Genomic DNA, 1,153,433 nt, shown 5'->3' on the forward strand with positions numbered 1-1,153,433 from the left:
GGTGTTTATCGATCCTCAAGCTGCTTTCGACTCGGTCTCACGTGAGATATTAATTCAAAAGCTTAAATCTGCCGATTGCCCAGCATACCTGATAGCATTAATTAATGCGCTGCATACAAAGACAAGCATACAGGTTAGACTGACTACGCAAGGAATTTGATCACGCCCTATAAAGACCTATAGAGGCCTGAAGCTAGGGTGTGTGCTTGTCTCATCTATCTTGAACTTTTTTTGGCAGACATCGCACACGCCTTCAAACAGGTAGTAGGTGACCCCCCCCCCAAACTGACATCTAAACCTATCCCAGCCTTGCTGTATGCTGATGATCTTATCCTACTCTCTAAAACCCCTCGTGGTCTGCAAAATCTGTTGGATGCCGTCTCAACATATACCAAGATAATCTATCAACTATTAATTTACAAAAAAACGAAGGTGAGGACCATTCTTCCCACAACGAAAGCCAAAATGAAAAGCCATTATTGGATTGTGCAAAAAACATCCATTGAAAGAGTTGATCTTTACACATATCTGGGTATCACCATATCTACAACTACATTGCAGACTCATTGGTTGAAATTAAATGACAAATTGAATCAAATGATCTCTCAGACACGGGTCATACAAGCAAGGCTGGGAAAGTTTTTGATTTCTCCTGCTCTGATCTACTTCCGTCAGAAGGCAACACCCATATTACTTTATGGGTCTGAAACTCAAACATTAATGCCCAAGCTATTTTGGAGCAGATTGGAGAGTGTTTTTTGGAGGCGTTGCCTGAGCTTGCCAAATTGCATATTGATCTGTTGGGTTAGACACTAATTGGGCTTGACTTCATTGTATATACGCCACCTTTGGCAGATTATCAGCCCATTTTGCAAGTGTATCATGACAACTGACATGTCTATGCTCTTAGGTACTTTATCTAATCACATCTTTTTGAACGTCGACTCAAACATATGAAGTTGGCGGCAAGTTGTTATTGATGCCTTTGCTGATGCAGATGTCTCCCTTCAAACGCTCATTGAGAACCCTGTAAGAGTCAAAACCAAAATGTTCAATTGTGATAGGATAAGAAACAAAGCTTGTTGCTTGCAACTTCAGGACTTCAAAGGTCCCCTCCAATTACACAAAAAGTGCGGTCAAACTTAGCCGTATTTGGTTAGGTCACCATCGGTGGCGCATAGACTAGAATTTCTAATGTTGAGATTCAATTTGTGCCCCACCCGGGAAATCTTGGCGAGGCGCGGGATTATTTCACCTGCAGACAATTATTGTAGACAGTCTGAGGAAGCCACAGTCTGAGACTCTCCATCATTTACTCACTGAATAGGACTCCCTCAGTTAAAAGCGCATTCAATTTCTGAGACCTTCTTTAATTAATTTTATAGAAATGTCTTCTGATTTGTTGTGGCAACTAATACTTGAAGGCAATAACGTTTCATTAAGAATTAATGCAATCAGGTTTCTTAATGAGTTAAAGTTACTTGACAAACAACTGGATGAAAATGTTGATTAATTTCTGCTTTAGTTTATGATTCTTCCCATTTTAATCAATGTATTAATTCATTTTTGAGTTATTTATATTAATACTTATTTTTGTGATTACAAATATCTGACTTCTTTTATATATTTTATTTGATTTGTTCTTAATCCTGAACCTATAATAAATAGAATGAAATTACTTTGTCTTGCTTTTAAAAGTTGATTAAATTCAGCTAAATAAAAAATAAATAAATAAATAAAAATTGAAAAACAAACAGCAGGGGTACCTTTAGCACTAGGGGACCTTAAGAGTTTACTGGTCGTCATAGTTGGGGATCATGCTGGGGACCTATGGGCAAGCGGAGGGTAGCCTAGGATAAGTCTTGCAGATAATGAACATGATGGAGCTGCCTTTAATGAAGTATGGGCAAGGGTAGGGGATGCCCTACGAAGGATGTACCCAGATACCCCATTCTTTAATGCAGTGCACAATGAGTGAGGAGGAGCCTGTTGGGTTTATTCTTAAATTACAGGAAATGTGGAGAGTTGGGACAGGAGGGCAATGGGACCATTCGGTACCATTTTTCTATTTTATCGTAAAGTGGGGGAATACCAAAAGAGGTCCAGAAGACACTAGATAAAATTGTGGGAATTGATGCCAAAGGGTGGGTGGAGATACGAAGTATAATAGTCCACCATTGTAAGAGAATTAAGGAGCAGAACAGGGAGACAGCCCAGAAGCGGCAAACGGGCGTGGCAAAATTAATGGAAAAGAAACTAAGTAAGGTTGTTATCCAAGGACCAGTGATGGCACCGGTTCAGTGGGAAAGGACAGGAGACACTCAACAAATTGTGTATGCCACAATTTGAGGCACTATGGGGTGGAGGACAGGGACAATGGTATGGGGGGCAGTAGACCAACCCAAAGTGGCAGTATGAAGGAGCACTAAGGGGAAGAGGAGGGTTTCTAGGAGCAAGAGCAGGAGGCTTTGGGGGATAGGGCCCCGGGGACGAGGATTGGTAACATCACAGTGGTAGATGCGGGTGATGGGGGCATTTCACAAGGGAATGCAGGAACAGGCCTCGGATGGGATTTCATTATGGGCCATCACCTCCAGGGCAGGGATTCCAAGGGCCTCAAGGAATGGGACAACAGCAATTGGGCAAGGGGGGCAAAATGAGTTCCATTATGGGGCTGACAGGCAAGGACAACATGGGCAACAACTACAGCAGGGGGATAGAACACAGTTTAACAGGATGGCAGGGGGAACAGTCCCTTTTTCTAAGGAGTAACAATGGAGGCGGTGGCCCGTGTTCATTCCCCGGGACAAATACATATTCTGATTAGGACAGCCCACAGAGAGCACTCATGTTTCCAATCCTATTGACAACCCCACACCCTGAAGAGGAGCCCTTGGTGGAGGCGGAAATAGTAAACCAGCAATTTATATTTATGGTAGATTCAGGTGCAACTAAATAATGCATTATGATGGGGAACTTTCCATTATCAGGTAAAACTCTTGACACGCAGGGATTCGCTGGGGCTATTTCTACGGTTCCATACACTGAGGAGCTGGATACAAAAGTGGAAGGGAAGGTAGTACGAGCCCCCTTGTTATATTCAGAGAGTTCCCCTGTTAACTTTTTTGAGTGGGGATCTGCTCAGTAAACTAAATGTAACTATATCATTCACAGATCAAGGGGTAGTGTGTTCCACTCCAGGGATATGTGTAGCTCGAGCAATGGTAATCATCAATGCAATGGCAAGGGAGTCAGTAGTACGTGGGGTACCTGTGATCCGAGACATATTTTTCTATGGTATCAAGGTATTAGTCAAAGCAGTGCTTCAAATTGCGACAAAATGTTGGTGAGTGCCCACAGATTTTATTTTCCAACCCATGGTGGCAGGGACAATATAGTCATTAGATTTGCAAGGACTAGTAGTGTCAGACAAAAGAGTAGTCCTGATTGGAACAGACCAGGACGGGTGCGAGTGGCGCATAGTACTATTTGTAGACCCAACAGTACAACTGAAGGAAATGACTGATGAGGAGTTATTTGAGGACAGTGAGCAAAATGGGGAGATTATTTTGGAAATCTGCATCCCCTGTGATATCATGGTGCAGTATAGGAAGGTACAGTGCCCCCTGATGGCAGTGGGGACCCCGTCTTTATTTTGTGAGGCAGACATGCGATATGTGCCAGCACAATTATGGACTATTAATCCACATGATGCTGTCAAGGGAAGCAGAGGAAGGGATAAAAGGCACTATTTAGGTTCTATCAGAGCAAAGGATCATTGTGCCATCTACGTCCCTGTGTGATATGGCCATATATCCAGTCAAGAAAGCAACAAGGGGTAGTTGGAGGATGACGTGGTGCAGAAGGAGTTTCCGGTAGTTCCAAATCCGGCGGCAATCCTATCTAGCATTTCCAAGACAGCGACATACTTCACAGTGGTGGATCTGGAGAATGCGTTCTTCTCAATCCCACTTCACCCTGGCGTATGATATCTCACTGCATTTACACATGGTCAACTGCTCTTTGAGCAAACGAGATTACCTCAAGTGTAATGTGAAAGTCCAAGTATTTTTTAATAGAGTACTGCATGCAGACTCGGGAAATAATCAGGTGCCTAGCACAATCATCCAGTATGTGGATGATCTGCTAGTATGTAGTGAAAATGAGCAACAGTGCAGGGGGGATTCTGTTACATTATTGCAATTGCTAGCTCACAAAGGGTACAAGGCAGATAAAAAAAAGCTACAACACTTCCAACAGTAGGTACTATACCTGGGACAACTTATTTCTGCAAATGGGAAAAAAATATTACCAGATAGGGAGGCGGCAGTATGAGCCACCCCTAGGCCCAGTAATGTCAAGGTAATGCAGCAATCTTTGGGTTTATGTAATTATGGTAGGGCATGGATCCTAGACTATGCAGCTTACACACAGCTGCTGTTACAGTCTCAGAAGGACAGAAGACAAAAAATGCTAAATTGGAATGACTGAAGAAATGACTAGACAATTTGAGGACTTGAAAGAAGCTATTTGCACGGCCTCTGTTTTAGCAACTTCTGAATATTTTCCCAGTCTGATGGACGGACCATGACAGCAGTATTGACCCAAAACAGCACAATGGCCCACAAGCCATTGGCTTGTTATAGTGGCCCACTCAATTCAGTCATGCAGGGACAGTTCGCGTGTGAAAAAGCACTTGCAGCGGCTGCATTTGCAATACAGAATAGTTCCACGATTGCCATGGAGTGCTCTGTTACCTTGTTTGTGGAACATTCACTAATCGGCATTTTGGAAAGATCTACATCAACCTTGACAACTCGGAGATCCTCTGCATATGAGATTATAGTGTGCAAACCTCATTCATACAGTAAAGTGTAGGACGGTCAATCCCGCCACATTTTTGACAGAGGCATCCATTGATGATGACCTGAAAATGCATAACTGTGCTACATACGAGGGTGAAGAGGAGAGTAAATCTAAAGCTAGAGACAGTACATTGACAGAACGAGATACTATATGTTGATGGGCCATCAACAATTGACCAGGAGACGGGACAGAGGCACACAGGGGCGGCAGTGGTGCGCAGTAAAGGGGGGGGCATGAAGTTCTGATTATGAAAAGATTACCTATGCATTATTCAACTCGGGCAGCAGAACTTGACGCTCTCATTGAGGCATTGAGAGCCTCTCAAGGGCAGTGTGTCACCATCTACTCAGACTCAGCAAATGTCACAACAACTGTGCATGCGGGTCTGTCTCGGTGGAAGAGCAGAGGTTTCGGACGGCAGATGGAAGGCTGTTGGAAGAACTGATTGAAGCCTTATCATGGCCCTCTGCTGTGGCAGTCATCAAATGTGCTGGCCATACTAATGTCATGCATGAAATCTCTAAGGGCAACGCGGCTGCAGACCAGACGTCCAAGTTGGCAGCCTATATCCCAGATACAATGTTAACATAGTGTATAGTGACCACCCATGTAGAAAGTGAGACCACAGTTCCATATACAGTATTGCCTATATCACAGATTATACAGTTGCAAGGGAAAGCGCCTGAGGAGGAAAATGTGCTATGGTTGCAGCGGGGATGCAAACCGTCTCCCACTGATCTATTGTGGAGGCAGGAGAGTTCTGGGAAGGTGGTGATACCCCAAGAATTACTCTGTGGCATTTTAGCAACTCCATTTCCCTTCCCACAGCTCCAAACAACATATTGTGGCAGATATTCAGGAGGTCTGGTTTGTGCCAAACCTCCAGGAGAGCATTTTAAAATAACACATTGTCTAACATGCCAAAGTTTCAGCACAGGGATGACATTACAGACATTAAGTAGTACATTGCCTCGCCCTATAGGGCCATTCCGTGAACTGCATATAGATGATGCAGATATGGGGGAAAGGTGTAATGGATATAGGCACCTTATTGTGGTGGTTTGCCCCTTTTCAAGGTGGGGGAGGCAGGACTATGTGCATACCCAGATGCAAAGTGTGCAGCAGAGTTCCTGGTCAGAGAGGTGTTTCAACGATGGGGCGTGTGCAAAGTATTGAGATCAGATAATGACACACATTTCTTTCATGTGCTATTTCAGCATGTTGCAGCGCTATTGGCCATAAAACATTGAATGTGCTCAATTTACCACCCTTAGGCTAATGGCGCTGTGGAGAGGATCGATGGGCTTTTGAAGAGTAAACTGTCACAGGCAAAGCTTTCCACCCTCGTGGAAGACTGCGATAATTCTACCCCTGTTCAAGGGGAGGTGATCGGATGTCACCAGCTAATTAACGTCCGCTCGCCCTCCTTGATATTGAGAGTGAGTAATTCATGAGGGTACTCGGATGAATTGGAGGTGTGGGTGAAATCTGCTAGCATTCTTCCAAAATACCATACAAAACAGGGTTTAGAAGGGGTTTATGGGTTTGAATGGGGTGGCTCTGACCATCTGAAGTGAAAATACCAGGGTTAAGGGAGACCATCAGCTTTATGGGGCCTGGGTGGACTTCTTCAAAGCCTTTGATCAGGTGAACAGGGACCCGCTATGGAGGAAGTTGAGAGTATGGGGTATCCCCAAACATATTCTGTCCATGTTAGTCAAAATCCATAAGGACACTACAATGAGAGAGACTGGATGAAATGGGCCATCCTTCAGAATCCATCAGGGTAGAAAGGGGAGTGTGTCAGGGTTGCTGGGATGCACCCCTATTTTTGAATCTTTACTTGACGGACATGGGCGACTTCTTGAGTTCTTCGGCTATGGCCAGTCCAGTGATTAACAGTGGTCCTATTCACTGGCTGGCCTATGCCGACGACGCCTAGTGGATAACACTGCAATAGGGCTGCAGTACCTACTGAATAAGTTGAATGACTATGCAATAGAGAACGGCCTCTCGACAAACCCCATTATGTCTAAAATAGCCGTTTCCAGACACCCGCACAAAAGGGTACTTTGCTCTCAGTGGAAATTGGCTAACCAGGTTATTCCAAGAGTGGAGGAAGTGGTTTATCTGGGGTACAAAGTTTACGCTTTACCTTCAATGTGTAAAACGGAGCGTGATTTGAGGAGTAAAATCACGCTGTTGGTGCCTCAGATGAAAAAGATCCTGATGAACTATTGTACATTTTCCATCCTCCCAGTGATCAGGTATTATACAGCAAAAGTCATCCCAGTGCTTCAATATGGCCTAGAAGCCAAACCCTTTCTGTGAAACCTGGATTGGCAAATGATTGTGGGGAATGTGCAGAAGAAAGTCCTTAACCTACCTACGAGCCTCCCCATGCCTAGTCTCAGATTTGAATTGGGTTTGAGATCCTTGAGGGCTCATGTAGACTGGAAACTAATCTCTTTGCTCCGCCTGATCATCACTGCCCAGGTTTTAACACTATATGCAGATATTAAATGTCATCTAGAAAGGAAAAGATAAAAAAAATGCTGTCATCCCTAGAAGAAAGGGTGAGAGGGGCACTTGTTAATGCGGGCACTAATATCGGGATACTGATCCAGATCCCCTTGAAGGTTAAGGCGGCTGTGGAGGAAATAGATTGGACAAGAACAAATAGACAGCATGCCATTTCTCCTGTGAACTCCTTCCAGAAGGTCGATAAAAAATTAGGTGTCATCCCAAGATATCTGATAAAGTTTCCGGACTGGAAATTCACACAACTTTTTGAGAATGCGTCTGAATATTGCTCACACAGGAATGCTTTTATCCAAAAGGGGGCTGGGTACGTTTAGCACTGCACTGTGTAGAGTCTGTAAAATTCCGGCTAATCAATCACTACAACATCTTTTGATGGAGTGCGAAGGTACCTGGGCAGCAAGGTTGTCACGGTTTGCCCCGTTTGGAGTGAATAAAGACAGGTTCTGGCCTGATATGTTTTGGGACAGAGCGATATCGGTTTATGACAGCACCTTGACAATAGCAATGGTCCAGGTTTTTAGAAAGAATCAACATTGTGTTCTAATCCATTGTAATTATTGTTGCTCCCTTACGTTCTTCTCAGTCTCGCAATTTCCATTAACTGTGCCTTCTGTATTCCTGATCTTCCCTTTGCCACTCTCGAGGGTGGATCGGCTATGTGCGAGTTCTTCTGGGTATCCTCTCCATTCATTTTATTTTTCCTTATTATTTAGTGTTTATTGTTTTCAATGTTTTAATTGTTGGAAAACTATCTTTGGCTGATTTAGAATAATTATATCAGAGATTCTTAATCACTGTAAGTTACATAATCAATGACAATTCTTTTTTTTTCGTATGTATTGTTTGAATTGTGGTTTGAACCAAATACAAATAAAAAAAAGTAAACTGTCAAAATTGTGTTCCACGTTGAAGAAAAACTGGGTACACTGTTTGCCCTTGGCCCGCTTCAGTTTATGCACACAGCCTAGTAAGGGACCACCATTTGACACCACATGAAATAGTCACAGGCAGGCGCATGCAGACCCGCAGATCCCCTGTGAGGAAAGCGTCAGATGCACATAAAGCAGCAACAGTACTAGGAGAGGAATTTAGGGAATATTTAACAGCACTAGTACGTGCTATCAAATATATCTCTCGACAGACTGTGCCACCCAGGAGAGAGGGACAGTACACACTGGAAGGGACAGCAACTGCAAACATATCTGCCACAACTGGACCATTATTACCTGGGAACTACGTGAACAATTTGGTGCGCAGACAGAACAATCCCAGATTTCAAGTCCCTCAAGAGGTGGTGTTCTGTAGGCCTCCCGCAGTCTGTGTGAAGGAGTTAAGATATTGGGTGCATCTCTCGGATGTCCGAAGAGTACCTGAGACAAGGCCAAGCTCAATAAGAACCTAGCCAAAGAAGAAACATTTTAAAAGGATCTACGCCAGGGTGGTGTGCAGTGGCACACAAGTGATTTTTCTTTCGATTTAAAATTTTGTTATTGTTCCTTTATTTTTGTATTTTAAAAATAAATTTTGAAGGTCCAGAACCCGGTCGGCCCTGGCGGGAATAGGGTCTTTCTCCCTCTCTATTTTTTCTCTCCCTCCCCCTCTCTCTCTCTCTTAATCTCATCCCGCTCGGCTAATATATGTGCCAGAGCGTAGTTCATGCTGCCTACGAGAGAGGTGAGGCTATCCACCTTAAAGCCCCTCTGCAGTTACCAAGGTTGTGACCTATACATAACATTGACTTTTACTTGCACTACGTGCTTTTACCTTGCGATATTTACATTGTGATACTTGCTGCTAAATTGTTATAAGGATGATGGCGGGACGGGTTGTCCTGTTTCTTTCTCTCACGGAGGTGTGACCTGCCTCATTCTCATCCTGCTTGCCTAATATATGTGCCAGTGTGCTCACCCATGCAGCAGTCGGACGCGCTTAAGGCAAGCCTGATTGTGCCAGAATGTGCTAAAACCGGGCTAGAAGGGCCTATATGTTTTTCCCCGATATGATCTTCTTGCCTTGGCACCCCCACCAGCACTCAATTTCCTGTGGGGTGGTGCGACTCTCCTGCACCTGGTCTACTTATTGATGCCCAACTGCCACCATTGCAATCTCTGGAGACATTTGACCTAAGATTGTTGCTTCTTAACACGCGTTCCCTGCCAGCCCATGTGGCTAAAATGTATTAGTTATTATCTGATCATCATCCTGATTTACTTTTTCTAACAGAAATATGGTTGCAGGAGTGCTCGGCTCCTGCTTCGATTCAAGCCATACCGGATGATTTTTCTACTATCCATGTCGACCGTCGCATTTCGCAAATGGGAGGTGGGGAGGCAGTGATTTTCAAAAACGTTAAAAGGTTTCTAAATTGAATTTCCCCCATGCTCTGGAAATGAAAGCCTTACTGCTTCGCTGTGTTCGATCTCCCTCTTTTATGTGCCACCTTTTGCTCATCTATCGCCCTCCTGGGTCACACACTGGTTTTCTTGAGCCTCTATTGGATATTGTGGCCGACCTACATACCTAATTCTCTTATCTTGTTGTGTTCGGAGATTTCAACTTGAAATTGAACAAACCTCGAATTCCTTCACTTAGCCTTTTCTTCGAAGTATGGCTGATTTAGGTCTTACTCAACTAGTCTTAGAACCTACTCACAAGTTGGGTAACACTCTTGACTTGGTTCTGGCCAACGAAGGTCTACTGACCACTTTTACTGTTCAGCCAGTCCTCTGGTCTGACCAGTATTTGGTGTCTTGTCTGCTTAAGGGAGTTCAAATGCAATAAAAGACAGCACCTTTGAAAAGATGGCAACGATGCTGGCGCTCAGTTGACCTATCTAATCCTATGTCTACGGTCAAAAGTAAAGGTTGTGAGGCTTCTGCAACTGCCTCATTAGGTTCTCCCAAGCGCTGCGTGCAGCAGCAGATATAGAAGCCCCCTTACGGCTTATCCAGCCTAGGAGACTACCTTCAGAACCCTGGTTTCTCAGAGAATCTTAAATCACTATGTCGCGTTATGATGGTGGAGGGCTTTTGATCCAAGCCTTAGATTATATTACAAATCGTGTGCAGCAGCATACTCTGCAGCTATTTTGACAGCAAAAAAGGCCTTTTTCGTCCAGAAAATGGAATCATCGATTTGTCAACCCAAATTGCTTTTTTCAGTGGTGAGAGCTCTTTCATCCGCAGCTAGATTGACCCCCTCAGCTAGCCTCAACTCAAGATTTTTGTGATTTATTGGCAAAATCTTTTATTCCAGAAATTGAGACGATAGGTTCCAAAATTGCGAGGGCTGCAACAACTGTACCTAATACTGTGATTGAAACATATGCTCCTTTGAGCAGACAACCTCAGAGGGCTGGTCCTCTTTTCCGTTGTTTACAGAGTCCGATGTACTCACCGCTATCCAGTGTATTAAGTGTGGGGCCCCTTCAGATGCTATTCCCTTTGCCGTCATGAAGGACATCTCCCCTGAGCTGCTGTGTGAGATTACGGGTGCAGTTAATTTGTGCCAGACAGGCAATATTGCGTCTGAATTTAAGGCTGCCATGGCGATTCCCTTACTTAAGAAACCTTTGCTGGATCCTCTGTAGGATCAAGCTTACATTCCAGGCACACAGTGTGCAGATGAGAAGCACTGATCTAGACCCAGTGTTATGCAATGGCAACACGAAATACTGCCAGTGTCTACAAGTACCATATTTTTCCTTGGGAGGTTACACACGTCAACGACAAACGGCAGGGCACCACAGTGATGTGCCTGGTAGATGGACTGATTGAGTACAGCAGAGAAGCAATAGCCCAAGTGAAGACTATGGATGCGCAAACATGGTCCCAATAAATCACAAGGCAGACATGGATTTCAACTATGGAGAAATCAGTGTGAATACATAGAAACAGACTATGAACTTTGTTTTAGCAATGAAGGAACAGTTCCTGTTGTGCAAACACACAGTGCAACCACACACTTGTGATCCCTGATATGGTGAAAGGTACGGCAGCAGTGATGGATTACTACTGGGTTTGTGGCCGACAAGCCTACTTGCACCTCCCACCTCCTGGAGGGGCAAGTGTTCACTGGCCACCCTGCACTCAGTGCTACTAGTAATCCCGGAAGAACACCTGCAGGGAGAAGAAATGCCTGTCAAGGTGCCAACAGCCACTCCAGCACCTAAAGAAGCAGAAAGAAACTTGCAGATCACACAAGAATTTGGTATGCTGCTAGAAAAAGGACGATTTCAACAGCGGGGAAGAAAGAAGAGATCGAACTACATATCAAAAGACTATTCCACACTGCTCAGAGGAATACCTGATGATTATTGACTTTTTAGCTTAGCAGCGACGTTTTAATCTTTTTTGGATCTTGGGGTGCAAGCAGCTGCTAATGCCAAGTGGGTGCAGATAGTACGATGGGAGCTAGTCCTGCTGGCCAATGACACAGAAAATGAGTTCAACACCATCAAAGAAGAGCTTTGTGTATCAAGACTCATGACGATGCAGATCCGCTACATGTTAGATTCGCTAACAGCCATAGAAGGAGGAGTGTGCAAAAAGTTGGGAGGCAGCTGCTGCACTTTTGTACCCACGGAGGATGCTGAGAATGGGTCACTAACCCACATCATTGAGGCAGTGCACAATCTAGGTGTTCAAATGAAGAAAGAAGGTGGAGTTCAGAACACGGATGGCTATCGCTTGCCTGTGATTGGGTCCTGTCATGGTTGGGGGAAGCAGTAAGAATACTGGTGTCCGTTATCGTATACTTCTTGATCCTCTTCTGCATGTGCCAATTGGGTCTCCAATGTTGTGTCAATGTAGTTCCTTATAGTGCAAAAAGCAACCTTGCCATAGAATAAACAGTGAAACTCAAATTAATATTTCTGGGGTTGTAGATATGTCGAGTGGGGATGAGTTTGTTACTGTATAAGTAACAAAAGGGGGGAATGTTGGGAAGGAGCTAGTGCCTTCCTGCACCCCCAAGCACTTTTGAATTAGGCAAGACTTCTTTTGACTGCTGCTAGGCACTACAAGAGACCAGGGGGGAGGAGGGGCACTGAGAAAGCTTTTTCATGCACATATCACACACTGTCATGGCCACTAGCCATGGGGCCAGTCCTTCCTCATCCCCAGGGTCCCATTGGACCCAGTCCTGACGCCTTTGGCACCAGGCTCATGTTAAAGTGAGCTCTGCACACTCTACACCTAGGGCGTTTGCAACTGGGCTGGGCGTGGCCCATGGAACAGAACTGGAAGGCACGTGCTACAGACACAAAGAAGGGCAAGGTGGAGTTTGTAGGCGGAGCTAATGGGAGGGGCCTGAACAAGCCTATATAAGACCAGCCCATCCACGTGCCCTTCCTTCGCATTATTCTGCTTCCAAGCAGCGTAATGCTCTCCGCTGTACCTACCTGTGCCTCACTGGATTACAGCCTCATCTTCGAGATTTCCTGGGAACACTTCTTACATGCAGTCTACCGCCTCATCTCCGTGAGAGTCTTCTCTCCAGCTACTCCGTCGCTGTGGACGCATCTTACCTCCTGTCAGCCGCTCCATCCCTGGATGCGTTTCCCATCTGCTACAAGCCTCTACATCGCTGAGCATGCATCTTACCTGCTGCCAGCCACTACATCGCTGAGCGCGCATCTTACCTGCTGCCAGCCACTACATCGCTGAGCGCGCATCTTACCTGTTGCCAGCCGCTGCATCGCTGAGCACGCATCTTACCTGTTGCCAGCCGCTACATTGCTGAGTGCGCATCTTACCTGTTGCCAGCCGCTACATCGCTGAGCGCTCTAGCTGCTACATCACTGGGCGCGCCTCTTACCTGCAACTCATTGCGGCCTGTGCCGGACTCTTCTTCTTAGCTTCATTCCATTACGGCCTGAGCCGAGTCTGCTTCCTGACCAACATTCCACCACGGTCGGAGCCGGAGATGCCGTCCTGCAACCGCGAATCTTCATCGAGGACCCGGACACCATTCTTCATCGACGGCCTGCACCTACGAGGGAAAAGAACAAACAGGTTAGAACTCATATGCATTCACACGGCCGCATATATACAAGAGACTAAAGTTCCCTTATAAAGACCTTACCCGTCACTGTTGAAACTCCATCAACCTCTAAGGTCTTCCAGACTCTCCTCAATCCAGACTCTCTTCCCGTACCTATGGAAATGGAATGAGACATTGCAAGAATTACCGCTAGATGGAATACAGTCATTCTGATCGAACTATAATCATACTAAAAACTTACCTCATACGTGGATTGGTCACAGCTGGTCTGGATCAACCGTCCCACGGGCCAGTGAAGTAACTAGGTCCGTTCTACACACCCCTGCTAGGAAAGGCAGGACAGATAGCTCAACATCACAACACTACAGGTGAGCGTCTATGGGAAAGTGCTTGCCCACCGTATTCTGGCATGAAAGGGCTGGGGGAAGTCACAGGGTCCCCACTCCATTCTCATTGCCTCTCCTCTTCACGTAGGGGCAACACCCATCTCCTGAGCCACAGGTCCAACCACTCTCTGAAGGGGAAGGTTATTTTGAGGAACCAGGCCAAGGGAGGGCTCCAACCGTGCCCCAAAGCCCCCGCGGAGACCAGGTGAGCGTAACACACACACACACACACAGACATGGGCAGGCACTAAAAGAAGGCAGTTATTTTAATATAAGGTGCAGATAACTAATAGCTGAATACATTTGTAAATGTCAAATTCTTTGCAGTTCTAAAACTCTTAAAGCAAGGTAGATGCAAGCAGGCTCTCTGCCGGAAAGAATGAAGCACGTGCTAAAAAATGGATCACAGGGCTCATGCAGTATTGTATCACTAAAGTAACTCAGCAGCTGTCTACCAAAAGCCCATGCATGCTAAAAGGGGATTTTAACATGTTCAATGCACAACATACAGAATTATGAAAACCAGGTTTAAAAGAAATTACAGGACCAGATAAAAATAAGAGTAGAATGAGTGGAGTATGAATGAAAATGAGTTTGAGAAATGTTTAGTTTTTCCTGGGGCTAGGTATCGGGATCCCAGGCAGGGCTCATGTGAAATCTACACCTAGAAGGGAGTCTGGGCATGAGGCAACCATATCTTTTTACATGGCGGCATGAATCATGGTTGCTGCTTGCCGCCGCTTCATGTTTCAATAAATGAACAAGCTATCTCAGACTCTGTGGTTGCTGGAGGCTACCATGGAAACGATGGCGTCCCTTGCACATGCGCAGGACGTGTCCGTGAGACGAAGGGCATGATGTGACTTAGTGTTTATTCGCTCCTCCTACTCAAACCTCGCTGCTTCAGAATTACACTAAGAAGAACAAGTTACTTTCTTACCTGGTAACATTCTTTCGATGGGATGGTCCGACGACGTAGTCCATATCTATGACAGCCATATCTATGACAGGTAATCACTACAGCTGTGCTGCTTCGGAAACATTTTCCGCGTCTGCGTCCTGCGTCGATGACGTCGATACGCTGCCCTCGAGGGCCTCTGTCGAGCCGACGTCACTGGATGTTATAAGTAGGACGCACGACGCCCGTAGCCTCAGTTGTAGTTTTTTCCCCCAGAACGTGTGGCACCAATCTTCTGCCAGTATGACCACATAAAGCCTTGTGGAAACGTAAGCTGCAATCACATAAGAAATTCTCTAGCGGGGCGGGGAGGGAGCGATCTGGAATACGTCGGACCAACCCATTGAAAGAACGTTGCCCGATCAGAAAGTAACTTGTTCTTCGAGGGGATTGGATCCTCCGACGTATTCCATATCTATGACAGACTCCCAAAGCAGTACCAACGTATGGAGGAGGGAAAAGAATTTAGAATATAGAAATTTAGAATGCCCAACCAAATTGCAGAATAGAGGACCGCCTTGCCAAAGGCCAGATCCTGCCCATGGATAGAATCTAGGGAGTAGTGTCTTACAAAAGTAAGAAAGGAAGCCCATGTGGCTGCTTCACAGATGTTACGAATAGGAACACCCCTCTTCAGGGCAGTAGAGGCAGCCATACCCCTAGTAGAAGGGGCCCGTAAGCCTACTGGAGGGTCCTTACTAGCAAAGCAGTAACATTCAGAAATTGCCAAGATAATCCATCTAGACAAAGTCTGCTTAGTAACAGCTTGTTCCAAACGCCTTCCAGCATATCCTATAAAGAGCTGATCGTCCACTCTGACTCGGGACATGCGTGAAATGTAGAAACTTAAAGCTCTCCTAGGATCCAACCTATGGAGCCTCTCCTCTTCCTTACCAGGATGCGGAGGGGGATAAAATGCCGGAAGAATGACCTTCTGGCTTAAATGAAATTCCGACACCACTTTCAGAAGAAAGGAAGGACGAACCCCAAGGGCATCCCTGTCCTTATGAAACACCGTGAAGGGTGGCTTAACAAAGTGCCTGCAACTCACTCACTCTGCTAGCGGAAGTAACTGCAACTAAAAATACAGTTTTAAGGGTTAACAGTCGCAAAGGACAAGAATGTAAAGACTCAAATGGAGAACCCATTAGGAATTTTAGAACAAGGTTCAAATCCCAACTGGGCACCTGGAAAGATGAGGGTGGAAACACATTAGTGAGCCCTTTCAGAAACTGAAAAATTAAAGGAATTTTGAAATAAGAACACGCCTCAGACGAGCGCTTAAATATGGACAGCGCCGCCAAGTAACCTTTAATGGTACCCACTTGCAGGCCCTTGTGGGCTAAAGAAAGCAAAAAAGACAGAACCACAGGAATGTCACATGAAAAAGGATCCACATTCTTAACCCTGCACCAGTCGCAGAACTTTCTCCAACGGCAACAGTACAGGGACTTTGTTGCAGGCCGTCTGGCCGAAAGCCATACCTCCATCACGTCTTCAGGGAGGTTCCAATCCTTATACCTCAGCCTTTCAGAAGCCAAGCGTGAAGGTTGAGGGATCTGACCTCTGGATGGAGAACCCGACCCCCCTCCCGTGAGAGCAGATCGTCTCGGTAGGGAAGACTGCATGGAGGGCCGATGGACAAGTCAAGAAGGTCCGGGTACCACGTTCTCCGGGCCCATGCTGGAGCAATGAGAATCATCGGGGAACCGAACCTCCGTAACCTCTGCAGCACTTGCAGGATGACGGGGACTGGAGGAAACATGTACAGTAGTGGGAAGGACCACTCCACCACGAACGTGTCCCCTAAGGCTCCTCTTGGAGGAAATTTACATGAGCAGAACTTTTTGCACTTCCGGTTGACACTGGAAGCAAAGAGATCCACTTGTGGGGTTCCCCAACGGGTGAAGATTTCCAGGAGAATCTCCTGAGCCAGCTCCCACTCGTGAGAGATCACGCTCTGCCTGCTCAGAATGTCCGCCGTCTCGTTTGTCTCCGGTCAGATGAACTGCCGAGATCGAAATTTCCTGCTGGATGGCCCAGAACCAGAGCTGCATCGCCTCCCTGCACAGAGGAAGTGACCCTGCTCCCCCCCCCCTTTTTTGTTGAGGTAGTGCATGGCCACTGTGTTGTCCGTCAGAATCGGGACATTCTTCTCTCGCACAGTCGGCAGAAAAGCCTTCAGGGCAAGCCTGACGGCCCTCAGCTCCAACAGATTGATATTGAGACTGGACTCCGACGGAGACCAACGACCACTGTCTGTCAACTTGTTGGCATGAGCTCCCCATCCCGTGAGGGATGAGTCCGTCACAATCGTCACCTCCGGCCAGGGTAGCCAAAATGGAGCCCCCTTCATCAGATTGCCTTCGACGGCCACCACAGAAGGTCCTGGGCGACCGAGGGTAGCACCTGAACGGGGTCCGACATCCTGCCGGACGACTGACCACTGCATCTTGAGAGCCCACTGCAGAGATCTCATCCACGGACGAGCCTCTGGCACCAAAAGAATGCAGGATGCCATGAGGCCGAGCAACCTCAAGAATTCGAACGCTGGGAGACTATGGGCATGTTGAAACATGTGCACCATCTGCAGATTGTAATGAGCCCTCACCTGGGGAGGGAAACACTTTCCCAGGGATGTGTCGAGCACTGCCTCGATGTACTGGAGCTGCTGGGTTGGTGTCAAGTGGGACTTCTTTAAGTTGAGGGAGAAGCCCAGCCTGTGAAGGGACTGGCAGGTGACTGACAGATGATCCAGGACCAGCTCCGGAGAGCGCGCCCTAATCAACCAATCGTCCAGGTAGGGGTAGACGTGAATCCCCTTTCCTGAGATGCGCTGCCACCAACACCATGAGCTTGGTGAAAACCCTCGGGGTGGAGGTCAATCCAAACGGCAGGACCTGAAACTGAAAGTGCGAGTCCCCAACCGCAAACCTCAGGTACTTGTGCTTGGGATGGACCGGCACATGAAAGTAAGCATCCTTGAGGTCGAGAGACACCAACCAGTCCTGAAGTTGAAGGGCCTGGAGGACTTGAGAGAGAGTAACCATCTTGAACTTGTCCTTCCTGAGGAGTTCGTTCAAACCACGCAAGTCCATGATGGGTCTCAATCCCCCGTCTTTCTTCGGAATCAGAAAATAAGGGGAACACCATACCTTGTTCCTCTCCGCTACAGGCACCAGTTCTATAGCGCCTTTCTCCAGCAGGGATTTGATTTCCTGCGCAAGGAGCGGTTCCGGACTCTTCAAAGACAGATTCCCTGATGGATTGTCATGAGGCCTCTGCCGGAAAGGAAGACAGTAGCCGTGGGCTATGATCTCCAGAACCCACACATCTGAAGTAATGGCACGCCATTCTACAAGATGCTGCGCCAGCCTTCCCCCCCCAACCAGCGAACCATGGGACATGGCCTCATGACTGAGCTGAAGCGGCTGTGGCAGTGCTTGAGGGCAAAGAGGCAACTGCTCAAGCGGCCTTAGCACCTCGAGTACCCTGTTTTCCGCCTCGGTACTCCTGCGTTGGCCTCTTTGATTTGCAGCTCCCCTCGATTTACCAAAGGTCAAGTAAGATCGAAAGGAACCTTCCCTCCATTGCTGTCCCCTAGGACGAAAAGGTGGAGGTTGGCGAACTGCAGCGCCCAACGACTTCTGTGCAGCCTTCAAGGTCTGCAACCTCAAGACTTTCGTCAGCCTTGCTGCCAAAAAGATGGTTACCATCAAAGAGCATGTTGAGAAGCCGGGCTTGTACATCGGGAGCAAACCCCGACTTCCGCAACCACGCAAATCTGCGCATCACGGTGCTCGCGCCATGGACCAGGCGACACAGTCTGCCACGTCCACACCCGACTGAACGGATTCACACATGGCCTCCTTGCCATCCTGTACAAGAGCAAGAAAAGCGTCCCGTTCCTCCCCTTCGGGAATATGTTCTGCCGCTAAGGAAACAATTCCACAGAGTATGAGTGAAACGTGCTAAAACACACACGGGGCTGACTGCTTTCAAAGCCAAAACGCTTGTTGTCCCCATCAGGAGGGATGGTAGGGTACGACGTCTGTTTAGCCGGGGCCGTGGCTGCCTGCACGACCAAACTCTCTGGAGTAGGGTGCACGGACAAGTAGCCGGGGTCGCCACTGGCTGGGCGGTATTTTCTAGGCAACGACTTCCCTACTGCCGGGAGACTCTCCGGAGCAGTCTAAGCCGCCACCGCCACCCTTCTTTGCAAGTCCATATGGAATGGCAGAACCGGGTCAATTGGTGGACCTAGGTCCAGGATATCTGTCAGGTCATCCTGCAGAAAATCCACTGGGGGCAGACCACCCCAAGTACTCTGACACCCTTGACATAAGCTGCCGGTACGAAGACTCGGCGTGCATACCAGGCTCAGTCCTATCAAACGCCACCTCCGGGGAGGTATCCAGACCACTGGCGTCATGCAACGACTGACGCAGGTCTTCAATCTGTCTATGACCAGAATATATTTCGTCAGGTACCTCATCAGGCACCAAATCTTCCTCGGACCCTTCTTCCACCTCTGAAATATAATCCAGAGGTTGGAATGGGGGCACAGAAAAAGGGACAAATACATTTTTGGACTTGGCCAGAGCCTTTTTCGGGGGTTCCACTGTGCCACCGGTACCTCCGACAAAACATCCGCGAATGGCGTTGAGGGCGTCGATGCAATCGGCGTCGATGTCAAACGTGGCGCCACCGGCCTTGACCGTCCTCGAGGGCGGTGCCCCGAGCGTGTCCTTCGACGGACATGGCGCCGATGACATAGATGTCTTCGAAGAACACCTCACAGGCTCCGACGGTCTCAAGGGCATCGAGGACTGGGACCTGGCGTGGGCATGGCTAGAGCGATCCGCCTTGTCCGTTCGAGACCTCTGAGGTTCTCAATCGCGCCGACCACCTGAGCCCGAAGGCGTGCGAGCGGTGGCTCTAGCGCGGTCACTGCCGGCTTCTTTTGAAGATGCAGACAGACCGGAGACCTGTGATTCAAAAATCACCAACATTTTCTTGCGAAATGCCTCCCATTCCGGAGTAGAGTGCTTGTTGGGACAAGCAACCCGCCGACGGGCAGAGTCCTCGGACGAGGACAGGGAAGGTGACCGGTGACGGCGCTTCTGCGAGTGCCTCGAAGAGGCAGAGGAATGGTGGGACCCACTCCGGGACTGAGACCCTCTGGACTTACGCTGATGACGCGGAGAGTCACCCCTCAAATCGTCGGTGGAAAGTCCAATGGACCTCGGCTAACAGTGTTTGGAAACCCTACCTACTGAAAGCTTCTTCCGCTCCCGCAAGGCCTTTGATGTGAGCGATTGGCATTCGTCACAATCGTTCGTAGCGTGGGCCTCCCCGAGGCACCAAAGGCAGCCGTTGTGCGGGTCCGTCAGCGACATCTTGGAACCACAGTCCCGACACTTCTTGAAACCCGACCGCGGGACGGAAGAAGAGGAAGACATGATAAAATCTTCACAAACCAAGTTCGAAGAACCGAGGAGCGCCGAGATCTCCGAAGCGAACACGTTTGCAGAAAAAACTGAACTGAGGCTGCGGCCGTCATGCGTCCTACTTCTAACATCCGGTGACGTCGGCTCGACGGAGGCCCTCGAGGACAGCGTATCGACGTCATCGACGCAGGAACATTTTCTGAAGCAGCACAGCTGTGGTGATTACCGGTCATAGATATGGCTGTCATAGATATGGAATACGTCAGAGGACCCAATCCCCTCGAATCTGTTATTGCTGTTCAAGTTGCCAACCTTTTTTTTCTCTGTCACGACTGTATCTTGCGTAATCCTTGTCTGCTTTGGCGATATCCTGCTTTGCTTTTGAGAAACGTTTCCCGATTATGCTTACGACCCGGACCGTTCCCTGGATTGCTTTGCTCCCGTTTTTGTCACTTCATTGCCCGATACCTGCCGACCCGCCAACTAGACTGCTCTGCTAACGTTGGATTACCTTCTTGCTTGCCTCCTCACGACCCGGATAGCAAATTGGATTTCCTTTCCAGCCTTCTGCTTCACGTTTCATAAACGCAGAAAACATTCGGAAGGAACAAGTTACTTACCTGTAACTTTTGTTCTCCAGCATGGGTCTGGCATGGATTCACATGCTCATGAATATTCCCCGTCGTCAGGCTGGGAATCCTCGGTAAAGAAAAAATCAGTATCAGTTTGGTTTCTGATCTGTCTTTCGTAGTAGTAACCAATCACTGACCTCTGCGTCATACTGACCACAGCCAATGACTGCCCTCTACCTAAGCCCTGCCTCTGGCAGCCATCTTCAGATTTGGTAGCATGTGAAGTGGCAGTATGACCAAGTGAAGAGCCGCAGAGGGGTAGGCGGGAGGGTTCGCATTTGAATCCATGCCAGACCCATGCTGGAGAACAACAGTTACAGGTAAGTAACTTGTTCCTTCTCCTGCATGGGGTCTGGCATGGATTCACATGCTCATGAATATCAGAATAAATAGCAGTACACACATGCACAACCACGGGCGGTGGCAAAAGGCTCAACATTAAGCAATACAAAAAACTCAACATTAAGCATCTCTTACCTCCTCACCAGGCTCACCTTAAGCGAACAAGTTGCGCAGCACTGCTTGGCAGACCCTGGACTCCTCCCTGGAATCCCCATCGACGCAGTAGAATTTCGTGAAGGTGTGCGTCAACCTACACGTAGCAACACTGCAGATGTCCAGCAGGTGCACACCAGATAAGAATGCCATAGTAGCAGCAATCGCTCTGGTCGAATGGGCTCTCGGACGGCCTCGCAGCGGTCGGTTAGCCAACCGGTGGCAGTGCATGATGCAGCCGGAGAGCCATCTGGAAATAGAAGACTTCGAGAGAGCCTTCCCTTGATTCACAGGTCCAAAGTTCACGAATAGCTGTGATGTCCTCCGAAAACTCTTCGTGCGGTCCACGTAGAACTTCAGCGCTCTAGCCACATCCAGCGAGTGCAAAGTCCACTCGGCCGGCGACAAAGGAGACGGGAAGAAGACAGGTAACACCAAGGGCTCGTTAAAATGGAAGTCCGACGGCACCTTGGGCATAAAGGAGGGGTGCGTCCTAAGCACCACCCTCGAGGCATGGAAAGTCAAGTACGGTGCTTTGCAGGACAGGGCCTGGATCTCTCCCACTCGTCGTGCGGAGGTAATGGCCACCAGGAATGCAGTCTTCCACGACACAAACTTCATCGGTGCGGAGTGCATCGGCTCGAATGGGGGGCCCCATGAGCCTGGTCAGCACCACGTTACGTTCCCACGCCGGGGCCGGGGCCTTAACCGGCGAGAACGACCGGAACAGTCCTTTCATAAACTTTTACCAGTCGATGGGACCACAGGGACGTCCGTCCTGTGGTTCTGGTATATCTGGAGATCGCCGCCAGATGAATTTTGATGGAGGCATGGGCTAGCCCAGCCTTTGCCAGCGATAGCAGGTACAGCAGCACTTGAGGGGCCTTAACCCATAGGGGGTTGATCTTCTGTGCTCGGCACCAGATAGAGAACCTCTTCCACTTATGACCGTAGCATTTGAGAGTCGAGGACGCCCTGGCCTTTGCGAGAACCTCTCTGCAATCGGCCGGTATATCATAGCCTCCAAACTCTAGCGCTGCAGGAGCCAAGCCTACAGGTTCAGCGACGCTGGGTCGTGGTGGAAGATGGCGCCTCCTTCTCTGGAGAGAAGGTCCGCCGACAGCTTGATGGGAGGGGACGTTGACAAGTCCAGAAGGTCCGGGAACCAGATCTGCCTCGGCCACGCCGGTGCGACGAGGATCATCCTGCACCGGGACCTCTTGAGCTGGTTGATGAGTCGAAGCAGCAACGGCAACGGAGGGAACGCATACAGGTATAGGCCGTCCCAGGGGAACGAGAACGCATCGCCCATGCTTCTCGGCTGGGGAAACCTGCTGGCGAACCTCTTGCACTTCGAGTTCGTCGCTGTTGCGAATAGGTCGATTTGGGGTTTGCCCCATCGTCGGAAGAGTTGATCCACCTGATCCAGGCGCAGTTCCCACTCGTGACACGCGCGCAGCTCCCTGTTGAGCGAGTCGGCGATGGTGTTTCTTTCTCCTGCCAGGTGGAAGGGAACCAGGAACATCCCCTGGGCGACCGCCCAGTGCCACAGATCCTGTGCCTCCTTGGATAGGGCTGGGGATCTGGTGCCTCCCTGCTTCCGTATGTAAAACATTGTGGTGTTGTCCGTGAAGATCCGCACCACCTTGTCTTTGAGCGACGGGAGGATTGATTTGAGAGCCCAGAACACGGCTCCGAGTTCCAGGACGTTGATGTGCAGCAGCCTCTCCTCCGGGAGCCAGAGGCCTCTTGCGTGGAGATCTCCGGTGTGGGTGCCCCAACCTTCCAGGGAGGCGTCCGTCATCACGGTCTCCTGGTACGCCGGCGCCGTGAGGTGCGCTCGAACGCCCCACCACTGAATCGCCCGCCAGAACACCTCGTTGAGGGGGACCCTGTCTTCGAAGGTGCCCGTCGCCTGCATCCAACGGGCGTCGAGAAATTCTTGAAGAGGGCACATCCGTAGTCTGCAGAGCCGCACCAGGTAAATGCAAGAGGACATCATCCCCAGGAGGGACTTGATGGACCTCACCCTGGCCACGTCCGTGGCTAGCAGGCGCTGCACTTTGCCTAGAATGGTCTACGTCCGTTCTTCCGACTGTGCCACCAGGCGCCTCACTGTATCGAGCTTCGCTCCCAGAAACAGGGCCACCTGCGACGGCACCAGGTGGGACTTTGGGCAATTTATGGCGAATCCCAGGTCTGTGAGTAGCTGGACGGTCCTCGCAGTGTGTTCGACGGCGAGTTTCCTCGTCCTTGAGCGGTGACTTTTGAGGATGGGAACGTGGAAGTATGCATCCTCCAGGTCCAACGACGATAGTAAGTCGCCTTCCTCCAGCTGTCCCAGTACGTGCTGGAGGGTGACCATCCTGAACTTTTGTGACCTGATGTATTTGTTCAAACGACGAAGGTCCAGGATAGGGCGCCAGCCGCCCGTCTTCTTCCTGACGAGGAAGTACCTTGAGTACACGCCAGAGCCCCGGAGTCTCTTCGGGACAAGCTTGATGGCGCCTTTCCTGAGCATTGCCCGTACTTCCAATAGCAGTTGCGGGACGTGACTTTCCTTCCTGGCCACAGGTGGAATGTGAGGGCACTTCTTCAGGAATTCGATAGAGTGTCCACTTGCCAGGGTATCCAGCACCCAACGGTCGATGGAGATGGACTTCCACACGCCGACGAACTTCGTCAGCCGGCCTCCCACCGGGGTGCTTCGGTGGGGGACCGAGACCACGGCCAGTTCAGTCCTGCTTGGAGGTGGTGGCCTTGCCGCCCTGGCCACCTTGCCGATGGCGGCGAGGCGCTCCCTGCTTGCCGCGACCCCTGCAGGCCTCCTGAGGCAAGGAGCGTGCCGCCTGGTGGTAGGACGACGAGCCACCGCTGGATCCCTTGGAGGCACCCTGTCTGCCTCCGGAGCTCCGAAAGGGCCGTCGTTGCTACAGGGCTCATAGGGCGCGGGCCGTCTCCGTGGCTTGGAGGGATTCGTCCACCGCCTTCCCGAACAAGCTGCTGCCGTCGAACGGCATGTCCAACACCCTGGTCTGGACGTCCTGACGGAAGTCGGTCGCCCGGAGCCAACCCCGTCGTCGTAGGCAAACACCGTTGCCCTGCTAGCGGAACCCGGTATCGGCAATATCGGTTGTCACCGTTATGGCGTGGTCCGACGCCACCTCGCCTTCCTGAAGTATTTCCAGGGCCTCGGACCTCTTGTCATCCGGTAGGAAGTCCAATATGGGGGCCAGCTTAAACCAGAGCTCCCTGTCGTAATGGGCCACGATCGCCAGGGCGTTGGCCGCTTTGATCGTCGTTGCCGCCGATTAAATGACCCGCCGCCCCATGGCGTCCAACTTCTTTCCCTCGCCGTCCGGCGGGGAATTCGACGAAGAAGGCAGCAGCGGGGTCAGGAGCCTCGCCGCCGCCGCCGAGACGACCAAGTCTGGCATTGGCTGGGCCCTGAGGTACAGGGGAGTGGTTTCGGGGACCCGGTGCTTCTTCTCGTACCGGTCCCGTTTGGCTGGTGCCGTGGAGGGGTTCTTGAGAACCGACAGGCCCTCCTCCCAGATGTCATCGATTAGAGGCACCGCGATGACAGTCTTCCTCTTGGCCTCCCGGCGCTGATAGAGGAAACCTTCCTTTTTCTGCTCCTCCGGGCAGAGCTGGAACAATTCGGACGCCCTGGCGATCATGGCGTGGAAAGAGCCAATCTCGTCGGGCGGCGAGCCCATCGCACCGTCATCTCCCGACTCGTGGGAGGATGAGGAGGGAACTGTAGGCCTTACGAGGGCGAGTGGAGGAGAGGGTTAGGTCCTCCGTCGTTTGTTCTGAGGACTTCCTGACGGGCCAGGTTGCGGGTCCTTATCTCAGAGCATAAGGACTGGATCGCAGACAAAATGGCCGCCGAGCCATCCTGAGGCCTAGGTTCCGGCTGCGCCGGAAGGGAAGGCCGTTCTTCCTCGCCATCGTCGTCTTCCTCGGTTATCTCCCGAGGATCTTCCTTACAGGATCGAACCTTCTCGAATTGGACTTCGAGGTTCCTCACGGCCTCGGTCAGTTCCTCCTCCGAGGCTGACTCCGAGCTCGAGGAGGCTACCGTGCCCCTCCTCGCTTCTTCCACCATGGTGGCCGTGATGATGGGCTGAAAAGAGGATTCCCTCCTTGGCAGCAGGGAAACTCTAGTCCCGGAGGCAGTCTCCGCTGGCGGGGTCTCTGCCGGCTTGGTCAGAGTCGCCGCGATCGCCTCGATAGAGGCCTTTGCCTGCTGGGTAGGGGCCTTCCCCACCTTAGGTGCGTCCCGGGCCTTCTCCTTAGGGGGAGGGGCGACGCCTCGCTCCCCTTCTTCAGAGATCGGACAGGGCTTCTCCCGAAGCTTACCCGGGGTCTCGGACTTCCTCTTCCCCGAACCGGAGCGCTGGCTCGTGGTTGACTGTGCCGGGGAAGGCGCGCCCTGCCTGGCGACCGAAGAGCCAGACCTTTCGGCGCTCCTGGAGCCAGCGGACTCGCGGCGCTTGGCCTGGTGTTGGGCCCCCATCGCCGGTGCGCCCGCACAGGACTTAGAAGCCCGCTCTGACCCTTTCTTCTTCTTCTCACCCGTTGAGCCCTTCTCCAACCAGCTGGCGAGACGGGATCGACGGTCCCTCATGGTCCGCTCCAACAAGTTCTTGCAGAACTGGCAGTCCTTCTCTACATGAGTCTTGTCCCCATGAAGACAGTAGAGGCATCGCGAATGTTCGTCTTCCTTAAACACATTCTGCAGCCCGCATCCAGGGCAGCTGCTAAACAGCTTGGATCAGGGTGACGAGCTCGCGTCCAGGGCCATCTCGAAGTAGGCCGCAAATCTTCTGGAATCCTCCAAGAAGTTGATTCGACGAAACCTTCACCCTTGAGGGGCGTAGGAAAATCCCGTAATGGGTAGCCGTTAACGGGAATAGAAACGGTGGAGCTTGAGGCTCGATTAACCGAAAACATATGAAAATTCACCTGAAAAAGCACGAAACACGCAGTAAAAGCTCAAGAGCTAAGCACGAGGACTCCCAACACTTGAACGTGCGGTAAAAATCTGAAGATGGCTGCCAGAGGCGGGGCTTGGGTAGAGGGCAGTGATTGGCTGTGGTCAGTATGACGCAGAGATCAGTGATTGGTTACTACTACGAAAGACAGATCAGAAACGAAACTGATACTGATTTTTCTTTACCGAGGATTCCCAGCCTGACGACAGGGAATATTCATGAGCATGTGAATCCATGCCAGACCCCATGCTGGAGAAGTTAGTCACTACGGTGAGTAACTATTAATTACTCTTACGTCCCGTCCCCTTTCCTCCATACTGTATGGGCGATCTCACCACTCTGGGGCTACATTCAGTTGTGGAGACCCTCCTTAAGGAAACAGGTTTCTTAGAGCTGCCTGCCCGAAAGCCGCATCTGACCTAGCAGCGGCGTCCAAACAGTAGTGCTTACAGAAAGCTGAAGGGGTGGCCCAGGTAGCCCTGCTGATGACCTGCCACGGCACATACCTTTGGAATGCGATGGCCGTGGCTGTGGCCTTGGCTGTGACCGCATGGGCATGCAAGTTGGCTGGCACAGACTTGTGCTGCCCTTCATAAGCCTCCTTGATGGCCGCGACCATCCACCTTGCTATGGAGGCTTTAAAAGCCTGATAACCGGGCGTTTGACTTGCGGAAGACCTGGGTCCTGTCCAGGTAGTATGTCAGCACACATCTGACGTCTAGACAGTGCAAGACCCTCTGAGGCTCATCCTTGGGATCGGCGAAGAACATGGGTAAGAATATCCTCATTGAGATGGAAGGAGGTCACCTTGGGTAGGAATGCAGGGTGTGTTTGCAGGATCACCTTGTTCTTGTGAAAAGTGGTGTAGGGCTCTGATGCCACCAGATCCTGAATCTCGCTGACTCTGCAAGCGGAGGTGATGCCCACGAGTAGAGCTGTCTTTATGGTGACCAGCCTGATGTTCGCGGACGCCATTGGCTTGAAAGTTTTGTGCGCCAAGGCGCCCAACACAACAATGAAGTCCCACGCAGGGTGTGGCTTCTTTATAGGCGGGTATAGTTTGTGGAGGCCCGCCAGACGTCGCTTAACCACCGGGTTGGAAGAGAAGAGGCCCGCCTCCGAATTCCTGTAAGCCCCTATGGCTGCCAGATAGGTGCGGCATGTGTCTACCTGTATGCCGGAGGTGCGAGGTGTGCCGAGAAGGAGAGCATGTCGTCCAAAGCGCACCTAAGAGGGTCGATACCCTTAGAGTCGGCCCAATGACAGAATCTAGATCATTTACTCCTATATGGACTCCTGGTAGCCTTGCTTCTAGCGCCCTGGATGATCTCTAGCTTAGCTTGAGACAGGTCCAAGTGCTTCAACGTGACCTGCTCAGGTACCACGCTGCGCGGGCTAGCTTGTGAGGAGCAGGGTGGGAGTACTGTGCCCCCTTGCTGAGCCAGGAGAGGAGCTGGGCCCAGCGGGAGGGGAATAGGTTGTCTGTCCGATGGGCTGAGTAGCTCGCAGAACCACGGTCTCGCCGGCCACCAAGGAGCTATCAAAATGATGCTGAGGCGACGAGACTCCTTGATCTTGCCGATCACCCTGCGGACAAGGGGCGTGGGCGGACAGGTATATGCAGTCATGTCATTCCACTGTATATGGAATGCGTCGCCCAGGGATCCGGAGCCCTGCCCCCATCTGAGGAAGATCTCCTTCAGTACCAGGTAGTTCAATTGCCACTCGTAATTTGCCGCCACCAGTCTGCTGAGCTTGTCTGCCTCCAGGTTGGTCTCCCCCAGGAGGTGGACTGCGGGGAGGTAGATGTTCTCCAGTGCCCACTCCCACATGCTGATGGCTAGACTGCACAGTGGAGGGGGATCTGGTACCCCCCCCCCCTGCTTGTTGACATAGTACATGCTGGTGGAGTTGTCCGTCTGGATAAGAACTGTGTTGCCTCCGATGAGAGGCCTCGAGAGCCAGCCATATGGGCTTCAATTCCAGTCAATTGATATGGGACTCCTGCCGAGTCCAGACACCATGGACGCTGTGGCTGTCCAGAGTGGCTCCCCAGCCCTCTAGGGAAGAGTCCGTAGTAACGGTGACCTGAGGGACCGGCTGTCGGAAGGGCTTGCCCTGCCGCAGGTTAAAGCCTGCAGACCACCACATGAGGTCCGGGTGGAGAAAGGGAGGCATGTGGAGTGGCTCCACTTGGGAGCCCTTCTCCTTATTCCAGGAGGATGCGAACTGCAGCTGTAATCTCCTCATCTTAAGCCTTGTGTTGGGCACGGCCAACAGGACAGCCGCAATTATACCCAACAGATGTTGGTACCAGGCCGAGGTCTCTACCCTGGAGAGGAAGTGAGGTGGCTCTCTTGATGGCCGCTATCTTGTCCTCCGAGGAAAAGACTCATGGATCTCGTGTCCCAGATGAGGCCCAAGAAGGTCAGGGTCTGCGTTGGCTGCAGCTGAGACTTCTTGAGATTGATAGTGAACCCCAGGTCATGGAGTGCATTCATGAGTGCGGAGGAGGTATGTTGAGCCGCTTCTGAAGATGTAGCCTGGACGAGCCAGTCCAGGTATTGTTAGACATGGTGGCCCTGAGGACGGCTGCCACTACTGCATTCATCAACCTGGTAAACACCCTGGGAGCTGAGTTGAGGCCAAAGAGTAGTAGCTTGTATTGGAAATGGCAGCCCATGATCCTGAACTGCAGTAAGGAACGATGCGGCTGCCAAATTGAGACGTGTAGGTACGCATCCTTCACATCCAGGGAGCACATCCAGTCTCCCTTGTCAAGTGTTTCAGCAATAAGTGCTGGAGTAACCATCTTGATTTTTGCAGAGGAAGGGAGAGGTTGAGGGTGGAAAGGTCCAACACAACTCTCAGGCAATCCTGGTGGTTCTTCTGTATGGCGAAAACCCTGGAAAAAAAGCCCAAACCTCGCTGGGAGTTTGGGACTACTTCCACAGCCTGGTTCGACGAGCGGCCAGATCTCCACCAACAGAGTTGCTGTCCCAATCTGTCGGAGAGGAAGGTACCGGTAGGATGTACCCCGTGGAGACTTCGGAGAGGATCCAGGGGTCTGAAAAGTTCTGGCACCAAAATTGCAGGCGAGAGGCAAGCTAGCCCCCCAGGAGAGACACGTGGACCCAAAGGGATGTGCCATGCCTTCTCAAGTTGGCTGGACCTTTGTTCTTGAAAGCCCCGGAACCTGCCACAGGCTCACCCGTTGTCGGAGCGCTGCTGTGAATGGGTGTAGGCCTTAGTCAGAATAGAAAAAGACTTCGCCGTTTGCGAGCTGCTGTTCTTTTTATCTGATTCTTCAACCGTGGTGGAGTGAAAGAGGTCACTACCCTCGAATGGAAGGTCCAATATGCGTTCCTGGACGTCGGGGTTAAACTTAGTAGCTCGGAGCCAGGCAGTCCTCATGTCCATGGTGATGCAGACGGCCCGGCCAGAGGTATCCATGTGGGCCACGGTGGACTCCATGATTTCCTACGCTACCAGCCTGGCTTCTCCTAGGCCTGCCTTGAAGTGCCTGGCTCTGTGCTGAAATTCTGGGAGGAAGTCCGCAATTTCCCACCAGAGCCTTTGGTTAACGGCTGCCAGCATGGCATCCACGTTGGCTTGACGCAGGTGCAAGGAGGCGGAGTACAGCCTTTTCCCTGTATGCCTCCAAGATCTTCTCCTGACCTAGCAGCGCCGAGGACGAGTGGCAGAAGACGACTGATGCTTAGAGTAGAGTGATGCTGCAGCGATCACGGAAGAGTGTCTGAGGATATGCCGAACGCAAGATTGTATCCTCCTCCATCTGCCTACAGTTGGCGGGGAGGCGCTGATTGACGGGTTGGCCCGAGTGCAGCTTGAGCCATGCCTTCTTGGCCAGGGCAACTACGTCTTTCTGCATCAGGATCCCCATTTTGGTAGGGGGTTTTAGGGCGAGGACTTCTGCAAAGACCCCCTCTTCAGGCTGCTCTACCCCGGGCTGAGGAAGGGCCAAATATTCAGTCAAACCGGAAAGGCATTCATGGAAGGCACTGGCTAAAGATGGGTGTGTTGGGGGCATCCTCATCAGTGTCCACCAGAGTGCTTGGAGGGTCCAGAACTGGTGGAGGTGTGCTGGGCGCTGTGGGCTGCAGTGTAGATACCGGAGCCGGTGGCTGCTGAAAAGGCTGTAATGTGGGAGGCAGGGAAGCCAGAGCCTGCTGGGGCAGCGGTGGCTGCGCTGGGGCCTGTGGCACCGAAGCCATAGGAGGAATAACTATGGGTGCCGGTGGGGGGACCTGGTGGAGAATGTCCCTGATGACATCCCGGAGGATGGCCCTCATCTGGGGAGTTCACATCAGCCCTGGGAACCTTTCGAAGAAACTGTCTTCGGAGGCTGTAGAGGTGGCAGGTGATATTGACGGAGTGCCTAAGGGCAGCTGGGGCTGGGGCACACTGCCTAGGTGCAGGGGAAACCTGCCCTGCGCTACTGATGGATAAACTGTAGTACACACACCTGGTTGACAACTGTCGCACCTTGTGACTCTTTCCACCACCCGCTCAGCAACAGGGGGGTATCGGACGAACGGCCATCTTGTCTGGCGTTGTAGCCATTTTGTCGAGCTGCATGCCACGTGCCAAAGTCGTGGTGCCTGGCTCGCTGGAACCAGCCCCGTCCAAGACACTTGGTGTTGGCCTATCCCGCACCTCAGTCTGACCTGAAAGGCGTATTGAACCTAGATACGTAGAGACGCACTCTATGTCAGACAGTTTCTTTGTGGTAATCTTATCACTTAGATAGCTCTTGGGTTTGTATTCAAGGTGCTCCCAATTAGAGTGCTACCTCTACTCAACAAATGTGAAAATAAATGGTACAACGATAACCTCGTTGGACAAACTGGGGCACAGCATAGGGCAAAATAAATTTTGCTGAGAATTCAACTAAATTCTGAAAGTATTTTCATAAAATCAACTATTCAATTGGTACAAGTTAATTCATGTTCAACATCTTTTATATAAAAAGCATTTATTTTTATAACAAACATTATTTCGTAAGAAAGAAATCAAAATTTGCATCATAAACAAAATATTAACACATTTCCTCATATGTTTTTTCACAATACAGATCTCTTTTCACATCTTAGTAGATAAATGTATTTATGTCTTACAGAAAATACCAAATCATTCCAATACTCTAAAAACCTGAAGGGCACAAGTTGCCCAAAACGCGTAGTTTAAAGATATTAAATCACATTGGGAAACCTATCAAGATTGGATCACATGAAAAACAGTTGGAAACATGGCAAAAATATGTGAGAGATCTGTATTTTGAAAAAACATATGAGGAAATGTGTTAATATTTTGTTTATGATGCAAATTATGATTTCTGTTTACGTAACACTCAGTGCAGTAACACAGGGGTGTCAAAGTGACCCCCAAACATACCCTGGGACTGACTACCGTCTCCCAGGGCATGTAAAGTCACAATTGACTTTACTAGTCTTAAATTGTGAACAGAACCAGTACAAACCATCATATTGTGGAAGTATTGGTAAGGGTAATTCGATTGCCCCTGTGTCCGTTTTCCAAGGGGGCACTGTCCCGTCCCCCCTTGTCGAGTTTCTGGCTGGTGGCAGTGGTTACCACGCAAAATATTCCACCAGAATATTTCCTATGGGATTTTCCCATTCATTTTTAAACGCACCACTTTTTTGGTGCAATGTTAAAGATACCGCCGGGTTATTTATTTAATATTTATTCCCTGGTTGGGTCTTTGCCAGGACTCGGTTTTAAAAAGGCGTTTGTGTTCGCCTCTGTAACTCCAACCCAAGTCAAGCCCTTTGTTCCACTTTTGGAAGGCTTCTACACAGAAGCCTCCAAATGTGGTGCCACTCTGTCTGGGTCTACAGGATGTGTGGGGGACGGCGGGGGGTATAGGCACCCTGGACTGAGTTGCCTTGGCAACTTTAGTCGCACTCTTGTGTGATTGGTCCAGTGGTGAGCCGCCCGGCTCACCACTTAGCATGTTTGATTGACAGCTATGCTGATGAATGGGGGTTTTCTGCATAAAAGCAGGGCTTTGGGGACTGGAACTTCAGAAGTCGCCACAGGACCTAAAGAATCCAAAGAGGGGAGAAGCTGAGCCATCTACAACGACGACAGCACCGGTGGAGCCCTGCTGTATGAAACTCACCACTTTCCCGACGACAGAAGATCTTCTTCCAGGAGAGTCTTCTTCCCTTTGAGCTGGTGGGACCAACCAGTTTGCCTTTTTTGCCTTCCTGGATCGTCTCGTAGTCGAATCGCCCGTGCCAAGCACCCCGGTGGCCGGATAGCCACGCTTCACCACTATCGCAAATAAAAGGGTAGTACCTTTTAACCGGGAAACTCCGCGGCTAGTTTCTTCCCTGGCAGTGCAACGATCTCCAGCTTTCCTCCACGACGAGATCTTCTCTTCCCCTGGACGAAGCACCAACTTGCACCCGCTGCCAGGAACTGCCCCAGCTGGAGCTTTCTCACCACACCATTTCAGGTACTGTGTCCTGCCTGGTCTCCCTTGCAACAGACTGTCCAAGGTGTCCCGTAAATCCTTGACCTTCTATCCTGGGGTGACCTCAGACCTGTTAACATTACCTTTCTAACTTGATCCAACCTCTTTTTGACTTTTCTGCAAATACTTTTAGTGCATTTCCACTGTGTGATCTTGGGCACATTCTGCCTTGCTCTCTCCAAGAGTGGGCCTGGCCTATGGACTTTTTGCTCTACAGTAGACCCTGCCTTTCTTGACTTGCTGTAGTTCTTTAAAAGTGTTGGTATTGTGTGTTTTTCCCATTTCTGCCTTTTCTCTCCCTTTTTAAATAATTATTAGAGTGCCATCTATGGTTACACGCTCACCTCTGTTTTGCTAAATAAGTGGTGTATTAACCTAGACTTGTCAAATTAATTGGGGAGGTGTATATATTTCTAGTGACTGTGTTTGAACTTGCTTGACATATTAGTGCCAGTGTATCTTTACAAGTGTGTTTTTAAATAAATATACTTTTATACCAAAGCTCTGGTCACTGTTTGCTTGTACTACTGTATTCTTAGCCCCATTGAGTATACTCTATATACTGCCTAACTCTTCTTGAGAGAAGTCTGACTGCTCAGCCACAGCTACCAGGTAAATCTGGGTGGTGCAGACTGCTACCAATTGGGTTTACTGCTAACACCTGTAGTCTTAAACTTTTTTGCAGTGGTCCCTAAGGGAACCGCACAGGTTTCTGCCTAACATAGCGGAATACTGTGTCTGCGATGTCCACAGCTATGGAAATGAATGATCTGAGACAGCCTCACCTTCCCGCAGAATGTTAAGCGCCTCCTCACCCCATCATACATTTTGGACCCAGCTTGAACCAGAGCTTTGCCATTGAGTTTGCCACCTTGATCGTTGTAGCAGCCGTGGAAATGACACGTCTACCAAAAGCATCCAGTTGCTTGCCTTCCTTGTCTGTGGATACCATACAAGGAGACTAAGAGTTTTTATACAGCCGCTTAGACAGAGTCCGGGCTGGGCATGCAGAGGCATTTAGGTGGGGAATCTGGGGCCGTGTACTTTTTTTCAAAGCAATCTTTGGGAGGCACTGAGAATGGATTCCTCATGACCAGAAGGCAGTGTAAAGAAGGCATGGTAACAAACAGTAAGACAGACAAGTGTGTTCAATGGTGTTTATTGGACTTCAACTGGGCTTGAAGAACACCCATCTAACCCTAAATCTAAAGATGGGAGCAAGCTACAACCATCAAATAATAATGCAGTCCTAGGGGTGTCTTGGCAAAATAAAAGGGCCTATACTAATAAACCAACTGCCATGCCTTACTTCTACGTCCAAATAAAGTGGGAAACAATGTTATGCAAAGAAAAGTGTTTAAGAAATGAGGTCAGGATATTCAAGCCGTTGGCTTCCCTTCACCAAGTTTTCAGCACGGGACAAGACGGCACACTCGATCTTAGCACAGTCTCTGGCTTCTCTAGCACGAGGGTGCAGTTCAAAACTTCAACATCATGGCCATCTGTGCCAAAGAGAGACTGCCATTCAAAGTCTCTTTCAGAGGGCCTGATGCAATATGACAAACACCCAAGTTCCTTTCTTCTTGGGATTTCACAGGTACAACTACTCAGGTGATTTTCACTTCACCTCTGGTCCCCCTCCGTCGGGCTTAGACCCACTTTAACACAAAGCCTTCAATTGATCTCCCTCTGATGGGCTCAGACCAACTTTATCTACTTTGCCACAAACATTTTTACTCTATCAACATCGAAGCTGTTCGGCTGTGTGCAGGATTTAGCTTGACCTATCGCAGGACCACTTCAATTCACAATTCTCTACAACTTTCACTTTTCATCTGGATACCTTACAGAGACCTTTGCTTGAACACACACACAGTGCCGGACCACTCTGTCAAAGGTATCATTTCTTGGTTTTAAAGTTCAATCACTCATCAGCAGTTCAACTTTACTTACGTCTTTAATCACACGTATTTCAAACAATACGTGTTCCAGAGCTCGCTCCAGCGCTCGCCATACAATGTTGCAGCTTGCAACCTTTGCTTTAACAGACTGGTCTTGTATCGGTCTTCCTCCAACTCACGGGCTGTGCTGATTTCCAAAGATTTGCCAAAGAGAATTTGAACATTGTGAAGTTACCGAAAGTGAATTGATACAAAGTTTGTGAACCGAAAGGAAAGAAGAATTTGACCCATGTGAAATTACAAAAAGTGCAATAACAAGATTGAGGAAAAAAAAGGGCAGAGTGCCAACCCGAACCACAATAAGAAATTAATGCAAATTTGAGGAATCCTTAAAAAGATCAGTGAAACAAGTAGGTGTACCAAGCCAAGGATAGGTATATGCTGCTTGGATGTAAAGAGGAACTATAATATATGTAAAGTCCTGCAAATCACTAAGCAGTTGAAAAGCACAAGAGAAGTACTGTCAGGAGAGTATAGCAGGCAGTTTTGATTTCACAAAAAGTCCTGGCAGGAGAGTACACCAGGCAGGTGGAGGTGCATAGAGTCCCGGCACAGAACTAAACTAGGAAAATTGCAAACCTGCAAGGAGTGTCTAGCAGAAACAGCGTTTTGTTAAACAAAGAAGGAACAAAGTTAAGAGAAGGAACTTTTGTCAAAGAAGTACTTACAAAGTTGAACAATTCATCTAGCAGGATTTATTGTGGGCCAATAAAGTCACAAAGAACTGTTAGACCCAGAGGCATTTGGGGGAAGGGAATCATCCACTGGAATTACGGTCCTTTCCATTTTTTGGAGAGCATTTACATTGGAGCTTTTCTATTTGTTATTAAAGAACACATTTTGCAAACATCAGGTTAAAGACATTTCCCTTTGCACAGTCTTGTTTGTAGCCCGAGTATCAGGACAGAACATTTGGACACAAGGATGGATTTTGATTTATGACATTCTGACAAAGATCGATCCTTCGTTTTTGGTTTTAGGTAAGGAAACTCATCTTACAGGGTCAGAGGAATTTTCCAAACCCGTTTAATTTAAATAAAAGTCTTTAACCAAAAACATGACAACTTTGTGTGCGGCTTTCATTTCTGACCCCTCACATAAGTTGTCATAGCGGGATCAGGCTCAGTTGACACAAGCTGGATTCCTCGTAGAGTAAACGCTAGCCCCACAGTTGTTACATCTAGGAAAGAGTGGATTAATGCAGAAGGTAGGATGTAGGGGTGCACAGATCGGTCCTCTGGGTCATTCACAATGTATACATATTCTTTTCTTTTGGCCATTAATCCCTCGTGGATTCAATTGGTGTGTAAGAGTTAATTAAGGTGAAGGCGGGCTGACGTCTCAAGGCCACTTGGGACAAGACAATCGAACAGAACCAGAACCATGTATTACTACATAGTAAGCCCAAATGCACTCCTTGGAGAAACAATGTGCCAATTACAAATTACTAGTATGAATATACACTTTCGCCAAGAGGGCGAGCATGTGACTTTAAAGGTACCTTTATCTTTTGTCAAGTTGAATCAGTGTACTGTTAGATACTTAACATTCAAGGAATTGAATCCCACTTCAATGTAGAACATATACATAAACCTTGAATTTTAATTGTAAAAATAAACCTTGAATTTTAATTATCAAAATAAAACAGTTTCCAATGTGATTCATCTCCACAAATCGATAATTTTTTGTCAATGTAATATGAAAAAAAATATATAAACAAAGAAAATGCCTAAATGTCAGGCAATGTGTAATCAAACTTTGGTATTTACAGACTTTCACATCATCAGTCTATTGAATTAACTAACATACGTCTCCAAAAAGCCCCTTTTGGGTGTTCAACGTAACCAACACGTTTCGGATCATAGATCCATCTTCAGGGTTAAGGCTTCAGTGTTCTTATTCAGAATTGCTTTCTTAATGTAGACCCTATAGGGTAATGAAAATGAACATCTATTAATGATTACCGTAAATTAAAGTCTAAAGGAATAGGTAATTGGTAAGAGCTACTGACCTCTACAAAATTGTAGAAGGGGTCCAGTGATAAACCTAACAATAATGCAAGGAAATAATGAGTGTCAGAACCTTCAAATATATACTCGTACACTCCAGTCAATATGGCACTAGCAGAATTGGATTGATCTACTCACCCAGTCTTCTGGTGGAAATCCTGAAAGACTGGGCATCAGCAGAGTGCGGTCGAGTAAAGCCCTATGGGAGGCAAAATGACTCAATTGTAGTGTGTGTGAAAGCTAGGCATCACTAATATTTCCCCTAAGTGGACTCATTACCTGAAATGATTTCGTTATTTAGTACTCACTGGGAGCAAAACGAATATTAACCATCTAAAAATCGGGTCAACCACCCAAATGTATTAATGTGACAAAATGGACGGTCACGAGTAAAGCTACTGCAGCAGGACTGTAAGCAAGTCCGAATTTAAGTAGAGATGGTCTGTCGCGTAAAAGGACGCCTCTCATTGAAGTGAGTATAACCCCTGATTCGGCTATGGTACCCCCGATCAGTGGGTACTGCTAAAAAGCAGTATATTAAACTTACCGGGTAGCGCAAGCTCTCCGCTCAATCCGACCTCAGCAAGACGCATTGTGGGAATGAGCATAGCGTTATGCGTCGTCCTGTCAACCCCGCGCATGCATGTGGGGCGTCAGGACGGTGGCCATCTTGGTGTGGACACGGCGCAACGCGTCGTTGTCAGGACAACCGCAAACAGGTCCTTGGCAAAAAGATGCACGCCACCTGTGATGTTAATCAGCAGACAGCTAATGCGCATCTACCAGTGAATTAAATAACTGATGCAGCATGTGGATGGGTCAATTGTAATAATGAAACCCAAGGATGGTTGAAAACCTCTGTGCTCTCGCTGCTGATGACAAATGATTGTGGATAGGGTGAGTATAACTGGTCAAGTCAAAGCAATACAGCTGAGGAAAGGCAGCCGGGGACGTGCATGGGGACACTACCGCGGTTCAATCGAATCCGCGCTGTGCCCCCATGACGCGTCTCATTTTCAGGATAAGTAGTCACAGAGGTGAATTAAAATAACACGTACAATCTCAATTGCCTTATTACGTTTTTTGAAGATGAAAGAACAAATTAACTACACTCCTAAAACAATGCTACTTCATAATTCTACTGTGCACCTGGCAGGCTTTAAGATTTGCAGCAAAGGAGGTTCTGGGGCACTCTGACCTCCACACACACATTTCACTCATTCCCGTTCGCACCATCCGGCCCCAAGGTCTCCACCCTCGTTTTGAACTATAATGTATCCCTCCCAGCACTTTGCAATACAAATCACATGATTGTAGCTCACAGACGTGCAATGTTTGATGTCTTTGAACATTCAACACTTTCTTTAGGGGTATGGTTGAAGGTCACCTGGTGCCATGGAATTTAGGGATCTTGGGAGTTAGTTAATATGGGCTATAACTCATAGTAGCCTCGGGGTAGGCCAGGCCAGACTTTGGCCAGTGCGAGAAAACATGCACATCAGACGCCTGTCTGTGATCGCGGCCTTGTGGGGCACATTCCTTTCAGGTAGAAAAACATCTTTGCAACACTGTTAGAACAACAACACGGCTTGAAGTTCCCCTCGTCTCGCAATTAGGGCCCAGTACAGAAAATGCTGCATTCAAAGCCAGGCCTCATCTCCCAACTAGGATTAGTAACATCTAGGCAGAAATGCACTAACATCTACACCAAATGGCAGCCTTGTTCGTGTCCTGGGATATACTGTGAGGGTTGATTATATTGGGATGCGGTCCAACCACCGTCCCCTCTCCCCCCCTGGCCCATCCTAGAGCACTGAATGCAGCTCACCTTACTCTAAAGCGCTAAGGGGGGTGGGACGCCCCCCACCCTTCCCAACATTATGAAGAATGTGGATGGTAATACTTAATATTTTCTTTCCTCAGGAATACCAAATCTCCAGTAGGGACAACATAATAGTCTCCCTAGGGCTTAATGTAGGCATCCCTGCCAGCTCAGTTATGCATCTTATGCCTTTGGGTGAAACTGGACGAAAGGGAAGATTAAAGGTGCTGCCTCTTGTCCCATGGGGAGGAAAGTAGGAAATAAAAATTGCCCCCCTGAACGTGTCATACAATCTGATACAAATTAAGAGGGGTGAGCTTGTAGGACTCTCGGTATACGAAACCCCCTGGGAACATCTGTGCCAAATAAATTCTCGGAAAGAATAGACAGAAAACCCAAAGAAACCACCCAGTGGGAGGTGGGACCAAGATTAGTTTTTGTATGGCTCGAAGCTAAAAGCAGAGAAAGTCTGACTAGTTACGATCATCAGACTGAGTCAAGACTACTAGGGGAAGAGAGAAGAGCTCCCAATAACAATGAACATCCCTCTTACCTTGAAAACAAACATTTAACAATCACGAAACTTGAGGGGGCGCTGTTGCGCTTGATTAAACTGGCTGCCCGAGCACGACGCTCTGTGACGGGTAAGATCCTTTTCTCTGTTCCTGCCTCGATACTGCTGCGTTTTGAGCCGCAAACCGGCGGATCGGTTACTAAGGACCTGCTGATCCTTCTACTCGAATTGCATCTTCCGGAGAAGAGCCAATACAGGGATCTCCGCGATGCAGCAGGACCCCGCCTGAACACACTGTCGACCTGCCACACGCATCCACGGAGGGCGGGCTCCAGTGCGGGCAAGAGCCGCGCCCCCTTCTGGACTGCTCTTCGCGGCTGCGGTCCCGGACCTCTGTGGCCCCCTCCAAGGATACAATCTCCGCCACGGGCTTGCCTGGGATTCCGCCCCTCTCCTGACTCCTGCTGGGCTTCCCCCCTCGACACACCCCAAGGCCGCGGCCCCCAGAGGACCCTGCCCGGCACGGCCGCACGCACCTTCCACCCCGTGCTTCACCAGCTGCTGGGAGCCCTGCGGGCCGGGTGGAGCCTCAGGCGGTCGGCTCCTTTGGTGCGCCGGAGCACCGAGGGCGCTGACCCGCATCGAAGCGGCGGCGCTGCCCCCCCTCCATCGTGACTCAAGGTATGGAAGCCCTCACATTTCTGCCCAACCCCTGTGCTGCCACTCACATGAAGGCGTGCCCACTTGTAGTCTACTAACACTTCTCGGAATACAAAGAGCAGCAATTAAGCCCCACATAACGGTGCAGCGCCAGATTGATCCATGCAACCTGGACGTTGCCACTGCCCCGCACTCTGCGCCCTGTGACTCAGTGGGCCCACTGCCTGGGATTAATTTATGCATCAAATATATGGCTGATTCCATGGCCTGTCGTACTAAGAGCACCCGGTACGTCATACTACCCTGAACACTACGCTGCATATCCTTCCTCTGCGCAGCGGCATCCATACCCCCCCGAACCTCAGCGACCGCCCAGGGGTGCCCCCCGACTGGGCAAAGCCCCCTCTTCAGTTGGCCCACTGCTGCCCTGTGATCAGCAACGGCGACCCCTGCCGATTAAAGTCGAGACACCACAGAGGTACTGCACTGTCCACACGCTGGGGCACGGGGTGCAACACTACATTACCTACAATACCGAGAGCTGTATAGGCGCATCTACCACGCTGGCCCCACCATTGCACTCCCGGTGTAAATAAAAGGCAGAAACTGGGATAAGACCCTAACACAGCAAAGTCACTCTGGGCCGAGCCCGCTGCACTGCGCATTGCTCCGGAGACCCACGCCTGGAGGGGTGCTGCTGCACTCGATAGACTGGTGACTTGCGGGCTGGACTCTGGACCAGAGACCCCTACACTCGGAGAATGACACCGGCACTTGGGCGTAACTAGCCACTCGCACCCATCCCCCGGTGACCACCCTCTGCCGACATGACTAAAGGAGTGGGCGCAGGCAAGAAACAAACCTCCCTAAACATGTTTGCTAAGATTCCAGCTAGGCCGACGGCGGAGTCGCCTGAGGAGACCCCTTCGAGATCGGCCACACCAACCCCCGATGACTCGCAAAAATGTTGGAATACATCCGTAAACTAGATGACATGAATGGCACCATCTCATCCATAAAGACGCATATGGAGAAAACTGATGGCCGGGTGGCAGAAATTGAAACAAGGGTGGGTGCCACTGAAGATGATCTTGGCTCCCTGCGGGCCACGGTCTCCGCACTCTCTGCCCGCATGTTGGCGGTTTAAAAAAAAAAAAAAAAAGAATGACGACTTAGAGTCCCGATTAAGACGCAACAATCTATGTATAGTTGGAGTGCCCGAGGACAATATTAATGAGCCCATGGAAGACTTCGCGGAGCTCATGTTGCCATCAGTCTTGGATTCCCCAAAACTCCCCCCGCAGTTTGTGGTGGAAAGAGCCCACCGTTCCCTGACTGCAAAACCCAGACCTGGCGCACCTCCACGCCCCATTATAGCCAGGATATTAAATTTCCGAGACAGTGATGCTCTTCTGAGAGCGGAGAGACTCAAGGGGGAGTTGCGGATGGGGGCAGCGAGAATCCATCTCTACACTGATCTCTGTGGCGGTGCAGCAAGAACGTAAAACCTTCATGGCGGTAAAGAGAAGACTCTGTGATCATGGGGTTAAATACTCCATGTTATTCCCTGCCAAACTAAGAATAGAACACTCCAATCAAACTTTTTTTCATGATCCCAGAGGAGGCCTCGAAGTTCATAGATTAGCACTTCCATGGCCAATTCTTGACCGCCGACATAGCACCAATGTAGCCCGACAACTTTGAGCAGACTCCCTGCCTGGAAACAGGCTCACAGATGCACTCACGTACACTTGAGGCTATATTACATGGAAGGCATGGGCAACTCAATCTTGTTATTCCACCCGAACAGTTGATCCTCCGGTCACGCAGATTATACAACTGCCGCATAATCAAGACTGCAGTATCAGAAATCCCCTTATATATCTTCCAGTCCGATGCGTCACCGCCAGGCCAGCCAACAGGCCCCCAGGCGCTGATGCCAACGAGTTTGTTGCTGCTATGGTGTTTTTGGGTTCTCATTCCTCTAGTTGGGGGAGGGATGTGGGTGGGGGACTGGGAGTTATGTTAAAAAGCACTTTACCACAGAAGAGGCCACACATACCACTGTATTAAGTCACGTACTTGTGGAGGGCATGAAGTGCCTGCTCCCGTTGGGCTGGCAATGCCTAACGCCACTCCGTACCCAGGAAACCAACCAACACCCCTACACAATTGGCTGATAGTAGTTTAGCATTCATGAGCGGGAATGTACGAGGTCTGGGTAACTATAAAAAATGAGGCAGATACAACTGTATGCGGAGCGTCATGATATTAAAGTCCTATGCCTACAAGAGACCCATGCCCGTTCGGAACAATGCGGGAAGTTTGCTCAACAATGGGGGCCTCAGAGATACTTCAACTATTCCACCCAAAGTCGAGGTGTCCTAACTTTGCTACACAAGAGCCTAAAGTTCTTCTGTACCCATTCATTGATAGACCAGCAAAGGAGGTATGTGCTACTCCGTGGTAAATTACAAAATCAAGAGGTAGCCATCTTAAATATCTATGGTCCAAACATCGATGCCCCCGATTTCTACTTACACCTAGCTTCAGTGTCGGAAAGCTACCCTCTGGTCCCGATCATTTGGGGTGGTGATTTCAATACGATACTTGACGTCAATCTAAACAGATCGGGCTCTAGACCTCGCCAACTATCCAGGGCAGCCTAAGCAATTTTAAAACACACTTCCTCGTTTGGCGATCGTAGACGCCTGGCGACTCATGTACCCTGAATCTCGCACATATTCCTACTATTCCACAGTGCATGATTCACACTCCAGGATAGATAGGTGGCTCGTATCGGATATATTAATCAGGTGCCTGTCTTACCTAAAGATCCTCCCTAGAACTCTATCTGATCATTCATCGGTTATTATCTCACTTAACTGGGGGCAAGACTATGATAAAACGAGACAGTGGAGAATGAGACCACACGCCCTGCTCGACCAAACCTTTGCATCTGAACTTGAATCCTCCATCGAGGAATTTTTTGTGATTAATACTAATTCAGTCGCATCACAGGCTACTCTCTGGGAAATATTTAAAGCATATATCAGAGGTATTGCCATCTCCAAAGGGTGTGGTATCCTGAAGGAAATCTGTGCAGAAATCGCTGGCAGCGAGTCGGCTCTGGCTACCCTTGAGACCCAATATTCCCGTGATCAGGCTCCTGAAATGTTGGCGCGACTGGGGTCAGAGTCTAGACACCTTCCGCACCCTGGCAGAACGGGAAGTCACATTTTTGGACAGCCCACACTCGGTTAGGAAATATGGCGAGGGAGAGCGGCCAGGTCGAATGCTCGCCAGGTTGATTCACTGAGAATTCGGAGCCCCCAACATACCGGCGATAAAGAGATCAGACGGAACACTAGCCACGTCCCTACAAGAAAAACTCAGAATTCCCATCATTCTACACCTCCTTGTATTCTAAAGTTGATGGCCCCCAGGTATCTGAAATTGACTATTTAGAAAACCTCCCTCTCTCGGTTCTTTCTACTGACGTTAGCATGTTCCTGGAGAGGCCGTTCACATCAGAAGAACTTACGGAAACCATTGAATCATTGGCATCGGGTAAAGCCCCTGGCCCAGATGGCCTCCCCATCGACCTATTTAAGCGCTTCAAATTTCTCCTTGTCCCACATCTATTTACCCTATGGGAAGAGGCATGTGATAAGGGCATACTCCCTCCCTCGCTCCGAGAGGCGATAATAGTCCTTCTTAAACCTGGCAAAGACCCCACCCAATGCGGCTCATACCGGCCCCTCTCACTAATCAACGGCGACGTCAAAATATATGCCAAAGTACTGGCTATCCGACTGGCCGCATTCATGCCCCACATCATCCATCCTGATCAGGCAGGATTCGTCCCAGGCAGATCCATTGCCCTGAACCTGAGAAGGCCCTTTAATGTTATCAGTAGGATTGGTCCGAAGGTACAAGCGGTGGCTGCCACTCTAGACATGCTGAAGGCATTCGACTCGGTGTCATGGGAATATCTATGGCGAGTCCTTGAGAAGTGTAAAATGGCCCCAACTTTCGCACCCGAGTTACGTTGCTCTATACTGACCCATCGGCCAGGGTCCACATGGAAGATAGATGCCCCCCCCTTTCCAGATAGTCAGGGGAACACGGCAAGGCTGTCCATTCTCCCTGCTAATATTCGCTATAGCCATGGAGCCCTTCGCCGACATGATGCGCCAGTCACACTCTCATAGGGGCTTGCGTACGGTGGGCCAAGCCGATATTGTTTCCCTATATGCCGACGATGCCCTCCTTTATACTCGCTGCCCAGAGACCAACCTTGCCCCTATCCTGGAAGATGTGGTCCGCTTCGGACACATATCTGGATTAAGAATAAACTTCTAAATCTATCCTCTTCCCACTCACAGACTTCACACTATCCCCCTCCAACCTAGGAGGATTCACGTGGTCCCAATCCAATAATCCCTACCTGGGGATGGTGGTCTCCCGGCATATGGCAAAGCTGTGTGAGGACAACTACAACACGTACCTCACGCACTTGGCCATCAAAACAGAGTTGGACTAGATTCCCTATTTCCTTGACAGTCCGTATAGGTATACTTAAAATGGTGGTGTTTCTCCCTCCCCCGCCCCCACAACTCCTTTACCGATTTACAAATCTTCCCCTATGGCCAGGCGACAAGATCTTCCGTTCACCTAACCAAAACCTTTCTATGGCACTCTGGCGCAGTTCGACTCAAGTTAACGACACTGACCACTGCTAAGGAATTGGGTGGGTTCGGCGCCCCTGACTTTACCAGATATTGGCTAGTGGCCCAAGCACAATTTGCTTCCTACTGGTTTACCACTGACCCCCCCTCCACATGTCCGCCTAGAGAAACGAACGGTCAGTGATCGGGAGATTGGATTCCCTTATTCTGAAACCTGTCCCAGCTAACCCGGTAATGGCTGATCCTGTTTCCAGTACATCCTTGGCCCTCACTAAGATCTGGAAACTGGTACAAACACAACACCCCTTCCATGGGGACCTCCCACTCTGGAACATCTTCCACAATGTCCTGAATATCCAACAATCCATAGCGTCCCACTGGGCTGATGCAGGTTTCGTGGTACTCCGGGATATCTATAAACAGGGCAACTTCCTTGAATGGGCTGACCCCCCTCTCCCCAATTCCCCTTAGAGGTAGGCCTTCTGCATGGCTGCAATACTCTTTCCTCTGGAAAAATCTCAAGGCCAGATACCCCAACTTCCCCACAATTCCACCGGACATAATTGAAGAGTTATGCACCTTTGACTGCTTTAGAGGGAAGGCATCAAGGCTCTATACCCTACTGCAGACTAAGGCCACCCCCTCCTTAAGTAAACTGAGAAGTAGGTGGGAGTACGACCTGGGAGTTGAAATCACTGATGAACGCTGTTCCCAGATGTGAGCTCGCACCCATAATGTATCATATAACTCTCGGTTTAAACTAATACAATTTAAGGTGCTACATAGATACCATCACACTCCGGGTAGAGTACACCATATGTTCAAGATGTGGGGCGGATCAGGCCCCCTACATCCATATGATCTGGGACTGCCCGCAGCTCACGCATTATTGGACCGAAATATGCACCACACTGTCTGCCATACTAGATTACACCATAGATCCCCACTGCGGTGCCTCTTCCACGACTTCCCCCAACTGAGTTGTGACTCCAAAAAACTGGCGGGACTCTGCATACTACTAGCTGTACGCTGCATCTTGATGAATTGGCTCTGCCCCAGGGCACCCACGTATGCACAGTGGCTCAGGACGGTCACATGGGAACACGACACCGAGGAGGCCTGGAGAGCACTGCAACACCCGCACTCAAGGCCAAGAGACATTTGGCGGAAATTTCGTAATTATAGGTCTGCCATGACCTCGAACTCTGACACTGAACCCTCCACCCCTGGCCTTTCTCTGCACAGGAGTCACTACATTAATAATGAGTCCTAAGCCTTATACCCCGGCCATCACATAGTTCCCTGATCCTCTTGATGTACCCGAAGCCAACACTTTATTGCAAAGTATGCATTTTTGTAATGACAAATACTGTTGCTATGTTGTGAGCATCTGTTTTTTTTTTATGTCGTCAAGTTGAATAAAGTTTAAAAAAAAAAAACAATCACGAAACTTCAGTCACTCCGTTGGATTCCACCAAAGAACGTTAGATCACCATCTCCCATAGCAGACAGGCTGGATCCTTCATGGAAAGAATGTGTATTCCGTGTAGGGCATTGCCCTTAGGACAGGGGAGGGGTAACAAATAGCATTCACCTACATGGCGGTCTACAGGGACCAGAGACAACCGATAGTCCTAAAGGCAATGGGCTAAGTTTTGATACCAGAGGAAGAGAGGGTGAAAACAAAAGACATACTATTCACCCCCCCTCCCCCCCATCTCCTCCTTCAGATCAGAAAGAATGTTTCTCTTGTGGGGTGTATGGTCATCCGGCGAGGCATTGCCCCTTGAATAGAATCGATATCCGCACAACATCGCTAAAAGATCCCAGTCAAGCTGAACCATCCTATGGAAGTATCCTCTATACCTGACCCAGTGAGAAGCGAGCAGGGGGTAGAAACCCAGGCGATACATCTCCTGAAGGGGAAGACGAGGAAACCTATATTTTCCTACACACTGGGGCCAAATCTACCTACCTAGGGTCCCTGCTGTCCGAAAAGGAAAAACTATTTAGGCCTAATTGGACATTGGGAGTAAGGGGTGACAATAAGAGCAGAGTTACTGCCCCACAAATGGAAGAAAATTGGGAAAGAAAGAGAAGGCTGTGTCCATGGCCATGTTTAATGAAACATAAGCACAAATGCCCATCTTGGGAAGAAAACATCTTGCGGTGGCCATATTTCCCAAGTTACAAGCCCAATTAGTTATAGGGAGTAATGTTTCCCATTTTGATCAATGGGTATCACAATGTCCAAATGGGAATAAGAACGCAGAAGGTTTGACTCCACCCACCTAAAGCTACCATATAACCCACTAATGACAAAATCCCTGCCATGTCTCCCCAAGGACAAGTACACTTTAGGGAATATGAATAACTCTAGATTTGTTTTCTGCTATTAACACCAGGGGAAAAAAGATTAATATGAGAACACCACCTTTTGGAACAGGACACCAAATTTGAAGGAAAAGCCACTCTCCCAGGGGAAGCCCCAATTTGTATTCTAAAAAGTAGCCCTTATGCAGGAGAACCTGTCTTATTGGCAAGGGTATGATGAATCCAATAGTGTCATCACGGATTCCCCAGGGGTAGCCTCCAACCATGTGGCCAGGGGACGGCAGCCCCTCCCTGATCCTGACCCTGGGCGGCTATATGAAGGAGGATCACATGAGAGGAAATGGCCACCGGGGAGACGTCATGGGTTCATTGGATGATTCGCGGTATCCCCCTTTTTCCGATTAGGAAGACCCCAATAACCTATGGCATTAGTTTTCCTTCATTTAGAACGGACCTTCCATGTGAAATCTATAAGGAAGACCCTCCAAGAATTATGCATCAGAAACCATCAATTGTCTTATATTCCCACAACCATCTAAGTACTGAAACGAGGAGGATGAAGGAATTGATAGAGTAGCAGAATGTGAAGTGTAATGAGCGCGCTAGTTGTTGGATGGAAACACCTGTGCGCGGGATCTTTAAAAATGGTAACCAAACTATGGAAGTGAGCTCAGGAGAAGGTGACATCTCCATTGATGGCGGACAGAAGCTGGAGACACAAGTTGGTGTGTGCGGAAGCTGGAGATGCAAGCCGGTGTGGCAGAGCAGAAGAGCTCGCCATCAGAGGACAGAAATATGGTGCGAGCAAGGCATGCCGTGGAGACACCAGGGACCGCAAGAGGGTTCCTGGGCATCCAGCAGCCAGGAGAAGCAGTTTTGTTCTTACCTGGAGCCGAGGAGAAGCCAGCGTGCAGGAGCAGAGCTGTGAGGGAAGCTGGAGAAATTGAGTGGGAAGCAAGTGGCAAAGAAATGCAGCATAAGCGCAAGGAAGACCAAAACCGCTACACATGGCTTGTGAGTCTGCCTGAGGAGAGGCCAAAGAGAATTTGAACATTGTGAAGTTACAGAAAGTGCAGGAACAAGAAGACTGTTTGAGAAACAATAGTGCAGATTGCCAACCGGAACCCCAATAAGAAATGGATGCAAATTATGGGGAAAGTTTAAAAAGAACAGAGAAACAAGTAGATATACCAAGCCAAGGAAAGGTATATGCTACTTTGATGTAAAGAGGAATATACATACACACGTATGTATACATATATATCAGTGAAAAAACTTTGTTAAAGGGACGTTATGGTTCAAAGTAACCCAAAAAACCCTTGAAATTCGGCAGTTATGGTAAGATAAGCAACCATAACTCGCGCCACTCTGCTAACACTAACACCCAGGACATCAAAGATGACATCACAAATGTCATTGATGACATCACATGTCTGGCTCTCCCTTTTATCCCTTTACTGAAATATCTAGGCCACATAGTTTTCTTCAGTAACAGTCAGGAAGTAAAAATTGAAAAGGTACTATATTTGTAGACTTAGGGTCAAGTGACATATGAAACATATACATAGTGGAAGACAGGCTTGAAAGAGAGCAATCCTTTCTGTGCATGAAGATAATCATTAGGGTTATCAGTACTTTCTCATAGTTTTATTTTTATTACTCTACCTTCCCTGTATATGCTCATATTCGTATACATTGGACTCACTCTCCTTTCCTTTGGGTGCAGTCACATCATGTGACACACATACATATGGTAAGTAGCAGCTTTGAAACAGAGCAATAGTTTCTCTGCATAAAGACAGTTAGGTTATGAACTCTTTCTGCTACTACTTCTGCTTTTTTGTTTACTTCACTGTCCCTGTATATACTCATATTTGTATGTGTTGTCTCTGTTTTGTCTGTAATAATTATGTATTAAGTGGGTTTTATTATCTACTTATTACATGTTTCACAGTACGCAAAACTCTAATAAGAAAGCAGTTATTTCACTATTCAACATGGCAAGATTATGAATATGGAACCTTCATCATGTATGCTGCACACACTGCCTATGTTTCTGAATGAGTAGCTTAGTATACTGGATAGAACTTCATAATAGAATGCTATTTATATCAATGCATTGCTTAATGCACTAATTAGCTCATGATATTTATCCCAATGATCCTTGACAGTTTTTGGTCAGCATTATAAGAATCCCTTGTACAGAGTTTTCATGAAAAGTAAATGCACATGTGATGTCATCAGTGACATTTGTGATGTCATCTTTGATGTCCTGGGTGTTAGTGTTAGCAATGCACGGTGGCGCGAGTTATGGTTGCTTATCTTACCATAAATGCCGAATTTCAGGGGGTTTTCGGTTTTACTTTGAATCATAACGTCCCTTTAACAAAGTTTTCTCACTGAATTTCATAGGTTTTTAGTAGCACAACTTAACCGTAATATCCCTGACTTTAAATACATGCAACATAGAACATACTGAACCCCTAGCTAGTGATTTTGATGTCTGCGGACTACCGCCATGTCCGCGAACATATCGAAAATCTGATCGTGGTGAATGTAAATTTAAATAGTGTGCCCCATTTCCCCTTTGAGGTTGGCTCTGAAAAGAGACTTTTTTTTGCAGCTACTTGACAGACACCTGTTATTTTGTATTTTGTTTTCTTTTCTTACTTTACTCCTAAAATCTTCACATAACCTTCTCCAAAGCAACCCTTACATTCCAAAACAGCATGGCATTTCCCCCCAAAAAATAAGTAAATGCCATCTTCTTTAAAATAAACAGCATTAATGGAATCAATATTCTCATTATTACAGAAGAACATACCAGCTCTAAGCATGAAGGCACACATGCTGTCATGATGCCTACCTCCAAGGAGCCAGGTCCGACCCAGCAACCCCAGAGGCAGGCATCATTTCCCCCAGGGGAGCGCCAGCGGGCCCAAGCTGGGGCCCTTTGGACGCAGTCCTGGCGCCTTAGGCGCCAGGCTCATGTTGGACCCCTGTCCTGGCGCCTTAGGCGCCAGGCTCATAAAGCTAGACATGTGTTCAAGTGTTTTAATGTGCACTTACCTGATGCAGACCATGCTGCCACATCCAGGCCCTCTTGAGGCCTGAATGGAACTACTTTACCTGTGGGATTACTTTCCACCCGGGTGTGGTCGGGGAAGGATACATACCTGATCGGAGGAAGGATACACTTTTGGAACTTCTTCCAAAGCTATTTAAACCACACCCGATCAGCAACTCATGCTTCGCGTTGTTCTGCTCCTCGCAGCTGGACGCTCACCGTGTCAGCTCCTGCATCTGGACTTCAGCCACGCCTGTCAGCATCCTGGGTCACCTGCAAAAGGGAGACAAGAGACCTACCAGCTAATCTGCACCACGGAGACACCACCGACGATCCTGAAAGGGAAGACATCATTTTTAAAAGCATTTCGTTATGATCGCTGCAGCGCTGCATTTCACTCACCTTTCCTGGGTTCCTCCATCTTCAGCAGCGATCATCCGGACACACAGCCACTTCCCAGAGACTAGAGAAAAAGACAAGAATAAGAGGTGAGAGAAGGAAGGGAATAGGAAAAGCTCAGTTTCCTTCTAAGACTTACCTGTTGGGTCATTCCCATTTCATTTCGGGTCTTGCTGCTTCCAAGCAGGACCCCGGCCCCTATGGGGAAAAGACATCAACATCAGCGCTTAATTGCAAGGAGTTTCCAAAGGAATCTTCATTCATCACCTGAAAAAAGGCAATGAACATTATTATTTAAAGCTTGAACTTTCGAACTTGCAACAGAACTTTTACAGTGCCTTACCAGTATAATCAAGCTTACCTGAACTCCCATTCAACCTCAATCCAGTGAAGTAACTGGGTTCAACGCGCCCCTGCGTCAGAAGCAGGATGGAGAGCTCGTCCTTTCAGACCCTAAGGTGAGACTTCACGGGGAATCGTGGAAGGGTATCGTGGAGGGTTGGAAGAGAGTGGGAGGCTTGAGCATAACTCAGTCAGTAGGTAATACTCCCTTTTCACGCACTGGGGAATATTCCTGCGAGCCGGAGAAGCCAGAGTTGAGGGCCCTTCCTGTCCATCTTCAGAGTCCCGAAGCCAGACCTGCGCCTCCGTGGGAATCAGGTGAGCGTTACACATGCCTCGGTTGATTACACACCTAGCATTGTTTTGCTGAGGACAAAAAAAACTGAACTATTGTCCCATATTGCCCTAGGTAGTAATCCAGAAACAATTACTTTGGCATTTGGAAGGATGTTAATTACTGCTTGAACCAAGTGTTCCAAATCTGCCAACAAAGTAGGGGCACTGACATAGCCCATATGGAAAGCACCATAGTGCAAAACTAACACATGGGGACTGTTCATCCTGCCCATATCTTCACAAACTTTTACAATTCCCTGTACATTGCAATCAGGCACAGTGCTCCACACCACCTCCCCTCCTTGAACATCAACATTATTTGCAACATGCCTGCATTGAGCAAACTGTTGTAAACCATGCAAACATCTCCAAGCACCAACACCCTGACTTTCTCCACTTCTGCCATCTTCACTACACAGTCTCTTTCAACACAAATCCACAACCTCAACATCTGATTGGCTGATCCCTACAGTCTTCTTTCCATGCTGGATTTGCTGGAAAACCCCGGATGTAGCACGCCCTGTCCACAGACAGCCGCAGTGTCCGCAGACCGCGTAACTCTTGGACAGCCCTTCTACCATTTCCACTTCACTCTCTGTGCCATTCCCTCATTGCCTACAGCTAAGCCACACGGTTTTCTTCAGTAACAGTCAAACTAAAAATTGTATTTTATTTGTAGACGTATCCTACAAGTAGGTTCTTATAGTAATTCCCTTAGAGTCCAGTCACATCATATGAAACATATACATAGGGGAAGACACAAGCTTTAAAGACAGCATTATTTTCATGCAAATAAATGATGATTTCTCTGTTCAAAGCTGCCATTTACCCTGTGTATATGTATATTGGTATGTGTTCTTGTCTCTGTGTTTTCTCTATAGTAATGCAATTATGTAATACATGGGTTTTATTAGCTACTTATTACATATTTCACAGTACACAAATCTATTAAAACAATTTCATTATTCAACATATTAACATTACGAATATTATACCTTCATCTTGTATGCTGCACACAATGCTATGTTTCTGCATTAGTAGCTTAGTATACTAGATAGAACCCCATAATAGAATGCTATTTATATCAATGCATCGTTCAAAGCACTAATTAGGATATGATATTTATTGCAATGATCCTTGACACTTTTTTTTCGCAACATTATAATAAGAATCCCTTGTACACATTTCATGAAAAGTACATACAAATGTGATGTCATCAATGACATTTGTGATGTCATCTTTGATGTCATGGGTGTTAGTCTTAGCAGTGCACGGTGGTGGCGCGATTTATGGTTGCTTAGCTTACCATAACTGGCGAATTTCAGGGGTTTTTCGGTTTTACTTGGAACCATAACGTCCCGTTAAAGTTTTTTTATTAGCACGCAAACAATATACAAAGATGGAGTGTAAAAAGCAATTTCTCAGAGATGGCTGTACACAGAATGTTGCAAACTAAGAATTTATGGTCGTTTACAGTGAAGGTCAGGTGCTTCCATTTTTTGCTCGCGTGCCGGAGAGGCCCACGACTCGCACTATAAGGTTCTATTGTTTTTTGACCTTGACAGACAGGGATCGTGCCAAAAGACTTCTTTTGAAGGAGTGTTGCAAAAACGTAAGACACGATAAGGATGACATTTCTGAAACGAAACCACCTTTATATATTATATCACTATGAGAAAGATCGTTGGCACAGACAGAGTCGTATTTTGGGACTGCACTACCCTTAGACAATGGAAAATGCCAATATATAACGTAAGTAACCCTTTAGATTATTTTATACCGGAATATAATAATAGCGTGGCGTTAAAGCCCGGTTAAGTTGTACTTGTTCGTTCAATGTGGCATAGTGTTTTCTACCGCGCACTATCACCGCCAAATTGGTCCCCTGTCGCTTAGAGGGCTCTGAAAAAGGCAGAGGACAGAGGGTGGGTTAATGGGAATAAGTTAACATACTCCATTGCACTATCCTCGCTAACAAATAGATTCACGCCCTAATAAATAAAATGAATATTTTTAATGAAGATCGGCTGGTGAGACTAATTTATGTTTTTTAAAACAGGTACTTCCTTCCGTATTGTCAATGCCACGATTTTCGGACCCCATCCGATGGTTTCTTTAACTGCCAGGTGCAGCTCCATGTAAGCAGCTTCATGACCTTCACCATTTTATGGGACAATCGCCAAGGACCAATATGCCCTTACGCAGTACAAGCGGCTAGAAGCAACATACCAACCATTATGGAGGTCTAATGCCTCGTTGTTGGAGCAGCCTTCTGATTATCAGTGCGACCATTTGCTTCTTTTATCATAAACCAACAGCCTGTGTACCACAAAGGAACAGCGCGTGGCTCAAGATGAACTTTTGCTGATCGACAGCAAAGAAATGCAAATCGCTGAATATTCTCTAAACATTTGATGTGAAATAAATGTACTTTACCAAATGTACAATCTTGCTGTTTACTTTTAAACCATAGTTTCATATTCCGAATTGTGGCACGCTGTGTTGTGAGATGACGTGTGTTGTTTTCCGGGTTCTGTGTAAAGTCACATAGGACTGGAGACGACAGCGCGTTTGGCTACGCACCCTGTAACGTCACAGAGAGGGGCGGGGAATATGAATGCTTTGATGTCAGGCTTAAGGGCGGGACAAACGATTTAGTGTCGCAAAAGGAGGCCAGCCAGGTCGATGGCGCAAGTGATAGGATTATCACATAATGTCGGTGCACAGCAGCCTGATTTATCGTTTTAGTGGACAAAAAGTCGGGTAAGGCCCATAGGAAATTGTACTATCAGCGGACATAAGGAGGGTTCTTAGAACACTTTCAACCTGACAACGAACAATACGAACAGCGTTCTCAGAACACCCATTTTGTTTAATTGCAAACATTTCGGGACACCCCGAGTGTTCTTAGAACACATTCAACTTGCCAGAGTACTATACGGACAGCGTCCTCAGGACACCCCCATTTTGTTTATGCACAAACATTTAAGGACACCGCGAGTGTTCTTAGCTCAGTTTTAGCTTGCTTGCGAACAAAACGGACACATACTCCATCCTCAGAACACCCCACCATTTAGTTTATTTACAAAATTTCAGAACAGCTGTGTTGTCCGCAGACAAATCGAACATAACAAAAGCGTCTAGCACATAAAAAAACAGAACACTGAACCCATCTCATACTCCCCCACCCTCCCCAAACACTCTTACACACTCCACTAAATACAATTTTTAATCCAAGTTTCACCGCACTGTCCGCGGTCAACGGCGAATGCAAGATGGTGGGCGCCACAGAAAATCCGACGCCGTCCAATCAGCGAACACGTTGCATGTCCGCGGACATCACACAAGCTGCTCGGCCAATCGGGGCGCTGTCTGCGGAGCGAACCGGGAAGTCCATCCGCGGAGCGAACAGAGATATCACAAATTTTTTTGCCTTACGTTTTGGTCATTTAAATTTGGTGTAAATCCGTCCAGCGGTTTGAGCTGTAGGCATGCGCAAAGTTTTTTTCCATTATGTCTGTGGGAAAAAACACAAGTTTTGGGACCCCCCTATAACTAGCCCCCCCTGGACCAAACCTCTCCAAACTTTGCAATAAAATTCAGAGTGGGCCATATACTTGCAAAGTTTGGTGAGGATTCGTCCAGAGGGAGCAAAGTTATAAGCCACCCAAAAAATGCTATTCCTATGGAAACACCAACTTAACCATAGCTACCGCGATATAGATATATAGTCCTGGCAAAGCATGCACCACGCAGTTGAAAAGCACAAGAGAAGTCCTGGCAGGGGACTTACAAGGCAAATTGCAAACCTACAAGGAGTGTCAAGCAGAAACAGTGTTTTGTTTAACAAAGAAGGAGCTTTTGTCAAAGAAGTACTTCCAAGGTTTAACAGTTGATCTAGCAGGATTTGTTGTAGGCCAAGCAAGACACAAGGAAATGTTCGACAGATATTTGCGATACCAGTAAAGAATCCAGGGACAAGGAATCGCCATCTGAAATTAAGGTCCTTTCCATTTTTGGAGAACACTTACGTTGGAGCCATTCTATTTTTATTTAAGAACACAATTTGCAAACATCAGGTTAAAAGACATTTCCCTTGTAACTTTCCGATTTTGTTTGTAGTCCGATGGTCAGGATGAACAAGTTACTCTCTTACCTGGTAACGTTCTTTCGATGGGATGGTCCGACGATGTATTCCATATCTATGACAGTAATCACCACAGCTGTGCTGCTTCGGAAAATCTTCGGCGTCTGCGTCGATGACGTTGATACGCCGCCCTCGAGGTTCTCCTCCGACGGCCGACGTCACTGGATGTTATAAGTAGGACGCATGACGCCCGTTGCCTCAGTTGTACTTTTTTCCCAGAACGTGTGCCACCAGTCTTCTGCCAGTCTGACACACAAAGCCTTGCGGAAACGTAAGCTGCAATCGCATAAGAAATTCTTTAGCGGGGAAGCTAGTGAGGGAGCGATATGGAATACGACATCGGACCATCCCATCGAAAGAACGTTACCAGGTAAGAGAGTAACTTGTTCTAAGCAGTACCAATGCAAGGAGGTGGGAAAAAGAATTTAGAAAACAGAAATTTAGCATGCCCAATTAAATTGCGGAGTAAAGGACCGCCTTGACAAAGGCCAGATCCTGGCCCCGGATGGAATCGAGGGAATAGTGACGTACAAAAGTATGTACCGAAGCCCAGGTGGCTGCATCACAGATGTTACGAATAGGAACATCCCTCTGCAGGGCAGTAGAGGCAGCCATACCCCTGGTAGAATGGGCCCATAAGCCGACCGGTGGATCCTTACCTGCTAAGTGGTAACACTCAGATAGCCAAAATAATCCAGCGAGACAGTCTGTTTCGTCACAGCCTGTCCCAAACGCTTTCCAGTGTAACCAATAAAGAGCTGATCGTCCACTCTGACCCGGGACATGCGTGAAATATAAAATCTTAACGCTCTCCTAGGATCAAGCCTATGGAGCCTCTCCTCTTCCTTACCAGGATGTGGAGGAGGATAAAATGGCGGAAGAACAACCTTCTGGCCTAAATGAAATTCCGACACCACCTTCGGAAGAAAAGGACGAACTCTAAGGACAACCCGGTCCTTATGAAACACAGTGAAGGGTGGCTTAACTGAAAGTGCCTGTAACTCACTCACTCTGCGAGCGGAAGTGACCGCAACTAAAAATACAGTTCAGAGTTAACAGTCTCAAAGGGCATGAATGCAAAGGCTCAAACGGAGCACCCATCAGAAACTTGAGAACAAGGTTCAAATCCAAACCAGGCACCTGGAAAGGTGACGGAGGGAACACATTAGTGAGCCCTTTCAGAAACTGAGAAATAAAAAGGAATTTAAAAATAGGAACACTCTTCAGACGAGCGCTTAAATATGGACAGCGCCGCCAGGTAACCTTTAATGGTACCCACTTGAAGGCCCCTATGGGCCAAAGAAAGCAAAAGACAGAACCATGGGAATTTCACATGCAAAAGGATCCACATTCTTAACCCTGCACCAGTCGCAGAACTTCCTCCAACGGCAATGGTACAGGGACTTTGTTGCGGGCCTTCTGGCCGAAAGCAACACCTCCATCACATCTTCAGGGAGGTCCCAATCCTTATACCTCAACCTTTCAGAAACCAAGCGTGAAGGTTGAGGGACCTGACCTCTGGATAGAGACCCTGACCCCCACTCCCGTGAGAACAGATCGTCTCGGTAGGGAAGACGACGTGGAGGGCAGATGGACAAGTCGAGAAGGTCCGGGTACCACGTCCTCCGGGCCCACGCTGGAGCAATGAGGATTATCCGGGAACCGAAGCTGCGCAGTACTTGCGGGATGACGGGGACTGGAGGAAACGCGTACAGCAGTGGGAATGACCACTCCACCACGAACGCGTCTCCTAAGGCTCTGTTTGAGAGGTTCTGCTCGCGAGAATTCTATCCACACTTCCGGTTGACACTGGAGGTGAAGAGATCCACTTGAGGGGTCCCCCAAAGGGCGAAGATCTCCAGGAGAATCTCCTGAGCCAACTCCCACTCGTGAGAGATCGCGCTCTGCCTGCTCAGAGCATCCGCTGTCTCGTTTGTCTCCTGCCAGATGATCTGCCGAGATCGAAACTTCCTGCTGGATTGCCCAGAACCAGAGCTGCATCGCCTCCCTGCACAGAGGAAGTGACCCTGCCCCCCCTTTTTGTTGAGGTAGTGCATGGCAACCGTGTTGTCCGTCAGGATCAGGACATTCTTTTCTCGCACAGTCGGCAGAAAAGCCTTCAGGGCTAGCCTGACGGCCCTCAGCTCCAACAGATTGATATGGAGCCTGGACTCTGACGGAGACCAACGACCGCTGACTCAACTCGTTGGCATGAGCTCCCCATCCCGTGAGGGATGCGTCCGTCACGATCGTCACCTCCGGCCAGGGCAGCCAAAATGGAGCCCCCCTCATCAGATTGCCTTCATCGGCCCACCACAGAAGGTCCTGGGCGACCGAAGATGGCACCTGAACAGGGTCCGACATCCTGCCGGAGGACAGACCACTGGAGCTTGAGTGCCCATTGCAAAGATCTCATCCGCAACCTGGCCTCTGGCACCAGAAGAATGCAGGATGCCATGAGGCCGAGCAGTCTCAAGAACTCGAACACTGGGAGAGTCTGGGCAAGTTGAAACTTGTGCACCATCTGCTGAATGTGACGAGCCCTCACCTGGGGAGGAAAACACTGTCCCAGGGACGTGTCGAGCACCGCTCCGATGTACTGGAGCCTCTGAGTAGGTGTCAAATGGGACTTCTTTAAGTTGATGGAGAAGCCCAGCTTGTGGAGGGAGTGGCAGGTGACTGACAGATGATCCAGGACTTGCTCGGGAGAGCACGCCCTGATCAACCAATCGTCCAGGTAGTGGTAGATGTGAATCCCCACTTTCCTGAAGTGCGCTGCCACCACTGCCATGAGCTTGGTGAAGACCCTCGGGCAGAGGTCAAACCGAACGGCAGGACCCGAAACTGAAAGTGTGAGTTGCCAACCGCAAACCTCAGGTACTTTTTGTGCTTCGGATGGATCGGAACATGAAAATAAGCGTCCTTGAGGTCGAGAGACACCAACCAGTCCTGAAGTTGAAAGGCCTGGAGGACTTGAGAAAGAGTAACCATCTTGAACTTGTCCTTCCTAAGGAGTTTGTTCAAACCGTGCAAGTCCATGATGGGTCGCAATCCACCGTCTTTCTTGGAAATCAAAAAATAAGGGGAATACCATCCCTTGTTCCTCTCCGCTACAGGCACCAGTTCTATGGCGCCTTTCTCCAGCAGGGATTGAATTTCCTGCGCAAGGAGCAGATCCGGACTCTTCAAAGAGAGTCCCCGGTGGATTGTCTTGAGGCCTCTGCCGTAAAGGAAGACAGTAGCCGTGGGTTATGATCTCCAGAACCCACACATCTGAAGTAATGGCGTGCCAATCTGCAAGATGTTGCGCCAGCCTTCCCCCAACCGGCGAACCATGCGACATGGCCTCATGACTGAGCTGAAGCGGCTGCGGCGTTGCCTGAGAGCAAAGAGGCAACAGCCCGAGCGGCCTTGGCACCTCGAGTACCTTGTTTTCCACCTCTGGCACTCCTACGGTGGCCCCTTTGACTGGCAGCTCCTCTCGTTTTACCAAAGGATGAGTAATAACGAAAGGAACCTCCCCTCCATTTCTGTCCCCTAGGACGAAAAGGCAGAGGTTGTCGCACTGCAGCGCCCAACGACTTTGCTGCAGCTTTTGAGGTCTGCAAACTCAAGGCTCTCGTCAGCCTTGCTGCCAAAAAGATGTTCCCCTTCAAAAGGCATGTTGAGGAGACGGGCCTGCACATCAGGAGCAAACCCTGACTTCTGCAACCACGCAAACCTGCGTATCACGGTGCTCGCCGCCATGGACCGGCTGACGCAATCTGCCATGTCCAAACCCGACTGAACGGCCTCACACATAGCATCCTTGCCATCCTGAACCATGGCAAGGAAACCATCCGTTCATCCCCTTTGGGAATATGTTCAGCCGCCAAGGAAACAGTTCCACAGAGTGTGCGTGAAATGAGACAAGGCACAGATGGAGTTGGCCGCCTGAAGCGCCATACCCCCTGCAGAAAACACTTTCTTCGCCCAGCCGTCAAAACGCTCGTCATCCCTATCAGGAGGGATGGTAGGGTACGACGCCTGCTTTGCCGGGGCCGTAGCCGCCTGCACCACCAAACTCTCCGAAGAAGGGTGCTTGGACAAGTAGCAGAGGTCACTACTGGCTGGGCGGTATTTTTGCAGCAAAGACTCGCTCACTGCCGGGAGACACTCTGGAGCAGTCCAAGCCGCCGCCGCCACCCTCCTCCGTAGAGCCATATGAAACAGCAGTACCGGGTCAGTTGGTGGACCAATGTCGAGGATATCCGTAAGGTTATCCTGAACAAACTCCCCTGGGGGAGCAGACCATCCTAAGTACTCGGTGACCCGTGACATAAGGCGTCAGTACAAAGAATCGGCATGAGTGCCAGGCTCAGGCCTACAAAACTCCACCTCCGGAGAGGTGTCCAGCCCACTAGCATCATGCAGGGACTGCCTCAGGTCCTCAAACTGGCTATGGCCCGAGAGAATCTCGTCAGGCACCGTGTCAGGCTCCATGCCATCATCAGAGCCCTCATCCACTTCCAAAATGAATTCCAGATGGCGATAAGAAAGCACAGAACTGGAACCAAAGCCATGCTTGACCTTGGCCAGAGCCTTTCTAGGTGGTTCCCCCGAGCCACGGGGTCCCCCCATCGACATAGCCCCAAAAGGCGTCGAGTGAATCGGCGCTGGCGTCGAGTGAATCAGCGTCGATGACAGACGCGGCGCCGACAGCATCGACGGCGTCGACGGAGGCAGAGCCCCGAGCGTTTCCCTCGACATCCTGGGCACCGACGGCGTCAATGACTTCCTCGGCGCCACAGGCGTCGATGTCTTCCTCGAAGACTGCACAGGTACACGCAGTCTCAAGCGCGTCTAGGACCGGGACCTGGACCGGGCATGCCGAGAACGATTCCCCTTGTCCGAGCGGGACCTTTCCCGCGAAGGCCACCCGAGACCAAAGGCATGCGAGCGGCATCTCTTGGCTGATCACGACCGACACCACTCGTAGGCACGGACGGACCAGTGCCCTGCGATTCGAGAATCGCCAACATTTTCTTCCCGATGGAAGCCCATTCCTCCGGTGTCGCATGCTTGGTGGGGTAAGCGACCTGCCGACGGGCGGAGTCCTCGGATGAGGACGGGGAAGGCGACCGATGACGGCGCTTCCGGGAGTGCCTCGAAGAGGCAGAGGAGTGGCGAGACCGACTCCAGGACCGAGACCGACTGGACTTCAACGCGTAGAGTCACCCCTCGAGTTGTCCGTCGAAAGCCCCGCAGACCTCGACTTCCAGGGCTTGGACACCTTACCTACCGATAACTTCTTGTACTCCCGCAAGGCTCTGGACGTGAGCGACTGGCAGTCGACAGTCATCCGTGTCATGGGCCTCCCCGGGGCACCAGAGGCAGGCGTTGTGCGAGTCCGTGACCGACATCTTGGACCCACAGTCCCAGCACTTCTTAAAGCCTGGACGCGGTGTGGAAGCGAAGTAGACATCTTCACGAAGAAATTTCACAAACAGGTTCAAAGAACCGAGAAAGCAACAGAAGAGTCGAGGCGCGTCGAGATTCCCGAAGCGAACACGCTCGCCGAAAAAACGGAACTGAGGCTACGCGCGTCCTACTCATAACATTCAATGACGTTGGCCGTCAGAGGAGGTCCTCGAGGGCGGCGTATCGATGCCTTCGACGCAGGACGCCGAAGATTTTCCAAAGCAGCACAGCTGTGGTGATTACGGTCATAGATATGGAATACGTCTGAGGACCCAATCCCCTCGAAAAAACATTTGGACACATGGACGGTTTTTGACTTTTAACACCCTGACAAAGACAGATCCATAGTTTTAGGTAGGGAAACTCCTCTAAGAGCAGGGTCAGAGAGGCATTTTTCCAACCTAGTTAAGTAAAATTTAAATGAAAGTCTAACCTGTTCACTAAAGACGGTGGCCTCTGAGAACCTGCCATCAGAGAGTTCTGAAAATCCATCCTCATACTAGGGCCCAACAAAAGCAAGGGGAAAAACTTCAATTTGGGGTGCAGCGTTGCGCTGCGTTCCCACCTAGTCTGCACAGAGAAAAGGACTAGCGGTGGGGCCCAGGAGCATGAGCAATGCTGATGATTTGCAGGGTGTGGCCCAAGTGTAATCTGTGGCCAGAAATACTTGTGTACAGATGCGTTATAAATGACTTGCCATATCTTAAGTGTACCCTCGTACCAAGGTTTTATTTTATTTTTAATATTGTTACTCAACATCTTGCTCTGGTCCCATTACTCAAAGACATAATGCCACATGAATAAGAGGGGACGGGATGTAGAAGTAATTTGAATATTTTGAACGGCTGTAAAACAAATAAAAAATTACATTGAGGCACAGTTCAAAGCAATGCTTAGGGCAGTGGGCTACTAGGGAAGAGTGGTAGCAAAATATTTGGCAGGAGGTTGTCATGTTGGGGATTTTAAATTCTCATTTTCGTTAGTTGCATTGTACTGAATCTATGTAAGTTCCCTGGCATGCTTCAGAATGGAGGGAGGACAAAACTGCCAGAAAGCACCAATTTCTTTTCAAAGAAAGACAATGGGGATCAAAGATGGTTTGTATAGAACACTTGCACCGCATAGCAGGTCATAACACGCATAAATAATCTCCATAGGTTTTATTAAAAAACTGTAAAACAGTATCAATAAAATACAAAACATTTATACAATTTTACAATATACAAAGCTTTCAGTCACAAATAAAATCAATATACATTAGAATATTGGCATAAAATTACAAAATGTACATCACAAGTCATCCACAAAACAAACCGCATCATTAATGTGTGGCAAGACAGAAAGGAGCACTGCTGGGTTTTAAATAGTTTCCCAAGATAGGAACTCCACTGGTGAGTTTTTAAGTTCAGCTAAATGAACATTACTCTTATGCCCCCCACCTCGGTCAATCTTTACCGAAAGGCCAGCAGCTTCAAATAATGCCGTGGGAGGTTTACCATTTGCATAGACAGGGCAAGTTGGGTAGATTTATGTCAAGTGCTTTACCCTCCAACGTCTTACTCTGTTAAACACTACACAGCGGACCTCTCTTCATCCACCCAATCCACCTCATAACTTGAAGCATTACAGACATGAAACACATTTATAAAAGGTGTATACAATTTCATTTTCACGAGACACTGCAGCAGCAATTATTACACTACACCAACAAAAGCACAATGGTCCATGGTAAGAGCTGGAGCTTAGAAGAATGCAAATGCTCCAATATAGTAAACCCCAACCATTCTAAACAAACACGGTCTTATAATTCAGCCCACATCTATGCTGCAAACCAAAATAGATCTCACATGCCAGAATTCAAGGGGAGCCCCCTTTGCTGCTCTGGTGCCAATTATTGGATCATTTTCACCATCATTGAGTCCCCCAAACAGCTCTGAATATTTAATATGCATTCCAATTACTGCTATGGTGTGTTAAATTAGACAACACAAGCAAGTGTCCCTTACATTTAAAATACATTTGCTTAAAAACAAGTAAACTGGTTGTGCTTACTGTACATCCCATACTTAACCTACTCATGTGACAGTTTAGTTTCAAACATAAAAAAGGGGCTTTCATTTTAACACTGCATGAAAATGCTGGACAAAACCAACAGCATTTTAATAGAACAGGAGTGGCACAAAAAGACCTATGGAAATGCTGGACTCTGAAGATAGGGAGTCAAGTACAGGCCCAATTTAGTGAGGTAGCAGTGTACTGAATAGAAAAGGTAGATTATCAGTAGAGAGCTCGCCAAACACACTGCTTGCACTTTGCATTGAAGGTTCCCTTGCCTAGTGATTGCCAATCAAAAGAGAAACCCTAGAGTCACACATATACAACGCCCTTTCACAGGGAAGGACAAGAAGAGAAACGGGCATTTGTGACTCACAGGTTCAGAAGAGCATGGAGGAGGCATGGCCGCCAAGCATTAATGAGGTTAAAAGTAAATGTAAGTGCTCTATTTAAGTCAGTTTAGAGGGGCTAACAAACAGAAACCGACTAGCCAAATCCCTCTTGCCGGTCAAATCTTCCTTTCCACAACACTAAATAAATATAAATCTCTTATAGCCACAGCCTCAAACAAGTGCTTCTCTCACCCAAGTATCAAGCGAACCCAGTCAAGATCTACAAACAGAAAAACGTCAATGATCTGCAAGGTTGATCCATGCTCCAATATCAACAAACAGGGACTGGCAATCCCTTCAGTCCAACCACATGTTCAGCAGTACTGTTCTTTCGCACCAAATGTCTATTCACTAAGGCTGTTCTTTGCCACTTTGATTGGTAGAAGGTAGTGTCAATTGTGCAGCATCACCAAAAAATAGGTCTACCTTCAACTGAAGAGAAATGGACACAGGATCACAGTAAGCAATCACCTGTATTTGAAGACCTCGAATACCCAAAGGGTATGAAAACGGAAGGAAAATGATGGTGCTCCTCTTGCTGCTTGTAGATGGCCATTAATGAGCTTTGCCCGAGTACCACCATTGTTTCGGAAGTCTTGCTTTCTCTGCTATGAAGGAGGCCATGTGCAATAAAGGCCTGTAAACATAGTTATTTGGAATAGTCTATTATGAACTGTTCAGCTTTCCAAGAATGGGAATATACTTCGACTGTTTTTACTGGTTGAAGGCTTTTCCAATCTTGCACGCTTCGGAGATGGTGCAGAGACAGCAGAGATATTCTTGCGCACCTGTAGGAATGTGAAAAAAAAATAAAAAACAGTAAGATAAACAACAAAAGCAACAGTAACAAAAGATTTTAGGAAACTGAAGCCACCCAAGGAAAGGATGAAATGCTTTCAGCGAACCTATTTTTATATAGGTCAGTTTTACGAATGCATTTAGAAGACTACTGAGACATGTGGTTTTGTCAGCCGCGACACCAAAAACTCCCAGTTTCATCATCTTGCAGAACCATACCATTCCTCTGACCTACCAACATTGGGAGTATATGCAAATGATCTAACCGTGAGTATTTAAAAGAATCGGTTTCCTACCCGTAAATACAGACATACACAGAGTATTGTTGGCTTTTTTTTATTTTTTAGAAACACTTTAGACTATTTCAGCCTCTTTGGCTTGGGAACAGCAGGCACATTTAAAGGCTATTTCACAAAAAACAAACTCACCCGTTCTTTAACAATGGCAACTTAAATAGAGGCTGGCCTCTTTAAAGGCACATGCAAGGCCACCCACAACCACCTGTCTTCCAAACCAAGAGTTGGTGTATCAGATGCTTTTCCCACCCACTGGGAGAACCAATTGTGGTGGAGTAGGAGCTCTGTGGGAAACTTCATTTTTATAAGGACAATGGCTATCAGGGATCAGAGTACTGGCTCATTCTATGCATGACAGATGGATGTGCCCCATGGCAGCTGTCTTCCACAATCTGTAATAAATGTGAGTAAAGGATGGGTCAAGAAGACCCTTGCAAGTTTAATAGCTACTGTCTGTACACTCTACCCCCATGAGGATTCTGGTCAGCTGTGTCATGGTTTAGCCACAAGATCGACAGGTATGGCAAAGTAAACACTTGGTGTGATTGCAAGAAATGCAGCGGAGAGGGGGATAAAAAGACCAGAGGCATACAGGAAGGGAAAAAACTAGACTTGTTACTGCAAAGGTTGTTGGGTGAGACTCCTTTCCCTTCGGCCACCCTCCCAATACAGCCGGATTGAAGTTGCCTCTCCACTCAATTGTCTTTGAATGTTTCTAGATCCAGCTGCACCACTTGGTATCCAAGGAACTAATTTCTCGGACAAGCAGCGCCACTTAAACCAGATTACTTCCAATGTGTGCCGCAAAGAGCTCATACAGCACCAATGGAGTGAACAGCCCCAACTGGTGTTGTGCATGTGCCATTTAAAGTCTTCATGTCCCAGCAAGGCGGCTGGATATTTCAAAGAAAGAATTTTCAGAAGAGAAGTTACCAATCAGAACCTTAAAGATTTTTTTTCCTAATGCATTATGCTCGTTTGTCAGACGGACAACATGCTAGGATTAACTATGCAAGTGGCGCCCTATATTGGGATTCTGCAGCAAGGTCAAATTTAACTGACAAATAGCTATTTGCAAGTTCAAAATCATGCCATTTTCCAATATTTAGGTTGCAGGTATGTGTGCTAGTTACATTTGAAACTAGCATGTTTTAACAGGGCTGGGTGTTTATTTGAAGTAGTACTCATACTTGTTTTGCTGAAGAGATCAGTACAACATGCAGGGATTGGATACGAGAGACCATTGTTCCACCTAAACACAAAATTCAACCAATGCTGATAGGATTGCATGGCTGCTCAGCCTACTGCCCCCATTCTCAGTGCAGTGCCATTATAGAAATGTCAAAAGCTGAGAGGCAAGATTTCACAAACCCTAAGCAAACTAATCTTAAAGTTTGGGAAGACTCCTGCCCAATACCGGAGGAGATTTAGAGTGTACACAACAAAACAATGTATGCAACCTTGAGGGCATGATCTACTTGGTCATGCTTCAGCATATGTTTGCCTGATGTTCCCCAGAGCTTAAGCAACATTTGGCTGACTCCAAGGGGTTAAATCCTAAGAGGTTGGCCATTGCTGCTGACTTATGGGCCTCACAGAGTTTCCAATAAGGACAAGCCTGCTTCGGGTAAGCAGGAGGAGGGAAAGAAGCAGAAAGAGAAAGGTTACTGATAAAACCATGTCCAAGAGGGCCCACAAATGTTCAATAAGGGGATGTCACAAGAGTCTGGTCAGGGTAGTGGGACTAGTCCTCCCAAGCATGAGTGGGTTCTCCAAGCCTCCCTATGTGTCTTGACCTAGTGCGACATGTAACACTTGTAAAGCAAGTGTCCAAAAGAAGAGGGACCTCGAGTGAAAGGTTAAGACCACGGGTGTCCACTCTGCAAGTCTGGCTTTCCCGCAGTACGAGGAAGAAGAGTTTGCAGGGGTGTCCTTCCCATTATATTAAGTCCCTACAGGTGAATGATCTAAAGTTAGTCTAGATTCCTTGGAACCTAGTAGTGCTGGAGCATCTGCTCCCACCCCAGTCCTAGCCCTTAGTCATGTTTCTTCGGAGGATAGTGTTCAGGTAGCATGTGCAGGTACGTCTGTTAGGAACACTGGGTCCAGTCCTACTGATGTAGCTCCCTCTATGTTAAACCCACAGATTCTTGCCAGAGATACTGTGGGGGAGGCGGAGCGGGTACTCAGTTGGCTTGTAGGCCCCCTCTTCTCAATATTCCAGTAGCACCTGGCATGAGAGCTGTGTCTAGTGAAATGGTCAGGGCATCTGTCGAAATCCGGAGACATTTTCCTAGAAGAGTTCTGCGTGAGCTTAGTCTTCAAGACGTAGGTCCTGATAGACACTCACCAGACCCTTCAAACATTAGGTTTCAGGATCAGGCTGCCTTAGCCAAGCCTAGGCCTAAGGGGAAACCCATGGCCAGGAGTCAGAAGAGGCAAAGGGAAAGAATATCCCCACCCCGTTATACCTACAGGTAGTTGGTAGCGTCCCTAATCCAGATTTGAAAGAAGGACCACCAGAAAATCGTGGATCCTATGGGACTCCGGAACTAACCAGTTTGCTGGTAGAGGAGATCCCTAGGGTAAAGAGAAGTATGGTCCAACAGAAAAAGAAGCCATCATGGATAGGCTTGTGGAGAAGGGCCCACTTCCAATGGGAAGGTTACCCTCAGGTGAACAAAATACTTTCCAGTAACCTACTTTCCTGCTGTAAGCCCACAGAGCCCATCATAAAAGACCATGAGAGGTTCCTTAGGAAGAGTGCCCCTCCCCGCCCCCCCTGCCTACAGTTGGTGTGTGACATTCCCCTGATGGTTCATCTTGATGTCAGGATACCACGAGAATGGTCTAACATACGTTCTTGCTGGCCCAAGATGGACGTCCCCAGGGAAAACTACTGTAGTGGGGGTCTCACCGTCAGTCACCAGGTTGACTGGAGGGAGACAAGTATTCAGTCGTTCCAGGATTCACTTTTAGGAGTGAACTCATTTGTACCAGCAACAAGCCCCAATTGAGTTAGCCCTGTGACTCAGGAGACCTCAGGAAAGAGGCTTCAATTGGTGGTTGCTGATCACACCACCATTTCAGTGGGCAACGTACCAGCCAATCTAAAAGATGCCTGGGTCCTCCCACTCCTTAAGAAACCCACTCTAGATCCTAATACACCTACCAACTACCGCCCTATAACAGTACCTTTTCTCCTCACAGTACTGGACAGAGCAGCTTATCTTTAAATTCAAAGCTATCTGGATCCAATAACCACCTGGATCTACGCCCAGGTCACAGAACAGAATCTGCTCACCTGTATCAAAAAATCCAAATGGCTGAGATTAAAGATAACAGCAATCTAGCCCTCCTCCTCTTATTGGATCTTTCAGCTTCTTTTGATTTAGTGAACCATAAAATGCTCTGCCAAAATGTCTCCTCTGTGGCACACTTCTCCAAAGCTATAACTTGGGTAGAGTCCTTTTTATCCAACCAAACGAGGAGCGTCTTCTCCCCCCTTTGCGGCAGCCCCAGTAACCTGTGGCGTACCCCAAAGTTCCTGCATCTCCCTGACACTAACATTTTTGCTAAGCCTCTCTTTCGACCTCTTTGGCAATATGGACATAACCTACACTACGCAGACGATACCCAAATCATCCTCCCCATCTCGGGCCCCTATGACACAGACTCCAAGTCACTGAGGAAAATGTGTCAAACCATCCAGGTTTGGATGGCACAGCCTCCGCTTAAAAGATCAGAAAACTGAGCTACTCCTCATAGGCTCACAGACTAGACTAAACAAACTTAGCAGATCCATTAAATCCTTCATCATTGACAGGAACACTATCTTAACAAGTAAACACCTTGAGTGTTTACCTGGACTCCGCTCTATCCTAAACCAGACATGTAAATGCCATCAGATCTGCAGCAACATACATTTCCAAACTTCGACGCTTGTAGACCATTCCCGACTTCAGATGCTGCATCAAGATTGCCAGCGTGCTTATCCGATCCAGGATGGACTACTGCAATGCCCTCCTCGCAGGCTCAAATGCTTACAGCATCAAAAAAATTGCAGGTTATTTAAAATAATTCATTAAGAGGGTCGCTTAACATCCCCCATAAAAACCACATCTCTGTTGCCAGACAGGTGGTCCACTGGCTCCAGGTTCACGAACGCATTGTATTCAAAACAACCTCCTTGACTCAAAAATGTCTAATACTGCCCTGAGTTACGTTTCTAGCAAATTCTCCAAAACGTAATCCTGTAGGCCCACTCGACCTACCCACTCTCACTTACTAACCATTCCCAGATTTAAGAGGCAGAAAACAGGGGGTCGTTGCTTCCCTGTGGTGCCAGCCAAACACTGGTACGCCCTTCTGCTATCACGAAGATCAGAAGCCTCCGTCTGGTCCTTCCGTAAGAACCTCAAAGCATGGCAAGTCACAAGAACTGCTAAACTAACGATGACTTCACTGCCCATCTAGTAAATATGACCATACAACCTAGTAACCAGTATTTATGTATTTATCAAGCTGCATGTATGTATTACATTTCATCTGCAAACTAGCACCCAGATGCCTTTGGGTTTGGCACGCTTTACAAATGACTAAATAAATATGTCTTTGTGCCAACCCACAGATAATGGCTGCCAAGTAAGTCATTGACACCTTACTGAGCGTCATCCCCAGAGGTAGCTCCTCAGTAATGGTTAGACCATGGAAGGAGGATGAAGTGACCTATGAAGTGTCAATTAGCTGTCATCAGGAAAATGGTCTGAGAGACTTGTCAAAGCTCTCTCAAGTTTGTTTGGAACCCTTGATGAGCCCCAGAAAATGGAGTGGGACATTCTCTTGTCAAACTTATTTCCTAAATCACTGAACACGCGAGGGGTCTGGGCCTTGCCAAGTTTCACCACTTAGCAAGGTAAACTATTCAGAATGCCATGGTGGACCTAGAAAGGTTACCATAGATTTCCCTATGAATAGTGTGGTGGATTCCGTCTTGAGGGATAGAATTGGAGCCCTGTTTATTGCTACAGAAAGTGGGCCCGAGAAATCCGAGTTTCCCTGTCCTGAGCCTGATTAGCCCTTCTAATGGCTTCAGTGAGGATGACCTAGTGTCTCCTCACCCAACAACACTTCAGCAAGGCGAGGTGGAGATTTTTCTGCGGCAATCTTCCCCTCCCAGGTCATCAGTGAAACACCTTAAAACAGATAGCTGTGAACCAGACTATTATGCGAATTGGCGAACCCACAAAGTTTGGGTGGTGTGGCGATTCAGAACAGCAAACAAGTTCTGACAGATAGTGCAAGATCCAACTTCTGTTTGAACAAGAGGTGTTTGAGCTTTCTAGTGGTCAGAAGTTCAGTTCTGAGCATCTGGAGAAACCTACAGGTGCATCCAGTTTGGGAATCTATATGGACACTAGAGCTCTGCATGCTGTCACCAAGCTAGATGCACGCTCCCCACCAATCGTTGACTTGGTGGTTCAGCTCTGTATTGAAAAAAAACAGTAGCATTTTTGATCTTTGTTTCAGCCTTTTCACAGGCTTACTTCAGTGTATTGACTTCTGAATTGTTGGCTGCAGCCGACTCCTGTCAAGTGAGATAAGACCCGGTTCTGAATGGGAGAAAGGGTCTCAGCAATAATATCTGGATGGTATGGCAGATTCAAACCCCATTTGGAAGGAACTAGGAATAACAAGAGACTGGGTGTCAGGACCTTCATCAGGCCAAGTTGTTCAGGGAGACAACCAAGCATCAAACTGAATAGGAGCCACTGCCCTTCCTTAGGCATAATGGTTTAAGAGGAGGCAAGATGCAACATCTTGTCAGTGAAGTACATTATTTATAGAACTGGGCAACCCCCACTACCAAATCCCAAGTGTGGAATTTCCTGTGCCTCACTGGGAAACACCGCAGTAAAGTAGCAGACTATAGTAATATAGCTGTCCCTTTGACTGCCTTCACTACTTCTATGGGGCCTAAAGAATTCTTATGGAACCTGGAGAAGCCCTTCATTTGCCTGAAAGAATCCCTAGGTCAGACCCCTGGTTTGAAGGCACCTGATTGGAAGAGACCTCTTAGCTCAAGCAGATGCCTACAACACTAGGATAGTAGGAACACTATCACAGCTTGATGACAAAGGTAAGGAACAACCTATATATCACATCAGCTACAAGTTAAGGAGAGGAAAACTTGGGGGGCCTACGGTACAAAGGATACATGTCATGTCACATATCAAGGTAAAGAAATGTTTTTCCATGATATGGTGCCTTGCGAAGCAGAGGTCCTACCTCTATGGGACCCACTTCACTGTATGCTCAACCTAAGCCTTTGAAGTGGTTGGTGGATATTAAGAGAGAATCCAAAGTGGCTCAGGCAGTTCATGAGTCTACAGGCCTTGAACTTCACTATTGGGCCTAGGCCAGATTCAAAATTTAGCAATGCTGATGGGCTGTCCAACTGGGATAACCGACTGGAATAGAATACCCATCCAGGGGTGGATTAGTTCCCCCTGTCCCTAGTCTGGGAGGGGCGAGTGTTCGGGGCGATTTCTCAGCACCTTTCCTTCCATTTGTATGGACTCACAAACCTTTTGCTTTTATTTTTTAATCTGACCTGCTCTTTTGGAAGTGTAATGAATGCCCTGCTTGTGCTCATTTGTCATGGGGAACCGATATGCCCTTCAGGCTATCCGTACTGGGAAACATGGTTTCCCTTCGTCTCATTACTTTGCCACTTTTGGTAACTTGTTCTTTCTTCAGTAACTTTTTATCATTGTACAATGCATCTTACAATGCAGTACACTGTTTTGCACTAGTTTAACACTGAGGAATTTTGGTCACTCTAAGTGTGCTCAAGGGACAAGCTGATGGCAGTGACGTTTTGATATTTCCTTGTGTATTTTGTTTTAGCCTTACTGCGTTTAGCTACTAACTTTGGCTAGTGGCCAATGATGGACATGCCACAAGGTTTTTCGTTTGTCATCTTGTATCTAACCCTTTTTCCTGGCCTGTGAGGCAAGGAAAATCAAATCATTATATGGACTTCCAGTGCCTGGGAAAGCAAGGCTTTTTACAGGCTACTGCAGGGTCATGTGTGTTTGCTGACAGAAAGTGAGTTGGCACTGCCTGGTCCCTTTGTACAGAATGGATTAGTATGCGCCACATAGTACATGAGCGCTCGCACCACATCCAGCGTGTGCAGTGTCTGCTCCGCTGGGGACGTTGGGGTGCCGAAGAACATTGGTAGAACCACTGGCTGATTCATGTGAAAGGAGGACAGCACCTTAGGCATGAACGTCGGGTTAGTGCAAAGGATAGCCTTCTCTTTGTGAAACGTTAAATAAGGCGATTTACAGGAAAACGCCTGCATCTCACCCACTATTCTGGCCACCAAAAAAGCGGCCTTCCAGGAAAGATGCTCGATGGCTGCCTTGTGCATAGGCTCAAAAGGCGGTTTCATGAGCTTTCAGAGTTGCACATCTAGTTCCCACGCAGGAGCTGGGCAATGGAGGTGTGGATAAGACCTGAATCACCCACAGAGGAATTCCTTCACTAGCCGGCGAGACCACAGGAATGGTGTGCCAGCAGAACGGTTTTATCTGGAAATCGCAGCTTCGTGCACTTTTATAGAAGAGTGTGTGAAACCCGAAAGCGCCAAGGATAAAAAATAAGGCAAAATGTCTTCTGGCCGGACAGCATGCGGTCGCAATTGCTTGCTTCTGCACCAGACCTGGAAGCGCTTCCACTTGTTTGTGAATGGGGCTCTCGTTCGGGCTTGGACCTCTTGGCAGTCTTGTGGGAGGGACAACGATCAGAATTCTAAGAACACAGGAGTCAGCCGTCAGATTGAGTGAGGGCAGGTTGTGGTGCAGCACTGCCCCTTGGTTCCTGGACAGGAGACCCTGGTGCGGATTGATCGTGAGAATAGCAGCTGAGGCGAGGGCAAGGAGGTCAGAGAACCAAATCTGTCTCGGCCACACAGTGGCACTAATATCAGTTTGCACCGGTATAACCTGAAGGTGTGTAGGACTGGAGGCACCAGCGGGATCGGAGGGCACCCGTCCCATGGAAATGCAAAGGTTTCCCCCAAGCTCTCCAGATTAGGGAATCTGCTTGCGAAGATCTTGCACCGATTGTTGTAGTAGATGGCAAACAGGTCAATCTCTAGTGTGCTCCAAGTCTGGAACAGGTGAAAATTATCTTCATGCAGCTCCCACTCGTGGCAAGAGATCTCCCTGCTGAGGGAGTCCGCTAGACTATTCTGAATTCCTGGTAGATGAAGCGGAATGAGAAAAAAAATGGTGCTGCAGAGCACAGTGCCAGAGAGCCTGGACTTCCTTGGATAGCTGAGGGGACCTGGTTCCACCTTGTCGGCAGACATAAAACATTGATGTTGTATTGTCGTAGACCCGTATCACTTGGCCCTCCAGCAGGGGGAGGGTTCAGGGCCCAGAATATCACCCGCAACTACAGCAGGTTAATGTGTAGGTTCTTTCCTCTTGGGACCAGAGGCGTCTCGTGTGTTGGTCCTGACAGTGGGAGCCCCAGTCCTCCAGCGATGCGTCAGTCATGATGGGGACCTGATGGTCCGGCAGCCTGAATGTGGCACCCTTAACCAGATGCTCCCCCAATGACCACCAGCCAAGGGTCGCCTGAATGATGCGTTTGCCCGAAGACCCCGACGCCTGCATCCACTGGGTATCTAGGAATTCTTGCACCAGCCGCATTTGCAGCCTGCAATAAGTGATCAAAGGGATGCACAAGGAAATCATCCCCTGCAATCGTTTGTATTTGCGGACTGGGGTCGTCTGAACACGGCTGAGGTAGTATACCTTTTCCAGAAGTGCTGCCACCCTTTCATCTGAGGGTCTGGCTGTGCAGGTTTGGGTGTCGAGTTTCGCGCTGAGGTAGTGCGCCTGTCTTGATGGTATTAGGCGTGACTTTAGGTAGTTTATGTAGAATCCGAGCTGTTGTAGACACTGGATGGAGGATGCCATGCTGACTTTCGCCAGTAGATAGGAGGGGGCTCTCACCAACCAGTCGTCTAGGTATGGGTATACGTGGATGCCCTTTTGCCTTAGATGAGCCACCACTGGAGCGAGGTGTAGAGGAGGTCACAAATAAGGCCTGCACTCCAGCCACCCATGTCGAAATGCCAGAAGCATACTCGCCAAGATATGACACGTATAAGGAGCAAATGAACCAACAGAGAGCCACAGTGGGGCTCTGTCCAGTACCCATCAGAAAGATATGTATACCTATTGAAGCGCCAATAACCAGACAACCTTGGGCTGCAAGGTACCCACTGAGACAACCATACTAGCAGCTGATACGAAACGAAGATTACTTACAAACGGTCCCTGAAGAGACCCAGAGAGCCTTAATGGAGGGCAGATGGTGACAACAAATGAACACAAACGACGAACGAAAAACTGACACACAAGGACGAAAAACAAAGAACGACAATGTAATGGACATAAGAAGAAACTATGTTAGCAAACAGAAACGTAACCATGAAGTAAGATGAAAATATGCGACTAACTGAATGCATGTAAATAGGCTTGGAACGCAAGAAGCTAAGAAAACAGTACTGCTTGCAATGCTTAGTAGAAGAATAGAGCGGCATGCGCCAAGTATATATCTACCTCAATGAAGCACGCTATACAAGTACGACTCCATTTTGTAAAAGCAGAATTAAGCCCAGGCTGCCAGGGACTAACAAGGCCAAGATTCATATTCCAGCCAAAGCCGAAGGAAAGAGCGGAATTGAAACTCAGTAAGAAGCAGCTCAATGCCTGGGAATTCGAGATCAACTCCAGGAACAGAGGAGAGCTGAAGAATCGAAACTTCAGAGCATAGCAGCCAGCCAGTGAAGGTCGTGATAAGGATGCCCCAGGCAGGTGGCGAGGCTAAGCAAAAATCAAATACACGAAAAGAAGGAAAATTAAGCAGATTCATGGTGAACAGACACGTGACCAGCCAAGGGCAAAGAGGTACCAACGTCTGATGTCACCCAGAAACCCAGGCTGCCATAACTTTTCCTGATAAGTACAGTTTTGGGGCCATCCTCAGCCAACTAATTGACACACAGCCCTAAAAGGTACTGATTAATGGAAGGGAGGCAGGGTGAATCTTGGGGCACTCCGCATCTGGGTGTTCCTTCTGCATGCTGCTAATTAAAGTGGAGATTTATGCCTAGGGGTGTAACCCACCCAATCACAATGGACCAAATAATCTAAGGTCTTATAGCTTGAAGAACCAATAAGACGTTGTAGTGACGTCTATCATAAGTGATGTAGTGGGATGGGCGTAGACGCCCAACCGATAAGAGCTATCCAATCCACATGCTCTGTTACAGATTATAGCACCTATACTCAAGTTACCTTTCCGACCAATAGCATTGCAAGACAAAACTTGAGTTTTGCACGTTAAATGATGACGAATTTTGCCCATAAAAGTTGCTGTCTGAATGAAAAATTTGGGAGTTGAAGCGAGACAGGCGATCACATCATTGATGATTACCATGTGTTTCCCCGGTTTTTTGTAGTTGTCATTACATGGACTTCCCTTTGCCAAACTATTGCGTTGTCCTTATTGAAGTGTGTCGGAGTAAAAGAATCATGCACCCTAACCTCCTCAAGGTGCAGCTATCTTGTCTTACAGGTACTAGAGGGCGAGCTCTGACCTATGGGCCCGTCAGAGGACGCTCTGCCCTCCTGTACAGAGGCACTTGGTAAACACCCCTGGAGCTGATGGCAGGCCGAAGGGTAGGGCCATGAATTGATTGTGCACTCATGCCACTACGAAGCTAAGGTAATGCCGGTGTGAGCAGCGAATAGGGGTGTGAAAATAAGTGTCCCCAAGGTCGAGGGACGGCAAGAAATCTCTTGCAGCTGAGACAGGACCTGCTGCAGCATCACCATGCGAAATGTTTGCACCTTTAGGAATTTGAGTACCCTAAGTTCTAATATGGGTCTCCAAACCCCAGATTTGCTGTGCAGTGCCCTTTTTCTTACCAGGAAATAGCAGGAGACTCCTGTCGACAGTTTGTTCTTTGGCACCTTCTCCACTGCCCAGTTTCCCAGTAGTGAACGCACTTCCTGCAGCAGGCAATTCCTTAACTTCTCAAGCTTGTTCGCAGGTGGAATTTCTGGTGATAAGGAACAAGTTACTTACCTGTAACTGTTGTTCTCCAGCATGGGTCTGGCATGGATTCACATGCTCATGAATATTCCCCGTCAGGCTGGGAATCCTCTGTAAAGAAAAAATCAGTATCAGTTTCGTTTCTGATCTGTCTTTCGTAGTAGTAACCAATCACTGATCTCTGCGTCATACTGACCACAGCCAATGACTGCCCTCTACCCAAGCCCCGCCTCTGGCAGCCATCTTTAGATTTGGAAGCACGTGAAGGGGCAGTATGACCAAGTGAAGAGCCGCAGAGGGGAAGGCGGGAGGGTTAGCATGTGAATCCATGCCAGACCCATGCTGGAGAACAACAGTTACAGGTAAGTAACTTGTTCCTTCTCCAGCATGGGTCTGGCATGGATTCACATGCACATGAATAAAAGAATACATAGCAGTACACACATGCACAACCACGGGAGGTGGCAAAGGCTCAACATTAAGCATTACATCCAAAACTCAACATTAAGCAATTCTTACCTCCTCACCAGGCTCACCTTAGGCGAACAGGTTGCGCAGCACTGCTTGGCCGACCCTGGACTCCTCCCTGGAATCCCGATCGACGCAGTAGAATTTCGTGAAGGTGTGCGTCGACCTCCACGTAGCAGCCCTGCAGATGTCCAGCAAGGGCACACCAGATAGGGACGCCGTGGTAGCTGCGATCGCTCTGGTGGAATGGGCTCCCGGACAGCCAGGCAGCGGTCGGTTTGCCAACCGATGACAGTACATGATACAGCCGGAGAGCCATCTGGAAATGGAAGCCTTCGAGAGAGCCTTCCCCTGATCGACAGGTCCAAAGTTCACAAAAAGTTGTGACGTCTTCCGAAAACTCTTCGTGCGGTCCACATAGGACTTCAGCGCTCTAGCCACATCCAGCGAGTGCAAAGTCCTTTCAGCCGGCGACGAAGGCGACGGGAAGAAAACAGGTAACACCAAGGGTTCGTTGAGGTGGAAGTCCGACGGCACCTTGGGCATGAAGGAGGGGTGCATCCTGAGCACTACCCTCGTGTCGTGAAAAGTCAAGTACGGGGGCTTGCAGGAAAGGGCCTGGATCTCTCCCACCCGTCGTGCGGAGGTGATGGCCACAAGAAACGCTGTTTTCCACGACAAGAACTTCAACGGAGCCGAGTGCAGAGGCTCGAACGGAGGTCCCATGAGCTTGGTCAGCACCACGTTGAGCTCCCACGCCGGGGCCTTCACCGGCGGGAACGATCAGAACAGTCCCTTCATGAATTCTTTCACCAGACGATGAGACCACAGACGTCTGTCCCGTGGTTCTGGTGTATCGGGAGATCGCAGCAAGATGAATCTTGATGGAAGCGTGCGCCAGCCCAGCCTTGGCTAGCAGGTACGGCAGTACTTGAGGAGCCGTAATCCGTAGAGGGTTAATCTTCTGTGCGTGGCACCAGACAGAGAACCTCTTCCATTTGTGTCCGTAGCATTAAAGAGTTGAGGACGCCCTGGCCTTTGCAAGAACCTCTCTGCAGTCGGCCGGTATGTTGTAACCTCCAAACTCTAACGCTGCAGGAGCCAGGCCTGCAAGTTCAGCTACTTCGGGTCGTGGTGGAGGATGGCGCCTCCTTCCCTGGAGAGAAGATCCGCGTCCACTGGCAGCTTGATTGGCGGGGACGCTGATAAGTCCAGAAAGTCCGGGAACCATATCTGCCTCGGCCACGCAGGTGCGACAAGGATCATCCTGCACCGTGACCTCTTGAGCTGGTTGATGAGCCGGATCAGCAGCGGCAATGGAGGGAACGCATATAGGAACAGGCCCTCCCATGGGAACGAGAAAGCATCGCCCATGCTCCTTGGCTGGGGAAACCTGCTGGCGAACCTCCGGCACTTTGAGTTTGTCGCGAACAGATCGGTCTGGGGTGTGCCCCACCGTCGGAAGAGGCGGTCCACTAGATCCTGTCGTAGTTCCCACTCGTGGCACGAGCGCAGCTCCCTGCTGAGCGAGTCGGCAATGGTGTTTTTTATCCCTGCCAGATGAAACCACCAGAAACATCCCTTGGGCGACGGCCCAATGCCACAGATCCTGAGCCTCCTTGGACAGGGCTGGGGATCTGGTACCGCCCTGCTTCCTGATGTAGAACATGGTGGTGGTGTTGTCGGTGAAGATCCTCACCACCTTGCCCTTCAGGGACGGAAGAAAGGACCAGAGGTCCCAAAACACTGCACGGAGTTCCAGGACGTTGATATGGAGGGACTTCTCCGTCGGCAGCCAAAGGCCCCTCGCGTGCAGATTTTCTGTGTGCGCTCCCCACCCTTCCAGGGAGGCATCCGTGGTCACTGTCTTCTGGTGGTCCGGGGTCTGGAAGTCCATGCCCGCCGTCAGATGCGCACGGGTGCCCCACCACGGGATCGCTCGTCGGAAGCTCTCGTCGTGTGATCCTGTCCTCGAAGCTGCCTGTCGTCTGGATCCAGCGAGCGTCCAGGAACTCCTGTAACGGGCGCATCCGAAGCCTGCACAGGCGGATGAGATAAATGCAAGAAGACATCATTCCGAGGAGGGACTTGATGGACCTCACCCTTGCCGCGTCCGCAACCAGCATCCGCTGCACCTTGCCCAAGATGGCCCTCGTCCTTTCCTCCGACGGAGAGGCCAGAAGCGGCACTGTGTCGAGCTTCGCTCCCAGAAACAGTGCGTCTTGAGCGGGCACCAGGTGGGACTTGGCGTAGTTTATGGAGAATCCCAGGTCCGTGAGTAGTTGGACGGTCCTCGCCGTGTGCTCCACGGCGAGCTCCTTTGTCTTTGCTCGGATGAGCCAGTTGTCCAGGTAGGGGTAGACGTGGATCCCCACCAGGCGTAGCCGCGCCGCCACCGGTGTGAGGCACTTGGTGAACACCCTGGGTGCTGACCTCAATCCGAAGAGAAGGGCTCTGAACTGGTAGCGACGCCCTTGGACCACGAATCTGAGAATGAAGTAGGCATCCTCCAAATCCAACGACGACAGGAAATCGCCCTCCTCCAGTTGACCCAGGACGTGCTGGAGGATGACCATCCGGAACTTCTGTGCCTTGATGAATTTGTTCAGTCGTCGTAGGTCCAGGATGGGACGCCATCCTCCAGTCTTCTTCACGAGGAAGTATCTTGAGTAAACTCTGGAGCCCCGAAGCCTCTTTGGGACGAGCTTGATGGCTCCTTTCTTGAGCATCGCCTTTACCTCCAAGAGAAGTTGAGGGACGTGATGTTCCTTCCTGGCCACGGGGGGGGGGGGGGGGGGGAGACGCGCGAGCCCTTTAGAAACTCGAGCGCGTGCCCCTGGGCCAGGGCGTCCAGCACCCAACGGTCGGTGGAGATGGACTCCCACACACTGACGAAGCTCGCCAGCCGGCCTCCCACTGGGGTGCTTCGGTGGGGGCCCGACCCCACAGTCGGTTCAGTCCTGCTTCGACGAGGCTTTGCCGCCGTGTCCTCCTTGGCGACGACGGCGGGGTCCGCCCGACTTGCCCCGTCCCCTGTAGGATTCCTGTGACGACGAACGGGCCGCTTGACGATAGGTGGAAAATCCGCCGCCGGAACCTTTGGAGGCACCCTCCTTGCCTCCGCCGCTCCGAAAGGGCGGCCGTCGTTGCTGGAGAACACCAAGAGCCCGGGCCGTCTCCGTGTCTGTCTTGATGGCTTGTAGGGAATCGTCCACTGTTTTCCCAAACATGTTGCTCCCGTCGAACGGCATGTCCAAGACTCTGGTCTGCACGTCCTGACGGAAGTCAGTTGCCTTGAGCCATCCACGCCGTCTACGGCACACGCCGTTGCCCAACTGGCAAAATCCAGTGTCAGCGATGTCCGTCGCTATCGTAATGGCGTGGTCCGACGCCACTTCTCCTTCCTGCAAGATCTCTAGGGCCTCTGCCCTCTTGTCGTCTGGTAGGAAATCCATCAAGGGGGCGATTTTGTACCACAACTCCCTGTCGTAGCGGGCTACGATAGCCAAGGCGTTAGCAGCCTTAATCGTCTTCGCTGCCGATGAGAGGACTGTGTCCCATCGTCCCCAACTTCTTTCCCTCGCCTTCCGGCGGGGAGGTTGACGTAGAGGCCGAGGCCCCCCCCGCTTTCTTCCTGGCCGCCGCGGAGACGACCGAGTCCGGGGTCGGCTGTGCCCGAAGGCACAAGGGGGCCGCGTCCGGGACCCGGTACTTCTCGTACCGATCCCTTCTCGCAGGCGTTGTGGATGGGTTCTTGAGGAGGGCGAGACCCTCATCCCAGATATCGTCCAGTAGAGGTACAGCGAGGACCGTCTTCCTCTTGGTCTCGCGCCGTTGATAAAGGAAACCTTCCTTCTCTTCCGGGCAGATCTGGAAAAGCTTGGATGCCCTGGCAATCATGGCATGAAACGATCCAATCTCGTCGGGCGGGGAAGCCCGGGGAGGAGGTGACGACGGGAGATCCTCGTCGTAAACCTCGTTGTCTGTGTCCATCGCGGCCGTGTCAGTCCCTGTATCATCCCCACGGGTCGTGGACGGGGAGGAGGGCTGAGCAGGGTGCGATGGTTGAAAAGGAGGTGGAGGATGAATCCTTCTCTTAGGACGAGGGCTCCCAGAAGGGCCTGGCTCCGGGTCCCCCGTCGGGAGAGGTTCCTCCGTTGGTGGCAACGGCAATCTCGTCCTTATCTCCGACCATAAGGACTGTATAGCCAACAAAATGGCCACCGAGTTGTCTTGCGGCACTGGTTGAGGGGAGTCAGACGGGCGGTCAGGAGCCCCGTCGGCACCCTCGACGTTCTCGTCGGGGTCCCTCCCGACGGGCTGGTCTTCTTCCACGCCAACGCCGTGGCTTAAGACTTCGATCAGCTCCTCCTCAGAGGTAGAGGCCGAATCCACGACAACCTCCTGCCCCCCCCCCCTTTTCTTCTCCGGAGGTTTCACGGGGGTCCGGTCGATGGGCATGAAAGAGGACTCCCTCTGCGGTGGCAGGGAGACCCTGGGCCCCGAGGTCGCCACCACTGCTGCAGCCTCCACAGGCTGAGCCAGGGCCGCCGCGACTGTCTCGATAGAGGCCTTGGCCGGATGGATTAAGGCTTTCACCACCTTAGGTGCGCTCACCGCCTTCTCCTTGGGGGCGGGGGCGGGGGGAGGGGGGGGGGGGGGGAGGGTCACCGCCTCGCTCTTCCTCCGATGGGGCCTTCGAGCTCGACCGGGGTCTCTCCAGGAGCTTCGCCGGGTGCTCGGCCTTCCTCTTACCCGAGCCAGAGCGTTGGCTCGTGGTTGATGGCGCTGGGGAGGATGCGCCCTGCCTGGCACCCGTAGAGCCCGACCGTTCGGCGCTCCCGGTGCCAGCGGACTCGCGGTGCTTAGCCTTCTGTTGGACCCCTGTCGCCGGGGCGCCCTCCAAGGTCTTAGAAGACCGCTCTGACTTCTTCTCGCCTGACGGGCTCTTCCCTTCCAGCCAGTTGGCGAGACGCAGATGGCAGTCCTTCATGGTCCGCTCCGACATTTTGCCGTAAAACGCACAGTCCTTCACATGAGTCTTGTCCTCATGCAGGCAATAGAGGCAAAGGGGAGTGTTCGTCCTCCTTAAAGACATTCTGAAGCTGGCATCCAGGGCAGACCCTGAACAGCTTTCCGGGCGTCTAGCTTCCCTTCTCCTGGGCCATGATCGAGATGGGCCTGAGAAACTTCTGGAGTCCTCCAAAAGCGTGGCTCGACGAAATCTTCACCCTTGAGGGGCATAGAAGAATCCGACACGGGTCCCCGTTGATCGGATAAAGAAACGGTGGAGCTTGAGGCTCTTTTGACAGAAAGAGAAAATGCGAAAAAAGCACTAAAGCTCGAGAGCAATCCCAACACTTGAACGTGCGGTAAAAATCTGAAGTTGGCTGCCAGAGGCGGGGCTTAGGGAGATGGCAGTCATTGGCTGTGGTCAGTATGACGCAGAGATCAGTGATTGGTTACTACTACGAAAGACAGATCAGAAACGAAACTGATACTGATTTTTCTTTACCGAGGATTCCCAGCCTGACGACGGGGAATATTCATGAGCATGTGAATCCATGCCAGACCCCATGCTGGAGAAGTGCACCAATTCCAGCGTGTGACCCTGCTGGAGAAGCGAGATCACCCATTTGTCAGATGTTTTTCCATCATTTGATAAATCTTGACAGTTATCTTACCACTGCGATGCTGAAGTGGGAGCACAAGGCCCTGTGCTGGTCATGGTTGCTTGCTGGATTGGCCCCTTGATTGGGAAGAGCCACAGCGGCCCTGTGTGCCTCTCTAAGACCGGGACTTTCTTCTGTACTTGTCCCCGGGGACGGAAGGTGACTTGTATGAGGATGACTGATCTGTGGAGCAGTTGTCTTGCAAAATGTTACCATAACGCCCTTTTCCAGTGCGAAAGGACTGGTGCCTTTGCTGCAGCCTTCCCTAAGAAGCGAGCAGTCTCACGGTCTGTTTTGATGGAGGGCAAGGCCTGAACAAACTTTTTTGCAAATAGGTCCACACCGTCCAAACGCATATCCACGACACAGGATTGGACATTGGGTCAGAAATCTGTGGCCTTTAACCAACCTGGTCTGCGAAGAACCACCCCATTACCAAGCTGGTGAAATCTAGTGTCGGCGATGTCCACTGAAACTGTAATGTGATGGTCTGATGCCAATTCGCCCTTGCGGAAAATGTCCATTGCTTTTGGTTTTTTGTCGTCGGCCAGAAACTCTAGGATGGGGCCCAGTGTATACCACAACTCGATCATATCGTGTGAGAATGGCCGTGGCGTTAGAAGCCCCGATAGTCGTGGCAGCGGTAGTAATGATCTTGTTACCAAAGGCATCAAGGCGCTTACCTTCCTTATCTGGAGAAACGGACAGGAAGACAACGGGCTGGCGGACCTCTTCCTGGCAGCAGTGGAGACAACAGAGTATGGCGTAGGCATAGTGCAGAGGCAGGCAGAGGGTTCGGTCCAGGGCCCTGTATTTTTTGTCAAAACTGCCCTTTTTTAGCAGGAGCAGTAGCGGGATGTGCCAGGATAACTAGGCCATCCTCCCAGATGTCCTCCAAAAGCCGGATGGACATGACAGACTTTGCTGATCCCTCCACTGATATAAAACACTGTCCTTGCGTTGCTCCTCAGGGGTAAGGTGTAACATCTTGGCCACTCTGCCCATGAGTGGCTGGAAAGCTCCCATTCATCAGGCGGAGAATCCCTGATTGGGACCCTATCAGGCTCCCGATTGGCTGGGACAAAGTCTTTAAATTCGTCACTATGGGATGTACGCGTCGACGCCACAGCCAGGTCTCCTGGGTCAGGGTCTGTCCCTGTCTCCGACAGTTGCTGGGGCCGTGGCTGGTGTTCAACTCTTCTGGGGGGGGTTGCCGAGCGTTATCCTCCCAGGATGGGCCTGGGAAACCTGAAGGAGGCTGCAGTGGAGGAACCAGAATCTATGCCGGAAGACTATGGTGCAATGAGGGTAGTTAAAATACCCACAGACAAGTTCCTCGGCAGAGGAGTCTGGTGAGCCGGCTGGACCGGAGGCCAGTCATCCCCTACTAGGAAATGGTGCAATGGTGGCAATATTAGCAGATTCATGAGGCTTGCTTTACCCCGTGGTGAACTAGGCTGCTTCCTAGGAGGCAGTGTATTGCGGGGACGTGGGAGGTGACATAACAGGATCCACATCCCATTCCTCCAACTCTTCATGGGAAGAGAGACTAGGTTACACTTGGACGGTCCCTTCTGGAAGATGCCCCACTCCAAGGTCTAGGTATGTGGACCGAGGGAGCGGAGCTAGCGCGGACACTGTGTTGGTAGGTGTCAGAAGTGGTAACCATCGATGGTGCTGTGGTCGTGACCAAGCGCAAAGATACCGGTTTTTGCCATTGACGAGGCTACAATAGTCGTGGCCGTAGCATCGTTGACTCCGAAGAATGTGCACTAGACTTAGAAGTGGATTTGCCTGAACACGTCGCCCCTGCAGTGCGAGGCAAAATGCAATGGCTGCTCTTTTCTTTAGATGACCCATGGGTACTGACCTTGGGCGATGACCTGTCTTTGTGAGACGATCTTGGCTGAAGCATTCCTGTGCTGCTACCTGCTGCTGGGGTGGACTTCATGCGATCTAGACCTCTTACTAGAGGTGGTTCGCTGGGCCGTGCTGCCCTGCCGCAGAGCAGCATGGCTCCATACAGAAGCAGAGTCAGAGGCTCAGCCGGCATGCTCAAGCCACGTGACGAGATGCCGATGACGACCCTGCAACATCTTGGAGAAAGACCAGCAGATCGCGCAGTCTTATATTATGTGATGCGGGTGAAGACAAAGTCAGTGTGATGGACTTCGATGTAGACGTTTCAGCCCACAGCGGGCACACCCCTTGAACAGGCTCTTCCTCATGGACTCAGCCATGAGGTAGGTCCAACTGCGCAGACTATGAAACATCAAGCATTAACGGCGGTGGGAATGGTTCCTGGACTCGGCAGGGTCGCCGGTAGTTGAGTCGAAGGATGTAAATTTGTGGAAATTGTTGTAAAAGTTGCCTTAAAATGAAGATTACTTGGAGAGAATATTTGAGAACTCCCAACACGAACGTGCAGTGAAATAAATGTGAAGATGGCCAACAGGGGAGGAGCTTAGTGAGGTGTTCCTATTGCCTGTGGGTAGTATGACCCCAAAAGGACTAAGAGCAAAGAGGTGACTGAAAGTTTCAGTTTAAACTGCTATGTTACAGTGGATTCCCAGCCTGAAGGGGAATATTAACAGCATGTTAATCTACGAAAGATCCAATGCTGGAGAACGATACTTACCCGAAACCTTATCTTCACTTTTAAAAGTAACCTTTAGAAACTTGGCTTTGCCATTGCTTGTTTGCGCAAGCACACCGAATGTTGGGGACACTTATTCGTTAAAACAACGTGTCCTCTACTACTTGGAACTCTTTGTTGGACCGTAGAACCCCTACACTATTTCCCATCTCACAAACTATATGCAATTTTGATGCACTTTTGGGCACAAGGACCCATACATTTTAGGGACAGGCGTCTAAAGTTAGTGGTGCAATTCTGTGGACCTGTAGTGCTGCATACTTCGGCACCCCTTTTCAGGGGTTTATATGTATTTTGCCCTACTCCAGTGATTGTGTATATATGTATCTTTTATTTGGTGTTGTGTAATATTACATGCTAGTAGTCACATTTTTATAATGTATGGCCATAAATAATTTTAAGAACTGATTGTCCAAGCGTGTTCCCGGTCATTTCACTGTGTGTGCTCATTGAGGACCCCTTTCAAGCTTACCACCTCTTGAGACTTCGCCTACACACCCTCGCCTTGCTACCTTGACCTGGTTTGGCTACAACTCAGTTGTCCCCGTCACTAGACTTACTAGGTTGGACTTCTATACATCTGTCCACCAGGTCAGAGTGTAGACACATCAGTCCTAACACCCATTCTCAGGGAGTTTGTGGAATCTACGGCAAAAGCCACATACATTACAGGAGTGATATCCCTTGTTACAATAGACCAGAAGTAGAAAATTCAGGAAAATGTCTATCGCTGAGGAAGAATAATTGTTGGACATTTAACCAAGCTGAGAGAAGTCCCTGGGAGGAGTTACAAAAACTTATCAGAACTGTTGCCAGGCACTATTCGAAGTCAGCCCTTAAGGCTTAACCAGCTGGACCTGGAGAAGGGAGTCATTCTCCTAGTTGAATTTCTGTTCACTGAACACCTTTGGTCAGTGGTAGGGTCCGAGTAGGATAGATTTTGACAGAGGATGGATTCTTTAGTTTGACCACCACCCAGACGACGAGCACCCGGGTAAGAATTCAGTTCACTAGGGCAACCCTTTCATTGTACGGAAAGAAAAGTCCTTTTTCTTATTGTTGAATAAAAACCTTGAGTTGAAATGCCACCCGTTTGTCAGACTCCTGACTTACCACAGAAGGCAAGTGAATAAAACAACCAGCACCGGATAAGTAACAACCAGTTCGAGAATGAATAGGCTGAAAATAAAAATAAAAAAAAAGTGTTAGAACCCACATACACCACCTTGAAAAAGTACTATCCTTAAAAAATCCTTCCCTAGCTAGAAAAAAAAGGGCCTAGTACCCTTATAGTCAAAAATTCCAGTATGTCTTTTCAGGAGGCTAGGAGTATGTCTTGTTTAGAAAGCTAAAGAAGTTGGCTAAAGCCAACAGGCAGTTTGTAAGTGTTGCAAAGTTCAATGAGAATTGAAGAAAGGTGTTTAACAGACCCTCTCCTAATCCAATCACCTTAGAGGAGACCAGGATAGAATACCCGACCAGAACGCCATTGCTCAAGGTTAGGCAAGGGAGAGGTAGAACCAGGACTTCAAGCATATACAACCTTATGCATACAACGGAGGAGAGGGTGAGGCGGGGGAAGAGGGACCAGGTCTCCCACTGTACTAAGATTAAGTCGGGAATAAGAGTTCCAGAATTCGCAGGGTCTTCTTGATTCGTGCCCTGGCTCAGTTGAAAGAAGTCCAGTGGCCCCGGGTGGCGAAGTCACCACAGGCATCAGGTTCGGCTAGATTGCGGCTCAGTCCTCCAATGGATCTGTCCTAGGGACTGAACAGCTCGATACCCAGGACGGACCCACCACTCAAGCCACAACCTCAGAGGACTCTCAGGATGAGATGCAGACATGAAGCAGTGATGGCCACTTCAAAAAAATGACAGAATGCTACACTCTTGGTGGAAACAAAATGGTCCTACAAGCCTTTACTTTGAGTGGAGAGCTGAAACTTATTCCACAAGCATGGTCACAGGGCTCAACACAGGGATCAAATCGAGATGCGAACAGTGCAGGGAAATAGCCAAAGACGACGGCTGGCTAGCCCAGAGGATGGTTCTGGGACTCTTCCAAGCGCTTACATTAGTCGGAACTTAGAGCAACTGGCTGTTGCCACTTGTCCAGGTGTTGAAGGACCGAGGAAGGTCTTTAGGAGATTGGTAGAGGCAGGGATTTGCCAGGCAAGTGCAGAAAGTGTTGCTAGCAGGTTTCCAGAGATGCAGTCAAGTCTTTAGTGTGCTGCTCACCTTTGTAGGGGCCCTGGCTCCAATGATCTGTCAAATGGCTGCAGGAATCCCACTTTTATCCAGGATCTGGGCTGCAGTTGCACCATTCCATTCCGGAAACTTCTCAAGACCTTCCTCTTTGCCTCTGCCTTTGACCCCCTTCTCCCCGGTTGATCTGTTTCTTCTCATGGCATTGTGCACCTGGCCACCATCTGTTCTTTCGGGCCCAGGTACCTGCTCACCCTGCCACCCTCCTGCACTGCCTCCAGGCCACCATCTGCACTAAGGTTCTGTATCTGTACCCATACAGTCCCCCTCCCAAGTTTCTTCTGCACTTATCAGATACCTTTCTAACTTTCACCTGCCACTTGCTGGCTGCACTACCATAGTTTAATGCCCTTATTTATTATTTATTCTATTTAAAATGTATTTATGTTTACTCTGCTTCGCACTTTCCACTCCCCGCCCCCCCTTTCCTTGCACCTTTCCGCCATTTTCCTTTGCCATGTATTTTCTTAAATGTCACTGGGCCTAGTAAGATCGCAGTTTTTTCTGGGTTTTTTCTCTCCCTTGTTCTCCTCCCTTTTTGCCTGGTCGCGCTCGGAAACACTTGTGTACGAGCACGATATAAATAAAATATTTCATTTCAAATTGGCAGGGGCTGTCCAAACCCAGAAAGCTTCTGGCCACTACATCTGCACAGCAACAGACACTATGTCAAAGATGTGGACTGTGTTTAGACAGATGCAGCTCCCACATTGGGCCCCACACACACCGCCACTTTAGCTGGAGCTTTCCCAGGGGAAGGGCTTAACATATGGAAAATCCATTTGTGGCAGGGCAGGAAAAAGGTCAAACTACAAGATGGCTGAAGGATAGACTAGATTTTTGTAGCACAGCCATTTTTATAATTTATGGACCTCTAAGTGGCATTATGTGGTAAAAGTCCACAAGACCATAAAAAAAGGTTTAAAAGTATCTGCTGCCACCAGCTTATCCTGGACACATCTTCCATGTATCCAAAGTTGCCAAACAAACTTCGAGACACAGTGTCTCTACCACACCTCACAGAAGGTGATGTGCACAGGAAAAACCAAACCGAGCATTTTACTATGGATAACAGTTCTCCTGGACTGAGCAGTGCTCCTAAAACGGAGCTTAGCGAGGTTAGTGGAGAAAAAAGGTTTCACTTTCAAAAGTGAGTAAGGGTACAACAATAGCAAAAGGTTGGGAGTCTCCCACTGATGTATATGGAGGGAAATCAGAACAAATACAAATGTTTCCTAACACTCCAGTTCAAAGGAAAAGGACAAGAGGAGAAAACTGACGACAGTCAGCAGGAGCGTGACCAAATGCAGAGCCATGCGCGTGACCTGTGCTTCTAATTCAAAACGGAAAGGTTTTGCTGTGAAATAAGTGGATGGGGTATTGGAGTGCCCAAGCACACAAAGGGAGGCAGGTGCTCTTTGTGATATTCAGTTGGTTGGAAGTGAAGGCACTGTGGTTCTGAAAAATCATGTGTGGGTACACAGAATGCTCATTTTTAAACTGACAGATCAAAATGCAGCTGTGCAAAGGTGCTCTATCCCCATTCACGGAGGACGTGGGCATAAAAGTACAGAAGTCAAAGACCAGGACACGGTTCAGTCAGTGTTTCACCCTTCATTTTGCAACCTCAAACTCACCAGCTCATCTAAAAAGTCATAGGTTCAGCATGCCTATCATACCTGTGACTTGACAAGAGTCTTGACCTGGTCATCCTTCTTCCCTGGGGAAAGTGCTTGGAAAACAAAGTTTCTGGTATTACGTGGAGCATTGAGATTAAGGTCGGACATGGCTGTGAGCTTCTGGAGAACCTCTTTGGGTTTATTCAGCAGTGACCCATTTTTCATCATCTGCAAAGATACAAAGGTCACATCAATAATACTGCAGTCAACCAGGAAGCACACGAGCAAAACATAAGATTAACAGATGCTTCTATTCACTGGCAGAATTAAACCAAATACACTGTTAGCAAGTTTTTGCACCACCCTCTGTTGAGGATGCTACAAACACTAAACCGGATAGAAGGGGGAGGGAGGCAACACCTGCCAAGGAAGGAAAACCAAACTGGTCTTTGATGTGGGTGGTAAAATGGATTTCCAAAATCCACACGAGGGTGTATTATGGGCGGAAATACTAATGAAAAGGGATGCACAGATTTCAGCCAAACAAAATCAAGGTAAGACAGCAGAGCGGCAAGGCTTAGTCGCAGGAGGGGCGTGATTGGCTTAGGGCTACAATGAGTCCACAAAGAGCAACACCAATAATTCTGGTTAGTCGGGCAAGTATAAAAATATAGAATAGTTTATTTGGCCTTTAAAATACGTACACACTTAGTAAATAAAACCTGGGTCAAATATTGGCACACCAACACTAAGAGAAATATACATTCACCCTTAGGAGATAACGAAAAGCATTTGTTTAAAAAACTAGCGCAACACAGGTAAGTACTCGGATGCATTTCGAATTAGAAGAGACATGGAAAATCATAGAACTGCTTCCCTAGCTCTTATAAAGTCCAAAACTAAGATGGTTTGGGGCCCTTGAGCCCAAAGGTTACCAGTTCCAAAGTATCTACTTCACAAGTAGGTATTATGAGGAAATAGGCAATGCCAGGGGTTATGATTCAGAGAGTCAAAAAGTTAAAGTCCAAGTTAGTACATTCACTAAATCCAGACACTAGGACATGCCTAGAAAGGGATCCTTGACCAGCCGTCCAACCAAATTCAGGAAATTTTAGGGACAGGACTTTACGCACATGCAACCCTACGACTGACATGGGGAACAGAAGAGCTAGTTACTTAACCGTGATAACATTCTTTTGATTGGATGTTCCTCCCACATATTCCTCATCTTTAATAATGTATCTCTCCAGCTTTACTGCTTGGTATTATTTCTCGACAGAGGGCGCTGTATGCAGTGTCGTCGAGTTGATGTACCTCGAGGGCCTCCGTCGACGGCATCATCAGCATAAATATCACACGCAGCGCCCGTCGACTTCAGTTCCGATTTGCCGAACCAACGCTTCGAGTGGATTACAGCACGCTACAGTCAGATTTTCGGGAGAAAAATGTCTTCAACTCCATCGACGCCCAAGTCAGGTTTAAAAAAATACCAGGACTGCGGGTCGACTGTCAATTACTGATCCTCACTGCATCTACCTGTGGTGTCTGGGCTCTGGACCACCGATTGTGGGTCCTGTCAGGCCATGACCAACAAAGCTCTAAGGGATTGTAGAGGTAAACTGGCAGTGGGGAGGTTGGCTTCGAAGTCACCTTCGAAGAGGGAGAAAAAGACCAGTGAGTCGAGCGACTCTTCCTGGTGCAAAAAGTCAAAAAGGTTCTGATCGAGGAGTCGTTTGCGGCACTCTTCATCTTCTAAAAAGGCCAAGAAGAGACGCCATAGGTCTCCTTCAACCTCAAGTGATTCCTCCACGGAGGTAATCAGATTCCCTACAAAATCTGATTTCACTGCAAAGTGGGTCGCATTTCGTAGTGAGATGTTGCGTATTTACGAGAATGCGGCTTCGACCCACTTGAAAGAAAAGCTAAAGAGCCATGACCCAGCCGCTCCGAGTAAGGACGACAAATGGAAGTTGAAGGCTAAATCTTCAAAGCCGAGCTCAAAGCCAGCGTCACATGGAGAAAGTTCTCGATCCAACGGGAAGTCGTCGAGAGTGTTGACGAGTCGAGAACAGAGTCCAACTACAGTTCTGGCGAAAAAGCACAAAGCGTTGAAGGTTTTGACGTCTTTGCCGATTGTCGGAGTCGTCGACATCGGAGTCGACGCACATTGAACCGATGACTGACGTCAACTTCGACATTGTCGAAGCAAGTGGCAGTACAAGACAAGGTTTAAAAGTCTTTACCAAAAAAAATTAGACTATTTTAAGTCTATGTCTGCAATATATGAGGAAGACCAACCCTCTGATGAGGGTTCAACACCTTTTGGTCTACAGTTTGGCTCCCCCAATGGGCCAGAAGAGCTTATTTTTGACAAATCCAGACAAGAGATTTGTATGATAATCTCCAGTCAGCTAGTGGCTTGGATACTTCGCCAGAGTTCGGCAGGCATGACCCCTCTGAGCATGCAGACTCCTCCTACAGAAAACTGATGGGAAAGGTCAGAGTTTATGGGATGGAGTAGGCCTATTCCATCTTTCAAATACGATATGACTGACATCTTGGACTAGGGCCCCAGAAAGACCCTGCTTTACCATTCCACATGGCTCTACAAAAAAAGTATCTGCAAATTGGGAGACTTCACAAGGAAGTACAGACCTTCCAGCAGAGACCCGAAATATCTTACCAAGCATCCCACTCCTGAAAGCTTGGTGGTTCAGGCGACTACTTCAACCAGACAGTCAGCGTATCCTTCCATCCCCCCCTGACAGGGATGGCAAGAGGATAGATGCCTGGGCTGGTAAAGTTTTCACTGCAGGCAGTATGGCTTTTAAGTCCACTAATGTGACTTGCACATTGTCTAGATTTACGTTTACCTTGTGGCACTGTGTTGCAATGGTGGCTGAACAAATCCCGGAAGGCGGAGAAAAAGACTGCGTTCTGCGAACATTAAGGATGGTAAGGAGGGTAAGAGTGAATGTCTCCAGTCAGGTTTGGATACTGCGGGCAGCATCAGAAGATCCATGGCTGCAAGCACAGTATTACGCAGATTTGCGTGGTTGAAGAAGTCTCGGTTTGCACCAGACGTACAGGCAAGACTACTCAACATGCCCTTTGACGGCTCAAGGTTGTTTGGCAGCAAGGCGGATGAGAGTTTGGAGAAGCTGCAGACCTCAAAAGGCGGCAGCTAAATACTTTAGCGCCGCCATTAGATTGCCTGAACAACCCTATTCGGGACCCAGCAGCGGTAACCTTACATTCCGCCACTGCTGCAGCCGCCTCCAAGCCACTCTGAGGCCTTGACCCATATGACCGCGGTGGGAGGCAGACTCTCTCAGTATCTGAACAAATGGCGGAGCATTACTTAAGATGCGTGGGGTACTGGAAACGGTGGCCCAACGTTACTGCCTTTCTTTTTCAAAAAAGATCTCAGGATCATCCATCATCATTCCAGATCCACTCCTTGCGCAGGAAATCTTGAGCCTGCTAGAGAAAGGTGCAATAAAACATGTACCTGTCAAGGAGAGGAGCAAGGGTTGGTGTTCCCCCTCCCCTTATTTTCTGATTCCCAAAAAGGACAGATGATTGAGGCCCATCTTGGACTTAAGAAATCTGAGAAAGTTCCTCAGGAAGGACAAGTTCAAGATGTTCACACGTTCTCAGATCCTTCAGGCTCTCCACCTATCATTGGACCTTCAGGATGCTTATTTTCATGTGCCAATCCATCTCAAGCACAGAAAGTACCCGAGGTTCGCAGCTCTCATCAGTTTCAGGTTCTGCCTTTTGGGCTGACCTCTGCCCCGAGGGTTTTCACCAATTTGATGGCATCAAGTCTTACGAGAGGGGGAATTCACGTCTCCCCCTACTTGGACGATTGGCTGATCAGGGCCCGGGAACACCTCAGCGCAACCTGCCACCCCTTCACAAACTGGGCTTCTCCCTCAATTACACCAAGTTCCACTAGATACCACTCTAAAGACTCCAATTTATTGGAGCAGTCCTGGATACTCTCTCGGGGAAAAGCCTTGCCACCCAAGGTGAGAGCTCAACACATTCTGCAGATGGTTTCTAAATTCCAGAATGTCCAGCATCTTCTGGCCTTCGATTTTCTGAGGTTAATCTGTCTCATGGCATCCTGCATTTTCCTAGTGCCAGAGGCCCGCTTGAGGAGGAGATCCCGTCAATGGACTCTCAGAACTCAGTGGTCCCAGTTCTCAGGCAAGATGTTGGACCACCTGCAAGTTCCAAGCAGAGTTGCTCAGGACCTTCTGTGGCGGGCTTGCAAAGACAACGGTCTCAACGGAGTGTCTTTTTGACAATCATGGGCAGAGATAACGGTAGTGATCGACGCCTCGGTCACAGGGTGCGGAGACCATACCATTGATCTGACAATCAACGGTCGCTGGTCTCCATCCAAGTCCAAACTACAGATCAACCTTTTGGAGCCAAGGTTCGATCAGACTAGTGCTGAAAGACTTCTGCCTTCTGTACGGGGAAAAAGAACAAGTTACTCTCTTACCTGGTAACGTTCTTTCGATGGGATGGTCCAACGACGTATTCCATATCTATGACAGTAATCACCACAGCTGTGCTGCTTCGGAAAATCTCTAAGCGCCTGCGTCAATGACTTCGATACGCTGTCCTCGAGGGCCTCCGTCGAGCCGACGTCACCGGATGTTCCAAGTAGGACGCACAACGCCTGTAGCCTCAGTTATAGTTTTTTCCCAGAACGTGTGGCACCAATCTTCTGCCAGTATGACCACAGAAAGCCTTACGGAAACGTAAGCTGCAATCGCATAAGAAATTCTGTAGCGGGGTAGGCAGGGAGGGAGCGATATGGAATACGTCGCCGGACCATCCCATCGAAAGAACGTTACCAGGTAAGAGTAACTTGTTCTTTGAGGGGATTAGGTCCTCCGACGTATTCCATATCTATGACAGACTCCCAAAGCAGTACCAAAGTAAGGCGGTGGGAAAAGAATTTAGAATATACAAATTTAGAATGCTCAACCAAATTGCAGAGTAAAGGACCACCTTGCCAAAGGCCAGATCCTGCCCATGGATAGAATCTAGGGAGTAGTTGGGGAGAATTCTCTGTTTAGGCTGAATTTCCTAACCTAGTGAGTCCCTCAGCAGCTTTGCTGGATTTTTTGGGTTTCTTTTTTTCTCCTGCCAAGAGTGAGACTCTTTTACCCTCACTCTTGGGCATGATTTGAGTGTGTTTCTTTGAATCTAGATGTGTTTAATGGGCTATGGGGTCTTTTACTCCATAGGGCTTCATGTGTTTTTGTGATGCGTGTTACACAGCACCCTCAGTGCAGTGACACAGGGGTGTCATAGTGACCCCCCAGTATAGACTCCATACCCTGGGACTGACTACTGTCTCCCAGGGCATGTAAAGTCACCATTGACTTTACTAGTCTTAAATTCTGAACAAAACCAGTACAAACCATCATATTGTGGACATACTGGCTGCGGCAATTCAATTGCCCCGGGGTCTGTTAGTCGAGGGGGCACGTCTCCGTCCCCCCTGATCGAGTTTTGGCTGGTGGCAGTGGATACTACTTTTTATATTCAACCGCAAATATTTTCCTATGGGATTTCCCATTGTTTTAGGCTACTACCTTTATTTAATTATTTACGGTAGCCTCGAACATACCGCCGGGTTATTTAATTAATATTAATTCTCCGGTTGGTATTTTTTGCCAAAACTTGATTCTAAAATGGCGTTTGTGTTCTCTTCTGTGACTCCAACCCCAGTCGAGCCCTTTGTTCCACTTTTTGGCGGGCTTCTCCACAGAAGCCCTCCAAAGTGGTGCCACTCTGTCTGGGGTACTTAGGAGGGGTGGAGGGGAATGTAGGCACCCTGGACTGAGTTGCCTAGGCAACTCAAGTCGCACTCCGTCCTGATTGGCCCAAGTGGTGAGCCGGCCGGCTCACCACTTAGCATGTTTGAGTGACAGCTAGGCTGAGTGAATGGGGGTTTTCTGCATAAAAGCAGGGCTTTGGGGACTGGAACTTCAGAAGTCGCCACAGGACCCAAGAATCCGACGAGGGAGAAGCTGAGCCGACCTGCCACGACACCACCACCGGTGGAGCCCTGCAGGACCGTCTCACCACTTTTCCCAACGACAGAGGAGATCTCCCGCCAGAGAGTCTTCTTCCTTTGACTGGTGGGGATAACCAGTTTCACCGTCTTTTCGCCTTCCCGACGTGCCTTGTGACCGCATTGCCTGTGCCAAGCACCCCGGCAACCGGGATACCACGTTTTACCACAACCGCGAAACAAAGGTACCACCTTTAACCGGAAAACTCAGCGGCTGGTTTCTTCCCTGGTAGTGCAACGACCTTCATCTTTCCTCCAAGTCGAGATCTTCTCTTCCCCTGGACGACGACGCGACTTGCACCCACTGCCAGGAACAACTGCCACCGCTGGAGGATCCTTCCCACTTAAGGTACCGTGTCCCGCCTGGCTTCTCTTGCTACCGACTCTACGGGGTAGATTTAGCCCCCGGCTTTCGAACCTGGGTTAGCCTGGGACACCCTGGCTAAACTTTCCTAAGCCTCTCTAAACTCTTTTTGGAACTCTCTGCAAGACTTTCAAAGCCTAGTGTAATTGTGTGATCTTGGGCGCTTTTGTGCTCTGCTCTCTCTAAGAGTGGGCCCAGCCTTTGGCTCACCAGTGACTTTTGCTCTTCTGCCTTGCTATCAGTGTTCCTGAATCTTAGAGTGGTGTACCTTTCCATATTCTGTCTTTTTCCCTCCCTTTCTCACAAACTTATTGGAGTGCCATCTAGTTAAGCGCTCACCTCTGTATGAAAATAAGTGGTGTTTTACTGTGACTTATCTGATAAGGAAAAGGGGTGTATATATTACAATAGTAACTGTGATTAGAATCTTTTACAATAAGAGTGCTGGAGTGTTTCAAAATAAATAATTATATACTTTGATACCAAAGCTCTGGTCAGTGTTTGCTTGTATTGGTGTGCCTAAGTGCCTATTGTGTATACTTTGCATACTGCCTAACTCTTCTTGAGGGAAGTCTGACTGCTCAGCCACAGCTACCAGGTAAATCTGGGTGGTACAGACTGCTACCAAGTGGGTTTACTGCCAACACCTATAGTCTTAAATCTTTTGCAGTGTTCCCTAAGGGAACTGCACAGGTTTCTGCCTAACAGTAGTGACGTACAGAAGTATGGACCGAAGCCCAAGTGGCTGCATCACAGATGCTACGAATAGGAACACCCCTCTGCAGGGCAGTAGAGGCAGCCACAGCCCTAGTCGACTGGACCAGTAAGCCGACTGGAGGGTCCTTACCCGCCAGGCGGTAACATTCAGAGATTGCCAAGATTATCTATCTAGACAAAGTCTGCTTAGTCACAGCTTGTCCCAAACGCCTTCCAGCGTAACCAATAAAAAGCTGATCGTCCACTCTGACCCGGGACATGCGTGAAATGTAGAAACTTAAAGCTCTCCTAGGATCCAACCTATGGAGCCTCTCCTCGTCCTTACCAGGATGTGGAGGGGGATAAAATGCCGGAAGAATAACCTTCTGGCTTAAATGAAATTCCGACACCACCTTCGGAAGAAAGGAAGGACGAACTCGAAGGACAACCCTGTCCTTATGAAACACAGTGAAGGGTGGCTTACCTGAAAGTGCCTGTAACTCACTCACTCTGCGAGCGGATGTGACCGCAACTAAAGAGACAGTCATAAGGGTTAACAGTCTCAAAGGACAAGAATGTAAAGGCTCAAATGGAGCACCCATTAGAAACTTGAGAACAAGGTTCAAATCCCAACCGGGCAAGTGGAAAGGTGACGGAGAGAACACATTAGTGAGCCCTTTCAGAAACTGAGACATTAAAGGAATTTTAAAATAAGAACACTCCTCAGACGAGCACTTTAATATGGACAGCGCCACCAGGTAACCTTTAATGGTACCCACTTGCAAGCCCCTGTGGGCTAAAGAAAGCAAAAAAAGACAGAACTACCGGAATGTCACATGAAAAAGGATCCACATTCTTAACCCTGCACCAGTCGCAGAAATTTCTCCATCGGCCCACTTCACGGACTTTGTTGCCGGCCGTCTGGCCAAAAGCACACCTCCATCACGTCTTCATGGAGGTCCCAATCCTTATACCTCAACCTTTCAGAAGCCAAGTGTGAAGGCTGAAGGATCTGACCTCTGGATGGAGAACCTGACCCCTCCCCCCCCTCCCGTGAGAGCAGATCGTCTCAGTAGGGAAGACGACGTGGAGGGCAGATGGACAAGTCGAGAAGGTCCGGGTACCACGTCCTCCGGGCCCATGCCGGACCAATTAGGATAATCCGGGAACCGAACCTCCGTAACCTTCGCAATACTTGCGGGATGACGGGGACTGGAGGAAACACGTACAGCAGTGGGAAGGACCACTCCACTACGAACGCGTCTCCCGGGGCTCCTCTTGGAGGAAATTCCCGCAAGCAGAACTTTTTGCACTCGCGGTTGACACTGGAGGCTAAGAGATCCACTTGAGGGGTCCCCAAAAGGGCAAAGCTCTGCAGGAGAATCTCCTGAGCCAACTCCCACTCGTGAGAGATCGCGCTCCGCCTGCTCAGAGCGTCTACCGTCTCGTTTTCATCTCCGGCCAGATGAACTGCCGAGATCGAAATTTCCTGCTGGATGGCCCAGAACCAGAGCTGCATTGCCTCCCTGCACAGAGGAAGTGACCCTGCCCCCCCCCTTTTTGTTGAGGTAGTGCATGGCCACTGTGTTGTCCGTCAGGTTCAGGACATTCTTTCCTCGCACAGTCGTCAGAAAAGCCTTCAGGCCTAGCCTGACGGCCCTCAGATTTAACAGATTGATATGGAGTCTGGACTCAGACGGAGACCAACGACTGCGGACTGTCAGCTCGTTGGCATGCGCTCCCCATCCTGTAAGGGACGCGTCGGTCACGATCGTCAACGCCGGCCAGGGCAGCCAAAACAGAGCCCCCTTCATCAGATTGCCTTCGACTGCCCACCACAGCAGGTCCTGTGCGACCGAGGGCGGCACTTGAATGGGGTCTGACATCCTGCCAGAGGACTGACCACTGGAGCCTGAGAGCCCATTGCAAAGATCTCATCCGCAACCTGGCCTCTAGCACCAGAAGAATGCAGGATGCCATGAGGCCGAGCAACCTCAAGAACTCTAACGCTGCGAGACTCTGGGCCTGTTGAAACTTGTGCACCATCTGCTGAATGTGGTGAACCCTCACCTGGGGAGGAAAACCTTGCCCCAGGGACGTGTCGAGCACTGCTCCGATGTACTGGTGCCGCTGAGTTGGCGTCAAGTGGGACTTCTTGAAGTTGAGGGAGAAGCCCAGCTCGTGAAGGGAGTGGCAGGTGACGGACAGATGATCCAGGACTTGCTCGGGAGAGCGCGCCCTGATCAACCAATCGTCCAGGTAGGGGTAGATGTGAATCCCCCCCTTTCCTGAGATACGCTGCCACCACCACCATGAGCTTGGTAAAGACCCTCGGGCGGAGGTCAATCCGAACGGCAGGACCCGAAACAAAGTGCGAGTCACCAACCGCGAACATCAGGTAATTCTTGTGCTTGGTATGGATCGGCACATGAAAATAAGCGTCCTTAAGGTCTAGAGACACCAACCAGTCCTGAAATTGAAGGTCCTGGAGGACTTGAGAAAGAGTAACCATTTGAACTTGTCCTTCCTGAGGAGCTTGTTCAAACCGCGCAAGTCCATGATGGGTCTCAATCCCCAGTCTTTCTTCGAAATCAAAATATAAGGGGAATACCATCCCATGTTCCTCTCCGCTACAGGCATCAATTCTATGGTGCCTTTCTCCAGCAGGGATTGAATTTCCTGCGCAAGGAGCGGAACCGGACTCTTCAAAGAGATTCCCTGGTGGATTTTTGTGAGGCCTCTGCCGGAAAGGAAGACAGTAGCCGTGGGCTATAATCTCCAGAACCCACACATCTGAAGTAATGGCATGCCATTCTACAAGATGCTGCGCCAGCCTTCCCCCAACCGGAGAAGCATGGGCCTCATGACTGAGCTGAAGCATCTGTGGCAGTGCCTGAGGGCAAAGAGGCAACTGCTCGCGCGGACTTGGCACCTCGAGTACCTTGTTTTCCACCTCTGCCACTCCTACGGTTGCCCCTTTGACTTGCAGCTCCTCTCGATTTACTAAGACGAGTAATATCGAAAGGAACCTCCCCTCCATTGCTGTCCCCTAGGACGAAAAGGCGGAGGTTGGCGAACTGCAGCGCCCAACGACATTGCTGCAGCTTTAGAAGTCTGCAACCTCTCAAGACTCATTAACCTTGCTGCCAAAAAGATGGTCATCATCAAAGGGCATGTTGAGGAGCCGGGCTTGCACATCAGGAGCAAAACCCGACTTCCGCAACCACGCAAACCTGCATATTACAGTGCTCGCCGACATGGACCGGCTGACGCAATCAACCATGTCCAGACCAGACTGAACGGAACGGAACGGATTCACACATTGCATCCTTGCCATCCTGCACAACAGCAAGGAAACCATCTTGTTCCTCCCCTTCGGGAATATGATCAGTCGCTAGGGAAATACAGTTCCACAGAGTGTGCGTGAAACAAGACAAGGCACAGACAGAGTTGGCAGCCTGAAGCGCCATACCCCCAGAGGAAAATACCTTCTTTGCCCAGCCGTCAAAACGTTTATCGTCCCTATCAGGAGGGATGGTAGGGTACGACGCCCGCTTTGCTGGGGCTGTCGCTGACTGTACCACCAAACTCTACAGAGTAGGGTGCATGGTCAAGTAGCAGGGGTCGCCACTGGCTGGGCGATATTTCTTCGGCAAGGACTTGCTCACTGTCGGGATACTCTACGGAGCAGTCCAAGCTGCAGTGACCCTTCTCTGCAAAGCCATATGGAATGGCAGCACCGGGTCAGTTGGAGGACCTTGCTCCAGGTTATCAGTCAGGTCCTCCTGCTGAAAGTTCCCAGGGGGGGGGGGGGGGCAGACCACCCCAGGTAGTCCGTGACCCTCGACATGAGGCGCCGATATGAGGAATCGGCATGCGTGCCAGGCTTCGGCCTACCAATCTCCACCACCGGAGAGGTGTCCAGACCACTGGCGTCGTGCAGCGACTGACGCAGGTCCCCAAGTTGACTATGACCAGAAACAATGTCATCAGGAACCCCTGCAGGAACCTGACCTTCCTCAGACCCCTCATCCACCTCAGAAATATAATCCAGAGGTTGGAAGGAGGGTACAGAGAAAGGCACAAAGACATGTTTAGCCTTGGCAAGCGCCTTTCTGGGGGTGCCACGGGGTACCTCTGACAAGGCCGCCTTGAAAGGCGTAGACGGAATCGGCATTGAGCGCGGCGCCGACATGTCTCGAGGGCAGAGCCCCGAGCGTGTCTCGACAGCCTGGGTGCCGATGGCGTCGACTACTTCCTCGGAGGCGGGGCCTCTAGTGTCCGTCGACGACCTCGGCGCCGTCAGCGTCTATGTCTTCTTCGAAGACTTCACAGGTTCACACGATCGAGGGCGTCTAGGACCGGGACCTGGAACAGGCAGGTCTAGAGAGACCATCCTTGTCCGACCGGGACCTCGAAGGTGCCCGGTGGTCGCGACGACTACTTGAGCCCGAAGGCGTACGAGCGGTGTCTCTAGCACGGCCGGCATCATCAGACGGCGCGGACGGGCCAGAGCCCTGCGATCGAAAAATCACCAACATCTCCTTTCGGAAGGAATCCCATTCCTAAGGAGTGGAATGCTTGTTGGGATAAGCAACCCGCCGACGGGCGGAGTCCTCGGAAGCAGACGGGGAAGGCGACCTGTGACGGCGCTTCCTGGAGTGCCTCGAATAGACAGAGTAATGGCAGGACTGACTCCCAGACCGAGAACCCCCAGACTCACGAAGGCGATGCGGAGAGTCGCCCCTCGAATCGTCTGTCGAGAGACCAGTAGAACGCGACTTCCGGGGCTTGGCCACCTTAACGACAGACAGCTTCTTCTTACGCTCCCGCAAGGCCTTCGATGTGAGTGATTGGCAGTCGACAGTCGTCCGTATCATGGTCCTCCCCGAGGCACCAGAAGCATGCGTCGTGCGTATCCATCAGCGACATCTTGGACCCGCAGACCCAACACTTCTTAAACCCGGACCGCGAGGTGGAAGAAGCCGAAGACATCATACAATCTCAATGAGGAAACAGGTTCGAAGAACCGAAAGAACAGGATTAAGTAGAACCGAGGCGCGCCGAGAACTCCGAAGCGAACACGTTCGCGGAAAAAACAGAACTGAAGCTACGGGCGTTGTGCGTCCTACTTATAACATCCGGTGACGTCGGCTCGATGGAGGCCCTCGAGGACAGTATCGACGTAGGACGCAGAAGACAAGATTTTTCGAAGCAGCACAGCTGTGGTGATTCCGGTTATAGATATGGAATACGTCGGAGGACCCCAATCCCCTCGAAATGTCCTTATGATAGACAACACAGTGGCCATGTACTACATCAACAAGAGAGGTGGTGTAGTGTCACTACCACTGTGCAGAGAGGCAATGCAGCTTTGGTCCAGGGCAATACAAGAAGGAATCTCTGTCTGCAGTACACCTAGCGGGCAAGCAGAACACGGCGGTGGATGCTCTGAGCAGGCAGAGCACAGTCTCCCACGAGTGAGAACTAGCTCAGGAAGTCCTTTAAGAGATCTTCACCCTTTGGGGAACCCCTCAGGTGGATCTGTTTGCGACCAGTGTCAACTGGAAGTGCAAACAGTACTGCCCCAGGGAATCCCACCCCCCCCCCCCCCCAAGAGAAGCTCTAGGAGATGTGTTCGTAGTGGATTGGGAATTTCCACTCCTGTATGCCTTTCCTCCAGTACCCCTCATTCCTCATGTGATCAGGAGGTTGAGAAAGTTCAGGAAGTCCATGATCCCGATTGGGCCAGGAGGACGTGGTACCCAGACCTTCTGGACATGTCCATCTGCCCTCCAATAAGTCTTCCACAAAGATAGGATCTTCTCTCGCAAGAGTAAAGTTGGGTTCTCCATCCAGGAGGTCAACGCACTCAACCTTCACGTTTGGTTTCTGAAAGGCTGAGATATAAGGATTGGGACCTCCCAGATGACGTAATGTTAAAGGATATTTGTACCGCGCAATATCACCACCGGAGTGGTCCCCTGGCGCTCTGAAAAAGGGATGGGGGGGGATGAGTTAGTGGGAATAAGCTGGAAAAGTGCAAGAGAGCAGTGATGTGCTGTTGGCAGCCTCTGTTACGCTCACCTGGCTCCCACAGGGGCGTCGATCGGAACTGGACAGCTGCGGTTTCCACCCACGTGATGCGTAGTGCAGAGATGACAGACTGGACTTGCCCACTTAATCTCGTCTGCTTGACCCGAAGAAGTATTCTCCTGAAAGTGGAGAAAGGGAATTAGCCACCCGTGGATTTGAGTGATAACCCCCCCACTGTTCTCCCCTCTAATCACCTCCAATGTCTCCTTTTATATTCTCACCTTAGGTTTTTAAAGGATGAGCTCACCATCCTGCGTAGAATGCTGGGGCGCGTGGATAACCAGTTACTTCACTGGTCCGAAGGAATTGGGGAGTTCCAGAACAGTATTGACTCAGGTTCCTGGCGAGGAGCCGCAAGTATATAGTTCGTAAGAGTTCAAAAAGTCCGACTTTCACTCTTGTCCGATTCCTTGCAGCTTGCCCCTAGAGAAGATTGCCTTGTGGCAGCTGGTAAAGTTCAGGTAAGAGTCTGTATTACCCAACACTGTCGGGCAAATGACACCTGTAGGTAATCTGTTGTTTTCTCCCTTATTACAGGTGCAGAGTGAGAAATTATGGCGTTTTGAGGAATAATGCCTCTGGCGGTAAAATCAGGTAAGTCTATTATGGTGAAAGATTCCCTTGGTTTGTTCTTTCAGCTCACCTGGCTGTCCTTTTGTTCCCCTTAGGTGCCGGAGTTCGGCGAAGAGGAATGGAGGCTGCGCCGGCCCGTGGAGATGAAGAATGCCTCCGGCGGTAAAATCAGGTAAGTCTATGGTGGTGACTAATATTGCCTTATTTATTCTCTCGGCTCACCTTGCTGTTCTTTTATCCCCCTTAGGTGCTGGAGTCTGGCGAAGAAATGATGAAGACAGAGGTGGATCGTGGAGGTGATGCGAAGGCTGGCGAGTATAGCGCGGCTCTGCAGCAGGCGATGCGATGCGCATCAAATAACGTCTTTCTTCCTATTTGAAGGCGTGATGGATCCAGAATCAGGTGAGGAATAAAAGTATTGTTCTTGTTCTAACCTTTTTGCTTCTTTCCCCCTTTTTTCTAGGAGCTCCAGACTCGAAGCGGGCGTGGCAGAAGACTGGATGCTAGGCACAGTGAGCGTTACGCTGCAGGATGCATAATAACGCAAAGCGTGAGCTGCTCTTCGGGCGTGGTTTAAATAGCCTTCAAAGTAGTCCCAGGTAAGAAGTTCCCAAGACCATACCCGAGTAAGAAAATAGTTCCTGAAATAAAGTAGTCCCCCTTCAGATTTCACATTGGCTTGAATGCTGAGCAGCATGGTCTGCATGAGGTAAGTGAAAGCAAATGAGCCTGGCGCCTATGGCGCCAGGACTGAGCCCTTCTATGAGCCTGGCGCCTACGGCACCAGGACTGTACCCAGATAGCCCCTAGCCGGGGCTGCTGGGTTTTTCCCAAGTATCTGGATGCCTGCTCCCGGGACAGATGGACCTGGTCCGGATGCCCGGGGGTAGGAATCATGACAGCCCCAGCCCGGTGGGTTTGTTGGCTGGGCTTGGGATGTTTTACAGTTGGTAGTCGTGTGCTGTTGTGCGAGTCTATGTGTGGTTTGTTTTGTTGTTGCAGTGAAGTTTGTGCGCATTTTTGTGTAGTAGGCTTGTGGTTGTGTTTGGTTGGAGTTTGAGAGGTGTATGGAGAGGGGTGAAATTGTTAGTGGATTGGTTAATTGGCATTGCTGTCCTTTCAATTATGTCTAGGTGTGATGCTTGCCATCATTCACTATTCCATCTGGATGTGGCACTTGCTAGTCTTCAACATCCCATCCAGATGCAACGCAGGCCGGTGACCACGATTCCATCTAAGTGCGGCGCACACTAACACTCACACTTCCATGTAGATGCGATGCAGGCTAAAGCTAAGAATTCCATTCAAGTGTGGCACCGGATACCATTCACAATCCAGTCCAGATGTGACGCAGGGTAGTGATCACAATTCTATCTGCGAGTAGCACTTGGTAACATTCACAGTTTCAATTAAGTGTGGCGCATGCTAACATTCATATTTCTATCTAGATGGAGATTTTGCTTTCGGCCAGAAGACAAGCAACTAAATCTTTGTACTGCTGCCGTTGGAATAAGTTCAGCAACTGGTGCAAGGATAAGAATGTGGATCCATTTCTGTGTGACACTCCCATGGTGCTCTCTTTTCTGTTACACTTGGCCAATCTGGGGCTCCAGATTGGACCATTAAGTGTTACCTAGCAACACTTTCCATTTTCATGCGCTCCTCAGAGGAGGATTCATATTTTAAGACCCCTTTGATTGTCCAATTCTTCAAGGGACTTCCTAATGTATAACCACCAGTCCTATTTCATGTACCTGTTTGGGACCTCAATCTTGTGTTCAAGTTTCTGACATGACTTCCATTTGAGCCTTTACATTCATGCCCTATAAGGCTCTTGACATTAAAGACTGTTTTGCTTAGCGCAAAAACATCAGCCTGCAGGGTAAGCGAGTTGCAGGCTTTCTTGCAAACCTCCTTATGCCACTTTCTATAAAGACAGTCACGCTCAGGGTAAACCCTTTTTTCCCCGAAGGTAGTCTCCGACTTCACTTGTCGCAGAAAATGACACTGCCAACATTCTACCCACATCCTCATCCAGGAAAGAAGAAGAGGCTACACAGACAGGGACCCTAATTTCACCAGGTTGATCAACTATTTATTGGATATACTGGTCCCAAATTGGGCCTTGCGGTCACCAAACAAAAAACTTCCAGATGGATTATCTTGGCAAATGCTACAGATTAGCAGACAAGGAAATGCCGGAAGGCCTAAGGGCTCAGTACTCAAAGGGCATGACAACCACTGCAACTCTTCAAAGGGGCATCCCAATAAATGATTTGTTCAGCTGCCACATGGTCGTCTATCCATACGTTTGTAAAACATTACCGTCGGTATTCTTCCTCCAGTCATGAAGGACATTTTGCAAACGCCGCCCTCCATTCAGTCCATGATTAGATCTAAATTTAATTGGTACTCCCATCTCAAAATTATTACTGCTTTGGGAGTCCATCACAAGATGAGGAATACGTGGGAGGACACAATCCATTTGAAGAACAAGTTATGTAACGTCTTTCGTTTGGATTCCTTACGTGTTATTACACTACGCTTTCTGTGAGCCTACGGTCTTGGGTACCCATGGTAATTTCTCTTCAGAGAGGAAAAGAAAAACAGAACTGAAGCCAACGGGCGCTGCATGTGCTATTTATGATAACGTTGACCGAGGCCTCGAGGGACAAAGAACACGTGCACAGGGGGACTAGGCAATTTCAAAAACGTGGATTACAAGTCTAGAAGGGCCTAATGGGATTCTGTTTACCTTCTGGAAGCACCGGGACACACTGCGAAGGGAAACCACGTGGGTCTACAATATGCGAGGGGAGGGAGCGGGCGGAACCAGGGCCTGGCTTGGGAATGCAAGTGGAAAAGAACACGCAAAGGGACGAGGCAATTTCAGTTTAAAAGAAATATGGATTACAAGTGTAGAAAGGCCTAATGGGACTGCTTACCTTCTGGAAGCACTGGGACACACAACATAGTCAATATGTAAATGCTGAAAAGGACCATTCGGTCAAGGAATTGTTCCTCTAATCATTCGCAGTGTATGCCCAGCAGTAAACCTTTGACATAAAACGCAGTTAACTACATCAAATGCAACGTGTTCCAACAAATTTGGCACAAACCAGTCTTCTGCAATGCTGCAGCAAGACTTTCCCTAGTTACATGCGCAGGGTAGTGCAACTGTTCAAGCGCTACCTTTAACAATGCTACTGGCATCACCGGTTTTCCAGTGCTGTCCTGTCGCCATAATGATAAAGAACACCCCCTTCGCTCCCATAATTCCTGCTCTTCCTGTGGTGCACTGCCTCGAATCTCCATTCATTGCATTCTCTGCAAATTAAATCCTTGGTTCACTACCATAATCGCGACTACTTTCTCGTTAATATCTAGAGTATCAAAACTTAACATATCTGGTGAATATGCAACATTTTCGGCATCTGCAGCTTAGTTCCCGCAAGTGATAAAGTCGGTTCGCTTAGTATGTGCTGCGCATTTAACTATCGCTATGGTGACTGGGAGTTGTAGTGCCTTAAGTCTTCCCAAAAGAAGCGTGCTGCACTGGAGTGCTGTCCGCTTTAGCCACTCCTTTTCCAACGTGCTAGCCCTGCCCTGCGTGGCAGGGTTCACTATTTTACATCTGACAATTTTAATCGCTGGATTTGATATTGTTTCATATGCAGAAGCTCTCGGAGATGTCAATGTACCCTTGGGGTTCTCTAAAATGGCAAACCAAGCATGTTCCACAAAAAGCGTTATCAACCCATTACAATACTTGTAGAATTCTCAATTGCGTACACGGTGGCTGTCAATGGTTGTTTGCAACAAAAGTGTCTTTCATAACTGGATCTAAAATCCCACTGTCACATGCAGGAGGTTTATACCCTAATGTAGTCCTCTACGTAAGCACTGCTTTCATGACTGTCCTATTTGTGTGTGAAAACAAGAAAAAGTCCTGAGCATAACTGGTAATGCCTCTTCAAATCCTTCCTCCATTTACTCAGTCCATTCTATTTATTTCAGGTTCTCCTTACTTTCTTTAGAGTTTGCAAAAGGGGTCTTTTGTGAGCTGGAATGTTAAAGACCCATGCATCAGCTTTAACGTGTGTGGTTTTGCAGTTTTCAAGATCGCCTGAGCTCTTTCAGGCATTACCCTCATTTGAAATCAACTGGCCTATGTACAATACCTTCTTGAAAGTACTCTAACTTCTGTCTACTCTGTATGGAATCGTACCAAAATGTCGCCCTCATTTGTGCACCCCCACAGTCACTGCGACTTAGGGAGTGCACAAAATGAGGACGGCATTTACTGTGCCCGAGCAGAGTGGGGTATTGGGTGCCCCCCACTGTAATTGGGCACTGTATCGGGAGTCAGGGGTGTCCCTCGCTTACCATTTTGGCGAGTGGGCTACATGAAAGAAAAGCACCCTGCAGCCTCAGTTCCAACCCACGTTAGTGGGAGAAGCAGGCACAGCAGGGATAGCAGGGTATAGGCAGTGTGCCGCAGTAAAGGTAAGTGGGGTGGGGAGGCGAAATGCAGGCCGGCAGGTGCAGGCACAGAGATCTATCTGATCACTGCGCGGCGCCGTAATTGGAGTCGACATTTTCATTGGCGCAGTTACAGGCGGCGCAGTGATCAGATTATTTTGTATCCCTTGACTGCTAGCATAGTCATTAACTGAATCGAGTCCTGCCTGCACTCATCTTCTGTCGTGCTACAAATCAAAGTGTCATCTATGTACTGCATCACTGCACTCTTCAAATCAATATTGCCTGGGTTCATCTGTAGGACTCTGTTAAAGATCGATGGGGACTCACAGTACCCTTGAGGCAAACTAGTGTGTTTCTGACAGATTTGGCGGAACGTAAATGAAGTCAAGTCTTGTGAGTCCTTGTGCAACGGGATTCAGAAAAATGCATTTTTCAAATCAATCACCGAATATCACGTTTCTACTGGGATACTGCATAGTATCAACACTGGATTAGGAACTAAAGGAAACTCTGCCTCTACAATCCGGTTAATTGGTCTCATATCTTGTATAAATCTCCATGACCCTCCCTTTGATTTCTTCACAGGGTACATCAAGGTGTTGCACGATGATTCTGACGGCACCAGGATACCTTGTTACATCAGTGCTGAAAAAGTCTTAAAAATACCCCTATCCGCATCTCGAGACATCAGGTACTGTCTTGCTCGATGTAAAATCGCCCCTGGCTTTGGTTTTATCTTAACCTCCCCTAACCCCTTCTATAGAACTACGTCATAAAGGCCTGTAGTCCATAAAGCACGTGGCACATTTTCCAAGTCTTCATCAAAAAATGCTGGACACTGCTGCATTATCGCCATTGGATCTCCCTTTTCTCTATTCTAATCCAATATGTGATGCTCAAAGAATACTACTTTGTCTGATGGGTCATCTCTAAACAGGTCATCGCCAGTGACTTCAGTCAATCTGCACCCTTCCCCCAATGGCAATCACTGTTCGCCATGGCCTTCCCTCGTCATCTGCCATTTGCCCTGTGAATGCCAATATAAACTCTCCCACATTCATATTGTATCCCAGGTGTAGAAAACACTATACCTTCGTCAGTAAAAGAAGTCATGTTAAGTTTTGTTACCAAGTCTCTTCCAAAAATATTAACTGGTGTCTGCTGTGAATACAACAATGGAACAGACATGTCACACTCTCCTATAGAGACTAGCAATTCCTAAGTAAAAGGAACTCTACTCGCAGCTCCAGAGAACCCTTGAGCATTCATGGCAATTACCAACATTGGATATTTTCCCTCTCATATACATGAGCGAGTAGCCTCAGTGTCTACTGGAAACGAAAAGATTTACCTCCTATCGTCACATCAACCCTTGGTTCCTCTTCGGGTCTGGTGTCACTGATAGTACTGAACAAATCAAGTTGCCCTGTGAGCTGTCCTATTGTGGATACATGTACACTTCTGTACCGGTCAAAGGATTCCCTCCCATTACAGGGACACCCCCTATTCTAGGTGTCAATTGTACTGTGTATGCATTCTGCTGCATCTGCATGGGTGCATGCTGTGTCTGTCCTTGCGGTGGATTCAATAGTGCTTGCTGTGCCTAGCTTGTGAGCTATATGCTGGAGGATAAGCAGCCCCTCTCTTGGGAATTGGCCATTGTGCCATTCTGTACACACCCTTGGCTTACCCATACGCGCGCATTGTGTACCGTCATTCCACATGTCCAACATATTGGGGGAGCCCGTGGGACTAGTCCCCTTTGGTTGAACTCTCCATGCACATTCCGATTCTCATTCTGTGCATTCCCTCCATGGTCCATCGGGCGCTGATAATTTGCCTGCAATGTACATACTGCTTGCTGTATTCCCAGTCCTCCTCTGCTCGTCAATACTGCCCCTACTATGGCATATTTTGACAATTTCATCTGAACTTGGCTTCTTCAAGTTTTCTAGCATTGTTTTTGTTCTCATTTGTCTCCTGTAACAGCTGACGGTGATGCACTATAGTCAACTGTATTTCAGCCCATAGTTTTGCTTCCATTCCACCTGCTTCTTGAGTTGCCTCTGTACCTGCTCAGGCAACACCCGACAAAATGTGGTAAAATAATGCCACCGTTTATCCCTACGGCTCACGTGTGTCAAGAGTCCAACGTTCCTGAATGTAAGCAAGAAGATCCTTGTCTTCTTTCATCTTATGTGTCATCATTTCACCCATGTCTGATGTGTCAGGATACTACACCCTGAGAGCCCTCCAAACATCTGCGCTAAAATTATTAAACAGCGCGCCATCGTGCGCGTGTTTTGTGCCGTGACACTTGAATAGCCCGCTCTCTTCCAAATGTCATCGGCTCTTTCCCCAAGAATGGCTGCTAGGAGACCCTTCATGTCCCCTATTTCCAAGGTATTTCCTCCAGTCATTTTTTCGAATTCATAAATCCATTTTCCCACACCCGCCGTTAAACTGAGGAGTTTGCACCTTAAATTATCCTTACCCATCTGCGGCCATGGAATATACTGTGTCTGGCTCCCCTTTTTCCAAAAAAAAGGGAAACTGCGTAAATCCTGACCCGCTATCGACTCCCATCGTCTTGACTATCCATAGTGGGGACAATGGTTTCTGATGGGTCTTCTTCCTGGAAATAACCTGAACCTGCTCACATATGGCAGTGATTCTCCCTTCTCACTGTACGGTCGTCCTTTGGGATGCTCTGGACATGTTATATGATCTGGCGTCCTATCTTTAGGTTGCTATAGGTCAGGCCATCTCACTTCCTTGTCTGCCTGCAGATTACCCTCAGAGGCACATGCACCTCCTCTTCTCCTCCCTCTTCCCCACAGAAGGATTCTCTCTCTGTCTGACATATCTAGTCACCAACTAGTGAGACACTCGTCCCCTTAGATAAGGCTCTATGCTCGAGGCCGAATGGATTACTTTCTTCGCTTCGTGATTGATCTCCCTTCCCTCGGCTTCCCGATTTACCACCTTCCATCAATTCTTGATCGGCTTCATTGATCCCATCTCTGATGCTTCCTACAAAGATTTATCATAAGGTTACTGACGTTGCTCCCTGTAAAAGGAGGAACTCTTCTATACTGCCCCATTGTATTGCTGGACTTGGCTTTATTAACTCTGAATGCGGTCAATGTCGCGCTCCCGTTGTCTCCTCTTTTGTTCTAATTCCGCATCTAACTCTTTGCTTTCTCGCTTCCCATCTAACCCTTTCCTCTTGTCTCATCTCTCTCCTTGCCCATGCTCCTCTTTTCATCTCTATTTTGTCTCTTAATTTTTGTGCTCCTCCCCTTCTCCGTTCTGGTCTCTCCCATTCTTCTATTTCTCTCTGCCCATTATCACACTTTTGTTCTTTTGCCCTTTCTTCCTTATCTGTTGCTGCTCCTGATCTGTTCTCACCGCTGTCTGCTCTATTTTTTTGCAGATCTTTTATCCTCTTTTCTCATTCCGTCTTTTCTAACCTGTTCATCTTGATCTTCCCTTTTCCCGACTTCCGATGCTTTTCCTATCTAGCTTGAGTAATATCTGTCCTCCCATCCATTTTCTCCGCATGAGTTTTACTTAGTCAGCCTTATCCTTCTCTTTCCATCTCTTGATCTCTCGTTCTATGTCCATCGATGCATTTGATCGCTCACTTTGCTCTTCCTTGTTTTGCAAGATCTTAAAGATCTCTCAGGTTCTTCTGGACTATTGTCACTACTATAAGCAGGTGGTTCGTATATCTGATTACTATACCCTGTCACCACTTTCAGTTCCTTTAACGGATACAATCCTAAGTCTTACGTACTATCGCCTTTTACTTCAGGCAAGGGGAGCAGACCTTCCTCGTTACACTGGTTAAATATCCACTACTCAGGTGGCAAATCCTCCCTCTCTTCCGGATACATTTTCCAAAGCTCTAAAATAGCTAACCTCTTCTCCAATTCCTCCCCCACCCGTGTACGCAGCGTGCAAGTATGTGGTCATGTGTTGCAATACCGCTCACTACAATGATCCTCCTTGGGGCCATGGCATGAACATCTCATCTGCCGTGCCTTTCACCCATTCTGCACTGTATTGTTTGAGCTTGGCCATGTGTTTTGGCAATGTCTTACAAAAATGCATCAGAGGAGTAATGTCTCCCATTGTGACTAGTCTGAAATGACTGTCAATACTTAAGTGTTCACAAAAATACTTTTTTGAAAACAAATATAAGCGTGCGCCAACTATCGCTGCTCAAAACCTCTCTCAACATACCTCTGAGTCAGTACTGACAGTTTCCCTAGATAGACAATATAACTCCTTGACTTTATCTTAATTTTACATACGTCGCTCTTCGACACCTTAGTTTAACACAAATACAGACTAGTCGACTCTTCACATTAAGCCTTAGTTATCATTCTTAATTTTTCACCCCTAATAATATTCTGATTAGAGTTTAAATTGTTATCTTATACGGACCTGTCCTGTACGTCGCCTAGTTTACTTCAACAGAAGTGCATAACAATTTCTTCTAAACCTCCTTGGGTTAGGAATCTGTCCCTCATGTTACACAAAATAAATCTCCTGTTACTTTTGCGCTACTTTCTAAATTACCACAATCCCATCCTCAGTTTACCATTCCCCTTAGTCTACTCAACATTCACTCCTTCAGCTCGAGGCCTTCGTTATCGACTCCCTCCTCCAATTGACCACATCCGTCTTCCGCCCGGAAAGCGCCTGTGGCAACCAGGTAGGGATTTTGTCAAAGAGGAACCCTGCCCACCATCTCGATTTTCTTGCAAGATTTCTAGTCGGCCGCTCTCCACAGGAAATCTGCGATCTTCCGGCTAGATTGCGGTGGGTGCCCCATCACACGAAACTCTGGAGTCTACGGGTCGATGGGTCTTATTTTCCAGCCATCCAACTTGCTAGCAAATTATGGTCCTTTTAATCGAGTTAACATCATACGATGGAGGGCATGCAGAATATCTTACATCAAATAATACCGACTCAGCAAGTTGGCAAAATGTCAGTTTTATTCTCAATTGTCCTAAAACAGGGAGTTACAACTGACATCAACGGACGTCGCACAACATAGTCTCAACATGATTCATAAAAAATACTTTTATAACAAAAACTAGTCATATGTGACGTCATACTAAATGGCAAACTAAAAACCTACCTGAGATTGTGGTTGGTTCAAGGGGAATATCGAAGTATACTTTCTATAATGGATTGGATTGTGATTGGGGCTCTACAGTTAGGTGGACAACTTATGCCCAGCCCCAGTGCAAGTCATCTGCAACAGTTATTGAGTACACAGCAGATCATTGGCTCTCAAACGATAAGGCCCTTTGTTATATGGCCCTCTACAATTGGTTGTTACGCTTGTACCTTCTGGAATATTCAATTCACTAGCAGCATGTAAGCTGGTACCCCAGGTGCTGGTGGGTAGACTTGACCGTGCCTCCCCACATCACTCATCTCTTATGCCGTCTGCCATTCAGATTGTCTTGGAGCTTGGCCTTGTAGTAGCTTCTCTTCTCTGGGAATATAAGGGAGTGTGAGCATATGCTTATCTAAGTTCGGGTCTGCATGCCCACTTCCATTTCCATCCTGGATTCACGTGATAGGAGACTGAATCTGCCCATATTATAGCATTTAATTATCTGGAATAAAGAAACTTGGCACTCGTGTTGCTCTTGAAAGAACAATACCTCCAGTGCTTTAGAAAAAATTAAGGTTTATTTCAAGTTAAGAGCATACAGACCCCCAGTACTTCCTTCCTCCAAGCTGGGATGATAACAGTTTAAGAACTATTCTGCATGGGACTCGTATGCATGCCATGCTACATAATAGTCCCTGTACAAAGATTCCAATGGGAATCTTAAGTGCATCACTATAGAACTACACAAATAACTATTTACATAAGGAACATCATAACGGTTCTCTTTGCAACTTAACAAGGGATGCCTCAGCATCTCACATTCACTGTTCAAGGATAACCACTTTTGGCTTGCTTCAGTCTTTGACACCAGGCCAGACAGCATTTCTTGGTCTACCTTCGAGCTTCAGCTTATTTCTTTGCTGCGACACATACACAGCTGTGAATCCTTTCTCCATAGATTTAAGCTCACTAAAATTGTGACATCGAATATCCAGATTCTATATAATGGCGGCACCGCCTGCAGTCTACTTCTACATATAGCCAGCCTTTACGATTCTTCTACTTGTGTTATAGCATCTGTACAGTTCTAAAACTGCTGGCATTTTCTGCAGTGTTTCTTCACACGTGCAATCTTTATTCCACATATGAAAGTCTTCGATTCTTTGCTTCGTCATCAGATTTTATATGACAAATTCTCTTCTTTGACCTCTTCTCAGTGCATCACGCTTGCTTCTTGTGACGCCACCAACCTCTACTTTTCTCATCTTCACACTTCTTCGGGATCTCCTCCAGGAGACCGTCATCTCTATGGGGATACATCATATAGGGTTTTCTCAATGGATACCTTTGTCTCAAAGGCTTTTTGTGGAATAGGCATCGCGCATGTCGCAATTTCCGGTTTTCAACATATAGGCAGAAAAGGGGCGGGACTTCTTGCAGAGGCATTCAGCTGCTCCGCTTCACGGATGAAGAGGGTCTGGGTGAAGAGAGGTCCCTGGAATGCCCCTCAGCCCCACAAACATGACAGCCCGAAGATTTAAGAATATACAAAGCAACTGACTATTCGGACAGCACCCAGGTGTACCAGTGACTTCCACATATGCGGACAGATACCCTCTTAGACAACCATTCAAACCTTATCCAGTGAATATGTTTTTGAACACAGGCGCCTCAGCACTGGTCATGGACCCAAATGCCTCTATGGATGACGTTGACTAATGCTGAGAAACCAGTGTGCTGATGTCATTAGTGACCCCACGACATAGCAAAGTTAGCCACGAAGTAAGCTCGCAGCCATGCACCAACTTACATGAACATACACGTACCCACACGACGAACATGCTTACAAAGTTCTGTAGATAGAGGACAGATGCATATGCATACTGTCAAAAGCTTTTATTATTTTTCTCATTAGCTAAGTGCAGAAACACTGAACGCAAAGCAAACAAAGAGATGCAAAGCAAGCTTGTAGACGCTTATCACAACTAACCCTATGGAACTACAGGAACATATAAGGAGCCTGGAAGGACCAACTACAACTAACCTATGGGAAACATAGCATAATTAGGAGGATTACATGAGACCACAAGCCACAGGACAAGAAACGAAGGAAAGCAGAACAAAGCTGCACAGAACAGGGCTCGCAGCCAAGGTCAGAGACAAACGTCAAATTCCAAAGCTAAGAGCCACAGAGCCATCTGCAGAAACTGAATAAATCCTCATAAATTTCAAACTAGAGAGCTCGATTTAGTGGTCCTCAACCAGGTGATGCAGCAAAGCTAGGTTTGGATCCTTTAACTTGACTTTCACTAAATTACTTTTCTTTAGATTTTTTTGCGTCACTTATCTAATTCAGCTTCTAGTTCCTTCTGACTGTAGAAGTATCTCTGAAGACTTCAATTTTCTGGCAAATCTCCTCAAATTCTCACTGGAGCTAAAGTTGCTGAGACCATCCTTGATCATGACAGGAATGAAGGGCAGTTTTAGAATCTACCTCAAAATAGCTCCCAGAGCCAATCATTGCTGCTCTATAGGCTCACCATTTTGGAGTGAGATCACAGCCGTCTCCTGAAAAGCACTGCTAAGGCAAAAGATAAACTTGCCCCAAGATTATCACCCTTAGCAATTAACTTCACATCTTACACCTTCCTGTACTTCCAAATGCGGAACCTTTTACTGAAGGAAATACTTCATGGGAACCTGACAACAGTTACATTCGGAACACAGCCATTCTCATCACCTTGAGAACGTGCACCAAGAACAGAGCTGGGTCTCAGGCCTGGGGAGATCAGCTCCAGCCTATCGGGGGACATAAATCCAGGGATGGATGTCAGAAGGCAAGGGCCAATGGTAATCCTGCTACCCGGCAACAATGTAATCAATTTCTTGGGGAAGGGGCAGGACAGCCACCTGACATGGGAGGGTCAATCAAGCAATATCTATAGGTGCTGTACATAAGTGATACCACCCCAATCACCCAACAAGACGGACTCTCAGGTTTTTTTGGGGAAGGGCCCATGTTATGACTTCAAAATGAAACAAAATGGCCCGACACTGGCTAGGGAGTGGTGATTCTGGGAATTTTCGAAAGTCCTGTATGATACCGGTCTGTTTGTGGAATAAACAGTTCTAACTTGCCCTTGGCGGAGTCCTCTGTTTACTGGAGAGGGTTGTTGGGCCCTAGGCGCTGAGACAGTGAGCCCCATGGTAAACCCCAGTCCTCTGTCATACTTAAGCCAACATGAGGCTGGTGAAGGATCCAGCAGCCTTTGTTGCAGTGTGGACACTAGTGTAGTGAGGGTGGTGCAGGGGTTGTCGCCAATGGCGGCAACGCAGGCAGCCTTTGAATGCTTTATGTCCGATGTGGTGAGGCCGGGTCCGGTGGTGGTGTTGGTGCCCTTTCAGGACTTAGCCTTCTTGCTAGTGAAAAGTGTTGACGGAAGTCTGTTTGGCTCCTGAATAGGAGAACTGGGGGAGGGGGGCACACCATCTCTGGTTGCAATGGCAGCCCAATTCCTGGTATAGTGTATGAAGGGTGTGGAAGCGCTGCCAGCACAGACACTGCAGTGGCCGTGGTAGTACACACCGTTGATGGTGCAATGGTTATGAAAGACTTGAGTGTCTCGGTCTGTGTCGTTGTCGACAGGATCATGGACAACCTTTACGACAATGATGTTCAGGTACTTGCATTCGACAGCGTCGTCATCGATGTTGACAGTACAGTGTCGTTGTTGGCTTGATCGATCAGCATCAATGAAGCAGAGGATGATTTGGTCTTTGACAGTGTCGTCATCGGTCTAACGGTGGACCACAAAAACAGTAACCGTTCTGGCCAATTGTGCCATCTTTCATAAACATGGATGGTCTGGGTTCCCCTGATCGGCAGGAAGGGTCTGGGTCTTGTGAGACGGTCCATCTCTGGACGCTTTTTTGTGCACTTTCTTCTGCTGCTGCTGTAATGCTCCTCATGTGACTTAGACCTTTTACTAGAGGTGGTTTGCTGGGTCGTCCAACCCTGTTGAAGTGAGACATGACTCCATACTGAAGCAGAGTCAAAGGCCCCACCGGCTTCGTCGAGCCACACGACCAGTCATCGGTGTCGGTCGCCGAGTGTCTCATTCGAGAAAGCCTGACACCAATGTTGCATTGTTCCATTACATATGCGAATGTAAGCAGTATAAACAGTCGTTGAGCAAGTATTAAATAAACCTTTTTCTGGCCGCAGTGAACGCAGGCATTGAAAAAGTACTTTCTCTTGGTCTCAGACATGAGGTAGGACCATATCGCAGACGACTTGATTGTACAGGAATCGCTGGTGAGCGCGTCAGAATGTGCTACCCTTCTAGTTGTTGAGGATGTCAACGATTCAAAGAAAGATGTTTTTTTCTTCATGAAAAGATGAAATGAGGATTCTCAAAGTTATTAGCAGAGCAAGATTTTTGAGCACTCCCAACATGAACGTGCGGTAGAAAATCTGAAGATGGCTGCAGAGGAGGCGCTAAGAAAGATGTTCCTATTGGCTGAGGGCAGTACGACCCAAAAGTGACCATAATAGAGCACAAAAGTGGCAGAGGTTTTCAGTTTAAGTTTAAACGGCTCTATGTTACTGAGGATTCCCAGCCGAATGATGGGGAATATTCACAGCACGTGAATCTATTAAAGATCCTATGCTGGAGAAATATACGAATACAGGTAAAGGAGGGCCAGTGAAGGGGCTGGCATGTTAAGGGATTAAATCTGTGGTGCAATAGTCTTAATGCTGCCATAGTTTTAATGAAATGTCATTTTCTGGCCCACTATCGAAAAGAAACTAAAAGTTCGAGCTAACTCGGAAAACAGTACCTACAGGGCACAGTGCAAAGAAAACCATTCTCCTCCATAGCAGTACCAAATACACGCTTCACAGAATGAAATTGCTGCTAACAGTAAGTGGATCACAGCCAAGTCTTAGCGACACAAGAAAAATATTAATCTTTTGGCACCAGTATACAACCATGTCTACAATACTGCCAGCATGCATCTGGATATGTGTGCAAGGGGTGCCTAAAGGAGGAGTGTACCATTAAGGGCCTTGTTCCCAGCGGGTTCCCATAGGGAGGTGGTTATGCACAGAGGGCAAACCCTTCTGGTCCCTTCAGGATGAGCAATTGGCAATAGCTTACCCAAAGCGAAGACCCTAGGGCCTTATGAAAGCAGACATGGTGTGCAAGACCATCAGGTAGGTAAGGGTGGGGGGGTGGGAGAAGGGGTGGACAGGTGCAGCCCCACGCAACACCTAAAACTCACCCAAACCTCTAAAAGAAGGGAAACGGACCAGCCACACAATCACTTAGAATGGGGGGAGTGGGAGGGAATGGGAGCAGTGAGCAATGCGAACTTAAGCACCCATAGTGCTCTGTGCAAAATTGTCAAGACTCTTCCCACCATGCAAAACAAAAAGACATTCAGGACAAGCGTCAAACTTGGCAAATAGCAGTTTCCAGCAGAAGAGATGGTCAGGAGAGCTATGAGCTGCTGGGAATCCATTTTAGGTACGACCTTTAACAGGGGTAGGACTATAGCAATTATGTGATGGAATAGGGGAATTCTACTTTAAAGCAGATTATGTGAGAAAGGTTGCCCAATTCATAGGAGGATTCTTAGTGCAGCAACTGGAGCAGCATACCACCAATTGCATTTGACTTTCTGTACTAACCTATATGCTGCACACAAATCATACAAATGTAATTTATGGCATATGCCCAGTTGTGCGCCTTAGTTGTACAAACAGGAGGAAAGGAAATCTTGAAAAAGAAATGAACTTTGATGCAAATTACAGTAAAATTAAAGTCTACAAAACAAAGGAGATCTCGGTTTACTAGGCATTTCTCTACACTGATGTAGTTGTTACAAGTTGTCCTTTTTGGTGATTTGCATCAAATAAGTAAATAAAAACATAGCACAGGTACTCACCCGGGGGACAATGCTAGACTTGAAGGCTTCAAAGGGGTGGCTTGGCTGGGCCTTTTCTGGTTCAGGTGAAGTAATAGTAGCTGAGAAAAGCAATAAATGCATCATTTCAGATAGTTATTCCAAACAGGAAAGATTATAAATGTATTATAGTTTTCACTCATTCAATAAGACGGTTGATGCATTGTACAAAATCCTAATCATCATGTGCGTACAGAGAATAGTCTTGGATGGTCCAAATTAGGCACACAGCTGAGTTGTCTAGGGAAGAACAGTTAAGCATATGGATAAATTCAAAGGATTTCCTTAAACCTTACTATATTTACACTAATCCAAAGGTCCACCACCCTAGATTTTAGCAATCCTGTTACAAAAGTTCTGCCAACAAAAAGGCCAAAGCAATCGATTGCAATGCCACAGTTGATGACATACCAGAATAAGCACACCTGTGTAGAATGATCAACTAAGGAACGGATCCAGCACATTTTTGGTGCTTCCTTTGGGATAATGGTTACATTTTTTACAGCAGTACTGCTATACTTAATCATTTGTACAAAGAGTATACCTTATAAATAGCAAAGACACCTCATATATTCACACCTATTGTGTAACTTTCGTTTGGTTCAGCCAATCAGGCACGAGGATTCCAAGCAAGCACATTCCGGAATAACTCACCGTAGTGACTACCTTACTCCTAATCCATAGTCCCCTTTCATCCATACTTTTGGGACGGAACCGGAGCACTTGTTGTAAAAAGCATCACATTGAAAAATGTGTCGTCCTCTTTTTAGGCAGGGTACCACACGCGGCCGTAATCTTGCCCTCCTTAGGTCCGACCCACGCATCGTCCTTCAGTCCTTTTCTATTGCAAGATCTGAGACCATTTAAGCAATAATAGAGGATACTTATTAGAGGGAGCGGGCGTATGGAGGAAAGGGGACTATGGACTAGGAGTAAGGTAGTCACTATGATGAGTAACTGTTCTACTCCTACGTCCTGTCCCCTTTCCTCCATACTTTTGGGAGATTGCCAAGCACTCCTCACAGGAAAACGGGTGGATGGAACTCCTTTACTGAAAGAGGTTTTTAAGAACCGCCTACCCGAACTGAGCATCGGCTCTGGAGCTCAGGTCTAAGCAGTAATGCTTACAAAAAGCTGATGGGGAAGCCTGCGTAGCTGCTCTGGCAATGGTTTCCAAGGGAACATATTTCTGTAAGGCAACGGCAGCTGCCTTGCCCCGCACCAGATGGGCATGAATTCACTTTGGAGTCTGAAGGCCCTGAACAGAATACGCCTCTGAAATACAGGAAGCAATACATCGGGAGATAGTCGCTTTCGAGGCTGGCTTTCCTTTCGGATCTCCGAAGGTTACAAAAAGCTGGGAAGAGATCCTAAGTTAACATGTTCTGTCCAAATAAAACTTAAGAGCTCGTCTGACATCAAATTATGCAATACCCTCACGGCATCTGAGGCTGGGTCTGGAAAGAATACGGGTAAGGAAATAGACTGGTTATGATGATAATCAGATACCACCTTTGGAAGGAAAGAATGATTAGTCCGGAGGACAACCTTATCCTTGTGAAAGGTGAGGAATGGATGTTCTACAGACAAGGCCTGAAGCTTGCATACATGCCTTGCGGAAGTCAACGCAATCAGAAAAGCCATTTTCCACGATAGGAACTTCAAGTCCACCGTAGCCATGGGCTCAAAAGGTGTGTTATAAGGCAGTGAGGACCACATTCAATTCCCACTTCGGATGCGGTTTGCGCACAGGTGGATAAAGATGCAATAGACCTGAAAAGTGTCTTAATGACAGGGTTTGTCAATGAAAAAGAGCAAGAGTCCGTTGACTGGTAAGCAGCGATAGCCGACAATTAAGTCCCACAAGACATGTATGCCTGAAGTTGCCAGATGAGAAACGAATGACAGAACCGTGTCAATGGTAGCTTCTCTGGGGTCCAGCTGCTTAGCGAAACACCAGTGACAGAACCAGAGCCATTTGCTCCCATACTGAGACCTTGTCAAAGATTTTCTAGCCGCCTGGATAATACGCATATTATCTGCAGACAAGTTAAAACTTTCTAAAGATTTGAACTCCGGCACCAGGCCGCCGAGCTGAAGGATTGTGGGGAGGGGTTCCAAAGCTGTTCGCTCTGGTGAAGCAGGTTGGGAATCAGCGGAAGCCTGATCAGCGAGCAGACTGACAGATGCTGAAGCTCCAAAAACCAGAATCAGGCTGGCCACCAAGGGGATATTAACAGGAGAGTGCAATTCGTCGTGTTGCTGAGCTTGCATAGCGCCCAGTGAATCGGAGGAAAAGGCAGGAAGGCATAGACCCTCATGTTGTGCCACGGAATCTCAATAGCATCCCCCAGGGATGAAGCTCCGAACCCATTCCTGGAAGCATAAAGAGGAAGTTTCCTATTTGATGACGTGGAAAAGAGGTCCACTTCTGGAGTGCCCCAATGGCGAAAAAGGTCGGAGAGGATCTCAGTGTTTAGTTCCCACTCGTAGCTGACCACCGCTCATCGGCTGAGAGTCTGCAGTCACATTCAGTTGGCGCGAAATGTGCACCGGCAGCAGCCACACACTGTGCTGAATGGCCCATTCCCAAATCTGAACGGCTAGATCTACAAGGGGAGGTGACCTGGTACCCCCCTGCTTGTTGATGTAAAACATGGATACTGCATATGTCTGCGGATGAGGACCACTTTGTTCACAATCACTGGCTTGAAAGCTTTGAGCGCCAGGAAGATGGCCAGAAGCTTCAGATAATTTATGTGAAATTACCTGTCCTGTGGCGACCATAGGTCGAAAACCTGAAGATGTTCCAACATCGCACCCAACCCTATAAGGGAGGAGTCCATCGTAATGGTCGGTTGAGGGGAGGGCTCCTGAAAAGGAGCACCCACCGACAGATTTCTGGAAGATGACCACCACAGGAGATCTGTCAACATGCAGGGAGGACATTTTGGTGTCCGGGTCCACCGCCTGAAGCCAGGAGCACAGAAGAGCCATCTGCGTGAGTTCCATCTTGAGACGAGCAAGGGGAAGAGCAAGCACGCACAAAGCCATGAGGCCTAGAAGCCACTGGAACCCCCAGGCTGACATGCTCTCTGATTGAATGAAAACCGGACACATGGTCAACAGATCTTCCATTCTGTCCACCGTCAGGTAAACTCTGCAGTCGATCGTGTTCCAACGGAAACCCAGGAATATCGGGTCCTGAGAGAGCGTCATGAAGGATTTCCGCCAGTTCACCGACATCCCAAGGCAGAACAGGAGCTGGAGGAGACTGAAGGTTGCTCGAGGCTTTCAATGGACAAGAACTATGCAGAAGTCAGTCGTCCAAATATGGATGCACATGAATACCCTGTAGCCGAAGAAAAGCCGCAATGACCGACATTATCTTTGTGAAGGCACGCAGCATTGAGCGGAGACCAAAAGGGAGCACTCTGAATTAGAAGTGCTCCTCTCCCAGGGAGAACCAGAGAGATTTCCGATGCAGGCTCCAAATCAGGATATGCATATACGCGTCCTGAAGGTCCACAACACAGTCAGTCGCCCTTCTGAAGAGAGGACTTTATTTGGCAGGGCGTGATCATCTTGAATTTCTCTTGGGGGGAAGAGAAAGGTTGAACTGGGAAAGGTTTATGGTTGGGTTTGGGCACCGTGAACAGACAAGAATAAAACCCCTCCCTCGTTCCACTAGTGGAATGGGTTCCACCGCCTTGAGATCTAGAAGCTTCCGGACCTCGGCTCCGAGGGAGGGTGCCCTCGACTGCTGAAAGGGAGGATTGAAGGGTGGGGTAGGGGCAAGCGGAAGCCCGCCAGAGCTCTGGACAAAACCCATCAGTCTTCGATGATGGTTTGCCACGCCTCCAGATGACATTCGTCCACCCACCGGAGTCTCGTGCGAGCACCCAAAAATATAATTCTGCTGATTTTTCAGTGGAGAGACTACCTGTCCCTGTTGAAGAGGCTGAAGACCAAGAGAAAAATGTACCCCGTTGCTGTCTCCGATGGGAGCTACCTGTCGGGGTATCAGCTCTGCGTGACCTGCAGTGCTGGAACCCTCTGAAGCCTGAGGACCAAGACTGGGATCCTTTGACTGGGGGCTTCACTAGCACAGAGACTTCGCAGTTTGCATACTCGCCTCAAGTCTTTGTAAGCTTGTCATCCGTTGAAGAATGAAACAACTCTTTGCTGTCAAAATGCAGGTCCAGAACTTTATCTTGGGCCTCCTTTGAAAACTTTGTTGCATGAAGCCAAGCATGACGAGAGGTGTCCATCCCCAACATGAGGCATTGAGCTGTGGTGTCGACATGGTGCACAGCAGCCTTCAGCATATCCTGCGCCAATACCCTGGCGTCTGACAAACCACCCTTAAAGTCTCCCAGCCTGTCCCCAGGAATTAACTCCTGGAAGTCTGCCAAATTACTCCACAGTTTCATATTCTCCGCCGTCAAAATGAGCTCTGCGTTAGCCTGACGCAATTGCAGCGCTGAGTTGGCAAAAACGTTCTTGGCAAAGGAGTCGATCAACTTTTCTTCCTTGGCCAGAACTTGAGCTGCTGCAGCAGAGGTTGTCTTGCATTGCAGAGTGGCGGCGACACCACCGTTGAGGAAGGGAGCGGACAGGACGCCAAGGCTACTTCCTCGGAGGTGTGAAGCCTGTAACGGGTGTCAATTATCTTATTCATATGTAGCCCAGTGTGGGGTTTATCCAGACTTTGTGGGCCTCGGACAGAACGTCCTTCTGAAGGAACAGGCAGGTGCGCTCCTGTGGAGACAATGAGCGCCCCCGAAAGCACCCCTTCCTGCGGAGCGGGTGCCTCAGGTACTGGTATGTCAAGGAGTTGGGCTGGTCCTCACTATCCTGGTCTGCGTGAGGGTCGTCCAGAACGTCAGGATCCGCCGGTTGCGATGCCACCGGCGTCAAATTGATGTCTCGATCTGCTGGAGTCTTTTCAACCGGAGACAACGGAGGCAGAGGCGGGAGAAGTGGAGGCTGGCTGGGAGGTAGAGTGGGTACCGCTTGCGGGGCAACGGGTGCCGTGACTCGAACTGCCGGGGCAGGATGCGGCACCAGACAGCAGATCTCCCTAAAAGGCCTTTAAAGCAATCCCTCATGGGATCAGTGTTCATAAGACTTGAAACCTACCAAAAAAAGGTATCCTCTGCTGAAACATTAGCTACTGGAATGGGCAGAGGCTGCTCAAAAGGGGTATACCCCCACGAACGTAGTGAGGAAGGCTGCCAAGAGGGCCTGCCACCAACAGGGTCTACATAGACCAGTGGGGCAGAAGGCGGAAGCGAGACCGTATGCAGTAGTGGTATCCGAGCACTCCTGTCACAGAAAGGGCAGAAAACATTCACACCGTCCCCTGGACAAGGTTGTCCACCAAAAAGAAGGCCCCAGCACCCACCATTGATAGCGTGGGTGTGAGGGAAGAATCCAAAATGGCCCCCGTAGACCACGCGGAAAGGCCCGCAACTTGGTGAGTATCTGAGTAGAACTGCGTCACACGTGTGGATGAGTCAGGTAAATCCACAGACTCGTCAGGGGACTTGATCGAAACTTTAGCCTTGTCAGGACTGGCTGGGTTAGTAACAGGAAGAGTTTATTCATAGAATTGGCTGGGTTAGTAACAGGAAGAGTTTGTTCATAGAATTAACATAGTACTTGCCCAAGTCAAGATGGAGCGAAAGAAACTAAATCTGATTGGTTAAAGGAACAATGATATGTTTGGTTTGCCTGATTGGTGGAGAGGACAATGGGTTTGATTCTTGGGAGGTGAGCAAGATTCTAAACTGCCTTTCATCCAGAGAAATTCAGTGGCTGGTTGTACTTTAGTTAAGCTCCTTAAGTAAGGCCTTTTCAGAGCTCAGAAGATCTACTAAAGAAGTAAGAATTTCGTTTGCTGATCCAGTTTGAACAAGAAGTCATCAGGTGGGATTGTTTCTTTAAAGATTTTAAGATTGTCTCAGTGAACTTTCATTTTCTTTAGAAGAACACTTAAAAGGTTAACAAAATTTCAAAGTCATTTGAGAAAAGAGACATTTACAGTTAAAGTTATTATTAAGGAAGACAAGCTTGAAGATATGAGCATGAGTTTAATGAAATTAACTGCGTGTAATGTTCTTAAAGACTGTTAAATGTGTGCGCGAGCTCGCAAGTTGTTGTTTACGTGTTTTTGAAAGCGCGCGGGTATTCGGAGCGATAGAGCGCGTGTCCAAATAAATTGAGCGAGCGAATTTTAGCGCGTGTACATTTTTAACGTGGAAAACGTTTCATGAAAAAGCGCGTGTTTTGCGATAGAGCGCGTGCCCAAAAGACGTGCGCGAGTGAATTTTAGCGCGTGTCCATTTTAACGTAAATGACGTCTCATGAGAAAGCGCGTGTGGGTTTGCGATAGAGCGCAAGTCCATTTTGGTGAAGCGCGAGTGGTTTTAAACGCGTGGACTGTTTTACGTGGAATAAGTTTCGTTTCTCCGCGCGAGTTCGGTAGCGATAGAGCGCGAGTCCATTTTAACCAGCGCGTGTTATTTTTCTTACTGCGTTTACGTATTTTTTCACGCGCGCGTGTTTGCAGAGAATCGCGTGTGTATTTTAAACGAGAGGACAATTCTTCACGTCTTCTGATTTTCACGTGTTTATCGCACACGCTACTTGAGGAAGAAACTATACGTTCTTGTGTAAATAAAGAAAACAATTCACACGCATAAGAAAGCAGTATTCCAGGAAGTTAAAGAATATTTATTTTTTAATGTAATTTATGCAAATGGACTTCAATACTTCAGAGAAAGACTGCCACTTATGAAAGCATTGAAAATTACATTAAGTTAAAGAAAACTTTGAAGCAAGAAGAAAGTTTAGTCCAGAAATGGTTTGCGCAAAGACCATCACTTTAGAATTCTAGAGAGACTAAGTGGTTTGAACTGTATGCACAACACCAGAGATATTTACAAGATATCCCACACAGATTAATAGCCTCTAAGTCTTTTACTGAGGTTTAAGAGGTAATGAGTTTAGAGTTTATTTAGAATAATTTTAGAAGAGAGGTTTTTATTATCATATAAGTAACCAGGTGTATTTTTTTACCACAGATACCAGAGCCTACCAGACGGTTGCAGGGCTGCAGTGTCTCCATTGTTATTTTCTCCAAATTCCCCTTTCCCTTTCTTGGGGTTTTCAGCTCAGCTTATATTTAAGGGTTGAGAGGTGAACTCCTAGTGAGGGTCTGTGGGGCCAGCATCAGCTCCTGTGGAATTCAGTCAAGCCGGACCCTGACAAGCCTTGACACAAGGATCATTGGCATAGCAAGTACTATGGGGCCTGGGATGTTTACTGGACATCCTGTCGTGACCCTTTGAGTTGGCCTCCAAGAGAGGAACCGAGAAACAGTCAGAGACCTCTCCCTGTGCCCCCCTCAACAGAACCGGTAACACTGCGAGCGCGGGAAAGTTGAGGAATTCACCGCACAGGCAAGACCTTAAAAGGTTTCTCAGTTCTGTCGTTACACACCTTAGCCTTGATAAGAGGAACCTCGGAACAGACTCCAGTCTTTATAGCTCCCCCGAAAGGTGCCTCGAACCTGTGGTTCCGTACAGAAAGCCTCATCGGAGGCCTCAGGGCACACCCTGGTGTCTGTATGGAAAGCTCCAGACAAGGAAACCTCAGAGCGAACTCCAGTACCAAATGCCTCAGCACGACTGGGCTGGCTATTAGCACTTGATTGGTGAACCTTGGATCGTGATGCTGTGTCGGCAGCCACCTCGCAGGAACCCTCAGAAAACCCTGGTACGCCCATTAGGCCTGTGAGGCACCTCAGGAGAAACCCAGGTAGCAGAGCTTTTAGCACCACTCCTGGACCTGGAGGACCCCGGGAAGAAGTCCCCTGGCCGGGGTGCCCTGAAAAGTAAGTAAATTTACTAGGCGTCTCTTCTTTCCGTCGATGAAGAGTTGACAATGCGGTGGAGGAACTCTGGAAGATCTCCTCCCACCTATGAAGACAACGCTGAAGTGCCCAGACCGAAAGGGAATCACAGTAGAAAGACGAGTCTCAACAGTGGTCCAGTCCCAGACACTACAGAGAGAGAAGGGGGATCCGTTCACGCGAAGCGACGTTCGCAAGAGGAGCAAACAACAAATCCCAAATTATCCGGCATAGACGGAGGACTACGGGACCGCAGAACCGGAGCAGGAGAGGACAGCAGGAAAAGAACAATCTTCCGAATGATGTAAGGGCCTCCAGCCCCGGCCACGCGGAGAAAAGGACTGAAGGGCGATGTGCGGAGCTAAGGAGGGCAGGGATCTGGCTGTGTGCGGTACCCTGCGTAGAAAGAGGACATTTTTCAATTTGATGCTTTTTTTTTTATACAAAAAGTGGTCCGGTCCCGTCCCACAGGACTGAATGTCCCAAAAGTATGGAGGAAAGGTGACGGGACGTAGGAATAAATTACTTTGTATTCGCTCTTGCCCAGCTGATTGTCCATGGTGCTGTATCTGCATAGCCATGTTGCACCACACAACCCTTCTACTTTATTTTGCCTACATACGAACCATGCCAAGTCAGCAGGGGCTAAAGGAAATGGCACCTCCAGGCCGTGGGCAATGCAGAGGAGTCGGTGCTCTCAGCCATCCTCAACGACCCTTACTTAACTCAAATCTGTTAAGTAGGGTGTTCTGGGCTCCTAAACCCTGCCGATTTACGTACAACCTTAGTACAAAAATGTTCTACAATGTCACCATTGCTATTGAATCCTGTGGGGCTAACTGCCTAAGGGATAAGTATCCACATGCTTATGGGTGACCATTTTTTTCAGACTATAGACACTTAAAATTAGCATTTCATTCACCAAATTAGTATGGTCAGTTTTCATTTAGAAATGCTAATGTATTGTGCTCCGACTGGGCATGGCCCACATACAATACAAATTAAATTGTTAACAGAATAGTAAACCGATCAAATGCAAAAACAAGAGACACATGAATGTATTGCATTCATTTCAGTCCAGGGAAATCATCCCAGAGTACATCTTGGGACAATGGTCGTCATTCATACCTTTCCTCTGCAGTGTTTTAGCAGTTACTTTCTTTGCCAATTTCATGAATTGACTATCCTCTCCGATGTCTTCTACCTCTTCGTTAACTTTCCCACTTTCTTCCTGCAAGTTTTAAAACAGGTTTACGAAAACGGTAAGCATTTGAATAAACAATGGACAGTTCATGAAGGAATACAATTTGAGCCTACACTTAATTGCAAAAGAGTAAATTAGCACCGAAAACAGGAATGGCCGAATAAATTACTCAATCCATCTAGCTGTATAAGCATCACCTATTGGTCCGAATATAAACAGCAATAAAATCCTGGTTCAATGTTAGGCAGAATCCTGTGCAGTTCCCTTGGGGAACACTGCAAAAAGATTAAGACTACAGGAGTAAGCAGTAAACCCAATTGGTAGCAGTCTGCACCACCCAGATTTACCGGGTAGCTGTGGCTGAGCAGTCAGACTTCTCCCAAGAAGAGTAGGGCAGTATGCAGAGTATACACAACAGGGCCAAAACACAGTAGAGCAAACAAACACTGACCAGAGCTTTGCATAAAAAGTATATAGTTATTTATTTAAAACACACTTTAGGCAATACACTAGCACTCTCAATGAAAAGTTAGTTAAAACACAGTCAGGTAAGTATACACACCTCCCTTGATAACTATCAGACAAGTCAGGGTTAAAGCACAACTATTTGTTAAGACAGAAGTGAGCGCTTAACCTAGATGGCACGCCAATAGTTTAGGTTAAAAAGGGAGAGAAAAGGCAGAGCATAAAATAAAATAAAACAGTTCCCAACACTTTTCAGAGTTCAGAGCAAGGGGAGAAATGGAGGTTATACTGTAGAGCCAAAGTTCATAGGCTAGGCCCACTTTAAATGGTGCAAAATGAAATGTGCCCAGGATCACTCGGTTTAAAGTGCACTGAAAGTCTTTGCAGTGTGTTCAAAAGAGGTTGGGGTGATTCAAAAGATAGTTAGAAGGCATGGAGCCAACCCAGTTTAGATGCCAAGGATTTAAGGGTCACCTTTAGCAATATGTAGAAAGGGAGGCCAGGCAGGACACAGTACCTTAAAGAGAAAGGAAGCTCCAGCGGGGGCAGTTGTTCCTGGCAGTGGTTGAAGTTCGTGGTTCCGACCAGGGGAAAAGATCTCGTCGAGGAGGGGACATGGAGTCGTTGTACTGCACAGGGATGAAACCAGCCGCGGAGTTCCCGATTAAAAAGGTATGGTGCTTTTATTCGCGGTCAAAAGTGGTGAGCTTGGCTATCTGGCCGCCGGGGTGCTTGGCACGGGCGATTCGACCAAGTGACGTCTTTGGAAGCGAAAAAGGGCGAACTGGTTGGTCCTACCAGCTCAAAGGGAGAAGACTCTCCAGCAGAAGATCTTCTCTTGTCGTTGGAAAAGCGACGAGTTTGTTGCAGCAGGGCTTCACCGGTGGTATCGTCGGTTGCAGGTGGCTCAGCTTCTTCCCTCTTCGGATTTTTACGTCCTGTGGCGACTTCTGAAGTTCCAGTCCCAAAGGCCCTGCTTTTAGGTAGAAAACCCCCCCCCATTCATCAGCCTAGCTGTCAATCACACATGCTAAGTGGTGAGCAGGGCGGCTCACCACTGGGCCAAATCAGAGTAGAGTGCGACTTGGGTTGCTAAGGCGACGCAGTCCAGGGTGCCAATTCCCCCCCCCCTCCACCCTTCCTGTGGAACTCAGACAGAGTGGCACCATTTGGAGGGCTTCTATGGAGAAGCCCGCAAAAATAGTGGAACAAAGGGCTCGACCTTGGTCAGAGTTCCAGAGACGGACACAAACGCCATTTTAGAATAGAGTTCTGGCAAAAAGACCCAACCGGTGATTTAATATTAAATAAATAAACCGGCGCCATATTGAATATTGCACCAAAAAGTGGTGCGTTTAAAATCAATGGGAAAATCCCATAGAGAATATTCTGGTGGAATATTTCGCGTGGTAACCACTGCCACCAGCTAGAAACTCGACGGGGGGGGGGGGGGGGCGGCGGGACAGTGCCCCCTCAAAAACAGACCCAGGGGAAATCGAATTACTCCTTACCAGTACTTCCACAATATGATGGTTTGTACTGGTTCTGTTCACAATTTTGGACTAGTAAAGTCAATGGTGACTTTACATGCCCTGGGAGACAGTAGCCAGTCCCAGGGCATGAAGTCTATGTTTGGGGGTCACTGTGACACCCCTGTGGTACTGCACTGAGGGTGCTGTGTACCACACATACAGAAAAACAGATGATACCCTATGGAGTAAAAAGAAACCCATAGCCCATAAGCACATAAGTCAAAGACATACCTCAAATCATGTCTAAGAGTGGGAGTAAAAGAGTCTCACTCTTAGCAGTAGAAAAAAAAAATCCAGCAAAGCTGCTGGGGGACTCACTAGGTTTGGTAAATTAGCCATAAGAGAATTCTCCTTAACATTCAACCTCTACAAATGTGTCAGACCAAAACATTAAATCGAACAAGATTTCATTTGCAGGCCTCTAGTCACATGCTGCTGTGATGAATCCTGTGGAGTCCTCACTGACCACCCCCCCCCCCCCCAGGCTAAAATCTCCCCCATGTGGCCAGCAGTCTCTACCCGACACTGACCCTGGGGTTGGTATGAGGGAGGATCACATGTGACGAGATGGCTGTCGGGTGAAAGGTGGTGACTTTCAGGAGACACGCAGTATTCTTCCATTCCAAATGAAGAAGACACAAATGTATACATTTCTGATGCCTTATTGTCACTTTAAAAAATCCCTCATTGTAAGACCCCAAAACACCACCTTGTAAAACAATCCAAGCGGAATACCATTTATACTTCATGTACACCTAATACTCACTTAACATCTCCTGTCTATGATGGTTTTGTGATTTAAACAATGATCCAAAACAATACACGTTTAAAATATCTAAAATGTATATGGACTCGAACTCTCAAAGCCTGTAGTACTGAGACGAGGGAGAGGAAGGAGTTAATGTGGAATTAACGAAATCCCAATCCAAACGTGCGGACTAGTTGTCACAATGCGCAGAACATTTAAATCTGAATACCTTCCATTGACAAGTGGAGACGAGAGAAGCAGAGCGGGCGAATCAGGAAGCATAACCTAAGGCTTAACAGTTGTGGGAGACCGGGAGAAGCTCAACAGGGACTGCAACAGTAGTAGGGCTGTTGGGGACGCGGTCTCTTGTAGCAGCAGCAATTTAGGTGGCAGGTGAACAATGAGCCGGCGAGAACTGAATGAGGATCTGCAGAGCAGAGGAAGCCTACCTGAAGTGAAAACTTCACTGCATCAGTGTGCAACAATTCGGAGACGCCATCAAACACCAGTGAGTCTGCCCACAGGGGTTGGGGGAGCGAAAGTCATATGGACAGTTAAAAGCTTGATTTGAATACCGACCAAGTAAATTGGAAAGACAGTTAACACAAGTCCTCATATAAGAAGTCAATATGGGGAAATCTGGAGTAAATATCACCAGCAGATGAACATTAATGAAGAAGATGAAAGGCAATAGCTGTACAAGTCTCCATATATAAGATATCAATTTGGGGAATATCGGAACAAGCATTGCCACAAGAAAATGAATTTAAGTAATGAAGTTGAGAGGCATAACCTGAACAAGCCTCCATATAGGAGATGTAGATATGGTGGAAGTTGGAACAATTAGTACCCAAGTCAATGAAGTATAAACAGTGAAGGAGTAACAACTGTGTTATACTGAAAGAACATTGCAGTGAGGGAAGTGCATCAGGCAGTGAGCCTTTGGGAGAAAGATACATGGCACGAGAGTATACTAAGGGATCTACATAACCCAGAAGTTGATTACTGACATGGGAAGAATAATCTATATAAAAATGGGAGAAAGAGAACCTTGTAAGGAGTCCTGGTGGAGTGAGCACATCAGCAGTGAACCTTTGGGAGAAGAAATACCTGGCACGGGATTATACCAGGACACCATCCTCAAGAAAGTGCTGTGTGAAAAACATTTCTACTACTATTGAGGAATCATTATTTGAAAGAACAAATTACTTACCCCTGGTAACGTTCTTTCGACTGGATGTACCTCCTACGTATTCCTCATCTTTGACACTTGTTTCCCAGCTCCAGATGCTTCGGAAATTATTTTTCCGGATGGAGGTGCTGTGCATTGAGTCGATGTCCCTCAAAGGCCTCCGTCGAGGATGATGTCATCAAAGGCATATATAGCACATGCAGCGCCCGTTGGCCTCAGTTCTGTTTTTCCTCCTCTTGCAGCAGAGATACCAGTAAATACGGGAGTGACCACAATGGAACGGAACCTGTAATAGCATGGGACATTCTACTGAGGTGAACGATGGGAGGGTGTTCAGGAATACGTGGGAGGAACATCCAGTCGAAAGAACGTTAAGATGGGTAACTTGTTTTTCAAATGGATTGTGTCCTCCCACGTATTCCTCATATTGGAGGGACTCCCAAAGCAGTATTTGGTTTGGAGGAGGGAGTAGAATTATAATTCATGCATTTTCATGGACAGAGTGAAGGACTGCCTTGCCAAAAGTGCCATCCTGACCACAGGAAGAACCCAGACAATAACACTTAGTAAACGTGTGGATGGAAGACCAGGTTGCTGCTTCACAAATGTTTTTAATTGGTACACCCGTTTGAAGGGCTGTAGATGTAGCCATGCCCCTGGTGGAATGGGTCCTTAAAGCTTCAGGGTCTTTTCCTGCCAGCATGTAACATTCTGATATTGCCACATTTATCCAACTAGATAAGGTCTGTTTGGTAACAGCCTGACCCAGCTTGTGTCCTGTATAACTGATAGAGTTGGTCATCAATTTGTAATTTAGACATTCTTGAAATGTAAAAGCTTAATGCTCTCTGGGGGTCTAACCAATGCAGTCTTTCCTCCTCCTTACCAGGATGGGGTGGGGGATAGAAAGAAGGTAGAACCATTTTTTGACCTAAATGAAAATCAGAAATGATTTTGGGCAAAAAGGAAGGTTGGATGTTTAAAACAACCCTATCCTTGTGGAAGATGGAGGGAGTCAACACACTAGTGAGTTCTTTCAGAAATTGAGTCATGAGTGAAATTTTGAAATCGGAACATTCCTCCGATGAACGCTTAACAATGGATCGCGCAGCCAGGTAAGCCTTTAATGGTACCAATCTGGAGCACCAGATTAGCCAAGGATCGAAGAAAGGATAAAACATCTGGTGCTTTACATAGAAAAGCATCTACATTCTTTTCTTGGCACCATTTGCAGAATTTATTCCAACGGCAACGGTACAAAGACTTTGTTGCTGGCCTTCTGGCCGAAAGCAACAGCTCCATTACGTCATACAGGAGGTCCAATCCTTATATCACAGCCTTTCAGAAACCAAAGTGTGAAGCTTGAGATTCTTGACCTCTGGATGGATGGAGAACCAGCCCCTCCTCTCGCAAGAGAAGGTCCTCTTTGTGGAAGACGCATCGGAAGACAGATGGACATGTCCAGAAGGTCTATATACCACGTCCTCCTGACCCATCTGGGGTAATTAGGATCATGTGTGTCCCGAACAGTCTCAACCTCCTGATTACATGAGGAATGACGGGGACTGGAGGAAACGCGTACAGGAGTCGAAATCCCCAGTCCACTACAAACGCATCTCCTAGAGCTCCTCTTGGGAGAAATTCCCTGGAGAACTATCTTAAGCACTTCCAGTTGACCTCGGTCGCAAACAGATCTACTTGATCCCCAAAGGGTGAAGATATTTTTTTTGTTTGTTTTTTGTTTATGACTCGCAAGTCTTTACAAAATTATTTAAACAGATACAGCAGATATATCAAGTTTTTCACCAATTCATTTTTCAATCATACAAGGAATACATAACTGATCCATTTCGCTTAAAATTGATATTATTGCACTTGCCAATTATTTCTCCACCCATGTTAATTTGGAAGCCCTGTAAGATCTCTTGAAGGACTTCCTGAGCTAGTTCCCACTCATGGAAGACTGCTCTGCCTGCTCAGAGCGTCTGCTGCTGTTCTTCTCTCCGGCTAGGTGAACTGCCCATACAGATTTTCCTTCTTTGGATTACCCAGTACCAGCGCTCCATTGCCCCTCTATAAAGTGGAAGTAACCCTACACCACCTCTCTTGTTGAGGTAGTACATGGTGTTAGGGAGAATTCTCTGTTTAGGCTGAATTTCCCTACCTAGTGAGTCCCCCAGCAGCTTTGCTGGATTTCTGGGGTTTATTTTTTTTCTCCTGCCAAGAGTGAGACGCTTTTAACCCTCACTCTTGGACATGTGAACTGTGTTATCTTGGACAAACCTTGTGTTGAATGGGCTATGGGGTCTTTTACTCCATAGGGCCTCATGTATTTTTGTGATGTGGGTTACACAGCACCCTCTGTGCAGTAACCCAGGGGTGTCCTAGGGACTCCCCAACATAGACTCCATACCCTGGGACTGACTACTGTCTCCCAGGGCATGTAAAGTCACAAAAGGCTTTATTAGTCTTGAATCCTGAACAGAACCAGTACAAACCATCATATTGTGGACGTACTGGCTGGGGCAATTCGATTGCCCCAGGGTCTGTTAGTCGAGGGGGCACGTCTCCGTCCCCCCTGATCGAGTTTTGGCTGGTGGCAGTGGAAACTACTTTTTATATTCGACCGCGAATATTTCCCTATGGGATTTCCCATTGTTTTAGGCTAACACATTTAATTATTTATTTACGGTAGCCTTAAACATACCGCCGGTTTATATATTTATTATTATAACTCCGGTCGGGTTATTTTGCCAAAACTTGATCCTAAAATGGCGTTGGTATTCACCTCTGTAATTCTGACCCAAAGTGGAGCCCTTTGTCCCACTTTTGGCGGGCTTCTCCACAGAAGCCCTCCAAAGTGGTGCCACTCTGTCTGGGGTACTTAGGAGGGGTGGAGGGGAATTTAGGCACCCTGGACTGAGTTACCGTGGTAACTCAAGTCGCACTCCGTCCTGATTGGCCCAAGTGGTGAGCCGCCCGGCTCACCACTTAGCATGTTTGAGTGACAGCTAGGCTGGGTGAATGGGGGTTTGCTGCATAAAAGCAGGGCTTTGGGGACTGGAACTTCAGAAGTCGCCACAGGACCAAGAATCCGACGAGGGAAGAGCTGAGCCAACCTGCTTCGACGACACCAACCGGTGGAGCCCTGCTGAACCGTCTCACCACTTTTCCCAACGACCGAGGAGAACTCTTAACGGAGTGGCTCCTTCCCTTGACTGGTGGGGACAACCAGTTTTCGCCTTCTTTCCGTTCTTTGAGGTATCTCGTGGCCGCCTTGCCTGTGCCAAGCACCCCGGCAACCGGAATACCACACTTTACCCCCATACCGCGAAAGTCGGTACCAACCCTTTAACCGGAGGACTCCGCGGCTGGTTTCTTCCCGGGCAGTGCTACGACCTTTCTCTTCTGCTCTTCAGCGAGATATTCTTCTCCCCTGACCGACGTCGAGCCTTGCTGTCACTGCCTGGAACAACTGCCACCGCTGGAGGATCCTTTCCACTTAAGGTACTGTGTTCCGCCTGGCTTCCCTTGCCACCGACTGTACGGGGTAGATTTAGTCCCCGGCTTTCGAACCTGGGAGTGCCTGGGACACTTTGGCTAAACTTTGAGCCACCCTAAACTCTTTTTGACTCTTTGCAAGACTTTGAATCCCGAACTAACAGTGTGATCTTGGGCACATTTTCGCTCCGGCTGCTCTAAGAGTGGGCCCTGCCTAGTGACTTTTGCTCACCTGTGACTTTGTTCTTCTTTAAGCCTATTGCAAGTGTTCTGGACCTTAGAGTGGTGTGTTTAACCTATTTCTGCTTTTTCTCTCCCTTTCTTGGAAACTACTAGAGTGTCATCTAGCGTTAAGCACTCACCTCTGTTTTAATTAAGTGGTGTTAACCTAGAGTTGTCTAGATAGGAGAAAGGATTGAATCTACTTTCATGATAACTGTGTTGAAGTGTTTTACCAATATTCTTTGCTAGAGTGTTTTTACTTATGTGTGTTTTTAAATAAATAACTATATTCTTTTGAAACCAAGCTCTGGTCAGTGTTTGCTTGTGCTATTGTGTTTTGGTACCTATTGTGTATACTTTGCATACTGCCTAACTCTTCTTGAGAGAAGTCTGACTGCTCAGCCACAGCTACCAGGTAAATCTGGGTGGTACAGACTGCTACCAAAGGGGTTTACTGCTATACCTGTAGTCTTAAATCTTTTGCAGTGTTCCCCAAGGGAACTGCACAGGTTTCTGCCTAACACATGGCCACCGAGTTGTCTGTCATTATCCGGACATAATTGCCCTCGTACAGATGGCAGGAAGGCCTTCAGCGCTCGTCTGATTGCCCTCAGCTCCAAAAGATTGATATGTAGTTTGAACTCCGATGGAGACCAACGACCGCTGACTGTCAGATTATTGGCATGGCCTCCCCACCCAGTCAGCAATGCGTCCGTCACTACTCCCCAGCCCTGGCTGCCAAAAGGGTTCTCCCTTCAGAAGATTGTCCTTGCAGGCCCACCACAGAAGATCCTGTGAGACCCTGGTTGGCATCTGAAGTTGGTCCGTCATCTTTCCTGAGAACTGGGACCATTGCGTTCTTAGAGCCCATTGAAGGGATCTCATTCACATGCGGCCCTCTGGCACCAGAAAAATGCAATGAGGCCGAGCAATCTCAAAGAATCACAGTCCGCTAGACTGGGCATCCCACAATGTGGTCACCATCTGAAGAATGTCTAGAGCCCTCATCTCGGGTGGCGAGCGCTTTCCCAAGGATTTATCCAGCACAGCTCCGATGTACTGGCGCTTTTGGGAAGGTGTCATATGGGACTTCTTGTAATTGAGGGAGAAGCCCAGACTGAAGAGAGGGGCAGGTGACATCCCTTGTTCCTCTGCTACAGGTACTGGTTCTATAGCACCTTTCTCTAGCAGGGTTAACATTTCCTGCACAAGGAGTGGATATGTAATCCTCAAAGAGTGGTTCCCGGGTGGATTGTTCTGAGGTCTCCTTATGAAAGGAAGGCAGTAACCGTGGGAAACTGTTTCTAGAGCCCAAGTAATTGAAGTAATGTCTCGTCATTCTTCAAGATGCTGGGACAGTCTGCCCACCACTGGAGAATTGACACTCAAGAACTCAGAATGGTTTTGAGGCGGCTGATGCAGTGGACGATGGTAAGGAGGCTGCTGCTTGAGCTGGCTTTGCCCCTCAAGCCTGTCCACCAAGAGGACATTTTCTCTGGCCCCTTTGATAGACATTCCTCTCGCCCTTCCAACTGAGCGGTAGTAGCGAAAAGATCTACCTCTTCAATGTTGCCCACTAGGACGAAAAGGCTAAGGTTGCCCAATAGCGTGCCTAAAGATTTGGCTGCCGCTTGTGACGTCTGCAACTTCTCAAGGCTCTCTTCAGCCTTGTTGCAAAAAAGATGACCCGTCAAAAGGCATCTTGAGAAGTCTAGATTTCCATCCGGTGCAAAACCCGACTTTCTCAACCACGTAAATCTGCGCATTACAGTACTTATAGCCATGGTTATGCTGATGCTATCCGCAGAATCCAAACCGGACTGAAGAGACTCACACATGACCTCTTTGCTGTCTCTTATAGCTAAGAAGCCATCTCTTTCGCCCCCTTCGGGAATGTGCTCTGCCGCCACTGAAATACAATCCCATAGAATATATACGAAAACTTTGCGACAGCACAAGTGAAGTTGGCGGATGTTACTGCCATGCTCCCTGCAGAAAATACCTTCCTTGCCCATCCATCTACGAGTTTGTTGTCCCTATCAGGAGGGATGGGAGGTTATGCTGCTTGTTTGGAAGTAGCAGTAGCTGCCTGCACCACCTGACTCTCCGGAGCGGGGTGTTTTGACAGGTAGTCCGGATCACTACTGGAAGGGCAGTATTTTTTTTTGTCAAGTTCTTGTCAACTGCCGGATTTGACTCTGGAGTCTCCCAGTTCCTAGCCAGCCTTTTCTGCAATGCCACATGAAGACAAAATAGGATTGTGGACCCTTGTCCAGAATGTCAGTGAGGTTGTCTTGCTCATAAGTCAATGGGGCCTTCTCCAACCCATGCATTCCACCACTTTCGACACAAGCTGCCTTGTAGGAAGCATTTACACGCTCCCCCAGCCTCTCGTTTTTCAAATTCAAGATCGGGTGAGGAATCTACCTCACTTGCTGTTTGCACGTTGTCACAGGTCCTTCATTCTGGACTCCTCAGAGATGAATCAACACGCCGTTTAGCTACAGAAAGGGATTAGCCATCATCCGACCCAACTCCGAGGAAAATCGGAGCAGGGGTTCCGTAAGATCAAGCTCCACAGCTAAGCGCCTACAACTCCCTGGGCCTGGCTGGAATGCAAAGCCGCGTGGCCGATCTGGGAAACACGTGGTGGCTCAGCAGTACGGAGAAACGAAAGCAGGGGAACACGGAAGCGCCGCAGCTCCACCAGCAAGCACACAATCGACCCGATGAAACGTGCTGAAACACTCCGGGGCATTGGAAAGCCATCTCTCTAGAAGCCAACAAAGTAGCCGACGCTTTGCGGGACAGAGCTGTGAGGCACCCCCAGTACCGGTTGGAGTGGTGAGGCGCCTCGCCTCAGGGACCCGGAGCGCGGTTCCAGTGACAACCGCAACACCCATAGAAGACTGTCCCTCCATCCGGAGCGACCCGGTAAAGAGCGGGATAAGGGAAGTGGTACAGAACACAAAGCCAGCACTGCGAAGGGGGAAGAAATCTACGGCAGCCCTACAGACATCTCCCAGCACAATCCAGGCCGAGAGAGAGGCGCAAAACACAGACAGGCCCACCGGATCTCACAAGCGCCTGCATACCACACCATCAGGCACGGAATCTCTACAGCGACGAGAGTCATCCTCTCTCTCTCCGCCCCCCCCCACCACTCCTCAAGAACTAAGAATAAAACATCACCCCCAACAGGAGGAATGACAGTTGGGGGCCCCAAACCTCCCTGCAAACAAGCGTTAGTAAAGTGTGGCACGGACCCAAGGTGGTCAGCGCCGGAGGGGCCCCCTGCTGCGGAACACGGTAGTCAAGAGTTGGGGTCCCCCCCACACCTTTATTACGAGGAGCAAACAGTGCTCCAGCATGTGAACCTGCCGGCGCTTTTTAACAAAATAGCACGCACCAGCTGCGCCAGATGAGGGGACAAGCTTGAGAAGAGGACACCTTCGTTCATACTACCCAAGGACAGGGCTTGACATCCCGGTGGACCGCAGGGAAAGGTAATCAACTACGAAAGCAAACACCAGCCATCAGCAAAGAAGTGCCCAAAAGCACACAGCAAGTGCAGAAAAAGGGTCTAGATTGAAGCAGGGCGGACCCCCTTAGGCAAACCCATCAAGGAACAGTCCAAATCCCCTCCCTCATTGCAAAGGACAAGGAAATAAAAATCCAGGATCTGGAAAAAAAAAAAGCTCTAGACGTGCTGGCAAAGGTCGATCTGGAAAACAGAAAAAGGAGGGCAAACATCCAAATCCAAGGCCTTAAGGAGACCCTAAAAACGAGACCCCAGCAAGCCTAGAGAGAAGGGTAAAGGCTTTGGTAAGCTCGCTCACTTTTCTTCGCCCCAAACCCTGAACTAGAATTCGACAGTACACTAAGCAGGCGGCACGCAATCAGTATTGGCGAAGAGGCACCACTATAGACAAAGTGGAAATCGCGGGGCACGCAAGGAGGCGGAACGTCATAGATTTCAAAGATTCAAGGGTCAATTTCTATCGAGACCTGTTGGCCACCACACTCGCCCAGAGAAGAGCCGGTCAACCCCTAACCTCCTGTCTGCGAGATCACGAATCAAGGTACAGATGGGACTTACCCTTTGGGCTCACGTTAAACTATGCCAACAAAGAGTATAGGGTGGTCTCAGGGGAGGAAGAGGCTAATGTACTGCAAGGCTTAAGAGAAAAGGTAGGTTCAGCTGAAGCAGAGGAAATGCAGTCATCGGAGCCAGCCCGGAGACCATGACTACCCTGGCCGAAGAGGGGCCGATCAAAAGGCATGAGAAGGAACAAGTTACTTACCTGTAACTGTTGTTCTCCAGCATGGGTCTGGCATGGATTCACATGCTCATGAATATTCCCTGTCGTCAGGCTGGGAATCCTCGGTAAAGGAAAATGTAGTCTATCCTGGAAAAAGTTTTCGTGTGGGGGGGTGTGGGAGGAAAGTAGAATGTGTATGCTTTTTGTAGCGGGTGTTGGGCTGTACAGGAATCTATTAACAAATGTTCTTTTATCAGGTTTCGGAAGGATCCCTTGTCCCAGGGAGGGACTGCTCCCCTCTGGAGGATTTCCAGTCAAGTGCTGGATTCATAACCAATTTGAAATCTCCCCCAGAAATAAATGATCCTGTCCTCCCGCTGTCCTTTAGTGCATTTCTTTTGTTCCAATGGTCCTGTGTACAATAAGTAATCTCCCTCGCGGGTCTCTGTGTGAGATGTGTAGCTCAAGAGAACTGCGGTACAGGATTCCGACTCCCCCTTTTTTTTATGGCCTGAAGGCCATATGACTCCCCCATTAACCTCCGCCCCCCTCAATTGCCTACCCCCAAAGTGAATTCCCCTTTGTTTTTTAATTTGGTTTCCTGAACGAATAAGATGTCTAACTTGGCTTGTTGGAAGTCTTTGACCAGTATAGACCTTTTCTGCGGTGTGTTAAGACACATCATTTTTAAAAGACCCTATACGTATTGTCAGCCGCCATTAGTGTTTTGTGGTGCGTGCGTTGTGTTTAGCCAAGTGTGCTGTCTTGTCCCCTGTACTTGTGGGCTTCCACACTTTTGATGTGACCTTGTTTCTAAGCACTGTGTGCTTGCCTGCCCATAACCTGAATCCAGAGTCGGTGTGCAGAAAAATACATGTTGGTGGTTTTCCTAATAATTCAACCTCTCACTCTTTCTTATTACCTTAACTAGAATCTCGTAAACCCCCACCCCCCACTCGTAAACCTCCCAACTTGAAAAAAGAAAAATAAGAAAAGAACTCCCTTCAACTTTGGAGACGCCCTAGTTAAAGACATAGGGCCACACAAAGCGTGTCTCCCCTAGTACCCATTTAACATAACTAACATTTTAACTGATACAGCCAGAGAGCTTTATGAAACACCGGTGTATGAGCATGATATAAATAAAATATCATAACATATATGACACCGATTACTGCCCAGCCCGGCAGACCATGTGTACTGGGCCCCGGAGAGGGGTATTGCTAAGGCGAAGTGGCAACAAATTGCTTTTGCTCATTGGTTGATCAGAACAGTGGTTTCACCACTCACTAAGAGTTTCATCTACTTCTCCAGGGCCCCTTCAAATTGAGTCTCTCTCTTGTGGTGCATCTGTTCCACTCAGGGGGAGTTTAGTCTTTTATATTTTCTCCAGCATGGGGTCTGGCATGGATTCACATGCTCATGAATATTCCCCGTCAGGCTGGGAATCCTCGGTAAAGAAAAAACCAGTATCAGTTTCGTTTCTGATCTGTCTTTCGTAGTAGTAACCAATCACTGATCTCTGCGTCATACTGACCACAGCCAATGACTGCCCTCTACCTAAGCCCCGCCTCAGGCAGCCATCTTCAGATTTGGAAGCACGTGAAGTGGCAGTATGACCAAGTGAAGAGCCGCAGAGGGGTAGGTGGGAGGGTTCGCATGTGAATCCATGCCAGACCCATGCTGGAGGACAACAGTTACAGGTAAGTAACTTGTTCCTTCTCCAGCATGGGGTCTGGCATGGATTCACATGCTCATGAATAAAGAATACATAGCAGTACACACATGCACAACCACGGGAGGTGGCAAAGGCTCAACATTAAGCATTACATCAAACTCAACATTAAGCATCTTACCTCCTCACCAGGCTCACCTCAGGCGAACAGGTTGCGCAGCACTGCTTGGCCGACCCTGGACTCCTCCCTGGAATCCCGATCGACGCAGTAAAATTTCGTGAAGGTGTGCGTCGACCTCCACGTAGCAGCCCTGCATATGTCCAGCAGGGGCACACCAGAAAGGAACGCCGTGGTAGCTGCGATCGCTCTGGTGGAATGGGCTCTCGGACGGCCAGGCAGCGGTCGGTTTGCCAACCGATGACAGTACATGATACAGCCGGAGAGCCATCTGGAAATGGAAGCCTTCGAGAGAGCCTTCCCCTGATTGATAGGTCCAAAATTCACAAAGAGTTGTGACGTCTTCCAAAAACACTTTGTGCGGTCCACGTAGAACTTCAGCGCTCTAGCCACATCCAGCGAGTGCAAAGTCCTCTCAGCCGGCGACGAAGGCGACGGGAAGAACACAGGCAACACCAAGGGTTCGTTGAGGTGGAAGTCCGACGGCACCTTGGGCATTAAGGAGGGGTGCGTCCTGAGCACTACCCTCGTGTCGTGAAAAGTCAAGTACGGGGCCTTGCAGGAAAGGGCCTGGATCTCTCCCACTCGTCGTGCGGAGGTGATGGCCACAAGAAACGCTGTTTTCCACGACAGAAACTTCAACGGGGCCGAGTGCAGAGGCTCGAACGGAGGTCCCATGAGCTTGGTCAGCACCACGTTGAGCTCCCACGCCGGGAACGATCTGAACAGTCCCTTCAAGAACTCTTTCACCAGACGATGAGACCACAAGGACGTCCGCCCCGTGGTTCTGGTGTATCGGGAGATCGCAGCAAGATGAATCTTGATGGACGCGTGTGCCTGTCCAGCTTTGGCCAGCGTCAGCAGGTACGGCAGTACTTGGGGAGCCGTAATCCGTAGAGGGTTAATCTTCTGTGCGTGGCACCAGACAGAGAACCTCTTCCATTTGTGTCCGTAGCATTTAAGAGTCGAGGACGCCCTGGCCTTTGCAAGAACCTCTCTGCAGTCGGCCGGTATGTTGCATCCTCCAAACTCTAGCGCTGCAGGAGCCAGGCCTGCAAGTTCAGCACCTTCGGGTCGTGGTGGAGGATGGCGCCTCCTTCCCTGGAGAGTAGATCCGCGTCCACCGGCAGCTTGATTGACGGGGACGCTGACAAGTCCAGAAGGTCCGGGAACCACATCTGCCTCGGCCACGCAGGTGCGACGAGAATCATCCTGCACCGTGACCTTTTGAGCTGGTTGACGAGCCGGATTAGCAGTGGCAATGGAGGGAACGCGTAGAGGAACAGGCCCTCCCAGGGGAACGAGAAAGCATCGCCCATGCTCCTCGCCTGGGGAAACCTGCTGGCGAACCTCCGGCACTTGGAGTTCGTCGCCGTCGCGAACAGGTCGATCTGGGGTGTGCCCCACCGTCGGAAGAGGCGATCCACTAGATCCTGCCGTAGTTCCCACTCTTGGCACGAGCGCAGCTCCCTGCTGAGTGAGTCGGCGATGGTGTTTTTTATCCCTGCCAGATGAAACGGCACCAGAAATATCCTTTGGGCGACGGCCCAATGCCACAGGTCCTGCGCCTCCTTGGACAGTGCTGGGGACCTGGTTCCGCCCTGTTTCCTGATGTAAAACATGGTGGTGGTGTTGTCGGTGAAGATCCTCACCATCTTGCCCTTGAGGGACGGAAGGAAGGACCTGAGGGCCCAAAACACTGCACGGAGCTCCAGGACATTGATATGTAGGGATTTCTCTGTCGGGAGCCAAAGGCCTCTAGCGTGCAGATTTTCGGTGTGCGCTCCCCACCCTTCCAGGGAGGCATCCGTGGTCACTGTCTCCTGGTGGGCTGGGGTCTGGAAGTCCATGCCCGCCGTCAGATGCGCGCGGGTGCCCCACCACCGGATCGCTCGTCGGAAACTCTCGTCGAGTGATCCTTTCCTCGAAGCTGCCCGTCGTTTGGATCCAGCGCGCGTCCAGGAACTCCTGCAACGGGCGCATCCGGAGCCTGCACATGGGAATGAGGTAGATGCAGGAAGACATCATTCCGAGGAGGGACTTGATGGACCTCACCTTGGCCGCGTCGGCCACCAACATCCGCTGTACCTTGCCCAGGATGGATCTGGTCCTCTCCTCCGACGGGGAGGCCAGAAGGGACACTGTCGAGCCTCGCACCCAGAAACAGTGCGTCTTGCGCGGGTACCAGGTGGGATTTGGCGTAGTTCACGGAGAATCCCAGGTCCGTGAGAAGTTGGACGGTCCTTGCCGTGTGCTCCACGGCGAGCTCCCTCGTCTTGGCTCGGATGAGCCAGTCGTCCAGGTAGGGGTAGACGTGGACCCCCCTCGCGGCGCAGCTGCGCCGCCACCGGTGCAAGGCACTTGGTGAATACCCTGGGTGCCGACCGTAGTCCGAAGGGGAGGGCTTTGAACTGGTAGTGACGCCCTTGGACCACAAACCTGAGGAATTTTCGGTGCCCCTTTAGGATGGGAATATGGAAGTAGGCATCCTCCAAATCCAACGACGACAGGAAGTCTCCTTCCTCCAGCTGACCCAGGACGTGCTGGAGGGTGACCATCCGGAACTTCTGCGTCTTGATGAACTTGTTCAGACGCCGCAGGTCTAGGATGGGGCGCCATCCTCCCGTCTTCTTCTTCACGAGGAAGTATCTCGAGTAAACTCTGGAGCCCCGAAGCCTCTTTGGGACGAGTTCGATGGCACCTTTCCTGAGCATCGCCTTTACCTCCAGGAGAAGCTGAGGGACGTGAAGCTCTTTCCTGGCCACGGGGGGGGGGGGGGGGACGCATGGGCACCTTCTTTGAAACTCGAGCGCGTGGCCCGGGCTAAGGCGTCCAGCACCCAACGGTTGGTGGAGATGGACTCCCACACGCCGACGAAGCTCGCCAGCCGGCCTCCCACCGGGGTGCTTCGGTGGGGGCCCGACCCCATGGCCGGTTCAATCCTCGACGAGGCTTTGCCGCTTTGACCTCCTTGGCAACGACGGCGGGGTCCGCCAGACTTGTCTCGTCCCCAGTAGGCCTCCTGAGACGACGAGCGGACCGCTTGATGGTAGGTGGAGAAACCGCCGCCGGAACTTTTGGAGGAGTCCTTGCCTCCGCTGCTCCGAAAGGGCGGCCGTCGTTGCAGAACCCCAAGGGCCCGGGCCGTCTCCGTGTCCGCTTTAATGGCCTGAAGGGAATCGTCCACTGTTTTCCCAAACAGGTTGTTCCCATCGAACGGCATGTCCAGGACTCTGGTCTGTACGTCTTGACGGAAGTCCGTAGCCTTGAGCCATCCACGCCGCCTAAGGCACACGACGTTGCCCAGTTGGCGAAATCCTGTGTCGGCGATGTCCGTCGCAATAGTGATGGCGTGGTCCGACGCCACCTCACCTTCCTGTAGGATCTCCAGGGCCTCAGCCCTCTTGTCGTCCGGTAGGAAGTCCAGCAGGGGAGCCAGTTTGAACCATAGCTCCCTGTCATAGCGGGCCATGATAGCCAAATCGTCGTCGCTGCAGACGAGATGACCCTGCGTCCCATAGTGTCCAATTTCTTTCCCTCGCCGTCCGGCGGGGAAGTCGATGTGGAGGCCGCACCCCCCCCCGCTTTCTTCCTGGCCGCCGCGGAGACGACGGAGTCCGGGGTAGGCTGCGCTCGGAGGCACAGGGGGGCCGCGTCCGGGACCCGGTACTTCTTTTCGTACCGGTCTCTTCTAGCTGGCGTCGTGGAAGGGTTCTTGAGGAGGGCGAGGCCCTCATCCCAAATGTCGTCCAGTAGAGGCACCGCGAGGACAGTCTTCCTCTTGGCCTCGCGCCGTTGATAAAGGAATCCTTCCTTTTTCTTCTCTTCAGGGCAGAGTTGGAAGAGCTCGGACGCCCTGGCGATCATGGAGTGGAACGATCCAATCTCGTCGGGCGGAGAAGCCCTGGTGGGAGGTGACGACGGCAGATCCTCGTCCTAGACCTCGTCGTCCGTACCCGTCGCTGCCCTGTCAGTCCCCGTATCATCCCCTTGGGTGGACGGGGAGGAGGGCTGGACGGGGCGCGACGGCTGAAAAGGAGGTGGAGGATGAATCCTCCTTTTCTTGGGAGGAGGAACGCCAGAAGGTCCCGGTTCTGGGTCCCCCGACGGGAGTGGCTCCTCCGCCGGCAACTGTAGTCTCGTCCTTATCTCCGAGCATAAGGACTGTATAGCCAACAAAATGGCCGCCGAGTTGTCTTGGGCGCTGGCAGAGGGGAATCCGACGGGCGATCAGGGGCCCCGTCGGCACCCTCGACGATGTCGTCACCTGCGTCGGGATCCATCCCGACTGGCCGGTCTTCTTCCACGCCGAGGCCGTGGCTTAAGACCTCGATCAGCTCCTCCTCCGAGGTTGAAGCCGAATCCACGACGACACCCTGCCCCCCATTTTTCTTCTCCGCCGGAGATTTCACGGGGGTCCTATCGATGGGCATAAAAGAGGACTCCCTCCGAGGTGGCAGGGAGACTGAGCCCCGAGGTCACCACCACTGGTGTAGCCTCCACAGGCTGAGCCAGGGCCGCCGCGACAGTCTCGATAGAGGCCTTGGCCGGGTGGATTAAGGCCTTCACCACATTAGGTGCGCTCACCGCCTTATCCTTGAGGGGGGGGGGGGGGGGCACTGCCTCGCTCCCCCTCCGATGGGGCCTTCGAGCTCGACCGGGGCCTCTCCAGGAGCTTCGCCGGGTGCTCGGCCTTCCTCTTACCCGACCCAGAGCGTTGGCTCGTGGTTGATGGTGCGCCCTGCCTGGCGCCCGAAGAGCCCGACCGTTCGGCGCTCCCGGTGCCAGCGGACTCGCGGTGCTTGGCCTTGTGTTGGACCCCCGTCGCCGGGGCGTCCTCAAAGGTCTTAGAAGACCGCTCGGATTTCTTCCTCTTCTTCTCGCCGGACGGGCTCTTCCCTTCCAGCCAGTTGGCGAGACGTTGATGGCGGTCCTTCATGGTCCGCTCCGACATGTTGCCGCAAAACGCACAGTCCTTCTCCACGTGCGTCTTGTCCTCATGTAAGCAGTAGAGACAAAAGGAGTGTTCGTCCTCCTTAAAGACGTTCTGCAGCTGGCATCCAGGGCAGACCCTGAACAGCTTTCCGGGCGTCGAGCTTCCCTTCTCCTGGGCCATGTCCGGGCCTGAGAAACTTCTGGAGTCCTCCAAAAGCGTAGCTCGACGAAATCTTCACCCTTGAGGGGCGCAGATGAAACCGACACGGGTCCCCGTTGATCGGATGGAGTCGGTGGAGCTTGAGGCTCTTTTGACCGAAAAAAAAATCGATGTTTTTGAGAAAAAAACATGAAAAAAATAGCACTAACGCTCGAGAGCAATAGCACGAGGATCCCAACATATGAACGTGCGGTAAAAATCTGAAGATGGCTGCCTGAGGCGGGGCTTAGGTAGAGGGCAGTCATTGGCTGTGGTCAGTATGACGCAGAGATCAGTGAATGGTTACTACTACGAAAGACAGATCAGAAACGAAACTGATACTGGTTTTTTCTTTACCGAGGATTCCCAGCCTGACGACGGGGAATATTCATGAGCATGTGAATCCATGCCAGACCCCATGCTGGAGAAAATATAAAAGACTAAACTCCCCCTGAGTGGAACAGATGCACCACAAGAGAGAGACTCAATTTGAAGGGGCCCTGGAGAAGTAGATGAAACTCTTAGTGAGTGGTGAAACCACTGTTCTGATCAACCAATGAGCAAAAGCAATTTGTTGCCACTTCGCCTTAGCAATACCCCTCTCCGGGGCCCAGTACACATGGTCTGCCGGGCTGGGCAGTAATCGGTGTCATATATGTTATGATATTTTATTTATATCATGCTCATACACCGGTGTTTCATAAAGCTCTCTGGCTGTATCAGTTAAAATGTTAGTTATGTTAAATGGGTACTAGGGGAGACACGCGTTGTGTGGCCCTATGTCTTTAACTAGGGCGTCTCCAAAGTTGAAGGGAGTTCTTTTCTTATTTTTCTTTTTTCAAGTTGGGAGGTTTACGAGTGGGGGGTGGGGGTTTACGAGATTCTAGTTAAGGTAATAAGAAAGAGTGAGAGGTTGAATTATTAGGAAAACCACCAACATGTATTTTTCTGCACACCGACTCTGGATTCAGGTTATGGGTAGGCAAGCACACAGTGCTTAGAAACAAGGTCACATCAAAAGTGTGGAAGCCCACAAGTACAGGGGACAAGACAGCACACTTGGCTAAACACAACGCACGCACCACAAAACACTAATGGCGGCTGACAATACGTATAGGGTCTTTAAAAATGATGTGTCTTAACACACCGCAGAAAAGGTCTATACTGGTCAAAGACTTCCAACAAGCCAAGTTAGACATCTTATTCGTTCAGGAAACCAAATTAAAAAACAAAGGGGAATTCACTTTGGGGGTAGGCAATTGAGGGGGGCGGAGGTTAATGGGGGAGTCATATGGCCTTCAGGCCATAAAAAAAAGGGGGAGTCGGAATCCTGTACCGCAGTTCTCTTGAGCTACACATCTCACACAGAGACCCGCGAGGGAGATTACTTATTGTACACAGGACCATTGGAACAAAAGAAATGCACTAAAGGACAGCGGGAGGACAGGATCATTTATTTCTGGGGGAGATTTCAAATTGGTTATGAATCCAGCACTTGACTGGAAATCCTCCAGAGGGGAGCAGTCCCTCCCTGGGACAAGGGATCCTTCCGAAACCTGATAAAAGAACATTTGTTAATAGATTCCTGTACAGCCCAACACCCGCTACAAAAAGCATACACATTCTACTTTCCTCCCACACCCCCCACACGAAAACTTATTCCAGGATAGACTACATTTTCCTGGAGGGGGAACTCAAGCACCACCTGAAAAGTGCAACAATGGAGCTTGTGGGGTGGTCAGACCATGATATGGTAATGGTGGGGTTAGGCCTGGGCCCTAGCAGGAAAATAGACAAATGGTGGATATGCAATGACATGCTTTTTACGGACAGGCTCTTTAGAGACTCAATAGATGTAGAGATAAGGGAGTTCTTCAAAAGAAATGACACAGGGGATCTCCTTCATACCACAATATGGGCAGCAGAAAAAGCCACGAAAAGGGGCCTTCTAATAGCTTCGGTTAAAAAAAAGAATCAGACAGCTAAGAGAAGCTCAGCTGATGAAAGCAATAGGCGAAAAACAATCTGCCCTGGAAAATGACGGAGACAACTGGAATATTAGTAGAAACCAGAGAACTCAGGCAAGAACTTAAAGAAATCTGGCAGGGGAAATCCTTAGCCCACCTCAGATTTGTTAAACAAAAGTTATTATGAGAAGGGTGACCAGGCCCACACACTACTTGCAGCCAAACTAAGAAAGCAAAGAGTGGTCAACAAGATAAAATCCCCGTCAGGAGCCACCATAAACAACCCAACCAATACAACGGCCTGTTTTGCACAATTTTACGAGCAGTTGTAACCCTGAGATTGTAGCCTCCCCCCCACCTTGAGAGCGCAGCGGAATTCATGGCCAACGTCACTTTGCCACCAATGCAGCCCTCTGACCGTGCCAAGTTTAACGCCCCCATTACAGAAGAGATTGACCACGCTATCTCAAACCTAAAAGCAGGCTCAGCACTGGGCCAGGACGACTTTACCCCGACATATTACAAAAGACTAAAAAGGCGCCTTCACGCCGTTCCTGTCCTTCCTGTTCAATGACATCATGACAACGGGTCAGGCCCCGCCTTCCTTCACAGAAGCTAGGATAATTGTAATACCCAAAGACGGCAGACAAACTTGAATGCGGTTCGTACAGGCCAATTTCATTGTTAAACATAGCCGCTAAGATTTACGCTAGCAGTCTGGCCAACAGGCTGAGCAGAGTCCTCTCACTTCTGATCCATAGCGACCAGGCGGGATATGTGAAGGGGAGGCAGGGCCAAGATAATGTCTGCAAAACACTGGACTTAATGTCATCAATTGAGGCAGTCGACGTTGACCCCACTCTGATTTCGGTCGATGCAGGAAAAACTTTAGACCGTGTGGTGTGGCGTTTCATGATCCAAGTCCTCAAAAAAGCTGGCCTCAGAACTGGGTGAATTCAGGGGGCACAAGCACTGTACAACAACACAAGTGTAGTGTGGTCAATGGTGTGGCGTCTCCACAGTTTGTCCTAACGAGAGGGACATGAAAGGGGTGTCCCCTCGCGCCGCTGGTCTTTGTCTTAGTTATGGAGCCCCTAGTCCAAATCATTCGAAACGATGTATCGAAAATGGGCCTCAGAAAGTTTAGCAAAGAATACAAATTGGTCTTGTTTGCTGATGAGGTTCTGGTCTATGTGACCCACCCCGCAGTGTCCACCCCAGCACACCTGGCCAGGATGGAAATTGTGCGCACCCAGGATTCTGCATTAATCGCAACAAGATCATTTCTTTACCACTGAGAGACATGTATACACATCCAGACTCGAACCCAGCAAAATGGGGTCTTAGAGTAGCAAGCAGTATTATACGCCATAACAAAACAACTGAACGACCTGAATCAGGCAAACTACAAACCGCTCTGGTCATTCATTAAGCGCGACACAGAATTGGGCGAAAGTAAAACATTACTGGGCGGCCATGAAAATGAATGTCCTACCGCAGCTTTTTTTCTCGTTTCAGTCTCTTCCCATTGCTCTACCAGATTCCTTTCTTTTGGAGGCCTAGCGCTCCCTACTTGCGTTCCTATGGGATCAGAAAAGACTGCGGATCGTGTATAGCATATTCATTCTCCCAAAGGAGAAAGGAGGATGGCATACCCAGACCTCCAAGAATATTATAAAGCGGCACTGCTCCAAGTGCTCGTGGACCAGATTTGGGAATCCAAGAGTAAACAGTGGGTTCACTTGGAGAACAGGTATTTTGCCCCTGTTACCCTGGTAAAGGGCCTCTGGACCCCCTGAAATCAAAGCTCAAAGCACTAGAGCACCCAGTCCTGGGAGTGGTATAGTCAATATGGAAAAGGGGAAACCCAAGTATGAGTGGAATCACAACCTGGCCGTCATCCCTCAGTTGTATTTGGGCCCCCCCAAATCGGAGACCTTATTTTAGACCCGAGTCACTTTCAACCACAATATGAACAGAGGCAAACTAGAGCAGGTCAAATGTGGAAGGACGGAGTCTTCTTGACCAGAAAGGAGCTAGAAGAGGCTCAGCAGGGCCTTAGAATCAAGCCGCTCCCTTACTTGCAACTGAAGTGAGTCCTCACAGACCCACAATGGAAAGCACATCTACAACGCCCCCCTCACTTCCTTCGAAAACATTAAAACCCACATCCAGAAACTAAAGGGATTATTGTGAGAATGTACAGAGCCTTCATAGAAAGAGGACACCTGTCAATCCCCCGTACCCAAGCACAATGGGAAGACACTGGAATGGGAAAACAATCAGGAAGGGTGGGATGAAATGTACCGGGCAGTCTGAATATCGTTAATAGCCGTCAAATACCAAATGCTCAACTGCAGAATACTCACACAGTGGCATCTAACTTGCCAGCGCCTAGCAAAAATGTATACAGGTATCAGTCCCTATTGCTGGCGGGGATGCACAGGTCAGCCCATATTGGCACCAGTGGTGGGACTGCCCCAGCATACAAACCTACTGGAAAGAGATCCTGGGTTGGATTTACGATATGGAGGGCATCAATAGGGAACTTACCCCACTCTTGGTTCTGTTTGGTGTTGGGTTAGTCGAGGGGCAATACCTGGTTCTTCGCCATGTGCCAAGGAACCTGCTTTTAGCAGCACAGTTTTTGTTGACCATAAAATGGAAAGGGATCACATCACCTCTGCCCGCTAAGAGAGATTGGCCACGCAAAGCTAAAGAGATGGAGAGCCTCACTGCACACATCGACGTGCACTGGCTCCCCTTCCTGGAGTACTGGGAATTAAACACAGTCTCATGAAACTCCTACCAAGTAGACCACCACAAAGCAAAGAATAAACGCCCGCCACCAAAATGGGGCAGCCCCACGTTATACCACAAGACCCCCACAAATGCCCTGATACATTGAGCCAAGCACGAAACTAAAGAGCATAAGAGTCAAACACCTGCCCATGACTAGATGTTTTTTCATTGGCTTTTTTTCTCCCTCACGGTCAACTTGGGGGATCAGCAGCTTCTCACAGAACCTCCGCATGAACCAGAAGTCTCGAGTTGGAATGGTTTGGGGGGGGGGGGGGGGGGGGGGGATTTTTACCCAGATCCCGTGTTTGCCATGTTTTGCAAGAAAGAAGAAGAACAAGTTACTTACCAACTGTAACGTTCTTTCGACTGGATGTTCCTCCCATGTATTCCTCATCTTAGATATCTTGTCTCCCAGCTCTGCTGCTTTGGAAAAAAATGTTTCATCAGAGGGCGCTGTACTCGAAACCGCAAAGTTGTAGTCCCTCGAGCGTCGACGTCATCCGCAGTATAAAGGGCTTAAGCCGCGCCCGTTGACGCAGTTCTGTTTTTACGGTGTTAATGGTCGCATCAGTTGATCAGGCTTTCAAAGTCCTTTGGCTCTTAAGGAAGTTCGAGTGCAACTGGTGTAAATTGTGCGGAGGGGTAGGTTGGGAGAGTCGATGAGGAATATGTGGGAGGAACATCCAGTCGAAAGAACATTACAGTTGGTAAGTAACCTGTTCTTCGAATGGATTGTGTCCTCCCACATATTCCTCATCTTAGATGGGCTCCCAAAGCAGTAAGAGTTTGGAGGAGGGAGTACCAGAAATTTCCATCATGGACTGAATAAAGGACATCTTTTGGAAAGAGGCCTCCTTGATATAATGTAGAGTCCAAGCAGTGTGCATCGACGACCAGGTGGCTGCAGCACAAATATCCTGCACCGGAACACCCCTCTGAAGAGCCGTGGAAGTTGCCATGCCCCTGGTTGAATGAGCCCTTAGCCCATCTGGAGGCTCCTTCCCAGACAATTTGTAGCACTCCGGGGTTGCAGAATAGAATTATCCATCTGGATAGAGTTTGCTTAGACACTCCAAGGCCCCATTTGTGTCCAGTATATCCAACAAACAGTTGGTCACATTGTCGGAAATTTGCAAGTCTAGAAATATAGAAACTGAGAGCCCTTTTTGGGTCCAGTCTGTGCAATCTCTCCTCCTCTTTACTTGCATGTGGAGGAGGGTTAAAAAAAGGAAAGGTAATCTGTGTCAGGTGGAAATCAGAGACCATTTTAGGTAATAAGGATGGTTTGACCTTTAGAATGACCATGTCCCTATTGAAAATGGTGTGGAGGCGGTTTACAAGAGTGCCTGCAACTCACTCACCCAGCGGGCTGACATTATAGCCACTAGCAAAATTGTTTTCAAAGTGAGGAGCCTTAACGGGTAAGAATGTAAAGGCTCAAAAGGAGCACACATTAGAAACTTTAAAAACTACATTTAAATCCCAGATGGGAACCTGAAAAGGTGTTGAGGGTACACATTTGTCAGTTTTTTTTAGAAACTGGGTAACTAAAGGCATTTTAAAAATAGATAGCGCTGAGAAGTATCCTTTAAATGGTGCCAACTTGGAGCCCCAAAGTGTAAAAGGAAAGTTAGTATTGGATCCACATTCTTATCCCTGCACCAGATAATGAACTGGTTCCAAAGACACAGATACAAGGATTTTGTCATCCGGAAGGTCCCAATCTTTATATCTCAGCCTCTCAGAAACCATGCGTGAAGGCAGAGTGTCTTGACCTCTGGATGGAGAGCTAGACCTTCCTCTTGCGAGAGAAGCTCCTCTCTTTGTGGAAGACGTATTGGAGGGCAGATGGACCTGTCCAGAAAGTTTGAGTACCATGTTCTCCTGGCCCAATCCGTGGCAATTAGGATCATGGTTTTCCTGAACTTTCTCAACCTCCCGATTACATGAGGAATCACAGGGACTGGAGGAAACGTGTAAAGGAGTGGAAATACCCAGTCCACCATGAACGCATGCCCTATAGCTCCTCTTGGGGAAATTCCCTTGAACAGCACAGTTCGCACTTCCGGTTGGCATCGGTTGCGAACAGAGCCACTTGAGGGGTTCCCCAAAGGGTGAAGATTTCTTGAAGGACTTCCTGAGTTAGTTCCCACTTGTGAGAGACTGCACTGCCTGCTCAGAGCGTCTGCCGCCATGTTCTCCTCTCCGGCTAGGTGAACTGCCGATAGAGAGATTCCTTCTTGCATTGCCCAGAACAAGAGCTGTATTGCCTCTCTGCACAGTGAAAGTGATCCTACACCTCTTTTGATGAGGTAGTACATGGCCACTGTGTTGTCCTTCATTGCAAGAGGTGCAAAGCCAGATTTCCTCAGCCATGAAAATCTGCCTAGGACCGTGCTAGATGCCATGGACCTGCTTACACTATCAGCAGTGTCCAATCCTGACTAGAGGCATTCCTCCACAGCCTTCTTTCCATCTTTCACCATCGCCAGGAAACCATCCCGTTTCTCACCCTCAGGGATGTGTTCAGCCATTGAGGTCAAAGTCCGACAGGGGGTATGTAAATCTTGCCAAAGTGCAAGTTACATTCATAGATTTAAGAGCCATGCTGCCCGAAGAGAAGAGCATCAACTTTGTCATCCCTGTCAGGTGGTATCGAAGGATAAGCTGACTGCCTAGTGGAGTTGCAGCTTGTACCACCAAGCTTTCTGGCGAGGGATGCTTAGACATGTACTCCGGATTTGATGAGGATGGCCCTTATTTTCCCACAAACGTTCTATTTACTGCAGGCCCAGAAGGGAGTAGTTTCTTACCTGTAACTCCATTTCTCCAGCATTGGTATCTTTCATGGATTCACATGCTTAGAATATTCCCCGTCGCCAGACTGGGAACCCTCGGTACGCATATATAGTCATTTCCCATAGGAAAAACTTCCGACACTTGTGTGTCCTATCCCCGTCTACGTCCTCTACGGGGCCGCCCACGCACGCCCCGTTGGACGCAATGGTATATAAGCCCCGCCCCCGCGGGTCCCTTCAGATTTCGGACCCTCCAAAGAGAACGGGGGGAAAAACCTTCTTACATACATAATTTCACATTGCAGTCCGGGGAGGCCGGTGGGCGCATGTGAATCCATGAAAGATACCAATGCTGGAGAAATGGAGTTACAGGTAAGAAACTACTCCCTTCTCCAGCATTGGATCTTTCATGGATTCACATGCTTAGAATAGATTGTAAAGCAGTAACATCAAGAAGGAGGTGAGAGTGCAATGTAACTTACATTCGTAGAGACACCCCCAAAACACTCCCCTTTACACCGTGTATGTAAGCAACAACTTATTATACTGATACGAAACGGATTTCCACAGTACAATGTTATGCCATATACCCAAGTATGCACTCCCTGCGCATATATATATATATATATATATATATATATAAAGATAGATAAACCTATATCTAGACCGATATACATATGTATGTTCATGTATACGATCGGAAACAACGTAGGCCAATTAAGCGACAGCATTTTCGTAATTATGGCTTACCTCATTGAAAAAGGTGGCGCAGCACTGCCCGCCCCATCTGCACCTCGTCCGCATGCTGCTTTTCCAGGCAGTAATGGCGCGTAAACGTGTGAGGGACAGACCATGCCGCCGCCTGGCAGATGTCCGTCAGCGGAATTCCTGCCCACAGAGCCGTGGAGGAAGCCGTCGATCTCGTGGCATGGGCTCTAGGGCGATCTTGTAGGGGTCTCCCGGCCTTGGTGTGACACAGGGTAATTGCCGAAGAGACCCAGCGAGCCAGACCTTGCTTGGAGATAGCCTTTCCCCTCGCCGAGGGACCATAGGCGATGAACAACTGTCTGGTGGTTCTGATATCTTGCGTTCTTTGCAGGTAAAATTTGAGTGCCCTTTTGACGTCTAGAGTGTGAAGGGCCTTCTCCGCCGTCGACGACAGGGATGCAAAGAAAGTAGGAAGCACCAGAGTCGAGTGCTTATGATAGACTGATGGTACTTTTGGGATGAAAGTAGGGTTAGTTGATAAAATTACTTTGTCCTTAAAGAACCTCATATATGGAGGATCGATGACCAATGCCTGCAATTCCGACATTCTTCTAGCCGATGTGATGGCGACTAGGAACGCTAGTTTCCAGGATAGGAATTGTAGGGATGAAGAGGACATTGGCTCAAATGGAGGCTTCATTAAGGCAGCCAGCACCACATTCAGACTCCACGACGGTGGGAACCGTTTTGCAGGAGGGAAAGTTCTAAAGAGACCCCTCATGAAATGCTTCACTAGTCTATCACTGAATAGTGGTGACGACTGTCTCCTCCTTGTAAACCTTGAAATGGCCGCCAAATGTACTTTGATGGACGATGATGACAGTCCGCTCTCCGCCAGGTGAAGAAGATACGGGAGGATTTGCTCAGGGGTTACTTCCAAAGGGTGAACTTCGTGTTGTGTTTGACACCACGTACAGAATCTTTTCCATTTGCCTATATACGATTTGTTAGTAGAAGGGGCCCTAGCCGCCTGCAGAATCTTCCGGCAATCCGTCGAAACTTTCAGGTTCCCAAACTCTGAGAAGTCAGGAGCCATGCAGTTAAGTTCAGGCTGTCCGGATTGTGGTGCCATACTGTTCCCTTGTCCCTGGACAGGAGGTTCGGCACTTTCCGGAGCGGTATCGGTTGTTCCAGTGACAGATGAAGGAGGTCGGAAAACCATGGTTGTCTCGGCCAGTGCGGAGCCACTACGATGACCCGGCATTTGTACCTGCGGATCCCCTGGATCGTCCTCCGTATGAGGGGGAACGGGGGGGAAGGCGTAGAGGAATTTGTCTGTCCATGGAAACGAGAACGCTTCTCCCAGGGAGCCTATTTGGGGCCATCTGCTCGCGAACTGGACACATTTTCGGTTTTCTTCCGTTGCGAAGAGATCGATCGATGGGGTCCCCCACCTTTCGAAGATTTCTTGCAGCTGACTGGAGTCCAGCTCCCACTCGTGTATTTGCGACATTGACCTGCTCAGGGAATCCGCCTGCACATTCTTCACACCCGGGAGGTGGTACGCCACTAAGGATATGTGGTTTTTTAAAGCCCAGTGCCAGATCTTTTGAGCTTCCTTCGAGAGGGTCCTGGATCTGGTGCCACCCTGCTTTATCAGGTAGAACATGGCTGTCGTATTGTCTGTCAGCACTCTTACTTTTGATCCCTTGATATGTGGGAGGAATGATTTCAGGGCCCATCTCACCGCCCTTAGTTCCAGCACGTTGATATGTAGGCGCGACTCGGTCGACGACCACCTGCCTTGGGTTTGATGATTGTTCATGTGTGCTCCCCAGCCCGACAGAGAGGCATCCGTAATGATGGTGTTCTGAAATTCCGGCTCTTGCAGAGGGACCCCTCTGTCCAGGTTGTGAACGACTTTCCACCATTGGAGGGATTTGATAACTCCTTCGTCGTCGACGGTTATCTTGTCTGACCAGCGGCCCGTGGCCTGCTTCCATTTGTCCGACAGGAACTCTTGTAGAGGCCTCATGAATAACCGGCAGTTTGCTACTAGGTGGATGCACGACGCCATGGAGCCTAGGAGCGCCGCATATTTTCTCACTGACATCCTGCTCTGTAGACGAAGTTGGCTTGTCAGTCGTTTGATCTTCGACATCCTTTCCAGGGACGGCTTCACTATCCCCGCGTGGGTGTCGAATTGAGCACCCAAGAACTTCAAGCTCCTTGAGGGCTGTAGAGAAGACTTTTCGTAGTTCACTGCAAATCCCAGACGCTGCAGCAGTCGCAAGGTGGTCAGTAAGCTGTCGTTGGTCGACGCTGGGGAGGATCCCCTCACGAGCCAGTCGTCGAGGTACGGGTATACATGATGCCCTTTCTTTCGCAGCCAGGCTGCCAGACATTTCGTAAACGTTCTTGGGGAGGACTTCAGGCCGAATGGGAGCACTGTAAATTGGTAGTGTGTTTCCCCAACTAGGAACCTCAGAAACCTCCTGTGTTTTGTGTACACCGGGATGTGAAAGTACGCGTCTTGCAGATCTAGTGACGCCAAGAAATCGTCCTTTTGGACGGATCTGATCACCTCCTGTAGTGTAAGCATTTTGAACTTTTGACTCAGCAGGGTTTTGTTGAGGTCCCTCAGGTCGAGGATGGGGCGCCACTTTCCGTTCGGCTTCTTTACTACGAAACAGCGTGAGTAAACCCCTTGGCCTTTCTGCGATGCAGGGACTAATTCGATGGCGCCTTTTTTTAACATGAGCGCTACTTCCTGTCGCAAGATGCCTAGATGTGGTTGGGACAGGTGTATCGGTGGACGTCTTGGAGGTTTGCATTTGAACCGTAGGGAATGCCCCCGTCTCACCGTGTCCAGGACCCACCGATCTGTTGTGATTGACTCCCATTCCTCGACGCAGCTGGACACTCTTCCTCCCAGAACGTCATTGTTGGTCTTTTTGTTTGCTCGTCGACGACGAGTAAGTGGGTCGTCTCTTGGAGGACTGGAAATTTCTGCGCCGGGTTGAGGACTGCGAGGCACGCCTATATCCTTGGGACGGATACGACGACCTACCAAAAGCTCTAATCTAGTTGTTGAGAATCTTGAGTTTCCAGTTGCTCCTCTAAAGGGACGAAAGGAACGAAAGGGCTTACCACTCTGAAGAGAGCCCAGCGAGCGTGCCGTCTCAGAGTCCTCCTTCATGCCTTTCAAGGCCTCATCCACCTTTTCGCCGAACAGAAGGTCACCTTCGAAGGGCATGTCCACCACTTTATATTGCACTTCGGGTCTGAAGTTGGTGCACTTAAGCCAGGCCTGGCGTCTTAGGACAACTCCGTTGTTAATTTGCTTAAACCCCGAATCTGCCAGGTCCACTGCTATATTAATAGCATGGTTCGATGCTTCTTCGCCTTCGCGAACCAGGGACATAGCCGTTTTTCTATGTTCTTCAGGGAGGTGGTCCATAATAGGTGCCAGTCTGTGCCACATCTCCCTGTCGTACCTGGCCATAATTGCCAGGGAGTTAGCTGCTTTTACAGTTGAAGCCCCCACTGACAGGACCTTCTTACCGAACGCGTCTTGGCGTCTAGCCTCAGAATCCGGAGGGGTAGAGCATTTATGTTGAGCCTTTGCTTTTCTCGTCGCCGCCGCCGATACCACCGAGTCAGGTGTGGGTTGCGCCGAGAGGCATTTCGGTGTCGAATCTGGGACTTTACATTTTTTCTCTATGCGGCCCTTGACAGCAGGTTCTGAAAATGGGTGCCGCATAGTTTGAACGCCTTCTTTCCAAACGTGGTCCAGGATCGGTATTGAAAAAATTGAACGCCTACCCTTGCTCATGTGGTCAAAGAGAAAGCAGTCCTTTTCTTCCTGTTGGGCCAGGCCGAACTCCTTGCAGGCCTTTTCCATCATGGAATGGAAGGCGCCAATATCATCCGGTGGCGAAGGGTGAATGGGACTTTTTGGCGGATCCACTTCCACATCCGAAACCCAGGATGGGTCCCCTGACGGTGAGAGGGAGATATCTGATGCTGACCCCCGGTCAGAGAGGGAGTCCGAGAGCTCACCCTCCTCCTGGACTGCTGGAGTAGTTGGAACTACGACCGATCTAGTCGGGCGGTGTGAAGGGCCGGGCTCGTCGACGAGGGGAGTCGTCGGTACGGGTGGAAGCCTTTCGTCCAGCGATTTTAAAAGCGAGTGTAGGGAGGAAAGCACCTCCATGGAGAGGGTAGCCTGGGCGCTTGGAGGTTGGGAAAAAACCTGAGAGCAGGTTGCACCAGAAGGAAACCTGGCTCGTAGACCAAGGTCTTCCGGGCTCACTATTCTGAAGCCATCGTCTTCTTTCGAGGCGATTAACACTGCCTGTTCTTGTAGCAGTGTGTCGGGCAACCCCATATCGAATACTTCTGGTCTCCAGGCCAGAACTTCCGTCGACGAGGGTATCGTCGTCGATGTTGACCCCGTGTTTATGACGGGAGACTGCGTCAGTGAGGGTACCGACTGGATCGTCGTCGTCGACGGTGGGCCTGCAGGTGGCTTCGGCGGTCCCGCCTTCGCGGCGCTCTCCCTGCGTTTATCCGCATCTCTACTCGTGGCTGATCTGTGTTGATCGCCCGAGGAGGATTTAGGCCTGTCTTTTTCTTTCTTCGACGAAGTCGATGAGGATTTTCTTGCCGAGTCTTTGGATGATTCCTTAGAAGTGTGACTTCGCGGCACGTCCTTCTCCGTAGGTCGTGGTTTCTTGGCCGGAGGTTCCGACGAATGCGAGCGTCGGGGGGCCCCTGATGTTTTTGCCGAGGCGACGCTGCGCACCGAGCCTACCTCTGACTGAGGGTATGCTCCCGCGCCATCGTTCAGCCACGAAACCAGTCGCCGATTTCGATCCTTCAAGGTTTTCTGGGAAAAACCCTTACATATATCGCATTGGTCCTCCGAGTGGTGAGGATGGAGGCAGTAGATACAGTCTAGATGGCCGTCCCCCTCATAAACCTTCAGTCCGCACGTGGCACACGGGCGAAAAAGAGGTTTTCCCGACATTCTGACAGGACCAGACAAAGAAACTCGCAGGAGTTCGAACAGTTCGATAAGTAGCAGTAGACTACACGAGGAGATCCCACTATCTTTGGAGACGGTTGAAATCTGAAGGGACCCGCGGGGGCGGGGCTTATATACCATTGCATCCAACGGGGCGTGCGTGGGCAGCCCCGTAGAGGACGTAGACGGGGATAGGACACACAAGTGTCGGAAGTTTTTCCTATGGGAAATGACTATATATGCGTACCGAGGGTTCCCAGTCTGGCGACGGGGAATATTCTAAGCATGTGAATCCATGAAAGATCCAATGCTGGAGAATATGGGGTATCCCAAGTTGCCATCACCCTTTTTTGCAGAGCCTTATGGAAGGGAAGAACAAGGTCCCTTTGAGGTTCCTCATTAAGGAGGTCTGTCATATCGTCCTGGTCGAATCTTGGGGAAGCTGTTTTCCATCCCACAAAGTCAATGACTCTTCCCCTTAGGTTTCTATACCCAGGGTCTGCATGATCTGCAGGGTCTGGCCCCTCAAACTCTACTTCAGGAGAAGTATCTAGGTCACTGGCTGTCTGAAGGCAATCAAAGAGCAGCCATCTTAGAATTTGGGTCTATCAATTACTCAGGAACCTCCTTGGTTCGAAATCTAACCCCATCTGAAGTAACATCCTCTTCAGATGACTGCTCCTCATAAATAGAGGACATACATCTGAAAAATTCTTACCTGGGTTGAGGAAGGAAGATTTTCTCTGGTAAAGGGGGGGGTGCATTGACCTAGGCTTCGACAAAGGCATCGATTTTGGCATCGGGATTAAAGAATGCTTCGAAAGAGACATTGCTGGTATGGACGCAGGCTCCAACGTTTGAGGAAGGCTTCGACGTCGAAGGAGACCTCGACACTGTCGCAGAAGATATCGATGCCATCTTTGATGGCGGCCTCGACACCGAAGGCTGCGCAAGTCGATGTGGACGCCATTTTGTCATCCGTTACCCCCCGATTTATACATGGGTGGTTATTCATGAGGTGTCGGAGAACTTTCCCCTGATGACACCCTCGTCTTTGTCAGATCGTGCGTGCTTAGTTTTTTTTTTATCTCCCTGTCACCTTGGGAGTGGGTAGGGGCATGCTCTTCACGCAGCTTTTTCGAAGGGGTCTGGGCCGCTTTCTCGAAACTTTTAAGCATTGAAGCCCTAAAGGCTTCCCATTTTTCAGGGGAATCGTGCTTGGGAGGATAGGAAATAACCCTTCTCTCAAACGAGGAGGAAGATCTATGACGTTGCTGAGGAGGATATCCTCGAGCGACTCTTAGATCCTCCTCAATCTGTCTTTTCGAAGACTTGCAAGATTCCACCCCCACCGCCTTATTGGACATAGCCTGACAGGAACCACATTTGTCGGCCTGATGGTCAGGGCTCAAACACCAAAGGCAATTACGATGTGGATCGGTAATCGACATTTTTTCTACCGCCACTTTAGATTTTTTTTTAAACCCGTCTTTGGTTTGGTTGGAGTTGATGACGAGGACATTTTGTCAAAGAAAAACTGATGCGCTGTTTTGTGACAAGAAGCAGCGCTCGGAAAAACGGAACTGAGCAAACTGGCGCGGTTTCAAGCACAGCGCCCTCGGATGAAAAAAATTCAGAAGCAGCAGAGCTCGGAGACAATATATCCAAGATGAGGAATACGTGGGAGGACACAATCCATTTGAAATGTCATGTACTTGCTGTGCAACCGTTGATCATAAACATATTTTAAAAAAAACATTGAAGAGATTTGAAGAAATCCTTTTTGGGAAGTGGAGCATATATCTTGTCCGGCTTTATAATAGTAGGCTTCGATGTCGAAGTCGCCGATGCTTTCTTCATTAGCGTGTGTGGCTCGGCTAGCGTCTAAGGCACCACCGGCATCAAAGGTGCCGATGGCGTCAACAACCTTGACTTTTCCTTGTGTCACATATGATCCTTCGATGGAACATCGGATCGAGGCCTCGAAGGCTCACGATGCGGATCAGGCCTTTTTACTGGGCTTGAGGACGCGCAGTATTTCGGACCAGACCTTTCCTTTCCGGCTTCTTTCGAAGGCTCAGAAAGAGCATGGCTTTTTTGTTTCTCAAAAATCTTTAGCATCTCAGCCCTGAAGGCTTCCCACTCAGCCCGAGTGGACTTCTTAGTAGGGCAAGCAACTTTATCGGGGGAAACTTTCGACGATTAAGTCGACCTACAGTGCTTTCTCTTAGATTTCTTCGAGGACGAAGAAGAGTGGTGTGAGCCACTCCTCGACCTGGATCACTTGGCCGCCTTCCTCCAAGTAGAGTCGCCTTTCGACTCGTCAGTCGAAGGTTTCGCGGATCAGGTAGGAGATTTGTTAGGGATTTTTCCAACCTTCAGTTTCCCCTTCTGTGCCATCAAGGCTTTTCCTGTCATGGTCTGGCATTTCGAACAGTCTGAGGCGTCGTGGTCCGCTCCGAGGCTCCACAAACAGATAGTGCGGGTCAGTGAGTGACATTTTTGACCCGCAATCCCAACACTTCTTGAAACCGGACTTCGGAGTCAAAGATGAAGACATTATCGATGATTTGAAGAGAATGTAACTAATATGTGACAAGATGAGACGCGCCGAATTTCGTTCAAAGCCATTGATGTTGCAGAAAAACAGTACAGAGGCCAACAGGCAAAATCATCCTCGACGGAGGCCTTTGAGGGTCATCGACTCGACGCCATTGACGCACAGCGCCCTCTGCTGAATGTTTTTCCTGAAGCTGTACAACAAGTGTCAAAAGATGAGGAATACGTGGGAGGACACAATCCTTTCAAAAGACTCTTATGCCATCTTTAAGAAAGTATGTGACTAGTCTTCGAAATGCACTTTTTGCCATTCTGAAGAAAGTGTTGCTTGAAAGACATTTCTGCTACGCTTAGGAATCATTGTTTTTAAACCTTTAATGGCTCATTTCTAGTGTGAGGGTCCGATACCTTTTGGACACAAGGACAGTTTAAATAATTTTGTTCACAAGACAAACCAATATTTAGTTTTATAGTTTCCTAGGCAGGGAACCTCTTTAGGATAGGGACAGGAAGGCTTTTATCCAACCCCCTTTAACATAATAAATAGGTCGGATGTTGAAAGCATTACCACTTTGTGTCCGCCTCTCAATTTTTTTACCCCTCACACTGCCCAAACACTTTTGAGGAGATCTTGACAGTACTTTAGAGAGACTGGTTACCAGTGAAAGACAGCCAAGTTAAAGATTACTAAAGTCAAATTACGTCAAATTATCTTTATGGTGATTCAGCTTTCAGTGCTAGTCTGATTGATCTCAGCTCTAGTAGGTTGATGTGTAGTTTGGACTCCGATGGAGAATAACGACTGCTGATGGCCAAATCGTTGGCATGGGCTCCCCACCCAGTGAGTGAGGCGTCCGTCATTACTGTCATCTCCGGCCATGGTTGCCAAAACGATTCTCCTTTCAAGATGTTCTCCAGACACGCCCACCACGGATGGTCCCGTGCAACTCTGTTTGGGATTTGTAGGAGATCTGACAGCTTTCCTGAGATTTGTGACCATTGGGTCCTTAGAGCCCACTGGAGAGGCCTCATTCTCAGGCGAGCCTCTGGCACTAGAAAAATGCAGGACGCCATGAGGCAGGGCAACCTCAAAAAGTCAAAGCCCGGCAGATAGTGGGCATTTTGAAATCTGGTCACCCTCTGTAGAATTATCTTGAGCCCTCACCTCTGGTGGCAAAGCTTTTCCCATGGTTGTGTTCAGGGCTGCTCCAATAAATTGGAGTTTGTGATGGTATCATGTGGGACTTCTTGAGAGAAGCCCAGTTTGTGGAGGAAGTAGCAAACATAATCCAGATAATCTCGAGCTTGTTCCGGGGACACTGCTCTGATCAACCAGTCGTCGAGGTAGAGGTATATATGAATCCCTCCCTTCCTGAGACTTGCTGCCACAACCGCCATTAGCTTGGTGAAAACCCTCGGGCAGAGGTTAGCCCAAATGGCAGAACCAAAAATTGATTGCGAGAGCTGCCAATGTCAAACCTCAGGTACTTTGTGCTTGAGGTGAATTGACACATGAAAGTAAGCATCCTGAAGGTGCAGAGATACCAACCAATCCTGAAGTTGGAGGGCCTAAAGGATCCGAGAAAGGGTTACCATCTTGAACTCGTCTTTCCTGAGAGTCCAAGATGGCTTATTCCTCCATCCTGTTTCGGAATTAGGAAATATGGGGAGTACCAACCCTTGTTCCTCTCCGCTACAGGTACCGGTTCTATAGCACCTCTCTCTAGCAGGTTCAAAATCTCCTGCATAAGGAGCGGGTCTGGAAACAAAGAGTTGTTCCCCGGTGGATGACTGATGAGTGTGTAGAAAAGGCAGGCAGTATCCTTGGGCAATTGTTTCCAATGCCCAAGCATCTGAAGTAATAGCATTCCCTTCTGTCAGATGTAGCGTTAACCTGCCTCCTACTGGTGTCTTGGGGTAAGACTTTAGCGGTGGTTTGGAGTGGCTGACGCAGATGCTGAAGGCAAGGCAGCACCTGCGGATGCAGCTTGGTACCTTTGCCCCATCCACCACGGGTGAATCGGGTTTGGCCCCTTTGAGCTGGCTATCCTCAGCTTTTTCCAAAACGGCGTAAAAGCAAAAGGACCTACCTCTCCAGGCTCCAGGGCATACCTGTGGGGCGGTTTGGAAATTGTCGAATTGCAGCTCCAAGGGATTTGGCCACCGCTTTGGAAGTTTGCAACTTCTCCAAACTCCTCAGCTTTTTACCAAATAGATAAGTGCTGTCAAAGGACACATTCAGATGTCTGGATTGCTCATCAGGAGCAAAGCCATGTTTCTGCAACCACGCAAATCCACGGATTGTGGTACTAGCCGGCATTGCTCTGCTGAGGTTGTCACCAGAGTCGATACCAGTTTGGAGGGTCTCGCACATCGCATCCTCCCGTCCTTGATAATGCTCAAGAAACTGTCTCTCTCCTCTCCCTCTGGGAGGTGGTCAGCCGGCATCGAAGCACACGCCCAAAAAGTGTGGCTGACTCCTGCCAGCATGCACATGGCGTTAGAAGACTTAAGAGCCATGCCGCATGCTGAGAAGACCCGCTTGGCCATGGCGTAAAATTTCTTGTCGTCATGATCCTGTGGTATTGTGGGGTATGCAGATTGTCTGCCTGATGAAGTTGCAGCTTGGACTACTAGACTCTCTGGGGTCGGGTGTTTAGATAAATAAGGACGTCTGTAGCCAATGTCCTATGTTTTGTAGAGATTTTTTTTACGTACATTACTTCTGGAGTCTCCCAATTTGAGGCTACTTTTTTCTGCAATGCCGTAAGGAAGGGCAGTATAGGGTCTTCTTGAGGTCCCTTATCTAAAATGTGCGTTATGTCATCTTGGTCAAAAGTAGGCGTGGGTCTCGTCGACCCCATGTACTCCATTACCCTGTTCATAAGTAACCTATAACTTCCTTCTGCATCGTCACCAGGCTCCGGTTTACTAAAGTCTACCGCTGGAGAGGAATAAATACCACTGGCCTCCTGTAAGGACTCTTGCAGATCCTTTAGCCCGACTTCTTCTGGTATCATTTCTTCTGGCAGAGGAGGTCTTGTAGAATGTAAACCAAAAGGCCTTTCTGCATCCGAGTCTTTCCCTTCTTCATATATGGAAGATGAAGCCTTGAAATAATCACAGCGTGGAAGAGGTTTGAAGCCCATCTCAAGTGATGATCGAGCTATATTATTCATCACATGCCGAGAAAGACTCAAAATCGTTGCGGTAGATGTCATAGAGCTCTATGTAATCGTGAAATGCGTAGATGTGCTCGAGATTGGCCATGTCGAGGGATTTGGGATTTTCTTCGATGTAGCAGATGGGGTTGACACCGTTCTCGAAGGAGACTCCGATGCCTCAGGTGCAGAAGGCGTTGAAGAGGCACGAGCCGCCAGTAATTTCTCCTTCGATGAAGTCGTCGATGACGCAGTTGTGGACTTCAGAGGTAAGGTCGACGCCTTATGCATCGAAGATGCTTTTTCTCTACTTAAGGGTTCATGACGCTCTCGAGGAGTATGTTTTGCAGAGGTCGACTACTCACTGCTTTTATGTTTATCGCGTTTTTTACCCTGGGTATCTCCGAGGGGGGAAAGGCTGCGTTCTCGAAGACCCTTTTTAAACAAAATTCTTCCCACTGAGCCGTGGAGCTGTACTTAGTGTGGCAAGCAACCTTTTCTGGGGAACTGGAGGACGGAGATGAGGGCAATCTATGGCGCCTCTCCTTATTGTGTCTCGAAGCAGATGAGTGGTGTGATCCACTCCGAGACCTCAAACTTGAATGCTTTCTTTTTCGACGAGGAGACGGTTTCGACTCGTCAGGGGTCAATTTTGAAGGGGTAACAGAATTTGCGGTATTACCTTTCTTTCTCCAGCTTCCCCTTAAGCTCCCTCAAGGCTTTCGCCGTCCTAGAAAGACATTCTTCACACTCTGAACATGGGTGCTCTGGGCCCAGGCATCACAGAGATCCTGTGTGGATCAGTCAAAGACTACTTTTTTCCACAATCCCAGCATTTTTTAAAGCCGAATTGGGGCTTCGATGGAGCTGATGAAGATGCCATCGTGGATTGAAGATTCTAAGTTTTTTTCTTCACGAAACATCGAAGTTTATGATTCACTGAAGAACCAAGCGTTACGTCTCGGAGGCTTACGAAGTGCGGAAAAACGGAACTGATGACCGGACGCTGCGTGCGACTCTATACCTACGACGTCGATACAGAGGCCTCTGAGGGACATCGAAGCGTAGCACCCTCTACTGAAAACAATTTGGGGGCCAGCAAGCTAGAAATTAATCTATTAAAGATAAGGAATACGTGGGAGGACACAATCCATTCGAAATACAGGTTCCGTGGTTACAGTGGGACAGGTTAGATACAGGTCATTAGTTGCAGGTTACAGATTGGTGGAGGCTGGTCATCAGGCATGGCTAAGTGAACTTTACGGAATACTGTGTATGATGTTTCGTTTGAGTGCTGTAGGGCGAGCGTTCCAGCCTTTAGGTTCGAAGTGTGGTAAGCTAGCGCCCCCTGCTTTGGCTCTTTTGAAGGATGGCACGTAGATCTGGTTGGTGAGGTGTGACCTCATGGGCGTGTAAGAAGTCACAGGGGTGATCCTAGTAGATATGCATGAGGGGCATTGTGTGAGAGGCATGTATGTGTGATTGCAAGGGTTTTAACCGGCAGCCAATGTGCCTCTCTCCTAGCCTGGGAGATGTGTTCCATTTGGGGATGCTCAGAGCTACCCGGAGGGCGTTGTTTTGTGTAACTCTAAAGTTTTTGGAGGAGATGCCTAGGAAGAGAGCATTACAGTAGTCGAGTTTGGTGCCTACTGTGGCCCTGGCAATGTTACGGCAGTGCTTGGTTGATGGGAATGGTTTGACAGCATTGATAATGTTACTGGTGAGTGCAGCCAAGGAGGCAATGGCACTGACTTGGCGTATCATGGACAGAGGAGTCGACGAATACACCTAGCGTTTTGACTGATGGTGATACTGCGATAGGTGTGTTGTCAATGTTGAAAGTAGAGTATTGAGAGGAAAGTTTACAGAAGTTCTCTTTAGCGCCTACCAAGAGGATCTCAGTTGTATCTCCATTGAGACAGACCGGTTTGCTGCCATCCATGTCTGGATGGCTGCGTACATGTTAGTTAGGGCTTCCGAGTCTTGTTCATAGGAGGCTGTGAGTGGGAGAAGGACTTGCGTATTGTTGGCATAGTTAGTATAAGCTATGCCGCAATGATCCATGTCATTGAAGAGGGGGTGGGTGAAAATGTTATACAGGGTGGGTGCTGTGCATGAGCCCTGTGGGACTCAACAGTGTGTGGTGGTGGGAGCAGCACAGGCAGACTGATAAAACCCTCATAAGTCTCCCTTTGAGGAAGGACTCGATCCAGGCTATGGCTTGTGGGGAGAAGTGGGCAGCATTTTCAAGTTGTTTGCAGAGGATGTCATGGTTGACGAGATCAAAGGAAGCCGATTAGTCAAGTAGGAGAAGTGCTGGTTTGCCTTTGTCCATAATGTCTCCAAGTTGTATTTTGAGATTCTGTAGGGCAGATTGTCCCATGGCCCGGGCGCAATCCAAATTGTCTTTTGCCTAGGGTGCTATTTTCTTCTAGGAATTGCTCGATTTGGGTAAAGGCAACTCTGTACAGAATTTTAAACAGGAACGAGACGGTGGCGATTGGTCTGTAGTTGTTGGCTATCTCATGGTCAAACAAAGGTTTTTTCAATAGTGGGCGGACCCAACCTCTTTAGACTATCAGGGACTGAGTTGGATTTGAACGAGGCATTGATGAAAGTTGAGAAAATGGGCATGGGTGTCTGCACAATCTTTGAATTTTTGTTGTCCCTACTTACAGTGTAGGATTCTGTCCTGATATGTTTAGAGAGGTTATTGTGGGGGGGGGCATGGACCTTTTTCAATTTTGTTAATCAGGGCTTTTTGAACACAAGTACACCAAGCTTCGTCTTTGACGACTTCTTGTAAGTTGGTGACTGGATTGGACAGTTCTTTCAAGATGGAAAAGAGTTCTCTGGATTCAGAGGTGGCATTGGTGATTCTATCATTATAGGAAGATGATTTTGCTTTAACTATAGCTTGCTTGTATTGCTTAGCTAAGGTTTTATAAGCGATGAACGTGGCGTCCTGTGGGGATCCTTGCCATTTTTTCAGGGCTTTGCGTTTTAAGGTGCATACATCTTTCAGTTCTGATGAGAACCATGAGCTGGAGTGTTTTATCTTCTTCGCTTTTTTGTTCGGGGCTATGGCGTCCACGGCTGTTTTGAGCGTTGTGTTGTAGATGTTAGCCAAGACTGAGGGGTCTGATGAAGGATGAATGAGTACTGGAATGTCTATGAATGGGAGAATCCTTTCTTTAGTGAGGTTGCGTGCACATCTAGCTAAGGCTGGTGGGACAGAGCTAGGGCTATTGGGTGCGTTGGTGGTGGTGGGGATGAAGAAATGTATGAGGTGGTGGTCGGTCCAAGGGGTGGTGGTGTTGGAGCTGATGTCGACAACGCAATTATGGTCTACCCCCCAGTCTAGGGTGCGGCGCTTGCAGTGGGTCGAGTATTTTTTGGGTGGAAGCAGAGTTCCTGCAGTGCTTTGGCTAGGGATTTAGCAGGTTTGTATTTCTTCTCATTGAGGCCAAGATTAAAATCCCCCAAGAGAATAGATTTGGAGGTCGTTTTCACATTTTTGCCAAGGAGATGGATAAGGTTGTCGTGGAAATCCGCTATAGGTCCTGGGGGCGGTATGCTATGTGAATGACAATGGTGGTGTTGGGAGGGATGGCGATCTTGACTGAGGGAGTCTACGTTCTCACCGAGGGATGAAGTTATTGATCTTGCTGCTAAGCTCTTTAACTATGAGGGCTACTCCCACAACTCTGGTAGAGGGTCTGTCTTGCCGAAAGATGGTGTAGCCTGGTGGGAGGGCTAGCGAGAGGGCCGGGTCTGAGGCTTCGTGGAGCCAGGTCTCCGTAATAGCTAAGGCATCAAGGTCAAGATTGGTGATGTCTTGGTTTCTCAGTGGCGTGTGCCATGAGAGATCTAACATTAATCAGAACACATTGTAGTGGTGCCATGTTAAATTAAAGACTGTTTGACTGTGTGGTGGTGTTTGCTTTGGTAGCCTCAGGTGGGGCAGGAGTAGAGTCTTTGATAATGTCAGGTGAGTGAGATTTACAGGTCTTGGCGTGGACAGAGTTGGGGCGGTGGCTGTGGAGGCATGAGCATAACATGAGCGCTAGCCTAGGAATACGTTTTTTTGCGCCAACAGATCTAGGGCGATTGATTGTGTGGCGGTGTGGGTCTGGAGCAGTGGTCATGTTGGTTGAGCATGTTGCCTGAGGGGTTGTGACTGGGTACATATGCGCTGCAGGGAGCGGCAGTTGGGTACAAGGGTTTGGAGAAGGCAGGTAGGAAGGCGGTGGGCGGGATGTCTGTGTGATGGGAGTACAAGGGCTGTCATGATGTGTTCAGTGGAGGTGGGGTAGATGTTCTGGCAGGTTTCACATGCAAAACAAGCTTATGGCTAACAGGTCAAGTTTCAATGCAAATAATGCAGGCAGTGTTGGCAAACAGGTGAAATTTAATGCAGGCAATCAGGCGAAAATTAATACAGGTGATGCAGGGAATGGGGGCAATCAGACGAAATTCAATATTTTGCTGCTGTTAGCAGTGGTATTCTTATGCAGTATGAACGCAGCATCTACCCAATAGGCCTATGTAAGGGCAAGTGTGGTCAGTGGCAACAAACGGAGGCAGATATTGTCTGCTTGTCATAGGGGTGCTTTACAGCCGATGGGGTTGTAACCCGACCATGGGCTGGTGGGTTCGCACTGGGGAAGGCGGGGGGCTGCTGTGATCAGTGCGATGGGCTGAGGCACTGTGCACGGGTGTGGGGGGTAGACGCACTGTGGGGTAGGTCAGCGCAGTGGCAGGTGTGGGGAGAGGGAGCAGTGCGGAGCTGTGGGGCACCTCGCTACTATGGCAGGGAAGAGGGCGGGCAGCCCTATCAGGTAAAAGGAGCCATCAGCAAGGTCACATACCAATAAAATTGTTGTTTTCTTACCGCGTGCAGTGTATCACTGAATTTTGCAGTGTTCAAGTGTACGTTCTGGCGTGATGGAAGATAGGTAGAGTTTCGGGCAGCCCTGCATTCCTCCAAGCTCGGGACAGGTGGCCTTAGGCAGTTGTGCCGGCTTCCGCCTGCCGGCGGCTACAATTGGATGCTGTAGCTGCGTTGAGCACAGTTGCTCTACACTGGGGTTTACATGAATGGCACCGTCTTGGTCCAGGGCCCTCAAGCCAACCCTCTGATAGATGCTTCCTGCGCCTCATCAATTTCATGTCTTCTCCTGCTGTCCCTTCTCTCCCTTCCTCAGCTTCCTTGCCTCCTCATGCTGTCTCATCCTTGGCTACCTTGCCCTCTACTCCATCTTCTGCCCCCTCTCGGGCTCCTTCTACACATCTGCAGGTTGTACCTCTGATTTGTAACCCTCCCCGGAAGTCTTTCAAAGACGGCAACCTTATCCATATTGCCACTCTTAACTCTCGCTCAGCTGTCAAACACTCCTCTGACATCTGCCGCCTCCTGGAGGAACCAGACCTCCATGTCCTTGGTCTCACGAGACATGGTTCATGGCCAGCTCTATCAAAAGCTTTGACACTCTCCTCCCCGATTGCTACAAGATCCTCTCTGAGCCCCGATCACAGGCTTACTCATCTTTTGAATGCTTGTTCGCAATGAGCCTTGCCTGTTTTTAACTGAAAGAATACACCACTACCTTTAGTCATATTGCGATCAAATGCAGTAGGGGACTTGATGGTTCCAACTATCACAACTGCTCAGACTGAGTGCTGAGATACAGAAGGACTTCAGAAAGGAAGAAAAGCTCTTCTTAGAGAACACATCCATCTCCAATGCCCGTGATCAGCTCCAAAAAACTAAAAATCTTTGAATATTTTAAGACAGCTACCATTACCAAAAAGACTAAGAAGTTACATTCAGAGGCAGACCTGTCAGTTGAATGAATCTGTTAACTAAAAATGTTATGGCTGAATTTAAGCCGAATTGATGAGTGTTGGCTCTAGTTGTGGTCACCACTCAGTTTTTTGTAACTTCTTGTTAACTTTTGTTTCTCACAAATTTTGAATCATGACAATTTTTGACAATTGCTTTTACGTTTCTTTGTGTAAACCTTTTTTTGAGTACTCCTTTCTTGCATATTTCTCATTTTTTAACACTTATTTTATATAAAATATTTCCCAATTTTTTAATGCACTTTGTGTTCAAAATATTTTCTACAAAATAAACATGCTTTTTCAATCAGGAGATACCACGATTGCTTCTGGAGTCTACAGTAACTCAACATTTAGTGATACCTTGCTGGTACACTTTGAAATTATGTAAGTACCTTTCTAATTGCTTTTTCAGCAGTATGGATCCTCCATGTTTTTGTCAAACACTCCTCTGACATCTACTGCCTCCTGGAGGAACTTGACCTCCATGTCATTGGTCTCACGAGACATGGTTCACGGCCAGCTCTATGAAAAGCTTTGACACTCTCCTCCCCAAATGCTACAAGATCCTCTCTGCGCCCTGATCCAGCTGTTCGGGAGGGGGAGTAGCCGTGATCTTCCCGGATTGGATCCCTGCCTCTGCCATTCCTACACAGATCTCTCTCTCTCTCTCCACTGCCACCTACCTTCTCGGTTTCTGACCCCATGAAGCGTGTGTCAGTTGAGGCTTTCGCCGCCACCTTCTGCCACCCTCCTCCCACCTTCGTTGACTCACCGTGACAGAGCCCTCTCCATGCTCCACTCTGCTGTGTCCGATACTCTCAATGTTCTTGCCCCTGTCACGAGGATCCGCTTGAAGCCCAAAGCCAAGTGCAACTCTTGGTATGACTCTGACCTAGTCACCCTTAAATGCAAGTGCATGGTGGCTGAGATGAAATGGCGGACTTCCGGTACATCCTCTGACAAATTGGGCTGCTGCCTGCTCCAAAGGAAATACCGGCTTTCTGTCCACACCAAGAAGAGAGCCCACATCCAAGCCCCCGTCTCTGCGGCATCTAACAACTCGGCCAAACTCTTTAAAATGTGCAAGGAGCTGGCCAATCCTGCTGCAGTATCTACCTCTCCTGTCCCCACCCAGGCCCTCTGCACGGCCTTGGCTTCTCATTTCATCTCAAAAACTCAGGACATCCTGTCCTTTCTCTCCCGCTCCCCCTCTTCCCTCCACTCCCTGCTCTTCCTCTGGCCCTTCTTCGGCCACCTCTCTTCTCTTCCTTTCCCCTGTTCTCCCCAAACGAGGTTTATGGACAAGTCTGATCTATGAAAGTCTCGTCAAAACCGATTCACCCCTGTTCCTCCAAAGTGATCAAGGACCACATTGACACCATGGTTCCTGCTCTGGCCGACTTCTAAAACCACTCCTTCGCCACTGGAGTCTTCCCCCCGCCCTCCTGAAGCACCACTTGGGCACACTTCTTTAGAAACTCTGCCAACCCTTCTTGCCCAGCTAACTATCACCCAATCTCCATCACTTCTTTCCTGCGAAAACTCCTGAAAAAGCTGGCCATCTCCCAGCTTAATCTTCACACTGAATCTTGCTGGCCTCGGGCCACTCGGGGAGCCGTCATGACCGGGTCAGCCCCTTTCGTCTTCGAGAGGGCAGCCGCTACCAGCTCGATCGACGAGGATGACTTCACCTGGACCACCTGGGGCAGGTCGGTTAGGGAGAATTCTCCAAAATGGCTAATTTCCCTTACCTACCGAGTCCCTCAGCAGCTTTGCTGTATTTCTGTTTTTTTTTAACCTGGTAAGAGTGAGCTCCTTTTCTCCCACTCTTAAATGTGTTTTTTTGCTGTGTGTGTAACATTTTCTTGTGTTCATAGACTGTGGAGCCTCACCTACTCCATAGGCATCTTTTTACTTTGTGTTACACAGCACCTTCAGTGCAGTGACACAGGGTTGTCTTTTTCAGACTTCCCCACTCCGACTCCATTTTCTGCGACGGACAACTGTCTCCCATAACATGAAAAGTTGCTATTGACTTTAGTCTTTTTAAACTCACAGACCCAGTACAAACTATCTTACAGCTCTGGAAAGGGTTATTTATCCATTTTTGTCTGTTTCTCATGGAACATTATTTCGTTCCCTTTTTATTAAGGTTTGTCTGGTGGCAGTGGTAAGTACCCTATTTTTCCTACCGCAGTTATTTTAAATAGCCTTGGTATTGTTTTAGGCTATCTTGGTAGCCTCGAACTTAAACCCGCTGGACCATATTTAATTTTATACGGTTCTGGCTGGGTTTATTCGCCATTTCTTTTTGTAAAAGTCTCTTGCGTTTTACTCTGCGTGACAAACCAGGTTTGGTTCCTTTGTTCGCCGTCCTTTTGCGGGCTTCTGCACAGAAGCCCTCCTTAGGCGCCTGAATGTCTGAGGGGGACAGGACGTGAGGGAGGGGTTTAGGACTCCCTGCACAGTGTCTCCTTGGAGACCCATGTCGCACTCTGATATGATTGGCTGTGGTGACTGTCCTGGCGGGACAGCCACCCTGCTGTGTGATTGACAGCTAGGCTGTGTGAATGGGGGAAAACTGCATAAAAAGCAGGTCTCTGGGACTGAGAAGGCAGAGTCGCCACTGGATCGAGAGAACCGAAGAGAAGCTAACAGAAGAGGGCCTCTACCACGACTGAACCTACCGGTGAAGTCCTGCTGCAAGTCCGAATCTTCAAACTTCAACGACAGGGAAACCAAGGCATATTTCACAATCCGCTTCTCTGTGGTCTGGATGGAGACAGTAGAGGCACTGGGAGTGTTTGACCTCCACAAACACGTTCTTCAATCCACAGCTGGAGCAGAGCTTGAAGAGGGAACCTCCCTCCAACATGGTCTGTCGTGCGTTGTAGGCCCAATGACCTTCTGGAACGATTCTTACCCTTGATGGGGCGTTGAAAGACGCCGACAAAGGGATCCCTGCTTGCCGGGCAAAGGAGCAAAAGAGCACACAGCCTCGGTTTGACAAAATAAGGAACTTTTTAACAAAAAAGGGCGAACATAGAAAAGCTTTCGGAGCAACCAGGACTCCCAACACGTGCGGTAAAAATCTGAAGATGGCTGCCAGAGCAGGGGCTTAGGGAGGGGCAGTTATCGGCTGGGGGCAGTATGACCTAGAGCTCAGTGATTGGTTTATAGGAGAAAGACAGCTTGTAAGTAAAAGTGAAACTGTTCTATTACCGAGGATTCCCGGCCTGACAACGCAGAATATTCATGAGCATGTGAATCCATGCCAGACCCCATGCTGGAGAATAACCATATTCCGCACAGGCACAGCCCACTCACCTGCATGCTTCCCAAAAAAAACACTACTCGATTACACAAACTCAAAACAGCATCACCTCCTCCAACAGAATACAGCTGGAACCACGCAAAAGTTGGACCAGCCATGCACATAATCTGACCATTCTGACTCGCTCGCTCACTCCCTATCCACCTTCATGCTGGGAAACAATGTACACATGCATTGTAGAAATCCTTTTTTCACCTCCTACATCTCGGACTACACTTTTCCGAAGGGCGTTCAGCCCCCACAGTGCTTCGAGGCCATACCAATGGCAGTAGGGCACAATACAGGTGCCATATAACAACCAATATTATGTACCAAGTGTGCTAATTCAAGGAAGTAGTTGAGCCACAGAAGCCTTACACTTTTCCATTAGTTAATCACCATCTTCTAGATAGGTGGAGTGTGACATCTACAACTTGTATACACAAGAACATCAACAAATTGTTTTAAGACCTTGGAGTATTGCTGTAATCAACAAAATGGTTGTTACCTGAAGAACCTAACTCGCTAAGTCACCTGGCCATTATTAAGAGTTTGGAGAAGTGCTCAATCTACAAAACTAGTGGAGCAGTAAAACCAGACAAGTCGAATCTATGGAATACCTGCTGCCGTAGCCATTGTTGCCTCTCAAACCGCTCTTTTCTATATTTTGCCTCAGTCTCATCCACGTCTTCATGGTGCCACTCATGGTCTTCATTTTCGGAATCTCCACGGAACATGTCCATCTGGGAAGCATCATCTGTACAAATATCTAGTTTAGTATAGTATAGTTTTAAAATGTCCCTTAACAAGTTATACACATACATTGCTTTACAAAATCGGTGCAAGGCACTAAACTATAAGCGTGAACATACTTTGGGCATTTTATCACAAATAGTTAAATGACGACACGTTTAATTGGAAGTCTTTTCTCCTGAGATGGAAAAGGTACAATGAAAATCACTACTACCTTGGAACACCTTGCACATGATTAACCTCTACAAGCTTCAGGTAGTCCATGCATGTTGACCCGGGGTACACATGCATGCAAAGTACTTAAAAGCGTAAACCTAGCTTGAAAGCAATGAAATGCTGTGGATGACTGCAATTACTCCCAACAAACTAGCACTATTTGGCAGCTTTGCCCAGTACCTAGATTTTTCCACCGAAACTTTCTCTGGCGACCAGGCCCATCACTATGAAGATCCCCGTCAGCAAGGTATTGTTCCTGGTACAGTCGCAATTGCCGTTTGTCATCATCCATGAGGACCTTTCTACAATAGAGTCCATGCAAGGGAAAGAGTTTAAACGCAGCATACAAAAGTAAACTACGACAATTATAAAAGTAAAAAAAAAAAAACACAATTTTATTGATTAGTGATTTGCATAGTGCCAAATGTGGCCGTAGCAGCTTCTTGCGCCTTAAAGGCGAGGGAATGGTGACAAAGTGATCTTTTGCAGATCCTGAATGCATTCAGAAAGTGCAAGTGAAGGTAGGTGGAAAGGTGCAAGAATAATCAAATGCATAGCCAGGAAATCCAGGTAGGCACAGAATGTGGTACCTTTCTCCTAAACAGCAGGTGTAGGAGAAAGGCAGCAGGTAGGGCAGCTAGCATGAAAGAGAGAAGGACGGTAAGTGCAAGGAACCCCAAAGGGGGTTTTAGTTGGAGTGCGAGGCTGCCAAAAGGGAAGCCACGAATAAGCACAAGAGACGAAGATTAAGAGATATAGCTAAGAATCAGCCAAAAGATTTTTTTAAGGGAGGAAATGCGCCACAATGTGTCTATGGGCCATTCTGCTAAAATTGCAGCCATAATACCAAAATTATGGCCTTAGCTTTGATGTTCTGTGCAAAACTGAAAAGTTTTTCTCGGAATACAGAGTCCCAGACTCCATCACACCCAGTACCATATTCTAAAACGAAACCGTTCATTTTAAATTGGGGTCTTCTACACATTTTGTAGAATCATTTTGGGGACATCAGTAAAGCATTTACGTACGTGTTGGGATGCCAGCCCCACGCTCCCAAGACAGAGTCCAGGTGAAAGCAGCACATAACTCACCTGTGTATTTTATTGATTTGGTCATGCAGCTCCTCGTCGGAAGGTAAATCTTCATCCAGGACATCTTCCTCATACTCATCATCTTCCCCCTCAAACTCATCCCCACTTCCTTCATCACTCCCAGATAGTTCTGCCTCATCTTCAAGGAAATCCTGCATTTTTCTGAACAAGAATGAATATAAGATATAACTTAAACCATTTATTACAAACAAATGCATCGCAACAATTAGCACAAACAGGAAATATTTTTTTGTTTTTGGCGAATATCAGTTTGTGTGCTCTACCCATGGTTTATTCTGTTTGTATTTCTTTCTGTTTATGGATTTGTTTAGTAACCGACTTATTCATATTAAGATTGGAAGTCAGTGGCTCCATAGAGACCGATAATCACCCATCAGTCTATTGTTAAAGATAGAGGAAGTTTGTTTCATATGTCAGCCTGTGCGCTTTTAGATTGGCTGTCCGACGCCAGCTCAAAGTCGACCAGAGCCAAACGCAAATAGGCAAAATATAAATATGAGACTTTGGGATTGTTAAAATCAGAACTACAACAGACTACATGCAGCCAAAGGCGACCAAATCAAATGGTTTACAAGCAAAAACAGGAAACCAAACCATGGGGTTGAAACGAGATCGCGTCGGGCAGGGCAACGACACTTCAAGGTGAAGAATTCACAAATACACTACATCAGTGGTGCTTATCTATCAACAAACTGATGGTGGGCTTTTCGAACGGGCTGTGCAAACAATCTCATAAATGAAACTTCAATACGTGATGCACAGTGAAATCACATGGGCCGTTTGAAAGTCCTTTTGAATTACGCAATTAGAAGAGAGACTGAATGCACATCCAGCAGCCGACCAAACACGAAGAGGACATGACCTGAACACAGTACAAGATATGAACACTAACCGACCCAAAAGGTAAGAAACGTGTAGAATAGAGTTCACCTCTCACACTTGAAATGCAAACACGTAGCAAGCACTGTATTTATCTTTTCCATTTAATTCGAGGAACGAGGACAAACTGCTTCAGAAACGCCAAAATAAACGATTAAATAAGGTTAAACGCACCGACAGTTTGTATAGACTTAACGTAGCTAACATACATAAGGAGCTTGCAAATGGAATGCTATTCACAAATGCAAAAGCTTAAATCTAATGCGCACAGCGCACCCTTACCAGCCACTATGTAAATTAAAGAAAGAGAATGGGACGGGGCAGGAGGGCAACGATAGAGAACCCTCAGGCACCTAAATGCACCCATTATAAACCTAATATCAATGTGACCACGCACCCGCCCTCATAAGCACCCAAAATGAAACACGGCACCCATTACCAATTTACAATGCACAAGACCACGAGGAGCACAGTTAAATACAAAAAATACTATGGCCCAGCGATATAAATCGATAAAAACCGCAATAAAGCGATCGCGCTGAGGGGAAGGAACATTTATTGAACCACAGACCATCGTGCTTCACAAATGAAGAGCGCACAATTTGTATCGCGGCCCAACACTCAAGTCGCAACAACCTGCCAAATGAATCCTCTCACAAAAATCATGCACTATAGACCTCACTCATAAAATATATGGATGACATGCATGACAAATGAGGCACAGTGGACCACCGAGAACCTGGAAACACGATAATAAAATTGATTAAACAAACAAGTAGTAGACAAACTCTTGCTTTAAACCACAGGGCATGACTTAAGCAGCTACTGACTAAGACCGGCCTTACCAAAAAAAGGATTCTACGCATCTGCAACAATCCAATTCCAAACCAGGACCCCCGACCAGCGCACCACTACTTGTGACCTAAGGCAACCTATCGGCTTACACCACAAATAATTAAGCAACCAGTTAGAGACACACACTTACTGCATGGTGCTTCCTTCCTGCGCACCAGCAGACTAGACTAACCACACCTCTCCTATCCTTAATGCCTCAGAACCACATAAGTTTGTCACTCGAAAACAAGAAGGAACAAGTTACTTACCTGTAACTGTTGTTCTCCAGCATGGGTCTGGCATGGATTCACATGCTCATGAATATTCCCCGTTGTCAGGCTGGGAATCCTCGGTAAAGAAAAAATCAGTATCAGTTTCGTTTCTGATCTGTCTTTCGTAGTAGTAGCCAATCACTGATCTCTGCGTCATACTGACCACAGCCAATGACTGCCATCTCCCTAAGCCCCGCCTCTGGCAGCCATCTTCAGATTTGGTAGCACGTGAAGTGGCAGTATGACCAAGTGAAGAGCCGCAGAGGGGTAGGCGGGAGGGTTCGCATGTGAATCCATGCCAGACCCATGCTGGAGAACAGTTACAGGCAAGTAACTTGTTCCTTCTCCAGCATGGGGTCTGGCATGGATTCACATGCTCATGAATATAAGAATACATAGCAGTACACACATGCACAACCATGGGAGGTGGGAACAGGCTCAACATTAAGCAATACAACGACTCAACATTAAGCGTCTCTTAACCTCCTCACCTTAAGCGAACAGGTTGCGCAGCACTGCTTGGCCGACCCTGGACTCCTCCCTGGAATCCCGATCGACGCAGTAGAATCTCGTGAAGGTGTGCGTCGATCTCCACGTAGCAGCCCTGCAGATGTCCAGCAGGGGCACATCAGACAGGAACGCCGTAGTAGCAGCGATCGCTCTGGTCGAATGGGCTCTCAGACGGCCTGGCAGCGGTAGGTTAGCCAACCGGTGGCAGTGCATGATGCAGCCGGAGAGCCATCTGAAAATAGAAGACTTCGAGAGAGCCTTCCCTTGATTCACAGGTCCAAAGTTCACAAACAGCTGTGATGTCCTCCGAAAATTCTTCGTGCGGTCTACGTAGAACTTCAGCGCTCTAGCCACATCCAACGAGTGCAAAGTCCTCTCGGCCGGCGACGAAGGAGACGGGAAGAAAACAGGTAACACCAGGGGCTCGTTAAGGTGGAAGTCCGACGGCACCTTGGGCATAAAGGAGGGGTGCGTTCTAAGCACCACCCTCGAGGCATGGAAAGTCAAGTACAGTGCTTTGCAGGATAGGGCCTGGATCTCTCCCACTCGTCGTGCGGAGGTAATGGCCACCAGGAATGCAGTCTTCCACGACACAAACTTCATCGGTGCGGAGTGCATCGGCTCGAATGGGGGCCCCATGAGCCTAGTCAGCACCACGTTAAGTTCCCATGCCAGGGACTTCACCGGTGGGAACGACCGGAACAGTCCTTTCATAAACTCTTTCACCAGTCGATGGGACCACAGGGACGTCCGTCCTGTGGTTCTGGTATATCTGGAGATCGCCGCCAGATGAATCTTAATGGAGGCATGGGCTAGCCCAGCCTTTGCCAGCGATAGCAGGTACGGCAGCACCTGAGGGGCCGTAATCCGTAGGGGGTTGATCTTCTGTGCTCGGCACCAGATAGAGAACCTCTTCCACTTGTGACCTTAGCATTTGAGAGTCGAGGACGCCCTGGCCTTTGCAAGAACCTCTCTGCAGTCGGCCGGTATATCGTACCCTCCAAACTCTAGCGCTGCAGGAGCCAAGCCTGCAGGTTCAGCGACGCCGGGTCGTGGCGGAAGATGGCGCCTCCTCTGGAGAGGAGATCCACGTCCGCCGACAGCTTGATGGATGGGGACGTTGACAAGTCCAGAAGGTCCAGGAACCAGAGCTGCCTCGGCCACGCCGGTGCGACTAGGATCATCCTGCACCGGGACGTCTTGAGCTGGTTGATGAGTCGAAGCAGCAACGGCAACGGAGGGAACGCATACAGGTATAGGCCGTCCCAGGGGAACGAGAACGCATCGCCCATGCTTCTCGGCTGGGGAAACCTGCTGGCGAACCTCTGGCACTTCGAGTTCGTCGCTGTTGCGAACAGGTCGATTTGGGGTTTGCCCCATCGTCGGAAGAGTTGATCAACCTGATCCTGGTGCAGCTCCCTGCTGAGCGAGTCAGCGATGGTGTTTCTTTCTCCTGCCAGGAGAAAGGGAACCAGGAACATCCCCTGGGCGACCGCCCAGTGCCACAGATCCTGTGCCTCTTTGGATAGGGCTGGGGATCTGGTACCTCCCTGCTTCCGTATGTAAAACATTGTCGTGGTGTTGTCCGGGAAGATCCGCTCCACCTTGCCCTTGAGCGACGGGAGGAACGATTTGAGAGCCCAGAACACGGCTCGGAGTTCCAGGATGTTGATGTGCAGGAGCTTCTCCTCCGGGAGCCAGAGGCCTCTTGCGTGGAGATCTCCGGTGTGGGCGCCGCGTCCGTCGTCACTGTATCCTGGTATGCCGGCGTCTGAAAGTCCTTGCCCGCCGTGAGGTGCGCTCGAACGCCCCACCACTGAATCGCCCGCCAGAACACCTCGTTGAGGGGGATCCTGTCTTCGAAGGTGCCCGTCGCCTGCATCCAACGGGAGTCGAGAAATTCTTGAAGAGGGCGCATCCGTAGTCTGCAAAGGCGCACCAGGTAGATGCAAGAGGACATCATCCCCAGGAGGGACTTGATGGACCACACCCTGGCCACGTCCGTGGCTAGCAGGCGCTGCACTTTGCCCAGAATGGTCTTCGTCCATTCTTCCGACGGTGCCGCCAGGCGCCTCACTGCATCGAGCTTCGCTCCCAGAAACAGGGCCACCTTCGACGGCACCAGGTGGGACTTTGGGTAATTTATGGTGAATCCCAGGTCTGTGAGTAGCTGGACGGTCCTCGCAGTGTGTTCGACGGCGAGTTCCCTCGTCCTTGAGCGGATGAGCCAGTCGTCCAGGTAGGGGTAGACGTAAATCCCCTGCAGGCGCAGCCACAGGTGCCAGGCACTTGGTAAAGACCCTGGGGGCCGACTTCAATCCGAACGGCAGTGCTCTGAATTGGTAGTGGCGTCCCTGGACAACGAACCTGAAGAACTTCCGGTGACTGAGGATGGGAGCGTGGAAGTATGCATCCTCCAAGTCCAGCGACGATAGGAAGTCGCCTTCCTCCAGCTGTCCCAGCACGTGCTGGAGGGTGACCATCCTGAACTTTTGTGACCTGATGTATTTGTTCAAACGACAAAGGTCCAGGATGGGGCGCCAGCCACCCGTCTTCTTCCTGACGAGGAAGTACCTTGAGTACACCCCGGAGCCTCTTCGGGACGGGCTCGATGGCGCCTTTCCTGAGCATCGCCCGTACTTCTAACAGCAGTTGCGGGACGTGATTTTCCTTCCTGGCCACAGGTGGAACGTGAGGGCACTTCTTCAGGAATTCGATAGAGTGTCCTCTTGCCAGGGTCTCCAGCACCCAACGATCGTCAAAAGATGGACTTCCACACTCCGACGAACTTCGTCAGCCGGCCTCCCACCGGGGTGCTTCGGTGGGAGCCCGAGGCCACGGCCGGTTCAGTCCTGCTTGGAGGTGGTGGCCTTGCCGCCCTGGCCACCTTGCCGACGGCGGCGAGGCGCTCCCTGCTTGCCGCGACCCCTGTAGGCCTCCCGAGACGAGGCGCGTGCCGCCTGGCGGTAGGACGACGAGCCACCGCTGGATCCTCTGGAGGCCCCCTGTCTGCCTCCGGAGCTCCGAAAGGGCCGTCGTTGCTGAAGGGCTCCTAGGGTGCGGGCCGTCTCCGTGTCCGTCTTTATGGCTTGGAGGGATTCGTTCAATGCCTTCCCGAACAAGTTGCTGCCGTCGAACGGCATGTCCAACACCCTGGTCTGGACGTCCTGACGGAAGTCGGTCGCCTGGAGCCAACCCCGTCGTCGTAGGCAAACTCTGTTGCCCAGCTGGCGGAACCCGGTATCGGCAATATGGGTTGCCACCGTTATGGCGTGGTCCGACGCCACCTCGCCTTCTTAAAGTATTTCCAGGGCCTCGGACCTCTTGTCGTCCGGTAGGTAGTCCAATATGGGGGCCAGCTTAAACCAGAGCTCCCTGTCGTAAAGGGCCTCGATCGCCAGGGCGTTGGCCGCTTTGATCGTCGTCGCCGCCGACGAAATGACCCGTTGCCCCATGGCATCCAACTTCTTTCCCTCCCCGTCCGGACGGGAATTCGACGTTGAGGCTCCTGACCCCGCCGCTTTCTTCGCCGCTGCCGAGACGACCAAATCTGACGTTGGCTGGGACCTGAGGCACAGGGGAGTAGTCTTGGGGACCCGGTACTACTTCTCGTACCGGTCCCGTTTGGCTGGTGCCGTGGAGGGGTTCTTGAGTACCGACAGGCCCTCCTCCCAGATGTCATCGATTAGAGGCACCGCGATGACAGTCTTTCTCTTGGCCTCCCGGCGCTGATAGAGGAAACCTTCCTTTTTCTGCTCCTCCGGGAAGAGCTGGAACAATTCAGACGCCCTGGCGATCATGGCGTGGAAAGAGCCAATCTCGTCGGGCGGAGATGCCCGTGCGACGGGAGACCAGTTCCGTCGTCGTCGCCCTCAGAACCAGTCGTCGAGCCCACCGCACCGTCATCTCCCGACTCGTGGGAGGATGAGGAGGGAACTGCAGGCCTTACGGGGGCGAGCGGAGGAGAGGGTTGGGTCCTCTGTCGTTTGTTCTGGGGGACTTCCCGACGGGCCAGGTTGCGGGTCCTCTGGCCTGGGCCGTGGTAATCTCGTCCTTATCTCAGAGCATATGGACTGGATCGCAGACAAAATGGCCGCCGAGCTATCCTGAGGCCTAGGTTCCGGCTGCGCCGGAAGGGAAGGCTGCTCTTCCTCGCCATCGTCGTCGTCGTCTTCCTCGGTTATCTCCCCAAGGATCTTCCTTGCGGGACCGAACCTTCTCGAATTGTACTTCGAGATTCCTCGTGACCTCGGTCAGTTCCTCCTCCGAGGCTGACTCCGAGCTCGAGGAGGCTACTGTGCCCCCCCCCCCCCCCTTGTTCCATCATGGTGGCAATGACGATGGGCTGAAAAGAGGATTCCCTCCTTGGCGGCAGGGAAACTCTAGTCCCGGAGGCAGTCTCTGCCGGCTTGGCCAGAGTCGCCGCGATCGCCTCGATAGAGGCCTTTGGCTGCTGGGTAGGGGCCTTCACCACCTTAGGTGCGTCCTGGGCCTTCTCCTTAGGGGGAGGGGCAACGCCTCGCTCCCCCTCTCCCGAGATCGGAAGGGGCTTCTCCCGAAGCTTACCCGGGGTCTCGGACTTCCTCTTCCCCGAACCGGAGCGGAGCACTGGCTCGTGGTCGACGGTGCCGGGGAAGGTGCGCCTTGCCTGGCGACCGAAGAGCCTGACCTTTCGCCGCTCCCGGAGCCAGCGGATTCGCAGCGCTTGGCCTGGTGTTGGGCCCCCGTCGCCGGGGCGCCCGCACAGGACTTAGAAGCCCGCTCGGACCCTTTCTTCTTCTTCTCACCCGTTGAGCCCTTCTCCAACCAGCTGGCGAGACGAAATCGACGGTCCCTCATGGTCCGCTCCAACAAGTTCTTGCAGAACTGGCAGTCCTTCTCTACATGAGTCTTGTCCCCATGAAGACAGTAGAGGCATCGCGAATGTTCGTCTTCCTTAAACACATTCTGCAGCCCGCATCTAGGGCAGCTGCGAAACAGCTTGGGTCCGGGTGACGAACTTGCGTCCTGGGCCATCTCGAAGTAGGCCGCAAATCTTCTGGAATCCTCCAAGAGGTTGATTCAACGAAATCTTCACCCTTGAGGGGCGTAGGAAAATCCCGCAACGGGTACCCGTTAACTGGAGTAGAAACGGTGGAGCTTGAGGCTCGATTAACCGAAAAAAAATGTGAAAATTCACCCGAAAAAGCGCAAAACACACAGTAAAAGCTCGAGAGCTAAGCACGAGGACTCCCAACACTTGAACGTGCGGTAAAAATATGAAGATGGCTGCCAGAGGCGGGGCTTAGGGAGATGGCAGTCATTGGCTGTGGTCAGTATGACGCAGAGATCAGTGATTGGCTACTACTACGAAAGACAGATCAGAAACGAAACTGATACTGATTTTTTTTCTTTACCGAGGATTCCCAGCCCGACTACGGGGAATATTCATGAGCATGTGAATCCATGCCGGACCCCATGCTGGAGAACTATGAAATGTATGCTTTAAAAATTGAATTGTGATTCAAATTGAACACAGAACAAAAGTGAATAGTGCCTTGATAAAGCCCAAGGAAGGGCAAAACAGTAGCATTTGCAAAGGTATGTTGGCACAAAGGTGGTGTTCTTTAAAAAAAAAAAAAAAAAAAAAAACGTTTTAAAAAAAATCTGTCACTGCCATAAATGCACTTTGAAGAATGACACATTACTCACCAAAAAAAGTCACCACAAGTTTAATAATCGAAGAGAATACACCCAGTGAAATAACCTGTGGATATATGAATGACCGACAAATCTAGTAAACACTAAGTGAAGCAACTTGTGTTAAAATAATGAATGTGAAGCAAATCTGAATAAAGTTCAACATTTTATGAAAAACACTAAGAAGTGTGTACCCCGCAATCATTTTAGCATTTGAGAATGTGTGAAGACAGCCAATCTAAAAGCACACAGGCTCACATAGGAAATTCTTGTTACATCTGCCCTGCACAGAGTTTCACTTGCAGATGTACCCTTATTGAGTGGCCATGTTCAGACAGAAAACATGGTGAGCCACTAAAAATGATTCTGCTCCAAAGTCCATGAAGCCTCCCGCCAATCAGCTCCTACAGCAGGCCAGGTAGGAAACCTGTTCAAAGGATGCTGCATTAAGGTAGCAATACAGTGGAGGATCAAGAATCCGGATACATAAAGATACCCACGCTCCCATCCATAAAATAAACCCCCAGCACCCTAACCACCATTTACTGTTTCTCTGCTTAGTGGTCAGGGAGCTGCTCATATCTAAATACATTTGCATGGGCTCCTTTTACCATTCTCTGTCCTTTGTGACATTTAACATTTTGTTATTTACTTTGTTACTTTTCATTAGAGGCTTTGAATCTTTCAGAATTCTTTTAAGGCAAAGTTATTACATTGGTGGCTCGCAAAACTGCATTGCAATCTTTAGCTAAAACATCATGAAATACTCCTCCCTAAGGGCACTCAAGGCAGGCATACACCTCTTTCCTTCAGCATAGCCGCACAGGACAACAATCGCATGCCTAGGTGTTTGTAAAGCTTCCCGTTGACCTCAGGTCCCTGCAATACCTCTATGGAACACCCACTTCCAAAAAATATTTTACTATTGCAGGTATCCTAACCCGACTCTTTGAAGGAAAGTTAAGCCATTTTGCTTTACATCCCTCGTTTATCTTGTCTATTCAGAGAGCATTGATCAGTACTTAAGGCTACCATGTGGAGGGGGACACCACCCCACCACCATTAAGAAATTCCTTGTGTATAAGCTGCACACATCACCTTGAAGTGAAGTGTAGCAGAGGTACTTTGTATTCCTTTTTGTAACTCTTCGGTTACTTTCACAATGTGTCCAAGACTAAGTGACAGCAGAACTTTTTCTACTGTGGTTTGCATTTTCTAAAACTAAAATACATTACTATACACAAGGAAAAGAACCTGTCTCACATTTAACTGAGACTAAGAGTGGAGAAGGCGAGAGAGGATTGTAAGCAGGGGAAGCCCCCTGACATCACGCCTTGGAGAGATGGTGCGAAGGCGAGCCACAGAACCCACGACTTTCAGAGTAGTCCTGAATGCCAAAAGCAAATGCTGGCCATCTGGCATTTACAAGGAGGGAGAAAAAGCACAGCAGGGAATCATAACACCGGTGGTAGCATGACAACGACAACTTTGTGGTGGGTCGTGCGCCCGTCAACTAAGCCGAAACCATCCAGGTGGGGAGTGGACAAGACTCCCGGGTGCCCGGGTCCTAAACTGGTCGCACGGAGAGAGAACACGGAGGACGGGATGTGAGCAATATCGAGAAGCAAGAGATACAGAGCGGAGGAAGACAAACCAAGCGTTTCACACAATGTTCGTTACAGCACTCGCCACACATAGCTGCTTGCAACCTTGGCTTCAACACAGACCAGTCTTGTATCGGTCTACGCAACTCACTGACTGTTGATTTCATTTATGCGGCTTCCTTGTTGGAGCCAAGGACAGTACCACAGCAGCTCACAATTCTCACCACCTTGATTATTGAAGCAGGAGGGTACCTCTGATACACAATGCAGAGTTCCCAAGTATCCAAACTGGTACAGGGAAGGGGATACTGCGTCCCACTCCCCCAAGACCCCTCACCCAGGTGATCCTCCCGCACTAGTCCACACCCAGGAATTGGATCCTAAAACAAAGGTCGTGTCCTGGCCACCTGGATGACAGATCCCCGGGGACTCGTGGAGTGGGTGAGACGCCTTCTAGTTTCTCACACTACTTTTCAACAAGTGATACTTACTGGTCTGAAGAGAAATCCTCTGGAACTCTGACTTTCTTGCAATTGAACATATAGCTGGCCCCTAGACAACTAGAAAACTCATCCTATAGACTAGGGAAGTACTTTAAAAGGTGAGGGTTATGTCTTGAAAACCATTACAAGTTTAAAATTACTTGCAAAAGAAGTTAGTGTGATAACTATCTCTGTAATAGAAGTTACAAAGAGTCATTAAGGTTACACTTCGCTTTGAGTTGCATACTGCCCCCCTATAAAGTATATACGTTATTTTACTTTAAATGGTGTTTCCCCCCCACTTCTGAAAAGTAATAAGCGTTGGTACTGTTTTATCATCTTTAAAGTGAATGAGTGTAAAAGCTCCCCAAACATGAGTTACCTACCTTGAATAACAGATTGGGGTTTGCTTTCCCGGATCTGCTTCAGGGCATTTCTAAAACAGTCTTGGAGTCAATACTGGTCTTTGAGTTGCTTGTAGCCGCATTAAAAGGTATACGAGTTTTTACCTGTGAATTGCTGACTGCCAATCTGAAAAGTATAATCGGTTCCAAATTGACCTTGTAATATATTGTGTCTTTACTGAAGTGTAAAATTGGGTTATGCTTTCCCTGGACAGCTTTAGAGCAGTTCTAAAATAGTCATAATGTTCTTACTTACCTTAAAAACTATTACACACTCCTGAAAAGTATATTGGGTATAACTAGCTAGTAGGTAGCGCATAGTTATACTTAACAGGAAATACATGGCGTCTTTCTTAAGCTGTAATTGAGTTTTACTTACCCTGAATTGCTTAGTGCATTCTAAATATAGTTGAGTGTTCATACTCCTCATTGAGTAGCTTACAGTCCCTCCAGAAAAGCATGAGTTACTTTACTAGCGCTGAGCCGTGTAATACTGGTGGTGTAACTGTATCCATTCGGGAAAGAAGAAAGTTACAGACATTGCAAGATAGACTTGTAACAGGGTTGGTTTATTAAGTTATTCTGTTAACACTATATGATCTGACCAATAGAGTCTACTACCCTTGAATTACTTTAACTAACCAGCCCCCCCCCTGCCCAATTGCAGATTGCTATCCTGAATGTATAAACCCAGGTTTCACTCACCTCGACTTGCTTAACGCTTCTCTAAATAAGGTTATACCTTGGTTTGTATACCATAGGTATTGTGTTGGTTTTTATATATGTGTTTATAACTTATGAGAACAGTACATATACATACTTCTACAAGATACAAGATTTAACTTGGCCTACTTGTATTTAAAAGCAACCATTATTTTTACAATACTGAGTGTATCTGTTTCTTGGGGCCATATGGTCCCAATGTATGCTACAATATTTTTGTACTGACCTACAACCCTCTGTCCCTCCTAAATTAAGCCAGACTGCTCTGTCCATCCTACCCACCCACATTCTCAAGTGGTACAGCATTAGTCTAAGAGTGGAGTACCTACTTCAGATATACTGCATCAGATACAGTTTTATGGAGCCCTTAGCAGGACTTTAGAAATACTGTGCCCAACACTGCTGTATGCATGGCTGTTGGCTACTGGAGCTATTTTGTTAAAATTAATAAAAATATATACGGGTACGTTGTGAAACGCATCATAGTTGTGATGCAGCCATTCCTTGTCTACACTTTGTGATATGAAGATTTTAATTAATAACTGTTTACTTTGTGACCTGGACTCTGTCCGATTCATGTGCATGAAAGCCTTGCTGGAGTGCAATTCAATTCCTGGTGATGTTCACTGGTTGGAGAAATATATGGGATACATTACTTACCGTAATCATATTTCTGATGCTTGTATCCGCTTATAGGCCGGCATCTAGTGGTAGCCGCAGAGTATTACACTTTGTTTTTGAAACTCAAAAAGGGACATCGACATGGCATGCCAGTAATACTATACCTAATGACCTCTACTGTACCCATGGACCTTCACGCATCAAGGACCCTCAGATTGTTTCGTTTTTGACATGAGGTAGCATGAAGTGTAGCATGAGTACAGATGTAATAAAGCAGATAATACAAGATACAGCCATAAAATATCTATGCACTGTCTACTCCACAGGAGAGGAAGGGTGGGCGCATGTTAATCTTAGAAGATACAAGCATCAGATTACGGTGAGTAATGTATTCCTTCTGAGGCTTGTGGATCTGCTTGGATCACATGCTATGCATAAATTAGCGAGCAGCGTCTGAAGAAGGTGGTGGGTTGTGAGAAGATACAGCTGCAAAGAGATGTTTTAGCACAGCTTGCCCATCTGTGAATTTGGTTTAGAATGTGTGTCAATGCAGTAATGTGGAGTAAAAGTATGTATAGAACTCCATGTAGTTGCTTTGCAAACGGCGTCCAGCAGGCCGTTTGCAATAAAGGCTGTTAGGTAAGATTTTCATAGTAATGATCAATCTTCCCAACCTGTGTCAACCCCAGAACTTTTTGCTTTACTGGAGGATTATTTGTCCTTACACCTCAGTGAGTGGGAACCTTTTTCCACACTCAAGTCTTTTACTCTTTTTTTGGGTGTCAATTTTTAGACTCTCCATAGTGTTTTTTTAATGTATTCTCTGACAACTTTTGGCACATACTGCCTGTTGTTGCTGGGTTACCCTTTGGGCTCCCATTTAACTTTCTCTGGCTAATCTTGAGAGAACTAAAGTTCCCAAGGGTAGAAAGGATCTTTGAATCCCTTTTAAATTGTATTTGGTGGAACCAGGACACCCCTCCTTATTTGGCATGCTGGGAAGATGCCACGTATCCACTTTCACACTAAAACTAAATTCTGCTACAGGGACAAGCTCACCTTTAATGGCTGGTGGCAGTGATCCCTTCTACTAATTCGGTGCACCTTTACGGCTGGTTGGGTTCACAGCTGCAGTAAAGGCACCCAAGGTCGCACATTCTACCAAAATGGCCACTGTCTTGTTTTTTTCCCCATTTTAGTTTTTCTTGTCCTTCCGTCCCCTGACATTCAGAGCGGGAAATTCCTTTGTGTGATTTTTATCTTCGGCGGGAGACCCCTGGATTCCCCGCCCAAGGTCCAGTCTGTGAAGGCAGGAAGTGAGGGAGGAGTCCAAAACTCCACAGCCCTTTGTTTTCCTCCTTGCCTGAATGGGGACAAATCCCAATTGGGGGGGGGGGGGGGGGTGGAAGGGGGTTGGCTGTCCTGATTGGACAACCAGACTGCCCCTTGTTGTAAAATGTGTAGGGGAGGATTGGTCCAAAAGACCCCCCTTGCCTACATCCCCTCCCCAGGTGAGGGCCATGACTCATCGGGCGTCCCCTCCTTACCACCAGGGTCCAGGTGGTGGATGGCTCACCTGCTGAAGACATTGCCCAAACGTATTGAATTTAGCTAGGCCTCAGAAACCATTTTGTCTAATAAAGATGGTGTGAGCTCAGCGCACTGTAGCGCGGCCCCCACCTTTTGAGAGTTTCAATTATCCCTGTGGCCGCAGCTCCCTGGCAGATCCGCTGTGAGCCCGTTCCAACGAACAAGACGGACATGAGCTAGTGTAAGATACCAACACTAACATTTCACCTTCTGCAGTGTATCACTGCTCCCAGCATGACCCGGCCAGCGAAGCCTGGGTGAAAAAGAACTGTAAAATGGCCCTCGGATAAAAGCAAAAGTTCTCAAATACTAATGCCAAAACTACTTGCAATGCGCGCATTTTCGCCACAAACCTCTTTGATTAGAAAATCTGTAAAACGTACAGATATGGCAGAATACATGTTCACATGGCATTAGCAATGAAGCACCCACACCACTGCAGTTGTGTGCAAATAATAAAAGCGTCCCGGGGGGTTATTTGTTATGCGTATCATTGAAATGTTTACACCCCACGGTCCCGCGCCATAACCTAACTAATGCTGCTAGAGTGCAAAGAAAGACAAATGCAACCATACTGAGGGCTCATGTGAAGGACACGCGAGAATGCACCCTCCATGTGTGTAAGTCCAAGCCCCTTATGTGCCACTACCGTCACGTGCAGTGGCAAGTCGTTTTCTATGTGCTCCACCAACCTCACTACTACCTCACTTACTGCAAATGTATATGCATATAACACAATGTTGTAGTTGTTAAAACATAGTGTACAAATAATGTGCTTGGACTGGCTATATTCGAGAGGCATTAGCAATGTTAAGATGTGAGCTTTGAAATGACTTAATTAGTATTGTATGTTATTTGAATGTTTATGATGCTTTCACCTCAAATCGGCAACACACGAGGAAGATGCCTTTGTGAGTATATGCAAGGCCATTCCCCCTCCCTCCCAGTGAAGCCTGCCAGACGAGAGAGCAGAGGCCCGCGCCGTGCTGCTCCACCTCCCCCAACTAGGCTGGAGCCGCTTCAAAGATTTGTAGTCCCCTCTGCAGCACCCAAGGCCACGGCCCGCCACCTGCATTATTTACAGCCCAGTAGTAAAAACTCCGCCTGAATACACAAATCCAAAAGGCGCCCTCTCTTAAACCCCACAACCCACCGGATCACCTTAGGTTTATGGCCCCTGTAAAATTAGGACACCCAATACTATGGCAACATACAGCAGCACATTCATAATGACATCTAACAAGACAGAAAGACATGTACCGCCTGTCCCATGCCCTGAGACCTAGCCCCACGACCTATGGTACTCGGTCAACAGGACACTGGTAACCATGTACTGATGAATCGCCATCAAACCCCTCTCAAGGTGCATTCCTCCTGTGTTGCATTAACCTGTAGAATAACCTATTGAAAGATTTACTAAAGAAGATAATATTGCAATAACTGAATGACTGCGGTGTGCATGGCCTAGGTTAAAGAAGTCAGGAAAAGACATTCATCTCTGACACTGGCCACAGTGGCACAACGACACCGCCCGTATGAACCCAGCAGACCTGCCAGGCCTAGCCCAACCCACGGGGCTGACCAGTGACGTCCTCCAGCCAAGGCCAACCACATCGCAGCAGCACCTATAGCTAGTCGTCGCCACCCAGTCCCATTGAACTTTTGCCCCCTATAGTATGTAGGTTCTGATGACGTTTTTTGTAAATATATGCGCCTGTCTTTGCTATTGTCAGACAGAGCGCTCTTGGAGTTTGCAGAGTTCTTTGCATGCCCTATTCCGATTGATAAACTCCCATTTACGCTCACCCGCACTTTGTCTTGGCCTTATTCCCATCCTGGGAGAGTCCTTCATTGCCTCTCATTGCGGGGAGGATCGTGCTGGTTGGGGACACTTGCTTTCAAATGCAAGGAGATAATGCAGAAGTTTTGCTGTAGTTCCTGTTAAATACTCCGAACCTGGAAGTTGAAGACAAGTCGGCCACCGGAACCACAACTGAAGAGGATGATAAAGGAAAAGTGGCTGAGACGATTTCCAGCAACCAGAGAGCCTGTTGTGTAACCTGAGCCTGCTGTAGCCCTTTCCTTCCAATCTACCTGCAGATTTCGAAAACGGCGACCCGGCCCAGAGCCTGGTGAGACCCACTAGACTCGAGAAGGTCTGCATTTTGAGCCATCCCACGCCGTGCTGCGATCTTGCAGGGCTGCAATACCCAAATACCCTGGGACCTCGAGGCATTATGCATGGTCTTCCAAATTCCGAATCTGGTTGAAACTTTGGGCATCCTGCTGGATCTCCCGAAGCACGAGTCTAGTCCAAAAAGTTCCCTCTGGTGGACCTTTGTAACGAGGAGAATCCGACCAGCGATATTCTGTCTTCTGTGCTCCTGAAAAGGCACCAAATCCACAGAGCCACATCCAGCGAGTGAAACCTTGCCTAGAGGCTTTCCCATTGAACCATGCTGCAAAATCCCTTCCAACGTACTGTTTTTAGTCACCACGACAAGGAATCCCTTGACCAGGTTTTTGGCTGCAGATCCTGACTTAGTCCTTCTGTGCTGAGGTACTGTGCTGGCTTGGGTATTTACTTACCTTAAGTCTCTTGTGATTCCTGTGTAGTTTTGGGGTATTTTCTGTGATTGGGAAGCCTCTCGTCCAGTTCATCCAGGCTCACTGCTGGAATCCTCCTAGGGTGCCTTCTGTGAAATCCCTGGACCCTCAACTAATTCTAAAGTAAAATACTCACCTGTTTGAACAGTCTTCCTTAGGAACACTGACATTTGCCATTTAAGAACCTATTCTGCCACTGGCTGTTGGACACTAGACCCTATTGACCACTTCTGCCACTGAGAAATTATAAGTTACTCACCGTAGTGACTAACGTAGTCGTTAGTCCCCTCTACTCCATACTGCAGGGGCATCCCTTCCAAGGGATGGGAGACAAACTTTTTCAACAGAAAAAACCTTCCCCTTTAAATTAAGAGGCACGCGGGGGTGCGGCCCAGGGAGCATGTGCTGCCCTGACACCACCCTCCGGCGCCACACCTCAGTCCCCATTGAAGCGTCGACAATAGATTTAACATTGCCTAATACACTACGGTGAGTAACTTATAATTACTCTTACGTCCCGTGCCATACTGCATGGACAATTACAACTGAATTACAACTGAATGTAGCCCTAGGGTGGAGAGGAGACCATCCTCAAGCAAATCAGTTCCTGAGAACCACCAGACCGAAAGCTGCATCAGATCTAGAGCCGGCAGCCAAACAGTAATGCTTGCAGAAAGCCGAGGGAGTGGCTTAAGTGGCCGCCCTACTTATGACTTGCCAAGGGACTTCAGCCAGAACCTCCTCTGCTGGCTGCTCGACTTCGGTCTGGGGCTGGGGTAGGCCCAGATACTCCGCCAGCCCTGCAAGAACTTTGTGGAAGGCCCTGGCTGAGGATGGCGTATCCGGATAATCCTCCTCCGTATCCGGAGGATCCTGAGGAGGATTAGATGTAGCCGGAGGCTGGGGGTACAGTGACCACTTCCGGAGACTGAGGAGGCGGCGGAGGCGCCAGAGGCATTGGCTGGGGAGCCGGAGGCAGCGCTGAGGTCTGGGGCGCCTGCGCTTGTGGTGCCGCTAGCATTGCAGGGAGGACTTCCCTGATGGCGTCCTTGAGGATACCCCCATCCGAGGTGACTTCACGAGGCAGAGGAACCTCTCAAATAACCCCTCTTCACCAGCCAAAGAGGTGGCAGGGGGTGCTGACGGGATAGCTGGGAGCTTCTGGAGCCGCTGCGTACCCTGTCCATATGGACGCAAAGGAAACCTGCCCTGCACAAATGAGGGGTAGACTGTAGGCCACGTACCTGGTTGAGGCCAGTCCCACCTTGACATTCGTTCTTCGCCGAATTCCTGGAATAGCGTTGGACGGGTGCCTCTGTCTGGCGCGGCAGCCATCTTGTTGAGCTGCCTGCGACGTGTTGCTCAGCCTGCTGGGCCCAGCCTCCTCCAAGACACTTGCGTGTGGATCATGAAGCCTACCCTGCTCCTCGGGCCTAGTCCCGGCAGGTGCGACACCCTCGACCCAGGGGTCGGTAGAACTGTCTTTAAGCGCCCCCTCGGATGTATTGCCGGTACCAGGGTGTAGAACCTCGGCCATATTGCCGGTACAAGGGCGGGGCCCCTCGGATGACAATCCGGTACAAGAACCTTCCAGTCCCTCAACACTACCACCGGGAGGATCCAAGGATCCCTCGGCCCGAAGGCCGGTAGCTGCAGCAGCCTCGGTGCATGTGCAGGAGAGTCCCTGGGAAGGAGTCTCCCTTGCAGGGTGCGATGGAGAATATAGGCCGTAACTTGGGCTTGGTTCGATGTTTCACTAAGTTCTTGAAGTCCACTGGAGGCGACTTCTGGAAGAGCTCCCTCCACCTGGCTAGTCTGTTCCTTAGCATTTGAGGACAGCGAACCACACACTTTACAAGCTTGCCAACCATGGTCTGGGCCAAGGCAATGTAGGCAGAGGGTGTGGGGGTCTGAAGTTGGAAAGAGCCCATTGCAGGATGGACACCTGCTGAACCCTGTGGAAGTCGACATGCGCCAGGGAGGGGCGCGACGCCTGAAAACCGAGTACCTGAATGATAAAAAGACAAAGAAGAAGTATCCATGCGTGGTATTACACGGCCAAAGCCAAACCAAGGCGCGCTGGTGAATTCGGCCCGTTCCAGTCGGCACGGACAAGGGGACTGAGGTGTGGCGGCGGAGTCGGGGCAGCGCATGCTCCCCTGGGCCACAGCCCCGGGCGCCTCTAAATTTAAAGGGCAAGGTGGTTTTTTTCTGGTGAAAAAGGTTCTGTCTGGCGTCCCTTGGATGGGACGCCCCTGCAGTATGGAGGAAAGGGCATGGTACATAAGAGTACACTCATGCTCCAAGAATAAGGGAAAGACTTTTGGGATTGGGCCTTTTGCCTTGAAAAGAAAATGTGTTTAAAAGTTTACTTACTTCTAAAAGAGTTGGTTGGTATCCAACTCCGAGAGAGAACAGTTACAAAAGTTATCTTTTCTAAGTAATTGTTAATGTCCAATGTTGCCATGTAATCCCCCTGCGTCAGCAAAGGGATTACCTCTTGCAGCGTTAACATTCAAAACTTTAGGGGTTTAGCAAATTTGTTTGCTGGGCGCAAGCCTAGCACATGGTGCATGGTGAGATCCTTTTTGGGTACAAAGAAGAACACTGAATAAATACCCTTGTTTACCTGTAGAAGTGGGACGACTTCGACAGCGCCATCTTCCTGCAGGATCTCGACCTCTTGCAGCAGGATCCCCAGGTGTTCTGGCTTTAGACGTCTGGATCTTGGAGGTCTGAATCGAGGTAGCCGGCTGAACTCTATGCAATAACCGTGGGGGACGGACTTGAGCACCCACTGGTCTGTGGTAATCCCCTCCCATGCGTGTAGGAATATTATTTGTCATCCGACCGGGGAAGCATTGGAGGGGACCCGGATCTGAGAGTCATTTATGACTGTAGGCCGGGGAGCCTCTGGGGGTGGAATTACGACCCCTTCCATTCCCACAGCGTTCTCTGGGTGGATACGGAGTAGGAGGCAGATCCCTGTCCTGAGGACCAATTGTTCCTGGAACCATATTGATTGTGAGGGGAACGAGAATAGGACTGCCCACGAAAGCAGCAGCGAGAAGGCGTTTCCCCCCTCCTCCCCCCCTTCTGTTGAAAGGGTCTTTGAGTGATTTGATTCAAAGTCTTCAAAATCTTGTGTTCCTTTTTGGCCGTTTCCGGCGCCTCATCAACAGCCTTGCCAAAAAAGAGTCTTCCAACCGTTCGTTGATTAGCGATGCCTGTGTCTCTGGTTTGAACCCAGTGACTTTAACTAGACATGACGTTTCAAAAGGTTACCCTGGGCTAAAGTTCTTCCTGCTGTCTCAACAGCATCCAAAATGTTCTTGAAGATGTTATGGTTTACCTGCTTACCCTCTGATTCTATTGTAAGCAGGCGAGAACGCACTGTAGGCGCTGCTGCAGCAGGTTCCATTGGACATCAGAATAGCTGGCCAACAGCATGGTCTTAGCATTGCAGGTGGAATATGCTGCTGCAGCAGTGATTCTCTTTCCCAGACCACATTTTTTACATTCTTTGTCTGGCAGTGCCTTGCCTTTGGATAAGGGAACCCCCCTGCCCTCTTCCTTGTCGTGGTGACCACAAGAGAATCCGGGGTGGCGTGACCCCTTATATAGAGGGGTTAGTAGGGGAGGGGCCAAAAAGTATATCCACCCGTGGGTTAACAGCCCTAGTTTGAAAAGGTGTTAAGGAAGGGGCAATGTGCCTTTTAATGGAATTAAGTAAAGGGATAGCCTGGCTGGCAGGAGGCTTCTTTAAAATGTCCTCCACAAAATCTGGATCTGGCACTGCCTCTTGCGTGGCTATCGAAGTGTTCGGTCGCTTTTTTCAGAATGGCGTTAAAACACCATCTGGTCATCTACAGGTGATGCCAGACACAGGTGGGGAGAAGGGGTCCATACATATGGTATCAGGGTCCGGGGTATGGGTAGGGGACAGCCAAGGTGGGTTGTCCACCGACTGACCATCCTCCCATCCCTGGGGCTGATCAGTGGGATCCTCAAAAGGGATCATCCTCCTGTAAATAAGGGTCAAGAGGAACTTCTTCTTGATCTGTAAGGTCAAAGACCTCATGAAGTGGGTTAGAGGTTCTTTGGAATTTTGCTTTTGGTGTATAAGGATCCTCTTCATGAGGCCTTTTTAGAGTGAACCTCTCAAATGTTTTCCAGCCTGTCCATACACCCATTAAATTTCTCCCTGGTCCATGAGGTGGAGACAGAGGGGTATATGTAGAGGGCAGGTGGGGAGGGGGGTGGCTTCGCGGTTTGTTGTTCCTCCTGGGGATCTTCTTCCCTAGTACGTCAGGATTTTTCAATGAGAGTCTTAGATAAGGAGTGGGGACTCTCAGAATAATCCTTCCGCCCCTCCGGGCATTTAGATGTGTCCTTCAACGTGTCTTTAAACTTGTCCTTTTGTTGACTCGCCGCCGAAACGATCTTAGTGAGACTCTCGCTGATGTTCGCGTTACCGGGAAGCGTTTAGGCTGTTTAGACTGTTGTGCCATAGATTTCGATGAAACCGGGGCTGTACATGTTGGAGCGCTCTTAGGAGGCACCTCAACGGCTTTGTGGCTTGTGGTACTGGCGCCTTTACTTACAGAATATGCCCAGACGCATAACACTGACGCGGTTATGGGGAGAGATGCAGATCACGCAAATTGGTGGGTGCCATCAAGGTTCTCAGCGTACCCGTTGGTCCCTTGGTCCGCTTCAACTGATCCGTCGTGACAGTACCGGGGGTTGTGTGCCAACTACCATGACTTGCTTGTATTGCTTTGAGCCCTCCTGGGCTTCATTTCTGTAAATTTTGTTGTTGGTTAATTTCACGCTTCTAGCGCCGTTTGTGTCCCTCTCCCCTCCCTACCTCCCCCGTTTCCTGATCCCTGTTGCCTTTTCGCCCGCCTCCCTGCCTGCCCACCTCCCCTGATTGGCAGCAAAGCCAGCTGACAGTTGTCAACCAGCAGCGACTAACCAAGGTATGGTTGGCCCTGGTTAGTTATTAGAGCCTGCACTCTACCCTGACAACCCTGCCCCATAGCAAACTCACAGACATACATTGTGAAAGTATTTAGAATTGAATTGTGAAACCTGGGTTCCCCCCCCCCCTTTACAGGACTCTCAGACTTGTGTGTTTTTCCAGCATCTCAATATCACTAATAGTGCCATTCTGTGGTTGACTTCTTAGCTAAGCACTCATCTACAAACTGTCTACCTTTGTCTGAGGGCCTGCCGTCTTGTCCAACTGTCAACTGTTAAGAGAGAATTCTCATAAATGTGCCAATTCCCTTCACCTTAGAGAACCCCAGCAACTTTGCTGGATTTTGAGGACTTGATTTTTTTTTACCTTGAAAGAGTGTGAGCCTTTTTTCCCCACTCATGTATTTTGATGTGCATTTTACTCGTGTTCTTTGATTATGGAGTTTTAAACAACTCCATAGGCATCATCTTTTCATGTGTGTCACACAGCACCCTTAGTGCAATGACACAGGGAAGCTTTTTTAGGCTGTCCCAAATACCTTCTCTGGGATAAACTACTGTTTCCCAGAGAATGTAAAGTTAAATTGAGTTTAATACTCTTTAAATTCCTAGACCCAGCACGCGCTCTTTTACAATAAAGTGCTGGAGGGGTTACGTAGTATCCCCTATGTCTAGCAACTCATGTTGCAGTCAAATGCTACCCTTTCCTATCGAAATGGCTGGTGGCAGTGGTTTTACAACAAACTACCATGATTTTTCCTGACCGGGAACACCGGTAGCTAAAAATCGCAGGGGCCATGTTTTTCAAGATGGAGTCTGAGCCCCCTTTGTTTAAACAGGTCCCGGTCTTCTTTTTTTGCCATTTCTTTTTCGAAAGGTCCTTATAGAGTTTGTTTATGCACGCCAAAATAGGTTTGGTCCCTTTGTTTCTACGCCTTTGGCGGGCTTCACGACTGAAGACCGCCTCTGGCACCCGAGTGTCTAGGGTGGGCAGGAAGTGAGGGAGGTGCCCGAAACTCCGTGTTTAATCTCCTAAGAGACCCAAATGCACTCTGCCGTGATTGGCTGGCTGACTGTCCGGCAAGGACAGCCACCCTACTGGGTGAGTGGCAGCTAGGCTGGAATGAATGGGATTAAACTGTTTAAAAGGTGAATTCGTAGACTGAAAGGCAGTGTCGACCACTGGCATGAAAGAAACGAAGACTAGCTGGAAGAGGACGGCTCCTGCAACTACTGGACCGTTGGTTTGCCTGGGGGAGCCCTGCTGCAGGTCCAAATCGCCAAGTTCACCTCAACAGAGAAGCCCTTCAAAGACTACTTCTTCCTTTGAGTTGGTAGGACCAATCAACTCGTAAGCCACCTGGACACCATTCTCGGAGCTGGCAGTATTTTCCTCAGAGTGCTGCAGGAAACCGAATAACCAGAAAGGAGGACACCAGCTTCTGTGCTTTAAGACAGCTACCGGAATCAATGATTTGCCAGTTTGCAGCTTTGTGACAAGTCCCCGTGCAGTGCCGAGTCCCCCGACGTCCTCCATCTTGTCCCCACGACTGAGGCTCAGGAACAGCGAGATCTGCAGGAACTGCCACAAACAGAAGACTTCATCTTCATATTTTTCTTAAACATAAGGTACTGTGAAAACCCGACAGAGAACTTACCTCTCACTGCGAAAGTGCATACAACTTTGGCAACTTGCAGGCCTAGTAAGCTTGTGACCAGACATATGAGCCTTTCTTCCGTGAACTACTTCCGAGAACCGTGACCAAGACTTTTCCGTTTAAATACCAGAACCGTTTTTACCTATACAAGACACTATCCCATGGACTTTGGCCTACCTATTACATTGAATCAACTCCTCTGGTGACCTCAAACTATTTGCACTGTTTAAGAGTACCACTGATCTTCGTTTTATTAATTTATGCCTTTTTGCTCCTACTTCAACTGCTCTGAATGCCATTTTGCTCCTCCTAAGTAGTGTAAATGTTTCAGAACCGGTTAGTGTGAAGTATAGTAGTATATTATTGTGTGATATTGATTGCCTCCTTTTAGTGAATGTTTCCTAACTGTGTAAATAAATTAAACTCAGGGTTTCTTGGTAAAACACTTCTTAAGTGTCTATCTGAATACTTGTGATTGTAGACCTCTGTGTAACATCCTTACAAGCTCACATTCCCTCTCGAGATCAGCCTGGCTTCTCAGCTCGCTACCAACTGTGTGGTACAGACTTATACCAAAGGTTGGTTTTGCCTACACCTGTAGTCGTAGTTGTGTGTACTGGTCCCAAAGGGTACTGCATACAAACTTTGCCCAACATCAACTTTCCCGTCTCTTTCTCGTCTGCTTACGCCACTCCCTGTGTCCTTCCCTAGTGTTCTCCCCTACCATTCCCTGCCTCTTCTCCCCTTTCCCTACTCTATGGTGCTCTCTATCTCTCCTAGCTTTTCTAACTGCTTCTCTATTAACTATCTTGCTCTCCTCACTAAATCTGGTAGCAAGAAGTTTAAAAAGGATATCCTGGTCTCCAACCCAGGCCTCCCCATTGCTGACACCTATACCAGTGCCGCCTCTACGCAAACCTTTACCGACATCCTCTTTGTCGTTCCCTCGCCAGACCTGTGGACTTCAGATGGTCTCTGTGCCTTCTCCTTTCTCTTCTCCCATCAATGGTGGCACCCGGTGGGAGGCCCTCCTGGCCTCCATCCACTCCTCCAATGTCATCATTAATGTTTACTTCAATGGTACCGTCTTGGTCCAAGGCCACCAATCTTCTCTTTGATAGACGCTTTCCGCGCCTCATCAATTTCCTTCCCTCTATGGCTTCCTCGCCTTCCCCTGCTGTCCCCCCTGAGGATATGTTCCCTGCAAGCCCACTATTGCAGATCATGTGCTATTCTGGTTGGAACTTGCAATAGATCTGACATTTCCCCCGAAAATTGGGACCATCGAGTTCTGTGGGCCCATTGAAGGGTTCTCATCCTCAATCTGGCTTCTGGCACCAGAAAAATGCAGAATGCCATGAGACCGAGCAACCTGAGAAAATCGAAAGCCAGTAGATAGTGGGCATTCTGGAATTTTATTACCATCTGCAGAATGTGGTGAACTCTCTTCGGGAGCCGAGGCTTTGCCCAAGCAAGTATCCAGGACTGCTCCGATAAATTGGAGTTTGTGATGATATATGATATGGTATTTGTAACGCGCCTATACACGAGTGTTTCAAGGCGCGACGAGGCAGGGAGGGGGGGGAAACAAGGGGAAGACAGACAAACGATCCTACTAGGCCAGGTGTCATTCAGATCGCGCAAGTGCAGAGGTAAGGGGAAAAGAAGTGCAGGGGGAGGAGGTGGGGGGGAAAGTGCAATACAGGGTAAGTAGCGTAATAAAATAATAAATAAAAGGGCCAGCTGGTGGCAAGTGCGAGGTAAGTGCAGAGCAAGTGCTGGGAAGGGGGCTGTAGGGATGCAGTGACAGTCCCGCAGTGCAGGGGGAGCCAGGGAGGCAGTGCAAGTGGAGAGTGGCTGGGCCCTGGGCCGAGGTCACAGAGTGGCCCAGATGCAGGTTAAGTGCAGACTTCGAAGGGGAGTTAAGCAGGTTTAGCAGGGGAGAGGGAGAGAGAAGGCAGAAGCGAAGAGGAAGGTTTTGAGGTGCTTCCGGAACCGGAGATGGTTCTCCTCAAGTTTCAGGGAGGCAGGAAGGCTGTTCCAGAGGGAGGCCCCTGCTGCGGAGAGAGATCTGCCCCCAGCTCGTTGCTTCGAGAAGCGGCTGACCATGAGAGAGTTGGAGACGGATGAGCGAAGGGCTCGTGAAGGCAGATATTTAGGAAGAGAGAGGGAACAAGTTACTTACCTGTAACTGTTGTTCTCCAGCATGGGTCTGGCATGGATTCACATGCTCATGAATATTCCCCGTCGTCAGGCTGGGAATCCTCGGTAAAGAAAAAAAAACCAGTATCAGTTTCGTTTCTGATCTGTCTTTCGTAGTAGTAACCAATCACTGGTCTCTGCGTCATACTGACCACAGCCAATGACTGCCCTCTACCTAAGCACCGCCTCTGGCAGCCATCTTCAGATTTGGAAGCACGTGAAGTGGCAGTATGACCAAGTGAAGAGCCGCAGAGGGGTAGGCGGGAGGGTTCGCATGTGAATCCATGCCAGACCCATGCTGGAGAACAACAGTTACAGGTAAGTAACTTGTTCCTTCTCCAGCATGGGGTCTGGCATGGATTCACATGCTCATGAATAAAGAATACATAGCAGTACACACATGCACAACCACGGGAGGTGGCAAAGGCTCAACATTAAGCATTACATCAAACTCAACATTAAGCATCTTACCTCCTCACCAGGCTCACCTCAGGCGAACAGGTTGCGCAGCACTGCTTGGCCGACCCTGGACTCCTCCCTGGAATCCCGATCGACGCAGTAGAATCTCGTGAAGGTGTGCGTCGACCTCCACGTAGCAGCCCTGCATATGTCCAGCAGGGGCACACCAGATAGGAACGCCGTGGTAGCTGCGATCGCTCTGGTGGAATGGGCTCTCGGACGGCCAGGCAGCGGTCGGTTTGCCAACCGGTGACAGTACATAATACAGCCGGAGAGCCATCTGGAGATGGAAGCCTTCGAGAGAGCCTTCCCTTGATTAACAGGTCCAAAGTTTACAAAAAGTTGTGACGTCTTCCGAAAGCACTTCGTGCGGTCCACGTAGAACTTCAGCGCTCTAGCCACATCCAGCGAGTGCAAAGTCCTCTCAGCCGGCGACGAAGGCGACGGGAAGAACACAGGTAACACCAAGGGTTCGTTGAGATGGAAGTCCAACGGTACCTTGGGCATGAAGGAGGGGTGCGTCCTGAGCACTACCCTCGTGGCGTGGAAAGTCAAATACGGAGCTTTGCAGGAAAGGGCCTGGATCTCTCCCACCCGTCGTGCGGAGGTGATGGCCACGAGAAACGCTGTTTTCCACGACAGAAACTTCAACGGGGCCGAGTGTAGAGGCTCGAATGGAGGTCCCATGAGCTTGGTCAGCACCACGTTGAGCTCCCACGCCGGGGCCGGAGCCTTCACCGGCGGGAACGACCTGAATAGTCCCTTCATGAACTCCTTCACCAGACGATGAGACCACAAGGACGTCCGCCCCGTGGTTCTGGTGTATCGGGAGATCGCAGCAAGATGAATCTTGATGGACGCGTGTGCCAATCCAGCCTTGGCCAGCGTCAGCAGGTACGGCAGTACTTGGGGAGCCGTAATCCGTAGAGGGTTGATCTTCTGTGCGCGGCACCAGACAGAGAACCTCTTCCACTTGTGTCCGTAGCACTTTAGAGTCGAGGACGCCCTGGCCTTTGCAAGAACCTCTCTGCAGTCGGCCGGTATGTCGTATCCTCCGAACTCTAGCGCTGCAGGAGCCAGGCCTGCAAGTTCAGCGACTTGGGGTCGTGGTGGAGGATGGCGCCTCCTTCCCTGGAGAGTAGATCCGCGTCCGCCGGCAGCTTGATTGGCGGGGACGCTGACAAGTCCAGAAGGTCCGGGAACCAAATCTGTCTCGGCCACGCAGGTGCGACGAGGATCATCCTGCACCGTGACCTCTTGAGCTGATTGATGAGCCGGATTAGCAGGGGCAGGGGAGGGAACGCGTAGAGGAACAGGCCCTCCCAGGGGAACGAAAAAGCATCGCCCATGCTCCTCGCCTGGGGAAACCTGCTGGCGAACCTCCGGCACTTGGTGTTCGTCGCCGTCGCGAACAGGTCGATCTGGGGTGCGCCCCACCGTCGGAAGAGGCGATCCACTAGATCCTGCCGTAGTTCCCACTCGTGGCACGAGCGCAGCTCCCTGCTGAGTGAGTCGGCGATGGTGTTTTTTATCCCTGCCAGATGAAACGGCACCAGAAATATCCCTTGGGCGATGGCCCAATGCCACAGGTCCTGCGCCTCCTTGGACAGCGCCGGGGACCTGGTTCCGCCCTGTTTCCTGATGTAGAACATGGTGGTGGTGTTGTCCGTGAAGATCCTCACCACCTTGCCCTTGAGGGACGGAAGGAATGACCTGAGGGCCCAAAACACTGCACGGAGCTCCAGGACGTTGATGTGCAGGGACTTCTCCGTCGGGAGCCAAAGTCCTCTTGCATGCAGATTTTCGGTGTGCGCTCCCCACCCTTCCAGGGAGGCATCCGTGGTCACTGTCTCCTGGTGGGCTGGGGTCTGGAAGTCCATGCCCGCCGTCAGATGCGCGCGGGTGCCCCACCACCGTATCGCTCGTCGGAAGCTCTCGTCGAGCTTGATCCTCTCCTCGAAGCTGCCCGTCGTCTGGATCCAGCGCGCGTCCAGGAATTCCTGCAACGGGCGCATCCGGAGCCTGCACATGGGCACGAGGTAGATGCAGGAAGACATCATTCCGAGGAGGGACTTGACGGACCTCACTTTGGCCGCGTCGGCCACCAACATCCGTTGCACCTTGCCCAAGATGGTCCTGGTCCTCTCCTCCGACGGGGAGGCCAGAAGGGACACTGTGTTGAGCCTTGCCCCCAAAAACAGTGCGTCTTGAGCCGGTACCAGGTGGGATTTGGCGTAGTTCACGGCGAATCCCAGGTCCGTGAGAAGTTGGACGGTCCTTGCCGTGTGGGCCACGGCGAGCTCCCTCGTCTTGGCGCGGATGAGCCAGTCGTCCAGGTAGGGGTAGACGTGGATCCCTTCGCGGCGCAGCTGCGCCGCCACCGGTGCGAGGCACTTGGTGAATACCCTGGGTGCCGACCGTAGTCCAAAGGGGAGGGCTTTGAACTGGTAGTGGCGCCCTTGGACCACGAACCTGAGGAATTTTCTGTGCCCTTTCAGGATGGGGACGTGGAAGTAGGCATCCTCCAAGTCCAACGACGATAGGAAGTCTCCTTCCTCCAGCTGGCCTAGGACGTGCTGGAGGGTGACCATCCGGAACTTCTGCGCCTTGATGAACTTGTTCAGGCGTCGCAGGTCCAGGATGGGGCGCCATCCCCCTGTCTTCTTCTTCACGAGGAAGTATCTTGAGTAGACTCCGGAGCCCCGGAGCCTCTTTGGGACGAGTTCGATGGCGCCCTTTCTGAGCATCGCCCTTACCTCCAGAAGGAGTTGAGGAACGTGAAGTTCTTTCCTGGTCACGGGGGGGTACACGCGAGCATCTTTTCTGAAACTCGAGTGCGTGTCCCCGGGCCAGAGCGTCCAGCACCCAACGGTCGGTGGAGATGGACTCCCACGCGCTGACGAAGTTCGCCAGCCGGCCTCCCACCGGGGTGCTTCGGTGGGGGCCCGACTCCGCGGCCGGTTCAATCCTGCTTGGACGCGGCCTTGCTGCCTTGGCCTCCTTGGCGACGACGGCGGGGTCCACCAGACTTGCCTCGTCCTCTGTAGGCCTCTTGCGACGACGAGCGGGCCGCTTGACGGTAGGAAGTGAAACCGCCGCTGGAACCTTTGGAGGCGCCCTTGCCTCCGCCGCTCCGAAAGGGCATCCGTCGTTGCTGCAGGGTTCCGAGGGCCCGGGCCGTCTCGGTGTCCGCCTTAATGGCCTGAAGGGAGTCGTCCACAGCCTTCCCAAACAGGTTGTTCCCGTCGAAGGGCATGTCCAGGACTCTGGTCTGGACGTCTTGGCGGAAATCCGTCGCCTTGAGCCATCCGCGACGCCGAAGGCAAACACCGTTGCCCAACTGGCGGAACCCAGTGTCGGCGATGTCCGTCGCCACGGTGATGGCGTGGTCGGAGGCCACCTCACCTTCCTGCAGGATCTCCAGGGCCTCCGCCCTCTTGTCGTCCGGCAGAAAATCCAGCAGGGGAGCCATCTTGAACCAGAGCTCCCTGTCGTAGCGAGCCACGATCGCCAAGGCGTTGGCCGCTTTAATCGTCGTCGCTGCCGACGAGATGACTCTGCGTCCCATCGCATCCAATTTCTTTCCTTCGCCGTCCGGCGGGGAAGTCGATGTGGAGGCCGCACCCCCCCCCGCTTTCTTCCTGGCCGCCGCGGAGACGACGGAATCCGGGGTAGGCTGTGCCCGGAGGCACAGGGGGGCCGTGTCCGGGACCCGGTACTTTTTCTCGTACCGGTCTCTTCTAGCTGGCGTCGTGGAGGGGTTCTTGAGGAGCGTAAGGCCCTCATCCCAGATGTCGTCCAACAGAGGCACAGAGAGGACCGTCTTCCTCTTGGCCTCGCGCCGCTGATAAAGGAAGCCTTCCTTCTTCTCCTCAGGGCAGAGTTGGAAAATCTCGGACGCCCTGGAGATCATGGCATGGAACGATCCGATCTCGTCGGGCGGGGAAGCCCTGGTGGGAGGCGACGACGGAATATCCACGTCGTATGCCTCGTCGTCCGTACCCGTCGCCGTGTCCGTCCCCGTATCACCCCCTCGGGTTGACGGGGAGGAGGGCTGGACGGGGTGTGACGGCTGAAAAGGAGGTGGAGGATGGATCCTTCTTTTCTTGGTAGGAGGAACACCAGAAGGTCCCGGTTCTGGATCCCCCGACGGTAGAGGTTCCTCCGTCGGTAATGGTAGCCTCGTCCTTATCTCGGAGCATAAGGACTGTATGGCCAACAAAATGGCCGCCGAGTTGTCTTGCGGCGCTGGCAGAGGAGAATCCGACGGGCGAGCAGGGGCCCCGTCGGTATCCTCGACGATGTCGTCGTCGTCACTTGCGTCGGGGTCCACTCCGACGGGCTGGTCTTCATCCACGCCTAGGCCGTGGCTTAAGACTTCGATCAGCTCCTCCTCTGAGGCTGAGGTCGAATCTACGACGACGCTCTGCCCCCCCTTCTTCTTCCCCACGGGGAGTTTCACGGGGGTTCTGTCAATGGGCACAAAAGAAGACTCCCTCCGAGGAGGCAGGGAGATTCTGGGCCCCGAGGTCGCCACCACTGGTGTAGCCTCCACAGGCTGAGCCAGGGCCGCCGCGACTTTCTCGATAGAGGGCTTGGCCGGATGGATCAAGGCCTTCACCACCTTAGGTGCGCTCACCGCCTTATCCTTGAGGGAGGGGGCACTGCCACGCTCCTCCTCTGCCTTGGAGCTCGACCGGGGCCTCTCCAGGAGCTTCGCCGGGTGCTCGGCCTTCCTCTTACCCGACCCAGAGCGTTGGCTCGTGGTTGATGGTGCCGGGGAGGGTGCGCCCTGCCTGACGCCCGAAGAGCCCGACCGTTCGGCGCTCCCGGTGCCAGCGGACTCGCGGTTCTTAGCCTTATGTTGGGCCCCCGTCGCCGGGGCGCCCTCAAAGGTCTTAGAAGACCGCTCCGATTTCTTCTTCTTCTCGCCAGACGGGCTCTTACCCTGCAGCCAGTTGGCGAGACGTTGATGGCGGTCCTTCATGGTCCGTTCCGACATGTTGCCGCAAAACGCACAGTCCTTTTCCACGTGCGTCTTGTCCTCATGAAGGCAGTAAAGGCAGAAAGAATGTTCGTCTTCCTTAAAGATGTTCTGCAGCTGGCATCCAGGGCAGACCCTGAACAGCTTTCCGGGCGTCGAGCTTCCCTTCTCCTGGGCCATCTCCGAGACCGGGCCTGAGAAGCTTCTGGAGTCCTCCGAAGCGTAGCTCGACGAAATCTTCACCCTTGAGGGGCGTAGAAGAATCCGACACGGGTCCCCGTTAATCGGATGTAGGATCGGTGGAGCTTGAGGCTCTTTTGACCGAAAAAATTGAAGTTTTTGAGAAAAAAGCGCGAAAATAAGCACTAACGCTCGAGAGCAATAGCACGAGGATCCCAACACATGAACGTGCGGTAAAAATCTGAAGATGGCTGCCAGAGGCGGTGCTTAGGTAGAGGGCAGTCATTGGCTGTGGTCAGTATGACGCAGAGACCAGCGATTGGTTACTACTACGAAAGACAGATCAGAAACGAAACTGATACTGGTTTTTTTTTCTTTACCGAGGATTCCCAGCCTGACGACGGGGAATATTCATGAGCATGTGAATCCATGCCAGACCCCATGCTGGAGAATTGAAGGTATTGTGGCCCCAGGCCCCAGAAGGCCTTGTGGACAATGCAGAGGGTTTTGAACTTAATCCTCGCAGCCACTGGGAGCCAATGAAGAGATTTCAGTCCTGGAGAGATACGGTCCCTGGGCTTGAGGCCAAGGACAAGTCTCGCAGTTCTGTTCTGGATAAGTTGCAGAGGGCGGAGAGTGGAGGCAGGCAGATTAAGATAGAGGCTATTACAGTAGTCCAGCCTTGAGAGAACCAGGGCTCGGGAGACAGTGAGCTTCTGGGGGAAGGAGAGGAAGGGAAGAATACCTCCGAGGAGGTGCAGCTGGTAATGTGACTTCTTAGAGACGTCGGAAATATGAGGAGAGAAGGAGAGTGTGGAGTCGAAGATGACCCCGAGGTCTCATGGTTTCATGTTTGACTTTTTTTAAATTCAGAGAAAACCCTGTGAAGGAAGTGACAAGTCTTGGACAGATGTTCCTTGGCTTGTTCTGGAGAACGTGCCCTGATCATCCAACCGTCCAGATAGGGGTAAACGTGAATGCCCCCTCTCCTGGGACTCGCTGCCAACACTGCCATCAACTTTGTAAAAACTCTCAGGCGGAGGTTAACCCGAATGGCAGAACTCAAAACTGATAGTGAGAATTGCCAACCTCAGGTACTTCTTGTGCTTGCGATGGATTGGCACATGAAAAGTAAGGATCCCAAAGGTCCAATGATACCAACCTATCCTGGAGTTGGAGAACCTGAAGGATCTGAGAAAGTGTAACCATTTTGAACTTGTCCTTCCTGAGGAACTTGTTCAAGTTTCTCATGTCCAAGATGGGTCTCAGTCCTCCGTCCTTTTTGGGTAGGAGGAAATATGGGGAATACCAACCCTTGTTCCTCTCTGCTACAGGTACATGTTCTATTGCACCTTTCTGTAACAGGGTTAAAACTTCCTGCAACAGGAGCGGATCTGGATGTTTGACAGTTGTATGCCGGTGGGTGATTGAGGTTTCTTTTGAAAGGGAAGGCAGTAACCTTGGGATACTGTTTCACGTGCACAAACATCTGAAGTAATGCCTCGCCATTCTTTCAGAGGCTGTGAGATCCTGCCGCCCACTGGGGTCTTGTGGGTCAAAACCTCAGAGTGGTTATGCAGCAGCTGCAGGGACAGATGCCGCTGCTGGGGCAGGTCTAGCACCTTTTCTTCGCCCCAAGGACATTTTCTTTGACCTCTCTGACTGGCCTGTCCCCTTCCTTTTCCAAATGAGGAATAAAATCGAAAGGGACGACCCCTCCAGGAAGAGGAGCCTATGTAGGGGCGTTGTTGAGGTGGTCATATAGCGGCACAGTGATTTTGCCACTGCTTTGGAGGTCTGCAGCTTCTCCAAACTTTCATCCGCCTTGCTGCCAAACAACCTCGAGCCGTCAAATGGCATATTAAGAAGCTTGGATTGCACATCCGGTGCAACACCTGACTTTCTTAGCCACGCAAATCTATGTAGCACTGTGCTAGACGCTATGTACCTACTGATACTGTCAGCTGTGTCCAAACCTGATTGAAGGCATTCCCCCGAAGCCTCCTTTCCATCCCTTACTATAGATGGGAACCCATCACATTCCTCACCTTCCGGGATGTGTTCAGCTGCCGCTGACATGCAGTCCCACAGGGTATATGTAAATCTTGCAAGGGTGCAAGTTACATTTGTGGATTTTAAAGCCATGCTCCCTGACGTAAAAATCTTTCTGGACCATGCATCAACCTTTTCATCATCCCTATCAGGTGGAATTGTAGGGTATGCAGCATTTCTAGTAAAGGTAGCTGCTTGAACTACCAGACTTTCTGGACATGGGTGCTTAAGTATTCTGGGTCTGAAGTACAGGGTCTATTTTAAAAAATATATATATTTTATTGGTTAATCAAATTGTCAACCTTTAACAAATGTTACATGTAATAATCCTTTCCATCTCCAAGGCAGAGAACAGTACAGTACAGGAGAAAGTCTCTCAGTGACCTTCAAGTTCCTCCTTCCTCCACTTTATAGGTCCGGTCATCATCCGTCATCTTTTCTTATTTCTGTGTATATCCGTTCTAGCATCAGTACATCTAGAGTCTGGCCGATTTTATCGACGGTCATTAAGCGTTCCCACCTCTCCTCTTCTGTACTGTGCTCCGTTCGTGTGGGTACCATCTTCAAATATTTTCTTCTTAAATTTTGTAGTTTCGGACAGAACGCCAAGTGCCTTGTTGATTCCATCCGTCCCCATTTTTACAAAAGCGTCAGAGTCTCTTGTTCACTTATCTTTTTCCTTAGAAATTTCACTTCCTTTAATGGTAATAGGTTCAGTCGACATCGAATCAACAGATCTCTGTAGTGGGGGGATGGAAATGTTATAATATATGAATGGAGATGATTCAGAGCTTTCCTTTCCCATAAAACGTTGACAGTATCCATTCTCTGCAGTTCGTGTTTCTGTTTCTAGCCAGTCTCTTTCTTTTAAGCATCTCTTCGCCTTTTCATGATTTGTTTTAAGCATTTATAAGTTGATATTATGCTGGAGTTGGTCAAGACATTTTTGCTTCAATGCTCCGAGGAGTTTGTCCTCGTTGGTGTTCGGGTGAGCTACCAGTATTTCAAATGGGATTGATGGTTTTTCCAGGATACATTTCCGGAATAGGGAGATTTTTTTTCCAGAGTACTATTGAGGCCATGGATTGCAACCTCAATTCGTGCCCGAATGTTGCCATTTTCATGCAGTTCGGTAGTCTTAAAATTTTCTCCAGAAATACCCCTCGAATTTTCCCCATGCTTCCCATGGTAAATTTAAGAGGGTCTCAGCTCCGTGTCTAAGGATAGGTGTAATTTTCTGTTTCCAGAATGTTATAATCAGTATCGAAGTATACGCCATATCTCCGGTGCAGTGCTCTCCCCCGATTTGTTACTTTAACAAGTCCTTCCTTAAGGAAATTCAGTTGAGCTTGTTCCTTGCTGTTCTCGTTTAACTTGACTCCCAGATAGATCGTGGTATCCACAATTTCTAGGGACTGATTTTCAATTGACCAGGTTAAAGGGATTTTCTTCCTTCTACCTATTGTTTTTTGCATTATGAGAATCATGGATTTTTCGATGTTGATTTTCATTTTATTTTCGTCCAGGTAGTTTTTAAATTCCTTGATTCTCCTCTGAAGCCCTATTGCCGTCTGATCGATAAAGACGATATTGTTCGCATACAAGACCCATGGAAGTTCTGCTCCTTCTAATTTCGGTGGAAAGCTCCTATACTTTCCTGTGAGGTTTGCATGTCCGCCATATACAGGACAAATAAAAAGGGCGCTAAGGCACAGCCCTGTTTAATGCCCTTTGTCGTTGAAATCTTTTCTGTGGTGTCCCTTTCGAGACAATTATCTGAATTGTTGTATTCGTGTACAACTCTTGGATTGCTTCTAATAGGTCTCCCGGGCAAATCCATTTTTTTTTTCCACTGCCGCACTCTGCATCGAACGCTTGCTCGAGGTCTATAAAGCCTAGGTAAACATTCCCCTTTGATTCCAAAGCCCGGGCTTTCTGTAGATTTAATAGGAACAGATTAAGGGAGGTACCCACCCCCTTCATGGAGGCCGTCTGGCGTTTATCCAAAATGCCAGTACTCAATGCCCACTTCTTTAGATCTCTTAACAGGAAAGATGAAAAGATTTTGCCAATAGAGTCCAGCAGAGACATTGGTCTGTAGTTCCTGGGGTTAGTACGGTCCCCCTTTTTGAAAATTGGAACCATCAGTGCTTCTTTCCAAGATGCAGCTATTGCTCTCTCTCGCAAGATCTGTTGAAAAAGGATCAGTATGAAATCTGCCCACTCCTTATTTTCTTTTAACATCTTATTTGTCCGGGCCAGCTGCTTGAGGAGCTCAATTGAGTAAGTCTTAATGATATATCCACTTTGTTTATATCAATGGCCCAGGGTTTCGAGTTAGGCCTCTTGCTAGGTGATGTTCTAATCATCTCCTCCTTAAAGAGTGCAGTGTAGTGATTCACCCAGTTTTCTTTAGATACTTGGTTGTTGGTTAATGCAGGTTGTAGGTCATCTCCTTTGTTTATTATATCCCAAAGGGAACGAGCATTGGCAGTTGTAATCGCAGCCAGCATCTTGTCTGTCACACTGCGCGCTCCAGATTTTGGTCGCTTTAAACCAGTTCCTATAGCTCTGCTTTGTCAGCCTCAGCAATTCTGTTTCATCCGATGGGTTACTTCGGTTTATTCTACGTATTTCAGCTCGATATTCCTGTTAGGGAGAATTCTCTGTTAAGGCTAATTTCCCAAACCTAGTGAGTCCCCCAGCAGCTTTGCTGGATTTTTGGGGTTTATTTTTTTCTCCTGCTAAGAGTGAGACTCTCTTTCTCCCACTCTTAGACACGATTTGAGATATCCTTTGACTTTGTAATGTGTTTTATGGGCTATGGGTCTTTTACTCCATAGGGCTACATGTGTTGTGTGTGTGCGCGTTACACAGCACCCTCAGTGCAGTAACACAGGGGTGTCATAGTGACCCCCAAACAAACTCCATACCCTGGGACTGACTACTGTCTCCCAGGGCATGTAAAGTCACCATTGGCTTTATTAGTCCAAATTTGTGAACAGACCCAGTACAAACCATCATATTGTGGAAGTACTGGAAGGGATTAATTAGATTACCCCTGGGTCTGTTTTCAAGGGGGCACTGTGCAGTCCCCCCCTTGTCGAGTTTCTGGCTGGTGGCAGTGGTTACCACGCAAAATATTCATTAAGAATATTTACTATGGGATTTTCCCATTCATTTTAAACGCACCACTTTTTGGTGCAATGTTAAAGATACCGTCAGGTTATTTATTTAATATTTATTCCCCGTTTGGGTCTTTTTGCTAGGACTCGTGGCGTTTGTGTTCGCCTCTAACTCCAAACCCAAGTCAAGCCCTTTGTTCCACTTTTGGCGGGCTTCTGCACAGAAGCCTCCAAAAGTGGTGCCACTCTGTCTGGTCTACAGGATGTGTGGGAGGGGGGGTTAGGCACCCTGGTCTGAGTTGCCTTGGCAACTCAAGTCGCACTCTTGTGTGATTGGTCCAGTGGTGAGCCGCCTGGCTCACCACTTCGCATGTTTGATTGACAGCTAAGACTGGTGAATGGGGGTTTTCTGCATAAAAGCATGGCTTTGGGGACTGGAACTTCAGAAGTCGCCACAAGACCTAAAGAATCCGAAGAGGGAGAAGCTGAGCCGACCTGCAACGACGACACCGGTGGAGCTCTGCTGAACCGTCTCACCACTTCCCAACGACAGAGAAGATCTTCATCCAGGAGAGTCTTCTTCTGAGCTGGTGGGGTTAACCAGTTCGCCTTCTTTTTTCGCCTCCTGGATCGTCCCGTGGTCGAATCGCTCGTGCCAAGCACCCTGGTGGCCGGATAGCCACACTTCACCACTACCGCGAATAAAAGAAACATACCTTTTAATCGAGAAACTCTGCGGCTGGTTTCTTCCCTGGCAGTGCAATGACCTCCAGCTTTCCTCCACGTCGAGATCTTCTCTTCCCCTGGACAAAGCACTGACTTGCACCCGCTGCCAGGAACAACTGCCCCCGCTGGAGCTTCCTCACCATTTCAGGTACTGTGTTCCGCCTGGTCTCCCTTGCAACAGACTGTTCGTGTCCTATAAATCCTTGCCTCTCTATCCTGGGGTGACCTGGGACTTGCTAACTAACTTTTTCTGAACTGAGCCAACTCTTTTCGAACTATCTGCAAAGACTTTTTAAAAGTACAATTCAACTGTGTGATCTTGGACACATTCTTGCTCTACAGTAGACTCTGCCTTTCTTGCCTTGCTGGTGTTTCTTTTAAAAGTGTTGGTATTCGTGTGTTTCCTAATCCTGCCTTTTCCCTCCCTTTTTAATTAACTTATTGGAGTGCCATCTTAGGTTAAACGCTAACCTCTGTCTGCAAATAAGTGGTGTTTTAACTAAGACTTGTTCAATAAGTAATCAGGGGGGTGTATATATTTCTAGTGACTGTGTTTGGAACTTGCTTGCCATATTAGTGTTAGTGTATTTTACAAGTGTGTTTTTAAATAAATAATTATATACTTTTATACCCAAGCTCTGGTCAGTGTTTGCTTGTGCTGCTGTATTTTTGTACCTAATGTGTATACACTATATACTGTCTAACTCTTCTTGAGAGAAGTCTGACTGCTCAGCCACAGCTACCAGGTAAATCTGGGTGGTGCAGACTGCTACCAATTGGGTTTACTGCTAACACCTGTAGTCCTAAGCCTTATGCAGTGGTCCCTAAGGGAACTGCACAGGTTTCTGCCTAACAATTCCCTTTTCTTTTTTGCCAACTCGCTATTGTATGCATGTTTCATTGTTAAGCTTGTAGACTTATTTATGTCTCTCTTCACCTCAAAATCTTTCAGGCACCATCTATATTCCACTGTGTTGCCATTTTGATTCTTCCTTATGTTGCTATCCAGGTTTGCCACCAGCTGAGGAATATTGGTGGTTTTAAGGCGTATTCTATTCCTGCCCCATGTCAGTTCAGTTTGTTGCTTCATGGGGTTTGTCGATTCCTTAGAGGGCCATAAAGTTCTACTTCTAGGAGTGCGTGGTCACTCGTAGTTGGTTTCTTTACATGCATTGATTTTATCCATTTAATTGTATTTTCAGCCACGTAACAATAGTCTAGGCAGGCATTCTTTTTGCCACAGAACCACGTATCTGCACCTGGGATGTCTCCTGTAATCTGCCCATTTAGCATTGTCATGTCTCGTATATTCATTACCCGAATCCATCTCAATTCTGATGTTTCTAGATATTCTTTATGTCTCAACCTTTCCAAGGAGTCCAAGAGCTTTAGATTCAGGTCTCCACATATTAGAATCAGTTGACTTGGCTCTTCATACATTGATGTGTCAATCATTTCCATGATCTTTGTGGAGTACTGTTCTATTTCAGTCTGTGGGACCAATATGTATTTATTAGGAGCAATCTTATTTCCCTTTTTCCCTCTGTTTTTAACCAATTTGACCATTTGAGTGTATGGATTTGGATTTAGATGTTCGATAATCTCTAGGTCTAAGTCCTTTTTAATTAATGTCAAGAGGCCCACTCTTGGCCATCCCAATGGACCTTTTAATGCTGGATTCATGCATATTTGATATCCTTCACATACGGGTCTAGATCTTATCCAGGAATCCTGTATGCATATGATTTCATACTTTTCCAAAAATTCACATTCACCAGAGTACAAATGGCCAAACCCTCTGGTGTTCCATGGGGCTAGTAGGGGTTCTCGCTTGGGCTGCGATTCCTATTGTTTCTTTTTTTCCAATGTGGGTTTTGAAACCCTGGCACTCCTCTCCCCTTGAGTTTATTTAGTGGGTTCTGCTTTGCTTTGTAGCTGCTGGTTTCTTGAGTTGTCCACAGTGTATTTCATTTTTATCAGAGAATTCTCCATTCTTTTCTGACTAGTCCTCTTCCGGTCAGTTTCGGGGAGTCTCTCGGTTCACTTTACCTTCCTTTGAGTAATATTCTCTAGTTTGTCGTTTGAGAATTTTTTTTTTTTCCATCCTTAGTTAAGTTTTTCTCGATCTGCCTTTTATTTTGGTTATGCAAATTTTAACCATATTGCAAATTCTCTTAGTTTTTCCCCTTTAATCTCCTTATTGTCCACCACGCTCAACTTCAAGCCTAGTTCCCTTAAAGTATTTTTTGTTCGCCACACCATATCTCTTACTCTCTCAGATCTGAGATAAAGCAATCAAATCTATCCTTTTGTCATCTAGAAATTCAATGACTACAATATCTTTCGGCCGTAGTTTCTCTTTCACTAACAGCCTGTTTATCAGGGCCGTATTTTTCCTGTTTAGCAGGATTTTTTGTGATCTTTGGTGAGACTTTCTAGTTTTAATTTAAAGGATTTGGATATCTTCTCCTTTAAAGCCTCTCTCCCCGTTCTTCTGTTGTCCTGTTTTATTTGCAATTTCCTATTGCTTCCCCTGGTCAAGTCTATGATTTCTGTTTTTCGGGGCTCCTGGTTCTTTGTATAACTTCGATTTTAAGATTCCTCCTGCTTAGATGAATGAAGTTTTCGGTGTGAGGTCCTTTGATCGTCTAGATCCCTCAGCCAACTTGTCATCCTTGTGTCCTTACTGTAAGCTCTCCCTGCTTACCTTCGTCCCTTTCCTCCTCGTCTCCTTTTTATTAACAGTAGACTTATCTTTTATATTTCTTTCTTTTAATTCCTCTAGATTTGAATATTTGTCAATCACTTGCAAATCCAACATGCTGATATTCGCCCATGAGTCATGGGCGAAGATCGTTATCTTTGATAACTTCGATAAGATCACTCAGGCATTCAGAGGCGTCCAGATTGACTATTGATCTTGAATCCATCTCATACTCTCTTTCAGTGGCTTGTTCGTGTCGAAAATCTTGATGCTGGAGATTACTGAATGTCATTTTGCGCCTTGGTTTCTTAGAGAGAGGTCTTGTATCTTCCCGTGATGGAGTTCTTATATTTCTTAAGAACACTCGGGATCCATTTGCTTTTCTTATTGGCAATGTGGCGTGGGGATGCAGGTAAAGTGTTCTCTTTCTCTTTTATCATCGCCTGGGGAAGTATATTTGCCTGTTGGAATATAGAGTATGTTGATACTGGGTTCTTATCACCTAAAGTATTGCCGGCGACTGTTTTCTTTTGCTTTGTGCGCGGTTGCTCCTTTCCCAAGATCATTGGCCCCAACTTTCGTTTCCTTGTTTCTTTTAGTTCAGGTCCCGGATCTAGTTTTGTATCATTAGTTGGTAGGTGGTGGTTCTGCATATCTTTAGTGATTTCATTTACTGTTGCCTTCAGCTCGCAGGACTCACATATCCATTTATGATCTTCTAAGATAGCTTCCATTAGCAGATGTTTGTCATTCGAGTCTTGGCGAGCCAGATCACAAAGTCGATTCTGCCACGAGGCGTCGGACCCCTTCTCGAGCCTTACGTCCAATCTTTCTGTGAAAGCCACCAGTTCCATGATTTGCTCCTTCATTTCCAAATTCATTGCATAGGTCGAAGTTACATTGTCATTTAGCGTTTCATAAAGTTTCAAATAGGGGGCCAACGTTTAATTCAGCGCTGCCATTATTACATTTTGGATGTGCGCAAGATCCTCCATCCTCCCTTTGTTGCAATGTTCGCTAAGTTTCCTCAAGTTCACGTCGACCAACAGAGGCTGAGTGGCATGTTCCAATCTTGTAGTTGTCCCATCCAGTGAGCTATTAATCATGAGCCCTTTAGTTTGGTTAATTGTTTCCTTCTGAAATAGGCCCCTCGGGGTGGCCGGACTGAGCTGCTCCTTCGTGTCCAGCGCAGCGATCTTCTCCATAATTAAAGAGAAACTTCGCCTTTTTTCTCTCACGATTTTTCCTGTTAGGTTTGAGATATCTTGGATTATTTTGTTGGCCAAGGTTGAGTTTTTCCGATATGGTGATTCCGGGCTATTGTCATGGTTTGTAGCTACAGAGCTTCTGCTAACCTGGTTTCGGATATATTCCTCATCCACAGCCAAGGGCTCCATTCTCCCCCTTTTTTCCTTCTCCGTACCTAGTTTCTGGGGGCTCTTAGAGCAAGCTTTTGCCAACTCTGTAGATGGTGGAGTTATGGGTTGCTGTATTGAGTCCTGCCATAGATCTTCCTTCCAGTCTGGTTCATTTAAGGGGCTTGGAATTATCTCCCCGTCTTCTTCATAGAAGATCGTGTTAAATAAAGAACGCTTATTCAAGTGCTCATCTAATTGAGGCTGTATTTCTCCATTGTGTTCATTTTTCTGCGTGGTCTGGTCACCTTTGGTCTGTACTGACTCTGCCTCAGGGTCGACTGTCTCTTCTCGCAGGTCCACCTCTTGTTCATCATTGTTTTTTCCCCCTTCTGGATTTCGATCAGATTTTTTTAAATCTTATTTTTTGTAGGGTGGTATCTTTTCCCTTAATAGGGATCCCATTGATTCCAGGTGCAGAGGTGTGTCTTTCAGCCTCTGGCTTTTCAGTTGTAGGTATTGTCATTTCTTTTATTGTATCAGACTCAGACAGCTGAGCTAGTATATTTAAGGTCGGCTGTTGTGTTTGTTCTGGCATCTCCCCTAGACGTTCAGTAATATCTCTTTTTAATGGACTTTTGTCCATGTTTGTTATCCTTTCCTGAGAGAGAGCAGGCACAGTATCGATCGTTCCAGACTTATGGCTACTTTTGTCATCCAGTTTGTCTTCCTCCATGTTATTAGAGGGCTGAATCAACACTGAGGATTCTTTCTGCTGAGATTCAGTATGCTGCGTGTTCTCAGCGGGTACAATCTTTAGCAAAACTTCACTTTCCGGCACACGCATGGGGTCCTCATCCCTGCCTCCCCCAATGCCTATTTCTAAAGTGTCAAGTTCCTCACCACCGGAGATCAAACTCGTAAATGGGAGTCGGGTTTGTGTGAGGCTTCGGGGGGGATGAGGAGGGCTTTATGTGTCTGTCGCGTTGGTGGTGGCTTCAGGCACTGCACAGCTGGGCAGGAGGTTAGGCGCCGTCTTACCTGTTGGCGCGTTTTTCTTCGGGAGTCCTCCTCCGGGTCAGTTGATACGCTGGTCGCGCACATACTTGCTCATGTAGTGCAGCTCCTCTCCACCATGTCTTATTACAATTGCCACCTTGCGTCCCCACCGGCAGCACCGATAGCACCACTTGCACACCACTTCCCTATATTTTGACACCTATTTCTTATTGACTGCTGAATAGTTTCAGGATTTTCCCATGCAGCATTAACCCTCCTTTGTAAGGCTACATGAAAGGGAAGTATGGGGTCTTGCGGGCGTCCTCCTGAAAAGAGGACAGTCATGTCATCATCCTGATAAGACAGGTGAATTTCTACCCCATCCCATGAATTCAATTACCCTGTTCAGCAATTTCCTATAACCTGCATCAGAATGTTCTGCTGGGTCAGGTTTTTCAAATTCATATTCTGAAGAAGTATCCAGACTACTTGCTGACTGCACTCATATGGGTCTTGTATCTTAGATTGAGAGTCCACTAACTCCTCAGGGACTTGTCTTGGACCAAATTTAACACCAGCAGGTGAAGCCTCTTCTTCTACCGATGACACTCCTTCATATATAGATGACATGGTCCTAAAGAAATCATGTCTGCTTTCTGGATGAAACACTTTTTCAGGTGGTATAGGTTTTAACATTGGTGTCGATTTTGCCATTGGATGGACGTAGGCAAAAGCGTTGATGTTGTAGCCACTACCTTTGAAATTGTCGAGGTATCTTTCGATGCCTTCGAAGGAATCGTTAATCCCATCGAAGTTGTCGAGACCATCGACACTGACGAAGGAGCCTTCGATACTGTCAACTGTGCACTCGACGTAACCTTTTTAGGTTGGGTCGTCGACGTTTTGTGCTCGACCGCCTTCGATAGAGGCTTAGAGGATGTTTTAGATGAAGACTGATGAAGTATGAGAGTCTGACGCCATTTTCTTGAGATCTACCTCCAATATATGCACCAGTAGGTTTTTTTCTAGGTGGTGTCTGGGAAGACTCCCTGGATGACACCTGACAATTTATTGCTGGATTTTCTCGTCCTAGATCTTCGCCTGTCACTTTTTGTGAGCATGGTCATCAGACTGAGGGGGTCTGGGAGGCGTCATCAAAAATGTTCAACATAGATGCTCTGAAAGCTTCCCACTTTCTAGGGGAGTCATCTGTCCACAGACATGTTATGACTTCAGACGACGTCGAGGAAGAGGGAGACCGGTGTCGTCTTTTCTTCGCTTTTTAGACGAAGAAGGGGACATCCTGGATCTACTCCTCGACCTAGATTTTTTATGACGTTATCCTGAAGACTCAGCCGAGTCTTTTCTCCCCCTCAAAGAAAACTTCGAGGATTCCTCCCGCACCGCCAGTTTACCTCTGTGTTCTTTTAAGGCCTGCTGGGTCATCTATACGGTGGTCGGAACCGAGCCACCAGAGGCAATTCCAATGGGGATGTCAGGTCCCTGGGAAAATAGAACACTGGTTTCTGGTTTAATTCCTAATATGTTTTCATGTTTTATTTCTCATTTGGCTGCGCAATACTTTAATTATTCATTTTGAGCTTCATTATTTATTAACTATTTGTTATTAGTGAAGTTCCTTGTAGGAGTTGGTTAGGCCTTAACCTTGGTTCTGAGAATGCGGGTGACAGCCCAAGTCAAAATGCAGGGAAGGAGCAGGAATCGTGATTGGGTGAAGGCAGAACAAAGGATTGACTTCGACATATTCCTCCCACATTTCTTAAATCCAGTCTTCGGTGTGGAAGGATTAGATGAAGATGACATTATCGTACGAAATGAAGCGCGGTTTATATCGAAACGAAGCTAACGGAAAAACGGAACTGAGGCCAACGGGCACGCTCGAGGCATTTATACAACGGAGGACGTCGGCACTCGACTGGATCACCCTCTGGTGGAGAGCGAAAAGATTTCCGAAGCAGCAAAGCTGAAGGTAAGAATATAAAAAGTGGCGTCGAACTAGGGCATGCCAGTAATACTATCCCTAATGTGACATCCACTGTACCAATGATCCCTCACGCGTGTATGACCCTCAAATTGTATTTTTTTGACATGGAGTAGCAGGAGTACAGAGTATCCAAGCAGATAAGATAGATAAGACTATATTACAGTTTTTCGAAACTCGAAAATGGGTGTCGACACAGGGCATGCCAGTAATACTATCCCTAGTGTGACGTCCACTGTACCCATGATCCCTCACGCGTGTAGGACCCTCAGATTGTATTTGTTCTGACATGAGGTAGCATGAGGAGTAGCGCGAGTACAGATTATCCAAGCAGATAGAAAGATAAGACTACAAGCATCCATGCGCCTTCTCTCAGAGGGGAGGAAGGGTGAGCGCATGTGAATCTAAGCAGATACAAACATCAGAAATACGATTACGGTGAGTAATGTATCCAGTGTGAGGCTAGTGGAAACTGCTTAGATCACATGCTGTGCATAGATTAGCGAGCAGTGTTAGAAGGAGGTGGGATGTGAGAAGGGTCACGAGCAAATAAATGTCTTCGAACCGCTTGTCCCACTTGATTATCTGTCTTGGAATGAGTGTCAATGCAGTAGTGCTGAGTAAAGGTGTGAATAGAGCTCCAAGTAGCTGCCTTGCAAATGGTGTCAAAGGGTACATTTGCAATGAAAGCCAGAGTGGCCCCAGTGCCTCTAGTGGAGTGGGCTCTTAGCGTAAAAGGCAGAGTTCTTTCAGAAAGGGAGTAACATAGCTGGATACAATTGACTATCCACTTCGAGATGGCACCTTTAGAGACTGTCAGGTCCAGTCTTGAATCTTCCTGCAGGAGTGATGCTGGTCCACCAGACCCCCCCTAAGTCTGCCTGCCCAACAATCCTTCAACAGATAAATGTAACACTCACCTGGTTCCCATGGAGGCGCGGCGTCGAAGGCGCAGAACTCTGAAGATGGACAGGAAGGGCCCCTCTATTCTGGCTTCCCTTGCTCGTTGGATACCCTCCTTAGGGTTTGGAAGGATGAGCTCTCCATCCTGCTTCTGATGCAGGGGCGCGTTGAAACCCAGTTACTTCATTGGATTGAGGATTGATGGGAGTTCAGGTAAGCTTGACTGTTCAGGTAAGGCGCTGTAAAAGTTCTGTTCAAAAGTTCAAGCTTAATAATAATGTTCGTTGTCTAATTGCAGCAAGCGCTAATGCTCATGTCTTTTTCCCCTTAGGGGCCGGGGTTCGGAGTGCCGGAGATATGGCGCCGACCCGAAGTGAAACAGTTCTGGATGAGCGCTCAGGTAATGTCTTTGCATTCGCTCATTCAATGTCTTTGTCTTTTTTCCCCATAGGGGCCGGGGTCCGGAGATGCCAGGAAGCGGCAGGACCCGGAATGCAGTGGGAATAATCCAACAGGTAAGACTTAAAAGGAAACTGAGCTTTCCTTATTCCTTTTCTCCCTCTCACCTTTGTTCTTGTCTTCTTTCCTCTAGGCGCCGGGGCGTAGCTGAATCCGGAAGATCGCTGCTGAAGATTGAAGCGCCTTGCAAAGGTGAGTAAAATGCAGCGCTGCAGCGATCGAAACAAAATGCCTTTAAAATGATGTCTTCCTTTTCAGGGCCGTTGGAGAAATGACTCCGGGATGCAGATTTAGCAGGTAAGGGCTTTTCTTCTCCTATTCTCTTCCTTTCTCCCCTTGCAGGTGTTCCAGGGTGCTGGCAGGCGTGGCTGAAGTCAGGATGCAGGAGCTGACACGGTGAGCGTCCAGCTGCTAGGTGCAGAACAACGCGAAGCACGTGTGGCTGTTCGGGTGGGGTTTAAATAGCCTTGGAAGAAGTTCCTGGTATGTATCCTTCCACCAATCAGGTATGTATCCTTCCCTGACCACACCCGGGTGGTGAAGTAGTCCCATTCAGGCCTCAAGAGGGCCTGGATGAAGCAGCAAGGTCTGCATCAGGTAAGTGTGCACCCAAGCACTTAAACACATATCCTCTTCTATGAGCCTGGCGCCTAAGGCGCCAGGACTGGGGTCCGCTATGAGCCTGGCGCCTAAGGCGCCAGGACTGAGTCCAAAGGGCCCCGACTTGGGCCCGCTGAGACTTCCCTGGGGAAAATGATGTCTGCCTCTGGGGTTGCTGGGCCCGGCCTGGCTCCTTGGAGGTAGGCATCATGACAATAAAACTACCAAGCTGGCAAACCCAAGGGGAAAGGGGAATGGAGGAGAAAATAACAAAAGACAGATCTTCACTGGCTGGCACTGATGTTCTCTGGAGCTGGATTATACGCCTCAGTGTCTGAAATCTAGGAGACAAATTATTTATATATATATATACATATACATATACATAAATTAATAATTCCACTCTTGCTAATTTTACTAAATTACTACCACTCTCCTAATTGTACCTGTAGTCTATGCTCTGATGCTGATGGGCTTATTTAGTTTGTATTGAATTACTTTAATCATGGTTTTCTTTCTTCTTTTACTGTGGTAATATAATCTTTAGGAAATGTCTTGTTTTTTTTATTTTTGCAGACTAAATATGAATTCTTGAAAATCTAACTCAGTTTAGTCTCTAGGGTCTTTCAAGAATGTCACCTTCTTATTCACAAAAATATATATTACATATAAATTTGCTTCTTACAAATTATCTTCCTGGTATTAATCGTTTTAGAAGAAAGTATGTTGCTTTAAATCGAGTTTGCACAACTCGCGCTATCATCCGATGCTTTTATATGTTAAATTCCCCAAAAAGATCAACTCAGATGCAACGAGTTCCGCGCAATACGTTTTCTTCCTGTAAATACGTCAGACGTAACGACGCTTCACGTACGCCATTGTCCTGCAAACGATTGCTTCCTGAAAAGACGTTCCGACGCTGGACGTACGTAATTGTCCTGCAAACGATCGCTTCCTGAAAAGACGTCAACACTTGCACACGCGCACAACGTTCTTAGGGTTCCTTTTTCTAACTACCTAGACGCGCGTAGCGTATGACTCGAAACGAAAAGAAACGCTCGCCCTTGCAACTGCAAGCTAGCGTATTTATTTTTAAAACAATCACGCAAGTCTTTATCGAAGGTTAACGCGCGCCTTGTATTATTACACGCGCAATAATTAACTCGGATTCAAAAATTACACGCAACAAGAGAAGTTCCCAAATTAACACAGAACCTTTTTTCTTCATCCAAAAAATTTTAACATTAGATTTCACTCAATTTTTTCTTAGGTTAAATTCGAACTGATATCCTTGACTTTTAAACTTTGAAGATTTAAATAAACTTAGCTTGCTTCATCTGTACTTATCTTCACAGCTTTCTGGATAACTTCACTTCAAACCCATGGAAATATGGAAGATTTTAAAATCTTCTTGGATTACTAGAATTAAGTCTACTTTAAAATAATTCACTAGAGCTAACGAAACTGCAACCTGCCTCTAAGGCAACCAAAATGAAAGGCAGTTTAGAACTCCGATGAACATTGCAAACTACCTTATCTATTCCCTCCAATCACTGCTGCAGAAAGGACACTCCATCTTGCTTTGGGGAAACAAATGATTCCTGTAAGTGTCATTAAGGAATAGTTCAGTTAAAATTCTGAACTCTCACCAAACATAATCCAAATATCACTCTGTAAATATTAATCTACAAATACTGTGTTTATTAGTAAACAGGAGTTCTGGAAAGTAATTACAATATAAATTCTAAATTTAGTGTTCACTAAAAGTGTATGCTAAGGAAGCCTTAGAAACCCGCCTTGGAATCCTAACACTTTTCCTTTTAAAATGATGTACCCTTGAAACTCTTGACATGTACCATGGAATCCTGACAGAGACGCAATCTCCCTCTCTGCCTGTAGCTACGGAGACAGTTGGTCTGTTTTTCTTAGCGGCCTGGTCTGGTCTACATAGTAGAGGACCGCTCTTCGCACATCTAGAGTGTGTAGTTTCATCTCTGCAGAGCTTTTGGGTTCTTGGAAGAAGGCCGGAAGCTCAAAGGACTGGTTAATGTGGAATTTACAAAATAACTTAGGTGAGAACCTAGGGTGTGTTCGTAGAACCAGTTTATCCTGATGAACAGTAAAGAAAGGATCCTGCACTGACAAAGCCTGAATTTCACTGACCCTTCTTATGGATGTAATGGCTTCTAAGAAGGCAGTTTTATAGGTCACATGTTTGAGACTGGCTTTATGCAAGGGTTCAAAGGGAGGCCCCATGTGCTTAGCAAGCACCACATTAAGGTCCCATCCTGGTGGTGGGTTTGAAATTGGAGGGTGGAGTCTCTTTACCCCTTCCATGAAGGCTTTAACCACTGGTACTTTCCACCACGAAACCTTGTTGTGGGAGGTGGTGTAGGCTGACAGCACTGCCAGGTGTACCTTGAGTGAGTTAAATGCCAACCCTGCATCCAGCAGGTGGAGCATGTATGTGACAATATTGGAAGGAGTGCAATCAACCGGGTTGATTTGCTTATTCTGGCACCAGATAACAAATCTTTTCCATTTATCAAAGTAACAGTGCCTCGTGTTAGGTTTCCTAGATTCTTTTAGGATGTCCATACATCTCTGTGGTAAGTTGAGATGTCCAAACTATGACTTCAGGAGCCATGCTGCCAAGTTCATTGAACTGGGTTGAGGATGCACTGCTGGACCTTGGTGCTGGGACAGTAGGTTGTACTAGCACGGGAGTCTGATGGGTTCGCACACCGTTAGTCTGCTTACGTGTGGGAACCACTGTTGCCTCGCCCACATGGGAGCAACTAGGATGAGCGTCATCGATTCCCTGTGCATCTTGTTGACCACCTTCCTCATGAGAGGGGTGGGTGGAAAAGCATAGGCAAATTCATCCACAGGGCGTTCCCCTTGGAGTCTGGCTGAGGGAACCTGGATGCGAATCCTGGGCATTGCCTGTTTTCGCTTGTGGCGAATAGGTCTGTAGTGGGGAAATCCCACTGTGAGAAGATGTCTTCTACGACTTCTCTGAGTAGACCCCATTCGTGTTCTTGTGGGAGGGGATCTCTGCTCAAAGCGTCCGCTAACGAACTGAGATCCCCTGGAACATGTTGAGATGACAGGTAAATGTTCCGTCTGAGTGCCCATATCCAAATTTTCTGGGCAAGCTTGGACAGATTTGGCGAACAAGTCCCTCCCTGTTTGTTTAGGTAAACATCGCTGTTGTGCTGTCTGTCAGGATCTGCACTGACAGGTTCAACAGGTAGGGCTCGAACGCTTGAAGTGCTCTGAATACTGCCAGAAGCTCTAGCAGATTGATATGATTCTTGGCCACTGTGTGAGACCAGAGACCAGAGACCCTGAGCTGTGTGGAGAAGGAGGTGTGCTCCACACCCTGACAGGGATGCGCCTGTTGTGACTACAGCCTGTACCTCTGGATTGTAAAAGGGTTTCTCCTTTGACAAGTTCTCTCTTGTCCACCAGTGAAGATTTTTTACAAGTGTTGGCAAAACTACCACTAGATCGTCCCACTGACCACTTGCTTGAGACCGCTGTTTCGCTCACCATTCTTGCATGGGTCACATGCGCAGGGTCACATGCGCAGGGTCACATGTGCAGGCGCGTGTGGGGGACCAGGTAATTACATGACGCCATCATGCCTAGCAAACGCATCGCTTTGCGCACCCTTATCTGGCGACCGGGCTGATAGAGGAATTTGCAGTAGTACATTCCGAATTCTTTCCTCTGATGGAAAGGCCAACCCCTCTTGAGTGTTTAAGACAGCTCCTAGGAACTGTTTGGAGGTGCTTGGCACCAGACTTTCTCGTTTATGGAGAAACCCAATTCGAAGAGTAGGTCGATCGTTCTTTGAATGTTTGATCTGCAAATTACTGGGGTATTCCCCGTGATGAGCCAGTCTAGCTAAGGGTACACTGGGATTGCCTCCCTACGCAGGTGTGCCGCCGCCACCGCCAGTACCTTGGTGAATACCCTTGGAGCCGAGGCTATACCGAAGGGCAGCACCTTGAACTGGTAGTGCTGACTGTCCATCTTGAAGCGCAAGAATCTTCTGTGCGCTGGGAACATGGAAATATGAAAATAGGCATCTTTCATGTCCAATGTTGCCATGTAATCCCCTTTTTTAGGAGGGCGATTACCTCTTGGAGAATAGTCATGCGAAACTTTTGTGGCTTGACATACTTGTTTGCAGGGCGCAAGTCTAATACTGGGCGCATTGTCAAATCTTTTTTTGGCACAAGGAAGTAAGTTGAATAAATACCCTTGTTTACCTGGTTGCCCGGGACGAGTTCCATCGTGTCCTGTTAGGCAGAAACCTGTGCAGTTCCCTTAGGGACCACTGCAAAATGTTTAAGACTACAGGTGTTGGCAGTAAGCCAATTGGTAGCAGTCTGTACCACCCAGATTTACCTGGTAGCTGTGGCTAGCTGTCGGCCTATGCACAGCATGTGATCTAAGCAGATTCCACAAGCCTCAGATGGGATACATTACTCACCGTAATCGTATTTCTGATGCTTGTATCTGCTTAGATTCACATGCGCCCGCCCTTCCTCCCATCTGAGAGAAGGCGCATGGATGCTTGTAGTCCTATCGATCTGTTTGGATTATCTGTACTCGGGCTACTCCTCATGCTACCTCATGTCAGAAAAAATACAATCTGAGGGTTCTACACGCGTGAGGGATCATGGGTACAGTGGATGTCACACTAGGAACAGTATTACTGTCACGCTTTGTGTCGACGCCCATTTTCGAAAAACAAACTAATACTCTGCAGCTTCCACTAGATGTCGGCCTATTCCACAAGCCTCAGAAATTAATTATATATATATATATATATACACACACACACAGAAAATGTTGGTGTATCGTTTTATGCATGTGTGAGACTAATTAGACTGATCACAGCCTGCTCCCCGCTTAGAATGAACACATACAGATCTGTCACATTACCGGTGGGAGTCTTTCGGACTGACTTGGATGCCCTGTGCACTTTCAACCATCTTTCTGAACCCCCTCCGACTAAAAAAAAAAATCACTACCAGCCCAAATTTAAAAACATCTCACCCAAAATTATTTCAATGTAAATATGTGCTGTCTTTATGCACATTTTCCTGATGTACCGTTTACTTTTATCATATAGTGCCTTTTTAGCAATTAATCTAGAATAAAAGGTAGCATGAAAGATAAACACGTACAGTTTTCTCTTCTTTCCCTGCCTTTTCAGAAGCAGCTCCTCTTCATCTTCACTCTGGAGCACCCGACCATCACCCTCAGTATTGCTGCCATTGTCAGATTCTGAGCACTCCTCCTGGCAAACAAACAAAAATCAATTTAGATCACTTCAAATTTGCTGAACAAAGACATCTGTTTGCAGTAGGAACACAATTTACTCTGAAAACAGTACATTTCTCAAGAAATGAAAAAGTGAAGAATTACACAAGTATATATTTTGATCATCGTGTACCTTGTTACAGATCCACTTCAGAGCAATCACAAAATCATTGCAAAAGAGAAGATTCACTGGTATTAAGTTTCGTAGCTAAGACCCCACAGTAGAAAAAAAAAATCCCTTGCCATGCAGCTCCAAACTCTTAGTATAAATCTGTACTACCCAAATGTTTGGTAGAATGGAAGGCCAGCCATGCTCATCTTATGAGGAGGATGCGAGCTGTGGATAGGTACAATGAACTCAATCCATAGGCCCAAAGAATACTCACACTTGTAGTTATAATTTATATACACAAGGCAAAGTTACATTCAGGGATGTAAGTACTAGTCAAACTAATTAACACAATAGAAAACATGAGCAACACTTTCAGATGAGTAAAACAATAGCAATGGAATGCACCAGTCAGGAACATCGAGTGACTTTTAATAAGTGAATTGAACTATGTAAGGAAAACTGTTATTCAGCACCAGTGATAGCAATTTACTACTTTGTGTGGTACTTTTCAATGATTCCAATACTTTAGCAGTCCATTCCCTAACGAGTTAAGAGTTCTTCAGTCAAATGAGGAAGTGGGCAAAGGGATGTGCAGAAGCAGAAAAGAAAGTTCCAGAGGCTTTGGTAGAATAAAAAAAGTTATCAGGGACCTTGGAAAGGTCTCCCTATAGGCGGACAAGCATCAGGCCTGGGCAACTGGTATGGGTGAACACCAAAACACCGCATACAGCACTCCAGTAACACGGGAGCGACAATTTCGCTTGAGGTAAGTACTACTCTGAGCCCCACAGTACCTGTGGAGTACTGAAGATGATGCAGCTAGATTCTCTCCTATGTAGCAGCAGTGGACCCGGTCTCCTGTTCCTTGGTCGTGGCGACAAAAGGCGGGACGTTGGAAGGAATGTCACAGCAGCAGTCGAGACAAAGGACCCTTAGAAAGGAATTATTCATACTTGCATGTTGGTCTGTGGTTTTGGCGCCTTTTCAACAATGTACGATCATCGTATAGTCAATCCACATCGATTCTCCGGTTCTGCACTCGTGAGGGGTCTTTGAGGAGGATCTTGTATCTGGATGTCCAACTAGAGCTCACCAAAGTTCTGGGATGATTCAACCGGTGGACAATTGCACAAACCTCAGTGGAGCGCGTCCACAGCCACTAGCCATAACTATAGGGTTGTTACTGTAACTAAAAAGTTACAGTAGTAGAGAGAAGGGGGATGCCAGTATCCCCACAGCACTCCACATAAGGTGGGGTGTGCTGAATGCTCAAAGGAAAAGGCTAGGAAGGGTACAGTATCCCAATAAAAGATTATTAAAAGGAGAGCACAAAGGGCTCCCAGCAACACTGCACATATGGTGCTGTGTGCTGCAAAAGTGAAACACAGATGCCTTTAAAAAGGTATGAAGGAAAGCAAGACTTCATACAATAAGGCAAAACATAACAGATTAGAGCAGATGAGAAGGAAGAGAAAAATGCTCCCCTCATTCAAGATAATGAGAAAAGGTACAGACAGAAGTCCAGCAAAAAGTGCTGGGGGACTCACCAAGAGAGGGGATTAAGCATACAATGGATACCTAACAAGCATTTAAAATATCTTCCATCTGAAAATTAACTTTCATGGAGTAACTAAAATGGCTTACCAAAATGCCCAACTTAAAAAAAAAAAAAAAAAAGTGTGGCCCTCCTCCACCCAACATTCACACTGGGAGAACATGGTAAATCTGGTGAAAAGGTAGGACCACCAATTGCAGATTTCCTTGTGCGACGGGAGTGTCATGGGTAGCAGTAAAAGGGTGAGTAATACAATCGCAATTTAAATGGATATCTTTTTTCCACGCTGTAGTACTCACTTCTTCACTATCAAGCCCTTTGCCATCTGGCAAAAGCTTGAAATCCTCAAATTCATCCTCCTCTCCATCTTCCTCATCCCTTAAAAGAAATGTTAAAAAAAAAATACCAGTCAACCATTTTGCAAGGCAGATTTTTATAATAAACCCTTCAAAGTTAACATTGCAATACAAGCTATTCCTGAATAACCAAAAGGAGAAGCAGGTTACATTTCTGGCTAGCAAGCCAGTATTGGTCAAGCAAGTTATGATTTGGCAAACATTTTTAACAGCTAGTCTAAGTAAACTGCTTTGTGGGATTCCACTGAATTTACAGGACTACTGTACGAGAAGTAACATTCCATTTAAAGCTTGCATTGGTGAGGCAGTTGAAACTTCAAGCCTACTCGCATCACTGCATCCCAGGATGACAGAAGATCTTGGGCAGTGCATCCATACAATTGCACAACATTGCATACATTTTTTTAATCAGAGATGTCAATACTTCTCATCACAACAAAATCCTTCCCAGTGGAGTACTAGGAACAGGGAACGGTAGAACTCTCCAGATGAACAAACACCATCAAAGAAAGCATACAGAAGCTTTTCCAATTCTGGGGACAGTTCATGGTTACCTGTCTGTGGGAAAGGAGCCTGAACAAAGTGCTACTGCCTCAGCCAAAGGATCATCTGGCTCAATCGCATTCAGCAGCTTGGAGGATGAAGAAGCTTGGGTTGAAGAGTCTACAGTAAGAGTGGAATAAAAGGTTAGTCTAGCAAAAGGCTATGGTGCAACACTGCCAACATATGCCAGTCATAGTATTGTGGGGAATACAAACAGAAGAACCAAATGTACATATTCAAGACCCTATGTAAAAGTGAAGACACCGGATAGGGGTGGAATGTAAATCTGCTCCCTGTACTACTTTGGAGGTTTAAAAAGAAAAGCATGATCAAAAAGGCCTTTTCAGTAATCTGTGCTGCATAATTTGCATACAGTTGTGGTGGGTGGTGTTAGGACAGTGTTTCTAAAGTCCAATCAAGGGGCTTTATAAAACTATCCTAGGCAACACAAACTCCAACTCTTAGTATAAGGCTGTACCACCTGATATTCCGGTAGCAAGAACAGTGCAGCCAGCCTTAGCTTAGGAGGGAGAAAGGGCTGTAGAGAGGTACAAACAACTTGTTGCATACATATGGTCCAAAGAAACACTAATACACTCATGTTTGGGGAAAATAATGGTTTATTTTATATATACACAGGCAAAGAGAATTTTTTATAAAGGCAATTACTATTATCATTCATAAACCCAATTATAAAAACTAACACTATACTTCTGGTATGCCAACCAAAGCAAAAACCTTTTTTTTTTTTAGAATAGAAGTATTGAGGTCAAGAGGAGTAAAACCTAGTGATACACATTTAGAATGGCAGTAAGCTATTCATGGGGAGTAAAACCACTTTTTAGAATGACAGAATGTAAATCATGGTAAGCAGACCCTATTGGTAATAAGCTATGTTAGTTATTCTGTTTCAGTAACACTATAGGTATACCAACACTATTATAAGTAAGTACCTAGCCATTTGTTAAAGTTATTCTGTATCAGGAATAATACAATTAGACTACCAACCCAACAGGTGTTTGGATGGAAATGAGCCTATCCCACCGCCCTAGACGCTTTCAGGTAAGGCGAACACAATATGAGGTGATATAACGTACGAGGGGGGAGCAATCCGCACTATGGGGCAATGTGTAGAAGCACTGTAGCGGCCAGAGGTAGATGTGCAGCACTAGAAAGCCACAGCCCATGACTATTTTGTATTAGTCCCGGAAGGGATATGCTGCAGGCTCTCTCTGTTCAAGCTCTTGGTTCACAAGGCCTAATTTCTGCACAGCATACTGGCTTCGCAAGAGCCCGGTTCCCACGGAAGTCCACTACCCCTTGTTCCTCCAGGGTTGCAAATATTCAGTATCTTCCAAAGGAATGCACCCTGCAAGAGCGTGAGACAACACTAGGCCCGCGCTGCATCGATCCAGCTCCACTAAACTGCCATTAGGCCTCTTACCCCCACCTAGCCAGGCCGGAGCCAGCCCCACACCACTGACTCGACCCCCAGAACTTTGCATTCCACGAAGAGCAAGCGACCCCTAGGTTTGCAACAAAAATCAAATGCCCACCAAGGATCTAAGCATGTGCGGCTGTATTTCTTTACAGCGTGAAAACACATCCATTGTAACACGAGGTACTTGGAGGATTAAATTAAAGATCAAAACCCTGGGTGGAGACCTTGAGTGCAGGAACTGTGGTATCAATGAAGCCCTTAATGTGTCGGTCAGCAGGACTGTATTTTATCCTCCCTTCCCCCTGGCACCATTTCCTGTGCCGCCCAGGTGCCTGCCACAAAGTGTTAATATTCAGTCTTAGCATGTTTCGTTTAGATCAAAACAATGTATTAATGTGTAACCCGACCTTCACCGCGAGGAGGAGCCCAGCTGACACGTGGATCCAGACCGAGGGGAACAAACTAACCAATCACTGCCTGGCATCCCCTATGGTGCAGGCTCATGTAAAGGGTGCCTCCAATCAGTGGCACCCATTTGTACTGTATATTGTGACGCATGTAGGGTTTTTAAGCCCGTTTGTAACTGAACAGATCAGAGCGCTCTCGAGCAGCAGTAGAGTCCTTTGCTGATATTGGTCTTCTTTACAATGAAACCTTGTTATCCTTGCAACGCTATGTCCTGGCCTATTTCCCTAACGGGTTGTCTTTATTCTGGAGTGTGCGTAAAAAGGGACTTGGCTTCATTTGGTGACCCTTGCAACTTGATTCCATTGCTCCTGTACTTGCAGAGGTTTCCAGGCGGCCTCTTTGGAAGGGCCGTGGCCACCTACATTGACGCGTCCCAAAACATGCATGCTGAGTGACTCTTGCGGGTTCCGTCTTTGCAGTATTCCCGGCTGCTCGTTGAAGCAGGGTGTTAGGCCAGATTGTATGTAAGTACCCTGTGGGAGACTACACCGGTCTTGTCTCCTTGGCATTAGGTAACCGAGCAGCCAGGCCCATCTCAAGAGAGGTAAATATAAGCTGTAGAGTCGAAATCCACACATACAAGTATCCAAATAACACTTACACTCAAGGCTTTCTAATAAAATAATTATGCATTTATTTAACGGCCAGTTACAAATTAGCATTCTTTAAAAAGGGCAATGTGCAACAATTTAAATATACTTCATAACATTTTCTCAGAATCAAGCTAAGCAAGTAGATACTCCTTAGAGATGCTTCATTCACATTTCCTCCACCCCGAGGTGACTTCAATTACTAGAACAGTATTGGCATTTATATATCATTATCACACTTGGTAAAATTCTGAGGTTGTGAAAAGGGAAGGTTAATGGAAGGAAAAAAGGGTAATGGGTTTTCAGAGCATCTGAGCACTTTCACAAATCCCCCAATGAAGTCTAGATAAAAACTTTGCCCAGCAATAACAGTTTCAAACAAGTTACCACCTAACAGGGACAATTAGAATCAACGTCAATGGGTCAGAAGAGTCTGCAGGGAGCCAAGACAGCCAAAGTCAATTTGAACAAGGTCTATGGAGCTGAGGCACTTCTTAGATAGCACAAAAGTCTTACACAAAGTTAGAGAGTTTGTAGAAAATCCCTGTTGGGCCACAAGCTGTTATACTTGTGAAAAGTTATTTTTAGGATAACTATAGAAAGGCAGCTACTGTAAATCTCAAGTGAGATAATGCAAGCTACAAAGAGGCAAGTACCCCTTAGTCTGAACAGTACCATAGTTTGAAGAAGAGGACTTCCTACCTGGTTGCAGACTTCCAGATCCTGTGTTCCTGGGCCTCAGTCGTGGGGACAATATGGAGGACGTCTGGAGGACACCTGCACAGCAGTTCGGAGGTCGGTTTCAGCTACGGGCTCTTTTCAGTTCAGTGCCACTTCGCGGTTTCAGCTACTGGCAAATAGCAACACTGCGGATCTTGAACACTTGGACTTTTTTCGCTCCTGGAGTTCTGCTTCAGGAGGGTCCTCAGGCTCTTCCTGGGGCTCTGGTCCGGCTTAAAGTCGATGACCTCGATTATGGATTTCTCGACCCCTGTTACTCGGTTCCAGCAGCAGCAAAGTAGTACAGACAGTTGGGGAAGGTCTTCCAGCAAAGTTTGTCTTGGGGTTGGTTGGACCCACTACTAACACAAGGGAAGAAGCCGTCCTCTACAAGGCTTCTCAAGGCGATTCGGAAAAGCAGTTTCAGCACTGCAGCAGGGCTTCACTGGGCACTACAAGGGTCCAGGAGTATGCAGCAAGCTCCTTTTCACGATTCCTTTGTTGGATGTTGCGTCCAGTGGTCGACTCAGTCTTCAGTCTGAGAAACCTCGCCTTTTATGCAGTTTTATCCCATTCATGCACAGTCTAGCTGTCACTCACACAGCAGGGTGGCTGTTCTGCGAGGAACTGTCCAAAGGCCACGTCAGACTTACAGACAGCATCCAAACAGTAATGCTTACAAAATGCCAAAGCGGTGGCCCAGGTGGCCGCCCCCTGCTTATGACTTGCCATGGGACCTGCCGCTGGAAGCCAATGGCCGTGGCCAGGACAGCGTGAGCATGCATGTTAGCTGGCAGCAGCATCTGCTGCCCCTAGTAGGCCTCTTTCATGGCCGCCACCATCCATCGAGCAATCAAAGCCTCGGATGCTGGATAGCCCGGCCTGGATCCGACAAAGGTGACAAAAAGTGAGCCCGACTTGCGGAAGCCCTTGGTCCTGTCCAGATAGCATTTCAGAGCGTGCCTGACATCCAGACAGTGCAAGACTCTGAGCCTCGTCCTTGGGGTCGGAAAATGTGGGCAAAACTATTTCCTTTTTCAGATGGAACGCGGAGGGTATTTTAGCCAGGAATGCAGGGTGAGTCAGAAGGACCACCTCATCCGTGTGGAAAATGGTATAGGGCTCTGAGGCCCCAAAGCCTGGATTTCGCTGACTCTGCAGGCAGAGGCAAGTCCCACTAGCAAAGCTGTCTTAATGGTGACCAGCCTGATGTCTGCGGACGCCATTGGCTCAAAAAATGTGTGCGCCAAGGTGCCCAAAACCACATTGAGGTCCCACACTGGGTGCGGCTTCTTGAGGGGCAGGTAGAGCCTGGACAAGCCCGCCAAATGTTTGACTATAGGGTTGGAAGAGGAGAAGACCATCTCCTCTGATTTTTGGTGTCCGATTCCTGGGGAAATAACCAGTTTAACCTCTTAGTGAATTAATATTGTTTAATTGTTTACAGTATCAGTTAAGTTTCTTGGAGGTGTTTGGGCCTTCACTTTAGTTTTCAGTAGGCTGATGGGTTCCCAAGCCAAGATGGAGGAAAGGATCAGGAGTCGTGATTGGTGGATTGAAAAACAAAGCACTGGGGCAAACATTCTAAACTGCCTTTCATTTAAGTATCTATGTTTGCTGGTCGTGTTTTTTGTTGCTCCTGAGTTTTAGGCCCTAGATTCTCAAGGAGAATCATCTGTACTTGAAGAAACAAGAGTATATTCAAGCTTTGTTCTAGGAAGGAAGATTCCCTTTGAAGGAAAGAAGATCTACAAGTTTTCTGAGAACAGCAATTGCAAGCTAAGTACCTTTTGTGTGTGTCAAGATCTGTAAACTGCTCAGCCTCAATAATAGACTATTTTAGCCTTGGTAAACTGCTGAAGTGGATTTCAGATTCCCAAGGAGTTAAACTTGACTTTATTGTGTGTGTGCGTTTGTGAAGAATCGCTTGGACGCTCTAACGTTTGTTTACCTTGCCAGACGCCCCCTTGCAGCCGCTCCTGTCGCATGCAAGTCTGCAACTGAGTCGCGTATTGTCTGAGCTCTTCGGGAGGAGGGGTTTCCAGGCTGCATATTGCCCATTGCTTCGAGCATTCAGAGGCGAGGATAGAGATTCCTCTCGCCAGCTTTTTTTCTCCGGCAAGGCAAGCCTTTTTATTTCCCATTTTACTCTGCGCTGGTATTCTGATCCCACATTTACCAGTTTCCAGTTGCGCAGACAGAGCAAAAAAAAAAAAAAAAACAGACTTTATTTATGAACACGTACTGGAAGCGCGGTGACAGATGGAAGCAGTTGTCAGTGGCAGCTGCAAGATTGATTAGTAATTAAACTGTCATTTTGTTAGCGCAAAGTGCGCAGTTACAGCATGAGCAGCGGAAGGTTTCCTTTTCAATGTACATTTTCTAATATTGAAACCGCACTCTGAAGTGCACACTCTGAAGTGAGGACATAATTTCAAGTGCTCATTTCTCACGGAGCGTTTTAAAGGTGCAGAACTCTATGTAATTGTGACATATTTGAGAACCTTAGCATTTCTGCCACTAACCAACTTGGACACCTTTTCCAGTGCCAGCTGAATCCTTAGTGTGAATTTCAAAGGTTCTAATTCTTTAGTGGCAAAGGGGTTTTCAATGAGATTGCCTCAGTCCTCTTAGAACACCATTCCCTTGTGCACTCCTAAATTGGAGAACTCTCTCTCTTCTGGACAAAATCCAATTGTCGCTTCTACTGCTAACCAGAACATTTTTCCAAGCTGGAAACAAAGGGATGCATGCATGTTATCCTGAGTGTAAGGGCAGAGTTGTAGTTTGTTGTTGCACACATTCTACTCAAGTTTAGCTGGGAAACTAAGGTGTCATGAGAGAGACGAGGTAATTCCAGAACACAATCATCTAAGCAGCTGCAGAGGAGTTTTCAGGTAAAGTTTCATTGAGTAGTTTTGTATGAGATTACGTTGAGTAAGAAAGAAGAATTTGAGTAAAATAGATTTTGAATGCATCTCTCACCCAGGCAGATACCGGAAGGAGATCGAAGATCCTGTGTCTGAGTTTGTTATTTTGTCCACTTCCCCTTTCCCCCTGTGGTGTCACAGGCTCAACTGGATTTTGGGTTAGTGGAGTGTGCTACGCCTTAGAGGGTCTGTGTGTCTCAGCAGCTCCTGCATGGACTAGAAGTTTAGTCATGACATTCGGTAGGCCCCTAGGGCTGCCAGATAGGTGCGACAGCTGTCCACATGCACGCCTGAGTGCGCAAGGTGAGCCGAGAAGGAGAGCACATGGTCCAGAGTGCATGTAAGGGGGGTCAATCTCCTTTGAGTCCGCCCAGTGACAATCTACTCCATTTACTCTTGTATTGGCTGCTGGTAGCCTTGCTCCTGGCACCCTGAATGATCTCCAGGTTGGCCTGCAATAGGCTCAGGAACCACACCGAGGGCCATCTTCTGAGGCGTGGGGCAGAGGACCCTGGCCTCGGCGGAAGGTGAATGGGTGGTCTGTCCGAGAGGCTGAGCAGCTCAGAGAACCAGTCTTGCCGGCGACCAGAGCGCTATCAAAATGATGCTGAGGGGACTAGCTTTCTTTATCCTGCGGATTACCCCGGGGCATCAGGGGTATGGGAGGAAAGGCATAAGCCGTCATGCACTCCCATTGAATCTGCAATGCATCGCACAAGGAGCCGGGGCCCTGCCCTTGCCAAGACTGGCACTTCCTATTCATCCAGGAGGCAAATAGATCCACCTGAGGGTGGCCCCCGTGTGTTGAAGACCACCTGCAGCACCTGGTCGTTCAATTGCCATTCGTAATTGTTTGCTCCCAGTCTGCTTAGTCTGTCCGCTTCCAAGTTGATCTCCTGCGGGAGGTGGACGGCCGTGAGGTAGATGTTGTTCTCCAGGGCCCATTCCCACATGCTGACGGCTAGGCTGCAGAGTGGAGGGGACATGGTACCCCCCGGCTTATTGACATAGTATTTGCTGGTGGAGTTGACGGTCTGGATAAGGACATTCCTGCCTCCAAAGAGCAGAAGGAAGGTTGAGGGCTAGCCAGATGGCCCTGAACTCCAACCAATTGAAATGTGACTCCTTTTTCTGCTGGGTCCAGGCTCCGTGGACGCTGTGGCTGTCCAGAGTGGCACCCCAGCCTTCCAGGGAGAAGTCCGTAGTGATGGTGACCTGCGGGGGTGGCTGCCTAAAGGGCCTACCCGTCCACAGGTTGCAGTCTGTGGACCACCATGTGAGCTCTGAATGGAGGGAAGGAAGTATGCTGACCAGCTCCCGTTGGGAGCCGCTCTCCTGATTCCAAGAGGCTGCGAAGTGCAGCTGTAACCTCATCTTGAGTCGTGTGTGTGTGTATGTGTATCAGGAAAAACTCTCGACACAGGGATTCTCTGGGGCAGTTTTAACGGTTCCATACACAAAAGATTTAGACTTCAAGGTAGGGGGAAAGGTTGTACGAGCACTCCTCCACTCAGAGCTCCCCCGTTAACTTGCTGGGTAGGGACCAGCTTAGCAAATTGAACATGACAATAGCATTCGCAGACAGGGGGTATTGTCTGCGCCACTCCTGGTATGTGCTCCCTCCGAGCGATGCAGGTAATGCATGCTGTGGTAAGTGAGATGGTAGTGAGGGGCATCCCTGTCAACTCAGACATGTTTATGGTATCAGAGTACTTGCCCGAGCTGTCCCACACATTGCCAGGAAAGAATGGGGAGTACCTGCAGATTTCATTTTCCAAACCGTAGTGCTTCCCGAAGTGGTTGCTGGCACAATCTTGATCCCCACAGGTACCAATGTCGCACTGTGCTATTTATTGACCCCAATGTACCGCTACGAGAAGTGACAGACTAGGGCCTTTTTGAAGATGGCAGTAATGATGGAGAAATAATACTTGAGATTTGTATATATCCCTACACATTTGTGGACAACAAACCTGCACGATGTGGGCATGTTGAAGGAGGTAAAACCTGTAAAGATAACACTCAAACCAGGAGCAATACGCCCATGGGTCAAACGATACCTGTGTCCAGAGAAGCAGAAGAAGGGATTCAGGAAACACTGCAGGCTCTGCAACAGCAAGGGATATTGCCCTCCACATCATCATGTAATACGGCTAAATACACAATTAAAAAAGCAATGGGGGAAGTTGGAGGATGATTCAGGATTAAAGACCCCTTGTCATGATGCCTACCTCTAAGGAGCCAGGCCGGGCCCAGCAACCCCAGAGGCAGACATCATTTTCCCCAGGGAAGTCTCAGCGGGCCCAAGTCGGGGCCCTTTGGACTCAGTCCTGGCGCCTTAGGCGCCAGGCTCATAGCGGACCCCAGTCCTGGCGCCTTAGGCGCCAGGCTCAGAAGAGGATATGTGTTTTAAGTGCTTGGGTGCACACTTACCTGATGCAGACCTTGCTGCTTCATCCAGGCCCTCTTGAGGCCTGAATGGGACTACTTAACCTGTAGGACTACTTCACCACCCGGGTGTGGTCGGGGAAGGATACATACCTGATTGGTGGAAGGATACATACCAGGAACTTCTTCCAAGGCTATTTAAACCCCACCCGAACAGCCACACATGCTTCGCGTTGTTCTGCACCTAGCAGCTGGACGCTCACCGTGTCAGCTCCTGCATCCTGACTTCAGCCACGCCTGCCAGCACCCTGGAACACCTGCAAGGGGAGAAAGGGAGAATAGGTGAAGAAAAGCCCTTACCTGCTAAATCTGCATCCCGGAGTCATTTCTCCAACGGCCCTGAAAAGGAAGACATAATTTTAAAGGCATTTCGTTTCGATCGCTGCAGCGCTGCATTTTACTCACCTTTGCAAGGCGCTTCCATCTTCAGCAGCGATCTTCTGGATTCAGCTGCGCCCCGGCGCCTAGAGGAAAAAAGACAAGAACAAAGGTGAGAGGGAGAAAAGGAATAAGGAAAGCTCAGTTTCCTTTTAAGTCTTACCTGTTGGATTATTCCCACTGCATTTCGGGTCCTGCCGCTTCCTGGCATCTCCGGACCCCGGCCCCTATAGGGAAAAAAGACAAAGACATTGAATGAGCGAATGCAAAGACATTACCTGAGCGCTCATCCAGAACGGTTTCACTTCGGGTCGGCGCCATATCTCCGGCACTCCAAACCCCGGCCCCTAAGGGGAAAAAGACATAAGCATTAGCGCTTGATGCAATTAGACAACGAACATTATTATTAAGCTTGAACTTTTGAACAGAACTTTTACAGCGCCTTACCTGAACAGTCAAGCTTACCTGAACTCCCATCAATCCTCAATCCAGTGAAGTAACTGGGTTTCAACGCGCCCCTGCATCAGAAGCAGGATGGAGAGCTCATCCTTCCAAACCCTAAGGTGAGGCTTCACGGGGAATCGTGGAGGAGGTATCGTGGAGGGTTGGAAGGGAGTGGGAGGCTTGAGCATTGTTCCACAGTTGGTAATACTCCCTTTTCACGCACAGGAGGGTATCCAACGAGCCAGGGAAGCCAGAATAGAGGGGCCCTTCCTGTCCATCTTCAAAGTTCTGCGCCTTCGACGCTGCGCCTCCGTGGGAACCAGGTGAGCGTTACACCCCTTAACAATATTGTCAAGAAGGAGTTACCACTTGTTTAAAACCCGGCATCCATTTTGTGCAGCATTCCCAAAGAAGCCACCCATTTCACGGTAGTAGACTTGAAGAATGCGTTTCTCAGTGCCACTCCATCCAGACTCTCAGTACCTTACGGCATTCACCCTGGGAGGAAAGCTCTATGAACACTGGCGCTTGCCCCAGGGGTACTGTGAAAGCCCCAGTATTTTTAACAGGATACTGCACGAAGATCTAGGAAACATTCAGGTGCCCAGAACAATCATTCAATACGTAGATGACATGCTGGTCTGCAGTGACGGCGAACAGAGCTGTCGGAGGGATTCCATTGCACTGCTGCAGTTGTTAACAAAGAAAGGGTACAAAGTGGAACAAGAAAAAGCTCAAATACTGTTTACTTGAGTGCTCTATTTAGGGCACCTCCTCTCCAAGGATGGCAAGAGGATAATTCCAGTCAGAGCAGCCACAGTACGCGCCTCTCCCAAGCCACTCACAGTTAAAGATATGCAAAAGTTCTTAGGCTTATGCAATAACTGTAGAGCATGGATCTTCGATAATGCAGCATACGCCAGACCCCTCCTACAGGGCCTCAAAGAAGCCCAGAAAGAGGTGAAAGCAAACACCAATTTACAGGGGAGCCCCTTAAATATCTTTGGGGTACCCCCTCATCACCCTCAAATCAAAGTAAATACACCCCTCTAGGGAATTAAAAGCCATGAGTCTATCTTGCAGGTGATAACAAGACTAATCTTTACAGATCATGAGGATTGGGGAAATGACAGAGGACTTTGCCATTTCAGGCCAGCATTCTGTCCTTTGCTGGCTACCAGGTCCTGAAGACTGATGCTGGACCTGGGGCTTAAATACTCTTGACTTGGTCACTGTATACCAGCAGAGCTCCTCCAAATTTGTCTTTCTTGCCATACAAGGAATGCTGCAGAGTCTCCAGTGTGCATGGCCAGGATCCGTCTGGGACAAGATACATAACATTATGCTGCATATGCAGGAATACTTTGTCGCTCTTGTTTAGTATAATTTACTATGTTATAAACATTCATACATAAACATCTCTCTGCTACTAACTCAACAATTACTCAACATCCTTGTATTTGATGTGGTCCAGTAATTCCTAAAATAAAACCTTGTTCATCTAGTACTCTGTAGTCGTGCATTGAATCTTTAGTCTCCATTGGCTTGTGATTGACAGGAACAGCTGCTCAGCCACTTCGTGCTCTCTACAAACCTTAGCCTCAGTGGCGCAACACTGCATGAGCTCTGTGATCCATTCTTAGCGCAAGCTACATTCCTTTTTTGGCAGAGAGCCTGCTCTTTACCGTGCTCTGATCAAACTAAATACAATGTAACATTTTTACAAATTAATTCAACTAATAGTTAGGATTGAAATATAACATGCAAATAACCATCTTTATTTAGTGACTGGCCACGCCTCTGATTATTTTTGCGTGAAAAAAGCTTTCCCAGTGCTATAGTGCTTAGAAGTCTTGCCTAATTGTAAAGCGCTTGAGGGGTGCAGGAAGGCGCTACCCAAAGGTGCTAGCTTCTCCCCAACAGAGGGCAACACAATTCAGTGAACAGCACAAATGAGGACCAGTTTCAATGACCTAAAAGAGGCGATTTCAACAGCTCCTGTCCTCGCCAACCCTTAGTAAACAGAGGAATGTTACTTTTTCCTCACACAGACGGTACACTGACGACAGCTGTACTCACACAAAGGAATTCAATGGGCCATAAACCTCTAGCGTACTACAGCGGCACACTATTCTGTCATGCAGGGACAGTTCGCTTGCGAACTGTCTGGGTCCCTCATTATGCACGTCTAAGACGTTATATCTGGATGCCAAAGAGGGGTGGATGGTTTAAGGTTTGGGCTGATAACTGAGGGCGAGTTCTGTTTCCTGGTGGTGATGGCATGGGTTTCTGTGACACTGGTTATTCCTTAATGTTCCTTTCAGGAAGACGTTGTTTTCCTAGGGCAAGATGGAGGTTCAGTTCAGCAGCATTGATTGGCCAAGGCTGGGAGTAAGGTCGTTTGGAATCCTTTTCAGAATTCTAAACTGCCTTTCATTCTAGTATTCATCAGAGCAGATCACAACTTTTGCAGCTCCAGCAACCAAAGATATAAAACCTTCTACAAAACTAGCAGTTTACATTTTAAGGAACAAACCAGAGAATAAGTTCCAGAGTATAAATATTGTGAGTCAGCTAGTACAGGAGAGTCATCTGTGGCATCTCCCAATAGGAAGAGACGCCAAGTCTGCTGCAACAGATTAAGGAAGCTAAGTGAACTTCAATTATCAGATATAAAAGGTTTTACAGAAGGATGTATTCAGTAAATGTTTATTGAACTTTATGTCAAGGAAATGATTTAGAAAAGTGAATTCATGAGTAATAAAGAAAGTTAATTGAATGTATAAAGTTAAGACGATAACAAGCAAGGAGTTTGAATTGCTAGTTGCAGAGTATTTGACACGCGTTAATAGAACTAACTGAGGCGAGCGGTCAAGCGTTGTTTCCTCAGACTAATCCACTACTCTAAGGCGGTTAACAGTAACTGTTTAAAATATATTTTTGTCTCGCGTTTCCATTATGTTGTTGAATGCGCTAGGAAGTAGCCGTCAGGCATTCAAGGAAAGGACCTAAAAGCGTAGGCGTGTTTGCATGCATCTCATTTTTTTGCTCGGAACACAGCCTAGTGAAAAGCCAGTTCATCTTCAGAGGAGATTGTGTGGACATTTGGTGGCAGCTACGTAATTGAAATACAGACTGCGCAGCTGAAGCAAGAGGGTTTCGTTCCTTACAACGTAAGCTTACATATGTTTAGATTGCACAGAACCGCGCAACGTCTTAAAGTAGTAGATACTTGTAAAACACCAACATTAGGATTTCGCTAAGGCAAGAGACAGTCTCATTCAGAATACATGTAAATATGAGTTCCTAGTTTGGATAAAGACAAGAAACTGAAACAGTTAGATACCAAGCAGCAATATCATTAAAAAAAGACTTATTGTGAAAATGCACTACTTCAGTCTTCTACATCTCAAGAGCCTATCAGCTAAGGAAGCATAGGCACCAGGTATGGAAGGGGAGTTGGGAAAGAAAACAAAACAGTAGTGAAGTTGTAGACAAGTTAGTAATTATGTTTGTGATTATCTTTTAGGTCATCTTCAGAGCAGTCATTATCGAGTAGCGTTCAGGGGGCCAGGGCTATAGAAGAAATCTGTGTTTGTTATTTTTTTCCACTTCCCCTTGGCATTGCCAGCTTGATAGTTGTAACTCAAAGATTTTTGGGCCGGCAGGCTTTAAGGGGTCTGGTGGGTCATCACTCCTGCAGGATTTCTCAAGCTGGACCAGACAGAATGAAAATCCCACGTAACTAATCCTGACTGAGTGAAGATGGATCCAGAGTCAGAGTTGCGTTTGAGTGCATTAGGAAAGATGTTGATGGAGATGAGGTAGGATATCAAGGTGGCTAGAAAAGAAACCTCGTCTCTAGGTGCAAAGATGGAGGAATTAAGTAGCTTGGTACACAAGTCGAGTCTGCAGGCCCCTCAAAGTTGAGCAAGGAAATTGAAAGGGAACCTCCCATCTTGTATCCTGAGGGAGGTATAGACTGGCAGATGAGCAAGTCTGGGGAAAAGAATCTAGAATACTACTCCGGGAATATCTTTAGTTAACACACCTTTAGCACCTCACGGAAGATTTGGTGGAGATGTAAGGAAAAACAAGTCATTTTTAATGCAATGCGAGTTGCACTATGTGTTGAGAGTCTTTTTCCACTGCAACTTCTAAAGGTGGCATTTCTGATTTTCGATTTAACGGGGGAAGCAGCAGCATGGTCGGTTCCTTTGGTGGAAAAGGGGGCTGCCAAGTTACACTGTTGGACAGAGTTAAAGAATGAGTTTGGCATGATGTTTGACAGGAGAACGTCATCTCAGTGTGTAGGTCTTAGTTACTTAGCTGTAACTGTATTTCTCCAGTATTGGTATCTTTCATAGATTCACATGCTTGAATATTCCCCGTCAGACCGGGAATCCTCGGTGATAAATTTAATAATAATTTTTTATTTTTTTTCTTTTTTAATATACACACATTGCTACCTAGCAGTGCATGTACATAGCCCATTATGGCCTATGAGCCATTTCATTGTGTAGTCCCTCCACCTCACTTTGGTCCTTTATGGCCCCAGCCAATGAGGTGGCAGGGCTTAAGCTCCGCCCCCGGCAGCCATCTTCAGATTTTGAACCGTAGAGATTACAGTATGATGGATGCCGAGCATAGGAGCAGCCTCTCAGGGGAGGCGGGCGGGCGCATGTGAATCTATGAAAGATACCAATGCTGGAGAAATACAGTTACAGGTAAGTAACTAAGACTTCTCAAGCATTGGATCTTTCATAGATTCAGATGCTTGAATAGAATACCAAGCAGTCAAAACATGCCACCATTATATATACATAAATACAGAAACATATTTCTGATCAAACCTTTACCATGCAGCAACACAACGGTTACATACTTCGGGAAAGGTGGGAAAGGAGGCTGGTCCTACCTTATACAAAGAGATGGCGGAGCACTGCCTGTCCAACTGCAGTTTCTTTGTTGGTATCTTCAGTCAGGCAGTAGTGTTTCGCGAAGGTATGCAGAGTGCTCCACGTGGCGGCTCTGCATATGTCCTTCAAGGCCACCCCTGCGTGGAATGCTGTTGACGCCGCCCTTCCTCTGGTGGAGTGCGCAGACGGTGGTCTAGTTAACGGGTCGCCTTTCAATTGATGGCAGTGGGTGATGCAGGACGATACCCAGCGTGCCAGACTTTGTTTAGATATATGCTGACCCTTGGTACGGCCAGAGAAAGAAATGAATAGCCGGTTTGAGGAGCGGATCTCCTTGGTTCTTTGCAAGTAAAACTTCAACACTCTAGCAACGTCTAGAGAATGTAATGTTCTTTCCGCTTCAGAAGCGTGATTCTGGAAGAAGGTTGGTAAAACAATGCGCTCAGTGAACGACATCTCCGAAAGTACCTTGGGGAGGAATTTCGGGTGAGGCCTTAAGATGACGCGGTCCTTCTGGAACAAAGTAAACGGGGGTTCAGAGGACAAAGCTTGTAACTCACTGATCCTTCTGGCTGATGTGATGGCTATCAGGAAAGATGTCTTCCAGGACAAGAATTTCATTTCGCATCTGTGTATGGGTTCGAAGGGAGGTTGCATGAGGGCTGTTAAGACGGTGTTGAGGCTCCAGTCCGGAACTGGTGTAGGCGGATAAGTACGCATCAGTCCTTTCAGGAAGATTTTAACCGCTGGTAAGGAAAGTAAGGCTTGCGTCTCCGCGGTTACTGTGTAAGCCGCTATGGCTGACAGATGGACCTTGATGGAGGACAGTGAGAGCCCTGACTTAGCCAGGTGCAACAAGTAGGGCAGAATCTGATTAACCGAGGCCGTGAGGGGATCGATTGCAGAGGTCTCGCACCATTTGGAAAACCTGGTCCATTTCCTGGTGTAGGTGACTTGCGTGGACGGGGCTCTAGCGGCCCGGATGATATCCCAGCATTCTGATGGTAACTTTAGGTGCATCAGTTTGCGCTGCTCAGGAACCATGCTTTGAGAGACAGGCTCCTCGGGTCGTGGTGGAGGACCTTGCGGTTCTGTTGTGTCAGTAGATATTGGTGTCTTGAGACGAATCGGGGGTTGACAGGATAGATGCCTCAGCGTCGGGTACCAGACTTGCCGTGCCCAATCCGGTGCAATTAGAATCAAAGAACAATCCTGTTCTTTTACCCTGCGAAGTACCCTCGACATGAGGGGAATGGGTGGGAAGGCATAGAGGAACTTCCCCGACCAATTCACTGAGAACGCGTCTCCCAGTGATTGGTGCTCCGGGTATCTTGAAGCAAATCTCTTGCATTTTTTGTTGTTCCTGGTGGCAAAAAGGTCGATCTGCGGATGGCCCCATAAGGCAAAAATCCGTTGGGTTTCTTTTTCGTCCAGCTCCCACTCGTGGGACGCTGTGTATTCTCTGCTTAGTCTGTCCGCTAGGACATTGTCCACTCCTGGAAGATGCTCTGCTCTGATCTGCACCCCGTAGTGCAAGGCCCATGCCCATAGCTGTTGGGCTTCTTGCAACAGGATCTGTGACCTCGTGCCTCCCTGCTTGTTTGTATAGTGCATGGAGGTCGTGTTGTCTGTCTGGACTGTAAGAACTTGACCAGCTATCACCGGTAGGAAAGCTTTCAGCGCCAACCTTACGGCCCTGAGCTCTAACACGTTGATGTGGAGCTGGGACTCGTGTCGACCAAGAGCCCTTGGTTTGGAGGTCCGCAAGATGAGCGCCCCAGCCGGATAAGGAAGCGTCCGTCCTCAGCAGAAGGGTCGATGTCAGTGCTTGAAACGGCATCCCCTGCAGAAGATTCCTCGGAACATTCCACCATCGAAGGGCCTTGTGCAACGTCGATGGAACCTGGACAATGTCTTCCCAGCCTCCGAAAGCTTGTTTCCATTGGTGGTCCAGAGCTTCCTGAACCGGTCTCATGCGAAGCCTGCAGTTCGGAATGAGGAATATGCATGATGACGTCATGCCCAATAGGGATTTGTAAGAGCGTACGGATGTTGTCTCTTTCTGTAGGAAGTTGGAAGTTGAGCGTAGAATCGCTGCTATTCTTTCTGTGGATGGCCTCACTCTGGGAATGCTGGTATCTAGTTCGGCTCCCAGGAAGAGAGCTACCTTGCTGGGAACGGGGCAGGACTTCGTCTGGTTTATGGAGAAACCTAACTCTTTTAGGAGGTTGACAGTCCTCGACACTGCCGAGCGAGCCTTTGCAGCGGAACTTGTGCCTTTATCAGCCAATCGTCCAGGTATGGAAAAACGTCCGTTCCTGCCCTCCTGAGACTTGCCGCTACCGGCGCCAAGCATTTTGTGAAAACTCTCGGAGCCGATTTTAGCCCAAACGGGAGCACTTGAAACTGAAAGTGAAGCTCTCCCACCGTGAACCTGAGGAACTGCCTGTGCGCTGGATGGATCGGTATATGGAAGTATGCGTCCTCCAAGTCTAAAGTGGCTAAGAAGTCGTGCTTGTTTAACCAAGGTAGCACCCCTTGTAAAGCTACCATCTTGAATGTTATGCGCTTGATAAATTTGTCGAGTGCCCTCAGGTCCAAGATGGGTCTCCGTTGACCGTTTTTCTTTCCGACGAGGAAGAATCGGGAGTAGAAACCTTTTCCCCTCTGAGAATAAGGTACTGGTTCTACTGCTGCCTTCTGGAGCAGTTTTTGCACTTCGAACATGACCTGTCTTAGCATATGCACTCTGCGAGATGTTGGAGGCAGGAGGTTGGTCCAGAAATTCTAAGGTGTGACCCTTTCGGATCACCTGCAACACTAATTTGTCCGATGTAATTGACGGCCAGCGCTGGAATAACTGGCTCACCCTTCCCCCCACCGGGGTGTGGTGAAGAGGGGAAAAAGATTGGTCGTCAGTTTTGCTTGCCTTGTGACTTCCCTTGGGCGGAGCCACGTCTGTCTCTATGGGCGTATCTGTTGTATGACTGATATTTATTGTCTTGGTACGTGCCGCCTTGTGCTTTTTGACCATACGAGGAACGACCGTATCCTCTGAACTTGGAAGATGAGCCTCTAAAGGGACGAAAAGACAGATGGTCCTTACTTTTGTCCTTTAAGGAACTGATGGCTCTGGCTGTGTCCGTGTCTGTCTTGATTCCCTTCAAATGGTCGTCTATCTTCTTTCCAACGAGATCTTGTCCATCAAACGGCATGTCTAATATCTGCGCCTGGACTTCAGGTCTAAAGTTAGTAGCCTTCATCCAGGCCTGCCTTCTGAGCACTGTGCCGTGCGCCATCTGCCTGAAGCCTGATTTGGCCACATCAACCGCTGCGTCGATCATGTGATCCGATGTTGCTTCACCATCCGCGATTATCGATTTTGCCTCCTCCTGGAGCTCTGGTGGTAATTGCTTCGCCAATTTAGACATGCAGAGCCAAAGCTCGCGATCGAACCTTGCGGTCATGGCCAGCGCATTGCCCGCTCTGATTGTAAGCGATGCAGAAGATGACTTTCCTGCCCATGGCTTCCAGTTTACGTCCGTCCTTATCCGGTGGTGCCGACAACGGTGAGGAGGGGTTGGCGAGTTTCTTTCTGGCCGCCACTGTAATAACCGAGTCTGGTTTCGTATGACCTCTCAAACAAAGCGGTGCCGAATCCGGAGCTTTATATTTCTTTTCTGGCCTGGACACCAGCGCCGGAGTCGATAAGGGCGTGGATAGGATCTTGGATCCGGAATCCCAGATGGTATCGAGGAGAGGAATTGTGGTCACTGTCCTCCTTCGTTTGTCCCTGTGCTCAGAGCACTGATTTCCTTTCCTCAGAAGAAACCTGAATTTTAAACAATTCTGCGGCTTTACCTATAATGGTGTGGAAAGAGACGAGATCATCCGGCGGTGAGGCCTTGCCCGGCGAGTCTCTCCTCCTGGGCTTCTCGACTACGTAGTCATCCCACTCACTGGGTGCGTCTGGCTCCTGTGTTATTTCTCCTTCTTCTGGTTCCGAGAATTCTCTAAAAGAATCCTCCTGCCAGTCTGATACCGAGATGGTGGACGGTACCATAGTAGGGTCCACATCCGGAGATCGCGGTCTGTGCGATGACTGTGGCGACGGGACTCTTGTAGGTGAAGCACTGTGGGTGCTGCTCCTCGGTCTTCGAGCAGGTTCCGGTGATCTCATCCGTTTTTGCGGTCTACTCCTGTGAGGAGAACAACCAGATGTGCCTGGAATCGGAGATGACGCTCTAGGAATAATTCCTGATTCTATGGGATCAATCGGGATTTGCTTCTCCCTTTGCCGTCTGTAAAATTCTTCTACAATCCTCTGCACGGATAACATGAGTATCGGGTCATGAGGATATTCGGATTCTCCCGTGGACGGTTGCCAAGGAGGGCTGTATTGTTTCGGTAAGGGACCGGTGGACTCTTCCACCACTTCCGCAGAGAATTCTTCCTGAAGAATTACATCCGGAAGTTCTGCCATGTGCCCCAAAGGTGAAAATTGCTGTACCAGTGGTTCAGTCTCAGTATTCTTCTCAATGCCATTGCTTTCAATGACAGGTGTTTCAAATGTGGAAGGCAGCAATTCCTCCGTAACTGCCGAAATTTGTGGTGCCGCTGAAGGTGTTATGGACGATGCTATCTTTGTCGACAAGCATCCCGTATGAGATTTCGTCGACGACTGAGATTTTCCCGTCGACGAGGGCTTCGCCGCCGACTGAGATTTTCCCGTCGACAAAGGATATTTCCCCGTCGACGAGAGCTTTGTTGACGAATGTGGAATGTGTTCCGTGGACGACTGCGTCATGGATGAATGCTTCGTGGACGAGTGGTGTTTCTTGCTCGTCGACTATTGCTTCGCGGTCGACATGTCCGATGACGATGATCTTATTGTCGACGATGTCTTAAGCGTGGTCGTCGTCGATTCTGGTTTCGTCGACGGTATGGCGATGACGGGCCTTTACCTTTCCCTTCATTCGTGGGCGGTTTCCCCGCCGACGACTGCCGCCCCCCGTTTTTTGCAAACTCCTCCTTACCTCTGGAGGCAGATTTTGCTGACTTTTTCTGGCTTGATAGGTCAACTGGAGGCAGAAAGGGTATCAATTCCAGCTTCCTCTTTTTGGACTTGGGAGAGGAACTCCTTTCCACTGAAGAGGCCCTTCTCTTTGAAGTTTGTCTCTCAGATGGAGTGCTGGGTTGGACAGGAGCTGTTCTGACAGACTCTTCGTCCGAAGATTGATCCCTGGATTCCAGGTATGAAAGTAGTCTTCTATGCCTGTCATGAAGGGTCTTGGTGGAAAAGGTTCTACAAATCTCGCATTTTTTAATGTCATGTGGGTACAGACAATAAATGCAATGCTCATGGGGGTCCTTGTTGTAAACCAATTTCTTCTTGCACCTCGTGCAGTCCCTGAACAGGGAAGGCTTCCTGACAGCCTGAGGTGCCTCCATTTCTGAAGAGAAGTTCAGTCGACGATTTTGAGAGGAAAACAACAAGTTTTGTCTCCAAGGTTAATTGGAAACAAAGCCCCTAAGAAGGGGAACAAAATGGAATATATTTACCAAATATATTCCACACAAAAGTAGAAAGAATTTGAAAAAGCTCAGAGAGCTTGAGGATTCCCTGTGTCTGTTAGACTGCGGTGAAAAAATCTGAAGATGGCTGCCGGGGGCGGAGCTTAAGCCCTGCCACCTCATTGGCTGGGGCCATAAAGGACCAAAGTGAGGTGGAGGGACTACACAATGAAATGGCTCATAGGCCATAATTGGCTATGTACATGCACTGCTAGGTAGCAATGTGTGTATATTAAAAAAAAAAAAAAAAAAAAAAAAAAAATATATTATTATTACATTTATCACCGAGGATTCCCGGTCTGACGACGGGGAATATTCAAGCATCTGAATCTATGAAAGATCCAATGCTGGATAAATGGAGAGTTACTGGAATTATGTCAGGGAAATAGAGTTTTAGTGGCTTCTTTCACTCCGTTCAGGGCCTTGGTATTGGAGAGTGGGTAGCCTGAGGGTGGAAAGAAAAAAAAAAAAGCTTCACTTTTTTATGTGAGGAACTAAAAGAGGCATTGGCAACAATAGTAGAGAGACTTACCTCCAGTGAAGATTTAATCTCCTTATTCAAACAACTAATGTTAGATTTACATAAAGGAGGAGACATTTTTCTGAAGGCAGGATTTGCAGTAGGAGTGAGTGCCCTAATGCAGATGAGATCAGGTAGTGAGAGAGGTAAAGGCGTCCTGTGCGTGATAGTCTAGTGAGGCTGCCTCTGTCCAAGGAGGAGAAAGACAGGAGGCACAATGAGAATTTGTGTTTATACTGCAGGGACAGTACTCATTTCGTAGGTAGATGTCCATGCACTCCAAAGCGATTCCCGCTGTTCGCTGGAAGAGGTCAACTGGTGGCTATTAGCATTCAGACTGCAGTGCCGCATATCCCTCTTAATGTATCCTTGATCTGGGAAGGTAAGCTTAGATGTGGAGGTCCATGGGTGATTGACTCAGGAGCCACTGGGAATTTTATGCATCTTACTTTGGCTAGTAGAATAGGGTGCCCATGGTTAAAAGGGAATTCCTAAACAAGTGAGAGCAGTAGATGGCACACAACTTACATCAGGATTAATTACACAACTGACTAGTCACTTGGTAATGAAGATTGGCGAAGGGCATAGTGAAGACTGAGCTAATAGATGCACCACAGTTATAGATTATTCTTGGAATGCCATGGCTTACTTTACACAATCCCATGATAGATTGGGGAAAAAGACTAGTGGAATTTAAGTCAGAGTTTTGGAGAGAGCAATGCACAGTGGAGGTGAAGGAGTGGGAACAGGAAGAGGTTTCTGAGGTTCAAGGGTGGTGTTTGGCAGCGGGTATATTGAATGAACATATTGTAGGAGCAGTTGCAGGAGTCTTGCTAGAAAGTTATTAGGAATTCCAGGATGTGTTCAGCAAACAAGAAGCCAGTGAATTACCCCTGCATCACCCATATGATTGCAAAATTGACCTGGAAGATGGAGCACCGATTCCTTGTGGTAGAATATATGGTCCAATAGAGAAGGAAAATTAACATTTGAAAGATTACTTGGAGGAGAATCTCACAAAAGGCTTCATTCGACATTCAGTCTTGCCAGCGTCTTCATCCTTATTTTGGTGCCTAAAAAGGATAAGACTAAGGACGTGCATCGATTATCGAGCCTTAAATAGGATTATGATCAAGAATCGCTTTCCGTTTCCATTGAGATCTGTAATGCTGGATAGGATCCAGGGAGCCAAAATATTTGCAAAGTTGGGCTTACCATCTGGTGAGAATTCGAGAAGGCGACGAGTGAAAGACTGTTTAGAACTCGCTAAGGATTATTTGAATATTAAGTCATGCCTTTTGGCTTTTGTAATGCTCCGGCAGCGTTTCAATTTATCAAGCAGGTGCTTTGTGGATTTTTAGATGTCTTAGTGGTCTACATCGATGATATATTGATTTTGTCTAAGGAGCAAGATCAGCAAAAAGAGCATGTCAAGAAGGTAATAAGTTGTGAAAAAAATCGTGTTTGCTAAGCTCGAAAAAAGCCAGTTTCACACGGATCGTGTAGAGATCTTGGGGTCTGTTCTATCTCCTGAGGTACTTGAAATGGACTCGGCCAAGATAAAGGCAGTGAAGGATTGGCCTCAACCCACTATTGTAAAGGATAACTAGCTTTATTGGTTTTGCACATTTATATCACAGATTTATTCGAGATTTCCGATTACTAGACTGGTGAAGGGAGTGAAGTTTGAATGGAATGAAGCGGCAAAAGGGACACTATTCTATCATGTAGTAACAGTTCGCTTCACCGTTTAAGGTTCCACAACTGTCTTGGGATGCTCAGTAACACTATACGTTGAGCACACTCTTCGCGATACTAGTTCATTCCAAATCCACACTCACTACACAAAGAGCATCAGCATATGAAATATTGTCCAGCCCCCATATGCATGTAGTGCAGCACAGTAAATCCAGCCACGTTCCTCACCGAGCCATGCACAGCTGAGAACATACAACAGCTTGACTGCGCATCGTGTGATGCTATCCCCAAAGCTAAAGACAGCCCCTTGGAAAGAAAAGTACTTTTCATTAATGGGTCAGCATCCATTGACCAGGACATAAGGGAGAAACATGTTGGGGCAACAGTGGTGCGTCTAGAAGAGGGAGAATATGAAACATTGGTGATGAAAAGATTACCCAGGCATTATTTCGCACAAGCAGCAGACCTCGTCGCACTCAGCTACCCTGCGGGCCCCAAAAGGGTGCTATCTATTCAGACACTGCCTATATGTCACCACTATGGTGCATGCAGGTCTGTCGCGCTGGAGAAGGAGGGGGTCCAGAAGAGCAGATGGCTCACCAGTACAACAAGCAACCTTACTTAACCCATTGATCTCTGCCCTCGCAGAGCCATCTGTAGTGGCGGTCGTCCAATGCGTAGTGCACACCCACAACACAGATGCAATCTCAGCGGGGAATGTAGCTGCTGATGCAGCAGCCAAGGAGGTGGCGTACCAACATCAGCAGAATATATTGTGGCCACATACAATACAAAGCAACGCACAGATGCATACACAACCCTCCCTATAGCACAAGTTATCGAGCTACAGCATAGGGCACCCACAGAGGAACAGGATCTATTGTCTCGGGAGGATAGCTCTGTGTTCACAAGGAAATACATAAGCTGTGAAAAATAAATTCAAAGAAATCTACTAATTCTAATTGACTTGGTATCCAACTAATGGATATCCTAACCTGAAAATGCCCAGGGTAGCCAAGAAAAACATACAGCAAAGTAAGGTCACACCAAACACAACTTGTCGAAAACAATACATTACAATTTTTTATTACACAAAGGTAAATACATTTAACAAATACACAAAATCCTATGATTTATAAAAAAAATACATGATGGATGTATTTTCAACAAATACATAGAGGCAACAGAATTCAACTTCTTTTGTGAATATCCTGGTTTACCATTAAGATGCAACATATACATGAAATGCTATGCTTTAAGCAAATACATGAATATGCCTGAAACAAGTACATGAAGACAACAAAATTCAACTTCTTTGGTGAATGTCCTGATTCGCCATAAAGATGGAAACCAAAAAGTTGAAATTTTTTTTGGGTAAAAAAGTCAGAGTGAACTAATCAATTCAATTGATTTTGCAGAAATATATAAATGCGGTAATATAGGTCTGCCGATTATGCAGAAATACATAAATGCGGTAGTACAGGTCTGCCTACGTAAACATTTCACATTATTCTGGTGCGAAAGTAAGGGTCTCAACCAAAGGTGATGTAGTAGGAAACAAAAATGAGTTTCAGCAAGAAGAGACCACTGTTACGTTTCGGCGGGCCACCTGTGGGGCCTCTTTAAAGAAACCGCCTACATCGGGGCAGAGTAAATGATGATAATCCCCAAAATGAATGTGGGTGGAATTCGTCAAAGGCAGAAATTCTGAAAATATATTGTTTGACAAGTTGTGTTTGGTGTGACCTTACTTTGCTGTATGTTTTTCTTGGCTACCCTGGGCATTTTCAGGTTAGGATATCCATTTGTTGGATACCAAGTCAATTAGAATTAGTAGCTTTCTTTGAATTTATTTTTCACAGCTTATGTATTTCCTTGTGAACACATATTTGAGACCCCCTCATTGGCTGTATCACATTTGGGGCAATCCCCTTTTCATGTTCTCGGGAGGATAGCTCAGCAGCAACGTGCTCGCCTTGGAAGCAAGACGACAGGGCAACACAGGTTCGATCCCCGGGTCCGCACTTAGAAACCTATGGGTATTAAGCGCATTAAATAACCCATCATATATCATGGCTTAAACGTGGGTGCCTCCAATCACCCACAGACCTCTTATGGAGGCAGCAGGCCACAGGAAGAGTAGTGATGCCCGTAAGATTACAAGACAGGGCGTTTGAACAGTTCAATTTTACATCTCACAGCTCTAAGCAACACATTGAGGCAGACCTTCAGGAAGATTGGTTTATCCCAAACTTACAGGAACAGCTGGCAAAGATGATCCAATGTACGTGTCAAGTGGTTAGCACAGGAATGACAGTGAGAACCCGCCCTGTGGGTCCCTTCCTTGAGCTACACATTGACTATGCAGACATGAGAGAAAAGTGCAATGGTGCACAATATCCAATTGTGGAGGTGTGTCCATTTTTGCCAGTGGATTGAGGCTGGCCCATGGGCCCACCCAGACACCAAGTGTACTGCAAAATGTCTTTTTAGAGAGGTTTTCCCCCTTTGGGGAGTGTTTGATGTCCTACGACCAGACAATGGGACATTTCTTTAATGAACTCTTCACTTCAAAGAGGCGACTACTTTGTTTGGGATTAAGCATCGTATGTGCTCCATTTACCACCCACAAGAAACTGGGTGGTGGAGAGAAACATCCTCCTTAAAAGCAGACTTTCCAAACTATGCAACACCCTGAGAAAAGAATTGGGTGTATTGCCTTCCCCCAGCATTATTCCATTTGCGCACACAGCCCAGTAAGGACCACCGCCTGTCCTGCAACAAAATAGTGACTGGTCGACGCATGCAAACGCCCCAGTCCCCCAATAAGAAGAGCAGCTACGTTTCTGGGTGAATAGTTCAAACAGTGCCAAAGCATCAACAATACTACCTCAAAATAGTAGCACTATGCTGACCATATTTGTGCATGTGTAAATAAGTACAGTACATGCATTGCTGCTAGAGTGTCAGGGTTGGGCCTGTATTGGTTCATAGGATTGGAGGCTGTTTCTTTAGGAATAGCTACTGTAGGTTTCCCAAGTTAAGATGGAGGAAAGCTGGGCTTATTTGATTGGCTGGGAGGACAATGGCCGAGGTACTTGGCTGGTGTGCAGGATTCTACAACTGCCTTTCATTCCCTAGAATCTCAGAGACTGGTTGTATGTTATAGTTTTCCTTAATTTAAGGCCTTATCCAGAGAAGACATCTGAAGTAAGAAGTCAGCAGTAGCTGTGGAAATCGCTTCTTAGAAGACTGCAGGTGGCAGCGTTTCATTTTGAATTCCAAAATCAGAGGAAGTTATAGGAGCCAAAATAACTGTACATTTGTAGTTTTAAAGTGAGGGAGAACTGAATCTATCCCTAGAAAGGAGCAGACAGAGGAATGCTTCAGCAAGTGACTGTTTCACACTACTGTAAATAGAAGTTTTTCATGTAAATAACTTGAAGTAAGAAAGATGCAAAGCGTGCTAATTAAAAGACGTTTCACTCTATTTCAGGAAAGCAGACTATGTGGCTGTATGGCGTGAGACTGTTTAGTAGGTAATAATTTAATTCAGTTTAGACTTGACTTTCACTGCAACAAGTACATAACGCTTTCGCTAGGGAGCAGTCCCTCTGGCGTAGCGACAAGGCACAGTGTTTATTATCAAGAGTTGAGCAGCGCGAGCCCATTTCAATTAAAAAGCGGGTGTTTTTTAATGACGTGGTGATATCATATAAGGTTGGGCACGAGTTTGCGATATTAATGAGTGTGTGTTAAAACGCGTTGGCGATTAAGCCCGTCGTGTGCACGAGGCGGTCATCGTTTTTTCAGTGCGAGAGAGGCGCGCGCGAAGACCGTATCAGACTGCACGGAGAGCGGGTTCCTTCATGAGCACGGCTCCGTTCATGTTTTCGTTGCGCGGTCTATTTCAATAATGCGCGTGATCTACTGCCTGCATCTCAGGTCCCAACGCCGAAATCCCGCAGGAGCAGACGATAGCCCACCCAATCCTCCAAACCAGTCCTCCCAGCAGTCAGGTGTACAACTGCTCGATTGACCAGATTGGGGGGAAGTGGAGAAAATAAAAAGGTCAGGTTCCCTACGGTCTCTTTAGGCTTTGGAACACTGGAAAACCTGCAAATAACACCTTGATTAGCATTCATAAATGACACCTGCACTGAATCTACATGTGCCCTCCTCAAGATTAACTCACCAATCACCAGACTACCTCAGCTTTGAGCCTTGAGGCATTCTAGGTGATCAAAAATTCTTGTCTGATCTTCCTGCTACTAGTGATCAGCTCCAATTTGCTGTGCTGAAGAGTTCATTTAGACATTTACTTCTTCTCATCCCAGAGAGAATACTTCCTTGTAGTTCACTTATTTACACTTCTTTTGATGAATCTCTCTCTGCTCTCTAATCAGAGTTCTACGCAGTATCTAGTTTTCATTAACTATGTACATTTCTCATCCAAGGTCAGGGCCGGCCTTAAGGGCAGCAGCGCCTTGGGCGAATTGGCGCCCCCCCCCACCCTCGCTCTCGTTAACACCCCATTGTCGCGGGTTCATTTAATGACAATGAGGTGCCTGACACGCCTTCTGCCACCACACCAGCTCGGGGGAGCCCTTGAAAGACTCCGCCGACCTGGCGTGGTTGGGGGATATTGCGCCCTGGGTGGCGTGGCGCCCCGGGCTGTCGCTCCGCTTGCATCCCTCCCCTCCACCCCCCCCCCACCCTTAGGCCGGCTCTGCCCAGGGTATTGGCTTTTTAAACTGAATACTGTCTTTTTAACTTTATTTTTGCCTAGTGTTAAAAAATGAACTCGAGGCAATGTAGTAGTTAAAGACTTGTTTATTCAAGTCTATTTCAAGCGACAGCAGGCACAACCGGGAAAGGCAGGACCCAACTGAAGATTTCAGAACTCCCTAGAGAACTCCATAAATAATAACACTCTAAGAATACACATGCCTTAAAATGGAACACAATTGAATACATGAACAGAACATTGCGATTGGTCTGGATCCACACTCAGAACTATATTACACTGTTAATCATTGTTCAATACATGCCTACATAAATAACACAGATAAGTAGACTCAACACCTAGGTTTCCCATTTGAATCCTTAAAACACTAGTTGCCTCCACTTGCTGCCCAAACTGCTTCTTCTAGTGCTTCAGTCACACCTCCTGAGTGAGAATTAGCCCGAATTCCTTTGCTTACATGAAGCTGATTACGCTGCTCAAACACGCTCACACCGTCAAGAATCGGACTACTCGCGCGTGTACCTTAGAACTGGCACGCTGCCAAGATGACCTCCACTTAAGACCAAGGTGCTTCATCTTCCCTGCACATTCAGTGCTTCACCTACCTCGCGCATTCAACTTTCACAGCGCAGCTGACACCTCAGCCGATTTCCTCTCACACGCTTATCGAGTAATACGCTACGCCACTTCTCTGAAGAGACCCGCCCCGCGCTGTCTCAACGTGTACCGACGCACTGACACCTCTGCAAGGTGCTTTTCTTTCTTGGAAGCAGGAAATACACAATGCACAATGGGAACGAAACTCTTCCCTTCTTGGCTGCTTGTGCGCTGTTTCTACATACGCCTTAAAAGCTGAAGTTCGCGCGCATCTAATCCATAGATTTCAAACTTATTTACAAATACCAAATTACGTGCTGAATTTCTTTTTCAATGACTTGGTAAGGACTTAAAACTTTGGCAACAAGTTCATCCAGTACATACAGCTAGCAAACAGTCACTTTAATTTAAAAACATTTCCATAACAATATTTCTTTCACTTGTCACTTATATGTGGTTGATCTGACACATCCTGTAGCTAGCCAACTGAAAGATGTGCTTTCCTTTCTCTGGTTACTGTGGTTTCTCTGGAGTCCTGAAGCGTTGGAACCATGTCCCTGCTGTTCCTGAATGAAAGGCAGTTTAGAACCTCTACAGAGGTTTAAAACTGCATCACAATAGCCTGAAGTAGACGGTAGCCAATTGTTACTGAGCAGGAAGTCCAGCATCTTGGATTGGGATGAAATCAGCTGTCTAGCATGAAGTCAAGGAAGTACTATATTGCACTTGACCCAACCACCACCTGAACAACAGAAATCAGCCCAGTACCCTGAACCTCACACTGCAGCGGGATTACCAACAGTGTGAAAATAACTACTAATTCTTTTAGCGTACGTTTGTTTGCCTTGCTGATGCAACGATGGTGGCAAGGAACTTCCTGAAGGGGCTCAGCAATGGTTTTGGAACTATTAAGAGAATAAAAGTAGAAAGAGGACAGCAGCTCTTGAAGGAGACTCACGTTTTAAATGCTTTTGATGTCTTCATTCCTCTTGGGAGTAAAAGAAACATTACATGTGCATTTACACAGGAGAGGTGAACTAGCCAATCTACAGATTGCCTCTGCAGATTGCCTGAATAAATAAAGCTGAAGACTGGTGCCTTTTCAACTGGTGTAGGAAGTAAAAGGCCCATGGGTTCATGTTCTTCTTAAATTAAAGTTAAAGGAGTCTACTCCATAATCTCAGTCAGGTTGTGGAGCAAAATTACAGAAATGAATCTGTTCATGTTAAGATTGAGTGTTAAATCAGACTATAGAACTCATTATTTCTAGAACGGACTAAACTGAAAACTCCTGATGAGTCATTAGAAAACCAATTTATGTGAATAATCCAGCCTCTAGGCTATAAGCAGAGGCTCAGCAGGTAATAGTTTTACATTGTAGTAACATTCCCCAAAAGTTATTAGTCACACAGTATATTTATAACCAGGTACATTTGTTTTTTACTACAGATTCCGAGGACGACAAGAGGTTGAGAGTGCAATTTCTCGTTTATCGTTTTATCCACTACCCCTTTCCCTTTCTTAGGGTTTTCATCTCAGCTGTATTCAATAGAGTTGAGCAGGGAACTCCTTGTGAGGGTCTGTGGGCTCAGCATCAGCTCCTGCGGATTTCGGCATGCCAGTCCTGACCGAGCACGAGCTACAGAAACAAACTCCATCTCTCTCCCTCTCTTGCTAGTCTTCTCCCATCCACATCTGCCACCCTCCCTGTTTTTACCAATTTCCGCAGGTGCAGCGATGATGGAGCAGGCACCACTAAGATTCTCCAAATGTAAATATCAGTAGAAGTGGAATTAGTGTTACTATGGCCTACAACTAGGACTGTGGCCTCCACTTTACAGCCATTCTGTTCACAATATGTAGGTTTGTTTTAGGTATTTATTGGGTACATCATTTATCTGGGCTGGCCACCTAAAAGAAGGGGGGAGGGGTTTAAATGTACCGGGAATGGGAATACACCCTTCAACATTACAAGACTAGATTTGAATGAAACAAAAATGCTCTCAAATGTTACTGCATCTCTCTTAAATGTAACTGCAATGCCACCCAGTGTCCCCAGTTCTATTTCGATGTACCCTACACCAGCTAATCTTGACCATAACCCCTTCCCAGATTTGAATGAAAACATAAATGTGAGAATGTCAGCAGTAACAGCTGTGGTTTTCATATCAACAAATGATACAGGTTATAATAACAGCCTTGTGAATAGTAGCAGCTCTCAAAGCACAATATGCAGTACTGTGATGTTCCAACTATTGAAGCCAGGGGTAAAACAAAGCCTATGCAAGGTTAACAGTGCTAAAGAAACAATAGCAGTAAGCAAAAGGCTCACATTGCGTAGTGACAGGAGAAGGCAAGCGCGCCTACTAAGGCACAAGCTACTTACCTGTAACTGTTGTTCTCCAGCATGGGTCTGGCATGGATTCACATGCTCATGAATATTCCCTGTCGTCAGGCTGAGAATCCTCAGTAAAGAAAAAAATATGTTTGTTTAGTTTCTGAACTGTCTTTCTACTAATGGCCAATCACTGGTCTCTGGGTCATACTGCCCCCAACCAATGACTGCCCTCTACCTAAGCACCTCCTCTGGCATCTTCAGATTTGGTAGCACATAAAGTGGCAGTAGGACCAAGAGAAGAGCCACAGAGGGGTTGGAGGGAGGGTTTGTATGTGAATCCAGACCCATGCTGGAGAACAACAGTTACAGTTAAATAACTTGTTCCTTCTCCAGCATGGGGTCTGGCATGGATTCACATGCGCATGAATACAAGAATACATAGCAGTAACCACATGTACAACCACGGGAGGTGGCAAGGCTCAACATTAAGCATTTCAACAACTCAACATTAAGCATCTCTTACCTCCTCACCAGACTCACCTTTAAGCGAACAGGTTGCGCAGCACTGCCTGGCTGACTCTGGACTCCTCCCTGGAATCCCGGTCGACGCAGTAGAATCCCGTGAAGGTGTGTCGACCTCCACGTACCATCCCTGCAGATGTCCAGCAGTGGCACACCAGACAGGAACGCCGTGGCAGCAGCCATCGCTCTGGTTGAATGGGCTCCGACGGCCAGGCAATGGTTGGTTTGCCAACCGGTGACAGTGCATGATACAGCCGGAGAGCCATCTGGAAATGGAAGCCTTCGAGAGGGCCTTCCCTTAGTTCACAGGACCAAAATTCACAAACAGCTGTGATGTCTTCCGAAGACTCTTCGTGCGGGCCACGTAGAACTTCAGCACTCTAGCCACGTCCAGCGAGTGCAAAGTCCTCTCAGCAGGCGACGAAGGAGACAGGAAGAATACAGGCAACACCAAGGGCTCGTTGAGATGGAAGTCCGACAGCACCTTGGGCATGAAGGAGGGGTGCGTCCTCAGCACTACCCTCGTCTCGTGGAATGTCAGGTATGGAGGTTTACAGGAGAGGGCCTGATCTCTCCCACTCGTCGTGCGGAGGTGATGGCCACAAGAAACGCGGTCTTCCACGATAGGAACTTCAGCAGTGCCAAGTGTTAGGGCTCGAATGGGGGGACTCATGAGCCTGGTCAGCACCACGTTGAGCTCCCACACCGGGGCCTTCCCAGTGGGAACGAGCTGAACAGTCCTTTCATGAACTCCTTCACCAGGCGGTGAGACCATGGCGACGACCGCCCCAGAGTTCTGGTGTAGCGGGAGATAGCCGCCAGGTGGATCTTGATGGAGGCATGCGTCAGCTCCGCCTTGGCCAGCAACAGCAAGTACGGCAGCACTTCAGGGGCCGCAATCCGTAGAAGTTTGATCTTCTGTGCATGGCACCAGACAGAGAACCTCTTCCACTCTTATGTCCATAGCATTTAAGAGTCGAGGATGCCCTGGCCTTTGCAAGTACCTCCTTGCAGTCTGCCGGGATATCGTAGCTTCTGAACTCTAGTGCTGCAGGAGCCAGGCCTGCAGGTTCAGCGATCCCGGTTCGTGATGTAGGATGGCGCCTCCTTCCCTGGAGAAAAGATCTGCGTCCGTCAGCAGTTTGACTTGGGGGGGGAACGCTGACAAGTCTAGAAAGTCCAGGAACCAGATCTGCCTCGGCCATGCTGGTGCGACGAGGATCATCCTGCACCGGGACCATCTGAGTTGATTGACGAGTCACAGAAGCAACGGCAAGAACGCGTATAGGAACAGGCAGTCCCAGGGGAAGGCAAATGCATCACCCATGCTCCCCGGCTGGGGAAACCTGCCGGCGAACCTCCGGCACTTGGTGTTCATCGCCGTCGCGAACTGGTCGATCTGGGGACTGCCACATCGTCGAAATAGGAGATCCACTTGATCCTGCCAAAGCTCCCACTCGTGGCAAGAGCGCAGCTCCCTGATGAGTGAGTCGGCGACAGTGTTTTTCACTCCTGCCAGATGAAAAGGTACCAGGAACATCCCTTGGGCGACAGCCCAGTGCCACAGATCCTGTGCTTCCTTGGATAGGGCTGGGGATCTGGTGCCCCCTGCTTCCGGATGTATAACATCGTGGTGGTGTTGTCGGTGAAGATCCGTACCACTTTGCCCTTGAGGGACGGGAGGAAAGACCTTAGGGCCCAGAACACGGCTCGGAGCTCCAGGACGTTGATGTGCAGGGCCTCTCCTACCAGAGCCAAAGGCCTCTTGCGTGGAGATCTCCGGTGTGTGCTCCCCATCCAGGGAAGCGTCCATCGTCACCGTCTCCTGATGCGCTGGGGTCTGGAACTCCATGCCCGTCGCGAGGTGCGCGTGGGCACCCCACCACCGGATTGCTTGACGGAACCTCTCGTTGAGGGAGATCTGGTCTTCGAAGCTGCCCGCCGCTTGCATCCAACGGCCGTCAAGGAACTCCTGCAGTGGCCACATCCGCAACCTGCATAGACGCACAAGGTAGATGCACGATGACATGCCGAGTAGGGACTTTATGGACCTCACCCTGGCCACTTCCATGGTCAACAGCCATTGTACCTTGCCCAGGATGGCCTCATCCTTTCCTCCAACAGAGAAGCCACAACATCGCCACTGTGTCGAGTCTGGCTCCCAGGAACAGGGGGTCTTGCGAAGGTACTAACTGGGATTTCGCGAAGTTGATCGAGAATCCCAGATTCGTGAGCAGTTGGACAGTCTTCGCTGTGTGATCGACGGCGAGTTCTCATGACCTTGCTCGGATGAGTCAATCGTCCAGGTAGGGGGTATACGTGGACTTCCCTGCAGGCACAGCTGCAGTGCCAGGCACTTGAAGACCCTCGGCGCCGACTTCAACTAAACTGGTATTGTCGCCCTTGGACCACAAATCGTAGGAACTTTCGATGTCATGTGTGTATGGGGATGTGGAAGTAGGCATCCTCCAAGTCCAGCAACGATAGGAAGTCGCCCTCCTCCAGCTGTCCCATCACGTGCTGAAGGGTGACCATCCGAAACTTCAGAGATTTTATGCACTTGTTGAGGCGGCGAAGGTCTACGATGGGCCGCCAGTCTTCTTTCGGACGAGAAAGTACCCCCGAGTATACTCCAGAGTCCCGGAGCCTCTTCGGGCCGAGTTCCATAGCGCCTTATTTCAGCATTGCTCGTACCTCTAGAAGCAGCTGTGGCACATGTTTTTCCTTCCTGGCCATGGGTGGTAGACGGAGACACTTTCTTTGGAAATCCAGAGTGTGCCCGTGGGCCAGGGCATCAGGCACCCAACGGTCGGTGGAGATGGACTCCCACACGCTGACAAAATTTTCCAGCTGACCTCCCACCGGGGTGCTCGGGGGGGGGGAGGGCCCCGACATCACGGGCGGTTCAGTCTTGCTTCGCCGAGGCCTTAACACCTTAGCCTCCTTGGTGACTACTGTGTCCTCTGGCCTTGCTGCAGCCTCTCTAGGCCTCCTGCGACGAGGAGCGGGCCGCCTGGCGGTACGACGCAAAACTGCTGCCAAATCCTTTGGAGGCACCTTGAGACTTGCCTCCGGAGGTCCAAAAGGACAGCCGTTGATGGAGAGAACCCAAGGCCCAGGCCCTCTCGGTGTCCGCCTTGATGGCCTTCAGTGACTCGTCCACTGCCTTGTCGAACAGGGTGTTCCCGTCGAAGGGCATGTCCAGTACCCTTGTCTCCAGGTCCTGACTGAAATCAGCGAAGGCAAAGGTTGATGCCCATCAGCAATGTCTTTGGCCACCGTGATGGCGTGGTCCAAAGCCACCTCGCCTTGCGGCAAGATTTAAAGGGCTTCCGCCCTCTTGTCTTCTGGGAGGAAGTCCAGGAGGGGAGCGGTCTTGAACCACAGCTCCCTGTCGTAGCGTGCCACGATCGCGAGGGCGTTGGCCACTTTGATTGTCGTTGCTGCCGACGAGATGACCCGTCCCATGGCGTCCAGCTTCTTCCCCTCGCCGTCCGGTGGGGAAGTGGAAGTTGATGCCGTTGCCCCCACCGATTTCTTTTTGGCCGCCGCGGAGACCACCGCATCCGGGACGGCTGTGCTCTGAGGCACATAGGGACGGAGTCTGGGACCTGGTACTACTTCTCGTACCGGTCCCTCTTCGCAGGAGACGTGGACGGGTTCAGCATCGACAGTCCTTCGTCTCAGATGTCGTCCAGTAATGGGACTGAGAGGACGGTCTTCCTCTTGGCCTCCCGTCGTTGGTAGAGGAAACCCTTCTGCTCTTTGGGGCATAGCTGGAACAGCTCTGATGCCCTGGCGATCCTGGCGTGAAATAAGCCAATTTCATCGGGGAGATCCAGGCAGGGGTTGCTGGGAGATCCGTCCCGTCGCCACCACCCTCGTCGTCCGTCCCCGTCAGTGTTCCCGTTCCAGTCTCATCCGTCGGTGGAGGGGATGGAGGTGTAGGATGGATGGGAGGGGGGAGGATGGATTCCCCTCCGCTTGTTCGGTGGGCTCCCCGACGGTCCAGGCGGCACTGGATCGTCCGTTGGGGGTAAGGGCAACCTTGTCCTCATCTCCGTACACAGGGTCTGCAAAGGCATCAGGATTGCTCCTGAATTGTCCTGTGGCATAGGCATCGTTTGCGACAGGAGCGACAGCTGGGGCGCGGGGTCCTCAGTTTCCTCCGCAGCCCGCTGCTCCTAGTCGGCCCCACCGTTGCTCTGCCTGGTCGGGATCCCTCCCGTAGGACCCGACTTCCTCAAACTTTTTGTCCAGGATCTTTTTGACGCCAGCCAGCTCATCCTCGGAGGTGGTAACTGTGTCCGTCATGGCTAACGTGCCCCCCCCCCTCTTTCTCGTCCCAGGGTTTCACAGGGGTCTTCTCGATAGGCGGGAAAGATGATTGCCTCTGGGGTGGCAGGGAAACTCTAGGCCCGGAAGTCGTCTCCACTGGGGTAGCCTCCACAGGCTTCGCCAGGGCCACCACGACTCCTTCAATCGAGGCATTCGCCGGGTGAATCAGGGCCTTCACGACTTTGGGCGCGTCTGAGGCCTTCACCTTAGGGGGGGGTTGCCACCTCGCCCCCCCCCCTGGCTTTCTCCGTCGGGATTGACCGGGACTTCTCCCGAAGCTTAGCCAGGTATTCAGACTTCCTTTTCCCCAAGCCAGGGCGTTGGCTTGTGGTTGATGGCATTGGTGACATTGCGCCCTGCCCGGCAGCCGAAAAGCACAAACCAACGGCGCTCCCGGTGCCCGCGGATACGCAGTGCTTTGCCTTTTGTTGGGCCCCCGTCATCGGAGCGCCTTCAAAGGTCTTAGAAGACCTCTCAGACTTCTTCTCACCTATTGCTGGGTTCGTCCCCTCCCCAGCCAGTTGGTGAGCCGAACACGACGGTCCTTCATTGTCCAGACAGACATGTTCTTACATAACGTACAGTCCTCCTCCACATGTGACTTGTCGGTGTGAAGGCAGTAGAGGCACCAGGAGTGCTCATCTTCCTTGAAGACTGTTAGGCAGAAACCTGTGCAGTTCCCTTAGGGACCACTGTAAAAGGCTTAGGACTACAGGAGTTGCCAGTAAACCCAATTGGTAGCAGTCTGTACCACCCAGATTTACATGGTAGCTGTGGCTGAGCAGTCAGACTTCTCTCAAGAAGAAGAAGACAGTATATAGAGTATACAAATTAGGTACAGAAATACAGTAGCACAAGCAAACACTGACCAGAGCTTTGGTATAAAAGTATATAATTATTTAAAAACACTTGTAAAATACACTCACACTAATATGGCAAGCAAGTTCCAAACACAGTCACAAGAAATATATACACCCCCCTGATTACTTATTGAACAAGTCGTAGTTAAAAGACCACTTATTTGCAGACAGAGGTGAGCGCTTAACCCAAGATGGCACTCCAATAAGTTAATAAAAAGGGAGGGAAGAGGCAGAATTAGGAAACACACGAATATCAACACTTTTAAAAGAAACCCCAGCAAGGCAAGAAAGGCAGAATCTACTGTAGAGCAAGAATGTGTCCAAGATCAAACAGTTGAATTGTACTTTAAAAGTCTTTGCAGATAGTTCGAAAAGAGTTCTATCAGTTCAGAAAAAGTTAGCAGGTCCCAGGTCACCCCAGGATAGAGCGTCAAGGATTTACGGGACACCTTGAACAGTCTGTTGCAAGGGAGACCAGGCAGGACACAGTACCTGAAATGGTGAGAAAGCTCCAGCGGGGGCAGTTGTTCCTGGCAGCGGATGCAAGTCGGTGCTTCGTTCAGGGCAAGAGAAGATCTCGATGTGTAGGAAAGCTGGAGGTTGTTGCACTGCCAGGGAAGAAACCAGCCGCAGAGTTTCCAGATTAAAAGGTACAACCCTTTTATTCGCGGTAGTGTTGAAGCGTGGCTATCCGGCCGTCGGGGTGCTTGGCACAGGCGATTCGACCACGGGACGATACCGGAGTCGAAAAAAAGAAGGCGAACTGTTTGACCCTACCAGTTCAGGGGAAGAAGACTCTCCTGGAGGAAGATCTTCCCTGTCGTTGGGAAGTGGTGAGACGGTTAAGCAGGGCTCCACTGGTGGCGTCGTCGTTGCAGGTCGGCTCAGCTTCTGCCTCTTCGGATTCTTTAGGTCCTGTGGCGACTTATGAAGTTCTAGTCCCCAAAGCCATGCTTTTACATTCACCAGTCATAGGTGTCAAACATGCAAAGTGGTGAGCCGGGCGGCTAATCACACAAGAGTGTGACTTGAGTTGCCAAGGCAACTCAGTCCAGGGTGCCTAAACCCCCCCCTCCCACACATCCTGTATACCCAGACAGAGTGGCACCACTTTTGGAGGTTTCTGTGCAGAAGCCCGCCAAAAGTGGAACAAAGGGTTCGACTTGGGTTTGGAGTTAGAGGTGAACACAAACGCCATTTTAAAACAGAGTCCTGGCAAAAAGACCCAACCAGGGAATAAATATTAAATAAATAACCCGGCGGTATCTTTAACATTGCACCAAAAAGTGGTGCGTTTAAAATGAATGGGAAAATCCCATAGTAAATATTCTTAAAGAATATTTTGCATGGTAACCACTGCCACCAGCCAGAAACTCGACAAGGGGGGACTGCACAGTGCCCCCGTGAAAACAGACCCAGGGGTCATCTAATTAACCCCTTCCAGTACTTCCACAATATGCTGGTTTGTACTGGTTCTGTTCACAAATTTGGACTAATAAAGCCAATGGTGACTTTACATGCCCTGGGAGACAGTAGTCAGTCTATGTTTGGGGGTCACTATGACACCCCTGTGTTACTGCACTGAGGGTGCTGTGTAACATCCCAAAAACACATGAAGCCCTATGGAGTAAGAGACCCCCCATAACCCATAAAACACATTACAAAGTCAAAGGACATTCTCAAATCATGCCGAAGAGTGGAAGAAAAAGAGTCTCACTCTGAGCAGGAGAAAAAAAAATAAACCCCAAAAATCCAGCAAAGCTGCTGGGGGACTCACTAGGTTTGGGAAATTAGCCTTAACAGAGAATTCTCCCAAACAAATACATTCTGTAGTCCACATCCTGGGCAGTTCCTGAGCAGTTTGGATCCAGTAGGTGTCGAATCTCCTTTGTCCTGGGACATGTTCGAATCTGGGTAGGCCTCAAAGGTCTTCCAGAATCCTCCAAGAAATGTAATTCGACGGAAATCTGCCCTTTAGGGGCATAGAAAATTCTGAAACGGTCCCTGTTGATCGGAAGAAGAATCAGTGGAGCTTGAGGCTCGAATTGACCGAAAATATAAGAGTAAACTCTGCGAAAAAACGCAACACGCAGTAAAAGCTCGAGAGCTAAAGCACGAGGACTCCCAACACTTGAACGTGCGGTAAAAATCTGAAGATGTCTGCCAGAGGAGGGACTTAGGTAGAGGCCAGTCATTGGCTGGGGGCACTATGACCCAGAGACCAGCGATTGGTTATTAGTAGAAAGACCGTTCAGAAACGCAACTGATTTTTTCTTCACTGAGGATTCCCAGCCTGATGACGGGGAATATTCTTGAGCATGTGAATCCAAGCCAGACCCTATGCTGGAGAAATTTGATGCATACCATGGCTTAAGATTAGATGTGGTGCGAGACATTCGCCACCCCGAACACTCGGTACACCGATACAAGCACGTTGGGAAGGCGAACCACTAATAGGAGTTGGAACTGTCGTCTTGTGCTGGGAAAGCTTGAGAGTGTGCTGTGCTTAGGAGGCCCACCTTGTCCCGTGCTCAAAACGTGGGGAAGGGAGATAGCCGGCTACCGCATCCTGATTTACCATTTGTGAACACTTATTTCTTTCTAGTGAACCTTATCCCACAGTGTTTTTGCATTTAGTTATAACGTCTGACAATAGTATTTTTTAGTCTATGCCCATTTACTTTGACAAGATGCTACTAGGACTGCCTTATTTTAAATTTGATGGTCGCAGCTTGCGCCCATCTTAGTTTTAGGTTTAGATTAGGCGTTTTTCCAACATTCATATCCAGTTTAATAAACACCCCTTAACTGTGATCACTTGTGTCAGTCTATTGTTGATGCCATGTTTTCCTTACAAAAGGAAACTGAAAGTACTAGCCTATGAAACTTGTAATAAAGATCCGCCAACATTCTGCACATGCATAAACATGTGTATGCACCACCTCGTCTGAGCTCGAAAATACAGAGTGTAAGACATTTGTGCTCATACCTTGAGAGACAAATTTCCCTGAACACAAGTTGAGCAGTTCGTCCATGTCCTTCTTGTCTTTGTTGTAGGGGTTTAGAGTACTCTCCACCTGGGTGCACTTAAACTGGCCGCTGCACAGGTCTAACAATTCTCCCATGTTGGCATCCATGGCGTTCTCATCCATACTATCAACTATGAGACGCTGTTTTGAGGAATGAAACTTGTTCCGGTTATGTCCGACATTCAAGAACCTTGAGGGGTGAAAAAGGTTTTTGTTAATTGAATGAAAATAATCTGTAGCATACATGGTTCAACTATTCACATGGCATGGATGTGTACTAATTGAACACCACCTCACATGCAGGTTGCCTTGGGAGCTCTACCATAGGCTTTCTATTCAACTGGCTAATTCTCCTGCAACCGGATTACATTAATGGAAGGAAATACAGAACTTTATAATTACGGCGGTATCCCAGGGTTGCTATTGCACCTCTTTGCGCTTTCTAGCATGGTTGACGGTGTGCATCGAGAAGACTACTTGATGTAGTCACATGCACACATAGGTAAGTGGAAAAGCAAGCATGGCTCTAATATTAAGCGGCCCTGTCCAGCTTCTTACATTGAGACTCAAGTGGACAGGAACACCTATGGTCAAAAGCCAGGGAGACAGTGTAACAGACTACACAAAGTGCCTGCTCCAATGCAGCTGAAACAAAGTTGAAACAGGGGTGCAGCATAACAGGAATGAAGTCCAAACATCAAAGTGACTGTTCAAACTTTCAATTGGCAGTGGTTGAGATCAATCTGGACTGGCTCGGAATAAAAAGCACACTAACCTTTTGGTAGGATGTATATAAAAACAGATTTTTTTTAAATCAGCCATTGTTCGAATATTGGATTGGAAAATACGTAATGTTTCATGTTCAAAGGTGGAAACTAGAGAGGCAATTGGGTAAAGATACATGACTAACTAAACATGCTACCTCAAGTGACGGACACATACCCATCTGCATCCAGTAATTGACTTTGCGTATCATCTTCCAAGGAGAACTGAAACTGGGATCCCTCCACACCCAGGTAAGTGTGCTTGGGCTCAGGAGAAGCGTTGTAGAGATCCATGGAATCCTCTACAGGAAGGGACGGCTCGGATGTCTTGCCAGAGCTCTGCCAAGCACAAAGGGAGAAAATAAGGCATTATCAGGAAACTTCCGGTGCCACACATGGTCAAGAGTACTGTGTGTTACTGAGCAGCGATATTCATGTCACACATGGTCTACTAATAAAGAGACCAAATAGAGCTGGCTGTTACCAAAGGACAGAGTTCAAGAGGCGCTCCATGGCCAACCAAGGTGCCCATATTTACAAAGTGTTTAAGATTTACAAAACAAGAAAACATGTGGCCAAATCTATAGGTCCATCAAACAGTACCAGTAAAAGTGAGCTTCCAATTGCATGAATTGTTGTGAAGCAAGGCGGTCCTGGAGCAGGTGCACGCAACTGTCAGTCAACAAGACAAAAAACAGACTATTGCAGCGAAATCCAGGAAGACTCCCATAAAGGTAGCACACTGCTTGGTCTAAGATACCCAAACACTGAATTGCACAAACCTAGAGATAGCTCAGCCATTAGTGCACTAATAGTTCTCATTAAATCGACAACCGGTTTTGGCACACAGCCATGCTCTCAACCAGTCTAAAACACAAAGTATCTTGAATGTACACTCTCTACAAAAATGTAAGTCTGCTATTCCCTGCTTCCTGTAGTTCCCATTTCAAAATGAAAAAGGCTATTTTGGGAGGCTTCATAGCTATAGCACATGTCAACGATTGACAGTGCAAATTCGTAATTTGTCAAATATTTGATCTGGGGGGTGCATTTGGTCATTTACATTGAAACCTAGGTTGAAAGTCATATCCCTGAGACCTTGTGAGAGTTCCCAGACAGCTTGCCCTCATGGGCCACCAGATTCCTTCCGCCGCCATCCACCCTCCCCACGGTATGCTCATCTCGGACCTCGGTGGCAATGTTATTAATATCCTTCTAAAGCTCCCAGAGCAGGGTGCCACACAGACACTACTCAGTGCTCCATGCCACACACCTGGTGTAACTCACCATCTGGTGGCAGCTCTACGGCTGCACACTTCTCAAAGCAGCCCCACAAATCCTGCCATCAGAGCAAGATAGAGTATTTCACTACACTGTCGCAGATACCTCCCCCATGCAAGTGATCACAAACTCTAGATCTATGGAGGGACAGATCAACTCCCTTGGTATTGATGCGAGCCTCCTTACTCAAGACCTGCACAAGATGTCAGCTAGCATGAATGAAGTGGAAACAAGAGTCTCTGATGTAGAAGATACGCTTTATTCTCAAAAGACAGCTGTCGGAGATGATACAATACGGCACACCAAACTACAGAGGAAAGAGTGGAGGATGCAGAGGGAAGGATTCACTGCAGTAATGTCCAGGTGGTTGGCCTCCCCGAAAGCGCAGAGGGGCCATCCACTGAGTGGGTGTAGCGCTCTTCGAGACTCATATGGTGTTATGAATATGAAGAAGTGATCCCCAGTGGTTTGGGGGGGGGGGGGGTCATATGATTGGTGTGGGTGCAGTGGTGTTGCGAATGCACCTAGCCCCTTCGCTAGCGCAGATACCCTGATTATTTAGGTCAGTTGCTTGGTTCAGTTAGAGTGGCAGATGCACCAAATTCCATGGTTGTATGGGGTTGGGGGGAGTTGGGATATTTAGCAGGATTGTTCTGCAACCAGGGATCTGTTTTAATACTTGCACTGGCCTACGTAGTGCACCATTTATGCAATACAGACTCCTCACTTATTCCACTTGGTCTCCCCATGGGTACCGCTGAGGAAACGCGTCTCGTGTGTCTTTCATGGAACATAAATGGTCCCTGTGATACAAGAAAGGCACAAAGCTACAATTCCTTAACAGGCATAAACCTTCAGTTGCATTCCTCCAGGAGATGCATTTGGCTGGAAATAATTGCATATTCTTCTGTACATCTAATTATGAGAGGGTGTTACATGCAGGATTTGTGGGAGGCTTTTGGGGGGTAGGGAGATTTGATCATATCTAGAAAACATGTCGTTTGAGCTTCAACATTTTATGGGGGATGTTAGAGGTAGATATCTGTCGATCACTGGGTTGTTTCGGGGGAAATCTGTGCCAAACTGGACTTCTTGCTGGAAATCCAAGAGCGGTTAGTCAGGCATACAGCAGATCAGTGGTTGGTGGGAAGCAACTTTAATGCCACTATGGACCATTCCTTTAATAGATGCGCTCACTCAGTGACCGGGAATAGGCCGTATCTAAGCTACATGATTTTCTGCAAGCTACTGACCTAGTTGATGTAAGGTGTATGCTATACCTCCATAAACCGAAGTTTTAGTTCCATTGGGGGGAACCACTTGTCCCCAATTCGTATTGATTTTTTAAATTCTTTTTTTAATAAGAGTTTCCACCATGCAATATCTCCCTTGTGGCATTTCAGATCTATCCCTGATGCTCCTGTACCTTCACAGCTGCGAGCGGCTACCTGCCCCATGTGGCGCTGGAACTCATAACCTGGGGTTTCCAGATTACATGACGATATTAACCGACTTAATATTTTTAGATAAATGCACATTCTGTCTTGAACCCCATGACGCTGTGGGAAGGATATAAAGCAGTGCTCTGAGGGGAGGTTATCCCTACATTGGCAAGAGAAAGGGAGAGGGAGAGGCTACAGAAGCTACTTCAGCTAGACCTGACCCAACTGGAAAGTACGTTCATTTCGGATAGATCACCAAAGTACACAAAGACCACTGATGCAAACTAGAGACACTTACTGCACCGCGCTTCAGAGAACACCCAGCAGGCCCATTTGACTTCAATGGCACGAGTATACGAAACAAGTGACAAGACAGATAAAATGCTCACCTGGCTGTAAAGTCATGGAAGGTCTCCTAGCTAAATACATGCATTGGGGTTGGGATAAGGCTGTAGGCGGAAGCCACGAGATGCAGAGCCTTTGCAGATTATATTATACAGGTTTCTGGAGCCAAACCGCTCCGGGGATGCCCATGGACCTCCAGAGACTAGATCCAGTTACCCAAGGTCTCGCCCTCAGCAGAGTCTAGATGCGGAATCGTCGGAGGAGGAGGTGTTGAATGTCATAGCCTTATCCCAATCAAGCAAGTCCCCAGGGCACAATGGATTCTGGTTGGAATTATCGAAGAATTTAAGCAGTAAACTACCCAGTACAATGGTCTTTATAACAGTATTGCCAAAGGGCAATTCAGCAGCCGATTGTTCCTCTTGTAGGCCTATATCACCCAGTAAAGCAGGTGTGAAAATTCTGGCGGACATTTTAGTGGTGTGCTTGTGACAAAACCTACATTGTTTCACCGGCTGCATATCGCACTAGATCGAGGAGAAGTCCTCACAGGTCCCCTTGCCACATCAAAGGACTTCTCAAAATCAACTGCCATTGCTGCAATTTATTTTGACAAGCTCTATTGGGAGCGTCTGTGGACAGTAAGGGATGCCATGGACTTCGGGGGCGGTGGGCAGTATTCCTTCAGTGGCTCAAACTGCTTTATGAAAAACCCCAGGCAGTACGCAAATCAATAGGGTGACCTTGCAAGCTTTTCTCCTAGAACAGGAGAGGCGCCAGGGTTGCCCCCTCTCGCCAGTAATCTTTGTACTTGCCATAGACACCTTGAAAGACTGGCTAAGGGAGGAACCCTTGTGGAAGGGATTTCGTTGCCCGTTGCCCTTTACGCATATCTCCTTTTGTATCTGGGGAACCCCAGCAGATCCGGTCCTCGGGTTGTAGAGATCCCGCAAACAAATGAGAAGCACAGTGGATGTTAAAGTGAATTGGAGTATATCAACCTTTGTCCAGTTAAGGGTGGACCAGGAGCGCTCCCACAAAGCTGTTATTTCAGATGTTATCAGATTCCATTATATATGTGGGTATATGGATTTGCCACAATCAAGAGAACTTCCTCAGTTGTATTCTAACGCCAGTCACACAGATTTCTGGCGATGTGGCATTTTGGTCGGGGCTTACTTTCTCTCAACTGGGGTGGGCTGCATAATTTAAAATGATGACCCTGCCAAAGTAGCTATACGTTTGGAAAATACCCCAGTCTTTATCCCTAAAGAAGCCTTTTGAAAACCGAACAGACTTTGCAAAGATTACTATCGCAGGAATCACAACCCAGAATTGCAAGTTGTTAGGGGAGTTTTCCCAAAAGTCCACTAGAGGTAAGCATTCATAAAATTATCCCAATGGTATACAGGTCCCCAACTCTTAGTATCAGTCGGTACTACTCATGGAACCTTGATAGAGTGGCAGAGCAGTCGGCTCATTATAAGATGAAGATTGAGCTGTAGGCAAGTACACTGAACCCAGTTAGTAAAGCAGATCAAAGAAACACTTCCACCAATTTATATAAAATATAGATTACATTTACACAAGAGATGTTTTAAAATACTTAGATTATCAAACTAATACACATAGTATTAGTTATACTTTTCAAAGGCCACTGCTTAGTTTGAAGTTGCTCTCGGTTACAATTGTCACAGCGTTTGACACTGACAGTTGTACCGTACTATTGATTATACCGCTCACTCGCGCACAACCAAAGATATATGGTAATTGTATTTAGTTAGCAAAACCACATGAGATAATGTATTAGGGGGAATGAAACCAGTTGGTCAGTCAAACAGTAGCAGAGCTGAAGGTTACAGAGACTGTTTCAGAGCAAACTAACACCTTTTAAGTCCAATTCCTAACTAGCAGCAAAAAAGTCTATTCGGAGAGGGTTAAAAATCTTACGAAGTAGGGAACAACTAAGACTATAAGGAACTTTTGCTAAGGCTGCTTGAAGAGTAAAGTCGTCAGAGACCCTGTTAAAGGACTCGCAAAAGGGACACAAGCTGGCAGCTTGGTTCAGAGGTAAGAGTGGACAACCTGGACACCTCTTTGTACACTGTTAGGGAGAATTCTCATTTCTGTGCTAATTTCCATCAACCTTAGAGACCCCCCCACATCTTATGCTGGACTTTAACCCTGGAGTGAGAGACTTTTTTTCACTCTGTGTTTTGTCCTGATTTGGATTATATGTTTCCTTTGTTTTTGGAGTCTGACAAACTCCATAGGCATCTACTTTTTGTATGATAACGCACAGCACTGTCAGTGCAGCGTCACAGATAGATCCTTTAGATTTCTCATAAGGTTTAAATACCTTTTCTTGTGAGAACTACTGTTACCAAGTGAAATTGACTTTACTTAGCTTTTCTCTGTGTAGGTCCAGCACACACCATCTTGTGTGGAGTGCTGGGGGGGGCGGGGGGGTTACCTAGTAGCCCCTTATCCTACATTGTTATGTAACATTTTTGTTACCCTCACTATTTTAAATGGCTGGTGGCAGTGGTTTTATTTTTCTACCATTGTGCTTTTCTACCACAGGCTGAATCCTCAGCTGCAGTATAGCACCCATGGGTGACCATTTTGTCAAAATGGTCCCGGTCTTTTTTTTCACCATTTTCTGTTTGTGCAGCGTTTCTTGGGGTTTACTCTGCGCGCCAAGCCAAACCTTTGGCAGGCTTCAGTCCTGAAATCCGCCTCTAGCTCCAGTGTCTGGAAAGGCAGCATGTGAGGGAGGTTCCCGAAACCCTGTCCTTTGTCTCTAGGAGTGCATGAATGCAACCAGTCCAGATTGGCTGGCTGGCCGCTCTTTCAAGAAAGCTACCCTGCAGTTTTGAGTGACAACCTAGGCTGTGCATGAATGGGAGAAACCTGCTTAAAAGGCAGGTGTTATGGGACTAGAGTCGGAGCCAACCAGACACACTGGAGCCTAGGTGTGTACACCCAAGGGTTCCCACCAAAGGCAAACAACAAACACACAGACCTCCCCCTCCCAGAATGGTAGATGGGCTAACAAAGAACAACCATGCTCTAAATGGTGAAGAAAGACTGGAGCCACAAAGTTAGTACTTCGGTGAACCTATTGTGCACAACCGGGACTGAATACAATCTACGGTAAGCAAATAATAGTTGTTAGAACACATCCACTGCCACCAGCCATAACTAGATGGCCGTCTATGTGACTATAAAGTTACAGGAGCAGAGAGAAGGGGTATACTAGGTACTCCCTTAGCACTCCACATAAGGTGGTGTGTGCTAATCTCTCATAGTATAAAGTTTTAGGAGGGATACAAAGTATCCCTCTAGCCTTAAGAAATGTAGTCACGAGGATAAAGAAGTCTCAGAGAACCGAAAGGGTTCCCAGCAACACAGCCCATAAGAAGCAGTGTGTGCTGCAAAAGTAAAACACAGATGCCTTAAAAGAGATATGGAGGAAAGTAGACTTCATAGGAAAGGTAAAAAACACAGAACAGATTTCAAAAAGTCAGAGCAAATGAGACAATGAGTGGAAAAAGCTGCACTCCTTCAGGATAGAAAGAAAAAGGTCCAAAAGTCCAGCAAAAAGGGCTGGGGGTCTCACTAGGAGGGGATGAAGCCTAAAAATGCAAAATTTCCCCAACACGCGGCAGTATGCATTTCGATCTGAGAAGGTGGGATAGGGTTCCCCAACGTTAAAAATTATTATTGGGCCCCTCAATTATCTGTGAAAATTGAGTGGTTACATGTTGACACCTCCCTTTCCCCAAATTGCTATTGAGTGGCTATGGTCCACGGACAGTGACCCCGCTCCATGTGCTATATGGTGGTCGCCGATTCCGCGCTTTGTTGCTGGCGACACAACCAATCGTCTGCACACATAGGCTGGTCACCAAATTGCTGGGTGGGAAGGAAGGATTAAGTTGCTTACCTGTAACTTCTGTTCTCCAGCATTGGTATCTTTCATAGATTGAAAAAAAGACTGGTTCACAAAAGTAGGGAACTCCTGTCCCCTGCAAACTTTCACAGGCTAAGATAGGCAAACATTTCATATCTTTCTCACAAGTAATTTTCTGATAGGAGTTTCAGTACAATAACATGAATGATCAGATGATCAAATGACTTACCCCAAGTAATGTTCTTTCCACTGGATGTTCCTCCCACCTACTCCTCATCTTTGACCTACCCAGATGTCCTGCTTGCAGCTCTGAAACTCCTCTTGGCACAGGGCACTGTGCATTGTCGTCAACCTTGTGTCCTCCGAAGGCCTCCATCTGCCTCGAGTAGGACAGACGCTGGTATAAAAAGGTACGCACCGGGCCAATTGCCTCAGTTCATGTTTTGTCTCTCAACAGCACAGCAGTCTTGAAGATGAGAAATACTTGAGCGTTAACAGAGAGGAAGGTGTAAATCACAGAAGCTCCTTATTGACAGAGGGGATGGCTGGGGGGCGGGCGATGAGGAATACGTTGGAGGACCATCGAGTCGAAAGAATAGTACCAGGGGTAAGTAATTTGGTTCTTTGAATGGATAGTGTTCTCCCACGTTCTCCTCATCTTAGATATCTTCCATAGCAGTGTCTTGCAGGAGGTGGGAAAGAAGAGTTCAATTTTGATTTACACGGTGTAAAACAGCCTTTCGAAATCTGAATACCCAGCCCAAAAGGGAATCTAAACAGTAGTGCTTAGCAAATGTATGCACAGAAGACCAGATGGCAGCATTACAGATGTCCTGCAGCAATACCCCTCTCTGGAGGGCTGAGGAAGTTGAAACACCTCTAGTTGTGGGCCCTTAAACCTTTGGGACCCTCTTTCCCAGCCAAGTTGTAACATTCAGATATACACTGTACAATCCACTCAGCGTTTGTTAAGCAAGCAAGTGTCCCATTCTGTGGCCAATGTAACCAACAAAAAGTTGGTTGTCCAGTCTCGTCTTAGAAATCCTGGGAAAAGCCATTGGCAACATTTTATATGGTGACATTATGTATGTGAACAGGTTGTTAGGATGTCCCCTGCTCAAATTTTTATTAAAAAATAAATAAAAAATAAAAAAAACGGGATGCAGGGTTGGCCCCTGCATGTTCAATGCATCTCCGCAAAAAAACAGCGACATGTCAGGGGACATTTTTACATGGAACCGTTAATATAGAAGCTCAAGTCTCATCTAGGGTCCAGTCTGTAACACCTCCTCAGATGGATGGGGAGGAGGGTAGAAAGCCAGTAAAACAATTTGAGTCCAATTAATTTGACACTTTTTGGAATAAAAGAAGGGCGAACCCTCAAAACTACCTTGTCTTTATGGAAGACCGAATGGTAGTTTTGAAGAGAAGGCCTGAAGCTTGCTCACTCTGCGAGCAGAGGGCATGGCTGTAAAGAATGCAGAATTCAAAGACATCATCCTAAATTGACAAGAATGTAATGGTTCAAACGGAGAACAAATCAGGAAGCTTAAGACCAGGTTGAAATCCCACACTGGAACAATAAATGGAACAGGTGGGAAGATGTTGGTCAAACCTTTTAAATACTGGATGACAGCAGGAACCTTCCAAGTAGGAACCTTGTTCTGGAGAGTGCTTGAAAATGGACAGCTCAGGCAGATTGCCCTTGGACCTAGCAACCTGTAGCCCCTGATGGGTTAAATGTTGGAGAAAAGAGAAAACCGATGGTGAGTCACAGGAAAATTGGTCAATCCGTTACCTCTACACCAGTTGCAAAATGCGTTCCTGGGGCAGCGGTATAGAGAATTAGTTGCTGGCCTTCTGGCCGAAAGCAACACCTCCATGACATCTTCCGGAAGGTCCAAATCTGTGTACTTCCACCTCTCAGAAAACATGCATGGAGGTTGAGGGTTCCTCATCTCTGGATGTGGAAGAGGAATTGGAGAGCAGATGTACATATCCAGAAGTTCCAGGTACCACGTCCTCCTGGCCCAGTGCGGGGCAATCAGGATCATGGATTTCTGAAACTAGATCTAGAACCCGTTACCCCACCACCCCCCCCCACCTCTCACGAGAGAGAGAGCGAGCAGATACTCATGGCATGGAGGGCAGATGGACATTTCTAGAAGGTCCGGGTACCACGCTCTCCTGGCCCAATCTGGAGATATGAGGATCAACCAAACCTCTGTAAACTCTGCAACACTAGAGTAATGAAGAGGACCAGAGGAAACGCATACAACAATGTAAATTACCAATCCACCACGAACGTGTCTCCTAAGGCTCCTCTTGAAGGAAATTCCCTGGAGCAGAATTTCTCGCACTTCCGGTTGACACTGGTGCGAAGAGGTCCACTTGCGGTTTACTCCAAGGTCGAAGATCTCCTGAAGCACTTCCTGAGCCAACTCCCACTCGTGAGAGATCGTGCTTTGCCTGCTCAGAGCGTCCACCGCTGCATTTTCGTCTACGGTCAGATGAACTGTCTAGATTGAAATTTCCTGCTGGATGGCCCAGAACCAGAGCTGCATTGTCTCTCTGCACAACAGAAGTGACCCTACCCACCCTTTTTTCTTGAGGTAACGCATGGCCACTATGTTGTCTGTCATAAGGACACTCTTCCCCTGTACAGAAGGCTGAAAAGCCTTCAGGGCCAGCCTGATGGCCCCCAGCTCTAACAGATTGATGTGTAATTTGGACTCGGACACAGACCAACGACCGCTGGCTGTCAAATCGTTGCATTGAGCGCCCCATCCTGTGAGGGAAACATCCGTCACTACAGTCACCTCCGGCCACGGTTGCCAAAACTGTTCCCACCCTCATCAGGTTCCCTTCGTTGGCCCACCACAGAAGATCGGAATGGGATCCGACATCCTGCCGGAGAACTGACCACTGCATCTTAAGGACCCACTGCAGGGATCTCATCCGCAGCCTGGCCTCTGGCACGAGAAAAATGGATGCCATGAGGCCAAGCAACCTTAAGAATTTGAAAGCCGGTAGACGCTGGGCATGTTGAAGCTTGTCCACCATTTGCACATTGTCATGAGCCCTTACCTTGGGAGGCGAGCACTTCCCCAAGGTTGTGTCCAACACAGCTCTGATGTACTGTTGGGAAGGTGTCAAATGTGACTTCTTGAAATTGGGAAGCCCAGCTTGTGTAGGGAGCGGCAGGTGAGGCTGAGATGATCCAAGGCTTGATCGGGAGAACGAGCTTGGATCAGCTAGTCGTCCAGATAGAGGTAGACGTGAACACGCCCCCCCTTCTCCTGAGATACACTGCCACCACCACGAGCTTGGTGAAGACCCTCGGGGCAGAGGTCAATCCGAATGGCAAGATCCGAAACTTAAAGTGTGAGTTGCCAGCCGCAAACCTCAGGTATTTTCTGTGCTTTGGATGGATCAGCACATGAAAACAAACATGTAGGTCCAGAGAAACAAACCAATCCTGAAGTCAAAGGGGCTGAAGGACCCGAGAAAGAGTGACCACCTTGTCCTTCCTGAAGTACTTGTTCAAGCAACGCAAGTCCAAGATGGGTCTCAGTCCTCAGTCTTTCTTGGGAATCAAAACATATGGCTAACACCATCCCTTGTTCCTCTCCGCCACAGGCACTAGTTCTATAGAGCCTTTCTCTAGCACAGTCAAGATTTCCTACACAAGGAGCAGATCCGGAATCTTCAAAGAGAATCTCCCCGGTTGATTGTCGTGAGGCCGACTTAGGAAGGGTAGGCAGTAGCCGTGGGCTTTTGTTTCCAGAACCCACACATCTGAAGTAATGGCATGCCGCTCTTCGAGATGCTGAGACAGTCTGCCCCCAACCGGCGAACAATGGGACCTGGCCTCACAGCTGTTTGAGAGGCTGCGGCAGCGCCTGAAGGCAAAGAGGCAGCTGCCTGAGCGGCTTTGGCACCTTTTTCTTTGTCCACCCCGAGGAATTTTACGGTGTCCCCTTTGACTGGCCGCTCCCCCCGCTCTACCAAAAAAGAGGAGTAGTGACGAAAGGAACCCCCCCCCCCCCTCCACTGCGGTCCTATAGGATGAAAAGGTGGAGGTTGACGCACAGCTGCGCCCAAAGATTTAGCAGCAACTTTGGAGGTCTGAAACCTCAAGGCTCTTGTCAGCCTTGCTGCCAAACAAATGAGAACTGACAAAGGGCATGTTGAGAATTCTGGCCTGCACATCCGGAGCAAAATACGACTTCAGAAACCACGCAAACCTGCCTATCACAGTGCTCGCAGCCATGGACCGGCTAACACAGTCAGCCGTGTCCACCCCAGACTGAAGGGATTCACACATGGCATCCTTGCCATCCTGGACAATAGCAAGAAACCCATCCCTTTCTTCCCCTTTGGGAATATGCTCAGCCGCCAGAGACAATTCCACAGAGTGTGCGAACATTTTTCCAAGGCACAGGCAGAGTTGCCCGATTTCAGTGCCATACTCCCAGCCAAAAATACCTTGCGTGCCCATCTACCGAAGCGCTAGTCGTGCACATCTGGAAGGATGGTAAGGTACGCTGCCTGCCTCGAGGTGGCTGTGGCCGCCTGAACCACCAACCTCTCCGGAGTGGGGTGAGTGGATAGGTAGCCGGGGTTGCTACTGGATGGGTGGCATTTCTCAGTCAACGACTTGTTGACCGCCGGAAGAGTCTACGTGGTCTGCCAAGTAGCAGCCACCCTCTTCTGTAACGCCACGTGAAAAGGCAACACTGGGTCAGTGGACAGACCCTGATCGAAAATGTCAGTCAGGTCATCCTGATCGAATGCATCTGGAGGGCCAGACCACCCTAGGTACTCTTAACTCTCAACATCAACCTCCTATAGGAGGATTCAGTATGAGCCCCAGGCTCTGGCCTCCCAAACTCCATCTCAGGAGATGTGTCAAGGCCACTGGCATCATGTAAAGACTGACGCAGATCCTCCAACTGACTGTCCTCAGAAAAGACCATGTCAGGAGCTTCAGGTGTTTCACCAGGAGTATCAAAAGGCTCCAACTCCACATCAGACCTCTCCTCATCCTCATAAATGTCCTGTAGAGAATGAAAGAATTCCTTCCTAGGTACAGGAGCAGACCTGGAGTCCAGATCAAGCCTCACAATCTTAGACAGAGCCTTTCTCGGAGGATCCGCAGTCACAGGGGCCTCCAACGGCAAATTCCGGCCATTTGGGGGTCGAGTGCACCAAAGGCTCCGAGGGCCTGACCTAAGTCAAAGCCCCAACAGCAGTACTCGATGGACATGTCGCCGACGGTGTCGACGCCGTCCGACACCTTCCCAGACTTCGACTGTTTCACTGGGGACGAAGACTGCGACATGGATCTGGCACATCTCTGGCGATCGACAAGAGCCTTGTCCAAACGGGACCTCGACGGTTCCCGATGTTTATCGCGCCGACTGCCCGGGCCCGAGGGCACGCGAACGTTGGACCGAAACTGTTCCCTGCAGGCTTCAACTGAAAGCGCAGACGGACCAGTGCCCTGAGATTGGAAAAAATCTCCAGCATTTTCTACCTCAATGCCTCACATTCCTCCAGAGTAGAGGATTTAGTGGGACAAGCCACTTTCCTCGCGGAGCCATCATCCAACGCGGACAGGGACGGCGAACGGCGATGCCGCTTCTGGCTGTGCCTCGACAAGGACGAGTGGCGGGAACCACTTCGGGACAGAGATCCCCTGGACTCCCTCCGACGGGGAGAGTCACCCCACGAGTCGTCAGTGGAAAGACCAGTAGTCTTTTGGGATTTACAGGGTTTGGATAACCGACCTACCTGCAATTTACACTTATGCTCCCGCAAGCCATTGGCAGTCAACGACTGGCACTTCGAGCAGTCGTCCGTATCGTGGCTCTCGCCCCAACCCCACAAGCAGATACAGTGCGGGTCCGTGATGGACATTTTGGACTTACAGTTCAGGCACTTTTTAAAGCCAGACCGCGGGATCGGCGGAGTAGAAGAATAAGACCTTATCGAATTAGATAACATGAGACGCGTGGAGTTCTCGAAGCAAACGTTTGCGTAAAAAACTGAACTGAGGCTACGGGCACCGTGTATGCTACTTATAACATCTGATGACGTCACCATCGACCAGAGGCCTTCGAGGGACATCGACCAGACAACCTTTCAGAAGCAAAGCAGCTGTGGACATTACACATCAAAGATGTGGAATAAGTTGGAGGACACAAGCCATTCGAAGGGAATTTACTTTAACTTTATTGGATTTGTATAGCGCAGGCAATGGACCAGAGGGCTAAAGGCGCATAACACCACAACGCACGCAACAGGGTAGAACCATCAAGCAGGAGAGAGAAAGGCATGTGGCATTTTCAGTTTCCTTTTGAAAATCTCTATGGATTCAATGCCTCTTAGCTCTAGTGGTAAATCATTCTAGGCCCTTGGTGCGATAGCTAAGAAGGCTCCATTAGAGGCCTTCTTAGCCCTCCATTTAGGGATCATCAGCTGATCCAGATTGCTAGATCTTAAAAGTTCTTCCATTAGTTTTGTTCGAGAGCAGAGCTTGAAGATAGCCAGGCATCTTCCCCTGCCTAAACTTCTGCGTGATAGCAATGAGTCGAAAAAAAATTCTTGATTCAACTGGGAGCCAGTGCAGAGCCCCTTCTAGCAAACGAGATATGATCTCTCCGAGAGAGAACCATGGCAGCCCTTTCAGCACCATTTTGTGATAGCTGTAGCCTTTTGCAGAGAGATTTGTAACTGCCCACTAATAGGCTAGAGCAGTATTCTATCCTCGAGCCCACAATAGCTCTCAGCGTTGGTTTAAGCAATAAGAGGTCTAAGGTGAGCTAGTAGTTTCGTTAAGCACATGAAGACACTATACTGGCCACCTGAGGTTCCATTTTAAGATATTGATCAAAAATTACCCCCAGTGTTGGACTTTCTTTAGGGGTGTATTTTGAAAACCACTGTTAGAGAAACAGTCATAAGTAGAGCCAAGTGTCTTAATCATGTGGGGAGAACCAACCACGAGCAGCTCCGTTTTCTCTTTATTTAAGGCCAGTTTGTAGTCTACCATCCATGTCTAAATCAGTCCATAGATTTTATTAATCATAACTTCATCCGAAGCACGATTACCAGATTAAGGGGATCACATGCTGGGTATCGTCAGCATAGTTTGTAAAACTAACCCCTTCATGGGCCAACATAGCAAAGAAAGGGACTTAACAGGTTATAGAGGCAGAGCGAGGTACACAAGCACTGTGGGACCCCAAAGTTAAATATCAATAGGCTTTGCCTCCGCTTCTTGATAGAAGACTGCTATTCTGATTGTCAAGAACAGAAGTCAACTGGACTGCTCTGGGCCAAAAATGTGAGACTTCCTGCCACTTGGCCAAGATGATGTGGTCCACCAGGTCGAAGGATGCAGACAGAACCAGCAGCATCAGTAAGGAGGTTTGTTTTGTATCCATACGGTTCAAGAGCCTCGACTTTAATTCCAATAAGGCTGTCTCCGTTCCAAAACCTGCCGAAACCCTGCTTGATGATCATGTAGGACTGGATATTTCTTCAAATGCTCCGCTATCAGTTTATAGGCGCAACTTGATCCTAGACCTTACGGAGGAAAAGGTTTTATTCATAATAGGTCTAACGTTGTTCGGCGAGTCCATAGAGAGGCCAGATTTTGTAAGTATGGGTGTAACCCAGGCATTTTTTAGATCCTTGGGAACCCCCTGAGTAAAGGAAGCATGAACAAACTAGCAGATGGCCCCCAACTGTGTCAGAGGACAGGTTTTAATGATCATGGTAGCAAAAGTCGTTTTTGCATTTGGACGCTTTTAGCGGTTTAATGTCAGTTCATCTACTGTGATGGTAGTAATAGAGGAATAGAGTGGCATCTCTCAAACGTCCACCTTGAGCCTTCGCCCTTTATATTTGCTAGGACCAATTGTTTTTACAATTTCAGCCCTGATATTCATAAGCTTGTCTTGCATAGCTTGCTGGTGCTACGCACCAAGCATTGTCCTTATTCAACAGCCAGGGTCAGTATGATTTGTGGAACCCGGATCCTTAATTTTAAATAGCTCCCTTGTGTCTGATTGGGCATTCTTAATTCGGTTACTAAATTCGTTTTTTTGCCTCAACTAGAGCTTTTCTGTAATTCTTGGCAGCTACCTTGTATGCTATCAAGGAGATCTGCGATTGCTGAGCTTCCCATGCATACAAAAAGTTTCAGCGTTAGCGTTTTTAGAATTTTTTGTTCAGCTGAACACCATGGGACAGACCAGGAAATAGACCAGATTTAATGTTGGTAGTACAAGATCAGAAGAATACTAAAAAATAATTTTTTTAAAAGGGGTGAAAACAAAACAGACATGCAGATGCCTCTCATAAAGGAGTAGGCATAACAGTATGTGCGAGGGCCTCAAATGGACAAAAATAATTTGTTTAAAGCTTTTCCCCTGCTTACAGCCGGAGCCAGAAATGAATTTACGAAACAAACAGCAGGGGTAGCTGATAGCACTAGGAGACCTTAGAGTTTACTGGTCACCATAGTTGGAGAGGGGACCAGGCTGGGGGACATATGAACAAGGGTTGGGTACCCTGGGATAAGTTTTGCAGATAATGAACATGATGGAGCAGCCTTTAATAAAGTAAGGGCAAAGGTATGGGATGCCCTACGAAGGATGTACCCAGATGCCCCTGACTTACATTCTTTAATGGAGTGCACAATGGGTGATGAGGACCTAGTTAGGTTTATTCTTAAGTTACAGGAAATGTGGAGAGTTGAGACAGGAGGGCAATGGGACCACTTAGTACCATTTTTCTATTTTATCGTAAAGAAGGGAATTACCAAAAGAGGTCCATAAGGCACTAGATATAATTGTGGGAGCTGAAGCCAAAGGGTGGGCGGGGATACAAAGTATAATAGTCCACCATTTTAAGAGAATCAAGGAGCGGGACAGGGAGAGCCAGAAGCTGCAAACGGACGAGGCAAAACTAGTGGAAAAGAAACTAAATAAGGTTGTCATCCAAGCACCGGTGACAAGTACCGACTCGGTGGGGAAAAGGACAGGAGACAACAAATTGTGAATGCCACAATTGCAGCACTATGAGCTAAGGAGGACAGGGACAATGGTGTGGGGGCAGGGCAGTACCCCAACCCACAGTGGAAGTATGTAGGAGCACCAAGGGGAAGAGGAGGATTTCGAGGAGTAAGAGCAGGAGGCTTTGGGGGGATAGGACCCTGGGGAGGAGGATTGGGAACATCACAGTGCCGGCATTGCAGAAGATGGGGGCATTTTGCAGGGGAATGCAGGAACAGGCCTGGGATTTAATTCTGGGCCATCACCTCCAGGGCAGGGATACCAAGGGCCTCAAGGAATGGGACAACAGCAATTTGGGCGAGAGGGGTCAAAATCAGTTCCCTTATGGGGACGACAAACAAGGGCAACAACCACAGCAGGGTGAGGGAACAGTTTAAAAGAATGGCAGGGGTGGGGGCGCTGTTGCGCAGCAGAGCAATATGGCAGCTGCCTGAGATGCTCCAGTAACGGCTGAATTTAATATCCTTTTAATATCCTGGTTTCTCCACCCCTGAGACCCCGACAGATGCTGGTGGGATTCAGCACAACAACTGGTACCCCGGATGATCCTGCGAGCCCAACTGCTGCAGCGTGAGGCACAATAACCAAGAGGGCCTGGCGGTCGGATTGAAAAGTGGGGGAGGGGTGACTTGGTGCGGGAGGTGACCGGCGTGCCAGTGGCGGCGGTCCCACCAACCCAACTGCGGAGATCCAAGCCACTCGAGAAAAAAGGTGTCGGACCAAACAGACTTGTGGCTGGGTTCATTTGCGGCGCCTGCAACTCTGCTGGGGCGGGTGAGGGCGCTGAGCCCGGTGCCTCCCTGTACTCTGCGGGGCCATTGCTCGTCACAGGGGGTGAGAAGTCCTCGGCCGGCGGGCCTGTGTAGCCAGTGCGCTGAGCTGTGGCTGGAGCCGGTCTTCCCCCTCCCGTTGCTACAGCTCAACTAGGCGCGGCAGGGCCCTTGAGCTGTGGACACTGGCGAGTTCGGGTCTCCGGCTGGCCCTGGCGCCGGGGTGGCGCTTCTTCCTGGAGACCTTCCTGGCGTGGGGAGGTGCGGCGGGCCCTGGGCCGCATGCAGTCTGGCCCGGCCTGGGGCTGGTGGAGTGAGGGGGAGCCTGGTGGGGCGGCGTGCCCGGCTTGCCTGGAGTGGTGCAGACTCCAATGTTTGGAAACAGCATACATAAACTGCTTGGTCCTTTTTGCCCACAATTTGAAATGTTCATGTCTGCAATCTTGTGACATCAGGGATGCACCCATGGAAAGATGTGCATCTGAAAACTGCGGTTATACTGGCACCCCAACACTAATGTGTGCATCATCACTGGCACATGCTATGCGCCCCACTTGCAAGCCTTTAGTATAAACTGTAGGGTATGCCCGTGGGAACTGACTGTCTCCGTCCACTAGGTGCGTATCCAGTCTAGGGGTGACCTAGCTTTCATCGGAGGCTAAGAATTTGTGCAACTCTGAAGCTGACACCAAGGGATTGAGTACCGACCAATGTGCCTTCGATCCTCGCTGTGAAAATGTAGGGGGAGAATCTGCGCTGCACTGGTTATGCAAGCAGTGTCTATTATCTGTTGTAAGGTTGCAGTGGTGCCCTGGAGTATGCACTTCAGTCCTCAGGCTTTCTTGCCGATCTTGAGTGCGAGTGCTTCCTGTTAATCTGCTTGCCTGAAACCAGACCTACATCGATGCTCAACTGCAGCTCCTGCCCTAAACTTGTTTGAGGAGGTGAGACCCTGCTGCCTATTTCATTATACTGCCAATTTTGGGATATCTAGGGGGGCTGCTGTGGGTGAGGCTCGCTCTGGACTTGTTGGGGGACTGCGCATCAGCTGGCATCATTTGGGCTGGAGTACCCGGCTCGGTCCCCCCGCTATCAGCCCTATAGGAAATCAGAAGAGAGGCAAGGATGGAGCAGTTTGCCCGTTTGGAGCAGGGCCAGTCCCAGGCTGCGCCCTCACAGGCACCGGTTGCTGAACAGGTGGACATTGTGGCTATAAACCAGACGCTGCTAGCGCTGAAGGGAAGTACAGACACGCTTGGGGTGGCGCATGGAAGCAGAGCATTGGAGCTACAGAAGACAACGTCACCTTGTTGCAGCGTGAGGTCTCCGCCCTCCAGCAACTAGTCAAGAAAATAGCTGTGAATAATGAGGATCTGGAGGGTCGCTCAAGGACGAAGAATGTAAGGATCACAGGTGTGCCGGAGTCGACCAACAGACAACATGGACATGTTCGTTGAGCAGCTGTTGGTAGATGTACTGGATAGCCCACCTCTCTCTAGCATGTACATGGTGGAGCAGGCGCACCGCTCACTGGCCCACAGACCACCACCGGGCCGGAACGCCCTATCATTGCAAGGATTTTTTGTTATCGGGCAGGGATGCCATACTGCGAGTGACCAGGGAGAAGATGGAATTAAAATGGGAGGGCCACACTATACGACCGTTTCCTGACTTCAGCCGGGTGTCCAAGACCAAAGGAAGACCTTCCAAACAGCTAAGAACATTCTCCGGAGTAAGGGAGCAAAGTACTCCATGATGTACCCGACCAAGCTTCGGGTGCAGCATAAAGGGTTAGCGGTTTTCTTTACGGCTCCAGATGCGGCAGAGCAATTAGTCAGGAATCTACCAGGACGTTCTCCCTGGCATCCCTGGCGCGGATATCCTTTGAAGAGGAGTGTTGGAATCTTGGGGCAATGTTACTACATTTTGATGCATGGGGTGAGAGTAGTTTACCGAGTCAGCCGTGGCCATATGGAGCACTAGAGCTGCCCTCAGAGGCCCCGGTTGGCTCAGGTTCTGTGGAATTGTATAGTTGAGGTTTAAGTTTTTCTACTATGGTTGGATTGGGGTAGAGTTGTTGGGGGACGGCAGGGAGCCGGTAGGTTATGGTTGCTGGCATGCGTGGGGGCAGGGGGGGGGGGGTTAGGGGTGGGAGGTGAGATGTTCACAGCTATTTGGGAATTGCATTGATAGGGTTAATGTATCATCTTGCGCAAGCTCTGGCACAAGTGCTAAATTTAGCGGGTCCTGGTCCCTTAATACCGTGCATAATGTAGATAGTGGAATGGCGCGTGTCTTAGCATTCTGTACTCTATGGTCACACTGGGGGATGAGTGATGGGCAGGGTAGGCAGCTTACAATAATGATGTGGAATGTGAGGATTCACGAACAAAAAGAAATCTCGCCTCATAGCTAACTTCAGTAGGAATCAGAAGGTCAACGTGCTCCGTCTGCAAGAAACACACTTGGCTAACGATGCACAAGTTCCCAAGCTAACGGTCTGGGGCATACAGGGGTATAGCTCATCCTTTTCTTCACATGCTAGAGGGGTGGCGATCTGCATACACGGATCCCTTCAGTTTCGACTACATGAACAAATTAAAGATGAAGAGGGCCGTTATATACTTCTGGTGGGAGAAATAAGCGGTACGAAAATCAATATCTATATCTATATATCTATATATATATATCCCCCAATGCAGACAGCCTGGACTTTTTTCATCATTGTGCTATGCACATTCATTTCATCTTTGTGCTATGCACATTCATAAATTCCCAGCCTATGAAATACTCTGGACGGGCGACTTCAACTTAGCCCTTACACTAGACTTGGATAGATCGGCCACACTACAGCAGGCACTTCCACAGGCAGCTAGGGCATGGTCCTCTATTGCTGCGTACCATAACCTCTGTGATCTATGGCGGGAAGAGCACCCAACTGCTAGAGAGGAACAAGTTACTTTCTTACCTGGTAACGTTCTTTCGATGGGATGGTCCGACGACGTATTCCATATCTATGACATGTAATCACCGCAGCACAGCTGTGGTGATTACATGTCATAGATATGGAATACGTCGGAGGACCCAATCCCCTCGAATACACCTTTTTCTCTGGGGTTCACTGGATCATGGCTTCCACCGCCATCGCTAGGAGCGCTGTGGGAGCTAGGATACTTCTGGGTACCCTCTCCGATCACTCACCTGTTCTGGTCCATATTAATATTGCGGACTCCCCTCTCCGCCCCGGTGGCGTTTCAGGGCTGCATCTCTGGAGGACGTGGCCTTTCATGCTGGCATAGAACAAGTCATCCAAACATACTTCCAAGCCAACACTGGCTCAGGACCTAGCCAAAGTACAATATGGGAGGCATTTAAGGTTTACGTCAGGGGGTGCAGCATATTAAGAGGGGGGGGGAATTCTAAAAGTCACTGCGGGGGTCCATGAGGATACTGGAGGGCACCATTCGTGACTTAGAATCTAAACAGAGTGCCTCCGATGACCTAGCGATACGGGACGAACTGAGGGCACGTAGGGAGGAATACCAACAACTAGCAGCGAGTGAAGAAAAATACTTGGGAGACCCTATAATGGCAATGAGGCATGGGGAGGGAGATCGCCCAAGCAGAACTCTGGCCTGGGCCATTAGAAGGGAGAGACAAATTGCTCCTATAGACGAGATTATGGGTGCAGATGGTGAGGTTGTCAAAGTTTTGCATGGGATAAATAAGGAGTTCTATAATTATTATGCGCAGTTATATGCTACGCGTTATGCAGGTGGGCGGGATAAGCTGGTAGAATAACTTGATGAGGTAGCGCTGGGTTGGCTAGACAGTAAACAGGGTGGAGCGCTAAATACCCCCATTACGGATGCGGAGGTCCGAGAAGCTATAAAATCGCTTCCTAATGGCAAGGCGCCTGGGTCAGATGGCATCACAGACTAATTTTATAAGGCTTACATTGACATCGTAACTACCCATCTGCTGGAAATGTATGAAGACTCCTTTTCTAGGGGTACACTCCCTGAGTCGACCAGATCGGCCTTAGTGACAGTGTTTCCCAAGCCAGGGAAAGATCCCAGACAGCTAGCGTCGTACAGACCACTGTCCTTAACGCCGACAATAAAATATTAGCCAAAATATTAACTAATCGTATATTACCACACATGCCAGCCCTGGTTCTTCCCGACCAGGCAGGCTTTATACCAGGTCGGTCCACCCAGTATAATTTAAGGCGATTATTTACCCTGATGCATAACGTCAACCCTGTGGTCCCCATAGCACTGGTAGCGCTCGACGTCGAAAAGGAGTTTGACTCGGTTGAGTGGCCCTTTCTTTTCGAGGTGCTGAGGCGCTCAGGGTTTGGTCTTACCTATATTAGTTAAGTCAGGCTGCTTATTACTGCTCCACGTGCTGCTATATATACAAGTGGGGTGACCTCTGAGTTTCTCTACCCTACTCGTGGTACGAGACAGGGGTGCCCATTCTCCCCAATTTTATTTGCCTTGGCCATGAAGCCCCTGGCTTGTCATGTTCAGGAGCTGCACTCCCATTGTGGTATGTGTATGAGTGTGCACCGAGCAGTAATATCGCTTTATGCGGACGACATCCTTTTGTTTGTCAAACATCCCAAGCAGAACGTAGCTCCCTTAACGCAGGAAGTGCTCAGGTTTGGGGAACCGTCTGGTCTTAACATCAATTGGAACAAATCCAAAGTCCTCCCTCTGACAGCAGGGGTACTGCAGAACGATGTAGGCAATGACTTTCGACGGTGCCCGGGAGGGTTGATGCATCTAGGCATCATGGTTACCACGGAAGTCAAGTCGCTGTACAGCGATAACTATATTAAAGTGCTTGAGGTGCTAGAGCAGAAAGGAATCGTGGATCCTCCTCCCCATCTCGCAGGCAGCACGACTGGCTCTGGGTAAGATGGTCATTCTACCCTAACTGCTGTATATTTTCAATAATGTTCCCATATGGCCCCCTGGCCCTTACTGGACCCGTGTCAGGACAATGATGTCCAGATTAGTGTGGGCCGGTAAACAATCTTGCATCGCATACGACACTTTGACCTAGCCTATGAGCAGGGCAGACTGGAGGTTCCCAACATGCATTGGTATTTCCTAGCACGCAGTTGCAGTATATATAGCAGGTTGGGACTCCCCGAGCTCTGCTCAACCGCACGACATGGCGGCGAAAGCAGTTTCCTATCCAAACAGCTTCCTGGGAATGTTATGGGGGAATAGAGCTGTGGTTCCGAGGGGGGAGGTTCAGCCAGTAAACGTGACTTATAAAGCCTGGGAGCGAGTGAGTCGACTGTCGGGTGCTACGCGCTGCTTTCATCCAGACTGGTCAATCTATAATGTTACAGGCATACCACTTACACACGAAAAAGTGTTTGCAGAGCACTTTCGCAAACTAGGGGTGCAAGACTGGGGGACATGATACAAGATGGCCGGTTTATACAATGGGAGGAGCTGCGAGAGAGAGGCGAACATAATGCAGTGACCCTGTTCTTGTATTATAGAATTAAAGGGGTATTAAAAGCTATGTGGCCCGAATTTTCGAGGGCCCCAGTTCCCAATCTGGTACAACTCATTGTTAAACCCAGACTTCCAGTAAGGAACAAGTTACTTACCTGTAACTGTTGTTCTCCAGCATGGGTCTGGCATGGATTCACATGCTCATGAATATTCCCCGTCGTCAGGCTGGGAATCCTCGGTAAAGAAAAAACCAGTATCAGTTTCGTTTCTGATCTGTCTTTCGTAGCAATAACCAATCACTGGTCTCTGCGTCATACTGACCACAGCCAATGACTGCCCTCTACCTAAGCACCGCCTCTGGCAGCCATCTTCAGATTTGGAAGCACGTGAAGTGGCAGTATGACCAAGTGAAGAGCCGCAGAGGGGTAGGCGGGAGGGTTCGCATGTGAATCCATGCCAGACCCATGCTGGAGAACAACAGTTACAGGTAAGTAACTTGTTCCTTCTCCAGCATGGGGTCTGGCATGGATTCACATGCTCATGAATAAAGAATACATAGCAGTACACACATGCACAACCACGGGAGGTGGCAAAGGCTCAACATTAAGCATTACATCAAACTCAACATTAAGCATCTTACCTCCTCACCAGGCTCACCTCAGGCAAACAGGTTGCGCAGCACTGCTTGGCCGACCCTGGACTCCTCCCTGGAATCCCGATCGACGCAGTAGAATTTCGTGAAGGTGTGCGTCGACCTCCACGTAGCAGCCCTGCATATGTCCAGCAGGGGCACACCAGATAGGAACGCCGTGGTAGCTGCGATCGCTCTGGTGGAATGGGCTCTCGGACGGCCAGGCAACGATCGGTTGGCCAACCGGTGACAGTGCATGATACAGCCGGAGAGCCATCTGGAAATGGAAGCCTTCGAGAGAGCCTTCCCCTGATTGACAGGTCCAAAGTTGACAAAGAGTTGTGACGTCTTCCGAAAACACTTCGTGCGGTCCACGTAGAACTTCAGCGCTCTAGCCACATCCAGCGAGTGCAAAGTCCTCTCAGCCGGCGACGAAGGCGACGGGAAGAACACAGGTAACACCAAGGGTTCGTTGAGATGGAAGTCCGACGGTACCTTGGTCATGAAGGAGGGGTGCGTCCTGAGCACCACCCTCGTGTCGTGGAAAGTCAAGTACGGGGCCTTGCAGGAAAGAGCCTGGATCTCTCCCACCCGTCGTGCGGAGGTGATGGCCACAAGAAACGCTGTTTTCCACGACAGAAACTTCAACGGGGCCGAGTGTAGAGGCTCGAACGGAGGTCCCATGAGCTTGGTCAGCACCACGTTGAGCTCCCACGCCGGGGCCGGAGCCTTCACCGGCGGGAACGATCTGAATAGTCCCTTCATGAACTCCTTCACCAGACGATGAGACCACAAGGACGTCCGCCCCGTGGTTCTGGTGTATCGGGAGATCGCAGCAAGATGAATCTTGATGGACGCGTGCGCCAGCCCAGCCTTGGCCAGCGTCAGCAGGTACGGCAGTAGTTGGGGAGCCGTAATCCGTAGAGGGTTAATCTTCTGTGCGCGGCACCAGACAGAGAACCTCTTCCATTTGTGTCCGTAGCATTGAAGAGTCGAGGACGCCCTGGCCTTTGCAAGAACCTCTCTGCAGTCGGCCGGTAGGTCGTACCCTCCAAACTCTAGTGCTGCAGGAGCCAGGCCTGCAAGTTCAGCGACTTGGGGTCGTGGTGGAGGATGGCGCCTCCTTCCCTGGAGAGTAGATCCGCGTCCGCCGGCAGCTTGATTGGCGGGGACGCTGACAAGTCCAGAAGGTCCGGGAACCATATCTGCCTCGGCCACGCAGGTGCGACGAGGATCATCCTGCACCGTGACCTCTTGAGCTGGTTGACGAGCCGGATTAGCAGTGGCAATGGAGGGAACGCGTAGAGGAACAGGCCCTCCCAGGGGAACGAGAAAGCATCGCCCATGCTCCTCGCCTGGGGAAACCTGCTGGCGAACCTCCGGCACTTGGTGTTCGTCGCCGTCGCGAACAGGTCGATCTGGGGTGTGCCCCACCGTCGGAAGAGGCGATCCGCCAGATCCTGCCGTAGTTCCCACTCGTGGCACGAGCGCAGCTCCCTGCTGAGTGAGTCGGCGATGGTGTTTTTTATCCCTGCCAGATGAAACGGCACCAGAAATATCCCTTGGGCGACGGCCCAATGCCACAGGTCCTGCGCCTCCTTGGACAGCGCTGGGGACCTGGTTCCGCCCTGTTTCCTGATGTAAAACATGGTGGTGGTGTTGTCGGTGAAGATCCTCACCACCTTGCCCTTGAGGGACGGAAGGAAAGACCTGAGGGCCCAAAACACTGCACGGAGCTCCAGGACGTTGATATGCAGGGACTTCTCCGTCGGGAGCCAGAGTCCCCTTGCGTGCAGATTTTCTGTGTGCGCTCCCCACCCCTCCAGGGAGGCATCCGTGGTCACTGTCTCCTGGTGGGCTGGGGTCTGGAAGTCCATGCCCGCCGTCAGATGCGCGCGGGTGCCCCACCACCGTATAGCTCGTCAGAAGTCCTCGTCGAGCTTGATCCTTTCCTCGAAGCTGCCCGTCGTCTGGATCCAGCGCGCATCCAGGAATTCTTGCAACGGGCGCATCCGGAGCCTGCACATGGGAATGAGGTAGATGCAGGAAGACATCATCCCGAGGAGGGACTTGATGGACCTCACTTTGGCCGCGTCGGCCACCAACATCCGTTGCACCTTGCCCAAGATGGTCCTGGTCCTCTCCTCCGACGGGGAGGCCAGAAGGGACACTGTCGAGCCTCGCTCCCAGAAACAGTGCGTCTTGCGCGGGCACCAGGTGGGATTTGGCGTAGTTCACGGAGAATCCCAGGTCCGTGAGGAGTTGGACGGTCCTTGCCGTGTGGACTACGGCAAGCTCCCTCGTCTTGGCGCGGATGAGCCAGTCGTCCAGGTAGGGGTAGACGTGGATCCCCTCGCGGCGCAGCTGCGCCGCCACCGGTGCGAGGCACTTGGTGAATACCCTGGGTGCCGACCGTAGTCCGAAGGGGAGGGCTTTGAACTGGTAATGACGCCCTTGGACCACAAACCTGAGGAATTTTCGGTGCCCCTTTAGGATGGGAATATGGAAGTAGGCATCCTCCAAATCCAACGACGATAGGAAGTCTCCTTCCTCCAGCTGACCCAGGACGTGCTGGAGGGTGACCATCCGGAACTTCTGCGCCTTGATGAACTTGTTCAGACGTCGCAGGTCCAGGATGGGGCGCCATCCTCCCGTCTTCTTCACGAGGAAGTATCTCGAGTAAACTCCGGAGCCCCGAAGCCTCTTTGGGACGAGTTCGATGGCGCCCTTCCTGAGCATAGCCTTTACCTCCAGGAGAAGTTGAGGGACGTGAAGTTCTTTCCTGGCCACGGGGGGGACGCGCGGGCACCTTCTCTGAAACTCGAGCGCGTGGCCCCGGGCCAAGGCGTCCAGCACCCAACGGTCGGTGGAGATGGACTCCCACACGCTGACGAAGCTCGCCAGCCGGCCTCCCACCGGGGTGCTTCGGTGGGGGCCCGACCCCACGGACGGTTCAATCCTGCTTGGACGAGGCCTTGCCGCCTTGACCTCCTTGGCGACGACGGCGGGGTCCGCTAGACTTGCCTCGTCCTCTGTAGGCCTCTTGCGACGACGAGCGGGCCGCTTGACGGTAGGAAGCGAAACCGCCGCCGGAACCTTTGGAGGCGCCCTTGCCTCCGCTGCTCCGAAAGGGTGTCCGTCGTTGCTGCAGAACTCCAAGGGCCCGGGCCGTCTCAGTATCTGCCTTAATGGCCTGAAGGGAATCGTCCACTGTCTTCCCAAACAGGTTGTTCCCGTCGAAGGGCATGTCCAGGACCTTGGTCTGGACGTCCTGCCAGAAGTCTGTAGCTTTAAGCCATCCACGACGTCGAAGGCAAACGCCGTTGCCCAACTGGCGGAATCCAGTGTCGGCGATGTCAGTCGCCACAGTGATGGCGTGGTCCGAGGCCACCTCACCTTCCTGCAGGATCTCCAGGGCCTCCGCCCTCTTGTCGTCCGGCAGGAAATCCAGCAGGGGAGCTATCTTGTACCAGAGCTCCCTGTTGTAGCGAGCCACGATAGCCAAGGCATTGGCCGCTTTAATCGTCATCGCCGCCGACGAGATGACTCTGCGTCCCATTGCATCCAACTTCTTTCCCTCGCCGTCCGGCGGGGAAGTCGATGTGGAGGACGCACCCCCCCCCCCTGCTTTCTTCCTGGCCGCCGCGGAGACGACGGAGTCCGGGGTAGGCTGCGCCCGGAGGCACAGGGGGGCCGTGTCCGGGACCCGGTACTTTTTCTCGTACCGATCTCTTCTAGCTGGCGTCGTGGAGGGGTTCTTGAGGAGGGTAAGGCCCTCATCCCAAATGTCGTCCAACAGAGGCACTGCGAGGACCGTCTTCCTCTTGGCCTCGCGCCGCTGATAAAGGAAGCCTTCCTTTTTCTTCTCCTCAGGGCAGAGTTGGAAAAGTTCGGAAGCTCTGGAGATCATGGAATGGAAAGATCCGATCTCGTCGGGCGGAGAAGCCCTGGCGGGAGGCGACGACGGAATATCCTCGTCGTATGCCTCGTCGTCCGTACCCGTCGCTGCCGTGTCAGTCCCCGTATCATCCCCTCGGGTGGACGGGGAGGAGGGCTGGACGGGGCGCGACGGTTGAAAAGGAGGTAGTGGATGGATCCTTCTTTTCTTAGTGGGGGGGAACACCAGAAGGCCCCGGTTCTGGATCCCCCGACGGGAGAGGTTCCTCCGTCGGCAACGGTAGCCTCGTCCTTATCTCGGAGCATAAGGACTGAATGGCCAACAAAATGGCCGCTGAGTTGTCTCGCGGCGCTGGCAGAGGGGAATCCGACGGGCGAGCAGGGGCCCCGTCGGTATCCTCGACGATGTCGTCGTCGTCACCCGCGTCGGGGTCCATTCCGACGGGCTGGCCTGCATCCACGCCTAGGCCGTGGCTTAAGACCTCGATCAGCTCTTCCTCTGAGGTAGAGGCCGAATCTACGACGACGCCCTGCCCCCCCTTCTTCCCCACGGGGGGTTTCGCGGGGGTCTTATCGATGGGCACAAAAGAAGACTCCCTCCGAGGAGGCAGGGAGATCCTGAGCCCCGAGGTCGCCACCACTGGTGTAGCCTCCACAGGCTGAACCAGGGCCGCCGCGACCGTTTCGATAGAGGGCTTGGCCGGATGGATCAAGGCCTTCACCACCTTAGGTGCGCTCACCGCCTTATCCTTGAGGGAGGGGGCACTGCCACGCTCCTCCTCTGCCTTAGAGCTCGACCGGGGCCTCTCCAGGAGCTTCGCCGGGTGCTCGGCCTTCCTCTTACCCGACCCAGAGCGTTGGCTCGTGGTTGATGGCGCCGGGGAGGGTGCGCCCTGCCCGACGCCCGTAGAGCCCGACCGTTCGGCGCTCCCGGTGCCAGCGGACTCGCGGTGCTTGGCCTTATGTTGGGCCCCCGTCGCCGGGGCGCCCTCAAAGGTCTTAGAAGACCGCTCGGACTTCTTCTTCTTCTCGCCGGAAGGGCTCTTACCCTCCAGCCAGTTGGCGAGACGTTGATGGCGGTCCTTCATGGTCCGTTCCGACATGTTGCCGCAAAACGCACAGTCCTTCTCCACGTGCGTCTTGTCCTCATGAAGGCAGTAAAGGCAGAAAGAGTGTTCGTCCACCTTAAAGACGTTCTGCAGCTGGCATCCAGGGCAGACCCTGAACAGCTTTCCGGGCGTCGAGCTTCCCTTCTCCTGGGCCATCTCCGAGACCGGGCCTGAGAAGCTTCTGGAGTCCTCCGAAGCATAGCTCGACGAAATCTTCACCCTTGAGGGGCGCAGACGAATCCGACACGGGTCCCCGTTAATCGGATGTAGGATCGGTGGAGCTTGAGGCTCTTTTGACCGAAAAAAATCGAGGTTTTTTGTGAAAAAACGTGAAAAAATAGCACTAACGCTCGAGAGCAATAGCACGAGGATCCCAACACATGAACGTGCGGTAAAAATCTGAAGATGGCTGCCAGAGGCGGTGCTTAGGTAGAGGGCAGTCATTGGCTGTGGTCAGTATGACGCAGGGACCAGTGATTGGTTATTGCTACGAAAGACAGATCAGAAACGAAACTGATACTGGTTTTTTCTTTACCGAGGATTCCCAGCCTGACGACGGGGAATATTCATGAGCATGTGAATCCATGCCAGACCCCATGCTGGAGAAATTAGTTTCCTCCATTTACAAGGGGATCCGGAGAGCAATGGTTGCGGGGCAAACTGCCTACAAGAGTGGCTGGGTAGCCTCCCTGGGCTACGACTTGAGCGATGCACAATGGAAACTCATATGTAGTCAGACCCGGAAAAAATCCCTGAATGCCAGATTTAGATTGACCCACTTTAAATTTTTGCACCGGGTTTACTATTCCCCATTGAAGTGGAGTAGAATTTATACCAACAGCTCCCTGGGGTGTAGGAGATGCATTGGGGAACATGCCGATTTTTTTCATATAGCTTGGAGCTGCCCACGCAGACTGTTCTGGAGTAAGATTGAGGAGGCAGTGAGTGCAATGCCACCTACGACACGGGTAAATATGCTTGGTATGGTTGTTGGCCTTGATTGGAGGGGGGTGGGGGGTTCCGCACGGAACAAATTGCTGGGTATGGCTGCGGGGGCGGCCAGGCACCTGGTGGCCAGAAAATGGGGTAAGAAACCCCTCCCCCCCCAACTTTCACTTCCTGGCTTGAGTACATGAAAATGTGTGAACTGAGGGAAACCAGGTATGCTACAACCATGCCGACTACAAGCTGCCCTTTTGACTACTGGCCTCCATTCCGACTATCTGGCAGAAATAGATGCTGGATCTATCCACTTGGGAACGAGGCCGGATGGACAATCGTGAACTATTGGAGATGTGGCTTGCAGCCCTTGGACTCATGAACAATGGGTTATTGGCCAACTGGCTATATTGACATCCTCTGTATCTATTATGTACACTTGGGATCAGAAAATATGATATCGCAAGACGAGACTGTTGGGAGGGTGGGGGTAGGAAGGGCGGGGGAGAAGGGATGGGGGCTGTAAATTGTGTGTTGATTGTATATGAAAATCAAAGTAAAAAGAATAATAATAATGGCAGGGGTAACAGGCACCCTATTCCAAGGAGTTGCGATGGCAGCGGGTGGGGGGGCACGGCCCTTTTTCATTCCGCAAGACAAACAAGTTATTTCAGCCTGGTAACGTTCTTTCGACTGGATGTTTCTCCCACGTTTTCCTCATCTTTGATATATGTATATCAGCTTTGCTGCTTCAGGATTTTTTTTTCACACCAGAGGGCGCTGTGCTTGATGTCTTGGCGTCTATGTCCCTCGAGGGTTGCCGTCGAGGGGCGATATCAGCAGTACAAATAGCTCGAGCCGCGCCCATTGGCTTCAGTTCTGTTTTTCGTTTCCATCAATCGAGGGATTGACCATGCATACCCCAAGACCGCAAGCTCGGAGTATAAAACACGTACATTGGAAGGCGGGGTAGGCTAGGAGGGGTAATGAGGAATACATGGGAGGAACATCCAGGCGAAAGAATGTTACCTGGAGTAAGTAACTTGTTCTTCGAATGGTTTGTGTACTCCCACGCATGCCTCATCTTTGATAAGACTCACGAAGCAGTGACAATTCATTTAATCATGGAACGTATAAAGAACAGCCTTTGCAAAAAGACCTCCTTGAGACGAGGTAGTCTAAACAATAATGCTTTACAAATGTATGCATGGACGACAAAGTGGCTTCTGCACAGATATTTACTGTGACACCTCTTTGCAGAGCCGCAGATGTTGCCATGCCCCTAGTGGAATGAGACCTTAGTCCATCTGGCGGTTCTTTACCTGACGGTCTAGAACATTCTCCAACTGCTAAAATTATCCATCTGGATATAGTCTGTTTGGTTACTGCCAAGCCCAATTTGTGGCTGGTATACCCAATAAAGAGTTGATCATCTTGTCGAAAATTTGCAAGTCTTGAAATATAAAAGCTTGGAGCCCTTTTTGGGTCTAGCCTGTGAAATCTTTCCTCCTCCTTACCTGCATGGGGGTGGGGGGGGGGGGGGGTGGATAAAAAGTTGGCAGTGTTCTCTTCTGCGAATAAATTGAAGTCAGAGACTACCTTAGGCAGGAATGATGGTTTGACTTTGAGGATGACTTTATCCTTATGGAAAACGGTGTAAGGAGGCTTACAAGAAAGAGCCTGTAACTCACTCACCCTGTGGGCTAATGTTGGAGCCACTAGTAGGACTGTTTTAATGTAGGGAGCCTTAGAGGACATGAATGTAATAGCTCAAATGGCATGCATGTGAGATTTTAATACCAAATTCAAATCCCAAACAGGCACATGAAATGGGACTCGAGGGTACACGTTAACAAGACCCTTTAGAAATTGCACAATCAATGGTATCTTGAAATAAGAGACCTCTTCCGAGGAGCGCTTAAAAATGGAAAGCGCAGCCAGGTATCCTTTTATCGTTCCAATCTGGAGCCCCAGCTTGGCTATATGCAACAGGAAAAAAAAGCACCATAGGTATGCCACATAGGAACGGATCCACATTCTTATCCTTGCACCAAATACTGAACTTATTCCAACGACATTGGTACAAGGATTTGGTTCCTGGCCTTCTGGCCAAAAACAAAATCTCCATCATGTCTTCTGGGAGGTCCCAATCCTTATCTCAGCCTCTCAGAAACCATGCGTGAAGGTGGAGTGTCTTGAACTCTGGATGGAGAACCCGACCTTCCTCTTGCGAGAGAAAATCCTCTTTGTGGAAGACGTATTGGAGGGCAGATGGACATGTCCAGAAGGTCCGGGTACCATGTCGTCCTGGCCCAATCCGGAGCAATTATTTATTTGTATTTTTTTAAGCGCTCACACAGCCCGGGGCATCGAGGCGCTGTTACAGGAATAAGTCTTAGTTGCGCATTTATAATGTGCTTTCTAAGCGCGGACCCAGGGATCGAACCTAGGTTGCTTTGTGTTGTCTTGTTTCCAAGGCAAGCACGTCGCCACTGAGCTATCCTGCCGGATTATGGATTTTCCAAGCTTTCTCAACCTCCTGATTACATGAGGAATGACGGGGACTGGAGGAAAAGCGTACAGGAGTGGCAATTCACAGTCCACTACGAACGCGTCCCCTAGGGCTCCTCTTGGGAGGAAATGCCCTTGAGCAATACTGCTTGCACATCCAATTGAGCTTGGTCGTGAACAGATCCACTTGAGGGGGTCCCCAAAGGGTGAAGATCTCTAGAAGGACTTCTTAAATAGTTCCTACTCATGGGAGACTGTTCTCAGCCTGCTCAGAGCGTCCGCCGCTGTGTTCTGCTCTCTGACTAGGTGAACTGCTGACAGAGATTCTTTCTTAAAATGCTCAGAACCAGAGCTGCATTGCCTCTATGCACAGTGGTATTAACACTACACCTCCTCTCTTGTTGAGATAGTATGGCCACTGTGTTGGCCGTCATCAGCCGATTCTTTTCCCGTACAGAGGGCAGAAAGGCCTTCAGAGCTAGTCCGATTGCCCTCAGCTCCAAAAGACTGATGTGTAGTTTGGCCTCCGATGGAGACCAAAAACTGCTGATTGTCAGTTCGTTCGTGTGGGCTCCCCACCCAGAGTGAGGTGTCAGTCACTACCGTTATCTCCGGCCATGGTTGCCAAAAATATTCTCACTTGAGAATATTGTCCCTGCAAGTCCACAATAGAAGGCCCTGAGCAACTCTGCTCGGTACTTGCAGTAGATCTGACATATTTCCTGAAAGTTGGGAGCACCGAGTCCTGAGGGCCAATTGAAGGGATCTCATTCTCAATCGGGCTTCTGGGACCGGAAAAATGCAGATTGCCATGAAGCCGTGCAACCTCCGAAAATCGAAGGCCAGCAGATGGTGGGCATTTTGGAACTTTGTTACCATCTACAGAATGTGTTTAGCCCTCACCTCAGGAGGCAAGGCTTTCCCAGACGAAGTATCCAGGACTACACCGATAAATTGGGAGTCTTTGGAATGGTATCATATGGGACTTCTTGCAATTGAGGGAGAAGCCCAGTCTGTGCAGGGAGTGGCAGGTGATTCTGAGATGTTCCTGGGCCTGTTCGGGTGAACAAGCCCTGATCAACCAATTGGGCAGATGGGGGTAGACATGAAGCCCCCCTCTCCTGAGACTTGCTGTCCCCTACCGCCATCAACTTTGGGAAAACCCTCGGGTGGAGGTCATTTCAAAGGGCAGAATTCGAAACTGATAATGAGAACCACCAATCGCAAACCTCAGGTACTCGGAGCTTGGATGGATTGGTACATAAAAGTAAGCATCCTGAAGGTCCAATGATCCCAACCAGTCTTGGAGTTGGAAAGCCTCAAGGATCAGAGAAAGGGTTACCCTCTTGAACTTTTCCTTCCTGAGGAATTTGTTCAAATTGCTTAAGTCCAAGATAGGTCTCAATCCTCTGTCCTTCTTGGGAAAGAGACAGTAGGGGGGGGAATACCAACCCTTGTTGTTCTCCGCTACAGGTACATGTTGCATTGCACCTTTCTGTAGCAGGGTTAAAATTTCCTACATAATGAGCGGATCCGGAATTTGTATCTGTAAAAGAGTTGCAGTCCAGTGGATGATCTTGAGGTCTTTTTAGAAAAGGAAGGCAGTAACCTTGGGCTACTGTTTCCAGTGCCCAAGCATCTGCAGTAATGCCCAGCCATTCGTTCAGATGCTGAGAGATTCTGCCCAACACCGGTGTCTTGTGGGTCAAGGCCTCAGAGTGGCTTAGAGGCGGCTGCAGCAGCGACTGAGGGTAAAGATGCCACTGCTGGGGCTGATTTAGCACCCCTTCCTCGTCCACCACAAGAGAAGCTTCTTTGCTCCCTTTGTCCGGCCTGTCATCTTCCTCTACCAATTGAGGAATATAAATGAAAAGGACGACCACTCCAGGAAGATGAGCCTGAATAGGGTTGTTGTTGAGGTGGACGTATGGAGGCGCCAAGTGATTTAGCCGCCGCCTTGGAAGTCTGCAGTTTCTCCAGACTCTCATCCGCCTTGCTGCTGAACAACATAAAGCCGTCAAAGGGCATATTGAGTAGTCTGGCCTGCACATCCGGTGCAAAGCCAGACTTTCTCAACCAAGCAAACCTGCGAAGTACGGTGCAAGAAGCCATGGACCTGCTGATACTGTCAGCAGTGTCCAGTCCTGACGGGAGACACTCCCCATTGCCTCCTTTCCATCCTTCACTTTAGCCAGGAAGCCGTCTCTTTTCTTGACTTCTGGAATGTGCTGAGCCGCCATACTTACAGTCCCACAGGATGTAAATAAATCTTAAAAGGGTGCAAGTAACGTTAGTAGACTTCAATGCCATACTGACAGATGTGAAGATCTTACAAGCCCAGGCATCAACCCTCTTGTCTCTATCCGGGGGAATAGAGGGGTAAGCGAATTGTCTGGTCGATGTGGCTGCCTGAACCACCAAGCTTTCAGGTGGGTGCTTGGTCAAACAGTCCAGATAAATACTAGAAGGTCTACATTTTTTGGCAAAGTTCCTGTTTACAGCAGGTCCTGATTCTGGAGTTTCCCCAATTTGCCATGACCTTAATCTGAAGGGCTGCATGAAAAAGGTAATACTGGGTCCTTCTGAGGGCCTTGATTGCGAATATTTATCATATCGTCTTATTCATAGGCAGGAGAATTCCTGCTCCAGCCCATGTACTCAATGACCCTATTCATGATGTTTCAGTGTGCAGAATCCGCATGTTTAGCCGGATCAGGTGTGCCGAATTCCAGCTCTGGTGAAGTGTCTGTACCACTAGCCGACTGGAAGCAATCTTAAAGATCAGTTATCCTGGATTCCTGATTAATAACCTCCTCTCGAACATTTTGCGTACCATAATGCAAACCAAAAGGGGGAGAAGAGGCTTGCTCATTCTCATAAACTGAGGCCATATACTTTCTTCGGCATAGGTTTATAAAACTTGTCTGGACTGGGCAGAGGCCTCGAAAAGGCGCCGACACTGCCTTCGACAATGGCTTTGATGTCTCGGAAGACTCTTCCACACTGCTCAGAGGAATACCTGATGAGTATCAACTGTTTAGCTCAGCTGAGACTTTCATCTTTTTGGTGCCTGGAGTACAAGCAGCTGCTTATGCCAAGTGGGTGCAGATAGTCCGATGGGAGCTAGTCCAGCTGGCCAATGACAGAATGGGTTCAACGCCATCAAAGTAGAGCTCTGTGAATTGAGGCTCATGACGATGCAGAACCTCTGCATGCTGGATTTGCTAACAGCCACAGAAGGAGTGTGTAAAAAGTTGGGAAGCAGCTGCTGCACTTTTGTACCCCCGTAGGATGCTGAGCATGGGTCACTATCCTGTTAGGGAGAATTCTCTGGTTGGGCTGAATTTCCTAACCTAGTGAGTCCACCAGCAGCGTTGCTGGATTTCTGGAGTTTGTTTTTTTTCTCCTGCCAAGAGTGAGACTCTTTCCCCCACTCTTGGACATGATTTATGGTGTTCCTTTGACTGTTCAATGTGTTTTATGGGCTATGGGGTCCTTTACTCCATATGGTCTCATGTGTTTTTACTATGTGTGTTACACATCACCCTCCGTGCAGTGACACAGGGGTGTCATAGTGACACCCCACCATAGACTCCATCCCCTCGGACTGAATACGGTCTCCCAGGGCATGTAAAGTCACCACTGGCTTTACTAGTCCCAAATTATGAACAGAAACCAGTACAAACCATCATATTGTGGACGTACTGGTCAGGGCAATTCGATTGCCCAGGGGTCTGTTAGTCGAGGGGGCACGTCTCCGTCCCCCCTGATCGAGTTTTGGCTGGTGGCAGTGGATACTACTTTTTATATTCGACCGCAAATATATCCCTATGGGATTTTCCCACTGTTCGAGTCCACCAACTTTAATTATTTAATTCTCATAGGCTCCAACATACCGCCGGTTTATTTATTAATTCGCCGGTTGGTACTTTTTGCCAGGACTCGATTCTAAAATGGCGTTTGTGTTCTCTTCTGTGACTCCAACCCAAGTCGAGCCCTTTGTTCCGCTTTTGGCGGGCTTCTCCACAGAAGCCTCCAAAAGTGGTGCCACTCTGGGTACCACAGGGGGTGTGGGAGGGGGTTTAGGCACCCTGGACTGAGTTACCTTGGTAACTTAAGTCGCACTCTTGTGTGATTGGCCCAAGTGGTGAGCCGGCCAGCTCACCACTTAGCATGTTTGATTGACAGCTAGGCTGAGTGAATGGGGGTGTGCTGCATAAAAGCAGGGCTTTGGGGACTGGAACTTCAGAAGTCGCCACAGGACCGGAGAATCCGACGAGGGAGAAGCTGAGCCGACCTGCTACGACGACACCACCGGTGGAGCCCTGCGGAACCGACTCACCACTTCCCGACAGAGAAGAACTCCCTGCTGGAGAGTCTTCTTCCCCTGACTGGTGGGCACAACCAGTTTACCTTCTTTCCTCGCATCCCAGGACGTCTTGTGGTCGAATTGCCTGTGCCAAGCAGCCCGGCAACCGGATAGCCACTTACCACTGGACCACGAACCAAAGGACTGCTCCTTTGAACTCCACGGATGGTTTCTTCCCTGGCAGTGCAACGGACTCCTGTCTTCCTCCTCGACGAGATCCTCTCTTCCCCCGGACGAAGCACCAACTTGCATCCGCTGGCAGGAACTGCCCCGGCTGGAGTATTCTCACCACTTTAAGGTACCGTGTCCGCCAGGCCTCCCTTTCTAAAGATTGCTACAAGGTAATAATAATCGCTTAACCTTCTGTACTGGGCTGGCCGCCTTGACCATCTAACTGGTGCCCTTTCTTTTGGTCCAACTGTTTCTGAACCTTTGAGACTTTTGTGCACTTTTTAACCGTGTGACCTTGGACACCTTTCGTTCTGATCCTCTTAAAGTGGATCCGGCTTTCTGAACTCTAACTTCACGGTTTGACTCTGCCTTCCTCTCTTGCTGTGTTCTTGTGAAAGTGTTGGGATCTGTTTCAATTTATATCCTGCTTTTCTCTCCCTTTAAAAAACGAATTATTAGAGTGCCATCTGTGTTAAGTGCTCACCGCTGTCTGAAAATAAGTGGAGCTTTACTTAAGACTTGTCTAATATTCTTTTAAGGGAGTGTATATCTTTTAGTGACAGTGTTTTTGAACTGCTTAATATTAGTGCCTGTGTGTTTTATTAGATGTGGTTTTAAATAAATTATCTCTCTTTTACACCAAGCTCTGGTCAGTGTTTGCTTGTTCTACTATGTTCTTTTGACCTATTGTGAATACTCTGTATACTGCCTAACTCTTCTTGAGGGAAGTCTGACTGCTCAGCCACAGCTACCAAGTGAATCTGTGTGGTACAGACTGCTACCAAGTAGGTTTACTGCCAAACACCTGTAGTCTTAAATCTTTTGCAGTGGTCCCAGAGGGAACTGCACAGGTTTCTGCCTAACACTATCCCACGTCATCGAGGCAGTATACAATCGAGGTGTTCAAATGAAGAAAGAATGAGGAGTTAAGAACACGGATTGGCTATCGTTTGCCTCTGACTGGGTCCCATCATGGCTGGGGGCAGCAGTACAAATACTGTTATCTTAATTTTCTTGGTCCTCTTCTGCACGTGCTAACTGGGTCTCCGATATTGTGTCACTATAGCTCTTAATGGTGCAAAGATAGGATCAATTGGGGGAAACTAAAACACCTCGACATACAATAAACAGCAAAACTCAAACTAATATTTCTGGGGTTGTAGATATGTTGGGAGGGGACGAGTTTGTTACTGTATAACTAACGAAAGGGGGGGAATGTTGGGAAGGAACCAGGGTCCTTCCGCACCCCCCCCCCCCCCAAGTGATTTGAAATTAGGCAAGACCTCTTATGCGCTACAAGGGAACAGTCAGAAGGGGGGCACTGGGAAAGCTCTCATGTAAATATAATCACACACTGACAGGGGCAGGCACTGAAAAAAGGTAGTTATTGTTTAAATAAGGTGCAATTAACTATTAGCTAAATACATTTGTAAATGTCTAATGTTATGAATTTCGAAAATCTTAGCACAATAGATGCAAGCTCTCTCCAGGAAAGAATGCCGCCTGTGCTAAAAATAGGACTACAGGCTTCTGCAGTGTTCGTCCTAGCACTAGCAGCATAAAGTGACTCACCAGCTGTCTGTCAAGAGACCCTGCAGGCTAAAATGGGATTTACATGCTCATTCACAAAATGCAGAATTATGAAAATAAGGTTTAAAAGGAGATTATAGGACCAGATAAAAACATGAGTAGAATGAGTGAAATATGGAGAGAATGACTGGAAAATGTTTTTGCACGTAACATTCATAGGTAGTAAAATGAAGGAAAGCATGAGATGAACAAGTTACTTACCAACTGTAACGTTCTTTCGACTGGATGCTACTCCCACATATTCCTCATCTTATGATAAATCGTTATCTCCATCTTCGCTGGTTCGGAAAAAAAAAATTCTCCTCAGAGGACGCTGTGCTCGAGGTCATGGCGTCGATAGTCCCTCGACGGACTCCGTACTCGGTCGACGTCACCAATGGTATAAATAGTTCGAGCTGTGCCCGTTGCTTCAGTTCTGTTTTTTCGATGAACATATAGGAGGAACACCCAGGCGTGCCCCATGACCGATACCTTCTTCGTGACAGGAAAGTGTAAGAAAATGTAAACTGTACTGCGGGGTAGGATGGCCGGGTCGATGAGGAATACGTGGGAGGAACATTCATTCGAAAGAATGTTACAGTTGGTAAGTAACTTGTTCTTCGAATGGATTGTGTCCTCCCACGTATTCCTCATTTTATGATAGACTCCCATAGCAGTGGCAATCTTGGAGGTGGGAGTACTAATTACAGTTTTCATGGACAGAATGTAGAACTGCCCTGGCAAATAACCCCTCATTGGAGGAGGCGGTATCCAAGCAGTAATGCTTGATGAAAGTATGCATTGTTTTCCAAGTTGCAGCTGAACAAATATCTGCTGCCGGGACTCCCCTCTTTAGAGCCGCAGAAGTAGCCATTCCCCTTGTAGAATGGGCTCGAAGCCCATCTGGTGGGTCTTTTCCCGCCAATCTGTAGCATTAGATTATGGCCAAAATGATCCAGTGGGATATGGTCTGTTTTGTTACTGTTAAGGCCAGTTTATGACCAGTATAACCCACAAACAGTTGGTCATCTTGTCGTAATTTAGACCTCCTTGAGATGTAAAAACTAAGAGCCCTCTTGGGATCTAGTCTATGCAGTCTCTCCTCTTCCTTGCCCAAATGAGGAGGATAAAATGTTGGTAATATTTTTTGTGACAAGTGGAAGTCTGAAACTACCTTTGGTAAAAAGGAAGGTTTAACTTCCTTATAAAAAACAGTATATGGTGGTTTGCATGAGAGAGCCTGAAGTTCACTAACCCTGCGGGCTGATGATAGGGCCACAAGAAGGACAGTTTTTAATGTTAGAAGCCTCAAGGGACAGGAGTGCAGAGGCTCAAAAAGTATGCAAGTCAAAAATGTTAGTACTAAATTTAAATCCCAAGTTGGGACATGAAAAGGTACTGGAGGGTATATGTTAGTAAGCCCTTTTAAGAATTGAATGATTAATGGTATTTTGAAATATGAAACCTCTCCGAGGTGCGCTTGAAAATGGACAGCGCAGCAAGGTATCCTTTTATTGTTCCTATCTGGAGCCCCAGATTGGCTAGATGTTATAGAAAAGAGCACTACTGGAGTGCCACATTGAAAAGGGTCCACATTCTCATCTCTGCACCAGTTACTAAACCTGTTCCAGCGACATCGGTACAAAGATTTTGTTGCTGGCCTTCTGGCCGAAAGCAAGACTTCCATTACGTCATCCAGAAGATTCCAATACTTGTATCTCAACCTCTCAGAAACCACGCGTGAAGTTTGAGTGTCTTGACCTCTGGATGGAGAACCCGACCTTCCTCTTGCGAGAGAAGATCTTCTCTTTGTGGAAGATGTATTGGAGGGCAGATGGACATGTCTAGAAGGTCCGGGTACCACGTCCTCCTGGCCCAATCCGGAGCAATTAGAATCATGGTTTTCCTGAACTTTCTCAACCTCCCGATTACTTGAGGAATCACGGGGACTGGGGGAAACTCGTACAGCAGTGGAAACTTCCACTCCACTACGAATGCGTCTCCCAGAGCTCCTCTGAGTAAATTCCCTTGAGCAGTACTGCTCGCACTTCCGATTGATTACGGTGGCAAACAGATCCACTTGCGGGGTTCCCCAAAGGGCGAAGATCTCTTAAAGGACTTCCTGAGCTAGCTCCCACTCGTGAGACTGCTCTGCGTGCTCTGAGCATCTGCCACCGTGTTCGGCTCTCCGGCTAGGTGAACTGTCGATAGAGCGATTCCTTCTCGTATTGCCCAGAACCAGAGCTGCATTGTCTCTCTGCACAGTGGTAGTGATCCTACAACTCCTCTGTTGTTGAGGTAATACATGGCTACTGTGTTGTCCGTCATCAGGACATTCTATCCCTGTACAGAGGGCAGAAAGGCCTTCAGCGCTAGTCTGATTGCCCTCAGCTCCAAAAGGTTAATGTGTAGTTTGGACTCTGATGGAGACCAACGACCGCTGATTGTCAGATCGTTGGTGTATGCTCCCCACACCATAGGCGTCCGTCACTACTGTTCTCTCCGGCCATGATTGCCAAAAAGATTCTCCCTTGAGAATGTTGTCTTTGCAAGCCCACCATAGAAGATCCTGAGCAACTGCACTCGGGACTTGCAGAAGATCCGACATTCCCTGAGAACTGGGACCAATGAGTTCTGAGTGCCCATTGAAGGGATCTCATTCTCAACCTGGCCTCTGGTACTAGGAAAATGCAGGATGCCATGAGGCCGAGCAACCTGAGAAAATCGAAGGCCGGTAGACGTTGGGCATTCAGCAACTTTGTTACCATCTGCAGAATGTGGATAGCTCTCACCTCGGGGGGCGAGGCTTTTCCCCGAGAAGTATCCAAGACTGCCCTGATAAACTGGAGCTTTTGGGATGGTATCATATGGGACTTCTTGAAATTGAGGGAGAAGCCCAATTTGTGGAGGAAGTGGCAGGTGATCGAAAGATGTTCCTGAGCTTGCTTCGGAGAACTTGCTCTGATCAACCAATCGTCCAGGTAGGGGTAGATGTGAATACCCCCTCTTCTGAGACTCGCTGCCACAACCGCCAACAGTTTGGTGAAAAGCCTCGGGCGGAGGTCAACCCGAATGGCAGAACTCGAAACTGATAATGAGAGTTGCCAATTGCGAACCTCAGGTACTTTCTGTGCTTTGGATGGATTGGCACATGAAAGTAAGCATCCTGAAGGTCTAATGATACCAACCAGTCTTGAAGTTGGAGAGCTTGGAAGGATCTGAGAAAGGGTCACCATCTTGAACTTGTCCTTCCTGAGGAACTTGTTCAAGTTTCTTAAGTCCAAGATGGGTCTCAATCCTCTGTCCTTTTTTGGGATGAGAAAATATGGGGAGTACCAACCCCTGTTCCTCTCTGCTGCAGTTACCTGTTCTATGGCACCTTTCTGTAGCAGAGTTAAAATTTCCTGCAACAGGAGCAGGTCTGGAATTCTTACGGAGTTGGCTCCCGGTGGATGATTCAGAGGCATTTTTTGGAAGCGGAGACAGTAACCTTGAGCTACTGTTTCCAGTGCCCAAGCATCTGAGGTAATGCCCCGCGATTCCTTCAGATGCCGAGAGATCCTGCCTCCCACTGGTGTTTTGTGTAACAAGGTCTCAGAGGGATTTGGGGGCAGCTGCAGGAGTGGCTGAGGGTAAAGATGCCGCTCCTGAGGCTGATTTTGCACCTCTTCCTTGTGCACCACGAGGGAAATTTCTTTTGCCTCTTTGAGTAGCCTGTCCTCTTCCTCTACCAAATGAGGAGTAGTAACGAAAAGAACAACCCCTCCAGGAAGATTAGCCGGAATAGGGTTTTTGAGGCTGGCGCATGGAGGCACTAAGCGATTAAGCTGCCGCTTTCGAGGTCTGAAATTTTTCTAGGCTTTCATCAGCCTTACTGCCAAACAGCCTTGAGCCATCAAAGGGCATGCTGAGGATCAAACCCCAACATCCTCAACCACATAAATCTGCGTAGCACAATACTTGCAGCCATGGATCTGCTGATACTATCAGCAGTATCCAGTCCAGACTGGAGACATTCCCCCATTGCCTCCTTCCCGTCTGACTATATTCAGGAAGCCTTCCCTTTCCTCGCCTTCCGGAATATGAGCCGCCGCCGCCAAAATACAGTCCCACAGGGTATGGGTAAACCTGGCCAGGGTACAGGTGACATTTGTCGATTTAAGGGCCATGCTGCCTGAAGTGAAAACCTTACGGGTCCAAGCATCAACCTTTTTATCCTCTCTATCCGGAGGGATAGTGGGACAAGCAGTTTGTTTTGATGTGGATGCTGCCTGAATAACTAGACTCTCTGGAGTCGGATGCCTGTTTAAATATTCAGGATCCGTACCAGCTGGTCTGAATTTCTTGTGGAAATTACTATTTCCAGCAGCAATGCTCTCAGGATGTTCCCAGTTTTTCTACACTGTCCTCTGAAGAGCCCTGTGGAAAGGGAGAACTGGATCTTTTTGAGGATCACTGACAATTATATCCGTCATGTCGTCCTGTTCGAAAACGGGTGAAGTTTTACCCCCAACCCATATACTCAATCACTATGGTCATAAGACTCATATACCCAGAGTCTGCATTTTCTGTAGGATCAGGTCTGGCAAACTAATTCTGGGGAGGTGTCGATTCCACTGGCAGAATGTAGAGTGTCACTCAGGTCTCTCATTTTAGACTCTTGATCAAGGAGTTCCTCAGGAACTTGTTTTGTGCCATATGAAACTCCGAAAGGAGTGACTTCATCTTCCTCCGAGCCAGATTCCTCATAAATTGAGGACATGGACTTAAAGTCTGACCTGGGCAATGGAGTAAATCTCCTTTCATCCTCTACAATATGTGTCGAAGGAATGGAAAAATCCTTCGAGGTTGTCGAAGGAATCTTCGATGACTTTGATACAGGTGTCGAGGATGCTTTTGGCTTCGATGCCTTCGACGACTTATGTTTTTTATGTGGCACCAGAGAGGTGCTTGATTCTCGGAGAGTCCTCGACTCGAGTTTTTCGAGTATCCTCGACACTACTGGCTTTTACCATAGTAGTTTTATACTTCCCTTTGTCGTCCAATGGAGCGACTTTAGGGGTATGGCTCTTCCGAGGTTCATTCGAGGGGGTCGGAGCCGCATTCTCGAATACCTATACTTTTTTAAACAAAATACCTCCCATTTTCTGGGGGAATCTGATTTTGTCGGACATCGAATTTCTTCGGGCGACTCAGAAGATGATGGAGATCTATGTCTCCACTTCATTTTTTTGGACGAGGAAGAAGAGTCTCGATCTACTCCTAGATCGAGATCTCTTGGAAGGCCTATGGCGATCCGATTCCTTCGAATCAGTCGCTTTATGTTTTTTGGACGTAGCCTTCTTAGAGACTTCCCTCCCCACCGACAGTTTACCTCTCCTCTCACGAAGGGCCTTCTCGGTCATGGATTGGCAGGAACCACAGTCGTCGGTTCGGTGACCTGAACCGAGACACCAGAGACTAACTCTGTGGGGATCCATGATCAACATTTTCGATCCACAATCTACGCACTTCTTGAACCCAGTCTTGGGTGTCCAAGGAGTCGAAGAAGACAACGTTTTCTTCACAGAAAATCTCAAGTGCGGCGTTCGATAGCGAAGCGATCGGAAAAACGGAACGGAAGCAACGGGCAAGTCTCAAACTATTTATACCATCGGTGACGTCGACAGTACGCAGTCCGGCGAGGGTCTATCGACGCCACGACCTCGAGCACATCGCCCTCTGACGAGAACATTTTTTTTCCAGAGCAGCGAAGCAGGAGATAACCATCATAAGATGAGGAATACGTAGGAGGACAATCCATTCGAAAGTGTATTTTTGCATAGCCTAGCACAATTTAGAGCATCATCAATTTAGACCAATATCGCGGACACTGAAGAAAGTAAGGTTTACAGGTTTCTCGCAGAGTGCATTGAGTGAGGTTCTGGTATAGTTACTACAGGAATTAAAGGCGGTCAGGAGCAAAATGTAGCAAGTTTGGGAAACCAGATGAAAGAAATGCAGACTCAGGCAACTCTGCTACCAATAGACACGTTTGATGATTTAGACCGCCCCGGATTTAATTCGGGAGGACGGGCAGGAGGAAATAAAGACACTTAGACAATACAGAGGCAGATAATGTCGTTACCCAATACCCGTAGGTGTTCCTGAACGTTGTGGGGGAACCCAAGCTGGACATTTGTTGAAAAACTGTCCCAAGGTAAAACGTAGAATTCCCCCGTCAGTTGCGAATTCCCAGGTGGCGGCAAATACACTTCAATCAGCAGTCACTCATCTTACCTTGAACGTACCCTTATACTTGGCAGGAAAAATTAAGGGACACGGTCCAGTGATGTTCGATTCTGGGGCCAAAGGAAATTCTATGGATTGGGGTTTGGTCAAGTCTTTGGGAATTCCAGTGGTACTAAAGTCTGGTCCTGAACAAGTTAGGGCAGTTGATGACTCGCAACTCTCTTCGGGACCAATCGCCCATGAAACGGTTCCCCTTTGGATGGAGATAGAGGGAGGACATGAGGAAGAATTAGTGTGGGAGTTAATTGATGCACCACAATGGTTACTGATTTTAGGAATGCCATGGCTCACACTACACATGCCCTTAGTAGATTGGAAAAAGCGAGGAATACATTTTGAATCAAATGTGTACTTTAAACTGTCTTGCTGGGAAGCTCAGACACGAGAAGCCTCCTTTAGTAGGCAGCAAAGGAAATGAAGTATTGTGGATAGCAGAGGGGGTTTCGGGAATATCTCCATAGGAGCAGTTACGGGAAAGTTGCTACAAGGAAATTTAGCGTTTTTGATGCGATGGAAGCAGGTGAGCACCCACCACATAGGCTACACAACTCGTTGATCTTGAAGTCTGAGCTCCAATTCCTTGTAGCAGGATATATGTGCTTACCGAAAAACTAAATTGAAAATTTAAAAAGTGACTTGGAGGAGAATCTAGCTAAGCTGTTCATTCGAGCAGCTCAGTCTTCTGCACCCTCGCCTCTGTTTTTCGTCCCAAAGAAAGATAAAAACCCTTAGAACTTGCATACAGCGCACTCAACCGTATCACCATCCAAAAAATTGCTATCCTCGTCCCCCAATTTCAGTAAAGCTCGATCAAATTCAGGATTCAAAGCTTTTTACCAAGTTGGATCTGCATGGGGCATACCCATTTCATTAGAATAAGGGAAGGACGCAAATGGAAGACTGCATTCAAAACTAAATTTGGACTGTTTGAATACTTGCTGATGCTGTTTGGATTGGGCAATGCACCAGCAGCCTTCCAGTTCTTCATAAATGAAGTCTTGGGCGCGATTGTGGAGTTCAGTCTTGAGTGTTATCGTGAATTTGAGGATGTCTTCGGCGAGCAGGAGGCTAGTGAGTTACCACCACATCGCCCATATGACGGCAGAATAGACTTGGAAGATGGGTCGCCAATTCCCTGTGGCATCATGTACGCCTTAACAGAAAAGGAGAACAAGCATCTGAGGGAGTAACTGCAGAAAAATGTGGGCAAGGGTTTTATTTGCCATTCACAGTCAACAGCCACTTAACACTTATTTTGTGTGCCCAAGAAGGACAAAACCTTATGAAGGTGCATCAATTATGGAGCCCTAAATAAGATTACTTAAGAATCGATATCCACTTCCACTGATGTGGGATGCTGGGTCGTATACAGTGAGTAACGGTTGTTACCAAATTGGATCTCAGAGGGGCGTATCATCTTGTGAGAATTAGAGAGGGAGATGAGTGGAAGACTGCGTTTGGAACTCTTTGGCCTTTTTGAGTATCTATTGCTGCCGTTCGGCCTTTGTAACGCTCCAGCAGCATTTCAGCTTTTTTTGAGCAACGAAGTGCTTCGGGATTACCTAGATATCTTTGTGGTTGGTTACATCGATGAGGTCTTGAAACTATAAGAGAATAACATTTTTGCAAAGCTGGAAAAGAGCCAGTTCCATACATCAAGGAGGAGTTTCTGGGCTTTGCGATTTCTACAGCTGGCTTGAAAATGGATACCAGTAAAATCAAGGCGGTTCTGGGGTGGCCAACATCAAGGACATCCAAAGTGTTATCGGATTCTCACATTTTTATTGCACGTTTATATGTGATTTTTCTCAGGTGGTGACGCCCATTACTCGATTACTGAAAAAGGGAATGAAGTTTGTGTGGGGAGGCGAAGCGGAAGAAGCTTTGTTTTCTGAAGGAGAGATTCCCCACAGGACCAGTTTTGTTGCATCCAGATGTGGAACAACATTCTTTGTAGAAGCGGATGCTTCCGATGTAGCCTTAGGAGCTGTGTTGTCCCACAGACACAAGGGAACAGGTTAACTTCATCCGGTAACTTCCTATTCAAAGATGTTTTCAGCCGCTGAAAGGAACTACACAATATCTGACAGAACATTTGGCGATCAAGGTGGCGTTCGCGGAGTGGAGACACTACTGTAAGGAACCAGAGGGTATTCTCCCAAGTAGACCGTGAGAATCCCTTATTCAGGTGGCCAGGAAAGGGCTGGCACTCTCAGATCCCAACACTGGGGGAGGACGAGCGAGGGAGGATCACCTGGGTAGGGGAGTCTGGGGTTATGCTTAGAGAATCCCCCAGGCGAGACGCAGTATCATACCAAGGAAGGTGAGGAGGATGTAGTCCTTGACGCTTTTGTAGGCTGGTCCAATACTACCTACCTTCCACCCAACAAATCTCCCTTACCAGAATCCAACATATACCTATTAGGAACTCAAACCCCGTAAACTGCATCTTCCAGAATCCCGGTCTTCCTGTTCCCTACCCAAGTACTCCGTCATTCTAAACGTCCTTCTGATTATTTCCCGAAATCTCAGTCTACTTGGACAAAACCCGACCAAACTCACCTTTCCGAGCTCACCAAAACCCCTAGGACGAGGGATAGAATTTCTTATAACACCTTTTCCCCCTCCTGCTTAGCAGGACACGTAGAAACTCAATCCCCCCCGCCCCCCGTTGCCAAACACAACATTTTCTTACACCGTGAAAGACAATGGACTAACACCACAGCCGCTTACCACTCATGTCCTGACACAAGGGTCAGGCAGAGTCAGGCAATTGACAATAACTACACACACCTGACGGCCCCTTCTTTCCCCACTAGGATAAAAGGCGGAGCACCGGAGGACAGATTGAGCAAGGCAAACCACTAGAGGAGGCAGCTATTCCAGGACGGAAGTTCAAAAGGAAGAGAAAGATGGCGAGAGCTGAATGGGCGACAAGGAGGGAAGTGCACTTGCCCTTTTCGAACCCGACCTGCGAAGCCTCCACATGGCCCTCCCACAATGATAACCAAGGCAGGGAGAGACGCTTTCTACCGTGGTACCGTCCTTTAACCAGAAACTAGAAATGACAAGCGGTACAGCACAGCCGGTGAGTCGGAGAGAGAGCAAATGGTAAACCGAACTGTTGAGCGAAGGTGGAAAACGGCACCCTAATATGAATGAACCTGTGAACAAAGAACTGGTGTGTTACTGAACTTTTAATAGCATAAGGAAAGACCAGCTGCAGAGTGGTCCTGCGCCACGTGCATGCTCAATATAAAGGCTCTGGTTGGTCCCCCTTTTTGTTGAAACTACAGATACCAGGAGGCTCTAGGAGAGCCCAAAGTAAAGAGGTCAAAGTGGCCATACAAGGGTCGAGTAAAACCTCTTGTACAGTCGAAAGTCTTTGACCCATTGCCAAGAGGAAAGCTGAGAACTAAGGCAAGTGTTACCGCGACAGAGGGATGCTGAGAGAGCGCTAGGTTAAGGGAACCCCCGCCATCTGATGAGATTATAGAATCATGAACTGTGCTAGAATGGCTATTTGAACCCGACAAAGGGATGCCAGTAGCAAGCCAAGGGAAGTGAATCCCACATTGTGTTGAAACCAAGATGAACTATTGAGTGAGGCAAATGTGAACCCGGCTGAGGGATAAGCGGAGTGAAGCATGATAACCCTGTGAACACTGTCGACCAGAGTGAACCCGACTGAGGGATGTCCACAGTGAAAGGTTATTTAAAAAGACATTGAGACTAGTGAAACTATAGATGAAAATATTTTAAGTGAAGGGCTGTAGTGAACCCGATGGAGGTAAGCCAACATTCAAGAAGGAGCGGAGCCCGGTTGAGGAGGATCCAGGGGGTGAAGAGTCATCACCCAACGTAAAAGACATTTTGTTTGGTTATTGACAACACATCAGGCACTCGGAGATACGAGACTGTACGAAATGCTTGGCCACCCAAGGTCATGATATCGCTGAAAAGAACTGGTACGTTGTGCTGGAGAAGCCCAGTTGAGTATGGTGCTCAGAAGTCCCGCCTTGTCCCGTGCCAGCAAATCTGGGGAAAGTGAGACCCCCGCTATACCATCCTGACTTATTTTGTAACTCAGAGGTAAGGATTTCCAATTTATTTTTTGTATAGGCCCTTTTTATTTCACAAGACGGCACTAGGACTGCCTTATTATTTGATGGTCGTAGCTTGCTCCCATCTTGGATTTAGGTTTAGATTAGGCATTTTGCTCACCCATTCATACAGTTTAATAAACACCCTTTAACTTTGATCACTTGTGTCTGTCTTTACTGTTGCCACCATGAGTCCCTACACTACTTCTAGGAGCCAGACATCGAGTAACAGTTTTAACGGACCATAGCAATTTTACATTTTTGCGTTTCGCCAAGCCCTTAAAACCACGACAATTGCGTTGGTCTTTATTTTTTGCAGAGTAGGATTTTGTAATCACTTTTAAGCCAGGGCATCAGAATGGCAAGGATGACTTATTGTCGAGGTGTTATCCCAGAAGTATTAAGGAGGATCCTTTCACTCCAGTTCAGTTGTTGCAAGAGAAACTTGGTGATGGGTGAGGTGCAAAAAGTTGAGAAATTTGATGAGCGAATTTGTCAATTGATGTCTTAGAAGCAGATGTGTGAGTGGATGAAAGAAGATACGGTTCGGCAGATTAAAGGGGGATTACCTTATGTAGATGCAAGGTTGTTTGTGCCTTCAAAAGAAATGCAAAAGAAGGTGCCATGGTTTTGCCCGATTTCCCATTAGCCAGGCATCCTGGAGTTAGGAAAACTTTGGAATTGTGCAGGGGGGATTTTTGGTGGTAAGGTATGCATAAGGACACTTTGAATTAAATTGACAATGGGTGAGACATGTCCCAGAGTAAAGCATGAACATCAAAAACGTGTGGGGTTATTAGTCCAATTACCTATTCTGCCTCGCCCTTGGCATGTAGTGTCCTTATATTACATTGCAGATCTTCCCCCGGACAAGGGTTGTACTACCATCTTGGTTGTGGTTCATGTTCTATCTAAAGCCAGTCATGTTGTTCTTATCAAGGGGGGCAGCTACAGCTGCTTCTTTAACGCAAGTCTTTTTTACAAAATATTATGAGACTTCATGAGTTACCTTCTCGGGTGATCTCTGACAGAGGATCTCAATTTGTGTCCAAGTTCTGGCAGGCGTTCTGCAAAGAGTTAAAGATTGATGTTAATTTGACCACTATTTTTCATCCTGAAGCGAATGGTCAGACAAGAGGGTGAATGAAGAGCTTGAAAAATATTCATGCTGCTACTTAAAAGTCTGGCATGGGTTCGGTGGATCTGGTATAGCTGGCAGAATTTTGTTATAACACCACATCGAGGTCTCTCTTAGTGAACCAGGGCTTCAATCCAAGATGCTTAGAGAAGTGAGTCTGGAGGGCGTTGAGGCTCCTGATGTTGAGAGCAGGCTGAAGGCTATGGGCGAGTATCTCAAGAGAGTTAAAGAGGCTTTACAACAGAATAAGTTAATCTACAAGAAGTTTGCTAATCGCAAGCGTAGATCTGCTCCCGATTATCAAGTAGGTGAGTTGGTATGGCTTTCCAGTAAGGTCTTGGCTCTTAAAAGGAAAAATACAAGTTCAGTCCATGTTACATTGGTCCATTTGAGATTGAACAGGTCCAGTGTCCAGTTACAATGAAATTTAAGTTATCTTCTGGTCTCAAGGTGCATCCCATTTTTCAGATAAACTTTTAAAGCCTTGCAGTGAGCCTACCAGATTACAGGAGATGCCAGGACCAGTAAGTGTTGAAGGTTCTGGGGATGTGTATGAAGTGCAGGCAATTCAGGATTCTACTGTGGTACGTGGAAGGTTGCAATTTCTGGTGGCTTGGAAGTGGTACGGTCCAGAGGAAACTTTCTCTATAATACTTATTATAGCAAAGCTTAATATTGCTATCAAGTGCCCTCCACACTCCCACCCCCGTGCCCCACAATTCCTTCCATGCTTTCCAAGTGGCAGCAGAATATGGCTGATTGTATGCACATGGCGGACTGGGTATATATAAATGGCAGGGTTGCCCTCATAAGCATGCTAACATATGGAGTAGATGGGGGTTAGGGGATGGAACGATTGATTAATTCAATAGACTGCTTCAATCACTGAGCGTCTGCAGACCAATGGGATTGGATTACTGTTTATTGTACTGATCGCTTGTTCCCCAATTTTAAAGGATGCGTTTCATTATTTCTTGGTCTGAAAACTTTTTGAAATTGGATTTTTACTGAAATCCAATAAGCCAAAGTATGAGTCACAAATAATGCACTTATGGCTGCCGTGCTGGTTTCAGGATTTCCACAGATTTTGGTGCTGGTCCACCTCCTGCCAACTCTTCCTCAGAGCACACCCATTATGGCCCCTCAAATTCAGAATCACTCTTGTTCCATGATATTTTCCAGTGAGCTAGGAGAGGCACACATAGCTTCAGGGTCAGTAGGATATGCCTTGGAAGTTTTGGCGACTGAGAAACCAAACCCATTGTATGGTTCTGACAAGCTCTTAGTCATCTTAGCCATTCTGGATGGTGTAGCCAAACTATTTCTGGTACCTTCCTGTGAGCTGCTGGGACGACTGGACAGTCAACCAAGTGGCAAGGTTAGTCGCCCTCAGTATTAGTCAACTGCCATCGTAGAGGTGTCCAATGCCGACAGGGGTGGCAATACTCATGGATGCCTTGGTCAGTTTCTTGACTGACGGCAAGGATGTCCTGACCCGGTTTTCTATGTAACCGAGGAACTCCCAAGAGAACGACTCCTTCCCTTTGGCTGGTGGGTCCAACCAGCCCTGAGAAACTACAATCTGAGCCATCTCCCGAGGTGCAGTGCCTCTCCAGAGCTGCAAACCGCGAATACCAGGAGCCCACCGACCCAACTGCAGTGCATCGTCTTGCCAAGGTCGAATCCATCCAAGTCTTAGCTGAGCTCCAGGTGAACCTCCAGAGACACAGACTCATCCAAGTCCCGTTCCAGCACTCTGGTGGGGGGCGAATCATGTCCTTTGTTGGTGCTGCAGAAAAGGCACCAAAAGCGCAGACTGACCAGTGAAGCTGAAGAAATTTGTGGCAGAGGTCCCCTCTCGAGACTGCTGCCGAGACACATGAAATTTATAGTGCCCCTATACACAAGTGTTTCAACATCACGTTCATTGTCCTGCCTTTTGTCACCAGACCAAGGAATCCAGAGACTGGATCGATCACTGCTTTAGAGAGGGGAATCCAGCCACAAACATTTCCTCTAACCTAAAGTAAAGTGGGGTGAAAAGGTTTTCCTTACCGAAAACCAAGAAGTCGCTTGAGCGTTTGAGTGCACGAAGGGGTGTCCACGCTTACCTCTGACCCAAGCCGTCAGCTTGTGTCCAATTTGTGTGTCCTTTAACAGGGTATTTGACGTTGTGTTATTCTTCAAGCATCTTTGAACTCAGACTAGAAGTATCCTAAGGAACCTTCGCCGTTTCCCTGCTTCAAGCATCTACGGTTGGTCTGCTTGCCTGATCCTAGCCATTCTGCTGATGTAAAAGCTGAGAGCTCGCCTTGGGTCCAGCCTATGTAGCCTTTCTTCCTCTTTCCCCGGAGGAGGGTAGAACGAAGGTAAGGTAATTTTCTGAGTAATATGAAATTCAGAGACTACCTTTGGGAGGAAATTTGGCTTCACCTGTAGGACAACTTTGTCCTTGTGGAAAATTGTATGTGGGGGTTTACAGGAGAGGGCTTGTAGCTCACTCACCCTCCTAGCAGATGTTAGTGCTACCAATAGAACAGTTTTAAGCGTGAGAAATCTCAGTGAACAAGAGTGAAGTGGTTAGAATGGAGTGCCCATTAGGAAGTTTAAGACTAAATTTAAGTCCCATAAGGGAACCTGGAATGATTTTGGAGGATAAACATTAGTTAATCCCTTGAGAAATGGTATCACTAGAGGTAGTTTGAAATACGATGGTTCCTCTGCAGTGCGCTTGAAGATTGAAAGCGCTGCGAGATAGCCTTTTACAGTGCCAACTTGAAGGCCTGAGTTTGCCAAGTAGAGTAGAAACCACATGAAAAAGGGTCGATATTCCCTTCTCTACACCAGCTACAAAATTTGTTCCAACGGCAGCGATATAAGGACTTTGTTGCTGGCCTTCTGGCCGAAAGCAACACCTCCATGACGTCATCAGGGAGATCCCAATCCTTGCACCTCAACCTTTCAGAAGCCAAGCGTGAAGGTTGAGGGTTCTGATGTCTGGATGGAGAACCTGACCTCCCTTCTGCGAGAGAAGATTCTCTTTGAGTGGAAGACAGATTGGAGGTCAGATGGACTTATCTAGAAGGTCCGGGTACCACGTTCTCCTGGCCCAGTCCGGGGCAATTAGGATCATGGTTTTCTGGAATCTTCTCAACCTCCTGATCATTTGAGGAATAACAGGGACTGGTGGAAACGCGTAAAGGAGTGGAAACTCCCAGTCCACTACGAATGAGTCTCCTAGAGCTCTTCTCGGGGGAAATTCCCTTGAACAGAACAGATTGCACTTCTTGTTGGTGCTTGTGGCGAACAGATCCACCTGAGGGGTTCCCCAAAGGGCAAAGATCTCTTGAAGGACTTCCTGAGCTAGCTCCCACTCGTGGGAGACTGAGCTCTGCCTGCTCAGAGCGTCCGCTGTCAAGTTCTTCTCTCAGGCTAGGTGGACTGCCGATAGAGAGATTCCTTCTCGAATTGCCCCAAACCAGAGCTGCATTGCCTCTCTGCACAGTGGCAGTGACCCTACGCCTCTTGTTGAGGTAGTGCATGGCCACCGTGTTGTCCGTCATTAGCAGGACATTTCTCCCCTGTACTGATGGCAGGAAAGCTTTCAGCGCTAGTCTGATCGCTCTCAGCTCCAATAAGTTGATGTGTAGTCTGGACTCCGATGGAGACAAACGACCACTGATGGTCAAGTCGTTGGCATGGGCTCCCCACCCCGTGAGTGAGGCGTCTGACTACTGTTATCTCCGGCCATGGTTGCCAAAACAGTTCTCCTTTCAAGATGTTCTCTGGATAGGCCCACCATTGAAGGTCGCGGGCTACTTTGTCCGGAATCCGGAGGAGATCTGTCATTCTCCCCGAGAATTGCGACCACCGAGTTCTCAGTGCCCACTGAAGAGATCTCATTCTCAGGCGAGCCTCTGGCACAAGGAAGATGCAGGATGCCATAAGGCCTAGCAACCTCAAAAATTCGAAGGCTGGGAGACGTTGGGCATTTTGAAACTTGTTGACCATCTGCAGAATATCTTGAGCCCTCACCTCTGGTGGCGAGTCTTTTCCCAGGGAAGTGTCCAGGACCGCTCCAATGAACTGGAGTCTCTGTGATGGTATCATCTGTGACTTCTTTAAATTGAGGGAGAAGCCCAGTTTGTGAAGGAAGTGGCAGACATAATCTAGCTGTGTCTGAGCTTGTTCCGAAGATACAGCCCTGATCAGCCAATCGTCTAGGTAGGGGTAGATGTGGATCCCTTCCCTCAGACTTGCAGCCCCTACCGACATTAGCTTGGTGAAGACCCTCGGGGCGGAGGTCAGCCCAAATGGCAGAACTCGAAATTGATAATGAGAGTCGCCAATTGCGAACCTCAGGTATTTCCTGTGTTTGGGATGATTGGCACATGGAAATGGGCATCCTGAAGGTCCAGAGATACCAGCCAGTCCTGGAGCTGGAGGGCCTGAAGGATCTGAGAGTTACCATCTTGAACTTGTCCTTCCTGAGGAACTTGTTCAATTCTCGTAAGTCCAGGATGGGTCTCAGTCCTCCGTCCTCCTTTGGTATGAGAAAGTAGGCGGAGTACCAGCCCTTGTTCCTGTCCGCTACAGGTACCGGTTTTATGGCACCTTTCTCTAGCAGGTCTATAATTTCCTGCAAGAGAAGCGGATCTGGAACTTTTAGAGAGCTGTTCACCGGTGGATGACTGAGGGATGTGTAGAAAGGGTAGGCAGTAACCCTGGCCAACTGTATCCAATGCCCAAGCATCTGACGTTATAGCCTGCCATTCCGTCAGTGAGTTAACCTGCCCCCTACAGGTGTCTTGTGTGGAAAGACCTCAGAGTGGTTTGGGGCGGCTGATGCCGAGGGTAAAGAGGCACCTGCTGCTGCTGCGGCGGCCTTAGTACCTTTGACCCGTCCACCTCGGGTGGATCTCCTTTGGCCTCTCTGAGCCGGCTGTCCTCTGCCTTTCCCAAATGTGGAATAATAGCGAAAGGACTTTCCTCTCCCAGATGTTCCTGAGGGGCGAAAAGGAGTTTGGCGGATAGCAGCTCCTAAAGATTTTGCTGCTGCTTTAGATGTCTGCAACTTTTCCAGACACTTATCAGCCTTTTTTCCGAATAATGAAGAGCCGTCAAAGGGCATATTAAAAAGTCTGGCCTGTACATCTGGAGCAAAGCCAGACTTTCGCAACCACGCATGCCTGCGGATTGTTGGACTTGCCGCCATGGCCCTGCTGATACGGTCAGCGGAATCAATGCCAGTTTGAAGTGACTCGCACATGGCATCCTTGCCATCTTGAATAATGTTAAGGAAGGCTTCCTTTTCCTCTCCTTCGGGTATGCAGTCAGCCGCTGATGAAGCACACTCCCATAGTGTGTGACTGAACCTGGCGAGCGTACAGGTGGCGTTGATGGACTTCAACGCCATACTACAAGCAGAGAAGACTTTCTTTGCCATAGAATCGTAACTCTTGTCATCTCTATCCTGTGGGACAGTAGGGTAAGCGGTCCTGCTGCTTGATGAAGTTGCCGCTTGGAACACCAGACTCTCTGGAGTCGGGTGTTTCGATAAGTATTCCGGGTCAGCAGCAGCTACCCATATACTTGGCTGATAATCTTTTGTTGACAGCAGGTATAACTTCAGGAGTTTCCCTGTTTGATGCAATTTTTCTTTGTAAGGCTGTATGGAAGGGGACCCCAGGATCCTCCTGTGGACCTTTGTCTAATATGTCTGTCAGGTCATCCGGTTGAAAAACAGGCGAAGGCGCAGACCAACCCATGAATTCAATAATTCTTGCCATCAGGGTTCTATAGGGTGTTTCGGCATGTTCCCCTGGGTATGGCTTAACAAAATCCACTTCTGGGGAAGTGTCCAGCCCACTGGCCTCATGTAATGACTCCTGTAGGTCTTCCAACCTTCTTTCCTCAGAGGTGAAATCCTCTGAAACAGGTAGTGTGGTCCTCTGCAACTCGAAGGTTTCCTGGTCAGAATCTTCCCCTTCTTCATAAATTGAAGATAATCCAGGGTACTCGGACCTCTGAAATGGTATAAAACCCATTTCTAAGGCAGAAGGAGCCAAATTCGGCATTATTGGGCGCGAAAACATAGATGTTGTCAACGCCGATGTGACAGGCTTCGAGAAAACCGGAAGAGGCCTCGAAGAACGAGAGGATCGGGATCCTACTCGAGGACATCGACGACGGTCTCGTCGTGCCGGAGGCTCTTGGAATCACCTTTGGCTGTGGAGTAGCCGTGGTCTTCTCTCTAATCGGCGTCGACGATGGCGTCGATCGACCGATGCGGCGAAGAACCCTTCTACAATGGCGAAGGAATCTTCGACGACGGCGAAGACTCTGCTTTCTTACCCGATGGCCCGTGGCGCTCTCGGGTGGAATGTTTCGTCGGGTGCTGCGACTCGCGGCGTTTTGATTTTTTGGGTTTTTCACTCGGGGTATCACCCTCAGCTGTCTTCGAGGGGGACGAGGCCGCTTTCTCAAAGACGCTTAACATTTTCTTCCTGAATTCCTCCTACTCAGCCTGAGAGCTGTGTTTTGTGGGGCAGGAGACCCTTTCTGGGGAAACAGACGACGAGGAAGGGGATCTTCGACGTCTCTTCGAGTGTCTTGATCTCGACGAATGGTGGGAACTACTTCGAGATCTAGAATGGGAATGTTTGACGTTGAGGAGACTCATGCCTCGGCCGAAGAAACTTTCGAGGAGGTTTTGACTGACTTACCTTTCTCGAGCTTCCCTTTGCGCTCCTTCAAGGCTTTCGGCGTCATGGACATGCAGTCCTCACACTCCGAACAATGGTGCTCGGCTCCCAAGCACCACAAGCAGATCCTGTGTGGATCCGTTAGACATTTTTTTACCGCAGTCTCGATATTTTTTTAAGCCGGATCGCAGCGTTGTCGGTTCCGATGAAGATGCCATCGAGAACGAGTTGGTATATTTCGAGTCGATGTAGATTAGATTATCTGACTGAACTGAACAATGATGTTCCGAGGCCCCACGAAGCGCGGAAAACCAGAACTGAGCCACGGACGCCGTGCATAGCTATTTATGGGCATGGTGACGTTGGCGCCGATACGGTGGCCGTAGAGGGACATCGACTCGGCGGACATCGACGCGCAGCGCCCTCTACAGAAAAAATTTCCGAGGCCAGCAAGCTGGAAACGTATTATCAAAGATAAGGAATACGTCGGAGGACACAATCACTTCGAAACAAGGACTACTTACACTCACAACAGACCAGTGCAAATGCATTCGACTCAAACAGTAGCAATGCAGTTGAGTGGCAGCAGAGTAAGTTAGGATTTCACCAAATTATAATACAATCAGGAGCACAAGACAAAGCTAGAATAACTCTAAAGAGGCAGTACTAGCCACTAGGGTATATGGGGTCAGGTTTTAGGTCTCTTTCTACCGGATACAATAGCTTAACACAGCACCTTACAGAGACACTGGTTTCTCCATATGTTCGCCCATCATTCATTCATCCCACTTCTCGCAAACTCACATAGTTGGCAGCCTACTCGTGCCTTTTGAATTTCAAATACTATTTTAACGTATTTAAACAAATCGTACCTAATGGTTATCAAACATATCTGTTGTGCAATTCACAATGGTTAAATATATATACCAAAAACAGAAGACTGTGTGTAAAAGTGGTATAATTCACTACAGAACCAATTTCTTTAGCAACAAATACTTCAATTGTGGATTTAGTAATACAGTGCCACATTATCACCAAAACATAAATTTAGAGCTACAGTATGCAAACTATGTAAAAACACTTTACTGGTCTGAATCATTTTATCTTAGTTGATATTTCAAAAACGGATAATTTTTGCTAAAAAAAAAAAAAAAAAAAAAAAAGAAATTGTACTTGACCAGGCTCTTTATGAGAAAAAAACTCTAGGTGTTTTCAAGCAAGTCCAGGGGCAGAGGAATGCTTGAAATATATTTGAATGCTTGTCTTTGGGGTTCAACCAAACCGAGTCAGGCTTCTAGGCATTTTCCGACATAGGAGTCAGTGTTTGAGACAGGTCAAGTCTGCGTCGACATATGTTGAGACGATTGGGTCAAGTCGCATTGAGATGAGACGGACGAGTCGCTAGCTTCCACTGGACTGAGTCGGACCCCAAGCAGCAAGAAACTCTGGCTTCCTGCTGCAGCTCGAAAAGTGCTTAGAGTGTTGGGTCGACTCAAAGACAGATCCACACTGGAAAACAAGGTTGCAGGGTCCATAGCTGGTGCTTGACATCTGGGTGTTGGGGATTGCAAGAGGGGTGGCTTGGTGTTAAGCTCAACTGGTATCCACGGGGACGCCACCCAGCCCTGGTTGGAGGATTTGCACTCTCGAACCCTCTCCCGGTCCCTTGGCAAGGCCTCTGGTTAAAGATGGGTCTGTAATATAGGAGAGCTGGATTCAATACCAGATTGTCTTTGTTTTCCCACCTCCCTTGGCCTCAACTCCATCCTCCCCCTTGGGCCCTCCCCTCACCTTAATATTGTAAAAGGTCGATTCTCCGTCCTGCTCCTCGAGGCAGGGGCGCGTAGATGTGGGGGGCGAGCAGCGACCAAGTTACTTCACTGGTGCAAGCCCCCTTGTGGGAATCCAGGCCTGCTGCGACTCTGTAGGTTTGCTGATTTACAGTCTTTATATGCAGTTCTTATGTTCCTCTTAGTTCGAATAGTAATGTCTTGCTTCTTTCCTTTTAGGTATGGAAAGGTATTTTGGTGTTGTCATGCAGTTTGAAGAGAAGCATGGGCCGGTAGGCGAAAGCGTGGTGTGCGCGATGCTGTCCAGTGAGTAATGCGCAATGTGAGCCTTTTATATTGCTAACCTGTGTCTTTTCTCTACTTGCAGGTTGAGGAATGCAGGTTGCGATGTTCCTCGCCGAGCGCCGTAATGTTCCAGCAAAGATACTGAGCAGGAGATGACTACCCAGGTAAGAATTGTGTGGCTTTCTTCATTCAGGAGGAAACTTGAGTAAACGCTTACTAATGCTGTCTTTCTTTCCCCTCTTTCCAAGTTATGGTATTCCAGGATGCATGCGGTGCCAGATGATGGAGTTCGTACCTTCGGGTGAGTGGACATGAAGTCGGCGATGGATTGAAGACAGGATACTGTTCCAGGTAAGTTTCGTAGTGTTCTTTCTCTCTCTGCAGGTCCTTGGTTTCAGGTAAGCTGGCATCAAAGAACTGGACACAGTGAGCGTTACGCTAGCCCACAGCAGAATAACACAAAGCATGTTCTGTTTGGGTGCAGTTGAAATAGTCTCAGGTAAAGTAGTGCAGGTAAAATAGTCCCAGGCCTGCCACACCCAAAAGATTAGACCGCATAGCTCAGTTCCTTGTAACTGAGCTATGCGTGCCTCCATGTTGGCTGAACACCCCCCAAACCCCCCCCCCCCCCCAAGTTAAATAGTCCCAAGTAAATAGTCCCATTCTAATGTTGGTCTTCATGATGGTTATGAGCCTGGCACCAAAGGCGCCAGGACTGACTCCAAGAGAGTCTTGGATAATGTTAAGGCCTTTGACCTGGCCATAACTGGAAGGCTGACTTGCCAGTGCGGGCCAGGGGCAAGGGTCATGACAGTTGCGGACCAGGTCCAGACACTCGTTTCTCCTCTGCACTTCCCAACCAGGAAGTTATGTGGAAAGTACTTGCAACGTTTGGTGACTTCCAGTGAGAAGGTAGGAGAGCTCCTGGGTAGCTGTGGTCTCGGCTACAGTAGGTCTTGTGCTGTCCAGGCAGGGATCACAAATATTTCCTTGGCAGAGGACTTTGTAGCAGACTGTACGCCTTCGCAAGTTCAAGATAACTCCTCCTTTAAGTGTCCAAATATGAATCCAGGGGTGGGTCTCTGCTCCCTCCACCCCTTTATATAGTCAAAAGATCACAGCGGATTGGTTCCCTTTTAGCTGTCAGTAAGAGATATAATCATGACTGCCATTTCAGAATCTTCTTGCCCATTGACGTGATACCAAGACTGCTTTTATCTGCGGAAATTGAGGAGGCAGGAAGTTTGGGAGCCTCAAGTACCACCAAGATGGTGGGAACATCATAAATAGAAGGTTCTTTCATGGGCTTCACTAATCCATCCCCTTCATCTCTCAGCCTACATCAAAAGGCCTCTTAATTTACACCGATGTGCAACTCCCCTTGGTCTGGCAGCCTTCCCTTCGAAGCACTGTACATCTCCCTGCCCCCAAGGGCAGTTCCGGTCGTCCTGGGAGCTGAAGATCAAGGCTTTGCTTAGACCAATCCCGAAGGGTTTGTTTTGGCCGAATCCTTGCCTTCGTGCAGTGAACACGGCAGCACTTGAACAGGAAGGTCAATAGTAATCAAGTTGAAAATAAAATTACTGTTGTACGTTTTAAGTAATATAAACGCTGTGCCCTATACATCACCATGTCATAATCATGCATGGCTTGCATTTCAATTTGACATCTGCCACCACATCCTGGGGCCCACATTATTAGTTCCTTTATACTCAGGATTGCGCACAGTTGACAGATCCTTTGATTCCAATAGTTGCTGGCTGGAATGCACATGTCCCCGAGACTTATGTTCCCAAACAACAAGGCAGCTGCGGAGTGACGTCAGACAAGCTCAGTAAAGTCACTATGCTTTTCTAGCAAGGTGTATTATGTAAGGAAAGGGAGGCCTGATTAGAAGACCTCACTTTAAGACAAATACCTGTTAGTACAAATCAAAAAGCTCTGGCTCTTCTGCTCACACAGATGGCAGTCACAGGGACATGTTCCCATTACATTTTGTGAACTCCACAGGTCCACAATCTAACTCGCACACTTATTAGTATCCCTAGATATTGTTCTCCAAAGTGTTTTTGCATGTACTGAACGAATGCCTTGGGAGTCGAGACCGGGGATGTCTTTGGGGGTGGAGTCAAATTTCAGGATCCAGTTCCATCCACCGTGTGGAAGGGAAATTGGGCAACAGACGGACTAACTCTTTGCAGCTCGCTCCCCTCAATCAAATCACCACACAAAGTACATAATGTGGGGTAAATCTTTTACTTAGTCTCCCTCGTGAGTGATGTGCTCTCTATACCAGTCTCTATTCACCCTAAGCGGGACGACTAACTACTCAGTAACACTACCAGGTAGAGTTGGCCTGTTTTTGTGGTGAAAGCCTGCAGTCCACCATCTAAAACTCCACACCAGCAGTGACCTAGAAAAATCCTCCTAACACGCATATTAAATACACACAAAGAAAAATGATTTGAGTGGTAGGACTTAAAAATATGTGTTAGTAGTCACTTTTCTCTCACTTCCCAGCAAAATAAAAATGCTGCATGTAAGTGCAGCAAAATGAACCACTAAAGATGCCTCCTTTTGTCAGACTCTACAAACCTCTGGGTGTGGTGGAGGAATAGGAATACTATACCGTGTAATAAATGTCACTGTCTCACCTTCATCAACACCACTGCCCACATTTTCTTCCTTTGAATATTCGTTTACCACTTTATAAACCTTACCCTATCTCATTCTTATTTATCGCCCCCTGGTCCCATTAACTCCTTTTGCGATGACATTGACAATCTTCTTTCCACTATTCCTCCCCATTGACCACTTCTCTTGTACTCCTACGTGACTAATCTTCATCTCACTACTACCCACATTTCACGTCCTCATCTGTGCATACCACCAAACTTATAAACGCCATCAAGCCATACCTCTCAAAATCTAACTGCCTTTCAATAGCCAGAGCAACCATTGGAGCCAAAGTGGACTATTGCAATGCCCTCCTAGCGGGCACATCGGCAAAAAAACCTTAACAGACTACAAGTCACACAGAACAATGCTCTCCGGGCCGCTCGTAGCATCCCAAGAAGAGAGCATATCTCCCAGGCCAGACACCCAGCCCAATGGCTCCCGGTCAAAGAGCGGATCACACTCAAAATCCTCACCCTCACACACAAATGGCTCTCTCTTTCCGCCCCGTCCTACCTATCAGAGACCATCTCCAAACGCTCCTCCTCACGTCCCACCAGGACGCAATACACCAACTTACACGCATCAAAAAGCCAAAGCCGGTGGCCTAAGCTTCCCCTACATTGCTGCCAAGTCCTGGAATGCTCTACCTGCAGACATTAGAGCAGAGAACTCGCTCCCGATTTTTCGTAGGAAACTTAAGACGACCTTCCTTGCACAATAATGTGACACTCGCCAACCTATGTAAATATACTGCACTGTAAATTTGTACAAATGTTATACCTGCTCCTGTAAATTATGTATTACTCGTGTATATGCAACCAAGATATGTCTGCAACAAGCGCCACGATGCCCCCGGGCTGACGTGCGCTCTACAAATCCGAATGAAATAAACTGCCATTTCTTGCTATTCTGGACTCTTATTTCCTCTCTCCTGTTGTCACTCCCCCTTCGTATATTCCTGGGTCTTGATTTGATTTTCGCTTCTTCCTCTCCATTTCTGATGCATCATCTCTTCCTGTTTATCTCTCTGATCACCATGTTCTTCTTGCCTCTACCCATCCCATATCTCCTACATCACTGGTCTCTTCCTTCCCTCACTTTCGACGCGATGTGCGCAACTTTAACACCCCACTATTTGTCTCCACCAGTACCGCTGTTCTACCATCTTATTCTACCTTCTCGGCTGTCAGCTAATGACGCAACCTCTGCCCTTTCTTCACTTTCTGCATCTCTTGATATTCTTTACCCGGGATCTCCCTTTCATCCATCCCATAAACCTTCTCAACCATGGCTTTCCACCCACCTCCAGTCAATGCAGCGTTCTTTATGCTGACTGTAAAGGCGATGGCTCTACTCCAAACATGAGAAGGACTTTAAATCCTAATCATATCACATTTTATGATCGTCTTCTAGACGCTAAATCGGATTTCTCAGATATTCTCCATACCCAGTCAGCTCATCCATGTCCCCTCTTTCAAACTCTTTCTCATCGTCTCTCTCGTCCAACTTTGGACCATTCACTTAACGCTTCCTCGTCTGCCTCCGATATTGCCTCCTTTTTCTCATCCAAGGTGGCCTCTCTCCGCCTTGCTATTGAGTCCTCTGTCTCCTACACCAACTCATCCCCTCCACCTACTCTTCCTCTGGTTACCGCCATCTCTCATTTCTCTACTGTCACAAACGAAGACATCTCTCTTATGATGCCTTGTGCTCATCCTACTGATCCCATTCAATTGGTACTTATCTCTAAGGTTTATCCCTCTGTTAAATCTTACCTCTCTTCAATCTTATCTCGTCTCGGGAGGATAGCTCAGGGGCAACGTGCCCGCCTGGGAAGCAAGTCGGCACGGAGCCACACAGGTGCGATCCCCGGGTCCGCGCTTAGAAACCTCTGGGTATTAAGCGCGTTATAAATAACCCATCAAATGGTCCTATCACCCTTCTTTAATATTTGTCTTACTTCAACCTTCCCCTCCTCCTTCAAATATACTTCCTTTATCCTTATTTTACAGAAACCCTCTGCTGCTCCTTCTCTTGTTTCTAACTTTCGTCCCATTTCTCCTCTTCTCCATCTATCCAAGCTACTGTCATGACCCTTGCACCTGGCCCTCAAAATCTCATCCAAGACTCTCTTGGAGTCAGTCCTGGCGCTCATAACCATCATGAAGACCAACATTAGAATGGGACTATTTACTTGGGACTATTTAACTTGGGGGTGTTCAGCCAACATGGAGGCACACACATAGCTCAGTTACAAAGAACTGAGGTATGCGGTCTAGTCTTTTGGGTGTGGCAGGCCTGGGACTATTTCACCTGGACTACTTTACCTGAGACTATTTAAACTACACCCAAACAGCAGAACATGCTGTGTGTTATTCTGCTGTGGGCAGCGTAACGCTCACCGTGTCCAGTTCTTTGATGCCAGTTTACCTGAAACCAAGAACCTGCAGAGAGAAAGGACACTACGAAACTTACCTGGAACAGTATCCTGTCTTCAATCCATCGCCGATTTCAGTTCCATTCACCTGAAGGTACGAACTCCATCAACAGGCACCACATGCATCCTGGAAAGAGGAGAAAGAAAGACAGCATTAGTAAGTGTTTACTCACGTTTCCTGCCGAATAAAGAAAGCCACACAATTCTTACCTGGGTAGTCATCTCCTGGTCAGTATCATTACGGCGCTCGGCGAGGAACATCACAACCTGTAAGGAGAGAAAAGACAGGTTAGCAATATAAAAAGGCGAAAAAGCGCCACGCATCGCACATTACTCACCGGACAGCATCGCGCACACCGCGCTTTCGCCTACCGGCCCATGCTCATCTTCAAGCTGCATGACAACACCAAAATACCTTTCCATACCTAAAAGGAAAGAAGCAAGACATTATTCAAGTTAAGAGGAACATAGGAACTGCATATAAAGACTGAAGCAGCAAACCTCCGAGTAACAGCAGGCCTGGATTCCCACAGGAATGCTTGCACCAGTGAAGTTACTTGGTCGCTGCTCACCCCCACATCTACGCTCCCCTCCCACAAGGAGCAGGACAGAGAATCCACCTTTTACAATATTAAGGTGAGGAGAAGGCCAAAGGGGGAGGAAGCAGTTGAGGCCAAGGGAGGTGGGAAAACAAAGACAATCTGGTATTGAATCCAGCTCTCCTATATTGCAGACCCATCTTTAACCAGAGGCATTACCAAGGGACCGGGAGAGGGTTCGAGAGTGCAAATCATCCAACCAGGGCTGGGTGGCGTCTCTGTGGATACCAGGTGACCATAACAGCTACTTGATATGATATATGGCATTTGTAACACGCCTATACACAAGTGTTTCAAGGCGCAATGAGGTGGAGGGGGGGGGCGAATACAAAGGGGAGACAGACAACGATCCTACTAGGCCAGGTGTCATTCAGACCGCGCAAGGGGAAGGGGAGAGGGGGAAAGTGCTGTACATGGTTAGTAGAATACAAGATAAATAATAGGGCCAGCTGGTGGCAAGTGCAAGGTAAGTGCCGGGAGAAGGGGCTGTGGGATACAGAGATAGTCCCGTAGTGCAGGTAGGCAGTGCAGGGAAGCGAGGCTTGGCCAAGGACCGAGATCGGTGAGTGGCCCAGTAGCAGATTCGGTGCAGGTTCACTGATTTTAGCAGGGGAGAGAGGGAGAGAAAGCGGAGGCAAAGAGGAAGGTTTTGAGGTGCTTCCGGAACCGGAGATGGTTCTCCTCAAGTTTCAGGGAGGCAGGAAGGCTGTTCCAGAGGGAGGCCCCTGCTGCGGAGAGAGATCTAACCCAAGCTCGTTGCTTGGAGAAGCGGCTGACCCTGAGGTAGTTGGAGGTGGATGAGCGAAGAGCTCGAGAAGGAAGATATTTAGGCAGAGAGAGTTGAAGGTATTTTGGCCCAAGGCCCCAGAAGGCCCTATGGACAATGCAGAGGGTTTTGAACTTAATCCTCGCAGCCACTGGGAGCCAGTGTAGATTTCAGTCCTGGAGAGATACAGTCCTTGGGCTTGAGGCCAAGGACAAGTCTCGCAGTCCTGTTCTGGATGAGTTGCAAAGGGCGGAGAGTAGAGGCAGGAAGATTTAGATAGAGGCTGTTACAGTAGTCCAGCTTCGAGAGAACCAGGGCTCTGGAGACGGTGAGCTTCTGGGGGAAGGAGAGGAAGGGAAGGATTCCCTCTGAGGAGGTGTAGCTGGTAGTGTGACTTCTTAGAGACGTCAGATATGTGAGGAGAGAAAGTGTGCAGTCGAAGATGACCAAGGTTTTTTGCCTTGCAGGTAGGCGCAGGAAGAAGACCAAGGGAGGCCGGCAAGAGAGCTGCAGGGAAGGAGGGAGTGGGTGTGCCAATAAGTAGAATCTCAGTCTTACTGGCATTAAGGCAGAGGACGTTGGCGGCACACCATTCCTGGATAGCAGAGAGACAGTCCGAGATGAGGGAAGAGGAGGCCGAGGGTAGCCTGAAAATGAGCTGGGTATCATCCGCGTAGCACTGAAAGTTGGGACAGAGCGGCGATGCGGTGAGCAAGAAGTGCCAGATACCGGTTGAACAGCCAGGGGGAGAGGTTAGAACCCTGGGGGACACCACAGGTAGAGAAAAAGATGTCAAAGAGGAAGGAACCCAGTTGGACCTGGGAGGGTCGATTGGAGAGGAAGGAGGTCAGCCACGCCAGAGCCTGACCAGTGATACCCAGGTTATCACGGAGGCGGTTGAGCAGGATGGTGTGGTTGACAGTGTCAAAGGCAGAAGAGAGGTCGAGCAAAATGAGAACACAGGGGGTGTTCAAGTCAAGGTTAGAGAGCAGGTCCTCACGGATGTTCAGGAGAGCAGTTTCCGTGCTTCTGGCAGCTCTGAAGCCAGACTGATGGTCATGAAGACTACCAACAGATTCAGCATGGAGACTTGAACGTCTTGTCTATCTACAAGTCTCCTCATCGTCTCTAATAACCCCATTCTCTGCCGTTTTCAATCTGGTTTCCGACCTATGCACTCAATGGCCACGGCTCTTCTTTCAGTTCTAAACTTATTACTTACAAAGCGCTACTCCAAACATTCTTCTATCTTCATTCTATTAGACCTTTCTGCCGCCTTTGACACTGTTGATCATTCACTCTTGCTAGCTTCCTGGTCTTCCTTTGGTTTTTCCGGTTCTGTTCTTTCCTGGTTTAAATCTTACTTGTCCCAACGGACACTTGTTTCTTGGGGTGGGTCAACTTCTGACTCACATCCTATGGATCATGTCCCACAAGGATCGGACTTGGGGCCTTTTCTTTATTCCCCTTTACACTTCGGCTCTTGCTAAAGTTATTTCCTCCTATGGCCTCTCTCACCACTTCCGTGCTGACAACACCCAGCTCTTTCTTTCCTTCTCCTCATCTGACATCCATACTCGGCTGTCATGCCTAATGGCCATCAAATCATGGATGTCCTATCGCTACCTCACACTCAACACTACAAAAACGGAAGTCCTCTTTTTCCCCTTCTACTACCATTTCCTCTGCTATTTCTCCTACATGCATCTCATTTCCTCTTTCCCAACTTTCCATTGTATCCACTGCTCGCAATCTGGGACTTTACTTTGACGCCGCCTTATGATTCAAACATCTCATTTCTCTCTTCTCGTGCTTGCCGTCATCTATTTAATATTTCAAAAGTCCGCTCTTTGCTAACTTTTGGCACAACAGCTACTTATATCCTCCCTAATTTTTTCACATCTTTTACTGTTGCACTACTCTTTTTGGACTCCCTAACTCTCGACTTTCTCCTCTAAAATCAGTTTTCAATGCTGCCATTCGAGTACTCTTGTTTGACTTTACGTGAATCAATATCCTCTGCTCTTCTCATCTTGGCTGGCTTCCTTTCCATGAACAGCTTAAATTCAACTTTCTTTACCTGGTATTTAAAACACTATGGTCTTATTCCGGATTACCTTTCCTCACTGGTCTCATTCTACACTCCCTCTCGATTCCTTTGCTGTAGTTATCAGTTTGGTCTTGTAGGTCCAGCCCTCCCTTTGCCAATCACACTTTCGCACACTTGCTCACCTTGCCCCCCTGCACTGGAATGCTCTACCACTTTCTCTATACTCCATCACTACCTATTCCGCAAATCGCTGAAACTTCATTTGATTCAGTAGGGCTGATCCCAGGCTCCCAATGTCAAGCTTCATTTGTTTACTATTGTACCGTTTTATACTTTTGCTATGTTAAGCGCTTTGGATTAAGGTGGTATAAAAATACCAAATATATACAAACACAAGAAAAAGTACTATGTCCCAAACACACTTTCTCAGTGTGTGATCTCAGAGGTACAAAAGGGGGCAATTTAAGAAGACTTAGCAATATGGGCTACTGCAGGCAGCACATTATAAGGAACAAGTTACTTACCTGTAACTGTTGTTCTCCAGCATGGGTCTGGCATCGATTCACATGCTCATGAATATTCCCCGTCAGGCTGGGAATCCTCGGTAAAGAAAAAACCAGTATCAGTTTTCGTAGTAGTAACCAATCACTGATCTCTGCGTCATACTGACCACAGCCAATGACTGCCCTCTACCTAAGCCCCGCCTCAGGCAGCCATCTTCAGATTTGGAAGCACGTGAAGTGGCAGTATGACCAAGTGAAGAGCCGCAGAGGGGTAGGTGGGAGGGTTCGCATGTGAATCCATGCCAGACCCATGCTGGAGAACAAGTTACAGGTAAGTAACTTGTTCCTTCTCCAGCATGGGGTCTGGCATGGATTCACATGCTCATGAATAAAGAATACATAGCAGTACACACATGCACAACCACGGGAGGTGGCAAAGGCTCAACATTAAGCATTACATCAAACTTAACATTAAGCATCTCACCAGGCTCACCTCAGGCGAACAGGTTGCGCAGCACTGCTTGGCCGACCCTGGACTCCTCCCTGGAATCCCGATCGACGCAGTAAAATTTCATGAAGGTGTGCGTCGACCTCCACGTAGCAGCCCTGCATATGTCCAGCAGGGGCACACCAGAAAAAAGGAACGCCGTGGTAGCTGCGATCGCTCTGGTGGAATGGGCTCTCGGACGGCCAGGCAGCGGTCGGTTTGCCAACCAATGACAGTACATGATACAGCCGGAGAGCCATCTGGAAATGGAAGCCTTCGAGAGAGCCTTCCCCTGATTGATAGGTCCAAAATTCACAAAGAGTTGTGACGTCTTCCGAAAACACTTCGTGCGGTCCACGTAGAACTTCAGCGCTCTAGCCACATCCAGCGAGTGCAAAGTCCTCTCAGCCGGCGATGAAGGCGACGGGAAGAACACAGGCAACACCAAGGGTTCGTTGAGGTGGAAGTCCGACGGCACCTTGGGCATGAAGGAGGGGTGCGTCCTGAGCAGTACCCTCGTGTCGTGAAAAGGCAAGTACGGGGCCTTGCAGGAAAGGGCCTGGATCTCTCCCACTCGTCGTGCAGAGGTGATGGCCACAAGAAACGCTGTTTTCCACGACAGAAACTTCAACGGGGCCGAGTGCAGAGGCTCGAACGGAGGTCCCATGAGCTTGGTCAGCACCACGTTGAGCTCCCACGCCGGGGCCTTCACCGGCGGGAACGATCTGAACAGTCCCTTCATGAACTCTTTCACCAGACGATGAGACCACAAGGACGTCCGCCCCGTGGTTCTGGTGTATCGGGAGATCGCAGCAAGATGAATCTTGATGGACGCGTGTGCCAGTCCAGCTTTGGCCAGCGTCAGCAGGTACGGCAGTACTTGGGGAGCCGTAATCCGTAGAGGGTTAATCTTCTGTGCGTGGCACCAGACAGAGAACCTCTTCCATTTGTGTCCGTAGCATTTAAGAGTCGAGGACGCCCTGGCCTTTGCAAGAACCTCTCTGCAGTCGGCCGGTATGTCGTATCCTCCAAACTCTAGCGCTGCAGGAGCCAGGCCTGCAAGTTCAGCGACTTCGGGTCGTGGTGGAGGATGGCACCTCCTTCCCTGGAGAGTAGATCTGCGTCCACCGGCAGCTTGATTGACGGGGACGCTGACAAGTCCAGAAGGTCCAGGAACCATATCTGCCTCGGCCACGCAGGTGCGACGAGAATCATCCTGCACCGTGACCTCTTGAGCTGGTTGACGAGCCGGATTAGCAGTGGCAATGGAGGGAACGCGTAGAGGAACAGGCCCTCCCAGGGGAACGAGAAAGCATCGCCCATGCTCCTCGCCTGGGGAAACCTGCTGGCGAACCTCCGGCACTTGGAGTTCGTCACCGTCGCAAACAGGTCGATCTGGGGTGTGCCCCACCGTCGGAAGAGGCGATCAACTAGATCCTGCCGTAGTTCCCACTCGTGGCACGAGCGCAGCTCCCTGCTGAGTGAGTCGGCGATGGTGTTTTTTATCCCTGCCAGATGAAACGGCACCAGAAATATCCTTTGGGCGACGGCCCAATGCCACAGGTCCTGCGCCTCCTTGGACAGTGCTTGGGACCTGGTTCCGCCCTGTTTCCTGATGTAAAACATGGTGGTGGTGTTGTCGTTGAAGATCCTCACCACCTTGCCCTTGAGGGACGGAAGGAAGGACCTGAGGGCCCAAAACACTGCACGGAGCTCCAGGACGTTGATATGTAGGGATTTCTCCGTCTGGAGCCAAAGGCCTCTTGCGTGCAGATTTTCGGTGTGCGCTTCCCACCCTTCCAGGGAGGCATCCGTGGTCACTGTCTCCTGGTGGGCTGGGGTCTGGAAGTCCATGCCTGCCGTCAGATGCGTGCGGGTGCCCCACGACCGGATCGCTCGTCGGAAACTCTCGTCGAGTGGGATCCTTTCCTCGAAGCTGCCTGTAGTTTGGATCCAGCGCGCGTCCAGGAACTCCTGCAACGGGCGCATCCGGAGCCTGCACATGGGAATGAGGTAGATGCAGGAAGACATCATTCCGAGGAGGGACTTGATGGAACTCACCTTGGCCGCGTCGGCCACCAACATCTGCTGTACCTTGCCCAGGATGGATCTGGTCCTCTCCTCCGACGGGGAGGCCAGAAGGGACACTGTCGAGCCTCGCACCCAGAAACAGTGCGTCTTGCGTGGGTACCAGGTGGGATTTGGCGTAGTTCACAGAGAATCCCAGGTCCGTGAGAAGTTGGACGGTCCTTGCCATGTGCTCCACGGCGAGCTCCCTCGTCTTGGCTCGGATGAGCCAGTCGTCCAGGTAGGGGTAGACGTGGACCCCCTCGCGGCGCAGCTGCGCCGCCACCGGTGCAAGGCACTTGGTGAATACCCTGGGTGCCGACCGTAGTCCGAAGGGGAGGGCTTTGAACTGGTAGTGACGCCCTTGGAGCACAAACCTGAGGAATTTTCGGTGCCCCTTTAGGATGGGAATATGGAAGTAGGCATCCTCCAAATCCAACGACGACAGGAAGTCTCCTTCCTCCAGCTGACCCAGGACATGCTGGAGGGTGACCATCCGGAACTTCTGCGCCTTGATGAACTTGTTCAGACGCCGCAGGTCTAGGATGGGGCGCCATCCTCCAGTCTGCTTCACGAGGAAGTATCTCGAGTAAACTCCGGAGCCCCGAAGCCTCTTTGGGACGAGTTCGATGGCGCCTTTCCTGAGCATCGCCTTTACCTCCAGGAGAAGCTGAGGGACGTGAAGCTCTTTCCTGGCCACGGGGGGGACGCACGGGCACCTTCTTTGAAACTCGAGCGCGTGGCCCCGGGCTAAGGCGTCCAGCACCCAACGGTCGGTGGAGATGGACTCCACACGCCGACGAAGCTCGCCAGCCGGCCTCCCACCGGGGTGCTTTGGTGGGGGCCCGACCCCACGGCCGGTTCAATCCTGCTTCGACGAGGCTTTGCCGGCTTGACCTCCTTGGCGACGACGGCGGGGTCCGCCAGACTTGCCTCGTCCCCTGTAGGCATCCTGAGACGAGCGGGCCGCTTGCCGGTAGGTGGAGAAACCGCCGCCGGAACTTTTGGAGGCGCCCTTGCCTCCGCTGCTCCGAAAGGCCGGGCAGTCGTTGTTGCAGAACCCCAAGGGCCCGGGCCGTCTCCGCTTTAATGGCCTGAAGGGAATCGTCCACTGTTTTCCCAAACAGGTTGTTCCCATCGAACGGCATGTCCAGGACTCTGGTCTGTACGTCTTGACGGAAGTCCGTAGCCTTGAGCCATCCACGCCACCTAAGGCACACGCCGTTGCCCAGTTGGCGAAATCCCGTGTCGGCGATGTCCGTCGCAATAGTGATGGCGTGGTCCGACGCCACCTCACCTTCCTGTAGGATCTCCAGGGCCTCAGCCCTCTTGTCCGGTAGGAAGTCCAGCAGGGGAGCCAGTTTGAACCATAGCTCCCTGTCATAGCGGGCCACGATAGCCAAGGCGTTGGCCGCCTTAATCGTTGTCGCTGCAGACGAGATGACCCTGCGTCGCATAGTGTCCAATTTCTTTCCCTCGCCGTCCGGCGGGGAAGTCGATGTGGAGGCCGCACCCCCCCGCTTTCTTCCTGGCCGCCGCGGAGACGACGGAGTCCGGGGTAGGCTGCGCTCGGAGGCACAGGGGGGCCGCGTCCGGGACCCGGTCTCTTCTAGCTGGCGTCGTCGAAGGGTTCTTGAGGAGGGCGAGGCCCTCATCCCAAATGTCGTCCAGTAGAGGCACCGCGAGGACAGTCTTCCTCTTGGCCTCGCGCCGTTGATAAAGGAATCCTTCCTTTTTCTTCTCTTCAGGGCAGAGTTGGAAGAGCTCGGACGCCCTGGCGATCATGGAGTGGAACGACCCAATCTCGTCGGGCGGAGAAGCCCTGGTGGGAGGTGACGGCAGATCCTCGTCATAGACCTCGTCGTCCGTACCCGTCGCTGCCTTGTCAGTCCCCGTATCATCCCCTCGGGTGGACGGTGAAGAGGGCTGGACGGGGCGCGACGGCTGAAAAGGAGGTGGAGGATGAATCCTCCTTTTCTTGGGAGGAGGAACGCCAGAAGGTCCCGGTTCTGGGTCCCCCGACGGCAGTGGCTCCTCCGCCGGCAACGGTAGTCTCGTCCTTATCTCCGAGCACAAGGACTGTATAGCCAACAAAATGGCCGCCGAGTTGTCTTGCGGCGCTGGCAGAGGGGAATCCGACGGGCGATCAGGGGCCCCGTCGGCACCCTCGACGATGTCGTCACCTGCGTCGGGATCCATCCCGACGGGCCGGTCTTCTTCCACGCCGAGGCCGTGGCTTAAGACCTCGATCAGCTCTTCCTCCGAGGTTGAAGCCAAATCCACGATGACACCCTGCCCCCCCTTTTTCTTCTCCGCCGGAGATTTCACGGGGGTCCTATCGATGGGCATAAAAGGACTCCCTCCGAGGTGGCAGGGAGACTCTGAGCCCCGAGGTCGCCACCACTGGTGTAGCCTCCACAGGCTGAGCCAGGGCCGCCGCGACAGTCTCGATAGAGGCCTTGGCCGGGTGGATTAAGGCCTTCACCACCTTAGGTGCGCTCACCGCCTTATCCTTGGGGGGGGGGGGGACACTGCCTCGCTCCCCCTCCGATGGGGCCTTCGAGCTCGACCGGGGCCTCTCCAGGAGCTTCGCCGGGTGCTCGGCCTTCCTCTTACCCGACCCAGAGCGTTGGCTCGTGGTTGATGGTGCCGGGGAGGGTGCGCCCTGCCTGGCGCCCGTAGAGCCCGACCGTTCGGCGCTCCCGGTGCCAGCGGACTCGCGGTGCTTGGCCTTGTGTTGGACCCCCGTCGCTGGGGCGTCCTCAAAGGTCTTAGAAGACCGCTCGGATTTCTTCCTCTTCTTCTCGCCGGACGGGCTCTTCCCTTCCAGCCAGTTGGCGAGACGTTGATGGCGGTCCTTCATGGTCCGCTCCGACATGTTGCCGCAAAACGCACAGTCCTTCTCCACGTGCGTCTTGTCCTCATGTAAGCAGTAGAGACAAAATGAGTGTTCGTCCTCCTTAAAGACGTTCTGCAGCTGGCATCCAGGGCAGACCCTGAACAGCTTTCCAGGCGTCGAGCTTCCCTTCTCCTGGGCCATGTCCGGGCCTGAGAAACTTCTGGAGTCCTCCAAAAGCGTAGCTCGACGAAATCTTCACCCTTGAGGGGCGCAGACGAATCCGACACGGGTCCCCGTTGATCGGATGGAGAGTCGGTGGAGCTCGAGGCTCTTTTGACAGAAAAAAAAAAAAAAAAAAAAAATCGAAGTTTTTGAGAAAAAAACATGAAAAAATAGCACTAACGCTCGAGAGCAATAGCACGAGGATCCCAACACATGAACGTGCGGTAAAAATCTGAAGATGGCTGCCTGAGGCGGGGCTTAGGTAGAAGGCAGTCATTGGCTGTGGTCAGTATGACGCAGAGATCAGTGATTGGTTACTACTACGAAAGACAGATCAGAAACGAAACTGATACTGGTTTTTTCTTTACCGAGGATTCCCAGCCTGACGACGGGGAATATTCATGAGCATGTGAATCCATGCCAGACCCCATGCTGGAGAAATGCAGTTGTAGCTTTCAAGGAGACATTAGAAAAGTTTAAGTCAACAAAAATAAGTCTGGATACCAAAAAGCCATCAAAATGTTTAGGAGACTACAAAAGTAAGCCAAACGAGAGACAAAAAGTTATTCAGTCTGTTAAATAATAACCAGAAATTTGGGCTAATTTAGAACAAGCTCATTTTGGAACTATTGGCACTACCATCTATGGGAAGCAAAATTGATTCAAGGATCCTCTGCTGCATGACACTGGTCCGCACCTTAATCGCAGTGAAATCTACAACCAAGAGCCAGGAAATGACAACACCCTCAGTCCCCCCACCCCCTCTTCACGAGCCCCAAAATCTCTCAACCAACTCACTACTAAAATCTTGCATCCTTACACCTGCCACACGCCTTCAGACGACCTCCAGGTCTAGTGTACTTAGATACAGACCCTATCCATTTTCGATCAACAACAATGTGGTAAATGTTTGCACCCCACAATCCGGGGGCTGCCCATATGGCTAACCTGCTTGGTCAGTGCCAAACACAAACAAGAGAATCTTACATCGGCACACAGGTAATGGGTAATTCCGACCTGCATCCATCAACACCAAAGATTTCTGCCTCTGCCTTCCTGCTATCAGACAAACACACCCTGCCCTCCTTTCTTACAGACACATGCAAAGTGAGGCCAAAATTATTGGCAGAAGGACGCTGTATAAGACCACTTTACAATACATTACTTTCCGTAACTCATAACACTCAAATTCCCTCCCACTCCTTGTGCTCAATAATTTTATCTCAATGTTAATTACTACTAGCAAAACATGAACCTTTGATATACACTAACATGACAAAAGAATGGAGAAATGTGCTGACCTTTGAAGCAGAGCTGATGAAGCTAGCTTTGAAGAGTCCTGGAGAAGGTGAGCGAAAGCCACCTGTGGCAGAGGACACACTACCTCCTCGTGCAGATTGACGGTTGTAGGGTTGGTAAGAAGGGATCATAGAGCTGATGAGCTCAAAGCTGCCATTGTGACTGCTGTCCTTGTTCAACGGTGGCAAGAGGAAAGAATCATCATCCTCTTTCAAGAAGAAAACAAAGTTAGAAGAAAACAATGTCAGAAAAAAAAAAAGCAATGAGAACAAACGTTTTAGACTGAATTGATTTACTTGCTGGCAGCATCAGTACTGGCTCAGAACTCAAACAGTATGGGCATACTAAAGCATTTTAGTTGCCCAGATGTATTGTACCCATTGTGCTGCCAATGGCTCCTTTACTGTAGCTTTCTGCCAATCATACTCAAATTTGCAAGTGGCTTGGTTTTATCTTCTGTATCCTTAAATGGATTTTTTCCCACCTTTGCCGAAAACTTAACGTTCAAATCAGATTTGAGTGGATGGTTCCTGGCCATGAATCCTCACCCCTCCCAAAGCAGCATTCCAGCGTTTCAAGGCTTAGCAAGGTTTCTGCTTATGCCAGTCACCCCTTCATAGCGTGGTGGGTCACCACTTGCAACCTGCCAGAGACCAGGTCATACACTTCCAAAATATTTTGGCGTGAACGAGGGCAGAGTGGTCTCCTTAAGAGCATACAAATGTTGCCTAAGTTAAAAAAAAAAGTTGCTAGATTGTTCCTCCAGTCACTTGTGTACAACAATGCCAGTCCATTAATGAGACCATCTAACATGACATTAAATAAGGAAACAGTCATTCCGGGTTTACAGGGGCAATGTCCCAACGAGTCAACAGCCACTACACTGCAATGCCTTGTATTCATTGCTACAGATCCAAAAGTGAATATCGGATCAGGATAATGCCGAAGAATAGCAATGGTATCAGAGTTGTAAGCAATTTGAATAAATAGTAGGATTTTAAAAAGTAACATGGTATTCTATCAGCATGGGACAAACCTTGGACATTTCAATGAATGGTACATTAATCTTGAGGAATAAGGCCACAAAGGCCATATCTTTGGCTATAAACTAAGGAGCCTGGAACCACATTAAAGAAAATCTTAATTAAAGGCGCACCATGCTTAGACACCTTTTAACAGGTAGTTGCAACATTGCGCCACAAAGCTTTGCCAGTCACGATAGGGTCTCTGCTCTTAATTTCTAGCATATCGCAGATTGATGGGCATCGGCAACTAATAGAAGATCATCCCTACAGAATAATTGAACCTATTTTTGTCAAACTTAAACTAAAAGACTGGGGCACTTTATGACAAACATTTTGGGCTTGCATTGAGTACATGTATTACCTAGTTTGCCTTCTCGTCTAACTTGAAGGTCTTCTGTTGTGGAATCTCTGCAAAACACATGAAAAAGTACAAATTAGGGTTGTAGCCATTGAAGGAAAAGGGACTTGTCTAACAATAGTTTTCCTTTTTTCTGCCACCCACCAGTAAAATCCATATTTGTGCATTTCCATCTTCTCAAAGGGTTCAAACAAACATTTGCGTACATGCCAGACCATGGAAACCACATCACCAAGCAGGCTGCTCTGAAATAATTCTTCATCTTGCCTGCACATTTGTGAATGGTTTTCCGCAGACCATAACACCCATGAAACTTTGGTATGATGGTGTGTGTGTGTGGGGGGTATGGGGTATATTCCATAAATAAACGCTATAGGTCAGGGTACAAAATGTGCACTCGCCAACAGCTAGTGATATGACTCTTGGAGAGTAAGAAATGGTGTGCCATGTGTATGTACAGAATTGGGTTGGCGAGCGACTTCCTTATGGTTAGCTAGTAGCTTGCAACTTTAATGTCTGTCCCCTGCAATAAATAGCTTACTGGTAAGGTTAATCTCTGCAACACAAGATGGTAAAAACAAAACTCGGCTGTCTAGAAATACAAAACTATAGAAGTCACTTCATTTCAGGAATAAGATCGCTGGCACTACCAACACGAGAGTTTACCCTCATTGATGGCATAAGGCCATCCATAACCAGCTTTCCCCAATTCACTACAAAACTTGTGAGCATTTGAAGGGTTTTCTAACACCCAAAAGGACTACTCCAGTTGCCCAAGGATGTAGACATTCAGAGCAGCGACAAAGGCTAGAGAAAAGCAGCAATTGGCCAACTGAACACAAAACTGCAACATGACATAAGTTGTGCAATGATTTAGTTCATGCTCGAAGAAAAGCATTTTCATGAGCTTATCTGGGTTCGATTTAAGCAAACACTATAAAAAACGCCATAGGCGGTTCTATCAATGGATCTGCCCCAGAGATTAAGAGCGCAAAGCTTTTCCTTTAAAGGGTGCCAAAGCTCACATTTGGAAGGCAAAAAAAGCATTTAAAGTCATGCAAAGAGATCGTACGCAGACAACTCCTGGTCAACACTAAAATAAATCTTTTCGTCACAGGTGACTTTACCCCATTTTGGAAGAGTTGTCCTTGAATAGCATCAACGTGCCCTCCGAGTCAGTGGGTCTGGGAGCAGGGCCACAGTCAGCATAGCGTGAAGCCATCCGTCCATCAACAGATAGAGAATCAGTTCCTTTGTCCTCATCTTCGACCGTCTCTTCATCAGAAGAACCCTCACCAAGAAGTAGTTCCAAGGTCTGATGAAACAAGACAACAGATTAGCAAGCTGAAGTCAATGCAATGGAATCCATTAATACAGTACTGCTGCACATAATTAGATTGATTTAGTAGGCCACAGAAGTTCCCTCAGATTGAAGGTACAGTTGGCGCACAAAGTAGCACCTTTTAATGAAGTAGCCGCTATGCAAGTTTCCCTGACATTTTCAATAAAACATATGGTTACCTAGTGTATGCATGTACATTTATTAATGTGCACAAAGGATTTACAATGTATCAAGTATAAAATGGTAATCTGAAGATGCATATTTTACAAAGAGTAGCGCAAAAAGTATGCTATGCTTCCCAACCACTAAATGTAACCTTCATGAAGTAATACAAATCATTTTTTTTTTTAAAAGCAGCCATATATAGTAAAGTAAAATAACCACATCAAATATAATCCAAGTTCAATGCTTAGAAATGCACCACTAAATAGGAAGGGCAGCCTAGCTTTGGATCTGCAGTGCATCAATGAACTGGTTTGACAACACCTGCATATCAATACATACGTTGAGAAGGAATAAGTTACTTCCATGAACTCGTCTTCTCCAGCATTGGTATCTTTCAGGGACTTGCATGCTCCTGAATATAACGAGTAATCAGGCTGGGAATCCTCTAACATTGAAGCCATTTACATTTAAACTTTTAAACTGCGTGTCACTTTAGTGATCCATTGGCGTTATTTTAGGTCATACTGACCACAGCCAATTAGAAAGCTTCACCCCTGGTGGCCATCTTCAGATTTGGTAGCAGACGTAATGTGGCAGTATGAGCCAAGGAGGGAGGGTTGCATGTGAATCCATGAACGATACAAATGTTGGAGAACAGGAGTTAAAGGAAATTAACATGTTCCTTCTCCAGCATTGGATCTTTCCTGGATTCACATGTTAAGATTATACTGCAGGGGAGCACTGTTGAGCAGCCAAAAGAGATGGCTGCCTAGCCAGAGTGCTCTGCACAACAGCTCAGATATTTTGTAAAGAGGCAGCAATATCCGTTGTTATTCCGAACTGTGATCATACGGCAAGGCAGATAAGACTATGGGGTATGTTCGTTTTGCAGCAAGAATCCCTGGCAGCCCGGGAGGCGGCGATATGACCAGCTGCAAGGAGCGACCGCCATACGCATTTAACGGAGGACATAAGCAGCCTGGCCTGGTTTCCACCCAATGCTGAGCGTACGGCCGGAGCAGCCCCCGTAGCGGTCCAATAGCCATTGTTTGGTGTAAGCATTTTGACTCCTGGGCCCTGCCGAGTCACATACTCTCTCCTGTTCCTGGCCCTCAATCTGAGTGAACGAGGCGGGCATGCCCATGCATCCTGCGAATCTCGGCACGGTGGACCTGTAGTGAGGGAAGCACTGTTACCTGCCACTGGGACCCCGGGGACATCCCATTAAACACCTGTTTCAGCAGAATTACTGGAGATCATGTACCCCTCAACCTAAAGTCTGGCCCGGGCCCCATCTATACTGGGTGTTGGACCCCCCGGAACAAGATCCCTGGAACTCAACATGACTAAAGGATCAGGCGGGGTGGAAAACCTGCTGAAAGACCTTTTGGGGCACACAGAGCTTTCCCCCTTCTTTGCTGTGGGGCGGGCCCAGTGCGCTCTGGCCCCCAGGCCCAAATCAGGATACTTCCCTAGATCCATCATCTCGAAAGTACTGAGTTATTGGGACAGAGATCATCTGCTTAGTCTGGCTCGAGAGAAGAAAGAACTGAGACTAGGTTCTGTTTTTCCACAAACAGCGGTTGCTTTGTGTGAAATTCGACACGCATCATATTGTGACGTTTGTTACTTCGAACTATTGTTTTAAAAACTCGACAATTATGTCTGTCTACACCGTCGACACCAAAGACCGGTTTGAAAAAATTCCGAGATTGCGGTTAAAAAATGTCCCTAACCGACCCCATCAAATCTGCCTGTGGTGCCTCAGGGAGGACCACGATACTAGAGTTTGCTCCAAGTGCCAGTCCATTATGGGAAAAGTCTTGAGGGAACGGAAGGGGAACTTAAGGTAGGATAAACACCCAAATCCCCCAAGCCTCAACCTGCTACGCCTTCGACCGATGAGTCGAGAGGTGACCATCGGAGGAAGAAGGCCAAGCGGTGCAGGTCTAAGGAGTGGTTCTCGCCACTCGTAGCCATCTTCGAAGAAGTCGAAGAGGAGGCACAGCAGGTCGCCTTAGTCGACATCGTCTGACAGTTCCCCCAAAAGGGTCACGTGCCCTTCGAAAAAGTAAACTACGGCAGACTAGAAAGCTTTCAGAGTGGAAATGCTACAAATATTTGAGAAACAAAGCCGTGCTCTGTCAAGCCTTCCAAGGAGCAAGAAAGCAGAGCTCTCAACCTAAAACTTGTGAGCCCTCGAGCCCGGGTAAAAGGCATGATCTGCATCGAGAGCCCTCAAGCCTTTGATCTGAAAAATCGAAGGCTCATTCAAGGCATGGGGGTGGGGGGGGGAAAGAGGTCTTCGACACCTTCAACGCCGTTGGTGCCAATGACGTCCATCAGGCCCTCGACCCATACTAAACCGTTGATGCCACTGCCGACAAGACGCTGAAACAGTCTATGCCAGCTGTGCCAATTTTGCCAGCTAAACCTTCAGAGCCAAGTGATCTTCCAAAAAAAGGCACGGTCTAAGAAAACGTTGATGATGTCGACAAAGTCAAAGTCTCTGGGTTCAAAACCAGATAAAAAAGTCCTCCTTCGGAGAGGAGTATATATTTTAAGTCTCTAACTTCTATTTTTGAAGAGTAAGAGCATTCAGATGTCCATTTTGGGCTTCAATACGGTACACCTAACGTACCAGAATGCCTCATTTCAGAGGACAGCAGAATGCAGGATCTATATGATCATTTGCACAATGCAAGTTGAATTGACAGATCTCCAGAGCTGGAGTTCGGAAAACCAGGAGCAGGGGAACATACCGACTCCTCTTACAGGAAGCTCATGTCTAAAGTGGTCGAGTACTTGGGTTGGAGTAGGCCTCCAGCACCCTATGACCAAGACGAGATCATTGACATGCTGGACAAGGGTCCACCTACTGATCCAGTTTTGCCTTTCCATGTGGCACTTCAAAAAAGGATGGCCAAGAATTGGGAGACTCCGGAAACTAATTCAGCAGTTGACCAGAATCTCAGCAAAAAATACCGTCCCTCCATAGCGACCCCGGCTACCTGTCAAAGCACCCCACTCCAGAGTCTGGTGGTCCAGGCAGCTACAGCTACTTCAAAACAAGCAGCGCACCCTACCATCCCTCCTGATGGAGACAACAAGCGCATAGATAGATGGGCGAGAAAGGCATTTTCCGCAGGGAGCATGGCATTAAAATCTGCAAACTCCACTTGTTCCATTGCAAATGTTTCGTACACTCTATGGGAGTGCATTTCTATGTGGGCAGAGCATATTCCCAAAGGGGATGAAAAGGACCGCTTTTTAGCTATTGTTAAGGATGGCAAAGAAGCCATCTGTGAGTCCCTTCAATCTGGATTGGATTCTGCAGATAGCCTCAGCAGGTCCATGGCTACCAGCACTGTGATGTGCAGATTTGCAGGTTTTACACCGGATGTGCAAGCCAGACTTCTCAACATGCCTTTTTGGCAGCAAGGCTGATGAGGGTCTTGAGAAGTTGCAGACCTCGAAGGCGGACAAATCTTTAGGCCCCGCTGTTAGGCAACCTCAGCCTTTGTAACGCTCACCTGGTTCCCACGGAGGCACAAGTCGAAGGCGCAGCACTCTGTAGATGGATACGAAGGGCCCCTCTATTCTGTCTTCCCTGGCTCGTTGGATACCCTCCTGTGCGTGAAAAGGGAGTATTACCAACTGTGGAACAATGCTCAAGCCTCCCACTCCCTTCCAACCCTCCACGATACCTCCTCCACGATTCCCCGTGAAGCCTCACCTTAGGGTTTGGAAGGATTAGCTCTCCATCCTGCTTCTGATGCAGGGGCGCGTTGAAACCCAGTTACCTCACTGGATTGAGGATTGATGGGAGTTCAGGTAAGCTTGACTGTTCAGGTAAGGAGCTGTAAAATTTATGTTCAAAAGTTCAAGCTTAATAATAATGTTTGTTGTCTAATTGCAGCAAGCGCTAATGCTTATGTCTTTTTCCCCCTTAGGGGCCGGGGTTCGGAGTGCCGGAGATATGGCGCCGACCCGAAGTGAAACAGTTCTGGATGAGCGCTCAGGTAATGTCTTTGCATTTGCTCATTCAATGTCTTTGTCTTTTTTCCCCCATAGGGGCCGGGGTCCGGAGATGCCAGGAAGCGGCAGGACCCAAAATGCAGTGGGAATAATCCAACAGGTAAGACTTAAAAGGAAACTGAGCTTTCCTTATTCCTTTTCTCCCTCTCACCTTTGTTCTTGTCTTTTTTCCTCTAGGCGCCGGGGCGTAGCTGAATCCGGAAGATCGCTGCTGAAGATGGAAGCGCCTTGCAAAGGTGAGTAAAATGCAGCACTGCAGCGATCGAAACAAAATGCCTTTAAAATGATGTCTTCCTTTTCAGGGCCGTTGGAGAAATGACTCCGGGATGCAGATTTAGCAGGTAAGGGCTTTTCTTCTCCTATTCTCTTCCTTGCAGGTGTTCCAGGGTGCTGGCAGGCGTGGCTGAAGTCAGGATGCAGGAGCTGACACGGTGAGCGTCCAGCTGCTAGGTGCAGAACAACGCGAAGCATGTGTGGCTGTTCGGGTGGGGTTTAAATAGCCTTGGAAGAAGTTCCTGGTATGTATCCTTCCCCGACCACACCCGGGTGGTGAAGTAGTCCTACAGGTTAAGTAGTCCCATTCAGGCCTCAAGAGGGCCTGGATGAAGCAGCAAGGTCTGCATCAGGTAAGTGTGCACCCAAGCACTTAAAACACATATCCTCTTCTGAGCCTGGCGCCTAAGGCGCCAGGACTGGGGTCCGCTATGAGCCTGGCGCCTAAGGCGCCAGGACTGAATCCAAAGGGCCCTGACTTGGGCCCGCTGAGACTTCCCTGGGGAAAATGATGTCTGCCTCTGGGGTTGCTGGGCCCGGCCTGGCTCCTTAGAGGTAGGCATCATGACAGCCTTTTCGTCCTAGTGGACAACCTTGGAGGGGTAGATCTTTTTGCTATTACTCCTCATTTGGAAGGGCAAGAGGAATGGCCAGCAAAATAGGCTAAAGAAAAAGTCCTCGTGGTGGACGAGGCAGAGGTGCCAAACCAGCTCAAGCAGCAACCTCTTTGCCATCGGCCTCCACAACAGACGCTACAAACCACTCTGAGGTCTTGAATCACAGCTCACCAGTGTGGGGCAGACCGCCTCTAAATCTAGAAGAATTGAGAGACATTACTTTGGATGCTTGGGCTCTGGAAACAATAGCCCACGGTTACTGCCTTCCCTTTATAAAGAAGCCTTAGAACAATCCACTGGGGAAACACTGAGGATTGCGGATCAGCTCCTTGTGCAGGAAATTTTAACCCTGCTAGAGAAAGGCACTATAGAACCAGTGCCTGTAGCGGAGAGGAACCAGGGTTGGTATTCCCCATATTTTTTGATCCCCAAAAAGGACTGAGAACCGAGACCCATCGTGAACTAGTTTCCTCAGGAAGGACAATTCAAGATGGTTACTCTTTCTCAGATCCTTCAGGCCCTCCAGCTCAAGGATTGGTTGGTGTCATTGGACCTTCAGGATGCTTATTTTCATGTGCCAATCCATCTCGAGCACTGAAAAAACCTTAGGTTCACAGTTGACAGCTTGCACTATCAATTTCGAGTACTGCCATTGGGGCTGACCTCCACCCCAAGGGTTTTCACCAAACTGATAGTGGTGGTTGCAGCGAGTCTCAAGAGGGGAAATTCACGTCTATCTCTACTTGGACAATTGTATGATCAGGGCGCGTTCTCCCGAACAAGACTTCAACGTTACCTGCTACTCTCTTCACAGACTGGGCTTCTCCCTCAATTACAAGTCGTCCCATATGACACCTTCACAAAAGCTCCAATACATTGAAGCTGTGATAGATACATCCTTGGTGAAGAGCTTGCCACCTGAGGTGCGGGCTCAAGACATTCTTAAGATGGTAACAACATTTCAGAGTGCCCAGCGTCTTCCGGCCTTTGATTTTTTGAGGTTGCTCGGCATCATGGCATCCTGCATTTTTCTGGTGCCAGAGGCCCGCCTGAGAATGAGATCCCTTCAATGGGGTCTCAGAACACAATGGTCCCAATTCTCAGGAAAAATGTCGGACGGACTTCAGATGCCAACCAGAGTCTCACAGGATCTTCTGTGGTGGGCCTGGGAGGAAAATATTCTGAAGGGAGTCTTTTTGGCAACCTAGGCCGGAGATTACAGTAGTGACGGACACCTCACTCGCGGGGTGGGGAGCCCACGCCAACGATCTGACAATCAGCGGTCGTTGGTCACCATCGGAGTCCATACTACACATCAATATTTTGGAGCTGAGAGCAATCAGACTAGCACTGATGGCTTTTCTGCCCTCTGTACGGGGAAATAATGTCCTGATAATGACGGACAACACGGTGGCCATGTATTACCTCAACAAGAGAGGTGTAGGGTCACTACCACTGTGCAGAACAAATCAAGAAGGAATCTCCCTATCGGCAGTTCACTTAGCAGGGGAGGAGAACACATCGGCAGACGCTCTGAGCAGGCAGATCAGGCTCCTGCGAGTGGGAATGAGCTGAGGAAGTCCTTCAAGAGATATTCACCCTTTGGGGGAACCTCTCAGGTGGATCTGTTCGCGACCGGTGTCAACCGGAAGTGCGAGCGGTACTGCTCAAGGGAATTTCCCCCAAGAGGAGCTCTAGGAGGCGCATTTGTGGTGGACTGGGAGTTTCCACTCCTGTACGCGTTTCCTACAGTCCCCGTCATTCCTCATGTGATCAGGAGGTTGAGAAGATTCAGGAAACACATGATCCCAATTGCTGCGGATTGAGCCAGGAGAACATGGTACCCGGACCTTCTGTACATGTCCATCTGTCCTCCGATGAGTCTTCCACAAACAGAGGACCTTCTCTCGTGAGAGGGGAGGGGGATTGTGGAGGGGGAGGGGGGGTTGGGTTGGGTTCTCCATCCAGGTCATGACTTCATGCTTTGTTTCTGAAAGACTAAGATACAAGGATTGGACCTCCCGGATGACGTAATGGAGGTGTTTCTTTCGGTCATAAGGCCAGCAACAAAGTGTCTGTACCGTTGCAGTTGGAATAGGTTTTACAACTGGTGCAAAGAAAAGAATGTTGATCCTTTTCAGTGTAAAACTCAGGATGTTTCATCCTTTTTGCTTTCCTTAGCCAATAAGGGCCTTCAGGTTGGCACCATTAAGGGCTACTTGGCAGCACCATCAATCTTTAAGCGCTCGTCAGAAGAAAGTTCTTATTTCAAGATCCCACTGGTGACTCAATGTCTAAAAGGGCTCACTAATGTGTTCCCCCGCCATATCATTTACTGGTTCCGGTTGGTACTTCAACCTGGATTTGAAATTCCTGATGTGTGCTCCATTTGAACCTTTGCGCACATGTCCGTTAAGGTTGTTAACTTTTAAGACAATACTATTGTTAGCTCTGACATCAGCCCGTAGATTGATCTCGTTGAAGGCACTTTCATCCAAGCCACCCTTTACCATATTCCAAAAGGACAGGGTGGTTTTAAAGGTAAAACCCTCCTTCTTGCCAAAGGTAGTTTCCGATTTTCATTTAAGGCAGAAAATTGTTCTGCCTTCCTTCTATAATCCACCTCATCCTGGTAAGGAAGAGGAAAGGCTTCATAGGCTGGATCCTAGGAGAGTGTTACGTTTTTACAACTCCAGAATGTCAAAGTTGAGAGAGGACAACCAACTTTTTATAGAATACTCCGGACACGAGCTATGCCAGGTTGTTTCCAAACAGACCTTGACTAGATAGATCATTCTTACCATATCTGAATGCTACAGACTTTCAGGCAAAGACCCTCCTGAAGGTTTGCAAGCTCATTCCACCAGGGGCATGGCTACATCTACAGCCCTTCAAGGGGGTGTTTCCTATTAGGAATATCTGATTCTGCAACGTGGTCATCAATACACACGTTTACAAAGCATTATTCTCAGGATATTTCACATGCACAAGATGTTGCTTTTGGTAAGGCAGTACTTCACTCTGCTCATGAAAATCCTTAATATATAAATTCTACACCCTCCTACCATAAATACTGCTTTGGGAGTCTCAAATATGAGGAATACGTTGGAGGACACAATCCATTCGAAGAACAACTTACTTACCCCTGGTAACCTTCTTTCAACTGGATGTACCTCCAACGTTTTCCTCATCGCCCTCCCAACCTACCCCTCTGTAGAATTTCCCATGCTATTACAGCTTCCGTTCCACCAAGGAGGAGTACTATCACGCCCATATTTATGGGCATCTGGACTACACAAGGAGAGGGGAAAAACAAAACTGAGGCCAACAGATGCTGCGCGCACTACATATACCTTCTGATGCCGTCACCCTTGACGGAAGCCTTCGAGGGACTTGCCGCCATCAACGCACAGCGCCCTCTGCCAAAATTATCTTCCGAAGCAGCTGAAGCTGGACATTACATGTCAAAGATGTGGAATAAGTTGGGAGGAATATCCAGTCGAAAGAACGTTACCAGGGGCAAGTAACTTGTTCTTTTTCACAGTTCCGAGTGAAGTGGTGAAGTTTATTGAAGCACAGATCCCCATAAACAATCCTATTGTTAATCCTGCTGAAGAGAATATACCCGACTAACAGTTCCTATAGCCAGTTTCATGATAAATGATCCTAGGTTTAACAGAAGTTGATAGTATATATTATGCATCAGCCGCCTCGTTACTCTTTATATAACTGATCCACATCCCAAGTACAATGTTAACCCCTTAAGTGCCAAGGACGCGGTATCTCGTCCTTGGGATTGCCTCCCTGTTGCCAAGGACGAGATACCTCGTCCTTTTAGTCACAAAAATAATCCAACCCCCGGGTTATGTGAGGGGCAAGAGTCCCTCTTCACTGCCCGGGGGTTGGATTACCTTCAGTTTCACGTCGGCGTGCGTAAGGCACGCCGACATGGAACAAAGTATTTTCACTGCGGCAGCCATTTTCGGCTGCTGCAGTGAAAACACAATTTGAGTGTCTCCCTTGATCTGCCTCGATCTCTGGCTGATCGAGGCAGGTGTTGTTGGAAAGTGGAAAATATCCCCTTTCCAATGACACCTTTTGTAAAACCATTGCTGGTCACGGATCGGGCGCAGAGCGCTCGATCCGTGGCCAGCAATGCCACTGGACCACCAGGGATGTGTTTTGAACGCAGGGGGTTGGGGGCTGTTTACTAGGCAAGCAGCCTCATCCGCCCCAACCCCCGAGCCCCCAAAGCATGGGGCCACAAGTATGGAGAACCCTGGGGGAGATGGGGGATCATCTGCCCCCAAGGGTGGAGATATTGGGGGGAATTTTATTTTACGAAGGGTGTTGTCGTTGGAAAGGGAAGATTCTCACCTTTCCAACACCACTGTTTGTATAAGCATTGCTGGCCGCGGGACGGGCGCAGAGCGCTCAATCTGTGGCCAGCAATGCCACTGGACCACCAGGGATGTGTTTTGAAAGCGTGGGGAGGGGGTTTGCTTACAAGCTAAGCGGCCACCTTTGCCCCCCCACCCAGGCCCCAGGCCACAGGTATGGAGACTCCTGGGAGCAGGTTGGGGGGGGGGGGGGGGGGGGGAGAAATCATCTGCCCCAAGGGGTGGGGAAATTTGAAAACAAACAAAAAAAAGATATATATATATATATATACACACACACACACGAAATGGGGAGGGGGTTGGGGACCACTAGCCACCACAGATTTTTTTTAATGGAAAGGTGGTGTCCCTCCCCCACCCAAAATGGACAGGGGCCATGTTATGCAGCCCTCCCTGGGGGCAGTTATCTGCTCCTAGGAAGGGGCATCTGACCCCAGGGAGGGCTGCATGAGATGGGCCCCCTTGCATTTGGTGTGGGGGCGAAAGGGCCACCCCCCCTTTACTTTACAAAATTCCCCAGCGATTTAGGGTGCCCATCAGCCCCCCCCTAAAGTGCAGCCTGCCATTTTCAATTGTTTTCTTTGTTTACCAAACTTGCCTTGGGGCAGATGGGCACATTGGTGTGCCAATCTGCCCCCAGGGTTCCCAAACCTTACAGGCCCACATTTTTTGGTGGCCCTCTCCCCCCTCCCCCCCCCCCCAACCACAAATGGAGGGGGGTGTACCTCACGCAGCCGCTCGTAGGAGCCCCAGTGAGGCCTGCATGAGGTGCCCCCCATCCATTTGGGGTGTTGGGGGAAGAGGACCACCAGAAAACGTGGTACCAGTGGGTGGGGCAGTAAGGTTTGGGCATCCTGGAGGCAGATTGGCACACCAGGGTGCACACTGTGCGAAAAGACTTGGTGTTACCCATGTTTTTGGGTTCTTCCTTTGCGCCCAGATAGGTGTACCGTTTCCATCGGGACACCTGAGGGAATGCAGGACAGTAGGCCATGTGTTGTTGGCTGCGTGTTTCAGTGGGTGAGCCGAGTGAAATATGCGGTAATTGTGTTTCTTTCGCCACATTTCGGACTTTGCCAAGGGTTCTGGGTAATACATTCTGGGCCAATTTGCGCAAGTCAGACCTCTGCTGATTTCCACGGGTGTCCTCTTTTCGGGAATGCACGGGGTTCCCCGTTTTCCTTGGTGGCTTGGACACCATAGGCCCATATCTGTATGGGGTGCGCTTCAGCAGAATTCCACAAATTCTGCTGTCGAAAAGACTTGGGGTTAGCCATTTTCGGCTTTCACCTTGGCGCCCAGGTAGCTGTACCCACACATGTGAGGTACTGTTTTCGTCGGGACACCTGTGGGAGCGTGGGAAGGTATGACATGTTTTGTTCGTGTGGCTTTCATAACATTGACCCATTTACTTATGCCCTTTGTCACACAACCCTTTTTATTTCCCAAATGTGACCTACATTTAGTCGCTGCTTTAGGCACCATACACTTGTGACCTGCACAAGTCACCTACCCTTGAAAAGGTCTGCCTGTGCTCTTTCAAAAAATGTATGCTTGCCCTTCCTCACCACATTGGTTTTCCCGATTTACACATGCCAAGTACGTTCTGTTCAGGCCGTAAGCATAAAACTCCTGTGTACCATGGCTCAGTGTTTGGCTTGTGGTGTTGCTTATTTTGTGAAACACTACTAAAAATGTGTGATTTCCTAACTGCAAAACTCTGGGGAATGTAGCAGAGCATTGTTTTTCTCAAAATTGATAGAAGCCATTGCCGTACAAGGCCAACCATGTCCACAGCATGCATTTTTTTTCCGGTCATTTTCCAGCTTTTTCCCAAAACTATTGACTTTTCCCCCTACCTAGTTGTTGCCTGACCTGCGCAAATCTTCCATTCCGTCCATGCATGTCCAATTGTCAAAAATTGCCAAAATCGAATCTCACAAAACTGTTGATAACCACATCAAAATAATTTTATTTTTGTTTCCACTTAACCTGTTCTTGAAATGCAGTTAATTGGGGAATTCAGCACAGCAAACCATTTGTTCCTAGCTCGCACAAGGAAAGAACCACAGGCTTCTTTGTACATCATTTATTGGCATTTTTTGAAAAAAGCCAAAATGTTCACACTTTTTGCTTATTTTCTCTCACCCCCCTACAGCAACCTAGGATTCCTGGGTGGCGTTACATGTGGGGGAAAAAGGGGCCAAATTTGGCCCAGATATCTCATGTAACAAAAAAAAGTTACAAGGCATTGAATGGCGACATACCGAAATCACCAACAAAGGCCTTGGCACTGGGGAAGAGGAGGCATTTAAAGGGTTAAATGCTGTGCGGCAACAGCGAGCCCCATTGTAGTTGCTTTGCGTGAATTGAGGGAACTACGCCCCCTTGGGCCAGGTTGGAATGAGAGGGCAGTTGAGGTCGAGAGGGGAGGTAGATACACTGCAGGGTTGAGGGTGGCATTGGGGAAAAGGGGGGTTGGGTGGGGCTGGGCCTTTTTTATTTATTTAGCATTTTTAAAGCGCTCATACAGCCCGCGGGCATGGTGGCGCTGTTACAGGATTGTTTTTTTTAGTTACATAATTGTTTTTGTTAATCTTAGTTGCGTATTTATAACGCACTTAAGCACCCAGAGGTTTCTAAGCGCGGACCCAGGGTTCGAACCTGTGTTGCTTCGTGTCGTCTTACTTCCAAGGCGCACACGTTGCCGTTAAGCTATCCTCCGGGGACTTGTTGCTAAGATGTGGCCCGCAAAGTTGTTAAGCACCTGTTGCGCAGTTCAGGGGAATTGGTGGGAGAAAACTGTTAAAGATTGGCAATTGAGTACTCAAGAAGTCTTGGTTCTATGTTACATAGCAAACGGTTATGGCACAACAGCTGAAAATACGATGTTTGAATATAAGTAGCCTGAGGAATTTTACTAAAACATGCAAGGTGATCTCCTATGTACAAAAGACAGAGCAAATGTTCAACTCCAGCAGGAAACCGCATGCTAAAGAAGGTATATGCCATAACTCGCAGTCTATAGGAGTCATGATAACCATAGACCCTAAAATGTGTGGGAAAAAAGTACACATCGACCATGAGGGGAGGTAACGTGGTGGTTCACTGTATCCTGGAAGGAACTGAATTGGTACTTGCACACACATTGTCACAACATGGAGTCCCCTGAATTCTTTGACCTTATCTGTGGGATCATATGTGGGTACTGCGGAATACCTCTTATGGTGGGGAGACATGAATTTGATCCTAGATCGTTCACTTGACAAAACAACTGCAGCACCTAGACCACAACCCAGAGCCACCCATCGACTACAGTGACTTATACAATCACTTGATTTGTGCGACGCATGGCGCATAGCACACCCACAGACGAGGGAATACACCTTTTACTCCTCAGTGCACGATAGGTCCTCCCGGATTGATGCATTCCTAATATCCGGTATACCAATGGGGAAAGTACTTGACGTGGACATTAGACCTTGCACATTGTCGGACCACTCCCCGGTGATATCACAAGATATGGGTAGCAGGCACACAGGTTGCACTTGGAGGTTTAAGTCAGCCGCTTTGGAAGACAATGTTCAGAGCGGATATTGAGGTCGACAGACCTTTTTTTGCCTGCAACGCGGCTGGCTCCGCCTCCCAGGGTATCTGATGGCAGGTCTATATTAGGGGTATGTGATATAAATGGAGGGTGGGGCTCTACAAAGCATGAGGAGGGACCTAGAGAAATCTGAAACTGCACTTAAAAGGATCAAAACTGAATATTCCCAGTCCACTGATGCCCAGGTGGTATTGCAAATACATACAGAACTGGAAATATTTGAAGCACATGCTTCAAGGGAGGTTTGTTACTTCTCCCGCCCACGGGTGGCCAGGAGCTACGGAGAAGGAGACAGACCAGGGAGAACATTGGCGAGACTGGTTCAGACAGATAGAGGGCAGACCCAGGTGAACTGCATTCTGGATGAGCAGGGTAACACTAAGTGGACAGAGACTGAGGTGGTTGGGATATTCTGTGACTTATCGAACCTTACACCGCAGAACAGCCATGTGGGGAGCAGGCCATAGATTCACTGTTAGAGAACTTCCTGTTATCATGCCTAAACGCCCAGGCCAGGGAAAAACTAGAGACCTGTGGTGGTCATTGCCAACTTACCCAAGTTGGTAAACTCCAGGCCCACATGGCCTCACTTCAGAGTTCTACAAGGAATATGTCACAGTAGTGGCCCCCAATCTCCTTTGGTTATGGGAGGAGTCTCTTCGGGATTCGCTGCTGCCGGAGTCACTTCAGGAAGCTATTCTCAAGGTACTCCATAAAACAGACAAGCCTAGCAACAAATGTGACTCGTATAGGCCTCTATCCCTCATGAACTGACACCAAAATCTATGCCAAGGTCCTGGCCAACCACCTCCTTCCTCTGATGCCACAGCTGGTCCATCCCGATCAAGGTTCATCCCCGGGAGATCCACAGCGCCAAATGTTAGACGGCTCTTCGATATAGCCAGGATAGATCCTGAGGCTAAGGCTGTGGCAGTACTATTGATGCCCAAAAAGCCTTTGATGTGGTATTGTGGGAAAACCCTGTAGTGACACTAGAAAAGATGGGGTGGGTCCGACCAGGATACGGTATGACATGCATTACTTACCATAATAGCATTTCTGATTGTTTCTGCTTAGAACAACATGCTGTGCATATAGTCCGACATCTAGTGGTAATCGCAGAGTATTGCATCTTTCTTTCGCAGATCTAAAGGGGACGTCGACATGGGTGTGACCAACTATCTCTAACGTGACGTGTAGTGTACCAAAAATTCCTCACGTGTTGCGGTCCCTCCGATTGTGTTTTTTCTGCGGTGAGGGAGCCTTATAGTCAGCGTGTGCGAGTACTGACGAGAGAAGGTGTAAGATGTCTATGTTCCTTCTACTCCATGAGGGGAGGACGGGTGGGTACATGTGAACCTAAGCAGATACAATCATCAGAAATGCTATCACGGTAAGTAATGCATGTCTTCTGATGCTTGTTAATCTGCTTAGAATCAAATGCTGTGCATAGACTAGTGAGCCGTACACAGATGGTGGTGGGATGTGTGAAGGAACAGTAGCAAAGATGTCTTAGCACCGCTTGTCCCACCTGAGAATCAGACCTAGAGTGTGTATCTAGGCATTAGTGTTGTGTAAAGGTGTGTACAGTACTCCAGGTTGCTGCTTTACAAATGGACTCAAGAGAAACATTTGCAATGAATGCTATGGAAGCCCCTGTACCCAGAGTAGCGTGTGCTCTAGGCCTGAATGACAGATCTCTCTTGGCAAGAGTAGCACAGTGTGATGCAGTTTACGATCCACTTTGAAATAGCAGATTTAGAGACAGGGACCACCTCTCTACTAGCTGCCACTGAAACGATAAACAGATGTGTTCTCCTTAGTGGTCTCGTCTTTTCCAGATAATAGATCACAGCTCTCCTAACATCAAGTGTGTGGAGGCTTCTCTCTGCCACGTGAGGGGTTCTGGAAAAAGGTGGGTAGCTCCATTGATTGGTTCACATGGAACTTAGAAATAAATGCAAGTGCAAATCGCGGGTGAGAGCGCAGGACCACCTTATCCTTGTGAATCGTGACAAATGGGTCTTGAAGTGAAAGGGCTTGCAGTTCACTAACTCAACTTATTGATGCGATTGCCACCAAGAAGGTGGTCTTCGAGGCGAGCTCTTTAAGGCTAGCCTTATGCACACGTTCAAAGGAAGGCCCCATTAGTCTAGTAAGTACCTCGTTCAGGTCCAATCTAGGAGCTGGGTTGGAAATAGGGGGATGAAGTCTCTTTACCCCATCCATAAATGCCTTGATTACTGAAACTTTCCACCACGAAACCTTCTGGGACGTGTTGTATGCTGAAAGTGCAGCTAAATGGACTTGCAAAGAATTGAAAACCAGGCCTAAGTTAGGTACAGGACAATATCTGTTGGTTTGCATTCGCTTGCCATTGCACCAGATGACAAAGCGTTTCCATTTGCTGGAGTAGCAACGTCTGGTGTTAGGTTTCCGTGCTTCCCTAAGTAAGACCATACATCTTTGAGGGAGTTAGAGGTGCCCGAACTCTATGACCTCAGGAGCCAAGCTGATAGGTTGAGAGTCTGAGGGCAAGGATGTAGCGTTCCCCCCCCCCCCTGTCTTGCGACAGCATGTTGTACGGTCATGGCAGCTTCCTGGAATGGGAGACTGACCTTGTCATGAGATGTGAGAACTAAGGTTGGCAGGCACATCGTGACTGGTTCGCGGTGCACCTTATTACTCCATGACAATGACGACTCAATCGGGTCTCGCGTGGAAAACAAACTTATAGATGAAATCTCTCCCGCTCTCCGCCGCTGCCAAACTTTCTGATTAAAATGACGCTACTGCCCAGGATGTTATACATATTTGTTAACATCCCAATATGGCCAGGGAAACCCTACTTCGCCAAGATGCAGGACTCCTCACACAATTCTTGTGGCATTTCGGAGCAGTTCGAAAGAAATAGGTGGAGATGACTTTCCCATATGAGAAGGGAGGGTTCTCAGCCCCACACCTGGAACTATATTGGATAGCTGCCCAAGCACAATTCACAACATTGTGGTATGCTATGGAGCAGTCCCCACCCCATGTCAAGTTAAAAACACTAGCAGCAGGATGCACTGACCTCAAGACATTACTACTAGACCGACATATAGACTGGCCATACGACCCTGTCGCCTCCATCTTGAAAGCGTGGCGGTCAATATTTTTCTCTGATCGACCCTTGGGTCCTTCCTATCCGCCATCTCCCTCTCTATCTGCGCTGTTCCCCAGGGGTCTAACCTCTCACCCTGGCCTTTCAATCAATATCTGGCAACTCTCGCTACTGCATTTTCATTTTCTGCTCAAATTTCCAGTGCTATGCTGACGACAAACTCATTTTCAGGCTTCCCTCGGCCACCTCCTCTCCTTCCCTCATCTCCGACTACCTAATGGCCATTCAAAATTGGTGTGCCGCAAATGTTTTGTTTAAACGCCAACAAGACCGAGATCCTCCTCATTGGTACACCCCTTCCATCCTTTCCCCTCACTCTCTGGCTGGCATCCCTTGGCCCTCCTCCTGCCCCTACCAGCGAAGCCAAGAGCCTTGGGGTCATCTTTGACTCCACACTTTCCTTCTCCGCACACATCTCTGAGGTCTCCAAAAAGTCCAACTTCTTACTGCACCTCCTTAAAGGCACTCTTCCTTTGCTCTCCTTCCCTCAGAAGCTCCTGGTCTCCCAAGCTCTGATTCTCTCTAGGTTGGACCACTGGAACAGCCTCTTTCTAAATATACCTGCCTCCACTCTCCGCCCTTTACAACTAATCCAGAACAGGACTGCGAGACTTGTCCTTGGCCTCAAGCCCTGGGATCGGATCTCTCCAGCTCCGAAATCCCTTCATTGGCTCCCTGTGGTTGCAAAGATTAAATTTAAAACCCTTTGCATTGTCCACAAGGCCTTCTGGGGTCTGGTGCCTCAGTACCTTCAACTCCCTCTTCCCAAATATCTTCCTTCCCAAGCTCTTCGCTCATCCGCCGACAACTCCCTCAGGGTCAGTCGCTTCTCCAAGCAACGAGTTGGTGGTAGATCTTTCTTCAGCTGGGGCCTCCTTCTGGAAAAACCTCCCTCTCCCTGAAACTCAGGAGAATCATCTCTGGTTCCGGAAGCACCTCAAAACCTCTCTTTGCTTCTGCTTTTTCTCCCTCTGTCCCCTGCTGAAACTGAAACTGCACTGTTACCTGGCCAGGTTTCGGGCTCAGGTCCCCTCCCCCGCCAGTTGCACACCTGCACTGCCCTCCTGGCAACCCCAGCACTAGGGGACTGTTTTCTGTATCCTACAGTCACACTACCAGCACTTGATACCGGATGTCTGCACTTACTCCTGCACTTGCCACCAGCTGGCCGTACTTTTTACTTTATTTATTCCATTATCCCATGTTCTGCACTGTCCCCTGCCCCTTCCCATGCACTTGCGATCGTTGTCCGTCTTCCCTCTGTTCCCCCTCCCTTGCCTCTTCGCGCCTTGAAACGCTTATATATAGTGTGTTATAAATGCCATATCATGATGGCCAAAAGAATGGATGCTAGAACTGACCTGGGCTCAGGAAATCTAGAAATACGTGAGCACTCTGCCCCCCACATTTAGACCCTGCGATATTTGGGCTGAATATCACTCTAACTTGGCTAAAGATGCAAATTAGTACGTGAATGGACTGTAATGTATAATGGATACTATAAGGGGGATGCTAGTTAACACAAAGGTTGTGGCCAATCCACTGCAGGATGCTGCTATGACTATGTATGAACTATGTATGATTTCATAAACTCTGATGTACCCTCTAAATTTACAATAAAAAAAGATTTAAAAAAATGATTTTACAGCAGTACATATACCCAACCAAATAAATGGGTGGAGGCAGTAGAAGTAAACTACTCGCCACTGGAAAACCCTCATGTAAACAGGTTGCGAATCACAGCCAGGACGACATGGCACTCATTTCTGGAATCCCAAACGATGGAGTAAAATCTCATGAAGGTGTGGATCAGCCTCCTAATGACTATCCCGCAGAGCTCGCCAGGTGAACACCGGAAAGGAAAGCCATAGTAGACTCCACGAATCATTGTTGATTGTGCTGTAGGTCTTCCTGGAAGAGGCCTGTTGGCCAAACTATGGCAGTGGGAAATAAACAGCCCGGCATCTTGCAATGGAAGACTTTTAAAGGGTGTTGCCCTTGTTGACAGGACCAAAGCAACAAACTGTTGCAATGATTTTCAGAGCCACCTAGAATTTGAGGGCTCGGGAGACATCGAGGGAGTGCAAGGATCGCTCCGCTGGTGATGGAGCACAAGATCACTGCCAAAATTAACTGTTCAACCATGTGGAATGCCAAACGGGACCCTTGGCGTAAAAGACCGATTTGACCGCAAAATCACTGTAAACTGGTGGACGTTCAGGTATGACCGTTTGCAGTTCGACCAGGAGAGACATTTCAAAGAGGCTGTGCGTGTAGGGGCTTGAAAGGCAGGCCCATATGTTTCGAGAGGACAACACGGAGCTCCCACGTTGGAGATGGAGCTCGAATCAGGGGGGAAAACACAAAACAGTCGGAAGAAGAATTCCTTCACCAATCTATGCGACCACAGGGAAGGCTGGCCTGAAGTATGCGTGTAGCGTGAAATGGCTGCTAATGCTAAATTCATCTCGATAGACCAGTGTGCCAAACCCAGCTTTTGCAAAAGACAGAAAGGTATGGCAAAACCTGTGCAGCCGGAACGTGCAATCGATTCAGGTGTTGTGTTGCACACAACACCATGGTAAATCATTTCCACTTGCTTCTGTAGCAGGACAACAATGATATTGTTTTTGCTCCAGTCATCAATCTTAACGGTCGCAGGACGGCTCCTTTTATTCCAAATTCAGGCTTGCGGCTGCCCGAGGCCAATGGTAAGGATCTACACAATTCAAACTGAACAGTGCTGACCAAAGCTGGACAATTCATGGTCCCCCAATCTGCCCACCAACAGATCGCCCCTGACTGGAATGTGGATTAATACAAAATAGTCCAAATTAACCCATATGCATCCAAGATGCATACACGTCAACCATTTGTACATGGACATAAGCTGGACACTGCAAAAGGGCATGCATTATGTGGAAAAGTCAGGAAAGCGGCCAAGAAACAAAAGGCCAAAAGGACATGGCGAAAACTGCATGGCACTGCCATTTTTAGCATATGGTACTTAAAATGTCATTATGTGGTAAAAATAAATGTGCACCAAGTACAAAGAGAAAAACAGCAGACCTAAATGGTTCACATCAGAAGGAACTAACCTTCCTACAGATCAGTCACAAATAAAAAACCTGTTTTTTGACAAATTTGGGTAATATGTATACCTTCTGAATGTGTGTACCTACTATACCCGCTTTCCTGCAATCCAGTAATAAATGTTGCGATACCCCAGGGTCAGGGTGTTCCAAAAATGTACAAATAAAATTGGTGTCGCGCAAGGGTCAATAATGCAAAAATAATGTACTTTCCACCAAAAGTCAACATAGGGTTCACACAGTAGCAAATAGCAGTGTGTTCTACTGATTTTGATGGAAAGCAAGTGCAAAATAAAATCCTTCCCAAAAATAACGATGTAGAGACCGCCCAACGCAGAACTGCTTGCTTTGTTTTGTCAAGAACTTTTGAGGGTTTCCACCAACGGAAGTCCAGGAACTGCTACTTGGAGCACTTTCGCACAAACAGAAAACGTTCTCGCAAAGACAAGGCCTAATCACACTTTTGGTCTCCCTTGGTCTTTAACTTGCAAACCTAGATATAAAAAGCCTTTGCATACCAGTTACTGGCTTTTTCTTTCTTTCGATGAGGAACTCAATAGACACTGAAGAACTCCTACATAAAACTTACCTGATACACTGTGGCATCTTCTATTTTAGAAGGAACAAGTTACTTACCTGTAACTGTTCTCCAGCATGGGTCTGGCATGGATTCACATGCTGATGAATATTACCCGTCAGGCCGGGAATCCTCGGTATAGAAAAAAAATCAGTAAGAGTTTCGTTTCTGATCTGTCTTTCTTAGTAGTAACCAATCACTGGTCTCTGGGTCATACTGCCCCCAGCCAATGACGGCCCTCTCCCTAAGCCCCGCCTCTGGCAGCCATCCTCAGATTTGGTAGCACGTAAAGTGGCAGTATGACCAAGTGAAGAGCCGGAGAGGGGTAGGCGGGAGGGTTCGCATGTGAATACATGCCAGACTCATGCTGGAGAACAGTTACAGGTAAGTCACTTGTTCCTTCTTCAGCGTGGGGTCTGGCATGGATTCACATGCTCATGAATATAAGAATACATAGCAGTATACACATGCACAACCACGGGAGGTGGCAACAGGCTCAACATTAAGCAATACCAAAACTCAACATTAAGCATCTCTTACCTCCTCACCAGGCTCACCTTAAGCGAACAGGTTGCGCAGCACTGCTTGGCCGACCCTGGACTCCTCCCTGGAGTCCCGATCGACGCAGTAGAATCTCGTGAAGGTGTGTGTCGACCTCCACGTCGCAGCCCTGCAGATGTCGAGCAGGGGCACACCAGAAAGGAACGCAGTGGTAGCAGCGATCGCTCTGGTCGAGTGGGCTCTCGGACGGCCAGGCAGCAGTCTGTTTGCCAACCGGTGACAGTGCATGATGCAGCCGGAGAGCCGTCTGGAAATGGAAGCCTTCGAGAGAGCCTTCCCTTGATTCACAGGTCCAAAGTTTACAAACAGCTGTGATGTCTTCCGAAAACTCTTTGTGCGGTCCACAGAGAACTTCAGCGCTCTAGCTACGTCCAGCGAGTGCAGAATCCTCTCAGCCGGCGACGAAGGCGACGGGAAGAAAACTGGCAACACCAAGGGTTCGTTGAGGTGGAAGTCCGACGGCACCTTGGGCATGAAGGAGGGGTGCGTCCTCAGCACCACCCTCGTGTCATGAAAAGTCAAGTTTGAAGGCTTGCAAGATAGGGCCTGGATCTCTCCCACTCGTCGTGCGGAGGTGATGGCCACGAGAAAAGCTGTCTACCACGACAGAAACTTCAACGGTGCAGAATGCATAGGCTCAAATGGGGTCCCCATGAGCCTGGTCAAAACCACGTTGAGCTACCATCCCGGGGCAGGGGCCTTCACCGGTGGGAATGATCGGAACAATCCTTCCATAAATTCCTTCACCAGCCGATGAGACCACAAGGACGCCCGTCCCGTAGTCCTGGTGTATAATGAGATGGCGGCCAGATGTATCTTTATGGAAGCGTGAGCTAGTCCAGCCTTGGCCAATGAGAGTAGGTACAGCAATACTTTAGGGGCCGTAATCCGCAGAAGGTTAATCTTCTGTGCACGGCACCAGACAGAGAACCTCTTCCATTTATGTCCGTAGCACTTGAGAGTTGAGGACGCCCTGGCCTTTGCAAGAACTTCTCTGCAGTCAGCTGGGATGTCGTACCCTCCAAACTCTAGTGCTGCAGGAGCCAGGCCTGCAAATTCAGCGACTCTGGGTTGTGATGAAGAATGGCGCCGCCTCCTCTGGAGAGAAGATCCGCGTCCGTCGGCAGCTTGACTGGTGTGGACGCTGACAAGTCCAGAAGATCCGGGAACCAGATCTGTCTGAGCCACGCCGGTGCGACGAGGATCATCCTGCACCGGGACCTCTTGAGCTGGTTGATGAGCCGGAGCAGCAACGGCAACGGAGGGAACGCATAAAGAAATAGGCTGTCCCAGGGGAACGAGAAAGCATCGCCTATGCTCCTCGGCTGGGGGAACCTGCTGGCGAACCTCCGGCACTTGGAGTTCGTCGCCGTCGCGAAGAGATCGATCTGGGGTTCGCCCCATCGTCGGAAGAGTCGATCCACTTGATCCTGGCGTAGTTCCCACTTGTGACACGAGTGCAGCTCTCTGCTGAGAGTGCCGCCTATGGTGTTTTTTATTCCTGCCAGATGAAAGGGCACCAGAAACATCCCTTGGGCGATGGCCCAATGCCACAGATCCTGGGCTTCCTTGGATAGGGAAGGGGATCTGGTTACGCCCTGCTTCCAGATGTAGAAAATCGTGGTGGTGTTGTCGGTGAAGATCCTCACCACCTTGCCCTTGAGGGACGGAAGAAAAGACCCGAGGGCCCAGAACACTGCGCGGAGCTCCAAGATGTTGATGTGGAGAGACTTCTCCTCCGGGAGCCAAAGGCCTCTCGCGTGAAGATCTCCGGAGTGCGCTCCCCAACCTTCCAGGGAGGCATCCGTCGTCACCGTCACCTGGTGAGCTGGGGTCTGAAAGTCCATGCCCGCCGACAGATGAGAGCGGGTACCCCACCACCGGATCGCCTAACTGAACATCTCGTTGAGTGGAATCCTGTCCTCGAAGCTGCCCGTCGACTGGTCCCAGCGGGCGTCGAGGAACTCTTGTAAGGGGCGCCTCCGAAGCCTGCAAAGGCGCACCAGATAAATGCAGGAGGACATCATCCCGAGGAGGGACTTTATAGATCTTACCCTGGCCATGTCCGTGGCCAGCAGACGCTGCACCTTGCCCTGGATGGTCCTGGTCCTTTCCTCCGACGGCGAGGCCAGCCGCGCCACTGTGTCGAGCTTGGCTCCCAGAAACAGGGCGACTTGCGATGGGACCAGGTGGGATTTTGGAAAGTTGATGGAGAACCCCAGATCCGTGAGCAACTGGACGGTCTTCGCAGTGTGCTCCACGGCGAGCTCCCTTGTCCTTGCCCGCATGAGCTAGTCGTCCAGGTAGGGGTAGACGTGAATCCCCTGCAGGCGCAGCCGCACCGCCACCAGTGCGAGGCACTTGTGAACACCCTGGGTGCCGACTTCAATCCAAACGGGAGGGCCTTGAACTGGTAGTGCCGCCCTTGGACCATGAACCCGAGGAACTTTCGGTGTCTTTTTAGAATGGGGATGTGGAAGTACGCATCCTCCAAGTCCGACGACAGGAAATCGCCCTCCTCCAGCTATCCCAGCATGTGCTGGAGGGTGACCATCCGGAACGTCTGTGCCTTGATGTATCTGTTCAGTCGTCGCAAGTCCAGGATGGGACGCCATCCTCCTGTCTTCTTTACGAGGAAGTACCTTGAGTAAACTCCGGAGCCCCGAAGCCTCTTTGGGACGAGCTCGATGGCACCTTTCTTGAGCATCGCCCTTACTTCCAACAGTATTTGAGGGACGTGATTTTACTTCCTGGCCACGGGTGGAACGCAAGGGCACTTCTTCTGGAACTCGAGAGCGTGCCCTTGGGCCAGGGTGTCCAGCACCCAACGGTCGGTGGAGATGGACTCCCACACGCTGACAAACCTCGTCAGCCGGCCTCCCACCGGGGTGCTTCGGCGGGGGCCCGACCCCACGGTCGGGTCAATCTTGTTTGGAGGCCGCCTTGCCTCCTTGACCTCCCGGTCGACGACGGGCACCACACCTCCTGACTTGCCGAGTCCCCTGTAGGCCTTCTGAGACTAAGATCTTGCCGCTTGGCGGTACGTCGAGGAGCCACTGCCGGATCCCTTGGAGGCACCTTGTCTGCCTCCGGAGCTCCGAAAGGACGCCGGTCATCGGTGGAGCACTCCCAGTGCCCGGGCAGTCTCTGTGTCTGTCTTGATAGCCTGAAGGGACTCATCAACCGCCTTCCCAAACAGGTTGTTCCCATCGAAGGGCATGTCCAAAACCTTGGTTTGTACGTACTGGCGGAAATCCGTCGCCTTGAGCCATCCTCGTCGTCTCAGGCAAACGCTGTTGCCCAACTGACGGAAACTGGTGTCGGCGATGTCTGTTGCCACCGTGATGGCGTGGTCTGAAGTAATCTCACCTTCCTGTAAGATTTCTAGGGCCTCAGCCCTTTTGGCATCCGGAAGGAAGTCCAATAGAGGGGCGATTTTCAACCACAACTCCCTGTCGTAGTGGGCTACGATAGCCAGGGTGTTTGCCGCCTTAATAGTTGTCGCTGCGGATGAGATGACCCGTCGTCCCATCGTGTCCAGCTTCCTGCCCTCGCGTCAGGCGGGGAAGTTGATGTCGAGGCCGATGCCCCCCCCAGCTTTCTTCTTTGCCGCCGCCGAGAAAACCGAATCTGGGGTAGGTTGCGCCCAAAGGCACAAGGGGGCAGCGTTGGGGACCCAGTACTACTTCTCGTACCGGTCCCTCTTTGCAGGCGCGGTGTCAGGGTTCTTGAGGAGGGCGAGCCCCTCATCCCAGATGTCATCAAGAAGTGGTACGGCGAGGACCATCTTCCTTTTAGCCTTGCGTTGTTGGTAAAGGAACCCTTCCTTCTCTTCGGGGCAGAGCTGGAAGAGCTTGGATGCCCTGGACGCCCGAGCAGGGGTTGACGGGGGACATGTCCCGTCGTCGCCTCCGTCATCTGTACCTGTCGTAGCCGTGTCCGTGCCTGTATCATCCCCTTGGGTAGTAGACTGGGGGGAAGGCAGAGCAGGCCGCAGAGGTGGGAGAGGTGGCGGAGGATGCGTCCTCTTATGCGGTGGGCTTTCCGAAGGTCCCGGCTCCGGTTCCCCCGTCGGGTCTGGCTCAGGTACCTCCGTCGGGGGGAGGGCCAACCTTGTCCTTCTCTCCGAGCATAAGGACTGAATCGCTGACAAAATGCCCGCCAAAGTGTCCTGCAGCACCGGAAACGACGGGTGCGAGTGCTCTTGAGGAACCTCGTCAGCGGCACCGTCGCTCTCGTCGTCGGGATCCCTCCCCATGTGCTGGGCCTCCTCCACGACTTCGATGAGCTCTTCTTCAGAGGTCGTGTCCGTATCCACGATGGCCACCTGCCCCTGCCTCTCCCCCTCCTTTTCCAACAGGGACTTCGTGGGTGTCTTCTCGATGGGCCTGAAAGACGACGCCCTCCACGGTGGCAGGGAGACTCTGGATCCTGAGGTCGCCTCCACAGGCTGAGCCAGGGCCGCTGCGACATCCTCGATCGAGGTCTTAGCAGAGTGAATTAAGGCCATCGTCACCATCTGTACGCCTGGGGCCTTCACCTGGGGGGGAGGGGGGAGGGGGGTCTGAGCTTTGCTCCCCCTCTGCCGGAATCTTCAAGATCGACCGACCGGGGCCTCTCCAGAAGCTTCGCCGGGTTCTCGGACTTCCTCTTACCCGAGCCTGGCAGCCAAGGAGCCCGACCGTTCAGCGCTCCCGGTGCCCGCAGACTGGCAGTGCTTGGCCTTTTGTTGGGCCCCCATCGCCGGGGCGCCCTCACAGGACAGAAGACCGCTCAGACTTTTTCTTCTTCTAGCCTGACAGGCTTTTCCCTTCCAGCCAGTTGGCGAGACAGAGGTGGCGATCCTTCATGGTCCGCTCCGACATGTTCCCACAAAACGCACAGTCCTTCTCCGCGTGCGTCTTATCCTCATGGAGACAGCAGAGGCATACCGAATGCTCGTCCTCCTTGAAAACATTCTGAAGCTGGCATCCAGGGCAGGTCCTGAACAGCTTCCAGGGCGTCGAGCTTCCTTTCTCCTGGGCCATGTAGGCCTCGGAACTTTTGGAATCCTCCAAAAGCGCAACTCGACGAAATCTTCACCCTTGAGGGGCGTAGAAAACTCCGAAACGGGTCTCCGTTGATCGGATGTAGAAACGGTGGAGCTTGAGGCTCAATTTAACCGAAAAATGAGAAAAATCTCCTGAAAAAGCACGAAAACGCAGCAAAAGCTTGAGAGCTACAGCACGAGGACTCCCAACACTTGAACGTGCAGTAAAAATCTGAGGATGGCTGCCAGGGGCGGGGCTTAGGGAGAGGGCAGTCATTGGCTGGGGCAGTATGACCCAGAGACCAGTGATTGGTTACTACTAAGAAAGACAGATCAGAAACGAAACGGATACTGATTTTTTCTATACCGAGGATTCCCGGCCTGACGACGGGGAATATTCATGAGCATGTGAATCCATGCCAAACTCCATGCTGGAGAAAGTTACTTACACATGCGAGCACATTATTTCACTTTGCTTTTTCTTACATAAAGAACGTATTTTAACAAAACAGTGTGTGGACATTCTTACTTGGTAAGAGAAGAAAAGGGAATACCGTACCTATGAAACCTTCTCATAGTTAGGCCTGGGCTGCTGTGCATTGAAAGGAATACCACATGAAGAGCCTGGTAAACCCGAGGGGCACACTTGCAATCAGAAAGATACACCCAAAGACCCATACCAAGAGGGTTATGGTTATGACAAATCTGTAGCAGTGAATATCAGGCCACATGGACTGCCTTTATTGTGGATTGGTTAATTCGCTGGTTGCTTCAAGTCCTAGGTATTGAGCAGTAACAGTAGAGCGCAATTTTCTTGGTGGCTCACGACCCGGGTAATTTGGTCTCCTTGGAAGAGGCAAATTGTGTTAATGGATGCCATTGTAAGGAGGTTGGATTTCATAGAGAAAGGCTTGTTTGGTTAGGGGTTGTCCATAGATCAGGTGAAAGGGAGGCTGATGTGAAGTTGCAAGTACAGTGTTCTACGAATGAAGTGTTGAACGCTCTTAGGTGGGGGATACATGTCCATGGGGTCTTGTGGATAATAGCGGGCCCTCTGATGCCGTAGCGTGTGTTAGATGAGGACATCCAGGATATATGTGGGGAGTGAGCCTTACATCTGTGATAAATGTGATTAAGTGACTTATTTGACGGCATTGGTGGATGCTGGTGTTGCAAAAGGGGCCTTCACCGGAGAATGGTCATTACTTTGGCCCCTTTGACAATGTCGAAGAGCGTCAGCGATGTACGCTCTTTGCAGGTGCTGATACTGCTCTGAAATCCATTTCGGAAATCAGGTATTGGTGAGCCAGAGTTAGCCTGAGATATCCCCAAGCCAGTTAGCCAGCCAGAAGCCTAAAGAACAAGAGGGAGTTGGTTATGTCAATATGGTGGACATGGTTCTCAAAGCTGCAGTCCATATCCATCCAGGTCCAGATAACTAAAACTCCCATGTGCCCCATGCGAAACAGCAACATCCAATTCCCATTGCACAAGAGGCGCTGGAAAGCGTGGCCAAAGCCCTATAAAATCTCAAGAAGTCATTTAGTGGGTGGCAGCGGTTGGAGAAAAAGCTCTTTCGGTGCTGGATGGAGTGTAAGAAAAGGCTGGGGAAGGAACAGGAGATGGGAGCAGAGCCCTTGGAGCCTGAGCAGGGTAGACAGCAGGAGGAGAGCCCAAGAAGGCTGGGGTAAGGAGACTGGAGGTTCCCGGGAGGACCTAGAAGGCAGGGTAAAGGCAGACCCTAAGGTGGGGAGTTAAGAGACTGAGTGGACTAGGAGAACCCTGGAGAAATGTGAAAGTCCAGAAAGTGGCAGAGGGCAGAAGTGAAGAACAGTTGTAATTATGATGAAAGTGCCCAAAATAGTTAAAGTGCCAAACGGTGTGAAGAAGTTGGGCGCGTAAGGAATGAATTAGGGAATCTTAATTGTAATTCAAGTACCCAAAGGGGTGAAGAAGGTGGGAGAGTTGGAAGAGGAGGACTACTTCAGTGTTGAGGGGCCCAAATGGGTGAAGGAGAGGAGAACAGCTATTGAAAAACTATTGATAAGGGAGGGATAAGGAAAGGAGGTAGAGTAAAGGGAAGCAGAGGGGCGGAGGAAATAAGCAAAGGATTGAAGAAATCTTGGCAAGGAGGAAAAGAAGTTGACAGAAATAAGTAAAGGGAGAATGTTGGGTATCCTCCAGGGGTGGGAGGTGGTAGTCGGAGAAACGGAGGAGGTGAGGCAGACTGTCAAAGGCCCAGGAGAGGGGACACATGGAAGCAGAAAATAAAAAGAAAAAAGGCACGTCACTGGTTTAAATCCCAGCCCATACTTTGAGGCTGGTCTACAGCATGAAGTGCAATATAAAAGCTCAACAGTATTTATTTTTTAAATTTGCGAGGGTGAAAATTGAAGGAAGACGCTGAAGCTAAGAAAAGGATTTGAGCATATGGCTGGAGGAACAGAAAACAGGAAAGACGTGTGCAACCTTGCCTGGACCCAGTCACAGCGTCGGGGTAGCCTATCATTCTCTGGCTCAAATCCATCCTAGAAGGCCACCACTTACAACCGACCCCACTAATGGAATCTACCCACAAGCTCTAAGTACAATGCTAAGAGTCAAGGAGAAGAGATACTGAGAACTGTCTGAAACAGGGTGTTGGAACCTTATGTAGCGCTCAATTGAACATATCCAAAAAATTAAAAATAGGGTCCAGAAACAAAGTATAACCCGAGACAGCACACACAAATTATGTGGATTTGATGGGGGACATACAGCCCCTGGACTTATAAAGGTACTAGCAGAACATTTGTTTAAACATTTTCATTTCTTTGAATACGTTTTTCCCAGAGGACTGGCTCGCTGAGAAGAGCTATTGGTTTAGTTTGCCCATACTCAGTGCTCCAGATAAGATTTTGAAGCAGGAGTATTTCACTCCCTATTTTTTAAAGTTAGGTACAAATTTAAGTCCTATTCCTAACTAAAGTTATTTCTTTAACGAGTAAACATTTTAAAACAAATGTTTTGGAAATACATATCTTTGTATCGAGTTATCCATGCCTATTAAAAAATGCATTTTTACCGCTTCAGATCAGACAGTAAATCGCAATTTCATCCAGTGTGCACTGCATGCACCACTATTCCGAACATATACATGGAGCTGTGTGGGTGAATACAGGGGGACGAGCGCCATAGTTCATTTTCTTATTTTTTTCTGGGAGTATTTTTACTCCCCATTTTTCTTTTTTTGTGAGTATTTGTCTATTTTTTTTAGGAAGTAAAAGTGCCCGATACACCTTATCTGTAGGGCTGGCCACACCTGTGCACATTTGTTAATAAAACCCCTTTAACTAGATTCCCTTGTCTGGCCTATTGGTCGATCATTGCCCGCTATGTGACAAAGTGTGTCTTGGCCGCGAGTGGTGACAATCAAAAATACCTGGTTTACTGCAGAATGAGCCTTGATGAGTTTGAGGTTGCGTTCGTATTTTGGAGGTGGAGTTTTGGTGGCAATGACAGGGATGTGGATGAGGTTCTCTGGGTTTGGAAGTCCCGTTTAGCGCCATGATGCCCCTTGGTAAAAAGCTGCACTTGACAAATATTAACATAAGGAGGTATCTTCGGGCCCCTTTGAAGTCAATGGTGGAACGATGCAAATAAAATGCTTTAACTGCCACCAGCCCGTTCAAAATAGTTGACAGAAAAAGCCACTTTACCGCCAGCAGTTCCCATGCGGGTGGAAGTGTTGCTACTCCTTAGATCTAAATTGGGGGGGGAACAGGGTGACCTGCAATGGAAGCCTTAAGGACTCACCAGAACCTCAGAAGGCAGGCAAGAAGTACACTCGCCAACAGGTGAGCTAGGGTCCAGATTAGTTAGATATGCAGAGGGTCCCATAAAAGTTGTAAAGATAGTTGCAAAAAATAAATTCTTTCCCATCAGAAGAAGTGACAAACAAAAGGAAATGTGTTTGGAGTCTTGTCCAGTACTGCTGCTACAAATTTCAGCTGCATGTAGGTGTAAAGACTGGAGAGGGGTATCTGTACTTCTGCCCTCTATATGGCAGACCAGAGGCACATTACCCCAGCCAATGTTATCTATTGTGGTAGCAATGGACGAGCAACCAAGGCTTAAGCTCTCAGGAGGTGATGCGGGCTGGTTCTTAAGTACAGTGTAGTCCCCAAGCACCTACAAAGGAATGTCCACATACTAGGTTATGTGCTAACATCTCTTTATATACAAATAATGTTCAATAACAGACTTTGTAATATGGCAAATATATACAATGTCTATGTGGGACCACACTTCGCTATTGATTCCTTTAAAATGCATCAACTGCTGACAGTTATTTTGGCATACAAATCATGGAGCAATGTGTAACAGCGTAGAACATGAGAAGGAAGGCAAGTTGGGTTAAACAATGGCAGAATGCTTCTTTAGCTACTAAGGCACAATTCTGATTGAGGATTCCCCCCCCACCCCCCCGCACCCTCCAACTGGGCAACCTGTAATAGAAGAGTCATCAAGCCCAGTCCATAAATGATTAATCAGTCTTGTTTTCTCGTCAAAAAGGTCACCCCAATCTAACGGATAGAAGAGTTTCTTCTTCTACAGCAGGAGCCACAGGGTGTTGAGATTCCTCGAAGAAAGGTGAACACTTGCGTCGAGATTGCAGCTCTGATCTTCCAAGTCCTGTGAAGATGAGGTGTGCGGTCCACCTCGGTGCAAAGAGTTTGGTGCTGCAAAGAAGACTCAATTATGGATGTAGGCCCAGCAGCGGGCGTCAGATGCTTTGGCGGTCCTCTGGCCTGTCGGTGCTGCAGCCACAGCACAAAACTCAGGATAGCTTCAGCATCGGGACTACCATGGGCTGGACTTCGGATCTTCACTTCGTCATTGTCCTCGGGACATCTTTGTCAGCTTCTGGCGACGGGAAACCCACCGGCGGACTTTCCTCGTTAGCTGACAACCGTGACTTTCTCTGGCAGGACAAAGCAGTCAATGGTGATGGCAAGGGAGCCCTTCTTTCAAATGTTAGGGAAAGGTGGAGTGTTGCGGCTCCAGTCAAGCAGCACAACGTCAAGCTGTCCCCGCTTCTGGGCGACACGACTGGCTTCCAGCGGTACAGAAATCCTCTGAACCTCAGTCGACGGCAATGGACGTCGATGGCCTCGATGTCCTGGTGCTACACTGCCAAGATTCTCAGTGGACCCTTCTCCAGTCGATAGCCTTTCGGGACTGGCTTCCAGGGTACATAGAAGATCAGATTTTGCACAATGTTCCTTTGTAGCTCGGGGAGAGGTCTCCTAGCTAGATCCTCTCTCTGATCAGTCACTGACAGCTTTTAGATTTTGAAGGAAAGCAGCAGCAATTCTTCTTCCAGCTGGGCTTCAATGATAAGCTGTTTCAAGTTTCAGCTTCTGAACAAATTGGGAACTGAGAGGTCCCCAGACATTCACATCTGTCCCTCATTCACTCTGGCTGAGCAAGGCTCAGTCAGCCAATCGCACAGAAAGGAGTTCATGCAGGAAGGCAGCCAATCAGGCTCACAGGCTATTCACTTCCACCCATAACAAAGAATGTGGATTGGGCCAAGCATGTAGCTTTTCAGCACACCACACTGCATTCATGACCGTTTCAGGCAGGGCCGTCTCATTCATTGTGTCACACACAGAAACCAGACACCCAGAACATAGAATAGACGCATTTACCAAAAGGTCTCTCTGGATGTTTAAAAAGAGTGTCACCCTTCACTGGCCTGTAATTACCCTGGGTATTCCTCTGTGGGACTACACAGACAGGCCTTTCCCAAATGTACATCATGCAATTCTTGGTTTTCCTTGGGCCACTACTGCATCACATCAGCAATCGGGCCCAGTTCACTATGCTCAATTTGGCCTTTCACCTTTAAGCTCAAGCATTTAACTGCCCTTCTCAATAGGGATGTGGCAAGAAGCAAAATCTGCATCAGGTCCCAGACCAATTGGTCAGAACACCTCAACAGAGTTTGTGCTACACCAACAAGTCTCGTTGGGACCTCTGCCTCCTTTTTTGCAAAAGGAGTCATGCCCTGCAGCAATGGGACATCCAGTCTCACGAACAATCTACTAGCAAAAAGTAACCGTACACCGCACAGGTTCAGTAGACAAGCCCTTAATCTCACAGTCTTTGATATTGGATTCATTTGTCCAATACATTTTTTAGACACATCTCGAAAGAAAAAAGCATAGCAATTACACAAAATTAAAAAGGTATCCTCTGCAGTGCGATGCAAATATCTCAGAAACGGTTCATCCTAGGGCCTTGAAAGGTAGGACCTGTGAGTTTTCTTCATCGCATCGAGACGCTTAACATGAGCTTTATCTGATCCTTCTACGACCACATTGATGTGTAGCTAGTAATGTCTAGAGGGTTCTAACTGATTGCTATGCCATATTTAGTGCAGACTAGTGGACAGGTGTGGAATTGTACAAGGAAAAAACAAACAGATTTTCTGCTATATATAAAGAGAAATAGGTCTGCCAAGTGCAGTGCCCACTGTCATATGCGCAACATTATGCAGGCATTCTCTACTTGGGAGCTTACAGGCCTAAAGGACAACTCTGATGCCAGGACTTCACTATGTGGCATCGTAAGATGTCTGCAACTCTACAGAGGGTGCACTGTAACCGGTCAGCCATGATTGCCTCTAGCTCGTTGGCTGGGGTATTGTGAGACGTAGCACTGCTGAAGTATGCAGTGAGAGCTATCAGGATTCACAATGCAAAACAGGTACAGTGGAAGGCGTGGTAAGCTGCAGTCGCATCTTGTGGAACATTACCAACGTCTTGTGTGTGAAAAATTCTGCATCCTCCGATTTCACCCGCTCAGTTTGGGCGGCTTGTGCCAGCTGCCTCTGTATAATGGCAAATACCATTGACCTGGAAGGAGGATTCTTGAGTCGAGACTCCAGGTCTCTTATCTGAATATTTGAGCTTGGAAAAACCTTGCAGCACTGCCGGGGTGAGGCGCCTCTGGTGCTTCTTCCCCACCCATAAACTAGCAGAGAGATTTGGGCCATGAGTAATGCCCGCTCCAGCTCAAATGAGCAGTCTCCTTCACATAGGACATCTGACTTTTGTACTACCTAGAGCAGGGGTCTGCACCTATTGCTCCCCAGATTGTATTACAACACCCATGATGCTGCACCATTGATGCTGACTAATGCTGATGGGAGCTATAGTTCAAAAGATCACGAGTGCCCAAGGTTACACACCCCTACTCTATAGCTTTTGACCTCTATACTTAAGCAGCTGTGAGCGTCTAAAGGATATTGTTCCAGAACACTTGCTGTGGGCCCCTTCAGTCCCTCTTCCTGTAGCATTAGAAAAGGAGCTCTTGGGCTTTAGCCAAGTAGTGCCACTTCTACTAAGGGCAACATCAATACAAGTTTCTAAGGTGCCAACCAAGCAGCTAAACATTACAGAAGACAATCTTTGTATATGATGCAATTTCCTTTAAATTCATTGTAACTAGGAAATACCTTCCATATGCTTCTGATGCCTTCACACATGCAAGTAAAAGAAGAGGTAACAGGAAATCACGAAAATACTCCAACATAAAAGTTACTAAATACCTTCTTTAAGCCATTCATATTGTAAATTGGTTCATTTGTACTGTACACAAGTGGGCAGGTCAATTTCTTTTGTGTGTGTGCGCATCAAGCGTATAAAACACAAACTACAGACTAAGCTAGTATGCCCTTCCTGCACAATCGGATAAAATCAAGAGGTAGGGCTAAGAGTTAGAGAAATTAGGTATCAAACACTACAGTAAAACTGCATCACTAATCAGTCTCCAGATACCCTGCATTTTGTTTACATGTCAACCATTTGTAAGGGAACATCACAATAAACAGATCAACTTAGCAGAAGGCCTGTCAGTTTTACTGAATAGAAAGGCATTCACTCAAGAAAAGCTTGAGGAGCAGGACTCTGCAGCAGTGGTAAATTCACACTTTATTTTGGGCAAGCAATATAGTTAGTATTAAAAAAGTCAATAGTTGTGAAACAATTTAAAGACATTCCATATCCAGACAAACACGCCCAAGTACACAGAACAAGTCCATCCTAACACTATCCTTCTAGAGCAGTGATGTGCAATCTGCGGCTCTCCAGATGCTCTGAACTACAACTCCAATCCCTCACCATTGACTAAGCTGCTTATGGCAGATGGCAGTTTTAGACCAAAACATCTGGAGAGCGAAAAGTTGGTGACCTCTGTTGTAGAGGCAGTAGGTGGCCAACAGATTCAGATTTCTCAAAAAGACAATCTACTCAATGCAGTCACAACAGTATTTTTGACCCTATCCCAATCCATTTTCATACATGGCTTTCTGTACCTCCTTGTTGCCTTCTTCCTCCTCTGATTCAGTCATTTCCTCTTCTTCCTCCTCTTCCTCAAAGCCATCCTCATTATCTAGTTTGAAAAGTGCCTGACGCTTCTGCCGTTCCTCATTCCGCCTCAGCTTCATGACCTCCTGCAGTTTTGCTTTCAAGACAACTAGCTTTTCACCTAAATATACAAATAACCACTTAAAAATATAAAACTTGCATTCAAGGGGAAAAAAACACAAGGAGGGGAAATGCTTGGCAGACTATTCACACATGACACAGTAACCCCTATGGTGAACTTTAATCATTTAACATTCATATGTTCCTCAACACAAACAGTGCAAATATCCTTTGACAAGACAGCAGTGTGTATGGTCAAATCAAACCTGCTTTTGCTTATCTAGTTTGAAATAAGATGGCCTGTTATCACAAACAAAAAACGTCTACTTCATGGACTGCGCGTGCTTTGAAACCTCTGAGATTTAAACATTCTCACAGGCCACAGGCCGATACCGGTGCCTTCTGCATGCCAGTTGCAGAACTGTGGGATACTAAGCTTCATAGCCAGAACAAACCTAAAATATACAATTTAGCTCATTGTCCCAACAGTGAGCAGTTGTTTAAATCCCTATAAATGGTCCAAAATAATAAATGTTAAACAAGTCTTGGCATGCTTGCAGATGTGCGGCTTGGTCATGGCGGTCATGTGACCACCCAGAACTGGGTGGACTACTAAAGGAACATAATACTAAGAATAAGATGCGTCACAGCTTTACACTTATGACCGAATACCTAATTTTGGGAGATTTCAGGTACACTCAACAGGGCCCCTCAACCGCTCCCCCCCCCCCCATTTTATTTTCGCTCACTGACTAACTTTTGATGACCAGAGGGACTACTTCTGAAGTTCCCATGCCACTGAAACCCTTTTTGCTTTAGTTAATGATACATGGTCCTGGGTCGCCCATAAGGTTCCCCAGTCTCACGGGTGCCTCTCAGGCACCCCATTCTTGCCCTGATCATATTATAATGGTTTTAGCGAATAGTATGGTGACAGCAGTCATTTAAATGTGGCTTCACGAAGGGTGTAGATGAGGGGCCAAATGTGACCCTCGCGCCCCCTGCACTTTGGCCCATGACTGTAATTATCGATGCATCGCAAATGTGAAAAGTGATATTGCCTTAGACAACCGTTCAGACCATACCCAATTGATGATCAGGACAACATGAACTGACATTGATCGGTCAGGTCAACTGACTGGGAAATCAGAAACTATTGCCGTCATCACTGACATGACGACGTAGCCGCGCTTATACATGAAGTACATATTCATCCATTCATGAAGCTACACAAACCTGCACTAGTTTATTGCATATTGGAATGAAGAACATGCTTATGACCCACTTAGGCAGAGGACGAACACACATACATCTCTATATACATACCTTTCGCCAAAGCTGAAACCACAAGATGCAAATTCATCCATGTAGATTGCACATGCTTGACTGCCAGTAACATGTAGAAGCCATAAGGAATACTACAGAAGTTGCTGAAGGCTCTTCAGCAACCGGCTAATAAAGTCTACCAATAGGGACAGAGTCCAATAAAATCTATTTTTCACATTGTTCAGAATCATACTAGTAGCCAAGGTAGGTCTCGGGGGGGCCCTGGGGTTAGGCCAGGACCTAGAGGCAACAAGAATGTCATGGTCACTAAGACAGAGATTACTTGAAATCTGGTAATAAGATTGAACAAAACACTGTCCACAAAAATATAATCGATCAGAGCACCCAGGGAGCCTCTATGCCATGTACTTACGGGAAAATCTCCTAAAATGCAACCGTTGTGCATTTGCCGCCCCTTAATGAGAAAATGCAGGTGCTTTGCAAAGGGAGTCAAAGACTAAGAGATGCTCAATAAGCATAATATTAAAGTCACCCACCAGAATGATATGGGCACAGCTACGGTCTAAAGTAGCTAAGTCTTCTAAAGTCGCTAAATCTTCCAGATCACTATTGAAGACTTCATCAAGCACAGCTGCAGGGTTTTGTTAAGTATTTATAAGGGCAATAGTCTGAGTTTGACTTAATTTTAACCATTTGTAAGAAACTACTAGGTGACGCCCAAGGTTCCAAAGTTAAATTGGCGGTAATTTTAACCACAACCAGTAGGCCTGCCATCGGACGACCCCTAACAGGAACAATAGGTTGATCCCAAACCAGGGCAACAGAGAGCCATACTTACTGGAGAGCTCTGATATCGTAGGCTCTGAAAAGATTGTTTTTGGAGTTTGTAAGATGCTTAAAGCCCCTAGTATTCCATGAGACTAAATAACAAGGGTATATACAAAAAAAAAAAAAAGAAACTAAATAAAATAAAAACTAAATCTGAAAGCTAATGCTGGTTTGGGACAGTATTGCAATTGTTCCCAGGGGCAACCTTAGTGATTGCTCTGCCAACCTGAGAAGTGCTGGGATGCTGGTTTGAAAAGTTGTTATCCTGGAAGCTATGATGTTTACTCAAGACATATTGGTGATCAAAAGAAGACTGGTTTATTAGCAGAAAACCTAAGTGGTAAAGATCGAATCTGGCCTGCCACAGGACGTTTCTGACAAGAGCCGACTTCATCCACAACCTCACAACCGACAGGTCCATGGTCGTGGAGGAATTCTATTTGGTCAATGTCAGACGTCGTAAAATCTTCCAGGGCTGGCATTTCCGCCAAAATATTCATAATGGATGGTCTGTTGAGATCAAAAACAGGAAACAGATGGGGCCGACATTGAAGAATTAAATGGGTACGTTTTGAATTTGGAAGCAAAGGTTGCTTCATTTCCAGGCCGATACTAGAGGGAAGGGGAGACACCTGAGAGGGGAGCCTACTCTCGGGGTAATTGGATTTTGATTATTTGGAGGCAAAAATAATCAGCATAATGATTTGTCCATTTCCTCCCTCGAAAACTCCAGAGTAGGCGGCTTGTGAATATTAGGCACGGCACATCATTTTCCAAAGGGCCACGCAACCAGACCACAAGCCAATCTAGGCAAAACTTTGTCAGATGTATTGTTCTCATGTCGTTTTAGCAAAAGACTGGGGTCAAAGGCATGCTCCTGCTCGTTCAACCGAGCGAGATCATCCAGTGGTTCATAAATTAAAGAATGAGTGGGGCTGGGATAGCTGTCTCGACCCAGATTGCTAGGAGCAAGACTTCCAATATTTATTTGCGATGGCCACTCGCTCTAAAGCAGTGGCTGATTTTGGCAAAACCAGTTTTTGAATGAATTTTTGGGCAGCCATTGGCTTGTTTATGGCAGATAGTAATATTTTTAGGCTTCTTTGTAAGTTGATTACAACCGTCTTAACTTTAGACTCAAGGATATTGTAATTTTGGGCTGGAATCACATCCACAACGTCTTGGCAAGCATCCTCTTGAGTCAAAGTCAAATCAGTTCGAGTGAGCTCAGATGGACTTACATTCTTAGTTTTTCTCTTTTTCTTTCCTTTTAAACAAGGGACACCAAGTTCACATGAAACTAGCATGTCATTAGGGGAGATTAGATATGGAGAAGGTAACCAGGGCATTTGTCTGCAAGTTCGAATTTAAGGACCTCGAAGCTCTAGCAGGAGTAAGTTGTTCTCTGCTTTCGTTCTGCATAAAGACAGATTGCTGAGATGCAGAGCAGTCAATGAGTAAAATATCCTCAGAAGATACAGGAGGGGCAGGTTACAGATACCCCGTAGAGACAGCACCCTTAATGTTGGAGCAACCAATACAATGGCGACACTGGGTTCCATTTTTTACATTAGCCTGGACAAGTTGGGTTATCAGCCCATGCTGCAAGGTTATTTAGTTGTCTAGGGTTTCATAAAGCCTGGTAAGGGCAAAAAGGGAAGTATTCATTGATTGTAAAGAAATATCTAACCCTACTGATATACTCGCAGCACTTACCTTCGGTAAATCAAATGGCGATGCAAGTTTGCAACAGAGTAGGTTGCAAAAAAGAGATAAATGAGGCCGTCACACTACGCGCAGAAGGGGAGAACATTACAGGGACTGGGAAAGTTCCCGTGCCAGAGGAGGAACATCGGGAAGAGGTATAACCAAGGGAGCAAGTACTGGAATGATTTCATCCGACCTCACACGCCCGATCTTATCAAGATTTTAATCAATAACAGCAACGAGCGGTAAGTCCGAGGTATTACCACTCGCAACCGTAGTGGGAGAATGTAACCCATCCCCAAATGATTTTTTATGCAAAACCCCAACCGCCCCCAGTGCCGGTAATGGGGGTGGAGGTTGCCTTGTTAAAGTCAACTGCCCCCGCTTGAGCTAGAGATTCAAGGAGGGTGGGGCAATCGAACTAGAGGCCACCAGCATTGTACTCCTTAAATCGGGAGTGCCGTCTGAACTAGAAGGGGGGGGGGGGCTATAATTGGTAAAGTTCCCACAGAGGGAACTCGGGCGGCTGGAGCACAAAAGTGCCGGATATCCACCAAAGGGGAACAAGTGCGCGCATTTGGGGTGGCCTTTTTATGCGATAAATGAATAAATCAGGAAGAGGACTGGGAAGTTACCAGGGCTGCGGCGGTGCAGGTCGCAATTGCTTTAGGGTCTGGCATGCCAGTAATTAGTAATATCGACATCAACTGGAGAACAAACGAGAAGAGAAAAAAAAGGCACAGACCCAAAGCAAGAGCAGAACCTCATGCCAGGGTTTAAAAAGAAAAAAGTCAAATCAAATACATTTTAGAAAACAGAAATTTACAAAATTAAACAAAGTAATAAACGTGATTAATATAGGCACATCAGAGAAAGACAATCGTAAAAATCCTCCCAAAGACAAAAATAGGACAAAAAAAACGTGTATACAATCCAAGTGATCAAGGGCGTACAAGCCCAAACATGCCCAAGACAGCCTTTTCTAAACAGGGGTTACTCAAACAGCGCGCGCAATGGCGCGTGCGTGTTAGTTGATATTGGAATGTGGGGTAAGAGGGTGGGACTTCCTCACTTTGAACATTTTCCACTAAATAACACTGTTGAGTTCCTTGGAAGGCAGTTCGAGGGAGACAGCCAAAGACAGCCCTTTCTGAACAGGGCTTACTCAAACAGATGTCCCAAGACTGATGGATTCATTCCCTCCATTATTGAAAACCTATCGATATGAAGATCACACTACATTACGCAAGTCACCATCCAGGACAACTAAAAAATAATATCACACCAAGTTAGTACATGAGAATGCAAAGGATCATTTCAGGTGATCAGACCTGCTGTGACGCGACAGAAAATGTGTCCAACAAATTCAAAGCCAGAGGCTATCTTGATGACATTCTAGCACAAGCTAAAAGGAGGAATGAAACTCAGACTAGAAAAATCCTTCTTTCACCCAAATCGACAGAATGAATCACCCTTTGTACACCTGATGAAATTCTCTAAACAAAGTGGACATATCAACCGTATCAAGAAAAATTGGAAAAATTATGAGATTAGACCCAACGTAGGAGACTATTCCCTAAGCCACCTACTCTCTAGGTAGAAAGCTCAGACAATTTGTAAAGGCAGAAAAATCTCAGACCAAACAAACATTTTTGGGTAAAGCCAAATACCACACATTCCGGTGTCTGCAGTGCAGCCATTGCAACACCACCCAAAAGAATAACCACATGAGACAATACTGCACAAAAAGAATTGAACTTAACCATTTTGCCAACTGTGATTCTAAATTTCTGATGTATTGATTGATATGCCCATGTGGTAAATACTATGTAGGTCAGACTACCTGTAAAATAAAGGAAAGAATTACAGAACATGAAACTAATCAGATCAGAAATCCCCAGTGGCAAGACATTTTTATGAAAACAAACATTCGATAGCACAGTTGAGGTATGTCGTACTTGAGATTGTGAGAACCCCCCCCCCTCTCCCCCCAAGAGGAGGGTAACATGGATATACTCTTAGCCAAAAGAAATGTTTTGTATTCGTAAATTGGACTTCTTGGCTCCTTTGGTACTCAATGAAGAATTCACATGAACGCCATTTATTTGAGCACCCCTTCCTTATGTAAACGCACGCATCTGATTATCTTCAATGTCCATTAGAACCGTTTTACTAATCTTATTTGATATTTGAATTGTATGCCCCAAGATAGACGTCTGATCCAGTCAGAACTCCACTACCTACATATATTCCATTCAGCACTCCAGATACGGTGCATATCTGGTTTTTTCCACACTTAATTCTTGTGAATACGGCACCTTTCTTTTTCCTATTCATATCCATTACGAGGCTATTCTTGGCAGCACCCCCATAAATCAAGGAGTTCACTGCTGACATCCAAATTGGTTGGGTCATGATCTATTTAACACTTTACTGTGTTGGTTATTTCATCTAGCGAATACCTTTAGAGTCTGTAAAGTGTAACACTTGGAAATAAATTAGTTTTTAACTTTGTTCAAATGCTTTGAATTTCATTGTTACAATGTTATTCAAGACTTTTGCATCACTAATGTGTATTGCAAATTGCTTTGACACTTCAGGAAGTTTCATTATCTTATTGAGCCCGATTTGGAAGATTGGTGTAGTACAGTGTAAAAATGTGTTCTAGCAAGGGCTGCATTTTTGTGTTCATCGCCGCTGTTTTAATTAGTTTCAATAGAGGCCGCTCTGCCGATGTATAATTATTTCAGGTTTTCTAGTGATTTGCATAGCCATTTCATACTAGGTTTTCTCTTAATCTCACAAGCACATCAATGGCATTTAATGGCTTGAGGCTTATGTGTTTTAGTTTGAGAGCCTCTGAGCAAGCAGCTGTTTGGAATTTCTACTTCTAAAGGATTTTGATGTGAAGTTAGTAGATATGTTTGGTATTGTTTTAAAATATTACAAGTATTTTTGTATGTGTGCGTCTGTGTGTGAGTGCATGCATAAAAGGACACATTCATTTGTTAGTCACAGCAGAGCAAGCAAGGCACGACTGGATGCATGGTCTGGGTGTTACTTTTACTACCCCACTATCCCCTGCACAGAGCATTCATACGGATAGGAATGGTGAAAATCTCCCAGCAATTCTTTGGACTTTTATATCATTTTAATGGGACATTAGCAATCATTCCCCCATCTTGACTAGCTGTTAGACCAGGTCAACACTTCCCAACATTGCTGTATATATTTTTAGTAGGGTTGACTGTACTAGTACTTCTTAACAGCCCTGCTATATATTTAAGCACAGAACCCTAGCTGCTCAGCAGAACTGCCATGTGGGACAATGAACTATTCACAGCCGGGCTAAAGTGCATTCAGTGGTATCATAACCAGATTTCCTAGCAGGACTGCTATGTTTTGTAACAGTACCTGCATTTTTCAACAGTGGCATTGTATTGACGCAGTACCAACATGAGTTTGCAGTTTCAGTATGTAGCTAAAGCACTGAAGAGAAACTGTCTGAGCTCTCCCCTCCATTCTCCTGGGGTGGAAGTATGCACACTGGTGTACAGTGTGAGAGAAATTGCATTGCTGTGGTAGACATCAAGCCATCCTGCTCTCAGTATTGCGCTTTTCCATACTTCTGATTCTCCCATGTCGGACTATTGTGTGACACTGCCAAATCTCTAGTACCTCTATAAATCTCCTCCTTCATGCGTAGGATAGTTCATTGAAAGAGGCATGGATCGTGGGATGAGGCAGTTATGCCGGGTAAGCCAAGCATGGGACTGCCGATGCCCCAAACCTACAAGCATTTCAGAGTCAAAAGCTGATCTGGAAATGTATATATCAGTGGGTTGATAAACCTGCCACACAGATCAAGGTTTCAACTACAAGTTCCAAACCGTCAATAGCTTTGTGAGTTCATGCATCTGCGTGCAGTGTTATGAGTTTAAGATGGAGATAAAAGGTTTGAATTGTAGCAGAACTTACCTAGCTTTCTGGAGGATAAATGTTTAATGGTTTAGAACTTCTACGTCTCATCAGTGCTGCAAGCATAACTTTTAAAAGCAAGTGTGCATACATTTGAACGGAACTACCCTCTAATTTTCAAACTGATTTATATTTATAAATTAATATTGCTATGACAAATTACAAATAAAAAGGAGAGGAAGAGCGATTACAAACCTAAGAGACACAGGACAACAAAGGGCTGAAGTTGGGGCACATGTAACAATGTAATTGAAAGGAATACAATGTGAGAGAAATCTGAGGAATTAACAGTAGTAGAGGCACTGAAGTTAGAACAATTGAGACAGCAAGACAGAGGAGAGAAACCCCAATACAAGTATTCCGAGACAGGATATGCAGAGCAAGAGAGCACAACAAGCAGGGAAACACTCAATAGCGAGAGGTAGAGTAACAAAGGGGGAGACAGGGAAACAAAGTAGCAACAGGAAGTGTAGAGCAGAAACATAGGTAAAGAGACAGCAGCTGTCAGAGGGGAAAGGCATAGTAGTGATGCTGGTAGAGAAAGGGACTTGATTTATGAATACCCAACTAGTTGGAATATGGTTCTGTAGCTATAGTAAATTCCTAAGAGGTCCTGTGTCCTAATGTCAAAAATATGCAGCTGGATAGCACACACCTACAAGTTATTGAGGGAGAGAGCATTTTCCACAAGTGTAATAAATGATTTGAAGCCAGAAAACATGAAATAAGACTATATTGTTTCTATTATTTTCCAAAAGTTCAAATTTATGCACACATTGGATGGATATCCAACACAACTCTTGCAAAAATGAAAACTCCTTATTACTGTCTTGGATTTACTTTTCAAATCTCAAAATGGGGAGTAAAATACCTTCACCTCAAAATCCTATATGGAGCATTGATTGCAATGGATATGATGTATGTTATCTGCTCGTAATAGAATACCACTTGGTTTTTAAGTAAATCTATCCACAGACTGTATACCCTTTCTAGATAGGACCATGGACATTATACACATTTATCAGTCCACCTTAACATCACACTCACAAATGGTATATGTTGCATTGGAATTTTAAGTTGTAAATTAGAAGTTGCTTGACTTTACTGAATTTAATAATCTACAGAAATGTAATAGACATATGTACGTGAAGCAATTTCATCTGTTTTGAGTTTTACTAGCAATCGTTTCGACACCTACATGCAGTGGATCAGTTAGTTGACATATGACATCACTGCGCCCACTAGAACGCACTGCAGTCATATTCCAAGGTCGCCATTTTGTAGCGATAGCTTCCACGCTCTTGCGCTAGAACTGACTTTTGTCTGCGAATCTCCACATTTATAACTGGTAAGCTAAAACACTAATGTTCCATGATTAATTCACATGGATATACCAACGGTCTATCTTAAATTAAGTCTCCATGCGCCTTTTTATTTTCTCTACAGATTGGGTGTTTGTAACCACGCGCTATACTTGAGCATCACGCTACTGCAAACCTTGTGTCAGCACTCACATTCTCAGCAAGGCTGTGGTATGACTGTGCCTTTACTATGGAGATATTTATTAACATTTTTGGGTACATTGTACTGACATTAGTCATACCCATCTCTTTTTTATATATCAGATATTGAGCACTCAAGTTTTGGTGCAGCACGCACCCGACATTCCTTCTCTAAGCTCTATTACACACATCCTTAGCAAGTCTAAGGTAAGATGGCACTTTTACCATCCAGATACTTCACAGCCTTTGACTCCAATAGTTTCAACAACTGTGCGTTTTTCTCTCAATTTTTCCGATTCTATTGAATAGACAGCAACAACTCAAACATTAGATTCTACCAACTTCGTTATAAGCAGCATCTGCACAGCAGATTCGTGCAGACAGAATCTGCATCTGAGGTACGCTCCTCTAATCTTTCGCTGCATTCAAATGTTTTGTTCTTTATTAGTAGTATCAGCACAATATCTTTATTTCATAGAATCACTAAACAAGAAGCCCGGTCATAATCAAGAAACAGATTGAGTGGATCCCTGGAGCTCCAATACATGGATGTATTTTCACAGAGACATCACATAAGGTGATATTCATATTGAGCGTTTAGATTATCTATTATTAACTTACATATAATTGATCATTAGAATCACTAACTAAGGGAACCTATACTGACAAGTGTTTAATTAATCTTTTACTGGATACTGAAGCATGAAGACTGTACCTATGTTTGAAAACCTCTGCTCCTGATGAAGGGATTGCAATTACCGAAATGAGTCAAGCTTTTCTTTGTTCTTTTAACAAATACAATTGTATTTTAAAAATGTATTTGGTGTTTAAACCTATTTTGCACAAATGTATGAATAAATGTATACAATAGACTGCATCTACTGAATGAATCAGCCAATATTTCCACTATAGAAACTTTTTTTATATGAATATGTTGTTACTTTGCATTTATATAGCACATTAGGTATCATTGGTATGATCTCAAAGCGCTGCTAGGTTGAACGCCCTCGGGAACCGTAGTTCAAGTCAGTAGAGAGAGAGTCATAAGGTGCGTGGGTGCACTGTATATGTGTGCAGCTGGTGGGGCATTTGCATGAACGAATATAATTCCATAACAGGTTACATTTTGACTGGCTATACTACCAGCTTATATAGTGTGCAGGGGACGGGAGTGTCCATCAACTAAGGACACTTAACTTTTTCCGAGATCCTGCTTTCCGCCACCACTATGGGGAATATTGCATAGCAGGTTCACCTCCCTAGTCTCACAAAGAAATGCTCCACCGGGAGAAGTGACCGAATCACACGATTGGTCACACTATATACATATAAACACATATGCATCCACAGTTGGGGTGCCTACTAGAGATCCCACAGGCCTCACTTTTAAAACAGTAAGGAATAGTTCAGCAATGAAACATGTAACCAGGTAAGAAAGTGAAAAGGAAATGGTTAAAAAGCAACGTAAAAGCAAAGGAAACAAGTTACCCCTGCTGTATAAAATAAGGCTCCTATTACTTGTAAATTCCTTCCCTGCTAAAATAGGCCTTCTGCCACTAAGTCACAAATTCCAAGAAAGTACCTGCTGCAGGGAGCAGGAAGACTGTAGACGTGAACAAGTGTTGGCAAATCCAAAAGGTAAATAGAATGCTCAAGTAGGGAAGAAACAAAGGCAAGTTAAAAAAAAATATGGGGTGGTGTCACACTTTACCGTGGGAATAAGAGCACACTTGGACCAAATTAACTCTTAACACAACCTTTAATTAAAATTCTGTTACTTAAATAAAAGGATATGGTAGGAAGACGTTTTTCATAAGTGTGTAGATCTTCCTCATCATACGAAATGAAGGAATCAGGAGAGTTAATTCCGGTGTGGGTTTTCCTCATTCGTCAATTCCTTACTGACTCACAACCTTCTTTTGCTTCAAAGGTCCAATGCAGTGTTTCTATCCCGTTTGCTAATCAGATAGATGTTCTTTCATCAGAGGGCTTCTGTTAAGGGATCTCCGTCTAATGAACTCGCCTTAAATGATCATAGTTGGTGATTAACGACCATCAACTAGTTGCGAGCCTTTTAGCTTTGTAGTTTGAACATTGCAGAGTATTTCAACTTGCTTGTAGCTCCGTCTTTATCACTCTTGGGATGTTTCAACAAGGTCCAAACACCCACCCCATCATTGGCAGACTCTCCTTCACGGCGTCTGCCGATTACTGCCCCGTATCCACTTAACAGGATGAATGGAAGTGTCAGCGTACTTTCTCTTCCCATACGCCGATAGGCCTCGCCTCCTCCGGCTTCCTACGATTCACTCTGCGGCTCCGACTGTCTATTTCACAGCTGACATCAGAGTCTTCTTCAGCTTTTCTTCTGCGAGTGCCTTGCCTTCAAACACTCAGCTGGCAGCAACTACGGGTCGATCAATCAGCTTCCTTATCTACTTAATTAACAACTGTTTACTGGGCACAACGTTCTCTATCCTTTATGTTACGGTGGAGCTCCGTTAATAAGCCCACTAGTAACAAACATTTTCTTCTTCTCCCTCAGCCGTTTCCTAGCAACAAAAAAAACCAAGACCCATTAAAGAAACCGATCTCAGCCAGGCAAAAGGTAGGTTCAGGACTTTGCGTCCATATAACTATGGTGGAAGGGGGTACAACTAGGTATGAGGCTTTCCGCCTTAACTAGAAACAACCTAGATTTGCTGGGCCTACTTACTTCAATGGTTGATTTTGATGCAGGGGGTCCAGGGGTGCCAGTACAGTTGTAGTTTGAGTTTGGAATTAGGTACGGCTAGGCTGCAGTGCCACACTCTGGGAAGACTGTTCCACATAACTTGCAACTGGGCTATCCGGGCACCTCAGGATTAAGAGCACTGCAGTCCTACAGGCTGACCAGACTGAGGGGGGCAGCAGCAAACACCCTGGTCAGAGGGCAGCAATCTAAGACCATGGTGCAAAACGGACACCTGCTCCAGAAAGGCCCTTTGTGATGGAGCTGCAGGACTGGTCTTGGCATAAACTGGCAACCTACTACGTTCAAAGCCGAAACCCTGATGAACTGATGCACCAGAGATGCACTGGATGAAGCTCTGCAGCCAATAGGATAGTTCGGGGGACAATTCGGAAAGTCTTCAGAGGGCAGAATCTTCACCCAGGGAATGGTTGCTCCCACCATCCCAAGAGTTGAAGCAACAATGAAGGTCTTCAGGGGAATCAATCCAGAGACATGGCTTAAACAGGACTTGGCTGGAGGCAATGCTGGATGTCTTCAGCAGGCTACAACTCTTCGTGGGTGTCTTGGCTCCAAATGATCTGCAGAACTCCTCAAATTCAAGCCAGGGCCCTTCAGCCCATCAGAAGTCGGGATCTGCACCAAACTGGCATGGGATCTCAAATCAGGGACAGCCTCTTGCCCCACATCTGTAACAGATATACTGCTGGCCAAAGAGTAGATTGGAACTACAGTCCCAGCCAAAGGCTTTGCCCGGAAAAGGGCTGGCCGTACATGGCATTTTCTGACTTGAGAAGGCAGGAAGATGGTCAAAGGACAGGGCAAAAAAATGAGTAGCATCCCCATTTTGAGCATGTCATACTGGCATGTGATGGCATGCAAATGTGCATGTGGGAAAAAACCTCTGATGCTACCGGGCTGTTTATGACATCGCAAAAGTAACAGAAATGTTACTAAAAGGGAAAGGGATAGAAAGTATCCGTGCAGCACCTCACTTTAAGGTAATGTGTGCTGCTTAAAACCAAGGAGCCTTCCAAAAGGAGAGAGTTCCCCTGCAGTGGTAGACTTGCTAACTGATCAGTGCCCCCAAAAGTTTAGCTGTGCAAGGAGAAAAAGGCTTTTGTCATAGATGGTCCTCATTTGCAGAGACTTCAGGAAGGTTTCTAAGGTTTTAATCCTTTTTGGTTCTCCAGTTTACAATAAAGATTTTTCAGATACGTCAGTGAAACGATAGAAAGGTTTTTCACGGTAGCACAGAGGCTGTAAAAGTAATTTGGGGTGTGACAATAGGGCGGCCCTTCAGTATCTAGTCTCCTTTGGCATGTCCTCCCTAACCCAGGCTTCCGTATACCCGCTTAGTGCTACAAAACTGTAACCTAATATTAAACAGTTGCCTTCAACTAATTAAGGTTCCCAAATACAGCAGCTATCTAAACTCCCTCAACAACTTTCTAACTTGGCCCTACACTACGGATGGTTAGTTCTACAGGTGAGGTATGATTGAGACCTTTTATCTTCAAGCCAGACAAGATCTTCTCAGTACTCTCCTCATCCCCCTGAACGCCTCAGTCCAACTCAACCATTCTCTCTCCTTCCCACATCTTCCTCCGTCTCTCCAAGGTTTCTAGTTTTCTACAAGCTACCTCAACCATAAGATGTTCTTGTCCCCCGATCTTTCTCCCCTCTCTGCACCATCACCACTCATCCTTCTCGCTCCACCAGAACCTCTCCCAGCACTCTTCCTGCTCCCCCAGCACTCTTCCTGATCCTCTCCAGACTAGTACTTTGCCCTCTCTGTACTACTCTCCTCACTAACTGCCCTTACGACATTTCTACCCTCTTCTTCCCCAAACTGCGGCATATGATGCCCTGCTCACATTTCCACAACACGCTCACTATTCTCACCCCCTCCCCACTTTGCTCCTGAAACCTTCTCACACCCCACTCCTACACCCCTCTCTACTAGCCACACTCTCCCTCTCACACCAACTAAACCACTCACTACCCTACACCCAACTCCCACACACCCCATCTCCACACTACTGGTACCGGTTTCTCAAGTCTCATCTGTACTAAGCTCCGACAGGGATTGGGCCTCATCTGCCCCACTATATGCCCATTTCACATATCTGTGGCCGGGCTGGTGCTGGTTTTAGCCTTAGTGAGGCATTGGTTTTGTTACTGGAGAAATGTACCCATTGCCTGAATTAGATAGGGCAAGCATCTTCCGTCTGTCCCCTAACCCTAGATAAGCGGCACACAAGCGCATACTAGGGCTTCACAACTCAGGAGGGCAAAGTTAACACGGCTGGAGGGAAATATAGACTGTACACATTGACAACAGTAAAATTAGTGAAGTTTTAGATATGTGTGTTCCATGTGTGATAAATGAGGATCCCACTCTTCTCCCCCCTCAACCGCCCCCCTCCCCCCACCCCCCGACACTGTCATGACCCTGACCCACTTCACTTACTGCCAATCATCAGGACAGGAATCAAATCCTATCGAAAATATTGAAAGAGTTCCATTGAGATCGGTGGAAGAAAAGCTGCAAAAATAAAATATTTACTCCCCAACAGGCGTGGCTCATTCCAAAGCATTCCTATGCCAGAGGGTCAAGTGCATAATCCCAGAAGATGCATCTCAGTAAGTCCCAGCCATTGACAGACCCCAGTCAGACACAGCAACGCATGAGGAGAAAATCGCAAGGCAGTGTTAGGGAGAATTCTCTGTTTAGGCTGAATTTCCCTACCTAGTGAGTCCCCCAGCAGCTCTGCTGGATTTCTGGGGTTTATTTTTTTTCTCCTGCCAAGAGTGAGACTCTTTTACCCTCACTCTTGGACATGTTGAACTGTGTTATCTTGGACAAACCTTGTGTTGAATGGGCTATGGGGTCTTTTACTCCATAGGGCCTCATGTATTTTTGTGATGTGGGTTACACAGCACCCTCTGTGCAGTAACCCAGGGGTGTCCTAGGGACTCCCCAACATAGACTCCATACCCTGGGACTGACTACTGTCTCCCAGGGCATGTAAATTCACCAAAGACTTTGCTAGTCTTGAATCCTGAACAGAACCAGTACAAACCATCATATTGTGGACGTACTGGCTGGGGCAATTCAATTGCCCCAGGGTCTGTTAGTCGAGGGGGCACGTCTCCGTCCCCCCTGATCGAGTTTTGGCTGGTGGCAGTGGAAACTACTTTTTATATTCGACCGCGAATATTTCCCTATGGGATTTCCCATTGTTTTAGGCTAACACATTTAATTATTTATTTACGGTAGCCTTAAACATACCGCCGGTTTATATATTTATTATTATAACTCCGGTCGGGTTATTTTGCCAAAACTTGATTCTAAAATGGCGTTGGTGTTCGCCTCTGTAACTCTGACCCAAAGTGGAGCCCTTTGTTCCACTTTTGGCGGGCTTCTCCACAGAAGCCCTCCAAAGTGGTGCCACTCTGTCTGGGGTACTTAGGAGGGGTGGAGGGGGATTTAGGCACCCTGGACTGAGTTACCTTGGTAACTCAAGTCGCACTCCGTCCTGATTGGCCCAAGTGGTGAGCCGCCCGGCTCACCACTTAGCATGTTTGAGTGACAGCTAGGCTGGGTGAATGGGGGTTTGCTGCATAAAAGCAGGGCTTTGGGGACTGGAACTTCAGAAGTCGCCACAGGACCAAGAATCCGACGAGGGAAGAGCTGAGCCGACCTGCTTCGACGACACCAACCGGTGGAGCCCTGCTGAACCGTCTCACCACTTTTCCCAACGACCGAGGAGAACTCTTAACGGAGTGGCTCCTTCCCTTGACTGGTGGGGACAACCAGTTTTCACCTTCTTTCCGCTCCTTCGGGGTATCTCGTGGCCGCCTTGCCTGTGCCAAGCACCCCGGCAACCGGAATACCACACTTTTACCCCCAAACCGCGAAAGTCGGTACAACCCTTTAACCGGAGGACTCCGCGGCTGGTTTCTTCCCGGGCAGTGCTACGACCTTCCTCTTCTGCTCTTCAGTGAGATTTTCTTCTCCCCTGACCGACGTCGAGCCTTGCTGTCACTGCCTGGAACAACTGCCACCGCTGGAGGATCCTTTCAGCTTAAGGTACCGTGTTCCGCCTGGCTTCCCTTGCCACCGACTGTACGGGGTAGATTTAGTCCCGGCTTTCGAACCTGGGAGTGCCTGGGACACTTTGGCTAAACTTTCTAAGCCACTCTAAACTCTTTCTAACTCTTTGCAAGACTTTGAATCCTAATAACAGTGTGATCGTGGGCACATTTTCGCTCCGGCTACTCTAAGAGTGGGCCCTGCCTAGTGACTTTTGCTCACCTGTGACTTTGTACTTCTTTGAGCCTATTGCAAGTGATCTGAACCTTAGAGTGGTGTGTTTAACCCTTTTTCTGCTTTTTCTATCCCTTCCTTGAATCTACTAGAGTGTCATCTAACGTTAAGCACTCACCTCTGTTTGAATTATGTGGTGTTAACTTAGAGTTGTCTAGATAGGAATAGGGGTTGAAACTACTTTCCTAATAACTGTGTTTGAAGTGTTTTGCTATATTTTGCTAGAGTGTTTTTAACTTATGTGTGGTTTAAAATAAATAACTATATACTTTTGAAACCAAGCTCTGGTCAGTGTTTGCTTGTGCTATTGTGTTTGAGTACCTATTGTGTATACTTTACATACTGCCTAACTCTTCTTGAGGGAAGTCTGACTGCTCAGCCACAGCTACCAGGTAAATCTGGGTGGTGCAGACTGCTACCAAGTGGGTTTACTGCTATACCTGTAGTCTTAAATCTTTTGCAGTGTTCCCCAAGGGAACTGCACAGGTTTCTGCCTAACAGGCAGTTCCAGGACCGCAGGCGATATTGTACTAATCTGCAAACAGGAGCGAGGGAACAAGCTACGCCTCCCATTTCAGATGGCACCCTGGACAATTAAAGGCAAAAAGTTACACAGCCACACAAGGAAGCTGCAATGTTAACATAAAGCCCCGGTTAGTTCTGAAAAGTTCATATGGGGTAGACTGACTGACCGTGATACAAAAGGAACAGAGAATGGACCAGAACACAAGATGGAAGGCAAAGCCAGTCTACACGAAAGGACCATGAAGAGGCTTCAACACTGGTCCAAGACAAGCCATCTAAGGAAGCAACTGGCCAAGACTTAAATGTGCAAATACCTCCATGCAGCACAGAGAAATCCAAATAGATTAGACCAAAGACCGTCAAAATGGCAAGACTACTTGAGTGTTAAGTAAACTTTACATATAATATATTTTAGTATGGTATAATTGGGATGTTATGAAGCAAATCCCCTGTGTAGCAGACATCCTACATCACAGCACACCGGATGTTTGTTTGTTAAAGAAGCAAATCCTGTTGGGTGAAGTCAGTTACACTGCACAGGCCAGGTGTCTATTTTCTATATCTCGCTGCCCCCCCCCCCCCCCTATCTACTCCAATGGCTGGGCACTCCGATATCAAATTGGATCCTTGCAATGCTATCACCTTCCTTATGTTTATTCTTTTTCATGCTGCCTCCATATTGTTTCTCAGATTCTGCATCACTACCTTTTCATATTTTGTTTCTGTTCAATCACCCTTCAGTTCTTGCCCTCTGCCAATATTCTCGCTGGCTCCATCCCAAGACCATTCATCTTAATCCAACAATTCTATTGCCCATTACACCCCTAGACCTCTGGCACCCCACACCCTACTATCTAGTTTCCAGGCTTGGACACATGAAGGGGCAGAGTGCCTATGTGCTTCTCTAATTGAATGAGGGGACAACTCAGGCCCCCTGAGGATTAATAAATACAGCTTTGGACTCACAAGCGGAGTCATTTGTTTATGAAGCGTCTCTCCTTCCCAAAGTGTGCATGGCGAAGACAGGCACTCATTCTCCAGTGAAAGAAGCACACCATTTTGACTGACCTGCTGTTTTAATATTTCAAGATGTGAGATGTGTGTCACTCGCAGAGCCATCAACGGGCCCCCCTTTTGAGATTGGGTGACATGTGCCAGTGTTTAAAGACCAATGAAAGACTACTTCATGCTCTGCTCCTGAATCCAAGAGTAACAAATCTGCCTACACCATACCTGGCTTTCCATGAGTACTTTCTTCTAGAGTTTCTGCAGCAATGGTCACTGGCACCAAGTCCAGTTTCAGCTCCTCGTTCCCAGAGGCACTTATTTCTTTACGGACAACATTCAGATTCATCTTGCGCTCCATTTTAGGCTTGGTTTTAGTTAGCGAGTGCTTCATGAAACGTTGCTTTAACGCTTCAAGTTCTGTTGAAAAAAACATTAGAAAATCAGAGTTTAAAGCAAACAACAAGTGAATGGTAATCTGAAAAGCAGTTATATGACTGGTGTACCACTCTAGAGTACACTATTGTTTGCTCTGAAGCAGCTTCACAGCAAATCGAGACGTAGATAGAGCGGTTTAAGACTATACCAGATTTACTATTAAGGAATGCGCTGCAATGGGTTTTGAAAATCCTGTTTTAGAATTGTAATCACCACACACTGCATTAAGGTCATAATTAGTGCAGTGAAAGAAAGCCAATATGTTTACCAGCCCTGAAGTAGAATGCCAGCTGTCAGACAACACATACAGGACAGACATTTGATTTGAACGTTATGTGATTGTTAACTTTACCACTCCTACCTGGATTAGCTTCGCTATTGCCACACCATTGAGAGATCTTACCTCTTTACCTACATAAACTGACGATCATTCAATGTAGTGCGGTGCAATGCCACACCAAGGATGCACCTCAAAAAGGCACTTAAGAATTGTTAAAAATTGCAGAAATTATTAACTCCTTAAAGAGGGGTGAGACATGCATCTTCTCCTGTGTTCCCGACTCAGAGAAAAACAAGTTACTTACCCCAGGTAGCGTTCTTTCGACTGGATGTTCCTCCCACGTATTCCTCATCTTTGATATTTCCAATATCCACCTTCGCTGCTCATTTTTTCAGCAGGGGGCACTGTGCATCGTTGCCTGTCAACTCGATGACCCTCGGAGGCCTCCGTCTCAATGTCGACGTCACAGAAGCTATATGTAGCACACGCGGCGCCCGTTGGCTTCAGTTCTGTTTTTACGAGTGAAGGATTTATCTTGTACCCGACGGTTAGTCCTCCTGAGAGAGCGCGGACTGTAATCGCAAGGGAAATTCTATTGCGGGGTAGGATATGAGGGGCGATAAGGAATACGTGGGAGGAACATGCAGTCGAAAGAACGTTACCAGGGGTAAGTAATTTGTTCTTTGAATGGATTGTTCCCTCCCACGTATTCCTCCTCTGATACACTCCCAAAGCAGTTTATAGTATTTGGAGGAGTTTTCATGGATGTGTGAGGAACGGAATGCAACACTGCTTTGGCAAATTAGGTTTCCTGACCTGAGAAAGTCTCTAAACTATAATCTTTAGTGAAGGTGTGTACAGACGACCAAGTGGCAGCCGCACATATTTCCTGAATTGGTACTCCCCTCTGTAAAGCAGAGGAAGTTGCAATGCCTCTGGGTTGAATGAGCCCTTAGGCCTTCTGGAGGATCTTTTCAAGTCGGTTTGTAGCATTCTGATATAGCCAATATAATCCATCTGGAGTGTGTTTGGTTGGTAATAGCCATACCAAATTTGTGACCTGAATAGCCCACAAATAATTGGTCATCCTAGATATGTAAAAGCTCAGTGCACGTTTAGGGTCAAGCCTGTGCAGTCTCTCCTCTTCCTTCTTAGGGTGTGGAGAAGGATAAAAAGATGGTAAAGTTATCTTTTGTGCGAGATAAAACTCAGACAATTTTGGGTAGGAAAGTGCGTTTTACTTTCAACATCACTTTGTCTTTGTAAAAGACAGTGTAAAGATGCTTGCAGAATAAAACCTGTAGCTCACTCACCCTTTGGGCAGATGTAATAGCTACTAAAAAGATGATTTTTAGGGTTAGTAGCCTTAAAGGACAGGAGTGTAATGGCTAGAAAGGAGCCCCCATCATAAACTTACACTAATTTGAGATCCCAAACTGGGACTTGAAAAGGAACTGAAAGGAAAACATTTGTCAGACTCTTTAAAAATGGTATTAAGTATTTTAAAAAAATAAACTTCCGAAATGAGCTTAAAAACAAAGCGCCGCCATGTATCCCTTGATGGTACCAATTTGGAGCCCCAGATTGGCAAGATATAATAAAATAAAAAAACACCATGTGTATATTACATGTAAATGGGTCAACATTCTTATCTCTACACCAGCTGCAGAACGTTCTCCAACGGCAGCGGTAAAAAGGATTTATTGCTGGCCTTCTGGCCGAAAGCAAAATCTCCATTACGTTGTCCGGGAGGACGCAATCCTTGCATCTCAGCCTCTCAGAAACCATGCGTGAAGGCCGAGCGTCCGGCTATCCGGATGGAGAACCCGACCCTCCTCTTGCAAGTGAAGGTCCTCTCTTTGTGGAAGGCGTATTGGAGGGCAGATGGACATGTCCAGAAGGTCCAGGTACCACGTTCTCCTGGCACAATCCGGAGCCACTAAGATCATGGATTTCCTGAACTTTTTCAAGCTCCCGATTACACGAGGTATGACGGGGACTGGATGAAATGTATACAGGAATGGAAATTCCCAGTCCACCACAAACGAGTCTCCTAGAGCTCCTCTTGGGGGAAATTGGAGCAGTACAGCTCGCACTTTTGGTTGGCACCGGTTGCGAACAGATCCACTTGAGGGGTTCCCAAAAGGGCAAAGATCTCTTGAAGGACTTCCTGAGCTACTTCCCACTCGTGGGAGACTGTGCTCTGCCTGCTCAGTGTCCGCCATCGTGTTCTTTCTGGCTAGGTGTACTGCCGACAGATTCCTTCTTGTATTTCCCAGAACCAGAGCTGTATTGCCTCTCTGCACAGTGGTAGTGACCCTACACCACCTCTTGTTGAGGTAGTACATGGCCACTGTGTATGTACAGAAGGCAGAAAGGCCTTCAGCGCTAATCTGATTGCCCTCAGCTCTAAAAGGTTGATATGTAGTTTGGACTCCGATGGAGACCAACGACCGCTGATTGCAAGATCATTGATGTGGGCTCCCCACCCTAGGCGTCCGTCAGTACTGTTGTCTCCGGCCATGATTGCCAAAATGGTTCTCCTTTCAAGATGTTCTCCTAACAGGCCCACCATTGAAGGTCCTGTAAGACTCTGCTCAGGTTTTGTATCAGGCCTGATTTTGAATATTTATTACGCGCACCAGGCAGAATAAACTGTATTCGGGGGCAGATGTTAACTATGGTTTGTACCTTGATTAACATGTAGCGACTGATATAGATCACCCAGGTTCACTTAAATAGAAAGTTTTTTAGTGCTTTTCTAAAGCTTTTCAATGATGGACAAGAACGGATAGTCAATGGTAGTTGGTTCCATACCTTTGGGCCAAATACCGAGAACCTCCCATCTCCCTTTGAGAGCCGTTTAGTCCGGGGTATGGATCCTGGCACTCAAATATTTTGGTGCATGATCCTAGAATCACTTATGCATAAGGTAGGCTATCTTATATTTCACCCGGTCCTCCACCATCAACCAGTGGAGAGCTCTACACGAAGCTGACACATGGTCTCTTTTTCTTAAGTGGCCAATTAACCTAACTTCCACATTCTGGGCCCTTTGCATCTGACATATTTCCTGAGAATTTGGACCACTGAGTCCTGAGAGCCCATTGGAGAGATCTCATTCTCGGGCAAGTCTCTGGCACCAGAAGAATGCAGGATACCATGAGGCCGAGCAACCACAGAAAATCACAGGCCGGTAGATGCTGGGCATTCTGGAATTTAGTCACCATCTGCAGAATGTCTTGAGCCCTCGCCACTGGTGGCAAGGCTTTTCCCAGGTATGCATCCAGGACTGCCCCAATGACTTGGAGTCTTCCTGATGGTATCATGTGGGACTTCTTGAAGATGAGGGAAAAGCCCAGTCTGAAGGGAGTGGCGGGTGTAGCCACGATGTTCCAAGGCCTGTTCTGGGAAACTGGCCCTGATCAGCCAATCGTCTAGGCAGGGATAAACGTTAAATCCCCATTCTTGAGACTTGCTGCCACAACCACCATCAGTTTGGTGAACACCCTCGGGGCAGAGGTCAGCCCAAATGGCAGAACTCGAAACGGACCATGAGAAACGCCAACAGCGAACCTCCGGTACTGTGTGCTTGTGATGGATCGGCACATGAAATTAAGCATCCTGAAGGTCCAATGATGATATCCAATCCTGACGCTGGAAGGCCAGAAGGATCTGAGAAAGGGTTACCATCTTGAACTTTTCCTTCCTGAGGAACTTGTTCAAGTCTCTTTATCCTCTGTCCTTTTTGGGGATTAGAAAATACGGGGAGTACCAGCCCTTGTTCCTCTCCGCTACAGGTGCTGGTTCTAGAGCACCTTTCTCTTCCAGGGCTAGTTTCTCCTGCCCAAGGAGCGGATCTGATACTTTCGAAGAGTTGTTCCGATGGATGACTGAGGTTTTTGCAGAAAAGGTAGGCAATAACCTTGGCCAACTGTTTCCAATGCCCATGATGCATCTGCAGTAATAGCCTGCCATTCTGTCAGATACTGTGACAGTCTGCCCCCCCACTGCAGTTTTGTGAATCAAGTCCTCAAAAAGGTTTTGGGGCAGCTGATGAAGTGGCTGAAGGTAAGGCAGCTGCTGCGGTTGCAGTCTTAGTACTTCTTCCCCGTCCACCGCAGGGGAATCCTTTGTCCTCATTGAGCTGGATGTCCTCTGCCCCTCCAAAATGTGGATTAGTGACGAAAGGACCTACCCCTCCAGGGTGTGCTTGTCGGGATTTGGCTGCTGCCTCAGAAGTTTGATGCTTCTCCAAAATCTCAACAGCCTTGCTTCCTAATAAATGAGTGCTGTCAAAGGGCATGTTGAGAAATCTGGATTGTATATCTGGGGCAAACCCTGACTTTCTCAACCAGGCAAACCTGCGCATCACTGTACTTGCCGCCCTAGCTCTGCTGATACGGTCAGCAGAGTCGAGACCAGTCTGGAGGGATTCGCACATCGCATCTTTCCCATCCTTGACAATATTTAAAAACCCATCTCGCTCTTCCCCTGTGGGGATATGGGTAACCGCCATGGAAATGCACTGCCAAAGGGTGTGAATAAACCTCGCTAACGTGCACGTAGTATTAGCCCATTTCAAGGCCATACTCCCAGCCGAAAAAAACATTTTGGGCCAGGGCGTGGCAACGCTTGTCATCCTTATCTGGAGGGATTGTAGGATAGGCATTCTGCCTACTGGTGGAGGTGGCAGCTTGAACACCAGACGATCTCATGTTGGATGTTTGAACAAGTATAAAGGATCAGAGCTTGAAACTCTGTATTTTGAAGTTAACTTCTTGTTGGCAGCCGGAATAACCTCAAGTGCCTCCCAGTTCATAGCTACACACCTTTGTAAGGCATGATGGAAAGGCACAATTGGGTCCTCTTGTGACACCCGTCCAAAAAGTCAGTTGAATAGTCTTGCTCAAAGACTGGAATTGGTCTCGTCCAACCCATATACTCCATAACTCTTGACATCAATTGCCTGTGTGTCACTTCTGCATGGTCACTGGGTTCCAACTCTACCTCTGGTGAGGTGTCTAACCCACTAGCATCATGCAGGGATTCTTGTAAGTTTTTTAGTTCTTGAATCCTCCGAGATTAATGCCTCAGGCACTGATGGTGTTCCATACTGTAACCCAAAAGGTCTGGCTTCATCAGAAGATTCCTCTGCATCCTCAGAAGAGAGGGACTTGAAATAGTCAGACCTGGGCAAAGGAGCATATATTTTCGCCATTGGAGTAGATGTCATTAGTGGTCAAAGGAACCGAAATCGTCGTGACTGTCGACGGCTTCGACACATGATGCGTCGAAGCGTAGATGGCTTCTCAAATTATCAGTGCTGATGACACACCTTTCGACCCCGACTGTCAAGTTTTTCGGCGTCCACGACCCAGTCATCGAGGGGACTTTTCCTCGACTCGAGGGCTCCTTCGACCGCTCTCGAGGGGTCTTGCCCACCAGGTCCAAAGATACACGGCTCTTGTGCTAAAGAGGTCTTTCGACCGGAGCATGGCTTTTGGGTGTAGTCGAGGGGGACAAGGCCACGTTCTCAAACACCTTTAACATTTGTCATCTTAACTCTTCCCACTGGGCCAGTGAGGCAGATTTAGTGGGGCAACATTCCAGTGAGGAACTGGAAGACGAGCAAGATGACGATCTATGGTGCCGTTTCTTTCCATGTCTAGACGAGTGGTGTGAACCACTACGTGATAGCTTTTTGCGACGAGGAGAAACTGGACTTGTCCGAAGTTTCGTTTTTCAACAAAGTCGAAGGGGATTCTTTGGGTCCTACCTGCTGCAAGCTTCCCTCCAAGCTCTGAGGGCTTTCGATTTCATAGACAGGCAGTCCTCTCACTCAGGTGACAGATGAGTCGACCCCAGACACCATAAGACAGATCCTATGGGGGTCCATAACATCTTCGCACCACAGTCACAGCATTTCTTAAAACCTGACTTGAGAGTGGAAGACACCGAAGACTAAGCCATTCTTCACAAATTCACACGAAGAATAATGATTTTACTCAAAGAAACTACCAAAGATTTTCCTCTCAAGGAACGAAGCGTACTGTATCCAAAGAGTAAGCCCAGAAAAACTGAACTGAATCCAACGGGTGCCGTGCGTGCTACATATACCTTCAGTGACGTCGACAGACGGAGGCCTCCGAGTGACATCAAGTCGATAGGCATCGACGCACAGCGCTCCCTGCTGAAAACGAAATTTCCGAAGCAGCAAAGCAGGATAGTGGAAATATCAAAGATAAGGAATACGTGGGCGGACACAATCCATTCGAAAGAGGCATTTACCTGAAATGTTTTGAATCATGTCAAAGGGCAAAACATCACAAATCTGGGCTTAAATTTCCATTGACTAAGCATTTAGCGGAGATCAAGCACAAGAGAACTTTGGGACTGTGAAGGCATCATGAGTCAGACACAAACAACGGGTTCAAGTTTTCTTAAAATGTATTTTAACGGTCAGGATGGATTAAGGCCGAACTTGCCCCATGTTAAGGTGGGATTTCCCTATGTGAAGGCATCATGAAGCAAGACACAGACTTCAAGTTCAAATAAAAGAAATCTTTTAACTTAAACGTCAGGATGGTTGCTAACTTGCCCCATACTAAAGGGGTGGGGGAGGTGGGTGTTCCCTTCCTGAACAAAACAAAGGAATGTCTGAGTCAAAGAGTTCAACTTTAAAATCCATCTGTGTCCAAAACCTATTCTTGCCCTCACAATTAACGCTAACCAATGTGAAGGGATGTTACTAACAAAATAAACAGTGTTCAACTCAAAGTCTGATCTTCATTCCACTCTCAGCTTTCTTTCAGTGTCCCTTCCCCAAATGCAATAAAGTCCCACAAAAAGTATCAAGATTACCTTCTTCACATTCAAGGCCACACAGTTCCAAATAATCCTTGGGGTCCCTTCATCAAGTCCCAAGCAACCCAGTTCACAAAGTAAAGGGGTCTTGAGGTTTCGCCCTCATGACAACATGTACTGTAACTATCATTGCCGATCTGATTTGCAGTCATTCCTGGTAGGCCATATGTAACTGTGCCATTCTACTCAAACTGCCCCATTGAATTGATCTGTGCCTCTGTTGTGCGCTATATCCAACGGTGTCATTCTAGCTGGATTGCCCCCATTGATGCATGCCATATCTAATTTGCAGTATTGCAACTGGCCTGATCTAGACCCAAATGCTTTTCTGTGCTTCATACCCAAGTGCATCGCGGCCTCCTGCACTCCCAACTAGCAAATTTGTGGCTATTAAGTGCGCATGCCACCAATTACTCTGAACTACCGATATTGTATTTTAGGTCATACACTATGAATAGGGTGCTGTATGTACTAGTTGCACCACAGGTTCCAAGTGCCCGATTTACCTACTGCCCAGTTACTCCTCGCTTAACATTAGCCTGAGCGCCTTAGTTCCTCATCGAATACCAAGGCAGCACCTCACTATGTATGTGCCCTACATAATGCACCATATACTACTGATACGCTGCACCTTACTAACGCAAGCCCGGACCCTGCCAAGCTATAGCAGGGACATACTAACGTTGCACACTAAGGTACCGATTCATATGACCAAAATGTCCTGTGAAACACCTACCATGAGTCTTAGCTGCCCGCCGCCAGCGTGTATTCCTCCTACCTTCCTGACCCCGACTCAGCACTAGTACCACTCCCGCCTCTACTGTGTTCCCACCTCACCCTTACCTGAACTCGCCAGCCTTATGGTTGGAACACTTTGCTACCAAACCTACAACCAACCAACCCTGCGCCTTGCATCTTAAGACCTTCAGATTAGGGTCCAGATTCCCATTTTCAGTCCCACAAGTAAATAACCACACCCCTATTGCCAAAAAACCTTGTTCAAACATACAGACATCCTTAAGACAACAACGCCCAAGAACACCATACCAATGGTTCCTTTTACCACCAACTACTCGAACCCCCGACAAAGCCACCCCTATTAAGGGTGCATTAATCAACGCAAGGTAAATCTCTGCACATGCTCTGGCACTGTAGACTACAACACAGTTCAGGACCTAGATTCTTAGCCATTACTGAGACCTGGCTACACGCAGCTCCCTCCCCTCTCCCTCCCCAGACTCACCAATCCAAAGGCTGCAGCGTCTTTATCTCTAGAAGCTCTTTAGGCCTTAGACCTATTGCAAATCAGCATATCCCATCAGCTGAATTACTGTCCATCAGGATTCCTACATCAGCCACTCAAACCATTACCATACACCACCTCTACAGGCCACCTGGACCAATTTTCCCCTTTGCAGAAGACATTACCTCCCTCCTATCAGCCAATACTAAGCCTAACTCACAAATAATTTTATTAGGTGACCTTCATCTTGGCTTCCAAGATGCCAAGGACCACAAAGCGCTAGACATTGCTAGCACTATAACAGATTTGGGTTTCACCCATCGCATCCATGAACCCATCCACATTAAGGGAAGAACCCTCGATTGGCTGGTTGATCTTAACTGCAGCAATATAGTGTCTAATTCACCATGTGCTTGGTCAGATCATCACATAACTCATCAAATCTGACATCCTCTGTCCCAACCTAAACATTGCACCATCTATTAGCACGAGAAGCAAAAAGGACATAACGAGTGAGAAACTGCTCCCCCTAATACTACCTATACTAAATAATGCCACTGATTTGTGTACTGACCCCACGGCACTAGTCGATGTCTATAATCAAACTATACTTAAAGCCATTAATTCCATAGCCCCAATGAAATTACGAAAACCCAAACCACGTGCACACCTCTACTCTTGGTTCACGCCACAGCTTAGAATACTACGCAAGGAGAAAAGAACTGCAGGAGCCCGATGGAAAAGCCTACCTTCTGCCGTAAATAAGGACAGCCTTACACTAGCATCCTTGAATTACAAAGAGGCAATCTTCCAAGCCAAAAGACACTTCTAACAATTGGATCTCACAAGCTAATCCTTAAAGAACTTGAATCACCATCAGCTCCCCCACGATATACCTGTGTCAAAGATAGCATATGGGGTGCCAATATTCAAAGTGCACTCCAAGATAAAATCACGCTACAAACCAAAATTAATACCAAAAAAAGCTGTATATCCAGGAACTCACGACGTAGTATTCCTACCAGAGGCGCTGACCCCTACAAGCATACGTACAAACCTTTTAACTTCTCGCCACCAAAAAGGTAGAAAACATCCTCAAACTTAAACCCTCCAACTGTCAGGGTGACGCATGCCCAGGCCCCATCATTGAGGAGGCTTCTAATGATATCGCACCATTCATCAACGCCCCAATAAATGCATTTTTTAACACAGGCATAGAACCAAACAACCTCAAAGATGCTTGGGTCCGCACCCTACAGAAAAACCTTCATTAGACCCCAACACCGCCACTAATTACAGGCCCATCACCATCGTCCCTTTTTTTACTTAAAATCCTGGACAGAGCAGCTTATCTGCAGATCCAGGACTATCTAGAATCCAACAATCTGCCTTCCGATCCAGGCACGGAACTGAAACTGCCTTAATTGATTTAAAAACCCAAAATCAAAGACCTCAAAGGTAACGGCAAGATGCCCACCCCCCCCCACCCCCCCGCTTGGCTTATCAGCGGCATTTGATCTGGTCGAAAATCAAATACTTTGCCAAAACCTTAAATCCACAGCCAACTTCTCTGACAAAGCCACCTCCTGGATCAGATCTTCCCTGGAGAATAGATCTACGAGGGTCTTCTCCCCCTGGCCTCTGCTGAACCATCACCAGTGTTATGCATGGTTCCCCAAGGATCTTGTGTTTCACCTACACTCTATGTGTTCACAGAACTCCTCTTCGATATTCTTGACTATTTGGGTGTTACCTAAACTAATTATGCAGATGACACCCAAATACTCCTCCCTATCACTGGAGATCATAAAGCAGGCTCCAAAGCTCTAAACGACGTCCATCTGGTCATCCGGGCTTGGATGGCACAACACAGGCTCCGTCTTAATGACAATAAGTCAGAGCTACTCCTCCTAGGATCTCAGATTAAATAAATTAGAACCGGCCTTTAACTTTCACCATTGATAGCAACACCATAAAGGTATCTAGCGACACAAACCCTTGGCATATATCTAGATTCCACTCTATCTTTAACGAGGCAAACTAATGCAATAATCTCTTCTACGGCATACATGTGTAAATTTATCACCGCCTGTCAACCATTCCGGACTACCGCAAACTGCACTACCTTGGCTAGAAGCCTTATGTCAAAACTTGACTATTGCAATGCACTTGATCTAGGGACTAGCCAAGGTAACTTAAATACATCACAAGTAAAACAGAAACAATGCCATTAGGGCCTAAATAGCCCTAGAACTCATCACATCTCTAATACGAGACGTAGCCTACACTGGCTATCGGTCACCCAAAGAAGCTCCCTCAAATCATTGTCACTTCCGCACAAATGCCTGGCCAATCAGGTACCGAAATACTTGTCCAATAGATTAATGTGCAACACCTCTGATCGACCTCAGAGCAGCCCAAAGACACTGCCTACTATTACATAGGTTCAAGCTTCAGATAGCAGGGGGCTGTAGCTCCCCGGTGCTCGCAGCCAGGCTTTGTAACACCCGACCTAGCCCACTCAGATCAGAACCCTCATTCCACTCATTCAAAAATCAAGCCAAAATCTTGCTTGTAGCACAAGACCACTAGAGCCAACATTTGACAATTTGACCCCTGCTTTGCTGGGTGATATGCTATCCTGCGGAATACCATTGTAAATATCTACTGTATGTAAATATCTTTACGTAACTGTAACCTTAAGAAATGCGCCCAGATGGCTTTGGGCCAGGCACGCTATACAAATAAACAAATACACATGTACAGTTCCCCAAGTCTCGGGGTGCCCTTTGCCAAGACTTCAAATGGCCAGATTTATTTTAGTCTTTCAATAAGTGCAACAAAACTCTAAGTCAACGGGATTCTCCTACTGGTTGGCTTCACCAGTTTATTCACAATATTTCTCCTTGGTTTGTTTCACAACTCATTCAGGGCTCACTGGTCTGGGCGCAGTTGCCAGACCACACGGTTCAACCATCACAGGTCGCGCAACCAGGATCAGCTCCTCACCCTGTGTACCAAGTCACGTTCACTTAACTCTACTTAGTTGGTCTATTGGCATTATGTGCAAGTTAACACTTCTTTGGCTTCACCTTGTCAACCTCGTGAATCTGCCGCCATTCGTCACACACCTATCGCCAGTCTGTGGCCTTGCCGCATTGCATTCATTCATAAAATGTCACCTTGGTGGGATTTTATTCCTGTCCTACCTTCTGTGCCACCCTTTTTACGTAGTTTATTTTCACATGGGCACGTTAATTGTCTATCAAGGTTCACTTTGTTCATAACGTTTTTGGTGTATTCCGTATTCAATGCATCTAATCTCATGGTTTCAGTTTGGTATTCAATTTACTTTTATTATGTTTAATTTCATATTTTCATTCAGTTTGGTGTTAAAAATGCATTCTTTAGGCTTAATTTGAAGGTTCCATTCAGTTCGGTAATGAAGATGCATCCGTTATGCTCAATTGTAAGTTTTCATGCAGTTTCGGTATTTAGAATGCATTTGTAATTTCAGGTTTCTGCTTGGTTCGGCATTCAATAGGCATATAGTGTACTTGTTTCAAAGACTAACCAATTCCGGTCTGTTTGGAGCGCCCAAGTATTCAGTTTCACTCTCACTGGCTATGGCACCTCCCTTCGACAGCCGTCGCAGCTCCTCTGTTCACAAGGGCAGCGGACCTTCTGATGCGAGCCCTACTCGCCTGCTGGGCAGTTTTCCATGCACGCTGGCCCTCGGGAGAGGCTTCTCTCCGGACACGGACAGCGTCCTCTCCTTGCTTCTCCCGCTCTCGCAACACGATGGAGGCTCCCACACCTGTGCCACAACACGACCTACATGTCTTGGGCAACACAAGTTATTTGGGGGTCTCTGCCGGCAACCTGGCTCCTGCGCTGGTCTCTCTACCGCGGCCTCCATACATGAGGGTTCCTCTGCTGGTCTCCCCCACGCAGCCACCCTATTGCGAGCATTTCTCCTTTCCCAACACTCATTTTATACACCTGCAACCAGTTAATAGGTAGCAGGTGTGTGTATTTGTACTTCGATTAGCTAGACTATAATTAAAGGGATATGTCTGACTCTGTAGGCATCATCTTCGTCCCAGTAAGAGTGGTAAAAGGAAGGTATAGTGTTTACTACTCAGTCTCCTCTTCTTCGTACCAGTACATTGAACTGTCAAATGTGGGGAAATGATGGGAGCAGTTTTGTAGTAGCCCATAAAGGTCGGGGGGGCAGGAGGGGGTTAGGTAGGTCATTGTTAGGGAAAGGGGGACACCATGTCTCGCCTGAGGGTACCACACTCCCAAACTCAGTGGACCCTATCAGGTGATCCTCCCTCGCTTCTCCACCGCCAGGGTCGGGATCCAAGAGCGATGGCCTTTCCCTGGCTACCTGCGATCAGGATCCAGGGGTTTACGAACGAGAATACCCTCAGGTTTCTCACACCTACCTAAAGAAAACCAAGGATAGTCTGTCAGGAAGTCCAAATCAAAAGTTAGTCTGTGTCCAAAATCTACACATGCCCTCCCAATTAAATGAATACGACGTGTAAGGATGTCAGCCTCAAAATGAACAGTTCTGAGCTTCTTCCAGCTCTTGGCTTGTAATCGGCTTCACTTCAGGGTTCCCTACTTCAGGAGTTCAAATCTTGCAGTTTTTCAAAATTAACAATTCCCTGGAACACTTTCTAACTCTTGTCATCGGTACTCTTTACTGGTTCACCGAAATAGCTCTGTCTCTTGAGTTCAAAACCACTTGATCATCTATAGCAAAACACAACCTTCCTTATATTTACTTTCATTGGCTTTTCCAAAAGGGCCAATCCGTCTAGGCTCAGTTGTCGGACCACACTGTCCACCCATCATAGGTCCATAACTGATACCCTTACTCCTCATTAACAATTGCCTCCTGCTTCCCCTGGACAGTGAAGATCTACTCTTGCAAAACTTTGCTGTGGTTAGTTTTGCCCCCCATTCACTTGGTTACATATTCTGTACTATTTTGGCTCTTGCCCATACAGGTTTCTTCTTAATCTGCAGTTCCTTTAACACTTCGCTTGTGTCAAAACTTGTTTCTCTTTTCATCACCTTCTTGGGATTCTATTTGCTTTGCCAACATTTTCAACCAGTTCACTCAGTGGTATATGTCACTTGTACCACCCTGCTTTCATTCCATTCAGTCATGCACATTGCTTGCTTTAGCTCTGTGCAGCATTCAGAAATGCTTCATATAAAAAAAAAAATTGAAAATCATCTGTTTCAGGCATGATACCACTTTCAGTTCATTCAAGATTTAAAGGCACTTATTTCAGCATTCAAAAGTGCATACAACAAGGATACAAGATGGCCGCCGACAGTAGATGACCGTGTTCACAGCCGCTCCGAGCTGCCATTATGAATAGTTGGCGTTTCCACCGCCCTGAACTCTCAAGGGAAGCCAGCAAACTGCAGAATAGCTCGGAAGGAGCGGCCCTACTTACGGGCTAGTCGAGACCTGCATGGAAGGAGGAGTGAGCCATGGACCGGGTGTACAACGAAACACCACGCGGCACAGAGGAGGGACCTGTGGAGAGTTCGGTGGGGGCAGAGCAGATCAGCCGGCTCCAACCCGACCCAAGACACCACAGCGGGGCCTCCCACGACAAGAGGCTGCAGTATACTGGGAGGGGGGAAACCATGGAGTGGAACCAAGTTTGACCCTGGCAAGGAGCAGTGAAGAGGTCCCAGACATCCCCCTTCATCCCCCCTGCGTGAGAAAAGGATCCAACACCCCGAACGTGAGAACAGAGGTCCTGCGCGCCCCTCACTGTGAGCCGCTGTGCAGCCCACACCCTGCGGAGAACCAGAGAATAAAAAGCCCCAACCAACTGGGGAGGCAAGGATCTAGCTGTCGCCGCTCCAGCCCCCTGGCAACGGAGGGAGAGTCGCGGTGGGGGGCAGCGCCAATCGGGACCCCGCTGAAAAGACCCCGACAGCTCTGCTGGAGGTGAGAGTGGGAGCCCTTAATGGTAAAAAGAATAAAAGAAGTATAGCCAGCTGGGGGCCTGGCTACCAGTGTTCTGCCCCTGTCCTCCAGCAAGTAGAGTGAGTAAGTGTGGACAGAGGAGATCCCAGACACAGAAAAAGCAACCAGCAGGGGAGCGAATGAGCCGGGCTGCATCTCAGCAGCAGCTGGGGAGCCACTCCAAGCGGTGGAGGGGAGGCCTTAACACTGTAGTCAGAAAGGAGAACCATATCAAACATTCGGACAAGGAATTGCTCTCCCAAAGGGTGGAGGGTGGTCTCCTAAGGCCCGGGTCCCCAAACAACTCAGAGGAACATACAGAGCGTACCAAACAAGGGTCCACACAACATCTCGGTTCCAAGGAGGAGCCCCTAGGCCGCAAAAGGGAACACTGAATGTCAAAGCCCAGAGCAAAAGCAACACACAGACCTCCCACAGTGGGGTTGGGGTTGGGGGGGTGAGGCAGGCTGGCACCCTCCCCACAATGTGGGGGCCAAGGGAAGCAGGGGTGACGAGTAAGGACATGCAGGGCGGGGTAGGGGGAACCATTCAGGATGGGGGAACCTTTATTAAGACAAGACCTGCACAACGACATGATTAACTTGCAAATCATCCTGACCAAAGCTTTTCACAAACAATTTTCACTGACGAGGGCAGACCTTAACACAGCTTTGTCCGAAATGAAAAGAGGTGGACCAACTGCGGGAGAAAACCGACCTCTTGGAGAGGGGCTTACAGGAAATGGAATCGGACACAAAGGAGTACAGCGAGGCCATTGAAAACCTGGAGCTAAAGATGGAGGAAAATAGGTCCAGGAGGATAAACATTCGGATCTAGGACTTGCCGGAGACTGTATCAGACCAAGAAATGAAAAGCCAGGTTCAACAAATAACTGCAGAGAATCTGGGAGAAACAAGTTCAGAGGAGGTGGGCCTGGACCATGTTCACAGAACGGGCAAGACCCTGGGGTGCCCTCCACGCAGACCCAGGGACTTCTAGCAGCGTACACAAGATACCGTCAGAAAGAAGCAGTGCTTCGAGCAGCTAGAATGAATGAACCACTATCCATTCACTGCTCCACCATCCACCTATATCAAGACCTGGCAGGGAGCACACTACTTAAGCAGAGAAGAATGGGTCCGGTGGTGCGTGAACAGGCCGCTCTGGGCATCAGATACAAATAGACTTTTCCATTTGGACTGTTTAATTGGGAGGGCACCCAGAAGCACCCAACGACCTCCAACAAGGGAGCAGTGTACTGCAAGTGGAACAAGATTCACGGGTGGAGCAAGAGACAACCGAACGACACAGAAGCCCAGGCAATGGTCAGCAGGGGGTGCCGACGCAGTTGGAAGGCCCCATTATGTGGGCCCCAACCCAAAGCTACAAAGGAGTTGGCCGGAGGGGATAGCGCCAGGGAGGGCTTAGGAACCAAGGAGGCAAACAGAAGCAGGTTCTCATAAGGGTGGTGGGAACTAAGCGCATGTTTCAAAGCACTGGGGGGCCAGGAGGGCAACTCACTTGGATGCTGGTGAGGCAATCAAGTCCAAGGTGAACTGGGGAGAGAAGGTAGAGTTGCGGGGAACGTGAATCCGGGGTCATTGTTAGGGAAAGGGGGATGTGGGGGGGTGGGGTAATGGCATGGAGGGGGTGTGGGTTAGTGGCACAAAGGCATGTATAGCCCAGTGGTGACTCAGGAAGGGGGAAGGGTCGGTAGGCAGGGGAAAAGGGAAGGCTCAAGATAATGGCATCCGGTTCCAACAGGTGGAACGAGGGTGCCATGGGATAAACCCAGTCACTGGACACCTTCAAATGGGCAACCCATAATGTGAGGGGGCTGGACTCCCCACTCAGAAAGGAAGACACTGGAGCAATTTACTAGGCGTAGGGGCACCAACATTTTAGCTATTCAAGAGTCTCACCACCTAAGAGGGACAGGGTAGGCTCTGCCTGAGGAGCTTCTCCAGTATCTACCAGGCCTCTGCCCACCCCTCCCCCAACAAAACGAAAGGGGTAGCACTAGCCCTCAGACGGGGTGGACATAAGGGTAGCCGAGTCAAAAGAAGACAGAGGGGGTAGATACATTATGCTAGTAGGGGAGTTGGAATGGACGAGATACACAATAGTCTCAGTATATGCCCCTAATGTGGCCCAGGAAACCTCCTTACGGGAACTATTAGTGACACTGGAGGGGTTTGCAAAGGGGCAAGTTGCAAAGATGGGAGACTTCAACCTGGCCTGGTCGGTGGATATGGACAGGAGCAGAGGGGAAGCTCGCAACAAGAGAGAGGGGGGGGGGGGTTCAGGGAGAATCTCAGTAAGATTAATTTGCCCAGAGTGGAAAATGAAGCAAGGGAAGGGTTGGAAGATATCAGAAGAGGAGGTTAGGGAGGTTATTAAGACACTACCTAGTTTGCACCACCAGTCCACAAACTTCTATCAGAAATCCTGACAGAGGAAGGCTTCACAGGCAGCGTGTCCAGCCTACACAGAATCACCCAATCCAACACTCCATCCAAGAACGAAATGAGAGTCAAGTGGGGAAAAAGATTTGAACATACAAATAAATGCACAACAGTGGGCGAACTATTGCAAACACACAAACATATCCCTATGTGCAAATTTTAGACTTATCCAATTCAAGATGTTGAATCAACTACACATTACACCCAAGCAAATCTCCAAGTTTGACCCAACCAAACCGCAGGCATACCCTAAATGTAACATTTAGGTTATGCCTTCGGTTTGGCTGGGTCAAACTTAAGAGTCAGATTAGCTGCATCTCTGCCTTTGAGTCATTGATTGCATCTTGCACATGTACCTACCCAGCAAACTATATCTGGACTGCCACTTCCTGGCCGATCCCACCTTTGCCCAGCGCAGAACCCCTCTACGTACCTTCCAGTGCACACCCACCTCAGCGCAAAGACGGTTAGGTCACCTGGATCACGATATGCGACCACTTCCACCTGTTAGCCACCTCATTCTTGCTACCCTCGTAGGGTTCTTCATTGCCACATTGCTTTGTCCCCCCACTTCTAGCACCACTAAGACTGACCCTCGTCACTCCACCCCACACTCTCCCACAATGCCCACTAGTAACCCATACCTCAATGACCCTGCCCTATGGCTCCAACACTTCGCCACCAAACCTACACCCAATCAACCGTGCACGCTCCAAGTCAGGAATCTTAGACTTGGATCCAGATTGCCTCGTGCCCTTTGCGCCTCTGGCACTCAGCACACACATAATATCAATACTACACAGAAGTCACCACCATCCCTCAGCACCATTTCCGCCAAAGAACTCAAGGGTGCCCTCATCAATGCTAGATCCATCACAGCCCACGCGTTGGACATCTCCGACCTCATTACCACTCAAAACCTTGATTTCATAGCCATTACTGAAACTTGGTTACACGCAGCCTCTGGCCCACTCCTTGCCATCCCCAACGGCTACTATCATTAGAGCGGACCGTCAATCAACTTCCAAAGGAGGTGGAGTCGCATTCATACACAGAAATAACATTACACTCAGAATCATCCCCAACACTGAGCTCAGTTCCGCAGAATCCCTCTCGGTGAAACTCACCCTATCCCCAACTAACACTGCTACTCTCCACCTTATCTTATAGACCTGCTGGACCATTAGGCTCCTTCATAGATGACATCACGGCCATCTTGACCGTCAATACCAAACCCAACTCAGGTATTGCTTCTAGGTGACCTTAACCTGGGCCTTCTCGACACCAAGGATCACCTGGCCTCTGAGGTCGCTACCACATTAGTTAACTTAGGCTTCCAACAACGCATTGACGAACCTACCCATATTAAGTGCAGGACGCTCGACTGGATCACTGACCTTAATTGCAACACATCCATAACTTCCAACTACGCTTGTGCCTGGTCCGACCACCACATCATCATCATCATCATCTTCCACTTACCAGCGACCAACCCTCTCACTACTCCCACGATAGCTCCAGCCATTCCCACAAGAAATAAAAAAGACATCACCAAGGATAAACTCCTCCCACTCATCCTTCCCATCTTGAATAAATGCGTGTCCCGACATAACGACCCCACAGTCTTAGTAGATATCTTCAATCAAACACTGCTTAAAGCCATTGACAAAATAGCACCACTCAAACTACGGAAAGCCAAACAAGCCCACTTGAACTCTTGGTTCACCCCGCAGTTAAGAACTTTACGCAAAGAAAAACGTAAGGCTGAATCACTCTGGAAGAGCCACCCTTGTGACTAACAAAGATCGCCTCATCACCACCACCCACAATTCTAAAGAAGCGATTCTACAAGCCAAAAAAAGAATCCCCATCCCCTGCGCCCGACACCTGCATTAAAGACAGTAAATGGTGTAACCTCCAAAACGCTCTCCTCAACAAAATCACCACCTTGCAATTGAAAATGAATGCCAAACAAACTACCTTACTCACCAACCCCCCCACTAAATCCTCCAATACTCTGACGGCCTCTTTTACTCACACCCCCTTTAGCTTCACCCCACTCACCATCCTTGAGGTCGAAAACATTCGCAATTTAAAACCCTCTAACTGCCAAGGTGACTTGCCCAGCATCTAACATTAAGGCAGCAGCACATGACCTCGCTCCTTTCATATCCACCTTCATTAACTCTTCATTCCTAACTGGTACGGTACCCAACAACTTAAAGGACGCGTGGGTTATCCTCCTCCTAAAAAAACGGACTCTAGACCCTGAAACACCAACTAACTACAGACCGATTACCACCGTACCGTTCCTACTCAAAATACGTGACAGAGCAGCATACCTGCAGATCAAGAACTACTTAGAGACCAATAACCTCCTCGGCTCAAGCCAATCCGGCTTCAGACCTATGCACGGGACTGAAACAGCTTTACTTGATCTCAAAACCCAAATTGAGGACCTTAAAGACAACGGTAAACTGGCCCTTCTACTTCTGGACCTATCAGCGGCTTTTGATTTGGTCAATCACCAAATACTTTGTCGCCACTTGAAGTCAGCGGCCACTTCTCTGACAACACTTCCAACTGGATTAGGTCATTCCTTGACAACAGGCACATGAGTTTTCTCCCCCACTGCATCGGCCGATCCCACACCAGTCCCGTGTGGAGTCCCGCAAGGATCCTGTGTCTCCCCACCCCTCTACAAGGTCTTCACCAAACCTCTATTTGATGTGCTTGACTATCTGGGCGTCACCTACACGAATTACGCTGATGACACCCAGATACTCATACCCATCACTGGTGACGACATTACTGACTCTAAAGCCCTTAATGACATCTACCTTGTCATACAAGCCTGGATGGCCCAGCACGAACTATGCCTCAACGATGACAAGACTGAGCTTCTCATCTCAGGCACGCAACAGAGACTTAACAAACCGAGTCCCCTGTTCGGCTTCTTTAACATTGACGGTAATCTGATTAAAGTATCTAAAGACACCAAAAACTCTGGGTATATACTCCGACGCCTCCTTGACACTCACACCAGACAAACCAATGCAGTTGCCGCTACGTCTGCATACACCTGCAAATTGATCTCGGCCTGCCGCCCATTCCTTACTGGCCAGAATTGCATTACCTTGACCAGTACCCTGGTTATGTCGAAATTGGACTACTGCAATGCACTGTACCAAGCCACTAACCAGGGTTATCTCAACAAACTTCAGACGACCCAAAACAATGCCATTAGAGCAGCCCTTAACATCCCCCGATCAGCCCACATCTCAGAAACCAGGAAGAACCTCAACTGGCTCTGTTGCCCAAAGGATCTCCCTGAAAGTACTGGCCCTCACATACAAATGTGTTAACCACCAGGCCCCCTCATACCTAGCCTCGCGATTCTCTCAATATACTCCAGTACGTGCACTCAGATCTGCACAAACCCAAGGTCTTGTGATCCCTAGATTCAAGCTTCATTCGGCTGGGGGCGCTAGCTTCCCTGTCCTGGCAGCCAAGCTTTGGAACACTGTACCATTCATGATTAGAACGCTACCCTCCTTTAACCAATTCAAACAAAGCCAAGCTCTGGTTAACTACATCCCACTAACAACCGCTCTTCTGTCTGGACGGGCCTTCTGGGACCTAGCTCTGTTCTGCTCTGATTATTACCTTGATTTGTAACGTCATCTGTATACTCTGTGTACCTGTTGTGACTTCTATGATGATATGTTTACTACAGTAATGTAATGTTCCACTACCTGTAATGTAATGCTCCACTACCTGTAATGTAATGCTCCACTAAGATATGCGCCCGGTTGCCCTTGGGCCTGGTCTGCGCTATACAAATAAAACAAATACAAACACAACCGAAGCAACGGCCATCCATATGTACTGGGAATGCCCGCCAATTAAGCGATTCTGAACAGAAGTGGCAGACACCATGGAGGACATTTTAAACATTAATATTCCTCCCACACCCCAGAAATACCTCCTGGGAGATATCGGCAAGGCTTCAGTTAAAGCATGCAGACTATTTGCTGTGGGGGGAGCAGTGACTAAACAAAGTATCCTTAGAAAATGGAAATCAAAGGAACCCCCCCACTCACAAAAGTTGGTTACTTGATCTAATCCACACACAAGAAAGTGAAGAGGCATATGTACGAGAGGTTCTATCTACGTCTAGACCTAAAGACACATGGGCCCCCTTCAGGGCATATTTCCGTGCGGCAGAAGTAGAGGAAGGAGCTGATAATACATCAAATCTAACTGTATAACGTTGTATGATGTGCCCTATTTTTCCTACCCCCTCCACCCTCTTCCGCCCCCTTCCTAATATTTTATTCCCTGCATTATGTAAAATATGTCAAAAGATGACTCTTGCTATAACCATGAAATGTAATACCCCTTTCTGAACAAATGTTTCCCGTAATGTGTCAGTGCCAGTACTAAATCAAGTTTTTTTTTTTTTTTTTTTTAAAGACACTACCTAGTAATACATCCCCGGGCCAGAAGGATTTAACACAATATTCTACAAGACCTTTGCTAGGACCCTGATCTCTCACCTCATCACTCATTTCAACCATGTGAGAGACAGGCCGCGTCTCAAAGTCAATGGAAGAAGCTAAAATGACACTGATCCCCAAACCTAATAAGGACCTGTGAGGGAAGCATGGTATCACAAGTAGACACTGACAAGAGCTACACGTTTCAAAACCTTTATTGATGGATTAAAGGGGGTTGGAAAACTCCTATTTTGCCCTACAACTAAGATGGGAGTATTCTCAACCATCAAACAAAAAGTCCTAGTCAGTCCTTTGTCAAAATAAAATGGCCTATACGAATAAAACCTAATGCCTGCCCTCTTTCTAATATAATAAATATGTAAAGGGAATGTATAATGCAAAAAGGAAAATCAGTGTTCAAAAGAAATGCCAGTATGGCCGAGTAAACTCTTCCCCACGTTTTGTAGCATGGGGCAAGGCAGCACACTTGGACCTTGCGACACTCTGGCTTCGGACACAAGAATGCAGCTTGTTTCGTGGACCAGGGTCCACTTGGTCTTCCACAAAAAGTCACTTGTCTGTCGGTCTCAGGCCTGCAATGTTTCTTCTTTAATCACAAGTTCACAGGCTTCTCTCAAGTCTGGCCCAAGCCTGCCAGTTCACCTAGGCCCCCCCTAAGTCATGCTCAAGCCTTTCAAATCACACTTTGTGGGGTTCCCCTTCCCAAGCTACAATCACACCATCATATGCTCCCCTCCGTTGGGCTCAAGCCTCCTTTCACTTTCCTTCCGCTGTCTAAGACTTTTGAAACTGCAAAACTTTTGCTTACATCGGCATTACCTTCGACCTTCTATCTTCCAACGTCACTTTCTCTCCTACACCAAGGCCTCTTGGTAAATGTAGTTTCGAGCACAGTACTTATTTTAAAGTTCAAAGACATCCCTCATATCCAGGTTTCCCTCTGCCAGATCAAACCTAACAGTTGAAATCTTGTATCTCAGTTTCTTTCTCTTCCCGCCGTTTCTACGGCAGACATTTCAGACTTTCTATTGGGCAATCTTCTTTCACCAGACCACTCTCTTACTTTGTATCTTTAATTTACAGTTCTTTACAATGCTTTGCCTTCTCTCGCGTCTTATCGGCACACGCATGACCTTCATTCGTCGGATACTGTTGCCATAAAGTTTCACTTACCATAGACCAGACTTTCATTGCTTTCATCAACTCACCGTCTGTGTTCATTCTTTTTTGTCTTTCGCTGCTTTGATCCTAAAGTCAAGGCAGATCCCACAACTGCCGCTGCACCTCCCCCAACTCTGCTGTTCACCCAGGAGGGTGGCTGGTATCCTTAAAACAGTTTGTCTCTTCTCTCTGGCTGAGCTACCTTGCGCAACCTTCCAGGCCCTTCAGCGGCAACGATCTCTCGCCAGGGTGTCCAAGGTTCATCCTTACCTAGGTTCCCTCCTGCGGCCTGTCGCCGTGCTGTGCCTGGTTCACTGTCGCCCTGCTTCTTATCCTCCGAGCAAGGCGATGCACGAAGTCTCAGTGGTCAACATTTCAACCATATTGGGAGAGCTAATGGGTACCAGGTGTATGATTTTAAGATCAAATGCCTGATATTAGTGTGACATGTCCCATGTATTGCATGGGTGGTACACCTTTTAGCCTCAGACCCCCCCCCTTTCATATGCTCAGTGTTTGTGTATGAAAGGGCAAGGGGATCTGGGAAGTTGGAACATCCTATAAAAAAGGATGTGGCAGGGGTATTTGGAAAGGGCAGGCTACCGTGTATCGCTACCAGGTTTTCCTCCCCTACTCCATGGGGACCCCCTCACCCAGGTGATACTCCCGCACTTGTCCACCCCTAGGGTCTGGATCCAAAGACGATGGCTGTGCCTTGGCCACCTGAGTAAGGGATCCCTGGGGTCTAGGCAGTGAAACGACCTCTGGTTTTTCACAGACCACAAACTGCAGCGCCTATGGGTCTATTGCACTGATCAATGCAGATGCTAAAATCTATACCAAAGTTCTTTCAAACCGATTGGAGGGACTTCTGCCTGACTTGATACAATCCGACCAGGTAGGGTTTAACAACGGTCGCCAGACATTTGACATTAGGCGCATAGCCCACCTGGTGGAAAAAGTATACAAAACCTCTATCCTAGCCGCACTACTTTCATTGATGCAGCAAAGACCATCTACCGCGTCGAGTAGCCGTTCTTATTCAAGGTGATGGATAAAATGGGCCTAGGGACAAATTATATTCAAATGGTTACAGCCAACTACAAATCCCCCACAGCACGCTTTCTTATTAACTCCTCCCTCTCAGAGGCATTCCCGCTGAATATAGGGGCACAAAGCAGAGATGCCCTCTCTCCCCACTGTTATATGCAATCTATTAGACGCCTCTACTCCTAACCCTGTGGGAATCGAATGAGATGCAAGGCATCCCATTTGGGGGAAGGGCCCACACGGTTGCTGCGTTCGCAAACGCATGTTGCGCACATTAAATCCGAGGCACTCTTTAGAGGGGGCGTGAAAGCAGAGGAGTACGGATCAGTCTCAAGCCTGAAAATCAAGTTGGCCAAATCAGAACTGCTTAATCTTAATGTGGGGGTGGGCAGGTGGGGGGAGACGAAGTGGAACCCTAAAAGGCGTCATTGCCCTTTAATTGGAGTCTGAAAGGAATTAGATACCTGGGGTTGTACATAACTCCAACACTGCCAAGCTGTTATGGGAGCAACTACCCCCAGATGATGGCGGCTGTTACAACCGACCTCCGTAAATAGAGTGCATTAAAGGTTTCCTGGCTTAAAGGATAGCAGCAGTCAAAATGGTGGCCCTGCCTCGGCTTCTCATCTGTTCCAGGCCCTCCCGACCCTGGTTCCACAGAGATTTTTCAAAGAATTACGTACGGTCGTGAGCCACTCTGTGGGTCGGGTAAGAAGCCCAGGAACAGCCACAATTAATAGCACCAACGAGATGAGGAAGTGGGCTCCCCAACTTGCACTGGTGCTACGGGGCGGCACAGATTTGAATAATTAGGGAGTGGTTCCGAGGGGATGAGGAGAAAGCTATGGGTTGGCATGGACCGAGCAGTAGGGAGACAGGACTTGAAGGATGTATTATGGCTTTCACGCAAGCTAGGCCGAAGCATATGTATCTAAGCATAACGAAATTCATAGCAGGACACATGGGACAAACTGTCTAGGAAATATGATACCACCTCCTTCCCATCCCCCCCCTTCACTCCTATTTTTAATAATCTGGAATTTACTCTGGGAGTGAAGCGCGGAGAAGTTAGCAACCAGCGCGCTAAGGGGTGCCATAGGATTAGGGGCATGTTACACGGGGCAGAAATGTGTTCATTTGTAGATAGTAAACAAGCCTTTGGTGTGGACGAGAAGGAAAGGTTGACCTATTGTGAAATAGGACATTGGCTCCTGAGCCCAGAGCGGCAGCCACCCCCCAATTAACGTTGTTCGAAACATTTCTCACAACGCAAAGGCAGGTCCATTGGTCTCATTTCGGGTTTGTACAGGTCTCTGGGTGAGTCATCAGCCCAAAGGTTGTTGCCTTACATGCGATAGTGGGAGGGGACTCTTGGAGGTGCAATACCCAAGGAGAGGTGGGAGAAGCTGTGGAGGTGTATCCCCAAAAAAGCTAAATCACTGCCACTGGAGGAAACTTAGTACTAGATACTATTCCATTGGCATTACACTCCGCGTAAGCGCCAAAGGTTCTTCTGGGGGGGTAATGAAATGTTGGGAGGGATGTGGTAACCTGGTCCCAATCCTGGTGGCGATGCCCCAAAAAAGAGGCCTTTGGAGGGATGTGCAAGCGACGCGGGCGCAGGTTTTTGCAAGAGGAGGCAAGAGCACCACCAGAGGAGATTCTAATGGGCTAAACCCCCAGTCAAAAGGTTGTGGTCGAAGTCCTGTAAGAAAGCATGCATACTCCTGACACACACTGCTATGCTGCTCATAGCTGAACGGTGGAAAGGTAGAGAGTCCTACCTGCCAGAATGGCATAGGAAGATATGCCAATTTGTAGCCCTGAAATGGGCATCATATGTCATGAACAATGAGATACCAAGGTTTGCTACATAGAGGGGGAGAGGGGGGGGGGGGGGGGTTGCGGAGTGCCGGGGTTGGTTCGTGGGGGTGGGGGACTCCTTGAAATTCCTTAAAGACTTCAAGATAAAGTACAGTGGTGCCCACAAGGTTTGAAACTTCTGGAGTTGGGGTGAAGGGGGTAAAACCAGACAATGGACATATACACCTGAACTGTTAACAGACCTCAAGAAATACTTGCTTCGGGATCCCTGAGCACCCCGGTATGAGGGTTCCCTGTTTACATTTACCGGCTTCATACGGCAGATCCAATCGGCTTGGTTTCATTCTTCGCTCTGCATTCAGCTTCCACTGACTCATCTTCCCTCGTGGAGGTCGGTGAGCACCGATCGCTCTCTTGGAGGTCCATGGCGACCAAAGTTCTTCAGCACCCCACAGCTCCTTTTTGCTTGCGCCCGAAGCGGACAGTGTGCCAGCCTTACAGAGTTTCTCTGGCTCGACACGGCTTCCAGCACCAGTGTCTCCCGCTCCTGTCTCATCGGTTCACCTCTTTCGAGCTCCAGCCTGTTAGGGAGAATTCTCTGTTTAGGCTGAATTTCCTAACCTAGTGAGTCCCCCAGCAGCTTTGCTGGATTTTTGGGGTTTATTTTTTTTTCTCCTGCCAAGAGTGAGACTCTTTTACCCTCACTCTTGGGCATGATTTGAGTGCGTTTCTTTGAATCTAGATGTGTTTAATGGGCTATGGGGTCTTTTACTCCATAGGGCTTCATGTGTTTTTGTGATGTGTGTTACACAGCACCCTCAGTGCCGTGACACCGGGGTCTCATAGTGACCCCCCAGTATAGACTCCATACCCTGGGACGGACTACTGTCTCCCAGGGCATGTAAAGTCACCATTGACTTTACTAGTCTTAAATTCTGAACAGAACCAGTACAAACCATCATATTGTGGACGTACTGGCGGGGCAATTCGATTGCCCCAGGGTCTGTTAGTCGAGGGGGCACGTCTCCGTCCCCTCTGATCGAGTTTTGGCTGGTGGCAGTGGATACTACTTTTTATATTCAACCGTGAATATTTTCCTATGGGATTTCCCATTGTTTTAGGCTACTACCTTTATTCAATTATTTATGGTAGCCTCGAACATACCGCCGGTTTGATTAATATTAATTCTCCGGTTGGTGTTTTTTTGCCAAAACTTGATTCTAAAATAGCGTTTGTGTTCTCTTCTGTGACTCCAACCCAAGTCGAGCCCTTTGTTCCACTTTTTGGCGGGCTTCTCCATAGAAGCCCTCCAAGGTGGTGCCACTCTGTCTGGGGTACTTAAGAGGGGTGGAGGGAAATTTAGGCACCCGGGACTGAGTTGCCTAGGCAACTCAAGTCGCACTCCATCCTGATTGGCCCAAGTGGTGAGCCGGCCGGCTCAACACTTAGCATGTTTGAGTGACAGCTAGGCTGAGTGAATGGGGGTTTGCTGCCTAAAAGCAGGGCTTTGGGGACTGGAACTTTAGAAGTCGCCACAGGACCTAAGAATCCGACGAGGGAGAAGCTGAGCCGACCTACCACGACACCACCACCGGTGGAGCCCTGCTGGACTGCCTCACCACTTTTCCCAACGACAGAGGAGATCTCCCGCCGGAGAGTCTTCTTCCTTTGACTGGTGGGGATAACCAGTTTCACCGTCTTTTAGCTTTCCCAACGTATCTCGTGGCCGCCTTGCCCGTGCCAAGCACCCCGGCAACCGGGATACCACGTTTTACCACGACCGCGAAACAAAGGTACCACCTTTAACCGGAAGACTCTGCGGCTGGTGTGTTCCCTGGTAGTGCAACGACCTTCATCTTTCCTCCAAGTCGAGATCTTCTCTTCCCCTGGAAGACGCGACTTGCACCCACTACCAGGAACAACTGCCACCGCTGGAGGATCCTTCCCACTTAAGGTACCGTGTCCCGCCAGGCTTCCCTTGATACCGACTGTACGGGGTAGATTTATCCCCCGGCTTTCGAACCTGGGTTAGTCTGGGACACCCTTGCTAAACTTTCTTAAAGCCTCTCTAGACCCTTTTTGAACCCTCTACAAGACTTTAAGCATAGTGTAACTGTGTGATCTTGGGCGCATTTGTGCTCTGCTCTCTCTAAGAGTGGGCCCAGCCTTTGGACTTTGGCTCACCAGTGCCTTTTTGCTCTCTGCCTTGCTAACAGTGTTCCTGAATTTTAGAGTGGTGTACCTTTCCATATTCTGTCTTTTTCCCTCCCTTTCTCACAAACTTATTGGAGTGCAATCTAGTTAAGCGCTCACCTCTGTATAAAAATAAGTGGTGTTTTACTGTGACTTGTCTGATAAGGAAAAAGGGGTGTATATATTACAATAGTAACTGTGTTTAGAATATTTTACAATAAGAGTGCTGGAGTGTTTCAAACTGTGTTTTTAAATAATTATATACTTTGATACCAAAGCTCTGGTCAGTGTTGGCTTGTATTATTGTATCTGATTGCCTATTGTGTATACTTTGCATACTGCCCAACTCTCTTGGGTGGTGCAGACTGCTACCAAGTGGGTTTACTACCAACACCTGTAGTCTTAAATCTTTTGCAGTGGTCCCTAAGGGAACTGCACAGGTTTCTGCCTACCCGCCTACACCACACTCCAGCCTGATGTTTGTTACTCTTGTGGGCAACCCACATTTTTAGATCCATTGGGCTTGCTAAGTGTCCACAGGTGGAGGTCATTTAGTCCAATTGCCTGACCACAGTCGACGGGACAGGACTGGCTGTTCCATCTGAACTCCTCCATAGCACTCTTCTTCGTCTCAGTACCAGAGTGGTGCTTGGAGTGGTTTACATTAGATCAATGAGAATGTGTCCTCCTAGAGGGTCTCTCCCTTGTCCCAGTGTAAAAAATGATATGATATTCACTGTAGTGACTAAGACTGGAGTACCTAGACCATTCCCCTTTTCTCCATACTGCATGGGTGTCCCTCGCTAGGGACGGAAAGAACTATTTTCGCCTTTAAAATTTAGTTGGGGTGCGGCCCTGGGAGCATGCGCTTCCCCAGCGCCACACCTCAGTCCCATCTGACGCATTAAACTGCCCAACTATGTTCCTTTTTTTAAGGGGCGGGGAGGATGGTGGGACACATGAAGGAAAGGGGACTATGGACTAGATTAGTCACTACAGTGAGTAACTTCCAATTACTCCAACATCCCGTCCCCTTTACTGCATACTGCATGGGAGATTACCACCAATTGTAGCCCTAGGGAGGTGAGACGTTGATGCCCTTAAGAGATAAGGATCTGCGGGACTGCTTGCCTGGAGGATGCGTCCGAGTGTGCACTGCCATCTAGACAATAATGCTTGCAGACTGCTGATGGGTTGCCCTTGCCGATGGTTTGCCATGGCACATGCCTTTGGTTGACGGCCGTTGACTTGGCCCTGACTGCATGAGCTTGCAGGTTTTCTGGCACCTCTTTATGTTGTCCCTTGTAGGTCTCCTGAACAGCCACGACCATCCACCTAGCTATCGAGACCTTTGACGCCAGACAACCTGGCTTTGACACGCCGAAGGTGATGAATAACGCATCCGACTCGCAGAAGCTTTTTGTCTTGTCCAGGTAGAACTTTAATGGTCTCCTGACGTTCAGACAGTGAAGCACCCTTTCTGACTCCCCCCTTCCCCTCCCTTGGGGTTAGGAAAACATTTTGATAGGACTATTTCCTTGTTGGTGAAATTAAGCTGCCATCTTTGGGAGGGAAGGATGTGAGCGGAGCACCACCTTGTCACAATGGAACACAGTATAGGGATCGGAGGCTGCAATGGCCTGAATCTCACTGATCCTACGTGCGGAGGTAAATAAAGCCTACCAGCAGCGCAGTCTTGATAGTGACTCGAGTGGTTTATGCGCCATGGCACGCAGCACCACGTTGAGGTCCCAGACCGGGTGTGGTCGATTGATAGGAGGCGGGTGGGAGAGGGGAAGGACTTTGCGATGTGAGATGCCTCTTGACCACTGGGTTCGCGGTAGAGCATGAGCAGATGTTTGAATTTTTGTAGGCACCAATGGCCTCCAAGTATGATGTGCGTTGCCCTGAACCCTTGACTGCCAGATGTGCCAAAAAACGACGGCTCCCGATCCAGTGTGCACGTCAATGGGTCTACCACTCTTTCTTTGCCCAGAAGCAAAACCTGGTACATTTGCTCCTGTATTGGTTCCTGGTGGAGGTGCTTCGTGCTTTCTCTATCTTCAGGTTGTCATGAGATCGGTGAAGGTGTTGTAGGGTTATGTGCCCAGGAACCAGGCTGCTAGGGCTAATTTTCCCAGAGACCGGTGCACTACAGCCGCAACCTGCACCTGCTGCAAGAGGAGGAAAAGTTATTTACCTGTAACTGTTCTACAGCATGGGTTCACATGCTCATGAATATTCCCTGTCAGGCTGGGAATCCTCGGTAAAGAAAAAAATCAGTTTCGTTTCTGAACTGTTTCTCCTAATAACCTATCAATGGTCTCTGGATCATACTGCCCCAGCCAATGACTGCCCTCTACCTTAGCCCCTCCTCTGGCAGCCATCTTCAGATTTGGTAGCACATTAAGTGGCAGTAGGACCAAGAGAAGAGCCGCAGAGGGGCAGGAGGGAGGGTTCGCATGTGAATCCATGCTAGACCCATGCTGGAGAAGAACAAGTTACTTACCAACTGTAACGTTCTTTCGATTGGATGTTCCTTCTACGTATTCCTCATCTTAGATATATCCTTACCTTCAGCTTGCTGCTTCGGAAAAAAAAAATGTTCTCTCCACCAGAGGGCGCTCCTCTCGAGGCCGCGGCATCGATGTCCCTCGGCGGCATCCATCGAGCATCGACGTCATCCACTGTATAAGAGCCTCGAGCGCGCCCGTTGGCTTCAGTTATGTTTTTTCGTATATAATAGCCCATGGATTTTAATTAATGGCGTGCCTCTTGCCACAAGCCTTAGAAGAATTTAGAGTGTAATTCACGTAAACTGTACTGTGGGGTTGGTTGGGAGGGTCGATGAGGAATACGTGGGAGAAACATCCAACCGAAAGAACGTTACAGTTGGTAAGCAACTTGTTCTTCAAACGGATTGTGTCCTCCCACGTAGTCCTCATCTTAGATAGACTCCCAAAGCAGTTTTGTCTCGGAGGTGGGAGTACAGAATTTTTTCTAATCATGTACAGAATGGAGTACAGATTTAGCAAACAGACTTCCTTGAGAAGAAGTCGAGTCCAAAGCATAAGGTTTTATAAAGGTATGCATGGATGACCATGTGGCTGCTGCAAAAATATCTTGTACAGGAACACCCTTTTAATGCTGTTGAAGTTGCAATGCCCCTGGTTGAATGAGCTCTCAGTCCATCAGGTGGTTCTTTCCCAGCCAATCTATAACATTCTGTTATAGCCAAAATTATCCATCTAGATGAGGTTTGTTTAGTTACTACAAGTCCCAATTTGTGTCCAGTGTACCCCACAAAAAGTTGATCACAATGACATACTTTTGCCAATCTTGAAATATAGAAACTAAGCTCTTCTGGGATCTAGTCTATGTAGCCGCTCCTCTTTGCTTGCATGAGGAAGAGGGTAAAAAGTAGGTAAAGTTATTTTCTGTGACAGATGAAAATCCGTAACAATGTTTGGCAAAAAAGAAGGTTTAACTCTAAGAACTACTTTGTCTTTATAAAAGATAGTGTGAGGAGGACCACTAGAAAGCACCTGCAACTCACTTAACCTGCGGGCTGATGTCAATGCTACAAGTAGTATAGTTTTCAAAGTAAGGAACCTTAGCGGACAAGAGTGTAAAGGATCAAATGGAATACATGTGAGAAATTTTAGAACCAAGTTCAAATCCCACACTGGAACCTGGAAAGGTATAGGTGGAAATACATTATTTAAACCTTATAAGAATTGAATTAGTAAAGGTATCTTTAAGTAAGATTCTTCTGAAGAGCGCTTAAAAATGGATAGCACTGCTAAGTATCCCTTTATCGTACCAACCTGGAGCCCCAGATTAGCTAAATGTAACAGAAAAGATAAAATTGTGGGGATATTACACTGAAATGGATCCACATTCTTTTCTCTGCACCAGTTACTGAACTTGTTTTAACGACACCAATACAGATATTTGGTTGCTGGCCTTCTGGCCGAAAGCAAAATCTCCATCACGTCATCCGGAAGATCCCAATCCTTCAACCTCTCAGAAGCCATGCATGAAGGTTGCGTGTGGTGAACTCCGGATGGGGAGAGAGAAGATCCTCTCTTCTTGGGAGACGTATTGGAGGGCAGATGGACATATCCAGAAAGTCCGGGTACCACGTTCTCCTGGCCCAATCGGGGCAATAAGGATCATGGTTTTCCTGAACTTTCTCAACCTCCCGATTACTTGAGGGAATACAGGGACTGCATACAGGAGTGGAAACTCCGAGTCCACCACAAACACGTCTCCTAGAGCTCCTCTCGGGGGTAATTCCCTTGAGCAGCACTGCTCGCACTTCCGGTTGGTACTGGTCGCGAACAGATCCATTTACGGGGTTCGCCAAAGGGCGAAGATCTCTTGAATGACTTCCTGAGCTATCTCCCATTCGTGGGAGACTGTGCTCGGCCTGCTCAGAGCGTCCGCTGCTGTGTTTTGCTCTCCGGCTAGATGAATTGCAGAAAGGGATCCTTTTTGTATTGCCCAGAACCAGAGTTGCATCGCCCCTCTGCACAGCGGCAGTGACCCCACTCATATCTTGTTGGGGTTAGTACATGGCCACTGTGTTGTCCGTCATTATCAGAACATTCTTTCCCCCTACAGAGGGCAGGAAGGCTTTCAGCGCTAGTCGGATTGCCATCAACTCCAAAAGGTTGATGTGTAGTTTGGACTCCGATGGAGACCAACGACCGCTGATTGTTAGATCGTTGGTATGGTTTCCCCACCCTGTGAGTGAGGCGTCCGTCACTACTGTTATCTCCGGCCATGGTTGCCAAAAAGATTCTCCTCTGAGGATATGTCGTCTGCAAGCCCATCATTGTAGATCCTGTGGTACTTGGGATGGAACCTGTAACAGATCTGACATTTCCCCTGAGAATTGGGACCATTGAGTTCTGAGAGTCCATTGAAGGGATCTCATTCTCAATCTGGCTTCTGGCACCAGAAAAATGCAGAATGCCATCAGACCGAGCAACCTGAGAAAATCAAAGGCCGGAAGACACTGGGCATTCTGGAATTTTGTTACCATCTGCAGAATGTGGCGAGCTCTCTTCGGGAGGCGAGGCTTGGCCCGAGCAAGTATCCAGGATTGCTCCGATAAACTGGAGTTTCTGTGATGGTATCATGTTGGACTTTTTTAAATTCAGAGAAAACCCTAGTTTGTGAAGGAAGTGACAAGTCTTGGACAGATGATCCTGGGCTTCCTCTGGGGAACGTGCTCTTTCACCCCATCGTCCACATAGGGGTAGACATGAATCCCCCCCCCCCTCTCCCGAGACTCGCTACCACCACCGCCATCAACTTGGTGAAAACTCTTGGGGCGGAGGTTAACCCGAATGGCAGAACTCGAAACCGATCGTGAGAATTGCCAATCACAAACCTTCGGTACTTTGTGCTTGAGATGGATTGGCACATTAAAGTAAGCATCCTGAAGGTCCAATGATACCAGCCAATCCTGGAGTTGGAGAGCCTGAAGGATCTGAGAAAGTGTGACCATCTTGAACTTGTCCTTCCTTAGGAACTTGTTCAAGTTTCTCAAGTCCAAAATGGAATGAGGAAATATGGGTAATACCAACCCTTGTTCCTCTCCGCTACAGGTACATGTTCTATTGCACCTTTCTGTAGCAGGGTTAAGACTTCCTGCAACAGGAGCGGATCCGGATGTTTGACAGAGTTGTATCCCAGGGGGGTGAATGAGGTTTCTTTAGAAAAGGAAGGCAGTAACATTGGGATACTGTTTCCAGAGCCAAAGCATCTGAAGTAATGCTCTGCCATTCATCTAGATGTTGCGAGATTCTGCCTCCCACCGGGGTCTTGTGGGTCAAAACCTCAGAGCAGCGGCTGAAGGGACAGATGCCGCTGCTGGGGCAGATCTAGCACCTTTTCCTCGCCCCCAAGATCATTTTCTTTGACCTCTCTGACTGGCCTGCCATCTTCCAATTGAGGAATAACAACGAAAAGGACGACCCCTTCAGGAAGATGAGCCTGTGTAGGGGCGTTGCTGAGGTTGTCTTATAGATTTTGCCGCCGCTTTGGAGGTCTGCAGCTTCTCCAAACTTTCATCCGCCTTGCTCCCAAACAACCTCGAGCTGTCAAAGGGCACATTAAGAAGCCTGGATTGCACATCCGGAGCAAAACCAGTCTTTCTTAGCCACGCAAATCTACGCAGCACCGTGCTAGTTGCCATAGACCTACTGATACGGTCAGCTGTGTCCAAACCTGATTGAAGGCATTCTCCCGAAGCCTCCTTTCCATCCCTTATAATGGCTAGAAAGCCCTCACACTCTTCACCTTCTGGGATGTGTTCAGCTGCCGCTGACATACAGTCCGACAGGGTATATGTGAACCTTGCCAAGGTACAGGTTACATTAGTAGACTTCAAAGCCATACTCCGATGTAAAAATCTTCCTAGACCACGCATTCACCTTTTCATCGTCCCTATCTGGAGGGATTGTAGGATATGCAACATTTCTTGTGGAAGTGGCTGCTTGTACTACCAGACTGAGTTGGGTGTTTGTTCAGGTATTCTGGATCACAATTGCAGGGTCTATATTTTGACAAATTTTTGTATTTACTGCCGGTATGGCTTCAGGGTATTCCCATGCAGAATTAACCCTTCTCTGCAAGGCAATGTGAAAAGGGAGAATGGGGTCTTGTTGAGGTGTTCCTGATAGTATATCAGTCATGTCATCATCCTGACAGACTGGTGTACTTCTACCCCACCCCATAAATTCCGTAGCTCTATTCATGAGTTTTCTGTAACCCGCATCAGCCTGCTCTGATGGGTCTGGCTTGTCAAATTCGTACGCTAGAGAAGTGTCCAGACCACTTGCTGTTTGAAGGCATTCTTGTAAATCTTGAATTTTTGATTGAGGATTAATTAATTCCTCTGGAACAGATCTTGTGCCAAATTTAACACCAGCAGAGGTGACTTCTTCCTCTTCTGATGATTCTCCCTCATAGATGGATGGCATGGTCCTGAAAAAATGATGTCTACTCTCAGGTTGAAAAACCTTTTCTGGTAATGTGGGTTTTTCCCCTTATTAAAGGCTTGGGCGTCGACGTAAACGTCGATGGCGCTGATGCCGTAACCACAGCCTTCGATGTCATCGAGGGAACCTTCGATGTAATCGTCAAGGTAGTTGTGGAAACTGTCGAAGGAGCTTTTCGAAGTTATTGATCATGAACTCGACATAACTTTCTTTGAAGGAGTTGTCGACTCGAGAGCCTTCGAAGTCTTCGATGGCGTATGATGTTTCGACGCCATTTTGTTTCCCTCTACCTTCTATTTATGCACCGAAAAGTCTTTTTCACGAGGTGATTGTGAAGAGTCCCTCAATGACACCCTCGACGATTTTTTATCAGCTTTTCTTCTTTCGGACCTTCCTCTGTCACGTTTTTCGTGAGCAGGGGCATGGTCTTCTTTAGCCTTTTTTGAGGGGGTCTGGGCCGCGTTCTCAAAACTTTAGCATGGAAACTCAAAAGGCTTCCCCATTTACTCGGGGAGTCATGCTTTGATGGACATGCCATCTGTTGTATTGTGCCTGTCTGAGGTGAGGTAGTTCGAGATGTCATGTGGAATGTTTGTGTGTGGATGATGGAATATTCTGAGTGAGTGTTCTGTGTAGAGGCGGTTACAGCTGGCTGGCCCTGGGTGATCGGAGCCAGTGTTGTCACAGCTTATGTCTTCATGTGGATATGTAACTAAGAACTTGGAAATAAACTTACATGAAGTGAACTTAAAGAGCCTGGAACCTGCTTTTTAACACTATCACCTCCTCCGAAGACGTCGAGGAGGATGAGGGAGATCGATGCCGTCTTTTCTTGGTCTTCTTGGATGAAGACGACTTTCTCGATCTACTCCTCGACCTATGTTTTTTACGATCTTTTTTCAAAGACTCGGCCGAGTCTTTCCCTTTCGAAGTAGACTTCGATGAAACCCCCCCCCCATCGCCAGTTTACCTCTACGTTCTTTTAAGGCCTTAGGGGTCATCGACTGGCACGAACCAGTCTTCAATTCGGTGGTCTGAACCAAGGCACCAAAGACAATTCTTGTGTGGATCGGTCAAAGACATTTTCTTTCCACATTTCAGACATTTTTTAAATCCTGTCTTCGGTGTGGAAGGGTTCGAAGAAGACAACATAGCTTTCTTTTTTCACAAAAGATTGAAACGCCGTTTGAAAACGATCAGAAGCGAAGCTAACGGAAAAACGGAACTGAAGCCAACGGGCACGCTCAAGGCCATTATACAGTGGATGACGTCGATGCTCGACAGATGCCGCCGTGGGACATCGACGCCGCGGCCTCGAGAGGAGCGCCCTCTGGCGGAGAGAAGAAAAAAAATTCCAAAGCTGAAAGTAAGGATATATCTAAGATGAGGAATACGTGGGAGGACACAATCCATTCGAACAACAGTTACAAGTAAGTAACTTGTTCCTTCTCCAGCATGGGGTGTGGCATGAATTCACATGCTCATGAATACAAAAATACATAGCAGTACACACATGCAATCACGGGAGGTGGCAAGGCTCAACATTAAGCATTTCATCAACTCAACATTAAGCATCTCTTACCTCCTCACCAGGCCCACCTTCAGGCTAACAGGTTGCGCAGCACTGCTTGGCCGACTCTGGACTCCTCCCTGAAATCCCGGTCGACGCAGTAGAATCTTGTGAAGGTGTGCGTCGACCACCACGTAGCAGCCCTGCAGATGTCCAGCAGGGGCACACCAGACAGTAACACCGTGGTAGCAGCGATCGCTCTGGCCGAATGGGCTCTCGGACGGCCGGGCAGGGGTGTGTTTGCCAACCGGTGACAGTGCATAATGCAGCCAGAGAGACATCTGTAAATGGAAGCCTTCGAGAGGGCCTTCCCTTGATTCACAGGTCCAAAGTTCACAAACAGCTGTGATGTATTCCGCAGGCTCTTCGTGCGGTCAACGTAGAACTTCAGCGCTCTAGCCACATCCAGCGAGTGCAAAGTCCTCTCGGCCGGCGACTAAGGCGACGGGAAGAAAACCGTTAGCACAAAGGGCTCGTTGAGATGGAATTCCGACGGCACCCTGGGCATGAAGGAGGGGTGCGTCCTCAGCACCACCCTCCTCGAGGAATGTCGGGTATGGAGGTTTACAGGAAAGGGCCTGGATCTCTCCCACTCGTCTTGCTGAGGTGATGGCCACAAGAAATGCTGTCTTCCACGACAGGAACTTCAACAGTACCGAATGCATCAGCTCGAATGGCAGCCCCATGAGCCTGGTCAGCACCACGTTGAGTTCACACGCCAGGGTCTTCACCGGCGGGAACGATCGGAACAGTCGCTTCATGAACTCCTTCACCAGGCGATGGGACCACAGAGATGATTGCCCCAGAATTCTGGTGTAGCGGGAGATAGCCACCAGATGGATCTGGATGGAGGCATGAGCCAGTCCCGCCTGGGCCAGCGATACCTAGTATGGCAGCACTTGAGGGGCCGTAATCTGCATAGTGTTAATCTTCTATGCGCAGCACCAGACAGAAAACCTCTTCCATTTGTGTCCATAGCACAGAAGGTCCAGGAACCAAATCTGCCTCAGCCAAGCCGGTGCAACGAGGATCATCCTGCACCGTCTGAGTTGACTGATGAGTCGCAGTAGCAACGGCAAGAACGCAAACAGGAACAGGCCGTTCCAGGGGAATGAGAAGGCATCGCCCATGCTCCCCGGCTGGGGAACCCTGCTGGCGGACCTCCCGCACTTGGTGTTCGTCACCGTCGCGAATAGGTCGATCTGGGGATTGCCCCATCGTCAGAATAGGCGATCTACTTGATCCTGCCGTAGCTCCCACTCGTGGCACGGGCGCAGCTTCCTGATGAGTGAGTCGGCGATGGTGTTCTTTATTCCTGCCAGATGGAAGGGTACCAGAAACATCCCTTGGGCGACGGCCCAGTGCCACAGATCCTACAATTGCTTGGATGGGGCTGGGGATCTGGTGCCCCCCCCCCTGCTTCCGGATGTAGAACTTTGTGGTGGTGTTGTCGGTGAAGACCCTCACCACCTTGCTCTTGAGGGACGAAAGGAACGACCCGAGGGCCCAGAACACGGCTCGGAGCTCAAGGAAATGTATGTGTAGTGAGCACTCCTCTGGGAGCCAAAGGCCTCTTGCGTGGAGATCTCGGGTGTGCGCTCCCCATCCCTCCAGGGAGGCATCCGTCGTCACCGTTTCCTGATGTACCGGGGTCTGGAAGTCCATACCCGCCGCAAGGTGCGCGCGGGTGCCCCACCACCGGATCGCTTGGCGGAAAGTCGCATTGAGTGAGATCCTGTCTTTGAAACTGCCCACCGCTTGCATCCAACAGGCGTCGAGGAACTCTTGCAGTGGTCGCATCCGCAGCCTGCGCACGAGGTAGATGCACGAGGACATAATGCCAAGTAGGGACTTGATGGACCTCACCCTGGCCGCCTCCATGGTCAACAGCCGTTGTACCTTGCCCAGGATGGCCTTCGTCCTTTCCTCCAACGGTGCAGCCAATCGCGCCACTGTGTGGAGTCTGGCTCCCAGGAACAGGGCGACTTGCGACGGGTCCAAGTGGGATTTCGCAAAGTTGATCGAGAATCCCAGATCCATGATCAGTTGGACGGTCTTCGCTGTGTGACCGACTGAGTTCCCTTGACTTTGCTCGGATGAGGCAATCGTCCAGGTAGGGGTAGATGTGGATCCCCTGCAGGGGCAGCCGCGCCGCCACTGGTGCCAGACACTTGGTGAACACCCTGGCATTGGCATTGGCTTCAAACCGAGGGGAAAGGCCTTGAACTGATCGTGCCGCCCCTGGACCACAAATGGTAGGAATTTGCAGTGTCCCTTTCAAAGTCCAGCGACGATAGGAAATTGCCTTCCTCCAGCTGTCCCAGCACGTGCTGGAGGGGGACCATCCAGAATTTGAAACTTGATGTACTTGTTTAGACACCAAAGGTCCAGGATGGGTTGCCAACTGCCGGTCGTCTTCCAGACGAGGAAGTACCACAAGTAAACTCCGGAGCCCCGGAGCCTTTTTGGGACGAGTTCTACGGCTCCTTTTCTTAGCATCGCTCGTACCTCCAGAAGTAGTTGTGGGACGTGGTTTTCCTTCCTGGCCACAGGTGGTATGCAGGGACACCTTTTCTGAAATTCCAGGATGTGCCTGGGGCCAGGGCATCCAGCACCCAACGGTTGGTGGAGATGGACTCCCACACCCTGACGAATTTCACCAGCCGGCCTCACACCGTGGTGCTTGGGTGGGGGCCCGACACCACGGCTGGTTCAGTCCTTATTCGTTGCGTCCTTGCCACCTTGGCCTCGCTGGTGATGATGCAATCCTCCCGTCTTGCCAAGTCCTCTGTAGGCTTCCTGCGACGAGGAGCAGGCCCCTTGGCGGTACAACGAGGAACCGCCGCAAATCCTTTGGAGGCACCTTGCTTGCCTCCGGAGTTCCGAAAGGACGGCCGTCGGCATTGAAGAACACCCAAGACCCGAGCCGTCTCGGTTTCCGTTAACCTGCAGTGACTCGGCCACCGTCTTGCCGAACAGGTTGTTTCCGTTGAAGGGCATGTCCAGAACCCTGGTCTGCACGTCCTGGCGGAAGTCAGTGGCCTTAAGCCAACTGCGCTGGCAAAGTCAAACGCTGTTGCTCATCTAACAAAAGCCAGTGTCGGCAATATCTGTGGCCACCGTAACAAGGCCACCGCCTTCCTGTAGGATCTCTAGGGCCTCAGCCCTCTAGTCTGGGAGGAAGTCCAGAAGGGGAACGATCTTGAACCACAGCTCCCTCTCATATCCTGCCACGATCGCAAGTGCGTTGCCCGCTTTAAGTCGTCGCCGCTGACGAGAGGACCAGTCGTCCGATGGCGTCCAGCTTCTTTCCCTCGCCGTCCAGCGGGGATGTCGAAGTTGAAGCCGTCGCCCCCGACGCTTTCTTCTTGGCCGCCGAGCGGGTGGTGATGGGAGGTCCATTCCGTCACCACTGCCGTCGTCCGTCCCCGTCGTCGCCGTCTCAGTCTCCTCCCTCAGAGGGGAAGGAGGCTATGGCTGAGAAGGCTGGAAAGGAGGAGGGAGATGGATTTGCATTTGCTTGCTCGGTGGGCTTCCCGACTGGATTGTCCGCTGGGGTAAGGGCAACCTTGTCCTTATCTCCGTGCACAAGGCCCGAATAGCCATCAAGATCGCTCCCGAGTTGTCTTGTGGCATAGGCACCGGATCCTTCGCCTCCTCCATGGCCTGCGGCTCCTCGTCAGCACCACCGTCGCTTTCTTTGTCCGCCTCGTCGGGATCCCTCCCTTAGGACTGGACCTCATCAAACTTCTTGTCTAGGACCTTTACGACGCCAGTCAGCTCACCTTCAGAGGTGGTATCTGTGTCCGTAATGGCTACCGTGCCCCCCCACTTTCTCCGCCCGGGGTTTCCCAGGGGTCTCATCGATAGGCTGAAAAGAGAATTCCCTCCGTGGTGGCAGGGAAACTCTAGGCCCGGAGGTCGTCTCCACTGGGATAGCCTCTGCAGGCTTCGCCAGGGCTGCCACGACTCCCTCTATCGAGGCCTTAACCGAGTGAATCAGGGCATTCGTGACTTTGGGCGTGCCTCAGGCCTTCTCCTTGGGGGGAGGGTCGCTGCCTCGCTCCCCCTCGGCTGACGCCGTTGTATCGACCAGGACTTCTCCAGAACCTTACCCGGGTTCTCAGACTTAATTTCCCCACCCTCACCCCCCGAGCCAGAGCGTTGGCTCATGGTTGATGGCGTTGGTGACATCGCGTCCTGCCTGGCAGCCAAAGAGCCCGACCCATCAGCGCTCCCTCAGCCCAGGCTCGGACCAATTGTAGTTCATTTTACACTTACGGAAGACATTTGAATGAGCATGGGATTTAGCTTGACCCGTTGCATGACCATTTAGATACAAAGTTCCTTTCTTACAATGCAGTTGCCATTCAATTGGATACCTAACAGAGACCTTCGAATGAGCAGCAATGTGGCGCCGGACCCCTCTGTTCACGGTATCTGGTTTGCCTTTTTCCAAATATATTCACTCCTTTAGTTTCCACTTGTTCGCGCCTCATCACATGCTCTTCAAACACTGTCCTTTGGGGATTTCTTCATACAATGTTGGCGCTTGCAACTTTGGTTCAAACACAAGCCAATTTCCTATCAGTTTCTCTAACGCACCGGCTATGCTGCTTCTACTTGCACGGCTTACTTGCAGGAGCCAAGGACAGTACCACGTTGGCAATCCCTCCTTCCGGCCTGGGTTATAGAAACTGGAGCGCCCCGGATACTTTTGATTCACATCGTAGGGTTGTTCAGTTTCAGGTCCCGGTCTTAGGGTTCTCACTTTCCTAGGCTCGTAATAATGCTTTCTAGAACTCGAGGATACTTCCCTCCTTAAAACCCGCAACGGTCTCGCCGCCTTTCTCCTCTTGTTAAATCGCCACCTTGGAACTACGGCCTCCTCTTGTGCTTTTCATTGCTCAGAGTGTGCTTTTGTGCTCCGCCTTTAATCCGTGTGGGGGGATGTGTGAAGGGAGTCCGGAGTGTGTAATGATTGGTAATTGCGTGCCCTTGTCTAACCAGAGTGTTGGGACATGTCAGGTATGCAGCTCTGGTGTTCATCCGTTGTCGCTCGCTTTGAACTATTCATGAGAAAGTGTTTGGGTCGTGAAAGGGGGAGGAGGGATTGAGCTTCCAGATATCCTATCTGGTAGGGAGGGGATCAGGTGTTACAGGAAATGGGATACCGCGTCTCACCCTTCGGTGTCCCACTTCCACTACCCGAACACCCCTCGTCCAGGTGATCCTCCGGCACTGGGCCACCACCAGGAACTGGATCCACTAGCGATGGTTGTGTCCTGGCCATCAGGATGACAGATTACCAGGGACTAGCAGGAGAGGCACCTTCAGGTTTCTCACATCACTCTGTTTTATCTCAAAAGAATTTTCTTCAGCAAACAGTCTAGAATTTCATTCAGATAGATATCACTGGTAACTTCCCCTCTCATCTGAGTATTATCCTTGCCTCTGGCTGATTTTACTGACATATTGTTCTTGCCTTCACCATTTTACCAAGTTCTTTAAACTTCATCTTGGGTATAGTAGATATATAAATATATTTTAGTTTTTTGTGGATATATTGAAGAACAGGAACGGACCGACAGTCTAGGGTGGAGCGGCACTCAGGCAAAGTTATAAAGTAATAAAACAGATTCCCAGGCGATCTTGCTGTGCTGATTTATTTAAGCATTATAGGTGGACATGAGGGCAGCAGCACATACAGACAGGAACAACGTTTTGTCGGGTTAAGTGTGAAAGAAACGGGACTAGTGTCTTGTAGCAGACGTTTGGTCCTTCTTTGCTGTTGATAGCTAGAATTACTGTCAGGATTCCATGGTATTTAGCTAGACTTTCTTATAGTGGTACACATCTTAAGGATCCATTTCGGTTTTCACGCACACAACTAAAACAATTTCCTTGGAAAAGCAGGCAGGGTAATCTGTAGGATGATCTACTTGGTGTATGTTAAAAGGTATTTGTACCACGCACCATCACCAATGGAATTGGTCCCCAGGCGCTCTGGCGGAACTGTAAATAAGGTGGGGGTGGGTTAGTAAGGTGAAGAGGGAGTAGGATAGTGAGAGGTGTGGTGTTCTGTTGGCAGCTTCAACTCGGTATACACCAGATGAGCTTTGGTGCGGGTATCGGGCCTGTGATAGGCCGCGTGTGCTGTTGGTACGTCTTGTGTTGTTGCAGTGTTGTGAAGTGCGTGCGGCTTGTTGTGCGAGAGATGGTTGTGTGAGTTTGAGTGAGATAAGTAAGCAGAGTTTGAGCTTATATTGGTTAGTGGGTTACCTGACCTTTGGCATGCTAGCATTTGCAGTTCTGTCCCAGTGTGGCACCAGTTCACCCCCACAGCTCTATCTGGATGCGGCGCGGGCCAATGTCTAGAATTCTATCTGGGCGTGGGCAAGCCAACATTCACAGTCCCGTCCAGATGCGGCGCAAGCTAGCGTCTAGAAATCTGTCCAGGTGTGGGCATGCTGTCATTCGCAGCCCTATCTGGATGCTACGCAGGCTGGTGTTCACAATTCCAAGTACGTTAGTGATGGGTATTCAAAGCATAAATTAGTTTTCAAAAATTGATTAGCAGAGATTGCTAAGTAAAATGTTCTTGATTAGCTAACCCATGATCCCTCACGCGTCTAGGACTCGATTGTTTTTTTCCGCCATACTGGTCGGAAGCATCCCGTGGAGTTCCTGGCCTTAGCCACAATTTTGCAAAAATACAGCTGCACGACGGACTTGGGCCTCGGAAGACCTCTGGCCTCGGCCCTGCAAGTAGGGAGAGTGGGGGGTGGCACATACTCTACACTCTTTTATATATAGGTACATCTATATATTCCTACAATCATTAGCCCGCTGCCACAAGGTGCGTATGGAGGGTACCCCTTTCCAATTTTGCCCCAAGTGCAACCGCAAGTACCCTTGGGTCGACAGGCACGCCACGTGCAGAGCGTGTAGTAGGTTTAAACTAAAAACACTAAAGGACCGTTCGATCAAGCGTTGGGCACACCACGCCAGGCGTCAAGAGGCCATGGCAGCGAAGGCGCCTTCAGCAATGGCAGCGACGCTGTGCTTTCGGACGGCGAGGGCAACGTGGTGTCGAGAGACAGCCAAGCTTAAGTCCCCAACCTCGGAAGGTCGTCCGGCAGGGCGGCTATGGGGAAAACACCCGGCGACACAAGCGCTACCCACACCACTTCCAAACATAAGTCCCACCGAGATTCGACACGCACGTTGAGTTCTCGGAAAGAGGCACACAGAGACCGGTCCACCGAATCGGTGTCCTCTGGGCGTTCTCGATCTAGATCACTGCATGACTCCAGGCAGCCATCCACTGTTGCCAAGAGTGCCTCGCTCCCTAAGGTAACAGAGGTTCGATCATCAGAAGACGAAGCAGACCTCTATCCCCAGGCCACACTCCAGGAGTCAGCGTCAGCAGACCGCTTAACGGCTGTTTCCGAGTCCCAACCTCCACACTCTAGAGATAGGGACACTACCCCCGAACCTCGACGCCAGACGTCGAAAGGCTCCGAAGGGGCGAATAAACAGGGAAAACACTCTTCCACCCACGGGGAGGGGGGAAACAACAAAAGAAGCTTTCTCTACCTTCTTCCACACCTCAGAAGCAGTCAGACAGGAGTCCCAGTCTTCTGTCATTTTAAAGACCCCTGCACAAACACATAGGTCCAGTCAGGACAAAACAGGGAAACTCTCCCAGGAAAAAGTAATTCCCAGCTCAAAGAAATGGTCTAGTGACGACAGAGTTATGTCTAGGATGTCGTCTTTGGCAGACTTCTATGCCAAGAATCCTGAACACTTCCTCTCATATACCCCTGACGGGGCTTCACCCTCAGGTTCTAGGGACCCAAGTAAGAAGTCCCGGGTTGAAGCACCAACACGGTCTTCGGACCCTTTCTGTATACAGCCCTACTCAATATAATGAGGATCCACCCTTTAATGAGGATCCCGATTTGGGCATGTTGGGAGACCAATCTGGGACGGGCTACTAAAGGGATGATGAGGACCAAGAGGAGGAAGAGGACGACACAGAAACCTACAGGGTAGATTCCCCAGTAGACAAAGATCCCCCGGTTACCGACTCCCCGGTCGACAACCAACCTCTCCTGAATGAAGTTCTGTCCAGAGCTGCAGAACACTTCCACATTGACATCCAGGGAGCACAGGAAGAGTGGGACTTTGCCGAAGAATTAGTGGGAGAAAGGAGACCTGTTGCCCAGGCCATCCCTATCCTTAAATCAATACAAAGAAGGATAGACCCGTCCCTTGTAAATCCCAACCTCACCAGGGCGGTAAACCCCAGGATAGGCAGCCCAATCAGACCCGCTGTACATAAGGGGGCAACTGAAACCAGACTCCCTGGCAGTTACGAACACACGAAAGAGGGCGGGAACACCCCTTTCATCGTCCGAAGCTCCTCCTGACAAGGAGAGCAAGACGATCTATGGCTTGGGTAGGAAAGTAGCCTCCACTTCCGCCTACCAGGCAAGGATCACTAACTCTACCACCCTACGGGCAAGTTACAACTGCCACCAGTGGGAAGAAGTTGCAGCACTCAGACTCCGCCCCAGAACCCTTAAAATGCCAATTGGCACGGGTTACATCGGAGGGAAGAACCATGTGTGGTTGCATCTTAAAAGCAACCTTTGATTCCGCGGATAACGCCGGCAGATTGATGGCAGAAAGCACTGATATCAAAAGACATGCTTGGTTACGCCAATCTTGGTTCAAACCCGAAACACAAGCATCATTAATAGACAAACCGGTGGAGACAGATCTACTGTTTGGAAAGGCGGTATAGGACTCCGAGAAATGCCAAGGATGAGTACGAGACTCAAATCCCTAGGCCAATTCACCAACAAACCCCCAAATCTATGAGGGAATGGCAATTTTCGTCGCCCACGCGGACAAAATTCCCAGAGAGGAACAAACTATTCCCAGGGGCAGGGTACACCATGGAACAACAACAACCAGCAGTCTACCCAGAGTTTTGGCAGGGGTAATAAGAGGACGTGGTAAGGGTAGAGGCAGCCCCAGTAGAGGCGGCGGCACACCTCCACCAAAACAGCGACGTTCCGTTCAGGGTCCCTTCTCACGCATTACCAACTTCACCCAAGCTTGGGAAGGGATCACATCAGACAGATGGGTGCTGTCCACAGTTTCCGCAGGATACTGCATAGAACCGTTAGAGCGTCCCCGAAAGCACCCGCCACGTCAAAGAGTACACTCATTAGACCACCAGGAGATCCTCCTCGAAGAGATCGCCAATCTTCTAGCAAAGGAGGTGGTAGAACGCGTCCCGGGACACCAGGTAAACAAGGGTATTTATTCAACTTACTTCCTTGTGCCAAAAAAAGATTTGACAGTGCGCCCAGTATTGGACTTAAGGCCTGCAAACAAGTATGTCAAGCCCCAAACATTTCGCATGACTACTCTCCAAGAGGTAATCCCCCCCCCCCCTTCTAAAAAAAGGGGGATTACATGGCAACATTGGACATGAAAGATGCTTATTTTCATATTTCCATGTTCCCAGTGCAAAAAAGATACTTGCGCTGCAAGGTGGACAGTCAGCACTACCAGTTCAAGGTACTGCCCTTCGAGATAGCCTCAGCGCCAAGGGTATTCACCAAGGTACTGGCGGTGGCACACCTACGCAGGCAGGCAATCCCAGTGTACCCTTATCTGGACGACTGGCTCATCACGGGGAAGACCCCAGTAATTTACAGAACAAACATTCAAAGAACGATCGATCGACCTCTTCGAATTAGGTTTCTCCATAAACAAGAAAAAGTCAGGTTTGGTGCCAAGCACCTCCAAACAGTTCCTAGGAGCTGTCTTAAACACAACAGGGGTTGGCCTTTCCATCAGAGGAAAGAATTTGGAATATACTGCTGCAAATTCCGCAATATCAAACCAGTCGCCAGATAACGGTACGTAAAGCATTGCGTTTGGCTGGGCATGATGGTGTCATGTATTTACCTGGTCCCCCACGCGCGCCTGCGCATGCGTCCCATGCAAGAATGGTTGGCGAAACCGTGGTCTCAGGCAAGTGGTCAGTGGGACGATCTAGTGGTCGTTTCGCCAACACCTGTACAAAGTCTTCACTGGTGGACAAGAGAAAATCTGACCAAGGGGAAACCCTTTTACGATCCCGAAATACAGGCGGTAGTCACAAAGGACGCATGCCTGTAAGGGTGGGGAGCTCACCATCTCCACCACACAGCTCAGGGTCTCTGGTCTCACTCAGTGGCCAAGAATCATATCAACCTGCTAGAGCTTCTGGCAGTATTCAGAGCGCTTCAAGCGTTCGAGCCCTACCTGTTCAGCCTGTCAGTGCAGATCCGGATGGACAGCACTACAGCCACGTTTTACCTGAACAAGCAAGGAGGGACTTGTTCGCCAAATTTGTCCAAGCTTGCCCAGAAAATTTGGATATGGGCACTCAGACAGAACATCTTCCTGTCATCTCAACATGTTCCAGGGGATCTCAATTCTCTGGCGGACACTTTGAGCAGAGATCCCCTCCCAGAGGAACACGAATGGTGTCTACACAGAGAAATCATAAAAGATATCTTCTCTCAGTGGGGTTTCCCCACTATAGACCTATACGCCACAAGCGAAAACAGAGTGCCCAGGATTCGCATCCAGGTTCCCCCAACCAGACTCCCAGGGGAACGCCCTGTGGATGAACTGGTCAGGGATGTTTGCGTATGCTTTTCCACCAACACCTCTCATCAGGAAGGTGGTCAACAAGATGAACAGAGAATCAATGACGCTCGTCCTGGTTCCTCCCATGTGGGCGAGACAACCGTGGTTCCCACACTTACGCAGACTAGCGGTGTGCAAACCCATCAAACTCCCGGGCTGGTACAACCTACTGTCCCAGCACCAGGGTCAGAAAGTGCATCCTCAACCCAACTCAATGAACCTGGCAGCATGGCTCCTGCAGTCACAGTTTGGACATCTGAAATTGCTGCAGAGATGTATGGACATCCTAAGAGTCTAGGAAGCCAAACACGAGGCACTGCTACTTTGACAAATGGAGAAGATGTGTTATCTGGTGCCAGAATAAGCAAATCAACCCTGTTGATTGCACTCCTTCCACAACTGTCACATACATGCTCCACCTGCTGGACGCAGGGTTGGTTTTTAACTCACTAAATGTACACTTGGCAGCTCTGTCAGCATACACCACCTCCCTTACCAAGGTTTCGTGGTGGAAAGTACCAGTGGTTAAAGCCTTCATGGAAGGAGTAAAGAGACTTCACTCTCCAATTTCAAACCCACCACCAGGATGGGACCTTAACGTGGTGCTAGCTAAACTCATGGGTCCCTCAATCGAGCCCATGCATAAAAGCAGTCTCAAAGACCTGACTTATAAGACAGCCTTCTTAGTAGCAATTACATCGATAAGAAGGGTCAGTGAAATTCAGGCTCTGTCAGTGCAGGATCCTTTCTTTACAGTTCATAAAGATAAACTGGTTTTACGCAAACATCCTAGGTTCTCACCTAAGTTTATTTCTAAATTCCACTTTAACCAGTCCATCGAGCTTCCGGCTTTCTTCCAAGACCCACAAAGCTCGGCTGAGGTGAAACTACACACTCTAGATGTGCGTAGGGCGGTCCTATACTATGTAAACAAAACCAGACTGCTAAGGAAAATAGACCAACTGTTTGTCTCCGTAGCTACAGGCAAAGAGGGAGATCGTGTCTCTAAGGGTGCCATCTCTAAGTGGATTGTTAACTGTATGCAGCTGTGTTACTCCCTTTCTGAAAAAACGATGCCTTTCATGCCAAGAGCCCACTCTACAAGAGGCATTGGGGCCACCCTGGCTTTCATTGCAAATGTACCCCTTGACACCATTTGCAAAGCAGCTACTTGGAGCTCTATTCACACCTTTACTCAGCACTACTGCATTGACACCCATTCCAAGACAGATACTCAAGTGGGACAAGCGGTTCTAAGACATTTATTTGCTCATGACCCTTCTCACATCCCACCTCCTAACACCGCTTGATAATCTATGCACAACATGTGATCTAAGCAGATTCCACAAGCCACAGAAGGGATACATTACTCACCGTAATCGTATTTGATGCTTTTATCTGCTTAGATTCACATGCAACCCACCCTTCCTCCCCCCTCTGAGAGAAGGCGCATGGTTGCTTGTAGTCTCATCTATCTGCTTGGATTATCTGTATTCGCGTTACTCCTCATGCTACCTCATGTCAGGAAAAAATACAATCCGAGGGTCCTAGACGCGTGAGGGATCATGGGTACAGTGGACGTCACACTAGGGATAGTATTACTGGCACACCCGGTATCGATGCCCATTTTCGAAAAACAAACCAATACTTGCAGCTTCCACTAGATGTCAGCCTATGCACAGCATGTGAATCTAAGCAGATACAAGCATCAGAAATACAATTACGGTGAGTAATGAGAGATATATATATATATATATATATATATATATATATATATATATATATATATATATATATATATATATATATATATATATATATACACACACACACACACACATATATATATACACACATTATTTGTTTTTTTCTTTTCTTTTTTTTATGCATGGCCCCTCAGTTGCTGTCTATGAAGTTCTGAAGTTTAATAAAATCAAAAACAAAAATGTTAAAGGAAAGTCATAGCCTGAAACTAAGTGCTTAGTATGGTGTTGCATCAGGCAGAATAATTATCAACTTCAACTTTAAGCCTAAACCAAGTAGACTCAAGTGTAGCATTCCAGCCCTGTAAGGTAACTAGGCATTGCGCAATTCGTGGTTCAGTTGAAAACTAATTACTTATGTCGGTGATTGGAAATGCCCATTTCCAGGACCTGGAGGTGTGCAGGTAGGGTGGGGGGTCCAAGACGTTGCACTCCAGTGGAGACTTGGCCTGTGGCACTGCCTCGAAGAATAGGGTGATGTCTCAGCAGAGACGCGGTGGGCTGCTACTTGCAGATTCAGCGTGCGTTCCCAGCCCTGGATTGGCCAGCTTCTCTCCAGTAGGTGCCAATATATAATACAATCAGAGTAGAGTAAAGCGTGCTCTGGATGCCAACTACAGCATATGGGACTGCAGTAGATCTGTAGCTGTACAGACTGGATGGAACTATGGATCACTACTTTACATCTTTCACTTTGCATAAACATCAGCTTTGTATATTCATTATGTAAGAGGAAAGGAAGTAACAGACTAAGCACGGTGGGTGGTGTAGCAGGCAGACAACTGGGCACAATAGGTGGAATATAGTAGTCTGCGGCCACCTCGATTTAAGGCTAGCTGGTATAAAGCAACACAGTGATGCGCTACAACGTCAAACAGTTTGGGATGCGCTCATGGATTGAGCACCAGTTGCACAGATATATGCAACTAGCAGGTCACAGAACCAGGTTTGCCATTAAATGCATTTGGCGGTGTGATATTTAGGTACACAAACCTAAACTTCGTTATGCTGGTTTTTTACAGTAGCAATATTGCAATTATGCAATTTACATTTTTAGGAGTTAAATTACACGACTGTCTTTTAAAAAAGAAAGTTAAAAAATCTGGCCTTTGCCAAATAGGATATAGTTAGATTACTTCTAGTTTGAAATTATTTGGATAAAGAATCTTGCCTAGCACTCCCACAATCTTTCGACAGTTAGTGGAGGAGAGGATTACTGCTGCACCATCTCTCCATTAGCCACTTTGAACTTGCAGTGAACTGAGGAAAAAAGGGTGGAGACCGCCCTGAGTACAAGGGAGGAATGGAAGGTGAGCATTCATTGAGCAAGGTAATTTAAATAGCTAACTGTGCTACATAGGTGTCAATTTAATTAGCAAACCTACGTAATTGCATAGCAAATTGCTATGCGACACTGCTTATTTTATGCCTTGGGATTATGAAATGTTTCTATGTTTCCTTAACGTGTACTTCAGGAAGTCTTTGTTTCCCCTAGGCAAGATGGAGGCTCAGTTTCACAGCAGTGATTGGAAGAGTGTAGTTGTGAGGTAGTTTGGAATTCCTCTGAGAGTTCTAAACTGCCTTTCATTTTAGTCTCTCAAGAGACAGGTCGCAGTTTCCAGTGCTCACCAAATGTTTAAAGGCCTCAAGAGAGATTCAATATTCTGAGGATTATATGAAAGAAACTACAGTGATCAGCAGTGAAGCCAGTGTCTTTCCCTAAGGTTGCAGAGCAAACAGATGACGCAAGTTAAGTTATTCATTTAAAGTTATTTGAGTTAGTGGAGTTCAATCTTGTTCTCATTAGCAATTTACGAGCTAGCCCGGATGGAAACTTTTTGATGTAGGGCTGCAGTTAGTTAAGTTTCCTGATGTTAGATGGCAGATGCTGTATCAGTTTGTTGTTTAATGCTGCTTGTTTGGTTTGTATCCAGTCAAGCTCTTTTAATTGTCTCTGGATTTTTGTCGGGTGTGTGAACAGTGTGTCTTCATCACATTCGGTAGAGGCTAGCAAGTCTAGATTTGCTTTAGACCAAGACTTAAGCATCTTGTTTTGTGCGCTGTTACTTTATCTAAGTATCAAGTTGAATATCAACAGGTCTTTGGAAATTCTACACTTGCGATATAGCAACAAGGTGTTGATTTTCACGGTTCCTTTGAGAGACAGCAAATTAAGTTCTTTCCTTATTACCATGACAGAAGTGGAGTTTGGACGTCCCAGTATAGATCTCCAAAACAAGGCTTCCAGTTTCACAGGTAAATTAGGCAATGCGTCTGCTCTGTAGGTTAATGTTGGAATCATTTTTTTTTGTGTAAAAGTCCAGGACGGGGATTAAAGAAAAACAACCTTTCTGTTGTTGGCCTTGCCTTGAGCGGTCAACTTTTTAGTTGTTCGTGTCAAATGCTCTTGCATCGCCGTTTCATTCCTGGAGCCATCAAGAATCACTCCCTTGTATCTGAACTTTTTCAACTGGGTGGTTATCCAGGTTGAGGGAGATTTTTTCTTGGAGGAGCGGAGATGATCATGAATTTTGTCTTTTTTTCATTAATCTCCAGTTTATTTTTTATCGTGTACTCCAAAAGATTAGTTATTTAGCGTTGCAGGCCTATGGAGGTGTGATCAAATAAAATCAAGTCGCCCACGTACAGCAATCTGTTTACGTGAACGTTGCCCATGTTTGGAGGGAAGCAACTGTTTGACTTGCTTCTTGCAAATCTCCAAGAAAAGCGTTGAACCGCTGGGGCCAAAGGGCACCCCTGCTTCACTCCTCTGGCTGTCGGTATCTCTGGAGAGAGGAGCCCTTGCTGGTTTAGCCTCACTCTCATACTGTTTACTGTGTACAGCGCTTTGATTGGCTTCAGAAGTGGGGGGGGGCACCTCCAGGTCTAGAGTTTCACCCACAAAAGCGGGCGCTCTACTCTATCAAAGGCCTGGGTTAAGGCAAAGAGGATAATAAGTCTTGGCCTTCCTTCTAGAGCTCTGCTCTTTAAGGCACTGATCATCAGGATGTTGGCAGATGTTCCAAAGTCTTTTTTGAAGCCAGTTTGCAGGTAATCTTTGCTGGGAGCCGTTTTGACCCATTCATTAAATTCTCTGAGCAGTAATGACCCAAACACCTACCCAAGACAGTCGAGTAAGGCAATTGGCCTGTAATTTTTTGGGTCGTCCTTGTTTCCCTTCTTGTAGATGGGAACAACAGTGGCAGTTTTCCAAGACGGCGGGATAGATTTTAGGGTTACGCATCTCTGGAAGATTTTACTCAGGAACAACGGCCCCTCGGACGGGAAAGCCTTCAGGTCTACGTTAGTGATGCCGTCCAGACCAGGCACTCGGGAGTTTTTTTAATTTCTTGATTTGAGCCGTGAGGTCTTCAATGTCGTCCAGGCTTACCCAACGAGTCGGCTCCTGCTCAGGCGTCTATCGGTCCGGGCTGGCCGTCTCCTGGAATAAGGTCTGAAAGAAATTGACCCATGTGGATTCTCTGATGTTTGAGATGAAGGCAGGCTCTGCATTCGAGGTTGCCGATTTTAAAAGTGACCAAAAGTCTGCTGTTGGTGGAGGTTATCGCTTTTAATATGTTCTCTGCGTCCTGTTACAAGGTCAAGCGATAGCTTTTAAGCCAAGCATTGTACTGACGACAGCCTTCCATTGCGTCCAAGATTGCAGTTGGGCTCCCCGTTTATTTTACTTGCCGTTTTCTCATCTCCTTTAGTTTGGTCACCAGAATTTCGTCATACACATGGTTTTTGCTATGCTGGGTGCCCTTTTTGTGGACTTGGAATTTGTAGGTCGACAATAGAGGCAAATAGTCGGTCTGATCAATTGGTTCAGCGTGTATTTGTACTTGATACTTCGACCTAAGGTCTCGTATTGCTGCCGCTGACAACTTCAGTCCGGTGCGTTGATGGTTCTCCCTCAACTGAGGGCTTGAGTAGGCCCTTGTGTACGGTTTCATTGGCCAAGATGTTGAGAAGATTGTGATCACTGGCAGATGTGCCTATTACTTAAAACAATGTTATCAAAGGGAGCAATGGCGTGGACACAAAGATATAGTCTATTGTGGCTCTTGTTGTGTCTCTCTCCCATGTCGGCAAGCGCTCAGGAAACACCGTCTAGGTTATGTAGTTTGTGAGATTTCATTAGCTTTAACCACTCCACTCCGCTTCTCACCACTGGGCTTTTCGTGTCCTGTTGGTTTTGAGGATTATTTTGAGTCTGGCATGTTGCGTTGACGTCGAGGTAAGGGACTAAGTACGCCGCAAGTGCTTCATCGATTGCCAATTCCAGCAGTTCCAGGTAAGCGAAGTCACTGATCACCGCTGGGTTCCAGTAGGTATTTATGATGATGAATGATGAGGGCTTTCCTTTTTCTTTATGCCCGTACGGAAGAGACCACACAAGGCTTTGGTCACCAGGATAGATGGGTTGCTGATGAGCTTAGCTTCTAATGTGAAGCCACTGCCTTGTCGGCATGCTGTCAGAATGAATTCCTGAGGAGGGTCTCCCCATTAACCCCTTTTTTGCTGGTGATAAGGAAATTTCATATCCCTCTAATGTCGGGGTGTGTATGAGCCAGGTCTCCTGGAAGCATAAGATATAGTCTGATAGCACTACATCTCCTTGTATCATCAAGTGCAAATGGCCCCTGGTGTTCCATGAGCCTAGCCGAACGTGGGACCCGGGTGTTTTGGTCTCTGTACTGGACTGAAGGCTGGGCTCATGGGGCGTGTGTTGATATTTTTTGTTTCTCTCATGAGGGCTTTTGGTAGACAGGACCAAATGCTCAGCCGTCTTGGACCTTGAGTCGGAGCTCGACTTATCTTCAAGTACCACCTTCACGATGGTTTGTGTTATCATGGAATCAATGCTGCCATGATTTTGTTGCATGAGTTCGCCACTGGCCAACCTCGCAAAAGCCGGGTTCCTCGAATCGCTGTCTATGTTTTTCTGAGGGTCCAGTCGAGACTTCTGCTTCTTCTCCGAATCCAGGTTCCGTTGGCTTGCTGCTGGGTGATCTTTCAGTGCTAAGTTTCGGGTTTCTTGAAATGTACTGCCATCCTGTTGTTAGGGCTGTACTCCTCACTTACCAGAGCAGGCCCTTGGACTTCCCGTTCTTGTCTCTTATTCCTTGGCCTGTGCCCTGTTGATCGAGGATTCAGTAATGTCAAACCAGTTTCAGCAAGGCCTTTTTTCTTCTTTCAAGAGAACATGGACTGCTTTTGAGGCGATTTAAAGATGCAAAATAGACTTAGGTCGGCTCTGACTCTGATCTACAATTAGTAGGTCCTCAGTTTTTCTGCGCCTCAAATTTGGAACAAAGCCCAATAATTTCAATACCGATCTTCGGTTTAAAATGACGTTGTCGTCATTTCCAGGGATCTGTTCCAGTTTTAGTATCCATTTCTCCTCGTCTTGGTTCTTAGTCATCGTGTGGTATTGATCAGTTCTTGTGACATTATGAACTTTCGGGTTTTGAAGACTGAACTTGGTGTCTAGTTCCCGATTTATTATGCGAGCGACATCTCACATTAACCGGGATGCAACTTTTTTTCGTAGAATTGATTCTGTATTTTTGTTTGGCGGCCAGTGAATTGTCATCTTCTCTGCTGTTAATTTTTGGTACCCGGGTTTCTTCCTTTTGGTGGATCTCAGTTGAAGTCCGCTCATCCCACTTTGCCTTCTTTGACAATTTCTTACGTTCTTCTAATGTCAGAAAACCATGGACCATTGGCTCGTCCCCCGCATTATCGCTGGTACAGTTCGCCCGAGCTGGGCTCTGAACAAGGGATGCAAGTGGGTTTAAAGGGCTCTCGGCCAATCTTATCCTCGCTCATGTGTTGACTGAAGTTAATCATTGTCTCATCTTCCAGGAAGTCTTCTACAGACTTTGGCGAAGCGACTGCCCATGAAATTTAAGTCCTGTCGCTGGTGGTCTTGGCCGGTAGCTCTTGGTTTGTGTCCTTCTCCTCACCTGGCACCCATTTTAGATCTTGTCTGTTGGGTGTGAATACTGGTCCCTTCTTTAAGGGTATTTTTTTTGAAGACTGGATCAAGGGGTTTTTCATTTTCAGGTGAGTGGTTGGCCATTGTTTTTGTTTTTAGTTTTTCTCCTAGCGGTGTGGCTCCCAGCTTCTGCTTATTGCCTTTATCAATCGTCCCACCCCTGGGCCGTCTGCGTCAATAGTTGGTGAATCTGAGGCAGAAGGGCTCGTTGATTTTGGGGCATGAGGTCCCACTCGGGGCGCCACTCCTTCCCCCCCCCCCTCTTTCGAGTTGTCCATGGTCAGATCGATAGCGACTTCTGTTTGCGTACTAATGGCCTTTCTGTTCCCCACGAAGTTTGTCGAAGCAGTCATAGGCGCTGTAGAGGGCGCAATGTCACTCCCATATGTTATATTGAGGCTGGTTTTCTCTCTCGCCATAATGTATGCCTCTAGGAAGATCAATTTGCTGTTCATCCTTGCCTGTATTGTGGTCTTTGATGTTTTCACCAATGGCTTCATATAGCTTCATAAAAAGGAGCTAAAGCTATTGTGACCCATGACATTATGGAAAAGATGTCAGCTTTCTTTGAAGGTGTTACTGTAGATGGTAGGTTTGAGGGAGTCGAGGATCTGACTCTGTGGCGTCTCCATCTGTAAGGGATGCCTTGGCGGCCCTTGGATGATCTGGGATCGCAGTCAATCCAGTGAATTTCTCTGATTTGCTGTTGCAAATAAAGCTTTTACAGGAGCAATGTTCGGAATCTCATTTATGGCAGGGTCCGCCCTTCCTCTCACCGATTGTCCCGAGTCGTTCTCCCCAATAAGTGTCTGGGAAGGTGGACTCCTGTGTTTTGGACGGAGGTTTTTGTCCTGAGAGGCTGTTTCTTCACTGCGTGGTCTTGAGGCGGTGGTACTGGCCTCCGCTTGTCTGGAGTGGCACGCCCCTTCGTCTTTTCTGTGTTGGATACTGTTTTCTGAGACCATTGCGTTTTCCTTGGAAACCACCAAGGTCGGCATAGGTACAGGAGGCCCCCCTTTCGTCATTGCGCCCTCTGGCCTCTCCTTAGGTTGCTCTTTTACCCCAGACTTCTCTTTCTAGTCTTTAACGGGAGATATGTCCTGTGGATTATGAGTCAGCGTGTGTGGGTCTTCAATTCTTCGGCATTTTGCATGCGGCCAACATTCCTGTAAGGCCAAGAGAATTTCTGCGTCTGAAAGTTCTTCTGTGTCTGCTAGAGGATTTTAAACTCAGTTGAAAATAGTTTAGGCTGCGTCCGTCTTCTAGACTTGATCTGCTTTTTCAAGGCCTTTGTGAAAGTCTTCTCTCTCCGTCTAAATTGGAAGCTTTTTTTGACGGTTTTCCCAGATTGTTTTTATTTTTGCCCATGGTTTTGCAAGCACCACGCTTTCTCCTAGATTTGGGGTCCGCTTTTGTGGTACTCTGGTTTCTTTCAGATTTTCAGCGTTTTGATTGGGGACGGTACTGAGCCTTGTCCCAACTCGGGTTAATCGAGGCTCCCTTGACTTAGAATTGCGTCGCTGGGCTGGTAGGGTGAGTGGACCAGGGCTTTTACCGTGAACGCTCAGGATAACCTCGCCTCCTTGTTGGCGATGGGCGGGAGCCGCTCTTCTATATGACTTGGCGAGGGACACTCCCGCTTCCCCTTGTGAAGCCAACACCGAAACTCCCCCCCGCGAGCCCCGACTCGCGGGAACATCAGTACAGCCACCCTGTTTCGCGGCGGCAATGCCCGCCTCCTCAACCTTGGAGCCGGCACACTTCAGCTGATCCCCGTCCATAAAGTCCTATGCACATGTAATCAGCGAGGCAGGTATGATGGTAATGAAAGGTGGAAGGTGGTTAGTTGGAAGTGGATCCTCGAGATGGAAGACAGGAACAGCCGAGATTAGAAGTCATAAGTGCCTCAGATGTTGAATGTGAACACAGCCTAGAATGCCACCTGAAATGAGCGGAAGAAGTCCACGCAATTGAATGCTCAAGGGAGTCTTGGTATAGGAAGCGAGGTATGGCATGCTCAAGGGAGCCTCGGTACCTAAAGCAAGGTATGGAATCCGTGAGGTAAACCAATTGGCAACGTGCGGGCAAAAGACGTAACATTTGTATTGAGTAAGGCAGTCCGTAATGCAGGCCAGAGTCGTAGGAGAGCGGTAAATAAAGGCTGTGGGAGGAGGCAAGGAAGTCTGTAATACAAAGCCGAGTCGCCAGCAGAACCCACAGAACAGCCGGTTGGTGTGGATCTCAAGGGCAGAGCTTCAGGAGGTAAACACAATCAGAAGCACCCGATTACTGCCCGCCAACAGTTTAAATAGCATCTGTTAGGATGCAGTCCTGATGTGAGACGTAGTGCTCCGTGTCACGTGACCCTGAAGAACCGTGGAGCTCATGGTTGCTGCGCGGCATGCCGGGGACCCACGTCACCATGGCAACCTCCCTGCAAGTCTCCAACGCATGAAGAACGGTCTAGCAGCTGTTCTATAGCTAGATTGCAGATGTGTACACCATGAGTTGGCAGGGAGTCTAGTATTGGTGAGGGGAGACAAACCAGCAGGAGAACCAACAGGCATGACAAGACCTTGGCATTGAGCCACACTACAACCTACTGAGACGATCCGCGATATTGCGCTTGGAGAAACCCAAGGCAGATTTCACAATCCGCTTCCCTGTGGTCCAGATGGACAGTAGAGGCAATAGAAGTGTTAGTCAAGATTGTATGTTGTAACCCTGTGGAAGACTACACCAGCCTTGTCCTCTTAGCAATAGGTAACCCAACCTTTGGTATAGGCCAGTAATACACAAGTTGGTAGAATGACTGAGCAGCCAGGCTTACTGTAAGGCTGCAACATAGAGTTTCACAGTGACATGTATTCAAATAACACTCATACTCAAGGTTTCTTATTAATTTAACAGGCCGTTTCAAAATAAGCCTTCTTCAGAAGAGAGCAATATGCAACACGTAAGAAAATATTTCAAAAACACACTCCCTCAGTTCAATAAAGTAAGTCAATATCCTTTTGGGATGGCACACAGATTTTCCTACACCCTTACGTGACTTCAATAGTTAAGACACTGGACATATATCACTTGTGTCCTTTGCATGTTTAGGGACAAGTTTTCTCTATTATTGCTCCTAGCCTGTACACTTTAAAACTATAAAAGTTGTGCAATGTTTCCCCCCCCCCACCCCCAAGTTGTAAGCTACTAGTCAGGAATAGTCAGTCGCCACCTTCTTTTGAAGCTTGATATAACCAAAGTTGTTTATCCAATCCATTAAATGGACAGAGGTGCAGTGCAGTGATGTGATATAGTACATTACAGTCCCTAACAAATCAAAAGGTACCAGCTCAAAATCCAGTGTTTGCGTTTTTTATACCAAAGGGCCCACATAACCTATAACAATGTCAGGCAAGTACCATTTATTTTTTGAATTTGGTCACTTGAGGATTTTAGTTTTGTGAAAGTTTCTCCATGGAAATGAAACTGAACAAAATCCATTGACAAGCCGTGGTTACATTTTAAAGCCAGTTCAGTACTTGCTTTCTTCAGCATGGGGTCTGCATGGATTCACATGCTCATGAATATTCCCCGTCGGGCTGGAAATCCTCAGTAAAAGAAAAGTTTCACTTTCACTTATCAATGAGCGCTGGGTCATACTGCCGCCAGCCCATGACTGCCCTCTTAAGCCCCTCCTCTGGCATCCATCTTCACATTTTTACTGCACGTTCAGGTGTTGGGAGTCATTGCGTTTTTCTCCGAGCTGAATCGAAGAGAGCCCGTAGCTGCCGAAGTCCTTACCAGTACTGCCGCAGGAGCCCTCCAGACGTCCTCCCTCTTGTCCCCGCGACTGAGGCTCGGGAGCCAGGGTCTGCATGGCTGTAGCAAGACAACATCCAGCTGGACCACTTTTCTTCTAACCAGAGGTACTGTTTGGGCTTGGGTTACTTCCCTTCTTGCCTTAAGTCGTGCGGTTTCACTCGAGATTGGCACTTGCTTAACTTTGATTTGATTTCAACCGCCTTTTGCACACGCTTAACAGCTTGTATTCACATAGTGATTTTCTGAACTATCTGACTTTTGTTGAAGACTTTTCGTCCGTGGTCCAATTGACTTTGGCTGTCCTGGCTCCCTAAAGGCACCTTTCTGAATCCATTGACTTAGACACATTTTAACCTATGAAGGACAAGCAATGTCAAACGTTTTCTGCTGGGAAAGACATACCTAGATTTCATTGGAGGATTCAAATTGTCCTCGCATTCAAACCTTTCTATTTTTCCCTAGCCCTTCCTTTCTGAAACTCAGTCTAAAAAGTATATTGGTGCGATAAATACAGTACTATCCTTGTTATTGAAGTCCGTAGGAGAAATGTATTACCATAGCCAAAGAGTATTCACCAACTTTATTGATTTTGAAAAGTAATTCAAAGTTTGCTTGACTGTTACAAACAATTGCCTTTTTAAAGAAGCTTAATTAAAACTTGATGTGTAAATATATACATATTTATAACAAACCTTGAGAGTGCAAGTGTTACTTGGCTACTTGTAGTTACGGATTTCATTTGTACAACTCTTCAACTCACATTTACCCCTCTTAAGATAGGTCTGGCTGCTCAGTCACACTATCAACTTGTGTAGTACAGACCTGTACTAAAAGGTGGGTTACCTAATACCAACCATATACGTTGTGTGTATTCTCACAGTGTGACTGCACCAATGCTTACCTAACAGTTATACAGCCTTTCCCAGAGGGGCCTGCAAAAATCTCATCAAAAGCTTGCCAGGAAGCTTCCAGGTTAGCCGTTCAAGATTTCGTTTGTTGGCCTCAAGGTGACAGCTATGTGGCAAAGAACCGCGGTTAAGGCACTACCCCCGCACTCCCCAAAAGAAAACAGTCAAATACTCAAGAAGCACAATGACAGCACATGGATCCAAAGTGCAGTCCAAAGTTAATTGAGCAGCACAAATGCAATACATTTTAAACAAAAAGGCTATTTTGCCTGCCTATTCATCCAAGGTAACCTTTTCTTAATACTGGAAAGGGCAATTATGCCTAACCCTGCCATTGCTCATAGCCAATACACTGCTAGTTGATCATTACAGCAAATGAATCAATGCTCAGTGTTTCAAGTGCTTTTTCTGCACAAAGAAAATGCATCCATAACGTTTTGCTAAAAATTCCTCTAAATAGGGTATTTGACAATACAATTACAGAACTGTTGAGCAAACAACGTGCAAGTCTTCCATTCCCAAACTTTTCCCCACCTCCGACCATGAGATTTGTTAAAAAGGATTGCATAGAACCACTGTAAAAGTTATGGTAGCTTACTCAGCGAGTACATACTTTAAAATATTATATACTGTGGTCCATGGTTTCAAGGAATGTTTGGTGGAGAATTCTGTAAGGCTGTACACTTTGGTTTGGAATACTTTCCAGGCCTCAATCAAGATTAAGAAAGAACATGCTAATAGTTTTGTCAATGAAGAACTGAACTAAATTGAAATCTTCCACATTTAAACAAATAAAATCCACAAGTATGCATTGGGATAAAACACTAGCTTTGGATCAGTACCTTTATTTGGTTGCGGCTCCTCGAGGTCAATAAAAGCACCATCATCTGGGCAAAAGCGAGGTTTAAGGGACAAATCCACTCCAAGTTCACGGAGCTTGTGCAACTTGGACTTGCGAGCATTTTCACGAAGTGCAGATGCAACCAACACAGTATTCTGCAAATGCCCATCAACCTCTGTCTTAGAATCCAGGTTGTCGGCACTATGTTCCGCTTTTTGCAAAGGGACTTGAAACTCTGGTTCAACAGTAGATTCAAATTCCAAGTCCTTGCTATACTCCAAGTTAATGGCGTCTGAACTCTGCTGCTCTTTCAAAGTTTCTACGAGTAAAAGGCTTCCAGGGACAACAGAAGCTTCCTGCACAGTAGTAGCCTTGCTTTCCTTATTGTCGCCCACTACACAGTTCTCCAAAATATTCTGCGTTATAGAAGGTTCTTGTCCAGATACAGAAGTACTCGCAGAAACTACTGTAGGACAAACTACTTCCATATCAGGATCTTTGAGGGCTTGTGGCTCAGTTGTTTCGGACGACTGGCCACCAGAGTCATTACTTACTGGATTAGTCCTTTCCTCACCAATGATTGCATGGTACTTGCTTGATCTGCAGGAGAAAATGCAACAGATTATATTAAAATTAACAGAATTATAGGGGTAGCGCAATCACGAAACATAAAATCCACTCAGTAAACAGTATATTATACAGATTGAGATTAAATAACTGCAAACCTATATCAGACACCGATTTCTATACTTTGACCAGGACACCTTCACACTTGAATCACACCCAAAATAAGTGAAGTGGTTGGAAAAACATTGCTGCTCTCCAGGAACTGCGGACAGATTAACAAAGTTACTCACCGTAGTGACCATCTTACTCCTAGTCCATAGTCCTGTCCTCCATACTTGTGGGAGATTCCCCAAGCACACACCACAGGTAGCACGGTAGATGGAAATAACCCCCTTTAATGGAATACGTTTTTCAGAACAGTCTGGCCGAATTGTGCGTCGGCCCTGGAGCTTAGGTCTTAGCAGTAATGCTTACAAAAAGCTGATGGGGAAGCCCACGTAGCCGCCGTGGCGATTGTTTCCCCAAGGGACATACTTTTGGAAACCGACAGCAGCCGCTTTGCCACGTACAAGAGGAGCATGGATGCCCTTCGGAGGTTGAAGACCTTGAGTTTTATAAGCTTCCAAAATGCATGAGGCAATCCATCGGTCGACAGTTGCCTTTGAAGCTGGTTTCCCTTTCGGGTCTCCAAATGTAAGGAGCTCCTGAGTTCACTCGTTCTATCGATGTAAAACTTCAGGGCTAGCCTGACGTCCAAGTTCTGTAAAACTCTCAGGTCATCAGATGCCAGGTTAGGAAAAAAAAGACAGGTAAGGAAATAAAATTGATTCAAATGAAAATCGGTAACCACCTTAGGCAGGAAAGAAGGATGAGTGCGAAGCACTACCTTACCCTTGTGGAAAGTGAGGAACGGATGTTCCACAGAAAGGGTTTGGAGCTCACTAACTCTCCTTGCTGACGTTACTGCGACCAGAAAGGCAATCTTCCAAGAAAGGTATTTAAGATCGGTAGTGGCCATGGGTTCAAAAGGCAGTGAGGATCACATTCAAATCCCATTTGGGATGAGGGGCGTGTACCGGCGGTAAGAGATAAAACTTGCAATTTAATGACTGATTAGTCAATGAAAAAATAAATACAGCAGCCCGTGGTCCAATAGGACGCAACAGCAGAAAGGTAAGTACTGCATGACAGAACGTGAATGCCAGAAGCTGCCAGATGAGACACAGGAGAGAATGGTGTCAACCGAAGCTTGGATAATGTGCATATTGTCTTCGGACTGATTTAACTGTGCTAAAGCTCTGAACTCGGGCACCAGGCCGCCAAGCTGAACGATTGTGGGGAGGGGTGCCACATCCGATTGTTCTGCTGAAGAAGGTTGGGAATCTGCAGCAATCTGATCGGGGGATGCTGTAGTTCCCAATACCAGAACCTGGTTGGCCACCACAGAGCCAGGAACAGGAGAGTGCAGTTGGATGTGCTCCTGAGCTTGAAGAGCGACCAGTGAATCAGAGGGAGTGGAGGAAAAGCATTAAAAAAAAGGGAGTTCTCGAAACTGGAAGTGTTCTGCTTCCACTGAGAACCGTAGATATTTCCGATGCGGGCTCCAAATCAGAATGTGCATTTACGCATCCTGGAGGTCCACCACACTGAGCCAAATAACCGTCCTAAGAGAGTACTTTATTTGGCAGGACAATATCATCTGGAGTTTCTCTTGGGGAAGAGATAGATTGAACTGGGGAAGATAGAGGCTAGTGTGCAGGCCAGCTTGGTTGGGTTTGGGCACTGGACAGACGGGGAGTAGTAGCCCTCCCACTGCTCCCTCAGGGGAACAGGTTCCACTGCTCTGAGGTCTAAAAGTTTCTGTACATTTGTACTGAGGGAAGGCAACCCAGTCTGCTGGAAGGGAGGGATGAAGGGTGGGGAGAGGGGCAAGCGGAAGCCCGGCCGATGGACAAACGAGATAGATCATTTGGAAGACTTGTCGGCAAGAATACTACCTGTCCCTGGAGAGGAGGGCTGCTGGCTGAGAGAAAAACCGGCCACTTCGCCGTTGTTGTTAATGGCGGGGCTCGCCAACCGGAGCTTCAGATCGGCGCTCACAGCGATCCCGAATCCCCATGAACCCAGAAGGACAGAGTTTGGGACCCTGACCTCTGTGTATAAGGGGCCTTAGCTGGAGCTTTCGCCAGGACCGATTAAAAAATAAAAAAGGAGGCGATTTGGGTACTGGTCTTAATCTTTGCGAGTTCCTCATCTGTGGAGGAATGGAACAACTCCTTGCCATCAAAAGGAAGGTCTAGTACTTTGTCCTGCACTTCCTTTGAGAACTTCGTCGCATGGAGCCACGCCTGGCGGGCGATGTTGACACCGACCATAACGCCTTGAGCAGAGGTATCCACATGGTGTGCTGCAGCCGACACCAAATCCTGTGCCAACACTCTAGTGTCCGACAAACAGAAGTCGTCTAGCCTATCCGCAGGAATACATTCTTGGAAATCGGCTAGCTCCTTCCACAGCTTAAGATTTGCTGCTGCCAGTATGAGCTTGGTGTTAGCCTGACGGAGTTGGAGCGCCAAATTGGAAAATACTTTCTTGCCAAGGGCGTCAAGAGGTTAATCCTCTTTAGAAAGGATTTAGGCCACTGCAGTGGAGGTATACAGAGGTCGGCTTGGACTTGAGGGTAGCTGCTGCCACCACCGTTGACGAGGGGAGTGGACATGCCAATAAAGCTATATCTTCCGAGGCGTGAGGCTTATATCGAGAGCACACCCTCCTGTAGAGTGGGGGCCTCGGGCACTGGAATATCAAGTGAAGCTATCATATCCAGTACACAGTCATGAAAAGCTCCAATAGAGCAGGGCTGTTCATCGCGGTCCTGGTCCGCTTGGCCCTCGTCCAGTGAAGCCTAAAGTGTTCGGCCAATACCTCAACGTCTTTTCTATCGGGGAAAGCTGAGGCAGATGAGGAAGTGCTTGTAGAGGTCCGGCAGGAAGAGTTGGTGGAGATGGCACCACCGGGACCTGCGTAGGAATAGCCGAGGACGAAGGAGTTACAGAAGAAACCGGATAGATGTCTATAAAAAGGCCCTTAAAGTATGGGATTGGAGTGCATTAGCGTCTGAAATTTCCCAGAAAAACGCATCCTCACACAAAGGTCTAGGTGCTGGAGTTGGTAGAGGCGGCATACCCCCCATGAACGCAATGAGGATGGTTGCCAGGAAGTTCCACCACCGTCTGGGTCCACATAGATAAGAAGTACAGAACGAGGGGGAAGCGAGACAGGCAGCGGTGCCCGAGCATGTCAATCAACAGTTTGAGCAGAACGGGTTCTCGTTGTCCACATGGCATGGAATAAACTTCTCAGCCCTAATAGGAATGCTCCCCAAACCAGCCGTCGTGAATGTTGGTGTAAGGAAGGTATCCAAAATGGCCACCGTGGACCACCGTCGACACCAGAGAATAACAGAGGCAACTGTCTCCTCAGGGGACTAAAGTAACACCTTAGCCTTGAAACAAGGATCCTCGGCCGAGCCGGTACTGGCAGATATAGAATGTTTACTGGACATCTTAGGTACTGTCCCAGAATTAGCCTCCAGTGGAGGAACCTCGGCAGAGCCGGCACTCTAAGGCCTGTGGTGCGTGACCACCCTCTCCCCCCCCCCCGCAACAGAACCGGTACCACCACGTGGGGCGGTTGAGGAATGTAACTCACCGACAGGACCCTCAAAGAGGATTCCTTGACTGTCAGTACTGGAATTAGCCCCAAGAAGAGAAACCTCGGGATGTAACCCGGGACGTATAGCTCCCTCAAAAGGGGCCTCGATACGTGACTGTGTGGAAAGCTCCAGAAATGGAGACCTCAGGGCGAACCCCGATATCCAGAGCCACAGAAGAACTGGACTGAACTTTAGCCCCCAAACGAGGAACCTCGGAACAATGATCGGCTTTGGCAGGCCCACTGCGGGAACCCGGAACTTCTGGTGTGCCCGTTAGGCCACCTTGTGAGGCACCTCAGGGATGCCCCTGTTAACAGAGCTACTCGAGCCGCTCCCGGTCATAAGACCTCTGGAAGGGGTCCTCTGGCCGGGGTGCCCTAAAAAGTAAAGAACCCTCCTGGGAGTTTCTTCTTCTCATCAATGAAGAGCAGCAAATGTGGTGGAGGAACGCATTGAAACACCTCCTTCCACCGAAGACTATGCCGCTTGAGTGCCCAGACGGAGAGGGAGTCGCAGTAAAAACAGGAGTCCCAGCGATGTTGCGGACGTAGACACTCCAGGCAAAAAGAATGGGGATTCGTCCTCGCGAAACAACGCAGGAATGACAGGACACAAATCCCAGACGCTCCGGCATAGACTGAGGACTAGATGGCTGTGGAACCGGAGCAGGAGGAAGGACAAAGGGAATAAGAAAAAAATCCCAGTGATGCTAGTGCGTCCAGCCTCAAACGCGCAGATAAAAGGACTGAAGCGGGATGCAAACAAAAGGAGAAAAACAACCTTTTTGATGCTTTTTTTTTACAAATGTGCTGCGGTCCCGTCACGAAGGACGGAATGTCCCACAAGTATGGAGGAAAGGGGACGGGACGTAGGAGTAAATCAGCTCAGTTAAATACAACTAAACCTTTTCTTCCTAAATGGTTTATGCTAGAAATGCCACCCTTAAGGTTGCCATCAAGCACCAAAGCATATTTGGCATTGTTCCTAGGAGCAGTATGCTAAAAAAAAAAAAAAAACACTAGTGTTCTCATCTTCCACTTTAAAAAAAAGAAAAAAAACGTTTCAAGCAGCCAAATAACTATTCCATTGGACCCATATTGAACAGCAAAGCAATATGCATCAAGGGCTGTTCTCTAATAAATGCTCCTTTCTACAGTGGTCTGTTTTCTAAACTATCTGAAAGTCACGATTCATTCTAACATCGCTACTAGCCTCTCCATTCTACTGCCTTTGGATCTCTACCTTCATCAGTTCTCTCCCCTACCTTCCCAGCCTTTACTAACTTTCCCTCTCTCAATCTCCCACACATACCACTCGGCATTAAAATAAAAGTAGGTCATCTCTTCCACTGACCAGTAAAATCTATTCAAACCTGCTCCATCTATGCAGCCCTCTTTGCCAGTGATTAACGACTCCTTCCCTCAAGGCATTGATCCCTCCTCCTCCAAATCTGCTACATCTCCCTTCTAAAGATGTTCTCTCTTGATCCTACAGTCCATCTTTCTTCCCCCACCAAGCTCCTTGAGAGCACAGCAATCACCCAAATAAAACCTAACAAATTCCACGTCATTCTCCACACGGGTCCCGCAACAGACTCTGCCCATGTTCTTGCCTCAGATATTAGAATTGAAGCAGATGCCAGCAACTGTGCGACACCCAGTTTTGCGGGAGCATTCAGTAACATGCATCAGATCCGCCTCTGAACGGCTATGTTCGCAGGGCTTTGGTGGATCTGCACTCAAAAGGCTCCATTCTTCCACATCATATCACGTACAGTGTTTATATTCCTCCTTTCTCCACCAGGGCTTTTCTCATTCACCCACTGTTAAAATGGATTTCCCAAATCAGCCCAGCTGGGAGGATTTTGAGAGGCCATCCTAATATGGTGAACAGGGAAGACACAGATTAGCCAAAATACAATCAAGGTGAGGTAGCAGAGCAGTCAAGTATTAGTGCCAGGAAGGTTGAGAGTGTTGTAGGGCTAGGGGTCCACCCAGAGCAACATTAATCATTTAAGTTATACACCAAGCATATAGAAATCACAGAAATGACATTGTATTGTCACACAACCTTATAAAACCTATATACCCACATTCACCCTTAGAAGAAATAGAATTGCATATGAATCAATTGCAAAACAGGGCAGTAGACCAAATCATAGAAATATAGGTGCAATTCTTTACAGCACAAACAAAAAGCTTCCCGAATTCTTATGTATTCTAACTCCAAGATTGTTTTGGGCCTTATGTCCAAAAGTCACCAGTTCTAAAGCATATACTTCAGTTATAGGAATAGCAGTGCCAGTGGTTAGGATTAATGCAAGAGTTCCAAAGTTAGATAACAGATCCAAGTAAAGTTCAGGTGAGTACTCAATCCCACACACAAGATTGGCCTAGGCAAGAATCTTAACCCAGGTTCCTCCACGAAATGTCAGGTCACAGTGAGTTAGGATCAGGACGTACACGCTAGTTACTCTATGGGAGACAGGGAGAGAAAGCAACAGCAAATTAGACGAGCCCCCCCCCCCCCCACTCAAACCCTGGCTCATTTCTCATGACATCACCTTTGGAGGATCCAGACTTCGTTCCAGGTTCGTACTTTGTTCTATGTTACTACTGAGCAGATCTAGACAGTAGAGCTACTTTGTTTCACAGGATTTCGTTTGTCCATCGCAGTGCACAGGAATCAGTTCCATGCAGCTTCCAGTTGAAGAGCCAAGCAAAGAGACACAGGACACCTCAGGGACACAGACAAGATCCAATGAAGGTCGCCGAGGTCATTCGATAGTACAGTACAAACACAGAAGCAGCCGCAGTACAGCTTCCCTTGGAGTGAGACAGCTGAAATGCGGGAGCAGGCACTGGGGCGCAAGATGAAGATATGCCAAGTTCCAAGGTTCTACTCAGAATGACAGCCAGAGAAAGGTAGCCCAGAACATATCACGTCAGTCCTTCGATTGGTCCAGGGACAGAAGGCTCAGCAGAAACAGATTGAGAATGGCTGTTGCCACCGGTCTGGGGGTCAAAGCAACAACAAAGGCCTTCTTGAGATCAAGAAGGATGAACAGAGCTTCACCTGGACAATACTGGTTGTATAAGTCTTGATTCCAACGATGATCAGTTGCACAGCCTTCCTTGTATCCAAGACCCGGGCTGGGAACAAGCCCACCAATAGTAAGGATCTGCACTGGTCAAACGGCCAGTGGCTATCCAGTGGTCATCACATCTGCCAACCAACAGACTCCCTAGCACCAAAGATGTGGATTGGGACTAGACAGCCCCAGGCCCCCTGCTCTGGCCTAAACACACACACAACACCCATTAGCCTGCGAAAGTCGCAGCTTTCCATGGAAAGGGATTCCATTTAAGGTATTTCCAGAACCGAAAAAAGGCAGGAAGAAGGCCAAAGAACAGTCATTTTAGGGTGCCAACAATCTTTAATAGCCAAAAACACCAAAAACACAAGATGCCACCAGCATGTCTTAGGCACATTGTCAAAGAAACCAAAAAGCTATTAGGTAAAAAGTTTTAAGAATACAGAGTAACCCAACGGCACTCCACTATAAGGCAATTTGTGCAAATATAAGAATAAAAGAATTCCAAAAGAATGAGACAGTCTTAGGGACTATTCAGTTTCCCCATAAGAATTAACAAAACCGGCAAGAGAAGTAAAGCAGAAGCCTTTACTGACTGGCAAAAGTCATGGCAGGGTTAAAAAATAAGCAAAAAGACTGCGGGTCCCATAATCTATGGAGGGAAGGGTGCAAAAAGAAAATCTTTAAGTCACCTGTGTGGGAGTGAGAGAGGGTGGGGGCTGAGTACCGGGCCATGCTGCACGTTTTTACAACCATCCTGAAAGAACTGTATGCATGCTACTTGACAAGGGCCAACGTCGATGGCTCAAGCGGGTGAATGACTTCCATCCACTTTCCTCACAGGGTGGTCCAGATGCACCTTGTGTTGGGGGACAAAAAGGGGTGGACACCTTTATTCTGCTGCATTAATCATTAAGCAAGTTTTTGAAACTTATCCCTGCAACCACAAAAGCAAAGAGTTAAATGCCTGTGTAAAATGTCAAACTCATTTTGCTAGGTAAGGCAGGGACCATTTTAAACGTGAGCCTCTTTTAAACTGAATGTGATTCACAATAGTCTCCGCCAATCACAAAACGCATAGGACATATTTTACACACATTTATTCTGTGGGCCTGAGGGGAAGAATTGGGTTTGGCAAATTTCTGTTCAATGTTGGCGAGTCGACCTCTGCATTTCAGCAACGTTACCGGAAAATCTCACTTTGATTTTTTTTGTGTGTGTGAATTGTTCATTTTCCAAAGAGAAAAAAGGGCATTTGTCCCGTGCTCAACAATTGGGAAAGATCAAGTTGATGACATCTGTATGTATGTGTTAACTTGTGTGATGTCCCTTCCTATTGCATATGTTAGAAAACATGCGTCACCATGTTTTTGAGTATAAAAACAAAATATATGTAAAAGATGTGAGCGCGCTGCCACTAGTTTCCTTTAATGAAAATGCACATTACATTGCGGGTCATGCTTGTTCAATGAGTCCGTTTTTTCAATTCAAGAAAGAAATATGCCCTCTAGTTTATGGGAAGAGTGAATTCTCTTAGGTCGAATAGATCAACCAATTTACTCAACCTGCAGGTCTACAAGGATTTTAAAGACTTGAGGCCTGGTATGCCAAGGACAACCACCCCGACAAAGAGCTGAATGCCATATCTTCATGCAAGCCATAGCCTGAATGAGCATCAATCATTTAATGTGCAACTCTGAAAGGACAGATTAGTCTGTGGCGGCTATCCCACTCTTTGGCACCCTGTTCGGGCCTGCCTGTTTAGGTAGCTGCCCCTCAACCTGTGCCTCCGGTCAAAAAGCTCAGCATTAAATTTGACCAATAATATCTTACTCAGATTAACCAAACCTCTTCAGACCCAGCGACAGAGAAACTAAAGTCAGAGAGAGCAGAGGCAGAGAACAGAGGCAACGTAGATGTGGGAAGGAGAGAGATCTGGAGGGAAGCAAATCAAATTCGAATGGAGTTGGAGAGTAGAGACTCTAGGAGGAAGAGAGAAATAAAACAAGGAGACAGTGTGGAAATAAGACAGGGAACAGGCATAATGAGAGGAGAAAGGAAAAAGGTCAAGCTATGGTCATCCGGAGGAGAAAGGCACCAGGGCAATCAAACCATCCTGCTACGTCACGAGCCGCCTAAACCCCAGACCTCAAGTGATCCACCCTCCCAACCCCCCTGACCGATCCCTCATCTCTCACATTTCTACCTCTGCCCGCCTACTCTTCCAAACCCACATCGACGAAACCCTTTCACCCGATACTCAAAGTCCACAGGCATTAAGCCCCTGCCCACCCCACCCCACCTTAACCAGTCTAAACCACCCTGAATAAGCCTACCACACCCACCACCCCCTCTGGCACCCATGTCCGCCGAGCTTCCCCTGCAATGAGCATCACGAAAACCACCTCCCCTCACAAAGTCACATGCATCTTTTAATGCCCGCTCCATAGCAAAAAATAGACAGCATATTTGACCTCCTATCCTCTGACAATCCTGACCTCATTTGTATCACCGAAACATGGTTCTCCAACAGTTTTGCCCCAGTAGCGCACAAAGCATTCCCCTCTTGCTACTCGCTCATCACCCATAATAGACCCTCCAGAGGTGGCGGAGTGGCCATCCTCTTCAAATCCCATTTCTCCGTCACACTCGGTGAATCCCAGACATCCAATGCCTCCTGTGAAACCCTTCTGGGAAAACTCTCGCTACCATAGACTTTCTCCCACAGCTTCCTACTCATCCACAGCCCCCCTGGCTACGACCGACATTTCACCAACAATCTCTGACTCTATAGCCATCATTCAGGTAAATCACACTTCTCTTACACTCCTGGGAGAATTCAATATCTGGTTTGATATGCCCAACAACCCCATGACTCGTCGTTGGCAGTCTTGATGCGCTCAACCTCTCCCAACATACCACCGGTGCAACCCACTCAGGCGGTCACACCCTTGATGCAATTTTCAGCTCCCATGACCTGGTTTATATATCCTGTCACAAACCACTTATCTGGACCGACCACTTTGCCATCCCTTTTTTTTTATTTATTTTTTTTAAAATCAACACTCCTGCCCCTCGCCCTACAGCTCCCTCAGACCCTACCCCTGAACTCAAATGCTGGAACAAAGTCCTCCCCGACATAACCAAAGCCCTGCTTCTCCGTCCCCCCCGCTGCGCTGCCCCGTGATAAGACCCTTAACCACTGATGCCTTCGACTCCTGGCTTAATGACTTGCCAATTCCTCGCGCGCCTCACGCATAGGACCGTCCCCCAAATGGTTCACACCACACCTGAGGAATGTCAACAAACAAAACTTCCACGCAAATGGCGAGCATCTAAAACTGATCTCAGCAGCTGTTCGCCCAGCACCACCGTAATTACAAATCCGAAAGGCCAAAAATGCCTATTACAATAAATTAACTCAACTGTGGCAACGGCAGCAAAGAACGCCACATGATAATTTCGGAATTTGTGAAACCCACATGCACCTCTGCCCAATCCACCCCCACCCAATCCACCCCCACACAATCACTCTGCGACGCCCTCTCCCTAAATTTCTTTAACAGCACCAAACTGTCCTTGCTCTTCCACTTCCCTTCACCGACTCCTCCTGATCCCATTGACCGATGCCCTCTCTCCCCATTTTCAACTCTTTCAAACCCATCTCCATTGACAAGTTCCTTGACCTACTATCAGCCAGCAAACCCTCCGGGTCGCCCCTCGACCTCTGTCCTGCAAGAAATATTCTCCTCTTCCTGCGCAGAAGAACATGAGAGCCATACTAAACGACTCCCTCAGTTCTGGCATCTTCCCTGAAGGCTTCAAAATAGCACATGTCACACCCATTGACCCCTTTAATTACAAGCCAATCTCCAACACCAGATTTCTTGCGAAACTCATTGACCCGACTGCATACTCCCAGCTCAACTCAACGTGTAGAATCCAACAATCTCCTCGACCCCGGACACTCAAGTTTCAGACCACGACATGGAACAGAAACCACTATGATCTGGGATGATCTCAAGGTCACTGCAGAGGACTGCGCAGCACCGATTCTCCTCGATCTCTCTACAACCTTTGACAAAGTTAACTATTCAATCCTCCTCGACAGCCTCCACTCCCCAGGAATTTGTGGCACTGCTCTCAAATGGATTGCCTCCTTCCACTGCAATAGGAAACAAACGACTTTCCTCTCCCCTTTTGTCTCAACTGCTTGCTCAGTAATCACTGGAGTACCCCAAGGCGCATGTCTATCTGCTCTCCTTTTCAACCTCCATCTGCCCACTCTACCAGGAATCATCCGCAGGCACAACCTCTCCTGTTACCACTACGCCGACAACAAATTATCCTATGAATCCCCAAGACCAGCACCAACCCTCATCCCAACATTGAAGCCTGTCTCCATATTGACTAAAAGATGACAAAACCACCTTCTTTTGAACCCTGATAAAAACCAAAATCATGGTGCGCGGCAATACTGCCCTTCTCCCACATCCACTCCCATGGCCCTCCTCCCTCGGCCCACCTTACTGCCCCTCCGATATAGTCAAAATCCTAGGCTGCACTATGGACGCAGGCCTAACCCTCTACAGTCAGATCAACAACATGTCAAAATGCTGTCACGACCACCTCAAACTTCTCCTACCCCAACAGACTTGATGCAGTTATGTCTATTGTGATGTCGAGACTGGACTATGCCAACTCCCTATACCTGGAAGCACCAGTATACCAACCCAAAACGCTGCAGCAAAACTGCTCCTCGCCCTGGGACACCGCACACTCACCCGCTCTCCGTACCTCGACTGGCTCCCAGTTGGACGAAGGTCCACCTTCAAGACCCTATGCATCACTCACCGATCAGTGTACAAGACCGGCCCAACGTACCTACAAGAGAAGATAAAATCCTACCTCGCATCTCGCACGCTAAGATCAAGCACTGCCCTCTTTCTAGGGATTCTAACCTCCAACTCTGTCAGAATCGGGGGATCTGCCTTCTCAACCATGGCCCCAACTCTGTGGAACTCCCTCCCCCCACATATTCGACACACCCAAGACTATATGACCTTCCGTAAAGCTCTAAAAACGCGGCTCCTTCTCTACCACCAGCTATGACCATCTGTGGCGACTAAGACCTGCAACCCGATGACAATTGCTCAATGAGATCCCAAGCAATGACGCCACTAAATACGCTTATTAAGTCACTATTAAAGAGCCACGTGCTTGAAATCAAGAACAGAAAACTCCTTAGATTATAACTCCATCCAAACACTCACCTCCCATATCACTATGCTTAATGATATCATAGGTCATTTATAGCGCGCTTAATACCAAGAGGTTTCTAAGGGCAGACCCCGGGATCGAACCTGTGTTGCTGTGTCGTCTTGCTTCCAAAGCGAGCACGTTTCCCCCGAGCTAGCCTCCGAATAACATCCTCTCTACTCTACACCAACACACCATTCAAGTGCAGCTACACCCCTCAATCAATTTCGGCCTAGCTGCTCACATACGAACATTACTCCATGAACACATCAACATTCTAATAAAACGCAGCTACATTCCACAAAAACCAGCCTAGCTGCACATATATGCGTCCTACACAGGACTAACGCAGCCAGAAGCCAGTCTTGGTGTCCATCCTCCAGACTGCACACATTCAACTGATATCAAATACCACCACACCCAACGCTAGGCTGCAACTACCATTAGGCAATTGCATCGGCTGCCCACATAATTAGTGCACCCAAGCACCCTATGACACCTTACTCTCTCAACTGACCTGGACTACGGTTCTGAGGGCGTTCAACCTACCAGCGCTTTGAGGTCATACCAACGATATACAGAGCGCTATATAAATGCCAAATAACATAACTACGGTAACATACTGAGTGAGCTAGAGCTAAGGCGCTGACCATTAGGCCCTCCCTAGGATAGAGACAGACAGTAGGGGGTAAAACCATGGCCATCGTGAATAAGCACTGCAATAAAAGTGGGGAGACTGGGCTTGATAGGTGGGAACCCCAAGGTGTACAGAGATCCCACCTATACTGCGAGCCTCAAAAGCCTGTTTTATAACATTCTTTTTGTAATAGAAACAGACTCATTTGATTTGTCTTGTGACAATGTCTTAAGCACCAATTCCAACAATGACTCCTTGCACACACAGATCAAAGTTTGAGTCAAATCTATCCTTTAAGTTGATTTAATAGGCTCAAGGTCAAGATTCGCACAAGACATGTAGCTTTATCAATGGAGCAGGCAAGTCCCCACCTTCCCCTACCAAGCAGTGACGTTTGGGGGTAAAGGGGAGGCAAGAACTTCTGCAAAGCAGGGGAATTCAAAAGAAGCAGAGGGACATAAGGAATGAAGCAACTGAATCAAGAGGGATCGTTTTAGTGAACAGTGGAAAATTACTTTGTTGGGTAGGAGACTTACTTAAGAAGCTGCATGGCACTTCCCTGGCAGACAGGCCGGACTCGGCGCTTGAAAAAGTCATGAATGGTCTTGGGTTCAGGCAGATGATATGGCAGAGCCAGTGAGGATTCTGTGAATGAAAAGACAGGTCAGGTGGCTGTCAGCAGGTTGTTCAATGGATTAATAAAATACACAGATGTGGTAAATTGGCACACATCTCGTACGACACCCCGATTTAAATAGAATTCTGGAGCAGGGTCAAAAGCCTAGACTCACCCTTTGTCGGGCCTGCTTATGTGTGCACATTCCAGTACTGTATACTGGGAATTTACTTCAGAGTGGTGATGTTAGAAATATTATACAGGAATTGGGTGAAAACGTGCACAAACACATTATTCAATAGACTCAATCATAAACTGGATTAGCATTATTATACAGGAAACCAGAGGTGAAAAATGTAACTTCTATGTGTAACTGAAGGGCTCTATCATCAGCTGTTGACACACTGGTACAAAGGAGATTTATATACTGTTTCATCACAAATGAGATGCATGTGAAAACCTTTCAAAGGATTTTGGGTCACTATTATAGAAGGGAGTAGTTTCTTACCTGTAACTCCATTTCTCCAGCATTGGTATCTTTCATGGATTCACATGCTTAGAATATTCCCCGTCGCCAGACTGGGAACCCTCGGTACGCATATATAGTCATTTCCCATAGGAAAAACTTCCGACACTTGTGTGTCCTATCCCCGTCTACGTCCTCTACGGGGCCGCCCACGCACGCCCCGTTGGACGCAATAGTATATAAGCCCCGCCCCCGCGGGTCCCTTCAGATTTCGGCCCCTCCAAAGAGAACGGGGGGAAAAACCTTCTTACATACATAATTTCACATTGCAGTCCGGGGAGGCCGGTGGGCGCATGTGAATCCATGAAAGATACCAATGCTGGAGAAATGGAGTTACAGGTAAGAAACTACTCCCTTCTCCAGCATTGGATCTTTCATGGATTCACATGCTTAGAATAGATTGTAAAGCAGTAACATCAAGAAGGAGGTGAGAGTGCAATGTAACTTACATTCGTAGAGACACCCCCAAAACACTCCCCTTTACACAGTGTATGTAAGCAACAACTTATTATACTGATACGAAACGGATTTCCACAGTACAATGTTATGCCATATACCCAAGTATGCACTCCCTGCGCATATATATATATATATAAGATAGATAAACCTATATCTAGACCGATATACATATGTATGTTCATGTATACGATCGGAAACAACGTAGGCCAATTAAGCGACAGCATTTTCGTAATTTTGGCTTACCTCATTGAAAAAGGTGGCGCAGCACTGCCCGCCCCATCTGCACCTCGTCCGCATGCTGCTTTTCCAGGCAGTAATGGCGCGTAAACGTGTGAGGGACAGACCATGCCGCTGCCTGGCAGATGTCTGTCAGCGGAATTCCTGCCCACAGAGCCGTGGAGGAAGCCGTCGATCTCGTGGAATGGGCTCTAGGGCGATCTTGTAGGGGTCTCCCGGCCTTGGTGTGACACAGGGTAATTGCCGAAGAGACCCAGCGAGCCAGACCTTGCTTGGAGATAGCCTTTCCCCTCGCCGAGGGACCATAGGCGATGAACAACTGTCTGGTGGTTCTGATATCTTGCGTTCTTTGCAGGTAAAATTTGAGTGCCCTTTTGACGTCTAGAGTGTGAAGGGCCTTCTCCGCCGTCGACGACAGGGATGCAAAGAAAGTAGGAAGCACCAGAGTCGAGTGCTTATGATAGACTGATGGTACTTTTGGGATGAAAGTAGGGATGAAAGTAGGGTTAGTTGATAAAATTACTTTGTCCTTAAAGAACCTCATATATGGAGGATCGATGACCAATGCCTGCAATTCCGACATTCTTCTAGCCGATGTGATGGCGACTAGGAACGCTAGTTTCCAGGATAGGAATTGTAGGGATGAAGAGGACATTGGCTCAAATGGAGGCTTCATTAAGGCAGCCAGCACCACATTCAGACTCCACGACGGTGGGAACCGTTTTGCAGGAGGGAAAGTTCTAAAGAGACCCCTCATGAAATGCTTCACTAGTCTATCACTGAATAGTGGTGACGACTGTCTCCTCCTTGTAAACCTTGAAATGGCCGCCAGATGTACTTTGATGGACGATGATGACAGTCCGCTCTCCGCCAGGTGAAGAAGATACGGGAGGATTTGCTCAGGGGTTACTTCCAAAGGGTGAACTTCGTGTTGTGTTTGACACCACGTACAGAATCTTTTCCATTTGCCCATATACGATTTGTTAGTAGAAGGGGCCCTAGCCGCCTGCAGAATCTTCCGGCAATCCGTCGAAACTTTCAGGTTCCCAAACTCTGAGAAGTCAGGAGCCAAGCAGTTAAGTTCAGGCTGTCCGGATTGTGGTGCCATACTGTTCCCTTGTCCCTGGACAGGAGGTTCGGCACTTTCCGGAGCGGTATCTGTTGTTCCAGTGACAGATGAAGGAGGTCGGAAAACCATGGTTGTCTCGGCCAGTGCGTAGCCACTAGGATGACCCGGCATTTGTACCTGCGGATCCCCTGGATCGTCCTCCGTATGAGGGGGAACGGGGGGAAGGCGTAGAGGAATTTGTCTGTCCATGGAAACGAGAACGCTTCTCCCAGGGAGCCTATTTGGGGCCATCTGCTCGCGAACTGGACACATTTTCGGTTTTCTTCCGTTGCGAAGAGATCGATCGATGGGGTCCCCCACCTTTCGAAGATTTCTTGCAGCTGACTGGAGTCCAGCTCCCACTCGTGTATTTGCGACATTGACCTGCTCAGGGAATCCGCCTGCACATGCTTCACTCCCGGGAGGTGGTACGCCACTAAGGATATGTGGTTTTTTAAAGCCCAGTGCCAGATCTTTTGAGCTTCCTTCGAGAGGGTCCTGGATCTGGTGCCACCCTGCTTTATCAGGTAGAACATGGCTGTCGTATTGTCTGTCAGCACTCTTACTTTTGATCCATTGATATGTGGGAGGAATGATTTCAGGGCCCATCTCACCGCCCTTAGTTCCAGCACGTTGATATGTAGGCGCGACTCGGTCGACGACCACCTGCCTTGGGTTTGATGATTGTTCATGTGTGCTCCCCAGCCCGACAGAGAGGCATCCGTAATGATGGTGTTCTGAAATTCCGGCTCTTGCAGAGGGACCCCTCTGTCCAGGTTGTGAACGACTTTCCACCATTGGAGGGATTTGATAACTCCTTCGTCGTCGACGGTTATCTTGTCTGACCAGCGGCCCGTGGCCTGCTTCCATTTGTCCGACAGGAACTCTTGTAGAGGCCTCATGAATAACCGGCAGTTTGCTACTAGGTGGATGCACGACGCCATGGAGCCTAGGAGCGCCGCATATTTTCTCACTGACATCCTGCTCTGTAGACGAAGTTGGCTTGTCAGTCGTTTGATCTTCGACATCCTTTCCAGGGACGGTTTCACTATCCCCGCGTGGGTGTCGAATTGAGCACCCAAGAACTTCAAGCTCCTTGAGGGCTGTAGAGAAGACTTTTCGTAGTTCACTGCAAATCCCAGACGCTGCAGCAGTCGCAAGGTGGTCAGTAAGCTGTCGTTGGTCGACGCTGGGGAGGATCCCCTCACGAGCCAGTCGTCAAGGTACGGGTATACATGATGCCCTTTCTTTCGCAGCCAGGCTGCCACGGGTGCCAGACATTTCGTAAACGTTCTTGGGGAGGACTTCAGGCCGAATGGGAGCACTGTAAATTGGTAGTGTGTTTCCCCAACTAGGAACCTCAGAAACTTCCTGTGTTTTGTGTACACCGGGATGTGAAAGTACGCGTCTTGCAGATCTAGTGACGCCAAGAAATCGTCCTTTTGGACGGATCTGATCACCTCCTGTAGTGTAAGCATTTTGAACTTTTGACTCAGCAGGGTTTTGTTGAGGTCCCTCAGGTCGAGGATGGGGCGCCACTTTCCGTTCGGCTTCTTTACTACGAAACAGCGTGAGTAAACCCCTTGGCCTTTCTGCGATGCAGGGACTAATTCGATGGCGCCTTTTTTTAACATGAGCGCTACTTCCTGTCGCAAGATGCCTAGATGTGGTTGGGACAGGTGTATCAGTGGACGTCTTGGAGGTTTGCATTTGAACCGTAGGGAATGCCCCCGTCTCACCGTGTCCAGGACCCACCGATCTGTTGTGATTGACTCCCATTCCTCGACGCAGCTGGACACTCTTCCTCCCAGAACGTCATTGTTGGTCTTTTTGTTTGCTCGTCGACGACGAGTAAGTGGGTCGTCTCTTGGAGGACTGGAAATTTCTGCGCCGGGTTGAGGACTGCGAGGCGCGCCTATATCCTTGGGACGGATACGACGACCTACCAAAAGCTCTATCCCTAGTTGTTGAGAATCTTGAGTTTCCAGTTGCACCTCTAAAGGGACGAAAGGAACGAAAGGGCTTACCACTCTGAAGAGAGCCCAGCGAGCGTGCCGTCTCAGAGTCCTCCTTCATGCCTTTCAAGGCCTCATCCACCTTTTCGCCGAACAGAAGGTCACCTTCGAAGGGCATGTCCACCACTTTATATTGCACTTCGGGTCTGAAGTTGGTGCACTTAAGCCAGGCCTGGCGTCTTAGGACAACTCCGTTGTTAATTTGTTTAAACCCCGAATCTGCCAGGTCCACTGCTATATTAATAGCATGGTTCGATGCTTCTTCGCCTTCGCGAACCAGGGACATAGCCGTTTTTCTATGCTCTTCAGGGAGGTGGTCCATAATAGGTGCCAGTCTGTGCCACATCTCCCTGTCGTACCTGGCCATAATTGCCAGGGAGTTAGCTGCTTTTACAGTTGAAGCCCCCACTGACAGGACCTTCTTACCGAACGCGTCTTGGCGTCTAGCCTCGGAATCCGGAGGGGTAGAGCATTTATGTTGAGCCTTTGCTTTTCTCGTCGCCGCCGCCGATACCACCGAGTCAGGTGTGGGTTGCGCCGAGAGGCATTTCGGTGTCGAATCTGGGACTTTAAATTTTTTCTCTATGCGGCCCTTGACAGCAGGTTCTGAAAATGGGTGCCGCATAGTTTGAACGCCTTCTTTCCAAACGTGGTCCAGGATCGGTATTGAAAAAATTGAACGCCTACCCTTGCTCATGTGGTCAAAGAGAAAGCAGTCCTTTTCTTCCTGTTGGGCCAGGCTGAACTCCTTGCAGGCCTTTTCCATCATGGAATGGAAGGCGCCAATATCATCCGGTGGCGATGGGTGAATGGGACTTTTTGGCGGATCCACTTCCACATCCGAAACCCAGGATGGGTCCCTTGACGGTGAGAGGGAGATATCTGATGCTGACCCCCGGTCAGAGAGGGAGTCCGAGAGCTCACCCTCCTCCTGGACTGCTGGAGTAGTTGGAACTACGACCGATCTAGTCGGGCGGTGTGAAGGGCCGGGCTCGTCGACGAGGGGAGTCGTCGGTACGGGTGGAAGCCTTTCGTCCAGCGATTTTAAAAGCGAGTGTAGGGAGGAAAGTACCTCCATGGAGAGGGTAGCCTGGGCGCTTGGAGGTTGGGTAAAAACCTGAGAGCAGGTTGCACCAGAAGGAAACCTGGCTCGTAGACCAAGGTCTTCCGGGCTCACTATTCTGAAGCCATCGTCTTCTTTCGAGGCGATTGACACTGCCTGTTCTTGTAGCAGTGTGTCGGGCAACCCCATATCGAATACTTCTGGATCGTCGTCGACGGTGGGCCTGCAGGTGGCTTCGGCGGTCCCGCCTTCGCGGCGCTCTCCCTGCGTTTATCCGCATCTCTACTCGTGGCTGATCTGTGTTGATCGCCCGAGGAGGATTTAGGCCTGTCTTTTTCTTTCTTCGACGAAGTCGATGAGGATTTTCTTGCCGAGTCTTTGGATGATTCCTTAGAAGAGTGACTTCGCGGCACGTCCTTCTCCGTAGGTCGTGGTTTCTTGGCCGGAGGTTCCGACGAATGCGAGCGTCGGGGGGCCCCTGATGTTTTTGCCGAGGCGACGCTGCGCACCGAGCCTACCTCTGACTGAGGGTATGCTCCCGTGCCATCGTTCAGCCACGAAACCAGTCGCCGATTTCGATCCTTCAGGGTTTTCTGGGAAAAACCCTTACATATATCGCATTGGTCCGCCGAGTGGTGAGGATGGAGGCAGTAGATACAGTCTAGATGGCCGTCCCCCTCATAAACCTTCAGTCCGCACGTGGCACACGGGCGAAAAAGAGGTTTTCCCGACATTCTGACAGGACCAGACAAAGAAACTCGCAGGAGGTCGAACAGTTCGATAAGTAGCAGTAGACTACACGAGGAGATCCCACTATCTTTGGAGACGGTTGAAATCTGAAGGGACCCGCGGGGGCGGGGCTTATATACCATTGCGTCCAACGGGGCGTGCGTGGGCGGCCCCGTAGAGGACGTAGACTGGGATAGGACACACAAGTGTCGGAAGTTTTTCCTATGGGAAATGACTATATATGCGTACCGAGGGTTCCCAGTCTGGCGACGGGGAATATTCTAAGCATGTGAATCCATGAAAGATCCAATGCTGGAGAAAGGTAGGATTGCAGGCAGGGGTTTGGGGGGCGCTGCCGAGCAGGAGAAATGGCAGCCTGAAAATCCTGTGTGCAAAGAACAAGCAAGGGGAGGAAGGCGACAGATGGGGGTCACTACCAGGCACTGGCTCGAAACATCTTTGATTGAGGGTGCCCCGGTGTAGTTCCAAGCGGCGGCAGAGGAAACGCTCAAGACACAGGATTCCACCCATAAAGTGCTTCCGACAGATGCAGAGAGTCTAGTAAACTGAGCCTGGTGCGGTGTTGGCCGAGAGGGGGAGGAGCCAAAAGTTCCCCAACTGTCTGCACAAACCACTTCATGTCATGGCAGTATCCTAGCAGACTGGCGGCCCTTCAGAACAGTGCGTAAGAAGTGAGACACCCCTGGTGCGCCCAGTGTAGCAGTGCAGAGAGCTGTGAGGAGGCTAGTAAAGTGGTAACTTTTCAAACAAACATATTGCCGGCAGCTGCACTGGGCTGCGGGGTGTGGAGAGTTGCACGCCCATCCGGTCAGCAGGGGGAAGCAGACGAGACCCAGCGGTCGGACTTTCGCTGGACGGAGCCACAGCCCAACCCCATCTGTATCGTCAACGCAGCATTGAACAGCTGTGGCTGACTAGCAAAGGCCGGATAGAAGGTCTAAACACTACAGGCCACGGTGTGCCTGCAGGTCCAGACTGGCCTCGCAAAGCCTGGTGGAAGGTGGGCAAGTGAAGTGCTGAGGGACAGGCTAAGGCACATAAGGCACGTCCTTAAAGTTAAAAGGAGGTGGGGGCGCGAGCAGGCTCAAGACTGGCAGACAAACCTGTACTACACTGCGAACATAATTAGCTGAGAAAGGTGGCCTGTTGAATTTGGGGCAATACCCCACTTGGAGTGAGCAGGACGACGCCGGCTTGCTACCACCATGTGTGAGGAGTGCAGACCGGGGACCACCATGCAGTGGAATCATGTGGAGTGCGCTGGGGCTTTGGCAGACCTATAATCCAAATCAGTTAATCAGTGTTCACCTCATTGGAGAGCGGGCCATGGGAAATGCCTCAGGCCCCACTTCTTGAAGTGTGAGAGGCAAGAGGTAAATGGTCAACATCAGGCTAGCATAAAAAAGCCTACCCTTACAATATAAGATAGTTTTGTCGAGTCGGAAAGTTGAACACCCAGAGTGTCAACGGGTGACTTTGCATGGAAGGGACACAGTAGTGAGACAAATCATAAGGGACCCAACTACCAAAGATATCCTGGGACAAGCCGATACGTGTGGGTGACTGGTGCCACGTTGGTCACAGCACTTGGTTGAGAATACGAGATCAGGACGGGAGAGACAACACCGCCAGGAGACAACATGACAAGAGGTTTAGTGAAGAAGCAGGCCCCATGGATTGCTTTACCAACAACCCTGCGAGGACCCCAAGGGCTGAAGATCCAGGGCCGAGAAAAGATCCAGGAGTGATGCCTGTCAACAACCGTGAAGATCAGCTCATGGTGGCTATGCAAACTGGCTTTATGTCGGTCAATGTTAAAAATTGGATGAAAGTGGCAACCATGGGCTCACTGAAATCCAAGCATGAAAAAGACAGCAGCCGTACCACTGAGGCAAAAACCAGGATTGGCGGGGTTGAAGACAGGGTGGGCCAACATGAGCAAGCTATATCGACTCTGCAGTCTGAACTGGCGAAGATCTGGGGTAAGTGCGACAATCTTGAATCGAGCTCACGTCGCAATAACGTGCACATAGTAGGAGTGCCGGATGCAGCAAGCAAGGGGCCCATGCAGCCGTTCGTAGAGGTTGCCGACCCCGTTAGAGCGGCGGATTTCTCCCCACATTTTTTGGTGGAACGAGTGCATCGCATCCCACCCGAGAACCAGGACGCCGGCGAAGAGTCAAGAACGTCAGCTCGAGAGGTGCTGGAGTGCAAAACAGTGACCTGCTTCCACGTCTCCAGAAGGCATTCCCACAAGCTGCTCTCCGTCCCCATCCAAAATGGCCTCTGATAAGGAGGAACGTCTAAGCTGCTTGAAGGGCATGGAAGCCAGAATAACCATTGCGTTCCAGAGTCAATTGGAGCCGATGAATGATAATTTGAAATCCTCGCTACAAGATGTCAGGAAAGAAATAAATGACCTGGGGGATAGAGTGGACGTGGGGGAAAAGTGACTCATGCATGGCAGAGGAATCAAAGTAACATAACATCTTGCTGGACCAGGTAGCAATGGCCACGAACAATCTAGAACTCCAAGCTGAAGATCTAGAAAATAGTTCCCGAAGGTCTAATATAAAGGGTCAAAGGCCTCCTGGAGACAATCCTAGATAGATACCTGCAGGATACCATGCAACACTGCTTTAGCAGTATTCGGAACAACCCTCCCCCACTCCCCCAAGAGAGGTTTGAGTTTGACAGGATCCATCGAGTGGGGCCCAAGAGGAACGAACCGGGGCCTAGACCCAGAGAGGTTCTAATCGCAATGACATCCTACGGCTTAAAAGAATACATCCTTAGAGCCACGTGCACCCACAAAGAACTCACGACCAATGGTGGCCACATACAATTATACCAAGACCTGGCAATAGTCACTCTCCATAAGAGGAGGCTCAAGCAACCAGTCACAAAAGCTTTACAAGCAAAACAAATAATGTACAGATGGACCTACCCACTCGGCCTCACCTTCTCTTGGGAGGGGAAACAAAGGAGAATCAGTACATGCGAGGAGGGCCTTTCGCTGCTACGAATAGAAGATGAGCGGGGCTGCCAAGTGGAAGATAGCCCCCAACTCGGAGTCCCCAGCAGCCAGAACAACCCCTGAGAATTGTCGACAGAAAAGAACAAGAGCGTGAACAAAGAAAAGAAATTGACCGGTCCATTCAAATACCACGAGAGAGTCTGAGGAACAAACAAAACAAAGTGGACACTGGAACGGAAGGCCAAGAAGCGATGAGTCTAAGCTGATCGGTCGCAAGGAGATACACAAGACTCCTGCACGGAGGCAGGAAAACAGTTCATTTTAGGAATCCTGCTTGGGATGTGTACCAATCCCGACATATACAAAAGGGGGGCGAAGGTGGCCAATGGTCCGAAGGGGACAAGGGGGGAGCGATCCAAAGTTCCCTGGCCACAGAAACCCCACAGGGAGGGTGGGGAATTCCTAAGTTTGGAAACGAGGGAAGAGGACAAAACATACTGAACAAGTCAAGAGGCCCAGAGTGCGAACAGGAGGAGAGAAGAAGTCACCGGAAGCCAAGGTGGGGAAGGATCCTAAAGGCATCAAAGGGTGGCAAGAGCAAAATGGGAAACCCACGTTCCTGTGGCAGAAACGACAATAACATCACTAAATGTACAGGGGCTAAATTCTCCCAAGAAGCGCCGAGCAATCCTCGGCAGACTCGAAAAGATGCAAGCAGCAATACGGGTCTTGCTGGAGACTTATCTGCTACAAGTTGATGAGAAAAGGCTGCAGAGTAGGTCCTTCCCCCAGCAATACTGGGGTAGCCATTTTACTCAAGAAAACACTGGGATTCCAGAAGCAACACATGATCCGTAATGCAGAAGGGAGATAACTGGGTATTAAAATGGCCAATCAAAGGGAGAACATACACAATCCTGGCAGTATATGCACCCAATGATAGACAAGACAAACATTACCAAGCTCCTGCAGAACATAGGGAGCTGGTGCAAAGGTCAGAAGATCATAAGGGGGGGGACTTTACTGTGTAATGGACCCCAACCTAGATAAAACATTACAGCCCACAGTGGCAGACCTCCGGAATAGACAAGGCCTGGGGACATTTTTTAGGGACTTGGGAGTGATCTAAACGTGGTGTTTGGTCAAAGAAAATACACACATTATTCTGCCGTACATAGAGGATCCTCTAGGATAGACATGGTCATAGTCTGCAACCCTTATCCCCCAGGTGACAAAGGTAGAGATTGGGGTACAATACTTATCTGATCACACCCCCGGTAATAGCGGGTATCGAAATAGAGAAGGAGGGAGGTAAACAGCGTCCTCCTTGGAGACTAAAACTGATTCTGCAGGATGTAGCGCTTAGGGCCCATATGGAGGGAACAATAAATAACTACTTCCAAGAAACGACAATGGGGAGGTTGACTGGAAAACAGTCTGCGACACGAGTAAGGCAGTAATGAGAGGTGAATTTATAGTGCAAACAGCAGAATGTTATAGGGAGAGGGCCCGAATAACTCAAACTGGAACAGGCACTGAACGAGGCTGACAATCATAACTACCAACAAACCCAAAAATCATAGCGCAAGCTAAAGAAAAGCCAAGCCCAGTTAGAAAATCACATGGCGGACCGAGTTGCACAGTCGCTACTACCCACCAAACAGTGGTATTTTGTACACGGGGGGAAAGCTAACAGATTTCTCGCAGCCAAACTGAATAAACAGAGATCCCGTAACTACATTGTACGTCTTAAGAATAGACAAGGGGACACAAGTAGAACTGATGAAGAAAAATTAGAAACAATGGTCCAGTTCAATGAAGAGCTATTATGCAAAGAAAACTTATATGGGGCAGATCACAAATATCTGCTGGCAAACCCGCTATCCGAAAATCTCAGAACAAGACAAGAAAGAGCTTGGGGGTATAATCGTGGCCCAAGAAATCAACAATGCTACCTCAGCACTACCAGGGAATATAACCCCGGGACCAGGTGGCCTGGGGAATGGCTACTATAAAACATTCCATGCACAACTTGTAGGGCCCCTAACCAGTCCTTTCAATGACAGAGACGGAGTCAGTCTCCTTTAGACATGGCAAGATCACTGACAATCCTGACCCTAAAACCAGGGAAAGACCCCTCAATGTTCGAGCTACCGCCCGATCGCGATCCTAAATACCGACGCAAAACTATATGCCAAAATAATTGCAAATAGACTGGCGAGGGTCCTCCCGGGCATTGCCCACAAGGATCAAGCGAGGTTCATTAAAGGGAGACATACGCAAGATAACGTCAGAAGGGCCATAGATATAATTGAATAGGGGACAAGATTGAAACTGAAATTTTCAATAGCTGCCCTAGATGCTAGGCAGGCCATCAACAGCTTAGACTGGGAGTACCTAAAATTGGTCCTGGAGGGGTTCGGGTGCGGGCAATGTTTACTAAAAGGATACTGGCAAATTTCCAATTTCCATCCACATATTTTCTAGTAAATGCCCAAAAATCGAAACTGGTGTTCCTTCGGAGGGGTACTCGTCAGGGATGTCCCCCATCCCCATTAATCTTTTCTATGGCGATGGAGCCCTTGGCACTGCCGTTCAGAGACGGCCCAGAAATAAAGGGGGTACTAGCGGGGAACCAAACTAAAAAAATAAAATAAATAAATAAAAAGCATTATACGCGGACAATGTGATGCTTTATTTGGGAGACACTAGGAACACCCTACGAAAGGCCATAGCAAAACTAAAGAAATTCGCTATTACATCAGGATTTGCAGTAAACTATGCTAAATCTAAATCAATAAATATTACAGAGGAGCCAGAGGTGATAGAAGATATGAGGGCAAGGTTCCCCCTAACCTGGGAAAAAGACTCTAGAATATCTAGGGATTCGTCTAGCAAGGGAATCAGGGAATCTATTTAAAGCAAATATTCCACTGCTCTGAAAACAAATGAGGATTTACAAAGATGGGACAATCAAGAACTATCGTGGTTCGCACGAATAGCAGCATTTAAAATGACTTTCCTCCCCCCCGCCTTCTTTATGTAGTGAGCTCGATACCCACTGAGATCCCATCCCGCCTAATTGAAGAACTCCAGAATGCAATGTTCAAATTCATATGGGGAAAACGCAACCTAAAATTCACAGTCGCATCCTGACACGCGTTCCTCTTCTGGGAGGCCTAGGGGTCCCCGACATTGGGAGGTACATCATGTCGGCACAGCTGGCCCCAATGCTCAATTGGTCGAGACAACACAAATGGTTGGTGTGGAATCGAACAGGCAATCTCCCCAATTCCTCCGATAGCGCTCCAGGCACTAAATCCTAGATCCCGTGAATCAGGGGTGAAAATGCTAGAGGCTACTAGAGTATTCCTGAAGTGCTGGGAAAGAGCTATGCAAAGGAAGAAGATCAGTCATGGCCTGGGACCATTCTCCCCAGTAGCACACAATGCAGACTTTACCCCGGGCCTACAACAGAAATTCTGGGAGGGCTGGAAGGGAGCGGACACCCTGACTTTGAGGGATGTGTTTCTGGATGGTGACCAGATACCCTTCACGGTGTTTAAAAAGAAATTTGGCATTCGTGAAAAAGAAAGGTTCAAATACACACAAATAAGACATCGATCTCCCACCCAGCGGTGAAAAAAGCAGGAACGAGGTTCCCCACTGGCCTACAGTGAAGAGGATATCTAGAATATACAGACTGCTTGACGGAGCACAACCAGCAGACAACCTTCCATATAAACAATCCTGGGAAAGAGATATTGGGGAACCAATTACAGAGGTGGAGTAGAATCAGATACGGGCTAGAGCTCACAAAACCTCTAGATGTACAGCAATTAAGGAAACAGTGTATAAACTTTGCTACTGATGGTACATGCCCCCATGTAACCACACAAAATTAACCCAGAATACCCCCCGGAATGCTGGAGGCAATGTGGAGAGAGGGGAGAATTGTACCACATGTGGTGGTTGTGTCCCAAGGCAATGACCTACTGGAAAGAAATATTGGGCCATATTAAGGAGATCACCGGCAGGGAACTCCCGCTATCGCCCAAGATAATCCCACTAGGAACGGTGGCAGACGGGTCTTATGCAACATCAGGCCACATCTGATCCCTAATAACGCACCTAATGTCGGCCGCAAGAATGACGCTGGCACAGCACCGGAAGAAAGGAGGGGCCAACGTCGCCATGGTGGTGGGTTAAGGTTTGGGGGGTCATGGCAATGGAGAAAGTTACAGCCATAAAAGCATGAAAATACCTGGAAGTTTTTGTCCACCTGGTCCCCCTTCCAGAACTTCGTTGGGGAAAGAGAAGTCCATTTCTTTAAACCTCAAAAGCTTAAAAACGTTAATGTCTCTTGACTGCCAGGAGCACAAAAGGAGGACTCCTGCATGGGTTAGTATTAGCGAAAAGGACAAAGTCTCTGGAGCCCAGAGAAAAGGGATCAGGGTGGGGCACGGTGGTAGAAGGGTAAGAACAATGGTTAAGAATTGGGGGTTTCAGTTGAGCAGCAGTGCCAAACTACAGTGATGGAGACCTTGTCCTGAGGCTGTCCAGAGAGAAAGGCACGCTCTGATAGGAGGCTGGCAACATGCATATTTACCCTTCAAAGCTGGTGTTGAGATACAACGTAGATCATATGACCCGGTGAAAAGACTGAACCCATATGCCCGCAAGTTCCCAGCTACCCTACAGATACAGCACAGCAGAGGCCGTGCACACTTCTTCGAAAAGCCAACAGATGCTACGGCATACGTGGAGGTGTCCATTTCTCCATCCCCCCCGCCCCCTGGTCACTGGAGCAGAGAAATGACCGAGCGCCGGCTTGAGGGGGAGAGGCGAGCCAGATGACCCGGGGGAATTAACTGGTCACTTGGTTGGTGGTGATAACAGATGGTACACAGAACTAATGTTTGGAACATGCCGGGCTGGGGCAACTAGGCTGTCAGGCATGTTTTTGCCGTTTGCAGTGCACCAGGGCTGCATCATCAGGTTGGTGGGGGGCGATGGTGAGGGAGGGTAAGGTGGGAATTATCCAGGCAAAAGCTTGTGTGGAGGGGGGCATGGTCCTGAACAGGGAGGTTGTGTTTAACACCTGGTTTGGGGAAGGGAGTTCAGGGGGCAAGTTATGGTAAAGGAAATGGTTGATGGAAGCGTTGCTGGCGGAGCGGAAAGTTAAGGATCCGCAGGTAATGTTGGGCTTGTAGGTGTGCATGGGAAGATCCATTGGAGACTACAGGTGATGTTATAGAATATATGACCTGGAATGTCCAAGGCCCTAATCCCATCAAAGCAAGGAAGATTCTTGCATATTTGGATCATCATCAGCGCAAAGTGGTAATGGCTCGAGGATATGCATATTCTAGGGTCATTGGATAGAGAGTTTGCACCCAGATGGGGAAGTCAACGATATTACACAGAGTACTCAACAAAGGCTAGGTTGGTGCTCACTCTGATACATCGTGCACTGTGCTTTCAGGAGGGAAAGTAGCATAGATCGGCAGGGTCGCTATGTGATCGTATGGGGAACACTTTCGGGCATGTGGGTGGTATTGGTGAACACCTATGGTTCCAATATGGATGACCACAGTTTTTATGGAGACCTAGCCGAGATAGTTACAAAAGGGGCGGATACCCCGAGAATATGAGGAAGAGACTTCAACCTAGTGCTGAACAGTGTGTGGGATCGGTCTAGAACCACTCCACAAGAGCTGCCCAGGGCTGCTTGCATAGCTACTGAGTAATTAAGAAGAGAAAGTACTAGTTGTTGAAAGCCTGAGTTCATTTCTGAAAACAGGTGGCAAAGGGAAGATTACTTGTTTGTGAATTCGGGAGTTGTGAGGAGCGCGTTCCGCAGCTGCCGAGGGAGGCGACTTAACTAAGGCCTTGCGCACGTTTGAAAATACGTTATATTTCACATGTCCAATGTATTTTTTCGTGAATCTTGTTTTTAATGGCTCTCGACTCCTTGGTTCCTGGTCTGGACTGCTATAACCTTCAATACTTAGCTATGTTTCCCTGGAGCGTTCTACAGATGTGACCTCTCTGGTGCTTGGCTAGAATGAAAGGCAGTTTAGAACCCCTCCAAAGATTCCAAACTACCTCACAATGCTCACTGGCCAATCACTGCTGTTCAGCAGAAACACCATCTTGGATGGGGACAAAATCAGATGTCGGACAATGTAATTAAGGAACTACACTGACTAAAACCCACAGAACAGGCTAAAACACTCCCATCCCCCTAGAACACTGACCCTTGTGCCATAAACCTAGCCTCCTCATAGCTGAGATATGCAATGCAAACCTTAGTGTACCCCCTATGTAAGGCCCTGTCCCAGGGCCCGGCTCCTGACAGGTCGATTTTGCAGTCAATTGAACGATGTGGTGGCAACTCACAGGCCTCCTGCTCACAGAAAACATCTTCCAAATACTGTTAACTTTCAGGCAGAACTCCCACTATTGCCCTCACCCCATGTTCCACTACAGCTCTCCCTGCCAACGTCCCACCCAAGCTCTCCTTCCAAAACTGACCAACCACCTCACACCTCAGTACACAACTCAAGGCAAAAATCAGACTTAAACTCTGTTCCCCCTAAAACAATCTATTAGAGGATTATGGAGGGTTAACCAGGGCATTCCAAGAATTATCTGTAACTGGGGCGCGTCTATCAATTCAAACATAATGTCCTCTCAATGCCCCTCAGCTATTTTTAGACCAAGCAAATGTGTAGTTTGAGTAAACCCCACCTCCACACATCTCAAACCACCCTTCCAATACAAGGCTACGTTCAGGGTAATGTGCGGCCACTGGAACAGAATGGTTAAAGCATTAACGTTTGTCAATGATGGTGAGGAGGGATATACTGCAACAGTGGTAACGAAACACAGGCTTAAAGATATCTGGGGACCCTTCCTGGACCATCTTGCATGTATAAACGATGGGGCGAGGAAAGACGGAGGAGAGTGACACTAATTAACTATGATGTTTAAGTGATGAGTTATCTAGAAAAGTTAAACAAAGATAACCATGCCAGATCTTAGGTGTTATATCAAGATTGTGCTGGGTCGAACTGCTGTGCTCTGTAACTTGTCTGCCAACCTCCCACTCAATCACATAAACAATGGTGTACTCCAAACAAAATTGGGTCCAACCCTTGCCATCACTGCAACAATTTAATTACCACCAAACATTTTTTAATGCTTAAAAATTATACTTTGGGGATTAGCCGGAAAACCTGAGTTATACCTCGAATCATTCGCTGGGTCTCACTATGCATCTGCTTGATTGCTTCTTTACTTAGACGAGCTGCTTTCCGTTCCTGCAGGGAAAGTGTAGGGTTTAAAGCAAATTGCTTCCAATGTGCTCCAATGCAATTTAAAACACTGTTAATGCACAAATATGATAAGAATTAACAGTTTGCCATAAAACCCTCATTAAACAATTACACTATCAATCTATCAACTGCTTTACAGCATCACACATTCCTTTAAATCCCCCTAGACCTGAAGGAAGAGTTTAGTTTACATACAGACTCTAATACAGTCGCCCCATGGTGACAGTTGACAACGTTTAACAGCGCTTTCTGTAAAATGGTGCATGCCGGCAACACACAGTGAAACTTATTTGCCATTTACTGCAACAAAGTTAGTTTGCAGTAATTGTGAAATAATTTGAACATCCACCATCCCTGCCAGTTGAGTAACATACAAATGGAACTCGCCCATAAAATAATCTCCTTGCCAATGCAAGTGTATTTGTAGATTTTGAAAGCCCCGTCATAGCTTTGTTGATTTATACTACTCTGGGACACAAGGAAAGATGGACTCCGGTTCATGCAACAGAACTTTTACCGATTATATGGAACGGACAGTGAGACTAATGGCCACGTTCAAATGTAAAACACTGAAACATTAAAACACGGATGTTCAGGAGAGCAGTTTCCTTGCTTCTGGCAGCTCTGAAGCCAGACTGATGGTCATGAAGACAACCAACAGATTCAGTATGGAGATTCAGCTGGGAGATGGCCAGTTTCTCCATTTCTCCATTTTGTCTGAGCCAAATCATTTGGAAGGACTACAGCAGACGTGCAGCCAAGCACGGAACCACAAAGAGTGAGTCCAAATGTAGAATCATGTCTGACTGAAAGCGAGTGCCACCCTCTACCTCACCATAAGTTAAGAAAAACACTATTGTCATCAACACTGCCACAAACATGCTTAATATGGCTTCTAGTGAAGGTCATGAGGAAATAACCAGTGCTTTTGAACCTGGTCCCCACCCCTTTGGACTTGGAGTGCACCTCCTCCTCTCCGTCACCTTCTGTTGATATCCCGGAATTGGAGCTGGACCGCTTGAGCGATGCGAGATTCAACAGCGGATCCCTCCGAGTTAGGATGTGCAGAAGCCGCAGCATACTGTCAAAAATCACAAATGAGTCCTCGCCAGAGATGTCGCAAATGACCAGGAGAAATGAAATGCAGCAGTGTCACAAAACGACGCAAACACAAACACCAAAATCGAATGCACCGTGTGATCAGGTCATGACTGCGACTAAACCAAGACCGAGATTAGACTCTCAATCCTGGAAAAGTGCTGCACAAATACGCTGCATGCCGTCTGACTTGCAAATTCAGGACCTTGCTGCAGAACAAGAAGAACAACATGCTCAGTGCAGTTTGAACTCACTTGCTACACATTCTGAGCATCCGTTACTCAAACAAAAGCCTATAACTGGGGACAATTTCAAAATCCATATTGTCCCCGCCAGCTGTTTCCAATAAAGTCCACGAAGCTCAGATACGGCCAAGCCCTTCAAAAGAGTCGAGAACAAGGTGGTCAGAAAATAAAATAACTCCTACTCAACTGATTCAAGTGCAGACTCAAATATGGAAGAAAGAACCTGCAACAGACCAGTCTACCTGCAAGGCAACTAACATTTGAAGCAGTGTCATCAGAAAATAACACAAAGCAATTGATAGTGTCTGGCAATCTTGATAATCTGCAAATACAAAATACCATAATGGCAACACTTACCATTGTGCTAAAACCCCTTTCTGAAATTATATGAATCCATCTATGAAAGCTTCAAAGATCAGACGACTTTGCTTGCAATGACACATCCAAAAATGATATATAGAAGCTTTTGCAAATACACTGCAACAAAGGTTGGACAGGGATGCCGAATCGGAAAGCCTACTTCAAAAACTCCTGGCTGACCATGTGAGAGAAATTGGAGCAAATAAGATACAGCTTGAAGTGGCTAAAGACATTTTAAAATGGGGCAAAGAATCCGAGAACTGTTCACGATATAGAAACTATACAAACAAATCAAGAACTTTTACATCAGAAACCTAAACCCAACATCAACATTCAGGAAGAAGAAATCCAACTAATAGCGCCGGTGCTGGTCCATGAAATAAAAAATTAATCGCACAATTTCGTCCCAACAAACTTAGAAATACCTAAAGTCAACCAGTATGAAGTACATCTACAAACGGAATCTATGATGGACCCAACATCCATCGCAAAAGATGAAAATGCATCAGTCAGTTGATGTAGCAATGTTATCGCAATTACCAGCGAACACAACAAATACTAACATCGATGCAAATGCTAAAAAAAAAAAAAAAAATGTCTACTAATTACCAAGAGGAGAGAGAAGCCAATTATGAGATTTTTTTTACTCTAGGTAAAAAAGGAAACAGATGGGTCGAAAACAGCACCTGTATGCAAAAAATAAATACACACTGCGACTAATCAAGGGAGCAAACCGAGTGGATCAATCAAAAGGATTTATCCCCAGCTTGAAAATGCCTCCTACTAGAACCCACTCAGACCCATTGCCCGGTAAACAACTGGAGAAAACCAAAAGGGCAGAAACAAATGACTCCCCAGTGGTAGAACAGCAAAAATTAACAATTGGAAACACTGATCCAGCAGAAGTGCACAATGACCCTATGAAAGAGATGGATGAAATAACTAAGTTACTCACCGTAGTGACTACTTTAACTCCTAGTCCATAGTCCCCCTTCCTCCATACTTGGGAGCACTTCTGTTAAAAAGCATCAAAAATCTAGTTTGTCTCTTTATATTTACGCGAGGCCACTGCGTGTGGCCGTACCCCCGCCCTCCTGAGCTCGGAGCATCGCCCTTCAGTCCTTTTGTATCGCCAGGTCCGAGACCAATTAAGCAACAATACAGGATACTTTTTAGATGGGACAGCGGGCAGGCGTATGGAGGAAAGGGGACTATGGACTAGGAGTAAGGTAGTCACTACGGTGAGTAACTTTGTTATACAGCTACATCCCGTCTCCTTTCCTCCATACTTGTCGGAGACTCCCAAGCACAACCATAGGTAGTACAGGTGGATGGAAAATCCTTTACTGGAATAAGTTTTTGAGAACAGGCTGGCCAAATTGGGCATCAGCCCTGGAGCTCAGGTCTAAGCAGTAATGTTTGCAGAAAGCCGATGGAGAGGTCCACGTGGCCGCCTTGGTGATGGACTCCCAGGGGACATACTTTTGGAAGGCAAAAGCAGCCGCTTTGCCCCAGACAAGATGTGCATGGATGCCCTTTGGGGGTTGATGGCCTTAGATCTTATAGGCCTCTGAAATACAGGAGGCAATCCAGCGGGAGATCAATGCTTTGGAAGCAGGTTTCCCCTTCAGATGTCCGAACGTAACAAAGAGCTGTGAGGAGCTTCTGAGTTCACTCGTTCTATAGAGATAAAACTTCAGGGCTCGCCCAAAGTCCAGGTTATGCAAAACTCTGGGCATCCGATGCCGGATTAGGAAAAAAGGACAGGCAAGGAGATTGATTGGTTCAAATAAAAATCAGTAACTACCTTAGGCTGGAAGGAAGGATGAGCGCGAAGCACAACCTTATCCCTGTGGAAAGTGAGGAACGGATGTTCCATGGAGAGAGCTTGGAGTTTGCTTACTGCCTTGCTGAGGTTATTGTGATCAGAAAAGTAAGCTTCCAAGAGAGGTACTTGAGATAGATAGTGGCCATGGGTTCAAACTGTATGACATAACGCAGTGGGAACCACAATTACATCCCATTTGGGATGAGGAGTCGGCACCGGCGTGAAGAGATGAATAGGGCCCGCAAAAGGCCTTTTGATGACTGGATTAGTCAAAGAAAAACGAACAGCTGTCTGTGGACAGTTAGGCCACAATGGCAGATAAGTAGGTCCTGCATGACAGAACATGGATGCCAGAAGCTGCCAGGTGAGAGACAAAGGATAGAACGGTGCCGACCGAAGCCGTTTAGCTAAACACCAGTGGCAAAAACAGCCATTTGCTCCTGTACTGGGCCTTCGTAGAAGGGTTCCTAGCCGCTTGGATAAGGAGCATATTGTCGGACAGATTGAACTGCGCTAAACATCTGAACTCAGGCACCAGGCCACCAAGCTGAACGATTGTGGGTAGGGGTGCCACAGATGGCGATTGCTCTGGTGAATAAGGTCGGAATCTGCGGCAATCTGATCGGGGGGGGAGGGGGTAGGAGGGGAGAACCGACAGATGCTGTAGTTCTGAAAACCAGAATCTGGCTGGCCACCAAGGAGCCATGAACAGGAGAGTGCAGTTCGATGCGGTCCTGAACTTAAAGAGTAACCGCTGAATCAGTAGCAACGGAGGGAAGGCGTAAGCCTTCGTGTTGTCCCACGGAATGTCAAGGGCGTCCCCCCAGGGGGGAAGCTTTGAGCCCATCCCTGGACGCATAAAGAGGACAGAAATGCCAGGCAAACCTCCTTTGATCAAGAGTACCAATAGCAACTCCATACATGTGTTTCAGCCTTGTTGTGACACATCAGTGAGGTTGAGCTGTGCGATGGCTGCAGACTCTCAAAGTGGGGAAAAAAACCACAGAACATGTTATCATGCCATGTTCTTTCTGGAGAGGAGCGCCTGCTACCTTTTTTGAAAAGAAGTTGCAAAAAGGTCCACCTCTGGAGTGGCCCATTGATGGAAAATGTTGGAGGACATCGCTGTTCATTTCCCACTCGTAATTGGCTGCCGACTGAGTGAATCTGCAGTCACATTGATGTGACCCGGGATGTGTACGGCCTGGAGCCAAACATAGTGCTGGATGGCCCAGTCCCAAATTTATATGTCCAGATCCATAAGGAAAGGCGAATTTGTGCCGCCCTGCTAGTCTATGTAAAACATCGCCCATGGATTGGGAGAACATCAGCTGTCCAACATGTAATCAAGGAAGCATAGTATTGTACTTGACTCAAACACAACACAGCACATAAAATCCCCCAAAATCCCTGGAACCTGACAGTACCCCCTCTCCTCAAGGGTCTGGTTTCATAGGATAAAGTAAATAAAATCTCTTTACCAACTGCGGCGAATGAACATCTTGCTTGGCTATCCAGGATCTCTCTTCAGGACCATACCCTTTCCAGTCTATTAAATACTGCAATTTTACTCGAACCACCCTAGAATCTAAGAGGTCCTGAACCTCATACTCCTCTCCTGAACCCTCTACACTTACTGGACCTGGTGCCTTACCCAACCTAGTTCCCTTTATAGAAGGTTTTAGAAGGTTTACATGGAAAGTGGGCTGCACCTTTAAACAAGAGGCTAACTTTACTTTAATTGTCACATGGGATAATACTTTCTAAACAGACTAAATTTACTCTCGTCTTTATGAGTGATATTTTTGCTGGAAAGCCAAACCAAAATCACCTTCTTGATTTCTTGGGGAAGCCCTATGTCTTTGATCTGCAAACTTCTTATATCTTGTTTTACTCACTTGCAGAGCCTCAACCCCCCTTTTAACATTTCCAACCATTGCTCTCACTTCAACATCTTGTACCTCTACCTCCTCAAAGTTGATTTCTCTAAGAAATCTAGGATGAAACCCTTGATTAAAGTAAAAAGGAGACATTGTTGTTCAATCTTTTGATGTTTTGTTATAACAGAACTTTGCTAGCCAAATCAAATCTACCCAACGCTCATCTTATTTTAGATACCGCAGATATTTCTCAAACTCCCGGTTCACTCTGTCTGACCACTGGCTTCTGTATGGAAACTCGTAGTTCTATTTACCTCTATTTTTAGTTCTTTACAAAACGCCCGCCAGAATTTGGACACGAATTGGGACCCCCGATCTGAAATTACCTGTGTAGGGAGACCATGTAATCTTACTAAATGTTGCATGAATGCTTGTGCTAAATTAGTTGCTGTTGCAGAACCCTTTATGGGCATGAAATGACTGGCTTTAGAAAGAACATCAACCACCACCAAAATAGTAGTGTAACTATGATCGGCAGTTAAATCTACAATGTAATCCAAAGAGATAAGAGTGCCATGGACGTGGAGGGATGGGCAAAGGAGTCAATAACCCTGCAGGTCTCCGATTTTCGGACTTCGCTCTCGCACACATCTTTACATAATTCAACACATCCCACCAAAACTCTCTGCGTACATGTTTTACGGTTTTTCTGAACCCTGGATGTCCTGATAACAAAGAATCATGACCCTGACGAAGAGCCTCCTCTCCCAATTCTACTGTTGTCAAAAATAACTTTGTACCCATCAGTGGCAGACCATCTTTAATCACTCTTGCCGGATCTGCACTTGCCCATTCACATATCTGCTCAGTATTAATTTCTTTCTGCACCTGTGCACTCATACTCAATTCCTTTTGTATCTCTGCCACCACAATATTTGATTCCTTTAAGAACGGCACCGGAGTCATCAGATCTTCTTTAAGACTTCCTGGATTACACCAGGACAAAGCATCAGCCTTTCCGTTCTGTCGGCCTGGATTGAAAGTAATCAAAGTCAAACTCAGCAAAAAAGACGGACCATCTTAACTGACGCAGTGTCAACGTCTTGGCAGAACGTAAAAAGGTCAAATTTCTATGATCTGCAAGTACAGTTACTTTGTGTCGAGCACCAAGTAAGTAATGCCCCCATTCTCCAAACACTGCCTTGATTGCCAGAAGCGCCCTTTCTGAGAAGGTGTAGTTTCTTTCAGCATTTGAAAACTTCTTGGAGAAAGAGGCTACCGGGTGTAACTGACCTGAAGTTGGATGTCTCTGCGAAAGCACCGCCCCAAAAGCATAATCCGAAGCATCTGCTTCTACAAAAAATGGTTCTACATTAGGATGTAAAATTATTGGTCCAGTGGCAAACTTGCTCTTCAAGAACAGAAAAGCTTCCTTATCCCAACAAAAATGTTACACCTTTCTTCCATAAACGTGCGATTGGAGCCACCACAGATGAGAAATCTTGAATGAACCTGCGATAGAAGTTAGCAAACCCGATGAAACTTTGCACGTCTTTCACAGGAGGGCGTTGGCCAATCCAAAACTGCTTTAATCTTACTGACATCCATCTCCAGTCCGGCTGGAGAAAATCACAAACCCCAAAAATTCCACCCTTGTGTGAAATTGACTTTTCTCCAGCTTGGCGAATAGATGGTTCACACGTCACTTCAACAGCACTTTTCAGACATGCTCCTGATGCCAATGCTCCTCTCGGGAAAATATCAAAATATCACTGATGTAAACTATTACGAAAACATCTAGATATTCCAGCAAAACCTCATTGATTAAATATTGAAACGTCGCTGGGGCAGTGCAAAGCCCAAATGGCATTACTTGGTATTTTAATAATCCGAATCGAGTTCGGAACGCTATCTTCCATTCGTCACCTATCTTAGCCCCTTGAATGGTATCCAACATTACTAAAATCAACGTGTGGATAGCGATTCTTGATTGTGATCTCATTGATGGCTCGGTAGTCGATGCAAGTCCTTAAACTTTTGTCCTTCTTGGGCACGAAAAATAATGGTGAGGCCGCTGGCTATTGAAAGTGGGGAATGAAACCCTAGTTTTCGTGCAAATATTCCTTCAGATGTTCGTTTTCTCTCAGTCAACGCATATATTCTGCCACAAGGAATTGGTGCCCCATCTTCTCAATCGATCTTACAATCATAAGGGCGATGCAGTGGTAACTCATTTGCCTCTTGTTCACTAAAAACATCCTCAAACTCCTGATAGCACTCAGGCAATGCCCCTACCACCGCACCAATCACACGTTCTTCTGCCAAGCCATACGCTAAAAACTCTCCCAGACTCTCACCCTTTCTTGCATCACTCTCCTCCCATGCTCTTACACAATGTTCCTGACCAAACTGACCTAAATTCCACCGTTTCTTTGCCCAGTCTATCAAAAGGTTATGCAACATCAACCAAGGCATGCCCAGAATTATCTGTAGTTGAGGTGTGTCAATCAGCTCAAACATAATCTGCATAATCTGTTCCCAATGTCCTTCAGAAATTTTGAATCCTAGGAATTCTATGGTTTGTGTAGTGAGACCCGAGGTAAGCCGAGTTCCATCTACAGCCCTGCCCTAGAATTTCCTCATCTACTAGTGACAGCCCTAACTGAAAAGCCACGGTCTTATCAATAAAATCACCTGTCGCCCCAGAATCAAGCACACAAGGAACCCCACATTTCAATCAACCCTTCCAAAATAAGGATACGTTTATTGCAATGTGCGGTACCGAAGCTTGGATTGCGTTTGTCACCATTGGACCTCTTCAAGCTGGCATTTGAAATCTCTGGGGGTTTCTGGGGCAATTCCCAACAAAATGGCCACTATCCCCACAGTAAAGACAAAGATTCTCCCTTCTTTTCTCTTCCTTGGTCAAGGGAGGTCTAAACTGTCTCTCACTGGATCCTTCGTTTCTCTTTGTGCTATATCCCCTCTAGATCTCTCACTGCAAACCCAAAGCCTTCCCTCTGGGATTGTCCGCCTACGCTCCCGATGTCGCTCATTTAATCTTGCGTCTAATTTCAAAACCAAAGTAATTAACTCCTCACTCGATACTGGTCTCCCCTGAACCACTGACAAAGTGTCCTTTAACTCCTCTCGTAAACCCCTATAGAAAAGAGAAGACCTTATCTGCTCAGGCCAAGCAATCTCCAATACTAATGATCGGAATTGAGTAATATAGACTGATAAGTCAGTTTCCTTTGTTCAATCCCAACAACTCAGTATCTACACTGAGTCAAAGTTAGTCTGTCAAACACTTTGCTGAATTTAATCTTAAATCCTTGCCAACTCTCCAACTCCCTTTCCCCCGCACCAACCATGGGGACGGACCATGCTCCTGCCTCGCCTGACAGGTAAGAGATAAAAAATGCCACCTTAGCTTTTTCACTAGAGAAAGAATCTGGTCTACACAAACTGCAATTCGCATTGCATCAAAAAAGATTTCAACTTCTGTTGATCACCTGAGAACCGCTTGGTGGAGCCAAAGCAGTTAACACCGAAATTGCTGGCAAACCCCCTCTTAACCTCTCCTCGCCACTAGTTCCCTCCACCCTTCCAAGTTCTATTTCAGATGAAAGCACTGGCAGTTCCCCATCTGGCCTCCAACCTAAGCCACTCAGTCTTTCTTCCTCCACACCTTCCTTATGCACCAAAAGACTTAATTCCTTGAACCTAACACTTAACTCTGTTCTCTCTTTCCTTGACTCATTCATTTCCTCTCTCATCCCAGCTAACATCTTTGTTAAGGAGCCCAATGACACCTCCGCTTCGGCCTCCATCTCTGCTCAGGCAGGTTTTTAACGTGGGCCTTTCATTCCATCAGGTCCCAACGCTGAAATTCCTGCAGGAGCAGACGATAGCCCATCCAATCCTCAAAACCAGTCTACCCAACAGTCAAATGTACAACTGCTCGATTGACCGGATCGGGAGAAAAGGGGAAGTGAAGAAAATTACAAACGGTCACGATTCCGCCAGTCTCCTTAACTCATGGAACACTGGAGAACCTGCAACTAACATCTCAAATTAACATTAAAAAAAATTACATCTGCACTGAATTTTATATTTTCCCACTCAAGACCCTCTAGTTACCCGACTACCTCTGCTTCTAGCTTGGAGGCCTATTGGATGCTTGAGAATTATTATCCTGCTGACGCTAATAATCAGTCCCAACACTGCTGAATTGTATGCTTCTTCTAATTTTCTCAATTCCTTATTGAAAATTACATTGAACAGTTGCTCAAAACAATCAGCAACTAAATAACTATTTTCTTTAATTTATTTCACTAGTTGCTTCTATGCTTCCTTCGCTATCTCCAGCAGCCTTTGAACTTTCCTTCTAACATGCTGGTTAGGCTTTTAGATCCTTGCTTTTACTTTGCTACTTTCCTACAGAATTAATTACTACTTCTCTCTTCATCCACGGAATCTTTACTTTCTTGCACTTGTACGCAAGTTTAACAAAACTTGCTTGCGCTTGCGTGTACCTGGAAACTGACTCGCTGAAAGAGGGGAAGTCTCCGGAACGGCTCTTCACACGCCGCGCACTTGACATGTAACGCAGAGCTGGTACCTCAGCTGCTTTCCGTTTTCTGTTGCCTCATTTAATTTTTATAGCTACGCCACACAACTACAGGATTTCGCCCGACGTAGCTACCTCTACTGGACCGGCACATATGGCACGCTGCTAGGTGCTTGCCTCGAAACGCAAGGGAGGCTCCGACACACAATGAGAAACAAAACACTTCCCTTCTAAAGATTTGCGTGCTACTTCCGAAATTCAAACAAATGCTGCAGCAACAGATGCACGCGCGCTTCCAAAAACGGTTGATTTACACCTCATTAACAATTAACTAAGTGAACAAACAGTTCATCCTCTATAGCAGAAAACAAAGTTTTAAACTTCCTTAAATAGATTAAGATTCTAAAAAGAACATGCAGTTAGCAATTAGTTTCTTTTAAAGTTCAAAAAATATTTCCAAGCACTACTTTCTTTTTCTTCACAGTCACTCATCGACGAAATTTGTCCCCTCAGTCTCGTGCGACCAACAAAAAATGTCATTTGGATGATTTGCCAGCAGGGAGACTACCTGTCCCAGGAGAGGAGGCCGATGGGCGAGAGAAAAACCAGCCACCTTGCTGCTGCTGCTTACGGCAGGGCCCGCCAGCCAGAGCATCAGATCGGCACGGACAGCGATCCTGAAAACTCCTGAATCCAGAGAAGGACAGAGTTTGGTACCCTGACCTCGGTGTACAAGTAGCCTTAGCTGGAGTTTTCACCAGGACCGATAAAGACTTGGCTGTTTGAGCCCTTGCTTTGGTCTTTGGTAGCTCCTCATCTGTGAAGGAATGGAACAATCTTACCATCAAAAGGAAGATCAAGCACCTTATCCTGCACTTCCTTTGAGAACTTCGTAGCATGTCGACCCCGGCCATGAGGCCTCGGGCGGCTGTGTCTACGTGGTTTGCCGCAGCCTCCAGTAGATCCTGTGCCAGCACTCTGGCGTCCGACAAACCGGCTTTGAAATCATCAAGCCTATCCGCAGGAAAACATTACTGGATGTCTGCTAGTTCCCTCCATAGCTTGACACTGGCCACCACCAGGATAAGCTCGCTGTTGGCCTGACGAAGCTGAGAGCCGAATTGGGATAGACTTTCTTCCCAATGGCGTCAAGGAGCTTGTCCTCCTTGGAGAGGATTTGGGCCGCTGCAGTGGAGGATGTAGAGGCCGTTCTGGACTGTAGAGTGGCTGCTCCCTCCACAGTCGCTGAAGGGAGCGGACAAGCCAAAAAAGAAATGAACTCCGATGCATGAAGCTTGTAGCAAGCGTCAATCCTCTAGTTGAAAGGCTGCCCGGAATTAGGTTTTTCCCAGACCTTACGGGCCTCAGCCAAAACGTCCTTCTGGAGAAACAGACCTGTTCGCTCCTGAGGAGACAGACTGAAGGCTCCAGAAAGCACCCCCTCTTGTGGAGCTGGGGCCTCGGGTACTGGAATGTCAAGCAGTGCCTAGGGATGTAACGGTATACCGTTCAAGATACCGTGAACCACTTAATTGAACAATAATAACCGTCACATTGTTTATACCGTTAATACCGTAAAGTGCGCTTTTCAATCTGATTTGGAAAGGCTGCAGTAAGCAAGTGCTGCGCAGTCTTGGTCTTGCACGGTTGGATGTGCCGTCTGCCAAGTAGTTTCAGTTGGAGCAGTTTTTAATGCCATTCCATAAACCACACGTGCCTGACACAAAATCAATATGTTAGCAATAGGAAGAATAGATACAGTGCCAAGAAGGAAAAGGGTTTACTTTGGGTTGGCGGCTTTGGGGTTTATATATGTTTATAATGGATAATGTTCGCTAAACATATGGCAATGGGGGATTTCCCTGGTTCTATCATTGAATTTACATAGAGTAAGTCACACTGCGAAATTCACTCATCTCTGTGGGTATTGCCTGCTGCCATAACAAAGGGTAACATGTCCGTGAGTACTGAACACCTTTTGGCCCGCAAGTAAACGAGAGAGAGAGAAAGAGCGAGAAAGAGAAAGAGAGAGAACAAGCGTATACTACCATCAGCCTCCATTGATCGGTGGCATGCAGGTTATCAAGATGGCAACATGTTCATCTTCACCAGTAGCCAGTGGGGGGGAGCATAAAGCCTAAATGACCACTTAAGAAAATCTATTCAGTTTGCTTTGCCAGTCGCAGCAGGTCTTTCTCCACCCCCCCCCCTCCCCCTCCTCCTCCTCCTCCTCCTCCTCCTCCTCATGTGTTTGGTGGAAGCAAGGGGTGGCATTTCAGTGGAAAGTATGTTGAAAAGCCCAATTCTGGCCCTGGGTGCCTGGTTTTCTTTGTGATGATAAATCTGTCAATTTATGACCTTTTAGAAAATATTTGTTAAGATTAGTTAACTCCACCTGCTATACCGCAATAACCATGATATACCGTCATTTGGCAAAAAGGTTATCGTACCGTCATAAAACTAATACCGTGACACCCCTAGCAGTGCCATCATGTCCAGCACCCGGTCGTGATAGGCTCTCATGGAGCAGGGTGGCTCATCGCTGTCCTGGTCCGCCCATCGTCATCCAGTGAAGCAGGAGCAGAGGACCGATCTGCCACACCTACTGCCTCAGGTCCTAAAGTTTTGTTAGGCTGCGGTCCTAGTGTTTTCACTACCAGGGAAAGAGGAGGCAGTGGAGAGGCACCACCAGTACCTATGTAGGATCTGCCGGAGCAGAAGGCGGAACAGGAGGCCTAGGATACATTTTCCCTAAACAGAGCCTTCATGGTATCAGAATGCATCAGCGTCTGAAATTTCCCCCCAAAAAAACGCATCCTCTGACGAAGGTCTAGGCGCTGAGGTGGGCAGAAGGGGCTATTAGGGTCAGCAATGGAGGGCTGTATGTCAGTAATATCCGTATCCACCACCCCTTCCTCCACACCTGTCTCGTGTTTGGGTACCTTCTTCCTAGGTGTCTTCTTTCTTGTGAAGAGATAAGGTCTCCCACGGTAGGAAGCCACGCTGATACCCTGTTGAGGGAAGCAGAGGAATCCTGCCCCCCCCCCCCCACAGGGACCAGTTGGAGAGGAAAAAAGCACAGGCTAAAAAAAACAAAAAGAAAAAAAAAAAAACTCTTTAACTTGACGCTGCAGCTGATAAGTTTCATGGAATCTCCAGGATGGCAAATAGGAAGATGGTCCGATTCACCGTGCAAGGCAGTTCTTGAATATGAGGGGTTCCGGGTATCCGTTCCGGAATGGATAAGCAGGATGCAGTTCTTGGCAACATGAGATTCCGGAGGAGTAATGGTAAGAGAGTGAACGCCAGACTCAGAAGTGTGACAAAGACTCCGGAAGAGCAACAGAGCCAAGGAAACACAAAGCAGGGAAAGGAAGGGAGCAGCTGCATAGAAAAGAGGGACGAGAAACGGGTAAGAAAAGGAACAGGAACAGAGAAAGACGGGAAGAAAGGCAAGAAAGGGACTAGGAAGGCCGAGGCCGAGCAGGAAGCAAACACTGGAAACGAAACAAAGAGTATCAGAGAAGCGAAGGGGGCAAAGGCGGAAATCTAGCAGCGCGGAAAGGGAGATACAGAAGAGAAAACGGGGGGACGCCAACAAAGCACACAAAGGATTAACAGAAGGCGAGCGAGGCACAGTAGCGGAGCGTACTGCAAAGTTGCAACGCGCCAAGCTCTGAAAGGGGGTGGGGCTAAATACGCAGCGAGGAAGGACCACAACAAAAAGACTAGAACGTTAGCCAGGAAGTGGAAAGCAGAATGAACAGCCTAATGGCGACGCCAGCGCCATGCGTTCCACAGCCGCCAGTGGCGTCTACGAGACGGCGGCATGACAGGGGCATACCCCCCATGAACACAATGAGAATGGTTGCCAGGATGGACCGCCACCAATTGGGTCCACATAGAACAGGGGTGCAGATGCAGGAGGGAGCGAGTCTGTATGAGGCAGCGGTATCCGAGCACGCCAATCCATAGGAGGGTGGAACAGGTTCTTATTATCCACATAGCGTGGAAATGGCTGCTCTGCCCCAAAGGTAGCCCCCCCCAGCACCAACCGTAGTTAACGTTGGTGTAAAAGGTAGTCAAAATGGCCACTGTTATCCGCAGAGGTTGGGCTGCCATTTTGTCAACACCTGAGCCAAACTGCGTCACAGGAGTAAGTGAGGCAATAGTCTCCTCAGGGGAGTCAAGGGCCGTACGTGCCATTTTAGCCTTGAAGCAAGGAACCTTGGCAGAGCCGGTACTGGCAGATCTACGGCGTTTACTGGAATGGACTGTCCCAGAATTACCCTCAAGTGGAGGAACCTCGGCAGAGCAGGTACTGGAAGGTCTGTGGTGCGTGGCCGCCTTCTTTGACCCCGCGACAGAACTGGTATCACCGTGGCCATGAGCGTGGTAAGGCTCAGAGATTTACCTCACTGCCAGGACCCTCAAAGAGGGTCCCTCAATTCTGCCGGTATTAAATTTAGCCCCAAGAAAAGGAACCTCGGGTTGAACCCCAGTATGTTTTAGCTCCCTCGAGAGTAGCCTCAAGCAGAGACTCGGTACGGAAGTTCCAGGTGCGGAAACCTCAGGGCAAACCGTGGCACCCAGAGCCACAGAAGAACTGGGCCCAATTTTAGCCCCCAAACATGGAACCTCAGAAGATCCGGTTTTGGCAGGCCCGCTGAGGTGATCCTCGGAGGAAGCTCTGGTGTGCCTTTCAGGCCCCTTGCGGGACACCTCTGGGATATCCCTGGTAGAAGAGCTACTTGAGCCCCTCACGGTCCTGGAAGACCCCCAGGAAGGAGTCCCCTGGCCAGGGTGCTCTAAAAAGCAACTCACTCACCAATCGCTTCCTTTTTTCATCGATTAAGAGCTGCAAATTCAGTGGAGGAACGTGTTGAAATACCTCCTCCCACCTGACAAGACGACGCTGAACTGCACGGACGGAAAGTGAGTAGCAATAGAAACACGAGTCCTAATTGCGTTCCGTGCCTAGACACTCCAGGCAAAGAGTGGGGATCCACCCCTGCGAAACGAAGTTAGCAGGATGAGCGGACACAAATCCCAAGCGCTGCGGCATAGACAGAGGACAAAATGACTGTGGAACCGGAGCAGGAAGGAAGGACAAAGGGAATACATTTTTTTTTTTTTTTTTAAAAAACATTCCCAGTGATGCTAGAGCGTCCGACCCCGAACGCCCACGTGCGGTGGCCCAGTGTAAAAATAAAAAGGACACAAATTGAAAGTTTGATGCTTTTTAACAAAAGTCCTCTAGTCCCGCCCCGAAGGGCGGAATGTCCCACAAGTATGGAGGAAAGGGGACAGGATGTAGGAGTATATCATTTTATGAAGAAGGGCAGAAAATGGAGACAGGACGAGACTGTTAATATCAGCCTCTTGAGTGAGGTGCTGTCAGTTGGGTCATATCAGCCAGAGATCGGGCTACAAGACATCTGAAAAAAGACGTGCGATTCAAACATTTTTCTGACCTTATAAGAATGCCGACAATGCGCAAGTTTGTGGAAAATAAAACTCACTCATCAAGCAATCAAGCAGAATGGAACACAAATACAGTTGACATTCACACAAATACACTCTTGCCTGATACAACAGCGACCAACCAAGTGCACTTCAAACCAATGGCATGCAAATACGCCTGCAGAAGAGTTTATACCATCTTGAGTCATAATACTAAAGAACAAGACAGATATGCCAAAGAAAACAGAACACAGTAAACACAACAAAAAAAATAGTGCATCTAATTGGAACATCTTCTGCCATTAAACCATGGCTTGGCACTAAATCGTACCAACATTTTCAAACACTTCGATCTTATTACACGGCTACGTAGCCTAGAATCACGCGACATTGCAGCCGTAGAATATCCAATTGCCGGCCATTTTGATTGTGCTTGCGTATCGATTAAAAAATAATAAGAACTCTACTTTTGGAAGAAGCCGCAACCATGTGGCCTTTAGGCTTTGACATTAAAGAGGATAATCCTGCCTCCTGGAACTTGACAGAAGCAAATAACCAAATAAGATCAACAAGTGGGGAAAGAATCCAAACTTGTGCAACAGTCACAAAGTTTCTCCATTTTACATAAAATCAAACAAACCTACACTGAGGGGGCCGACAAGGCTGGAAAATGCAAATGAAAAAGCGCCCATACCTATAAAGATAACGCTTCACAACTCTATTAGCAAGCGAGAAATATGCATACCCGCCACTGAGATCACGCAAGGTACGGCTGACGAAAATTGGGATTGGCTCTCCAAATGTCTAAATTCCAACAAATCCCAATAGCATCAACAATTGGTGCAGAGAGACACATTGAAAATAGGAAGCTGGAATACCTGTGGACACAAACATCTTTTCAACAATGAATGTGCAAATCTAAAGTCGCTAGCTATTCTTTGCCTGCAGGAAACCTGGCTGAGTTTGCCTCCGCTTGTAGATGGGTACACGCTTTTAATTAAGCCTGCCAAAAGAAATAAACAGGGTAAACCATCTTCAGGGCTAATTTTCATGATTAAAAATTAGCTTTGGTTTAAATCTCTACACAGCAAACCCCAAATCATTCAATGCAAATGGTAAATTTAGATTTAGAATCCATAGAAACTGCCTATACATCTAAATTCATAATGTTGAATCTATACTGGGATTCAATAAATTGGGACAACAAATCCTTCACAGAAGAAGCAACAACGTTATTAGATACTGAGCAACTAGACCATCCAACTGCCTGGGTGATTGTGTGGCGATTTGAACACAAACTGCTTGAATCAAAATACAGAGGCCAGGCCAAACCAAATGCGAACAAAGAACACACTAGACATCCCTCAAGAATGCTCAAATGGATGAAGGAGATGAAAGATCGAGACCTATATCCGCTGAATGGGCAAACCATAAGGGATATCCCAGCATCTCCGACATGGAGAAGAGATCTACAACTTCTTGTCTGACAATTTTCATCGTTGGACAAAGTCATTACAGATAATCAGAACTGCAGCAAGCAACCACGATTTGATTGAATTGAACCTACACTGGCGGTTGCATACAGGCAAAGTCAACCTGGAATGCTGCCATTTAAATAGATCCATGTAGAAGCAGACTACGCCTAAAACCTAAACAAGTCCAAGAGGTGGACTCAATAGATAACCACCAACCATAAAACGCACAAGTGGGACTACACGCGGTTTCTAAATGCATTAAAAATCACTTCCAACTTGAAACCCCACTTTAAATTTCTGAATAGATAGTCAAGAAAAAGAGGGAATTAAACAAAGACCTGAGAAAGTGAAGAGTACCTCACGACTGTGCAATTAATAACCAAATCAGATTGCGCAAACAAAAATATAGAAAACTGTCTAAAGGAGCATATAGTATCGGCCAAAACGACGCTGAACAGATGCTAAAAATCATTGCATCAAACAACTCCAAATCACTTTGGTCGGTGCTAAATAATCTTGAAAGCCCACAAACTGCACTACTAAGCTGTGCAGTCAAAGAAACAAATTGGATAGGATTCTTTAGCGACCTCTTTGGTCAAGAATCCATTGTTTTGATAGATGCGATCCACTCGACGCAGATAAATGGGCACATATGGCCGACAGACAATAAATCAAGCATTTAAAATGTCTCAGCAATTCATGCACCCCAGGTCCAGATGGTCTGATTAATTTCATCCTCAAACAAGCAAAAGAAGAAGAGTAAGCAGACTTCAGCATGGCTTTATTCAATGATATATGCAAAAAGAAAACAATACCAAATTCTTGAAATAAAGCCATTATCATACCTATTTTTAAAAAAGGGTTAAGATCAGACCCGAAGAATTACCGCTCATTGCCCTCCTAGATGCGCTTGGCAAATTATTTGCAACAATCATCTTAGCACGCCTCAAGGAGTGGGGTTTTGTCATCAAGCCATTACGATAAAAGACAAACTGGATTTGTGAAGGGGGGTGGGGGGGTTCGGTCGCAGCTTAAATCTTTTCATTCTAAATCTGTAACGCTTACCTCTGGGGCCCTACAGGAGTGCCTGGTCCGGACTGTCGGCAGTTCTGGTCCGGTCTGTTGTTGGCCTTCTGCTCTTGCTTTAGTCCAAAACACTTTCTCTCCTCTGCTCACTGCAGGTTCAAACACCCAGTGGTCAGGGAGGCGGGAGTGGCCTGGATAATAATGTTCAGATTGCCTTGTGTGGCCAAGTCTCTGGTTCTTCCAGACGTATCTTGAGGTATTGTCTCAGTTACTCCACTGGTGGTTTAGTGGCAGTTAAACTGTTATCCCAGTTCCTTCACTGGGTAAGTGTGGCCCAGACCTGCTGTGGCGTGCTAGCCCGCGTTGATTGCCTGATGGGTTGGCAAGGCAACTTTATTGCAGTTTGCACATAGTGCACGTATTATCAGTCTATCCTCGTTTTTCACTGGGTTCAGCGAGGCTGTGCTGTTTATTGGCGTCTAACCCTTGTCCTTTTCTCCACAGGTGTCGGAGGGGCTGCGGCGGAGTTATGCAGTTCGAGACTGGCACCTGCTTCTTGGACGCTTTTGGTAAGTAACGTGTAGGAGGAGGTAGGGGTTTGGGCTAAGCTGGTAATGCACTGTAAGTCCACTGCTTACCCCCTCTCTGTCCTTTGTATCTTTCAGAAGCCGCAGAGTACCCGGAAGAAGACACGCAGCGAACAAAGCTGGTCCTTGATGTCAGGGAGCCGCGGAGGACCCTGAAGAAGGCAGGCGGCAGACAGAGCTGTTCCTTGATGTTAGGAGCCGCGGACCCGGAGAGCCGAGATGATTTCCAGGAAACAGCTGATCCGGAAGCCATGACCCGTAGTGCAGTCTTGATCCGTAGAGAAGCGCTGGGAGTCAGGATTCCAGGAGCGCGGTGAGGCGCAGGAGCCTTTGGATCTTGACACGTCGGGATGAGCTGGATCAGAGCAGGCGAGAGTTACGCTGAATCCTCAGCCGGAGAAAACGCTAAGCATTGGGTGTGGTCCAGGGCGGCGTTTATATAGCCCTGGGCCCACCCAGCACCACTAGACCATCAGGGATGTTTATACAATGGCCCTTTAGGGGCCATGTTGGATCCAAGTTGACTGATCCAGCCCGGGGACCATCTTGAATGGGGCAGTATGTCTGAGATACAGGCAGGAGCTTGTTCCAGCGCCAGACAGCCAGTCTTTCTGACCAGACTCTTCCAATGTTACCCACAGGGGTCTTGGGACCTCTTGGGGTCATGACAAAATCTCTTGAAGCTACGAGCAACAACCAACTCAAAAAAAGTAATCACATCAATTGACTTTGCTCAGGCTTTTGAGTGTCGACCGAGGACTACTGTGGAAACAAAATGAGCGGTTGGAACTGCCCAATTCACATCTTGGAACCAATCATAGCCCTTTATTCGAACACCTCGATCCAAATCAGATTAAATAACGAAGGGCTACTTAGCAAAAGTATAGCTACCTACAAAACTGCTAAAACAAGTTTGTCTGCTAGGTGCTGAATTATTTGAATTATATATTTCCGTTTTGGAAGATTCATTAAAAGCAGTTAAAACATTTCCGCCAAAAATAAACGGTCAATGCATATATAAATTGGAAGCTGTATGCAGAGGACCTTGTGATTCTCTACCAGACACCCATTGATATTCAAACATCACTGAATTCCCTGCACAAAACAGAGAAAACTCATTAAACATAACAAATATCAAATCAGAAACTCTAGTTTTAGAAAGATCTGGAAGAAACAAAGAAAAAACTGATGACTTGGAAGGTTGGGAATACACCCATTGAACTGATATTTTGCATGCAATACCTTGGAATAAACATAAATCTAAGAATAGGCGATAAGCAGCGTACTGAAGAGCTAAGATCCTGCATGAGAAATTTAACAGCATAGGGAAGTGTAATTCACAATAAATAGCGAACGTTTTCCCTGATACCAACAATTACATTTTACAAGCAGGTCATTCCTACCCTGACTTGCCATACAACAGGTCATTAAGCCGTGATCGTTCTCGGAGAGGGCCATCCGTACCCCTTTTCCTATGTTTAAGGAACTTAGGGCTGGTCACCCTAAGTTACCTAGGGTTATCCAGACATTGACCCCTTGCTCACTGTGCTCAGAGAGGCACAGCTCCACCTCACTGATGATCCCAGACTAGGCCGAAACAGGAGCATGAGGTTGCTGTTGGTATATTGTTCAAAGGAGGATTGCCTAGCATTTTGGGGCTGGACTGCTCAACTGGGCGGGACACTGATATGCAAATGGCTACTCCTCCTTTGTGAAAGGTACAATGAGATAAAATGTGGCTGTGAACCTTCGGGTGGGCACCTTCCCATAGAATATACCATTAAGCTGTGTACGTTCTCGCAGAGGGGCACCTTTACCTCTCTTTCAGAATATCTGTTTGTTAAAATTGGATGAAACAAAACCAACATAAAGCAGGTAAATACTTGCAATTGTTTTCACAGAGGCCTAACACTTCATAAATCCATCCAGATCTAGTTACGAGTGTCAAGAGTCAGATTGGAGGGCATAACAGGGAAGCGGAAGCTGTAGAAAGTCCAAAAGTTCTGCAAGAAGTCTTCTGTAATAAGTAATCATTGTTGGAAAAAGGGTCAGGCACTTCGGAGGAGTCTCACTGTAGGCTCACAGGCATTAGGCCTGGGCAAACTTCTATGGGCAAACTCCCAAACACCTGAACTCCAGCAACACAGAATCAGCAATGCAACTCTGGGTAAGTTCTACCAAGAGTCTCACAGTACCTTAGAAGTGAAGTTGTAGCATGATGCATCCGCGAGGCAGCAGCATCAGACTGGGTCGCCAGATTCTTGATCAGGCAGACAAAAGGAGGGACACTGGAATGGATCTTGCAGCAGCAGTCAAATGAAGAGGCTTCAGACAAAGGATTCTTTCAGGTTCTGCGATTTTGGCGCCTTTTGAGAAGCACCAGTGAAGAACAATTACTGCCTTGTCGATTTGGCTCACTTTCATCGGCCCTGCACTCTGGTTAGGGGACTTCAAGAAGTGGAATCTTGCTTCTGGAGGTCCGGAAACAGTTGGAGGATTCGATCTTCAGAAGTCTATGCACTACACAGTGGCTACAGGTCACACAGTATTTGCGGTTTGCAGCCCGTGAAGGTTAAAGCTCGTTGTGGGTTGGCTCAAAATGCAGGTCATCTTCAGACTGATTGGACCCACCAGTAAAGGGTGAAAGTCGTCCTTTTCAGGGCTCTCCTGACACTTGGATGAAGGAGGTGGGGTGTCAGACAGCAGCAGTTAATCAGAGGGCATCTCTGGTCAACTGGAAGTGGCTGTGCATCCTTTCCTCTTCCTCCCTCCTCATCAATACTTCTGCTCCAGGGTCAAGTTTATCTTCAACATCAGGATCCATGCCTCTTATGCAGAAACCTAGCTAATCAGCACCCATGCACCATTCAGACTCTGGGTGGTGGCTAAGAACAGCCACCCCCCCCCCCCCCCGCCCCAGTTGGAATTGGTTCCAGGCAGGTCCTCACAGACAAACTGGAGCCTTGGTGGGCTACACAAACTATTCTTGTCGAAGACAAAAGTCAAACTAGGACCTCCCCCAACCAGCATGGCAGAAGGACCAAGAAGGGACAAGCAATGCAGAAATGGAGAGAAAAAGAATACAGTTACCATTTTGCGACAATGGTGACCCTCTTATGCATTACCGCCGCTGTGAGTACAGCCAGGAAGCAAAAATTGCACAAAGGTAGGTAGGATAAGACCACTGCCACCAACTACTCCGTTTAGCTTGTCACCAACTAAAAAGCTACAGGAGCAGTGAGAAAGGGGGATATTGTGTAACCCCTCAGAACTCCACATGAAGGTGGGGTGTGCTAATCTCACAATAAAAAAAAGATAGGAAGGATAAGAATATCCCCCTGTAACAATATATTAAGGGAGTACCCTTAACATGGGGAGTTTTGTGCGCCCCCCGGCCCCAATTAAAGCACCACACAATATATCATGCGTCTGATTCAGTCTAGCCCAGTCTATGACTCACTAGATCCCTCCCACGTGCCACCAATAAGCCAAGAATCATACCCGTGTACAGAAAAGATATATAAATAGGTTCAATTCATATTTGCACCAAATGATTGATTGCACACACTTTATGGTCTCCTGTACATGGAACACAGGCCAAATAAACAGTTCAACCCTCTGTCCCACAAAAAACCCTGAATGTCAACATTAAAAATAATACCCTGGAACATAAGATCATGAGATATATCCTCCTCCCTCCCTCCCCCCCACCCAGTTAGGAATTTCATTTTTAGACAAGGACACCCCTTCCCTTTAGGGAATTCTGCGGTTGACAAGGAAAATAGGTGTACACGATTACATTAACAGATTATATTTTATATTCACACTGGGAGTCAGTTGCATTCATTTGGAATGTTAAGAAAATGACCGTGTTATTTAGCTATAGGGGAATTAATTGAATTATTTATCAAAATATACTACGAGTCTAACATTCATCCCGCCCATTAACAAAGGGGAAGGTATTAAATCAAACAAATCCCCACACTTGGTTCTGTTGGACAAACTAAATTGGATTTCTGGGTTCAGCACTAAGGAAAGACATCAACGTTGCAGGACCCTCTCTTGGGGAAGCACAGGAATCTGACCAGGCACTTCAGCCAGAGAGCCACCAGCATTCATCCCTCTATTTTCCTCTCCTAGCAAAGTTCCCAGACTCTTTAGTCTTTCCCAATTGCAGTCTTCCAGGCAACGTGGTCTGCAACATTTTATTTTCCATAGTTTCACCAAGATGATTTTTAGGAAGTTCTCCCCCCTTTTTGGGCTTGTGCATCCACTTTTTACCCTCAAAGCCACACATTTTTAATAACATTGCGTCCTCCCGCCACTTTTTCCGTTTTCTCATCAGGATATTTTCCATTTTGACAAGGGAAATTTTAACTCCATGTGTTTGTTAAATGCACCCACTTCCATGCTTGCAGTGTGTGTTTGCAAAGGCCATGCTTTATATGTAGAATAAGCCTTTTATTTTTCTTGGCTTCATCAATCACATGCAATGTCCAATCAGTAAGTGGATTTCTCTTTATTTGAAACCGCATTATGATATGTGGCAGATGCAAAGGAAATATTGCCTTTTCAGTTTGGCACTGTGCCACAGGAAGCTCTACTTTTATTTTTGCCAAATCAGAAGCGGTAAGAATTTATATGTTGATGCTCATGAATAACTTGGTTGAAATAAATATTTATTTTAAAAAAATCAGTTTTACAGTTCATTATTTGGTGATTAAATACTTCCATTGGGAAGGACTTCTATTCAAAAATAATTTACAACATAGGGAGTAAAATACTCCCCGCTTCAAAATCTTATCAGGCGCACTGAATACAATTAATCAAGTCACAAATACATACATAGTACAAAACAAGAATTAAATCCTGTGATTTACACAATCTATAAAGTGGGGCTCTCACACAAAGGAATTAATTCCCATTATCCCAAACAGGCATCTGCATATACCAATCAGAACTGGTTTCAGGCCGACTACAGCCCCGAGATGCAGGCATCCAGTGGCCAAACATCACTTCTAGTATACACACAAAGTGACAAGAAAGTCATAGGACCTCTCAGGTCTTCGAGACAACCTGCATTTTGTGAAATTGAGAAAGGCTGTGAAAAGGATCCAGCCAGGTAAAATGGTTTCTATCCATTGAAACCATGTACAAATAGCCCTTAGCCACAGGATTAACAGAGAGGGGAGTGTTCCGTCTCGGGGACACTGGAGTACCACTGTCTCCAGAGGCATAAGATAAGGGGTCTTGAAGCTAGGCAATTAAAAATAGAGCTGCACTCAAGCAGGCTTTGGTTTAAGACTGGCTGGGAAGAAAAGACATTTTAAAAAACGCAGAAAAGCCAACCAAAATGTACAGGGGGCTAGCTCATTAGGTAAAAAGTGGCCTTTCATCCAACAGTAGTTATTCTGAAACACGTCTGTTGGTTTTTCAGGATCTAAACTAGGGAGGGGTTCCGAGAAACCAACGTAACGGTGCACCCTGTGCCACACTAAAGATTGACTAAGTTCTCAATGTCAAAGTGGCTGAGCAGTTAAACTTAGAATCCGGAGAATGTAGGCTGCGTGTAAAGTACAGTTAAGAGCAAAGTCTATTACCCAGTGATCCACAAAGCGAAGTATAAAAATCTACAACCAGTGGCAATAATAGAAAGGTACCGATAATGCATGCATTTACAAATATTCCAAGGAAGAAAAGGATGTGTGGGGGAAGACATCTAACAAGCATTGGCAATACCAGCAGTTTGGGCTTTAGACTAGGCATGGGAAATGCACTTGCCAGGCACTGCTGTAGTGGTATAAACTGCCCATTGATGGTAGCGGGTGAAAAATGTGTTGAGTACCTGGATATCTAATAGTAGTGCCTGGCAAATGCTCAACACTTCTCTAAAAAATAAAATTTAAAAAAAATGCCAAAACAGTTTACTTTGCCAATGATTGTTTTTAACAGGACTTCAGTGAGGGACATGCATAGTAATTATAAAATCAATTGGCGGAAGGGAGCCCTGGTTTAGAAATGTATTATACCAGTAGAATATTTACAACTGCAATAAGGTCATGAACTCTCTGAAGACCGCTTCGAATAAACACTGGCAAGCACTTTGAGTACACACTTTGATTGTAAGGTTCGATTAAAGCGAGCGGAAAGAGTTCCCATGCGGAGGTGTTTTGGGCGGGGGGGGGGTGGATTGCCCATAGGGTTTAGCATGGCCGTGGACACTCAATAGGTGAACAAAGCCCCAAACAACACCTTCATGCATTTTGTCCCTCATATACCATTTCTCCTATCTGTACTCTATGCAATAGTTTTGGCTTATAGGTGTCTCTAGCACCGAATAGCTCAAGCTAAAATGAAATCGTCAGGTCATCGCCACTTTTGAGAAAAGGTACTTAAAATGTGTGCATATTGTGAGCACAACGTGCCACACATGTATCCCTGGGGGGATTGTGGTGGGAGCAAGATGGGGTGAGCCACAAGATAGTGGTGAGAGCAGGGTGGGGAGAGCCCAGGTACTGGGTTAGGAGTGGGATGATGGGAGTCAGACACTGATAGGAGAAGGTGGGGGGAGCCCAGGACTATACTAGGAGCAGGGAGCGGAGATGGCGCACAATAGTTCATAGAGACTTGGACTTACTGGCCATTTGGCATTTTGGGGGGGGGGGGGGGGGGCCAGGCTTGTCCACATTTTGATCAGGGGAGTCTGGGGCGAACAAACTAAAAAAGTTAAAAGACCCCTGCTTTAGGGCCTTCAAATTAAGAGTAAGTGAACAGGAGGTGTACACTTACTGTCCTTGGTTTCTTCTCGTTGGCTTCATCATCTTCCTCAAAGCCCCGATTGTAAACAGCAGGCTCAGAATCAAGGCTTCTACCCTAAAATGGATAATCAGAAATACAGATGAGGCCTCTGTTCCCTTGCGCTCATTTTGATTAGCGCAAAGCCTAAAGAAACAAAACATGCAGAATATTTAACGAAGAAAAAAAAGGCCTGCAGAACACAATTCAAGTTTTTAATATGGTTTCAAAAAGGAGTAGAGGTGCCGCACATGAGCCTTGCTCAGATGCACTGGCAACATTTTAAAATGTGAAAGAATCACAAAATTCCAAAATGCACGTAAACAATTGTTTTTATTTCTCAGTCTGCTCAAATGAAGAAAGGACGGTCTGGTTTTGGATATCGGACGACCCAAGATAAAGTGTTTGATGAAACAGACTTACAAATATTTTTTCAGTCACATTAAGCCACAACAGTCTAATTTTCACACAGGAGGAGAATCCACCAGAGTGCACTGCTACCTATTTAGGGCAGGTCCTTTGTACCGTTTAGGAAGATTTTAAGGGCCCGATTTACAAAAATGTTTTTACATGGAAATGTCCCATTGAAAACATGTTTGTAAATAAGGGCCTAAGTGTTATCTAGTGAGTGCTTAGTAAAAATAACCAGTCGCGGTTTTCTGAAGATTTTTTCTAGCAGGAGTTTCAAACTGCACTACAAGGATTTTCTTTATTTTTCCTGCAACCATGAATTCGCACAAGACTACATACTTTTACCAGGAGAATTATTTCTGAATAAAGGTTCATGTATACATTTCCTGTGCTTCATCATCTCAAATAAGCTTATATAAAAAATTCATTGCATTATTCTTCTGTCAAAAACAGTTTGCAATAGTTCTCCCATGGCAGCTGTTCCATTAACAATCTAAATGGCAACAAAGGGCTAGGCTATAGCTCAGCATAGTCCCATTCCAGTACTCATACATGCCCAGTCCCATATTCCAAAGAACATTCTCTTCAGTGCTACAGAAAGTATTTAAACATGGCTGGAAATGTAGGACATTTTCCATATTCAGATTTCACATCGTCATAGCAGGGCAACCAGTGTATTCTCGCCCTTATGTAGCATTAGTGTGCAGTGCAGGTCAACACAAATAAGGAGTGTTAGAGTGTCACAAGCCACATTTCCCACAGAACTTCTTTAGTCCCACACAAAACAACTAGCAGACTTCAAGGAGAATAGGGCTACGACCAGATTAAATAGCAACCACGGTTTCTCTTCTGGGTTGCAACACTCACCTTTTTCTTTATTTTGCTTTTCACTGAAGCGCGAATAGCCTCCAATGATTCTTCATCGCTAGGCCGATCACTATCCTCTCCCAAATCTTGATCATACAGGTCACTGTCTGTCAGAAGGCAGCCACTATCCTCCATAGGCGGCACCTCTTCCATCTCCTGCCCCAAAAAATAAACGAAGTATACATCAAAACAAAGCATAACAGGTAGCTTTGCATGGCAAGTTATACATTGTATGTGTACACAAGATACAAGAATGGTTAATGCAGGCCTCAAATTTGAAGCCACTGGCTAGAGATAATGGACACTTGGCGAGTAAGAAATGTGTTGTGTGTGTATGGATAATTGAGGGGGCAACTGACTTTTACCTGGCTATTAGCTTGCAATGTGAAATGTTTACCCCGGGTATAATGCAACTGAGAAACCCAAACCCCAAGGACAAGAAAGTAGTGAATGGACAAGACTCGCCACATTAAAACATCTCTTTCCATTTTTGGCCCAGTTAGCAGGTTTCAATCTTGTTGCACTACTATTCTCCATTGCAGGTGTGTGTTCGAACAAGGGACAAGATTTTAACTCTGCATGCATGGAGAAGATATGAGACCAATGTAATCACAAATTCCACTATGGCGTAGTGCTCAAAATGTACAGACTACTACTGCCAGGGTTAATAAAGTTTGGTATGTTGCAGCTTTACAACCTCTTCAATTTCCTATGACTTATTTTGTTTTGCGTCAATGATCACTCCATATGGCTACCAATGAAGGGGGCACAGTCCCCCCCTTTAAGTCAATGCTATAGCGCTGCTACCTTCTTTACATAGCTGAAGGGGGAGCAGGTGGGTGGCAACGCACACTGGATAAAAAGGCTGTAAACCTCTGAAGTTTGGACTTGCCAGAGACGGCTGTCCATTGTGGAACAGCTGCCCAGAATTTAAATGTTGCAACTCCCCTGATAAGTGTACTGTGGTCCATTATGAGAGGATCAAGAGAAATTCCTTTAGTTGAATACTGAAACAAGATTCCAAAGCATGAGAGGCCGCAGAAGCATTATAGAAGACTGCTGCTGTGACAATTTCACATGCCATCTACCACAAGGCATCTCTCTAGGCTTTCATTGACAGTGGAGACCTTCAGGGCAGGGGGCCTTCCTACCTTCCATTTGTGGACTTAAGCAGTTCAGAGCCAGCATATCGAAAGTCGACCTCCAGGAGCTCTGAAGAGTCATAGGCCAGTACCCAGCATTCATCATCCAAAGAGTGATAAGTCATGCTTGCTTGTCTTTGTGCAGTCTGGTGCACTCTACATGTGGGGCCTATACATCAGTGCCCTGCTACACTATGCTAAGAAGAAGCAAGCATGTATGCATATTTGGAGTTTATTAGCTTTAACTCAAGAGCCTTGCATGCTTAGTGGGTCAAGCTCCGGTGTTGAGATAAGCAATGAGGGGGAATAGGAAGAAAAAAAAAGGGTTTTCTCTGTAACAGTTGGTTAATATCCTTCCGATAGTGGGGCTTGCAACTGAAGGGCCAAAAGCCCCCCGGATTGAGCCTGGGCAGTGAGGGCGGATGTACCCATAGAGAACAAAGGTTTGCTGGATATCGGCAGCACTCTACAACATGCCATTGGCAGGAAGTTGCCAATCCCATCTACTTAGTTGCCAAGCTCAACGGCTTAGGCCACAAGCACCGGCAGTACAGGTTCATTTTGTGGAGCTAAGAACACACCGCAGAGGCTAGCAGAGCCTGTCACCGTTCGTTTTCTCAATGTACTCCCAGGCACGTTTATTATTTTACAGCAGAAGAATTACTTAACCCTGGTAATGTTCTTTCGACTGGATGTTCCTCCCACGTATTCCTCATCTTTGATATACTCCGATATCCTGCTTGCAGCTCGAAAACCCTTCAGCAAAGGGCGCCGTGCGTCGTCGGCCTGGTGTTCGAGGGCTTCCATCCTCCTAGACCGCACCCGACCATTGCCTAAGTTTGTGTTTTTCCTCTCACCAGCACAGCAGTTTCGAAGATGAAATACTTGCGCATTAACAGAGCGGAGAGGAAGGTGTAACTCACGGAAACTCCTTGGAGGGGTGGGCAGGGTGAGGGGGGGGGGGATTAGTGGGTGGTTGGGAGGGGCAATGAGGAATATGTGGGAGTAACAACCAATGGAAAGAGCATTACCAGGGTTAAGTAATTTGTTCTTCTCATCTTTGATATTCTCCCATAGCAGTGTCTTGTAGGAGGTGGGAGAAGAAGAGCTCAATTTAGATTCACGCTGTGTATAACAGCCTTTCCAAATCTGGATTCCGGACTGAAAAGGAATCTAAACAGTAGTGCTTAGCAAATGTATGCACACAAGACCAGGTGGCAGCATTGCAGATGTCATGTAGCAGTACCACTCTCTGGAGGGCTGAGGAAGTGGAAACACCTCTAGTTGAGTGGGCCCTTAAACCTTCGGGAACCTCTTTCACATCAAAGTTGTAACATTCAGATATATATAGCATTATCCACTGAGACAGAGTTTGTTCAGTAACCTCTTGTCCCATTATGTGGCCTGTGTAACCAACACAAAGTTGGTTGTCCAGTTCTTAGAAACCCTGTTAGTATAGAAGCTCAAGGCTCTTCTAGGGTCATGTCTGTGTAACCTCTCTTCCTCCTATGATGGATGGGGAGGAGGGTAGAAAGCCGGTAAAACAATCTGTTGCGTCAAATGAAATTCAGACACTATTTTTGGTAAAAAAGGTGGTTCTGAAGAGAAGGGCAGAAGCTCGCTCACTCTGCGAGCAGAGGTGACGGCAGTTAAGAATACCGTTTTCAAAGACATTGTAAGTGGACAAGAATGTAATGGTTGGAATGGAGAAGCCATCAGGAAGCTTAAAACCAGGTTGAGATCCCAGGCCGGAACTGTCACAAGTCTCTCCCCTTCTCACCGGTTTTGCCTGTTTGCTTGCAACCTTCTTTTGTGACTTCTTTCACACGGTCCGGGATTTGTATAAGCCCGTGTGCGGGTCTTCGGATTCCAGCGTGCTTCATTCAGAATGTCCAGGAAGGAACAATGTCCGCGTGCAGAGGCACGGAAGCCGTGACTGAAGCGCGGGCGGAATCCAGGAAAGTTCGGTAAAGATTGAAGGGTGAAAGGAAAGTAGGAGAAATCAAGGAACCGGGATATAGAATTCAGGAGATTAGCTCCAAGCGAACTCCGGCAGTACACATCCAGCTACAGCAAGCAGTAGCGGTGAGACGCGCATAGCCGCGGGGGTGCGTCTGTTTAGTAGTGAGCCAAGCGTGTAATGTAAAGGCTGGCAAGCTGCGATTCGTATTCGACAGCCATGTTGGGAGGGTTACTGCATTCAGTGCTCTATGGGTATGGGACCATGAGGTCCAAAAGGTACGCAGGCGACGGTTCATGACAGGAACAATGAATGGAACCGGCGGGAAGATATGGAGTCAAACCCCACCTCAAAACTGGTTTGAAGTAGAAACCTTGTTCTGAGAGAGCTTGAAAATGGATAGCACAGACAGATCGCACTTGGCCGTAGAAGCCTGTAGCCTCCTATGTGTTAGATGTAGGAGAAAAGTAAAAACTGATGGGGAGTCACAAGAATATGGGTAAATTCCTTTATCTCTACACCAGCTGCAAAATGTGTTCCAGTGGCAGCAGTATAGAGATTTAGTTTGTGGCCTTCTGGCCGACAGCAACGCCTCCCTGATATCTTCCGGAAGGTCCCAATCTTCGTACCGCAACCTCTCAGAAACCATATGTGGAGGTGGAGGGACTTGATCTCTGAATAAAGAATGCTACCTCCCTCTTGGGAGTGGAGATCCTCCCTTTGTGGAAGATGAATAGGAGGACAGATGGACATCTCCACACGTTCCGGGTACCACATCCTCCTGGCCAGTAGTGGCAATCAGGATAATAGATTTCCGAAAACTTCCTCAGCCTCCTGAGAACACGAGGAATGACTGGGATCTATGGAAACAAGCACAGAAGAGGAAATTACCAGTCCACTACGAATGCGTCCTCTAGAGCTCCCTTCTGAGGAAATTCCCTTGAGCAGAACAGGTTGCACTTCCTGGTGACACTGTACACAAACAGAACCACTTGAGGGGTTCCCCAAAGGGCGAAGCCCTCTTGAAGGACTTCCTGAGCCAACTCCCACTCGTGGGAGACCGTGCTCTGTCTGCTCTGAGCGGCCGCCGCTGTGTTCTCTCCGGCCTGATGAACTGCCATAGATTCCTTCTCTTGCAGTGCCCAAAACAAGAGCCTTATTGCCTCCCTGTACTGGAGCAGTGACCCTACACCCACTCTCTTGTTGAGGTAGTACATGGCCACTGTGTTGTCCATCATTATCAGGACAATCTTTCCCCGTACCGAGGGCAGGAAGGCAATCAGCGCTAGCCTGATTGCCCTAGGCTCCAAAAGGTAGTTTGGACTCTGGCAGAGACCAGTGTCCGCTGATCATCAGACAGATGGTGTGACCCCCCCCCCCGTCCACCTGAGAGGTAGGGGTCTGTTACCACTCATCTCCAGCCATGGTTGCCAATACGGTTACCCCTCAAAACACATTCTCGACTGCTACTTCACAAGGCATCCGTACCAGATACCGTCATCCTGCCAGAGAATTGTGACCACTAAGTCCTGAGGGCCCATTGAAGGCACCTCATTTACAGGCAGGCTTCTGGCACCAGAAAGATGCAGGATGCCATGAGACTGAGCAACCTCAGAAAATCTAAGGTCAGCAGATTTGGGGACCTCTAAAATTTGCATAACTGCGATATGCGGATAGCCCTTACCGTGGGTGGCAAAGCTTTCCCTGAAGAAGGATCCAGGACAGTTGCAATGAATTGCACCTTTTGGGAAGGTGTCATGTGGGACATCTTGAAGTTGAGTGAGAAGTTCAGCCTGTGGAGGGAGTGACAGGTGCTGTCCACATGTTCCAGAGCCTGTTAGGGTGAACAGGCTCTTATCAGCCAATAGTCCAGGTAGGGGTAGATGTGAATCCCCTGCCTCGATTCGCTGCCACCACTGCCATAAGCTTGGTGAAGACCCTCAAGGCGGAGATCAGCCTGAAAGGCAGAACTCAAAACAGATAGTGAGAACTGCCAACTGCGAATCACAGTCATTTCCTGTGCTAGAGATGAATTGGCACATGAAAGAACAAGTTACTCTTACCTGGTAACGTTCTTTTGATGGGATGGTCCGACAACGCATTCCATATATATGACAGTAATCACCACAGCTGTGCTGCTTTGGAAAATCTTCGGCGTCTGCGTCCTGCGCCGATGACTTCGATACGCCGCCCTCGAAGACCTCTTCAGACGGCCAACGTCACTTGATGTTATAAGTAGAGCGCACAACGCCCGTAGCCTCAGTTGTAGTTTTTCCCCAGAACGTGTGCCACCAGTCTTCTGCCAGTCTGACACACAAAGCCTTGCGGAAACATAAGCTGCAATCGCATAAGAAGTTCTGTAGCGGGGAAGGTAGGGAGGGAGCGATATGTAATACGTCGTCGGACCATTCCATCAAAAGAACATTACCAGGTAAGAGTAACTTGTTCGAGGGGATTGGGTCCTCCGACGTATTCCACATCTATGACAGACTCCCAAAGCAGTACCAATGCAAGGAGGTGGGAAAAGAATTTAGAAAACAGAAATTTAGCATGCCCAATCAAATTGCGGAGTAAAGGACCGCCTTGCCAAAGGCCAGATCCTGCCCCCGGATGGAATCGAGGGAATGGTGACGTACGAAAGTATGTACCGAAGCCCAGGTGGCTGCATCACAGAGGTTTCGAATAGGAACACCCCTCTGCAGGGCAGTAGAGGCAGCCATACCCCTGGTAGAATGGGCCCATAGGCCGACCGGTGGGTCCTTACCCGCCAAGCGGTAACACTTAAGATAGCCAAAATAATCCAGCGAAACAAAGTCCGTTTTGTCACAGCCTGTCCCAAATGCTTGCCAGCGTAACCAATGAAGAGCTGATCGTCCACTCTGACCCGGGACATGCGTGAAATATAAAAGCTTAACACACTCCTAGGATCAAGCCTATGGAGCCTCTCTTCCTTACCAGGATGTGGAGGAGGATAAAATGCAGGAAGAACAACCTTCTGGCCTAAATGAAATTCCGATACCACCTTCGGAAAAAAAGAAGGACGAACTCCAAGGTCAACCCTGTCTTTATGAAACACAGTGAAGGGTGGCTTAACTGAAAGTGCCTGTAACTCACTCGCTCTACGAGCGGAAGTGACCGCAACTAAAAATACAATTTTCAGAGCTAACAGTCTCAAAGGGCATGTACGCAAAGGCTCAAACGGAGCACCCATCAGGAAAGTTGACCGAGGGAACACAGTGAGCCCTTTCAGAAACTGAGAAATTAAAGGAATTTTAAAATAGGAACACTTCAGACAAGAGCTTAAATATGGACAGTGCCGCCAGGTAACCCTTAACGGTACCCACTTGCAGGCCCCTGTGGGCCAAAGAAAGGAAAAAAGACAGAACTACAGGAATGTCACATGAAAAAGGATCCACATTCTTAACCCTGCACCAGTCGCAAAACGTACGGCAACGGTACAGGGACTTTGTTGCTGGCCGTCTGGCCGAGAGCAACACCTCCATCACGTCTTCAGGGAGGTCCCAATCCTTATACCTCAACCTTTCAGAAACCAAGCGTGAAGGTTGAGGGACCTAACCTCTGGATGGAGAACCTGACCCCCCCCTCCCCTGAGAGCAGATCGTCTCGGTAGGGAAGACGACGTGGAGGGCAGATGGTCGAGAAGGTCCGAGTACCATGTCCTCCAGGCCCACGCCGGAGCAATGAGGATCATCCGGGAACCGAACCGATGTTACCTCCGCAGTACTTGCGGGATGACGGGGACTGGAGGAAACACGTACAGCAGTGGGAATGACCAATCCACCACAAATGCGTCTCCTAAGGCTCCGTTTGGAGGAAAGTCCCGCGAGCAGAACCTCTCGCACTTCCGGTTGACACTGGAGGTGAAAAGATCCACTTGAGGGGTCCCCCAAAGGGCGAAAATGTCCAGGAGAATCTCCTGAGCCAACTCCCACTCGTGAGAGATCGCGCTCTGCCTGCTCAGAGCGTCCGCCGTCTCGTTTTCGTCTGCCAGATGAACTGCCGAGATCGAAACTTCCTGCTGGATTGCCCAGAATCAGAGCTGCATCGCCTCCCTGCACAGAGGAAGTGACCCTGCCCCCCCATTTTGTTGAGGTAGTGCATGGCCACCGTGTGGTCAGTCAGGATCCGGATATTCATTCCTCGCAGAGTAGGCAGAAAAGCCTTCAGGGCTAGCCCGACGGCCCTCGGCTCCAACAGATTGATATGGAGTCTGGACTCCGATGGAGACCAACGACTGCTGTCAACTCGTTGGCATGAGCTCCCCATCACGGGAGGGAATGCGTCCGTCATGATAGTCACCTCCGGCCAGGGCAGCCAAAATGGAGCCCCCCCATCATCAGATTGCCTTTGTCGGCCCACCACAGAAGGTCCCAGGCGACCGAAGACGGCAACTGAACAGGGTCCGACATCCTGCCGGAGGACTCACACCACTGGAGCTTGAGTGCCCATTGCAAAGATCTCATCCGCAACCTGGCCTCTGGCACCAGAAGAATGCAGGATGCCATGAGGCAGAGCAGTCTCAAGAACTCGAATGCTGGGAGAGTCTGGGCAAGTTGAAACTTTTGCACCATCTGCTGAATGTGATTAGCCCTCACCTGGGGAGGAAAACACTGCCCCGGGGATGTGTCGAGCACTGCTCCGATCTACTGGAGCCTCCGAGTTGGTGTCAAATGGGACTTCTTGAAGTTGAGGGAGAAGCCCAGCTTGTGGAGGGAGTAGCAGGTGACTGACAGATGATCCAGGACTTGCTCGGGAGAGCGCGCCCTGATCAACCAATCGTCCAGGTAGGGCTTAGACGTGAATCCCCCCTTTCCTGAGGTGAGCTGCCACCACTACCATGAGCTTGGTGAAGACCCTCGTGGCGGAGGTCAATCCGAAAGGCAGGACCAGAAACTGAAAGTGCGAGTCGCCAACCACAAACCTCAGGTACTTCTTGTGATTTGGATGGATTGGCACATGAAAATAAGCAACCTTGAGGTCAAGAGACACCAACCAGTCATGAAGTTGAAGGGCCTGGAGGACTTGAGAGAGAGTAACCATCTTGAACTTGTCCTTCCTGAGGAGTTTGTTCAAACCACGCAAGTCCATGATGGGTCTCAAATCCCCAGTCTTTCTTGGAAACCAAAAAATAAGGGGAATACCATCCCTTATTCCTCTCCGCTACAGGCACCAGTGCTATGGCGCCTTTCTCCAGCAGGGATTGAATTTCCTACGCAAGGAGCGGATACGAACTCTTCAAAGATTCCCCAGTGGATTGCCTTGAGGCCTCTGCCGGAAAGGAAGACAGTAGCCGTGGGTTATGATCTCCAGAACCCACACATCTGAAGTAATGGCGCGCCACTCTGCAAGATGCTGTGCCAGCCTTCCCCCAACCGGCGAACCATGGGACATGGCCTCCTGACTGAGCTGAAGCGGCTGTGGCGTTGCCTGAGGGCAAAGAGGCAACAGCCCGAGCGGCCTTGGCACCTCGAGTACCTTATTTACCACCTCTGGCACTCCTACCGTGGCCCCTTTGACTGGCAGCTCCTCTCGCTTTACCAAAGGATGAGTAATAACGAAAGGAACCTCCCCTCCATTGCTGTCCCCTAGGACGAAAAGGCGGAGATTGTCGAACTGCAGCACCCAAAGACTTTGCTGCAGCTTTTGAGGTCTGCAACCTCTCACGGCTCTCGTCAGCCTTACTACCAAAAAGATGTTCCCCGTCAAAGGGCATGTTGAGGAGCCGGGCCTGCACATCAGGAGCAAACCCTGACTTCCGCAACCACGCAAACCTGCGTATCACGGTGCTCGCCGCCATGGACCGGCTGAAGAAATCTGCCATGTCCAAAACCGACAGAACAGCCTCAAACATGGCATCCTTGCCATCCTGAACCATGGCAAGGAAGCCATCCCGTTCATCCCCTTCGGGAATATGTTCAGCCGCCGTTCCACAGAGTGTGTGTGAAATGAAACAAGGCAAAAATGGAGTTGGCCGCCTGAAACGCCATACCCCCTGCAGAAAACACTTTCTTCGCCCAGCAATCAAAACGCTCATCGTCCCCATCAGGAGGGATGGTAGGGTATGACGCCTGGTTTGCCGGGGCCATAGCCGCCTGAACGACCAAACTCTCCGGAGTAGGGTGCCTGGACAAGTAGTAGGGGTCACTACTGGCTGGGCGGTATTTTCGCGGCAAAGACTTGCTCACTGCCGGGAGACTCTCCGGAGCAGTCCAAGCTGCCGCCGCCCTCCTCTGTAGAGCCATATGAAACGGCAGTACCGGGACAGTTGGTGGACCAATGTCGAGGCTATCCCTAAGGTCATCCTGAACAAACATCCCTGGGGGAGCAGACCATCCTAAGTACTCGGTGACCTGTGACATAAGGCGCCGGTACGAAGAAATCGGCATGAGAGCCAGGCTCAGGCCTACAAAACGCCACCTCCGGAGAGGTGCCCAGCCCACTAGCATCATGCAGGGACTGCCTCAGGTCCTCAAACTGGCTATGGCCCGAGAGAATCTAGTCAGGCACCGTGTCAGGCACCATGCCATCATCAGAGCCCTCATCCACCTCCGAAATGAATTCCAGACGGCGGTAAGAAGGCACAGAACTGGAACCAAAGCCATGCTTGACCTTGGCCAGAGCCTTTCTAGGCAGTTCCCCCGAGCCACGGGGTACCCCCGTCGACACAGCCTCGAAAGGCGTAGAGTGAATCGGCGCCGAGAATCAGCGTCAACGACAGACGCGTCGCCGACAGCATTGACACAGGCCTCGAAGGCGGAGCCCCGAGCGTGTCCCTCGACATCCTGGGCGCCGACTACTTCCTCGGAGGGGGAGCCTCGAGAGAGTCCGTCGACGACCTCGGCGTCGATGTCTTCCTTGAAGACATCACAGGTTCATGCGGTCTCAAGCGCGTCAAGGACTGGGACCTGGACCGGGCATGCTGAGAACAATTCCCCTTGTCAGAGCGGGACCTTTCCCGCGAATCGTGACGACCACCCGAGCCCGAAGGCGTGCGAGCAGCGTCTCTCAGCTGATCTCGACCGACCCCACTCGGAGGCGCGGACGGACCAGTGCCCTGCGATTCGGGAATTGCCAACATCTTCCCAAAGGAAGCCCATTCCTCCGGTGTCGCAAGCTTGGTGAGGTAAGCGACCCGCCGACGGGCGGAGTACTCGGATGAGGACGGGGAAGCGGGGAAGACGACCCATGACAGCGCTTCCGGGAGTGCCTCGAAGAGGCAGAGGAGGGGCGAGACTGACTCCGGGACCGAGACCCACTGGACTTCCGACGAGGACGCGGAGTCTCGCCCCTCAAGTCGTCCGTCGAAAGCCCCGCAGACCTCGACTTCCGGGGCTTGGACACCTTACCTACCGATAACTTCTTGCGCTCCCGCAAGGCTTTCGACCTGAGCGACTGGCAGTCGACACAGTCATCCATGTCATGGGCCTCCGCGAGGCGCCAGAGGCAGGCGTCGTGCGAGTCTGTGACCGACATCTTGGACTCACAGTCCCCGCACTTCTTGAAGCCCGGACGCGGTGTGGAAGACGAGGTAGACGTCTTCACGAAGAAATATTTCACAAACAGGTTCGAAGAACCGAGAAAGCAACAGAAACTCCAAAGAGTCGAGGCGCGCCAAGATTCCCGAAGCAAACATGTTCGCCGAGAAAACAGAACTGAGGCTACGGGCGTCATGCGTCCTACTTACATGTCGGCCGTCAGAGGTGGTCCTCGAGGGCGGCGTATCGACGTCATCGACGCAGGAGCCAAAGATTTTCCGAAGCAGCAGAGCTGTGGTGATTACTGTCATAGATATGGAATACGTCGGAGGACCCAATCCCCTCGAAATAAGCATCCTGAAGATGCAATGACACCTACCAATCCTGGAGCTGAAGGGCCGGGAGGATCTGTGAGAGAGTGACCATCTTTAACCTGTCCTTCCCGAGGAACGTGTTAAAACATTTCAAGTCCAAGATGGGTCGCAAACCTCTGTCCTCTCTCAGGATCAGAAAAAAAAAAGGGGATTACCAGCCTTGATTCCTTTCCGCTGCAGGTACCTGTTCGGCTTCACCCTTCTCCCACAATGTTTGAACTTCCTGTAGAACGAACAGATCATGTACTTACCTCGGGGCGGTAGTGGGGGGGGCAGATATAGTTTGGTGGTTTCTTCAGAGGTACTTACCCCAGGGAAGGTTTGTCGAGTCCAAGCATCCTTTGTAATACTTTGTCACTCTTTCAGATGCTGGGTTAACCTGCCTCCCGCCGCTGTCAAGTGTTTCAAGTCTTCAAATGGGGTTTTGGGGCACGGGTTGGTGCGGAAGGCAAGGCAGCGGGTGTTGCAGCAGCTCCTCTGCCTGTATGTCCTCGACCGCCTTGTGGTTACCTTCTGTCCCCTTTGCGCAAACTGACCTATTGCTCTCCCAACAGAGGAATAGTACCGAAAAGAACGGTTTCTCCATACCTGTGCAGAAGATGGAGCTGATAAACCCTGTTGGGGCTGCCTATGGCCAGAATCAAAATTTAGCTGCTGCCTTAGACAACTGCAGTTGCTTCAAGGCTTTCATCTGCTTTTGTTGCAAACAAATAAGATCCTTCAAACAATACATCCAACATCCTGGATTGCACGTCCGAAGGAAACCCCGATTTAATTAACCAGTTGAATCGCCTTAGCACTGTACCAGCAGCCATGGAACGGCTAATACAGTCGGCAGTGTCCAGCCCTGAATGCAAAGACTGACTCACATCTTCCTTTCCATCCTGAATAATGTCCATAAAACCATCCCATTCTTTACCATCTGGCATGTGCTCCAATGGGCTCCGACACCATGGCAATGAACTCCCACAAAGCGTGGGTAAACTGAGCCAGTGAACAAGTTGCACTGGCTGCCGTCAGTGCCATAATCCCTGAAGAAAATAAAACGTTCTTTCCAATAGCATCAAGCATTTTATCCCATCTGTCTGGAGGAATCGTGAGATAGCCTGCTCTGTTAGAAGTGGATGATTGAACAAACCTTAAGAGGAATTGGATGTTTCGAAAGAAATTCCAGATCCACTGAAGTCTATTTTTTAGTGAAGTCCTTTTGGACTGCAGGAATGATGTCCAGACTTCCAGTTCTCCAAGACCCTAATCTTGACTGCAGTATTAAAAAGGAAATACTGGGTCCTTAGACAGCCCCTAATCCAAAATATCAGTCAAGTCATTTTGTTCATACTCAGATTATCTACCACAGACCACGTATTCTATAGCTTTTGCCATTACTGATCTATAAGAAGCATCAGCATGTCCTAGGCGTTCAGGGGTGCCAAAATCAACTTCTGGGATCCAGACCACTGGTGTTCACAAGGTCCCCAAGTCTCGGTTCCTGGGATATTCGGTCTTCTGGAACACAAGGAGTGCTGTACTCCAGGACTAAACCATCATTTGTGCTTCCCCCTGCCCCCCACGCCTCATAAATGGGGGCCATAAAGTCTCTTGTCTTGTAAAGCTTTGATGGTTCCGAACAAGACTTTGAGGTCCTCAACTCCGATATCTAAGAGCTCGACGTCAATGCTTTCGACAGTGTCGAGTCGGTCAGAGGATCCCTTCGAGGCCATGAGAGGCGCACGAGATGCCTTTGAGGTCTTCGAATCCGTTGATGACCGGCTGTCAGGGCTCTTGGGCGCACGGTCAGTGCATTTCATCGACACCCTGTCTGCTTTCGGCGCGATGGGTTCAGGAGTCTCCAACGACTTCTTCAAAGGAGCTAGCTTTGCCGCCTTCTCAAACACTTCCAACATCTGCAGGCATTATTTTTACAGCTCTGCTTTACTAGCCCCTTCTTCAGAAAGCTTATCAGTTTTCCTTCGGGCGAGGAATCCATAGTGGATGATCTGTAGTGCTGGCCCCAGAGATTCACAGTACGCTAGGGATGGTCACTCAGAAAATTGGAGTTAGGGGCATAAGCCTGCATACTGGTTTGCTAGCCCTGTCCAGAGATCGTGATTATATGGATGTTTAGTCCACTTCTTAACTCTCCATTATCCAGTTATGATCAGTGCTTCTGGTCAAAGATCTCCCTCCTCCCTCAGAGTAACCCAGAGTGTGGTGGTCTTGGAGGAATGCCCCCAACTTCCCTTCATCTGCCTACAAACTCCTGAAGTGCTTTAATCTGGAACTGTTCGAGCTTTCCTAAAACTTGTTCTGGGGACGTCCTGCTCCCTACTCAGGTACTGACCTGAAACTGTCTTAGGCCTACTTAACGGATTAGGAAGGAATGTGCTAAAGGGGCTTTATTATAAAAAGTTAAAGCAAAGCGTACATTTTGTACAACGCGCTGGCTAATTCTAGTAGACTCTTGGCAATTAAGAAATGGTGCACCAAGTGTATAGAATTGAGGTAGAAAATGCATTTGTTTTATGGCTGTTAAGTAGCTTGGAACTGAATTTTTGCCCCCTGTGTCAGAGTATATAGAATATTGATTTTCTGCACCAATACCTTCACTTTGCTGCTCAGTGTTTGTTTAATTCATTTGAAGTGTTTTACTGTCTTTAGGGTAAAGTGTAGATGTGATCCCACTTGGTGATCACATGTGTATATGTGTTTAGTGAGATTTTTTTAAAATAGCAGTATATATTTTTGTGCTCCTGCATTGCTGGTTCTATTCAAGTGAAGTAGGTTGTGTAACTGCAGAGGTCAAAATTAAGATTGCATAAGCAAGAGCAAGCGGTATCTCCTGGGTATCCAGCATTAACTAGTGTCCAGCAGCTACTACCATTGGGGTGGAACAAGAGACTAGTACATAGCGTTCCACAAATCGAACTTTCATATATCATATAAAATATTCATATTTCATGTTCATTATTTATAACTTCGTATGCTTTATAGGTCATGTGCCCTCATATTTTAGGTATAGATTATACCAAGCACACAGTTAAATTCACATATTTGTGTTTGTTCAGCATCAGTTGGCCTGGGGAGACAAAACTAGCTTGAAGCGATTGATGTCAAACTAACAAGTCATCTAAATTACAAGCAGGAGTTCCCCTCAATTTCAAACTCTCTACTACACCACTGTCATAGCTCCTACGGTTTGCATTACTGCTCAGTCGAGATTAACTTAGCAAGACCTAAGTGTCAATTACCCTGTTCACAAACAAGGATGGACCCTAAGAATTCACCTACAGGGTTGGTTCGGAACATCCATCTTAAAAATATATCTGTATTTAAATTACCTGTGTGTATAATCCATTGCTTCACATGCGTATGCTGCCTGTACTTTATACCAAGACTGCAGATACCCCCTACTATAAACCTGGCTGCTTGCAGGTCCTATAAAAAGTTGGCTTCCCAGAGTGCTACATCAGTAGTGGTTGTCAAAAACCAAACAAATTATGGATTTAAGCTACTGCCCATGAAGAAATGTGTAAACTGTCATCCGTAAATGGTAACGTGTTGTTACGAGATACAGGGTTACAAATTGCAAGGAGCTACATAGCTCCCGCTCATCATCTAGAAAAGCCTGGTGAGCTTGCTATCAACAGCTGCAAGTTGCTACTTTGGATACCCCACTCCAAATGGTGCAACGCAAACATACCTTTGTGACAATAACTAGGTGTTTTGGAATGTGTAGAATGGAGCTTTTGGTTTAAGACATTTAAACCAAGGTTCCTATACAATTCAGAAAAGATTACAGTTGGTCTCTTGTCTGCAAGTTAGATATGCAATTCACTATGCACTAGCTTCTCATTCCCCAGAGGTAGCTCCTGGATAATGGGTTAGGCGATATACAGAAGACCTACTTTTAGCTCCCCTCAACAAATCCCTGCTGAGTTATATTCCCATGCAGGTTTCCCTCTTCAAACCACAATGACAAGAGATTTGCAGACTAATCAACCACATAGCTTCTCAAAACCAATTATGGGAGCACAATGAAGGTCTACATCAAACTGCAAACCATGGCAGTCTCTGTAGGACAAAGCCATTACATTGTAGAAGCAACCAAATTAAGGCAGGGAACAAGATCTTCGGTAAAACCAGAAACAATACGTACATTTACAAATGTACATCTTAAAAATTAAAGTATATATGTTGGCAATTAAACCTCTGGTGTCAGCTCCTTTTTCTTTTTCAGATTCGGTATACTGGACATTTTTGGTTCCTTTTTTTCCATTCTTCGCCTGGACCTGCTTTTCTCCTTTTCTCCATGCTCTTTTAGTGGTTTCTCAGAGTGAGATTTTTCTCTAGGCAAGTCCAAGCACAAGTCGTCCTCCGATTGCCCATCATCGATGGGTGTTTCTTCCAGATCAGACCCCGCTTTGTTGTGCCTGCTTTTAGATTTTTGTTTTCTGGAGTTCAAGCACATCTGCTCCTCAGATGCAACACTACCACTTTTTGCTCCTTTGCATTCACTTACAGGTTTCTTAGATTTCTTTTTCGATGGGCCCTTTTCTTTAGTGGAACACAAATACATTGCACTCTCAGGTGAGGTAGGCAAAGTAGTACAATCCACATTATCCTTTGACTGAATAACAGTGTCCCCAGCCTCCTGTGGGTCCTCCAGGTCGCTTCCATCGCTATCCATAAGGGCCCTGCGAATGCGGCTGGATTTTTTGTTCCTTGGTGTAAAGACTTTCCCTTTGTTTTCGTCATCACTATCCACGTCAGTTTTTTCTGTCCTTTCTCTGAAAGAGACATTCTCTCCTTCGCTGTCACTTTCTTGCAGAATAAGCTTGCTCCTCTGTTTTTTATTCACAATTATGTCATCTTCTGAATCTGGGGGTGGGGGGGAGAAAAAGAAACACTGGCCTATTACTTACTGCAAATAGTAACAATTGCTTTTAACATAGTAATGCATGTATATAAAAACAAACAACTATTCAGGTTATTAATTCTGCCCCTAAACAGAACTCCAGGAGGTAACGGCATGAAAATAAACAATGGGGTACAGCCGATCTACTTCATGAACCCAATTAACGAAGGAAAATAGGTTCTTTCCTGTCTGACAGACCCCTGGCCTAAATACTGTGCTCTGGGCCAAATTGAGTTGTCCATCAAAACAGGATGACAAAAGTGTGGATTTGGAGAGGCAGGAGGGCAAGAGACAATGCTGTATGCCAATGCACCAAACAGCACAGAGTTAGCCTTTAAAAGCAAAGTGAACCCCACCTACATCTTCTCAAGAAACTAGCATTATATGGATACATTGCCTGCAACCCCCTTCATTTTACAGAGAGTTGGTGCAGCAGTTGGATTAGTCATTGTATTAGTTTAAGACATAATTTGCAGGTTTGTTTTAAGGACCAACCTCCATCGTTGAGAGACTCAATTCCTTCCCGTAAGCGCGCTGGGGAATCCATTCCACAACTACCCTGGCCACTGTCCGAATCACTTTCGATGTTTTCTTGCAAGCCTGGCTTCAACTCTTGTGTCTCCAGCTGCAACTGAAGAGTTAAAACATGTGAGAAGGGGGAATTATTGCAGTGCACCTCTTATATGGTTCTTTTTAAAAGCAAGTACTCCAAGTATACCAAAAGAAAATGTAAGCGCAGCCACAAGTTTTATGAAGCGGAGTGCGGTGGGAGAAAACACCATTAGGCAACATTCAAAACAGTGGCTTCAACTAGGAATATGCCCATTGGGGTACCGAATTTGAAGCTATTTAGACCTATCCAAAAAGTGACTTTCAATGGTGAATTACTTTCAAGTAGCAAAAATGGGACTACTCAAGATCACTTCAAAGGAAAGTGTGATCCATACTCGGAACAGAACCTATGGCCGACCCCATCCATCAACCATCAGTTATCAACCTTTCCAGGCACAAACTTGCATATGCTGAAGAGTCAGTAATTTCCAAGGCACAGATAATCTGCCCCAGTCAGGAAATGGGGTGATAAAAATATACAACTTTACGCAGGAAAGAAGTGCCAAGTTTGCACTTTGTTCAGAGTATTAACAGGACCTCAGCAATGACCCTACGAAGGAGTACAAAACAATCTCTGGAACAAGTCATCCAGTCCACACCATGCAGTGTGGAGGAACAACTGCAATATTTGAAACTAGTGCTGTGGGATAGATATACTATATTACCTTTGAATAAAAAAATATATATATATATATATATATATATATATATATATATATATATATATATATATATATATATATATATATATATATATATATATATATATATATATATATATATATAAGAAAATAGTTAAATTAAGATGACAAATCAATACGGCAAAATGTCACTTAATGCCAACTTCAGTGCAAATAGGCACGAGTATCCTGCTTGCATTTTTTTTGTATTGCCATTATTGTTGAGATTAGGTCCTTATTAATCAAGGGTGAGATTAACCGCCAATGTTAGAGTTGTGTTTTGCATTTACTGTTCATTATTAGTACTGTTGGCTTACAACTGAGCATTCAACCCACAAATATCAGCAAGATATACATTGTATATCACCATTCAGCCCAGAAATATTGGGACATGACTTTTGGTCCATATCGACCAGTTCTACACCACCCCAAATATCCACAAACCAGGGAATCCATGCCAATCTTCTCTGGGGGTCAGTCAACACATTAACCAAAGCAATATATGATATGGCATTTATAACACGCCTATACAAGAGGGTTTCAAGGTGCGAGGAGGCAAGGGAGGGGGAACAGAGGGAAGACAGACAATGATCTTACTAAGCCAGGTGTCATTGAGATCGCACAAGTGCAAGGGGAGAGGAAAAGTCGAGGCGGAGGGGACAGTGCAGTAAATGGGATCGACAAAAATATAAACAGAATAAATAACAGCAATAAATAAATGTGCCGCCAGCTGGTGGCAAGTGCTGGTAGGGGACTGTAGGGATACAGTCCCCATGTGCGGGGGTTACCAGGGAGTCAGTGAAGGTGTGCAACAGGCAGGGGAGGGGACCTGGGACCGAGATCAGAGGGTGGCCAAGTACCAGTGCAGTTTCAGTCAGTTCAGCAGGGGAGCGGAGGAGAGAAGGCAGAAGCAAAGAGGAAGGTTTTGGAGGTGCTTACGGAACCAGGGGTGGTTCTCATGGTTCAGGGAAGCAGGGAGGCTGTTCCAGAGGGAACCCCCAGCTCAAAAACAATACGCTTGGTTGTCACGTATCACCCAGCACCAAAATAACTGAATAGGATTTTTAAGAACCCACTAATATTTAACAGAGATGAGGAGCGGAGGGATATTTCAACAACCCCATTTTATTAGAAGCAACTGAAAAACCTAGCACAGCCCCTTAAACATTTCTTCCAAATCAAGAACAAAAAAGACTGGTAAAATGCAAGTGCACTATGTGAGAAACCTGAAGGTGTCTCACTTACTAGTCCCCGGGGATCTGTCATCCAGATGGCCAGGACACTGCCATCGCTATTGTATCCAGTTCCTGTGGGTGGACCAGTGCGGGAGGATCACCTGGATGGGGGGGGGTGGAGGGGTCCTTGGGGAGTAGAAGCAGGTCACCGACACGCGAGAGCGGTGCCCCCTTCCCTACACCACCTTTTTCCCATCCTACTGCGTAGGATGGGCAGAGGTTGTACCTCCCCTTCCCTAACATGAACACTTTCCTACACCATAACAGACTAAGACCAGAGGCGTTTATCCGACACGTACCAACACAAGGGTCTAGCAATTGGCAAGAACTATGCATACATGACAGCCCTTTCCCTTCCCCAAAGGGATAAAAAGGTGGAGCACGAAAGCACACTTCGAGCAAGGCCGAACACACGAGGAAGCAGCTATCCCGGAATGGCAGTTCAAACGGAGGAGAAAGGCAGCGAGATCTGAAAGGATAAGAAGGGAATTGCCCTTTTTAACTCAGACCCGCAAAGCCTCCGAAAGTGAAATAAGACCGGGGAGTCGAGCTGGTGTATGGAGTATCAGATGTCAACGGTGACCCGAGCCCTCCCGTACTGATAACCAAGTTGGGGGAGACGTGTCTGCTACCGTGGTACCTTCTTTGACTACAGAGGCAAGAAATGCTAACGGGTTCAGCACAGCCGGTGAGTCGGAGAGAGAGCTGATAGAAAACCGGACTATGCGGAGCACAAGGTTGCGAACGACAAGATTGTATGAACTTTTTAACAAAGAACTTGTGTGTGAAAGCTTGAAAGACAGTCCAGTGCAGGACCAGATGCAGAGTGGTCAGGCGCCACGTGGGCGCTCAGTCGAAGGGCTCTTGGCTGTGGCCCCCTTTGTTGAAACTACAAGTACCAGGAGGCCCTAGGAGGCTGGCGTTAGGAGTCGGAGATGTCATACATGGGTTGAGTCAAACCCCTTGTACAATCGAAGGTCTGACGCATTGGCGAGAAGGAAAGTAAAGGGAAGCCTGACTGGGGGCTTAAAGGAAAGCCTGACTGGGGGCTCAGACATGAACTTGGGTAAAAAGGGAACCCAAGTGGTCTGAAGGGACTGTTTTGTGAACTATGGCAAGTGTGTACTGTGGTAGAATGGCTATGTGAACCCAACAAGACGAAGGGATGCAAGGGGAAAGCTAAGGAGAGAATCTTGCAAATTGATAAAGCAAAGTGAACTGTGTATTTGGCAAATGTGAATCCGGCTGAGGGATGCCTGCGAATTGCAGTGAACAGTAATGCACCCGTGAACATAGTGTCGACAAGAGTGAACCCGGCTGAGGGTTGTCCACAGTGAATGTTTGTATAAATTTAAAAAAACAAATGGAGACTCTTGAATGTTACATTGTGAATGAAAGGCCAAAGTGAACCCGACGGAGGGAGGCCCACGTTGTACGAGGGATCGGAGCCCGGCAGAGGGGGATCCTAAGAAGAGTAATCTCCCCATGAAGATTTATTGAATGAACTTTTGTTTTTGTTGCTTGTAACACATTAGGTCCTCTGAGGCAAGAGACTGTGTGAAAGAGACTTGGCCACAGAAAGCCCTAGTATTTTGTAAACAAATTGTAACCTTGCACTGGCGAGGCCCAGGAGTGTGCTGTGCTCAGGATTCCTGCCTTGACTCGTGCTGAAAAGGTGGGTCAAGGGTGACCCAACCATACCATCCTGCCGTATCATTTGGTGAACACGTCTTTCTTTTCTTGAGAATATTATCCCACGCTATTTTGTAACTTTGCCGTAAGGATTGGCAATAGTTTTTTTCTTTTTAGTATATGCCCTTTTTATTTGACAAGTAGGCACTAGGACTGCTTTATTATTTGATGGTCGTAGCCTTCTCCCATCTCACCCATTTATACAGTTTGATAAACGCCCTTGAACTGTGATCCCTTATGTCTGTCTTTGCTGTTGCCACCATGAGTTCCTTACAGCTATTAGGAGATGCAAAACCTGGCAACACATCTGTACTGAATCAGCCTCAACAATTCCACAGAAGCAAACATTGCAGATACAAAGGATATACAAATGCAAATCATCCCATGTGGCAAACCTCAGTGAATGCAAGAAATGCCCACAAGGAAAGTCTGCTGAAGAGGCTTGCAAGGAACTATGTGAAAGAATTAATCTACCTACATCCATATTCTTAAACTACAAAATAGAAACACTGGTTCGTCAACACTGGACACCGGATAGGCAAACACTGCAGGACCAGTCGGTGATGGTGCAAGCCTTGCAAACTTACAAATCCAACTAGACCTCAACACTGTACAAGTCACTAAACCGATTTGACCCTCAGAACGCCTACCATATATGGTTAAATGGTAGCAGATTTTAGGAAAGAAATTGACGACAAAGGCTGAAACCGAACATGGGCTCCAATGCAGGGATCCTAAAGATGTATAACTGACAAGGAATGTGTGTTTAAAAAATGCTACAGGTGGTAACCAACGCCGCAGAGGATGCATATGTTCTACACTCCCGAAGTACGGGAGAGGATGTGATGAGGAAGGCTCACTAATACATCTGTTGTAGACATGTGGTGGGGGGACATTTTGGAAGGCGGTACTAGCACAGATTAAAGAAATTACTATAGATTACAGCTACTTATGGATCCACTGGTAATAATTGTAGGCAATACCGGGGAGAGCAGATTTCCCATGCCAGGTCCCCAAGCTACCCTTATCGCTCATCTCCTGGGAGCGGCCGAAAATCGCCATAACACACAACTGGAAAAACCCTGAATGTCCAATCATCTAGATGGGGTGGATACAAATCAGGGGCATTTTGGTGGCAGAGAAAATTACAGCATCCAAGTGTGGGGAGCTGTGAAAAGTATAGAAACGTATGGATGCCATTTTCATTGCATATTTAGGAAAAGTACCCACTATGACTGAAACCGTTGATGCTCACACCTTTTTTATTGTTATAATTTTATCTAACTTGGGCAAAATACTGTATATTGGGCTTTGAAGTATGTATAGAGCTGGAATATAAATTGCTGCCAACGTACAACTACACACAAACAGCCTCTGTGCAGATATGCTCACAATCATGAAATAAATATGTTGATGGTTATGCGTATCATGATGCCAACATGTAGCACAGTATATGTTAAATAAAAGTTAGGAGGGGAAAACCAGGATTGCTGGGCAAGTTCCTAAATTTACATACTCTACCTAAGAGAAGGGAATAGTTTCTTACCTGTAACTCCATTTCTCCAACATTGGTATCTTTCATGGATTCACGTGCTTGGAATATTCCCCGTCGTCAGGCTGGGAATCCTAGTTAAGTTATATAAACGTTTTCCATAGGAAAACTTCCGACACTTTTGTGTCCTATCTGTCGTTTTGGACCGGCGTACGGCAGCGCCACTAGGATGTAGAGGTATAAATTAAATAGCCCCGCCCCCGCGGCTCCCTCAGATTTCGACCCCCAAAGTAGTATGGGGGGGGGGGCTCTGGTTTGCATGCGTAGGGGAGGATGGAGGGCGCATGTGAATCCATGAAAGATACCAATGCTGGAGAAATGGAGTTACAGGTAAGAAACTATTCCCTTCTCCAGCATTGGATCTTTCATGGATTCACATGCTTAGAATAGATTGTATAGCAGTATCCCCCAACATTGGAGGTGTGTATGCAAACCAATATCACAATAACCATAATGCATATTTATCATGGTAAAACATCACATTATAGTATGTTAACAGTGAAAACAACACACTTAAAATTACATTAGCCGAAGGATGTGACCCCTTAATTGGGGCTTACCTTATTGCACGACCCATCTGTGTATCCTCACCATGTTGCTGTTCGAGGCAATAATGCCGGGTAAACGTGTGTGGTACCGACCAGGAAGCCGCCTGACAGATATCTCCCAGCGGAATTCCGGACCACAATGCCGTCGACGAAGAAGTGGATCTAGTCAAATGGGCCCTTGGACGCTTCTCCAGCGGTTTTCCGGCTTTTGAGTGACAAAAGGAAATAGCAGACGACACCCATCAGGCTAGTCCTGGTTTTGAGATCGGTTTACCTTTAGCCGAAGGGCCATAAGCCACAAATAGTTGTCTCGTGTCTCTGAAGCTTTGAGTGCGATGGAGGTAAAATTTTAAAGCTCTTTTCACGTCCAATGTATGGAGAGTCTTCTCCACAACCGACGAAGGTGTTGGAAAAAACGTCGGCAGCACTATAGAAGAGTGCTTATGGAACATGCTAGGCACTTTAGGAATGAAATGAGGATTAGTAGCCAAGACGACGATTATTGAAAAACCTCAAGTACGGTGGATCGATCACTAAAGCTTGTATTTCTAACAGTCGTCGAGCCGAAGTAATAGCCACCAGAAAAGCAAGTTTCCACGACAAAAATTTCAATGACGATGACATTGGCACAAAAGGGGTCTTCATCAGCACTGCCAGAACCAGGTTAAGACTCCAGCTTGGAGGAAACTTTTTCGTGGGAGGAAAGGTTCGGAACAATTCTTTAAGGAAATGTTTAATCAGCCGGTCACTAAACGGAGTTGAATGTCTCTTCCAAGTAAATCTCGAAATGGCAGCCAGATGCACTTTTATGGATGAAACAGACAAGGCTTTTTGAGCTAGAAGTAGCAAGTATGGTAGAAGCTGTTCCGATGTGATATTAAGCGGGACCAAACCCGGTTGACCTGCACACCATATGCAGAATCTCTTCCATTTGTATGAATATGAAGCGTTCGTGGACGGCGCCCTTGTCACTTACAAAATGCGGCGACAGTCCGCTGGAATCTCTAACGTACCAAACTGAGAAATCAGGAGCCAGGCTGTCAGACTGAGGCTGTCGGGGTCGTGATGCCAAACAACCCCTTTCTCCTGAGGCAGAAGGTTCGGGATTTTCTGGAACCTCATTGGTTCTGCCGCTGAAAGATGGATTCGATCGGAGAACCACACTTGTCTGGCCCAGTACGGGGCCACCAGGATCACCCGACATGGATATCTGTGGATCCATTGCAGCGTCCGACGTATGAGCGGAAACGGGGGAAGGCATACAGAAACTTGTCCGTCCACGGGAAAGAGAACGCTTCCCCTAGTGAGTCTTGCTGTGGCCACCTGCTCGCGTATTGTGGGCATTTCTTGTTGTCTCTCGTCGCAAAGAGATCGAGGGCCGGACGACCCCATTTCTCGAAGACACGGTGTAGTTGTTGGTCGTTCAGTTCCCATTCGTGTAGTCGATTCATCTTCCTGCTGAGAGTCTGCTTGCACGTTTTTGACTCCTGGCAAGTGGAACGCCAATAGATATATCTTCTGCTGAAGGGCCCAATGCCAGATCTCCTGGGCTTCGGTCAACAGAGTTCTGGAGCGAGTTCCTCCCCGTTTACTTAGATAAAACATTGTTGTTGTGTTGTCTGTCATAATCCGTACAACTGATCACTTTATCCGTGGAAGAGAGGATTTCAGGGCCCAACGCATCGCCCTTAATTCCAGCACATTGATATGAAGGCCGGACTCCTCCGATGACCAACGGCCCTGAACCTGTAGGGAATCCAGATGAGCTCCCCATCCAGTTAGAGAAGCATCCGTCACCACGGTCATCTGGAACACTGGTTCCAGCAAGGGCATTCCCTTTGTCAGATTTATGGAAATTCTCCACCATTGAAGCGCCTGCACGAGTTTGCTGTTGATGGTCAATTCGCCCTTGACTCTGTGCCCATCGATCCGCCAAGAATTCCTGAATCAGTCTCATGAAGAGACGACAATTGTTGATTAAGGGTATGCAGGACGACATGGTCCCCAGTAGGGACATGTACCTTCGCACTGACACTCTGGTGTCGACTTTCCAATCCGATGCTTTTTGCTGCAATTTCAAAACCCTTTCGACGGATGGCTTTACCAGTCCTGACTGCGTCTGGAACTCCGCCCCCAGAAAGACCAAGGTCCTTGATGGCGAAAAGGAGGACTTTCCGAAGTTTATTGCGAAGCCCAAATGTTGTAGGAGGCACATGGTGGCATTCAGACTTTCCTGTGCCCTTTCCGGAGACAATCCCCTCACTAGCCAATCGTCCAGATAAGGGTACACATGATGACCTTCTTTCCTTAACCAGGCTGCTACTGGAGCCAGACATTTCGTGAACGTCCTGGGAGACGATTTCAGCCCGAACGGGAGGACCATGAACTGATAGTGGGTTAACCGTAGAAATCTTGTGTCGTCGACGCATCGGGATATGGAAGTATGCGTCCTGAAGGTCTAGCGACGACAAATAATCTCCCGGTTGTATCGAACGGATCACTTCTTGGAGTGTAAGCATCTTGAATTTTTGATTCTTGAGCAGTTTGTTGAGAGCTCGTAGATCTAGAATGGAACGCCATTTTCCATTGGGTTTCTTGACAAAGTAACGGGAATACACTCCCTGTCCTCTTTCTGCCACTGGGACCAGTTCTATAGCCCCTTTCTGCAGCATAAGTGCCACCTCTTGCATTAGTATTTGAAGGTGGGGCTGCGTCGAGACCACCGGTGGAATACGTGGTGGCTTGCGCTTGAACTGTAGAGAATGGCCCAAATGGATCGTGTCCAAAACCCATTGGTCTGTTATGCGCGCCCACTCGTCGACGTGACGAGACACTCTTCCTTTTTAGATGAGGAGGAAGAAGACAGAGCCTTATGCGAAGAGGAGGACCTCGCAGGATGTTTCTCCGAGGGGCGTTCTTCAGATGAGTGCGATTTCTTCGCCAGAGGCTTCGCCGACACTGAGCGACGACAGGAGACTTAGATCGCGAAGCTGTAGAGCCTACCTCCGATGCCGGGTACGCATCCGCTCCGTCATTGAGCCAAGTAACCAGGCGTCTGTTGCGGTCTTTTATGGTCTTTTGTGAGAAGCCCTGACAGATCTCACACGTGTCCGCCGTATGATAAGTGAAGACAGTAGCTACAGTCCATATGCCCGTCTCCTTCATACACCTTCTTAAGACCGCATGTAGCACACGGATGAAATAACGCCTTTCCAGACATTCTTCAAAAAGAAACAGTCGAAGAAGCAGAAGAACGCACAACCTAATAAAATAGTAGATACTTGAGGTAATCCCACTACTTTGGAAGACGGTTGAAATCTGAGGGAGCCGCAGGGGCGGGGCTATTTATACATCTACGTCCTAGTGGCGCTGCCGTACGCGGCCCAAAACGACGTAGCTAGGACACAAAAGTGTCAGAAGTTTTCCTATGGAAAAGGTCTATATAACTTACCGAGGATTCCCAGCCTGGCGACGGGGAATATTGTAACCATGTGAATCCATGAAAGATCCAATGCTGGACAAATGCACTTACCACCGGCTGACAATATACTAGTGTTTTCTGTAAAATGGTGCATGCAACCAAAAGCACATTCATACTTGGTGCAATGCTGCTACCCAAAGGCCAGCCATGCACAGTGAAACAATTTCCCATTTAAAGCAAACACATTTTGTTTGCAGTGAATATCAAATAAGTTTCAAACATGCCTACAACGTCGAGTAAATGTTACTTGCCCTTCATAAAATCTCCTTGCCAATACAAGTGAGCTAGCAGATTCTGCAAGCTCTCAGCTGGCCTTTCAATTACCACACAAGAAAGTGGGAGCTCAAGTACTTGAAGATTCATAACCTGAAAAATGCTGTTCTCAACACAGACCCAGGATTTATTACACAATATGGCCTACTTTAAGCCTGTGTTCGGATTTGACCACATTGACAGCACCAGGTGGTTACTTGCTGTAAGCACCTCTCGCATTCAACAGTTGTACCAAATGTTTTCGTACGTCAAAATTAGTAAGCTCACCCGAGTAACTCTGGTTTACCTAATGTATTACCCTAACCGCCTGGAGAAAGCAAGAAAAAGCACTAGCCTTTGAATATGTTTCAGCCTCTATGGCAGGTCAGAAGGACGTGGACTCAGACATTTCACTCTTCTTTATTAACCAAAATGAAAAGAAAGGCGTACCTCTCCCTATACTATAAGGCGTCCCTACCAAACAAAACTAGCTAAGGTGCTCATCAGTGGTGGTCTTACAGAATCAGTCCACAGTCCAACCTAACCTCAACTGACCTTACCTCCAAGATAACCAAGGACAGGAGAATTGCTTCTTCACCGGGCATTTGGCTTGCTACCAACTTTATTCAACACTTGCTCTTCTGTTCATCTCTGCAGATTCTTTTGATTAGTTCATGCAACTCTTTCAATATATTAACTTGTCTGGTTCTTTTCCCTTTGATAAATGTTTTCCATCCTTATGTGTTGCTCTTCTTGGTTCTCCCCACAGAGATAATCCTTGTCGACTATCCTTGATATAACCAATAGTATTCCAACAATGATTCTCATCTACTTCAGTATTCTGATCTCATCTCTACTGCAACGAGTATAGCTGTTCCCATAAAGAATCGTATCCTTAGTTTATCTGGCGTTTAGTCTTCCAGTCTCTTGGACTACACTGGGACAAGTACAATTGGTCCCGTAATGATTCTTGCTCTCTCCTCTGGGCTTTAATGGTGCAGTCTCTTGGACTTCACTGTGACGAGTCAGAGTAATGATTATTACGCCCCCTGCCGAGTCTCACATTTTCCCCATTACATGTCTGTAGGATCTGTTGTGATGAAATACTGGTGAGATGTAAAAAAGGCTGTTTAACAGTTTTTTAGTGACTGGCTCTGTGTCCTCTCCTATGGAGAGTTCTCATCTCACTATTTTGCTAAAGCCTGGAAAGGACCCACAAGACTGTTCGGCATATCGCCCTATAGCTGTCCTGTATTACGATGCGCACATCTATTCCAGAGTTTTAGCTTGCTGCCTCACTCCTTTATTACTAAGCTGGTGGGACCAGATTACTCCAGTTTCGTCCTTGACCACAAAGCACCGGATAACATTCGGAGACTGATTAATGCTGTGGATTGGTGTAAAAAGCGGAAGATTCCGATGGAACTCTTGTTGAGATAAAAGCTTTCGTCAGCATAAACTGGTCCTATTTAACTGAAGTTTTAATAGCTTTTGGTTTTTTCCCTAATTTCGTCAAACATAGTTGCAAACTTTGATTGGCCATCTGCGTCAATTAAAATGAACGGTAAACTCTCAGTCCTGATCCCCTATTCATCGAGAATCACGCCAGGGTGGGACTTGTTTTTGCTTTAGCCCTCAAACCCCTGCCTATTAGATTAAGAAGTAACCCTCCAATTACTGGCAGACCCACACATAAATTGGCCCTTTATGCGGACAATATTATTTTCACGATGACTGACCATGTACACTCTTCCAGCGATTACTGAAGAGCTGGATGTATTTAGCGAGATCTCTGGATACATTAACATTTGTATTGCGCGCTGTGGACACCGAATCATAAAAGGTGCCGACAATTGGGACAGAAAACATGCAACACTAAGCATAAATCCCACAGTGAGTGGAAACTGCAGTACCAGCTTACAGAAAGAAGGCTTCTAACCTATTCAAACAAGTACGTTTTTAGGTCTTTCTTGAAGACAGCCAAAGAACTTTGGAATCTCAGTGTAGTCGGTAGCTGATTCCAAAGGTTGGAAGGCCCCCCTTTTCGGCTTTAGACGTTCTACTCCTAGGGACTAAGACGGTCTGCAGGATCTCAATGCTCTACCATTGACCTTATAAATGATAAAGTTCTGCAGATAAGAGGGCATTAGTCCTTGTCTGTACTTAAATATGATGGGTTAGGATCCTAAACTTAACACGCACTTCTATGAGGAGCCAATGAAGAGACAGTCTACCTTCTGTAACGTGGTCTCTCCTAGTCAGAAACATCACCACTCTTACAGCCCCGTTTTGTATAATCTGAAGCTTAGGAGTATCTCGTATAGTAATGCCCATAAGTAGACTACCACAATAGTCCATCTCGGCACCAATAATGGCTCTGGTGATAGTTTCTGCACTTGCCTGTGAGATGAGGGGCCTAAAATGTTAGAGCAATTTCACGTAATACAGTGATGCAGATACCATGCTGGTGACGCGAGGGCTCATAGATTGCGTCTGATCAAGAATCACCCCAAAGATCTTGAGTTTGGAGACTGGGATGATTTGTTCAACCACTAACCTGAAGTAGTCAAAATTATTGTCCAATTTGTTAAGGGCGACTGAACTACCCACAATCGTGAGTTCCGTTTTGCTCTTATTGAGTGCCAAGTTATTGTTGAGCATCCACTTATCTATAAGGTCAAAGACTCCATTTAGCTCTAATTCGTCCTGCGTGTGGTAACCTGGGAGCGGAAGGACACATTGAGTGTTATTTTTTCGTTTTTCTTAAGCGCTCACACAGCCCGAAGGCATCGAGGCGCTGTTACAGGAATTGGTTTGTTTGGTTTTTCAGTTGTGTAATTGTTTTTTTTGATGTCTTAGTTGCGTATTTATAACACGCTTAAATACCCAAAGGTTTCTAAACGCGGACCCAGGGATCGAACCTGTGTTGCTTCATGTCGTCTTGCTTCCAAGGCGAGCATGTTGCTGCTGAGCCATCCTCCCGGGAGTGTTGTCTGCGTAGTTAGAGAAAATTATCCCCTCTGCCTCTAAATCGGAAAAGAAGGGGACCACGAATATATTGTACAGGCACAGAGGTGTGCAAGCTCCCTGTGGGACCCCGAAGAGAACCGAAATGGGAGAAGCCTCTGCTAATTCCTAGCAGACTCTACTGTGTCTGCCCTTCAAGAAGGATGCAATCAATGATCACCTGCAGAGAAAAATTAGCCAACTCAGACAATCTAGACAGCAATATTGAATGATCAATCAAATCAAAAGTTGCTAATTGGTCAAGAGATATTAGCAGGGATAGAGACCCTTTAAGACGATCCAGCATCGATCAGTGCCAAAGTTTGCCCAAATCCTGATTGGTGGACATTCAGGATAGGATACAAGTTTAGATGTTCCGCAATCTGACTGTATGCCACCTTATCTAGACTTTTTAACATGCTATTAATTATGCTAAATCATCAGCTCTTAATGTCTCCATGCCCCGAGCAGACCTCCACTCCTTACAATGTGCTCATCTATAAGATATCCATCTTACTCGCTCCCATGAGACAACTATCGGGCTCTCTTCCATGATTTTTACCTGGAGCGGTGGAAACTTACCAAGATATCCAGGTTTGGAAGATGCACTGCCATTAAAATGAATGCGCTAGCTCAGCTACTTTACGCTTTCTAGGCCATTCTGGTATAGCTCCCTTCTCACTCTAGATATTAGTGAGACGTAATCAGGCCTTGCAAATTCTTTAAAATTTGACGGGACCTGCAGGTTAAGCTATTTAGTTCACCTACTCAACCGAAAAGAAATGCACTCCACCCATAGCAACGGGTCACAAAAAATGTAAATGCGCTCTTTGTAAAATGGTCATGTCACCACAAACCCACTATGTTTGGCGCACTGCTGCCAGCTATGCGCAGTTAATACAAAAAAGTAAATGTTACATAAAAGGATTTATTTTCCCTCTTGCCTCATTAATTGTGCATTTGTATTTATATTTGTTTATATAGCGCTTTACACCAAAGAGCTGCACAATTGAACTTAATACACGAAACAAACAATATAACGGTAGAAGCAAATTACAATATGAATCAGTAAACAAAACAGTAAGAAGAGCAATAGGCAGAGTAGTGGAGTAGGACTGTGTGGAGGGGGAGGGGTGAGGAGGAGTAGGAGGACGGAAGGGGAAAATGTGAGTGGGGAGGGAGATAATCAAGGGGAAAGAAAGGAGGGAGGGGAGGCAGGAAGGGGTTTCAAGGCGGAGACTGGAGAAGGAGAGATTTAAGGGAGGTGCGGAATGAGAAGGTAGGGGTAGAGCGGATTGCGAGAGGCAGGGAGTTCCAGTGCAGGGGGGCTAGGAGTTGGAAGGAGCGGAAACGGGAGGGGGCACAAGGGGACGGAGGTACAGTGAGAAGGAAATAGTCAGCAGAACAAAGGTAACGGGAGGGAGAGTAGAAAGAGAGGAGGGAGGAGATATAAGGGGGAGCAAGACCATGGAGAGATTTGAAGACAAGGCAGAGAAAGTGAAATTTACGTTGGGAGTGAAATGGATGCCAGCCAAGGGAAGAGAGGCAAGTAGAGATGGAGTCACGGGAGGTAAGGCGACAGAGGGTATGAACAGCAGAATGGTAGATAGATTTGGGGGGCGAGATGAGAAGTAGGTAGTCCAAAGAATAAGGAAGAGCAGTAGAAGAGGCAGGAGAAGATAAGGGAGGAGATTAAAAGTTTGGTAGCATGGAAGGTGAGAGAGGGGCGGACTTTGTGAATATTAAAGAGGTGGTAGCGACAGGCATGAGAAGTGAGATATGGTGGGAGAAAGAGGGAGAGGAGTCAAAGTGAATGCCCAAGTTACGAGCATGGAGAGAGAGATAGGGAGATTAGTGGGAGGAAAGTGGATGAAAGGCGGAGGAGAGAGAGGGTGAAGAGAGTTGGAGGGAAAGAATACGACTTCAATCTTGTCAGTGTTAAGGGAGAGAAAGTGGGAAGACATCCAGTTCTTTATGGCAGTAAGGCAGGAAGAATGTTTTAGGTGGTCAGTTGAGAAGGAGGAGAAGGAAAGGAAGGAAGAGTTGAGTGTCGTCAGCATAGAAATGGTGGGAGATGCCAAACAAGGACACGGGCAAGGAGGGAGGTGTATAGAGAAGGAGAGAAGAGGAAAGGTCCAAGCATCGAACCTTGAGGTACGCTGTATTCTAGAGGTTGGGTTGGAGAGGACCGGCCACCCCAGGAAACAGTAAAAGGGCGGGAAGAGAGGTAAGAGGATAGCCAGTTAAGAACAGAGCCTTTGAACCCAAAGGAAGAAAGTGTGGAGAAGGGGATGATTGACAGTGTTGAAGGCAACGGAGAGGTCAAGGAGAATAAGGATAGAGGATTGCTTAGAGTTTCAAGCAAAGAGGGGGGAGTTCAGGTTCTGGTTTCTACTTAAGATTCCGGACCGAGTGGCCTATATACAAATTGCAGATCACCACAAGACCTATCCTATTTTAAACGACCATCAGTCTGGATTTCGGTATGGCACTGAAACAGAGCTCCTCGAACTCAAGTCTAAGCTGATGGCCCGTATGGATAACAAGGAAGCATCTCTGCTCATGTTACTGGATCTCTCTGCGGCCTTTGACCTGGTGGACCACGATATCATGGCCACCAGGTTGTGTGAAGTTTCAAATTTCTCCCCGCTAGCTCGCAACTGGGTATTGTCATTTCTTAACAATCGAGATAGCAGAGTCTTCTGCGGCACCGCTGAATCCGACTCCATCGTCACGACCTGTGGTGTTCCACAGGGTGCTTGCACCTCCCCTTGCTTTTACAATATTTTTACTGCTCCTCTGTTAGCAATGCTTGATCATGAGAATATTATATTTACCAACTATGCAGATGACACTCAATGTGTCATCCCGCTCTCTGGATCTCAGAGTATAGATGAGTTGGCCATTAACAGAGTCTTTACTCTAATTGAAACCTGGATGGTCCACAATAAGTTAGCACTAAACAAGTCAAAAACTGAACTGCTTGTAATTGGCTCACCACACACTATTAATAAAATTGGCCCTCAGAATGAGAACTTCCAGTTGGGAGAAGAATCCATCAAACCCCTAAAAAAAAAAGAAAAAAGAAAAAAAAAAGAAAAACGCTGGGTGTGACACTTGATCCACACATGACCATGAAACAGCATGTCAGTAGTCTTGTTTCATCATGTGCTTACTACATCAAACTTTTAGCACACATAAGGCCTATTATCTCACAGGACAATGCAGAGACTATTGCAAGAGCAATAGTAGGCGCAAAAATAGATTATTGCTCTAGTCTCCTTATGGGAATCAATAAGACCGAAAGTAACAGGTTACAAATATGTCAAAAGGGGGCTATTAGAGCCGTCATGAATCTCAAATATAGAGATCACGTTACGACGGCAAGAAGGGAGTTGCACTGGTTGCCTGTGGCTGCCAGATTCCTATTTCACACTCTTACTATTGTACACAAGTGCAGATCTTGGAACATGTCTGGATATTTACAACAGCTAGCATCCATAAGAACTAACAAGAGGTCAAATAATCTGCACTTACTATTTGAACCAAAGTGCCACACTGTTAAGTAGCTAACAATGGACCTAGAGCTTGGAATGCTCTCCCTCTAGAGTTGAGATACATTGACTCCCTGGACCAGTTTAAGAAAAGATGAAAGACCCATTTGTTCAATTAAATTTCGCTTTGTTATTTGTTGTATTTTTCATGTAGTGCCCTCACGCCTTAGGGTCTATGGTTGCGCTATATAAATGTATTAAAGTAAAGTAAAAGTAAGGATATAGGTGAGAGCAGTTTCAGGAGAGTGTTTAGGACGGAAGCCAGATTGGGAGTGGGGTAGGAGAGAGAGATTGGTGACAAAGGATGAGAGCTGAGAGTAGGCGAGGCGCTCGAGAAGCTTAGAGAGGAATGGAAGACGAGAGATAGGGTGGAAGTTAGAGGTGAGAAGGGGATCAGGAGAAGGTTTCGTCAAAATAGGTATGATCGTGGCGTGCTTAAAAGCAGAGGGAAAGGTGGCTGAGGAAAGACAGATGTTGAAGAAGGAATTAAGGTAGGGAATAAGAAGAGGGTAGATCTTAGGGATAAGAAGGGATGGGAGAGGGTCGGTTGGGGCGGACGTGGGGTGGGCTTTGGAGAGGAGGGTGGAGACTTCAGAAGGGGAGATGGGTGAGAAGAAGGACATGCAGGATGAGGTATGCATGCACCAGCAATGATATGTATGTCACTGCTTCTATGCCATATGTCTTCCCCTTGTTTGATTTGACATGTTATCTATTCTGCTTATTACTTCATAAACCAAAAAATGTAATATACGGGTAAACAAAAAAAGTTTTAAAAAAAATAAATAAAATAAAGTATACAAAAACTAGGTTACGTGATTTCATTGAATGAAAAAATCAATGAAATGTTAAATAAAAAACTAAAACCAAAATAACATTCATTTTTTTAGGAATACTACTCCCCCCGCCACTCCAAGCCCAATTTTTCAGTTTTTTCCAAAATTAGTTATGGTGTTAGTTGGATAAACGCCTCACTATCCCTACCCTGGCGAGAATTTCCCAGCCTCAAATAAACACTAACAAAAGGATTCTGATCCTCACACTTAAACATACACACCTTAAAGCAATATATGGCAGTTCAAGAATAACCAATGCAATGGTTCTATTCAGCTCACAGGAAATATGTTCGCCTTCCAATCTGGGCAAATTCCCCTTCCCCAGATTTTACCAGGATTCTGTTCAAAAGATTACAAACAAGTGCCAAGATGCTTTTCAACAAAGTTCCCTCCTTCTCTTTGTGGCAAAGACATTTCACCAACATCCTCTCTTCAAACTAAATTCTCTGCTTCATTGGTTTCAACAAGAAAAAAGGTCTTTAATATCATACGTTGGCCATATTAAACAGAACAACTTGGTTCACAATGATAAACACTTCTGAAACAGATCACACAATTTTGTTTCAATGTATACTTGTCAGGATACTTCTGCTTTAATTCACTAAAACACTATCAACAGTGAAGCAGTTGAAGAATCGCTGACCACGCCACGGTACTTTCAATTCCTTCCACCCAGTCCACTCATCTACCAGGATTGTAGAGACAATGTTCCCTGTACTGGTATACTCCCCTGCCAGCACAGATCAAAGTACAACACTTCCAGACCTGATGTACTCTCCTTCCAGGCCAACAAACTACTACTTGAAGGTACTTCAGTGGTAAAGGTTAAAAAGGTTAGCATGTCTTGTACTTCACATTCTTAAATATATAAAATGTTTTAGGGGAAACAAGAACCATACTGGTGCTGTTTATTATACCCGTGTGTCTGCCACACTCTGCAGGTTATGCTCCTATCCCTCTGAACATTCTCTTTCAGAAGGGCAGCCAGCCTGCCATTCTTGTTCCTCCCCTTTTCTGTCAACCAACTGCTGATCAAAATGCTGCTCCACTCGCACGCCTTTGGCAATGTGGCCTTAAAACCATTCACCTTTGAGACCACTTTTCTAGAGGGGCACAGTCTATCATTGCACATTATTTTAACCACCTTTTGGCTGGGGCACTTTTGGAATTGCCTAGGTGTATTTCTCTTTGGCTTTGCCAATGATGTTTTTTTTTCCCTCCTAAGTTTATCGATCTCTATTAATGGCTCTCATTAGGCTGCACAATGTCCCTTGTTCACCATTCAAGTATTGCCCTCTGATTGTTAGCTCGCATTTTGCCCTAAGATTACACTTCTCTGGTAGGATTATCCAGTTCTCAATTCACCCTCTGCGTCTTCTTACCTCAGTGTGATTCACATTAGAAGTACAAATCTGCTTTGTGGAAGTTCGATATTCAAAAGCTAATTTATTCTGCTTTAACACTACTTTGTTAATCTCAATTGGGAGATTTAATTGCTTGGACTTGGCAAGCGGGCTGTTACGGAGCACTCATGTAATCGTGAACTCACCAGGCCTGGCATGCGCATCCGTTCGCCTCGCTGCCTACAGGTCTTCTATTTTAATTTCCCTGTGCAGCCCAGCAATATCCTCTGCACGGCCCCCCTGTGGCTCGCCGTCGGGTTCAGAGCTCTCTCGGCTCCCACAGCAACACAGAACTCCTGTGCCCGTCTGACAGTGGGAAAAGCTGCAGAATGGTACGCCTTCTGCAACTACAAACTTTAGCCTGCGAGACGCGCTCTGGACCAGCATCACAATAGAACACATCTGAGGTCCTGGCGTCTCCGCTCACATTTGCTTTCTACTTCTGCTGGCGCGTGGAAAATACAAAACTTCTCCACTTGCTTCTACTGCAGTCTCCTCCTTCTTGAATGGCCTACACCGGATGGGGCTTTTTAGCCTTACAGTCCTCCACAGGTGTGGGTCATTCCTACTAATTGACTGCAACCTGCAGTCTTGCGCCTCTGTAATCCTCTTCCTCATGCCAGTACTCAGGGAATTATGAGACTTTAGGCCCCATCCCACGTCAAGTTTCGTTTTTACAGATAAATTAACCTTTTTAGATTCACGATTCTTCTCAAATACATTACACATGGAATCCCATAATGGTTACACAAAGTTTTTGGTGTTATTAAAGGAGAGATTTCTCAGGATTTAAATTGGTGCCCATTATCGACTCCTCTTCCTTATTTCTCTGGGACTTCTAATAGCTCAAACATCTAAATGTCAGTAACCCATAAAAGATGTTTCTTATTTCTAACACCAGACTGATTACAGGGGGTCTACACCCCCAGTTTGATTGACTGAGGAAATAAAGGTTCTGGATGACAACGGGCCCTTACATATTCTGGAATTAGAGGTGCTGCCTTCCTTGAGGAAGAAAAATACGGCGTCTGATCTCATTCCACAAATTCCTCAGATTCCCCTGGGGTCCTTCTCCCGTGTGATCCACGCGGCCAATACCACCCCTGGGGTCAGGATGCATCTGCCCTTCACTGGCCCCCTGGGAGGAGACTCTAGGTAGGGCTTCTGTGTGGCCCCTGCAGGATTCACAGTATATTCAAAGAGTTAATTCTTAGGATGTGTTTTAGGGAGTTCCTCACTGGAATGGGAGTCCTTATCCCCAAAAGGGGTCTCGTCCGGTGAGGTCCTAGTCTCCTCAACCCCTAGGCAGGGTGCTGTGGAGCGGGCTCACCTCCCTAGCCTTAGAGGAGAGGTCTCCCCCATGAGAAGGGACGAATTCCAGCGATTCGTCACACCTCACACTGCTGCTATTCCTAATCTGGCTGGCTCACTACAGCAATTATTTTGATGAGGCTACCAGGGTGACACTACAACAAATTGAACACCTGGAGGCTGGTTGAAACATTGGAAAGGTAAGCCCACTACGTGTGAAAATCTTTAGGCTGCTGAGGGAAGCTGTAAAACGGCATAGCCCTTTACTGCGAGTCTTTGAATCTTAAAAATGTCTGTATAAGAGCATCACTATTTTTTGATACTGGGTTTCACTTATGAGACTCTTCACGCGCGATTGGACTGAATACATATTGTTTGCAAAACGTTGGGGGAATAGCATGGCCCTGTATGAAATTTAATTTACCTGCAATGGCAATGAGAATTCAACCTAATGTTTGAGCATGGGTGTCAAACGCCGCCGAGCCAATTGGCGGTTGCTTCCGCGTTGGTGGCTCCGGCGTAGGCGGTAGTCCCTGCACGTTGTATCATCATACGTGCGTTGTCGGTCTAGTTGTCATCCAAGATGGCGGTCGCTGGGAGGTACTTCACCACTCCTCTCCCAGTGATCGCCGCGTTGCAACCCCTTAGCTACCAGCTTTGCTGCTCTTGGGTGAATAACGCTTGTTTTTCTGCTTTCATGGCTCCTAAGCCGCTCTGTCACTCCCTTTTGGATCGCGTCCTTGCGAGCCGCCTCTCTTTCTCTTTTCTTCCCGCTCGCTACCTACCTTGCAGTCCTGCTGCTACTCTGCTCGCCCAGGCTTCCCGAAACGAGTCACTCTTTCCGTTCCTTATCTCTGCATTTGGGTTTCTTGCCGCCGCTCCTCGCGGTTTCTTTTCTCCTCCTCTGAGCCACGGTCTCCCTGTACAAGATCTATCTCCAACCCGTGGAAAACCTCCTACCAACAATATCGGAAGACTCCTGGAATTCTTGTTTCCCTGCGTGCAAAGGGTTTTTTCTGCCTGTGGGGCTTTTTCCCTTGCCGCCTGTCTACGGGAGAGGAGCCCCGGGACTGCTCGTTTCAAGCATTCACTGTGGCTTCCTCTTGTGGTAGGCAAACGTCTTCTAAAGAGAGGAGAGATTATTGCACACGTCGCCACCTCAACCCTGAGGAGTTGGAAGACTACGAGACAGGTGAGGAGAGTGGGGAGGAAGAAGGGGTAAGAGTCAAGGCTGAACAGGACAATGGGTAACTTTCTTTACAAGGTTATGTCACGTAGATAAATGGGACATGCAGGACTGATTTCCTTGGATGCTTCTTTTAGCAGCCTGCCAACAAGTTTAAAGTGGGGGGATGTTTGTATCTTTCCATACAAAAGATATGTTCTGTTGTGTGTGCGTGTGTTTCTTTGTTGTTCATTTATCAGGTGACCAACTTCTGATTAAGGTGGCTCTGGGATTTCAAAAACGAATGCAGCAAGCACATAAGCATAATATTTTCAGTTAGTCCAAGAAAAGATTGGTTTTAAAACTGGAAAGACGTGTTATCAAATCCTTTCTCTACATATGTTAAAAGGTATTTATATAGCGCACCGTCACCAACGGAGTTGGTCTCCAGGCGCTCAGGCGGATATGTAAAGAAAGGTGGACGGGCTGGGTTAGTGGGTGAAGAGGGCGTAGGAAAGTGAGAGATTGTGTACTGTTGGCAGCTTCAGTTCGGTTTTCACTGTGCGCTGAGCTTGGGTGTGCAAATAGGATCGAAGCAGAACCTCGCGTGCTGTTGTTGCGATCTATGTGTTGGTTGGTTATTGGTGCGGTTTGCTGTGAGAGGTGATTGCGTTGGTTGTGTGAATTACGTAAGCGGAAACTAGAGGTTTTGGTTAGTGAGTTATAGGTCTCATAATCCCTGTAGTATCAGGTAGTCCTAGTGGGTTGGTATATTCTCTCTTGGTTTGATTGTCTAGTTTCTGTGGCGATACTGCGGCTATTTCAGCAGATAAAATGGCATAGTACCCCAGGTTAGGTGAGCATTGTCCCTAGATCGATAGTGGGGTTTTATTATCATTACCCAGCTTCTTTCGATCTATTTACGGTCGGTAGTTCATTGGGTAGTATACATTTCTCTTTCCTTTTCTGACTGTCTAGTTTCAGAGCCAGGGAAAGGTTTGGCACCCAGCTAGGCTGTTGAACTTGGTGCACCCAGGGTGCGGGCATAAATCGTGCTTAGGTGGTGGAGTTATATTATCTCTCCCCGTTCTTTCCTATGCATTACTGTCTATGTTCCATTGCTGCCTGTGTCCCCGAAGTTGCCAGGTGCCATTGCTGGGTGATCTCTTGCTCTCCCTTCAGATTGAAAGATGAGTTTTCTAGTTACAATTGGTGAGGATTGTTTTAATTGATAACTAGTAATGTTGCATGTCCATATATCCTTATTGATAAGGGTTGATGATTTAGGGAGTCAGGGTAGGTTTTACTCTCGGCCTAGTTCCTCAGTTTATATCCTTATAGGCATTCTATCTGGTTAAGGGGTGAAGAGCCATGATTTGAGGAGTTTCCTGAATTGTAGGTGATCTCTTGTGTTCCTTATGTTCTTTGGTAGTTCGTTCCAGGTTTTTGCAGCAAGGTGAGAAAAGGAGGATCCTCTGAGTTTTCTCTTGTTGTATGATCTGGGTTCCAAACGGATGTCGCTGCTGGATCCGAGTGGCCTTGCAGCGTGGTGGACGTTTAGTTTTCTTCTGATGAACTCTGTGCCTTGGTCGTGGATTGCTCTGTGAGTTATGCACATTGATTTGAACTTGATCCTCTGATGGGTAGCCAGTGTAACGTTTTCAGCGCTGGTGTGATGTGTTCTCTTTGAGGTATTTTAAGGAGCAGTCTGGCCGCTGCATTTTGTATGCGCTGGAGTTTATTTAGGAGTCGTTCAGGGAGGCCTAGATGTAGGCTGTTGGCCTAGTCTAGTCTGGACATGAGGGCGATGACGGCAGTTTTGTTGGCGAATGAGAGGAATGGTAGGATCCTTTTAACCGATCGCAGGAGAAAGAAGGATTTCTTGATTAGGGTGTTTACTTGTGGTTCTAGAGTGAGTTCATTGTCCATCAGGACTCGCAGGTTTTTTTTTTTTAAAGTTGATGATGGGGCTGGAACTTCACCAAGTTCAGTTGGCCATGGGATGTAGAGGTGGTCTTCCCAGTTTCTTGTGTTCATCATTATGGTGATCATTATTTCTGTTTTGCCTGGGGTGAGTTTGAGGTAGTTTAAGTTCATCCAGTTGTATATTTCACGAAGGCAGTTCTTTAGTGTGTTGTCTTCTTATGGGTCTTGTATTTTGTAGATTATTTGTGTGTTGTCAGCATAGTTGTAGCAGGTGAGGCCACGTCTTTCGATGTTAATTAGCTGTGACAGGTAGATGTTGAATAGAAGTGGCGAGAAGGATGATCCTTGAGGGACTCCGCATGATTCGAGGGTTTGATTTGTAAGGTTTCATCCATATTGTAGGAAGGATCTGACCCAAAGTAAGGCATTGTCAGTGATTCCGAATTCTTCCAGTCTCATGATGAGGATGTTGTGATTGACTGTGTCGAATGCTGCAGAGAGGTCTAGAAGGATCATAGCGGTGCTGCTGTTTATGTCTGTGTTCGCCTTTAGATCGTCCCAGATTGAAATAAGTGCCGTTTCTATTCCCCTCAGTGGTCTGAAGCCTACTTGTGCCAGGTTTAATAGGTGATGTTCTTCTATGAAGTCTTGGGTTGTTCTGTATATGTGCGTTTCCAGGAGTTTAGCTGGGTAGGGGATGTTGGAGATGGGTCTGTAATTGGAGAGGTCATCTGTGTTTCCTGTCGTGTCCTCGAGGAGTGGTTTGATGTATGCTGATTTGAAGGCTTGAGGCACTCTTCCTGTTGAGATTTATTGGTTGAGGACGTTCCTGTAGTATTCCATTGGTGTTCCTTGTGCAAGGATTGATTTGTAGATGTCCACGGGGGAGCCAGATTTGTTGCTTTGGTTTACCAGTTTGATGAAAGTCTCCACTGATGTGTGGGAAATTTCAGAGTTTGTTCTGTGTTCCTTGCATCGGTCAGTGTCTTCAGTGTAGTGGCTGCATGGTCTGTTTTGTATGGTCATGATTTTATTTTTTAAGTGATCTGCAAGGTTATTTCATAATTTCTTCGATGGTATTGGAGTGTTGTTGCAGCCGGGTGGGTTTTTTATTTCGTTTATGATTTTAAACAGTTTTTTGGGTGTTTGGTGCTTTGAGAATTCTGTTGTCGTAATATTTCCTTTTTGCTTTTTTATTTCCTTTTGTATGAACCGGTATGTTGGTGAAGTTTGAATTTTTTTCTGCAGTCTTTATTGATCATTCTAGTTCTAGTTTTTTCCTTTTCATGGTGCCTAGTAGTGGGGTGAACCATTTTACCGTAGCTCTTTTGCGGGATGGTTTGAAGGGTTTTTCTTTTGGGATCTCGTCGATAGTTGTGGTGATCCAGTTGTGAAGTATATCTATTTTAGTTTCTAGGTCAATTTCGCTCATGGTTGTTTGTGGTTTGGTGATCTACAGTCATTCCGTTAAGCTGGAGTGGTTTATGGTTCTCCAGTTTCTTTTCATGATGGTGGGTAGTTTTTCTTATTTCTTGGTAATTGGGAGGGCAATGTGATTACGAATCGGGTGATGAGGTGGTCGCTCCAGAGGATCTGAATCGGTGGTGCTTTGGTTATTAGTTTTCTGTTGGCGAAGATTGCGCCTAGTGTATGTCCTGCCGCGTGGGTTGCTCCTTTGACCATCTGATGTAGTTCCATTGTGGTTAGTTGGCTGTTAAGCGATTTTTGTGAGGTTGTGGTTTCTTCATTGAACCAGATGTTGTCTCCGAGGATAATCAGTTGGTTACGCTCGATGGCCAGGTTGGAGATTGCTTCTATGAAGTGGTCTATGAAGGCTGCATCATACGTTGGTGGACTGTATATAAGTATGAATTTCAGGTTTGTTTTGGGATTAGTTTATAGATGTATGATTAGGGATTCACATTTGTTGATGTTTAATGGTCTTCTGCTTTAATTTCCAGGTGTTCCTTATGGACGATTGCTTGTCCACCACCTCTTTTGGTTTTCCTGTTTATTTGGATGCACTTGAAGGTATCTGGCAGGCAGTTATTAAGGGTGATCTTGTAGTTGTCTTCTAGCCAGGTTTCTGTTAAGAAAAGGATGTCTATGCCTCCCTCACTTAGGAGGTCGTAAATTTCGGTGGCGTGTTTAGACATTGATCTTGCATCGATTAGATTGCAGTGGATCTTTTTGATGCCTTTTGGTTTATTTTTTGTTCCCGGTTTTGGTTTGTGGGTTTTCAGTTGAGGTGCATTTATGTTGCCTCTGGGCGGTAGAGGTTCTGTGAATTCGTTTTGTTGTTGAATTGATCTGTGAGATTGATAATTGGTTCGCTGACTTCTATCTTTTCTTCATCATTTGTTGTCGGTATTGATAGTGCCCATCTGTTCTTGTGATGTAGGGATGTAAGGGGGTTGGCGTCATCCCATTCTCTTCTCTGGTCCTCTCTTTTGTTCCGTTGGTCTGGTGATCCAAAGCTGCTTGAACGGTTTTGGGTCCTTAATCTATCGGGAGGGGGTTTGGCTATGCAGATGGCAGGGGTGGTCAGGTATCAAGTAGGATTAGGTATGATAAGAGGATGGTGGTAGTAATTAAGGCCAAAATTGACATCCAGGTATCGGGAGGAAGGTTCAAGGTACTAAGTAGCCGGCAGAAATTAAACCTAGACTGGGAGACCCAGGCAGCAATTGAAACGCCTAGACTGGAGTACCTGGATAGCGGGGAAGGCTCCTCCCAGTACGCATTGATACAGGAGGGAAATTAGACCCACGGTTCTAGTAGTGAGGTGGAGGGGCCTGGGTTTCAGGGTGCAGTGTATTACGGGAGAGCACGCCGGGATTCGGGGTCCTATATAGTGGGAGAGAAGCCCAGGTTTCAAACAGGTTTAAATTCAAAGTAGTTAAAATGTAGCCTCAAATATTGGGAACACACTTAGAAAGGTCCTGTATAGGGGAAGAGGTTTAAGCTTAAAACTATATCGAATGCAGTTCAAAATGCAGTTTGAACAGTTTCAGTGCACTTTTCAAAAACACCAGGGCACACTAGGAGGGGTCCTGTATAGTGGGAGAAAGGCCCTAGTAGAAATGCAATTTCAAGTGAGATTCCAACTGCAGTTCAAATGCTGTATAAAAGCAGTGTTGGTGCACTTTCAAAATACAGGGGGCACAGTAGGAGAGGTCCTGTACAGTGAGAGGGAGGCCCAAGGAGAGGAGCAATTTCCAAATGCAGTTCAGGTGCACCATAAAAGCAGTTTCAGTGCACTTTCAAATACAGGTATCACACATGGAAGATTTTTTAATCTCCAAATCACAAGTGGGCCTAGACAATAATACATCTTTTAATATCTAAGTTATTTTAAAATACATTTTTTCAGACAACAAACGTGTGCTGGCACTATTGGCACCGAAAATTAATTTTTTTAAAAAGGTGCTTGGATACTTTTTATAGTCACACAGCCCAGATTCAATACTGCCAGCAGCAGGGAGCCATTATGTAGATGTCACGATTGTTCTTGATAATCCAATTGAGGGGGGGCTCTATTCTGAAGCAAATCATTGAGGAGGTTGGATTTCTTTCGGGTTCTAAGGTTAATTTAGAGAAAACTGTGGTTTTTCCTGCCAGGGAAACTCCTGTTCGTATTTGCTTGATGGCCTGGAACTGTAAATGGAAGAATGGTAGTGTGAAATATTTAGGGGTATATCTTGTGAGACTTGGATACTGGTTGGATACAATGTAGACGAAATAATAGAGGCTCTTTGTAGAAACAGCTGCAGATCGGGAAGACTTCTGCTGAGCATCTGGGCAAAAATTAAGCAATCAAAATGATGCTATTACCGAAAGTCCTGTATATAATTCAGTCGCTCCCTGTCAAGTTTACAAAGAAAAACGGGCGTATTGATAAGGTGTTCCAGGAATTTGTGGGGAGTTGGAAAGAAGCCGAAAATACCTTGTTATATACTAGTTTGTAGTGTGCAAGAAGGGGGGGGGGGAATTTGGCTACCCTATCCTTGAAAATTACTGAAAAGGATTTATTTTTTTAAACCAGTTGCTTATTTCAACATGGATAGTTCCTAGACTCAGTTAGGGGCACAGATAGAACATTTTAAAATGAGGCCGTATCGGATTGAGGGTTTGTATTCACTGGGAAAATTACCTAAACCTTTATCTGGCTTGCAGACAGTGGTTGCTACCAAGGATGCTGTAACATTAATGATACTGGGATGTGAACAGGGATTGTTCTTTTATAGGGAAGCTTCCATTTGGCACAATCCAGGTTTGCAGATCAATAACTTATGTTGGAGGAGTTCGATTAATAGAGGTGTGTTGTTGATTGGGGATGTCTGGTGTGATGGTAGAATGGCAACTTTTGAACACTTGAGGGAAATTTGGCTTGCATAAGAAGGGGGTTGAGGAGGTATGGTTTTGTTTCCAGCTTTGATCTCAGAAAGACAACAGATGTTAGAGGTTCCAATGACAAAGAGCCCAGAAGGGTGCAACCTCCTCAAGCCTGCGCCGCATAAGGTGTCAACTTTTCTGAAACTTTCCATTGGAGACTCATCTGGCAGGGTCATGGGATAAGTTGAGGCTTACTTGGTCTGAGGAATTGGGTATGGTTATTACAGTGAAGGAATGGGAGAGTATGTGGAAAGTTCCTGTTAGGGCGAAGGTTGACTTGAAGCTGCGTAATATTCACCAGAAGATATTGGGGCACCTTTATTGGACGGCGGTTCGGATGCATAGATTGGGGTTGGTAGAAAATGAAAGTTGATGGGGATGCCAGAAGGAGAAAGGTACCTTGTTACATATGATGTGGGATTGTGTCAGGGTGAGGGATTTTTGGAATGACGTGCTGGATAGAATTGATTTGATATGGAATATTGTATTTCTGAGAACCCCCATCTACAGTGCTTTTGAAATCCCCACAACATTGTAGGTTTATTGATGATGCAACGTTAGGTTGGATAAATATAGTCCTCTAGGTCCCAACCAGGCAAATATTAAGAGTCTGGAAAACCATGAAAATAAATAAATAAATAAATAAAACACGTATGGAAGAATGGCTAGTAAATGTACAGGTTCTCTCAAATTTTGAAAAGATGTTTGAAAAGCAGCATAGATAGGATGTTTATATGGAACTGTGGGGACAGTACAATGAATTTTATGATTGAAGATTAGACATAGTATGAAACTTTGCTTAATGTCTGGTGGGGTGGGTGTTTGCGAGTACGAGTCTTGTCACGTCTCATGTTTTTTGTTATATCAGTTATTTGAAAAACCATTGTTAGATGCAAGTGATTTGGATTCATTTTTCGCTTCATATGTGCTATTGTTTTTTATTCTGATTGTTAATTGCTGAAATTATGGCTTATTTTGCTGTACTGCATGTTTGTTGTTACTTTTTTGAAAAGTTTAATTTAAAAAAAACTATCGTGTATACCTTGACACTAACAGCTACTTTTGACTGACAAGACCAACTGGTGTCATACGGAAATAGCTATGCAAAATTAACTTGTTCGGCAAGGTCTCTAAAAGAGTATTACAACATATCCAGAAGACATTTAAACCATATGATATATAGTTTGCCTTCCACATGGAATTGAGATTTGCAACTTGCTAGGTACTAGCTACCAATTCCTCAGAGTTACCTCCCGCTTACTGAACAATGTTGGACAGCCAATGGTTGATTTTTAGCTCCTGCTCAACAAATTTTTACAGGCCTGTTCCCTGAGTCAGTTGTTACTAATTTTCAGATTATGTTGTATTTACACCCAGATGAGAATGCAAATGTCTGTAAGGACATCAGTCCAAACCGGGCAGTGTTAGATTTTCATTATGATTTTTGATTTTGATTTTATTTTATTTATAAAGCGCAAAAAAACAGGCCCAGGGGCAACCGGGCGCATACTCTTAAACATGTTACAAAGAGCAGTAGTTACAGAAGTTACAAAAATATACAGCATATATACATGTACCGAAGGGTACCATTAACAGCGTATAATACAGGGACAGAACAGAGAGAAAATGTATATTCAGTTCTGGACTGTGTCAAGGTCTCATGAGTCTTGGGAGAGCAGCCATGTTTTAGCATTGTTCTTGAAGGAGTGGAATGATGGTTCAATTCTGATAGGTGTGGGCAAGGTGTTCCAGAGTTTGGAGGCCAGGACGGGGAAGCTCACCCCACCAGCTTTTTGGAGTTTGGATCTAGGCACGATGAGGCTGTGAGTTTGGGCTGCTCTGGTAGGTCGAGTGGAGGTGTGGCGTGAGAAGCGAGTGGACAGGTAAGGTGGGGCGTTGTTGTTCAGACATTTGTGAGTCAAAGCTAGGGTTTTCAGGGCAATTCTCTGTTTTACCGGGAGCCAGCGTAAGTCTAAACTGACGGAGGAGATATGAGAGCGTCTCGGGATGTTTAAGGCTGCCCTTAAGGCATTATTTTGTACAGTTTGCAATTTATTAAGGTTAGACTGACTGGTCCCTAGGTAGAGAGCTCTACAGTAGTCGATTTTGGCCATAACAAGAGTTCTGGCGAGTGTGATACAGTTGGTGGAGTTTAGGAAGGGTCTACAGGCAGTGATAAGTTTGCAGGTATAGGCCGAAGCTGACCTAACTGCATTTATTTGTCTGTTCAGAGAAAGCGAGGAGTCAAGATAGACCCCTAGAGTCTTAGTATCTTTGGAGACTTTAATGTCATTGCCGTCAATAATGAAGGACTTGTAGGTTTGGTCTAGTTTGTTGAGCCGATGATTTGATCCTAAAATAAGAGCTCAGTCTTATCATCGTTAAGGCAAAGTTCGTGCTGTGCCATCCAGGCCTGGATGACCGAGTAAACATCGTTAAGGGCTTTGGTGTCAGCTGTGTAGTCTCCTGTGATAGGGATGAGTATCTGGGTGTCGTCCGCGTAGTTAGTGTAGGAGACACCCAGATAGTCAAGCACATCGAAGAGGGGCTTGGTGAATACGTTATACAACGTAGGGGATACACACGAGCCTTGAGGAACGCCACAGTGAATGGGGGAGGGATCCGCTGATGCCAGCGGTGAGAAGACCCTCATGGTTCTATTGCTCAGGAATGAGTGGATCCAGGCATTGGCAGAGTCGGAGAAGTGGGCTGCAGATTTGAGATGCTGGCAGAGTATTTGGTGGTTGACCAGATCAAAAGCCGCGGAGAGATCGAGGAGAATAAGAGCTTGCTTCCCATCGTCCTTCAGTGACTCCATCTGAGTTTTCAAGTCGATCAGAGCTGACTCCGTGCCATGTTTAGGGCGGGACCCGGATTGTCTTAAGCCCAGGAGATTGCTTAGTTCGAGGTAATCCTGAATCTGCAGGTAGGCTGCGCGGTCCAGGATCTTGAGCAGGAATGGGACTGTAGTGATAGGTCTGAAGTTAGTTGGGATATTAGGGTCAAGGGAGGGTTTTTTGAGGAGTGGGATAACCCATGCATCCTTTAGGTTGTCAGGGACAATACCCGTCTTGAAAGAAGCATTTATAAATGCTGTAATGAACGGGGCTAGCTCATGAGATGCTTCCTTGATAATAGGAGCTGGATGGGCAGGGGTCGCCTTGGCAATTGGAAGGTTTGAAATTGTTTATGATGTTTTCTACTTCGAGAGTAGTGAGTGGGGAGAAGGTGAAAGGTTTATGTGGATAGGTTACATGTGTATTAAGTGTAGGTGTGGTCGGTGGTTGGTCAAGCTGTAGGGATTTCTGTTTGTCCCTGATTTTAGATTGGAGGGTAGCAATTTTACCCAGGAGTGCTGACTGAATATTGGTGCACCAAGTGTTGTCTTTGGAGCAAGAGTCAGGGGGGGGCTGCAGGTGTCTCGAGTTCCTTAAGGATATTAAAGAGTTCCTTAGTATTGGACTGGGCTGACATAATGCGGTTATTATAAGAATCTTTTTTTGCCTGGAGTACAGCTTCTTTATAGTTAAGGGTGGCTATCTGAAAACTGTCCTTGTGGGCGTCGGAGTGGTGACTTCTCCAGCGTGACTGCTGAGCGTTTCTCTTTGCGTAACACTCTAAGCTGGGGAGTAAACCATGAGTTAAGGTGTGCTCGTTGTTTGGGTTTCCTCAGTTTGAGCGGGGCGATAGAGTTGATGGCTGCAAGCAGGGACTGGTTATACATGTCGGCTAGGTTGGTAGGGTCTGAGCAAGTGTCAGGAGCGTTATTTAGTGTGGGAAGGATAAGGGGGAGTATTTTTTCTGTCGTAATGTTCTTTTTATTTCTAGTGAGGGTGGCTGGGGCGACCAAAGGCCTGGGTGGTGGGGCTGCTTCAATGCTGAAAGTGATGACATGGTGGTCAGACCACAAACAAGGGGCGTTGGAGATTACGCTAATATTGCAATTGGTGTCACTAAGCCAGTCAAGGGATTGCCCTTTAATGTGGGTGGGTTCCTGTATGTGGTGAGTGAAACCTAAATCTGTGAAGGTATTAGCTAGGTTGAGGGCCGCAGGATCATTAGGGTCTTGGTGTCCTAGATTGAGGTCGCCAAGAATGATGGTTTGGGAGTTGGATTTAGCATTGAGTACTAAGGTAGAGATATCATCCACAAAGGATGTGGGTGGACCAAGGGGTCTGTATATTAGGTGGATGGTAGCAGTTTGGTTAGCTGAGAGTCCAAGCTTGACAGAGAGTAACTCTGCAGTTTCCACCTTAGTGCTTGGGATGGTTCTAAGTCCTAATGAGTTTCTAGCGATGAAAGCAATTCCTCCACCTCTCGAGGTGCGATCACATCTGATGATGGGATCAGGTCTACATTATTAATTTAACATCTTTGGTTGTAGTACATTGCTGATTGTCTACATATTTGTTCTCATTGGTGCAACCACACACTTGTTGATTTCAGTTTCCCAAATGATGTTTAAAATTCTAAAAGTTTATTTACAAATGTTTTAATATTTATTTCTTCTGAAAGCTTGTCTGAAGCCAATATGCGATTTGGGGACCTTAGTCTTGGCCTTTTGACAACACAAATGTGTGACAAAGTTCTTCCAAGACTCAAATAAGACTGATCTCCCTACCCAGGTTTTTTGGGTGTGCCACTAAACAAAATTCGAAATATCTAGCTTGGGATAAATTGCAGTCTTTTAGAATTGTCCGGTATTGGTGGTTATATGGGATATTACCAAAGCACATTTCACTGCAACTAAAATAATGAAAAAAAACAGGATTTTTAATTGCCCCCCCCCCGTTTTTCTATCTGTATAACCCCACCCCAACCCCATATATATTTAATATGTTCTGTATTATGGTTGCAGTAAGAGGTAGCACTCCGAAATGTTCGTCAATAATGACTGGGTAGCGTATTGGTGTGATCAGTTCAAGAGGATCCGGTCATGGCAGATCTCACAGTCAGGCATGGGTCAACTACTGGCATCCTCGCCAGCAGTTTATATCAAACATGCAATTCCTGAAAGAAAACCAGGAGAATTCAGCGCCCGTAAATATATATTGGTAGATCAGGGGGTTGCACAACCCAAATGACAGCATAAATCTACCGAGATCTTGATCACAACGTGGGTCACATGCGCAAAAATAACTACGCCACCTATGGAAGGACAGTCATATTTGGGGGTCAAACAGAATGAAGATAGGACCAACTATCGCCATCTGAATTCTGGACATGTCCACAGACACATGATCAGCTGGGCTGTCAGTGAATGCCAGTCTGTACATTGATACGTGGGTGGCACCTTGAACAAAACAGAAGGCAAATCTGGGCATTCTCAAGGGCTCACTCCAATTGACATACTTAATTTAAAACCACACAATTCCCAGAGATAAAAAACAGCGTACAATAGTGAAGGGCTCAATCAGGTCCCAACTCGTCTCCGCCAGATCACAATTTAAAGAGTCTAACATACTGTATGATCCTGCAAGGTAACTCGACCAGTTAAGTTCTTGTCTGTGCGACATTGACGTACAACCGGTGGTCACAAATTAAAATAAAAGTGTCAACCAGCTGTTCACCCCGCAAGGACAACCCACAACCATTGATTTTGGTACCAAGAACACTGTACAAACGTTAGTTTAGTTGTGCTGCACGCTATGTTAAAGTTAATATTGTAACATCTATCCCTCATACCACCCATCCTCAGTGTCCCTCATTCCAGTAGCCCACCATCCCTCCACTGTGGCCAATGCCTCCCACCTCCACTAGTGTCCCTAATGCCAACCACCAATCTCCACTTCCCAGACACTGCCCCCGCACACAGGCCATCAACCTATCCCCAATGTCCCAAATGCCAGCCACCAACCGTTCCCTTCACCAGCTACCAGATGTATACGATCACTGTGAACACTAAACACTTCCCTGCAATGATATGCAGGGGGAGAACCCCACAGGCCCAAACTGTCAGGTCAGTCACTCACCGCCCATCATGCCGGACACCCACCTCACCCCAATGCCAACAAACCCATCTCCTCATGCCAGCAAATCGCGCCACTGTCCCCTCTCACCGGGCATCCCAATGCCTGCCATTAATTGCCCCCCTCCACCAGCCACTCACTGGGACCCAAGATAGCGCCCGCCCCGCCCCCCCCTCAGTAACCACGAACACCAGGACGGACAGTCAGCCACTGCCTTATGCCAGCCACCCACCTCCCCCACTGTCCCTTATGCCAGCCACCCACCTCCCCCACTGCCCCGCATGCCAGCCAGCCACCCACCTCCCCCACTGTCCCTCAAGCCAGCCACCCACCTCCCCCACTGTCCCTCATGCCAGCCACCTCCCTCATGCCAGCCACCTCCCCCATGTCAGCCACCTCCCCCAGTCCCTCATGCCAGCCACCTCCCCCACTGTCCCGCATGGCAGCCAGCCACCCACCTCCCCCACTGTCCCTCAAGCAAGCCACCCACCTCCCAACTGCCCCTCATGCCAGCCACCCACCTCCCCCACTGCCCCTTATGCCAGCCACCCACCTCCCCCATTGTCCCTCATGGCAGTCACCCACCTCCCCCACTGCCCCTTATGCCAGCCACCCACCTCCCCCATTGTCCCTCATGGCAATCACCTCCCTCACTGTCCCTCATGCCAGCCACCTCCCCCATGTCAGCCACCTCCCCCATTGTCCCTCATGCCAGCCACCCACCTGTCCCCCAGTCCCTCATGCCAGCCACCCACCTGTCCCCCAGTCCCTCATGCCAGCCACCTCCCCCACTGTCCCTCATGCCAGTCACCTCCCCCACTGTCCCTCATGCCAGCCACCCACCTGTCCCACATGGCAGCCACTGTCCCTTCCACAAGCAACCCACTGTGCCCAGTGACTAGCCTACCCGTACGGTTCCTAATACCTAGACACCGCCTCATGCCAGGGACTCAGCAACCCCTCTTCATGCCGTTAATCAACCCTTGCTACACCCCTCGAGCTCGTTAAGAGAGGGAGGTCGTTACTGGGTGTAAGCATTGCCCAAAGATAATGAGAGGGGGTTGTGTAGGTTACAAGAGCTTAGTAAGTAAGAGAACAATATATATGACTGAACTGGTGGGACAGCCCAAAACAAGGGTGCTGAGCGTGCTTGGGTGGCAACGCAAGAATCCCGCGATTCAAGGGGACCCGAAGGTGGGCAACACATTCTGTAGGGGATCAGGGGGTGAAGACTGATTAGAGGGGGTGGTCGCCGGGTTCGGGGGGGGGGGTGGGGGGGTTAGAGTTACCTCGGCCTCCCGCAGTCCAGCCATCTCCACTCCGGTCTGCCCTACACGTTGTTGCGGGGGTGGAATTCCTTGCGGGAGAGAGGGGGGGGGGGGGGGGGGGGTCGCTGTCGGAGAGGAAGCACGGCCGCACGCTGCCAACACCGCCTGTGCCCTCTGCGACCGTCACCACCGCATCCCAGCTTGCATCTGATGGGAGCCCAACGGCCCCTTTCCGAACTTTCGCGCCTCAGTCTGAACCGGTTCCGCCCCTTGGACCCGGCGACCAATGACAGCCGCCTTCGGGCAGCTACGCCAGGAGCTGCGCCGCAGCCGATTGGACGCTGTCAGCCCGGCGGGCCCCACGGAAGACAAGTTTTGTCAGACTTACAGGAGAGAAAACAAGGCAAGGGGCGGGGCGTCGTAGTGACAGATGGCGCGAGAGGGTAACCGGAGTCCGTTTGGCTTGTCAGAGAGGTCCTCGCGCGCGCACGCGCGTTGCGCAGGTCGCCATCCTAAAGTCAGGTGTGGTGTGTTTTGAGGGGAAACGACGTTTCTCGTAGGCTTTTTCCACTGTCCGTCCTAAAACATCCCTCACTTCAACCAACGCCAGTGGGCAAATTGATTTTCCTCTCAACACGTCCCTCTTGGTGCAGTTAACTTCGTAAAGAACTTAGTAAAGAACGTGGACTTGTGGTTGTGTAACATCCCGACGAGCACTGATTTTTTTTGTTTGTTTTGTAGAATACGGCACTTCCACCACAGTGATGGTATCCAGTGATAATGTCCCTGGGTAAATAGCCGTCAGGTGGCGACATTTCCCTAAAAATGCACCCTCCATAGAAACACTTTCCCCAAATATTCTAGGATATCATATTACCTCTCCAGTAATATTTAATGATACACCTCCTTGAATATGTGGGGAAAGAATTTTAGGGTGCAGGAAAAAAATAAATAAATAATTAAAATAAAAATCGCCTACCAGGAAACTTTTCCATTGACAGACAGAATTGGGATTTCGAACCGGGGCAAACACTGAGCAGAACAGTTTACTAATCAACTTGTCTACATACTGCCCCACCAGATCAGAAAGATCCATACTAGAAAGGTGATTTAGTTTTGTCCAACTGACAAATATGACAGCTTCAGAACTACAACAGCTGTTTAGAAAGATTATCTGAAACAATATTTCATGCTCAACACTTTTGAAGGTGAAGAGAACACAACAGGACTCAGTCGACCCTCCAGTAGCGAGCCATACCACAGAAGCAATTCTATGTCAAGACTGAGGCGAGCATTAAGCTTCATCTTTTTTATTCTCTACTCTCCAGCAGTTTCAACAAATATAACTTTGTAAACTTTCAATTTTTTTAATTTTTTTTTTTTTTTAAACAAACATCAAATCCCATCAATCCTGTAGTCCCCTAGTCTCTGGCCATGTGACCTAGTCCTTCCTGTTCCTCTGCCCTTCCTCTTCTTTTCCTGCTCTCCACAAGATAAGTACCTCTTTATCTTCGCTCCGTAATATTCGCTTGACAAAACGCGTTTTATGCCATTAACGTAATTGGAATTGTACACCATGGACAATAATAGAATAAACATGTATAGTACAGCGCGCAAGCATTAGTGTTTTAGTGTTTAAAAGGGATTCGGAGGCCCCGTGTCGTAATGTACGACACCTCAGGAGCCGGCCGTACCCACTAGCAGAGCGCAAGTTCGCAGCCCCAACCCTTGGAAGGGCAGAGTTCTACGCAGGCGGCAAACTACCCGCGAGCCGTGCAGAAACGGCCACGCACAGCGACTGCGCCAATAGCGAACACCTCCTACGTGGGGGCGTGGCTTTAGACAGCGGAGCCGCACGATTATAGAGTACTACCAGGCAAATCGGAAAGATATATCCTGCAAACATACATATTGTATAAGGAAGGTGCAGCCTCGAGCAAAGTGAATCTGTGGACGTGCCACTACACCTAGATAGGTATTTGATTCAGGCACCGGCCAGCACAATGTCGAACTTCGAGTGGAGCGAAGAGGAGCAGGAGGCAGTCTACCAAGAAGACCTAGCCTATAGGTTCAAAGAAGTGCTGGGAGATTCACTGACAGAGGCAGTGGCACAAGGAGTGCAGCCTTTACAGGAAAGGCTAGATACCATAGAACTATTCCTGAGCCAGAAGGAAGAACGCACCAAGCAGGAAGATAGCGCGTCCACAAGGGCAACGTCTAACAACCCTAAGGGGTGTAACAGGGCCCGGAAGACCGAAGACTCTTCTGACCCCCCGGGCCAACCGACAGGGGCGAGTGCAGGAGCCCCAGAGGCTACGGACTCGTGCCTCAGACTAAAGGAAGCGTTCATGAAAGATTCCCAGGTGCCGAGCCTCCGGACCCCCTACCCAGGGGAAGACAATATGGGTTGTACAGAGGAGGAACACCCAGAAGGCTTCCCAGATGAGGAACCGCCGATATCCCCCACATCCACTCAAGCGGATGCAGATAACTAAGGGGATGAGGGGATCCAACCTCCGTCTAAGAAAAAGGCAACGAAAACTCCACCACCTAGAAGAGGACGAAACGGCGGACATGTTCCAACCGGAAGAAATCAGAAATCCGAGCTCCTCAGAGTGGGTGCCATCGCCGAGAGTGGCAAAATACATGACGCAGATATTGAGGAAAGCTCTCGAAAAAGAGGTCAGACAAAGACTGAGGGCTGAATGTCTGAGACCAGACCTGCCGGGCAAAGTGGCAGAAGCCCCGGAATTGGACCCTAAAATGTTGTCGTTCGTCTCGAAATCGAACAGAGACCCGAGAAACGGCATAGACCGCTCCTGGAGAAGCTGCCAAGAAAAATTCCTCGACCTGGCAGGTCCGCTAGCCAAAATAATGGACCTCGCCGAACGAGCCAGAGATACAGGCGAGGAGGTAGACCCAGGAGAGGCCTCCTCTTGAAAATAGACCGGAAACTAGGAGACCTGTCGTCATACGAAGCCGGCGAGGCAGCGCATGGCCTATTGTTTGGAGAGACGTTTGGTAAGGAGATGGGGAGGTTCGTAGGGACCTACACCTCTCTGGAGAAAGCTCAGGCTTCGATGAACATTTTCCCAGGGAGAGTTTTTGGCGGCACCGGTCGCTACAGAGGTCGCTCGACCGGTCGATACCAAGCATCCAGAAGGCCTCAGTACAACAGAAACCAATACTGGGAATCCAGGCAGCCTGATACCTTCTTTCCCCCAAGAGGCCGCTTCCCTAGAGGAAGCCGAAGCAGAGGACAGGGGAGAGGACAAAGCTTCCCCACAGGTGAGAAACTTTACATATCCACCAGTAGGGGGGAGGACAGCGATATTCTGGGAAAACTGGCCCTCAATTTCCAGCGACGCTTGGGTCCTTCAAACGGTAAAAGGCATGTGTATAGAATTCACAGAAAACCCCGTTCAGGACCAAGCGCCACGCCCCGTAGTCACTACGCTGACCGAGAAAGAGCTGCTAGATTCGGAATTGCGAAACCTAGCAGAGAAACAGGCAATCTAACCATGCATAGCGCCTCCAAGATCTGTGAGCAACATGTTCCTGGTTCACTGAAAAGACAAAGTGAGACCAGTGATAAATCTAAGGCACATGAACAGCTGGGTGGCCTACAACCACTTCAAAATGGAAGGAATCCACCAGCTCAGAGATGAGCTCAGACAGAACAACTGGCTGGCGAGGATAGACGAAAGACGCCTATCTGACGATTCCTGTACAGAGGGATTTCCGTCCATTCCTAGCATTCGACTGGGACGGGCAGTTATGGCAGTTCGCAACGATGCCTTTCGGGCTCTCCTCGGCGCCGTGGGCTTTCACGAAAGTGATGAAGCCGGTAGCCACAGCGATCAGAGAAAAAGGAATTTGCATGATTATATATCTAGACGGCATCCTACTGATGGCCGACAGCAGAGAGACTCTAGTCTACCAGACCGAATGGGTAGTACACCTCTTAACTTTGTTGGGTTTCCTAGTGAACTGGGAGAAGTCGGAGATGGCTCCGGCGAGAAGGATAGAATTCCTAGGGTTTATTATAAACACCAGGTCGGCAACACTGGAACTCCCAAACAAAAAGATCAGAGACATAAAGAGAGAAATAAGAGCATGTCTCAGCAAAACTAGCATATCACTCCGCACCGTAGCAAGAGTAGTAGGCTTATTAGCGGCATCAATACAAGCAATCTTCCCAGGGCCATTACACTACCGAGCCCTTCAGAGGCTGAAGATACGGCATCTTCAGCAAGGCCTACACTACCACCGACTGGTACTCTTAGATCAAGAGTCCAGGACAGAGTTGGAATGGTGGTTAGCGAACATGGAGGCCTGGAACGGCAGAGCCATCTTCGGCGACCGCCCAGACCTAATAATAGAATCAGATGCCAGCAGAGCAGGCTGGGGAGCCCAGTGCGGGGATCTCCAGACAGGAGGGAGATGGAGCGCATCGGAACTCCAATTACACAAACTGTCTAGAGTTACTAGCCGGATCCTTCGCGATCAGGGCATTTACGAAAGGGAAAGTGAACTCCTGTATCCTGCTAAAAATGGACAACATTTCGGCAGTCAAATACATCAACCATTTAGGTGGGACAAGGTCCAAATTGCTGGTGGAAATAGCCAAGGATTTCTGGCATTCCTGCCTAGAATCGGGGATCTCGGTGGTAGCCGAATACTTACCAGGTTCGTTGAATGTAGTAGCGGACTGGAACTCCAGACATCTCTCAGACTCCAGCGACTGGATGCTGGACCGGATGATTTTTCAGAAACTGGAAAAGATCTGGGGCCCAATATACACAGATCTGTTTGCGTCCAGGCTGAACGCTCAGAAAGAGAGGTTCTTCCGTTGGAGATTGGACCCAGCGGCAGCCGGAGTGGACGCTTTCCTACAAGATTGGAGGGAGCAGACGCTTTACGCTTTACGCTTTTCCCCCATTCATAATGATGAACAGAGTACTAGCAAAGGTACGCAGAGAGACAGCGGACCCGATAGTTGTAGCTCCGATCTGGAAATCCCAAGTATGGTTCCCAGCACTCATGGAACTATTGGTAGATTACCAGAGAATACTGCCCCAAGGAGAACACCTCGTCACGGACCCAGCTGGGTCATATCACCCTCTGAGAGTGAAGGGGACACTGCCATTGATGGCGTGCAGGATAGCAGGAGATGCTGGAATCTCCCGGGCATTTTGGCACAAGCTGCAAGTCTCATCGCAGAGTCATGGGCTCCATCGACTCGAAGGAGCTACGACGCAGCTTGGAACAAGTGGTCGACATGGTGCAGAAGGAGAAATATTCATCCCGTTTTTGCCCCTCTAGTCGAGATCTTGAATTTCCTAGCGGAACTCCTCCAGGACGGCAAAGCATACAGAACAATGGGGGTATACAGATCTGCGATATCAGCAGGCCACCTACCCGTGGAAGGAGTACCGGTGGCAGAGAACGTAGCAGTAATTCGGCTAATAAGAGGAATAAGATTCAGGAAACCACTGCAACCGAAATATGAAGCTCTATGGGACGTAGCAATAGTATTGAAACTATTTGCGGACTGGCCCGACAACAAGTATCTCTCTCTAGGACAGCTGTCCGAAAAGCTAGCCATGCTACTATGCTTGGTGTCATGCAGGAGAGTAGCAAACGTGAGAGTCTTAGAAGTGAATAGGAGAACGTACGGGCCGGAAGGTGCGACGTTCAGCTTAGCCAGAAGAACTAAAACGGATTCTAGTACCATCACATACCCGTACATGCAGGAGCACCCGAAATGGTGCGTAGCGGCATGTATAAAGGAATACGAAAATAAAACAGCCGAACTAAGACCGGCAGGGACGACTCAATTATTAATTGCGCGCAGAAAGCCACACAGAGGAGTAGCAACAGCCACCATAGCACGGTGGGTCAGAAACATTATGAGTTTAGCAGGCGTAGACTAGGTGCATCGTTACAAGACATCATGAAAGCCGCAGACTGGGCTAGTGATACGACATTAACGTTTTACTACCGACCTATTAATGCAATGGCAGGAGTAGTAGTAAGAAGCTTTGAACAAGCTTAATGCTCGCCTCCGTCTTGACATAGAATGAAGATTCCCCCTGCGAATAGCGCAGGGAGCTCTTGATTCTACTAAAGACAAGGAGGCGAGCATTAAATTCCCATCCCGAATACACAATGAATGCAATAATGAAATACAGGTTGAGAAGTACTGTTGATAATTAACATGGCTATTGCTTCCAGTATAGGGTGTGTATTCCCGCCCTAACGTATACCATTTTGTTTCTTATTGACTTAGGAGATGAGCAAAAGAACAGCTGAGAGTCCGAATCAGAGCAGGTTGCTTAGAACAGCCTCGAAAGCTCGTATGTGAGAGATCGTACTGGTACAAAGCAGGAAGTTCAGCACAAGTTCAACAGTTGAGTGCGCAGTTAAAGAGAAAGGACAAGTTCAAGCAGTCAAAGAAGAGGTAGGACAGAGGAACAGGAAGGACTAGGTCACATGGACAGAGACTAAGGGACTACAGGATTGATGGGATTTGATGTTTGTAAACTTTCAATTTAAATAATTTTTTTTTTTTTTAAACAAAGTTATATTTGTTGAAACTGCTGGAGAGTAGAGAATAAAGAAGATGAAGCTTAATGCTCACCTCCTTGTCTTTAATAGAATCAAGAGCTCCCTGCGCTATTAGAGCAGGGGGAATCTTCATGGTCTTTGAAAAACGTGTTCTGGCTGCTATTAAGATACTTGAAGAGAAAAATAAACTGTGTTTTCAGAACATCACCAGATTAGAACAAGAAGCCATTTGTTCTTTAAAGACAACTAAAGAAATAGTCCTAGGAAAAGCTGACAAAGGTGATGCTGAAAAGACAAGATTATATTAATGAACGTGACCATCAACTAATTGACGATTCTTTCTATGAAGTAATCCCCAAAGACCCCACTAAGAGGTTACAGTTTCTGATGAACAACAAGGTACTGAAAGCACTCGAGAGACAGTGGATCTCTAAACAAGAAGCAGAATACTGGATGCCCGTCAACCAGAGTATCCCTATGTTTTATGCGTTACCTAAAATTCATAAAACACTAGTGCATCCACCTGGGAGCCCTATGCTGTTGTGTTCTGGTTCTGTCTTGGAACCTTTAGCTAAATTTGCAGATCACTTTTTGAACCCCTATGTTAAAGATAAGGTATTCTATATTCAAGATACAACTAAAGTCATCAGAATAATAGAAGATTACCCAATCCATGAAGAAGACATTAATTGGACTAGACATTGTGTCACTTTACACTAATATTACACAAATAGCAACACTAGACAAGGTTGAACTATTGCTGAGTAAAAGAAAGGTCGGCAAACACTTAACTTGTTCATACTATGGTGCAGAGATGCCACTCAGTGAGAATTATAGTTTTCAACAATACATTCTATAAACAGATACACGGTACAGCAATGTGGCATGCTGTGGCATCCACCTTGGCGAATCTGTATGTTCAAACATTGGAAACAAACTTAATCCTAGCTGAAACAAATCCGTACAGACAACATTCAATTGTGGAAACGTTTTAATAAGGACGTCCTAGAAATATGGTCTGGTAACATCATATATTTTTTCCTGGCTGAATGATCAGAACCCGTTTTTGAAGTTTACTGCTGTAAACGATAATCTATTAACTTTCTTGACTTAACAATCCACATTGATAACTCAGAGAAAGTCCTTAAGGTTACACCTTACCACAAGCCTACGGTCAAAAACGTGCTAATATTGTACTCCAGTTCTCATCCAAGACATACTAGGGATAACCTACCGTTTGGCCAATTCCTTAGATTAAAGAGGAACAGTACAATAAGAATTGATTTTGATCACGAAGCTACGACACTCACTAAAAACCTTGTCCAGCAAGGATACCCCCAAAAAATTGTGAGGAAGTCCAACAAACGGGCCTCCAATAATCACTTTTAGAATATAGACCAAAATGTGATAAAGGGGAAGCAATAACATTTGTAAGTTCGTTTAACCCATTATCCAATGAAATCAGCAAGATTGTTAAACAACTGGCATATACTCAAGGGAGGGGATTGCCCATTAGGCCAACCTAGATGCGCCTTTTGGAGAAGTAAGAATTTAAAAGAACTGACCACAAAGAACGACATATATGACCATACGGAAACACAACCAATGGGGCATGAATAAACCGGTAGACCATAGCCCGTGTAGACAGTGTAGTTGTTGCTCACAAACATCTGGAAGTGAGAAGGTCGATTTAGGTTTGAGAAACCCTTGGCAACAAAGAGTAATAACAAATTGCAATACTTCAATGGTGATTTATGCAATTTGGTGTCAATGTAAACGATTATACATAGGAAAGACCAAAAGGAAAGTTAAAAAAACGGTTGGGTAACATAAAAGTTGTATACGCAATAAAGTACCAAATGCACCACTGGTAGGGCATGTCAATGCATTAGATCGCAAACCAGAGGGTCCGAGATGGAGTGTCATAATGAAGGCGTGCCCAACTAATAACACTGCCAATGATACACAGACTATCGATTCAAGAACAACGGTTGATCTATTTAACCAAAAGCAAGGAGATCGGTCTCAATGAGGAAATTGATTGGTATATTCTCTCAAGATACATTGTCATCATGATGAGACGTCATGACACCCATACTATATTAATGACCTATTCTGGGTGTAGCCACAAGTCCATCATCTATCTTGTGCCTTATGCCCATCGCGATTACGTCAATATAGACAACACTGCGTCACTTTTAAATTCTAATCGGCTGATATCGGAGCCTCAAGCTCCAGTTTACATCATGGGGGGTTGACACTGTTTAACATCAGACACATGAGTCTTGCATCGTATTACTGGCAGTGGGCGGCATCTTGCAACTAAGCGAATAACCTAGTCCATTTGCTAGAGTAACCTTAGTTTGCATGCATCTCCCACCCCCTTCCAACATGTCTGTCATGTCGCTTCATACACACGCATACATCTTGCTTCCTTTCCGTGATCTTGCCGACAATATTTGTGTGCGTCACGTGGCATTCCATCGGCACAAACAACCGACTATCCAAGGATTTCTAACGAGTAACATCCACGCATACCGAAACTAGCATGGTGATGAAAACATTAAGCGGTAACAAGGACGCAGGGTCCTTACTGACAATGAAGATGCCGGAGCTCTAGTGCCTACAAGTAAGTCCCCCCCTTCCCTTTTGTGGCCAGTAGTATAACGTATGGTTCAGCGCCTTCACTCACTCTACATAGGGGACTACACACCACTGCATAGGCTAAATCCCACCGGTGTTCAAGTACTATGATGTGCCCATGTTACTGCACGAGGCAAGCTTCCCTTGCAAGTACAATATATGAATTATTTTAAACCTTAGGCGATGCCCTAGAGCTGGAGTGTTCCCTCCACGATAGTTAGCATCTTTAACCCGCAAGATTCACGGGGGAACGATGAGCAAGTACTGACACAACTCACACGAGTTACTGCGTTAATAAGACTTCTATTGGATTGTGCATATTCTGCTAGAAGTAAAGTGGGGTTTGTCCCGACAGGAAAATCTATGCAGTTAAACAGTGGGTTGAGTCACTCTGAGGCATCTCAAAAGGGACCACATACACTGTGTTTGTAATTTACACCTAGTGTAGTGTCCTCATATTGACTATTAGTTAAGAGCTTTAACACACTGCGCTGGATCCTAGCACTTGTGTAGGTTTCACATTTATAATATCAACAAATTCTGTACAAGCAGGTTAAAGCATTAAACGCAAGAGACCTGAAACAAGAGTCAGGAATTAGAAAAGTGGAAGTATGAAAAATCAAGACAATAAAAAACTAACATTCAACAAAACGATAGAAAAAAACAAACAGTTTGTAAAACAGTCTTCACATGTAGTTTGACAAAACCTTTTTACAGTAACCTTGCATATAAACAACATAAGACTTATCATTGAATCTATGAAGTTTTTCAAAGTATATAATAAGAGACAGCCCTATTGGATATGATAAGTACAATATAAAGCTGATGTTTTGTTCCCAAAATTGTTGCGTGTATGGAAAGTCTCAACATTGGTTAGGTCAATCCGTGGTCTACGTATGGCACTGGTGGAAATCCAAATCAGTGCACGCCTCTTGCGTGTCTAAATCAAGACGCAAGGGTCTTTACGTTTTGGCAGTGGAGGGTATGGTCTGCCTTCCGCAGGCCCAAAATGGGCTGACCCCTCGCAGTAAGTCATCAATTGTATACACTGGGTGGACTAACAGGAGAGTTTTGCTGATCAGTGGTTCAAAGGACCTCCTGGATATTAGCATGGATATTAGCACTTGGAGGGGGCTAAACAGAGCATGAAGGTAGTGGCATTCATTTAGGCCTGAAATTGCAGACCCGAGCACGCAGTAATGGAAAGAAATATCTATGGCGCCATGCTAGCGATGACATACAGTTCTTTAGATACACCGTGCCTTCGATGCAGGAATGAAGGGCGATCCTGCGTGGCGGATGTCATGTGGGGCCTCGCACAATGGCGTATCTGCTGTCCGAGTCTAGCAGTGAAGAGACTAGTTTGGAGTGTGTGTGTTGAGGTTGCCCTGGTAACCGTTCTCACATTGCATATTCTGCACATTGGGCTCTAATACTAGGTATATATGTGTTTTTTATGGTGATGTTGCAGTTAACCTGAGATCCTGTAGCAAGAGTCGGTGCATTATCCCACATTTGCAGTTGGTAAGCATCTTATGGGTCGACATGTACTACTAAACAGTATTGTTGACAATATTAGGGAACATCCGTCACTAATAGGGTTCTTGTTTCTTTTTCTATGGTCTAAAGCACATTGTCCAACGCTAAGGACTACATTGAACAATCACAATCAAGAACTTCTTGGTTGCTAGTGTCATATTCTGCTCCATTGTGTTATTTACGATACAATTTAGAGTATTTATGCAACACTGAGTTTCCTCAGTGCCACGCACAGTCACCACAAGTTAGGCCACTTACATTTCCTTCAACCTCTCAAGAAGTTCCCAGAATTCTCTGTATACCAGAGTAGAGGAACAAAACAGGTTGTTATTTATTTTGAGAAATACTTACACTGATGTGTTGTTTTGTGAACCATGCTAACGATTAGCCTAGAGGCTCAATGGCACAATATGCATTCAAGATCAGAACTTCAGCATTGAATATTGGTTTAAAATACATTTTGTGGTCTGCTAGACTCTAAGTGTTTTAGAAAACGCGTTATGCGACTTTTATTTAAATTTGTATCTTACTGCATCTTTGCACCAAGTCACTGATAAGGTGTGATGCACTGGTCACTTTATCATGCACAAGTAACTTTATTATGTTTTAACTTAAAGTGTTTTGTATTCGAATAAAAGATAATTAATTCCCATACACAGAAAGTCATACCTTGTTATTCAGGTTGAATATTCCAATGACATTCCAATATCGAGATGGAGCTACAATTTAATTGAACTATAGTCCTTAAACCCTAGATAGTTTTCGCCACAGATTTTATGAGATTGGGAGCTGTTCTAGTGCACAGACCTTTCCACTGCAACATTATCACATGGAACCAATAGGGCTAGGTGAGGTTTTTCTTTAAGTTTAATAAGCCAAGACCTGTACTAACATGTCCAGTTGTTTGCCTCCTATTGCAGACTTACCAAAAGTGGTGTCAGAAGGGAGGTCTGACCAACTGGACACAGGGTTGGGACCGGTGCTAGTTCCGTACCTGACACCCTCTCCCCGCCCCCAAGGTGCCAAACTCCCTACAAAAGCTATTCCCCAATCCATTGGGTTCGACTCATACAGCACCAAAGTCGTTGAAATCCCTGGCAAGAAAGACGTCTAATCCCTACAGGGGTTAGTGTTCACCCTAAGGAATCTACCTAAGGAAGGTTAGCTCCAAATAAAGTTTGGCATGGCGCTATGGCCTTGACCTAGCTGCAGCTGTAGTGGACCCAGACTACTGGGGGAGATTCACGTAATACTTCATAAAACAGACCTATGCAGTGCAAGTGGGGGAACCTATTGCTCAGGGAATTTTGCAATAGGCCAGAAGGCCTTAATTACAAGAGGTAGGGTCCCTTTTAGAGACAGTGAGAGGCTCCTTAGGCTTTAAAGAGGCTCCTATCACCCACCCATCCCATTGAAGCCGAAGAAAACCCCACTGTACCAGATTTGACCTTTGCCCAACATAATGATCCAATCCTGTCTGAGGCCTTAAGACAAGCTATCCCGAAGGAACAAGGCTGAGATTGTAATGGGTTCTTATTTAGGGAAAATGCTTTATTGCATAGAGGGTGTCACAGGAGGGAAAGAAGGAGTAAAACACAGCGAGTAATACCCAAAGGCCATTGCAGAGTAGTCACGTAGCTACCCCATTCCCACCAGACGGTTAGTCACGAGTAGGGAAAATACAAGACCAGGTGTTCAATACATTTTATTGGGCCGACATGTACACTGATGTAAAGAGTTACATGGCCGCATGGAATATATGGCAAAAGACCGCAGCAGATCCCGTACATCAGGCTCCTTTGCAACCGCTACCTTATATCGAAGTCCCCTTTTCATGTATAGTGATGTATATAGTGGGCTCCTGTAGCCTTCCAAAGTGGGCAATACATCCAGATTTTATTTTTTATTTTTTATTTGGTTACTTAGTTCTACAAGTAACTTTTTCACCACACAAATACCACCACGATAAGAATGTATTAAAGGTGCTAATTAAGCACCAGACAGGGGGGGGGCGCACATACCAACTTTGAGAGTAAAGAAGGGGGTGGTGGGGGCCACTGCAGGGGATATGATACAGGTATTTCAAGCCACAGACGCCCGTAGAAAAGGGCCTCACTGAGAACAGCGAGGGTAACGAAGCATTAGGTGTACAGACAGCCTAAGGGACCACTTTTTGATTAGCCTAAGAAGGGGAAAGACACAAATAGCATAATCATAAGCACACACAGTGGGAAATCCCTCAGGTCGAACTGGTCCTGGGAAACCTCGATCTGAAGCACATGACCAGTATTCCAGGGATCTACCTAAGGTGGCGGGGGATCAAACAGCTCATCACGAGTAAGCTGACGCAGCTATAACTGGGTGATGCAACTACAGGGCGGTCAGCCAAACTAGCTGCCCTACAAGGTAGAGGGGAAGTAGATCTGAACCAGTTTGCCGGTCACAGGACTGCGGATGCCTATCGGCAGGCGGTTGTGGGAAAGAAGACTTGGCGGATTGGTGTTCTTGGGAAAACCAATCAGACAGTAATTTCCGCAGCTCTGGAGAGGTGGCCCCCCCTTCACAGTATCTACCACAGTGCTTGCGAAGGTCACCATCCAGCAAGTATCATGTGAATGTCCCCTTTCCCACCAGCTGCAGGGTGTCTTGTGTCCCGTTCTCAATGGTGCTGACAAGTGGCAGTGTATTAGAGTTCTGGTATAAAACTACTGTTCGTAATACATTCAGATGTCAGCCTTCTTGATCAGAACCTAACCACTGTTCTTTTTGATTTGCGCTTACCCAGCGGTAATAAACGGCATTGCTTCTTGCCCGGTGTGAACTCCACTTTTGGAGTACGTGTCTTTTATGATCTAATTTGTGGACCCCCGACTACAAGAACATAGAAATACAATTTCATCACACAAATACAGAAAACATAAAAGAACAACAAAATAATAATAATCAAAAACCTTTAATTTCAGAAATAACTCCTTGAAAAACTTTTACGGAGAAAGTCTCCAAGTATTTGGCTGGGAAACTAAAATATACTGCCACACCAAGCCACATTATAACATTTCAGGATTAGATATTAAATGAATAAAGTTCTTTGTCCTGTGTGCAGTTAATTCATTACATTCCAGGAGCAAATGGTACAAAGTCTCCATTAACTCTACTTCCTTACAATATCTACCGACTCTCTTGGAGCGCTCCGTACCCTCTCTACCACCTAAAATTTCATTGGCAGGGAACAGATTAAGGCATAAACAAAGGTACGGTCTACGCCAGTGTTGACCAGGGAACCTTTGTAAATAAAATGGCAACATACCCACAGGTCTAACATCCAACAAGATTGCAGTTTATAACTTATATTCACAGACAGCTTCAATAGTTTCAATCAGTTCATTTTTTAAACTTCATTATAGCTTTAACAAGAGTTAACTGCAATTGCTCAATGGACAGCCCATAGCGATCTATATACTCCATACATTTCAAGACCCATCTGTTTAAGGATTTACATTGGAGTCTGTCCTTCATTATCTTGAAATAGCACCAAATAAATCCATATTAGTTATTGTTGACTTTGCTACTAGATATCCCAAACCTTTCCTCTTGAGAAAGAATACCGGTCAACACATTTTAAAGTATCGTGTTGCTTTCCACCACCTCCTCTTTTCTTGAAGCCGTGATTCAAAAGTTAGTACAGCAGCTCCAGTCTCCATTATGACCAGTGTGGTGGAGTGATCAATGATTTAAAGACCAGAAGCCCGTTGTGGATCTGATCAAACCAGTGTAGAGGAGCAAAGCGGAGCGACCAGGCTGAAAAAAAAGTCTTCCTGCTGTTGGAAGCAGCAACACTTCTCCCTGCTGTGCAGAGTGCCGTGCCTAAGCCACTCTCCCTTCTGGAGGAGGGAAGTGGGAGAGGAGTACAAAATCTGCCTGGATAGCCCTTGCAGCAAAGCCCTGTACCAGAGTCTCCCTGCTGTGCCCAGTGCCGTGCCTATGCCCCTCCATCTTCTGAAAGAGGGAAGTGGAAGAAGACTACACCGCCCTGTAGTAAAGCCTACCTGCTGTTGGTCGGTGGTGGCTGTACTATCGATGGTGAGCCTTGAGTGTAAACTAACAGCGAATAGTAACCCCATACTGGCTGATGTGGACTAAGCTAGTGCTTATGTAGCTTTAGGAATACATTTGTATTTACCTAATAGTCTAGGTGCCTGCTTCAAGAGAGACGGTCAAGAGAAAAGCTACAGTTTTCCAAGTGAAGGGGGTTGGGGGAAAGGGAGACTTTTTAAACTCTTCAAGCCGATAAAAGAGGTCAATGTTTTGATAAATGAAGTGGAAGATCTATTGGAGGAAGTTGAGCCCACTAGCTCGGCCCACGTTAATTCAGTGCAGGCGACTGAAACCATCTGGGACGAGGATGCGTACCTTCAAAACCAATTGTGCTGTGGCTCATTAGACGAATCTGAAACAATTAGTGCTGCTAATTCTGCTAAGAAGAGTGCCCCACCAAGCCGGAGTATTTGCTCCAAGAGCAGGCCAAAAATAGACCCTTTGGAGTCGTTCCTGGTAGTCCAATTACCCTGGGGCAAAGATTTACGTCATCCCAGTTGCTGGCCCTACTGTATGCCCGGGCAGAGGGACCATTCAACTGCATCCACAACCTGATCACAGTCAAACCTTTTTCGTGCATAGAGCCTTTTTGTATAAAGGGCAAATCAGTGAAGCTGACCAAGACATCATGGGGGCTAGGTGTAATGAATCTGGCCCGTTGACTCAATTCCCTGTGTAATTAGCACAGTGGATTTAGGATCGGGGCAACCCAGGTGGTTATTATTCAACCTGCAACTATTTTAGTTGCCAAAGACAACGATCTTTTGAGAGGCAATTACCAGGATATTGTAGCACCTGACATTCTGTTAAGCAACCGTTTTGTTCCGTTGACAGAGTATTTGCAAGGGTCTGCTATTCTGACTGTTATTGGCTCTCATATTACCACCGCCGATTTAGATGTTCGACAAGATCTGAGCTGGTCCCATTGTTGTGGACATGCTCATAGCACAGATCTTGACTTAAGAAAAGTCCTGGTTGTACTTGGTAAACTAAATACAACGGTTTTAAAGCTTGTAGGGGAGGTGGCGACATGATCCTCTCTTGGGAAATTCTTTGATCCAGAATCCTTGAGTGATGCTGCCAATATACAAGTATATCTCAGCCTGGAGGCTAAGAGGGGGATGCATTATACCAACGTCAAAGGGTAGTGATGGAAAAGCTTGTTTTATGGGTAATGTTCAATCTATACAACCTAGTGATATCATTGTGGGTCGGCGGAGTATGTGTTCCAAGTCTACTCCAATGTGACCACGGTCTGATATTGTATTTACGGTAAGACCAGTTACTATAACATGAGCATTTCTGGAGGCAACCTGGGGGCAATTGTAGAGACCATTGAAAATTACGCATAGCTTAAACCCCTAGTAGACCTAGTGTATCTAGGATGCATTCTGGGTGATATTATAACCACCTAAAGCTAATGGAAGACTGGGCACATCCTCTCACAACAGCGTATTTATGTACAATGTACCAAGGCTCAAGGCTGAAGGCTGGCCAATTTGAAAGTAAAGAAGCGTTAGTTAATAAATCCATCTACTGCTTGCGTCATGTTAGAGATTGTTGGTCAATTATAAGAGACAACATTCTTGGATGTGAGATTTAAAATGCCAAGTGGTACTGATGATTATGTTAAGTTAATCTTGGCTAACGGCCTACTGGTAGACTGTCTTCTGTCGAGCTTCGCTCCTACATTCCCTATTGAAACTAAACCACTCATGCGTTCTTTTGCACCTGGCCCATTGTGTTCCCAGAATCTTAGTGGTAGGGTAGGTGGTAGCTTCCCAATGGTAAATAAGATTGTGGAGGAAGACGAATGTTTGGAGAGTGTAGACTGACAGTTATTTTCGGCAGCTCCTGCAGAACCCAGCATGGTGGATTTACCCCCAGCTCCTTCTCGGCCACTTTCAGGTTGTAGAATTCTGCCATGGAATGTGGCTGGTGTACAAAGGCTTTTGATGGACCAGGATTGGCTGAAGTTTATACAGGGGTTTCACCTTCTCTGCCCGCAGGAAACATGCGCATTGGAGGCTGCTGATTGACAAGACTTCAGCCCCGATTCCTGCAGTGAAAGGTCCACCGGGGAGACCAAAAGGGGGAGGGGGGGATGTTGAGTTGGATCAGCCTTCATTTAAATCTCTCCTTTGCAAGCAGATCGACTGTATCTAATGATTTACAATGTTTAACACCTATGGCTATTAATTGGAAATTGGTAGTCTTGTTTAATGTTCATAACAGGCCATATGGCCCTGTTCCCTCAAAGTGCAAGAGATTATCTTGGGCTTTGATACTACAGCCTCTGTTGCTTCTCTAGTGATGGCAATGGGAGATTTTAATTTGTAAATAGAACCATTAGTGGATCTTGCGGGGTTGTGGGATGACGTAGATGGTATCTTGGGAATACCACCGCTTGAGAGCATTCCACCAGTCAGAACCCACAAACATGCAGTTGAGGCAGCTTGTATGATGTTTGATACCAATTTGCGTGCATGTAATGGCATATTGCAATCCCATTAACCGGCAAAAGCAACATATGCTGGGCCCAATGGTATGTCTAGAATTCACTGTTTTAGTGCCTATCCCCAACTGCGAGGCAAAGAACCTTGGTCTCACCTTTGATTCCACACTCTCCTTCCATGCCCACATCGCTGATGTATCAAAAAAGTCAAACATCCTACTGCACTTCCTCAGAGGTATTCTTCCTTTCCTCTCATTCCCCCAGAAGCTTACTGTCTCCCAAGCTCTGGTACTCTCTAAGTTGGACTATTGCAACAGCCTCTTTCTTAATCTACCTGCCTCTACTCTCAGCCCTTTACAACTTATCCAGAACAGGACTGCAAGACTTGTCCTTGGCCTCAAGCCCTGGGATCGTTTCTCCAGCTCTGAAATCTCTCCATTGGCTCCCAGTGGATGCAAGGATTAGTTCAAAACCCTCTGAATTGTCCACAAGCCTTTCTGGGGCCTGCGTCCAACATACCTTCAGCTATCCCTCTGCAAATCCCTCCCATCTCGAGCACTCCGGTCCTCTACCTCCAACTCCCTCAGGGTCAGTCGTTTCTCAAAGAAACGAGCTGGGGGTAGATTTGTCTTCGGCTGGGGCCTCCCTCTGGAACAGCCTCCTTGCCCCTCTAAAACTTGAGGAGAACCATCTCCGGTTCCGGAAGCACCTCCAAACCTTCCTCTTTGCTTCTGCCTTCTCCTCTCCTCTCCTCTCCCCGGTTGATTCTACTCTCCCTCGGCACCATGTACCTGGCCACCCTCTGTCCTCCGGGCCCAGGTAGCTGCTCATCTTGCCACCCTCATGCACTGCCTCCGGGCCACCCCCTGCACTGGGGTCTGCATCTGTACCCATACAGCCCTCCCCTTTTCTTCCTGCACTTTCAGACCTACATGGCCTGCTGCCACAAACCCAGCACTTGCCACTTGCTGGCTGCACTCCCATTGTTTGTTGCCTTTTTATTGATTATTTTTTTTCCTTCTCGCTCCGCACTCTCCTTTAGTTTCCCCTTCCATGCACTTCTCCCCCTTCCCCCTCTACCTGCACTTGCGCGTTCTCAATGTCACTGGGCCTAGTAAGATCGTTGTTTTTGTTCTCCCCTGTTCCCCTTCCCTTGCCTTGTCGCGCTCTGAAACACTTGTGTATGAGCGCGATAGAAATAAAATAACAATAGGATTGGGATGTTGTAGGCCATTGTGAAGTTTGAATGCGTCGCGTAAGGGATCATCACCCAATTTGTTGTTCTTAGTCGCTTAGGGGTGTGTGAAGCCATTTGCCCAACTACATCTAGTGCTACTCCTATTGGTTTGACATGCCATTCTAGGTATAGGGTAAAGTGGGATTCTATAAGACTTACCTACCTACAAGCCCATTATATATGGTTCAGCTGAACCGTATTTGAGTGATAACCCCTCTAACGGACTGACTATTTATAAAGAGTTGTTCCATGTTTTGCTCACTTTCTCCACCAAGCCTGCGAGAAAGATCAAGCAGATGGCTATAAGGAGATAGTCTGCTCTCAGTCTGTAGTACTGGTGACTCAGTGGCATTTTGGAAATTGGTGGTGGTGGAAGGACTTGAATGCACCGGACGCTGTGCAGTGTTCGATAACACCAGATGAGAGGCATTCCCACTTTGCTGAGTTATGATTTTCAGTGTGGAATGGCAGCAGTGTGACACAGGGGAGGTAGCTGCCCTGCTGGGGCCCTGCGTGTATTGGTATCCTTGAAGGAAGCAATCTCTGGGCGAGATTGGAACTTGGACGGCTATTTTGTGCTGTATTTTTTATTCGGTAATTGAAATGGAAGCGACCCCCAATCTTGGTGAGGGGTGCATATTGTGCCCATTTATAAAAATTGTGATAAGAGCCAGCCAGGGAACTATAGACCAATCTCTCTCCTGGACTTGGCTGGTAAGATCTATGCCAAAATGCTGCATGGCCGACTCCAATCGTGGGCAGATAACTGTGAGGTCACCAATCATCTACAAGCAGGTTTTAGGCTGGGTGTAGCTACGGTAGATCAATGTTTTAGATTCGGTCTGATACTGGCAAAGTATGCTATGCTTAGTCAAGCTAAAGTGTATGCCGTATTAGTCAACTTATAAACTGCTTTTTATTGCTTTCCAAGGACCCACTTACGAGAGGTACTTTCTAATAGGGTTATCTCTGGACCCCTACACTGGCTAGTAGGAGATCCTTGTGTACCAACAACAACGCCGTAGTTAGATGGGGATTGGGTGGAGAGCCAACGCATCCATTGGACACTGAGAAGGGGGTACACCAGAGTTGCCTGCTGGTCCCCCTTCTGTGCAGCCCATGTATTCACAAGATTATTGTTGAACTACTAAAGCAGGGCAGTGATCTGCCAAAATTGGGACCGGATAAGTTCCCTGGGCTATTTTCTGCTGATGACGCAGTTATTTTGGCCACTTCACCTATGGGACTTAAACATAACCTAGGCATTTTCATAGGGAAACGAAAGGAGATGGGCCTTATGCTAAATGTAGGGAAAACCAAATCAATGGTGTTTAGCACTGGACTGCAAAGCAGCGTAAACTTAATGTTGAAGTAGCAGGGCACGCTTTGGAGCAAGTCCCCTTTTATGACTATTTGGGGAGAAGATTCTCTGGGAATCTTGTGTGGACTAGGCATCATTTGAAAGCTACTTTGGAAAAATACTGTGGAGCCGTTAAGAGATTTGTTTTGTGTGCAGACAGTAAACTAGCTATCTCGCCTACATTGCAGTTGTACAGAGCACAAGCACTTCCTGCAGCACTGTATGGAGGTGAACTATGGAGTCAGACAAAAGCCTTGTCACTCAAGGTCTCTGAAAATGGGTTTATTAGAACACTGTTAATGCAATTCCAGGGAGTCAACTATGGCCAGCCTCAGATGGGAGTGTGAATTGCATCCAATTGCATTCATTCTGGGAATTAAACCCTTGTACTGGGTGCGTTTATGGAAGAATCCTCACCTGTCAAAGTATTTATGGGCTTTAAAGCATTTGATGTGTGTAAGGGGGTCAGGTTGGCTCCCATGGATCAGGCATGTGCGGTTAGATTGTACGAGGTTAAACCTGCAAACTTGTGGAGCTGCCCATAGGCTATGAACGCTGGGTTTAAGGCATTAGTTAAAACTGAACGTATGGAACATAGACTATGTCAGATGCAATTGAATTGTATGAAACTCCACACGGGTTGGCCGTATCCAAGTATGAAACCAGAAATGGGCATCAAGCCATACTTCGATATGATTAAATCAGGGTACGCGACTGCTCTTTACATCCAGTTGCCCACCAATACTCTGAAAGTTGGCTTGTATACAGCTAATTTGAAGGCAGCCAATGATCCAAAGTGTCCAGTGTATGGTGCTGCTGAGGAAACTAACTCACCGCTCATTTTCCGTCATTTGAGGAAAATGTACCTTTATCCATTATTTAGGTTGAAGAACATAAGGAATGCCCAATCGGCAATAGTTTTTTGTAGGGGTACCAGTGACCTCAATGATGTATACTTTGTGTCTAAATATGTCCACTTAGCATGGTTCAGAAGATCGAAGTGGTTATGACATATGTATGTTGGACCAACGTTTAATGGCACAGATTATTGCTGGTCGACAATGGTTATAATTCATCTAGCGGTGGGGTGCCATTTGCGCGGGGGGACTGGTCAACTAACAGTCGGTTATGAAGGGGCTACGATAATGGTGATGTATTTTATAATTATTTATTGTAGTTTTAACTTGTGTATTTGACAATATGTATTTGAATTTTAGATACAAAGCTGTGATTTTTTTTCTTTTGTATATTTGGATTTTATGTTGTGTCTCATTGCTGACAGATGATGCTTTAAATGGCAAATGCCGAATAAAGCTTTGTTAAATTGTTGTTGTTGCTTTCCTCTGCAGGGTTGTCTTCTCGAAGGAGATCCTTACCGATCAGGACACTAACTTTATGTCCCGTCTGATGCAAGAGGTTAAAGAAATATTACACATCAAGACACCAATGACTTTGGTCTACCACCTACAGACGAATGGTTTGGTAGATCTCTTTAATCAAACCTTAAAGTGAACTCTAGCTAAGTCATAGCTGGCCTCAGGTGTGTATTAATGTGGTCATGTCCCTGGGTTGCTACAGGGAACTGAGCCTGGGCTGTTCCACAAACCGCTGTGCTGTAAACAGCCCTGCCTGTGCCTGCCAGACGCATGTTGTGCAGAGAGGCGTGTGGCTTGCCCTGTCTGGGATTGAATTGGAGCCGCTTGAAGTTTTACACCAGCGCTCTCTTTGAGACTGCCCCACTCACCTCTCTCTGCCCTCAGTGGCCGTTCTTGCTGCCAGGCTCTCCGTGCGGCTTCTCCATCTACCGGCCTCCCACCGGGAGATTGCTTGGCCCCCAGGACCACTCATCCACCTCCGGAAGCCTCCAACATCATGTCCAGGGTGAAGTCCGGCTAAATCCTAGCTGTCTTCAGCTGTCTGTGGTAGCAGCTTCTCGCTGACCTCTCACGATGCGGCCCGTTTTCTCTCTACTATACTGTTACTACTTTCTCCACAATGCTATGCTCTATTTTGCCAGACTTTTGCCCCTTCATACACTCCCACCCCCAAACCTTCACTGGGGATTTCTGCCTCCTTAACAAACGTTGCCGTATTTAAAACCACCTCCCAATTGTCTATGCATTTCCCCAGATATTTTCCCTTCCATATGCCTGCTCTCCAACCATGCGTCCATACCAGCTGTAAATCCATATCCTTATTTTCTCCTCGAAAACTAGGCTAATCTCATCTACTCTCTGTGACAAATCTAGCAACATAGTCACTGATTCCCTGTTGGGAACCTTCCCTTTCATAGCCAGGGAAGCTACCTGACTGACGCTGGGGGTGGCTAGATGTGGTAGGACCACGTAGGGGAGGTCAAACTCCAGCGAGACAGAAATACTGAATCCGAATAATCCTTCAGTTCTAATTCTTAATGATACCCATATACCTTTGCAACATTCCTGCATGGCTTATTATGATGTAGGGTTTTTGTGGCCAAGAACCTCATTTACCTCCCCTCCCTTTGTAGAATGCTGAGGAGAGGAAGAGGGATGGAGTAATGAGGATGACCAGAAGTGGTAAGACAACGCCACGTTCTAGTCTTTGGAAAATGCTAACCAATGACAGGACATTTAAAACGGACACAGCTAAACAGAAGGACAGAGAGAAGCGAAGACTGCTGCTGAATCCAACGTGTTCCGACGCTAGTTGGGACACTGGAGGCGAGCAGACTGCAGGATGCAGCACAGAGGCTGACGAGAATGCCATGCGGAGAAACTGAGCCGAGAGAAGTTTGCTGCATTATTTCTGCATTACTTCCACAGGCAGCTAGAGGCACCAAAAGCATAATAAGACAAAGCGTAACCCAAGCAGTTAATGGGACGCACTCCCAGTCAGTGGGCCGAGAGCAAAGAAGACTGAGCCACCAGTGTGATATGATTGAACTGTTCCTATGTATGAACCATTGATCATGGGTGTTTGGGGTTATGATGCGGTTGAACTGTTTATCATGTCTAAGATATGTGGCGCATAGTCCTGATGATGGAATCAAATCTGAAATTCGTTGGCTCATTGTGCCATGTCATTGTTCTGGAAATGCACACTGCTTTCTGATTAAAATCTGGAACAGTTTTACTAAGAAACGTTTGCAAGTTGAGTTGTAATGAATTTAGTGAAAAAGAGAGCAATAGAACAATTACAGAAAAGGTATGCAGCTCTCTCGGAAGAGCACACCATGATCGAACCACGAATTAGGGCGACTTTCTAGTTCTCATTTTGCTATAACTCCTCCATTAAAACCATTCCTGCTGCCCTCTGCCCAGTTTTTCTTTTGCCACCCCCCCCCTCCCGTCCGGATGTGGTGGTATTCCTTCATCTGTGTCTTCAGCTTCTTCCCTTTCCACGGATTTTCACCATCTTTCGAATATCACTATTCTGCTTTCTCTTGCCCCCCTCATCAATGGCTTTCATGGTCATTTATCCTCCAAAGGTCCTGCTTCTATATTCTGTGATGTCTGGACCTCCTCATCTACTCTTTTGCCCTCTACTACTCCTGTCTTCTTTTGGGCGACAACAGTCTTCCTCTGTCTTCCACTCATGCTACTTTATCGCTCCTCTATCCCAGATTCCCATTTGCTTCTTCAAACCTCTACCTCACCTTCTCATATTTTAGCTTCCTCGCTGGAACTCATTTTCTCCACTATCCCAATCTATGCATCAGTTACTGCTCTTCCACTCTACTACTCCAATCACTCCCTACTCCCTTCCTCCTTCCCAGCTCTCTTCACAATCCTCCTCCACCTTATGCCACCATGACCTATGAATCTTTGATATCTCTTCCTTTTCTTCTGCTATTCACTATACTCTCCCTTACGAACCTACATTTTCCTCTTTGTTGATTCTGCTTCCTCTCTTCTTTCCAATAGCTTGACTGACTCCCTTGATCGTCTTTAATCTTCTGTTGTGCTTACTCAGTCTTGGAGGCCTCCTGAGCCTTGGATGTCACAGAGTCTGCTGTGCATCCACCACTCTCCCAGGCAGGCTGAACGATGCTAGCATAAGTCCAGGGCTGTGACGGACTGGTCTCTGATCTGCTCTTCATTCTACTTAAGGCTCCCTGCTCCTATCTGCTAACCAACAATATTTCAACACCCTCTTCACCTCGCTTGCCTCTTGTCATCTTTTCCAGAATTTAAATCTCATTCTCTCCCTCCTGATCCTGTATCATCCTCCTTGCCGTCTGCATCCGACTTAGCCAACTATGTTACATCAAAAATAGCTGTACTCAGCTATTCTATTCCTTCGTCTCTTCCTCTTTCTCCATCTAATTGTGCTACTCTTTCTCCCTTTGTGGGAAAAGAACAAACTCAGAATTAGTTTCATAAGTCGCTTAATACTTAGTTCTAAAGTTGCCCCCTCTTGTACTTACGCTTTACCTGCATTGACTCTGCTTGTAGCCGAGAGGTATTGCAAAAGAGATACTGAAGACCTCACTTAGTCCTCTGAATATTGTCTTCAAACTTATTTTATCTAATTCCTGAACTAACTATCCCCAACTTGTTTTTTCTAACTCCTACAATAATAACTGTATTCTTGAATCTGCTCCTCTTCTCCTTTACTGTAAAACTTATTTCTCAGGAACTCTTCACTTCCTGTGGCTTTTACACATCTGTTGTGCTCCTTTACTTCCTTAGTTTTGTGGTTTTAGAAGTTCACTGGGACGAGGAAGATTACATCTAGCTAATCCTTGTGTTAATTCACACACTGTCTTAAAAGTTGTTGCACACGCGCAACAAAAATGACTCAAGGCAGTCTGTCATAATGAGGCTCGGAATCAAGGTATCAGGTAAGAATAGGTTAATATGTGGGGACTGCGGGGGAGCTCCTTGTGGGGTGCTCCTGCCTTCAATTTCCAACCGTCTCTGATGTTCTGCGAGCTCTGGGGTCTCCTGCTGTGAGAACTCTAGAGTTCTCGGAACAGACAAGACGACGTACACTTATAACTATATCATCTCCCTCCCCCAATGAACATTTGGTTGGGAAAGTGGGGCAAAGCGGAAAGGAAAGTACTTCAAGCAGGTCATAACAACTTTGTTCTGAATCACAATTATGACAGTGGGAAGGAGAAGGATTGTGGGGGGGGTGGGGGAAGATGGGTGAAAAAACAAAAAACAAACAGGAGACATTGATGTACCGAGTACTGGGTACATCAGTAATAAATATAGTCATTGTTTCGGCAGATATTTCTTCTGGCCCCTCTCACTGAGTTCCAATCATCATTTGGTATTATGGTGATATTGTCACTTAATTCTAGAGTAACAGCGCCATCATCAGAGTCATTCTCTCTCCATCCTCTATTGGCGGTTGATGTACTTGTATTGGAATGTGTATTTTGCAGATCTTCATTGTCCCATCTACTTTTGGAGGGTGAACCACTATCAGTTGACTATTTCGTGCCATCTTCACGTCAGCCACTCTTCTTTCCAACCTCTTATTTGTTGACCATCTCAGTATTTCGACAGGCCCTTCAATACCCTTTGTGGGTTTTTCACTTGTACCCACTCTCCCACTTGGAATGAACGGTTGCGGGCACCCTTCGTATTATCATTAGACTCTTTACACTTTGGTTGGTTTTCTTAAGTATACCCTCCATGCTTATATTTCTGGCATGTTTTCTTTCCATCCAAAATGGGTTTAGCCTATTACATGACGCTCTACCTCTCATCATCATGAAAGGTTCGACAGCAGTGGATGAGTGGGGTGTTATTCTGTAAGCATTTAGTGTCTCCTTCAAGGTCTCTATCCATGGGAAGGCATTTGCTATTGCCAGATGTATGCAGTTCTTAATCACACCACTCATTCGCTCAACCAAGCCATTCTCCATCGGGTGGTAGAGTGACGTGCTCCTATGATTTGTACACTTGTTCCCCAGGAATTGTTGCATTTCATTGGTAACAGACTGAATACCATTGTCCTTCACGCTTTCTTCCCGATTTCCTTCTCTGTTAAAGACTTCTTCTGAAAACCTCACCACTTTTCCAGTGTTAATGGAGTCTTCCATAACACCCCACTCTACCCACTTGGAGGTGTAGTCTACTAGGCAAATGATGTACACTAATTTGCTAAGGTCACAAATGGGCCAGTTATGTCCATCGTTATTCTGCACCACAACTTGTCGGGAATATTTATCGGTATTAAAAGGTGAGGTGCATGTTTTCTTTGACTTATCACTATTAGCACATGGTTGACATGTTTTTACTGCTTCCTCGGCTTCTTTCAACATACTCTGCCACAAGTATTTCTCCCTTAAACGTCTTTTCATTAGGTCTCTCCCTAGATGTCCTTCATGTGCTGGTTGCAGTATTCTCCCACAGAGACACAGAGGAGGAATCAGGTGCTCGCCTCTATATGGATATCCTTGTTCAACGTATATTTCAGCATTCACTAGAGAGTATCCTTGAAATTCATCTCTGTTATCTTTCCATCCTTCATGGACCATGCGTTTTAACCATTTCATCTCCTCGTCTTCATTTACGCTGTTTCCCATTCCTCCTTGGAAATTGCTCCTTGAATGTTTGCTATGACGCATTCTTCTCCTTCTCCATATCATTTATCAGCGTCATCCCAGGGTAATCTGGATAGGCAATCTGCTACCATGTTCTTGTGTCCTGGTACATACGTTATTTTGATGTTATATTGCATTATGTCCACTAATCATCAGCTTATCCTTGGTGACACTGAGAGGGACTTGGATGATGATATAATGTGAACAAGGGGCCTATGGTCGGTTTTGATTGTCACTGGTAAACCCCATAATAATGTCCTGAAGTGTCGAAGTGCCCAATGTATTCCTAGTGCTTCTCTCTCGATCGTGGAATAATTCCTTTCTGCTTGGTTTAAGACACGTGAGGCGAATGCTATTGTTACATCGTTTTCATCCTGGATTTGTTTTAGCACACATCCTAACCCTATTCCACTCGCATCAACCGTCAGTATGTCGGTAGCAGAAGGTGAGAACATCTTTAAAGTAGGAGCTTCTCTCACTCTCTTTAATTTCAGCGAATTCTAGCACATTTCAGGCCATTCAAATGAAAAACATTCTTATTCCTAAGTGTTCTCATGTTTTCTGTCTCATCAGGAAAACTTGGGATAAATTTCGAATAGTATCCCTAAAAATGAGCATAGTTGAACCTGGTTTGTTGGTGGGGAGATTTTTCATATCGTTTCTACTAGTTTGTTCTTCGGTTTTATCCCGCTTGAGCGATGACATGTCCCAAGTATGTCACTTCCTCTCTACTTTGATTTTGCATTTTCTTTTTTAACTAGAGTGTTAGACCTCAGTCACAGATGGTTTGTAGTACTCTAAACAGTTTGGCATTGTGCTCTTCTTCGGTGGTGGCTGCTATTATATTGTCTTGGAAATAGTTTACTCTTTTCTAGACCTCTGAACAACTATTGCATCAGTCTCTGAAACACAGCGGCGGCTGACGCCAAACCAAAAGGCATGCGTTTGAATCTGAATGCTCCTAGAGGGGTCACGAAAGAGGTGAGATGTCGCAAACCCTCCTCCAGTACGATCTGATGGTAGGTCGACGATAAAACAAGAGTTTTAAATATTTTAACCGGTTTCTTTGTCAGTAGCATGTCATTAATGTTGGGAAGCTGATGCGTGTCAATCCAAATATTGATGTTGAGATCCCTCAAATCTACTCACATTCTGATACTATTATCTGGCATATGCACTATGACGATAGGTTTACCATTCTGAGCATTCAATGGGTTCGATGATCTGCTCCTTGCACAACTCTTCAACTATTCTTGCAAAACATCCTTCGTGCCAACTGGAATGTTGCGCACCTTGTGTACACTCGGTTTGGCCTCCCTCTTCAACACTATGCAATGTTGAAATCCTTTGAGTTCCCCAATGGTATCAGTGAATGTTTCCAGAAACAATTCTAAGAGATTTTCTTTGGCGAGTGCGACTTGTTCATTGACACTTATTATTGGTTGGGCCACTCCCGGGTGTATTTTCATGCGCAGGGCAAATTGTACCTCCCACCCAACGATGGAGGATCCATTCCTTGCTATATATAATTTACAATATGTGGACCGGTCTTTGAACTTGAGGTGAATCCATTTGTATCCCAGCACACATGGGGTTTTTGCCATATCTCACTGCTCTGATGTTTGCATCCTTTAATTCTTTTAAACACTCCACCCAGTTTATTTGTGTATATTTCAGAGTCGATCATATTATATAGGGACCCTGGATCAATCATTTGTAACGTGTAACCATTTATCATTAATTGTTCCCATGGGCCTTTCTTTGTGTTGATGATTGAGAGTATCATAGCGGGCATCTCCCCTTCACCTACTATGGTAAGGAGGCTACTCGGTACACCTACCTCTTCTTAGACTTTGATCATGTTTCTTTTTGTGTCTCTTCCCTGTGTGTTTCTACAGGCTCCCATAGTGCCCTATTAAGCCACATTTGAAACACTCAACACTGCAGGCAGGGCATTGTTTTGTGCCATCTGCATGTCTAAAACGGCCACAGTGATAACATCTGGAGTTTGGATAGTTTCCTGTCCTGTAGCCATTTTCAGACCAGTTGTTTCTTGTCTTACTGGCATTTGATACCTTTTTTTATCATGGCCTCTTCAGTATTCTCGTTTTCTTGCTCTTCTGTCAACAGTTGTATTTTTTCTGTAATTTGTTGTCTCTGTTGAATTGCCTTTATGCATTTGTTTTCCAGTTCTATCCTTACAATTTCTATTACTTGTTCCAGGGTGGGGTCTTTTGCTTGCCACAAACGTGTGTGTGTAGGTCTGCCGTGTGTAGTACCAATTGGTCACTGATAGATTAGTCAACCACTCCATGTTGCTATTAATCCTCTCAGAGCTGCTATGCAATTATCTACGGACTCTACTTAGTTTTGCTTTCCTAAGACGTGATCGCGTCCCATGACATTCGTTTTGTTGCCAATGTGTCACTCCAATTTTGCCATTGCTGAGTCATACCTTTTGGATGACGTAGCTCCCCCTTCTTCACATGGCAGTGTGTCAGGTAGTGTGCGATAGATGCGTAGTCCTTCACTTTCCAGGCAATTGAGTAGTGAGGCTTCTTTGAGGTCATCATTGAATTTTGCCCCACCAATTGCTCTTAGGTAGACCTGGAATGAGTCCGTGCATTGTTCCCAGGTCATAGGGGGTTCTCCCGGGTGGCAAGGAACGAACAGGGAGGTGCGACGTTCTTCATGGTGTGTGCTGGCGATTTCTTTTTTTTTGGCTTTGTGGATGGTCCTTTCCTGTTGATTTCACTTTATGTATGCCATCTCTCTCTTTCTCCTGTTTTGTTTCCTTTATCTCCACCTTTTAAAATGTTGTGCAGTGTTGTATGGCTGGGGATCTGTTGCCGCTTGATGAGGCAGGTTTGCTTTATTGCGCAATGCTGCAGGCCAGAGAGGAGTTGCTGTGTAACCCTTTTGCATACAATGGAACGTGTTTATTTTCTGCTGGCGTCGGAGAGCATAATGCTGTGCGCGCGCTCAATTCTTCTTGGCCAACTATGGGGACATCACGCACGTGCAGGCTGGCGGGTAGGGTGAAGTCCCTTTTCTCTTTTTTTGTACCCTTGGGAGTGTGGGGAGAGGCGGAGCAGTCTCTGCAGGCGGCCTCTTCTACCTTGCGGTCGTCAGTCATTACTCTCCACTGTTAGGCTTCTTTTCCGCTGCGGTCCCCAGGCACATGCTCGTCGCCAATTGTCGTAATGAAGCTCGGTATCAGGTAAGAATAGGTTATTTGTGGGGACTGCAGTGGAGCTCCTTGCGAGGTGCTCCCTCCTTCAATTTCCAACTGTCTCCCACGTTCCGCAAGCTCTGGAGTCTCCTGCTCTGAGAACTCCAGAGTTCTCGGAACCGACAGGACAACATACACTTATGACATAACTACAACATTCTTCAAACAGAGCTGTAGAGGGCAGATTAATGCTTCCAGTTTTTGTTCACTTGCGCAATCAAAACAAAACTACAAATGCGGTTCTCCTTTTTTTTATGCGAGATGCCTCGTGCGGCACGCTAATGCCGTCTTCCTTTTTGGAAAAGTAGCAGCCTCTACAATGTCTTTTTCCGCTCATTGGAACGGAACAACTAGTGCACACCACTGCCAGCCAGCAAGCAGGGGTGTTTACTTGTGCGAGATACCTCGCACGTTCCCTTCACAAGCACCAAAACGTGTCAATAGAGTACATGAGAACACTCTCCTTATTTAAATTGAAACTCGACTTTAAACACATACCTGGCAAGTTCCTTGCAATAACTTTTTTACAGTTCAAGATAATTGCTGCCACATAAAAAAACTCTACAGTTCATTAAACACAGCCTCACAAACAGCTGTACTCTCACATGAGGTCTTATGAGTCTCTGGATAAGTCTCTCTGCTTCTACGGTCCTTCTGGAGATGAACTTTAGGGTTGAACATTTGGGCCTAAAATTGGGAGTTTAAGAAAACAGGACTTGTCCATAATTTATTTGAATGAAAGGCAGTTAGAGAATTCAAAGATCATTCCATTGTATTGTTCTCGAGCCAATCGACTTAGGTCACTGCTTCTCCAGCTTAGTTTAGGAATCCTGCATTAACTTAGTTGAGGAAAATGGGGAACAAGGAAAACTAGCACTAAATGATTCCTCCTCTAACACCTAGCCTTAAAAAAGATTCTCCCAACCATATGAACATCTATTGGCCATTTGCAGGACCCGATACCCAATTGCCACCCCATTTCTCTTCCCCCTTTTCTCTCAAATTGTAGAGCGTATGGTCTACTCCCAGGTTTCTTCCTTTATTAAATTTGCACTCTTCTACCTCATTTCCAATCCAGTTTCAGATTACAACTTTCCACTGAAACTGCTCTGCTGTCTCACCAATTCACTTCTTTCATCAGGTTTCTCTAAACTCTCATCTCTTCTTGTCCATCTGGATCTGTCTGCCAGGTTCGACAATGGTATTCTTTCATCTATTGATTAACTTTGCTTTCATGATTCTGTCCTCAACTGCTTTCACTCAAACCATTCCAGTTGCACGTTCTCTGTATCTCGGGCTGGTCGCTCTTCTTTTACCCTGCCCTTCTCGCACAGTGTTCCCCAAGGCTCGGTCCTTGATCCCTCTTCCTTTCTCTCTATACCTCTCCCCTCGGCCCAATCTCATGTTTTGGTTTTTCTTACCAAACATCTCTATGCAGATGACCCACAAATCTTCCTATCCTCCACCTCTTTCACCAATTATATTCATTTCTCTTTGACTGCCTGCCTTCTTGCAATCCACTCGATGTCCTCCCCCTATCTGCATCTTAAACCCTCGAAAGTAATTTTACTCCCTGCTCAGACCATTCCCCTTCTACTCTTTAGGTTTCCTTCCCCCTCTACCCTTTCTATCTCTACCTCGGTCCGTCACGTTGGCATCATTCTTGATGCCTCACTTTTCTTTTACTCTATGATCTCTTCTAGCTCCTGCCGCGAACAACTGTTTAATATCCAGAAAGTATGTCGGTTAGTCACTTTTTCTGCATCTAGGCTCATCTCGTCTCTAGTTTTCTCTAGACTATTTTATAGCTCCTCTTTCATATTCGGTTTTCCATCTTCTCACCTTGCTCCTCTTTGCTCAGTTCATCATTCATCGATCCGTATACTTTTCAATGTTTCGCCCCCGCAACTCTGCTCTGCCCGCTTTGCAACAGGTATCGTTTGTAGCTTGCCTCTTTTTTTATTTATATAGTTTTCAGATGTCTCTATGGCCATCCTCCCTCTTATCTTGCTTCCTTAATAGGCTTCTAATTCCTCCGCTCGCCCTATTAGTTCCCAATCCCTTTTTCTCTTAACTGTTCACCCTTGTGCTCCATCACCTTGCTGGTGCTTAAGCATTTGAAATCTCTCCCTCCGTCTCCTTATGCTCCTTATCTTATTTTCCCCCTTTTTAAAACCTGCCTCAGAACTCATCTTCTTTCTAATTTATCTGTTAGTTTTGTTTCTTTGACATGTATATTTATTTTACCGTTTGTTGAAACCTGTGAAGCACTTTGGCGTCAAGCGCTATAAAAAAATATAATTAAATACAAAGTCCAAGTACGTTGGTGGACACTGATCGAAGCAATTGGGACCCAATCCTGCTGCAGTTGGCCCGACTCACTCTGCAGGGAACACTCTGGATGTTCTGATCTCTACAGACCTCCCCCTTCCCATCTCTCTCACCACTCCACTCGTAGAGTGATCACATTCTCCTTTCCTCCCAGCTCACTCTCTCTACCCCTTAGGCCAAGCCAACCCCAGCACTGCCATCTACCTTCTTGGTTATCCGACCCATGAAGCGTGTGTCAGTTGAGGTTTTTCCTGCCACTTTCTCACCCCGTCCCCCATCGGCTGACTCACCCTGACAGCCCTTTCTATGCTCCACTCTGCTATATCTGATACTCTTGATGTTCTTACCCCTGGCATGAGGATCTGCTTGAAGCCCAACGCCAAGTGCAATTCCTTGTACGACTCAGACCTCGTCACCATTAAAACGCAAGTGCAGGGTGGCTGAGAGAAAATTGCGTGCTTCCTGTATATATTCTGACAAACTGGCCTGCCGTCTGCTCCAAAGGCAAAACCAGCTCTCTGTCTGCACCAAGAAGAGAGCCCTTATCCAAGCCTGCGTCTCTGCAGCATCCAATAACTTAGCCAAACTCTTTAAAATCTGCAAGGAGCTGGCCAATCCTGCTGCAGTCTCTACCTCGCCTGTACCCTCACAGGCCCTCTGCATGGCCCTGGCTTCATTTCATCCCTAATACTCAGGACACCTGTCCTCTCTCTTACTCTCTTCCCCATACCCTACTCCCCTCTCTTCCCCTGGCCCTTCTGTGGCCACCTCTCCTCCCTCCTTCTCTGCCTTTCCCCCCGTTCCCCCCCAGACAAGGTTTCTAGACAAGTCTAGTCTATGACAGGTTCTCCCTTGTTCCTCTAAAACCATCAAGGACCACATTGACACCCTGGCTCCTGCTTGGTTTGACTTCTGCAACCATTCCTTCGCCACTGGAATCTTCCCTTCACCCCTGAAGCACTCCCTTGTGCACCCGCTTCTTAAGAAACCCTCAGCCGACCCCCTCCTGCCCTGCTAACTACCGCCCAATCTCCATCACTCCTTTCCTGTGCAAACTCCTGGAAAAGCTGGCCATCTCCCAGCTTAATATTCGCACTGAACTGGTTGGTTTTTTCCATGACCATCAGTCTGGCTGCAGAGCTGCCAGAAGCACAGAAACTGCTCTCCTGGACATCCGTGAAGACCTGCTCTCTAACCTCGACTCCAATACCCCCTGTGTCCTCATCTTACTGGATCCCTCTTCTCCCTTTGACACAGTCAGCCATGCCATCCTGCTCAACCGTCTCCGTGATAACCTGGGTATTACAGATCAAGCCCTGGCTCGGCTGACCTCTTTCCTCTCAGATCGACCCTCCCAGGTCCAACTTGGGTTCTTCCCCTCCTCTATCTCTACCTGTGGTGTTCCCCAGGGTCTTACCTCTCTCCCTGGCTGTTCAACCAATACCTGCCACTTCTTGCCCACCACATTACTGCTCTGTGCCCAAAATTTCAGTGCTATGCGGACAACACTCAACTTTCAGGCTCCCTTCCGCCACCTCGTCTCCTGCTCTCATCTCTGACTATCTGTCCGCTAAACGATCTCTGCCTTAATGCCAGTAAAACGGAGATTCTCGTCGGCACACCTTCTCCCTCCTTTCCTGTGGCTCTCTGGCCGGCCTCTCTTGGCCCTCCTTCTCCCACCCGTGTGGCTAAAAACCTCTGGGTCATGTTCGACACCACTCTCTCCTCAAATCTCTGAGGTCTCTTTGAAGTCACCCTACCAGCTGCACCTCAGAGGTATTCTTCCTTTCCTCTCCTTCCCACAGAAGCTCACCGTCTCCAGAGCTCTGGTTCTCTCTAGGCTGGACTACTGCAACAGCCTCTTTCTAAATCTGCCTGCTTCATCCAGAACAGGACAGGACTGCAAGACTTGTCCTTGGCCTTAAGCCTAGGGATCCTATCTCTCCAGGACTGAAATCCCTTTACTGGCTCCCAGTGGCTGAAACTCACTGCACTGTCCACAAGACCTTCTGGGGCCTGCATCCTCACCACCTCCAACTCTCTCTTGCTAAATATCTTCCTTCTCGAGCTCTTCGCTCATCCACCTCCAACTCCCTCCGGGTCAGTCGCTTCTCCAAGCAAGTTGGTGGTAGATTACTCTCTTTGGCTGGGGCCTCCCTTTGGAACAGACTCCCTGCCTCACTGAAACTTGAGGAGAACCATCTCCGGTTCTGGAAGCACCTCAAGACCCAATTCTTTGCTTCTGCTCTCTCTCCTCCTCTCCCCTGGTGAACCCCTGGCTGAACTTGCACTGGTCATCTGGCTACCCTCTGATCTCAGGCCCAGGTCCCCTCTTCGGCCAGCTGCACTCCTGTACTGCCTCCCTGGCAACCCCTGCACTTTGGGGCTGTTTCTGTATTCTTACAGTCCCCTCCAGCTCATGGCACTTGAGGTCTTCACTTAGCCCTGCACTTTCCACTTGCTGGCTGCACATTTAACTACTTATTTTTACTGTTGAACCTATGTCTTGGACTGGCCTTCTCCCCTTCTCCCCCCGCACTTTCCCTTTCCCCCCCCCCACCCCTTGCGCGATCTCAATGTCACCTGGCCTAGTAAGATCGGTGTCCATCTTCCCTCTGTTCCCCCTCCCATCCCTCATCGCGCATTGAAACACTTGTGTATAGGCGTGTTATAAATCATTACTGAATGTCAGGTCCTTGGTAGCACATGCAACTGAGATTGCCGACTTGATTGTGAACAATAACCTTGACTTCCTTGTAATAACAGAAACCTGGCTGCATGAGGCAGCAGGCCCCTCTATTGCCCTAGCCGTCCCAGCTAATTACTCCATTCTCCGGGCAGATAGACCCACGGCTCACGGAGGAGGAGTAGCCATTATCTTTAAAAACACTCAACATAAGACTAGCCACCCCTACACCATTGGCATCATGTGAACTCCTCTCAGTCAAGTTCCAAACCTCACCCAACAGCACTATCACACTACATATCATATACAGGCCTCCAGGACCTCTGGGGTCCTTTGAAGAAGATATCACAGCCCTAGCAGCCGACACCAAACCAACGGCGCAAAATATCATCTTAGGAGATTTCAACCTTGGTTACAAGGACATTAGTGACCCACACGCTATCTCTCTAGCCTCTGCACTACTAGAACAAGGCTACACTCAAATTAGCACCAAACCTACACACGAAAAAGGTAGGATACTTTATTGGCTCGCGGTTCTAAATTGCGCCATCACCCCCACTAGATCCGACTCCACTAGTATGGTCAGACCACCACCTTATCACCTTTGAACTGCATATCAACAACTTGGAAAAGAAAAAGCCCATTATTGCTCCCCCCTGCCTCACAAGGAATAAACGTAACATCACAGCAGATGCTCTAGTTCCTTTGGTAGCCCCCCTACTCAATGCCCTACCGGACACCAATGATCCTAACACTCTAATCAACATCTACAATGAGACCATGACTAAAGCCATCGATGATATTGCCCCGCTAAAACTACATAAAAGCAAACCCATAGCCCATCTTAACGCGTGGTTCAATCCAGAGCTGAAAACACTCTGCACTGAAAAAAGAAAATGGGAATCACGTTGGAAATCATCCCTTACACCTGAAAACAAAAGCTAACCTGGCCACTATCACAGCCACTTACAAAAATAAGATAATCCAGGCTAAAAAAGAAACCTATAATGACAGACTAGCCCAAGCCAGCTCCAGTACTAAAGAATTATTCAACATTCTAAGAGAACTAGAGAACCCCAACCCACCTCCAGATACATGCACTAAGGATAAAGCCTGGTGTACTAGCATTCAAAATGCCCTCTCCAATAAAATCAAGGGACTGCAGACCAAAATAGCTGACAAAAGATCCCAACTAACAGTCACTACACCAGCTCCTACACCTACTCCTCACATTAACTCAGGTTTCACATTTAAAAAAGTCACCATTCCTGAAGTCCATAAAATCATTGCGTCTCTTAAACCATCTAACTGCAAGGGCGATAGTTGCCCAGCCCAGATTATAAAAGATGCAGCTAGAGACCTTGCCCCATTCATTACTAAACTTGTAAATTCCTCCTTCTCCAATAACTCCGTCCCAAGTAACCTCAAACAGTCCTGGGTTCTACCACTATTAAAAAAAAAAAAACCTTGGCCCGGCTATACCCACTAACTATAGACCAATCATAACAGTCCCCTTTCTATTGAAAATTTTGGACAGAATAGCCTACTTGCAAATACAAGATTATCTTGAAACTCACAAACTACTCGGCACCCGTCAATCTGGCTTCAGACCCCAGCACGGAACAGAAACCGCACTTGTCGACCTCAAAAGCCAGATCGATGAATTGAAAGACAAAAGAAAGATGGCCATCCAACTTCTACTCGACCTCTCTGCGGCTTTGTATCTGGTGGATCACTCCATACTTTGTAACCGCCTATCCTCAGCGGCCCATTTCTCCAGTTCTGCAGTTGCCTGGATCCAATCCTTCCTCGCCAACAGAACTATGCGCGTGTTCTCACCGTCAGCAGCTGCTGACCCCATACCCATCACCTGCGGAGTCCCTCAAGGATCCTGCGTCTCGCCCACTTTGTACAACATTTTTACAAAGCCACTATTTGACAAACTGGACCATCTGGGTGTCACCTACACAAACTATGCGGACGACACCCAGATACTTCTACCCCTCTCAGGAACCTATGATATAGACGTTGCACGGATCAACGAAGTCTACATCATCATTCAGGCATGGATGGCCACACATGGCCTCTGCCTGAATGATGATAGTCGGATCATTTAACAACCATCTCAAACTAAGTCCTCACTATACAAATATCATCATCGATGGGAACAGTATTCCCATTGACAAACATGTAAAAACTTTAGGTTTCTACCTCGATGCCCAGTCTAACCAAACTAAGCAGATTAACATGACCTCATCGTCCACAGCCTGCACTGGCAAGTTGATCAGACCCTGTAGACCTTTACTATTCCCCACTAGCTGCATTACTCTGGTGCGAGCGCTCATACAGTCCAAATTGGATTATTGCAACAGTCTTTATCTAGGAGCCAACAAAACCATTTTAAGTAAACTACAGATTATGCAAAATAATGCGCTCAGAGCTGCGCTGAATATTCCCAAAAGAGAGCATATATCAGAAACTAGAAAGCACCACAGGTGGCCCTCTATACAGGAAAAAAACGATCTGCCTCACTCACAAAGCGCTTAACCACCAAGCCCCTCCCCCCCACCTTACAGATAAGTTCACAAGGAAGGTGCAGTTCCCTTAGGGACCACTGCAAAAGATTTAGGACTACATGTGGTTGGCAGTAAACCCAATTGGTAGCAGTCTGTACCACCCAGATTTACCTGGTAGCTGTGGCTGAGCAGTCAGACTTCTCTCAAGATGAGTTAGGCAGTATATAGAGTATACACAATAGGTACAGAGATACAGTAGCACAAGCAAACACTGACCAGAGCTTTGGTGTAAAAGTATATAATTATTTAAACACACACTTGTAAATTACACTAGCACAAAAAGAGGTAAGTAAATTCAACACACAGTCACATATATATATATATATATATATATATATATATATATATATATATATATATATATATATATATAATATATATACATACACACACACAACCCTAGTTACTTATTAGACAAGTCTTAGTGAGAAACACCACTTATTTTCAGACAGAGGTGAGCGCTTAACCTAAGATGGCACTCTAATAAGTTATAGAAAAAGGGAGGGAAAAGGCAGAGTTATGAAAGCACACAATTTCAATACTTTTCAAGGAACCACAGTGAGGCAGGTTAGGCAAAGTCTACTGGAGAGCAAGGAAGTTGAAATGCCAGGCCCACTCTTAGAGAGAGCAAGCGACATGTGTCCATTCTCACACAGTGGGGTTATGCCCAAAGAGTCTTTGTAGATAGTTCACAAAAGATTGAGATCAAGTCAGGAGAAGTTAGTTAACAGGCCCCAGGCTAACCCAGGTTAGAAAGTCGAGGATTTACTGTCACCCCGAACGATCTGTCGCAAGGGAAGCTAGGCAGGACACAGTACCTGAAATAGGAAGAACACTCCAGCGGGGGCAGTTGTTCCTGGCAGCGGGTGCAAGTCGGTGTTTCATCCAGAGGAAGAGGAGGTCTCGACGTGGAGGAAAGATGAAGGTCGTTGCACTGCCAGGGAAGAAACCAGCCGCAGTTTTCCGGTTACAAGGTACTACCCTTTTCTTCGCGGTAGTGGTTAACCGTGGTATTCCGGTTGCCGGGGTGCTTGGCACAGGCAAGGCGGCCACGAGATAGTCCAGGAAGGCATAAAGACGGGCAAACTGGTTATCCCCACCAGTCAAAGGAAGACTCTCCGGACTGGAGATCTCCTCTGTCGTCGGGAAAAGTGGTGAGTCGGTTCAGCAGGGCTCCACCGGTGGTGTCGTTGTTGCAGGTTGGCTCGGCTTCTCCCTCCTTGGATTCTTTAGGTCCTGTGGCGACTTCTGAAGTTCCAGTCCCCAAAGCCCTGCTTTTATGCAGAAAACCCCCATTCATCAGTCCTAGCTGTCACTCAAACATGCTAAGTGGTGAGCCGGGCGGCTCACCACTGGGCCAATCACACCAGAGTGCGACTTGAGTTGCCAAGGCAACTCAGTCCAGGGTGCCTAAACCCCCTGCCACACCCCCTGTGGTACCCAGACAGAGCGACACCACTTTTGGAGGCTTCTGTGGAGAAGACTGCCAAAAAGTGGAACAAAGGGCCCGACTTGGGTTGGAGTCACAGAAGCAAACACAAACACCATTTTGGAACCAAGTTTTGGCAAAAAATACAAACTGGTGAATTTATATTAATTTAATAAACTGGCGGTATGTTTGAGGCTATTTAAGTGGTAGCCTGGAACAGTGGGAAAATCCCATAGGAATATATTCGCGGTCGAATATAAAATGTAGTATCCACTGCCACCAGCCAAAACCCGGTCGGGGGGGACTGGACAGTGCTCCTTTGAACAACAGACCCCGGGGCAATCGAATTGCCCGACCAGTACATCCACAATACCATGGTTTGTACTGGTTCTGTTCACAATTTAAGACTAGTAAAGCCAATGGTGACTTTACATGCCCTGGGAGACAGTAGTCAGTCCCAGGGTATGGAGTCTATGTTTTGGGGGTCGCTACGACACCCCTGGGTTACTGCACGGAGGGTGCTGTGTAACCCACATATCAAAAACACATGAAGCCCTATGGGGTAAAGGACCCCATAGCCCATCAAACACATACAAAGTCAAAGGAACACCTCAAATCATGTCTAAGAGTGGGAAAAAAAAAAAGAAAAAACAAAAAACTAAAAAAAAGTCCCACTCTTAGCAGGAGAAAAAATAAAAAAATTAAACCCCAAAAATCCAGCAAAGCTGCTGGGGGACTCACTAGCTTTGTGAAATTAGCCTTTACAGAGAATTTCCCTAACAATATCAAACATGAATGATCCCCATGGGCTCTAATGACTGTCAGGAAGACTCCACTATCCCCTCTAATGATATTCACCAATTGAACTCTGTTATGGAAGAGAGTCCCAGATTGTGCTGAATATGCTTAGGGAGACCTGGGAACAGAGGCATAAGCTGCCCTACCTTTATACCAAACTGCCCACAAACGTACATCTCATATGAAGGCCTTAAGAGAGATTGTCAACCAATATTGTTCCAAGGCCCATGAACACCAGAAACAGTATAGCATAACAGACAGGCCATAGCAAGACCCTTTTCAGTGGGTGATTCCATCTTGATTCTTGTATCCACCTCAGAGAACAAGATGCTATTGATATGGTACAACTCCTACAAAATCCTAGAAAAAAGGACCCTAACCTACCTGGTATCCAAACCTAAGAGGCACCGGAAAACCAAGGTCTATCATATTAAGCTTACGACATCATATGCCTTCAAGAAACGTAGCTATGTGAAAAACCGGCCCTCGACGGTTACCGTATTGAAATATCTCCAGCTTCTAAAGGACCATTGGGTCGCCCCTCGTCGGGACTGCTAACAGCAACCCGCATTGGATCCGGTATAACCATCACAAAAGTCATTGCCCGCTGCTATGAAATTCTGGCCATTTTGACCACTTGGAACACCGGAAATTCATCAACTAATCCCATAACCCAGGACTCGGTAGCAATTATTAACGTCTACTGGAACCCCCAAAAGACCTCTACCGCGAACATGTGTGAAAAAGTGTCCAATATAATCGACGAAATCTCCATCAAACATAAATCTTCGAACATCGTGATCTGCGGGGACCTCAACGCGAACTGCTTTACAGCTAACGCTCCAGCTAGACGAGATCTTACCAATGGCTCCGCTTCAGATAGAGGTTTCGCTTGGAACGCCATTATGAAATCTAAAAACCTCCTTAACTCAGCCACCAAAACAGACCCTGATGCCCTGATACCAACCTGGGAACGTGGCTCGTCATCTGCTACCCTGGACTATATCTTCGTCTCTGATCCTGTGTATTCCAACCTAGTGTCATTCAACGTTATTAAAACAAACCACAGTGATCACAATCTACTAAACCTGATTTGCAGAAATAAAGAGACCTTCTCGCAACTCTACGAAACTCAAATCGAGACTAATTCGCAGCGAACCCGTCTTCGACTGATCGCTCCAGACATCCGCAAACTAACAGACCAATTTGCCAGCCTGACCTCAGAACCCGCATCTCAAAACGGAGTGGCCAGATCAAGCTACATTCCCCTTCTGTTGGCTTTCAAAAAACCAGGGAAGACCTCCAAAATTCAAAGTAAACAACACACCCATAAATATAATCCGACCCTGGTAGTTAAACGGAAATTCCTCAGAAAATTGAAAAGAGTGGCAGTATCATCAAATCTACCAAAAGACTGGGATGCCCTCAAAGTAGAAACGAGGAACTTCAGGCAATGGCTAAGAAACGAAAGAAGCGGGCTATATCAACGGGATGCCGAAGACATGATGAAGGCTCTTACCAACAAAAAATCTCGCGACTTTTGGTCACTCATCAACAAATCCAGCAAGTTCCCAAACTCGCATATGATAAATCCAATCCCAGAAGAAAAATGGGCTTCCCACTTTACGATCCTATTTCATCCAGCAGAAGGCAATGTTGAAGAAACAAAGCGCACAGAGCTCTCAACCTGGGTGGACCAGACTGACATCAGCGACATCAAGTCCACAATTCTAAAATTGAAGTCATCAAGAGCGCCCGGGCCCGATGGCCTAGCGAACTTTGATCTAAAACAACATCCGGATGAATGGTCAATCTTCAAACTTTGCCAGGATAAAAGAACGATTCCGGACTCATGGGCGACTGCTGTGGTCGTCCCGATCTTCAAGAGAGGACCCCTTGAACTATCGGCCAATAGCCCTTCTCGACGTCATCGGGAAAGTGTTCGCCTCACTCCTCCTCCTACACTTCCAGAAATGGACCTCTACCTCGATGTGCTTTGATTTCCTGCAAACAGGATTTCAAACAAATGCGAGCACGAGCGTCAACATAATGTGTTTGAATATACTAAAGGAAAGAGTTTTAGCAGGAGCCCCTCAAATCTTTCTAGCATTCGTCGACCTGTCCCAAGCGTTTGACAGAGTGGACAGGCCCAAACTGTGGTCGAAACTGAGGTCTTGGCATTGCCCGGAAAACATTTTGGAACCAATAATCAGTCTCCACACGAACACCAGCATAAAGGTTCGGCTAAACAATCAAGGCCTCACCTCGAAGCCTATACCAACATCTCGCGGAGTGAAGCAAGGTTGCCCCCTGGCCCCCGCCCTGTTTATATCCTTCCTTGGAGATTTTAAAGACAGCCAGGAACAGATACGATCGTTTCCGCCCAAAATAGGCTCTACAAGGGTTCCTAGACTCCTGTACGCGGACGACCTGATCTTACTCGACCTAACTCAGGTCGGTCTGCAACGCCAACTAAACAATCTCACAACTTACATCATCAACAACAACCTAGAGATCAACAAATCCAAAACAAAAATAATGATCTTGCAAAAACCAGGGAGCAAAAAGACAGATAGTTTTCGTTGTCATCTAAGCGAGACGAAAATCGAAGTGGTCGACTCATTTAAATACCTAGGAGTCCAACTCGATACTACAAAGAACGCCCTGAACATGCAAGCTACCCTTTGGGCTAAGGCAAAGAACCTAGCCGCCCAACTAAAAGCAGTCGACCGTAAATATGGCAAATTTTCACTTCAGCCAGCAATCAGTTTTTACAAAGCAAAAATCATCCCTTCTCTGACGTACGGCATGGACGCCACACCATCAATTCCCTCCCATCTTTGGCTTAGACTCGAAGGTCTAATTTGGAGAGCAGTCCTAGGACTTCCTAATTCTACACCAGTAGCGCCGATAAGACGAGAACTTGGCCTCACATCCCTCAAAGCAATGATAGACCACAGTACTTTACAGCTCTACAGGAAAGTCATCCATCCAGACAGCCTGAAAATCTATCCCTTGATAGCCGAAGAAATTGAGATAGGCAAAAACCACTTCATGAACAAGTGGGCCATGGAACAAAAACAAAAACTCCACTTAATTGCCTGTACGGAAAAGGAACTGAAGAACAACCCTACCAGAGTCAAAACCAAACTAGATTGTTGGGACTGGATCACCACCATCGATAAAGCGACCTCTTACAAACTTCTAGCCGATCTGCCATCGAACACAAATAAGCTGAAAGAGCCAATGGCTTACTGCAAAAGATACCCCAGCAAATCTCTCATGAGAACCTTTCTGAAAGCCCGTTTGAACGTGCTACCGACACAAGAAATTCTAGCCATTAGAACGAGATCTAAAGAAAAATTTTGCAGATTCTGCCAAAACTCTGAACAGACTGAATCAATAAGGCATCTATTAATGTGCTGCCCTGCCTTGCACCAACCTAGAATCGCCTATTTCAGCTCTCTGACAGCCACCTCCTTCGCAGGTAACGAAGATATCTGGTGGAATCGAATCATCAATGGCGAAAAGACCCGATGGCACACAGCAGCCGCCAAACTTCTGGAACTTGCAATCGAAAAGACAAGAACTACCACTGTCGCTGATCCGTCGTCTACAGAAATCTGAAACTGTGGCTCATACTACCGTCAAAACTCTTTACACTGCAAACGGGATTCGTTCCGTCTGGAATCAGTCCTTGTAAAAATCTGTTTCTTGATTATATACAAGTAATAAAAAAAATAATAAAAAAAAAAAAAATTAAGCTTTTAAAAGCCTGGGTGGCTGACCCAGTGGAACAAACCTTGGTCACTATGGCCACTTTGTTGATGGGCAAAGAGCAGGAAAGCAACCTAATCCCCGACGACCCGAGACCTACCCAGAAATGAGGCATCCATGACCTGTTAAGTCACTAAGTCGACAACCAAGACTGAATCAACCGTCTAGCAAAAAGACAGAAGAAGTTGAAAGCATTTATTATTGTGAGACTAAGGGCCTCATTCCGAGGTTGGAGGTAGCCATGGCGCCATTCGCGCCATGGCTATCCCCCTTACCGCATACCCCTGAAAAGGGAATTACCGGGCCATTCCAACCTTGGAGGACCCGGTATTTCCCCATTCAGGGAACCCATCCACATTCGAGCACCCATAGGGCTCAACAGGAATGGGGACCATGCTAACAACGGGCCCGTTGCTTGTCCTTTAGCGGCTCCCTCTAAGGGCGCCTGGTAAAACCAGCTGCCCTTAGCGGGACCCGCTAAAGGACCTTGTAATTGCGGTAAGGGGTCAACGGCACCGGCACCCTTACCGGCTATGGATATGGATTCCTGTCTGGGAAAAACAACAGGTCCACTTGTATGAAGTCACCAAGGGCTTAAGAAAAGGCATGTTTAGGGCCAATCCCAATAAATGTCATCTTGTCCAAAACAATGTGAAATATCTGGGCTATTTTGTGGGCAATGGTCTTATTTAACCACAGACTGATAAGGTAAAGACAGTGAAGTTGACCACTCACCCTAAGACCAAGTGGGAGCTTAAAGCTTTTCTGGGGTTAACCCAGAGCTAACTCTGGGGTTAACAGAGCTAACTCTGCCCCAGCGGTGGGGGGGGGGGGGAGGGAGGGAGTTGGCAGGGCCCGGTTTTCTGTTCCCTACTTATGTGCTGTCATGAATCCTGCAGAGTCATCACTGATCCCCAGCCTAAAGTCTCCTCCGATGTGGCCAGGGAATTGGGGTTGTTTTACTGTGACGGAAAGGTCCACCACGGAAATGACCACATGAGAAATGTACGATATACATAAATGTTCGTGCATTTCTCATGCAGACATTCCTTGTAAAACAACCCCAAAACCTAACCCCTGCCCACACCCCCACCCTGCCCATTCCCCCTACACACCCTCACCCCTCTACTTACCCACACCCCTGTACTTACATTTCACCTCGATGCACTGTTTCCCTGCAACTCTGGTTCCCTTTCACTTCTGTGATCGGGAAGCGCCACTGCAGGGTCCTTTTCTTTATTTTTTGTCGGGCAGCTGCAGGGGTGTTCCCCCGCAACACCCGATCACTATACTGTATAGTATGGTGAGCGGGTGTTGCGAGAGACACCCTGGCAGCCTTTGTTTTTCTTTTTGTTTTTAACCTACCCCACCAAAATATACATACAACAAAAGGTTCAAACTTTTTGTAGTTCAAATTTATGGTGCTATGTATTTTAGGTCTTTTGGTGGGGTAGGTAAAATGGATTCGGTAATTTTGGCCGATTACGTCGCCAGGGGAAAGCAGCCACTACCCGATCATGGGGGTGGTATTCTGAGGGTGGATCGCATTGGAGGAGATTGCCATCAGGGGGGAGTGGTGATTCCAGCAGGGGAGAAGCGGTATTCTTCCCTCTTCTTGCAAGGAGGATCTCTTAATTCCCAGATTTGTAATGGCAATTTGTCATTGTTCAGAACCATTTAATTATGGAACTCTGAAAACTACTTTGGTCAAACAAAACCCTATTCATTCTTCGTGTGCAGGATGAGCCTGTATAGGACTGTCCAACAATGTAACTTGAAATCATTTGAACTTCCTTGGACTCCAAGTCCCAGAAAGCCTCAAGTACTGCGACGAGGAAGGAGTCAATGTGGAGGAAATGTGACAAGTGTAATGTGGAGTCTAGTTGTCAGGATCCAAACCAACTGAGTGGCACATTTAACTCTGGGGATTACCTGCAGCTGGGGGATTGAAAAAGGATAGAGGAGAAAGGCTGCAGAGTATGCGGAGCGGGAAGAGAGACCGGTGGCAGAGGCAACCCTACGGACAAGAGCCATGCCATGGGGGGGGGGGGGACAGGAAACATCTGCCCAAAGCAGATTGGTGGCGTTCGTGACCAGAGAAGAGGATAAGAGGTACTCGAGGGAGTTTAGGTGAATAGTGTGCAGCAAGGCCAAAGGAGAAGCAGTCCTGCAGAGCTGCGCTGGTTCTGGTGGCGAGGACTTGGAAGCCGACGCGGGAACCAAACGAGACTCTTCCAAGAAGGGGAAGCTGGCCCCTCACACGTTCTTCACAGCAGCTGCACGGTGAACCGGTGAGTCAGCCTAGATGAGTAGGGGGCCTCGGGACATGCAAACCCGGTAAAGACTATTTAGCAAGCAATTTTGAATACCGACCAAATAGAAGTGATAAGAAAAGGTAAATCCAGTACAATTCTCCTGACATGAGATTTCAGTTGGGGGAAACCTGGAACTAGCATTGCCAAGAGGGAACAAAAGAAAGATTCACAGACACAGCGTGAACAAACCCTCATATATGGGATGTGTTGAAGAGAAACCTTGTCATATTAAGTTGTTTCAATTGAACATTTTGTCAACCAGAGACTTTGAAAAGACTTGCCTTTTGCCATACTTTAAACAATATTTGAGAAAAGACATTTGTTTAACCACCCTGAAAAGTAGGACAGACTTTCCATTGCCATGTTCCAAAAATAAATTTTGACATCCTGAAAGACTAGGAGAGACTTCTTCGTTATATTCCAACCAGGGTTGTGGAAGAAATATTTGTTGCGCTATTCTGAGGAAAGTATTAGGTAAAGGGGACATTTGTATTGCCTTTAAGAGACTAGTCTTGACACAGAACATTGTGAATAGTTTTCCTGAAAGGAAAGGGGAAGGGAACCAACTCCTGGAAACAAGGATTGTTTTGGTTGAAGTTATAGGGTCGAGTTGTTACACATTTCTGTTGAGTTGTGTGGGATATTTTTACCCATGCCAATGCGCCCCACTGCACCCTTTTGCCAATGGGGAAAGAAACAGCCAAAAATGGATGCGCTAACCCCTGCGCGTGCCAAATCTGCAAAACTGCGCATGGTTCATAAATCACAAACGGCTGCACATCCCTGCCACACACAGTCAAAGTTGGTATAACAACAGAACTCACTGCAGGGGAAAGCCAGTGGGTGCTGTTAAATGTCACATGAAGAAGGCCACAGAAATGGGCTAAAAACCGAATATGCCTTTAAAATGCAGCTTTCTCAATCAATTGCAACCTTGAAATGAAAAGTGTGCTGAAACCACAGATAATCCAGTGCAGTCAGAAGACACCGGGCCTCACTGACTGAAAGCAGCTAAGAAATGTATTCATGAAGCACCAGTCCAGCAACAATTTGTTTTCAGTTACACAAAATGTGGATAAAAGAGGAAACATATCAATTTCAGCTGTGCAGAGAAACTCCAAGCATAAGCTGAATACTTACTTCCAGATTGCAAACAAATCCTAGCACTCAGAGACAGGATAATGCCGAGTTAAATGTGTGGATGCTGCAATGCTGCATCAAGGACACTCTGATGTAAAAGGATCAGTTTAAATGTGTTTTCTTTTCTCTGAAGAAGCGCAACAATCGCCTCTTTAAAGCATGTTTTTTTTGTGAAGGGCTTAACTCCTTTAATTGTGAACATCCCATATAAACTCTGTTCATTTTATATCTTTTAAATGAAAGATTGTAGGTGAATCTTAAAATAACCAAGTTGGAGTTAACTAGTTAATTCTGATTAGACAGTGCACAGCCTGGGAAAGATGACACTTCAGTTGACACTCCCTTGCTACAGGAAGCCTTAATGGATGCTGGAGGTTCCCGCATATTGACAACAATGAGCGCATCAGACATCCGTCTCTGGCTGAGCCAAGTACAATGGCAGGCTGCCTACTGATCTCTACAGGGGTTTTCCCTCTCAAAGAAAGAGGACACCCCTCCCTGATCAAAGGAATGTGACAGCTGTTGCCTGTTGAAAGGAAAGTTATCAGCAAGATGCAGAGGTGATCCAAATCGCGCTCCAGGGAAATAAAAGCCGGGAAGTTTGGTCACTCATCAACTCGACTAGTCCAAAAGAAGAACACACTATTCTGAACAACATAGGTGAAACAGTATGGATGAACTTCTTCAAAACCTTGTTCTCTACACCAATCACAAACCAGATTGTCAAACAGAAAACAAAAAAGATTGACCAGGTGGAGTGGGTTCCTTTGGACGAACATGAATATATAATTTGGCAGATCAAGTCCTTTAAGAACTCTTGCGCGCCTGGCCCTGACGGCATTACAAATTTGGACCTCAAGGCTTACCCCAAAAAGTGGGCGGCGCTACTAAGTGAAATTTTCCAAAGATGCGCCGATCTTAAATCTGTCCCACTATCATGGAAATCAGCGACGGTAGTAGCCATATACAAGAAAGGAAACAAAGGGACCCGGCAAACTATCGGCCAATATCGCTATTGGACTGTATTGGAAAGGTATACTGGTCCCTTCTGTTAACCAAATTCAAAGTTTGGGTAAAAACGGCACCATACTAAGACTTTTTGAAAAACAGGGTTTCAAAAAAACTGCGGCACATCAGCTAATATTTTGACTCTGAACATCTTGAAGCAGAAGGTCTTAAAGGGGGGTCCATGAACATTTATTGTTTTCGTGGACCTCACCCAGGCATTTGATCGAGTGGACAGGTCACTTTTATAGGGAAAGCTATCAGCCTGGAAATGCCCGCCCTCCCTGTTGGAGCCGATTAAAGCTTTGTATTTAGATACCAACATGAGAGTTTGTCTTGACCAACAGGGACTCCTCTCTGCCCAAATCCAGACGGAAAGGGGGGTTAAACAGGGATGCCCATTGGCACCGGCCTTGTTTCCGGCATTTTTAGGGGACATAAAAGATCCAGAAACTGACTGCTGAAGTTTCCCTCCGAAAATGGGCAAAACTCAAATAAGCAGACTCCTATATGCTGACGGCGTGACACTCCTCGACTACACGCCGATTGTGCTCCAACGTCAACTCAGCAATCTCCAGGCATACATGAATAGAAACAACTTCGAGATCAACGAAGCCAAAACCAAATTGATGATTGTGTCCAAATGCATAAAAACCAAGGAAAAAATAAGCCTTGCCCTAGAGGGGAAAGTGATTGAGAAAGTGGTTGAGTTTAAATACTTGGGGGTGATTTTGGACAACACAATAAAAGAGACAGGAATACAGAAATTCTTGAAGGCCAAAACAAGAAAAGGCACGCAACAGATAGGAAATTTGGCTGTTTCTCGTTGATCCCTTTGATCAATTTTTATAAGGCGAAGGTCGTCCCTACTTTAACTTATGGAGTGGAGGCGATGCCGAATATTCCATCATCTTTTTTGGCTCACTTTGGAGACATGTTTTTGGAGAAAAATCTTGGGACTTCCTAACTGTGTCGCTATGGCTTGTATTAGAAAGGGACTAAGTTTACTTTCCTTGTCGGCTTCAGTGAGCTGCAATTCTTTGATGCTCTACCACAAATGTCTGCTCGCGGAAAAACCTTCCGTTTACAACCCGATCATGCAAGAAACAAAAGATGCCGGCTGTAAAATGCTAACTAGATGGGCGCAGAAAAATCAAGAGACTCTTCACGAGTTGGCCCTGGACGAGGAGATCCTTAAGAATAACCCAGTAAAGGTCTTGAAAAAATGTTAAGAGCTCGACTGGATCAAGACTGGGGAGAAAGCTCCGGCGAACAAACTTACGATCCACCTGCCTTCAAATTTTAAAAAACTGAATGAGATACAACCATTCATCAAACTATTTCCGTTAAAAAAAAAAAAAAATCGAAATCGGTTACTGAGAGCAAGACTGAATCGGTTACCCACCAATGAAATCCTTTCTATACGGGGGCTCGCAACACCAGATGGCTGTAGAGTTTGTGGTTCTGTTGAAGGGGTAGAGTCTATTCGCCATCTTGCCCTGGCACTCTCAAGTCCAGATCACTCTACTTAAAGCGCCTATTTTCAGACTTTGTGCTGCAAGACAAAGACCTTTGCTGGTCAAGACTGATGATGGGAGAAAAAACCACTTGGATGCTGGCAACATACAACATTCTACAAGAAATTAAAAAACGCTTCCCCTCACAATCAGCACAGGAGATTGAGCAAACTATTTAACAATGCGTTGCTCGATGGTTCCGCAGTTTAACCTGTTAATATTCAACTTTTGCTCTTTTTATGAAATTCAGTTACTTTTTTTGATTGTAAAAATCTTAATGATTAAAACACAATAAACATTTTTTTTTCTTTTTAAAAGAAAGGAAAGTTACAAAGAAAAAAAAACTGCCCAGAACTTTTGGTGTTTAAATACTTATTTGTGATTAAGTTTGAAACCCTTTTAACTCTGCAACCTGAAGGAGGACAAATCTATAAAATTGGCAGATGTTAATCTAATTTTAGGCCCTTGCTTTGAAGACATTAATGAACCCTGTATTACCTAAGGAACCAAAGTTACAGGAAAACCCTAATTGTAGCAAAACTATTAATGCTCAAGTCTAATATTGTATACCCATGCTCTAGTGATAATCACCTAGATATGTACTGATTTAGAAATTATTAGGCCAAACTGTTATGATTAAAATGTATAAAATTCCACAGAATGGCAAAGACAGCTCTCACAGAGAGGAGAATTGAATGTAAAGATAACCCATCAAATATGTCATGCATGTGTCCGATTTTATTAGGGGACATAATTTTAGAAATGTACATCTGTGCAAAAGTTAAATTGTGGTTCAAATCAATGTGGGAGTTCCTAAATTGCATCATAAAATATGACAGCCCTTTCTGACTGCCAACCAGAACAAGGCAAGTGCCTTTGGCCACTCACAGCCGTGGGGGTGTGGTTTGAAATTCTGCCCATACCATAAACTTTGTGATGTCACTTGGTAGGATAAATATAGGAACTTCACCACACACAGGGACACTGCTTCCTGACCACATCCTGATTTCCGCGCAGCGCTTTGTTCCCAGCTTCTTCATCCTATCCAGAACCTTTCATCTTGCAGCGGATTCCAGACTTCTTTGCAAACCCAGGCCTCAGCATTTGCTGAAATCTTTTTAGCTAGGCCCAAATTCAATCCTCCCAAACTTAAGGGAAATTAATTCTGATCCAGTCTGGCTTGCTACCATCACGCTTGCCTGCTGAAACTCGCCATCACGCTAATCTACCATGCCCAGTGACCAGAAGGTTCGATCTAATCCAGTCTGAGGTGCCGTCCAAATTGACCAGAACCACACAGCTGACCCAATTCCGTCAGAGGTGCCCTGCTGCCGATAGACCTGTTCCGATTACCAGAACCCTGACAGTCCAATCTTAATTAAAGTGGACTGCAAGTATCAACAGGAATAATATTAACCCATATTATATTTTCCTTGTTCGATCCTAATCTCAACCTATCCAATCTTGAACTTCAGAACCTCTAATATTGTTAGAACCATTCTTGCACTGATTTTTTTCTTTCATTTGTTTCATTAAACCATAACCCCCAAGTGATTTGGATTAAATAAAGTAAATCCCATACAGAACGGAAACCAGAGTATCATACGTGAAGAGTAAGCAGCCGTTCGTAACTGGAGATTCACAGGTGGCATTCTCTTTTTCATAGTCATTAATATAGTGTAATAAAACCAATCTGTCATTTTTAAAACCGAATTTCGGGATTTTCACTGTTCTACTTTTTTCAAAAACGCCTCTCACTAAAACTTCCATAACTTCTTCAATTTTATAGATAGAGACCTAATTTCAACTATTTGACCCGTTTTTATCAAAAATCGCATAGTGAAATTTTGCAGCGAATTTACATTTTACAAACTCAAAGTGTTTCTTAACTTCCATTCTGATCTAAAGTGTGTACTGTTGTTTATCTTGTAGCTCATGTTTTTTGGGACCCGTTTAGTGCTGCTCTCATAAGAATTTCTATCAATTTAAAAATTTTGCCCACTTTGCATTGTTTCACAAAGCCATTGTCAACTGTCAGTTTAAAAGTATCAATTTCCCCTAAAAGGTTTCTCTCTTGTTTGGGGAGGGAAGATGGACATTGTCTTTCATTCCTGAATACCTGCTGCTTATTTACATCTGTGTAGGTTTGCTCATTTGTGCCTTAAGAACTTTGCAGGGGGAAATAGTAACCTAAACGCTATCTTTTCACAAGCCAAAACTGTTATTTTTCCTGTGTTTTCTATTCTGCCTTACTATAAGTGAATTCAATTGCTTAACTTATTTTCTGAATTTTATTGTCACCACTTGGTGATTGCTGCCCTATATATCTATATTAAAATTTGTGTTTGATTTTAATATTAAATAAATATTTACTTTTACCAACTAGCCCGATTCCTGGTCCAGTGTGACCTGGGGGGCATTTTGAGACGGGTGTGATACGAGTGGTATATCACTCAGAATATTGAACCTATGGACATAATAAATAAGTATTTCATTTGTGCATTACATGCTAGGCGAGACACGGGTGTGTGCCTGATTGAAATCCTTAACAGTTGAAATTTGAAACATTTAGCTTGCACCTTTTGCTTGTGTATTTTAGTGTGAGGGTCAGATTTAGTTTGGACACAAGGTCAGCCTGCTTTAGTTTTAGTTTCATAGGAAGGGACATTTTTGTTAGGATAGGGAACCAATCCCCTTTCTGTTAATAAAATGGCCAATGTTGAGAATATTACCACTTTGTGTCAGTCTCTCATTTCTGACCCCCTCACAGTGCCTCGTTGCAAGTGGGAAGTACCACTATTAATCATCCCATACAACATACTAGCCAGTGATTTCTCGCTTCCATTTCTGAACTACCAGTCCCAGGAATACTTGCGATGGTGGGTGTAAAATGCAACACACCAACGAGAGAGGCCAGCAAAATGTTGACTGCGGACTGGCAATCAAGACGCTCATTGACAACAAACTACAAACTCTGGCAATAGCGGCCCTGTCCACAGATGTCAAACAACGGCAGACCAGTGTGTGTTAAAGGGGTGGGCATAGAGGATGCTTGTTGTCCTCTCTCACAGATGCTGCAAGAATCACTACAAGTCTTAAGGCCAACTCAAGGTCTTTTTGACTGTGGGCCCACTGTCTCTCGTCTCCCTTGATATTCTCCTCCCCAATCCAGGCATCCATAACCTCCAATTAGAGCTACCCAACTGTAACCCCTACTAACTTAGCACTAGTTTTACACTTTGAGAGATCTCCCTAAGCTGGCTGTCTTAATTCCCTCAGGGACTTACTAGTTGGCCCTAGTCTATTCAGTTGCTAGCGTGGAGGAAAATTCAGAAATTACATTTGTATGTACTCTCTGTGCCTTGCACTGTAGTATTATAGTGATTAGGGTCAGTAACCATTGTGAGAAACCCGATGGTATCCTCGCACCTACTCCCCTTGTATCCTCTTCTCGGGTGGCCAAGGAAAGGCCATCGCTTTTCGCTCCTGACCTTAGGGGTGGAGAAGCGAGGGAGGATCACCTGGGTGGAGGGTCCTTGGGGATTGAGGAAGAGGATGTCCACTGGCGAGACATGGTATCCCCCCCTTTTCCCTATTGAAGACCAGCCTAACCCTCCCCCAGCTTGTATGGGCTATTGCAACACCTTTACCTACATTTTCCATCATTTAACACACTACGGTACTGGGACGAGGAAGAGGCCTGCAGAGTATTGTAAAGATCAGGCATGTCCCTTTTAATTATGATCAGGCAATTGGACTAAGTGACCACCACCTGTGGCCACTTAGTAAGCCCAATGGATATATAAATGCAGGCTTTACAGGTTGCACAGCACGCTGGAACGTGAAGCTGGCTGGGGCTGGCGAGCTGGAGAGATCGGAGCAGGGCACGCCAGTGCGAAAAGCCTTTTCAGGTGAGGACCAGAGATGCTGAGGCAGGCTCAGAGAAGGTCAGGAAGTCCTTTGCACCCTCCATCACGGAACTCTGCGAGAGGAGCGGAGGCCGTGGAAGCAGGAAAGGCACTGCAGTAATGGGAACAGAGCCGATGGGAGCTCTCGTCTGAAGCCAGCGAGTGCAGATGGAAAACACTTATCGTGTGGGATGCTGGAAATTCATTGGAGGGACAGGGCCTCCAAATCCTTGTCCTTTATTGCCTTATGTATATTCAGACTTGTTTTCTCCGCAGGAGTTATTGGGGGGGGGGAGGAAGGGGGGGACTGACTCCTGGCGGTGCAGCTCTTTCTCTTTTTGGTTTGGTGAACAGACCATTGGGATACCCTATGGCACGAGTACGACCCTGTACTCATAGTGTATGTTTTTGGGCACCTGTGTGTGGCCCACAGAGCAGGGTACGGGCTGGTGGCAGCTCTGTGCTGAATTGACAGGTTTCCTGAGCGTCCTCCAATTTGGGATGCCCAGGCCCCATCATTGTCATCGATTCCTGATGGAGACAAGATGGCCCCCATGGCCTCTTGCTTTCCATCACTTGTTAACTTGTTTCCCGAAGTCCCGGGAAGCTCTGCCTCTGTCCCTCCCAGCCACCCTAACCCCCCCCCCCGACTGGCGGTTGGGTGGAAGCTTCATATATGGTAGTGTGGGGGAAGTCCAGGCCAGACTGGCTGGAGCCTTCCCAATGACTACGTTGTGGGTACGCCCGTGGGGTGGGACCTAGGTGAATGGAGCATGTAACGAATACGCATTTCATGTTGTGGGGGTCTAGTGTCTGGTGTTTGACACAATGACTGGGACAGCCCTGCCCGAAACTGGTATGAATGCAGTGTGTAGTGCTGAATGGCAGAGTGGTTGTCCGAATCCACATTCTCTGTTGCGAGTGTCTAGACGGAGAAGAATGGCTTGAATGCACCGTGAGCCGATTGGCTGCCTGACTGCCCTTCTGGGTGATTGGTTGCCTGAGTGTGAGCCAGCAGAGTGCATGGGAGATCAACTAGTATATCTGGGGGCCTCTCACTGCTAGAAATCATTCAGGAGCTGGAGTTGAAACTGATGCTCAACTTTGAAGCCCACTTGAAAAAGAAGAACTACTGCTGCTGTCCTTTGCTAATCTGAGAGCTGCTGTGCCTTCAAGGAACTGATCCAAGAGAGGGCCTGGCCAGGAGACCTCTTCCCGAGCTACGAGGGACCATCGTGCACCAGCTGATCTTTGCCAAAGCTCCCTGGTAGACAGACCTACGAAAGGCTGCCGACAGGAGAAGGGGACCGCTGAGGAGAACGAAGAGAAGCACCACACAGCTGTCCACCGTCACGGACCGGAGTCGCAGTGCTCCCTTTGCCTAAGAACATTGATACAAGGACTCCCTTGCTCATCTTCATCGGCCGTTTTCGTCCCGTCGGAGAAAGTCAAGGCCGCCGACGACCGAGGAGAATCCGCTTGTGGGTTTCCCGCCAACCAAAGACCTCAGACACCGACGAAGATACTGAAGCCCGCCATGGTCCCGTCCCATTTGCCGACGACCTTGCTGGCCCAAAGTTCTTAACTGGCTCTTTGCGGCAACTAAAACTCGTCGTCGAGGTGCACCGCACACCTCAGCTTGCAGGACGTTTTCGACCGATGGTCAACGAGCACCGCAAGAACCAAAGCTGCTGCCACAACAACAGTGTTCATCCCTTTTTCCTTGTGGGATCTCTATCTGTGGCTCCTGCCTTAAAAAGAGCCGCTCAAGAAGGATCAGTCGACGACCCGACGTCGAACTCTGCTATTCCAGGTACATTGGGGTTGTAGAACTATTTAGAAGGAAAGAAGACTTGTGAGCAATATATAGACTGGGCGTGGACGATATATCTTTATTTACAGGTTGCCCAGGTAGGGGGGGGCGTCCTCATACAGAACTGTGGCTGGGGGGGGGGGGAGGGCTCATTATTTTGCCCATTGTTCTAACCAACTTTTTTTCCTCCTAGGTCTATTGTTTGTTCTCTTTATTCCTTGATTTGTATGACATTTAAACTAAGTCCAGTTGATGCACTTCAATGAAATCTGATAGTAATTGTGGTACCACGGAGAACTGTGTATATATTTGCCATTGTAGATTAACTGGAGCACAAAGTGAGCTATTTTGATTGTGTATATAACCTTGAACCTTAGTTATATAAAGACTGTTTTCACTAACATAGTGTGTGGACATTCCTTTGTGGGTGCTTCGGGACTACACTGTACTTAAGAACCAGTCTGCATCATCTCCTGAGACCTAGGCCTTGATTGCTCGCCCATGTTTTACCAAATAGAGATTCTTGGCTGGGGTCCTCTGTGCCTCTCCTCTGCCATATAGAGAGCAGGAGTACAGACACCCCCCTCCAGTCTTTACACCGGGGCGCTCCAAAAACCAGCAATAAGCTGTTCTTGAATGTCGAACATTGTGGAAACCGTCATAAGTTCCTTTGAATACTGAAGCAAGTACTTATAAGCCTGAAAAGAAGTGAAGATAGTTTCATGGGTGAAGCGATATCTTTCTGAATACCTAACAACTTGAAAACATTATTGAATACCATGTAGAATTAAAGCAACATGAAAGTATGATTGAATAAGCTTTTTTGAATGCCGCAAAGAGATTGTAATTGTTTATTTGTACAGCGCTTCAAGGCGGAAAGGGAACAAGGAAATATAGTAGTCATTCGTAGGCCTTGAGGTTTCCGAATGATCTAACAAAAAGTAACTAGCGTACTAGGCCTGACGGTATTTCTACTAGTGCAAGTGCATGAAGTGTTACAGGCATAACCAGATTAGCGAGGGGAGACAAGACAGAATTTACTAGGTCTAGTAAATTCAGGTCATGCAAGTGTTCAGACAAAAGTGCAAGGGAGGGGCGTGGGGGAACAAGTGCGCCCAGTCCAGCAGGGGCCTGGGTTAAGTGCAGAGAGGGTACCCCTCATGTTACATATGCAGAAAGTGCAGTAGTGCTGAGCATAGTGCAGAGGCCCAGAGGCAAGTGCCAAGACTGGCGGGTGGATCCTGGGACCAGTGAGGCTCTGGAGGGGAGCCAGACGACCAGTCAGCAAAAGCTGAACAGTGTTAAGGGAGAGATAGAGGAGTGAGGCAGGAAAGGAAGAGAGGAGTTTAGCAGGGTAGAGGGAGAGAGAAAGAGGAAGAGAATAGGCCGGTCTTGAGGAGTTTCTAGAACTAAAGTAGCTCCGGCTCAAGGCAGAGAGAGGCAGGGAGGCTGTTCCAGAGAGAGGCACATGCAGAGGATAAAGATCTATCCCCAAATCTCTGTTTGGAAAAACGGCTCTAGAAGGAGTGCATTTAGGAAGAAGGCATTGTATATAGTGCGGGCCTCGGACCCAGAAAGCCTTGTGGGCTATGCAGAGGGTCTTGAACTTTATCCTTTCAGCGATAGGGAGCCAGTGGAGGGATTTCAGTGCCGGAGAGGGGCAGTCCCTGGGCTGGAGGCCAAGGATAAGCCTTGCGGTTCTGTTCTGGATGAGGTGTAGTGGACGGAGAGTAGAAGTAGGAAGATTGCACTGTTGCAGTAGTCCGGCCTAGAGAGAACCAGGGCTCTGGAGACGGTGAGCCTTTGGGGGAATACCTCTGAGGATTGGGGGGGTGGAGGGGAGTGGCCCCATAGATGTGGGTAAAGGCAAAGGTGCTGGGAGGACAGGATGTCCTGTGTTTTGGAAGTGAAATGAGCAGCCAGGGCCCAGTAAGGGGCCTGGGTGGGTGCAGTAGAGGAAGAGGCTGCAGTAGGATTGGCCAGTTCCTGCAAATTATGAGAATGTTTTGAATGAAACACGAGCAACATGGTGCAAGTGGCGAATAACACAGAGCAAGTTGATTGAAATACAACTGTTGTCAAAGTAAATCAAATCCCAAGAAGGCTGCGAGAAGAAAAACAAGTATTGACACAAGCCAAGTGGTATAGGAACTGGAGGTTGAATGAAAACCTGTATTGGGCAAGGGCCAGAGAAGTTCCACAGCATTACCATGTGAACGGTGATCAAGCTAACCACGATAAAGTGTTGGAAGAGGATAATTCTGATACAAGAAGTACTTTTCAGTGTCAAGAGAAAGCAGTGGACAATTGTTGCAAAAGCGGATGAAGATGGGTATCGGTTGCGTGACATGTGATGGGCGGACCGTGTGGTCTGTCAACTGCGCCTAGACCGAGCCCTGCATTAAAAGCAAGTAAAGAGAAGAATCAAGAGTGTAAACATCCAGAATATGGGAAGGCTTGTGTTGTAACAGACGTGCATTGGTGAACCAGAGAAATGACCCTTGGTAAGAGGGTTGGGGAGGACTGTTTGGTTTGAACTATCCGTCTTAAACTTGGGGAAGGGAACCCTGAGAGTTTTGTGGAACTGTTTTGAACTTGGAAATGGGAGCTGAAAAGAAAGCCAGGAGCTGGAAGAAGCTCAGAACTTTGTTTGGGACACCATTTATTTTATTGCTGAGATCCCTACACATTGTTTAGCTTTAGTTGTGAGGGCAAGCATAGGTTTTGGACACAGACACACTTAAGTTGAACTCATTGATTCAGACTGTCCTTAGTTTCTTTAGGTAGGGAGATTCCACCTTAGTTTAGGACAAGTTAGGCCTTCATTCATCCTGACATTTAAGTTACATAAAGTAAGTTTGTTTGAACTTTGAATCTGTTGTCTGTCTTGCTTCAAGATACCTTCACACCATCCATGTTTGAACAGCTTTTCTGGCTTATGCGAGGCAGACATAGGACGTACTACTCGCTTTTGCATCCCTCACTTCTGATGGGTTTGCCTTTTGGCATATGCTAGCAGGATCTAGGCTCTCGCTTTCTTAAGAAAATTCATCACATGCAAAGGCTCTTGCTTGCCTCAAAATGATGGGAATATTTAAGGACTGTAGGCACCTTGACTGAGTTACGACAGGGTAATGTGATATAGCCTGCAGAGTCATCACTGATTCCCCAGTGATCTCCTCCCACATGGCCAGGGGAAGGCAGGGACAGACAGCAGCTACCCGATCCTGACCCTGGGGGTGGTACCAGAATGTAGAGAGACTGGGAACAGCATGGCAAGTGCAGAAAACCGACCACCGAGGACTGGCAAAAAGGGAAAGGCTGTCGGGGATGTGGTCACGCTACAGAGTAACCATTCCACTGGTGAGTGAAGGAGAAGATGGCCAGAAAACCAGAGAAGTGTCTGCAGAGCAGGGAACGCTTTCCCACTGCACGGACGTCACAGCAGCTTTATGCCAAGGTTCGGGAATACCAGAAAACATTGGTTAGTCTGCCCTGCCCAGGAGTATTGGGAGGGCTGGGGTGCACAGACAGGAGTACAACCAATTGCCAAGCGGGTTTTGAATACCAGCCAAGTATTATTGATAGACTATATTAACAAAAGTCTCCATATATGAATTAACGATATGGGGAAAGTTGGAATAAATGTTGTCATAAGCAAAAGAACTTGAATGAAGTAATTGAAAAGCAAAATCTGTACAACTCTTCGTATATGAAAAGGCAATATGGGGAAGATTGGAACAAGCATTGCCTCAAGCCAATGAACACTGAATCATCCTCCCTAAATGAGATGCCAATAGGTGGGGGTTGAGGGGGGGTGGGGTTGGAACAAGTAATACCTGAAGCCAATTAAGCATAAAACAGTGAAGAAGTAAAGCTGTGTTATACTCTGAGAGAGAACTGCAACAAGCAGCAAATCTTTGGGGACAGGCGATACCTGGCAGGAGAGTAGTGGATCCAAAAAGCTCAGAGGGAGATTCCTGGCAGGGAAGTACACCAGGTAATACATCCAGAGTATGTGAAGGTAAAAGACATTATGAAAGGATTCCTGGCAGGAAAGTATACCGGAAGATGATCTTTGATAGGTTGCTGAGTTAAAAACACTTATGCCATCCTTAAAAAATCCTTTGAGTGGATTGTGTCCCCCCACGTATTTCTCATCTTTGATATTCAATATGCCGGCAGACAGCGTTGTGCATCGACTCGATGTCCCTAGAGGGCCTCCATCTCCAGGATGATTCAATTAAGGGCATACATAGTACACGTAGCGCCCGTTGGCTTCAATTCTGTTTTTCCACTAATTATATTGCTTCGATAAATACAGCGCGCTTTTTACATCATAACAAAAACTTCATTGCTTTGAGAAATGGATGTCTTCTTCGCCGACACAAGACTACCCCAAAGACCGGGTTCAAGGAGTATAGAGATTGTGGGTTGAAAATGTCATTGACCGATCCACACCATATATTTATGGTGCCTCGGGGTGGAGCGTAACAACTCAGACTGCTCTGTGCCAGTCGATGACAGGAAAGGCCTTGAAGGAATGAAAGGGGAAATCAACAGTAGGTCGAAACCCCAAATCATCTACCCCGACCAAAAAACCTTCGACTGATGTGTCTAGAGGCGACTCTCCTCAGAGGAGGAAAGTTAAGAGGTCGAGATCGAGGAGTGGCTCTCACCACTCCTCATCGTCCAAGAAGAGGCACCATAAGTTGCCTTCTTCGACTTCATTGGCAGATGCTTACACTGAGAGGGTATCTTTCCCCACAAAGAAATCCACTCCAGCTTTCAGAATAGAGATGCTAAATATATTTGAAAAGCAAAGCTCCAAGCCATGTTCCTACTGCACCTTGCAAAGAAGCCGGGAAGGAAAGGGCTAGATCTAAATCCTGCGCGTCCTCGCCCGATCCTCATTGGGCCGTCGAGGCCTCGATCCGATGACGTGTCATTGAAGGATCTGTCGAGCCGAAAGCATAAACATAAGTCGAGGTCGTCGACACCATAGACGCCGGCTGTGCCTTCGACTTCAGCCAAGCCAAAGCCCTAAACGCCGACTTCGACGCTGATGGCATCGACGCCAGCTGCGCCATAAACGCCGAATGCCCCACCAAAACCTATGGCGCCAGTGAAAAAAGTTGACGGCTCTGCCAGCATCTAATCCATTATTCATTAAACCCTTGATGCCTGAAAAGACATGTGCCTTTACCAAGGAAGGACTAGTTTAAGTCCCTTACCTCAATATATGAGGAAAATGAACCCTCAGACAACGAGGCACCATTTGGCCTCCAGTTTGGTATGCCAAATGTACCAGAAAGTTTTTTTATCTCTGCGGAATCAAGGTTGAGAGACCTTTACGACAACCTGCAAATGGCCAGTGGGTGAACACCTCACCTGTGCTAGAGTTTCGAAGACCAGGGACAGGGGAGCATGCTGATGCATCTTATAGACAGCTCATGTCCAAGGTAATGAGTACATGGGGTGGAGTAGGCCTCTGTTACCATTCGAACAGGATGATTTGACAGACATCCTGGATAAGGGTCTTCAGTCAGATTCTATATTACCTTTTCACATTGCTCTGCCCAAAAAAAAAAAAAAAAGGCCGTGGTGAATTAGGAAACATCAGAAACCAATCGAGCTGTGGATACACAATTTGGCAAAATGCCCTTCCAGTAGTGACCCAGACTACCTGTCAAAACAGCCCACTCCAGAGAGTCTGGTGTTGCAGGCAGCTATAAGCAAGCAGTTTACCCTACCATCCCTCCACATAGGGATGACAAAAGAGTATGGCGCTGCTCAAATCAGCCAACTCCACATGTGCCTCTGCAAAGTTTACATTCACTCTATGTGACTGAATTTCCATGGTGGCAGAGCACGTTCCCGAGGGGGGTGAAAAAGATGGGTTCTGAGCCTTAATTCGAGACAGCAAAGAAGCCATGTGTGAATCTCTAAAGTCAGGCCTGGATTCTGCTGACATCATCAGCAGGGCTATGGCTACTAGCACCGTTATACGCAGATTTGCGTGGTTGATGAAGTCGGGCTTTGCACCAGATGTGCAATCCAGACTCCTCAACATGCCCTTTGACGGGTCTCACCTTTTTTGGCAACAAGGCTGACCAGAGCCTTGAGAAGTTGCAGACCTCAAAAAGGCATCAGCCAAGTATTTAGGTGGCACCATTAGGCAGCCTCAGCCTTTTCGCACTAGTGGAGAGCCTTGCAGGGGTAGATCTTTTCGCCACTACTCCTCAGTTGGAAGATCGAGGGGAATGGCTGGTCAAAGAAAGTTCCCTCGTGGTGGAGGAGGGAGAGGTTGCGAAGCCAGCTCAAACAGGGGCATCTTTATCATCTGCCACTGCATCAGCCGCCCCAAAACCTCTGAGGTCTTGAGTCACAACTCACCAGTGGGGGTGGGAGGTGCTAAAGAGCCCAGCCAAGATGGCCACGAGCCGTGAGCTCCCACACACTACCTCAGATCCTGCAAATATTCATAGGTTTCCCCAACAAAGGTGTATGCCTGGAGGCTAAGGCTTGCACTTATATGCTCATCCCTCATAACGGTGACATTTCGGAGCAGATTGACACCTGGGAAGGGCATTTCTAGTAGATACTTGGAGACCCAGAGTGCGTGGATGGTGTGTGGAGGCCGGTTCCTCTGACACTGCCCGGGTCTGAATTGCATAAGGACGGTGCCTCTCACTGCCGAGCAGGGGAAATGGTGAAGCAGTTACCCGTGGCAGCTGCGGACACGATTGGAGGGAGAGGTGCATCGCGGCACAGAGCATGGCTGGAGCCGGGCTTTGTTAGGTGAGGCTGGGGGAAGAAGGAGGAGCCCTGCTTATGCCAGGTGTTGGGGACAGAGGTCTCCCATGCTAAATAGCGGTCATCACCTGTGGGGTGAAACACAGCGGTCCCATATGGAGCCAGTTACCAGCAGACTGGCAATGGCATCACATGGTGGGGGCCTCCCTCAACTGTAGCACCCAGAGTACACACACCCAGGTCAAGAAAGAGGCAGCAGTAGGAATCACCTACACGAGAGCCCCCCACCCCCTCAACATACAGCAATACTAAACCAGGTACGAGCAGGCTGGCTGGGGGCTGGGAGGCACTTGCTCCGATAAAGCTGCTGGGCCATTGACAATCCTTCGCAACATACCCACTGTGAGGCAGCAGCAACAAGGTTAGCGCAGGAGGATAGCGGGACCCGTTGGAACTTTGTTATGTATGGCTGATTGTGGCGGAGGAGTAGGCGGAGATGGAGTGCTGAGCTGTATACATGAGGCCAATATTGCAGGACTGCTCCTGACCCCGAATTTGTAGCATCCAATGAACTGGTGATACAACGCTCCCCGTCAGTCAGAGGGAACAGCCATCTCCCCACTTTAATGGGCTACATTATCACAATCAGAGGGGTGAGGAGTGCAACGCACGGTGCGGGGGTCGGGGGGGGGGGTCCGAAGCAGTCTGGTCAATACAAGGAGGAGAGAAGAGCCACTGGGGTTTGAAGGTGAAAACAAGAAAGATCACCACCAGGCAGCGCATTTGGACGTCATAGACTATAACATCCAGCAGAGAGCTCCCACTAAGCGTCCAGAACTCACATAAGCCAGAGACAACATCAGAGCTGGTTCCGATCAGTGACGAGATCCGTGTGTATGGTAGTGGAGTGGGGCAAATCATTGGGTAGGTGGGCACTAAGGAAATAACGAATATCTGCCACTATGTGCCTCTACAGCGAGGCAGTAATCTGAGTGGCTGACGGAGGATTGAATCTAGCGATCTGAAAGACTGCAGCAAATCAAATCGACTGTAACTGAGACCTTCTGATGCTGAGTGACATCTGGTCACAACAAGAGTTGCAGAAGACCTGGGTTGACTACGGAGAAAGGGCTCATATAGAGAACGTTGGAGTGAATAAAGCTGTCGGAGTGGTGAGAAGGCCGCAGTGTCTGTTCACAATGCGGAAGCCTACCCTGTGCGAAGGACCCCCTCCCGTCACAGGACTCCGGACCACAAACCCTGGGCCTGATCAGATAGAACCAGGAGGGCTCCAATGAGAAATTGCCTGAAAGTAGCAATAGAGAGTATACACCTGGAAGCAGAGTTGCCCGCAGTGCAGCATCTCCAACCTTATATAAGTTCCGAAGGTAACAGAGATGTCCAAGTCCAGCAAAGGGAATAAACAACAGTCCAAGTTGAACTTCGACACACCCTCCCAAGCAAGGAATGACAAATCAATGGAGGACCTGCCCAGAAACACAAACCCGGGCGGTGGTACAGGACCCGACCGGAGCCTTTCAAGACATCAAGGAAATGTCCAACCAACTGCAATCCAGCATACAGTCCCTAGACAGGAAAACTGACACTCTTACCTGCAAGGTTGTTCACATGCAGGTCCGCCAGACAAACATGGAGAGAGGCTCGATGGGATGGAGGGCTAAGCATCTGGCATAGTAGATGAATCGGTCCTCGGTGGTCAGAGATATGTCCGTGGTGAAACGGGTGCTAAAGGAACTTGACCGACAAGCAGGATGGAGTCTAGATCACAAAGGAACAACCTACGAATCATTGGCGTCCGAGAGTCGGTGGAGCAGACGAACATGGAACTCCTTGTGGAGGAAATGCAGCAGGAGGTGCTGGGACCGGAGGAGTTCTCTGCGGTGTGCATCGTGGAGAGGGCGCACAGGATACCAAGTGGGAAGAGGCCGATTCCGGGGGCACCGCCCCACCCAATTATAGCTCGCCTGATGAATTATCGAGACAGGGATACAGCTCTGCACACAGCCCGAGAAAAAGGGACGGTGACCTACAAGGAGGATACGATCAAATTCTTTCCAGACTTCTCAGATAAGGTGCAATCGTCAAGGAGGACATTCATAGAAGTCAAGAAGCAGTTACGCGACAGGGGTATCCGTTACGCCATGCTGTTCCTGGCTAAGTTACGCATAGAACATGATGGGTGGTCAATCTTCTTTCACACCCCAGAGGAAGCCAATGCCTTTTGTGAACTGTAACCGAGGATTCCCAGGCAATGAGGAAATAATGCGTGACGATAGGCCTGGGGACACATATCCTTTTTCATACTGCATGACATTGGCTCCGGGAGGAGACTGAATCTGCAAATGGCAGGTTGTAACCAAGAATATGCATACATGTGCAGGAAGGGCTGGACCCTTTGGCATTCCTTCAAGCGAAAGCTCAGGTTTTGGGTAAAGTTGGGGTAGGGACATAGCTGATGTGTTTGGGGATTCAGCGGAAGGGAGGCAGATCAAGAATTTGTGAAGTTGGGGATGTTAGGGGGAAAATGGAGGGGGCTCACAGCAAACTGACAAATTGGGGTTGTCGGTGGGGGAGGGCACGCGAGACTGGTACATACATCACATTACATACAAGGTGCATGAGGTTCATACGATAGACACATGGGAAGGGCAGGGATAAAAGGTTTGAGTGCTTTTGCTTTTGCAATTGTCCATACTCTACCAATGACCAATGGCAGAGCTTAGATTCACTACCTGGAATGTCAGGGGATTAAATTGCCTGTCAAAATGTCAGACGGTTCTGCTGTATATGCAGCGACACCAGGTGGGGATTGCATTTTTACAAGAGACCCACTTAACACCGGAAGTGGAGTCTAAATTTGGAAAGAGTTGGGGTTGCCAAAGCTACTATTCATCATATTCCTCATATGCAAGAGGTGTGCGCACCCTCAAACACCACGGTTGTATTTCGACAGACCAATGTCATCAAAGACAGAAGGCAGAGCTCCTATGGTACCAGGCACTGTGCAAGGGAAACTGTACACCTTAATCAACAACTATGGTCCAAATCAGGACACGGTTGAAACACTAGATTGAAAAGAACAGCAGGGGAAGCTACCACCAGGGGAAATCGTCTGGGCGGGTGATTTCAGCACAGTCATGAACCCCATGATAGACCGAACTGCGGACTGCCACTGCACAATGGGCGGGGGGACAAGTAGACTACAGGGCATGGGTCTGGTATGGGAGGTGGAAGATGTTTGGAGGGTCAAGAACCGGAATTATGCAGCAATATACGTGCCACTCTGCGCCCTTACAAAAATAATCTAGCCGTGATGCTGAATTGTGTCACAATCACTGTTGGAACGGGATAGGGAAGTAGACATTCTGGCTCGCACCCTGTCGGACCACGCCCCTGTATTACTGACTATTGAGCTGTTGGGCCGAGTGAAGGAGCGGCTGCCCTGGCGATTTAAAAGTGAGGGTCTTACAGACAGTGTTTCGGGAACAGCCATAGATAACTTTTGTGAAATAAATGTGGGTTTCATGGAATCAGTGGGGATACTGTGGGAATGCTTCAAGTGCGTGATCAGAGGGGAATGCATAGCCAAGGAATCGGGGATACTAAAGCAAATCAGGAGGGAATTGGCTGCTAAGGAAGGCAATATATGGGCACTGCAGACTGCTGCTACTACTACCCCATCAAATCAAGAACAAGCAGATATCTTGCAACAACTGCAGGATTTTCAGGCATTGGCACACAGGGAGACTAAGTATATTGGGGGGCACGTAGCGGTACATCAGTATGGGGAAGGGCCCGGCAAACCCTGGGAAAGACTTTGGCAAGGGCTACTAAAATGGACAACCTTTGGGGTAGAATTGCAGTGATAGCGAATGATCAAGGGGTGGATAGGTTCAAAGATAAGGAGATGTAAAATTCAAAGAATTACTGTACTATTACGTATACTCCTCCCAAAACCAGGCCTTCCAGGAACAGGTAGCTTTACATTGCTGTACGGACGAGCATAGGGAGCAGCTGAACCGTCCACTGACGGAGGTAACAACCGCTGTCAAATATTTGCCGAACAGGAAATCACTGGGACCCAATGGGTTCACGTCGGAATTCTACAAGCACTATGCCGACAGGCTTGCCCCCTATTTGTTGGAAGTGTTTCAACAAAGCTTGGATGTGGGACATCTTCCAGAATCCCATAGGGAGGTGGTGGTAGTGGTGGTACTACTAAAACCAGATAAGCCCTGTAATGATTGCTCCTCTTATCGACCAATATCACTTATCAACATAGATAATAACATTTTAGCAAACATCATAGCATCTCCGCTATCGCCCATGAGGCAAACAATGGTGAGAGCAGACCAAGTGGGCTTCATTCTAGGGCAGTCTACCTCATAGGGGCTTCTGAGAATGTTTGGGCTGATTATGGCGGTACCACAAGAGGACTCCATAGTGGCAGCCCTGCTTGACGCCTCCGTTACTCACCCCACCATATCAGCTAGGGGTGTTGAATAGACGTCCAAAGATCAGCAACGAAAATGAATGAGAACCTCACAACCGACAGCGAGCCTGACTTTACTAGGACCTCCGACCAGTCAGGCCTCCTCAACACCCCTCTGCTATTCTAATAATAGACAGAGGGGTTGATCCCACAAAAGAGCGGGGGATACCACACACACCGCCAAACCAATGCTGTAATGGAAGCACAGAGTGTTGATTAATATCCAGTTATCATCAATAACCACAACAATTACCTAAACTTCATTATAAAATAGCTGAAAGGTTATCTCGATGGGTCATAGAGCATCTGCACCTACAGTGAAGCCAAAAACACACCTTAATCTCTACCCCAAAGCTACCCCAAACAACCACCCGAGTCAATCAGGATTTGTTCTTACCACAATGTTTTCTTATGGAGGTTAAATGAAGTTTTAGCCGAGGAAAAAACAAAAAGGAAAAAAAATAAAAGGGAAGGTCAGCTAGCCGGTATTAAAGCTGCCCGCGGAATGTGAGCTGTGAGAGAGGAGGATAGTTTTTAATATTTTTATGCGCAGCGGGGATTCTGTAGGGACATATTGCATCTCTTATTTGTCTGTAGATAATGTGCTCAAGTGGCTTTCCGCAGCCTTACACAGGGAGGGACTGCATTCAACGTGCAAGGAAAACGTTTTTTTTTATATGTGGAAACTGCATTGGTAACTATGGCACACAGCACTACTTAGTGTGCGCTCAGAGAATTGCACACAATGCCGACACAGCTTGGTTATACATTTCAATCCCTGTAAAAATATTTATTTTAAACAACGTGACAAACTGAGCATGAAAAAAAATGCTAGTTAGCCAGTGCTTGCTCAGAGCGTGTGGTTTTATGCAATTATTTACACTTTTTAAAAAAAAATGCTCAGGCCTTTAAGGCCGTCACTGTGCACTAATTCAGGCCTTTAAGCCCGTCACTGTGCACTCCGGATGGAGTACCACTTTGGGCCCTGTAGGACTGATGTGTATACAAGATAAAGGGACATTGTGAACCCACCACTTTGGCAGATAACATGGGAGGATTTGAGTTTTTGTAAAACAGTGCACATTTTGTGGAAAAAGTATAGCCGTTTGTGGTTTGTTTTGCAAAGTTACACAATGCAAAAGGAATGGTGTACGCAAAGCGCTAGATTTGACATGCGTGGAGTAAATCTCAGACCGCTGGGACTATGGCGCACAGTGCATTTGTTTATTGCGAGATAAAAGTGTGATGTTGTGTACAGTTCTAACCTTTGTAGTGTTTTATATAATAGTGATAGTGCTGACAATGTGAAGTTTTGGCCACCTTCCTTTTATGATTAATGCGCTTGGGTGTTATACGGGTTAAAGATGTCGACATTGAAATATGCCGAGGGTTACGATGCTTGCAATATGGCTGCTGAATATTGTAATGCACTGATTTTGAATGTGTAAGAGGTGTTCTATTCTGATTTTATATTTTCTCTGTTTTTAGAGAAATGCAATCCAACAATTGAATGTTAGTTACAGCAGGCAGCCCCTGAAAAAGAACGGCATGCGGAGCTCAGCAACCGACACCCACTGCTGGATTTCTAGAAATCTCTACACCCAGTTCACAATGGTTCGGATGTTTTGAGGCCCCCATTGTGATGGATCAACTTCCGTGGCACTAGTGGTCCAGGAATGAATATTGGTTTCTACACCGTCAATCAGCCCCACACCTCTAGTACACCAGAAAGGATCCGAACAGATTGGAAACACAAGCAAATGAGAACCCTCCTGCTCGAATTTTGGTAATGTGGACGGAACAGCATCTCCACAAGGTTGTCGGTAGTTGGTTAGTTGCAACAAAGCGAAAATACAATTATTACCCAATGATAAAAGGGATAGTCCAGTCAAGGTTGTATGCAAATATCTACTTTATTATTATCACAACAGACAGTTCTAGCACACTACAAAATACAACCCACCCTGTAAAGGAATGCAGAGGACAGGCAGTTTCAAGAAGGAAAAGGTATGCACTCTGGGTACAGACAGGAGGGCAGTCGCTAAAGTTATTCAATCACAATAGTTCAAGGATACTTGGTTTCAGCACAAAGGGAGCAATGGGTCATAAAAAATGTCACTAGGGGACTTCAGAGAAGTACCAGGGGACAGAACCACAATGTACCTTATTCTTGCAGAGTTTCTTGGTTGTCAACAGGGCCAAGTCCGCTTTAGGGCGCTTTGCAGCTCCTGCGACAGAGTTCAAGACGGGGAGACAGCTGCGGTTATCAGGCGGCAGGCAATTTCGACAAGCAATTCTGGATGGACGGCTGCAGGCTGGCCTATACGGCGGCCCGGGGTCAGGAATCGTTGTGTCGGTGCTGGTTGGCGTGTCTGAAGCACTGGTCGAGGCACCTCGGATGACGTTCGTGACTGCAGCATGACAACAGTCAGCAGTGCAGTCGCAGCTCCAGGCGCTCGACTGGCTCAGGAATGTTCTTTAAAAGGTGGACGCTGGTTGATGCTGGGCGATGCACTCCTCCTAGCCTCTTCACTAGGCATGTGTCGTCCTTTAAGGCTGATGGCCGAAGCGGAGGAGAGTGCTGCAGGCAACTGTCTTGTCCTTGGTTCAGAGACTCTATGGCCCTTCCCACCTAGGAAGCTTGCTTTCAGAGCCTAGCAGAGCATGCTGCGTGCTGGCTGAGTATCGGTTCTGGAGCTGCTAGTTAGTCCTCTGGATTCATGCATCTCCCTCTGTTCCCGGGGAGATGTTTAGGGCAGGGATCTTGCTTCCCTTTTTGGAATTCCTGGCCTTCCTTCACTGGCGGAAGCTGTAAGGCAGACTGTACCTTCAGCCAGGGTCCACATACGTTCTTCTTGTTAATCCTTTCAAAGTCTTCAGATGATCTGCCCAAAAGAGGGGGTTGACCCTCTTAAAGCCAAATGGGCCCCAGTGATTGGTGTAGGCTAAGCCTATGTTAATGAACCAATCCTGGGTCCCCCACCAACAATCTCCTGTATGAGTGAGGTCATTGTAATTTTAATTAGGTTATTTATAACGCGCTTAATGCCCAGAGGTTTCTAAGCGCGGACCCAGGGATCAAACCTGTGTTGCTCCGTGTCGTCTTGCTTCCAAGGTGAGCACGTTGCCCCTGAGCTATACTCCCGAGAAGTCATAACCAGAGTGCTTTGCAACTGGAAAGGTAAAAGTGTGAAAACATGTACTATGTCCCACCCATCATCCTGTCTTTTGTGGATCAAAGAGTCTTGCTTTTTAATTGAGCTCTGTGGTACCTGATTAAAGCAGCAGATCTCCCTTGAAGCTGTGGCCAGACCAGACTGTCGGTCGCCGCCAAACCACATACTTCTGCCTTCTAAATGGGGTCCCCCTGCGGGGAGGACTACTGTAAACAGCTGTCCCAGACATGACATTTCACTGCCCTTGATAGTTTGAGGCGGGAGCTGGCTTCAGGTTGACATAGATGCATATCAAAGGTGTTGGTGTTTCCTGTCTTTTGTTAGTCCTGCGACCAGGCACGTTGTGGGCCTGCTTGAATTAACTTCATAGCAACACCAGCAGGGCCAACAAGTGACAACATTGAATCCATGGAGCCTTTGTCATTTAATCAGGCTGGCCATGGCAGGAGGAAGGTTTTTCCGTCCCCTTTTGAGATGCCTTGATGTACTCCTGCTGTTCCAACTAAATGTGACAGGGTGTGGCACCTGTAGGCTGTGTCGCCCAGAGTACACAGGCCTACGTGATCGTCGTGCGGTGAGCATAGGAAAATTTGTGCGGTTTAGCCCCACACATTTTCCAAGGTTGATCTAAAATCATTCAATTTCATTTTAAAAAAATTAAAAAGCACAGGTGAATGCACACCCAAAGTGCGGATGGTCGAATTCCTCACACCCATTCTGGTCCCTACACGCACTAATGGAATGTTTGGGGGGCCCCGACACAGCCGAGTTGTTCTGTAGATTTATCAGAGAGCATGGCTGGGTATATGGACATTTCTACATCTAATTCTACAAATCCTGGATGTTTTGAGGGCCCGAAGATGGGGCTGCCTGTTTTTGTGGGACAATCAAGGGCCATAGCATTTCTGGGGTCCTAATGAGTCACAGAGTGTATGAGATCCTGGAGGGCTATTTGGTGTATGTGCTGTACCCACATTAGAATGCGACAACCAGTATTTTGAAAATGGCCCGACAAATGATGGTATTCAGGGGGCCTGTTGAAGTAAGCTGCTCCCCTGTGTTCTACCAGCTCAAGGGCCCGAGTGACAGGATTAGCCCATTTAAAACGTTGTCAGGCCTCAAGCTAAATTGGGGATGCCACGGTTTTAACCCCTGTTAATGCAGTTATTCCCCTACCGCCAGTGCGCTTGAAGGCTCCGATGGATATGACATGACATGTAAATGCCCCAACCTCTCTTGGCAGTGTGGGAACGAGAGCCCCTATATCATCAGTGTCTTTAGACATATTTCTCGTTGGCTCGGAGCTGGAGACCTGTTATAAAAGTGTATATTGTATACCTGGTGTTGATTGATGAAAATGAACATAACCCTATGATTCTTGGTGGAAATAAAAATCACCTAAAGTTTGAAAGGTGGGGGTGGTTAATGGACACACCGATGCAAAAATACAAAAAGGGTAGCAGGCGCCCCTCTCTCGCAAGAACAAGGCATGATAACCTGTTCAGTGGTTATTAACCACATTGAGAGTTCACAGCCATTGCTTTTTGCTCACTGTACCTTCACAGATGGGAAATATCCATTTGCATATCAGTCTTTGTCCCAGTCCAGCACCGAAATGCTATGGCAATTCCTCTCTGAACAAGAGTACCATCAGCAACCCCATACACGTGTTTCAGCCTTGTACTCGGACACACCGATGCCTTAACATAGGAACCGCGGCTGATGCTCCCACAGGCCCAACGTAGTCAAAAGGAGTTTTGTGCTCTCATTTGGAGTATGTTTTACAGGCCTAGGGACTAAAGAAATGTGGGGATCTTTTGGTGTGCCATACCAGTCTAAGTGATCACGCAATGCTGAAATGCTCACCGACTCTAGACTCTCCTTTACGCTTACACTACATCAGCAAGAGATTTTCCGTAACTCCCTGGGGTAATCTTATTATTTCGACTGATATTATGATTATTATCATTCAAAGTCATGAGCAGACCTTATCCAACTGGCTTCTTAATAATAACTGGGACTTTAGCTACATGCTGGATTCCCCGAGTGATAAATTCCAGTGTACCGGTTGGAAATCAGGAAACACTGGGTGTTCGGGGCCGTCCTTTGATGTGCCTATCCACAACCAGAAAAAGGCGCACCGGTTGGCCTGTGATCTTATACAAAGGAGTTTGAGCCTTAGTACCATCGAGAAGGCCAGTATTAAACAGAACATACTTACCCGCTATAAAAACTGGATTAGAAATCATAAGGCCTCATTGTGTAGTGCCAACTGGAGGCGACACTTTATTGCGTACCAACGACAACAAGAAGTTTTGATCCATGATTTGAACATACACAGCTGGCACTATCCCTTTGGAAGACAATCTCTGAATCTCGTTGGATGGCTGCCATAAGATCTTTATACTACGATAAACTCTTTAACAACATCGGATTCATTCCCCAACGTCTTCTTGAAGGTTTCTTAAATTCTGATTTAGATGACATCTTGTGCATCATTAAGAGCCTGAAGATTTCCAGAGTACCCAGTCTTGATGCATCATGAAAGCAAATCCGTCATTCTTGGCTAATACTCAGTTGCATCTTTATCGTAATAGAATTGATTTAGGTAAAAATAATTGACAACTGGCAACAGTCTATCATGGTCTTTTAGAAGTGAGACAAGGCAGCCCCCCCTCGAATTATAGATTTCTGGCCATGATAGACACGAGCCAAAAAATCTTTGCAACTCTCCTCCTGAAAAGAAATGACCATCTGGGTGGAGGAGAGGGAGCCGATTGGCACATTTGAAACTGGTTTCCGTAGGGGCCATGCGACCACTCGTCGACCTGGAGCATGGCAAGGGTAACAAGCTCTATACCACCTTTGTGGACATTTGCAATGCTTTTGATACTGTACAGCGTGACCGATTGTGGTCCAAGCTGACTGGTTGGAAGATTTAACCTAGACTGCTGTATCTTATTAGAGAGCTCTGTTCCAACACTACTGTTGTGGGGCTTCTGTCCAAATCGATAAGCACAAACCATGGTTTGAAACAAGGCTGCGTCCTCGCCCCCTTGTTTAGCAATTTATACACATCTGACATGGCATTGGCCATTAGTGCAGTGAGAAACGTCCCTCCGACTTACGGTGGCGATCTGGCACCATGGCTTGAATACGCCGATGGCACAGTGTTAACTGGATCCCACCTCAATAGGCCTCCAGCAATCAATTAATGCTCTTGCACTCTATGCCCAGCAAAATAACCTTACCATTAACATCAGTAAAACTAATTGTTTTTTTCCTAGTGCTGATGCCAAATGTTACAAAGGGTTATATTTGGAAATTGGATAATGAACCCATTGAGGTAGTTGAGAGCGACCTTCATCTTGGTATTCCAGTTAAAGATCGTCCTACTATTGCCTATTATGGAGATGTTATTGTGTCCAAGGTGCTAAAAAAAATGGTGAACACTTAAAAATAAGTAAGTAGTAAGGGGGATGCAACATTGAGGGACTGATTTCGATATATAGAACAAGCATAGTTCTGGGGATTTTGTCCAGCACTGTGGTATTCTAGAGCAAGAAATGTGGTGGTTGGAGACTGGAGGCCAAGATATTATGTTATATTTTGGGGGTCACCGTCTTGGTCCCCCGTTGAAGCTCTACGTATGGAACTCAGTCTGATGTCCTTGAGAGCAATCTGGTCGATTCCACTCTGCAAATTTGTGGTCTCTCTTCTATCGCCTAATCTGTACTCCAACTCCCTGAAAGGCCTTATTGCTGCCCATTACTCTCAGGTGACCTCTAATTCTCATTTACAAGATCCAAGTAAAACCACACAAAATTTCTGAATGAGATTCATGTTAGCATTGATGATTTGATGGATTCCTGAGCAGACATCAAGAAATTGAAGGGAAATACGGCTGTTTGGGATGTGAATCATAATCTCAGTAGGTTACACAATAAAATAAGTCTCATTGACACTCCGAGTAGTTACGCAATTTAACCTTGCACTATCCAAATTAGGAGATGCATTACATGTGTTGTTGAACATCCTCCATACGAGAGAGTAAGTGGAATGATGGACGGGGGTGCCTCATGAAAATAGGCATGGTCGATTGTGTGGAAACGGTTGAGGACTACCCCCCCCCCACCATCCAATTACATCCTGTCCCAGGCTGCTCGATCTATATGCTAAAGACTACTTAGCCCTTGTTTCCAGTTTGGATAGCATCACAACAGACCAATTCTGGAGCTGCGTTTATGGTGCGGAACCCATCATATATGCAGTGGAGAGAGATACTACGCAAAATGCCATAATTTAGAGTAACCAATAACTTCTCTCTTTCGTTTACTTACATGTAATCTTGAACCCACCCTATAGGTAGCCTTTTGTTATAAGTAATTGTAGACATTGCAGGAAGATGAAATGTATTTTTAAAGAATGTTTAAATGGACTTATATAAAGCATGAGTATTTGTTGTTATCTTTTAATGTTTTTAACATTGTTTATGTCCTTAAGGTTTAATTTTTAACCAAATGCACAATAAAGAAAAATAAAAGTGTATATTCACAAGCCAGACAAGGTCTGAAGTGGGGTCGGGCGTGGTGGTAGGAATTAGGAATACTCCAAGCTGTAAAACCTGCTGCACAATGTTGAGAATGATTTCAAGGTCGTAAAACAACCACGGGGTTGAAACATGGGGTGTTGCAGTTGAGCAGAAGGGGGTGGCCAGTACAAACAGGTGTGCACAGTTGGGGGCTGACACAAGCAATGTGGTTCCGATTAGTGACAAATAAACCGATGCATCAATAATTAATTCAGAGAATGTAACTGTTGCTAGTTTTGAAGACGAGAATAATATTGTCAGCTCGGCCGTTGTCATCCTAGCTATTACATCAATAAATCCTGTCAGCAACTCACGGTTAAAGGGGCCAGGCTCCTGTTGTCAGCAACACCGGCAACCAATCAGAGGCCGGGACTTGGCGCATGCATAGCGCTCGCTCAGCAGAGCTCGGCAGTTGCTGCACAAGTAAAATAAAGTATACTTACAGGTTACATGTTACTCTGTTCTGTGTGATCATTTTCCTCTAGGGATTTGTGCACATGCACGAGTATCCCCCCCGATCAAAACATTGGTGACGAGGATGGGATCTTCCATGCAATTGTGTCCTGTATCACTGTGAAAATGGACAAGGAGAACACCATTAAGACGACATGCCGGATGCGAGCGCATTTCGCAGGCCAGTGGCGTTTGACATGCAGGATCAACAATCTCTTGGACCACGGTGGGAGAGATGACTGCGGCGATTCGAAAATTATTTGGCGGCTCATGATGAACATGCACCCGATCGATTTGCAAGAAGATTACCTTGTGGGAGTCGACGTGGAAGACATCATCCCCACTTTCCCGCCAGAGGAGATCCAAACTTATGCTTGTCCGAAGGAGGCATGATGCACCGATTTCAATCCACAACGTAACATTGACTACGAAAGGCATACATTCAACAATGCATGGCAACTCTTGGCCGAGAGCATGGATGCATTTGCTACCAGGCTTCGCAAGCTGGTGGAGCACTGCAAATTCCACAAGTTTTCAAATGAAGAAGCAATATGCCTCAGGATCATTGGTGGCTGCCTATCTTCATCGTTCAGGAAGAACGATGACAAGAAACGCTTCCTCTGAACACCATTCTACAGATGGCCAGGACAGAAGCAGGCGCCGATATGCAGCCAACTCAGATGGAAAGCAACAAAGGACCTGCAAAGGAGCAAATATTTGAGGTGACTCCAGGGGGATGTAACCGCTACACTGCAGGCAACCTTGCAAGAAATCATGCCTCCATAAGTAGGTGCTATTGCTGCGGACATCTGTTTCCTCATGATCCAGGTGTCAAGTACGCTAATTTGGACAGAAATGCATCTGTGGCAGGGAAAACCCATCTGGCAGTTGTGTGCAATGCCCCACCAAGCAGACCTCAGGGGCCCAACTAAACTATTATGAGGCAGGAACAAACTGCATGCAGCATAGTGCCGACCAGAGACACAAATACCGGGCGAGATACAGTGAGACATGTATGCCAGATCACAGGAAGGTCTCCTTTGCCCCCGCTCTTGGGAGAAAGACAACCTTGAGACTATGCATACATGATGAACACAGCGACAACGCCAGCCGAGTGGGATGTCAACATGATCATAGGGGATCACCCAGCAAATTTCGTGGTCAACCCAGGTGCCACTCTCAGCATCATATGTATCTCGGAACCAGACATGGAGGATTCACCATTTTCCTGTACTCTATCAGAGCTGAGAATATTCCAATGGGGAGCAAAGGGCCCCATACGCAACCACGGAAGTTTCTCTAACTCTCTGGTATAAGGGAAGACAAGCCTTCACAGAGTTACATGTATTACAGGGTGAAGTCCCTGGGAGCAACTTGCTAGGTCGCCCTACCACCCTTAAAATGGAGATTGCAGCAGTAACCTACACCACGCGGCATGACAACGCCATCATACAGACCTTTCCAATTATGTTGACTGGTCTGGGGTGTCTCAAAGGAGACCCCATAACGCTGCATATCAACGAGTCTGTCACTCCCGTCGCTCAGCACCCAAGGAGGATTCCTTTTCACCTTCAAGCACAGGTGGAGAAAGAGATACAAGGCTTGCTTGTACAAGACATAGTTGAACCAGCCAGCGGGCCTACCCCCTGGGTGTCTCACATAAAAAGGCAGACCTGATGCAATACGTATATGCGTCGATATGAGATAGGCATACCGAGCAATCGGACGCGATAGACATTCTGGAATGCACCTTGACGACATGATCAATCTATTGAATGGAGCCCTGATTTTCTCAAAGCTTGATTTCAACAACGGATACCTTCAGAGTAAGCTAGACAAACAATCAAGGTACATCACCACCTTTGCCACGCATGTCCCGTTTTTTTCCAGGTACAAAAGGCTCCGTTTTGGAATCTTCTCGTGGGTGGAGATATGTCAGGATAGCACAAGAAAGGTCATTCGTCACACCACAAACTGTTTCAACTACAGTAACAACATCCTGGTGTTCGGCACCACCCCATAGGAGCATGATGAAGCACTACACAAGGTGTGTACTGCGCTGGTGGAAGCAGGACTAACGCTGAATCGTAAAAGTGCACATTCCACAAAGCGCATCGCAAGTCCTTTGTGCACGTATTCTCACAAAGAGGAGTCCTGATCCAAGCAAGGTTGCTGCCATAACAAGGATTTCATCACCGGAAGATTTAAGTGATGTCAGATCGTTCCTAGGGATGGCAAGTTACTGCAGTAGGTACCTATGTGACTTTGCCACCGTCAGTGCCCCACTCAGATAACTTTCCAAACCGGGGCGTGTTTTTCAGTGGATTCGAGAGTGCCAGAGAGCATTTACACAGATCAAACAGGACATGGTGTCTGCGGATTGCATACTTCTGTGCACAGTTCTGGATTGATGTGTGCTAACAGTGAACGCTAGTCCAGTAGGACTAAAAGCAATTTTGGCACAGGACAAGAAACACCAAAACAAGTGATCGCATATCCCAGCAAAAAGCTATTGGATGTGCAAACTAAGTATTCTCGGCCAGAAAATGAGGGGCTAGCAGTCGCCTGGGCCTGCGATTATTTTCAAGCGTTTCTCATGGGAAAGGCATTCACCATTGTCACTGAACATAAAGCGCTACTGACCATCTATGGAAATCCACACTGCAAGATGCCTCCCCGCATAGAAAGGTGGGGTCTACGACCACATGATTTTGACTTCACCCTAATACACAAGCCTGGCAAGGAGTATAATCCTGCAGACTTCATGTCATGTGACCCCCTGCCTAACAATACAACAGAAACATTGATGGCAGAAGAATACGTTCATTTTCTCCCACACTTACGCAACAAGAACTCTGAAAGTGATCACGACCAAGACATTACAACAACATTCTCGACAAGATGGTCTTTTAGAGAAATTAAGAGACATAATAAGGTCTGGATGGTGGAGAGAACTGAGTAGTGGAGAAACAGGAGAACGCTGCTAACTGCATTCAAGCGTGTATGTGAGGAACTCTCAATATCAGCAGATGGGCTTGTGATGCGAGGACACCGAGTAGTCATCCCAAAAAGTTTGCGTAAATCCGTTGTTGATTTGGCGCATGAAGGGCACAGAGGTGTTGTGGCTGCCAAGCGGCAAATAAGGGACGCCATGTGGTTCCCAGGATTAGATGAAATTTTGGAATGCACCGTCAGCACATGTCATCTCTGCCAAAGCACCTCAAGAGCAAATGCTGCGGAACCACTTTGGATTTCTGAATTGCTGGATCGAGCCTTGACTCATCTTACCATCGACTTTTTTCTGACCTTTCATAGAGAACAAGTACTGGATGGTCGTCATGGATGAGTTTTCAGGATTTCCTCTTGTTCAGCTGCCAGCATCAGTAATACCAGAGCTGGACAACATCTTCTTAGCATGGGGTATTCCGGAGGTGCTGAAATAGAATAATGGACCACCATTCAGAAGTGTTGAATTTTTCCCGATTCAAGGACCAAAAAGTATGAACTGAGAATGAGCGTTCAGGATAATTACCCTGATTTGGAAAAGGCACACGAAGTGCAGAAACACGTGTATTCAAGAGGGCACACCTTTTCTCCCTTGAGAGATGTATATTATTTCAAGACTATGAATTAAAAGAATTTTTTGTAACCAAACAACGTGTGGCACAGCCATTTTTTGTGAATAGACCCTTGTTTGTTTGTTTATTTTTATTACTTGTATTGCGCACCAGACCCAGGGCTAACCGGGCGCATTTTTATAAGACAACTTACAGCTTAGTTACAGGAAAAACACATGGCAAAAGAAACAAGAAATATACAAAGAATATACACAACAGGCAGGAGTGCTGGTGCACGTATTTACAGTTCTACTTAAGCAGGCAGTAACTGCTAGGCAGTAGATGTGTGCAAAGTGCAGAAGTGGAGAGAGATGCAGGATAAGTCCAGGTAGGATGGTGGTCTGTTATTTGTCTGCCTCTTTAATCCACCTTGTAAGGATGTGTCGGAAGGTGAAGTATGGTTGATTTGTCTGCAGGGTGGGTGGTAGGGAGTTCCAAAGTGGAGCTGCTTTAACCTTGAAGCTACAGCCATCGACTCCGGACAATTTAAATCTAGGTGTAGAAATGTTGTTAGAGTTAACGGATCTGGTGAGTCTTGTTGGTTTTGTTCTCATGAATCTCGCAGAAAGGTAGCATGGTGCGGCATTGTTTAGGCATTTGTAAGCAAGTGAGGCCACTTTAAGCTGGATTTTCTCCCGAGTAGAAAGCCAATTGTTGGCCCTTCTGAGTTCGGTGATGTGGGTTCTCCTGGGAATGCCTAATGCTGCTCTAAGCGCGTTGTTCTGTAAGATTTGAATTATTTTGATAACCTCCTTGTTGGCCCCAATATAGAGTGGGTTGCAATAGTCCAACGTTGATAACACGAGCGCTCTCGCAAGTGTGTGTGATGCAACTATTAATGGAAAGGAAGGGTTTGCCTGCTCTCATCAATTTGCAGGTGTAGGCGGTGGCAGAAGCCATCGCGTTCACCTGCTTGTTGAAATAGAGGGTAGAGTCCAGGTAGAAACCCAGAGTTTTTACTGTGTGAGCGGTTGTGATTTGGTTATTATCTATGTTAAAAGGGGAGTAGTTGGGGCCCAGTTTCTTGAGGGTAGCGGGTGTGCCAAGGATAATGATTTCAGTTTTGTCATCATTCAGGCATAGTCCATGAGTGGCCATCCATGCCTGGATGATGATACACCCTGTTGACCAAGGCCAAAACCTTATCATAATCACCAGTAAGTGGTAGGAGAATCCGAGTATCATCTGCATAGTTAGTGTAGGTGATACCAAGAAGGTCCAGATCATCAAAAAGGGGCTTCGTGAAGATGTTGTAGAGTGTAGGAGAAACGCAAGATCCCTGGGGCATGCCGCATGTAATGGGGATGGAGTCTGCTGCAGCGGTGGTGGAGAAGACTCTCATGGTCCTATTGTTGAGGAAGGATTGGATCCAGTCTGTGGCTTCTTCAGAGAAGTGCGCAGCCATGTCCAAATGCCTACAAAGGACCTTGTGGTCAACAAGGTCAAATGCAGCTGATAAGTCCAAAAGGAGGAGTAAGGCTGGTTTTCCTTGATCCCTTAGCTCGTCAATTTGTGCTTTTAGATCTAAAAGGGCTGTTTCGGTCCCATGTTGGGGACGGAAGCCAGACTGCCGTGCTCCTAGCAGGTTGTTGGTTTCAAGGTGTTTCTGAATTTGTGAATACACCACTTTATCTATAATATTTAGGAGGAATGTCACAGTGGTGATTGGGCGGTAATTTGTGGGTATGGCTGGGTCTAGCGTCTGTTTTTTAAGCAGTGGGAGAACCCAGGATTCTTTTAAGTTACTCAGTATAGATCCTGTTGTGAATGAGGCGTTAATGAGTTTTGAAATAAAGGGAGCCAGGTCTCTGGCTGTGTCCTTTATCAGTTGGGCTGGACATTGGTCCCCCTGGCAGTTTGATGGTTTGAGTGACAGTATGATTTTTTCAGTCTCAATAATAGATACTTTGGAGAACTTGAAGCGAGGAGTGTCAGTGTTATTTTTAGGGGGGGGGGGGTGGTAGACATTTTGGGCTTCGTATCCAAGCTGAGTGCAAATTTTTTCTTGGCAATTTTAGATTGGAGAGTTGACACTTTGTTAGCTAGGGCTAGCTGAATATTGGTGCACCATAGTTTGTCTTTGACACAGTTGTCTGGCACTGGGATGGGAGATTCTATTTCCTTTAGGATGATAAAGAGTTCCTTCATACTAGAGTTGGCTTGGGCTATTCTAGTGTTGTAGGTTTCTCGTTTTGCCGACAAGATTTCCTTTTTGTAGAGGGTAGATAAATCCCTCAGAGTGCTTTTATTTTCTTCAGAGGGTTGTAGTTTCCATGCGACCTCAGATTGTCTTTTTTTGGTGCAAAGTGTTTTCAGGTGGGGGGTGTACCATGAGTTGAGGTGGGCTTTAGGTTTACTTTGTCTCATTTTGAGCGGTGCAATTGAGTCCAGTGCAGAGGACATGATTTTGTTATACTCATTCACTAGAGTTTCGGGGTCCAGGTTGTCTGGTAGTGAATGGAGTGTAGGGAGGATGAGCGGGAGTAAGTTATCTGGGGTGATGTTTCTCTTATTCCTTGTCAGGATGGACAGAGCTGGCTGGACTAAGGTAGGAGTAGGTCTGTCCGTTTCTAGAACAAATGTTATAAGGTGGTGGTCTGTCCAGATTTGGGGGGAGATCGATAGGATGGAGGCGTTGCAATTGTGGTCTGCCACCCAATCAAGTATTCTGCCTTTGTTATGGATAGGGTGAAGTACTCTTTGTGAGAAGCCTATTTCAGAGAGTAGGTTAACCACTCTGCTTGCATGTGGGTCGTTTTGGTCGTTGAAACCCAGGTTAATGTCCCCTAAGAAGATGACGTGTGATGAATTTTTTAGGTTAGGAGATAGAGTGGTGGAAATGTCCTCCTCGAAGGTTCCGATGGAGCCTGGGGGTCTATAAATCAAGTGGATGGTGAGGGTTTGGGAGTTTTTAATAGCTAATTTGGCTGTTAGGCTTTCGCAGGATTTAGAGTCGTTAGCTGGGACTATCCCGGTAGATAAGTTGGATTTGACAATAAGGGATATGCCTACTCCACGGGCTTCGCTTCTGTCTGATCTTAGGATGGTGTAACCATTAGGGATCGCTAACATGATGGCAGGTTCTGCAGCGGCATGAAGCCAGGATTCCGTAATGGCCAAGAAGTCGAGGTTTACGGTCTGAATGAGATCAGCAATCTCAATGGCATGAGCAATCATGGATCTGGCATTAAATAAAGCACCTTTAAGGTGGGGGGTGGTTTCCTGTTAATAAAGACGGAGGTGGGTTTTTTGTCTTCGATCCCCTTCACTAACACGCAACACATACATAACATGAGCGGAACTGGTTGCGGGACGTAAGAAGTTGTCACCAACAAAACTCTGGAGAACTATCAACTAAAATAAAGTATAGTCACACATTACTTGGCTCTGTGCGATCATTTTCCTCCAGGAATTGGTGCGCGTGCCCGAGTATTCCCCCGATCAGGACACCAATGACAGCATCCTAATTTTTGATAGTGATGCAGACACACGAAATGGAAGTGGTCACGGTGTGGGGACAAGGGACAATATTGGGATCATTAACACTTCAAGCGTTGGCAACCCTAATATTACTATGGTTACATGTACGCGTGTAAAAGTTAATTAAAACAGAAAAGACCCTAACAGAGTGCGAAAGAGCTGTAAAAATCAGATTGGGGGCCCACACTTTGAAACAAAGTTACAAGAAAATGCTTGCCCTTGTCAAAACTTTAAAGCTGTACTGAAAAAAGAGAAAGATTGAATAATATATGGTTCATAGCACTTTTGAAAGCATACAAGGGACAGTTATCACGCTAATAAAACATTTGAGGTGTGATACTAGAGCCTTAGCGGAGGAGACTTGCGAGTTAGCCATAGGGCCGCAGTACGATTTTGAAGTAGCCAGTGGCCCGACTGTTCAACATAATACATCAGTTACAGGGGGGGCTCTTGTGATGCATCTTGTGGAACATCCACAGAGACACCGCCTGATTACGCACTAGACAAGGCCCCATCTGTTGAACACAACGCACTAGCCCTCAAGGTTTTCAGAAAATCAGATTACAGACGATATTTTACAGATATTTGCGGTTTCTAATATAACCAGCTCCCCGTAAACACCTGCTCCGGAAATATGAATATTTTAAAACACACATGACGGATGCAAAGACTTATGACTAGCAACTAACGACTCCCTTAAAAAAAAAAACTATTAGAAAATGGAAAACAAATCAAGAACAAAACAGACATTCCCCAGTGTTTCGGGAGTGCGTGTCAATTTAAAAACACAGCCACCTTCACAGATATTGTTACAGACAGGCTAATTGTTCAGAGCGGGGGTGGATATTCAATTCGGCAAAGCCCTAAAAACAGGGGACAAAAATTCAAATGGGGCATGGCCGGGGCTTGTAGGTGTTAGCAATTCAAAATCTTTAAAAAGGCCTGGTTGGTTATATCAAGACACGGTCTGGCTAGCATACCACAGGCATCAACACCCCAGACACTGGAACCCCCTATTTATTTGGAGACGGTGCAGACCTATCAAAGAAGTCCTTTTCAGCCATAAAGCATTAGGAGTAGTTCAGATTCAGGAACATGGACCAATTGGGCTCCCTGGTCCATGGTTTAACGGTTATAATGGAGGCTGTGGAAACATTGGTCCGACAAATACTGGAAACTGTTGGTCCCAACGATTTTATCCACATAAGAATGGAGGCTGGGGGCTTAAACAGACCCTTGTTTACAAGGTAATCCCCTCAAGATACTTTGTGTTTTACAATTTCTGGAGAATTTGTCACGCTCCTGCAGAGTAAAACCGAGATTGTGTTTTGCGCTGCTACAAATTGTGGTAGAACTCAAGATAAAACCGAGAACTACCTAGTATATCACATGGAGAGCCGTAAAAAGAATATAACCCATCAATCAAACTATATCTATGCCAGACATCTAACAGGGGACAGCCATTTGGAATTTACATGCCTTTGCCATAACTTTTATAACAACCAGATTTAGGGGTACACCTTTATAGCTCATAATTCCAAAGGCTATGATGGATACTGTGAGACCGGCATCATGGAAGGAGACAGACAACAGATTCAAAGTTGAACAATATTATTTTACGAATGTCAGGATGGAATAAGGGCAATCTTGTCCCAAGCTACAGCGGAATTTCACTACCTAAAGAAACGGAGGAAAGTTTGGGTCAGGATGTACAACTTAAAATCTGTCAGGTTCCAAAAACAGATACTTTCCCTCACAACTAATACAAAACAATGTGTAGGGATGCCAACCATTAACTAAACAGTGTTCCAAACAAAGTTCTGAGCTATTTCCAGCTCAAGCTTACTCTTCAGCTTCTTTTCCCCAAATGTCAATGAGTTAATTTACAAACCTTCATTTGGATTTGAAGGAATACAGTTCCACACTTTTGTAAAGGCCAGGGTGCCCTTGCCCAAGCTCAATAAAGTTCCATGCAATAAGTCTTAGGACTTCCCTAGTTCAATATAAAAACGTAACACAAAAATAAATATCTTGAGGCTTTGTTTATCAACTGGATTTTCCACAAGTCTTTATAACTCAGGGTTCCCTTCCCCAAGCCTGGTGTTCACCACTCCTTTCACCACAGCAAAATTCCTTTTTAGTTTATAGGGATTCTCTGGTCTTGGCGCAGTTTCAGACCACACCGTCCACCCATTACAGGTCACGCAACCAGGAACCTGGCATCTGCTTTCAATAGTTCTTGATTCAACAGATAGTAGTTCCCTGGTCTAGGCGCAGCTTTAGACCACACAGTCTGCCCATTTACAGGTCACGCAACCAGGAACTTGTAGGTCTCCTTGAGCAGTTTAATACCCAGCCAAACAAGTCGTTTCTCAAATGTAACTTCACGACTTCAACATATGAGTGGTTTCTCACTTTTGATTCCATTTTATACTCTGAAGCTTTCATTGAGCTTAACATGCATGAGGCATTCAATTCAATACTCCATAAACGCTGCTTGGCATCCCTTCACTTAAATACATACATCTTGGTTTCTTTCTTTCAGTTCGGTATTCAATAAAAATTACTTTGCTTGCTTCAATCAGTTCAGTATTCCATAAAGGTAACTTTGCTTGTTACATTCAATTCGGTATTCAATAAATAAAACTTTGCACAGTTTGTTATTTAATAAAAGGTAACTTTGCATATTTTATTCAATCCGATATTCAATTAATGCAACTTTGCTTGTTTCACTCGATTCGGTATTCAAAAATAGGCAATTTTACTTGTTTCATTTATTGTGGTATTCGGAAAATGCAACTTTGTTTCCATAGACTGCTACTGCTTTCACTATCCTTTGGAGCGGCCCTGGTTATTAAAGTGTTGCCAACACTTTCCCAGGTTTGGCAGCCCCTCCACACGACTTCTCCCCTTCTGCTGGAAAGCCTGTTCACTGGGCACTCTTCATGGCACACTTTGGCTCTCGTGTGCAGCTTTGCTTCTGCTCTCCGACAGCTCCTGCTGTCTGCCATCCCTTCTGGGGTTTCTCCGACCTGCAAAGTTACTCCAGCAGGGCTCCTGAAGGCTCAGAAGGCATTTCGGCATCTCTGCTTCTCTTGCACGGCTCCTTGTTTTACTGCTCTCCTTTTCCGACAACTTCCTCTGTGCTTCAGAATTTCACCAGTTATATATATACCTGTGGTCCGGAAACGGGCTGCAGGTGTGATCCATCACTTACTGTTGCCCAACTCATTATCAGGACATGCCTGACCTCCATGCATCTTCTTCGTCTTGAGTACCAAAGTGGTGAGAGTAGGTAGTGTTTACTACTCTGTCGTTTCTTGTCTCAGTACGGTTAGGCTTATCAAGAGGGGAATGAAAGGGAATTTCTTTCTAATGGCTCAAGAAGGTCGGAGAAGTGTTACGTTGGTTACCTAAATGATCAGTGTGATAATGTGTTTTGTCCCAAGGTATCACATTCCCAATCTTTCTCCTCCTCTGTTTGACACTCCTGGGATGATAAGATCTCCTACCCTTCTTAGAGACCAATGACCAAGGTGAGCAATATCCCATAACCACTTCTGGGATAGAGGCTCCTGCCTGAAGGGAGGATATGGAATACTGCGTCTTACCTAATAGCATCCCACCTCCAATTCCAGAGGACCCTCCATCCATGTGATCCTCCCTCGCTTCTCCACTGCCAGCGGCAGGATCCAAAAGCGATGGCGTTTCCCTGGCCACCTACACCCCCTAGGTTTCTCACAATACTTTGTACTGTGCAAATTGGTTCAGGAGAAAATTTAAGTAAAACGTATCACCCTCGGTGCTAAGCTTATGGCGAGCTTTGTGGTACCTATACAAATATGCTTTATTGGACTCAAACTTTTTGCCCATGAAATTCAGTAAGCTCCCAAGAGCTTTTAGTTTTCCCGGTTGAAAGGGTTTCTTTCCCCATCTTTTTAACACAACAGCTAAATCAGAAATACATTCCACCCCCTGATCAATAAGGCGCTCAATACAGGATGCCTAACTAGAATGACGCGTTTATGGCAACATACAAGGCGACCGAACACAGTGTGTTTGACCTTCGCCAAGAGTTAAGGGCCTACTGTTGAGAAGATGTCAACATTTTCAGACACGCTTGTAATTTGTTCAGGGACAGAATCATTTGAATGACTCATGAAATATCTGCAAAGGGTGGAACACACAGCATACATCGATCATTATCAAATCACTACGCTGGCTAGATGCAGATCTAGACAATTATATCTAAAAGCTAAACAATCACGCTGCTCCCCCAGGATTCATACCACGGGCGGCAGAAACATTATTCCACGGTGTCAATTCAGTGGCGCTTATACATCTCAGACCGGAAACATCTTTATACAACACGTCCTAATTGGCGGTGGTGAGAAACATTACAGGAAATACTGGTTGGATGGCTATGTGGTGATCCAGGGGGGGGTGGAAACATCCTACAAACTTAACAGCTATGTCTCGATTGTTACCCCGCTGGGGACTTCAAGACCTTTGTAGTCAGTCAAGGCGTTTGCGTCGTCAGTATCTTGGCACACGATTAGCCTGCGATGATGCAGAACAATTCTGATGTGTGTCATTTATTTAAAAAGAGAAATCTACCAGACTCCCTAAAATCCAGAGAGGAGTTATATGGTGGCAGCAAAAATGCTTTAAAGTTTCATCATTCCATCTCAGAGGGTGAGCAAATACACTATCTAGATTTTCTCAGTCTATACCCCTCTGTAAATAATGACAAACCCTATACGGTGAGACATCCAGAAATCATCTCTAATCATTTTGGCGATATAGACCAATACTCCGGTCTAATCAGGTGCGAGGTCTACCCACATGGAAGTCTTTACATACCTCTGTTACCCTATAGATGCGACGATAAACTAATGTTTCCACTTTGCTGTACATGTACAGAAGCAAAACAGGCCTGTTGCGGTCACACGGACGAGGAGCGACAGCTAACAGGAACTTGGTGTACGATTGAGCTACAGGCGCCTTTAAAACAGGGTTATCACCTAGGTTGCATACACAAAATATGACATTTTAAAACAGCCACCCGGAAATCTTTTCTTTAATTACATTTGCATGTTCCTACAGAAAAAACAAGAAGCCTCCGGCTCTCCTAACTGATGTCTAGACAATGCCGCTAAACAGGCCTACATAGACGATTATTAGAAACATCAGGGTATACGTTTGCACATGGAACACATCGACGACAACCCCGCTCTGCGGTTGTTGGTAAAACTAGGCTTTAATTCTTTGTGGGGTAAGTTTGCACAAAGAGTTCATTTGCCAAACACATCCATCATCACATTCCCTGATGTGCTTCACGCCCATCTATTTCATCATTCTTATGACGGGACCAACTGCGTGTTCATAGATGTGTCATGATCACTGCTTCCAAGGAGCCAGGACAAGCCCAACGTCCTTGGAAGCAGGCCCCTAACCCTAATCCTAGGCACCAGCCGGTCCCCACTGGGACCTTTTGGACCTTGTCCTGGCGCCGGTGGCACCAGGCTCATCAAAGCCATCGGTCCCGGCACTGGAAGCGCCGGGCTCATAATATTTATGAAGATGCTTGGGTGGACTTACCTGCAGCAGACCATGCTGCTTACTTACCAGCTACATATGAATCCTCTGTGAGCCGGAACTACTTTCTTACCTGGGTGGGGCAAGCTCCACGCCCTGGATGAAACACTCGAACTCTTCTGGAACTGGAACTCTTTTCTTACCTAGGCGGGGCCGTGGAGGAAGACGCCTCATCACTCCAAGGCTATTTAAACCACACCCGATTGATGAAACGTGCTTCGCGTTATTCTGCATCTGCAGCAGAATGCTCACCGAGTCTGTTCCAGCTTTTCTTCTTCCGATCGTGTACCTGCAAGAACAATACTTACCATTCCAGTATCCAGTCTTCAACAGCACCTGTAAAGACAAGAAGCAACAGGTTAGCACGGCAACCTTCACATGCAGCGCATTCCTTACTTTGATCCAGTGGCAGCGACCATTTCTTCACGCTGCACCTCCGCCTGTGGAGACAAAAGCATAGTTATTACTTACCGGCACTCCGCGAACTCCGGATGTTTTCAACGCTGCAACCCAGCATCTGAAAGACAAAAGAAGAGACATTAGACAGTTATTTACTTACGCCCATTGCGCTCGCCACAATAGAACGCCTGCTAATACTCCGGCGTTTTCCAGCATCTCTTCAGCACGAACTCACAGCTGTCAAGGAAAAAGAGACAGTTCGAGCGCTTGCATTTACTTACGCATTTCCTAGCGCTTCTTTTCAAGGCTCTGGTTCCAGCTTTGGCTCTCTTCACTCCATCTTCTATCACAAGAGCCCTGCAAAACAAATAGGAGAAAGCATTATAACGTACCCTTCAATACTTACGTGCCCACGCACCTAAAGACTATAAGGACTAAAAAGGTGTCCGGAAATTCACCGCTCGTGCAGTTAACGGCGGTAGCGATCCTCTGATGTTAAGAGGCCTACGTTTCACCCAGTGAAGGAACTGGCAACGGCACCCTGCACCAGACGCAGATGGAGAGTCCAGCATTCACCTATCTAAGGTGAGCACGTTGACCTGGGGACTCTACGGAGAAGCTAGGGAGAGAGAGAGAGAGAGAGAGAGAGAGAGAGAGAAGGACACAACAGCCCAGATCATTAACCCCCATATATTCTTTCACCTGCAGAAATCTCACCCTTCGAGTTCGACACTCAGTGCGAAGAGGCTCACCCCCAGAAGCCAATCGAGTCCTGCACATCACTGAGTCACAGACACCTTCCTGCCAAGACCAGCGCCTCCGTGGGAATCAGGTGAGCGTTACAGATGATGAACCGGTCTGTCTGTGCTGGTGCTATGCTGTGGAAAATCCAACACCTTCAGACAACACAAACAATAATAGCCGTATACACAACCGCTCACTCAGACTTAAAACTGTTTGCTGTGATGGAACAATTACAAGAAAGGGTTCTGTACCATGACACAAATAGCGTTACCTTTAATAGCTGCCCCAGAGATGTTAACACCCCCCACCGTCAACTATCTAGGGGATATAACTTCAGAGCTAGCTCCTGGCTAATACATAGTGGAGTTTGTATCAGTGGGTGCCAAAAGGTATGTCTATCGCACATCTCTAGGAACTGTCTATATCAAGGTAAAAAGGTAGATCATGGAATGTTAACAAATGGTATGATAGGTTATTTATAACGCGCTTAATACCCAGAGGTTTCCAAGCACGAACCCAGGGATCGAACCTGTGTTGCTGCGTGTCGTCTTGTTTCTAAGTCGAGCATGCTGCCGCTGAGCTATCATCCTGGGACAAAGTATAGTATGGTAATATTTATTTGTAAAGCGCCTATGCACAAGGCAAGTGTTTCAAGGCGCTCAAGGAGAGCAGAACAGGGGAGAAGAATAACAGTCATTCAGATCCCTTGACTTTCTGAACGATAACCAGTCTGCCCAAGCAGATTAAGTGCATGTATTACAGTTAGCAGTGTAGATAAAAAACAAATGGGTCCGACGACGATTCTGCAGTTTTTCCAAGAGCATAGAGGCGCCACCATGCAGGAGGGGAGACAGGGAGGAAAAGATTGACGATCTTCAAGGCATGGTACATTCAGATAGTGCAAGTGCACAGATGGTACAGGAGAGGGCAGGGGGAGGAGAACAAGAGCGGTGGGGGGGAGAAATCCAGATGCCCCAGTTGGTCAGAAACTGGGTAAGTGCTGACAGATACCATTCCCAATGGGTAATTGACAGAGTGCAGTAGCAACAAGGCAAGTGCAGGCCTGGAGGTAAGTGCTGGAGGACTGGCGAGGGTGCCGAGGACCAGTGAGACAGATTCTGCCGGCGGCAGTCGGCAAGCTTTGTGGAAAAGGAGTGAGAGAGGGATAGAGCGGAGAGAGAGAGGTTAGCAGGGTAGAGGGGGAGCGCCAAAACAAAGTTCAACAGTTCAAAAGATCTAGTACAGACCTTCATACAGGAAGACGTGTATAACCCCCATAATTGATCATCGCGACACATCCGGGTATAGTGCACGATTAAAAAAAGTCAAAAATTAGCACCGTCACTCAGTGTTGTGTTTGATAAAAGGACCCTGGCATCGGGTGGCTTGAGGAACCCCTATGGTTATTTAGTATTTTGTAATAATCTTTAACAGCCCCTTCACTATGCTACAACGCACCTGCCATCTCTCACCTTTGAATTATCTAAGTCACACATTCGATACAGCCCACATAGCCGAGTGTCCGAGAACAGGGTATTTAAATGTACATTTCACTGTCGCAGTAAATTGTTTGTACATTTATATATTTTGCCTTTAAACAAATCTTTTTATAAATAAAATATTTTTACAATTCATTAGTTGGTATGGTTCTTTATTACGTGGTCCCATTTATTATGCGTAACACACATTGCATGTTGATTTTTTAAATGTTTCTTTTATTTAGAAGTATAAACACTATGGGGTCAGCAACTCGCTATTGTAAGGAATGCATGGTATCAACAGTAAGACTGACACAAGTGACCACAGTTCAAGGGTGTTTATTGAACTTCAAAAAAGGTTTTGAAAAACACCCATCTAATCCTAAATCTAAAGATGGGAGCAAGCTATGACCCACAAATAATAATAACGCAGTCCTAGTGGTGTCTTGTCAAATAAAAGGGCCAATACTAAGAAATAAACTATTGCCAATCCTTACCTCTAAATACAAATAGTGTGGGAAACAATGTTATGTAAAGGAAAGAAGTGTTCAAGAAATGATATGTCAGGATATTCATGTCATTGGCCTCCCTTCCCCACGTTTTCAGCATGGGACAAGGCGGCAAACTGGAGCTTGGCGGAGTCTCTGGCTTCTTTAGCACGGGGGTGCAGTTCAAACATTAGCATCAGGGCCTTCTATGCCCAAGTCTCTGTCTTTCAAAATCTCTTCTTTCTGAGGGCCTGATGTGACAAACAGTAAATTCCTTTTCCTCTTAGGATTTCACATATACTAAATTTCTCAGGTGATTCCCATTTCACCTCGGATCCTCTCAGCTGGGCTCAGATCCCCTTCAACACAATGCTTATAGAATTTCCATGTATCCAATTTTCTCAGGTGACTCACGGTTCACCCCGGATCCCCCTCAGCTGGGCTCAGATCCGTTTCAGCACAATGTTCAATCAGTCTCCCTCCCCCGGGCTTGGACCAATTAAATTCACTTTAGCACAAACCTGCATTAACCCAAAGCTTTCGATTGATCAACTTTATCCACTTTGTTTTCAAATCTCTTGGCAGTATCAACATCGAAGACTTTCGATTGTGCACAGGATTTTGCTTGACCCGCTGCAGTACCACTTCAATTCATAATCCTTTGCCACTCTTTCTCTTTTGCCTCCTCTCAGTTGGATACTTTACAGAGGCCTTTGAATGAGCACGCATGCATTGCTGGACCACTCTGTCAAAGTTATCGTATCTTGATTTCAAAGTTCAATCACTCATCTATTGTTCAATTTTACTTGTGTTGATCATCACATGCTTTTCATACACCGTTCGCTTCAGCGCTCACCATACAATGTTGCTGCTTGCAACCTTGGCTTCAACATAGACCGGTCTGGTATCGGCCTTCCCAATCACTGACGGTGTGGATTTCACTGGTGCTGCTTTGTTGTGGGAGCCAAGCACAGTACCACCACAGCAGGCAATTCTCCCCACCTTGATTATTGACGCAGATCACCGGGTAGTTCTGACACACAATGCAGGATTCTTCAGCCTGGTTTCCTAGTCTTATGCTTTCTATTTGAGGTTTTGTGAAAGTAACGGTTCATTGTTGAAAAGGTCAAGAGCACTTCCCTCCTCGCAAACCCCTTCCGTTTCGCCGCCTTTCTCCTCGTGTTAAACTGCCATCTTCGAACTGCTGTTTCCTCGTGTGCTTTGCCTCACTCAGAGTGTGCTCTCATGCTCCACCTTTTAACCGTGTGGGGAAGTGTAGTGGAATTCAGGAGTGCGTGGTGGTCTGTAATTGCCTGACCATTGTATTGGGACACGTCAGGTATACAGCTCAGGTGTTAGTCCATTTTCTATCATAGCAGGCTGTCCATGAGAAAGTGTTTGTGTTGTCAAAGGGGAAGGGGTTCCCAAGAATCCTACCCGGTAGGATGGGATAAAGGTGCTACAGGGAAGGGAATACCACGTCTCACCATCCGGTGTCCCACTCCCGCTCACTGAAGACCCCTCACCCAGGTGATCCTCCTGCACTTGGTCCACCCCCAGGAACTGGATCCAAAAGTGATGGCTGTGTCCTGGCCACCTGGATGAGAGATCTCCAGGGATTAGTAGGCGAGACACCTTCAGGTTTCTCACACTATGGGCTAGAGAAACAGTTTCTATGTTTTTTTTTTTTAAATGACATGGTGTACATTAAAACACAGAGTTAAACTCTGTAGTTGTTACAAATGAGCTTTTTTCACAGTTTATGCCTCAAGCTCCTGATGCCCTTCCACACCATCAACATCCCTTTGTCATAATATGCCTGAACATGCTCACCCATAACCATAAAGACACAACCAGGTTTTATAAGCAATTGATTTTTTATTAACATTTAAAACATGTCATTTTATTCAAAATGCATGTGCATTAAATAGCTTGAGTTATCAGATGTTGCACAACAATCTTCTCGTGTACAAATTTCGATGCATCATCAATTACTTCAAAGACAGACTGTCTTTCACTGTGTCGATAAGCAAACATACACAATAGAGAAACTGTTGACAAAAATTCATAAAGTTCCCAGTCAAACAGCCACTGTACTTTAACGCAGCGAAATCTCTGTTGCAGGTTGGTCACCTTTGCAATGAGGGTCCCACCGGCAATCTTCAATAACTAAAATTACCCTTTGTGGTGCTTTTGCCAGTAGTTGTCCATTAGCGGGTGGCTGGTGTTGACGTATATGTTCGCGATACATATAAGAGTATTACATTTTTCTTCGGTATAACTCTGTTGGTGCTTCCAGATAACATAGCAGCCTTGGACATATAGAACCCAGATGCTCTTTTGGTAAATCCATCAATAAACGTTGTACACATCCAATGGTAAGTTCCACATTAAATTGATCACTTTCCAACAGATGTTAATTTTCTTTTAATCTCCTGCAAATAAGGGGCAATTCATATAGAAACATATACAGTCTCCATCCTCGTAGGTTAGTTTACGGGTCTGCATTCACATTGCTCTACCACAGTGATATGGATATCCTTTCCCCACCACTTGCAAACTGTTTCCCAATAATGCTTCTAACAAACATTGGACACCCCGTTCTAAATGGCTTAATTTTCAAAAATGGATTATTCGCAGTTTGTATAGCCCACAATATTTAAGCTACACATCGGTCCATCCCATTCCCAACACTTAGTTGAGTTCGCGACTGTATCACTCACATCATTTCTACAAGGCATAACAGAAGGCATGACATGTGGGATATTTTATGTATCAAATTATCCATATAAGCTTTCTCCAAACACTCGTGAGTATCATGCTGGGCGTCATCACTTTTGTGCCCTGAGCACCATCTGGGAAAGTGTTGTTTTAAACACGTTTTCACCACTATGGCCGTAAAACCTTTGATGGCCAGAATATCGATCCAGGTCACAGCCGATGCAAGCATATCATTTTTAATGCCATCAGATTCCATAAGCGAAACACAAGCCTTACATGGGCTATTTTCAGAATCCCCCAGGATTTAAATTTGGTTTGAACAGCAAACAGTAAATATTGATAATCTCTGCTACAGCCTGGTTCTTCTCACCACCATACACTTTAACAGTTAGGGGCTGTAAACAAAACAAATCTGCATAGTTTTAAATATGGCTAGTTCTTCTGTCCTACACAATACAAACAATTGCTTTAAAATATACTTACCAGAAAACAGGCCGTCCAATACACACAGTGCTTTAACACCCGTTTTTTATGATGGCATGGTGAGGCATGATCAGGCATCATAGTCGCATCCGCCTGCAGAACCATAGATTAATATCCACGGTCTTCAGAGCTCGCATTGGCTGAGGATGGTTGCACCAGAACCACGAGACCATCATATCACCATTTCCAGATTAGCAATGGTCATGGTACATGCTCCTTAATGCAGTCTCCAACAGACTGCCCCGTAACAGTAAGCGACGGCTCGCTGCCGATAGAGAGAGTAGACTGTTCCCGCAGAGTGCACCAGTCTCGCGATCTGCCAACAAGTCCCAAGTGGTCTCCAGCTCATCATTCTCCATAAGACAATAAGGGGTGTTAACTATCCTCAGAACCCCCGGGGATTCCTGAGGGTGTTTTCCCCTCGTCGTAACTGTAGCTGTTCATAATCATTGTTTCCTGAATAGCCCCTGAATAGCTGAAAAAGCACACATGTTTTCCCTCCCCACTGCAAAAGCTATATATCCGGGTTGTAAAACCCTCCCCTGATGTCATCATAGCCTTAGCCTTTAAATCAAACTTCGTATCAAACATTCTTGTAATTCATAGAATATATAAATTATTAGAGGTTGTAGAGGAGCAGGTAGGTGCTATCCTGCCAGTCCTCACCAGTGTCATATTATAACACTTGGAGAAATGCTATAGATGGGACCCTCTGTATTGTTCTGATACTGCATCGATTGTAGGAGACATTATGCACTCAGACAGCCATACAGAATGTACCATTGCACTGAAAGTATGGAAGGATATCACACGGAATAAAGTTACATGGAAGGATGTCCTTTGCCAAAAGATGTCAGAATGCATCAGTGAATATTGGGGTTGGACGTTGAATTAAATCTGATGTAATGAACAAGATATATGAACCTATACTGAAACGATATGAAAATACTAAGTACTGAAGTAACTTAAGCACTAAGAGTAACATGTACCTGAAGCTAAAGTGATGATGGATCTAAAAGAAGATGAAGTAACCTACTGACCAATAACTGTAAATACGCAGTAACACAAGCTAGAAAGACACCATATAGAAGCTGGCTATAGAGGAATATAGAATGTGGCAAGGACGGCCAGACCAGGAAAATGGACGACGGTTCACATTGAATGTAACCAAGCTTGCTCAGAAACAGTCCAAGGCTGTAAGAATCAGGAGACGTGGAAAGACAGCCCCGTGAGCAGACTGAACGATGAGTCAAGGTTGGCGAAGAGGCTATTTTTAAAAGGATAAGCACAGAGCATAAAAGGATTATGTGGATAAGCTCTGAATGTGAGACATTCTTCTTGGATGAAGGAAGAGAGCCAAACTACTGATCAATTAAAAGCATACAAAGTTCATCTGAGATAGAGTGAGCATGTCTCTAGAAGCCAGAAAGAGAAACAGCACCCAGCATAATTATATCAAATAACAGTAAATGGAAGGCTGAAACTCAGAAGTAAAAAAAAAAAGAAAAAAAAAAAAAAACACACAGACTTTTCAGTAGAGCCTTAAGCTAAGATAGTGGTGTGCTCACACTCCCTTAAATGTTGCAGGACAGTCAGCAACAACAAGGTCAAAATAGAGCTACTTTGGATTGTGGCCTGCTGACGAGAGACGATGGACTAATTGGGAAAATGGGTACGTGTCTGATGGGATTCAAACACCTACGTTTCGTTTCATGTACATGATGCCAAGGAGCCGAAAGTCCAAGGTTGTGATAGTATGCCAACCAATCAGTGGGATTGGGGGACAACCCAACACACAACGTTGCAAGAACCAATCCACTGATGTTTTGTTCACTATAATCAGTACTGTATGCATTTATATGTAGTTCAAGCAGTGCGCTACAGACAAGGGGTAACCAATGAAGCACCAACCCTTATAGATTTTATAAGTAGACATTTTCCCTTAATCAATCCCTTCCCTCAATAGGTTTTATATTTTGCCACGTAGTAGGACATCATAGATGATGTACATTGGGGTAGAAGAACTCTGCGCAAGCAAATTTAAGTGCGAGTGTGCATGCATCAGTCCGATGTTTGTCAGGTCTCCCTACTTTATTAAACCAAGAATAAAGCAGTACTTGGCCATATTCCTTGAGTCGGTCCAGTTATTTGATTTGTGACCATTATTGTAATTCCATCTAGCACAAAATACGCTTCAAGGTGCTAAAGCGCAATTTGGTAGCGATGCTAATGGTAACAGTCTAGTCGAACCAGGCCAGATCCAGGCTCATAGACACTCGGCTGCTCCCGCCATTAGCCAGAAGACCGCAGAGCTTCCTGTGGCGAGTGGTGCACAGAGTAACATGTGAAGAAGATTTGGTCGACAGGTCCCACTTTGATGAAATTCCTGTCCGGTCCGCCGTGGATAGATGGCAAACTGGTTGGTTGAGGGGAGAGTCGATGCAGGAGAACTTAAACTGAGTCACAAATGGAAGTAGAACAAGGAGCATGGCGCAAATAGGAGGAGGGATTGTTTTGTAAATACTTTTTACATGTAACAGGATTTTTTGGGAAGATTATAAAAAGGGAAAAGCTACCTTGACTCCTGATCTTAAGAGGGCAGAAGGGTACGCACTAAGATATTTAAGATTCCTTAGGCAAGACCCGCAAAAGAGTGTGTGTCAAACTCCAGAACGGAGTGAAACGGCGACGGGATACACTTACTAAGAAAATAAAGGAAGGCGTACTCATTTTTAAATGCACATATGTTGGCTTATAAAACTGCTAAAATAAATATTTTGTTGTGTCTAGACTGATAATTATAAAACTATTGTAAAAATTAAAGAGATTTGTGAAACTTTTGACCAAGAGAGTGACGTCAATCAGGAAGGGAGAAATCAAAGGAAAATAATATGTAAGTAAAGAAGAGACTATTAACATACTAAAAATACAAGAATTATATACATTTAGTAGAAAGTGTTAACGAAGGAGAAAACAATATCATTGCATACATTTTTTAAATAAAGTGAGCAGTTAAAATATATTTCGATTAAACAGTGACTGATCAGTGTGGAATATTTGATTAAAAAAAATATTGAATCAAACAATGGGTAAGTATCGACGATCGAAACCGATCTGTCATCATGGGGGATACACCTCTTTACATTTATGTAGGACTCTACCTAGATACAGAGCAAAAATAAGGAAATACCATTCAGAAAGGGTTCGGGGCACGACCAATAATGTTGTGAACTCAAGAAGGTTCGTTATCAAAAGACGTATTATGGCATAGGACATATTTGCATGCCAGATAGAAGGGGAAAAACGTTGCAGAAAAGGCTGGCCTTATTAGAACTTTGGAAGATATACCAGAGCGAGAAAGAAGATCCAGCTTATAGGGAGTGGATGCTCAATCAGCATAAAAGGGGAGCAGAAAATGCCTTTGGCTTCCCTTGCCCCGCCGGAGGAGAAGAGTGCAGATACAGAGGAGCTGATCTACTGTGTTGAGCTATTGTCTAGGAGGTGTAAATATTTCAAATCACATTTTGAGGGATATACAAATGTCACGCATGATCAATTGTGGCCAACTTTGTTTCATACGAACACAAAATCTCTACATTATGCAACTGTTAAATACCTGTATGCATTGAAACTGCAGGAGCACGAATAATCATTGGATACCCTGACAGTATGGACTTACCTTGAGAAAGTATAATCCAATCAAGAATGGTTGCAACTTCACTATTATATTAATTTGTAACTTATGATTTTCTTTGCAGTAGATGTGCAAACATTATGATTTTGTCACAAGTAGAAGTTCTTTTTATTGTATTGTAAATAGGAGATGTGTTAATTTCATTTTCTTTATTTTATGATTTTATAATATGTAAGATGTTGAAAGGCTGGAATACTCCTCCAGTCAAAGAACTATAAAAAAATAAAATAAAGAAAGAAAATCGAGACTAGTAACTCACAAGGGACTCGGGAGGTAGTGGGGATACTCATTCCCATATATTGAATATAAAGTGGCACTGAGAAAACATTCACAGTGGTTTATCATGGGACGGGTGGAACATAGTAAAAACAAGTGTTTTTCAAGACTCGCAAGTTTCAACGAGAACATCATAACATTGTAGTGACCCAGCCCATGCTTTAGTTTCTGCATAACACAAAGTTTCAAATTCACGATACCGCCGTTTATATTGCGTGTCCCCGCAAGCTTCCAGGACCCAGCAATTAGGCGTTTAGCGAGTATGCAAGCTAGATCCATAATTCTGGCAACATGTCTGTATTTGCCTTGCCTGGGATATGCACCAAGTAAACACTACAGTGGACCTCAACTGTATCCAACACCACCCACCGCCTTGTAAGCTTGTTCAATTTGGGACCAAAAACCTTGCACTCATACACATTTCCAGAACATGCAGATTAAGTCTGCATCGTTTTGGTTACAACAGGGGCAGGTCGAATGCGTGTTTTTATTCTATTTAGCTACTCTGCTGCGAGACATGTACGTGCGATGGAGTATATTAATCTGGAGCTGTCTAATCCTAGCATTCCAGGGACACTTTTTTGGGGAAACCTAGCACTCGTTCCCACTCCTGACCGGTGATTACAGAGCCCACCTCCGAATCCCATCGCATCTTCAGGTTGGGGTTTTGAGTGTTAGACGCACTCAGCAAGCAACTGTACAATCTGGCTACAGGCTTCCAGCCATCTTCCTGCATGTACATTAGAGCCAAAAGTGCTGTCTCCTCCGGTTCAGCGGGCCACACGCTCCATGTATGCAAAGCTGCTCCCACTACTTTCATGCATCGCAGGAATTGTCCCTTAGGCTGGTCTGTCTGCTTAGCCAGGATGTCCAAGTCTCTACATTTCCCATTATCATACATATCCCCCCCCCGCCATGTAGATATACCCGATTTCTCCCAGCACCTTACAGCACCTAGGTCTTCCCTGTTCGTACATACTTCAGCCACTATTGTAACATTGGGCGATTAGAGAAAATGGACCCAGAGCAACTTTGCTCTGGACCAAATCTTTCTTCCTAGACCAACGAGCAGTGGTAGGGAATTCATGCAACAGTCTGAGAGCCACAGCATTTCATTAACACAGCCTGGTGTCACCAAATGCTGGAGCAGCATTGATTCAGAAGTGGGGTCGGACAACCATTTCGAAACAAAGCTTAACTGGGCAGCTAGGTAGTAAAAATCAAGCCTTGGTAGCTATGCCCCACCGTCCTTATAAGGCAGGCATAGCGCATTTTGAGCCTGCCTGTGACGATCCGGGCCGGTTATGCTCGATCCAAAATGGCGCGGTTGTGCAATGCATTCTGGGAGTGCTCGGAGCCATGTTGGATATTTACTTCTTACCGCAGTGAAACGCTGCACACATTTTGCTGAGCGTTAGATTCACAGTGCTGAGACAAACATGCTTTTCCAAACCTGGTATGCGGTCAAAGCCATTTCTGCTGGGAAAGCCAACGTTGTTATGGCTTGCTACTGTTCTCTGTGGAGCGTGTTTTTAGAGAAGGGAGGCACTGCGCTTCTTGGGAGCTCTCGATTGACCCAGCTGGCAACCGACGGCTGTTCCTCAACTGCGCAAGTGCAATTACCAGAATGTTCGAGAATTAACTCCCCTTTGTGGAGTGTGTATATATGCAGAAACCCAGAGGTGGTCAGGTGAGACTTCAGCCGGAGAAGGACGCTTACATCCTGCCTTCCTGTGAGCTGTGGTGCTCTCGGCCTGGCTGTACCCGGTGTCTTCCAGCCGCATCTGGACGAGATGAGGAATTCTGTTACGCTCACAGTGATGCATTTCTTTTTGACTTCTTTACTTCTTCTGTGATCTATGTCCTTATTATTTTTATGAGTTATTTCTATGTACTTGTAAGCTTTGAATAAATAGCCGTAAAGAGCTGATTATCTTCTAAGAGTGCGTGGCTGTGAGTTATTGTGTCTGTCTGTTTATGGTTCAAAGTATTTGCTGTATAATTGCATTGGTGATTTATGGTTGTTCCGTGCACTTTTCGGGGGGAGAGCAATACAGGGCCCAAAAGAAAACCACTAATCCTTGTATCAAGAAGGAGAAAGAAGGGGGCCTCAGTACAGTAATGGACATTTGCAAATCTAAACGGGGATCTAGGGAGGACAATCATTTTAACAATTGCGATTCTGCGAAAGTGTTAACCAGGACCAAAAGGACATGGATCTCTTTAGGCCTCCCACCACCTGAAAGGGGCAGGGGGGGGGGGTGTGTGTGTGTGTGTGTGTGTGTGTGTGTGTGTGTGTGTGTGTCTGTCTGTCTGATTTGAATTCACAGATATCTGAAGGAATACACCTCCCAAGGGAGTCAAATGTCAGGCAAGGAGGCCACACTTTCCCCACGAATGCCAGCCAAGTGGAAAAGGCAGGACTTCTGCCTGCTAAAAGAGATCCAGGATAGTAATGCAAAACTGTCCAATACGTCTACAACCATAGGTAGGTTATGTTGTGGTTTACACAATTAAAGCAGGACATCGTCCGCATATAGCGATAATAGATACAGCAATCCGGATGCCTGCATCCAGGTACTCCTGGCGTACGTATAACGACAGGGGGTCAAGGGCTAATATATATAGCATAGTCGACAACCAGCAACCCTGGCAAATTCCCTGCTGTACATTCCATGCTCCAGATATCAGTCTACCCAATCAACGTGGCAGTTGGGGGAAATGTACAACAGCATCACTGAGCAGATAAAACTCTCTCTCCCCCCATCTCAACACTCTGCAACGAGGTAAGCAACCATTCCCAATATACCGAATCGAAGGCCTTGATGGCATCAAGTGATGCCACCATATGGTGCTCTTTGCGGGGGTTGGTCTGGTCAATGATGTGCTGCAGCATACAGAGTATCAGGGCGATGCCGAGTCCTGGCACAAACCCAGTTTGGTCCATGTGTATCAAGGAGGCGATACCTTTACGAAGACACATCGCCAGCACCGCTGTAAGTATTTTCACGTCATAATTCAGCATAGCCATAGGGCGGTACGAGTCGCACATGTTCATTGGTTTCCCAGGTTTGGGGATGGGTATTAACAAGGTCTTCCTCATGCTAGCTGGGAGTATGCCCTTATCATAAGCCTTCTCAAAGTCCTTTAGCAGTACTGTGGCCAAGGTAGAGCTTTATGCTTTATAAAATTCCGGGTGATGTCCCGTCACTTCCGGGCATTTTACTATTGGAGAGGCAGGCAATTGCTTTCCTCAGCTCCTCCACAGTAATGGGCTGGTCTAGAAGAGAACGCTGGGTGTCAGTAAGCTTCGGAGTGAGATTACGGAAATTGCCTCAGCCACGTCTTCTTGGGGTACCTGATTGTTGCGACTGTACAACTGAGTGTAGTAAGTAGTGAAGATATCATTAATCGCGAGTTGGGATCTCCACAGGGCCCCGCATTCATCATAAAGTAACATGGTCAAGGGTTTTCTAGTTTACAGAGCCATGCCAGTAGTCTCCCAGGATTGCCCCTTCTGCATGCGCTCAAGCTGTTCGTATGACATCATCGAATTTGGACAGCCTCTCCCATGCCTCTAGGCAACGGGACCGGGTCTCAGCTTGTTTTTCCTCAACCCACCGCATGCCCGAATGTCGGTCTTCCTGAGTTTGGATTTCTTCCTTCATGGCCTCCAAGTATTCCCGTAGTTTCGGCGAATGCCTCCGGCACTCGCTATAACCTCCCCCCTAGTCACCACCTTCATGGTTTCCCAAATAGTGCCCCACTCATCCACACTCACAATACTCCCTGACTGATTACTTTCCATGTTGAAACGTTTTCTTGAAAGTCTCATCGGTCAAAGCACCAGCAGGCATGCGCCAAGTTGGGATAGGTGGTCTAGGACTCAATGTTCCATTCAATCATCAAGGGGGAGGGGTCAGATATCGAGCAGCCCATCTTTTCCCCACTACAGACTTCGGCTAATTGTTCCAGCACAGAGTAGAAATAATCTATTCTAGTCTGTAGCCTGTGGGGAGAGGAGTAGAAGGAATAACCTCTAGTGTGCGTGCAGTTCCCTCCAGACGTCCACCAAATCTAAATCATTTAGTGCTGCGTTCAGAATGATGGTAGCTGGGAATTGCCCCACCATGGGGAGGGGACGATCTATCGAATGCAGTGTCTGACGCAATTAAATTCTCCCCCCCAAAAAAACAAAAAGAAGACAACGTACGTGTGACGGGATATTGCCATTCCACGTAACATTAAGTACCGCCTCTCCCTGTCTCGCTCCACTTCTAGTAGTTGGAAAGGCAGTGAACCATCAATCTAGGTAAGCACTCCCCTAGTGAATTTGGAACATGTGGTGCCCTAGCCAGTCCCGCTCTGCGATTCAAGACCGCATCTTGCTCGTCAGCCAGCAGGTGGGTCTCCTGGATTAAAGCTATGGATATTCTTTTACGCTGTAGGTAAGATTTCACCCCGTTTCTGCGAAGGTAAGAGCCCAGTCCTCGCACATTTACAGGTTATTATTCGGAGGTATCTAAACTTTGCATCTAATGCATTTCCATTAAGGAATTTGCATCCAAAAAATATGCATCGAATTCATGTTTTTGGTGGTTAAAGGGTTCATTTTTTGTTCTGGTGGGTCTTAAAGGGTGAAGAAAACAGGGGGGAATGGGACCCAAACCTCCTCCCCCAAAGAAAGAAAAACAAAAATGCTTTTGGTGCAAATTTATTCGATGCAAAGAATTCGATGCAAATGTCTCTCGATGCAAAGAATTCAATGCAAAGACAATAAACCATATTCTGAATGGGGCCATGAATGTGTAACGTAATATGCGATCCCAACGTGGCTCAAGAGGCCCCTCCCCAACAAGTCATGACAATCACACACAACCCACCTCATGTGCAACTGGCATGGCGTTAGGAAGGATTTCCCTTAGTTGCAGTTTTCCCTTTTGTGAACCCCCCTCAAACTGTTGTCTTTTGTTTGGAGTCCCTAACCTGACTTTTTCCAGTGGAGCACAGCCTTTGGCTGCAACTGACACATCTTTCAGGTTGTCAGTGCTTGGAAACAAGGTTTCCCACAGTTTTCGGCTTTGTTGACCTTCTTTGGTAAATTATTTTATATATGTGCTAAGTAACTTACAGTACTGCGCATAGGGGTCCTTTCGTTCTATAACCCTAGCCACCCTCTAAGGATCTTTTGGTGTTTGTACAAGTGTGCCTAGGACAAACTGGTGGCAGCAGTTTACTTCTAAAGCATTTTTACTTCATTTTTATGGCCGAAGACTGTGGCCAGTGCAAATAATGGCTGTGCCACATGTCCCTTTGCCTTCCCCCTGCTCGAGGCCCCGGGTGTTCCTTATTAGGGAATGCAGCCTCCCGCAAAAACTGCATCTTTTGAGGGCTCCTTCATGTCACGTTTGCTAGTGCCAAGGAAGAGGCTTGGGACCGTCTGGTCCCAATTCACACTTCTGGTGCCAGTATCTCTGGTACCCTTAAATGACTGGAACCACTGTGGGCCATGATTGGCCCACGCCTGGCATGCATGCAAGAGAGCAGATCTTCAATTGGCCATCTGAGATTTGAGTGCAAACCGAATCTTGGATAAGAGAACGGGCTCTGTATCCATACCAGGTCGATCTACTGAGGTTCACACCGAACCTCATAATGAGCCAAGTATCCTTAACAAGAAAGCAGACTCGAGGAACCGCCGGTGATGTGCTTGGAAGGTTTGGCCCCCTGACCCTGCTGTTGTCCCTTCAGACCCCGGTTTCTTCATCAAACCAAAAAGGCCTGCCAGGGAGCTTCGCCTCTTTGGAGTAGTGGGCTACTCCTACCTGCCCTCGAAAAGAGCCCCTTCGGAAGTGTTCCTGGGCCATAAACAGACCAGCTCAAACCCAGGATATAGCACAGGAACGCTGCTGTCCCGATTTGAGACTTGAAACTCTAGGAATCGCTGGCTTGTGTTCCTGGGCCCTCTGCCACCAAAACGTGTTGCCCTAGCTCCTCTGGGTCACGATTTACGAGAGTACACCACACCACGAGCATTTTTGCGGTTCGTGCGTCACCCCGCTGTGATGACCATCACAGAAAGTGCCTTCAGTTCTTGCCTACCGTGTTCTGAGACGTGCTGCACCAGAACTATCCTTCATCCTTCGAGGCTACTGTACCGCCACATACGATTGTCCAGTCGCGCAGCCGCTGAGAGCCGGAGAGTCCTGAACTGTAGGGTTAACAAATACCAGCGAAATCAGTTAGACTGCCAAATTTTGGTCTGGACTATGTCAAAGGTCTGTGAGTAATTACCTAATTTACGGGGTGGCCCGCTGGCACATCCATCCCTTTTTACGCACGAGTATCCCTCAAATGTTATTCACCTTAGCTGGGATAGCCTGTGCTCCCCAGCTATTTCCAAACTCCGAAAGTCGCTCTATCCATAAGGGTAGACCCTCTTCTAGGAATAGGAACTTATTCTTCATCGCCTCAAGCCCCTTCCCGAGCAGCTACAGCCCCCTGAAGAGTATCCACTTTTTTGTTTACGCACGACCTTGCGTTGTTAACGCACAACTGTACTTTGAACACTTGGCTCCTCTCTTCATAGGGCTAGACTACATAAGTTAGGGATTGTTGATGAAGGATTGCCTAAACTGATATCTGTTACAGGTCATGGTTATATTCCCGCCTCATCATAGGCCTTAGGCTAATCGTATTATTGTATGTATGGTAACTGTTTTATTGAGAACTGTGGTTTAATTGTGTTTTTGTTATAAAGGCCTATAATAAAAATGTATTTTTGATATACATCTGTCTAAAGGTAATCTGTGCAGTTTTACTGTGGGTGCTCATTGTGGGCTTCCGATCACGCTCACCCCTCCTGAGACTTAGTCTTGACAAGATTGGTCTGGTTTGTCCAGAAGGTTCCCCCTAAACTAGGGTGGCCTCCTAAACTTATGTCCACCAGGTCAGAGTTTAGAAATCCATCTTAACACATGGTTACGGATTGTCCATAAATGCACCTATGTTGCTCCCCCGTTCACCCAAAAGTAGTACCTTGTGCGCCGTAATTAAACTGAAAAAGAACAAAGCTATGTAACACTGCCCAACAAAAGAAATTGTTCAGGCATTCCCGTACCTCCAAATCTGAATTTGCCCATTGTGTACCAGGTAGGGGAACCAGCAACAGGAGGCTGGCTCCCATTATCAACTTTGAGCAGGCGGATAAGACCAACAGTGGGTAACTGGGTGTTGCCCCCACTCAAAAGAAAGGGCATTTTAAGCGGCTTTGGGCCGTTGTCAATGTAACATTGTTCAGGGGTGTTCAGAGTGTCATACCAGGAATAATGGCCCATTCACTTGTACTTGGATCTCGTGTTGGCCTGCGACTTCACACAAAGCATCCCCACATCTGCAAGGGGAGCACAGAGACGTCAGGCAGCATGGTGGGAACTGGTGGGATCACACTTTAATTCAGGTGTCAGCACTGCTCTTACTAGACAGGTTGTTGTGCTCCATCCACATGGTCGTCGCCTCAGGACTATCAAAAAGTGTGATCTGCCGTTGTAAAGGATCTTTAGCCTAACAGGGTACATGAGCATATATTTGAGACCCAGTTGTCCGAGTCTCACCTTTGCATGCACAAATTAATTTCTGGCCCTCTGAACTGTAGGCGTATAGTCTGGGTAAACAGCGACCTTGGAACTGTTCCTTTGTACCTCACCTCCATCCCTAGAATATTTTAGAATTACTTCTCTAACGTGCAAGTTCAGGACCTTATCTATAACCGGTCTGGGGTGGGCCCCAGCCAGAGGCCTTTATTGAAGGGATTGATGAGCTCTTTCAGCTGTAAAGCCTTGCGACAGCTTGCCAGGCCCAATCTCCTGTAGTAACAAGTTTTCAAAATATGAGGTTGGATTCAGGCCTTCTGCACCCTCCACGCGTATATTGTTCCTGCGGGATCTGTCCTCAGCACCCTCTGCAGGTAGTTCCAGTGTAGCATTTCTCATTTCCAGTTCTTTGACCCTCCCCACAAGGTCTTTGGTGGTGCCTGTAGTATCTTTGAACACCAATTCTGCAGTTGTGACCCTCTCAGCTATTACCCGATGTCCTGCCGGAGAAGGTCAACATCTATTTTGACCTTGTTAATCTTGGTCTCCAGTGAAGACCGCAGGGCAGCTATCGCAGCATAAACCTGGTCCGCTGGGCCCACGTACCGGCTCACCCTTCCACCCCGCTGCTCTGCCTCCCGGCCACCCCTCGCACTGGGGACTGTACCTGTAACCCCCACGCCCCATTTTTCCTTCTTTTATGCACTTAAAGTTCTGCTGCCGTAAACACAACTCTTGCCACTTGCTGACCGCACTACCCCGGTTATTGCTTTATTATCTATTTATTATTATTCTTCATCTGTTCTCCTCTGCTCTGCACTTTTCACTCTACCCCTTCCATGCACTTCTCCCCTTTCCCTTTCCCATGCGCTTGCATGTTCTCAATGTCACTGGCCCTAGTAAGATCGTGGTTTTGTTCCACAACAAAACTGCAGCCAGTGTTTTGCAGGCTCCACAGGGGGACCATATGACTTCACTCCAGCATGCAAGCAGCAAGCGGCAATCGGCAATCCCACTCAGCGCACAGGTATCAGAGATGCTGGCGGGCCTCCTGGATAAGCTGCGATCTGGGAGGTGTGGCAGCCAACCGCACTCGCCACATGTCTCAGTTCAGCTGGAGGCAGGGCGCTCCTCCAGCCAGTGCACCCGACAGCCCCACATGTAGGGTCTCATGGCCAGCATGGCCGTCCATGCTGGTCACCCCCTCCACTAGGCAACTTATCCGATGAACAAAGTCTTTGAGAGATGGCTTGGCCTGCAATCAATAACACAGCCCTGCTGCGTTTATTAGTCGCCAGGGAGGCCTCACACGGTTGACGCTGCTGACATGTGGGTTCTGGATCAAAATTCACAACGTTCCTGGATTCGGTTTTTGTCAGAAAAAGGCTATATAGGCTGGCACTGGTTTACCCTATAATGAGCTATCAATTGGTGTAAGGGAAGACGGCTCCAGTCGCTGCTAAAAGGCTCTGAGAAGGATCCCAGTGAGGGCTCCGAGCAGTCACATCCTTACTGCACGAGCTCAGGCCACGCCCCACCCTATAGTATTAAGGACAATGTGGAAGAGAGTAAGAGCAGAACATAAAAGGATTTAGCAGACACGATAAAGTGAACAGCGTGAGGAGGAGGGACAAACAACACAGATGAATAGAGGGAGGAAGAAGCAGGGAAGCAGAAAGAAATAAAAGACAAAGCTAAGGAAATCCAATTACAGAATGAATGGGTGAGAGGACAAAAATTGCTTAAGCTAGACAATAAGGGTATTGATGAGGTTCGAGAAAGGAGTGAACCGGAGGGAAAAAAAAAAAAAAAAAGGAAGAAGAAAGAGCATACAAGGATAAGAGGGATGAATGACGGCGATACGAGGCAAGAAAAAAAAGAAAGAAGACTAGAAGAGATGAAACAAGGAGAGATAGAAGCGCAAAGAACCAAAGTATGTAGGTTGGAACGAAGGTGAGAGGAAGATGAATTAAGGGGGACGAGGAGAAGAGAAGAAGAAATGAATATAGGTAGGGGATTAAAAGATGATGAAATAGAATATTCATGCCATAGAAGCATATTACCGATTGAGGCACAAGAACGACTGGAGGTAGAGAGAGGGATTATTAGATTGATGATGTAGAAGGAGACAATAGTCACACAAGTGATGTCAGGTGAAGAAAGGTAAGAGAATGAGAGGGTCATGAAGAGTTGGCGGATGCAGGTTTTCAAAATAATTGAGTGTAGACAAAGGGGTAAAATGGTCATATTTAGAGGACCCTAAAGAGAGGACACCAGAACCAACACACAGATCCTGGTTCGTCTGGTTCTTGCCCACCCTGAGTAAGCAGCCAGATTTCATGCCCGTCTGGAGGCTGTGGGAGAATGGATGAATTCTAACTGGCTTAAGCGGAACAGTAATAAGTCTGAGGTTTTGTTGGTGGTCCCCCTCACCTCCGCATCCTTGCAGCTGCTTCTCTTTGGACACTGGCTTTTTGGGTAGTCTCTCTGGGCTCCTTTCCTCAGCCAGTCTCAATGGTCAAGGACCTTGGGGTTAAACTCACTGTGCTCTTGTCCATGGAGTCACAAGTTAGCTTGGTGTGCCAGTGGGGACATTTTCAGCGGAAGCCTTTGTGTCGGGTCATCCCCCCAAATCCCAGAGCATCTCAGGGTCTTGGTCATCTCTGCTCTGGTCACGTCCTCATTGGACTATTGCAACTCTTTGTATTTAGGCCAACCTGCTTACATACTTCATCGCCTGCAAGTCCTCCAGAATGCAGCTGGCAACTTCTACTCCTCGTGGCGGTCACATTTCCCCAATCCTTCGCAAACTCCATTATCTACTGGTGGCCAAATGTATTCAATGCAAGGTCATTTGCCTGGTTCACAAAGCGTTTTAATGGCTAGGGGCCGGAATACCTCATGCCGAAATGTTCACCCTACTTCCAGAGTCGAGCTCTGCGGTCAGCTAGCGCTTTTTTTACTGACTGTTCCACCGGTCAGGTACAGCCGCATTAGTGGCCGCTCTTTCTCAGTGGCTGCAGCAGTTCTTTGGAATTCTCTACTTCCTACTCTCAGAACTACCTCTATTCACCTGGCTTTTCACAAAGCTCTGAAAACACTCCTTTTTGTAGGCTACTTCTCTGCAGGGAGAGCCAAGATGCCCTCGGCAAATGTTGCGCTTTACAAAATCCATTCCATAAACTGAGCAACCACCAGTATGATCGTGTTGTACAGGGGATATATCCCTGCTATATTTAAGCCGGTGGAGACCGATACCAGGAAGTTAACAAATGGGCGAGGCTAGTTCTGCTTTAAAGACAAGGAGTGTAGGTCAATATGATATTGAATCTGGGTTTTCACAATTCCCAATTATTGAAGGGGGAAGGACAGCCACAATATATACACTATGGCTGCAAATGGATAAGGATAATTTAAAGGAGTCAATTGCAGAGTTCAGCTTGCAGTGCAGGGAAATAGATTAATGAATTAGAGAGGATGACATCAGGAATTGTATTAGCTATTGGTGACATAAAAGGGATGCTAGCTGCTATACTATGGGAGGGAGCTGATGACATTTGGAAGCGAGCAGGCTATGTAGGTGTGGCTGCGCAAAAACATGACACGATGGAGCGCCAATTAATAATTGCAGAGCAGACGTATGGCGAGCACTAGAGTGCATGATCCCAATACATCGGAGATGGGCGCGGTTATGTCTAGGAAGATGGTAGAGGATGAAGATCCAATCGTTTATATTCAAGATATTCAGGACAGGTGGAGGCAGGAGACGTGTGGACCGTGGGATAAAACTGTGGCACTATTTTACTACGTTTTGTGTCAGGGCCTGCCAAGGCCAGTGCAAAAATAGATGGGAATGGAAGCAAAACCATGGCCAGAGATATCATTGACAATCGTGCATCACTCCCGATTAATGCAGGAGAAAAATAAGAAGAAAGCTGAGAACAGAAAGAAGGAGGAAGCAAAGTTAGTTCAGAAGAGGTTGTCAAAAATAACCATTGAGGGAGCGGTATTGACAAATAATGAAGGAGGAGTGACACAGGAGACACAGAAGAATAATGCAGGATATCCCAAGATCACAGTGGGTACCATTATTGGTGTAGAGGGAATGGGCCTAGAGGACGCTGAGGTGGATTTCAAAACTTACAAGGAAGTGGAGGAATAATAGTGAACAGAGACAACAATGTTGGAATGTTGGGAGAATGGGACATATAGCTAGGACATGAAGATGCAGAGGAGGCATGCAACAGAATTGGCAAGCTCCAAGAGGGGGGGTAAGGGTTACAATATAATGCAGAACCACAGAAATATTATGCCCAAGATCACACGTATGCTCAGACATATGCGCCACAACCACAACAAATGCAGCCAGCACTGCTGCAAGTGCAATTGCTGCAAGGGCAATCACAGCATGCAACCATGCAAAGACAACAAGCAAAACAAACACAGGTATAGCAGGCTATGGTACCACAATGGAGCATGACACAAGAAATACAATAGGCACCCGCACCCAAAATGGGGAGTGCGACTGTGATAGGAGGAAATCCTTTCACAAGTGCAGGGATAAATGTATATCCCCAATAGGACAGCCCACAGAGTGACTTCAAGTGTTCAGTACCAACAGTGACATCAGACCCCCATGAGGAACCACAGTTCAAGGTGAGGATTGGAGGCGAGACATTATCATTTTTAGTAGACACTGGAGCCACTCGTTCCGGTGTCCACAAGGGAAAATACCCAATGTTAGGCACGGCTATTGATGCTCAGGTGTTCGCTGGGACGACTAATTTAGTTCCTGCTACAGACGAATTATCAATTTCTATATGAGACCATGACATGTCAATGCCATTATTATATTCTAGGTAGATGCCAATTAATATATTGGGACAAATTAATGATGAAAGGTTACATGGAAATATCTTTTACTGACGAAGGGATAGTGTGCTCTAATCGAGGAATACTCCTTATGAATGTGGGCGAGTTTACATTAGCCTTTACAGGCCAGAAGGCATTACGAGGAGTACCTTTGGATCCAGATATATTTATGTATGGAGGGACTATTCTATTATCTTGGTTACCATGGTTAGAAGGTAAAATACAGAGAATACCTGATGAATGTTTGTTCAGACCAGAAATTCCTATGGCCGGTGGTCAGAGAATAAAGGGTGATGCTGCATAGAACAGACGATGAGGGAAAGGGATGGAAAACAGCGATAGCCCTCAGTGAAGGATACAGGTTGACAGAACAGACAAACTGTTTAGAGAGGACTATTCCGACGATGAACTGGTGTTTTTTTTTTTTAATCAGTTTTACTTATTGAATTAAAGTTAAGAATATAGAAATGCCACAGAGAATGGCATTGGTAAACAGAAAACCGCAATTTTTTCAGGAAGAATTCGAGAACAAGCCAGAGATTTTATGGACTAAAAGCCCATATGTTGTGGGGACTATTCAAAAGAGATAGGTGCAGTCAAGATTAAACTAAAACCAGGAGCTCTTTTACCACGACCAAAGCAATACCCTATGTCCAGAGAGGCGGATAAAGTTATATTTGAGACCATATCTGCATTAATGAAGCAAGGCATATTATTGCCATCAAACTGATCATGTAACACGGCTGTGTACCCTGTCAAATAAATCAAAGGGGGGGGGGTCGTGGAAATGTATCCAGGACCTTCGCCCTCTACACAATATAGTAGAAGCTGAGTTTCCTTTGGTTCCAAACCCTGTAATGATAATGTAATATCCCATCCACAGCCAAATATTTCAGTTGTCGATTTAAAAAATATATATTTTTTGCGATTGCCCTTCATGAAGACTCACAGGATCAGACTTCCTTTTCATATAGAAACACGAGCCGAAACATACTATGCTGTCTCAAGGGTACTGGGAGTCACCTTTGATCTTTACCAGTGTCCTCCAGATGGACTTGGGTAATGTCCAACTCGAAAGTGCAATCATTCAGTGTGTGGATGATATTCTGGTGTGCAGTGAGACAGAAGAAAAGTGCAGAGAAGACTCAGTTAAACTTGTGACCATATGCTCAGAGAAAGAATATATGGTGGACAAAGAGAAAATACAGTATTGTCAGGAACAAGAATATATAACAGTTGATCCCTCACGAGGCGAGCAAAGTGACACCTGAGAGAGCAGAAGCAATCATGAAAACATAGAACCAAAAACAGTGAGGAAAATGTAGCAGTTTCTATGCTTGTGCTATTATTGTAGGGCTTGGGTTTTTGATTACAGCACATACATTCGACCACTTTTAAAAAGGGCATAAAGAAGCACAGGTTGATGAAAGCACAATAAGCGTGGACAGTCAAGTTGACGGAAAGGTTTGAAGAATTGAAAAGAGCAATTAGTACAGACCCTGTGTTTTGAATCCCAGATTACAATGAAGAGTTTTATTTATTCTCCCATTCAAATGGAGAATTCATGACAGCAGTTCTTACACAGAAGACATTAGGACATGGACATAAACCATTGGCATATTATAGTGGGATTCAAGATCCAGTAATGAAGGGACACTATCCCTGTGAGCAATCTTTAGCTGCTGCTGCATTTGCAATTGTAAAAGCTTCAAGTATACCGATGGGGTGCCCAATGACATTATTTGTAGAGGATGCCCTTTTTGCAATTTTAGAGAAGCTCAAAAGTACATTGACCACACAAAGAGCATCGGGGTACAAGACGATTATTTCCAACCCGGCAGTTAAAATTGTTAGATGTAAGACAGTAAATCCAGCAACATTCATAGCAGACCCAGTAGAAGAGAATGACTATGTACATGATTGTACAAAGTATATTGAGAATTATAATGACATCCCCCAAGTTAGAGAACATGCCATCGGGAGGAGTGGGGCGGGAAGAAGAGTTGTTTTAATGGATGGTTCTAGGAAAAGACCAAACGGCTGGGGAAAGGTATACAGGATTGGCTGAAATAAAACTGAATAGAGAAGGTAAATACGAGGTTGTACGAAGCATGAAGTTGCCTTTGAGTTATTCAGCACAGGCTGCAGAATTAGTGGCGCTCATTGAAGCGCTGCAAAGCTTTGAGGATGAGAAAGTGGAGGTGTACTCCGACTCTGCCTATGTGACTACCACTATACATGCAGTGTGTTTCACGTTGGAAAAAGAGGGGCTTTTTTTTAACGCAGATTGCACTCCAGTGCAACATGCGGCCCTATTGGATAGGCTTATAGAAGCATTGAGTCTTCCATGAGTAAAATGCTCTGCACATTCTAAACAAGCAGATTTAATTTCCCACGGAAATGAAGCCACAAATGTAGAGGCTAAAAAAGCAGCCTATTACCCTTCCATATTCAGTTAAGAGAAAGAAGATGTTAAACAAATGACAGGACGATGCATGTTGGTAAAGGAGGGCTTCAACATGTCTATTGTTCAGTTAATTGAAATACAAGGTCGAGCTCCACAAGAAGACCAGGGTTTATGGAGGAAGAGGGGGCGTTAGTTATCCCCCACTGAGGCAATCTGACAGTAGCGCTGGAGCAGCTTTAATACCCGGTATACACGACTTGAGAGAGATCGCGGCAACAATAAAAATGGTTCTCACCCAATCTCCTGGAACATGTGGCACAGTTCATTATGAATTGCATAGTGTGCCAGAGGTTTACTGCAGGGCACGCTTTGCCAACAGTAAGAGGAGCCAATGGTCCATTTCGGCATCTACATATAGATTATGTAGATATGCAATGGCTACAGATATATGCTGGTCATAGTATGGCCTTGTCCTAATGGATGGAGGCAGGTCCATGCGCACAGTCTGATGCTCGTGCACTGCCAAGTTCCTGGTATGCAAGGTGTTCCCCAGGCAGGGGATGTCCGAAGTCTTGCGGTCTGACAATGGACTGCACTTTGTAAATTAACTTTTTAAACAAATAGCACATATAAAACACGCATTTTCGTCTGCTTATCATCCACAGGCCAATGGTACCTATGAGAGACCAAAAGAGAGAATAGCCAAAATGAAGAACACTTTAAAAAAGGGGTGGCTGCATTGTCTGCCCCTTGCGTTACATGCCCAAAGAAACCAACCTGGTTCAGATCACCATCTAACACCTCATGAGTTGGTGACTGGACGTTTTAGGAGAACCCCACTGACTCCTTCAACAGTGTAGGAAGGGCATTGGGTGATGAGATGCAGGATTATTTAACAGCCATGATTACAAGTGTTTCTTTCATGTCTCAACTGATCAAAAAACCAAAAGCGAGGGGTCAAAAAGAAGCAATAAAGACAATCAATCCCATGAAACAGAGGATCTGCTCAAACCTCCAAAACTGTATCCAGGAGACCAGGCGTTAGTGCATGAATTAATTTGCACTGGATCACACCCCGTTTTGCGGGTCCCCATGAGGTTGAGGAAGCTGGCCCCACTGCAGTGAAATTGAAGGGGCGAAGAGCGTGGCTACATCTACACAACGTCAAACTGTATAAAGGCGAAACATCGGGCTTCCCGAAGACATGCTAAGAGAAGCAAGGGAAGTAGTTCCGCACATGCAGACCAGCCAAATGAATAGGAATGAGAACAAGGAAAATTAAGTGCACACAGCACTATAGATTAGGATTTAACATCTTTTTGAATCAATTAAAGATTGTTGGTTCTCAAATTTGATAAGGACAAAATACACTTGCAGTAGCTTTGGAAACTCTTTAGGCGGGTGTAACAGGGTACCGCAACAGTGAGGTGTGCCGGCACGTAGCCGTCGACTGGTCCTGCCACAGAACCCCGTGTGCGGGGAAGCAATGCGGCGGTGACAGCCACCTGCCTGCAGGTGAGCTGGAGGCGTCAGCGCCTCGGCCTATCGGGACACCAGAAACTCAGGTTCCGTCCACATGTTTTACACCGTGCATGCAAGCCAAGACCACAACAGGAGACAGCCCTTACATGAGCCATTACCTGAATCAGCGATAAGCAGGATGGGCAAGGTGCGCCATACATGTTTGTGGCATGGGCGGCAGCAGCACCTCCCGATCCCTGGAGGTGCCTGACTCTGGAGTATAGGGGTGGGTCGGCCTACAGTTATCCCGGGGGCAGTAGTGATGGACTATGGCAGCCATGGGTGTCCCGGGAGCAGAAAACTGAATAGGGCTTCACTATTTCAACCTGCTAGTGTGAACGGCCACGATTGACCAAAAACCCACATCATGCCTATAAAGCCACAGTGAACTTATTCCAAGCTGCATTCTGTCTCAGATCCTTGCAGGAGACACAAGTTGTGGAGGAGGGGAGGGGCTATCCCTGGGCCTATTAGAAGAAGTATTAAAGCTAAGCCAAGAGGAAGAGCACATACTTATCCACCAGGAATGAATAACTTGCCTCACTTTAATTTTCAGAAGTTGTCTCCTGATGTCCGATTCCTGATTAAAGGATTTCTTTAGGTTAACTGCATCCTGGTCTCCAGTGTTGTCTGTCACAGCAAACAATGAGAGAAGAGCCCGGATGCTGTTCGTTTTTCCAACATACTGCAGACTTTAAAGCCTTAATTCGAAGAGGAATAAATATCATCACCTTCTTGGAGGACTCTAAAAACTCTGGAGAGTGAAAATTGCAATAATACTCTAGAAGTGATTACAAAAGGAGCTAACAAATTTGCACATTAACGTAAATATAACATGGAGACACTACAACATTTTAGAGACTCCTTGACACCCAGAAAGTCGAAAGGTTTTCATGGGATATCAATGAGGATTTCAATGGGTCTTATGCTTTATATTTTTCTCATTGTTTTGGCAGTTTCAAATGTGGCAAAAGGTAGCACCAATATAGTAGGTATTAATGGAACATCCATTATTGTCTCTACTAGCGGCACAGACAGCTCATTTTATTTTGATTTAAAAAGGATGCTGTAGAAAACCAAGAAGTGATAAATACATATCTTGATAATTCGGCTCATTTAAATAATACCGTCAGACGAAAGTTGTGTGTTCGCTTATACCTTATGCTTTGGTAACATCTAAAATATTCATAGCCACAGAATTATCAGTGAAAAAGGTACATTGCCCGACGCACCTTACACTTTGCCTAACCAGAGGACAATTGCAAGGCAGGACAGCATCCATAGTGTGGGTGAATAAAGCAACATCGTCAAGAGAAAACAATGATGTACAAGATATGAAGTCAGGAGGAAAACCAACGAGACACCGAATAAATATGAACAGCCTGGAATAAATGGAGCAGAAATTTAGACAGCGGAAAATAAAAAGGTGCTCAAATGTGAAGACAAGATTGGGGAGGAAAGATGAGAATGCTGGGAAGGAGGCCAGCTATGAATTAAGGAACAGCGAGCTAAAGACTTGGTTGAGACTCTCCCGGGGCCATCCACCCAAGAACAGGTCAATGGGCAGCGTTCATGCTTCTAGAGGAACTCGCAGAACCCCCCCTTGTTTTGCATATTATGTAAATTTGGGTTTCACCCTAAACTACCAGGGGAATCCAGACGTGTACCATTGCTCACTGTTCAAGAGAGGCACAGCTCCACCTCAAAGATGAAGCCCGACTAGGCCGAAACACGTGTCTGGAGTTGCTGTTGATAATCTTGTTCAGAGGAGAATTGCCTAGCATTTCGGTTCTGGACTGGCCCTGGGCAGGACAGAGACTGGTATGCAGGGATATTTCACCTCTGTGAAAGGGACAGCGAGCTAAAGATTTGTGGAGACTCTCCCAGGGCCATCCACCCAAGAACAGGTCAATGTGCCGCGTTTGTGCTGGTAGAGGGACTTCCAGAACCCCCCTTCCTTTGCAATCCTGCAGTCAGTCAGGGCTGTTCACAGCCTAGAATCTATTTAATCAAATCCAAACAATTAATCCTGTAGTCGACATTGCTACTGTTTAGCAAAAGGTGAAGGAAGCGTTGGCCAAGTGACTGGATGCTTGCTTCTGGCTTTAGACATTTCGGCAGGGAACATCCATTTCTGCTGCCTTCTTCTGGACTGGATTGGGTGAACCAGCGGAAAACAGATGTGCAGTGTACATTACTTATGGTTCTTGTGTGCAGTATATGTATTTATGCATTAATAAGATAGTAAAAGGGAAAGTAAAAAAGGTATTTTAAAAATAGCAAAGATCCAGCTCCTTGATGGCCTGTAAAAACACCGACCTTCACAGAACCCGCCGGTGTTCGGTGTTGAGTGGGATGAGGAGAGTGTTCCACGTTTGACTCAGGAATTCTGGGCGGGGATCACATTCAGGTGTGTGCCTCACGGGTCCAGTGGATGGGTCCTATGGTGAGGAGACGGGATAAAAGCCTTTCATCCTTCTTAGGTTGATAAAGGAGTACCAACACAGGTTGAGTGATTTTTTTTTATTTTTTTTATAGAACAAATATACATAAAATAAGAGCTTAAGCGCAAGTGCTATACAATAACATTATCATTTGGCCTTGGACATCTGCTTGGATTCACAGTAATTTAGTGTACTTAAGGACAATGCTATTTGATGCCACTTACTGTTTTGTCAAGGGGTGAAAGGTCACGTTTCATTGCTTCCCGTGATGTCACTTTGCGGTGGGGTCAAATGACATCATTTCTGGTGATGTCATCAGAGGTCAAGGGTGGCGAGGGGTGGGCCACTTTTTTTGGATGACCCTGGCTGTACCTAGATTACGTAATGTTTGTAAAACTGTTGAGGTGCGCGCGTACGTATCCGTGTGGGCATATGCAATGCTTACATGAAAGGGCCTATGTGAGGGAACAGAGGTCACTGTGTGACTAAGGTTGGTGGCACCAGTGGGCACCAATATATATATATATATATATATATATATATATATATATATATATATATATATATATATATATATATATATATATATATATGCTGTGGTGGCATATGATGGATTGTTCACTAGACAAGGCAATGTAGTGTTGCGAATGCCAGGGCACACAGGGCTGTTTGGCCAGTCTGAATATAGTAAACTGGGGGTTCCCGCAGCAGGGAGGTGAGTAGTTTGAGGAAGTGTTGCATCAGGTGTTGTGAGCTACTGGGAGCTCATCCCTATATTGTTACATGGATGTATGTGGATTAAGTGCCAGGGCTATATCTGCCTAGCGTCAGATTGTGCATCACGGAGCAGTGTTGTGGGCAGTTATGTGGAGGATCATTATCTCTCAAAGACAGAAGGTGTCATCTCATTTCGGGCCTTGCTTGTTGGACTGTAGTTTGTATATCCACCAAGCCTCTTTGTATGCAAGGGCGTTTAAGTTGGCGTCATTGTGTACTATATCCGCCACCCAACATACATGGTCATCTGTGGCGTTTTGGAATTCAGTGAAGTGTGGGACCAATGGAGCAGTTTGAACCTTGCACCTGATCTTTGAGCGGTGTTCTCCAATTCTTATGTGTACGGGCATTTTATGACGTATATGACTTTGCACGTCTTACAATTGGAAAAATGTCTCAGTGTCCATTGTTTTCCTTGAATATCAAATGGCTTTCACTTTTTTATTGAGTCGACAAATCTTAGTTACCACATGGGTAGTGGCCTATGATTTCTCCTAGATCCCAGAGTGTACTTCTTGTTGCTTTTTTGCCATAACGTGCATGTGTCAGGTGCTTCATGGCTCTTTTTTTTTTTTTTTTTTTTTTTTTCTTTTTAAAGAGCCATCCTCGGTAGGGGTTTCTTCCGGCATACTGATTGCACAATGGGCAGGAATTTCTTTATTATGGCTCTAGTTTTCCCAGTGTCTGGACCAAAGGTTGTTACACATGTCATGATTTGATCCTTCTTGGCCTGGGTCTTCGGAGCAAGTAGCATTTCTCTCGCAGTGCACTTGGCTTTTTTTGGGGCATTTTTTAGAAGTTTCTTTGGGTAGCCCCATGCCTTTAGTTTGTCTTCTAGTTGGTCAGCATGGCATTGAAATTCTCTGAGCTCTGTGTAATTTCTTCGGATCCTGAAATACTGTCTGTAGGGTAGGTTTTCCTGAAGGCTTTTGTGTTCCACTCAGACGCGACCCAGAAGTCGAAAACAAAGACTATTCATTAGAGTCTTAGGCTAAGATAGTGGTGTGTTCACACTCCCTTGAATGTTCCAGGACAGTGTGCAGCAACAAGGTCAAACTACAAATGAGAGACTTTGGCTTGCGGGCCGCTGATGAGAGATGATGGAGCAAATGGGAAAATGGGGAGTAGTCTGATGGGATTCAAACAACTGCATTTTGTTTCATATATGTGCTGTTAAGGGGCAGAAAGTCCAAGGTTGGGATAGTATGCCAACCAATCAGTGGTGTTAGGGGGACAACCTAACACACAATATTGCAAGAGCCAATCCAATGATGTTTTGGCCACTATAATCAGTACTGTATGCATTTTGAGGTAGTTCAAGGCATACTCTACAGACCAGGGGTAGCCAATGAAGCACTAACTCTTATACATTTTTTAATTAGACATGTTCCTTTAACCAATCCCTCCCCTCGATAGGTTTTGTATTTTGCCACATAGTATGGCGTCATAGATAACATACATTGTGGTATAAGACCTCTGTGCAAGGAAACTTAGGCTTGAGTGGGCATGCATCAGTCCAATGTTTGTCAGGTCTCACTACTTATTAAACTGAGAATAAAGTAGTACTTTACCATATTCCTTGAGTCTGACTGGTCATTTGATGTGTGTGACCATTACTGTAATTCCATCCAGCACAAAATACGCTTCAAGGTGCTCCAGCTCAAGGTCTTATCAAAAATGTTGCCAACTTTATATACACAATGATATATATAAAAGTGTACATACAAATTATTAAAATGTTATACAAATATCAATACTTTAAAAAAGGTCTTATCAATATTCATACCCGATTCCTAGTGCCTTAAAGGACAAACCGACTCGCACGTCAACGCGTCACTCTGCAAAACCCTAGATTCACAGTGACTTCACAGCTCATTTCTCCCTCAACCAGGCAGCACCCCAGCCCGATGCTCCGAGCTTTATCCACATTTTTTATATCAAATGTATATTCACTTAATATTTTTATAAAAACATGTTGCATAAAAAATATACATTGGATATAAAATTGATATCAAAGATGACATTTACTTAGTGGATCAGCTTAAGATTTTAAAATGAGGTTAAGGGATTGAAATGAGGTTAAGGGATGACCTCCTAGAGTTGGTAAATATAGGTGCGCCTGCCTGGCATACGCAGATGATCCTCGACCATACGTTCGCTGGGGTGTCCAAAGCGTTAACAAGGTTATGGGCGTATGCCAGGGAGAAACACTTGAATATACCAATGTGATTCTTTTTAGAAAAGACAAATAAGTAGAGCAAGATTGTGTAATGAGGAAGATACTGTTGACTATGTTGAAAATACACATACCTTAGGGTAGAATTCGACGACATACGTGAGCACATAGTAAAAGCTGCGCAATTGACAGGATTAATATGGCAGTTTATAAAATGTTCTGGTGGCGTCTCTTTGGAGGGTGCCAGGCGACTACACTGCCAATGTTTTTGTCCTGCCATGCTGTATGGTTTCGATGGGCTCACCATCTCAAATTGTTCTTGACTGCGTGTAGTGGATAGCAAATTCTGTCAGAAAAGGCTTGGTTTACCCGAAAAGGTCCTTGTGGCAATTATCTGATTGGGCCTAGGACTCGGATCCTTAATATTGTGTGGGAGGAGGGGTGGCGATGCCCTCCCACCATCCATTCCGAGTCATGCACACTTCCTGGTTGTATTTTGGCACGGCTGCTTTGGGCACAGGCCCCAGCTACAGAGCACCCATGTAGGAATGACACCAGTGAACTGTAGCCCTTGAAGCTAGCCCAGGCTATGGTCTATTAAGACTCCATCTGGTGTGCACACCAACTCCATTTTGTTTTCGTACAATGGCAGGCCCAACCATGGAATCAGGAAGCAGGCCTGCCGCTCTCCCCCGTCATCCAAGCACAGTGAGCGAGCTACTCCCTCCCACCTCCTCCCCTTTGTCATCTCCGCAGCCATCAGGTTCTCATGGGAAACTGGCCGCGCAAATGAAACAAATTTCACACTGTATCTTCCATCTTACCTCATTGATCCAGCCATGGCACAGCTCAACGCCTGTCTGCAGAAAGCCATATGTCTTTAAAAACCTGCCCCCACAACAGGCAGACCCAGGCCATAAAGAACACTACCCTTGTATCCTTTGAACATGCCTAGACAACTGAGAGCAACCCTTGAGTATGCAGCGTTTGCCTACGCTTCGATGAGTTATAAATCTTTTTCTAACAACACATTCAAGAATGGTTGGTTTATAAACTGCTTCTCCGCGTTTGGACATTCAAGGGATTATAATTAATTACAGTTTAGCATAGCTCTTTTTTTCTGAAATATGTATAAATGCAAATGACCTCTGATAGTGTTTGTCGCATATAATGAAGTATAGTAAATCATATTATGGCACATTGTGTGTGCCATAGAATTAGACAATAGTGACATTATGAATAAGCTAATGAGAAATGTAAAGCTGCACGTGTGCACACATGCTACCTCCTTGAGTTTGATATAAATACATGCATTGACTAGTGTGAGATTCACGTGCCATGAAAGTATAATTTCAATGTGATAAGTGTGTGTTAAAACCTGCACCTAACAAGAAATCCTTTCTCCCCATGCTACACAGGGCTGTGCCTTAAGACGGGCCTTACTCCCCTCCCCCCTGCCCACCATACGGAGGTTGACCAAGAGGTAGTGTATTAAAGTGTTTAGATAAAACTGACCCCAGCTCTTGCAGTAAAACCTACTACCACTATGATAAATACCGCTTGTGATTTGGCCCTTATCTGTGATATACACCCCAATCCTGCGCCTTCATTTGATGCACCAGATGGACATTCATTCCAAGATAAATATTCATCTTCAACCTGTGAGCCCTCAAAACAATGTGTTTTAAGGTGCAATAACATGTAGTTAACCTTTTCATCAATAGATCTAACACCAGACCGTTGAAACACCCCCAACCTCCAACCTGGGATAAATAAGTTATGCATCGTTTTCCCCCTTGATGTTAGATTAACGGTTTTTAGGATTTGCAGGACATCATTTTTAGTCATTAGATGAATGGGTAGGTGTAGCCACAAGGGCAAATGTTAGCAAAATACTAGATAACTTGACATGTATCACTCGGAGAGCCGTCCGGTACAGCTTGCCAACCCGATGAGCCCAGCTGACTGATTGACCTGAGAAGAGTCATCACAGCATCACAAGAACCTCTGCCAATCACCGACTATATGGAACCTATACATGCCATCCCTTAGTAACCAATCCCAACTTTTCATGTGCCCCCCCTAGGCCTCCCGTCACGAGTGACATAAATTTGTATTAAAACTGAACTGTAACATGTTTTCGGCAGAGCGCTCTCGGAGTTTGCAGAGTAGATTTTGCTTACCCGATTTTAGATAGCAAAAAAACGTTACCACCAGCACTTGGTCCGGGCCTCATTCCCTTCGGGGGTGCGTCCTATTTACCACTCCCAATAATAGTCAAAGTGCATTTTTGGGGACTTCTCGCTTTCAATATCAATGCTAAAAAAAAGAAGAAAGCATTAATGTGTATTAAAACTATGAATGGCCCGAGTAGTCTCTTACTGCAAAGTCTAGGCAATGAACTTATAAATGGTAAAGTGGGCAGATTGGAGGGAAATGTGTGCAAGCTGTTTATTGAAGTAGATTGGTTTCCAGACTGGCAGACAACATTCGACGAGAAGAAGAGATCCCTCAATAGAAAAATTTAGTTGTGGGATTGGCGCACCAATTTTACACACTTATCAACTTTAAAACGTTTGTCGAAAATATTGTGTATACCTTCAAGCGTGCACAACCCCATCTACGGTTATGCCCCTCCATTCACTTGCGTAGATTTATCCTATTGCTACAAATAAAATCGATTGCATCTACTGACAGTATTAGGGTCTATTCCCCAGTCCGGGCAGAGGCATCCTATTTGTATGTCTGTTAGGGCATTGGGGCCAGCAAAATAGGTTCTTGAGGAATGTATTGTACTACGTGATGTTTATATTCTACATCTGGAGTAACCAGGATCATGAAATAGACACGATTAAGAGCTCTGTCTTCTGGTAGCGATGTACGAATACTGATAATAAGGCAAAAAGGTGGACGTGAGGTATTGCCCTGGTTCTGTGCTGTGCTGGAAGAGAGCTGCTGCACCATTAACTGCGTTTCCCAGCATTCCTCCCACCCCGGCGAAAGCGTAGTGAAAAGTAGACGCAAAGTGTTCTGCTGTGTTCGGCGGGGTTTGAGTAGGCGACGGGCACAACATCTGATTGAACGGAACGAAACGTAACCCTGCCAGCTGAGCATCCCCCGCAGTCGGAGTCTAAGGGTGCTCTTTTGGCTGGGACCAGCGGGCCCGTGGATAATAAGGAAATGTTTGTTGCAACAGACTTGCAGGAAGTTGGTTTTGATGAGACTACAAGCGTTGCCTCCTCTGCTGGGGGAGTAACCGGAGCAGCTGTTAAGCCCCACGGAATTGCCCGAAATAACGTGCGCACCAGCAGTTAATGGGGGTTACAACCCCGGCCCCGGCTTCTGAATTGGAGGTTGACTCTGCTCCGCCCTTTATGACAGAAGAACTTTTTGCACTGGGGTGCACAAGTGAGGCGGGGTAAGGGGCTCCGGACACTCTTTGTGCCCCTTTAATGTGAAAGTCCAACTAACTGCTTTCACAAAACATCAGGTGAATACTGCAGAAGCACTTCCTCATTTGGGAAAAGACACATTAACTTTGGCTAAACAGATGGCTATAGTACTGGATAGTGATTATTCTGGTGGACTCTATCCCTCTGTGGGTGGGTTCTTCCCCCATTGTTCAGGGGGCATCGATTTTGGAGCCCAAACGAACTGTGCTACCCGTACCTCACAGGGTACAGTGGGACGCGCTGGTGTGGTAGTGGAACAAAATGGAATGAACAAATTGAACCAAAGGCGAGATATTGAAGAGGATACCACCTGCTCTAGCACCTCATACCAGCATGACAGAGGAATTGCCAACTCGAGAAGAGGTGGTGCCGAAACCTGTGGAGGAAGGGATTGCCCAGGGTAGAAAGTTGGAGCAAGGTGCCAATGGAGCTAAGGAACCACAATTTAAGTCTAGCTCTGTGCGAGCTTTGGATTCAATGCGTGTGAAGAATGTCACTAAAAATCTATTGCCAAGTTCATGTGAGCCAGGAAGGCGCAGCAGCTTGCGTCTTCATTTGGCGAAAAAAACCAGACCTCTGGTGGGATAATTCCCCGAATGTGTACACTGGATAATAGGGGGGGTAGGACTTGAAAGATCCAATAGCATGGAGCCCCTATAGGAAAACAAACATCACCAAAGACATTTTCCAAACTAGAAGATTCTGTGCTTCCACTAAACCGACATGGCAGCCCTCAGGACTTTTAATAATTCCTTAGTTAATCAACACTTATAGGAATTTTCATCAGAGTACAAGTTCCAAAAGTATACACCTCAATCCTTATGCTAAGAAATGTATGAGGTATCGGACGGGGTATTACTGGAGAGCATTGCAAACATGGAGGTGGAGAGTTTGAAAACATCAAAGCCCCCCCAGAAAGAGACTCTTCTCCTTGAGGAGATCATGGAAAGACGAGGCGGCCAGGAAGCAAACAGTGGCCGTTTGATATCTAGGTTTGAAGAGAATAACATATCTACTTTGGGCAACAGCTCACCCCCGCAAAAATAATAAGCGACCCCGTCTGAACTCTGCGATTGAGAATGCGAGGAGGGTCTTGTGCAGGGAAGAGAAATTGGGCCTGGTCCCGGGCCTGCGAAGAGGATGGAAGTTGAAATGCTGCTAACAAATCCCTGCTAGGTTTTGATCCCAATGGCCCAGTTCATGAAGCTATATGAAACAGTGAGTGAACAAATGAAAGATACTACGGTTCTAGCCATGCTTCATTCCACGATAATTTCGTGGGGTTATTATGGCTATTCAAAATAACCTGGATAACCACTCGGCCCAGACCGCTAATATCCACGCCAAAGATAAAAGGCGAATGGAAAGATGGCCATCATCCATGGCCCCATCACAGGACCCCTATGGGACTAGGAATGAAGAAGCTCCTACGGTTGCATCTTTGGATCAACCAGCAACAAAAGTAGTCGCTGAGAATCTAGCAAGTAGTCCACTGATTTCTAGCAGCTCTAGTGTTGGCATCTTGGCACCACTGGGGTGTAACCCAAGGGGGAACAGCCATAATGAGAGGGAGGTGATACAGGATCAAATGTCAACTGAAAAGACATCTGAGATGTCTCAGGAAGTTTGTAATGACAGGCCTGAGGATGAGATTATACCAATCACGCCCGAGGAAGAGGATTTGCAATCAAGGTTGGAGCCGGCTCTGCTACAGGATGGCAAAACAAACTAAATAAAAAAAAAGAAAAAAAGAAAAATAAAAAGAAAACCTACGATCCGTTTACAAGTGTAACAGAAGCAAATAAAAAGTGGTTTGGTAGGGGCAGGGGGTGGGGGGGGGGGGTGGGTTGTTTGTACCGACTGTGGAAGGGACTGTAACAAAGCCGGATGAGCCCAAGAACATTCCTAAAACAAAGACCAAACTGAGGAAGAAATCCAAGAATACCAAAAAGCTACCGAAATCAAGAGCTAACATTAGTAGGTCCTTTGTTAAGAACCTGACATTACCTGCTAAAATAGTGGATAATGGCAAGATATCAACCAGGAAAACCATGCCCGCTAGTGTGCCAATGCGGGAGGATGATTTAAGCTTCATGGATGATGGCATTGAGTCACCTCCGCCTGGCAGCCCAGACTCTATTGAGGAACTTATGAACTTCATATTCCGTATCTGATAATGAGGATTTAATCATCCGACTAACGAAGGGTACTGGTTATGTACTGAAAGATGCTATAAGGCCTCCAGACAAAATAGATGGACAAGTACAGTCTCAAAAAATATTTACAAAGGAGGGGTTACTTGCTTCTGTGAATAATCAAGAAAAGGTAATCGAACAAAAGAAAGCAAGCCAGGTGAAAACTCCACAACAGAAGATTGACCGCACTATAGGTCCGGTCACGATGGAATCAAAGCCAGTCAAAATAACGACAAACCGTTGTGCATCCTTTAAGGACCAAGTCCAGAAGAAAGACTTGGAATGCTCTTTAAATGAATCTCAAATCTTTAAAACATTGACGGAAAGGAGAAGATACCAAATGCAGATGTAAGACAGCCAGAGAAATAAAGGACCAAATAAAAGCAAGTATGTGGAAGCACAAAAACAATAAAAAAGTACGGAGTCTACTGCAGAAAGCCATGAAGGATATATCGTGCTCTTAGAAAGGTTGCTGCACATACATGATGGATTAATCCTGAATAGGGCAAATGTATTGAGGCTTTTACATCACCTCCCAAATCTAAAAGCAATCACCAACTGAGATTTGAATACTATTGATTTCCCTGAAGAAGATAGTATGGATCGGGTGATCCTGCATCTACCCTTGAGATTTATCAAAATCCAGTTATTAGATGAAGCATCGGGACTCCTTAGGATGGGTTTTGATCTGAGGGAATTAACAGCAAGTGAAGGGAAGAAACCGGAGAGCCCACGAGGTGAAGGAATACATTTCTGATGGGGCAAGGATACTGTTAAAACAGCCTATAAGAAGACCCCAAATTGGTTAAATGTAGAGCCTTATAAGAAACAATTTGAAAGATGAAACCAAGAAGGGGAGCGGTTGCTCACGATTCCGCTGGACAACGAAGGAGAATTGGAGCTGGCAGGCTGGGGCTCTGGCTTCCAAGACTGAAAGAGCATAAAAGCCTGAGAGAACTGAAATTAAGAAGATTGTGGTAGGAAGCTGGAATAGGAGGGGCTTTAAACATCTGTTTGGCCGTGGAGGCATTGACCTCGGTGGGTATATTATATGTCTCCAGTAGACATGGATGAGGAGGATGCCAATTTTCGAAGGCTCGACTGGCCACTTTAATCCTGCATTGAAAGGAAAGAAAGGAAGACCTATGGCTGGCTTACTTGTTGTGAAGCAAGATTTTAATGTGGAAGTCCTCTCAGCTTTGAATATTAATCCCTATGTCCAGGTGCTGACAATGGGGTTGAGGGGCCGTCAATCTACCTCCTCAAAAAAATGTATTCTGTTCAATCTATATTGGAATACCCTAGCACAAGAATGTGCTTAGTTTGCAGAAGTCATGATGGATCAGGTGGATGAGATATTGGAAACTGGACTCAACCCTTACATTTTGATTTGTGGAGAGTTACATTTACATTGTTTTGACAAACAGAAACATGTCATAGAGGATCCCACCCCATCAACAACAGAAGCTGAACACAGGGGCCCAAGATGGCGGGAAGAGCTGCTACAAACAACTATCCACATGCTAAATGGAAGCATGCAAGGCGACATCCCACCCGGTGTCAAGTGGGGCAAGAGTCTGGATGCGAAAACATTACATTACTTTTTTGCCTATGATCGAATATTTGCAACAGTTAAATGGTTATAAACACCGGGCAGAGTGATCATAGGATGCTGAAATTGGTATACTTGGCTCGGGCTTTGGGAAGCACAGATTACTACTCTACACCTCTGAACGTGACTACGGTGCGAAATCGACTGGTTATCAAACCTGCAAGAATTGAACTCTTGACTAGGAGATTGATAGTTCGATCCTCGTCCGATGTCTCTGCCATCGACTATAGACAACTGATGTGGGACTTTGTTGAACACAAAAAAGACGATCATTTACACCTCTGCATAGTTTCGATAAAATAGTGGTGATGAAGAAGAAACATTTAAACTCCAAAGTAAGGGTGTAAAAAAACTGGGCTCCTTCGAAGCACTAGAAAGCTTCAGGAAACTAAAGCAGACATATCGAAATTGGGTGCGTGCACACACAAGCTCATGCTCTTACAGCGAGATGCGAGAATATGCTAAAAAAAAACATTGAAGCTACAAATACGTCCCAGATTTGGAGTGGATGAATGCTGTAAATTCCCTGCAGGAGACGCTCATGTCAAATGCTGCATCAGCAGCACTTGGGAAGAGCATTTTAAAGTTACTATTTCGGACGGCAGACCCTCCTCCAGATAAGGGCTATCCGAGAAATATTAGGGAATGGACTTTTAATACAAGACCAGAGATACTCTGGCATATCACTGAAGCTAGCAATTCCAGGGCACCTGGCCCTGATGAGGTCAAATTCTATGATAAAAAATAACCCTGAGCAGTGGGCATCCTTCCAGTGGATCCTTTTCAAGCAAATTAAACAAGTCAGGAAAGTGCCAGCCTCTTGGAAGACCTCAATTATTGTCCCCATTTTTTTTTTATTTATTTGTTTTGATCAAATTTTACTTTTATTTTATTTATTTGTATATGGTTTCAAAGAAACCTTTACAAAATTCATACAATGATAAGGAATATTTCATAAACCATTACAATTATTGAACTTTTACAAAAGGTAAAAACAAAAGACAACAACAACACACATTAAAATGCTGAATCCCAGAGTTTAGTTCCAATTTTTTTTTAAAAACATATCAACCTTGTCGCCAGATATTTTACGTTAAGTTCATATACAGGTGTGATTTAAAATCTTTTTTAAGAACAAAACCGTTTTATCAATTCATCAAGTCAATATACAATTGAGTTTCAGGAAGCGAACCACCGCCAATTGCAGTGGAATTTTGTTGTCAAAAAGCATACGTTTCCACAACAGTTCCAAATCTACATTTGAAGGGTCGGGCACAAATCGTTTAAAACTACAATATCTCCCCTGGCCCAGTGCAGGACAATCAATTAACAGATGTCTTAAGTTCTCAATAGTCCGACTACTCTTACAATGTCTGCACATTGGTGCTGCTTCATGAATCGCATAAATTAATTCCTCCACCCTTTCTGAGGAAATTAATTAAGATATGGTTCTGGAGTACCCAAACACTTATAATAAGAAACCATATGACCATACAACTTGTATTGTGTGAGTTTCTGAATTGTTCTGGCCCAGTCCCAATTCTGTAACAATAACTTTACTTTTTTGGGGTCGAGTATGAGAGTACTGACTTGTGCCCCTACGCTGTTCATTGCATTTTTACATATTTCCACCAGTTTTCTCATAAATACTGATTTAGAAGTACCTAGAGAAAGCAAAGTAGACAAATCATTGTACAGAGTATTTCCATTATTACTGACAATGTTCCGCAGAAACAACAGACATTTCCATTCAATAATGCCATTTAGTGACTGCAAGCCTAATTCGTAACGAATGGCCACTAAAGGAATGCATTTCGGTAGACAATAAAACATTTTCCGCAGGATCTGGGCTTCCAATTTAGTTAAATATATTTTGCCATGAACGAGGGGCAATTCCATACCATAAGTGATTTTGGGAATAATTTTTAACTTGTAATATCTCAACAGCGGAAGACAAGAAAAGGCCCCAAACTTACGATCCACTAGTCGCATTTGGGTAATGCACGTTTTAATTTTCATCCTATAATGGTTAATAGTTAAGCTACAGTTTGGAGTGTCACTAACAAGCAGACCAAGATAGATCATGCCATGTCTAATGTCCGACTAATGTCTTATCCATGAAACAATTTTTCTTATAATGCTTTTTCTTCTGTGTAAAGCAAAGAACATTTGATTTAAGGGCATTAACAGCTAGACCATTTTCTGTCATGTACACAAGGAAAGCATTTAGCAAGCGCTGAAGCCCCAAAGGTGTTCGATCGTAAAGAAGATAGTCGTCGGCATAAGAGCACCAACTCATTTTTCTTGCCTTCCAAAGATGGCTGAATAAAAGCGGCTTTTTGCAAGCATGGACCAATGTCTACCGTATACAGATTGTAAAGGGTTGGGGCAGAAATACACCCCTGTCTTAGACCGTTGTAGGTTTTAATCGGTGAAGAGAGCAAACCATCTTTATTTAGGCAAATCTGTACACTAGAACCTTCGTGGAGAAGTATGAGAACCGCCAGCAACTCTAATGGCATACCCAATCTGGCTAAATTAGCCCAAAGATTCTCACAAATAACAAGATCGAACGCCAGAGAAAGATCCATGCTTGCAAGGTAAACCTTCACTGCACCCTTTTTCCAGCCAATCTCTTGTAAAAGAGTTATCAGCAAACCTCCCGCCATTGTGCCAACTTTTTTCCTGAAACCAAACTGTGCCAAGGACAAGACGGAATTATCAGAGGACCATTTTTCGATTTGAAGGAGAACAAGACTCGCAAACATTTTAGAAATCAGAATCTAAGAGCGCGATCGGCCTATAATTAGATGGTAGAGTTCGATCACCCTTCTTATATATGGGTACAATAAAGCACAAATTCCAGGTCTGAGGAATCGATTTTGTATGATCGATGTCTTTAAATAAGATTGCTAGCGCTTTGGCCCAAGTATCCGGATCCCCTTCCATTAAAATGTTCGACAGACCATTAGGTCCCGCTGCCATTGAAGAACTAGCGAGTACAATTCTCTCCCTTATTTCTGCAAATGAGAAGTCACAATTCCATTTAACATTGCCTAGAGATTTTAATGGAAATGGACCTAATACACTTTTGGAATAAAGATTAGAAATATGTTCTGCCCATACCTGTTCACTAATTGGATTGAGACCATAAATCGATGTTAGCGGCAGGCATCTGTTGACCAATCGCCAAAATTGGCGTGCTGAATTATGAGTCAATGATTGCAACATTTCCTCATTATCTGCCTGATACATCTTACCTCTATGGCCCCTCAACCAATTTCTATACAGTTGTTTCAAATATCTCACCCCGTCACCCTTAGCCGTTACGGAAATTTGGAGCTTTTTCAGAACTCTTAACAGTCTGCAAAGAGTGTTCTTAACTTGCCTCACAAGGGAATCGTAATTATGTGTATGTACTTTAGGAACTTTTGTCTTGCATGGCATAATCACAGATTTATCAAGGAGTTTTTTTAAATAGCAACCTACATTTACTTGGGAGAATCTCTCCTGTTTTTCCTCCTGTGTAGTTAAAAAATAATCATTTTGAAAAAGCAGATTACAAGCGACCACATTGTCCTCATGCCAAATGATCCTGTTCCTGCCCTGATTAATAGCCAGATCTATCGGCAAAAAGTCGGGAATCTTAAATTCTCTCACTGTCTGCAATTCAAGCTCCAACATTCCATGATCACTCATCCAAGTTCTACAAATCTCAAATTGTTTGACTAGATGAAATACCACTTCCGAAACAAAAATGTAATCAATGGCGGATACCCTATCGCCAGATTACCAGGTTATATAGTCTAATTTAACCCTTGACTGCAGATGCACAGATCTTAAACCCCAAGATTTAAAAAACAAATTCCACAGTTTTGCATCAAATTTCTTGTCGGGTAAATGGAAGTAAAGTTCATTTCTACAGGGCCTATCCAGGATTATGTTTGCAGGCACTACATGGGGATCTTCTGTGTCATCTATTAGGGATTTCAAATTAGTGTTGAGGGCACCAAGCACCATAAATTGCACCCCAGGATAAAGTAAAACACAGTTTTCCATGATTGATTCCATTTTTACCAGAAGAGAGTGCAAATCATGCCCTGGGGGGTATCAGGTAATATCGCCACCAAATATATCGCCGTACATATGGTCGTCGGGAACGGCAATAGGAGATATTTTTGGTGGGGATAATTTATGGGGTAAATGGATGGGGGGGCTGCAGGGGTGTCCCCCACTCCCTTTTAAAATATGAGGTTGCGGGGGTGTCCCCCGCAGGTTCCATGGGGTAATATCGCCGCAAAAATATGGCGACATGTTTGTATGGCGATATTTTTGCAGTGATATTATCACATGGAACCCCCTGGGGTCCAGTATACGTTCCATAGTAGGATATACGACAGATTCAAAAAGTCTTTCATCCCCAATAAAATGCCCAGCGCAAAAAGGGGCTCTCTATAGATTTCTATTACCTGAAGGCCACAATTGATCTTAATAGCTATGAAAATGCCCCCAGATGGACGACCTACAGGGCCCTTTGTAGCAAGCAAGTGAACACCCTCATATCCGTCTAAACGTGCTGCACTGGACATCCAGGATTCCTGTAAGCAAATTAAATGTTTCGACCTGAGTTTGCAGCATAGCTCAGACGAGGAGGACAAATATGAATGCCCCCTCGAATTCCAACTAATTAAAGAAAGTGTGTTCCCTGAACCTAAAAAAGTGCTGATTGAGTGTTTGTAATTTTGAAATCGAGTCTCAGAGAGACTGTGCCAGCCATCGCCAACTTCTTTCATGCTCCGATACCTTTTCTGTGGTCTTTATTTGGAATGACCCCCCCCCCCTCCCGGATAGAGGGGCCTGGAAGCATCATTTATGGCGCAATCGGCCAGTTGTTGTGAGCCGTCACCAAAAATTAATACATCAAAGCCTCTTCTATTAAATTGGTCTAATTCAGATAATAGTTTCTGAAACACCAGGTGTGAATGAAAAACAACCCTCACATGGTCAAAACATTAGGGATGAATGAAATCCACCCTCTTGATATCAGAGCAGGCCATTCCCACCAGAGATGGTATATCGTTTATGAGGGTGAGAATTCTATTTCTATTCAATGCTGGTTGCCAGTCACAATCAAAAAGAGGATAAAAGGAGAATGCTAAGGAAATCCGGGTGATATGGCTTCCTCCACATTACATCCCTCAAATCGGTATCCAAAATGTTTTTCGGTTGCCTTGAATCAGCAACACCCATCATTGGGGGCTGATTTGGCGGGGGGCCCCCCAATACTCGGGGGGATTTTAAATCAGGAATCCCCAGAATCTCTAGGGGAGGAGGAACCATGGTTCTGGGTCCATGAGACTCTTCCCCAACTCAAAGGATTCGACTGGAAAACTCGTTTTTTGGGGGGGTGGCTTCGCCAATAATTTCTCTATCGCCTCTAAACTCTGCCCCTCCTTCTCAACTTCCACATCTACCAAATGCGTTGGTTTTAGAGCTGTATTAGTCTTTACACTACTCCATTGGTTCCTAAGGGCTTCATCCACAGCACTACAAATCATTTGGGTCAGATCAGTATGTGATTTGTTTGCAATGCCCCTTATTTCTTTCTGAGGGGTCACTACCACTGGTTTCTGAGGTAGGATGGGAAGTGAAGGGATATTCTCCCTTTTTTCTACCTCTGATGCCGACTTCCGCGGCATTGGCAAAGAGTCGGGCACTTTGGTCCTTCCCACCATCGGCAGTTCTACACCCTTGTCTATATGTAGCATGGGTTCTGACCCACCTCCCCCCATTTCAAGATCTATTACTTCTACTGATGTAGTTATATTAGAATTGAGTGGATTTGCTCTTGGCTTAGAGAAGAGTCCATATGTTTCTTTCTGGGGCAGACATGACGGAGACCCGTCTAATGATTTCTTGCGTTTTCCCCCTCGGGACCTACTGGGTCCTTAAGGAGGGAGGGACCTACCTTGTTATTTGAACTTTTTTTGTGGGTCATTTCTTCCGAAAGAAGATTAGATGGAGTGGAATAGGCAGCATTACCGGTGAATGGCTCATTTCCTTCCAGCATTGCTGGTTTTGCCCGATCCACTTCATCCCTGATAAAGTTTCTCCAAGTAGGCTTCGCAAATTTGTTGCACTGTGTTTTTGCAAGCAACAAGGAGTTTTTTTTATTTTTCTTATTTTTTGGAGAATTTTTTTTTTGCTGTGTAGTTAAGTCCCTTTTTCCATCCGAAAATATCTTTGTTGGATGAGACGAATCCGTCGCTGGCACTTTCAACATCAGAGGAGGGAAGATAGGTGGAAGAACCGTACTATCGGTATTGCAATCAAGATTATCACTGAAAGGTACATGCACATGCGAGGAGAGCTTTAAAGAGAGGGAGGCCATGATTTCTGATGTGTTTTTTTTTTACTCAGTTAATTGGCGCTCTGAAAGAATCCTCAATTCTGTAAAGCCCAGTGAGTAATTTTTTAGTACTTCTAGTATTTGTCTCAAGAGATCTGGCACCACCTGATTGAGACATAATCTCTCTGCCAGTTGCCAACTCCTGAAGAGAGGAATTTTCCTGAAGGTGTTGGGAAAGGTTTTGCAGATCAGTATCCGCCGGAAAAAAATAATAATTGGGGGGAGTATCCAGAAAAGAAGAGATAGGTGCATTATTTACATTTTTTTCCAGAGCAGTGCCGAACAAGCAAGAACTGAAAGCTTCGTCCTGTTTACAAGCAACAGAACCCCCGATGGATAGCATAGAAGAGTGCGCCATAGCGACCCCCTCCAACAGCAAGGAATCACTTGGTTCTGGAGGTGAGGGCGGCAGTGGCATATTCATTGCCATGGAGGGTATTTTTGACCGGAGTAAAGATTAAAAGGAGCTGATATGTCATTGTACATTCTGAGCCCCCGTCCTTTAGAGCCCCTCATATTGGGGGGGCAGAAGGATTTGTACGATTATAGCCATATTCAAAACTGTTACGCCTTCTAGACATCGTAAAACGTAGTATAAAAATGCAATATAATACACAATACCCCTCCACCGCACTACACCGCAGGCGACGGCCTTTAATTCACTCACTTTGTCTACTCTATCAGGCAGCACAGTACAACTATACCTTCGTCTCTGCCAGCGAAATGCACAAGAAACCCAGAGGCCACAGATTTAACCCACTTGGCCTCTGCAGATGGAGCGTGGCTCTAGAATGTAAACGATTTACACATTAGCGTTCGAAGGACAAGAGAGTGGCCGCGACGCGCCCAAACAAAGCACACAGCTGCACAGGAGAAGGATTCAGGGGGAGCTTAAACCACCCAACCCACCACAGAGAAAAAACGCCTTCTCAGTCCACCAAAGTCTGTTCGAAATCGGGGCTGTGCAGATCCAGCACAGTCCAGGCGTAACAGGCAGGCACTTCTGGCAGGCACTTCCGCAAGGCGCTATAGATTTATCCCAATTGGCCTCTGCAGAAGGTGCGTAGCTCACAGAGAAAACTGCCTTCTCAGTCCACCAAAGTCCGTTTGAAGTCGGGGCGATGCAGATCCGGCGTAATCCTGGCATAACAGGCAGGCACTTTAGGCACTTCCACAAGGATTCAATCTACCTCAAAATAAAGCGGGTCACCGAGAACAGTGCAGAAGGTGACCGCCTTGTAAAGGGAAACAAGGTCTTGTTTGTCGTGCACTAGTCACAATAGCTTTTGGGTTGTAGACTATCAGCCCACAGTCCCCAAAGCCTAGCAGCTCACTGGCTACTCTTGTGGTACAGACAAACGTGCCCCACAGCACGGCACCAATGGGCACAAATGGGCACCTATGGGCTTCAATCGGCCACTGAGGGAGCGCACTGCTGAGCCGTTACCCGTGGCACACAGCGCTATGAGACACGATAAGGAAATGAAATTGAGGAGAACAGCAGGACCCCCCCCCCCCAGTTTACATGTCACTCACTTGTCACTCACCCGTTACTCGCTGCACACGCACACAGCCTTGTAAGGGAGACTGAGCAACCTGGAGACCTGGAGCCCTCTCAAATGTCCGCACTGCCCCAGCAAGGCTTTCAAGCCAAAACCAACTCGGTGTGACTACTGGAGGAGCTCTGGAGTACTTCCTCAATCTCGCTCGTTCGCTCGGTCCACAGCTTTCTGCTCCAGGTTTCTGCTCCAGCGCCCAGCTCCCCGGCTCCCCAGCTCCCACGTCGCATCGTGTCCGTGTACACACATGGCTCCAAGGAATCAGAGGAAAGGACCCTACGCTGATGAGACTGTCAAGCCGCACCTCTCACGAACTCCAGCAAATCACAGAGGCCGCTTCCGACAGCCCTCATCCGAGAATGCGACCTTTACAAAAAAATGTTTTACCAATCAATAAAATATAACTTATAAAATAGAACACAATCACTTTTCAACTCCTTTGATGGGGAAGTTGTACTGAAGACAAAATTATTTACGCAGTCTCAAAAACAAGAACTAACATGAGGACAATCAAGCACTGCCCCCCACTTTACACCTGAATATCTTTGTTGCTAGTATACTCATTTTGCCAAGCTTCCATAGAAAGCAGACCAATCTTTGTTAAGACTTGTCCCACCGCAATTGTTAGGGCAGTGCTATACCCCAATAACAAAAGGTTCCAGAAATGTTCCGATAATAGATATTCCATTTTGTCTACGAACTTAGAAAAATACATTGTTCTAGTGTCCCAAATCCCTTCGCAGTCTCGAAGTAAATGCTGCAGATTTTGCTTTTTGGGGTCTGCACACGTATTGCGCAGAGTGATGGCATTATGATTTTGTCCTCCAATGTTTAAAATTCCTCCTGTGTGGATTAAATGTAGGCGTGCCCTAAGGAATATGTTTCGCGATTCCCTGTTTGGATGCTTTTGTAGATACTTTGGTATCTCTCCCAGTTTTTTTTCCAGTTAGAAAGATATTTTCTGGTTTTGAGCGACGCATTTCCACTCCTGTCCTGATCCAATCCATTGTTTCAGTTTCTTTCTTTGCTTCCAGAGGATTGAAGCGTCGAAGAGTCTGCCTCTGTCAGAATTCTCACAGCTCTGACTTCCAACTGATGAAGTAACTTTGACCTGTCCATTCGAAGCTGCATCTTTATGTCCTCATAAAGTGAGTTTTTTTGAGGGATTACCATCAACCTATACAGTGTGAGCAATCTCCAACCCACTTGTTGCTGCAGTGATTTTAATCCGAGTTCAAACCTTAAGACAGACATGGGAAGGCAGTTAGGTAGGCCTAGTGATCTTTTCCATAACGGACCTTCCACTTTTTGCCAGTCTATGTCCCAGAGAGTTGGTTTGGCCTCCAGTCCATATAATATCACTGGAATTATTTCTGCAGTGTAGAACTTTAGTAGCGGCATGATTGATGTGGCGGGGAAGATTTTAGCATCCCTAGTACAAGGCCTTACGAAATGGAGTATAGAAGGGGGACACTATGACATCAGAAAATCTGGCTTCATAAAGGGTGTGGAGACGGCTCTCAACACCTTTCTGTTAAACATCTTTAAAATAAATCGTACAAAGGAAAGGCACCAAGATCTACCTAGCCTTCATAAACCTTCACCAGGCCTTCGATACGATAGACCGTAACAAACTATGGTCAAAACTGGAGGAATGGAACTGTCCAGAAGATCTGTTGAAACATTAAAGAACTATACTCCGAGACCTGGCTGCAAGTAATGCTGGATGGGAAAGGGTTGCTTTCCAACTCAATACCCACTATGAAGGGACTTCAACAAGGCTGTGCTCTAGCCCTGGCCCTCTTTAACCTGTTTGTGTCTGATATGATATGAATAAGGCACTAAGTAACATAAGAAGCTTTCCTCCGAAAATTGCTGGCTTCCCTTTGAATAGGCTTCTTTATGCAGACGACCTGGTTCTTATGGACCACACTCGGGTCGGGCTGCAAAGACAATTGGACGCTCTGCAGAACCAAGTAAATGAAAACGGGTTGAAGATTAATGCTGAGAAATTTGGCATTCTAGTTTTGGAATCACAGGGGCTCAAAACAAAGAAAAATGGTTTGTGGTATCTGAATGGAGTAAAACTGTCACAGGTGAGCGTAATCACTTATTTGGGGATGTGCATTAACAGTAGTTCAACGGATGCTGCGGGACTGGCAATTTTAAGAAGCAAGATAAAGATGCTATTCTGTCAGGCCAGGATCAGCAAGGGAAAATATTGTTAATTCACCCTGAGCCCCATTGATACAATTCTATAGAATGAAGGTGGTCCCAGCCATTGCTTATGGTGCTGAAGCGGTCTTGCCCTTCCAGCAATCCCTTGGCTGCAGCTGGACGGCATACTTTGGAAGAGGGTCCTTAACTTGCCTCAAGGAATGCTGACTCAAGCGGTAAGAATGGAGCTGGGATTAAATTCCCTTTACTCAATGGCTGTTTGGAAATCTTTGTCATTGTTCCAGAAGTGCAGAATACCTTCCCCGCCGAGAGGATGAGATACTGCAGAAGGCGGTGATGGATGAAACTGAACATGTAATACAGGAGCGGGTCATCATTTGTAGGGAAATGGAGTCTTGATGCCACGGAAGATCTGTTAATCGACAACCCGTGTAAAGTAAAACGGAAACTGTGGACAATGGACTAGATCCAAACCCAAGAGGAAAGAGCAGTATACAAAAATTATGGAAAAGCCCTTTTGGAAGCACATACCCAATTTCACTGCCCAAATACCTGATGAAATTCCCTAACAGTTACCACTGCACCCAGTTCATGCGCTTTAGGCTAAATGCCTTTCCAACGAGAGAAACCATGAGTGCTTGGAGGATTAGGGATGGAAGCGAGGCAGATCCGACTTGTAGACTGCGTACTGCCAAACTATCAACTGAAACACAACAACACTTGGTCCTCACATGTCCAGCATTAACTGAAATGAGAACGAAATGGTGTGCCTCTCATCAATGACTTTCCCTCATTGTCTAAGGATCAATGGTGGGACAAACTGATTGTGGGAGAAGGTTTGTCACTCACTTTGGCACTACTAAATTTTCTAAAGGAAATCTTTTCCCTATTGGGATCGATGGACTCTGGTAGCCCTGCATAATGACAACTTATCATTTATGAGCTACTAGTTTTTTGGAGCAAATGCTTCAGTTCACCTATTTTACCCTCCTGCTGGTGTTGGTGGTTGTTTTGCTTTTGATCATCTAGGAATGGAATGTTGGAATTGCATTATTAACTGTAGGAATTGTTTAATTATAATGTTGAACGTTTTATGATAATGATCTTTGGTTGATTCACCTGTAATCGGTAAAAGGTTATCTTTTTTCTAACTTAATACTAATAAATAAAAAATGATAAAATTGCACTTCAACTATCATTATATAGGATCTGGTTGGAAGTGCTGAACCATCTGAAATGTCACGAGGAACAAAAAATGTCCACCTATTATTGGGGATGAAATGGAATGATATTATTTGTCTTGTATGAATGTTTTTATAATGAAATGTATAGTTTGAAAATGTGAATGTTAATTATAATCTATGTGTACTGAAACACATTACGTTCATATCAAAATCATCTCAAAAAGGGGCGGGCCTAAAGACACAAAAGAGGCATTCCCGCCTGCCAAAAGTATGAATGGCAAGTAAATGGGGTCCCTTCTACTACCCCCATGCTAAATCTACTTAAAGTGTCTGCTTGTTGAAACGCGGGTTGCTTGTTCATGTGATAACTTGGCTTCCAGGGAGTATCCTGTTCTGACGCAGAGTTAGCAGAAGGACTTGGCCGCATGGCAGAGTCTTCTGAAAACCGCCTGCTCATTAAAGCGCGATAACACAGGACTCGTGCAAGCCACTGGGTTTGGGGACTGAGCGAGCACTGCTCTGTCTTGTTCAGGCCCATTTCCTGCACTTACATAACAAACATGCTGTAAACACACATTGGTAATACCTCGCTATTAATGCCACCCCCTTCAGGTTGGTCACTTTACAAATTCCTTTTGTGGCGCGCCACACGGAACGCCGTGCAAAAGGAATTGAAAGCTGTACAGGATTGTTGACAAGGAAGCATTCTTACGATCAATCTGAAGCCAGTGTGTTGATAAAGTGAAGTATTGGTCAGAAGCAATTTAGATTCAGAATTTTGAAATTTGAAAGACTTACTGAAGAATAGTGATCTTCACTTGAACTTTGGCATAGTGCACCATTAGACCAGAGGAGGACCTTGAAAGTGAAGGTCGAAACATGCGTCGGCTTAGGCTACTCATGCTTGGGTAATTGTAATTGTTCAAAGTGGTTCCAAAACTTTATCATTAGAGTTTTGTCTAGTATTATTCAGGCACTGGCGCAATTGGAAATACTGGATTGCAGTTTTCGGTTTAACCATGTGCTTGTATCCCTGCGGCCCAGTAAACTACAGACCAGTTTCTAATTGCAATTGAAATGTTACATTCGATTACAGAAGACGTGTATATATAGAAACCGGTTTGGGATAAACTCTTAACAAAAATCTCATATTGAGCGGGAGCAGGTAAACCAATTACGTTTGCCCTTTGCATTCTGGTACTTGCAGTTTGCTGTACTGTTAGGGAGAATTCTCAGAAATGTGCCAATTCTAGTCTACCTTAGAGACCCCTAGCTCTTTTGCTGGACTTTAGGACTTTTCATTTTCATCCTGAATAGAGCGAGACCTTCCCCCCCCGCCCACTCTCTCGTGCATTTTTATTTGATTTGAACACTGTGTTTCTCTTGGTGTTGGAGTCTGACAAACTCCGTAGACATCATCTTCACACAGCACCTTCAGTGCAGTGGCACAGAGAAGCCCTTTGGTTTTCTCAAAGGTTTAAATACCTTGGATAAACTACTGCTTTTTCAAGAGCAGTAAAGTGAAATTGACTTTACATAGCTTTTATAGCTTTGTAGACCCAGCACACACTATCTTCCATACAGTGTTGGATGGGTTACTTAGTATCCCCTTGGTCTACTTTCTCATGTAACATTTTTATGTTACTCTTTCTACAATTAATGGCTGGTAGCAGTGTTTACTTTTTCCTACCAATGTATGTTTTTACCTCAGACTGAATCCTCAGCTGCAGTATTGCACCCATGGGTGCCCATTTTTTTTTTTTTTTGCCATTTCTTGTTGGAAGGGTCCTTCTTGAGATTTACTCTGCATGCCAAATCAGGTTTGGTCCCTTTGTTCATTTCATCTTTGTCGGGATTCACTGATGAGGCCCACCTCCATCTCCAGCGTGTCTGGCAGGGCAGGAAGCGAGGGAGGTTCCCGAAACTCCCTATGCTTCGTGTCCTTGGTTACAGGAATGCACCCAAAGGTGATTGGCTGGCTGTCCTTGGGAGGACAACCATCCTGTTGTGTGAGTGATAGCTAGGCTGCGAATGAATGGGAGAAACCTGCATAAAAGCAGAGGTCTTTTGCAAGGAAGGCAGAGTCGACCACTGGACGAAGGAACCAAAGAAAGAAACAGGAAGAGAAGCTTGTTGCACCTCCTGGACCATTGGTTTACCCGGTGAAGCCCTGCTGCTGTGCTGAAGGTCCTATTTCGACATAGACTAGACAAGCCTGTAAAGGACGATGACTTCTCCCCTTGGGTTGGTGGGACCAATCGACCCCAAGATGAACTCGACTGAAACCCCTCTCTCTGCTGGCTGTACTTCCATTGCTGCTGCAGGAACCGAGTGCCAGGGGGCAAGAACACCAGAATCGAGTGCATTGTTTTTAAGCTGGACCCGAGCTCCAGAAAGATCCTTCAGACTCCCTCGAAGCAGGGCGGACCAAGCCTGAGCCACCTCAACAGAGTGCTGGACCCCAGAAGCAAGGAAAGTCCACAAGGTGTCCAAGAACCGCTGTGGTGCCATTTGCGAGTAGTGCCGCTGATCTGAAATGTGCCCACTGAAACAAGAGCCTTAAGAGGGCTATCAACAACGAATCGGTGCTGCCTGTGCAAGAACAGTGCCAAAATCCAAACAGTGAGACATCTCCTGATGACATGCCCCGAAACAGCCCGACTCAGGAAAGCCTACCTAACCCCGTTGCTGGAATGGAGAGGAGAAGGACACCTGGTGGTGCCGTCTGCTAAGTGGAAAAAAAAAACATTGGACGATAGCAGCCACAAAAATTCTAGAAGCCGCTCTTCTAGAATGTCTGAAAAGCACAAACTCACCGTCCTAAGATATGAACCCAGAACGAAGAAAGAGACAGAAACCAAGAGGACTAAAAGTAGAAATACGGTAGCAGAAACAAAGAAAAAAGAATTAATGACACAAAGCAGAAAGAAAGAAAGCACGACAGACAAATAGCTTGTGATCAACAATCCGCAAACAAGCAGCTGAACCAATTGATTCTATCTTTGTAAAATCAATAAATTGATAAAACACAAAGTAAAACAAACAAAAAACATTTTAAAAAGAAAAATGTGCCCATTGCTGCTGCCGACCTTTGAATCGTACTGCAGGAGTCCCCAAACATGCTCCCTCTTGTCCCCGTTACTGAGGTCCAGGAACAACAGGAACTACAACAGGAACAGAACCCAGCTGGACCTTTTTCTTCAGACTCAAGGTACTGTGAACTAAGGGGTACTTACCTCTTGTTGTGTAGCTTGCTTGCTGTCAGTTGAGAATTGCATTTGCTGCCCTGTGTAGAGTTGCTTGCAGCTTTGCTCTTCACAAGCCTCCCAGCTTGTGGCCCAACAGTGATTTATTTTACAACAAAACTCTCTTTAACATTGTGCAAGTCTTTTACCAACCTTCAAGTAGTGCCTCAGCTCCCTTAGACTTGGCTCAATTAACATTGGCTGTCCTGCCTCCCTGAAGACTCTAACCTGTGACTGTTTAACTGTCCCTCCAAAAAGTAATACATACTTTACTTGTATAGCTGGGAAAGGGTTCATCTACATTTCATTGAGGGGTTCAAAAGTGCTTACCCGTTTGCGAAACTTGTTAACCATTGTTTCCTTCCCTAACCTTTTCCTTTATGCCACAACTTCAGTATTACCATTGAAGTGTGAAAAGTGATATATTAATGTCCACAGTACCTCAACTATTGAAGTCACCTCAGGGTGCAGGAAGTATCTGTGTGCCATCCCAAAAGGGTACCTACTTACTTTATTGAACTGAAGGAGGAGTGCATTTTGATGTGTATTTTTATTGTTGCCAATTGCTCCCTTCTAAAGAAGCCGTCTTTTAAAACGCACTGTTAGATTAATAAATAATTATTTAATCAAGAAACCTTGGGCCTCATTATGAGTCTGGCGGTATCCGTGCTGGTAAATACAGCCCCGTCTGACCCGGTACATCCCCATTGCCGGGTGCCGGTAATTATTACTCCCCATTCCCATTTGAGCACCCGCGAACAGAACTCGTAGTTTCCCGGTCCGGAAACAACGGTACCGGCAAGCTTACCGGACCGGCAACCTTGTAATGAGGCCCCTTGAGTTTGTTATTTGGACACTTGTATTGGAGAATTTCACCGCTACAGTTCTACTGCTCACATTGACCCCTCTTGAGATAAGCCTGGCTGCTCAGTCACTCTACCAACTTGTGTATTACAGGCTTATGCCAAAGGTTGGGTTCCCTATTGCCAAGAGGACAAGGCTGGTGCAGTCCTATTGCCAAGAGGACAAGGCTGGTGCAGTCTCCCACAGGGTTACTGCATACAATCTTGCCTATCATGTACCCATGTACTGATATGGCACCTTCGGCTCCCCGGCAAGGGTAAAAAGTCAGGTCTCCCTTTGCATTTTGGTATTTCTCATACATGGCAACATTAGTCATTACATTCGGTAGACCGTAATACAGGCCTGGTTTAAGGCTGCATTCTGTGACTTGTAGTCCAGGGTTAAACCCAGGATTACGGATCCCAAAAAGTAAAGTTCAAACCAGGGCTGGTCACTCAAACGGAATGGATACTACTGGCATGAATGGGTTGTAGTCCTGCGTCTGTTACTGAAATGATAAAATACAGCTACCACAATGAAAAAAGTTAAGGGCTTAAATGCCAGGTCTGGTGCGGGGGTGGAGGGCTGCGGGAAGCTCCTAGACAGTGCTTACATATTAGCATTCCGGCAGGGCCGAGTCAACCCTTTCTCTTCCTTGGGCGGATAGAATACACCTATTAAGTTGGGTTGCGAGAATATACACGTCAACATTAACCTTTCCATTTGGGAGATCGCAATCATGTCCTGTGTTTGCTATTGCATTCTGGGGCTTGTAGTCCTGGTTTTGCCCATTGTAAAATTCAGAATGCAAGGTTAAAACCAGGACTGGGCGGGTTGTCACCCGAATGGCATGTGTGCGAGATGCGGCCAGAAAAGTCAATATTATCACTCTTAGTCCTGGCTTTGTAAAGGGAAAAGTCAAACTACAAGTCCCAGAAAGCCATCTAGGCGATTTAGAAAGCCAGGACTGGAGACACCGGGGCAAAAGCACCTTATGTCGATAGGAAGAATTGGCTTGAACTCTGGTGCCAAAATGGAATTTGTTCAACAAGTAGTGTTTACTAACAACGCTAACCATTTTTAAAATCGTATCCAGTCCTAATGTATACTTGCATTCTGGTAATTGTATTTTGCCAATATAACGACAGGCCTACAAGTCCCATAATGCAAAGAAAATCGGCTGAAAGCCCACACCCGCCAGCCATTGGAAAACCTCAGATCTCTGTGAAACAATAAGTCATGAAACCATTTTGGGGACACACTAAGTTGCAAACTGGCCCCCGTGTCATCAGGATCCCCTGCAATCAGAGAACCAAAGGACATGGAGGTGCAGCGCCATTAAAAGTATACGCCTACCAGTCCCAGAATGCAAAGTTTTGTTGGTTAGAAAACCATGACTGGTAAAGGTGGCCCTGATGACATGGGCTGGGTTGGCAGGATTGGTACCCTGTCAAAGACACCTCTTCTACTCACAACCACCCCCGACAATCCTCATTAACACCCCACGTTCACACAAGGGTCTCTCACCTGTTTCGGGTGAAGCTCCGCCGATACTTCACGGAACAGGTACAGGATGGAAAGAAATGCAGTGCTTATTTTAGGAGCCCTGACGTAGCCAAGGAATAGGACCTCAGCAAAGGGGGGGGGGGGGGCCGCGCTGTGAGTGCAGATCCGGGGGGTGAGGAGGGGCTGCTTGGGTGTGAAGTAAAGTCAGACACTAGCTGAACACACCAGCCCTGGAGGATTTGGGGAGGGGAGGCTAGCCCAGGTGTGGCAGGGGGACACTCCTCAACCTCGCCTTCTGGGATCAGGGTTGGTTAACAATTGGCTTGGCCTCCTCGCTGCGACCATCAATTATTAGCACCGAGGCCTCCTGCAGCGTTCAGACATCACACCACAAAACGTGCATTTCTCTGTAATGAAAGTTGTCAGTAAGCCGGCCCTTTAGGCGAGCCGGACGCCAGTGCAGCCCTGGGAATTCTGGGGTGGGGTGGGTGGGGTGTCCATGCACCGCCTGCGCCCGATTGGTCGCAGCCTGGGGGCACGGGGCGGTCTGGGAGAAAGTCTTCATAGGGAGGGTGGGAAGGAGGACGCGGGAGCACTTTGATCTCGAGCAGGCAAGATGGGTGGTGTCACCGAGACCGACGCGTCCGAGGCCCTGGGGACCAACGGGAGTGGACTCAACAATCACAGTCCAGGTGGGTCCAGCGAGATGGCCTAGGCCCCAAAAGAGGCCTTGGCAATCATCATGTTCCAAGTGTCCGCATATTACACCTTTTCCACAAGCCCAACTCGTTTTCAGTGATAACATGTGGAAATAAACCAGGGGCCCAGGGTGCAGCGGCCGACCGGCAAATCTCCAGAGGTCCCTATAGGCCAGTAGACCCCTGGGACTGGGGTGGGCTGCAGCGGGCATCTTGAAGCACTACAAATATTCAGCACAACTTGTATTCCTAGCAATATTCTAGGTTTTCCTTTTGTCGCGGAAAATGCAAAAAATCTGAGTTTGCATGCGCTGGTAAAATTAGAAACTTGAACAACGCTAAAAATCAAAAATTAAAGACAATTCTGCTCTTCCCCACAAGATGACCCTATCCGCCGTGTTTAAATCCCCATGAGTCCGTTAGACGCTCGGAAGGAAATCCTTTTTTGCCAAAGGGAAGGGTAAATGCCTACAGATGGAGCCCCGTCCCCCTTCCTCGAACCCCATAACAAGAGCGGCAGGGGTGTCTACTTTTGAAGTAAGGATCCCTATTGCGAATTTGGGATATTGATACATTGAATTACTAACGCAGAGCACGGGGCCCGCCCACACTTGAACCTGTGATCTTGGGCATACCACAATGCACCTCACCGTGACTCGGCCACAACTGTAAATGCGTACCAGCAGGGGTCGCTGCTGTACAATTAGAGGATGGAGTTCGATTTATTTACTGTGGATGTTTAAGGAAACCTTGAAACTAAGGGCCTCATGAGTCTGGCGGTAACCGTTAAATGCGGCAGTAGCGCTATTACCGTCGCATTTAAGGGTCTGCCAGATCATGGCTTTGGCGGATTTCCCCCCAGCTCAGAGCTAATAGCGTGAATTTTCCCCATTGGGCCCAATGGGGAATGAGGAATTCCCTAATGGGCCCAATGGGGAATTGGCACTAACGATTCCACCAAACCTGTGATTCCCCCTTGGGGGGATTTGGCGGTAGGGCTAATAGCGCTGGCGTTACCACCCAACTCGTGATGAGGCCCTAACTATTAAAACACGCAGAATCCAAAGCTGGCATAGTAGAGCTTGCCAGCAGCTGCTGCAGGGTGTCTTTGAAAGCAGCTCATGGCTGCGTGTTATCTGCAATCGGGTATCCCCAACACTTCCCACGATGGGCACTTCCTTGGGTTAGTCCGACCCCTGCTCACCCGCTGATGTGAACACTAGTGAGTCCAAGGTGGGGTTTTCTAAGTCAGAGAAAATGTGTCTGGGTATTGTAGTCCTCGTTATAGATGGTCAAGGGTGACAGTGGGAAAATAATTGTGGGTGGGGGTTCGGTTACAACTCCCTGCACTGGCGAAGGTCAGAGGTAGGATACCGTGTACAGACTGTCAGATACAGTAATAAACCCATTCATGCATCAATTGTTTATCGCTTATTAAATGTACGTCTTGCTTTTCCAACACAAAACCACGCATACCACAATGCACTTGTCCCGCAGTTGGAAAACTAGGACTGGCACACCTTAACAAGACCTGCACCATTGACTGGTCAGCTTTGCAGACCCCAAGAGGGGGTTATATGATGTGGAATTTATAACGCGCCTGTGCACAAGTGTTTCTAGGCGCAACACGATAAAGGGGGAAACACAGGGAGGACAAAGTCGTTTTACTAGGCCTTGTCATTGAGATCGCGCAAGTGCGGGGGCGGGGAGAGAAGTGCCAGGGGGAGAGGACCGGGAAAGTAACTGGTAAGTGCAGCCAGGAGGTGGCTCATAAGTGCAGAGTCAGGGGACTGTAGGGTTGCAGATGCAGTCCCTAAGTGAGTGGGAGGCCCCGAGGCAGTGCAGGGGGCTACTGCTCATGCCAGAGCCTGGTCCCGTAAATTCAGTGGGTGGCCAGGTAACCAGGATGCGCAGCAGACGGGGGGTGGGGGGACATCAGCGAGGGAGAGAGCAAGCAGAAGCGAAAAGGAAGCTCTTGAGTTGCTTTCGGAACCTTAGGTGGTCCTGCTCAAGTTTGAACTAGGCAGGGAGGCTATTCCAGGGGGTGGCCTCAGCTGAGGACCAAGATCTACCTCCCACTCTCTACCCGGGGAAGCGTCTGATGCTGAGAGTTGGAGGTGGGTGAGTGGGGGGGCAGGAGAAGGAAGATGCTTAGGCGGAGAGAGTTGGATGTAGTGTGGGCCCCAGACCCAGAAAGCCGTGTGGGCGATCCAGAGTGTCTGGAACTTGATCCTCGCAGCCATAGGGAGACAGTGGAGTTTTCAGGGCTGGAGAGATACGATCCCTGGGCTTGAGGCCAAAGAAAATTCTTGCAGCCCTGTTCTGGATACGCTGGTTTAGTATAACATTATGCAAGTTCGCTTGTCTATACCCAGTTAGCCACTATTGTGTAAATCGGGGAGCACTAATTTCCAGCTCGGGAACATTTAATGCACCTAGCACCTTGCGTAACAATCTGGGATGGACTGGGAGCCGAAGGTGGCCATGGAAATGTTTGGTGGCCCTACGGTACACTCCACGAGAAATATCAATTCCTCCAGTTTGTAGCACTTTTACTTCAAGTGGAGAGATGGGGGCAGGGGAGGGTACACAGAGCAGAAAGCAGAGTTCCTTCTCATGAGTCTCATGGTGTAGAGGTCCACGGGAAATCTCCAGAGATCCCTGTAGGCTAGCCCGCAATTCAGGATTTCATAAAGGAACCCTTTCTACACCCCAAGACCCCAACTCAAGCGATTGCATGCTCATGTACATCCGGTCCTGGTCCCCATTCTACTGCATTCTGCTTCTTGTAGTCTTGGGTGTTTGGCAAGCCTAGACTATATTATATGATGGCCCCAGTACTTCATTGCCTCCATAGACCATAGGTTCCTGTGATGTAGGCAGGGGTCTCAATAGTACTGTAATGAGGAAGAGAGGACTTGGAGTAATGAGGATTACCAGCAAGTAAATTGAGGCATTACTCTGCTTGATAGTATGCTCAGTGGCCGTATGGTTCTGTGGTCTTCATTTTGAGTTGCATTGGCAGGGTGTCTACGGTGGTGGCTTTCTGCAATGCCCCTTTTGGGTCTGGTTTGGGGATCGGTCAGTAGTGGGTACGTAGGTGGTCGAGCTGAAGATGTGGTCGAGCTGAAGATGAGGGGGTGTTGATATTTACAAATGTGGACCTTGAAATGGTTTTCCAAGTCCTACATGCCCGATTCCATTCGGGAAACGCTCCTGTCCTGGTTCTGACTTTGCATTCTGGGTCCTGTAGCCCAATTATAAATCCAGCTCACAAATCTCAGAAGACAAAATTAAAACCAAGTCAGAAATGGACTAGCATCTACTGGAAAGGGACATGTTGACATGCATGAAACGTGGCCCCATGTTGCACCATATGCAGGGGTGTTGCTAGGTCTGGACAAGATCTGGGGCTATGCTAATGGGCGGGACTCGGTGCTAGGTGGCCTTTTGGTTGTAACCCCTGAGCTTCTATCCGCAGCTACAACCAAAAGACCCAGGGCTGTAGCCTCCAGACTCCCTCCCAACCCCCCCTCCACCTAGCAATAGCTCTGACCATACAAAAGGTACTCCTCCAACATTGGGTAAAAACGACTACAAACAGTACATTTGCAGGCATATTTGCCAGGACATGGGTATTTGTTTACCATGAAATGACTGAATTAAAAAACACGAAACTAGAAATGACAATTTCTCTTTTTTATAAAATAAAATGCCGGTGGCTCCCCCGTTCTTTTATTGTTACCCTTGCCCCACCTCACACCTATATTTGACTAAAAACGACCGAAAATTTCGAAATTAATAGTTTAAAAAAGTGTTCGTGTTTTCCTCTTTTTTTTTTTTTGTATTCGATCATTTATACAGCTACCATTACATCACACACAAAACTGGAATAACACACTCTACTGCTAAGGGATGAGGATTGATGGAAGGACGGTGGAGTGCTGCATGGGGGGGGGGGGGGGCAGGGGCATAAGTACCCAGACTAGAGACCCATGTCACAGATGCCCACCAGGAAATTTCCAGTGTTCTCTGTAGGGCCATCTACACTCCTGGAAAAGAGTAACAGCAAAAGTCATCTGCTGTAAACTATCTGTAGGTAAGGGAAAAAACAGGACTGGATAAGCACCTACAGATTGGAATGGGTCATGTTGCCAACTATGCAATATTTTACTGCTACAATAGCAGAAGAGTATTTCAGGTTGTATCGCACATTAAATTGGAAAATGCTACTTTACTTTGTAACCCTTTGTTCTGGTCCATGGAAGTTCACCGGATTTGGCATGCAGCTGCTCTGCAGACACACCCAATTACGCCACACTTTGCAAAGTTGCATCAACCTTTCGGCGCCCAAAATGCTTGCGGGGGGGGGGGGGGGGGGAAGGGGTTTGTATTGAAACTTCAAAAGGGACTAAACAATCCCATGTTGGCCTGCTGTATCTCAAAATTGTTTGCTTTGATTCTTGAGATTGTTGGCGCTTGTGCGCTATTATCCTGAAGTAGTGCAGGGGGAATAAGAACAGCCACACAAGTGTACTTTTTGTAGTGAACCTACATCTGCATGTGCATATTGGGTGTATAGACCAAATGGGGGGGGGTGGGGGGCAAACATTTGACAATGCCACCTGGTGAGGGTGGGATACCCTGAACTTGATTTGTGATATTTCGTTTATTAAGCTTTACACATAAAAGCACCCAACATTCAATCTAAAACATAGCGTATGTATAGCATAGTAGTAGTTGGTCTTTTATATAGCATCTTTATCCATTTAGTATGGCCTCCACGTGCTTGGGACGGGGAGGTGAATGCCCTCAGGAGTAGAATGTGGGTCGAGATGGGGAATTGGGTGGGCTGGCTGTGCTCCGTTAAGTAACCCGTTGCTTCGGAGGATAGAACAGGGGCAATGCGCTGGTCTTGGAAGCAAGACCACGCAGAGCAACAGGTTTGAATCTTTGATCCACGCTTAGAAACCAAACTCTGGTACGAAATTAGGCACGTTAAAAAAAAAAAAAAAAAAAAAAAAAAAGGAAAAATTCAAATTAAATTATCCCGAGAGGTCAGACATGTGGATGGGTGCTGGTGGAGGTCAGGTGAGTTGGCGAGTGCAAGCCATTTGTTGTGTCCAGCTAGATCGAATTTTATCATATACAATCACATATCTTACCAATTGATTAAAATCTACAAATATCATATGAACACACGATCCCTCTAGGAGCAAAATATCCAATCACACACATTATTCAGTTCACACAAATAAGGGAATCTGATTAAACAGATTGTCGACAAAGCCAAGGAGGTTTTGCCTGCCTAATAAAATCCTCAGTTAGAATGAATGGCAATAAGTAATATTCCAGATAGTGTTAGATTTTTTTTTTCCAAATATTTTTCCCTTGGTAGGTGCAGTTTAAGGGATAATGGGTCCAAGGTTTCGATGCAGTTTAGCCTCACACCTTCATTAGTAAGAGGTTGAATTTAATCCGCCGGAATTTAATCCTCAATTTCAAATCGGGGAATTCTTTTAGATAATTGTTGTACCTTTTTTCTTCCCAATCCCCATTGAGGATGGACCGGGTTATTGAACCATTGCTGAAACGCCTGTCCATATCCCATACGGTACGTTTAACTAGTTCGGGTCTGAGTAGTCGAGAATTCAAAAGCAGATTTAGTGCTCAGAATGTCCTTACATCCCCATATCCAGTTACTTAACTGTGATGAAGACTGCTTAAACGCAAAGGACCTCACATCCTCAAAGGAGCATTTTGGCAGAATAATTGTTATCAATTGAGATTTTTTTTCCAGTTTATCCGCCATCGTAGTGAAATTAGAGTTCAAATCTTAAGATCGACATAGAAACACATGAAGGGAGGGATGACTTTCCCCCAAATCAACCCTTCGTCTTTGTTGGCGTAGTTTTCCTAAAGTCTTACTGCCAATAAGACTTTAGTAAGCTATCCCAGTGGTTTTAGATCCCCCAACTCTTACTGTTCTAGCTGAGGACCTTGGTAGAGTGGCAATGCAGCCAGGCTCATTTTAAGAGGAAGATGTGAGCTATAGGTAAGTATACTGAACCCAGTTAGTTAAGCCGATCCAAGAAACACACCAATAAATGTATATTAAAACATAGATTAAGTATGTTTACGCAAGATTCACTGTTAAATACTTAGCACAATAAACCAACAAACCTAGGTATAATTTCAAATGCCACTGCTTAGTTGGTAATTGCAGAAGGTGCAAAATCAGTACGATAGACCTGTCAAACTCCAGGAATATCGGTAATTACGTGCGCCCACAAAGTAATACAGTAATTGCATTTAGTCAGCATACACAAGATAGTGATTTTTAGAAAGAAAAACAGTTGGTTAGTGTTATCGTAGCAGAGCTTTAGGTTATACAGGCAGTTTCCCTGCACAGCAAGGGTTTTAAAGTCCAAAACACAACCCATAGCTAAAAGGCAGTTAGGGGAGGCTTAAGTCAGAAGTATACTTGCTAGTCTTGAGTTGGGAAGATGCAAGAAGGCTTAACCAAAGTTGGAGACCCTATTAAAAGACTTGCTAATGGGACACAAGTAGCATCAGCTTGAGTTGAGGTTAGAGAGGGTTGTCCTGGACACCTCTATGCGCACTCTATCGCTCTGGAGCGACTTCCTGGAATGAGGTACAAAATATGTTTTTCCCCCACAGTACCTTGGGTTTAAAGAAAACGCTTGTGGTGGATGCTCCGCGATGTGGCAGCTCTGGACCCGACCTCCGGTTTCTTTGGTCTGATGACTGAAGGAAGGACAGTGGACGGGATCTCTCTGCAGCAGCCTAGAGGGAGGACCTGTGGCACAGCTTTCATCAACTTCTTTGGTCACTCTGCAGTTTTGGGGCCTTTTCTGAAGCACCAACAAAGGACGCGATCCGCCCAGTCAATCTTCTTTGGTTTCTGCAGTACTGCACTCTGAGGAGGGGTCCGGATGAGTTCGAATGGTTCTCTGTAGTGTTCTTGAGGGCTCAGTAAAGACTTGGACGAATTCAGCCTTTCCATGATGATGAAGTCGAAATGGACAGCAGACCTCCTGGTATTGGCGTTCCACAGCTCTGTAAACTAGCAGGACCACGGGAGATGGATCAAAACCAAGTTAGTCTTGGGACTGGTTGTTCTCATCAGTCAAAGGGGTGGAGTTGTCCTCTTAGGAGTTCCTCTGTTGCACAGAAAATAGGGTCAGGACACAAGTGGTCGCTTTATGGTGTTGCAAAGGGTCTGCAGTTGTCTCTGGTTGTCTTCTTTGTTTACTTCAGCTTCCAGTGGTCGACTTGCTTTGCACTCAGAAGCCTCACCTTTTATACAGTTCCAGCACACTGCTCTGCAATCTTCCTCAGCAGTTTACAGGAAGGGGTGTTTGGCTGTCCAATCAGGACAGCCAGACCCCCAGTGGGAACTGGTCTAATTCATGCACTCTGGCAGACAAAGGTGGAAAACTCCTCCCCCCACTTCCTGCCTGCCCTGACACTGTGGAGCCTAGGTAAGGACACCCAAGGGCTCCTGCCAAAGGGAAAACATGCACACAGGCCTCTTCTCTCTCCCCCCTTGGCTCCCCCCTCCCTCCCAGAATGGTAGAGGGGCTGACAAAGAACCACACTAGTAATGGCGAAACCCCTTTTGTGCATTACCAAGGCTATGGGGATAGCCTGCAGTAGAAACATTACACAATAGTTGCTAGGACTCGTCCACTGACACCAGCCATAACTTGAAGATTGTCTAAGTGACCAAAAAGTCGCAGGAGAAGAGAGCAGGGGTATACTACGTATCCCCTTGGCACTCCGCTGAAGCTGATGTGTGCTAATCTTGGACTATAAGGTTTTTGGAGATACTAAGTAACTCTATTAGTAACTGTAGTTACTCTAGGATAAAGTAAATAATACCGAAGGAGGACCCCAGCAACACTGCCCATGAGGAGCCGTGTGCTGCAATAGTAAAATGCAGATGCCTATGCGGCAGAATAGACTCCATAGTACAGGTATGATACAGCGAATAGAGTTCCAAAAGACAGAGCCCAGAAGAAGGAAAGGGTGGAAAAAGGCACCACTTATTCAGGATTTCAGAGAGAGGTTTGCAAGTCCAGAAAGTGTTGTGGCTCTCACTAGGAGAGGGGGATGAAGCACACAAATTATAACTCTCCCGACCAGCCTTGACCATGAATAAAACTACAAAAGGAGTGCCCCCTTATGTCTAAGGGTTTTCATTAATAGCAAAAATGGTTAGTTTCTGAAAGGGAGGTCTGCTAATCTGGCCTCTCCTTTTGTAAAGCAAAAGCATAGTGTGCATGTGTTTCCTGTACCAGTCTAACTGCTACTGCACCAGGACGGCAGTGGCAGCAGGGCAGGGTCATAGATCCCATGTGGAATTCCTGACTTGTGCTGGAACAGTTCTCGCAGGCACAGGCGGCTTTTCAGTGGAATGCATCGATTCATATGATCGTGTAACCTAGTCAGCCTGGTGCATGTTATGCTGTAAAAATAAGTTATGTCGGTTTTGGCGCGGTGGCTTCTAGGTTCACACAGTGATTACAGGCAGGGGATTTGATATGCTACTAGTGTCTTCTCTGTGAGCAGGGCTTCATCTGTGACGGGGGTGATGGCCCGGAAGCTGCCTTGATACTTGGGGGTGTACCGAACTTCGGCTTGGAGTAAGTATTCGGCTGAATTCCATCTGAAAAAAAGCTATTCGGCTCCGGCCGAATAGTTTCTTGCTATTCTGCTCTTGCCGAATACTTTGACATTCTCATTTGAATACAATGCAACATGAACTGAACATAATTAGACCAGGCAAATTGCTATCACACAACTTAAATATCTTGTATTGTAATCTGCTCTTGAGGGCATGTTTTGTTACAGAAGCTTAGACAAAAAAGTGCTCATCTTTTATGCTTAGCCTGCAGCAGTACCTGAACATTTTCTTTTGGCGAATGTTTATATGCAATGTGCACGTTTTTCAGGTGGAAAAAACAAACAAAGAAATATGCATAAATATTTTCAGGTCATGTCACTTCCCATTATGTATGTCATAGTCTCCCCCGCCCCCTTTTTTTTTAACGGAATTGAGTCCTGAGTTTAACATTATCTGATATTTTATCAGGAATTATAAGTTGCATATGTTAGTGTATGGAGGAGAAAGAGGGGCTAGGATAAGTGAAAAGTGAGCAGCCTTTGTTTGGGTGGGGTGAATAGTTGAGATGAAGTTCACTCATTTCAGATTTCCTCTGGACTTGTGTTCTGCATGCGCCGACATGAACCACTTTATACATTTCTACGTGAGCTGCGAAGAAGTTTCGAAACGCGACCACCTCGACTTGGCAAGTGGATAGAGATTGCAATGCATCTGATTCTCAAAGGCGGTCCTTTTGCATTTGTGACGCCTCCTCCTTTAACTGGCACTAAATATGCAACAGTCTTCTGTACATTTGGTTCCTTCATTTTGGTTAAATCTGCTTTATTTCTGGCTTTTATACTAGATGCTACATTAATTACAATGAAGAGAAATAAGTGTAGAATGCACTTAAAATGGTGCTTTATTTGGTTTTTTAATAAGTGTTTTTTGAAGTTTGGACCATGATTTATTAAAGCAACTATTGGTCTTCATATTCGGCTTTGGCTGAATACTATTCGGTACAGCACTTGATACCGCAGCCCCTTCACCCAGAGGAAGGTCAATAACTTTCTCCCAGAGCACCGGAACATGCCTCACGCCTCATGAGTTACACTGGGAACCAGTGCTTCGAAGGCACCACTGACGTAGCAAAGCCACTCGCTTCAGGATGCTGACCACTGGAGTCCCTTTGAAGTCTGCAGGCATGGTACGGGTGGAGTTGGCGTGGCCTGAGGAGGAGAGAGGTAGGAATTGCACCATCTTGGTTTGGGCCACGGCTCTCTACAACTTCCTATCCAGCCTCCGCACCCATTGCATGCAAACAGACCCCTCTGGACATGATCGAAGGCAGATGTTCACTTGCTACAGTTCCGTTGGTTGGGCTCCTTGCAGAAGGCTTGCTTTGTGCCAATCCCTTGTGACATTTGGCATTTAAGGAGGGGGGGTAACCATTTCCATAAGTGGTTAATCTTTGGACTCTGGAGACCAGAATTCATTGGACCTGGGTTTGGGCAAAGTTTTCTGCCAGGGAGGTGAAGACCAAAGGCACCCATGGCCGAGGGGTGAGCTGTCCCCTAACCGTCCCAGGGAGCATTGGGATGAACTGCTGTGAACCAAAGACTCTGCTGCCTTTGCACTGGAACCAGAATACTGCTTACTGGAGGTGAACAAACCACTGTAATTGCCAGAACATTTCTGGAGTGGAAGTGTGGAGACGAGGACTCGCCTGGCCCCTGGAAACCATAGATTGGGCATCCCAGCCACACAAGTCCAGAAGCAACATTAACTCAGTTTCATTGCCTCGAGGTCTGCCCTCCTGCCTGATGCACTTCCAGTCCCAACAGGGCCGAGGTGCTGCTTCTGGCACTTTATGGATCTACAAACCGCTTACCTGCCTTACCGGCCATCTCGCCCTGCTGGCATGCTCGACCCACCGCAGCGCACCACGTTGATTAACCAAATTGTCAGCTTGACTGTGACCAACTGATTCGCATGCCACCTCGACTTGCTGGAAGCAACCAACTCACCTGCTGCAAATGCTGATTCGACCTAGCAGAAGTATCTTTTTAGACACAGGTTTGACTGCCGCCCTGAACCATTGCAGGCCATGAACTCAGCATCTTGAATGCTGACTTCTCCCAATGGGAGACAGAATCGCATAGACTCTGCCGTCTCGCCATTGGTGCTGCTCGGCTGGAATCCAGTGAAAGCACCTAAAAGCCTGGATTGACACCGTGGAGCACACAAGATAAAAAGTAAAAGGAGTTCCTAGTCCACTTTAAGGGACCATAGTTACTTCTGAAAGCCCCCTTTGCCGTTCTGAACACTTCCTGAATCCTGGCATTGTTGAAATCCTGATGCTTGAACGCCTTGTTTATCTACCCAGAGTGCCCTTTCTTCTCTGTTTCTCTTAAAGGGGTGGGTGTCGAGCATTTTTGATGGATTTAGAACCTTGATTGAACATGCCTTTGTATTAGATCTGTTTGGGTTGCTACGGTTTTCAGCTCACACCGCTCCCGACGCTATACCCTGCCTTCGGCCTGTGCTGCCAAGAGGCGAAGGCGCTGGATCCGTTGGGTTGTATCGGTTTCACCTTTGATTGGGGTCATCACTGCTAGTTAAGTAGCAACGCTGGAGAGAAGTAGGGGTTTAGCCAATAAGCATCCCTGTACTTTTGCAGAGCAGTTTACATTTTTCATACCAGTGCGCTATCGTCCACAGTCATGAACAAAACACTTGCCATGCCTGCCAAGGCACGAGGGCGGCCACAACTAAGTGAAAAATAAGACACACAAGCACTGCCTCCTCAAATAACACTGGTCTGTCAACACAACTTAGATGCAGCTCATACAATACAGTGGGGTACTTCCTTTTTACTTCCTTTTTAAAGTTTTAAGGTTACTACCTATAAAGTTAGTGTTTAAATGTTGGGAATGGCAGCCTATTCGAACACCAACTTTAAAATAAAATCAACATTGTTGGAACCTTAACACTCCACAAAATTAAGATTGGCACATATATGTATATGTACAGTATACCAAGTACATATCAAATCTTGCATACATTAAGCATTTTAGAAAGGTGATTGTTCTAGTATGACGGTCTAGATTTTGATAAGGACCCCTGGGGGGACAGGGGGAGGTGAGAATTGTTATACAATTCTCTACTCTCTGAAGCAGGATAAAATGTAAAAAAGGAAACCCAAACATAGAAAAAATACTATTGGACACTGCAAGTGCCAGCACTCCCTCAATTGGAGTCCCAGTGCCCCTACCTATGAAAACCACCATAAAAGATCCTGTGCGCCCAGAACAAACGTATCTTTTTTTTGCGTCACTAATCCGGATTGCCCAATCCAAAATGTATCTTCAAGGCCTGAGCCAGAGTTTAAAAGGAAGACTGGCCAACCCTAGAACCTGAGAAGAAATCAAATGAAGAAATGAGGCGTGGCGCTGTTGAAAAGAAAGACCATCTGCCTGGGAGGGATAATACTCAAAATCACCATTTAATGTCGGGGCAAGGAGGCTTCCTATTATACTAGTAGCACAGAAGCAACTTGTTCAACTGGATTGCAAAAAGAAAGTGCTAAACAACCGACTATTAAACCAGGTGGTCCCATTAAGAGAATCTAAATGTGTGCCAGACCACTAAGATTTAGAAGCCATGGCCCCTTTAGCTGAGAGTCTCAAAACAGATGGGCCAATCTCTGCCTTAAGCCTGGCTCATCTGACCCATGAGACTGGCCTAGAAGGCTCTGGGACTGGCCTAGAAGGCTCACTGAATGAAATAAACTGAAGTAAAGGAAGAATGCAAGACGCCTGTAGTTGCTTCACAGGATTTAAGACTGTGCCCCACAAACAACTGTGGGGGATCCGCAAAGGCTGTGCATTCAATGAACTCCCAAGATGTGTTGGTATCCTGTGAAATCGTGTCTGCCCCCCACAGCCCACTCCCAGATAAAATATAGCCCTAGTCCTGTGCAAGGCTGTCGCACCGGAGACCCTTCTATAGGAAACCAGGCAGACAAAATCGCCCATTTCACTGACAAAGCTTGTAATGAAATATCCCTGTTGCCTGGCCAGTGTTGATGGAAGTCTAAAACCAAATACCCCACAAGCAAAGTTTATGCAGACTGGGGGAGGATATTTGAAATTAGCTCCTCCTCATGGTCTACAAACTGTTGCCCCAATGGATGGCGAAACCATGTGGGGCTGAAACTGCAGATCTGCACACAACCACTGGTGGGAAGGAAAGGCACAAATGGGAGGTTTCACCACCTGTACTTGTAGCAGGCTTTACAGTAGGGTTGTCCAACTCTGTGCATCAAGTGCCAGAATCCTGACGGGTTTTCAGGATATTCCTCATTAATTTTCATGAAGAAAGCTTTGCATTTAGAATTGCGTGCACATTTCTCATGCATATTAATGAGGGGTATCCTGAAAACACAGCATGGATTCCTGGTACCAGGGGCCCAGGGGTCTCACGGGAAGTTGGCCAGTGCTTAAAGGCACTGGACAGAAAGGGACTTACAAAACGTTCCAGGCTATTAAACTTGTTGTACCATCCATGACTGAAGAAGCAGAGAGATGCCAAGTCTCTGTGCTAGAGCCCAGGGATACCAAAATTGGTGTGGCCAAAGGGGGGGACCATCGGCACCAGAGATGCCACAGTTTGCATCTGCAGAAAGACATTTGTAATAAAAGAAAAAAGGCGGGAAAAGTGTTGAGCAAGCAGTGCTACCAAATCTGTGAAAAGGCATCTGTTGCCATAGTTTCTGCATCTGGCATCCAGCTGAAGACATAGGGCAGCTCGGTGTTCAACCAGGAAGCAAAGATAACAATGTTACCATTTCTGGGACTGTGAATTCTGGGCAGAGGCAGTCCGTGCAGTGATGTGACAACTCGGGTGGAAGGGTGACCTATCCAACCATCCCGGATTTAGGACACAATTGTCCCTGAAGGAGAGGTTCTGCTGACTGATGGTGCCTCCGCGCCAATTCCCTGGATTGGGTCTTGAGCCAGATGTCCAAATGGATCCACAGGCAACTCGCTGGACTGCGTAGGGTTCATGCCACTGGCTTCAAGAACTTGGTGAAACACCAAGATTCGGATGAGACGGGCAAGGCAAGTGAAACCCCCAAACAAACTGAAGTGGCTAATTGGGACGGGAAGAGACTCTAGGTGGTCCAGTTCGACTTCCCAATTGCACTGTTGGAGAACCTCCTATACCAATTTGTCGGTAAACCAAAAATCTGATATCCCTGAAATTGGACACTTTTTTCCTTCTTGCAGACAATGGGTAGCGGAGAACCTGGATGGGGGAGGGGGAGAGGGCTCGTAATATACCATGGCTCCTCTGCATAGTGGCTGTAAGATTTCCTGAGAAATGACCCATGGCTAAGTGAGGAGTCTACTTCTTTGGCCTGGATGGGATGGGAAGGGCACTCTGTGAAACCCTTGCAAAGTTTATAGAACCCATGTATTCCTGAAAAGATGGTCTAGACAGGGTTTAACTTGGCCATCAGAATTTTGGTTGTAGACGAGGGGCGCAAGACCAATCTGAACCTCTGAAAAGCGCATTCTCAAAGATCCACATCTATAAAAAGGGGCTCTTTTGGAAGAATGTCGGAGTCCAGTCGTGTAAATCCTCTGCTCCTGGGGACAGTCGGTCTTGTGGTCTAGTAGAACATCCAGAGTCGGTTGAGCTTTATCAAAGGATGAGTGGTGACCTATTAGACCTGTCTCGGACTTACTGGTCTCCAAAACAGAGACCCTCCGAATTCAAAGTATCTGAAATAGGCCCACATTTTTTTCCTTCAAAATTAATCCCTTGCCCTTTCGGCCAAAAGTGACACTGGTGTTGTAGCAAAACATGTGGCCATGTGTGCCCAATAACTTAAGACCTGCTGTGGAGAATCATGATTACCCCACCTTCACATGATCCAGCACCCCTTAAATAAGGCAGCAAAAACGAAGGAAATGGCTTTTCCAAAAATGTGAGCTTGCTGGACCCACACCTTGTCCATGGACCTCAAAGTTCTCAGGGGTCCTAGCATGTGCACCGCACACACAGCATTATCAATTATTTGATCACTTCCTTGTAGCTGCTGGTCTTGTAGGACTTCATTCGCTTCTTCAGAAGCGTATCGTGCTTTGGCAGAGGTTTTGCTGTTGGATAATGGGAGCATGGGATTGCCTCGTCCGGAGGCTTTGCAACAAACACTTGAGCAGAATATGAAACGATGTAATAACCAGCCAAGCTAGGCCTCCCTTAACTTGGACATGTATAACCTGGGTATCCTCTGGGAAGGGGAGGAACCTGAACATATTGATATGCCTGCTTCTCATCCAACTCTATACACCCCACCCACACTCCTCTGGCCCAACAGGGGACAAAACTGTCACTAGCAGCAGATTGATTCTGAACTAGCCTGATTGACCCCCTCGCCCCCCCACCCCATAAGACCAAATTATTCTATACCCAGAGATCTAATGGGGTCCCACCTTACCTGGCTGCCGCCTCCATATATTAGCCAGTTGCTACGCCACCCACACTCCACTGTCCTTACTGACTCCACTTGGCCTAAGGATGCTTTTGCCAGAGGCACCCATGCCTGCTGATAATGTGGCGGTGGGTGGGGGGGGACTTGGCATAATGCCTTTCTGATCTGGCATTGAGGGCTAGGTGTCTCCTCTTCTGCAGCCACCATTGCAGCAAGATGTCTGATCCATGCGGAAGGCTGGAATTGCTGGTGCCTCCCAGATAAATGCAGTCTTCAAGACCCCCTTTCGATAAACTGTATTAGGGCAAGTTGAAGGATGGGTCAACCTGGTCTTTAAGTGGAACTCTCCTTGGCTCCACCAAAGCCTGCTTCTTTTTCATAATGCCATTGCTGGCTCTAACTAGGCTTTAGATGTATGCACAAGGAAAGCCACACACTGTATAACTTACATGCTGGGCAGAAATGTTCTGTTGCCCTGACCTACTGCCTCCTGAAAAATCAGCTTCCCCGTCTATGCAATTGACAGTGGAAAAGCTGATTGCAGGACATATTCATTTTTCAGATGCCAGGATAAGCTCTACCTCTAATTGGAGGGTTTGGGGGGGTGACCTACAAGTTCTACAATACAATGTTTCTCCTCTTACCAACCTCCCTTATAGAGTGAGGCATTGACTCTATCCCTTGGTCCCGGAGTGAGATTGCCTGTAGTCCGTGATCTAGTGTTGGTCGAGAATGCCATTAACAGGTTGTCTGGGGGAATGTTGTGTAGTCCCGTCTTTTGTTCCCAAGACATCAGAAGGCTTTCATCTGAAGTTGAATCTGCAGAAGGTGAATCTTTGTCCAAACCCTCTACTTAAAGCCTTCCTGAAAAGATCCATACTGAAAAGGGGACTTCATGGAATATCTTGACTGTGGTCCTATACCTACACTTTCCGATGAAGAAATTCCACCAAATGTTGCTTCAATTCATGATGACCATTACAACAGCCAGAGAGTAGTGCTAGCTGTCATTGTTAAATCCCTTTACCAGAAAGGGATTTGGGTTTACCCCGTCTGCAAGACGGTTCACTCAAGGATGAGAGAACTATAAATGGACGATCAGTCCAGGTCTGCTGAGTCTCCCCTAATCTGACCCAGGATCTTGTGTGTTTCATCTGGGTTCTGGACAAGGAGGGTTTCTGCCATACATTATTTAAACTCATGGTTTCTAGGTGATCCATGCTGGACACACAGCTGGGCTCTTTGTACTTTCTTGGGCCAAACTTAATCTAAATCTGTTGGTGGCTCAACCGTAGGATTGTTGGGTGCTGAATCTGTTGAACATTAGCGCTATAGTCATGTCAAGGGGGATAAGGAGTTGTGGTGGCCAAACCTAGGATCCTTAGCAAGGGATTCCCTTTCCCAGGAACACTTGTGTACAGGTGCATTTTAAATGACCCATCATATGCTCCTGGTCCTGAATGGGAAGCCACTGTGAAAAACCAAGAGTTTGAGGGGGAAAAGAGTTCCAGAAGGCCATCTTTCATTCTTCCAACTGTTGTGAAAGGTTTCCTCGGCAGGGGTTTCTTCTGAAACATATTAACTTACGCGTGGTGTTCCTCAAGGAACAGTCCTTGGCCCCTTCATTTTCTCTCTATACCTCCTCACTAGCAGAGGTTATTTATTTTGGGATTTCGCATCACTTTTACGCTGATACACAGCTTTCTTTCATTTCCTCTTTTCAAATATTCACCTTAAACTTAGTGCTTGTCTGTTGGCTATCCAATCATGGATGTCTGATCACCTATTAATGCTGCAAAAACGGAGGTTATCTTCTTTCCTACCTCTTCACCGTAGTTTATATCCTTTCCTCCAGCTCAGTTACCCATCTCATCAGTGGCTCCTAACTGGGGTCTTTTCTTTGACTCAGATCTTTCTTTTGTACATCATATCTCATTATCTGCCCGTTCATTATGACTTTTAATGCCACAAAGCTATTGGTGTCTGCTATAATATTTTCATGCTTTATTTTTCTTCAGCAATGTTTGGATCAGTTTTCAATTCCTCAACCCGTATTGCCTGCTTGCTCCTCGTGATTTCTCGCACTAAACTTGGATGGCTTTATTTTCATCAGTGTCTAAAATGTAACTTCTTGAACTAGTTACAGATATGCTTTAGTTTTGGCTTTACCTTGGGCGCAATCCATTTTCACCACACTATCCCAATGGATCTTCTTGGTAGCCTGAGGTGTACCAATGGGTTTATTTAAATCCTGATCATGGCATTAAGAAAATGACCTTTCTGACCATGTCCGATCATTGTGCACCAGCAGCCTAAATATTGTTCATAATTGGTTTAGGCCAGTTCCTGTGTTCTCCCTCATTTCCTGTGTGGGTGGCTAAGGCCAAGGGTCGGTCTTACTGACAACAAGTATAGCTAGTCATGTGCCCCTTTTCCCCCTTTAGTGATTGGTGGCTGGCTTTGGCATACCACTTTCTGTAGTGTTTATCAGTGCACTGCCTTTGCCCTGCTTCTCTCATGCTTTATGGAACTTGGAGGTGGCAGGTCTGCTGACCTACTCAAGGAGTTTTCTTCTGCTTCACACTGTTGCCATTTTTCAAGTCCCCAACTGGTGAAACTCGCTGAGTCCAGTGACCTGGGCATATCCAGGTTTTGTTTTTGGCCTCAAGTCCAGCCCAGGCCCAACATCTAAGCCCTCCTCCCTTGAATTTATTAAACAGCTTACTGCCGCTTCCTGATGGGATCTTCTGCTTGGCTGTGTTGCTGCTAGTGCCAGTAAGGGTCATATTTCACCTCCCCAGCAGAATCTCTGCATAGGACATCCAAGCATGATGCCAGAAGTTGTCCCTGTGCTGGGATCGTTTGCTGATCTGCTTTCCTTTGTTGAACGTTACACTCTTGGCTGCCAGCATGAGTTGACTAGATATCATATGCACCATCCGCCATTTTGTCATTGGTAACCCTTGCTAGACTTGGCCTGTAACTGATGGTGGCGAGATGAATTTGTATTAAGAATAGACACGTTAGCCTACCTGGAAAAAATGACTTAACTTCAAAGGGAGTCATTGCCACGAGAGGACAACCCCCCCCCCCCCCCCTCCTACTAATGGAGGCTTTCAGTATATTGGAACTTAAGGGATTTGGGGCCTGAAGAAAGCGTTAGATTTATTATGCGTCGAAACGTAGTGTCATGGTTATGTTGACCTTGTTGAGTCTGACTTGCTATGTGGACTCTGGACCTTGTAAATTAGTTTAATCTGTTTTGCTGACTTTGTGTGTTGGCCTTGGATGGATTTCCTGTTAAGCACTTATTGAATGTGAATTTATTGTGCCTGATAAATTACTGTACATGATGCTTGATGAAATATTGTATATATTGAATGGGTTCTCTTTTTTTAATATTGTATCATCCTTGTCTTTATTACCCTGTTATATATGCCTTTTTATGTATGTCATGTTTGGTTGCTTTATGAGATTGAATTGTGAAAGTCATTTGTTTGAGAATTAAGTTTTGCTGAAGAATTATTCCTTGTGGTCCATATAACTAAGAAATGGGACCATTTGTGCCAATAACGTATGCTTAATTTATTGTAATAAATGCCTTTGTTCATAAAATATACCCCATCGGGAACAACCCCTTAGTCTCCCTGTTTTCCTTTGTCAATCGAGCCATCTGTGTGGGATCCCTAGTTTTCCTGGAGTCGTCCTCGCAGAGTTTTACACTTGAGGATTGAAAGTAGACATTGTACGTAGACCCCGTTTCTTTCCTTGGTCGTTGAGGTCATCGCTGGTACTGGGTGCAAGCCCCTTCTTATGGAATCCTGGAAACAGCACATAAGTAAAGAAGCCCTGTACCAGGTAGTTTGGTGCTGCTGGAGTGTTTTTCATCAACAACACGGATGTTAGTAAATGCCTCGGAGTCCCTGAGTGGGTGAATATTCAAGTTACTCTTATCAGGTCACTTTGGTCAGAGGTTCAGATTCTTTGGAGGAGTTTCAACTGTTTCCTATAGACCTCTATTGCGGGGACGAGGGGGGTTATTCCTCTTCATCTGGGGTTACTAGTTCTTCCATTAATATCAAACTCTGTCCCTGGGGCTGTGTGTGCATAATCTGCACCTTGGGTGTATAATGACGTGACTCCACTAAAGTGGATGGCCCTTCCCATTGTTTCCTATGAACTTTCAACCTGATGTGGAAGTCTCTAAAATTGACTCTGGGGTTACTTGCTTTCTCCTGGACATTTCTCCTGTATCCACAAGGGATTCCGTCATAAGCATTATGATTTTGGTACTTAACCTGAGATTTTATTTTAATAGACTTTCAAAGTCATGCGCTGCATTTCTCCAATGGTGAATGTATTTTTTTATGTTGCTATCTTGGTGAAATAGTACATTTTTGCAAAAGCAACTATTTAAATGCCCTATTTCTTGGAACACTTTAGCTATGATTTGGAACTTTCCGATCCCCTATTGCTATGAGGTATATTACCTGTGGATTTGCTTTCTTTTTAAGGCTATGTCCTTGGGGGCTCCGAATTAATGTGGTGCTGGTGTTAGGCTTTATGGTTTTTAGAATATTTGTCCATTGATTAAAATGTCTATCCTTTTTCTCCCATTCCAAACAGTAGAAAGGTTTTCCTATTCCATCCTTCATTTGCATTCCTATCACTGCATACAGAGGCATATTTAATTTCTTCTGTACGAGGGACAGAATAGAATGTAATCCTAGTTTGAATCAAGGATACATAAAGGAACACGGGTTGGTAATGAGAAGACGTTCTTCCAGATCTTTTAATTTGTTAAACTCTAATTTCTCTATTTGACTTGATATTTCCAAACCATATGTTAACGATGGGACAACTTTGCTAGTATAGAATTGTATACGAGGTTGGTGGGTGAATCAACAATATTTCTGTTTTATATTTCATTTGTCATATATATTGGATTCCTCTTGCCCACAGATCTGACTTCCCGATCTTGTCTGTCGGTCTGAGAAGATTGAAGCCTAGATTTCTAGTTTGTGAGACGACTACTATTGTGGACAGATGCTTTTTCCAGATAAAGTTTGCCTTCTTGGCTTTTTTAGCAGTATAGCAGAATGTTTGATTTAGTCGGATTGATAGGCTATTCAGTTCTACATATTTGTGAAATCTGTTCAATCTTTGTAGGCCAATAGACTGTCATCTGCATATGCAACCCATGCACTCTGCTCTCCTTCTATTTTTGAGGCTATAAACCATGCTTCCTTGAGAATATTCACCTACATCTGAAAGATGGTAGTTGATGAGGTAGGCTGATAAAATGCAACCCTTCCTTACACCACAATCTGTTTTTATCGGTTTTCAAACTTTGCTACTTTTTCCCAATCGCACTCACGTATGTCATTGTCTAATTGGGTTAAGATGTCAATGTGGTGTAATTCCCCATATTGAGTAATTTTGACCACAATGGTCAATATATGGGATACATTACTCACCGTAATCTTATTTCTGAGGCCTGTATCTGCATAGATTCACATGCTGTGCATAGGCCGACATCTAGTGGAGGATGGAGAGCATTAATTTGTTTTCGAAACAAACTCGAAAAGGGGTGTCGAACCAGGGCATGCCAGTAATACTATCCTTGGTGTGGCATCCCCTGTACCGATGATCCCTCACGCGTGTAGGACCCTCGGATTGTATTTTTTCTGACATGAGTAGCGTGAGTACAGAGTATCCAAGCAGATAGGATAGATAAGACTACAAGCATCCATGCGCCTTCTCTGAGTGGAGGAAGGGCGGACACAAGTGAATCTACGCAGATCCAAGCATCAGAAATACGATTACGGTGAGTAATGTATCCCTTTTGATGCTTGTGGAATCTGCTTAGATCACATGCTGGGAGGATAGCTCAGTGGGAACGTGCTCGCCTTGGAAGCAAAACGACACGAAGCAACACAGCTTCAATCCCCGGGTCCGTGCTTAGAAACCTCTGGGTATTTAAGTGCGTTATAAATATGCAACTAAGACAACAAAAAGAAATTCTGGAACAGCGCCTCTATGCCCCCGGGCTGTGTGAGCACTTTAAAAATGCAAATACATAAATTAAAAATAAAACTGCTGTGCATAGATTAGTGAGCAGTGTTAGGAGGTGGGACATGAGAAGGTTCATGAGCGAACAAGTGTCTTAGTACCGCCTGTCCCACTTGCGTATCTGTCTTGGAATGTGTCAATGCAGTAGTGCTGAGTAAAGGGGTGAATAGAGCTCCATGTAGATGCTTTGCAAATGCTGTCAAGGGGGACATTTGCAATGAAAGCCAGAGTGGCTCCAGTACCTCTTGTAGAGTGGGCCCGTGGCGTAAAAGGCAGTGTTTTAGCTGAAAGGGAATAGCACAGTTGGATACATCGGACTATCCACTTAGAGATGGCGTTCTTAGAGACGCGATCTCCCTCTCTGCCTGGAGCTATGGAGACTAACAGCTGATCTGGTTTTCTTAGCGGTCTGGTCTTGTCTACATAGTAGAGGACCACTCTCCTCACATCTAGTTTGTGGAGTTTCTCCTCAGCAGGGTTCTTGGAAGAAGGCTGGTAGCTCAAAGGACTGGTTAACATGGAATTTGGAAATGAACTTGGGTGAGAACCTAGGGTGAGTGCATAAAACCAGTTTATCCTTATGAATAGTAAAGAAAGGATCCTGCACTGACAGAGCATGAATTTCACTGACCCTTCTTATGGCGGTGATGGCTACTAAGAAGGCAGTCTTAAAAGTCAGGTGTTTGAGGCTAGATTTGTTCATGGGCTCAAAGGGAGGTCCCATGAGCTTAGCAAGTAACACATTAAGGTCCCAACCTGGTGGTGGGTTAGAAATGGGAGGGGTGGAGTCTCTTTACCCCTTCCATAAATGCTTTGACGACTGGCACTTTCCACCATGACACCTTGTTATGGGACGTGTTGTAGGCTGACAAAGCTGCCAGGTACACTTTGAGTGAGTTAAACACTAACCCTGCATCCAATAGTTGGAGCATATAGGTGACAACATTAGAAGGGGTACAATCAACTGGGTTGATTTGCTTATTCTGGCACCAAATAATGACTCGTTTCCATTTGTCGCAGTGCCTTGTGTTAGGTTTTCTTGACTCCTTCAAGATATCCATACATCTCTGGGGTAAATTGAGATGTCCAAACTCTGACTTCAGGAGCCATGCTGCCAAGTTCGAGTTGGGCAGAGGATGCACTGTTAGTCCATCGTGCTAGGAGAGTAGGTCGTACCGGCACGGGAGTTTGATGGGGTAGCACACCACCAGTTTGCATAGGTGTAGATACCATGGTTGTCTTGCCCACATAGGAGCAACCAGGATGACTGTCGTCGGTTCCCTGTGGATCTTGTTCACCACATTCCTCAACAGAGGGTTTGGGGGGGGAAAAGCATAGGCAAACATCCCTGACCAATTAATCCATAGGGTGTTCCCCTTGGAGCCTGGCTGGGGGAAGTCTGCACACTGCCGGTTTTTGCTTGTGGTGAATAGGTCTATAGTGGGGAAACCCCACTGAGAGAAGAGGCCTCCTACGACTTTGTGTAGTCTCCACTAGTGTTTTTCTGGGAGGGGATCCCTGCTCAGAGCATCTGCTAGTGAGTTGAGATCCCCTGGAACATGTTGGGATGACAGGTAAATCTTCCGTTTGAGTGCCCATTTCCAAATTTTCTGGGCAAACTTGGACAGATTGCGAGATAGAGTTCCCCCTTGTTTAGGTAAAACATCGCTTTTGTGCGGTCTGTTAGGATCTGCACTGACTGGTTTGATAGGTGGGGGTTTGAATGCTCGAAGCGCTCTGAAGACTGCCAGAAGTTCTAGCAGATTGATGTGGTTCTAAGCCACTGTGAGAGACCAGAGACCTTGAGCTGTATGGTGAAGGTAGTGGGCTCCCCACGCTGCCAAGGAGGCATCTGTTGTGACAACGGCCTGTATCTCTGGATCGTAGAAGCGTTTCCCCTTTGTAAGATTCTCTTGTCCACCAGCCAAGTGTTGGCAAAACGACCACTAGATCGTCCCACTGACCAATTGCTTGAGACCACTGTTTCGCCAACCATTCCTGCATGGGTCACATGCGCAGGTGCGCGTGGGGAACCAAGTAAATGCAAGATGCCATCATGCCTAGCAAACGCATCGCTTTGCGCACCCTTATTTGGCGACTGGCCTGATATTGAGGAATTTGCAGCAACAGATTTAAAATTGTTTCCTCTGATGGAAAGGCCAACCCCTCTTGGGTGTTTAGGATAGCTCCTACGAACAGTTTTGAGGTACTTGGCACCAGGCTTTTTTTTTTTTTTTTCTTGTTGCTTGAGAAGCCCAATTGGAAGAGATCAATTGTTCTTTGAATGTTTAGTCTGTGAATTAAGGGGATTCCCCTTTAATGAGCCAGTCGTCTAGGTAAGGGTACACTGGGATTGCCCCCCTGCGTAGGTGTGCAGCCACCACTGCCAGTACCTTGGTGAATACCCTTGGAGCCGAGGCTATACCGAAGGGCAGCACCCTGAACTGGTAGTGCTGGATGTCTATCTTGAAACGCAAGAATCTTCTGTGCGCTGGGAACATTAAAATATGAAAATAAGCATCTTTCATATCCAATGTTGCCATGTAATCCCTTTTTTAGTAGGGGATTACCTGTTGTAGCAAAGTCATGTGGAAATTTTGTGGCTTGACATACTGTTTGCAGGGTGCAAATCTAATACTGGGCACATTGTTGGATCCCTTTTTGGCACAAGGAAGTAGGTTGAATAAATAACCCTGTTTACCTGGTTGCCTGGGACGAGTTCTATGGCGTCCTTTGCAAGCAGAATGGCAATCTCCTCTGAGGATCTTCTGGTGTTGCAACAAGTGTGCCTTCTGTCTTGGAGATTGGCTTTTGGGGGCGCCCTAGTAGTTCTATACAGCATCCTTCTGTCCGAAGTGATCTGCTCCCATGTGTGGGTGAAGGTGGAAATGTGCCCCCCTACTGGGGATGCATGGGAGGGGACCCGAAGCAGAATGTCACTGTTAACTGGGTGGCATACCACCTCTGGCAGGGCTGCCTCTACCCCTAGTGCGGCCTGTGCGCTGGCCTCTGGGGAAGCCCTCCGATGATTGGAACGGATTGTTGCCCCATGAGGTTCCTTGGTTTTGATAGTAGTTTGAACCCCTCTGGGAGCTTTGGCCCCAAAAGCGACAAAGTTTCCCCTCTGTCCTGAGGGTTTATTCGTAAATTGTCAGATTTTAGGGTCTCGTACTTAGCTGTCTTTAAGGCTTCCTCCACTGCCTTGCCGAATAGTACGTTCGGCTCTACCGGCATGTCTAGAAGAGTGGCTTGGGTTTCAGGTTTGAAACCTGACTGTCTTAACCAAGCGTGACTCTTTATTACAGGCCCTTCTGCAATTTATCTTCCAGCATTATCTGCTGCATCAGTTTGTTTTCATATGCATCCTGAAACAGACCTTCCATCTGCTGCCAGTTGCGCCAACTGGTTCAGGTGCAGAGGATACCAAAGCAGCTACTTCTTCCCACTGGTGGAAATTGTAGCTTGCCAAAAGGGTGGCACTATTGGCAATTCGTGCCTGGTATGCAGAAGTGGAGGCAACTTTCCTGCCCAGAGCATATAGTCTTTTGCTCCCTTTATAGGGAGCTTCTTCAGAAGAAGCAAGTGCTGTACCTGCCCTCTTTCTGGAGGTTACTACCAGGGATTCAGGTTTTAATTGACCCCTAATGTATAGGGGATCGGAGGGTGCTGCACGGAATAATTTTTCAACTTGTGGATTAACCGCACAAGTAAAGTTTGGAGTTACTAGCGAGGGGTCAATTCTACGCTGGATAGATTATAGGGATAGCCTGAGTGATGGCTCTTTTGTCACCTAGGATCTCCTCCGTGAAATCCCTGTCCTCTTGGACACCTTGTGTCAATATGAAAATGGGCTGCTGCCTTAGCCAGTACCTCATTGAGTGGTTGATTATCTACCGGTGAGTCATGCACTGGGGGGTCTTTAGGAATTAGGGAGTCAAGATTGTAGGCTTCAGCCTCGTCATCCCCATAAGAGACCCCTGTCTGGTCCTCCAGCATTTGTTTCCTCACAGTATGACTCGGGATGGTAAGGTTCAATGAGCAAAGGGTCTGTGATCAAGCCCTGCACCAGGGCATCAGAGCTGAGTCTTTTGGCATGGGGTTGAGAGGCCTTGGACCCCGAACGGGCAGAGGTAGCTGGTGTGTTGGCAGAACTATGAAAATAATTGGTCTTTCGTCTGCCATAAATGACATTCTTATAACTCTATCAATGTCAGCAGAATTCCATTCCCTGGAGCTAGGAATAAACACATCTTCTGTCTCTTCCTCCATTCCCATATCCTGAGCAGTGGGAGGGATGACTTTAGTTTTAGTGACAGGGTCAGGGACCTTGATCGGGAATCCCTTTAGCACTACTTTATTGGTTTATCAAACTCCACACTAATACTTCATACAAAATAAAAATCTCTGCAGACGGTAGAACAACCGACCACATTAATACGTCTATAGGTCTCAAGCAAGGCTGCAATCTAGTGGCAACCTTTTTTAATCTGTACATCGCTGACCTGGATAAGCAGGGGGACCTTAACAACTTGTTCTCTGTGAAAACTGGTTCCCTTCGGTTGAAAAGGATCGCTTTTGCAGATGACATCATAGTTTTTGATCCCACGCCAGCTGGACTACAAAGTTATTGCTCTTTCAGGAATTAGCAGTCGCACATAATCTTAATCCAAATCCTGCAAAAACAGTCATTCTAAAATTTGGCGCTAAGCAAAATAGTAAAAGTTATCAATGGGAGATTATGCATACTAAAATTCACTGTTCCCTTAGTGCGATATACCTGGGTTATAACTTAACCGCAAAAAATTCAATTAAATATTGGACGGCCTTAATCAAAAATAAGTGGTGCCCTTTATTATCCCAACTTAAAATGATCTATTCAAAATATTGTACATTTTCATTGATACCCATGATAGAATTTTTAACCTTGAAAATAGAAACTGTCATCCTTTACTCTATTGATATGTGCCGAAGCGACATTACCTCAATCTTGGATTCTACACAGGGATCACTGCTAAAATCTGCCATGCACCTGCCAATGTGTATACCCAATGCAGTGTTATGTCATGAGTTGGGGTTGGTTGCATTATCTTCACGCTGGAAATGGCGTCAATTATCTGGTTATGCAAAGATCTGCTTTCCCCCTAAAAACTTTGTATGCTGATTTGAATCGGTTGTTAAACTCCTACTCTTCCGTGTCCTTTAAGAAATATCATTTGAATATGCAAAGCATGCTGAATTCTTTATGCATTACAATAGATGATGTATACCAGCGTTTGCTAAAACGAAGTTGTTTGAACAGGATTGGAGATGTACAATTGAAAGTATATCAACTTATAAAATGTACAAAGAGTATGGTGCCTTTCTCAAACAACGTACTCCCAGGTTTGACCATGTAATCACTTTCCCATGCAGCCATACACATCAAGCTTTCATTAGGTATAGACTGAACTTATACCATACTAGAGAAAACTGCTAATTGGTCTAACTATGGTGAGCCAAAGGTAACGAAATGTCGCTTTCCTCTTTGTAAAGAGTCCATGAAACATCTCATTCTTGAATGTTCACATTTCAAACTAATGAGGACCAATCGGCTCGAAATTTGTGAATACGGACTATGAAGATTGTATGCTATTTCTTTGGGCACGTATGATGCAAGGCACCCATAAACCTTTGATATTTGAATTGGTTAGTCTGTGTAAACACATTGAAAAAGTTGCTTAAATTTGAAGTATTAGAGGATAGGCTTGATAGGATTTCCTCTGTTTCTTAAAGGTGTGTAGATTACGATAACCATTTATACCAGGGGTGCACAACTGATTTTGACAGAGGGCCGGAAGTACCTCACATGATGGCTATAGTGGGCCGAAAAGTAAATGTGGGTGGGGCGGTAGGCGCGGCAGGGCGTGGCATGGCAGGAGGCTTTTTCAACCCCCAATTTTTATTAAACACATGGAAAAAGAATGTGTTTTTGAGGTGTAACAATTTTTATTTGTATTTCAAACTTACATTTTGTACTACAGTTTCCATTGTTATCATTTATTTCTATTTAGTCGTTGCATATCGTCTGTTTAATTTATATATATTTTATTGACCCTTGATTGGACATTCCGTTATTTTGGACTGCTATACTTTGCTGTTTGGGTTGCCCAAGAGGAGTATGGCCTTCGTTGAGTCAGGTTTCCTCAAAAAGCAAAGGATGTACATCTCCTAACTGTGCCTGTTTTAGCTTTATTATTGGGTTCACTCTTGGAGTGCGACACTATGCCCCATGGCCCCCACCCCCCAACTGAACACTATGCCCCATGGCCCTAACCAAACACTATGCCCCATGGCCCCCACTCCAAACCAAACACCATGCCCCATGACATCCACCCCTCAAGCAAACACCATGCCCCATGGCTCCCACCCCTCAACCAGACACTATGCCCCATGGCACCCACCCCTCAACCAGACACTATGCCCCATGACACCCACCCCTCAACCAAACACTATGCCCCATGGTACCCACCCCTCAACCAAACACTATGCCCCATGGCCCCCACTCCCTACCCAACAACTATGCCCCATGGCCCCCACTCCCCAACCAATCACTATGCCCCATGGCCCCCACTCCCCAACCAAACACACCCCACCCCCATCTCAACATACACTGCAGACATGCAAACACCCATACAGACCCGACACCCCCATTTCAACATACACTGCAGACATACAAATACAAACACCCATACAGACCCGACACCTCCCTCACCCCGTATCTTTCATCCATACCCCAATATTTTGCTTTCAACAATGCGTTTCATTATGCCTTAGCAGCGGAAGGGGAATCACATGCAATAAGCACTCTCTTGTATGTCTTTCTTCATCCCTATCGTCCTTCTCTCACTTGCTTCTTCTTAACTCTCCCCATCTCTTTTCTGTATCTCACTTGCTCCCTTTCCCTCTCTTCTCTCACACAGACATTGCTCTGCCGAGGAGGTCAGGGAGCATTTTGCTTGAAGGGCTGGGGTGCGGGTCAGCCACCCCCTGTAAGAAACACTCCAGGAGATTGCTCCCACCTGCCTCTCGGTTCCACCTGCACCCTCATACAGTCCTCCATTTTCTCCCATGAGAGTTCTTCCACGTGTCGCAGGTCTGCTGCGGTTCATGCACACCCTCCCTCTGCTTTGCACGACCACAGCATGACTGCTCCTCCCGGAGTGCCCACAGTTCTTTCAAGTCCCATTTAGGCAGACAATGTAGTCCGTTCAGGGGGGTCCTCATTGAACTGGGAGCCCTTCTCCCTGAGATGGGTGTCCCTCCCAGTGACGTCCCACTTGCCCAGACCCCTAGGGAAGGTCTTGCAGAGCTGGATCACCTCCCTAGCCTCACAGGGAGGGGCTCCCCTCTGGGGAGAAGGGACAAATTGTCCGGATTCGACACAGTCCCTCCACACTTTGATGGATTTAATGTCCGGGGTGGCCAGTTCAAGTGTGGGCACTTTGGCAGAAGTCAAAATGGCCCATGACCAGATGCCAACCGGATATTTTGGTCCTGCAGTAAAGATTTGAGAGCAGTGACCACAGTAATGTTTTTCAAGCTTGTTGATTTCAGGCAGACAAATCATGGGTGGGCAGGCCCATCCCTGCCAGCTCATCTCTCTGAGTGTCCAAAAAGGCACTTATTTCTGTTCTTCCTGTCCCACAAAGACATTCCCATTTGTGTGACATGCCCACCTGTGAGCCCGGCCTTGCCACGCCAAACCATGCCCCTTCATGGTGAGGCCAGTGTCTGCGTGAAAAGGACATGGACTGGGACGAGTGGGCAGAAGGCATGAGATGTAGAATGCAAATCCAATCTTGTTTCTCAGGCTGGCTGACAGCAATGGGCCCAGCAATAGAACCCTGAGAGCAAGAATAACCCCATGAAACATGAAATCAATCTCTCACTCACTCACACATGCACTCTCCATATATGCCCCCTCCCGCAGCAAAGCACCCCACCCCAACAACCTCCTACCACCTACCTAGAGCCCCCCCCACTGTAAAATGTGCGGGGATCGAGCTTCATTCGGGGCATGCAGGCATATGTCCATTTGAAGGGGCGTTTCTAGGCTTGGCTAACACACATCTCCTTCCACCACAGTGCGCTTTTTCTTTGTCCACAGAAGGAGAGAAGAGAAGACTTTATCAGACACTGTAGGGAAAGAAGTGAAAAGGTATATGCTCACACTGGAGGTGAGAAAGAGGGGTAGAAAATGAAGTGGAAAACAAAGTTTGCTCATGTTCGTGTCTGAGCTGAAGGCTGGATGCTGGCTTTACAAGACACTTACAAGTTACAAGGGAGTCAGGCCTTGCATAAGAAGCTCCTTTTGGATAAGAGCTGGGCGGTCGTGTTGACACTTGTGAAACAAAATAAATGCATGCGGGTAACGTAGCCAAGAAGCTTTTTTTGAAAACAGGTGGCTGACAACTGACTCCTTGGCTTGAGGTAACTGGCGGCAATTAACCTCATCTTTAGCTCCCTTATAATGTGTGCCCCCCCCCCCACTCCCCCGGGGTGGCTTATACTGCTTTCTGCTCTAAGAAAAGGAGGGAGGGCATACATTATAATGGAGATAAAGATAGTGTTAATAGCCACTCTAATCAAGGTGCCGCCCTGTCATGAATGCTTGACCCGAGCAAGGGTCCCAGGCAAACTGTTTGCGTATGTAATGAAATGCGGCTAAGTGGGCCGTATCTCATTCCAAAAGTAAACAGTCTTGGCGGGCCGCATTTCGCGGGATGGAGGGCCGCATTTCGCGGGATGGAGGGCCGCATTTCGCGGGATGGAGGGCCGCATTTCGCGGGATGGAGGGCCGCATTTGGCCCGTGGGCCGTAAGTTGGGCACCCATGATTTATACGATGTATAAATAAATATTCTAATGTTTATCGTTTTATTTTTGTATGTTTTTTTGTAAAGGTTCTACACATTTCTTTTTGTAAATGAACCAAACAAAAAAAACTAAAATATCAGTAACAAAACATTAATGAGTCATTTGCCTATCAACATATCAAATGCATATGTTGTCAAGATTATAAAAGTCAAAAAGAACACAGTAGCAATAGTGCATTACCCCGTTTTGATTCCGGTGGTGTGAGTTTCATGAATCATGTCGAGGTTGAAAAATAGATACGAAAACAAAAATAAAACAAAAATAAGACAAAAAATAATCAGTGCGATGTGCATGGTATAAACCTACTTGTCCTTAGTATCATTTTACTTTCAATATGTATGGCAAGCCGATGCCACTAACCTCCAATAAACGTGAATGTTCAAAAACTTGCATGTCCACCCGCTGTTTTGTCCGTGGGAAGAGTACCTGATCGGCAGTGGTCTCTAACGAGATCGACCGCGTATGTGTTAGCGAGTTCAAGCTTCATAACCAATTGAGTCAAATCCGTGTCATAATATATAAAAATGCTGACTTACATATACAGTAGATCCGCTATGTTCTACTAGACCCGCACGGTCTGATTGTGTGCCTTCCACTTTCACCTGCGGTCTTGCCCGCGGGAGACTAACGCGTATGACTGCGGTCCCTTTAAGAGATCGAACGCATGTAAATGGATATAAATCCTTCAATAAATTAAACCCTCTGCATTTCTATTTGATGTCCACTTACATGAGATAAAAGTCGCAGTTCTCTGCCGAAGCCGAACGCTTTCACGCGCGTGCACAGCAGTGTCTGGGGGAAAGTGTTGTGGCAGCAACCAATTGCCTAGGCAACCATTGCTTTGTATAGGGCGGCCATATTGGAATGGATCGACTGGCTCTACTCACGCCCATTAGGCAACCATTTTGGAATGGTGTAAAAGTGAATGAAACCTTATGGATTTATAAACAGAACTTGTTACAATCTGTCAAGAGGTACTATGAAATGCTAATGTTTATGCACATAATTACCACTTACTGCTAATTATACCAAAACAAACAAAATTAAATTAAAAATGTGTTAATTAAAAAACCTCAAAAATATCAAATCAAGATAAAGATTAGAAAGTACAATAAAAAATATAGAATAAAAATTAAAAAATATACATCAATCTGATACACATCCAATCACATATGCGTTTCAGCATTATATAAATACATATAACAGGTGATACGTTCCCCTACAAAATTCAATACTTGTGTATTCAAAGATTCACAATGTCTTCAACAATGAGACAGTTAGAATGATTCATAAGAAACAACTCGGATCTAGCTCCTCGCTCATTCAGTCTGGGGTAATAGACTCCATCGTTTCTATCAATTGTGCTTCTTTCTGGGCTCTCAATTTCTTCATGTTGCTGTTTTGGCCCTTGGTTGGTATAACTTCGAAAACTGCAAATTTGAGTTGAGCGACCGTGCTCCACTATCATGAAAATGTCTTGCTACCGATGATGATCTGTTATTGAGTCTAATACATGATGTGCTCATTAATGCGAACCCGTACTTTGCGTGCGGTTTCGCCCACATAATACTGGGCACAAGGACACTTAATGGCATATATAACATTCTCTGACAAGCATGTTGCATGATATGTCAACTTGATCTGCTCTCCTGTTCGAGGATGGGATATGAATGGTCCTTTCATTATGTTACAGTTCCCACAGCTCATGCACGGGTATGTGCCCGGATGTTTATCCGGCGTCCTCCGTCTATTCTCTTGCCGTGCGTGTCAACTAGCAAGTTCCTTAAGTTATTACTTTTATGATAAGCAAATACAGGAGGGTTCACAAAAAACTCTTTGGGTTCTATTGTCATTCTGTAACACTCCATCTTTTCAGGATGCTATCCTTAATTTGTCGGCTCTATGTATAGTACTTCGTGACAAATACCAAGTCTGGACTCTCCTGTTTTTGTTTGGTATTACAATTGTACACGGTCACGCATGTGTTTTTTCTCTTGCTCTTTGAAGATCTTCATCCGGATACCCTCTTTCCTTGAGTTTCTCATGTGGCTTGTTTAGTTCCATATCACTCTCACAGGATCACTTCCGATTCTTTTAATATGCAACATTCACCCTAAAGGTAAATTCCACAGGATGCTCGGTTGGTGAAAACTCATCCTGTGAAGCAAGTTATTTCTATCTGTAGGCTTAGTATATAGCGTCGTGGAAATCTTCAAGTCTGTGATGATGATCTGTACGTCCAGATAATGGACATTGGGGTTGCCCATTTCCAATGCAGTAGAGACTCTGCATTATGTTTGTGTTATTTTTGTTTTATTTTTGTTTTCTTTGTTTTCGTATCTATTTTTCAACCTCGACATGATTCATGAAACTCACACCACCGGAATCAAAACGGGGTAATGCACTATTGCTACTGTGTTCTTTTTGACTTTTATAATCTTGACAACATATGCATTTTATATGTTGATAGGCAAATGACTCATTAATGTTTTGTTACTGATATTTTAGTTTTTTTTTTGTTTGGTTCATTTACAAAGAAATTTGTAGAACCTTTACAAAAAAACCATACAAAAATAAAACGATAAAACATTAGAATATTTATTTATACATCGTATAAATGGTCATCGTAATCTACACACCTTTAAGAAACAGAGGAAATCCTATCAAGCACTTTATATCCTCTAATACTTCAAATTTAAGCAACTTTTTCAATGTGTTTACACAGACTAACCAATTCAAATATCAAAGGTTTATGGGTGCCTTGCATCATACGTGCCCAAAGAAATAGCATACAATCTTCATAGTCCGTATTCACAAATTTCGAGCCGATTGGTCCTCATTAGTTTGAAATGTGAACATTCAAGAATGAGATGTTTCATGGACTCAATTGGCTCTTTACAAAGAGGAAAGCGACATTTCGTTACCTTTGGCTCACCATAGTTAGACCAATTAGCAGTTCTTTCTCTAGTATGGTATAAGTTCAGTCTATACCTAATGAAAGCTTGATGTGTATGGCTGCATGGGAAAGTGATTACATGGTCAAACCTGGGAGTACGTTGTTTGAGAAAGGCACCATACTCTTTGTACATTTTATAAGTTGATATACTTTCAATTGTACATCTCCAATCCTGTTCAAACAACTTCGTTTTAGCAAACGCTGGTATACATCGTCTATTGTAATGCATAAAGAATTCAGCATGCTTTGCATATTCAAATGATATTTCTTAAAGGACACGGAAGAGTAGGAGTTTAACAACCGATTCAAATCAGCATACAAAGTTTTTAGGGGGAAAGCAGATCTTTGCATAACCAGATAATTGACGCCATTTCCAGCGTGAAGATAATGCAACCAACCCCAACTCATGACATAACACTGCATTGGGTATACACATTGGCAGGTGCATGGCAGATTTTAGCAGTGATCCCTGTGTAGAATCCAAGATTGAGGTAATGTCGCTTCGGCACATATCAATAGAGTAAAGGATGACAGTTTCTATTTTCAAGGTTAAAAATTCTATCATGGGTATCAATGAAAATGTACAATATTTTGAATAGATCATTTTAAGTTGGGATAATAAAGGGCACCACTTATTTTTGATTAAGGCCGTCCAATATTTAATTGAATTTTTTGCGGTTAAGTTATAACCCAGGTATATCGCACTAAGGGAACAGTGAATTTTAGTATGCATAATCTCCCATTGATAACTTTTACTATTTTGCTTAGCGCCAAATTTTAGAATGACTGTTTTTGCAGGATTTGGAGTAAGATTATGTGCGACTGCAAATTCCTGAAAGAGCAATAACTTTGTAGTCCAGCTGGCGTGGGATCAAAAACTATGATGTCATCTGCAAAAGCGATCCTTTTCAACCGAAGGGAGCCAGTTTTCACAGAGAACAAGTTGTTAAGGTCCCATTGCTTATCCAGGTCAGCGATGTACAGATTAAAAAAGGTTGCCACTAGATTGCAGCCTTGCTTGAGACCTATAGACGTATTAATGTGGTCGGTTCTACCGTCTGCAGAGATTTTTATTTTGTATGAAGTATTAGTGTGGAGTTTGATAAACCAATAAAGTAGTGCTAAAGGGATTCCCGATCAACCTCAGTTTGTTCCATAGAAGGTTTCGTACCATGTTATCGAAAGCTGATGTCATGTCTATCATGGCCATGTATATAGATTGAGGTCTTTCCCTTTGTGGCTGCAATAAGGTGGGACATGACAGCAGCGTTCAGCGAGGTGCTCCTACCTTTTCTGAAACCTGTTTGGAATCTTGAAAAAAGACAGTTTTCTTCAATTAACTTTTCGAGGTCATGTAAGAGAAGAATAGGGAACAGTTTCGCATCGGTGTCAATCAGCGAGATTGGTCTGTAATTCGGTGGAAGAGAAGGATCGCCCTTTTTGAATATTGGCACAATATTAGCTGTAGTCCAAGAGGGGGGAATTTGACCAGTATTGATGATAGTCAAATTCAGTTTTTAAAATTTCTACCCAAATGTCCGGGTCAGCTTTATAAAGGCAAGGAGGAAGACCATCCGGGCCTGCTAATTTAGGGTATGAAATTTTTGATAAGCCAATTTGAGATGATCCTGTGTCCATTTCAATCGGGCGATCTTGCTATAACACAGCTGTACATTTGGAACAGACTCAAATCTCAATGGTATTCGAAATTTCATAGTTATATAGTCACACCATACTCTATCAGATATACAGCAGAAAGAAGTTGAAGGGGTTCCCTTATCCTTTTTTATCATGTGCCATATTGTTCTTGTATCATGCAGGGCTATCGCCCGTATGAGGTCGCAATTTTCTCTATTATATTTAACTATACGTGCGTGTTTTCAATTCCTCCTAAATTCTTTCAGAATTTGCGACCGCATAAAACGGCAATGCTCCACTCCAAGGCCACATGTTTTAATTTGTCTAAGTGCCTTATTTTTCGCTCGCTTGATGGTTTTGCAAGTAGCGTCAAAGGGGTAGGGGTGAGCAATCCCAGTATACCTTTTACTAAAAGTAGAGAGCGCATTTTCAATTACCTCAGCATAGTAATTTATCTTTGTTTCGATTTAATTATTGGAGAGTTGGTTGAAATGAGTTTATCTGCTGAGATACATAGTTGACAAATTGATGGCATAGTCCTTGACTCCATCTAATGGAGATTTGTGGACGATCAATCTCAGCTAGGGCTAAAGCTGGTGCAAATTGTCTACATTCCCATTTCAAATTACAAGTAATGCGTGCATGGTCACTGGTAAGAATGGAACTGCATTGGGAGGATGATATAAGAGTAGACAGGGATCGGGTAACAAAATCGATTGATTTATATCCTTGAGACCTTGTCGCTTGGGACTTAGGATCTTTGTATGTTACTATATCCATATCCCATTTCTCTAATAGCTCTCTAAATTGCGCACCCCTACCTCGTGAAAGATTTAACGGTTTAAGTAGGCCAGATTCACTCAATTCCCTACAATCGCAATTGAAATCCTCTCCAATAATAATCTCTACAGGCTGGTAATTCCTAACTATATTCCCTAAACACTCATCCAATTCATCTAGCATTACTTCGATCGATGAACTAGCAGGATTACAATATAGGCAGATAATCAAAATGGAAGGAGATTTTTTTAGACAAACTGCTCTGTACAAATACACCCAAAAGATTTGCAGATTCCCATTCCCATTCTGACGGTTAACCGAATTATTAATGGCTATTGCAAGACCACCACTAGGTCGTCCTGAAAGAGATCTCTTAGCTGGCTGAATTTTAATGATTAGAGGAAAAGTACATGGCGATCTCGAGACTTTCTCGCCTGAATCAGTCGGGCCATCCAAAAGATCAATTTGGAAAGGCCTAATTGAGACATCTGCACTATCTGATATGTAAGACATACGCGGAGGAGGTGATTCATGAGAGGCATGTTGTGCACTGACCGGTTCCCTTGCCAAACCTTGGTCACCCAGAAACCCTGTGGGACTTTTTAAGTGGGCCATAAAGAAGGGGCGTCAAAGTACCTATGGTGCGGGACACTTGGTCATCAAGGGCAACCATGTTTTTTATGATACGATCATGTTGGTCACTGGTGGATGAATTCAATAAGGGCATCTCGGGGCCACTTCCATCACGTTCTTCTGCCGCCATAACTGAGAAATTATTTATTTCTATCCCCCTGGAAAATTGTAGAATACAATGTAGATGGTAAACTTTCATTGGCGTGTATCATGGCCTCATATGAAGACGTGGTAGGGCAAGCCTTGTCCACCGTACACATAACCGTAGTCAGTGTTTCTAAAGCAACCGGTTCAATATGATGTACTACCCTGACAAACAAATGAGTTGATACTAGAGGCAGTAATTGCCATAGTAGTAAAATCATTACGTTTACTCCTTAAGCCTGCAGCCATGGCTATTGTAAACAATTAGCTTCAAGGTTCCTAAACTAGTGACACGGGTGAAAATATTATGTATCGGTGGATAACTACCAAACTAAGTAACAATGACTATCAATTCTGAATGCGTTAGTTGAAAATACACTTTCTAAGTATAAATACGCCTCTAAAACAAGAGCTAAAAGAGCCACCGTACTGATTAAGAGCAAAGAGCAATTCACCAAACAATTTACCTTGAGTGAATTTCTTCAGATTTATCCAACCAAAGCACGGGTCAATCACAGAACAAGTTCAGAACTTATAGCTCACTCGATCAAAGTAAAAATTTCAGCGACATACATAAAATCACAAATCATCAAAGCAGCGAACAGCCAACAGTACTTTTGTGTATTTTCCGTGTGCGCGCGCGGTTGCGCTGCGCACGTTGAATTTGAATGTAAAAGGGGGGAGGAGCCAGAGGCGGGCTTTAGACTGCTGGGCCAATCCAATGGTGGACTGCAAACAAGTGAGGACGAAATATGTTAGCGAGTGGCACTTCGGGTAATTACTCAGAACTAAAATATCGCTAAACGTGAAACGCTAAAATAGCGCTAGACATAGTTTCTCATTTTCACTGTTGACAACATTCCATATTTACTCCAAAGAGGTCCGCTTTAGTAAAGACTCTCCGAGCAACAGGAAGGGTCTTTTCAAATCCACGGCAAGTAAAACCAAGAGTCTCAGACGAGTCGTCTGCAACAGCCAACAGTACTTTTGTGTACTTTCCATGTGCGCGTGTTCGGTTTTGTGATACAATGTTGACTATGCAATGATAGTAGAGACCAATTTTTTATTAAAAGGTGTAATCCCAGGCCATGAGGAAGGGTTTCGACCCGAAATGCATAGGCCGCATATATGAATTCTGCCACGACAATTTGATTTAACGATTGGCATACTAGGCTAATGAAGCTTGATTAATTGAAACTTTTTGGAAAGAAGGAATCAATTCAAGAATTTTTTTATTACCATTTTCTTGGAGCTAAACCACTGTACAGTGGAATAAGGGTGTGCTGCCCGCACTGCTGGCCACACGACCAAGGTCTGTTTTTTTCTTTATGGTTCTCTAGGTGCCATATCACGGAGGCACCTGCTTCAGTGGGTTTGCACCCCAAGTTGGTAATATTATATCGTTACAATTAATTATAATCGGTTTGGAAATCTAAGGAGTGCCTTACTCACCCTCACCAATTGTTCTCTACTGCATTTCCCATTGACTGACATGGAAAAAGGACCCTTGACTATTCCAGTGGATTGGTGAACAATTTAGCAGTAAAAAGCAGGCAATAGGAAAGTAAACAGACTGTGCAAAACATTGACGCAAGTGAGACCCCTCTCTGTGCAATGGTCTTATACCCAAAGGAACACATGCATTTCAATGGAACGGGGGGGGGGGGGGTTAGACTCTACTGAAACAATGTTACAAGCAGGGAATAAAGCTCCACAATACAGGTCTTTTGATACTAGCTGAATTCTTACAAGACTGTTAGCTGGGAGGACAGCAGAACGTGATGCATTTAGTTTCACTGAATATACGCCTCAAAGGTTCACACATAGTCTGAGGCAGGTGAGCACGCTTATAGTACGACTTCTCTTTTTAAAATTACGGTATTTCGTTTCTTACAAACTTTTACAATTTTAACAAAAGAAATCAATCTTCCTTCTTTTTCTCCACACAAGCATATGGCCTACTGACTTTGTCACATTGACCTTTTGCTAATCTTGCGATGTTCGGGGTACTTGCCTGCCCCTGGATATTTCTCCTGTTCCTACAAGGGGTTCAGGGACCAAGAATTGTATTTTCAGTATTTACCAGGGATTTGCAATGTATTTTGAGTCTTGCTCTCCTTCTCTAGCTGGGAGTGCATGGTTGCTTACACGGTAGTGGATGTTGATGACCTTCTTTTGCCTGAAGCGTAGTCCACGGGTGATTGCATCTAACATGTATCTGATTGGTTTGGAGGCCTGTGGGTGTGGAAGAATGGGTTGCACCCTCTGGCCCTATTTATAGTGCAGTTATATCATCCAAATACTATACCATATAGGGCCAGAATTAATGTGAGGTGTTGGTGTCGGTCTTGACTGTTTTTCCTGTCACCCCGCTTGGACCCAGTTTCTTCCCATCCATGTCTATATTGTGTACAGCACCAGTGTATGGGGCCTAACATATATTTAAAGAAGCGTGTTGTCTTTAGGACACTGCTACGAGTTGTGCCGGCACTAGGCATAGGCACATTTTTCTGCTTGGAATTTCTTGCTTCGGTTATTTTTAATAGTTTTTCTTATAACGTGCCGAATACCGTACCTGAGTTCGGTTTCTAAGCGTGGGATCCAGGATTCAAACCTCTGTTGCTCTGTGTGGTCTGGCTTCCAGGACCAGCGTGTTGCCCCTGTGCTATCCTTAGTTTTTATTCCTCCTCACCCCTCCCTTCCAACCCCCAGAGTGACTATTGATGACTATCTGTGATGGTGAACCCACATTAAACGATTGGTTAGGAGAGTCCTCAGACATTCGTGTGTGTGTATATATATATATATATATATATATATATATATGCTGGGTATTTTTTAATACTGTTACGTGCCGAGTGACTTTGACCTGTTGGAGACCAGTTTGTGTAACCTAATAAAGATACTGATGAAGTTCAGTGTGCATCTTCTAGATGGAAGTGTGGGCTAATTCTAACTTTCTCACAGCATGCCACCACCCAAAAGCCTCTTTTCTACTGCCCAGGATACTTACTACGGGGTTTGGCTTCCCTATGTCTGGTGTGGATGCCCCCTTAAGGGTAGTGGTAGCACAAGAACTGCCTTAACGCAGCCCATAAGGCTCCAAAGACTGGGATGCCTTTTAAGCACTGGGTTTTGGGGCTAAGCTAGTGGGATCCCCCTACATTGTTCAGTGGGAACAGGATGGTGGCAGCCATAATAGTTGTTTTCACTGGGGGTGCAGTCTGATTAATCACACTAGTAGCCTAACGACGTACCTTTTTGGTTGCCATTGGGGTGCTATTGTATTTGAAGTCCTGTTTTCGGTCAGTTTGGGCGGGCTGTTCCTCTTTGAGGAGACGCATGTCCCTGGGGAGAACGAGGGCTCACTCAGAGCCCACCCGTGCACCATTGCGTGGTTGGGACTGCTTTCCAACTTTCCCGAGTCCCACGCAAGTGTTTGATTGCTTGTTGCTGAAACGTTTATGGGAGTGCTACAGAGTCAGATTGAAGAGGCGGCTTGGGCCAGCCCATGAGTGTATGGGTATATCTCGGGATAATCTAACTCTCCCTCAATTCCGCTGGGTTTTTCCGCATGTTTACATTCCTGCTGGAAGATTCTGGCACAAAGCTACTGTAATTATGGGGCCAGGTCAGGCCATACTGGTTGTGTCCTTGCACTGGTCCCGTTTTCGTTTTGGCTGCTGCACATCCTTCCTGGCCGGTGCCGTTTCTCCCCTGGTCCTCTTGTCTAGTTGGGTCCCCATGCTGGGACAGTTTTGGGTCATTTTACTGTAGCCTTCTTGAATGGCTGCTTTGGTTGTGTGCTTTGTGGTAGGAAGCTGCTGTCATCCGATGGGACACCACTATGCTGCGTCTTCGGTTGGTCTTGGCCTGCTTTGCATTATTGATTTTTGCCGACTGACAGTTTTTGCCTTTTGAGACATTGGAATCTGCGTGGTCGGGTTCTTCCGTCTTCCCAGATCCATATTGTTCATTTTTCACTTCTGGACAGAGGGGACCGCTCAAGAAAAGCCCACTTTTTCAACGCCTGGGTTGCCATTGGTCCTTGGTTCAAACCCCTCCATGATTGGATGCTGCAAATATACTTGCAATTGTGGCTTTCACTGCCTGGGTTGTTTCCCAGTTTAAGCTGTGTTGTGAATTGCCACTATGAGCACTTTCCTCTGGGAGCTGGTTTGGTGAGTTATTTTATTTATTGTGTATTTGTAAGGTGCTTATACAAGTACATTGTTTCAAAGCACCCACAAGGCAACAGAGAGGGAACACAGGAATGAAAATAAAACAATGAAAGATGGGTACGGACCTACTAGACCGTGTGAGCATTCAGAACGTGCAAGGGCAGAGAGAAGGGATGAGGGGTTGGGAGCGGGGGAGAAGTGCAGGAAGGGTGTGCTAGGGAGCGAGCAGCTGTGAGTGCCGAGGCAGCCGACCACTTACCTAAAGTGCAAGTAGTGGCCAGTGGGTGCCAAGTGTTAGGAGCGGGCTGAAGGCGATTGGGTATGGGAGGCAGGGCTGAAGGGGACACATAGGCCCTGGTCACCAATAGTAGGCACTTCCAATCGGGGGTCTCTGTGGTCAGATTCTGTAGGTCCCTTTGTCCCATGTTTGGCCATCCCTTGCAGTGGCCTGAATACTGGGGTCCTTCCCTTCTTCCTGGGGCAGCTGGGGTCTTGAACCTGGCACAGGAGCTCTTTGAGGGAGACATCTGCCGCCTTCAAGGCCCCAGTGGAGTAGAAATGATCTGACATGCCCTACAGATGGGCAAACATTCCACGCCTTGCAAAACTGCTTGAAGGACTTTCGAATGTATTTACCAGAATATTGGCATTTTATTGGATTCCCCCTAAGGTTCCTACATAGCTGGAATTTTATAAACGTGGTCCTCATTTTATGTAACGTTGTGCTATTTCACTCCAGTCTACAGAAAATGCTCTAAATTCCATTGTGTAACTGATGGCATCCATTTTCTAGGAGTAGAATAAGAAGCTATTGGTTTTGATGTGGGCGTCTAATCAAAACCTAAAGTTTGGTGGCCCTCTGAGCTTAGCTGTTTTATTTTTTAAGTTCCAGCTTTTTGTTTTGTAGTGTTCGCATTTGTAACATTCTAGCTAGTATGTGCTGGAGATCTAGGAATACTTTCGATTAAGGAACCACCCACTGCAATTGTGCCCCCTATGATATGCAAAGAAGTTGGGTGCTGCTGCCGCAACCATCGAATAAGGAACCTGTAGTGTGTTGAGGCTAATTCTGGCATCCCCCCCCATCAGCAATGAGCCAATTTAGGGAATCACTTGGAATCTGCATGGGTAAACATTGGAATGGGTGTAGTGCTCTACGGAGCTTATACTCGTATAGTGGTCTAGGGAGGAGTATTGCATTCGCTAGAACCACCCTACCAAGGCTTGGATTGGTCCATGGGGCAATAGGGCAACTTTTTAGTTTGAGCCACTTTTTTTGGGTCAGAGTGGGCCAGTTTGTTGTTTTCTCTTTGTGGCTGATGGGAACATCCAGCGTTCCTATCAGCCATGAAGAGGAACCATACTCGAACCAAGGTATTAACCTTAAATATACTCGGTTATAAACTTGTATGGAAAAGGATTACAGCCCCCAAAGAAGATTTTAGGAAACCAGCCGGTGGGCGCATTGTTATAAATGTATTTAACGTGTTGTCGCGTCATGGTTCAGTAACTGATTCTATAAGCGCAACTGTAGCCTTGATAACGACCAGAGGTTGAAACAAGTGTCGGCTTAGCAAGCAAATTGAATTACTAAACCCCTTCTGCACAATCTGCAATGTACATCAAGATCTGTTCATAAATTGATATTTTGACTTGCGCCTTAGTACATATAGCAAATCGTTTACATTGTGGGGACAAGGGGGTGAGGGAGAGTATGCTTCTGGAGGTCAAGCAGCTGGCTAATTGTTTCTAAATGTTGAGAATGTAAGACCCTTTAGTCCGAAGCATGTCCTCAGTCCAGCTAACCCCTAAATCTTTTATTGCCCCATACTAATCTAATGTTGCCTTCTTCCACCGCTGTGTAAAAGCTTAAAAGGGGACTAAGCCCTGCCTGCTTTCTCTGGGTTGACTCGTGGTGTAACCAGGAATGCCGGCAAAAGAAGGCATTTTCTTGGTTTGTATTCCAGACTTCGGTTTTGCCTAGTTTCCAGGTATGTTTGCGGGAGGGTGGTTATGGCACTCTTGTTGGGTCCCTGGTGATCATGGTTCTCAGTCATGGGGCACTGCTTGCTGCGGTTGCTCGGCTGCTCTGTGAGGTCCATGGATCTGCTGTGTAGGATGGCATCTACAATGCATGGATCTTCTTACTAGCTGCAGTGTATCTTGGCTTTTGACAGTGGCTTTCCTGGTTCATTTCCCAGTCTCTATGCCAGTATCTGGGGTCGGTATGGTGGTGTTGCTCTTTTCAGGGCAGATCTCTGTGGCAGTCTAGTGATCATTCAGGTTTTTTTCTTCATTTGATTTTTATTTTCTGAAAGGAACAAACACACTGGTAAGTTTCTGTCCATGGAGGCAAGGCGCTGGATGTTTATGTTGTCAGTACAGAAACCTAGTGGCACATTGGGGAGAGGGTCTGAATGGGGGCCCTCTCCAGTTCTTTTCTGAAGGGGGGAAAATAGATTATTTTTCCCTGCACCTCCTAACAGTGGAGCGGTGGGAGCAAGCTACTAGTTTTTGTTCACTGGTAAAATACCTTTCATTTTTATTTATGCATATCTGTTCTAATTTGTCACTATGAGCTATGCCTACACTTTAAAAACAGCAATGCAGAGTCAATTGAAGCTTCATAGAGCAGCAGCTGCATCAGCAAACCTGCAGGGGAGCAAGAAGGCTGATTTATTGCACCCCACAATTGAAAAACAGTCGCATCATCCTTGACATCAGATAAAAGTAATTTCTGTGGTACTAAAGGCGCTGCAAAGTAGAGTATGGCCGGAGACGCTTTGCATGGTGCAGGGTGTTGCGGAAAGTTGGACATTAATAGATGTCACTGAAATGTGACACCGTGATGACTGATGCTTTGTCATCCTTGGGACAAGTGCCCACTGCCCTAACATTACACATAGAATCCAGTCAGCCGCCGTTAGTAAAAGTGAGTGTGACTGGTGTTCACTTAGGAACACCATTAAGAACTCCCATTCTGAATATTACTGTGGCCCAAATTCATGCAGGTATTCAAATACCCAAGCATTGTAGCCCAGGTGATGCGAGTCCTCGGCCCCAGCCCAATCACGCTATGTCACCCGACACACCAAATAAAACCATTGTAAGTCAGGAAGAGGAAATGGCAGTTGTCCCGCTCGAGCGGCTTGATTCAGAAGTAATCCTAGTTCCAGAAACGCAATTGTTGAATTTACGGAGACTGGTCACCTCGTTTCATCATCTTAATTTATCTTGATGCCGTATATTGTGTAGGAATTCCCTAGATGACTCAACATGTTTGTCAGCCTCTTATGTTAATCCAACCCGTTTGAGACCTGGGAATTGTAGGAAGGAGCTGGTTGCTTTGGCAGAAGTTACATTGAGAGCTATGAATACCGCTTCAGTGTCAATAGCTAAATTATGAGACGCTTGATAACAAATTAATTGTTCAAACTGAACTGAAACTTTTCGAGTAGTTTTTAGATACTCTAATAAGGTTATAGCTGCGCAACCAATTGGAAACTAATTGTGTAATGTAAAGTATGAATATTTCCATGTTCGCCGTGCTAATCTCCTGTAACTCCCTTCTAACAAGTAATTGTCATACATTTTAATTAGAGGCAGCACGTATTACAACATTAGTGGAACAGTTGAGTATCGAGGTTCAAGGAACTGATGTGGAACGTCCTGAACCAATCTCGCATTTAGTAAAACCGTCCTACAAAGTTGTTGAAGAGCAAAAAAAGAACGTAAAATTCACACAGGCAAAAAAAGCCTAGGCATCAAAAAGCCCTATCCAAGGGGTCCCAACTCTGTTCGAGAACATTTATATGAATTCTAGCCCCTGATGAACAGATGCCAGTCTAATATACAAACAATTAAAAAATTCAAGAAAATGGTGAGATTGCAGAGAGTCGTTAAAAAAAACTATGCCTGCTTTGGAGCCATTGCATCCAGAGGGGGGAACCGAGATTTCTGTGCCCCCTGGAAGACCTGATTCAGGCAGCCGAGTTAATGAGTCAGTTGGCATCCGCAAACTCAGAACCTCTGCCCATTCAAGTTCCTGACACCACTCGATACAGTATGAAACATTGATTTTAATAATGATGCCGACTTGAATACTCTTAAACTTTGGAACAGAGAGAGAATGAGATACCGAAAACCTGCTGTTACAGAACCCACAAATAGAATTTTCTAAACTTTGTGCAGACAATGCCCATATCGTCTCACCTAGATGTAAACACTGGTAATAATGAAAAGCGGCTTTATTCAGCAGGTGAACAGAAAGTAATTGCAAACTCAATAAGAACGCTGATTCCAGCAATCGCCTTAAATTCTCACTTTATATCCACTATAGATTAAATAGATCAAGTATTCTTTAACGATGTGCATATTTTAGAAGATATACCATCTAGTGACCTAACACAAGTTGAGTTTGTACAAGACAGTAATCCTGAATTAGTGAGATTATGTATTAAATCTGGAGTAATCCAAAATATACTTTGGCAATTGAGAGCTCAATTATACCAATTGGGATTTCTTAATCCAAGATTGCACCCAGAAACAAACTCGAGGTGAAATTGACACTAACCATGTACAAAATGCTAACTATTCTGCCGTGAAAGAGTAATCCTAATCCATTCGCTTACACACAAGCGGCGTTCAAAGAAGTTTGACAAGTGAAATTCATGACTGCGCACCCATGGGTGAATACCAACTTCAAAAGGGAATTTGGTATTGGCACAGACATGGACAAAAGATAATCCAATGAAAATATGCCCAGGGTTTACAGTCTGACTTGTTGGCACACCAAGATGGTTTAAACCTATCTTATTTAATAAATGCGATACTTTTAAGATCTTTGATTTTATCATGCTTCAGGAAACTTGGCTCCTAGAACCCGACTGTGGGAAGGTTATGTTTTAACCTTCTTGCCCGCTACCAGAGGTTCTGTGAGTCGTTCCGCAGCTGGCATTTTGGTAGCAGTGAAATTTGGTTTACGATTCACATTGGAGCCATGGGCTTCCTCTAATGTACTCACCCAACTTCAGTTAAAAACTGCTTGTGGAGATATGGCACTTAACCTCTATTGGGACCATGCGAGGGCATTGTACATTTATTTTTATTGGGAGTGATAAAAATACTAGATTTCATCAGTAGTGAACCATCCATGCAGTAGTAGTTGCAGGCGATCTAAATATCAACTTCATACTGTGTAATGTGTCAAATTTAACAGATGCTGCGAGAAATGGTTGACATTGATGCACGCAAGACAATTCCTCATAATGAATTGAACACTTAAGGGCGATATTCCACCTAAAACAACTTGGAAGCAAAGTAATTTGGCAATTACCATTGACTACATCTTTGAAAGAAATATGTGCAACATAATTGAACATTTTGAAGTTGTAAATCTGCCTAAAGGAGAACATGATCTGCTATTATTAACCTGGAAATGGCAGGCATCGGCTGATTAAGTAGAATACTATCCAGCTAAATTGTTCCTCACAGGAGGGAGGAATAGATTTAAGTGGAAAGATACCTCTGGCAAATTTTAATACATATATCTCTAACCAGAATCTAATAAGTTGCTATTATAAGTATTTAAATTACAACCATCGTCCAATTAAAACTGTGCTACAAGCGTAAACCTGTTTTGACCTCGAATTGAGCAATAAAAAGCAATTGTGGAAATAAATTGCAGCATTAGCGAATTAATTGGCTGCAAGATTGTCAATAATTAGAAAAAAACTAGGTACTGTAATTGGATCAATCGGGTTTACATCCTGCAACAATATGGAAAACGTATGCTGAATGTTATTGCATCAAAGAATAGCCAAATTTGGGCGCATTAAACAGTGCTCTGCATGAACATCAACTGCCATTCCCAAATTAATGCTCTTCAGGAGGCGAGATGGATCCAATATTTTGAGCAGCTTTATGGAACCAACAACGAAAGTTGTGATGTCTAAATTGTGGAATACTGGCGACACAATTGTATTTGATAGAGATAACTGGTTGCAAACACCTAAACTGAGGGGTCCTAGAGCCCCCCGCCCAGATGGCCTTAAAATGTTGTGTTAAAGGCACATCCAGACGCCTGGGCAGATACCTCATTAAATCGTTTTACCAACATATTACAATCCAAGCAAATTACTCCGACCTGGAAAAAATCAATAATTATCCCTATTTTAAAAAATGGTGTTTGTCCACTTCCCCAGAACTACCGTCCAATAGCTTTGCTTGATGTTCTGGGCAAATAGGTTGCCTGTTTGCTGCTGAACTTTCACGCGCTGGGTGAACATGAATCAGCTAATGGATAATATTCAGACTGGTTTTGTTCCTGGCTTGGGCAAATCAGTAAACTTATTGGCACTGTTTCTAATAAAATATCGAGGGCAGCAATCTGGGCAAACAATATATGGCATTTGATTTTACAACTGCCTTTGATTCTGTCTCGAGAGAAGTGTTTGATAAAAAGCAGTGTCCTATCTACATACAGGCCCTGATTTTGGAATTTTATTACAACACCGCAATACAAATGTTTTACCCAAGAAGGCCGACTCTCCCAACCTATTAGGCCTGATGGATACTTGCTGCAACAACTTCTTAATAGCCGACATTGGCAAATTGTTTAAAGCTGTAGTTTCGGATTCCCCGAAGCTAGGTTCACGTGCGTTACCGTGGCTTTTATTTCGATGGTTCTGCTGTCTAAAAAAAACTGAACAGGCTACAAAATCTCCTATCCACTGTTAAGATGGATTTCTAAACTTTGACCAGGTGGGCAGAGGTTCAGAAGGCTGGCCTAGTTTCTTGGAACAGGGAAACCTTCCAATCAAGGTAGTTTGGCAGCGGTCAAGACTGGGTCTCAGGAGGGGTGAGGGCGACTGAAAGACCTCAATGAGCACACAGAGCAAAGGACACTACAAATTACTCCCAGGCAGGTGTAGTTATAAAAATACAATTACATTTATTTCAAGGCCTTTGAAACTCATACACTTAATGATAATCACAGTAATACTAATAAACTAACACAATCCTATCAGAATGTGTATATATATACAAGAGCAAGGGGCCTAAAGGGTTGAATGCACGAAATTGTTCCACCTAAAAAGGGAAGGAAGCAGGTAGTGCAAAGAGTCTTTAGGCAATTCGACATCAATCACAATCCTAACTGAAAGGCAGCCCAGTCCCTAAGATGAGGATAACCTATTGCTCAAATGTACTTGCAATGCTGGAGCACGCAGTAGTGCAGATGGGTGAAACTGGGTCCCTTCAGGGGGCTGTAGCAGCTCATGAAGGTGGGTGAGGCGATGAAGAATAGTTTCCCACTATTCGAAGGCCTCCACTTTAGGGCAGAGTCGATTCCAAGAGTTGGGAATAGTTTGCTAGTTTGCCCTAGCAGTGGAAAGGAGGGGCCCTCAGGGGCCACTTGTGCGTAAAAATGGGTGGATGTGCTAGGGGCCACCAGTAAGGGTCATTGGTACTTACCGTGCCTAGGCGCACTCCAGACCAAACTTTGGCAGTCGAGTCCACTTCGGTTGCAGATTCAAATGCAGCAATTTCGCCGTCTCTGCGACTTTCAGCGGCAAAGCTGCAGCGTGATTCCCAAATGGGACAGTGGCGATTTCTCTGCTCCTGTAGGATGGATCCGGTCAGTTTCACTGCAGCAGGCTTCAGGGGACAGGGGCACAAAAGCAGCGCACCTGCAAAGTTTGTCACCCCAGCTGTGCGACACGGTAACCGCATATACTCTGGTTCAGGCTCTTTACTCCAGACCTGGCAGCGCCAAGTGTACAAAATTCGGTGAGAGTGCCATGAACACAGAGCTTGGGGGATATCCATTTTCGAGGGATTCCTCGAAACAGCGGCGGAGACGGAGCAAGGAGCCTGCGCAAGCTGGTCAACCCACTGATTGGCCCTGGGACACCTGAGAAGGGTAACTTGCAGGGTATTCCAATTGGTCGAAGCGTCTTCGCAGACCTATTTCAATCCGATGCAGAGGGGTCCAGAAGGACGACAGCAGGCTCAGCGTGCCAAAGCTTCCAGCGGTTCCTCGAGTCTGCTTCTTAGTTTCAGGATTCTTGGATCCTATACTTTGTTCAGTGGAGAAATCAGGAGATCAACATGGTAGGGCTGTGTGGGACCTTCTTATCCAGAATCTCCTTCGCGCCAAAATGAAGAGGACCCAATGGGAGATCTGCTCACATTCAGGCACACCATACATGGACCTGTCGTGGACCACGGTTGTCTCAGGAATTCACAGCACCGCAGATTCTCTGGCACCCAGGATGTGTATTGGAACCAGACGTTCCAGCCTACATCCTGGGGGTGCACACACAAGGCATGCAGAAGCCCACTAAAGCGTGTCACTTCATGGGAAAATGCATGACCAAATAAGGACTGATCCAGGTTGGCTCGACCTGGGGAAGCTGGAGGGGCAAGATGACCAAAGGACAGGACAAAGAACCTTGTGGCATGGCCGTTTTGGAGCCAGGCAACCTAACCGTGCTGAAAGCTGTATATCACGGTTTACCTGGAAAGAAAGGTAATCACGGTTTACCTGGAAAGAAAGGGTTAAAAATATACGAAAAGATAATCTGCCACCAGCCCTGTCCAAGGCACATCTGCACTTCTCCTAAGAACAAAATCCTTAGAGTATCTAGGGCCTTTGGAAATGACTCAGACCCAAGTGCACTCTGTACTGTAAGTTACATTGTACCCTTGCTACATGTTGCAGAAAAGTTGCAACACTGACAAGGATTAAGGGAAACAAAGTCTCCCAGTACTGACTGTCTTTAAGGGCATGTCAGTTTCCCCATAACAAAGTGAGCGACAAGCCCAGGGGAGTGCAGCGGAAGGCTGTTCCACAACTGGAGGGAAAATTAAACATGAAATGGAAATCTTTCCTAACATCCGCCTTACAAAACTATGCTTTAAAGAACCATTCATCCATAAATCTGGAGAAGAAAAACTAAAATGTTATCTCTTGAGGCAGAAAATACATAAAACAAAGCTTCAAGTGGATGCTTCACTAGACCAGTTGATTTAGTTGAGTTTTCCTATCTTGGGTTAAATACAAATAACTTGATCCCATACCATCTTGAATTAAGGACAAAAAGGCAGGCTGCAATATCACAAGCAAGATTGGTACATAGGAAATGTGGGTAGCTTTCCTATAGGTCACTGTTAATATATTATAAAAAGAATGTTCTGATTGTGGCCCACCCAAAATCTGTTAAGGCCTACTCGGCAGCGCTGCATGGGCCTTAACGGCGTTAATGTCCTTGCAGTGGGCCCAACTACATTAGCTTCAGGACCCACTTGTTAGACAGGCTACGCCTCTGATGGTGATGAGTCTAGAAGTTATCAAGGAATGGCATATTGGACCAGGCTTGAAGGCCTATTTTGGAAGAAAGTCCTAGTGCTCCCACCTCGTCGACCAATGGGCATCATGATATGAGATGGGCTTGTCACTTAATATCTTCTGTTTCCTCCATCCTACCATTACTTTTTTTTCCTCCCCACCACCCCTTCAGCACTATCTGAAATGTCGTCAGGCCTAGTATGATAGTCGCTTGTTTTGTTCCTCCCCTCTCCCTCACCTTTGTTTTTCTCCGGCTCTACCAGAAATGTCAGGCCTAGTAGGATAGTTAATTTCACATCCTTACTGTTCATGGCCTGTAAGAATGTGGTTGTATTTTCCCTTGTTCCCTCCCTTGCCTTGAAGCGCTTTGAAACACATTGTGTATGGGCGCTATATAAATAAACTATCATATCGCTCCCCCTCCCCGAGACCTTGTCTAGTATAGCCTTATTGATTACTTGTACTACCGATGGCTCATTGTTGCATTGGATACACTTGGCAAACAAGTTTATGGAAGCTGCTGATATATCAGCAGAATTGCTGATGAATAATCCGACAAGAGTAAAAACTAAGTTATGCTGCTATGAGTGGCAGATGACATGGTAACTGGGCCAGAAATGTGTTATAAAAATGGGTATTTTAATACCTTGAATAACCCTGAACCATGTTTGATAAAAGGCCCAGTGCCTAAGTATAGGTCTGTTTCTTCGATTGAGGCTAAATGTTTGGCCCACTAGAGACCATTTTGGAGTATGAACAAACGCAAATCAAGCAAAGCCTGTTGACACTGTACAAATTGTCTCGAACCTGAAACGTTCAAGCGCATTTTGGTCTACTGTCCAGCCCGCTTAGAATTGAGGACTGCATTAACAGCATTGGTTTAAAGATTTTAAAATGTTAACACCTGTTAAATGGTGGGTAGACATGTTCAGTGGTCAGCATATCTTTTACCTTGGCAGCAATTACCTTTTTAGAAGTACCAATGTTACGCCTAGTATTACTTTGATTTAGCTTTCTGTGATATATTGACTAACGTGTGATGCGAATAGTATCTCATAATTCATGTTTTACCCAAGGGGAAAGTTTGTCTTCTACACATGTACATTTTGAAATTTTGTATGACTGTATTGAAACAGTTAAAACATTTTCTCAACAACCATGCAATCCGAGAAGATCAGCCATATCAGAACTTCAGATCCGAATGCACCATCTGCCTGAAATCCTGCGATATCTAACCCCAGCCGTGTGTCCACTAGCTGTAAATACCATCAGGTGGGCAGTAACGAAATGTAGAACCTTATTGTCTCCTGTTATCCTGTGACTATTCTGTGCAGGCATGTACCTGTACTGTTAATTTATCTATTGTGTAACTAAGCTGACAACCTACCTGTAACCCTTGTGCTCTGATAACCTTGGGTCTGGAGCGGATTACAAATGAATAAACTAAAACAAACCTATCAATAAAAATGTGCAGTATTTATATAGCACTGGCTTACTTGAGGGCATCAAAGCGCTGTAATAGTTGATATCATTACCCACCACGTACATGTCTGCAGGCTACTCACAGCTGTCCGGAAAGAGCGCTGAGCTCGCTGTTCTCTGACTGGCTTATGATCAGATAGTCCGCTGCCATAACCTGTGCTAACAATCAACCTGTATAAACTCCTCTATATTGGAGAAGGACTTTTGAGATGCTGAATAAAATGAATAGGTCTTGCCAGGCTACTACCAGTCCGAACTTCTCTACCGCTGCCAGGGGCATCCTTGAGGCTAAACCCAGAGGCCTATGTTGTTGATCACCCCATCTCTAATAGTTAAAATCCCCTGCCCTTAACCGTTCATAATGAATATAGTCCCGAAATATCCCAGCTACATTCCCTAAATAACATCACATTCTATATTGGGAGCGTACATGGACAGTATTGGAGCTGGTCGCCCCGGTCTGTGAAACTGCACCAATTTGTGCTATAAAGACAGTTACTATGCTGAAACAATAGGTGTTGATGATTAGCAAAAGGGTGGAAAGCCATTTGTAGCTATAGTAAGAATTCGTTCTTTAGAGTTGCCCCAGGATAATCAGTTGGATGCTTTGTAGGGGAGATGGAGAAATCGGTTGCTTGCAGGAAGGATGGATTCTGGGGGATTTAGGCACCCATGGAAAGGCTGTGGGGAGCAACTGGGAGTGTGGCTGTAAGCTTAATGACACAATCTGAGGTCCCACATCACCCTGCTGAATCAACTATATTCAGAGACTGGTCAAGTGACTCCACAAAGAACCACTGACTTACAAATGGGTAGCCTAGTCCAAGCTCAAGACTTCTCGAATTGAGCACAGGGGATAATGATCCCCAATTTTATAATGCAATTAAATATCATCCCAGTTCTTTATATTTACCATAAATCTGGGGTGCCTGCTGTATAATGAACCGTGTCGTTTGTGCTGACCTTTTCTTATATTTCATGTGTTTTCTTTTCATAAAGGCACCTTGGGAACAACTTGTACTGGTAATTGGTAAACTAATAAATTAAAAAGAAAAGGCTAAACAGTGGCTTATTAACACATTCCGTCACCTGTAGTAGGATGGGTTCTGGGGAGCTCACATAGATGGGTTAACTTACTATAGAAAAAATGATTCATGCAGTATTGGTAAATATTCTATTTGCAGATGGGATTGGTCTGGGCGTTTTGTCTACAGACTGACAACTTTGCCTGTAGACAGCCATCTGAAGGTTCTCTTTCAAACGGGGTCAGGGGGCACACGGTGTAAGAAGCGGAACTGGTCAGATGTGGACAGGATGGTATTTGGTGACCGTCTATAGGATAGCTTGACATGGCGAGCACCTGCCTTGGACATTTAGAGGACAGACTGGATGCCTGGAAAGACCAAGTCTGTATATAAACAGAGCACTATTACAATGGATGAGGAATCGAGCAGGAATTGCTAAAGAACTTTATTTTTTTATGATGTGTCAGAGAACCTGTCCAAACCACGCTGGTCTAGAAAGATCCCATGGGTACTGAACTTCTCGTCTCAAGCTGGATTGTCTGGAGCACTGTAAAAGGGATACAAAGGCCACTGCCACCTCCAGCCCCCCTGCCCCCGACCACCACCCAAGACAGGGTGGGCTGAAATGGTTAACCCAGACACATGCTGGTGCTTTTATCTGCAGTTCAGGATGTGCTCGGTGGATTGGGGCTGGTATACAAAATAGTTCACTCAAATCGTGGTTCGATCTAAAGACTGTGGGGGATGGGACTAAGGATGTAACCAAGAAGCGGAACTTCCTCTCACTGTTCAAGGGGGTTATTGTGACTACAGTTACTCTGACCTCTTTGCATGAATCCTATGACACACGAAAATTGAGGGTCCTCACCGTGTCCTTTGTGATGGTCAGGTGACCAGGGAACATGGGAGTGTGGCAGTGAAGGCCCATGTGACCGGGCTAAAAAAGGGAGTGAGAAAGCCTTCCAAGAGTTCTTTCCTCCAGCAAACTCATACAGCCTGTGTCTGATTATTTATCCTTTATCTGCGGTAGCGATTGGTGAAGGCCCAGATATCACACTGGCAACAAAGGGTGTAAGTGCGAACCAGCTGACATATACACTGAAACCACCCGCTCACTGCTACCACAACTGTGCACCCCCTCGGCGTGTGTGAAGAATGAGAACATGCGCTGCACCCTGCTGGCAGTGTGCGGAGCATTTGCAGCCGCAGCCCAGAGCTTCACTGATCGCCATCCGTGTGAAAGCACTGAAACCACACCCCAACTCTCCCGGGTACTCTGCAGTGCCTGCCAGCTAACGGAGGGCCTGCTAGGCAAAGGCTGTGCCATCCGCACAGGGCAGAAAAAGAAAAGGGATTAATAACACCTTCTAGTCAAAATAGAACTGTCGCACCAACCCAACATCACTCCAGATGACAGCGCACTGCTACCAGCAGAGTCAAAGCTCGGCTTACCAGCAAGTGAGCAACAGCAGCATAATCTTTAGAGATCCGGCATCTCGCACAAGGAACTGGAGACATAGAGAATACCACGCAAGAGCCAAGGGAGCGACACTGCAGCGATAACCAGGGGATAGCAGCCACAACCAGGGCCACCCACCCTGGTCCTCACATCCTACAGCAGGGTGATGGGCACAAGACGGACTCCTCGTGCGGCGAGCGACAGATGGAAAAGCTGCCAGACAACATGGTGTCTGACCCGGCCGCATCCCCAGCCAGAACACGAGGCCAAGGACAAAACAACCCAGGGCACATTCATGAAGCTGTTTGAACCACTCGGGCCCACAGCAGCACTCCACTGGGAACTCTGGATCCAACAATTTGAACTCTGCATGAAATTGAGGAAAGTCCTAGACCTAGAAGAAAAGCTGACATTGGTGACGCTCAACCTTGGCATGATGGCGCTGTGTCTTTAAATGCACTACCAAACAGTGGTACAGAAGACTATTACGACACAGCGAAGATGCTGCTGACAAGGAAATTCAAACCACAACTGAGCCCAGACTTTGAAAGGATCAAGATACCCAGGCACGACAATGCCCAAATGATAACATCAACTTCCACAACTGCGTCCGAGATGGTAATTGGGTGTGACTTCCCTAATGAAGAATTTGAAGTCTGGCAACAGTCCTCATGGCCTATCGGAAAAGCTCAGCAGAACAATACGATCAAGCAAATCCTAACCATGGGACGCTAGAGGGAAAGAACTGATGAACATGTAGCAGAGATTGAACCAAATGATTAGCCGACTGCTGCTGGACACCGAACACCCAGGGAACAGCATGACCACCATCAACACCCTCCGACAAGGGAGAAGCGAACAGAAGCTTATGCTGGGAAAATCTGGAAACTGCCTGTGGTGCGGGCGACAACTGCATAAGAACCATGTGCAGCATTTGGAACCACCCACATGCCACAAATGCGGGAAATGTAACCATTTTGCTGCAGTTTGTCTGAGCTCCCGAGGACAAAGAGCAGCAAACGCTGGACATGCCCAGGAAATGGGAGTGAAACACACCAGACACACTGGCCCTGCCAGCAAAAACCCCGACCACTTTGACAGTCAATGCGGACACACATCAGACCGCAAGGACGAGCAGAAGCGGAGGACAAAAGCAACAGCGAAGAGGATCAGTTGGGCAGGGACTTCTCCCCAGACTCCACACCCCGACACAGGAAAACGAGGTGATAAAGAATTCACATGATCCCAGAACGCAAACATCTAAGAGGAAACTGTACACTAAGCACAAAATCACACTGCACTTGCATAGTGATGGCAGATGAGACACCAGTGAAGATGGACACGGGGCCAACTGTGTATGTCATGCCAGCCGACAAATTCCCACGCCCAGCTCTACAATGTAAGTCTGTGCAACTCTTCTACTATGGATGCAAGAAACCGCTACCTGTGAGAGGTTCCTTCTAAACAAGACTCGCCTATGGAGAAGAAAGCTGCAGAACATGCATTTACGTAGTAGAAGCAGCGATTGAAACGTTGTTCAGCTACTTATCAGCAGAATAAATGAAGCTATGTCTATATGATTTCCTGTTTCTATAAGAATTTGGGTATTTTGAACTAAGGTTAAGAGTAAGTCTTTATGGCGTTTCAAAAAATAGTTTTTCTCAACTTTCGAATGTTTGCATGCAAAGGTCTGGAAATATTCCACAGTAATATTTGGAGGCAGCAGGCTGAGCATGCAAAATGTCGGAATATACATTCACCTAACCTGATGTGTTCCCATAAACACTTTATATTGTTTTGGCCCAAATAGCTCAAAAGTGCCCGCTTAGAGTTTCACAATCTTTTGCAGGCACCTAGATTTCACCTGCAATTGGTGCACTGAAAAAGGAAATTGAAAATGGGGTAATGAATCCTGCAGACTCATCACAATAAATCTACAATAACAGAATACATAAGCATTCAAGTGTCATACTTTACATATACAATTCAATTAACGAGGTAAATGTCATTTCGTTTTATGTCGTATAGTGAACTAAAACTTAACATTAAAAAGAGAACATAGCCACTGTATTCAAATATCGTACAGTAAAAGCATAGTAACATTTACTTTACAAACATATATACACAGCATGTATCGCCTCTCCCAATGTGTGTAAAAACATTTTTAACATATAATGCATGCTGAATTAAAATGTGTTAATGCAAACTAAATACTAACAAAAGCAGCACAAATGTAATATACATTGAGCACATTAAAACAGTTTAACCTTTTTATTAAAAACACATTTTCACACATGTTGAGATGCATGTCCAACTCCCATGTCCCCCTAAACGATTCAGGTTGAGGAAAAAATATATTATCACTTGGAGACAGAGGCACGGCTGTAGGGGGGAGGTGGGTAAGCAATAGGTGGCATAAGGGTAGTGTGTGTGTGTGTGTGGCAAGGGCATAAGGGATTGGCTGTCTTGAGAAGGCCCAGTGGTGGTGGGGTATATGTGATCAGTGTAATAGCCAGCCCTGTCCCGCAGCAGAAAGCGCTGAAGCACCACCATGTTAAGATTGAGGTCTAGGGTGGCACAGGCTGGGGAAAACGCAATAGCACATCTTAGCGTCCGGTTCCAAAGCACTGTCCCATGCCCATTCCCAGATAAGGCATTAGACGAAAAGGCCTTCAAGTCGGATATACACCATCCATCGTCTCATTTTGCAGGTCTGTAAAATCAGAAAGGAATGCAAGAAGCCAAGCATGGGTAAGGCTGCGCCCCTTCCCCGAATGACCATCTCCTGGGAGTCAGGACAGAGGTTTAGAGATGCCAAAACATTCCAACAGATTTGGGGCATTAGCACCCCCAGGGGGGTGGTGGTCCTCTCTGAACTGTCAGGTCCCCATTATCAGCACCTAAAACCCAACTCTATTGATTAGTATAATTGCGGTGCGGCCCAGGTGAAGACCCAGGGAGGGGATGCTGCTAAGGGGGAGCAGAGCATTGTCCAGTGATTTGTACTACGAGGTTCACGGGTTGATGCCAACAAATTTAGTTCTGTGCCAGGGAGGTGGAGCATGCATGTCTGGGATCAAAAGAAGCCTCTCATGTCAGAAGGACAATGTGACCTCAAGTGTCCACTAAGCTCATGTCCAATTACCAGGTGCACGTCACAGGAGTTGCCCATGGGGAGTGAAACATTGACATGGCCCGCCCATCATGGTCATAAAACCCAAGTTGGCAAAGCCGAATACCTTGTGGAAGGGGACTGGCCTAGGATAAATGTAGCCTATCAGTCGAGGTTCTGTAGGGAACAGGTGTTATATATACAGGGGATAGCCAATGAGGGTGGGGTATGAACACCTTCTGCTGTATGCATCATGGGTGACTACATCACCCTTTATAATGTGCAGTTTGCTTTGAACTAACCGGTGTGCTCTGCAGCAGTTGGGATTAAATTCCCCTACTGTTGTGCTTTTTCTTTCTGTATGGGAAATAAAACGGTGCATCAAGCTTTTTTCCTTGGAGGATTGTTTTTACGGTCTGGTTGTTGGTGGTCTTCCCTACACTGGTAACATTATTTTCATTATAAAGCATTTTAGAGAAAAAACATTATTTCAAAACAAAAGGCTTTGTTAAAGTTACCATGACATTTGATTGTAGTGTATTTTTTCATTAAATTTTTTTTATTAATGTAATGATTGTCAAAAGCAAACATTTCTATTTCTGTTTGTACACTTTTGGTTTGACATTAACTTTGTCTTTAATATATGTGTATATATTTTATAGTGAGGAGCCAGAAATGTTGAAGACGTTTATTGAAAACAAAAGGGTTTGAGAAAATACCGCTCACCCTGCTCTAAGAGGAATTTCCCTACCTAAGGATCAGTCTGTGCCAAAATGTCCAAAACAAAACTGTCCCTTGTCTGAAGTTCTATTTTGACCCTCACTAAAACCAAACTCTACACTAAACTCTAAGGTGAAATGTCTAACTTAGGGAGGTTCAAAAATGTGGTCCCAAAAGAATAAATGGCTCCAACACAGTTCAAGGATAAAAGGTCCTTGCTCCAGAGGGTGGTTCCCTCACCCTGGATTCCTCTCTACACTCTGAGATTACACACACAACAGTACCTTGTTTCTTTCTTGGCCCACAGCAATATTGACTTACTAACTTGTCGACTTTGCAATTCTCTTTCAGAATACCTGGTATGCCCTTGTGCCATGGTTTTGCTGTTTCTCTCCTGGTGCACGCAATCACTTTTCTAGTCCTGATGTTTCCTTTCAGGACCTCTTTATTTCACACAGTTCTAGTAGCCTGGTGTATACTCTCCAGCCAGGACTTCTTGTATTCCGTGTCTCTGTCCTTCCCCAAAGTTGCACATCTACTTTTATGTCCTCAGGATCTATTATCCAGTCCAGGTTTCTCCTACACTTGCACAATAAATATTAATCTGCATTCAAGAGTTCTCTTTGTAGCTTGATTCCCCTTTCAACATTAACTTCATTTGTTCTTGCTCTCTGAGTTGCTTGTTTATTTACTTGCATTTGGCATGGCTGCTGATTATGCCCGGGGTCCCTGTCGCCTCTGGGTGTACTCACCGGCTCTTGCTGGCATTCCTGGATTCTCCTGTGGTTAATCAGTGAAGCTCTTCCATCGGTTTCCTTCTCGCAATCGCTCCCTCTTGGTTTGGTCATCTCTCATGGCTTTCACTTGACACATCTGCTTTTTTCTGGGCTACGGTAAGTAAAGCGCTGCTCAGTCACCTGCAAAAGCCCTGAAGTCTTGCACCAGCTCCTGGCTTTCCCACAGCATGTCCTTCTCGCGCAGCAGCCGCTTGCTTCTTAGTTTGTGAGCTGCCTGGCTCCACCACGCCGGTAATTGCCTTTCGGATTCTTAAACCTCACGGAGAGCCGCAGCTCTCCCGCCAGCAGCAGACATTGATTATCTGCTCCACTTGCCTTATTAAACTTCCCAAGTACAGGTGTGTGCGAACAACCACTAGATCGCTCGCTGTGCTTGTGAACTCCTTAGCTTTTCATTGCTCTATTCCTCATCACAGTATTTTTTGGTCATTCTGAGAAAGGAAGTCTAGTTTTGAGAATTGATTTGTAAAAATTTGAGTACAAATTTCTAGTTGTCTTAAACGGTAAATGGGCCATGAGCGCATTGGATATGGGACAGTTATTTTCAAGTGGAAATGGGGATACCATGTCTCAAATGATGAAGCCATGCCATCTCCCCGGAGGCTGTCTCCCCATGTGATCCTCCCTCATAGAGCTGCCCCCGGGGTCACGATACGGTAGCGGCTGTCGTCCCCTGGCCACATGGAAGGTCATGGATGGGGGAAATCAGTGATGACTCCATCGTGATTAATCACATACTCTTCCCCTAATGTTGCTGGTTCTCTCAGCACCTACTGGAAAAATGGGAAGTCTGCATTTCCCTGTTCTCTTCCTTTTCTGTTTTCTACCCTGAAACAATAGGGCTTTAGGTCCAAGAACCAGCGCATGACTCATGTGTTGGTATCTTTGAGGTGGCGCATCCATGGGGCATGATCTGTGACAAATCTAAAGTTTCTGCTAGTGCGGTAGCTTTTAAGGTAGGTTGATTTATTTAATTTGTAGAGCATGCAAACAACCTGGTTGGCATCAAGGCGCAGTTACAGGTATGTTTACAGTGGCTTTGTCATACATTTGGGCAACAAGATCAGGATTTGACGTTTAATACTGCCAAGGTCTCCACTTCAGTAGTGGCATAGTTATTTTTCCAGGCAAGTTTTCTACTGATAAGAATAGGGTGTTCAATACCCTCGTGATCTTGTGAAAAAACTGCACCTAACCCAATGTGTGACACCTCCGCATGTAAAATAAACTCCCTGTTCAACTCTGCCACCTTCAACATGGATTCACTGCACTGAATGTGCTTCAGTTTATTACAACACAGTTGGTCTTCCTCGTTCCACTTTACTTTTTGGGGCTATGCATTTTTGAGTTCATCAGTGAGCCAAGATGTGATGGATGAATAACTGGGGATTACCCCACTAAACCCAAAAAGGACCATAGATCTTTAATTGTTTTAGGTACTGGTGTTTCCTTGACTGCTTTTACTTTCTCAGTCTGGGGTTAAACTAGTCCATTGCCAACTCAAAATCCAAGCTACGTAACTGCTGACTCTGCCAATTGAGTTTGCTGTGAGCCCGGCTTTTCTCAATGCCCTGCTAACTAAGTATAGGTGGTGTAAATGTTCTTTCCACGTCCTAGTGTGGATATCATCGATGTATGCTTCACAGAAAGATTAGTAAGGCCAGAGGACTTGGTCCATTAATCTTTGAAAGGGGGGCCAGGCCCTGTGTAGTCCACAAGGCAATACCTTGAACTGAGGGTCCAAGGGGATAGGGGGTGGAAAAAGCTGTTTGCTCGTTGTCTTCTGGGTTAACAGACATGCCAGTATCCCTTTGTCAGATCAATCGTGGAGAGGAACATGACTCCCATTCAGTCTATCCTTAGCATAGGGTAACTGTCGAATTGGGAGACCACGGTCACCTTTCTGAAGTCCATGCAGAATCTCCACGATTGATCTGGCTTAGCAACAAGTAATATCGGAAAGGACCAAGGGCTCCGAGATGGTTCAATGATATTGGCTCTCAGCATGTTTTCCACCTCCTCTGATGTCTAGAATAAACTCTGGTATCCGGTAGGGCTTTAAATGTACCACTTTCCCTGGGGGTGTAAGGATATAATTACGCACCCCCTTAACTTGTCCTGGCTCTTGTTTAAAGACATCAGGACATTTTGCTAGGAGGTCCAATAGGTCTTCTAATTCTGAGGTAGTTCCGATGGAATCTGGTTGTTTAAATTTCATTCATCGGACAACAGACCAGTCAATAATACGGTGGTAACTTCAGGGTTTTCCCTCCACGAGGAGATTTACATGATAGATATGGGTCTAAAGTCTTCAGTCGGGTTGTGGTACTCTATAATCATAGGGCCCTGTTTGTTATATCCCTTCATAGGGACCAAGCCATTTGGACAACATCTTCTCAGTTGGAGGGAGGGATAACCTGGACTTTTGCCCAATGAAAAAAAGATCTAGGCAAAGCTTACCTATCATGGTAACCTTTCTGCTGTTCTTTGGCTTTGACCATACAAGTTTTAACTATTGTCCTGACCGTAGCCAGGTGTTTTAATCGTTGGGCTGTTTGGGAAAGGGGCAAGATGGCTTTCTCCCACTCTTCCCAAATCTCGTACAACCTGTCAACATGTCAAGGACATCCTGTGGTTCTCTGCCATATAATAGTTCAATAGTTCAATGGAGAGAATACTGTTGAGGACTGGGGACTTTCGATGGCAAAAAGACCCACTGTGCCATGACATCCCAGTTTTTGCCATCAGCTTCAACTAACTTCAAGATATGTTTTTAAAGTCTTATACACCCTTCCACTAGTCAGTCAATCTGTGGGTGATAGATGGAAGTGTTTTTATATGTAGAATTTCTTGTACCTCTGACATAAGTTTTCTCCGGAAGGTAGTCTCCTGATCCATCAAGATTTCTTTCAGGGAACCCAACTTGTGAGAAATGGGGAATAGAATTGGTTGGGTTGTGCTATTGCGTAAAGGGAATGAGTCAGGATGGCGAGTTGCTGAATCGACTATTATCAATATATATTGGTTACCAAGCTTTGATGGTTCAAGGGGCCCACCTGTGTCCATGCCTATCCGTGAAAAGGGCACATCAATGATTGGTTAAAGTTCAAATGGAGCTTGAGGGTCCATTTGAAAGCTAGTCTTCTGGCATTAAGCGCATGTAAGCACAATGTTATCATTGTCCTAGATCCCTGGCCAGTAAAATCGGCTTCATATTTGGGTTTGGGTTTTAGCCATTCCTAAGTGACTGCCAGTTAGATGGGGGAGAGCAATATTTTCTTGTGACTTGGGGCCATTATTTGTGACCTATGAGTACCATCAGGACCAATGGCTCCTCTATGTAGTAGTTCAATTTTCATGAAAGAAATTGCCTTTTTTCTGCCCTCATCCTCGAGCAACACCTGAAGGAAAGGTTCTGCAAGTAAGGGATAATTTCTTTGGGCATACGCCAAGTCTGGAATCTTTTCCGATTCTTCTCCAAGGGTTTGTGGAACTACCTCGTATGTAGTGGGGGTATCCAAGTCTGCCTCTCCAAAGCCCTTTCCCCCTCTTGGTCTTAGTTTTTAATTTCCTTTGTCTTGGGGAAATTGAGCCCTCTCTAGAATCCCCTGGGCAATTTGTTCTATTGACTTTACTCGATATACCTCCTCTCCGCTGCTTTGAACCTAGACTTTGATGTCACTTTTATTATCTGGATCTATGATGCCTGCTGAAACGTTAAGGCCATATTGCCAAGCTAGGCCTGATTTAGATGCAAATCTAATGTAAGTTCTGGGTGGGGGTATTGGGACCAAATCAGTTATTAAAACTGTTTCCCCTGCTACTACATAAATCAAACCCAATAGAATGTTCTGTAGCTACTGATGGATCGGATGCGCAGTTGATAGGTTTCTCAAACCTGAGGGTGTCCCATTTTGTCAACTGAGCTTGATCCCACTCCTGAGGCCATATGTGCGTAGTCGGAAATGAAACTTGACACAAGATAGCCAAGACTTTGGTTAGACCTTTGAAAATAAAAGGGGTTGGGGGAAAATGCCTCTTGACCCTGCTCTAAGAGGGAATCGCCCTACCAAAACTAAGGATCTGTCAGAATGTAAATAAAAAAACTGTTGCATGTCCAAAGTTATATTCTGACTCTCGCACTAAACCTAACTCTATAATGAAACGGGTAAGATCTTTAACCTTGAGGCTTAGGAAAGTGTTACAAAAGAATAAATGGCTCCAACACAAGTTATTCAAGGATAAAGGTCCTTGTTCCAGAGGGTGGTTCCCTTGTGAAACACTTGTGCACAGGTGCGTTATAAATGACATATCATATGCCTTCACCCAGATTCCTCTTTATTCTCTGACGTTTCACATACAACAGTTCTTGTGCCTTTCTTGGCCCACAACAATATTGATGTACAAACTTCTGACTTTGCAGCGTTGTCTTCTACAACGCTATAAGTGGGCTGGGACCAAGCCCCAGCAGGCTCAAAAATACCGTTTTGAGGTGGGGCCCTGCCGGGGCTCACTAATGTCCCCTGGCATCACGGCTGCAAGACAAGGTTTTTTCTCTGAAGCTCTCGCTCATGTGCGAAAGCTTCAGGCTTCAGAATAAAATACCTCTAATCCATAATGGTAGCACTGGCAAATGCAAGGCATCCCTTCAGTAAAGGGATGCCTGTGGGCCTGCCCCACTATTACCAAAGAAAAGATGTGGACATTGGAAGCAGAGGCTAAAGCCTGAAGCTCCCGCTCATTCGCGGGTGCTTCAGGAAAAAAAGCCCATGCTTCCAGCAGCCTCACCTTTCCAGGTTTAATGGTGCTGCAATCCCTTTCCAGGCATGACTTGCGAGGGGCAGCACCACTATTAAGGCTGAAAAGGTGAAGCGCTGTCACCTGCCGTCAAGCCATTAGTAAATAAATGCTGAGATAAATACCCTCTCCCTATTGGGAGAGGGTTCTGATCACTACAAAGAGCCTCCTGGCAGGTGTGCATGTAGTCCGTTAAGCCAGGGCTTGTCAAGGGTGTGTGGCCTAATGAGGGCCTAAAAAACCCTCTGCTGTTTGGCCACACCCCCTTGATGAGCCCCGGCTCATTTTCCAGTGCCACTTAAGGCACAGCTATTCAGAACACCCGGTATTCTTTTCTGCCAGGGGTTTGCTTCTTCTCTCCTTGTGTACACAATCCCCTTTCTAGTCCTGATGTTTGCTCTCAGGACCACTTTATTTCACAGTTCTAGTTGCCTGGCATAATTTCCTGCCGGGACTTTTGGTATTCACACATGATCTCTGCCCTTGGCCAAAGTTTTACATATACTTGGTAAATGTCCTCCGGATATGTTATCCTGTCTAGTTTTCTTCTACACTTGCATAATATATATTCATCTTCTTGTAAGGGTTTTGTTTGTAGCTTAATTCCCCTTTCAACATTGTTCATTCGTTCTTTCCCTCTTGGTTGCTTCTGCGTGACTGCTGATATGCCATGGGGTCCCGACTGGGTGCACTCACCGGCTGTTGGCATTCCTGTATTCTCCTGTGTTCAGCTCGAGGTGTTTCCATCTGCTTCCATCTCGCGACCGCTATCTCTTGGTTTCTTCATCTCTCGCGGCTTCCACTGGACACATCCTGCTTCAGGTAAGTAAAACGATGCTGTCGCCTGCGAACGGCAAGTAGTCTCTTGCCGGTTCCTATCGTTCTTACAGCGTATCCTTCTTGCGCAGCTGTCTCTTCCTCTTTTGTTCTTGAGCCACCGGGCTCCACCACACCAGTAATTGCCTTTCGGTTTCTTCAACCTCAGACGCAGCTCTCTTCTGCCAGCAGCAGACGTTGATTCCCTGCTTCACTTATCTTTTAAACTTCCCAGGCACAGGTATTTGCGAGCAACCACTAGAGCGCTCCTTGTTCAATTCCTCTTCCTCATCCCAGTATTTTGGTCACTCTAGGAAAGGTAGTCCAGTTTTGATAATTGATTTGGAAAACTTGAATCAACATTTCCAGTAGTCTTAAATGGTGAATTGGTGAAGTCCTGGATGATTTATGGGTGGTACTAGAGGGGGTGATTTCCCCATTATAGGGGTGTATGGACAACAATAGGCCATGAGGGTTTTGGATATGGGAGGGTTATTTTCAAGAGGAAATGGGGGATACCATGTCTCACCTGATGAAGCCATGCCATCTCCCCAGAGGTTATCTGTCTCCCCCCCGGCCAGTGTGATCCTCCCTCATAAAGCCACCCCCAGGGACAGGTAGCGGCTGTTGTCTCCTGACCACATGGGAGGAGGTCACTGCCTGGAAATCGGTGACTCCATCAAAATATATCTATATATCTATATATCACAAAAAGTAGGCCATGCCTCAGACTATTCAAAGCTTTTTGCTCCTTCTTTTTTAAACAACCATGTACGGTTGCACATGTTAATGTTCCAGGTTATTTATACTGTGCCTGATCACCACCGGAGTGGTCCCCTGGGGTTCTGGTGGATCTGAAAGGGAAAGAGGGTAGGGGGAGGGGGTTGGTAGGACGGAGCAGGAGAAGAGCAAGCGAGCTGTGCTGTTGGCAACATCAGTTAAGTAAACATGTGTTGAGCTTGGTGTGCTTTTTGGTTTGTTGCCATTTCTGCGCTGTTGTGCAAGACTGTGGTTTGTTTTGTTGCGGTGTACTGAAGTACGTTCTTGGAGGAATGGTTGTTTGCTTTGAGAATGAGGTGTATGCAGAGGGGTAAAATGTTTGATTATCTTTACAATTCTGTGTGGATGTGGTGTATGTTAGTCAATTCACAATCCTATCCTAAGTCTACATGCTCGGATGCAAACTCTGGGTGGCAAACGTCATTGACACGATGCAAAGAGTGGTTAACGTACACAATGAGCCTGGTTGCAGAATGGCTACCTTGTACAAGTGTGGTAAATGCTGACTATGGCTGATAGACCATGGGAGGGATAGTAGGATAATTGGTTATGCTTCAGGTGGGTAGACGGAGGGTTATCCAGAATGGCTAGCTGACATAATGGCTTTAGTGCAGTATATGATCACCTACCCATTGCAGGCCCTGTTTATCATACTAAAGCCACTAGGCACCAACAGTGGTGTGGCAGCCCAACCGTGAGCAGTAATGGTGGTTCTTCCTGCCTGGACCGTATGCAAGATATTGCTAACTGGCACAATTAGGACACAGTTTGCTTAGATGAGATGTGGCTAAGCTACACTAACACAGGTCTGTATGCAAGCTTTAGGGTGAAGTAGGAGTAATACGAGAGGTGGGGCAGTTGCTGCACCCCATGTTCGCACCACACTAACTGAATCAGTCCCTGGAGGTTGATGGCTGTTGGCTTCTTGCTTCCCTCGCTGACACTGGCAGACACAATCTGGAGCTGCTTCTGGAGGAGCTGCCCTTTGCCTTGGGCTGCCCGGGCAAGGCTACCCTGAGTGGAGGTCAGAAATGGCCTTCTCTGGCCAATCAGGGAGCCATTGCAGGGGGAATGGAGGCAGAGAAAGGGAACCAGCAGGCTGGTTGCTTTGCAAGTGGGGGAGGGCAGAGTTGCAATTTAACCAATCCAAATGGTGGGGGGTGGGGAGGAATAACGTCCTGGTTGCAGGTGGAACATCCAGTCACAGGCGAGGGGCTGGGAGTGGGAAGACATGGGTCACGGAGCAGAGAATCTGAGTGAGAAAGCTGGCGAAGATAGTGAGTGAAAAGAGAAAACAAAGACGGATGTGGAGACAGGCTGGAGGAGGGGGGTCAGTGAGCAGAGGATTGGAGTGAGAACGCAGGGGACAAAAGTGAGAGAGTGAAATGGAGACAGCAAAGACATAAATGGGAACAAGATGGAGGAGGGGACAGAGGTGCACTCATCTTGCCAAAGGCCAGGACAGAATGCACAGGACCTGCTCACACAGGCCTGCTGCTGGAACTACCGTCCTCCAATATAATGGTGATGTTTAGTTTGATTTTTAACGTGTTTTATTGGTTAAAATAAACCTTGTAACACAGAAAACGGGATTAAAAGCAGTAGCTATATCGCATCAATATTAAAGAAAATCATACAATCAAGAACATAAATTTCTATTAGAAAAATGTAAATGTATTTTAACACAACAATCCATTGATCTAAAACGCATAGCAATCACTAAGATCATTTTCCTTATTTCAAGTTAATATCTTTAAAATGTCTTGCATATATAAAAAAGTAATTCATTACCAGGTTTTCGGCCACACAAATGTAAGACCAGAACTGGTCTGGATGAAAGAATTGCGCATTGTATCTCAGTTTCGTATATCCCTTTTCATAGACTTCAGAAGGGGCAGAGCATCTTGTCAAGAAGTGGTGAGCAGTTTCTAACTCAGATTTACGCAATCTGCACATTCGCTCTTGTTTAGGAATACCCTGCCATGCTCCTTTTCTAGATAGCGTGGGCAATTGTCCTAATCTCAAACACACAAAGTGCCTAGTTTTAGAACTTTTGATATTTTTTTAAATATGTGCAGTGTTGATCAATCGCAAAAGGTTGTGATGCGTAAGTGACGCAAGATGTTTTCCCTGCTAATTTAGCATTCCTATCACAGCCCGTTGCTTTGGTTTTTACCATTTTACACTTAACTGTGCAATTTCCTCAGCACTGGGAGTGTAGGAAGTAGATTTCAGTTGGGAAGGTTATTATATCCTTGGCAACTTTTTTAGGGCTGGGCAGGGTGAGACAGTTCAATCAAACCTTATAAAGTAAGCCTATTGTAATGAGTTATTTATAACACGCTTAATACCCATAGATTTCTAAGCATGGACACGGGGATTGAACCTGTGTTGCTCATCGTCTTGCATCCAAGGTAAGCGCATCGCCCCTGAGCGATCTTCCTGTATTGCTCTCCCCAAAGTGCACAGAACAAACATAAAATAAATCACCAATGCAATTACAGAGCAAATACTTTGAACGTAGAGAAATGCAATAACTCACAGCCATGCATTCTTAGAAGATAATCAGCTCTTATACGGCTATTTATTCAAAGCTTAGAAGTACATAGAAATAACTCACAAAAATAATATGGACATAAATCACAGAAGTAAAGAATTCAAAAGGAAATACATCACCGTGAGCGTAACAGGATTCCTCATCTCGCCCAGAAGCGGCTGGAAGACCCCGTGAACAGCCAGGCTGAGAGTACTACTGCTCACAGGAGGGCTGGACGTAAGCGTCCTTCTCCGACTGAAGTCTCACCTGACCACCTCTGGGCTTCCGCATATATACACACTCCACAAAGGGGTCCATTTGCGAACCTTCTGGAAATTGCACTTGCGCAGTTGAGATACAGCTGTCGGTTGCCAGCTGGGTCAATCGAGAGCTCCCCCCCAAGAAGCGTAGTGCCTCCCTTCTCTAAAAACACGCTCCACGGAGAACAGTAGCAAACCATAACAAAGTTAGCGTTCCCTGCAGAAATGTCCTTGACCGCATACCAGGTTTGGAAAGTATGTTTTTCTCAGCACCGTGAATCTAACACTCAGCAAAATATGTGCAGCTTTTCACTGCGGCATAAAGTAAATATCCATCATGGCTCCGAGCGCTCCCAGAATGCGCACCAGTGCCATTTTAGTTCAAGCATAACAAGACAAGCCTAGAGTAATCCTTAAGTCATCCAACATCTTAAAATAAAGGAGTACATCTTTTTCTGGGTACTTGGGTCTGGTCAACCCAACTCATTAGATTGCCTCGACCGGCACTGAATTTGCTAGCCCGAGGGCCTTTCTCCATAATTTACCTTCCAATGCGTTCAGCCAAGTCGCTTCCTTTGTAGTAAATACTTAAAGTCCATATAGGGTACTTGGCACAATGCAGGTTTTATATAGTAATCTTAGACCCTCTACAAAATGGCCTGAGCCTTTTTGAATAGGTCTTGACAGCAAAAAATCTAGCTAGGGCCTTATTGGTTATGACACTGAATAGGCGTTGCTCACATCTGTTAAATGAGATTGTCATACCCATGTATGTATATGTATCAACTGCTTCCAGTCAAGTATTGCCAATCGTCCAACCATATCTTTTAATACCACTTTTATTTTTCTTGAAAGGCATAACCTTAGTTTTGTCTAGATTAATTGACCATGACACGTTACAAAATGGTTGAGTGATGAGGCTGTGCTGCAGTCCGATTGCTGTTTGGTCCGTAATTAAAATGTCATCTGCATATGACAGCCAGGAGACGGGAGTGTGGCCCAATCTTACGTGGAAAATGTTTGCACTAGTTTTTCCCAGGCCAAAGGTGTAGATATTAAACGTTTGTGCTAAAGCACAGCCATGTTTTAAACCATAATTGGACCTTCTCTCATCTCCCAAAGAGCCCAGTTGATTATCACATGCACCCTAGTATCTGTGTATAAGGTTTTTACAAAATGTGTGCCTGCATTTCATTCTCTCATGATCTCCCATAGTAAATTTCAATTCACTGTATCGTAAGCTTTAGAGAAATCGATGCAACATGCAGTGTTTTTGTGTGACAAACTTGCGTCTAATAGTTCAACATCCACAAATTTGACTAAGTACTATATCCTTTTCTAAAACCTGCTTGCTGGCAGTTTAATGTTCTATTTTGCTATCCATGTATTAATGACTTAAAAGTAACTGTGCAGAAATCTTAGAACTGGAGTCTATCATGGAGAGTAGCCTGTCATTTGTCGGTAAGTCGCGAAACGTTTTTATAAATTGGTATCACTGTTGCATATTTCCAACTAGGTGGGATCTGCCCCATCCTTACTACATCTTTCAATATAATGAATAATATGCCAGCCCAAAGGGTTTCTTTGGGAGCCCACATGGCCCCGGCTCTCATGATGACTTCAGATCAAGTTCCATCTCCTTCTCAGTAAAGGTTAGCACCTTTCCTGTATCTCCTCATAGTTGATTATTTCATAAGGTGCATTATCAGTATACTTATTCAAAATATACACTTTTCAGTTATTGTTAGATAGGGTTTATATCATGTTTCAATTGATTGATATGACTATGCTTCTTAAAGATGTACCAACATTTTTGCATATCTTTACCTCTTATTGCCTTTCTCATAGTTTGCCATCGCACTGAGGCCACTGATCCTCTGAGTTGTGGTCTAGTTTTTAAAGCGCATCTTTAATCTATTTATGTTCCTAACTTTGAGCTGGTTATGAAGGTTTGATTTCTTAATTTGCTAGATGGTCAAGCGCAAAGTTTTTTGCTTTGCAGGGGTTACAGTTCTAGTCAGTGTTTCTTTCTCTAACCGCCAGAGTATTTCTTTTGCGTCTTACAAAGAGTACGCATTACATAATGGAGGGTTCCTGCACTGTCCCATTTCTCTTCCTTTTCTGGAGAGGAAACAATTTGATCATTAAAAGCCTGTACATTTCTCTCAATCCAACGTATTCTGTTGCCTGAATTGTTCTCATAATTTCCAGGTAAAAGATAATCTTCCTTTAGTACCTCATTTTCTAACGTAAATTTCAGTATTACGTTGTCACTGAGGTTGTGCAGTAGCAATTTGAAGCTAGTAATTCAATCATAAATTGTAAGGATGAAGTCTTTCTGAGAGTATCCAGATCCGTTGGATGGAACAAGTGAAAAGTGGGCTATCTTTACTCCCATCTATAAAATCAGTTGAGCAGTGCAAATTTAACTTGACCAGTTGTTCCTGCGGTTTTCTAATTCTTTTATAAAGCCAATTGCTTGGGTACCATGACTATTAAATCGACTAGGTCCCTCGTAACTCCTTAGGTCTAAGCGTTTGGTAAGACATAGTTGTTAATGGTAAGTCTCCTACAATGAAGAATAATTCCCCTGAGGGTTCCTTTTCCCAATTCATAATTAGTTCAGCATAAGAAATAATCGAGGCAGGTTCCACATTTTCCAGGGGATTGTGAAGGTTAATCAAAAGCATTTTACTATACATAGCCCCACAGGTAGTTGGATCACTGTTGCTTGCACATTATCTTTTTGCGAGATTACAAATTCTGTTGCCACTAAAGATGCTGCCACACCTGTGATCAAACCATCAAAAGGCCATATGATGCTTATGCCTTTGACAGATACAGAATGCCCTTTGAAGTTTCATAGCATTCCAACCCCACTCCCCCGCAACCCCACCACTCTGGTCCACATTGGTTCTACAGCCTGGCCTTACTGGCTTGCCTGTTACCCAATATCGGGTATATGAACCCGGAACAGGAACCCCCATAGTACAGCCCCTGGCTCTAGCAGAATGTGACCTGTCACCGCCTCTATTGTCTCTAGTGCCAGTGGCAACTACCAAATAAGGAAGAATGTACCTGTTGCCCTGCACTGCCTCCAGCAGGAAGGGTCGACTGTACGAAGTATCTTCAGTTCGGCCGGGAGGGGGGGCTGTGGGGGAGGGGTAGTACTAGTGGTACATCAATTTAAAGACCCATTCCTTGATTGTTACACAGCTTGAGGAGGAGTAACTACGCAAGTAAATGTCCACCATATCTGGTTGTCCTAGGGGCGGGCCAAGCCCCTTTCCCATTGTGCCATGTTGTGGTGTCCCAACAACCACCTTGGGTTGTAGAACCTGGATATGTCCTCCCCCTGGCCCACTGCACGCTCCACAGCAAGGTATGCTCTGTCCCAACAGTTGGCAATCCGGGAACTAGGGAACGATGGGTGGACAATCCAGTGTCTAAGCTAGGCGTATCTAAACCTTTTCCCTTCAGTCAACGCAAACCTGCTCTTAAAGTCGAGAGGTCAAAGGCGTCCCCTGTTCAAAGAACTGCGAGATGTGCTAAAGGCTCCCTTCTGTCCATTTTCTTTTTTTAATCTGAGGGCCTGAGACCCAGAGTATACTCCAGGCTGTGTCTGATTGATGTGTGCAAACCCGGTCCTCCCGGGACACCTGCTCATCGCAGTGCCCAGCCCCACAGACTTATGGTCCTTTTTGGGAGGGCAAGTGCCCCGGCCAGCCAGACCGTGCCACTACAGAGGTGTAGGGTAGAGAGGTGATGGGCAGGTGAGTATGGCATGACCCAGCTCCACCCATTTAGGGGTGCTGTGGTCACAGACTTAACCGGCAAGTGTGGTCGTTGCGTTAATCAGGCACTCCGATCCCCCCAGTCATGCGCTGTCCATCACCTGTTTGTGAATTCTAGTAGGCCTTTTTCCCAGCCAAATGAATCAGAGGACCTTTAGTTGTAGTTGCATCCGGGGTCTCCGCGGGAGCTCCACCGGGAGCACTGCGCATTGATGAGGTTCATTTTACATGCTGCGATATGGCACATTAAGGAGATTTCCTGCTATTCTCGATCTAGGTCTGACTGTTGCTCCCTGAAGAGTTGTGGGATATTTGCCTGGTATACTTCCTTTGGTCGTGCCCGAATATGGACGCATAGGTATTTTATCACTTCCCCACCAACTATTTGGGCAGTAAGGGCAGAGGGTGGGCCCCTAGTGCTCCAGGCTTGTAATAATTATGAAGCTGGCTGTACGCTTGAAGGCTTCAGTACTATAAGGGAGTGTCTGGGGGATGATGGGAGCCCCATGCATTACATCATGAGCGTACAATGACTGCTTGTGTTGCTTCTGCCCCACCGTTACGCCTTGAATGGCTGTGTTGTCTGACCTATTTAGCAAACGGCTCCATTATTAGAGCCAAGATTACTGGGGCAGGGGACATCCCCCATCTTGCACCACATGTAAGGAGGATGGTTCACTGCCTTTGGTACCCGTAGCGATGTCTTGGGAGAGCTATAATTGGCGAGAACCATGGTTCAGAAGATGAGCCCGAAGCAGAACGTCTCCAGTGTGAGTTTCATAAAGGACCAAACGACTTTATCAAAGATCTTAGCGGTGCCCAACGTCAGCCATCTTACCATTGCTGCTGTTTCCACCAAGTCCAGGGCCCAGCCGACATTGTCCCATTTGGTTCTGCCCAGAATGAATCCGGTCTGATCAACATTAATCACACTGGGCAGAACCCCCTCTTGGTCAGGACTTTGGAACATTCGTCTGTCGATATTTAACAAAGAGAGATTGCACAGCCTCTGTGGTCTTTACCCGGTTTCAATAGGAGTATGGTTAATGAGTCTTGCATGGATTCTGTTGCACTGCCGGTCTGACGGAAAGAGTTAAACAAGAAGTCTGGGGTTTCAAGAGTTGTGCCCCAAAATGTTATAAAACTACCATTAAGCCATCAGGGTCCTTTGCTTAAGGGACTTGATCATTGCCTCCACCTTCTCTAGACTAATTGGCAGGTCCAGGGTTTCCCCCTCAGTCTCAGGTGAGGAAGGGCTGCTTCTATGAACAGCTGTTCGTGCAAGTGCTCCACTGCCATCTGTAGCTAGGTGTACTCTGCATATTGCTTTGTCCCATGGGAATCCCTCAGCCCCATTATTCTGTAAAGTTGTGGTGTTTTCACTAACTTCCTTACCAGGAACTTGGTTCCTCTTAAAGCACCACCTCCCTAATCCAGGCGCCCCAAGCTCTTTTGTATCAATGTTCCTCGGTATGAAAGCCGGATAAAACTGTGGGGTCAACCTAACTGCAGGTTATCTTTAAGTGGACTCCCTCAGGGGCTTCCTAGCTTTTTCTAGTCTATGAAGTAGTTGGAATTGTAAGTGTTATGGGAGTGTTCCTTGACAACCTGCTTGAAACGGTCTTCCTTGTCATGCTCACTTTCTCCTTTCGTTCTTTACCTCTCTACTACTTCTCCTAACCGTCTACCCGCCTCTTATGCCTTCGAAGCCTTGTCTCCACCTTTGGATCTTACTCCTCCCTCCACTGCACCCCTACAATCGAACTTGTCAAACTATCATGCACAATCGCACCATTGCAGTACCACTTGCACTCGCCAATACCTCGCCTTCAGATGTTGCCTCCACACTCGGCTGCTCCTCCTTCCTCCAGCTGGTTTCTTGGTCTGCCACCTTCTGTAACCTTGGCTGAACAAACCACAACTTCCTGCTTCTGGCACTATTTGTTCCTTCTTCTGCCATAGGTTTATTTTACTTTCCCAATATAACCCTCCTTCCTAGATCGGCAAAACTGTTAATGTCAGCATATGCCCACCCCTTTTCTCAGCACGGGCCGGTTGCTAGACCCATTTGTAAAATTCCTGCTGGTCTAAAGAAGGCACTGCTGGCTATGGTGGTGGTGGTGGTGTTGCTGCTGGAGAGCATTGTGGCTTTTCCTGCATCTTCGATTTTGCTGTTCTGCTAGCTCACCGCTGGCTCTCAAACTACAGTGACAGGATGCCGGCATTCAAGAGATCCAGAATGGCTTTAAGGCTAAAATTGCCTCTCAAAGGAAAACTATTGGGAATATCCATACCTCATCCTTTGGATTTGATGCCCACTTAAATAGCCCCCACGCGCCTGCCGGTACTACTAATTACTTCCCATGCTTCTCTTTCTGTCATTAATCAGAAGAGCAAGTGTTTAAGGTTATCCAGGATTTTAAATCTGCCTCGTGCCCGGGGAGTGCTGCCCTACTGATGTCATTAAAGACTCACTCAAACTTTTAGTACCTTGGATGGCGAGACTCCTCAACCTTTCGTTTCATGAGGGATTAGTTCCCTCCTCCCTTAAAGAAGCTTGGGTTACACCCCTGCTTAAAGCTAATCTTAATCCGTTAGTGGTTGTCAATTACAGGCCCATCACCAACGCATTGAAGAATACAAGATCCTCGGCCTGCGTCAATCTTGTTACAGAGCACAGCATGGGACTGAAACCGCCATGCTGGACCCCAAATCCACTCTGGCCCACATGGCGGACAAAGGTCATCCGGCCCTGCTGATGCTTCTGGACCTCTCTGCGGCTTTCGATCTGGTGGATCATTCTCTACTAGTGACGAGACTCGGGGAGGTAGCCCGTTGTTCGACTCAAGCCTCCCGTTGGATATCCCACTTTTTAGAACCCTGGACTATCCGGGTATCAGTTGGTGAGGAGCACTCTAAGCCTGTTATCCAAACATGCAGTGTACCCCAGGGCCCTTGCTTGTCCCCTATCCTGTCGAACATTTGTATTCGGCATTTGCTCGACTTGTTAGATGCCCTGGGTGTTCGGTATACAAACTATGCCGATGATAGCAGGTCGTTCTCGAGTTAAGTGGTCAATATGAGCAAGACCTGATTGCCATAAACAAAATCTATGCTATCCAGGCATGGATGGCATGCAATTCATTAGCACTTAATTGCAAGAAAACTGTTGCCTCTAAAGCACGCCGGAGCAAATTAGCTCCTGATTAAATAACTTTAACTTTCGTATTGCTGGCAATATCATTGCTGTCTCCAAGAAAGTCAAGACCATGGGGGTGTTCTTGACAAACTTTCTGTGAGACCACATGTCTTACATTCGATCCACATGTGGTCTCGTCACTAAGCGTATAAATTACATTTGTGCCTTCTTGAGAACTGTTGAGAGCTGTTAAGAGCTGTTTCCTCTGCTTGCCACTTCACTTGTCAATTCAAGACTGGATTACTGCAACAGCTTGCTGGCAGGTACCACAGTTCTCAATATTCGGGCCTTGCAGGTAACCCAGAACAATGCGGTTTGAGCAATTCAGGGCCTGACTCGAGGTCGCCATCAGGAGAGCCCTGCATTGGCTACTGATTTAAGCATAGGATTACACATGATCTTGACCCAGGCCTTCAAATGCCATTCTAAAATCTCCATGGCTTATCTAACTGAGCGTGTTAAGCTTTATATCCACACAAAGAATCTTCGTTCCTCAATGGCGCTTTCTTCCTATCAGCCTATATACAAACTGGCTCACTTTGGAGGGAACTCTTTTGACGTCCAGGCTCCCAGACAATGGAATCTTCTTCCTGCTCATACGTCTAGCTGTCAATTTGCCTTCCTTTTTAAGAAGGCAAGAAAAACCCATCTGTTTAACCTTAATCCGGACTAATCTAGGACCATCCTTATTGCCTTTTTAACCACTGCTGATCCTTTTGCTCTTTCTTTGGTGTTTGTCTTGTCATGTCCAAAGTGTGCACTCTGGGGCCTGCTGGCATGTGCCACATTATAAAAATTGAAATAAATTGTTGAAATTGCTGGAAGGCTGTTTTTCTTTGATGCTTTTCGTCTTTCTGGCTCTACAAAAAGACTGACAGTATCTTGTGGGTCATTCTCAAGATTTAAACGAACTAAAAACACTGATGCATTTTGGGGCTTATCTCTGGCCCATTTATGGCCAGAACTTCAGGTTTTTGAGTTGCCCGTGATGTCTGGTTTTGTCCTTGTCAGTGCTATTATGCCCCTGGGCCTGTGACATGTGCTTTACAAATATAAATAAATTGTATTGGAGGCATGTTGGGAGGTAAATGTACTTCATAATTACATACTGCAACCCTCAACTAATGTCCTCTGGGCACGGACTGGCTCTGGAATGCTCCTTGGTAGGCCTCCCAACCCCGGCTGAGCGGGGTTACCATCCCCTCTTGACCAGTCCAGAGGCCTGAGCAAAAACTAGTCGGCTAGTCTACAATGGGCTAGGGGCGGCAATCCACCAAACTCTTATCCATCACGGAGGAGCCATGCCAGTCCAGGAGTGCAGCAAGCAGCTGAGGGAGCACTCCTGGACTGGCGTGAACAGTCAAGGGGAAAGAAAGTTTGTACCCAAGCAGTGTATGTCCAATGGACCATGCAAGGATGTGGTGTTGTGATTGCCCTAGCGTTGCATGGCCCATAGGAGATGCAGGCTGGGGTACTGCACGTTTGTATGTGCAAGGTGGCACTCCTGCACATCCCCCACATACAAATTGAGAAGTGCCTGGTCATCAGTGCTCAGTCCTGCTCATACATGAGCAAGAACCAGGCTAGAGTGCCCTGCTGGAGCTGGATCTGGAGATGTGTGCAGGTAAGAATTTAAAATGTGTGTGTATGAGCGAGTGTATGATGTACATGTGAGTGAATGCTGTTTGTGTTGTGACGGGCTGGGGAGCAGGTGGGAGGAGGGGGCGGGCCGTGGCAACACATTTAAATGAACCTGTCATCAAGATGTGGCTGCATTCAGTCTCCGCTCTTCCATGGCACACCATGTTGTCGCCATTCATTTGGCTGGGGCACCTTTCCTTCAGATGTCATGTCCCCCCCCAACATTTTCAGCATAGTTACTCCACTGGTGACTCCGGAGCATGTGTTATGTGGCACAGTAAGGCTGCAGATTAAAGTGGCTGAATCTATGCCATACCCACCCAATAAGTATCTGAGAGAAGCAGACCGACTAGAAAAAGGACATGCGAGGGCGAGGGGAAGCACAGAGCCATACATCGGAGAAAAACAAGAGACTGTACCAAAACAGGCAAGGGAAGTAAAGCGCAAGACTTTAACACCTCCAAAAAGTCAGGACAGGGTTCAAATCAAAAAGTAAGGGTGTCCCATAGATGTCTATGGGAGAAAAGAACCAAAAAGGTATTTCCTAAATTTTGAAGCAAGGCATCAAACCACTTGAAGCCACTGAATGGTTAAGCCCCATCTTTATTTTTAGTAGTATTTATGGTTTCCAAAAATTGTTTATGCTTAATCTCATCATGCTCATGAGACTTAATGTTGTGTAAACCTTAAGGTTGTGGAAATCGCCAGTCGCAACACATTGTTGAACTATCTGGAGCCATATAATCAGAGCTGTTACTACTGGTTCAAGACTCTGACCTTTTACAAATTAGGAGTACATGCCACCAGATGTGTCTGCACCCAGAATAAAAAGGCACGTATAGCCTTCATTCCATCAGGAGGCACATTCCAATTCACCAGAATTGCCTTTGTTGGTAGTGCCCTGACCCGTAGGTACCCCTGCGCTAAGAAGGCGGTACATAGTGAGTTACAGTATGGTAAGAATACTAAGGTTACATTTCAGCATAAATAGTCCTGATCATACGCGGACAGTGGGCTGTACGAGTTACTTGTAAGATTTTCTTCTCTTTCGGAAGAGTGTATGCTCTTTGGCCTTTCCAGTTGTGTTCCAGAGACAAATTACAAGTCTACTTGGATGTTCCCAACTTTGCCTTCTTTCAGGACAACATGCTAGTCTATGGTCAAGACAAGGAGTCTGTGCTACATTGAGACGGCGGGCTCACTCGAAGGAGAGAAGTGCACATTTGAGTAGCCAGAGGTCGAGTGCATGGGCTGCACTATTTCCGCGACCTTATCCAAAATATTGCTGGTGTAAGCGATCGCCAAAGCTGCCAGTTCCATCTAAGTTGCGTTCCTTCATGGGGTTGTCGGAATATTATGCCTAGTTTGCAGAAGCATTTTTCCTGTCATGAGAAATTTTGACCAATGACTAGGTCACTCCCCAACCAGTCAACTTCAAACACTTAGTGCATCTCATGCCAAGAGGAATGTTCTAATGCTCATTTCCTGAACTGGAACATAATAGTTTGAACTTGACTGTCACTGCATTATATGTTGGTTGCCCTCTGAAAAAATCAAAATCCTTTAAAAAAAAAAAAAAAATTTTTTGTATATTGACGCTAACCACAAATGTTTTCAATGCTCTGTAATTGTTTTGCACACGTGTGTACATATTTTTGTTAAAGTTTACCTATGTGTTTTTTTGATTATATTTGCGTTCTTTTTCTACTTAACTTGAATACAAGTGAAATGCAGAACTTGTTGTTTATCCCTGCTAAAAGAATCCCCTGACACAGGGTAACGTAAACATAATGCGGAACTGAGTCTGCATCTATAGACACTGGCTAAATAAAAAGCTACAGTGTACTCTAGAAGTGTCTTTGCTCACCCTTCCTGTATGAGGGCTAGTTGGAAAATACAGCTCTTCATATACTAAGCATGCTAAATGGTTAAATCTTTGCAGAAAATGTGCCTGTAAAGAGCGAATGTATGTGGCAGGATGCCACCTCCCTGTTTCCAAAGAGAACTGCTCTAAGCACTAACCAAGAAAGGTGCGCCAGTGACTTTCGACCAGTCCATTATTGGGGGCCCCAAGCACTGCCCGTTTATGCATGCGGCCTAGGCGCAATCCTGATACAAAAGGATATTCCGTTCTGTTCAAATCTAGAGCACGCGCAGACCCGGAAAATAAATATTCTGTGATCGAAAAGGAGATGCTTTTATGCGGCTGAGCAACTGAATACTTACAAAACTGCACCTGGGCAAGACCATAAACCCATGCTCCACATTCGGACAGTGGGTGGCCCCACCAGAGCCCCTTTTAGCTGAGCAAGTTTGGCACAGAATCGCAGGAATTTCAATTTTGATGTAGACTACCTACCAAGCTGGCAAACCAATCAGATTGCCGATAGAGGCTTCCCTATAACCAAAAGCAACACGGGAGCTAAATGATTCCTGTCACCTCGGTGCCAGATGGAGGAAAAAATCCTTCAGTATTCCAGCCCAAGAATAGGGAACACCCATGAGGACAACGCAACGTGTTGCCACGTGCACCAAGACAGGTTGGCTATCTGAGAAAGATCTAGAATCCAGCATACGTCCCTGCAGCGAATGCACGGGTGGTTTTCCCTGTGGGAATATGCTCAAACCACATCAGAATCTTACTGTCATTGGCCCAGAAGATCTTCCTATTGCAAGGACCGTTTTGGTGACCTGGAATGGACAACCACCACCAAGAAGGCATCCGCCAATGGCGGAGGGCACCTCAGGCTCCCAGCCTGCCCTGGGCCCGCAGCAGCTTGGTTGGGCTACATCTGCATTTATAGGTGCCAACCCCCTGCACCGGCAGGTGAAGCCGGCCCTCTCTGAAGGCCTGCACCAATGGCCTCTTTCTGCATCAGTCTCCGCCGGTCTCAGACGCGCTGACCGTGAGGATATACATGCTTCGCATCAGGTAATGCTGCCCATTAGTGATGAAAGGTGGGTGCAGACACAAACGGACTGTAACATTTGCCTAATGTACATACTGGAACTGTGATGTTACATCGAGTAAGCATCCCAAAACTGTCTAGCGTTTGCAAACTACATGGATCCACCACAAAAGCAGGTTATCTCTACAGCCAGTAACTAGTGCTGACATGGGGCCGCAGAGCAAATCAGACTTCCTTTACTGCTAGCAATATGTATTTCGGAATATGCTTGCCCATTTCGAGTCAACACGGTCCGCTGCTATCCTGTTAAAGCCTAACCACAGAAATGCTCTTTACAATGCCCATATGCTACCATGCCTGTATAACAATGTCATGCTTTACAAACCAGTATGCACCGTTAACCACACACGCTTGGATCACAAACCAAGCACCTGCGCATACACCAACGCTAGACATCCACCTCACATTGCACGAAGCAAGGCACTAGTGAACCGTTTACAACACATCCCTCAAAATGAAAGTAGACCTTATCAACTAAGACCTCCCACGCAAGCACCTAACACCTCTTACCTGTTAACATCACGCTGCCCCCACGGGAGGCATCACTTCTCTCCAACTGCAAACAGGATCAGCCTGCCTACCCAAATGTAGGAAACTGCGCTCCCCCAACGAGGGCGAGTTAGACAATGTCTTCGAGCAAAACATTGTGTAGACTATCTTCTAGAGATCTAGTTGCCGAGATACCAGCACGCCTCTTGGGAGATTAATGCATCTTGCTGTTACGCTCACCTGGCTCCCACAGGGGTGTTGGTTGTACCCGGACAGCTGCGGTCTCCACCCACGTGATGCGTAGTGCAGCGATGGCTGACTGGATCTGCCCTCCTAATCGTGTCTGCTTAACCCATAGAAATATTCTCCTGCAAGTGGAGAGATGGATTTAGCCACTTGTGGATTCAAGTGATGGGCCCCCGCACAGTCCTCCCCAACAAATCACCTCCGAAATGCCCTCACAGCAATCTCCCCTTATATTCTTGAAAGATGAGCTCTCATCCTGCGTGGATTTGCAGGGGCGCGTTGATTCCAGTTACTTCACTGGTTTGAAGGCTCGGGAGAGTTCCGGAGAGTATTGACTCTGAGGTTCCTGGTGAGGACCAGTAAGTATTAAGTTCATAGAGTTCAAAATGGCCGATGTTCACTCTTGTTCCCCCCCCCCTTCCTTTCTTGTCTTGCAGCTGGCTTGTGAAAAGATGCTCTTGTGGCAGCTGGTGGCGCTCAGGTAAGAGTATATTACCCGGCGCTGTCCGGTAAATGTTGCACGAGGAAAACGTGTTTCGTCTCTTTACAGATGCGGCACGTGAAAATATGGAGAGTCACAAAAGGATGCCTCCGGTGGTAAATCAGGTAAGTCTATGGTGGTAAGAATTATATTTGTTGGTTCCCTCGGCTCACCTTGTGGTTTTCTTTTGTCTCCTAGGTGCTGAAGTTCGGTGAAGAAATGGAGGCAGCGCCGACCCGAAGGATGATGTGAAGACTGGTGAGTATGGTGCGGCGCTGCAGCTGGAGGAGCGGCGCGTGTTGAAATGATGATCTTTACAGGTCCGGAGACCAGATGGATCCAGAATCAGGTGTGGAATAGAAATAAGTTTGTTTTCTAACCTTGTCCCTTTCTTTCCTCTTAGTTTTAGGAGCTCCGGATTCGAGGCGGGCGTGGCAGAAGACGGGATGCAGGCTGCAGGCACGGTGAGTGTTAAGCTGCTGGATGCAGAATAACGCAAAGCGTTTGTTGCTGGTCCGGCGTGGTTTAAATAGCCTCAAAATTAGGTCCCAGGTAAGAAGTCCCTAGAACCACACCCGAGTAAAAAATAGTCCCTGTAGAAAAATAGTCCCTTTCAGGCTTCATGTTGGATTGGAGTCATTTGCAGCATGGTCTGCCTGAGGTAAGTAATAACTATGATTAGTAATTAATAATCCCTGATTCCCTGATTCCTACTATGAGCCTGGCACCTAAGGCACCAGGACTGAACCCAGATAGCCCCTAGCCGGGGCTGCTGAGGTTTTACTAAATGCCTGCTCCCAGGGCTGATGGGCTTGGTCCGGATGCCTGGGGGTAGGCATCATGACACTTGCCCACACCAATCCAGGTGAAGGTGCTGCGTAACGGGGACCGATCTTGCTACGCCTCGATTGTCCTCTTTATTTACTAGGTCTGCTTTTTGCAACTAGGAGTCTTGCCTCTCCATTCATTTTATTCAGGAATTGGTATTTGCATTACCACAGGCTATGTATCCTAAACATGGGTTTAGATTGTTGTACAATGATTTACCAGATTTGCACTGGTTCTTTGGAGCTAGGCCTCTGACCCTGCATGGGTGGGTTATTGCATAGTCACGTTTGTTTGGCCGTAGGGGATTCTTAACCAGTCAAATATCTTGGCTCTCTGCATTGTTGGTTTACCAACATTTTTTAGTATAGATCAATTGTAAGGATGGAGTAGCAAATATTCTCCTTGTGGTACAACAGCTTACATATCCCTTGTTATCCACCTGCACCGTTGTTCCATTGAGTGTCCTTTTCGAATTGGAAGAAACACTGTGCCAGTTTGGTGCTTGCAATGAGAGATTTAGGTTCAGATAAGGACTATAGCTACCCTTTGCATCTTTTTAGCATTGGCAAAATAGAACACGAGCTGATTGGTTTACTTTTGACATTGTGTCTTGAGTATATAATTAATGACAAATAGAAATATTTGTAGAAGTTATTGTTCGTTTTTCTTCCCCTCCCCCTTTTACTTTTCACTCCCTTCTCATTTTCATGTTGTCAATCTACTCAGTATGTCAGTTTGGTAGCACACACACCAATGTGATCATTTCTTTGTGTCCTGAAGATGGCTTGTGTATGAAATACCTTTTAGATTACTGATCCGAAACTCGAGTAACTGTTTGTCAAGCTCCACCAGACGAAAGCTGGATAGCCTACATTATTTACGTGGAGAATTTTTGTATCGGAATAAGATATTTGATACAGGCCAGCATTTTAAATATTCTATGCATTTAATGTCAAAAGAGCCCTTTGTACTTTGGGTCATTGTGGAAGCCCCCATTTCTATAAATTTATCTTGCGTCTTTTGCCCTGTATGAATGATATGAGAATGAATGTGGTTGGTTTGTATGGGTTACAGAATTGGTCACAGGCGGTTGTTTTTATGCTAATTGAAATAATTGTTGAATTACAAATGTAGCTACACATTTTAAATGAATGAAATTTGTATACATTGTTTTTGTCTTTTTTATGTACAATAAAGAGTATTATGAAAACAAGTTTGACGCATTGTAAAGAGCTCGCAAAGGAAAGAATTGTCAAATGCTATGAGAGTTTGTGTACACCATTGGGTGTATGTGTTGTGTAGTTCGAGAAAAACACTTCCGTTTTTCGGGCCCAGCACCCCTCACAGCCTACCCAGTACTTCAGTCATGTCGCACGCAACCATGCGATGATGCCTCCCCGCCAGTGAGTACATGCAGCAGGGAAATAAGCCTGCATGTAACTACCATGCCCATTAGCACTATCAAACTACAACCTGCAGACTGCCTTGCTGGCGCGCATGCGCGCATTGCATATACTCTACGCTGACAATGCAGATTACTGCTTCCTCTTCAAGCATACCACCCACAAAGCCCTCCTTCCTTAAGAAGGATCCTAGTGCTTTTCTTCATTCCCAAGTGCTTTAGAATTAGGCAAGACTTCTGTTAACTGTTTTCTAAGCACTACAAGAGTCCATGGGGGAGGAATGCCACTAAATAAAGATGGGTACTATTTAAAATATAAGGTGCAAATAACCACTAGTTGAAAACATGTGTAAATGTTTAGTGTAGCTTTAAAATCTCAAAGCAGACTCTCTGACAGAAGGAATGCAGCCTGTGCTAAAAGTAGACTACAGGCATTGCGTCACCGAGGCTAGCTCTGGCAGAGCACACAAAGTGGCTGAGCAGCTGTTCCTGTCCATCAAAAGCCCATGCAGACTAAAAATAGGAGACTGGACATGCCCATGCACACAATGCAACATTATGTAAAAAAATAAGGGTTTTTATGAGAATTACTGAACCAGATGAAATATAATTTTGAGTGAAGTATTGAGAGTATGGAGGGAAGATGGTTATGTATGAATATGACAGTGTTTGGCAGAATTGCATGCAGTACCCTCTGGCACCACCACATACAATTAGGAATGCAGGTGTAAGCAAAACCAACCTTTGGTAGAAGTCTGTACTACAGTTTTGTGGTAGCGAGATGAGCAGCTGGGCTTATCTCAAGAGGTAATGTGAGCTGGAGAAGGTTACACAGAAGTTTTACGATCAGTGGTTTAAGTAGACACTTGCATGGTTTCTTGGTAAAACACTTATAAGTTTATTACACAATCATGTAGGAAACATTCACTAGAAGGAGGCAACTTAATATTATAAACAAACACGCTTCAATACTAAACCAATACGTTTCTGAAGAAATTAGGCTCCCCTGAAAGAGGCGCAAAATGGCATTTCAGTTACTTTCAATAGGAGTAAAAAGGCACAAGTTAGCAGAATAGATCACACATACCTTCTTAGGCAGTGAAAATAGTTTTAGTTCACTAGAGGACTCGATTTAGTTCAATAGGCCTAGGCCAAAGTCCATGGGCTAGTGTCTTGGATAGGAAAGAGCAGTTCTTGTAGTAAACGGTAAAGTCTTTGCAAAAGTAGTTTGTACGAAAAAGAATCCTATGTTGGGTCACAAGCTGATTAGGCCTGTAAGTTGGGAAAATCCCACGAACTTTAACCGCGAGAGAGGTGTTCTCTCAATTGGGTTGGCACAGTACCTTAGTATGAAGGAAAAGATGCAGCTGAAGACGTTGGTTCCTGCCAGTGCCTGCCGATCTCACTGTTCCTGAGCCTCCGTCGTGGGGACAAGAGGGGGAATGTTGGTGACTCTGGCACGGGATCGTCTGAAAACACTGACAAAATGGAGTCACTTCAGTTACAGTAGCTGTAATTCAAGCACACAAGCTGGTGTCCTTAAACCCCGCCCCCCCCCCCCCTTGGTTAATCCTAACCAGCTCCGAGAATGTTATCTAGATGGCTTATGAGTTGATTGGTCTCACCAACTCAAGGAAGAAGTTGTCCTTGAAGGGGCTTCTCTGTCGAAAGGAGCTTTGGCGATTCGGGCCTGCAGCAGGGCTTCACCAGGCAAACCAATGGTCCAGGAGTTGCAGCAGCCGTCCTCTTCCAGCTCGTCTTCGGTTCTTTCGTTCCAGTGGTAGACTCTGCCTTCCAAGCCAGGAGACTCGTCTTTCAAACAGTTTTCTCCCATTCATTCCAGCCTAGCTGCCACTCACCCACAGGGTGGCTGTCTTTGCCGGACAGTCATCCAGTCAATCACGCCCGAGTGCATATGGGTCTCCTAGGAGAATAAGCACGGGGAGTTTCGGGCACCTCCCTCACTTCCTGCCCACCCCAGACACTCAGGCGCCAGAGGCAGTCTTGAGTCCTGGAGCCCGCAAAATGCATAGAAACAAAGGGACCAAACCTGGTTTACATGCAGAGACAAACACTAGAAGGACCTTTCCAAAATGAAATGGCAAGAAAAGACTGGGACCTGTTTAACCAAAGAGGCTTAAGACGCCATCTTGAAAAACATGGCTCCTGCGCCTTTTAGCTGCCGGTGTTCGCGGTCGGGAAAAAATCATGTTTGTTGTAAAACCACTGCCACCAGCCATTTCGATAGTAAAGGGTAGCATTTAACTGCTACATCTAGACACAGGGATACTAGGTAACCCCTCCAGCACTCTATAGGAAGATGGTGTGTGTTTAAAGACTAGTAAAGTCAATTTAACCTTACATTCTCTGGGAAACAGTAGTTTTTCCCAGAGAAGCTATTTAAACCTTTGGGAAGTCTAAAAAGACATCCCTGTGTCACTGCACTGAGGGTGCTGTATAACACACATGAAACAATGCCTATGGAGTTATTTTAAAACTCCATAATCAAAACACAAGAGTAAAACACATTAAAATACATGAGTGGGGGAAAAAAGGCTCACTCTTTCCAGGTAAAATAAATCAAGTCCTCAAAATCCAGCAAAGTTGCTGGGGGTCTCAAAGGTGAAGGGAATCAGCACATTTTGGGAATTCTCCCCAACACATAGCAAATTAGTCTAAGCAAGAGCTACAATGTATTCCTGCAGAGGCAGCAGTATGTTGAGCAGGATTGGTCTAAATGTAAACCTTGCCATGGAGACTACAGCATCCCTTGTATGGAAAGAACAGTTTGGATGAGCTCTGCCGTTATCCAGTGACCAAGTTGAAGAGTATATAAAGGCGCTTGCTGGCCATTAGTCTGCAGGAGCCAGGCAAGGAAGACCAAAATGCTGGTCTGAATGGCAGCCCTCTGCCATTTCCCCCCAATTTTCATCTTTGTAAATATTTGTTTATCTCTTGCAAGATGGACTCATGGCCTTAATTTCCTAGAGGGGTGCATTTAATCTGGTGTGAGCATGATCAGGGGGGTACCACAATATATTTAAGGGGTACAAGTATGGCCTACCTTTCAAATGCTACCCTGTAACAACGTGAAGCCTGCACATTCCAATCAAACACCTGCAGGCTAGCCACACAAAGCACAGGGTAAGTCCCCACAGACTCCTGTTGCTCTTCTAAGCTGCTCGCGCACAATATAACATTGCTAGTTTTTCTGAATATAACCATGCCAGTATCACGGAATGCAATCCTGTCAGACTCACTGACAGTCTTACCTTGTCACTCAACTGCACCAGCATAACCTCTACAAAGACCCCCCCCTCCTAGCCCACCCCATCACTCCACCTACCACCCTTGATCTGGATTGACACTTCGACACTCACTTGCCAACCCACCCCCACCACAGCCCAACATGACATCTAGTGGGCCGACTCACACAGCCCCTAGCCCAGCCCCCGAGCCCCGGTCCACACCCAAACCCCCACCCAGTCCCCCACTGGCCCCTCCAAATTGCACTCATGCACACCCTTTCCAACTCCCCCCCAGGAACACCACAGATGCCTATTAAGGAATCGCCAGACTCCAACATCTCGCGCATCATGGCACAACAATTTGCCTGCTTGGGTGCCCCCAGACTCCTAGACCTCAGATCATGCACCTCACCACCCCACCATCAACACAATCGCACCTCATCCACATCACCTTTACAACCACTGGCCAAAGCCCTCCATCCCCATGAAGCCCCTAGCCTGTTCCCTCATCAATGCCCACTCTATTTGCACCCATGCCACTGATGTCCACGACCTACTACTACTCCACGATCTTGACCTGCTTGCCATCAGAGACATGGCTACATGAAGCAGCTGGACCTTACCTATCACTCCCCATGCCCCCAAATACTCCATCCTCCGCACTGACAGATGTGTCCACTGTGGCAGTGCAGTCGCCATCATCTCCAAAACTTCCCTCCCTATCAGATCCCTTCCTGTTACCACTGCCCCCTCACTTGGTATGAAATCTACTCCCCAAGATCAATCCCAGCCCTCAAACCACTACTAACGTCCTACTCGTATACCACCTGCCCAACAGCTCCGGCACCCCAGACTGACATAACCCTCCTCATTGTCCCACTCCTAAAACTCAATACCGAATTCCTGCTTCTAGGGGACTTCAATCTGATTTGCTGACCCATCCGATCTCCTGGCCTCTGCACTCACCTCAACACTCAGAGATGAACTTCACACAGGACATCCACGCACCCATCCACATCAAAGGCTGCACACTCAACTGGATCCTATCCCTCAACAGCACCACCAAAATCCTAGACGTCAACCCTATGTCCTGGACAGACTACTCCCCGATTCCATTGACCTCAACGTTGCCACTGAAAAACTGACAAACCACTCACCAAACCGATCACATCTAGACGCACAAAAAAATGTACCAGGGAACTTCTGGAACCTACCATCCATGCCCTGACGATAACAACCCTGAGGTCATCCCCTCAGCATGTAACTTTTTTTATTTATTTTTTTATTTGATTGGCTGAAGAATTCAACCTTTCAAAACCTTTGTTAAATCATATTTTGAACAATAACAGACTAACAAAAGAAAAACAATACCAGATTCTCTGCACAAGTTAAATCAGGTGTCTACACTTACACAAAAACATCATTGTTATAAAAAAGTTTTAAAACCAAGACTATCTCAATACACCTAAAATTCATAAAATAGTTAGCAAAACATCTAGCATCTAACAAGTCATAGATAGAGGAACTTAAGGCAAGAAATTATGAAATAGTCTTATAGGCAAGACTCACGGGGCAGAATTGTTTTTATAAACTGCATAAGTGCAATGTGAATAGCAGTTCGATTACTAGTGATTAGTGCCACCATTGCTAAATGTATCCATGCCTCCTTCAGCACCTGCATCATACTGAGCTCCATCAAAGAAGCCTGGGTCAAACCAGTGCTGAAAAAACCGTCCCTTGAACCCGCTCTACCCACCAACTACCACCCCATCACCACAGTCCCATTCCTCCTGAAAATTCTTGACCGCACCACTTATCTACAACTCCAAACCTACCTTGAGACTCACTCTCCTCGGCATACGCCTTGGCTTTAGACCTAGACCTAGCACAGAACCCGCCCTCCTCAATCTCAAGATACAACTTGACTACATTCACAACAAGGGTGACCTTGCCATTCTCATGCTACTCGACCCCTCAGTGGCATTCAATCTTGTAGACCACGATACCCTCTGCCTCACCAAAGCAGGGTCTTTGCCGGCACGGAAGCAGCAGACCCCATCCTAGTTCCCTATGGGGTCCCGCAGGGCTCCTGCATCTCCCCCACGCTCTACATGTACAACAAGGACCTGCTTGATCACCTTGACAAACTCAATATACCTTAAAAAAATTATGCGGATGACACAGATCCTCCTCAAACTCTCTGGCGCCTATGGGCTCAACTACGCCAACATCAATCACATCTACAACATCATGCAGGCCTGGATAGCTAACCACCGCCTATGCCTAAATAATGATAAAACTAAGCTACTCATTGTAGGCTCCCCCCACCATCTCAAACACTTCGACGCCTACTCCTTTAACAATGACGGAAACAGTATCCCTGTCTCTCCCAATGTCAACACTAGGAGTCTACCTAGTCGCCGAACACAACCTTAACAAACATGGGAAGGCCATGGCCGCCTCTGCAGCATACTCCACTAAACTCCTCAATCTCTCTAGAAAATTCCTCACCCTTCGCAACTGCCTCACTCTAGCCAGAGCAGCAATCGGCAGCAAACTGGACTAATGCAATACCATCCTAGTAGGGACCTCCACCAAGAACCTAGCTCACACAGAATAACGCCCGTAGAGCAGTTTGGGGCCTCAAACGCTCAGAGCAAATCTCCCAAATCAGATGCAAAGCCCATTGGCTTCCCGTCAAAGCATGCATTTAATTTAAAATACTTTCCACCGCTGCCTCTACAACACAGCCCCACCCCTATCTCACCCACTGCAGCTCCAAAAAAAACAATTTGCGAACCTTACGCTCAACCTCCTCCATCTCACTATCCCTAGAAGATTCACTCTAAACGATCAGGGGGCTCCTGCTTCACTGTCATCGCTCCCACATTATGGCTCACACTCCCATTTGCAATCGGGAACAAACCATCCTACCTTGCAAACAAGTCAAAACCGCACTTTTCAACATATGAGTGAGTCTCTCTGAAACCACTGTGAACCTAAACTCTGTACTGTAACTACCTATTTTTTTATTTTATTTGTTACTTGACTTTAATCAATTTTTACAAGGACTTTTTTCTTTTCTGACAATTCAACACTAATTCCATATTTCTTTCTGTGTGGACAAAAGATGAAACTCGAACATTGGTCTCGGTTTTGGATCACGTGGACCTTCATCTACTACTAGTCTGATTAAAGAGGTATCGATGGCTCAACCCCCTCCAATGCTGTTATTCTTAGTTCAGCCTGTTCGCTCAATGAGTTGGTGATTGTTTCCAAGGCTAATTCTATTAACGTCACCATTCTAATTGTCCATCTCGTTGTTTCTCCTGAGATTAGCCTATTCAACACAACCTCTTCATCTAGAGTGACTGCCCCTTGCAGGCAGGAATGCAGGTATTTATCTCTGTTTTGTCTTGTCTTTGGACATCAAAGCACTAGATGTTTTAGTGATTCCACTTCCTCTTTCTTTACACACAGGGTTTTAAGTGGGCCGGGTCCTGCCGGGGCTGTGGGCCGGGTCCTGCCGGGGCTGTGCCCCGGCAGGCTCCGAAATTTCGTTTTGAGGCGGGGCCCACTAATCTCCCCTGGCAGCCCAGGCCATTTTTTGCTACAGTCTGAAGCTCTCGCTCGTGAGCGATAGCTTCAGAAAAAAATGCATTTTAGCCATAATGGTGGCGTTGCACCTGCGAGGCATCCCTTTAATCAAGTGATGCACGTGGGCCGGCGCCACCATTATGGAGGAAACGCGAGGCCGCTGGAAGCAGAGGCCTTGCTTTCTAAATACTGAAGCTCCCACGGGTTCGCGGGAGTTTCAGTCTTTAGGAAAAAGGCCTCTGCTTCCAGTGGCCTCGCCTATTCAGCCTTAATGGTGACCCTGCCCCTCCCCAGCAGGCGAGGGGCAGCATCACCATTAAGGCTGAATAGGCGAGGCGCTGTCCCCTGCCAGGCAAGCCTATACAAAATAAATGCAGAGATCAGCACTCTCTCCCCCATTGGGGAGAGGGTGCTAATCTCTACAAAAGGCTGCCTGGCAGGGGTGCCAGTAGCCCGTTGAGCCGGGGTTCGTCGTGGCCTAACGGGCCATGAAGACCCCCGTTAGGCCACGCCCCCTCGATGAGCCACGGCTCGATTTGTAGTGCCACTTAAGGCACTGTTTACACAGACGGCATCTATTGTCCATCTTCGGTGTTCTAATTGCCAAGATTTCTTAAGTCCTCAGCAGATTTAATCTGGCTTTCAAAAAAGTTCCTCGCATGTTTTTATTCAGAAATTTTGTACAGTAATTCAGTGGCGTTTTCACTTTATTAAAGGTCGGGAGTTGCGAGAGTAGCTTATTTGCACTAGCAGTATCAATCGTCCTGATCCAGTCCATAAGTTCCATTTTTCTTTTTACTCGGTCTGGGTTGGATTTTAGATCTTCTTCCAAGCACGATACTTCGCGAAGACTGTCATGTACTGTTCTCGCCCACTTGTTGAGAGCCTTACAGGTGCCACTTTTGAGCTCTTCTGCAATAATAGCATAGATTGGCAAAGATTCTGCCATTACAATCTTTCTGTAGAGTCTCATCTTGCTCTGTTCTACCAGCGATGCAAGGGAGACCAGGCCCAGCTCCCGTCTAATTGCTGACATGGATGTCGACTTTGGGAGGCCCAAAACAGATTTCCACACATGGCCTTCAAGTTTCTGCCATATCACACTCGGCATGTTTAGCGATGCTTCCATACCATTAAATAATGGACGGTACGACCTTGGCCTTGAAAAAATGTATCGCCGGCAGGATGGAGAATTTCCCAAGTTTTTTGTCTACCAGTCTTGTTTGCGCTTTTAGTCTTTTTGCTTTATCCCATAGCTGATCTTGGATTGCTTTGTCCCCTGAAGATCTGTCCATGGTCACCACTAGATTTTTAAACTGGGTGACTACTTCAAGTATGGTTTCCTCCAGATACCACTTATGCTGCTTAGACAACCTCTTCGTAGTTTTGCCTAAAACAAGGACTTCTGTTTTTGCTGTATTGATTTCCAAATTATTTTTTTTGTATACCTTGCCAAATTTGTCAGTTTCCATTGCAAGCCAATTTGGGTTTGATCAATAATGCTGGCGTCTGCGTAGAGAAGATGCGAGATGGTAGACTTCCCAATTTTTGGTGGGAAAGCTCTTATTTTCTCCTCGATGTTCTGATAGTCCCCAAGAAAAGCAATAAAAAGGGCGGGGGCTAAAGGGCACCCTTGTTTGACGCCCCGCTTAACTAGAATCTCTTCCGACAGTGCCCCTTGTTTACTCAATTTCACCCTGATCTTCGTTTGGGCGTGTAGGGCTTTTATCGGGCCCATGAATGACGTTGGGCATTTCCAATTGCTTAGTGTGTGCCACAATTTCGCCAGGTCTATTTTATCGAATGCTTTCGATAGATCTACAAACACCAAATAGACTCTAGGTGCTCCTTCTCTTACTTTCGCTTTGAGGATATTTATCAATGTTTATTGACGTGGTTCCGTTTTTCTGGAAACCTGTCTGAAAGATGTCAAAACAGGGTGAATTTTTGGGCCAAATTCTAAAGTGGTCCAACAGCTGCGTTGCGTAGATTTTTCCCACAATGTCCAAGAGGGCTATCTGCCTGGAACTTTCTGGATCTTCTCTTCCGCCTTTTTTGTACACCGGCACAATCATGGCATTTAACCATGTTTCGGGAATCATTTTTGTTTGCCGACAATGGGCGAAGATTTTACTGATAACTTCAGCCCATGCTTTCGATGACTGCTTCAAATCCACATTAGTCAGGCCATCTGGGCCTGGGGCCCTCGATTTCAGTTTGTTGATGGCTATTTCAATATCAGCCACGTTGGCAACGTCCACCCAAGATGTTGTAGTTTCAGGTTTTTCTTTGGTCGATCGTGTTTTTGGAAGCTCAAATTGTGCCGTTAAATTCCATTTTGTCTCAGACCGCATTTACCATTTCTATTGGTCTAGGCAGGTTTGTTGTTTTTATTGTTGCCCAGAAGTCGCAAGATTTTTTTGAGCTAAGACTTCTTAACATTTTTTCAGCGTCTTGTTGGTACTACCTGTTTTACTATGTATGTAATCTAGCACTGTGATACCTCTGGATCCTGGGCGCGTATAACAAATGAAATACATTAAACCGTGAAATGGAGAGATCTGAGAGTGCCTGTTCTGCATCTAAGGATAAGGAAGGTGACCAACCACTCCTTATTCATACATCGCCAATGAGATCAGAATGGACGTAGTCTGTGGCAGAAAATAGGAATGGACTTCATTGGTCCCTTAGAGCACATGTCCACAGAACAGTAATACTATTGGTCCTCATACACTAAACATCAAAATGTGTTCAAGCATATATTAGAACCACGATAACCACAGCAACACCAATTTGTGAGCTCACCACAGTTTTCCACAGAGACTGATGTCAGACAATGGTGTCCTATTTGTATCAAATGAGCTGGTGGATTTTTTTGAATAGAAGAAATGTTCATCTTTGTGCAGCTCTGCCATCTTGGAGACAATGGGCAGGTGTAGAGGGCAAATAGAAAGATTGATTAAAAAAGCAATACAACAAATTGGAGCCAAAGAATCAGATAGTTCTGAAGTCCTACAGAAGACTTTGAGCAACTAATTCCACGACTAATCAACCCTTTTTAATTAATGACTCGGCATGCACAAAGCTGAATCCACCATGTAAGCACAAACATATGGAGCTTCAATGGCAGTCTCTCAAAGAACCGCAAAAAGGTGTTGGCTGCTCAAACGACAAAGAATTTTCTAAACCAGACAATGCTGTTGCTAGAAGAAACCACTTCGGACATTATGAAGATGCCACACAAGAATAAAACCACCTTGAAATTCGGTGCCCCCATGAGCCATTGGAACTCATGAGCCTATTATAATTGAAGGTGGTGGGGAGAAGTAGCAGGTTCTACTGCATTGCCAGGTTTTTTTCGATTCGTTTTTTTCTGACAGTTTTTTGTTGAAAAAAACGAATCGTATTTGTTTTTATGGGTGTACTCCCCTCCCGTAATACTAAATGCCTATTCCCCACTCCCTACCGCATAGTTTCCCGTTAGCCACACCCCCCAAATATTTTTCTGCAAAACACTCTTCGGAAGAAAATCTGCAATGTAACGTCGTACAAACCTGGACCATGTCTAGGGCGACATTGTACCCAATGAAAAAAGCACAGGTGATGGGATAGAAGACCAAAAACTGGAAATTAGACGGGGACAACCAACATCTGGAAACAGTACAGGAATCCTGCTCTCTGCAACAAGGTGCAAGAGAAATTTGTTCAGAACAAGACACTGAATTTCTTTGGAGGCAGCAACCCAACGCGATCAGTGGAGATGGTAAAACATTGAGGACGGTGAAGGGAGTACATGAGGATATGATATGGCATTTATAACGCGCCTATAAACAAGTGTTTGAAGGTGTGACGAGGCAAGGGAGGGGGAACAGAGGGAAAACAATGACAACTTTCTTACTAGGCCAGGTGAACTTGATAGCGCAAGTGCAGGGGAAAGGGAAAAGTGCAGGAGGGTGGGGGGAGTGCAATATATAGGATCAACAGTAAAAATAAATAAAATAAAAACAATGGGTAAAAAGTGCAGCCAGCTTGTGGCAAGTGCTGGGATAAGTGCAGACATGGTGTCAAGAGCTGGTAGGGGACTGTAGGGCTACAGAAACAGCCCCCAAGTGCAGGGATTGCCTGGGAGACAGTGCAGGTATGCAACTGGTGTGGGAGGGGACCTGGGCATTAGATCAGAGGGTAGCCAGGTGACCAATGCAGTTTCAGTCAGAGTTCAGCAGGGAGAGGAAGACAGAAAGCAGAAGCAAAGAGGCAGGCCTTGAGGTGCTTCCAGGACCCAAGATGGTTCTCCAGTTTCAGGGGGGCTGTTCGGGAGGGAGGCCCGAGCCGGAGATGGAGATCTACCACCAACTCCTTGCTTGGAGAAGCGACGGACCCTAAGGGAGTTGGAGGCGGATGAGCGAAGAGCTCGAGAAGGAAGATATTTGAGAGTTGAAGGTATTGAGGCCCCAGAAGGCTTTGTGGACAATGCAGAGGGTTTTGAACTTAATCCTCGCAGCCACTGGATGCAGAGGAACCGTTTGACTACAGTGTGCAGTGAACTGCCTTGATGAGGACGAGTGTACCGACATGATTCAGTCAGTATGGACTTTGTTAAATTGTCAAAGTGGAATGTCTGGGGATGCTTGTGGTCTCATGCAGAAGGGATGTGACCAACCAGTTTGGACAGGACTGTGACCGCGGCTGACTCGCTCATGTCCTTACCATTCTGTAATGGCTTGGCAGGTGAAGAACGGCTAGGGTTTGGAGGGTTGCCCAAAGCAATGCCAGAGGTTAAGATGAATTCTAAACCTTCCAGCTATCAACTTTTGTTTTGCTAAAGGCAAATGATGTGGCGTAGGCAACGGCCCCTTTAATCTCAACTGTTACGTGCTGCATCATCAGACACACACCCTGGCGTCCCCTTTCTTTAGTGTAGAGTCGTTTGAATTGAATCAATCATCAGGTGCTACTGAGAAATATGCTAGAACGAATAGCGTTCAACCCTACACTCTAATTACCGGACCGCACTGCACATTGGGTTAGATTCTCTTTGCACCAGTGGTCATTTTAGTCTGTGCCCAAAAAGGCCACCAACTTTTTCGTTTTATATGGCTGCATTTGTCCAGCCTCAGTCTGCTTCCACTTTCCTGCTTACCCTTCTCATTAATTTGGGCTATTGATGCCACCTAGAAGCCGAATTGGAGCACAGATGGGAAGAAATTGCATGAGCCACACACAGCTTGTAGGTGTTTGGTTATTTGCGCACCCTTCGACTGGCCATGCTAATCCTTATGGTCATTCTATACATGGCAACATTCCGGGCACCTGGGAGGGGGATTACATCAGTGAAATCTGGAGAGAAAAATGATCCCATAGGAATGCATGGGGGGGAAAAGTTATTTTAGGCGTGAGAACGTGAAAAAGTGTTTTTTTTTTTTTCACTCGGGTGTCTCTCCCTGAAATTGGGAGGATTGGCATGTATGCCGTTCCCATCCAGTTTCTGCCCATGCCCACCCAAAACGCCACCTCATGGGAACTCTTTGAGCTCGCTTCAGTCCAGCCGTCCCATCAAACTTTGCACTTTGAAGTGCCTGCTAGTGTTTTTTCAAAGCAGTCTTCTGAGAGCTAATACCTTGAAGTTATGAGCTACTGGTGTAATAAAAATATCTTCACTAGATCAGACTTCTGCCACTCTATAAGCACTATGCGTGTCCCTTGCTGAAGTGCTATTAACAATAAGCATTGGCAAAGAAAACAGATTTGGCTTGTGTAGACGTATTGTGCATTTGCAACTTTTATCAGATGCCCAGGACCGTTTTGCACTGGCTACCATGAACAGCCAGTTAAAACCACTACAGCACTGCCAGCCAAGTGCCTTTCCCATGTCTACACAAAAGCCCAAACTGTTGACTTTGCCAATGCTTGTTTAAGTGTGGCTGCTTATCCCCATTTAAAGTCCTGCGTGTAGTTAAAGGGTTGTAGGCGTGCACACGCACTTCCCCAGGATCTGCTTCACAGTGAGCGCGTGCACGCCTTGTGCCACCCGCTGCGCTGGAGGGCCTGCTACATGCGCGGCGGCCATCTTGTCCTGCGCAAGTGACGGGGGAACGGCCATAGATGGCGCATCGGAGCATCACCGCATCTGTTCCGCTGTTTATTATTAGCGTGTCGCAGGAACATTCTAGCGAAAATATAGTTTGGGTTCAATATCATACATTCAGTTTATAGTTCTGCCAACGATTAGCCGATTAAAGAGGCGCTCGTTTCAACGCCTGCCTTCTTGTGGAATAAATTATGTCCGGTGTAGTCGAAAAGCACACTTCGAAGTGGGTTCTCTGGCCTCTGGGATGCTTCTCCGGGCACGGCGGTGGCACAGAATGCCAACGAGAAGTCTGGGCAGGGTTGAGCCATGTTAGTATGGCGGCCACCTTGTCAATACTTTATTGAATTTAGGAGCACCCGACGTCAGACGAAAGAACAGCAGATACTTTATTCGATTGCATTTTGAGTACACGTTTGTGAGTGCTGCAATGTGTATTTGAAAGTAAAACGTATAATGGTCAACATATACCCAGTTTCTAAATGCCTCATAGCGGAGATTTTGGCAATGTTTATGGGATAATAGCCGAGACTATGAATCCCCTTTTCCCTTTAATCTAGAAACTCGTTCAATTGTGTAGAATAGTGCCCACTCTAAGATGGCGGCGGCGCTGCAAGCGCGCACACGCCTCGACGCGCGGGCGCGCGCACCTGGCGTGCACGGATCGCTGCTCACTCGGTGTCGCGCGCCCTGGTGGACTGGCTGCACGTGCCCTCCCCCCCCCCGCTACCTTGGTATCCATCTAGACCCCCCTCACATCTGCCCTGTGCCCCCCACCTCCCTCCAGCGGCCGGTGTCGGGACCCCAGCCGGCTCTCTGGAGGAGGGCGTCCTTCCGGGGCCCCATCCACGCGGTGCCCTGCAGCCCACCGCAGACCCCTCTTCTCCCTCCAGCGGCCCCCACCCCGGAGCCAATATTCCGGAGAAGAAGCGCCCCCCCGGGGAGCGGAGCGCGGCCCCCGACATGGAGGCGGGAGGAGGGCCCGGTGAGTCCCGGGGGGAAGAGGTACCGCCAGCCGGTGAGTGACCCGAGCGAGGATGGGAGATCGGGGGGGGGGGGGTATGGTAGCAAGTGAGGTGGGCACCAGGTCGGTGGAAGGGGGTACTCTGCTTTTTATCATGTAGTCCTGGGCATGCATTTGCATGAGAAGCACAGTGGGTGAGATGCCCGTGGGTTCGTTCGGAGGTAGGTTGTGCAAGGATTGGGAGCACTGGGGAGGCGGGTGGGTGGTTGTGAGGAGGCATCCTTGGGGTATGTATGCATTGGTGGAGCAGCGTCACGATGGATGGGGCTAATGGTGGCAGTATTGAAAGAGCTGCTACATAGGGTGATGCTCGAAGTAAAGTGGATTGGTGGCCAGTTGTAGAGAAGGGGTGATGGGAGGTTGGAAGTATGGTTTTCTTGAGGGAAGAGGGTCAGGTACATGCTCTTGATGGAATGACACAAAGGGTAGATATTGGATGTCTACGGTCGTGGAGTCGAGTGTTCACCAAAGCCCCAAATTCACCCTTTCTTGCTTGTTGGCTGGCATGCATTGGCACCCTTTCCTATGACCTGGTCGGATGTACCTGCCCATGCCCTTTAGTGGTATCGACCACCCCCAACCCCCCCCCCTCCCCCCAATGGTCCACTGTAAAGTTACTGGAGACATGAACCTTCTCACACCCTCCTGCTCACCCATTCAGTCGGCCTGGAAACCTGCATCGCCTCTACCTGCTTTCTGGGGTCCTCGGTGTCTCCTCAACATTATTTCCTGGGTCCTAGCATGTTCTCTACCCGTGAAACAGGCTTTCCACTCTTTGATATCATGTAAAAATGTAGTCTGCGAAAGTCGTGGTGAACATATAGCTGAAACTTAACTAACAATGTAGGACTTCTAGGGTAATTGTTGGGGTCAAGGAGTGTTTTCTGGGCAGGTTTGCCTGGTTTTGAGAGTTACTGTCAGGGTAGTTGCTGCCTGGCTTGGGATGTTGGGGTTTGGTTTGTTGGTAGAGCATGTTAAGTGTCAGGGCTAGTAGTGTAATAGTTTGGGTATATGTTAAAGGAAGGGCTAGGGAAGTTTTGGATGGCCGTTGATGGCATAGGGTAAGGGTTAGAATAAACCCAGTGGTTAGAGTTGAGTTTGTAGGTAAGGTTGGTATTGGGGCAAGGGCTGTATCATTTTGTGACAAGCTGTTGATGGGATTGGACTTGGGTTCACTTGTTAGTTTTCCATTCATTCGGTATTGAGTAACATGTAAATAAAATGATTCAGCGCACTGATGGGGTTAGTGTTCTGTAAGAGTTCAGGTTAAAAATTTGAATGAGGGCAATTTTTAGGAACTGAGTTGGGGTGATTGTGGTGTTATTAAAGGTTTGGCTAATTGTTGGAGTTGCAGCCTTGTACTTGTTGGGTTTTTGATGTGATGGTCTGAGAGAGACAAGGAGATTATGCCCAACGGGACCACCTTTTTCTTGGGTGGGACCTGGCAGCATTCTAATGGCAGAGGTGATATGCATTATTTATTTATTACGTTTTCAACGCGCCGGAACCTGCAGCCATCAGGGTGCACAAAAACACAGAGCGAAAAAAAAAATCATGGGCAAATTGCCCTAGTGATGGGGTGTAGACCGAGGATTACTCGAAACGAAAAGTTTTGATTGACTTCCTGAAAAGATTGATGTTGGTTTCTTGCCATAGGGATAGAGGTAGCATGTTCCAGATTATGGCAGAGCATACAGCCAAATATTTGCTCAAACCTTCTGTTTGAAAGTTGGGCAGTTTGCCTGCATTAGGTTAGATGATCACAATTATCTGGCAGTTTGGTAATAAGACATTAGCTTTTTCATGTAGGCGGGGGATTCTCCATGGAGGCTTTTATGCACCATAGTCGCTGCTTTATAGACCGCAAGCCAATGTAATGCCTTTCTGTGCAGTGATGTGATTTCATACTTTTTTTAATTATACGAACTGCCATCATTTTGGGTGACTTGGCGTTTCTGCAAACTCTTGTCAGCTCCAACAAGAAGAGTGTTGCAGTAATCAAACCATGACAGGATGATAGCTCACGCGATATTAGTGCTTTTTTTCAGTAATGTAGGGGCGAATATTTTTTAAGAGCCTAAGATTAGTTCTCTTTAGACTAGATTGTCATGGGCTTCTGCACTCTGGGATGAGTCGGTGTATGCAGAGGGTTTTAATTTTGCTCAGTACCGCAATGATGCAGTCATTAATCTATCTGGCCATCAATTTGCGTTTTGAACTGCAACCCCTCTATGTATAATGCCTGCTGTTTTTTGTCCATTTATAACTGGTCGCATTCTCACTGTCATGTCTCCTGTAACCCTGGAGCGATCATCTTTGAAATTGTAACTAAGTCATTTGCTTGCAACTGCGCCTGGATGCCTCTGGGCTGCATCGCGCTTTAACAATACAAAAAATAAATTGGTGGGGAAGGCCTTATAATCTGAAGTAAGTTTGGCCTTTGCTTGCGATGAGCCAAAAATTAGGAGTTCTTTTTGCACTCCATTGAGGCACATCCAGTTTTCTGACATCCAAAAAGTATGAAGTAGAGTAGCAAATTGCTGCAGTTGTATGCAGGTGAGGGTCCGTGTCCCGGGCAGGATACTGCTATGTTCCAGTAAAATGGGTTGCCATATGTACCAGAGAGTCGCATGTAGGTTTCGAATTGCAAGCCTACAGCACTAGCCCTGTGGGGAAAGATGCAGGGTAATGGTAGAAAACGGATGCTAGATTCAACCTGCAGCCAGACGCAATTTACAGGCCCATGGCACTATACCTGTGGGGTAATGATGCAAAGTAGTGGCACAATGCAGTAACTAGGTTCAAGATAAAGGCATATAGTACTATAGGATACAGCAATTCATCATCCCTTACCTGTTGCAATTGACGGGGCTCGCGGCCTGGCAGGACTGGGGAGAATGGGCAAACTTGTAATGGAGGTGCCATTTGCCTTGGCCAGCTGCCAGTGCAAGGCTGCCCAAAGGTGGATGTGTTAAAGGAGGTCTGTCGAATGGTGCATCCACCAATCATGGGCCTGCTGGGTGGGCAGAGGGTGGGCTACGGGAGGGAAGGGCTGTCTGCAACGTGGAAGCGTTTCAAATGCAGTACAAGGTGTCATACAAAGCAAAAACCCTCTCTTCCTGCTTTTCCCTTTAGCTCACTCCATTTTGCTCTTGATATTCTAAAGGCATAAAATACAAAAGCTAAAATGTGCCGCAACCCCCATGTATCCCCCTTTCCCATTATGACCAGGCGGCCCAGATTAGCAGACGAGAGCAACACTTAAAGGGATGGTGGCAGTACCTCCTGCATGAAGCTCGACCAGCCTGGCGGGCACAGAACTTGATCTTTGAAAAGAAACACTTTCTCTTTAGGGTCCAAGATTCAGCCGGCAGTGGTGAGCTGGCTAGGGCAGGGTAGGACTGATGAGTGTGAATGATTAAACCTAAAACTAATGAACAAGTCTACCTTCAATGTTATGTCTTTGGTAATTTTCTGTTTAGATTTGAAATTTGTACCAAACAGGGTGGGTAGGGTTGTGTTGGTGTCAATGTTTTCTATTCTATTGCCCTGAGCTTGCACTTTGTCACAGAATGGTGCTCGGAGTTGCCTGCCTCCGACCTTTATTTGAAATCTTCATGATACTTTTCTGTGCTGGTTACCTGGGGTTTGAGATTTGCATTTTGAATGATAGCTTTTATAGCTTTTTTCTGGAGTCAATTAACACGTTTACCCCAGCCAGGTATGGAAAGCAAAGCTGTGCACTTCCCATCTCAATTTCAACTAATTTAGAAAACGGACCAATTTCTGTCAATCTGCGTAACAGAAATAAGGCAGTCGCTTGTTAATCCCGGCTTCCTCATGATACCAGCTGTGATCCTGGAAATATGCTCTTCTCCCTTATCCTTCGTTTGTTCCTACAGATGGAAAGATTGGGGATAATTTAAACACTGGCCACCACATCAAAACCTAATCATGACAAATAGGTCTTCTCTTACGAAGACTGTTTGATATTGGCTTTAGTCCTTTATTTATTTTTTAACTGGATTGCTATTGCAGTTGTGCACATTGCTAAGCGGTGCAGTATGTCCTTTGTAAACTCAGAATCTCTTATTAAGGTCTGTCTTGGGTTGATTAAGCTATGTAACACTGCCCTCTTTGATCAAGACAATTTCTCGGAGATACGTTTGCATTGCAGGTAATTTGCATACTCGCAATGCCTTGATGTTGCTTGGAACTGAAGGTGAACGTCCAGCGATGGGATTTAGGCTATACATTTGTTGCCATTTGACAAATCTGCACTAACGTTAGCAAAAAGATTTTAGGAGGGAGAGGTCAAAAGGGGGAAAAATTAGAGGGGGTGGTGTCAACATTTTTAGATGGCTTATAACTTTGTTGCCGTTGGACAAATCTGAAAATGTTATAGGCCTAACCTTGAATATTTGTGCAAAGTCTGCATGGATTTTGTCAAGTTGGAGCTAAGTTGACATTTTTTGTACGTACATTGTTTTTAAAATTGCCTTTATTGGCTTTTTGAGTCATAACAGATAACCATATGCTTAACAATAGAAAAACAAGCAGGTTTAGACGAATTTTCTTAAATGACTCCCGCGGTCCACTCCCCCTCATACACAGATAAGCTTAAAGGACACGATGGGTCTTACAAAATGTCTAATATTGTGCGGGCAGTATTGTTCCGTATAGTCACCACGTAGGAACTCAAATTATTACACATTCCATAGAGAATTTGGGGCTATCCCCTTGAATTGCATAGGTGATCCTTTCTAGTTCCAGAGTTTGTTGTACCAGCCTCTTATGTGATGTGGGTCTTTGGATTTCCGATTCTGCGCTAGACACTTGAAGGGCCGCTAGATGGATCAGATAGAATGCTTTTGTTTTATGCTTTGGGCACAGATCAATGTCTAATTGTGCCAGGCCCATTAGGCATTCCCCTGGCTGTCCCTTACTTTGGAACCCAAAGCGGATCTCAGCTGTCACCGCTTCCCAGTAGGGTTGCAGTTGTGGGCATGTTCCCCAGATGTGTAGCCAGTTACCTTCTCATCCGCTTTCCCTCCACTAGGTGTTTGCTAAATTTGGTGTTATTTTATGTAGTCTTTCTGGGGTATAGTGCCACTGGAACATAAGTTTGACTCATTCTCTTGTAGGTATCTGGTGATGCGGGGGATATCGTTCCAAAGTTCTGACCAGTCTGCATCCGAATGTGGTTTCCCAGAGTTTTCTCCCACCTGACCGGGGGGGCGGAGAGTCAGTTTATGTTCTTGGGATCAGGTGTTTGTCCCCAGGGTTAGTGGTCAGAAATGTTTTCAAGCAGTGTGAGAGGTCTGAGTGCAGCGGCTCCGATTGCGGGCCCATCAGCCAAAGGCGAATTTGAAGGTACTGAAATCTGTGTTTATGTAGGCCTACTTCTGTTTTACATGTATTGAACAATTTTCTTTCCGCTGGAACCATGTCTGAGTTTGGTACACTGTGCCTTTTTTCTAGTGAGGGAAGTGAGGGAAGGAGCGTGCATCCATACCTGGTGAAAATTGTGGGTTGGCAAACATGGGAGTGAAGGGAGACGGGGGCGGTCGTGATCTGGTGTTTGCATACCGCTTGTTCCCACGTGTTTCAGGCTAGGTTCGTGATTTGGATCAGATGCATATTGCTTGGGCCTTGATCTGTTGCCATAGTTTGTACTCCATTCTTGGGTCCTAGGAGTGCTCTTTTCATTTGACCTCAGCTTTTGTCTGTCCCCCCCTGCCCATTTGCAAGGGGATGGAGTTTGAGAGGTGACCGTTTGTAGTCTGGCCGTGGGGGTTATTGTAGTTGGCTTGAATCATACTTCTACATTTGGGGCCAAAAACCATAGCCCTCAGGGTGTTAGAGGGAGGGCCATTAGACACGGTCGAGTGCCTTTTCTGCATCTGAGACTAATGCTGCGGGGTTTCCTTTTTTGCTACTTTCTCTTAGACGGTAGGCTCTCCTTAGTTGTCATGGGTTTGGCAGTTTTTGATGACGCCTGATTGGTCAGGGTGTATTAGTATGGGCATATGCGCCTTGAGTTGGTTAGCGAGTATTTTTGCGTAGATCTGCGCATCAGTGTTTATCAGTACTATTGGGCGGTAAGAGCTGCATTTCGAAGGGTCCTTCCCTGGTTTGGGGAAGGGGATGATCTCGGCTTCAATTGAAGCTGAGATATTGCCTGCGTTTATGCATGTGTTGAAGAATTCTGTTCATATTGTGGCTAGGGTTGACCGACATTTTTTGTAGATGGCGGTGGGGTAGCCATCTGCACCAAGTGGTTTGTGTGAGGTTTGCAATTACTTGGAGCACCTCGTGTGATATTTTGTTCAGGGGTGCGGATCTAGGAGAGCTGGGTTGTTTGTAGACGAGTTGTGCTTCCTGGTCTGGGTGATCAGATGCGTAAAGAGCTGTGTAGTATGAATGGAATAGTGACGTTATGTCTATCGGCGTTACCCATCTCCCCTTGTGGTCTTCCACCCCCAGTATTGTTTGGGCCGCTTTAGTTTGTCGTAGCTGTCGGGCGCCTTGTTTGTGTCTCTGCTTCATTTTTGCTTTTCTATATTCACGATAAAGGTCTGGGCTTGCGTCATTCACCAGCCTTCCTTTTTTTTGCACTTGGAGTGCAATAAGTTCCCCACGCAATGTTGGCATTAAATGCGTCCCATGTCATGTCTCCTAGTTCCCCCCTGGAGTTTAGATCAAAGAAGTCCTTAATTTTGTGTTCTGTCATTGCGGACCACCGGATCTGAGGGGTGCATTGAGGAAACTCAATGTCCGTAGTCTAGGAGCTTGCTTGGGAAGTGTCAGGTCTAAGGTTATTGGGCGTGATTGGCTATCGTGATGGTGGGTTTCGATATGTGATATGGTGCCTATTAACGCAGCGGCGGTCCAGATGTAATCTATTCTAGAGAATGATTTATGGACATGGGATAATGTGTAGAAGCAGTTTCCTCTTTTCAGGGTGGGCCATGCATCCCCGTGTCAGTTGCTCGATTCTCCCTTTATAAGGGCTAATGTAAGGGGGTTTGGGTATATTTTGTGGTGGAGATTGTGTCTCTACTTGCGTTCCATGCAATGTTTAAGTTTCCAATCGTAATGCTCTCCCCTCTGCTACATTGGTCCAGTTCTGTCAGGACTACTAGGAATCCATGTCCTGTGTTTGGGGCATAGATACTGGCTAGTGTGATAGTTTTTAGGCCATTGTGGATGGTTACTAATATATAGCAGCCCTCCTTGTCTGCTTTTGTGTTTAGGATCTCTACTTGGGTGCCTTCTTATTTCTAGGAGGACTCTGGCTTTTACCTTTCGCGTTTGCTTGGATTTCTTTGTTTGTGGCGGTCCTGTTGCTGAATGTGTTTCTGGTAGGGCAATTATGTCCGGTTGGTGTGTTTTGAGGGGGTGTTCCAACTTCCTCCTAGACCAGAGTGTTTAAGCCTCTGACATTAAGAGTTGAACTGAATGTATCCCTATAGTTGGGAGGCCAGCATAACTGATGGCATGTGATTGGCTAACCCATTCTGTGATTTACTGCATTTCCTATGTGTTACTGGCTTAGGTTTCTGGTATGGCTTGAAACCCCCCCACCCCACACACACACTCTACTCCCCCTCAACAAACTTAACATCACCTCTCATTTCATCCCCCAGGTGTGGCCCACCCTCATTAATGTCCCCAAGTATTCAGTCCTTTGAGGTGGGCCACTATTTGAACCTGGGGTATGTGCGGGATATCCTAAAACTCCAATTCTCTATATGAATTCCAAGTCAAGCTCTGTCTGCTTTTAGCTTGTGCTGCTTATGTATCCAAGCTCAGTGTTTTGTGTCAGCCACAATACTTTCCCTGGGGCATCCATGATTTTTCCTGGTCTGTTGAGCGATAGGGCCTTTCTTGCTTTTCTGTCTCTTCTTTCTGATAGACCATACCCATGGCCTGGGTCCGTGTGGGGGCGTGCAGTCGTGTGGAGGTCAGGCTTGATTGTGGGTCTGTCAATGCGCATAATTCGGGCCGCCTCTTTTGAAGTGACCCGATGCTGCTTGCGCTCTCACGTAAACAGGAGACAGAAAAAGGTCCACCTATAGGACATATTTTGGAATTTTAAGTGGTCATGGAATTCACGGATATCTTCTTTTTTGGATTGTTGTCTGGGAGAGATCCTGGTAGTGAGTCCGGGTCTAGGCGTTTAAAACTCTGTGGACTCTGTCGATTGGGATATCCAAGACCCCTTCTGCTTCCAGACGATCTTTGAAGATGTTTGTGATTACTGTTTTCAGGTCCGCGTCCTAGACTCTTTCCGGGAGATTCCTTATCTGGATGTTGGATCCCCGGTATTGATTTTCAGGGTATTTGCATTGTAGTTCCATGCTTGTAGCCTGTGCCAGCTGTTCAATTAGCTTTTCAGATTTTTAGTTGTCCTCGGCTAAGTCGTTTAGAGCTTTCTCATTCATCTTCCAGCAATGAGACATCGGGCTTTATTTCGAATAATGCTGACCTGAATTCTCTAGTAAACGTGTTGGACTTTGTTTGGAGGGAGGCGGCTAGTTTCTCCTGGAAGTCTAGGAAGCCTCGTTCCATGTCCTCTTTTGACGTCGCCATGTTGGGGTTCAAAGGATCAGGCGTAGTCACATGGGGGTGTTGCGTGCCTACTAGTCTGTTGTATCGCTCCGGAGCCAGCAACTTTGGATCAGGTTGGCAGCTAGGGTCTTAAGTTGCGTGAGCTTCGGCAGAGTTTTTTTTGTTCTTGGTGCCAGGCATTGGCTGTCTCCCCCAGTGGGAGAGTCTTAGCTTAATGAGACTGTGCGGTGCTAGCTTTATCTGCCGGGGGGTGGTGGTGGTGGGGGGGTTCAGTTACTGCCAGATGGGGCGCTCCACATGTCGGTGGCCTTTGTTTCTTTTTTCATGGTGCCCCTATGTTTGCAGTTGGTTGCTGCTGAGGAGCTATGCGTGGCCCTCCCGGGTAGTGTTTAATATGGGGCTGCTCTCTCTCTGGTCCCTGGTGTTGCTGTTAACCTAACCCTATATACACACGGGCAATGGCATCAGAATGCACCATAGAAGTAAAATATTGTTTATCTGGTAATTTTGGATAGTAAAATGTTAAACATGGAATAAATGGCTAACAATTCAATACTTATTACACAATTGTGATGGCAGAAACATGTATGAAGACCCACAATGCATACAAAATAGAAGCACATACAGGGAAACTACAATAAGGTAGAAAGAAACACCATCACCAGAAAATGTCAACATTAAAGTTCATCTTCGTGTATACAAATGAATTGTTTAGCTGAGACCAAACCCTAAGGAAAGTACTTTAAGAACATACGGCAAGGTTAACGTCTAGATTTATAGCACCTTTTGAATTTTCATATTCTGATTGTTGAACGAACACCTGGATTAGATATTCCATTTAAGAAAAACAAGGGTCCTTGATATGTGATGTCATCAATGACTTTTGTGATGCCATCTTTGATGTCTTGAGTGTTCGTCTTAGCAGTCTATGGTGGTGTCGGCACGAGCTATGGTTGCTTAGCTTACCATAACTGGCAAATTAACCATAACGGCTCTTTAACATTTTTTTCATTATATATATATAGTATGATTCCGTACTCTGCTGATGCAATTCATCAGTGTTACGTTAGCCTCTGCTGTCCAGATGGCAAAGTGCACCTCTGTGTGTCCTTCCAATTCAATATTTATTATTTCATCACAACAGATGGAACCCAGTGCTACAGTGTCACCTTCATCTTACACTATTGCGGATATTCGGAATAATCTCAAGTTACTTCTTTCCACCCCACCTCTTGTTGCAGGGCACAGAGGTTCCAGTGTCAATGAAAAGTTAATTACTGGCTCAACTTTTCAGTCTATAAAGAGCGAGACACTGTAGGACGAATGTCTCCTCACGAGCTAAAACAAAGTAGGTGCTGTAATTATGCTACTATGCAATCTTATGCCATCTCAGGGACTCTGCAATGGAACAAGGTTGACAATTACACACCTTCATAGACACAACATATAGGCCTGTGTAATCGATGGAACTTCGACACTGTTCTTATACCGTGCGTACCGCTCATTCATCTGATAAAAATATGCCTTTCAAATTCAAAAGACGGATGCCTATAAGTTGAGCTTTTTAAATGACCATTTATAAGTCACAGGGACCCACGCCCCCTTCCTGGATATGATCCATGGTAATTCTCATTTTAAGAAGGGGTACGGAAATGACCCTATGAATTACTGACTGATATTGACCTATAAGATATGTTAGAATGGTGTATGTTATCCCTGGAACAGCTAGTAAAACAAATGCGAATGAACTCCTTGCAGTGGTTGAAGCTTCCGGCAGGATTGTTTCAGACAACCCTTGACCTGACACCTTGATTACTCGGATGTGCTGCCAAGTTCCTGCATCTTGTCGGATTTGTTTGGGAAGTTGTTGTATTCATGTCTGGACCTGCCTATGACCATGTAATTGAGTGTACAGCCCTTTTGTAGGAATTGTGTTGGAGGCTGTGTGGACTGCAGGTGGAGATGGAATCCTTGTGAACGCTGTTATGGGTGAGCCTATGCTCTGCTGAAAGCAAGTTCCGTATTCCTGAGTATAGTGCTGTAAATTTCGAGCATTGCATAAATGTTGATTTCCTTTTAGAGAAGTTTAGGTAGGATACATGCTGTTGGTCCCATCCTGCAAGCGCAGATCTGTGCGCTTAAGTGTTATGCTGGCTCATGGTGGTATTGTTTGCATCTTGGGCAAATTCATACTTCCTAAATCTATATCACACGTCCACAACAGAACAAGTGGATGGATTAGTTTGGTCTGTTAATCCTAAACCCAGTGATCTATGCTTTCCAGTGTCTTTCGGTGTATGTACTGTATTACAAATGCACTAAGCGTGTCCCCATGTGTAGCCCCTGCTTTATTTGGGGATGAGGCAGCCTGTGTTTATCCTTTAAAATGTGATTTTTCACAGTGGAGCGGCTTATGGCAATCAGGTTATTTTTCTCTTTCCTTACCTTTTTACATTTGTACCCTTTCGTTAGTTTCTGTGCTGCATTACTCCTAGCAGGTTGTAGTGCTGTGGCACTGTCTGAGGGCTGACCCATAAATGAATTGGTGTGAATGGCTGCGATAAACCAGCTTTGGAATGTTAAGGTTCACTCTCATCTGAGGAAGGGGGTGAGGATCCTGGGTTGTCTCTGAGGGGACATCCTGCAATGCCGGGGAGATGGGGTCCATTTTTGGGACTTGTGATGTTGAAACATTCACCACACTGATCAAGGACATCAACCTTGCAGGATCCACAAGACGCACTGGACAGCTTCAGACTTCCTCAACCCCAGCAACACACTTTCGGAACCTAATGAACCCATCACTCAAAAAATAGTACCAACTGCCTTCAAATCACACATACATAAAACCACAAATAAAAAAGCAATCCCAGCACAGAAGACACACGCAACTACAGACAGATATCCAACATGCCCTCCCCAGCGAAGATCCTGGAGAACCATTTGTAAAAGATCCTACTTAAATGCATTGAAACAAAGAATACTTGACAGGTCAAAAGTCTGCTTCAGACCCATGAGAGGGACGGAACCGGCACTCCTACCGATATGGGACGACATGAAAATAAAGCAGACAGCGCCGCCCAATCAGCCTTCATACTACTGGACTTATCTGTGGCTTTTGACACAATCAGCCACACAACACTAATAAAAAGACCAAAGGAATATGGCATTCAGGAATCCACACTTAAGTGGCTTAGCTCATTCCTTTCAAACTGAACCAAAATAACCTACCTATCACTGTTCATCTCAAACACCAAAAATATCGCGGAGTTCCACATGGTTTATATTATGGGTTTATATTATGGGTGTATATTATGAACCCTGTCTCCACGCACACGCTGGGTTTATTGTGGTGGCCATGTTGGAATAGGATTGAATCTTGTAAATGTATAAGTACAGTGCTGCTACTGGAGCGGTGCTTATGAATTTGTTTAGATGTTGCATTTAACTGAGATCACAGGTTGAAGGAAGAATCCCCAAAATGGTGACTAGGTACGGGGCCGCGTTTTTAGGGGTCTGGAGAAGCATGAATAGTTAATGCTGTTGACGTAAGGAAATTGGGTGGTAGTTTTTAGGTAGACCTATTTCCCCAGGGCTTAAAATTAAGCTAGATAAAGACGCAGACTAATCTAACCTTAATCAGCAGTTTTAACAGAGTGGGGAATAATTTATCGGAGTTCAAACTTTAAGTTGCTAGCTACTAGTCCGACTTAGTTGCTCGCCACCTCAATTCTATACATGCACCGCACACCAAGTCTTACTCGCCATGAGTCAAATATCACTAGCCTTTGGCTAGTGACGAGTGGAAATTTTGCATCCTGTTGTCAGGACTACCAAAGTAATGACATTGCACTGTTCGTGGACAATACATTCTGACCTGTGGATTTATGTCTGAGTATGGCTGCTAAGAGATGTATAGCGTTTGCCAAGAATATCCTATACCCAGGGCAGCCCCGCTTTCCCCCCCCCTAGTGAAGCATAACAAATCAGATTCGAACGGAATGGTTTCTAATCTATTGGAGAGGCATGAAGTGTGAAAATCACTTGGCTGTAATTCTAGCCTATTGAAATTTCGACCTAGCTTAAATTTCCCCATAACTGCTCTTATGAATGGCTCTTGTGAGACTGGCATGGTATCAAGAGACAACACAGACAAGAGTTTAAGTTGTGAATCGCAAACTTCTTTATTTACAGTCGGGGTAGTATAAGGCCTAGCTTGCCCTAGCTCTCATTTTGGATTTCCCGTCTGTGTCGCAACCTGTTTGCTCTCACATCAAACTAAACACAGTGTGGGGATTTTCTGGCTCCTCCAAACAGTGTTCAAAAGTAAAATGCAAAAACTGAGTTCTCTGGCTCCCTTCCCAAAGTTCAAAGCATATTAGTTCACAAAGTTCAAGGTTTCTCGGTGTTCCCTTCACCACGCACAAAGCCTCCTGGTTTCACAAAGTTCAACAGGCTTCCCAGGGTTGATCTCCCCAAGCGTTAAGCACTTTGATTCACAAGATTCAACAATTGCTGTCCAGTATTCAACAAGAGTCCTGGTTCTCCTTCCCAAAGCTCCAAGTACCTTGTCACACTATTCAAGTCTCACTATACTTGATGGGAGCTTTGAATTCCGTTTCCTAAAGCTCAAAGCACCTTTGTTACAATGTTCAACAGCAGGTTTCTTTTGTCCTTAATTATTTTCATAGTTGGTTGGGCCCTCTGGTCTAGGCGCAGTTGGACTGCACGGTCCACCCATTGCAGTTCGCGCAACCATGTGCCCTTAGCTTCACAAGCTCACTTAATTGATTTTCGCTCAAGTTTCTCAGCAATTACTCAGTTCTCTGTATTTCATAAATTCCCTTCTTTGGCTCCAGTTTACATTGCATTTCCTTGTTTTGCTCACTTTATTTTGCTCCCCTTTTTCGCTGCACAATATCCTTCCCTGATACTTCGAAGGGTTTGCCCATTGTTCAGAGACTTTCAAACACGTGTCTTTCCTCATGCGCGGTCACTCTGATACAATGTTTCACACACTTGACCTCTCCTATGTTCCTTTGCAGCATTCAGTTCTTCACTTCTATGCTCTATTGTCCTCTTCTTAAGGCTTCTTTTTTGTTCTAAGACTTTCGACAATGTGCTGACTGCACATGACCATTCTGCTACTCTATCCAGTCACTTGAATTCACTCGCTCACTGTGTTTCTTAACTTGCTCACTGGTCGCTCCTTGGGTTCTTGCTGTTTCTTCGCTCACAGGTTTTTTGCCCATGGTGCACTCCTAGGTAGTTTCTCCACCCGGGGGAGGGCACACTGTGTTGCCAGTAAGGGGGCTGCCTGTTTATATGGCTTTTACTACTGATGTCGGCTTCCCGGAGACTCTACTCCCTCGCCACGCTCATGCTGATGACCTCTCTGCTTCACTGCAGCGATTTTGCTGTTCCGGTTTCTTCATATCCACAACAGCTCGGCTTAGCTTACTTTGTGCTCCCTTCCTAACGCCTCTGTTTGCGCTTGGGATTTTCTCCTTTGCTACAGCTGCCAGTCAATAGGTTGTAGCAGACTCAATTGTCGGACTTTGTCTGAACCTATTAATGGGACATGTTTGGTTTGAGTAATAGTTTTCCTCCATAGCCCACTTACTCATCTCAGTACTATACTGGTATCTCCTAAGGGAGTTTTGCATTGCTCTGAGGCTTCTTCCTCGTTCCAGTACTTGGTGTTTTTTCAGTGAGTAGGATAGGAATGACAATATCCTATAAAAGCTGTGGGAGAGTAGGATAAATCAGTGTGGGGATGGGTGGGAATGCCGAGTCCCGCCTCAGGTAACCTCTCTAATCCCCAAGGACCCCCCACCTAGGTGATCCTCCCTCACTTGTCCACCACCAGGGTTGGGATATAAAAGCGATGGCCCTTCCCTGGCCACCTGAATAAAAGATCCCTGGGGAGTAGGTAGGAGAGTGCCTGTAGATTTCACACACACCCCTCAACATGGTTGATGGCTCTCACGGGTGAGCTGTGGGGCTTGGCTGCAAGTCTTGTGTGCTGTCTTCAGGTTAGTCTTACTAATATTGTTGGACGACTGCCTCTCCAACACTGATTTGTCTCTTCCAGTGATCGTGGGCAACAAAAATCTTAGCATGTAGATGAATTTTTGCATTAAGCCGCTGTATAGGCCACCAGGAAGAACAGCTAGCCTTAGTGTCCCATTTGGAGGGAACAGGACGATAGTTTAGTTTTAGTGTGCCTGCTTAGTTCCTTTTGCCATCTAAAATTTAGACAATACTTATAAATGACCATAGATTGTGTTCAGTTTCTTGCAGACTTGTGATTTCCCCTTATCGTGCCATCTAGCCGCCTTCTGATCCGTTCAGTAAGGGGCCATGTTCCTTAGAGTACAGCAGTACTGTTGCTCCCTTTCATATTGCATGCAAAGTCTGAATTAAAAAAATAAAAGTAAAGTGACTTCAGATTGGTAAATCAGTTATTTGTGCACACAGCCTTTTATTCTGCAGTAGCCTTCCTCTATAGTTTAGTTCAAGGGGTTAAACCTCAATGGAAGGATTTTCGGATTTGGGTGCTTGCAGCTTTTCCACCCTGAAGAGCTTCTCAGTCGAGACTCCTCTAATGGCTGCTTTAAAAGCACCCCTTTAAGCATTCTTTTCTCGTGCTCTGTATTTTTCACTAACGCAACAAGGTCCAATATTGTGCCCATTTTCTCATAAAATATCACACTGTCACGGGGACCCTGGCATGGTTGGTTACGGTGAAGGTCTAATGTCAGTGAGTGATAACATTGGTGTCTTTACTCAGAATCCCTTTCTCCTGGATGTAGATGGTGCCCCTCAATGCTCTCTACGGTAGCGCGCTTAGTTGCTTGTCCAGTCTGGCTTCCACACTAGGCATGTGACACTGCCATGCAAGGATCTTGGTCGGACTCTTTGGCGATGTTGGTGGCTGCAGGGAAGATGCCTGCTGGTCATTTTAGACCATTCGACTGCGTTTGATTACTCAAGTGTTATTAGTAGCTCACATTTCCAACATCACTGTTTTGTTTTACCTGTTCAGGGATCCGATCCCAGAGATTTCAATAAGGCTTAACTTGTGTGCAGGGTTTCTGGTAGTTCTTCGCTGATTACCATTTGGCTCCCCGTTTCCATATTTTTAAGGCTGTCAAGTCGTTTTACAATCTTATGTTGATGGCCGTTATATGGTAAGGAACTGAGGAAGAACTGTTTATGCTTTGCCATTTTGTCTATTGTGGACTGGATGTATGAACATAATCTTCAGTCTAATGACTAAAAAACAGAGCTTGTCCTGTTAGGTGCAAAATAAATGGAAAACTGAACTAACTATTTTGATGCTACTTGCTAGGGAGCGCGTTTACCTGGAGCCTTAAGATATATATTTTTGCATTTATAGCACTGCACTAAACCTCTGGTATCTGGGCACTAGCTACAGTAAGTACGAGATGACCCAAGTGTGAACAATGCAAACATTGCATGTTCTTTAGCGTATAGTCTAGTAGAGCCACGCCTAATGCTAATGGTACCGCGGGCGGGGGCTACATTAGGCCTACAGATACATGAATGTCAAAGGGCATATACATAGTCTAGAAAAGCTGCACCCCATGGTACGGGGGAGCGGGGCTACATTGGGCATAAAGATGCATTCTTCTTGATGGAGTGAGGGCAGGTGCTGCCGAGAACGTCGTGTGGTCTTTGGGGACCCAGTTTGGGTGGTAGTCATCCAGATGTGGTGTTTGACGTGCCCAAGTGGCATGTGAAGTACAGGAGAGGTGCAGTGCCACTGTTTCCCCATGTGACTGACTGTGTAGTGTGGGAAAGTCTCTTAGCCTGACCAGCTTTTCACCTCTGCAGTAGGCTCCCAAATGAAGACCTCTGTAGGGTCGGTGAACTTCCTTGCGTCCTATTTGACGTACCATTTCTGCATGGTCAAATGTTTGTGGGATACCATTGTATGTCTTTTTGGCTCTGGTGCTCTTATACAATCTATATAGCACAATGTTTAAGGGATATAACACTTTTATTGCTTAAATACTTTTAGGATTTAGTTGTGCTTCATTTTTGTACAATTCTTATTTGTCATACCTATTAATGCTTTTGCACTTCATACTTTTTAATGTGATTGGTTTCACGATCATATGTACAGTAGAAACATATTGTTAAAATGTAATTATTTTAATATGTCCATGTTTTTTCTGTATTCTATGTCCACTGCTTACTTTCACTTTTATGGCGTTCAGTCGGCTCTGGGAGTCTGCATGTGGTGGTATGGTCAGTGGTCACCACTTACACGAAGCCCTACAGATAAGGGGTGTATCAGCCATTTTTACTCCCTAAAAATAGGCAGTAAAAGTACTTGCAACAAAAAATAGGAAACTGATAGGACCTTGTGCTTCTTCTTTAACCCACACAGCTCTTTGGATGTGTTAGGAGACCCGTAGTGCACGTTGTACTTCAGGAAGTAACTACTATTGTTATGACCTGATTAAAAGATACAGGTTTACTTCTTCCAATGTGTATGAATAATTATTACAAACACATTTGTTTTATAGTTAACATATTTTTACTGGCTCATTAAATACTCCTTTTGGGAATTGGACTTATATTTTTACTCCCTAAAAATGTATTTTACTACGAACTTTGAAAATTAGGAAGCAAATTTCTACCACTTCAAAATCTTACCTGGGGCACTATTAGCCCAGATGCTGATCAATGGCTGTGTTATGCATTGCGGGCAAGTGAGCGAAGCACACTCCAGTCCACTCGAGAGCATGGTGAGCTTGGTTCTTGTCTGCCCCGTGGGGATGTCTCTAATGGCAGAGGCTGCATTGATTTACAGAGCACCCATTACGGTGGCCCTATTACTCGCAGGAGTCGCATTTGCATCAGGGCAGTGGCCATTATGGGTCGGCCTGAACTGCTCACTTTCCAGGACCTGAAGTTGAACAGGCTATGTTATGGAGGTGTCGTTTTTGGGTTACGTTGCAGAGTGCACATTTTATGTTGATGCTGGCTGTTGGCAGAGGTGGCCTTATGTGCTAGGGGAATGTTTTGGATCTAAAAGTTAATTCCGCGGCAGATTTGACCACCGCAGAAAAATGCGAGGCTGAAATTTTTCTTAATGACATTTTTCGAATGCCATTAACCCCGCTTCCCACACACCCCTTAAAATGATACCCAAATACCCGCATTTATCTACTTTCGACGTCTGTTCCATCTCCCAATTATGGCTGGGGATTGAAGCGCAGGGTCCCTTCATTTTTCTTTCTTGTCCCCCATGTTCCATGTAATGGAAGTGGGAGGGACACCCCCGCAAACCCTACTTTACTTGTTTGTCATTTTGGTAATTCACAATTTTTTATCAAGCTGAATGCGCATAAAAAGCACGTTCAGCTTATTTTCTCAACATTTTCGGCAGATAATGCATTTTTTCATATATGGATATCTTTGTAATTTAGTGTATGTATGGGGGTGGGAATGAATCCCCATTTGTTCCTTGGGTTTGGTCATCCCCAGTTATAGTATTCAGAGGTTTGTCTCTGAAATTGAATTATCGGGTGGTCCTTTTGAGTCCTATTATTTCTTGGACTTTCTGTTAATGTAGACTTTGGGCTATTGGGCAGACAATGGGTGCATTTATTGACAATGTGTGTTTGGTTTATTATATCTTTAGGAGTGCCCTGGTAGGTTTGTGGGAGTATATTATTGAGCTGTGTTTTGGGGAGCATGAAGGGTGGTGCAGAAGTTGGATTGATCATGCCAACAGGCTGTCTGATCAGCTGGAAATGTTCTAGAAAGTTAGGTTCAGCTTTGAATTGGAGCGCCCATACCTGGGCAGGGCAACAGACCACAGGTTGTAAGTCTCAAAGCTTGCCAAGATGGTGACTGTGCCCTCAAGCTGTTGGTGCCAACAGATAAAGATGCTGTCATCCAATCGATGGATGTGATGGACCTTTAGCAAGGCTTTGGTTACCTACACTTTCTTTATATAGTGCCACTTCTGTCCTTTATCTGGATGAGCTCTCCTGCGAGTCTAAGCTTCTATTGATCACAGTTCCTTCATTGCAGTGGGGGTCCAGTCTCCCTACAGAAGTTTAGTAGGCTTACTGTAGGATGTGGGGGAGATGCATGTAGGAAAGCTGGCCCTCCAAATGCGGCTGCTTATGTATAGGCTTGTAAGTTGGTTGAAAGTGGCGCACTAAGAATTGTTGTCTTAACATTTGCCAGCAAAGCAATATGTCCCCCTGGCTGCGACAGGTCCCTGTTTAGCATTGCTTAACAGCTGCCCGTGTTGATTGTCATCACTAAATATACAGTGCCACTTATATGCTCTTGGGTGCTCACAAGACCTGTCTGGGGTTTTGTCAGCTAGGCCTGCCCTTAGTAGCACACTGTTGCTTCACCAGTCACTTGAGCAGGGAGCACCAGAAGCTCTGTGCATTTTATGCATGACCCAACACCTGTACACTTGTTTCAGCAGCGGGGAGAAAAAATACGGACCCTGCACTCAAGTTTGATTTTCATCCAGTCTCCTTTGGGTGTGGTTGTTCACTATTTGTGTGCTCTGGAAATGCATTCTGTGGTGAAGTTGGTGCAAGCCTGGAGTCATATGCCAGACTACTTCATCAACTCAGTATCCAGTCTGGAGTGGTGGCAGAATATTACACTGGGGCAGCCAGAGACCTGAAGCTGGGCCACCATTACTGTTGGATTGGCCTTGCCCATGCCCCCCATGGCCTGCATCTTTAGTGACAATTGTGGCGTTGTGCACACTTATGTCTGTGGCAGCACATCTATGTACAATATTCTTTGCCGTTGTTCCACATTCAATTGTTGTAGCAACTATTTTTAGGATTGATGGCTCCTCTCTCCCGCCCCCTTCTGCAAGCGTCCCAGTAGTTATCCTGTTGGGACCAAAGAGGTACTGCCCTCTGTTACAAATGCTGGATCAGTCCATCTTTGCCTTTTTATTTGTGCAACCCCTCATCTGGCTTCATGGGGCGCTCCTCCCCCTCACTGGAGCACAACCCCCTTGAGGGGTTTTAGTTGCTCTCCTCTCTCTCACTGCAGCACACTGGGCTTTGGGGACTTGCCACCCTGCCCCCCTTTACTCACTGGATAACTTCTTATGAGCCTCGAATGGCTTGCATATTCCCGACTGGAGCACACGCTGCTTGGGTGATCGAAAGGGCTCTTCTCCCCTTTACTGGAACACTGGCCCAGTTTCACTTAAAGGGGCTCCCCTTCCAAATTTCTCAGCAACCTCCTCTCCTCTGCACCCAGCCCAGAGACAGTATGCAATATTTACCCTCTGTTTCGAAAAGGCCTCAGACAGTCTGGATACAAGGTTGACTAACTTTATCACACCCAATAAATTATGGGGGCATACTCATTGGAGTGGCTTGTTCTGCCTGAGACAGTTTGGCGGGACCCTGCCACGCACCCCAACTCAACCAGTTAAGCATAACTTTACAAAGGTATAACCGATATCTCCAATGCAGCACTCTGCTCTCTGTAATGGGGGAGCTTTGGTTTGGGGCAAGCAAATGTTTGCATCAACCTGTCCAAAACGTGGTGGGTTGTGAGGTTCTGGATTCAGTAACTGTTCGGTAACAAGCTCTGAAAGGCATTTGGTAATGTTTAGAGGAGTCTTGAGGCAGGCTTGCAGGAGAATTCTGTGGTGGAAATGCCACCATCCGCTTTGTTGCCTGGCACAGTTCAATCAAAAGCACTTGTATAAAACAAGGACACAAGGCAAGGGCACAGTGCTCCCATTGACACATTGGCCTTTATTGACCTCTAAGATAAAATGATCTTCCCTGCACACCCTTTTGTTCATAAATGTTTCTTTGTGATTTAGTAATTGTTGGGTAAAATGCTCATCTTCCTGTTTTACCTTGTTAATCTTACATTCAACAAAAGATTACACATCTGAATGTTAGTATTTTTTGTCTTGGGGTTCGGTGTTGTAATTGTGTGCCTGTACTGAAAACCTATGCTCAGCCTCACTGGTTGTGTACCATACATTTCAGAAGCTTTTGTTTTACTTCCTATTTTTATCATTACTTGATATGAGGTTAAAGTTACATCAGGGTTCCTTTGGCATTGCTGCCCAATACTGGTAAGGAGTACTCTCCGGTTTGCATGGAGATTGTGCCCTAGCGCCTTGAAGCATCTCATGTGCTAGATGGAATTACCAATAATGATCTCAGACTCAAAAAATATGGCAAAGCACTACTTTATTATCTGTATAAAATAAAGTAGGGCAATCTGTCGAACAAACTGTAGTCCACACACTCCTACTTTCGTTTTGATTATACAAAGGTTTTATGCCTCAATGTACATCAGCTATGACTTCATCCTACGTGGCAAACTGTAAAACTATTGAAGTGAGGGATTGGTTAAGGGATCATATATGCCTATCATAAGTATTAGCAATATTGTATTAGCAATATCACTGGTTGACACGCCTTGAACCACCTCTAAATACATATAATACAGATTATAGCAGAATAACACAGGCTGGACTTTTCAACATTGTATAGCATGTTGCTACATAAACTCTGGTTGGTTGGTATTCTCTCCTAAACTTGGACTTTAGGTTCATTAGCAGCACGTAAGCAAAATGAAATTCTGGTGCCACGTCAGACCACTATGCCCTTACCTATTTAGTCCATCTGTCATTGGTCAGTTCCCAAGCCAAGGCATCTTCTATATAGTTGACCTTGCAACCCATTCTCTGTTCTAGGGCTTTCAGGGGAGTGTAGGTACACCATTCTCTCTGTCTAGAGCTTATTGAATAGCCCTTGTTTTCGATTTCTGAAGCACGTGTGAGGAGACAACGATTTTATCCATTTTGACCTTTTATTTACTGCCATTTGATTTAATTAAGATGGGTGTTATTACTCCTCGTGGCCTCTTTAGACTTGCTCACTCAACCATGAATAGGCTTTACACTTCTTTGTCTAATTCTTGGCTAATGTGTCATGATTTACAAATGTTACGATTGAGCTAATGCAGGTGTGCCACAGATAAAACCACTTCACTCACTGTGCATGCAGTGAATACGAAGTAAACGGTTGCACATACGGCAAAGGCTAGTGTCAAAAGACAAAGTTAGGACATCTGCTGTAGCCGAATATTTCCATTGATGAATAACGCTTGTGGTTTCAGCTAAAAGCAAGTGTATAGCTTGCTAACCACAGAATAGCAGCAGCCTCTTGTCTTCAATGGCTTAATGCCTTGAAAATACACAATCATAGTAATAAGCTATGGATGTTCTTTGGGCAAAAAACACGCATTCACACGCAATGCTAGCGTGGCTTTCAAAAGACAATCAGACACTAACTGTAAACTCACTGGCACTTGCTGTTGGGGTCAGCTAAAGGTGAACAGTTTTTTCCCCTTTCAGACAGAAGAAAGCCAACCACAAGTGACAGGTTCCTGTTTTAAGATGAGCTCGTAGGAGGTAAAAGAGTGGCTGAAGACAAGTGTAGCTGTTTCCCTTTGAAGAAAGGCATTCACAGGAATGAGGCTTTAAAGGGGTCAACGGGCGAATGGCATGCTTTGCTCTTGTCCCTCCAGGGAGTACATTCACTGTAAGGTAAAATATCCAAGAGGGGGAGACGGAACCTGTCGATTGAGTTTTCACATAGGTAAATCATGTGTGCAATGCAAACCGAAGTACAATAGCAGATTCAGACTCTAGACTTTCTCTCCAGACCGAGGAAGTGACGCACATAGTACATGTGGGCTAAGTCAGGCGTGTGAATATAAAAGCACAAAAGACTAAGGCTAAAGGATTCCGCAGCAGGCATACCACGAGATCGTGGGTGGTTGGGGAAGAGCAGTCGATAGCAGGTCGGAGCAGCGAGCCCAGGAAACCGCGAGGTTGGACCTTTTTGCTTATGTTAGACTGACATCGTGTTTTGTCATTCCACTCCTGATCATACCATAGTATAGCTTAGACAAACACAACATGAACGCCATGATTGCTCAAGCTGGCTTTTCAAAATGATGAATTGTTCTTTCTTTGTTGAATGCTAATCATGTTTATAGCCTATTGAATAATGCTGTCTCTATATCTGACAGTATGCTACATTTTTACTGCATTAATCATAGCTGGTGTAATGATGATCAAATCTGGTAGAGTTCAGAAATGATATTAAATATATTGACTTGCTACCTTCCAGTGACCGCTTCATATTTCTGAGTAATGCTTAAAGATGGGGTCTCTCGGAGTCAAAATTAACTACACAATATTTGCTGGCTGTATTTTGGTCAATTATGACAAGAGGTGCAAACACTCAAACTGTCAAAGTGCTAGGCTGGAGCCCATGAGGCGCCTCATCATAACTTAAGACTTTAGATTATGTGCCCCCGCCATACAGTACTACCTACGGTCGAGGGGGGCGGGCAGAGGAATCATGCCCTAAGGGGCAATTAAGTCACATGCATATGTTCACTACTTTGCTTAATCTAAGATGTCTCATGTACATGGCCCATCTTCCTGACTCCCTTTGTGCCTTGACATTATTCCTTGATGTGGCATCCTTAATCCCAGACCAATAAGCTCCTCTTTATTCCTCACATGAAGCGGTCTCCCACCGTCTTTTGACTCTGTAGTTCTGGGCTGTCTGAGGTAGCTTGATTGGCTTCAAAACAAAAGTCTGCCGTCCATCTTTCCATCACGGCCACCTTAGCCACATTGCTTCCTTCCGCAGCAAGCTTCTATGTCTCAGCTGCCTTGTGTTTCTGCATACATACATTTACTTCATCTCTTCTCCCTTATTTCTTTAGTATCTGTGATTCCTTTGTGTTTGATTACATTTTTCTTTTCTTTCTAGTTACATCTTTATCCTTTACATATTTTCATATCGTTTCAGTGCGTCTTCGTATCTTTCCCTCATGATGCCACTCTGTACACACCATTAGACAAAAGTGTATGAGAGCAGACATCCTTCCACCCTCAGTGTGAGGGCACATTCAATATGGTTGTCTGAGTGCATACCTTCTCTCATACACTCCATGCAGTATTGGGATTATACCTGGTGTCCCTCATACCTCTGCTCCTGCTATTCCAATGATGATGATGGAGGTGAGGGAGCAGGAGCTAGATAGGAAGGGCGTATCTACGTGCTCCTCTACAAGAGGAATGCCTCTGTCCTCAAACCCTAGTGTAGCAGCTTTGCATGGAGGGAATTTTCGTGAAAGGTTTTAATGTCTGTATGGAAGCTAGTAAACTGTATCCAGTGAAACTAGAATGAGACTCCAAAGAATAGTTATCTGCAGTTTTGTTTGCTTGTGCCTACATTAAGACCTGCAGAAGAAAGCATTGCGAATACCAGGGTCAATGTCCTTGCAAGTTGCCATGTCATCCAAATTCTGCTGCCCAAAACACTTCAAATTTCCTCTTTTCTGTAGCTTTGTTTTGGTTCGAAGATGGTGCTAAACGTGACATGTATCAAAACGAAAAAGGAGTCGGCTGTCTTCAGGTTGGGATGGAACTGTGCCACAGCTACACCTTAATAAAATGGATGCCATTGCTGCCATGTTTGAAGTCCGCTTTCAAATGCAACATTGTAAAAGCTGCAGATCTGGACACCGGAATGATTTCAATTTAGCTGGTGCTCTTGTGATTATCCAGGAATTATTGATCTTGGGTATATGACATTTTTCTCAGCCTGCATACAAAAGTCTGCTGCAAGGAAAACGTCTACCTCCACTTCAATATCAAACACACTGCCTCATTTGCGGCTTCCTGTATCTGGTGTTCTAACAGTCTTTTGTTGCTTACAGGAAGAGTAGATGTGGCAATGCCATTACTTTTATTTCACAGATCTCTCAACTCTGAAAACACAATTTTGAAATCTAGATTGTTGCAAATGGGGCATGCCTGTGTAGTCTGCATTTTAAAGGAATGTAAATTTGACTTTACCAGTCTATCCAGATGTTGGACTATTCATTTATTGGTTGGCTGCTGGTGAGTTGTTTGAACAGCTAATTTGATTATCTGCCTTTTCAAAACGAGTAAGCCAGACAAACTTGATTACATTTCTTGGTTAGTGAGTTCTTTTCAATAAGGGAACTCTGACTTTTACCGTCTCCCAAGTGTGTCCTATGTGCACCTGTTAAGCCCTCATAGCTTTTTCAACATTTAATATTGTTCTAAGCCATCCTGAAAGTAGCTGGAGGGAGGGCAGGTGGAAAGGACAGTTCATTCTCATTTTGAGCCAGTGCATGACTAGACTAAGCTTGCTACTGTTTAGATGTCAATTTATTGCATGACTCTGTTTAAGTTTCTCTGAAAACATATGCAGTAACAAAGTCCTTTTTCAATACAAGTAAACCGTTTCTGCCGTTTATTCCTACCCACATATTTAGCATGTTATCTGTGGCTATGTTTGTTGGCCAGGTTTGCACCTGTCAATATGTATTTTGACCATTAGAAGTATTTTTGGAACTCCCCTGACATCTTAGTTGTGCTTGGCCCTTCATCTGCATGTGGCTATGCTTTTAGATTTGGGGAAGGTTTTTTTTATTTATTTATATTTATATAGCGCGCAAGAAGCCCAGGGGCATTGAGGCGCTGTTACTTGCAATAACTTAGTTACATGGTACAGGCATGAAAGCGATTGTTAACACATTATGAATACATTATGAATACTACAAGATTCATTTAGGGCCATATTTGGATGTAGTGGCAGTGTCTGGGCTTGGAATGCATGGTCCTCAGATGTTGTAGTGGTCTGGCATTTTAATTGCATTAAGTCTTAATATCTCCCCCCTTACACCTTATTGTTTATCGTACTTTGTGCTTTCCCATGAAGTTATGGTAAAACATTTCATTTTCCTTTGTTTTTTTAAGCATGCTTGTGATTATCCCCAAAAAACAATGTATATGTGGTTACAGGACTTCCTAGGTTGGGCAGTTGCATAGTGGGACTTCAACTGTACAGATCTGTTCTTAAAGCTTAATCCAATGTGCTCCAACCCCTCCGCCAGTAATTGCAACTGTTAACTTGGGATGGAATAGTCTGGTAGATGTCTTGAGTACCAGCCAGAGACACGGCTCCTGTTCTGTTCAATTTGAACGCGGTTCAGTAGTTTCCATCTGTCTAGAACACTTAACCTCCTAGTTTGTTGAATGGGAGTTTATTCTTTTCATGGTCACATGGTGACATCCCAGCCATTTTCACCAGGAATACATTTTTAATTGTGCCCTCAATTTAGGAACTTGCATCTAATTTAGTAGCGCATCCATTATCATGTTCTGGCATAACTGTACATAGTGTGTATGCTCACTGGTGGCAGCCCATCTGGGGTAGATGCATACAACTATACATGCAGCCAAAGCTTCTGCAAATGATTGAATCACCAAGGCTTCCTCCAGCTCCTAAGAAGTATTTGTAATCCCCAGATAATTGGAATCCCCAATAATTCTGCCCACCACTAGCCTCCACAGCACTTGGTACAACACGGTCCAAGATGCCCTTTGCAACAAAATTGTATCACTGCAAACTAAGATCACCATCAAGCATGCCACAATCTCAGCAGTCACAGTAGTAGTATCGGACCTGCATAGCAGCCCACCACCTGCCGATGCCAGCCAGGTACTGCCCTTCAAGTTGAAGACCACATGTGTCTCCACCCTTGGCAACATTATCAAGGGCCTGAAATCCTCACTGCAAAGTAGACTCCTGCCCAGTCAGTCTTGTAAAAGAATGCGCAGAACATCTTCTCGCCCTTATAACCTCCATAAATAACTCCTCCTTTGCGTCCTGCACTGTGCCACCTACCCTCCCTGTTGCTAAATAAGCCATCCCTTGGTCCAGCCATTCCTACTAACGACCGACCGATCGCCACAGTCCCATTCCTCTCGGAAAAGTGATAGTCGCATACTTAAAAAATCAGGCATTTCTAGAAGTACACCACATTCTGGGCACTTGTCAATCAGGCTTCCATCCCAAGCATGTAACGGAAACAGCCCTCTTGGACTTCAAAATCCAGCTTGATGAGGCCAAGGACCAAAGCAACCGCCTCTCCTCCTCGTCGTCCTCCTCCTCTTAGACCGATTGACAGCATTTGACCTGGTTGTGAACGCTGTCACTACCTCATAGCCTCAGCCCACTTCTCAGCTGCTGCAACAAAGTGGATTGCTTCCCTACTAGCGGACAGAAACTCTAGGGTCTTTGCAGGCAACCCCCAGCGATGTACCATGAGGCTCTTGCGTCTCACCCACCCTATACAACATATACACCAAACCACTTTTTGATCCCCTGGACCCACTAGGCATCTTGTACACCAAATATGCTGACTATACACAACTGAGTGCTCTACAGAGGTATACACCAATATAGATACATAAAGGAGCGCTTTACAGAAGTGTACAGCATTACAGATGCATTACGTAGTGCTTTAGAGTGGTAACAGAACAGATCTACAGTGGAGGGTAGGATACAGAGGAGGTGTACAGGTGTACTGGGTGGTGGGGTCGTGACGACTTTTTCTGAATTGTAGGAAAGTTGGGTGCGTCGTAACATTCCGGTGGCCACATCTGTGAAATCCCTTTAGTATATTTGGACTCCTCACTAAATGTCTTGCCAGGTCAATCACGCCAGCAAACCCTTCCTCATCCCAAAGAACTGGCTAGTAGTAGCACGTGTCCTCATCTGCTCAAAACTAGACTACTGCAACCCTTTGCTCAGCGGCACATCCAGCAAAAACCTGAGCAAGCTTCAAACTGTACAGAACGCTCAGTGGCCCTGGACATCGGTGAGAAAAGCCAGCCATTTGCTCCCAGTCAAAAACGGGATCAATTTTAAGATCCTCTTCATCGCTTATTGCTGCCCATCAAACAATGCATCGCCCGCCCTACCTTGTAAACAAACTTAAACTCCTCTACAAGACTGCTAAGATTGGCCTACAAAACACTGCATCACCAACCCCACAATCAACTGGAGTGGGGGTGGGGGGCGGTTCTGGATTCCCAGTCCCGGCTACAAACTCTATGGAAGTAGCTTACCCGTGCACTTACGCAATGAACCATAATATACATTCAGGAAAAACAAAAAACCTAGCTCTTCAACTGACATTTACCTTTGCATCACCCTCAACCAACTGCCCTACTGTAACCAGCTCCTGGTTGTTTACAGCTTGGTGTGCTTTGTAAATGTCTAAAATAAATTGGAGCACCTTTATCAGTCCTCACTTGGGAGTCCCATTTGTTCAAACCTCCAGTGTAACGGCCATGTGTAGGAGGATAGAAGCTACTTGCATCAGTCTAGTCTCTTGCCTTGAGACGAGATCTCTTTAAATTCCAGGGGAAGGCAGAGATGAACAATGGGCCTATTTTGTATCCTACAGTAGTTTGACCAAGGAGAAAAAAGGAAATGCCTGTGCAAGTTGCAGGAATACTGTGCTTGGTTTTTAGAGTAGGAAAGCAACGCTGGACTTAATAGTACATACAGTGGGACACTGACGGCTTCAGAAGTGATTCCAGGGGAGTGGAAGAAAAGGTGCACAAGAAGCAAGTATGTTATCTGGTCTTGTACTATGCAATGCTGCCACTTGCGTAGTCTCTTGGCGCTAGAGCGGTTCTGCAATGGGAGAAGGGTTGGGGGGGATTAGCAGGGTTGAGGGGGACGCGTGCAAGAGCGCTTTGTTCTGTTGGCAGTTTCAGTTGGGAAAAGCCGGTCACTGAGCATTGGGTGCTTTTTTAGTTGGTAGCTGTCATGTGGTGTTGAGATATGATTGTGCATGGGTGCATTGTGTGTACTTGTGTTTGATTTGTTTGGTGGTGTGAAGTGTGTACAGTTTGCGGTGCGGTAGAGGTAGATATCAGGGATGAAAAATAAATACTCTGACAGTTATAGGCTTCAGATCAATATAGTACTTTTATTGTCAAAATTGTAGGAGGGGTTGGAGAACTCCTACCTGTCCCTAGATCTTGCGGTTTCCCTGCCTCAATCAAACTAATGAACGTCTGTCAGGATGTTAAATCAAAAAAGCATCCTATGTCCAAAACCCCAAACTGACCCTTACACGCTAAATTCAATATAATGTGCAACTCTGGGATTTCTGCAAGTTATACACTATGGCTTTCTTTCAAAGTTCCAAACAGAGTTCTAGGGTGCAGAAAATGAATAAAGTTCTACCAGGAAAAGGGGAACTTCCCTTATGTTCCGCTTGGCCTTCCGCTGCCCGGTACTACAAGAAAGTCAATGTTCCACTGCTTCACAGTGGGAGGACCCTTCCCCTGCTTTTCTCCTTTCATTACAATGTTTTACTTCAGTTTCAAGGCGAGGACTCGTCCTCGAGTCTCCCTTAAGCACCGTTTTTGTTTCAGTTTGCCTTTCTGGATCTGTTACCCGTAAACCACAATTTCAAGGATGGGTCTTGATGCCTGGGCTTTCTCAATCCCTTTCCTACCCCTGGTGTACTCTCCTACCAGGGTATTTGCAACTTTGCTACTTACCCATAAAAGGGGGCTATGATTCTTCCTTTTTATATATTGGTTATCCCCATTTTACAATTTCTGGACAGGGGTTTTATCTGAGTTTTCTCACTTCTCGTCTTACCACAGGTTTACGCTGCTGCCAGGGTATCGCAATTACTTTCCTGCCAGGGCTTTTCATGTCCTCTCATGGTTGAGTTTCAGACTCACGGCTTTTCTGTTCTCCATTCACTCTTTTGCATGCAGGAAATAATGCTTTTCAAGTTCTGGGTCACGGACCCTTTCTTAATATTCTTATGAACTATTCCTGTTTCTTTAATTAGACTCTCTTGCGCGGTCAACAGCAGGCAGCATTCAACCTGAAGCACCCCGGTGTGCCATTTGCTCTCATTGGGTTTACCTGTCTTCACTGGTGGCTTTGGTGTTCCTTGCGCCTGTCTTTGCTCTAGGCTCGCTTACTGGCAGTGGGTCCCTTTAGGCGCTTGGTTCTCGCTTTGCCTTCCCGCTGCCCATGGCAATAATGCAGCAAACCTCCCTCGCCTCGGTTTCTCTGCACGCTCTTCTCGTCAGCCTCTGTGCTGCTTGCCTCTGGTGTCCCAACCACCCAGCGTCTGAGCTAGTTGGTTTCAGGAGCAGTCTGTCTTTCTCTTGCGTTCTGTTCAGCTGCGTCAGTGCTAAATGTCCCAGCATTGGTTGGCATTTTCCAAAGACTAGAAAGCAGCACTGGCTTACTGCTTCTGTTCATACTAATTACTCCATCCCTCTTCATCCTCCGTACTATACAGGAGGGAGGGCAGGGGGAAAATTATGTTCTTGGCCATGAAGACCGAAGAGTTCTCGCTCTAAATCGCAATAAGCCATACAGAAATGTTGCAAAGGCACATGGGCATCATTGGGAATTACAGCTGAAGGATCTTTCAGATTCAGTATGCTTCCGTCTCCCTGCCATTTGTTCTCCCCTACGTGGCCCTCCCATAGACAGCCACCCTTGGGGTCAGTCTGGTAGCGTCTGCCTTTCCCTGGCCACGCGAGGACAGCTTCCCTCTAGAGACCCAGTGACGATATTGCTAGATTCGTCACATAGGGTCGTTTTTAGTTTAGAGTTCGAGGACGAGTATTGTGACGGGTCAGAAGTGAGAGGCGGACACAAAGATCTAATGTTTTCAACACTGCTTACAACTTGATTGGGTTTTGGTTCGAAATCAGCCAAAATGTTGGGAAAAAGATGACCGAATGTGTGATTTGGCTGAATTTCACCCATTCGAAATACCGAACGGCCAAAAGATTTGACCAGATCACACTTTCAGGGCTAGGGGGTGTGGGGGTGTCACCCGCACCCTTGCTCACTATATTGTGATTGGAGACTGCAGGGGTGTCCCCTCAGGCATCCCAAAAAAAGGAAGGGACCCGGTAACGCCGGTTCCCGATAACAGAAGTGGAAGGGAACAGGCGTTGCAGGTCCCAGCGAGTGGGAAGCAAGATAAGTAGGGGTGTGGGCCAAGTCAGACGTTTGGGGCGAAAAGACCGAAGATTATTTAGAAAAAATAATCAGTCTTTTCTCCCTCGAACATTTCTACCTCGGTCTTTCAACCCCGATCCTGAGGTTCTACTTCCAACATTACCCACATTGATAACTCGTGTGGGGATTGGTTAACTTCTTTTTGTATTGTACTGGTTCAGTAATTTTCCTGTTCATGTCTGTCTGTACACCCTGGGGTCCCCAATGGCTCTGGGCAGGTTCACTGGTGTATTGAGGCATCTCAACCAGTGGCACGCTGCTGCAGTGAATCTTCTGCTCTGGGGTGGCCTCCCCTGCAGTGCAGACTTCCTCACGCTCTCCGGGCAGCTCCACTTTTGCCAGTCAGCGCAACCGCTGAGCCTCTGCACAGCTGCGCTCCTGGTAGCTCTTCTGTGGCTGGCGGCTCTTTGGCGGTTCTCTGTGCCTGCAGTGTCCCTTCTGGCCTTGCACCCCACTGTCATGAAATGCTTGTGAGCTGTGGAGTGTAAATGCCTGCCCCTTCCAACAGTCCATCCCCGTACTGCTGTCTGCTTTGGCTCAGTTTCTCTCATCCCCGGCTTCGCTTACTTCTCCAGGTCTCTTGATTTCAAAGCGGACGCCTTTATTTTTTTTTCAACAAAGCATTTTGAGTATTTTCGCATTAGTTAGATCAACAACCGTTAAACATGCTCAAAAACAGTGGGCATGACATCGGAGTAGAAGCATTCATTTTAGTGGGTATGGCACAAAGGTAATGGTGCTCGAATGCTTTGGGTTGCAGCAGATCCTGATAAATGGTGGAGCAGGGCAGACGGGCGGTTTCCAAGTCTTAGCTGGGTTTGTTGCGCTGTTGGGTGATCTTTGAGATCCAGGGGTTTTGGGAGGACCTTGAGCTGGCTCGACCCTCTAGTTACTTGAGCCATTGGGTTACGGGGCGAGGGGCAGGTTGGCGAGTTCTTCCCGGGCATTGCTCAGAGTAGTCCAGAAAGGGTGTCCATATACTGTGCAATTTATACTTTCTGTGCGGATAGCAGTTATTTCGGCCACAACTGGGTCCCAACATTTTGCCCACCACATAGGGAGCGCCGGGCCATCAGGATGCTTCCACAGGCATGCTATGATGAATTTGGCCAGTTAACCGGTGGGTGCAAAGGTCCAATATATGCCCCCTCAACGGAAAAGCTGCTTCCCCTGTGCTCCCCAGCCAAATTATCCCCGGGTCCCATGGGATGGTCCATCTCATGATCAGTCGATCTTCTGGTTCAGCAGCTCCCGCCAGAATCGGCTTGATTTCTGGCAGGACCATAGCAAATTAAACGGAGCCGGTGGATGGGCATACTCTCCAGCATTGCAGTGGTATTGCTTAATTTTGTTTTAGTTCTGGAGTCAAGTACCACCTGTAGTAAACATTCATGCCCCCCCTCCTCCTTTTTTGTATTGCATTTAGAACTTTTGTTCTTTAGGGCCCATATGTGGTCCCATTCCTCCAACTCCAGGTTTCGTCCCAAGTCCCTTTCCCATTTAAGCAGATCATTTTCTTTTTTGTTAGGGTCAGGCTTATTGAGTAGTTTGTATAGTGTTGAGACTTTACCCGTAGGGGCTGGAGTTGTCGGGGTGCACTCCAGAGCAGTTACGTCCCTCCCTTCTTTGGCCCTTGTTTTGCTATGTGACATCCAGTGCCTGAACTGTGCATATTAAAATCTTTCAGCCTCTGACCCGGAATTTTGTTTTGCACTCTTCAAATAGTGTTCCCACTGACAGTCTGTTCCGACCTGTCAAAACACTGAGGTGGAGAGCCGGGTGAGAATTCAGTTATTCCAAATTGGGGATGGGGCGCCCAGGGTACCCTTGCATCCCCACTTGCTGGCTGCCTTTCTCCAGCTTTCTACCATGTTTCTAGTGGATGTCAGTGGGCCTGAATTTGGGGTGCTTTGGGGGTACTGTGGTGTGTTGAAGGATAGATGGTGGGACTGTGGTGGTGGTTGTTTGCCACGTGAAGGCGTGTGCGAGTTGCACTGCCCAACAATATCAACTTATGCCGGAGACCCCTTTCCTGGCCATATGTGTACCGCGACGCATAATTCACTTGTCTACTCGTCGCTTATTCCTACCCCATACGAATTTCAGTATGTTCTTTTGCAGCTTTTGCAACTTTTGGAGATCACTTTCTGGGATAAGGACTGGGAGGGCTCAGCAGTGCTATATTAGTCTTGGAAACATGTTCATTTTTATGGCTGTAATTCTCCCTAACCAGGGTACCTCTTGTTTGAGCCAGCGCTCTGAGTCGATGCACATTACTCTAAATGGCGGTGGGAAGTTTAATCGTTATGTTTGCTCGATTTTTTCTTGGTATTTGCACCCCAGTTAGTTCATGAGATTTAGCCCAGGGTATAGGGTGTTTAATTGCCAGTGCCTCTGTGGGATGTTGATGGCTAGGGCCGCTGACTTGAGAGTAATTAACCTTAAACCCTGATGCTTTACCGAAGGCCTCTATTTCTTGTCAGACTGCGTCCATTGAGCCATCTAACTTAATGTAAGTAGGACGTCATCCACGTACATGGCTGCTTTGTAGGAACTGTCGCCAACTTTCAGACCCTGTATTCATGAGTTTTCTGAAAGCTAACCAGTTCCATGGAGAGCGCAAATATTAATGGCGAAAGGGGGCAGTCTTGGCGGGTACCTCAAGAGAGATTAATTCTTAGACAAACTGATTCCGTTTATTCTTGGGGAGGTGGTGGGGTGCTGGTAGTTGACAGGGTCCATTTTATAAATTTTGGCTAGAATCCAAAATGAGGGCTTTATATATGCCCAGTCTAGCAGATCGAATGCCTTATGTACGTCTAGTGAGATGAATGCTAGTTCTGTGCCTGTTCTAGTGGCACTTTCTGTAATGTTCAGGGTGCGTTGGCTATTGTCATGTATGCTGCACCCTGGAATAGACCTTGTACCAGTAGAATTACTTTGGGGAGAGCTGTCCGTAGCCTGGTTGCCAAGATCTTAGAGAAGATCTTGCCATTGTTGTTCTTTAGTGTAATCCGCCTGTATGAGGTGCATTGCTCAAGATCTTTATCTGGTTTCGGGATGAGTATTGTCAGTGATTCCTCCATAGAGGGGATGATGCTGGCCGTCGTTGGAAAGGAGTTGAAGAGATCAAAGAGCTGGGACGTCGGTGTGGGGGCGAAGGCCTTACAAAACCGCGCTGGGAGTCAGTCAGGGTCCGGGGCTGTACTTTTAAGGGAATGTATTGCCTCCAAGGGCTCCTGTGTTTTTTTCTTTTTTTTTCATTTTTTTTTTTTTTTTAGCTCCCTGATTTATTTTGGTAGAGCTCCTCCACCCTCTCCTCTAGTTAAGTTTGCTTGAGTTGCCTTCTCCTTTGCGCTGCTGCAGCACTTATCAGGACCCCTTGCACTACTGGCTTCATCGCGTCCCAGACTGGCTGCGGAGCACCTCACTTTTGAGTTTTCCTTCAAGTAGTGTGTGAGTCTTAGATAGTTAATTCCTGATTGAGGCGCCTAGCCGGATCGAGTCTTGAAGTTTCCAGTAACTGAGGGGGTGGGTGGAGTCTATGGAGGCCCTGAACTTGTAAATCCGCTGTGACTGGTGCATGATCTGATATTGCTCGTGTAAATTTGCACCCCCTTTATGCATGGGGAAAAGGGCGCTAGTCATTAGAAGCAGATATATTCAGGATAGGCCCCTGTGCACATGTGAGTAAAACATGAAATCTTGGGCTCCAGTGTTGGAAAGTCTGAAAAAGTCGAGTCCCTGTTTCTCTCAGGAATTCAGCGAACCCAATAGCTCAGGAGAAATCTGACCTTGTGGGAGCTAGTGTTAACAATTTTTGAGGCTGGGACGAAACTGAATTCGCCCATAATCATGAGGTGACCTTCGGTGAATGCTAGTATGGTCGGGATGATGCCATTGAGGAACCGGTCTTGGGTGTTTGGGGAATATATGGATGCTACTGTTAGTGGTTTCTCTAGGATAAACCCATTTACCAATAGAAATCTACCCATGGGATCCTATTTTACTGAGATCTGCGTGACGAGGACCCCCCCTGCTGAACAGGAAGGCCACACTCCTCTTTTTCTCTGTGGCAAAATAACATTTCGTAAATGTGCTCTACTCCACTTCTAGGTGTTGAGTTTCTTGCATGCCCACAATGTCGGCGGCGAGTTTGGCTAGTTTACACCGAACAGACTTGCTTTCTCGGGAAGTTTAGGCCCTGCACATTACATGTTGCTAATCGTAGTTTAATTGAATGTGCTTAGAGTTCCTTGCCCTCTAGAAATGCACCCTAGCTAGCATGTCTGGTATGTGGGGGATGGAGGGGATGGAGAAAGCTTGTTTTGATCTGGTTCTGTGTACTCCATTTCTAGCAGGCGCGATCTGGTAACGTTAAGCTAAAGCAGAACGGGTCCTTCGTCTGTGACAGTTAGGTATGAGCCATGTTCAAGGAGAGTATTGATGGAATTAGCCTAGTTCAGGGGCTGCCTGGTGAGAGGATTCCCCCCCTCCATGCCCCCCCCGATTATGGGGGCCTGTGCTTTACCCACGCTGCACTCCTCCTGCACGGCTGTGTAGAAAGGGAGGCACGGGAGGATTGTTGCTCCTGCTGGCTTACTAGTCGACCTGGTGCTGCCGTGGGTGATGCTGGAGTGGCCAGGGTAGCTGAGGCCCTGGCAGCCCCTTCCATGAGGCTTCGGGCTCTTGGTAGAGCAGCGGGAAGGACCGGCAGGGGTGATTTGTGGGCTCCAGGGTGTCAGCGCTGCTGTTGGAGGTACTACCTCGCTCCATGCTTCCTTCCTTTCAATCGTTATGGATCTCCGCTCTCCCCACCACTTTTTCTTGGAGCTGGCTGGGTTTAACCTCTGTAGTTGTCTACCAGACTGGACCGCGGGTCGCAGGCGTGGGACAATGTTTCTCTGCTATGTGGGGGAGTGGGTCCTCTGCTTCAGCCGGGAGAGCGAGTTGTCCTGGCGGTGGGGCTGTTGCACACAAGGCTCCTCCAGCTCTGTGTTGTACCTACGGATTAGCCACACTTTCAGACCCCAGCGTGTCTATTGCAGTCTCATGGGGAACCTTCTGGGGGGAGGGAAGGGGGTAGTCGTGCACCTTACTTTTTGCATCACCTGCATGTTGGCCGTTCAGGCTTCGGCAGCCATCTTTCATCTGCTGGAGCTTCTCCCAGGCTGCTGCTTTTCCTCCTTACAGGGGCATCAGGAGTCTGGGTCGGATTGGGTACCAATGAAGTGGCCCACAGTTGTACATGGATATTCATTCCTTTTGTGGCACAGTTTGAATATTACCCAAGGGGGGGGCTATTTGATAATGTCATGCAATGTGTGCATTTTAAAGAATATTTATTCAGCAACACTGGTCAAAACTAATAGCCGCATAGTGAAGTAACTCATCAAACTGGCCCACATTGACCAAAAAAAGTGGCCCTCTTCCCCAAAGGAACTGGCCCACACCAGCATTGTGTTTTTGGTTCGGCCATGGGCCTATTGCCCTTTAGGCCAGTCTGAGCCTGCTGGTAGTGCCCCCACTTCAGCGAAGTATGCACCACATTACATTCTCTCGGCTTGCTTGTTGATGTTGCAAAATAGTTTTGCCGGCGTAAACCGTCTGTAGCGTACTCTGGGCTAGGAGTTACTAAGAAGCCATGCCGCACACCACGGCTCCAAGCAACGCGCCCCCAGTGGACACCATTTTAAATGTCATTCTCACTTGGGCCTCCTCAAAATAACTAGACTGCATGTTTAACTTGGTGTTTCTCTTGATCCGCACAAAGTGCTTCTTCCTCTTGCTCTTCGCAGTATCTCAGGCTTTCTGGCAGGAGTTCATAGTTTACTTCCAATGTGATATTTTTCAGAACGTCTGTTCAGAGAATCATTTGGGGTTTACTACGGAAGGGCTTTGACAGTGACGACAAGCCATCAAAATTTTAGGAATTACAGTATATTTCTCCTCTTCTCTGTGAAGGGAAGAATACTGCATCTCTCCTGATATGGTCCCCACCTCAGGGAGGCACAAACTAAATTTGTAAAAACGAAACCAAGGAGGAATAAAAATGAAGCGCTCGCACAGAAATTAGGTGGGGGAGGCATGCAACCAGAACTAGGCAGCAAAGGCTTGTTGGAGCTGCTTACCGGAGGCAGGGTGTGCACAAAATGTATGAAATAAGATGGGGTATCTTTTATATGTAGTGTTAAGGCTGTCCCTAAACAGACATAAGAATCATATGGCCCAATTCGGGAAAGTAACCAGCCCCATCACACAGGTGCAGCCTATCCTGTGGGAGATGGCGGCGGCGGCGGGGTGGGGGGGGTGTAGAATGAGGCACTGACTCCAAATAGAATACATGCAGCCCAAGCAACCTTTCTGTACTAGAATGATCTTGGTGGAAGGTAGATGCAAGAGGACTCTGTGTGGGGGATTGACAACAGACCAAGTGTCACGATCCATGTCCTTGACCCCCTCGGGTATAATATCCCCCTGGCAGCCGTGGGGCTAAAGCCCTTCACACTGGCCCCAAGGGCCTTACAACTCTATCAGAAACATACATGGAGTCAGTCCTGGCGCCAACCTCATTATCAGGAATAAATCAATACCAGTTTTTGGACCTTAATCCAACATGGAGACCTATTACACAGCTCAGTTCTTTAGAACCAAGCCACGTGGTCTAGTGTTTTGGGTGTGGTTGGGCCTGGAACTACCTCGGCTATTTAAACCACACCCAAACAGCAGAACACGCTTCACGTTATTCTGCACTCCTGCAGCGTAATGCTAATCTGCTTTTCCGGCGGCCCGATCTTGAAGCCCTAGATCTGGATTCAATCAATAACCTGGAAGACCAAGAACAGCATTAGCGAGCAAGAACACTTACCTGTGAAGTAACCGGTCTTGAATCCATCCTGCGCGTCGCTTACCTCGCCCATCTCGGGAGTTCGCTGCAAAGATAAAGAAACAAGGACAGCATTAATAACTATTCTCACCTGGGCAAGCAGCGAGTCCTGGTAGCACCCTGCGCTTCTCTTACCTCGCCAATCTCCGGGTTTCATCACAGCCTGCAAGGGAGAAGGAACAAGGTCAGCATTAACAAATCACTTAACTGGGCAAGCAGTGCTTCGATCACTCATCACTCCGGAACATCACCGCAACCTGTACAAAGAGAAGAGAACATAGGGTAGCAATTAACACCAATAAACAGCGCAGTGCTCCGTGCATCAATAACTCACCGTGGTCTTCGCCTTCGGTGCGGCAACTCCGAGATTGCAACCATCCGAGATCGCAAACAGACATTGTTGGGGAACAGCGTAGTGGAGCAAGATGCAGAGAAAGACAGAAAAGGCATAACTCACAGGGAAGACGGAGTCGGAGTCGCATCCATTCTGGACCCGACATAAGGGCACACGGACCAGTGAAGCAACTAGGTCCACGGAACGCCTGCACAGACGCAGGACGGAGAGTTCAACACACAAAAACCTAAGGTGAGCAATAACCCCAAAGGAGGGGATTTGGACCAGAGGGAAATGGGAGTTCACCCATCACAGAACCAGTATCTTAACCCTTCATTCTCCTGTTATAGGCACTACCCAACATTTGGGACATAACCAAGCAGAGAGGGGTCCGGGATAGCGCTTAGACCTTCATCCAGTATCGTGTGGCGCCCCCGTGGATACCAGGTGAGCATAACACCAAGAAGTTTAGGGAGAGCAGCAGACCTGCATCAAGGAGGGTCTCTGAGGAATTTCAAGATGAGTGCTTGAAGGAGAACGTCCTGGTGTGTGAAGGCCAGGGTAGAGTACGAGTGAGGAGATTTGGTTTGTTAGGAGAGCTAGGTAGTAAAGCTGGGGGCTGTGCTAGTGTGGATCAGATTGGTATCCTCTTGGACGGTGAAATCTGGGGATCCATCTGAAAAGTGAAGTCAAGGGAAACTGGTGGAAGATGGAAAGGTTTGTGCAGGGGGTGAGAAGGGCACCATCTTGGAGTGAAGAAAGGATCCCCACGGGGGACATGACATAGCCAATCCTGTATGGGTGACGCCAAGTGTTTCGCAGATAGTAGGTTCCTTTGCACTTCCCCAGTTTATGAAGGTTTCTGTACGTCTTTCCCCCGGCTTGACACACCACTGACCCGTCTCCCTTGCTGGTAGGTTTGTGTGGGGAGTTGAAACTCTCATTCTGGTTTCAGGCGACTGGGTTTGTCCGGCTGCTTCCTGATGTGCCACTGAATTACAATTACAATCACAAATGTCGGCAAACTTTTGTTGTGAAGCCAAATCTCGGCTCATCCCTTTCGCCGACTTGAATCAGCGAACTGTTAGTTTGTGGAGTGCTGAAAAAAAGGACAGGAATTAATTTGCAAGAATTCAAAGAAAATACTGTATCTTCAGAGAGGACATGATGGCTCAGTTGGGTGAAATAGAAAATTGCTCTACTCCCCATCTCCCCCTATAGAGGTCTCACCCTGCACTCCCTTGCTCACCCTATCCATCCTAGCTCCCATGCTGCCCTTGTACTCTGATTGCAGCTAACAAAAGGCTGGAATGCTTTTTTTTCCGACAGTAAAAGGACGGAACAAAAGGAACGGGTGTTTTTCTTTTTGTTTTTTTTTTTTAATTTTTTTTTGTGGCCCCCCAAAGAGCTTTAATGTGCTGTTGGTAGCTTCAGTTCAGAAAAACTGGTCACTGTGTGCTTGTTTGTTTTTAGTTGGTATACGTTATGTGGTGGTTGGTGTTTGAGTGTGTATGGGGTAATTTATTTGTAATTGGTGTGGTTTCTTGTTGGGTGTTGCATAGTGTGAGCAATTTGTGGTGGTTTGCTGCGGTAGAGGTATGCGTTTTGTTCTGTGCATGCAGGATATTGGGATTTTCAGTAGGGTTAGTGTAAAGTTGCATTCAAATTCAGGTAACCTCAATACAGTGGCTAAACTCAGAATTCAGTTAACTTTAATACAGTGGCTGTACATAAGATGCATCTAATTCTTCAAGGACAGTGCCCACAAAAGCATTGGATACAAGCCACATGAGGGGGCCAGATATTGCTGAAAGACATTAGAATGGTTTGAGAACCAGAGATCCTGGTGCAACCTGGGAGAAATCAAAAAACACAAATCTATCCAAGACTGGCACTGAAAAATTAAGAGAATACTTTGAGACTTGATGGAGTTGGGATAAACTAAGAAATCGGATAAAAGTACCTGACATTGTATATATGGGTATCATCCTGAGGTGTCTGTGTTCCAACTTCCAACTTCAGGCTGCAGAGTAAAGTTATCATCATTTGTCTACATGACTGTATGAAAAGAATCAGATTTCAAATACAATATTCTACAGCAGTGTAACTAAGAGGTTTTGTTTGGTATGAAGTAATATTGTACACACCTCCTGTTCATCCTTTACAAACATAAGGAGTTTCTGCACATTGTATATGCAGATATGTGAAAAGTTGAATTTGAACACTGTTAACCTCTTGTGTTTAAATGCACAGCTCTAGACCAGTTTTTGACACAATTATGTATTGTTAAAATCATGGTGCTCTACTGTGTTTTCTGTTTTCCTTTTCACCTAAACATTTGATTCTAATTGAATGCTTGTTTTAACAAAACCTATAAGAAAAAGCCACTTAAGAAATGAAAAAGGCTACCATAAAAACCAAACATTGCTAATGGTGGTTTTCTCACCTCATGATATGGATCTTTGTACCTTTACATGGGGCACCCAGGAAGGTTAAATCATTTACTGCTCTAAATTGCTTGCAGCGTTAAATTTTGGGCGGACAGGACCACCCAATGTATACACATTTTGATCTCTCAGCCCACTATATCCTGTCCGACTTTAGGGCTGTCCCTCCAGTTATAAGGAGATTGGTAGTTCGCCATTATCCATGTTGTGAAGTTATGGCCAAAACCCATGTGTTCTTAATGTAGTGCCAGCCTACAAGGTCGAAGGCTTTGTGCGCATCTAGGGATATGACCAGAAGTTCTTCCTTCTGCCGTGCAGCGCTCTCGATTAGATCTAGTGTTCGTCTGATATTATCGAACGTACCCCTCCCAGGAATGAACCCAGTTTGGTCCCTGTCTCAGGTCTGGGAGCACCCTAACCAGTCTGGCGGCCAGGACTTTGGAGTAGATCTTCCCGTCTAAGTTAATGAGTTATCGGTCTGTAAGAGGTTACCTGCTTTGGGTCTTTCCCCGGTTGTGGTGAGTGATTTCCCCCATTGACTTAGTAACCTTCCCGGATTCTAGGAATGTGAGCTGTGGAGCTAGTGTCTGCACGAATGATTTGAAACATTTCGCCTCTAGCCCATCGGGGCCTGGGGTGGTGTTCTTCAGGGACTTGATGGCCTCCCCGACCTCTATAGTTATTGGGATTTCAAGGGATTCCAGCTGGGGTTTCATGTTGGGTGCTTTGACTGGTTGTAGGTATTGCTTGCTCTGGCGTTGGTCCCCGGGTTGGGTAGGCGGGCCAGTCATTGTTTTGTGATGGGCTAGGAGGGCATTCATTTTTCCCATGTCTGCGTATCGGGTTATGCCATCTTCCCTGGTGATGCAGACTATATAGTTCCTTTTGTGTATCCGCTGCAGCTTATGGGCGAGTATGCGATTTGCCTTGGTACTTTTGCTATAAGGGATATCCTAATTTTGAGCTATCACATCCTTGATACTGCTCCTTAATATTGCTAAAATGTTGCCTTATCTCTAGGTGTTGTACTCAAAACCTTATCTTTATTAAGCTTTGCAATGTAACTTTCACTCCATGTTCGCGATTTCTCTGCATTGTTGCAATTGGCTCTCCATTTTGGAGGGTTTATTGATCTGCCTCCCTGTGTGATCCTTGGACCAAGCGCCTCAAGGTATGGCATGGATTGGTGGCAAATCACTACTCCGCCTAACCTCAGTCTTGGCTCATCCTGGGTTGCCCCCATCCACTAGCATCTTTGTTGGCTCACTGTGAGCCCAGGCTCAATTTTTGCTCCATTGATCCTATTAGTCAGGTTCTGTCTTTGTGGTGTGTTCACTCACGGATGATGCTGGTTTGTGGCCTGTTCTCCTAGTTGCATTCTTAATCAGTCTAGGTTATTGCTCTGGGCTCATTGCCCCGTGTACTGGATCTTTGTCCCAGCCCTCTTAAAAGAAGCTCTGTATTGATTGGGGTTTAGCATGGTTTCGGAGCCAAGTACATTGTGACTTACATTCTAAGTACGTGTCCCTGATATATTCTTTTAAATGGCATTGGGGGAAGGGTCTATGCTGGCTCTGTTGGTAGTGAGTGGTTTCAACTCCCACTTTGTAGCTGTTTGCATCTATTGGCAGGAATACCTATTTGGTTCCATCCTTCCTACAGGTGGCTGCAGTCTTAAGTATGTGAGGTGTAGCTGCATTTATTCCCTAAAAATACACATTTTTCCAAGAATGGGGAAATGGCAATACTCCCAGCAAAATATAGGAAATGTACACTCAAGGCGCCTACCCACCCTGCCTTCACACACAGCTTCATTGATTGTTTTGGACGAGCGGTATATGCACTGCCACAGGAAGGTACTATTGCTGCCTGGTCTGAAGAGGAAAACCATGCAGCTTATAATGTGCATGAACGCTTGGTGCAAAGAAACATTACAAACCCGTTTATATTTTGTATTTTTCTTTACATTATAACAGGAATACATAGAAGATAACAGTAGAAGCAATTTACAAAAAATGAATCAAACCAGTAAAGCAGTATGTTGAACTATTTTCCTATGAAGACAAATAAGAAAAGGAGGGGGTGAAGAAGGGGAAGGAAGAGGGAGACGGGATGGGGAGTAGAATGAAGACGCTGGAAGCATAAGAGGGAACGGAGCAGGAGGAGAGGGGTAAGTAGGGGAAGACATGAGGCAAGAGAAAGGTGAAAGGAGGATAAGGGTGCCAGGGTGGGGAATATTATATTATACACTAACATTTTTACTAGCTTATAAATATACTATCGTTAGAATGGTACTCAACGTTTACTCCGTAAAATAATTTTACCTCCCTTAACAGGGAGTAAAATACTCCCACTTGAAAATCTCATCTCAAACACTGGGCAGCTGTCCTTTCAACCTGGAGTTGGAGCTCTAAGAGTAAGCCTCCTGGTGGCACCTGGAGTAGATTGCTTCTTGGTCTACCTGTTGGTTAGAACGCTTTACCTAGCTTTAACCCTTAACTGAGGTACCTATGGGACTTTTCCTATTTTCTATGGGTAAAATCCCCAAACGTTTCACTCCTGCTAGCTAGTGAAAACTGGTACTTGCCTGAAATTTGCTGTTTTTCTTGCGTTCCTGGCGTTTTGCTAAACACTGAGGCTTGAGTGAATCATTTGGGTAATATAATTGACTCCATGCCGCCCACGTCCCACAAGCGATCACTGGATACTTTGTTAAAATGTGTTTCTAAATGTGTCTATGGGGAAGGGGACTGGGACATAGATGGGCACATGTCACCTGGTTTGTCTGTGCTTTTGGGTGGCTTGCCGGGCCTAATTTATTTTAAAACGTTTCACCCTCTGTTTAACATTTTCCCTTTTTCGGTGTTAAAGGTTGTAGGGAAGCACTGTTCAACCCATGTACTGGCAGGGTCATATCAGTAACTTAGTGATCTAAGAATGGAAATGTACTTGGCTGTGTTTGAATAACCTTTCTTTCCATCCCTTTGCACTGTAATGTAAGGCCTGTAACTGCTGTGAAATCCTAGGTTCTAACTACAGGAGGGGGGCAGTCCTTCATGTTCTTTCCTACTGTTAACTGTGCCCTGAACCTATAGCACTTTAACTTCTAGTCACCTGTGTATGTACTTCATTGTCAATCTGTATTGCTGTGTTTTGGGTTATTTGTAGGGAATACGTGTGCCTCCTGCCTCCAGTGGTTTGAAGACCGCACTGTGTTCCGTGTGTTAATATCCCCGCAAAAATATCTGAATACAAAAACATTGCCATATTTTTGCGGCGATAGTAACGCATGGGGCCTGCAGGGATCAAACCTGCATCCCCGCTCCCAAAAACCCCAAAAATATCGCCTATGGCCGTTCCAGAGGACCATATATACATATATTTTGGTGGGGATAATATGCAGTGATAACTCTCATTGCTACCTGTGGAGATTTTGATTAGTCTTTTTTTCTGCAACCCTGTCTTACCCTTGAAATTGATGGTTTTACATCACTTACCACCAGATGGCTGTGGCAACCCTCTCCCTGAAACGGGCACATAATAGTTTTTAAACCCCTTACCTCTGGTTCAAAGTTTCTAGCGGACACTGCTTGGATGGGTAGTATCCTGGGCCTGGTAATCGAGGAGCGGGAACCAGACTGACCCAGGTGAGTTATAAATAGAAACAGGATGCTTTATTCTACGTTCTTCATAGTTGGTTGTGAGGTGGGAATATCCGGGTCTCGGGGGCCAGCTCAGACGGACCTCACAGATGCAACAATCTCGTCTTCTACCACCGAGGAGCAACGGAGCTGTACACCAGCCGTGTTGGCCAAAACAAATAACAGGCAATGCCGCCTGACTAGCTGCAACCTCCCCATTTCACGATGCACAAGATCTTTCCAACAAGGGACGATGCAATGAAACCCCCGGGAAACAGAGGGACTACAGTTCCCAGCAGGCACCGCGCGATGTCTGAAAGAGCGTCCAAACCAAAAATGCAAAACCATATTTGGAACGCAGCCTACGAAAAGCTCACCTTATGGCCGTAGGAAACTGTGATACCACGAGTTACCATATTGGGGAAAGTTACGATCAGAGCCCTGGTGGGAGAAGGGAGAACCACCGGGGGCCAGGTGCCCATGTGCAGGGAAGGGGGCGGGCCCTAGAGCAAAGACCCTATGGCGGGTGGTGGGAGAAACACTGTGGCCAGGTGCAGGGAAGGGGCTGGCTCTTGCAACGAAGACCCTAGAGAGTGGGGAGGGCACTAATTTGATGGGCGGAGTAGAGGGGGGGGGGGGAGTTAAAAACCACACCCCGAGGATCATGGGGGTTGTCTTGTTTTTCCAGCAAAACCTGCTCGGAGACGACTAGGAGCGGAGAGACGACTAGGAGCGGAGCGAAGACCCAGGAGACTTAGTGTTTAAAACTGCTAAACTTGCCAGGTCTAACATGTAGCACATGCCATCACATAAACTTCATTAGTACACCCAATTACACTGGTAGTACCTTGTGAACCAAATGGGGAACTCTAATCCCTGTTTTAAATAACAGAATACGTATCCAACATCGACTAATCAAATTGCCCACACAAACCGGCACTGGTCAAACATACGACTCGTAATACAACTAACTTGGATGCTCTTATCTATGCATCTCAATTTACTCCATACATAGCCACTCAGCTCAAACATGCAACACAAACATCTAACCTGGATGCTCTCACTCATGCTTCTCAAACTTCACGTCCAGTGAATAATTTATTGGCCATCTAAACTCTTGATTCCTATGTTGGCAACAGATGTGGGCAGCATGTGAGATTCTACTTTAACTTCATGCACATTTTATCAGCTAAATGCACACCTCCACTCATACTTATTACACTTCAAATACTTGAGCTATGCATGTTTTGTAAAAACTTGATGCACGTTTCTACCTACACATCTTATAAATCCCCCAATTCCATCAAACAATTTAAGTACATTTCTTTAAATATGCACCAGGTTTATACCTACAATCTATCAATGCACAAGTATATTAAACATTTGTTTTCAATTCGCTACTCGATTGTTGGGAATGAACGTGAAGCACTGGACAGAGCAGTGTTGATCAGGCACTGCTCCGTCAGTGTACTCATTATGTATAAAATAAAAATCTAGATATGATTATAAATTGCTTCATTCCAACAAACTTACCTGAATCTGCATCTATTCTAATACATTTTGTATTGATCTTAAATTCTGATTTGCTACCTGAGAAATGCAGTTATGTATTCATATCCTGTTTCTTGACATCTGATGTACTAATAACTAGCACTAAACCTGCATGTCTTATCTCTCTCCATGTTCTCCTCTCTCTCCATGGTCCAAACGCACTCATTAGACACGTGCTGTATGCATTTCTCTCCAATTTCAACTTGCACAAACTGCTGTCAATGTTCTCCTTTAGGCTTGCCGCAGGTCAGCCTAGATGAGAACGAACAGACAGGCAATACTTAACTCCGTTGTTTTTTATTTTTCTCCGTAGTCGGAATGTCACTTTAACAGACGTACTGTATGCCGCCGCTGCATGTTCTTTCAGCTCCCATACTAACAATGTGAACTCGAGGCGGCACAATCTTCTGGCGCCACGCAGGAAATGGAATTTCAGTACCTTTTTCAAATTAAGTGAACTGGTCATCACACCGTCACTGCTTGCATTTCCTCATGGCTCTTCATGTTCTTATGACTCGCGGGCATCAAAGGAATTCACTCTTTAACTTCAAAGGTCCTGGGAAACGGTCATGTAACACTGTCTCCCTTTCACCACGGCCGGTGCGCCATCTTCCTTGTAGCGGCTTACTTAGCCGCAACACCCCACACCGGCCTTCCACGGGCCCTGCATTTGATTCACCTGGTTTCCAATTCACTTTGGTTTCACCTGTGGACCTCCACACGTTTCCCTTTTCCCATATCCCCACCCTAACCCCCCCAGAAATAATACACTGACTCGGGTTGTGGATGTACAGGCCATTCCTGTTTCCTCCGAACGTGGAGAAATACATGAATGGCGCTGGGTCTTCTCTTTGCGTTCCAGCAATGCCCATGTGAATTTCCCTGGCTTATACACAGTGCTCCCATAGTGTTTCATTGTCATATTTTTTGCTGTTTGGAGCAAAATAATTTTTTAGGGAGTGATGAGATTTCCAAGCTGGCTTTTTCTTTATCCAGTGATAGCCATACAGGTGGCTTCTGCCTATGCCCGGTATTTGGGGTATTTTGTACTACTTTTCTAGGTGCTGGATGTTCTTTTACTCATAAGTGGCTTGTCTGCTGCTTACATGTGCTTGACTACACTTTTTTTATTTATTATTATTATTTTTTTTAAATGGAGGTGTCCGGTTGTGATGGGTCTTGACCTAGTCTGTGTTCATTGTGTAGTGAATAGCCTATTGTAACTGTTATGTGTATGGATGTATGTATTTAATGTGTATAGCTTTTTCACCAAAGCCGGAGAGGTGGTTTGGTGTCATGCTATAACTGGCTTATTGCTTCGAATACTGGAAATGCTGTATACATTTCATCTTGATATGAAGCCCTATATGAAGGAAGTATGCTGTGTTTTGCACTTGCCTGTAGTTTGGTGTAACAGTATTTAAATATTTTGTAGGCAGAAATTAGTGCAGTACTGTAGTCGGCGTACATTGGTTACTGGTTATTGCTTACGTTTAAATGGCATTTCGTCATGAGTAATGACAAGTCTTAAAACTGCATACATATGTCACTTGATTTTCTCTTCCACAGGCCCCCCACCCACCAGCCCCTTTCAGCCGCCGCGACGGCCAGGCCTTGGTACGCTCGGGAAGCCAATCCGGCTTTTAGCCAATCACTTCCAGGTGCAAATCCCCAAAATCGACGTCTACCATTATGATGTGGACATCAAACCTGAGAAGCGACCGCGACGGGTCAACAGGTATGAGGAGCTGTGGGCACTAGTGCGAGCTACAGCATGTTTTCTATATTAAGTTTGAATACGCGTATGCAAAGATCAGAAACTGATACAGCATTTTGAAAACAGCCCATGTATCGAATCTTTTATCTTGAAAACCTTTATAGTGAGTGTATTTTTTTGTTGGGGGCAGGGGGGGTGGTCCCCCACCAAACCCCCATTTTGCGCCCTGAAAAACGCGTCCCGACCAAATCACAAAAATAGTAACCCTTTACCCCACCCTAAAAACATTAAATATAAAAGTTTTCAAGGTAAAAGATTCGATATATGGGGATTCAATATATAGGATTCAATATAAACACTGTGTGCTGTGAAAACTGAGCTAACATTTTGACTGTTCCATGCGAACAGCGTAGGTGGCTAGTATCGAGATGTTTATATACTGTCTTTTGTTTTTCAGTTTTTTGTCTGCCCTTAGACAGTACATGGATTCTAATATTTCCATCTCACCAAATTGGTTGTTGGTAAATTGCAACTACCCTAGTTCCTTTCTCTCCTAACTGAGTATTTTGGCGCTAGGAGACCATGTATTTGGCAGCCAAGCGTGGCCAAATACCCAATACAGCATAATTTGCAAACAAGCCAATCACCCTATTGACAAGGTGTTTAAATTCTACAAGTAAACATGTAGTTTACATATTTTGGAAATGTGCTGCCATAAATGTCAAGTTGTTGGCACTGTTTAGGTACTAAGCTCTTGTGCATGTTACTCTAGCAATCCCTGTACTATTTATAAAGATTTGCAATACGAATGTGCTAAACAGTTACATAAATAAGTACATAGTCCACCTTTTATTTGGTAGCTTTAAATGGCGTTGACTGGAACACTGTCTGTTATTCAGACCTTCTTTGCCCCAACTGTTCTCATGCTGGATCCCGGTCCCTCTCTTGCACCTCTCAGCCCTCTTTTGTCTGTGGCTCAGTGGTCTGATGCATCCACTGCAGCGATTGGTTTCGTCATAGTCTCAGATGCAGATCCCAGATCTGCGACTCAATCTGCAGGGCACACTCTGGATGTTCTGATCTCCTCAGGCCTTCCTCTTTCTATCCCTCTCACCACTCCCCTCTCCTGGAGTGATCACGTTCTCCTTTCCTCCCATCTCTCCTTCTCTAACCCCCAGGCTAAGCCAACACCAGCACTGCCACACACCTTGGTCATCCGACCCCTGAAACGTGTCAGCTGAGGCATTCGCCGCCACATTCAACCCCCCCCCCCCTCCCCTTTGGCTGACTCGCACCCTGACACAGCCCTTTCCTTGCTCCACTCTGCTATATCTGATACTCTATATGTCCTTGCCCCTGTCATGATTATCCGGACTGAAGCCCAAATCCAAGTGCAAAGCTTGGTACGACTCAGACCTCGTCACCCTTAAACGCAAGTGCAGGGTGGCCGAGAGGAAACTGTGTGCTTCGAAGGGATTGTGTCCTCCGACTTATTCCTTATCTTGATAGATTACATTCCAGCTTGCTGGCCTTGGAAATGTTTTCACTATAGGGCGCTGCGCGTCGATGTCGCTCGAGCTGGTGTCCCTCGACCGCCTCTGTCTCGGCGCCAACTTCATCGTGCGTATAAATATTCGACCAGCGGCCATTGCTCAGTTCCGTTTTTCCGCGCTTCGTGGGGCTCGGAATCGTGTTGCTCAGTTCTTTCTTCAAGAAGATTGAACTTATTCTTCGAAAATATCATCTTTATTCGATGGCTTCCTCATCCGCACCGTCGACCCCACGGTCTGGCTTCAGTGTTGTGATTGTGGGAAGAAAATGTCACTGACGGATCCTCCCAGGATCTGTTTGTGGTGCCTGGGATCGGAGCATCACTGTTTGGAATGCAAGGACTGTATGTCCATGACGGCGAAAGCCTTGAAGGAGCATAAGGGGAAGCTTGAAAGAGGTGATACTCTTCAAACTTTTACTCCCTCGAAAGTTTCTTCGGCAGAGTCGAGACATTCGTCTCCTCACCGTCACAGGAAACATCCCTGTTCAAGGTCTCGAAGCGGTTACCATCAGTCTTCGAGATCGAAACACTCTAAGAAGAGGCGTCGTAGATCTCCCTCTTAATCTTCGGTCTCCCCGGAAAGGGTCACCTGCCCCACGAAACACAGCTCTCCAGCTAAGTGGGAGGAATTCTGTAAGAAAATGCTTAGTGTCTTCGAGAAAGCGGCCTCGACCCCCTCGGAGACGGCTAAAGGTGATACCCTGGGTGAAAGACCCAAAAAATCAAAACGCTGTGAGTCGTTGCACCCGACAAAAGAAACTACCAGAGAGCGTCATGAACCCTCGAGTAAAGGCAGTAAATCCGCGTCATCAACGCCATCGTCGGAGGTTTCTTCGACTCATAAATCTGCGTCATCGACGCATGAATCAGTTGCATCGACAGTCTTCGACGCCGATAAAACAGGCCTACAGCTGTCACTACATCTCAGACAGTAGCGGTGTCAAGGACCTCGACCATTACCTCGAGGATGCAGTCGACAACCTCGATGACTCCGAGTAGGATTCCGATCCTCTCGAGTACTTCGAGGCCTCTTATAACTTTTTCGACGCCCTTTTTGGTTTTGTCGAAGCCTTTGACTTCCACTTCGACGTTTTCTCAACCAGTGACAACCAATTTGCCCCCTCTGCTCTAGAAATGGGTTTTAAACCATACCCTAGGTCTGATTACTTTAGAGCTTTGTCCTCTATATATGAGGATGGGGAGGATTCCGACCATGAAAGACCTTTTGGTTTACAAAGGACCACAAAACCTATACCAGAGGAATTTATCGCTGAAGAGAACAGGTTAAAAGATCTTCAAGAATCTTTACATGAAGCAAGTGGTTTAGATATTTCTCCAGAAGTAGAGCTTGCTAAACCAGACCCTGGGGAGCATGCTGAGACCCCTTATAGGGTTCTGATGGCTAGAATGATAGAATTCATGGGGTGGTCTACACCTACACCTTCTTTTCAGCAAGATGACCTTACTGACATCTTAGTTAAAGGTCCGCAGGAAGATGCTGTTCCTTTTCATACTGCTCTGCAAAGAAAGATCTCTAATTGGGGAAACCCCTTAAGTTATCCCTGCAGTTAACAAGAAACTATCTGCCAAATACAGGTTATCTCTGAATACTTGAGCAGACATCCAACTCCAGAGAGTTTGATTGTAAAAGCAGCAACTTCATCAAATAGCAGATCTGCATACCCTACTATTCCACAGGACAGGGACGATAAAAGGTTTGATGCTATGTCAAAAAGTCTTTTCGACATGCAGCATGGCGCTTAAATCTATTAACGCCACTTGCAAGATTCAGCCATACACTTTGGGAGTGTGCTTCATCTGCGGCTGACTGTCTCCCTGAAGGAGAGGAAAGGGAAGCATTTTTAAACATCAAAGATGGCGAAGATGGAATGTGCGAGTCCCTTCAAACTGGCATTGATTCTGCTGACAGTATCAGCAGGGCCATGGCGGCAAGTACCACAATCCGCAGGCATGCGTGGTTGCGGAAGTCTGGTTTTGCTCCAGATGTACAAGCCAGACCTTTGAACATGCCCTTTGACGGCACTTCTTTATTTGGTAAGAAGGCTGATGACAGCCTGGAAAAGTTACAAACATCCAAGGCAGCAGCGAAATCTCTTGGGGCTGCAATCCGACAGACTCCGAATCGCCCCCCAGGATCCCCCTGGAGGGGTATGTCCTTTCGCTTTTACTCCGCATTCGGAAAAGGCAGAGAACAGCCAGCTCAAAGGGGCCAGAAACGATTCACCCGTGGTGGACGGGGGAAAAGGTACAAAAACTGGGTCTCTCGCCTCACAAGACACCAGTAGGGGAAGGTTAACTCAACGTCTGGCAGAATGGCAGGCTATTACGTCAGATGCTTGGGCATTGGAGACAGTTGCCCAAGGTTACTGCTTGCCCTTCCTACACACCCCTCGGTCATCCACTGGAGAACTACTCTTTGAAGTTTCCAGACCCGCTCCTTATGCAGGAGATTGTAGACCTGCTAGAGAAATGTGCCATAGAACCGGTACCTGTAGCGTAGAGGAACAAGGGTTGGTATTCTCCCTACTTCCTAGTACCAAAGGAGGACGGGGGACTGAGACCCATCTTGGGAATTGAACAAATTCCTCAGGAAAGACCAGTTCAAGATGGTAACCCTTTCCCAGATCCTCCAGCTTCAGGACTGGTTGGCATCTCTGGACCTTTAGGATGCTTATTTCCATGTGCCAATCCATCTCAAACACAGGAAATAACTGAGGTTCACAATTGGCAACTCTCACTATCAATTTGGAGTTCTGCCATTTTGGCTGACCTCCGCCCCGTGGGTTTTCACCAAGCTAATGACGGTAGTAGCTGCAAGTCTGAGGGAAGGGACCCACGTCTACCCCTACCTAGACGATTGGTTGATCAGAGCAGTATCTTCGGAACAAGCTCAGATCCAGCTAGATTATGTCTGCCACTTCCTTCACAAGCTGGGCTTCTCCCTCAACTTAAAGAAGTCTCGGATGATACCATCAGAAAGACTCCAGTTCATTGGATTAGTCCTGGATACTTCCCTGGGGAAAGCCTCGCCACCAGAGGGGAGGGCTCAAGATATTCTACAGATGATCACCAAGTTTCAAAATGCCCAACGTCTACCAGCCTTTGACTTTTTGAGGTTGCTAGGCCTCATGGCATCCTGCATATTCCTTGTGCCAGAGGCTCGCCTAAGAATGAGATCCCTCCAGTGGGCACTAAGAGCCCAATGGTCGCAATTCTCAGGAAGAATGTCAGATCTCCTTCAAGTCCTGAGTAGAGTAGCTTGAGTCCTTCAGTGGTGGGCCTGTCGGGAGAACATCTTGAAAGGAGAACAGTTTTGGCAACCATGGCCGGAGATGAAAGTAGTCACGGATGCCTCACTAACAGGGTGGGCAGCCCATGCCAACGACTTGACCATCAGAGGAAGATGGGGAAGAATGTTATAATGACGGACAACACAGTGGCCATGCACTACCTCAAAAAGAGGAGGCGTAGGATCACTGCCACTGTGCAAAGAGGCGATGCAGCTCTTGTTTTGGGCAATTTAAGAAGGAGTCTCTATCGGCAGTTCACTTAGCTGGAGAGAAGAACTTAAAAGTGGATTCTCTGAGCAGCCAGAGCAGAGTCTCCCACGAGTGGGAGCTATCTCAAAAAGTCCTTCGCCCTTTGTGGAGCCCCTCAAGTGAATCTGTTCGCCACCAGTATCAACAGGAAGTGCGATCAGGTTTGTTCAAGGGAATTTCCCCCGAGAGGAGCTCTATGGGACGTGTTCGTAGTAGAGTGGGAGTTTCCACTTCTATACGCGTTTCCCCCCAGTCCCTGTCATTCCTCAGATCAGGAGGTTGAGAAGATTCCGGAAGACTATGATCCTAATTGCCCCCGGATTGGGCCTGGAGAACGTGGTACCTGGACCTTTTGGACATGTCCATCTGCCCTCCGATTTGTCTTCTGCAAAGAGTATCTTCTCTCGCAGAAGGGAGGTCAGGTTCTCCATCCAGACATCTGAACCCTCATCCTTCACACTTGGTTTCTGAAAGGTTGAGATACAAGGATTGGGACCTCCCGGATGACGTCGGGAGGTGTCGCTTTCAGCTAGAAGGCCAGCAACAAAGACTTTTTACTGCTGCCGTTGGAACAGATTTTGCAGCTGGTGTAGAGCAAAGAATATCGAACCCTTTTCATGCAGTACACCAATGGTGTTATCTTTTTTGCTCTATTTGGCAAATTCTGGTCTTCAAGTTGGTACGATCAAGGGCTACTTCGCAGCGCTGTCAATCTTTAAGTGCACTGCGGCGGAGCCATCATATTTCAAATTACCCCTAGTAATCCAATTTCTGAAAGGGTTTACTGTCTATCCCCAAAGCCGTTCCAAGTTCCCTTGTGGGACTTAAATCTAGTCTTACATTTTCTGATGGGTACTCCTTTTGAACCACTCCCTTCTTGTTCATTAAGATTTCTCACCCTTAAAACATTCTTCCTAGTGGCTCTAACATCTGCCAGAAGAGTGAGCGAATTACAAGCTCGATCTTGCAAACCTCCTCATACAATTTTTCACAAAGACAAGGTTGTTTTACAAGTGAAGCCTAATTTCTCCAGCATTGGTATCTTTCGTGGCTTCACATGCTTAGAATATTCCCAGCCTGACGACGGGGAATATTCTAAGCATGTGAATCAATGAAAGATACCAATGCTGGAGAAATTGAGTTACAGGTAAACTATTCCCTTCCTCCCAAAGGTGGTCTGAGTTCCACATCACTCAGAAAATAACCTTAACTTCATTCTATCCTCCTCCCCATCCAGGGAAAGAGGAAGAGACTACATAGGCTGGATCCAAAGCGTGCCTTGAGTTTTATATCAACGGGCTTGCTAGAATAAGGCAAGCAAACCAACTGTTTGTAGGTTATGCAGTACACAAATTAGGATTGCCAATCACAAAACTGACCATTTCAAGATGCGTTATTTTAGCCATTCTAGAATGCTACAAATTGGCAGGGAGAGAGCCCCCTCAACACCTTAGGGCTCATTCAACCAGGGGTATTGCAGCCTCTTCGGCTCTCCAAAGAGGGGTACCTTTACAAAATACTAGTCTGGATTCCTCCTCTAGCCAGGAGACCAGATTTGTCAAAACTGTGTTACATTCTGTTTATTCTTAAAGGGGAATATTCCAATTTTACTCCCACCTCCTCTTTCACACCAGTGCTATGGGAGTCTATCAAGATAAGGAATACGTCGGAGGACACAATCTCTTCGAAGAACAAGTTACTTACCAAACTGGTAACGTTCTTTCGATGGGATGTTCCTCCAACGTATTCCTTATCGCCCCTCCCATCCATCCCCGCAGTACAACTTCCCTTGTAGTTGCAGCTTACGCTCCTTCAAAGTCAATAACCAATTCATGCACAGCTAATTTCAAGGTTCAAAAAGGAACTGAGCCACGGCCGCTGCACAAGTATTTATACGCACGATTATGTCGGTGCCGAGACGGAGGCTGTCGAGGGACGTCGACGCCCAGCGCCTTCTACTGAAAAAATTTCAGAGGCCATCAAGCTGGAATGTGACAAACTGGCCTGCCGCCTGCTCCAAAACCAATACCAGCTCTGTCCGCACCAAGAAGAGAGCTCACATCCGATCCTGCGTCTGCCGCATCCAACAACTCAGCTGAAATCTTTAAAATCTGCAAGGAACTGGCCAATCCTGTCGCAGTCTCTACCTCTCTTGTCCTTCCCAGGCCCTCTGCATGGCTCTGGCTTCTCATTTCATCTCTAAAACTCAGGACATCCTGTCCCCTCTTCCTCTCCCTCTCCTCCCTCCACTCCCTGCTCCTCCTCGGGCCCTTATTCGGCCACCTCTGTTCGCTCCTTCTATGCCTTTCCCCTGTTCTCCCCAGACAAGGTTGCTAGGCAAGTTCGTTCTATGAAAGTCTCGTCAAAACAGATTCACCCCTGCTCCTCCAAAACCATCAAGGACCACATCGACCCCCTGGCTCCTGCCCTTGCCGACTTATGCAATCACTCCTTCGCCCCTGAAGCGCTCCCTTGTGCACCCCGCTGTGAAGAAACCCTCGGCCAACCTGTTTTGCCTGGCCAACTATCGCCCAAACTCCATCACTCCTTTCCTGGGCAAACTCTTGGAAAAGCTGACCATCTCCCAGCTTAATCTTCACAGTGAATCGGTTGGTTGCCTCCATGACCATTAGTCTGGCTTCAGAGCTGCCAGAAGCATGGAAACTGCTCTCCTGAACATCCGTGAAGATCTGCTCGCCAACCTTGACTCAACACCCCCTGTGGCCTCCTCTTGATCTCTCTTCTGCCTTTGATCAGTCAACCATGCCATCCTGCTCGATCAACTGTGATAACTTGTGTATCACTGGTCAGGCCCTGGCATGGCTGACTTCTTTTCTCTCTGATCGACCCTCCCAGGTTCAACTTGGCTCCTGCCGCTGCTCTCTACCTGTGGTGTTGCCCAGGGGTCTAACCTCTCTCCCTGGCTGTTTAACCAATACCTGGCACTTCTTGCCCACGGCATTGCTGCACTTTGCCCCAACTTCCAGTGCTATGTGGATGACGCTCAGATCATTTTCAGACTACCCTCAGCCACCTCTTCTCCCTCGCTCATCTGATTGTCTGTCCGCCATCCAGGAGTGGTGTGCTGCCAATGATCGCTGCCTTAATGCCAGTAAGACTGAGATACTCCTCATCGGCACTCCCGCTCCCTCCTTTCCTGTCGCTCTCTGGCTGGCCTCTTGGCTCTCTTCCTGCACCCACCTGTGAGGCTAAACCTCGGTCATCTTCGACTCCACACTCTCCTTCTCTCCTCAAATCTGACGTTTCTAAGAAGTCTCACTACCAGCTGCACCTCCTCAGAGGTATTCTTCCTTTACTCTCTCCCCCCCCCCCTCCCCTTGCCGAAGCTCAGTGTCTCTAGAGCTCTGGTTCACTCTAGGCTGGACTACTGCAACAGCCTCTTTCTAAACCGGCCTGCTTCTACTCTCCGTCCTCCGCAACTCATCCAGAACAGGACTCCGAGACTTGTCCTTGGCCTCAAGCCCAGGGATCATATCACTTGGCACTGAAATCTCTGCATTGGCTCCCAGTGGCTGCAAGGATCAAGTTCAAGACCCTCTGCATTATCCACTTTTGGGTCCTCCATACCGCCAACTCTTTCTTTGTAAATACCTTCCTACTTGAGCTCTTTGCTCCTCCACCTCCCTCAGGGTCAGTCTATTCTCCAAGCAACAAGCTGGTCGTAGATATTTCCTTGGCTGGGGCCTCCCTCTGGAACAGCTCCCTGCCTCTCTGAAACTTGAGGAGAACCAGCTCCGGTTCCGGATGCACCTCAAGGTCTTCCTCTATTCTTCTGCCTTCTCCACTGCTGATTTCCACCCTCTGATTTTGTGCCTGCCCAGTTGCACACCTGCACTGCCTCCCGGCAACCCTTGCACTTGGGTCTGTATCTGTAACCCTACAGTACCCCTACCTGTACTTTTGGACACCTGCTGTCTGCACTTATTATTTTGATACCATATACAGCACTGCCCCGCCCCTTGCACGATCTCAATGTCACTTGGCCTAGTAAGATCCTTGTCTCTGTCCTCCCTGTATGGAGCCCTGTGCCCAAAAGTTCACCAGTGCATGCAGTTTTGTGAGACTGGGGAGTTGACAAGTTTTTCTAACTAACAAATGTCCCCAACTTTTGGAGTGCAAAAGCCAAACTGTTAGAAAAGGTTTTTATAACTTTTGGAAACTTTTATAACGCAACTAGGGGTTCAGTGAAGTATGGTTACAAGCATGCCCCACCTCTGTGACTTGGCAGGGCTTCTGAAGAGGTTCCGAGGTTGATTTTCCTGCTGTCCGCTTCAGCCCTTGGATCCCAGGGGTTGCATGTTTGAGCACTTCTCGGCTAGTGCAAGGTTGGAGAATGCATAAGAACGCTATGCAGGGTCCCTCTCAGCACTGGACTGGATGCAGGAAAGCAGTTTTGGACGACAGCCACCGATGCATAGCGATGCAAGAGTATTCACTTGCCATGGTCAGACTACGCCTCCCATCTCAGGTCACCTTGATGCTAGAATCGCGCATGTGAGTTTTACAGCACAAGCTGATGATCCTGCAAGTTCCAGGCCTCAACTCAGAACGACGTGTGCATTGCGGTAACCCAAGGGAGCTGGTCAGCCACTGGGCAGTCCAAGGGCACTTCTGAAGGCTCTTCCAGTACTCGGAGCCGACATCGAGAATTGATGGTCTCTCCACTACAAGGGTTGCAGCTCCTTTTCAGCACTGCTGCAGATCTTCCACAGGACAAGGCTCTACCAGGGCAGCAGCAGAAGTTGGTTGCCAGGCCTCCTTCCAACCGGTCCAGTCTCCTCGCAAATCTTGTTAGTTGGGTCCTTTGGTTTCTTCCAGTATCTCTATAGTAGCTGCCGGGGTCCTAGCCTGCAAAGTGCTGAGACTCCCACTAGCCAATGACTGATCTGGTCCAAACACGCACCCCAGCAGTGGTTCAGTATGGACCACTGGTGACCACTCATGAATGCCACACGCAGACCAAATATGAAGATTAATGCTGAAATGGGAGGAAAAGGGAAGAACAAGAATCCCTGAATCCCCAACTACAAACAGCTGTGTTTAGAGAGTATGAAATTGGGATAGGAAAAAACACTGGCACTATTGTAGTGCAATACAGAAGAAATAGAATATGTGCTGACCCAAACAGAACATTGAGAAGCCTTCTGTTTTTAGAATTATTTTTAAAACGGTGGATAGTTTTTGGTACCAAAGAATGCGGCTAGATGACTACTTAATCTGCTGAAACCAGTAGACCACTCTCTGAACCCCCAGGACATTCAAGAATAGTGAATGCCTGGGATAGAAGAAATCGGATATTGTATAGAACCTGCTTTTCATTGGACACAGAGGGAGAAATAAATTACATCACACTCGCAAGGTTCGAAATTGAGATTCGATGATCAGGAGCTAAAACCAGCTCCGGGGTGTCGGGCATCACCATGATGTAGGCAGGAGCCACCAGAGATGCTACTTAACCTTTTGTCCATTTTGTATGAACCATTGTGTTTGAAAGCGTATTGGATGTGTTCTAATTCTTCTTTATTAAAATTCTCAAATAATCAGTTAATGTCACATTTACATGTTCGGAAGTCACCAGTTGGCCCTAGGAGCCAAAAGTAGCTCCTGGTAGTGTTGATTTCAAGCTAACCGGGCTCCACTATGCTAGACGCTGGAGCTAAATAGCTCCTAGCTCCCCTCCATTTCGATCCCTGCACTCCCCAGTGTCTGGTTTTTAGAAAATATTGGTGGGAAAGTAGTGAGTCAGATTAGGGTAAGCCTCTTCTCTATCCCCTCTCCTAGATAGGCGGCACACCAGCGCCAGCTAGGATTAGATGATCATTTGTGATAAAGATACTTTCATTTAAAAATGATTTGGTGAGCTTTTGGCTGCTATTCAATAGAAGTTGCGAATAGAATCTCGTATAACTTCTGCAATTTTTTTATGTGCTACAGCTCATGAATACCATTATGACGCAATAAAACAAGTTTGTGGATTGGGACCAGGCAGTCCCTGCCCACTTCCTGGCAACAACCACCCAGGGCTATGCAGTAGCCCTTAAAAATCCTCTTTTCCTGCGCACTGTAGATCCATATAAGGATTTTCCGGCCCACACAGGCCAGGGAGAAGGGTTCAAGACGAGATGCTAAAGAGACAAAACGAAAACCCTCATAGCACGGCCATGTTTGGCCACTAGCCACAGTTAGTAGCCATATGCGGCAAGGCTAAAACGAAATACACCAGTAGCAAAAAGTAACTGCTTGCCACCAGCTTGTCCCTTCGGCACACCTAAAAAAGTAACAGAAAATCCTCTGTGTGTTAATCTAGAGCAAAACAAAGTGTACCCCTTTGTACTGCATTGTGCAATGATGGTTACCAAAACTGGCAAGAAGTTAACAAGAGTAAAGGAAACCATGTTTCCCAGTTCCGACAGCATGAAGGACATGTTGATTTCCCCATGACCATGGAGAAATATTTTATAACACCAGGTACTTTGAATATTCACAGGTCTCAACTGTTGGGAGCAGAGCTCACCAGAGCTTGACTGCCAGCAGCAGACAAATGGGAGGTAACCTGGAATGAGTAGGCCTTCCATTTGAAGACACAGCATGAACCCGTGAAAGGGTTGCTTTGTTAAACCTTTTCCATAAGTTACCAAGTTGAGTGGGTGGAGTCTTCTCAGCAACCACCTAGTCTAGATCATGTTCTTTTGAACAGGGTATGACCAAAAGTAGAGATATTGAGGAACTGCCCCACAGGGTTCTTTGTGTTGGACCATTTATTTCTCTTAGTAACTTGAACATTAAGTGCCTTGGTCAAATGCTGAGATTGTTTTTTTACTCTTCTGTCTTTAGTGTGGGACTGACTAGTCTACATTTGTTTCTTGATTACTGAATGTTGGCACACATACAAAGGCATGAAATAGATTAGACATCTTGATGAGAAAAGGCACAAATTGTAGGTTTCACCAAATTCTCAGATGGCTACTATGTTAAATTAAATGTCATACATATAAGATGTTTATCTGTGTTTTTCAAAAGTAGGCATTTTGTTGTAGTGCCCACTTCCTTTGCAGTTGGCAATGCACAGCTCAAGCACATAAGGCACTCTTTGTGGTGCTGTGATGAAGATTTAGATTGTGTAGCACTAAAGGGTAAAGTGTTATAGCCCCCTCCCCTCTCAGGCCACTCAAGTATTTTCACATTCAAGTATGGAATGGGCATCATTTTGTTCTGATTTGAGGGATAAAATACAAAGTGGACCTCTGCCATTGCTTCTTTTGGGGATTGTGGGCCTAGAAAAGGCATATTTTCTAATTGTCAATTTTTCATGGTGTTAAATCTCATTGAAAATTGGAAATGTTTTGCTGCCTCAAACAGCAATATGGAAATGGACCACTTTCTGCAATTGACTCTAGGCCACTTGTAGGAAAATGGTGGTTTCGGTTTCTGCTGCTTGCCATTCCTAATGAGGGTTCTATGGTTGTAACCATGCTGCCTGTAAGCTTCTTTCAAAACTATAGAGCCCGCCCGCCCCCCCCCCCCTAAAAAATCGAACTGACTTCTTTCACTTTCTTCAGGGAGGTGGTGGACACAATGGTGCGGCATTTCAAGATGCAGATATTTGGGGATCGGCAGCCAGGGTATGATGGCAAGAGAAACATGTATACGGCACACCCTTTGCCAATCGGCAGGGATCGGGTGAGTACCCCTGGACACTGTATAGATTTGAATGATTTTAACTCTGCCAGTTAATTGGTTGTGGAAGGGCTGTGTTAACTGCAGTAAGTCTGTTCCGTGGGATACTGATGTAACCAACCTCTGTGGAGTCGTTAGTAATTTCATGTGGGACATTTGAGCATTCATCCTTTAGTTTGTGTTCATGCCCTGTTCCTGAAAAAGGGGATGACCTCTAAATCTTTGCTAACTAGTGTTCCACAAAGGTTTTTCACATCTTCACATCAGGACAGGTCATTGCCCGCCAGATCTGAGCTTAATCCCGGACAGGGAGGGCCTAATAGGGTGTTTCCTTTTTGAGCATTCTCATGCTTCTGTTGAAGAATTCTTCTGTAGCAGAAACTGGTCCATTGCAAAGCCTTTCAATGGAGGGACCTGTTATGGTAGATTTTTATTTGTATGCCAAATCACCTTCACATGTGAGAAGAGACCCAGCACTTTGTGCTGGATTGAGTGGGAACCTTTTTCCCACTCACCCTTTCTTTTACTCTTTTTATGGGTGTCAATTTACTGACTCTCCATATTTTATTTTTGAATAATTTCCCATAACTTTTTGGTCATCTACATTTTATTATTGCACTTTTTGTGCAGTATTGCTGGGTTGCGCCTTGGGCTTCCCGTTGTATTTTCTCTTGACTAACCTTGCAGAATACATGTTCACAAGGGTGAAGAGTGATTTTCATCCCCTTTACATTTTATATTGGGAGACAGCACATCCCACCTTATGTGAAGTGCTGGTGAGATACGTCGTTTCTCATTGCTCCAGTTAGGGACTATTATGGCTGGTGGCTATTGACATGCATTACTTTTGTGTACTTTTTACTCGCTGTCAAACCAGTCGCGGTAATGAACAGAAGAGTCCCCATGCTACTAGAATGGTGGCTGTTCTTTTTTGCCATTTTTAGTGTGCGTGTCCTTTCTTGGTCCTTTTGCCATTCTGGTTGTTTTGTCTTCGACGCAAACCCTTACTGTAGCCCGCAGAGGCTCCAGCGTCTCTGAAGGCAGGAAGTGAGGGAGGAGTCCGAAACTATGCTCCTTTGTCTTCAGTTGTACCTGAGAGGAACCAGTTCCCACTTGGGGCCTAGGTGTCCTGACACCCGCCCCTTTATGTAAACTGCATGGAGAATTCAGAGGCTGTGTGTGTTCCTGTATATCTGGCCTGGTTCTTGGAGCTGAAGACAAGTCGACCACTCGAAGAGAAAATCTGATTAAGTGGAGAAGAATGCTCTAGCTACTTCCAGCGACAGGAGAGGCCTGCCGAGTAACCGCTGCCTATTCTGACCCATTCTTTGAAGTGACAGGAGTTCCAAAGACTATGACTCTGACCCAGTTGAGACCCAACAGTCTTGAGGCAAGCTGCATTTCAAACCATCCCACAACGAGCTGTGACCTTCATGGGCTGCAAGCCGCCAATACACAGACTTCGAGCTGGAGTACCATGCAGTCTTCCGAAGAACGAATCCTGCTGAAACTTCGGTGGACTCCTGCTAGACCGCCAGAGACACGATTCCACTCCTTCAAGTCCCCTCAACGGAGTGCTAGACCGAGATATCGAGGCAAAGCAGATCGATTACGACTGTCCTTCATCTGGTACATGGAAAAGGGCACCAAATCCAGAAGCACTTAACAAACCTTTATTGGGAGCCTTTTGTCGACTACTGCTGCAAGTTCCCATACAGTGTCTGTTTTTGGTCAACATGACCAAAAATGCAGAGACCGGGTCCTGTGCTGCTGCATAGTGAAGGAATTGGTCTGCACTCTCTTCATTGCTGAATACTCTGTGGCTGTGGGTAATACTTGCCTAAAGTCGCTACTCTGTGGCTAGGGTGGTCATTCGTGTGTTTGTGAGTTCGCCCAAACTGTTCGCTGATGCCCAACACTGGAACACTAGGGAGCATTCTACAAAGTCCCTGACACTTTCTACACACTCTAAAAACTGTACTTACTTGTTGGACAAGAAATCCTCTCCGACTTTCCTACATCTGAACCCTATCCTGACCTGTCTGCTGTTGGCCACTGGACAACCAGTGCCACTCAAGCCTCTGAGATCACCCATGCCTTAGAATGGGAAAGACGTTCAAGTATAAGGCCTCTCATTATGAAATATAGGAAGTGTTGCAAAGTACTTACTTGTAAAGGTGTTGGTTTAACTTTGATTCCTGAAACAGAATAAGTTACGTGTTGCTAAGTTCTTCACTCTGAGTTGCTTATTACCCCTCTGAAAAGTATAAGAAGTGATTTACTTACCTTTTTGAATTGTGTTTCACTGTTCTAGAAAGTAACTGAGTTGGTGTTACTTTATATTCCTGAAACTGAGTAAGTGTAAATGTTTACTAATATGGTTTACTCGCCTTTAATAGCCTACTACCAATATAAATGTATACCATTAGGTTCTTACTTACTTTGTACTGCTTACTGCCTTTCTGAAAAGTTCTTGCTTACCTTAGAATTGTTCCATTCGTCTGAAAAATAACTTTGGTATAACTACATATTCCTGTAATAGAAATAGTGTATGAGTTTCTTACCAATATGGTTTTACTCGCCTGGAATAGATTGTCATTCAAAATGTGTTTCCCGAGTTCTTACTTATCCCTGAAGTGCATACTGCCGTGGGTTCTGAAAAGTAATCCAAGTTGAACTGTATCCTTCCTGAAAGGAGTAAAGTATGTGCTCATCTTTTACTTTGGTAGTGTTTATTATTCCTAAGAGAGAATAACTTATTCAAGTGAAACGATACTTAATTGTAACAGTGTAGGTATAACTAGTATTCCTGGCACTGAATAACTAAGTCTTCAAAAGGGTCTGCTTACTTTGAATTATGTACTGTTTACTAAAGTGGTTTTACTCCCCATGAATAGCTTACTGTCATTTTAAATGTGTATTACTACGTTTCACTCGCTTTGAACTGCATACTGCTATTCGAAATTGGGTTTATACTTTAGTTTGCATACCAGAAATATAGTAGTAATAATAATTTCCCATTTATATAGTGCTACAAACCCTCGGGTATCTGAGCGCTGCTTATAACCCACAGTGTGTGGTGCTAATTTATCGACCTCAGAAGGATGAAAGGCTGAGTTTGCCCTGCCGGGATTCGAACCTGCGACAGCGGGCTGTGCGCTGATGTCAAAGCGAGCACTATACTCGCTGTGCCACTTGACCGGCATAAAATAGTGATGGGTTTTCTAATGGTTTATGAATAAGGCAACTACTATAAGCAAAGAATTCTTTGCTTATGTGTATATGTAAAATAAACCATTATTTTTACAATATGTAAGTGTGTCAGTGTTTCTTTAGACATCTGTATGTTACAATGTCTTTGTACCGGTCTACAGTCCTCTCTCTCACCTAAAATAAGCCTGCTGCTCTGTCCATGCTACTGTTTTACGCAGTACAGGTCTATACTAAGTTTACGTTTTCTGTATTGTCTCTAAGATACTTTTATAAAGCCCCTTGTGTGGACTTAAGAACTGTCTGAACAGGACCTATTTAATGCCTAGGACCCGACTGCAAGTGTAGGGATGCCCACATCACTTGTTCTACTAACAGTGGATGACATGTACCTGAAAACCCTTCTCCTCCCCATGCAGTGCAGAGTTTGACCAGGCTTGTCCTGAAAAAGCCTCCAAATACGCTGTTGGTGAATACATGGCCCGTGCCAGGGTGCAAAATGTGTACTCTCCATTGCCTAGTAATATTTTGACTCTTGGCGAGTAAGAAATGGTGTGCTATGTATGTATATAATTGGAGTGACTTTTTTATGGCTGGCTAGTAGATTGCAACTTGAATTTATGCACCTTGGCTGCACAACAGATTGCATTGTGACCCGACCCTACACCACAATCTGCCCAACCAGATTGTGTCCAGCAAGTTCCTTGGAGGAGGGGGATGGGTGTGGTGTTCATGGGTAATGATGATCATATACGTACCCCGCCAGTCTGCTCCACAGGGATCCGGGTGCTTTGTCCTTCGCTATCCCTTAAGTTGCAGACTGCTCCACTCTAGAGCCTTCGGTATCTAGTCATTTTTATTGTGAAAAACCTAGATTTGAAAAACACAGCAAAAGCTATCTTGTTTAACCATTTCGATTTTAAAAATGTGTCTTTTGCAATGAAAATATGCTTGCATATCCTTCTAAAGTAGATGTAGGGTAAGATGAGGGAAGGAGCAGTATGAGGGTGACCTCGAAGATTAAAAAAATATTTAACACTACACTTTTTAATTGATGTGTGTGAAATGATATGCTACAAATCGTTAAACTGTCTTTTTTTGCCACAAGTCCACTAGATGGGACAGCATGATGGAGAAACCATGTGAGATGAGAGTAATGGCGATAAAAATGCGTAATCGTTATTTTCATAAACCAAATGAAATGTCTATTTAAAAGTCTCTTTCCAGGGACTATAAAGGCCCATAACTGATCCTTCATGATCCGAATGCTTCAGTCTTTCCCTGAGCAGTTCATCTTATGGCCGTATTCGCTACCCTTTCAGTTCCGGCCTTCTCGCAGGCACAATGGCAAAGCATACAAGGTTCCTGGATCATTGCCTCCCGAGACTGGAAGTGCTTGATTAGGCGGAACCCATTTAATCCCCCTTTGACGCATAATCCTGCTTTAGACCCCCTCTTAGGTTTTCCATTGGATTGCTTTTCGCAAATGGTCTTTCCTGGCAGTCTGGAATATCGTTTGCATGGGTTTGCTTTGGGATATGTTCCTTACGGATTAGCTTGATACAGAACTGTTAAATCCTATTCATTGTCAAGGAGCCCTGCACCTTGTGTGGCACTTTGATTGTTCTTGCCAGTCAGTGGGATAGCGTTTTGTACAGAGCACTAAGAAGCTCTAGATAACTTCTTAGTTAATAGCGATCCCAGTTACACATCTTATGTACTTTGTAGCAGGAACCTGCTTCTCCTAAGGAAGCTACTGGGTATAGAACATGGTGTCATGGCCGGAGGACATTATTTTGCACACTCCTTGAGTTGAGCAGGCCAATTGGTCCATTTGGGTTTTCTTTTGTGTTACTGTTTAGCCACATATACCATCTTTTATCATGCAGGTGTTCAATGTTTTGGTAAACACCATAGGTTTTGGCACCATCCGGCTGTATAAATGCATGCAACAACTATGTTGAAGGGTAACCTGTTGGCAAAACGTGCAAGTGAGATCCTGATTAACTGGGTTGTGGTGATATTGCTGTACACAGTGGTCAAACACTGTGTGGAGACTTGTGGGTACTATGAAAAGCCTATGACTGAGTGAAGCGTTAGGCGGGAGAACACATGAAGAGTTCAGCGTAGTGAAACTTTTTGTAGGATTAAACTGGCATGTAGAATTATGTATTTGAAATGTATGGCAACATTTTGAACAGTCCTTATTTAAATGGAGTTTCCCAGAGTATGTGATTGCCTATTATTTGGGCGTTCCTTTTTCTAGATGGAGGGCATCATTTATTTTCATCAGCATGCCTTGCAGACTTGAAATTCTGCTTCGTAAAGGGCCCAGTCTTTATCAGATGCTCTCTGCCCTTCATAAAGTTACTTTCCTTTGTTTTTCTACTCAGCCCAATTTCCTCTGCAGTATCGGAGCACCTAGACTTTTCTGTGGAGTGGTGTATTCTCCTGCCAGGGCTATCCAAACCTTGGTCTGCTGGAAGCGAAAAGGAGCGTAAATGAGTCAATGGATGCTAAATGGGAGGAAGGGATGCAGCCAGAGTCGTACACGAAATTTCATGGCTCCTCGGCAAGCATGTAAAGTCAGGGTCACCAGAGGGTGTTTACCAACCTAGTTCCCAGGGATCCCGTACAGGTGGCCAGGCGAAGGCCATTGCTTTTGGATCTCGACCCTGGGAGAGTGGACAAGCGAGGGAGGATCACCTCAGTAGGGGGTACTCGGAGTGGTGGAGAAACGACCAATGGTGAGGCATGGTATCCCCTTTTTCCACAACCTATCGAACCCCTATCCCTGTTTATTTTATGGGAAACTACAACCCCCATAGTTCCTTCACGCTTCTCCCTGACAAATGTACTGCACCAAAGATGAGGAATGAGGATTACCTCCCCTGACTTCCATTGGCCCTCTGCCTGTAATGAGGCCAGGCATTGAACTCCAAAGTACACCTGCCACTAATTAGCACTCCCTGTGAAGATGAAAGGTGGAGCACAGAAACGCACTTTGAGCAAGGCTGGGTACAAGAAGGAACAGCTCTTCCGAGGGTGTTGCAAACCAGGCAGTGGAAGGCCAACATGCTGATCGACGGTGTACAGGATCAATAGTCCAGGCAAGATTTCCATGCTTTCGGGAGGCTGTGAACGTTCAAAAGGCAAATCTGAGCAAGCAAAGAAAAGGAACCTTAAAGTTGCCAGAAAACAGCCTGCAACCCTCCCAGGTGAATGGCAGAGTTGGGAGGAGCAGAAGAGGCATTGGTAACGACCTTGAGCTGCAAACAAGAGATGAAAGAAATCCAATTAACATAGATGTTGAGTTATTGAGGGAAACAAATGTCTGATGTTAAGGATAAAGTGACTGTAATTTGAAAGTTGAAGGTTGCGTGCGTGCCGATAATTGGCGAATGAAGAGAACAATTGTTAAAGGACAAAGATACAAAGTAGCAGAGTGGTCCTATGAGGGAGTCCAACATTTGAAAATCTCTGAAATGTTTATGGAATTTGAAAGATATTGCAAGCAGAGGACAAGGGAAACCAATGCATAAAGAAGGCTGAATAAGAGGAAAGTCCTATTTGTGAACTGTGAAATATGCTGAGGGGGCAAAAGTAACCTACAAGAACTGTGGAGAAAGGCAAAGAAGGCAAGTGAAGGAGGATAAGAAGTTGAAAATACACTTTGAAATTAAGAGAATAAGAAGTACAAATACCAAGAATTATTGCTCTTGCATATGAACTTTTGAAAACCACCAAGGGGGCAGACTTGGAGAGAGAATCAGAAAGACCAAGAAGTATTGGTGCCATAACATGTTGATTACAACTTGAAGAATTGTTGAAAGAGAAGTGAAAGTGATTATGCAGAGGTCTAGGTAAATCCCCTGCAGTCTTGAAAGTCTTAGACAGTGGAAAAAATAGGAGAAATTGTGTGAAAGTGAAACCAGACAGGCTCGAGCCCGGCAGAGGGAAGCCTGTGCAGAACAGTGAAATTGAGAATATATGAACTGAGTATTGATGGCAATACAAGCAAAGCTTAATGAAGTGATTGGGCTACCAAAAGAGTAAGAGTATATTGGTCAATTGTACCAGTGAGTCAAAGTGTGCAAATCTGACCGAATTGTGCCATCCACCCATCGTTTTTTGAGAAACTCTCTAGACCCTGTGGGGTTGTACTTGGGGAAGGGAGTTGGTGCTGAAGCCAATCTGACATTTCCTTTTGAGACACTATTTTTATTTCGTTATCCCTTCACACATATTTTGTTATTTTAAGTAAGGCAACGTTTGCTTTTCTTAGTATAGGCCTTTTTTTAGTTTGACCAGACTGACTCGGATGTATTTGTTACTGTTTAATAGTCGAGATTACTCCCATTTTAGAGTTGGGGCAAGTTAGGAATTCTACCATTCAAACAAAAGTATAAATAAAGGTTTTGGTTTTCTAAACTTGTCTGTGTCTACTATTGATACCATGCCTTCTTCTAAGGATGGTTGGGTGACTGGCTGAATGGATGCATGTAAGCTCTTTTCACATTATGCAGTTTTAAGTGGTCAATGGGTTGAGGTAAGTGGTTGAATAGGATATTCATGTACTCCTAGGTGACACAAGCATGCTCAAGAGACCCCTGTAACAGGTAAGTGTATCCAGAAATGTCAGACTTGGAGTAGACTACTCTGACTGAAGATGGCGGCAAATAAGTCCCAAGATACTTGGTCAGGATTGACTTCAATTGGCATTGATTTCGGTCCATTTCGGAACTCGAGCTCACAAAGCATCTAAGCTGGGCTTCTTGATCGTCCAGTCGGCCTCATTTACCCTTGAAGGCTAAATTATGCCACCAGCCATAAGCAGCCTTGAGGTGACGGCAAAGTCCTTCAGCTCCAGTGGGCTGATTCTAGGGGCCACTGGCATCGCCATGAATATGTCGCTTGGTAGCTCAAAGCACAGTGAACAGCAGATAGTGAGGCTGTGTCCAGAGGAGATGGGTGAGGTCAAGTCCCCTTTCGGTATGGGACTACTGTGAGGGGTCAGAAATGCGAGACCGACCTAAAGGTAAAGTTCTTTTCAAGAGTTGCAATTAATATTAAAGGGTGAAATAAATGCCCATCTTTCTCTAACCTAACCAGGATATCCCTGTCTAGCAAACAAACTAAAGAAAAATGACAGTGTCCAAAAAGTTTGACCCTCCCGCTAATGCACACAACAAAATTATACAAGGAATGTTTGGCAGTCTTCAATTCAACAAAACCTACCAATTCCAATGTTTTAGAAACTACTCCTTGTGACCAGGTTTCAACTCCCTTCCCCTGGATCAATTCAAGAATACCACAAGAAAAGTCCTGATTCAGTTATGTTCCATTCAGTGCAACACAAAGCATTTTCCATTCACTATCCTTCCACTTGCCATAGTAAAGGTCTTTCACAGATGCTTGGTCACAAATCAAAACCACTGTTCCCCACCATCTCCTGCTTGGTAAAGTAAATGTCTTTTTCACAAAACAGAAGTTCATAAACCAAGGCAATTGTTCTCTTCAAAATGCCAAGTAATTATTAGCACATCACACTTATTCTTCAAAGGAAACACTTTTGATGAACTATTGCATTACCAGACGAAGTTGCTGTGCTATCGTGGCAAGATGATAAAGTTAACACTTTCTTTCTAACACACCTTTTTACCACAAACAGTTCTTCAGATCATCATCTTGCCTGGTTTACTCGTCTGGAAGAATGAAAGACTCGTACCACTATTATTGTATTTAGTGACAATGCTTGTTCCAAGATAATCCACACCAGTTTCCTATGTGCGGTTTGAAGAAGGATGTCGTCTTTGTCCTTTCTTGACAATGTGGGTTACAGATCTCACCAAGTTGGTATCCCATTAAAGTGGAGTTGTGCCCTTGTCTCTGTATTACCCTTTTGTAGCTTTTTGGCTGTTGGAAATGCGGACAACTGGTGTCCCCCAATTGGTGTCCCATATAAGGAGAGTTGCACTCTGGCTGCCATTGTCTTGCTTCTTGTTCGGTATTCAAAATTAGTTTCAGCTAATTCTTGTTCGGAGTGCACTGTGGTCACCTGGCGTTTAAGCAAAATCACTGCTTTTTTTTGCGTCTCCCTTTCATTTGCTGGCACTGCGGCAGATCTTCTAGGACCTGTCCGCTCTGCTTCCAGCTCCGGTATGACGGTCGCGGTAAGAAGTCGAGCTCTGCCAGCTCTGTGGGGTCTTGGCTTCTGCTTCCTAACCGGAGTGGTTCATGGGGTGTTGGGAGCTAGTCTGTTTGGCAGAATACTAATTTCGGTGCTAATTCCTTTAACCTTGGAGACCCCCAGCTCTTTTGCTGGACTTTAGGACTAATTTTAACCCTGGAGTTAGGGAGCCCTTTTTCTCACGCTCATGTGTTTTGACCTGATTTGGATTGAGTTTTCTTTGTTTTTGGACTCTGACAAACTCCATGGCCATCTACTTTTTGTATGGTGACGCACAGCACCTTCAGTGCAGTGTCGCAGAGAAATCATTTACATTTGTCATAAGGTTTAAATACCTTTTGTGTGAACTATTGTTCCAAAGAATAGTCAAGTGAAACGGAAGTTCCTTTTTCTCATTGTGGGTCCAGCACACACCAGCCTATGTGGAGTGCTGGGGGTGGGGGGGGGGGTACTTAGTAGCCCCTATTCCCACCTACTCATAACTTTTTTGTTTTTGCCCTCACTACTTTAAATGGCTGGTGACAGTGGTTTTATTTTGTGATTTTTCTACCGCAGGCTGAATCCTCGGCTGCTGTATAGCACACATGGGTGACAATTTTGTCAAAATGGCCTGGCCGCCTTTTTTTCACCACTTTGTGAGGTCTTTCTTGGGTTTTACTCTGGTTGCCAAACCAGGTTTGAGCCCTTTGTGCATTTCGCCTTTGGTGGGCTTCAGTACTGAAACCCGCCTCCGGCTCCAGTGTGTCTGAAAGGGCAGGAAGAGAGGGAGGTTCCCGAAACTCCCCTGTTCTTTGTCTTTAGGAATGCCTGAATGCACCCAGTCCTGATTGGCTGGCTGTCCTTTCAGGACAGCCACCCTGCTGTGAGTGACCGCTAGGCTGTGCATGAATGGGAGAAACCTGCTTAAAAGGCGATGGTTTTGGGACTAGAGGCAGTCGACAACTGGGAAGAACACCTGATGAAGAAACCATATAAGAAGCTTGCTGCATCCTCCTAGACCTTTGAATTGCCCAGTGAAGCCCTGCTGCTGTGCTAAAACTCATTTGATTGACAAGAGAAGGCCCGGAAGGGACGACGTCTTCCATTGGGTTAGTGGGACTAACTAACCCAGAGACTAACTCCACTGGACCATCTTCCCTGACTGGCTGTGCTTCTTTGCTGCTGCAGGAACCGAGTCCCAGGGGTCAATAAATCCAAAGTGCAACGTCTGCAAGGTGGCCAGAAGCACCAGGAGTCTCAACCAGGTCCCTCCAGAAGCAGGACGACCAGAGCTCGAGTCCTCTCACCAGAGTGCAGGAGGCCTCGAGGAGTGCAGGAGGCCTCGAGGAGTGCAGGAGGCCCAACTGGTGTCCAAGATCAACGGTGGTGCTTTTTTTAGCAAGTGCTGAAACCGCAAAGTGCAGCTGATCTGAAAAACACCTGTAGGTGCCGCTGACCTCAAATTGCTGCCGCAGGAATCCTCCAGACGTCCTCCCTCTTGTCCCCACGACTGAGACCCAGGAGCTGCATCACTGCAACCAGACAGAAGCCAGCTGGACCACTTCTAACCAAGGGTACTGTTCCTGCTTGGGGTACTTAACTCAGTGTCTTTAGCTTTGCTCTTCCCAGTTTACTTGCAATAGCTACTTTGCTAAGAGTTGATCTCAGCTCTTCCCTTCACAAGTGTAACAGCTTGTGACCCTACAGTGCTTTTTCTTCAAAAAAACAACTTTGTGCAAGATTGTGCTATCCAAGAAGTGACTCAGCTCCATGGACTGTACTCCAATTGACTTTGGCTGGCCTGGCTCCCTGCAGACTCTTTTAGTCCACTTGACTTTGATTTTTACTGTCCCTCAGAGATAACTTGGTTTTAAACTATTATTGCTGGGAAATGGTTTTATCTGGGCTTCATTGGAAGATTTAAGTGCTCACATGCTCCGAGAACCAGTTTAACCTTTTTTCCTTCCCTTAACCTTTCCTTTCTACTAACCTCAGAACCTACAAAGTGTACTAGTGATATATAAATGCCATTACTATCCTAGTTAGAAGTGTGTAAAAAAGCATCTCTAAAGAGTATCTACTAGTTTGGTATGGATTCTGGAGAAGTATTTTAAAGTATATTTGATTGTTACGTATATTGCCCTTTTTAAAGAATGCTTATTTAAAAACTGCTGTTAAATACTGTGTTAACTAAAACCTTGAGTGTGGGTTTTACTTGTTTACTTGCATTTGTGAATTTCATTGCTACAGCTCTACAGCTCAAATGTACCACTCATGAGATGAGCCTGGCTGCTCAGTCACTACCAATAGTAGAACAAGCCTATACCAAAACGTGGGTTGCCTAATACCAAGAGGACAAGTGTTGTGTAGTCTCCCACAGGGTTATTAAATCAATTCTTGCCTAACAGTCTCCCACAGGGCGTAGCTTTCCCCAATGCTGCTTCCAGCAGCGATCTCTGCACTACCAAACGCCGCCTTCTGCGTATGCCTCGGCTGGTGTTTCTTCTGCTTCCACAGTGAGTCCTGCATTCAGACCTGCTGCCGTCTCCATCAGCGTCTCCTTCCCGTAGCTGTAATCTATTCCAGAGTTCAAATGACCCACCCTGTTGTGTCAATCTAAAACAAGTAGACCGCTCATTATGCTTAATGGTGTTAGGGGAGTTTAAGTCCACTTGGAGGTACGACTCTATAAAACTATCCCTTGGTATGGAGGTCCCCAACTTTTAGAAGTCTGTGCTACCAAAAGCATCTGGTAGAATAGCATAGCAGCCAGGCTTATTTTAGGAGGTGGATGTGAGCTGTAGGTAAATACACTGACCCCAGTCAATACAATAGTTCGATATAAGTGTTTTATATACACAAGGCAGGTAAAAATTGTTCCAGAAAATGACACTGACAGTTCTACCGTTTAACTTAGTGCTCCACACCTACATTTGTTACAGAGAAGACAGTTTAATTCATTTTTAAAGTGAGTCTGTAGGAAGGAAAAGGAACGCAATTAGCATCGAGGCATTTATCAGCAACACGTTATAAGGCTTCAGCAGTCCAATCCCTAACTATCCAAGAGTTTATCAGTAAGTGTAGGAGACAAACACAAATCTTATGCAGCAGCAAAGGCAAGGATCTTCAGGATACTTTAAGTCACTTAAATAAAAATGCTTTAGGAAATAACACAAGTTATAGGAACCCAGCTAAGGACTCCTTAATGGGACACACGCTGCTAAGCCTGGACCAGAGGTATGGGTAGGCACCCAAGCACCTTGTTAACACACTCCTCACATTGGAGCGACTATTCGGCTTAAGGTAAGTTCCACCTTGAGCTCCACTGTACCTTAAGTTAGATGAAGTGAATACAGCTGTATTCTTTCCTGTGCAGCAGCGACGGACCCGGTCTATTGTTTCCTTGGTCTGGTGACAAAAGGAAGGACCCTGAACGGGATGTCACAGCAGCAGTCCAGAGAAAGGACACTCGGCAAGGTTTTCTTCGGTCTCCCACGTCGGTCTGCGGTTTTGGCACCTTATCAAATTTCTGTTCTTCATTCTTGTACTCTGTTGAGGGGACTTGTATGAGTGGGATCGTGCCTCTGAAGGTCCAAATGGAGCTCACCAGACTTCTGGGTGGACTTGTCCATGATAAGATATTGCACTGCAAATGGGTTGTAGGTCCCCTGATAGGCACAGTTTGGATTCCTGAAAGGTCACAGCACCTTGGAGATTGCTCGATCTGCAGTTCATCTTGGGGCTGATTGGTTCCACCAGCAAAAGGGAAGGAGGAGTTCTCTTCGGAGCTCCTCTGTCTATAAGAAAACTGGGTCGGGACATTAGCGGTTGCTTCACGGTGTTGCAAACGGTCTGCAAGTATCTCTGATCGTCTTCAGTTACTTCAGCTTCCAGTGGTGGACTTGCTTTTCACCCCAGAAGCCTCACCTTTTATACAGTTCCAGCACACAGTCCTCTGCAATCTCTCAGCATTTTACAGAAAGGGTTGTTTGACTGTCCAATCGCACAGTCCGACCCACTGTGGGAGCTGGTCTTACTCAGGCACTTTGACAAAGGACAGGGGTTCCTCGTCCCCCCACCTCCAGCCTGCCGGGACACACTGGAGCCTAGGCAGGGACACTCGAGGGGTCCCGCCAAAGGCTAAAGACACAAAGGACAGTAGGTCTAACAAAGGACAACCGTTCTAGTAATTATGAAACAAGGGAGAGTGCATGTTGGTACTTGGGTGGCCCTATTGTGCACTACCGAGGCATAACCTGCAGTACAAAAATTACACAATAGTTGGAACACATCCACTGCCACCAGCCGTGCCTAGGAGATTGTCTGACTTAAGTCACAGGAGCGTAGAGAAGGGGGTCTTAGAGATCCCTTTTGGTACCCCACATATGGTGGTTTGTGCCAATCTCTCAGGCTATAGTGTTTTGGAAGAGACACAAAGTATCACTATCCTTCGGATCTGTAGTTATTTGAGGATATAGAATAAATCTTTAAGTAGAACCCTAGGCGTTCCCAGCAACACTGCCCATAAGGAGCTGTGTGTTGCAATAGGAGAATACAAATGCCGTTAAGAGCTATGGAGCACACTCCATAGTACAGATAGAATGCAAAGAATCAAGTTCTAAAAGACGGGGCCCACAAGAATGAATGAGTGGAAAAAGCCTCCCCTCATTCAGGAGAGGAAGAGAAAGGTCCAGAAGTACAGCAAAAAGTGCTGGTCGCCTCACTAGAGGAGTGGATGAAGCATAACGATGATGCTTCTTCCTAACAAAGCATACTTGAAGACTTTGGAGATTTTAGAAAGCAAGATCAGAGATTCTGAAGCTGAAGGCCCACCAGAGTACTGCTGGTGATACAAGCATTTGCTAAGCCACCCGCTGGGTTTAAGACCTGCAGTGAAATCAAAAGGGAAAACCTGAATTGGGTGCCTCTGTTGTCTGAACTCGTGGGACCAACACGTCTGGAGTTCTCCTCTGCATCTATTGCGCTTCCAAGGTTCGTCTTTGCCAGATCTGCATTTTGTCTGCATCTACTTGCAACTGGACCACAGCTTTAAATAGGTTCTTCCTGCACTATAGTTAAACTTGGCTGGCATAGTCCGATCTGTTGGGACAGCGCCAACCTGCATCAATTCTCACTTAGTGTGAAAGTGATGCTTGTGTGGATTTCATATTTTTGTATATACGTACTTGTGTGAACCTCTGTTCATTCTTGGTAACTGTCCTTGACACAAGCCTTCCTCCTCAGTCTAAGCGGAAACTACCCGGCCACATTACCATTTTGAGTTTGCTCAAAGACTTCAGTCTGCTTCTCAGTAGAACCCATCAGATTAGGTTCTCGAAACACCTCTTAAACAAGAGTAAGAACCAGTTTTGCCTTCTGATTTAAGGGAGCGAGGCACCAGGGATAGTCTCAACAGTAGCAGAGTTTTGTTGTCCAATAGTTGGTTTAGCCATTTAGTTTTTCAGCAGCAGACTGTGTACTTAAAGCGGTCTTGGTGCTTCGGGTAAAGGCTCCAGTGCATGACTAGTGAATGGCTCCAAAACATACAGATTTCTGAGGCTTGTGGAATCTGCTTACGTCACATGCTATGCAAAGGCCGACTTCTAGTGGAAGCTGCAGATTATTAGTTGTTTTCGAAACTCAAAGCGACGTCAACAGGGTGTGCCAGTAATACTACCCCAAGTGACGTCCACTGTACCCATGGTCCTTCACACATCAAGATCCCTCAGATTGTTGTTGGATGCTGTGTCCCAAACTACTGCTGAAGGTCGAAAGAGGCGGCACCGACCCATTCACTCGGCGAAAAACACCAGTCAACAGACAAGTCGAAATAAGCAAAAAACCCTCGGACCTCGAAATTCTCATCTCGTCAAAAAATGCCTCAAACACTTCTGAAGGGGCGGACTTCGAAATGCCACACATTGAAGACCCACACATAACATAGGGAGAAGGAGACTGTTAACCAAGGGAGGGTACAATATCAGGGATTGTGATGCACAAGAGGCAGCCTACACCTGAACTACCTCCCACACCTTTCACTATCCCGAGTTTATTGCAGTGGTCTGCTGAAGAAATAGGGTCATGAGACGCATGTCCTCTCTGGCCAACTTTTTTGACAGCCACCCTCCTGTTCTAGATAACCTCAGAACATGCCACCAGCTAGTAGGGCAGCACTGTCACAACCCCCGCAAAATGAGCCCGGGCCGACACCCTACAGGCAGCCACTCCTCAGCAGAACCCAGTCCAGCTTGAACACTGACCCCCAACCAAAGCTAACAGGAGACTGGAGCATATTCGGAGGATTAGGGGGACATGGGTGAGGTAGACAAATATCATGATGACAGACGTTTACGTCCTACTGTCACCAGACCATGTAGACCCGCCGGTAGATAACCAGATAGAAATGACCTAAAGGCAGCTGAAGACTTCCAAATAGAGGCACAGGAAACACAAATTGAAAAAGATTTAGTCGAAGACATATTGGGTCACAGGAAAGCAGCAACCCAATTCACCCCCTTATTACAATCTGTGCAAAGGCGAGTACAACCATTTCTGGTAACATCTAGCCTAATGCGTGCAGTGAACCCCTGCATTGAGAATTTCCGTTCTGACCCCTCTACATCAAGGGTCAATTAAAACCAGACTCATTGGTAGTTAACACCACAAGGAAAAGTGTGGGTACACCTCTTGCATCTCAGGCACCCCTGACAAGGAAAGAAACAAAATGTACACATCTCAGCAGCCTATCGGGCAAGGATTGCCAACAGCACCACTTTGCTGGCCAGCTACAACTGCCACAAGTGGTAAGAAAAAGCTGCAATAATGGCCTCAGCCCCAGAGCCATTGAAATCCAAACTCTCCTTCGCCGTGAAAGAAGGGAAAGCTGTTTCGAACTGCATTCTGAAGAACAATTTAGATGCAGCGTATAATGCGGGGAGAATTATCCCTGAGGGTACACTTATCAAGCGCTTCGCCAGTCTGGCTTTAACAAACAAGCGTCACTTCGAAACATGCTGATAAAATCAAATATTATATATATAATATATATAATCTGCTATAATTGAGATTAGATGAGTAGGACCTAAATCCAGCTCCTGTGTGTTGGACATCACAGTGTAGGCATGAGCTATCGTAGGGAAACCAGGAGCTACTAGCTCATTTTCAGGCTACCCTCGGCCTCCTCCTCTCCCTCTCTCATCTCTGAATGTCTGTCTGCCATCTAGGTGTGGTGTGCCGCAAATGACCTCTGCCTTAATGCCAGTAAGACTGAGATTCTACTCATCGGCACACCCACTACCTCTTTCCCGGTTGCGCTCTGGCCGGCCTCTCTTCGCCCTCTTCTTGCTCCCACCTGCAAGGCAAAAAACCTCAGGGTCATGTTCGACTCCACACTCTCCTTCTCTCCTCACATCTCTAAGAAGTCACAATACCAGCTGCACCTCCTCAGAGGTATTCTTCCTTTCCTCTCCTTCCCCCAGAAGCTCACTGTCTCCAGAGCCCTGGTTCTCTCTAAGCTGGACTACTGTAACAGCCTCTATCTACAACTGCCTGCCTCTACTCCCCGCCCTCTGCAACTTATCCAAAACAGGACCGCAAGACTTGTCCTTGGCCTCAAGTCCAGGGATCGTATCTCTCCAGGACTGAAATCTCTGCCCTGGCTCCCAGTGGCTGCGAGGATCAAGTTCAAAACCCTCTGCATTGTCCACAAGGCCTTCTGGGGCTTGGGGCCGAAATATCTACGGCTCTGTCTTCCTAAATATCTTCCTTCTCGAGCTCTTCGCTCATCCGCCTCCAACTCCCTCAGGGTCAGTCGCTTCTCCAAGCAACAAGTTGGCGGTAGATCTGTCGGCAGGGGCCTCCCTCTGGAACAGCCTTCCCGCCTCCCTTAAACTTGAGGACCACCATCTCTGGTTCCGGAAGCACCTCAAAACCTTCCTCCTTGCTTCTGCTTTCTCTCCCCCTCGCCCCTGCTGAATTCCTGGCTGATACTGCACTGGTTACCTGGCCACCTTTCTGTTCTCGGGCCCAGGTCCCGCCAGCTGCACACCTGCACTGCCTCCCCGGCAACCCTTGTACCTGGGGACTGTTTTCTGTAGCCCTACAGTCCCCAGGTACAAGGGTCTGCACTTACCGCCTTCTGGCTGGTACTATCTTGTATTCTACTATCCTATGTACTGCACTTCCCCTCTCCTCTCCCTCTTGCACTTTTCCCTCCCCCCATGACCCCCCACGCTCTTGTGCGATCTGAATGACACTTGGCCTAGTAAGATCGTTGTCGGTCTTCCCCTGTTCCCCCTCCCTTGCCTCGTCGCGCCTTGAAACACTTGTGTATAGGTGCGTTATAAATGCCATATCATACCAGAGATGTTCCTTTAACTGTTGGTCCATTTTATATGAACCTTTGCGTTTAAATGTATATTAGATGTTATAATTCTTCTTTATGAACAATCCCAAATACTCGGTTAATGTCACATTTACATGTTTGGAAGGGACCGAAAGTAGCTCCTGGTAGCTGTTAGTTTCAGTCTAACTAGGCTCTACTATGCTAAAATCAGGAGCTAAATAGCTCCCAGTTCCCCTCAATTTCGAACCCTGCTTCTAGAACTTCTGGCAGTTCTCAAGGCTTTGCAAGCTTTTCAGCAGCATCTAGTAGGTCACAGTGAAAGTCCTCACAGACAGCACCACGCCCATGTTGTACCTAAACGAGCAGGGAGGCATGCACTCTCCAGGCTATTACCAAAAATGTGCAAGTGGGCACGCAACACATTCCTGGAGAACTCGATGCTTGCAGACACTGAGCAGAAATCCTCTACCCAGGGAGCACGAGTGGCAAATCAACAAAAATGTTAGACTAAATCTTCTCCTTGTGGGATCATCCTACTATAGACTTGTTCACCACAAGCCTAAACCTCAATGCCCAGACTTTGCATCCCGGTTTCGCAAATCAGAATCCAAGGGAACGCCCTGTGGATGAGCTGGTCAGGGAAAATGGCTTACATCTACTTTAGATTTGTTACAAGGACAAAACCTGCCTTTAAAGACTGGTGGCAGTGAACCTTTTTATGAATTCGATGCACCTTTACCACTGGCTGTTTCCACAGCGCCAGCAAAGGCAACAATGGGTGCTCATTTTACCAAAATATCCCCTGTGATATTTTTTCACCATTTTAGTGTTCCTTGTCCTTTCTTGTTCTTTCCCCTGACATCAAAGGTGATCTTTAGCGGGGGAGGCCTTGATCAAGTCCTCCCAGAGTCTCTGAAGCCAGGAAGTAAGGGAGGAGTCAAACTGTGCACCCCTTTGTCTTCTAGCCTGACTGTGAGAATTCAGTTTCTTGAAGAATGTTCAGTTTAGTGCTAAATGCCTCCCACCTTAGACACCCAGCTCTCTTGCTGAACTTTGGGACTTTGTACTTTTAATTCTATGTTTTCTGTGTTGCTTTTGGTTGTGGATTCTGACCAACTCCATAGACTTCATCTTTTACATTGTCACACATGTTCAGTGCAGTGACACAGGGACTTATTTTAGATTTCACAAGCTTTAAATACCTTCTCTTGGATAAACTACAGTTTCCAAGAGCAGTAAAGTGAAATTTACTTTACTTACATTTTGTAAATTTCTAGACCAGCACACACTTTCATACAATAGGATTCTGGAGTGGTTATTTAGTATCCTCTTTGTCTAGTTTCTCATGTAACATTTTGATGTTACCCTTTCCTCGATGAGTGGCTGGTGGCAGTGGTTTACTTTTAGCAGCTGCAGTAAAGTACCCAAGGGTGCCATTTTTGTCAAAATGGCCCTGGTCTTTTTTTGCCATTTATTTGTGGAAAGGTCCTTCATGAAATTTGTTCTGTGCGCCAAACAAGGTTTGGTCCCTTTGCTAGTTTCGTCTTTGGCGGGATTTACGAGTGAAGCCCGCCTCTGGCTCCAGGGTGTCTGGCGGGGGCAGGAAGCGAGGGAGTTGCCAAAAACTCCGTGCTTGGTCTCCTAGGAGACAGGAATACACTCCTAGGTGATTGGCCGGCTGGCTGTCCGACAAGGACAGCCGCCCTGCTGGGCGAGTGACAGCTAGGCTGGAATGAATGGGAGTAACCTGCATAAAAGGTGAGGCTTTTTGGCTTGGAAGGCAGTCGACCACTGGACGAAGGAATCCGAAGAAGAACTTGGAAGGGACGCCTGCTGCAACTCCTGGACCGTTGGTTTGCCCAGTGAAGCCCTGCTGCTGTGCTGAAGCTCCGAATTCTCCTCGACTAGAGAAGCCCTGCAAGGATGACTTCTCCCCTTGAGTTGGTGGGACCAATCGACTCCAAAAGCCAGTTACCCTGGACATCCTCTCGAAGCTGGTTGAATTTCTACTGCAGTTGCTGCTGGAAACTGTAGAGCCAGCGAGAGGAACACCAGTTTGTTTGTGTTGCTTTGTTGGCCAAGCGCTCCGGGAAGATCCTCCAGACTCCCAGGAAGCAGGACTGACCGACCCTGAGCCACCTCAACAGAGTGCTGGACCCCAGATGCAAGGAAATCCCATCTCGACAGCCAAGAGTCTGCAGTGTTGGTATTTGCTTAGACGCGGGGAACTGAACCCGCGAAGTGCCACTGAATAGAAGTTGGCCCTTTTATGTTGCCGACTGCCCTGTTGCAATGCAGGAGTCCTCCAGACGTCCTCCCTCTTGGCCCCACGACTGAGGCCCAGGAACAGAAGCCACCCAAAGCACTTTTCTTTTAACCAAAGGCACTGTACAGTCTAAAAGAACTTGCCTCTTGTGTAACCTCGCTTGTTCTCAGTTGAGACGTGTCTTGGTTGCTGTTGTAGAGTTGCGATCAGCTTCATTACCTCACAAGCCTAATCAGCTTGTGGCCCTGCTTTGATTTCTTCTTTTCTACAAAGATTTGTAAAACTTTGTGCGAAACTTTTAATTACCTGCAAGAAGTGCTTCAGCTCACATAGAATTTTGTGAATTTGACTTTGGCCTAGCCTGGCTCCCTGAATGACTACTTCCACCCTTCCAGGAAGGGGTTAACTAACCTTTGCATTGGGGGGGGTTTCAAAAGTACTTACCTGCTTCAGAATATTTTTCTGTTCTCTTGTTTTATTCTAATAATCCTTTTCTTTGACGTACTCCTCAGTATTTTTCTAAATTTAACAGTGATATATAAATGTCCAGTGTCCTAGTTATTTAAGTCACCTGAGGGTGTAGGAAGTGTCTGTGTGCCATCCCAAATGGGTATTTGCTGATTTGGAGAATCTTGGAGTGTGTATTTTGGAGTGTATTTGTGTCTTACTATGATATTGCTCCTTCTGAAGACTTACTCAAACTGACTGTTAAATTAATAATTGTCTTATCAAGAAAACTTGTGTGTAATTTTATTTGAATACTTGTCACCGTGAATCGCTAACTCCCCTACATCTCACAATTGCCCCTCTTGAGAGAAGAGGGATGTTTCGCGCCTTGAAACACTTGTGTATAGGCGCGTTAAAAATGCCATATCATGAAGAATGAAAACATGGCTGCTCAACAGGCTACCAACCTGTGTAGTACAGACTTATACCAAAGGTTGGATTCATATTGCCAGGAGGTCAGGGTTGTTGTAGTGCACCCAAGGGTACTGCATACAAATTTGCCTAACACAGTTCAAACTCGGAGGCTGGCTGTATCTCAATACTGCAAAGGTCACACTATATACATGGTGTACTGAACTCCAATGACATCCCCTTGGGTGCTGAAAAATGTGTAACATATGAATTAATTACTCACCTGCTTTATTGTTCACCTTTTGAATTGAATCCTAATTTAGGATTAATGTTACAGCTAATTACTGCTTTTTAAAGAATGCTTTAAATATCTATAAATTTTTATTATATAGCTTTGTGTGTAAGTGTTTAATTGTGTACTTGTATTTACTGTTTCATTCTACAGCTCACATTACCCCTCTCAAGATGAGCCTGGCTGCTCACACTATCAACTTGTGTAGTACAGGCTTATGTTAAAAATTGTAAGTCTTCCTGACCTATTTCAACCCCAGAACTTTTTGCTTTACTGGTAGGTTATTTTTCCTTCTACCTCTGGGTGGGAACCTTTTTGCACACTCATTTTGTGAACTCTTTTTATGATTCTCCATAGTCTCTTTTTAAAGTTCTCCTCTTTAACAACCTTTTGGCAATAGTTGCCTGTTGCTGGGTTACCCTAGGGCAGTGGTCTTCAAACTTTTTTGGCTGGGGCCCCCCAGAGAAAGATTTGGGCAGGCCGGTACCCCCCAAAAATGCCAAATGGACAGCATGTATGATAGGTTATTTATAACATGCTTAATACATAGAGGTTTCTAAGCGCGGACCCAGGGATCAACCATGTGTTGCTTTGTGTCGTCTTGTCTGCTTTCCCCACCCTGCTCCCACCACTATCCATGGTTCCCGCCCATCCCGTTCCCACCAGAGTCCCTGGGCTCCTCCATTCCATTCCCAACACAGTCCGAGGGCCAGTGGTGGCTGGTGAATTTTTGAAGTGGAGGGGCAGATCTATTCCCCCCCCCCCCCCCCCCCCCAAAATGCCTAAGCGACTGAAGGAGCCTGAACCAATCAAGGAGGGATCGGGGGTTGGGGTGGTTTCACCCAGTGATTTATTTTTAAAATAATGGGTTCAAATGTTGCATTGTAGAGCATACTTTAAAAAAGAAATGGGTAAATAGCCAAGCAGTTTGCAATTGGTGCTGGGGGGCACAGGGGGCAGGCATGATATTTTTTAATGGACATCTATTATGGAAATCCAGTAAAAAAGAAATACCATCCCTGTTCCCTGGGCTCCACAGCACCTCAGAAAGTAAGCCGATTTTGGCAGGTGGGTAAGGGGATTGTGCAACAAAGATATTTAGGCATTTTTAAAATGCCTTTGTTGTGCAACCTTCCTTCCCCCTCTATCCACCACTTGACAAAATCAGCTCAATGGACCAAAACAAACTAACACAAACACACACATTCATACAGCAATCACTATCATTCACACAAGCATCCATCACAATACTCACAACACAAGCATACACGCATCCATACACATTTAAATAAAAAAAACATGAACATGAACATTAACGTACCGTCTTGAATTGGCCTCCATGTGGCTGCTAAAACGCCCTGCTCCAGGCTGCTCTGTCCATATGTGCGAGGAGATGCAGGAGCTCCCCCCCTCGCACGTATTAACATGCAGTGCCCACAGCCAGCATTTCCAATGAGCGATGCAATGCTGGTGAAGCAAAACGCCCCAGCCCGGCATGGCTCGGTGAGCATGTGTGGCTGGGGCACTGAACTGTCAAAGGGAAATAGTGTTTCCCTTTGACAGTTCAACCAGCCCAAGAGCACTCCCTCAGCTGCTAAAAAACAGCTGAGGGAGTGCTCATTGTTTCACTGGGCTTGCTCCTTGGCTCCTCCATAATCTCTGGTGGGGCCACTCGGTGCGCACCCCCTCGCCATTATGGATGAGCCGCCAGGCAAATGCAAAATGCTAGTGTGGGCCATTTAAAATGAAGTTAGATTTTGACCATTGTTGCTGAGTAAATATTGTTTAAATATCACAATTTACTTATATTTTTAACACAAACCACCCCCTTGGGTACTATTCAGTCAGTTCCTAAAGGAATGAATAGCAATTTACAACTGCGGCCACTTTTTCATTGGTGCCCGAGACAGTTTCATTCTTCTGCCCGACCATGTGAGCCACCCCTGCCATTTCTTCCAATCTAAAAAAAAGTGTTTTAATTTTTTTTTTTTTTTTAGATTTCATGCTGGCCTCTCTCAGCCCCCCATGGATGTGGCCGTGGTCCCCTGGAGGGCCGCACCCCACAGTTTGAATACCGCTGCCCTAGGGGCTCCCCTTTTTAAATTTTCTCTGGCTAACCTTGGGAGAACTACAGTTCCCATGGGTAAAAGATCTTTGGATCTATGGGGAGTGCTGGGGAGATGCAATGTATCCCCTTTCACACTAAAACTGTAACACTTCTGTTACAGCGACAAGCTTACCTTCAATGGCTGGTGGCAGTGATAGCTTGTATTAATTTTGTGCACCTTTACCGCGGGCTGGGGCACCAGTCTTTTTTCCCCATTTTATTGTTTTCCTTTTTTGTGATTTTTATCTTCAGCTGGGGTCACCTGGACTCCCCAACCAGGCTCCACTATGTCTGTGAAGCGAGGGAGGAGTCAAAAATTCCACAGCCCTTTGTCTTCCTCCTTGCCTGAATGGGGACAAATTCCAGGGGGGCAGTGGGGTAGGGGTTGACTGTCCTGATTGGACAACCAGACCACCCCTTATTGTAAAATGGTGGGCTGTAGTTTCTGTTAAATAATGCGAACCTGGAAGCGGTCGACAACTGGAACTGAAACCGTAGAGGATGCTGAAGGAAAAGCGGTGGCGACTATTTCCAGCGACCGGAGAGCCTGCTGTAGCCCTTCCTTCAAATTGAACTGGGGGACTAGGACAATGATGACCCTGACCGAGAGCCTGGTGGGACCCACTAGACTCGAAGGCTTGCATTTTGAGCCATCCCATGCTTTGTGGCTATCTTGCAGGACTGCAACCCCAATCCCCTGGGAACTCGAGCCATTGTGCGGTGCATTTTCTTCCAAATTCTGAATCTTGCTGAAACTTCGTGTGCATCCTGGTGGATTCCCAGAGACACGAATGGAGTCTCAAAAGTCCCCTCAACAGAGTGCTGGACCTTTGTAACTACGAGAATTCAACCGCAATTTTCGGTGCTCCTTGAAAAGGGGCCAAATCCACAGAACCTTACAGCCACAAGGAAGACCTTGCCTAGAGCCTTTTCCATCGAACCCTGCTGCAATGTTTCTTCTGAGGTCTTGTTTTCTGTCACCACGACAAGGAATCCACTGAACAGGTTTTCGGCTGCAGATCCTGAAGTCCTCCTGCTATAAAATCTTCAATGCTTAGGTACTGTGTTGGCTTGAGTATGTTCTTACCTTATGTCTCTTAGGATTTCTGTGTAGCTGTGGGGTGTTTTCTTTGATGGGGGTGGCCTCTCATCCAGTGCACCCAGTCTCACTGCTAGAAACCTGCTGGGGTGTCTTCTGTGAAGCCCCTAAACCCTCTTCTAACTCTAAAAGTAAAGTACTAGTCTATTTACCCAGCCTTCCTAAGGAACTCTGACTTTTGCAATTGAAGAACCCATTCTGACATGGTCTGTTGCTCACTAGAGCCTAGTAAACCCCCACCCCCTTCTGCCACTGAACACATTTTAAGGATTGGGCCCTTTGCCTAGACAAGAGTTTTTAAAAGTTACTTACTTGAAAAAGAGTTAGTAACTAACTCTAGGAGAACATTTACAAAAGTTCTTACCTTTGATGTGTGGTGCACTATTCTGAAAAGTATGGCTAACGTCTTTCGTTCCTTAGAAACCGTTTTGCCATTTCGCCTGTGATTAAGTTGTGCCTCTTTCCACACGTTATCTTTGTTTCACCAGGTTTTTCCTGTTAGGATAATTGTATGAGTGGCCCCCAACTGGGTCTTGCTTTCTCTGACTTGCTGCTAGCCTGTCCAGAAGAAGTCTGTATTGGGTCATACATACCTACCTAGATTAACTTTTAGTCCTGCTGTAAAGTGTAACATTGGGTTTTGCTTTCCCTGTGCTGTTGTAGACCGACACAAGAGGCTCTGGGTTCTAACTGTCCCCTATAAGTCATACAGAAGTTACTTGTATTGCTGGAATTATTTAACCTGGACTTCATTGTGAGATTTTAAAAAAGTACATGGGGTTTACTTATGTTAGCTGTGTGCCACCCAAAAATAAGTTACTGGAGATGTTATGACAAAAGTAGTTTAAGGTTTTTACTGCACCTAGAATAAGTGTTTCACTATTCACCAAAAGTATCTTGTCCAGTGTTTGATTAAGTGATTTGTGCCAAGAATCATTAAACAACTGGAAGGGTCTACTGCCCTTGCATTACTGAATGTAATTGTAAAAAGTAACCATTGTTTTTTTCTCCCCAAGTATAGGTTTGACCTATACTAATGTGTATGAAAAGGTTTTGACTTCCCTAGACCTACTGTTGGGTACTTCAAATAAGTCCTGCCCATAGATCGCATGCCCTTGGAGGGGCTGGAGCCCTCCTATACTGCAAGAGCAGTACCCGATGTCGAGAAGACGTCCTGGGGGCTTACCTAGTTGCTTATCCGCAATTTGCAGCTCTTCTCCACGGACCATGCGCGAATCGCAATCCACCGCACAATTAACCTGATGTGCTTTAGCAGCTTCACCGAGATTCCACTTTTGCCCAATAATGACAATTTGGTTATTTTATTTGTTTGCTTGTGTGGGCCGCCATTGCCTGCCATGAGGCTTTTACCATTCCAAAATGGCCGCTCTATGCCACACACCCCATCCTGCTGCCTAACCTCCTCCCCTGATCAGGCAAGCAATGTGATTGGGTGATCTGCCCTCTTAGGAGCCTATCCGGAGCCGGCAGGCAAACGCTGGCCCACCAGCAAAGGCACACCGGATAAGGCACTAAGCCTGTCGTGCGCCACTGTGCCTGGGCCACGAGTCTTACACCGTGCTTTTGCCCACCTGCTAATCCTTTTAACTCACAGAATCGTTACGCAATTACCATAACACTCGCCTGCTGATGTCTTCATAACATGAACTCAAAGACTCTGTAAGCCCACCCGTCGCCCACTCCGTTAGACTCATATGCTCGCATTCCTTAAGCCTCGTATGAACTGTGACTACCGTTCACCTGCTTACTCATATCTGGCCATAACTTGGACTTCGCATGGAGTCCTGCCGCATTGTTCACACGCATACCTCCACCACCATCATGATCACGACGGCTATAATGTCCAGCCCTATGTTAGCCACGGGGCCTCACTGAAACATCCCTGCCGCTTGACTATTGCTGTCACTGCTCCAACCCTGCCTTAATTGGTATGCCATAGTTATGCTACTACCCCGTTTGTCGCTATGCCATACTTCTGTTTTTTGCCCAGCCCTAGCTATGACACTGCCCCGGAATTAGCTTTATGCGAACCGCTGTGCCCTATCGCATTAGCCTACTGCTTTAGCCTGCTTCACCCACTGATGCGCCTGTCACATTAGCCGAGCTCTAGGTTAGTTGATGTACCCTTGCTGCACTAGCCCCGACTAAAGTAACCTGTCCAATTGTGCCCTTTAGCGACAATAACAGGCCTACCAATTGGGTGCACCTGTTGCAGCTTGTCTATGCTGCACTCGTGTGCACCTTACCCTGGAATAAGCCCACTATTAGACGTCCAGGCCTAACTAGGACTGCTTACAATTTATTGTCACTATGTACCTTCACTGGTCATGCAGACTCCCAACAAGTGCCTTATCTAAGATGGCGTGGCCAACGTTATACATGGCCTTATCCGGTTCATAGTCAAAAAGTCGAAAAAATAATGTCGAATAGCAAAAATGTGGAAAAAAAAATGTCGAATGTAAAAAAGTCGAAAACACATACATATAATAGGAATAGTCATAATTTCGAAAAAAAAATGTCGGAAAAAAAATCGAAAATCCAAAACACTTTTTTTTTTTTTTTTTTTTTTTTACCCAGATAGTAACATTTATTATGGGGGGGTCCCCTACCCCACCCCCCATAGATATACCTTTAATTATTTTTAAAAAATCTTTAATATAATATTAATTAATTATTTTAAAAAACATCCCAAACCCCTATCCCCAACCCCCCCCATACTCCCCATCACCCCCACCCCCCATGGAAATACCTTTAATTATTTTTAAAAAAAAGTTTAATAAAATATTTATTATTAACACATAAAATCGAAAAATCGAAAAAAGTCGACATTTTTGTTTTTCGACATTTTTGTTTTTCGACATTTTTGTTTTTCGACATTTTTGTTTTTCGACATTTTTGTTTTTCGACATTTTTGTTTTTCGACATTTTTGTTTTTCGACATTTTTACTTTCGAATATATTGTATTCGAAATTATGACTGGATACCGCCTTATCCTTCTCGGCACTACAGACTAACAGTGCAAGTTTTGGTGTACAGGCTATTATGCTATCCTCTACAATGACCTTACCTAATATTCATACCTGCCCTACAATGATAGACACACTAAATTACAAAACTGTACACAAAACTAGCTTGCAACAAGAATACTCTATCGTACCAGGCACCATGTTGTATTGTATTTGTATTTTTATTTATAGTGCGCACCTAACCCAAGGGTAGCAAGGCGCAGAGGCAGCAAGAGGCTTGTGAAGCTTGGTTACATAACAGCAATAATTGGAATCCAGCTGAAGTTACAGTGCTGGAAACATCAAGAGTAATGAGAACCGATGCAGCAAATAGTTACATGAGATATACAATATTTACAAGTTATATAGTATGTTGTCTCTGAGAAGATCAGTAGATAAACATGGAAATTCCCAATTTACAGTAATTGTAATGTGGCGCAGTAGGAGGAGCGTTATGTATCCTGTTCCTTGAGCAGAGGATAGTCTTAGATCTGAATTGTAAGTACGGGACGTCATCTGTAAAGGGTGGTGGTAGGGAGTTCCAGAATTGTGCTGCTTTGACCGGAAAGCTGTTCCCTCCAGACATTGTGCGTTTAAATCTGGGCACTTGAAGGAGATTAGTGTTAACCTTAACCTCTAGAAGGGCGGGAGGATGCTGGTCTGGTGAACCTAGTTATCGGGTATTGAGGGGCTGCTTGGTGAAGGCACTTATGAGTCAGAGACTCTGATTTGCGGATGATTTTGTCTTTCGTTGATAGCCAGTTGACAGATCTTCTGGTCTCAGAAATATGGGCTTTCTTCGGGATGCTTAGGGCAGCTCTTAAGGCATTGTTTTGTAGGATTTGAATTTTATTCGTAATATATTTGTTGCAACCTACATATAGAGCATTGCAATAGTCCAGCTTGGACAGGATCAGAGCTCTGGCTAAGGTGATACAGTTGGATGGTGAAAGGAATGGTTTAGCTGCTCTAATAAGTTTGCAAGTGTAAGATGTGGCGGATGCCATAGCGTTAACTTGTTTTTTGAATGTAAATGGTGAATCTAGGTAGAAGCCAAGGGTTTTGACCTCCTTAGCTACAGTGATCTTGTTGTTGTCAATTACAAAGGACGAGTAGTTTTGGCCTAGTTTGTTAAGTTTGGATGAGGTGCTTAGAATGAGGAGTTCTGTTTTGTCGTCATTCAGGCATAGACCGTGTGAAGCCATCCATGCCTGGATGATGAGGTACACTTTATTTACAAAGGCCAAATCTTTGTCATAATCCCCCGTCAGCGGAATGAGGATCTGGGTGTTAGCATAATTAGTGTAGGTGATACCCAGACCATCGAAAAGGGGCTTCGTGAAAATGTTGTACAAGGTGGGAGAGACGCAAGAGCCCTGAGGCACGCCACAGGTAATGGGCATTGGGTTGGCCGCTGCTAATGGGGGGGGGAAAGACTCTCATGGTGCGGTTGTTAAAGGATTGGATCCTGTCGGTTGCCTCTTGGGGGAAAAGTGGGCTGCCGATTGTAAATGATTGCAGAGAATCTCATGGTAAACCAAGTCGAAAGCAGCTGAGATCAAGAAGTAGCAGTAATGCAGTCTTACCCTCGTCTCTCAGCTCATCTATCTGTGCCTTGAGATCCATGAGTGCAGTCTCAGTTCCGTGTTGAGGCCTGAAGCCAGACTGTCGGACTCCTAGGAGGTGGAAGTGTTCAAGGTAGTGTTGGATTTGTTGGTACGCTATTTTATCAAGGATTTTAAGTAGGAACGTTACTGTGGTGATGGGGTGGTAATTAGTGAGAGTAGAGCGATCTAGATTAGGTTTTTTTGAGGAGGGGGGAGGACCCCGGATTGTTTCAAATTAGGTATGGTACCTGATGTGAAGGAGGCATTTATTAGTTTAGTGATAAAAGGTGCAAGATCGCGAGCCGCATCCTTTATCAATTGTGTGGAGCATAAGTCCCCATGGCAATTCGAGGGTTTGAGTGAGAATGACGTTTTCAACCTCTTTGGTGGATACTTTACGGAAATTGAAGTGGGGAATGGACACAGGGGGATGCATCCGAATGGAATGTGCCGTTATAGAACTACAGATACTAGATTTAGTAGTAGAGAGAAGGGAATCTTTTTTTGATGCTCATCTTCGCCTGAAGAGAAGTAATTTTGTTAGCTAAGGCGTTTTGTAAAACCGTGCACCAATTTTTATCCTTGAGGCAGGAGTCGAGCGTCTGTACAGGGGATTCTACCTCTTTCAAAATTGCAAAGAGCTCTTTGGTGTTAGATTTAGCTTGCAAGATGCGGGTGTTATATTTTATTTATTTATTTGTAACGCGCCGTAGCTCGTAAGAATCACAGCGCGAAAAAAGACACGAGGACGAAGATTAACAGGACAACCCAAAAGAAAGTAAAGAGAGGGGGGCAGAAAGATGGCAACATGATTCGATGTAGAAATTGCCTAGTTATTTGAAGAGAAAGGTCTTCAGATGCCTCCTAAAGAGTTGGGTGTTGCTTTCCAGTCTAAGGCTGCAAGGCAGTTTGTTCCAGTGGGAAGTTGCCGAACTCGGAAAAGCTCGACCGAGACCAGTGGCTTTGCCTGCAAGGCTCGGATTGATCAGTCCTTGCTTGGCGGATCTCAAGCTACGACTTGGCTCATACCACCTGAACTTTTTCTTAAGGTATGCTGGTGCCGTGCCGTAGAGACATCGGTGGGTTAGGGTTAGTTATAGGAGGTTTGTTTGGCCAGGATAATTTCATTTTTATTCTGGGAAGCTAGTATGCTCAAGTTTTTCTTATGGTTTTCTGAGGGATGTGAACTCCAAATTTTTTCACACCGTCGTTTCTCCTGTCTGTTGGCCTTAAGATGGGGAGAGAACCAGGTGTTGACATGTTTGCAAGGTTTGCTTTTTCTCTACTTCAGGGGTGCTATGTCATCAAGAGCTGAAAGCATAGCATTGTTATACAGGTCTAACATAGTGACGGGATCTATGTGGTCCGGAATGGCAATCAGTCGGTAGGATCAAGGATACAAGGTTTTCGGGAGTAATGTTTCTTTTGTTTCTGGTCTGGACAGCTGGAGCTATACTATCAACTTGCGCTGGTGTTGCCTCTAGGGTGAACGAGATCAAGTAATGGTCTGTCCAAGGCTGTGGCAATATGGATGAAATCAGGACTGGGCAATTATGCGTAGCTAGCCAGTCGACAGTTCTGCCTTTAATGTGGGTGGGATCTGTGATCTTCTGGGTAAAGCCTCATTCCATTAAAGTGTTAGTGTGGCATTGGCATCTGAAGGGTCGCTAAAACCAAGGTTTAAGTCTCCTAATATGATGCTTTAGGAGGAGTTCTTGAGATTATTTGATAGGATGTTTGTAAGGTCTTCAAAGGATCCTAGAGGGCCGGTAAATAAGGTGAATAGATATAGACTGTATTAGATAAGGTTAACTTTGCAGTTAGGGATTCACATGATCCTACGTTAATGGGTGGAGAGATTTTCAATGCAAGTTTGGTTTTAGCTATTATGGCAAGACCTCCGCCTCGAGAGGTGGTACGATCGAGTCTTAGTAAGGTATAGTCGTCTGGTAGGGCTAACATAATTGCAGGACCAGCTGCTGGGTGAAGCCAAGATTCAGTGACAGCCAGGAAGTCTAAATCTTCATTGTGCAGTATGTCGGCTATGTCTGTTGCGTGGGCTACCATGGAGCGGGCATTTATAAGTGCGCCCTTCGTCCCAGGCAGTACTGGTTTCAAGGGTGAGAGCAGTTTTTTAGGAACGCCTATCTGGGCGAGGATAGGCTCACGGAAGAGTCTGCTGTTAAGTTGAAGAGGATGCTGGGAATGGCTGGTGTTGCAGGGGCTAGTACTGACATTACTATTCAATGATTTGGTTAAAGGATCATAGAGCACGTAATTTGAGGTTCCTCTGTAGTACAGTGCAAGGTGTGGTGATCAAGTCAGTTTGTTTGAGGGAATTGGGCGTTGGTACGAGTGGAGGTGAATGTAATACCCTGGTAGGGTATTGTGAGCTTGTAATATGTAATAGTGATCGAAATAGAACAGTGTAAAGCAGTGGGAGATGCATTGTATGCGTGGGCAGGATAGGAACTATGCAATGTAGCTACTGGCAGTTAGCATACAAATCGTATCGCGCCTAAATTAAATTTTGCAATAGGGCCTGAGAGGCAGCAATTCAAATGCACAAGCAATAGCACACCTAGATTCGGTTTTTGTAATGAGGCCTGAGAGTTGACAATTCAAAATGCACAAACAGTAGCATATCTAGGTTCAATTTGCAATGGGGCCTGAGTGATAGAATGGGTACTGCTGATAGAAATCTAAGATTGCACGCTCGCCTTTCCAAACTGTATGAACTATCGGCAAAAAAAATCGAGCAACTAAATTACCTAACAAAATGCTCAGTACTAATACAGAAAGTAGCCACAGAGCCTACTACAAGTTTCACCAATTATAAAAGAGCTACACCCAACCTTCCTAGGCAGATGACTAAAGACAATTGTAGTGCCACCCCCGCTTCAGAAAGCCACTTAAACCTTAAAGGAGCTCTCATAAATGCTAGGTCTCTAGTTGCTCATGCAACTGAAATTTCAGACATTATCCTAACAGACAACCTTGACTTCCTGGCCATCTCAGAATCATGGTTACATGACGCTGCAGGCCCTGCCCTATCCCTGGCAGTCCCTGACAACTATACCATCCTGCGAGCAGACCGATCTCTCGAGGTGGAGCAATAGCAATTATAGCTAAGACTAACCTAGCCATGAGAATTGTTACAACACCCACTATGAAATCCTACGAATGCCTCACGGTCAAAGTACCCACCGCCAACTCACAAACGCTGAATATCCGTCTTATCTATAGACTGCCAGGTCCTATTGGAACCTTCTCGGAAGATATATCCACAGCATGGTCTAACAACTAACACCTCACAAAACCTAGTGCTAGGTGATTTTAACTTGGGTTAAGACGACACCAGGGATACCCACTGAACTGCAATTGCTACGGCCTTAAAAGAACTTGGCTTCACTCAAAGTAAACTTACCCACACATGATAAAGGTTGCACTATTGACTGGATAGCAGAATACAACTGTAATGTCAACATTACATCCATTGTTCCCCAGATCTGGACAGACCATCTCCTAGCATTCACTTTGGCAACTAACCTAGCCATAGCCCAGCGCTCCCCGCTTGCACCAACAGCCCTCGCGAGGAACAAAAAACATATGACAACTGACAAACTGCTGCCCCTCATACTTCCCAAGCTCAATTCCATACCAGATAACGCAGACCCCAACTCCCTAGTTGAACAGTATAACAAAATCATGAACTCAGCCCTTGACAATATTGCACCTCTCAAATTAAGGAAGGGTAAACCATTAAAACACCTTAACACTTGGTTCACCCCTCACTTAAAAAACCTTAGACTACTTCAAAGAAAGTTTGAAAATGCTTGGACACTCTCTCCGTCTGCAGAAAACAAACTAAACCTTACTTATATCTCAACCCAATATAAGAAAGAAATCCTCCTAGCCAAACAGGAGACATATGATGACAGAATATCACAATCAAAATCTAGCATCAAAGAATTGTTCAGTACTCTAAATGAATTGGAAACGCCCATAGTACCACAAGAGAACTGCATTAAAGATGAAAGGTGGTGTGCTAGTATCCAGCACGCCTTAACCAACATGGTCTCCAACCTACAAACCAGAATTGCCTTAAAGCCTCTCTAGCACCTCAAACTACTCGTAGTATAGCTCCATCACAGCACCGCAAACAAACTTGTTTCAGCTTCTCTAAAGTCTTTGTCATTGAGGTGGAGAAGGTCAGACTGGGACTTAAACCATCCAATTGCAAGGGTGACCAATGCCCAGCACAACTTATCAAGGACGCTGCGAGAGAACTTGCGCCCTTTATAACTAAACTTATCAACTCTTCATTCACAACCGGCACTGTCCCGAACAATTTGAAAGAATCCTGGGTACTACCACTACTCAAAAAGCAAACCCTTGACCCAGCCATACCCACGAGCTTCAGACCCATCACGACTGTGCCATTGCTCTTAAAAATTCTGGATAAAGTGGCCTACATTCAAATACGGAACTTCCTGGAATCTAACCTCCTAGGTTCTCGCCAATCCAGATTCTGTCACCAACCTGGCACAGAGACGGCTCTAATTGATCACAAGGCCCAAATAGACTAGCTTAGAGATAAGGGCCAATCAGCCCTACTCCTCCTAGACCTCTAGGCTGCATTTGACTTGGTTGACCACAAAGTCCTATGCAGCCACGTAGACTCCGCAGCTCATTTCTCTAAGGAGGCTTTAACGTGGATCGAGTCATTCTTGAGCAACAGGACTGAGTCTTTTCACCATCGGCCTCAGCAGACCCTATTCCCATAACCTGCGGTGTACCTCAAGGTTCTTGTGTGTCACCAACACTTTACAATGTATTCACCAAACCCCTCTTCGACGAAATGGACCATTTGGGTATCCCCTACACTATGCAGACGACACCCAAATCCTTCTACCTCTTACCAGTGATTATGTCTTCGATTTGGCTTTGGTGAATAGAATTTATGGCATCGTTCAGGCATGGATGGCCACCCATGGACTATGTCTGTCTGAACAATGACAAAACTGAGCTCATTATCCTAGGCACCTCATCCCACTTATCTAAACTCAGTCCAGATTACGCCAACTTTACCATTGATGGTAACATAAAAGTAGCGAAGGAAGAGAAGACCCTAGGCTTCTATCTAGACGCTACCCTGAACGTCACCAAACAAATCAACTCCCTAGCCTCTGCCACCGCATAGACGTGCACATTAATCAGGGATAGCAAACCATTCCTCTCCACTGACAGTTGTCTTATTCTTGCTAGAGCCCTCATACTTTCCAAATTGGATTACTGTAACGCGCTCTACATTGGTGCGAACATACAGATCATCCACAAAATACAGGTTCTCCAGAATAATGCCCTGAGAGCAGCACTCAAGATCAACAGAAATGAACCTATTTCCTCTACTAGAAGAAAAAACAAATGGCTATCTACCTTTGATAAAATTCAACTTAAAACTCGCTCCCTCACATACAAGTGCCTCAATAATAGAGCACCGCCATACCTCACTGAATCTGTAGAAAAACCTCTGACCGATCAGAACAGCCAAATCTAATTGCCTCCAAGTACCACACTTCAAACTCTACATATTGGGGGGCACAGCTTCCCAGTTAAAGCTGCGCAGTTGTGGAACTCACTACCTCCCAGTATCAGAGAGCACCAATCCTTTTCCAAATTCAGACAGAGCCTGAAGGACCGGCTGAAAGAAAACGTTAAATAACCATCCGGATAAACACTCGTTCGACGATCTATATTCTCCTTCACTGTATATCCTTCTGCATTCTGATCGGTTTACCATGTGTTAGTCCCTTTTGGACTACCTGTCTGTGTTGTACTGTGATCCCTTTTAAATCTAGCTATTCATGTAATTTACATTGTATATATGCCTATGTATCATGTACCTATTTTTGCCTATGCATTCCATGTACCCATGTAACCAAGCTGAACATATCCTCATCTCCTGCGCCCTGATGCCCTTGGGTCTGGTGCGCATTATAAATAAACTTGGGTCTGTGTACTTTCAAGTATAGTGTGTTTTTTTTTTTTTTTTAACTTTGTTTATTTTAAATCAAGGCAGAATAACAGGTACAGACAATATATGCAAGAATTATTTCGGCAAGTTGACCCCCAGTCTTTAGACCCCCCCGCGTCTTCCCTCTTCATCCCTCTCCCCAGGCTATCAGTCCCACCAGCTCTGCAAGCGAGCTCCTCCCGCCCGGGCGGTCCGACTGGAGCCTCAGCGGTTATGCGTCCTCGTTCGGGCTCTCCTGGTTCGTCAGGATCCAGAGGGCTCTGGCAGGTTTATAGGTCAGGGCGGGAAAGCGCTGGTCGAATTCCAGGACTGGTGCCCAGACGTTCCGGAAGCGGTGTAATATCCCTGCTCGTGCCGCTGTTACCTTCTCCGCTATCAGGATGTCCCATAGTTTAGTCCACCATTGGGCTATGTGGGGGCCCTCCGGAGACTTCCAGGCTCGGGCCACCACCGTTTTCCCTGCTAACAGACAATGAGTCAACAGTTTCGCTCTGGGACCGGAGCGCGGATAGATCCCAGGGATTGGGACTCCCAACAGGATTGGTTCTGGTTCCAAGGGAATTATTGTCCCGGTGATCAGCGAGACAGACTCCAAGCATGCTTTCCAGAATGGTTGAATCTTCGGGCAGTCCCACCACATGTGGAAGAAAGAGCCAGGGAGGCCGCATCCTCTCCAGCAGGCGTGGTCTATCTGGGGGTTCATATGGTGAAGTCTGAGAGGTGAATAGTACCACCGCAGCATGATTTTGTATGCGCATTCCCTGTTGGTGATGCAGGTGGATGCAGTATGTGTACGGGTCCATATGTCCACCCAGGATTGATCCTCTATTGGGTGTCCCAGGTCCGCTTCCCATTGAGCCATACATCGGGTTCTGGTGGTCAGGAAGTCCCTTAGGAAGCGTCTGTAGAGGGTGGATACGCCACCGCGAGCCGGAAGGTCCCCTAGGGTGAGTTCCAGGGCAGTGGGGGGACGTGTCGCTGCCTGCAGGGTCTGAGGGTGTGAGCACCAATGGCGTAGCTGGATGTAAGTGAATCTATCACGTTCCTGAAGCTGAAATTTCTCCTTACATTGGGCAAAAGTGAGCGGTTTCTCCCCCAAATATAGCTGGTTTATGGTTTCTAGCCCACCGTTGATCCAATTCTGAAAATTGCGGGGATGCATGCCCGGTGCGAACGTTGGATTGAGGAAAACCGGGGAATGAGGGCTCAAACCTCTTGGCACTCCCTTTTGTTTCAGCGCCCAGTCCCAAGTGCCAAGGGTGTGTTTGGTCGAAAGCAAGAGCTCTCCCCCGCAGGGCCTTAGGGGGGGCGGAATGTGTGGCAGGAATCGCAGGGGCAAGGGGGTCTGCGACTGTTCCAGCTCCACCCATCTCGGGCGGTCTGTCGAATTTTGCCAGGCTAGGACCCGGGCCAGTTGGGCTGCCGCTCTGTAGGCCTGAAGGTCGGGGACCCCCAGCCCCCCCAGTTTTGGACTCCCCAACATAGTTCTGAGAGGGATTCTTGCCTTCTTACCTCTCCAGATAAAGGTCAGCATTTTCCTCTGGATCCCTCGGAGGAACTGCGCGGGGATTGCCACGGGCAGTGAGGCGCACATGTACAAAAATCTCGGAAGAAGGTTCATCTTGCATGCTGTGATGCGCCCAAGTAGCGAGATCTCCTGGGTCCCCCATCGCCTTAGATCGCCCTCCAGTTCCTTGAAGAGACGGGGAAAGTTGGCTTTGAACGTCTCTTTTGGATCAGCCGGGATGTGAACCCCCAGATAGGGGATGGCTCTCCTTTGCCATATTATCGGGCACATCCTAGTCAACGGTTCTTGCTCTGCTGGGGTGAGGCCAATGCCCAAGGCGGAAGATTTCTCAAAGTTTATGGTGAAGCCCGAGACTTCGCCGTAGACGGCGATTTCGCGAATCGCCTGTTTAAGGGATGAGGGGGCCTCCGAGATCGTAAGTAGAACGTCATCCGCATATAGGGCTAGTTTATGATGTGAAGAGCCGCTTGTTATGCCCTTGATTCGATCATTCCGCCTGATTTTTTGTGCGAAGGGTTCCATAGTAAGCGCAAAGAGCAAGGGCGATAGTGGGCAGCCCTGCCGAGTCCCGCATGACAAGGGGATTGGGGCTGAGAAGTGGCCGTTGATCCTCAGGCTCGTTGTTGGTCGATCATAGTTGGCCAACACCATCGTTCGGAACTCCGGTCCGAAGCCGAAGGCCTCTAAAGTGTGTCCCATAAATGTCCAATCTACCCTATCAAACGCCTTAGCTGCATCGAGGGCCACCAGGATTAGTTTCTGGGAGTTCCGGGAGGCGAGGTCCACCAGGTTTAGGGTCCTTCGAATATTGTCACCTGCGGTCCGGTGCCGGATAAATCCAGCCTGGTCCGGGTGAATGATCTTTGGGAGGATGCGGTTCAAGCGAGTCGCCAAAACTTTCGAATAGATGTTTGCGTCTATGTTCAGGAGCGCAATGGGTCTGTAGGAAGTTATGTTTCTCGGATCTTTTCCAGGTTTGGGCAGAAGGATGGTAGTCGATTCCTGCATCGATGGGGTCACCGCCCCCGTTTCCCTGAAAGAGTTGAACAGGGTGGTGAGATGGGGGGTCAGTTGCGTCCTGAATAGTTTGTAGAACCTGGTGGTGAAGCCATCCGGGCCAGGGGCCCGTGTTTTAAGGGCTTTGATGGCCTCCTCAATTTCCTCCCCCGTGATGGGCTCCTCCAGATCATCTCTCACGGCGTCGGAGAGCCGGGGCACCTCCGCCTGCCGGAGGTATTCCTTCTGATGTGCTGGGTTTCGTGGGGCTGCCTTCATGATTTGGGCCAAGTGGTCAATAGCGAGGCGCTGCTTCTCAGGCTCCGAGTATAACACGACCCCGTTGGCGTCTCGCAGGCCCATGATCGCGGTGCTACGTCTCTGCTTGGCTAGTTTGGCTACCAGGAATCTGTTCGCTTTATTGCCCTTTGCATAATACGACTGCTTGGCCTTCGCCATCAGTTGGGCGGTTTGTTCCGCGTAATGGGCTTCCAGTTTTTTCCGTGCTGTGCGGATGGCCCGTTGTGTTCTGGGGGACCAGCCTTTCTCCTTATGGAGTGCCTCAGCCTCACTCAGTTCAAGCTCCAGGGCCGTTCGAGTTCGCCGTCTGTCTCGATGGTAGGCCGCACCCTGGGCTATTAGGGAGCCCCTGATTACTGCCTTCATAGCGTCCCAGTTGTTTGCTAGAGAGGTATCTGAGGCCGGGTTTTCCGTGAAGAAGTTCTTTATTCCTGTGGCGATCTTGTCTCTGGTGGCCATGTCGTTAAGGATCGGGTCGTACAGCATCCATTTGCGTGGAGTGGTAGGGTCGGGGTTCTGAACCTGAAGTTCCAGGAGTACTGGGGCATGATCGGAGATCGCTCTTGGGCCGATGGTGACCTTCTTAACTGAGGGGAACGTGTGAGGTGATATCAGAAATAGATCAATTCTTGAGAAGGTGCGATGGACATATGAATAAAAGGAGAAGTCCTTCTCATCAGGGTGGAACACCCGCCAAGAGTCTATTATCTCCAAGGTCCTGAAGAGACGAAGGAGGCTGAGCGCCTGGGCGAAGTCGCTTGGAGTCGGGGGGTGTGATCGGTCTTTAGTGGGGTCAGGGACCCCGTTGAAATCCCCTCCGACGATCGTTTGGCCCTCCACGAAATTGGCGAGCGATGTGCCCAAGGCATCATAAAAGTGCGATTGTCCAGAGTTGGGAGCGTATACTGAAACGAGAGTATATAAGTCCCCCATCAGGAGGCATTTGATTGCTATAAATCGGCCTTCTGGGCAGGTCTTTGTTTCCAGGACCTGTGGATGCAGGTCTTTCCTGAAAAGAATCGCCGTGCCGCCTTTTTTGCTTGTGCCAGAGGCGAAAAATTGGAGCGGAAACAGCCGGGACCGGAGGCGGGGCGCATCAGCGGGCAGCAGATGAGTCTCTTGAAGCATAGCAATTGCGGCTTCCTCGTCGCGGAGTTTCAATAGAATCGTTTTCCGTTTGTTGGGAGAGTTCAGGCCATTAACATTCAGGGAAAGGATCCGTAGCGATTGAAAGTCCACTGAAGGCTCACTCTCCTTTCCCTGCGTTAGAGGAGGGGGGTCCTGGGGTGGAGGTTCAACTGCCATGACTGAAGAAGGCACTCACCAAAATATTCTGCTCTTGAGGTTTTAACGCGAAATCCCAACGGGGGATCGCAACTTTAACAGGGAGGTAGACCGACATTATCAGTGCGGACCTACCTAAGGCCAACAGGGCCAAATGTCCCATATTGTGGGTTCCCAAGGAACAGGAGATGGAAAGTATCCCTGGGATGGGTATGAACCATGGGAATGTCCCGCCGCCGTCGAGTGCTAAAGAGTGGATGGCTCGTAGATTGCGGGTTCTAATTCAAGCATGTCTGTGTCCCGGTTAGCTCGTTGTTAGAGCATGGGACCGTGGAGGCATCCACAGCAATCACTTCTTGTTGTTTCGTTGTATCGACGACCAAGGCGTGCGTTTGTTTTTTGAGGAAGGAGGCAAACCAGGGTTCTCAGCCCCTTCTGGGAGCGACGTGGAAGGGTCTTGGGAAGCGGTCGGATGCAAGATTTTTTCCGCATCCTCCAGGTGGCTGATTCGGCGTACGGTACCGTTATATGTAAATTGAAGAGCTGTCGGGAACAGCCATCTATAGCGGATCTGTTGCTCCTGGAGAAACAATGTCAGAGGCCGAAGTGCTCTCCTTTTCTGGAGTGTCAGTGGCGAAAGGTCCTGGTAGATTTGGAGAGGGGTGCTCTGGAAGGTGATCTCTTCATCTTGGCGACTGATCGCTGATATCGCTTCTTTTGTTGTAAAGAAATGGACCCTGGTGATCACGTCTGGAAGGGGGTCCGAATCTATCCCGCGGCGCTGGCGAAGCCTGTGGGTGCGGTCCAGGAGGAGCAGAGATTTGTCCATATCTGGAAGTAGAGCCTCAAAGAAGTTTGTCACGTAATCCGCCAGTTTGTTATCGGGAACGGAGGATGGGATGCCCCGGATGCGGAGATTATTGCGCCGGGCTCTGTTTTCAAGATCTTCTTGCTTAAATTCCATAATCTCGCATTTATGATGCAAGGAATCGATCGATTTTTGCATTTCTCCGAGAGCGGTATTATGCTCCTGGGTCTGGTCTTCGATCTCTCCAACCCTCTGCTCGAGATCCGTGACTCTCTGATCTGTTTGGTCAACCTTGGTGGCGAGTTCCGAAAGGCAAGCGCGAAACTCAGCTTTAATGTCCGCCATGAAGGCTATCAGGTCTCCTTTAGTGGCCAGCTCGCCCCTGTCTTCTTGCTGCTTCTGGGGGGTCAGTTTGGGAGGTTCCTGTTTCTTGGGTTTCTCCGTGGCTGAAAACATGGCGGAGATATCTGTGCCCTTGCTCACCTTCGATTGTCTCGACATGTTGCTTGCGCCACGCGGTTCTAGTCAAGAGACTAGTCAGGAGATAACAGTTGGAGAGCTCTGCGACCTTTATCGCTCCTAGATGGGTAAGTGGGCAGGGGCGCCCCAGGAAGGGTGGAATGGATAGAAGGACCTCAGCTAGAGTGATCCAAGATGGCCGCGGTAGTCCCGACTTGATCCGTGCAGTATGTTGACTCTCGGTAGCAGCTCAAGAGGCCTCCGGGGTACACAACCGAGATCGAGGGATTCCGTTTTAGGTGCCAGTCCCCCTCTCCGATTCTTCTGCCCCCCGAGATTTCGCTATCGGCCGGAGCGAAGCGTGTTGTCGAGCCCGGGGATGGCGGCCATCTTAGTTTTCGTCCGTCGGATACGGGAGAGAAGTTCAGCTCCGAATTTCTAGAAGAATGCCTCCACGGTCAAGGAAGGTGTTATAGTCAGGTTACGCCATGTCGGTTCCGGTCGCCGTAGATGGCATTAGCGACCCGGAACCCCGGCTAGAACCGCCAGAATTCGACGTCGGCGACGGACATCCCACGGGCGGCCTCAGAGGAGCGACCACATCGATGGCGCTCCAAGCCACGCCCCCCGTATAGTGTGTTTTTATATTGTGACTTCATATGTCAGTGCTTACCTAGATTTCTGGCCCTACTGTATTTAAATAAATCCTTTATTTTTACAATACAAAGTGTTTCAGTGTTTCTTTGGATCATATGGCAATTTTGTCCTGATTGTACTCCCCTCTCTCCTTCCTAAGATGAGCCTGGGTGCTCTGTCTACGCTACCATGAACTTAAGTGGTACAGCCTTATACTAAGAGTGGAGTCATGTACTGCCTCAGTTGAATGGTTTTACTAAGCCCTTAGTTGGACTTCAGAAACTGTCATAACAAAGGCAGGCCCTAGGAGGATTCCACATGGGCATGGGTGAGCTGGATGAATGGCCTCCCAATCACAGAAAACACCACAAAGCTATACAGAAATTGCAAAGGCTTAAGGTAGGTAAAATACCCAAGACAGCAGAATAGATTTTGCAGCAGGACGACTTCAGGATCTGCAGTCAAAAAAAGCAGTTTGTGCAGTCCCTGTTGAGGTGACTGAAAACAGGACATTGGAAGAGACTTTCATCAAGAATCACGGGGGAAGGCTCTAGGCAAAGTTTTCCTTGCGGCTGCGTGCTGTTCTGTGGATTTGGTCTTTTTTTAGGAGTACAGAATATCACTGGTCGGATTCTCGTTGTTTGCAAGGTCCAGCATTCTGGTGAGGGGACCTTTTGGACTGTAATTGTGCCTCCTGGAGACCCAGCAGGATGCCCATGAAGTTTTAGCAAGATTCGGAATTCGGATGACCGTGCACAGCACAATGGTTCGAGGTCTCAGGGTATATTGGGGTATTGCAGCACATCTTTGGATGGCTGAAAATGCAGGTGTTCTGGAGTCTAATGGGTCTCTCCAGGCTCTGGGTCAGGGTTGTCATTGCCGGAGTCCCCAGGTCGATTGGAAGGAAGGGCTACAGCAGACGCTGGTTACACAGCAGGCTCTCTTGTCCCTGGAAATAGTTTCAGCCGCAAATTCTTCATGTTCATCTTCGGTTTTGGTTCCAGTGGACGACAAGCTCTTCAGCTTCCAGGTTCGGACTCTTATTGGGGGGGTGGGGGGGGGGGTTGGCAATCCCATCAGGTTAGCCAGCCTTCCAGTTTGAACTGGAATCTCTCACTATGGCTGGAAGACAAAGGGCTGCAGAGTTTTGGACTCCTTCGTCCCTTTGTGCCTGACACAGACACTCTGGAGCCTGGGCGTGGAGTACACAGGACTCCCTCCAAAGATAAAAAAAATCACACAAGAATTTCTCATCCTGGATGTCGGGGATAATGAACAAGAACAGTCAAACACTTAAATGGTGAAATAACAAGACCGGGCCATTTTGGCAAAATGAGCACCCATTGGTGCCTTTATCGGTGCTGTGCACACAGCCTGCAGTTAAGGTGCATCCAAGTAATAAAAAGGCATCACTGGCACCAGCCATTGAAGGTACGTTTGTCCTTGTAACATACATGTTACATTTAAAATGAGAACGGGAATACTCTTGTCTCTCCCAAGCATTAAGGTCTCACCTAATAAAATATAAAAGGGACAAATATCCTTTCTACCCATGAGAACTGTAGTTCTCAAGGTTAACCGGAGAAAGTTAAAAGGGGAGCCCCTAGGGCATCCCAGCAACAATAAGCATTTTTTTTTTTTAAGTTGTCCGAGGATAACATTTAAAAGACACTATGGAGAGTCTAAAAAATGAGGCCCGTAAAAAGAGTTAACGATTCTGTGAGTGTGGAAGAAAAATAATCCATGAATAAAGCTAAAAGTTCTGGGGCTGACACTGGCCAGGAAGATGTATCATTGCTATGAAAATATTGCCTAACAAAGTTTGCTTAAGCTTTTCCATTGACACCACACCTCAGCAGGGTAGTGCAGAAGATGCACCAGGAACAAGCTACTCTGGTCCTCATCACACCAATGTGGGCACGACAAACCTGGTTCTCACACTTACCCAGACTAGCAATGTGCAAACCAATCAACTTCTGTCCCAGCACAAGGGGGCAGCACTCCATCCACGCCCTCAAACTATGAACTTGGCAACCTGGCTTCTGAAGTCCTAGAATTTGGACCCTTGAATCTTCCACAAAGGTGAATGGATATCCTCAAGGAAGCACGGAAACCCAACACTAGACACTGTTACTTTAACAATCGGAAAATGTTGTCTTGTGCATATCCCAAAACTTACATTAATTCCAATTGAATGTTCACCATCCAACATTCTCCACCATATGCTTTACTTACTAGACTCTGATTTAGTTTTTAATTCCATCAAAGTACATCTAGTGGCCCTGTCTGCTTACACTACTTCACACAAGGTATCGTGTTGAAGGTACTAGTTATCAAAGCATTCATGGAAGGAGTAAAGCGATTATACACCATCTCAAATTCTCCACCAGGTTGGGTCCTTAACATTGTACTCACAAAGCTCATGGTTTTGAGCCGTTGCACAGTCAGCCCAAAAAAGGTAACTTGCAAGACTGCCTTCCTAGTAGCCATCACCTCCATAAGACGAGTCAGTGAGCTACAGGCAAGTGCAAGACCTTTTCATTGTCCACAAGGACAAGGTGGTTCTTGGAACACGCCCTAATTTCTCACCTAAATTCATAACCCAGTTCCATGTTAACCAGTCCATTGGACTACCTACTTTTTTCCCAAAAACCTCTCTTGGCTGAAAAGAAGCCTTCATTCTTTAGAATCTAAAGAGTAAGAGTAACCCGGAAGTAGTAAACATTAATAATGAATTTACCTCTGGCTACTGGTGGTGGTCCATGCCCCCTAATGTGGGGGTTGCAGAGGGAGAGGGGTGCAGGGGGGACCGGTGCTGCAATTAATAACGTGGCTCCCCCATGGCAGATTGCTGGGCTCCAGCAATCTGCCATGGGGGAGCTGTGTTACTAATACAGCACCGGCAGAGCAGTTTTGGTCCCCCGCTCGCCTCCTCTCCTCCATGCCCCCTAATGTGGGGGACGCAAGGGGAGAGGGGCGAAGGGGGCACCGGTACTGTATTAATACCTCACGGGCAGCAGCAGCAGGATCAAGGAACACAGGACACCACAACGCAGCCTGGACGCGCGATCCAAATGCAGGAAAGCGCGCGTCCAGGCTGCATTTATTTCCTGTTTCATGGCCACGCCACCAGCACATCGCACTGGCTGAGCATGTGCACTGGAGCCAGTGGCTGCCCATTGCACATGCTCAGTTCAGTGCAGCAGGGAAAAAAAAAGCGTTACTTTCTTCTGCGCCAGGCATCACGTGATCCCCCCCCCCCCGGGATGGTGGCGCGCGCCCCATAGATTGAAAACCTCTGCTTTAGATGTAAGGAGGGCAGTCAAGTACTACATAAACACAACAAAACCTCTAAAGAAAACAAACGAACTTTGTTTCCATGGCACCCGATAGGGCAGGAGATCATATTTCAAAAATGTGGTTTCCAGATGGATGATGGATAGTCAAGTGCTGCAGTTTGCTACTCACTATCAGAAAGACTTCCTATTACACCAGCAGCTCACTCTACCATAGGTACAGAATCTACTTGAGCATGTACAGCAAAGCACAGCGGTTACTTGGAGCGCCATACATACATTTACTCGGCATTACTGCATTGACAAGCTCAAACACACCCAGGTGGGACAAGTGGTGCTAAAACATCTATTTGCCGCTGTACCTTCTGACAGCCCACTTCCTTCTCCAGGTACTCAGATGCCTTGTTCCAGTGGTTGACTCTGCCTTTGGTTCCAAAATCCTTGCCTTTTATGCTCAAACCCTGTCATTCACAATCGGTTGTCAATTACCTGGGGTTTGGCCTTTTTGGAGTGGGACCAAGCATGATTTGCATATCAACTTCCCCTTCTGTAATGGCTTGGCAGGCAAAGAACATTGGTCTGGAGGGTTGCCCAGAGCAATGCCAGTGGTTAAGATTCATGCTAAACCTTACAGCATAACCTTTGTTTTTGCTTTGTCCTCCAGGACAGCCAGCCGCCCAGTTAATGGTTTCAGCCAGGCATAAACACAAAGGACAGTTGGGCTCCTCCCTCACTTCCTGCCTTCCTGGACACACTGGATCCTGTGCGGGTTTCAGGGCTGAAGTCCGCCAAAGGCAAAACTCATAAATAACTCAAGTCTACTCTAAAGGATAGAAGTGAAGCCCAGAAGGAACTGACAAATGAAAAATGGCGAAACAAGAAGACTGACGCCATTTTGGGAAAATGGTCACTCATTTATTTATTTTCACATTTGTAGACCGCACACAAACCCGTGGGCATCAGGGTGCTTGCTCCAGTTACATGAGTCCTGTTAGGGAGAATTCTCAAATGTCCCAATTCCTCTCTCCCTTAGACCCCTCCTTCCCCCATTGCTTTTGCTGAATTGTGGGACTTTGTACTTGCAAATAAATGTGTTTTCTGTGTGGGTTTCTTCTGGTTATGGAGTCTAACCAACTCCATAGGCATAATCTTTTCATTTATGTCACACAGCACCCTCAGTGCAGTGACACAGGGAAACCTTTTTAGGCTTTCCCAAGGTTTAAATACCTTCTCTGGGATAAATTACTGTTTCCCAGAGTAAGTAAAGTGAAATTGACTTTACTAGTCATTTAAATTCCTAGACCCAGCACACCCTATCTTACAATAGAGTGCTGGAGGGGTTACTTGGTATCCCTTGTGGCTATATACTCATGTAGCAGTCAAATGCTACCCTTTCCTCTCATAATGGCTGGTGGCAGTGGTTTTACAACGAACTACCATGATTTCTCCCGACCGCGAACACCGGTAGCGTTAAATCGCGGGATCCATGTTTTTCAAGATGGTGTCTGAGCCCCTTCTGTAAAAACAGGTCCCGGTGTTCTTTTTTCACCATTTCTTTGTGGAAAGGTCCTAGATTTTTGCTCTGTGCGACAAACCAGGTTTGGTCTTTGTTAATTCACCTTTGGCTGGCTTCAGGACTGAAGACCGCCTCTGGCGCCAGTGTCTGGGGTGGGCAGGAAGTGAGGGAGGGTGCCCGAAACTCCCTGTGCTTAGTCTCCTAGGAGACCCAAATGCACTCTGTGGTGATTGGCTGGCTGACTGTCCGGCAAGGACAAGCCACCCTGCTGGGTGAGTGACATGTAGGCTGGAATGAATGGGAGAGAACTGAATAAAAGGCGAGTCTTTTGGCTTGGAAGGCTGAGTCGACCACTGGAACGAAAGAACCGAAGACTAGCTTGAAGAGGACGGCTGCTGCAACTCCTAGAACGTTGGTTTGCCTGGTGAAGCCCTGCTGCAGATTCGAATCACCTAGTTCACCTAGACCGAGAAGCCCCTACAATGACTATTTGAGTTGGTGGGACCAATCAACTCGACAGTAAGCCACCTGGATACCAATCTAGGAGCTGGTTGCATTTTCCTCATAGTGCTGCAGGAAACCTTATAACCAGGGTGAGGGACACCAGTTTGTGTGCATTACTTAGAGCCACTGGAATTTAAGTTTGCCAAGTGCCAGCTTTTTGAACAGTTCCAGAGCAGTGCGGGAGACCCCTGACATCCTCCCTCTTGTCCCCAGGACTGAGGCACAGGAAAAGCGAGATCTGCAGGAACTGCCAGGAGCAGAAGTCCTCAGCTGCATCTTTTTCTTCATTGAAATGTACTGTGAAATCAGACTGAGTACTAGCTTCTCGCGGTGAAAGTACTTGAAACCTTTGCAACTTGCAGGCCTAATCAGCTTGTGACCCAACATATGATTCTTCTTTTTACTAACTACTTCCAAGAACTTGTGCATAGACTTTACTGTTTACTTACCAGAACCGCTTTAACCTATCCAAGACTTTAGCCCATTGACTTTGGCCTAGCCTATTGAATTGAATTGACGCTTCTGGTGATCCCAAAATATCTACACTGTCTAAGAATAATTGCAACCTTTCATGTTCTAATAATCTTTGCCTTTTACTCCTCTTGAAAAGTATTCTGAAATAGTAATTGAAGTTTGTGTGTGATTAAATTGCCTCCTTCTAAAGAATGTTTTATAACTGACAGATAAAAAGTATCAAACCTTGAGTGTAAGAGTTTACTTGAACACTTGTGATTGTAGACCTCTGTGTAACATCACTGCTCACATTCCTCTCTTGAGATGAGCTTGGCAGCTCCGCTCTGCTACCAAAAATTGTGTAGTACAGACTTGTACCAAAGGTTGGTTTTGCTTACTCCTGTAGTCCGAGTTGTGTGTAGTGGTCCCAAAGGGTACTGCATACAAACTATGCCTAACAAGCCCAGGTTGGGCATAAGTGCAGTAGACCACATTACAGGAGATAGTTACATGAATGGTGATACAGATGCATATTGCTAGAGTAGATAAAAGGATAAACCAGAACAGCATAAAACCCTGTAAAATTCCTCTGCTCTGAGGGCAGGTGGGATAGAGTTCCAGTATTTGGCAGCTAGGACTTGGAAGCAAGACCCCCTCCCGTTTTGATTCGTTTGAGTTTGGGTTGGATCAGTTTATGCAAATGTTGAACTCTAGTGAGCCTATTGGAGTGTGCTTTGTTTATGATCTGTGCTAGTTAAGGGGTGCTGTGTTGGAGAGGCATATGTGGGTGATTGAGTCATGAACAAGATTATGTCCTTGTGGGCAACCAATGGGCAGCTCTTCGGGCGGCCGCAATGCGTTCTGATTGAGGGATGTTGAGGGCGGCACGTAGGGCATTGTTCTGGATAGTTTGGAGTCTTTTTATGTTGTGGATGGAGGTGCCTGCGAAGAGGACATTGCAATAATCGAGCCTGGTGCCGATCACTGCCCGGGTGATGGTTAGGCAATTGTCTTTGGTTAAGAATGACCTAGCTGCATTGAGCAGTTTGGTTGAGTAGGCTGCTGCAGAGGAGATGGCATTTAGTTGTTGGATTATGGAGAGGGTGGCATCGAGGTAGACTCCTACAGTTTTGACAGGTATACCGGAATCACGGATCCGTCAATATTGAAGGTGGCATATTGGAAGTCAAGAGTTCTTAGAGCTGCTGCCAGACCAACAATGAGGAGCTTATCTTCTCGTCATTGACAGACGCCATGGGTTGCCACCCAGACTTGGATCATGGCGTAAGTAGTGCCGAGGGTGGAGGAATCTGTATGGTATGACCCTCTGAACCGGAGAAGAATCTGTTTCGGCATAATTAGTGTAAGTTATGCTGAGCGAGATCCCTGTGGGACCCCGCAGCTAATTGTGGATGGAGTGGCACAGGCATTGTTGGCAAAGACTTTCATTACTCTCCCTTAAAGGAAGGAGGAAATCCAAGCGACCGCTTCTTGGGAGAAGGCAGCCGATGAGATCAGGTGGTGGCATAGTATGTCATGATCAACTAGATTGAAGGCCGCCGACATATCCAAGAGGAGAAGCAGAACAAACTTTGTTGTCTGTAGGAGTCTAATAGAATTTTCAGTTCTAGGATAGCAGACCCTGTGCCATGGAGCGGGCAGAAACCACATTGATGGGTGCCTGGGATTTGATTGGTTTCCAAGTGGCATTTACTTTGTAGCTGGGATGCTGATTTTTTTGTTGTAGGAATGTCACGGTGCTGATAGGTCGGTAATTGTTGGCGATGGTAGGGTAAAGTTTTTTAAAAGTAATTTGAGGACCCAGGCATCTTTAAGGCATGAGGGTACTATACCCGTGTTTGAAGGAAGCATTGATGAAAGTGGTGATGAAGGGGGCTAGTTTAAGTGCACAGTCTTTGATTAATGGAGCTGGCTAAATATCCCCTTTACATCTCAAAGGTTTTAGGCTTTGAAGGATGCTGGTGGTTTGTTGTATGGTGTCATTGCATCAGAACAGTGGGGCAACAGGAGTGTGAGCTGACAGTGTGTGTATGGGCAGAGATTGTTGCAGAATTGCTTTTTTATGCCTGGATTTTGTATTTCAATGAGTCGATTTTGGTTAGTAGGACGTTCTGAATGGTGTTGCACCAGCTAGAATCTTTTGATCGTGGATATTTGGGGGATAGGAGTTTCCAGTTCTTTGAGGATGGTGAACAGTTCCTTGGAGTCTGAGGTAGCATTGGCAATCCTAGTGTTAAGGGAGGAGGCCTTGGCAAGTAGGGTGGCCTTTTTGTACTCGTTTGAAAGAGTGGAAAAGGCATGTTTGGATGATTCAGATGGTGACTTTTTCCAATTCGTCTCAGCTAGTCTTTTTTTTTTCCGTTCTGAGAGTGGCAAGTTCTTGAGTGTAACATGCGTTAATGTGGACAGCTGGTTTGGATTTTTTGGTGGCCAGGGGAGCAATAGTATTTATGGTAAGAGTGAGCGAGGTAGACTAGTGTTGCGCTAGACCTGTTCGAGCTGTAGTATCTAGCTTGTCCCCATTAAGGACGTTGAGCAACAGGATGAGGTTATCCTTTGTGAGTTCGCGTCCACTGCGGGCAGAGGTGGACGAAATGGGGTTGGTAAAGGATTTGGCCATGGGCATGCAGGAGTATGTATGTGATGATATGGTGGCCTGACCATGGGCATGGTGAGTTGGTTTTAATGGTAGTAGCAGTTCATGTCTGCTAGCCAGTCCAGGGTGCGACCTTTGTTATGGGTGGCCTTGTTAATGCCATGGGTGTACTAAAGCTGAGAAATCACCCTGCTAGTAACCTGGACAGAAGGTAGTAAAAAGAAACCCCTTGCCACCAGCCGTTTAAGGTAGTCACTGTAACAAAATGTTACATGAGTAGTGGGAGAATGAGTAACAATGTAACACCCAGCACCCACATAAGGTGCTGTGTGCTGGACCCACAAAAGAAAAGGTATGCACGATAAGGGACTCCCCATTGCCCAGAGGGTGCTGGGTGACACTAAGCAAAAAGCAGATGCCCGTATTCACATATGGAGGTTACCAAACTCCATAAAACAGTAAATTAAGAAAATCAGAGGCAAACAGAATGAGGGAGTGATTAAAAAAAGATCCACTCAGGAGATTTAAATCAAAAAAGTCCAGAGTCCAGCGAAAGTGTTGGGGGTCTCTCGGGTTAAAGGGAATTGGCACAGAAAATTCTCCCAGACATCCTGAAGTCCTGAAAGCACCTCAAGATCCTCTTTCTCCTTCCCTCTCCCTTAATAGACCCCCCCAGACCCCCGTATGCCCCAATGACTGGCTGCCTGGTCCCCTCAGAGTTCTTTAGGGCACCAGCACCCCCTTCTGCGCAGACCCCATGCGATCCCTGGCACTTGACCTGGCCTCCAATTATCACCCGCTGTGCTCCTGTGCCTCTTTCCCACCCCTCTCCTCCGCCCCCCTTTCACTTGCCCTCTCTCCTCTTGACTTGTACTTCCCACCCTAGCACTTCAGGTTTTGTGCAGATTGGCTATAACCTGCCCTCCCTCACACTTGTTACTGCACTTGCACAATACGAATACCACAAGGCTTAGTAGGACTGCTAGTTATCTTCCTTGTGCCCCTCCCTTTTGTCTTGTGGTGCCTTGAAACATGATTTGTTGTATATGCACCTTACAAATATATCTAAATAAAAATGAGGTGGTTGTGCTACACAAAGGGTTCACTTGTATTGGTAGCTTTTGGGGCTGAGCGATATTTGGCCCAAAAAGCGTTGGAGGCCAAGTGTAAAAAGCACCTCACTTCCCAGGAGTCTGCATAAATGCTGAGGGGTCTATAAAAAAAAAGCAAAAATGCAGCGAAAGTGAAAATTGCTTCCTAAGTGAGCATTTCCAAAAATATTTTTATTTTATTTTTCATACTTAAGACCCTTTTCCTCCCACCCGGGACATAGAGCCAACTTAAAGAAATTGTTGCACTCCCTCCATTGTAGAGGTTACTGTAGGTCAGAAGAAAAAAAATCTGCTTTTGAAGTGCTTAATTGTTACCGGAGACCAAGGGCACTTGGAGTCCAGAGTTTTGCTAGTTTATTATTCTTTTTAATAACTTCAAACTGGTCTTAGTGATGTATGAAAGTTTGGTTCGGTTTTGTCAAATGCTTTCTGGCTGATGGTGGCTGAAGATTGCTGTCTTTAAAGAGAAGACCAAGATAATGTCTATTTTTCTTCCAGGTTGACCTGGAGGTGACACTGCCTGGAGAGGGCAAGGATCAAACCTTTAAAGTGACTATTCAGTGGGTGTCGGTGGTCAGTCTGCAGATGCTCCTGGAAGCCCTTACGGGCCACCTTAGTGAGGTCCCTGAAGACTCTGTACAGGCCCTTGATGTGATCACAAGACACCTTCCCTCCATGAGGTAACCTGCATTACTGTCATCCTTGTGTGCTGTGATCCCAGAAAGCAGTGCAGCCTAAATCTGAATGTTTCCTTTCTGCAGGTACACTCCTGTGGGACGCTCATTCTTCTCTCCTCCTGAAGGTTACTACCACCCTCTGGGAGGCGGCCGAGAGGTCTGGTTCGGCTTCCATCAGTCTGTCCGTCCTGCCATGTGGAACATGATGCTAAACATTGATGGTAAGTCCATCATTTTCTGGTAGTTTCAGTATTGTGTTGTGCTTATTACAAAAACGTTCCAATAGCAATTGAGGAAGCCATTGAATCCACTAAAACTGCCTGTATCGGGGGGATCAAGAAAATTTAAATTGGACAATATTGACACTCTTGCTCCAGCCTTGGCTGACCTCTGCAACCTCTCCTTCGCCACTAGGGTTCTCTCAAGCACTCTTGTGCACCCTCTGCTCAAAAAACCCTATGCCGACCCGTCTATTCTGGCAAACTATTGCCTGATCTCCATCACCCCTTTACTGGGAAACCACATGGAGAAGCTGGCTATCACCCGACTTACCATCCACACTGAATCTGTTTGGCTTAATGACCTCTGGCTTTAGAGCATTCAGAGGCCCGGAATCTGCTCTTCTGAACACCCATGAAGACCTGCTCTCAAATCTTGACTGACTCTTTCCTTATTTTTCTTAACCTCTCTTCTGCTTTCGATACGGTAAACCACAACATCCTAATCGCCCGTCTGCGTGATACCCTGGGCTTTGCAGATAAGGCGGTGTGCCTCCTTTCTCCAACAGGTCCTCCCAGGCGGAACTTGGGACCTTTCTCTCCTCCATCACTCTTTACTTGTGGTGTCTCCCAGGGATCTAATCTGTCCCCCTAGTTCAATATTTACGTGGCCCCTTGGCCCAAAGGATCTCTACCTTTACCACAAACTCAGTGTTATGCGGATGACACACAGCTCTTTCAGGCTACACTTGGCCTCCTCCTCCTCCTCCTCCTCCTCTTCTTGTTCCTCTTCCTCCTCAGTCTATCCGCAATTCAGACCTGGTGTGCTACTAACTCACTGCCTGAAAGCCAGTAAGACAGATTGTCCTCATTGGGGACCCCTGCTTCACTTTCCCACTTACACTGGCCAGCCTCCCTTGGCCCTGCGCCCTCACCAATGAGCAAAAAATCTTGGTCATCTTCGACTTCACTCTCGCCCTCTCTTCGCACATCTGACATCTGCAGAAAGTCCCACTACCAACTGCATCGCCTCAGAGGTATTCTACCTTTTCTTACGTTCCCCCAGAGGCTCACCACCTCGAGAGCCCTGGTTCTCTCTAGCTGGTCTACTGCAACCGCCCCTTTCTCAACCTTCCTACTTCTACTTTCCGTCCTCTACAACTCATCCAGAACAGAACCGCAAGACTTATCCTTGGCCTTAAGCCCAAGGACCGCATCTGTCCGGGGCTGACATCCCTCCACTGGCTCCACTGATCAAGTTCAAGACCCTCTGCATAATCCACAAGACTTTCTGGGGACGGGGCCCGCACTACCTACAACACTCGCTTCCTAAATACTCTCCCTCTAGAGTCCTCCACTCCTCCTACAACTCTCTGCGGGTGAGCCGCTTTCACAAAATGATTTGGGGGTAGATCTTTATCCTCTGCAGGTGCCTCTCTGCCATCTTGAGCCGGAGCACCTCAAGTTCAGGAAACTCCTTAAGACCTTGCTAGTCTCCCTCGGTTTCTCCCTCTCGCTTGCTAACCTGTTCTTTTTCTCTCTTCCTTCTCCCTACGTGTTCTGTTTTTGCTGACTGGTTGCCTGTTAGGGAGAATTCTCATAAATGTGCTAACCATAGAACGTGAGTGTTTTGCCATTGTGTGGTCTCTGAAGATGTTTAGACCATACTTGTATGGATCTACTTTTGTGATTCAGACAGACCACCAACCCTTGAGCTGGTTAATGCAGAGGGGAACATCCTAAATTGTTAAGATAGTCAATCAGCCTACAGGGGTTTGATTTTACCATTGAACCATCAGGGTGTAATCACCAAAATGATGGTCTCTCCAGAATGTATGACCGACTGGAGTAAGGAGATTTATCCAGGGTTGGATTAAATATTCCTGTCCCTTAGTCTGGGGGGCAAGTGTTGGGAAGAATTCTCATAAATGCGCTAATTCCCTTCACCTTAGAGACCCCCAACAACTTTGCTGGATTTTGAGGACTTGATTTTTTTACCTGAAGAGTGAAAGCCTTTTTTCCCCACTCAATGTATTTTGATATGTGTTTTACTAGTGTGTTCTTTGATTATGGAGTTTTAGACCACTCCATAGGCATCATCTTTTCATGTGCGTCACACAGCACACTCAGAGCAGTGACACAGGGAAGCCTTTTTGGCTGTCCCAAGGTTTAAACACCTTCTCTGGGATAAACTACTGTTTCCGAGAGAATGTAAAATTAAATTGGCTTTACTAGACTTTTTAAATTCCTAGACCCAGCACATACTATCTTACAAAAGAGTGCTGGAGGGGGTTACCTAGTATCCCCTATGTCTATAAACTCATGTAGCAGTCAAATGCTACCCTTTCCTATCGAAATGGCTGGTGGCAGTGTTTTTACAACTGAACTACCATGATTTTTCCTGACCGCGAACACCAGTAGCTAAAATCACGTGAGCCATGTTTTTCAAGATGGCGTTTGAGCCCCCTTTGTTTAAACAGGTCCCGGTCTTCTTTTTTTGCCATTTCTTTTTGGAAAGGTCCTTCTAGAGTTTGTCTCTGCGCTCCATGGTCCCTTTGGTTCTATGCCTTTAGCAGGCTTCAGGACTGAAGACCGTCCCTGGTAGCCGAGTGTCTGGGGTGGGCAGGAAGTGAGGGAGGTGCCAGAAAACTCACTCTGCTTAGTCTCCTAGTAGACCCAAATGCACTCTGGCGTGATTGGCTGGCTGACTGTCCAGCAAGGACAGCCACCCTTCTGGGTGACTGCCAGATAGGCTGGAAAGAATGGGAGAAAACTGTTTAAAAGGCAAGTCTCTTGGACTGGAAGGCAGTCGACCAGTGGAACGAAAGAACTGAAGACGAGCTGGAAGAGGACAGGTGCTGCAACGCCTGGACCGTTGGTTTGCCCGGTGAAGCCCTGCTGCAGGTCCGAATCGGCGAGTTCATCTCGAAGGAGAAGCCCTTCAAGGACGACTTCTCCATTTGAGTTGGTGGGAACAATCAACTCATAAGCCACCTGGACCCCATTCTCAGAGCTCGTTGTATTTGAGTGCTGCAGGAAACCGAATATCCAGGGAGGACACCAGTTTGTGTGCTTTAAGACAGCTACCAGAATCGAAGATTTGCAGGTTTGCCAGCTTTGTGACCAGTCCCCGTGCAGTGCAGGAGTCCCTCGACATCCTCCCTCTTGTGCCCACGACAGAGGCTCAGGAACAGCGAGATCTGCAGCAACTGCCAGAACAAAGTCTTCAGCTGCATCTTTTTCTTCAATACAAGGTACTGTGAAAACCCGACCGAGAGAAATTAACTCTCACTGCGAAAGTGCGTACAACTTTGGCAACTTGCAGGCCTAGTCAGCTTGTGACCGGACATATGAACCTTTCTTCTATGAACTACTTCTGAGAACCGTGGCAAAGACTTTTCCATTTTAAACTACCAGAACCGTTTTTCTTATACAAGACTCTAGCCCTTTGACTTTGGCCTACCTATTGCATTGAATCAACTCCTCTGGTGAACTCAAATTATTTGCACTGTGTAAGAGTAACTCTATTATTCGCTTTATTAACGTAAGCCTTTTTGCTCTTCAAATGCTCTGAATGCCATTTTGATCCTACTTGAAAGTAGTTTAAATGCCTCTGAACCTGATACTGTAAAGTACTGGCCAGCTATAACATTACATTATCTGGGATCACTACCAGACCATGTGTCTGGTCTGACCACCTGTTTGTCTCTAGTCAAATAATGCTTCTGCATTCCAATAAGACCAAACATGAGCCACTGCAAAACCATACACAGAAATTATAAGGCACTCACCACAGATAATCTATCTGAATGCATGAACTCCCTAATGTCCAAAACTAGTGAATTGGACCATCCTGACATTCTTGTGGAGGAATACAGCACACGAATGATAAATTTACTCGATGTGGCCCCATTGAAGTCCAAAACTAGTAGAAAATCCGTGCACCAACAAAAATGGTTTACATCAGAACTAAACGAATTAAAGGCTAGCAAAAGACGCGCAGAACGTAGCTGGCTTAAAGATCAAAATTCAGATAGGGCCACCTGGAAATTACATGATAAAGCATATATAGAAGCAATCATGGAAGCCAAGCGGACCTACTATAACCATCAAATTGAATCAGCAGACAATGACACCATGAACTTTTCCGTCTCTTTAGGTCCTGGGAGAAACCAGAAGTTTTAAATCCTACTATCACACCCACTAAAGAGGATTGTATTAAAACACAGAAAGCCTTTGCAAATAAACTGTCATGTGCCCAAGATAAAATCAGAGAATTACAGAATCAAACCCTAAGCACAAATTCCCTCATCTCAGAGAAAGTAGAAACTAATCATTTGACTGATCACACATTACCTATAAATGAAGAACGGAAAACAACCCACACAGGATATAAATTCCCAGAGATCCCAGTCACTGAAATTGAAGACATTATGAGAGCTATGAACCCAACTAGTTGCCCGGGGGATCTCATACCTTCAAAGATAATCTTGGACCATGTAAGCATTTTTACTCCATTCTTATTTAGATTTGTGAAAGCCTCTTTTAGACACTGCATGGTTCCACAGGCCATTATAACAGTGGCAGTCACCCCCCTTTTGAAAAATGCAGGCTTGGACCCTAAAGACGCTACCAGTTTCCGGCCTATCACGAACACTATTCTTTTTGAAGTTGGTCTATAAGGTTGCTACATCCCACCTTCAACTCCATATTGAAAATACAGTTCGGTTACACGAAAGACAGTCGGGCTTTCATCGTTGTCACGGCACAAAGGGCATTGGTGGACCTCCAAACCCACATGTTAACTTTAGTGGAAAGGAGTAGACCAGGCCTGTTAATTTTGTTAGACCTTAGTGCAGCCTGCGATCTTTTGGATCACCAGATACTATTGAATAGGCTGCTAGATACGGGAGGTCTGGCTACTGAGACCATAAACTGGGTCAGATCTTTTTTGGACGGTAGAAGAGCCAGGGTGCACTGGGGAGACGCGTTCTCTGAAGTGGAGACTATCATGTGTGGCATCCCTCAGGGAGCATGTTTGTCACACCTGCTCTTCAATATTTATATTGTCCCTTTTTGTAGAGAACTATAAAAGTTGGGCTTCTTTTTCACAAATTATGCAGATGACTTCCAGCTGTCTATGGAGCTATCAGGAGATTACCAGGAAGATCAGTATAGATTAAATGAAATCTATAAAGTGAAATAATTGGATGACCACAAACTGGCTATGCCTTAATGCCGGGAAAACGGAGCTCATGATTTATGGGTCCAAAAAATCTAGAGGCCTTAGTCCCTGCTTTTTCTAATTTCTTGGTTAAGGATAGCCCTATTGAAGTAGTCGACAAAACTCTGGGTACCTACCTGGAGGCCTCCTTAGACGCAGGAGCTCAAGTAGATGCTATTGAAAAGAATACCCAATACAATCTGCGAGTATTGAGACAGGTCGCACCATTAAGCTCACAAAACAATCGAGCCAAGTTAGTAAGGGCTGTTATTTTACCACGCCTGGATTACTGCAATGCCCTATTGGGGGGGTGCTAGTAGAGAAGAGGTCCTCAGATTGTAGAAAATCCAGAACGCATCTGTACGTGTAATCTACGGCATGAAAAGGTATGAACCTACCTCTCTTGCCAGAAAGGAACTACATTGGCTACCCATACCTGCTAGGATTTCCTTTAAAGTGCTGACCCTGTGTCATAAATGCATTTATGGGACAGCCCGAGATACCTAAAGGATAACATCATGGCATACCAGTCCACAAAATATCTTCACTCCACCTCCACCAAGCTTCTACAGGTGGCAAGGACTAAGAGCCCGTGGAAATGGACGCTCCTTTCCAGTGCTTGCATCAAAGGCATGGAACAACCTACCATTGGCACTCAGAGAAGAAAGCAATCTCTTGGCTTTCCGAAAACATCTGAAAACGGCTCTTTTTATCTAGATCTTCGGTTCAACCTCACTGATCCTTTTCTGCTTGTGAAGGAGCGCTTGGATGCCCGAGGGCTTTGGCGCTATAGAAATGTTGTAACATAACATACTGTAGTATATTTCCGTGTTATGTTGATTGCCTCCGTTTAGTGAATGCTTTCGAACTGTGTAATGTTTTACCTAGAAACCTTGTGTATAAGTGTCTATCTGAATACTTGTAATTGTAGACCTCTGTAACACCCTTACAAGCTCAAATTCCCTCTTGAGATGATCCTGGCTGCTCAGCTCCCTACCAAAAACTCTGTGGTACAGACATATACCAAATGTTGGTTTTGCTTACTCCTGTAGTCCTAGTTGTGTGTAGTGGTCCCAGAGGGTACTGCATACAAACTTTGCCTAACATTGCCTGGTTCACCTCCAAAGCCTTACAGGACCCAGGCCCCCCCACCAGACTTTGTACTTGCCTCCTCTGAACTATGTTCAGCATTACTGCACTTTCAGCTAACGCTCCATGAGCGGGGCAACCTCTTTGCACTTAAGCAAGGGCCCTGTTTGACTGGACGCGCTTGTTCCTCCCCCAACCACTCTTCCTCGCACCTCTGTCTATACGCAGGCATTACCTAAATGTACTAGGACTAGGGTTAGTCTGTCCTTTTGAAACCAACCCCTCTCACCCCATCCCTTCTTGCGCCCCTTTGCCCATGATAACCCCCCACAAAACCCCTGGCCCTCGAAACTTTTACACTTCATGCACTTGCACTAGGAGAAATGCCATCAGGCCTAGTATGCCAGCTTTTTCTGTTTAGATCTTTCAGAAACATCAAGGCCCAAGAATTACTGTATTCCCTTGTTCCCTTCCCGATTTGAAGCACTCTACTTGTGTATTAGCAATGTATAAATAAACAATTACAAAACAAATTACAATAAGCAGGAGCTAAAAGCAGCTTCTGGGTATCCTGCATTAACCAGTGACCAGGAGCTACCCTAGATGCACGAGGAGCAATCAAATAGCTTTTCGCAATTCAACTTTCACATAAGCTACAAACCTATCGCTTGGTTTATTATTTAGGGTTCTCCAGCATGGGGTCTGGCATGGATTCACATGCTCATGAATATTCTCCGTCAGGCTGGGAATCCTTGGTAAAGAAAAAAATCAAGTTTGTTTCGTTTCTGAACTGTCTTTCTGCTAGTAACCAATCCCTGGTCTCTGAGTCATAATGCCCCAGCCAATGACGGCCCTCTACCCAAGCCCCTCCTCTGGCAACCATCTTCAGATTTTTACCGGACGTTCAAGTGTTGGGATTCCTCATGCTATAGCTCTCGAGCTTTTACTGCGTTTTGTGTTTTTTTTTTTAAGAGTTTACTCTTATATTTTCGGTCAATCAAGCCTCAAGCTCCACCGATTCTACTTGCAATCAATGGGGACCCGTTTCGGAATTTTTCTACGCCCCTAAAGGGAGAATTTTCGTCGAGTTTTCACTTAAAGGATTCTGGAAGATCTTTGAGGCCTACACCACGTGGTCCTGGCCCAGGACAAAGGAAACACGACGCCAGGATCCAAGCTGTTCAGAAGCTGCCCTGGATGTGTATTACAGAATGTCTTCAAGGAGGATGAGCATTCCCGGTGCCTCTACTGCCTTCACGACAAATCGCACGTGGAGGACGACTGTGCGTTTTGTAAGAACATGTCCGACCGGACAATGCAGGATAGTCGTATTCGACTCACCAACTGGCTCGAGGGGAAGAGCCCAGCAGCAGGTGAGAAGTCCGAGCGGTCTTCTAAGACCTTTGAGGGCGATCCAATGGTGGTGGCCCAACAAAAGGCAAAGCACTGCGGACACCGGCAGCGCTGATGGTTCGGGCTCCTTGGCAGCCAGGCAGGACGCGATGTCACTGCCATCATCCACGAGCCAACGCTGAGAACCCAGGTAAGCTTCGGGAGAAGCCCCGGTTGATCCCGATGGAGACAGTCGAGGGGGAGCGAGGCAGCGACCCTCCCCCTAAGGTGAAGGCCTCGGGCGCGCCCAAGGTTGTGAAGGCCCTGATTCATCCGGCGAAGGCCTCGATTGAAGGAGTCGTGGTGGCCCTGGCGAAGCCTATGGAGGTTTCCCCAGTGGAGACGACTTCCGGGCATAGATTTTCTCTGCCACCCCGGAGGGAATCCTCTTTTCAGCGTATTGAGAAGACCCTCTGTGAAAGTCTGTGAGGACAGAGTGGGGGGGGGGGGCGGGAGGCACGGTAGCCATAACAGACATGGATACCACCTTCGAGGATGAGCTGGCTAGTGTCCAAAGGATCCTGGACAAGAAGTTTGAGGAAATCAGGGCCTACGGGAAGGATCCTGACTAGGCTGACGAAGAGAGCAACAGGGGGGCCGACGAGGAGGACCGGGCCGTGGAGGACCCCACGCCCCAGCCGGCAGTCCTGTTGCCCATGCCACAGGACAGTTCAGGAGCAATCTTGATGGCTATACAGACCCTGTGTACGGAGATGAGGACAAGGTTGCCCTTACCAGCGGATGACCCAGCGGCGCCTGGACCGTCGGGGAGCCCACTGAACAAGCAGAGGCGAACCCAACCTCCTCCCTTCCAGCCTTCACCTCCATCCCCTCCACCGAGGGAGGAGACTGGAACGGAGACGGTGACGACGGGGATGGACAGTGGTGACGATGGGACAGACCTATCACCCCATGCCCGGGCCACACCCCCCCCCCCCCCCCCAGACGAAATTGGCTCTTTCCACGCCATGATCACCAGCGCATCAGAGCTCTTCCAGCTCTGCCCCGAAGAACAGAAGGAGGGGTTACTCTACCAACGACGGGAGGGCAAGAGGAAGACTGTCCTCGCAGTCCCGTTACCGGACGACATCTGGGACAAGGGACAGGTGCTACTGAAGAACCAGTCCACGGCTCCGGCTAAGAGGGATCAGTACGAGAAGTAGTACCGGGTCCCGGACGCCGCCCCGTGTGCCTCAGAGCACAGCCGTAACCAGATTCAGTGGTCTCCGCAGTGGGCAAGAAGAAATCAAGGCAAGAAGAAATCTGCGGGGACAACGGCATCAACTTCCACTTTCCCACCAGACAGCGAGGGGAAGAAGCTCGCACTCGTGGCACGCTACAACAGGGAGCTGTGGTTCAAGATCTCTCCCCTTCTGGACTTCCTCCCAGATGACAAGAGGGCAGAGGCCCTGGAAATCCTACGGGAAGGCAAGGTGGCTTCGGACCACGCCATCACAATGGCCACGGACATCGCGGACACCGGCATTCGCCAGATAGGCAACAGCGTTTGCCTTCACCGGCGAGGTTGGCTCAAGGCCACAGATTTCCGTCAGGATGTGCAGACCAGGGTACTGGACATGCCCTTGGGCGGTAACCTGTTCGGCAAGGCAGTGGTCGAGTCACTGCAGGCCATTTAGGCGGACACAGATGGGGCCCGGGCCTTGGGTTCTCTACATCGGCTGTCCTTTCGAACCTCCGGAGGCAAGTCACAAGGTGCTTCCAAAGGATTCGGCGGCAGTTCCGCGTCGTACCGCTCTTCGCTGGAAGCCTACAGTGGCCGCAGCAAGCCAGAGGATCACGTCGTGTCGCAAAGGAGGCCAAGGTGACAAGGCTGCAGCGAAGCAAGACTGAACCGGCCATGACGTTGGGCCCCCACCCGAGCGAATTTCATCAGCGTGAGGGAGTCAATCTCCACCGACCGTTGGGTGCTAGATGCCCCGGGCCACGGGCACACCCTGGAATTCCAAAGAAAGTGTCCCCGTCTACCACCTGTGGCCAGGAAGAAAAACCATGTGCCACAGCTATTTCTGGAGGTACGAGCAATGCTAAAAAAGGGTGCCATAGAACTCGTCCCAAAGAGGCTCCGGGGTATACCCATGGTACTTCCTCGTCCGAAAGACCGGCAGTTGGCGACCTATCCTGGACCTTCGCCACCTCAACAAATACATCAAGTCCCAGAAGTTCCGGATGGTTACCCTTCAACACGTGCTAGGACAGCTGGAAGAGGGTGACTTCCTGTCATTGCTGGACTTGGATGATGCCTACTTCCACATCCCAATACACAAAGGACCTCAAAAGTTCCTATGATTCGTAGTCCAAGGGCTACACTACCAGTTCAAGGCCCTACCATTTGGTTTGAAGTCGGCACCGAGGGTCTTCAAGTGCCTGGCGCTGGTGGCTGCGCGGCTGCACCTGCAGGGGATCCACGTATACCCCTACCTGGACGATTTGCTCATCCGAGCAAAGGCAAGAGAACGCGCCGTCGATCACACGTCGATGACCGTCTGACTGCTCGAGGATCTGGGATTCTCGATCAACTTTGCGAAATCCCACTTGGTACCCTGTTCCTGGGAGCCAGACTCGACACAGTGGCGCGATTTCCTTCACTGTTTGAGGAAGGGACGAAGGCCCTCCTGGGCAAGGTACAACTGCTGTTGCCCATGGAAATGGCCAAGGTGAAGTCCATCAAGTCACTATTCTGCATGCTGTCATTGTGTATCTACCTTGTGCGCCTATGCAGGTTGCGGATGCTTCCACTGCAGGAGTTCCTCAACGCCTGTTGGATGCAAGTAGCCGGCAGCTTCGAAGACAAGATCTCCCTCAATGAGACGTTCCGCCAAGCGATCCGGTGGTGGGGCATCCGTGCACATCTAGCGGCGGGTATGGACTTCCAGACCCCAGCACATCAGGAAACGTTGACGACGGACGCCTCCCTGGAACGATGGGGAGCGCACACCTGAGATCTCCACGCAAGAGTCCTTTGGCTCCCGGAGGAGAGGTCACTACACATCAACGTCCTGGAGCGCTGAGCCGTGTTCTGGGCCCTCATGTCGTTCCTCCATCCCTCAAGGGCAAGGTGGTGAGGGTCTTCACTGACAAAACCGCCACGATGTTCTACATCCGGAAGCAAGGTGGCGCCGGATCCCAAGCCCTATCCAAGGAAGCACAGGATCTGTGGCACTGGGCCATTGCCCACGGGATGTTCCTGGTACCCTTCCATCTTGCAGGAATAAAGAACACAATCGCAGACTCACTCAGCAGGGAGCTGCGCTCCTGCCATGAGTGGGTGCTTTGGCAGGATCAAGTGGATCTCCTGTTCCCACGATGGGGCAATCCCCAGATCGATCTGCTTGCAACGGCGATGAACACCAAGTGCCGGAGGTTTGCAAGCAGGTTTCCCCTGCCGGGGAGCATGGGTGACGCATTCTCATTCCTCTGGGACAGCCTGTTCGTGTTTGCGTTCCTGCCGTTGCTGCTGCAACTCATCAGTGAACTCAGACGGTCCTGGTGCAGGATGATCCTTGTCACACCAGCGTGGCCGAGGCAGATCTGGTTCCGGATCTTCTGGACATGTCAGCGACTCCCCCACCCACCTCCCCCTAGACAATATCCCGGCGGACTGCAAGGAGGTGCTTGCAAAGGCCAGGGCGTCCTCAACTCTCAAGTGCTATGGACACAAATGGAAGAGGTTCTCTGTCTGGTGCTGTGCACAGAAGATGAACCCTCTGCGGGTTACGGCCCCTCAAGTGCTGCCGTACTTGCGGTCGCTGGTCAAGGCGTGGCTGGTGCACGCCTCCATCAAAATCCATTTGGTGGCGATCTCCTGCTACACTAGAACTCCAGGGCGGTGCTCTCTGTGGTCTCATCGCCTGGTGAAGGAGTTCATGAAAGGACTGTTCTGAATGTTCCTGCCGTTGAAGGCTCCGGCCCCGGCGTGGGAGCTCAACGTGGTGCTGACCAGGCTCATGGGGCCGCCATTCGAGCCTCTGCATTCGGCACTGTTGAAGTTCCTATCGTGGAAGATAGCGTTTCTTGTGGCCATCACCTCCGCACGATGAGTGGGAGAGATCCAGGCCCTCTCCTGTAAACCTCCATATCTGACATTCCACGAGACGAGGGTAGTGCTGAGGACGCACCCCTCATTCATGCCCAAGGTGCCGTCGGACTTCCATCTCAACGAGCCCTTGGTGTTGCATGTTTTCTTCCCGTCTCCTTCGTCGCCAGCTGAGAGGACTTTGCACTCGCTGGATGTGGCTAGAGCGCTGAAGTTCTACGTGGACTGCACAAAGTCTCTTCGGAAGACATCACAGCTGTTTGTGAACTTTGGACCTGTGTACCAAGGGAAGGCCCTCTACAAGGCTTCCATTTCCAGATGGCTCTCCGGCTGCATCATGCACTGTCACCGGTTGGCAAACAGACCGTTGCCAGGCCGTCCGAGAGCCCATTCAACCAGAGCAATCGCTGCTACCACGGCGTTCCTGTCTGGTGTGCCTCTGCTGGAAATCTGCAGGGCTGCTACGTGGATGTCGACACACACCCTCATGAGATTCTACTGCGTTGACTGGGATTCCAGGGAGGAGTCCAGAGTCAGCCAGGCAGTGCTGCGCAACCTGTTCGCTTGAAGGTGAGCCTGGTGAGGAGGTAAGAGATGCTTAATGTTGAGCCTTGCCACCTCCCGTGGTTGTGCATGTGTCTACTGCTATGTATTCTTGTATTCATGAGCACGTGAATCCATGCCAGATCCCATGCTGGAGAAGGAACAAGTTACTTACCTGTAACTGTTGTTCTCCAGCATGGGTCTGGCATGGATTCACATGCGAGTCTTCCCTCCAACCCCTCTGCGGCTCTTCTTAGTCCTACTGCCACTTTATGTGCTACCAAATCTGAAGACGGCTGCCAGAGGAGGGGCTTATGTAGAGGGCAGTCATTGGCTGGGGGCAGTATGACCCAGAGACTGGTTACTAGTAGAAAGACAGTTCAGAAACGAAACTGAATCTGTTTTTCTTTACCGAGGATTCCCAGCCTGGCGATGGAATATTCATGAGCATGTGAATCCATGCCAGACGCATGCTGGAGAACAACAGTTACAGGTAAGTAACTTGTTCCTTCTGTATGCTTTAAATGTTGTCTAAATGTGTCCTACAATCTATTTATAGATTGCCCCAAATACACTGACTTAAATTCACATAGGTGCATTTGTTTAGCATTTGGTGACCTGAGGAGCCAAAATTAGCTCCTGGTAGCAGTTGGTGTCGGGCAGCAAGGCTCTTCCAGGCTAGAAGTAGGAGCCAAATAGCTTCCAGCTCCCCTCAATTTCAAACCCTGGCCTGTGCTTTTAGCACACAGTATGTTTTCTGCATTCTTCTAGGTTTGTCTACGGGGCAATGGGTTCTGCTCAAAATCCTAAATTAATTTTAGGTAGTTGGCATTGTTTGCATGCATCCTCCCCACCAGTTTATGCAGGTCTCCCAAAATCCAAGGCAGATGCAAACTGTTAAGATTGATTTCTCAAATATGGCATGGGTGACAGATTTTCGGAGGCCACCCTAGTTATAGTGAACAGGGGAACTCTAGGAGTATAGCCAAACCCAATCAAGGTGAGCATGGAGAGTGGTGAAGGTTAAGTCTTAAGAGAGGTGTGGTGTCAGGGGTCCACAATCCACCCAGTGAAATGTAAAATGATTCTAATTGGACAAGCAAGTACAGAAATAGTGTATATAGGCCAAAAAACACTAGGAAAATGAATGAATGAAGCAAGTAATATCACACAAATATAAACATAAAATAGAAGTACAGTCCCCTTTTTTAGTTTTGACAATGCACACAATTGACCTAAGTACCTGTAATTAGTGAAGCAATTGAATAACCAGTCCATGGGAATAGGAGCCCTTACTTTCAGTCCAAACCCACGTTGAAGGGGCCCTTGTGCACAGAGGTCCTTTAGGGGAGGAGATAAAATTAAGAAATGTTCCTGTGGTGATAAACAAGCTTCCAGAAGACTTCTCGGGACTTTCACAGCGAAGTAAAGTACTTTTACTATCTCTTACAACAGCTTTTTAAATGTTTAAAAAGCAGTGGAATGGAATATAAATTTAAGTTCCCCTCAAACTTAATAATGGAGTAGATGGAGGTGGGGGGGCGCACAGGTAATTATTGCAACTACTCACTGCCCTTACTCTGATTTCCCCAAAGGACTTGGCAGGTCCAATGGGAGTTGTTGGAGGTACATTTTCCTGCTGTTGGATCCAGTAGAAAATGGCCACAAGCTGTGGGGCAAGGAAGTTTCCAATCTGGTCCGAGGGCAACCATATCCAGTGAAGAAATGCTGCTGGCACCGATGGTGATCTTCAGGATACTCTACCGGATGGGGAGATGGCCGGTTCCAGCAAAAATAACTGCACGTGGCCGACAGCAGGCATCTCTCCAGTTGTGAACGAAAGAAGCCCTGTTGGGTAAAATTTGTATAGTAATGATAAATCTTCCTGAGACCTGTGTCAACCCCAGAACATTGAGATTTTACTGGCAGATTATTTTTCCTTATATCTGTCAGTGGGAATCTGTTTCCACACTCAAAGAATGTATTACTCCTTTTATGGGTGTCATTTTTTAGACTCTCCATAGTGTCTTTTGAAAGTTATCATCTTTGACAACTTTTTGTCAATAAGTACCTGTTGCTGGGTTGCCCTAGGGGCTCCCCTTTTAAACTTTCTCTGGCTAACCTTGAGAGAACTACATTTCCCATGGGTAGAAAGGATCTTTGGATCCCTTTTGACATGTTTGGTGAAACCAGCACACACCACCTTATGTGGAGCGCTGGGGAGATGCAATGTAGCCCAGGGGTGCACAACTGATTTTGCCAGAGGGCCACCTCACATGAGGGCTATAGTGGGCCGAAAAGTAAAAGTGGGCGGGGCGGTAGGCGGGACATGTCAGGAGGCTTTTTCAACCCCCAATTTGTATTAAACACATGGAAAAAATGTTTTTGAGGGGTAACGGTTTTTATTGCATTTCAAACTTACATTTTGTACTACACATTTTCCATTGTTATCATTTATTTCGATTTAGTTATTGTATATCGTCTGTTTAATTAAATTATATATATTTTATTGACCCTTGATTGGACATTCCGTTATTTTGGACTGCTATAGTTTGCTGTTTGGGTTGCCCAAGAGGAGTATGTCCTTCGTTGATTCAGGTGAGTCAGGTTTCCTCAAAAAAGCAAAGTATGTACATCTCCTAACTGTGCCCATTTTAGCTTTATTATTGATTTCACTCTTGGAGTGCAACACTATGCCCCATGGCTCCCATCCCCAACCAAACACTATGCCCCATGGCTCCCATCCCCCCCAAGCAAACAAAATGCCCCCTGTCCCTCACCCCCAAGCAAACACTATGCCCCCTGTCCCTCACCCCCAACCAAACACTATGCCCCATGGCCCCCTCACCCCCAACCAAACACTATGCCCCATGGCCCCCTCACCCCCAACCAAACACTATGCCCCATGGCCCCCTCACCCCCAACCAAACACTATGCCCCAAACACACTCAAGCATGCACCCATACAGACCCGAACCCCCCAAATCGGCACACAAACTCTGAAGCATGCACCCATACATGCATCTCAACATACACAACACAAACATATAATAACAAATATTCATGCACACCCGAACCCCCACCCCCCAACTCAGCACACTCACAAGCATGCGCCCATACAGACCCAAACCCCCCCCCCCCCCAACGCAGCACACAAACTCTGAAGCATGCACCCATACATGCATCTCAACATGCACAACACAAACATACAGCAGAACAGACCCGACACACAAACACACAGACCACTTACCGGAGACGTGCTGGAAGGCAGGTAAGCTGGAACGCTGTGAGCTAAGTGGAATCGTATTACGGCTGGCGTGGCAAGCAAGGCTGAAATGCCTTCCGGCATCAAGCCTTACTGGCCACGCCAGCCGTAGTGCTGGCACTCCATTGGTGCAGCACACACGCACTACGTGGCGCGTAGGAGTGACATGGTGCGTGTGTGATGAGCCAATGACGGCCAGTGTTTTGTCCGGCCCGGAAGACAACAAAGACTTTCCTAATGGAGGGCGGCCGATGCTGCTTGCGGGCCGCCCTCCATTAGGAAAGTCTTTGTGCCTCGCGGGCCGGAAAAAACAGCATGGCGGGCTGCAACTGGCCCGCGGGCCGTATGTTGTGCACCCATGATGTAGCCTCTTTCACACTGAAACAAATCTGTTACAGGGACAAGCTTACCTTCAATGGCTGCTGGCAGATATAACTTTATTAATTCGGTGCACCTTCACTGCAGTCTGTGTTCACAGCTGCAGTAAAGGCACCCAAGGGTGCTCTTTTTTTGCCATTTTAGAGATTCTTGTCCTTTCTTGTTCCTTCCCCGGACATCCAGGGTGGTAAATTCCTTTGTGGGATTTTTATCTTCGCGTGGAGTCCCCTCGACTCCCCGCCCAGGATCCAGTCTCTGTGAAGGCAGGAAGCGTGGGAGGAGTCCAACACTCCATAGCCCTTTGTCTTCCTCTTTGCTTGAAGGGGGACAAATCCCAGTGGGGGTGGGGGGGGCTGGCTGTCCTGAATGGACAACCAGACCGCCCCTTGTAAAATGCAGGGAGAGCATGCAGAAGTTGTGCTTTAGTTCCTGTTAAATACTCAGAACCTGAAGACCAGTCGACCACTGAAAACCGAAGAGGTTGATTAAGGAAAAGCAGCTGAGAAGATTTCCAGCCACCGGAGAGCCTGCTGTGTAACCTGAGGCTGCTGTTGCCCTTCCTTCCAATCGACATGGGGACTCCGAAAACGATGATCCTGACCCTGTTGAGGCCCACTAGACTAGGGGACCGGAAATTTTGAGCCATCCTATGCCGTGCTGTAACCTTGCAGGGCTGCAATACCTCAATACCCTGGGACCGCATTGTTCGGTGCATGGTCTTCCGAATTCCAAATCTCGCTGAAACTTCGTGGGCATCCTGGTGTATCTGCAGAGACACAAATTGAGTCTGAAAAGTTCCCTCACCAGAGTGCTGGACCCTTTTAACGACGAGAATCCGACCTGCGATATTCGGTCATCTGCATCTGTAAAAGGCGCCAAATTCACAGAACCTCAGCCAGCCGTGAGGAAAATCTTGCCTAGAGCCTCCTCTGTTGATCCCTGCAGCAAAGTCCCTTCCAAGGTCCTATTTTCAGTCCGCTGACCAGGTTTTTGGTTGCAGAGCCTGAAGTTCTCCTGCTGCAAAACCTTCAATGCTGAGGTACTATTGACTGGGGTATGTAGTTACCTTAAATCTCTTCTTATTCCTGTGTAGTTGTAGGATGTTTTCTGTGATTGTGAGGCCTCTCGTCCAGTTCACCCAGTTCCACTGCTGTAATCCTGCTAGGGTGTCTTCTGAGAAGCCCCTGCACCCTCAAGTAATTCTAAAGTAAAATGCTCACCTGTTTGAACAGTCTTTCAGAGGAGCTCTGACTTTTGCAACGTAAGAACCTATCCTGACACTGTCTGTTGGACACTAGACCCTAGTGACGCCACTTGTGACACTGAGAACACTCAAGCTCCAAGAATAAGGGAAAGACTTTTCAGGGATTGGGCCTTTTGCCTAGAAAAGAGTACGCTTTTAAAAGGAACTTAATTGTAAAAGAGTTGGTTGGTAATTGTAACTCGGTGAGTGAACAGTTACAAAAGTTGATACTTAACTTGGATGTGTGTGCACTATTCTTAATATGTAGCCTCATTCTTTACTTAAACGTTTTTTCCATTCTAACAGAGTAGATTTGAGGGTGTATTACTCACCTGTGATTTGGTTGTGCCTCTTCCCAAAAGTAATGCTGCTGGTTTCTTAGTTATTCCTGTTAAGATAATGGTATCAGTGGTCCCCAACTGGGTGTTGCTTCCACGGACTTGCTGTTAGCCTGTCCAGAATAGGTCTCCATTAAGTCTGCATTAGGATTTAGCTACCTAGAATAACCTTGAGTCATTCATAAAGTGTTGGGTTGTGCTTTGACTGTGCTATCTAAAGAAGTGCCTCAGCTCCATAGACATTGTTCAAATTGACTTTGGTTGTCCTGGCTGTTAGGCAGTGCAGTGTCACATTAGACTCCTTTGGATTTTCTGCTAAGGTTTAAATACCTTTTCTTGGATAAACTACTGGTTCAGAGAGCAGTAAAGTGAAATTGACTTTACTTACTTTTTCTCTTTGTAGACCCAGCACACACCATCTTACATAGTGCTGGAGGGTTAACACTTTTATGTTACCCTTTCTACAATTAATGGCTGGTGGCAGTGGTTTAATTTTCCCACCATTGTGCTTTTTTACCGCAGGCTGAATCCTCAGCTGCAGTATTGCACCCAAGGCTGCCCGTTTTGTCAAAATGGCCCGGTCTTCTTTTTTCACCATTTCTTGTTGGATATCTACCCTGTGCACGCCAAATCAGGTTTGGCCCTTTTGTTGGTGAAGCTTGCCTCTGGCTCCCACGTGTTTGGCATGGCAGGAAGCAAGGGAGGTTTTGTAACTCCCTGTGCTTAGTCTCCTTGGTTACAGGAATGCACCCAAAGGTGATTAATTGGCTGTGTGAGTGACAGCTAGGCTGCAAATGAATGGGAGAAACTTGCATAAAAGGCAATGGGCCTCATTACGAATTTGGAGGTAGCCATGGTGCTATTAGCGCCATGGTTGCCTCCAAACTCGAGTCCGGGTTCCTTGAATGAGGAATTACCGGGTCTTCCAACCTTGGAGGACCTGGTAATTCCTCATTCAAAATACACATCCCCATTCGAGCCCCCATAGGGCTCAATGGAAATGGGGATGGAGCTGGTAACGGGCCCGGTATTAGCTTCCTGGTCCCCTTGTGGGACCAGCAAAGGACTTCTGGTCTGACCAGACGTTCTGAGCGGGTCCCGCAAGGGAACCTCGTAATAGGGCGGAATGGGTTTACCGGCACCATTACCGGCGCCGTTAAACCCATTCCGCCCACCTCGTAATGAGGCCCAATGTCTTTTGCAAGGAAGGCAGATTTTAGGGAAAGATTGAATGCAGTATCCTCTGGTAACACTACAAACAACTGACTACAGGTATAGGCAACCCAACTTTTGGTATCCGCTTGTACTACCCAGTTTTGGTAGCGTGTTGAGCAACCAGGATTATCTGAGGGTAAATGTGAGCGGTAGTGGAGCTACGCAAAGATTCAGTTACAGGTATTTAAACTTGCACTCGGTTTCTTGCATAAACAATTATACATTTATCAGTCAGTTATAAAACCTTCTTTAGAAGGAAGCAATAGAATAGTAAATCACAAATATACTTCAATATTGTACACTCTTCAGTTTCTAGATCAGACAAGGCCCTTTTGATATGGCCCACAGACACAACCTACACCCACAGGTGACTTAATAACAAGGAGGCTGGGGACATTAATACCTTACTGTTGGCATACAGAATACTCTCAATAGTTGGTAAAAGCAAAGGTTATTAGAACACAAGAAATTACAAATATTCTTAAGCAGGGCAAATAAGAGTCATTCAATTCAATAGGCTAAACCAAAGACAATGAGCAAAAGTCTTTGTATAGGATGCAACACTTCGGGTAAGTAAATGGAAAAGTCTTTGCACAAGTTCTTAGGGGTCTTTGGTAAAAAGAAGAATCAAATGAAGGGCCCCAAGCTCAAGACTTGTGAGTTGCAGAAGTTACAAGCACTTCCACAGTAAGAGGTAAGTTCTCTTAGGCTAGTTTTACAGTACCTTAGTAAAGAAGAAAAAGATACAGCTGAAGACTTCTGTTCCTGTACAGCTCTGCAGATCTCACTGTTCCTGTGCCTCAGTCGTGGGGACAAGAGGGAGGATGTCGGGGACTCCTGCACTGTCAAAGCTGGCAACCGGCAAACTTTTTCAGTGGCTGTTTCGCGTTTCAGCTCCTTGCGGTACAGAAAATGGCAATAAGTGGTTCCTGGCTGTCAAGGTGGACTTTATTCACATCTGAGGTACCCCACTCAAATGAGGGGTTCAGACTTGGTCAGTCCTGAGTATCTTACAAAAGCTTTCGGCCAGCTTACAAGCAACGCACACAATCTGGTGTCCATCTCCCTGCCTCTAAGGTTTCCTGCAGCACTCTGAGGAAATGCAACCAGCTCTGAGATGGGTGTCCAGGTGGCTTACTTGGGAGTCCCACCAACTCAAAGGTGAGGTTGAAGGCATTAGCAAAGCACAGCAGGTGAGGGGGAAGGCATTATCAGAGCACAGCAGGTGAGTGGGGGAGGCATTAGCAAAGCATAGCAGGTGAGGGGGGTAGGCTTCACCGACAAACCAACGGTGCAGGAGTTGCAGCAGCCGTCCTCTTCAAGCTCTTCTGTTCCTTCGTCCAGTGGTCAACTCTGCCTTCCAAGCCAAGAGACTCGCCTTTTAAACGGTTTTCTCCCATTCATTCCAGCCTAGCTGCTACTCACCCAGCAGGGTGGCTGTCCTTGCCGGACAGTCAGCCAGCCAATCACCACTTGGGTCTCCTAGGAGACTAAGCGCAGGGAGTTTCGGGCACCTCCCTCACTGCCTGCCTACCCCAGACACTCTGGAGCCAGATGCGGGTTTCACTCTTGAAGCCCGCCAAAGGCGAATGAACAAAGAGACCAAACCTGGTTTGGCGCGCAGAGAAAAACTCTAAAGACCTTTCCACAAAGAAATGGCGAAAAAAGACAACCGCGGACCATTTTACCAAAGGAGGCTCGGCGCCATTTTGCAGTTCGCGGTCGGGTTAAATCATGGTAGTTCATTGCAAAACCACTGCCACCAGCCATTCTGAGAGGAAAGGATAACATGAATGCTACAAAGATGGGGTGTGCTGGGTCTAGAATTTTATAGCACTAAGTGAAGTCAATTTCACTCCACTGCTCTGGGAAACATTAGTTGATCCCAGAGAAGGTATTTAAACCTTGGGAAATCTGAAAGACTTCCCTGCACTGCAATGAAGGTGCTGTGTGACACAATTGTAAAAGATGCCTATGGAGTTGGTTAGACTCCATAACCAAAAGGAAACTGTGTATAAAATCACAGAAATACATGAGTGGGGGGAAAAAGGGTCTCATTCTCTCCAGGTTAAAAACAACCAAGTCCTCAAAATCCAGGCTCTCTAAGGTAGAGGGAATTAGCACATGTTTGAGAATTCTCTCTAACAGCACAGTTAACCACTGGAGGAAGGAACAGAAGAAGCAAAGAGAAGCATGCTGCAACCTCCTGGGCCGTTGGTGTGCCCAGTGAAGCCCTGCTGCAGTAATGAAGCTCCAAATGTCTAGACTAGAAAAGCCCGGAAAGGATGACTTCTACCCTTGGGTTGGTGGGACCAATCCGCCTCAAGACGAACTTGCATGGAACCCCTCTCTGCTGGCTGTACTTCATTGATGCTGCAGGAACCGAGTGCCACGGGACAGGAACACCAGGAGGAGTGCATTGCTTTTAAAGTACACCTGAGCTCCAGGAAGATTCACTGCACACCCTTGAAGTAGGACTAGCCAAGCCTGAACCACCTCAACAGAGTGCTGGACCCAAGAAGCAAGGAAAGTGCACAAGGTATCCAAGAACCGCAGTTGTGTTATTTGCAAGTATTTGAAACCACGAAGTGCCGCTGATCTTAAGTGTGCCATTCGCTACCTTCAAATCATAGTTCAGGAGTCCCCAGGCGCCCTCCCTCTTGTCCCCATGACTGAGGCCCAGGAATAACAGGATCTGCAGGACCTACAACAGGAACAGAAGCCAGATGGAACCTTTTCTTCAGACTCAAGGTACTGTGTAACTAGGGCTACTTAACTCTTATGTGCAGCTTGCTTGCTCTCACTGAAGACTTGCCTTTGCTGCCATTTGCAGAGTTGCTTGCATCTCTGCTCTTCACAAGCCCCCCAGCTGTGGCCCAACAGCGATTTCTTTTTACAACAAAACTCTTCACATTGTGCAAGACTTTAGTGCTATCTTCAAGAAGTGCTTCAGCTCCCCTAGACTTTGCTCAAGTGACATTGGCTATCCTGGCTCCCTGCAGACGCTTCTTACCCTCGGACTTTGTGTTGATCTTTCCCTCCAAAAAGTCACACACCTTACTTGTATAGCTTTGAAAGGGTTAACCTATATTTAATTGGGGGATTGAAGAGTGCTTGCCTGTTTTGAGAAACGTGTTAACCCTTTTGTTTCCTTCCCTAACCTGTTGCTTTTTCCGGAAGTCCAGTATTGCATTTAAGTGTCAGTGATAGATCAATGTCCACAGTGCCCTAGCTATTGAAGTCACATCAGGGTGTAGGAAGTGGCTCTGTGCCATCCTAAAGGGTATCTACTTAACAAACTGAACATTTTTTAAGTGTATTTTATTGTTGCATATTGCCCTTTCTAAAGAAGGCTTATTTTAAAACTGACTTTTATTTTATAAATAATTTTTAATCAAGAAACCTTGAGTGCAAGTGTTTGAATACCTAACTCTGAATCTGTTACCACCCTACAGCTCACATTGACCCCTCTTGAGATAAGCCTGGCTGCTTAGTCACTCTACCAACTTGTGTAGTACAGGCCTATACCAAAGTTTGGCTTCCCTATTGTAGTAACCCACCGGTTTACTACATACAATCTTGCCTAACACTGGCTTCCTGCAAACTCTTCTAACCCATTGACTTTGGTTCTAACTTTCCCTCATAGGTGGTACATACATTTAACTTGTATTGCTGGGAAAGATCTAACCTAGACTTCATTGGGAGAATGGAAGTATGAGTTCTACTTGCCTTGAGTTAGCTGTGTGCCATCCAAAAATAAATTACAAGAGTTACTGCTTCTCTCAATCTGTGTTTCACGGATCTCAAAAGCACCTGTAATTGAATATTACTCCCTTAGGTTTTACTCACCTAGTGTAACTGTTTTTTACCACAAAAGTAGTTGAAAATGTTTAATGTACCTAGAATACGTGTTACTTTTCAGTTGACTGATGTGATTTGTTACTGAGTGTCGCAGTACAAATGGTAGGGTCTACTACCCTGGAATTATTGAATGTAATCTGAAAGTATCCATTGGTTTTTACTCCACAAGAATAGGTGTGACATATAGTGAATGTATATGAAACGTTTGACTTCCATAGAACTTCTTCTGTTAGGTGTTACAAAATAAGGTTTATGCTTTGGTCTGGGCACCTCAAGCATAGTTTTGTTTCTATATCTGTGATATAATGTGATAGTACTTAATTTCCCTTTGATTTATCTGGGCCTACTTGTACTTCAATAAAAATTTTTACAATACATAGTGTTTCAGTGTTTCTTTGGACCAATTGTATTACAATTTCATTTGTACTGATTCTACAGCGCTCTTTCCCTCCTAAGATGAGCCTGGCTGCTCTGTCTACACTACTTTGAGCTCAGGTGGGACAGCCTTATACTAAGAGTGGAGTCTTGTACTGCCTCAGTTGAATGGTTTTACTAAGCCCTTAGTTGGACTTAAACTGTCCTAACAATACTTCATTGGGTACCCTATCTGTAGGGTACGCCTTGCACTACCTCTAAATACATATAGTACTGATCATAGCGGACGAAACAATGGATTGGTCTATGCTACATCGCACATTATGTTGTCCCTTAACCCCACTGATTGGCTGCATAGTATCCCAACCTTGGACTTTTGGCTCTTTAGCAGCATGTATGTGAAACGAAACCAAGGTGTTTGACTCCCATCAGACTACTCCCCATTTTTCCAATTAGTCCAGCTCATCTGTAGGCCATAAACCAACTCTTATGTTTGTAGCTGACCTTGTTGCCTGTTCACTCTCCTGAAACATTCTTGGGAGTGTGAGCACACACCACTATCGTAGCTTAAGGCTCTAATGCACTAACTCAGTATCTGTATTTCTGATGTTTGTTAATCTGCTTAGAATCACATGCTGTGCATAGGTCCGACATCCAGTGGTCACTGCGGAGTATTGCATTTTGTTTTTCGTAGTCGAAAAGGGGGACGTCGACAAGGCGTGTCTGTAACACTATCCCTATAGTGACGTGCGTTGTACCCACAATCCCTCACGCGTCGAGGTCCCTCAGATTGTTTTTTTCCGCCCAGCTTCTGGTCGCCTTACGCGGAGCTCCTAGAGAGACATTGCAAATACTTAGTACGGACCTCGGTCCTTAATTATACTAATTATATTGTTAAAGATCCCTCCCCTCGACGTTAGCTGTGAAGCTGTTTCTCCGCCGATCAAGTTTTCGACGGAGGGGAAGAGACGGGGGAGATCCTTCGGCGCTGCAGAACACGTGGCCTGGCCTCGCCGGCCAACATACAGTAGGGAGAGTGGGGGTTCGAACTTTTATCTTCTCTTTGAGAATGTCTTTCTTTCTCCCCTATCGTTCCCTTGGGGTTGTTATCACCAGTTATTATTGCCTCAGCTATTGAGAGGACACCTTTTAAGTTTTGCCCACACTGTAGGGGCAAATACACTTGGAAGGATAAACACAAGCTCTGTAATCGTTGCTTGCCCCTCGATCATAAGGAGGACAGCTGTGCGGCCTGTAAGCTCTTGAAACTATGAACTCTTAAAGAACGGAAAGTTAAGAGGTGGGCGGACTACGCTATGTCGAAGTCAGTTTCCTCACCCGCTGCCGCGGTTACAGAAAGTGACGAGGAGGGTGATAACTCTACGTCCGTTACGGAAGTCATTAACCCCCAGAAGGAGCGCTCGCGCTCCTCGACGTCTGTCCCCGGCCCCGACGGGCTCGGCTCACGCCCTGCTTATGGGGATGAACACCCCGGCGACAAGGACGCACATAGACCCCATAGGCCTAAGCACACAACCCACGGCTCTTCTTCGTCGAAGACGAAGAATCCATGAGCGCCGAAGGGGACGCAGGGCACTCCGGCGTCTACCTCAGACCGTAAGGGTCTCAAGCCCCACCCGCAAACGCAGCCGCGACCAGCGATTGGGCTTTCATCAAACACGGGCGCTACCTCAAAATCATCCGACGTAACGCTCCATAGAGCGGCCGTCGAGGAACAACGCGTAACGCAGGCAACGTCGACACCAGAGCCCTCTACTGACAAACTCGTTGTCGAGAGCCTGGCGAGAATGGTTTCCGAAGACAAACGTAAGCGGACGACGAAACAAACGTCGAATACCGCACAAGAAGCTATAGAAACGCTGAAAAAGCACAAGAGTAGCCAAGAACTGCCCCCTTCATCTAAGGGCACTTCTGAACTACCAGAGGGCTTTTCAGAGGGCGACGGAAACCTTTCTTCGACGTTGTGGGAGCGTTCTAAGCGTTTTATAGGTGAAAACACTGATTTCCCCCCTCTAGACTATTCAGGGGTCCCCCATGAGACCCTTGAAAGACTCCATTCTTGTATGGAGAAAATGGAAAGGTTTTTGGGAAGCCAAAACCCACCCACACCCAAAAGACCAAGAGAATGGCCCCAGGATGACCCTAGGGTCAAGATTCCTAGGCTGTTTCCCCCTTCTACAGACGTATATGACCTCACTGAAGAGGAGCAATACCTCCAGGAAGATGAGGAGTGTTTGGGTGGAGAGGAAGAATATGAGGAAGAGGGTTTTGAAGTCTTCTTCACTAGTGCAGGAGCTTTTGAAGAAGATACAGCTACCTCGCAGCCCTGGCAATCCCCATCAGTGCAACCTTGGCAATCCCCATCAGTGCACTCAGACCCTGATGTCTTTCACCCTTCTCCTCCCAAGGATTCACCTATTGGAAACACCTCTCCCATAGATGACCAACCTTCACTCAATGCACTATTGCGCAAGGCAGCAGCGCATTTTGAAATAGACACAGGGGAAACTCTTCCTGACATAGACTTTGTAGAGAAAGTTATTAAAGAAAAAGCCCCTGTTAGTCAGTCTATTCCGCTCCGGGCTTCTATAAAGAGAAGAATAACTCCTTCCCTTTCCAATCCTGCCTTAGTCAGAGGGGTCAACCCTCGGATAGAAAAGCTCTTCAGCCCTTCGCCCTCTGACCCGTTGTACATCAGAGGCCATTCTATTCCGGACTCCCTCGTAGTTACTAATACAAAAAAAAGAGCGGGGGTACCACTATCCACTAGTGAGGCACCACCTGACAGAGGGCAAGAAGCTCTATGCACTTGGGAAGAGAATCACGACCTCCGCCGCCTTCTCAACTAGGATTGCAAATAACAAGTCCCTACTAGCTAGCTACGCAGATGCACAGTGGAGCAAGCTGCGCAGCGAAGCAGAGGACGCACCAGAACCCCTGCGCTCACGCCTGTTAGCTATAATCTCAGAGGGAACTCTTGTAAACCAGGGCATCGTAAAGAACTCCTTAGATGCCGCAGAGACGGCTGGCTGTTCCCTGGTTCAGGGAATACTTCTCAAACGCCATGTCTGGCTGCGCAATTCGGGATTTAAGCCGGAAACCCAGGCTTCCCTGATAAATAAGCCCATAGAACAAACACATCTGTTTGGGAAAGCAGTTGATGAGGCCCTAGAACATGCGAAGAAAGATTTTGATACCATCAAGACTCTTGACCAAATTTCTAGGCCCCCTAACAGACGCGGCTATGGCAATAGACGCTCCTTTCGTGGCCAACGCCAGCAGCAAAACCAACAGCAATTTTACTCTGCTACCAACTGGCCCTCTAACCAGGGTAACAACACCCAGTTCAGTCAAAGAGGCCAACGCCGTGGCAAAGGAAGAGGTCGCGGCTCCAGCCCCAAAGGTTCCACGCCCAATACCAACAAATGACCCGAAGATTCGGGTCCCCTCCCATGCATCACCGGTCGGGGGCCGGCTAACATCGTTCCTATCAGCATGGGAGGGAATATCGTCAGACCGCTGGGTATTATCCACCATAGCCCACGGATACTGCATCGAATTCAACGGTTCCCCGAAGTACAGACCCCCACGGAACCGACGCATGACACCGGAACACCTCACCATTCTTCTTCAAGAAGTAGAAGAGCTACTGAAAAAAGAAGCTATAGAGGCGGTCCCCCTATCTCAGGTAACAGAAGGTATTTATTCAGTGTACTTCCTTGTACCCAAAAAGGACTTAACCATGCGCCCTGTATTAGATCTGCGCCCAGCGAACAAGTTTGCCAAACCCCAAAAGTTTCGTATGGTGACCTTGCAGGAAGTAATCCCACTGTTATCACAAGGGGATTACATGACAACACTAGACATGAAAGATGCATACTTTCATATTTTAATGTTGCCAGCGCACAGAAAATACCTCGGGTTCAAGTTAGAGAACAAACACTACCAGTTTAGAGTACTACCCTTCGGGATAGCATCTGCACCAAGGGTATTCACGAAAGTACTGGCAGTGGCAGCGGCCCACCTGCGCAGGTTATCCATCCCGGTATACCCTTACCTCGACGACTGGCTCATAACAGGGATTCTTACGAAACATGCTTCTCCAATACCCAAAAGACCGTAGACCTTTTGTCCCAACTGGGCTTCTCCAACGAAAAGAAGTCCAGCTTAGACCCCAGCCAAATCAAACAATTCCTAGGGGCTCTAATTCGAACAAAGGACTGCCTCGTATTCCCCTCCAACGAGAGGGTCCAAAACATGCTGTTTCAGATTCCCCATTGTGGCAGGTCGAGAGGTGACGGTACGCAAAGCAATGCGCTTGCTAGGGATGATGGCGTCATGTATTTATTTGGTACCTCACGCGCGCCTGCGCCCAATGCAAGAGTGGCTCTACAGCCAGTGGTGTCAGGCCAGCGGACAATGGGATGATCTAGTGGTGGTCTCGCAGGCCTTGGTTCTCTCGCTACGGTGATGGACAAAAGAAAACCTGTTATTAGGGAAAACATTTGCCACACCCGCAGTGGAAGCCACTCTAACCACAGACGCATCCCTCACAGGATGGGGGGCTCACCTATCCCATCAGACTGCTCACGGAGCGTGGACTCCGAGCTTAGCATCCAAGCATATAAACCTGCTGGAACTACTAGCGGTGTTCAAAGCACTGAAAGCCTTTCAGGAACACCTACAAGGAAAGACAGTGATGGTCCTCACAGACAGCACCACAGCCATGTACTACCTCAACAAGCAAGGGGGCACTCACTCTCCAGGACTGTCCAAGCTGTCCCAGAATATATGGAAGTGGGCTCTCAAACACATGTTCCTATTATCACAACATGTACCAGGGGAACTCAATCTGCTAGCAGACAAACTCAGCAGAGACTTCCCCCCTGCCCGAAGAGTACGAATGGCAATTGCACGAAGATATAGTCTTAGACGTCTTCACGCAATGGGGATTCCCGGAAATAGACCTGTTCGCAACTCTGAAGAACTCACAATGCCAAAGTTACGCCTCCAGGTACGCCCAGAACCAGTCCAAGGGGAACGGTCTGTCGATTCAATGGTCAGGGAAATTTGTTTACGCCTTTCCCCCGACTCCCCTTCTCAACAAAGTGGTGCACAAGATGCACCAGGAGCAGGTTACCATGATACTAGTGGCCCCAATGTGGGCCCGGCAGCCATGGTTCGCTCACTTGATGGAGATGTCCCTATCTCCCCCAGTGAAACTTCCCTGCCCGTACAACATGCTGTCACAGGACAAGGGCAGGACACTGCATCCATGCCCTCAGACCATGAACTTAGCAGCCTGGCTCCTGAGATCATAGAATTTAGACATTTACAACTCCCGCAGAGATGTATGGACATCCTCAGGGAAGCAAGAAAACCTAATACTCGCCACTGCTATTCTAGCAAGTGGAAAAGATTTGTCATCTGGTGTAGAGGTAAGAGCATCAACCCGGTTGACTGCTCTCCTACTAACATTGTTCTATACTTGACCCATTTACTGGATTCGGGTCTAGTGTTCAATTCCATTAAAGTCCACCTAGCGGCACTTTCTGCATACACCACTTCCCAACTTAGTGTCGTGGTGGAAGATGCCAGTTATCAAGGCCTTCATGGAGGGGGTAAAGAGAATACACCCTCCGATAGCTAACCCAGCTCCCGGATGGGACTTAAATGTGGTACTTTCTAGACTTATGGGCCCTCCTTTCGAACCCATGCACAAGGCAACTCTTAAAGACCTCACTCATAAGACTGCTTTCCTAATAGCTATCACCTCCATTAGGAGAGTAAGTGAACTACAGGCTCTTTCTGTACTAGACCCCTTCGTAACAGTTCACAAGGATAAGGTGGTTCTACGCACACACCCAAGGTTTGCACCAAAATTCATCTCGAAATTTCATGTAAACCAGTCAATAGAACTACCAACGTTCTTTCAAAACCCTTCCAGCTTGGGAGAAAAAAGTCTGCATACACTAGATGTACGCAGAGCTGTCATGTTCTACATGGAAAGAACCAGACCACTGAGAAAGACTAATCAGTTCTTTGTCTCTGTGGTAGCAGGAAGAGAAGGAGATGCAGTTTCAAAGTCCACTATATCTAGATGGATTGGTCAATGCATCACTCTCTGTTACACTCTTGCTAAGAGAACTACCCTTCAAGCCAAGAGCACCTTCCACTCGAGGCACTGGGGCTTCCATAGCGTTCATTGCAAATGTTCCCCTGGAGTCCATCTGCAAAGCGGCTACCTGGAGTTCTGTGCACACCTTTACAAAACACTACTGTCTAGATGCACACTCTAGATCTGATTCCCAGGTGGAACAGGCAGTATTAAGACATCTTTTCTCTACTGTTCCTTCTCATAACCCACCGCCATCTCCGGGTACTGCTTGCTAGTCTATGCACAGCATGTGATTCTAAGCAGATTAACAAACATCAGAAGACAATGCATTACTTACCGTAAAAGCATTTCTGATGGTTGTATCTGCTTAGATTCACATGCGCCCACCCTTCCTCCCCGCTCGGATGGAAGGAACATAGACATCCTTTTCTATATTTCTCTCTTTTCTGTACTCACTCACGTCTAGAAGGCTCCCTCAGGGCAGAAAAATACAAACAGAGGGACCTCGATGCGTGAGGGATTGTGGGTACAACGCACGTCACTATAGGGATAGTGTTACAGACACGCCTTGTCGACGGCCCCTTTTTCGACTACGAAAAACAAAATGCAATACTCCGCAGTGACCACTGGATGTCGGACCTATGCACAGCATGTGAATCTAAGCAGATACAACCATCAGAAATGCTTTTACGGTAAGTAATGCATTGTCATATATTTAGTATTTTAGTAAAGTGCAATACTGCGTGATTTACTGAGTGGACGCATTGTGGACCTCTGACCCCACTCACCTCTCCTGAGATTTAGTCTTGGCTGCTCTCCATGCTACCTTGATTTTGTTTGGCTAAACACCCAGAAGTTGCTCCCTGCTCACAATAATATGGGTGGCCTCCTAGAATGGATGACAGATGTTTAACAGAGATGTAGCTTTGTTTTAGATTCTCAAGGGCAATGAGACCACCTTCTCTTGCTCTCAGGCATACAATGAAGTATGAACCTCACAGTGCTCCAGATCATATTATGGAGTTGGAGTATTGTACGCCCTATTTTTATTTTTAAAGTTCCTGATAAAATATTTTAAGTCGTTAAAAAAAAGCACAAGCTATTTTAACAGAAGAAGAAATGTTTTGTAAAAAATATTTGCACCAAATCATTAATACACATTAAAAGCCACATTTGTTTACCTCTTCAGATCACAAAGTAATAGTAGTTTTTCAATGGCCCACGTTACTACTTGTCCGAACATCCATGGTGCTGTGTGGATGAAAGCAGGGGGGGTGTCTCCTGTGTGCCTGGTTTTGGTGAAGTTTTTTTTAATTCTTTATTTTACTGTAGCACAAGCTACCTTAAGTGTAGTGCAGAAGTGATGCATTGGATCTGACCTGGACCAATCCTCATTCCAGCTAGGGATGTCGGTTGCTGCACAGGTGTTGTGCAGCTAGCTGTGCATGATTGGACAGCCACTGTTTGAATGGTTTAGAGCCTTTAGGGACAGAAATTGAGATTGGATAAGCAGAAGCTAAAATCAGCTCCTGGATATCCAGCATTAACCAGTGACCAGGAGCTAGTGCACATAAGATGTAAACTTATCAGTTTGTCCTTTATTTATGACCCATCCTGCTTTAAATGTTGCATAAATCTGTCCTAAGGTGGTTGTTCCAAATGAGCAGAGTTAGAATTCATATAGCTATGTGTTTGCCATCCATTGGCCCGAGGAGCCAAAAGTGACTCTTGGTAGCTGTTGGTGTCAGGCCAACCAGGCCCTTCTAGTCTACAAGCAGGAGGTGTCTGCATGCCAACTTTGGTGCTCATTTCCCCATATGCATTCAATGAGCATACATTCAATCATTAAAGCTAATCTTACACCTGTGTTAGGGAGAATTTCTGTGCAAATTCCCTTAAACCTTAGAGACCCCCAGCTCTCTTGCTGGATTCGGTGCTTTTTCATTTTTACTCCTGAAAGGGTGAGACCTTTTGCTCACTCACACATGTTTTCCTGGCAATGATTTTCTGAGTCTGGTAAACTCCATAGGCATCTGCTTTTGCTTTTTTGTGCAGTGCCACTGAGGTCCCTTGGATTTCTCTTAATGTTTAACCAACTTTTCTTGGGTGAATTACTGACTTACTTATCTTTACTTTATGGGTCCGGCACACACCATCCTATGTTGAGTGCTGGGGGGGGGACGGGGTGGGCGTAGGGGGTTTACCTAGTAATTCCTTAAGCCCTGCAGCTGTACTGACCCGGTTTTCGAATAGACAGGGAAGACCCGTAAAGGATGACGTCCTCCTTTAGGCTGGTGGGACCAACTAGCCTCGAGATACTCTATTTTGGCACCCCTGTCTTGATGCGACTTTACAAAGCTGCAGATGCCCAATACCCGGGGTACCTCAACCACCTGTGAGTGCATGGTCTTCTGAAGTCTGAATCCGGCCAGATCTTCGTGGGCATCCAGAGGACCCTATAGAAGCTAGAAATCCACATCCAGTGTACCCTCACCAGAGTCCAGAACCAAGGATCAAGGAAAACCTAACCAGAGCTTTTCGTTCTTTGTTTGCGCTGAGAAAAAGTTGCCAAAACCACAATCGATAGATATCCATTTCTGCCGAGTCACACTCTGGAGTGTTGCCGCAGGAGCCAGCCAGACGTCCTCTCTTTCGACACCACAACCAAGGACCATGAACAAGGGTCTACTGCATTGCATCGTGAAGCCAACCAGCTGGAACACTTTCGTCTTTTTAAACGTACTGTGGTGCTTGGGGGGTTATTTTATCCTTTTGCCATTTATGGTGCTTCCTATTTTTTGGGAGTGAAAATTAACCCTACAATAAATTGACCAACTTGCCTGCATTGGCCCTGCAGCTTGTGCTTTCTAAAGGTGACTCCTTGAGTTGCTGTGGTTTCTCTTTTGAACACTGACTAATTGGGAACATTTTCGAATAAGAGAATCCGAACTTTGACTTTGCCTGGCCAGGCTCCCTAAAAGCCTGCTTCTGAACCTATCGGCTTTGTCAGTGCTTGATCCCTCACAGGTTTTAAATGTTGAACACTTTAATGCTGAGATGATAGACTGACTTGCATCCCTTTGGGAGAATCGAACTGTTCTTATAACCTATCAGTCTGTTCTGATCCAACCCTAACCTTTCCTACCTTTAAAAACTTAATACTGCAAAGGTGATACCAATATAAATGTTATACTGACTTCTAATGACGTCACCTCTGGGTGCTGGAAAATGTGTAACTTATGAATTACTCGCCTGCTTTATTCACTTTTTGAATTAAATCATAACGTGGGATTTATGTTACTGGCCGTCTGTTCAGTCATACTTCCAACTTGAGTAGTAGGGGCCTATATGAAAAGGTGGGTTACCTAATACCAAGAGAAGTCTAGTCACACACCAGTTGGACTGCACTACTTCTTGCCCAACAACCTGTCTTATAATGGATTGCCATTATAAAGCCCCTCTTGTCCCTACGACTGAGGCCCAGGAACAGGATCTGCAGACCTACACGGGAACAGAAGCCAGCTGGAACCAATTTCTTCTAACCAAAGGTATTGTAAAAATAAGGGACTTGCCTGTTGTCGTGTAGCCTTGCTAGTTCTCAGTTGAGACTCGTCTTGGTTGCTTTTGCAGAGTTGCTTGCAGCTTTTGCCCCTCACAGGCCTCCCAGCTTGTGGCCCAACAGTGATTCGATTTTATTCTACGAAGACTTATAAACTTTGTGCAAGACTTTTACTTGACTGCAAGAAGTGTTTCAGCTCACCTAGACTTTTGCTCAATTAACATTGGCTGGCCTGGCTCCCTGAAAGACTCTTGTTACCTCTGACTTTGTGCTTTACCTTTCCTCCAGGAAAGGGTTAATTTTCTTTGCATTGGGGGTTCTAAAATACTTACCTGCTTCAGAATATTTGTTAACCTTTGTTTTCTTCCCAAACCCTTTTCTTTGACACCAAACTCGGTATTGCTCTAAATGTACCAGTGATATATTAATGTCCATAGTGTCCTAGTTATTTGTCACCCCAGGGTGTAGGAAGAATCTTTGTGCCATCCCAAATGGGTACTTGATGATTTAGAGAAACTAGGAATGTGCATTTTCAAATGTATTTTAGTTACATATATATTGCTCGAACTGACTGTTAAATTGTTTTATCAAGAAACCTTGAGTGTAAGAGTTTGTTTGACTACTTGTCACTGTGAATCTGTGTAAAATCCCTACTGCTCACATTGACCCCTCTTGAGATGAGCCTGGCTTCTCAGCCTCACTACCAACCTGTGTAGTACAGACTGATACCAAAGGTTGGGTTACCTATTGCCAAGAGGACAAGGTTTGTGTAGTCTTCCAAAGGGTACTGCATACAATCTTGTCTAACAAGAAGTGATTCCATACTGGAGAAGCAAGACTTCTGGTAGAGTTCTGCTATGCCACCTTGGTACACTTCCGAACTCCCACTCACCCTGCTTGTAAAAAAAAAAGTGATGGCAGTCACAATTCTTCCCAGATGATGTGGTTACTACACTTACTGTTTTGTAGTATTGAGGTGGCAATTACTGGGGCACATTCTAGGTGGTATTAATGCAAGCCATATTGACGTCTGTGGGGCCACTTATTTCACATCACTGGAATGGCGCCGGAAATCCAGGTGTTTCATTGCCGGATGAGCAGAATTTATTTAATTTCATGCTATCACCATTCGGGAGTGGGTGGGGGGCAGGGGGGGTTGATTGGGGACCTTTCTGTGCCATGTTTAGACACTGTGTAATGACTCCATGGCTACTCTCACTGATCTTACAGAACCACTTAACGTGCAATTTCTTTGACAGTGAACTGTTAGTCCTGGTAGATTAAACAAATCTAAAATCCTTCACTTATTTGTAGTGTCTGCAACAGCGTTCTACCGTGCACAACCAGTCATTGAGTTCATGTGTGAAGTGTTGGACATCCAGAACATCAATGAACAAACCAAGCCTCTTACTGACTCGCAGCGCGTCAAGTTCACCAAAGAAATTCGAGGTAAGTTTGCAGTCTATATATGGGTAAAAAATGTCAAGCTATAGCAGACCATAATCACATGCTCCAGAAGTTCTGCACGTAAACACAGCACACTATTCCTAGCCGACGGCTAGACCAAATCTGTAGGCCTCTGGTAGGATGGGCTACAAATGTGTTGGACTCTGTGGTTAGCTGCTGCACAGGTCTTTTAATTATGTGTAAAAATAAATCAAAAAGGGTAAAACATGGTTAAACTATACTGATTTTCCCTATCCGTTTTTGGCGCCTAGATGTAGGTGAGACCTTTAAGACTTTCCTTGATGGTGTTGAGTAGAACACGTAAGCTATCCTGATTGATTGCCTAGGTTTTAGAACACTAGTGACTTTGGTTAGTTTCTTCTTTTGGATATCCATTGATTAAGGCTTTCAGTGCTAGTTGAAAGATTCAGCCCTGATGGACAATAATTCGAAATGCATTGGCTTTGTGCGACTTTAATCAGTTTCCTTGCTTTTTTTTTTTTTTTACACGAAACCTTGCATTTCTGAATCATAGTCTCAGAATATATGTCCTATTTTGCTGAACATACGATAGAAAAATATTCTTTAGGATATTCGACACAACGGTGGGCACACAGTATCTGGAGTGCTTCTGGGGGTTATGACTATATGTTAAATGTTAAAGGGATTTGTACCGCAAATCTATCTAGGTGTGGGTATGTTGGCATTCAGCTTTCACCTAGGTGCGGGCATGCCAACATTCATGGTCCTATCTAGATGCGATGCAGGCTGATATTCTCAATTCTGTCTAAATGTGGACATGCTAATATTCACAATTCTATCGAAGGACGGGCATGCTAGCATTCAAAGTCCCCTCTAGATGCGACGCAGGCCAATGTCCACAATTCCATCCAAGTGTGGCCATACTAATATTCTCAATTCTATCTAAATGCATCTGCCGGTCTGGATATGGTGTGTCCGGTACGTGCGAGTGGGTGAATCACTTGAGGGCTTTCGTCTGGGTCTAAGTATGTGTTCAGTCTCTGGAGCCTTCCTTTTGTGGCCATTTTCCATGATATCTTATGCTCTGTCGAGTGGTTAGTTCTTTGGTTTGAGAGTGGCCGGCATTGGAGTTATTTTCATCGTTGTTTGAATGTCTGCGCATTCTGGTGCGTCTCTGTTGTTCTTACCCTGTGAAGAGCCATGATTTGAGGAGCTTCCTGAATGCTAGGTGGTTTATTGTGTTCCCCATATTCTTAGGTAGGTCATTCCAGGTTTTGGGTGCCTGGTGGGAGAAAAAGGATCCTCCGAGTTTTTTTTTTCTTTCTATTGTAGGGTTTTGGTTCCAGGCGTATGTCGGTGCTAGATCTTAGTGTTCTTGTCGGTTGATGTAGGCGTAGTTTGTCGCTTAGGAATACTGCGCCTTGTTTGTGTATTGCTCTGTGTGTAATGCACATGGACTTGAACTTTATTCGTTGTTTTAGTGGTAGCCAGTGTAGTATTTTTAGCGCGGGTGTGATGTGTTCTCTTCGGGGTAGCTTGAGGAGGAGTCTGGCTGCTGCATTTTGTATGCGTTAGTTTTTTTTAGAAGTCGTTCGGTCATGCCCAGGTATAGGCTGTTGGCATAGTCTACTCTGGACATGATCAGAGCGATGATGGTAAATGTTTTGTTGGCGAACGACAGGAACGGTAGGATCCTTTTTGCTGCTCGCAGGAGGAAGAAACATTTCTTGATTACTGAATTTACTTGTGGCTCTAGAGTGAGATTGTTATCCATCAGGACCCCTAGGTTTTTTACAGTTGATGATGGTTCTGGTGTGGTGCCGAGCTCTCTTGGCCAGGGGATGTAGTTTAGGTCTCCTCCCTTTTTTGAAACGATCATTATCTCTGTTTTGCATGGGTTGATTTTGAGATGGTTGAGGTTCATCCAGTTGAATGTCACGAAGGCAATTCTCTAGTGTGGTGTTTTCTGCTCGGGTATCTTGTATGTTGATTATTTGAGTATCGTCGGCATAGTTGTAGCCTGTAAGGCCGTGTTTTTTGATGAGTTTGGTTAGTAGGTACATGTAGATGTTGAATACAAGCGGTGGGAAGGATGAACCTTGTGGTACTCTGCACGTGGAGTCTCTGGGTTTGGATTTAAAAGGTTTCATCCATACTGTTTCTGTTCTGTTTGTTAGGAAGGATTTGATCCATAGTAGGGCAGTGTCTTATCCCTAGTCCTTCTAATCTCTGAGGATGGTGTGGTTGACCGTGTTGAAAGCTGCAGACAGATCAAGGAGAATCAGGGCGGTACTGTTGTCAGAGTCTGCGTTTGTTTTTAGGTCGTCCCATATTGAGGAGAGCCGATTCTGTTCCTCTCATAGGTCTGAAACCAACTTGTGCCTGGTCTAGTAGGCAATGCTCTTCTATGAATTCTTGGGTTATTTGGTAGACGTACGTTTCTAGCAGTTCGGCTATGTACGGTATGTTGGAGATGGGTCTATAGTTGGATAAGTACTCTACGTTTCCTGTTGTGTCTTTGAGTAGCGGCTTGATGTAGGCTGATTTGAAGGCCTGTGGTACTTTACCTTTTGAGATTGAGAGGTTGAGGAGGTTCCTGTGGTATTCCATGGGGGTTCCTTGTTTGAGAATTATTTTGTATATGTCCGGGGGGCAGGGGTCTTCAGCAGAGCCCGATTTGTTGCTTTGGTTCAACAGTTTGACGAAAGCCTCAACTGATATTTCTGGGAAGTTCCGTAGCTTGTTTGCGTGTTCCTCGTCGGTGGGGTTTGCGCTGATTGCTTGGTCTGTTTTGAATGGTGTGTTGGATGGAGGTTATTTTTTTTTTAAAGTGGTCTCCGAGGTCCTCGCAGAGTTTCATCGATGGAATTGGCGTGTTGTTGCAGCCCGGTGGGTTTTTTATTTCGTTTGATTTTGAATAGTTCTTTCTCAGCGTTTGGTGCTCTGAAGATTCGGTTGTCGTAATGTTTCCTCTTCGCTATTTGCATTTCCTTTTTATATGAGCGGATCTGTTGTAGGAATTTCAATTTGTTTGCGGAGGTGTTGTTGGTCCTCCATTCAGATTCTAGTTTTCGGTTTTTTCTTTTCATGGTGTTGAGTAGTGGGGTGAACCACTTTGCTGTTTTTCTTACGTGATGGGGTGCAGGGCTTTTCTTTGGCGATGTCGTCTAGGGTTGTCGTGATCCAGGTATGAAGTAGGGCAACTTTTTTGTCTAGATTTGCTTCTTCCATGTTTGATGCTTGTGGTTTGCTGAGTTCTAGGAGTTCGGTTAGGTTGGAGTTTTTTTATGGTTCTCCAATTTCTTTTCATCATGATGGGTCGTTTTTCTTGTTGCTTTATTGTTGGAGCGGCCGTTGTGATTATGAATGGATTGATGAGGTGGTCGCTCCAAAGTATTTGAATTGGGGGTGCCGTGGTGATGAGATCCTTGTTGGCGAAGATTGCGTCAAGTGTGTGTGCCCTGCTGAGTGGGTTGCTCCTTTGACTAGTTGTAGGTTCATGGCTGTTAGTTGGGCGGTTAGGGATTTTTGTGTGGTTGTGGTTTCTTTGTCGAACCAGATGTTGAAATCTCCGAGGATTATCAGATTGATTGTACTTGATGGCTAGGGTGGTGATTGCTTCCGTGAAAGCGTCTATTAAAGTCGCATCATAGGTTGGTGGTCTGTATATCAGTATGAATTTCAGGTTCGTTTTGGGGTTTACTGAAAGTCGTAGTATTAAGGATTCGCATTTCTCGATGTTTAGAAGATCTTCCATTTTGATGGCCAGTTGTTCCCTGTGGATGATAGCTAGTCCCCCCTTCTTTTGGATTTTCTGTTTGTTTGGATGTATTTGAAGTCTGCAGGCAGTTGTTGAGGGTGATCTTGTAGTTGTCTAGCCATGTTTCGGTTATAAATAGGATGTCTATGCCGCCTTCTGAAAGGAGGTCGTATATTTCAGTTGAGTGTTTGGACATTGACCTTGCGTTTATTAGTTTACAGTGGATTCTCTGGGTGAGATTTTGTTTTGAGGTTATTTGTTCATGTTTGTAGTTGTCTGTTCGTGGTGTTTCCGCGTTGATTTCGGTAAGATGAAGAACGGCAACTGTTGCTTCTTCATTGAAGCGGTCCAGTAAATTGGTAACAGGGCTGATTATTCTTGGTTTTCTGCTGTGATGCTGTTCGGATGAAGATCAGCAGTGGTTTCTTCATTGAGTCTAATTTTTGGGTGGGAGGTAGCATTGCTGGTTGTCGGTGCTTCGCCGTATTGTGCGGGATGTAGTGGAAATCGATGTTGTCCCTCTGTTCTTGTGGTGTAAGGTGTGATGGGGTCGGAGCCCTCCCACTTTCTTGTTGAGCGCTCCCATCGTTTTTCTGCGTGTTTCAGGAAATTCTTCGCATGTTTCGAGGTTTGTGTTGGGGTGTTGTTGTACCGTGGTTGTTGCGCGGTAAGGTGTGAGGTATAAGGATTTTTCTCTTGAAGATTTTGTTCCGGTTATGGCTGTGTTGGGCGTGTTTCCTTCCAGTGGGGCTGTTTCTTGTGGGTTCTGTCGGTGTTGTGTGTTCGCGTCTCTTGTTGCACGGTCTTGATCTTTCTCAGTGTCCTTTTCTGGGTCGGGCCATTTTCCAGTTTAAATGCAGGCGTAGTAAGGTAGTTGGTCCTCTATGCTATGTTGTGCAGTCGCAGTGCCCTCGGTTTTTCCTTCTCTGGATATGCTGGGGTGTTCTTGTGGCTCAGTGTTGCTTTTCTGTCAGTGGGTAGGGTGTGTTTCTAAGGGTGCACTGTCGGGGTGGTTAGGGTGTTAACGGTCTGCTGGAATGGGACTTAACTGAGTTAGGTTGTGGTGGGTTTCCGGGATTGATGGAGTACTAAACTAAGCGCAGTTAGATTATTTGTATAGACTTGTATAGTGGGAGGGAGTCCTATTAGTGCAATTTAAACGTCACACAATGCAGTTTGGAGGCAGAACCCCTGCTAGATTTGAGAAACCTGTATAGTGGGAGAGAGGCCTATCAGTGCAATCTAGATGTCATACAAAGCAATATGGAGATAGGGCCCCTGCTAAATTTGAGAGACCTGCGTAGTGGGAGAGGCGCCTATAAATGCAGTCCAGAACATCACACAATTCAAGTAGGGGGCAGAACCCCAGCCGAATTCGAGGGACCTGTATAGTGGGAGAGAGGCTCATCAATGCAGTCTAGAACATCATACATATGGCAAACTATAGTAGTTTGACATGGTCCACCAATTCTTCAAAATAGGACAAACTGAAAAGCAGGAGGAAATTAAACAACTGGGAAGAGATTGGTGCTTGCTTTGAAAATGTTAACTTGCTATTCTCTCAAGTGGAGCGTAATGGCCAGTTCTAAAATATCAATCTTTCTGATGTTAGTTAATCTGCTTAGAATCACATGCTGTGCATAGTCCGACATCCAGTGGTCACTGCAGAGTATTGCATTTTGTTTTTCGTAGTCGAAAAGGGGACGTCGACAAGGCGTGTCTGTAACACTATCCCTATAGTGACGTGCAGTGTACCCACAATCCCTCACGCGTCGAGGTCCCTCAGATTGTTTTTTTCCACCCAGTTATTGGTCGCCTTTATGCGGAGCTCCTCTAGAGACATTGCGAAATCCCTCGACCCCTGGTCGTTTATTATTAACTATCACATAGATCCCTCCCTCGATGTAGCTGCCAAGCTGTTCTCCGCCGAACAAGATCTTCGACGGAAGGACGAGCGGAGGAGATCCTTCTGCGCTGCCGAACACGTGGCCTGGCCTCGCCGGCCTATCACAGTAGGGAGAGTGGGGTTGTGTGGTCATTTCTTTGTTTCACTCTGAGAATGCCTTTCTCTTTCCCTCCCTCTTTCAAGGTCGTAATCACATTTCATGCCCTCAGCTATGGAGAGGACGCCCTTTAGGTTTTGCCCGCGTTGCAAGGGCAAGTTTACCTGGAAAGACCAGCATAAACGGTGTAACCGTAAGGGCCGCAAGCCCTCCCCGCCACCGCTTCCGTGACCCGCGACTGGGCTTTCTGTAAATAAGGGCGCTAACCCCAAATCTTCAGGCGCCTCGCAAGAGTGCGTACGTTGCCAGTAAACACTCGGCACTACCTAGCGCGACGGCGAGCGATCCCTCGACGGAGAAGCTGATCGCCGAAAGCCTCGCGCGTATAGCTTCTAAAGACGGCCAGAGACGGACGGTGGGTGACATGCCGAAAACCGCTCACAAGGCCAAAAACGCTGAGGACGCCGGAGGGTAGGCCGGGACAGCTCCCACCGTCGACAGAAGGGCCTAGCCCGCGAGTAGGTTTCTCAGAAGGCGAAGGGACCCTATCTTCGACTCTGTGGGACAGAACTAAGCAACTACAGGGAGAGGAAACTCCCTTTTCACTCCCAGACCGCTCTGGCCTACCTTACTGGACTGTAGAGGGGTTCCAGTCATGTATGGACAAGCTAGACTGGTTCATGGCCATACCAGAAAATAGGACACCCAAGAGGCCAAGGGAGGTACTCCAGGAGGGGGCCAAGGGCTAAATACCCGAAGCTCTTTAACCCCCTACAGGAGGACATGAACTCTTACGACCTCACTGAAGAGGACTCTAACTTCCAGGAAGAAGATGAGTTTGTGAATAATGAAGACCAACAAGAGGAAGGTTTTCATGATGACACTAACATAGGTGAGGAGGGCTACGGGGAGGACCCAGGTGAAGGTGGCTCACAGACCTGGCAGTCGCCATCGGGGTCTACAGACCCCGACATTATAGACATTTCTTCTCCTCAGACCACACCAGTCAGGAACCCGTCTCCAGTAGACGATCGGCCCACCTTCAATGCGCTACTGAGGAAGGCAGCAGCACATTTTGAAGTTGAAACTGGGGAGGTCACCCCAGATACCGATTTCGGTGAAGGGATTATTAAAGAAAAACCTCCCACTAGTCAAACTATTCCTATCCTCGCCTCAGTTAAGAGACGACACACCCCATCGCTGTCCACCCCTGCGCTGGTAAGAGGGGTCAATCCAAGAATCGAGAAATTGTTCTCACCCTCTCAGTCAGACCCATTATATATCAGGGGTCGCTCAGTCCCGGACTCCTTAGTGGTGACTAACGCAAGGAAGAGGGCTGGGGGTTCCACTGTCAACCAGCGAGGCACCCCCAGATAAAGAAGGGAAAAAGCTTTATGCCTTGGGCAAAAGAATGACCGCCTCAGCAGCGTTTTCAACTAGGATTGCCAATAATAATACATTTCTGGCAAGCTATGCCGATGCTCAATGGGGAAAGCTTAAGCAGGATATCGAAGAAGCCCCTGAACCTCTAAGAACACGCTTATTGGCTACAGTTACAGAAGGAACTCTGGTCAACCAGAGCATCATTAAGAACACTCTTGATACTGCAGAAACTGCTGGCCGTTCTTTGGTGCAGGGAATTCTGCTGAAGCGTCACGTCTGGCTTCGCAATTCCGGTTTCAAGGCAGAAACGCAGGCGTCACTCATTAATAAGCCAATAGAAGAGTCAAATCTCTCTGGAAGGGCAGTGGACGACGCACTGGAAAATGCAAAGAAAGAATTCAACACCATAAAGACCTTAGACCAAATCTCAAAGCCTCCAAACAGGCGGGGATTTGGCAACGAGCCCTTTTTTCATGGCCAACGCCAACAGCAGCAGCAGCAGCAGCAACAGCATTACACTGCAGGCAACTGGCCCTCTAATCAGGGAACCAGTAACCAGTATAACCAAAGAGGACAACGGCGTGGCAAGGGCAGAGGCCGGGGCTCCACCCCCAGAGGCACCCTGTCAAATAACACCAAATGACCCGAAGGTTCGGGTCCCCTCCCATGCGTCTCTGGTTGGGGGCCGGATAACATTGTTCCTATCAGCATGGGAGGGAATAACATCAGACCGGTGGGTATTGTCAACCGTAGCCCACGGGTACTGTATAGAGTTCAATCGGTCCCCCACCTACAGACCTCCAAGGGGACGACCCCTGTCACCAGAACACCTCGTCATCCTCCTGCAAGAAGTAGAACGGCTGCTACAGAAAGGAGCAATAGAGGTCGTGCCCCTATCTCAGGTAATGGAAGGTATTTATTCAGTGTACTTCCTTGTACCCAAAAAGGACCTAACCATGCGCCCTGTACTAGATCTGCGCCCAGCGAACAAATTTGTAAAACCACAAAAATTTCGTGTGGTAACATTACAGGAGGTAATTCCCCTGCTATCTCACGGGGACTACATGACAACACTGGACATGAAAGATGCATACTTTCATATTTTGATGTTGCCAGCGCACAGAAAATACCTCAGGTTCATGATAGAGGGCAAACACTACCAGTTCAGGGTGCTTCCCTTCGGCATAGCGTCTGCACCGAGGGTATTCACGAAGGTACTGGCAGTGGCAGCAGCCCACCTGCGCATGTTGTCCATACCGGTATACCCTTACCTCGACGATTGGCTCATAACAGGGGAGTTCTACAAGACATGCTTCTCAAACACCCAAAAGGCAGTAGACCTTTTGTTCCAACTGGGCTTCTCCATCAACGAGAAGAAGTCCAGCTTAGACCCCAGCCAAATCAAACCATTCCTAGGGGCTCTAATTCGAACAAAGGACTGCCTCGTCTTCCCCTCCAACGAGAGGGTCCAAAATATTCTGTTTCAGATCCCTCAATATGTGGCTGGCCGAGAGGTGACGGTACGCAAAGGAATTCGCTTGCTAGGAATGATGGCGTCATGTATTATTTGGTACCTCACGCGCGCCTGTGTATGAGCCCAATGCAAGAGTGGCTCAACAGCCAGTGGTGTCAGGCCAGCGGACAATGGGACGATCTAGTGGTGGTCTCGCAGGCCTTGGTTCTCTCGCTACGGTGGTGGTCGAAGGAAAACCTGGTAATAGGGAAACCATTCGCCACCCCCGCAGTGGAAGCCACTCTAACCAGACTCATCCCTCACAGGATGAGGGGGCTCACCTATCCCATCAGACTGCTCACAGAGTTTGGACTCCGAGCGTAGCTTCCAAACACATAAACTTACTGGAGCTACTTGCTGTGTTGAAGGCACTAAAAGCCTTCCAGACACACCTACAAGGGAAAACAGTGATGGTCCTCACAGACAGCACCACAGCCATGTACTACCTCAACAAGCAAGGGGGCACTCACTCTCCAGGACTGTCCAAGCTGTCCCAGAACATCTGGAAGTGGGCTCTCAGACACATGTTCCTATTGTCACAACATGTACCAGAGGAACTCCATCTTCTAGCAGACAAACTCAGCAGAGACTTCCCTCTGCCCTCAGAGTACGAATGGCGGTTACACGAAGACATCGTCTTCGACGTCTTCGCACAATGGGGCTTCCCAGAAATAGACCTGTTTGCAACTCTGGAGAACTCGCAATGCCTAGATTACGCCTCCAGATACCCACAGAACCGCTCCCAAGGGGAACGGTCTCTGTATACCATGGTCAGGGAAATTTTGTTTACGCTTTCCCCCCCTCGACTCCTCTGCTGAACAAGATAGTGCACAAGATGCACCAGGAACCAGTCACCATGATACTGATGGCCCTGATGTGGGCCCGCCAACCATGGTTTGTGCACCTGATGGAGATGTCCCTGTCCCCACCGGTGAAACTGCCCTGCCCGTACAACATGCTGTCACAGGACAAGGGCAAGACACTACACCCATGCCCACAGAACATGTACTTAGCAGCCTGGCTCCTGAGGTCATAGAATTTGGCCATTTACAGCTCCCACAGAGATGCATGGACATTCTCAGAGAAGCAAGAAAACCCAGCACTCGCCACTGCTATTCTAGCAAGTGGAAGAGATGTCATCTGGTGTAGAGGTAAGAGCATCAACCCAGTTCACTGCTCTCCCACACAGATTGTCCTTTACCTGACCCATTTACTGGACTCAGGTCTGGTGTTCAATTCTATTAAAGTCCATCTACCGGCACTTTCTGCATACACCACCTCTCAACTTAAGGTGTCATGGTGGAAAGTCCCAGTTATCAAAGCCTTCATGGAGGGGGTAAAGAGAATACACCCTCCGATAGCAAACCCAGCTCCCGGCTGGGACCTTAATGTGGTACTTACCAGGCTCATGGGCTCACCCTTTGAACCCATGGACAAGGCAACTCTTAAGGACCTCACCCTTAAGACTGCTTCACCTCCATTAGGAGAGTAAATGAACTACAGGCTCTTTCTGTTCTAGACCCCTTTGTAACAGTTCACAAAGATAAGGTGGTTCTACGCACACACCCAAGGTTTGCACCGAAATTCATATCGAAATTCCATGTCAACCAGTCAATAGAACTACCAACTTTCTTTCAAAACCCTTCCAATTTGTGAGAAAAGAGCCTGCATACACTAGATGTACGCAGAGCTGTCATGTTTTATATGGAAAGAACTAGACCACTGAGAAAGACTAATTAATTCTTTGTCTCGGTGGCAGCAGGAAGAGAAGGAGATGCAGTCTCAAAGTCCACTATATCTAGATGGATTGTTCAATGCATCACTCTCTGTTACACTCTTGATAAGAGAGAACTACCTTTCAAGCCAAGAGCACTCTACTCGAGGCACTGGGGCATCCATAGCATTCATTGCAAATGTTCCCCTTGAGTCCATTTGCAAAGCGGCAACCTGGAGTTCTGTACACACCTTTACAAAACAATACTGTCTAGATGCTCACTCTAGATCTGATTCCCAGGTGGGACAAGCAGTATTAAGGCATCTTTTCTCTACTGTTCCTTCTCACAACCCACCTCCAACTCCGGGTATTGCTCGCTAGTCTATGCACAGCATGTGATTCTAAGCAGATTAACAAACATCAGAAGACAATGCATTACTTACCGTAAAAGCATTTCTGATGGTTGTATCTGCTTAGATTCACATGCGCCCACCCTTCCTCCCCGCTCGGATGGAAGGAACATAGACATCCTTTTCTATATTTCTCTCTTTTCTGTACTCTCACGTCTAGAAGGCTCCCTCAGGGCAGAAAAAATGCAAACAGAGGGACCTCGACGCGTGAGGGATTGTGGGTACACTGCATGTCACTATAGGGATAGTGTTACAGACACGCCTTGTCGACGTCCCCTTTTCGACTACGAAAAACAAAATGCAATACTCCGCAGTGACCACTGGATGTCGGACTATGCACAGCATTTGAATCTAAGCCGATACAACCATCGGAAATGCTTTTACGGTAAGTAATGCATTGTCATATTACTTAGTCACAAGTCTCCATATGTGGTAATATGTGCTTTCAGCTCAATATCCTTTGCTGATGTTCTTGAACGAGTCATGTTTTACATAGCTCTGTGGCACGGGCTTTAACTCCCAGCTAAATCTTTGATTCACCTGCTGCCACTATTGATAAACACAGGCATGCCAGAAAAACCACATGCATATTATGTCCTTGACCCCTTACCTCAAGATGGCCGACATCATTGAAGAACTGACCTTCAGATCGTACTGTCCTAGCCCCCATTCAGTCTCCCAAATTGTACGTATAACTCCACCTTCTCGCTACCTTACCATACTGGCATCCTCTGGCCCACTACATTTAATTGGTTGCGGTTTGGAATGCTTTTTTGGCAACTTACCCCAATTTACTTCAGTGCACTCTCCAAGCAGATTCATTTTCTTATAGATGCTAGTTCATTCTTGAGACGAGTGAGACCCTTGGCCTCACTCTCCATCTCTAATTTTATTTAGGGGGTCAGCCCCTATTAAGTGCAGAGAATGTCTCTAAATTTCACTTTTCTTTAGATGGAAGCGCAAGCCACCTTCCGTAAAATCCCAGTTGGTATTGTAATGTGTGTTCAGACAGTTTGTCTAAAGTCCACTGTGCTGAATCCTGCAGTCTCATCACCGAATCCTAGCCTAAAGTCTCCTCCCATGTGGCCAGGGAATGGCAGTCGTCACCATCTGATCCTAACCCTTTGGGTAGTATTAAGAGGGATGATCACATGGGAGAAGGCCATCAAGGGAATGTGGTGACTCTCATCGAGGGAGCCAAAATGCTCATCCTCTTCTGAGTCTTCCTTGGTGCCTGAATATTTAATGGCATGTTTTCATACTAAGGCTTTCTCTCCCAGATTTACCCCAGGTGCCAAATATGAGAGCACTTACTGTAAGCATGAAAAGGGGGTATAGAAGGGTCCGCAAGTTAATACTACTAGTAGTTATAACTCTATCCTTTGTTTGGACTATAGCTAGAGAACCATTAATTACTGTGAAATCTTCCCTTAAATGTACAGCCTTTAAGTCACTTAAACAGAGTGGCTAAGATGGCGTTAAAACCACTAGGACCATTATGGACTTAACGTCCCATAATACTTCTAGTACTGAGACGAGGACGAAGGCTCCAGAGTTACCAAAGTGTAATGCGCAGTCCCCCTGAGCGGGACCTTTACACGTTTAAAGGCCTTTCAGATGTGTGCTGGGGAGACGCAGCAGGAAGAGGCAGGGAATGGAGTTGCAGCTGCACTGACAGCGGGATGCCGCGGAGAAGGTCAGGATTTGCAGGGGACACGCATCGGGAAGCAGTGCCGAAGCCAGCAGTCCAAAGTGAGGGAAGATTGCAGTGTCCTGTAACCAGGTCCTGTGTAAGCCTTTCACCAGTGAGCATACAGGGTTGTGGAAGCTCCGCTGACGGTCTGCGTGCGCAGTGGCGTGCTGGCGGGAGCTGTTAAACGAATCGCCTGACTATTGTAGAAGCGGAACCAGCATATCATGAGCGGTGACCCCAGAGCAGTGAGCTGCACTGAGACTGGTGACCCTAGGCGCGCCAAAGGAAACTGCTGAGTGATTTTTGAATACAGAGCATTTGAATTTAAGCAAACTGGGCACAGCTCTTATTAAGAGATGTTGAATAGAATACTGTAACCTGCATTGCCAAAGCCAAATTGTTTAATTTCCAATAAGGGAATATTATAACCCATGTTGCCAAAGAGTGGCAGAAATATTACGAAGGTGAACTTTCCTGAAGTTATTTCTAAAAAGGGGACATTGTCTTGTATTGCCAAAGCCAGAGAAGGCCAAGTGTGTTGGGTAAGAATTAGTGCAGTCCAGCTGGTGTGGACTACACAAGACTTCTCTTGGTATTGGGTAACCCACCTTTTAATGTAGGCCTGTACTACACAAGTTGGTAGTGTGACTGAGCAGCCAGGTTTATCTTAAGACAGGTAATGTGAGCTGTGCGATTGGAATAAGTAAAGTTGCCAAGTAACAGTTACAGTTAAATATTTATAATATACACAAAGTTTAAATAAGCATTCTTTAAAAAGCTTGATCTACTGGTAACCTTCAATCAGTTAGGATTCAGTTTTTAAAAGACAAAGGTTGGTAAAGACTTTTCTTATGCTAACACATGTTCCAGCACACAGAGTGACTTGAGTAAAGGTCCGTATTGCACTTATTTCAGTTACCAATTCAGTTATTGAATTGTGAAAGGAAGGAAAGTTTAGAATACGATTTAGAACATACTTTCAACAGTTTGTAAAACAATTACAATCTTCTAAAGAGCAGCAGGCACACTTTTATCCCAGCAATAATCGTGTCAACAATTATCCAAATGGCTCTCCGATGAAGCGACCCCTTAATTTAGATTGTTTGGGCAGGACTGTGCCCAGTTTTACCTGAAAGAAATTATCTGGTTGCCTGAGTCAGAAATAAAGGAGTGCCCGAGGTTGATAAGGCTTGGGTGGAAAATGTGGCGACGAGCATGTATAATGATGGGGGACCCGTTCCCGTGTTCCCCGCAGGTACCTCTGGTTGCTTTGGCGGGAGGAGATGAGCAACTGAGGGTGATTATCAGAACCTATTGGGAGTCGGTTGGGCTACTAACGTTGGGAGATATATTCCAGGAGGGGACCATCAGGGAGTTTGAAGGACTTGGAGAGGAGGTAGGACTACACGGGGGCCAGTATGTTGCGTATCACAGGTTGGTGTGGAAGATTCGGATAACGTGGCCTGAGACAGTGTTGGCGGAGGAACCGGACGCCATTATGGGGATGATATGACACAGCTGAAAGGGGGCATGAGATCTCTAGATTGTATGAGATGGTTATGGCTAAAGTTGGAAAAGAATTGACACATTTGAGATTGGGAAACAGAGGTGGGAGCCCAAATGGAGGATGGGATGTGGGAGCGGGCCCTGGGATACCATAAAGTATCTAGGAATGCCAGATTGCAGCGAATACAGCTGTACGTAATGCATAGAGCATATATGACCCCGCTGAGGATATCGAAATTCAAGAATGCTGGGAGACGGGCGTGCCCTAAGTGCGATGAGGAGAATGCTGATATGACACACGTTTTGGTCATGCCTGTGATCAAGTGTTTCTGGAGAGAAGTCGCACAAAAGCCCTTGTTGACCGCAGTCAATTTGGTGTAGGTTGTAAGAGTTTAGATTAAGAGATGCTTGTGTGCATTTTTGCCGGCTCAGGACTTGGGTGGCTGGCTAGGCTCCACTAAGCAGTCCAAAGGTCAGGCACGTGGGTGGGTGCTGTTGGTGGTTTGGGATACAGTGCTATTGTTGACGATTTGATGTGTGCTCGGCTATACTGAATTTATTTTCGTTGGTAGTCTCTGTATGCTAGTGGCAGAGGTGCTGAGGTACGTCTTGTGTTTCAGTGTCGCCAGTTATGTGCGCTGCTAGACCAGAATATCTTAGCCATAGCTGCATTCTACGTTGCACGGATGTTTGTCGTGCCTGCGGTCTTTGTCTGTTAGGAAAGATTCTCTTTACTGCACCTTTCCTTCCATCTTTATGGAACACCCCAAACCTTTTGCTTTAATTTTTCAATCTGACCTGTACTTTTTGCAGTGCAGTGAAGCCTTAAGCTTCACTGTACTGGCCTTTGCTGACATGTTATGGGGTAAACTGATATGTCTTTAAGTCTATCAGTACTGGGAAACAGTGTTTCCCGTAGTTGTGACTGTTGCTACCTGTGGTCACTTTATTATCACATGGGGTAACTTTTTATCATTGCACACAGCAGCTTACACTGCAGTGGAATGGGGTTAATTTTTGTTTTGCCCTAGACTAACACAAGATTTTTTGGTTATTCTGAGGTGCTTAAAAGATGGGTGGTGGCAGCAGTGACTTTTTCCCCCTTTTTGGGGAATTTCGTGTTAGCGTAACCGTGTTTACCGCGTTTGGCTACTTACTGTGGCTACTGTCCAGACATGGCCGTGCCACGAGTTTTTTCGTTCATTCTTTTTGCATCTTGTTTAGCCTTCTTCTTGGCCTCAGAGGTCCGAAAAATCCTTATAAGGACTTCCAGTGCTTGGGAAAGCAGGAGCTTTTGGCGCGCTACTGGAGGGCTTTGTGTGTTTGCAGGCAGGATGTGGGCTGAGTCAGTCTGACCCTAATACACGTCCTGGTGTCTGAGTGGTAAGCATGAGTGTTCCCGCCAGTGGTCCTGATTGGACCACTGTGGGGGGTGTGTGTGTGGACTAGTTCTGCCATTGGCTAGTGGGAGTTTCGACTCCTACCTGGCTTTTAGGATAAGAGGTCCCCTGCATGCATTTCTCAGAGATCCTGGAAGAACCTAAAGGAGCCAAGAATCCGTCCAGTGGAGAAGACCCGCAAAGAAACCTGTAACATGTCTGAAGGAGGCCTGGCAACCAACTTCTGCTGCAGTCCTGATGGAGCCCTGTCTGTCTCATGATCTCCAGTAGGCCTGCAAAGGTGTTGCGACCCCAGGAGTGGAGGGACCATCCATTCCCGAAGCCTACTCAGTGCCCAGGACAAAAACCGCCTTCGGAAGTGCCCGGGAATTGTCCTGTGGCTGACCAGCTTCGTTTTTGGGCAACCCGGTTATCTTCGTTGCAGTTCGGAGTTTCCTTGGCACACCCTCAGCTGCCACTGCAACAACACCTGCGAAACGCCTGCGTCCTAACACCAAGGGGACCCGAGAAAGACCGGAAAGTCCAACTGCGACTACTGAGTCCTGCTGCATCGTGGTGTGCACGGTCCGAAACCTGCTTTTCTGACCCGCCTCCAGTCCCGAGAAGGGTGCTGCATCATTTGTTTCTGCATTTCTTCATCAAGAGTACTTGCACCAGCAAAAGATCCTAACCGGAGAATCACTCGAACCTGCAACCTGTGAAAATCGAGGACTGTGGGAAAAGCAAGCCAGGACACCCTTCCTTTGTTCTGGAAAGTCTTGGAAAGATTCGGAGTGAGGGGGTTAAGTTACTGAGCTCTTAATATACCCCTACACTCCCATTGTAAGTCAATGGACTTATGATATCCTTAATCTAAAACCTATTGGCTTTGCCAATACTTGCCTTGGCAAGACTTCTAACTGTTGGGTAATTTTGGACACTGTATCTTGAACCCTGGCTCTAAGAATCCATCACTGGACACCAGAGACCCTACCTACATTTTCTCCTGCCTCCTGAGTGCTGTCTTTGTATCCTGAACAATAGGGCACAAGGCCCCAGGCAACTTAGGGTTGGACAATATTAGTTGGGGACCCTCTGTGGACCTTTGTGTGAGTTAGTCGCTTATTCATTCCCTTGCAGGAGTATTTTGATTTGTATTATGCACTTGAACCTGTGACTGTATATATGTATTTTAGTTTGATGGTATTGGTTAAGTCTACCTTCTTGTATTTATTTTTCTTAGTGTTTGGCCATAATTAAATAACTATTTTTATACATCCTGTCTAAGTGTAATATGAGACTCCCATTGTGAGCTCATTGTGGACCCTTTACACTCACCCCTCTGAAGAACTTAGCCTAGACCGCCTGTCACTGCTACCTTAAACTGGTTTGGCTACAGCTTCCCAGAATTGTCCCTGTCACAATATAGGTTGGCCTTCTATACATCTGTCCACCAGGCCAGAGTATAGGAAATCAGTCTTAACAGTGTCCACGGACGTGGTGTATGGTATATGTACTGTATGCTTTCATGTTTTAATGTAGATAATTTACAGATATAACCACACCTGGATTTGAGACTCCTGGATAGTTGGAGAGAGGCTGTTTGGCAACAATGTAGGCAGTAACTCTGTGGGAGACTACACACCCTTGTCCTCTTGGTATTGGGTAACCCACCTTTTGGTATAGGCCTGTACTACACACGTTGATAGTGTGACTGAGCAGCCAGGCTCATCTCAAGAGGTAAAGGGATCTGTAGCAATGACATCCACAAATGCAAGTAACACTAATACTTGAGGTTTATGTTATAAATATTTGTTAAATAAGTGTGCTTTAAAAAGGGCAATATATGTTGCAATCAAATACACTTTAAAATACTGGTTCAGAATCAACAGTTGCAGATACTGACTTCACTTACTAGACAGTAATTGCATTAATATATCATTAGTACACTGAGGTTCTGGGATTTGCAGTAATGTTTAAGGAAAGGGATATTTCCCACCTGTGAAAGGTACAGTGAGCAAAAAGCGTGTGCTGCAAACTCTCACCTCAGAACAGGTTATCATGCCATGTTCTCTCTGGAGAGGAGCGCCTGCTACCTTTTATGAAATTAAAGGAAAAGGGGTTGAACAGTTTTTCAGAGCATGCAAGCACTTAAATCTGCCAATGAAGTCCAGATAACCTTTCCCAGCAATATTAGTTTAAAATCAATGTATCAACTATGAGGGACAGTAAGAATCGGTCAAATTGAATAGAAGAGTCGGCAGGGAGCCAGGACAGCCAAAGTCAACTGTAGTTAAGTCTATGGAGCTGAGGCACTTCTTAGATAGCAAAGATTGTGTGCCATATCCTTTGGAAGACTACAGCAACCTTGACGCCCTGGCAATAGGAACCCAACATTTGGTATAGTCTGTACTACAGAGGTTGGTAGTGAGGCCTGGCTGCTCAGCCAATCTCAGAGGTCAATGTGAGCAGTAGGATTGTAACTGAGTTTCACAGTGACAGTTTGTTATGCAGAATTGCATGCAGTACCCTCTGGGACCACCACATAGAATTAGGACTACAGGTGTAGGCAAAACCAACATTTGGTATAAGTCTGTACTACAGTTTCCGGTAGGCAGCTGAGCAGCCAGGCTTATCTCAAGAGGGAATGTGAGCAGTAAATGATGTTCGTGTTGGGGAGAATTCTCATAAATGTGCCAATTCCCTTCTCCTTTGAGACCCCCAGCAACTTTGCTGGATTTTGAGGACTTGGTTTTTTTTTACCTTGAAAGAGTGAGCCTTTTTTCCCAAAATCTTTTGATGTGTTTTACTCTTGTGTTCTTTGATTATGGAGTTTTAAGATAACTCGATAGGCATCTTTTCATGTGTTACACAGCACCCTCAGTGCAGTGACACAGGGATGTCTTTTTGCACTTCTCAATGGTTTAAATACCTTCTCTTGGATAAATTACTGTTTCCCAGAGAATGTAAGGTTAAATTGACTTTACTAGTCTCTTTAAATTACTAGACCGAGCAAACACCATCTTCCTATAGAGTGCTGGAGAGGTTACCTAGTATCCTGTGTCTAGAAACTCATGTAGCAGTCCTTCGGAGGACAAGATCACTGCCATCAAGAGAGCCACTGCGCACTTCCTCAGCAGAGAAGTGACATTGGCCTGGTGGTACAAACACCTACTGGGTCTCATGGCAGTTGTGTACTGGCCGTCCCCCACACGAGACTCAGGATGAGGAGGATACAGTTGCACTTCGCGGCATCATGGAGCGAGGAGTGGGGCTCTCAGGTCGGAGATGATCAACATTCCTCTGTCACTTTGCCCAGACCTCACATGGTGGTCCAGGGACTGCAACCTGCGGACGGGCAAGCCCTTCCAGCAGCCTACCCCTCAGGTCACCATCACCACGGACTCCTCTCTGGAGGGATGGGGGCCACCCTGGACAACCACTGCGTCCATGGCACCTGGACCCTGCAGGAGCAGGAGTACCACATCAATTGGCTGGAACTGAAGGCCATCTGGCTAGCGCTCGGAGCCTTCCTTCTGGTTACGGAGGGCAAGGTCGTTCTCATTCAGTCAGACAGCTCGACCAGCATGTTTTATGTCAACAAGCAGGGAGGTACCAGGTCCCCTCCGCTGTGCAGACTGGCAGGCAGCCTTTGGGAATGGGCCCTGATGAACATAATCTACCTGACGGCCGTCCACCTCCGGGGGTATCCAACCTGGAGGCGGACATGCTCATCAGACTGGGAGCGGACAATTAAGAGTGGCCGCTAAACAACCTCGTGCTTCAGGAGATCTTCAGCAGATGGGGACACACCAGGTGGACCACTTTGCCCCCGGAGATAATGGGAAGTGCCAACAGTTCGCCTCCTGGCAGGGGTAGAGCCCCAGCTCCCTGGAGAATCACTTCAGATTCAGTGGAACGACGGCATACACCTACCCGCCCACGCCGCTGATTATCAGCAAGATCAAGGAGTCTTGCCACCAGTCTCGTGTCATTCTAATTACTCCATGGTGGCCAGCCAGGCCATGGTTCTCGGAGCTGCTCAGTGTCTCGTAGAGACCGCCCATTCACCTCCGACGGGCCCAGCACTTGCACAGCAGGGGAGGCACTGTCATTCTCCACCGCGCCACACAAACTAGCCCCCACAGCGTGGTTCCTGAGCAGGTCACGCTAGGACACCTCAGCCTGTCTCAGGCTAATCTTGGAATCATACAGGGTGCCAGGAGCAAAGCTACAAGGGCCCAGTATAAGAGCAAGTGGACCAGGTTCTGCCACTGGGCAGACTCTAAGGTTATCAACCCCCTGGCATGTACCCTGGACGACATGCTCTCCTCAACGCACCTTGCTCACTTGGGCGTGCAGGTAGACACTTGTCGCACTTACTTGCCAGCCATTGGGGCCTACAGAAACTCGGATGTTCTCTTCCAAGCCGATTGTCAAGAAGCATCTAACGGGACTCACCAGACTCTACCCACCCATAAAGAGGCCACACCCTTTGTGGGACCGCAATATAGTTTTGGGTGCCCTGGTGCAGAAACCATTTGAGCCAATGGCATCCGCGGACATCCGGCTGTTCACCATTAAGATGGCCTTACTACTCGGCCTCATCTCGGTTTTCAGGGTAAGCGAAATCCAGGAACTGGTCACCTCATAGCCCTATACTACATTTTACAAGGACAAAGTAGTCCTGCAGACACACCCTGCATTCCTACCTAAGGTGCCTTCCGCATTTCATCTGAACAAAGAAATGGTGCTTCCTATGTTTTTTGCCAAGCCTAAAGACAAGGCAGAGTTCTGCAATGCCTTGATGTCAGGCGTGCCCTGAAATCCTACTTGGGCAGGACCAAGAGCTTCCGAAAGTCAGATGCTCAGTTTGTCACCTTCGGCGGTAAAGTGAAAATGACTTTACTTACATTTTGTAACTTTCTAGACCCAGCACACACTAGCTTACAATAGTGCTGGAGGGGTTACTTAGTATCCCCATTGTCTAAGCTTCTCAAGTGACATTTTTATTACCCTTTCTACAATTAATGGCTGATGGCAGTGGTTTACTTTTAACTACCATTGCGTTTTTACCGCGGGCTGCATTCGCAGCTGCTGTAAGGCATCCAATGGTGCCCATTTTGTCAAAATGGCAGTCTTTTTTCACCATTTCTTCTTGGAAAGGTCCTTCTTGAGATTTACTCTGCACAACAAACCAGGTTTGGTCCCTTTGTTCATTTTTCCTTTGGCGTGCTTCACGAGTGAAGCCCGCCTCTGGCTCCAGTATGCCTGGCAGGGGCAGGACAGGAAGTGAGTGGTGCCCGAAACTCCCTGTGCTTAATCCCCTTGGTTACAGGAATTCACCCAAAGGTGATTGGCCGGCTGGCTGTATGGCAAGGACAGCCACCCTGCTGTGTGATTGCTAGGCTGGAATGAATGGGAGAAACCTGCATAAAAGGTGAGGCTTTTTTGGCTTGGAGGGCAGTCGACTACTGGAAGAAGGAATCTGAAGAAGAACTTGGAAGAGACACCTGCTGCAACCCCTGGACCGTTGGTTTGCCTGGTGAAGCCCTGCTGCTGTGCTTAAGCTTTGAATTCGCCTCGACTAGAGAAGCCCTGCAAGGACAACTTCTTCCCTTAGGGTGGCGGGACCAATCAACCCCAAAGTGAACTTGTCTGCACATCCTCTCGGAGCTGGCTGTACTTCCCAGATGCAAGGAAAGTCTGGCGTGGTATCCGAGAACCACAGTGTTGCTATTGCTATGAACGTGAGGAGCTGACGTGCTGGTGATTTGAAGTTTGACCTTTGCTGCTGCCGATCTTCCCATTGTGTTGCAGGAGTCCCCAGACATCCTCCCACTTGTCCACACGACTGAGGCCCAGGAACAGGATCTGCAGGACTATAACAGGAATAGAAACTAGCTGGAACCTTTTCTTTACACTCAAGGTACTGTGAAACTAGGGGTACTTAGGCTTGTGTTTAGCTTGCTTGCCCTCACTGGAGACTTGCAGTGGTTGCCCTTTGCCGAGTTGCTTGCATCTTTGCTTCTCACAAGCCTCCCAGCTTGTAGCCCTACATTCATTTTACAAAAACTCACCAACATTGTGGAAGACATTTGTGCCATCTTCAAGAAGTGCCTCTGTTCCCTTAGACTTTGCTAAATTGACATTGGCTGTCCTAGCACCGTGAAGACTTGTCTGACCCTCTGGCTTTGTGTTTAACTGTCCCTCCAAAAAGTCATACATACCTTACTTGTATAGCTGGCAAAGGGTTAATCTATATTTTTAATTTAATTCTTTAATGGGATTTAGTTTGAAAAATGTAAACTTTACACATAATTCATTAATATACACTTCAATCAAAGGAAAAGAAACAAATACTAATAACAAAAAAAGAAAAAATGTCTTAATAATGATATACCGAAATAATACTAAATGTAAATTATTAAACGGTTAATGTCGGCTAATAAAATAAATCATAAAGGTAAACAATAGTGGCTTATTCAAAGTTCTGTAGCAATTTAGGTACTTAAAACAGTAGTATTCATGAGTCCAAAACTTCCGACATCAGGTTCATGAGTTAATGACGATTAGTAATGCACCAATGATTAGCCCCGTGGTGGAATCAACTTATTACTCAAATCAAAAGGCCTAACTTTGATTACATTTTTAGCCATATGTTGTAAAGAGCAATGAACAAATGCATGTTACAGGTGTTTGTGCAATATAACCAGAATGACCTTTCACTGATGGTTTCGGGCTTATGTACATATTTGCCAAGATGTAATATAATTGTACTAGGGCTGTCTCCAGGGATTCAGGTGAGTTACAAAGGCGACAAACTCGCTCTTGAACAGGAGTATTTTCCCTGGTTCCCAGACTCATTTTAGTAGGTAGTTGTTCCAGTCTAAGTAGGATGATAAAACGTCTGAGTCTTTTGGCAGGACAGAGATTCAAATACGCTTGAGGCTTCATAAAGGTGTATAGTCTATATTTGATAAACTTGGTAGCTCTTAAGGGTACTCAGATGGGCAAAATTCTCAAGCCAGTCCCAAAGGTCCACACAATCTATATTGCATTGGGGATTCTAAAAGTGCTTACCTAATTGAGAAACTGGTTTCCTTCCCCAACCGTTTCCTTTTTTGCCACAACTTCCGTGTTACAATTGAAGTATGAAAAGTGAAATTAATGTCCAGTGTCCTAATTATTGAAGTCCCCTCAGGGTGTAGGTAGTATGTGTGCCATTCCAAAAGGGTATCTACTTACTTTATTGAACTGAAGGAGTGTATTGTTGAAGTGCATTTTAAGGGTTGCATATTGCTCCCTTCTAAAGGTTTATTTTAAAGCGGACTGTTAAAATAAATTATTTATTAATTCTTTATTAATTTATCAAGAAACCTTGCGTATAAGATTTGAATATCTCTCACTGTGAATCTGTTGCAACCCTACAGCTCACATTGACCCCTCTTGAGATAAGCCTGGCTGCTCAGTCACGCTACCAACTTGTGTAGTACAGGCCTATACCAAAGGTTGGATTACCTATTGGCAAGAGGTCAAGGCTGGTGTATTCTCTCACAGGGTTACTACGTACAATCTTTCCTAACACTGTGTTAGGTAAGAATTGGTGCAGTCACACTGTGTGGGACTACACCAGACTAATCTGCTTGGTATTGGGTAACCCACCTCTTGGTATTGGTCTGTACTATACAAGTTGGTAAAGTGACTGAGCAGTCAGGCTTATCTCAAGAGGGGTTAATGTGAGCTGGAGAGCTGTACAATTGAAATCCTTTAAATACAAGTACCAAAGTAACACTTACACTCAAGGTTTAGGTTATAAATGGTTATTTAACATCAGTTTAAAAAGAAGCATTCTTTAAAAAGGCAAAATATTGTAACAATGCGAATACATTTTGAAATAACTTTTCTGAATCAATAAAGCCAGTGAAAAATCTTTGGATATGCTCAATACCCTTCTCCTACACCCGGAGGTGACTTCAATCCCAAGGATAGTATTTACGTTTATATATTACACTAAACTGCTTTGCTGATTAAGAGTTGCAGAAAGGAAAGGTTAAGGGAAGCAAAACGGTTAGAATAGTTTCTCAGAAAATGTGACAACTGAATGCTCCAATGAAGTCTAGATACTTTACGTAGTAGGTTAAGGGGCTACTAGGTAAATCCCCTCTCCCCCCCACCCCCCCGTCAACCTCTACCCCCCAGTACTCCATAAGATTGTGTGTGCTGGACCTACAAAGAGAAAAGAGAAGTAAACCCAATTTCACCTTAATATTCTTGGGAACTGTAGTTCACCCAAGAAAAGGTATTTAAACCTTATGAGAAATCCAAAGGAATCCTCAGGGACACTGCACTGAGGGTGCTCGGTGTCACCATACTAAAAACAGATGCCTGTGGAGTTTGTCAGACTCTAAAAACAGTGAGAACACACAATCCAAATCAGGTAAAAACACAAGTGTGAAAAAGGTCCCACTCACTCAGGAGTTGACATTTAAAAAGTCCTAAGTCTAGCAAAAGAGCTGGGGGTCTCTAAGGTGGGAGGAATTTAGCACTGAAATGAAAATTATTCCAAACACACTGGATCAGTACAGTAAAGGTAAGTAAGGCAGGGGTTGTCTTAATATTCTTTGCAACAGTAGTACACCCAAGAAAATGTAGTTCAACATTAAGAGAAGTACAAGGGGATTCTTGGTGGTACTGCACAAAAAGGGCTTTGTGTCACAATGTAAAAGCAGATGCACTCCATAAAACAGTATGGAACATAGAAAATCATAGTCATGAAAACACATGAGTGAGAAAAAGGTCCCACTCACTCAGGATTAAAAATTAAAAAGCCCCGAGTCCAGCAAACGCTCTGGGAGTCTCTAAGGTTAAAGGGACTTGGCACAGAAAAGTAAAATCTCCCCAACAGTCTCATTTACAAACTCAAGTGCTGCTAAAAGTGCTACTAAAATGCAGATACCCTAAGTCCATTGGTCTTGATACACACATTCTACTAATCTCACACAACCACTGAACCACACCTAGCACTAGTATGCAGCTACACACAACTCATACAACACTAGCTGCACACATACTGAGTGCACCCAATAACGTTTTTACAACATTACTCACTCCACTGACCTGGACTGCGGTTCCCTGGCGTATTCAACCAACAGCGCATTGGAATCATCCCAATGGTAAAAGTCGGTATACAAATGCCCAATAACATAACTTTGTTATTTAAAGGGTACAACCTTTTTATTCTGTTATTTCACTGTGAATAGTAATTGCCTTGTTGAACAGCCTTAACCTTTGTGTGTATATATAATTATTTTTATATAAACTATTGAAACACCTAGTATGCTCAGTCCTGTGCCTACCTACAGCCCTCCTCAGTCCTATAATAAGCCTGGCTGCTCAGCTATTGCTACTAAACCGTTTGGATAGTGAAGGCCAAATTTAAGAATTGGAAACGTGCACATCTAAGAGTGAGTCTTTTCTAGTCCCACTTACTGTGGACTTTTAGAAACTCCCTAACAATGAGGTTCTTTCCAACAGGTCTCAAAGTGGAGGTGACGCATTGTGGACAGATGAAGCGGAAGTACAGGGTTTGCAATGTCACTCGCCGTCCTGCCAGCCACCAGACGTGAGTACTCTGTGCCAAATGGTCAATGTGGCTGTTTTGGGAGGTGCATGGCATAGAGCCCATCAAGTTACCCCATCTTAAGACATTTTTCTTTCTTTGGTTTGCCTCCTACTGTGGTGAGGCTGGGTTGTGTAACCGTCAATGTGCATTGAAAATTTATTTGAATGCTCTCCTTTCACTTTTGACTATATTAATGTGTTTAAGCTGTATGCCACTGACTAGGTGTGTTGGGACCGGTTTTATGAAGTCCAACTAAAGGGCTAAGTAAAATATTCAACTGAGACAGTACAAGACTCCACTCTTAGTATAAGACTGTACCACCTGAGTTCACTGTAGCGTAGACATAGCAGCCAGGATTACCTTACGGGGGAGAGAGGGCTGTACAAAGGAATTGTAATACAAATGGTCCAAAGAAAAACTATGTATTGTAAAAAGAAATGGTTTATTTCAATTTAAGTAGGCCCAGATAAAATGTGGGGGATTAATTGCCATCACATTATATATAAGCACAATTCTTAAAATACAACACTATGCTTGAAGGTGCACAGACCTAAGCATATAACATTATTTGGAACACCGAACATTAGTTCCAGGGACGTCAAAAGCAATAGTTACTTTTGGATTGCTTACAGTAATACATGGGTTGTTGACACTGACAGCTGTACCATGATGCTTAACAAGAAAATGCATAGTAAGTCAGTGTTGGGGAGAATTCTCATAAATGTGCCAATTCCATTCACCTTAGAGACCCCCAGCAACTTTGCTGGATTTTAAGCACTTGATTTATTTTCCGAGTGTGAGCCTTTTTCCCCCCCCACTCTCGCATGATTTTTATGTGTGTTTTACTCTCGTTTTCTTTGATTATGGCGTTTTAGACCACTCCATAGGCGGCATCTTTTTGTGTCACACAGCACCCTCAGTGCAGTGACACAGGTGTTAGGCAGAATTGCATGCAGTACCCTATGGGACCACCACATACAATTAGGACTACAGGTGTAACCAAAACCAACCTTTGGTATAAGTCTGTACTATACAGTTTTGTGGTAGTGAGCGAGCAGCCAGGCTTATCGCAAGAGGTAATGTGAGCAGTACAAGAGGTTACACGGAGGTTTTACAATCACAGTGGTTCAAGTAGACACTTACACTCAAGGTTTCTTGGTAAAACACTTTTTAGTTTATTACACAATCATTTAGAAAACATTCACTAGAAGGAGGCAACTTACTATTCTACACAAACACACTTCAATATCCAACCAATACGTTTCTGAACAAATTAGGCTCCCCTGAAATCCGAGCAAATGGCATTTCAGATACTTTCAATGGGAGTGAAAAGGCACAAGTTAGCAGAATAGATCACATACTTTCTTAGGCAGTGCAAATAGTTTAACTAGAGGACTCGAAACAGTTCAATATGCCTAGGCCAAAGTCAATGGACTAGTGTCTTGGATAGGAAAGAGCAGTTCTTGAAGTAAACAGTTAAGTCACTTATTCCAGGAACAGTATAAACCTATAACTCTGTTTCTGGATAAGTTATTCTAGGGAAGTTGAAACTTGGGGTGTAATATTCAATTAGTGGCGTTTCAGTTCAGACTAAGGGAAGCAATAACTCACTTATTTTAGGATAACACAGTTCTACCTACATACTTTAAGTAGCTACTAGCAACCTAAAAGGTAAGCATGACCTAGGCAGACTTATTCTGGACAGGCGAACAGCAAGTTGAGGGACGCACGACCCAATTGGGGACACTCATACAATTATCCTAGCAGGAATAATAAAGTGAAACCAACAGCATTACTTTTGAGATGAGGGGAATCCAATTCACAGATGAGTAAGTTAACCTATCTACTTTGTTAGAATGCCGAGACCGTTTCTAAGGAAAGTAAGACTTTTAGAATATTTATTTAAGACGACATGCAGCTTATTCAAGTTAAGTAAATCCTATTGCTGATGCTGGTTAATCTGCTTAGAATCACATGCTGTGCATATAGTCCGACATCTAGTGGTAATGGCGGAGTATTGCATGTTGTCGAACGAGGATCGAAAGGGAACGTCGACATGGGCGTGCCTGTAACACTATCCCTAACGTGACTTGTATGTTGGGGATAATTCTCAAAAATGTAGTAATTCCCTCCACCTTATAGACACTGAGCAACTTTGTTGGATTTTGGGGACTTGATTTTTTTTTTTTTACCTGGAGAGTGTGAGCCTTTTTCCCACTCTTTCATGTATTTTTGTGTGCATTTTACGTGTCTTTTTGGTTATGGAGTCTAACAAACTCCATAGGCATCATCTTTTCCAATTGTGTGTCACAGCACCTTCAGTGCAGTGACACAGGAAAGTCTTTTAGATTTTCCAAGGTTTAAATAACTTCTCTGGGATCAACTGTTTCCCAAAGCGGTAGTGTGAAATTGACTCTACTTAGCATTGTACTTGCTAGACCCAGCACGCCCCATTTTACAATAGTGTTCGAGGGGTTACTTAGTATCCCCTGTGTCTAAATGCTCATGTAACATCTTTTATGTTAGCCTTTCCTCAATTCTTCAATGAAAGAGTTGCTGTTGTGTTACAAATGATAGTTTATCAAAATAAATTCATAGAGCAATCACTAATAGGTTCTTAGTGAGGAAACAGCTGCCACAGCTTGTGAGTAAAACACTGTATGCCAATGCATTTCGGAAACTCAGGGCTAGTCTGTTATTAAAACACAGTACATCACAAAGTGTGCGTTTCAAATGTGACATATAGCAACAAAAATATGATGCACCATTGCATGCGAATAACAAAATAAATGACATACCATCCGATGGAGATTTCAATATTATGGCAAAAGAGAAGAGAGGAGAAAAAATGAAAAATTAGTGGAAAGTGCTAAGAAAAGTAGATCAATTAGCTATTCAGCGTGTGTGTCAAATGGTAGAAAGAAATCATTTACCTGTATAGTGTGGCAGGTAGTAAATGGTAGCAAAGCAGTGCTGCTTATGGTATATATGGCCGATGGTGGCGTTCGTGTGATTACACGTTGCAGACAAGGACAAGAGGATCACGTCCTTCTGCAGCGGAATGTGAAATCGTCAAATATTTGTAAGTAAGATCGTGTATGTGGTGTTGGCCATTGAGATCCTACACTAGTTCAGCACATACCTTACTATACTAAGGTGGTGGTCACAGACCTTCCCAGCGCAGACTAGCGGTATCTGTGTCTGCCGGAATAGTCGCGTTGAAACGTTGCTACGGCAACAGAGTTCTTAAATAACACGTGATCGCCTCGCGTCCCTAGTGGGCGCGGTGTGATGGGATAAAATCCACACTGCATGCGTGGATTACGGGTCATCAAATGGTGCTCCAACTAATTATGGACCATCGTGGCATGCAGTGTGGTTATTGTCCCATCCTTCATACATATTATTTCTTTTTCCATTCTTTTATGATTTTAATTTCTGTGTTGCCCCGTGTAAATTAATAGAACACCACGACGGTCCATAATTAGTTGGAGCACCATTTGATGACCCGTAATCCACGCATGCAGTGTGGATTTTATCCCATCACCCCGCGGCCACTAGGGCATGTATTTGGAGTCAGGGTGTCTCCAGACTCTTCACAGCCAGCTCCTGTATAACTTATTTTGAACTTAATGGAACTACAAAAACTTAGTATGACTTAATTTTAACAAATCTAACTTAGTCGTGCCCACTCAATTTTCTCTTTAGCTTTTCCTCAATTAACTTGCTGGTGGCAGTGGTTTCATTTTGAACTACCAAGGTTTGCATTTACCGCAACCGTTCACGGACCCAGTAACGTTAGCCGCGGGAGCCATCTTTTTCAAAATGGCGTCCAGCCATCGTTGTTAAAATGGTTCCCGGTCGTCTTTTTCACCATTTATTTGTGGAAAGGTCCTTCTAGAGTTTTTCTCTGTGCGCCGAACCAGGTTTGGTCTTTGTTCATTCGCCTTTGGCAGGCTTCAGGAGAGAAACCCACCTCTGGCTTCCAAGTGTCTGAGTAGGCAGGAAGTGGGGGAGGTGCCCGAAACTCCCTGTGTTTAGTCTCCTAGGAGACCCAAATGCTCTCTGTGGTGATTGGCGGGCTGATTGTCCGGCAAGGACAGCCACCCTGCTGGGTGAGTGACAGCTAGGCTGGAATGAAAGGGAGAGAACTGTTTAAAAGGCGAGTCTCTTGGACTGGATAGGAGAGTTGACCACTGGAACAAAAGAACTAAAGACGAGCTGGAATAGGACGGCTGCTTCAACTCCTGGACTGTTGGTTTGCCCGGTGAAGCTCTTCTGTAGGTCCGAATTGCCAAGTTCACCTCGACAGAGAAGCCCCTTCAAGGACGACTTCTTCCTTTGAGTTGGTGGGAACAATCAACTCATAAGCCACCTGGATACCATTCTCAAAGCTGGTTAGGATTAACCAGGGGGAAGGACACCAGCTTGTATGCTTGAACAGCTACTCTAACTGAAGTGATTCAATTTAGTTTGTTTGTTATGTTATGTTAGCGGTACTTGTATAGCTCACCGTCACCAATGGAATTGGTCCCCAGGCACTCTGGCGGATCTGTAAACGGGAAGGGTGGGGTAGGGTTAGTCGGGAGAAGGGGAGTGGGAGAAGTGGTGTGCTGTTGGCAGCTTCAGCTCGGTATACACCGAGTGCTGGGCTTTGGTGCTAGTATCGGATCGGATGAAGGAATCGAGTGCTGTGTGTGAAGTTTGTGTTGGTGTGGTAAAGTGCGGATTGCTGGGAGAGAGATGGTTGTGTGGTTTTGTGTGGGTTTAAGTAAGCAGAAGATTGAGGGTTGGGTTAGTGGGGTCTGTATCCTGGTTCAGGTACTTATGATTCTGTTAGTTGTATACCTGTGGGTTTGTTTGCCTTTTCGGACAATAATGTGCAGCGCAGGAGTCTCCCGACATCCTCCCTCTTGTCCACATGACTGAGGCCCAGGAACAGTGAGATCTGCAGGAACTGCCAGGAACCAACGACTTCAGCTGCATTTGTTTCTTCATACTAAGGTACTGTGCCAACCCGATTGAGAGAACGCCACTCTCGCAGTAAAACTTTGAGACTTTCCCAACTTGCAGGCCTAATCAGCTTGTGACACAGAAAATGATTATTTTTTGCCTAAACTACTGCTGAGAACTTTTGCAAAGACTTTACCGTTGATACCAGAACCGCTCTTTCCTATCCATAACACTAGCCCATTGCCTTTCTCCTCTTGTGAACTGAAACTATTTTCACTGTCTAACAAGTATGTGATCTATTCTACTTGCCGTGTGCCTTTTTGCTCACTGCGAAGTAAAGGAACTGCCATTTGGCTCCTTTTTCAGGGGAGCTCAAACTGTCTCAATTGAGTTTTGTATTGAAGTGTATTGGCATATAATATGTTGCCTCTTTCTAGTGAAATGTTTTCTAAATGAGTGTGTAATAAATTGTTTTACCAAGAAACCTTGAGTAGAAGTGTCTACTTGAACCACTGTGACTGAAAGTCCTCTGTGTAATGACTTGTACTGCTCACATTCACGCTTGACATAAGCCTGGCTGCTCAGCTCGCTACCAAAAACTGTGTGGTACAGACCTATACTAAAGGTTGGTTTGGCTAACACCTGTAGTCTTAATTGAGTGTGGTGGTCCCAGGGGGTACTGCATGCAATTCTGCCTAATACCGCCTGTGGCCAAATTTCAAAGGACTTTTGATCCACATCCTGAAGACATTTTGGACATCACTGATGATGAAGTTTATAGTAAGTACAGGATGATGCCCCCTTTGGTGATCCTTCTGATCTCAAATCAGGGATTGGATGACAAACATCCAGTTGATGATCAACCTTGGGTTTCCCCTGCCCCTACTCCGGACCCGACGCCTTGTGTTATGGACTCCCCTCCGTCCCCACCAGTCCGTCAGGCATCACCTGTTGATGACCAGATGGCGTTTAACGCCATCTTAAAGAAGGCACTGAAAAACTCCCAAATTGCCACACAGGAGGCAGAGCCATATTTGGACTTTGTTGAGGACATTCTCAAACAAAGGCTCCCTGCCAGCCAGGCTATCCCATTGTTAAATTCTATAAAAAGGCGCCTTGCTCCTTGGTTAATGCCCACTCAGACCAGGGGGGGTTAATCCACGAGTGGAGAAGCTGTTTCAACCTTCCCCTACTGACCCCCTTTACATTGGGGGTCGAGCCACTCCGGATTTGCTAGTAGTTACGACAATGGGGGCAGGTGTCCCTTTGTCCACAGACAAGGCACCGCCTGATAAAGATTGTAAAAAACTCTACGCACTGGAAAAAGATTACTGCTGCAGCATGCTCTACACGCATAGCCAACAATACTACACTGTTGGGTAGCTACTCGGATGTTCAATGGAACCTACTGCAGTAGGGCATTCAAGAGGTCCCTGAACCAGTGCGTATTTGCTTGCTTGCGATTGTATCTGAAGGGAAGCAGATGAATCACAACATTCTAAAGAATACTTTGGATGCTGCTGAAACAGCGGGAAGGACGTTAGCCCAGGGCACCCTACTAAAGCGGCAAGCCTGGTAGAAGAACTCTGGGTTCAAGCCAGAAACCCAGGCATCTTTAATCAACAAGCCAGTGGAAGATTAAAGATGCCAACTTGTTCGGCATGGCTGTTGACAAGGCACTGGAGACAGCAAAAAAAGGAGCCCAAGACTCTAAAAAGTTTGAACCAAATTACTCTGACCTTTTCAGCAAAGTGGTGGAGGTTCTTGTTGCTCCTACTACCGCTCTCCCAACCAGTACAATTCTGGAAACGATTGGTCCTCGGGTCAGGGATTTACCTCCACCACCACGTACCCACCTAAGGGACAATGCAGTGGAAACAGAAGGGGCGTAATTCCACCCCTAGAGGCTCCCCAGCCTCCAGTCAAAAATGACTTCCAGATCCGGGTCCCCTCCCAGGCCTCTCCGGTTGGACGTTTAACATAATTCCTGCAAGCATGGGAGGTGATAACATCAGACCAGTGGGTCCTCAAGACCATCGCCCATGGGTCCTGCATTGAGTTTAGCCAACCACCTCGATTCAGACCTCTGAGATCAAGACACCTAACGTAAGAACACCTCAGCATCCTGCTGCAAGAGGTAGAGATTTTGCAGGAAAAGGGCGCTATCAAAGTCAGCTCTCTTCTACAGGTAAACCAGGGTATTTATTCAGTATACTTGTACCAAAAAAGAATGTCACCATGCGCCCTGTGCTAGACTTGCGCCCAGCGAACACATTTGTCAAACCTCAGTTTCCTATGGTCAAACTGCAAGAAGTAATTCCTCTGCTGACACAGGGATTACATGGCGACATTGGACATGAAAGATGCATACTTTTCATATTTGAATGTTGCCAATACACAGAAAATAACTAAGGTTTGTGATGGAGGACAAAAACACTATCATTTCAAAGTACTTCCCTTCGGCATTGCCTCTGCCCCAAGGGTATTTCCAAAGGTACTGGCAGTTGCAGCAGCACATCTGTGCAGGCAAGCCATTCAGTTTATCCCTTCCTCGACAAAGATCTCGTAACGGGAGACTTACTAAGCATGCCTGTCCACTTTTTATTCAGTCTGGGATTCTCCATAAACTAGAAGCAATCCAGCCTAGACCCCAGTCAAGCCAAGCAGTTTCTGGGAGCTTTAATTCGGACAGAAAACTGCCTCGTCTTCCCCTCCAGTGAGAGGGTTCAAAACATGCTGTTTCAGATCCCTCAGTATGTAGCCAGTCAAGAGGCAAGGCCATTCGACTGCTAGATATGATGGCGTCATGCATTTACTTGGTGCCTCACCTACGTCTGTGCATGCGTACCATGCAAGAGTGGCTCAGCAGCCAGTGGTCAGTCCAGCGGACAATGGCACTATCTAGTGGTTGTCTCGACAGCCCTCGTTCTCTCTCTGCAGTGGTGGTCGTGGGAGAACCTCTTGAAGGGGTAAGCCTTCACCACCCCCGCAGTAGAAGCCACTCTCACGACACAACGCTCACGGGGTGGGGGTGCACCTGCTCCAGCAGACAGCACACAGGATTTGGTCACCAGAGGTAGCATCAACCATATAAATCTGTTGGAGCTCTAAGCTGTATTTGAAGCACTGAAAGCCTTTCAAACACAATTGCAGGGGAAGACAGTCCTGAACATCAGACAGCACCACAGCCATGTACTACCTGAACAAGCAAGGGGGCACTCTCCAGGGCTATCCAAACTGTCCCAGAAAATTTGGAAATGGGCTCCGACACAAGATGTTCCTGTTGTCCCAACATGTTCCTGGGGAACTCAATCTTCTGGCAGACAAACTCTGCAGAGATTTCCCGCTTTCCTTAGAGTAAGAATGGCGACTACACAAAGACATAGTCTCAGTTTGCACAGAATGGGGCTTTCCCAGAGATCGACCTGTTAGCACCTCTGGAGGAATGCACAATGCCAAGATTACTCCTCCAGGTACCTACAGAACCGATGGGGAACTCTCTGGATAACATGGTCGGGGACATTTGTTTACGCTTCAAGATACTGCTACTCCAGTAAATGGAAGCAGTTTATCTGGTGTAATTCACCTACACCTAGTGTTGTACCCGACCCATTTACTAGACTCGGGCCTAGTTTTTAACTCACTGAAGGTTCACTTAGCTGCACTCTCAGCCTACACTACATCATAACTAAGTGTTGTGGAGGAAAATGCCACTTATTAAGGCTTTCATGGAAGGGGTTAAAAGGATTCATCCCACCCATTTCTAACCCGGCTCCCAGATGGGACCTAAATGTGATAATGAATAGACCTATGGTGTCTCCTTTTGAGCCTATGCCTAAAGCAAGTCTCAAAGCTCTTACCTACAAGACCGCCTTCCTAGTGGCAATCACTTCAATAAGAAGAGTCAGTGAACTACAGGCCCTCTGAGTTCTAGACCCAGTTCACAAAGATAGTGTTTCTGCGCACTCACCGTTGATTTGCGGGCAAATTTATTTTCAAGTTCCATGTGAACCAGTCAATAGAACTGCCAACTTTCTTCCAGAACCCCACTAACGTGGCGTAAAGCCTACACACACACACTAGATGTGCGCTGGGCAGTCATGTACTACCTCAGACTAAACCACTAAGAAAGACAAACCAGTTTTTCATGTCAGTGGTGGTTGGTAGAGAAGGGAAACCCTGTCTCTTAATCAGCCATCTCAAGGTGGATTGTCAATTGCATCACACTCTCCTACACTCTTGCTTAAAGAGAACTGCTCTTCAAGTCTAGAGCACACTCCTTGAGCTGCTGGGGCTTCCATAGCATTCATTGCAAATGTTCCCCTCAAATCTATTTGCAAAGTGGCAACCTGGAGTTCTCCAGCATTGGATCTTTCAGGGGTTCACATGCTGTGAATATTCCCTGTCAGGCTGGGAACCTCGGTCATTTTAACTTGGTGTTTTCCTATGGAAAACTTTGACACTTCAGTGTCCTATCAATGTCCTTTTTGGGTGCTTTAGGCCCCACCAATAGGACGTAGGGTATAAATAGAGTTTTTGCACGTGCTTGTACTACAGTGTTTTGTGATGTCTTCTGGTCCGAAGAGGTCTCTGTTCTAGCCCTGTGCGACTTGTGGGCTGAAGAAAGTGTATGAGGGGGGTGGGCATATGGACTGCATCTATTGCCTTTACCCTCATCACTCTGCTGACTCTTGTAAGATTTAGAGAAGTTTCTCGCAGAAGACCCTTTAGGACCACAATCGGTGATTGGTTTGGCTTAATGATGGCGCTTTTGTCGCTTCCGAGGTGGGGTCGGTGAGGAGCTTGTTCTCTGAGCGGCCTGTACAGGTGGTGGATCATCACCAAAGGGGCATCTCATGAAAAGGCCAAAAAAGACTAGTCATCGAAGCGCTCCTCTTCAGGAGACCATCACAGGTCGTCCTCAAGCCGAGAGTCCTCGAAGCACCGGTCCAGTGTGGCTAAGCACACTGGTTTGCCTGGGAAATCTGGACCGCAGGTGGCGGTTCCGAAGACGTCCGAGTTCCGTCATCGACAGTGCCTCTGCCGTCGACGGTTGCCATCGGCTCCGGCGACGACAGGATTTGATAAAGGCCTGATGCTGTTGTCGAGGATGGATACTGAGGATTTGGAGCCAACGAGTGGCAGGCTTCCGCCTTTGACTTGCTGATGCCGGACGCCATTTTACATCGAGAGGTGGCTAATTTTTCGCTGTCCTCGGAGGTGGAGACCGGGAGCAGGTGTTGCAACCATCGGCCTCGGGGCTGCAGTGTGTTGGACCATAGATGTCGGGAGCCGTAGGGGCTGGTCCAGCTAGTTACCCGCTGGTGAACCCGCAGGCTATATTGTCGCTCCAGGTTCTGTCCACATTGCAATCCTTGTTGGGCCAGCTGGATTCGAGGGTACCCCCTCTGCCTGTGGTTCCGGTGGGTCCTGTCATGTACGCGGCTGGTGTTCCTCCTCGTTCGTCAGCTACAGTGGAGTTGCCGGGGCCTCTGCCGGTGAGTGAACATCATCCTCGTTCCTACCCTGAGGGTGAGCTGCTGGAGTCAGTCGGACAGTGTACCTCGTGAGTCCATGTCTACTGGTTCTTCGTCGCCGACAAAGGACGCGACATGGGATTCGGACGGGAAGGTGGAACAGTCTTGTAGTCCAGCACAACCATCCCCTCCCGATGATGTGGGGGCGTTCCACGCCATGATGGCTAAGGCATGTGTGGAATTTGGTTTGACTTCTGATGAAGAACACAAGGAGTGCTTCCTGTTCGACCACATGGGAAAGAGACGGAAAGCTGTATTATCTGTGCCTATCCTGGACCACGTGTGGCAGGAGGGCCTGCGCACGTTGCAACATCCCTTCTCGGAACCGGCTGTCAAAGGGAGGCTGGAGAAGAAGTTTATGGCCCCGGACTCTACTCCGAAGTGCTTAGTGTCGCAACCCGCTCCCGAGTCAGTGGTTTCGGCGGCAGCCAGTCGTAAAGACCAGAGTCAGCACACGTGTTACCCCTCCGGACAGTGACTCCAGGAGATGGGATGCCTTCGGGAAGAAGGTTTTGACTGTTGGGGCGATGATGGTGAAAGCGGCCAACTCTGGCGATCATGACGCGCTATGATCGTGAGATGTGGCATCGGCTGGCACCTATTTTGGAACATCTGCCAGAGGATCACTGCAAGTCTGCCATGCTTTTGGTGCGTGAGGAAGCTTCCAATCACAGTATTAATATAGCTGTGGGCCTAGAGGAGTCAGGCTTTAAGCAGATTAACAGCGTTGTACTGCGTCACCAAGCCTCGCTTAAGTGCACAGACTTTCGCCCTGAGGTGCATTATAAGGTTCTGGACATGCCTTGTGAAGGGGAGCAGTTGTTTGGAGAGAAAATCGATGAGGCCCGCAAAGGTATGAAGGAGGACACTGAGACTGCTAAGTCATTGGGTGCTTTGCCGAGTGGACGCTCCTTTAGTTCCTTTCGGCTGTTCCGAGGGGCTTCTGGAAATGCCTGGTTTACTTCCACCAGGCACCGAGGTTACGGTCGATCTGGGTATTCCTCCCAGGGGTATAGGAGCTTGGTGCAGAAGAGTCGGGTCTTTCAGGACTAGAGGAAAAGAGGTGCACAGCCCTCCTCTAAAGGGAGATAGGCTAAGCCACAACAATGACTGTCTTCAGGGAAACCTGCTGGGGGCAGGGTGGCACAGCACATGGACGAGTGGTGCAAGAGTACATCGGACCGTTGGGTGTTGGACACGGTGCGTCTGGGGCATTCACTGGAGTTCAAGTGTTTCCCGGTTTCCATTCCTCCAGTGTTTGCCGTTCAACCTCATCTTCACATCGTATGACAGGAGGTGGTACTTATGCTACAGAAAGGGGCTATAGAATTGGTTCCGGTGGCCGAGAAGGGTCATGGGGTTTATTCCCGCTATTTTATTGTGAAGAAACCCAACGGCAAGTGGCGGCCCATTCTCGATCTTCGGGCGTTGCACAAGACTCTGCAAAGCCTGAAGTTCAAGATGCTCATTCTTCAGGAAATCATTCGGTCAACGCAGCCGGATGAGTTTCTGGCGTCGTTGGATTTACAGGACGCATACTTCCACATTCCCATGCGTTGACAGCACCGCAAGTTCCTGCGGTTTGTCGTAGAAGATCATTACCAGTTTCGGGTACTCATCTTTTAGTCTCCCAGGACGTTTACAAAATGATTGGCTGCGGGGGTCCATCATGTATACCCATACCTGGACGACTGGCTGGTGCCGGGTTCGTCGCCAGGAGAAGCGCAGGAAAGTCTCGGTGCTACCATGCAGCTGTTGCAACGGCTGGGCTTTGCCGTAACCTTCGAGAAATCTTTTCTGTCGCCTTCCAGGGACTTGTTTCTGGTGGCAGAGTTTGACTCGTCTGGGACTTGTGAAGCCTTCGGGCGAGAGAGCGATGAAGCTCCGGCAAAGGGCGGCAGAGTGGAAGATTGGGCCAAGGGTGTCGGTCCAGACCTACATGTCACTGTTGAGGGGGGGGGGGGCATTGCATGGCATGGCGTCATGCATTCTGCTGATGCCGAACTGTCGGCTATACATGAGGCCAGTGCAGGAGTTCCTTGCAGACCGGTGGCCTCAGAGTTGGGGCTCATGTCTGACAAGGTGGTCATCAACGACAGTCTGGTTGACGCTCTTTGCTGGTGGCAGTGCTCAGAGAATCTGGTTCGGGCATGCCGTTGCTCGAACCAGAGTGCCAATTCATGATTGTGGCGGGTGCCTCTCAGGCAGGATGGGGGGTGTGCGCATCTTGGCGGCTCACAGGTTCAAGGCCTGTGGTCTCAGGTGGAGTCTCGGTTCCACATAAATGTGCTTGAGCTGAGAGCGGTTCATTGGGCCCTGAAATCGTTTCTGCCGCGCATACGCGGCTCGGTGGTGTGGGTGTTGACGAACAATACCACTATAATGTTTTATCTCCGGAAGCAGGGGGGCACGCGTTCCAGGGTTCTGTCGAAAGAAGCGCAGGATCTTCGGCATTGGGCTCTGTCGCACGACATTGGCATTATGGCGTTTCATCTGCAGGGAGTGTTATGTGCAGGCAGACGCGCTCAGCAGGGATGTTGGCCAGCTTCACGAATGGCAGCTAAAGGAGCAACAGGTGACCATGATCTTCCAGAAATGCGGCCATCCTCCATTGGATCTCTTTGCAACAAGGGAGAACAAACAGTGCTGGGAGTTCGCCATCAGGTGGGCTCACCCTGAGTCTTAGGGGATGCCTTCTCTTTCCTGTGGACAGGCCAGTTCGCATTGCCTCGGTTTCCGCTCATTCGACGTGCCGTGTGATTCTGGTGGCTCCGTTCTGGGGCAGGCAGCCATGGTTCTCGGATCTCCATCTGTCCGTGGCGGAGCTGATTCGGTCGGAAGTGATACCGGACCTTCTGTCTCAGGCGAAGGGCGCTGTGTGGCACCACAATCTGCAATCTTTCAGCCTGACTGCTTGGCTCCTGACTTCTCCGAGTTTGGCCTGCTAAGGCTGTCCAGTGACTGTCAGACGGCAAGAGCATTGTCCACGAATGTCTCCTATGCAGGCAAATGGAAGAGGTTTTGTGTGTGGTGTAAAGGCCAGCCGGGGGTGGACCCTTTGAACATTTCTCCTGAGCAAGTTCTTCCTTACCTGTTGCTGAAAAGGGGTCTGGCACTATTGTCCATAAAGGTTCACTTGGCAGAGATTTACTTGGAGGCGACATGCGGCTCCTCTTTTTAGTGATCGTCTGATCAAACATTTCTTGAAGGGATTGTTCCTTACTTTTCCTCCAGTCCAGAAAGAAGTGTGGAGCCTTAATGTGGTTATGTCCGGTCTCATGAGACCACCATCTTAACCGTTGTCGACGACTCCTTTGCAATTTTTGTCCTGGAAGGTGGCTTTTCTGGTGGCCATTACTTCGGCCAGGAGGATGTCTGAGTTGCAGGCATTTGTTGTGGACCCTCCATACTTGCGGTTCTTGCAGGACAAGGTGGTGTTGGCTACTAATCCGCACTTTATCCCGAAAGTGCTGACAGCATTTCATAAACTCTCTTCTATTGTGTTGCCCTCGTTTTTTCCTTCAGCCTCCACGCCTGCAGAACGGGCTTTGCATTCGCTAGATGTGAGGAGAGCGTTGAAGTTTTATTTGAATCGTAATCTAGATTTCAGACCATCTAGACAGCTGTTTGTGGCTTATGGGCTGTCCGTCAAAGGACGGGCAATCTCCAAACAAGGACTTTCTCGTTGGGTGTCCTATTTCGTTCTGCCACACTAAAGCTGGAAAGACTCGGAGGGCACATTCAACGATGTCTACGGCTTCGTTGGCGGCATTATGGTCTGGGATTCCGCTGGTGGACATTTGCCAGGTGGCCTCCTTGGCGGTGTCGCATACCTTTATCCGGCATAACTGTCTGGAGCAGCAGCATGGTGAGGATGTGCAGGTGGGACAGGCGATCCTGCAACGTCTGTTTCAAGAAGGTAAGCCCCGCAGCTTCGGGGTATTTGTTTGAACTTTATTACTGGATCGGTTTCTTTGTCTCATGTATGTGATTTCTGTTTCTTTATTGGTTTGCCTTTACACTCCGCCATGCATGCTTTCTACTGCTATGTAATCTATTCACAGCATGTGAATCTATGAAATATCCAGTGCTGGAGAAGGGAGTAGTTTCTTACCTGTAATTCCATTTCAAGGGAATTGGATCCTCCGACGTATTCCATATCTATGACCAGTAATCACCACAGCTGTGCTGCTTCGGGAATTTTTGGCGTCCTGCGTCGAGGACGTCGATGCGCTGTCCTCGAGGGCCTCTGTCGAGCTGACTTCAGCGGATGTTATAAGTAGGACGCAGGACGACCGTAGCCTCAGTTCCGTTTTTTCAGCGAAGGTGTTCGCTTCGGAGATCTTGGCGTGGCTCGGTTCTTCTGAGTTCTGTTCTTTCGGTTCTTAGAACCTGTTCGTTGTGAAGATTATCCATGTCGTCTTCGGCTTCTTCCACCCTGCGGCTGGGTTTTAAGAAGTGTCAGGACTGTGGGTCCAAGATGTCGTTGACGGACTCGCACGACACCTGCCTCTGGTGCCTCGGTGAGGGCCACAACACGGATGATTGTGTTGACTGCCAGTGGCTTACCTCAAAGGCCTTGCAGGAGCGTAAGAAGCTTTCTGTCGGTAAGGTGGCCAAGCCTCAGAAGTCGAGATCCACGGGGCTTTCGACTGACGTTTCGAGGGGCGACTCTCTGCATCATCATCATCATCGTCGTCGGTCCGGGGGGGTCTCTGTCCCGGAGTAGGTCCCGCCATTCCTCTGCCTCTTCGAGGCACTCACGGAAGCGCCGTCATCGGTCGCCTTCCCCGTCTTCATCCTAGGGCTCCACCCGTCTGCTTGTTGCTTGTCCCAACAAGCGTTCCACTCCTGCGGAATGGGATTCATTTTGCCAGGAGATAGCGATTTATCAGTCGCACGGCTCCGTTCTGTCCGCGCCGTCGAAAGATGCCGGCCGTGATTGTGCTAGAGCCGCCACTCGCACGCCTTCGGGCTCGGGTGGTCGGCGCGATCAAGCACCTTCGGATCGGACAAGGTGGATCGCTCTAGACATGCCCGCTCCAGGTCCCGGTCCTCGACAACCTAGAGACCGTCGGAGCCTGTGAGGTCTTCGAAGAAGACATCGGCGCCGAGATCGTCGAGGGACTCTCTCGAGGCTTCGCCTCCGAGGAAGCCATCGGTGCCCGGGCAGTCGAAGGACACGCTCGGGGCTCTGCCCTCGAGGACTGTCTAAGCCACCGGCGCCACGCTCTGTCGACACCGATTCCATCATCGCCTTTCGAGGCTGCTTTGTCGCAGGTACCCCGTGGCACGGTGGAACCCCCTAGAAAGGCTCTGGCCAAGCCTAAAAATGTCTTTGTCCCTTTTTCTGGGCTCCCATTCCAGCCTTTAGATTATATTTGAGGTGGAAGAAGGTTCTGAGGAAGGTTTGGTTCCTGTTGAGGCTGGTCATAGCCAGCTTGAAGACTTGCGTCAGTCTTTTGGACACCTCTCCGGAGGTGGAGTTTGGTAGGCCTGAGCCTGGCACCCACACCAAGTCCTCCTACCGGTGCCTTGTGTCAAGGGTAACAGAATACTTGGGGTGGTCTGCGCCACCAGTGGATTTTCTGCAGGATGACCTGACGGATATCCTTGTCCAAGGTCCACCAACTGACCCGGTGCGGCCATTCCATATGGCCTTGCAGAGAAGGGTGGCAGCGGCTTGGACTGCTCCGGAGAGTCTTCCGGCAGTGGGCAAGTATTTGCCAAAGAAATATCGTCCAGCCAGTAGCGACCCCAGCTACTTGACTACGCACCCCACTCCGGAGAGTTTGGTGGTGCAGGCGGCTACGACCCTGGAAAAACAGGCATCGTACCCTACCATCCCTCCTGATAGCTACGACAAACGTTTTGATGGCTGGGCGAAGAAAGTGTTTTCTTCAGGGGGTATGGCTTTACAGGCAGCCAATTCCGTGTGTGCCTTGGCACGTTTCACTCATGCGCTGTGGAATTGTCTCGTTGGCGGCTGAACCCATTCCCGAAGGGGAGGAACGGGATGGTTTTCTTGCTCTTGTTCAGGATAGCAAGGATGCCATGTGTGAATCTGTTCGGTCGGGTCTGGGCGTGGCAGATTGCGTCAGCCGGTCCATGGCGGCAAGCACTGTAATGGACAGATTTGCGTGGTTGCGGAAGTCTGGGTTTGCTCCTGATGTACAAGCCCGGCTCCTCAACATGCCCTTTGATGGTGAACATCTTTTTGGCAGCAAGGCTGACGAGGGCCTTGAGAGGTTGCAGACCTCCAAAGCTGCAGCAAAGTCGTTGAGCGCTGCAGTTCGCCATCCTCCGCCTTTTCGTCCTAGGGGACAACAATGGAGGGGGACGTTCCTTTCGATATTGCTCATCTTTTGGTAGATCGAGGGGAGCGGCAAGTCAGAGGCAACCGTCGGAGTACCAGAGGTGGAAAACGAGGTACTCAAGGTGCCAAGACCGCTCGGGCAGTTGCCTCTTTACCCTCCGGCAATGCCGCAGCCGCTTCAGCTCAGTCATGAGGCCATGTCCCATGGTTCGCCAGTTATGGGAAGGCTGGCGCAGCATCTTGTAGAGTGGCGTGCCATTACTTCAGATGTGTGGGTTCTGGAGATCATAGCCCACAGCTACTGTCTTCCTTTCCGGCAGAGGCCTCACGACAATCCGCGAGGGAATCTTGCAGGCCGTCTGGCCGAAAGCAACACCTCCATCACGGTTTTCTGCATAAAGGCAGGGCTTTGGGGACTGGAACTTCAGACGTCGCCACAGGATCTAAAGAATCCGAAGAGGGGAGAAGCTGAGCCATCTACAACGACGACACCACTAGTGGAGCCCTGCTGTACGAAACTCACCACTTTCCCAACGACAGAAGATCTTCTTCCAGGAGAGTCTTCTTCCCTTTAAGCTGGTGGGACCAACCAGTTCGCCTTTTTCGCCTTCCCGGATCGTCTCGTGGTCGAATCGCCCGTGCCAAGCACCCCGGCGGCCGGATAGCTACGCTTCACCACTACTGCGAATAAAAGGGTAGTACCTTTTAACCGGGAAACTCCGAGGCTGGTTTCTTCCCTGGCAGTGCAACGACCTCCAGCTTTCCTCCATGTCGAGATCTTCTCTTCCCCTGGACAAAGCCCCGACTTGCACCCGCTGCCAGGAACTGCCCCCGCTGGACCTTTCTCACCATTTCAGGTACTGTCCCGCCTGGTCTCCCTTGCAACAGACTGTCCAAGGTGTCCCGTAAACCCTTGACTCTCTATCCTGGGGTGACCTCAGACCTGTTAACATTACCTCTCTAACTTGATCCAACCTCTCTTGACTTTTCTGCAAAGACTTTTAGTGCATTTCCACTGTGTGATCTTGGGCACATTCCGCCTTGCTCTCTAAGAGTGGGCCTGGCCTATGAACTTTTTGCTCTACAGTAGACCCTGCCTTTCTTGACTTGCTGTGAGTTCTTAAGTGTTGGTACTGTTTGTTTTTCCTATTCTGCCTTTTCTCTCACTTTTTAAACAAATTATTGGCGTGCCATCTATAGTTACGCGCTCACCTCTGTTTTGCTAAATAAGTGGTGTATTAACCTAGACTTGTAAAATAATTAATTAGGGAGGTGTATATATTTCTAGTGACTGTTTGAACTTGCTTGACATATTAGTGCCAGTGTATTTTTACAAGTGTTTTTAAATAAATAATTATTTACTTTTATACCAAAGCTCTGGTCCGTGTTTCCTTGTGCTACTGTATTTTTAGCCCTATTGTGTATACCCTATATACTGCCTAACTCTTCTTGAGGGAAGTCTGACTGCTCTGCCACAGCTGCCAGGTAAATCTGGGTGGTACAGACTGCTACCAATTGGGTTTACTGCTAACACCTGTAGTCTTAAACTTTTTGCAGTGGTCCCTAAGGGAACTGCACAGGTTTCTGCCTAACACAGCGCCTGGGTATCGCAAAATGGAGGATACTCGGAGCACCTGTCAAATTCAGCATGGAGTTGCCACCAGGTGGGTTACCAATACCAGGCAGATAAGTTGTGTGTAGTCTCACACAGTGTGACTGCATCAATTCTTACTGAACACCACTGCTGGAATCCTCCTAGGGTGTCTTCTCTGGTCCCTGCACACTAAACTTTAAAGTGAACTATTGTTTGAACAGTCTTCCACAGGACCTGTGACTTTGGCCTGCAACAGACAATCTATCTCGCCCTACCTACATCTCGCACCTAGACCATTAGGGCCCCTCTTCTGCCTCAGAGTGATCTCATGCAATAGACTAGTGAAGGACTAGATAAGTAAAGGATGCTGTCTTGACAAGAACAAGTGTGTGAAAGTATGTACTTGTGAAAGAAGTTGGTTGGGAACTGTAACTCAGAGTGAGCAGTTACAAACATCCTTACTTAGCTTGAATGTGTGTTGTGCCATGCTGAAAAGTGTGTATTTATAAAGTTAATTTACTCAACTGTAAATTGGTTGTGCCTCATTCCGAAAAGTAATGCTGTTCTCTTTGCTTCACTAAATATTTTTCAGAGAATAGGCATAGATGGTCCCCAAATGGGTCTTGCTTCCCCTAACTTGCTGTAGATGTTTTACCTACCTAGAATAACATTGTCATTCGTAGTGTAACATTGGGTTTTGCTTTCTCTGGTCTGTTGTATACAGATGCTAAAACAGTCTTTGTTCTATACAAACCTCTAAGTTGCTGGTAACTCCTTTAAAAAGTGTATAGGTTTTACTTGCCTTGAGCCTTGCCTTAGCTGTGTGCCAGCCTAGAGTTATTTAACTTTTCCACTGAACTGAAAAGCAATTGTAATAGTGTATTACAACATTAGGTTTTTGAAGCTGTGTGCCATTCTTGAAGTGTTCTTTAGGTGTAGCTGACCTTGGCCTGCCTTGTGCGTCCTAAATTAGTGTAAAGCATACTTGCTTAACTTGGACTGTGTTACACTGAGCTGAAAAGCAACTGTAGTTGTATATTACACCAACAGGTCTTACTCATCTAGTTTAATTGTGTGTTATCCTCAAAGTAGTTAAAGGTATATACTGTTCCTTGAATGAGAGTTCCACTATTCAGAAAAGTATCCTCGTAACAGGGTTTGTTGATTGTGATTTCTTTGCTGAGCGTCATTGCATAACTGACAGTGTCTACTACCCTTGTATTACAGAAAGTAATCTAAAAGTAACTGAGTTTTACTCCCCATGAATAGGAGTGCCCGATACTAAGGTCCGACGTACCCAGAAATACTGTTAGTGTTCTGAACAAGGTCTATGCTTTGGTCTGTGTACTTTAAAGCATAGTGTTGCCTTTCTTAATTGTGGTGATATGCATTTTGTGATAGTTCTTATTTACCCAAGATTATTTACCCAATATTTACCTTTCTATCTTTGTGTTTAAACCTTTTTTTACAATGCATAGTGTTTATTTGGACCATGTGTACTACAGCTTCTATGTACTGATCCTACAGCCCTCTCTAGGCTCCCATATACTCGGGTGGTACAGCCTTGTACTAAGAGTGTAGTCTTGTACTGTTTATGTTGAATAGTTTTACTTGCCCCTTAGTTGGACTGCAGAACAATTGTCCTAACAGGATATAGCCATTTTGGTTGCTAGCAATAAGTGTTAAAATTAAAACCTATGGAGGACACTGCATTGCCAAAGCCAGTAGGATCAGCAGATGGACCTTTTAGCAAAAAATTACAGCCAAAGTCTCAATTTCTGATCTTCAGAGGAAAAGTTACTTAAGCAGTCAGTTTGTAAAGAAAACATAGGGGCTCAAGGGGAACTCTACTGTTAACACCCGGCCTGCAAAGCCTGCACAACAGTTGAGGTCCACTCTTACTTGAAGAAAACAGCACTTCCCAAACTGGGAAGCACTGAAAATGGCACATTGTAATTACACCCCCAAGCCCCACATTATGTTGAAGATGAAGAAATTCTAGCTGGCTTTCTTCTAGGTGCAACTTTGCGGACCCTGATTCCTGCTCCTTGGTTATGGTGACAATAGGTGGGGACCTTAGGTGGGCTTCTGTAGTCTCACCTGGGAGAAGGGGTTGGCAGCAATGGATGGATTCAACTCACTTGAGTGGCTTTTTGTAGATTTGGCACCTTTCTTTTCTCGGTGCAAAGAAGAAACTAATATCGCCATTTGGATTCTCTTCGACTACTTGGTCCTGAACTCAGTTGAGGGGACTTTTTGTGAAGAATTTCTGCCCATGGAGCTCCACACAGATGCCTGCAAAGTTTCAGCCTGGATTCGATCTTTGTAAGAAAATGCCCTCAATAATGGTTCAGGTACCCTGGATATTGGTATTCTGCAGCCCAGGAAAGTTGCAGGACGTCGGATGGCCCAAAATGATGGTCTTGAGGCTAGTTGGTCCCAGCAGCCGAAGGGAGGAAGTAGTCCTTGGCGTGTCTTCCCTGCCTATTTGAAAACAGGGTCAGCACAGCTGCAGGTCTTCACCAGTGCTTCTGCGGTCCTGGAAGGTGCTGCTCACGTCTCTGCTCATATTCTGCTTCGGATTCCTTGTTCCAGTGGTAGACTCTGTACGCCAAATCCTCACCTTATATCCATTCACTCCCATGGATCTGTCACTCACCTGGGGGATGACTGTCCTCCAAGACAACCATCCGCCCAGTTAGAACTGGTTTGACAGGCACACCTACAAAGGACAGTTACGTTTTGGGCTCCTCCCTCATTTCCAGCCTTCCCAGAGGCACACGAGTCTGGGCGGGCTTCAGGGCTGAAGCCCGCTAAAGGCAAAACTCACAAAGGACTCAAATCTACTGTAAAGGATAGCAGAAAAGCCCAAAATGTGTCATTGACAAATGAAAAATGGTAGAGACTGGTGTGGAGGGAGGGGGGTTGTTTGAGGAAAATGGATGCTGTACTGCAGCGGAGTAATCGGTCTACTAGTAACCTGCACAAACGATAGTAATAAGAAACCACTGCCATCAGCCATTTAATTTGGTGAATTCTAACAAAGTTACATGAGTGGGAAAAGGAATTCCAATGTAACCCCCCAGCACCCCACATAAGGTGGTGTGTGCTGACTCACAAAGGGAAGGGTAAGTAAGATAATGTATATCTTACTACTCTTGAGAACTGTAGTTCTCACAAGACAATGTGGTTAAACATTAAAAAGAAGTGCATGGCACACCTCAGAGGCAGTGCACAGAGGGTGTTGTGTGTCACGAAGTAAAAGGCAGACGCCTGTTGGTTTATTATTTGTAATGCCCCGGAATACCCTAGGGTAACGAGGCGCAGCAGATTCAGGAATTTGCGAAACTTGGTTGCAGACAATAAAATATATACATGGCATATGCACAATAATGATAAAAGAAAAGCAAGTATATACATATATACAATTAACATTTGTGTGTACGGTATGTCCAAGTGACAAGAGGGAGAAGCAGATCGTGTCTCAGTATGTTTAGACAACGGCTGCCTTCAGCCAAGACCTCACCTTGGAACGGAAATTTTGGTAGGGTAAGTCCATTCTAAGAGTGGGTGGTAGGGGGTTCCACAGTTTAGCCGCTTTCACTGGGAAACTGTTACCTCCTATGGTAGAGCGTTTGTAGTTGGGGACGGAGAGGCAGTCTCTGTATGCTGTCCTTGTCGGTCTCAAGGATGTCGATCTGTGAAATCTGTCGATCAGGTAGATGGGGGCCGCGTTATTGAGGGACTTGTGGGTGAGCGAAGCAGTTTTTAGGGAGGTTTTGTCTGTGATAGGGGTCCAGTTGTTCAGTTGACTGTGTGCTGTGATGTGGTCTCTTATGGAGATGCCCAGGGCTGCTCTGAGTGCATTATTCTGGAGGATTTGTAATTTGTTGGTGGTGGCTTTGGAGGACCCAAGATAGAGCGCGTTACAGTAGTCTAGGCGGGATAGTATGAGGGCTCTGGCCAGGGTGAGGCAACTGGTATCGGATAGAAAGGGTTTGGCTGCACGGATCAATTTACACGTATAAGCCGTGGAGGAGGCTAGTGAGTTCACCTGTCTGTTAAAGGAGAAGTTGGAATCCAGGTAGAAGCCCAAAGTTTTGACTTTGTGTCCCACTCTGATAATGTTGTCATCGATCATGAAGGATGAGTAGGCTGGGCTTAATTTCTTTAGGCTGGCAATGGTACCCAAGGTGATGAGTTCAGTTTTGTCATCATTCAGGCATAGTCCATGTGTGGCCATCCATGCCTGGATGATGTAAACCCTATTCACCAAATCCTTTCCATAATCTCCAGAAAGCTGAAGGAGGATTTGGGTATCATCTGCATAGCTAGTGTAGGTGATACCGAGATGGTCCAGATCATCGAAAAGGGGCTTGGTAAATGTTACAGTGTAAGGGAGACGCAAGAACCCTGTGGTACACCACAGGTGATGGGTATGGGGTCTGCAGCATCTATAGGCGAAAAAACCCTCATGGTTCTGCCATCGAGGAAAGATCTAATCCATGTAATGGCCTCGGGGGAGAAGTGGGCGGCCGTGTGTAGGTGAGTGCATAGGACCGAGTGGTCGACCAGGTCAAATGCTGCAGAGAGGTCGAGGAGGAGGACTAAGGCTGCTTGGCAATTGTCTCTGAGCAGATCAGTCTGTGTTTTAAGGTCGATAAGAGCTGTCTCAGTCCCATGTTGGGGTCGGAAGCCGGATTGTCTGGCTCCTAACAGGTGGTGTTCTTCCAAGTGCTTCTGTATTTGAACATAGGCGACCTTGTCCAGGATTTTTAGGAGGAATGGTACAGTTATGGGTCTGTAATTAGAAGTGGTAGCTGGGTCAAGTGTAGGTTTTTTTTAGTAATGGTAATACCCAGGATTGTTTTTGGATTAGTTGGGATAGATCCAGTGGTGAAGGAGGCATTGATCAGCTTTGTGATAAATGGGGAGAGGTCACGGGCAGCGTCTTTTATGAGCTGTGCTGGACACCGGTCTCCTTGGCAGTTAGCCTGTATTCACCTATGGAGATTACCAAGCGCCATACAACAGAGAATACAAATCAGTCGGAGAAAAAGAATGACATATGGCATGTTTCAAGGCGTGACGAGGCAAGGGAGGGGAAACGGAGGGAAGACGGAGAAAACGATCCTCCTAGGCCAGGTGACATTGAGATCGTGCTGGGGAGAGGGCAAGGGGGAGGGGACAGTGCAGTACATAGGATAACATTGAAATAAAGACAAATTAGTGCGGCCAGCTGGCAGCAAGTTAAAGGCTAAGTGCAGACATCCGGTGTCAAGTGCTAGTAGAGGCTGTATAGATAAACAGTCCCAGAGTTCAAGGGTTGCCAGGGGGGCAGTGCAGGTGTGCAACTAGCAGGGAGGGTACCGGGCCCGAGATCGGAGGGTAGCCAGTGCAGTTTCAGAATCGGCTAGGGGAACAGCAGGGGAAAGGAGGAGAGAAAGCAGAAGCAAAGAGGGAAGGTCTTGAGGTGCTTCCGGAACCAGAGTTGGTTCTCAAGTTTCAGAGAGGCAGGGACGCTGTTGCAGAGGAAAGAGATCTACCACCAACTTGCTGCTTGGAGAAGCAACTGACCATGAGGGAGTTTGAGGTGGATGAGCGAAGCGTTTCGAGAAGGAAGATATTTAGGAAGAGGGAGTTGAAGGTATTTAGGTTCCAGGCCCCTGAGGGCCTTGTGGACAATGCAGAGGGTTTTGAAATTAATCCGCGCCACCACTGGGACCCAGTGCAGAGATGACAGTCCTGGAGAGGTACGATCCCTGGGCTTAAGGCCAAGGACGCGTCTTGCAGTCCTGTTTTGGATGAGTTGCAGAGGGTCGGAGAATAGAGGCAGGCAGATTTAGAATGAGGCTTTTGCAGTAGTCCAGCCTAGAGAGAACCAGAGCTCTAGAGACCGTGAGCTTCCAGGTAGAGGAAAGGAAGAATACCTCTGAGGAGGTGCAGCTGGTAGTGAGATTTCTTAGAGACGTCAGATGTAAGGAGAGCAGGAAAGTGTGGATTCAAAGATGACCCCGAGGTTTTTAGCCTCACAGGTGGGAGCAGGAAGGGGGCCAAGTGAGGCCGGCCAGAGAGGGACAAGACCGGAAAGGAGGGTGTAGGTGTGCCGATGAGGAGACTCTTGGTCTCACTGGCATTAAGGCAAAGATCATTGGCAGCACACCACTCCTGGATGGCGGACAGTCAGAAGAGGTGGCGGAAGGGAGCCTGAGAATGAGTAGAGTATCATCTGCATAGCACTGAAAGTTGGGGCAGAGAGCGGCATTGCGGTGGGCAAGCAGTGCCAGGTATTGAACAGCCAGGGAGAGGTTAGACCCGTGGGGAACACCACAGGTAGAGCTAGAGGAGAGGAAGGACCCGGGTTGGACCTGGTAGGGTCGATCAGAGAGGAGAGGTCTGCCAAGCCTGGGCTTGATCAGTGATACCCAGGTTATCACGGAGATGGTTGAGCAGGATGGTATGGTTGACCGTGTCGAAGGCAGAAGAAAGATCAAGTAAGATGAGGACACAAAGGGCGTTGGAATCGAAGTTGGAGAGCAGGTCTCCGTTGATTTTCAGGAGAGCAGTTTCCATATTTCTGGCAGCTTTGAAGCCAGACTGATAGTCATGGGGGCAACTAACAGATTCAGTGTGAAGATCAAGCTGGGAGATTGCCAGCTTCTCCGGAAGTTTGCCCAAGAAAGGAGTTATGTAGATTGGGCGATAGTTAGCTGGGCAGGAAGGGTCAGCAGAGGGTTTCTTAAGTAGAGGGTGCACAAGGCAGTGCTTCAGTGGGAGGCGAAGACTCCAGTGGCAAAGGAGTGGTTGCAGTAGTCAGCCAGAGCAGGAGCCGCCAAGGTGTCCATGTGGTCCTTGATGGCTTTGGAGAAACAAGGGTGAAACTATTTTGACGAGACTTTCATTGATCGGACTTGGTTAGAAACCTTGTCTGAGGAGAACAGGGGAAAGGCAGAGAAGGAGGGAGGAGGGGTGGCCAAAGAAGGGCCAGAGGAAGAGCAGGGAGAAGGAATAGGGGAGGACAGGATGTCCTGAGTTTTAGATATGAAATGAGAGGCCAAGGCCGTGCTGAGGGCCTGGGAGGGTACAGGAGAGGTAGAGCCTGCAGCAGGGTTGGCCAGCTCCTTGCAGATTTTAGAGAGTTAGTCTGAGTTGTTGGATTCCTCGCAGACACAGGCTTGGATGTTGGCTCTCTTCTTGGTGCGGACAGAGCCGGTATTGCCTTTCGAGCAGGTGGCATGCCAGTTTGTTAGAGGATGTACTGGAAGCACGCCATTTCCCCTCAGCCCCCCTGCGTTTAAGAGTGACGAGGGCCGAGTCGTACCAAGAGTTGCACTTGTATTTGGGCTTCAAGCAGATCCTCATGATATGGGCAAGAACATCGAGAGCATCAGATATAGCAGAGTGGAAAGGGCTGTGTCAGGGTGCGAGTCAGCCAAGGAGGGAGGAGAGGGGGAGGTGAGAAAGTGGCGGCAAAAGCCTCAACTGGCACACGCTTCATGGGGTCGGATAACAGAGAAGATCGGTGGCAGTGCTGGAGTTGGCTTGGCCTGAGGGGTTAGAGCAGGAGAGATGGGAAGAAAGGAGAAAGTGATCACTCCAGGAGAGAGGAGTGGTGAGAGAGATCGGAAAGGGAAGGTCTGAATAGATCAGAACATCCAGAGTGTGCCCTGCAGAGCGAGTCGGGCCAGAGGGGAGAATAGAGAGGGAGAGAGTCGCAGATATCGCTAAAGAATCCAGTGGAAGGACAGGAAGAATCTAGGTAGATGTTGAAGTCTCCAAGGAGGAGTGGCAAAAAGTTCCTCTCACACATGAGTTTAATAAAAATCAAAGTCCAGCATCCAGCAAAATTGCTGGGGGTCTCTCAGGTTAAAGGGAATTGGCACAAAAACCGAAAATTCTACCCAACACTAGCTCATGACAGCTGGTAACTGGGACCACCCACCTCCCTTCAAACCAGAGGCTTGCTTCTAATCTTTGTCACAATGACCATGTCAGTCGGAATCCATTGGAGGCAAACTAAGCGCTATTGCGACTTGTGATGACTGCTTAAAACATGGCCAATCTTTTTTTACATTAACGCAAGCTTTCGTTTTGTTTATCCTGTTAGTTTAAAATGTGTTTTTTTTTTTTATCACTTGTGAAGATCCTCCTCAAATATGCTGCCAATCAGATTTCTGAACTGTTTACTGAATATTTAGTGGCTTGTGCAGGCACCCCTCTATTCTAAAGGACTATCTAAAAAAGGTACTGGCCTGTTCCACTTCATTAACATTTCTGCAGAAGGTAAATTGTCAATTTTTACTTCTGTATACTGTGACATTTCCTCTTTGTTACCCTTCTACTCCATGATGCTCAACTTTTGAGAGTATAGCCACGACTGTTCTGCTAAATAAACTCCCAAGACTTTGGCATATACAGACCATCTCTGAAACCTTGGTAAATGTTGAGCTACCACCTGAACCCCAAATAGTGTATTAAAATCAGTCTAACATTACAATGCCACTGTGAAAGTTTTTTTCTTTTTTAATGAATGGGACTGGTTCTGGTTTACAATGGAGGCTTTGCCTGCTGTAGGTCTTCTATTGAACTCTTTCCTTTTTCCTAGGTTCCCATTGCAGCTTGAGAACGGGCAGGCCATGGAGTGCACAGTAGCTCAGTATTTTAAGCAGAAGTACAGCCTGCAGCTGAAATATCCTCATCTTCCTTGCCTACAGGTGGGCCAGGAGCAGAAGCACACTTATTTACCATTGGAGGTAATAGCTGTACTTTATATAGTGCACACTACTCTTGTAAGGGATCGTGAGCACCCTCACTATTCACCTATCAATATTAAGCTACCCTTCAATTATTCTTTTGCAGCAAGCGGTTTCTGTTCAATATGATGAAACAATATTCAAACAGTTGCCATCAAGTGTCTGTGCAGTTTAGTTTTGTTATATTACAACCCTTCCCACGAACGATAAAACCCTCAAAATGAATACAAGTTGTATACAGTTGTGTTCCTCTTCCTGATGCTTCATACATCTGGTATTTAGTGGCATAGTTTGTTTTTTGTGTTCAGGGCAACTGTGGAATGTTCTCATTATTTACTGATCCTTCAAATTGTGATCCTGGACACATTATTTCACCCATTTTGCTAAAATTGCAAGTGCTTAATCTGGCTGAACGTTAAGCGTTATGCAAACTTCAAATGGATGCTACTTTGTGAAGACATTTACTCTGTAATTTGAACCAGTTTTCTGCCCCTTCTCCGCAGGATTGTAGATAATTATTTCGTCAAATACATTGGTGAGCTTTTGCTGCAGTACTATCTGCTTAGCAGCAAGAAATGCAGACCTGTGCTCATAAATTGAACTTTGCATTGTGGTGGGATGTAAGCAATTATTAGGAAAGATATCTGCTTGGGTAACTTTCCCTCCATATTATATGGATCCCCAAATTTTTTGCTTTTATTTTTTAACCTGTCCTGACTTTTTACATTGAAGTATAGCTTTCAGCTCCACTCCCCGGTCTCTAGCTCTATTTGTATGGGCAAACTGTTCAGTCCTTCAAAACTGTTTCCCAACATTTTTGGGAACCTTTTAACAGTGCACACATCTTACAATGCAGTGGAGATACTTAAGTATCACTTTAGTACTTTAGTTTTTTTTGTGCTCTTTTGGTGTTTTTGGTTACTTTATATGCCTAAACTTAAGACAAGCTGGTGGAAGCAGAAACCTTTTTTTTTTTTTTTTTTTTTTTAAACCATTTTTGCATTGTTAGTATGCTCATTCGTCTTTACCATGTCTGGCTACTGAACGATGCTAGTGCCCTAAAATGGCTGTGCCATGAGATTTTTCGCTTGTCCTTGGGCTATATTGTTTGTCCTCCTTCCGGCCTTCTTGGGTTAGGAAATCCCTTAAATGGTTATGCATTCGTCCATGAAAGCTGCTGATTTCACAGGCTAGGGCTGGCCTGGTGTGTGTGGACTCAGGAAGTGGGTGTAACTGTCTGATCCCACTATACATCGTGGATGCCTGAAATTCTAGGTGTGAGCCATGAGTGAAACCATGGTCCCTGGTTGGACCACTGCTGGCTGTTTGTATGGTGCCGATCCTTACAGTGGCTGGGCCTGGACTTGCTTCCAGCCAGAATTTAGGATGAGTGAGAACTACCGCTACCATTTATTCAGATCCGCATTGGAGCCAAGTATTCTGTGTAGAAGAGCAGCCGAATTAAGACGACTCCTGAAGAGACCTGGTTCCTTTCCTGCATTTGGCCTGTTGAAGCCCTGTTTGACTACCTGATCTGCTAAGGCCCTCTGCGGTGCTACAACCCTTGGACTGGTGAGATCAACTAGTCTCAACGCATTCTCGAGGATTCTGACATCCTGAGCCTTTAAGTGTCCCTGGACTGCCCGGTGAACTGACAAGCTCTCCAGTCGGTTACCTCTGTAGCATTGTCGCTGTTCTGTGTTCATTGCTGGAACTTCGGTGGTTGCCAGCTTGTGCCACAAGTCTCCTTCCTGCCAAGTTTCAGCTTCCCAGCATCAACCGATCCTGCTCTTGAGGGTCTTGAACCACGACTTCTATTGCCCGTGTGCAGTAGCCATCACTGCAACTCTCCTTCTCCCGTCTGGCGAAGTGATGTGAAGAGTTCTGCATTGATGTCTTCTGCATTTCTTTTATGCAAAGGTTTGCACTCTGCTCCTGAAACTGAACAGGAGAATCCTTGCACCCGCAGCTCCCATTTACAGCACCCTTTTCTGGATCCAACAGTGGGGCAACCTACCTCCAGCGACCCCACCACCCCCTTTCAACCTACCTAGTCACCTGTGAAGTCGGACAGGGGGGTGGAGTATTGCAGTGGGGCGGCCTACGTAATTGCAACACTCGCCTTCACCCGGTTCTCTTTATAAAAAACCTTGGAATAAACTTTGGTTATTCCATTCTATCACTGATTGTCGGATCTATAATTTTGTATCTAAATGATTGGATTATTTAACATACCTGTAACGTGTTGAATATCTAATGGAACCTGTTCACTGCCACATGAAATTTTCTTACATCCAACTCCTTTCCTAAGAAGAAGCTTTGTGACTAGGACCACATACATCATTGGGATTGAACTTCCAAAGTTAGAGCATTATTCTTGTGTCCTGGTTCCATTCCTTGACTTCTTTTAGTTGTCTTGTATGCATTGCTAAAAACCTAAATGTGATTGTATATATGTTTGATAATTTAGTACTGTGTGATATTACTACCTGCTTACCTGGATAAATTGACTGATTGTGTGCTTCACTGTGTGTACTCATTGTGGCGCCCGGACCTCACTGTCTCCTGAGACTAAGCCTTGATCACTCTCCACACTTAATTGAGTTTTGCCTAACCTCCAAGATCCCTGTCCTCTGTAAATAAGGTGGCCTCCTAACATCTGTCCACAATGTCAGATTCTAGAAATCCATCTTAACAGCAATGCATGTGGCCAGTAGCTTTCTGGACGGTTTCTCAAGTGCGGAATGACAAATAGTTTTGGCATCTTTCCCCAGGTATGCAACATTGTCGCTGGCCAGCGGTGTATCAAGAAGCTGACGGACAATCAAACATCCACCATGATTAAAGCAACAGCAAGATCTGCTCCGGACAGGCAAGAAGAGATCAGCCGACTGGTGAGTAAGTCTACTTTCTCGTAGTCATTTATAGGAGATCCCCTTGTGCCCAAAGCAATCTCCTAAGCCCCTCCCCAGATGCTAGACTTGGCTGCGCCCTTAAAAATCCACGACAAAGTTTATTTTTAGTACTTTATAGTGCTAACCCGTCACCTACTTATGTCTGTGTATGGGATGTAATTTAGACATTTCAGCATGCTTTCAGTGTGTGCAGACCATTTCAGTGCGTGTTAGGCAGAAACCTGTGCAGTTCCCTTGGGGAACACTGCAAAAGATTTAAGACTACAGGTATAGCAGTAAACCCCTTTGGTAGCAGTCTGTACCACCCAGATTTACCTGGTAGCTGTGGCTGAGCAGTCAGACTTCTCTCAAGAAGAGTTAGGCAGTATGCAAGTATACACAATAGGTACCAAAACACAATAGCACAAGCAAACACTGACCAGAGCTTGGTTTCAAAAGAATATAGTTATTTATTTAAAAACACACATAAGTAGAAAACACTCTAGCAAAGAATATAGTGGAACACTTCAAACACAGTTATAATGAAAGTAGATTCAATCCTTTCTCCTATCTAGACAACTCTAGGTTAACACCACTTAATTAAAACAGAGGTGAGTGCTTAACGTTAGATGACACTCTAGTAGTTTCCAAGAAAGGGAGAGAAAAAGCAGAAATAGGTTAAACACACCACTCTAAGGTCCAGAACACTTGCAATAGGCTTAAAGAAGAACAAAGTCACAGGTGAGCAAAAGTCACTAGGCAGGGCCCACTCTTAGAGCAGCCGGAGCGTAAATGTGCCCAAGATCACACTGTTAGTTCGGGATTCAAAGTCTTGCAAAGAGTCAAAAAGAGTTTAGAGTGGCTTAGAAAGTTTAGCCAAAGTGTCCCAGGCACTCCCAGGTTCGAAAGCCGGGGACTAAATCTACCCCGTACAGTCGGTGGCAAGGGAAGCCAGGCGGAACACAGTACCTTAAGTGGAAAGGATCCTCCAGCGGTGGCAGTTGTTCCAGGCAGTGACAGCAAGGCTCGACGTCGGTCAGGGGAGAAGAATATCTCGCTGAAGAGCAGAAGAGAAAGGTCGTAGCACTGCCCGGGAAGAAACCAGCCGCGGAGTCCTCCGGTTAAAGGGTTGGTACCGACTTTCGCGGTATGGGGGTAAAGTGTGGTATTCCGGTTGCCGGGGTGCTTGGCACAGGCAAGGCGGCCACGAGATACCTCAAAGAACGGAAAGAAGGCGAAAACTGGTTGTCCCCACCAGTCAAGGGAAGGAGCCACTCCGTTAAGAGTTCTCCTCGGTCGTTGGGAAAAGTGGTGAGACGGTTCAGCAGGGCTCCACTGGTTGGTGTCGTCGAAGCAGGTCGGCTCAGCTCTTCCCTCGTCGGATTCTTGGTCCTGTGGCGACTTCTGAAGTTCCAGTCCCCAAAGCCCTGCTTTTATGCAGCAAACCCCCATTCACCCAGCCTAGCTGTCACTCAAACATGCTAAGTGGTGAGCCGGGCGGCTCACCACTTGGGCCAATCAGGACGGAGTGCGACTTGAGTTACCAAGGTAACTCAGTCCAGGGTGCCTAAATTCCCCTCCACCCCTCCTAAGTACCCCAGACAGAGTGGCACCACTTTGGAGGGCTTCTGTGGAGAAGCCCGCCAAAAGTGGGACAAAGGGCTCCACTTTGGGTCAGAATTACAGAGGTGAATACCAACGCCATTTTAGGATCAAGTTTTGGCAAAATAACCCGACCGGAGTTATAATAATAAATATATAAACCGGCGGTATGTTTAAGGCTACCGTAAATAAATAATGAAATGTGTTAGCCTAAAACAATGGGAAATCCCATAGGGAAATATTCGCGGTCGAATATAAAAAGTAGTTTCCACTGCCACCAGCCAAAACTCGATCAGGGGGGACGGAGACGTGCCCCCTTGACTAACAGACCCTGGGGCAATCGAATTGCCCCAGCCAGTACGTCCACAATATGATGGTTTGTACTGGTTCTGTTCAGGATTCAAGACTAATAAAGCCTTTTGTGACTTTACATGCCCTGGGAGACAGTAGTCAGTCCCAGGGTATGGAGTCTATGTTGGGGAGTCCCTAGGACACCCCTGGGTTACTGCACAGAGGGTGCTGTGTAACCCACATCGCAAAAAATACATGAGGCCCTATGGAGTAAAAGACCCCATAGCCCATTCAACACAAGGTTTGTCCAAGATCACACAGTTCAACATGTCCAAGAGTGAGGGTAAAAAGAGTCTCACTCTTGGCAGGAGAAAAAAATAAACCCCAGAAATCCAGCAAAGCTGCTGGGGGACTCACTAGGTAGGGAAATTCAGCCTAAACAGAGAATTCTCCCTAACAGTGCGCACAGGGTATCCATCCGAACCAGCTTCTGAAAAAGTGCAGCTTTCACAGAGCTCTTCATTACTCCCGGTATTCCACTTCTGTCGCTCTCCCAGTGGGAGAACACGTTTAGCTGCATAGTTGTATCTTGCCATAATGGAATCCTTTGTAGAATGTCCATGTCTGCTCTGTCAATCTTGTTAGGATGTTTGAGTGCATACCTAGCTTGGGGACGCTGAGGAGCGCATGGTCTTGGTCACAGTATTTAATTTCAATCCATTTGCTAAATGCAGCCACAGAGTTGCCTCTGTGCGCATTGAGCTGTCTGATTTCAGGCTCTCAACTGAAGCAACTGTTTTGTAGCTCTTGCATCCGTGGTCGTTCTGTGGCAGGGTATTCCCAGAGACTCCACCCCAATTGCAGCTCGAGTCCCGGTTACACTCCAGGAATGCACTTGATGTAGCATTTTACTAACTAGACCCTTCTAAATCCATTCATCTGTGTACTGAAGGAATAGAACCGAGGCATCATGATTTTCTTCAAGAAATGGCAAGGCATTAGCAATAATGTGGTTATGAAGTTAAAGTTGGAAGAGTAACATTTGCATTGGTGAATATGAGTATCTATACTTTTCTTGTGCATTTGCAAATGTCCTGTGATTTTTAGTAGTATTATGTAGTCTTACAGAACAGTTGCTCACTGAGGCATTTAATTGAAACAGCTGGCTTGGTGTGCTGGTCTCAAGCTTGTTACTGTTATTTTATGAGCCACATTCACACTTGATTGATCATAATTGGGATCCTACACTCTGGAAGTTTGACTGTTTTCAGTGTCTGCAAAGTGCAAAACCCTACATTATGGCGACTCGAGCTCAGTAACTGTAGACATTGTTTTTATTTCATAGGTAAAGAGTAACAGCATGGTTGGAGGTCCCGATCCATACCTGAAGGAGTTTGGGATCGTTGTCCACAATGAAATGACAGAACTTTCAGGCAGAGTGTTACCTGCTCCCATGTTGCAGTATGGCGGAAGGGTAAGCTGTTAGGTTAGATTTTCATATTCATGATAAATCTCCTTCGCCTGTGAGGCCCCCAGCACTTTTTGCTGGACTTGCAGATTATTTTTCTATGTTCCTCGGTGAGGGGGAACCTTTTTCCCCACTCGCCCCTTTCTTTTACTCCATTTATAGGTGTCCTTTTTATGACTCTCCATACCTTTTGAATGATACTTTCTATACCTTTTTCGGCATCTGCACTTTGTGTGGAGTATTCTCATTTCTGTGTGAATTCCCTTCAACCTTAGAGACCCCCAGCTCTTTTGCTGGACTTTAGGACATTTAATTTTAACCCTGGAATGAGTGAGCCCCTTTTCTCACTCTCGTGTGTTTTGACCCGATTTGACAGATCCTGTGTTCCTGGGCCTCAGTCGTGGGGACAAGAGGGAGGACATCTGGGGACTCTAGCAACGAATGAAAGGTCAGCAACAGCAATGGGCTAACTTCAGATCAGCAGCAGTTTGCGGTTTCAGCTCCTCTCGACTCTCGCAAATAGCACCACTCCGGTTCTCGGATACCACTATGGTCTTTCCTTGCATCTAGGGTCCAGAGGTGGCTCAGGCTTGGTCAGTCCTGCTTCCTGTGAGTCCGGAGGATCTTTCTGGAGCTTGAGTCTCACTTACCACTCTCACTCGATTCTGGTGTACCTGGCACTTTGGTTCCTGCAGCAGCAATGGAAGTACAGCCAGCTCCGAGAATTTCCAGATGAGTTCGTCTTGGGGTAGATTGGTCCCACCAACCCAAGGGGAGAAGTCGCCATTTGCAGGTCTTCTCTAGTCGAGGCGAATTCAGAACTTCAGCACTGCAGCAGGGTTTCACCGGGCAAACCAACGGTCCAAGAGTTGAAGGAAGCATTTCTTCCAAGGTAGTCTTCGGATTCCTTCGTCCCGTGATCAACTCTGCCTTCCAAGCAAAAAGCCTTGCCTTTTACGCAGTTATCTCCCATTCATTCACAGCCTAGCTGTCAATCACACAGCAGGGTGACTGTCCTTCAAGGACAGCCCTCCAGCCAATCACCCTTGGGTGCATTCCTGTAACCAAGGAAAGTAAGCACAGATAGTTTTGGGCACCTCCCTCGCTGCCTACCCTGCTAGACACGGTGGAGCCAGAGGCAGGCTTCACACGCGAATCCCGCCGAAGACCAAACACAGGGACCCAATCTGGTTTGACGCGCAGAGTAAATATCAAGAGGGACTTTTCCAACAAGAAATGGCGAAAAAAGACGACCGGGGCCATTTTGACAAAATGGGCACCTATGGGTGTCTACCGCGGGCTGCAATTGCAGCTGCAGTAAAATGTACACAATGGCAGGAAAAAGCAAACCACTTCCACCAGCCATTAATCGTGGGAAGGTTAAGTAACAAGTTACTTACCTGTAACTGTTCTCCAGCATGGGTCTGGCATGGATTCACATGCTCATGAATATAATACATAGCAGTACACACATGCACAACCACGGGAGGTGGCAAGGCTCAACATTAAGCATCTCTTGCCTCCTCACCAGGCTCACCTTCAAGAGAACAGGTTGCGCAGCACTGTCTGGCCGACTCTGGACTCCTCCCTGGAATCCCAGTCAACGCAGTAGAATCTCGCAAAGGTATGTGTCGCCCTCCACGTAGCAGCCCTGCAGATGTCCAGCAGGGGTACACCAGACAAGAATGCCGTGGTAGCAGTGATCGCTGTGCTCGAATGGGCTCTCGGACGGCCTGGCAACGGTCGGTTTGTCAACTGGTGACGGTGCATGATGCAGTCGGAGAGCCATCTGGAAATGGAAGCCTTCGAGGGCCTTCCCTTGGTTCACAGGTCCAAAGTTCACAAACAGTTGTGATGTCTTCTGAAAACTTTGTGCAGTCCACGTAGAACTTCAGCGCTCTAGCTATTTCCAGCAAGTGCAAAGTCCTCTCGGCCGGTGACGAAGGCGATGGGAAGAAAACTGGTAACACCAAGGGCTCGTTGAGATGGAAGTCCGACGGCACATTGGGCATGAAGGAGGGCTGCGTCCTCAGCACCACCCTTGTCTTGTGAAGTCACGTATGGAGGCTTGCAGGATAGGGCCTCTATCTCTCCCACTCGTCGTGCGGAGGTGATGGCCACAAGAAATGCTTTTTTCCATGACGGGAACTTCAACGATGCCGAATACAGAGACTCGAAAGGCGCACCCAGGAGCCTGGTCAGTACCACGTTGAGCTCCCACGCCGGAGCCGTTCACTCCCGCCGGTGAAGGAACAGTCCCTGCATAAACTCCTTCACCAGGCGATGAGACCACAGAGATGATCGTCCTGTAGTTCTGATGTAGCGGGAGATCGCCGCCAGATGTATTTTGATGGAGGCATGAGCCAGCCCCAACTTGGCCCGCGACAGCAGGTACGGGTCGTAATTCGTAGAGGGTTAATCTTCTGTGCGCGGCACCAGACAGAGAACCTCTTCCATTTGTGTCCATAGCACTTGAGAGTTGAGGACGCCCTGGCCTTTGCAAGCACCTCCTTGCAGTCCGCCGGGATATCGTACCCTCCAAACTCTAGTGCCGCAGGAGCCAGGCCTGCAAGTTCAGCGACCCCGGGTCGTGATGGAGGATGGCGCCTCCTTCTCTGGAGAGATCTGCGTCCGTCGATAGTTTGACTGGGGGGGAGACGCTGACCAGTCTAGAAGGTCCGGGATCCAGATCTGTCTCGGCCACGCCGGTGCGACGAGGATCATCCTGCACCGGGACCTCTTGAGTTGGTTGACAAGTCGCAGTAGCAACGGAGGGAACGCATACAGGAACAGGCTTTCCTAGGAGAACGAGAAAGCATCGCACATGCTCCTCGGCTGGGGAATCCTGCTGGCAAACCTCTGGCACTTGGCGTTCGCCACTGTCGCGAACAGGTCGATCTGGGGTTTGACCCATCATCGGAAAAGCCGATCCACTTGGTCCTGACGCAGTTCCCACTCGTGGCATGAGCACAGCTCCCTGCTCAGCAAGTCGGCGATGGTGTTCTTTATCCCTGCTAGGTGGAAGGGTACAAGAAACATCCCCTGGGCAATGGCCCAATGCCAAAGATCCTGGGCCTCCTTGGATAGGGCCGGGGACCTGGTTCCTCCCTGCTTCCGGATGTAGAACATTGTGGTGGTGGTGTTGTCGGTGAGTATCCTTACCACCTTGCCCTTGAGGGACGGGAGAAACAACCTGAGAGCCCAGAACACTGCTCGGGGCTCCAGGATGTTGATGTGGAGTGACCTCTCCTCCGGGAGCCAAAGGCCTCTCGCGTGAAGATCTCCGGTGTGCGTTCCCCAACCCTCCAGGCAGGCATCCGTCGTCACCGTCTCCTGGTGTCTGAAAGTCCATGCCCACCGCGAGATGCGCACGTGTGCCCCACCACCGAATTGCTAGGCAGAAGGTCTCGTTGAGCGGGATCTTGTCTTCGAAGCTGCCCGCTGCTTGCATCCAACGGGCGTCGAGTAACTCCTGTAGAGGGCGCATCCGCAGCATGCATAGGCGCATTAGGTAGATGCAAGAGGACATCATGTGGAGAAGTGACTTGATGGACCTCACCTTGGCCACGTCCATGGCCAGCAGGCGCTGCACCTTGCCCAGGATGGCCTTCATCCTTTCCTCCGACAGGGAAGCCAATCGTGCCACTGTATCAAGCATGGCTCCCAGAAACATTGCGACCTGCGACGGAACTAGGTGTGATTTGGGGAAGTTGATGGAGAATCCCAGGTCCGTGAGCAGTTGGACTTTTTCGCTGTGTGCTTGACAGCGAGCTCCCTTGTCCTTGCTCGGATGAGCCAATCGTCCAGATAGGGGTAAACGTGGATCCCTTGCAGGCGAAGCAGCGCCGCTAGGCACTTGGTAAATACCCTGGGTGCCGACTTCAATCCGAATGGCAGGGCCTTGAATTGGTAGTGCCGTCCTTGGACTACGGATCTGAGAAACTTTTGGTGTCCTTTTAGAATGGGGATGTGTAAGTACGCATCCTCCAAGTCCAGCGACGATAGGAAGTCGCCTGCCTCCAGCTGTCCCAGCACGTGCTGGAGGGTGACCATCCGGAACTTCTGGGCCTTGATGTGTTTGTTTAACCGACACAGGTCCAGGATGGGGCGCCAACCGCCTGTCTTCTTTCTGACGAGGAAGTATCTTGAGTATATTCCGGAGCCCCGCAGCCTCTTCGGGACGAGCTTGATGGCCCCTTTCTTGAGCATCGTCCTTACTTCTAACAGCAGTTGTGGGATGTGATTTTACTTCCTGGCCGCGGGAGGAATTCGGGGGCACTTCTTTAGAAATTCGAGAGTGTGCCCGTGTGCCAGGGCATCCAGCACCCAACGGTCGGTGGAAATGGACTCCCACACACTGACGAACTTCGCCAGCCGGCCTCCCACCGGGGTGCTCGGGTGGAGGCCCGATGCTACGACCGGTTCAGTCCTGCTTGGAGGCGGCCTTGCTGCCCTGGCCTCCTTGGCGACGGGGTCCTCCTGACTTGCCGCGCCATCTGTAGGCCTCCTGTGACGAGGAACGTTCTGCCTGGCGGTACGTCGAGGAGCCACCGCCGAATTAGCCGCCTTAATTGTCATTGCCGCGGACGAGATGACTCGTCACATGGCGTCCAGTCTCTTTCCCTCGCCGTCAGCTGGGGAGGTTGAAGTTGAAGCGGTCGCCCCCGCCTTCTCGGCTGCCACCGAGATGATTGAATCAGGGGTCGGCTGCGCCCTGAGGCACAAAGGGGCGGAATCGGGGACCCGGTATTTCTTCTCGTACCGATCCCTTTTGGCAGGCGTTGTGGACCGGTTCTTCAGGAGAGCGAGTCCCTCGTCCCAGATGTCGTCCAGCAACGGCACCGCAAGGACAGTCTTCCTCTTGGCCTCGCGCAGTTGATAAAGGAAGCCTTCCTTCCTTCTGTTCTTCGGGGCAGAGCTGGAAAAGCTCGGATGCCCTGGAAATCATGGCGTGGAAGGAGCCAATTTCGTCGGGCGGGCAGGCCTGAGGGGGTGGTGATGGAAGGCCCATCCCGTCATCCGTCCCCGTCATGGCTGTATCTGTTCCCGTGTCATCCCTAGGATCAGGGGGACGGAGATGAAGGCTGAGCGGGCTGCAAGGGCTGGAAGGGCGGGGGGGGTGAACCCTCCTCCGCTTGTTTGGAGGGCTTCCCGATGGGCCTGGTTCTGCTGGGTCGTCCGTTGGGGGTAGAGGCAACCTCGTCCTTATCTCCGTGCATAAGGTTTGGATTGCCATCAAAATGGCCACAGAGTTGTCGGGCACTGGCTGCGACGGACGCAATGGTTGCTCCTCCTCCCCAGGAGCCTCGTCAGTGCCACTGTCGCTCTCTTCGTCTGCCTCCCCGGGATTCTGCTTGTTGAGGTTTTGCACGACTTCAACCAGCTCCTCCTCAGAGGCTGTATCCGTGTCCGTAATGGCCACCGGCCCCCCTCCCCTCTTTTTCCACCGGGGTCTTCACGGGGGTCTTATCGATGGGCTGAAAAGAGGATTCCCTCTGCTGTGGCAGGGAAACGCTGGGCCTCGAGGTCGTCTCCACTGGGGTAGCCTCCACAGGCTTCACCAGGGCCGCCACGACTCCCTCGATAGAGGCCATAGCCGGGTGAATCGGGGCCATCACGACTTTTGGCGTGCTTGAGGCCTTCACCTTGGGGGGAGGGTCACCGCCTCGCTCCCCCTCGGCTGCTTCCGTCTGGATCGACCGGGGATTCTCCAGAAGCTCACCCGGGATCTCCGACTTTCTCTTCCCCGAGCCAGAGTTTTCGCATGGTCTTCTGGAAACCTCCAAGAAGCGTACTCGACGAAAACTTCACCCTTGAGGGGCGTAGAAAATTCCAAAACGGGTCCCCGTTGATCGGAAATGGAAACGGTGGAGCTTGAGGCTCGATTGACAGAAAAAATGAGATTAAACTCTTGAAAAATCGCAAAACGCAGTAGAAGCTTGAGAGCTATAGCATGAGGACTCCCAACACTTGAACGTGCGGTAAAAATCTGAGGATGGCTGCCAGGGGAGGGGCTTAGGGAGAGGGCAGTCATTGGCTGGTGGCAGTATGACCCAGAGACCAGTGATTGGTTACTACTAAAAGACGGATCAGAAACGAAACTGATACTGATTTTTTTCTTTACCGAGGATTCCCAGCCTGACGGGGAATATTCATGAGCATGTGAATCCATGCTGGAGAACATAAAAATGTTAGGTGAGAAACTAGACAAAGGTGATACTAAGTAACCCCTCCAGCACCCTATTGTAAGATGGTGTGTGCTGGGTCTAGAAAGTTACAAAATATAAGTAAATTCAATTTCACTTCACTGCTCTTGGAAACAGTAGCTCATCCAAGAGAAAGTATTTAAACCTTTGGGAAATCTGACTTCCCTGTGTCACTGCACTGAAGGATCTGTGTGTCACAATGTAAAGATGATGCCTATGGAGTTTGTCAGACTCAAGTCAAAAGAAACAGAATCCAATTCACAGAAAAATACATGAGCGAGTGGGGAAAAAGGTCTCGCTGTCTTCAGTTTAGAAATGAAAAGTCCAGCAAAAAGAGCTGGGGTTCTCTAAGGTAGAAGGGAATTAGCACATTTCGGAGAATTCTCCCTAATACCTAGGCATTTGCTTAATTGACTTTGGCTGTCCTGTCTCCCTGAAAGACTCTTCTAACCTCTGACTTTGTGCCTTAACTATCCCTCAGCAAAAGTTACACATTCCAGAACTTGTGTAGCTGGGAAAAGGTTAATTTACTTTGCATTGTGGGGTTCAAAAAGTACTTACCTGCTTAAAGAATATTTGTTAACCATTGTTTTTATTCCCTCATCTTTTCCTTTTGACACAAACATCAGTATTGCTCTAAATGTGCCAGTGAGATATCAATGTCCAGTGTCCTGGTTATTTGTCACCTCAGGGCGTAGGAAGTAGCTGTGTGCCATCCCTAATGGATATCTACTGATTTATTGAAACGGGAGTGTATTAGGTTTTCAATAAATTGCATCAATTTCACATAGATTCAGCACAGTCTTACAGTATGTATTTGCATATGAAGGTCTTGAATATCCTACTTTATATATTTCAATAATGCAATCAAACTATGTGAAACCTAAAATATCTATCCCTACCCAATGCTCTTCATAACACACAAAACATCACGAAGACAACATGCAAACACACGTAACACCACAAAGACAACACAGGGGACAAGGAGTGGGGAGAAAAGAAAATAAAGTGTGTATTTTCTAAGTATATTTTTGTTACATATATTTGCTCCCTTCTAAAGTAGGCTTATTCAACTGACTGTTAAATTAATAAATAAGTGTTTAATCAAGAAACCTTGAGTGTAAGTGTCTATTTGGATACTTGTCCCTGTGAATCGCTGTTCCAACCCTACAGCTCATGTTGACCCCTCTTAAGATGAGCCTGGCTGCTCACTCTACCAACTTGTGTAGTACATGCTTATACCAAAGGTTGGCTTGCCAAGAGGACAGGGCTGGTGCAGTCTTCCACGGGGTACTGAATACAATCTTTTTAACACTTACAATACTACTTACCTTTCTAAATCTTTGCCTGTGTATATATAAACTATACATTGATATATTGTAAAAATAATTGTCGTGTTTCTTTGGGTCATATCGCAATGCCTCTGGGCCTTCTAACCACCTAGGGACTGTATCTGCAACCCTACAGTCCCCTGACTCTCTGCACTTATGAGCCACCTCCCTTGCAGCACTTAGGAGTTCCTTTGCCCTCTTTACCCCCCTTCCCCTCTTCCCCCCCGGCACTTCTCCCCCTACTTCCCCCTGCACTTGTGTGATCTGAATGACACATGTCGTAGTTCGATCGTTGTTTTGTTCTCCTGCCTTCCCTTCCGTTTCTTGTTGCGCCTAGAAACACTTGTGTACAAGCGCGTTATAAATGACTTTTCTGATGCTTGTTAATCTGCTTAGAATCACATGCTGTGCATATGGTCTGACTTACAGTGGTAACCGCGGAGTAATGCATCTTGTCTTTCAGGGACCGAAATGGGACCTGGGCATAGGCGTGTCTAACACTATCCCTATCGTGATGTGTAGTGTATCCGAAATCCCTCACGTGCCGAGGTCCCTCAGATTGTTTTTTTTTTTCCACCCAGATAACTGCCCGTCCTATAGCGGAGTTCTTCAAAGAGACATTTTTTATCTTTATTCTGACTTTCTCGGTTATTTCCTCTTAAGTCACTTCAGAGATTCAACAACCTCGGCGGAGACTGCAGTGAGTTTGACGGCGGTGCAGTTCGGCGCCTAAGATCCAGCGGCTGAGCCATCCACGTGGCCAGGCCCTCAGGCCGGCCTACACAGTAGGGAGAGTGGAGTCGGGGTGGCCATATCTTTCGTCATCTCTCCTCGTTCCCCCTCTATGCCCTCTGTCTGATCATCTTTGTTTATACCTTTTGCTATGGAAAGGACTCCGTTTAGGTTCTGCCGTAAGTGTAGGGTCAGGTACCAGTGGAAAGACTAGCACAGAACGTGCAATTCTCGTCTACCCCTAGATCATGACGAGAAGCGGTGTGCGCCGTGTAAGCTCCTTTTGCCTAAGACCCGTAAGGAGCGCTGCGTAAAGCGGTGGGCCGTGTACAGTACGTCAAGGGCGGAACCCTCTTTCCCCCACCGCCTCACACGCCGAAAGTGACGGGGGCACTGATGATGACCAGACATCCATATTGGATGTCATCAACTTTGAGGCGGATGCTTCTAGGCCACCACCCCCGTCCCTGACCGCCTTGGAGCCGGACGCAGGTATCGTTTCGGGGACAATGCCCGGCAAAAGGGGCGTACAGAAACCACGAAACACTAAAAACAACCCCTCCATCCTCTGGTCTGATAGATCAGCAGCTTTCACCGTATCTGCAGCAGCGTCTTGCGACAGGGCATTCCAAAAATAAGTGTGCTACCCCTAAATCGGCTTTACACGCTGAAGCGCGGTAATTCGATGCTCTTGCGCCCCCTAAGGCCTTGGTAGGTCCGAAACTTACTCTTAGGCCTCCTAGCCTTTCCACGGGTGAAAAATCTACTGCTAGGCCCTCTGATGCCGCTGTCGGCTGTAGATCTCCTGCTGACCCATTGACTCACGCCGATTTGGCGGAGATTGAGGATAGTATCGCAAGGATTACTTTGGCGGTTGCGCTGACGCCTAATATACTGTCGAAACGCATGGAACGTGCCGCGGTCAAGTCTGAAGGTACGCCATGGTGCCCCAGTACTTGCGAAACCTATGAGGACAGTCATGAGCCTCTGTCCAACACCCTTGGAGACAAATTTCAACGCCAAACAGAGGAGGATGACGTTTTTCCACCTTTGGGCCCTTCTGGTTTATCTAAGTGGACCAGGGAGAAATTTGAAGGATGCATGGACAGTCTAGAAAGGATTGTCTTGTGTTCTGAGCAAGCTTTTCCTAAGCTCTTGTGAAGACCCTACTTTGGGGTCAGCTTCACGTTTCCAGGAAAATCTGGACTCGGCCCTCGGCTTCTGCCTACCATGAAGATGTGGTCCAAATGGACACTTACCAGGACATCTGACGAGGGCGACCCTGATGACCAGGCGGATGGCATGAACAACTGGTAAGAAACCTAGCAAGTGGAGCCTGAGCCATGGGCAATCCCCACGCAGGATCAAGACACTGATGTCCTATGCCTGGATTCTCCTCCCACCACTCCGGCCCGTCAGAACTTGCCTGTAGACGATCAAATGGCCTTCAATGCCATTTTAAGGTAGGCAACAGAGCTTTTTCAGATCACCACCCAGGAGATGGTACCCGAACAAGACTTTGTGGAAGACATTCTCAAAGAGAAACCACCCTCAAGCCATTCCCCTCCTGAACTCTGTTAAGAGAAGGTTTGCTTCCTCCCCGGTCACGCCAGCTCAAACCCAGGCAGTGCATCCAAGAGTGGAGAAACTATTTCACCCAGCTCCTACAGACCCTCAATATATTAAAGGCCACACCACCCCGGCTCCTTGGTAGTCACTACCACCCGGAAACGAGCTGGGGTACCCCTTGCTACGGGGGAGGCACCTCCGGATAAGGCATCAAAGAGGTTGTACCCCCTACGTAAACGTATTACCTCAGCATCTGCAAACACCACATGCATATCAAACACCACGCTGCTTGCCAGTTATGCAGACGCACAATGGAACTTCGTACAAGAGGTTCTCGAGGAGGTCCCTGAACCCGCCAGGTCCAGACTTCTCACCATCATGGCCGAGGGCAGACAAGTAAATCGGAACATAATCAAGAACACTCTGGACACTTCTGAGACAGGCAGATCCCTGGCCCTGGGCACACTACTCAAGCGGCACGCTAGCTATGCAACTCGCGGTTCAAGCCTGAATCACAGGCCGCCCTTATTAATAAACCCATTGAAGAGACCAACCTCTTCGGGAAAGCGGTCTACAATGCTCTGGAGATGGCCAAGAAAGAGCATGAGACTCTTAAATCATTACAACAAACAACTCCGAAACCTTCCCCCCCAAACGGGAGGTGGTTCTCGTCTGTCCTTTCAAGGGCAGTCCTGTGCAAATCAGAACTACAACACAGGAAACTGTAACTCAGGACAAACATTAGGAAGCCCCTCCAACTACCCACCTCGGGGTCAACGACAAGACAGAAGCCCCAATCCCAGAGGAGATGCAGCCTCTGGTCAGAAATGACCAACAGATCCAGGTCCCCTCCCATGTCACCCCGGTCGGGGGGTGTTCAACATCTTTCCTCGCGGCATGGGAGGGGATAACTTCAGACCAGTGGGTTATAAAGACGATCGCCCACGGGTACTGTGTGGAATTTGCCCGACCACCACAGTTCAGACAGCCATGCTCACGACGCCCCTCACCGGACCATCTGCAGATCCTGAATCAAGACGTGGAAGCGCTGCTGGGAAAGGACGCCATAGAAGCCGTCCCTATTCTTGAGGTAAACTAGGGTATTTATCCAGTGTACTTCCTTGTACCCATAAAGGACCTCACCATGCGACCTGTTCTAGACCTGCGCCCAGCAAACAAATTTATAAAACCTCAAGTTTCGTATGGTAACGCTACAGGAGGTGATCCCATTGTTGAAACAGGGTGACCACATGGCACCATTGGACATGAAAGATGCATACTTTCATATTTCAATTTTGCCAGCGCACAGGAAATATCGAAGGTTCATGATAGAGGACAGGCATTACCAATTCAAGGTGCTCCCCTTCGGCATCGCCTCAGCGCCAAGGATGTTTACAAAGGTCCTGGCAGTAGTGGCAGCACATCTGCGCAGACTATCCGTCCCGGTTTACCCTTACCTCGGCGACTGGCTCATAACGGACTCCTACGACAAATGCTTTTTGAACACCCAGAAGACCGTAGACCTTCTGTTCAGTCTGGTCCTCTCCGAGAGGAAATCCAGTCTAGTCCCCAGTCAAGTAAAAGCATTTCTGGGGGCTCTAATCCAGACGGACGGCAGCCTCGTCTTCCCCTCCTACGAGAGGGTTCCGAACATGCTTTTTCAGATCCCTCAATATGTAGCCAGTCGGGAGGTGATGGTATGCAAAGCCATGCGCTTGCTAGGTATGATGGCGACGTGCATATACTTGTATCCTCAGCGCGCGGCTGCGCATGCGTCCCATGCAAGAGTGGCTCAACAGCCAGTGGTGTCAGGCCAGCAGACAATGGGAAGATCTGTTGTCTTGCCAGCCCTTGGTCTCTCTCTGCACTGGTGGTCGAGGGAAAACCTCTTGAAGGGAAAAACCTTTACCACCCCTGCAGTGGAAGCCACTCTCACGACAGACTTATCTCTCACGGGGTGGGGGGCTCACCTGCTTCAGCAGACAGCGCATGGAGTGTGGTCCCCACAAGTAGCATACATCCATATAAATCTGCTAGAGCTATTAGCGGTGTTAAAGGCACTGAAGGCCTTTCAGATGCAACTACAAGGGAAGATAGTGTTGGTTCTGACAGACGTCACCACAGCCATGTATTACCTGAACAAACAAGGGGGCACACACTCTCCAGGGCTATCCAAGCTGTCCCAAAACATTTGGATGTGGGCTCTCAAACACAAGATGTTGTCCCAACACGTTCCAGGGGAACTCAATCTTCTGGCAGACGTGCTCAGCAGAGATTTCCCACTGCCCATAGAATGCGAATGGTGTCTGCACGAAGACATTGTCTCCAATGTCTTCCCACAATGAGGCTTCCCAGAGATCGACCTGTTCGCAACTCAGGAGAACGCCCAATGCCAAGACTACGCCTCCAGGTACACCCAAACCGCTCCAAGGGGAACACAAGATGCACCAGGAACCAGTCACCATGATATTGGTAGCCCCCATGTGAGCCTGCCAACCTTTGGGTCGCTCATCTAATGGAAATGTCCCTCTCCCCACCAGTAAAACTACTATGCCCGTACAACATGTCTCAGGACAGGGGGGAGACCCTACACCCATGCCCACAAACTCTGAACTTGGCAACCTGGCTCCTGAGGTCAGAGTTTGGACACCTTCAGCCAGCTGAGGTGCATGGACATTCTCAGGGAAGATAGGAAACCGAACACCCGCCATTGCTATTCCAACAAATGGAAACGCTTTATCATCTGGTGTAATACCAAGGGCGTCAATCCCATCGATTGCTCACCCACACATAGACGCAGGTCTGGTATTCAATTCCCTAAAGGTCCATCTTGCTGCTATCTCAGCCTACCCCATGTCACAACAGAAAGTGTTGTGGTGGTAAATACCGGTGATTGAAGCTTTTATGGAAGGGGTTAAGAGGATCCTTTCTAGTGGCTATCGATTCTATTAGAAGGGTTAGCGAACTAAAGGCTCTTTCTGTTCTAGACCCTTTTGTTACAGTCCACAGGGATAAGGTAGTTCTGCGCACTCATCCCAGATTTGCGCCTAAATTCATCTCGAAGTTCCATGTGAGCCAATCGATTGAACTACCCACTTTCTTCCAGAATCCCACTAGCATGACAAAAAGAAGCCTACACACACTAGATGTGTACAGGGCAGTCATGTTTTACCTGGATAGAACGAAACCACTGAGGAAGACAAACCAGTTTTTTGTTTCAGTGGCAGCTGGTAGAGAAGGAGATCCTGTCTCTAAATCGGTTATTTTCGAGGTGGATTGTCAAATGCATCACACCGTGTTATGCTCTTGCTAAGAGAGAACTGCCCTTCAAGCCTAGAGCACACTCTGCTCGGGGAACTGGGGCTTCCATAGCATTCATTCCAAGGCAATGTTTCCCTAGAATCCATTTGCAAAGCGGCAACCTGGAGTTCTGTACACCTTTACAAAACAATTTCCTAGACACTCATTCTAGATCGATTCTCAGGTGGGACAAGCAGTATTAAGACATCTTTTCTCTACTGTTCCTTATCACAACCCACCTCCAACTCTGGGTACTGCTCGCTAGTCTATGCACAGCATGTTATTCTAAGCTGATTAAGCATCAGAAGACATTCATTATACCTGCTTAGATTCACATGCGCCCTCCCTACCTCTCCGCTTGTGTGGGAAGGAACATCGACGTCTTACTCTATTCTCTCCATGTACTCGCTCACAATAGCCTTGGGCTAACTCATGGCAGAAAAAATCCAATCAGAGGGACCTCGGTGCATGAGGGATTTTGGGTACACTACACATCACGATGGGGATAGTGTTACAGACACACCTATGCCGACATCCCCTTTCAGTCCCCGAAAGACTAGATGCAATACTCTGCGGTTACCACTGGATGTCGGACCATATGCACAACATGTGAATCTAAGCAGATACAATCATCAGAAATGCTATTACGGTGAATAATGCATGTCATATAGCCCATCATATGTATGCTGCAAGTTCTTTACCTCTATGCAGCCCTCTCCCTCCTAAAATAAGCCTGGCTGCTCTGTCAAGTTAACAACTTTCCAGGTGGTACAGCCTTATTCTAAGAGTTGGAGTTTCTGTACTTGCCAAGGTATAGTTTTATAAAGTCCCATTGGGTGGGCTTTAGCAAAACTGTTCTAACAAATGCCAATTCTGTAAAATGCGGTGCATGGTTCATGTGGCAAACGAACAGTCCATCACAACGGGAATGGCGCTTGGCTTGTGCTTGTTTATCTCGGGTGTATTGGAGATGGCAATCTTTTCTCTCTAAACTTACTTACTTTTTTGCCTTTCAGAACAAGACAGTAGCAACACCGAATCAGGGTGTGTGGGACATGAGGGGGAAGCAGTTCTATGCTGGCATTGAGATCAAAGTCTGGGCTGTGGCCTGTTTCGCACCACAGAAACAATGCAGGGAAGATTTGTTAAAGTGAGCAACATTATATATCAAGTTATGATATTCTCCTCATTTATGGGAACCAATTCAATGTTGCATTAGTGATTTTGACTGCTGTTGCGTCCTGCGGGTGCTTCTTTTCATTGGGGAATAGCATAATGAAGTGCCATTGGTCTTAGTTCATCAAGGTTCTGTTACTTGGGGGGCCGGGGGGGCGCGGTGTTTGTATTACAATAACTTCTGCCACCATTTAAAGATGTATCACGCGCATTAACTTATGTACAGTAAATCAATTGAGGATTGTGCCGCTTCTGAATGCAACATTTTCGGTTGCAAATGATCTGAAATCTCAGAATAGTAGTGTTATAAAGTGCATACTTTATGTAGTATAATTTCAACTGCTTGTGTAAGAGGGTTGACTCTAGCTCCTTCACTTTAGATCTGTTAAGTTCTAGTGTTTGCTGTTGAGGCCGCTGAGAAGAGTGCAACCGTTTCCATAGCACACACTGGCGAAGTCTGCCTCTTGGCTGGCTTCTTTGAAAAAATATAAACCAGACGTTTGGGTCCTTTACGTAAGCAGTGAAGTTACTCTTGTTGGTAATGTCTGGGTGCCTCCTAATGTAGGTTTTTGTATAGCGTTGCAATCCCCTTTGTGGTAAATTGGCATGGTTTGTCTGCATTGTGAACATATAAAGTTTGGCTTTTGGGCTGAAACCCTGTTGAATTTACTGTAGGGAATTATGTAAAAGCTGGCTAATACTTTGTAACACCTGGATCAGTGTAGTCTTTTTGTCTATTTGGTTTCATTGATTTGGTCCTCTAAAAACTATATTTGCAGTATCCTCTTAAAGTGCACTTTCCTTGCCATATAACTGTTTTAAGTGTAAATCCAATGCAGCACTTCATAGTTGTAATTGATCGCCAGACCATTTTGTGGTATGACTGATTTTCAGTGCAATATTGTATAATTTTGTTTTGAATTAGGAGCTTTACGGATCAGCTGCGCAAGATCTCAAAGGACGCAGGCATGCCCATCCAGGGCCAACCGTGCTTTTGTAAATACGCACAGGGTGCCGACAGTGTGGAGCCCATGTTCAAGCACTTAAAATTGACCTACGTCGGTCTTCAGCTAATTGTGGTTATCCTTCCTGGAAAGACGCCGGTCTATGGTACGTGAGATTGAGTTTATTCTGAACTAGCAGTAGAAAACAGCAGCTTTTCTAATTTTCAGAACTACCAAGGCTGTGGCAGGTTGTTCTGACGTGGGTGGTAAATGGGAGCAATGTATCGCTGCGCGAGTCTCGAAGAATGTGGCATATTTGCATACCATGGTGTTGAGAATTTTCATGTCTGTGCTAATTTCCTCCCACCTTAGAAACCCCCGGCTCTTTTGCTGGATTTAGGACTTTTACATTTTAACTTCTGTGTGAGTGGTACCTTTGTCCTCACTCTAGTGTTTTAACCTGATTTGCATTGTGTGTTTTCATTGTGTATAGAGTCTGACAAACGCCATAGGCATCTACTTTTTGTATAGTGACACAGAACACCCCAGTGCAATGTCGCTGAGAAGTCCTTTGGATTTCTCTTAAGGTTGAAGTACCTTGTCTTGGGTGTTCCCATGAATAGTAAGGTGAAATTGATTTTTGCTTACCTTTTTCCTTTTGTAGGTCCAGCACATGCCAGTTTATGTGGAATGTTGGGTGGGGTTACTTAGTCGCCCCTTATCCTACTTTCTCATGTAACATTTTTTGTTACCCACACTACTTTAAATTGATATGATATGGCATTTTATAATGCGCCTATACACAAGTGTTTCAAGGCGCGACGAGGCAAGGGAAGGGGGGAACAGAGGGAAGACTGATAACGATCTTACTAGGCCAGGTGTCATTCAGGTCGAGCAAGTGCAGGGGAAGGGGGAAAGGAAAGTGCGGGCGAGGGGGGAGAGAAAGTGCAGTACATAGGATAATAAATAACAAGATAAATAAAAGAATGGCCAGCTGGTGGAAAGTGCAGGGTGAGAGCAAACCAAGTGCAGGTGGGGGGACTGTAGGGATACAGACCATCCTCTGGTGCAGGGGTTGCCAGGGAGGCAGTACAGGCGTGCAACTGGCAGGGCATGGGCCTGAGATCAGACAGGTGGCCAGGTAACACTGCAGTAATAGTACAGCATGACTTCAGCAGGGCAGAGGGGGAGAGAAAGCAGAAGCAAAGGGGAGGGTTTTGAGGAGCTTCCGGAACCAAAGATGGTTCTCCTCATGTTGCAGGGAGGCTGTTCCAGAGGGAGCCCCAGCCGAAGAAAGAGATCTACCACTAACTCGTTGCTTGGTGAAGCGGATGACCAAAGAGCTTGAGAAGGGAGATATTAAGGAAGGGAGAGTTGTAGATATTGGGGCCCCAGATGGGCTTGTGGACAATACAAAGGATTTTGAACTTAATCCTCGCAGCCACTGGTAGCCAGTGCAGAGATTTCAGTCCTGGAGAGATCGATCCCTCGGCTTGAGGCCAAGGACAAGTCGTGCAGTCCTGTTTTGGATGAGTTGCAGAGGGTATAGGCAGGTAGATTTAGAAAAAGGCTTTTGCAGTAGTCTAGCCTAGAGAGAATCGAGGCTCTGGTGACAGTGAGCTTCAGGGGGAAGGAGAGTAAAGGAAGACAACCTCTGAGGAGGTGGAGTTGGTAGTGTGACTTCTTGGAGACGTCAGATGTGAGGAGAGAAGGAGAGTGTGGATCGAAGATGACCCCGAAGTTTTTAGCCTCACAGGTGGGAGCAGGAGGAGGGCCAATGGAGGCCGGCCAGAGTGTGACCGGAATGGAGGGAGTGGGTGTGTCTATGAGGAGAATCTCAGTCTTACTGGCATTAAGGCAGAGGTCATTGGCGGCACACCACTCTTGGATAGTAGACACAGTCGGAGATGAGGGAAGGAGAAGAGGAGGCTGAAGGTAGCCTGAAGATGAGCGGAGTGTCTGGTCTTCTGCATAGCACTGAAAGTTGGGGCCGAAAGCTGCAATGCGGTGGGCAAGAAGTGCCAGATGGAGGTTGAAAAGCCAGGGTGAGAGGTTAGACCCCTGGGGGACACCACAGGTAGAGAAAAAGATAGCTGAGAGGAAAGACCCAACTTGGAAGGGTCGGTCAGAGAGGAAGGAAGTTGGCCACGCCAGTGCCTGACTGGTGATACCAAGGTTATCACAGAGACTATTTAGCAGGGTGGCATTGTTGACGGTGTCAAAGTGCTGGTGGCAGGGGTTTCAATTTTACTACCAGTGTGCTTTACTGCAGGCTGAACCCTCAGCTGCAGTACAGCACCCACAGATGTCCATTTTGTGAACACGGACCTAGTCTTTATTTTTGCTTTTTCTGTTTGTGAGGTCTTTCTTGGTTTTTACTCTGTGCGTTGAGACAGGTTTGAGCCCTTTGTGTGTTTTGCCTTTGCAGGCTTCAGGCCTGAAGCCCACCCCTGGCTCAGGTGTCTGGAAGGGCAGAAAGTGAGGGAGGTTCCTGAAACTCCTTTGCCTCTAGGTGTGCCTGAACGAAACCAGTCCTGATTGGCCAGCAGGCTGTCCTAAACGTTCAGCCACCTTGTGTGATTGACAGCCTAGGCTGTGAATGAATGGGAAACTTGCTTAAAAGGCAAGGGTTTTGGGATTAGAGACAGTCTGCCAATGGAAGAAACATCCGAAGAAATCGTGAAGAGAAGCATGCTGCAACCTCATGGACCTTGAATTGCCTTGTGACACTGTGCTGACCTCCTTCACTTGACAGAGAAGCTCTGGACGGAAAGACTTCTCCCCTTGGGCTGGTGGGACCAACAAGCCCGTGACGAACTCCACTTTGGTGCAATCACTGATTGCTTTGCCTTTCCGGTCTAGCAGAAACCCAATTACCCGGGGTAGTGTCCATAACCAAGTGCAATGTCGTCCGTGGAACGTATTGGGCCAAAATCTCCAGGAGTCTCCAGAAGCAGGAAATCCTGATCCAGTGTCCAGGACCGAGGGAGCAAGGGAAGTCCAACCAGAGATATTCGTTTTGCATCTGAGCTGTTTGCGAGGCTCTGAAACACTGAAGAACCGCTGAATTGAAGAAAACCCGTAGTGACAAAGTCCTTTCCCGGTTACTGTTGCAGGAGCCCTCCAGATGTCCTCACTCTTGTCAACATGACTGAGGCTCAGGAACCAGGGTATGATATGATGTGGCATTCAATTCAATGTGTTTTCTGTGTTTCTTTTTGAATTATGGAGTCTGACAAACTCTATAGGCATCATCTTTTCATTTGTCAGAAAGCACCCTCAGTGCAGTGGCACAGGGAGACCTTTTCAGACTTTCCCAAGGTTGAAATACCTTCTCTGGTATAAACTTCTGTTTCCCAGAGTAAGTAAAGTGAAATTGACTTTACTAGTCTTTTAAATTCCTAGACCCAGCACACCCTATCTTACAATAGAGTGCTGGAGGGGTTACTTAGTATCCCCTGTGTCTAGATACTCATGTAGCAGTCAGATGCCACCCTTTCCTCTCAGAATGGCTGGTGGCAGTGGTTTTACAACAAACTACCATGATTTTCCTGATCGCAGGAGCCATGTTTTTCAAGATGGTGTCTGAGCCTCCTTTGTTTAAACGGGTCCCGGTCTTCTTTTTTTGCCATTTCTTTTTGGCAAGGTTTTTCTAGAGTTTCTCTGCACGCCAAACTAGGTCTGTTCCCTTTGTTCCTTCGGCAGGCTTCAGGAGTGAAGACTGCCTCTGGCGCTCAAGTGTCTGGGGTGGGCAGGAAGTGAGGGCGGCACCAGAAAATTCCTTGTGCATAGTCTCCTGGGAGACCCAAATGCACTCTGGCGTGATTGGCTGGCTGACTGTCGGGCAAGGGCAGCCACCCTGCTGGGTGAGTGAAAGCTAAGCTGGAATGAATGGGAGAGAACTGAATAAAAGGCGATTCTCTTGGCTTGGAAGGCAGTCAACCACTGGAACGCAAGAACCGAAGACGAGCTTGTAGAGGACGGCTGCTGCAACTCCTGGACCATTGGTTTGCCTGGTGAAGCCCTGCTGCAGGTCTGAATTGCCAAGTTCATATGGACAGAGAAGCCCTGCAAGGACGACTGCTCCCTTTGAGTTGGTGGGACCAATCAACTCGACACTAAGCCACCTGGATACGAATCTCGGAGCTGGTTGTATTTTCCTCAGTGCTGCAGGAAACCGAATAACCAGGGAGAGAGACACCAGCTTGTGTGCTTGACTACAGCTACCAGAATTGAAGATTTGCCAGGTGCCAGCTTTTTGACTAGTCTCAGTGCAGGCGTCCTCCCTCTTGTCCCCACGACTGAGGCTCGGGAACAGTGAGATCTGCAGGAACTGCCAGGAACCGAGGTAATCGGCTGCATCTTTCTCTTCATTTGTAAAGGTACTGTAAAATCAGACTGAGTACTTGCCTCTCATGGTGAAAGTGCTTGAAATGTTCCCAACTCACAGACCTAATCAGTTTATGACCCAACATATGTTTGTTCTTGCTACAAACTATTCCTAAGAACCTTTGCAGAGACTTTTGCGTTTATCTACCAGAACTGCTTTATCCTATACATGTCTTTAGCCCATTGACTTTGGCCTAGCCTGTTGAATTGACTTGACTCTTCTGGTGAACTCTAAATATTTTCACTGTTTAAGAATAACTGTAACCTTTCATGTTCTAATAATCTTAGCCTTTTACTCCTTGAAGGGTATTTCTGAAATAGTGTTGGAAGTGTTTTTGTGTGCGATATAGAATTGCCTTCGCCTTTATGAATGTTTTATAACTGACAGATAAAGAAATTAATAAGTATTTATCAAAGAAACCTTGAGTGTAAGAGTTGATTTGAAAACTTGATTGTAGACCTCTGTGCAACATATTACAGCTCACATTCCCTCTTGAGATAAGCCTGGCTGCTCAGCAACGCTACCACAAAACTGTGTAGTACAGAGTTACACCAAAGGTTGGTTTTTCTTACACCTGTAGTCCTAGTTGTGCCTATACACAAGTGTTTCAAGGCGCGAGAGGTACTGTTTGGTCTGCTTGGCTGTAGCAAGACGCAATCCAGCTGGACCACTTTCTTCAAACCAGAGTTACTTTTTGGCTTGGGTACTTATCTTCTTGACTGAAGTTGTGCCTTCTCACTTTTGCACTTGCTTAACTTTCTGAATTGATTTCAACTCCCCTTTGCACAGGCTTAACAGCTTGTATGCCTTCTGTGATTTTCTCAGAACTATCAGACTATGTGAAAGACTTTATCCAAGAAGTGCATCAGAACTATAGACTTTGTCCAATTGACTTTGGCTGTCTCGGCTCCCATAAGGCACCCTTCGAGGGGATTGGGTCTTGCGACGTATTCCTCATCTATGACAGTAATCGCAACAGCTGTGCTGTTCGGAAAACCTTTCTGCTCCTGCGTCGATGATGTCGATACGCTGTCCTCGAGGGCCTCCGTCGAGCCGACGTCACCGGATGTTATAAGTAGGACGCATGACGCCTGTAGCCTCAGTTGCGTTTTTTCCGCAAACGTGTTCGCTTCGAGATCTTGGCGCGCCTCAGTTCTACTGAATCCTGTTCTGCGAACCTGTTTCTTCCTTGCGATATTGTATGATGTCTTCGGCTTCTTCCACCCAGCGGTCTGGTTTTAGGAATTGTTGGGTGTGCGGGTCCAAGATGTCGCTGACGGACACGCACGACGCTTGCCTCTGATGCCTCGGGGAGGACCACAATGCGGATGACTAACGACTGCCAATCACTCACATCGAAGGCCTTGCGGGAGCGTAAGAAGCTGTCGGTCGGTAAGGTGGCCAAGCCCCTTAGTCGCGTTCCACTGGTCTTTTGACGGATGATTCAAGGGGTGACTCTCCGCATCGTCGTCGTGAGTCCGGGGGTTCTCGGTCTGGTCGTCGGTCCCGCCATTCCTCTGCCTCTTCGAGGCACTCCTGGAAGAGCAGTCACTGGTCGCCTTCCCCGTCCTTGTCGGAGGACTCTGCCCGTCGGCGGGTTGCTTGTCTCACCAAGCATTCCACTCCTGAGGAATGGGATTCCTTCCGAAAGGAGATGTTGGCGATTTTCCAATCGCAGGGCTCCGGTCCGTCCGCACCGTCGAAAGACGCTGTTCGTGACCGTTCTAGAGACACTGCTCATATGCCTTCGGGCTGGAACAGTCGTCGCGACCACCGGGCGCCTTCTTGCTCCCGGTCGGACAAGGATGGTTTCTCTAGACATGCCCGTTCCAGGTCCTGGTCCTCAACGCCCTGGAGACCGCGAGCACCTGTGATGTCTTCCAAGAAGACATCGACGCCTGTGGCGCCGAGGTCGTCGACTGACTCTCTCGAGGCTCTGCCCTCTAGTCCTGTGTCGACGCCATTGAAGCTGTCGGCGCTGCGCTCGACATAGACGCCGATTCCATCGACGCCTTTCGAGGCGGCTTTGTCGGAGGTACCCCGTGGCACGGTGGAACCCCACAGAAAGGCTCTGTCCAAGGCTCAACATGTCTTTGTTCCTTTTTCTGTACCCTCCTTCCAGCCTCTGGATTATATTTCTGAGGTGGATGAGGGGTCTGAAGAAGGTGAGGTTCCTGCAGAGGTTCCTGATGGCCTCCTTTCTGGTCATAGCCAACTTGAGGACCTGCGTCAGTCGTTGCACGACGCCAGTGGTCTAGACACCTCTCCGGAGGTGGAGTTTGGTAGTCCTGAGCCTAGCACGCATGGCGAGTCCTCGTACCGGCGCCTGATGTCGAGGGTCATGGATTACCTGGGATGGTCTGCCCACCCCCCCCCCCCCCCCCCGGGGATTTTCAGCGGGATGACCCGACTGATATCCTTGACCAAGGTCCACCAACTGACATGGTGCTGCCAGAGAAGGGTGGCTGCGACTTGGACTTCTCCGGAGAGTCTTCCGGCGACCCCTGCTACTTGACCACGCACCCTACTCCGGAGAGTTTGGTGGTGCAGGCGGCTACGGCCCCCGCAAAGCAGGCGTCGTACCCTACCATCCCGCCTAATAGGGACGACAAACGTTTTGACAGCTAGGCGAAGGTGTTTTCTTCTGGGGGTATGGCGCTTCAGGCTGCGTTTGTGCCTTGCCTCGTTTCACGCGCACTCTGTGGAGCGGTATCTCCTTAGCGGCTGATCATATTCCCGAAGGGGAGGAACAGGATGGTTTTCTTGCTATCGTGCAGGATGGCAAGGATGCCATTTGTGAATCCGTTCAGTCGGGTCTGGACATGGTTGATTGAGTCAGCCGGTCCATGGCGGCGAGCACCGCAATACGCAGGTTTACGTGGTTGCAGAAGTCTGGGTTTGCTCCTGATGTGCAAGCCCGGCTCCTCAACATGCCCTTTGATGGTGAACATCTTTTTGGCAGCAAGGCTGACAAGAGCCTTGAGAGGTTGCAGACCTCCAAAGCTGCAGTGAAGTCGTTGAGTCGTTGAGCACTGCAGTTCACCAACCTCTGCCTTTTCGTCCTAGGGGACAGTAATGGAGGGGAGGTTCCTTTCGATATTACTTATCCTTTAGTAAATCGAGAGGAGCTGCAAGTCAAAGGGGCCACCGTCGGAGTGCCAGAGGTGGAAAACGGGGTACTCTAGGTGCCAAGGCTGCTCGGGCAGTTGCCTCTTTGCCCTCAGGCACTGCCGCTTCAGCTCAGTCATGGCCCATGGTTCGCTGGTTGGGGGAAGGCTGGCGCAGCATCTTGTAGAGTGGCGTGCCATTACTTCGAATGTGTGGGTTCTGGAGATCATAGCCCACGGCTACTGTCTTCCTTTCCGGCAGAGGCCTCATGACAATCCACCAGGGAATCTCTTTGAAGAGTCCGGATCCGCTCCTTGCACAGGAAATTCAATCCCTGTTGGAGAAAGGCACCATAGAACTGGTGCCTGTAGCGGAGAGGAACAAGGGATGGTATTCCCCTTATTTTTTAATTTCGAAGAAAGACGGGGGGATTGAGACCCATCATGGACTTGCGCGGTTTGAACAAGCTCCTCAGGAAGGACAAGTTCAAGATGGTTACTCTTTCTCAAGTCCTCCAGGCCCTTCAACTTCAGGACTAGTTGGTGTCTCGACCTCAAGGACACTTATTTTCATGTGCCGATCCATCCAAAGCACAAGAAGTACCTGAGGACTCGCATTTTGTTTCAGGTCCTGCTGTTCGGATTGACCTCCGCCCCGAGGGTCTTCACCAAGCTCATGGTGCTGGTGACAGCATATTTCAGGAAAGGGGATTCACGTCTACCCCTACCTGGACGATTGGTTAATCAGGGCGTGCTCTCCCGAGCAAGTCCTGGATCATCTGTCCATCACCTGCCACTCCCTTCACAAGCTGGGCTTCTCCCTCAACTTGAAGTCCCATTTGACGCCAACCCAGCGGCTCCAGTACATCGGAGCAGTGCTCGACACATCCCTGGTGCAGTGTTGCCCTCCCCAGGTGAGGGCTCATCACATTCAGCAGATGGTGCACAAGTTTCAACACGCCCAGAGTCTCCCGGCGTTCGAGTTCTTGAGGTTGCTCGGCCTCATGGCATCCTGCATTCTTCTGGTGCCGGAGGCCAGGTTGCCGATGAGATCTCTGCAGTGGGCCCCCCAAGATGCAGTGGTCGCAGTCCTCCGGCAGGATGTCGGACCCCATTCAGGTGCTGCCCTCGGTTGCCCAGGACCTTCTGTGGTGGGCGGTCGAAGGCAATCTGATGAAGGGGGCTCCATTTTGACTACCCTGGCCGGAGGTGATGATCGTGACGGACGCATCCCTCACGGGATGGGAGCTAATGCCAACGAGTTGACAGTCAGCGGTCGTTGGTCTCCGCAGTCCAGACTCCACATCAGTCTGTTGGCACTGCGGTCCGTCATGTTTGCCCTGAAGGCTTTTCTGCCGACTGTGCGAGGAAAGAATGTCCTGATTCTTACGGACAACACAGTGGCCATGCACTACCTTAACAAAAGGGGGGGGCAGGGTCACTTCCTCTGTGCAGCGAGGCGATGCAGCTCTGGTTCTGGGCCATCCAGCAGGAAGTTTCGATCTCGGCAGTTCATCTGGCCGGAGACAAAAACGAGACGGCAGACGCTCTGAGCAGGCAGAGCGCGATCTCTCACGAGTGGGAGATGGCTCAGGAGATTCTCCTGGAGATCTTTGCCCTTTGGGAGACCCCTCGGGTGGATCTCTTGGCCTCCAGTGTCAACCGGAAGTGCGAAAGGCTCTGCTCGCGGGAATTTCCTCCAAAAGGAGCCTTAGGAGACGCGTTCGTGGTGGAGTGGTCCTTGTACGAGTTTCCTCCAGTCCCCGTCATCCTGCAAGTGCTGCAGAGGTTATGGAGGTTCGGGTTCAGGATGATCCTCATTGCTCCGGCTTGGGCTCGGAGGACGTGGTACCCGGACCTTCTCGACTTGTCCATCTGCCCTCCACGTCGTCTTCCCTACCGAGACGACCTGCTCTCACGGTAGGGGGCGGGGGGGTGTCAGGTTCTCCATCCAGAGGTCAGATCCCTCAACCTTCATGCTTGGATTCTGAAAGGTTGAGGTATAAGGATTGGGACCTCCCTGAAGACGTGATGGAGGTGTTGCTTTCGGCCAGACGGCTGGCAACAAAGTCCCTGTACCGTTGCATTTGGAGAAAGTTCTGCGACTGGTGCAGGGTTAAGAATGTGGATCCTTTTTCATGCGACATTCCTGTGGTTCTGTCTTTTTTGCTTTTGTTGGCCCACAGGGGTACTGTTAACTTACCTGGCGACACTGTCTATATTTAAGCGCTCGTCTGAGGAGTGTTCTTATTTCAAAATTCCATTAATTTCTCAGTTTCTCAAAGGACTTACTAATGTGTTTCTGCCGTCACCTTTCCAGGTGCCTGGTTGGGATTTGAACCTTGTTCTGAAATTCCTTATGGGTGCTCCGTTTGAGCCTTTACATTCTTGTCCTTTGAGGCTGTTAACCCTTAAAACTGTGTTTTTAGTTGCGGTCACGTCCGCTTGCAGAATGAGTGAGTTGCAGGCACTTTCAGTTAAGCCACCCTTCCCTGTGTTTCATAACAGGGTTGTTCTTAGTTCGTCCTTCCTTTCTTCCGAAGGTGGTGTCGGAATTTCATTTAAGCCAGAAGGTCGTTCTTCCATCATTTTATCCTCCTCCAAATCCTGGTAAGAAAGAGGAGAGGCTCCCTAGGTTGGATCTTAGGGGGGGGGGGGTTTAAGTTTCTACATTTCTCGCATGTCCCGGGTCAGAGTGGACAATCAGCTCTTTATTGGTTACGTTGGAAGGCGTTTGGGACAAGCTATTACTAAGCAGACTTTGTCTAGATGGATTATCTTGGCAATTTCTGAACGTTACTGCTTGGCGGGTAAGGACCCTCCGGTAGGCTTACGGGCCCATTCTACTAGGGGTATGGCTGCCTCTACTGCCCTGCAGAGGGGTGTTCCTATTCGTAACATCTGTGAAGCAGCCACTTGGGCTTCGGTCCATACTTTTGTACGACACTACTCCCTAGATTCTATCCATGGTCAGGATCTGGCCTTTGGCAAGGCGGTCCTTTACTCTGCAATTTGATTGGGCATTCTAAATTTCTAAATGTTTTCCCCTCCTCATACGTTGGTACTGTTTGGGAGTCTGTCATAGATATGGAATACGTCGGAGGACCCAATCCCCTCGAAGAAAAAGTTACTCTTACCTGGTAACGTTCTTTCGGTGGCATGGTCATCCCTACCTGCCCCGCTACAGAATTTCTTATGCGTTTGCAGCTTACGTTTCCGCAAGGCTTACTGTGGCCATACTGGCAGAAGATTGGTGCCACACGTTCTGGGGAAAAACTACAACAGTGGCTACGTGCGTCCTACTTATAACATCCAGTGACGTCTGCTCGATGGAGGCCCTCGAGGACAGCGTATCGACGTCATCGGCGCAGGCGCCGAAAGATTTTCCGAAGCAGCACAGCTGTGGTGATTACTGTCATAGATATGGAATACATCGTCGGACCATCCCATCGAAAGAACGTTACCAGGTAAGAGTAACTTGTTCTTCTAATCATTTGACTTTGGCATTGCTTGACCCCGATGGGTTGTAATTTGTTAAACATTTAACTGCTGGGAAAGGCTTACCTAGGATTTCAACTGTCTTACTCTTTTAAGAAAGTATGTTCTAACCTTTCTATTTTTCCTTAAACCTTCCTTTCTGCAAATCTGATTCTAAAGAGTATTGGTGTTATATAAATGCAATACTATCTTTGTTATTGAAGTCACTTGAGGGTGTAGGAGAAATTTATTAGCATATCCAGAGAGTATTCACCAACTTTGACAGTTGAAGTGTTCCAACGTTTGCTTGACTGTTAAACAATTGCTTTATTAAAGGATGCTTAACTAAAACTTGATGTGTAAATAAATAAATATATATGTATAACTGAAACCTTGAGAGTGTAAGTGTTACTTTGTTACTGGTATTGACTAACACTGTGTGAGACTACTAAACACTTATCTGCTTGGTATGGGGTAACCCACCTTTTGGTATATTTCTATAATACACATGTTGGTAGAGTGACTGAGCAGCCAGGCTTATTTTAAGAGGGGTAAATGTGAGCTGGAGCAATGAAATGCATACATACAGGTAACAAGTAACGCTTACACTCACGGTTTCAATTATGGCTTATTATTTGGTTAAAATTATTTTTAAGTAAGCATTTGTTAAAAAGGCAATTTATATAACCAGGTAAAGATGCATACTTTTCAGGATCAGCACAAGTTTAGTGGATAATCTTTAGATATGCTTTTTACACTTCTACACCCTGAGGTGACTTCATTCACAAGGACAGTAATAGCTTTTAAATATGTTAGTGCGCGTTACAAATATCCTTTAACATTATCACCACCGGAGTGGTCCCCTGGCGGCTTTGAAAGAAAAGGGAAGGGGTGGGCGAATTAGTGGGAATATGCTGTTAAAACCAGTAGAGCAGTGATGTGCTGTTGGCGGCCTCAACGCGGTGTCTGTTGGTTGGGCTTGGAGTGTTTTACGGTCGGTAGTAGTCGTGTGCTGTTGTGCGAGTCTGTGTGGTTGGTTTGTTGCAGTGTAATGAAGTTTGTGCAGATTGTTGTGTTGTAGGCTTGTGGTTGTGTTTATTAGTTTGAGAGGTGTATGCAGAGGTTTGAAATTGTTAGTGGATTGGTTAATTGGCATTGCTGCCCAGGAGTGAGGTGTTGATTTCATATTCTCTCCAGGTGGGGTGTGGGAGCCTCTGTTTAGTCTGGGCCGTCAATCCACACAGGCCCTTTCAGACATGGCATCCTCTCGCTTTCATAACCTTATCCACGTTGGGTCCTGGCCACCTATGTGACACCGATCTGTATGCGGGGCAGGCAGGCGTATGTGCGTTCTTTCCCAGAAACGTGGCACCTGTCAATGATTGAAATTACATCCAGAGGCGCTACCTGCCTACATTCACAACTGTATACGGTCAATGCCCAAGGCAATGTCCTCAACATAGTTCCATTGTGGCCAGTGTTGGCATTCACACAACTCTGTACAAATATGGGGCGGGTTAGGTTGTTGGCTGGAGATGGCTGGGGATACAGAATTCTGTCCTCCTGGGTGTCGCTTGTGTCCTATTTGACTTGGCATTGTCGCTCTAGTTGTAGGAAGAGCTTCTCTGGTCGGTTCTGGGTGTTGACATTGTCATCCTAAGTTTAGTCATCCTTTTCTTTGTGTTTACTGTTCAGTTGTTGCGGTTTTTCAGTTTGAATCTGTGGTGTTGAAGAGCAAGGTTTTTAGTAATTTTCTGAATTGTCGGTTGTCTTTGGTGTTCTTTTGGGATGTTCCATGTTTTTGTGGCTAAGTGGGAGAAGGAGGAGGCCCCAAGTTTTTTCTTAAGGTATAGTTTTTGTTCCAGGCAGATTTCATTGCTTGATCTGAGTCGTTGTTTTGTAGATTTTCTTTTGTAGGAATTCGGCTCCTTGTCCGCCGATTGCCCTGTGTTTTATGCACAATGCCGCACTTGGTTTGAACTGTGAATACTAGCCTGCGTTGCATCTAGATATAATTGTGATTGTTTGCAATGCCGCACTTACAATTGTAATCAATAGCCTGCGTGACTTGTAGACAGGATCGTGAATTTTAGCACTACCACACTCAGTCGATTTGTGAACATTAGCCTGCGCCAGACCCTGACAGGATTGTTAACGTTAGCCCGAGTCATTTCTAGATAGAAATGTTAATGTTAACATGCTCCACACGTGTATAACTGTCTATCCTGCTGCCCTTGCTGTTGATATATCCGTATCCCCCCTTCCTGTCACGATCATCTCAGTCCCACGTCTGTGTGTCGCCTTGTTTCCCTGCCATCCTGTTCACGTGCCTGGTCTCGGGCGCTTTAAAGATAACCATCGCATCACTACACTACACTTCTGCTATACTATACACCATCATTCAATTAGAACACAGCTATACCCTGGATTAATTCGGCCTAGCTGTTCACATACGAATACGACCCCATGAAGACTGCATCGCTCTAATAAAACGCAGCTAGCTAAGCACATTCTGGCCTAGTTGCTCACATGTGTCCTTCAGGTCAAACACAGCCAGAGCCCAGCTTGAGTGTCCACCCACCAGACTGCACACATTCAACTGATATCTTCAGCACCACACCTAACGCTAGGATGCAGCTACCATCCAGCAATTGCATTACCTGGACACATCTGGTGCACCCACACACCCTATGACTCGATCTCTACTGACCAGAACTACGGTTCCCGAGGGCGTTCAACCTACCAGCGCTTTAAGGTCATACCAATGATATATAGAGCACTATATAAATGACCAGTACCATACCATAACATTGTTCTGAAGGTGATGCGATGTTTGACTGGGAGCCAATGCTTTGTTTTTAGGGCTGGAGTGGTGTGGTCTCTTCTGGATAGTTTGAGGAGCAATCTGGCTGCTGCATTTTGGATCCGTTGTAGTTTCTTCACCAGGTATCCTAGTATCCCGAGATAGAGGCTGTTAACATAGTCAATTCTTGACATGAGGGCGACGATTTTGAGTGTTTTGTGGGTGAAGGAGAGGAAAGGTAGGATTCTTCTTGCCATGTGGAGGAGGAAGAAGCTTTTCTTGATTGCATTTATTTGTGGTTCCAAGGTTAGGGTGTTCATTAGCACTCCCAGATTTTGTACTACCTTAGATGGTGTTGGTACAGTTTCTATTTCCGTTGGCCATGGTATGTAGGTGGTGTTCTCTTGTTTATTGGATAAAATAATTTGTCTTTTCTGGGTTGTTTTTCAAGTTGTTGGCATTCATCCTGTTAAAGACTTATTTTAGACACTCGATTAGTGTTGAGTGATCGGCTTGAGTGTCTTCAATTTTGTAGATGTGAGTGTCCTCTGCGTAGTTGTAGCATGTAATGGTGTATTTTTTGAAGATTCTGATTACTGGGGTCTGGTAGATGTTGAAGTATAGTGGTGATAGTGATGATCTTTGTGGTACTCCAGTCGTTAACTCATGGGGGTGGGGGGGGGGCGGGATTTGAAGTTTTTTTTTTATATGTTGATTTGAAGGCTTTTGGTACAATTCCTGTTACTAGTGAGATTTAGGTTTCTGTAGTATACTGATGACGTTCCTTGTGAGAGGATTGACTTGTAGATGTCAGGAGGGCAGGGATCCATGGGTGATACTGATTTCTGGCTGTGTTTTGACAGCAAGAGTAATGCCTCTGCTGATATTTCTGGGTAGAGTTTGTGCTGTGGTTCTGTGTTGGGTCGGGTTAGTTGGTCTGTTTTGTATGATTTGTCGGATGGCGTTGATTTTGTTCTTCAAATGGTCTGCCAGGTCATTGCAAAGTTTCTCTGAGGGAGTTGGGGTGTTGTCGCAGATTGGTGGGTTTCTCATTTCTTTAATGATGTTGAACATTTCTTTGTGTGTTGGTGGCATTGGTGATTGTCATTATAATGCCTTCTCTTTGCCTTTTTGTATTAACTTGTATGCTCGGATTTGTTTCTGGAACAGTATTTTTTTTGTCTGGGTTGTGTTCTTTCCTCCATTCCTGTTCCATCTGGTTTTCTTTTTTCATGGTGCTTAGTAGTTGGGTGAACCGTTTTGCCATTGCTCTTTTTTTAATGGGGTGAATGGTTTTTCCGGGGGCGATCTTATAAATGGTATGTGCAATCCATTTGAGTGGTAGCTACGCTTTCCTGTCTAGGTCAGCCAGCTCTAGATCTATAGTTGAGGGTTTGGTCATCTCCAGTTGTTCAAAAAGGTTGCTTGCTTTAATGCCTTTCCAGTTTCATTTTGTGCCGGTTGAGAGTTTGGGCGGTTTGGATGCAGGCTTGAGTTGGTAGTCTGACGAATGGGATGATGAGATTGTAGTTCCACAGTATTTGCATCGGCGGTGCCGCAGTGATGGCCCTTTGACTAGCTATCGTAGTTTCATTGTCCAATCAGTGAGTTTAGGGAGTTGGCGTGACTTTCTTCAAACCAGATGTTGAAGTCCCCCAAGATGATTAGATGTTCGTGCTTGCTGGCTATGTTGGTGATGGCTTCTATGAAGTGATCAACGAAGGTTGCATCATATGTCGGTGGTCTGTACACCATGATGAATGATGTTTGTTTTTGGGTTTGCTGATGGGTGTAGGACCATGGATTCACAGTTGATGAGGGGTTTGTCTGTTTTTATTTTCAGGTGTCCTTTGAATACTATTGCGATGCCTCCTTTTTTTAAATTTTTTGTTTACTTGAAGGCATTTGCAATTGGTTGGGAGGCAGCTTTGGAGTGTGGACCAGCCCTGTTTCTGTGATGACTAGGATGTCAATGTCATCGAGTAGGTCAAAGATCTGAGTGATTTGACATGGATCTTGCGTTTATTAGATTGCAGTGGAGTTTGTAGGTGTAGTTTGGTTTGGGCTTGTTGTTGGGGTTGTCTTCTGATCAGTGTTGGGGTTTCCTTTCTGTTCTGTCTCTAGTTGGGGTGCTGGTACGTGTGCGTCTGTCGTCGAAGTTCTTGTAGTTTCTGCCTTGGGTTTTTGTTTTCATCAGTTTCTTCTTCCAAGGATTGTGGGCGTCAACTGGAAGTTCCTCTTGTTTTGGTGAAGTAGGGTGTTATTGCATCTGTTTTTGTTGCTTCTAGTGTTGTCCGTCCGAAGTGGTTGTGTTAGGTTGTCTGCTATTGTTGGTTCGTTCTGGTGACTGGTTGTTTGTGAGGTATGGAGTTAAGTAGAGGGATTTGTCTCTTCTCTCAGCGTTGGTCTGTTTTTTTGCTCCCGTCTGTGGGAGTGTGTTCTGCATTTTAGTCTTTGTTGCTGTTTTGGTGTGTTTGTTCTTTTTCCTTTCCTTTCCCTTGATATAGGTCGTTTGCGCAGAATTTTGATCTTGAGGGTTGTTTTTGGCCATTGTTTTGTTTGTTGATGCAGATCTGATTTTTGGTCTGACTGTCTTATGCTTTAGTGCTGGGCGTAAAGAATTGTCAGCTAACAGTTTCGGTTCTGTCTGTGGTGGGGTTGTCAGCTGGTGTTGCCGACTAGTTCAGTCGCTGTCTTGTGTGTGGTAGTGGAGGTGTGTAGGGTTATATCATTGGGTGTTATTGGTGACTGTCCTTAATGTCTCCCTGGACGAGGTTCGCTGAGCTAGCTATCTGTGGTTAAGGCTAGCTATTAACTACATAATTGTCCTACTGGGCGTTACTAAGGGTCACTTTGTTGTCTTCTGGGGGGGTGAGCCCCTGATCAGTCTCGCAACAGTTGTCAGCCAGTGATTTCTGTCGGACTCTCTCTAGGTGTGAGTTGGTCAGTCACATAGGAGTGTTGTGTATAGTGGGACAGAGGCCTACAATCAACAATGCAAATCTGAAGTAGGACACCGCTAGATTTGGGCGTCCTGTATAGTGGGAGAGAGACCTACGCTTAACAGGTTAAATGTGTGTTGTACTAAACACGGATTTGTTTAATAGTGTAATGTAGAGGAAGGTAGCAGAGGTGTTAATTATAAAGGTGTTTAGCTAGGTTTGATTATTGTTCTGGGGTTCCAGGGTAGAGTAATTGCTCTAGTCCTCACTTAGGCTTACCTTAGTGGTCCTGGGTGTTGCTGGTTGACAGCTGGCTACTGGCTTCCCCTGCGGACACCTGATGACACTTTCTGGGGCTGCCTGTTAGAGCCGCCCTTTGCCTTAGGCCCTTAGCCATAGGGGCTGCTGGGCAGAGGGCTGCCCTGGGAAGGTCAGTAAAGGCTTTGGCAACACAGGCCCAATCCGAGCAGGGGGGAGTGGATCGGGAGGCAGGATGGATCGGAGCTCGAAGAGGGTGTGGGGTGGAGGGCAGATGGCAAAGGGGGACTGCAGGGCTTAGGGGGGCCGCTTACCTACACAGGTGGGTACTTTTCCTTCAAGCTGCAAGGCTCCTATCACACTGAATACACTTTGCTGAGTCTGAGGTTGCAGAAATGAAAGGTTCAAGGAAGGAAAGGTTTACAGGTCCTCAGTATATGTGAGGACACTTAAATCTTCCAATGAGATCTAGACAAGCCTTTACCAGCTTTTAGTCTAAAACAACTTCCCACTTATGAGAGAGAGAAATATCGAAGTCAATGCACTAGACGAGTCTGCAGGGAGCCAGGACAGCCAAAGTCAATTGGATCACAGTCAATGTAGCTGAGGCACGCTTAAATAAAAAGTATTGCACAAAGTGAGAGTTTGAAGAAATTACTTGTAGGGTCACAAGCTTTGAAGCCTGTGAAAAGCAGAGTTGAAATCAACTGTAAGGTAAGCTAATGCAATTCCCAACTGAGAAGAATACAGCTAAAAAGACAGAGGCGAGTACCCCAAGACTAAACAGTACTTCAGTTTAGAAGAGTGGTCCAGCTGGTACTGTTGCAGCGATGCAGACTCTGGGTTCCTGAGCCTCAGTCGCGGGGACGAAGGGCAGGACATCTGGAGGGCTCTAGCGGTGGCAATTTGGACGTCTTCAGCAGCTACGGGCTCTTTTCGGTTCAGCAGCACTTTGCTACTTCAGTGGTTAGTAAACCGCACCGTTGTGGATCTCGGATACCGGTTGGGCATCCTTCACGCCTTCAGTCCTGCACTCTGGTGATGGGACTAGAGCTCTGGTCGTCCTGCTTCTGGAAGGTACTTGTGAGACTCCTAGAGCTTCTGGCCGGATTGCAGACGTTGCACTCGACTAGGGTTTTGTCAAACCCTGTCATTCAGTTCTTGCAGCAGCAAAGCAGTACAGCCAATCGGGGAAGATGGTCCAGTGGATTTAGTCTGTTAGTTGGTCCCACTAACCCAACGGAAGTAGTAGTCCCTTCCGGAGCTTCTGTCAAATTGAAAAAGGAGTTTCATAACAGCAGCAGGGCTTCACCGAGCAATTCAAAGGTCCAGGAGTATGCAGCAACCTTCGTTCACGGTTTCTTCGTTTGGTTTTTCTACCATCGATAGACTCTGCCTCTAGTCCTAGCCTTTTTCAGCAGGTTTCTCACAGCCTAGGCTGTCACACAGTAGGGTGGCTGTCCTGAGAGGACAGCCAGCCAATCATGACTGGTTGCATTCATGCACTCCTAGAGACAAAGGAACCTCCCTCAAATCTTGACTTTCCAGGCACTGGAGCCAAAGCTAAAACAAACTGGCACAAACCTGACAACGCGCAGTAAATCCCAAGCAAGAACTCACAAACCGAAAATGGCACAAAAAGATGACCACCAGGGCCATTTTGACAGAAATGGTCAACCATGGGTGCTGTGCTGCAGCGGAGGATTCAGCCCGTGGTAGAAAAGCACAATGGTAGAAAAATTAAACCACTGCCAACAGCCATTTAAGTAGTGAGGGTAACAAAAGAACTTTTACATGACAATGTAGTTTAAGGGGTCCTGTGGGAGACTACAGCTGTCTTGTCAGAATTTATCTGGCATAAGTGTCACCATACAAAAAGTAGATGCTTACACAGTTTGTCAGACTACAAAAATAGTCCACGCATAATCCAAATCAGGTCAAAACACATGAGGGAGCAAAAGGTATCACTCACTCCAGGGTTCAAATTTAAAAGTCCTAAAATACCTTGCGGTCTCTAAGGTTGAAGGGAATTAGCACAGAAATGGGAATTCTCCCTAACAGGCTTAAACCACAGTTGCATATCATACATTTTTTGCCTTCAAGTCTTGGTTGCCCGGTTGTTCTGGCCTATTATTTTGCCCTTTGCTATGCCAACAGTTTTTTAGGCTTTGTTTTCAGTAGTCCATTTCTGAAACTCGATGCATGTTTATGCTGCAATACCCAAAAGCAATTTTGTAGTGTTTCAGTATGCCGGATTTCCTTTTCACTTTTGTCATTGTTTATTTATACAGCACTTATACACAGGTGGAGTGCTGCAAAGCACTTCAATGCAGGAAGGGAACAAGAGAATACAGTAATACTCTTACATCCTGTCCCCATACCGCACGGGTGTCCCTTCCAAGGGACGGTAGACAGAACCTTTTTCACCAGAAAAAACCTTTCCCTTAAAATTTAGAGGTGCGCATGGGTCTGGGCCCTGGGCGCATGTGTTGCCCTGACTCCACCCTCCCGCGCCACACCTCCGTCGCCTTTTCCGAGTCGATGGGAATGGGCCGAATTCACCAGCGCTCCTGGGTTTGGCTTCGGCCAAGTAATTCCATGCTCTGATATTTCTGTCTTTTTAGTCTTTTTATCATACAGGTACTCTGTCCTCAGGCGTCGCGCTCCTGCCCGGCGCATGTCGACTTCCACAGGTGTCCATCCTGCAACAGGCTCTTCCCAACTTCAGACCCCCATGCCCTCTGCCTACGTTGCCTTGGCCCTGACCACGGTTGGCAAGCTTATACAGCGTGCAACGCCCCCTCATCAAGGCCTTTTGAAGAACAGGCTAGCCAGGTGGAGGGAGCTCCAGAGGACCTGAAGGACTTCGTCAAACATCGTTCCAGGCCCAATGTGTAGGGCCTCTGTTCTCATCGCACCCCGTGAGGGAGACTCGTTCGGAGGAACCGCCCAGGTTCTACTAACCGCACGTGTACTGAGGCCTCCCCGGCTACTGGCCTACAGGTAGAGGGATCCTCGGATCTTCCAAGTGACAGTGTTGAGGGACCGGAAGGTTCTTGTACCAGGTCCTCAACCGATTGGCCACACCCTAGTATCAGCAATATGTCCGAGTGGGGGGGGCACTTCAACGCAGCTCTAACAGCCCCCAGGCCGAGGGTCTTGCGCCTACCAGGCCTCGGCCTGAGGAGCAGGGTAGGCCTCATGATCCACACTAGTCCTGGAGAAGGCTGAGCCAAGCGAGCTGAGCAAAACGACGCAGGCACGTGGAAGGCAGCTTGACCAGATGGCTGCCGTGCCAGACTTCAGCACCTGGCCGACGCCGCACCAGGAATGGGAATTTGGCGAATGAGTCAATGTGGGACTGGTGTCAACCAGGTACGTGGCCTACAGCCTATCCTCCATTTGCACAGGGCAGGTTCCCGCTACGTCCATATGGGCAGGGTATGCAGCGCCTCCAGCAGCTGTCCGCTACTCGGTCTATCCCCTACCAGCCCTCCAGCCTGTGAGGACAGGTTCTTTGAGAGGTTCCTCGGACTCATGAAGTCCCCTCGGATGGGGGTGATCCTCGTGGATGTCATCAGGGAGGTGCTCCCAGCAATTCTTCCAGCACATCAGACTCCTCCCCCGACGCAGCCTTTGCCACTGGCTCTGGCCCCCCAACCGATTCCTCGGGCGTTCCGTACCAGCCTCCGGTCCCAGTACCCCAGCCTCTGGCCCCAGTACCCCAGCCTCCGGCTCCCACCACTCCTCCACCAGGGCAGGATCCTCCTGGCCCCCTGGCAGAGACGGACGATGAGGAGGACCCAGACACGCCATCGTCAGCCAAGGCCTTCAATGAACGTCTTGCAGGGCTGACTGAGTACCTGGGCCTCCCTCAACACGAGGTCGAGCATCCAGCTGAAACGGGAATTCCACTGCTGACCGATGTAGTAACTCTGGCCAAGAAGGGTTGGCTCAAGCCCAACTCTGGTGTCCAGCCGGTAATTCGACGCCTGGAAGCCAAGTACAGGCAGATTGAGGGGGATACACTCTTGCTATCGGCCCATCCACAGCCACACTCCTCGGTGATCACTGCAACATCACTATACTCCAAGCCTGAGTCGTCCTCAGCCTCCTCCTCTCCGCCTCTGCAGTGCTGCTAGGCAAGGAGAAGCTCTTGGAGGCGTATGGGAAGAAACTCTATTCCAACGGTCCTTGCATCTTCAAGCCAACGCTGATGCCTTGCTGGCGGCCGCTAACCAGCGGTTGTGGTGGGAAATTGCGGATTTCCTCCCAGAGCTTCCTACACAGAGCCAATCGCGTTTCAAGGTGGGACTGGCTGAGGCAAAGCTGGTGGCACAGGACATCATGGAGTCCACCGTGGCCCACATTGACACCTCTGGCTGGGCCATCTGCATCGCCACGGACATAAGAACAGCCTGGCTCTGCAACTAAAGTGAACCTGGACCTCCAGGAACGCATGTTAGACCTGCTTTTCAAGGGGAGTGACCTCTTCCACTCCACCACGGACGAGGAGCTGGACAAAAAGAAAAACTCTCAAACGGCCAAGTCTTTATCCATCCTGACAAAGACCACGCCCAAATCGTACACCCAGTCACAGCAGCGCTCTGACAACGGGGATACATACGGAGGGTTCCGTGGCTTCCAAGAACGGAGGTCCAGGCAGCTGGACCGCTCACGGACTCCACGCAAGCAACATAAGGGGGACGTGGGTGGGGGAGGGGTTAAGGGCTTTTTCCAGTCCCCATCCTCTGCAACAGCCTCTGATGGAAAAAAGGCATGACACGCCCCTCCGGGTCCACGTGTCTCCAGTGGGGGGCAGGCTTGCTCTCATGCACATTTCTGGCGCCAGAATTTTGCGGACCCCTGGATCCTCTACGCAGTATCCACGGGGTACCGCCTACCCATAACCAGCCTCTCCACCCTCCTCCCCACCACTCCCTCAAGTTGGGATAGCAACTCTTCTGGCCGAGATCAGATCGCTCGTAGAGCCTGGCCGTGGAGGATGTCTCAGCCTCCCAGCGAGGCTCTGGCTTCTACTCCAGGATTTTTGCCATTCAGAAAAAGAACCAGCCAGGCCTGAGAGTTGTGCTGGACCTTTCCACCCTCAACCTCTCCTTACCGCTATAAAAATTCAAGATGGTTATGCCAGCTTTTATAGGTATCACTACATATTATCCCCACCAAAAATATCACAGTATATATGGTCATCTGGAATGGCCATAGGCAATATTTTTGGGGGTGATATTTTTGGGGATTTTTGGGAGCGGGGCTTGGAGGGGTATCCCTCCGCTCCTTTGAAAATGAGTTGTGGAGGTGTCCCCTGCAGGTCCCATGCCTTAATATCGCCGCAAAAATATCGCTATATTTTTGCGGGGATATTAACACATGGAACCCTTTTATAGCGGAGACATTGTGCAAGGAAGACTGGATGTGCTCCCTGGATCTGTATGATGTCTATCTACACGTCCCGATATGGCAGCCTCAACCTTCTTTCCTATAGTTCAGATCATGGGCTACTATTTCCAATACAAGGTCCTTCCTTTTGGCCTCGACTCTGCCCCCAGGGTCTTTACCTGACTCGTACTGTGGCTGCCCTCCTCCGGGCACAGGGCCTCCACATCTACCCATGCCTCGACGACTGGCTTGTCAGGGCTACATCGCTGGAAGCGGTTCGCCACACTTCCCAGGCTCTTATGAACACACTGCATGACCTGGGCTTTTTCGCTCAATCTCAAGAAGTCGCAGCTATAACCCATGCAGACTCATCTGCGACATGTGCTACGAGAAGGTAGTTTCCGTCGGAAGACGAGATCGCAGCCATCAAGAGGGCCATTACTCACTTTCTCAGCAGAGAGGTGACCTCAGCCTTGTGGTACCAGCACCTCCTGGGTCTCTTGGCAGCGGTCCTATTAGCCGTGCCCCACACGAGACTAAGGATGAGGATACAGCTGCAATTCGCTGCATCATGGAACCAGGAACGGGGCTCTCAATCCGAGATGATCGTTTCTCCATCTCTCCACCAGGACCTCACATGTTGGTCCATGGACGGCAACCGACGGACGGGCAAGCCCTTCCGGCCTCCAACCCCACATGTCACCATCACCACGGACTCCTTTCTCGAGGGATGGGGAGCCACGGTGGACCATCTCTTGGTCCACAGCACCTGGACCAGACACAGCAGGAGTACCACATCAATTGATTGGAGCTGCTAGCCATCTGGCTAGCACTCTGAGCATTCTTCCCACTTATCATGGGCAAAGTTGTCCTCATCCAGACAGGTTACTCGAGTGGCAGCTAAACGACCTCGTTACTCAGGAGATATTCAGCGGATGGGGTCTTCCCCAGGTGGATCTCTTTGCCACCTGGCACAACAAGAAGTGCCCTCAGTTCGCCTCCTGGCAGGGACAGGGCCCCGGCTCCCTGGGCGACCCATTTTGGATTCAGTGGAACGGCATGACCGCTTGCGCCTTTAAGCCCACTCTGCTGAGTCAGAGTGGTTTGCAAGATCAAGGAGTCTCGCCAGCTCCACATCAATCTAATAGCTCCATGGTGGCCAGCCAGGCCATGGTTCTCGGAGCTGCTCAGCCCCTGGAGATGCCACTGATTAACCTTCCGACGGGCCAGCACATCTTCTGGTGCAGCATCCACCCCACGCCACAGAAGCCAGCCCTCACAGCGTGGTTACTGAACAGGTGACTCTAAGGCACCTCAGCCTCTCCCAGGCTAATCTGGAGATCATAGAGGGCGCAAAGAGCAAGGCTACCAGGTCCCAGTATAAAAGTAAATGGATCAGGTTCTGCCACTGGGCAGCGTCCAAGGAAATCGACCCCATGGCATGTACTCTGGACGACATGCTCTCCTTCTCTGTGCACTTCGCCCACTCAGGCGTGCAGGTGGACACCTGCCGCACTTAACTTGCAGCCATCGGGGCATACAGGAACTCTGAGGGGGGGTCTTCTCTAATCCGATTGGCAAGAAACATTTGTGTGGGATCTGAACATGGTCTTGGGCGCACAAACCATTCGGGCCAATGGCATTCGTGGACATCCAGCTGATCACCATTAAGACGGCCTTACCTCGGCTTGCAGAGTCAGCGAAATCCAGGCGCTGATCGCCCGAGAACCATATACTAACTTTCACAGGGAAAAAGTAGTCCTGCGGACACGCCCAACATTTCTGCTTAAGGTGCAGTCTGTTTTCCATTTAAACGAGGGAATAGTCCTTCCTACGATTTTTGCCAATCCTAAGGATGAGGCAGAGAGTTCTGCATTGCCTGGATGTCAGGCGTGCTCTGACGCGACCAAGGGCTTCCGCAGATCAGATGCCCCATTTGTTACTTTTGGAGGTGCAAGACCAGGCTATCGGGCCTCGAAGGCCTCCATATCCCGCTGGATGGTCTCGGCCATCAAAGAAGCCTACGAGGATCAGCACAAGCCTTTTCCGGCAAACATGCATGCCCACGCATTCACGGCCTTGGCACGTCTTAAGCAAGGCGGCCACATGGGCCACTCCCTCAGCTTTCTGCAAACATTACTGTTTGGGTGCTGGCTCTAGATCTGATGCGGCTTTCGGACTGGCGGTTTTCAGGAACCTATTTGCTTAAGGAGGTTCTCCTCTCGACCCTGGGGCTACATTCAGTTGTAATCGCCCATGCAGTGTAGAGGAAAGGGGACGGGACGTAAGAGTAATTAGAAGTTAATCACTGTAGGGACCAACAAATTTACTCCTTAGTCCCCTTTCCTCCATACATCCCACCATCCTCCCCACTAATTATACTGATGTCATTAGGCAATGTTAATCTATTGTCGACGTATCTATGGGGACTGAGGTCTGGCGCTGGAGGGCGGAGTCAGGGCACCGCATGTTCCCAGGGCTGCACCCCTGTGTACCTCTAAATTTAAAAGGGAAGGAGTTTTTTTGTGGTGAAAAAGGTTGTCTCCTGTCCCTTGGAAGGGACTCCCGTGTAGTATGGAGGAAAAGGGACTATGGACTAAGAGTACTTTGGTCACTACGGTGTAACTTATAATTTCTTAAGCCTTGAAGTTTCCTAATGATCTAAACAGTAAAACAAGCATACTAGGCCTGACGGCAATTCTCCTAGTGCATGACATGTTAGTTTCGACACAGCTATGTAGGGAGTGAACAGAAAAAGGGTGGTGGTGGGGTCAGGGAAAGCACAGGACAGACTAAGTTATTAATCCTAGTACATTTAGATAATGCATGTGTACAGAGGTTTGAGGAAGAGGGAAACAAAAGCATCCAGTCCAACAGGGCCCTGGGTTAAGTGCAGAGAGGTTGCCTCGCTCGGAGCGTGAGCAGGAAGTGCAGGGATGCTGAAAATAGTGCAGTGGCCTGGAGGCAAGTGCAAAGACAGGCAGGGAGCCTGGGACCTGTAAGGCTCTTAAGGTGAACCAGGCAACCAGTCTGCAAAAAACTGAGCAGAGTTGGGGAGGAGGTGGCGTAGGAGGAAGGACGAAGGAGGATGGAGGGTGGGGAAAAAAGAAGAGGTTAACAGAGTAGAGGGAGAGAGAAGGAAGAGAAGAGTAAGGTCTTGAGGAGTTTCCAGAACTTACGGTGCGCCGGCTCAAGACGGAGAGGCAGTTCCAGCAGGAGGCACTTGCAGAGGATAAACATCTACTCCCAAATCTGTTTGTGAAAGCAGCTCACCCGCAGAGTTGGAGGACTAGAGTATTTAGGAAAAGCGTTGTAGGTAGTGAAGGCCCCAACCCTAGAAAGCCTTGTGGATTATGCTGAGGGTCTTGAACTTGATCATTGCAGCCACGGGGAGCCAAAAGAGGGATTTCAGCACCAGAGAGATGCGGTCCCTGGGGTTGAGCCCAAGGAGAAGTCTTGCGGTTCTGTTCTGGAGGAGTTGTAGAGGATGGAGATTTAAAGTAGGATGGTTGAGAAAGAGGCTGTTGCAATAGTTCAGCCTAGAGAGAACCAGGGCTCTGAAGGTGGTTATCCTCTGGGGGAAAGTGAGAAAAGGTAGAATACCTCTGAGAAGGTGCAGTTGGTAGTGGGACTTTTTGTAGATGTCCGAGATGTGCAAAGAGAACGAGTGTGGAGTCGAAGATGACTCCCAAGAGTAATTACCTCATTTGTAGGTGAGAACGCTGGGCCAGGGGAGGCCAATCTTGTGAACTAATGTAGTAGTTTTGTCCAAAAATAAATGACGACACTAAAATGTCGCTTACCCATTAAATCCTCATTGAAAGTGCAACTAGCTTGCAACAAACGGGCCTAACCATGAGCTGGCAATTGGGCCCTGGAATCCGGTTCTTTATACACCAGGGAATTAGTTGTACAGCTGCACTTTTTCACTGTGACCATATCCTAATGTTTGTAACCACAAGGAGTTACCATCACACTTGCTACACAGCTGAGTCACCTGGGCCACCACCCTTGTGTGCAACAACTGGAAGTTTGCAACCTTAGGCTCTCAGAGGTTTTGGACTAAATCTTCCATCAGCTCTAGCTGTCAGTCAATGGTGAGAAATCACACGAGTTCCACTCCAAACATCTGGTGAGCCACAGATCTCTGGCATAAACCGCTCCTAATGTTGTGTGAAATTCTAAAGCATGCTCTTCCTCGCCCTTTTCAGCGGAGGTGAAGCGGGTCGGTGACACCTTGCTCGGGATGGCAACCCAGTGTGTTCAGGTGAAGAATGTGGTGAAGACATCGCCACAGACCCTTTCCAACCTCTGCCTCAAAATCAACGCCAAACTAGGGGGCATAAACAACGTCCTGGTACCACATCAGCGGTAAGAGACTGTTCAAAATATTCACTGCAATAGACACAAAATATTTGTACTTGGACTGGGCTGTTATCATTAAAAATAAACCTGTGAGGAATGCTCTCCGTTATTTTGTAATGCTGTCCTCCGATATTCTCTTTACAGCTTTTTGTAGAACATTTTCCATAGAAATAGCCGATTTCTCTAAAAACCAGGTCCTATTTGTTTTTTAACTTGATTAACTAAGATGTATAAAAAAATAATTAATTGTTGGCTCCGTGCAAAAAGGAGCTCAAGCAGTGTAGCCAATAGATTCTCTTGTGAGGTATAGGCAAGGAAATGTACTTCGCTTCATGCTCACTCCCCTCCTAGCATACACCTACCCCACCTTCATTGAACATTCCTATTGATGCCCCAATTCCCTCAGCATCTATCATTGGGATGTTGAGTTCCTTGTGTGAATCAGTGCAGAATTTAAGACTATTGTGGTACTCTTGTTAAATGCTACATTTTCAATTTTCTAAGCCTTTTCTATTTTGTAACTGCACAGACCCACTGTGTTCCAGCAGCCAGTAATCTTCCTGGGAGCAGATGTCACGCACCCCCCTGCAGGCGATGGCAAGAAACCCTCAATCGCTGCCGTAGTGGGAAGCATGGACGGTCACCCGAGTCGGTACTGTGCTACAGTGCGTGTGCAGACCTCTCGCCAGGACACTGCCCAGGAACTCCTTTACAGCCAGGAGGTCATCCAAGACCTAACGAACATGGTGCGAGAACTGCTTATACAGTTTTACAAGTCTACTCGCTTTAAACCCACACGGATAATTTACTACCGAGGAGGTGTGTCCGAGGGACAGATGAAACAGGTACTGTGGATCACATTGCATTATGCAGAATACCGCATTTTGGGTTACTTTTCAGCCACAAGGCATTTTTCAGAATGACTAAAAAGCATTGCTTCTAGGTCCTCTAACCCGTGATACCATAAAAAAATTTCACAAACTGCAATTCTGTGAAACCAGACTTATGCTTCTTTTTAGGTTATTCTAGCAGCACAAGCCCTACTGTTTCTACCTTTCACTACCATTCCACAGTCCATTAGCAATTAAATCCTTTGTTCCTAGAACATGTTATAAGAACTGTGGATATAGGTTTTTAATAAATGTCTTAATGGGCTGGTTTGTCGAAGAGATCGCTCTGGCATCCTTGGGTTATTGTTGGGGAGAATGTACTTCTTAGTGCTTAATGCCTCCCACCTTGGAAACCCCACCCCTTTTTCTCACACACGTGTTTTGACCTAATTTGGATGATGTGTTTCCGAGGAGTCTGACAAACTCCATAGGCCTCTACTTTTTGTATCCAAGTGCCACACTTGGAGAGCATTGTGAACATTAGCCTGCGTCTCATCTAGATATGATTGTAAATGTTAGCCATTGCCACATTTAGATAGAATTGTGAATGCTTGCTTTGCATCTAGACAGGATTTTGAAGGTGGGCTTGTTATGGAGATCTCTTCACCTTAGAGACCCCCAGCAACTTTGTTGGGTTTTGAGGACTTGATTTCTTTTTACCTGGGGAGAGTGTGAGCCTTTTTTCCCCACTCTCATGTATTTTGATGTGTGTTTTACTCTTGTGTTCTTTGATTATGGAGTTTTAAGATAACTCCATAGACATCTTTTCATGTGTTACACAGCACCCTCAGTGAAGTGACACAGGGATGTCTTTTTAGACTGCCCAAAGGTTTAAATACCTTCTCTGGGGTAAACTGTTTCCCAAAGAATGTAAGGTTAAATTGACTTTAATAGTATTTTTAAATTCCTAGACCCAGCACACACTATATTCCTATAGTGCTGGAGGGGTTACCTAGTATACCCTGTGTCTAGAAACTCATGTAGCAGTGGAATGTTACCCTTTTCTATCAAAATGGCTGGTGGCAGTGGTTTTACAACAAACTACCATGATTTTTCCCCGACGGTGAACACCGGTAGCTAAAAATCGCGGGAGCCATGTTTTTCAAGATGGCGCCTTAAGCCCCTTTGTTTAAACAGGTCCTGGTCTTCTTTTTTCACCATTTGTTTTTGGAAAGGTCCTTCTAGTGTTTCTGTGCGCCAAACCAGGTTTGGTCCCTTTGTTTCTATGCCTTTGGCGGGCATCAGGACTGAAGACCGCCTCTGGCGCCTGAGTGTCTGGGGTGGGCAGGAAGTGAGGGAGGTGCCCGAAACTCCCTGTGATTAGTCTCCTAGGAGACCCAAATGCACTCTTGCGTGATTGGCTGACTGTCCGGCTAGGCTGGAATGAAAGGGAGAAAACTGTTTAAAAGGCGAGTCTCCAGGACTGGAAGGCAGTCTGCCACTGCAACGAAAGAACCGAAGACGAGCTGGAAGAGGACGGCTGCTACAACTCCTGGACCATTGGTTTGCCCGGTGAAGCCCTGCTGCAGGTCCGAATTGCCAAATTCCATTCGACAGAGAAGCTCCTTCAAGGACGTCCTCTTCCTTTGAGTTGGTGGCACCAATTAACTCGTAAGACACCTGGATACCATTCTCAAGGCTGGTTAGGATTAACCAGGGAGAGGGACACCAGTTTGTGTTCTTGAATCTACAGCTACTGGAACTGAAGAGACTCCATGTTTGCTTTCTTCAATGATCCCGAGTCCCCGGATGTCCTCCCTCTTGTTCCCACGACTGAGGCTCAGGAACAGCGAGATCTGCAGGACCTGCCAGGAACCACGACTTCAGCAGCATTTGTTTCTTCATACAAAAGGTACTGTGCCAACCCGATTCAGAGAACACCACACTCGCGGTGAAAGTTCGTGAAACTTTCCCAACATGCAGGCCTAATCAACTTGTAACCAGACACATGATTTTTTTTCCGCCTAAACTACTTCTGAGAACTTTCGCAAAGACTTTACCGTTTGATACCAGAACTGCTCTTTCCATCCAGAACACTAGCCCATTGACTTTGGCCTGGCCTATTGACTTGAATTGAACTCTTCTGGTAAACTGAAACTATTTGCAATGTCTAAAAAGTATATATGATCTATTTTACTTATCTTGTGCCTTTTGCTCCTTTCTAAGTAACTGAACTGCCATTTGGCTCATATTTCAGGGGAGCTCAAACCGTCTCAATCTTAGAATTTTGTATTGAAGTGTATTGGGTTATAATATTAGCCTTATAGTGAAATGTTTTCCAAATGTTTGTGTAATAAATGACAAAGTGTTTTTACCAAGAAACCTTGAGTAGAAGTGTTTCTTGAACTACTGTAATTGAAAGTCCTCTGTGTAACTAGGAAAAAAGAGGTTTGTTGCTCCCGGCTATCTTGTTCGGAGTTTGTGAAATAAATATTTGTAACACTCTGGTTAGTACGAATTAGTTTGTTTATTGTTGTTTTTCTTGGGTGATTTTTTTCATAAATACATGCGTTTTTGAGAAACTATTTGGAACTTGACGAGCAAGTTTTGGTCAGCCGCCACGTGTTTCGACCCTACGGTCGTTCTCAAGGCTGAACAATATTCAATGGTGCCCAGTGTTGAGTAATTCGTGACAATTTAGTGACATGTTACATTATATTCAACAGTGGTGTTAAGGTGATGTGCAATCATAGTGACAGGTAATGACATGACATCAAAAAACATTGATGTGTCGGTATAAAGAAAGTTTGCAATTGGAAGAGAAGAAAAAGTACTGATGGTAATATAGATTGAGGTAATTGCCTCTTAGCAAAATAAGGTTGCTGTGTGCCCTCAGTGGGGTTCTGTAGTAATAAACTGTCCTTAAGGCAGTCCTGGCTCCTGTTGGGCCCTAGGGGGAATAAAGATGGGAGTTGGAACTTGCATGTGGGCATTGCCCCAATTGATCCCCCCCCCAAGTTCAAGGGTCACAAGACACCTTAAACTTAAGAAATTCTTTGCTACCAAGACATCGGTATATAAACCACCGGAAACACCTAAACCAAGCCTACTCGCCATGGGGGATGTTGAAGACATTCATCTCCTCAGCACACTTGCTGAAAACAACAAAAGCAAGCAAGAATGCTTACAAGAACTGGGCATTCAGAATATAGCAATGACAATTCCGGAACTAAAAACCAAATCGAGATTCACGCCTCAACTCTTTGCAGAAAATTATATCGACACTTTTCACCAAGCAGTAACCATGGAGCTACACAAATTGGAAGACCAACGGACCCATGAAACGGAGATCAAGGGCAACCTAACTAAGGAAGAACAGACCATACTTAAAAACCTACGAGAGGAAACAAACATTATAATTAAGGAAGCAGACAAAGGTGGAAATATAGTAATAATGGACAAATCGGATTACCTCAAAATGGCACTCAACCACCTGGAAACACCCAGCAACTGTCAAATTGGACAACAACCCACAGGCGAAGATTCTGAAAACACCAGGAACTGCTAACCAATTACAAAACAGCAGGGCTGATAACAGATGAGGAATACAACTACCTTAGGACAGACCAGCCTATTTTGCCAACCATCTATTTTCTGCCAAAGGTCCACAAAGCTTTTAACGCCATTCCAGAGGGCAGACCAATCCTGAGCGGAATAGGAGGAATAACGGAGACATTAGCCAGGTACATCAATAATGTTATACAGCCACTGGTCACAAAAATACCAAGCTACCTGAGAGACACAATGCATACCTTGGAGATCCTTGCCAATATCAAATGGGAACCGCATTTCCTAATGGCTACGCTTGACGTCAAGGCCCTGTACACATCAATTGACCATGAATTGGCCAGAACTAGCATGGGAGTTCTTCTCAAACACGAGTCAGCCTCACACCTAGACCAGGTGGAAATGACTAAAGCCTTCCTTAAATTCTCTCTCAAGAACAATATATTCATATTCAATGGAGAATATTTCAAGCAGACCAAGGGGATCGCAATGGGAGCCAGCTATGCTCCTGCGCTAGCAAACTGCTTTATGCACTCCAATGAACTCAAACATGCAATGAAAGAAGACAAATTCACCAGGCTCATTGTCAATTGGGCCAGATTCATAGATGATATCATCTTAATTTGGAAAGGAACTAAAGATGAACTTAATGAATACATGGGCTACTATCTCAACACCAATGACTTTGGTATTGAATTAACTAGCCACATTAGCAATGTTCAAATTGACTTCCTGGACCTCAAGATTAAGATAGAAGAGAACAAAATCACTACCAGAACCTACCGCAAACCAACGGAAGTAAATTCCACCCTGCATGCACACAGTTGCCACAGAAAGTGTCATTCGCAACATGCCGAAAGGAGAATACATTCGGGCAAGAAGGAACTGTAACACAGATGAATCTTTCACAGAAGAATGCAACCTGCTGGATCAAAGATTCAGAAGTCGGGGCTATTCCCATGTAAACTTGGCAGAAGCAAGAAAACAAGCCTGTCAACTAGAAAGATCAACATTACTCTCACCCAAACCCAGGAGACAGGATGACAATCCCACGATCAGATTCGTAACAAGATACAACAAAGACAGCTATGCACTCCAAAATATTTTGAGAAAGCACTGGGGACTACTCATGGATGAACACATCAAGCCGCAACTAGAAACATATCCCAGCATGTCATACAGCAGAGCACCAACCCTAAGGACCTTACTGAGCCCCTCCTTTCTTGCAGACAAACACATCACGGCACAGGACTGGCTCAGTAAACTGACACCAATTGGTTTCACGAAATGCGGGACATGCTCAATTTGCAAGCATGCAACCCAGACCAAATGTGCCAAATTCTCAGGCTGCCCAATCTTCAACATCACTGAGCACATCAACTGTAGAAGCAAATTTGTGATATATGCAATTATCTGTGTTTGCAATAAAATATACATAGGCAGCACCATCCGTGAGACACGCTTCAGGATTAGAGAGCACATGAATAGTATATATTCCCAAGACCCCAAACTGCCGTCGGCAAACCACTGGCAGAAGAATCACCAAATGGAGAACAAGAGTGACGTAAGGTTCATCGGGCTAAAGACGGTCCAGCTGGGCCCAAGAGGAGGAGACCGAATCCAAAAATTGAGACAAGCACGTTTAATTTGCCATTTCAGATGTGTGAAAAATGGCCTTAATAAAGACCATGATTTAAATTTCTTCCTGTAAACCTCCTCTGCTCTCTTTCCTCCTATCCCTTTACCCCCATAGGGACTCATGACCTTTGGTTTTTGGGTAGACACGGCCCAACAAGAGACCATGCCACACACACACCTTTTATTCAAAATTACTGACCCAACTATGGGCATGATGCAAGTGATGCCACTTACACGCACCCATGTCAACTGACTCACTTCACCAAGGGGAATTCACCCCATGTATGGCCCAAACCATCATACTCATTATGATACTAACACACTTCACACCCTTGACCCTCAGACTACCTCAACACCTAACCGCATCATTAACTCTATTTCCCCAGCGATCCCCTATCTTCCAAACAGCCCACTGGCTAGGGCCCACCAGCCCCTGCATCTAATTCTAAGTCAAGAGCTTTACTCTGTGAGTGTCTTGCACTGATCTGCGGCGCGTGCGCAGTCGCGTACTGCGACGCGCATGCGCCAGGACCAGCGCTAAGACACTACACCATCGCGCATGCGCGATCCAAGACTAACGTGAGTCAACAGAAAACTAACAGCTCTTAATGGCGGCACCCAGCGCGGTGTGCAGAAGCAGCAGAGCACCGCCTGGGACGCCAGACAGCATACAGGTAAGCCTCCCCGCCCATCCCAGGGACAACAAGCATATGCAAACCCATGGACAGTGCTTAGCATTTAGCGCCATATCCAATGATTATCTTCAATCCTTTCCAACAACTAGGATATGAAATTCAATGCTCTACATGGCTGGGAACACACAGGAGCACTTCTCTAAGAGCCCCTGATGCACATCCCAGACCATCCATTTCAACAACCCCAGCCAACATCACAGCCTGGGGCCAACCACTTAACAGCCCCATACTTAGATGATGCTGCAATTGCAACAGCAAACACGCACATCGGTTGGGAACACACAAAGGCTATTCAAGAAAAGCCCTTGATGTTTTTTCCACAGTGCTCATGTGCAATGACCACAGCCAACATGTCTTTACCGTGCAAAAGGGACCCTTGACGAACTTGGGGGGATCAATTGGGGCAATGCCCACATGTAAGTTCCAACTCCCATCTTTATTCCCCCTAGGGCCCAACAGGAGCCAGGACTGCCTTAAGGACAGTTTATTACTACAGAACCCCACTGAGGGCACACAGCAACCTTTTATTTTGGTAAGAGGCAATTACCTCAATCTATATTACCATCAGTACTTTTTCAACCAGCTACTTACTTCTCTCTGCTCTTCCTCCCTTCTTCTCTTCCAATTGCAAACTTTCTTTATACCGACACATCAATGTTTTTTGATGTCATGTCATTACCTGTCACTATGATTGCACATCACCTTAACACCACTGTTGAATATAATGTAACATGTCACTAAATTGTCACGAATTACTCAACACTGGGCACCATTGAATATTCAGCCTTGAGAATGACCGTAGGGTCGAAACACCTGTCGGCTGACCAAAACTTGCTCGTCAAGTTCCAAATAGTGTTTCTCAAAAACACATGTATTTATGAAAAAATCACCCAAGAAAAACACCAACAATAAACGAACTAATTCGTACTAACCAGGGTGTTACAAATATTTATTTCACAAACTCCGAACAAGACAGCCGGGAGCAACAAACCTCTTTTTTCCTACTCACCAAACTGGGGCTTAGGCTAAACCCCAAAACCGCTCCTGTGATCTTGCCCAAATCACAATCACAATACAATTGGAGCTCAGCACTGGCAGGTTCCACTCCTAGAGCCTAAACCCACCTCTGTGTAACTACTTGTACTGTTCACATTCACTCTTGAGATAAGCCTGCCTGCTCAGCTCGCTACCAAAGACTGTGAGGTACAGACTTATACCAAAGGTTGGTTTGGCTAACACCTGTAGTCCTAATTGTGTGTAGTGGCCCAAGAGGGTACTGCCTGCAATTCTGCTTAACACTTAGATTTCCCAAACGTTTAAATACCTTCTCTTTGATAAACTACTGTTTCCGAGAGCTGTGAGATTGACTTTACTTACATTTTGTAACTTTCAAGACCCAGCACACACCATTTTACCATATGGTGCATGAGGGGTTACTTCGTATCCCCTTTGTCTAGTTTCTCATATAATAATTTTATGTTAGCCTTTCTACAATTAATGGCTGGTGGCAGTGGTTTACTTTTCCTAACATTGTGTGTTTTCACCGCATGCTGCAATTGTAGCTGCAGTAAAGCACAGTTGGGTACCCATTTTGTTAAAATGGGCCTGGTCTTCTTTTTTTGCCATTTCTTGCTGGAAAGGTGCTTCTTGAGCTTTACTCGGTGCGCAAAACCAGGTTTGGTCCCTTTGTTTGACTTTGGCAGGATTCACTGGTGTGGTCCGCCTCTGGCCCCAGCTTGTCTGGCAGGACAGGAAGCAAGTGAGGTGCCCGAAACTCCCTGTGCTTAGTCTCCATGGTTTCAGGAATGCACCCAAGGGTGATTGGCTGGAGGGCTGACCTTGGAGGACAGCTACCCTGCTGTGATTGACAGCTAGGCTGCGAGTGAATGGGAGAAACCTGTATTAAAAGCGAGGCTTTTTGCTTGGAAGGCAGAGTAGACCACTGGACGAAGGAATCCGAAGAAGAACTTGGAAGAGAGACCTGCTGCAACTCCTGGGACGTTGGTTTGCTCGTTGAAGCCCTGCTGCACTGCTGAATCTTCGAATTCGCCTCCACTAGAGAAGACCTGCAAAGGACGACTTCTCAACTTGGGTTGCTGGGACCAATCGACCCCAAGACAAGCTCATCTGGAAATCCTCTCTGAGCTGGCTGTTCTTCCACTGCTGCTGCAGGAACAGATTGCCAGGCAGAGCAACACCAGAATCTAGTGAGTCTTTGTTGGACCCGAGCTCCAGGAAGATCCTCCGGACGCCCATGGAGCAGGACTGACCAAGCCTGAGCCACCTCAAGAGTTCTGGACCCCAGATGCGAGGAAAGTCCATTAAGGTATCCGACAACCGCAGTGGGGCTATTTGTGACGGTCGTGAGAAGCTGTAACCGCGAAATGCCGCTGATCTGATGTTTTTCCCCTTGCTGCTGCCGCTGACCTCCCATTCGTAGTGCAGGAGTCCCCAGGCGTCCTCCCTCTTGTCCCCATGTCTGAGGCCCAGGAACAGGATCTGCAGAGCTAGACAGGAACAGAAGCCCACTGGATCCAATTTCTTCTATCCAAAGGTACTGTAAAGCTAATGGGACTTACCTCTTGTTGTGTAGCCTTGCTAGTTCTCAGTGGAGACTTGTCTTGGTTGCTCTTGCAGAGTTGCTTGCAGCTTTGCCCCTCACAAGCCTCCCAGGTTGTTGCCATACAGTGATTTAATTTTCATACAAACACTTCTAAAACATTGTGCAGTACTTTTTACCTACCTGCAAGAAGTGCTTCAGCTCACCTAGACTTTTGCTCAACTAACATTGGCTGTCCTGGCTCCTTGAAAAACTCTTCTCTGACTTTGTGCTTTACCTTTCCCCAGGAAAGGCTTAATTTAGTTTGCATTGGAGGGTTCATAAAGTACTTACCTGCTTAAGAATATTTGTAACCATTGTTTTATTCCCCCAACTTCAACACTATCCTCAGTATTGCTCTAAATGTACAAGTGATGTATTATTGTCCAGTGTCCTAGTTATTTGTCACCTCAGGGTGTAGGAAGAATGTGTGCCATCCCAAATGGGTAATAACTGATTTAAAGAAACTGAGTGTGTATTTTGAAGTCTATTTGTTACAAATATATTGCTCCCTCTTGGAGAAGGCGTATTCAACTGACTGTTCAATAAATTAATAATGATTAAATCAAGGAACCTTGATTGTAAATGTTTATTTGGATACTTGTCACTGTGAATCTGTGTAATAACCCTACAGCTCACATTGACCCCTCTTGAGATAAACCTGGCTGCTCAGTCACTCTACCACCTTGTGTAGTACATGCTTAAACGAAAGGTTGGTTTAAATATTGCAGATGGGTCACGGCTGGTGCAATCTCGCACAGGGTACGTCATACAATCTTGCCTAACAAGGGGCTTCAAAGAAAGCACCCTAGGAGGATTCTAGCAGTGGAACTGGGTGAGCTGGACGAGAGGCCTCCCAATCACAGGAAACGCCCCACACTTCGCTGGAATCACAAGAGACTTAAGGTCAGTACATACCCAAGACAACACAGTACCTCAGCATTAAAGATTTTGCAGCAGGACTTCAGGATCTGCAACCAAAAATCCAATTGGTGGATTCCTTGTTGTGACTGAAAACAGGACCATGGAAGGGACTTTACAGCAGGGATCAACGGAGAAGGCGCCAAGTAAGTATTTCCTCACAGCTGGATGCGGCTCTATGGGTTTGGTGCCTTTCTTACAGGAGCACAGAAGACAGAATATCGTGGTTGAAAGCTCGTTGTTACAAAGGTCCAGCACTCTGATGAGTGGACTTTTTTGCATCTATTAGCGTCTCTGAAGATCCAGCCCACGAAGTTTCAGCGAGATTTGGAATTCGGAAGACTGTGCACCGCACAATGGCTTGAGATACTGTGGTATTTGGGTATTGCAGCCCGCAAGATCGCAGCACGACGTGGGATGGCTCAAAATGCAGGTCGTCTTGAGGCTAGTGTGGTCTCTGTTTTCAGAGTCCCCTGGTCGATCAGTCGGAAGGGCTACAGCAGGCTCAGGTTACACAGAAGGCTCTCCGGTCGCTGAAAATCTCAGCCGATTTTCCTTCTTCGATGTCGGTTCCAGTGGTTGACTTGTCGTCCTCTTCCAGGTTCTGAGCATTTAACAATAACTACAGCACAACCTCTGCATTCTCTCCCTGCATTTTACAAGGTTTCCGTCTGGTTGTCCAATCAGGACAGCCAGCCCCCCACTGGGATTTGTCCCCATTCGGGCAAGGAGAAAGACAAAGGGCTGTGGAGTTTTGGACTCCTCCCTTGTTTCCTGCCTTCACAGATTGGAGCCTGGGCGGGGGGCGTGCAGGGGATTCCCGCGAAGATGGAAATCTCACAAAGGAATTTCCACCCTGGATGTCCGGGGAAGGAAGACCAAAGGACAAACACTAAAATGGCAAAAAAACAAGACTGGCCATTTTGGTCAAATGAGCATCCTTGCGTACCTTTACTGTAGCTGTGAACACAGCCCGTGGTAAAGGTGCACCGAATTAGTAAAAGCCATTGCTGGCACCAGCCATTGAATGTAAGCTTGTCCCTGTAACAGAATTGTTAGTTTAAGTGTGAAGGGGGGTGTATTGTCTCCCCAGCGCTCCACATAAGGTGGGGGTGTGCTGGCTTCACCAAATAAAAGGTAAAAGGGAGCCAAAGATTCTGCGAGTATGGAAAAAGGATCCCACTCGCACAGGTATAAGGAAAAATACACCAGTAAAAGCAAAACGGTCTGTGGTTGACACAGGTCAGGAAGATTAATCATTACTAATCTTACCTAACCGTATATTACATCCTTAGGCTTTACCTGCTAGAATAGCTGTGTGCCTTTTTTCATAAAGTATACTGTTGGTGTAGCTAACCTTGGTCTGCTTGGTACAATTCTAGATAAGTGTGAACTATTCTTGCTTATCTTAGACTATGTTCCACTGAATTGAGAAGCTGCCTTTGAATATTGCACCAAAAATGTCTTACCTAGAATAACTGTTATCCTCAAAGTACTGATAGGTAAATGCTGTTCCTTGAAGCTGTGTTCCACAATTAAGAAAAGTATCCTCTTAACTGGGTTGTTTATTAATTCTTTGAGTGTCGCTGCATAACTGACAGTGTCTACTACCCTTGTATTACTGAAAGTAATCTAAAAGGAACTTATTCGTTTCACTCACCATGAATAGGTGTGGCCTATACGAAGTGTATGAAAAGGTCTGACTTCCTTAGAATTATTGTTAGGTATTCTGAAAGGTTTTATGCTTAGGTCTGTGTAACTTCAGAGTGTTGTGTTTTTATAAATGTTTGACTATGACCACTACTTACCCTAAGACTTAACTTGGCCAACTTGTATTTATAATAAAACTTTTTTGTGTGTAATACTTCTGGTTGTAAGTGTTTCTATTTGAATCCTTGCTGTACATGTTCAGTGTACTTTCTACAGCCCGCGCCCTCCTAAACTGGCAGCTCTGTCTATGCTACCATATACTCGGGTGGTACAGCCTTATACTAAGGGTGGAGTCTTATACCAAGTTGCATTGTTTTGCTAAGCCCTTAGTTGGACTTCAGAAAAACTGTCCTAACACATCTTAATAGTTTTTGCTGAAGTGGTCTCGGATTACCCTCTTGCTGCTGGATACCAAGTACCCTAATCTTCTGACTCCCCTAAAATATGTTCCACCTGTCTGCCTGCGAATCCCTTGTACAAGATGTTTTGTGGCTATTTAGTAAGTTACTCTTCACCGTGCTTGGCTTCTGTTTTTAAAACCATTGTTTTCAACTAATATGCTCTGTTGGAAGGAAAGGTTGAGGGAAAGGTGAGGTATAGTCTCGACTCAGCCTCCATGTAAGGAGCCGCTTGACTTTTGCTAGATGTCTGTTTCTTGAGCCGCCTCTACACCAACTAATTGCAGGCTTGCACTGTATTCCTCCCTTTCACGCCACAGAATTACTTGAATTGATAAAGGAGTTAGTAAAAATGGACCCGAGGCTGCTGTGTTGTAAATACCACCTGTTTCTTGAACAAAAATTGTGTGTAATGTGATCTTGCATAGAAATCTAGATGTTGGTGTTAGAGGTATGTAAAGGCATCTTAACAGTTTAAACAAAGCCCAATTCCATCTTGTTACTGCTTAGGTTGCCTGGCCTGAACTGATGGCCATTCGCAAGGCCTGCATCAGTCTGGAAGAAGACTACAGACCTGGAATAACCTACATTGTTGTGCAGAAAAGGCATCACACTAGACTCTTCTGTTCCGACAAACTTGAACGGGTAAGTGTTAGTCATGGCCTGCTTAAATGCACACTCTCACCGGGCTGGCACTTTGTATGTATGGTGGTGGTTTTGCTGCAGAAGCGTGGTGGCCATGCACTAATGGCTTGGCAGTGTATTTCAGCTAGTTTAACCTCCGATTGAGTCAGCATGTGAGGGCGCTCGTTTTTTCCAGATTGTTTATTTACAAACAGCACAAGTGACTTTTCTATGCTTAGCTTCTCTTCACCTCTGCAAACCATTGAAAATCTGTTTCATGGGAACGGTTTGCAAGAATTGTTTGGAGGTTGGAGGTTAAATTAATTTTAGTATATAGTTTAGAGAGACCAATAGCTGGGACCACCTTATTTCCACAAGCCAAACTTTTGCGTGTGGATTTGACGGAGCAGTAAGGGTTACTCTTGGGGGGGGGGGGCGTGTGGAGGGCAACGGGCAACTAGTATAGGGTACAGATAACTTCCAAAGGAGATGAAGTAAGATTGTCCACACAGTATTTAAACATATATAGCGATCGTCATTTAACAAGATTAATAGTGTAGGCAAAGTCAGGAGACAAATGTGTTTTTTGTGATATGAATGCAAATGTTTATTACACAAAAAATGAAATTCTATCTAATATCTGGATGCGAGTCCCCACCATGTTTTTGCTGGACATTTGGGTTTTTACCAATTCTCCGGAGTGAGTGTGAACCTTTTTCCACACTCAATTCTTTTACTTTACCTTTGGGATCCTTTTTCAACCCTTTTTTGTTATTTTTTGGAGTCCTGCTTTCCTTCAACCTTTAAGGCATCTGCAATTTTTATTATTGTAGCACTCGGGGCCTTCTGTGCAGTGTTGCTGGGTGTTAAATAAGATTCTCATAGTAATGACAAATCTTCCTGACCTGTGTCAACTCCAGAATCCTTTTATTTAACTGGTGGGTGATATTTCCTTACACCTGTGTGTGGGAACCTTTTTCCACACTCACAGAATAGGATAGTCTTTTTATGATGACTGAGGCAATTTTGATAAATTGGACACCCATGGGTGCTTTACTGCAGCTGCAATTGCAGCCCGCGGTCAAAACACACAATGGTAGGAAAAAGTAAACCACTGCCACCAGCCATGAATTGTAAAAAGGGTAACATAAAAATGTTACATGAGAAACTAGACAAAGGGGATACTAAGTAACCCCTCAGCACCCCATTTTAAGTGTGTGCTGAGTCTAGAAAGTTACAAAATGTAAGCAGTCTATTTCACTTCACTGCTCTTGGAAATAGTTTATACCAGAGAAGGTATTTAAACCTTTGGGAAATATGGAAGACTTCCCTGGGTCACTGCACTGAAGGTGCTCTGTGACACAATGTAAAACGATGATGCATATGGAGTTTGTCAAACTCAAAAGAAAGTGTTCAAATCAATTAATAAATACTTGAGTGGGAAAAAGGTCTCTCTCCAGGTTAAAATTAAAAGTCCAGCAAAAGCGCTCGGTGTCTCTAAGGTAAAAGGGAATTAGCACATTTCTGAGAATTTTCCCTAACAAGAACAGAATGCCCGGGGTTGATTAATCCGTAGTCTAGTGCAATGTCTGAAATATGGCTAAAAGCTCCAGGAGTCTCCCAAGGACCCTCAGAAGCAGGGCGACCAGAGCTCTAGTCCCCTCGCCAGAGTGCAGGACCCAAGGAGTGAAGGAAGCTCAACCAGTATCTGAGATCCGTGACGGTGCTGTTTACTAAGTGCTGAAACTGCGAAGTGCCACTGAACCTTAAAGAGACTGTAGCTGCCAACAACCTTCCCCCTGCCCCCCATATCCACCCAAAGTACTGCCGCAGCAGCCCTCCAGATGTCTTCCCTCTTGTCCCCACGATGGAGGCTCGGGAACACAGGGTCTGCACCGCTGTAGCAAGACCGTATCCAGCTGCACCACTCTTCAAATCAGAGGTACTGTTTAGACTTGGGCTACTTACCTCATTGCTTTTAGCCTTGCTTTACTCTTGCGTCCCGTCCCCTTTCCTCAATGCTGCATTGGCGTCCCTTCCAAGGGACGGGAGACGGAACCTTTTTCACCAGAAAAACACCTTCTTCCCCTTTAAATTTTAGAGGCGTGCAGGGGTGCAGCCCAGGGAGCATGCGCTGCCCTGACTCAGCCCTCCGGCGCCACACCCAGGTACCCTTGTCCACTTCGGGAACAAGCCGAATTCACCAGCGCTCCTTGGTTTGGCTTCGGCCATGTAATTCCATGTGCAGGTACTTCTCTTCTGTCTGTCTTTTATCATTCAGGTACTTGGTCCTCGGGCGTCGCGCACTGCAGACTTCCACAGGGTTCAGCAGGTGTACATCCTGCAATGGGCTCTTCCGGACTTCAGACCCCCACGCCCTCAGCTTACGTTGCCTTGGCCCAGACCATGGTTGGCAAGCTTGTACAGCATGTGGCTCGCTGTCCTCGGAAGCACGGAAGAACAGACTGGCCAGGTGGAGGGAGCTCTTCCAGAAGTCGCCTCCAGAGGATCTCAAGAACTTTGTGAAACATCGAGCCAAGCCCAAGGTAGGGACCTTTTTTTTCCATTGCACCCCACAAAGGAGACTCCTTCCCAAGGAGACACCTGCACGGGAGGGACCGGTCAGTTCCTTATACCAGCACGTGCACCGAGGCTGCTGTAGCTACCGGCCTTCGGACCGAGGGATCGTGGGATCCTCCTGGTGGTAGTGTTGAGGGACCGGAAGGTTCTCATACCAGATTGTCATCCGAGGGGCTCCGCCCTAGTACCGGCAGTAGATCCGAGTGGGCGCCTAAATACAGCTCTATCAACCCCCGGGTCGAGGGTGTCACACCTACCGGGCCTAGACCGGAGGAGCAGGGTAGGCCTCGTGATCCACACGCAAGAGTCTTGGAGGAGGCTGGGCCCAGCGAACCGAGCAACACATTGCAGGCAGCTCGAAAAGATGGCCACTGCGCCAGCCCGAGGCTCCCATCCAACGCCATCCCAGGAATTCGGCAAAGAACTAGTGTCAAGGTGGGACTGGCCTCACCAGGTACGTGGCCTACAGCCTATCCCTCTTATGCGCAGGGCAGCTTCCCACTGCGTCCATATGGGCAGTGTATGCAGCGGCTCCAGCAGCTCCAGTCTACCCAGTCAGTACCCCCAGCCACCTCTACGGCCTGTGAAGAGGGGTTCTTCGAGAGGTTACTCGGCCTTCTAAAGTCACCTCGTATGGGGGTTATCCTCAAAATTGCCATCAGGGAAGTCCTCCCGACTATGCTAACGGCACAACAAGCGCTTCCACCGGTGCAGCCGCTGGTCCTGGCTCCCCAGCCAACTCCACAGGCTGTTCCATACCAGCCCCTGCCTGCGGTCCCTGTGCCCCAGCCTCCGGCTCCCACTATTCCTCCACCTCAGCAGGACACGGATGAGGAGGATCCAACCACATCATCCTCGACGAGGGCCTTCCACAAACGTCTTGCTAGGCTGGCGGAATACCTGGCCATCCCCCAGCCTGAGGTCGAGCAGCCAGCAGAGGGGGTTCCGGTTGAAGTCCTCACGCAATGCCCCTCTGCCAAAAGGGGGATTCCACTGCAAACCGATGTAGTCTCCCTGGCCAAGAAGGGTTGGCTTAAGCTCCACCCGGCCCAGCCTATCAATCGACGCCTGGACGCCAAGTACAGGAAGATGGAGGGGGATACACTCTCGCTTTTGGCCCATCCTCCACCACACTCCTCAGTGATCGCTGCGGCATCACTATACCCCAAGCCTCAGTCGTCCACCTCCTCTGTGGCTCTATTAGGCAAGGAGAAGATCTTGGAGGCAAGAAACTCTATTCCAACGCGTCCCTGCATTTTAGGCCAACGCTGATGCCATGCTGGCTGCCGCTAACCAGAGGTTATGGCAGGAAATTGCTGACTTTCTCCCTGAACTCTCTATGCAGAGCCAATCCAGTTTTAAGGCGGGGCTATCAGAGGCCAAGCTGGTGGCGCATGACCTCATGGAATCCACTGTGGCCCAGATAAACACCTCTGGCCATCCCATCTGTATCGCCACGGACATGACAGCCTGGCTCAGGGCCATGAATTTCAACCACGATGTTTAGGAACGCATAGTAGATCCACCGTTCGAGGGGGGGTTTGGGGGGTCCTCTTCCACACCACCACGGACGAAGAGCTGGACAAGAAGAAAAACAGCTCACAAACTGCCTATCCATCTTGACATAGACCACACCCAAGTCGTACACTCAGTCACACCAGTGCTCCGACAGGGTTCATGCGTATGGAGGGTTCCGCGGCTTACAGGAACGGAGATCCAGGCAGCTGGACCACTTGCAGTCTCAGAACCGGCGCAAGCAACAAAAAGGGGTCTGGGGGTATAGGGGCTTTTTCCAGTACCCCTCCTCTGCGACAGCACCCGAGGGAAAGTAGGCATGACGCACCTCTTCGGAGGGAGCAGGCTTGCTCTCATGCACATTTCTGGCGCCAGAATTTCATGGACCCCTGGATCCTCTCCATAGTATCCACGGGGTACCGCTTAACTATCCCAGCCTCTCCTCCCTCCTCCCCTCCCTCAGGTTGGGACAGCAACTCTTCTGGTGGAGATCCGGTTGCTCGTAGAGAGCTAGGCAGTGGAAGAAGTCCCAGCCTCCCAGCGAGGCTTGGGCTTTTACTCCAGGATTTTCACCATTCAGAAGAACCAGGCGGGCCTGAGAGTTGTGCTGGACCTTTCCACCCTCAACCTCGCCTTACCCGTAAAAAAAATTCAAGATGGTTATGCCAGTTTTATAGCGGAGACATTGGACAAGGGAGGCTGGATGTGCACCCTGGATCTGAAGGACGCGTACCTACACGTCATGATATGGCAGCCCCATCGTTCTTTCCTATGGTTCAGGATCATGGGTTACCATTTTCAATACAAGGTCCGTCATTTTGGCCTCAGTTCGGCTCCCATGGTCTTTACCAGGCTCATGAATACGGTGGCTGCCCTTCTCAGGGCACAGGGCCTCAACATCTACCCATACCTCGACGACTGGCTCGTCAGGGCTACATCTCCGGAAGCGGTTCACCACTCTTCCTGGGCCCTTATGAACACACTGCACGATCTGAGCTTATCGCTCAATCACAAGAAATCGCAGCTGCAGCCCACGCAGACTGACATTCTTGGGCGTCATTGGGGACACGTCCTCCGACGGAAATACCTTCTCGGAGCACAAGATCTTGGCCATCAAGAGGGCCACCACCCACTTCCTCAGCAGAGAGGTGACCTCTGCATGGTGGTACCAGCATCTCTTGGCGGCGGTCCTATTCACCGTCCCACACACGAGATTGAGAAGGATTCAGCTGCACGTCGCGGCCTCATGGAACCAGGAGCGGGGCTTTCAATACGAGATGATCAACGTTCCTCCATCTCTCCACCCAAACCTAACTTGGTGGTCCAGGGACTGCAACCCACGGATGGGCAAGCCCTTCCGGCCGCCCTCTCTGCAGTCTACCATCACAAGACTCCTTGCTCGAGGGCGGGGAGCCACCCTGGACGATCTCTCTGTCCATGGCACCTGGGCCCGACGGGAGCAGGAATACCACATCAATTGGTTGGAGCTGAACACCATCTGGCCTACCACTTCTCAGGGCCAAGGTTGTCCAGACGGACAACTCGACCAGCATGTACTACATCAACAAGCATGGAGGCACCAGATCCCCCTCTGTGCAGACTGGCAATCAGCATGTGGGAGTAGGCCCTGGCAAACATCTACCTCACGGCAGTCCACCTCCTGGGTTATCGAACCTGGAGGCAGACAGGCTCAGCAGGTTGAGAGCGGACACTTACAAGTGGCGACTAAACTACCTCGTTATTCAGGAGATCTTCAACAGGTGGGGTCATCCACAGGTGGATCTTTTTGCCACCTGGCACAGGAAGTGCCCTCAGTTTGCCTCCTGGCAGGTTCAAGGTTCAGGGCCCTGGCTCCCTGGATGACGCATTTTGGCTCCAGTGGAACGGCATGAGGGCTTGCGCCTTTCCGCCCACACTGCTAATTCATAGTGATTTGCAAGATCAAGGAGCCTCGCCAACTCGACATCATTCTGATAGCTCCATGGTGGCCGGCCAGGCCATGGTTTTCAGAACTACTCAGCCTCTCGGAGATGCCTCCCATTCACCTCCCGACGGGCCCAGCACATCTTCCGGTGCAGCAGGTGGGCAGGGACATCACCCCGCACCACAAACTAGCCCTCACAGCATGGTACCTGAGCAGGTAACGCTGCGGCACCTCAGCCTTTCCCAAGCTAATCTGGAAATCATACAGGGTGCTAGGAGCAAGGCTACCAGGTCCCAGTATAAAAGTAAATGGACCAGATTCTGCCACTGGGCAGACTCCAAGGAGATAGACCGCCAGACATATACCTTGGACAACGTGCTCTCCTTCTCGGGCACATCGCCCACTCTGGTTTGCAGGTGGACACCTGCCTTACATACCTCGCAGCCATCATAGCTTACAGGAACTCGTAGGAGGGGACCTTCACCACCTCCAATCCTATCGTCAAACATTTGACAGGGCTTGCAAGGCATCTTCCTGCCCGTGAAGAGGCCGCACACTGTGTGGGACATCAACTTTGGATTCGGTGCCTTGGCTCATAAACCGTTTGAGCCTTGGACATCGGGCTAGTCACCATCAAGACGGCCTTACTAGTCGGCCTCACTTTGCCTCGTAGTTAGCAAAATCCATGCTCTGGTCGCTTCGGAACCATATACTAACTTTCACAGGGACAAAGTAGTCCTGCAGACACTTTTTCAAAAAAGTTATCAGTCTTAGCAGTATTGGCGCTCCCCCTGGATGTTGTTCGATATTAAGTTGTTCTGGTTGCTGCAGATGGCTATATTCTTAGCCTGAGACTGTACAGGATTCTGACAATATAGTTTACATGAATAGGAGCAGCCTGTCTGCGCACACTTTACCAGTTTTCTTTTAAAAGAAGAAAAGTATGATGTGTTTTCGTAGTCCTTAGCAAACGTTTATTCATTCATCATAAACAGTTTGCTTGAGTTTAATTGCCTTCAGTCTCCTCAAAAATTGTATGCCTGATATTTAAATTCCCCATAACGTTTGCCTAGGTGGTTTTCCTGGTGGGGTAGTGGCATAAATTAGTCTTCTCCTATCCCAACGGGATGGCAAGTGAAGCAAACTGTTTATGATGAATGAATAAACCTTTGCTAAGGACAACAAAAACGCATCATACTTCTTTTTTTTCCCCCAAAAACTGGTAGAGTGTGTGCGCGCACGGGCTGCTTCTATTCATGTAAACTTCTATAGACCTGCAGACACACCTAGCATTTCTGCCCAAGGTGCCGTCTGCTTTACACTCTAACGAGGAAATAGTCCGTCCTACGTTCTTTGCCGGTCCGAAGGACGAAGCGCAGAGTGCTGCACTACCTGGATGTCCGGCGTGCCCTGAAATTCTACTTGGACAAGGCCAAGGGCTTCCGCAAATCGGACCCCCTGTTTGTCACTTTCAGAGGTGCAAGACCAGGCTATCAGCCCCCCAAGGCCTCATATCTCGGCCATCAACGAAGCATACAAGGGCCAGCACAAGCCGCTTCCAGCCAAAATGCAAGCCCACGCAGTCAGGGCCAAGGCAACGGCCATCGCATTTCAGCGCCCTGTCCCTTGGCAAGTCATAAGCAGGGTGGCCACTTGGGCCACTCACTCAGCTTTCTGCAAGCATTACTGTTTGGATGCCAGCTCTAGATCTGATGCGGCTTTCGGACAGGTGGTTCTCAGGAACCTATTTGCTGAAGGAGAATCTCCTCACCACCCTGGGGCTAGATTCAGTTGTAATCGCCCATGCAGTATGGAGGAAAGGGGACGGAAGAGTAATTATAAGTTACTCACCGTAGTGTCTAACAAACTCTTAGTCCCCTTTCCTCCATACGTTCCACCATCCTACCCCCCCTTATAATACTGGTGTCATTAGGCAATTTTAAATCTATTGTCGACGCGTCAATGGGGACTGAGGTGTGGCGGCGGAGGCAGGGCAGCACATGCTCCCTGGGCCACACGACTCTAAATTTAAAGGGGAAGAACCTTTTTTCTGCTGAAAAAGGTTCCATCTCCCGTCCCTTGGAAGGGACGCCCATGCATTTATGGAGGAAAGGGGACTAAGGACTAGGAGTACTTTAGTCACTATGGTGAGTAACTTATAATTTCTCAGTTGGGAATTACAGTGGCTTACTTTTAGAGTTGACTCCAACTCTTTTCACAGGCTTAATAGTCGAGTGTTTCTAATTTTGTGCAAGACTTTGATTCTTAGAAGTGGCTCAGCTGCATAGACTTTCAAATTGACTTTAGCTGTCCTGGCTCCCTCCAGACTCTTCTAGCCCTTTGACTTGGATATTGGTTGTCCCTCATAGGTGGTAACTTGTTTTAGACTGTTACTGCTTCGAAAGGCTTGTCTAGATTTCATTGGAAGATTTAGTTGTCCTCACGTATACGGAGAACCTATTTAACCTTTTCCTTCCTTAAACCTTTCCTTTCTGCAACCTCAGAATCTGCAAAGTATAATTAGTGTGATATATAAGTGCCATTGCTGTCCTTGTGATTGAAGTCAATCTCAGAGTGTAGGAATTGTGTAAGAAGCATATCCAGATTATCCATTAACTTGGTCTGATTCTGAAAAAAGATTTTAAAATGTATGTACATTGTTAAATGAATTGCCTTTTTAAAGAACGCTTATTTAAAAATTGATCTTAAATAAATAACTATGTATAACAGACACTGTGAGTGTAAGTGTTACTTGGTTACTTGTATTTGCGTATTTCAATGGTACAGCTGACATATACCCCTGCTCGGGGACACTAGCAACGTTTGTAGTACAGACCTATACCAAAAGGTGGGTACCTAATACCAAGCAGATATGTGGTTAGTCAAGATTGTGTGCAGTATCCTTTAGAAGACTACAGCAACCTTGACCTCCTGGCGATAGGAACCCAACCTTAGGTAGAAGTCTGTACTACACAGGTTGGTAGTTTGGCTGAGCAGCCAGGCTTATCTCAAGAGGGGTCAACGTGAGCAGTAGGGTTTTTACACGGTGGTCAGTCATTTTTCCGAAAAAATGTCGGAAAAAGTTGAATTCCTTTTTTTTAAATTATATATTTATTTTGGGGTCCGGGAATAAAAAAATGGGTGAAACAAAAATTTTTTTTAAAAAGGTGGGTTGGGGGGATCCCCCCATTTCGAATAAAAAACGTATTGAAAACATTTTTTTTAGACATTATTTTTTCGAAAAAATTACTCGCATTTTTTCATTCGAAAAAATTACTATGAACCTTTTTACACAGATTCACAGTGACAAGTATTCAAACAAACTCTTACACTCAAGGTTTCTTAATTAAACCATTATTTTATTTAAAATCCTTCTTCAGACGGGAGCAATATACACTACAAAATACACTTAGTTTCTCTAAATCAGCAAGTACACACTTTGAATACACACAGATGGTTCCTACACCCGGAGGTGACTTAAATAACTAGGACACTGTGGACATTAATATATCACTGGTACTTTTAGAGCAATACTGAGTTGGTGTCAAAAGGGGTTGGGAACAAAGGTTACACAAATATTCTGAAGAAGGGAAGTACTTTTTAACCCACAATGCCAAGTAAATGAACTCTTTCCTGGAGGAAAGGTAAAAAACAACGTCGGAGGTAAGTCTTTCAGGGTGCCAGGCCAGCCAATGTCAATTGAACAAAAGTCTAGGCGAGTTGAAGCTTTTCTTGCAGGTAAGAAAGTCTTGTACAATGTTTTAGAAGTCTTTGTAGAAAAAGAACCGCAGAAGGGCCACAAGCTGAGAGGCTTGTGAAGGGTAAAGCTGCAAACTGCTCTGCAAAAGCAACCAAGACACGTATCGACTAAGAACACAAGTCTACACAACAAGATAAGTCCCCTCAGTGTTACAGTACCTTTGGTTAGAAGAAATGGTTCCAGCTGGCTTCTGTTCCTGTACAGCTCTGCAGTTCTTGTTCCTCCCCCTCAGTCATGGGGACAAGAAGGCTGCCGTCTAGGGGCTCCTGCACTGGAATGGGAAGGTCAGCGGCAGCAATGGGCAAACTTTAATTGAGTGGCACTTCGCTTTTTCAGCTCCTCGCGTCTATAGAAAATGACAACACCGCAGTTCTCGGATACCACTTCAGACTTTCCTCACATCTGGGGTCCAGTACTTTGTTGAGGTGGCTCAGGCTTGGTCAGCCCTGCTTCCTGGGAGTCCGGAGGATCTACCTGGAGCTCGGGTCCGACAAAGACACTCGGTGCTTGTGTTCCTCTCCCTGGCACTTTGCTTCCTGCAGCAGCAATGCAAGTATAGCCAGCTCAGAGAGGATTTCCAGATGAGCTCGTCTTGGGGTTGATTGGTCCCACCAACCCAAGGGGAGAAGTTGTCTTTTGCAGTTTATCTCTGGTCTAGGCGAATTCAGAGCTTCAGCAGTGCAACAGGGCTTCACCAGGCAAACCAACGGTCCAGAAGTTGCACCAGGCGTCTCTTCCAAGCTCTTCTTCGGAATCCTTTGCTCATTGGTCCACTCTGCCTTACAAGCAGAAAAGCCTCACCTTTTGTGCAGGTTTCTCGCATTCATTCGCAGCTTAGCTGTCACTCGCACAACAGGGTGGCTGTCCTCCAAGGACAGCCCTCCAGCCAATCACCCTTGCGGGCATTCCTGTAACCAAAGAGACTAAGGACAGAGTTTCGGGGACCTCCCTCACTTCCTGCCCCTGCCAGACATACTGGAGCCAGAAGTGGGCTTCACTCGTGAATCCCGCCAAAGACCAAATGAACAAAGGGACCAAACCTTTTTTTGGTGCGCAGAGTAAATCTAAAAAGGACCTTTCCAACAAGAAATGGTGAAAAAAGACCAGCGCCATTTTGACAAAATGGGCACCCATGGGTGCCTTACTGCAGCTGCGAAAGCAGCCTGTGGTTAAAAACACACAATGGTAGTTAAAAGTAAACCACTGCCACTAGCCATTAATTGTCGATAGGGTAACATAAAAATGTTACACGAGAAACTAGACAAAGGGGATACTAAGTAACCCCTCCAGCATCCTATGTTAAACTAGTGTGTGCTGGGTCTAGAAAGTTAGAAAATGTAAGTTGAGTCAATTTCTTTTCACTGCTCTTAGAAACAGTAGTTTCACCAAGAGAAGGTATTTAAAACTTTGGGAAATCTAAGACTTCCCTGTGCCACTGCACTGAAGGTGCTGTGTCGCAATGTAAAGATGATGCCTATGGCGTTTGTCAGACTCCAAAGTCAAAAGAAACAAGTTCAAATCACAGAAAAATACATGAGTGGGGAAAAAGGTCTTACTCTCCAGGATCGAAAATTCCTAACGTTAGCAAAAAGAGCTGTGGGTCTCCAAGGTAGAAGGGAATTGGAACATTTCAGTCTTCTCCCCAACACCAGCCATTGAAGTAAAAATGAAATGTTAACAAAAATGCTACAGGTAAGTAAGCAGGGGGATACATTGTATCCCACCAGTACTCCATATAAGGTGAGCGGGAGGAAGACTCACTATAAAAAAAAAAAGGATTTTACCACTTGGGAACAGTAGTTCACCCAGGTACATTAAGAGTAAGAGTACAGGGGAGCCCAAAGAGTCCAAAAAAAGTAAAAGAATAGGCGAGTGGGGAAAAGATTCCCACCCACCTGGGGACAAGGTAAAATAATTGCCAAGTCCAAGCTAAATGTTCTGGGGTTGCCACAGGTCAGGAACAAGTTTCACACATGAAACTTACCCAACACCTAGTACTAGCATGCAGCTACACATGCCTCTGACCTGCGGTGCCTGAGGGTGTTCAACCCACAGTGCTTTGAAATCATGCCAATGGTAAAAGGCGCTATACAAATGCTGAACCACCTAACATAATGTAACATAACAAGCTGCAATGTTACCAGACTGGAAAGTGATGAAAGCAGGCAAGGACTAAAAAACAGGCAGCCTGCTGCCTTCCACCCGGTATCATCAGATTGTCCCTATTCGCTGCTGCACTTATGACAGGTAATGAAGGCCTCTGCAGAGAGGCATCCTGTTGCCAGTTGACCCCACCTGATGGCACATCTTGGCTTGGAATAACTCCCCTTTTTTGTCTAGCTCTGTTGCTCACCACTCTGTAAATCCAAGAATGCAAGACTGACTTACGTAAACTTACCGAAGGATTGCCTTCCTTTTGGACACAATTGCACTAGAAGTGGATCCCATCTCTTCAGCTAACGCAGCAAATGCCTGTAACCCCCTGAGCATCCTCTTGTACAGCACTCCCTTGATTTGCAGATGGGTGTGAGCTTTATACATGTCATACATACTAGACCTGTTCAAATCCCATTTGTGAGTCTCCAGCGCAGTTTGCTTGCTGTGCTGTACATTTTCACTGTTTTTCTGGGCTGCTGTTTGTTGTGAATTCAGATTGTTTTGAACAATGACTGGTGCGATAAGCTGTTTCTCCTTTTCGGTTCACAGGTTGGTAAGAGTGGTAATGTACCAGCTGGAACGACAGTTGACAGCACAATCACGCACCCGTCTGAGTTTGACTTTTACCTCTGTAGCCACGCAGGTATTCAGGTAATTTTCTTGATGAATTTTAAGTAATTCACAGCAAATGTTCAGAGCATATACAAACGTTTGGCCTTGCATTGGTTACTTTGTTTGCCTCTAGTTCTTCTTGATATACGTAATTTATTGTAGGTTTACAACAGCTGTTTTTTGGTCGTAACCCTTAATTGTACCAAGAAATGTTTGTTGTACCGTAAAAAAGAAATTGCTAGAACCAGAAGATTGGAGGGGTTTTATTCCCTCTCCCATTCTTTCAGGGAAGTACTGAATTGTTGTTTAAAAGGCATAATATTGCGATGTCTGTAATTTTACATCACAATCTCTGTGATCAATCGTGTTGTGCTAACAACATTTTAAAGGTGTACTAGGTTGTTGTATTCAAGGATCAACCAGGTCTCTTTGTTGCCGGGGACTGTAGGGGAGGTATGGATATCATTTTTTGGAAGCAGTACTATTAAAGTTAAATCCAAGGCAAGTGTTAATTCTCTTGCACTGGGCGATCTCTGTATTCAGTTTTCTTCTGTTAGGTAAGATTTTCAGATCAAAGATGAATCTTCCTGACCTCTGTCAACCCCAGAGCTTTTTGCTTTGACTAGGTAACTATTTTACCTTGTCCCTAGGTGAACGGGATTTTTTCCCCCTTCTTGCCTAGTCTTTTACTGTTTATATGGGTGACCTTTTTATAGGTCTCCATAGCGTATGGTTGAAGTTAGTGTCCTACAACTTTTTGGCTTAAACTGGGTTGCCCTTATTGGCTCCTCTGTTAATTTCTTTCATGTACGTGGGTGAACTACAGCTCCCAAGTAGTAATGCAGGATTTTCATCCCCCTTTAAATTTTATATAGTGAGCCAGCGCACCCCATCTCATGTAAAGTGCTGAGGGTTACAATGTATCCCCTTTCTTACCTGGTAACATGGTTACAATTGCATGATTCCTTGAATGACTGATGGCAATGTAACTACTTTAATGACTTTTTAGTCTTCATTATTCGCAGGCTGTTAATTCAGCCTCGGTAATACACAGATAGGCCGCCATTTTAGCAAAGTGGTAGGTGTTAAGAAAGCTTTCTCTTTACTGTACCTTTCTTTCCTTTTTTATGGACCCCAAAGTTTTGCTTTTATTTTTAATCCTGACCTGCACTTTTTACAGTGCAGTGAAGCCTTAAGCTTCAATTCACGGTCTTTTGCTCATCTGTTATGGGGAACCTGACCTGTTCTTCAGGCTGTCAGCAATGTTGTTACTTGTGATAACTTATCATTGTACAGTGCCTCTTACAATGCAGTACAATGGGGTACTAATTTTGTTTTGCCCTAGACTAGCATTGAAAGGAAGTTTGGCTACTCTAGGTGTGCTAAATGGACAAGCTGGTGGCAGCAGTGACTTTTTACAATTTTTCTGGTGCTTTTCGTTTTAGCCTTACCGCGTTTGGCTACTAACTGTGGCTAGTGTCCAAACATGGCCTAGCCACATAGTTTTTTGCTTGTCCATTTCGCCATCTTGTTCATTTGCCTTCTTCATGGCCTGTGAGACCAAGAAAATCCGTATAAGGACTTCCAGTGCCTGGGAAAGAAGCAGCTTTTATCGGGCTACTGGAGGGCTATGTGTTTGCTGGCAGGATGTGGGCTGGGACTGTCTGGTCCCAATCTACAAAGTGGTTTCAGTGTGTCCGAGTGGCATGCATGAATGTTCCCGCCAATAGTCCTGATTGCACCACTACTGGTGTGTGTGGGGGTTAGTCCTGCTATTGGGAGTTTCAGCTCTTAACTATCTTAAGATAAGAGGACCCCTGCATCCATTCTTCAGAAACTGTAGTAACCTGAAGGAGCCAAGACTCCTGTCCAGCTGTGAGACCAGAGACACGGCTGAAGGCCTGTTGACCAACTTCTGCTGCTGTCCTGGTGGACCCTGGTCTTGCTCGTGACCTTCAGCAGTCCTGCGAGGGAGCTGCGACCCTTGGTGTGGACGGAGCATCCATTCCTTATTTCTGCTCTCTACCCTGCGAAGAGCCTTCGGAAGCGTCTGAGGACTGTCCTGATGCTGACCAGCTCTGAGCTTGCTTACTGGAGCCCAGCCAACCACAAGTCCTAAGCTGGCGAAAATGCACTCAAGCAGCTCTTAATCTAAAATCTTAGAACCGCATTGACTGCAGTCACCAGGGTGTTAAAACCACAAAGTGCATTGAGGCTATACAAATGGGGAAAGAGCGCTATATAAATAAAGAATACTATACAACAATACAATACCATGCTGCCAATGTCACCGTTCAAAGTTTTGAACTGGAACTTGGATGATCCTCAGCTTGCACTACAAGACTAACCTCTGAGAATGTGTATTTGAAGTGTATTTTATTGTTGCACATTGCCGAAATGTTAGCACCCTAGCTTGAAGGGCACCCGAGATAGGAGGGGAAGTCTGACTGCGAAAAGTGAGGCCCTTTGCGTCACTGTGCTGCGGTGACCACCGTTCAAACACTAGTCCAGTCCCGAGAAGGGTCCTGCATCGTGTTTTGTTGCATTCTTGGTCCGGGAGTCCTTGCACTAGCCAAAGACACCAACCGGAGATCACTTTGAACCAGCAACTCTGCGAATCGAGGACTGCGACTGGCGGCGGGAAAAGCAACTTTCAGGCCCTCTTCCATCGACCTGCCAAGTGTGGGTACGAATTTGAGTGTGGGTTAGTATGTTAGTGGTTCTTACCTGCCCCTATACTCCTAACTTTTGCAAAACGTTTACTATACTTTGGTTTGACCATAGCTTTCAGGTACAAGCCTTCCGAAAGTTGGGGACACTTCTATTAGTTAGAATACATGGCCCCTTAACCCTTGGAACTGTTCACTGGACCCCAGAGACCCTACCTTCATTTTTTTTACAGCTTTAAACTTTGTCGTAACTTTCCTGACCTTTTGGGCATAAGGCGCTAGACAATTTAGGAAAGGCCAGTTGACTCTCTGTGGACAATAGGTTAATCTAATATGTACTTGCCTTTACAGGGATTTGATTTGTATTATGCCCTCAACCAGTGACTGTATATATGTATTCTATTCGTGTTGTGTGATATTACTACCTGTTAGTGATTTTTCATAGTGTCGCTTGCCCACAGATGCATGTATTTTTATAAATAAAGTGTAACCTGTGAGTCCCCATGTGTTCTCATTGTGTACCCACCGCCTCTTGAGACTTCGCCTAGCCCCTCGTCACTGCTACCTTGAACTGGTTTGGCCGCAGCTCCCCAGAGTTGTCCCTGTCTTTGTGCCCATACCCAGGTGAGTAGAAATGCCCCTGGGACTGGTTTGGGCCTGTTTTTAAAAAAAAAATTTTTTTTAAATTCCCTGCCCCGACTGCAACCTTGGTCCCTTCTCCCTCCCGACCCATTTCCGTGTCCTTTTCCACCATCCTCCTGCCTACCAACCTGCGCACCCTGCTCCTCCACTCCCCCCGACCGATTGACCGGCTATCTGATAGTCATAACTGACCTTCCCAGGGCAGCCCTCTGCCCGTGCAGCCCCTGTGGCTAAGGTCTCAGTGGCAAAGGGGCGTCTCCTACAGTGGCAGCTCCAGACAGGGTCTACAGGTGTCGGCAGGGGAAGCCAGTGGCCAGCTGTCAACCAGCAACAACTACCAAGATAAGTGTGGCTTGGGTGGGGAATAGAGCAATCCCTCTATTCCAGAAAGCCCTGCCACTCTACCTTACCTAAGAACATAACTTGCCAGGCATCCATTACTAACCAGTCCCACAAGGGTGAGGACTGCTGAATTACTAACTGAGCCACACTGGGACAGCACTGTGAACACTAGCTTCCATCACACTTTTGGGAACTGTTAGTTTTGCCTTAAGCCAAAACTAGATGGTGCCACATTGGGACGGAGCGGTAATTGTTAAGACAGAACTGTGAATGTTCATCTCTCTTAGGGAATACTTTATTGGCAATCCCCCATTACAAATGTACTCTCAAATATACGTACAACCATCTGTGTCTTTAATACTAAACCTACTGTATTAGATATTTCAACCCACTGCATTGTGAAACCTAGGCCTCGCTCCCACTATACAGGACTCTCAAATCTAGGTAAAACCACAGAGCTGGTCTATTGTGTTTGTAACCTGCTACATTGTGAAGCCTGGGCGCCTCTCTCACTATGCATGACTCACAAATGTAGGCATTGAGCCATACTGTGAATGTTGCCAGATATATAACCCATTAACCAAAAACCTCACATTTCTGCGTACTTAACTCACACAACCCCGCACAGCAAACCGAACGCACTTCACCACACCAACAAACAACACATAAGCCGAACTAACAGCACACGAGGACTGACATAGACCCGATACTTGCACTCAAGCTTAGCGTACGGTGTATACCGAACTGAGGCTGCCAACAGGACACCACCTCTCACTTTCCTGCTCCCTCTTTACCTTACTAACCCCTCCCCATCCCCTCCCGCCTTCTCATTTGTAGATCCACCTGGGGACCAATTCCGTTGGTGACAGTGCATGGTACAAATACCTTTTTAACAATATAGGTTGACCTTTGTTAGGCAAGATTGTATGAAGTAACCCTGTGAGAGACACCAGACTTGTCCTCTTGGCAATAGATACCCACCTATTGGTATAGGCCTGTACTACACAAGTTGGTGGAGTGACTGAGCAGCCAGACTTCTCTCAAGATGGGTAATTGTTTGCTGTAGAGATGCAACATAGAGATTTACTGTTACAATTATCTAAATAACTTCTACTCAAGGTTGTCTCATAAAATTATTATATTTTGAACAGTCAGTTTTAACATCAGCTTTCTTTAGAAAGGACAATGTGCAACAATAAAATACACTTCAAATACACTCTTAGATTTAAGTTCAGTAGATACCCTTTTGGGATGTCCCAAATGCTTCCTACACCCTGAGGTGACTTGAATAGTTAGGACACTGTGTACATTGATCACTTTTGACATTTAAATGCAATACTGAGGTTTGTGGAGAAGGAACATGTTAGGTAAGGAAACAGGTTAACAAGTTCTCTGAACAGATAAGTACTTTACAATCCCCCCCATGTCATATGGGTTGACCCTTTCCCAGCAATAAAAGTAACTTATGTACCATCTATGAGAGACAGATAAATACCAATTCAATGGGTCAGAAGAGTCTGCAGGGAGCTAGGACGGCCAATGTCACTTGAACGAAGTCTAGGAGAGCTGAGGCACTTCTTGTGGATAGCACAAAAGTCTTGCACAATGTTATATAGAGTTTGTAGAAGAGAATCGCTGCTGGGCCGCAAGCTGCAAGGCTTGTGAAAGCAACTCTGCAGGAAAAGCAGCTACTGTAAGTCTCCAGTGAGACAGACCAGCTACAGACCAAAAAAGGAAGTAACCCTTCAATCAAGGCAGTGCATTTAGGTTGGAAGAAGAGGTTCCAGCTGGCTTATGTTCCTGTTGCAGTCCTGCAGATCCTGGATTCCTGGGACTCAGACGTGGGTACAAAAGGGAGGACATCTGGGGACTACTGCACTGCGGTTTGAATGTCTGTGGCAGCAATGGGCTCTTTCCAAATCAGCGGCACTTTGCGGTTTCAGCTACTGGTCGGTGGCACCACCATGGTTCTTGGGCACCTTGTGTGCTCCCCTTGCTTCTGGGGTCCAACTCTGTTGAGGTGGCTCAGGTCGTCCTGTTTTGAGAGTCCTTAGGATCTTCCTGGATCTCGTGCCCGGCTTAAAGAAGATGCACGTGTACCTGGGGTTCTTGTCCCCTGGCACTTGGTTCCAGCAGCAGCAATGAAGTACAGCCAGCAGGGAGAGGGGTTCCAGTCAAGTTCGTCTTTGGGTCGGTTGGTCCCACCAACCCGAGGGAAGAAGTCTTCTGTTCCGGGCTTCTCCAGTCGATACGAAATTTGGAGCTTCAGCACTGCAGCAGGGCTTCACCAGGCAAACCAATGTTCCAGGAGGGTGCAGCAAACTTCTCTTCCAGTTTTTCTCTTTGGATTCTTCATTCAGTGGGAGCCCAGGAGACTCAAAGTGAAAACCACTGCAGGCAGAAACACAGATGCGTTTTGAAATGCCGCAGTGTTTCTCACTAAGGTGGCTTTCGCTTGAAGTCTCCTGGGCTCCCTCAGGGCTGGGGGAGCCCAGGAGACTCCACGTGAAAGCCGCTACAGTCATAAATATGTTCTTGTATTTATGATTTCCATGGTTTTCCAACCACAGCAATCACAAATACAACAACTTTGTGATTGCCGCGCCTTTGCTTTTTGCCTTCATTTTACGTTTTCTGTGCTTCCCTGGGCTTGGAGAGCACTGAAAAACAAAAAATGAAAGTGAAGGCAGCTCTGCTCTGGCTGCAGTAAGCAAAAGCTCTCAGTAGGGGGCTTTTGTTGCTTGTTTAGTGCCGCCAGGGCAGAGCTGAGGAGGCTGCCTGAAATGGCAGAATGGACGCTCCCATGTAAACGCTTTGAGCCTCGTTTGCTCAAAGCTTTTACATAGGAACTGTCATTAAAAATGTTTAAAGTATGTTTTAGACTATTGTAGCCCATCTTTTAAAGCAATAATATTGTAGAGTGCACTAATCCTCTCATTGTAGAAAGGGTAACAGATTTGCCTTACTTGATGTGCCATACTTGATGTGCCATACTTGATGTGCCCACACCTTGGTTTGCGCTCACCTGGCCTTAGATGCCATTCCATTCAGCTAATGTCAGCTTCACTTGTTCTATGTACTATTCGATTGTGCCTTGCTTGACTCACCACTTCAATTGACATAGTTAATCTGTGCCATATCAGAACTGCCCCTTCTATTGGTTTCCTTCCTATTCCCGCGCTGGTTCTTGCACGCCTTATTTGAATCTCTCTAACATTGTGGACATGCTGCCCCAGCCTGCCGTGACTATTATTCTCCTCTTCCTCCTAGTCATCTCTGGGTACCCAGCTATGGCACATTTCACCCACCACACCCCGTCAGCACCATTAGCATCCCCTACCACCTCACTAGCACATACTCTTCCACCATGCTCTTCAGCACAACACCACTGCCCAACCCCCTTACCATCATACATACTAATAACTCCCTGACCAACCCCCTCTCTAACCACTCCCCCAACCCCTACCTCAATGACCCTGCGCTATGGCGCCAACATTTCACCACTAAACCCACACCCAATCAACCTTGCGCACTCCCACTTAGGAATGCCAGACTCAGATCCAGACTGCCTCGCATACACTGTGCTCATCCCCATCACACCACCAGTTCTCAGCCATCCACACAGACCTCACCAGAACTCCCCATAACTCCCCCCACCAAAGAACTTAAGGGAGCCCTTATCAATGCCAGATCCCTCACTGCCCATGCCTTGGATTTCGCTGACCTTCTCGCCACCCAGAACCTTGACTTCATCGCCATCACAGAAACTTGGCTACATGCTGCCTCCGGCCCTATCTTGGCCCTCGCCATCCCTGATGGCTAATCTATAATCATAAACGACCGCCAATCCAACCTCTCCAAAGGAGGTGGCGTCGCATTCATACAGGGGGACAACCTCAACATGAGACTTATCCCCAACACCCAATACAGGTCGACTGAATCTCTATCTGTGAAACTCTCATTATCGCCCACCAATACAGCATCACTACACCTCATTTACAGACCACCAGGCCCCCTCACTTCCTTCGCAGAGGATATCGCATCCATCCTACAACAGCAAGTCCAACTCACGAGTGCTGTTATTAGGGGACCTTAACCTGGGACTATCGGACCCTAAGGATCCCATGGCCACTGAAGTTGCTAGTATCGTATCTAATTTAGGCTTTCAACACATCCTTGAACCTACACGCCTGGTCTGATCACCACATCATTATCTTCCACCTACCAGCCTCCAATCCTAGTACCAAACCTACTATAGCACCTTCTATTCCCACCAGGAATAAAAAGGATATCACTAGGGACAAGCTACTCCCGCTTATCCTACCCATTCTGAACAATTGTGCCACATCTCACAATGACCCCACAGTCTTAATGAACCCTTACCCTGCTCAAAGGTATTGACTCATAGCCCCTCTCAAACTTAGGAAAGCTAAACGTGCTCCCCTGAACTAGTGGTTCACTCCACAATTTAGAGCCCTGCTTAAAGAAAAAAGTAAGGCGGAAACACTCTGGAAAAGCCTCCCCTGTGCTTCCAACAAAGACAACCTCCTCATCGCATCCCTTAACTACAAGGAAGCGATCATACAGGCAAAAAAGAGACGTACAATGTTGGTGCACGGCACAAATATCCTTTAACACTATCACCACCGGAGTGGTCCCCTGGCGCTCTGGCGGCTCTGAAAGAGGGATGGGGGGGTGAGTTAGTGGGAATGAGCTGGAAAAGTGCAAGATAACAGTGATGTGCTATTGGCAGCCTCAGCCCAGTGGGTCCGTTGACTGGGCTTGAGGTTATACGGTTGATGGTCGCTGTGTACTGTTGTGCAAGTCTATGTGCGGTTTGTTTTGTTGCAGTGTAGTGAAGTTTGTGCGGTTTAGGCTTGTGGTTGTGTTTGGTTAGAGTTTGAGAGGTGAATGCAGAGGGATGAAATTGTTAGTGGATTGGTTAGTTGGCATTGCTGTCCTTGCAATTATGTCTAGGTGTGATGCCTGCGATCATACATCGGAGTGTGGCGCTAACTATTTTTCAATTTTCTGTCTAGATATGAGGCAGGCTAGTGAGCACGATTCCATTCTAGTGTTGCACTTATCGTTCAGTTTCATTTTAGTGTTCTAACATTCACATTTTTTGTCTAGATGTGACGCAAGTTAAGGCTAAGGATTCCATCGAAGTGTGGCACATGCTAACATTCACCTTTCTATCTAGATGTGACGCAGGCTATTCTTGACCATTCTCTATAGGTGTAGCCCTAGTTACCATTGGCTAGTATGTTAGTGCGTGATGCAATGCAACATTTACAGTCCTGCCAAGGGTGGATTTGGACTGGTGGTCACTAATCTCTAAGTGTGCATGTTGTAAGACTATGGCAGTCTACGTTATGGAGATGTAAGGTAGAGTGGCGAGGGCTTTCTGGAGTAGTCATTGCTCTACAACCCACCCATGCCACACTTAGTTTTGTTGGTGTCTGTTGGCTTCCTTTGCTTCCCCTGCGGACACGTCTCGGAGCCACCAATGTAGGAGTCGCCCTTTGCCTCGGGCCCTTAGCCGCAGGGGTTGTCGGGCAGTGTGGCTGCCCGACCGCTAAGGATTTTAAGCGTCCGGTTGGCTAGTGCCTATGCTGGTGGGAGGCAGGGGCGGGGTATTGGATGAATGGCGCCTGGTCTTACAACCTGCTCATCTCGCAAGCTGAATCCAACACGAAGGAGCTATTCAAAATCCTCAAAGAACTAGAATCCCCTGCGCCCATACCAGATACATGCATCAAAGATAGCTCATGGTGCGTTAACATCCAAAACGCTCTCCTTTCCAAAATTACCACCCTACAAGCCAAAATTGATGCCAAACAAATCTCCCTCCCCACCAAACTCCCAGCACCTAAAACCACCACCACCTTCACCCAGCCTCCTTTCAACTTTAGAAAAACTTTTTCAACCTTTGGAACAGTGTTGGCGCTCTGATGGAGGAGTGTAGCAAAATTGAATATGGAGGGATGCCACAGAGGTTGACCTGGGCTTGGACAAAGCTAAAACGAAGAAGAGCCCTCCTCTAGCGCTTCTCCAAAATTAAGTGTTTTAATGTAGAAACTTGCTCGTTTTTAAGTTCCAATTGTCATTTTTATTGAGAATTCAATTGTACTATGAACAAAAAGGATTCATTTTACATCATGAACATAACATATAAGTTGATGGAGAGACAAAAAATTCAAAATTTAAATTGGTTTAAAGTTTTTAGTTAAGTTCACTAAGTTACTGTGTCCCACGTTGTTGCTTGAAAATTGCGAAGCCCTAGTTGAATTCACTAGGCAGTATTATCCTCAACACGTGTTTCTCCGCCACATGGTTATGGCGGTTCTTCAGGAGGAATTTAGGGGTAGATAGACAAATGAAAGGATCTGAGAGGAAAAAAGTGGGAGAAAAAAAAAGGGCAATTTTGAACAAAGTATCTTATGTTGACGTTTATACAGTCAATGTTGAATTAGATACTTACAACTAAATATCAAATCTTGTTCATATACATGATGGTTCCTTTATTGTAGGTGATGTTATTAATTCCATCCGGTTTGGTCTGAAAGAGTGAAGAGCATCTAATTTATATTTGTATCTCTAGGTCAAAGGTACTTTCCAAAAAATGATCATAAACATCCTTATTTGTTATGCTTCAATAGTTCAGTATTGTCCTCATGTACGACTGATTCCTGGAAGTCAACAATGTGAATGGACTCATATGTTACCTTGGAACAGTACGGTTTGGTTTGGTATCTAAGTTTGCTTGTGCGGACTTTGAGCTTTAATGCTGTTCAAAACAACATAGTTAGTCTGAATGCCAAGTTTCCTAAGAGTTAAAAATTGTAAATGGTTATAAAAGGCCTTGCTTACCATATGGAAGGTGTTTTCCTCGCTCTCTCGATGCTGTCTGTTGTGGTCAGTGGACTCTACATATTGTGAATGGGTTTCACATAGAGTTGCGTGCGGAGTGACGTCATACGTGTGTCGCGTGCGGAATGACGTCATACGCACGTTGCATCACGTAATGACGTCACGCGCACGCATCTAATGGTTGTTTGTGTTTTTAAGAGCGCCATGTTTGCTCGATCAAATTCTAATGTTCCTGTAGCCTTATATTTGTTGCAAAATTTATATAATAATATAGAGGTAAGTACCTCTTATTATGATTTACAAAAAATGACATATCTCCTGGTCTGTGTTAAGACCTGTATGGCAGGTGTCCAAACAAATCCATCTTGCTTCTTGTTGTCGAAGTCTTAGTTGTAGATTCCCTCCTCTTGGGGCAGGTTTCAATTTTACTATTCCATAGAATTTTATTTGACTGATCTGAGAGGGTTGATGTGATTCTGTGAAATGATTGGCTATTGGTGATCTTGTATCTCTGTTGGTAATGGCCCTGATATGTTCACTGATTCTTGTCTTGAGTTTTCTGATCGTGCTCCCAATGTATAATTTTTTACATACGCACTGGATGATATATATAACAAATTGACTATTGCAATTGATCAGCTGTTGTATAGTGAAGTTGGTGCCATTTGGTTTGATGACGGTTGTTTTACCATTTTCTGCATATTGGCACATGGAGCATTGACCGCATTTGTAATAGCCTTTAATAGGTTTTTGAAGCCACATGGTTTGTGTGGTAGATTTTTCATCAGGATATTTCAACTCAAAATGTGACGGACTAAGCATCTTTTTGAGATTACTTGCTTTCTTGAAGGTGATGGTAGGTTTGACTTCCAGAATCGTTGTAAGGTCAGAATCTGATTTGAGAATGTTCCAGTATTTGCTAAGAATTTTCCGAATGATTGAATTGTTTGAACTGTAGTTCGTGGTAAAATTGATGGTTCTGTGTGGATCGATCAGTTTTGTTGATTTTGGGTCTTACTTGTAACAACGATTGTCTGGTCCTAGTTGAAGATTTCTGGTAGCTGTTTTTGTTAAGTTTGGTTGGGTATCCTCTGGAGATGAATTTGCTCATTGTGGATGTTGCTTTCTGTTTGAAATCATCAATTTTTGAACAGTTTCTTTTGACCCTTAGTATTTCACCATAAGGTATATTGTAGATGATGTGTTTGGGGTGGCTACTTGAGGCATGTAGTAGACTGTTGACAGATGTAGGTTTGGTGTACAATGTTGTACAGATGGTATTGTTATCGATATAGAGGGTGATGTCCAAAAAATTAATTGAAGTTTGACTGTATTCTTTCAACTTTACACCTCTCCCCATCCCAGAGGTTGAAAAAATCATCAGTAACCTTAAACCTTCCAACTGCCAAGGTGACTCTTGCCCTGCACCTATCGTCAAGGAGTCTGCTCATGACCATGTCCCTTTCATTACCTCATTTATCAACTCGTCATTTCACTCTGGAATTGTCCCTAACTATCTGAAGGATGCCTGGGTCATCCCACTGCTGAAAAAACCTACATTGGATCCATCCATACCTACCAATTTCAGACCCATCACTACAATCCCATTAGTTCTAAAAATCATAGATAGAGCTGCCTACCTTCAGATACAGAAGTACTTGGAGACCAACAACCAACTAGGCACAAGACAATCGGGCTTCAGACCTAAGCATGGGACAGAAACGGCCCTATTAGATCTTAAAACGCAAATAGAGGACCTAAAGATAAAGGCAAACTTGCCCTCCTACATCTGGACCTGTCTGCAGCCTTCGATTTGGTCAATCACCAAATCCTATGCCAACATTTGAAATCAGCTGGCCACTTTTCGGAAAAGGCCACCAACTGGATTAGCTCCTTCCTGGACAACAGAACATGAGTATCCACACCCACCTCATCTGCTGATCCATCTCTGGTCCCCTGCGGAGTTCCTCAAGAGTTGTGTGTATCTCCCACTCTCTACAATGTATTTACCAAACCCCTGGTTGATGTGCTTGACTATCTGGGTGTCACCTACACCAACTATGCTGATGACACCCAGATACTCATCCTAATCACTGGTGACTACAATGTTGACTCCAAAGCGCTGAACAACATCTACCAAGTTGTCCAAGCCTGGATGGCGTAACACGACCTCTGTCTTAATGACAAGACAAAGCTCCTCATCCTTGGCACCCAACAAAGACTTAATAAACTTGACCCGTTGGTCAGTGCCTTCAATATCGATGGTAATGTCATCAAAGTGGCCAAAGAGACTAAAACCTTAGGAATTTACCTTGATTCTACACTCTTCCCTCAATCGACAAACTAATGCTGTTGCCGCTGCCTCGACTTACACATGTAAGTTGATCACAGCTTGCCGCCCATTCCTCTCTACCCAGAACTGCATCCTTCTTGCCAGGACATTGGTTATGTCTAAACTTGATTACTGCAATGCTCTCTATCAAGGGACCAACCAACGTAATCTCAACAAACTACCGATCACCCAAAACAATGCTATTGTAACGCTCACCTGGTTCCCACGGAGGCGCGGCGTCGAAGGCGCAGAACTCTGAAGATGGACAGGAAGGGAAGGGCCCCTCTATTCTGGCTTCCCTGGCTCGTTGGATACCCTCCTGTGCGTGAAAAGGGAGTATTACCAACTGTGGAACAATGCTCAAGCCTCCCACTCCCTTCCAACCCTCCACGATACCTCCTCCACGATTCCCCGTGAAGCCTCACCTTAGGGTTTGGAAGGATGAGCTCTCCATCCTGCTTCTGATGCAGGGGCGCGTTGAAACCCAGTTACTTCACTGGATTGAGGATTGATGGGAGTTCAGGTAAGCTTGACTGTTCAGGTAAGGCGCTGTAAAAGTTCTGTTCAAAAGTTCAAGCTTAATAATAATGTTCGTTGTCTAATTGCAGCAAGCGCTAATGCTTATGTCTTTTTCCCCTTAGGGGCCGGGGTTCGGAGTGCTGGAGATATGGCGCCGACCCGAAGTGAAACAGTTCTGGATGAGCGCTCAGGTAATGTCTTTGCATTCGCTCATTCAATGTCTTTGTCTTTTTTCCCCATAGGGGCCGGGGTCTGGAGATGCCAGGAAGCGGCAGGACCCGAAATGCAGTGGGAATAATCCAACAGGTAAGACTTAAAAGGAAACTGAGCTTTCCTTATTCCTTTTCTCCCTCTCACCTTTGTTCTTGTCTTTTTTCCTCTAGGCGCCGGGGCGTAGCTGAATCCGGAAGATCGCTGCTGAAGATGGAAGCGCCTTGCAAAGGTGAGTAAAAAAACAGCGCTGCAGCGATCGAAACAAAATGCCTTTAAAATGATGTCTTCCTTTTCAGGGCCGTTGGAGAAATGACTCTGGGATGCAGATTTAGCAGGTAAGGGCTTTTCTTCTCCTATTCTCTTCCTTTCTCCCCTTGCAGGTGTTCCATGGTGCTGGCAGGCGTGGCTGAAGTCAGGATGCAGGAGCTGACACGGTGAGCGTCCAGCTGCTAGGTGCAGAACAACGCGAAACATGTGTGGCTGTTCGGGTGGGGTTTAAATAGCCTTGGAAGAAGTTCCTGGTATGTATCCTTCCACCAATCAGGTATGTATCCTTCCCCGACCACACCCGGGTGGTGAAGTAGTCCTACAGGTTAAGTAGTCCCATTCAGGCCTCAAGAGGGCCTGGATGAAGCAGCAAGGTCTGCATCAGGTAAGTGTGCACCCAAGCACTTAAACACATATCCTCTTCTATGAGGACTGGGGTCCGCTATGAGCCTGGCGCCTAAGGCGCCATGACTGAGTCCAAAGGGCCCCGACTTGGGCCCGCTGAGACTTCCCTGGGGAAAATGATGTCTGCCTCTGGGGTTGCTGGGCCCGGCCTGGCTCCTTAGAGGTAGGCATCATGACAGCTATTAGATCAGCCCTTAACATCCCCCAGATCGGCACACATCTCCGACACTAGGAAGAGCCTACACTGGCTTTCTGTTGCCCAAAGAATATCACTCAAATCACTGACCCTTATGCACAAATGTGTAAATAATCAGGCCCCACACATACCTAGCCGCCCGCTTCTGTCAGTACACCCCCTCACAGACAATCCGATCTGCCCAAGCATACTGCCTCACGATACCCAGATACAACTTACAGACAGCCGGTGGTGTCGGCTTCCCAGTCATGGCGGCCAAATTATGGAACTCACTGCCCATCTCAGAACCTTGCCCTCCCCTACCCTTCAAACATAAAGCCAAGCTCTGGATATACTCTACATATGACCTATCACCACCTTAAGCCACTGGCCGGATCCCACCTTGCTCGACAACTTGTACTGCCTGCACTTGTCTGCCTGTGATTTTAATAGGTATTTGCCGGTAACTGCATTCATGCCATTTCATGTACCTTTGTGCCTTAAGATATGCGCCTAGTTGCCCTTGGGCCTTGTGCGCTATACAAATAAATAAAATACAAAATACAAATGCTTATCATAGTTGCTCCCATGTGGGCAAGACAACCATGTCAGCCACATCTGCGCAAGCTGGCGGTGTTGGGGGTAAGTCTCATACATGTGCTAATTCCCTTCACCTTGGAGACCTCCAGCAACTTTGCTGGATTTTGAGGACTTCATTTGTTATACCTGGAGTGTGAGCCTTTTTTCCCACTCATGTATTTTGATGTGTGTTTTACTAGTGTGTTCTTTGATTGTGGAGTTTTAGACAACTCCATGGGCATCATCTTTTCGTGTGTCACAGCACCCTCAGTACAGTGACGCAGGGAAGCCTTTTAGGCTGTCCCAAGGTTTAAATACCTTCTTTGGGATAAGCTACTGTTTCTCAGAGAAAGTAAAGTGAAATTGACTTTACTAGTCTTTCCAAATTACTAGACCCAGCACACACCATATTAACCATAGAGTGCTGGAGTGGTTACTTAGTATCCCCTATGTCTAGAACATCATGTAGCAGTCAAATGCTACCCTTTCCTCTCGAAATGGCTGGTGGCAGTTGTTTTACAACGAACTACCATTATTTTTCCCAACCGCAAACACCAGTTGCGTTAAATCGCGGGAGCCTTGTTTTTCAAGATGGCATCTGAGCCTCCTTTTGTTTAAATGGGTCCCGGTCCTCTTTTTGCCATTTCTTTTTGGAAAGTTCCTTCTAGAGTTTCTCTGTGGGCCAAACCAGGTTTGGTCCGTTTGTTCCTACACCATTGGCGGGCTTCAGGACTGAAGGCTGTAATGAATGGGAGAAAACTGTTTAAAAGGCGAGTCTCTTGGCTTGGAAGGCAGTCTACCACTGGAATGAAAAAACCAAAGACGAGCTGGAAGAGGACGGCTGGTGCAACTCCTGGGCCGCTGGTTTGCCCAGTGAAGCCCTGCTGCAGGTTCGAATTGCCAAGTTAATCTCGATAGAGAAGCCCTTCAAGGACGACTTCTCCCTTTGAGTTGGTGGGACCAATCCACTCGTAAACCACATGGATACCATTCTCGGAGCTGGTTGTTTTTTCCTCAGAGTGCTGCAGGAAACCAAATGGCCAGGGAGGACACCAGTTTGTGTGCTTGACAGGTACCAGAATTGAAGATTTGCCTTTGCCAGCTTTTTGACCAGTCCCTGTGCAGTGCAGGAGTCCCCTGACATCCTCGCTTGTCCCCACGACTGAGGCTCGGGACCCGCGAGATCTGCGGGAACTGCCAGAAACAGACTTCTTCAGCTGCATCTTTTTCTTCATTGTAAGGTACTGTTAAAACCCGACCGAGAGAACTTGCCTCTCACTGCGAAAGTGCTTGAAACTTTGGCAACTTGCAGGCCTAGTCGGCTTGTGACCCAACATATGAAGCTTTCTTTTACGAACTACTTCTGAAAACTTTGGCAAATAATTTACTGATTAACTTCCAGAACTGCTTTATCTTATACACGTCTTTAGTCCATTGACTTTGGCCTAAACAATATTCATTGAATCCACTCCTCTGGGGATTAAACTATTTTCACTGTTTAAGAGTAACTGTAATATTTGTTTTATTTACTTATGCCCTTTTGCTCCTCCTTCAAAGTAGTCTACATACCTCAGAACCTGATATTGTGAAGCACTGAAATATATTTGTATGATATAGATTGCCTCCTTCTAGTGAGTGTTTTATAACCGACTGTGAAATAAAATAAGTGTTTTACCAAGAAACCTTGAGTATAAGAGTCTATTTGAATACATGTAATTATAGACCTCTGTGTAGCACCCTTACAGCTCACATGCCCTCTTGAGATGAGCCTGGCTGCTCAGCAAGGCTACCACAAAACTGTGTAGTACAGACTTATACCAAAGGTTCGTTTTGCTTACACCTGTAGTCCTAATTGTATGTGGTGGTCCTAAAGGGTACTGCATACAAACTTTGCCTAACACGGTGTGCGATTCCCTTCAAGCTCCTGTGCCAGACCAATCTTCTATACCAGCACGGGGGAACAACATTACACCCGCAACCTCACTCATTGAACCTGGCAGCATGGCTCTTGTGATCATAGTTTGGACGTCTTTATCTACCTCAAAGGTGTATGCATATCCTAAAGGAGGCTTGTAAACCAAACACCAGAGACTTATTTCGACAAGTGGAGATTTGTCATTTGTTGCCAGTCTCCACAAATAAACCCCATAGAATGTACTCATCCCACATTCTTTATTAGATGCTCCACTTGCTAGACTCGGTTAGTTTTTAACGCTAGAAGGATCACCTGGCGACTTTATCAGCATACATCATCTCTCACAATAAAATATCATGGTGGAAAGTTCCTGTCATTAAGGCATTTATGGAGGAAGTAAAAAGACTACACCCTCCGATTTCAAACCTACCGCCAGGCTGGGATCTCAACGTAGTACTTTCAAAGCTCATGGGACACCCCTCCCCCTTTGAGCCTATGCATAAGTCCAGTCTTAAACACTTCCATATACGACTGCTCTTGGTGGCTATAAACTCTATAAGAAGAGTCAGTCAACTTCAAGCATTGTCGGTGCAAAACCCATTCTTTGTCATCCACGTGGACAAATTGGTATTTAGAACACACCCTAGATTTTCTTTAAGTTTATTTCCACATTTAATGTTTTCTTTCAGAACCCAACTAGCTCATCTGAGAACAAACTCCATACACTAGATATAAGGCGGGCGGTCCTTTACTATGTGACCAGACCGCTCAGAAAAAAACCCAACTGTTTGTCTCCATAGCACCAGGCAGAAGAGGAGACTGCATTTCCAAAATTGCCATCTCCAGATGGATAGTCCGATGCAGACAGCTGTTACACATCAAGCAAAACGCTGCCTTTCACACCAAGAGCTCACTCCACAAAGGGTACAGGAGGTACTTTGGCCTTTAAAGCAAATGTCCAGCTGGACACCATTTGCAAAGCAGCTACATGGAGCTCAGTATACACTTTCACTCAGCACTACTACATTGGCACACATTCTAAAGCAGATACCCAAGCTGGACAAGCGTAGTTCTAAAACATCTATTTACCGCTGGACCTTCTCTGAACCCACCACCTTCTCCTAACACTGCTCGCTAATCTTTGCATAGCATGTGATGTAAGCAGATTCCACAAGCTTCAGAAGGGATACATTACTCACCATAATCATATTTCTGATGCTTGCATCTGCTTGGATTCACATGCGCCCTCCCTTCGGAGTAGACAGTGCATGGATGTTTATCTGAGCTTTTCCCAAAACGCATCTGCTTTCATACACCTGTACTCGCGCTACACTACATGCAACCTCATGTCAGAAACAAAACATTGTGTGACCTCGATGTGTCAAGGACTATGGGTACAGTAGACGTCACATCAGTGATATTATTACTGGCACACGCTGTCGACCTCCCTTCGAAAAACACAATGAATACTTTGCAGCTTCCACTAGATCTCTGCCTCTGCATAGCATGTGAATCTAAGCAGATACAAGCATCAGAAATACTATTACGGTGAGTAATATTATATAAGATGAGCCTGGCTGCTGTCATTGCTACCAACATCTCAGGTGGTACAACCTTATACTAAGAGTTGGAGTTTCTGTATTGCCCAAGGTATAGTTCCATGAAGCCCCTGGGTGGATTTAAGAAAAACTGTCCTAACAGTGTCTCCATGATTGTTTCGCTTTCTACAGGGAACAAGCCGGCCCTCTCATTACCAAGTCTTGTGGGATGATAACTGTTTTACTGCGGATGAACTACAGCTTCTGACGTACCAGCTGTGCCACACGTATGTGCGCTGCACGCGCTCCGTCTCCATTCCGGCTCCAGCCTATTATGCCAGGCTGGTGGCGTTTAGGGCCAGATATCACCTTGTGGACAAGGATCATGACAGGTAATGCCTGCTCCACTTTGGGTTCTCTATGCATGGTGATGTTGCATGTGTAGTGTTAATGTTGGTCATGATGATTTCGTTTTTTCTGTTGGTGAAGTCCAGTAACTGGATGGTATTTGCATAGAAGCTGTGTTTGGATGAAAGTCCTAAAATGCCTCTGTGGGTCACTTGATGTTTGTTTTTTGGTTTGTTTCCCACCTTTTGGTTAACTTTTTTCTTCCACCCAACTCCTCCACTCACACCCAGTCCTAATTCAGGCTCTCACTAGTAGTTGGCTCTGCATGTGTCCCTGGGATTCCTCAAGATTCCCAAACCATGATGTCCCAAATGTGCCATGAATTCTGCTTTTATGATCAGGCCATACTTCCATTTTCTGTACATCACTGGCTGGAGCTATGTTGTGATCTTGGAACAAAGGCCTTGATTAAAGTCCAGTGAGCCTTTACAAGGATATATTCCTGGAAACAGTGTAAACACGTGTTATGAACTGTAATGGCCTTCCTGGGACTCAAGGTTTGAAACTCAGTAAAGCCATGACCAGATCTTCAATGTTGAAATTGCTTTTGCCGGAAATATTTGAATGTACCGGCTATCCCATACTCTGTCGCTGTCAAGTGTTTAAATGATGTGTTGGGACTGGATGTCTATACTCTGTCCTGGTGGGCAGATGTATATAGGATGCCAACCTTGTTTAGTGACGAGGACAACTTTGGAAGCTATAGCCATACCAGCTGAAGGTAGCAAGGCGCGTGGTGAAGGCTGTCTCAGGAAGGGTGATCCTTGTAGGGGGCCCTTGTTATATAAGAATTAGTGCAGTCCAACTGGTGTGGGATTACACGACTTATTTCTTGGTATTATGTAACTTACCTTTTAATATAGGCTTGTACTACACCAGTTGGTAGTGTGACTGAGCAGCCAGGCTTATCTTAAGATTAATGTGAGCTGTACAGTTGTACAATGAAATCAGTAAATACAGGTATCCAATTAAACACTTAAAGTTATATAATAAATATGTAGTTCAGATGCTTGTGAATTTGCTCAGAATCACATGCTGTGCATATAGTCTAACATATAGTGGTAATCAGAGTATTGCATCTTGTCTTTCAAGAATGGTAGGGGGACGTAGATATGGGCATGCTTGTAACACTATCCCTAATGTCACTTGTAGTGTACCAAAAATCCCTCACGTTTTGAGGGCCCTTAGATTGTTTTTTTCACCCAGCTAGCTGGTCGCCTTATGCAGAGCTCGTAAATTGCAAAGTTTGATTTCATTGTCCACAACCGTTGGTCGTTTTAAAATTCGTCAATTCTTCAGCCACGACTACTCCTGAACCAACGCCGAAGACTGCAGATTTCGGCGGCTGGTGCTTCGGTTGACGCTGAGCCTCTTTGATGGACTCGTCAGGAAGGCTGAGACACCAATGAGCCCGTCGAATGTTTCCCCATAATCGGCCACCCTCCCCGCCGCAGTCGATAAAGCATGGGTCCAGGCATTTAAGTCAAAAGGGCGTCGGCACCAAACACCATAAGAGGTCTGAGATACCTCAGAGCGCATCCGCGCCAAAGGTTTCGGCGATGGCGAAATCCGCAACAAAGCCGCCGGGTTTGTTGAAATCACTCCCCGATACTGTTAAAGAGAATTCTCAAAAATGTGCTAATTTCGTCCACGTTAGAGACCCACAGCAACTTTTCTGGATTTTGAGGACTATTTTAATGTGATTTTATACACTTTCTTTTTGGTTATGGAGTCTAACCAACTCCATAGGCATCATCTTTTCCAATTGTCACAAAGCACCTTCAGTGCAGTGACACAGGGAAGTCTTTCAGATTTCCAAGGTTTAAATAACTTCTCTGAGATCAACTACTGTTTCCCAGAACAGTGGAGGGAAATTGACTTCATTTAGTCCTGAAATTCTAGACCCAGCACACCCTATTTTACAATAGAGTGCTGGAGGGGTTACTTAGTATCCCCTGTGTCTAGTTGCTCGTGTGATCAACAATGGGGGGATGTCCTGACGTGTGGCGTTAACTATGGTCTGCTAATGCACTAAAAGTAGACCTGGGTCATTTCTATTATGTCAAAACTCGTACATAAACACTTTGAATGTGAAAAAATGTACAAGAAGGAATTTAAGACACAAATGGATGTTGAGCTGACAGCTTTTTTAAATTTATTTTGCTGTTGGATGCATTTGTTATTCATGCAACAATAAAAAGAAAAGGTATATTGTTAAAAAGAACTGTTGGGAGCTGCAAAAGATTCCATTACAAAAACGAAGTTTGCAAATACAGTTGATTTCTTAATATTTCCTCCCACAGCTGTTTATGGCAAAGCAAATTTGCAGAACAGAAGTGTTTATAAAAGAACACTGTGTAACCACCACCTAAAGTGACTAGTGATTAGAATGTTAAGCATACATGACATACATAACAATCATAGCAATCATAGCAAGAGCAATAAATGGAAAAGCTTTGGGTTATGTGTATCCAGGCTGGAGGGTGACCTAACAGGTGGTCGACGTCTAGAGATAGATCAGGGACGATGTTGAGACCAGGTAAGGTATTGTGGTGCTGGTCGAAGAGACGTTTCGGCTTGGAGCCTTCATCTGGGGCCTGGGGTAGGTCTCCCTAAGAATAGAGACAGGGGGACTCCATTAGTGTCTAAGTGTAAGGTAAAAAACATTTGTTTAAAAAGAGCAAGACATAATATTCACCCTGAATGTGGTACCCCGTTCTAAAATCAAGGACAAGGAATGCACGGAACTGACCTTGGGGGGTGGAGATCAGTCGGGATCAGAAATTAGTGTGCCGGATGATTGGCAAAAGGTGCTTAATTGGTTTGGTCCTCTGGCAGTCGGCTGTGGGATGCTGCAAGAATAAAGGAACATATAGTTCTGACTGAGAATATTGATGGTAGAGGTCACTGACAGGAGAATGTATACTATTGTGTACCTTGAGAACATGTTCTCACCTGTCTAGGTTGTTGCTGCGCAAAGAATCAAAAGAGGAGCGCAGGGTACCGGTTGGATTGGCTACTAGTCATTCCAATGTGGAACCGCACCGCATGGTGGCTGAAAAATGGTGGCCGGTCTGTGGTTTTCCTATGGGAAAAAAACGAGAAGTATATGTCCGTTAGAATAATTTTGGAGGGAGGGTCTGAATTGTGTGTCCAAGTGTGTTGGGGATATACCTGGTATATGAATCCCCGGTTTCCGTCAGATTGGCGTATGAGTCCGCGTATGCTTTCTGCGATTGTGCCTCTGCTTACAGGCTGGCGGACTGCGAAGTGCCAAGCACTGTATAAATAAGCTAAGTGCGAATGCGCCCCTGGAGTAGTGTTGTTGTAACTAGCGAGTGCGCATGTGCAATCCCATTGTAAAATGGATTTGTCGTGGGTAAATGTAAATGTGAGACACTGGTCTCTCACGTATATACAATGGGGGACAATGTAGCTGGTCCTTTGGATGTAAGGGTGTGTAGTTATCTACAGAAATGCATGGGATCGATCTCATTCAACCCAGTTGAGGTACTTTTCAATTTAAAAATCCACCATGCTTCTTTGTGATTAAAGGATAGTTCCGGGAATTTTTTTTTATTGTCCCTAGGGGTCGGCCATGTGTTTGTAAGCATAAATCGGTAGATCGTAGAAAACTTTCCTATGGACCTTACCCGACTTTTCGCCCATTAAAGCACTCGAAATCAGCCTCCATTTTGTGATAATCCTATCATTTCGCCCCATCGACCTGGCTCACCTGCCTTTGCGGCACTAAATCAAATCCCCCGCCCCTGAAACAGACATCAGCAGACGCGTACTGCCCATTTCAAGCACGTCTCGTGTCAACAATCGCTGCGCCTCAGCTATTGACGTGTTGCTATGGAAATGGCAGGACGCCTCTTTCCCCAATAAGTATAAACAGACCGTTTCACAACACACAGCAGCAGATTTTCGATTCCATTCCTCTCTCTGTGTTACTTTGAGTATTCTGTGACTCGTTTCAGTGCTCTGGTCAGCTACCTTCGTCGCTTGTAGCCCGTGTAAACACCTGTACCATCTCGGTAAATTATTTTACTCTGTTTACCACACAATGGCTACAATAATGCCCTACATGTACGAGCCCGAGTACACCGAGGAGGAACTACTGGAAAGGGAAGCACGCGGAAACGATGGGGATTCGGACGGCAGTTGGGAGGACCTGTCAACGGATGAAGAGCCTGGACCATGTCGCATGGACGGCGTCTCCACCTGGTGCACGTGCAATCGGTGCGAGTTAATGCCCACTGAGGAGGAGAACTGCTGCTGCCGTGAAAATTCCGGGTGCTTGGCCTACATTTCTGAAAGCGAGCAAAGTCTGCAGGAAGGCGAGCAAAGTCCGCAATGCATCACCGAGCTGCCAGAGTTCAGGGAAGCCTGCCTCTCACGGACCGTGTTGAGGATGATGATGGTGCTTATGCACGAACTTCGCGGCACTGTTCGTCCGCGTAATCCGAGTAACGAGTAAGTATACTCTGTTTGTGATGTCAGTGATGCCACTACTATTTCATGGTCGTCTCCCACATATAAAAGTACATCTACATATCATTCGAACGCATGTAAATTGGTTCCATATTGTGCATTTTCTAGATATATTTTTTTTCTAAGCAAAATGACATGTTTTACCTGAATCGACATTGATAAGAAAGTTTTGTCAGTTTAATACAGTTTGCATCTTTCTTTTTCACAGGTGGTACAGGCTGGTGGCCTATCGTTGCTTCACTTGGTGGCTTCACGGGAGGCTCGGATACCGCGTTCGGAGAGTAATACCTGCCTGTGCGGTACTTGCCATTAGACAACATTTCCCCAGTGACAGTGGACAATACCGCGGGTTTTCCCTCGATGTCTTGCAACCTCAAATTTACAATGTGTAATTTTTATTATTTATGTTTATTTTAATTAAAATCTAAAATAAAGCCCAACATATATTTTAACAATGGTTGTTTTGATTTTTTAAATGAATATAGTGTGTCTCTGTTGAATGGCCTTCCGTTGCCTTGTCACACCACATGTCTCCGGCCAGCATCCTCCCTCACGCTGGCCGCCCACCTTCAATCCACATAACCGTTGAACCCATATATGCAGCAGTCATACATATATTATTTTGTGGGTTGGCATGAAGCGTTGGCAATAAAAAGCCGTTCGATTTTATTGATACAAAACATGGTTATAGGTAAATAATAAATATGGTTGATCATAATAAATCCTCTTTTTGGGCACCGGGTACAGAGATGACCCCCATATATTCTCCTGGGAGGGTGAGGTATTTATAAACTCACCCCCCTGCCTTCCATGTAGTAGATCCTGCAGCCATCCTCTTACATTCAGTTAGATGGCCTCTCCTTGGTGAGGCCCTGCGGCAAACGGGTGTTGTCTGCACGACCACCGCCCCAATCCACCCCCCGCCCTATCAAAGGCAGTTCGCACCGGGGTACTTGCGCTGGCAAGTGGAGCTGTCAGGGAGCGATAAAGGCCAAGAGGTGCCAAAGACCATGTACACTTCAAAGTGGTCTATAGAGCATGGGCTGTTGTTCCCATGTCTACCTCCAGACCCCGTGTCTCCTGCCAAGCATCCCCCCTCGCGCTGGACGCCCCCCTGCAATCCACATAAGTGTGTCTGCATTCACGAGTCTTCCTGTGTCTTGTCTGCACGACCACCGCCCCAATCCACCCCCCGCCCTATCAAAGGCAGTTCGCACCGGGGTACTTGTGCTGCCGGCAAGTGGAGCTGTCAGGGAGCGATAAAGGCCAAGAGGTGCCAAAGACCATGTACACTTCAAAGTGGTCTATAGAGCATGGGCTGTTGTTCCCATGTCTACCTCCAGACCCCGTGTCTCCTGCCAAGCATCCCCCCTCGCGCTGGACGCCCCCCTGCAATACACGTCATTCATTCAAAAACACACCCCTGTTTCGAATTCTTTATAACCCACTTCATATTTCTAATGAGAACTTCTTTGCGCTTTGCTAGTCAACCCGTGAAGGTGCTGGTTATCTGCTCTTCGTCTCTGTGAACTTCCGTGACCACTTTGAGCAAACTCGTCAGTGTGCAACCTGTGAACTGCTCCCTGTTCTACGACAAGAAACTACTCTGATCCCTGCATCTAACTGTTTGTTCGTCAAGGTAAGGCCATGTACCATAATCATTTTGCGTCCAATTTTTTAATTTATATCTATTTGCTAGTAGTCATCAAATTGCATCCATGTTTTCTTTTCGTTCACGACAGTACATGCAAGGAACTAGTCACATGTTCTGAGTTTAGTCAAATTATATTTTTCTATTTTTTTAAAGTTATTGAAATACTTATCCGCATGTGAATAACGTGTATAGTTCCAAGAACCAAAACGAACCTTGCATCGAACCTTTTATGTGTCATTTAATTTTTTAACACATTGGTATTCATAGAGAATTGTTGATCTTTACTTTTCAGAACTTTCCACAATGCCTGCCTGTTCCATTGGCGGTTGCCCTTCGAAGACCCATAATAAATCTGAAGGTACTATAATGCATGTTTTCCCTAAGACAATAGATCAGATAAGAGAATGGGTCCGATATTGCGGATATCCACCGTCTGAGCTAGAAAGTAGAGTCCTAGAAGTCTTTGCAGACAAGAGGGGTGATCGATACCGCATCTGCAGCAGGCACTTTAGCCCAGACATGTACTCCACATCATTGCTAATAAAGAAGAAAACACCGCGAGCGAGGCGAAAATTGCTCTCAACCGCTATCCCCACTCTATTCGTCCACATCCCTCCACTGGTGAGTCAAGTTTACGGATTTAGCTCTCGGCCTTGCGGTAGTGTGAGTAGCATTAGCTAACCATAATTTCCCCATTTATGTCTCCACTCAATATGAAGGCGGAAGATTCTCCATCCGTGTCGTTATTGCAGTCATCAGCCACTTCAAGCGCCTATCGGGTAATCTTACTTAGCTATTCTGCCACTGACTTGTTTTAGGCATGTAAATCAATAGTTTTAATTTATCGTGTAATTATTTTACCTAATGGTACACCACAGTACTCGTCCTCTAGTCTTTGTTTTCAGTTATAATTATTGTTATCCAAAATAATGCAAGTACTGCCTTTCAGGGAGATGCTGAGGAGTCCAACGCATTGACGACAACCGTAGATGTCACTCAGATGCTCGAGGTACGTTTCCGGACAGTTCCATCGATGGAGATCATCAGATCTTGCATTCTTGTAGCGTGATTGTTACACACAATGTTTCTTTCGTTTTTAGCCATGTCCTTCTGTCGTCGCCCTCCTATGTGTCTTCTTTTTTCAATATTGTGTTCATTACTAATGAAAGTCCTATGTTTCAGGGAGTCGATGGAGCATTAGTCCAAGAAGAAGGGGGAGCATGCAGTTACGGGTCGGCGCAACAGCTTGCAGAAGTGTGCACCGCAGTTACAGCGTCCCTTGATGTTCTTATGCATTTCGAGGTATGGATACTGACAGTTCGATCAAGCGAGATCATATGACGTGATTACATCCGCTATACTTCCTTCTTTATTAACGCAAGTACTATGTTTCAGGGAGCTGACGGAGCTTCTTCTACAAGAACATCACCCCTAGTAGTTGATGCAGATCTCTGGGTGGTGACACTTCCAACGATGGAGCAAATCGAATCATATTTAGATATCCATTCTTTATTTTAGACAACTCATCAAAGATTGTGCAGGACTATTTAGATGAGCCGTTGACGCCTGCACAAAGTTTATGTTCTTTTTAACAAAATAGAAAACCATACTAATGCAATTACTGTGTTTCAGGGAGTTGCTGAAGCGTCATCTTCAATAATATCATCAATGGAAGTCTATGCGGAGCCCGAGGTATGGATCTTGACAGTTCCATCTAACTAGATCAACAATGCGTGAACTATTGTCGTTTGAATGTTCTACACAATGCGTTCATTGGTGTTTTGCTATTGAGATGTACGTATGGGTATTGGTCCCCAAGTACATTTTGTGTTTTCAATATTATTATACATACTAATGAAAGTTCTATGTTTCAGGGAGTCGATGGAGCATCAGTGAGTGATGGATGTGCTTATCATGAAAATATAGTAGTTGCAGCGCGAGAGGAAGTGGAGACCTGCACACACGAGTCGGAGCAACAGCGTCCAGATGTTGAAGTTCGAGGCAAGAAAGTTTCAAAGAAAAGAAAGCAAAAGAAGGTTAGTGTCCTGTTCACTATATTATGTTGTCTTTCACTGTCAATAGTTCAATACTGTAAGTTGTGTTTAAACTGAACATCCCTTTTCTATTCTGTCCTCTAGTTGCGAGTGGGTGTAAGAACTCGATCTACACAGACAGTGAAGCGAACGAGAGATGTTGCTTGTCAAACCTTTTGGCAGGGACTTCAGACTGGAGATGCATCGTGCCAATGGGAAGAATATGAATTGATTGACAACGGGGCTATACCACCACCAGCCATTGATAGTGAATGTCCTCCTGGTAGTTTGGATGCAGTCGGAGATCAATTCACAGAATCCACACCCGCAAAAAATAAGAGGGCGAGAAATTTGAAAACATTGTTTTTTTCTCCCATTTCCGGCCAAGGAACAGTTGTTGCAGAAGAGAGTGAAATGGACGACAATGAAACACCATCAATATCACTCAGCATAGCGGAAGACGATATCAGAGATTGTACCTTTCATGTGAGTGACATGTCCTCAACGTTACAGGCCGAACCAGCTGGGATGCAGAGTGACAGTATAAGGAAGGAGGCCAAATTCATTGTATTCGATAGCTGTTTGATGGATATTATTATGATGATGAAATGTGGGCATTGGGTTGGTGGAGAAGTATGTGGGGAGCCATTGATTAATGTGACTCGTGCAATTCGAGGCACTAACCTTAAAATACATGCCACCTGTACACAATATCATCCGTTCTCATGGTCTGCACAACCCATGCTGGGGCAACTGCCAGCAGGCAATCTACTTTGTGCAGCGGCCGCACTTTTTAGTGGTTCAAGTTTTAAAAAGTTACAGTATTTCTTTCAGTTTGTGGGAATCCATTTCATTGCGAAAACTCAGTTCTACAAATACCAAACCGATTATCTATTTCCAGCCATCAGCGAAGCATGGAGAATGGAAAAAATGTCAATGGAAAGTACATTCGCGGGCAAACGCTTCAGGCTAGCCGGTGATGGACAGTGCGACAGCCCAGGATTTTCAGCCAAGTACTGCACCTACCACTTTCAGGACATGGAAAGTAAGAAAATTGTGAGTTCGGTGGTCGTGCAGGTGTCACAAAGTACATCCTCAGTGGCCATGGAGAAAGTTGGCTTTGTAGCATCATTGCAAGAACTACAATCGCGGGGAATGGTGATCGACCTGATAGCCACGGACAGACACGTTTCAATTGCCAAGACAATGAGAGAAGAGTACAAAAATATAAATCACCAATTTGACGTATGGCATCTTGCAAAAACAATCAATAAGAAATTGTCGGCTGCAGGAAAAAAAAAAAATACGCAAGGTATTTCGCAGTGGTCCAAGTCAATCAGCAACCATCTTTGGTGGAGTTCAAAAACATGCGAAGGGTCGTTGGAAATTCTACTGGAAAAATGGCGGTCAGTAATGTTGCACTGCAGCAACGTACATCGATGGTCGACCAATGAACATTTCCACAAATGTGAACATGGCCATTTGTCCACAGAGGAGGCACGGAAGAAGAAGTGGTTGATTCCTTCATCACCCACTCACAAGGCCATTGAAAAGATTGTATTTGATAAAGCTATAACAAGAGATTTGAGGGGACTCACGGAATTCTGCCACACAGGAGATTTGGAGGTGTTCCACAATATGTGCCTAAAGTACAGGCCCAAAAGGTTGCATTTTGGCATGGAAGGCATGATCAATCGGACTCTTCTAGCGGTCTTGGCACATAACCACAATGTTGGCCGTCAACAAAGTAGGACGACCGGAACTTTAGGGAAGCTTCGCTACAATAAGGCCTTCACTAAAAGAAGTAAACAATGGGTGATCAAACCAGTGTTTGAGGATATGCAATATGAGTTTATTGAGAGACTTATCGTAGATGTCCTCGATAGGCACATACATGGAGTGTTGAACGAACCTATGCAGGGGACAACTGCATTGCCACCCAACATTGCCTCTGTTCCATGTCCACCTAAAGCAGAGCTCATTGAGAAATACACATCACGGTTTAAATGATTGTAATTTGATTGTCTGTTCTCTCGAATCTCCTCATGTTGCAGGCCCATTGCATACGTGTAGCTATGTATTAGGTGTAAATAAAAGTCATTGCTCAGTGTACATGCAATGTGTCTCTCCACCCTCGCCCCTCCCTTCACCGTGCAGTAGTGCGAACCACCCGTGTGTCACCTGTGACTTTGCTCTCAAGTCTCCTCATGTTGCAGGCCCATTGCATATGTGTAGCTATGTATTAGGTGTAAATAAAAGTCATTGCTCAGTGTACATGCAATGTGTCTCTCCACCCTCGCCCCTCCCTTCACCGTGCAGTAGTGCGAACCACCCGTGTGTCACCTGTGACTTTGCTCTCAAGTCTCCTCATGTTGCAGGCCCATTGCATATGTGTAGCTATGTATTAGGTGTAAATAAAAGTCATTGCTCAGTGTACATGCAATGTGTCTCTCGAACCTTGTTGATTTGCGCATTAAATTATGTGTAGCTATGTATTAGGTGTAAATAAAAGTCATTGCTCAGTGTACATGCAATGTGTCTCTCGAACCTTGTTGATTTGCGCATTAAATTAACCAAACAGTAATATAAATCATTTTTACAAAAATTATAGAATGTTTCCGTATTACAAACACATTGCCGACCCATAGGGACAGTAAAAAAAAAAAAAAGGCACGCAGACAAGATGCCCTTAGACTAACTGTAGCTAGCAAACTAGAAATGTCTGCTCGCTCACAGTGAAGGTCAGCTGCTTTGATGTTTTGCTCGGGTGGCGGAACGGCCCACGACCCAGTATAAGGCTCTATTGTGATTTGACCTTGACAGGCCGGGACCATCCCGAAAGACTAAGAAAAGATAATGAATAAAATTTCAGAAACGAAACGATGAGCCACGTTCATTAGAATAAGTAACCTCGGCATAGAAGGAGTGGTTTTTCGGTTCTGCCCTACACAGAGAGAAAATGGAAAATGCAAATATAATGTAAGTAACTTTTGATGAGTTTATACCGCAATTTAATTACTATACAGTGGCTTTATAGACGGGTTCAGTTGTACTTGTTCGTTCTATGTGGCATATTGTTTTCTACCCTTTCTTGAGAACCATCTCCGTTTACGGAAGCACCTCAAAACCTTCGACTTTGCTTCTGCTTTCTCTCTCCCTCTCCCCTGCTACAACTGGTCCACTGTCTGCGACCTCGGTCCTGGGCCCTTCCACTCTCCACCTGCACTGCCTCCCTGTCAAACCCCTGCACTGGGGGACTGTCTCAGTATCGTACAGCCCCCCCCTTCCCAGCACTTGTTCTGCACTTACCTTGCACTTGCCACCAGCTGGCCCTATTTATTTATTATTTTATGCTACTTACCTTGTACTCCCCTCCCCCCCACCCCCTCCCTGCCTCGCCACGCCTTTAAACACTTGTGTACACCCAGTAGCGCTGTCATAACTATGAAATGAATCATTTTAATAAGGATCCGATGGTGAAACTAATTTCATTTTTTATGTTTTTAGGTACGTCGTTCACTACTGTCTGTGTCACGAGTACCAGACACCGGTGGACGGCTTCTACAGCCGCCAGTTGCTTCTCCGCGTGAACAACGTTACCACCCTGACCATTTTATGGGACGATCGCCAAGTACAAGTATGCCCTTACGCGGTACTAACGGTTAGATGCAACATGCCTACCGTTGTGGTGGCCTAGTGCCTCGTTGTTGGAACAGCCATGCGATTATCAGTGCGACCGAAGAGCTTATTGTTATCGTAAACCAACACCCGGTGTACTTCACACGGACATTGCTTCCCTCAAGACGCACTAATTTGGATCGAGAGCAAATAAAAATGCAAATCGCTGAATATTCTATAAACATTTGATGTCCAATAAATGTACTTTGCCAAATGTACAATCTTGCCGTTTGCTTTTAAACCACGGTTTCACATTCCGAATTGTGACGCTGTATTGTGAGATGCTCTAAGACCCGGTGTACTGCACACGGACATTGCTTGCCTCAAGACGCACTAATTTGGATCGAGAGCAAATAAAAATGCAAAACGCTGAATATTCTATAAACATTTGATGTCAAATAAATGTACTTTACCACATTTACAATCTTGCGGTTTGATTTCAAAGTACAGTTTCATATTCCGAATTGTGGCGCGCTGTTTTGTGAGCTGATCTGTGTTGATTTCCGGGGTCTGTGTGGAGTCGCGTAGAAGACGCCTGGGCGCGTTTGCCTACGCAGCACAGTCACGTCACGGGGAGAGGCGGGGAATATGAATGTTTTGATAATGTCAGGCTCAGGGGCGGGGGAATTGATTTAGTGCCGAAATGGCAGGTGAGCCAGGTCGATGGGGCGAAATGATAGGATTATCACAAAATGGAGGCTGATTTCGAGTGCTTTAATGGGCGAAAAGTCGGGTAAGGTCCATAGGAAAGTTTTCTACGATCTACCGATTTATGCTTACAAACACATGGCCGACCCCTAGGGACAATAAAAAAAAATTCCCGGAACTATCCTTTAAGTGAGTTGGTGGCATTACTTGTGTTCGATACTGAATCTGCTATCCACCACAGGATATCGTCTGGGCCATGGTGGTTTTCCGTATAATGTTGTACCAATGGGGCTGTGGCAGATTTGCACCTGATACGAGATCTATGCTCCCCTATTCTTTTGTGAATTTGCCTTGTTGTCTGGCCCACATAGCGTAAACCACAAGGACATTCAATGATGTAGATTACATTGGCTGTTTTGCAATTTGTGAACTGTCTGAGTTCCCAGTCTTTTTCGCCTATCTTGAATGAAGACATCTTTCTAGTAAATCGCATATTCCAGAGCATTGATCTTTGAGATTTTTTCTCCAGTCTGGCATGTGATAGCATGTCTTTTAGGTTCTTTGATCGTTTAAGCGCCATTCTTGGTATTTTTTCTTCTGGCAAACTTAATTGTACCAAGGGCCAGAACTTTTTCAGGATCCTTTTTAGTTTGGTTGTATCCGGGCTGAACGTAGAAACAAATGTCAGGGTCTCATCTCGATCCAAACTTTTCGTTTTGGGTGTTAGCAGGCTTTCCCTGGGCGTGTATTTGGCTCTTTTAATAGTCCGACTGACGAGTTTTTTGGGGTATCCTCTTTCTCGTAGTTTGCTTTCGAGTTTTTTAGCATGTTCTTGAAATGTACCCATTTCCGTGCAGTTACGCCTTAATCGTAGGAATTGGCCATATGGGAGATTGTCCCTTAAGTTCCTTGGGTGATGGCTTTTGTAATGAAGTAGAGTGTTCCTCTCTGTCTCCTTTGTGAAGAGGTCACATTGCAGTTTGCCCTGCTTGGCCAGGATGGTCAGATCCAAAAAGTTAATGGCGCTGTTACTTTTTTGCATAGTGAATTTTATCTCTCGGGTCTGCATATTGATCCACTCGAAAAAGGAAGTGAGGCTGTTTTCATCTCCGTTCCATATAAGAATAACATCGTCTATGTATCTGAACCATGAGGAGATTTTGTTTTGAAACGGATTGGATATGTTGTTAACATGTTGCCTCTCAAATTCTGCCATAAAGATTATCGCCAGACTCGGGGCAAAGGCTGCTCCCATAGCCGTTCCACTTGTTTGAAGATAATATTCGTCATCGAACATGAAGAAGTTGTTGGTTAGTGCCAGTTCAAGTAGTTCCACTATAAAGTTGGTGGGGACTCTTGTTTGGGTCATAAAATGGGTTAGATGTAGTCGAATACATTCCACCGCAGCTTCTTGTGGGATGTTTGTGTAAAGACTAACAACATCCATGGTAACTAGCAATTCCTGTTCGTTGTTGAACTCACGTCCTTCAAATTTAGAGATAGTGGACATGGTATCTCTAAGGTACGTGGGTGTTTGCTGGCTGAGGGGTTTTAGAAAATGGTCTATGAATTTACAAATCGGCTCCAGAATGGACCCACAACCTGATACAATCGGTCTACCTGGAGGGTTTTGGCTGTTTTTATGAAGTTGCTCGTGTAGCATTTGTTACCCTTTCCCCTCAGAATGGCTGGTGGCTGTGGTTTTGCAATGAACTACCATGATTTACCCTGACAGCGAACTGTTCGCAGCTCAGGTAAAGTTAAATCGCGGGAGCCATGTTTTTCAAAATGGCGCTGAGCCTCCTTTGTTAAAATGGTACCCGGTCTACTTTTTTCGACATTTCTTTGTGGAAAGGTCCTTCTCGAGTTTCTCTGCATGCCAAACCAGGTTTGGTCTTGGTTCATTCGCTTTTGCCAGGCTTCAGGTGTGAAAACCGCCTCTGGCTCCAGAGTGTCGAAGAAAAAGATGCTGCTGACTACTACTGTTCCTGGCATTTCCTGCAGATCTCACTGTTCCTCAATCGTGGGGGCAAGGGAAGACATTGGGGGACTCCTGGACTGGTGAAAACACTGGCACTTGGCAAATCTTGAATTCCGGTGGTTGTGAGTAAAGCACACAAGCTGGTGTCCCTCTCCCTGGTTATTCGGTTTCCTGCAGCACTCCGAGGAAAATGCAACCAGCTTCGAGATTGGTATCTAGGTGGCTTAGTGTCGAGTTGATTGTTCCCACCAACTCCAAGGGAGAAGTCGTCCTTGCAGGGCTTTTCTGTCGAGGTGAAGTTGGTGATTCGGACCTGCAGCAGGGCATCACCGGGCAAACCAATGGTCCAGGAGTTGCAGCAGTTGTCCTCCAAGCTCATCTTCGGTTTTTTTGTTCCAGTGGTCGACTCATCCTTCCAAGCCAAGAGATTCGCCTTTAATTCAGTTCTCTCCGATTCACTCCAGCCTAGCTGTCACTCACCCATCAGGGTGGCTGTCCTTGCCGGACAGTCAGCCAGCCAATCATCACAGAGTGCATTTGGGTCTCCTAGGAGACTAAGCACAAGTTGTTTCCGGCACCTCCCTCACTTCCTGCCCACCTCAGACACTCAGGCGCCAGAAGCGATCTTCACTCCTGAAGCCGCCCAAAGCCCAAGGAACAAAGGGACCAAACCTAGTTTGGTGTGCAGACACACTCTGGAAGGACTTTGCAAAATGAAATGGCGAAAAAAAGACTGGGACCTGTTTAAACAAAGGAGGCTCAGATGCTCAAACATGGCTCCTGCGATTTAACGCCACTGGTGCTCGCGGTCGGGAAAAATCATGGTAGTTAGTTGTAAAACCACTGCCGCCCGCCATTCTGAGAGGAAAGGGTAACATTTGACTGCAACATGAGTATCTAGACACGGGATACTAAGTAACCCCTCCAGCCCTCTAATGTAAGAGAGGGTGTGCTGGGTCTAGGAGTGTAAAGACTAGTAAAGTCAATTTCACTTTACTTACTCTGGGAAACAGTATCTTATCCCAGAGAAGGTATTTAAACCTTGGGAAAGCCTGAAAAGGTTTCCCTGTGCCACTGCACTGAGGGTGCTGTGTGACACAAATGAAAATATGATGCCTATGGATTTGGTTAGAGAAAAACACATTTCAAAACACATGAGATCTTGGGAAAAAGGGTCACACTCTCCAGGTAAAAAAATCAAGTCCTCAAAATCCAGCAAAGTTGCTGGGGGTCTCCAAGGTGAATGGAATTAGCACATTAAGAATTGTTCCTAACCGGAACCGAAGAAGAGCTTTAAGAGGACGGCTGCTGCAACTCCTGGACCGTTGGTTTGCCCTGTGAAGTCCTACTGGAGGTCTGAATCGCCAAGTTTGCATCGACAGAGAAGCCCTGCAAGGACAACTTCTCACTTTGAGTTGGTGGAACCAATCCACTCCCAAGTAAGCCTCCTGGACACCCATTTCGGAGCTGGTCGCATGTCCTCAAAGCGCTGCAGGAAACCGTAGAAACAAGGAGAGGGTCACAAGATTGTGTGCGTTGCTTGTAATCTGGCCGAAAGCTTTTGGAAGATCCTCTGGACTTCCACGAAGCAGGACTGACCAAGCCTGACACCCCTCAGTTGAGTGTGGGACCTCAGATGTGAGGAAAGTACACCTTGAACAGCCAGGAACCGCGCTTATTGCTATTTGCTGTACCGCAAGGAGCTGGAACGCGAAACAGCCACTGAAAGTAAAGTCTGCTGGTTGCCAGCTTTGACTGTGCCAATACCGTGCAGGAGTCCCGACATACTCCCTCTTGTCCCCACGACTGAGGCCCAGGAACAGCGAGATCTGCAGAGATGTACAGGAACAGAAGTCTTCAGCTGCATCTTTTTCTTCTTCACTAAGGTACAGTAAAACTAGCCTAAGAACTTACCTCTTACTGTGGAAGTGCTTGTAACTTCTGCAATTCACAGGTCTAAGCAGCTTGTGGCCCTACATTTGGTTCTTCTTTTTATCAAAGACTACTAAGAACTTGTGCAATGACGTTTCCATTTGAGGTGCTGCATCCTATACAAAGACCTTTGCCCATTGACTTTTGTGATGCTTTTTGTGTGTTCTGTTGTGTTTTCTGCACAGGATTTCATGTGGGACTCCTGGCGGTGCAGCTATCTTTTCGTTTGGTGTACAGACCCATTGGATACCTCTACGGCACCCATGGGTGGGGGTACAACCCTGTGCCCCTAGTGTATGTTTTTGGGCACCTGTTTGTGGCCCACAGAGCAGGGTATGGGCTGGTGGCAGCTCCATGCTGAATTTGACAGGTTCCGAGTATCCTCCATTTTGGGATACCCAGGCCCTGCCATTGTAATCAGTTGATTCCTGATAGGAAACAAGATGTCCCCCATGGCCTCTTGCTTTCTATTGCCTGTTACCTTGTTTTCCCAAAGTCCTGGGAAGCCCTAACTCTGTCCCTTCCCCCTGACCGGCTGTTGGGTGGAAGTTCCATATATGGTGGTGTTGTGAAGTCCAGGCCAGACTGGCTGGAGCCTTCCCAATGACTGCATGTTGTGGGTACACCCTGTGGGTGGGACCTGGGTGAATGGAGTGTGACGAATACGCATTCTGTGTTGTGGGTGTCTAGTATCTGGTGTTTGACACAATGACTGAGACAGCCCTGCCCGAAACTGGTATGAATGCAGTGCAGAGTGTTGAACGGCTGGGTACTTGTCCCAATACACATAACTTGTTGTGAGTGTCTGGAGAGAAGTGAATGGCCTGAATGCACTATGCACCTGCTTGCCTGCCTGCATGAATGCCCTTCTGACTGATTGGTTGCCTGAGTGTGACCCAGCAGAATTAATGGGAGATCAACTAGTATATCTGGGGGCCTCTCACTGCTAGAATTGGTGTTCAGAAGCTGAAGTCCACGACGAGTAACTGGAGTAACTGACGCTTGACCTTGAAGCCCTGCTGGACGAGAAGAATTGCTGTTGCTCTCCTTCACAATCTGAAAGCTGATGTGCCTCCAAGGACTGACCCAGAGAGGACCTGGTAAGGCGCCCTCTTCCCAAGCTACAAGGGGCCATCGTGCACCAACAGATCTTTGCCAAAGCTCCCTGGTAGACAGACCTTCGACAGGCTGCCAACCCGAGACGGGGACTGCCGCGGAATCACAAAGAAGCGCCCGGACTGTTGTCCGCCACTGTAGCTGACCACCGTCGCCGTGCAGAGCAGCCTTGCTCCCGTTTGCCTAAGAACTTTCGAATCCAAGGACGCTCTCGTCCGCATCGTCGCCGCTGTATCCTGCTGGAGAAGGCCTGACCGTCGACGCGCCGAGGAGCATCCACCGGTGGGTTTCCCGCCACCCAAAGGCCAGAGACGCCGACGACTCAACGCCCTTGCTGGGACCCAGTTCTTCAAACTCTTTGCGGTCCAGAACTATCGACACCGAGGTGCCCCGCACGCCTCTTCCTTGCAGGACGTTTACGCTTCCCCGTCAACTAGTACCGCTAGGAACGAAGCTGCCACTTCACCGTCGTAGCTCATTCTGTTCTCTGTCGGACGTTCGACCCGTGACTCCTGCCTTAAAGGGAGGGCACTCAAAAAGGGCTGTCGCTTCCCCGCCGAGGAACGCTACAACGCTGGGTACTTTGGAGTTGCAGAACTGGGAAGTCTAGTGTGAACAATATATGGACTGGGCTTGTATCTTTATTCTACAGGTTGCCCAGGTGGGGGAAATCTCCACACAGAGCTGTGTTTAACGGTAGTGACCAATATGTGTATATAACCTTGAATATTAATTATATAGACTGTTTTAACCGATAGTGTGCAGACATTCCTTTATGGGTGCTTGGAGACTACACTGTACTTAAGAACCAGCCTGCATCACCTCCTGAGAAGCTAGGCCTTTAATGCTCGACCACGTAGCAATAATGGAGAATATTGGCTGGGGTCCTCTGTGCCTCTCATCTACCATATAGAGAGCGGAAGTACATACACCCCCCTTCAGTCTTTACAACTTTGGCTTAGCCTATTCAATTGAATGACTCTTCTCTTGCTATCTGAAAGTATTTGCCGTGCTTAAGAAAATTTGTATTTCTTGAGTTCTTATAAACTTTGCCTTTTACAAACCATTGAGTATTCTGTATGCCAACAAAGGTATTGATGTCCACAGCACCCTTGTTACTGAAGTCACCTGTGGGTGTAGGTTGTGTCTGTGGGCCATCCCAAAAGGGCCTGGTCTGATCCAGAAACTCAAGAGTGTACTGTATTGAAGTATATTTGTGTTACTATTCTATTGCTCCCTTCTGAAGAAGACTTTATAACTGATAAATAGTTTATGCAAGAAACCTTGTGGAAGTGTTTATTTGAATACCTGTAACTGTGAATCATTGTGTAACTCCTACAGCTCACATTGACCCCTCTTGTGATAAGCCTGGCTGCTCAACACACTACCAAGACTGTGTAGTATAAGCCTATACCAAAGGTTGGGATGCCTATACCTGTAGTCCGAGTTGTTTGTAGTGTTCCCAGAGGGTACTGCTTTCAAACTTTGCCTAATGGATACGCTGGAGATACGCAAGAGTCTTGAACTTCATTTCAGCGGCAAGTAAGCCAAACGACGCGTCGAGACCTCAAGAAGAATATTCAGATAGGTCACAGCCCCTATCTAAGGCAATGACTGACAAATCTCGACCATCTAGCGACCCTAGTCCTCCAAAGGAGTCCTTGCCCCCTACAGACACCTCTGGTTCATCCCTATGGACCAGAGATGGGTTTGAAGGATACATGAACAAGCTTTCCAAATTTGTGGATTTCTCTGAAAGGTTTATCACCACTAAAAGAGCAAGAGGAAGACGCCTGCCCTACGTTGTCCAAAGTTCCAAGAACTTTAAGTCCGTTCCCACATGAGGAGGTGTTTGACCTGTCGGAACCTGAAGAAGCCCATCAAGACCACTATGATCAGGGCGAGAATACCTTTGAGGAGACGCCAGACCAGTGTCCAGACTGGGGTAATGAACAGCCGACAGGCGAGGCACCATGGCTTTCCCCCTCCACTACTCCAGATCCAGACGCCCTGTGTCTAGATCCTCCCTCATCACCTCATAGGCAAGCCTCGCCTATTGATGGCCTTTAATGCTATTCTAAAAAAAAAAGGCTGCTGAACACTTTCAAATTGCCACACAAGAGGCGGTACAGGACACAGACTTTGTAGAGGACATTTTAAATGAAAAACTACCCACAAGTCGAGCGATACCACTATTGAATTCTATCAAAAGGTGCATCACTCCCTCTTAACTCCATCTCTAACAAGAGCTGGAAATCCTGGAGTCGAAGCTTTTTCGCCACTCTCCCACAGACACACTGTATATCCAGGGATATGCCACTCCCGACTCCTTAGTAGTTGCTACTACAAGATGGAGCCGGTTACCCTGGTCTACGGCTGAGGCGCAGCAGACCAGGATTGCAAGAAGTTATACGCCCTTGGAAAGCACATTACAACATCAGCAGCTTATTCCACCATGATTGCTACAACCCCACATTGCTAGCTAATTATTGCGACGTCCAATGAAATCTACTCCAGGAGGGCCTGCAAGAAGTTCTGGAATCGGCACGATCGCGCCTGCTGGCGGTTGTTTCAGAGGGAGGCAGGTCAATGAGAATATCCTCAAAAATACCCTGGATGCTGCAGAAACAGCGGGACAACCCCTGGCGCAAAGTACCCTGCTTAAAAGGCACGCATGGCTCAAGAATTTGGGCTTTAAACCTGACACTCGGGCATCCCTTATTAACAAGCCAGTTGAAGAGACTAACCTGTTTGGAAGGCAGTAGACGATGCCCTGGAAACATCGGAGGAGGATGAAACTTTAAAGTCTCTAAACCAGATTTCGAGGGGATTGTGTCCTGACTTATTCCACATCTATGACAGTAATGGCCACAGCTGTGCTGCTTCGGAAAATCTTTCGGCGTAGGCGTCCTGCGTCGATGTTGATACGTTGTCCCTCGAGGGCCTCCGTCGAGCGTCGGCGTCACCGGATGTTATATACAGGACGCACAGCGCTCGTAGCCTCAGTTCCGTTTTTTCCGCAAACGTGTTTGCTCGGAATCTTGGCGCTCGGTTCTTCTACTTCCAAGTTCTGCGATGTCTTCGTCATCTTGTACCCCGAAGTCTAGCTTTAAAAAAATGTCGGGACTGCGGTTCGAAGATGTCCATCTCTCTGCTTTGGCGTAAATCCAGGGAGTCTTGGTCGCCGAGTGGTTCCTGCCATTTCTCTGCCTCTTCTAGGCATTCGCGGAAGCGCCGGCATCGGTCACCTTCCCCGTCCTCGTCAGAGGACTCCGCCAGAAGGCAGTTGATTTGTCCTACCAAGTATTCGTCGCCGGCCGAGCGGGAGGCATTCCGCCAGCAGATGGTGATTTTTGAATCGCAGGGCACTGCTCCATCCGCGCCTTCGAGAGAAGCCGGCAAGGAATGGGTTAGGGCCACCACTCGCACGCCTTCGGGCTCAGGCGGTCGGCACGATCGGGAGCCGCCGAAGTCCCGATTGGACAAGGTTGATAGCCATAGCCGTGCCAGGCCTCGAAGCAGTTGTCGAAGTCATCGGTGCCTCGGTTGACGCGGATTGCATCAGTGCCCTCGACGCAGTTTGTGGAGGATTTGCCAGAGGTGCCCCGGAGGGCTGTGGAAACTCAGAGGAAGGATCTCAGTAAGTCTGTGAGGCCTGTTTTTGAGCCCTTCTCTGTTCCTCCACCCAGATTGGATTTATTCCAATCTTTGGATGATATTTCGGAGGTGGAAGAAGGGTGTGTTGAGGAGATGGTTGTGCCTCCTGATGTCCTTGAATGAAGACCTGTTATCAGGTCAGTCAGATGTAAGAACTCGGTCAGTCCTTACATGATGCAAGTGGTCTAGATAACTCTCCGGAGGTGGAGTTTGGCAGGCCTGAGGCTTGTATGCATGCTGAATCCTCGTACAGGCGCCTCATGTCGAGGGTGACTGAGTACTTGGGGTGGTCTGCTCCTCCTGTTGATTTTCTTCAGGATAATCTGACAGATATCCTGCACCAAGGACCACCCACTGACCTGGTGTTGCCATTTCATATGGCTTTGCAAAGAAGGGTGGCAGCGGCTTGGACTGCTCAGAGAGTCTCCCAGCAGTGAATAAGTCTCTTCCGAAAAATGCCGTCCAGCCAGTGGTAACCCTGCTACTTATCGACGCACCCAACTCCGGAGAGTTTTGTGGTGCAGGTGGCTATGGCCCCCGCAAAACAGGCTGCGTACCCTACCATGCCTCCTGATGGGGACGATGAGCGCTTTGATGGTTGGGCGAAGAAGATATTTTCATCTGGGGTTATGGCTTTGAAGGCAGCCAACTCCGTTTGTGCCTTGGCAAGATTCACTCACACTCTGTGGAATTGTGCATCTTTGGCGGCTGAGCATATTCCCGAAGGGGAGAAACAGGGTGGTTTTCTAGCCCTCATGCAGGACGACAAGGACGCCATGTGTGAAGCCATTCAGTCGGATTTGGACACGGCAGACTGTCAGTCGGTCAATGGCTGCGTGCACAGTGATCCGCAGATTTGCGTGATTGCGGAAGTCGGGGTTTGCTCCTAATGTGCAATCACGGTTTCTCAACATGTCCTTTGATGGTGTCCACTGACAAGAGCCTTGAGAGGTTGCAGACCTCCAAAGCTGCAGCGAAGTGTTTGGGTGCTGCAGTACGTCAACCTCTGCCTTTTCGTCCTAGGGGACAGCAATGGAGGGGAGGTTCCTTTCAGTACTACTCGTCCTTTGGTAGATCGAGAGGAGCTGCCAGTCAATGGGGCCACCGGAGGAGTAACCGAGGTGGAAAGCAAGGTACTCGAGGTACCAAAGCCGCTCAGGCAGTTGCCCATTTGCCCTCCGGCACTGCCGCAGCTGCATCTGCTCAGTCATGAGGCCATGTCCCATGGTTCGCTGGTTGGGGGCGGGCTTGCACAGCATCTTGGAGAATGGTGTGACATTACATCAGATGTGTGGGTTCTGGAGATCATAACTCACTGCTACTGTCTCCCCTTTCGGCAGAGGCCTCGCGACAATCCACAGGGGAAGCTCTCTTCAAAGAGTCCGGAGCCACTCCTTGCGCAGAAAATCCTATCCCTGCTGGAGAAAGGCGCCATAGAACTAGTGCCTATAGCGGAGAGGAACAAGGGATGGTATTCCCCTTATTTTTTAATCCCGAAAAAAGATGTGATTGAGACCCATCATGGACTTGCGTTGGCTGAACAAGCTCCTCAGGAAGAAAAAATTTCAAGATTGTCACTCTTTCTCAAGTCCTCCAGGCCCTTCAACTTCAGGATTGGTTGGTGTCTCTCAACCTCAAGGATGCTTACTTTCATGTGCCGATTCATCCAAAGCACAGGAAGTACCTGAGGTTCGCGACTTGCATTTTCAGTTTCGGGTCCTGTCGTTCGGATTGACCTCCGCCCCGAGGGTCTTCACCAAGCTGATGGTGGTGGTGGCAGCGTATCTCAGGAAAGGGGATTCACGTCTACCCCTACCTGGACGATTGGCTGATAAGGGCACGTTGTTACGCTCACCTGGACCCCACAGGGGTGTCGATCGGACCCGGACAGCTGCGGTCTCCTTTAACGTGATGCGTAGTGCAGAGATGACTGTCTGGTCTGGCCCGCCTAGTCTTGTCTGCTGGACCCGAAGAAGTATTTTCCTTATGTTGGTAAAAGATGAGCGCTCCATCCTGCGTGTCTTGCAGAAGCGCGTAGATACCAGTTACTTCACTGGTTTGAAGGCGTTGGGAGAGTTCCGGTAAGTATTGACTCTGAAGTCCCTGGCAGGATTGGTAAGTCTGAAGTTCAAAGAGTTCATTTTGCCCGATGTTCACTCTTGTCCCCGTCCTTCCTTAAGTTGCAACTGAGTTCGTGAGCAGAAGGTCTCTTACCTGAACGCCAGCAGCAGCTACGAGTCTGTTACCCAACGCTGTCCGGTAACTATTGTATACATTAGCGTGTTGTTTTTCTCCCCCTTTACAGATGCAGCATATGAAAATGTGGAGAGTTATGGAATAATACAGCCGGTGGCAAATCGGGTAAATCTATGGTGGTAAGAGGTTGTATTTGTTGATTCCCTTGGCTCACCTTGTTTTTTTTGTGTCCCCTAGGTGCCGGATTACGGTGAAGAAATGGAGACAGTGCCGGATCGAAAGATGCTGTGAGAACTGGTGAGTATGGCGCCGTGCTAGAGCTGGCGAAGCGACGCGTGCAGGACTGATGTACTTTCCAGGTCCGCAGATGAAATGGTTCCGGAATTAGGTGAGGAATTTGAAATAAGTTCGTTTTCTGACCTTGTCCTTTTCTTCTTCATTCTAGGAGCTCTGGATTCGAGGCAGGCGTGGCAGAAGACTGGATGCTTGCTGCGGGCATGGCAGAAGACTGGATGCTGGCTGCAGGCACGGTGAGCGTCACACTGCTGGATGCAGAATAACGCGAAGCATGTGCTGCTGTTCGGGTGTGGTTTAAATGGCCTCCAAAGTAGTTCCAGGTAAGAAGTTCCCTAGAGCCACGCCAGAGTAAAAAAGTAAAAAATAGTCCCTGTAACAAAATAGTCCCATCCAGGCCTCATGTAGGCTTGGACTCTTTTGCAGCATGGTGTGCATCAGGTAAGTAAAGTCTATGAGCCTGGCGCCTATGGTGCCAGGACTGATTTCTATGATGAGCCTGGCGCCAAAGGCACCAGGACTGAACTTTGGCAGCCCCTAGCTGGGGCTGCTGAGGTTTAAACAAATGTCTGGATGCCTGCTCCCGGAGCTGAGGTCCTTGGTCCTGATGCCCGGGGGTAGGCATCATGACGCACGTTCTCCCGAGCAAGCCTTGGATCACCTGCCACTCCCTTCACAGGCTGGGCTTCTCCCTCAATTTAAAGAAGTCCCATTGGACACCTACCCAGCGGCTCAATACATCGGAGCAGTGCTCGACACTTCCCTGGGGTTGTTGCCCTCCCCAGGTGACGGCTCATCACATTCTGCAGATGGTGGACAAATTTCGACGTGCCCAGAGTCTCCCGGCGTTCGAGTTCTTGAGGTTGCTCGGCCTCATGGCATTCTGCATTTTCCTGGTGCCAGAGGCCAGGCTGCGGATGAGATCTCTGCAGTGGGCCCTCAAAATGCAGTGGTCAGTTATCCAGCAGGATGTTGGATCCCGTTCAGCTTCCACACTCGGTCGCGCCGGATCTTCTGTGGTGGGCCGTCGAAGGCAATCTAATGAAGGGTGCGCCATTTTGGCAACCTTGGCCGGAGGTGACGATTATGACGGACGCATCCCTCACGGGTTTGGGAGCTCATGCCAACAAGTTGACGGCCAGCAGCTGTTTGTCTCTGTCGGAGTCCAAACTCCACATCAGTCTGTTAGAGCTGTGGGCTGTCAGCTCAGGCTAGCCCATAAGGCTTTTCTGCCGTCTGTGCGGGGGGGAAGAATGTCCCGATTATGACGGACAATACAGTGGCCATGCACAAACTTAACAAAAGGGGGGGGGGCAGGGTCGCTCCTGTTGTGCAGGGAGGCGATGCAGCTCTGGTTCTGGGCCATTCAGCAGAACATTTCGATCTCAGCAGTTCATCTAGCCAGAGACGGAAACGCAGCGGTGGACGCTCTAAGCAGGCAGAGCACGGTCTCTAACGAGTGGGATCTGGCTCAGGAAATTCTGTTGGATCTCTTTGCCCTTTGGGGAACCCTACAAGTGGATCTCTTCGCCACCAGTGTCACCCAGAAGTGCGAAAGATTCTGCTTGCGGGAATTTCCTCGAAGAGGAGGCTTAGGGGACACGTTCGTAGTGGAGTGGTCCTTCCCACTGCTGTACACGTTTCCTCCAGTCCCCGTCAATCTGCAGGTGTTCTCGACATGTCCATCTGCCCTCCACACCGTCTTCCCTACCGAGACAATCTGCTCTCACGGGAGGGGGGGGGGGTCGGGTTCTCCATCCAGAGGTTAAGTCCCTCAGCCTTCACGCTTGGTATTTGAAAGGTTGAGGTATAAGGATTGGGACCTCCCCGAAGACGTGATGGAGGTGTTGCTTTCGGCCAGAAGGCCCGCAACGAAAACTCTGTACCGTTGGAGAAAGTTCTGCAACTGGTGCAGGGTACAGAATGTGGATCCTTTCCAATGTTCCATTTCTTTGGTTTTGTCTTTTTTGCTTTCTTTAGCCCACAAGGGCCTGCAAGTAGGTACCATTAAGGGTTACCTGGTGGAGCTGTCCATATTTAAGCGCTCGTCTGAGGAATGCTCTTATTTTAAGATCCCTTTGAACTCTTTGTTTCTAAAAGGGCTAACTAATGTGTTTCCACCATCGCATTTCCAGGTGCCGGGATAGGATTTGAATGTGATTTTAAAGTTCCTAATGGGAGCTCCGTTTGAGCCCTTACATTCTTGACTGTTGTCCTTTAAAAACTGTATTTTTAGTTGAGGTTACTTCCGCACGCAGAGTGAGTGAGTTGCAGGCACTTTCCGCCAAACCACCCTTCACTGTGTTCCATAAGGACAGGGTTGTCCTTAGGGTGCAGCTTTCAATTCTTCTGAAGGTTGGGTCTGAATTCCATTTGAGCCAAAAGTTAATTCTTCCGGCGTTTTATCCTCCTCCACATCCTGGCAAGGAAGAGGAGAGGCTCCATAGTTTGGATCTTAGGAGAGCTTTGAGTTTCTATCTCTCACGGATGTCCCGGGTCAGAGTGGATGATCAGCTCTTTGTTGGTCATGCTGGAAGGCGTTTAGGTCAGGCGGTTTCCAAGCAGACCTTGTCCAGATGGGTCATTGTGATGATCTGTTACCATTTGGTGGGAAAGGACCCTCCAGTAGGCTTACGGGCTCACTCTACTAGGGGGTGGGGGTGTTAATATTCACAATATTTGCGAAGCAGCCACATGGGCCTCTGTCTCTCCAAATTGGATTACTGTAATGTATTATTACTAGGTACCTCCAATGCTAACTTAACTAAATTACAACTCATCCAAAATAAAGCCCTACGCACAGCCTTAGGAATAAAACAATCAGATGTCTCGCATCCGAAGAGAGGTCCACTGGCTACCCATTAAGGCAAGAATCCTTTATAAAACGTTATGCCTCACCTATAAATGTCTTACCAAGAAAGCACCTAGCTATATCAATAATGCCATCACAAAGTGAATAGAACGCTCAGATCTAATTCCAATGCGTTTCTGGCGATCCCGAGATACAGAAGTTCTATCTAGAGCAGGTGGTAGCAGCTTCCCAATCCTGGCCCCCTACTCACTGGAACACTCTCCCACTAACCATGAAAAATGAAGAATCATTCCATTGCTTCAAAAAGCTACTCAAAACATCGTTGTTCAATAAATATGAATCCAATGACAGTTCAGTACCCATAGAGAATCCTTCCCTCTCACCAGCACCCACTGAAGCTCACCTGAACCGCAGGCTCCAATGGTCTTTGAGGTACCTGCTACTGTATACTGTAAATTTGAAGTTTGTTGTACAATGTTGAATTACATTTTTAAGATGTCTATCTATGCCCTGATACTTCAGTCTGGCCGTATTATAAACGAAATAAATAAATGTTCCTCCTAAAGTCCATTTGTAAAGCAGCAAACTGGAGTTCTGTACACACCTTTACAAAACACTACTGCCTGGATACACTCTAGGTCTGATTCTCAGGTGGGACCAGCAGTACTAAGACATCTCTTTACTACTGTTGCTTCACATATGCCACCACCTTCTCTGGGTACTGCTCGATATTCTATGCACAACGTGTGATGCTAAGCACATTCACAATCATCAGAAGACATGCATTATTTACCGTAATAGCATTTCTGATGATTGTAGCTGCTTAGATTCAAATGCGCTCACCCTTCCTCATCGCACGGAGTAGAAGAAACGGACATCTTACTACTTTCTCTCTATCTGTACTCTCTCACCATAAACGCAACCAGAGGGACCTAGACGCGTGAGGGATTTTGGGTACACTACACGTCACTTTAGGGAAAGGGTTACAAGCACGCCCATGTCGATGTCCCCTTTCGATTCTCGAAAGACAAGATGCAATACTCTGCGATCACCACTAGATGTCGGACTATATGCACAGCATGTGAAACTAAGCAGATACAATCAGAAATGCTATTTCAGCAAGTAATGCAGGTCTTATACACACATCTATTTAAAGCATTCTTTAAAAAGCAGTAACTAGCAGTAACATTAATCCCACTTTGGGATTCAATTAAAGTGAAAAATAAATCAGGTGAGTAATGCATTCCTATTAAACATTTTCCAGCACCCAGAGGTGACCTCATTTGAGGTCAGTATAACACTTATTTTGTATAACCTTTACAGTATTGTTATTAAAGTGGGGAAAGGTTAGTTAGTTAGATCAGAACAGACTGGTATTCTATAATAACAGATTCTCCCAAAGGGATGCAGGCAGTCTTTTATCCCAGCATTAAGAGGGTTCAAACAAAACTTGTAAGAGAATAAGCACTGGCAAAGCCAATAGGTTCAAAAGGTGGCCTTTAGGGAGCCAGGACAGCCAATCCATGGGCAAAGTCAAAGCTCTGATGCTCTTATTGGATAAATGTTCTTAGTCAAAAGAAATCATTAGCAACTCAAGGAGTCACCTTCAAGAAGCACAAGTTGAAAGGCCAGTATAAGTGAGTGGAGGTGAACTCAGGGTAGGGTTAAATAGCACTCCCAAAGGTAGGATGCACCCCACATGGCAAAAGGATAATGTACCCGAAGCCCCACAGTACCTTTGAATTTATGTTCTATCTGGATGCCTCTGGTTGAAGTGCAGCAGACTTTTGTTCCTGGTGACGAAAGAGAAGACGTTTGGCAGGCTCCTGCAGCAGCACTCGAGAGGGACTCTGTAGCAATTGATTTCGTGGGATTCATCAGCTTTGTGGTTTTGGCGCCAAAGAAGAATGAACACCTCCGGTTAAAGTTCCTTGATCCCTCAGTCCTGGACTCTGGTGAGGGGGACTCTAGGCATGGATATTCTGTTTTTGTAGGGTCCTCTGGATGACCAGGAAGCTTTGGCTGGATTCAGATTTCAGAAGACCATGCACTCACAGGTGGTCGAGGTACCCCCGGGTATTGGGATTCTGCAGCCTTGGAAAGCCACAGCAAGTTAGGGGTTGCGACAAAATTGTTGGTGTTGAGGCTAGTTGGTCCCACCAGCTTAAGGGAAGTCGTCCAGTACAGGTCTTCCCTGTCGATTCGAAAACTGGGTCAGTGCAGCTGCCGGGCTTCACCAGGCACTTTGCGGTCCAGGAGGGTGCTGCTGGCGTCTTCTCGTCTTCTGCTTCAGATGTTGTCTTCCAGTGGTCGATTATGCTCTAGTCCCAATAACCTCGCTTTTTATGCAAGTTCCCATTCATTCACAGCCATACGCTGTCTCATACAGCAGGGTGGCTGTCCTCCAGGACAGCCAGCTGGCAAATTGGAACTGGTTTAACCCAGGCACACCTAGGGATAAAGGGAAGGGAGGTTTCGGGGCACTCCCTCACTTCCTGCCTTTCCAGACGCACAGGAGCCTGGGTGGGCTTCATGGCTAAAGCCTGCCAAAGGCAAAACACACTTTGGACTCTAACCAAATAAAAGCCCAGAACAAACTGACAAGATGCAAAAAAAAGGGGCCATTTTGTGAAAATGGTCACCTTAGGGTGCTGTACTGCAGATTAGTTTTCAGTCTGCAGATACAGATCACCAGGTAGTAAAAAAAAAGAAAAAAAAAAGAAACCACTGCCAGAAGCCATTCAAGTGAGTTACTGTAACAAAATGTTACATGAGGAATGGGTTAAAGGAGTTACTATGTAACCCACCTGCAGTCGACATAAGGTGGTGTGTGCTGGACCCACAAAGGAGTAAGGTAAGTAAGACTGGGGAAGAGAAGTCCAAGGGACTTCGCAGTGGAACTGCATAAAAGGTGCTGTCACAAGGCAAAAGCAGATGCCTATGGAGTTTACCAGACTCCACAAAACAGTATAACACAGAAAATCATAGTCTGGAAAACACGAGAGTCAGAAAGTTCCACTCGGGAGTAAAAATTAAAAAGCCCGTTGTACAGCAAAAGAGCTAGAGGTATCTAAGGTTAAAGGGAGTTGGCACAGAAATGAATTCTCCCTAACACCCCGCCCCTGGTGTGCTCCTCTGGTAGAGAACCCACATGTAGACACCGGGGTCGGAGTCCTAGAATATGCCTTAATGTTTTTTATAATATGCGGTTATCTTTTTAATGTGTATTTTCTGAAGTACTCATTTGAACGGAGATTTGTGTGACTTTAATAAAGTATATATTTTCATTATGTCAGTGCAGTGTATTTTCTGGAGTAATTATACCCCTGCCTGAGAGTTACTCCTTTTTATACGCACACTACACAAGTTTGTGAGGTCTGGCATTCCTTAGGTGCCAGGTGTTTTAGCCCATGGCACGCCGGGTTGGTAGCTGTAGCATCCTCAAGAGGGTGGTGCAAAAGCTTGATTAATAAAGGTTGAGCAACTTTTCCAGGCAACAGTGTGCCACAGAGTGGCTGAGGATACGGAGTTTACAGAAACATGGTGCATGGTCAGAGCTTGAAAAGTCTTCTAGTATTCACAAGAGCTTTGACTAATTCACAGGCACTTATCAAAGAGTAGTCATGGTTTAAGACCAAGCAAAGATGTTAACCTTCTGTTAGACCAAGCTGTGGACCTACCTGGTAGGCTAACATTTTAATTGAAGCGTTCCCACGTAACTAAATTTTGACTCTGGCAAATCCCTCATTTTATATTTATTACCAACATTGTATGTTTTTAGCTAGATTTAACCACATGCATGGGTGCTATGAAACATGCCTTTAAAAGCTTCCTTTTGAATTACTATGATAGAGGTGGTGTATATGCATAAAGCGGCCTTTATAGCTTCTGGTCCTGGAAGCACTAACTTGTCGGTATAGGAATATTACTGGGATTACTTGTATAACAATATTCTGCAGCGGTGATCAGCACAAGAAGCAGTTTTAATTAACATTATATGATATGAGAATAAATCTGGCAAAACTGGTCTGTTCTTAGAAAAATGTGTGTAAACCATATGACAAAAACCATCTTTGCTTAAGCAAGTTAGCCTGATTATAATAGCTACAGCACCTTTTCTGTCAAATTGTTTTGGTCCAAGATCATTATTTTTCCAGGCAGCATCAGCCCACTTGCGTGTTCTTCTGGTTACTAATGTATATTTGTTTTTTGTTTTTAACAGTGCCGAGGGCAGTCATGTTTCCGGTCAAAGCAATGGGCGGGACCCCCAAGCTCTTGCCAAGGCTGTACAGATTCACCACGACACACAGCACACAATGTATTTTGCTTAAGCACTGGTGAGGACTTGCTTGTTGCCCCACCCCTCTGCGGTCCAGGAAATATCAAAATGGAGACCTGTTGCTTAAGCTAGGGCTAAGTTGATATTGGACTGCGTCTAAACCAGCAAAATTGCGGACCGTCGCACTGAACGAACATTTCACAATTTCTTTTTCTGCACAGAGTTGAGCCATTGTTTTGTGATTTTTGTTTTAAAGTACTTAAAAGTTCTCATGCGTTGGACTGACTTTTACCTCAGATACAAAGGCCGATCATCCTGGAATACTGCAATTTTTTTCTGAAAGGAAAATACTTATTTTTTAATTTTTATTATATATGAATTTACCTGCTCCTCCACCTCACCGTTTAACTACTGTCTTGAACGAATTCGTCTGTCATGTGGGGGCCATGGAATTTTTTAATGCTGATTTTTGACTTTTACTGTAAATATATTTTATGGATTGTTTTAACTTTGGAGGTATTGGCAGTTGGCCTGCTTTACCAGTGTCATGGTGTCTCTCTTGGCAGACATGTGCTGGTGCAAATACAATTTGCAAGAGAAATTATTGCACTATCTGACAGATTAAAATCCTTTTTTTCTGTGACCTGTATAAACCGCAGCTTGACGGTGAAATCTTATAAATGAACTATACTTGACTTATGTACACCTGCCATGGCTGGGAGAACCTCACTTCTAACCCTCAGACCCCATTAAATTGCAGACTGCCAAATTGGATTTAGCGTTGCCCAACAAAATGCCCCTCCTATGCTGCTGTGTACTCCTAACAATCTACGTCTCCATGTTTGCAATAACTTTTTCAGAGCACCCGACAATGAAAACAAATAGGAATGTTTTGTAGCCTTGGAAAATTTTCAGCCAAGTTTTCTTTTTGAAAAATATATAAACACTAGACTATGACCATGAGCGGTATTTGGAACCAAGCTGTAACGCTGTCTTCATCATTGTTTTAAACTTTTGCAGAAGTTTGCAACTCTGGATTCACCTTGAATACGAGCTTGCCTTGGATGTTTTGTGGGCATTTCCTTCATCAAGGTGATCTTGAACCAGCATTTTTTCACATTCTTTTGGGCCCTCTAGGTTGTATTCTTAATCATGTTGCAGTGGCATATATATGGAACTGCAGAGTCCTGGCATTGTCCTCCTTTGGCAGTGAGTGTGCTGGAGCGGTAACCAACCTGTGAGAGTCCTTCTTGGTGTACTCTTGATTAAAACTTATCCAGATCAAGAACCTGCAGGCAATATTGGAAGAACGGAGCGTGAACTGCACAGTGCTACAGTCCAGTCTTTTATCGCAGGCTCTTTACAGTAGATGCCAAATTGCTTGAAGCAGCCTTGCAAGATCCATTTTTGCCATGCTTTTTTCCTTCTTTTTAGTGTGTGTGTATGCAGCAAGTTTACAGTCTGTAAGGGACAAAGGATATGTTTAAAGTCTTTAGGATTAGGTGTATGATTCAAATAAAACTAAGATTCTAAACCATGAAGTCTATCTGAGCTAGCCTTGTGCTTAGGGCTGCCTCCAAAGATGATGTAGCAAAGGCATTGACATTAAACTACATGTAAAGGCAAATCCTGGCTTGCAGCATGGGTGTGAATGTGATACTTGGCTGCTTTGGGCTTCTTTGCTGCTGTACATGTTTTTCAGGGAGAAAAGTGAGGGCCTAGTGAAACTTTGCCTGCCAATCCACGAATTTTGGACCTGGGTTGGGGGAGGCAAACCGTACATATAATAGAATCATTTATTTAAATTTCAGTGTGTGCACCTTTAGTCTTGTTCTGGGTTATTAGTTGGAGAACTCTGCAACAGTGTTCTATCCCTCATGCAACTCATTGAGAATGTGGTGTGCTCACAGGCTGGTCAACGGTGCCTAGACCTTGTGTGCATGTTTTCCAGGACACTTTCTGTGTAGGGAAAGTCAATCTGTGCACTTTACAGCACATCTATTAATTTTTATGCTTTCCGGCAGCTGTTGGAGTGTTGGCTTTTTGTTTTGGGATAAGCCAAAATAGCTAGGTTTTTTATTTTGGGGTTATTTAAGCTTTTTCTATTTGAATTCTTTCATATAAGGGGTCTCAAATTGGTTATTTAACTTGTTACATTTTAATGTTATCAATTTTGTGAACTTTTAATGGTGTAGATTTTTATTTTTCAGCGTGGAACTATCTTTAATACCCACCCACCCACCCTCCATGCCCCAGGAGCTCGTGGTGGTGTGATGTCTTGCATGTGTCAATCAGTGGGAAAATGTGCATTTTGTAGCTTTTGAAGGATTTATTTCAAATGGATCCTATCTGGTGATTTAGTTTTGTGGTGTATCTCTATGTAGCATTTTGGTGGGGTCCCATGAATCTGCAAAACTCTGTAGGTGGGACGAAGTTTCTGACACCATCTTAAATTCAAAGTACTTTGGTTAAACCAGTTTTGTTTTGAAGTCTTTTATATAGTTTTATGAATGTGTGTGCGTGTGTCTAAGAGTAAAGTGATACTAGCTTATCTGAAACTGCAGGGCGCTGGAGATTTCCTTTGTGGTAATCTTACTTATTGGAGGGCCTGTAGAGTTTGTCTAAAGGAGCACATCCTCAAAGGTTTGCTTGTTTCCTAGGACAGGTATAGTTTGTGTTCCGGTCACACATGCCATTTTTACTGATAACTAAAACCTCAAACCTTCCTGGCGGTACAGCGATGCACCGCTCAAAGCCAGATGCAGTGTTAACACATGATCTCTACCCTGCCACCCTGTGTATGGATGGAATGAATTCCAGTGCCCCGAGGCATGCAGCAGCTTTGCTTTCATTTTTGGAAAGTGGCGTCAAAGGGCACTGAATCTGTACTTTTAATGTCCAAGGGTGTATATTGGTCCTGGTCAGACATGAGGAAAGATCCTGCGAGCACTATCTGTTTTGGAATTGATCTCCAATATGAAATGTTGGTTTAGTTTCCTTAAGGATCAATGAATTTGTCTGGGGACAGATCATGGTAATATAGGATGCATTGGTTCAATCAACATTCAGTGTAATTCATTGGTTTCTATATTGTTGCTAGAGTTATAATGTTTTAAATAGTTTTTTATTAAACTTGACTGGATGTGTGTCTATAGCAATACGAGGTACAACTTTCTATCCCCCATCTCCTATGTATAAAGGTGAATGTAGCAGCTTTATGTTGCTAAGATAAAATGCTGGCTGTATAAAGTTTTTCTATATATTTTTTTTTGTTTTTAGCCTGCAGGGATATTTGTGTTCACGTCTTAAAAATAAAGAAAATATAATGACTTTCCTATGTCAACTTGTCTGGTTTTTATTATTGTTTTGCATGCTGTGGAATAGTGTACAACTGTGGACTACAGCAGTCCTCTGCCTTTATAATGTAGGTAACCTTGGTTTGCATAATTTGATGACCTGGTTTCCCTTTCCCCAAACGTTTGGATTGTTGGAGCCCATCTACTCCTAGCAAAATTGTATAGAAAACCAAAGTGCATGTGAATTTGCACCATGCCTTTGCCATCTACAGCATCCATTGGCTCCCCTTCTCCAGTCATTGTTACTGGGCAACCTTTGAGTTAGAAATCTTCATGAAAGCCATTAAGGACCTCCTTAGTACTGCACACCGTGGGTCTGTGTCTGAGGTGTCGCACCTTGCTGGGACAGTTTTTCTGAAGTCCAACTATGGGCTTAGTAAAACCATTCAACTGAGATAGTACAAGACTCCACTCTTAGTATAAGGCTGTACCACCGAAGTATACAGTAGCGTAGATGGAGCAGACTGGCTTATCTAAAGAGGGAGATGAGGCTGTAGGAAAGTACATACAACATGTAGTATACCAATGATTCAATAGAAACACTTACAACTAGAGGTATCATAAATACAAGTAGGTCAAGTTAGGTCTTGGGGTAAGTACTGGTCACAGTCATGAGTAATATTAAAAACACACCACAATGCTTGAAGGTACTTGGAGCAAAGCATAAACCTTCAGAATACCCAGCAGTAATTCTAGGGAAGTCAGACCTTACCATCCACATTTAGTAGAGGCCAAACCTGTTCATGGAAAGTAAAACCAATAAGGTACTTTTAGATTACTTTCTGTAATACAAGGGTAGTAGACCCGGTCAGTTATGCAGTGACGCTCAGCAAAGAAATTACATAATCAACCAACCCTGTTACCCGGGTACTTTTCTGAACAGTGGAACACAGATTCAAGGAACAGTATATACCTAGAACTACTTTAGGATAAGTTCTACTAGGCGAGTAAGACCTTTCTGGTGTAATATATAATTAGTTGCTTTTCAGCTCTGTGGAACAGTGGAAGTTGAGCAAGAACTCTTAACACTATTTTAGGATGCACCAGGAAGACCAAGGTCAGCAGCACCTAAAGAACACGCTTTAAGAATGGGGCACAGCTATTCTAGGCAGGTAAAATCTAATGCTGTAATATACTATTACAGTTGCTTTTCAGGTCAGTGGAACACAGACTGAGGTTACCAATAACTCTTAACTTTTTTTTAGGATGGCACACCGCTAACTCAAGGTAACTAAAGCCCATATACCTTTTATGTTGCTGTTAGCTCTTTTACAAAGTAAGTATAACCTAAGGCAGACTTATTCTAAACAGGTTGTGCAGCAGGTTGGGGAGGGGGGGGGGGGCAACACCCAGTTGGGGAACGTGGACACCTATTCTGGTAAAGAAATTAGAGAATCTAACAGCGTTACTTTTGGGACAAAGTATAACCAATTCACAGGTGAGTAAAATAACCTTACTTGGCACAACACGCATTCAAGATAAGTAAGAACTTTTAAAACACTTATAATTCTTTTTAAGACAGAATCCTTTCCCTGTCCAGTCCTTCCATAGTCTATTGCATTAGTTCTCTGAGGCAGAAGAGGGACCCTAGTGGTCCAGATGCCAGCTGTAGGCAGGCTCAGTTAGGGTTCAGTTGTAGAAGTGAGTGCCTGTGGATGATGGTTCAAACAAGTAAATAGTTCACCTTAAAGTTAATTGGGGTCCAGGGACCTCTGAGAAGACAAGAGAAGTGAGGGAGGCACTAACAAATTAAGTTTGAAACGTTAAATACTTTAAATGACCAAATTTAATTTATAATTGACACTGTTTAATTAGCCTTCAGGTGCACCGGGGCAGATGTCACGGGTCCTCTCGGGACTGGTATAAAGACTTGAGGAAAAGACGTGTATTGCTACGCGCCAGCCCCCAGTGCACTCCAAGGGGAGAAAGCTCCCAATTGTATTGTTTAGCTGGTTGGCAGAGTAGAGGATAGACCCTACGACCAGCCAAATTCAATCAGTGTTTTGTTTTAATTATTGGGTTTCTTAATGGTGGGTTAATGTAAATCAGTCTGTAAAACAGGAAATATCCAGTCCTAGACTTTGTAGAAGTTTTACTTAATGCTAATTCATATAAATCGACTTCAGATTCAAAGCTTTGAAGTTTCTCTATTTAACACATATTTACTCAATGTTTTTTTTAAATGAACAGGTCAGTGACACAAACTTTTTTTAATGGAAAAAATAAGGCCCTCTGTCATTTTTTAATCAATTGAAACACCAAGTTATTGGGTATATTTACAAACAAAACAGGAGTACATTAGTGTCTTGCACCTAACATAACAGAAATTCAATTGTGAAATCGACCAGGTAATTCTTTCTCTCTCAGAAAGAAACTGGGTTTTTCTTTACACACTTCACATAGGTTCACATTGTCCCCCTTTGGTCATCGTAGATACCAAAACACAAATAAAAATTCTTCTTGGTTAAACATCACCAATCCCAAATAGCACCAATTCATTTACTGTGTTGCCAACGCGTTTCGGACCCTACAAAGGTCCATCTTCAGGGCAAGTGATACTATTGGTTCCCAAATTTAGATATATCCGCATCTTCAGTCCCTAAGTTGAAAATGCAGAGAAATTCGAACTATTAATACTGCTTACAAAAGCAACTAAAACTATTAAAGGTTGGATAATAACACACAACCCACCTCGTATTCAGACTGATGGGATCTCTAATTCCAATTTAAGGCACACCCTTGTAACAGGACGTGGCTCTGCACTTGCACCCCTATGTGCGTTAGATTCCACCTCACGCATGTCCCCTCAGAAATACATTTCTAAAGATAAGGCAGAGAGAGGTATACGTTAGTTGCTGTATTAGGGAAATTCAAGGCATCTGAAGACACCCTGTGAAAAGGTGGGTGGGAAATGACCACGCTAGACAGTCTTGCTTGCACTGAGAATAACTTTAATGTCTATAAACTTAAGTTGATAACAGCCTGTATTTTTAAAACTGTGAAGAAGGCTGCACCTTGCTTTCAGGTACCTGTCATTTGGGCCAACCGGCCCATCAGCCTGTGTTCTATACTTTAGGGCCTGATCTCAGCCATCTCTGTGTAGCAGTGGCTGCCCCTACGAACAAGAACAGGACTTCAAGAGTTGGACTTGAAACAGTTGAGTCTTGATTGCTTCAGCGTTCGATTTATCTCACTTTACATATATTCGCTTGGGTTGTGTAACTCTCACGCTCCTCTTCACTGTATCCCTTTTTATATGTTCAGTTTGATTAAAGCCCAATTCATTTAATTCCTCTTGTTGCTTGAGGAACACGACGTTCCCCCTCTCACCTCTTTCCTGAAGTTCCCTTCGATCAACAGCACGTCTTCAGGGGGCGTCTGCGTCTCTTTCCGCTGTCGTGGCTCTGATCAGCTGGCTAGTGGGAGGCACAGCGTCCTCCAAGGACTCCTGGCCCCTCCTCCTTCTGGGGCCGTGGAGCAGCTGATGGCTGCCAAACCGTGGCTTCGTCGCTTGCAGGAGGCGCGGCGTAGCTAGTCAGCTGGGCCCAGTCCCTGCCGGTCTCCCGCCGATGACTCCTCCCTCACTACGGTGGGGGCCCCCGAGCAAGGATGCCAGCCCCTTCGGCTGCTCTTTATACGCTGGCAGTCTGACGCTCACTGCTTTGCTTTATGACACGAACGCCCTTCATACGGCGCTCCGACTTTTCCGGACAGCGTCACAGGCAAAACGAAAGTCTTTGAGTCCTTTGGATTCTTTTAACTGTTTCCTTTAACTATTCAAACCTCGCTCAACAAGAGCCTCCTTGCTTATCTTTGCTGCCTTTAGCGGCCAATAGGGCCATTCAAAAATGGCTTCTTCCTGGGAAGTTGCTTCGACCTCCCCTCCCAACAGCTGTTCATCCGAAACAAAACAAACCTCACCGCTATTATCCAAGGAAAGTACCTTAACTCCTTCTTTCATTCATCATTGGGCCACAGACATGCCTTTCATACAGAGATAAGACCCTCCCCTCACGACAGGGTGACCTCATCACTTCAGCCTTGGAGGCCTGCTAACTGGCTCTGAATAATGCTCTGATCTTGCTCTACTCCTCCTGCTTTGTCACACACCCCTATATAATTTAGATCCACAGTTTATTAGTTATGTCTATGCGGGACCAGAGTCCTATCCCTAGCCGTCCATCATGGATAAATGGCACATATATGGTGGGTCAAGACATTAACTCGAACCTTATACAGTCCCCTACATGTTAGTGTCTATTAGGTAGATGTCTGTGGTTAATTCAACCCTAAATGGTAGTATCTAATCCACCCAAACAAGCCATATCAAGGACAGACACCCAAACCACCAGCACCACAAGCCGAGGCTACAACCTCGGATGCTTCCAGCACAGAACTGGACCTGATAGTGACGCTGGAGGTATAGCAATCAATTGGGTCTCGGGACGAGGCAATATCAGCAGAAGAACCGCCTTTTTTAGAAAAGGACCAACAAGACGTGGACAAAAGAAGAAACGCGCGGAGAAAGAAGACCCAGAAAAAGACTTGGTGATTAACACATCTTCACATACTCTGACCCGTCTCGAACTTAAGGTGCTCCAGAAGGGACTATCTTTTGTCCCTAAAAGCAGCAGTACACTTCTGAAGGAAAAAATTGATTCTTTTCAGACTTCTGAGAAAAATGAAACTAAAGGTATTTTTTGATGATATCGATGAAGATCAAGAACAAGATGAACCGGATGAATTCCTTGAAATGAACTCTAAAAGTCACTTCAATCGACAAGTTCAGAATCATGTTCTGTCAACATTTGAAAAAAACATTCTGCAAGATCTCAAACTCCAATTTAAAAACAGTGGACATGGTTACTTCTCCACATGTGAGACAGACCTTTAAAAAATCGACTGGAAATAATTTTCAAACCAGCAGACAAGGGGGGGTGGGGGGGGTGCCTTGGTGTTAATGGACAAAAGCGACTACTTGGAGGAAATTGAGACACAATTGGCGGGCACAGAAACATACAGGGAAATGCATTTTAACCCCACCAATCAGATTATGACATTAATTGAAGAAACCTTAGATGAAGCTGAACAGATGTGGGAAGATCTCTGAGAAAACTCATTCTTAAGCAATAAACATCCTATTACGCCTGTGCTCTACATACTACCTAAGATCCACAAGAGGCTACTGAAACCTCGGGACGCCCAATCATCGCAGCAACAAACAGTATTTTGGAACCGCTGGCTCAATACTTGGACCGCATTTTACAACCACTGATCCAGGGAACAGAGACCTACCTGAAGGATGCAACTGATTTTTTGGAGAAACTACAGAATGTCCGATTCATAGAGGGGCGTGATGTCCTCTTTACCATGGACGTCACGTGTTTCTACACAAATATAACTCATGACACAGGCTTAGAGGCGGTTGAATGGATGCTGTTAAGAACTGCTGATTGCAAATCAGATCAAGTGTTTGTCCTAACTCTGTTGAAATTAGTTCCAATGAATAACTTTTTCAAATTTAGGGAATGTTATTTTCTGCAGATCTCAGGAACCAGCATGGGTGCAGCGATGGCCCCATGCTATGCTAACATCTTTGTTCTATTTAGAGCATGAGCATGTATTAACATCTCCCAGATGGTCACGTCATTTGTCACTTTACACACAGTATATCGACGATATCTTTGGAATCTGCACGGGTCCCAAAGTTGAACTATAACAATTTTGAACACGTGAAGTGTGTAAAAAAAAAAAAAAAAAAAAAAAAAAAAAATCATTGCTTTCTGAGAGAGAATTACCTGGTCTATTTCACAATTGAATTTATGTTAAGTGCAAGACACTAACGTACTCCTGTTTTGTTTGTAAATCTACACAATAACTTGGTGTTTCAATTGATTAAAAATGACCCATAGAGGGCCTTATTTTTTCATTAAAAAAAAAGCTGGTCACTGACCTGTTAAGTCGATTTATATGAATTACTATTCAGTAAAACTTCTACAAAGTCTAGGACTGGATATTTCATGTTTTACAGACTGATGTACATTAACCCACCATTAAACCCAATAATTAAAACAAAACACTGATTGAATTTGGCTGGTCGTAGGGTCTATCCTCTACTCCGCCAACCAGCTAAACGAATATAATTGTGAGCTTTCTTCTCTTGGACTGCACTGGGGGCTGGCGCGTAGCAATACACGTCTTTTCCTCACCTCTGAGAAGAAACCCTATAAGGATTCAAGCAGTGGGTCTGGGTGAACTGGGTAAGGGGACTCCCAATCACAAGAACATCCCAAAGCTTTACAGAAATCACAAGTAAATAAGCTAGCCAACACAGTACCTTTTAGTATGGAAGAAGAGTTGCAGCAAGAAGGCTTCAGGATCTGCAGCCAAAAACCTGGTCACTGAATTCCTTTATCCTGAAGACAGGGCTCTGGAAGGGCTTTCACAGCAGGGATCATAGGGAAGGCTCCAGGCAAGAGCTTCACTGCTGGATGCAGCTCTGTGGATTTGGCGCAGTTTTCAGGAGCCAGAAGACTGATTCTACAGCATGCATTCTGGCATGGATTCACATGCTCATGAATATTCCCTGTCGTCAGGCTGGGAAACATCACTTAACCTTACAAACTGTATATCTCCTCATGGAGGGTGACCTAAAGCGAATTAGCAATAGTCTCTCTGGATGCAGTAAAAGCCTTCGGATCTGTGAGGTGGCCTTGGATGATGATGGCCCTGAAAGGATTTTGGATGGGATCAGGGTACCCGCGGTGGGTAAAAAATGGTGTACAGCTCCAACAGCTAGGGTAAAAACAGGAGCGATGATCTGATGCAAGTGTAACCAGACGGTTCTAGCAAGGAAACGGCATACAAATAATGAATTAAAAAAATAATAAAGGAAACTATGTCGGAGCCGCTGGCACGCCAGATGCTGTAAATGGGCACATCAGTATAAAGTTAACAATAATGTGATGTACATGCCAACTAAACGCATGCATTAAGTACAGGCTAATAATGGCCAGGGATCATGGTCCCAAAGCGACCAAACGAAACCTGATGGTGGACAGCATAAATCCCAGGGTCGAGAAACTCCATTTGCGCCAAAATGTGCAACGGACAAAGGATAGTGTTCTGATAAGAATTGTCCCCGGCTTACCTGGACATGCAGTAACGAGCGCCGACTCGACTCGCGCACGAGAAAACCGGAAGTGCAGTACTCGCGTCTGCGCGGTGATTCTCGCTCTAAATGTACGTTGTAGATGTATAGCACGTAACCTAACTACAGCCAACCATCGAGACTGGGTGGGACGCTTAAGCGCTGCGCTGTTCGATAGCTGTCTACCAGAGATGAATGCCCAAAACAGTCTAGAAAAGGTAAATGAAAAAGAAGCTGTTAATTAAATACAGATTGCCATTCTTCTTGGACGTTCAAACCCAAGCTGTGGCTTTGGGTATTGTATATCCACCAATGCTACCGTGCAGCTAGTCTATTGGCTATAGCATATTGATCTGGGCCCACTACGCGTTGCAGGCACCACCATCGTAAATCCTCAATTATGGGAATGCTCTATAAAATGAGCAACCAATGGAGAGGAGAGATTTCGGGTTCTAATTCTAGACATATGTTCTGTAATTCTAAGTTTAATGGGTCTAGATGTCTTGCCTATGTAAGTTTTTCCACATGGGCAGGTAGCAGCATAAATGGCGTTTTTAGAATTGCCCGTCGTGTGGTTTTTAAGTTTCCAAGCCCTGTGATTAATGGTAACCGTATTGGTAGCAGAAGTAGAGCCGCAATTGCAACATTGCCCGCATGGATAATGGCCCGTGATCTTTTCCATACCCCACATCTCAGTTATAGTCTTAGCAGGTTGGGGAGCATGTGATCTGTCTGCACGGGAGAGCCAACTCTTAAGGTTCCTACCCTTTTTGAATGCATACATGGGATGTTCCAGATATGGCATATTCATTTGCAATAGGTGCCAGTGTTTGCCAATAGCTTTCTTAATTTTAGCATGGTGTGTGTTATAAGTCATAGCACACACTTTGCGTGATTGCTTTGAATCATTGCGAGTGTTCTTGGCCAGTAGTATATCTCGGTGTTGGTATCTCGCCCTTTTACGCGACCGCCTTAATATGTGAGACGGATAGCCTCTCTGAGATAGTCTTTCGTCTATGGTATTGGCCTGCGAAATGAAGTCTTTCTTGTCTGTACAATTTCGTCTGGCTCGTAAAAACTGTCCATAGGGAATACTTTCTCTTAAAGATTGGGGATGGAAGCTATCGTAATGTGAAATAGTGTTACGATCCATAGTTTTACGGTAAAGGTCAACCTCGATGGCTCCATCCTTAATCTTTAGCAGGAGATCCAAAAATGAAATAGATGTGTTGCTCGGGGACATGGTGAACCGGAGATGGTCATTTTGAGAGTTAATCCATGTCAGGAATTCATCATGGTCCAGGTCTCCCTTAGTTTTGTCCCAAATCATAATATCATCTATGTATCTCTTGTAAAAAATAATAGATGGCAAAAAAGGGTTGGAGTCATCGAAAATGGAGACCTTTTCAAAAGCCCACATAAATACGATTGCATAATTAGGGGCAAATGCGGCACCCATCGCAGTTCCCTTAACTTGCAAATAAAAATTCTCCTTGAACCTGAAGTAGTTCTTGGACAGAGCTATTTTGAGTAAGTCAACAATGAATTCACTCGGAACCAACTGAGGATCACTTCTAAGGTCCAAGAAGAATTTGATGATCGGTAGTGACTCAGCTTGGGGGATGTTAGAGTATAAAGACTCCACGTCCAAGGTGATGAACAGATTGTTAACAGGATCGAAGTGTAGACCTTCTAGATGTATAATGGCATCGGTGGTATCTGCCAAGTAGGTGGGAGTATCAGCGGCCAAAGGTTTAAGATAATGGTCAATGTACTTGCCCAAGGGTTCAAGAATAGAACTGCAAAGGGACACTATAGGCCTGCCAGGGGGATTCAACATGTTCTTGTGGATTTTCAAAAGAATATAAAACAGCGGTGCTCGGGTACCGATGTCCGTGAGAATATAAGTATGAGCTATACCTGCGCTTCCCAGAGGAAAATCTGCACTATGTCCTGGAAGTGATGGAACGCTATGCGATCCTCTCAAGCATAGCTGTAAACCCTAAGAAATCATGCATGTTCTCCCTGGGGAGGTACAGGGGAGTCCCGCAGGAGAACCTACCTACATTAGATACCCTGGCAGACCAGAACATTTAGATACCTAGGGATCAACATATACCATACGATCGCAGATGAATATAAAAACAATATGGAGAGGGCAGTGGAAGGCATCAAGTACACCGTGGGGTTCTGGGCAAAACTCCCCCTGGCTATGGTGGGCAGGGCGGCCTTGCTCAAGATGGTGGTCCTGCCCAGGCTATTACACTTCTTCACAAATATTCCATATATACCCCCCAAATGCTTCTTCATGAAACTCCAGAGCTTATACAGGGGTTTCATATGGCATAACACCAGAAACAGGGTGGCTCTATGGAAAGTGCAGAACACGTATGATGGAGGGGGCATAATCCTGCCGAACTTTGAAATATACCACCTGGCAGGGCCGCTACAATACGTAGCCAAGTGGTTGTCTGAAGACGAGACAGCAGAAGCCAGACTGCTGAGTGACTGTGACCCATTCTTAAAAGAATTGATATGGCTACCTAAACTAGAGCTGCGGGGGTGAGCGAGATTGCTGGAACAAGGCTGGAAAACATGGCGCAAAGCGTGCCATGCAGTGGGAAACCTGACCCCATGCTCCCCGCAGGTGCCACTCGCGGCGCTATGCGAAGAGGATGAGCAATTGAGGAAAGGGATCTGTAAATTCTGGGAACTGGTGGGCCTCGCGACCCTAGGAGAGATGAGGCAGGACGGGGAGGCACTAGACTTCCATAAGATAATGGATGAAACCATAGTACACAAGGGACAATAAATAACGTATACCAGAATCATTAAACGAGTGGGAGAAATGTGGCCCGAGGCAGTATTATCAGAACAACCCGATACCGTCATTGAAACGATGTATGACATCTCAGAAGGTGGGCACGAAATATCCCGAATTTACGAGCTATTGATGACTAGGGTGGGTAACTAGTTGCTCCAACTGAGGCGGGATTGGGAGGAGGAGGCAGGAGAACCTATGCAGGATGGGCAATGGATAGGGCCCAGAGATGTGCAAATAACAAGGGGGGTCCTGGGCTACTCTCTGCCAGAAATGAGTCCTGGTTACAAGAGCCTTACCCAGAGTCTTTAGGTCACTATCTTTCACAGAGGAGAAATATCCTAAACATCTCAGTCTTTGTCCTGCCCTGGGGCAGTCCAGCACCGAAATGCTAGGCAATTCTCCTCTGAACAGGAGTACCAACAGCAACCCCAGACACGTGTTTCGGTCTGGTTGAACCTCATCAGTAGGGTGTAGCTGTGCCTCACTAAGAATAGTGAGCAAGGGGTCCACGTCTGGATTCCCCTAGTTACTTGGTGGTGAAGGTTGCCCAGAGCAATGCCAGGGGTACAGATTCATTCAAAACATTCCACCCATCACTTTTGTGCTTACAATAGAGCCCAGAGATACCATAAGAAGGTGTCCAGGAATGCAAGGCTGCAGCAAATTCAGCTATGTCACCCACAGGGCATATATGACCCCAGTAGAATAGTCTGGTTCGGAAGTAAAGAAATGCCACAAGTGCGGGGAGGTTTGAGCCGGGATGATTCACATGTTCTGGGAGTGCCCGGAGGTGGGAAGATTCTGGGAGGAAGTTAAACCCCTCACTGAAAAGGGGATTAAGCTGGAGGTGGAATCAGTATGGGCATGCATGCTGGGGGGATTCACCAGACCACGCAACCTAAAGCATATCAGTAAACTGAAAGATCTGGCCTATATTTTGGCCAAACGGAAAATTGCACTATAATGTGTAATATGTTAATATAACCTCAAAAGCTAGTAAACGAAAATGTCTAATGTGTTGGGTAAGTTGGGTGTGTTAAAAATAATAGTTTTTTTTTTTAAACAATTTCTCTAAATCAATCACTGTCCTCTGGGTCATACTGCCCCCATTCAATGAGTCCTCTCCCTAAGCCCCTCCTCTGGCAGCCATCTTCAGATTTTTACCACATGCTTGTGTTAGGAGTCCTTTAGTTTGCTCTGCGAGCTACTTCTACTTTTTCTGTGTTTTTCATGTAAAAAAGGTTCTAATTTTGTTCCGTAAGAGCTTGTGTGCTATTCTCTCCATCTGCTGACAGCAGGGATCTGTTGTCCGTCAAGTGCAGCACCCCTCAAGGGCAAAGATCGTTGAAGTTTCCAGAAGGCCATCGGGCCTGCTTCGCTCCCTCCGACCATGACTGAGAAGGAAGAAAGGAAGGTACCTCTTCAAATCCTGCACCAAGTGTGGGCTTCAAAATGTGTTTGTGGAGGACAAGCTCCAACAATGACTGTCTTCATCTGGAGCACAAGAAAGGCGATTGCGAGATATGCCACGACTTATCCAAGAAGACTACAAAGGACCGGCACAGACTGGCTGCATGGCTGTTGGCTAAGAATTGATGTAGTAACACTGAGACTACACAAGACATATCTGCTTATTAGGTAACCCACCTTTTGGTATAGGTCTGTAGTACACAAGTTGGTAGTGTTACTGAGCAGCCAGGCCTATCTCAAGAGGGGTAAATGTGAGCTGTAGCTATGAAATTCGTATTTACAAGTAACCAAGTAACGCTTGCACTCAAGGTTTCTGTTATAAATAGTTGTTTATTTAACATCAATATTTAAATGAGCATTCTTTAAAAAGGGCAAGATATGTAACGATCAAATATACTTTAAAATACTTTTCCAGAATCAGCACAAGTTAGTAGATATTGTTTAGATATGCTTTTTACACACTGCCTACACCCGTAGGGGATTTCATTCACAAGGACAGTAATGGCATTTATATATCTTTTCCGATTGTTGGGCAAGATGGTTTGCCATATCCTTTGGAAGACTACGGCAAACTTGACCCCCTGGCAATAGGTAACACAACCTTTGGTACATGTCTGTTCTACACAGGTTGGTAGCATGGCTGAGCAGCCAGGCCTATCAAGGTCAATGTGAGCAGTAGGGTTTTAACAGTGTCACAGTAACAGTTCAAAGAAACACTCAGATTTCTTGATTAAACAATTAATATAACAGTTGTATAAGCCATCGTCAGAAGGGAGCAAAACAATGAACAATTATAATACACTTCAAAACACAGTTTCTCTAAATCAGATGATGTCCATTGGGGATGGCACACACACTTCCTACACCCTGAGGTGACTTAAACAGCGAGGACACTGGACATTTGGTTTATCACTGGTGCATTTAGAGCAATACAGAGTTTGTGTGCAAAGGGTTACATATGGGAATAAAACAAAGGTTAACAAATAATTCATAAACTGGTAAGTACTTTTAAAACTTTCCAATGCAAAGTAAATTAACCCTTTCCTGGGGGAAAGCACAAAGTCCGAGGTAGAAGAATCTCACAGGGAGCCTGGACAGTCAATGTTAATTGAACAAAGTCTAGGGGAGCTGAAGATCCTCTTTGCAGGTGAGTAAAAAGTCTTGCACAATGTATTTAAAAATGTTTGTAGAAATAAGGTTCACTTGAAAGGCCACAAGTTGAGGCCTGTGAGGGGCAAAGCTGCAAGCAACTCTACAGTGGCAACCAAGACAGGTCTCGACTGAACAAGTAAGGCTACACAACAAGAGGTAAGTCCTCTCAGGTTTACTGTACCTTTGGTTAGAAGAAATGGTTCCAGCTGGCTTCTGTTCCTGTGTGGCACTGCAGATCCTGTTGTTCCTGCGCCTCTGTCGTGGGGACAAGAGGGAGGACATCTGGGGAATCCTGCAACACAATGGGAAGTTTGGCGGCAGCAATGAACAAACTTCAATTCAGCGGCACTCTGCGGTTTCAGCTCCTCGCGTCTATAGCAAATAGCAACACTGCAGTTCTCAGATACCTCTTCAGACTTTCCTTGCATCTGGGGTCCAGCACTCTGAGGTGGCACAGGCTTGGTCAGTCCTGCTTCAGGGAAGTCCGGGGCGATCTTCCTGGTGCTTGGGTCAGACTTAAAAGCGATGCACTTGATCTGGTTTTCCTCTCCCTGGCACTTGGGTTCCAGCAGCACTAGTGTAAGTACAACCGGCTTCGAGCGGATGTCCATGAGAGTTCACTTTGTGGTTGATTGGTCCCACCAACCCAGGGGGAGAAGTCGTCCTTGCAGGCCTCTCTAGGCGAGGTGAGTTCGGAGCTTCAGCACAGCATTAGGGCTTCACCAGGCAAACCAGCAGTTGCAGCAGGCATCTCTTCCAATTTCATCTTCCGATTCCTTCGCCCAGTGGTGGACTCTGCCTTCCAAGCCAAAAAGCCTTTTATGCAGGTTTCTCCCATTCATTCCAGCCTAGCTGTCAATCACACAGCAGGGTGGCTGTCCTCCAAGGACAACCGGCCAGTCACCTTTGGGCGCATTCCTGTAACCAAGGGTATTAAGCACAGCGTGTTTCGGGCACCTCTCTCACATCCTGCCTTTCCAGACACACTGGAGCCAGAGGCGGGTTTCAGGACTGAAGCCCGCCGAAGGCAAAACTAACAGAGGGATCAAACCTGGATTCAGCCTGCAGTAGAAAGCACAAATGAAACCACTGTGACCAGCCATTTAAAGTAGTGAGGGTAACATAAAAAATGTTACATGAGGTTGTAGGATAAGGGCCTACTAGGTAAACACCCAGAACCCCACATAAGATGGTGTGTGCTGGACCTACAAAGATAAAAAGTAAGTCAAGTCAATTTCACTTTACTATTCTTGGGAATAGTAGTTCAGACAAGAAAAGGTATTTAAATCTTAGGAGAAATCCAAAAGGATTTTTCTTTGACGCTGCACTGAAGGTGCTGTGGCCCCCTTCCCCCATACAAAAAGTAGATGCCTAATGGAGTTTCAGACTCCAAAAACAGACGAAACGTATAATCCAAATCGGATCAAAACACGAGAGTGAGCAAAAGGTCTCACTCCAGGATTAAAATGAAAAAGTCCTTAAGTCCAACAAAAGAGCTGGGGTCTCGAAGGTGGGAGGAATTGAGCATTCAAATTCTGCAACTGTGGCTCAACTCCAAGGCCTCTGCCCCGTGCTCAAAGCAGGGGCATGTATCACCCAAGGCTGGTCGGTCTGAGAAGTGGTCTTCTAAGTCCTGTGAGGGTGCCTCATCTGTGGGGGCCCAAGATGAGGCCAAGACCCGCAAGTCGTGGTGCACCGGGGTCGCAGTGGAAGCGGGTCCCAAGACATACATGGCGCGATTGACATCACTTCTGCCTCTATTGCCAGCTGGCAATTGAGCTTCTCCTCAAAAAGAAAGTCATCCAACCTGGCTAAACAGTGGGAGAAGCCTAAGAAGCCGTGGACGGAGGAGAAGGCAGAGCTTCCCAAGAATGCCCAGGCGGCACAGGATAAGTCTTTGTCGACTATGGCGCTAGTGGCGGCTGCTCTCTCGAAAGCTAAGGGGGCTGACCCTGAGAAGATGGCCCCTAAGGCGCTCAAGGTATCCCTCCCTCTGAGGTGGCTGTAATGCCTTTGACAAGGTCTCCCGGCACACAGGAGACTGGGACACATTCTCAGAAGCTGGTTCTAACCCCTCGGGGTGGAAATAAAGGGGGTGGGGGATAATGAGGCCCCAGACCAGTCCCAGGCTGTGGCCCAAGCCACTGAAATTTCATCCGCGGAAGACGTGGACCTGGAGTCCCTACACACAGTCCATGAGGATGTGGACGAAGAGGCTGGCTCAGGGGCTTGTGTTATGATCATGCCAGTTCCACAGAGGGAGGTCTCTCTGGACATCCAAGCAACCCTCAACACCTTTGTGTCAGAGATCTGGAAGAGGATGCCACAAAGGCTGGTTCCAACGGTCCCCGAGGCCACTGAACAAACGCTGGCAAAGAGGTAGCGCCATCCGACGCTCCCATTTCAGCCTCCACGTCTGGCACCTTTCCCCAGCAGACACGGGGATGAATACAGCCACGACGACTGACTAAGTTATCGTCTGAGCTGGCAGTGGACCCTGCAGCCTAGGGCATCCCCATTGGACGAGGTGGGGTTGTTCCATTCCATGATCACCAGAGCCTCGAACTGTTCCAGCTTGTGCCTGAAGAAACCAGGAAGGAGGGTTTCCTGTACCAGAGGCGTAAGAGGAAGACCATCATGACGGTGCCCCTCCTGGATGACGTGTGGGAGGAGGGGGTGGCCCTCTTGAAGAACCCTTGCATGGCTCCAGCCAAGCTGGATATGCTGGAGAAGTACCAGGTACTGGAATCTGCTTGAATGCCTGCGGTCGCAACCATTGTCTGATTCAGTGGTTTTGGCTGCCACAAGGAAACTGCCATTTAACCCTTGCCTCGTCTTCAGTCTCTCCGGACAGCGAGGGTAAAAAGATGGGGAGGAGCGGCGTCCACTATGAAGGCGGCCAACGCACTGGCGATACTAGCCAGGTATGAGGGCGAGCTGTGGTACAAGCTGGATCCGATTTTTGGAGTTCCTCCTGGACGATGAGGATGGAGGCGATCGACCTCTTCCAGGAGGTAGTTAGCGTCGGATCATGCCATCACAGTGGGGTTGGACGTTGCCGAGACAGAGTTCCGGCATACGGTGGAACGATGTCTGCCTCACTCGCAAAGTCTGGATGAAGGCCACAAATTTCCACCAGGAGATCCAAACCAAGGTACTGGACATGCCTTTGGACGGAGAACCGTTTTGGGAAGGTGGTAGAGTCCCTACAGGGCATCATGGTGGTTACAGAGACAGCTGGTTCCTGAAGCATCCTCCAGCAGCACTGCTATTCTTTTCGCGCCTCCAGAGGAAAGTCGAGCAGGTTTTTGAAAGGTTTCTCCTCCTCGTACCCTGCAGATCCACGACCCAGGAATGTCCCAAAGGCTGTTCTCAGGCCTTTGGTGGAGGAGAACCGCGTCACCAGCAGGGCGCCGAAGTGAGCCTGAACCGGCCAAGACGTTGTGTCCCCACCCGTGCACGCAGGTGTGAGGCTGGCTCATGAGGTTCATCAGCAAGTGGGAAAAGATCACCACCGTCAGATGGGTGCTGGATGCTCTTGCCTAAGGACACACCCTGGAGTTTCAGCACAGGTGTCCGTAGATCCCTCCGGTGGCCCGTCAGGAGTAGCACATCACTCTGCTCTTAGAGGATGTACGGGTCGTGCAGCGAAAAGGGGCAAAAGAGCTGGTTCCCTAGAGGGACTGGGGCTGCGGAGTCTATTCCGGATACTACATGGTAAGAAAGAAGACTGGGGGCCCATTTTAGACCTGCAACGTCTGAACAAGTACGTCAAGTTGCAGTCATTCAGAATGGTCACATTGCAGCACGTGCTCAGCCAGATTTCTTGACATCACTGGACCTGGAGGATGCCTACTTCCATGTCCCCATTCACAGGAAACACCAAAGGTTTCTTCGCTTCATAGTGCTGGGACAGCACTTTCAGTTAAAGGCCCTACCCTTTGGCTTCAAGTCGGTCCCTGGAGGGTTCACAAAGTGCTTGGCACCAGTTGTGGCAAATCTGCATCGAAGGGGGATTCACGTATACCCGTATCTCGACGTCTGGCTCATCTGGGCTGGTTCGCAAGAGTTGGCTGTCGGAGACGGAGGCGTCTGTCAAGCTGCTGATGTATCTAGGATTCGCCATCAATTCTCCAAAGTCCTGCTTGACACCATCACAGATCGCGCTGTTACTGGGGGCTAGACTCAATATAGTATCCTGCCTTGCATCACCCTCAGAGGAGAGGGTAGCAGCCATTCAGGGGAAGGTACAGTGGCTGTTGTCGATGACAGCCACAATGCGGACCATCAAGTTGTTGCTCGCCATAATGTAATCCTGCATCTACCTCATCCGGCTGTGCAGGTTACAAATAAGAGGGAGTTCTGGTTTGAAGCGGATTAATGTTAATTGACCAAACTAATAGCAACAGAGGTTATAGCGACTCACTTGACCATTGAATCCCTGAATAGATCAAGTGGGAGAATGATTATCTGGCTAAAAGGGCATTTTTGCAACATCAGCGGTTTGGAGATAATTGAAACATGCATTAAGAGGAATCCTAGATAGTATAGTGGGGGGCCTTTTTCTATTTACATTTGGCGATCACTGATGCTAACGTGCAACAATGTTGATTTTGATTGCTATGACTTTACTAATTGAGTTGGAGAATGGATCTAACAAGTTTTGGTAATATGTACCATGACCAGAGAGCAGTCATGAGGATTACATGAAGTTGTTTACAATGTTTCTTGAATATTTACTGATTTTTGTCATCTGTTAATATTCATCTCAAAACCTTCTAATCCTACCTTTTACTAATTGAGTTGGAGAATGGATCTAACAAAAGGTTTGGAAATATGTACCATGACCAGAGAACAGTCATGAGGATTACATGAAGTTGTTTACAATGTTTCTTTAATATTTACTGACTTGTCATCTGTTAATATTCATCTCAAAACCTTATAATCCTACCTTGCTCCAAACCCCTTTTTGTCTGTCGTGCACATACTAGTTTGTTTCTTTTTGTTTATGAATATGTAGTGCATGTCCGGTTTTGAAAGACCCCAAGGCAGAAACAGGTATTTACCCAAGGCTATGATTATTGATAAAAAATGTATGGCGCATCGTGAGAAGTGTCGTCCTAATTTTTCATTTACCGAGGTAACCTCTTCAGGAGTTCCTGGATGCTTGTTGGTTATAAGTGTCTGGAAACTTTGCAGACAAGATCACTCTGGATGACAAGTTACGTCTGGCTATAAGATGGTGGGACATCAGCTCCAACATCAACAGGGGAACAGTTTCAGAACCCTTGATGGGCAAGATTGTGTGCAGTACCCTGTGGGAGTCTGCACCAGCCATGTCCTTTTGGCAATAGTTAACCCACCCTTTGGTATAAGCATGTACTACACAAGTTGGTAGAGTGGCTGAGCAGCCAGTCTTATCTCAAGAGGGGTCAATGTGAGCTGTAGGGTTATAACCGAGATTCACAGCGACAGGTATTCAAATAAACACTCAAGGTTTCTTGATTAAACAATTATTTAACAGTTGTATAAGCCTTCTTTAGAAGGGAGCACATATATGTAACACATTAATATACTTAGAAATACAGTTTCTTTAAATCTGTAGATAACCATTTGGGATGGCACAGACATTTCCTACACCCTGAGGTGACCTAAATGACTAGGACACTGTGGACACTGATATGTTATGTTACTTGGCATTTATATAGCGCCTTATGTGTCATTGGTATGACCTCAAAGCGCTGGTAGGTTGAACGCTCTCGGGAACCGCAGTTCAAATCAGTAGAGTGTGTCATATGGTGGGTGTGCGCACCGGATGTGTGCAGCTGGTGTGGTTGTTGCATGGTAGCTGCATCTTAGCGGTACGTGTGTTGCTGAGGAAATCAGTTGTATGTGTTCAGTCTGGAGGGTGGACACCCAGACTCAGTTCTGGCTGCGTTGGGCATGAGGAGACGCTTAAGCTAGCCGGTATGTGCTCAGCAAGTTGTGTTTTATTAGGATGAGGTGTTTGTGGGGTTATGTTAGTATGAGAACAGCTAGGCCGAATGTGTCATAGTATAGCTGTGTTGTATTTGAATGATGGTGTATAGGAGAGAGTAAGTGTAGTAGTGTCATATGGTGGTTTTAAGTAAAGCGACTGCGACCAAGCACGAGAGTAGGACAGGGGGCGTACATAGCGGCATACGTATATAAAGCGCCAGGATAGATGGGGTAAACATGTGATACAGATAACGTGGGGATACAGGTACATAGCATAAACGGAATATACAGTGGTATATAGATATATCCACTCCATCCACTGTCCTTTCCATCCACTCCATCCTTCTATTCCAACTCCTTTTTCCATCCACTCAGTCTTTTCCATCCACTCTATCCGTTCTGTCCGATTCATCCTTTCCATCCGTTCCATCCACTCCAATCCATTCCGTCCACTCCAGCTGTTCCGTCCGCTGCGTCTACTCTGTCCGTTCCATCTATTCCATCCATTTCACTTACTCTATCCGTTTCACTCAGTTTATCCCTTTTAGTCTTTCTATCTGTTCCATAGACTCCCTTTGTTCTTTTGTTCCGTTTGTTCAACCAACCTTGGATTTCTGTTTATTGTGGCTATTTATTCCTTTTGCTCTAAGCGTCGATTCTTTAAGTGAAGAGCCACGTTTTCTGTAATTTGCAGACAGACGGGTAGTCTTCGATGTGTCGAATGTGGGGTGGAAGCTAGTTCCATAGAATGGGGGGCCAAGGCTGAGAATCATGATCCTCCTAACCTGACTGAGTTGGTGTTTGGTATCCCTAGAGGTATCCCTAGAAGGAGGGCAGAGCTTGATCTTAGAGTGCGCAGTGGGTGGTAGGGTTTTAGCTTGTTTTGTAGGTATAGAGGTCCGGTTTTATGCATTGCTCGGTGGGATATAAATAAGGTTTTGAAAGTTCTTTCGTCCAACCGGGAGCCAGTGGAGCATGGAGAGGTGTAATCTCTTGGGCCAAGTGCTAGAAGCAATTTGGCTGCAGCGTTTTGTGCTCTTTGTAGTTTAATGAGGTGGTATGCTTAGACCCTGAGGTAGAGGGAGTTGGCATAGTCCAGTCTCGACATTACAATAGATTGGACAGCGGCAAGTCTGTTGGGCAAAGAGGGCTACGGGAAAAATGTGTACGAATTTTGAGGTGGTAATGGCAGGACTTGGAGATGTTGTTGATTTGGTGAGGGGGTTAGGTCAGAGTCAAGAGTGCATCCAAGGTTTTTTACTGTGGTCGGTGGATTGCCCATGGATGATGGCCATAGTAGAGGGTGGGGAAGAAGCTCAGTGTTGCCGCTCACCATGATTTCAGTTTTAGTGGGGTTTAAGAGGAGGTGGTTTGTGGTCATCCAGCAATCCATATCAAGGAGGCAGGCTGCGAGGTCGGGCTGACAGTTGGGGTTCAAGTTTTAGGATTAATTGGGTGTCACCGGCGTAGTTATAGCACAGGATATTGTGCAGGTGGATTATTCGTGGGAGGGTGCACATATAGAGGTTGAACAGAAGGGCTGATGGGCATGCTCCTTGTGGAACTTTGGTATTGACTGGTCGGATGGCAGAAGAAAAGTAGGAGAGGAGGGTTATTTGTTTACTATTGGTGAGGAAGGATGTTATCCACTTGAGAGCGTTTCCACAAATTCATAGGGAGGGCAGTAGAGGAGGATTGGTTGATTGTGTCAAAGGCGGCGGATAGTTCTAGACGGATTAGTGCAGCGCATCCCGCTGAGTCTGCAGTGATCTGTCCCAGATTGAGGTCAGTGGTTTCAGTTCCGTGTCGAGGTCTGAAGCCTGATTGTGCAGGGTCTAGGAGATTGTTGGATTCAACAAAGGCTTTTCGTTGGGAGTATGCGGTTCGATTGATGAGTTTAGCAAGGAACCTGTTTGAGATGGGGCAGCAGTTTTTTGGGGTTGAGGGAAGGTTTTTTTATTTTTTTTTATTTAGAAGAGGCTTGACATGAGCAGTTTTGAAGGCATCGGCGAAGATTCCAGAGGAGAGGGAGTAATTTATGATGGTTCTTGCGTACTCTCCTGCGCAGGTAGATGAGAATATTTCTTTGAGGATTGAGGTGGGGCAGCGGTCTAGGGGGGAGCCAGATGGTTTCCGGGCAGAGAGAAGTTTGAGAAATTGGTCTCTTGATATTGGTGTGAATGAGTCGAAGGTGGGTAGAGTTGTCGTTCCTGTGGGAGGGGAATAAAGAATAATTCTTCCAAAAGAACATGAGTAATTTGTTCGCTCCAGTTGGGGGGGTGTGACTGGTAAGGCGGGTGGATTACATGGCAGTGACATGAGGGCCAGTTTGTTTTTGAGAGAAGATGTTCTTTCAAGAGCAGTGGTGTGGAAGTGGAGAGTGTGAGTCAGAGTGACTGAGGTGGGGTCGATTGGGTGGTGGTAAAGGTTGGTTTGTTGAATTCAGAAATGATTTTGTGGAGTTCCTTGCTGGGGTTTTCACAGTTGAGAATTCGAGAGTTGTAATGGACATTTTTTGCTTTTCAGATTTCGGCTTTGTAGTGGCTATGGTGCCAGGCCAGGGTGGATCTACTCAGGTTGGGTTTTATCTTTCTGCCATTTGCGTTTGTGGGATTTATATAGTTTTGCAGTCTTCAGTTCTGGTGTAAACCATCTGGGATAAGTGCCACGGCGAGCGGAGGATTGGCAAGTGGGGGTGAGCGGGATTAATGAGATTGAGCAATGAGTCAAAGGAGTCAGTGGTTAGGGTTCATTACGTGCGGTGGTTGAGGGAGGAGTTTGAAGCAGCGCATCGGCTAGGTCAGGGAGGATTTTGTTTCTTCCAGCATGTGTGTCGATTTGAGGGTTCTGGTTCAAGTATGGGGAGGGGAGCGGGCGAGCGGATGGTGAAAGGCACAATGAAGTGATCAGACCAGATGGGTGTAGGGGGGCTTAGATGTATCTAGTCGTGGGAGCTAAAGATGGCATCAAGGGTGTGTCCTTTAGAGTGAGTTGGGCCGTTCATGTGAAGGCGGAGGTTAAGCGCATCTATGCAGTCGACCAGTGGGTGGGTCATGGGGTTGCTGGGAATGTCCAGCCAGATATTGAAGTCCCCTAGAAGAGTCAGGGTGGGATGGTTTATTTGGATGGAGGCTGTTGAATCGCAGAGGTTGCTTGAGAATTCTGTCATAGCCAGGGGGTCTGTAGATTAGGAAGCTGTGGGAGAACGTTTGGGGGTGCGTGGAAAGGGAGGGATAGTTTGATGAGAAGCGATTCGCAGGAAGGGATGATAGTCTGGCAGTCTATGATTGAGGCGTAGAAGTGTGACTTGAAAACGATTGCTACTCCTCCTCTAGAGGATCGGTTGAGTTGGATGAGGGATTAGTCCGGGGGGAAGGCTTCATGGGCGATAGGGGCAAAGTCGTCGGAGATCCAGGTTTCCGTAATAGTCTAGGTCTGGTTTGTCTGAGGCGAGGAGGTAAAAGATGCTGTCTGTTTTTTGCTACAGATTGGCCTTTAAAAAGGATGCATCTTCGATACAGCCGGATGTTGTGGAGGTTGTAGGGGTGGTGGTTGGGAGGAGTGGGTGAGTGGCTGGGAGGGGTGGCAGGTGGTGGGGAGTGAGTGGAATCTGGGAGGTGAGAGAGGGGGGTTGGTCGATGGTTGTTGGGAAGAGTAGGTTGGCGGAGGAGGAAGTGGGTATGGGGAGTAAGGGGTTCGGCGGGTGCATCAGGGTGGATGGTTGGGAAGACAGATTTGGGGTTGGTGGTTCGATGGTGAAGCGTAGGGTGTTTGGGGTACTAGGTGTGGTTGGTGAAAATTCAAGTGAGGGGTTCGAAGCAGGGTGAGGGAGGTGGGAGGAGGGTGGTGATGGTGGAGATTGAGATTGAGGTGGTGGGTCGAGACAGAAGGAGTAATGGGAGATTGAAGGAGATCAGGTCAGTTAGTTTCCTGTTTTCGAGGGTTTTTGTTGCCGTTGGTGTGAGAGGGTAGGGAGTCAGAGGGCGATGGGGATGCGGCCACTGTTCTTGCCAGGGCGAGACGTGCATTTTTTGGGAGGGGAAGTTATGAGGTTGGTGGAGGATGTTAGAGGGAGTTGCTGCGAGGAAACGGAAGGGGGGGGTGGGGAGGTGGGTCTGGGAGGATGGGTGGGAGGTTTGTTGGTGAGGCAGGGGGTCATGCGTGATGGGGAGTGGGTGGAAGGGATGAGAGGATCAGGGGTCTTAGGATGGTGGGCGCGCCATCGGGCTCCTCTGGCTTGCTGGTTGGATAGGGGGTGGGGTGAGAGCGTGGTGGAGGGTGGGATGGTTTGGGAGGGGAATGGAATTAGGGGGAGGGAGGCGCGCCATGGTGAGGCTCTTTCTTTGGACCTAGCTGGGCGGGATGGACTCATGGTGTGGCGAGGGCGGAGTTAGGGCTTGGTTGGAATATCAAGATTCAACTGTAGCACAGTGACGCTAATTAGGCACAC

At 47.1% G+C, this 1,153,433-nt stretch overlaps 2 protein-coding genes across 4 annotated transcripts; one reads left to right on the forward strand and one right to left on the reverse strand.

Annotated features, from left to right (window-relative positions):
* Positions 1 to 61,743: 61,743 nt before the first annotated feature.
* Positions 61,744 to 565,426, reverse strand: CLSPN (claspin). The gene is made up of 25 exons (XM_069622600.1): positions 565,345 to 565,426; positions 530,934 to 531,069; positions 529,731 to 530,401; positions 514,552 to 514,707; positions 513,268 to 513,351; positions 487,856 to 487,928; positions 471,389 to 471,497; positions 457,582 to 458,180; positions 397,130 to 397,321; positions 378,894 to 379,066; positions 344,795 to 344,982; positions 343,671 to 343,717; positions 342,287 to 342,492; positions 268,688 to 268,848; positions 267,706 to 267,935; positions 229,196 to 229,304; positions 228,585 to 228,663; positions 226,483 to 226,595; positions 175,662 to 175,823; positions 174,751 to 174,872; positions 174,222 to 174,358; positions 126,433 to 126,535; positions 117,369 to 117,448; positions 88,020 to 88,187; positions 61,744 to 63,831 (listed from the first exon to the last, which is right to left on the reverse strand). The coding sequence occupies exons 1-25, from the start codon at positions 565,366 to 565,368 to the stop codon at positions 63,721 to 63,723; spliced, it is 4,233 nt and encodes a 1,410-aa protein (XP_069478701.1). The 5' UTR covers positions 565,369 to 565,426; the 3' UTR covers positions 61,744 to 63,720.
* A 240,341-nt stretch (positions 565,427 to 805,767) lies between these two features.
* Positions 805,768 to 1,130,382, forward strand: LOC138503097 (protein argonaute-4). 3 transcript variants are annotated; one of them, XM_069622601.1, is made up of 18 exons: positions 805,768 to 806,010; positions 852,999 to 853,167; positions 865,839 to 865,959; positions 916,979 to 917,160; positions 917,242 to 917,378; positions 951,364 to 951,498; positions 976,376 to 976,463; positions 1,003,469 to 1,003,616; positions 1,006,391 to 1,006,510; positions 1,009,749 to 1,009,877; positions 1,024,026 to 1,024,159; positions 1,025,111 to 1,025,295; positions 1,051,715 to 1,051,874; positions 1,052,398 to 1,052,713; positions 1,064,737 to 1,064,871; positions 1,077,336 to 1,077,437; positions 1,096,060 to 1,096,259; positions 1,126,996 to 1,130,382. In XM_069622601.1, exons 1-18 carry the CDS (start codon positions 805,956 to 805,958, stop codon positions 1,127,102 to 1,127,104), a joined length of 2,625 nt encoding a protein of 874 aa, XP_069478702.1. In that variant the 5' UTR covers positions 805,768 to 805,955; the 3' UTR covers positions 1,127,105 to 1,130,382. The 3 variants fall into 3 exon arrangements, with proteins under 3 accessions (XP_069478702.1, XP_069478704.1, XP_069478703.1); XM_069622603.1 differs by having other exon boundaries at positions 1,003,469 to 1,003,577; XM_069622602.1 differs by having other exon boundaries at positions 805,768 to 805,977.
* The last annotated feature ends 23,051 nt before the right edge of the window (positions 1,130,383 to 1,153,433 follow it).

The sequence above is a fragment of the Ambystoma mexicanum genome, chromosome 11 (assembly GCF_040938575.1).
Source record: "Ambystoma mexicanum isolate Mex_15411 chromosome 11, UKY_AmexF1_1, whole genome shotgun sequence".
NCBI classification, from domain to species: domain Eukaryota; kingdom Metazoa; phylum Chordata; class Amphibia; order Caudata; family Ambystomatidae; genus Ambystoma; species Ambystoma mexicanum.

Bases quoted from the DNA above. Each gene is read 5' to 3' on its own strand.
- CLSPN (XM_069622600.1), bottom strand. From the start codon at position 565,368: ATGGCTGGACTGCGGGAGGCCGAG. The intron at 175,824-226,482 runs GTACGTGTTTAT...ATTCTTGTTCAG, and splicing joins CAGGGAAAGAAGAGAAAACT to AAAAATGCAGGATTTCCTTG. The intron at 88,188-117,368 runs GTGAGTACCTGT...GTATCTTTGCAG, and splicing joins AGTCTAGCATTGTCCCCCGG to ATGATGAAAAATGGGTCACT.
- LOC138503097 (XM_069622601.1), top strand. From the start codon at position 805,956: ATGGAGGCGGGAGGAGGGCCCGGTGAGTCCCGGGGGGAAGAGGTACCG. The intron at 865,960-916,978 runs GTGAGTACCCCT...TTTTTCTTCCAG, and splicing joins TGCCAATCGGCAGGGATCGG to GTTGACCTGGAGGTGACACT. The intron at 1,052,714-1,064,736 runs GTACTGTGGATC...GTTACTGCTTAG, and splicing joins CCGAGGGACAGATGAAACAG to GTTGCCTGGCCTGAACTGAT.